This window comes from Hyla sarda, chromosome 4 (assembly GCF_029499605.1).
Source record: "Hyla sarda isolate aHylSar1 chromosome 4, aHylSar1.hap1, whole genome shotgun sequence".
In the NCBI taxonomy this organism is placed as follows: Eukaryota; Metazoa; Chordata; class Amphibia; order Anura; family Hylidae; genus Hyla; species Hyla sarda.
In genome coordinates, this window is record NC_079192.1 from 266,590,716 (window position 1) to 267,696,248 (window position 1,105,533).

At 43.5% G+C, this 1,105,533-nt stretch overlaps 5 protein-coding genes, 2 long non-coding RNA genes and 1 pseudogene across 14 annotated transcripts; 2 read left to right on the forward strand and 6 right to left on the reverse strand.

Annotated features, from left to right (window-relative positions):
• Positions 1 to 24,952: 24,952 nt before the first annotated feature.
• LOC130366992 (uncharacterized) lies at positions 24,953 to 88,173 on the reverse strand. 3 transcript variants are annotated; one of them, XR_008892033.1, is made up of 7 exons: positions 88,049 to 88,167; positions 87,462 to 87,521; positions 81,407 to 81,521; positions 54,700 to 54,745; positions 53,675 to 53,707; positions 30,074 to 30,229; positions 24,953 to 25,805 (listed from the first exon to the last, which is right to left on the reverse strand). It is a non-coding gene; the product is annotated as an uncharacterized LOC130366992 (long non-coding RNA). The 3 variants fall into 3 exon arrangements; XR_008892032.1 differs by lacking the exon at positions 87,462 to 87,521 and having other exon boundaries at positions 88,049 to 88,173; XR_008892034.1 differs by lacking the exons at positions 30,074 to 30,229; positions 54,700 to 54,745; positions 87,462 to 87,521 and having other exon boundaries at positions 88,049 to 88,173.
• A 2,878-nt stretch (positions 88,174 to 91,051) lies between these two features.
• LOC130366993 (uncharacterized) lies at positions 91,052 to 94,828 on the forward strand. Its single transcript, XR_008892035.1, has 4 exons — positions 91,052 to 91,511; positions 92,529 to 92,571; positions 94,053 to 94,121; positions 94,713 to 94,828. It is a non-coding gene; the product is annotated as an uncharacterized LOC130366993 (long non-coding RNA).
• A 202,035-nt stretch (positions 94,829 to 296,863) lies between these two features.
• Positions 296,864 to 676,582, reverse strand: TPH2 (tryptophan hydroxylase 2). Its single transcript, XM_056574111.1, has 11 exons — positions 676,436 to 676,582; positions 637,987 to 638,127; positions 608,807 to 608,990; positions 601,859 to 601,962; positions 577,886 to 577,953; positions 570,401 to 570,597; positions 561,826 to 561,961; positions 520,150 to 520,276; positions 317,918 to 318,013; positions 297,498 to 297,631; positions 296,864 to 297,389 (listed from the first exon to the last, which is right to left on the reverse strand). Exons 1-11 carry the CDS (start codon positions 676,532 to 676,534, stop codon positions 297,215 to 297,217), a joined length of 1,461 nt encoding a protein of 486 aa, XP_056430086.1. The 5' UTR covers positions 676,535 to 676,582; the 3' UTR covers positions 296,864 to 297,214.
• LOC130267961 (U2 spliceosomal RNA) lies at positions 592,757 to 592,867 on the reverse strand (annotated as a pseudogene).
• Positions 676,583 to 682,288: 5,706 nt separating the features above from the next.
• Positions 682,289 to 796,846, reverse strand: TBC1D15 (TBC1 domain family member 15). The gene is made up of 17 exons (XM_056574113.1): positions 796,709 to 796,846; positions 788,767 to 788,865; positions 788,018 to 788,092; positions 785,898 to 786,036; positions 781,848 to 782,058; positions 760,284 to 760,386; positions 746,564 to 746,761; positions 743,478 to 743,606; positions 732,346 to 732,449; positions 727,079 to 727,173; positions 714,488 to 714,604; positions 697,365 to 697,465; positions 696,379 to 696,478; positions 694,601 to 694,698; positions 694,189 to 694,305; positions 685,307 to 685,393; positions 682,289 to 683,479 (listed from the first exon to the last, which is right to left on the reverse strand). Exons 1-17 carry the CDS (start codon positions 796,730 to 796,732, stop codon positions 683,264 to 683,266), a joined length of 2,013 nt encoding a protein of 670 aa, XP_056430088.1. The 5' UTR covers positions 796,733 to 796,846; the 3' UTR covers positions 682,289 to 683,263.
• Positions 796,847 to 807,337: 10,491 nt separating this feature from the next.
• Positions 807,338 to 837,063, reverse strand: RAB21 (RAB21, member RAS oncogene family). The gene is made up of 7 exons (XM_056574114.1): positions 836,758 to 837,063; positions 818,986 to 819,045; positions 817,495 to 817,602; positions 811,985 to 812,048; positions 809,402 to 809,456; positions 809,227 to 809,315; positions 807,338 to 808,699 (listed from the first exon to the last, which is right to left on the reverse strand). The coding sequence occupies exons 1-7, from the start codon at positions 836,908 to 836,910 to the stop codon at positions 808,563 to 808,565; spliced, it is 666 nt and encodes a 221-aa protein (XP_056430089.1). The 5' UTR covers positions 836,911 to 837,063; the 3' UTR covers positions 807,338 to 808,562.
• A 67,406-nt stretch (positions 837,064 to 904,469) lies between these two features.
• Positions 904,470 to 942,077, reverse strand: TMEM19 (transmembrane protein 19). Of its 4 annotated transcripts, none has more exons than XM_056574122.1 (7): positions 941,940 to 942,077; positions 920,169 to 920,316; positions 919,497 to 919,610; positions 915,763 to 915,900; positions 913,753 to 914,007; positions 908,475 to 908,684; positions 904,470 to 905,314 (listed from the first exon to the last, which is right to left on the reverse strand). In XM_056574122.1, the coding sequence occupies exons 2-7, from the start codon at positions 920,296 to 920,298 to the stop codon at positions 905,151 to 905,153; spliced, it is 1,011 nt and encodes a 336-aa protein (XP_056430097.1). In that variant the 5' UTR covers positions 920,299 to 920,316; positions 941,940 to 942,077; the 3' UTR covers positions 904,470 to 905,150. The 4 variants fall into 4 exon arrangements, with proteins under 4 accessions (XP_056430097.1, XP_056430095.1, XP_056430094.1 ...); XM_056574120.1 differs by having other exon boundaries at positions 920,169 to 920,319; positions 941,940 to 942,076; XM_056574119.1 differs by lacking the exon at positions 941,940 to 942,077 and adding an exon at positions 928,984 to 929,197.
• Position 942,078: 1 nt separating this feature from the next.
• Positions 942,079 to 1,043,611, forward strand: ZFC3H1 (zinc finger C3H1-type containing). 3 transcript variants are annotated; one of them, XM_056574115.1, is made up of 35 exons: positions 942,079 to 942,641; positions 945,260 to 945,667; positions 947,338 to 947,390; positions 948,323 to 948,557; positions 954,812 to 955,035; positions 957,356 to 957,476; positions 958,160 to 958,257; positions 962,900 to 963,103; positions 965,134 to 965,292; positions 966,811 to 966,945; positions 968,276 to 968,394; positions 968,490 to 968,633; positions 971,761 to 971,935; positions 973,720 to 973,851; positions 980,632 to 981,186; positions 984,786 to 984,895; positions 989,385 to 989,516; positions 990,235 to 990,356; positions 1,005,751 to 1,005,852; positions 1,006,840 to 1,006,956; positions 1,007,099 to 1,007,282; positions 1,014,532 to 1,014,718; positions 1,019,947 to 1,020,138; positions 1,021,697 to 1,021,934; positions 1,025,561 to 1,025,666; positions 1,025,741 to 1,025,939; positions 1,026,322 to 1,026,416; positions 1,028,299 to 1,028,409; positions 1,036,997 to 1,037,101; positions 1,037,181 to 1,037,346; positions 1,038,304 to 1,038,404; positions 1,040,526 to 1,040,627; positions 1,041,993 to 1,042,032; positions 1,042,441 to 1,042,503; positions 1,042,633 to 1,043,611. In XM_056574115.1, exons 1-35 carry the CDS (start codon positions 942,224 to 942,226, stop codon positions 1,042,759 to 1,042,761), a joined length of 5,781 nt encoding a protein of 1,926 aa, XP_056430090.1. In that variant the 5' UTR covers positions 942,079 to 942,223; the 3' UTR covers positions 1,042,762 to 1,043,611. The 3 variants fall into 3 exon arrangements, with proteins under 3 accessions (XP_056430090.1, XP_056430091.1, XP_056430092.1); XM_056574117.1 differs by lacking the exon at positions 942,079 to 942,641 and adding an exon at positions 942,832 to 942,877 and having other exon boundaries at positions 945,236 to 945,667; XM_056574116.1 differs by lacking the exon at positions 973,720 to 973,851.
• The last annotated feature ends 61,922 nt before the right edge of the window (positions 1,043,612 to 1,105,533 follow it).

The following is a 1,105,533-nucleotide window of genomic DNA, read 5'->3' on the forward strand; positions in this document are numbered from 1 at the left end:
TGAGCAAGAAAAGCCATAGTCACCTGATTACAGTGCCTAATACAGGTTGCGTATTGTCCTCTCATAAGTGTAACCTGTGCATACATCGGTGGTGTTCAATTTTTTTCTTTCTGAAAAACTAATTTTGGCCTAGTTACTGTGAAAGGCCAGCCAAAGCTACACCCTTGTTTCTGTAGCCTTATACAGTTTTAAGCGAAGCGTATTGTCCACCTCTCATAAGTGTAAACAGTACGTACACCTATGGTATTTTGGCCTAGTTAATGTGAAAGGCCAGCTAAAGCTAAACCAGGGGTCTCAAACTCCTACTACTGCTGGTGGTGGGTTTTTCTGCTGGATGATGGGGGTGCTGGTGGTGGATGATGAGGGCATTATATGTGAGAGGCACATGCGGCCCAGCCTCACACAGCTGCTACATCCAGTGGCCCCCAGATAATTTGAGTTTGAGTCCCCTGGTGTAAACAGTACGTACACCATGATGTGTCTGGGTTCTCTGTCTCGCCTTCCTCATAACCCTCTAGTTCCTCTAGCTCCTCCTGCTCCTTCTCTCCTTTCAGATGACTAGAAAAATAACCCATGTCGTGAAACATTAACTGTGCTTCACTGTGCCCCTCCCCCTCCTCCTCCAGTTCAGCCCCCACAGGGCTCATGTGGCTGTGAGAGGTAGGCATCATTTCTCCAGTACCCTGACCGGCCATCGTTTCCAACACGTGTTGTAGTAAATGAAGCAATGGAATGACGTTGTTCATCCTGTAATCTTGGCGACTGACTAATAATGTGGCTTCCTCAAAGGGCCTGAGCAAAAGGCAGGTGTCACGTATGAGCTGCCACTGATTGACATTGAAGTTACACAGGGGAGTCCTCGTATCCACTTGGATCATCAAAAAATCGGGGAGGACGTGTGTAAACATCGCAAATCAGACTATGTTGGGGGATACCGTTATAACGCTGCAGATCAAGGAGGCTGTACTTTGCAGTGTACGAGTGGCTGAAGTGCATGTAAAATTTCCTTCCCATTGTTAGGATATCTTGCAGATGGGGGTAACACTTCAGGAATCGCTTGACAACCAAATTGAACACGTGTGCCATGCAGGGCGCATGTCTTAGGCTTCCTTGTTGCAGCGCAGACAAGATGCTCTTCCCGTTGTTGGTCACAATGGTTCCTATTTCCAGTTTTCGTGGAGTAAGCCATGCTCCAATTTCTCTATGAATGACTTTTAGTAGTTCCTCCCCGGTGTGACTCCGTTCGCCAAGGCAAACCATGATAAAAACAGCGTGACACCACCATGACCTGCACACATGCTATGCTGAAGGGGCACTGAGACTTGTCTGGGCAGTGGAGGCTGAGGACGCGGTGGAGTAGGAGGAGGCAGAGTCGCACACTGTCACACAGGACCAACGGTCTGAGAGCATGGAGGTGGAAGTGGCGTGACTTGTCCAATTTGCTCTTGTGGCTGTGCAGGAACCACATTCACCCAGTGGGCCATAAAGGACATGTATTGTCCCTGACCGTAGTTACAGCTCCACACATCGGAGCTGCCGTGCACTTTGGTACACACCGACAGGCTCAAGGACTGGTCCACCTTCTGTTCCACAAAACTGTGCAGGGCTGGTACCGCCTTCTTCGCAAAGAAATGACAGCTTGGGACTCTCCCCCTCAGCTCGGCACAAGCCATCAGTTCTCTGAAAGGTGCAGAGTCCACCACTTGAAAAGGGAGGAACTGCAGCACCAACAACTTGGACAGGAGCACATTCAGCTTCTGCGCTGTTGGATGAGTGGACGCATACTGTTGTATCTTGGACATGGCTTCGTTGATGGATTGCTGGTGGAATGACTGACTCGAAGTAGGGGGAGCAGGAGCATCTGAAGCGACAGAAGAAGGGTATGACACACAGCGCCCTTCGGCTGAGGTGGTGGAGCCTTGGCTGGCTGAAACAGGTAGCAGAGTGCCACTGGGTGATGCAGCAGGCTGGACCACCACATCAGAGCCATGGTTCTCCCAGGCCACTTTATGGTGATGCTGCATATGTTGACGCAGGGCCGTGGTGCCAACATTGGGACCTTGACCATGCTTCACCTTCTGCCGACACATCCTGCATGTGGCCAGGTTAACACCCCCCGGATGCTTAACCCCTTAAGGACTCAGGGTTTTTCCGTTTTTGCACTTTCGTTTTTTCCTCCTTACCTTTTAAAAATCATAACCCTTTCAATTTTGCACCTAAAAATCCATATTATGGCTTATTTTTTGCGTCACCAATTCTACTTTGCAGTGACATTAGTCATTTTACCCAAAAATGCACAGCGAAACGGAAAAAAAAATCATTGTGCGACAAAATCGAAAAAAAAACGCCATTTTGTAACTTTTGGGGGCTTTCGTTTCTACGCAGTGCATATTTCGGTAAAAATTACACCTTATCATTATTCTGTAGGTCCATATGGTTAAAATGATACCCTACTTATATAGGTTTGATTTTGTCGCACTTCTGGAAAAAATCATAACTACATGCAGGAAAATTTATACGTTTAAAAATTTCATCTTCTGACCCCTATAACTTTTTTATTTTTCCACGTACAGGGCGGTATGAGGACTCATTTTTTGCGCCGTGATCTGAAGTTTTTATCGGTATGATTTTTGTTTTGATCGGACTTTTTGATCACTTTTTATTCATTTTTTAATGACATAAAAAGTGACCAAAATACGCTTTTTTGGACTTTGGAATTTTTTTGCGCGTACGCCATTGACCGTGCGGTTTAATTAATTATATATTTTTATAGTTCGGACATTTACGCACGCGGCGATACCACATATGTTTATTTTTTATTTTTTTTACACTGTTTTATTTTTTTTATGGGAAAAGGGGGGTGATTCAAACTTTTATTAGGGAAGGGGTTAAATGACCTTTATTAACACTTTTTTTTTACATTTTTTTTGCAGTGTTATAGGTCCCATAGGGACCTATAACACTGCACACACTGATCTCTAATGCTGATCACTGGCGTGCATTAACACGCCTGTGATCAGCATTATCGGCGCTTGACTGCTCCTGCCTGGATCTCAGGCACGGAGCAGTCATTCGTCGATCGGACACCGGGGAGGCAGGTAAGAGCCCTCCCGGTGTCCGATCAGCTGTTCGGGACGCCGCGATTTCACCGCGGCGGTCCCGAACAGCCCGACTGAGCAGCCGGGTCACTTTCACTTTCACTTTAGAAGCGGCGGTCAGCTTTGACCGCCGCTTCTAAAGGGTTAATACCGCACATCGCCGCGATCGGCGATGTGTGGTATTAGCCGCGGGTCCCGGCCGTTGATTAGCACCGGGACCGACGCGATATGATGCTTCATATCGCGGGAGCCGGCGCAGGACGTAAATATACGTCCTGCGTCGTTAAGGGGTTAATGAAAAATTGCCACACCACCGAGTAGCTGGTTTTCCCACCAACAGTCCGCACTGATTCACTGCTACTGTCGCCGACTCCAGGAAACCGTGTTCCACTACCTCCCGGGAAGGTAGTCTGCCGCGAAGCAGGTGATCTACTCTGGGCACGTTTGGCTCCAGACTTTCCATTTCTGCCACTATGCTAACTGCCAAATATGCTACCACCTTGCTGGCTCAGCTACTGCCTCACGGGCAACCTGCAAACCTCTTCTCTTGATGATGATGAAGCCCCTTCTGCACCTGTCTCCCAAGCCATCGAGTTGTGTCTGCACGTCACTAATGTCCTCCTCAGGTTCCTCAACAGTGTCTGCTTCCGGAGCCTGAATGCTTGCAACAACACCTCCCACGCCACTCTCCTCATCACTACTTGCCCGCCTAGTGGAGGAAGCGGCGGATGTCTCATCCACTTCTTGGCTGGGCAGTAGATGCTGACTGTCCTCTATGAGATTGTCCTCACTAAATAGTGGAGTGGAACCCACAGCATAAAATACTTCTGTGGGGGAGGGAACAGCATAGGACAGAGGCAATGGGAGGACAGGGACTGCTCCTGGGCCATGCCAACTGAAGGTTGTGTCTGAAGGACCCACAGTATGTTGACTGGGGGTGTCAGATGTCACTTGTGATGAAGTGAATGACCATGTTAACCAATCAATGACGGCAGATGGGTTGCTAGTCAAGACACAACCGCTGACTGACACAGGGAGCTCAGGCCTCTCGCTGCGACTCCTGCCGCCACTCACCCCAAGTCTGCTGCGACCTCTGCCTGATGAATTTAGGCCTCTGCCACTCCTCTGTGCACGTCCTGGTACCTCTCTGCCTGACATACTTAGTGCGTCTATGAGGGAAGTTCAATACGCTCCACTACATTTAACCCCTTCATTACCCAGCAAGTTTTGTCCTTCAAGATCCAGTTCGTTTTTTCAAATCTGACATGTGTCTCTTTAAGTGGTAATAACTTTGAACTGCTTTTACCTGGCAAAGTGATTCAGAGATTGTTTTTTCGAAACATATTGTACTTTATATTAGCGGTAAATTTTTGTTGATACATGAAGCGATTTTTGTGAAAAGCTCTAAAATACTTTGAAAAATTAGAAAAATTTTAATTTCTCTAAGTTTAAAACTCTCTACTTGTAAGAGAAATAGTCATACAAAATAAATTTAGTTATTAATTCACATCCACAACATGTCTACTTTATGTTGGCATCATTTGTTAAACATCCTTTTACTGTTTTACGACAATAGAAGGCTTATATTATTATGAGCATTTTTTCAAATATTCTACAAAAATTTAAAATCAAATTTTTCTGGGGAACAATAACATTTTGAATATATAAATATATTTTGACTCCTGATTGACTCTAATCTTCAACTTCAACTTCCTGAACTACCTTGGTCCTAGAAATTGGTCCTGCTTCATCCAATGTACTATTTACTTGATACCTGTTGTTCTACTCCTGGCTATGCTTCTGTCAAGTCTTCTGGCCTGCTGCTTCCTGGATGCTCTCTTGGGGGTAATCTAGGCTCCGTTTCTTCAATTATGACTTTGCTTCATCAGCGCTATTGTGACCAATCTGTGATTGTTCTGTGGACTGAGATCTCAGGTTCTTCCTGTGGAAAAATCCTCAACTTGTTCAGGGTGAGGACCAGTTAGACTTTGCAGCCCAGTCTAGCCCTTAGACTTTGCAGCCCAGTCTAGCCAGCAACAAATGGTATGCATGGTATGCAGGTTAGAGAATTTCCATCCCCTTTACGTGGCTGTAAAACTAATAGGACTGCATTTTTTCCATAATGTTGAACATACTTTGAAAAACTCTACTGTAAGCAAAAAAAATGTGTGGAAATAGAGAATACAATGTAATTAATAGTTAGTTTTGATCTTTACATTTTCATTTTGCTTTCATGTAAATTGTACATTAAAATAATAAAAAAAAACTGCTTAGACCATTTCATAAAACTAGGTTTAACTGAAATAGACAGTGCCATCCTTGTGATTTCAAGTAGGTAACAATAGATATTGAATGCAGATAACTCTCTTAATATGCAGCATCAAACTATTTGCAGGCAGTTTTAAGTTTAGCATGTTGAAAGGTGGACTGCACGCATAGCATATTGATATTAATATCCCTGCTGGCTAAAGCAAATGCTATTACTTATGTGAGTTGGTTCTAAGCACCAGTTTGTGCCATAAGGTATACTTTCATATCACAATAGTATGCCTTTGTTTACTTGAAAGTATTTGAAGATGGTATTTTTTAAAAGAAATATACTAGAGCAATGTCATCCATTAGAATTACAAGTGATTCCATCTTCATCTGGTTTTATGTGATCCTGAAAGTGGCATATTAAAGTGGAAGAGTCTATTCTTTTGAGAAATATTATTAAAAAAAAAAACGAAATAAAAAAATAATATAAAGCACTGATGTATGCATAACTTTTCTACATGGAAATTACATATAGTCAATCAGATCCAAGCTCATTGAGCTACAAATCAAACATAATAGGTCCCTTAAAAAGACTAGCACCAATCTGAAAAGAATAGTAGTAAGGGTGGTGTTTGGCTACACTCTTTACATATTTTGTAAAATATAGCCATTATTAATGAGTTATGCTGAAGGCATTGTTCTCCAATGTACTGTATTTAGGCTAGTTACATGTGGTTACAAAAAGACAAAAGTCCATTAAAAGGGTATTCCTTTGCTAGACATGTTATCCCCTATCCAAAGAAGAGGGGATAACATGTCTGATCGCAGGGGTCCACCCGATGGGGAACCCCGCAATCTCTGAAGCGGCACCCCAGTAATCTGGTGCACCAAGCAAACTCTGCTTTGTGCTTGATGACTGGTGAACACAGCTGCCATGCCCCCTCCGTTCATGTCTACGGGAGAAGGTGTGATGGCTGTGTACTAGCCGTCACACTCCCTCCCATAGACCGCCTCAGGCTTCTGTGACCGTAATGCCGCCGCCCCTGTGCAGAGATCAGGGGGTCCCTGCGGTCAGACCCCCGCAATCAGACATGGTATTCCCTGGCCTTTGATTAGGGGGATAACATGTCTAAGGGCGGAGTACCACTTTAAGTTAAACATATAACCCCACTGTGTTTCATCCAGAGGAAGACAAAAAACCATTTAAGGTTGATGACAATTTCCCAATAACAGAGGAAAAATCCTGATATAACTACATTTAGGCTGTCATCACGCAGAGCAGTTGTTTTGAGCCTTAGCCAAGAGATTCAAAAGAAATGGGAAATATAACAGAAGGGTTGATACATCTCTTTCCTGCTTGAATCCACTTCTGTATTTAGCTCAAAAACTGCAATTACAGTTAAAAATAAAAATAACTTGTCATGTGTGCTGGCACCCTAAGGGTAGGGTCGCACGTAGCGCATCTGCAGCATATTTGACACTACGGATGTGCTAATGATCATCCCTAGAGTGAGCCTCCTGCTGTGCACATGGGTCCTGTGTTGTCTGCTCATAGCAGCAATCTGCCGCTACAAGCAGACACACAGGGATCTGTGAGTTGCACGCACATGGCAGTTTACTCATAGACATTGCGTCAGCTCTCGGTCTAACTTAGGGAGCAGGGGAGCAGGTGCTATGTTTGTCAGTAAACCGCGCATGTGCGAGCGATGCACAGATCCCTGTGTGTCTGCTTGAATTGGCGGATTGCTGCTACGAGCAGACAATGCAGGACACACTAGCACAGCAAGAGGCTTACTCAAATATGCTGCAGTTGCGCTACGTATGATCCTACCCCAAGGGTTTATTTATAAATGCAGTATACTGCGCATTTTTAATGCACAGTATTTGAAGCTAAATATTTCGATGTAAACTAAATTACTAAATGCTTCTGCAAATTCAAATCCTTTGAATCGAATATGCGCAAAATACTGTATCTGTCAATAGACCCTAAATAGGTTTCCTGAGCATTTTACATTGATAACCTGTTGCCAAAACATTTCATCAATGTCTGATTGGAATACCGACATTCACCGCCCTTGCTGATAACATTTTCGGCAGAGATTCTACTCTGGTCTACACACAGTTACAAATGAACAACCTTTAAAACGTTTGGTTCGGCAGGTCCACCAAATTTTGATAAAAGTTTTGGTGCAGAGACAAATCTAGTGCAATAACACTCAATAAACTCATATATAATACTGTCTAATAGCCCTAAAAGCCCTGCATAACACTATTATGTCACCTAGGAGTATATCCAATACTTTTGACATTTTTTTAAGGCTAAGTTAATGTCAATGTTACGGCGGCATGGCTATGGGTAAACGGAGAGTGAAAAACAGATTGTAAATTACTTCTATTAAACAATCTTAATCGTTCCAGTACTTATTAGCTGCTGAATACTACAGAGGAAATGGTTTCACTTTGGAACACAGTGCTTTTTGCTGACATCATGACCACAGTGCTCTCTGCTGACATCTCTGTCCATTTTAAGAACTGTCAAGAGTAGGAGTAAATCCCCATAGCAAACATGTGCTGCTTTGGACAGTTCCTAAAATGGACAGAGATGTCAGCAGAGAGCACTGTGGTCATGATGTCAGCAGAGAGCTCTGTGTTCCAAAAAGAAAACAATTTCCTCTGTAGTATACAGACCCTAAAAAGTACTGGAAAGATTAAGATTTTTTTAATAGAAGTAATTTACAAATCTGTTTAACTTTCTGGCACCAGTTGATTTAAAAATATATTTTTTACATGGTAGTACCCCTTTAAGTACACCCTACACACACTGTCCCTCACACAGATAAGCTTCTTATAGCTTTCCTCCCTAAAATGGCTGCTGGCTCTGTATGCATAGGCTTTTCTGATGCCTCTGACCCACTCTTATACTGCCTCCTGATTGGCTGGGAGCTGTATGCAAGGCATTGTTGGCTTTCCTGATGTCAGGTGATCCTTTCTCCTTCTTGCAAGGTGTTCTGGGATACCCTGAGGTCATGTGTTTCTCCTTCCTTCTCTTAATCTCACATGGTGCTGATCCCTGATGTTTGGACTAAACTTGGGTTCGATGGATTCAGTTCCCTCAACTCTATACACAAAGATCAGGACTGTTGGCTCTCATTGTGCAGTGGCGGCATAGTGTTACTGCAAAACACTTCTATTGAAATGAATTGATGAAAGTACATATATGCTTTATATTGACAACTGTCTGGTGTATGACTAATGTATAACTGTAAACTGACTGGAGATGTAAAATTAATGATAGATTTCTAGAAGCTGTAAGACCTTCCCTGATGTGATATCAAAATGGTATCTTTGTAGTATTGATGTGTGGTGTCCCGGTACCGTATTGCATCCAGTACCTAGTGTAGAGGTCCCCAAAGTCAGAGTAACTACGTTCAGGTAGGGCTCCTCAGGTGGGATAGCCCCTAGTCGCCTCTCCTTAAGTTTAACTTGTATATTAATAAATGTATATATTAGTCATTCTATCTATATTATATAGGAATGTATAGTACTTAGATTGTTCAGCGTCGCAGGACCTTCAGTCATGTGACCAAGCTAGTAACCTCTATGGTATGTTGCAGGACCTTAGAAGGTCTTTGGGTCACGTTTTACCCAGCATTCTCTGTAATGGTGATTGACATCCGTATGGACCAATTAGCTTTAGTCCAGCCCCTGCCCATATAAGGGAGCTGCGTCCAATTATCGCTCTCTTGGGTTGCTGCTCTCGTGGATGCCGGACTAACAGGACGGTGTGCTACGCAACTTTCAACGACACGCTAGGCCTCAAAACCTACGGCCTCAGCAGAACCAAGAATCGTGAGTCTTATACTAATTCCTGCTAATACTAGCCTGACTACTGGACCACAACTAATTCTCCAAATCCAGTGGAGCAGCGCAATAGTCTAAAGACTCTTAAAGATAAAGTCCCAACCATTGTCAATCTCCAAAAGGAAGCTGTATTGATGAGAGACTGTTATGTTGTTGAAGTATACAGAAAATCTTCAGTAAAGTTAACGCTGTTTACAGAAGCTTTCCGTTTGTGGACAATACATTATTACTATCTACTTAAACTCAGTATCATCTACCTCCCTATCGTTCCTGGGAAGGGCGGCGGTAGGAAAAGGTTTCTTGAGGAGCCCTCAACCTGGCATCATGAATAGCAAGGGTTAACAAATACCCTTTATTACCTGCACAGCTACACTCCCCATACCCTACATTCCCCAAGCTACCACAGATGTATTTTGATGACTAACCTCAGTGTCAGTTGCTCATCATGACATCTAAGACTTTCCCTGTGTATGGTCTACCTGTCTCAGGAATATTTGCTTCCATTATAAATACAATTAAATTATGATATTGAACAATACAGGTTATAGCACTGAAAAGCCTTGAAGGGCTACATAAATTCCATAGCCCAACGGATGAATAGTTCTCGCTAATTAAACCGCTGTCTTATTTAGGAAATGCATGTGAAGGGTGAGACAATAAAATTGTACTACCTGACATCATCCAGAAATTGTCTATGATCTAAGCTCAGTACTAAGAAAAATCATTGTACATGTATACATGTATAAGCCAGAAATTATGTTTCTGCAAATAATCCAAGATGGCATGTCATGGTGCTTGAAATGCATAAAGGCATCACAGGCATCCTAATCTGAACTTTCTTTCTATTAATTAGATGTACCCTTGGGGGCAAAGAAACAGGGGTTGTATGAAAACGGATTCTTTGTAGTATTTTTTCTTTTGTTTCATTAAATATTGCAATAAAATTGGTATAAAACACTTTTCTTTATGTAATTATGTGTTCTATTAAAAACCTATGGACAAATGGCTGTCAGTGCACACACTGTTGAAATTCATATACAACTTTGATAAGTAGCTGATCGCGAGGGGTTGAACCCTGGACCCCCCCGCGCGATCCGAGATGGGACTCTGTGCTATTGGACCCCCGCAATCAGCTACTTATCCCCTTTCCACAGGAGTGTTTTGTTTACGGCTGAAGTACTCTTTTAACGGAACACATTATTGGATAAAAAAAATTACCACACAATGTATCTATTTTACTGAAGTAGGCTATAGCAAAATAGACTGATAGCATTTTTATTAGTGTTTCACTCAGTATAAAAAAAAACTGTGCATATTTTTCCCATATGCTCAAATAAGTGACATGCAGTGATAGGGGATAAGATGTCTGATTGAGGGGGTCCAGCAGCTGGGAACCCCCACAACCTCTAGCCCAGTACCCAGGCATTATGTTTAGAACGCCAGCTATAATAGGCTTCAGGTGGCCATGGTCATTATGCCCCCCTCTGTTAATGTCTATAGGAGGGGGTGAGACTACTGTGGTTGCTTGTAATCTGGCAAGGAGCAGAGTTCTCTCCTTGCAGCCGATTACTGGGGTGTCAGACTGGAGATTGCAGGCGGTTTAAGCGGCCGGACCACCAGTGATCAGACATTTTATCTCTTATACTTTGGATAGGGGATAAGTTGTCTAGGGGCGCAGTACTCCTTTAAGATCAGGAGATCTTTCTGGCTAATCCCTCTGTGGAATATTTCCCTTATTGTCATTATATACACCCTTGAATATCAGGAGAGAAAATTTAGCATGAACATGTGGTGCCACGGGGGTGCAAAGTATTCTTGTCAATTTGTGACGCCAGGGCACTATTAACCTATACACGGTCCAAGGTGGGGACAGCTTCTCCTGGGCCAGACATGGGGGGTAAGAAACACACCAATATCAGGTTACAGATAACTGTCTTTTACTGAGAAGGTGTAGATGGTACAACACACAGTACGGAGCTGAGTAGAAGGGATGCAGTGTAACCCTTGGGAGCCATATTGCCTTGCTGAGGCTTATTATGCTATTCATCCACTTGAATGATTTAGACTTGAGATTTGAGACTTGAATATATCCCATGATGACTAGGGTTCTGACAAGGTATAATTTCTATCACCGCCAAGGCTTGACTCACCACTGTACGAGGGACACTTGCAGAATGGTGGGGCTGAATTGATTCAGAGATTTTCTCCGGCTTCCCACACTGTACTCAGGACAACAGCTAGGCTCTAAACTCAACTGTGGAAACTCCTCCCCGCTACACTATATACAAGAGAATTTGGGGGTTCCCATTGGGCAGACAGGGTCATCTGGTTACTACTAAATTTCTTCCTTAAAGGTACAGTACATAAGTAATATAAAGAATACAGCAATGTAATAAAGTGCATGAACATAATAAACATGATAACAGTGGGCCCAACACAGGACCAGCAGGCATGCCCGAGGAGATCCGCAGCCCACAGAAAAGCCTTTGGTGCTGGGATACCACAGCCATCCTGCATAAGCAGAGTCCCATTCATTTTAATGGGATTCTTCTGCATTGTTCACATGGCAGAATTTCTGGCATGGAAATTCAGATTCCGGCATCCACAGAAAGAATAGTCAAGTCTATTCTTTCTGTGTAGTCCACAAGAAATGCATTGACGTCTATGAGATTCTACCATTCTGCCGTCCGCTGGTTTGTCACATGTGCGGCATATCTGCACCTTCCGCACATTTTCCACCCGTGTGAACATGGCCTTATACTTAGAGAAAAGTCAGTCAGTTACAAAAACAGAGCTCCATTTTATTCAGTTTCAAGTTTCTCAGAAAGGAGAAAGAGGATCTAAAACATCCGGAGACATTGAATCAGAGACAGTATTTATTTTTGTTATGATAAAGGGAATTAAATTTGTCAAGCAGTTACATGGTCTTCAGCAAGCACCTTCGTGACACACTACAAACTGGATATATTGGCTGATGTGGAGGTGTCTTTTGGGTGAAAAATGTTACATACAATAAGGAAAGTTCAAATGTACTCACTGAAATTTTTTTTTAAGTGAGTCCGAAGGCAGCACGATTTTCCCTCCCTCATTAAACATGTTATTGCTGCATAATTACACGGCTAGTTATTGTCTTAGGGCACAGTTTTATAGTGCAAGCGTACTATTAGTTTTATTGGTTAATTGTTTATGTAATTGATTAAGACTGATTCTGTCTTTTTTAATTCTTTCCTAGTGGAGAAGAAGCATAAGTTTAATCCTTCATGTGCTGGTCTTAATGGCACGGGAAAAGAAATAAGCTACCACACGCCAGACTCTTTCGGGGTCCGATCTGCAGCCTAGCTACACAATTCCGGGGTGCTGATCAGTTGCCATGGTAACAATTGGACAAAATGGGACGGGGGGATGGGGGGAATTACTAAGATGGGCATTTCCTATGCCAGTCTTACATAATGTAGAAGCTGTGTCAGCACATCTTAGATTGCCCATGTGGCAGCCATAGAAACCTATACCAGCTCAGAGATGGTATAAATTTCAGCTACAATTTGGTATGTGGAGGCCAAGCCTCTCTTTTGAAGCCCCATTCCTTTGTCTGAAGCCCCACCTACACATAAAGCATGGCACAGAGTGGCAAAAAGTTTACAAATGTTTTGCTTCCTTCAAGCTGGTATGCATAAGTATACTGTGAATTTTTGTTGGCTGTATGGAAAAGAGCAGTTTGCTGCTTTATTCTGATCTCTGCACACTGCATTTACAGTGTACACAAAGCTAAACACTGATAGGGTACGTTCACACCAGAGTATTTCTTTTTAAACTCGTAGCATATTTCCCAATGCGAGTTTGAAAGGAGTGGAGTCTCCGCTAGTTATTAGCAGCTAATTTTCGACATCAGAATCTCTCCTGGAAAAAAATCCCCCAGAGACCGCATTGAAGTCAATAGAGTATCTGGCGGTTTTTATCAGCGGAGTTTCCACTGCCAAAAATCTGCTGCAGATAGCCCACAGAGACCCCGATCCTTTTAACACCTTAAGGACCGGGGGTTTTTCCGTTTTTGCATTTTCGTTTTTTGCTTCTTGCCCTTAAAAAATCATAACTCTTTCAATTTTGACCTAAAAATCCATATTATGGCTTATTTTTTGCGCCACCAATTCTACTTTGTAATGACATCACTCATTGTGCCCAAAAATATACGGTGAAACGGAAAAAAAAAATCATTGTGAGACAAAATTGAAAAAAAAACGCCATTTTGTAAATTTTGGGGGCTTCCGTTTCGACGTAGTACATTTTTCGGTAACAATGACACCTGATATTTATTCTGTAGGTCCATACGGTTAAAATAATACCCTACTTGTATAGGTTTGATTTTGTCGTACTTCTGGAAAAAATCATAACTTCATGCAGGAAAATTTATACGTTTAAAATTGTCATTTCTGACCCCTATAACTTTAAATTTTTCCATGTATGGGGCGGTATGAGGGCTCATTTTTTGCGCCGTGATCTGAAGTTTTTAATGGTACCATTTTTGCATTGATAGGACTTATTGATCGCTTTTTATTCATTTTTTCATTATATAAAAAGGGACCAAAAATGCACTATTCTGGACTTTGGAATTTTTTTGCGCGCACACCATTGACTGTGCGGTTTAATTAATGATATATTTTTATAATTCGGACATTTCCGCACCATATATGTTTATTTTTATTTTTATTTACACTGTGGTTTTTTTTATGGGAAAAGGGGGGTGATTCAAACTTTTAATAGGGGAGGTGTTAAATGATGTTTATTCACTATTTTTTTGTCACTTTTTTTTTGCAGTGTTATACCTCCCATCGGGACCTATAACACTGCACACACTGATCTTTATCATTGATCACTGGTTTCTCATAAGAAACCAGTGATCGATGATTCTGCCGCATGACTGCTTATGCCTGGATCTCAGGCACTGAGCAGTCATTCGGCGATCGGACAGCGAGGAGGCAGGTAGGGGCCCTCCAGCTGTACTGTAAGCTGTTCGGGATGCCACGATTTCGCCGCGGCTATCCCGAACAGCCCACTGAGCTAACCGGCATGCTTTCGTTTTCACTTTAGACGCAGCGTTCAACTTTGAACGCCGCATCTAAAGGGTTAATAGCGCGCGGCACAGTGGTCAATGCCGCACGCTATTAGCCACGTGTCCCGGCCGTTGTTAGAGGCCGGGCCCGACCTGCTATGATGCGGGCCACGCCGTGGCCCCGCGTTATAGATCGGGAGTGGACACATTACGTTCCAGTACGTCATGTGTCCTTAAGGGGTTAAACTTGCAGCAGGAAATACGCTGCGAGTTTTAAAGAAAATCCACCCATGTGAACGTACCCTTAAGATGTATTGACTCCCTTCTCACATCCTGACCTCTCTCAGAGTGATGATTCTTGAATCTGTTCCTTGAGTATACAACTCCCTTATCTGCAGTCATTATCCTGGAGATTGGCCCTGGAAATTCAACCAGACAAGAACAGAGACGTATCTTAGACCACAGTAATAAAGATGGTACCCAGCACTCTTGCCAGTCTTGCAAAAGTAGAAATTTATGAAGCCATAATGTGCCTTTAGTGCCGACATGCCTCCTACCTTGAAATATCTGTTTCAATGTAGGAGGTGTAGTAGTCCCAGTGTAGCCAATACAACTGTGGCTCAGAAATCCACATGTCCAGCAAAAGATTTTACAAAAACAGCTGGCTATGGCTTTCAAATGTACTGCAATATCTAATCCACTTTCAATTTATGTTTTTAAATATTTCTAGCAAGTGGCCCAGCAAGGATTCTGCCAGAAAGAGATTCTACAGGCTCTCTGGGGAATCTACAGTCATATGGACAACTAGCAAATTACTGGTACAGTTCCAACTGCTACTGAAGTGCTTAAAATACAACATATAAAATACAAAACATTTCACAGTTGATACAATTACTTCCTCAGGGATCTAATCGAGAATAAACAATGTTCATTATACCTTTTGGAATAATTCTTTCTTATATTAAGTGGATTGTGTCTCCCAATTTCTTACCTCTTTTTGTACCTTGGCTTTGGAACTGGTGAGGAGAAATAAGGCTTAAGTAGTGGCCCTCTATGAAGGATTATTAGGCCATATCAAGGACTTTTTATCAATATTGGGATATCAATATGCATTAGAGATCTTCTTTCAGGACCAAGATGACCTAATCTCCCTATGTAGTTGAGAGAATTTCGCTTTCAGATCACATTTCAAGAGAAAATGTCATCCTCATTACTAATTGGGGGCACATAGGTGGACATCAGAATTTAGGGGTCAGGATGGGTAGGAATTTTTTCTAAATTTGGGGCCATAAGGAGGCATAATTACTAAAAGGGGCCTAATTTACTATGTGTGGGCACTAAAGAGGACATTTATACATAGTAGGGTCACTAAGGTGATCATCATTTCTCAGTGTTGGTCAATTAGAGCAGTATTGCTTAGTGGCAGCACTAAGATGCATTATTACAAGAGATTACCAGAGAACATTGTATTTCCATCCCCATGTTAGGCATTTCCTTAAAATATCATGCTCAGTGTGGTCAGTGTGAAAAGATCACTAGTTTCTGAATATGATTGTGTTTTCCTCTGATATGTTGCATCCTCCTGTGATGATCCTTAGCTCCTTTCCTGGATATACTGCTACTGTTTTGCACACATTTCACAGCTATACAAATCCTTTTTTCAAGAAAAAAAAAAGTTTAAAAAGTTAATATTTAAAAGGAACCATTCAGGATGATTGTGCTGCATGTGCTGCACTTACATTTTGAAGCCCCCCAACATATGAAAAACATACTTCTCCCTATGTATAGCCATTTATAAACAGGTAGGTGGGGAAATGGCACCTAATGAATATGCTGGAGTCATCCGTGGGAGCACCAGGCATGCCCTGCGGGCCTCAAACTGTTAGTGTTTGTAAACTAATTGACATATTGGCACAAGCAACAGATCAATGTGAACTGTGTGTCTGTTAATATATTATACTGCAAAAAATGGTTCTCCTGGGATAGTGCCCTTTAAGTACAATGTTTTATAATGGAAGTCAGTGTCCCCTACTTATCAATGTATGACACAATAAGTAGTGTGATTTGCCTATGGCAAACAATCATAGCTCGGCTTTCCCATCTTAATGAGTTCTGGTAAAATGAAAGCTGAGCTGTGATTGGTTGTCATGGGTCAAATCTTCCCAATTTTTGTCTTCAATTAATGTGATTTATATGTTTGAATACAATTATGTTAACTGAATAGTCTAAATGTTAAAAGAACTAAGCCTTAACACCTTAAAGACCAAGGGTGTACCAATACGCCCTTGGTCTTTGGTGCTTAAATTGGCACTGTCAGATACAAAAAATTTTGATATGTTGTAAAGCATACAAAACCAATAGGTTTTGCAATTGCTTTCATTAGAAAATTTTCAGTATTTCATATGAAAAAGCCAGTCAAACAACTGCCCCCCATGCCTACTTGGAGACATACTAGTCCTGCTGTGTCCATGCATCATCTCCTATGTTATGGACACACATCCTTGATTGACAGCGGTGAATGCAGGGCTCACTGCTGGAGGAAAAATCCTCCCACTGTCAGCTTGTGTCCTGCTACTGTCAGTGAGGACAAGCTGGGAGTTGTAGTTTTGCTAATGCTAGGGGATATGTGAGCAGACAGCGTATTGAGGGAGGGGGTGGAGACCTGCACAGTGAGGCCACGCCCCCTCCCTTTGAGAGGATTTCAGACTAGTGAGCTAAATTAAAAGTTTAATAAAAAAATAAATAAAGGTGCTAGACACATAAAAACTAGATGTACATGGTCAGGATTAGGTACTGTGTGATATGTTAAAAAAAAGCTTTTTTGTTGGATCTGACGTGTACGCCTTGGTCCCGTTATCAGTGTTTGAAGCGTGCTCACGAGCTGAGCATGCTTCAAACCCGGCGGGTCCAGACTGCTATCAGCAGCCAGAACCCACGGTTAATGCCGGACATTGTCCCGATCGGATGATGCCCAGCTTTAACCCTTTAAGCGCTGGGATCAGAGTTGATTGCAGCGTCTAAAATGAAAGGGAATCGATCCTGCCAGCTCAGCGGAGCTGATGGGTCCATCAAGGTAAAATGGCAATGTCCCGATCAACTCAGTAGATGGCAGGACGGCCCTTACCTGCCTCCTCGCCATCCGATTGGTCCTCTGCAGCTTTAGTCAGCCATGGCAAGCTGGAGCAGCAGAGCACCAATAACACTGATCAAAGCTATGCTATGGCAGGATTTGCCTTGATTTGTCCTTATTTTTCCGGTATATGCGTCTCAAGTTGTTTCACCTTCTTGTGTGTCAAGAGCAATAGTCCTCATTACTGAAAACCATTTATAATGGAGGTAGCTTTATAAGGCAAATTTATAGTCATTGATTTACAATATACATACTGTTTAGCATTCAAGTCAGAAACTACCACTTTAGCCTTAACAGCCACATGACTGTCACATCTTTGCCCAGCAGTGATTTCTTTGTGTCTTTGCAGACAAGACTATCCCAGGAGAACCATTTTATTTTTTTTGTTGAATGCTTTCGATACTGTTAAGCCATGTATATTATATTGTGTTCCAGCCATTGACATTTGCAGCACATTTGATGTTGCAATTGTCCTTTCAATAGCTTTTGTGATGTCTGAAACTTTTCTACTGCTTGAAAAAAATCTTTCACTAGAACTAGTCTCTCAATGATATTTCCTTGTTTGAGGATAGCTCTCAAAAAAGAAGAAACCAGGCTCCCGTTCACCAGGGACAAATCAATATACAACATAAAGTACCTAAAATGAACTGCTAAATCGAGGGAGAAACTTACCCACATGTCATACAGTGTGGCTTGCATGTATCTGAATTGTGTAGAGAAAGAAAAGAATGCTGAATAAACTACTATGTACCTAAAGAGTGTAGAAAAAGAAAAGCATGCTGAATAAACTACTGTGTACCTAAAGAGTGTAGAAAAAGAAAAGCATGCTGAATAAACTAATATAGCTTAATTTGAGTCAAAAATAATATACATTAAAACAAAAGCATTTCTGGACATTATACATATAACACAATGCAGTGATGTATTATGATTGGTTTTACATTATATTTATATAAATTACCATGTGAGACTGTACTTTACTACTTTTCTACCTTCTGTTTTATTGTTATGTAGAAATGTTTAGAGAATGTGTAATCTTCAGTCATACATTTAGCTATTAATGGGAAACTTGTTGTTCTAAACTAAAATATTCCGGTTGCTATATAGCGATACTAGTAGCAGGCAGATATACATTTAAACTACAGCTATTAGTTTAGTTATGTTAGCAATAGTCCTTTTGCAAGTCACAATTAGTGTAGAGCGGCATAGGTCATATTCGAATTCGCGAATATTCGCGAATATATGGACGAATATTCGTCATATTCGCGAATACTCGCATATTCGTAATAGTCTTGTTTTATTTTCGCATATGCGAATATTCGTGCGTGCGAAAATTAACGTATGCGAAAATTTGCATATACAAAAATTAACATAAGCGAAAATTCGCATATGCAAATTTTCGCATATGCGAAATTTTGCACGCCAGTGTCACACAGTAGTATTAGAGCCTTCTTACACCACATAAGCTGGAAGCAGAGAGGGGTGATCACTGTGATGTGTACTGTGAAAAAAAAAAAAAAATACGAATATTCGTAATTACGAATATATAGCGCTATATTCGCGAATATTCGCGAATTCGCGAATATGCGATATTCGCGAATAAAATTCGAATTGCGAATATTCGCGAGCAACACTAGTCACAATATAGTGGCTTAGACATAGGCATGTTGTTCTATGGTGCCTCCATAATGGAAAGATGTTTCTTCCTACTTAAATAAGAAATCCTTCTAGGGGAGAATGCATTTATAACATAGCATACAATAGAAGTTGACAAAGTTTTAATGTCAGATATTGATTGAAGCATGAAAGTCTTATAATACATTTCCTTGATTTGTCAGTGTAAGAGATTATTTGATTCATATAATTCAGAAAAACAAAGAGGTATTGGGTTCAAATGTGGGAAATATTAATATATACAGTATAATTGAAAGCAGTTACATAGACCCAGTACTGCCATTTTGTCAGTGGACATTTTTGCCTCAGGATACATTATGTAAAATCCTGTGGGGGTGGCAACATTTCTACCATGAAAATGATATAGAACATTGGTGCCTGTGCTGCTGACAGCCTTTCGGCTCTTGCCAGCTTTTTTCAGTCTAACACGGTGCTTTCTGCTGCCAACTCTGTGATAGGAACTGTCCAGAGCAGTAGAGGTTTGCTATGGGGATTTACTCATGCTCTGGACAGTTCCTAACACAGACAAAGATGTCAGCAGAGAGCACTGTGTTAGAATGAAAAGACTACATGAGTTCTTTCAGGATATACAGCAGCTGATAAGAGGTTGGCTTAAATTTTTTTAGTAGAGATAAGCAGGCCAAGCCTGGTCTCACAAAGAACTTTTGTGTAAATCTGGCTCGCTGAATTTTCAAACTTTGCCAAGCTTGGCTCATGCTAGCCTGGCAATGGCAGTAATAATATGAGAAGGCAAGAGGAACACAGGGCATTTTGTTTTGATGCCTGAATGAATAGATGAGGTACATGTGATCAGCTAGCAGCAAGATCACATGACCTCAGGTTATCCAATCATTGCTTGAATTTACGTGTAATACAGATCCCAGACCAATCAGGAAACAGCATAGTGGTTGATTTAGGAGGCTGCCATTTTGGAGAGAGAAAGACAAGAGAGACCAGGAAGTACTGATCCCAAAAAGCCTTTACAAACCTAATATAATTTGAATTCAAGCTGAACAAAGTGTTAGGTAGTGGGCTGACCTTAGACAGTGACCTCCTGTAACCTGCATTATTGTGTCCAGTTGCTGCACTACAATTCCCAGTCAACAGTGTCTCTGCAGAACAAGCCCATGAAAGCTATCACATTACAAGATGAGCAAAGCATTGAGCAGTGGGCTGTTGCAACTCCCAAAAAGGGAGAATTGTTGGAATACTTGGAAAGAGTCATTTCCTCCGCTAATACCTCCATGTGCATTTGAACACTGGTGGACATCTGCCAACAACCAGGGATACTGTATGCACCTTTATTTTAGTGTTAAAAAGCATAAAAAATCTACTAGTGCAGTGTGTTTTTTAAACAAGCTGTTAGTTACCATGGGCTTTTCACATGTTGCTGCAACTTTGACAATAGCTATGCCTTAAAACCACTTTAAAACTACTTGAATAAATTCCCAGGTGACCTTAGCAGTGTTATACTGGGCTTTAGAGCTCTTAATCAGTTTTATACATGTGTTTTCAGGCTTGTTTCAATGCAATTCACAGAAAAGCTTAGCCTGTTGACATAAACTTTTGAAAAGTTCCTTTATCTCTAGTCATTAGTAAATACACTTCATATAAGCATCAGGAAATGGATGCGTAGTAGTAAAACACCTAAATGAACTGAATACAGCACATAAAAAATTATCCATATTATAGATATCTAGGAGCAGTACCATGAGCAATAGCAATCCTTTAAAGGGGTACTCCAGCGCTAAGACATCTTATCCCCTATCCAAAGTATAGGGGATAAGATGCCTGATCGTGGGGGTCCCGCTGCTGGGGACCCCCGTGATCTTGCACGCAGCACCCAATTAGAATCAGTCCCTGGAGCGTGTTCGCTCTGGGTCTGATTACTGGCGATCACGGGGATGGAGCATTGTGACTCCATGGCTCTGCCCCGTGTGAATCACGCTCTGCCCCCTCAATGCTTTGGATAGGGGATAAGATGTCTTAGTGCCGGAGTACCCCTTTAACTTAACTGGAAGTTAAGCCTAAAAGGTAATGTTTTCAGCTGAAGGTGTATGAAAATCCTCACAGATCCATTCCCAATTTCCTTTTACAAAGGTAATGTTTTTTACATTTCTGGAGGACAACTTTGTCGCCTTCATTGTGAGAATGCAACTTGTTGCGTTGAATACCCTCTCTTAGAGCACACTGGAGGGTGGTCAAGATGATATGCAATAGCAAACTGGCCAGTTCCTACTACTAGTTGAATGTGCTGCCCCAGATAGTGGCTCTGGGTATTGCCAGAGAAAGAGCACAGTCCAGGTACTGGTTGTTCAGGCAGTGTGTATCCATTTGCTGAAGTGTGTATGTGTTTTGTTCATGTACATACTGTACTGGCTGCTGCTGCTTTTGCTACTTGTCGCGGCAGAGGCAGGTGAGGGGGGGGCAGTGCCTTAGCTGAGAGCTGAGAGAGGCTTCTTGTGAATACATGTGACTGGCAGGCGTCTGCTTGGTGAATGTTATGACAAGAAGGGAAGAGAACATATTCTGTCATCCTTTTTGAAGCAGCAAAAAAAAAAAAAAAAACACTATTTTGCCTTTATTGCAAGGGTCTAAAGTCATCCATTTGCTTGATACTAACGATATGCTTGTCAGCACATAAGAAAGCAAGGATGCATCTCCCTTTGTTTGCCAGCTGGTTCAAGCTCTACCCCACACTGTGACAATTGGTCACTGCCAGCACTACAATCATTAGCATCATCCCGTAGCGGCACCACTATCAATGTCCATCAACAACTTTTCCTCATCCTCCTCAAGTCCGAGATCCTGTTCATCTTCCATTTTCTCCTGCACATGGGGGTGGTGAGCAAGATGTGGATGGTGTTTGTCTTCCTCCATGCTTTGTTGCATAATTTGCTCTAATATAAATATTATAGAGACAATATCATTGATGTCATTGTTGTCCCTATTGATTCACTCCCTGAAGGTCCTGAGTAGCAGGGACATGCACACATAGACTCAAAAGGGGGCTTTAGCCCCTGCCCTTTAAAAGCACCTGCCCTAAGATGTTCTCACTGATTGAAACCTCTGTGGGGTGATGTTGGCCTCAATCAGCTGACAAGACTGCCGGAGGTCCCTTACCTCAGGAATTGTTTTGTGTTAACATATGTAAGGTTTTTCCAAACTTTTTTTTTTTTGTTTTATAATGAGAAGTGCCAGTTTTTTCTACTTGAGACCCTGCCCCAAAATATCTGTGCACAACCCTGCTGAGTAGGCTATGCATGTACTTTTGTGTTACCACTGCCTAAGTGCAAAATTACACATTCTCCCAGCTTTAGTAGTCTGGTAGACAAATACATCATCGACCACTTTACACTCCTCTCAGAAAAGTTCCAACATATGCAAAGGGGAAATTCCAGCAGTAATGCAAAAGTAGACCATTCTGCAAGTCCAGGGGGATGTTCATAGCCATTGAGGAACAGCTAAACTGCACACAATTTTCTGGCCATTTTCAGCACTAAGCCAAAATATATAAAAAAAAAATAAAATAAAAAGAAATAAAAAGAAAAAAAGAACATAATATTCTTTCCACTGTCGCTGACTACTCTATCCAGTTGTAGTTGATGGGGAGACAGCCATTTTAAAATGTGCTGCTTGATGCAGAACAGCTACTGTGTGGCTTCTCTTGCTCAGGCTTGTTGTAACGGCTCTATTACACTTGCTGATGCGTGCTTTAAATGAGTGATGATATTGGCAGTCATTTAGCAAGCCTGTTAAAAAAATCAATTATGCCATATGCCCTTCTCTGCCATCATTCATTGGCTGCACATCCCCTATTAAACTGGGAGATGTGCAGCTGTCACGCCCCCTCCCATAGGCTTGCATTGAGGGGCGGAGCGTGACGTCACACGGGGTGGAGGCATGACATCACACTCCGCCGACCCCGTGGTCGCCGGTAATCAGACCCGGAGCGAACATGCTCCAGGGACTGATTTTAACTGGGGTGCTGTGTGCAAGATCACGGGGGTCCCCAGCGGTTGGACCCCCACGATCAGGCATCTTATCCCTATCCTTTGGATAGGGGATAAGATGTCTAAGTGCCAGAGTACCCCTTTAAGCCTGTCTGCTGAGACTGGTCAGCTGACCTTGATTGAACACCTGGTCTGGATCTATTTTAGCTGGCAGTCTACTCCCAGTCTTTGCTTGCTAAAGAGTTCTGTTTGTCTCCTAGCTAGCTTTATACTGTATCTGTGATATCTGGCATTTTGACCCTTTGGCTCCGCTCTCTGACTCTTCTCTATGATAGTAGTGATTTTGTAATTTGGCCTCTCCTGGCTTTTGACGCGGATCATGGACATTGACTCATTTTGAGAGTGTGTTAGTTTTGTTAGTCTGTCTGTTCTCTACTGTTCCTTGACCTGAGTCTAAATTATTGTATTTTATTATTTTAACATTTTACATCCCTCACTTGTCTTGGAAAGGACTGTCACCGTGGTTATGGACCTGTAGCTTAGGGCAGATACGTAAGTAGGCAGGGACAGGGGAGTGGGCGAGAATAGTGTTCACTCCTTTCCTGCCCATACGTGACAATAACATTTCCTAAAGACACATCTCTTCAAGCAGGAGTATAAAATTCCCTTATTGGTCTCCCCTACTATCCTTCTGCAATCTTCCTATTCTATGTGCACTTAGAACACTGAGAGACTGGTTTGTGACTGGTCCACCCACATTACATAATTTATCTTAAGTATAAAACATGACTGTGCAATTGAATATACAAGCACTTACAACCTTTTAGCTCAACACCATTTTTCATAGTCTGTAAGCTCTTATGAGCAGGGCCTTCACTTACTTGAGCAATCAGTGTGTGTCAGTGTTACGTCTAATTTTGTCCTTATTTGTACCCTCAAAACTGTATAAAGTGCTGTATCATTTGTTGGCGCTTTATAAATATTATCAATATTACAACTTATTCTCTGCCTGCAGAGCTTGCATACTGCAATAGTTTTGTTTCCGGCAACATCAAAAACTGTGCCACCACTAACTTTTTCCTAGGTCTGACACTAATCCACTACACTTCCTATCTGTATTTCTGAAATATCTCCAAGTCCAAATTCAATGATTTCATGATTTCAATGGAGTTTTGCTGCTTTTTGCACATGGCGGAATTTCTGCGACAGCAACATCTGCTGTGGAAATGCTAATTCCCATATCCACAAAATGTTGAACCTGTTTTAATGTTTTTTCATATTCTGCAAGGAAATGCATTGCCGTCTTTGAGTCAGAACATTTCTGAGTGGCCCTAGTGGCGTGTGGACATTCCACCGTGTTAACATAGCCTTATACTCACCTCTCATCCCTTAGGTTTGGCTAGCATTCTTGAAATGAGTGCAAGGCATACTAGAAAAACTCACTGGGCCATGCCCAAGGTCATTTACTTCTTAATCATTAACAACCATCATTGTTATTTAAAAAAAATTAGCATTTTGCTGTGATTTACATCATTAACATAATTGCAGTAAAATGCTAAATTTTTTTGTGATTACTGCAATGTGTGAACACAGCATAAGCATTCTATATTACATTTTAAACATGTCAATGGCAGCACGGTGGCTCACTGTTTAGCACTGTTGCAGCGCTTGGGTCCTAAGTTCAAATCTCACCAAGGACAACATCTCTAAGGACTTTGTATGTTCTTCCTATGTTTGCAGTTTTCCTCGCACACTCCAAAACATGGAACAGGGACCATTCTGAGTGTACAACGCTGTGGAATCTGTGTGTACTATATAAAAAAAGAATTATTATTATTATGGAGTCTGCTTTTAATTGGACATCTTTTCTCCTGACAATAACAATCTAGGTTTCACTTTATTGCATTAATTTATTTATTTGAATGTGTGCATTTCTGGCAAGGACTGAGTATAATAATGGTTATTAATATGATAAAGGTGCATGACTGCTTCCATTTCTCTCACCTTGTTATATGGACTTGATTAACTAAGTTTCTCATTACTAGATTAACAATGTGATTGAGATGGATTACCGATGCTCATTTTAAACAAATAACCCCAAATTATACATGAATTTCTGAGTTGAATATATGAAGTGCCTCTGTCAGAGAGCTGGAAGGAAATGATCTGGCTGCCTTTAGCTCTTGACACCAAGCATTATTCACTTTTATGAGAGGAAAATGAGAAGCTGAATTTCTTGACTTTTCCATTTTCATCTGTGAAGTAGGCGTCTCTTCTCACCTTGATTCAGAAACATTTATGGTAACCTACTGTCAAAGCTGCAAGAGACTTTAATTATGCTTTGCACTGTCAGGACATTGTGCCTGTCTTATATAGCTTCTGAGCAAAGGAGATGGGGGAAGCAAATGATAAGTTCCTTTGTTAGTAGTTGTGGCAGTTATAGTTATCGATGGCAGCTGATCCGCATCACTTTAACATTTTAGTTTCGGTGATGAAGAGGTTTTTTTCAATGTTTATAAAATATTTTCAATGAAGTGAAGGTTGGCTTGAAGCCATGGATTAAAGCTGATCACTTTATTTTGTAACATAAAATCTAGGCTTGTAGTATGGGGGGAATTATGCGCCATATTTGTTGTTGGGCCAAAAACACTGCATCCAGATATTAGCTGGAAGTCAATATGAAAATACATTTTATATAGTCTCGGGACTAGTTTTTCAAATTTGCAGCATGTTGAGGATACAGCATTTATTTTCCGGAAACTTTGCCTTTTTTTCCTCCAATACATCTGTGGGAAGAAAAAAATGGTAAGAAGAACATGCAATGTGAATTTCAAGTGAGCATTTTATTCTGGCACCCCCTCTGTCAATTTTTCAATAGAAATTCTTGAGTCACATGAGTTACATGAATGAATTAATGGCATGATGAAAAAAATGCAAGGGTTAAATCAGCAAAGGAAAATGTCTATACTAAAACTCACTAATTTAGAAAAATGCCACAAAAACTGCATCTTGGGAGTACAAAATGTGGAGCGGCTTTTCTGTAGCATTTTTTTTTAAGTAAAAAGTTGGTGGAGTCGCGGCCGTATTGTGGTAAACTACATCTGATGAAGAAACCTTGGTAATCTCAAAAGTTTGGTATTCATAGCAAAAGGTTACCAACAGCACATGATTATGTCCACTTAAAGGGGTACTCTGGAGTAAAAATAATTTTCAGATACACTGGTACCAGAAAGTTAAACAGATTTGTGAATTACTTCTATTTAACATTCCTAATCCTTCCAGTACTTATCAGCTGCTGTATGTTCCAGAAAATTTTGTGAAGTTCCAATCTGACCACAGCGCTCTATGCTGCCACCTGTGCTTGTATCAGGAACTGTCCAGAACAGGAGATGTTTGCTATGTAGATTTTCTCATGCTCTGGACAGTTCCTGACATGAGCAGAGGTGGCAGTAGAGATCACTGTGGTCAAACTGAAAAAAACTACACAGCTTCCTCTGGAGCATGCAGTAGCTTATAGGTTTCTAGAAGGTTTAACCCTTTCCCGCAAATGGATGTATATGTACGTCCACTGCAGGCTCCCGCTGTATGACGCGTGCTTAGCAGGTGAGCATGCATCATATCCAGTGGGTCCTGATTGCTATCAGCAACAAAGACCCACAGCTAATGCCAGACATCGCTGATCGGGCTGATGTCTGGCATTAACCCTTTAGATGCCACAATCAAAGTTGATTGCGGCATCTAAAAGCGGTTAATTCCGTTCCCGTTCCCAGCTAGCTCAGTGGGCTGATTGCGACTGCCGCAGCAAAACCGTGGCATTCCAATCAGCTGAGTGGATGGGGGTGGGGTAGTCTTACCTTCCTCCCAGCATTCTGATCTGTGCTCCAGTCTTGCATTCAGCTTTGCCAGGCTCAAGCAATGGAGCACCGATAATACTGATCACTAATCTCTTATAAAGAAGCATTAATCAGTGTATGCAATTTAAAGATAGCATGCATTAATCCCTTCCCTAATAAAAGTTTAAATCACCACCCTTTTCCCATTTTTTAAATAAAAAAATGTTCAAAAAAATGAAACCTAAACATTTGTGGTATTGCCGTTTGCGTAAATGTCAGAACTATTAAAATATTATGTTAATTAAACCGCATGGTCAAAGGCACAAGCGTAAAAAATTCCAAAGTAAAGAAATGTGCATTTTTGGTCACTTCATATTCTAGAAAAAAGTTTTATAAAACGCGATCAAAAGGTGCCATGAAAATAAAAATCATGGCGCAAAAAATGAGCCCTCGTACATCCATGTATAAAAAATAAATAAAAAAGTTATAGGGGTCAGAAGTGGACAATTTTAACCCCTTAAGGACGAGTTTTTCCGTTTTTGCACTTTCATTTTTTCCTCCTCACATTTTAAAAATCATAACCACTTAAATTTTGCACCTAAAAATCCATATGATGGCTTATTTTTTGTGCCACCAATTCTACTTTGCAGGGACATCAGTCATTTTACCCCAAAAACTATGGCGAAACGGGAAAAAAATCATTGTGCGATGAAATTGAAGAAAAAATTCCATTTTGTAACTTTTGGGGGCTTCTGTTTCTACGCAGTAAATTTTTCAGTAAAAATGACACTTTCTCTTTATTCTGTAGGTCCATACAGTTAAAATGATACCCTACTTATATAGGTTTGATTTTGTCGTACTTCTGGAAAAAATCATAACTACATGCAGGAAAATGTATACGTTTAAAATTGTCATCTTCTGACCCCAATAACTTTTTTATTTTTCTGCATATGGGGCGGTACGAGGGCTAATCTTTTGCGACTTGATCTGAAGTTTTTATCGGTACCATTTTTGTATTGATTGGATTTTTTGATCGCTTTTATTCATTTTTTCATGATATAAAAAGTGACCAAAAATACGCTATTTTGGACTTTGGAATTTTTTTGCGCGTACGCCATTGACTGTGCAGTTTAATTAATTATATATTTTTATAGTTCGGACATTTATGCACGCGGCGATACCACATATGTTTATTTTTATTATGTTTATATATTATTTATATGGAATTTGGGAAAAGGGGGGGTGCTTTAAACTTTTAAGGAAGGGGTTAATGTGTGTGTGTTAAACTTTTTTTAACCATTTTTTATTACACTTTTAGTCCCCTTAGGGGACTTTTAGGAGGAATCATTAGATTCCTCATGCATATCATTATGGTTGTATAGAACCATAGTGATCCGAGTGCTCTACGCTCGATTGATAAAGCCTGGCCCTGCCAGGCTGTATCATTCAGAGAGCTGGAGCCACCATGGAAGGAGAGGTAAGCCCTCAGGCTACATCAGCAGTGGATCACTCCCCCATGATCGCGCTGTGGGGGGGGCGTTCCACCCCACTGGACCACCAGGAATCAGCTGGGGGCCGGGCGGTATGACGCGGGCTCGAGTCAGGAGCCCGCGTCATACCCGGTTAAGGGCCATTGGACGTATATACACGTCCATGGTCCTTAAGAGGTTAAACATACTAATTTTGGTGCAGGTGGTTATAATAAAATAAAAAACAACCCATAGAAATTAGGTATCCTTGTAACTGTATGGACCTACAGAATAAAAATAAGGTTTCATTTGTACTGAAACGTGCACTGCGTAGAATCGGAAGCCCCCAAAATTTACAAAATGGTGGTTACTTTTTCAATTTTGCCGAACAATTTTTTTTTCTAGTTTCGCCATAGATTTTGATTCAGATAATTTGGAAGATTTTCCGAATTTTCCCCAAAAAATGTTGTTCTGTCTGAATTTATTTGTGGTGAATCTGTATTAAAAACATCTATTTCTGTCCTACAGAGAGCCTCAATAGGGGTGTGGAATGCTTTGCCTTGCTAAAACACACATAGGGCGTGTGCTGGGTTAGTGAAATAATACTGTTATTCAGTATGACATGCAGATTAGAGGCATGGCTATTAGAATCACGCTCGCAGAGCAGCACAATGACACAGCCTGGAGGTGGCATCAGTATGAGGAGACCATATAGTGGCTGAATGACACAGCGTGGGGGTGGCGGCAACATGAGGAGACCATTAAGTGCCTGAATGACACAGCATGGAGGTGGCGGCAGCATGAGGAGACCATATATAGTGGCTGAATGACCAAGCCTGGAGGTAGCAACAGCCTGATGAGACCAAAGGCCTCACAATTGAAAAGATTAAAGATATTTTTTAACATTAAAATTGAAGATTTCAAATAAATGAACCTAAAAAGTATTATTTAATGTGCCAGTAGCATGAGGAGACCACATAGCGGTAAAGTGACACAACCTGGAGTTGGTGGCAGCATGAGGAGACCATATTGTGGCTGAATGACACAGCCTGTAGTTGGCAGCAGCAAGGGCAGACCATATAGTGGCTGAATGACACAGCCTAGAGTTGGCGGCAGAATGAGGAGACCATATAGTGGCTGAATGACACAGCTTAAATTACAAATTTGCATAAATTTCTGGTACCAGTTAATTTGATGAGGAGCATGAGGAGACCACATAGCGGTACAGTGACACAACCTGGAGGTGGTGGCAGCATGAGGAGACCATATAGTGGCTGAATGATACATCCTGTAGTTGGCAGAAGCATGAGGAGACCATATAGTGGCTGAATGACACAGCCTGGAGTTGGCGGCAGCAAGAGCAGACCATATAGTGGCTGAATGACACAGCCTAGAGTTGGCGGCAGAATGAGGAGACCATATAGTGGCTGAATGACACAGCCTAAATTACAAATCTGCATACATTTCTGGCACCGGTTAATTTGATTTTTTTTTCCCTCTGCAGTACCCCTTTATGGGACGTACACATACTGAGATGGGAATCCACCAGTCAAACTGCAGTATGGAACAATATGGCAATCTGAAGAAGGTGACACATCCGATTGGGGGAGGGGAAATCTTAAAGGGTACTTTATTACTCCATATAAAATATAACAGCGGGTATTTAAGTTCTAGGCATCTACATAATAATACCACTTATTACTTCAATCACACAACATAGATTTGTCCAAAACATATGTGCATGCCACCTACCTGCTGCAGCATTGGATCAGGTGTATATTATTTAGAAAGCCCTGCAACAGGCAGCACTGCCTTATCACTTCCCCACAGACACATGCAGGCTATATCTATCTGCATCTATCTCCACTCATCCGCTACCATGGCAGTAGGTCATGTGTGACCACAGCCCTGTAAGAGACGTAAACTTTACTAGGAGCAAATCAAGGGACCCAGTGAATAGCACAACTAAAGGCAGACCAGAAAGTACATTTTTGTTAAATATGCTCTAGTATAGTCCTCATCATAAAATAATACGTTATGTCCCTGTTCTGCTGGCTTCAATGGACATTTGCTGTTTGTCCTCATCTGTTCAGTTAGCCATTTAATAGTATAAATAACAAAGAAAAGGAAAATTTAAAATACGTTGCAAAAAAGCTGGCTTGGATGGAGGTGTAGTATGTAGCATGTGCAAACATTGGTTTGACTTTGTGCAAATCTTGGGAGCGAAATCTAAGCGATGCCCTGGTTTTCACCCTTTATCAGGTTCCATAATGCGGAAGCTGGTCTTAGCTGCAGGGGAGACACCATGTTGCTACCACAAGAATGGTCTCAGTTAAGTGGCAGCTGGTCAAGCATGGGGAATACAGGCAGGTGGGGCGAGCTGTCACTAGATGGGATAATCGCAAGAGTCAGGTAAGGCAATACTGACTTGGTGGTATAGCAGAGCTGATGCTGTAAGAACAGCAGAGCAGGATAGCACAGATGCAGCTAGGTTTAAGGAGCTTGCTAGAAGGCAGAGGCGTGGGTAACAAACCAAGTCATATCCAGGAGAGACAGGCAGGTACTGAAGGATAAAGCTAGGTAGCCTCATGAAACAGGCAATGGTCAGGATCACAGGAACACAGTAGATAAAAATAACAGCAGAACCTTCGTGAGTAGAAAAGCTACAATGTTGCTTAGACACTGAAAGTAGGGTGATGCTCCCTTACATAGGTGATGCCAGTCAGGGATTGGAGGGGGATGCAGAATCAGGGGCACGCACGGACTCTTAAAGAGACAGCTCCTGTGTTACCCCTACTGGGTGCACCAGACAATGTTGCCACCTGAGACAGTGCAGAGGACAAGTCCAGAGCCTGCAGCTAGGAGGAGGAGCCGTCCGTGCAGTTTGGCCGAGGTAATTTTCAGGATGTGCTTAACACTGGCGGCAGTAAACCCCCAGAAATACAGTATAAGCTGTGATGTCTGAATATACTGTGCATGCACGCGGCGCCTCGCAGGCCCCTGTGTGGCTGCTAGGAGTGGCGGATTGCTACTTTGAGCAAGCCAGGGGGCGTGCCTCCAGCTGTTGCCACCCCCACCCTGCCACGCCCCATCCCCTGGCCTGCAGCAATCCAGAACTCCTAGCAGCCACATAGGGGCCTGCAAGTCACAGCTGGAGGCACACTATGGGTTGGGTCACTGGCGGATCTGCAGTGTAAAATAAGCTGCGGATCCGTTACGTGTGACCCTATCCTAAAAGAGTAAACAGTTAGACATACTGTACTACTCCTGGTGTCTCTCATTACATGCATCTGTGTTTTTGATCAAAAAGGTTTAGCTAACATTCACAGAAATTTAACAAAAGCTTAGAGATGTTTTGTTTCTATTGGGGCTAAGTTCAGTGATGCTCCAAGGGCCCAGGGAGGGATTTGCTGCATCACCTTTGTTGTCCTCTATTTTCACAGGTTTAGTCCTATGCTTTAAATATTTTGACTTTCTATCTCAAATTTATTTAACACGTAGGCACACCTTTATGTATATTTACATGAGAAAGGAGTTTTTTCTCACAATAAAACATATTCATCGTAGCCCAAGGCTTGTGTTTATGCAGTTACTCACGGGGAGGACAGTGGTGACTGACATCCATAAACAATAAAGATGACACATTATTTATAGTGGATGATCTGCTAGCAGATTGTGCATTCAATTCTACAATGTAATCCACTGCATGGCAAGTAAAGTACACATACTTACTGTTCAATGCTCAATAAGTAGTGAAACCTACTTCAGGCTAAGTTTCCACTTGGTTTTTTTTCTGGCAGTTTTTGGAATACTGCCACTGCAGCTTTTGAGCCAAAGCCAGAAATGTATTCAAAAGGAATAGGACATAGAAAGGAACGACTTACACTTCTCCTCACTTATGGATCCACTTCTGGCTTTGGCTCAAAAAATGCAGTGGCAATTTTCCAAAAAATGTCAGAAAAAAAAAAAACAAGTGGAAACTTAGCCTCTTTCTGACCTAATAGGTAACAACAGACAGCATCACTGACATGGAGATCTAGCTGTAAGGACAAGCACTTCTCATACCTCCTTTCTCTCTAGTGGTAGCATGAGACGGAGTCTGCAACCCACACAAGTGGCTCAGCTAGTGCAGCTCATCCAGGATGGCACATCAATGCGAGCTGTTGCAAGAAGATTTGCTGGGTCTGTCAGCATAGTGTCCAGAGCATGGAGGCACTACCAGGAGACAGGTCAGTACATCAGGAGACGTGAAGGAAGCCGTAGGAAGGCAAAAACCCGGCAGCAGGACCACTCCCTCGGCCTTTGTGCAAAGAGGAGCAGGAGGAGCACTGCTAGAGCCCTGCAAAATGACCTCCAGCAGGCCACAAATGTGCATGTGTCCACTTAAACGGTCAGAAACAGACTCCATGAGGGTGGTATGAGGGCCCAACATCCACAGGTGGGAGTTGTGCTTACAGCCCAACACCGTGCAGGACATTTGGCATTTGCCAGAGAACACAAAGATTGGCAAATTTGCCACTGGCACCCTGTGCTTTTTCCAGATGAAAGCAGGTTCACATTGAGCACATGTGACACATGACAGAGCCTGGAGACGCCGTGGAGAACGTTCTGCTGCCTGCAACATCCTCCAGCATGACCGGTTTGGTGGTGGGTCAGTAATGGTGTGGGGTGGCATTTCTTCGGGGGCCACACAGCCCTCCATATGCTTGCCAGAGGTGGCCTGACTGCAATTAGGTACCAAGATGAGATCCTCAGATCCCTTGGGAGACCATATGCTGGTGCGGTTGGCCCTGGGTTCCTCCTTACGCAAGACAATGCTAGACCTCATGTGACTGGAGTGTTTCAGCAGTTCCTGTAAGAGGAAGGCATTGATGCTATGGACTGGTGTCTCACTCCTTCCAGCAACGCCATGTCGCAACACAGACTGTCCAGGAGTTGGTGGATGCTTTAGTCCAGGTCTGGGAGGACATCCCTCAGGAGACCATCCACCACCTCATCAGGAACATGCCCAGGCATTGTATGGAGGTCATACGGGCACGTGGAGGCCACACACACTACTGAGCCTCATTTTGACTTGTTTTAAGGACCTTACATCAAAGTTGGTGTTACGCCTAGCGCTCCGGGTCCCCGCTCCTCCCCGGAGCGCTCACGGCGTCTCTCTCCCTGCAGCGCCCCGGTCAGTCCCGCTGACCGGGAGCGCTGCACTGTCATGGCCGTCGGGGATGCGATTCGCACAGCGGGACGCGCCCGCTCGCGAATCGCATCCCAGGTCACTTACCCGTCCCGGTCCCCTGCTGTCATGTGCTGGCGCGCGCGGCTCCGCTCTCTAGGGCGCGCGCGCGCCAGCTCTCTGAGACTTAAAGGGCCAGTGCACCAATGATTGGTGCCTGGCCCAATTAGCTTAATTGGCTTCCACCTGCTCCCTGGCTATATCTGATCTCCTCCCTTGCACTCCCTTGCCGGATCTTGTTGCCTTGTGCCAGTGAAAGCGTTTAGTGTGTCCAAAGCCTGTGTACCTGATCTTCTGCTACCCATCCTGACTACGAACCTTGCCGCCTGCCCCCGACCTTCTGCTACGTCTGACCTTGCCTCTGCCTAGTCCTTCTGTCCCACGCCTTCTCAGCAGTCAGCGAGGTTGAGCCGTTGCTAGTGGATACGACCTGGTTGCTACTGCCGCAGCAAGACCATCCCGCTTTGCGGCGGGCTCTGGTGAAAACCAGTAGCCTCTTAGAACCGGTCCACTAGCACGGTCCACGCCAATCCCTCGCTGACACAGCGGATCCACAACCCGTAAGCCGAATCGTGACAGTAGATCCGGCCATGGATCCCGCTGAGGTGCCGCTGCCAAGTCTCGCTGATCTTCCCACGGTGGTCGCTCAGCAATCGCAGCAGATTGCCCAACAAGGACAGCAGCTGTCGCAGTTGACCGCCATGTTACAGCAACTTCTGCCTCTGCTACAGCAGCAGCCATCTCCTCCGCCAGCTCCTGCACCTCCTCCGCAGCGAGTGGCCGCTCCTAACCTCCGCTTGTCCCTGCCGGACAAATTTGATGGGGACTCTAAACTCTGCCGTGGATTTTTGTCTCAGTGTTCCCTGCATATGGAGATGTTGTCGGACTTGTTTCCTTCAGAACGGTCTAAGGTGGCGTTCGTAGTAAGCCTTCTTTCAGGAAAGGCCTTGTCTTGGGCCACACCGCTCTGGGACCGCAATGATCCTGCCACAGCCACAGTCCAGGCCTTCTTCACTGAACTCCGGAGTGTCTTCGAGGAGCCAGCCCGAGCTTCTTCTGCCGAGACTGCCCTGTTGAACCTGGTCCAGGGTAATTCTTCAGTGGGCGAGTACGCCATCCAATTTCGTACTCTTGCTTCCGAGTTATCATGGAATAACGAGGCTCTCTGCGCGACCTTTAAAAAAGGCCTATCCAGTCGCATCAAGGATGTGCTGGCCGCACGAGAGATTCCTGCCAATCTGCAAGAACTCATCCATCTAGCTACCCGCATTGACATGCGTTTTTCTGAGCGACACCAAGAGCTCCGCCAGGAAAAAGACTTAGATCTCTGGGCACCTCTTCCACAGTATCCGTTGCAATCTACGCCTGGGCCTCCCGCCGAGGAGGCCATGCAAGTGGATAAGTCTCGCCTGACCCAGGAAGAGAGGAATCGCCGTAGGGAAGAAAATCTCTGTCTTTACTGTGCCAGTACCGAGCATTTCTTGGTGGATTGCCCTATCCGTCCTCCACGCCTGGGAAACGCACGCACGCACCCAGCTCACGTGGGTGTGGCGTCTCTTGGTTCCAAGTCTGCTCCTCCACGTCTCACGGTTCCCGTGCGGATTTCTCCTTCAGCCAACTCCTCCCTCTCAGCCGTGGCCTGCTTGGACTCTGGTGCCTCTGGGAATTTTATTTTGGAGTCGTTTGTGAACAAATTCCGCATCCCGGTGACCCGTCTCGTCAAGCCGCTCTACATTTCCGCGGTCAATGGAGCCAGACTGGATTGCACCGTGCGTTACCGCACAGAACCCCTCCTGATGTGTATTGGACCCCACCACGAAAGGATTGAGCTCTTCGTTCTCCCCAACTGTACCTCTGAGGTCCTCCTCGGTCTGCCATGGCTCCGGCTTCATTCTCCCACCCTTGATTGGACCACCGGGGAGATCAAGAACTGGGACTCTGCTTGCCATCGGAAGTGCCTCTCCCTCCCTCCCAGTCCCGTCAGGCAAGCCTCTGTGTCTCCTCATGGCTCCCGTCCTTGTGTCACCCTGCCCCGTGCCAAGCTTCACCCTCTGCCCTCCCTCCCCATTCCAACTCCTGCTGTACTGCCTGCCGTTGAGGAAACCCTCCATTCTTTCCCGGTGTCCTCATCCCAGGGGGGGCAGTTACCGGACAAAAAAAATGGGAGACCTAAGGGGGGGGGGTACTGTTACGCCTAGCGCTCCGGGTCCCCGCTCCTCCCCGGAGCGCTCACGGCGTCTCTCTCCCTGCAGCGCCCCGGTCAGTCCCGCTGACCGGGAGCGCTGCACTGTCATGGCCGTCGGGGATGCGATTCGCACAGCGGGACGCGCCCGCTCGCGAATCGCATCCCAGGTCACTTACCCGTCCCGGTCCCCTGCTGTCATGTGCTGGCGCGCGCGGCTCCGCTCTCTAGGGCGCGCGCGCGCCAGCTCTCTGAGACTTAAAGGGCCAGTGCACCAATGATTGGTGCCTGGCCCAATTAGCTTAATTGGCTTCCACCTGCTCCCTGGCTATATCTGATCTCCTCCCTTGCACTCCCTTGCCGGATCTTGTTGCCTTGTGCCAGTGAAAGCGTTTAGTGTGTCCAAAGCCTGTGTACCTGATCTTCTGCTACCCATCCTGACTACGAACCTTGCCGCCTGCCCCCGACCTTCTGCTACGTCTGACCTTGCCTCTGCCTAGTCCTTCTGTCCCACGCCTTCTCAGCAGTCAGCGAGGTTGAGCCGTTGCTAGTGGATACGACCTGGTTGCTACTGCCGCAGCAAGACCATCCCGCTTTGCGGCGGGCTCTGGTGAAAACCAGTAGCCTCTTAGAACCGGTCCACTAGCACGGTCCACGCCAATCCCTCGCTGACACAGCGGATCCACAACCCGTAAGCCGAATCGTGACAGTTGGATCAGCCTGTAGTGTGGTTTTCCACTTTGATTTTGAGTGTGACTCCATATCCAGACCTCCATGGGTTGATACATTTGATTTCCATTGATAATTTGTGTGTGCTTTTGTTGTCAGCACATTCAACTATGTAAAGACAAAAGTATTTCATACGATTAGTTCATTCATTCAGATCTAGGATGTGTTATCTTAGTGTTCCCTTTATTTATTTTTTGAGCAGTTGTATAATGTAATTATCCTGCACACCATAAACAAAGAAAAAAAATCTAATGCCAGAATGACCATGTTCTTGTCACCTTACATGCCAAAAAACACAGATTAAATATATATCAAAAAGTCATATGTATCCCAAAATGCTACCGATAAAAATTACATTCCTGCTCCAGTTCACTGTGGTGCATGTCTCACATGACTTATTGTAAGCCTCAATTTACCAAGAAAAAAGTATCTGATCATAAAGCAAAGCTCAACAAAGACCAGCAAATAATGAGGAGTACATGTGCCTGATGAAGCTGCGCATGCGCAGCGAAACGCGTTGCATCTAATAAATCCATTGATTTTACTTGGCTGCCTGATGGTTCCTCTCTGTGCCAGACAAACTCCTGATTCCCTGGTCATTCGGTTTTGATTTTACTCTTACCCAGGAGGGCTGCAGTGGACCTTCTTCTATATCTCTTCTGCTCTTTACCTTGTTGTGTGTGGGCGCACAACCAACTTTGGTAAGCGGCTTGGGAATTACCGTCCCCTACCCCCACCTACAAGATCTACTGATTCCGCACATGAGGCGCCTTCCTCCCTCTCTCTAGATGTGTATAAAATGTTACTTTTAATGGGGATGTGCATGCATAATACTGTATTAACTGTAACACATATAAAACTATTTGTACTGCAACTAACGTTTTTCCCCGGAAACAAGACATTGTCTTATATTTATTTTTCCTCAATAAGACACACTTTGGCTTATTTTCAGGGGATGTCTTATTTTTATTCAGTATGGTACAACAATACAACAATCTACATTCAATTCAATGATCTCTCTTGGCCCAGTAGCAGACTGCTTGGTGAAACTTTTCCCCTATCCGCTGGTGTATGTGTGGGGTGAGAGTAAAATGGCAGCCACAGCTTTATTCTTCCCCCTGAGAACCCACAAAGCAGAACTTTCTGTTCCACTGAGGAGACTTTTACTTTCACTTTCTATCTTCCTCTCTTCCTCTATGCCACTGCTGGCAGCACGAACAGAAGGACCGGGGCCTGACAGTGGGAGCTGACCTTGTTGATGGGGCTGGCGGCACCTCTCCAGTCACCTCCAAAATAGCAGCTGTCACAATGGGGCAGATTAGAAGGGCTGTCCGTCTTCTTTACCGTTCCGCATCGGACTGCTTAGCCACACCTACCACTATGTCTTATTTTCAGGGTATATTACGCCAATGCTTAGAAATTCTGCTATGACTTATTTTATGGGTATGTCTTATTTTCGGGGAAACAGGGTATGTACAAACTCTGAATGCCACTGACTCATAACTCTACTGCATGGATCAAACAATTATCTTGAAATTATAAAGATATGGAAATAGGAATGGGTAGGAATCCATTCAACTTCTATGGTCTCCAGACCCTTCAAGGACTTAAAGAGTACCTCTCATGATCTTGTAAAATTTTATAATCCTCCCAGTTCACTGCCCCCATCATGATAAACCACCTCCTGCCTTAAATTTTTAAGCTTTCTACCTAGATATTGCTCTGTATTTTCTGACCAGGGTGACCCCCAGCCGGTGTGACATCATCTGAAGGAATACAGGGGAGAACTTCTGCCCTTACTCTGCTACACACAGTCCAGAGCAGTTCAGTGTGTGAGATGAGCTATGATTGGCTAAGGCTGCACATACCCCCCCCCCTTCAGCATCCCCCCCCCCCTGTGCTCTGTACAAGTAGGGAGACATCTAGTGGCAGCAGTAATTCCCTTCATACCCACCAAACATAAGGCCCGATATGTTTCATATCCACCAAACATGAGTTCCGATATTAACATCCGCCAGCTTAAGTTCTGGTATAACTGCAACACCCTCTCATTCATGACTATTGTGCACTGGGACTCCTCCCTAATAATGCCATACCTTCACTAATGCACCTTCAACTGCTCAATCATTTCTTAATTTTCCACCAAAGCATGGATACCAAGCACATTATACACACATGAACATCAGGGACATACAATTATCACAAGCATATACAGCATCACAAACAAGGACTTTTTCTTATCCCATTGAGTTACATAGAAACTATCAACATGGTTTAGCACTTAGGAGGAAGACACATTCGTAAGCAATAGCCTTACCTGTAGACTTTATGCAATTCCTGGCCATCCATATTGGGGTTCCTTATTGATCACCCCTATAAATGCAATTGAGATCCTGGACGAGACCCCAAATGTTATGGTAATATACCCGGCGTCCTCATATTTGTCTGTGAGCTGTCATACAATCACCAAAGGCATCCATATAAAAAAAAAAAAGGACAACTACATTTTGGTAGGGACGCTCATTCTCTCTCTCTCTGTGCCAAAAATGTTATTCTCATAGTCACATAGCATTAGAACAACGCCCCATACAAAACAAAAGACACACTGTGAGCTCACTGGGTGGGAGATGGCAAAAAATATAGATAGAATACACAAAAGGGAATTGTGATGACATGTTATATACACCCACACACACACACACACACACACATATATATATATATATATATATATATATATATATATATATAAATTACCATATCATTTATATTTTTATAGTTCGGACATTTATGCACATGGCGATACCACATGTATTTCTGTTTATTTTTACGCTTATTTTTTATATAAGGGGGTGATTCAAACTATTATTAGGGAAGGGGTTTATTCACTTCTAAGAACTTTCTTTCTTTTTGTACACTAATTTTTAGCCCCCATAGGGAACTATTAAATGCAATCCTTGGATTGCATACATTGTTTAATAGATATGTAAAAAGAAAAACCAAGGCACTGCATAGAGCCATTACCCTCAGATGGAGTAGGTGATTATTTTGCTAACAAATAATGCTGCTTACCTTCTAGTGTTGAACTCAGAGCTCAACACCTTGTAGCACCGACACAAATCCATATGGGAAAACGGCCATCGGCTGAAGAAAACCATTGGGACCCTCTAAGGAAGATCAAAAAGCAAACTGTGGACACCGTATTAAAATAAAAAACTGGTTTATTGTGGACAACGTGTTTCGGGAGAATGTGCCCCCTTTGTCAAGTCTAATGATAAATAGGTACATACATTCTTTGTAAACACATACAAATTGTCACGATGCCGGCTGGCAGGTAGTGGATCCTCTGTGCCAGAGAGGGATTGGCGTGGACCGTGCTAGTGGATCGGTTCTAAGTCACTACTGGTTTTCACCAGAGCCCGCCGCAAAGCGGGATGGTCTTGCTGCGGCGGTAGTGACCAGGTCGTATCCACTAGCAACGGCTCAACCTCTCTGGCTGCTGAAGATAGGCGCGGTACAAGGGAGTAGACAGAAGCAAGGTCGGACGTAGCAGAAGGTCGGGGCAGGCAGCAAGGATCGTAGTCAGGGGCAACGGCAGGAGGTCTGGAACACAGGCTAGGAACATACAAGGAAACGCTTTCACTGGCGCGATGGCAACAAGATCCGGCAAGGAAGTGCAGGGGAAGTGAGGTGATATAGGGAAGTGCACAGGTGATAACACTAATTGGAACCACTGCGCCAATCAGCGGCGCAGTGGCCCTTTAAATCGCAAAGACCCGGCGCGCGCGCGCCCTAGGGAGCGGGGCCGCGCGCGCCGGGACAGGACTGACGGAGAGCGAGTCAGGTACGGGAGCCGGGGTGCGCATCGCGAGCGGGCGCTACCCGCATCGCGAATCGCATCCCGGCTGGAGGCGGTATCGCAGCGCCCCGGGTCAGTGGATCTGACCGGAGCGCTGCAGTGAGGAGAGTGTAGCGAGCGCTCCGGGGAGGAGCGGGGACCCGGAGCGCTTGGCGTAACAGTACCCCCCCCCCCTTGGGTCTCCCCCTCTTCTTAGAGCCTGAGAACCTGAGGAGCAGACTTTTGTCTAGGATGTTGTCCTCAGGTTCCCAGGATCTCTCTTCTGGACCACAACCCTCCCAATCCACTAAAAAAAAGGTTTTCCCTCTGACCTTTTTAGATGCCAGAATCTCTTTGACGGAGAAGATGTCCGAGGAGCCGGAAACAGGAGTGGGAGGAACAGATTTGGGAGAGAAACGGTTAATGATAAGTGGTTTAAGAAGAGAAACGTGAAAGGCATTAGGAATACGAAGAGAAGGAGGAAGAAGAAGTTTGTAAGAGACAGGATTAATCTGGCACAAAATTTTGAAAGGACCAAGATAGCGTGGTCCCAACTTATAGCTAGGGACACGGAAGCGGACATATTTAGCGGAGAGCCATACCTTGTCTCCAGGGGAAAAAATGGGAGGAGCTCTTCTTTTCTTATCCGCGAACTTCTTCATGCGTGATGAAGCCTGTAAGAGAGAATTTTGGGTCTCTCTCCATATGATGGAAAGATCACGAGAAATTTCATCCACAGCGGGCAGACCAGAGGGCAAGGGGGTAGGGAGGGGGGGAAGAGGGTGACGGCCGTACACCACGAAAAATGGGGATTTGGAGGAAGATTCAGAGACTCTGAAGTTATACGAGAATTCGGCCCATGGTAGAAGATCTGCCCAGTCATCCTGGCGGGAGGAAACAAAATGTCGTAAATAATCACCCAAGACCTGGTTAATTCTTTCTACTTGTCCATTGGATTGAGGATGATATGCAGAAGAAAAATTTAATTTAATCTTGAGTTGTTTACAGAGAGCCCTCCAGAATTTAGACACGAATTGGACGCCTCTATCCGAGACGATCTGCGTGGGCAACCCGTGAAGACGAAAAATGTGTACAAAAAATTGTTTAGCCAACTGAGGCGCTGAAGGAAGACCAGGAAGAGGGATGAAATGTGCCATTTTGGAGAATCGATCAACGACCACCCAAATAACAGTGTTGCCATGGGATGGGGGTAAGTCAGTAATAAAATCCATACCAATCAGAGACCAAGGCTGTTCGGGGACAGGCAGAGGATGAAGAAAACCAGCGGGCTTCTGGCGAGGAGTCTTATCCCGGGCACAGATAGTGCAGGCTCGCACAAAGTCCACAACATCCGTCTCCAGAGTCGGCCACCAATAGTAGCGAGAGATGAGTTGCACAGATTTCTTGATGCCCGCATGACCTGCGAGATGGGAAGAGTGGCCCCATTTGAGGATTCCGAGGCGTTGGCGTGGAGAAACAAAGGTCTTTCCTGGAGGAGTTTGCCTGATGGAGGCTGGAGAAGTGGAAATCAGGCAGTCAGGAGGAATGATGTGTTGCGGAGAGAGTTCAACTTCAGAAGCATCCGAGGAACGAGAGAGAGCATCGGCCCTAATGTTCTTATCGGCAGGCCGAAAGTGAATTTCAAAATTAAATCGGGCAAAGAACAGAGACCACCTGGCCTGGCGAGGATTCAGCCGTTGGGCAGACTGGAGGTAGGAGAGGTTCTTGTGATCGGTGTAAATAATAACTGGAAATCTTGATCCCTCCAGCAGATGCCTCCATTCCTCAAGTGCTAATTTAATGGCTAGAAGCTCTCGATCCCCGATGGAGTAGTTTCTCTCCGCCGGAGAGAAGGTCCTAGAAAAAAAACCACAAGTAACAGCATGCCCGGAAGAATTTTTTTGTAGAAGGACAGCTCCAGCTCCCACAGAGGAGGCATCAACCTCCAATAGGAAGGGTTTAGATGGGTCAGGTCTGGAGAGCACGGGAGCCGAAGAAAAGGCAGACTTGAGCCGTTTAAAGGCGTCTTCCGCTTGAGGAGGCCAAGACTTGGGATCGGCATTTTTTTTGGTTAAAGCCACGATAGGAGCCACAACGGTAGAAAAATGTGGAATAAATTGTCTGTAATAATTGGCGAACCCCAAAAAACTTTGGATAGCACGGAGTCCGGAGGGGCGTGGCCAATCTAAGACGGCAGAGAGTTTGTCTGGATCCATTTGTAGTCCCTGGCCAGAGACCAAGTATCCTAGGAAAGGAAGAGATTGGCATTCAAACAGACATTTCTCTATTTTGGCATAGAGTTGATTGTCACGAAGTCTCTGAAGAACCATACGGACATGCTGGCGGTGTTCTTCTAGATTGGCAGAAAAAATCAGGATATTGTCCAGATATACAACAACACAGGAGTATAAAAGATCACGAAAAATTTCATTAACAAAGTCTTGGAAGACGGCAGGGGCGTTGCACAGGCCAAAGGGCATGACCAGATACTCAAAGTGTCCATCTCTGGTGTTAAATGCCGTTTTCCATTCATCCCCCTCTCTGATGCGGATGAGATTATAAGCACCTCTTAAGTCCAGTTTGGTAAAGATGTGGGCACCTTGGAGGCGATCAAAGAGTTCAGAGATGAGAGGTAGGGGGTAGCGGTTCTTAACCGGGATTTTATTAAGACCGCGGTAGTCAATGCAAGGGCGTAGAGAGCCATCTTTTTTGGACACAAAGAAAAATCCGGCTCCGGCAGGAGAGGAGGATTTACGGATAAAGCCCTTTTTTAAATTTTCCTGGACGTATTCAGACATGGCAAGAGTCTCTGGGGCGGACAGAGGATAAATTCTGCCCCGGGGTGGAGTAGTGCCCGGGAGGAGGTCGATAGGACAATCATAAGGCCTGTGAGGAGGTAGAGTCTCAGCTTGTTTTTTGCAAAAAACATCCGCAAAGTCCATATAGGCCTTAGGGAGACCGGTTACGGGAGGAACCACAGAGTCACGGCAAGGGTTACTGGGAACCGGTTTTAGGCAGTCCTTGGAACAAGAGGGCCCCCAACTCTTGATCTCCCCAGTGGACCAATCCAGGGTTGGGGAGTGAAGTTGAAGCCAGGGAAGTCCAAGGAGAATTTCAGAAGTGCAATTGGGAAGGACCAAAAGTTCAATCCTCTCGTGATGAGGTCCGATGTGCATTAGAAGGGGCTCCGTGCGGAAACGTATGGTACAGTCCAATCTTTCATTGTTTACACAATTGATGTAGAGGGGTCTGGCGAGACTGGTCACCGGGATGTTGAACCTGTTGACGAGAGAGGCCAAAATAAAATTTCCTGCAGATCCGGAGTCCAAGAAGGCCACAGCAGAGAAGGAGAAGGCAGATGCAGACATCCGCACAGGCACAGTAAGACGTGGAGAAGCAGAGTAGACATCAAGGACTGTCTCACCTTTGTGCGGAGTCAGCGTACGTCTTTCCAGGCGGGGAGGACGGATAGGACAATCCTTCAGGAAGTGTTCGGTACTAGCACAGTACAGGCAGAGATTCTCCATGCGGCGTCGTGTCCTCTCTTGAGGTGTCAGGCGAGACCGGTCGACCTGCATAGCCTCCACGGCGGGAGGCACAGGAACAGATTGCAGGGGACCAGAGGAGAGAGGAGCCGGGGAGAAGAAACGCCTCGTGCGAACAGAGTCCATATCCTGGCGGAGCTCCTGACGCCTTTCGGAAAAACGCATGTCAATGCGAGTGGCTAGGTGAATGAGTTCATGTAGATTAGCAGGGATTTCTCGTGCGGCCAGAACATCTTTAATGTTGCTGGATAGGCCTTTTTTAAAGGTCGCGCAGAGGGCCTCATTATTCCAGGATAATTCTGAAGCAAGAGTACGGAATTGTACGGCATACTCGCCAACGGAAGAATTACCCTGGACCAGGTTCAACAGGGCAGTCTCAGCAGAAGAGGCTCGGGCAGGTTCCTCAAAGACACTTCGAATTTCCGAGAAGAAGGAGTGTACAGAGGCAGTGACGGGGTCATTGCGGTCCCAGAGCGGTGTGGCCCAAGACAGGGCTTTTCCAGACAGAAGGCTGACTACGAAAGCCACCTTAGACCTTTCAGTGGGAAACTGGTCCGACATCATCTCCAGGTGCAGGCAACATTGGGAAAGAAAGCCACGGCAAAACTTAGAGTCCCCATCAAATTTATCCGGCAAGGATAGTCGTAGACCAGAAGCGGCCACTCGCTGCGGAGGAGATGCAGGAGCTGGCGGAGGAGATGATTGCTGAAGCTGTGGTAGTAACTGCTGAAGCATAACGGTCAGTTGAGACAGCTGTTGGCCTTGTTGCGCTATCTGTTGCGACTGCTGGGCGACCACCGTGGTGAGGTCAGCGACAACTGGCAGAGGAACTTCAGCGGGATCCATGGCCAGATCTACTGTCACGATGCCGGCTGGCAGGTAGTGGATCCTCTGTGCCAGAGAGGGATTGGCGTGGACCGTGCTAGTGGATCGGTTCTAAGTCACTACTGGTTTTCACCAGAGCCCGCCGCAAAGCGGGATGGTCTTGCTGCGGCGGTAGTGACCAGGTCGTATCCACTAGCAACGGCTCAACCTCTCTGGCTGCTGAAGATAGGCGCGGTACAAGGGAGTAGACAGAAGCAAGGTCGGACGTAGCAGAAGGTCGGGGCAGGCAGCAAGGATCGTAGTCAGGGGCAACGGCAGGAGGTCTGGAACACAGGCTAGGAACATACAAGGAAACGCTTTCACTGGCACGATGGCAACAAGATCCGGCAAGGAAGTGCAGGGGAAGTGAGGTGATATAGGGAAGTGCACAGGTGATAACACTAATTGGAACCACTGCGCCAATCAGCGGCGCAGTGGCCCTTTAAATCGCAAAGACCCGGCGCGCGCGCGCCCTAGGGAGCGGGGCCGCGCGCGCCGGGACAGGACTGACGGAGAGCGAGTCAGGTACGGGAGCCGGGGTGCGCATCGCGAGCGGGCGCTACCCGCATCGCGAATCGCATCCCGGCTGGAGGCGGTATCGCAGCGCCCCGGGTCAGTGGATCTGACCGGAGCGCTGCAGTGAGGAGAGTGTAGCGAGCGCTCCGGGGAGGAGCGGGGACCCGGAGCGCTTGGCGTAACACAAATTAAAAAAGCCTTGGAGTTCAGTACCAAGATGACATCATGAACATCAGAACATCACATCCTGTTTAGTCCACTGGTGTTACGCTGATGGAATATTGTAAATTTCAAATTCCAAATTTGATGAAAAAATTGAAAGTGTAGCATTTTTCTAAATTTGAAGTTCTGCTTGTAAGGAAAACAGACATTCCAAATAAATTACATATTGATTCACATAAACAATATGTCTACTTTATGTTTGCATCATAAAGTTGACATGTTTTTACTTTTGGAAGACATCAGAGGGCTTCAAAGTTCAGCAGCGATTTTAACATGTTCGGCGGCTGCAGTAGAGGGCTCAGAAGGGAAGGAGCAACAATGGGATTTTGGAGAGTGAGCTTTTCTGAAATTTTTTTGAGGGGCATGCCACATTTAGGAAGCCCCTATGGTGCCAGAACAGCAAAAAAAACAAAACACATGGCATACCATTTTTTAAACTACACCCCTCAAGGCACGTAATAAGTTGTCCAGTGAGCCTTAAAAATTACAATGCTGTTTTATAAAAACATTATAGCCCCTCCTGCTAACATTTCGCAGTGTACCCTGGCTTTTTCAGAGAAATTAGTCCTCATTTCTTTGAAAAAGCCAGGGTACACTGGCAAAACGTTAGCAGGAGGGGCTATAATGTTTTTATAAAACGGCATCCTAGTGACACAAGAGTAATGCTGTAATTGGGTGGGAGTTCTTCCTAGTCAGTGGTGGTAGCACTGTCTGTAAGAACTAGATTTTCCCACAGTGACACTGGTCACAAAGCACATTGGAAGTATTAATCTATTTGTAGTCACAGAGTGGAAGACCGGACTTTTTAAAATGTTTTCACTATGGTACCAAAAAGCACAATTTATATTTAAATAGTTGAAATAAAAGTTAAGTTTTAATAATTTAGTTAAGTGGTCTCTAGTTTAGGGCAGTCCTTGGGACTTGTCCCTAAAATTGTAATTTTCATTGTTTGGCCCTGAGACACTTAGGAGTATTTGGTTGGTCAGTGAGCCTTAACACCCCACAGTTGTTTGACGACTTTTCGTTAAAGTCGGATGTGTAAATGAAAAAAAAATGTTTTCACTAAGGTGCATTTTTCCCCCCAAATTTACCCTTTTTACAAAGGGTAATGGGAGAAAATGCCCCCCAAAATTTGTAACCCCATCTCTTCTGAGTATGGAAATACCCCATGTTAGGACGTAAAATGCTCTGCGGGCGAACTACAATGCTCAGAAGAGAAAGAGTCACATTTGGGTTTTGGATCGCATTTAGGAAACCCCTATGGTGCCCGAACAGCAAAAAAAAAAACTGGAAACTACACCCCTCAAGGAACGTAACATGTGGTACAGTAAGCCTTAACACCCCACAGGTGATTGACAAACTTTCGTTAAAGTGGGACGTGAAAATGAAAAATTTGATTTTTAACACTAAAATGCTGATTTTCCCCAAACTTTTCATTTTCACAAGAAGTAATAGGAGAAAACAAAATTTTTAACCCCAATTCTCTCAAGTAAGGAAATACCTCATATGTGGATGTAAAGTGCTCTGTGGGTGCACTAGAGGGCTCAGAAGGGAAGGAGCAACATTGGGCTTTGTAAACACACATAGCCTTGAATTCCAGCCTAATTCTCTCTCAAATTTTGGGGGGCATTTTTTCTATTACCCCTTGTGAAAATGAAAAAATTGGGGTAATACCAGCATTTCAGGGAAAATTTTTTATTTTATTTTCATGTCCAACTTTAACGAAAATTTGTCAAAATTTCACCTGTGGGTTGTTAAAGCTCACTATACCCCTTGTTATGTTCCATGAAGGGTGTAGTTTCAAAATGGGGTCACATGTGGGTGTTTTTTTTTGCATTCATGTCAGAACCGCTGTAATGATCAGGCACCCCTGTGCAAATCACAAATTTAGGCCTTAAATGTACATGGCACTCTCTCACTCCTGAGCCATGTAGTTCGTCCGCATAGCATTTTACGTACACATATGGGGTATTTCCCTACTCAGAAGAAATTGCGTTAGAAATTTTGGAGTCATTTTCTCCATTTACCTCTTGTGAAAATGAAAAGTATGGGGCAACACCAGCATGTTAGTGTAAACATTTTTATTTTTTTACACTAACATGCTTGTGTAGCCCCCAACTTTACCTTTTCATAAGGGGTAAAAGGATAAAAATCCCCCCAAAATTTGTAACGCAGTTTCTCCTGAGTACGGAAATGCCCCATATGTGGCCCTAAACTGTTGCCTTGAAATACGACAGAGCTCTGAATTGAGAGGGCGACATGCGCATTTGAAGCCTAAAAAAGGAATTTGCAGTAGGGGCTGACCCGGTTACAAGGATAAGGCTTGTCTCCACCAAAACCCTACAGCAGTGTTTCCCAAATAGGGTGCCTCCAGCTGTTGCAAGACTCCCAGCCTGCCAGGACAGTCTATGGCTGTCCGCCAATACTGGGAGTTGTGGTTTTGCAACAGATGGAGGCTCCGTCATGGAAACACTGCCGTATGAGACAGTTTTCATTTTTATTTGGGGGGGGGGCGTGTAAGGGGGTGTATATGTAGTGTTTTACTTTTTATTATTTGTTAGTGTAGTGTTTTTAGGGTACATTCACACAGGCGGGGGTTCACAGTAAGTTTTCCGCTGGGAGTTTGAGCTGCGGCGGAAAATTTGCCGCAGCTCAAACTTGTAGAAGGAAACCGACTGTAAACCCACCCATGTGAATGTACCATGTACATTCACATGGGGGGGGGGGGGGGCACCCCAAACCTTCAGCTGTGGCAAAACTTCAACTCCCAGAATGCACTGACAGACCGTACATGCTGGGAGTTGTAGTTTTACAACAGCTGTAGGCACACTGGTGGGGAACCACTGAGCTAGAAAACAGACTCTAGCTCAGTGATCCTGACCCATGTGCCCCCAGCTGTTGCAAAACTACAACTCCCAGCATGTAGTCTGTCAGTGAATTCTGGGAGTTTTAGTTTTGCAACAGCTGGAGGCACATGGAACTGGAATCACTGAGTTAGGACACAGACTCTAGCTCAGTGTTTCCCAACCAGTGTGCCTACAGCTGTTGCAAAACTACAATTCATAGCATTCCCAGACAGTCAGGGATGCTGGCGTGTAGTTCTGCAATATCTGGCCCTTCAGATGTTGCAGAACTACAACTCCCAGCATGCCTGGACTGTCTGGGCATGCTAGGAGTTGTAGTTATGCAACAAGTGGGGAAGAACAGTTTGGGAACCACTAAGTAGTGGTCTCCAAACTGTAGCCCTCCAGATGTTGCAAAACTACAACTCCAAGCATTCCCAGACTGCCAGGCATGCTGGGAGTTGTAGTTCTGCAACATCTGAAGGGCCAGATATTGCAGAGCTACACGCCCTGCATCCCTGACTGTCTGGCCATGCTGGGAATTGTACTTTTGCAACATCTGGAGGGCTACAGTTTGGAGACCACCGTATAGTGGTCTCCAAACTGTGCCACTTCAGATGTTGCAAAACTACAACTCCCAGCATACCCAGACAGTCAGTGCATGCTGAAAGTTGTAGTTTTGCAACATCTGGAGGACCACAGTTTAGAGACCACTACACAGTGGTCTCCAAATTGTGACCCTCCAGATTTTGCAAAACTACAGTTCCCAGCATGCCCACACAGCCTTTGGCTGTGTGGGCATTCTGGGAGTTGTAGTTTTGCAGATTTTAGAAGGCCACAGTCAAGATCACTTACCACGATCTTCACTGCAGCCTTCTCCACGCCGCACTTTCCGGCTGCACTCCTCCTGCTGCAGTCGATGCCGCAGCTGCTCCAGGATGCCGCCTCCGCCACCTCCGTCAGTCCGGTAAGCCGGCCATGCTCCCCACCTCACCGCCCTTCCCCCCCCCCCCCCGCTCTGCCCCGACTTCGATCGGTGGGCAGAGCAGGGAAAATGAACTCTAACCTCCTGCCCCCAACTGCCATTGGTCGTTAGCCTGACCAACCAATGGCAGGGGATAGGAGGAGGTGGCAACACACCAGTGACCAGATTGGCCCGGATCGCAGCAAATCGCTGGTCTGAATTGACCGGCGATTTGCGGCGATTGCCAACATGGGGGGGGGGTCTCAGGACTCCTTAGGCATTGCCACGGGATGCCTGCTGATAGATACTATCAGCAGTCATCCCGGTCCGATCACCACCCGGCAGGTACGCCCTCCGTCTTTAAGTACAGGGATGCGAGGGCGTATCCATATGCCCTCTGTCCCCAAGAGGTTAATGCTATGCCATAGTATAGCATTGATCAGTGTTCTCGGTGCTCTGCTGCTCCAGCTTGTCAGGGCTGGCTGGAGCATCAGATCATCAATCGGACAGCAAGGAGGCAGGTAAGGGCCCTCCTGCCATCCTCTCAGCTGATCGGGACAACATGGTTTTTACCGCGGTGGTCCCTATCAGCTTCACTAAGCTGCCGGGACAGTGGCTGATAGCTGCCGGGAGCACCCTGCTATGACGCGGAGTAAGCTCCTGAGCCCGCATCATAGAAGGGGAGTGGGCACAGGGTGTACAGGTAAGCCCTGCATCCTTAAGGAGTTAAAATATGATAGTAAAAATGTGCTGCATAATTAAAAATGCTGTCCTATGTACATCTTGCTCAATGTATGAAATCCTTAAACAGCCTCTCAAAGATACATATAGCTGTGAGGGACATGTGAAAGTTGCTCATTTGTTGTTGATCCAAGGATTTATTCTGGCCCAGATTTGGCATCAGGAAGGAGTTTTTCTCCCTAAAATAGGGGAAAATTGGCTTTTACTTCATGTTTTTTTTCTTTCTCTGGATTAACACTATAGGGTAATAGGCTGAGCTTGATGGACATATGGACATACAAACTACAGTATGTAAGTAACTATGCATCTGTATAAAATATTTTATATTGTGAAAAATCCTATGAAGTAGGAGCAAAGAGTTTAGCTTGGTATTTCTATCTCATTCCAGGGCCTGAAGATTATCCCACAACTATTTCCCAAATTCCTTACACTTTATTAGTGTTTTGGATGATAAAAACTGGAGATTATTTACCACAATCTTCTTTAAAATTGACAATCTTATCATCTTTAAGTAAAACCTGTATTCTCTACAAGCTCTTACTATCTTTATTTCCATCATACAGGTTCTACTGGCACCCAGCAGTAAGGGGAATTGGATAACAACCTGAAACAGAGAGATAATGCAACATGCTATGAAATGGAAAATAATGTATTGTTCAGCTGTATTTGTCCTCATGATGATAAGCGGCCTGGGAAATTAGTTGCAGACACTTCAACATCAAGAAGTAAATATCATTATGGGAGAATATTGTTGCAATAGTTAATATAGTCCGACATGCATCCATTTTGGAATGACAGTCTATTGTAAGTAAGAGTCAAGAAAGTGCCAAATAATCTTTGGTGGAGATAAAATTAATTGCTATAAATAGACAGCATGAATAATATGTAAATGACTGCCTAAAATTAGTGCTTTACACAACCAGTAACTATTTTATATTATGTAAGATTATTAATAGTAATGGCTTGGAAAAATGAGCAGCCAAGACATAAACGTACAGTACATAAACCGCTCTAATTATGTCTTAATTATGTCGAATTGATGTCTATTTCAGTTAGTTTCCCTTATGCTGCATAAAATCTTTATCATGATCAATGGAGATCATGTATTTTTATGTACAGGGTGGGCCATTTATATTTATACACCTTAATAAAATGGGAATGGTTGGTGATATTAACTTCCTGTTTGTGGCACATTAGTATATGTGAGGGGGGAAACTTTTCAAGATGGGTGGTGACCATGGCGGTCATTTTGAAGTCGGCCATTTATAATCCAACTTTAGTTTTCAATAGGAAGAGGGTTATGTGACACATCAAACTTATTGGGAATTTCACAAGGAAAACAATGATGTGCTTGGTTTTAACATAACTTTATTCTTTCACGAGTTATTTACAAGTTTCTGACCACTTATAAAATGTGTTTAATGTTCTGCCCATTGTGTTGGATTGTCAATGCAACCCTCTTCTCCCACTCTTCACACACTGATAGCAACACCGCAGGAGAAATGCTAGCACAGGCGTCCAGTATCTGTAGTTTCAGGTGCTGCACATCTCGTATCTTCACAGCATAGACAATTGCCTTCAGATGACCCCAAAGATAAAAGTCTAAGGGGGTCAGATTGGGAGACCTTGGGGGACATTCAACTGGCCCACGACGACCAATCCACTTTCCAGGAAACTGTTCATCTAGGAATGCTCGGACCTGACACCCATAATGTGGTGGTGCACCATCTTGCTGGAAAAACTCAGGGAATGTGCCAGCTTCAGTGAATAAAGAGGGAAACACATAATCATGTAGCAATTTTGCATATCCATTGGCCTTGAGGTTTCCATTGATGAAGAATGGCCCCACTATCTTTGTACCCCATATACCACACCATACCATCAATTTTTGTGTTCCAACAGTCTTGGAGGGATCTATCCAATGTGGGTTAGTGTCAGACCAATAGCGGTGGTTTTGTTTGTTAACTTCACCATTCACATAAAAGTTTGCCTCATCACTGAACAAAATCTTCTGCGTAAACTGAGGGTCCTGTTCCAATTTTTGTTTTGCCCATTCTGCAGCTCCTGAAACTGCGGATACTGGAAGCCTGTGCTAGCATTTCTCCTGCGGTGTTGCTATCAGCGTGTGAAGAGTGGGAGAAGAGGGTTGCATTGACAATCCAACACAATGAACACATTTTATAAGTGGAAAGAAACTTGTAAATAACTCATGAAAGAATAAAGTTACGTTAAAACCAAGAACATCATTGTTTTTCTTGTGAAATTCCCAATAAGTTTGATGTGTCACATGACCCTCTTCCTATTGAAAAAACTAAAGTTGGATTCAAAATGTCCGACTTCAAAATGGCCACCATGGTCACCACCCATCTTGAAAAGTTTCCCCCCTCACATATACTAATTTGCCACAAACAGGAAGTTAATATCACCAACCATTCCAATTTTATTAAGGTGTGTCCATATAAATGGCCCACCTTGTACAAAGGGGAACATAATAAGTGGGAAGGCCGGCGTAGTTGGCCTGTGTTTGTGTGAGGGGGCGGGGTTACAACTATAAGAACCCGCAGCGTCAGCATATCTCCACGCCGCGGGTTCTTCGCATTAGGTTCCGATCAGCTGACCGGAAGTGGGGTGTCAGTGGCATCGTCATTTCCGGTGAGTAGGCTGCCCTTGATCCCGGTCCCCGTATCCTCGCCGAGCGGCGCTCTGAGGAGCGGTAAGTAGCAAGCGGACAGGTTTTGATAAATCTCCCCCAATCCAAACAAGAATGTAGAGAATGTATCAGTGCACACTCTAGTGGCTGAAATGCGAAAGCAGATATACACCAAAAACTACAGCCAGATATGCCAAGCACCAAGACAAACAAAAACATTTACGTATGATCATTTTTTAAATTGCATTATTGCCATATTTAGTATGCATATACATTTGAAGTTTTTCATACACTATTTGATCAAATTGTTTGAGACCATTTAGCACATCAAGGTGACCTGATCAGATGGGCCCCTTAACAATTTTTTATGAACTATTCATTAAAAGCTTTGAATGAAATCAAAGCAAAAATTATAGTTAGATTTAACAACCTTGTGCTTAATTTTAACAAAAGTGGAAGTGTGTGGAAATTGCACAATTTTGCAGCTCTGCTCTCATACATTGAATAATAAATCCCCCTCATTGTGTCTTATAGGATAAGATTTGAATAAACAACAGACATTTCATCCAATTGCTCATAAATAAGCACTGTTCATGTTTCTTTCTCCTCTAAAGGTTATTGGGTAACTGACATGGATTAATTTATTCATGCATTGTCTTGTTTCTCTCTCTACCGTATAGTGCAAGCCTTTGTATTCGGTTTTAAGAACAATATAACTTGGTTAGAAGAAAATATACAAGCAGATGTTTTTCTAGTTGAAAGACTCATTAAGGTTTGATTGCTCTACCATAGTTATGCAAAACCGGAAAACATGAAAGTAAAATATATAAGTAGCAAAAATAACATCTTCAACCTGAAAAAAAAAACATTTAATACCATATGCAGTCCACATTTTTACATTGACAAAAGATAATGATATTAATTTGATAGTTGCGTCTGCCCATTGATAAAAAGAACAGACAGCGTGATCATCAGGAATCCCAAGGTATCAGACTATTTTAAAGCATCATTTCCTACCAGTGAACATACCTTACAGAAACAGTTTCAAAGGAGGGCTTGTTTCTGGAAAACATAAAATGAAACAAAACATCAAAGTCAACTAAATCTTCAGACAAGTTTACTTTCTGCATAATAATACAATGCCTGCCTGTATTAAATGATTTTCAAGTGTTTTTGTTGTGGAATTTAAGGTAGTACTGCTACAGGAGTGTGATGAATATAGAAGTAACGGCCATAGAAAAGGTTAAAACAATAAGAGGCTTGTATTTTTTATAAAATATAGCATTTTTTTCATAATAGTAGCAAGAGGAAAAGGTATCCTGGCAATTTTTTCTTTGGCCAATAGCCTCCAACATAAGAAATCATAAAAGCACAGAACTGCATAAATCTCCCTGTTCACCTGTAAAAACAATATATACTATTCTCACTTCTTCTCCACTGCTGTTTCAGTGTATATCCTTGGGTTGATGTTGGCAGAAGAAACTTCAGCCACTCAGTGGCCGCAGCAGAGTCACATTTAAAGGGGTTATGCACCATAAGGTTATTTTAGTACTTACCTGTCAGAGCTGGGTATTTCCTGTTGGATTTTGTTCTCTAAACTACACATCCCACAGTTCCATTCTTGAAAGTTTGAGATCACTTTCCTTCCACCCACACATCAGCCACCCCACCCATTGAAACACAGTGTTTTCAAACCAAGGGGCCTACAGCTGTTGCAAAATTGAAGCAGGACAGGCTCCCTCTGATCACCTGACTAGGGATGTCAGGTCTCGACACACTGCAACCTGGGAAATCCTGAGACATTAATAATTTTGTATGCTGTTAAAAATAAATATTCGGCCAATAGTCACAGAAGAATTGTGAGACGACCGTCACACACAGGTACAGACACTATATTATGAACTACATTAACTTTACAGCCCCTGTAGCATAGACAAATGTAAAAAAAAAATCCCAGAATACCCCTTTAAGCTAGTGATTGGCTTGTGCCACATATACAGGAATACACAAACACACTTCAAACAGTATTGATACACAGTGAATAAGATTTACACCTTCTTCTTGCCCAAAGTTACTAGTTTATATTTCAGCAAAATTCATCTGTAAGGGCAAAAAAAAGTTCAAAGAGATAAGGCAAGATGTTTGATGAACAGACTTTTCTGAATAATAAAGAACATATAGCAGACAGAGATAAGAAGGAAAAAAGATAAGTGTGATGTGTAATCAGCACGTGTGGCATAAAGTACCCCTCACAATAAAAAAATTTCAATGCGTCATGTTGTTTTTAAATTTCATTTTCAGGCTTAGTAGTGGAAACCATCTCAGAGACAGAATCAATTACTAAACCATGGCTTAGCGAAAAAGGCATAGGAATGTATTCTAGCTAATGTCAAAGTTATGGCGATATGCAGTAACACATGGTAACTTGAAAAATGTGAAAAGTTCATCATACCAGCGGGCCGAGGTCTGTTATGTTTGTTTGTTCTAGCCCTACCTCTGCTTTGTTCTTCTTTGCTGACAATCACGCTACCCTCTTGATCTGAAGTCACCTCTTCATCCCCTGATTCCCACTTCTTGTCCTAAACTACATCATCATCAAACTCATCCTCCTCATCCCCTCCATTCCTCTGAGCATGAACTTCTGATATCTGATCATGCACTACTTGATCCCCCTCAGCATATCCACCATTATGCTTTATAGTATCCCCACCATGCCTACCACCACCAGTCTCACTAGTACTATGCTCGGCCGACAGCTTCCACTTCCACCATAGGACATGGTGGGGGTGCTTTTTTCTCTACCCCTTTGTCTGCCAACCATTCTTTAAGACACATTATTTATTGAAAAAGATTTTGAGGTTTTTGTTAGTTTTTTTTTTTTTTTTGGCATTATATCAAGTAGTAGGGTGGCAGTGAAACTGCCAGTCAATTTTCATTGTATAAGCTTTCTAATCATATTTATGTTAAACCCAGGTAGAAATACTATACGTTTGCATGTTTCCCTACATTTTACACATTTCCCTACATTTAGCTTTTTTTACACATGCTCTGAGCTGTAGGATTTTCCTCAGCTCAAATCCACCACATTTTCTGTGGAAACCTTAATAAATATTTTGGGATTTTTTTTCAGCAACCATGCCCTTTTTCCAGATGGTCACTCCCCTTTTCCCAGTTTTCTCAGTAAAATGGAAAGTTGGTCCGATTTTTTTTAAATTCTGGCGCAAATTCTGGCGCACAACCCAACAAAACATGACAGGTTTACAATAGTAAATCAGGGCCTATTTGTTTGATTAAACCAAGAAAATATATGCAATAGACATGTGCAATTCGGTTCGGCACGAATGTCTAAATTAACGAATTTTACCGTTTTCGTGCATTCGGACCGAACCGAATGCACGAAAACATATTTTGAACATTCCCGAATAGCCACGATAATACGAATAGCAAAGTAACGAATACATTCGTTATTTCCCAACCATAATGCTGTAAATAACGAATGCATTCGTTATCTGTAAACGAACGTGAAGAATTCATTCTGATAACAAATATAATAAAAAGGATATAGATAGTTTGATTTTTCGGATGCATTCGGTATTCGGGTACATTCGGTAAATCTTTTTATTCTTTTTTTGGACTTTAGCGATCCTAAAAGATTATGGAGATACCTTTTTTATAAAAATTTCGTGGGGTATCATAAAAAAATCATAATAAAAAAGATACAGTGGTGATGGAAAAAATTGTATCTAATGAAATGTATCATTTTTATTATGAAATGTTTATTCATTTTTAAACAGGGATCAATTTATGTGAGCGGGTAAAGCACTAAAAATGTAGCCGACAATAATGAAAATGTAGTGTGTGCTTGTTTTTCACTTTTTTAAAAACATTTTTTAGGTAGTACTACTACTCCCAGCATGGAACACACTCTTCCATGATGGGAGTAGTAGTTACCTGTACTAATTGACAGATTGCAGGGGTCCCTTGCGATCATCTTGTATAATGTATAGATGCGCCGGCTGCTCTTCTATGGTCCCCTGCACTCACGTATATGTACACATATTCATATTTCCCGCAGAGCTGTGATTGGCCAGATGGTTCCAGCCAATCACAGCTCTCTGTGAGAAATAGGAATATGTGTATATATACGGCCGTGCAGGGGACCATAGGAGAGCGGCCGCCGCATTCATACATTATACTGGAGGATCGCAGCGGGTGTCAGGAGTGATACCTGTAGTGATCTTTCCTTTACTACAAGTACTAATACTCCCAACATGGAGCACACTCTGCTCCATGCTGGGAACTGTAGTACCTGTATTAATAGACAGATCGCAGCGGTTACACTCGCTGCCATATGTCTATTAATGCAGGTACTACAGCTCCCAGCATGGAGCAGAGTGTGCTCCATGTTGGGAGTATTAGTACCTGCAGTAAGGGACAGATCCCAGGGATGTCACTTCTCCTGACACCCGCTGCGATCCTCCTGATGTGAATGTCGGGATCAGCTGTTCTCAGGGCTACAGAGCCAGGAGAACAGCTGACGCTGAGCCGTAGGTATACATCGTATATCTACTGCCCAGCAAGAACTTACAGTGAGCTTGCAATGTGTATACAGTATACACATTGCTGGCTCACTTAACCCCTTGCTGAGCTGTGCGCTATGCGCAAGCCCAGCAAGGGAAGAGTTAACTTACACTGCTGGACAGTGTAGGTTAACCCTTTGGGCGGTACACACTATATACAGCTATCTATAGATAGCTGTATATAGTGTATACAGAAGACGAAGTCCGCTTACTTCCCTCGAGTCCCGGGCGGGGTTCGTGTAGCTCCGCCCCTAGTGATGACGTCATTAGGGGGCGGGGCTACAGAAGGGAACAAGGCTAATTAATCTGAAGCTCTGTTCACATTGTACGTTTTGTATAATGTGAACAGACCCTTCTGGCAGTGTCCACCCAGACAGGGAGACTCCAGCTGTTGCTAAACTACAACTCCCAGCATGCCCAGACAGCCAAAGGCTGTCTGGGCATGCTGGGAGTTATAGTTTTGCACCAATTGGTGGCTCCCTGTTTGGGTAGACATTGCATCATGGGTGCTCTCCCCAGCGGACAGCGCCAAAAATGTCATAACCAATTTTTTGTGTTTTTTTCTTCTCGTTTCAGATCCGTGTATGCAGAGGATTACTGCGGATTCGATGGATTACGGCGGATTATTTATTTTTTCCTTTAATAAAATGGTTAACGAGGGCTGTGGGGGAGTGTTTTTTTAAATAAAATAATTTTTCCAATGTGTTGTGTTTTTTTTTTTTATTGAATTTTCAAGGTTAGTAGTGGACGCTGTCTTATTGACGGAATCCATTACTAGGCCAGGGCTTAGTGCTAGCCCCAAAAACAGCTAGCGCTAACCCCCAATTATTACCCCGGTACCCACCGCCACAGGGGTGCCGGGAAGAGCCGGTACCAACAGGCCCGGAGCGTCAAAATGGCGCTCCTGGACCTAGGCGGTAACAGGCTGGCGTTATTTAGGCTGGGGAGGGCCAGTAACAATGGTCCTCGCCCACCCTGGTAACGTCAGGCTGTTGCTGTTTGGTTGGTATCTGGCTGAGAATGAAAATACGGGGAACCCTATGCGTTTTTTTTATTTATTTTTTTATTTAAATTTAAAAAAAAAAAACGCATAGGGTTCCCCGTATTTTCATTCTCAGCACAATACCAACCAAACAGCAACAGCCTGACGTTACCAGGGTGGGTGAGGACCATTGTTACTGGCCCTCCCCAGCCTAAATAACGCCAGCCTGTTACCGCCTAGGTCCAGGAGCGCCATTTTTGACGCTCCGGGCCTGTTGGTACCGGCTCTTCCCGGCACCCCTGTGGCGGTGGGTACCGGGGTAATAATTGGGGGTTAGCGCTAGCTGTTTTTGGGGCTAGCACTAAGCCCTGGCCTAGTAATGGATTCCGTCAATAAAACAGCTTCCGCTACTAACCCTGAAAATTCAATAAAAATAAAAAAAAAACACAACACATTGGAAAAATTATTTTATTTGAAAAAACACTCCCCCACAGCCCTCGTTAACCATTTTATTAAAGGGAAAAAAAATAATCCGCCGTAATCCATCGAATCCGCAGTAATCCTCTGCATACACGGATCTGAAACGAGAAGAAAAAAAAACACAAAAAATTGGTTATGACATTTTTGGCGCTGTCCGCTGGGGAGAGCACCCATGATGCAATGTCTACCCAAACAGGGAGCCACCAATTGGTGCAAAACTACAACTCCCAGCATGCCCAGACAGCCTTTGGCTGTCTGGGCATGCTGGGAGTTGTAGTTTAGCAACAGCTGGAGTCTCCCTGTCTGGGTAGACACTGCCAGAAGGGTCTGTTCACATTATACAAAACGTACAATGTGAACAGAGCTTCAGATAAACTAGCCTTGTTCCCTTCTGTAGCTCCGCCCCCTAATGACGTCATCACTAGGGGGCGGAGCTACACGAACCCGGCCCGGGACTCGAGGGAAGTAAGCTGGACTTCGTCTTCTGTATACACTGTATACAGCTATCTATAGATAGCTGTATAAAGTGTATACCGCACAAAGGGTTAACCTACACTGTCCAGCAGTGTAAGTTAACTCTTCCCTTGCTGGGCTTGCGCATAGCGCACAGCTCAGCAAGGGGTTAAGTGAGCCAGCAATGTGTATACTGTATACACATTGCAAGCTCACTGTAAGTTCTTGCTGGGCAGTAGATATACGATGTATACCTACGGCTCAGCGTCAGCTGTTCTCCCGGCTCTGTAGCCCTGAGAACAGCTGATCCCGACATTCACATAAGGAGGATCGCAGCGGGTGTCAGGAGGAGTGACATCCCTGGGATCTGTCCCTTACTGCAGGTACTAATACTCCCAACATGGAGCACACTCTGCTCCATGCTGGGAGCTGTAGTACCTGCATTAATAGACATATCGCAGCGAGTGTAACTTCTGACACCCGCTGCGATCTGTCTATTAATGCAGGTACTACAGTTCCCAGCATGGAGCAGAGTGTACTCCATGTTGGGAGTGGTAGTGCTTGTAGTAAAGGGAAGATCACTGCGGGTATCACTCCTGACACCCGCTGTGATCCTCCAGTATAATGTATGAATGCGGCGGCCGCTCTCCTATGGTCCCCTGCACGGCCGTATATATACACATATTCCTATTTCTCACAGAGAGCTGTGATTGGCTGGAACCATCTGGCCAATCACAGCTCTGCGGGAAATATGAATATGTGTACATATACGTGAGTGCAGGGACCATAGAAGAGCAGCCGGCGCATCTATACATTATACAAGAGGATCGCAAGGGACCCCTGCGATCTGTCAATTAGTACAGGTAACTACTACTCCCATCATGGAAGAGTGTGTTCCATGCTGGGAGTAGAAGTACTACCTAAAAAATGTTTTAAAAAAAAGTGAAAAACACGCACACACTACATTTTCATTATTGTCGGCTACATTTTTAGTGCTTTACCCGCTCACATAAATTGATCCCTGTTTAAAAATGAATAAACATTTCATAATAAAAAAGATACATTTCGTTAGATACAATTTTTTTCATCACCACTGTATCTTTTTTATTATGATTTTTTATGATACCCTGCGAAAGTTTAATAAAAAAGGTATCTCCATTATTTATTAGGATCGCTAAAGTCCAAAAAAAACTAAAGATTTACCGAATGTACCCGATTACCGAATGTATCCGAAAAAAAACAACACGAATACCCGAATACCGAATGTATCCGAAAAATCTAAACCGAAAATATTGCCGAACCGAATTTTTTTTCCAAAACGAAAAAACGAAACGAAATGAAACGAAAATTTTTCTAGTGCACAAGTCTAATATGCAACTTGGCCTTAGATGGCTATTCCTTAAAACGTCAAAACAGCTATACCGTATGGCCAACTGTTCAGATTGAGACATATTAATAGTTCTCAGGAAGGCTTCGAAAAGCAAGCTAGCAAATTAATGTTGATATTAGAGAACAGAAGTTATCCCCAAAAAGTGTTAGACAAAGCTTATAGAAAAGCATCACAACAAAATAGAGATAAATTATAAAAAACTAAAAACAAAATCAAAAGGCAAACAACAGAAACCGGAGTGTTTAATTTTTTTTATTTCTTTAGATAGGGTCCTATAACAAATGTGATAAAGAGGGCCATTTATAAGCAAAAATTTTGATTCAAATCAACCCTGGTCTAACTGTTCAGAGTTCAGCAAACAAAAACCCATGATTATGTTTAACCCCTTAAGGACGGAGGGCATACCCGTACGCCCCTGTTTCAGAGTCCTTAAGGAGTCCCGTGGGAATTTCAGGCCCCACCGCTAGCCGGTTGGAGACCGGATCGGGATGCTCACTGAAATCATTCAGCAGGCATACCGGCACACCGCCAAGAGGGGCCCTGAGACCTCCCCATATCAGCAATCTCTGCAAATCACTGTAGTCCGGGCAGAAACGACAGTGACCGATGCCGGAGGTCACTTACCAGCGGCGGCGGCAATCGGTGGTGGGTGGCAATGATGTGCGGCACCCTGGTGTAGCGATCCTACTGAAGCCGGTCACTTGTTGCCTAGCAACATCTGGAGGGCTACAGTTTAGAGACCACTGTACAGTGGTTTCTAAACTGCAGCCCTCCAGATGTTGCATAACTACAACTCCCAGCATGCCCAGACAGCAGTTTGCTGTCTGGGCATGCTGGGATTTATAGCTTTGAAACATCTGGAAGGCCACAGTATGGAGATTACTGTGTGGTGGTTTCTAAACCGTGGCCCTCTAAATCTTGCAAAACTGCAACTCCCAGCATGCACGAACAGAAAACGGCTGTTTCACCATGTTGGGAGTTTTTGGTAACCTCCAGCTGTTGCATAACTCCCAGAATGCCCCCCGGCGATCAGTACATGCTGGGAATTGTAGTTTTGCAACAGCTGGAGGCACACTGGTTGGAAAATACTGAATTAGGTAACAGAACCTAACTGAAGGTTTTCCAACCAGTGTGCCTCCATCTGTTTGAAAACCAGTAATTTTGCAACAGCTGGAGGTTTGCCCCCCCCCCCCCCCCATGTGAATGTACAGGGTGCATTCATACAGGCGGGGATTTACAGTGAGTTTCCTACTTCAAGTTTGAGCTGCGGCAAATTTTCCGCCGCAGCTCAAACTCCTAGCCAGAAACTCACCGTAAACCCTCACCAACACAAAATAAAGGGTAAAACGCTATATTTACACCCCCTTACACTGTCCCCCCCCCCCCAATAAAATGAAAAGCATGTCGTATGGCAGTGTTTCCAAAACGAAACTACAATGTTCAGAAGAGCAATCAATGTAATAAGGGGTACAGTGAGTATTTACGCCCCACAGATGTCTCATTTGCACAGCCCACTGTTCCAAAGATCTGTCAAATGCCAGTGGGGTGTAAATACTCACTGCACCCCTTATTCAATTCTGTGAGGGGTGTAGTTTTCAAAATGGGGTCACATGTGGGGGGTCCACTGTTCTGGCACCAGCGGGGGGGGGGGGGGCTTTGTAAATGCTCATGGCCCCCGACTTCCATTCCAAACAAAATCTCTCTCCAAAAGCCCAATGGCGCTCCTTCTCTTCTGAGCATTGTAGTGTGGCAGCAGAGCACTTGACATCCACACATGGGGTATTTCCATACTCAGAAGAAATGGCTTTACAAATTTTGGGGTGCATTTTCTTCTATTACCCCGTGTAAAAATGTTAAATTTGGGGGAAAAACTGCATTTTTTTTTCATTTGCACATTCAACTTTAACAAAAAGTCGTCAAACACCTGTGGGGTGTTAAGGCTCACTGTACCTCTTGTTACGTTCCAGGAGGGGTGTAGTTCCCAAAATAGTGTGCCAGGTGTTTTTATTTCTGTTCTGGCACCATAGGGGCTTCCTAAATGAGACATGCCCCCCCAAAAACCATTTCATCAAAATTTGCTTTCCAAAAGCCAAATGTGGCTCCTCCTCTTCTGAGCATTGTAGTGCACCAGAAGAGCACTTGATGTCCACACATGGGGCATTTCCATACTCAGAAGAAATTGGGTTACAAATTTTGGGGGGCATTTTCTCCTATTACCCCTTGTAAAAATGTGAAATTTGGGGGGAAAAATGCATTTTAGTGCAAAAAATCTTTTTTTCATTTACACATCCAAATTTAACGAAAAAGTCGACAAACACCTGTGGGGTGCTAAGGCTCACTGTACCCCTTTTTACGTTCCTTGAGGGGTTTAGTTTCCAAAATAGTATGCTATGTGTTTTTTTTTTTGCTGTTCTGGCACCATAGGGCTTTCTATATGCAACATGCCCCCCAAAAACCATTGCAAAAAAGGGCTCAGTCCTTAAGGTGAAAAAGGGCTCAGTCCTTAAAGGGGTACTCTGCTGCCCTGTGTCGGAAGCTCCGCTCCCCAGCGTCCGGAAGTTTATTGTTTCGGACGCTGTGTGCGGGCTTCCGTGTTCAGGGCTGCCCCTCGTGATGTCATGCCCGCCCCCTCAGCGAAAGTCTATGCAAAGGGGGCGCGATGGCCGTCACACCCCCTTCCCATAGACTTTCGTTCAGGGGATGGGCGTGACGTCACAAAGGGGGTGGGCGTGACGTCACAAAGGGGGCAGGCGTGATGTCACGAGGGGCAACCCTGAACACGGAAGCCCGCACACAGCATCCGGAATAATAAACTTCCGGATGCTGGGGAGCGGAGCTTCCGACACAGGGCAGCGGAGTACCCCTTTAAGGGGTTAAATGTGTAAAAAAATTATGAGATGTATTTACTAATAGTAGATTTACTTCCTCATAGGAGGATGGGAATTGGTTAAGAAAAGGTTATCTAAGAGGAAACTTTAATGGTCTATTCACACGTACAGTATTCTGTGCAGATTTGATGCACAGATTTGATGTGCAGGATTTCTGCTGCAGATTTCAATGTAAACTAAATAACTGAACATAGCATCAAATCCTGTGCATCAAATCTGCAATTCAAATCTGTGCAGAATACTCTACTTGTGAATAGACCCTAAATGTGGATCCTGTAAATGATGCCCATACTTGAAATGTGACGGTTATTGTGTAACTAAATCGACAAGTTAAAAGTGTGTGTGGATTTACATATGAGTAAGAAAGCATGGCAGCATCCTTTGCAGTCCCTCCAACTATTCTGTGTAATGCCCTATTCCCACGACAGAATGAGGAATTCCACTTGAGGAATTTCGCCTCAAATGAAAGCTTAAAGGGGTACTCCGGTGGAAAACCTTTTTTTAAATCAACTGGTGCCAGAAAGTTAAACAGATTTGTAAATTACTTCTATTAAAAAATCTTAATCCATCCAGTACTTATTAGCTGCTGAATACTACAGAGGAATTTATTTTCTTTTTGAAACACAGTGCTCTCTGCTGTCCATTTTAGGAACTGTCCAGAGCAGCACATGTTTGCTATGGGAATTTTCTCCTACTCTGGACAGTTCCTAAAATGGACAGAGATGTCAGCAGAGAGCACTATGCTCATGATGTCAGCAAAGAGCTCTGTGTTCCTAAAAGAAAATAATTTCCTCTGTAGTATTCAGCAGCTAATAAGTACTGGAAGGATTAAGATTTTTTGAATAGAAGTAATTTTAAAATCTGTTTAACTTTATGGCACCAGTTGATTTAAAAAAAAAAAAAATAAAAAAAAGTTTTCCACCGGAGTACCCCTTTAATACACTTCAATGGGAGTCCACACTCCCATTCACACTTCTGCAGAATTTCCATTTGGATTCCGCACCAATTCAGCACAAAATCGTCAAAAGCGGAAGCGGAATTGGGACAGATGAGCGGAAAGTCTGCTGTGTGAATAGGACCTAAGAGAAACAACACAGGACTTGAAAATACAGAGTAGAGAACAGCAATTGGGTGGAATGTGCAACTTTCCTCTGTTCTCTTTATCATCGGGAGTCCCAACAGTTAAACCCCCACAGATAAGTTAGTTATCTCTTATCCTGTATACAGAAAATAACTTTTGGAGATGAAAAAAAAATACCCCTTTGATTTGTGAATAAAGAATTGACAGCAGTGTCTCTCTGAGAACATTAACTAAGAAATATTTTTCTTTTTAATGCCTGTAATGAAAATGATTGGGTTTCTAAAATTCTACTATTGTACATCAGCTGCATTGCCTCTCTGCATTTTTTTTATTTTTTTTTTGTCCTTTGGTAACTTGCAGTTAATTTTCCCTTTAAACACTCTATAGAGATAGAAACACAGAGTTCAATAAATGGATACCTCAGATAAAAAGCATTACATTTAGAAAGCCATTAATGCTCCATAAGTGAGATAACAGTGACTTATTCTACATTGTGGATTGTGGCATGTAATGAGATTGTATTTTTATATTTTACTATTTTATCTTATGAAAGGAAACGGGAATATGAGACAATCAAACAACTATAGTGTTATTTGAATATCATTGTAAGATTTATTACCACACATGAAATGCTGGGATTAATGTAGTGGAAAAATTAAATGCTTTTCAGCTGACCCTCAAAAGTCCAATAGAGTGAAAACAATGACATAGAGTACAAAAGAAGAAGGACAAACTCCATTACAAATGTTTTATAAATTGAAATATCATCATTACTGTATGCAATAAAACCTTGTGCATTGTTAGTAGTGACTTTCTGTTTTATATAATACAGTATTTTTTTATTAACTATTAGTTTTGTGTGAAATAATTTCTTTTCTGCCTTTTAAATTTAATAGATCTTACAACATATAAAATACTTTTAATAACAGATACTCAAAACTAAATTTAAACAGCTGATTTGCTGAAATTATTTTAGTACAGATGAAGGCGTAGCAGTTCTTTCTTTCTTATTAGGGCCAATCCACACTAGTAAATTCTACAGCTGTGAACTCTGTGAGTTCCATTGTTGTCAATGGAATTCCGCTACTCTATGCACACTGTTGAATTTCATGGGGTTTAACCTCTTAAGGACCCAGGACGTACGGGGACGTCCCCGCACCCTGGGCTTTAAGGGCCCAGGACGTCCCTGTACGTCCCGGCGTTTTCCAGTCCCTGCCGCGCGCCGGGCAGAGATCAGAATGGCATGTCTGCTGATATCCTTCAGCAGGCATGCCGTGCAAATGCCGAGGGGGGGTCCCGGGACCCCCGCATGTCGGTGATCGCTGGAGATCGCTTGCGAAATCACACAAGCGATCTTCGGCGATTCAGGTCACTTGTGACCCGATGACCTGGAAATAAATGGTGATCGGCGGTGTACAATTCACCGGCAATCACCTGCCGTTGCTGGGGAGCGGTGAAAATACTGTCACCACCCCAGCAACGCTGCTATTGGCTGGCGATCGTCCAGCCAATAGCAGAGTGGCAGAGGAGGGGTTAACGTCCCTTCCCGCTGCTGCACCTGCTCTTTTCGTTCAGTCAGCGGGTGCAGCAGTGAGAAGAAGCCGTGGATCCCCCCTCAGAGCTCCGGAGCCTCCTCGGGAGCCGTAGAATAGGGAGAGCTGATTGCAGGGACAGGTAGGAGTAAATAAGTAAAAAAGTGAAATAAAAGTAAAAAAAAAAGTTTAAAAAAAAGTACCCCCCCTCCCCCCGACCCCCTAATAGGTCCCCAAGGGTCCTATTAAGGTCTGATCCCTGACCCCGGTTCTTATTAGGGGTTCAGGGAGCTGCGTGCGCCACCCCCTTTTTTTTTTGGCCGCAGCTTTTTTTTTTTATAAAAAAAATTCCCCCCTGACCCCCTAATAGGTCCCCCAGGGTCCTATTAGGGTGTGATCCCTTACCCCGGGTCCTATTAGGGGTTCAGGGAGCTGCGTGCGCCACCCCTTTTTTTGGGGGGGGCCGCAGCTTTTTTTTTTCTACTACTGTTATTATACTTTTTACACCAAGCCCCCCACAGTACATACTTCCCCAACACCCTCCACCTCCGCACACAACCCCCTCCCCCCCCGCAACGGTAGAAAAAAGGCGATGGCTCGCTGGGCATTTTCGGCAGCGGAGGCTTACGCTTTTTTAGCCTCCGACTCCGAATCTGCCAGTGTAGACGAGGAAGATCCAACTTTTTTGTGTTCTTCCTCGCCCTCCTCCTCATCTAGTAGTGATGATGAGTCCCCAGGCAAGGCCACGCACCCCTCCCATGAGAGTGACCCAGTGGCCGACACTAGTACGAGTGACAATGCCGCTCGTAATAGGAGTCCGGCCCCCCAGACAAGTACACCGGAGCCCCCTTCTGATGACCCTGTCTGGAGCCCCCCCAGAGGGTTATCAGCCACGAATTCCTGAGTTTGTTGGCGACTCAGGAATCCGGATTGACACGGCTGGCTTCACTGATCTGGACTTTTTCAAGTTTTTTTTCAGTGACAGCCTGGTCAATCACATGGTGAAACAAACAAACTTGTATGCCCAACAGTTCATTGCCCACCACCAAGATTCCTTTTTGGCCAGGTCCAATGAATGGCGCGCCATTGATGCAGCTGACATTTTGGGGCCTCACGCTGCATATGGGCCTGGACAAAAAACCAAGTGTCCGTCATTACTGGAGCGGGGACGTCCTCTATCAGACCCCGCTTTACAGTATGGCGATGACATGGAAGCGGTACGAGGCAATTTGGAAATGCCTGCATTATGCAGATAATGCGGCATGTCCGCCCCAAGGTGATCCCGCCCATGACCGGCTTTACAAAGTGAGGCCGGTCATCGATCACTTTGGGGCCAAATTTTTGGAGGCCTACGTACCACTCCGGGACCTCTCGGTAGATGAGTCTCTCATCAGTTTTAAGGGGAGACTCATCTTCCGCCAGTATATTCCCTTGAAGCGGGCACGGTATGGCGTGAAGCTCTATAAACTCTGCGAGAGTACCTCCGGGTACACTTGCAGGTTTAGAGTATATGAGGGACGCGATTCCCGTATTGAACCCCCAGATTGTTCCCCTACTCTGGGTGTTAGCGGGAAAATCGTTTGGGACCTTATGCACCCATTGCTGGATAAGGGTTTCCACGTATACGTGGATAACTTTTATACCAGCATCCCTCTGTTCAAATCCCTTTCCGCTAGATCCACGTCCGCTTGTGGGACCGTGCGGAAGAACCAGAGAGGCCTCCCTCTCTTTTTGTTAAGACGCCTATCTCCAAGGGTGAGTCCCGTGCCCTGACTCATGATAACCTGTTGTTGGTTAGGTATAAGGATAAGAGGGATGTCCTTATACTCACCACTATTCATGGGAACGGCAGCACCCCTGTCCCTGTGCGAGGTACCGTGGGACCGGTCCTCAAGCCCGATTGTATTCTGGACTACAATCGGTATATGGGGGAGTTGCTCTCTCAGAAATGCAGAGTGTGTTACAGGAAGGGGATGCGGAGGGACACCAGGAATCAATGTGACACTTGCCCAGATAATCCGGGCCTCTGCATAGGCTGTTTCAAGGAGTATCACACTTCCATGGAGCACAAAATGTTCCCTTTTCATTAGAATTTTCCATAATTTGACCAATGTACCAAGTCCAGAGTACATTCCAAAATATAAACCCCATAAATTGCTAAATTGCCCAAAAAAACCTGGAAAAAAAAACCTGATAAGACCACTGGGGGTGTTTTGTCAAAAATAGGTCATAGGTCACTGAGTCACTATCATGGGGGACTTTTTTATGTTGCCTCAAATGCGCAGCGCTCTCTCTCCACCTGAGCGGGTGCGCATTTGAGGCAACAGGTTAGGGACGGCCACACACATCACATTCCCAGAATGATGACTCAGAGCATAGTGTTTGGGGTGGGCATATTTTTTTTTAGTTTTGGATCGTACCCAGAGAGTGGTGGTCAATGATTCGTACTCTGATTGGTCCCCGGTAATTAGTGGTGTACCCCAAGGTTCAGTACTGGGCCCGCTGTTGTTTAATTTATTTATCAATGATATAGAGGATGGTATTAACAGCTCTGTTTCTATCTTTGCAGATGACACCAAGCTTTGTAGCACGGTACAGTCTATAGAGGATGTGCATAAGTTACAAGATGACTTGGATAGACTAAGTGTCTGGGCATCCACTTGGCAAATGAGGTTCAATGTGGATAAATGTAAAGTTATGCATCTGGGTACTAATAACCTGCATGCGTCGTATGTCTTAGGGGGGATTAAACTGGCAGAGTCACTGGTAGAGAAGGATCTGGGTGTACTTGTAGATCACAGACTACAGAATAGCATGCAATGTCAGGCTGCTGCTTCCAAAGCCGGCAGGATATTGTCATGTATAAAAAGAGGCATGGACTCGAGGGACCGGGACATAATACTCCCCCTTTATAAAGCATTGGTACGGCCTCACCTGGAATATGCTGTTCAGTTTTGGTCGCCTGTACATAAAAGGGACACTGTGGAGCAGGAAAGGGTGCAGAGACGCGCGACTAAACTAATATGGGGCATGGAACATCTTAGCTATGAGGAGCGATTAAAGGAGTTACAATTGTTTAGTCTTGAGAAGAGACGTTTAAGGGGGGATATGATAAACGTATATAAGTATATTAATGGCCCATACAAAAAATATGGAGAAAAACTGTTCCAGGTTAAACCCCCCCCCCCCCCCAAAGAAGGGCACTCCCTCTGTCTGGAGAAGAAAAAGTTTAGTCTCAAGGGGCGACACGCCTTCTTTACCATGAGAATTGTGAACTTATGGAACAGTCTACCTCAGGAACTGGTCACAGCAGGAAAAATTAACAGCTTTAAAACAGGATTAGATACATTCCTGGAAAAAAAATAACATTAATGCTTATGAAGAAATATAAAATCCCATCCCTTCCCCAATATCGCGACACACCCCTACCCCTTAATTCCCTGGTTGGACTTGATGGACATATGTCTTTTTTTGACCGTACTAACTATGTAACTATGCTCTGGGAACATTCTGGGAACATATGCTGTTTTATTATTTTATGATTTATAGTTTTCTGGCCCACTGTACCCCATATTACGGGCCTCTGTACCCCACCTGTCTACCCCAGTTACGGCCCGTTGTCCCCCATAGTGTTTCCCTATTTTAGGGCTCAGTGCTCCCCACATTAATGCTCCTTGAGGGGGGGTCCCACATCCTGGCTGCTATAATAAGCTCAAGGCCCCTGACTGACCTCCCACTCCAAGACCTGGTGTGCACCCGCGGAGCGAAAATCATCAAAAATTAAGGTATGTCCTTAATCCAAAGAAATGTATTTACAGATTTTGGGGGGTCTTTTCTGCTATTAACCCTTGTAAAAAAAAAAAAAGTAAAATTTTGGGGAAAACCCACATTTTAGTGAAATTTTTTATTTTACATATGCAAAAGTTGTGAAACCCCTGTGGGGTATTAAGGCTTACTTTACCCCTTGTTACGTTCCTCAAGGGGTCTATTTTCCAAAATGGTATGCCATGTGGTTTTTTTTTTTGCTGTCCTGGCACCATAGGGGCTTCCTAAATGCGACATGTCCCCCCCATTTCAGCACAACAAAGTTTGCAAATGTGACTCCTTCTCTTCTGAGCATTGTGGCGCTCCTGCAGTGCTCTTGACGTCCACTTATGGGGTACCTCCATATTCAGAAGAGATGGGGTTACAAATTTTGGGGGGTATTTTCTGCTATTAACCCTTGCAAAATGTGAAATTTGGGGGGAAACACACATTTTAGTGAATTTTTTACCTATGGAAAAGTCGTGAAACCCCTGTGGGGAGGCTCATTTAATTCCTTGTTACGTTCCTCAATGCGTCTAGTTTCCAAAATGGTATGCCATGTGGGGTTATTTTGCTGTTCTGGCACCATAGGGGCTTCCTAAATGCGACATGCCCCCCTAGCAAAATTTGCTCTCAAAAAGCCAAATATTACTCCTTCTCTTCTGAGCATTGTAGTTCACCCGTAGTGCACTTCAGCTCAACTTATGGGGTACCTCCATACTCAGAAGAGATGGGGTTACAAATTTTGGGGGGTATTTTCTGCTATTAACCCTTGCAAAAATGTGAAATTTGGGGGGAAACACACATTTTAGTGAAATTCTTATTTTTTTTACATATGTTAAAGTCGTGAAACCCCTGTGGGATATTAAGGCTCACTTAATTCCTTGTTTTGTTCCTCAAGGGGTCTAGTTTCCAAAATGGTATGTCGTGTGGTTTTTCTTTTGCTGTTCTGGCACCATAGGGGCTTCCTAAAAGCAACATGCCCCCCAAGCAAAATTTGTTCTCAAAAAGCCAAATATGACTCCTTCTCTTCTGAGCATTGTAGTTAGCCAGTAGTGCACTTCAGCTCAACTTTTGGGGTACCTCCATACTCAGAAGAGATGGGGTTACAAATTTTGGGGGGTATTTTCTGCTATTAACCCTTGCAAAAATGTGAAATTTGGGGGGAAACACACATTTTAGTGAAAAAAAACAAATACATTTTTACATATGCAAAAGTCATGAAACCCCTGTGGGGTATAAAGGCTCACTTAATTCCTTGTTACGTTCCTCAATGGGTCTAGTTTCCAAAATGGTATGCCATGTGTTTTTTTTTTTTTTTGCTGTTCTGGCACCATAAGGGCTTCCTAAATGCCACATGCCCCCCTAGCAAAATTTTCTCTCAAAAAGCCAAATATTACTCCTTCTCTTCTGAGCATTGTAGTTCGCCCGTAGTGCACTTCAGCTCAACTTATGGGGTACCTCCATACTCAGAAGAGATGGGGTTACAAATTTTGGGGGGTATTTTTTGCTATTAACCCTTGCAAAAATTTGAAATTTGGTGGGAAACACACATTTTTATGAAAATTTTTTTTTTTTACATATGCAAAAGTTGTGAAACCCCTGTGGGGTATTAAGGCTCACTTAATTCCTTGTTACGTGCCCCGAGGGGTCTAGTTTTCAAAATGGTATGGCATGTGTTTTTTTTTTTTTTTTGCTGTTCTGGCACCATAGGGGCTTCCTAAAGGCAACATGCCCCCCAAAAACCACTTCAGAAAAATGTACTCTCCAAAATCCCCTTGTCGCTCCTTCGCTTCTGAGCCCTCTACTGCACCCGCCGAACACTTTACATAGGCATATGAGATATGTGCTTACTCGAGAGAAATTGGGCTACAAATTCAAGTATAAATTTTCTCCTTTTACCCTTTGTAAAAATTCAAAAATTGGGTCTACAAGAACATGCGAGTGTAAAAAATGAAGATTGTGAATTTTCTCCTTCACTTTTCTGCTATTCCTGTGAAACACCTAAAGGGTTAAAACGCTGACTGAATGTAATTTTGAATACTTTGGGGGTGCAGTTTTTATAATGGGGTAATTTTTGGGTATTTCTAAGATGAAGACCCTTGAAATCCACTTGAAACGTGAACTGGTCCCTGAAAATAGTGAGTTTGGAAATTTTGTGAAAAATTGGAAAATTGCTGCTGAACTTTGAAGCCCTCTGGTGTCTTCCAAAAGTAAAAACATGTCAATTTTATAATGCAAACATAAAGTAGACATATTGTATATGTGAATAAAAAAAAATTTTTTGGAATATCCATTTTCCATACAAGCAGAAAGCTTCAAAGTTAGAAAAATGCAAAATTTTCTAATGTTTCATCAAATTTTGGGATTTTTCACCAAGAAAGGATGCAAGTTACCAAAAAATGTTACCACTATGTTAAAGTAGAATATGTCACGAAAAAACAATCTCGGAATCAGAATGATGACTAAAAGCATTCCAGAGTTATTAATGTTTAAAGTGACAGTGGTCAGATGTGCAAAAAATGGCCGGGTCCTAAGGTGTAAAATGGCTGGGTCCTTAACCTCTTCAGGACCCATGACGTATGCATACGTTATCACACCCTGGGTCTTAAGGACCCAGGACGTATGCATACGTCATGGCGTTTTCCGGACTCTGCCGCTCGCCGGGCAGAGATCGGAACCAGATGCCTGCTGAAATCCTTCAGCAGGCATCCAGGGCAAACGCCGAGGGGGGCCATGTAGGCCCCCCATGTCGGCGATCGCCGCAAATCGCAAGGGAAATCGCCCTTGCGATCTGCGGCGATACCGGGCTGATCGGGTCTCTGGGACCCGACCACCTGGTAATTTCGCAAGATCCCGGCTGTCACAGACAGCCAGGACCATGCTAAAGAATAGGAGCGAGGTGGCAAGCCTGCCACCTCCTCCTATTCCCTGCGATCCGTCGGTTAGTTAACTGACCAATCGCAGGAGGGGGGGGGCGGTTACTTCCTCCCGTCCTGCCCGGCCCCTGGAAGTCCGGAGAGGACGGGAGGAAGACCGGAGGACGCGGCGGGGGACGGGGGAGTGCTGGGGACCGGCCCCGGTACTTACCTCGTCCCTGAAGACCCGGATCCCGGCGAGGAAGACGGCGGCGGCGACAGGTGAGTATATCTTCAGCCGCGGTCGGGCCCTTTACAGCAATGCACGTCACCGTAAAGCGACATGCATTGCTGTAATAGGACCCTGTAAACTACAACTCCCAGCATGCCCAGACAGCCCTTGGCGTCTGGGCATGCTGGGAGTTGCAGTTTTGCAACATCTGGAGGTCCACAGTTTGGAGACCACAGTGCCCTTCCAGATGTTGCAAAACTACACATCCTCAGCATGCCCTTACTGTCCAGGCATGCTGGGAGTTGTAGTTTTGTAACATCTGGCCCTTCAGATGTTGCAGAACTACAACTCCCAGCATGCCTGGACAGTTTTGGCATACTGGGAGTTCTAGTTTTGCAACATCTGGAAGGGCACAGATTGGGAACCACTGTATTAGTGGTCTGCAAACTGTAGTCCTCCAGATGTTGCAAAACTACAACTCCAAGCATGCTGGGAGTTGTAGTTCGGCAACATCTGGCTCTAAAGATGTTGCCGAACTACTACTCCCAGCATGCCTGAGAATGTTTGGGAGTTTTGGTTTTGCAACAGCTGGAGGCACACTGGTTGGGAAACATTGTTTCCTAACTCAGTGTTTCCCAACCCGTGTGCCTCCAGCTGTTGCAAAACCACAACTCCCAAACATTCTCAGGCATGCTGGGAGTAGTAGTTTTGCAACAGCTGGAGGTCCCCCCCTGTGAATGTACAGGGTACATTCACATGGGCAGGGGGCTTACAGTGAGTATCGGGCTGCAAGTTTGCGATGCAGCAAATTTTGCGCGGCAGCTCAAACTCGCTGTAACCCCCTGCCCGTGTGACTGTACCCTAAAAACACTACACTACACTACCACAAAATAAAATAAAAAGTAAAAAACACTACATATACACATACCCCTACACAGCCCCCCTCCCTCCCCAATAAAAATGAAAAACGCCTGGTACGCCACTCTTTCCAAAATGGAGCCTCCAGCTGTTGCAAAACAACAACTCCCAGTATTGCCAGACAGCCGTTGACTGTCCAGGCATGCTGGGAGTTTTGCAACAGCTGGAGGCACCCTGTTTGGGAATCACTGGCGTAGAATACCCCTATGTCCACCCCTATGCAAATCCCTAATTGAGGCCTCAAATGCGCATGGCGCTCTCACTTCGGAGCCCTGTCGTATTTCAAGGCAACAGTTTAGGGCCACATATGGGGTATCGCCTTACTCAGGAGAAATTGACTAACAAATCTTGGGGGTCTTTTCTCCTTTCACCCCTTATGAAAAGGTGAAGTTGGGGTCTACACCAGCATGTTAGTGTAAAAAAATAAACTTTTTACACTAACATGCTGGTGTTGCCCTATACTTTTCATTTAGACAAGAGGTAAAGGGGAAAAAAGCCCCACAAAATTTGTAACGCAATTTCTCCCGACTACGGAGATACCCCATATGTGTGCGCAAAGTGCTCTGGGGGCGCACAACAAGGCCCAGAAGGGAGAGTGCGCCATGTACATTTGAGGTGATTTGCACAGGGGTGGCTGATTGTTACAGCGGTTTTGACAAACGCAAAAAAAACAAAACCCCATATGTGACCCCATTTCGGAAACTACACCCCTCACGGAATGTAATGAGGGGTGCAGTGAGAATTTACACCCCACAGGTGTCTGACAGATCTTTGGAAGAGTGGGCTGTGCAAATTAAAAATGTTGTACAGCCCACTGTTCCAAAGATATGACAGACACCAGTGGGGGTAAATGCTCATTTTATGCCTTGTTACGTTCCTCAAGGGGTCTAGTTTCCAAAATGGTATGCCATGTGGGGGTTATTTTGCTGTCCTGGCACCATAGGGGCTTCCTAAATGCGACATGCCCCCCGAGCAAAATTTGCTCTCAAAAAGCCAAATATGACTCCTTCTCTTCTGAGCATTGTAGTTCGCCCATAGTGCACTTCAGGTCAACTTATGGGGTACCTCCATACTCAGAAGAGATGTGGTTATAAATTTTGGGGGGTATTGTCTGCTATTAACCCTTGCAAAAATGTGAAATTTTGGGGGGAAACACACCTTTTAGTGATTTTTTTTTTTTTTTTACGTATGCAAAAGTCGTGAAACCCCTGTGGGGTATTAAGGCTCACTTTATTTCTTGTTACGTTCCACAAGGGGTCTAGTTTCCAAAATGGTATGCCATGTGTTTTTTTTTTTGCTGTCCTGGCACCATAGGGGCTTCCTAAATGCGACATGCCCCCGAGCAAAATTTGCTCTCAAAAAGCCAAATATGACTCCTTCTCTTCTGAGCATTGTAGTTCACCCATAGTACACCTCAGGTCAACTTATGGGGTACCTTCATACTCAGAAGAGATGGGGTTACAATGTTTGGGGGGTATTTTCTGCTATTGAACCTTGCAAAAATGTGAAATTTGGGGGGAAACACACATTTTAGTGAAATTTTATTTTTTTACATATGCAAAAGTCGTGAAACCCCTGTGGGGTATTAAGACTCACTTTATTCCTTGTTACGTACCTCAAGGGGTCTGGTTTCCAAAATGCTATGCCATGTGGGGGATTTTTGCTGTTCTGGCACCATAGGGGCTTCCTAAATGCAACATGCCCCCCAAAAACCATTTAAAAAAAACGTACTCTCCAAAATCCCCTTGTCGCTCCTTCGCTTCTGAGCCCTCTACTGCGCCCGCCGAACACTTTACATAGACATATGAGGTATGTGCTTATTTGGGCTACAAATATAAGTATACATTTTCTCCCTTTTCCCCTTGTAAAAATTCAAAAATTGGGTCTACAAGAACATGCGAGTGTAAAAAATGGAGATTGTGAATTTTCTCCTTCACTTTGCTGTTATTCCTGTGAAACACCTAAAGGGTTAAAATGTGGACTGAATGTAATTTTGAATACTTTGGGGGGTGCAGTTTTTATAATGGGGTCATTTGTGGGGTATTTCTAATATGAAGACCCTTCAAATCCACTTCAAACCTGAACTGGTCCATGAAAAATTGTGAGTTTGGTAATTTTGTGAAAAATTTTAAAATTGCTGCGGAACTTTGAAGCCCTCTGGTGTCTTCCAAAAGTAAAAACACGTAAATTTTATGATGCAAACATAAAATAGACATATTGTATATGTGAATAAAAAAAATTATTTGGAATATCCATTTTCCTTACAAGCAGAGCGCTTCAAAGTTAGAAAAATGCAAAATTTTCAAATTTTTCATAAAATTTTGGGATTTTTCACCAAGAAAGGATGCAAGATACCACAAAATTTTACCACTATGTTAAAGTAGAATATGTCACGAAAAAACAATCTCGGAATCAGAATGATAACTAAAAGCATTCCAGAGTTATTAATGTTTAAAGTGACAGTGGTCAGAATTGCAAAAAATGGCCGGGTCCTGAGGTGTAAAATGGCTGGGTCCTTAAGGGGTTAAGGGGTTAATGGGGTTTTTAAAAAATATTTTTTTTCTTCCAATCATCTAATTAGTGAACACTGTTCTTACAATGTAACAGTGGTCCAAATTAATAGGATGTAAAGAGTGACAGATGAGTACTGAGGTGATAGTATGGAATTTAAGGGGAATGAGGGATAGTGCAAAGCACATGGCAATCATGGGTGTTTTGAAAAATCATGCCCCTGGGATTGTTGTGTTATTGGAAACCCATTTAACAAAGGATAATGCATTCCTGGTTAAAAGAAGTTGGTGGGCACATTATTATCATTCATTTTTACCTCCTGTTCAAGGGGCTTCACAGTGTTATTTCACAAAAAGGTAAAATGGGAATTAAAAGATAAATTATTAGATCGGGAGGGGAGATTTGTTTTTTCATATTTTGTATAGTTTGATATGTGTTTTGGCATTTCTGTACATTCCCCCTCGGTACTCATGTGACATTCTAAAAAAATTATTTGAATTTTACCTGCCTAAAGATGCATGCCCGGTGTTGGTTCAGGGTGATTTGAATTGTGTGATGAATGAGGAGTTGGATAGGTTAAGGTTTAAAGAAATTGGTAAAAATTAGGTCAAACACTGTTGGCAAAATTATGTAGAGAGATAGGATTGAGAGATATATGAAGGATGCAGAATCCACACAAAAAAGGGTTTTCATATTGGAATAACACCTGCCAGACCATGTCCCGTATAGATATTGATAGGATTAAAAATAATTTATATCTAATTGTGTGGGTAACTAGTAAGGCCTTCCTGAGAGGGGAAATCATTGACAGAAATTATTTATAAGAAGAAAGAGTTTTAAAAAAAAAAGGAAGAAGGATTGAAAAGAGCAACAAGAGAAGCGGGGAAAAAAACTGTAGAGGATCCCTCTGCAGAGAACAGGAAGAACTGGCAGGAAACACAGGACGAGTTAATGAATATATATTGGGGAAAAACAGAAATAAATATTTATTTATGGGACAACAGAGATTAGTACAGGCAGGAAAGCTAAATAAATATTTGATCGCGATAACCCAAAACCAACAAGTTAAGAAAAAAATAACTGCTATAAAAGATGAAAAGGGACAATGATGTACAGAAAGAGGTAAAATATTTGGAAAATTTGAGGAATACTATGCAGAACTGTATAGGTCAGAATTGAATAAGAGTAAGGGTATGTTCACACTACAGTGTGTGAACGGAATCTCCGCTCGCTGAATTTAGCGAGCGGAGATTCAGACTGACAGCCGCTGAAATTCCGTAGTGTGAACGGGTCTCGCGGAGACCCATTCACACTAATGTTAAGTTCACAGCACGGAATTCCGCCCGCAGAATTCCGCGGGAAATCCATAGTGTGAACATACCCTAAGGAAGAACTAGAAAAAAATGGGATAATATTGATTTCCCCAAAATAGATAATGAACAGAGAGAAAAAATGGAAAGGGAACTGGAATTAAGATCAATGAAGGGTAACAATTTGTCTGGGGAGGGGGGATGGTCAGGTTCTCATTCCAGCTTTGGTAAGAGTTTGTAATACAGGACTGGAAAAGGGCCAACTCACTGGATTTAAATATGAAAGCCGAACAAAGAGAAAGAAGATATGGGGTCGTACAGACCCATATCATTATTAAATACCTATGTTAAGATCATAGCAAAAGCAAAAAGATCATAGCTAAAAGAGGTAATAACGGGCTTAATTGGAGATCAGTGTGGCTTTCTTCCGTGGAGGATGGCTAAACATAATATTCATAGGGTTCTGTCTAATATTCAACTGGGTAATGAGAATGAGGGGGGCTCCCACTCCATCCTATCTTTAGACACAATTAAGGCATTTGACAGGGTGGAGTGGGAGTTCCTATGGGGGGGATAGGTTTGTGGATATGGTTAAACTACTTTATAATAACCAAGTAGCAAGGATTTCTGTGAATGGAGGGTTATCTAAGACCTTTTCCCTTACTAGGGGAACTAGACAGCTCTGCCCCCTCTCCCCCCCTGCTCTTTGCCATGGTCATGGAGCCACTGGCAATAATAATTAGGGGGGAGGATAAAATAAGTGGGTTCGGAGCAGGGGGGAATGAGGACAAACTGTCATTATACGTGGATGATATATTGCTCTTTTTGGAAAATGCAATAGTGTCAATACATATAGTAATGGAACTTATAGGAGAATATGGAGGTACTCGGGCTTAAAGGTTAAAATTCTAAGAAAAGATGAACAGCTAGGTTATTTAGGAATACAGATATCATGGAAAGTGAATGAATATCATAAATGGAATATGAAATGCCTGATTGAAAAAATGGAAATGAAAACCAAAGTATGGGGCGGAATTAAAAATTTCAAGGGCAGATAAGATCACGTTGATTAAAACAATCCTTCTTCCTAAGCTCCTGTACGTGTTTGGAGCAGAACCTATACCTAAAATAATAGCAGTTTTTAATTCACATATATGGGGCAGGAAAAGGACTTGCATAAAGATAGAATATTTGTGCCTTCCCAGAGATAGAGGTGGACTGGCGTTTCCACATATTATTAAGTATTTTTTGGCAGCTCAAGTATACTATATTAGAGAGTGGAAAGAAACATTTTTTGAATATCTGATTAAAAATTCAAATGGAGATTATGACAACATTTATCAGTTATTAAAATCTGGGCAGTTGAACAGGGGAAATGGAAAGGTAATATAATAAGAGTTGGGTTAAATCCTGGGATTTATTTAAAAATGAATTGGGAATAGTAGGTATGTTAGATAAAACACCACTTTGGGAAAACACATATTTCACAGATGTTTTTAGGAAGGTAGAGATGAAAATGCTTCAGGAGTTAGGATTTAATGTGGTAAAAGATGTTTGGAAGAAAGGTAAATTTATAGAATGGGGGGAAATAAAAGGTAAAAGGGAAATTGGGATGGGAACTTGGTTTGAATATATAAGGATGGAAGGCACTGTTAGGAATACAGTGGAGAAGGGACTTGTGATTAATGATACACCCGAATTTATTTAAAAAAAATAATAGAAAGCAGAGTAAATAGAAAAATAATGTCTAGTGTGTATTCAACACTGATTGATGCACTGAAACCAAATTTGAAACATGGTAGCTCTCGAGCATAGAGGGAGGATTTGGGAATTACAGAGGAGAATCAGTGGGAGGATATATATAAAAAGATTAACCAGATCCCGTGGAATAATAACCACAAAATAGTCCAATTTAATATAGTGTTACCCCCCCAAAAAACGAGCTATTTGACACAAATGTAAGTACAAAATATATATAAATCTTTATTGTTGCACAACAGCAAAATGTTTAATAAAACCCGTAAAAAACACAGGGAGAAATACACAACAAAATGGTGGAAGCCTGGGACTATGATGTATACATTGTAAACCAAGTAGGATTTAATACAGAGAAAGAATGGGCATAGTACTGATATGTAAACATACTGCAATATTGTGTACAAAAGTCACAAATTTCAGCAGCAATATTGGTATAGAGTAAATATATGACTATAATAAGTGCAATATATATATATATATATATCAACTGGCTAGCAAAGATGACAAAGCAATAAAGTGCAAAGTGCAAACTATAATGCCAGATATGCTGCTGCCTATATGAGCCCATACAAATAAAGTAGGGTGTAATAGATACCAACCACGTGGAGCTTAGAGAGTCAGGGAGTCCCGGGATGCCACCACCCCAACACCACTGGACGAAGGTCTTAGGACCGAAACACTTGTTGGGGTGGCGGCATCCTGGGACTCCCTGACTCTCTAAGCTCCACGTGGTTGGTATCTATTACACCCTACTTTATTTGTATGGGCTCATATAGGCAGCAGCATATCTGGCTTTATAGTTTGCACTTTGCACTTTATTGCTTTCTCATCTTCGCTAGCCAGTTGATATATATATATATATATATATATATATATATATATATATATTGCACTTATTATAGTCATATATTTATTCTGTACCAATATTGCTGCTGGAATTTGTGACTTTTGTACACAATATTGCTGTATGTTTACATATCAGTACTATGCCCATAGTCCCAGACTGCCGCCATTTTGTTGTGTATTTCTCCCTGTTTTTAACGCGTTTTATTAAACATTTTTCTGTTGTGCAACAATAAAGATTTATATATATATTGTACTTACATTTGTGTCAAATAGCTGCTTTTTTGGGGGGGTAATATTGTGTTGATTTGGAGTCTATAAACATAGGCCTTTGCACATACATTAGTGGGATACTTCATTCATTTATGGTCATATCACCATTCTAGGTAGCCAGAGTTTTTTTTTTTTTTTTTTTTGGGGGGGGGGGGGGGGGCATTATTCATTAAATTACTTGTTATTTAAAGTCAAATAAATACTGAAGCTCTTTTCCCATAGGTGTGCAACACTCTCATGCTCTCTGAGTGTATACAATTTAATATAGTGCATAGTTTATATTATACCCCATCTTTTTTGTGGAAAATAGGGAAGAAAACAAATAATAACTGCACTAAATGCGATAGAGAAGGAGCTGGTATTCTACACATGTTGTGGATGTGCGGTAGAGTATAGGAATTTTGGTTCAATGTATATGATGAAATAGGTGAACAATTGGAGACGACACTTGCCCTCTTTCCCTCAGTTGGAATACTGGGGGATGAACCGGAGACAGAATTAAGCAGAGAGAAAAAAGGAAACAATTAAATAGAATGCAATTCTGTGCTAGATTTATGATTGTTAGAAAATTGATTGATTCACATCCTCCTAGTAAGAGGGAATGGCTAGAAATGGTAAAAAGAGATTATACAAAGTAATCAATATGGTATTGAAGTAGAAGATTGGAGAATTTTTATGTTTATTATTATTATTATTTTATTTATTTATTTAAATGGGAGAGGGGAAGAAAAGAGGGAATAAAGGTGTATTGTGTTGTAATGAATATACTTATTGTGACTGTATAATACTAATGTATGAATATAAAAATATTTAATAAAAAAAATAGCCAAACATGAATAAAACAATTAAAAAAAAAGATAAAATGTACCTAAGATATCAGGGTCTCAACATGGGACATTTTGTAGTATATCTTCTTCCCCACCATCTCTGTTTTCTCTCTGGGTTGCTGTCAGCACTCTGTTTTCTTGCTGGTGCTTTCTGGTCTGAAAGGCAAATGGTCCAAAAAGGGCAATATTTTCTTTTCTGTCCAGAACCAGAATTCTTCACTGAATTTTGCTACTCTGCATTAATTTAGCTCCGATTCCACACGGAATTCAAAAAGTCCAAACATCTCTGAAAAGAACAGTGGGTTAAATCCAGAGTGGATGGGCTTAAAGGGGTACTTCAGTGGAAATTTTTTATTTTTAAATAAACTGGAACCAAAAAGTTAGACATATTTGTAAATTACTTTTATTTAAAATCTTAATCCTTTCAGTACTTATCAACTGATGTATACTGCAGAGGAAGTTGTATAGTTGTTTTCTGTCTGACCACAGTGCTCTCTGCTGACACCTCTGTCCATGTGAGGAACTGTCTAGGGCATGAGCAAATCTCCATAGCAAACCTTTCCTGCTCTGAACAGATCCTGACATGGACAGAGGTGTCAGCAGAGAGCACTGTGGTCAGACAAAAAAGAAATTCAAAAAGAAAATAACTTCCTCTGTAGTATATGGCAGCTGATAAGTACTAGAAGGATTAAGAATTTTAAATAGAAGTTATTTACAAATCTATTAAAAACAAAGAGTTGTGCAGCTCACAATTAACTAGTCGAGGTAAGGAGGTTGTACACCTACACCAGGTGTTAGAAATTTAATGCAATATTTTCAAACAGTAACCAACCCCACAAGACTTGCATCAGTTACCTGATACATAGATGAAAAAAAATAATAATAGTAAATAGCTGGATTGTGCTTCAATTAAAGGATACAATTTTATTAAAATGTATAAAATATCAATTGTTGCAACTTGACCTCATTGCACAGGGCCCTTGTGCTGAGGAACAGAGATATACGTGCTTGAACATACAAATACAATAAGAGCAAACACCGATATTTAGCATTAAAAGAAAAATATAAAGATAAATAAAATTGGTGTCACTTTCGATAATCCGGCAACTAATAGTCCAGAAATGTATTAAAGTCCCGTAAATGATATGGGATCCTGATATATTAAGAGAGATGGGTAGTTTATAGTTACCAGCCTTGTATAAGTCCCACTGTATCGTCACCTGAGGATAAATAGTGAGGTCCGCAAGTCTTGGGTGGTATAAGACGCTGGCATGCGTCACTGCGGCGGTCTGCCTGCCACCGACCAGTTTATGTGGAAGCCGCTCCCGGGATCTCTCGCTGTAGTTGGAATCTAGCTGTGAGCAAGTGCAGACCTCGTAATATCCTGATGGCGTGTGACGTCTCAGGCGCTTGGCATTGCTGCCTGGATGTTGGACTTAGATGATACTTCTGGTTTAACCTGAAGTCAATACTTCAAAATAGGTAGGTAGTAGATATCGGTGATGTAGTTGTACACCTAGACGCGATTCAGGGCTCTTATAAGTAGAACGCGGCCCTTTCCTCAGTAGGCATGTGTCATACATGCCTACTGAGGAAAGGGCTGTGTTCTACTTATAAGAGCCCTGAAATGCATCTAGGTGTACGACTACATTACTGATATCTATACCCACCTATAGCTTCGGCCTATCGCCGGCCTTCCCAGAAACGACAGGCGTATGCAGATAATGACTGAAGGTTCACACTGGAGTTAAACTTGAACTGAAGTAAACTTTACTCTTGAACTTGCGGTACATTCAGAATACAGTAACAGTCTCTGTAATACACTTGTATAGACTTCAATGACTGACAGTTGCTGTGGACCTTTCGTCTTTTGCAGGTTAATAGAATCAAGGTAATTTGTGCGTGGATCCGTCCGGATTTAGGGGTAGATTAGGTCCGGTAGTCCCGCAGAGTGTTTGGGGATTGATACACTCTATAACTATAATTGTTCAGCCGTTGCTGCAAGGCTCAGGCCTAACTCACTGCGATTACTGCTGTACAGGTCTTCTCTCATCAAGAGCACAGGAGCAAGAGTCTCTTATATGGACAGGGGCGGAGCCTAATTTGATAGGTCCAAGGTCAGCTGTCACTCACCGTCACACAGGCTTCTGGGTGATCATCTGACTTCCTTTACACATAATAATACCAAAACGAGGCTAGAAATACCAAAGTGAGGCCTGGAACGCATCCAGAGTGAGGCTTGGAACGCATCACATGACCCGAAGGCCCTGCGACGCCATAGAAACAAGTAATTAACCATTTATTTACATATATTATGCTATTTACATTAAACTATGCATAAATTGCTAATTATATACTAGAATAGAGGCGACTAGGAGTAGACTAGATTAATAGGAATCCCTACGTCCTTGGGACTCGGGCTATGGGGACCCATAAACAAACAAGTACCGTATAGAATGCGGTACTGGGACACCACCCCATCAGGATATTACGAGGTCTGCACTTGTTCACCACTAGATTCCAACTACAGCTAGAGATCCCGGGAGCGGCTTCCACATAAACTGGTCTGTGGCAGTCAGACCGCCGCGGTGACGCATGCCAGGGTCTTATACTACCCGAGACTTACGGACCTCACTATTTATCCTCAGGTGACGATACAGTGGGACTTATAGCAGGCTGGTAAGTATAACCTTCCCATCTCTCTTAATATATCAGGATCCCATATCATTTACGGGACTTTAATACATTTCTGGACTATTAGTTGTCGGATTATCGAAAGTGACACCATTTTATTTATTTTTATGCTAATGCTAAATATCGGTGTTTGCTCTTATTGTATTTGTATGTTCAAGCACGTATATCTCTTTTCCTCGGCACAAGGGCCCTGTGCCATGTGGTCAAGTTGCAACAATTGATATTTTATACATTTTAATAAAATTGTATCCTTTAACCCCTTAAGGACCCGGGCTTTTTCCGTTTTTAAATTTTTAATTTTTTCACATTAACTTTAAAAAATCATAACTCTTAAAAATTTTCACCTAAAATTCTATATGATGGCTTATTTTTTGCGTCACTAATTCTACTTTGTAATGACATTAGTCATTTTACCCAAAAATCTATGGCGAAACGGGAAAAAAAATCAATGTGTGACAAAATTGACGAAAAAACACTATTTTGTAAGTTTTGGGGGCTTCCGTTTTTACGCAGTACATTTTTCGGCAAAAATGATACCTTATCTTTATTCTGTAGGTCCATACGGTTAAAATGATACCCTACTTGTATAGGTTTGATTTTGTATCACTTCAGAAAAAAATCCTGAATACATGCAGGAAAATTTATACGTTTAAAATGGTCATATTTTGACCCCTATAACTTTTTTATTTTTCTGTGTTCAGGGCGTTATGAGGGCTCATTTTTTGCAACGTCATCTGAAGTTTTTAGCAGTACCATTTTTGTTCTGATCAGACTTTTTGATCACTTTTTATTCACTTTTTTGTGGTATAAAAAGTGATCAAAAGTGCGCTATTTTGGACTTTGGAATTTTTTCCCGCTTACGCCATTGAACGAGTGGTTTAAAAAGTGGTATATTTTTATAATTCGGACATTTTCGCACGCGGCAATACCACATATGTTTATTTTTATCATTATTTACATAATGTTTTTTTATTCTTGGAAATGCCGGGTGATTCAAACTTTTATTAGGGGAAGGGATAATTGAAAGGGTTAATGATTTTTTTTACACTTTTTTTATGCCATATTATAGCTCCTATAGGGGGCTATAACATTGCATTAACTGATCTTTTACACTGATTGATCCATTTCCATAGGAATGGATCAATCAGTGTTTTCAGCGATTGAATGCTCAAGCCTGCATCTCAGGCTTGAAGCATTCATTCGGCGATCGGACAGCACAGGAGAAGGTAAGAAGACCTCCTCCTGTGGTACAGCTGTTCGGGATGCCGCGATTATACCGCGGCGATCCCGAACAGCTCCCGGAGCTAACCGGCAACTTTCACTTTCGTTTTTAGCCGCGCGGCTCAGCTTTGAGCGCGCGACTAAAGGGTTAATAGCGTGCGGCACAGCGATCAGTGCCGCGCGCTATTAGAGGTCCCAGCTTCACTATGACGCCGGGCCCGCCGCGATATGATGCGGGGTCACCGTGTGACCCCGCGTTATATCGCAGGACCGGGACCCAGGACGTACCTATACATCCTGGGTCCTTAAGAGGTTAATTGAAGCACGATCCAGCTATTTACTATTATTATTTTTTTCATCTATGTATCAGGTAACTGATACTAGTCTTGAGGGGGTTGGTTACTGTTTGAAAATATTATTTACAAATCTGTTCAACTTTCTGCCACCAGCTAATTAGAATTTTTTTTTCCACCGGAGTACCCCTTTAAATTCAACTCCAAGCACTTGTTTACCCTGAAGATGTTGGCAGAATGCTTTTCATCCTAACCATAGAACTTTTATTATTTTTGCTAGCATTCAGCCAGTAGGTTTTGGTGAAAGTTCATCAGGAATGAGAAAAGAGGATAGCTTTAAAGGGGTACTCCAGTGGAAAACATTTATTTATTTATTTTTCAAATTAACTGGTGCCAGAAAGTTAAACAGATTTGTAAATGGTTTCTATTAAGAAATCTTAATCCTTCCATTACTTATCAGCTGCTGTATGCTCTACAGGAAGTTGATTTGTTCTTTTTTGTCTGACCACAATGCTCTCTGCTGATACCTTGGCCTGTGTCAGGAACTGTCCAGCGTAGGATAGGTTTGCTATGAAGATTTGCTCCCACTCTGGACAGTTCCGGACAAGAACAGAGGTGGCAGCAGAGAGCATTGTTGTCAGACAGAAAAGAACTATACAACTTCCTCTGTAGTATACAGCAGCTATTAAGTGCTGGAAGGATTAAGATTTTAAGTAATTTACAAATCTGTTTAACTTTCTGGAGCCAGTTCATATGAAAAAATCTGTTTTCCACCATGTTAAACTCATGTTGAAATGCATATTAACAATTTTAATCTTCGCCATCTATGGCCCTGGTGAATAGCATATCAAACATTGTGATTTTCAGTGTCTTTGCTCTTGTTTAATTGCTTTATTGTTATGCTGCAGTTTGCTTTAGGTTGTGTTCACACTGTGCCTTTTTTCTTTGCATTTTGATGGAACAAATCGCTTTAAAATTGCTCTATATTTTCTAGGATTTTGCCAAAATTAGGGAAAATCACTGGAAAAAGGCATCAAAAATATGGAAAAAAATGCACCATGTAAACACAGCCTTGGTATGCCCACCCACCTTCTAAATATTCTTAAAGGACATTAAAACACTCTGTTTCTGGTAATATCGAAGCAGAGGTAATGAAAGCAGGGATGCTGAGAATGCAGGATTCTGTCTCCATTTGCACGAAGCCAGCGAGTAACATATAAGAAATGGAGGCTAAGAATGGGTCTGCTCCGGAGCCGTCTGTCAGTTTTGCTTTTGAGCACATTCAGTACATCTGTGGGTGTGATGATTGTGGTTGCACAGGCTGCCCCTATCTAAATGCCTACTGTATGTATTTTTTTTAGAAAATAGACCTACAGGAGATGACTTCAGTACAGTTGTTGTTTATCTATGATCACATGGTGGTCATTCAAGCAGTCAATAGGGTACTAGGTAACCTGAAAAACCACAATCTGCAACAAATGATTTCTTCATGGGAATTTTAAAAAAGTCCTTTTTATGCACGTTCAAACTTTGAAAACTTTATTATCTTCATGCCATATTGAAATATGATTTCTTTAACGTAAAGGCCTAAAACCTGGGTTGCATTACTAAGAGTGTATAATGTCAGCATGTCTATTTCTAATTTCATTCAAAGGCGGGGTGTTTTGGAGATCTTGTATGTATCCAAAGCAACAACTACAACACCCTAGCAGATTTGAATAGAGACAGGCATATTTGTATAAGTTAAAGCATCAACATGTTTTGCTTCTTACCTGTAATTTCAGACCATTCATTTTAGAATCATTCAGAAATGATTTTTTTAAACACTTTTATAAATACAGGTTTACATTCTGATGGCAATATATAATTTATTTTGTGATATATATACCTGATATATCCTGGGGATTTAAAAGCCCTCTTTATGCTGGAAGGTATCTGATGTTCAGCACTGTGGAGTATATTTGTACATTTAAGCTCAGCATTTACTATTCAGCACACAATGATACTTGTCTCCTAGGGTACCTACAGTATTTACTTCTTTGATTTATAGTAAAAGGAACAAATGGGGTAAAATAATTAATCCCACAAATCAGTTCAAAGAGGGTTTTACATGAAGCTAGTAATACCCATAAGATCTCTGCAGTAAATGTTAAAGTTTACCATATTGTGTTTTTCATTCTGATAACCTGCTGCTAAATTATTCCATATGGTAAGCCTTTTGTGAGACGATAGAGTCATAGTCATTTAGCTGAAATTATATATGTAGAAATGTTTTTACAATGGGTTTCTTTTTGCCTGTAACTCTGTAAGATCCAGCAATATATTATAGAATACCTATCATTTAATGTAATATGATTTCAGTAAACCGCTAGTATGCCAGAATAATTGAAATAATTCATGCTGCAACTCTGGGGAAAATACACAGAAACGTAAAAACAATAAAAATAAAGAAATAATCTATCTTGACATATTTACCAAATAACCTTGAGTAATAGTACTGCCTTTATCATGTGGTGACTTCGAAAAAAAATGGTAATAATTTCAAAACATAGGGGGAGATTTATCAAAACCTGTCCAGAGGAAAAGCTGCTGAGTTGCCCATGGCAACCAATCTTTCCTTTTTGAAAAGGCCTCTGAAAAATGAAAGAAGTTATTTGATTGGTTGCTATGGGCAACTCAGCAAGTTTTCCTCTGGACAGATTTTCATAAATCTCCCCCTATGTTTTTATTATGCTAAGGCAATAAGCCTCAAAATTGTTTTTTGAACATGGCGTAACCCTTTACCCTTTTTTTTACTCAGAAACTTACTTTGGTACCTGGGCAAAAGGTACATTATCTGTGCTATTTACCAAGTCTCTGTATTTATGACTGTATTGCCTTGTTATTGAATTTCTTTATATGAATGTGTTAATATTCATACATTAAGTGTATGCTCCAGAAAATTCTCTTGGCCATATGCTGAATGAGTCTTTAGAGTCTCTTTAAGCATGATAGATGCCAAAAGTGTCATTCTGGTATAGCTTGAATTTAGCTTATTGTCGTCTGGACAGTGTGTGGAGTAAATGTGTTTGGCGCGCAATTTCTCCCACTTGTTTTAATGATCGGGGGTTCTGAACACTAAGGATCAAACTTTTTACATGTCTCTAGGATATGTTAAAGTTTTTTTTTTTTTTAACCCCTTAACCCCTTAAGGACTCAGCCCATTTTGGCCTTAAGGACTCAGACAATTTAATTTTTACGTTTTCATTTTTTCCTCCTCGCCTTCTAAAAATCATAACTCTTTTATATTTTCATCCACAGACTAGTATGAGGGCTTGTTTTTTGCGCGACCAGTTTTCCTTTGTAATGACATCACTCATTATATCATAAAATGTATGGCGCAACCAAAAAACACTATTTTTGTGGGGAAATTAAAACGAAAAACGCAATTTTGCTAATTTTGGAAGGTTTCGTTTTCACGCCGTACAATTTATGGTAAAAATTACATGTGTTCTTTATTCTGAGGGTCAATACGATTAAAATGATACCCATTATTATATACTTTTATATTATTGTTGCGCTTAAAAAAAATCACAAACTTTTTAACCAAATTAGTAAGTTTATAATCCCTTTATTTTGATGACCTCTAACTTTTTTATTTTTCCGTATAAGCGGCGGTATGGGGGCTCATTTTTTGCGCCATGATCTGTACTTTTTTTTTGATACCACATTTGCATATAAAAAACTTTTAATACATTTTTTATAATTTTTTTTTAATAAAATGTATTAAAAAAGTAGGAATTTTGGACTTTTTTTTTTTACGTTCACGCCGTTCACCGTACGGGATCATTAACATTTTATTTTAATAGTTCGGACATTTACGCACGCGGCAATACCAAATATGTCTATAAAAATGTTTTTTACACTTTTTGGAGGTAAAATAGGAAAAAACGGACGTTTTACTTTTTTATTGGGGGAGGGGATTTTTCACTTTTTTCTTACTTTTACTTTTACATTTTTTACAAATTTTTTTTTACACTTGAATAGTCCCCATAAGGGACTATTCATAGCAATACCATGATTGCTAATACTGATCTGTTCTATGTATAGGACATAGAAAAATGGATTTACCTGTCTCAAGCCATTTTTCTACTATGGGACATACGGAAAAAGAGTTGAGGTTCATCATCGTCGATCATGTCCCTCCACTCAAACGAGGTGGGGACAGACAGGCGATGCTGAAAAAACTTGAACTTAAATGGATCTTCAAATTGGGGTCTCTCAAACCGGCTGGTTTGAATGTAGAATTTAAAACTCCACACAGAGTAGTCAATCAGTAATCCTGTTCCTTTGATATCTGGATTTATAAGTACTTGGTAACTTTACATTATCAGTGCTAGCATAAAAATGTATATTCTATATTCTATCTTTTTAACTTGTCTTCTCTCTTGTTTTTTAGGTGGACTTTGGGATATACTGAACACTCACCTGATGACTATAATAATTGTTATAGTTTTATTAATAAAACATTGTAGATTGACTATTGATGTGAGTTTCTTGAGTCTCTTATGTGGCGATGTAGTGTGGCGTTGTGGTACAGCCTCCAGTCTAATTAAAAATTCTCTTTATTTTTTTAAAAAAAATTTTTAATTTTTTATTTTTTATTTCATTTTGTATCATATAATTTATATTTTTATTATACTTTTCTTTTTTTGTATAAAATACTTTTTGTTATTATTATCACTTTTTTTTAATTTCAAGTTTTTTATTTTATTTTTTTATTATTTTTTTATTTCTTTATTTTGTTCTGTTCATTTTGGTTATTATTTTTGATATTAGACACCAGGTAGGTCCAAATGTCCCTGACTGTGTGATCTTGTGTGTGGTTTATGGACCAAGAGGGTCCTAGGGTGGTCGGCATAACTGGGTGCTGTGACCACACACCTTCATACGAAGTGTGGAGATGTGGGTCGCGTGCACACTGTGCGTTTCTGGCCTCCGAAAGCCGGATGCTGGCGATACACATGAGTGCAGACCTCCTGAGTGTGTATGATACGATGGCTGCAGGGGACTAGGACCTTATACCGCCACCTGGTAGTCGTATTTGATAGAGATTTACTATTTTCTCAGTTTGTTCCTTTTTGAGATATGAGAGGCTGGTTTCCCACACTCAAGATGGCGCAGGTCGTCTCGTGGTGATGTACGCATGCGTTGGATTTCGCGGCGCGTCGCCATGGACACCTGGACGCCATCCGCTGATTGGCCTAGATCTACTTGCCACACGAGACGCTCTTGGAACGAGGCGCGCAGGCGCTGTTGTTACTTCCTGATGCCGAATACTGTAATAGCGTGGATATACTTTGTCATCCGGTGAGTGTGTGTTCCCCCACCTTTTTAACCCTGTATGTCTGATTACACATGTGTGTCACTTCATTCATTAAACACAATTAGTGTTTATCCTAATGTATTTATTGCACTGTATTGTGTATAAGTCTCACTTTTGTATTTTTTTTGGTTTTGTACTTTATTACTTATGTGCATATATTTTTTGGATTGTTTACACTATGCATTTGCACTTTATTTAATGATTGGTTTTGCACATTAATTGGTACCATTTGTAATTGGTGCCTCTATAAAGATATGGTTAGCACTGGTTGTGTGATGCTTGAGAAAGGTCAGGTTGAGCTGACTGAAACGTCGCTGTTGTAATGACACCTTTTATGGAATAAAAACACATATTTTTTCATGAACTTTGGTGCTGTGGACAAGATTTTTCTTCTGTTTGAACGATGATCCCCTAACCAAGGATCCAGGAGCTGCGTGCACCCCCTTACGATTATTATTTTTTCTTCAATTTGGCTGTGCTGTTCTTCTTCTATTACTGGATTGCGGTTTATGAGCGAGCACCCAGCTTCGATCAAGATGGAAACTACGCATGATCCTTCTACTGCCAGTTCTGGTAGGAACAACTCTAATATGAATAATGGTGTCTTTACATATACCGAGACTGATATATCCAGGATTTTAGGAAATGTTTTTGAGGACGCTACTTTTTTACACACTCCTTCGGGCATAGATGTCCAACGTAACTATGAATTTAATACAAAGAAATTACTGGGTTTACAACTTCATCTGACAATGTTGGTTGAATATTTTAAGGCTAAAAGGATACCCAGAGGGTTAAGGACACACCCTACGGATAATGCCTATGTACATGACATGGACTATAGAAATAAATATGAAGCTATTACTAACAAATATGCCCTAGATCTCATTATGTTACAAATTGAATTTCTACAGCAGGATGTTAATAATACTAAAAAAACTGTGTGTGAATTGGAGAATACTTTAAGGAAGATCCTACTTGAAAATGATTTTGACTCCTTTATTGGCAAACAGAAAGATTTTTTGTCTAGACATAGGAGCGAATTGGAGACCAATAAAAAGCGGAAATGGTACAGGGATGTACAGGACTATAACTCGGGAAGAGTATACAATTGGAACACATCCTATATGAATTTTAGACGCAATAAAAAGGGTAAATCCTTTTCAGGTGGAGAACCTACTGAGGATAAGAATCCCGCCAATGGACAATCCGCACCACAGGATGATCACCTTCCAACTTTTTTAGGCCAGGGCCCTACAGGAGATGCCCAAGGAGGGGCGGGAGGAAACACAAACGACGGTATAAGAACCAGGAATCGCAGGGATGTGAAACCCCAACGGGGGAGACAGAGGAAGAATTAAAAACCGTTGTGAACATTTCCTCCAAGGAACTCTCTGCAGACCAACTTAAAGTGTTAAATAAGGGTTTAAATTTTTGTCCTAGTTCACTTACGGACTGGTTCCAACTTGAATTGGACTTTAGTCAATTTTTACGTCGTATTAAATTGAAAGTTTGGTTTGCCACTAAGAATAGGGAGGTTACGAATATTGATCAATCTGTCACTCATTCTAATGCTACTCTTGTTTCCAGTAATACAGGCAGTTTGAAGTTACAACCATTGGGCCTGAGAAATGTAAGTGATTTTAATCCGCCATTTGAGTCACATGCAATTAATACCTTTGAGCAATGTGTTAAACAAGATTTCCTTACTTTGAGGAATAGGAATGCTCGCCTTAAACATCCTAACATTACACGTGGGGAGTTGGATTCTGTACTGGAGCTTGCCCATGACCGCGATCTCATAATTAAACCTGCTGATAAAGGGGGAGCGATCGTGGTGATGGACAAGACCCAATATATTAGGGAGGCTGAGAGACAGTTAAACGATGGATTGGTATATGAGAGACTTACACATGACCCCAAATTTGATATTGAAAGGAAGATACAAATAATCCTGAACAGTGCTGTGGGGGCTGGCATCATTGATGAGGATACTAAGAAATTTCTTACAGTGCTCTTTCCGGTAACACCGTTATTATATCTATTACCTAAGATTCACAAGAGTCTAGTGGATCCCCCGGGGCGGCCTATCGTCTCGGGCACCAATTCTATTACATCACGTATCTCGGTGTTTCTAGATAGAGTACTGCGTCCCTTTGCTGTAAATACAAGATCATACATCAGGGATACTACTGACTTTTTGGATAAAATTAAGGATATTCAGTTGCCAAATGATGTTATCATTGCCTCCTTTGATGTCGTGAGCCTCTACACCTCCATCCAACACGATGGGGGTGTAGAGGCTGTTACTAGTTGTTTGACAAAGGCAGACTTTTCTCCAGATGATACTGAGTTTCTTATCTCCCTATTGCGGTTGGTCTTGGAGAATAACTATTTTTTATTCAATGATGAATTTTTTTTACAGAAAAGAGGAACCGCAATGGGGAGTAACACTGCGCCAACTTACGCTAATATATATATGGCGCATTTTGAGGAGATGTACGTCTATGTGTCGCACCACTTCAGGCATGTCCTGGGGTGGTGGCGATACATAGACGACATCTTCCTCATCTGGAGTGGGGGAGTGTCTGAATTACTCTCGTTTAAAGAATACCTAAATAATGTGACTCCCAGCATCCAATTTACTCTTACACATTATTTTCGGTCTGTCAGCTTCTTAGATGTACTGGTGAATGTTGTAGGCGGTCATTTAACAACGGATTTGTATATTAAGCCCACGGACTGCAATATGTTGTTGAAATTTGAAAGTAGTCACCCAAGGCCTATGGTTAACTCCTTGCCCTTCAGCCAAATGCTGAGGGCAAGGAGGATAACAGATACAGATGAGAAGTTGGAGGCAGCATTAGAAAGGATGGCCAGTAACTTTATCAAAAGGGGCTATCCTAGGAGGTTGGTAGAAAGACACAAAACCTATGTAAAACAGATGGAGAGGATACCAGAAAGGAGGAATAGAGAGGAGACAAGAGTTCCCTTTGTGACAACATATAGTGAGGACTCTACTGCTATAAGTAGAGTTATTAGGAAGCATTGGCCTATACTACAGAGCTGTTTTGATATTCCTGAACTTAATACTTTTCCTCTCATGTCATATAGAAGACAGACTAATCTAAAGGATAAACTGGTGAAGGCGGATATATCACAGAGACAAGTGGGCACTCAGAGGTATTTAACAACTATGAATAAGGGTAGCTTCCCTTGTAGACGCTGTGTTAACTGTAGCTTGATGTGTAAGGGCAATAATTTTGTACATCCCAAAAATGGACATACTTTTCCTATCAGACATTATCTTACATGCGATAGCGCCTATGTGGTTTATGTGCTTTGGTGCCCATGTGGTCTCCTATATGTTGGGGAGACCACATGGGATTTCAAAACGCGCATGAACCAACATAGGTACACTATACGAAAGAAAAAAATGGATTTACCTGTCTCAAGCCATTTTTCTACTATGGGACATACGGAAAAAGAGTTGAGGTTCATCATCGTCGATCATGTCCCTCCACTCAAACGAGGTGGGGACAGACAGGCGATGCTGAAAAAACTTGAACTTAAATGGATCTTCAAATTGGGGTCTCTCAAACCGGCTGGTTTGAATGTAGAATTTAAAACTCCACACAGAGTAGTCAATCAGTAATCCTGTTCCTTTGATATCTGGATTTATAAGTACTTGGTAACTTTACATTATCAGTGCTAGCATAAAAATGTATATTCTATATTCTATCTTTTTAACTTGTCTTCTCTCTTGTTTTTTAGGTGGACTTTGGGATATACTGAACACTCACCTGATGACTATAATAATTGTTATAGTTTTATTAATAAAACATTGTAGATTGACTATTGATGTGAGTTTCTTGAGTCTCTTATGTGGCGATGTAGTGTGGCGTTGTGGTACAGCCTCCAGTCTAATTAAAAATTCTCTTTATTTTTTTAAAAAATTTTTTTTATTTTTTATTTTTAATTTTTTATTTCATTTTGTATCATATAATTTATATTTTTATTATACTTTTCTTTTTTTGTATAAAATACTTTTTGTTATTATTATCACTTTTTTTTAATTTCAAGTTTTTTATTTTATTTTTTTATTATTTTTTTATTTCTTTATTTTGTTCTGTTCATTTTGGTTATTATTTTTGATATTAGACACCAGGTAGGTCCAAATGTCCCTGACTGTGTGATCTTGTGTGTGGTTTATGGACCAAGAGGGTCCTAGGGTGGTCGGCATAACTGGGTGCTGTGACCACACACCTTCATACGAAGTGTGGAGATGTGGGTCGCGTGCACACTGTGCGTTTCTGGCCTCCGAAAGCCGGATGCTGGCGATACACATGAGTGCAGACCTCCTGAGTGTGTATGATACGATGGCTGCAGGGGACTAGGACCTTATACCGCCACCTGGTAGTCGTATTTGATAGAGATTTACTATTTTCTCAGTTTGTTCCTTTTTGAGATATGAGAGGCTGGTTTCCCACACTCAAGATGGCGCAGGTCGTCTCGTGGTGATGTACGCATGCGTTGGATTTCGCGGCGCGTCGCCATGGACACCTGGACGCCATCCGCTGATTGGCCTAGATCTACTTGCCACACGAGACGCTCTTGGAACGAGGCGCGCAGGCGCTGTTGTTACTTCCTGATGCCGAATACTGTAATAGCGTGGATATACTTTGTCATCCGGTGAGTGTGTGTTCCCCCACCTTTTTAACCCTGTATGTCTGATTACACATGTGTGTCACTTCATTCATTAAACACAATTAGTGTTTATCCTAATGTATTTATTGCACTGTATTGTGTATAAGTCTCACTTTTGTATTTTTTTTGGTTTTGTACTTTATTACTTATGTGCATATATTTTTTGGATTGTTTACACTATGCATTTGCACTTTATTTAATGATTGGTTTTGCACATTAATTGGTACCATTTGTAATTGGTGCCTCTATAAAGATATGGTTAGCACTGGTTGTGTGATGCTTGAGAAAGGTCAGGTTGAGCTGACTGAAACGTCGCTGTTGTAATGACACCTTTTATGGAATAAAAACACATATTTTTTCATGAACTTTGGTGCTGTGGACAAGATTTTTCTTCTGTTTGAACGATGATCCCCTAACCAAGGATCCAGGAGCTGCGTGCACCCCCTTACGATTATTATTTTTTCTTCAATTTGGCTGTGCTGTTCTTCTTCTATTACTGGATTGCGGTTTATGAGCGAGCACCCAGCTTCGATCAAGATGGAAACTACGCATGATCCTTCTACTGCCAGTTCTGGTAGGAACAACTCTAATATGAATAATGGTGTCTTTACATATACCGAGACTGATATATCCAGGATTTTAGGAAATGTTTTTGAGGACGCTACTTTTTTACACACTCCTTCGGGCATAGATGTCCAACGTAACTATGAATTTAATACAAAGAAATTACTGGGTTTACAACTTCATCTGACAATGTTGGTTGAATATTTTAAGGCTAAAAGGATACCCAGAGGGTTAAGGACACACCCTACGGATAATGCCTATGTACATGACATGGACTATAGAAATAAATATGAAGCTATTACTAACAAATATGCCCTAGATCTCATTATGTTACAAATTGAATTTCTACAGCAGGATGTTAATAATACTAAAAAAACTGTGTGTGAATTGGAGAATACTTTAAGGAAGATCCTACTTGAAAATGATTTTGACTCCTTTATTGGCAAACAGAAAGATTTTTTGTCTAGACATAGGAGCGAATTGGAGACCAATAAAAAGCGGAAATGGTACAGGGATGTACAGGACTATAACTCGGGAAGAGTATACAATTGGAACACATCCTATATGAATTTTAGACGCAATAAAAAGGGTAAATCCTTTTCAGGTGGAGAACCTACTGAGGATAAGAATCCCGCCAATGGACAATCCGCACCACAGGATGATCACCTTCCAACTTTTTTAGGCCAGGGCCCTACAGGAGATGCCCAAGGAGGGGCGGGAGGAAACACAAACGACGGTATAAGAACCAGGAATCGCAGGGATGTGAAACCCCAACGGGGGAGACAGAGGAAGAATTAAAAACCGTTGTGAACATTTCCTCCAAGGAACTCTCTGCAGACCAACTTAAAGTGTTAAATAAGGGTTTAAATTTTTGTCCTAGTTCACTTACGGACTGGTTCCAACTTGAATTGGACTTTAGTCAATTTTTACGTCGTATTAAATTGAAAGTTTGGTTTGCCACTAAGAATAGGGAGGTTACGAATATTGATCAATCTGTCACTCATTCTAATGCTACTCTTGTTTCCAGTAATACAGGCAGTTTGAAGTTACAACCATTGGGCCTGAGAAATGTAAGTGATTTTAATCCGCCATTTGAGTCACATGCAATTAATACCTTTGAGCAATGTGTTAAACAAGATTTCCTTACTTTGAGGAATAGGAATGCTCGCCTTAAACATCCTAACATTACACGTGGGGAGTTGGATTCTGTACTGGAGCTTGCCCATGACCGCGATCTCATAATTAAACCTGCTGATAAAGGGGGAGCGATCGTGGTGATGGACAAGACCCAATATATTAGGGAGGCTGAGAGACAGTTAAACGATGGATTGGTATATGAGAGACTTACACATGACCCCAAATTTGATATTGAAAGGAAGATACAAATAATCCTGAACAGTGCTGTGGGGGCTGGCATCATTGATGAGGATACTAAGAAATTTCTTACAGTGCTCTTTCCGGTAACACCGTTATTATATCTATTACCTAAGATTCACAAGAGTCTAGTGGATCCCCCGGGGCGGCCTATCGTCTCGGGCACCAATTCTATTACATCACGTATCTCGGTGTTTCTAGATAGAGTACTGCGTCCCTTTGCTGTAAATACAAGATCATACATCAGGGATACTACTGACTTTTTGGATAAAATTAAGGATATTCAGTTGCCAAATGATGTTATCATTGCCTCCTTTGATGTCGTGAGCCTCTACACCTCCATCCAACACGATGGGGGTGTAGAGGCTGTTACTAGTTGTTTGACAAAGGCAGACTTTTCTCCAGATGATACTGAGTTTCTTATCTCCCTATTGCGGTTGGTCTTGGAGAATAACTATTTTTTATTCAATGATGAATTTTTTTTACAGAAAAGAGGAACCGCAATGGGGAGTAACACTGCGCCAACTTACGCTAATATATATATGGCGCATTTTGAGGAGATGTACGTCTATGTGTCGCACCACTTCAGGCATGTCCTGGGGTGGTGGCGATACATAGACGACATCTTCCTCATCTGGAGTGGGGGAGTGTCTGAATTACTCTCGTTTAAAGAATACCTAAATAATGTGACTCCCAGCATCCAATTTACTCTTACACATTCTTTTCGGTCTGTCAGCTTCTTAGATGTACTGGTGAATGTTGTAGGCGGTCATTTAACAACGGATTTGTATATTAAGCCCACGGACTGCAATATGTTGTTGAAATTTGAAAGTAGTCACCCAAGGCCTATGGTTAACTCCTTGCCCTTCAGCCAAATGCTGAGGGCAAGGAGGATAACAGATACAGATGAGAAGTTGGAGGCAGCATTAGAAAGGATGGCCAGTAACTTTATCAAAAGGGGCTATCCTAGGAGGTTGGTAGAAAGACACAAAACCTATGTAAAACAGATGGAGAGGATACCAGAAAGGAGGAATAGAGAGGAGACAAGAGTTCCCTTTGTGACAACATATAGTGAGGACTCTACTGCTATAAGTAGAGTTATTAGGAAGCATTGGCCTATACTACAGAGCTGTTTTGATATTCCTGAACTTAATACTTTTCCTCTCATGTCATATAGAAGACAGACTAATCTAAAAGATAAACTGGTGAAGGCGGATATATCACAGAGACAAGTGAGCACTCAGAAGTATTTAACAACTATGAATAAGGGTAGCTTCCCTTGTAGACGCTGTGTTAACTGTAGCTTGATGTGTAAGGGCAATAATTTTGTACATCCCAAAAATGGACATACTTTTCCTATCAGACATTATCTTACATGCGATAGCGCCTATGTGGTTTATGTGCTTTGGTGCCCATGTGGTCTCCTATATGTTGGGGAGACCACATGGGATTTCAAAACGCGCATGAACCAACATAGGTACACTATACGAAAGAAAAAAATGGATTTACCTGTCTCAAGCCATTTTTCTACTATGGGACATACGGAAAAAGAGTTGAGGTTCATCATCGTCGATCATGTCCCTCCACTCAAACGACGTGGGGACAGACAGGCGATGCTGAAAAAACTTGAACTTAAATGGATCTTCAAATTGGGGTCTCTCAAACCGGCTGGTTTGAATGTAGAATTTAAAACTCCACACAGAGTAGTCAATCAGTAATCCTGTTCCTTTGATATCTGGATTTATAAGTACTTGGTAACTTTACATTATCAGTGCTAGCATAAAAATGTATATTCTATATTCTATCTTTTTAACTTGTCTTCTCTCTTGTTTTTTAGGTGGACTTTGGGATATACTGAACACTCACCTGATGACTATAATAATTGTTATAGTTTTATTAATAAAACATTGTAGATTGACTATTGATGTGAGTTTCTTGAGTCTCTTATGTGGCGATGTAGTGTGGCGTTGTGGTACAGCCTCCAGTCTAATTAAAAATTCTCTTTATTTTTTTAAAAAATTTTTTTTATTTTTTATTTTTAATTTTTTATTTCATTTTGTATCATATAATTTATATTTTTATTATACTTTTCTTTTTTTGTATAAAATACTTTTTGTTATTATTATCACTTTTTTTTAATTTCAAGTTTTTTATTTTATTTTTTTATTATTTTTTTATTTCTTTATTTTGTTCTGTTCATTTTGGTTATTATTTTTGATATTAGACACCAGGTAGGTCCAAATGTCCCTGACTGTGTGATCTTGTGTGTGGTTTATGGACCAAGAGGGTCCTAGGGTGGTCGGCATAACTGGGTGCTGTGACCACACACCTTCATACGAAGTGTGGAGATGTGGGTCGCGTGCACACTGTGCGTTTCTGGCCTCCGAAAGCCGGATGCTGGCGATACACATGAGTGCAGACCTCCTGAGTGTGTATGATACGATGGCTGCAGGGGACTAGGACCTTATACCGCCACCTGGTAGTCGTATTTGATAGAGATTTACTATTTTCTCAGTTTGTTCCTTTTTGAGATATGAGAGGCTGGTTTCCCACACTCAAGATGGCGCAGGTCGTCTCGTGGTGATGTACGCATGCGTTGGATTTCGCGGCGCGTCGCCATGGACACCTGGACGCCATCCGCTGATTGGCCTAGATCTACTTGCCACACGAGACGCTCTTGGAACGAGGCGCGCAGGCGCTGTTGTTACTTCCTGATGCCGAATACTGTAATAGCGTGGATATACTTTGTCATCCGGTGAGTGTGTGTTCCCCCACCTTTTTAACCCTGTATGTCTGATTACACATGTGTGTCACTTCATTCATTAAACACAATTAGTGTTTATCCTAATGTATTTATTGCACTGTATTGTGTATAAGTCTCACTTTTGTATTTTTTTTGGTTTTGTACTTTATTACTTATGTGCATATATTTTTTGGATTGTTTACACTATGCATTTGCACTTTATTTAATGATTGGTTTTGCACATTAATTGGTACCATTTGTAATTGGTGCCTCTATAAAGATATGGTTAGCACTGGTTGTGTGATGCTTGAGAAAGGTCAGGTTGAGCTGACTGAAACGTCGCTGTTGTAATGACACCTTTTATGGAATAAAAACACATATTTTTTCATGAACTTTGGTGCTGTGGACAAGATTTTTCTTCTGTTTGAACGATGATCCCCTAACCAAGGATCCAGGAGCTGCGTGCACCCCCTTACGATTATTATTTTTTCTTCAATTTGGCTGTGCTGTTCTTCTTCTATTACTGTCAGTAGCCAGTCACACACAGCTAATGACAAGGAATGGTGTTCCCACTGTTGCCCATCATTAACCCTCTAGATTCTTCAATCCAAGTTATTGAAATCCTGCATGGTAAAAAGTGTAAACTTAAAAAAAAATAAAAAAAATAAAAAAACACCAACATTGCTGATTTTTTTGGCCACATCATAAATATTTTTTTTTTCTTATAAAACATGATCAAATATTCCCATCAAAACAAAAAATGAGCCATCATAGAACCCCACTTAAAGCATACTGTAGTAGTAGTAGTAGTTAATAGTTCAATAATAGAAAAACTATATACATTTGATATAATTTTAATTGTATTGACCTACAGAATAAATATTTTTTTATCATAAAATGGCTTTGCCCATCACTGTTGCCTGAGTAATATTCTAGTTTCCACAAGCAAAGGTATCTTGTATGCTGTTCTGTTCCTGTGTTCCTGTGTCAGACCTTAGCATGATATCCTGATCCTGCCTCTGCCTGATCCCTCTTACCTCTCTGATTCTCCATCTCATGACTCCCACTGTCAGTGATGCTTGTGTGTTTCATCACCACCCTGCTGTACCAGCTACGCAATACTCAGCTGTGCAATGCAACCTCCTCCTGTACCTCTTATACAACATAAGCTTCTATATTCTGGAGCGGGATAAATGATAAAACAAAAGGAAATACTTAGATTTTGCTTTCAAATTTGGCCTAAAGTTAAACCAGCAGGCGGCACAGCAGGTCCACACCTGTTGGGTGGGTGATACACTTCACCCAGGACTCCAGTATTAGTACAGAGTGAATACTAGGGTCTTCCCTGAAAGTTTATGCATTGAAGTAGTCATTGCCATTCTTACCACAGTCGAGAGGGTCTGCATCCTTGAATTACTACAATTTGCTCATTAAATGATCATCTTTATGGGAAGAATGAGGAGAAAGCTTATGTTCAGAATTAAACAAAACATAAATGCACTGCTCCAGACAAAAGTTTTCTGGACTTTATTTATGGTCCCTGTGTTCAGGTCCATCCTGTAAATTATTGAACGCCTTTAATTGTGCTATATCTCTAGAATTGGAATTTGTTTAATAGGAAATTGGATTTACTAGTGTTAAATCCCAACGTAATAAGCATCCTTGTGAATTGTGAATGTGCTTGTTAAAAGGGTAATACATTCTTCTATTCCGGTCTACGTACTTTCTGAGGATGAAGATATAATTTAAATTAAAGGCAATTTGCTTCTTCTGAACTTAGCCAGCCTAACAATGACATAACTTCCTGTGATCAGGATTCTTCATCTGCTTTGCCTTTTACGAATGCAGAATTTTACTCAGTTTTAGAAAAAATTAACCCTTGAATCCACATAAGTTTCCCAGCTTGCAGTGTCTGCTATGTAGGCCTAGACATCACCCCTCAAAGTTAACTTCCTTTATCTATGAGATCACAAACCACTGGCTAATGGTATCAGTAAAAAGAAAGAATTATTTGTGTATAACATAAATGAGAAGGGCATTTCATTCTGTGCTATGCCAGGCTACATCAGACTGCCAACCTCATGACAATATTTAGTAAGGTACTCGATATGAACCTTTGATTCTGTTTATTTATTTAAAATGATGATAGTTATTAGAGATGAGCGAATCGAATCTGATAAATCCAAAATCGTTACGAATTTCATTAAAAAAATGTGATTCGTAACTAATCTGAATATTGCCGAGATTCGTTTTTATGAATCGCTTCATGGACTCCATTATCTGCAGGCTGGGGGCTAAAATGGCAGATCCACATGTGAGAACATGGGGCAAGGAATCCTGGGAAGGTGCAACAGACTGATGACCCTGAATCACCCAGACCCTGAAACACATCACACATCAGCACCATTGCTGCAGCCAGGCATTTCAGCATTTTATTGCAGAGAGAGAGCAGTGTGTGTGTGTGGCAATGAAAAAAAAGCTTTACAGCAGCGATTCACCACAAGCCCAAATCACTGCAGAAAAGCAGTGGTAGGGGAGAGAGAGAGAAAAAGAGAGTTCACTTTTGGATGTACTACACAGCGACTCTGTACTGGTGCACTGGGGTGTACTACAACTCTAAAGCTAATAGAGGCCAATTAGGGTGAGCACTAAAAGCCATAGTCACTTGCCTTTAGTGCCTAATACAGGTTTTAAGCATAGTGGAGAGTATCGTCCTCTTCTCATAAGTGTAACCTGTATGTACATAGGTGGTGTACGAATTTTTTCCTGTTAAACTCATTTGGGCCAGTTTCTCTGAAAGGCCAGCCAAAACTACACACCTGCTTTTATAGCCTAATACAGTTGTAAGCCTAGTGGAGCGTATTGTCCTCCTCTCATAAGTGTAACCTGTACTTACATAGGTGGTGTACGATTTTTTTTTTCCTGTTAAACCTGTTAAACTTATTTGGGCCAGTCAGTCTGAAAGGCCAGCCAAACCTACAAACCTAGTTTTGTAGCCTTATACAGTTGTAAGCGTAGTGGAGCGTATTGTCCTCTCATAAGTGTAACTTCTTTCACCCACCTTCATCAGTGGGTACTGGTAATGCCATCCACCACCCCACTCTGTCACCAGGTCACTTTCAGGAATCCTGTTGCTGCAATCTCCAGGCTGTGCCATTCATCCACTATATGGTCTCCTCATGCTTCCGCCACCTCCAGGCTGTGTCATTCTGCTAATATTTGGTCTCCTCAGCTGCTGCCACCTCCAGGCTGTGTCATTCTGCCACTATATGCTGCTGCCGCATGCTTCCGCCACCTCCAGGCTATGTCATTCTGCCACTATATGGTTTCCTCATGCTGCTACCACCTCCAGGCTGTTTCATTCTGCTGCCGTTTGGTCTCCTCATGCTGCCGCCACCTCCTGGCTGTGTCATTCAGCCACTATATGGTCTCCTCATGCTGCCGCCACCTCCAGGCTGAGACAATCAGCCACTATATGGTCTCTTCATGCTGCCGCCACCTCCAGGCTGTGTTATTCTGCCTCCATATGGTCTCCTCATTTAATGTTCATCATCTATTTAAAATCTTCAAATTATATTTAAAAAAATATCTTTAATCATTTCAATTGTGAGGCCCTATGGTCTCATCAGGCTACTGCCACCTCTAGGCTCTGTCATTGTGCCACCATGTGATCTTTTTACATTGATCTTGTAGTAGTAATTATACACTTTTGGACCTGGAATTACTGCAGTTGCTGCCACCTCCAGGCTGTGTCATTCTGCCGTCATTTGGTCTCCACTGGTCCTGTCAGTTTTAATAGCTATTCGACGCAAATAAATTTAGATTGAACCAAATTTTTTCGGACATATCAAATTTTTCATAAATTTCAATCATCTCTTGTCGTCATATATTATTTTTGGAATTACCACAAGAATCCAAAGAAACAGGTTGGAGCGGGAATATTAAACCATAACTGACGCAGTTTCGCAGTACCAGCCAAGTTTACTTACACGTGCATGGCTTGATATTTTAGACAAGCATATGATACTGGAAGGATCTACCCAGTAGCTCTCCCGGGTCAGGCCTGCACCACTGAGAGGGAGGACAAACTGCTGACACACTATTCTGTCATTGTGCCTGTCTGCGGCCTATATAGGCTGCGGCCGCCCCCAGGCTGTGTCGCTGCTGCCATATGCTCTTCTGATACTGCTGCCACATCCAGGCTCTATCATAGTGCCTCCCTATGGTCTCATCATGCTGCTGCCACACCTAGGCTCTGTTATTGTGCCGCCATTTGATCTTCTTGTTATATTGATCTTGTAGTTTGACAGTATTTTTTCAAAGTAAACACTTTGGGCACCTGGGGCACTCAGTCATGAGCATGGGGGGGGGGCGCTGAGATGCAGGGGCTGGGACAGGTGGTCGCGGCAGACCGCCAGCTCGATTTTAGGATACAAGCACGAATAAACTCGGATCAAACCAAATTTTTCTGGAAAATTCAGCAAATAGGCCGAATCGAATTTTTCAAAAATTTGCTCATCTATAATAGTTATCATATATCTTTCTCTGTTTTTGCATCAGTACTCCAGTATTGCAAATAGTACTATGCTTAACATTTGTAAGGAAACAATCTCATCCATATTCCTATTATGTATGTGTATCGCATGATAATAAAATTCTGTGTTGGAACATGTGTGAAACCACATGTAATATGTTTTTCATTGTTTTCAATGGAAAAATGTGCTATAGTTCACTCAATAAATGAAGGCACTGATTTGATGTAGAAAATAAATATGTCATATGTAAATAACTGAATAGGTCTCGCAAGAGACTGAGGACCCTTGACGAGGGTTGCAAGCTTGTATATTTTGGCCTAAATCAACTAATACCTTATAATATGGAGTATATATATATATATATATATATATATATATATATATATATATATTATTATTATTATTATTATTATTATTTTTGTGATGTGGTCTGGCCATGTGATGTTGGGTGAGCCCGGGGTGTCAGTGCATTGTGGGGTGGACAAAAAAGATGCTGGGCAGCCTGTCTGATCAAATAGAATGGACATCGCTAATAGGTTATAAGTAGAGATGAGCAAGATTTTTTTAAATTCGATTCGGCTGATTAACCAAATTTTCTGAAAAAAATTTGGTTCGGTCCAAATTTACTAGCGGCGAATAGCTATTAAAAATGGCTACTTCTGGCTTACAGAGAGGCTCAGTAGGGGTGTAGAACACATTGCCTTCCTTAAACACGCATAGGGAGTGTGCTGTGTCAGTGAAATAATACTGTTATTCAGTATGACATGAAGATTACAGGCGTCGCTATTCGGATCACTGCCGTAGAGCATCTGGATGTGGCCGATTTTTACTGTAATTTTTATTTAATTTAATTTGAATTTATTTACATTTTTTGATTACCCATTCTGGTGAGCATCGAGCTGGCGGTCCGCCCCGAGGCAGGCTACCACCTGTTCCAGCCCCTGACTCTCAGCGCACCCCCATACTCTGAGTGTCCACTTGAAAAGGGAGGGACTGCAGTACCAGCAACTTGGACAGGAGCACATTCAGCATCTGTACAATTGGATAAGTGGGTGCATTAAGCTAGAAGTGTCTGTGTGAAAAAACTTGTACTTGTATCTTAAAATTTAGCTGACGGTCCTCCTCCAGGCGAGTTACCACCTATTTCAGCCCCTGTCCCCTGACTGTTAAAGTGTAAATGTTTCATTCAATTAGTTATGGTTCATCTATATCACTCTGTGGGTTTTTTTTAAATTAAAATTTAAGATTCATTAATTAAAATGTGTGGTTACAAAAGACCAAATCCAACAAGGAGTCACATGTCACATGGCGACACTATGACAGAGCCTAGAGTTGGCAGCAGCATGAGGAGACCCTAATCTGGCAGAATGACAGCCTGGAATTGGCGGCAGCATGAGGAGACTATATAGTGGCTGCATGACACGGCCTGGAGTTGGCAGCATCATGAGGAAGAGACCATAGGGTTTCACAATACCTAAGATAAAAGGATTAATTTTTAAATTTAAATTGAAGATTTATGGTAGCTAGTGCTACCATAAAAATGTTTAGGTAATGTCCCAGCAGCATGAGGAGACCACATAGTGGTGAATGGCACAAGCTAGAGTTGGCGGAAGCATAAGGAGACCATATGACCTGAAATCCCTAAGATTAAAACATGAATTTTCAATTTAAGTTTTATAGTAGCTAGTGCTAGCTTAACCTGTTGGGGATGAAGGGCGTATGCATACGCCCTTGCGTCCTGGTACTTAAGGACAAAGGGCGTATCCATACGCCTGTGGGAATTTCTGTCCCCGCCTTGCGCCGGGCAGGGACCGGACCGGGTTGACTGCTGATGTCTATCAGCAGGCACCCGTGCAAATGCCCAGGGGGGTCATTAGACCCCCCCATGTTGGCGATCGGCGCAAATCACAAGTGAATTCACACTTGCGATTTGCGCCGATTCCGGGTCATTACCGGTCTATGGTGAGCCAGTTACCCAGAATATAAGGGGGGTCGCAGTAGTTTAAGACACCCACGATCCCCCTGAAGCGATAGGAGTGAGGTGGCAGGGGGGCCACCCCTCCTATCCCTGCTATTGGTGGTCTAAACGCGACCACCAATAGCAGATCGGGGGTGGGGGGCTTTACTTTTGTTTTCCCCGTCCTGCCCACCCACAATAGGCTGGGCAGAATGGGGAAAACGAAGAGGACCGGGGCGCCAACGCCCACTTACCCGTCCGGAGGCTGCGGAGCGACGGTGAAGGGCGGGCGGCGGCAGAGATCTGCGGGCGGCGTGCGGCAGAAGAGGACGGCTCCCTGGATGCGACGGAAGCCGGTGAGTTGCCTAGCAACATCTAGAGGGCTACAGTCTGAGACCACTATAGTGGTCTCTAGACTGTAGCCCTCCAGATGTTGCAAAACAACAACTCCCAGCATGCCCAGACAGCTGTTTGCTGTGTGGGCATGCTGGGATTTGTAGTTTTGCAACAGCTGGAGGTCTACAGTTTAGAGACCACTGCACAGTGATCTCTATACTGCCCTTTAGATCTTGCAAAACTACAACTCCTAGCGTGCCCACACAACTGTTAGCTGTCTAAGCATGCTGGGAGTTGTAGTTTTGCAACATCTGGAAGTCCACAGTTTGGAGATCACTGTTCAGTGGTCTCTAAATTGTAGCACTCCAGATGTTGCAAAACTGCAAATCACAACATGCCCAAACAGCAAACAATTGCCTCGGCATGCTGGGAGTTGTAGTTGCGTACCTCCAGCTGTTGCATAACTACATCTCCCAGCATGCCCTTCTGTGATCAGTACATGCTGGGAATTGTAGTTTTGCAACAGCTGGAGGCACACTTGTTGGAAAACCTTCAATTAGGTTCTAAGTGAAGGTTTTCCAACCAGTGTGCCTCCAGCTGTTGCAAAACTACAATTCCCAGCATGCATGGTCTGTCAGTACATGCTGGGAGTTGTAGTTTTGCAACATCTGGAGGCACACTGGTTGGAAAATACTGAGTTAGGTAACATAAACTAACTGAAGGTTTTCCAACCAGTGTTCCTCCAGCTGTTGCAAAACTACAACTCCCAGCATGTACTGACAGACCGTGCATGATGGGCGTTGTAGTTTTGCAACAGCTGGAGGCACACTGGTTGTAAAAAAACTTAGTTAGGTAACAGAACCTAACTGAAGGTTTTCCAACCAGTGTGCCTCCAGCTGTTGCAAAACTACAACTCCCAGCATGTGTGGTCTGTCAGTACATGCTGGGAGTTGTAGTTTTGAAACAGCTGGAGGTTTGCCCCCCCCATGTGAACGTACAGGGTACATTCACATAGGCAGGTTTACAGTAAGTTTCCTGCTTCAAGTATGAGCTGCGGCAAATTTTTCGCCGCAGCGCAAATTCCTAGCGGGAAACTCACCGTAACCCGCCAGTGTGAATGTACTCTAAAAACACTATACTACACTAACACCTAATTAAGAGTAAAACACTACATAAACACCCCCTTACACTCTCCCCCCCCCCCCCCCAATAAAAATGAAAAACGTATTGTACGGCAGTGTTTCCAAAACGGAGCCTCCAGCTGTTGCAAAACAACAACTCCACGCATTTCTGGACAGTCACTGACTGTCCAGGCATGCTGGGAGTTTAGCAACAGCTGGAGGCACCCTGTTTGAGAATCATTGGCGTAGAATACCCCTATGTCAACCCCTATGCAATCCCTTATTTAGTCCTCAAATGCGCATGGCGCTCTCTCACTTTGGAGCCCTGTCGTATTTCAAGGAAACAGTTTAGGGACACATATGGGGTATCTCCGTACTTGGGAGAAATTCCACTACAAAGTTTGGGGGGGCTTTTTCTCCTTTTACCCCTTATGAAAAGGAAAAGTTGGGGTCTACACCAGCCTGTTAGTGTAAAAAAAACATTTTTTACACTAACATGCTGGTGTTGCCCTTTACTTTTTATTTTCACAAGAGGTAAAAGAAAAAAAAGACCCCCAAAATTTGTAACGCAATTTCTCCTGAATACGGAAATACCCCATATGTGGGCGTAAAATGATCTGCGGGCTCACAACAAGGCTCAGGAGTGAGAGCGCACCATGTACATTTGAGGCCTAAATTGGTGATTTGCACAGGGGTGGACGATTTTACAGCGGTTCTGACATAAACCAAAAAAAATAAATACCCACATGTGACCCCATTTTGGAAACTATACCCCTCACGGAATGTAACAAGGGGTACAGTGAGCATTTACGCCCCACAGGTGTCTGACAAATTTTTGGAACAGTGGTCCGTGAAAATGAAAAATGTAATTTTTTTGTTTTCCCAGCCCACTGTTCCAAAGATCTGTCAAACGCCAGTAGGGTGTAAATGCTCACTGTACCCCTTATTACATTCCGTGAGGGGTGTAGTTTCCAAAATGGGTTCACATGTGGGGGGTCCACTGTTCTGACACCACGGGGGGCTTTGTAAATGCACATGGCCCCTGACTACCATTCCAAACAAATTATCTCTCTAAAAGCTCAATGGCGCTCCTTCTCTTCTGAGCATTGTAGTTCGCTCGCAGTGCACTTGATGTCCAAACATGGGGTATTTCCATACTCAGAAGAAATGGGGTTACAAATTTTGGGGGGCATTTTCTCCTATTACCCCTTGTAAAAAAGTAAAATTGGGGAAAAAACAGCATTTTAGTGAAAACATTTTTTTTTTCATTTACACATCCGACTTTAACAAAAAGTTGTCAAACACCTGTGGGGTGTTAAGGCTCACTGTACCCCTTGTTACGTTCCTTGAGGGGTGCAGTTTCCATAATAGTGTGCGATGTGGGGGGGGGGGTTGCTGTCCTGGCACCATAGGGGCTTCCTAAATGGGACATGCCCCCCAAAAACCATTTCAGAAAAACTCACTCTCCAAAATCCCATTGTTGCTCCTTACCTTCTGAGCCCTCTACTGTGCCCGCCGAACACTTGACATACACATATGAGGTATTTTCTTACTCGAGAGAAATTGGGTTACAAATTTTGAGAGGACTTTTTCCTTTTACCCCTTGTAAAAATTCAAAAACTGGGTCTACAAGAACATGCGAGTGTAAAAAATGAAGATTTTGAATTTTCTGCTTCACTTTTCTGCTATTCCTGTGAAACACCTAAAGGGTTAACACACTTACTGAATGTCATTTTGAATACTTTGAGGGGTGCAGTTTTTATAATGGAGTCATTTATGGGGTATTTCTAACCAGAAGACCCTTCAAATCCACTTCAAACCTGAACTGATCCCTGAAAAATTCCGATTTAGAAAATTTTGCTAAAAATTGGAAAATTGCTGCTGAACTTTGAAGCCCTCTGATGTTTTCCAAAAGTAAACACATGTCAACTTTATGATGGAAACATAAAGTAGACATATTGTATATGTGAATCAATATATAATTTATTTGGAATGTCAATTTTCCTTACAAGCAGAGAGCTTCAAAGTCAGAAAAATGCAAAATTTTCAAATTTTTCATCAAATTTTTGAATTTTTCACCAAGAAATGATGCAAGTATTGACAAAAATTTACCACTAACATAAATTAGAATATGTCACAAAAAAACTATCTCGGAATCACATTTATAAGTAAAAGCATCCCAGAGATATTAATGCTTAAATTGACAGTGGTCAGATTTGCAAAAAATGCTCCCGTCCTTAGGGTCATAATGGGCTCCTTCCCCAAGGGGTTAAAAATGTTTAAGTAATGTACAAGCAGCATGAGGAGATAATTTACTGGCTGAATGACACAGCCTGTAGTTGACAGCAGCATGAGAAGACCATATAGCTGCTGAATAACACAGCCTGGAGTTGGTGTCAGCAAGAGCAAACCATATAGTGGCTGAATGACACAGCCTGGAGTTTGCGACAGCATGAGGAGACAATAAGGCTTCAAAATCCCGAAGCTTATAAGATGAATTTTCAATTTTAAATTGAAGTTTTATGGTAGCTAAGGCTACCTTAAAATGTTTTAATTAATATATAAGCAGCATGAGGAGACCATATAGTGCTGAATGACAGAGCATGAAACTGGCAACAGCATGAGGAGTATGATCACACAACGTGGGCTTAGACAATATGCAAACACTGTCCATATTATTCAACCGGGTAGTAACTCATGATTATGAAGCTAGTTTCGATGTATTCAAAAACTTTATTTTCATTACTTCATCTTAAATCTTCAAACAAAGTGGAGCAAAGCTGGTAGACGGACAAGTCTTGAGATATGACCTTCCATCTGCTCAACACATTGGACACAATGGCATTTCGGGGGCATGCCCCCTTAGACATGCGCATGACTAAGGGGGCACGCCCCCGAAACAACGTCGCTTCCAAGGTGTTGAGCAGATGGAAGATCACAGCTCATGACACAGCTGAATGACACAGCCTGAAGTTTGCGGCAGCATGAGGAGACCATATAGTGGCTGAATGACATAGCATTGAGGTGGCAGCAGCATGAGGAGACCATATAGTGGCTGAATGACACAGCCTGGAGGTGGCGGCAGACCAAGGAGACCACATAGTGGATGAATGACACACCGTGGAGTTGGCGGCAGCATAAGAAGACCATAAAGTGGCTGAATGAAACAGCCTGGAGCAGGCGGCAGCAAGAGAAGACCATACAGTGGCAGAATGACACAGCCTGGAGTTTGCAGCAGCATGAGGAAACCATATAGTGGCTGAATAACACAGTGTGGAGTTGGTGGCAGCATGAGGAGACCACATAGTGGCTGAATGACAGAGCTTGAAGTTGTTGGCAGCATGAGAAGACCAAATAGTGGTTGAATGACACAACGTCAAGTTGGCGGCAGCATGAGGAGAACATATAGTGGCTAAACGACACAGCGTGGAGTTGGCTGCAGCATGAGGATAACACATAGTGGCTGAATGACACAGCCTAGAGTTGGCGACAGCATGAGGAAACAATAGGGCTTCACAATCCCAAAGCTTAAAAGAGGAATTTTCAATTTAAAATTGAAGTTTTATGGTAGCTAGTGCTACCTTAAAATTTTTTAAGTAATGTACAAGCAGCATGAGGAGACCATATAGTGGCTGACTGACACAGCCTGTAGTTATATATGAAGGAAAAAAAGCAGAGGTGGCGCCAGGTGCAGTGTAGGTCTTTAGCTGGTGTAGGTAGGTACCCAGGTAGGGGGTAGCTTGTCCCTTGCCGGTGATGGTAACTTGGTATGCAGGCCTGCAGCGTGTGGACGGAGCTCAGAGGTAAGTCCGTATGGAAAATGCTGAAATATAGGAAAAAAGCTGCGATGGCGCTCCCAAGGAAGTAACCCGAAGTCGTGGGTATTGATGAAAATAATTTTTTTTTTACAGCATAAGAAATCAAAGAAAATAATAAAGCAATAAAGCAAGACGCATTTCGGGATTCACAGCTCCCTTTCTCAATTGCAGGTTGTTGCTGTATATCTACATATACGGCAACAACCTGCAATTGAGAATTTCTACAGCCTGTAGTTGGCGGCAGCATGAGAAGACAATTTAGTGGCTGAATGACAAAGCTTAGAGCGGGTGGCAGCATGATGAGAACATATAGTTGCTTATTGGCACAGCCTGGAGGTGGTGGCAGTATAAGGAGACCATATGGTGGCTGAATGACACAGCGTGGAGGTAGCAGCAGCATAAGGAGACCATATAGTGGCTCAGTTACCCAGCCTGGAGCTGGCAGCAGCATGGGGAGACCATATAGTGGCTGAATGACACAGCCTGGAGTTTTTGGCAGCATGAGGAGACCATATCGTGGCTGAATGACACAGCTTGGAGGTGGCGCCAACATGAGGAGAACATATAATGGCTGAATGACACAGCCTGGAGTAGGCGGCAGCATGAGGAGACCATAAAATGGCTGAATGGCACAGCCTGAAATTGGCGGCAGTATGAGGAGATTATATAGTGGCTGAATGACAAAGCCTGGAATTGGCGGCAGCATGAGGAGATTATATAGTGGCTGAATTACACAGCCTGGAATTGGGGACAGCATGAGGAGACAATATAATGGCTGAATGACACAGCCTGGTGCTGGCGGCAGCATGAGGAGACCATATGGTGGCTAAATGGCACAGTCTGGAATTGGTGGCAGCAAGAGAAGACCATATAGTGGCTGAATGACACAGTCTGGAGGTGGTGGCAGTATGAGGAAACCATATAGTGGCTGAATGAAACATTATGGATGTGGTAGCAGCATGAGGAGACCATATAGTAGCTGAATGACACAGCCTGGAGTTTGCGGCAGCATGAGGAGACCATTTAGTGGCTGAATGACACAGCGTGGAGGTGATGGCAGCATGAGGAGAACATATAGTGGCTGAATGACACAGCCTGGAGTTGGCGGGAGCATGAGGAGACCATACAGTGGCTGAATGACACAGTGGTAGCATGAGGAGGTCATATAGTGGCTGAATTACATAGCGTGGAGTTGGCGGCAGCATGAGGAGACCATATAGTGGCTGAATGACACAGCCTAGAGCTAGCGGCAGCATGAGGTGACCATATAGTGGCTAAATGGCACAGCCTAGAGTTGGCATCAGCAAGAGGAGACCATATAGTGGCTGAATGACACAGTGTGGAGGGGGTGGCAGTATGAGGAGACCATATGGTGGCTTAATGACACAGCATGGAGGTGGTGCCAGCATGAGGAGACAATATAGTGGCTGAATGACACAGCCTGGAGCTGGCAGCAGCATGAGGAGACCATATAGTGGCTGAATGGCCCAGTCTGGAGTTGGTGGCAGCAAGAGAAGACCATATAGTGGCTGAATGACACAGCCTGGAATTTGCGGCAGCATGAGGAGACCAGATAGTGGCTGAATGACACAGCATGGAGGTGGTGGCAGCATGAGGAGAACATATAGTGGCTGAATGACACAGCCTGGAGTTAACGGGAGCATGAGGAGACCATACAGTGGCTGAATGACACAGCGGTAGCATGAGGAGAACATATAGTGGCTGAATGACACAGCGTGGAGGTTGCGGCAGCATGAGGAGACCACATAGTGGCTGAAAGATACAGCCTGGAGTTGGCAACAGCATGAGGAGGCCATATAGTGGCTGAATGACACAGCGTGGAGTTGGTGGCAGCATGAGGAGAACATAGAGTGGCTGAATGACACAGCGTGGAGGTGATGGCAGCATAAGGAGACCACATAGTGGCTGAATGACACAGCCTGGAGTTGGCGGCAGCATGAGGAGACCATACAGTGGCTAAATGACACAGTGTGGAGGTTGTGGCAGCATGAGAAGATTACATAGTGGCTAAATGGCACAGTGTGGAGGTGATGGCAGCTTGAGGAGAATATATAGTGGCTGAATGTCACAGCGTGGAGGTGGCGGCAGCATGAGGAGAATGTATAGTGGCTGAACGACAGCATGGAGTTGGCGGCAGCATGAGGAGAACATATAGTGGCTGAATGACACAACCTGGAGTTGGCGGCAGCATGAGGAGACAACATAGTGGCTCAATGACACAGCCTGGAGTTGGCGACAGCATGAGGAGACAATAGGGCTTCACAATCCCGAAGCTTAACCCCTTAAGGACCAATGACGTACCGGTACGTCATTGGTCCTGCTCTTCTGATATAACGCGGGGTTACACAGTAACCCCGCGTCATATCATGGCGGGCCCGGCGTCATAGTGAAGCCGGGACCCGCCTCTAATAGCGCGCAGCGCCGATCGCGGCGCCGCGCGCTATTAACCCTTTAGCCGCGCGCTCAAAGCTGAGCCGCGCGGCTAAAAGTGAAAGTGAAAGTTCCCGGCTAGCTCAGTCGAGCTGTTCGGGATAGCCGCGGCTAATCGCGGCATCCCGAACAGCTGACAGGACAGCGGGAGGGCCCCTTCCTGCCTCCTCGCTGTCCGATCGCCGAATGACTGCTCAGTGCCTGAGATCCAGGCATGAGCAGTCATGCGGCAGAATCGTTGATCACTGGTTTCTTATGAGAAACCAGTGATCAACATAGAAGATCAGTGTGTGCAGTGTTATAGGTCCCTATGGGACCTATAACACTGCAAAAAAAAAGTGAAAAAAAAAAGTGAATAAAGATCATTTAACTCCTCCCCTATTAAAAGTTTGAATCACCCCCCTTTTCCAATAAAAAAAAAAACACAGTGTAAATAAAAATAAAAATAAACATATGTGGTATCACCGCGTGCGGAAATGTCCGAATTATAAAAATATATCATTAATTAAACCGCTCGGTCAATGGCGTGCGCGCAAAAAAATTCCAGAGTCCAAAATAGTGTATTTTTGGTCACTTTTTATATCATTTAAAAATGAATAAAAAGTGATCAATAAGTCCTATCAATGCAAAAATGGTACCGTTAAAAACTTCAGATCACGGCGCAAAAAATGAGCCCCCATACCGCCCCATACACGGAAAAATAAAAAAGTTATAGGGGTCAGAAGATGACAATTTTAAACGTATTAATTTTCCTGCATGTAGTTATGATTTTTTCCAAAAGTCCGACAAAATCAAACCTATATAAGTAGGGTATCATTTTAATCGTATGGACCTAGAGAATACATATCAGGTGTCATTTTTACCGAAAAATGTACTACGTAGAAACGGAAGCCCCCAAAAATTACAAAACAGCGTTTTTTTTTCAATTTTGTCGCACAATGATTTTTTTTCCCGCTTCACCATAGATTTTTGGGCAAAATGACTGATGTCATTACAAAGTAGAATTGGTGGCGCAAAAAATAAGCCATCATATGGATTTTTAGGTGTAAATTTGAAAGAGTTATGATTTTTTAAAGGCAAGGAGCAAAAAATGAAAATGCAAAAACGGAAAAACCTCCGGTCCTTAAGGGGTTAAAAGAGGAATATTCAATTTTAAATTGAAGTTTTATGGTAGCTAGTGCTACCTTAAAGGGGTACTCCACCCCTAGACATCTTATCCCCTATCCAAAGAATAGGGAATAATATCGCCGGGGTCCCGTTGCTGTGGACCCCCGGGATCTCCGCTGCGGCACCCCGCTATCATTACTGCACAGAGCACGCTCTGTGCGTAATGACCGGCAATACAGGGGCCAGAGCATTGTGACGTCACGGCTCCGTCCCTCGTGACATCATGGCCCGCCTCCTTAATGCAAGTCTATGGGAGGGAGCGTGATGGCCACCACACCCCTTCCCATAGACTTGTATTGAGGGGGCGGACCGTGACGCCACGAGGGAGCGGGGCAGTGACGTAACGATGCTCCAGCCCCTGTATTGCCCATCAGCAGTGGGACCCTGGCAATTTGACATCTTATCCCGTATCCTTTGGATACGGGATAAGATGCTAGGGGCATAGTACCCCTTTAAAAAATATTTAAGTAATGTACAAGCAGCATGAGGAGACCATATAGTGGCTGAATGACACAGCCTGTAGTTGGCGGCAGCATGAGAAGACAATATAGTGGCTCAATGACACAGCCTAGAGCGGGTGGCAGCATGATGAGACCATATAGTGGCTGAATAGCACAGCCTGGAGTTGGCAGCAGCAAGAGGAGACCATATAGTGGCTGAATAACACAGCTGGGAGCTGGCAGCAGCATAAAGAAACCATATAGTGGCTGAATGACCAGCCTGGAGCTGGCAGCAGCATGAGGAGACCATATAGTGGCTGAATGACACAGCCTGGAGTTTGCGGAATCATGAGGAGACATTATAGTGGCTGAATGACACAGCTTGGAGTCGGCGGAAGCATGAGGAGACTACATAATTGCTGAATGACACATCCTGGAATTGGTGGCAGCAAGAGAAGACCACAGAATGGCTGAATGACACAGCCTGGAGGTGGTGGTAATGAAATTGATTATAAGGATTCTGATTGCTGATCAATATATTAATACCTATATGCTATTGTTAATGCTGCAGAAAAGATATTGTTACCCTCGATCTATATATCAGCTTATATCAGCTCACTATATGCTTGTAACTAAGATGAAGACCTTGAGATAACGCCAAAGACGCAAGATAAAGAAGAAGTTTGAAGTTGGAGACAAAACATCTGAGAAATATAGACTGTGCAGAATGACTGATACATCTGGAATTTTCTGTTAGAATAGGGAAATTGCAACATAAGTGACCTATGGATAAGAAGAAAATGAATGCTTAAAATGCTAATATATACAGACGCAATACACAAATAACCAATCAAAAAATAACACAAGGATTTTGATGTGATAACTAACCTGTGCCGACACTCAGCAGTATATTAATTCCGACAGTGGCAGTCACTGTCATTTTTAAGGCCTAACCAGCAGCCAACCTTAACATTTGGTGTCAGCAGTGGGATCCGATCCCTGGACCACACTCGAGGAAAGAGCCACGTCTGGTGGACCGACACCCCTGGCCGCCCGGGACGACCCAGAACTGTCCTAAACTAGGAGCCTGATCAGCTTCACGAGAACACGGTAAGTCTGCTGATTTCTTTCTTTGGGCAGTTTTGTGGGAGCCTGGGAGATGGCTTTTGTCGGCCCTCTAGGGCTAGCCCTTAGCGACAGGGAATCTCCCCGCTGTGTGGTCTCAATTTCACGGAGGAGTTTTAGTCACAGTCTACAGTTAAGTCTACAGTTTAGCAAATTGGGAGAAATTGTGAGAGAACCAGTAAAATGTTATTTTTGCCTTGATTTGCCTTGGATACGGTCAAGGGAGTTAAAAGTGCCGTAGATTTTGTGTTTTGTATCTCTGGTATCTTTTGTCTTTTCTTTACTTCTGGTATATTTTGTGATGTATCAGAGGTAAAGCTAACTCTAATATCTTTTGTATTGTAACAGTAAAGAATATTTTGTGTTTTTGTACTGCTGGTATCTTTTGTGCTGTATCAGTGTTATCTGATATCTTTTGTATTGTACCAGTACAGTATCTTTTTGTATCAGAGGATATCATTTGTGTTATCGTACTGCTGATATGTTTTGTGTTGTACCCGAGCTAAAAATTGACTCTGGTATCTTTTGTGGTGTATCAGTCAGTATCTTTTTGTACCAGATAACTTTGAGTAGTATCAGGAGACAAATTTTGGTTGTCACTATATGCACCCTTTTTCTGTGGTGCTGAGTACCAATTTTTGTATGGCCGATTCTCTGAGAGATCTTGTTAATAGGGTAATTACATGGTCCTCACTAATCCCCAAAAATTTTAGACTTTGAAATTGTTAAACTTTGATAGATGTGAACGGTCTGCAATCATTATTTAAAAAGCCAGACTTAGATGAAAAGGTAGAACTGTATTTAATTGTGTCAGTTAAATGAGCCCTAATGTTTTATCTCCGAAGAAAAGGAGGGGTTGAGAGGGATTTGTTTTTTGTAGATAGGAGAGCAGTGTTGCAGAGCTGCGGTTTAGAATGACTAAAGTTGTTGAAAGCATAGAGGAACTGGAGCAAGTAGCTGCTGCACAAATGTCAAATGGGTGACTGAGCTGTGCCAAGGGAAGGATGTATGAGTGTGCAAAGATGGGAAGTGTATAGAAATTTCAAAACTGTATCTGTGTTGTAAACTAAGTTGTTGAGTAGGATTGATTGTCTCACTGTCTCCTAAAGAATGTTCCTAGGTGGCTTTGGATATAGTAGTTTGAGTGGACAAATGTCTGTGTGCATTGTGTTGAGGAAGTTGGTGGGTTTGGTCCGAGAGTTGATGGTGTGTGCAAGTGGTGAGACAGATGAGGTAGGAGCGTATTGTTGTAAGTAGTTTGATAGGATTAGAGATACAAAATAGAGACTTAACATTTTGATGGAAAAGCATGTGATGAGTGAAGGATGGACTATGGATATTAAGGCAGTTGAAAGTTTGGAATATACTGATGGTTGATGGACAAAAGTATTCATATACAGCAGTGTCATATACAGTATTCATATACAGTTATAAGCTAAAAGGCAAAGGGAAATGTAAAGGTGACTGCATGAGGATGAGAAACAGTATGTTACACAAGGAAGGTAGGATTAGAAAAGGTGAGAGTGTTTATGTAAGTGATACTATGGTACAAGAATGTAGAAGAGTCCAAAAAGTTTGGTAGAACTGTAAAAAGTGTTATTACTTTGTTCAGGAAAGTATTGAAGGTGTCAGGGGGGGGGGTCCCCTGGATCAAGGAATGGAGATGAATGAATGGAGTTTTTTCCAATGGTAGGGGTAAAAGTGAAGATGATGATGATGATGATGATGATGAAGAGTGTTTAGTGCTATGGAATGCAGAGGGTGTGGTAGGTCTCTAGGAGAGGTGTGTGTATGTAGTTATATGATGGTGTTCATAGGATGGTTCTTATGATTTAAAGTATGTTGTATATGTGTGATGTGTATTAATGAATCAGGAATGTATGGAATATTACTAGCGAATGATTTCCCTGTGAAGCTGTTTGTGTTGTAATGGATCTTTTTTTAGATTTGTGTAGAACAAAAAATAATCCATGTGGTATTAATTGAACCTATTTGATGATATTTCATTAATTTCCTGATACGTTTTGTTTTCACAGTTGCACAGGATGGATGCCAAAAAATGAAGTGTATCAGGAAATGTGATTAACTGTCTGATTATATTACAGGAGTAACAAGAAAAGAAGTTTGGGCAAAAAAAAAATAAAAAATGAAACCACTTTTAATTGATAAATATTACCTAAGCATTTAAAATCAGCTACTGGTTTATTGGATTATAAACATTGAAGGTGATTTTTTCCAATTTTGGAAAGAGCTCTGTATATTTTATTTATTCCTTTACATTTTTGGTGAGAATGTGTGTTGGGCCCTGTGTGTTGTATGTTGAGTATTTGTACATGTCGGTATTGTTACATGTTTCATGTATATCATATGTCTCCTTGTAAAGTAACACAGGAATCCAGTCAGATACTAGACGTTCAAGAGTTATTGAAGAATGACCAAACCTGAGGGAGAACAAAAAGCCAAACTCAAAGGGGCGGTGACTAGTGACAGAGGAGTGGGAGGAGAAAGGTGAGGCCCATAGGGAGAATGACAGCCTCCTCTCCTGAAACACAAAATCACATTAGACTTGAAGGAAATGTCTATATTTACTGTTTAAAATTGAGTATGTTTATACTACCTGCATACACAATGTGATATGCCTATACATTCTACATTACATTTATTTGAATAACATCAATTTTGAGTGAATAATTTTATAGTGATAATTTAGTGTAATCTAAAGATGCTGAAAAAGAAGACCTTTTTTCTCTCTTTGGTAGCTTTGCTACTCTCAGATTATGATTCAATTGTTTTGAACTTATGAGATTAAGAATTCATGAGCAATGAGAAAATATCAGAGAATCCATGGTTGATGCTGAGTTGTAAATGTACGCTTGTTCCAACTGATGCAAAGATGTAATACATAAGACAGGATATATGGTGACCATGCGCAGAATTAAGTTCTACTTCAATAAACCACTCTATCTGAGCTGGTGGTTCAGAAAGAAGAGCTGAAGGTATTCACTGAGATGTGTATGATATCTGAAGGTATGACACAATAAGTATGGGTACACTTTTATTACCGACCACAAGTATGGGCCTATTGGAGTAAAGGTTTTCTTGAATCCTTGGGCAAATCAATCAAATGTAAAATCTGTAGTTTATAATTCAAGTGTTCAAAGTCCTAGAGCTGCCAGAGAAGGGGGCCATCATAAAGATCAGACCCACATGGAAACAACCTCAGAAGCCAAGGGGACTGGATGGTGGAGGAGGCTGCCGAGGCTGCAGTGCTCCTGTCCTCCCACAGTTCTGGTTCAGAGTATACAGGTGGATGGGGAGTGTGGATTTGTCTGGTTAGGTCTTTGCAGGAACCAGTAATGCATGCTGAGAGAAACCAATAGAAGAAGAGAGGTGGTACAGGGCAAAGACAGCATCTGGAGAGTTGGTAAGAAACTGTGTGTGCCAGCAGTCTTGTACCACATGGTAACATAAAAGGACTCATACGCTAAACAGAAGGGAGCTATCTGTGCAGTAATGTCTGTATATTGGGTGGCCTCAGGATTCAACAATACAAAAAGAGGGTTTGTACAGACTTCATTATTTGCATCTGTTATGACCTAGGTAAAACAATAAAACTACCTGACCAGCACACTAGAATAATCTTTCCTGTTTCAGAGACTATGAGCAGACTTTATCTAACTGCCAATATAAGTATATAACTGCCAATATAAGTATGTCTTTGTCTGACTGTACTGATTCCCTAACCATAGATACAATGAATTAGAGAGTGTGAGGCAGGATAATAGAGGAACATTTTAAAATATATATTCTTTCTAAATAATTCCTGATAAAGTAAAAAATCTCCAATAGCAAGATAATATTCAAATTGATTACTAATTTACTATCCAATGCTAGTGTAATCACATGTTCTTGCAAAGTTTCTAATTTTTGTGCATGATTCAAAGTTGCATATAGTAGATATGCTTTCCCCCAGAAGGGGGAGGTGTTTCTAATTTTGTCTATGTTTTAGAACCAAGTCCAAAGTATGTCCACTCCTTTAAGAACTCTCAAGCAAGTACCTGAGACCAGCCCGATAGTGTATGGGTTCATAGTTCTGTATACACTATGGAAAAACGAGCTGACATTGGACAGGTCAGTGCTGGTAACACATCATGTAATGTACTGAACTGGCTTAATGTAGAGACGGTACAAGGTAAGTTAAGTAAAGTAAATGTAAGCAAATCTCCAGGGCCGGATGGACTACAACCAAGAGTTCTTAGAGAGGTAAGTTCAGTAATATCTGTACCCTTGTTCATGATATTTAGAGATTCTCTGGTGTCTGGTATTGTGCCAAGGGACTGGCGCAAGGCTAATGTGGTGCCAATCTTCAAGAAGGGCTCTAGGTCTTCGCCAGGCAATTATAGACCGGTAAGTCTAACGTGCATTGTGGGTAAATTGTTTGAAGGACTTATAAGGGATTACATACAGGAATACATAGGGGATAATAGTATTATAAGTGATAGCCAGCATGAGTTTACTAAGGATAGAAGTTGTCAAACCAATCTAATTTGCTTTTATGAAAAGGTGAGTAGAAGCCTTGACAGAGCAATGGCTGTGGATATAGTGTTTCTGGATTTTGCTAAAGCGTTTGATACTGTCCCTCCCTCACAGACGTCTGACAGGTAAGTTAAGGTCTTTGGGCTTGGAAACTTTAGTTTGTAACTGGATTGAACACAATTGGTGGTCAATGATTCGTACTCTGATTGGTCCCCGGTAATTAGTGGTGTACCCCAAGGTTCAGTACTGGGCCCGCTGTTGTTTACTTTATTTATCAATGATATAGAGGATGGTATTAACAGCTCTGTTTCTATCTTTGCAGATGACACCAAGCTTTGTAGCACGGTACAGTCTATAGAGGATGTGCATAAGTTACAAGATGACTTGGATAGACTAAGTGTCTGGGCATTCACTTGGCAAATGAGGTTCAATGTGGATAAATGTAAAGTTATGCATCTGGGTACTAATAACCAGCATGCGTCGTATGTCTTAGGGGGGATTAAACTGGCAGAATCACTGGTAGAGAAGGATCTGGCTGTACTTGTAGATCACAGACTACAGAACAGCATGCAATGTCAGGCTGCTGCTTCCAAAGCCGGCAGGATATTGCCATGTATAAAAAGAGGCATGGACTCAAGGGACAGGGACATAATACTCCCCCTTTATAAAGCATTGGTACGGCCTCACCTGGAATATGCTGTTCAGTTTTGGTCGCCTGTTCATAAAAGGGACACTGCGGAGTTGGAAAGGGTGCAGAGACATGCGACTAAACTAATATGGGGCATGGAACATCTTAGCTATGAGGAGCGATTAATTAGTCTTGAGAAGAGAGGTTTAAGGGGGGATATCATAAACGTATATAAGTATATTAATAGCCCATACAAAAAATATGGAGAAAAACTGTTCCAGGTTAAACCCCCCCAAAGGACGAGGGGGCACTCCCTCCGTCTGGAGAACAAAAGGTTTAGTCTAAAGGGGCGACACGCCTTCTTTACCATGAGGACTGTGAATTTATGGAACGGTCTACCTCAGGAACTGGTCACAGCAGGAACAATTAACAGCTTTAAAACAGGGTTAGATACATTCCTGGAACAAAATAACATAAATGCTTATGCAGAATTATAAAACTACATCCCTTCCCCTTATCCCCTTACACCCTTCACTTCAATTCCCTGGTTGGACTTGATGGACGTATGTCTTTTTTCAACCATACTAACTATGTAACTATGTAACAAGCAGCAGAGCTGTATACTTTAACACCTAAGAACCTTAGACACAGAGCAAGGGAGAACTTGCCTGTCATATCTTTGCAACTTCTTGTAAACATTTTCTTTTTCAGCTCACTGTGAAGTCTTATCAGCATCAGAGAGAAGAGTATACCAAATCAAGGTCAAATGTACTTTTTAATAATAATAATTAGAATTGTAACTGAAGTTAAAAGTAGAAGCTTCCTTAAAAATTAAATAGAGCTAAATCATACTATAATGTGTGTCACGATGCCGGCTGGCAGGTGGTGGATCCTCTGTGCCAGAGAGGGATTGGCGTGGACCGTGCTAGTGGACCGGTTCTAAGTCACTACTGGTTTTCACCAGAGCCCGCCGCAAAGCGGGATGGTCTTGCTGCGGCGGTAGTGACCAGGTCGTATCCACTAGCAACGGCTCAACCTCTCTGACTGCTGAAGATAGGCGCGGTACAAGGGAGTAGACAGAAGCAAGGTCGGACGTAGCAGAAGGTCGGGGCAGGCAGCAAGGATCGTAGTCAGGGGCAACGGCAGGAGGTCTGGAACACAGGCTAGGAACACACAAGGAAACGCTTTCACTGGCACAATGGCAACAAGATCCGGCGAGGGAGTGCAGGGGAAGTGAGGTATAAATAGGGAGTGCACAGGTGAACACACTGATTAGAACCACTGCGCCAATCAGCGGCGCAGTGGCCCTTTAAATCGCAGAGACCCGGCGCGCGCGCGCCCTAGGGAGCGGGGCCGCGCGCGCCGGGACAGGACCGACGGAGAGCGAGTCAGGTACGGGAGCCGGGGTGCGCATCGCAAGCGGGCGCCACCCGCATCGCGAATCGCATCCCGGCTGGAGGCGGTATCGCAGCGCACCGGGTCAGTGGATCTGACCGGAGCGCTGCAGTAGCGAGAGTGTAGCGAGCGCTCCGGGGAGGAGCGGGGACCCGGAGCGCTCGGCGTAACAGTACCCGTCCCCCTTGGGTCTCCCCCTCTTCTTAGAGCCTGAGAACCTGAGGAGCAGACTTTTGTTTAGGATATTGTCCTCAGGTTCCCAGGATCTCTCTTCAGGACCACAACCCTCCCAATCGACCAAAAAAAAAGTTTTCCCTCTGATCTTCTTGGAGGCCAGTATCTCTTTTACAGAGAAGATGTCCGAGGAGCCGGAAACAGGAGTGGGAGAAACAAGTTTGGGAGAGAAACGGTTGATGATGAGTGGTTTAAGAAGAGAAACGTGAAAGGCATTAGGAATACGAAGAGAAGGAGGAAGAAGAAGTTTGTAAGAGACAGGATTAATCTGGCACAAAATTTTGAAAGGACCAAGATAGCGTGGTCCCAATTTGTAGCTAGGGACACGGAAGCGGACATATTTAGCGGAGAGCCATACCTTGTCTCCAGGAGAAAAAATGGGGGGAGCTCTTCTTTTCCTATCAGCAAACTTCTTCATGCGTGATGAAGCCTGTAAGAGAGAATTTTGGGTCTCTTTCCATATGGTGGAAAGATCACAAGATATTTCATCCACAGCGGGCAAACCAGAGGGCAAGGGAGTAGGGAGGGGGGGGAGAGGGTGACGGCCGTACACCACGAAAAATGGGGATTTGGAGGAAGATTCAGAGACTCTGAAGTTATACGAGAATTCGGCCCATGGTAGAAGATCTGCCCAGTCATCCTGGCGGGAGGAAACAAAATGCCGTAAATAATCACCCAGGACCTGGTTAATTCTTTCTATTTGCCCATTGGATTGAGGATGATATGCAGAAGAAAAGTTCAATTTAATCTTGAGTTGTTTACAGAGAGCCCTCCAGAATTTTGACACGAATTGGACGCCTCTATCCGAGACGATCTGCGTGGGCAACCCGTGAAGACGAAAAATATGTACAAAAAATTGTTTAGCCAACTGAGGCGCTGAAGGAAGACCAGGAAGAGGGATGAAATGTGCCATCTTGGAGAATCGATCAACGACCACCCAAACAACAGTGTTGCCACGGGATGGGGGTAAGTCTGTAATAAAGTCCATACCAATCAGAGACCAAGGTTGTTCGGGGACAGGCAGAGGATGAAGAAGACCAGCGGGCTTCTGGCGAGGAGTCTTATCCCGGGCACAGACAGTGCAGGCTCGCACAAAATCCACAACATCCGTCTCCAGAGTCGGCCACCAATAGAAACGAGAGATGAGTTGCACGGATTTCTTGATGCCCGCATGACCTGCGAGATGGGAGGAGTGACCCCATTTGAGGATTCCGAGGCGTTGGCGTGGAGAAACGAAGGTCTTCCCTGGAGGAGTTTGCCTGATGGAGGCTGGAGAAGTGGAGATCAGGCAGTCAGGGGGAATGATGTGTTGCGGAGAGAGCTCTACTTCCGAGGCATCCGAGGAACGAGAGAGAGCATCGGCCCCAATGTTCTTATCGGCAGGCCGAAAGTGAATTTCAAAATTAAATCGGGCAAAGAACAGAGACCACCTGGCCTGGCGAGGATTCAGCCGTTGGGCAGACTGGAGATAGGAGAGGTTCTTGTGATCGGTGTAAATAATAACTGGAAATCTTGATCCCTCCAACAGATGCCTCCATTCCTCAAGTGCTAATTTAATGGCTAGAAGCTCTCGATCCCCGATGGAGTAGTTCCTCTCAGCCGGAGAGAAGGTCCTAGAAAAAAAAACACAAGTAACAGCATGCCCGGAAGAATTTTTTTGTAGAAGGACCGCTCCGGCTCCTACTGAGGAGGCATCAACCTCCAATAGGAAGGGTTTAGATGGGTCAGGTCTGGAGAGCACGGGAGCCGAAGAAAAGGCAGACTTGAGCTGTTTAAAGGCGTCTTCCGCTTGAGGAGGCCATGACTTAGGATTGGCATTCTTTTTGGTTAAAGCCACGATAGGAGCCACAATGGTGGAAAAATGTGGAATAAATTGTCTGTAATAATTGGCGAACCCCAAAAAACGTTGGATAGCACGGAGTCCGGAGGGGCGTGGCCAATCTAAGACGGCAGAGAGTTTGTCTGGATCCATTTGTAGTCCCTGGCCAGAGACCACGTATCCTAGGAAAGGAAGAGATTGACATTCAAACAGACATTTCTCCATTTTGGCATAAAGTTGATTGTCACGAAGTCTCTGAAGAACCATGCGGACATGCTGGCGGTGTTCTTCTAGGTTGGCAGAAAAAATCAGAATATCGTCCAGATATACAACAACACAGGAATATAAGAGATCACGAAAAATTTCATTAACAAAGTCTTGGAAGACGGCAGGGGCGTTGCACAGGCCAAAGGGCATGACCAGATACTCAAAGTGTCCATCTCTAGTGTTAAATGCCGTTTTCCATTCATCCCCCTCTCTGATGCGGATGAGATTATAAGCACCTCTTAAGTCCAGTTTGGTAAAGATGTGGGCACCTTGGAGGCGATCAAAGAGTTCAGAGATGAGAGGTAGGGGGTAGCGGTTTTTTACCGTGATTTTATTAAGGCCGCGGTAGTCAATGCAAGGACGTAGGGAGCCATCTTTTTTGGACACAAAGAAAAATCCGGCTCCGGCAGGAGAGGAGGATTTGCGGATAAAGCCCTTTTTTAAATTTTCCTGGATGTACTCAGACATAGCAAGAGTCTCTGGGACAGAGAGAGGATAAATTCTGCCCCGGGGTGGAGTAGTGCCCGGGAGGAGGTCAATCGGACAGTCATAAGGCCTGTGAGGAGGTAAAGTCTCAGCTTGTTTTTTGCAAAAAACATCCGCAAAGTCCATATAGGCCTTAGGGAGACCGGTTACAGGGGGAACCACAGGGTCACGGCAGGGAGTACTGGGAACCGGTTTAAGGCAGTCCTTGGAACAAGAGGGACCCCAACTCTTGATCTCCCCAGTGGACCAATCCAGGGTTGGGGAATGGTGTTGAAGCCAGGGTAGTCCAAGGAGAATTTCGGAAGTGCAATTGGGGAGGACCAAAAACTAAATTTTCTCATGATGAGGTCCGATGCACATTAGGAGGGGCTCCGTGCGGAAACGTATGGTACAGTCCAATCTTTCATTGTTAACACAATTGATGTAGCGGGGTCTGGCGAGACTGGTCACCGGGATGTTGAACCTGTTGATGAGAGAGGCCAAAATAAAATTTCCTGCAGATCCGGAATCCAAGAAGGCCATAGTAGAGAAGGAGAAGGTAGAGGCAGATATCCGCACAGGCACAGTAAGACGTGGAGAAGCAGAGTTGACATCAAGGACTGTCTCACCTTTGTGCGGAGTCAGCGTACGTCTTTCCAGGCGGGGAGGACGGATAGGACAATCCTTCAGGAAGTGTTCGGTACCGGCACAGTACAGGCAGAGATTCTCCATGCGGCGTCGTGTCCTCTCTTGAGGTGTCAGGCGAGACCGGTCGACCTGCATAGCCTCCACGGCGGGAGGCACAGACACGGATTGCAGGGGACCAGAGGAGAGAGGAGCCGGGGAGAAAAAACGCCTCGTGCGAACAAAGTCCATATCCTGGCGGAGCTCCTGACGCCTTTCGGAAAAACGCATGTCAATGCGAGTGGCTAGATGAATGAGTTCATGTAGGTTAGCAGGGATTTCTCGTGCGGCCAGAACATTTTTAATGTTGCTGGATAGGCCTTTTTTAAAGGTCGCGCAGAGGGCCTCATTATTCCAGGATAGTTCTGAAGCAAGAGTACGGAATTGTACGGCGTACTCGCCAACGGAAGAATTACCCTGGACTAGGTTCAACAGGGCAGTCTCAGCAGAAGAGGCTCGGGCAGGTTCCTCAAAGACACTTCGAATTTCCGAGAAGAAGGAGTGTACAGAGGCAGTGACGGGGTCATTGCGGTCCCAGAGCGGTGTAGCCCATGACAGAGCTTTTCCAGACAGAAGGCTGACTACGAAAGCCACCTTAGACCTTTCAGTAGGAAACTGGTCCGACATCATCTCCAAGTGCAGGGAACATTGAGAAAGAAAGCCACGGCAAAATTTAGAGTCCCCATCAAATTTATCCGGCAAGGATAGTCGTAGGCCTGAAGCGGCCACTCGCTGCGGAGGAGGTGCAGGAGCTGGCGGAGGAGATGATTGCTGAAGCTGAGGTAGTAGCTGCTGTAGCATCACGGTCAGTTGAGACAGCTGGTGGCCTTGTTGCGCTATCTGTTGTGACTGCTGGGCGACCACCGTGGTGAGGTCGGCGACAACTGGCAGAGGAACTTCAGCGGGATCCATGGCCGGATCTACTGTCACGATGCCGGCTGGCAGGAGGTGGATCCTCTGTGCCAGAGAGGGATTGGCGTGGACCGTGCTAGTGGACCGGTTCTAAGTCACTACTGGTTTTCACCAGAGCCCGCCGCAAAGCGGGATGGTCTTGCTGCGGCGGTAGTGACCAGGTCGTATCCACTAGCAACGGCTCAACCTCTCTGACTGCTGAAGATAGGCGCGGTACAAGGGAGTAGACAGAAGCAAGGTCGGACGTAGCAGAAGGTTGGGGCAGGCAGCAAGGATCGTAGTCAGGGGCAACGGCAGGAGGTCTGGAACACAGGCTAGGAACACACAAGGAAACGCTTTCACTGGCACAATGGCAACAAGATCCGGCGAGGGAGTGCAGGGGAAGTGAGGTATAAATAGGGAGTGCACAGGTGAACACACTGATTAGAACCACTGCGCCAATCAGCGGCGCAGTGGCCCTTTAAATCGCAGAGACCCGGCGCGCGCGCGCCCTAGGGAGCGGGGCCGCGCGCGCCGGGACAGGACCGACGGAGAGCGAGTCAGGTACGGGAGCCGGGGTGCGCATCGCGAGCGGGCGCCACCCGCATCGCGAATCGCATCCCGGCTGGAGGCGGTATCGCAGCGCACCGGGTCAGTGGATCTGACCGGAGCGCTGCAGTAGCGAGAGTGTAGCGAGCGCTCCGGGGAAGAGCGGGGACCCGGAGCGCTCGGCGTAACAATGTGCTTATTGATTGCCAAAATATGTTCCAGAGATGTTTCTCAAAAATCTATAATCAAGAAGTTTTTCCTACACTGATCATCTAAATAATTTTTGCAATCATTAGCACACATATTCACTAATAGTCTACAACTAATATCCACATTAATACACTGAAAATGAAGTTGCATAACTATATTTGCACATTGGGTATGTGTCGTAAGAGTACACACAATTTGTGGTCTATTTATTTTACATTAAAGGCATGTTCTCCAATATATGATAATTGGAAGCACTTTACTTTTTCTTCATTTCGGTTGAGTCAACTTCCTGCAATTCTGTAATGCATTCTGATTGGATCAGAACGAAGCAGAGATACATGAGTCTTCATTTTGATCCTGGGAGCCATGTTTAAGCAGATGCATTCATTATTTAATTGAATATGAAATGGTGCATTACACAAACATATATTTCATAGTCACACTCTGCATATAATCAGCTGTACACTGTATCACCCATAACACATGTGATTCTAGCATTTAATAGAGTTTTAGAATTGTACATAGTTTATTCTATCGTTCCTCATAAATATTCCACTTTGTCAGGCCTAACATGGCATGTTCTAAAGTTAACATAACAGCAGCCATTTTAATGGGTCTGCTATATTGCATACACTAACCTCTATACATTTCTTCACAACAACAAAATGTTCTCGAACACCATATCAGCTTTGTTTGAGGTATCTCTTAAGGTCCTAGCTACAATGCCCTTCATGGTCAGACATTAGCTATAAACAATATGGTGTTGTTAGCTGTTGCAAAGTCAAATTATCCTCTTATTTTTTCTTATATTTTGTTAAAACAAAATTTAATCACTTGATTGTCATACTATGGATTCGGGCATGATTTATGGTATTATAGCGCCACCTAAAATGAATTTGTCACTGCCTCAAAGGGGGGCTTTCTATGTCCCTATTGGTCAAGAGTTTTTCATACCCAGGGGCATACGTCACAACAGTCATGCTCATAAATATCCCCATGCCAAAGAGAAAGGGGGGGGGCACAATGGGGGAGCAGAAGCCAGCAGAAGTATTCATGTAATAATAGTCTTCGCCTGCATGGAAGCACCATGAGACGTAAAAGGTATCAAGGGACGCCAAGCTTTCCCTTAGAAGTTACCTGAGAGGCCATGAGGAGCCTGTCCGATGCAGCAATATGACTGTAATGTAATTATACAAGGGTCCTATGATTACACAATCATCTTCTCTTTGCTTAAAGTTAGAGACCTCACATATAACTGGTAATGTACTAGTTCTAATTTGATTGTGATCTTTTTACAATGTGGATGAAAATTATACCTATTAGTATGTATGGTGAAAGATCCTTTCTAATCTCCAGTCTCTTCGGGGGCGTGTTCTGTGCATATTGAATGCATACATATAATTGGATGTTGCATAGACCCATGCCCAGCAGCAGCATTGGTAAACCATATATTGCATGAATGACACAGCCTGGAGTTGGCTGAAGCATGAGGAGACCATTGAAATGTATGATTTTTTATTAAAATTTTAGATTTAAATTAATGATTTTGAAATTGAACTTTTAACTCCCAAGTTTTAGTGTCCCGGACCCCGGCGTCAAAGGGCCAAATCTAACAAGCCCCCACAGGGCTCATGTGGCCGTGAGATGTAGGCGCAACGTCTTCATTGCCTTGAACAGCCATTGTTTCCAACACTTTTCGCCAAGGCAAACCATGTAAAGAACAGCGTGACACCGCCGTGCCCTGCGAACATGGTATGCTGAAGGGCCACTGAGACTTGTCCAAGCAGTGGAGGCTGAGGACACGGTGGAGGAAGAGGAAGCGGAGTTGCACCCTGTCACAGAACCAACTTCCTGACAGAGTGGATCAGGAAGCAGCATGAGTACACAAGAGGGGTTCACAACCCCTAAAATTATAGGGTGAATGTTGAAATCTCTATTGAAGATGCATGTTAGGTAGTGCTACCATCCAAAAATTTAAAGGGTACCTCTCATCAAATAAACTTTTGATATATTTTAGATTAATGAATGTTGAATAACTTTCCAATAGCATGTTAATGAAAAATATGCTTCTTTCTATTGTATTTTTCCCGATCAGTCCTGTCAGCAAGCATTTCTGACTCATGCTGGAGTCCTAAAAGTAGTTCCTGAAAGACATAGGAGCAGTCAGGAGCAGGCATCAGCAGTACCCAAGAGGGTTTCATAACCCCTTACATTGAAAGATCAATGTTGAAATTTCTATTAAGCATGTATTTAGCTAGTGCTAAACATCCAAAAATGTAAGGCCCAAGCCAGAAGCATCAGTAAGCCAAGTAGTTCCTGAAACACACAGTCAGGAGCAGGCATCAGCAGTACACCAGAGGGTTTCATAAACCTCGAGGGGGGGAAAGCATAAGGAGCCCATGTAGTGTCTGAATGGTACAGCCTGAAGGTGGCTGAAGCATGAGAAGACCATTTTAAATACAATAATTTTAAACAGAAATCTAAGATTTTGAAATTGAAATTGACGATTTTGAAATGGAACTTTTAACTCCCAAGTTTCAGTGGCCCGGGCCCTGGGGTGTGGGTACAAAGGACCTAATCTAACAAGGAGTCCCATGTCACATGTCAGCACAATGACAGAGCCTGGAGGTGGCATCAGTAGGAGGAGACCATATAGTGTCTGAATGGCACAGCCTGGAGTTGGCTGAAGCATGAGGAGACCCCAGGGCTTCACAAAAATTGTCAGAATACCACCTGACATTCAAAATAATAAAATGATAGATACGTTCTCTGAAAAAAAGGATCCTTCATTAAATGACAATATGAGTATTGTGTGTTCCAGTGACATTAGCTCATCGAAGGAACAGGAAAACATGATACAACTTAATTCTGCAACTGAAGAACCACAACAAGGAATGAACGACTTAACGCCTACTAGAACTGAGGAACTTCAAAATGGTAAATTTACCACCTGGTATAGTCAGTCAATTCCAACAGCCGGTGGTCAATATCCACAGTTCCCTTTTTCTGCTAGTCCTTGGCAATATTCCTTTCATTACTGGTCTGGTATCAACATGGCAATAATGTTGGGAGAGTAACTCAAGGATAGCCACATTTTTCCTACAATACACAGTCAATATATGGAGACCATATGAATGACACAGCCTGGAGGTGGCTGAAGCATGAGGAGACCATATAGTGTCTGAATGGTACAGCCTGGAATTGGTGGCAGATGGGGAGACAATAGGGCCTCACAATCTCTCAGAATAAAAGATGAATTTTGACATTTCCATTGAAGATGTATGGTACCTAGTGCTACCATAAACATATATAGGAAATGTCCTAGGCCCAGCAGCATCACTAAACCATGTAGTTGCTGAATGACACGGACAGGAGCAGTCAGCAGCAGGAGTGCACAAGAGGGTTTCATAACCCCTAAGATTGAAAGATCAATGTTAAAATCTCAATTAAGCATGTATGTAAGCTAGTGCTAACATTCAAAAATGTAAGGCCCAAGCCCAGCAGCATCACTAAGCCAAGTAGTTCCTGAAACACACAGCCTGGTGCAGGCATGAGCATGAGTTTACAAGAGGGTTTCACAACCCCTAACATTATGCTAATGTTGAAATCTGTATAGAAGATGTATGTTAGCTAGTGCTAATATCAAAACATTTTAGGCACAGGCCCAGGAGCATCACTAAACCATATAGTTGCTGAAACACACAGCCTGGATCAGTCAGCAGGATGTGTACAGAAGAGGGCATTACAACCCCTAACATTAAAAGATCAATATTGAAATCTTTATTGAGCATGTATGTGTTACACTCTGAGCTCTGGCCGCAAGCACCGGCCAGGAGCACAGAGTCCCTGTGTCCCTGTCTGCCGGCGGGGCCGGGATTCGCATTGCGGGACGCACCCGCATGCGAATCCCAGCCCGTCACTCACCACGTCCCGCTGCTGTATCCTCTCCTGGGCCTCAGCTCCAGTGCGCACTGCCATCTGCCTGATAGAAAGTGTTCCCATTGCCTGTTTTGCCATTGCCGTGTATCCAGATCTTCCTGCTACGTTTTTGACTACGAACCTTTGCCGCCTGCCTAGACCTTCTGCTACATTTGACTACGCTACAGCCTCATCCTTCGGTACCTCGCCTTGCCCAGTTACCTGTGGGGTCGAGCCGTGTTGGGGGTAGCGATCTGGGTGTCGCCTGCCACAGCAAGCCTATCCTGCCTTGCGGCGGGCTCTGGTGAAAACTAGCGGCACCTTAGACTCCGCTCCCCGATACGGTCCGAGTCATCTGCCACACAGGTGGAGGATCCACTTCCAGCTCCATGACAGCGTACATCCAGGTGCGTGAAAGCAAGATTCGGCCATGGATCAAACTGGGGTTCCTCTGCCAGATAACTCGGATCTTCTATCGTGGCGCTCCAGTCACAGCAGTTGGCCCAGCAGGCACAGCAGCTTAACCAGCTATGATGCTTTCTGCTCAGCAGCAACTGCCACAGCCTCATTCTCCTCCTCCAGCTCCAGAACAGCCTCCCGCTGCTGCAGTCTCCTCCGGGACCAAGCTCCGTTTGTCACTCCCAGAAAATTATGAGGGGGATCCCAAGTCCTGTCATGGTTTTGTGACGCAGTGCTCCATGCACATTGAACTTATGACGGATCAGTTCCCTACGGAACGTGCAAAGGTTGTGTGGTAAGCTTGTGGGGGTATAGGGTATATGGGGTGTAGCTGTACAGTGATGAAAGGGTACTGGTTTAACCCTTAACTGTCATGAAGCCAGGGTGAGGGCTCCTCTGTATATGCTTGTCCTATCGCCACCCGTCCCAAGAGCGATAGGGAGGTATAATAAAATGATTGTCCACAACCAGAGGTTTCAGAAAACTGTTGGAACTTTTACTGTAGGTTTTATGCAGAATCAAACAGGAACAGTCTTTGTACAATCAGAGTCTATGAGGATCCTGACAGTTGGTTGGGACCTTGCGAGTTTTAAGCTCATGAGATTTATATGTGCTGTTCCACGGAATTTAGGGGATTGAGTTTAGGTCCAGCAGTCATGCGGACTTTAGCGGTGAGTGTATTATAACTTACGGTTTGGTTTTATCAGGCTTCGGCCTCGTCTTGTCTTTGAAAGTTGCACGGATCTCTACTCTCTGCTAGTCCGGAACCCAAGAGAGCGAGGATTGGCTGGCAGCTCCCTTATATGGGCAGGGGCCGGCCTTGAGCTCATTGGTCCATACCATCTGTCAATCACTTTACAAGGAATGTTGGTCTAAATATGTGACCACGTGTCACCTAGGAAGGTCCTTTGACATACCTTAATAGAATTAACATTGGTCACATGACTTAAGGTCCTGCAACACGATTTACACAATTAAATATACATACAAACATCACAAAATTAAAGAAGGAAGAGGTGACTAGGGGCTATCCCACCAGGAGGACCCAATCGGAACAGAGTAACTCTGGCTTTGGGGACCACCATACAAGGTACGGTATACTATACAGCACCGGGACACCACAGTGGCTTTCGTCATTAGTCTCCTGTCTGGAAGGGCTTTGGCCTGGGCAACCCCGCTGTGGGATCGCAGTGATGTTGTCACTACTAATCTCCAGGCATTCCTGACGGAATTACGTACTGTCTTCGAGGAACCTGCTCGAGCCTCCTCCACAGAGACGGCTCTGCTGAATCTTTCTCAGGGCAACGCCACTGTTGGCGAGTATGCCATCCGGTTCCGAACCCTGTGTCGGAGTTGTCCTGGAATAATGAAGCTCTCTGCACTAACTTCAAGAGAGGATTATCAAGTCAAATCAAGGATGTCCTCATTGCCCGGGAAATGCCATCTAATCTGAATAAGCTTATACAGTTGGCATCCCGGATTGATATCCATTTCTCAGAGCGACGTGAGGAACTACACCAAGAAAAGGAGTCTGCACGACTTCGGCACTTTCCTCGTCTGGCACCTGTCTTCCAGCAGCCACCGCAACCTTCTACGTTGCCTCCCGCAGTGGAGACTATGCAGGTGGATAAGTCTCGTCTGACCCCACTGGAAAGATCTCACCGACGTATGGAGAATTTATGCCTATACTGCGCCAGTACGGTCAATGGTGAAAGACTGGACTGTACCATGCCACATGGCACAGAACCATTGTCTATGCAGGTCAGAGTATCGCATAGGGAGAACTTGACCTTCTATGTTCTCCCACATTTTACTTCTCCTCTCTTGCTTGGCCTACCATGGTTGCAACGCCATGCCCCGCAGCTGGATTGGAAAACTGGAGAAGTTCTTCGCTGGGGTCCGCATTGCAACAACCACTGTATTCACGTACGAGTCTCAAAATCCTTTCTTCAGGACCATGCTGATGTCTTCAGGGAAAAGGAAGCCGAAGTGTTACCACCGCATCGCCCCTACAATTATCCAATTGACTTGCTACCCGGCACCACACCCCCCCGGAGGCAGAAATTACCCTTTGTTGGTTCCTGAAACTTTGGCCATGTCTAATGACATCAAGGAGAACCTCCAGAAGGGGTTTATCAGAAAGTCTTCCTCCCCTGCAGGAGCCAGCTTCTTCTTCGGGGGAAAAAAAGACAAGTCATTGCGACCATGCATAGACTACTGAGGTGTGAATAAAATTACTGTAAAGAATTGCTACCCACTTCCTTTAATCTCGGAATTATTTGATCATCTGTGAGAAGCCAAGATTTTCTCTAAACTGGACCTTCGTGGGGCTTATAATCTGATTTGTATACGTGAAAGGGACAAATGGAAGACTGCGTTCAATACTCGTGACGGACATTTTGAGTATCTTGTGATGCCATTTGGACTCTGTAATGCTCCAGCAGTCTTTCAGGAATTTGTCAACAATATTTTCTGTGAACTTCTGTACTCCTGTGTCGTTGTCTATCTGGATGACATACTCATTTATTCGCCCAATGTCCAGTCTCATTGCTCCCACCTCCGCCAAGTGTTACAGCATCTCCATGAAAACCATCTTTACACTAAACTAGAGAAGTGTACCTTTGAAAAGACCTGTCTCCATTTTCTGGGCTACATTGTTACCAATCAAGGTCTTCAAATGGATCCCAACAAGTTATCCGAAGTTCTGGACTGCCCACAACCAACTGGTCGGAAAACGATCCAGCGCTTCCTCGGCTTTGCCAATTGCTATTGGCAATTCATTCCTCACTACTCTACTCTGGTAGCCCCCATTGTTGCACTCACCAAGAAGACAGCTAATTCTAAAGTCTGGACTCCTGAGGCCGAAGAAGCATTCAAACAGTTAAAGTCTGTTTTCACATCTGCTCCTGTTCTATCTAGACCTGATCCTAACAGGCCATTCATCCTGGAAGTGGATGCTTCTTCAGTTGGAGCAGTTGCAGTGTTAACGCAAAAGTCTACTAAGGGGAAAACTTTAACCTGCAGATTTTTCTCCAAAACCTTCTCCCCTGCGGAAAAAAACTATACCATCGGGGATCACGAGCTCTTGGCCGTTAAGTTGGCATTGGAGGAATGGTGTCACCTTCTGGAGGGCTCTGTACATCCTGTTACAATTTATTTTGACCACAAAAACTTGCTCTATCTACAGACTGTCCATCGACTCAACCCACGGCAGGCCCGGTGGTCTCCATTTTTCTCCAGATTTGACTTCTATATCCACTTCCGTCCTGTGGAAAATTTACGAGCTGATGCCCTTTCCAGGTCTTCTGATGTGCATGACAATGAATCTCCTCCACAGCATATTATTTCTGCTGAATGTCTCATCTCTGTGGCTCCTGCAAGTCTTCAGCATCTGCCTCCCAGAAAGACTCACGTATCTCCCCGTCTGAAGCTCCGAGTCTTGAAATAGGGACATTCTTCTCTTCTGGCTGGCCATCCCGGTATTCCTAAATCCCTACAGCTCATCTCCAGACAATACTGGTGGCCTACTTTAAAACGGGATGTCGTTGACTTTGTCCAGTCCTGCTCAGTCTGTGCTCAAGACAAGACACCTCCTTCCAAGCCAACGGGACTTCTTCAGCCCTTGCCAGTTCCTTAGCTTCCCTGGACCAATATTTCCATGGCTTTCATTACCGACCTTCCACCTTGCCAAGGCAATACTGTTATCTGGGTGGTAGTAGATCGATTTTCTAAGATGACGCATTTTGTACCATTACCTGGACTTCCTTCAGCACCACAGCTTGCTAAGGTATTTATTCAGCATATCTTTCACTTATACGGACTTCCTTCCCATATAGTCTCTGACCGTGGTGTCCAATTCGTGTCTAAGTTCTGGCGGGCCCTCTGCTCACGCCTACAGGTTAAGCTGGATTTTTCCTCGGCCTACCACCCTCAATCTAATGGACAGGTGAAGAGGGTGAATCAGATTTTAGGAGACTATGTATGCCATTTAATTTCTGTGCGTCAAGACGACTGGGTTGATCTGCTTCCCTGGGCAGAGTTCATCTTCTTCTGGAGTTCCTGCTGTTGATGAACAACTGCAGAATTTTTCATCCATCTGGCAGAAGACACGTCGCTCTCTTCTACATGCTACTTTACGCATGAAATTCCAAGCAGACAAGAAAAGATGTCCTCCTCCTGAATTTTCTCCAGGTGACAAAGTTTGGTTATCTACTAAATATATCTGGTTCAAGATACCAAGTTATAAACTTGGTCCTCGCTAATTGGGTCCCTATAAAGTCAAGAAGAGACTTAATCCTGTGGCCTAATCTCTCCATCTGCCCTCCTCCCTCCGGATCCAGAATTCTTTTCATGTTTCCTTCTTGAAACCAGTCATCTACATCGATTTTTCTCAAAAGGACATCTCACCTTCTCCCATCTCTGGCAACTCTGAAGTTTTTGTTGTTAAGGAGATCTTGGAATCCAAGCACCGGCCAGGAGCGCAGAGTCCCTGTTTCCCCGTCTGTGAGCCGGGCCGGGATTCGCATCGCGGGATGTGCCCACATGCTTGCTGCCATATCCTCTCCTGGGTCTCAGCTCCGGCGCGCGCGTCCCTGTCTCCTAGGGCACGCGTGTCGGAGCTCTGAAATTTAAAGGGCCAATACGCCTGTAATTACTGTTGCACTTGACCCTACATTATAAAGTCCCTGCACCTCCCACACTTCCCTACCGGATCTTAAGTGCCATTTGCCTGAGAGAAAGCGTTCCCATTGCCTGTTTTGCCATTCCCATGTATCCAGACCTTCCTGCTACGTTTTTGACTACGAACCTTTGCCGCCTGCCTAGACCTTTTGCTACACTACAGCCTCATCCTTCGGTACCTCGCCTTGCCCAGTTACCTGTGTGGTCGAGCCGTTTCGGGGGTAGTGACCTGGGTGTTGCCTGCCGCAGCCAGCCCATCCTGCCTTGCGGCGAGCTCTGGTGAAAACCAGCGGCACCTTAGACTCCGCTCCTGATACGGTCTAAGTCATCTGCCACACAGGTGGAGGATCCACTTCCAGCTCCATGACGGCCTACATCCAGGTGCGTGACAGTATGTTTGCTAGTGCTACCATAACATTTTTTTGGTAATATCCAAGATAGTCCCAGCAGCATCAGAAAACAATATATTGGCTGAATGGCACAGCCTGGAGGTGGCATCAGGAGTCCTGAAAGTGACCCTATTGCAAGGAATTTCTGAAACTGGGGTCCAGCACCTTAATTATGTTTTGCAGTATCCATGGCAGCACAATGAGAGCCTGGAGGTGGTAGCATCAGCATGGGGAGACCATAGAGCAGCACAATTATAGAGCCTGGAGGTGGCAGCATCAGCATGAGGAGACCATAGAGCAGCACAATTATAGAGCCAGGAGGTGGCAGCATCAGCATGAGGAGACCATAGAGCAGCACAATTAGAGAGCCTGGAGGTGGCAGCATCAGCATGAGGAGACCATATGGTGGCACAATGACAGTGCCTGGAGGTGGTAGCATTAGCTTGAGGAGACCATATGGCGGCACAATGACAGTGCCTGGAGGTGGTAGCATTAGCTTGAGGAGACCATATGGTGGCACAATGACAGAGCGTGGAGGTGGCAGCATCATCATGAGGATACCATATGTGACTGATCTGCATCATAATGGGAATAGGAGCCTAACATGCCCTTAGAAATAGAAAATGAAATACAGGGCAGATATTCATGAGTATCAGTATTTTTACCACATATTCCGCTGCAGATTTTTCCATTTAAAAAATTCTGCATGCGAACATAGCCTTATAGTAAATATTTAAATACTATTTTTAAACACTATCAAAATAAGTCATTTTTGTGATATTAAATACTATATTTTACAGAATTGCAAATAATATTTTTTGAGAAAACTTTACAACCTGACCAGTTACTGTAATTGTTATTACTAAGCAAATGAGGAGAAATTGTGTGGTACTTTGTAAGCATCATGATGCAGACTGAAAGCAATATTTAGTCAGTGAAAGTGTCAGCTATTGAATATAAATTGTTGCCTGGATATCTGCCTGAGTCATGCCTATATGTTCACAATGATATATTACCTCAATTTAAATCTTTCAATAACCTCCTCACTTTGAATAGTAAAGAAAGCATTTGGGCTTCGCATATGATCTTCCCCTATCTTTCAAACACATATTATTACATAGCTTTATAAAAAATAAGTGCAAAATAAAATCTAACCGACCAGCAGGGAATGTACTAAAACTGAAATAAATAAATAACCCCCAACTAGAGTTGAGTGAAGATACAGTAATTCGATTTGTCACAAACTTCTCGGCTCGGCAGTTGCTGACTTTAGCCTGCATAAATGAGTTCAGCTTTCAGGTGCTCCAGTGGGCTGGAAAAGGTGGATACAGTCCTAGGAGAGAGTCTCCAGCCCACCGGAGCACCTGAAAGCAGAACTGATTAATGCAGGGTAAAGTCAGCAAACGCTAAGCCGAGAAGTTTGTGACGAATCAAATCACTGTAACTTCGCTCATCTCTACCCACAACCATTAGTCACTTTTGGAATCTACCATACTTAACCATGATATTGGTCCAGCAGCAGGATGTTTACAACTACTACTACCACTGGAAGTCCCATGCAAGTCCCATGGGACTTCGGGTACATCTCCTAATTGTGTTACTCTCGGGCTGTGGGGATTGCTCTGGAGTTTTAAACATTCTGCTGCCAGATTAATATGATGGTGAAGTATGACATAACTGTCTGGTAGGTAGGTGCAGAGAACAGTTAGTGCGGGCATATGGAGAGGGAAAGGGGTGGTTAAAGGGGTACTCCACTAGAAAACATTTTCTTTTAAATTAACTGGTGCCAGAAAGTTAAACAGATTTGTAAATTACATCTATTAAAAAATCCCAATCCTTCCAGTACTAATCAGCTGCTGTATAATACACAGGAAGTTCTTTTCTTTTTTAATTTCCTTTCTGTCTGACCACAGTGCTCTCTGCTGACACCTCTGTCCTTGCCAGGAACTGTCCAGCCGGAGCAAATCCCCATAGCAAACCTCTTTTGCTCTGGACAGTTCCTGATGTGGACAGAAGTGTCAGCAGAGAGCACTGTGGTCAGGCAGAAAGTAAATTAAAAAAGAAAAGAAATTCCTGTGTATTATACAACAGCTGATAAGTACTGGAAGGATTGGGATTTTTTAATAGAAGTAATTTCCTAATCTGTTTAACTTTCTGGCACCAGTTAATTTAAAAGAAAAGTTTTCCAGTGGAGTACCCCTTTAACCACTTAAGGACCAAGGACGTACTGGTACGTCCTGAGTCCTTTCCCTTTCTATAATGCGGGGCCTCTAACAACGGCCAGGACCCGTGGCTAATATCGCGCGGCAATGATCGCGGTGACGCGCTCTATTAATCCTTTAGACACGGCGTTAAAAGTTGAATGCTGCGTCTAAAGTGAAAGTAAATCACTGCCGGTTAGCTCAGGGGGCTGTTCGGGATGTCTGCGGTGAAATCGTGGCATTCCCGAACAGCTGTGGGACACGAGGAGGGTCTCCTACCTTGCCTCCTGGTGTCCGATCGCTGAATGACTGCTCAGTGCCTGAGATCCAGGCATGAGCAGTCAAGCGGCAGAATCATTGATTACTGGTTTCCTATGAGAAACCAGTGATCAATGTAAAAGATCAGTGTGTGCAGTGTTATAGCCCACTATGGGAGCTATAACATTGCAAAAAAAAAAGTGAAAAAAAAAAAAAGTGAATAAAGATCATTTAACACCTCCCCTAATAAAAGTTTGAATCACCCCCCTTTTCCCATAAAAAAAAAAAAAAAAAACTGTAAATACAAATAAACATATGTGGTATGGCCGAGTGCGGAAATGTCCGAGTTATAAAAATATATCATTAATTAAATGGCACAGTCAATGGCGTACGCGCAAAAAAATTCCAACGTTCAAAATAGTGTATTTTTCGTCACTTTTTATATCATGGAAAAAATTAATAAAAGCGATCAATAAGTCCTATCAATACAAAAATGGTACCACTAAAAACTTCAGATCACGGCGCAAAAAATGAGCCTTCATACCGCCCCACAAGCGGAAAAATAAAATAAGTTATAGGGTCAGAACATGACAATTTTAAACGTATAAATTTTCCTGTATGTAGTTATGATTTTTTTCAGAAGTACGACAAAATCAAACCTATATAAGTAGGGTATCATTTTAATCATATGGACCTACAGAATAAAAAGAATGTGTAATTTTTACCGAAAAATGCACTGCGTTGAAACAGAAGCCCCTAAAATTTACAAAATGGTGTTTTGTTTTTTTTCAATTTTGTCTCACAATGATTTTTTTTCCATTTTGCTGTAGATTTTGGGGTAAAATGACCGATGTCATTACAAAGTAGAATTGGTGGCACAAAAAATAAGCCATCATATGGATTTTTAGGTGCAAAATTTAAAGAGTTTATTTTTTAAGGTAAGGAGGAAAAAATTAAAGCGCAAAAACGGAAAAACCCCTGGTCCTTAAGGGGTTAATCTTTTTTATTGTTGTGCTTTTAACAAAACACAACAGACAATACATAATATCAACAGACATTACTTTACAACATTAAGTTCCAGGATACAGATCTTTAACAGAATTTCTTATAAAAACATAGCTATATATTGTAACATATAGTTCGAAAACAAAATAAAGATACATCATTTTTTGTGTATGTAATTGCTTCTTCATGTCTAAAGGCCAAGTTAATAGAAACCTTTACTTCTGCCAGTTTTTGGACAGGTGCTGTTTTCTAATAATGCGCCAGTGCTATTTCTGCTATTGCCAATATTTTACAGCAAAGAGCTTCTGTGCTTAAGAGGAATGTGTTGAATGCCCACTAATAAATAAGCCGTTTGAGGGGACAGTAATGGAAATAATCCTTAAAAGGGCCTCCACCTCCCCCCAGAATTGTAAGAGGTGAGGACATGACCAGAGAGAATGTAATAATGTCCCTTGGCCTCCACCGCTCCTCCACGTTGGGAGGAAAATTTAGAGGACATTATTTGTAGTCAGGCTCATGAGGCTCAGATTCCAATCAACAACAAAAAACATTAGTATTGACAGATCCACCATTGGCCCCCATTGCCTGCACAGAGAAGAGCAAGTTCCCACTGAGCACATGTGATAGATGTGAAAAAGTCCAGAGATGCTGTAGTGATGCTGTGCCTTTCAGTAGCCTGCAGTTCTCCCTTTCCTGTAGGGAGGGGAAAGAGGAGGAGTTTGCAAACCTTTATCTCTGACTCCTTTAAATGGTCACTGTAGTTCCAGACAACCTTATTCTATTTGATACCCTAGCAGATCTTTAACTTATTATTAAATCACTTAATTTACCAAACAATACTCCTTACCTCATAAAAAAAATTCAAATATACTATTAGCTCCCAGGTATCTACTTTCGCTTCAAATTGCCCACTGCCTGTTGTTAGAGAAATGCAATCTTTAGCAGCAGAGAGACACAGAGACAGAGCTTAGCTTGTGCTTAGCCTGAATTGTGTGCAAGCTAAGCCTGTCTGCCTCTTCCAAAAGGTCCACACTGTGCTTGAAGCACAGATCAAGGCTTTACATTTATAGCACATGTGTATTTATTTGTTGTTTTAAGATTACTTGTTAAAACTTAAATGGTTTTGTTACATTACCAATCAGATTAATGATAAGATTATTTTAGAGCTGGGCTATTTGCCAGCAGTACACATACCTGGGCTTCCTTTATCTTAGTTTTGGGGCCAGTCTGGGGACAGCACTTACAGCTTTCTGCTATGTCATCATGAGATAGTGCTGCAGAAATTTCACTAGACTGAACACGATGGGACTGTGTTTGGGGTTGAATTAAAATACTGTGCTGTATATGGCATATATGACATGTGGTGTGGGGTTGGAGGGGGTGGGTATTATTATTGATCTGGGTTTGCAAGATGCTATATGAGCAAAAAGTAAAACAGCAACAGCATCACAACAAGGAAGGGCTTACACTCCAATGCAGCCCTGGCCTAAACAATGAACTGCTGCTGCTGATGCCACGCTAAAGGGGGGATTGCAACAAGAAATTAGTTACATCACAAAAATATCCTTGGTCTGAGCAGTTTACTGCTGCTGATGACAAGGAACAGTTGCTGAATATGGGTGGCCAGAGATAAGTGTAAAGGCTTATACCTCCCATTGCTTCTAGGGGATTAAGGGCAACTTTGCTAACTACAGAAAATATTAAAGATACCAATCTATGGGAGGAACATCCCCATCCAGCATTACAGGCAAAGGTGTATATGAGTGGCAATGCATACACTGTATGTGTCCTGGGCCAGTACAGTTTATATGAGAAGTTGTCATGTGGCAATCCTTGTTTACCTGCATTAATCTATCTGTGGGGTACTATGAGTTATCTTGAGACAAATTGTGGTACAATTTTATTTGTGAATTGTATTAGTTGTTTGCATATGCCGTGTAAGGATGAGTGATGCCTTGTTTACGTGACACATTCCCCAACTAAGCTTTCTATGCAGAACTTTCCAGAACAGCTGTGGCAAGAATTTCTAGTCCAACCCCTTTAATTTTATTTAGATTATTAAGAAATATATGTTTTACACAATACTGATCTACAAGACAATTGACCTGGAGCTTTACATAATCAAAAGTACAAAAAACTAAATCCAGACTGACAATAAAACACCAAAAATTCAATCATTTTCAATGTACAAAAAAAAGAAGAAAGTACACAGCACACCAAAAACAATCTCTTACTAAGATTATTGAATGCCATCATTTCAAAATTATTATGCTTGAAAAAGACCACTGCGTAGGTTGAAACATCACAATATTTAATAAAGAAAAAGCCCTGTGGATGATGTCACTTTCTATAGGGAAATCAAAGATTTTCAGTCCTGCAACCATTCACAGTGAAAACTTGGAAACTCATGTTTTATTTTTCCACTGGAAGATAAAAAAATAAATCTGATATATGATACATGAAGCAAAATAAGGTTTATTTACTAAGGCTGAGATTTCTCACACGAGTCTTTAGGAATGTCCTGACCGATATATCTTCTAGACCAGGGGTCTCAAACTCGCGTCCCGCAGAACAAAATTTTGTGGGCCGCACCAGGGATCTGGAATTTGAATCGCCCGATGCCTGGGACATGCAGGTGATTTCTTTAGGCATTTAGCCCTGCCTCGGACAAGCAGGGCTAAATGCCGGAAGACTTCACACACTTCGGCGAACAATGCTACATGGGACCCAGTGCACATATGCCCCGTCACTACGTCACTGACGTCATCGCAAGCGCCAGGCAGGGACGCCGACGTCCTGCGCAGCGCGTGTGATGACTTCACTTTTAGCGGGCATCTCCACCAGAAACTCCCCACAGGCAGATGTAAGTAGCATAGTCCAGGTGGGGAATCTGTGCTACCGCTATCTAATGTGGGGAATCTGTGCCAAGGCTACCTAATGTGGGGAATCTGTGCTAAGGTTACCTAATGTGGGGAATCTGTGCTAAGGCTACCTAATGTGGGGAAACTGTGCTAAGGCTACCTAATGTGGGGAAACTGTGCTGTGCTGCCTAATATGGGAAAACTGTGCTACGGCTACCTAATGTGGGGAATCTGTGCTAAGGCTACCTAATGTGGGGAATCTGTGCTAAGACTACCTAATGTGGGGAAACTGTGCTTCGGCTACCTAATGTGGGGAATCTGTGCTAAGGCTACCTAATGTGGGGAATCTGTGCTAAGGCTACCTAATGTGGCGAATCTGTGCTATGGCTACCTATTGTGAGGAATCTGTGCTAAGACTACCTAATGTGGGGAAACTGTGCAATGGCTACGTAATGTGGGGAAACTGCTACCTTCCTAATGTGGGGAAACTGCTGCCTACCTAATGCTTCCCCCCCCCCCCTCCCCCAGCAGTTACAGACCCATCATCCGTCAGCTCATGCTATTACCACAGGGGGTAAGGGGAATGGGGGGGTGTTGCTGGTGGATGATGGGGGTGCTACTGCCGGTGGGGGGGTGTTGCTGGTGGATGTTGGGGGTGCTACTTCTGAAGGGGGTTTTGCTGGTGGATGATGAGGGGTGCATGATGGGGGCATTATATGTGAGGGGCGCATGATGGGGACATTATATGTGAGGAGTATAGCCTCACCCAGCCGCTACCTCGAGTGGCCCCCAGATAATTTGAGTTTGAGACCCCTGTTCTAGACAATTCATTTAGATGCTACACCCCATGCACTGCACTTTAAATTTTAGCTACAATATATGTATACCATCTCTCTTGTGTATCTTGTATTAAATAAGATGCTTGCTTAGGCCATACCCCCTTATACAACAGGCCATGCCTACTTTTAAAAAACAGGCACAAGTGGTATGAAAGGGCAACCAGAGGTTTGTAACAAAATGTGTAACTTTTTCATGCCTAAAAGCCGATATAGCTGCTTTATAAATTCCATGCAATATTTTACACTAAGTGGCACTGCCTTTATTAAAAACCTAACCTTAGAAACAAGATCAAGGCTGCCAACTGCACATCAGTTTGTCTCCTAGCATCATCCATTTCAACAAATGGAAAAAATATGGACACTTTTATGTTTTACATTATTTACAGTCTTTAGTATTTCTTTATTTTTATAGTCATTAGGCACCAGCATTGCAGAGCTCCATTACAAACGCCGATAGACAGGGCTAGGATAGAGGTTGTGACGTTAGACATCAACAGATCCCAACAGGTTCCATTCACTTTAAATGTGGTCGGTTGGGGTTCAATTAGATGCCTGTTATTTTGCAGATTTTAGCAGACAAAAAAAACTTGACATGCAGGATTTTTTTTCTGCTGAAGTCCCTTAATTATAGCAGAATCAGTTAACAGAGCTTCCTAACAGAGCTATTAATGCTGATGTGAACATAGCTTTATCAAAGAGATATACCGCACTTTTAAAACTTACATTTAAGGCAAGAAGCCTGCCTGCGTGTTATATGCCGATAAATCTTCTGGTCACTGGTTTAAAGCGGCCGCAGCAGCGGCTGCTTGTTAAATATTAGCAGCTAGGCCGCGGCCACTTTAAATCAGTGACCAGCGGCGTCTCCTTCCCGCTCTGCTATAAAGTAAAACTGTCACTTGTTTTATCCACAGGTACTGGTGGATAGTGCGGGAGACGCTGATTAAAATGAGCCCTACCTTGTCCGGATCTGCCCTACCTTTTAATCAGCATCTCCAGCACTATCCACCAGTACCTGTGGATAGTGCGGGAGAAAACAAGTGACCGCTTTACTTTTCATTTTCCCTACCTCCCCCCCTCCCTCATCATTCCCCCTTTTCCTACTTTTTATAGTTTTGCAGTTGGCTGTCCGAGCATGCTGGGAGTTGTAGTTTTGCAACATCTGGAGGTCCGCAGGTTGAAGACCACTGGCCCCGCAGGAACCTGATGGGGGGGATGATGAGACAGTAGGAAATGATGAGTAGGGGGGGAATGATGGGGGGGGGGGTGATGAGACAGCGGGAAATGATGAGGGGGGAATGGTGGGGGATGATGAGACAGGGTGGGGGGATGATGAGGGGGGGATGATGGGGACATGATGAGACAGAGTGGGGGGATGATGAGGGGGAATGATGAGGGACATGATGAGACAGGGGGAAATGATGAGGGGGAATGATGGGGGACATGATGAAACAGGGTGGGGGGTGATGAGGGGTGAATGATGGTGGACATGATGAGACTGGGTGGGGGATGAGGAGACAGGGGGAAATGATGAGGGGGAGAATGATGGGGGGGCATGATAAGACAGGGTGGGGGATGATGAGACAGGGAGAAATGATGGTGGGGAGGCACTAAATGCTTAACGTCTGTATGGCTAGTGGTGGTCTATGACAGGGGGAAATGATGAGACATGGGGGGATGATGAGACATGGGGGGTGGCGATGAGAGGGGTAAATGTGTCACAGGGACTGATAAAAGGGAAGGAATGATGTGGCACTGGAGGGGACAGGACCAAACTGAGGTGCAGAAGAAAACGAAGTTGGGGGGGGGGGGATGATGTGGCATTTAATCCAAGTAATTTATTTTACATTTTATTTTTTTTACTTAAATTTCCCTGTTAAAATGGGGGTGCGTGTTATACGCCAGTGCGTGTTATACGCCGATAAATGCGGTATATGGTTTGAAGTGATCAGCTTACACATAAAAACATTGCATGTATTCCCAGTGTGAAATTATGTATCTATGTCTGTAAATTTAGAATTATTCAATCTACATAAGAGGTTGAAAATCCTTTTAAATAAACATTATTTTAGGAGCTCAGGTACAAATATGTCTGTTATTAATCCATACTGACAATTTCCCAAAAATATTTAAAGGAATACCTCACTACTAGACATGTTATCCCCTGTTCACAGGATAGAGAATAAGTGCCTAATCAAGGGGGGGTCCGGCTGCTGGGATCTCCCCGCGATCTCCTGCCTGGTACCCCGGTAATCCAAGTGCATGGAGCAATTTCCTCTCTGTGCCAGATTACTGATGACTACAGCCCAAAGCTGTGGCCGACATACCATCTCTATATATCGCTATGGGAGATCTAGAGATATGTGAATGCTGTATGTCTGTCTCCCATTGACATGAATGAAGGGGCCGCTCCGAAGAATAGCACAGCTGGCATTCTGAACATAAATGTTCAGAATGCCAGGGTGCTGGGCCAGATATTGCAGAGATAAAATGTCTAGTACCTGAGTACCCCTTAATTCAGAATAAGTGCAAGATACTGTAAAATGCAATGTATGTATTGTACATATTCACCATAAAACATATAAACTGTAAAATGGTCTTTAAAGGGGAACTTTCACTTTAAAAAAATATATGATATAGAACAAAACAGGACATTTCTTCTGTATTGCCTGATGTTACATTACATAAATGTAAATTTTGCATGGAAAAGTCAATTTGGGCATTGTAAAATATGTTCTTCCTAGAATCTTGATTTTGCTGGTATACTGAAAATGTATTAACGTCTCCAGTGTTATAACATTACTGGGCATGCCAACTTTCCAGTCTACTTAGGATCTTACATGGAACATCTGTAGACTTGTCTGTCAAGAGCTGAGTCCTTTAGAAGTACAATTTTATTTAGTAACATCTTGCAATTAAAATATGGTAATCACTTCAGTTGAGTATCAGTCACTGCTGCATAGTAAACCTAGTTATATTTAATATTGTATTGCAAAGATATTTATAGCTAGCAACTAATCCAATGAAGAAAATTCTTATTTTATACATGTATTTCACTTTGGCTATATTTTAATAGGTTGTCCTATCATTAATTATTATTCACCATTTACATGATGTAAAAAACAATAAAATTATGTTTACATACATAGTATTGTGCTACCTGGTGAAAGCGACTGAGCTTTTGTGTCCTCCATCTCCGAACCCATTAGATGAACTTGTATATTGCTGTACACTCATACTGAGTTAGACAATGTCATGACTCTTTACCAATTTTTTTTTTTTAACAATCCCTTCAAAATGTAAATGCCATAAAAAAAATAATTTCGGTCTGAATTTATTCACAGCGAATTGCTATTAAAAATGACGATTTCTGGCCTACAGAGAGCCTAAATGGGGGTGTAGAATATTGATGGGCACGAATATTCACATTTCAAATTTTTATTGCAAATATCGCAAATTCAAAAATTCGCAAATATTGCGAATATATTTACTATATATTCGAAATTACGAATATTCACTTTTTTCCGCATATACGCATATATACATATGCATATATTCGCATATGTGAATATTTGCATATTCCTTCTTTTCACTTGTGGGCCAATTAGAATGATGCAAATACACTTGTCAGAGGTTATCAACAACATCCCTAGCAACCAATGATAAAATTGCCCACCCCCTCACTGTTTTCTTCCTCAAATATGCGAATGTTCACATATGCGAATATTCACATATGCGAATATAACAAATACGCAAAATTTGTGAATATAGGACGAATATTCGTCTATATATTTGTGAAATATCGCAAATTCGAATATGGCCAATGCCGCTCATCACTAGTGTAGAACAATTTGCCTTGTTGTAACACGCATAGGGTGTGTGCTGGGTTAGTGACATAATACTGTTATTCAGAATGACGCTATTAGAATAACTGTTACAGAGCGCCACAATGACAGAACCTGAAGGTGGCATCAGTATGGAGACAGAGAAGACCATATAGTGGCTGAATAACGTGGATTTGGCGGCAGCATAAGGAGACCATGTAGTAGCTGAATGACACAGCGTGGAGATGGCGGCAGCATGAGGAGACCATATAGTGGCTGAATGGCACAGCGTGGAGGAGGCGGCAGCATGAGGAGATCAAATAGTGGCTGAATTACACAGCATGGAGGTGGCGGCAGCTTGAGGAGAACATATAGTGGCTGAATGACACAGCCTGAAGTTGGCAGCAGCATGAGGAGACGACATGGTGGCTGAATGAAACAGCCTGGAGTTGGCAGCAGCATATAGTGGCTGAATGACACAGCCTGGAGTTTGCGGCAGCATGAGGAGAACATTTAGTGGCTGAATGACAAAGCCTGGAGGTGGCAGAGACATGAGGAAACCATATAGTGGCTGAATGACACAGCGTGGAGGTGGCAGCAGCAGGAGGAGATCATATAGTGGCTGTATGACACAGCGTGGACGTGGCAGTAGCATGAGTAGAACATATAATGGCTGAATGACATAGCCTTGAGTTGGCAGCTCCAGCAGATAATGGCTGAATGACACAGCCTGGAGGGTGCGGCAGCATTTAGAGACCACATAGTGGCTGAATGACACAGCCTTGAGTTGGCAGCAGCATACAGTGGCTGAATGACACAGCCTGGAGTTGGCAGCAGCATGAGTAGAACATATAGTGGCTGAATGACACAGCCTGGAGGTGGCAGAGACATGAGGAAACCATATAGTGGCTGAATGACACAGCGTGGAGGTGGCAGCAGAAGGAGAAGACCATATAGTGGCTGAATGACACAGCGTGGAGGTGGCAGCAGCATGAGGAGAACATACAGTGGCTGAATGACACAGCCTTGAGTTGGCAGCAGCAGATAATGGCTGAATGACACAGCCTGCAGTTGGCGGCAGCATGTAGAGACCACATAGTGGCTGAAGGACACAGCCTTAGTTGGCAGCAGCATACAGTGGCAGCCTGGAGTTGGCAGCAGCATGAGGAGAACAAATAGTGGCTGAATGACACAGCCTGGAGGTGGCGGAAGCATGAGGAGACCATATAGGGGGTGAATGACACAGTCTGGAGTTGGCAGCAGCATGAGGAGACCATATAGTGGCATAATGACACAGCCTGGAGTTGGTGGCAGCAGCATGAGGAGAACATATGGTGGCAGAATGAGACAGCTTGGAGCTGGCATCAGCATGAGGAGAGCAGATGGTGGCAGAATGAGACAGCTTGGAGTTGGCATCAGCATGAGGAGAACATATGGTGGCAGAATAAGACAGCCTGGAGGTGGCATCAGCATGAGAAGAACATATGGTGGCAGAAGGAGACAGCCTGGAGGTGGCAGCAGCAGCATCAGGAGTCCTGAAAGTGACCCGGTGACAGAGTGGTGCGGTGGGTGGCAATACCATTACCCCGGTGGTGAAGGTGGGTGAAAAAAGGAGAACTTGGCATGAGATATGTGGCATCAGGCGGGTGGCAGTATCAGAATAGTAGCTAAGGCAGGTAGGCAGAAGAAAACAGTCTCTTTTGTAAAAGTGTTAGTGTGCACAAGTAAGTATTGAGGATATGTATTACGTAAAATGTAACTGTTAATAATATTCTTAGGATAAAATATATGGACCCAAGATCCAAAGGGAAGGGTGTGTAAAAAACAAACGTATGGTCCATTGTATCCGGTGGGGTAAACACTTCCCCTGTAAGACCCTACTCTAGCAGTGTTAATTCTCTTCTTGGCAAGTGTTACTTGCCCCAAAAAGGGTGGCCCCAAACACGATCCTCTCCCTCTTTCCCCCTACAAACACTGCCACTTCCCAGGGTTTTTAGGTGGAAATAGGGATTGGTTCCTGTGTGGGGCTGCCCTTTTTAAGACGAGTAACACTTTTCCCGAAAAAGGGGGAAGGGAACAACGTATTGCCCATTGTAGCAGGTGGGGGTTAAAACTTCCCCTGTAAGGCCTTAATCTTGCCCTATTAATTCCCTTCTTGGCAAATGTTACTCACCCTAAAAAAGGCGACCCCACACAGGAAACCCTCTCTATTTCCACCTAAAAACCCTGGGAAATGGCAGTGTTTGTAGGGGGAAAGAGGGAGAGGATCGTGTTTGGGGCCACCCTTTGTGGGGCGAGTAACACTTGCCAAGAAGGGAATTAACACTGCGAGAGTAGGGTCTTACAGGGGAAGTGTTTACCCCACCGGATACAATGGACCATACGTTGTTCCCTTCCACCTTCTAGAGGTCTTTGCATCACATCAATACTTAGTGGTGTAGGTGGCACATGGTGTTCTTTGCACACCATTCCTTTTGTTTGATTTAAAAAAAAAAGTTGGGGTACAAATATTTTATTTTTAACCTAAGAATATCATTAAAAGTTATGTTTTATGTAATGCATATTCTCACTACTTACTTGTGGTTTGATGCAGAGAAATGTCTGTAAAAGGGGAGCCAGGCTTTTAATATGTTTAGCACTATCCATATTTGTGAAGTGTTGGTGTGGCACCATGGTCAATCTACTCTGATGCATCAGGCATTGGTGGGTGGAAATCCTTGCTGCTCCATGCCTGATTCGTCTTCACAAAGGTCAGTCTCTCCACATTTTTCGTGCACAAACGAGTTCTCCTTGGGGTTACTATGGCCCCCGCGGCACTAAGGGTCCGCTCTGCCCATAAGTCCTGCGGATCTTCAAGATGTGTTGAAATGATCATGTCAAGGTATGCCACCACCTGCTGGTTCAGATCCTGCTCCAGGTCTTCCTGCTGCTGATGAGTTGCTTCACTATGCGGGTGAAGAAAGCTATTCATCAGTGGCTGTGGACTCAGGCTGCTGCTGATGGAGTTGGTCATGCTCCTGCCACCCCTCCCCAGCAGCCATGGCAGTGGAAAGGTGAGCGCAGAGGGCCCCCCGAGTCAGACCTGCGAGAGGATGGACTATAGTGCAGATAGGCATCGGCCAACTGAATACCTAAGTCAGTTTGTCCTCCCTCTCAGTGGGTGTAAAAAGGCCCCCATTTTGTGCCGGTAGCGAGAATCCCATAAGGTGGAGAACCAGAAGTCATTCTGCTGCTGAATGGTGACAATTCAGCGGCCATTACCCAAGCAAGTGAGTATGCTTCATGCCATTTGTACAAGTGACTCACACTGCCTCCATCTCCACTACATACTGCCATGGTGTCTACTCTGTCTCATCTTCCTTATAACCCTTTAGCTCCTATAGCTGCTCCTTCTCTACTGTCAGATGACTAGAAAAACTGCCCACCTCGTGAAACTTAAACTGTGCTCTCCTGTGCCCCTCCCCCTACTCCTAATACAGTTCAACCCCCACAGGGCTTATGTGGTCGTGAGATGTAGGCGCCATGTCTCCAGTGCCCTGACCAGCCATTGTTTCCAACAATTGTAGGAAAGGAAGCAGTGGAATGACATTGTTCATCCCGTAATCCTGATGACTGACTAATAAGGTGGCTTCCTCAAAGGGCCTGAGCAAACGGCAAGTGTCATGTATGAGCTACTGGTTGACATTGAAGTTACACAGGGGTGTCCCCCTATCCGCTAGGATCATCAAAAAATCAGTGATGGCTTTTCTCTGTCCGTATAGTCGGCCCAACATATGGAGGGTGGAATTTCAATGTGTGCAAATCAGACTATGTTGGGGGATACCGTCCTGATGCTGCAGCTCAAGGAAGTTGTGCTTTGCTGTGTACGAGTGGCTAAACTGCACGCAATGTTTCCTTCCCATTGTTAGAATGTCTGGCAGATGGTGGGAACACTTCAGGAACCGCTTGACAACCAAATTGAACATGTGTGCCATGCAGGGCGCATGTCTCAGGCTTCCTTGTCGCAGCACAGACAAGATGTTCTTCCGGTTGTTGGTCACCATGGTTCCCATTTCCAGTTTTCGTGTAGTAAGTCATGATTCGATTTTTTGATGAATGACGTTTAACAGTTCCTCCCCTGTGTGACTCCGTTCGCCAATGCAAACCATGTGAAGAACAGAGTGACACCACTGTGCCCTGAACACATGGTATGCTGGAGGGGCACTGAGACTTGTCTGTGCAATGGAGGCTGAGGACAAGGTGAAGGATGAGGAGACGGAGTCGTACACTGTCACAGAACCAACAGCCTGAAAGCGTGGAGGCAGAAGCAGCGTGACCTGTCCAAGTTCCTGTTGTGGCTGTGCAGGAACCACATTCACCCAGTGGGCCATAAAGGACATGCATTGTCCCTGACCATAGTTACAGCTCCACACGTTTGTGCTGCCGTGCACTTTGCTACATACCGAAAGGCTCAAGGACTGGCCCACCCTCTGTTCCACAAAATTGTGCAGGGCTGGTACTGCCTTCTTCGAAAAAGAAATGACGGCTTGGGACTCTCCATCTCGGCTCGGCAAAAGCAATCAGTTCTCTGAAAGGTGCAGGGTCCACCACTTGAAAAGGGAGGACCTGCAGCACCAGCAACTTGGACAGAAGCACATTCAGCTTCTGCACAGTTGGATGAGTGGGGGGCATACTGTTGTCTTTTGGACATACCTTCGCCGATGGATTGCTGCTGGAATGACTGACTTGAAGTAGGAGGAGCAGGAGCATCTGGAGCGACAGAAGATGGGTATGACACACAACTTCCTTCGGCTGAGGTGGTGGAGCTTTGGCTGGCTGAAACAGAGAGCTGCGTGCCACTAGCTGATGACTAGCTGATGCAGCAGGCTGGACCATCACATCAGAGCCACGGTTCTCCCAGGCCACTTTATGGTGACGCTGGATATGTTGACGCAGGGCCATGGTGCCAACATTGGGACACTGGCCTTGGTTCACCTTCTGTGGACACATCTTGCATGTGGTCAGGTTAGCATCCTCCAGATGCTTGATGAAAAACTGCCACACCGCCAAGTAGCTGATTTTCCCACCAACAGTCCGCACTGATTGACTGCTACTGCCACCAACTCCACCCCTGTTCCACTACCTCCCGGGAAGGTAGGCTACCACAAATCAGGTGGTCTACCCTGGGCACGTTTGGCTCCAGACTTTCCATTTCTGCCACCATGCCGACTGCCAACCATGCTACCACCTTGTTGGCTCAGCTGCTGCCTCACGGGCAACCTGCAACTCTTTTCTCCTGATGATGATGAACCCCCTTCTGCACCCAGCTTCCAAGGGTGATCAGCTTTGTCATCATTGATTTGTGTCTGCACGTCACCGATGTCCTCCTCAGGTTCCCCAACAGTGTCTGCTTCTGGAGCCTAAACGCTTGCAACACCACCTCCCACGCCTCTCTCCTCATTACTACTTGCCCACCTAGTGGAGAAAGCGGTGGATGTCTCCTTCACTTCTTTGCTGGGCGATAGTCGCTCTAGTAGATCGTCCTCACTAAATAGTGGAGCTGAACTCACAGCATAAGATACTTCTGTGAGGGAGGGAACAGCATAGGACAGAGCTAATGGGAGGACAGGGACTGCTCCCGGGCCATTCCAACCTAGAGTTGTGTCTGAGGAATTCACAACTGTTGACTGGGGGTGTCAGATGTCACTTGTGATGAAGTGGATTACTGTGTTGACCAATCGATGACAGCAGATGGGTTGTTGGTCGAGACACAACTGCTAGCTGATATCGGGAGCTCAGGCCTCTCGTTGCGACTCGTGCTGCCACTCGCCCCTAGTCTGCTGCGACCTCTGCCTGATGAATTTAGGATTCTCCCACCCTCTGTGCACATCCTGGCACTTCTCTGCCTGACATACTTAGTGCGTATACGAGGGGAGTACAATACGCTCCACTATGCTTAAAACAGTATTTGTCTACAACACCAGCAGGTGTGTACTTTTGGCTGGCCTTTCACAGAATCTAGTCCCTCAAGACTTTAACAGGAACAAAATGGTACACCACTTAGATGTACATACTGTATGTGGTATGCACTTATGAGGGGAGGACAATGCGCTCCAGAATGCTTAAAACAGTATTTGTCTACAACACCAGCAGGTGTGTACTTTTGGCTGGCCTTTCATAGTATCTAGGCCCTTAAGACTTTTACAGGAACAAAATGGTACACCACTTAGATGTATGTACTGTATGTGGTATGCATTTATGAGGAGAGGACAATGCGCTCCAGTACGCTTAAAACAGTATTTGTCTACAACACCAGCTGGTGTGTACTTTTGCCTGGCCTTTCACACTATCTAGGCCCATAAGACTTTAACAGGAACAAAATGGTACACCACTTAGATGTTTAATACAGGTTACACTTACTAGAGGACAATATGCTTTTAGTGCTCTGCTCACCCTAACTGGTTGGCTACTGTTAGCTTTTCAGTTGTTCTACACACCAGTGCTGCAGCACACAGTCGCTGTGTACTACACCCAAAATTGCACTCTCTCTCTCTCTCTCTCTCAATCTCACTCCCTTCCCTATCAGTGCTTCCCTTTCCGCAATAGAATGCTGTTGTGACTGGGAGGTGAATCGCTGCTGTAAAAATGCTTTTCTGTGCAACACATAGTGCTGTCTTTCCCTCTCTCTCTCTCTCTTTCTCTCTCTCTGCAATAAGTGACTGGCTGTCGATTATATAGGGCTGTGATATCACCGTGGTGGCTGGTTGCTGATAGGCTGCATGCTGCATGTGATTGAGGGTCATCCTGCTGACCCTTGTTCTTGCATTCCCAGGATTCCCTGCCCCATGTCCTCACATGTGAATCCGCCATTTTAGATTCCCTAGAGCCTTGACCATATTAAATGGAGTTTAATGAAGCGATTTGCACAATCGAATCGCGGCTTTATTTGCATTCATTACGAGTCAAATTTTTCCTGAAATTTGTAACAAATTTGGATTTGTCAGATTCCATTCACTCATCCCTAGCTAGGATGCTGTTACGCCGAGCGCTCCGGGTCCCCGTTCCTCCCCGGAGCGCTCGCCTCATCCTCGTTGCTGCAGCGCCCCGGTCAGATCCACTGACCGGGTGCGCTGCGGTACCGCCTCCAGCCGGGATGCGATTCGCGATGCGGGTGGCGCCCGCTCGCGATGCGCACCCCGGTCCCCGTACCTGACTCGCTCTCCGTCGGTCCTGTCCCGGCGCGCGCGGCCCCGCTCCCTAGGGCGCGCGCGCGCCGGGTCTCTGCAATTTAAAGGGCCAGTGCACCAATGTTGGTGCCTGGCCCAATCTTCCCAATTACCAATTAGTGTGATCACCTGTGTACTTCCCTATATTACCTCACTTCCCCTGCACTCCCTTGCCGGATCTTGTTGCCTTAGTGCCTAGTGAAAGCGTTCCCTTGTCTGTTCCTAGCCCGTGTTCCTGACCTCCTGCCGTTGCCCCTGACTACGATCCTTGCTGCCTGCCTCGACCTTCTGCTACGTCCGACCTTGCTTCTGCCTACTCCCTTGTACCTCGCCTATCTTCAGTATCTTCAGCAGTCAGAGAGGTGAGCCGTTGCTAGTGGATACGACCTGGTCACTACCGCCGCAGCAAGACCATCCCGCTTTGCGGCGGGCTCTGGTGAAAACCTGTAGTGGCTTAGAACCGGTCCACTAGCGCGGTCCTCGCCAATCCCTCTCTGGCACAGAGGATCCACCTCCTGCCAGCCGGCATCGTGACAGTAGATCCGGCCATGGATCCCGCTGAAGATCCTACACTGGTCGCCCAGCTAGCCCTAAAGATCGCCCAACGAGATCAACAGCTGGCATACTTGACCTCCGAGGCACTGCGTATTCAGTCACAGATACAGCAGCTGCAGATACAGCAACAGCTACAGCTGCAACTACCATCTCCTCCGCCGGCTCCTGCAACTCCTCCGCAGCAACCGGCCGTTCCTAACCCCTGCTTGTCCCTGCCGGACAAATTTGGCGTAAAGATCGCCCAACGAGATCAACAGCTGGCATACTTGATCTCCGAGACACAGCGTCTTCAGTCACAGTTACAGCAGCTGCTGCCGCAGATACAGCAACTTCAGTCACAGCAGCTGCTGCCGCAGATACAGCAACTTCAGTCACAGCTACAGCTGCAACAACCATCTCCTCCGCCGGCTCCTGCAACTCCTCCGCAGCAACCGGCCGTTCTTAACCCCTGCTTGTCCCTGCCGGACAAGTTTGATGGGGACCGCAATGATTCTGCCACAGCCACAGTCCAGTCCTTCTTCGCTGAGGTCCGTGGTGTCTTCGAGGAGCCTGCCCGAGCTTCTTCTGCCGAGATTGCCCTGCTGAACCTGGAACAGGGTGTTTCTTCCATTGGCGAGTACGCCATTCAGTTCCGTGCTCTTGCTTACGAGTTGTCCTGGAATAGTGAGGTTCTCTGCGCGACCTTTAAAAAAGGCCTATCCAGCAACATTAAAGATGTTCTGGCCGCACGAGAGACTCCTGCTGACCTACATGAACTCATTCATCTTGCCACTCGCATTGACATGCGTTCTTCCGGATGGCGTCTGGAGCTCCGCCTGGATATGGACTTTGTTCGCACGAAGCGTTTTTTCTCCCCGGCTCCTCTCTCCTCTGGTCCTCTGCAATCCGTTCCTGTGCTTCCCGCCGCGGAGGCTATGCAAGTTGACCGGTCTCGCTTGACACCTCAAGAGAGGACACGACGCCGCATGGAGAATCTTTGCCTGTACTATGCCGGTACCGAACACTTCCTGAAGGATTGTCCTATCCGTCCTCCCCGCCTGGAAAGACGTACGCTGACTCCGCACAAAGGTGACACAGTTCTTGATGTCAACTCTGCTTCTTCACGCCTTACTGTGCCTGTGCGGATATCTGCCTCTACCTTCTCCTTCTCTACTATGGTCTCCTTGGATTCCGGATCTGCAGGAAAATTTTTTTTGGCCTCTCTTATCAACAGGTTCTACGTCCCTGTGACCAGTCTCGCCAGACCCCTCTACATCTATTGTATTAACAATAAAAGATTGGACTGTCTCATGCGTTTCCGCACAGAACCCCTCCTAATGTGCATCGGACCTCATCACGGAAAAATTGACTTTTTTTTCCTCAGGTTCTTTGGCCCCAAGAAGAGGGGGAGACCCAAGGGGGGGGGTACTGTTACGCCGAGCGCTCCGGGTCCCCGTTCCTCCCCGGAGCGCTCGCCTCATCCTCGTTGCTGCAGCGCCCCGGTCAGATCCACTGACCGGGTGCGCTGCGGTACCGCCTCCAGCCGGGATGCGATTCGCGATGCGGGTGGCGCCCGCTCGCGATGCGCACCCCGGTCCCCGTACCTGACTCGCTCTCCGTCGGTCCTGTCCCGGCGCGCGCGGCCCCGCTCCCTAGGGCGCGCGCGCGCCGGGTCTCTGCAATTTAAAGGGCCAGTGCACCAATGATGGTGCCTGGCCCAATCTTCCCAATTACCAATTAGTGTGATCACCTGTGTACTTCCCTATATTACCTCACTTCCCCTGCACTCCCTTGCCGGATCTTGTTGCCTTAGTGCCTAGTGAAAGCGTTCCCTTGTCTGTTCCTAGCCCGTGTTCCTGACCTCCTGCCGTTGCCCCTGACTACGATCCTTGCTGCCTGCCTCGACCTTCTGCTACGTCCGACCTTGCTTCTGCCTACTCCCTTGTACCTCGCCTATCTTCAGTATCTTCAGCAGTCAGAGAGGTGAGCCGTTGCTAGTGGATACGACCTGGTCACTACCGCCGCAGCAAGACCATCCCGCTTTGCGGCGGGCTCTGGTGAAAACCTGTAGTGGCTTAGAACCGGTCCACTAGCGCGGTCCTCGCCAATCCCTCTCTGGCACAGAGGATCCACCTCCTGCCAGCCGGCATCGTGACAGATGCACACATGCACAGGAGCTGTGTATGGGCAGGAGCACTGCTGCACTGTCTATCACTGCTCTCAATTCTGTGTATGCCTAAATAGCAATACCAGATGCCGTACCTGATGATACAGAAAGAAAGAAACGGGTACAGTATTTGGTAAAGCTATTCATAGATAGCTTTACTGGATCTCATACCCAAAACTTTCTATTTCTGGCATTTGGTACGACATCTGGACAGTAGCTATGTAAGATTAAGGCATAGCAATGACTATTTGCCATAAAAATAACAAACTGTTACTTACTTCTCCCCCCTGGCAGTCACGCTTCACACTCCTGGCATCATGATTCCCATCACTGAGCAATGATGCCAGGAGTACAGAACATGATCGCCAAGGCCACTGATCGGCTGTGGCAGTTCTGTGACTCCTGTTCCTAAATCAAGACCGAAGTGCCAAACGGAGGCAGAACAGGGAATCAGCAGAGGAACATAAGGGGGACATAAGTAACATTTTGTTATTTTTATTTATTTGGTGCCTTAAATGTTTCCCTTTAATAGGTGGATACCCCCTTTAACTTCTTGAGGACGAAGGGCATACCTGTACACCCTTGCCCCGCTCCCCTTTTATGACACGCGCTCAGGAGCTGATCGCGGGTTATAGCTTGGTGGTCCCGGCAGCTATCTGTCGCTGGGACCCGTGGCTGATGCCGGACATTACAGATAACGATGATGCCCAGCACTAACCCCTTAAATGCCACAATCAAAGTTGATTGCAGTGTCTAAAATGTAAAAAAAAACACTTCACGGATGTTCAACGGTGCTAATTGGGACACTGCGGTGTCCCAATCAGCTAAGAGGATGGCAGGAGTGCCCTTACCTCCTCCTCACCATCTGATTGGTAATCAAAAGTTCCAGTCAGCCATGGCAGGCTGGAGCAGCAGAGCACAGATAAGACTAATCAATGCTATGTTATGGCATAGCATTGAACAGTGTATGCAATCAAAAGATTGCATGTAATAGTCCCATATGGGGACTATATAATTGTGTAAAAAAATAATTTAAAAAAGTTAATAAAAGTGATACAATCCCTTTCCTAAAAAAAAAGGGTTAAATAGGTAAACAAAAATAAACATAAACATATGTGGTATTGACACGTGCAAAAATGTAAAGTTACTTTAACTGCATGGTCAATGACGTATACGTAAAAATATACCAAAGTCCAAAATTGCGTATTTTTGGTCACTTTGTATACCCTAAAAAAATGTATAAAAAATTATCAAAAGATCCCATCAAAACAAAATGGTACCAATAAAAAAAATACAGAACACCGAACAAAAACATGAGTCCTCACACATCCCCATATACAGAAAAATAAAAAAAGTTATAGGGGTCGGAAGGGGACATTTTTAAACATGCAAATGTTTGTACAAAAAGTTATCATATTTTTTTTAAAGAAGTAAAGCAAAATCAAAACTATCCAAGTTGGGTATCATTTAATTTTTTGGGACCTGCAGAATAAATATAAGTTGACATTTTACCTAAAAGTGCACTGCATGGAATTAAAAGCCCCCAAAAGTTACAAAATTGCGTGTTTTTTAAAATTTTGCCCCACAAATAAATTATATTTGGTTTCGCCATAGATTTTGTGGTGAAATGATTGATGTCATTACAGAGCAAAATAGGTGGCACTAAAAGCAAGCCCTCATATAGGTCTGTAGGTGATTTTTAGAAGGTGAGGAGGAAAAAAACGGCCCGGTCCAGATGTTAAAAAAAAAAAAAGTGAAGACTTTACACCAATCCAAAGCTATGGAATATCTGACCACTGCCATTAAAAGAGTTGCCTTTCTTGTACAGTAAGGGAATTTTTCAAGCCTTGCATGGTGTTAAAAATGTTTTAATCTTTTTGCACAAGCCTCATTCTGCTCAAAAATTTTAAAACAATTTGAATTTTTTTTTCTTTTTTAACCCCTTAAGCACTCAGCCCATTTTGGCCTTAAGGACTCAGACAATTTAATTTTTACGTTTTCATTTTTTCCTCCTCGCCTTCTAAAAATCATAACTCTTTTATATTTTCATCCACAGACTAGTATGAGGGCTTGTTTTTTGCGCGACCAGTTGTCCTTTGTAATAACATAACTCATTATATCATAAAATGTATGGTGCAACCAAATAACACTATTTTTGTGGGGAAATTAAAAAGAAAAACGCAATTTTGCTCATTTTGGAACGTTTCGTTTTCACGTCGTACAATTTACGGTAAAAATGATGTGTGTTCTTTATTCTGAGGGCCATTATTTTATATTATTGTTGTGCTTAAAAAAAATCACAAACTTTTTAACCAAATTAGTACGTTTATAATCCCTTTATTTTAATGATCTATAACTTTTTATTTTTCCGTATAAGCGGCGGTGTGAGGGCTCATTTATTTGTGCCATGATCTGTACTTTTTTTGATACCACATTTGCATATAAAAAACTTTTAATACATTTTTTATAATTTTTTTTTATAACATTTATTGAAAAAGTAGCAATTTTGGACTTTTTTTTTTTTTTACGTTCACGCCGTTCACCGTACGGGATCATTAACATTTTATTTTAATAGTTCGGACATTTACGCACGCGGCGATACCAAATATGTCTATAAAATTTATTTTTTACGCTTTTTGGGGGTAAAATAGGAAATACGGATGTTTTACTTTTTTATTGGGGGAGGGGATTTTTCACTTTTTTTTTACTTTTACTTTTACATTTTTAAATTTTTTTTTTTTTACACTTGAATAGTCCCCATAGGGGACTATACATAGCAATACCATGATTGCTAATACTGATCTGTTCTATGTATAGGACATAGAACAGATGAGTGTTATCGGCTATCTTCTGTTCTGGTCTGCTCGATCTCAGACCAGAGCAGAAGACGCCGGGAGCCGGAAGCAGGAAGGTGAGGGGACCTCCGTGCGGTGTTCTGAATGATCAGATCCCCGGGCGATCCGATCTTTCATTTAAATCGCGGACTGCCGCAGATGCCGGGATCTGTGTTGATCCCGGCACCTGAGGGGTTAATGGCGGACACCCACGAGATTGCGGGCGTCGGCCATTGCCGGCGGGTCCCTGGCTGCGATCAGCAGCCGGGATCAGCCGCGCATGACACGGGCATGGCTCCGATTTCCGCGGTTATGCACAGGACGTAAATGTACGTCCTGGTGCGTTAAGTACCACCGCACCAGGACGTACATTTACGTCCTGCGTCCTTAAGGGGTTAAGTCACTTTTGCACTTCCTTCCACAGAGGGCCATGGTTTCTTCCACAGATGGGTTTTAGTAGAAAAGGGGCATGTTTCATGTGTAAGAAGTTTTTAGTTACAATTAGTAAAAAAAAAAAAAAAAGACTCTATTACAGTTTTGTGCAATACCACTCAATAAGTGATATAGAAACCACATATCAAAAAAGTGCATTTAAAAAAGTGCTGATTAAACAAATACCGTGCAAGAATGTCATACATTTTGTGCAATTGAAAACAGCACAAGAGAGAATGTACACGCCTGAATAACTCAGGTGTGATATTTTCTCCCCATTATCTTTTTGTTTCAATTGTTTTTTATGGTCACAGATGATTCAAAGAATTTTGTAGATTCTTATTTTTTTTTTTTTTTTATGTGTGTAATGTAAATAAAAATATTCCAGTTTTGACACTGGCTACTACAGCGGTCACAATAGACGTATGCTTCCCTTTCTGTCTCTTACATGTCAGCTTTGTTGTAAAGAGTAAAGACTATATAGAATCATCTCACTGCCATTAGAAGATAATCAAGCTAATGACTTCTCTATTGTACTTCTACAGAACTAATTAAGGTGACACTTTACACTTTCCACACATAAGTTTCTGTATGCCTCCCTCACAGTCCCTGGTCGCTGAGCCTGTACTTCATGTAATAAATTACCTTTCTCTGTCAATTAAGTCCCTTTTAGCTGCCATAAAGCACTGACACCCTGCTGTACTGTTTATATAGACAATACAGCGGGAAATAAAGACAAAAAATGTGTATCTAAAATATGGTGACATTTCCTTTTATACGGGATCCAAAACATGAATTCTCAAAATTTTGAGGGGGTCGCACCCATGAGACTATATATAATGGTGCATCACAACCAGTCATCAATGTTCATGCCAGAATTGTTGTCCATTTTATCTTTTTTGTGTTCTGAAGCCAATATCGCATTAAAATAATCAGAAAATTGGTGAATTACTTACAAAGATTGATGCAGCCAGAAAAAAAGACTGGGAGGAGTAAATTAAAACTGGGAAAACTTACACTGACTATTTTTTCCCATAACAATCAATCATAGCTCAGCTTTCATTTTACCAGAGCCCTTTGAAGGTGTGTGAAACCGTGTTTTTTTTCTTTTTTAACAGTTTTTATTGGTTCCTCACTAACAGTTTAGGGGTTCTTCCCTTTCTGTAAGCATTCTCAACTATGATCTAGGGATATGCTTACTTGACATTGAACCCTCTCTGGTAACTTATTGTCTAATACAACATATTAAAATGGTTTTTCTAATCCCTCCTAAACTGAAATAAAATTATTAATTTGTTAAAGTATAGTAATAATACGGTAAAGGAGGTCGAGATAGGAGATCGGGAAAGGAGGACGGGAAAGGAGGTCGAGATATGAGGATGGGAAAGGAGGACGGGATAGGAGGACGGGATAGAAGGACGGGATAGGAGAATGGGATAGGAGGTCGGGATATGAGACGGGATAGGAGGTCGGGATATGATGACGGGATAGGAGGTCGGGATATGACAACAATATATGAGGACAGGATATGAAGTCAAAAGCTTCCTCCTTTGTTTATTTTCCTCCCCAACAAGGATTAGGAAGGAAAAACCAGGCAACGCCGGGTACTCAGCGAGTATATATATATAAAACTCAATGCGTGTATGTGTATGTATGTATGTGTGTGTGTATGTTCTAGCATCACGTCCAAACGGCTAAATAAATTAACATGAAACTTGGCATACATGTTACTTATATGTCAGCAACAAACATAGGATAGATTTAACCCTTACTCACCCCCATTTGCCAGGGGCGGGGTTTATGTTTAAAGTCCCATACAAGTTTATGGGAAATATATGTTACTGCATAACTTCCAAACGGCTGGAGATATTTCCATAATACTTGGTCACATGTTACTTATATGTCCACTTAAAATATAGGATAGTTAATTTAACCCTTAACTACCCCCATTTGTGAGGGTCGGGGTTTTTGTTTAACTCCTTGGGGACGGAGCCCATTATAACCCTAAGGACTGGAGCATTTTTTGCAATTCTGACCACTGTCACTTTAAGCATTAATAACTCTGGGATGCTTTTACTTTTCATTCTGATTCCGAGATAGTTTTTTCGTGACATATTCTTCTTTATGTTAGTGGTAAACTTTTGTCGATACTTGCATCATTTCTTGGTGAAAAATTCCAAAAGTTGATGAAAAAATTGAAAATTTTGCATTTTTCTAACTTTGAAGCTCTCTGTTTGTAAGGAAAATAAACATTCTAAATAAATAATATTTTGATTCACATATACAATATGTCTACTTTATGTTTGCATCATAAAGTTGACATGTTTTTACTTTTGGAAAACATCAGAGGGCTTTTCAAAATTTTCAAAATCGGAATTTTTTAGGGGCCAGTTCAGTTTTGAAGTGGATTTGAAGGGCCTTCATATTAGAAATACCCCATAAATTACCCCATTATAAAAACTGCACCCCTCAAAGTATTCTAAATTGCATTCAGTAAGTTTGTTAACCCTTTAGGTGTTTCACAGGAATAGCAGCAAAGTGAAGGAGAGAATTCAAAATCTTAATTTTTTACACTCGTGTGTTCTTGTAGACCCAGTTTTTGAAATTTTACAAGGGGTAAAAGGAGAAAAAGCCCCCCAAAATTTGTAACCCAATTTCTCTTGAGTATGGAAATACCTCATATGTGTATGTCAAGTGTTCGGCGGGTGCAGTAGAGGGCTCAGAAGGGAAGGAGTGACAATGAGATTTTGGAGAGTGAGTTTTGCTGAAATGGTTTTTGGGGGCATGTTGCATTTAGAAAACCCCTATGGTGCCAGAACGGCGAAAAAAAACCACATGGCATACTATTTTGGAAACTACACCCCTCAAGGCACGTAGCAAGGGGTCCGGTGAGCCTTAACACCCCACAGGTGTTTGACGACTTTTCGTTAAATTCGGATGTGTAAATGAAAAAAAAAATTTTCACTTAAGTGCAGGTTTTTTCCCCAAATTTACCATTTCTACAAAGGGTAATGGGAGAAAAATCCCCCCAAAATTTGTAACGCAATTTCTCCCGAGTACGAAGATACCCCATATGTGGCCTTAAACTGTTGCGTTGAAATACGACAGGCCTCTGAAGTGTGAGAGCGCCATGCGCATTTGAGGCCTGAATAAGGAATTCACAGTAGGGGTGGACAAGAGTACAAGGATGGGGCTTGTCTCCACCAAAACCCTACAGCAGTGTCTCCCACAGGGTGCCTCCAGCTGTTGCAAGACTCCCAGCCTGCCAGGACAGTCTATGGCTGTCCGGCAGCACTGGGAGTTGTGGTTTTGCCACAGCTGGAGGCGCCGTTTAGGAAACACTGCCGTATGAGACGTCTTTCATTTTTATTGGGGGGGGGCGACATGTAAGGGCGTGTATGTGTAGTGTTTTACTTTTTATTATTTGTTAGTGAAGTGTAGTGTTTTTAGAGTACATTCACACAGGTAGGGGTTCACAGTAAGTTTCCTTGAAGGAAACCCACTGTAAACCCGCCCGTGTGAATGTACACTGTACATTCACATGGGGGGGGGGGGCACCCCAAACCTTCAGCTGTGGCAAAATTACAACTCCCAGAATGCACTGACAGACCGTACATGCTGGGAGTTGTAGTTTTACAACAGCTGTAGGCACACTGGTGGGGAACCACTGAGTTAGAAAACAGACTCTAGCTCAGTGATTCCAACCCATGTGCCTCCAGCTGTTGCAAGACTACAACTCCCAGCATTTACGGTCTGTCAGTGCACTCTGGGAGTGGTAGTTTTGCAACAGCTGGAGGCACACGGGTTGGAATCACTGAGTCAGGAAACAGACTCTAGCTCAGTGTTTCCCAACCAGTGTGCCTACAGCTGTTGCAAAACTAAAATTCCCAGCATGCCGGTACAGTCAGGGATGCTGGGCGTGTAGTTCTGCAATATCTGGCCCTTCAGATGTTGCAGAACTACAACTCCCAGCATGCCTGGACTGTCTGGGCATTCTAGGAGTTGTAGTTATGCAACAAATGGGGAAGAACAGTGGCCTCCATACTGTAGCCCTCCAGATGTTGCAAAACTACAACTCCAAGCATGCCAAGACTGTCCAGGCATGCTGGGAGTTCTAGTTCTACAACATCTGAAGGGCCAGATATTGCAGAACTACACGCCCAGCATCCCTGACTGTCTGGGCATGCTGGGAGTTGTAGTTTTGCAACACCTGGAGGACCACAGTTTAGAGACCACTACACAGTGGTCTCTGAACTGTGACGCTCCAGATGTTGCAAAACTACAACTCCCAGCATGCCCAGACAGCCTTTGGCTGTCTGGGCATGCTGGGAGTTGTAGTTTTGCAGCTTTTAGAAGGCCACAGTGAAGATCACTTACCGCTATCTTCACTGCAGCCTTCTCAGCCGCACTTTCCGGCCGCCGCTCTTCCTCCTGCCGCCCCTGCTCCGGGATGCCGCCGCCTCCGCCGCCGTCAGTCCGGGTAAGCCGTGCCATGTCCCCCCCTTGCCGCCCATGTTCCCCCCGCTCTGTACCGACTTCGATCGGTACAGCCTGACCGACCAATGGCAGGGGATAGGAGGGTTGGCAACACTGTCACCTCGCTCCTATGCTTTAGGCTGGTCGGAGCTGTCTCTGACAGCTCCGATCAGTCTTATTTTCCGGGAGATCGGATCACCAGTGACCCGATTTGCCCGGATCGCGGCAAATCGCACGTCTGAATTGACCTGCGATTTGCTGCGATCGCCGATATGGGGGGGTCTCAGGACCCCCCTAGGCATTGCCACGGGATGCCTGCTGATAGATATCAGCAGGCATCCCGGTCCGATCACCGCCCGGCAAGCAGCAGTGATCGGAAATGCAGAGGGCGTATGGATACGCCCTCTGTCCTTAAGTGACGGGACGCGAGGGCGTATGCAAATCAATGGGAAATGTATGTTCCCACATAACTTCCGTACGGCTGGAGATTTTTCAATAACTGGTACAGATATTACGGGTCGGGATAGGAGGTCGACATAGGAGGTCGGGATAGGAGGACGGGATAGGAGGTCGGGATAGGAGGTCGGGATAGGAGGACGCATTAGGAGGAAGCAGTAGGAGGTCGGGATAGGAGGTCGGCATAGGAGGTCGGGATAGGAGGTCGGGATAGAAGGTCGAGATAGGGGGACGGTATAGGGGGACGGGATAGGAGGTTGTGATAGGAGGACGGGATAGGAGGTCGAGATAGGAGGACAGGATAGGAGGTCAGGATAGGAGGACGGGAAAGGAGGAGGCATAGGAGGACGGGAAAGGAGGACGGGATAGGAGGATGGGATAGGAGGACGGGATCGGAGGACGGGATAGATGGACGGGATGGGACGACGGGATAGGAGGACGGGAAAGGAGGACGGGAAAGGAGGTCGAGATGGGAGGACGGGAAAGGAGGTCGAGATAGGAGGATGGGATAGGAGGACGGGATAGGAGGTCGGGATGGGAGGTCAGGATATGATGACGGGATAGGAGGTCGGGATATGTCAACAATATATGAGGACAGGATATGAAGTCAAAAGCTTCCTCCTTTGTTTATTTTCCTCCCCAACAAGGATTAGGAAGGAAAAACCGGGCAACGCCGGGTACTCAGCTAGTATATATATAAACTTAAGTGACAGGACGCGAGGGCGTATGCAAATCAATGGGAAATGTATGTTCCCACATAACTTCCGTACGGCTGGAGATATTTCAATAACTGGTACAGATATTACGGATCGGGTAGGAGGTCGAAATAGGATGTCGGGATAGGAGGACGGGATAGGAGGTCGGGATAGGAGGTCGGGATAGGAGGACACGATAGGAGGAAGCGATAGGAGGTCGGGATAGGAGGTCGGCATAGGAGGTCGGGATAGGAGGTCGGAATAGAAGGTCGAGATAGGGGGACGGTGTAGGGGGACGGGATAGGAGGACGGGATAGGAGGTCGGGATAGGAGGTCGGGATTGAAGGTCGGGATAGGAGGTCGAGATAGGAGGACGGGATAGGAGGTCGAGATATGAGGACGGGATAGGAGGTTGTGATAGGAGGACGGGATAGGAGGTCAGGATAGGAGGACGGGAAAGGAGGACGGGAAAGGAGGGCGGGAAAGGAGGAGGCATAGGAGGACGGGAAAGGAGGACGGGATAGTAGGATGGGATAGGAGGACGGGATAGGAGGACGGGATAGATGGACGGGATGGGAGGACGGGATAGGAGGACGGGAAAGGAGGTCGAGATGGGAGGACGGGAAAGGAGGTCGAGATAGGAGGACCGTAAAGGAGGACGGGAAAGGAGGACGGGAAAGGAGGTCGAGATATGAGGATGGGAAAGGAGGACGGGATAGGAGGACGGGATAGGAGGACGGGATAGGAGGTCGGGATAGGAGGTCGGGATATGATGACGGGATAGGAGGTCGGGATATGACAACAATATATGAGGACAGGATATGAAGTCAAAAGCTTCCTCCTTTGTTTATTTTCCTCCCCAACAAGGATTAGGAAGGAAAAAACGGGCAACGCCGGGTACTCAGCTAGTATATATATAAAACTCAATGCGTGTATGTGTGTATGTATGTATGTATGTATGTGTGTATGTTCCAGCATCACGTCCAAACGGCTAAAGATATTAACATGAAACTTGGCATACGTTACTTACATGTCAGCAACAAACATAGGATAGATTTAACCCTTACTCACCCACTTTTGCCAGAGGCGGGGTTTATGTTTAAAGTCCCATACAAGTCTATGGGAAATATATGTTACTACATAACTTCCAAACGGCTGGAGATATTTCCATAATACTTGGTCACATGTTACTTATAAGTCCACTTAAAATATAGGATAGTTAATTTAACCTTTAACTATCCCATTTGTGAGGGTTATGGTTTTTGTTTAAAGTCCCATGCAAAATTTTGTTCCTACATAACTTCCATACGGCTGGAGATATTTCAATACCTGGTACACATATTACAGATATGAGGACGGGATGGGAGGTCGGGATATGAGGTCGAGATAAGAGGTCGAGATAGCAGGTCAAAATAAAAGGTCGAAATAGGAGGTCGAAATAGGAGGTCGGGATAGGAGGTTGAGATAGGAGGTCGGGATAGGAGGTTGAGATACAAGGTCGAGATAGGAGGTCGAGATATGAGGACGGGATATGAGGCCAGGATAGGAGGCCGGGATATGAGGACATGATTGGAGAATGGGATAGGAGGACGGGATAGGAGGGTGGGATAGAAGGTCAGGATAGGAGGATGGGATAGGAGGTCGGGAAAGGAGGATGGGATAGGAGGATGGGAAAGGAGGTCGGGATAGGAGGTAGGGATAGGAGGTCGGGATATGGGATTGGGATATGACAACAATATATGATGATGGGATATGAAGTCAAAAGCTTCCTCCTTTGTTTATTTTCCTCCCTAACAAGGATTAGGAAGGAAAAACCGGGCAACGCCGGGTATTTAGCTAGTTATAGATATAAAATTTGTGCATAGGATTTAAGTTTTGCTCTTAGTGCATTATTACTGTTCCTCTGTGGTATATATTGGCAGTATGCAAAATACCTAGTATGAAAAAACATTATTAATATGATGTCATATGGTCTATTATATTTTAAATAGGAACAATGTATATATTGTACAAAAAACAAACTGCTTAAAGGGGTACACTGCCCATAGCATCGTATCCCCTATCCAAAGGATAGGGGATAAGATGTCAGATCGTGGGGGTCCCGCCGCTGGGGAACCCTGCAGCACCCTGCTTTCATTACTGCTGCACAGAGCAAACTAACTCTGTGCGTAATGACCAGCCATACAGGGGCCGGAGCATTGTGACGTCACGGCTCCGCCCCTCGGGACGCACAGCCTGCCCGCTTAATGCAAGTATATAGGAGGGGGAGTGACGGCCTCCACGCTCCTCCCATAGATTTGTATTGAGGGTACGGGCCGTGATGTCACAATGGGGCAGAGCCGTGAAGTCATAATGCTCCGGCCCCTGTATCGTCGGTCACTACACACAGAGCGAGTTTGCTCTGTGCAGTAATGAAAGCGGGTTGCTGCAGCAGAGATCCTGGGGGTCTCCAGCGGCAAGACCCCCTGGGATCTGACATCTTATCCCCTATCCTTTAGATAGGGGACAAGATGGTAGGGGCGGAGTCCTGTCATTTTTCCCAGTAGACGTTTCTATTATATTTTTAAAAGGCTAATCCATACATGTATATTAGAGATGAGTGAATTCTTTAAAAATTTGATTCGGCCGATACACCGAATATTCCCCCAAAAATTGGTTTAGTCCGAATTTATTTGTGGCGAAACACTATTAAAAATGGCTATTTCTGTCCTACAAAGAGCCTCAATAGGGGTGTTGAACACTTTGCCTTGCCGTAACATGCATAAGGAGTATACTGTTTTAGTGAAATAATACTGTTATTCAGTATGACATACAGATTAGAGGCATCGCTATTAGAATCACTGTCGCAGAGTGGCATAATGACAGAGCCTGGAGGGGGCATCAGTATGAGAAGACCGTATAGTGGCTGAATGACACAGCCTGGAGTTGGCGGCAGCAAGAGGAGACCATATAGTGGCTATATGACACAGCTGGCATCAGTATGAGGACAACATATGGTGGCTGAATGAGACAGCCTGGAGCTGGCATCAGCATGAGGAGAAGATATGGTGACAGAATGAGACAGCCTGGAGGTGGCCTCAGCAGCAGCAGGAGTCCTGAAAGTGACCCGGTGACAGAGTGGGGCGGTGGGTGGCAATACCAGTACCGGGTGACAAAGGTGGTTGAAAAAACGAGAACTTGGCATCAGATGTGTGGCATCATTTTATTTAACAAAAGGAAAGGTTTTCCAAAAAACCCCATGTGTCACCTACTCCACCAAGTATTGATGTGTTGCAAAGACCTATAAAAGGTGAAAGGGAACAAAGTATGGCCCAATGTAACTGGTGGTGGTAAAAACTTGTCCTGTAAGGCCCTACTCTCGCATTATTAAAGGGTACCTCTCATCAAAAAAACTTTTGATATATTATAGATTAATGTATGCAGAATAACTTTACAATTGCATGTTATTAAAAAATATGTTTCTTTCTATTTAATTTTCCACTTTGAAGAAATGACCACTAGGGGTCTCCCTACCAGTCCTGGCAGCAAGCATTTCAGACTCATGCTGGAGTCCTAAACACTACGAGCTGAGAGTCTGCTTTGTTCACAAAGGAGAACAGTCAGAGCTGCCAGCCTGCTTTGTTCACAGCCTGTTTGGCAGTGAACAAAGCAGGCTAGCAGCTCTGAGTGTTTAGGACTCCAGCATGAGTCAGAAATGCCTGCTGACAGGACTGATCGGGAAAAATACAATAGAAATAAGCATATTTTTCATTAACATGCTATTGGAAAGTTATTCAACATTCATTAATCTAAAATATATCAAAAGTTTATTTGATGAGAGGTACCCTTTAATTCCCTTCTTGGCAAGTGTTAGGGCGGCCCCACACAGGAACCTCTCCCTTTTTCCACCTACAAACACTGCCATTTCCCAGGGTTTTTAGGTGGAAATAGGGAGAGGTTCCTGTGTGGGACTGCCGTTTTTAAGATGAGTAACACTTCATTGAAAAGGTGGAAGGGAAAAACGTATTGTCCATTGTAGCAGGAGGTAAAAACTTCCCCTGTAATGCCCTATTCTCGCCCTATTAATTCATTTATTGGCCCCACACAGGAAACTTTCCCAATTTCCACTTAAAAACACTGGTAAATGGCAGTGTTTGTAGGTGGAAATAGGGAGAGCTTATTGCGTAGGGCTGCCTTTTTTAGGGGGTGTAACACTTCCCAAGAAGGGAATTAATAATGTGAGAGAAGGGCCTTATAGGGGAAGTTTTTACCCCCACTGGTTACAATGGACCATAAGTTGTTCCCTTCCACCTTTTAGAGGTCTTTGCATCACCTCAACACTTGGTTGCGTAGGTGGCATATGGTGTTTTTGAACACCTTTCTTTTTCTTAGATATAAAAAAAAAATGTAGGTACATATATTTTATCCTAAGAAAACTTAAGTTTTATCTAATGCATATCCTCAATACTTATTTGTGGTCTGATGCAGAGGAATGTCATTAACTGGGGAGCAGCACCTTAACCCCTTAAGGACCAAGGACGTACCGGTATGTCCTTGGTCCTGCTCCCGTGATATAATGCGGGGTTACACGGTAACCCCGCATCATATCACGGCGGGCCCGGCGTCATAGTGAAGCCGGGACCCGCCGCTAATAGCGCGCAGCGCCGCTTGCGGCGCCGCGTGCTATTAATCCTATAGCCACGCGCTCAGAGATGAGCCACGCGGCTAAAAGTGAAAGTAAAAACTGCCGGTTAGCTCAGTGGGCTGTTCAGGATAGCCGCGGCGAAATCGCGGCATCCCGAACAGCCTACAGGACAGCGGGAGGGTCCCTACCTGCCTCCTCGCTGTCCGATCGCCGAATGACTGCTCAGTGCCTGAGATCCAGGCATGAGCTGTCAAGAAGCAGAATCATCGATCACTGGTTTCCTATGAGAAACCAGTGATCAATGATGAAGATCAGTGTGTGCAGTGTTATAGGTCCCTATGGGAGCTATAACACTGCAAAAAAAAAAGTGGAAAAAAAAAGTGAATAAAGATCATTTAACCCCTCCCCATTAAAAGTTTGAATCACCCCCCTTTTCCCATAAAAAAAAACACAGTGTAAATAAAAATAAACATATATGGTATCACCGCGTGCGTAAATGTCCGAATAATATAAAAATATATCGTTAATTAAACCGCTCGGTCAATGGCGTACACGCAAAAAAATTCCAAAGTCCAAAATAGTGCATTTTTGGTCACTTTTTATATAATTAAAAAATGAATAAAAAGCAATTAAAAACTTCAGATCACGGCGCAAAAATTGAGCCCTCATACCACCCCATACACAGAAAAATAAAAAAGTTATAGGGGTCAGAAGATGACAATTTTAAACGTATTAATTTTCCTGCATGTAGTTATGATTTTTTCCAGAAGTACGACAATATCAAACCTATATAAGTATGGTATCATTTTAATCGTATGGACCTACAGAATAAAGATAATGTGTCATTTTTACCGAAAAATGTACTACGTAGAAACGGAAGCCCCCAAAAGCAAAAGTTACAAAACGGCGTTTTTTTTTTTCAATTTTGTCGCACAATGATTTTTTTTTCTGTTTCATCGTAGATTTTTGGGCAAAATGACTGACGTCATTACAAAGTAGAATTGGTGGCGCCAAAAAATAACCAATCATATGGATTTTTAGGTGCAAAATTGAAAGAGCTATGATTTTTTAAAGGCAAGGAGCAAAAAACGAAAATGCAAAAACGGAAAACCCCCCGGTCCTTAAGGGGTTAAATCTGTTTGGCACTATCCATACTTGTGAAGTGTTGGTGTGGCACCATGGTCAATTTACTCTCATGCATCAGGCATTGGTGGGTGGAAATCCTAGCTGATCCATGCCTGATTCATCTTCACAAAGGTCAGTCTCTTCACATTTTTTGTGGACAGATGAGTTCTCCTTGGGAATACTATGGGCCCCACCAAACTAAACACCCGCTCTGGGCAGGACAGCTTTTCCACGGCAAACTCTGCAAGTTGCCGCCACAAATCAAGTTTGGCTGCCCCGAAGACCTGCAGATCTTCAAAGTGTGTTGGCAGGGTCATGTAAAGGTATGCCACTACCTGTTGTTTCAGGTCCTGCTCCAGATCTACCTGCTGCTGATGAGTTGCTTCACTATGCGGATGAAGAAAGCTACTCATCAGAGACGGTAGACTCAGGCTGCTGCTGATGGAGCCGGTACTGCTCCTGCCACCCCACCCCTCCCAAGCAGCCATGGCAGCGAAAGTTGATGGACGATGGCGCAGATAGGCAATGGCCAACTGACTATGTGGGATGTCTCTGTAGTAGGTCAGTTTGTCCTCCCTCTCACTGGGTGTAAAAAAGGCCACCATTTTGTGCCGGTAGCCAGGGTCCGATAAGGTGGAAAGCCAGAAGTAATCCCGCTGCCGAATGGTGACTATTCGGCGGTCATTACACAAACGAGTGAGCATGAGTCTTGCCATGTGTGACTCGGAGGGACTCCCTGCCTCCATCTCCACTGCATACTGCCACAGTGTGTCTGGGTCTCTGTCTCATCTTTCTCATAACCCTCTAGCTCCTCTGATGACTATAAAAACCACCCAATTCGAGAAACCTAAACTGATCTATTGTCCCCCTCACCCCCCCTCTTCCAGTTCAGCCCCCAAAGGGCTCATGTGGCCGTGAGATATAGGCGCCATGTCTCTAGTGCCCTGACCAGCCATCATTTCCAACATGTGTTGTAGGAAATGAAGCAGCTGAATGATGTTGTTCATCCCGTAATCCTGGCGACTGACTAATAATGTTGCTTCTTCAAAGGGTCTGAGAAAATGGCAGACATCATGTATGAGCTGCCACTGGTTGAAATTAAAGTTACAGAGGGGAGTCCCCCTATCCACTTGGATCATCAAGAAATCGGTGATGGATTTTCTCTGTTCATATAGTCGGTCCAACATATGGAGGGTGGAATTACAATGTGTGGAAACGTCACAAATCAGACTATGTTGGGGGATACAGTTCTGACGCTGCAGCTCACTGCAGCTTTGTGGTTTTCAAGTGGCTGAAGTACTAGTGGCTGAAGTGCATGCAAAGTTTCCTGTTAGGATGTCTTGCAGATGGGGGGAACACTTCAGGAACCACTTGACAACCAGATTGGACACGTGTGCCATGCAGGGCATATGGCTCAGGCTTCCTTTTCGCAGCACAGACAAGATGTTCTTCCCGTTGTCGGTCGCCATGGTTCCCACTTCCAGTTTTCGTGGAGTAAGCCATAATTCGATTTCTTCTTGAATTACTTTTAGCAGTTCCTCCCCTGTGTGACTGCATTCGCCAAGGCAAATCATGTGAAGAACAGCATGACACTGCCGTGCCCTGGACACATGGTATGCTGGAGGGGCACTGAGACTTGTCCGTGGCTGAGGACATGGTGGAGGATGGGGAGGCTGAGTCGCACACTTTCACAGGACCAACGGCCTGAGAGCATGGAGGTGGAAGTGGCGTGACCTGTCCAAGTTGTTGTTGTGGCTGTGCAGGAACCGCATTAACCCAGTTTGCCGTAAAGGACATGTATTGTCCCTGACCATAGTTACAGCACTTTGGTACACACCGACAGGCTCAAGGACAGGCCTATCTTCTGTTTCACAAAATTGTGTAGGGCTGGTACTGCCTTTTTCATAAAGAAATGACGGCTTAAGACTCCCCACCTCGGCTCGGCACAAGCCATCAGTTCTCTGAAAGGGGCCGAGTCCAACAGTTGAAAAGGGAAGGACTGCAGCACCAGCAACTTGGACAGGAGCACAATCAGCTTTTGTGCCATTGGATGAGTGAATGTATACTGTTCTCTTGGACATGGTTTCACAGATGGATTGCTGGCAGAATGAATGACTTGAAGTAGGAGGAGCAGGAGCATCTGGAACGACAGAAGATGGGTATGACACACCGCTCCCTTCGGCTGAAGTGGTGGAGCCTTGGCTGGCTGAAACAAGGAGCGGCGTGCCACTGGGTAATGCAGCAGGCTGGACCACGGCATCAGAGCCACGGTTCTCCCAGGCCGCTTTATTGTGACGCTGCATATGTTGACACAGGGCTGTGGTGCCAACATTGGGACCCTGGCCACGCTTCACCTTCTGCAGACATATCTTGCATGTGGCCAGGTTAACATCCTCCGGATGCTTGATGAAAAACTGCCACACTGCTGAGTGGCTGATTTCCCTCCCAACAGTCCACACTTAATTCCTACTGCCGCCGACTCCAGGAACCCCTGTTCCACTACCTCTTGGGAAGGTAGGCTGCCGCGAAGCAAATGGTCTACCCCGGGCAGTTTTGACTCCAGACTTCCCACTTCTGCCTCCATGCTGACTGCCAATCATGTTACCACCTTGCTGGCGCAGCTACTGCCTCACGGGCAACCTTCAACCCTTTTCTCCTGATGATGATGAAGCCCCTTCTGCATTGGCTCCCAAGTGATGTCGGCTTCATCATCATTGTGTTGTGTATGCATGTTATGTAGATGTCCTCCTCAGGTTCCTTAACAGTATCTGCTTCAGGAGTCTGAACGCTCACCACACCACCTCTCAGGCCACTCTCCTCATCACTACTTGTCTGCCTAGCAGAGGAAGCGGCAGATGACTCCTCCAATTCTTAGCTGGGCAGAAGCTGCTGACTGTCCTCTAGTAGATTGTTCTCACTATATAGTGGGGCTGAACCCAAAGCATACGATACTTCTGTGGGGGAGGGAACAATATAGGACAGAGGCAACGGGAGGACAGAGACTGCTCCCAGGCCATGCCAACTGAGGGTTGTGTCTGAGGAACCCACCGACTGTTGACTGGGGGTGTCAGATGTCACTTGTGATGAAGTGGATGACCGACTTTACCAATCAATGACGGAAGATGGGTTGCTGGTCGAGACATTACCGCTAGCTGATACCGGGAGCTCAAGCTTCTCGCTGCGACTCCTGCTGCCACTTGCCCCTAGTTTGTTGCGACCTCTGCCTGCGTCTTATGAATTTGGGCCTCTGCCACTCCTCTGTGCACAACCTGGCACTTCTCTGCCTGACATAATTAGTGCGTATATGAGGGGAGGACAATACGCTCCAGTACACTTAAAGCAGTATTTGTCTACAACACCAGCAGGTGTGTACTTTTGGCTGGCCTTTCACAGTAACTAGGCCCTTAGGACTATAACAGGAACAAAATGGTACACCACGTAGATGTATGCAGGGCTGCCATCAGACATTTTGGGGCCCCTCACACAGCTCAAGGCCTGGGCCCCCGTGGCCGTCTCCTTGGCATGCCTGCTATCTTCCCCATCATCTATGAAAAAAATTTTTAAACACAGGACAAGAAAAACAAGATCCCGTGAGTTCAATAAGTAAGGAAGGAAAAAGGAAATATCACCATACATATTACCATTATACTGTTACTGACCTAATTCTGTATACTACAGAGCTTAAAGGGGTACTTTGCTACTTTACTTCGTATCCCCTATACACAAGATAGATCGTTTCTGATTGCAAGGGGTCCGACCACAGAAACCCCTCACAATTTCCTGCATATCGCTCTCCTGGCGCATTCATCTCTATGGAAGAGCCAGAGATACATAGCGCTGTAGATAACCCCGCTTCATGTACAAAGGGAGCCAGGGCGCTGTGCCAGGTCCCCTCGGGATCAGACACTTATCCCCTATCCTGTGGATAGGGGATAAGGAGTAAAGTAGCAGAGCACTCCTTTAACAAATTTGTGTTGAATCCAGGAGCCAGGATAAAAAAGATATTTAATTTTTTTTATTTAAACAATCAGTGCAATGTTTCAGTTTTTGAGAAGTGGTTGTTCAAACATGTTTTTTTCACTATTTTCCCAGTTATATTTTGCACAGGGACCTGGGTAACTAGTCCTGAGACCCACCCCAAGGAATAGTTCCCAGGTAGCAGCAGCATTTATAAATTATGATTACTCTGAAACACCTGGGTGACCTGAGTGTAATTCATATTGTCCCGCAATTAAAAGACAATAAACAGTAGTAACAGCAGGCCTCCCTTCTCCAGACCCCCCCCCCCCACCTCACACATAGCAGGACTCTCAACCCCCTCGGCCCCCCTTCTCTCCACATAACAGGCCCCCCCTATCCAGACCCCACCACATACATAGCAGGACTCTCAGCCCCCCCTGCCCCCCCCCCTATCCAGACCCCATCTCATGCTAAGTAGGACTCTCAGCCCCCTGCCCCCTTCTCTCCACATAACAGGTCCCCCTATCCAGTTCCCCCCCCCCCCACACACACACACACACACATAGCAGGACTCTCAGCCCCCCCTGCCCCCTTCTCTCCACATAACAGGCCCCCCCTATCCAGACCCCACCTCACACATAGCAGGACTCTCAGCCCTGTAGTTTTACAAGTAAAATGCCCATTCTGATTGGTCGGTTCTTCCAGCCATTGAAACGTTTTACAGATCTGGACTGTCCGTAGCATTGTATGTTGAGTCTGGTTTCAAGTTACAATGGTTCAGAAAAGACCATTGTATGTTGAAACTATTGCATGTTGAGGCCATTGTTAGTTGAGGGATCACTGTATTTATAAGCCTTAACCCGTTAAGGACCAGGCCAATTTTCACTGTAGGACCAGAGAGTTTTTTGCACCACTTTCATTTTAAGTATTAATAACTCTGGGATGCTTTTACCTTTCATTCTGATTCTGAAATAGTTTTTTCGAGACATATTCTACTTTATGTTAGTTGTAAAATTTTGTCAATACTTGCATCATTTCTTGGTGAAAAATTCCAAAATTGGATGAAAAAATTGAAAATTTAGCATTTTTCTAACTTTGAAGCTCTTTGCTTGTAAGGAAAATAGACATTCCAAATAAATTATATATTGATTCACATACACAATATGTCTACTTTATGTTTGCATCATAAAGTTGATAATGTTTTTACTTTTGGAAAACATCAGAGGGCTTCAAAGTTCAGCAGCAATTTTCAAATTTTTCACAACATTTTCAAAATCGGAATTTTTCATGGACCAGTTCAGTTTTGAAGTGGATTTGAAGGGCCTTCCAATTACAAATACCGCACAAATGACCCCATTAAAAAAACTGCACCCCTCAAAGTATTCAAAATGACATTCAGTAAGTGTTTTAACCCTTTAGGTGTTTCACAGGAATAACAGCAAAATAAGGAGAAAATTCAAAATCTTCAGAAGGGAAGGAGCGACAATGGGATTTTGGAGAGTGAGTTTTTCTGAATTGTTTTTTGGAGGGCATGTCACATTTAGGAAGCCCCTATGGTGCCAGAACAGCAGAAAAAAAAACACATGGCATACCATTTTGGAAACTATACCCCTCAAGGCATGTAACAAGGGGTCCAGTGAGCCTTAACACCCCACAGGTGTTTGATGACTTTTTGTTAGTCGGATGTGTAAATGAAAAAAAAAAGTTCTGTTACATAACTCAGTATTTTACAATAAGTGTGCCTCCAGCTGTTGCAAAACTACAACTCCCAGCATGTACGGATCGCCGAAGTGCATGCTGGGAGATGTAGTTATGCAACAGCTGGAATATGCAACTACAACTCCCAGCATGCCGAGACAGCTGGGCATGCTGGGATTTGCAGTTTTGCAACATCTGGAGGGCTACAGTTTAGAGACCACTGCACAGTGATCTCCAAACTGTGGACCTCCAGATGTTGCAAAACTAAAAATCCCAGCATGCCCAGACAGCAAACTGCTATGTGGGCATGCTGGGAGTTGTAGTTTTGAAAGATCTAGAGGGCCACAGTTCACTGCACTGTGATATCCAAACTGTAGCCCTCCAGCTGTTGCAAAACTACAAATCCCAGCATGACAGCTTGTCTGGGCATGCTGGGAGTTGTAGTTTTGCAACATCTGGAGGGCAACAGTGTAGAGACCACTGTGATCTTAAACTGTAACCCTCTAGATGTTGCTAGGCAACTTATCAGCTTCCGTCAGATCCAGGGAGCCAGCCACACAACATGCTGCCCGCCAATCTTTGACACTGATCGTCCCCCGCAGCCTCACCCGCAGGGTAAGTGGACTTCGTCGCTGGTCCCCTTCGGTTTCCCCGTTCTGCCCTGCCTATTGTGGGTGAGCAGAACGGGGAAAACGAAAGTTAACCCCCCCACCCCCGATCTGCTATTGGACGTCGCATCTAGATGCCCAAAAGCAGGGATAGGAGGGGTGGCACCCCTGCTACCTCACTCCTATCCCTTAAGGGGGATAGTGGATTTGTTGGACAACCACGCTCCCCCTTATTTTCAGGGTCACTGGGTCACCATAGACCCGTATGACCCGGAAAAGCCGCAAATCGTGTGAATTCACTTGAGATTTGCGCCGATTGCCGATATGGGGGGTCTGATGACCTCCCTGGGCATTTGGGCATTTGCACGGGGTGCCTGCTGATCGATATCAGCAGTCACCCTGGTCCGGTCACCGTCCGGTGACGGTGTTATCAATAATTATCAATAATTATCAATAATTATCAGCTACTGAAGTTGAGTTGTTCTTATCTGTCTGGAAACAGTGCTCTGCTTGTCTCAGGAACTGCACAGAGCAGAATAGGTTTGCTATGGGAATTTGCTTCTACTCTGGACAGCTCCCGAAACACGTGTCATCAGAAAGCACTTAGACAGAAAAGAACAACTCAATTTCAGCAGTTCATAAGTACTGAAAGGATTACGATTTTTTAATAGAAGTAATTTACAAATGTGTTTACCTTTCTGGAGCCAGTTGATATATAAAAAAAAGTTTTCCTGGATAACCCCTTTAAAGTGTACCTCCAGATACAAGAAGTGTGGCACTACCACAAGATGTTTGAAACCTAACAGACAACTATGTCAAGCCATAAACATCTTCTACAAAAAAAAAATGCTCTTTAGATTCAGAGTTTAGCAGTCTGAGGATTCAGACACTGACCAATCAGTAGAACAAGCCAGGAGAAGTGGGTACTAAGGGCATTTTCTCCCAACTCTGTGTCACAGGACCAAAACAGTCTCAAAATGTAAGTCTATGGTAAGTCACATAGACACAGAGAATGGAGATGACATCACTAGGACATGTGAATATTTTACTATTTTATACATAATAAGTGAATTAAGGCTGCTTGGCTGTATAAAAGAGTTGTGTGCAAGCGACTAATGATCCTATGACTATCCTAAATTGAGCAGGGATAATTTTTAGCCATTGTTAGACAATATAATTAATATGACTTGATTTTAATATATGGTTTTTACGGAGAGTCTATTGTGGCTTCTTTTTAATTTCCCATACTAGAATATATAATAGATTTAAAGAGGTTTATCATTGAATTTTAGAACATTTCTTATTTTTTTTTTTAAATGTTAAAATGTGCAATAGAATAAAAAAAAAAATATATATATATATATATATATATATATATATATATATATATATAAATGCATATTGTTTGTTTTGCCTGACTATAATCCAATCCTCCAATTCACTACTCTGACCACACTGGAGAGAGGAAGACAAGAAGAAAAAAGCCCTATCAGTCAGCATGTAAAGATTTCCAACATTTCCAGTTTATTCAAGAGACACACCCATATTTTAATGATGCAGGGGTAGTTATTTTTCCCCATTACTAATCCCTCTTAGCACTACTTATATAACATCCTTGCATCCTGTCATGTCCTGACACTGCCTGCTCTTATTTGGCATCTTTTCCTACCCCACTCTCCATTTTAGGACCTCTGAAATCAGTGCTCCACTTAGTATGCAGCTTTTCTGCTTGGGCCTCTGCTACTGTTTCAGATTCTTAAAGTGCCAGTGTGGTAGCAGGTCACTGACCAAAAACATTAAACCTTTGGTATGCAAAATTAGCCATGGAAATGATCTAACTTGCGAGAGGCCTTAGTGAGAACTAATGGTACCAGTAGAGGATAATAGCCTAGGGGGCTATATTTTCATGGAAAAGCTACTGTATATTTAGGTGAGAGCCCTAAAATCACATTCTGTTAAAGGCAAGAAAATGGCAAATAGTGAGAACTAAGACCTGCCTATCTCTGGCTGCTCCATAGACAATGGTTGGAGAGGAGGTGCACATGCACCACTCACTGATGCATTCTAAGGTGAGACTTGAGTCCTCATTCTCAAGATCAGTGGTAAGTCCCAGTGATCAGAACGCCATTGACCTGACACTTATCACCTATGGGAAAGGTTTCAAGTTGGTTGAGTTTGGTCTGCAAATGTCTTTTTTTTTTAAGAACTGTTTGAAAGTGAAGGAGTAAACCTAAGGTAACATAAAGCACTTTATGAAGAAGATAGAGATGAAATGTAATGCTCACTTACTGAGAACAAGTTATCTCACATTCAATTAATCCAGGCATACACAATGAATGATTGTCCCAGCACTAGTATTACAATCATTAAAGTCTAAACTTTTAACAACAATTTTTAAATTAAATGTTATTTCTAGAGATGAGAGAATTTTTGAAAAATTCGATTCGGCTGATTCGCCAAATTTTCCAAAAAAATTTGGTATGCTCCAGATTTATTTGCGGCAAATCTGTATTAAAAATGGCTGGCCTACAGAGAGACTCAATAGGGGTGTAGAACACTTTGTCTTGTTGTAACATGCATAGGGTGTGTGCTGGGAAATAATACTGTCATGGTGAACTCTGTAAAAGAATTTAAAAAGGGGACTGGATGCATTTTTGGAGAATTACAACATTATAGGTTACAGATTCTAGATCTATAGGGACAGAAGGTCGAGCCAGGGATTTATTCTGACTGCCATATTTTTACCTCGAGTATAAGTTTTTTTTGCCTTCCTCTGGATCAACTAAGTAGGGACTCATTGGGGTTATAGGTTAAACTTGATGGAATCTGGTCTTTTTTCAACCTTATGAACTATGTTACTATGCAGATTAGAGGCATTGCTATTAAAATCACTAATCACAGAGCAGCACAATGACAGAGCCTGGAGGTGGCATCAGTATGAGGAAACCATATAGTGGCTGAAAGACAAAGCATGGAAGTGACAGCAGCATGAGGTGACCACATAGAGCCTGAATGACACAGCGTGGATGTGGCGGCAGCATGAGGAGACCATATAGTGGCTGAATGACACAGCGTGGAGGTGGCGTCAGCATGAGGAGACCATATAGTGGCTGAATGACACAGTGTGGAGATGGTGGCAGCAAGAGCAGACCATATATGGATGAATAACACAGCCTGGAGTTGGCGGCAGCATTAGGAGACCATATAGTGGCTGAATGACACAGCCTGGAGTTGGCTTCAGCATTAGGAGACCATAAAGTGCCTGAAAGAAACAACGTGGAGGTAGCAGCAGCAAGAGCAGAAGATAAAGAGGCTGAATGACACAGCCTGGAGTTGGCACCAGGTGGCACCATGGTGGCACCATGGTGGCAGAATGAGACAGCCTAGAGTTGGCGGCAGCATGAGGAGAGTATATAGTGTCTGAATGATACAGCCTGGAGTTGGTGGCAGCATGAGGAGGCTATATAGTGGCTGAATGACACAGCGTGGTGGTGTGGCGGCAATAAGAGCAGACCATATAGTGGCTGAATGACAAAGCCTGGAGTTGGCGGCAGCATGAGGAGACCATATAGTGGCTGAATGACACAGCCTGGAGTTGGCGGCAGCATGAGGAGACAATAGAGTGGCTGAATGACACAACCTGGAGTTGGCACCAGCATGAGGAGACCATATAGTGCCTGAATGACACAGCCTGGAGATGGCAACAGCATGAGGAGACCATATAGTGGCTGAATGACAGCCTGGAGTTGGCACAATGATAAAGCCTCCAACCATTTCAGGGATTTAAATGGCGCAACAGGTGATTAACAGCAGTAGTCCCAAGGACACTCAGGCAGTAGCGAGATGAAGTAGTAAAAGAAATGTATTCGAACAACACGTTTCAACACCAGAGACGGCGTCTTCATCAGGTTCACGTAGAATGAATGAATGAGTGAACCTGATGAAGACGCCGGCTCGCGTTGTTCGAATAAATTTCTTTTACTACTTCATCTCGCTACTGCCTGAGTGTCCTTGGGACTACTGCTGTTAATCACCTGTTGTGCCATTTAAATCCCTGAAGTTGTTGGAGGCTTTATCATTGTATCTTGACACCTAATTCCTGGTGGTGGGATCGGCTGCATGGTGGAACTTCTACTTACATGCTGACATCAGTGTTGTGCCTGACTGGTAGCACAACCTACGGGGTGAGCAATTTTCTCACTAATTTGTTTGAGATTTTCACCTTAATTTATTGCACTACGGAGCGCTCTGTGGTTTCTTGTCTTTGTAGCCTGGAGTTGGTGGCAGCATGAGGAGACCATATAGTGGCTGAATGACACAGCCTGGAGGTGGAGGAAGCATGAGGAGACCATATAGTTGCAGAATGAGACAGCCTGGAGATGGCAGCAGCATGAGGAGAACATATGGTGGCTGAATGACACAGCCTGGAGTTGGTGGCAGCATGAGGAGGCCATATAGTGCCTGAATGACACAGCATGGTGGTGGGGTGGCAATAAGAGCAGACCATATACTGGCTGAATGACAAAGCCTGGAGTTGGCGGCAGCATGACAAGACCATATAGTGGCTGAATGACACAGCCTGGAGTTGGCGACAGCAGGAGGAGACCATATAGTGGCTAAATGACACAGTCTGGAGTTGGCAGCAGCAAAAGGAGACCATAAAGTGGCTGAATGACACAGCCTGGAGTTGGTGGCAGCATAAGGAGACCATAAAGTGGTTGAATGACACAGCCTGGAGTTGGCGGCTGCATGAGGAGACCATATAGTAGCCGAATGACACAGCCTGGAGTTGGCACCAGCATGAGGAGACCATATAGTGCCTGAATGACACAGCCTGGAGATGGCAACAGCATGAGGAGACCATATAGTGGCTGAATGACAGCCTGGAGTTGGCAGCAGCATGAGGAGACCATATAGTGGCTGAATGACACAGCCTGGAGGTGGAGGAAGCATGAGGAGACCATATAGTTGCAGAATGAGACAGCCTGGAGGGGGCAGCGACATGAGGAGAACATATGGTGGCAGAATGAGACAGCCTGGAGTTGGCAGCAGCATGAGGAGACCATATAGTGTCTGAATGATACAGCCTGGAGTTGGTGGCAGCATGAGGAGGCCATGTAGTGGCTGAATGACACAGCGTGGTGGTGTGGCGGCAATAAGAGCAGACCATATAGTGGCTGAATGACAAAGCCTGTAGTTGGCGGCAGCATGAGGAGACCATATAGTGGCTGAATGACACAGCCTGGAGTTGGCGGCAGCATGAGGAGACCATATAGTGGCTGAATGACACAACCTGGAGTTGGCACCAGCATGGGGAGACCATATAGTGCCTGAATGACACAGCCTGGAGATGGCAACAGCATGAGGAGACCATATAGTGGCTGAATGACAATCTGGAGTTGGCAGCAGCATGAGGAGACCATATAGTGGCTGAATGACATAGCCTGGAAGCGGAGGAAGCATGAGGAGACCATATAGTTTCAGAATGAGACAGCCTGGAGATGGCAACAGCATGAGGAGAACATATGGTGGCAGAGTGAGACAGCCTGGGGCTGGCATCAGCATGAGGAGAACATATGGTGGCAGCATTAGACAACCTGGAGATGGCATCAGCAAGAGTCCTGAAAGTGACCTGGTGACTTAGTGGGGCGGTAGGTGGAAATACCAGTACCCGGTGATGAAAGTGGTTGAAAAAAGAAGAACTTCGCATCAGATGTGTGGCATCAGGCGGGTGGCAAGACCAGAATAGTAGCTGAGGCAGGTAGGCAGAAGAAAATGGTCTCTTTTCTAAAAGTGTTAGTGTGCACAAGTAAGTATTGAGGATTTGCATCACGTAAAAATGTAACTTTTAATAATATTCTTTGGATAAAATACATGTACCCAAATATGTTTTTAAATCAAGCAAAAGGAAAGGTGTGCAAAAAAAAACATGTGCCACCTACACAACCAAGTATTGATGTGATGCAAAGACCTCTAAAAGGTGGAAGGGAGCAACGTATGGTTCATTGTAACCGGTGGGGGTAAAAACTTCCCCTGTAAGGCCCTACTCTCGCATTATTAATTCCCTTCTTGGCAAGTGTTACGTGCCCTAAAAAGGTCGGCCCCACACAGGAACCTCTCCCTATTTCCACCTGCAAACACTGCTAATTCCCTGGTTTTTAGGTGGAAATATTGAGAAGTTCCTGTGTGGGGCTGCCTTTTTTAATACGAGTAACACTTTCCTCGAAAAGGTGGAAGGGAACAACATATTGTCCAATGTAGCAGGTGTGGGAAAAGATTCCCCTGTAAGGCCCTACTCTTGCCCTATTAATTCCCTTCTTGGCAAGTGTTACTCACCCTAAAAAGGGCAGCCCTAAATGGGAAACTCTCCTTATTTACACCTAAAAACCCTGTGAAATGGCAGTGTTTGTAGGTTGAAATAGGGAGAGGTTTCTGTGTGGGGTCGCCCTTTTTAGGGAGAGTAACATTTGCTATGTGTTACGCCGAGCGCTCCGGGTTCCCGCTCCTCCCCGGAGCGCTCGCTTCACCTCCTCCGCTGCAGCGCCCCGGTCACGTCCTCTGACCCGGGGCGCTGCGATCCTGCTGCTAGCCGGGATGCGATTCGCGATGCGGGTAGCGCCCGCTCGCGATGCGCACCCCGGCTCCCCTACCTGACTCGCTCCCCGTCTGTTCTGTCCCGGCGCGCGCGGCCCCGCTCCCTAGGGCGCGCGCGCGCCGGGTCTCTGCGATTTAAAGGGCCACTGCGCCGCTGATTGGCGCAGTGGTTCCAATTAGGGTTATCACCTGTGCACTCCCTATATTACCTCACTTCCCTTGCACTCCCTTGCCGGATCTTGTTGCCTTAGTGCCAGTGAAAGCGTTCCTTGTGTGTCCCTTGCCAGTGTTTCCAGACCTTCTGCCGTTGCCCCTGACTACGATCCTTGCTGCCTGCCCCGACCTTCTGCTACGTCCGACCTTGCTTCTGCCTACTCCCTTGTACCGCGCCTATCTTCAGCAGCCAGAGAGGTGAGCCGTTGCTAGTGGATACGACCTGGTCACTACCGCCGCAGCAAGACCATCCCGCTTTGCGGCGGGCTCTGGTGAAAACCAGTAGTGGCTTAGAACCGGTCCACTAGCACGGTCCACGCCAATCCCTCTCTGGCACAGAGGGTCCACTACCTGCCAGCCGGCATCGTGACAGTAGATCCGGCCATGGATCCCGCTGAAGTTCCTCTGCCAGTTGTCGCTGACCTCACCACGGTGGTCGCCCAGCAGTCACAACAGATTGCGCAACAAGGCCAACAGCTGTCTCAACTGACCGTTATGCTACAACAGTTGCTACCACAGCTTCAGCAGTCATCTCCTCCGCCAGCTCCTGCACCTCCTCCGCAGCGAGTGGCCGCTCCTGGGATACGCTTATCCTTGCCGGATAAATTTGATGGGGACTCTAAGTTTTGCCGTGGCTTCCTTTCCCAATGTTCCCTGCATCTGGAGATGATGTCGGACCTGTTTCCCACTGAAAGGTCTAAGGTGGCTTTCGTAGTCAGTCTTCTGTCCGGAAAAGCCCTGTCATGGGCCACACCGCTCTGGGACCGCAATGACCCCGTCACTGCCTCTGTACACTCCTTCTTCTCGGAAATCCGAAGTGTCTTTGAGGAACCTGCCCGAGCCTCTTCTGCTGAGACTGCCCTGTTGAACCTGGTCCAGGGTAATTCTTCCGTTGGCGAGTATGCCGTACAATTCCGTACACTTGCTTCAGAATTGTCCTGGAATAATGAGGCCCTCTGCGCGACCTTCAAAAAAGGCCTATCCAGCAACATTAAAGATGTTCTGGCCGCACGAGAAATTCCTGCTAATCTACATGAACTTATTCACCTAGCCACTCGCATTGACATGCGTTTTTCTGAAAGGCGTCAGGAACTCCGCCAAGATATGGACTCTGTTCGCACGAGGCGTTTCGTCTCCTCGGCCCCTCTCTCCTCTGGTCCCCTGCAATCTGTTCCTGTGCCTCCCGCCGTGGAGGCTATGCAGGTCGACCGGTCTCGCCTGACACCTCAAGAGAGGACACGACGCCGTATGGAGAACCTCTGCCTGTACTGTGCTAGTACCGAACACTTCCTGAGGGATTGTCCTATCCGTCCTCCCCGCCTGGAAAGACGTACGCTGACTCCGCACAAAGGTGAGACAGTCCTTGATGTCTACTCTGCTTCTCCACGTCTTACTGTGCCTGTGCGGATGTCTGCTTCTGCCTTCTCCTTCTCTACAGTGGCCTTCTTGGACTCTGGTTCTGCAGGAAATTTTATTTTGGCCTCTCTCGTCAACAGGTTCAACATCCCAGTGACCAGTCTCGCCAGACCCCTCTACATCAATTGTGTAAATAATGAAAGATTGGACTGTACCATACGTTTCCGCACGGAGCCCCTTCTTATGAGCATCGGATCTCATCATGAGAGGATTGAACTTTTGGTCCTCCCCAATTGCACCTCGGAGATTCTCCTTGGACTTCCCTGGCTTCAACTTCATTCCCCAACCCTGGATTGGTCCACTGGGGAGATCAAGAGTTGGGGGTCCTCTTGTTCCAAGAACTGTCTAAAACCGGTTCCCAGTAACCCTTGCCGTAACTCTGTGGTTCCTCCAGTAACCGGTCTCCCTAAGGCCTATATGGACTTCGCGGATGTTTTCTGCAAAAAACAAGCTGAGACTCTACCTCCTCACAGGCCTTATGATTGCCCTATCGACCTCCTCCCGGGTACTACTCCACCCCGGGGCAGAATTTATCCTCTCTCTGCCCCAGAGACTCTTGCCATGTCCGAATACGTCCAGGAGAATCTAAAAAAGGGCTTTATCCGTAAATCCTCCTCTCCTGCCGGAGCCGGATTTTTCTTTGTCTCCAAAAAAGATGGCTCCCTACGTCCTTGCATTGACTACCGCGGTCTTAATAAAATCACGGTTAAGAACCGCTACCCCTTACCCCTCATCTCTGAACTCTTTGATCGCCTCCAAGGTGCCCACATCTTCACTAAATTGGACTTAAGAGGCGCCTATAACCTCATCCGCATCAGAGAGGGGGACGAGTGGAAAACGGCATTTAACACCAGAGATGGACACTTTGAGTATCTGGTCATGCCCTTTGGACTGTGCAATGCCCCTGCCGTCTTCCAAGACTTTGTCAATGAAATTTTTCGTGATCTATTATACTCCTGTGTTGTGGTATATCTGGACGATATCCTAATTTTTTCTGCCAATCTAGAAGAACACCGCCAGCATGTCCGTATGGTTCTTCAGAGACTTCGTGACAACCAACTCTATGCCAAAATTGAGAAATGTCTGTTTGAATGCCAATCTCTTCCTTTTCTAGGATATTTGGTCTCTGGCCAGGGACTCCAGATGGATCCAGACAAACTCTCTGCCGTCTTAAATTGGCCACGCCCCTCCGGACTCCGTGCTATCCAACGCTTTTTGGGGTTCGCCAATTATTACAGGCAATTTATTCCACATTTTTCTACCATTGTGGCTCCTATCGTGGCTTTAACCAAGAAAAATGCTGATCCCAAGTCCTGGCCTCCTCAAGCAGAAGACTCCTTTAAACAACTCAAGTCTGCCTTTTCTTCGGCTCCCGTGCTCTCCAGACCTGACCCTTCCAAACCCTTCCTATTGGAGGTTGATGCCTCCTCAGTAGGAGCTGGAGCTGTTCTTCTACAAAAAAATCCTTCCGGGCATGCTGTCACTTGTGGTTTTTTCTCTAGGACCTTCTCTCCAGCGGAGAGGAACTACTCCATCGGGGATCGAGAGCTTCTAGCCATTAAATTAGCACTTGAGGAATGGAGGCATCTGCTGGAGGGATCAAGATTTCCTGTTATTATCTACACCGACCACAAGAACCTCTCCTACCTCCAGTCGGCCCAACGGCTGAATCCTCGCCAGGCCCGGTGGTCTCTGTTCTTTGCCCGATTTAATTTTGAGATTCACTTTCGTCCTGCCGATAAGAACATTAGAGCCGATGCTCTCTCTCGCTCCTCGGATGCCTCAGAAGTTGATCTCCCTCCGCAACACATCATTCCACCTAACTGCCTGATCTCCACTTCTCCTGCCTCCATCAGGCAGACTCCTCCAGGAAAGACCTTTGTTTCTCCACGCCAACGCCTCGGAATCCTCAAATGGGGTCACTCCTCCCATCTCGCAGGTCATGCGGGCATCAAGAAATCTGTGCAACTCATCTCCCGCTTCTATTGGTGGCCGACTCTGGAGACGGATGTTGGGGACTTTGTGCGAGCCTGCACTATCTGTGCCCGGGATAAGACTCCTCGCCAGAAGCCCGCTGGTTTTCTTCATCCTCTGCCTGTCCCCGAACAGCCTTGGTCTCTGATTGGTATGGATTTTATTACTGATTTACCCCCTTCCCGTGGCAACACCGTTATTTGGGTGGTCGTTGATCGATTCTCCAAAATGGCACATTTCATTCCTCTTCCTGGTCTTCCTTCTGCGCCTCAGTTGGCTAAACAATTTTTTGTACACATTTTTCGTCTTCACGGGTTGCCTACGCAGATTGTCTCGGATAGAGGGGTCCAATTCGTGTCTAAATTCTGGAGAGCTCTCTGTAAACAACTCAAGATTAAATTAAATTTTTCCTCTGCATATCATCCCCAGTCCAATGGACAAGTAGAAAGAATTAACCAGATCCTGGGTGATTATTTGCGACATTTTGTTTCCTCCCGCCAGGATGACTGGGCAGATCTCCTTCCATGGGCCGAATTCTCGTATAACTTCAGGGTCTCTGAATCTTCCTCCAAATCCCCATTTTTCGTGGTGTACGGCCGTCACCCTCTTCCCCCCCTCCCTACCCCCTTGCCCTCTGGTCTGCCCGCTGTGGATGAAATTTCTCGTGACCTTTCCATTATATGGAGAGAGACCCAAAATTCTCTCTTACAGGCTTCTTCACGCATGAAGAGGTTCGCGGATAAGAAAAGAAGAGCTCCCCCCGTTTTTTCCCCTGGAGACAAGGTATGGCTCTCCGCTAAATATGTCCGCTTCCGTGTCCCTAGCTACAAGTTGGGACCACGCTATCTTGGTCCTTTCAAAATTTTATGTCAAATTAATCCTGTCTCTTATAAACTTCTTCTTCCTCCTTCTCTTCGTATCCCTAATGCCTTTCACGTCTCTCTTCTCAAACCACTCATCCTCAACCGTTTTTCTCCCAAATCTGTTCCTCCCACTCCTGTTTCCGGCTCCTCGGACGTCTTCTCGGTCAAGGAGATTTTGGCTGCCAAAAAGGTCAGAGGGAAAAATTTTTTTTTAGTAGATTGGGAGGGTTGTGGTCCTGAAGAGAGATCCTGGGAACCTGAGGACAACATCCTTGACAAAAGTCTGCTCCTCAGGTTCTCAGGCTCCAAGAAGAGGGGGAGACCCAAGGGGGGGGGTACTGTTACGCCGAGCGCTCCGGGTTCCCGCTCCTCCCCGGAGCGCTCGCTTCACCTCCTCCGCTGCAGCGCCCCGGTCACGTCCTCTGACCCGGGGCGCTGCGATCCTGCTGCTAGCCGGGATGCGATTCGCGATGCGGGTAGCGCCCGCTCGCGATGCGCACCCCGGCTCCCCTACCTGACTCGCTCCCCGTCTGTTCTGTCCCGGCGCGCGCGGCCCCGCTCCCTAGGGCGCGCGCGCGCCGGGTCTCTGCGATTTAAAGGGCCACTGCGCCGCTGATTGGCGCAGTGGTTCCAATTAGGGTTATCACCTGTGCACTCCCTATATTACCTCACTTCCCTTGCACTCCCTTGCCGGATCTTGTTGCCTTAGTGCCAGTGAAAGCGTTCCTTGTGTGTCCCTTGCCAGTGTTTCCAGACCTTCTGCCGTTGCCCCTGACTACGATCCTTGCTGCCTGCCCCGACCTTCTGCTACGTCCGACCTTGCTTCTGCCTACTCCCTTGTACCGCGCCTATCTTCAGCAGCCAGAGAGGTGAGCCGTTGCTAGTGGATACGACCTGGTCACTACCGCCGCAGCAAGACCATCCCGCTTTGCGGCGGGCTCTGGTGAAAACCAGTAGTGGCTTAGAACCGGTCCACTAGCACGGTCCACGCCAATCCCTCTCTGGCACAGAGGGTCCACTACCTGCCAGCCGGCATCGTGACACTATGAAGGGAATTAATAATGTGAGAGTAGGGCCTTATAGAGGAAGTTTTTACCCCCACTGATTACAATGAACCGTACATTGTTCCCTTCCACCTTTTAGAGGTCTTTACATCACATCAATACTTGGTGGCACATGGTGCTTTTTGCACACCTTTCCTTCTGTTTTCTTAAAAAAAAAATTTGGCTACATATATTTTATCCTAAGACAAGTTAAGTTTTAGCTAATGCATATCCTCAATACTTATTTGTGGTCATATGCCGAGGAATATCAGTAACTTGGAAGCAGCACCTTAAATATGTTTTGCACTATCCATATTTGAGAAATGTTGGTGTGGCACCATGGTCAATCTACTCTGATGCATCAGGCATTGATTGGTGGAAATTCTGGCTGATTCATGCCTGATTCATCTTCACAAAGGTCAGTCTCTCCACATTTTTCGTGGACAGATGAGTTCTCCTTGGGGTTATTTTGGCCCCTGCCACGCTTAACACCCGCTCTGATGGCACACTACCGGCCGGGCAAAACAGCTTTTCCAGGGCAAACTCTGCTAGTTGCGGCCACAAATCAAGTTTGGCTTCCCCGAAGTCCAGCGGATCTTCAAGGTGTATTGGCAGGGTCATGTCATGGTATGCCACAACCTGCTGGTTCAGGTTCTGCTCTAGGTCTACTTGCTGATGAGTTGCTTGACTATGCGGGTGAAGAAAGGTACTCATCAGTGACTGAGTTAGTATTGCTCCTGCCAACCTACCTGTCCCCAGCAGCCATGGCAGTGGAAGGTGAGTACAGAGGGCACCCCGAGTCAGACCTGCAAGAGGATGGACGATGGCCAACTGACTAAGTAGGATGTCTCTGTAGTAGGTCAGTTTGACCTCCCTCTCAGTGGGTGTAAAAAAGGCCCCCATTTTGTGCAGGTAGCGAGGGTCCAATAAGGTGCAGCGCCAGAAGGTGCCGAATGGTGACAATTTGATGGTCACTACGTAAGCAAGTGAGCATGCATTGTACCATTTGTGCACGTGACTCGGAGCGACTCCCTGCCTCCATCTCCACTGGATCCTGCCACGATGTGTCTGGGTCCTCTATCTCAACCACATCAGAAACCTCTAGCTGCTCCAGCTCCTCCTCTCCTGTCAGATGACTTGAAAAACTGCCCATCTCATGAAACCTAAACTGTGCTCCCCATTCTCCTTCAGTTCAGCCTCCACAGGGCTCATGTGGTCGTGATGTAGGCGCAACGTCTCCAGTGTCCTGACCAGCCATCGTTTCTAACACGTGTTGTAGTAAATGAAGCAGTGGAATGACATTGTTCATCCCGTAATCCTGGCGACTGACTAATAATGTGGCTTTTTCAAAGGGCCTAAGAAAACGGCAGGTGTCACATATGAGCTGCCACTGGTTGACATTGAAGTTACACAGGGGAGTCCCCCTATCCGCTAGGATCATCAAGAAATTGGGGATGGCTTTTCTCTGTTTGTATAGTCGGTCCAACATATGGAGGGTGGAATTCCAAAGGGAAACGTCCCAAATCAGACTATGTTGGGGGATATCGTTCGGATGCAGCAGCTCAAGAGGGTGTGCTTTACAGTGTACTAGTGGCTAAAGTGCATGCAAAGTTTCCTTTCCATTGTTAGGATGTCTTACAGATGTGGGGAACACTTCAGGAACCGCTTGACAACCAGATTGAACACGTGTGCCATGCAGGGCGCATGTCTCAGAACAAGATGTTCTTCCCGTTGTCGGTCACCCAGGTTCCCATTTCCAGTTTTCATGGAGTAAGCCATGCTCCAATTTCTTTATGAATTACTATTAGCAGTTCCTCCCCTGTGTGACTCCATTCACGAAGGTAAACCATGTGAAGAACAGTGTGACACCGCCATGCCCTGCACACATGATATGCTGGAAGGGCACTAAGACTTGTCCATGCAGTGGAGGCTGAGGACATGGTGGAGGATGAGGAGGCCGAGTCGCATACTGTCACAGGACCAACCGCTTGAAAGCATTGAGGCGGAAGCTGCATGACCTGTCCAAGTTGCTGTTGTGGCTGTGCAGGAACCACAATTACCCAGTGAGCCGTAAAGGACATGTATTGTCCCTAACCGGAGTTACAGCTCCAAACGTCGGCACTGCTGTGTACTTTGGTACACACCAACACGCTCAAGGACTCGCCTACCTTCTGTTCCACAAAATTGTGCGGGGCTGGTACTGCCTTCTTCTCAAAGAAATGACGGCTTGGGACTCTCCACCTCGGCTCGGCACAAGTCATCAGTTCTCTGAAAGGGGCTGAGTCCACCAGTTGAAAAGTGATGCAGCAGGCTGGACCACCACATTGGAGCCACGTGTTTCCCAGGCCGCTTTATGGTGATGCTGCAAAACCACTGCAAAGCCGCTCCCAACATTGGGACCCTGGCCATGCTTCACCTTCTGCCGACACATCTTGCATGTGGCCAGGTTAACATCCTCCGGATGGTTGATGAAAAACTGCCACACCGCAGAGTAGCTGATTTTTCCACCAACAGTCTTCACTGATTGACTGCTACTGCCACCGACTCCAGGAACCCCTGTTCCACTACCTCCCGGGAAGGTAGGCTGCCACGAAGTAGGTGGTCTACCCTGGGCCCGTTTGGCTCCAGACTTTCCACTTCTGCCACCATGTTGACTGCCAACCATTCTACCACCTTGCTGGCTCAGCTGCTTTCTCACGGGCAACCTGCAACCCTCTTCTCCTGTTGATGATGAAGCCCCTTCAGCACCCAGTTCCCAAGTGCGATCGGCTTCATCATCATCGAGTTGTGTCTGCACTTCACTGAAGTCCTCCTCAGGTTCCTCAACAGTGTCTGCTTCAGGAGTCTGAACTCTCGCAACACCACCTCCCATGCCACTCTTCTCATCACTACTTGCCCGCCTAGTAGAAGAAGCGGTGGATGTCTCCTTCATTTCTTGGCTCGACAGTAGCTGCTGACTGTCCTCTAGTAGATTGTCCTCACTAAATAGTAAAGCTGAACCCACAGCATACGATACTTCTGTGGGGGAAGGAACAGCATAGGACAGAGGCAATGGGAGGACAGAGACTGTTCCTGGGCCATGCCAACTGGGGGTTGTGTCTGAGGAACCCACCAACTGTTGACTGTGGGTGTCAGGTGTCACTTGTGATGAAGTGGATGACCCTGTTAACCAGTCAATAATGGCAGATGGGTTGCCAGTCGAGACACGACCGCTAGCTGATACCGGGAGCTCAGGCCTCTCGCTGCGACTCCTGCTGCCACTCGCCCCTAGTCTGCTGCAACCTCTACCTGATGAATGTAGGCCTCTGCCACTCCACTGTGGACATCCTGGCACTTCTCTGCCTGACAAACTCTGCCTTCGTATATGAGGGGAGTACAATACACTACACTTAAAACAGTATTTGTCTACAACACCAGCAGGTGTGTACTTTTGGCTGGCCTTTCACACTATCTAGGTCCTTAAGACTTTAACAGAAACAAAATGTTACACCACTTAGATGTACGCACAAGTTACACTTAATAGAGGACAATCTGCTTATAGTGCTCTGCTCATGGTAAATCCACTAAAATCTACCAATGAGGCCACAAATATATACACAATAAGCTAAAATGTTTGCTTTTATTAAAGATCACAGTAAAAGAAAGACAATGCCTCACAATAAAGTGCTCAAAAGTGCTACATCATATATATCACAAGATGAAAAACAAAAATCCAGGGAGGGGTATAGGATACAGGTGAATAACCTGACCTAGCTAACCCTGCCTAGTCTAACCCCTTGCCCTCACTAGAATACGTGTGGAAAGGGAAAAGGGATATACATTATGTACATTACCAAAAATGTCAAAAAAACTTAGGGAATAAACATTAAAATGACACACGCTGTGTATCATCTCTCGGGAGCTTCCATATTAGGGAAGCGGAATTGTCACCTACTTCATTGGTCTCTTTATTTGTCATCTGTTGCTTGATTTTCTATAGGCGCCTTCTGGAGCTTAATATGCCATTAATCCTTTACCTGGATATCAATTGGTCTCTGGCATCTTGTTTCTTGGGGTGTCTATAGTGTGTTGTAACACGTCCGACTTTTGTGCTATATCAGCTTTATCTTTCTGGTACCTGTGGATTATTTGAACCAGGGCTCCAGTATTACCAGCAATTTAGGATTGTGCGATTTAAGATCTCCTCTTGGGTATTCCAACAATACATTACCCAGTCATCTTGAGTATACACAACTCTATGGGAAGTTTCTATTTGGGCAAGGAACGTATTGTCATATCTATTGAAAGAAAAATCAAGGATTCTCATTCCCATATCTGTGGCCTATGTGGATGAATTCATCTAATTTATCTGTAGCATCTATTTTTTACTCAGCATCATCGTGCAGCTATTACGCGTCATTTATGTATCACGTGTGTCTCACTATCTCTGGTATTTAGATATTTTGTCTATTTTTTGTATTTAGTGTCTTGTTTATTGATTATTAAATATAAAGGTATGTTGACTGCTCCTCCGAGCCCTGATGAACCCCAAATTACAAGTTAGGGTGAAACAAGTAGGTCATAAGGAGTAAGAGTATAGACATATTGTGTCATTTTACTGTTTATTCCCTAAGATTTTTTGACATTTTTGGTTATGTACATCATTTATATCCCTTTTCCCTGTCCACACGTATTCTAGTGAGGGCAAGGGGTTAGACTAGGCAGGGTTGGCTAGGTCAGGTTATTCACCTGTATCCTATACCCCTCCCTGGATTTATGTTTTTCATCTTGTGATATATATGATGTAGCACTTTTGAGCACTTTATTGTGAGGCATTGTCTTTCTTTTACTGTGATCTTTAATAAAAGTAAACATTTTAGCTTATTGTGTATATATTTGTGGCCTCATTGGTAGATTTAAGTGGATTTACCATTTATAATTTATCTCCAAGGGCTTATGTATCAGTGGTTGAAGGACCATATATTTCCTTTTTTTGGCCATGTTTAGTGCTCTGCTCACCCTAACTGGCTGGATACTATTAGCTTTTCAGTTGTTGTGCACACCAATAGTGTTTAGCGGCATAGGCCATATTTGAATTTGCGATATTTCACGAATATATGGATGAATATTCATCATATATTCGCAAAATTTGCATATTCGCAATATTCGCAGCCTTTTTTTTTACTATGCGCCATAAAATTTGCATGCGTGTACGCATTCACCATAAAATTTGCACGCACAATCGCAATATCGCATGATAAAAGAGCTAAAAGAAGGGAGGGATCAATATGCGCAAAAATTTGCATATGTGAATATTTTCTTATGTGAATATTCGCATATGCAAATTTTCAGGCGCCCGTCAGTCTAAAACAGTAACTAGTATTGGAGCCTTGTTTACACCACAAGCTGGAAGCAGGGAGGGATTATCACTGTGATGTGTGCTGTGAAAAAAAAATTTGAATATTTGTAATTGCGAATATTTAGCGATATATTCGCAATATTCATGAATTCACAAATATGCGATATTCGCGGGAATATATTTGCATTGCGAATATTTGCGCCCAACACTAGACACCAATACTGCAGCACACAGTCGCTGTGTACTACACCCAAAATTGCACTCTCTCTCTCTAAATCTAACTCCCTTCCCTATCAGTGCTTCTAGGCTGGATTTGGGCTTGAGGTGAATCGTTGCTATAAAAAAGTTTTTCTGTGCAACACACTGATCTCTGTCCCTCCCTGCTATAGAACGCTCATGTGACTGGGAGGTAAATCTCTGCTATAAAAATGCTTTTATGTGCAACACACACTGCTGTCTGTCCCTCTCTCTCTCTCTGTAATGGAATACTGATGTGCCTGGCCGCAAGATGGCTGCCGATTATATAGGGCTGTATAGGGGTGGCTGGCTGCTGATAGGCTGCATGCTGCATGTGATTTAGGGTCATCCCGCTGACCCTTGTTCCTGCCTTTCCAGGATTCCTTGCCCCGTGTCCTCACATGTGGATCCACCATTTTAGATGCCCTGAAGCCTGGACCGCACTAAATGGTGTTTGATGAAGTGATTTGCGCAATCAAATCGCGGCGATATTCGCATTCATTACTAATCAAATTTTTCCTGAAATTCATAACAAATTCAGATTCGTCAGATTCGATTATCATCCCTAGTTATTACCACACAAAATATTCCACTACCTCTCTTTGTTTTCACGTTCTCGTAAAAGGAATCAATTAAAATAGAGCCAGAATCCTTCTTGAGGGAATCATTGAGCAAAATGTTATGGTTTTATTATGCTCCATTAACTTGGTACCTCTTAATATTCCACTATGCCCCTATTAACTGACTTTTTATTGATACTTTATGTTCTCTTTTTTTCTCTTTTATCAAATAAGTTTTAATTTAAATACTGTCCCCCAGACCACTGTTTCTAAAATTGAAATTAACTGAACCAAAGTTATATTTATAACTAGATTTATCTATGTGTCAGAGACAAAATCTGTCTGGTTTTGCCCATAACAACCAATTACAGTTTAGCTCTAATTTCTTACCAAGCTCTGGTAAAATGAAAGCTGAGCTGTGATTTGTTGTTGTGGACAAAAACTGTCAGATTATCTGAGAAAGGCAGGTGGCATCACCCTTTCTTTTTCTGTATGTTAATGTAGCTTAAATGAAAACTGTCAGCCTGTTCACTCATACTAAACCCAATAAACTGGGTTATAGTGTGGTTGAACAGGAGTCCAACGAGGGGTCACTTACTTAAATATGTCCAGTAGGTCCTCAGATATGTCCAACAATAAATATAGGAAAACAGTCCTACTAGGCTGGGGATGAAGGTAAAAATATAAGAATGTAAAAGAGAATAAGAGGAATAAAAGAGAGTAAGAATGAAGTAATGAGATGGTGTCCAATGATAAAATAATATTTAATATTTAATAGGTACATGCACAGTCTTCAGCAGGGCCCTTGCCTCAGACTGTCAATAAATAAAAATGCTATAAAATAAGCTAAAAGATTAATGCAAAAATATTTATACAGAATTTCTCATATAAGAATGTTCATGCAATACTAGGTGCTACCCCTTGGGACAGGTCAGGGAAAATAGGACATTCGGCAATGTAGGCAATTAAAGTGCTGCAGGTGCTGGAGTTAGTATAGTCTTTCCACAATTAAAAGTCACTTGATATAGTCATTGTTTTATCTGCAAAGACAGCTATGTGTCTGGAATGTAATAATATCAGTTGAAAGTATTTGGTGGCAGATTTTTTGCAGAGCTGGAGGCTCCCTTTTTTGAGCCCACTTTACCCTGTCGGCACAGGGCTAGGTGTAAGCGGTCTCAAAGCTGGGGGTTTACTGCTGTATAATCGGTTGCTCTGTTTAATAGCCTCAGAACCTCGCTACCACCGACGGCGCAGGGACCAATGTGCGGGGTTCTGAACGCAATGATGTTAGACACAATAACAGAGTTCACAATTTGTAATCCTTTGGAACCTCGCTAGTGCCCGGCGGCGCGGAGACAAGTGCGTAGGGTTCCGAATGAGCTGTGATGTGGCACTATGTGCCTCTTACCGGCTTCTCTGCTTTAGCTAGTCAGCGGAGCGGGGGATGGTTACTGATGAATTTTGGAATCCGTGCGTGAAGATTCCTAGGTTCAAAGTCCTCCTTTGTGTCCACAAGTAGGGGTGAGGATAAGAGTGTTCTCGGGCTAGACGCGTTTCAGGGAGCCTTGTCCCCTTTTTCAATAGCAGTGAGAACTGAATGTCTTAGACTAAGACATTCAGTTCTCACTGCTATTGAAAAAGGGGACAAGGCTCCCTGAAACGTGTGGGTTTAGTGTGGGTGAACAGGTTGACAGTTTTCCTTTAAGAAATATACTTATGTACTTCATGTAAGATAGGGAACTCAGGGATCACAGCACCATATTACCCCTCAAAATTATTTTAGAATAACTCTGATTGTAAGTTAAACAAATCACTGGATCATTATATTATATTTTGAGGGGAAAACTTTGTTTTAAAATGTGTAAGTTTTTTAATGGATATTTTGAAGCTATACACAGGAATGGGTTAAAAAGAGGAGACATATACTTGTTCTCCATTTACAATTTATTTTTGGCTTTGATTTTAAAAACTGCGCCAAAAAACCTAAACATTCGGACACACCCAAAATCTTCCATTGAAGTTAGCAATCAAACCGGATATTGAAATTAGATTAATTACCAAATGTGAAGCATCAATACATGTCAGATTTGATTTCCAACATTGCATAATTTTTAGATGCAATCCATATAGATGGCAGTTCTGTAGAGATACAGCAGGTGAATGTTATTTAAAACCACTTTTATTACATTAAAATGGCATTACAAGATTGTGACCTTGGGCTACATCTCTCATTTGTAAAAATCTAATGGAGTTGAAAAAAATAACCTTTTTCTTTTGGATTTTTGTGTATGAAATTAAAAGGTAATTCAAGCAATATACTATTTTATTCACAGCATATTTAATTAAAAAAAGAATACTTTTAAATTCAAATTTTAGAGCATAGCTATAAACTGAACCTTATAACTTTTTCAAGAAACATTAATCTCTTGTACCCCGATTCAGTCCAGGCACCCACCCCACATATACACACTTAAAGGAGTATCGTACTGCATTTTTTATGGGTCCATTGTGCCCGGGCTGCAATAAGTTAAAAAAAAAACTTTAACTCACCTTTCGACGTTTCCCCGATGTGCCAATATCGTGCCCCTGACCTCCGGTCACCGGACGCAGCTATGTCGCTCCTTGGCCGGTGATAGGCAGAGCGCAGTGTCATGTAACAAGCCTGGGCCCCATCTTCTGTCTGTTGCCTTGGCTTGTTACATGACACTGAGCTCACCGGCCAGGGTGGGACATCACTGCTGCTGGCAATAAGCTGAGCGCAGTGTGACTCACTGTCCCCCAGGAAGAGAAAGAAGACAGGGAATGGCGGACGGGGACACCGATATCGGCGCACTGGGGAACGTTAGAAGTTTGTTTTTTTTACTTTTTGCAGCGCAGGCCCAATGGACCCATAAAAAATGCAGTACAGTACTTCTTCAATGACAAAACTATAAGTATACATCACACTAATAAGGACTCAAGTTAAATACAACATAAATTGTGCACTCTTATCCATTAGATAGTACACAAATATTTCCAGAAATACTGTACACATGATAATAATTTTACAGTAAGTAAAAAGCAATAACTAACAGTAGATGTCCTCTCTCACTTTCACATTATTTTTGGCTCCCAGTGACTGACAGCCATGACTTGTGTCGCTATTCAGACATCTTTGACTCCTCACTTTTATAGCTTCCTCTCGGTCTCTGGTCGGGGCCTCTTCTTGTGTAGCTCTGTGTCCTCTCGTAACATCATCACTAGAGGTGGAGCTACACAAGAAGGTGTCTTACCCTGCGACAAGATGGTAAGTATCACTTTCTTCCCTGTATACAGGGTGGGCCATTTATATGGATACACCTTAATAAAATGGGAATGGTTGGTGATATTAACTTCCTGTTTGTGGCACATTAGTATATGTGAGGTGGGAAACTTTTTAAGATGGGTGGTGACCATGGTGGCCATTTGAAAGTTGGCCATTTTGAATCCATGTTTTGTTTTTTCAATAGGAAGAGGGTCATGTGACACATCAGACTTATTGGGAAATTCACAAGAAAAACAATGATGTGCTTGGTTTTAATGTAACTTCATTCTTTCATGAGTTATTTACAAGTTTCTGACCACTTATAAAAAGTGTTCAATGTGCTGCCCATTGTGTTGGATTGTCAATGCAACCCTCATCTCCCACTCTTCACACACTGATAGCAACACCGCAGGAGAAATGCTAGCACAGGCTTCCAGTATCCGTAGTTTCAGGTGCTGCACATCTCGTACCTTCACAGCATAGACAATTGCCTTCAGATGACCACAAAGATAAAAGTCTAAGGGGGTCAGATCGGGAGACCTTGGGGGCCATTCAACTGGCCCACGACAACCAATCCACTTTACAGGAAACTGTTCATCTAGGAATGCTCGGACCTGACACCCATAATGTGGTGGTGCACCATCTTTTTGGAAAAACTCAGGGAATGTGCCAGATTCAGTGCATAAAGAGGGAAATACATCACCATGTAGCAATTTTGCATATCCAGTGGCCTTGAGGTTTCCATTGATGAAGAATGGCCCCACTATCTTTGTACCCCATATACCACACCATACCATAAATGTTTGTGTTCCAACAGTCTTGGAGGGATCTATCCAATGTGGGTTAGTGTCAGACCAATAGCAGGGGTTTTGTTTGCTAACTTCACCATTCACATAAAAGTTTGCCTCATCGCTGAACAAAATCTTCTGCGTAAACTGAGGGTCCTGTTCAAATTTTAGTTTTGCCCATTCTGCAGCACCTGAAACTACAGATACTGGAAGCCTGTGCTAGCATTTCTCCTGCGGTGTTGCTATCAGTGTGTGAAGAGTGGGAGAAGAGGGTTGCATTGACAATCCAACAAAATGGGCAGCACATTGAACACATTTTATAAGTGGTCAGAAATGTGTAAATAACTCATGAAAGAATAACGTTAGGTTAAAACCAAGCACATAATTGTTTTTCTTGTGAATTTCCCAATAAGTTTGATGTGTCACATGACCCTCTTCCTATTGAAAAAACTAAAGTTGGATTCAAAATGGCTTACTTCAAAATGGCCAACACCCATCTTGAAGTTTCCCCCCTAACATATACTAATGTGCCACAAACAGGAAGTTAATATCACCAACTATTCCCATTTTATTAAGGTTTATCCATATAAATGGCCCACCCTGTACATTATACATCCAGATAGATGGCTGTAGAATGTGTGCATCATCCCCCCCCCCCCTCCAAAAGAGTTAACTAGCGCTGCTACAATCCTATTTGCCTCATCATTCTCTCCAACTGTTGTCCCTCCAAATGTTACCTCCTTTTCCTCCCAAGCAGTCACTATATTCTGTCCCTTTTCAAAATAAGTTTTCATCATCAATCTATGCCTCACCCTCATTTGTCTCATTGTCTGTCTCACATAGTATTTTGTACAGTGACACTTTAATAGTTTACTGAAGTAAATAAAAAAATTATTTCATAAAGGCAGTGGAGAGTTGTAAAAGTCCTTTTCTGTTGTGTTGCAAGATATGTCTGGTTGTTCTTTTTTCGTGACATGTGTCACTTTCTATTAGGATATTATTTACACAGAGGGTTCCCACAACAGGACCCAAAATGTTGAGTCTTGTCCCTGGATGCGCCAATACTTAATATAAATATTGTGGTTTCCTTTCTCCTTGTTGCTCTTTTTCTTGTCCAACCTAAATCTGTAAACTTCTTTACAGTCTTTCTTTTATTCCATTCAAATTGCTCAGCCATGCTAGATATCCTTTTACCACGTACAAACTGACTTTCAGCAAACTATGAAAGACCTGGGGGGCATGACAGCTGCTCCAATGAAGTTTAAATTATTTCTTTCTGCCAGTTTACTGTATAGAGTTGTTTCAAAACCATCATTTTTACTCCTGAGCTCATCCTCCAAATAATGTACAGTATTACAGCAGGATCATACTCCAATGAAAATTTATTAATCTCATGGCAAGAATTTAAATGTTCAACAAATTGAAGCAACAATTGCTCATCTGTATCTCTTTCAAAAGATGTCATAAAATATTTGCAAAACTGGGGGCTACAAATGACCCAGGTGACTCAGGTGATCCAGGAGATGCTTGCAACCACTTTGTGCCAACTTCCCAGAAAAATGCCTAGTTTTGTTACCCTTATGAAGTAGTACTGTGCCTAATGTTCCAACATACTGTATGTTTGAATTGTATCTGCATCCTGAGGACATGAATACTGTTAAAAGTGATGCTCATCTGTGAATCCCACACTCGGACCAAATGTCTGAGGCATGTGGCTCAGATGCCCTGTAATAAAGATGCCACTCACGGATATGACACAGGAGCTGAGGGCCCTCCTAGCTTCAGAGCCTGGACACTGATGCGATCTCTATAACTACATCTATATATATAAAACTCAACGTGTATGTACCGTATATACTCGAGTATAAGCCGACCCGAGTATAAGCCGAGACCCCTAATTTCAACCCAAAATACCAGGAAAAGTTATTGACTCGAGTATAAGCCTAGGGTGGGAAATACCTCATCCCCCCCTGTCATCATCCAGACCCGTCATTAACATCCTCATCATCCCCTTGTCATCATCCCACACATCCCCCCTTCATCATCCCCTTGTCATCATCTCACACATCCCCTTATCATCCCACACATCCCCCCTTCATCATCCCCTTGTCATCATCCCACACATCCCCTTATCATCCCACACATCCCCCCTTCATCATCCCCTTGTCATCATCCCACACATCCCCCCTTCATCATCCCCTTGTCATCATCCCACACATCCCCCCTTTATCATCCCCTTGTCATCATCCCACACATCCCCTTATCATCCCACACATCCCCCCTTCATCATCCCCTTGTAATCATCCCACACCCCCCCCCTTCATCATCCCCACCCCCCTTCATCATCCCCACACCCCCCCCCTTCATCATCCTCTTCTCATCATTCGCCCTCAGTGGTCTTCAACCTGCGGACCTCCAGAGGTTTCAAAACTACAACTCCCAGCAAGCCCGGGCAGCCATCGGCTGCCCGGGCTTGCTGGGAGTTGTAGTTTTGAAACCTCCGGAGGTCCGCAGGTTGAAGACCACTGCGGCCTTCAACATGCGGACCTCCAGAGGTTTCAAAACTACAACTCCCAGCAAGCCCGGGCAGCCATCGGCTGTCCGGGCTTGCTGGGAGTTGTAGTTTTGAAACCTCCGGAGGTCCGCAGGTTGAAGACCACTGCGGCCTTCAACATCATCCAGCCCCCTCTCACCCCCTTTAGTTCTGAGTACTCACCTCCGCTCGGCGCTGGTCCGGTCCTGCAGGGCTGTCCGGTAAGGAGGTGGTCCGGTGAGGAGGTGGTCCGGGCTGCTATCTTCACCGGGGGCGCCTCTTCTCCGCGCTTCCGGCCCGGAATAGAGCCGTTGCCTAGACAACGACGCATCTGCGTCGTTGTCAAGGCAACGTGACTATTCTGAGGCCGGGCCCGAAGCGCTTAGAAGAGGCCTCCCCGGTGAAGATAGCAGCCCGGAACACTATCCCACCGGACGACCTCCTCACCGGACAGCCCTGCTGGACCGGACCAGCGCCGAGCGGAGGTGAGTACTCAGAACTAAAGGGGGTGAGAGGGGGCTGGATGATGTTGAAGGCCGCAGTGGTCTTCAACCTGCGGACCTCCGGAGGTTTCAAAACTACAACTCCCAGCAAGCCCGGACAGCCGATGGCTGCCCTGGCTTGCTGGGAGTTGTAGTTTTGAAACCTCTGGAAGTCCGCAGGTTGAAGACCACTGCGGGTGGGGGAGTTCACTCGAGTATAAGCCGAGGGGGGTGTTTTCAGCACGAAAAATCGTGCTGAAAAACTCGACTTATACTCGAGTATATACGGTATGTATGTTCCACAAAAACTTTCAAACGGCTAAAGCTATTAACATGAAACTTGGCACACATGTTACTTATATGTCAACAACAAACATAGGATAGGTGATTTAACCCTTACTCACCCCCATTTGCCAGGGGCAGGGCTTATGTTTAAAGTCCCATGCAAGTGAATGGGAAATATATATTACAGCATAACTTCCAAATGGCTGGAGATATTTCGATAATACTTGGTCACATGTTACTTATATGTCCACTTAAAATAGAGGATAATTAATTTAACCCTTAACTACCCCCATTTGTGAGGGTCAGGTTTTTTTTTTTTAAGTCCCATGCAAATCAATGGGAAATGAATGTTCCCATAGAATTTCTGTTAGGCTGGAGCTATTTCATTACCTGGTACACATATTACGAGTCAGGATATGAGGATGGGAGGTCGGGATAGGAGGACGGGATATGAGGACGAGATATGAGGTCGGGATAGGAGGTCGGGTAGGAGGTCAGGATAGGAGGTCGGGATAGAAGGACAAGATAGGAGGACGGGATAGGAGGTCTGGATAGGAGGTTGGAATAGGAGGTCGAGATAGGAGGACGGGATAGGAGGTCAAGATAGGAGGTCGAGATATGAGGACGGGAAAGGAGGTCGGGATAGGAGGACGGGATAGAAGGTCTGGATAGGAGGTCAAGATAGGAGGATGGAAAAGGAGGTCGAGATAGGAGGTCGAGATATGATGACGGGAAAGGAGGTCAGGATAGGAGGATGGGATAGGAGGTTGAGATAGGAGGTCGAGATAGGAGGACAAGATAGGAGGACGGGATATGAGGATGGGATAGGAGGTCTGGATAGGAAGTTGGGATAGGAGGTCGAGATAGGAGGACGGGATAGGAGGACAAGATATGAGGATGGGATATGAGGACGGGATAGGAGGTCTGGATAAGAAGTTGGGATAGGAGGTCGAGATAGGAGGACGGGATAGAAGGTCAAGATAGGAGGTCGAGATATGAGGACGGGAAAGGAGGTCAGGATAGGAGGACGGGATAGGAGATCTGGATAGGAGGTAAGGATAGGAGGTCGAGATAGGAGGATGGGATAGGAGGTCAAGATAGGAGGTCGAGATATGAGGACGGGAAAGGAGGGCAGGATAGGAGGTCGGGATAGGAGGACGGGATAGGAGGTTGAGATAGGAGGTCGAGATAGGAGCTCGAGATTGGAGGACAGGATAGGAGGTCGGGATAGGAGGTCGAGATAGGAGGACGGGATAGGAGGTCGAGGACGGGATAGCAGGACGGGATAGGAGGACGGGATAGGAGGACGGTATAGGAGGTCGGGATAGGCGGTCGGGATAGGAGGACGGGATAGGTGGACGGTATAGGAGGTCAGGACAGGAGGTCGAGATAGGAAGTCAGGATAGGAGGTCAGGATGTGGGGTTGGGATATGACAACAATATATGAGGACTGCATATGAAGTCAAAAGCTTCCTCCTTTGTTTATTTTCCTCCCCAAAAAGGATTAGGAAGGAAAAACCGGGCAACGCCGGGTACTCAGCTAGTTATTAATAATATTTAACAGCCATTGTTACATTTCAAATTATGCCTAAAAGCTTTCTCTTAAAGTGTACCTGTCAGATCTCACAAAAGAAAATTTATATGTTACTCCGAGGCATAACAATTAGATGTACATGGTCAGAATTAGGTACCAAGTAATATATTAATTTTCTTCTCCTATATTTATTATATACATGCTTCTTTTCATTAGCTCACAGTGTTAGAAATCTTCTCAGGGAAGGGTCCGAGTCCCTCCCTTGTGGTGGTGAAAGGTGATTGGTATGTCTGCTCATGTAGCTTTATCCATGAGTCATCTCTTGTCCATGACTCATGGACAAGCTGATGCTGCTGCAGGACTGATTAGTGTCCCAGTAAGTATGCGGACCCCATTATTAAATATTCAAAACATTTTAAACAACCATATTACAAAAAGTCTTTAATTTTCATCAGTAACAACATAAATAACGTTTTTGGATCTGATTGTGCCCATTTAAAGAATACCGTACTCCTCAATTAGTTATTGTGTTATAATATTATAATAAATAAACATTGCTTGAATTGTGTCAATTACTTTGTAGGAGAAAACAAACCACTAGGTGAAGGATGAGATTTGATTGATTGACATATTGTCCTGTAATATTACCTGTTTACATTAAGAGATGAATTAAAAGCCTTAGAGAATTCTCTGTGTGAAGTAAAGTTAAAAAGGCACATTTTTTGCACATTGCTATCTTCAACTCAAAATATGAATGCACTTGCATCAGCATGATTTAAAAGGGTGTATCAGCGGGAGTTTTCTTAGAAGTAGAAGAAAAAAGAAACTAGAAAAAAGGAGGAAGTCATTTTGAGTTACTGTAGCCAGTTAAAAGACTAAATGCACCATTTTTTCATACCTAGACAATGGGGAGGCAAATAAAAAAAAAAGATAATTTAATAACACTGAAGATTTTACAACTGGATATACAGTCGGTAATACACAGGATTCATGGTAGAGTCCACCTTTTCTTATTTAGACAATCATTTTTCCAGATGTCCCAAACGGTCTGAAGGGGGCTTTATTATAACAAACAACTTAACCCATGAAGAGGGATTGAACTGCAGAGAACTGGGGTAAATATTAATTTTATTGATTCAGACCATTCGGAACATCTGGAAGAAAGATTGTCTTGAGAAGAAAAAGTTAGCACTACCATAACTCCTGTGCCATGTCAATAGTAAAGCATCCTGAGACAATTCATGTGTGAGGTTGCTTTTTATCCAAAGGTCTCACTCCCAATTTAGCAAAATAACAATGTGGAACTAAATAATTTGTTTTTACAAATCAAAAAATCGAAATAGATGCTTATACGCCAGATGTGTTTTGAATGAAGACCACATGGTTAGAAATATCTCAACGGGTTGCATGTCAATGTGCTTCATGGAAAGGAAAAGCTCTAACTTTTTTATTGGTAAAGCAAGTATTGGATGTTTTTTCTTTTGTTTTTGGATATTTTTAATATAGATAGGTAATCTTTAAGGTGATGGGTTATCTTTAAAGGGATACTCCGCTGTTAGACATCTTATCCCCTATCCATAGGATATGAGATAAGATGTCTGATCCCCCCGTGATCCCCCTGCAGCAGCCCGATACCTCAATTTCCCAGAGCTAAGTTTTCTCTGAGGCTGAGGACGGGCGGCGCAGGGGACAGGGCATCGTGACTTCCTGGCCCACCCCACTTGTGACATCATGCTCCGCCCCCTCAATACAAGTCTATGGCAGGGGGCGTGATGCCCCTTTCATAGACTTGCATTGAGGGGGGTGGATGTGATGTCACGAGGGGGTGGGGCCATGACGTCACAATGCCCCGTCCCCTGCACTGCCTGTCATCAGCCTAGGAGAAAATTTAGCTCCGGGCTTCTGAGATATCGGGCTGCTGCAGGGGGGATTGCAGGGGTCCCCAGCAATGGGCACCCCACAATCAGACATCTTATCCCCTATCCTTTGGATAAGGGATAAGATATCTAACAGCGGAGTACCCCTTTAAGGTTAAAAAGCTTTAGATATGTAATGATACCTAACAGGGCATCTATGGTTTTAACCACAACTGATGTAATCTGATGTGTTGAGTCTATGTTCCCTCCCAGGCATGCAGCAGCTGCATATGACCAAATATTGGCCAAAAGATCCAAAAATACAAAAAAATTCAAAAATGCATCACAGCACTCCTGTGTGAATTTAAACCTAAGGCATTACATTCTAATAAACTATTTTTGTTTTATTTTCTTTGCATACGGGGTAATGCAATATTACATGGTATGTGAACTGCTTTGAAAATGTTCTTAAAAAATACAGATATTTCACTCTCGGTGCGATTTGATAACAACATTATTAAACTTAGCAAACATGTGGGGATCATGACTTCCACTTTAATTTCTTATTTTATTTATTTAGAGGAATATGTCCTTAACAGCAGACAACTAGGTATTAGTGGCATCAATGTCTTTCAAAGATTTTTCTTAACTGACTTAATTAATTGTGTTAGTAATAGAGTATATAATATATGACTAATAAAAGTATTATATATTTATCTCACAGAAATCTTACAGATGTATCGCCTAGAGGATGCAGTGCATACATGTAAGCCCTGGACCCGTTCCCAGTCTATGAGGAGCACTCAGGAGCTGAGCATCCTTCATAGCTGGTTGGTCCTGGCTGTTATCAGCATCCGGGACCCAGAGCTAATGCTGGGAATCCCCGATCAGAGTGATGTCTAGCATTAACTCTTAAGCGACACAATCAAAGTTTATCATGGCGTCTAATAGTGCTAAAATTGCAAGGAGATCAGTGGAGCACAATGCGGGATCTTTATTGGCTGAAAGGACGGCGAGAGGTCCCTTACTTAGCTCTGTCCCATCCAATTGGGTTAAGATTAAAGGTTAAAGTCCCCTATAGGGATTTAAAAAAAAAAGAAAAAAGGTTCAGAAATATGAATAATTCTCTCCCCCTGTTCCCATTTTTTAAATAAAAAATGTAAACAAAAATAAACATAAACATATGTGGTATTGCCACGTGTAGAAATGTCCGAACTATTAAAATATAATGTGAATGAGACAACACAGTCAATAGCTTAAATGTTAAAAAAAAATAGCAAAGTCCAGAATTGCTGATTTTTTCAATTTTACCCCACAAATATTTCCTCTGTAGACTTTGTGGTAAAATGAGTGATATCATCACAAAGGACAATTGGTGGCTCAAAAAAAACAAGCTAGATGGAAAATTAAAAGCATTATGGCTTTTAGAAGGTGAGGAATAAATAAAAAAAAGAAGCAAAAGTTAAAAATTGCATCCTTAACCCCTAAAAGGGGTACTCTGCCCCTAGCATTTTATCCCCTATCCAAAGGAGGAAGGAAAGGATAGGAGATAAGATGTCAGATCGCCGCTGGGGAACCCCGGGATTGACGCTGCAGCAGATTGCTGCTGGGGGCCCCCGGGATCACCGTTGCAGAACCCCACTATTATTACTGCACAGAGCAACCTCGCTCTGTGCGCAATGACGGGCAGTACAGGGGTTGGAGCATCATGACGTCACGGCTCCGCCTGCTCATTACGTCATAGCCCGCCCCTCAATACAAGTCTATGGGAGGGGGCATGGTGGCCCTAATGCCCACTCCCATAGACTTGCATTAAGGAGCGGGCCATGATGTCATGAGGGGGCGGGGCCATGATGTCACGATGCTCCAGCTACTGTATCGCCAGTCATTACGCACAGAGCGAGTCTGCTCTGTGCAATAATGATAGCGGGGTTCTGCAGCAGAGACGGGACCCCTGCAATCTGACATATTATCCTCTATCCTTTGGATAGGGGATAAGATGCTAGGGGCGGAGTACCCCTTTAAGGACAGCAGGCATATCCATACACCCCCTTTTTAAACTCCTGAAGGACTGAGAGCGTATGGGTACGCATGTAGGAATTTCGGTCCCCACCGCTAGCCGGTCCGGGACTGAACCAGGATGCCCGCTGAAATCATTCAGCAGGCATCCCGGCACATCGCCAAGGGGGGTCCTGAGACCCAATTCAGACCAGCGATCTGCGGCCATTCTGGGTCATACGGGTCTCCGGTGAACCAGAAAACAAGAGGCGGGACCCCCGTGATCAGACATCTTATCCCCTATCCTAGCCCCATTATCAGCTGATGTAACAGACCTCTGTAATGGAGCTTCACAGTGCTGATGTGAACATAGCCTAATGGATTAAGTTTTAGAGAAATACAGATATCAAAGAAATCAAAAGTAGTAAATTTGTCTAAAATATAGGATATTGAACAGAGTCAGCAGAAGAAGCACAAATTTCAAGCTAGAGAACAAAGGTAAAACTTCAATTTTATTGTGGGTGCAAAATCAGTATATCCAACAGTTAGGCTAAGTTTCCACTTCCACACACCAGAGCTGACATGTTTCAGTCACCGTCTGGGTCATGTGGACCTTAGTCAAGGACTAGAGTCCACGTGACCGAAATGCATCAGATCTGATATGTAAAAGACCTCTAAGGCTAAGTTTCCACTTGTTTTTTTTTCTGGCAGTTTCTGGAAAACTGCCACTGCAGTTTTTGAGCCAAAGACAGAAGTGTATTCAAAAATAATGGGACATATACAGTAAAGGAAGGACTTATACTTCTCCTCCCTTATGGATCTACTTCTGACTTTGGCTCAAAAACTTCAGTGGCAGGTTTCCAGAAACTGCTAGAAAAAAAAAACAAGTGGAAACTTAGCCTTAGAGGTCTTTTACATATCAGATCTGATGCATTTCGGTCACGTGGACTCTAGTCCTTGACTAAGGTCCACATGACCCAAACGGTGACTGAAACATGTCAGCTCTGGTGTGTACAAGACCTCTAACAGTTGCATATACTGATTTTATGAATACAATAAAGTTGAAGTTTTACCGCCATTCTCCAGCTGGAAATTTAGGCTTCTTCTGTTGGTATACCTGTGGCCCTGCTTTAGGCTATCCTTTCTGGAGAAACTGTCAGAATTGAGAGTTGAGAGCTGGCAAAGTGTGCAGATTTGCATTTTGGATTTGTGTATTAAATAGTGTCATATTTAGCCATCCTAGTTTACGCAAAGTTATTCAACCATGAAAAAAAATGGCAAATTGCTCTTGCATGTAATTTATGTGGGAGGTTTCTATGTATATACACTGTATAATATGGCCAGCTTTATCAAACAGTGTGAGAGGAAAAAGTGGAGGGATTTTCCCACAACAACCAATCACAGCTCAACGTTCACTTTACCAGAGCTTGTAAGCTAAGCTGTGATTGGTTGCTGAGAAAAGAATCACTCCATTTTTTCTCTCACACAGTTTGATAAATCTGGGTTGATAGAAGAATTTTGCAGTAGTCACCAACAAAACTACAGTTCTAGTAAATGCAGCAGGTCTTCTTCTTAGGTCAGAGCAGATGGACTCAACAGTATGACAGTAATAACTTTTGACATGTGTTGTTTCAATGATCTCTTTAAGTCTCTCAAAAGTATGGAAGCGTTATAAGCCGTGTGTTACTCCGGACAGTTATTTTTAGCATACATCTGTTGGCATATGCTGTTGTAAGCACATCGCAACATATTTAATATCCATCAAAGTTTAATATGAGAAATACTGTTAAAATACATTTTCCCAAACTCAGATGTTTTGTCTAAACACCTCTGCAATTTGAACATGAATAATGTACTTGGTCTACCTTCTTGTATTTAGGTGTTATGATGGTACTTTTATGATAAACCAATCACAGGATGCCTTGTCATGGTACCCTAGCTGTACTACCCTTAAGCATCTATTCAATTCCCCTGCAATGCCACAACAGGGAGAAAAAAATTACATGGTGTTCATTGGAATGAATGGTTTATAAATGTGATGCCAAGATTCTCTCTCTGCGCCCATCCTCCACTCTAAGAGTAGGATCACATAGAGCATATATTCAGAGTATGTCACACTGCACAAAATATGATGCACAGCAGGAAATATGCTGCATATTCTCGTATGAGCAGACACACAGGGCTACCCTGGCAGCCCTGTGTATGCAGATTAATTTGGAGGTGGGGGCAGAGCGCCAGCATGACTGTGATGCATCGGCCAACATCCAAACCTTACTGCATACACAAGGCTGCTGGGGGGTAGCCCTGTGTGTCCGCTCATAGGAGAAATTAGCACAGCGTGAAATATGCTGTGTTTGCATTATGTGTGGCCCTACCCTAAAGCTGGATTTTTTTATTTAAAACAAGAAATTCAGCATCCAGATTTTAGCTGAAAGTCAAGGAAATAAAAAATAAAAAAACACCAAACCCACTTGGTGTTTCTTCATTCCTCTTTGGCGTCTTTTGGCTTAGTGACAATTATATAAAATTTCTGCATGCTGAGGCCATGCTGTTTTTTAGGGAATCTTCTCAATTTTTCTCCTAAAATGCTAAGAAAAACACAATTTGGGTTTCACATTGATATTTTCTGGTGTTTTTTCCATCCAATTCTTCAATAGAAATTATTGCAATAAATTAATCACTTTACTAAAAATACTAAATGAAAAAAGCTTAAATTAACCTAAAATACATAAAAAAAACACCAAAAATAAGCTATGTGGAGATTAGTCTTATAGCTGAGTGTTTTGAATCTGAAACCTTATTACAGACATGATCCCAAATAAAACGAAGCAAGAAAACGACTGCTCTATACGTCCCTACCGCAAGCACATCCAACATCAGCAGTGGTGATAAAATAAATAGTCTATTTATTGACAGGGATGCAGCAATAAAACAAAAAAATATATAATAATAAAATAAAACAGGGGATAAAAAGCAAGACACGTTTTGCTTTTTTATCCCCTTATATTTTTTATTTTATTTTTTCTAATTGCTGCATCCCTATGAATAAATAGACAATTTATTTTAACACCACTGCTGATATTGGATTTTCTTGTGGTAGCGCCGTATACAGCAGTCATAATCTTGCTTTCTTTTATTTGGGATCACTCTGCTACGGTTCTGATACACAGGATACCGTCCACTTGACTGCTGGCCTGCAACCCAAGATCCCCTGGGAGACACGCATGTACCCAAGTGTCTCAAAAGGTGAGAGACCAATCTTTGGAGGGGGGAATAAAGGGGTTCTTAGCCCCTAGACATCTTATCCCCTATCTAAAGGATAGGGAATAAGATGTCTGATTGTGGGGGTCCCGCCACTGGGAACTCCCGCGATCTCTTCTGCAGCACCCTGTGTCATCTACTGCACGGAGAGTACATCGCTCCGTATGTGATAATGGCCGATACAGGGGCCGGAGTATCGTGATGTCACGGCCCAGCCCCCTAGTGATGTCACACCTCACCCCTCAATGCAAGTCTATGGGAGGGGGCGTTGCAAGGACCTGCAAGGGGATCCTTGCGAAACGCGTTGTCTCTGCACCTGTTTTATATTTTATTTAAACCAATAAACCTGCTTGGTTTTATCCCTGCTGCTTGGTTTTATCACTGACAGACAGCCTCCTGCTAGCGCAGCTGTGTGATCCTTATCAGGGAAAGGTGCCTACCTCTCCATTACTTGATTTCAGACCAGAGCAGAAGACCCCGGGAGCCAGGTGAGGGGACCTCCGGCTGCCATGCTGGATGATCGGATCCCCGTGGCAGTGCTGCGGGCGATCCGATCATCCATTTAAAGTACTGCACTGCCGTAGATGCCGTGATCTGGCATAAATGACATATTGATTCACATGTACAATATGTTAACTTTATGTTGGCATCATAAAGTTGACATGTTTTTACTTTTTGAAGACATCATAGAAATGTAACAAGGGGTAAATTGAGTCATTATACCACACAAGTGATTGACGAACTTTCCTTAAAGTGGGACGTGAAAATGAAAAATTTGATTTTTAACATTAAAATGCTGGTGTTTTCAATTTCACTAGGAGTAATAGGAGAAAATGCCCCCCAAAATTTGTAACCCCATTTCTCTTGAGTAAGGAAATACTTCATATGTGGATGCAAAGTGCTCTGTGGGTGCACTAGAGGGTTCAGAAGGGAAGCAGCGACATTGGGCTTTTGGAGAGTGAATTTTGCTGAAATGGTTTATGGGGGGCATGTCACATTTAGGAAGCCCCCATGATGCCAGAAAAAAAAAACACATGACACACTATTTTGGAAACTACACCCCTCAAGGAACGTAACAAGGGGTACAGTGAGCTTTAAAGGGGTTCTCCCATGGAAAACTTTTTTTTTTAAATCAACTGGTGCCAGAAAGTTAAACAGACTTGTAAATCACTTCTGTTAAAAAATCTTAATCCTTCCAGTACTATTTAGGGGCTGTATACTAAAGAGAAATCCAAAAAAGAATTGCATTTCCTCTGATTTCATGACCACAGTGCTCTCTGCTGACCAATGCTGTCCATTTTAGGAACTGTCCAGAGCAGGAGAAAATCCCCATAGCAAACATATGCTGCTCTGGACAGTTCCTAAAATGGTCAGCAGAGAGCACTGTGGTCATGACATCAGAGGAAATGCATTTCTTTTTTGGATTTCTCTTTAGTATACAGCCCCTAAAAATTAATGGAAGGATTAAAACTTTTTAATAGAAGTTATTTACAAGTCTGTTTAACTTTCTGGCACCAGTTGATTTAAAAAAAAAGTTTTCCATGGGAGTACCCCTTTAACACCCCACATGTGATTGAAGAACTTTCGTTAAAGTGGGAGGTAAAAAAAACATTTTTTTTTCCAATAAAATGCTGGTGTTACCCCAAATTTTTCATTTTCACAAGGAGTAATAGAAAAAGAAAAGCACTTAAAAAATTGTAACCCCATTTCTTCTGAGTGTGGAAATACCTCATATGTGGATATAAAGTTATCTGCGGGCGAACTACAATGCTTAGAAGAAAAGGAGCGCCATTGGCATTTTGGGGAGAGAATTTCGTTGGAATGGAAGTTGGGGGCCATGTGCGTTTCCAAAGCCCCCATGGTGCCAAATCAGGCACACACATGTGACCCAATTTTGGAAACTACACCCTCACAGAATTTAATAAGGGGGGCAGTGAGCATTTACACCCCAATGGCATTTGACAGATCTTTGGAACAGTGGGCTGTGCAAATTCAAAATTTAATTTTTCATTTTTATGGACCACTGTTCCAAATATCTGTCAGATACCTGTGGGGTGTAAATGCTCACTGAGATTTCCTTACTCAGAAGAAATGGCATTACAAATTTTGGGAGACTTCTTTCCTATTACCCTGTGTGAAAATGAAAATTTTGGGGTAACACCAGCATTTCAGGGAAAATGAAACAAATTTTTATTTTCACGTCCAAACTTAATGAAAATTTGTCAAAGACCTGTGGGGTGTTAAGGCTCACTATACCCCTTGTTACCTTCCTTGAGTGGTGTAGTTTTCAAAATGGGGTCATATGTGGGTTTTTTATATATTTTTTTGCGTTCATGTCAGAACTGCTGTAACTATCAGCCACCTCTGTGCAAATCACCATTTTAGGCCTCAAATGTACATGGCGCTCTCACTCCTGAGTCTTGTTATGCGTCTGCAGAGCATTTTACACCCACATACGGAGTTTTTCCGTACTCGGAAGAAATTGTGTTACAAATTTTGGGGGTCTTTTTCTCCTTTTACCTCTTGTGAAAATGAAAAGTATGAGGCAACACCAGCATATTAGTGTAATTTTTTTTTCACACTATCATGCTGGTGTAGCCCCTAACTTTTCCTTTTCATAAGGGGTAAAAGGAGAAAAATACCACCAAAATTTGTAACACAATTTCTCCTGAGTACAGAAATACCCCATATGTGGCCCTTAACTGTTGGCTTGAAATACGACAGTGCTCCGAAGTGTTAGTGTACTGTAGTGTTTTAGGGTAGATTCACACAGGCAGGGGTTCACAGTGAGTTTTCCGCTGAGAGTTTGAACTGCGGCGGCAAATTTGCGACAGCTCAAACTTGTAGAAGGAAACCCACTGTAAACCCCCGCCCGAGTGACCCTGTACATTCACATGGGGGGGGGGGGGGGGGCCCAAACCTTCAGCTGTTGCAAAACTACAACTCCCAGCATACACTGACAGACCGTACATGCTGGTAGTTTTGCAGGCACACTGGTGGGGAACCACTGAGTTAGGAAACAGACTCTAGCTCAGTGATTCCAACCAATGTGCCTCCAGCTGTTGCAAAACTACAACTCCCAGCATGTACGGGGTGTATGGGAGTTATAGTTTTGCAATAGCAAGAGGCACACGAGTTGGAATCACTGAGTTAGGAAATTGACTCTAGCTCAGTGTTTCCCATCCAGTGTGCCTCCAGCTGTTGCAAAACCACAACTCCCAGCATGCACTGACAGCCGAAAGGCATGCTAGGAGTTGTAGTTATGCAACAACTGGGGAAGAACCGTTTGGATGACCGCTAAGTAGTGGTCTCCAAACTGTAAACCTCCAGATGTTGCAAAACTACAACTCCAAGCATGCCCAGACTGTCCAGGCATGCTGGGAGTTGTAGATTTGCAACATCTGGAGGGCCTCAGTGTGAAGACCACTGTGTAGTGGTCTCCCAACTGTGGTCCTCCAGATGTTGCAGCTTTCAGCATGCACTGACTGTCTGGGCATGCTGGGAATTGTAGTTTGCAACATCTGGAGGGCTACAGTTTAGAGACCACCATATAGCGGTCTCCAAACTGTGTCATTTCAACTACAACTCCCAGCATGCCCAGACAGTCAGTGCATGCTGGGAGTTGTAGTTTTGCAACTTTTAGAAGCCCACAGTGAAGATCACTTACCAGTGATCTTCACTGCGGCATCCTCCACCACCACACTTTCCGGCCTGTATCCTCCTGCTGCTGCCGCTGCTCTGTTGCCGCCACTGCTCCAGTATGCTCCATGTCCCCCCACCTCTACCCGGACTTCAATCTTTGGGCAGAGCGGAAGAAATTAACTTTAATCCCCCACCCCCCGCCCCCAACTGCCATTGGTCAGTCAGTCCTGAAGGAGCGCTGAAATTGCGGCGTCCCGAACAGCTTACAGGACACCGGGAGGGCCCTTACCTGCCTCCTCGGTGTCCGATCGACGAATGACTGCTCCGTGCCTGAGATCCAGGCAGGAGCAGTCAAGCGCCGATAACACTGATCACAGGCGTGATAATACAAGCCTGTGATCTGTGTAAAAGATCAGTGTGTGCAGTGTTATAGGTCCCTATGGGACCTATAACACTGCAAAAAAAAGTTAAAAAAAAGTGTTAATAAAGGTCATTTAACCCCTTCCCTAATAAAAGTTTGAATCACCCCCCTTTTCCCATAAAAAATAAAATAAAACAGTGTAAAAAAAGATAAAAATAAACATATGTGGTATCGCCGCGTGTGTAAATGTCCAAACTATAAAAATATATCATTAATTAAACCGCACGGTCAATGGCGTATGCGCAAAAAAATTCTAAAGTCAAAAAAATGACTTCTTATACCATTAAAAAATGAATAAAAAGTGATCAAAAAGTCCGATCAAAACAAAAATCTTACTGATAAAAACTTCAGTTCACGGCGCAAAAAATAAGTTCTCATATCACACTGTACGTGGAAAAATAAAAAAGTTATAGGGGTCAGAAGATGACATTTTTAAACGTATAAATTTTCCTGCATGTAGTTATGATTTTTTCCAGAAGTGCGACAAAATCAAACCTATATAAGTAGGGTATCATTTTAACCGTATGGACCTACAGAATAATTATAAGGGGTAATTTTTACCGAAATATGCACTGCGTAGAAACGGAAGCCCCAAAAGTTACAAAATGGCGTTTTTTCTTCGATTTTGTCGCACAATGATTTTTTTTCCGTTTCATCGTGCATTTTTGGGTAAAATGACTAATGTCACTGCAAAGTAGAATTGGCGACGCAAAAAATAAGCCATAATATGGATTTTTAGGTGGAAAATTGAAAGGGTTATGATTTTTAAAAGGTAAGGAGGAAAAAACGAAAGTGCAAAAGCGGAAAAACCCTGAGCCCTTAAGGAGTTAAAGGGGTATTCCGGTGGAAAACTTTTTTCTTTTTTTTCTTTTCAAATCAACTGGTACCAGAAAGTTAAACACATTTGTAAATTACTTCTATATATAAAAAAAAAATCTCTATCCTTCCAGTACTTATCAGCTGCTGTATGCTTCCAAGGAAGTTGAGTAGTTCTTTTCAGCCTGACCACAGTGCTCTCTGCTGACATCTCTGTCCATGTCAGGAACTGCCCAGAGCAGTATAGGTTTGCTATGGGATTTTCTCCTGCTCTGGACAGCTCCTGACATGGACAGAAGTGTCATTAGAGAGCACTGTGGTCAGACAGAAATAACTCAACTTCCTCTGGAGCATACAGCAGCTAATAAGTACTAGAAGGATTAAGATTTTTTTAATAGAAGTAATTTACAAATCTGTTTAACTTTCTGGCATCAGTTGGTTTGAAAAATATAGTTTTCCACTGGTGTACCCCTTGTAAAGTTGATTCAAACCTATTTTAAGATCCATATGTTTAGTCCAGAAAGAACTGTTCAATGCTTTTAACATGTTATATTGCACAACTGAACTAACACGAGAATTGGAAGCTCCTCTCACTGACCCGCATAAATCTATTGCCTATGTTTTTGTCCGTATATATATGGATGAAAGTAAATCAGTCAGAAATTATGTCGGAATTGGAACCTGGTGATGAGTAAGAATGTGAAGTGAATGGCAGAGGTATACTCACACCACCTAGACAGATGTAATACTTTCAATCTAGCTCTAGCACACAGTTCAGTAACTTCATTTCCTTCAAGCTCTAGCTCAAAGGGATTTGCAAGATCCAACGTTCCCGCTCCCCTGTTTCTTACAGTGGCTGTCAATGTAGCCAATTCACCATTATCTACACCTGATATGCATTAGCACTTCCAAGATTGAAAGTGCAAAACTTACAAGTGTCAGGAATACATTTTATTTTAAAACCACACAGTCAAGCATCATGTCATATCCAAAAAAAAGAATGTTTCTTTTCTTTCTTTTCTTTAAGCTCACAAGAAGTGAATATCTAGGAGGACAGGTATAATAATGTAATGCAAGAAATGTATTACAGCTGATAGATACAGTGTTACTGAAATACATTTAACTTTACTAAAAGTACAGAAAGAAAACTACTATAATAGCCTACCTTACCTATAGTGGACACATCAATGTCACTGTGTCTTCACTTCACATTAATGTGAAACTAAGAGCAGAAGAAAGCTGTCCATATCTTTCCATCAACTTTCTCTGTTCCATTCCTTTAAATCCTGTGTAAAAAATGATATTATTTGCCATGCTCTACCCATAATGTCTACATTCATCATATAGACTTCACTGATATAACAATGGCATAGCATTAGGTGACCATTTCCTCAGCAGACTGCAACCAGAGTCTCCTTCAAGGTTTATATCATAGACTTAAAGGGGTACTCCAGTACCACAGTTTTATGGTTATCTAGTGTGTTTGTAGCGAGTTTAGCACTTTTGTAATTCACATGTTATACATTTGTCCATAGCATATATGTTTTTTACTGACCTCTTTTCTGTGACGGAAGTTCAGTAGTTTTTCTGGTTACTTTTGACTGTCGTCCACACCTGCGGCCATATTTGTTCACTGTTGTGGACAAGACGTCTGTGCTGCAGGCGTTGCTGGTTTTTCTTCTCCTTCTTCTTCCCTTTTCCACACCTCTATAATGAATATTCATTGAATTGTTGGGGAGGATGGATGTCTCCTCCCGCTGTGGGGAATCAGGGGTATCGGCTATTATGATTCCCGCCGCTGGCGCACTGTTAGCTTCTCACTCGCAGTCCCCACATCAGGGAATGAATTGTCAGCCACAGAGCGCTGTCCCAACATTAGGGAACTAATGATGTGTGACCCTCAGGTGCCGCTCTCCTTCTCCCCCTGAATGAATTGTCAGCCGTAGCGCTGTCCCCACATTAGGGAACTAAGCATATGTGACCCACGGGCGCTGCTCTTCTTCCTGCCCTTCCACCCCCCCTCTCACCCCCCAAAGCGATGTCCCCACAAGGGTTAAAGGACATCTGTACTGCAAAAATTTCCATATTCCTGTGCCCGGCTGCAAAAATAAACAAAATAAACTTTGACTCACCTACCAGCGTTCCCCCATTGCTACGGTAACAGCCTCGCTGTCACGGCAACATCACAGTGCCATCAGCCTATCAGCGGCCGCAGCAATATCCCGCCTCCACCGCTGATAGGCCGAGCGCACTGTCATGTAAGGAGCTGGACGGCTCCTTACATGACAATGCGCTCAGCCTATCACCGGCCACAGTGATGTCCCGCCCCCGCCGGTGATAGGCTGAGCGAACTGTCATGTAAGGAGCTAGACAGTGCGCTTAGCCTATCAACGGCCGAGGCGGGACATCGCTGCGGCCGGTGATAAGCTGAGGGCTCTGTGACGTTCCTGTGACTGCAAGGCTGTTACCGTAGCAATGGGGGAACGCTGGAAGGTGAGTCAAAGTATATTGACTTTGTTCCTGTCTGCTCTCCCGCACTCCACGAGAACGCCAACTATGTTTGGATGAAATAAAGAAGTTCTTCATTGTTAAAAGACCCGGTGAGTGTTGCATCTTTTTGCGTTTCTCTGTTTGGATATTTGTCTTACCTACGTTTTATTCCTTGTCAGAGTCACAGTGCTGGGTAACCTCTGTATTGGATGTGTCAAAGTTTATTTTGTTTATTTTTGCAGCCGGGCACAGGAATATGGAAAATTTAGCAGTACAGTTTTCCTTTAACCCTTGCGGGAACACAACTTTGGGGGGGTGAGAGGGGGGTGCTTAGTTCCCTAATGTGCTGACAGCGATGCAGCTGAAAATTCATTGATGGGGGGAGAAGGAGAGCAGCGCCCGCAGATCACATATGCTTAGTTACCTAATGTGGGGACAGCACTGCGGCTGACAATTCATTGGGGGGGGTTGGCAGGGGGGAGAGCAGCGCCCGTGGGTCACATAAGATCAGTTTCCCCACTGACAATTAATTCCTTGATGTGGGGACTGTGGGGTGACAGTAGGTGGGATGAGTATTCTAATGAGCAGGGCTGGAAAAGGGAGTGCTAAAGGGAAAAGAAAAAAAAAGCCGCCCACAAACAGGGCTAGGCGGCAACGCAAAACAAATTGGGCAGGCTACAAGGCATGCTGTGAGCTGTAGTTTCTAAAACAAAGGCAAAACGGAAATAGATGCTACACTACATGGACACAAAGAAAGGAAAAGAAACACAAACAAAGAGCAAGCACGAGACCAGAGATAACAAAAAAAACTCACCTGCAAGGGTAAGTAGAAACTGAAAAAACACATTGGCCACTGGATTACCCCTTTAATGTTACAGAAAACCTATGGGTGTTTGCCAGTGTTTAAAAAATATAGTCAGAGGTCACTTTTCATAAAATATCAGGGTCCGGTAAATTGTCTTTTATGGAAAAAAGATGTTGCCATAACTTCAGAATATCTCTTTTCACCTCTAGTAGTCCACACTGCTTAATTTCTGCCCCAAAATGTTGCCACATATTGAACCTCGGTCTTCTTCCTGGTGCCCGGGCTCAATATGTCACATTTCTGCTGATCCAGTCACTGGCCAAGATCGGATATTGCTGCCGCCAGCAATTCTCTGAGCTTTACTGTGACATCCCGGGTCCCAGAACCAAGAAGAGCATTACACCGGAGGCCAGGGCAGCAATACCAGAGGCAACAGGGGAGTGTGGAACGTAAGCAAAGGTTTATTTTTTTTTTTAATGCAGGCAGTCTGGAAATAATGTGGATTATTTAAAAGACAATTTTCCTCTTTTTCCAAGATTGGCGGGTGTCTCAGAAGTCAGACCCCAATGATCAGCTTGTTATCCCCTATTCTGTTGATATGGAATATCTATTGATGTTAAGAATGCTCCTTTGAAACCGATGAACATTTTTGCATAAATTTTTATTGCTCATTTATTTCCTGAATTTAAAATGAAGCAACTTTCTAAATAGTTTTCATAAACAAATGTCCTACCATTTTGCTGCTACTCAGAGAAAGATATAATAAATTTTTCAGAAGGACTTTCTGCTCACTCAATTTTAGTAATAGGAGAGAGAATGTCACACACCAGCTGGAGCTAGATACCAGTTCAGATTGAGGACAGGAGGGAGTGTAATTTTTGTGCCATAATAAGTATAGAGGTAAATAAAAAAAAATAAAAAATAAACAGCTTGTTTATAATGTTTTAGCTCTTGTAGTCAATAAATGTTCCTTGTTTATTTTGAGAGGATGCAACTTTGACCAGGGCACAAAATACTCACACAGGTATATGGTTACTTAGTAGAGAGAACGGTGATGAAGTGTAGTATAAGTGTAAGGCTGTACATTGCATTTACAACTAGTGAGGGATCATCAAAAGACCGGGTCGGATTTTCTTTTCTTTAGAAGTACACAATACAAGTTTAAGAAAGGGTCACAAAAGGTGCATCTGCAGCATATTTCAAGCTGCAGATGCGCCAGCAGCAATCACAGCGGGACTGCAGAGGAAGCTCTCAGCTGCGGTCTAATAGCTCGATGTGTCTGCTCGTAGTGGCCGATTTCTCGCTGTGGAAACCGGGCACTATGAGCGGCCACACAGAGCTACCCAGCCACAACTGGGTGCTCGCTCTGTAGTCCCTATGTGACTGCTGCCAGCTCATTCACAGCATGAAATACCCTGCGGATGTGCCCCGTGTGACCCTGCCCTTAAAACAGAAAACCCCCTTTAAATAAAAAATGGCAAAAAAATGCAAATTCCTTTAGCTTCTATCAGGTCCATATGGTGCAGATATTGTGGACACAACCGAGTTTTAGTTCTTTAAAAAAAAGAAGGAAAAGTCCATCATGGTGGTTTAGTAAACTTCAGATGATTTGATTACTACGGTATGGGGTTGATTACCAGCGCAGAGAACACTTCACAATTTAGTAAATGAACCCTCCTAAGTCTGATACGTGACGTTTCGTTTGTCTGGACATAAAACAGTGGGGAACTAAGTAGCACACTTACAGTTTCCCTCTTGGTAATCTGACAGGGATTTATCTGTATGCTGTTCAAAGACTGAAGCATTTTTACATTTTCCGTCAGTAACAAACCTACTGTGCTGCGTTTTAGAATCTTTCTATGAAATTATAATAAGCCTGAGTGGATGTTTTTGCTCAAAGTGAGTTTAATTCCAGGATTTCCAAGTAAAATCATGTGTCTCTTAATGAAGCAGAAACCTACGCAGTCAACCAAAGAAATCTTGAAAAAAAAGGCCACACATTTCTGTACAGGAATAGGGACATGAAACACATGAACATGGCATTTGAACAGCAGTTCTATATCCTAGAGACTTGCAAATGCACTTTGCAAATCTGCTTTTCTTGTTCAGTATTTTGTTTTTTTCATGTCATCTCAGACAAGCCGTATACAAGGATTTTTGTGAATATTAAATGTTTTAATAATAATAATTTTTCACTCATGAATGCATTTCCTTTTATCGGAGGAACAACGACCAAACAGGTGCATGTTGCCATGGCAAATATAAAATACTCAAAAAGAAGTTTGCAACAGCACTCTATATTTGATCACAAAAGTCATTGAGACTCTTATTGTAATTTTTGATCAAAACACGTCTCCAATCCACCACATAGGAGTGGTCCCACCTGTCTCTGACCCAACTTGTGACTACATGATTCTTAGAGCAACATTTATTTTTGTGCAAGGGTATAGCTGTAAGGATTGCCAAAATAGTAGTCGTACCTCGGCCCTGGTACCTGGTATATTTTTTTTACCACATAAATATATTTTACTTGTCATTTTTACCAAAAATATTCACATAAATCACACTCAGCAGAAGCAATGGGCCCCCTCCATTACTGATTCTAGTATTTGCTCAACATTGACAGGAGTTGCTGCCTGTCCCTGGCTGTAGAATGTAGAATGATGAAACATTGAAAAACATAGAGTAGCTGATGGATAGAAGACAACTTGGGGGCATGTCTCATTTGATGGCACCTCAATGTGGCAGCCACGGGGTGTTAGTCAGAGTACCTGTTCATGTTGTGATGCCAGGGCACCATTATCCTATACACGGTCCAAGGATGGAGGCAGCATTTTCTGGGCCAGACACGATGAGGGAATAAACACACCGACGTCAGGTTACGGATAACTGTATTTTCTGAACTTGTGCAGATGGTAACACACAGACAGCTGGCCTTGGTATGAGAGTGCAGTGTACCCCTTGCAAGCCCTATTGTCTTGCTGAGACTTGTGGTGCTTTCACCGGACGAAATTGTAGACTATAACTTGAGATTCGGTTGCTAGGGTCCTTCCAAGGCACTGTAGACTATTCTGCAGGGGTATGAATTTCTCCTGTGAGTGAACCTTGTAGGGTGACCAGTAAAAAGATTGGAGCTGAAGTAGGCCACTTATCAGAGCACACGACACACAGCACACCTGAGCTTAGCTGTTGCTCAGGAGCCACTAAACTAGAGACTGACTAGCTAGAGACACAATAACTCCTCCCCTGTACCTCACTATACAGGGGAAACTCTTGGGGTCTCATTGGCAGGCAAGGTCACATGGGGCTCAACGCTCACATTTTAAAGGCACAGTACACTTAATACAACTTGTATACACATAAATAGCAAAAATAATTTATAAAAATATATTGCTGGATATTATAAACATCATCTTAGTGGAACTTGTGTGGGCCCAACACCCTGTGCTGCTGAGCTGTCCAAGACGGTGCTGGGACACCACATCAACACATTTCACCTCAATTGTCATACATACAAAAAATTGCTTAACTGTTATTGACACTTGTTCACAGACTGTTTGCAGTTATGTAGGAAATTGGGGAAGAATATGCAACCAAAATTCTCTGTGAGTGTTGAAGCAAATAGTTTTCTGTCTTTTTACAGAAAGATTAGCTATTCCAGTCTCCTCGACTTTCACTTTTCCAAAATAAAAATAAATGAGGGCTAAAGTGAGTTGAGTAGATTAATAGGCAGTAACCTGAAACATTGGTGTTCTTTATTTATTCAAAGTATGCCGTGAGTTACCAGACTTTACAATCAATAACATGGAATTGTGTTTACCCAGTCACAATTGTAGATGTTTTCATATAACTGGGGTTGGGAATTAAGGGAATAAAGGATGCATACTTTTAGTGGTGCATAAAAGAGAGAAATTAAAAAGTTTTAAATGTAAAAGAGTTTATTAGGACAATAAAAGTTCTTTGTAAAACGTGTGGAGGGTAATATACAAAATATGTAGAAAATTTGCCAAGGAGTATAAATGGCACAGGGCATACAGCTGGTCATGAATCAATCAATATTATGGACATGGTCACTTTAAGCAGCAAAGATCTTAGCCCTAAGGATACCCAAATATACTGTATGTAAATGTAATATTAAGTATTAATTTCACACTAAAATATGTAAGCAATATAAATAAAAAATATGGCAAATACCAGAACAAGCAGCAATACAGGAAGTATGTAGGATAAATTCTATCCACAAGAAACATGCAGAAGTATTTACTGTATACTATGTACATTGAAAAAGAATTAAACACATATCAAAACAGAATAAATAATGAATCTAAGTCTAAAGGCATTAAAATAACGTAAAAAATTGTTGGCCAACCGGACTTAATTGTTCCAGTCTGATCTTAGGTGAATGGTATCAGGACAGCAAATTGTTAAAACCATGTAAAAAAGTAAAGCAGATTGTGTATATGTATATATTGCTAGTGAGGAAGGAATGAGCAAGTCCTGAAATACATTTTCTTTAAAATTCATGGCCTATGCTAGGTATAGATCATCAATATTAGATAAGTGGGGGTCCAACTCTCAGGTGCTGATGCAATGTGAATAGAATCCAATCCAGAGATGATGAAACCAGGTTGATTTATTGATTAGAAAATAAAAAACATTACACATATGAAACAAAGGATAACCTGTTTTGGGGGAGGCACCCTCTCCTTCATTATAAGCCATATAAATAACCTAATATCCCCATTAAAGTGAATAGAGTTTTAGACTTTATGACCCTGTTTATAATAGCCTGTTAATTACAGTCACTTCCTTTCTATTCTTACGACAGCCAGAACTTGTGTGTTTATAAATGATAAATGTATCTGACTTTGTTAATATGGTTGTGAATGACTTATCTTACATTCAGCAGCAGTGTTGGCTCATCACTACCTCCCCCCATAAAAGCAGAGAGAACAAGGAAATCCAGTGCATATATATATATAGGAATAAACTGTCTAATAGATGCAAAGTGGTACAAGAAATCCTGACAGGTGAAATACTTCTAAAAGTGGTTTCCAAGAATTTTTCAAGCCCTATAAAATCACCATTTTTTACCGAAGGAAATTAATTGGTTATGGCTCTCTAGGTGCATTTTAAGTAGTACTTTGAGATGCTGGTTATGACTATGTTCGTGAATGGCAAAATTAGAATGGAGCATCCAAATCTGTAGGGTAATGTTTTATTGCTAATTGCTCATATAATTAATAGTTCCTTCAACAGTGGAATACATTTTTGGCTTACTTATATTGATGAAGGAACTTGAGATTTTATTCTCTGCCAGATTTAATAAAGGAGATTTTCAAGAAGTGGTCTGCGTTTAACTACCAGCAGCTAAATCTAGATATAGTAAAACACCAATGATTTTCACTGAGTGCTGGCTATAGAAATGTCTTTGCATAATAAACCATCGACAATTGCATTTTTGAGTGCTTGCAGCTTGTGCTGTTTTATCTAACACATTTATTTAATCTTTTGGACAAGCCACAGAGGGCACTCTCTATTTATAAGGACAAAGAGTGGACTGTTGAAAAGGTCACCAAACACTAAAAGCATTACACCAAGATGAACTCATAGACAGCAAGCCATTTCACATTTCTTTATAAACAAATACCTAAAGTCTATCTGACAATATATGCAAAGGAGCAAGACTTTTCCATGAATTTTAAAGTGACTCTCGTGAAAACTTCAGGTGTGGTCTCAAAAAATATCTAAATAAACAAATGATATATAAACATATATGTATATATATATATATATATATATATATATATATAAGTCACAGTGGAAATTTCAGCACAGGATGGCTCAGGTGTGGTGCAACGTAACCCCCAGTTTGCTAAACTGGATCCACATAAATTCTTCTTCCACTTGGAAACAGCACCCAACATGAGGTCCAGTTTAAAGTGCAAGCTACAAAGTCATTATTGTATCATGATATACAATGCGACTTTACGGCTGACAAGCCTTTTTCAAGCATAACACACATATACAAAAATCCTTCTTAAATAGATAACATAGTGACATGATTGGTGGAAACACAAGTGCAGTGCATTTAGGGGGACATTTATCAATGTTTGCTTATGTATTCCTTCTTTTAGTTATTTTTTTCTTACAATTTTTTTGCTTATGTGCGACTTATTCACTGGTTTCAGCCTGTTGATTTTTTTTTTTTTTTTTTGCTTTGGTAGTGGCTTTTTCTGCTCTATGTCTGAGCTGGAGTAAATTTAGTTGTTTTTTTCATGCAATGCGACTATTTTGCCACTTTCGCACTTGATAAATCTCTGACCACTGCAAGTCAAAAATCACTTTTTGCTTCGGTAAGCAAGATTTTTATTTTTTGCTTAGGACACGGCACAATCAAAAATTCACAGAAAAAAGAGAGTAGTCGCACTTGCGACTTTTTTGCGACAATTTTAAGCAGAAAAAAACTACTAAATGCTTTGATAAATGTCCCCCATAGTGATTACTGATAAGTCAACCTCCTACATATCATTGGTCGGGAAAGTGACATGTGGATATGACAGCTGTCATGTAGTAATATATACTTATTCATAAAGATCCTTCATCTAAAACATTACGTGTAATAAGAGAATACAGTTAGGGGGGGCTCCATGACACCAATACAATAATCTGATCATTTTACCTTAGTCAAGTTGTTGCGATCTGCTCGGAGCTCACGCTCCTTGGCTATGTTTGTACACATTGTCAATATGACTGCGCGGCTTCTACCTATCAGATCACATACATACGGCTCTCAAAGATGTGAATGCGTATGCGCATCCAGAGTATGCGCTGCACATCCCGTTCACTATCTCGGCACACATTATAGGGGTCCACTGCGCATGCGGATCAATCCCGCAGCGAGTCTATTCAGGTGCCGAGATCAGAAGAGACATATCGCAGATCCTCCAGCCGCTATAGTGTGAACAGTCATCCAGAAAAAATGACAAAAAATACAATTTAAGTATCGGATTTCTTGTTTTATGGTGTTCCTCAACGGAGTCCCCTGTCTTCTATATATCTCCAGGTGTCATTCAATGAAATATAAACGGATGTGCATCTAAAACAGACAAAATAAAACCATCATTAAAATCAATACTTCATAAGAAAGATTGTGTTTTATCTAGTACTCTGAGTATAAAAATTGTAGACCAATACAGCAAATTAAAAAAAAGAGGAAAGGAAAAAACAAAACAAAACAAAAGAAAGAGAGAAAAAAAAAAAACTAAATAATAAATAAAAAATGTAATAATAATAAAAAATGAAAATAATAAAAATAATAATAGAAAAATAATAATAAAAATAAATAATAAATGAAGAATAAATAATAAAAAGTAATAATAAAAATAGATAAAAAAAATAATTAAAAAAGAAATAATAAAGAACAAAAAATACTAAGTAAATGAATAAAATTAAAAATAATAAATAAAGAATAATAAATGGGAATATATATATATATATATATATATATATATATATTATGTAGCATTATTTTGATTTGTTTGGGTACATGTAAATTTGGTGTCTATTGCATACTAATGTATGTTTTTAGAATTTTTACACATTTTGTATCTTTGCAGTATATATATATATATATATATATATATATATATATATATATATATTGTATATTTTGGTAATTACTGGCAGTAGGCAATGGATCCAGCTTATTGTTTTTGCAAATGGGTCCTTTACTGTCTGTCTGTCCCTGTCTAATTATCTATAATCTTTTGGGTACAGCAATAGAAAGTTGAATGAAAACTGGGTAAAGTCAGCCTTTTTCCTAAAGCTTTGGGATAATGCTGGCAAATATTTAGCATATTTTGTATACGGGAGACCTTACTTCAGATATACATTTCAAAACCCAACTGGAGTTGGTTAATCTGTATGACTATTCCATACAAAGAGTTTTATTACAAGTACCATAATGCATTGCATTTTATCATACAGCAAATGTATGCCCTGTACTCACCCTCAAGCCAGAGCAATATTATGCATACCAAAATGCACATGTACAAAACAGACCACAAACTAGTACAACTGGAAATGTCAATTAATTAGCATTATTTGATCAAATTTTCAGTAATCTTTTCTCCCTTTAATATCACATTAGGATGTTGCTCATCACTTACATGGCACCTTAGGTTCCCCATCAATTCTATTAATTCTCCATTATCATGATACAAAATAAATTAGCATTCTGTAATTATGTGTCATATCACTATCGGCCACATGTGTGTTTTCATTACAGTTCTGATTCCTTTTATTAATATGTAAATACACTGCTTCATTTGGAGTGTTGCTACTTTGTCACCCTGCACCTATTTCTGTAACTGTGATATTTACCTTGCTTTAAAAGGTTCTTTTTTCTACAGAACAACAGGAGAAAATGAAATTAATTTTTTTTTTTTAAATAGCATGTTGGAGAGCCTAGGTAAATAAGAGGCTGCACTGTACATATGGGTTGGCTTAATCCTTCCAGTACTTATTAGCAGCTGTATACTACAGAGGAAGTGCTTTTCTTTTTGAATTTCTTTTCTGTCTGTCCACAGTGCTCTCTTCTGAAAAGAAATTCAAAAAGAAAATAACTTTCTCTGTAGCATACAGCAGCTAATAAGTACTGGAAGGATTAATATTTTTAAATAGAGGTCATTTACAAATCTGTTTAACTTTCTGGCACCAGTTGATTTTTAACAAAAAATGTTTTCCACCAGAGTACCCTTTTAATATCTATCTAATTTATTTTTGGATTTATTTTCTGTCACGACCACAGCGCTCTCTGCTGACACCTCTGTTCATTTTAGAAACTGTCCAAAGCAGCTATGGGGATTTTCTCCTGCTCTGGACAGTTCCTGACATGGACAGAGGTGTCAGCAGAGAGCACATCCTCTGAACACAGCAGTTTCAGTGTGTGAAGTTGTCGGGTGTGTCTCCTTTGAGCTCCAGACTTCCACACAGAGAGAAGCAGCGTTTTTCACCTGCCTTCCCAGGGGTGTGGCAGGCCCCTGGGGAGAGCTTTCCTGCATGGAGCCAAGGGAGTCTCGGGCTTCTACCTCTCGTTCCCGGCTGGCGAGAGGGGGGAAGATAGCATCTACAGCCGGTTCCAAGGTCGGGGTGAGGCGTTCCAGCAGGGCCCGCAGAAATGCGGAGCCCGCTCCCCCGTCCAAACCCGAAGGACGCAAGGCTGCAGCCAAGAACAGCGGACCTTCTGCTACCCCTGAACCCCAGCAATGGGGGGTACGGGGTCCAAGGGAGTCTCTGGAGATGTATGGGTCACGGATCCAATCCAAGATGGCGGAGTATGAAGAGTTGGGAAGAAAACTTAGGAGCCTGAGGGAAGACCTGAAGTTTTCACGCTACCAGGCTGACAATGCCTCTGCAGGTAAGAGGCAGAAGTTTAATGCTCAGGTGCGGGCTCTTAAGGCAAAGGTGGCTGAGGTGGAGGAGGCCAGAAGGAACATTGCTGAGGATGCAGGGTTCTTTAAGGAAAAACTTACTAACAATGAAAGATTTAAAAACCCGCATGCATGTGCAGACAGCCATGAGGACAGCAGTGAGGAGGAAGGTGATGGAGAGTCAGGTGAAGCTGTGGAGAGTGAGGGGGATGCTGCCCCTGGTGCATGTGACCCCCAGCCCCCCCAAGATAGCTACCCAGAGCCCTATCAAGTGGCGTTACCTTCCAGTGATGGGGAGATGGAGGATAGCTGTGAAGAGGACGCAGCTAGTGGGGGTTTGCTGAGAGCTATTGTGCAGCAGGAGTCACCTACCCGCTTTGAGGATTTTGCCTTTGGTGAAGATCTTGGCAAGAATGATGTAGTGAAGAAAAGGAAGAAGCAGAAAGTTCAGGAAACGGTATCTTTTGTTTTTCATTCATTCAAGCAGTCTGGGCCAGCTGTGAAGTTGGTTCAGGCTGCTGGGCCCCCCAAACTGCCAGACCCCGTTCCTGTCATGGACCGGGGCCAGCAAGGGGGGTACAGCATGGCGTCTGAAAAGGCTGTAGGCGCAATAGATGTGAAGCCCACCCATCCTGCCGGTAGGGAGGGGCAGGATGGGCTCATGGTGGGAAGTGGCGAGGCAAGCTATGCCGCCGCGTGCTCGGGGGGGCGGTTCCCCGAGTGCTGTGGGCATTACCGGCGCTGCGGGGCACTCCCCTGTGAGGGGGGGGAGTGTCCAGGCACCGTTGGCAGAGAATGGTGGGTCCAGGTGCTCGGGGGGCGGTCCTCCGAGTACTATATGTTCTGTGGGCGCTGCGGGGCACTCCTCTGTGAGGGAGGGGAGTGTCCGGGCGTCAGAGTCTGCTGCAGAGCCCGTGCGGACGGGCACAGCTGGCACGGTGGGGATTCCCTGCGTGTCAGAGAGTGTGGGCGGAGCTGGGGTGCGCCCGGGGGGGCAGCTCCAGACTCCAGAAGGGACATCGCCCATGGAGGAGGAGCCCTTGGCGTCAACCCCAGCAACAGCTAAGACAGCAAAGAACATTATTAAACCAGCTATACTACAAGTCCCAGCCAGCCCAGAATCTGTTAGGCAGGTAATGAGAGGAGGATGTGAGAATGCTGAGTGTAGTAGTGTTGTGGATGAGAGGAGTGCATGTGGGAGTGTAAGTGGAGTGAATGATGGTGGGACTAGTAGTGGTAAGAGTGGAAAGTCGGGTATGAATGGGAATAAAGATGGGAGTAGTGGTGTGAGTGGCTGTACTGACGGTTCTGGGTCTGGGTCTGGTCTGGCTGCCCCCCCGGTAGTGACTGCTTCTAGGAGCTATGCCAATGTCACTGCCGGGGGTTCAGGGGGGTCCCCATCTCTGTCCGGCTCTGGAGGCCACTTGCAACAGCGCCTCCTGGAGGCTTTACGCAGGGGCGACAGGTCGATCCAGGTAGAGGGAAGGGGTGAGGTCGACCTGTCTTTCTGGATAGAGAGGCACGGTTTGGGGGCTTTCCGAGAGCGGAATGGGGAGGTGGTCTGGTCCCTCCCGACAACCGGGCAGGACAGTAACCGTAGGAATGTGGTCCGTCTGATTTGGAGGGGCGAGGATGCGTGCCCACCTCGCTCTAAAGTGGTTGAGCTCCTCCTTCAGATGGAATTCAGGGCAAGTGACATCTTTGCCCTCATTCACCCCTACGGTTCATCCGAGTTTGATGTCAGTTTCGTACGGCCAGAGGGTCTCGAACTCTTCTGGTCAAACTACGAAGTGGCAAAGAACGAGCCCGGCTGGCGGGATTTTGCCGTCAAGGCGATTTCCCGTCAGAACTCTGTCAAGAAAGTTACCGTTTTGACCCGTAACGAGTCACTTTCTTGTTATGACATTATGACCTGGCTTGGTCGGTATGGGGATGTGACGGATATGCCCAAGAAAAACTTGGATGAGCACGGGATCTGGTCCGGGGCCTGGACGTTTTCCGTCAAACTCAAGCGTTCAGGGAGTACAGTTGCCCACATTCCGTCAGCCGCCTTCCTTGGACGCGATAGGATCCAGGTCTTCTACCAGGGGCAACCCAAGGTCTGTCACAGGTGTGGCAGCCCCACCCACTTTAGCGCAGCCTGTACTGTGCAGGTCTGCGCTTTGTGTGGTGGGGTGGGTCATCTGGCTGCATCCTGTAGGCAGATCCGGTGCCACCTGTGTGGTGTCCTCGGGCACCCTTTTAGCCGTTGTCCTAGCGCCTTCGCCCGTGCGGCGGCCGCTCCGGCTGAGGAGAGCTGCGAAGTTGCCTCGGCTGGGGAGGGTACGGGCAGGGATGGGGGCGCAACAGGGCTAGTGAGGAGGAAAAAGGGCCCCGCCAAACTAAGGCGGGAGGAAAATCGTAGAAGGAGTAGGGAGCTGGAGAGTGCCCAGATGACGGGGGTAGCTTCAGCCCCTGCTCCTGAAGCTGGCCCTGTAACCGCTGAAGCCCTAGAAGAGAACGTGCTGGATGAGGAGATCAGGAGACTTCACAGAGAGAAAGGCAATATGGCCGACCCTTCCGATTCCTCCCACTATGAAAGTGTGGATGAGGAAAGTGGGGTGAGGCCCAAAAAGAAAGATAAGGGCAAAAGGAAAGGGAGAAAGAAGAGGTCAGAGCCCTCTGAAGTTCCTTGTACTACGGGCCAGGTCCAAAACGGAAGCCTGACTGCCCCCCCTCTGATTGACCTGTCAAACCGATACCTCGTCCTCGATACCATCTCCTCCCCCTCCTTGGAGGGGGAAGGTGAGGACGGGGTGCCTAGGGAGAAGGAGCCTCTGGGGGGAACTGGGCCCTGTCCTGTTGAGGCACCTTCCTCAGAGGGCAGGGCTAGACCGGAGCCGGACAGAGACGGGGACCATATGGATCAATCGGAGTGTAAAAAAAGATCCAAGAGTGGTCCTGCCCTCTCGTCTTCTTCGGGGGATGAGGGGGCAAAAAAGAAGGGAAAGAGAAAGTAAAGGGTGTGGCCGTCTAATTTAATCACCCTGTATGGCGGCACTCACCCCATTGACGCTGGCATCTATTAACTGTGCCAGTATAAAGTCAGATACGGCTAGATTCGCAGCCTTTGATTTTCTCGGCCGTGTTGAAGCCGACATTTTCCTTTTACAGGAGACCAGGTTGTCAGATCTAGCCTCTCTGGTAAAAGCCAGAAGAGAGTGGAGGCGCGGTCCCTCCCACTGGTCTCTTGCGGCTGAGCCGTATAGTGGGGTGGCGGTCCTTTTTACCGCTCCTGTTGAATGCCGACGGGTTATTGAATTAGAAATGGGGAGGTGCCTGATCTTAGATGTCTTCATGAAGGGACAAGAGCTCCGGCTCATTTACATCTACGCCCCGCAAACTAAGCGGGGCCGTAAAGATCTCTTTATGAGGATTAAGCCCTTTCTTTTTACGAGTCGGCAAGTGATCTTTGGAGGGGACTTCAATAATGTCACGAGGTCCCAAGATAGGAGAGGCTCCAATGGTCCGCTGACTTGCGATAGTGTGGCACTGATTAGCATAGCTAGAGAAGCTCGCCTAGAGGACGCCCACATCCGGAGCCCCTCAGGCCACACGGGTTTCACCTATCATCAAGGTAGTCGCAGGTCTAGGATAGATAGGTTTTATTTAAAGGAGGAAGCTGTCTCTTCCGTAGTGTCCGTGGTTGAGGTGGAGTTCTCCGATCACTGTATGATTTTGTTTTCCCTGAATGTTTCAGAGACCCCCCGGATGGGAAAAGGTTATTGGAAGCTGAATTCGTCCCTCCTGGAGGAAGCTGAGGTAAGACAGTCCTTTGAGGATTTTCTTCAGAGCCAGGTACCTTTACTGGGCCTATGTAGTAGTAAGTCAGAGTGGTGGGAGATATTCAAGAAGCGGGTTGCGGGGTTCTTCCGCCAGCTCTCGAGCCTCAGGTCCCTGAACAGGTACCGCCTGTATCAGGGTCTGAGGAGGAAACTCGAGCTTCTCGTCTCGACTGGAGGTAGCCGAGAGGATATCTCGAGAGTGAAGTCCTTGCTGATGAGGTGTCAGTACGATAGGCACGCATCTTTGGTTTTTGAGAGGGATTTCGGGAAGTACCGCTCGCCCGACCCTTACAGAAACTGTAAGATGTCAGTGAGTAGTAAAGTCATTTCAGGACTGATTGATAGTACAGGATCTCTGAATCGGTCCAGATCAGGGATCTTGGAGGTCGTCAGATCCTTCTACTCGCACCTCTTGGGAAGGAAGGATCTAGATCGAGACAGGATGTCGGTTTTCCTGACTGAAACCATTCCTGAGCAAGGGGTAGACCCCTCTCTTGATGTTTTGGCAGAAGAAATCAGGGAAGAGGAAGTGAGAATGGCGATCGAGGGGCTTGCCCCTAAGAAGTCGCCAGGTCCGGATGGCTTAACATCCGAGTGGTACAGGACCTTTAAGGAGTCTTTAGCTCCCCTCTTGACTGAGGTATTCAATGAGTGTCTCTCCTCGGGCACTCTGCCAAAGTCAATGAGGAGGTCAGCCCTGATTCTTCTGTCAAAGGGTAAAGATCCTAGCCGTATTGAGAATTGGAGACCCATAGCTCTTCTCAATACGGACAGGAAGCTTCTGGCTAAGATATTGTTTAATCGGCTGGTGAAGTTTGCACCCCGGCTCCTTTCGGGGGCTCAGCACTGCTCTTTTCCAGGCCGAAGCACCTTAAGTGCTGTCCTTAGTGTCAGGGAGGCAGTGGAGCGGAGTAGTGCAGGTCTCTGGAAGGGGTACTTGCTGTCCTTGGATCAGGCCAAAGCATTTGATCGGGTGAACCACGAGTACCTATGGTCCGTCCTCCTGAGATATGGCTTACCAACTACTTTTGTTAATTGGCTTAAGATCTTGTATGCAGGGGCAGAGAGTTTCCCGCTGGTGAACGGGTGGTCTGGCCGCTCTTTTGTGGTGGGTTCCGGAGTCCGTCAGGGTTGTCCTCTTAGCCCGCTTTTATACGTGTTCGCAATCGATCCCTTCGTCCGGAGGGTAGATTGTGGGCCGTTGGCGGGGGTCGGGATGAGTCTGGCGGAGCTGGATGTCGCCCAGAGAGTGGTGGCGTACGCTGACGATGTCACTATTTTCGTCTCCTCAAGAGAGGAGGTCGATGTGGTGATGTCGGAGGTGGACCGCTACTCAGAGGCATCCGGGTCTAAGATCAACCGGGATAAGTGTGAGAGTCTCTGGCTGGGAGGGGGAGACCCCACGTTTGATCTCCCGGACACCCTTCCAGGGCCCCAAGAGTCAGCAAAAGTCTTAGGCATCACATTCGGCCAAGATGATTATCCCACCAAAAACTGGGATGGTAAGCTCCAGGATGCCGCTCAGAAGGTGGACCAGTGGAAGGGTTGGTCTATGACCCTCAGGGAAAGGGTACACCTGATCAAATCATACCTGCTCCCCTTGTTTATCTATCTGGGCAGTGTATGTATCTTGCCAGAGGCTTACTACACTAGGATCTACAGCCTGTTTTTCCAACTGTTATGGGGGAACAGGATGAACCTAGTCAAGAGGGAGGTTACGTACCGCACGAGGAGACAAGGGGGTTTATCTATGGTAAACCCTGTGGTGTTCTTTACGAACACCTTCTTGAAAGCTAACATCGCAAACCTCTGGTCAGAGAGGGCTTCTCCGTGGGTACTCTCCTGCAGGGAATGGTTTCGGCCTTTCTTCCAGGAATGGGAGAGAGGAGGGCGAGTGAAGGACCTCCGTACACCCCATGGATATCTTCCGGCTTACGCTACCCCGACTCTGAAGGCGATACGCCGGTGGGGTCTGGGAGTGTGGGAGATCAGGACCCAGTCAAGGCAGTTCCTTGACAAACGGGTTCTGTTGACCCACTTCCAGAAGCCTCTGGCGCTCAGGGACTGCCCAGGTCGGGATCTGAGGGTGGGGTTGTATCTTTTGAACATGAAAAGGATCCCCCAGAAGTTTTGGGACTTGGCCTGGCGCTGCTTTCAGGGGAAGCTATATGTAAGGGACAACCTGAAGTGTAGGAACTCTGATGACCGGGGATGTCCCCGAGAAGAGTGCGGGGACACGCTGGAAAGCATGGACCACTTCCTGCTTCATTGTCCCTTTAATATAGGGGTTTACAACCGGGTGGGCGCTTCCATCAACTGGAGTCAACTTGCCGGCCTTACCTATCCAGAGTGGGCTTATGGGGCATTCAGGTCCCTGGGTGGCCGAGACCGGGGCACTTTATTCTTAGTTAGTTTAGTGGTTAGGTACCACACGTGGAGTGCACGGTGCTTAGTATCGACCCAACAGAAAGTCCTCTCCGAGGTGGAGGTCTGTAGGAACATCACTGGTGACCTCGGGAAGATCAGGTCTTTGGAGTATGGCAGTCTTGGTACCAGTAGGGCTTCTCTCCTATGGAGAGGTTTTTCTTTTGATGTGCCCTAGGTACTAGGCCCTTAAGGTGAAGTACCTTATTTTGGCCAGGGATAGTGTATATATCTTAGGGTGAGTATAGGGTCAGTTTCATGAAGGGATAGTGATAGGGTTAGAGGTTGATAGGGAGAGGAATTTAAATTTAATTTTATCAGGATTGCCATCCTTCTTCCTGGTGGGGGGCTATGCATGTCACCTTAGCATTTTGTTTTGTTTTCTATGGATGGATTGTAAAGGGCTTGCAGGCAACCAAACTTGGGCCTTGTGGTTTTGGTGTATTGTACTGTTAATATTGCTTTGTTGTAGAGTATGTATATATTGTTTTGTATATATTGTTCTGTTTACATTAGGTGGGTAGGGGTGTATTTTAGGTTGGGTGGGGTTTCTTTTTTGGGGGGGGGGGTGGTGGTGGTGTGTACCCAGGACTGGACTGTTGCAGTGGGTACTATTTTGGGGGTCTGGTATGGGTCAGTTGTGGACAAAAACTGTGACCTATGGACTCTGACCCATGTCCAGAGGGGGCGGTGGGATAGTTTAGTATAGGTTGTTTTTCTGTGTTATAAATGTATTTTTATTTTTTTTTTTGTTTTTTTTTGTTTTTTGTTTTTTGGTATGTATATTCTGTATGGTTTTATGTATAGTGGGAATTTTTTTTGTATTTTTATAAATTTTTTTTATTTTTATTTTTTTTATTTATATAATGTCATAATTATTTTGAGAGAAAGGCAGTCGGACCAGTTTTCAGTTATTATAGTATTATATTATTTTTGTTAAGGCAGCTAGCCATATTTTTGTTTTTGGGGGGGGGGGAAGTGTGGTTATGTTTCCTAGTTTGGATATTTTTAGTTTTTGATCCAAGCGAGGAAAGCTTTATTTATGTTCATTAGGTATGTGTGTGTGTGTGTGTTGGACTATAGTAGGTAATGATTTATTTATTCATTTATTTTTGGTTTATCTGGGCTGGCCGGTTAGGAAGGTTTAAGTTGTTATTTTGAGACGGATAGTTTGTTTTTATGTTCAGTTTTGTTAATTTTGTTACAGTGAAATGAACTTGTTTTGTGTTTTGTACTTTTATAATAAAAAAAGAGTGTCAGCAGAGAGCACTGTGGTCGTGACAGAAAAGAAATCCAAAAAGAAAAGAATTTCCTCTGTAGTATACAGCTGGTAATAAGTACTGGAAGGATTGAGATTTTTAAATAGAAGTAATTTACAAATCTGTTTAACTTTCTGGCACCAGTTGAAAAAATTATAATACGTTTTCCACCAGAGTACCCATTTAAAAGGAAACTGTGGCATTTAAAATAAAATAATTTTTGCAGGCAACATTTTTCCGAGAATGAAATGCTAGAAAGATTTATAAGAGCCTATTAAATTCCTGCTCCTTCAGACCTTAGTAGTCTAGTGGGTGGTCCTAATCGGTGAATGGAAGTTAAATTTGTATGTAAACTCATTTAGAAAAGAATTTCCATCATTGATTAGAACCGCCCACTGGACTCTCGAGAACAAAATGAGCAGGGGTTTAATTCAATACATCATTATCAGATTAAGAATACATTTAGCAGATTTACAACTATTATTGTGCCACTGATAAAATAACAGTGAGTTGACATATATCACTTGAAAATGTCAACACTGGTAAACTTAAAGGGAGGGAAAACACAGTAACTGATACAACATACAGTACATATGTTTGTAGGCCAACATGTCCAATAATGTCACTATGCCATGCCATGTTAAAGATTACCCATTTAACTCTTATTATACGTACCATTACCAGAAATAATGCAGTGGACAGTGACCCCCACCTCAGACCCCAATGTGTGTTTTGCCCCTGCTTGCTATTCAGGAATAAAGGACATAACTAGTCATTTTTAAAATATATTGTTTTGATTGGAGCTAATATTTGATGAATGTGGGGCTTGTCTTGTAAGTGTTGATGTTGTTCAGTTTGTATCCGTTGCATTCACTTCAGTTTTTGAACACTTTGGAAAGTGTTTGCCAAAACAGTATATCACACTGCTCAGCACCTTCCATTCTATAACATGCTGACTACAAAACAGACTGCAATTTTAATGTGACATATTCTTTTTTAAGATGCTCCTTGTTAACACACACAAACTGTTCTTACAGTCAAAAGCAACTTCAAATAGGACAAAGAAGCTCCGGCATAGTAGTTTTCAGCACTCTTACTCAAATTTGGTTTTCTAAGAGATCAAACTCTACATAAGGTTTACATAAAAAAAAAAAAAAAATATATATATATATATATATATATATATATATATCCAGATAGCAAGGAGGAGCAGCACACCAGGGATGCAGAGGTGTAGCGGGTGCAAGTGGGCCCAATCGCAGCCCGGGTCACTGGCAGCAGCAGTGATGTATAGTAGAATAAAGTGTCCCGCAGCACTCCAGTAGTGATCAAAATAGGTTTATTACCTCAAGGTAAGATACTTTTTTAGTGATCAAAATAGGTTTATTACCTCAAGGTAAGATACAACGTTTCGACCGTAACCACGGTCTTTTTCAAGCATAAGCAAGTGACACACTCCTCCCATATTTATATGGGGTACAATATCAAAAGGTTATTGTGCTCAATAAAGAAAAAACATGTAAATACAATGGATACTGTGACAATTGCGTGGAAAAGGAACATAATGATACATAAAGAAAATGCATATTTTTAACAAGACAGTGTAATCAGTGCTGTACAGTATATACAATCTGACATATATCGCATCATGTGTAAGTGACAATTAGTGTACAGGTGTGTGGACATTAAAAGTAATCACGGGAACATGCCACGAGGTCAAACACTCACCCATCTGTGGTAATGGCGGCCATTCCCTGACGCCGTGTGTGCACACGGCTCTAGGGAATTCTGCAAGCCAGCCGGAGTACAGCCAATCACAAGGGGGCGTCGCGCGTTGCTAGGCAACGACTGTAGCTCGCGGTCCGCGCACACTCACTGTGCTTCCGGATGCCGCGAGCGCCATGACACTTCAGGGAAAGTAGTGTCCTGTTTGGCGCATGCGTATAGATGCGTATTGTTGTCAATGAAACCATGTGTAGTGCGGGCAAAGTTCCCGTACTTAGGCTGTCAATTCAGATGTAATATGATAGTGTAGATGAATATATATAAGTGACTACGGAAGATGAGAAGTGTGTGTTAATATGGTGAGAACAGGAGTGTATGTAGAGAATGATAGGTGTGTAAGTGAATAACGGGAGATAAATGTGCATGAGTGGATGAATCCTTAGTATATAAGGATGTTGGAAATGAAGAATTAAGTGTTAAGGGAAAAATTAAAAATAAAATAAAAAAAGGATTAAAAAATTGTAAGGAGTGTGATAAGGGGAACTACGGGTATACATGTATAAGTGTGAGGATGGTGACAGGGTGTGACTGTGAAGGCAAGCAGTGTGGAGCACCTGCACAGTATATACATAGGCACATGATAATGTACATGCACGTATGTATACACATGCGTCGGTGTATAGCCGTGTTTATGTAGACTTGTCAGTTAATCTGGCTCACATAAAGATGTATACAGAGGAGTAAAATAAACATAGATGAGAGCAATTTCAGTCTTGGTTGGCTGCACTCGGGTGGTGAGGGTTTAGAACTGGTAGAGTGGTCAGATAGATGATGGTCAGTGGTGTTTGATCGACGTGTCCCCTGATCATCTGCATAAAAACAAAATAAGAATAATTAGCATGTTGAAAGAAGAACACGGTATAGAATTGATCATAGGATTCATATACAGTGAATGATAGATGAGTTAGTATAATGCTCAGTATGTGTGTCACAATTTATATATACATTCAAGTTCAACTGGCAGGTCAAATCATCGGGATAATTTGTAGATACCTGTGGTTACAGTGAAATCTACGTTAAGTCCATGGGGGCGTAATGTGCCCAACTCATGGATCCAACGCAGTTCGCACCTTTTGAGTATGCTAACTCAGTCGCCGCCTTTCTTTGATATGGGAACATGATCTAGCAAAGTAAATCTGAGGTCATTTTCATGATGTCCAGATTCCGTAAAATGTTTAGCTACGGGTAAGTCCAGACGCTTCTTACGAATTGAGTACCTATGTTGGTTGAACCTCGTTCGGAACTCCAATGTAGTTTTGCCTACATATAGCAGCTGGCAAGGGCATGTAAGAACATACACCACAAATTCAGATGTACAGGTCAGGTACCATCTTATCCTGTACTGTCTGTTTGTGGTTGGGTGTTTAAACTGTGGGCTCTTGTCCATGCGGGTGCAGTTAATGCAGTTCCGACATGGGTAGCTGCCTTTATTTTGTACAGTGAGGTATCTTTGTTGGCCCCCTAAACTTGTAGAGACATCTGTTTTCACAAGTTTGTCTTTCAAGTTCGGGGGGCGCCGGTAAGCCATAATGGGGTTGTTTTGGAATTCCTCCACTTGTGGAAAACTGTCTCGGAGGATATGCCAGTGTCGTTTAATAATTCTGGCAATTGTTGTGGATCTGTCACAGTATGTTGACACAAAACTAATGCGTTTGTTGGATTGAGCTACTTTTGTCTGGTGCAATAGTGACTGTCGTCTGAGAGTAAGTGTCTCCTGTTTGCTTCTCTCAACCAATGATTTGGGGTATCTCCTCTGTATTACCTTGAGGTAATAAACCTATTTTGATCACTACTGGAGTGCTGCGGGACACTTTATTCTACTATATATATATATATATATCACTGTGAAAAATAAACAGCAACACAGACTAAAACATATAGGGTTAGATTTATCAAAACCTGTATAGAGGAAGAGGGGTACAGTTGCCCATGGCAAACCAATGAGATTGCTTATTTCATTCTTCACACATCTCCTTAAAAATGAAAGAAGCGATCTGATTGGTTGTCATGGGCAACTGCGCAACTCTTCCTCTGCACAGTTTTTGATAAATCTCCCCCAATGTGGGTATATTGGATTGCCACAATTGAAGCCCTCCTGCATTCTCATCTTAAAAACCTGTAACAGGGTATTTCAAACCTTTTTAAAGATATCATGAATGCATGGTATATTCTAATACAGCCATGGACATGCACGGACATTTTGGAGGGCAAGGGCTCTAGTAAAAAAAAACAGGGCATGTCACTGTGTGTAGTATTCCTATACTGTGACATCACTGTGTGTATTATCCCTGTACTGTGAGATCACTGTGTGTATTATCCTTCTACTGTGACATCAATGTTTGTATTATCCTTGTACTGTGACATCACTGTGTGTAGTATTCCTGTACTGTGACATCACTGTGTATTATCCCTGTACTTTAACATCACTGTGTATTATTCCTGTTCTGTCACATCACTGTGTATTTTCCCTGTACTGTCACATCACTGTGTGTATTATCCCAGCACTGTGACATCACTGTGTATTATCCCAGCACTGTGACATCACTGTGTGTATTATCCCAGCACTGTGACATCACTGTGTATTATCCCTGTACCGTGACATCACTGTGTGTATTATCCCAGCACTGTGACATCACTGTGTATTATCCCTGTACTGTGACATCACTGTGTATTATCCCTGTACTGTGACATCACTGTGTATTATCCCTGTACTGTGACATCACTGTGTATTATCCCTGTACTGTGACATCACTGTGTATTTTCCCTGTACTGTCACATCACTGTGTGTATTATCCCTGTACTGTGACATTATTGTGTATTATCCCTTCACTGTGACTGTTACGCCGAGCGCTCCGGGTCCCCGCTCCTCCCCGGAGCGCTCGCTTCACTCTCCCCGCTGCAGCGCCCCGGTCACATCCTCTGACCCGGGGCGCTGCGATTCCGCTGCCAGCCGGGATGCGATTCGCGATGCGGGTAGCGCCCGCTCGCGATGCGCACCCCGGCTCCCGTACCTGACTCGCTCCCCGTCTGTCCTGTCCCGGCGCGCGCGGCCCCGCTCCCTAGGGCGCGCGCGCGCCGGGTCTCTGCGATTTAAAGGGCCACTGCGCCGCTGATTGGCGCAGTGGTTCCAATTAGTGTGTTCACCTGTGCACTTCCCTATATCACCTCACTTCCCCTGCACTCCCTCGCCGGATCTTGTTGCCATTGTGCCAGTGAAAGCGTTCCTTGTGTGTTCCTAGCCTGTGTTCCAGACCTTCTGCCGTTGCCCCTGACTACGATCCTTGCTGCCTGCCCCGACCTTCTGCTACGTCCGACCTTGCTTCTGCCTACTCCCTTGTACCGCGCCTATCTTCAGCAGCCAGAGAGGTGAGCCGTTGCTAGTGGATACGACCTGGTCACTACCGCCGCAGCAAGACCATCCCGCTTTGCGGCGGGCTCTGGTGAAAACCAGTAGTGGCTTAGAACCGGTCCACTAGCACGGTCCACGCCAATCCCTCTCTGGCACAGAGGATCCACTACCTGCCAGCCGGCATCGTGACAGTAGATCCGGCCATGGATCCCGCTGAAGTTCCTCTGCCAGTTGTCGCTGACCTCACCACGGTGGTCGCCCAGCAGTCACAACAGATAGCGCAACAAGGCCAACAGCTGTCTCAACTGACCGTTATGCTTCAACAGTTACTACCACAGCTTCAGCAGTCATCTCCTCCGCCAGCTCCTGCACCTCCTCCGCAGCGAGTGGCCGCTCCTGGGCTACGCCTATCCTTGCCGGATAAATTTGATGGGGACTCTAAGTTTTGCCGTGGCTTTCTTTCCCAATGTTCCCTGTATCTGGAGATGATGTCGGACCTGTTTCCCACTGAAAGGTCTAAGGTGGCTTTCGTAGTCAGCCTTCTGTCCGGAAAAGCCCTGTCATGGGCCACACCGCTCTGGGACCGCAATGACCCCGTCACTGCCTCTGTACACTCCTTCTTCTCGGAAATCCGAAGTGTCTTTGAGGAACCTGCCCGAGCCTCTTCTGCTGAGACTGCCCTGTTGAACCTGGTCCAGGGTAATTCTTCCGTTGGCGAGTATGCCGTACAATTCCGTACTCTTGCTTCAGAATTGTCCTGGAATAATGAGGCCCTCTGCGCGACCTTCAAAAAAGGCCTATCCAGCAACATTAAAGATGTTCTGGCCGCACGAGAAATTCCTGCTAATCTACATGAACTTATTCACCTAGCCACTCGCATTGACATGCGTTTTTCCGAAAGGCGTCAGGAACTCCGCCAAGATATGGACTCTGTTCGCACGAGGCGTTACTTCTCCTCGGCTCCTCTCTCCTCTGGTCCCCTGCAATCTGTTCCTGTGCCTCCCGCCGTGGAGGCTATGCAGGTCGACCGGTCTCGCCTGACACCTCAAGAGAGGACACGACGCCGTATGGAGAACCTCTGCCTGTACTGTGCTAGTACCGAACACTTCCTGAGGGATTGTCCTATCCGTCCTCCCCGCCTGGAAAGACGTACGCTGACTCCGCACAAAGGTGAGACAGTCCTTGATGTCTACTCTGCTTCTCCACGTCTTACTGTGCCTGTGCGGATGTCTGCCTCTGCCTTCTCCTTCTCTACTGTGGCCTTCTTGGACTCTGGATCTGCAGGAAATTTTATTTTGGCCTCTCTCGTCAACAGGTTCAACATCCCGGTGACCAGTCTCGCCAGACCCCTCTACATCAATTGTGTAAATAATGAAAGATTGGACTGTACCATACGTTTCCGCACGGAGCCCCTTCTTATGAGCATCGGATCTCATCACGAGAGGATTGAACTTTTGGTCCTTCCCAATTGTACCTCGGAAATTCTCCTTGGACTTCCCTGGCTTCAACTTCATTCCCCAACCCTGGATTGGTCCACTGGGGAGATCAAGAGTTGGGGGTCCTCTTGTTCCAAGAACTGTCTAAACCGGTTCCCAGTAACCCTTGCCGTAACTCTGTGGTTCCTCCAGTAACCGGTCTCCCTAAGGCCTATATGGACTTCGCGGATGTTTTCTGCAAAAAACAAGCTGAGACTCTACCTCCTCACAGGCCTTATGATTGTCCTATCGACCTCCTCCCGGGTACTACTCCACCCCGGGGCAGAATTTATCCTCTCTCTGCCCCAGAGACTCTTGCCATGTCTGAATACGTCCAGGAGAATCTAAAAAAGGGCTTTATCCGTAAATCCTCCTCTCCTGCCGGAGCCGGATTTTTCTTTGTGTCCAAAAAAGATGGCTCCCTACGTCCCTGCATCGACTACCGCGGTCTTAATAAAATCACGGTTAAGAACCGCTATCCCTTACCCCTCATCTCTGAACTTTTTGATCGCCTCCAAGGTGCCCACATCTTTACTAAATTGGACTTAAGAGGCGCCTATAACCTCATCCGCATCAGAGAGGGGGATGAGTGGAAAACGGCATTTAACACCAGAGATGGACACTTTGAGTATCTGGTCATGCCCTTTGGCCTGTGCAACGCCCCTGCCGTCTTCCAAGACTTTGTCAATGAAATTTTTCGTGATTTGTTATACTCCTGTGTTGTTGTATATCTGGACGATATCCTAATTTTTTCTGCCAATCTAGAAGAACACCGCCAGCATGTCCGTATGGTTCTTCAGAGACTTCGTGACAATCAACTCTATGCCAAAATTGAGAAATGTCTGTTTGAATGCCAATCTCTTCCTTTTCTAGGATATTTGGTCTCTGGCCAGGGACTACGGATGGATCCAGACAAACTCTCTGCCGTCTTAGATTGGCCACGCCCCTCCGGACTCCGTGCTATCCAACGCTTTTTGGGGTTCGCCAATTATTACAGGCAATTTATTCCACATTTTTCTACCATTGTGGCTCCTATCGTGGCTTTAACCAAAAAAAATGCTGATCCCAAGTCCTGGCCTCCTCAAGCAGAAGACGCCTTTAAACGACTCAAGTCTGCCTTTTCTTCGGCTCCCGTGCTCTCCAGACCTGATCCTTCCAAACCCTTCCTATTGGAGGTTGATGCCTCCTCAGTGGGAGCTGGAGCTGTTCTTCTACAAAAAAATTCTTCCGGGCATGCTGTCACTTGTGGTTTTTTCTCTAGGACCTTCTCTCCAGCGGAGAGGAACTACTCCATCGGGGATCGAGAGCTTCTAGCCATTAAATTAGCACTTGAGGAATGGAGGCATCTGCTGGAGGGATCAAGTTTTCCTGTTATTATCTACACCGACCACAAGAACCTCTCCTACCTCCAGTCTGCCCAACGGCTGAATCCTCGCCAGGCCCGGTGGTCTCTGTTCTTTGCCCGATTTAATTTTGAGATTCACTTTCGTCCTGCCGATAAGAACATTAGGGCCGATGCTCTCTCTCGTTCCTCGGATGCCTCAGAAGTTGAACTCTCTCCGCAACACATCATTCCACCTGACTGCCTGATCTCCACTTCTCCTGCCTCCATCAGGCAGACCCCTCCAGGAAAGACCTTTGTTTCTCCACGCCAACGCCTCGGAATCCTCAAATGGGGTCACTCCTCCCATCTCGCAGGTCATGCGGGCATCAAGAAATCTGTGCAACTCATCTCCCGCTTCTATTGGTGGCCGACTCTGGAGACGGATGTTGTGGACTTTGTGCGAGCCTGCACTATCTGTGCCCGGGATAAGACTCCTCGCCAGAAGCCCGCTGGTTTTCTTCATCCTCTGCCTGTCCCCGAACAGCCTTGGTCTCTGATTGGTATGGATTTTATTACTGATTTACCCCCTTCCCGTGGCAACACTGTTATTTGGGTGGTCGTTGATCGATTCTCCAAAATGGCACATTTCATCCCTCTTCCTGGTCTTCCTTCTGCGCCTCAGTTGGCTAAACAATTTTTTGTACACATTTTTCGTCTTCACGGGTTGCCTACGCAGATTGTATCGGATAGAGGTGTCCAATTCGTGTCTAAATTCTGGAGGGCTCTCTGTAAACAACTCAAGATTAAATTAAATTTTTCTTCTGCATATCATCCCCAGTCCAATGGACAAGTAGAAAGAATTAACCAGATCTTGGGTGATTATTTGCGACATTTTGTTTCCTCCCGCCAGGATGACTGGGCAGATCTCCTTCCATGGGCCGAATTCTCGTATAACTTCAGGGTCTCTGAATCTTCCTCCAAATCCCCATTTTTCGTGGTGTACGGCCGTCACCCTCTTCCCCCCCTCCCTACCCCCTTGCCCTCTGGTCTGCCCGCTGTGGATGAAATTTCTCGTGACCTTTCCATTATATGGAGAGAGACCCAAAATTCTCTCTTACAGGCTTCTTCACGCATGAAGAGGTTCGCGGATAAGAAAAGAAGAGCTCCTCCCGTTTTTTCCCCTGGAGACAAGGTATGGCTCTCCGCTAAATATGTCCGCTTCCGTGTCCCTAGCTACAAGTTGGGACCACGCTATCTTGGTCCTTTCAAAATTTTGTGTCAAATCAATCCTGTCTCTTATAAACTTCTTCTTCCTCCTTCTCTTCGTATCCCTAATGCCTTTCACGTCTCTCTTCTCAAACCACTCATCCTCAACCGTTTTTCTCCCAAATCTGTTCCTCCCACTCCTGTTTCCGGCTCCTCGGACATCTTCTCTGTCAAGGAAATCTTGGCTTCCAAAAAGGTCAGAGGGAAAACTTTTTTTTTAGTGGACTGGGAGGGTTGTGGTCCTGAAGAGAGATCCTGGGAACCTGAGGACAACATCCTAGACAAAAGTCTGCTCCTCAGGTTCTCAGGCTCTAAGAAGAGGGGGAGACCCAAGGGGGGGGGTACTGTTACGCCGAGCGCTCCGGGTCCCCGCTCCTCCCCGGAGCGCTCGCTTCACTCTCCCCGCTGCAGCGCCCCGGTCACATCCTCTGACCCGGGGCGCTGCGATTCCGCTGCCAGCCGGGATGCGATTCGCGATGCGGGTAGCGCCCGCTCGCGATGCGCACCCCGGCTCCCGTACCTGACTCGCTCCCCGTCTGTCCTGTCCCGGCGCGCGCGGCCCCGCTCCCTAGGGCGCGCGCGCGCCGGGTCTCTGCGATTTAAAGGGCCACTGCGCCGCTGATTGGCGCAGTGGTTCCAATTAGTGTGTTCACCTGTGCACTTCCCTATATCACCTCACTTCCCCTGCACTCCCTCGCCGGATCTTGTTGCCATTGTGCCAGTGAAAGCGTTCCTTGTGTGTTCCTAGCCTGTGTTCCAGACCTTCTGCCGTTGCCCCTGACTACGATCCTTGCTGCCTGCCCCGACCTTCTGCTACGTCCGACCTTGCTTCTGCCTACTCCCTTGTACCGCGCCTATCTTCAGCAGCCAGAGAGGTGAGCCGTTGCTAGTGGATACGACCTGGTCACTACCGCCGCAGCAAGACCATCCCGCTTTGCGGCGGGCTCTGGTGAAAACCAGTAGTGGCTTAGAACCGGTCCACTAGCACGGTCCACGCCAATCCCTCTCTGGCACAGAGGATCCACTACCTGCCAGCCGGCATCGTGACAGTGACATCACTGTGTGTATTATCCCTGTACTGTGACATCACTGTATGTATTATTCCTGTACATTGACATACTGTGTGTATTATTTCTGTACTGTGACATCACTGTGTATTATCCCTGTACTGTGACATCACTGTGTGTATTATCCCTGTACTGTGACATCACTGTGTGTATTATCCCTGTACTGTGAATTCACTGTGTGTATTATCCCTGTACTGTGATATAACAGTGTATTCTCCCTGTACTGTGACATCACTGTGTGCATTATCCCTGTACTGTAACATCACTGTGTATTATCCCTGTACTGTGACATCACTGTGTATTACCCCCTGTACTGTGACATCACTGTGAATTATCCCTGTACTGTGACATCACTGTGTATTATCCCTGTACTGTGACATCACTGCGGGTATTATGCCTGTACTGTGACATCACTGTGTATTATGCCTGTACTGTGACATCACTGTGTATTATGCCTGTACTGTGACATCACTGTGTGTATTATCCCTGTACTGTGACATCACTGTGTGTAGTATTCCTGTACTTTGACATCACTGTGTATTATCCCTGTACTTTAACATCACTGTGTATTATTCCTGTACTGTAACATCACTGTGTATTTTCCCTGTACTGTCACATCACTGTGTGTATTATCCCAGCACTGTGACATCACTGTGTATTATCCCAGCACTGTGACATCACTGTGTGTATTATCCCAGCACTGTGACATCACTGTGTATTATCCCTGTACCGTGACATCACTGTGTGTATTATCCCAGCACTGTGACATCACTGTATGTATTATCCCTGTACTGTGACATCACTGTGTATTATCCCTGTACTGTAACATCACTGTGTATTTTCCCTGTACTGTCACATCACTGTGTGTATTATCCCTGTACTGTGACATTATTGTGTATTATCCCTTCACTGTGACATCACTGTGTATATTATCCCTGTACTTTGACATCGCTGTATGTATTATTCTTGTACATTGACATACTGTGTGTATTATTTCTGTACTGTGACATCACTGTGTATTATCCCTGTACTGTGACATCACTGTGTGTATTATCCCTGTACTGTGACATCACTGTATGTATTATTCGTGTACTTTGACATCACAGTTTGTATTATTTCTGTACTGGGGCATCGCTGTGTATTATTCTGGTACTGTGACTTCACTGTGTGTATTATCCCTGTACTGTAACTTCACTGTGTGTATTATCGCTGTACTGTGAATTCACTGTGTGTATTATCCCTGTACTGTGATATAACGGTGTATTCTCCCTGTACTGTGACATCACTGTGTGCATTATCCCTGTACTGTAACATCACTGTGTATTATCCCTGTACTGTGACATCACTGTGTATTATCCCTGTACTGTGACATCACTGTGAATTATCCCTGTACTGTGACATCACTGTGTGTATTGTCCCTGTACTGAGACATCATTGTGTATTATCCCTGTACTTTAACAGTACTGTGTGTATTATCCCTGTACTGAGAAATCATTGTGTATTCTCCCTGTACTGTGACATCACTGTGTGTATTATCCCTGTAGTGTGAAATCACTGTATATTCTCCCTGTACTGTGACATCACTGTGTTGATTATCTCTGTACTGTGACATCACTGTGTATTATACCTGCACAGTGACATCACTATGCATATTATACATGCAAACAAACATGATCATGAAATTTACATGTGGATTTACTGGCCTCACTATCCCACTGAAGTTTATGGGAACAACAGTAAAAAAATGTGCAAACAAATAGGGATTACTGTAGGATGAATGACTGTCATATGTAAAATGCAAAGAATTGTAGATCAATATAGGGAACATAAATTGTAATAATACTGTTATTTCATTACAACAATATACATTTACTATAGTAAACATGCATAAAATGTCAACATTGCATCTCCTTGTGTCATTTTTGTAACAGAACACTTTTGGAAAGATGTGCAGGTTGACACAATTACCGAATACATCCTATATCAGGCAGAAAGCTCTCATGAAATGAAGCAGAACTCTCTTTAAGCTTTGCTGATTTAATTGGAAAGATTGGGTCTCCGACTTCTTTTTCTACATGAGCAATTCCTCTGTTCTGGGTTACTGCATAATATAGCTAGATCTCTCTCATATGAAATAGTAGAAAGTCAACTATCGGCTGTGCGTTCCGAGTCCTCCTCCAATGACAGAACATTAGCCACGTTATTTTTATCCTAGTGGGCTTCAGTCAACCCTATTACTAAAATCTAAGTGCCACGATTCAGTACTACACCAGTGTACAGCCAAACATGAACTTGAATAAGAAACAAGACTGGAAAATAGAAATCTTATCAGCAAAAGTGTTAGTGAATCATGATATGAAACAAATTGTTCACTTTTTGTTCAGTCCATTAGCTACAAAGATGAAAAGAACTTTTCGTTACCAGTGCATAATATTCCAATTTCCTACATCCTGCCAGCACTTCCACAATGTGAAGAGGAGAGAATCTGAATTTTTGTAAATTCAATTTATTCATTCTCACAGCATTTGTATTTTAAGTACAGAGTTCACACTGGCTGCAATAATAATTCTTGTTATTTAATGTCAGCACTTAATGGGAAGTTTGGAATATATGTATTCTACTTGTTAATGAATGCTAGATTTCTCAATCCTGCTGTGTGATGTTGGAGTAAAGCCTACATATTAATTTCAATGCACATTGCTCCATAGTAATAGGTAGAGATGTACAAACAATGAAAAGAAGGAACAAGTAAATCAAAATGCTATTTATTAAATGGAAAAAAAAGGGGAAAATAAACTGTTTTCAAAAGACTTTACTGTGTAAATCTCCATAAGTACTACATATATAAATACACAGTCACATTCATGAATACCAAGAAGGAGATTTATCATTCTTCTCAAACGTATGGCTTTTATATGACAATTTTTTTTTACTTACTTTTGTTTACATGCAACCTATTTATCAAATAGTCGCATGACCTTGATAAATAAATCACACGTAAGCAAAACCCGTGAATCCCGCTTACAAAAGCATTTTTTATAACAGAAAAGTTTTCCCTTATGTTAATAGCCGAAGTCCTTTATCTACCCTTTATTACCAGTAGCGTTACTAGAGAGTGACGGGGGGGGGGGGGGGGTGTACCACATCAGGTGACACCCTGACTGGTCTACCTGGCACTAAATAGCTGCACTCCAACTATCCCGCAACAACCCATCCACCCTCCTCAGAAATTAAAAAAATATTCTAAAAATACTATGCTGCACCATGAATATACGTACTCTGGAGGCTTTTTTGTTTAATTTTGAGCCTGCATTTTGTGATGTTGGTGGGCGGAGTCTTGCGTCGCTGCGCTGAGGCCAGAGTTTACGTCAGGAAGGAAGACAGCGCAGCACCAACAGGCACATAAACAATAGTGAAGCCACAAAAAGAAAAGAAATGGCTCAGTTCGTTACCCACCCCAAAATGTGCATGAAGCTGTGAATGTTTCTTTTTTTAAGGAAGCATTTTAGTGCCACATATGGGTTATTTTCATAGTCTGTAAAAATTCTTACACAATTATTTTGTGCCTTATTCTATTTTAGCACAACATTAATTTTTAAATTTAGTGGGTACGCCACCATGTACGTGTCCTAAAATTTACAAGGTTTGCAGTGTGTATTTTCAACCTTAAAATGAATAGTTATTAGTTATATAACTATTTTTTTCTATAATTAGCATTAACATTAATGTAGTAACTTTGCTTCATGATGCAGAACAAGAACTTGTTAAAGTGGGTGTTAATGTCCTTTACTGTGGATGTATGCACTTTCTGTAAGCCAGGGAGAACCTGGAATACATGTGCGACTTTGTTTCTACATAAATAGCGGCTATTGCATTTGATAAATACATGACCACTGCAAAGTAAAAAAAAAATTAAATACTACGTGAGCAGATTTCAGAAATGTGCTTTGGAATATGCAAAAATCCAAAAGTTGCAGCATGTATAGAAAAGTTGCACGTGCGCAAGTACGTGCAACTTTTTTAAGCAAAAAAAAAATCTACTACAGAGGGGAAAAAAAGTATTTAGTATCAATTGGGCAAGTTCTCCCACTTAAAAGGATGAGTGAGGCCTGTAATTTGCATCATAGGTATACCTCAACTATGAAAGATATAATGAGAAAAAAAATCCATAAAATTGCATTGTCTGATTTTTTAAAGAATTTATTTGCAAATTATGATGGAAAATAAGTATTTGGTCAATAACAAAAGTTCATCTCAATACTTTGTTATATACCATTCATTGGCAATGACAGATTTTAGGGATGAGCGAATCAAATCTGACAAATCCGAATTCAATCCGAATTTTAGGAAAAATTTGTTTTGCAATGAATGCGAATATTGCCGCGATTCGATCACGCGAATGACTTAATTAAACTCCATTTAGTGTGGTCCAGGCTACAGGGCATCTAAAATGGCAGATCCACATGAGAGGACATGGAGCAAGGAATCCTGGGAAGGCGGGAACAAGGGTAGGCGGGATGAGCCTGAATCACATGCATGCTGCCTATCAGCAGCCAGCCACCCCTGTGATTTCACAGCCCTATATAATCGGCAGCCATCTTGCGGCCAGTCACTTCAAACTTTTATTGCAGAGAGAGAAAAAGAGAGGGACAGACAACACTGTCTGTTGCACAGAAAAACATTTTTCCAGCAGCGATTCACCTCCCAGTCACATCAGCGTACTGTTGCACAGAGAGAGGGACAGAGAGCAGCGTGTGTTGCGCAGAAAAGCTTTTTTTACAACAGCGATTCACCTCAAGCCCAAATGCAGCCTAGAAGAACTGATAGGGAAGGGTGTGAGATTGAGAGTGTAATTTTGGGTGTAGTACATAGCGACTGTGTGCTGCAGCACTGGAGTGTACTGCTGGTGTTGTACACAAATACTTTTTTAAGCTTACTGGAGCGCATTGTCCTCCCCTCATAAGTGCTAACACATACATACATCTAAGCAGTGTACTATTTTGTTCCTGTTAAAGTCTTAATGGCCTGGATACTGTGAAAGGCCAGGCAAAAGTACACACGGGCTGGTGTTGTACACAAAAACTGTTTTAAGCGTACTGGAGCGCATTGTCCTCCTCTCATAAGTGCATACCACATACGTACATCTAAGTGGTGTACTATTTTGTAGCTGTTAAAGTCTTAAGGGCCTAGATACTGTGAAAGGCAAGGCAAAAGTACACACCGGCTGGTGTTGTACACAAATAATGTTTTATGCATAGTGGAGCGTATTGTACTCCCCTCATATATGCACTAAGTATGTAAGGCAGAGAAATGCAAGATGTGCACAGAGGAGTGGCAGAGGCCTAAATTCATCAGGCAGAGGTCATAGCAGACTAAGGGCGAGTGGCAGCAAGAGTCGCAGCGAGTGGCTTGAGCTCCCGGTATCAGCTAGCGGTCGTGTCTCGACCAGCAATCTTATGCTGTGGGTTCAGCTCCACTGTTCAGTGAAGACGATCTAATAGAGCACAGTCAGTAGTTACTGCCCAGCCAAGAAGTGGAGGAGACATCTGCCGCTTCCTCCGCTAGATGGGCAAGTAGTGATCAGGAGAGTGACGTGCAAGGTGGTGTTGCCAGAATTCAGGGTCCTGAAGCAGACACTGTTGAGGAACCTGAGGAGGACATCAGTGATGTGCAGACACTTGTTGATGATGATGAAGCTGATTGCAATTGGGAAATGGGTGCATGATGGGCTTCATCATAATCAGGAGAAGAGGGTTGCAGGTTGCCCGTGAGGTAACAGCTGAGCCAGCAGTGTGGTAGCATGGTTGGCAGTCAGCATGGTGGCAGAAGTGGAAATTCTGGACCCAAACATGCCCGGGGGAGACCACCTGCTTTGCGGCAGCCTACCTTCCCAGTAGGTAGTGGAACAGGGTTTCCTGGAGAAAGTGGCAGTAGCAGTCAATTAGTAGCAGTCAATTAGTGTGGTGGGAAAATCAGCTACTCGGCAGTGTGGCAGTTTTTCATCAAGCATCCGGAGGAGGTTAACAAAGCCACATGCAAAATGTGTCGGCAGAAGCGTAGCCAGGGTCCCAATGTTAGCACCATGGTCCTGCGTCAATATATGCTGCGCCACGATAAAGAGGCCTGGGAGAACAATGGCTCGAGTGTGGTGGCCCAGCTGGCTGCATCACCCAGTGGCACGCCGCTTCCTCTTTCAGCCAGCCAAGATTCCACCACTTCAGCCAAAGGGAGCTGTGTGTCATACCCTCCTTCTGTCGCTCCAGAAGCTCCTACTCCTCCTACTTTGAGTCAGTCATTTCGCCAGCAAATACATCAGCGAAGCCATGTCCAAGAGACAACAGTATGCGCCCACTCATCCAACGGCGCAGAAGCTGAATGTGCACCTGTCCAAGTTGCTGATGCTGCAGTTCCTCCCTTTTCAAGCTGTCATTTCGTTGCAAAGAAGGCAGTACCAGCCCTGCACAATTTTGCAGAAGAGAAGGTGGGCCAGTCCTTGAGCCTGTTGGTGTGTACCAAAGTGCCCAGCAGCGCTGACATCTGGAGTTTTAACTATGGTCAGGGACAATACATGTCCTTTACTGCCCACTAGATAAATGTGGTTCCTGCACAGCCACAACACCAACTTGGACAGGTCACGCCGCTTCCGCCTCTATGCTCACAGGCCATTGGTCCTGTGACAGTTTGCAACTCCGCCTCCTGATTCTCTACTGTCTCCTCAGTCTCCACTGCACTGACAAGTGGCCCTTCAGCATATCATGTGTGCAGGGCACGGCGTTGTCGTGTTGTTCTTCACATGGTTTGCATTCATCAAGAAATCGGAGCATGGCTTACTCCACGAAAACTGGAAATGGGAACCATGGTGACTGACAACGGTAAGAACCCCTTGTCTGCGCTGCAACAAGGAAGGCTGAGCCATGCACCCTGCATGGCACACGTGCTGAATCTGGTTGTCAATTGGTTTATGAAGTGTTCCCCCCATTTGCAAGACATCCTCACAATTGGAAGCAAATTTTGCATGCACTTAAGCCACTCGTACACCGCAAAGCACACCCTTGAGCTGCAGCGTCAGAACGGCATCCCCCAACATAGTCTGATTTGCGATATTGCCAAACTTTGGAATTCCACCCTCCATATGTTGGACCGACTATACGAACAGAGAAAAGCCATCACCAATTTCTTGATGATCCAAGCGGATAGGGGGACTCCCCTGTCCAACTTCAATGTCAACCAGTGGCAGCTCATACGTGACACATGCCGTTTGCTCAGGCCCTTTGAGGAAGCCACATTATTAGTCAGTGGCCAGGATTACGGGATGAACAACGTCATCCCACTGCTTCATTTCCTACAACACGTGTTGGAAACGATGGCTGATCAGGGCACTGGAGATGTGGCGCCTAAATCTCACAGTCACATGAGGCCTGTGGGGGCTGAACTGGAGGAGGAAGAGGAGGGGAGGGGCACAGTGGAGCACAGTTTAGGTTTCTCGAAAGGAGAGGAGGAGCAGGAGGAGCCAGAGGAGCTATAGGTTATGAGAAAGGCGAGACAGAGGACCCAGACACACCTTGGCAGTATGCAGGGGAGATGGAGGCAGTGAGTCCCTCTGAGTCACTTGCACAAATGGCACGATGCATGCTCGGCAGCGGGATGACTTCTGTTTCTCTACCTTATTGTACCCTCGCCGCACAAAATGGGGGCCTTTTTTACACCCACTGAGAGTGAGGACTAACTGACCTACTACAGAGACATCATATGTAGTTAGTTGGACGATGCCTATCGGCACCATCGTCCATCCTCTCGCAGGTCTGACTCGGGGGTCCTCTGCGCTTGCCTTCCACTGCCATGGCTGCTGGGGAGGGGTGGGGTGGCAGGAGCAGTACCAGCTCCATCAGCAGCAGCCTGAGTCTACTGTCGCTGATGAGTACCTTTCTTCACCCCCATAGTGAAGCAACTCATCAGCAGCAGGTAGACCTTGAGCACGACCGGAACCAGCAGGTGGTGGCATACCTTGACATGCCAATGCCAACACACCTTGAAGATCCGCTGGAATTCTGGGAAGCCAAACTTGATTTGTGACCACAACTAGCAGAGTTTGCCCTGGAAAAGCTGTTCTGTCCATCCAGTAGTGTGCCATCAGAGAGGGTTATTAGTGCGGCAGGGGCCATAGTCACCCCAAGGAGAACTCGTCTGTCCACGAAAAATGTGGAGAGACTGACCTTTGTGAAGATGAATCAGGCATGGATCGGCCAGGATTTCCATCCACCAATGCCTGATGCATCAGAGTAGATTGAACATTGTGCCACACCAACACTTCACAAACATGGATAGTGCCAAACAGATTTAAGGCGCTGCTCCCCAGTTACAAACATTCCTCTGCATCAGACCTTTTTTCACCCACCTTCATCACCGGGAACTGGTATTGCCACCTACTACACCACTCTCTCACCGGATCACTTTCAGGACTCCTGATGATGCTGCTGCCACCTCCAGGCTGTGCCATTCAGCCACTATATGTCTCCTCATGCTGCCACTACCTCCACGCTGTGCCATTCAGCCACTATATGGTCTCCTCATGCTTCTGCCATCTCCAGGCTGTGTCATTCAGCCACTACATGTTCTCATGCTGCCGCCAACTCCAGGCTGTGCCATTCAGCATCTATATGTTCTCCTCATGCTGCTGCCAACTCCCTGCTGTGCCATTCGGCCACTATATAGTCTCCTTATTCTGCCGACAACTCCAGTCTGTGCCATTCAGCCACTATATGGTCTCCTCATGCTGCTGCCACCTCCACGCTGTGTCATTCAGCCACTATATGTTCTCCTCATGCTGCCACCAACTCCAGGCTGTGCCATTCAGCCACTATATGGTCCCCTTATGCTGCTGGGATATTACCTAAAAAATGTATGGTAGCACCAGCTTCCATAAATTTTCAATTTAAATTTGAAAATCCATCTTTTAATCTTAGGGATTGTGAAGCCCTATTCTCTCCTCATGCTGCCGTCAGCTCCAGGCTGTGTCATTCAGCCACTTTATGATCTACTGATGCTGCTGGAACATTACCTAAACATTTTAATGGTAGCACTAGCTACCATAAATCTTCAATTTAAATTTGAAAATTCATCTTTTAATCTTAGAGATTGTGAAGCCCTATTGTCTCCTCTTGCTGCCGCCAATTCCAGGCTGTGTCATTCTGCCAGAATATGGTCTCTTCATGCTTTTGCCACCTCTAGGCTCTGTCATTGTGCCGCCATGTGACTCCTTGTTAGATTGGGTTTTGTGGTCATACAATATTAGTTCAAAGTAAACGCCAGGACATTAAACTTGGGAATCTAATATAAATCTTAAATTTAAAAAAAATTGATGTAATCTTTTCAAGACTGAGGCCCTATGGTTGTAGACATCATATTACCTGTGGAATTATCACAAGAATTCAATCAAACAGCTTTGAGCAATAACAATGAACCATAACTGATTCACACTTTCACAGGCAGGGGATGCAAAAGGTGTTATCTCGCCTGGTGGAGGACCGCCAGCTCGATGCTCACCAAGATGGGTAATCAAGAAATTAAAATAAATTCAAATAAAATAAAATAAAAATTACATAAAAAATCTGCCAAATCCAGACGCTCTCCGACAATGATTCTAATAGCGATGCCTGTAATCTGCATGTCATACTGAATAACAGTATTATTTCACTAACACAGCACACTCCCTATGTGTGTTAGGACAAGGCAAAGTGTTCTACACCCCTATTAAGCCTCTCTGTAGGCCAGAAATAGCTGTTTTTAATAGTAATTTACCACAAATAAATTCGGACCGAACCACATTTTTTCTGAAAATTTGGCGAATTGACTGAATCGAATTTTTCTGAAATTTGCTCATCTCTAGTAGTATTGACTGAATCGAATTTTTCAGAAATTTGCTCATCTCTAGTAGTAATAACTAGTTAAACAGAAGGAATCAGTCAGTGATTCTGTATATTAGTCACCTATTGTAATAAATCTTAGCAAAATGGCAAATTACCATATAATTCTATGGTAAATGTTAACCCATGTATAGTACCTGCAGGATAGATAGTGGCTACCTATGCATGCCTTGTTGTATTGCTAACTTGGGGGAGTTATCAATATGGCACCATGTGTAGGTAGTCTTAGTAACTAGTTAAACCTAAAGAATCAGTTATTTCTGTTATTGTAATATACTATTCAGCATCAGTAGAACAATAGTCATTGTCTACTAAATGAAGGTAGGAATGCATTAGGAAATTCATAGCTGTAAGTATGGCTGATACCTCAACTGAGGATTTACAGTGGTGTATCCTCCCTAAAGAGTAGAGGTTACATGCCCAGCACCCCCTATTTGTACTAAAGAAAATTTGTGATAAAAAAAATAAATGTCTGACTCCTCAAGGCTTTTTTTTTTTCTGTCTTTTTATTTTATAATTTTCTGTAAGTGCACTTGTAATAACTTATATCTTGTTGCAACTATTAGAGCACAAGACAAAGTATAACTTTTAGATCTTCATGCATTTCGAGTTCAAATAAATATTGTCATATTTGTATTATCTACCGTATATACTCGAGTTTTTCAGCACGATTTTTCGTGCTGAAAACACCCCCCTCGGCTTATACTCGAGTGAACTCCCCCACCCGCAGTGGTCTTCAACCTGCGGACCTCCAGAGGTTTCAAAACTACAACTCCCAGCAAGCCCGGCCAGCCATCGGCTGTCCGGGCTTGCTGGGAGTTGTAGTTTTGAAACCTCCGGAGGTCTGCAGGTTGAAGACCACTGCAGCCTTCGACATCATCCAGCCCCCTCTCACCCCCCTTTAGTTCTGAGTACTCACCTCCGCTCGGCGCTGGTCCGGTGCTGCAGGGCTGTCCGGTGAGGAGGTGGTCCGGTGGGATAGTGGTTCCGGGCTGCTATCTTCACCGGGGAGGCCTCTTCTAAGCGCTTCGGGCCCGGCCTCAGAATAGTCACGTTGCCTTGACAACGACGCAGAGGTGCGTTCATTGCCAACGTACTTCTGCGTCGTTGTCAAGGCAACGCCTCTATTCCGGGCCGGAAGCGCGGAGAAGAGGCGCCCCCGGTGAAGATAGCAGCCCGGACCACCTCCACACCAGACCACCTCCTCACCGGACAGTCCTGCAGGACCGGACCAGCGCCGAGCGGAGGTGAGTACTCAGAACTAAAGGGGGGTGAGAGGGAGCTGGATGATGTCGAAGGCCGCAGTGGTCTTCAACCTGCGGACCTCCGGAGGTTTCAAAACTACAACTCCCAGCAAGCCCGGACAGCCGATGGCTGCCCGGGCTTGCTGGGAGTTGTAGTTTTGAAACCTCTGGAGGTCCGCAGGTTGAAGACCACTGAGGGCGAATGATGACAAGGGGATGATGAAGGGGGGATGTGTGGGATGATAAGGGGATGATGAAGGGGGGATGTGCGGGATGATAAGGGGATGATGAAGGGGGGATGTGTGGGATGATAAGGGGATGATGAAGGGGGGATGTGTGGGATGATAAGGGGATGATGAAGGGGGGATGTGTGGGATGATAAGGGGATGATGAAGGGGGGATGTGTGGGATGATAAGGGGATGATGAAGGGGGGATGTGTGGGATGATAAGGGGATGATGAAGGGGGAATGTGTGGGATGATAAGGGGATGATGAAGGGGGGATGTGTGGGATGATAAGGGGATGATGAAGGGGGGATGTGTGGGATGATGACAAGGGGATGATGATGAGGATGTTAATGACGGGTCTGGATGATGACAGGGGGGGATGATGTATTTCCCACCCTAGGCTTATACTCGAGTCAATAACTTTTCCTGGGATTTTGGGTTGAAATTAGGGGTCTCGGCTTATACTCGGGTTGGCTTATACTCAAGTATATACGGTATATATTGAATATTCCTAAATTATATTGTTCATTATTAATTTATTAATTTATCTAAATCCATGTTGTACTGTGCTATGTAGCCTTGAGAAGTCAGTCATTTCTTTTTATCACAAACTACCTTTAGTTCCAATAGGTGGTGCTGGGCATGTAACCTCTGCTTTTTAGGGAGGATGAGCCAGCCATTTTTTTTAATCCACAGAATAGGGGATAAGTGTCCAATTGTGGGGGGGGGGGGTGTTCTGATCGCTGGGAATCCCCCTGTCTAACATTGCAGTAGTCAGCCATTTATACATTATTATCATTTCTAAGTTGCTTATTTTTCTAACTGCTTTTGTGTCTTCCTCGCAAGTATCTAGGTAGTTTTTTTTAGAATTATTTTCCTGTAAAGTATGCAAATTTGATGCTGTCTACTATCCCTGGACACTAATACCCAAGTAAGAGCGAAATGACAATCTGCCCGGACTGGAAGGAGCTACGAAGAGGTGGTGAGGCCTATGCCATAGCCTTGTTCTAATAGCCTCTGTCTTCATGCTTCCTCCAGAATCTGTTGTATTATGTAAGACAACCGACACCTGGAAGGAGCTGCTGTCAGACCAATAAGTTACTATCTTTGACCTATGTCATATTCTTGTTCTATAAGTCTCTCAGTTTGCTTTCTCCAGAAGGTGTTCCTTATCTGCCCTGGCTAAAATTGTGATTCCTTTTGGACCTACTCGTAAGTAAATTAAATAATGTCTTTTCTTGTCACAATGTGTTATATTTAGGGCGTAATATGTTTAACCTGTAAGGACGCAGCCCATTTTGACCTTAAGGACGTAGCCGTTTTTTGCAAATCTGACCACTGTCTCTAAGCATTAATAACTCTGGGATGCTTTAACTTATGAATTTGATTCTGAGATTGTTTTTTCGTGACATATTCTACTTTCTGTTAGTGGAAAATTTTTGTCGATACTTGCATCATTTCTTGGTGAAAAAATCCAAAAATTCTTGAAAAATTTGAAAATTTTGCATTTTTTGAACTTTGAAGCTCTCTGCTTGTAAGGAAAGTGTACATTCCAAATAAATGATATGTTGATTCACATATACAATATGTCTAGTTTGTGTTTGCATTATAAAGTTGACATGTTTTTACTTTTTGAAGACATTATAGACCTTTTTAGTTAAGCAGCAATTTTCCAATTTTTCATGAAAATTTCAAAATCAGATTTTTTCAGGGACCAGTTCAGTTTCAAAGTGAATTTGAGGGTCTTTATGTTAGAAATCCGCTATAATGGACCCCATTATGAAAACTGCACCCCTTAAATTATTCAAAATTACATTCAGAAAGTTTTTTTAACCCTTTAGGTGTTTCACAGGAATAGCAGCAAAGTGGAGGAGAAAATTCAAAATCTTTTTTTTTTACGTTATCATGTTCTTGTAAACCCGTTTTTCTTCATTTTAAGGGGTAATAGGTTAAAAATGTCCCCCAAAATGTGTAACCCTATTTCTCTTGAGTAAGGAAATACCTAATATCAGGATTAGAGATGAGCGAACTTACAGTAAATTCGATTCGTCACGAACTTCTCGGCTCGGCGGTTGCTGACTTTTCCTGCATAAATTAGTTCAGCTTTCCGGTGTTAAGAGTCTCCTAGGACTGTATCCACCTTTTCCAGCCCATGGGAGCACCTGAAAGCTGAACTAATTTATGCAGGAAAAGTCATCAACTGTAAGTTTGCTCATCTCTAATCAGGATGTAAAGTGCTCTGTGGGTGCACTAGAGGGTTCAGAAGGGAAGGAGCGACAATGGGATTTTGGAGAGCAAATTTTGCTGAAATGGTTTTTGGGGGCATGTCTCATTTAGGAAGCTCCCATGGTGCCAGAACAGCAAAAAAAAAAATAAACATGGCACACTATTTTGGAAACTACCCTCAAGGAACGTAACAAGGGGTACAGTGAGCAGTATCACCCCACAGGTGTTTGACAAATTTTCACTATAGTTGGACGTGAAAATGAAAAATTAAATTTTTTTCACTAAGATGCTGGTGCAACCCCAAATTTTTCATTTTCACAAGAAGTAATAGGTAAAAATGTCCCCCAAAATTTGTAACCCCATTTCTTTCGAGTAAGAAAATACCTCATATGTGGATGTAAAGTGTTCTGTTGGTTTACTAGAGGGCTCAGAAGGGAAGGAGCGACAATGGGATTTTGGAGAGCTAATTTTGCTGAAATAGTTTTTTCGGGGGCATGTCACATTTAGGAAGCCCCCAAGGTGCCATAACAGCAAAAAAAAAAACACATGGCACATTATTTTGGAAACTACACCCCTCAAGGAACGTAACAAGGGGTATAGTGAGCCTTAACACCCCACAGGTGATTTACAAATGTTAGCTAAAGTTGGATGTGAGAATGAAAAATTAAATTGTTTTCAATAAAATGCTGGTGTTATCCCAAATTTTTCATTTTTACAAGGGGTAGTAGGAGAAAGAGCCCCCCCAAAATGTGTGTATGAGTATGGAAATACCCCATATGTGGATGTAAAGTGCTCTGCGGACGAACTACAATGCTCAGAAGAGAAGGAAGGCCATTGGGCTTTTGGAAAGAGAATTGGGTTGGAATAGAAGACGGGGCCATGTGCGTTTACAAAGCCCCCGTGCTACCAGAACAGTGGAACCCCCCCCCCCACATGTGACCCCATTTTGAAAACTATTCCCCTCACAGAATTTAATAAGGGGTGCAGTAAGCATTTACATCCCACTGGCATTTGACAGATCTTTGGAACAGTAAGCTGTGCAAATGAAAAATAAAATTTTTCATTTTCACGGACCACTGTTCCAAAAATCTGTCAGACACCTGTGGGGCGTAAATGCTCACTGTACCCCTAATTACATTACCTGAGGGGTGTCGTTTCCAAAATGGGGTCACATGTGGGGGGGGGGTCCATTGTTCTGGCACCATGGGGGCTTTGTAAACACACATGGCATACAATTCCAGCCAAATTCTCTCTCAAAAAGCCCAATGGCATTCCTTCTCTTCTAAGCATTGTAGTTCGCCCGCAAAGCACTTAACATCCACATATGAGGTATTTTCTTACAAAATTCAGCCACCCCTATGCAAATCACCAATTTAGACCTCAAATGTACATAGTGCACTCTCACTCCTGAGCCTTGTTGTGCGTCCACAGAGCATGTTATGCCCACATATGGGGTATTTCCGTACTCAGGAGAAATTACGCTACAAATGTTGGGATCTTTTTTTCCTTTTACCTCTTATAAAAATGAAAAGTATGGGGCAACACCAGCATATTAGTGTAAAAATGTTAATTTTTTTACACTAACATGCTGGTGTAGATAACAACTTTACCTTTTCATAAGGAGTAAAAGGAGAAAAAGCCCCCCCCAAGATTTGTAGTGCAATTTTTCCCGAGTACAGAAATACCCCATATGTGGCCCTAAACTGTTGCCTTGAAATACGACAGGGCTCCGAAGTGAGAGAGCGCCATGCGCATTTGAGGCCTAAATTACGGATTTGCATAGGGATGGACACAATAGTGTTCCCCAAACAGGGTGCCTCCAGCTGTTGCAAAACTTCCAGCATGCCTGAACAGTCAATGGCTTTACGGCAATACTGGGAGTTATTTTGCAACAGCTGGAGGCTCCGTTTTGGAAACACTGCCGTATGAGACGTTTTTAATTTTTATTGGGGGGTGGGGGGCAGTGTAAGGGGGTGTATATGTACTGTTTTACACTTTATTTTGTGTTAGTGTAGTGTAGTGTTTTTAGGGTACTTTCACACGCAAGGGTTCACATCGAGATTCCGGCTGGGAGTTTGAGCTGCGGCAGAAAATTTGCTGTAAACCTCCGCCCGTGTGAATGTACCCTGCACATTCACATGGCAGGGGGGGGGCTAACCTTCAACCGTGCATGCTGGGAGATGTAATTGTGCAACAGCTGGAAGCACACTGGTTGAGAAACACTAAGTTAGGTAACAGACTACCACATTGTTTCCGTACCAGTGTACCTCCAGCTGTTGCAAAACTACAACTCCAGCATGCATGGTCTGTCATGCTAGGAGTTGTAGTTTTGCAACAGCTGGAGATACACAGGTTGGGAAACACTGAGTTAGGAAACAGACAGTGTTTCCCAACCAGTGTGCCTCCAGTTGTTGCAAAACTACAACTCCCAGTATGCCCGGAGAGCTGAAGGGCATGCTGGGAGTTGTAGTTTTGCAACATGTGGCTCTTCAGATGTTACCGAACTACAACTTCCAGCATGCTGGGAGTTGTAGGTTTGCAACATCTGGAAGTGTACAGTAGATGTTGCAAAACTACAACTCCCAGCATGCCAAGACAGCCTTTGGCTATCTGGGCATGCTGAGAGTTGTAGTTGTGAAACTATGCAGCAGTGAAGATCACTTACCAGATTTTCACTGCTGCATTCTGCTGCCGCTGGTACTTCCCTGCCGCAGGTCCCCTGCTGTCTGCCCCTGTCTGCCGCGGTCCCCGCTGTGTGCCGCCGGTCCCCCGCTGTCTGCCGCTGTCCCCCCCTGGTAACTGCCGTTTCCATCTTTGCCCTGCTCTGCCCGAACTTCCAGAGCGGGCAGAGTGGTGATCTCAACGGTGCTCGTCCTTAAGGGGTTAATGACATAATAAAATGACTTTGTCTCTTGCCTTTGTAGTCGCCGCCTTCCCTGGCCTTCTTTGCCAGTCTCCGCCTTTTCCTGGCCATGTTTGCCAGTTGCCTTCTTCCCTGGCCGTCTTTGCCAGTCGCTGTCTTTGCCAGTTGCCGCCTTCCCTGGCCTTTGTTGCCAGTTGCCACATTACCTGGCCTTTGTTGCCATTCGCCACGTTCCCTGGCCTTTGTTGCCAGTTGCCGCATTACCTGGCCTTTGTTGCCAGTTGCCGCATTTCCTGTCCCTCATTGCCCCCCAAAAAAAACCTTAAAAATGCTTGAGCTGCAGCAACATAATCTAATTAGTGTAATAAAAAAAAAGCCCAAGTGTAGGGTCCGTCCCAATGAGGTCACCTTAACGTGGTGGGATGGTACACACAATTTAGCCAAAAAGTATGCCAAGAACCTCTATAGCAGTATTGAAGTTCCATATCATACATATATTTTAGAGCTAATGGTATACTGCTGTATTTCTTTCTGTTTGGGGGGGGGGGTGGCTGTAGCCACTATTATACTTTGAGCAGCTGCACATAGTCTAATGACCACAGCTGGCATCAGCCCTTGACTGCTGAGAAAAAAGTAGAGGGATATCTGAAGAGGGATATTTATTGTATAGCGTCTGTCCCCATGAGGTGGGATGGTACTATTTGGTGTGCAAAGACCCTCCTCCTTCTTCTTCTTTTTCATTTCTATACCAGTATTGCATTTCTAGGATTTATACATATATGTCTTAGTACCAACAGTACACTGCTGATCTGATTTCTTTTTTTTATTTAATTTTTTTTTTCTGTTTGCAAAAAAAGTCTGTGCAACCACTATTATACCTTAAGCAACTGAAAAATAGTCTAATAACCACAAATCCCATCAGTTCTAGGCAGCTGTCAGAAAAACCAGGTGAGTTACTTTAACATGAGAAAATCCATAGCAACACAAAGCTGTTCGCTTGTCACTTGAAGGCATAATTGTTCACATCACCCACCCCCACATTATGGATCCAAACATTTTTGTGCTGGTTGATCAGTGGTAGACTGCTGTTTTTTTTAAGATGTAGTTGAGGCAAATCTTGTCTTACCTTTGCATTACTTTGGTTACTTTTTAAGAAGCTATTGGTTCTAATGATTGAAAACTTACAGTATATTAAAGTTTACTTCAATAAATTACATTTTTTTTTCCTTTCCTGTAGGTTTGGCAAATTCATTCTACTACATGGTGTAGTAGACTATGGCAAGAACCTTAAACTTTCTACTTTGCCAGTCATTGAATCTACATAAGACGTGACATCTAGTCAAAATAGAATGGTAGGTCAGGTTTTCATCTTCTCATACAGAATGGCTGTACAAAGCTATTCGCCTGTCACTTGAAGGCATAATGGTTCACAATCCCCCCCATTATGTATCCAAACATTTTTGTGCTGGTGAATTGGTGAAAGATTTGTTATGTTTGATTAATTTTGGTAGGAGGAGCTTAGGTTGAAGATAACGGTGTGCTAACTCCCTTTTGGTGCAAACAATTCAGTAGTGCTTTTGCTGAAAATGGCTGTACAAAGCTGTCCATTGTGGATCCAAACCTTTTTTTGCTGGTGGCTCAGTGGAAGATTGATAATTTGTGTTAGCTTTGCTTTGGTGGGGGGAGCTTAGTTTAAAGATAAGCAATGTGTTGACTTACTTCAGTTTAAGAAATCCATTCACTTGTCACTTGAAGGCATAATGGTTCATAATCCCCTCATTATGGATCCAAACCTTTTTGTGCTGGTGGCTCAGTGGAAGACTGCTATTTTTGTTAGTTTAGCCTTGGTATGAGTTTTAAAGTTTTAAGATTTAAGATGTGCAGTGTGTTATCTTAGAACGATCAGGGTTACTATTTTAGCAGGAAGGTGTTACAAAGATTGATATTTCACAGAACATCTCGTAAATAATTTGTTTGTGCTCTTGTAGGTATGAGTTCCTTCTACTTTCCGGTATAGAAGACCATGTAAAGAACATTTAAAAACTTCCTACCTTACCATACTCTGCTCCATTTGTGCTATTAGCATAAGTCTTGACATCTTGCCCAAATCATAGTCTTTAGGTTTTTATACCCTATAGAATTGCAGTACAAAGCTTTTAGCTTGTTATGTGAAGTTACTATCTTAAAGAGTAACTGCTATGAAACCATATTTTCTAAACTAACTCAAATTATATTCCCTAACTACTCCTAACACCCCTCCTGCCCTTAAAAATCTGTATCATTCCTTTTCCCTTGCTCACACTGTGTGAGCTCCAGGCAGGAGAAAGTGGGTGTTCCCCAGCAGGCGCAATGTCACTGAAGCCTACAAGATCTGTGTCTCGCCTTGCCCCGCACGCACTTCCTGAGTTCGTTATCCTGCCAGGCTGGGAGGAGACCAAACTAACTGTTTGACTTGAGGCAGGGAACAGAACAGAGCCACCTAGTGGATGTTTTTCAATTACTTTAAAAACAGGTTGAGAATTTTAACAGCAAGCAAATAGCAAAGTGTCTTATAATCACATAAGGAACAAAATATAAAAGTTTAGTTTGGTGACAGGTACTCTTTAATAATCCTTATTCATGAATCCAAGCCTTTCCGCTGGTAGACTAGTGGTAAATAGAGATGTCGCGAATTGTTCGCCGGCGAACAGTTCCCGGCGAATTTCGCATGTTTGCGTTCGCATCGCCGGGCGAACATATGTGAAGTTCGATCTACCCCCTATTCCTTAACATTGCAGTAAACTTTGACCCTGTGAGTCAGAGTCAGCAGACACATTACAGCCAATCAGCAGCAGTCCCTCCCTTCCAGACCCTCCTACCTCTTGCACGGACGCCATTTTAGCCTCATTCAGCATGCTGCAGGCTTAGGAAGGGGAGGTTTAGAGAAGCTGCTCCTGCTGTATAGGGAAAGCGATAGCTAGGTTGCTGCTATGTGGTGTATTCAGGGTCCAGTTTACTCCTAAAGCTCTAGTGTAACATCTGCTTTAAAGACAGCACCCAAAAAAGCCCTTTTTAGGGCTGAAAGATATCAGTCCTGGTTGGGAGGGAACCGCTGTTTAAAAGGGGTACTCCAGAATCAAACTTAAGTTCCTTCAAGCAACTATCTACTACAGTATTCAAAGGGCTGAAAGATATCAGTCCGTGAGTCTTGCAACAGCTGGAGGCACCCTGGTTGGGAGGGAACCGCTGGTTAAAAGGGGTACTCCAGAATCAAACTTAAGTTCCTTCAAGCAACTAACTACTACAGTATTCAAAGGGCTGAAAGCTATCAGTCCGTGTGTTTTGCAAAAGCTGGAGGCCCCCTGGTTGGGGACCACTGCATAAAAGGGGAACTCCGCTGGCAAGTTTTTTTGCTCATTGTCACACTAGTGCAAATCACATTAGGTGTGACAGTTGTGCAAATAAAAAAAAAACTTTTTGGCTGTTAAATAAAATCAGTCGTCACTGTTAGTTCACGTCACAGTTGCCATTTTTCCTGCCTACAGGGCAAATTGTGTCACCATAGTGCAAATCACATTAGGTGTGACAGTTGTGCAAATTAAAAAAAATACCTTTTTTCGCTGTTAAATAAAATCAGCCGCCACTGCTAGTTCATGTCACAGTTGCCATTTTTCCTGCATGCAGGGCAAATTGTGTCACCCTAGTGCAAATCACATTAGGTGTGACAGTTGTGCAAATAAAAAAAATACCTTTTTTGGCTGTTAAATAAAATCAGCCGTCACTGTTAGTTCACTTCACAGCTGCCATTTTTCCTGCCTGCAGGGCAAATTGTGTCACCGTAGTTCAAATCACATTAGGTGTGACAGTTGTGCAAATTAAAAAAAAATACCTTTTTTGGCTGTTAAATAAAATCAGTCATCACTGTTAGTTCACGTCACAGTTGCCATTTTTCTTGCCTGCAGGGCAAATTGTGTCACCCTAGTGCAAATCACATTAGGTGTGACAGTTGTGCAAATTCAAAAAAAATACCTTTTTTGGCTGTTAAATAAAATCAGTCATCACTGTTAGTTCACGTCACAGTTGCCATTTTTCTTTCCTGCAGGGCAAATTGTGTCACCCTAGTGCAAATCACATTAGGTGTGACACTTTTGCAAATTTAGCAAAAAAAAATGACAGGCAGAGGAAGGCCACCCCGCAGGGGCCGTTGTGGTGCTTGGATTCCCTTTGGCCCTAGAATAGCCAGTGTTCAGAGGCCACGTACCCTGAACCCCCAAAGTTCTGAGGACTTAGTTGACTGGCTATCACAAGACACCCAATCTACTACTAAAGCTTCTGCTCGGAACCTTGACGCACCATCCTTCTCCTCCTCTAGCTTAGCTTCGGGCACCTCTCATGCTACCACTTGCCCGCCTGCCGCCACCACCAACACTAGCACCACAGCAGCTTTATTTGATCCGTCAGTGGAGTTATTTACACATCAGTTTGAAGACATGAGTGATGCACAACCATTATTGCCAGAGGATGTAGTTAACAGGGATATGTCTCAGTCAGGCAGCATTACACACATGGACGTATGGTGTGATGATGATGTTGTACCCGCTGCTGCTTCCTTTCTTGAGGTATCAGATAGCGGTGAAGGTGTTGATGATGACGATGTGTCCGTGGATGCCACTTGGGTGTCCGCTAGAAGAGAAGAAGAGCGGGAAAGTTCAGATGGGGAGACAGAGAGGAGGAGGAGATGAGTTGGAAGCAGGGGAGGTCGTCGCAAGGAGCTAGTGGCACAGTCAGACAGCATGCATCGGCACCCTGGGTCAGCCAGACGGGACTCCAATAAACGCATGCTGTTGCCACCACCAGAATGCCGTCATCGCAGAGCTCAGCAGTGTGGCATTTTTTGTGTGTGTCTACCTCTGACAACAGCGAGGCCATTTGCAACCTGTGCCAGAAGAAACTGAGTCGTGGGAAGTCCAACACCCACTTAGGCACAACTGCTTTGCGAAGGCACATGATGTCACATCACAAACGCCTATGGGATCAACACATCTGTACAAGCAGCACACAAAGTCAAAGCCGCCATCCTCCTCCTGGTCCAGCATCTTCAGCCAGGTCAACCACTGCTGCCCTCCTTGCCCCCTCTCAACCATCTGCCTCTCCTTCTCTCGCCTTGAACAGTTCCTGCTCATCTGCCCACAGTCAGGTGTCTGTCAAGGAAATGTTTGAGCGCAAGAAGACAATGTCTCAAAGTCACCCCCTAGCCCGGCGTCTGACAGCTGGCTTGTCGGAACTGCTAGCCCACCAGCTTTTACCATACAAGCTGGTGGAGTCTGAGGCCTTTAAAAAATTTGTAGCCATTGGGACACCACAGTGGAAGGTACTCGGACGAATTTTTTTTGCACAAAGGGCAATCCCCAACCTTTACTCCATTGTGCAAAAGGAAATTATGGCATGTCTGGCACACAGTGTAGGGGCAAGGATCCATCTGACCACTGATACCTGGTCTGCAAAGCATGGTCAGGGCAGGTATATCACCTACACTGCTCATTGGGTAAACCTGGTGACGGCTGCCAAGCATGGAATGCATGGCTCTGCAGAGGAGTTGGTGGTGACACCGCCACGACTTGCAGGCAGACCTGCTGCCACCTCCTCTACTCCTCCTACTCCATCCTCTTCCATAACATCCTCGGCCGAGTCCTCTTCCACTGCTGCGTCTTGCTCCACATCACTGGCACCCCCCCCCCCCCAGCTCCCCAGGTGCTATTCCACATCCCGAATACGGGATGTCACGCCATCTTGAGGTTGACTTGCCTCAAAGCGGAGAGTCACACCCCACCAGCGCTCCTGTTGGCCTTGAACGCACAGGTGGACCAGTGGCTGTCTCCGCACCAACTGGAGATTGGCAAGGTGGTTTGTGACAACGGAACAAATTTGTTGGCGGCATTGAGGTTGGGCAAGTTGACACATGTGCCGTTCATGGCACATGTGTGTAATCTGATTGTACAATGCTTTGTGCTCAAGTACCCAGGCTTACAGGATGTCCTGAAGCAGTCCAGGAAGGTGTGTGGCTATTTCAGGCGTTCCTACACGGCCATGGCGCACTTGTCAGATATCCAGCGGCGAAACAATATGCCAGTGAGGCGCTTGATTTGCGATAGCCCGACACGATGAAATTCAACACTCCCAATGTTCGACCGCCTGTCCAAACAAGAAAAAAACGTCAACGAATATTTGTATGACCGGGGTGCTAGGACATCATCTGCGGAGCAGGAAATTTTTTTGCCACGTTACTGGAGGCTCATGCGCAATGCCTGTAGGCTCATGCGTCCTTTTGAGGAGGTGACAAACCTGGTCAGTCGCACCGAAGGCACCATCAGCGACATCATACCGTTTGTTTTCTTCCTGGTCCAGCACTCTCCCGAAGAGTGCTGGATCAGACAGTAGATGAGCGTGAAGAGGAAGAGTTGTGGACACCATCACCACCAGAAACAGCCTTATCAGCATCGCTTGCTGGACCTGCGGCAACGCTGGAAGAGGATTGTGAGGAAGAGGAGTCAGAGGAGGAATATGGCTTTGAAGAGGAGGAGGAAGACCAACCACAGCAGGCATCCCAGGGTGCTCCTTGTCACCTATGGCTGGGATGTATGTGGCTGGGAGGAAGGAGATGATACCTTCCCTGACATCACTGAGGACGAGGAACGGGACATGAGTAGCTCGGCATCCGTCCTTGTGCAAATGGGGTCTTTCATGCTGTTGTGCCTGTTGAAGGACCCTCGTATAAAAAGGATGAAGGAGAACGACCTGTACTGGGTGTCCACGCTACTAGAAATGTCATACAGAAATAGTAAAGCACAACCTTCACATTAGGAAATGAAGACCAATTACACTGCTCAAAGAAATAAAGGGAACACTTAAACAACACAATGTAACGCCAAGTCAATCACACTTCTGTGAATTCACATTGTCCACTCAGGAAGCAACACTGACTGACAATCAATTTCACATGCTTATGTGCAAATGGAACAGACAACAGGTGGAAATTATAGGCAATTAGCAAGACACCCCCCAATAAAGGAGTGGTTCTGCAGGTGGTGACCACAGGCCACTTTTCATTTCCTATGCTTCCTGGCTGATATTTTGGTCACTTTTGAATGCTGGCGGTGCTTTCACTCTAGTGGTAGCATGAGACAGAGTCTACAACCCACACAAGTGGCTCAGGTAGTGCAGCTCATCCAGGATGCGACATCAAAGCGAGCTGTGGCAAGAAGGTTTACTGTGTCTGTCAGCGTACTGTCCAGAGCATGGAGGCGCTACTAGGAGACAGGCCAGTACATCAGGAGATGTGGAGGAGGCCATAGGAGGGCAACAACCAAGCAGCAGGACCGCTACCTCTGCTGGATCAGACAGTAGATGAGCGTGAAGAGGAAGAGTTGTGGACACCATCACCACCAGAAACAGCCTTATCAGCATCGCTTGCTGGACCTGCGACAACGCTGGAAGAGGATTGTGAGGAAGAGGAGTCAGAGGAGGAATATGGCTTTGAAGAGGAGGAGGAAGACCAACCACAGCAGGCATCCAGGGTGCTCCTTGTCACCTATCTGGTTCCTGTGGTGTTGTATGTGGCTGGGAGGAAGGAGATGATACCTTCCCTGACATCACTGAGGACGAGGAACGGGACATGAGTAGCTCGGCATCCGTCCTTGTGCAAATGGGGTCTTTCATGCTGTTGTGCCTGTTGAAGGACCCTCGTATAAAAAGGATGAAGGAGAACGACCTGTACTGGGTGTCCACGCTACTAGAAATGTCATACAGAAATAGTAAAGCACAACCTTCACATTAGGAAATGAAGACCAATTACACTGCTCAAATAAATAAAGGGAACACTTAAACAACACAATGTAACGCCAAGTCAATCACACTTCTGTGAATTCACATTGTCCACTCAGGAAGCAACACTGACTGACAATCAATTTCACATGCTTATGTGCAAATGGAACAGACAACAGGTGGAAATTATAGGCAATTAGCAAGACACCCCCCAATAAAGGAGTGGTTCTGCAGGTGGTGACCACAGGCCACTTTTCATTTCCTATGCTTCCTGGCTGATATTTTGGTCACTTTTGAATGCTGGCGGTGCTTTCACTCTAGTGGTAGCATGAGACAGAGTCTACAACCCACACAAGTGGCTCAGGTAGTGCAGCTGATCCAGGATGCGACATCAAAGCGAGCTGTGGCAAGAAGGTTTACTGTGTCTGTCAGCGTACTGTCCAGAGCATGGAGGCGCTACTAGGAGACAGGCCAGTACATCAGGAGATGTGGAGGAGGCCATAGGAGGGCAACAACCAAGCAGCAGGACCGCTACCTCTGCTGGATCAGACAGTAGATGAGCGTGAAGAGGAAGAGTTGTGGACACCATCACCACCAGAAACAGCCTTATCAGCATTGCTTGCTGGACCTGCGACAACGCTGGAAGAGGATTGTGAGGAAGAGGAGTCAGAGGAGGAATATGGCTTTGAAGAGGAGGAGGAAGACCAACCACAGCAGGCATCCCAGGGTGCTCCTTGTCACCTATCTGGTTCCTGTGGTGTTGTATGTGGCTGGGAGGAAGGAGATGATACCTTCCCTGACATCACTGAGGACGAGGAATGGGACATGAGTAGCTCGGCATCCGTCCTTGTGCAAATGGGGTCTTTCATGCTGTTGTGCCTGTTGAAGGACCCTCGTATAAAAAGGATGAAGGAGAACGACCTGTACTGGGTGTCCACGCTACTAGAAATGTCATACAGAAATAGTAAAGCACAACCTTCACATTAGGAAATGAAGACCAATTACACTGCTCAAATAAATAAAGGGAACACTTAAACAACACAATGTAACGCCAAGTCAATCACACTTCTGTGAATTCACATTGTCCACTCAGGAAGCAACACTGACTGACAATCAATTTCACATGCTTATGTGCAAATGGAACAGACAACAGGTGGAAATTATAGGCAATTAGCAAGACACCCCCCAATAAAGGAGTGGTTCTGCAGGTGGTGACCACAGGCCACTTTTCATTTCCTATGCTTCCTGGCTGATATTTTGGTCACTTTTGAATGCTGGCGGTGCTTTCACTCTAGTGGTAGCATGAGACAGAGTCTACAACCCACACAAGTGGCTCAGGTAGTGCAGCTCATCCAGGATGCGACATCAAAGCGAGCTGTGGCAAGAAGGTTTACTGTGTCTGTCAGCGTACTGTCCAGAGCATGGAGGCGCTACTAGGAGACAGGCCAGTACATCAGGAGATGTGGAGGAGGCCATAGGAGGGCAACAACCAAGCAGCAGGACCGCTACCTCTGCTGGATCAGACAGTAGATGAGCGTGAAGAGGAAGAGTTGTGGACACCATCACCACCAGAAACAGCCTTATCAGCATCGCTTGCTGGACCTGCGACAACGCTGGAAGAGGATTGTGAGGAAGAGGAGTCAGAGGAGGAATATGGCTTTGAAGAGGAGGAGGAAGACCAACCACAGCAGGCATCCCCGGGTGCTCCATGTCACCTATCTGGTTCCTGTGGTGTTGTATGTGGCTGGGAGGAAGGAGATGATACCTTCCCTGACATCACTGAGGACGAGGAACGGGACATGAGTAGCTCGTCATCCGTCCTTGTGCAAATGGGGTCTTTCATGCTGTTGTGCCTGTTGAAGGACCCTCGTATAAAAAGGATGAAGGAGAACGACCTGTACTGGGTGTCCACGCTACTAGAAATGTCATACAGAAATAGTAAAGCACAACCTTCACATTAGGAAATGAAGACCAATTACACTGCTCAAAGAAATAAAGGGAACACTTAAACAACACAATGTAACGCCAAGTCAATCACACTTCTGTGAATTCACATTGTCCACTCAGGAAGCAACACTGACTGACAATCAATTTCACATGCTTATGTGCAAATGGAACAGACAACAGGTGGAAATTATAGGCAATTAGCAAGACACCCCCCAATGAAGGAGTGGTTCTGCAGGTGGTGACCACAGGCCACTTTTCATTTCCTATGCTTCCTGGCTGATATTTTGGTCACTTTTGAATGCTGGCGGTGCTTTCACTCTAGTGGTAGCATGAGACAGAGTCTACAACCCACACAAGTGGCTCAGGTAGTGCAGCTCATCCAGGATGCGACATCAAAGCGAGCTGTGGCAAGAAGGTTTACTGTGTCTGTCAGCGTACTGTTCAGAGCATGGAGGCGCTACTAGGAGACAGGCCAGTACATCAGGAGATGTGGAGGAGGCCATAGGAGGGCAACATACCAGCAGCAGGACCGCTACCTCTGCCTTTGTGCAAGGAGGAGCAGGAGGAGCATTGCCAGAGCCCTGCAAAATGACCACAAATTGGGCCACAAATGTGCATGTGTAAACTCAAATGGTCAGAAACAGACTCCATGAGGGGGGTATTATGGTCCGACATCCACAGGTGTGGGTTGTGCTTACAGCCCAACACCGTGCAGGACGTTTGGCATTTGCCAGAGAACACCAAGATTGGCAAATTCGCCACTGGGGCCTTGTGCTCTTCACAGATGAAAGCAGGTTCACACTGAGCACATGTGACAGCCATGACAGAGACTGGAGACGCTGTGGAGAACGTTCTGCTGCATGCAACATCTCCAGCATGACCGGTTTGGCGGTGGGTCAGTAATGGTGGGTGGTGACATTTCTTTGGGGGCCGCACAGCGCGCCATGTGCTTGCCAGAGGTAGCCTGACTGCCATTAGGTACCAAGATGAGATCCTCAGACCCCTTGTAAGACCATATGCTGGTGCAGTTGGTCCTGGCTTGCTCCTAAAGAAAGACAATGCTAGACCTCATATGGCTGGAGTGTGTCAGCAGTTCCTGCAAGAGGAAGGCATTGATGCCATGGACTGGCCTGCACGTTCCCTAGACCTGAATCCGATTGAGCACATCTGGGACATCATGTCTCGCTCAATCCACCACGTTGCACCACAGACTGTCCAGGAGTTGGCGGATTCTTTAATCCAGATCTTGGAGAACATTCCTCAGGAGTCCATCCGACACCTCATCATAGCATGCCCAGTCATTGTCGGGAGGTCATACGGGCACGTGGAGGCCACACGCACTACTGAGACTTTCATTTTGACTTGTTTTAAGCACATTACATCAAAGTTGAATCAGCCTGTAGTGTGGTTTTCAACTTTGATCTTGAGTGTAACTCCATATTCAGACGTACTTTCATGGGTTGATAAATTTGCTTTCCATTGATAATATTTGTGAGGTTTTGTTGTCAACACATTCAACTATGTAAAGATGAAAGTATTTCTTACGATTAGTTCATTTATTCAGATCTAGCATGTGTTATCTTAGTGTTCCCTTTATTTTTTGAGCAGTGTATAATGTTTTGAAGCCGATGACAGTTTTGTTCCGTAATGTCTGGGCAGACATAGCACTTTTTGTAATTCACCAACTCATGGGAACAAAGTGCTGCTTTTTGAACAATCTCTGACAAAGTCCTCTAAAAATGAAGGGTCTCTGTGGAGCCTTTAGAGAATTTCCATCACAGTACTTACATAAAGTGGACAGGAGTCTGCATGAAGCTCTGTATTCGTACAGCAATAGGAAAATAATGGTAGATATTATGCTAAATTTTCCTCTAATTTCCTTAATATTGACTTCCTATGATTGGCATAAAAGCAGCAGCTCTCATATTTTCTTGCATTTACATTAACCCATCTTGCCTACTTTGGCTTCAACAACATTTTCCAGATGATTAACCATTTCTCTGATGGATGCATGGCATAGAGGCACGGTAAAGACATATTCATAAGGCAAGTCATGCGGGGTCATATTAGAAAGAACAAATAGCTTTAGTGTTCACTTTTTAAAAACAAAGTAAGCCAGATCCATCTACAAATACTTTACTTTGTTTTCTCATATAAATGTGTGTGTTTGTTGGTTTGTTTAGATCTGTTTTTATACTGTAACACTCTAGCAGCACTGCTTTTTCACAATACAGCATTAACGCTATTTATTTATTAACTTTTGAACAAGCATTGTAGAGATGAGCGAATTTTTGACAAAATTGGATTTGGCCGATTCGACGAATTTTCCCCCCAAAAATAGTTTTGGTCCGAATTAATTTGTGGCGAATGGCTATTAAAAACAGCTTTTTATGGCCTACAGAGAGCCTCAATAGTGGTGTAGAACACTTTGCCTTGCTGTAAACTGCATAGGGTGTGTGCTGGGTTAGTGAAATAATACTGTTATTCAGTATGACCTGCAGATCAGAGGCATCTCTATTAGAATCACTGTCGCAGAGCGGCACAATGACAGAGCCTGGAGTTGGCGGCAGCATGCGGAGACCATATAGTGGCTGAATGACACAGCGTGGAGGTGGCGGCAGCATGAGGAGAACATATAGCGGCTGAATGACACAGCCTGGAGTTGGCGGCAGCATATGGAGACCATATGGTAGCAGAAGGAGACAGCCTGGAGGTGGCATCAGCACGAGGAGAACATATGGTGGCAGAATGAAACAGCCTGGAGGTGGCATCAGCATGAGGAGAACATATGGTGGCTAGTGATGTCGCGAACATAAAATTATCGGTTCGCGAACGGCAAATGTGGACTCCCGCAAATGTTCGCGAACCGGGCGAACCGCCATTGACTTCAATGGGCAGGCGAATTTTAAAACCCACAGGGACTCTTTCTGCCCACAATAGTGATTTAAAAGTTGTTTCAAGGGGACTAATACCTGGACTGTGGCTTGCTGGAGGGGGATCCATGGCAAAACTCCCATGGAAAATTACATAGTTGATGCAGAGTCTGGTTTTAATCCATAAAGGGCATAAATCACCTATTATTCCTAAATTCTTTGGAATAATGGGCTTTAGCCCCCTTTAGGCAGCACATAGTTAGATTCCCCCTTTAGGCAGCACATAGATTCCCCCATATTAGGCAGCACATAGTTAGAGCCCCCCTTTAGGCAGCACATAGATAGAGCCTCCCTTTACTCAGCACATAGAGCCCCTTTTAGGCAGCACATAGTTAGATCCCCCTTTAGGCATCACATAGTTAGATCCCCCCTTTAAGCAGCACATAGATTCCCCCATGTTAGGCAGCGCATAGTTAGAGCCCCCCTTTAGGCAGCACATAGAGCCCCCCTTAAGGCAGCACATAGATTCCCCCATATTAGGCAGCACATAGTTAGAGCCTCCCTTTAGGCAGCACATAGAGCCCCCTTTAGGCAGCTCATATTTAGATCCCCCCTTTAGGCAGCACATAGATTCCCCCATATTAGGCAGCACATAGTTAGAGCCCCCTTTAGGCAGCACTGGTTTTATTTCACAGACAAAAAAGGAATTTTTTTTTTATTTGAACAACTATCACACCAAATGTGATTTGCACTAGTGTGACAATGAGCAAAAAAGGTTGCCAGCGGAGTTCCCCTTTTAAGCAGAGTTCCCCAACCAGGGTGCCTCCAGCAGTTGCAAGACACATGGACTGAACTTATAGCCCTTTTAATACTGTAGTTAGTTGCTTGAAGGAACTTAAGTATTACACTGGAGTACCCCTTTTAACCAGCGGTCCCCTCCCAACCAGGGTTCGTCCAGCTGTTGCAAGACACACGGACTGAACTTATAGCCCTTTTAATACTGTAGTTAGTTGCTTGAAGGAACTTAAGTTTTACACTGGAGTACCCCTTTTAATCAGCAGTCCCCTCCCAACCAGGGTGCCTCCAGCTGTTGCAAGACACACGGACTGAACTTATAGCCCTTTTAATACTGTGGTTAGTTTCTTGAAGGAACTTAAGTTTTACACTGGAGTACCCCTTTTAACCAGCGGTTCCCTCCCTACCAAGGTGCCTCCAGCTGTTGCAAGACACACAGACTGATATTTGAGCCTATCGCTTTCCCTATTACAGCAGGAGCAGCTTCTCTGTCCCTCCACTTTCTAAGCCTGCAGCATGCCGAATGAAGGTAAAATGGCGTCCGTGCAGGAGGTAGGAGGGTCTGGAAGGGAGGGACTGCTGCTGGTTGGCTGTAATGTGTCTGCTGACTCTGACTCACAGGGTCAAAGTTTACCGCAATGTTAAAGTATAGGGGGCGAATCAAACTGCATGGCAATACCAGTACCTGGTGACAAAGGTGGGTGAGTATCACTTGCCAAAAAGGGAATTAATAATGCAAGAGTAGGGCCTTACAGGGGAAGTTTTAGAGTAGAGCCTTACAGGGGAAGATTTTACCCCCACCGGATACAATGGACCATACGTTGTTCTCTTTCACCTTTTAGAGGACTTTGCATCACATCAATGCTTGGTGGTGTAGGTGGCACATGGTGTTTTTTGCACACCTTTCCTTTTTTTATTTAAAACATTTTTTGGGTACATATATTTTATCCTTAGAATATTATTAAAAGTGAAGTTTTACATAATGCATATCCTCAATAGTTACCTGTGTTCTGATGCGCCTTGTTTCCAGTTCCCTGACCAGCCATTGTTTCCAACACGTGTTGTAGTAGATGAAGCAGTGGAATCTTTCTCCATGCAGTCCTTGTTTTGTGGGAAAGGGTCACGTGTGCCGTATTTTCTGCATATTTGCTGTTGTGTATTTTGCCACCCATTGAAGCCAATGGGTAGCAAAATCAGCTGCAGAAAATACACAGCAGAATACAAAGCAAAACATGGCACGTGTGACCCTACCTTAAGGCTAAATTATTCACAAATGTAGGTTTTGTTGACATTTTTGGTGCTAAATACATGAGTGGATACAAACATAGGAGATGTATATTATAAGTCCTTCCTTTATACCCTTTCAAATTTTTGTGATATATTTCTGTTTGGTTCCTGCATGACAAATTGTATTAAAATGGAGTATTAATCTAGCCTTTGTGTTATCACATCTAGCATACATAAAGCACCGCACATTCTTTAGTGTAACAGATAATTTTTATTGATACAAATGTACACCACACATTCAGCAAAATAATGAGAAAATAGAATAGTAAAAAAACTGTGGTATACGTTCATTCATCCAAAAACATCAGCTGTATTGATTTTTTTTTTTTTTTTTTTAACTTTTGTTTAATGGACTTTGTCCCTACTCCAACTTGGCTCTGCTGGCTACATATTGGAATACTGACCATAAGAGATTTCATTGCATTTATCACAATTAGAGCTTGTTTAGGTCTATTAGATCAAGCAGTTCCCTGCTGATCCCTATATCCTGTTATCATGTTTTTGCCTCGATTCTGTATACTTTTGTCATTGAGCATTCTGTAGAGAAAATCTGACCTTTGGTTGATAGATTGCTCATGCGGCTGACTTAAATTGGCACCATACATGTACTAAAGTGTAGGATTGAGGGTTGTGTGCCTTATGTGTCTTCCCCTTACAAGTTAATATAAATTGATGATGAAGAAGATGGACTCTAAGAAACGAAATGCACCTGTTCGCCCGCCATGCATTTATCCACTCGTACCATCCTTATCCACTTGCAGCTGTGCCCAGAAAAGGACACACTTTCAACTAGGTTAATTGCCTTGGGCAAATTACATTAGCAAACTAACACATTGTACATTGACTTCAGGTGCTATATTCTTGTCAATGATCCCTGCTGTCTATAAAATAGTTTTTTAATATGTTGCGCATGACTTAAAAATATCTATAATGAGTCTCAGGTGCACAGACTAACTACTCACATTCAGGATATTATGACCACTTTTGTCCAGTCAAGGTTTGGCAGCAGCTTTGAATTGTTCACCACAAGATAGAACTGACATCCAGAATACATAATAACTAAAAAGTACTATGCTCACAATGTCACAAAAGAATCAGAATATAATATTATTGTTAAAAGGGTACTACACTCCTATACATCTTATCCCCTATCCAAAGGATAGGGGATATGATGTCTGATTGCGGGGGTCCCGCTGGTGGGGACCCCCGCAATATAGCATGCAGCAACCACCTGTGTCTGCTTCCGGAAGCGCTGGAGGTTCTGGCTCCCGACCACGGGGACGGAAGATCGTGGCGTCACGACTCCGCCCCCATGTGACTTCACACCGCGCCCCCTCAATGCAAGTCTATGGGAGGGGGCCAGCAGAATAATGCATCTGAGGTTACACTGCATACAGTACGTGTTGAGTGTATTCAGGTCATGCGATCACGCAATTTGTCTTTGCCTGTCATTGTTTCACGCACTTAGAATTGATGGCTTTCTATGCTCCTGTAAACACACAGGACTGTGTGTGCTGCAGTAACTGTACAAAGTCAATATTGTGGCCTTAAATTGTGTTACATTTTGTAATAGTATGTGCCAAAAACCCTAATGTTAACTATAACACTTAAAAGGTGGTGCACGGTAAGACTAGACAGTGGAAATATTTTCAAACAGCCAGATACACTGTCACAAATCTGGCTCAACCTTACACTGCCTACTCTAAATTAATACTAGGGGTGGAGTACCCCTTTAAATAAGGATTAAACATAAACATGTTAAACATGAGCCGTTATCCTTGCCCACTGCTTTGAAAGAAAACCTGTGCGATACACATCTGGACCAGCTTTATGGCAGGATTTAAGAGTTATGACATATCACTTGGAAATGGCATCAATATGTCCAGTGAAGGTCATCAGACACATTATCGACTTTCAAGAGGGTGAAGCCAAACTGCACTGTGACCCTTAAAATCTCAAGAGGTTGTGAGAGCGTGCTCAGTTGTGCTGCCCCGTTGTTTCTGAAGGGGTTTTCTGATAATTTTACCTTGACTTCAATAATGAGGGATTCAGCATTAACATTCAAGTATATTCATGCCACATCCTAGTGATGTTATTTTAACTGATCTGACAATATTGAGCATATCTGGATATCTTGGATATCAAAAAAATGTCTTATACTTATCCCTGAATCCAAATATGTCCCTGTTAAATATTTCCTTTATAAGACAGTGCTCTAGAGAGGACTTGGCACAACCATGTTTTTGGCAGTTTTATCCATTTATTCAAAAGGGCACAATGTAAGACAATAATTCACCTCCAGACGTATGACACAACATGCAAAAACAAGCACTTATATAAAATGTTTTAATTTTTTAGTTTTCTTATTTACTTGTTCTTGTTTATTTGATATATATATAATATCCTTTTATGTTTATCTCATATTCCCAGGTCTTGGACGTGTACTTTATGAATGATTATGTTCACCGTTGTACTGTCACCTTTTTTTTCCTTTAGGTTCGACAACTCTAGAAACACATATTTCCCTGAAGTTCTCATTCTTTCTTGACAGCTGTCTTCAAAATATAGTGATACTGCGAGGACCCTACTGTATCTGTGATGATGAAAACAACTGCTCAAGGCTGGCGAGCTGAATAATGTATCTGAGGTTACACTGCATACAGTACGTGTTGAGTGTATTCGGGTCATGCGATCATGCAATTTGTCATTGTCTGTCATTGTTTCATGCACTTAGAATTGATGGCTTTCTATGCTGCTGTGTGTGCTGCGGTAACTGTACAAAGTCAATAATGTAGGCTTAAATTGTGTCAAATTTTGTAATAGTATGTGCCAAAAACCCTAATGTTAACTATAACACTTAAAAGGTGGTGCGTGGTAAAACTAGACAAAGGAAATATTTTCAAACAGCCAGATATACTGATACAAATCTTGCTCAATCTTACACTGCCTACTCTAAATTAATACTAGCAAGTGTTTAAATAATAGCGGACATCTTTGCCGGAAATTATCCCCTTCTGATTCAATGTATGGAATAGCCTTCATTTCTATAAAGAATAGACCTATATGTTTATGAAATCATTTTTAAAGCTGAACCTTAAAAAATGCCAGCGCAATGCATACCTAAAACGGGATGGTGGAGGCATATGTGAATAATAAATTCTAAGGCTGTCATTTTTTGTAGTAACTTATCCAGTGATAGCTTAATGATATACTAATTCATTGTAAGGGTACCTTGAAATTCCAACATGGGGTATTCAAGGATTTTTTTTATTTGACTATGCTACAAGGGCTGTGACATTAGTGTAGTTCATATTATAGTGTAGTACCTGCGTTTGATGGCTGGTCTCGCAATTCTTTGGTGATTTTTGGCCCTAATGTTTATTTTAAACAGCATACAAAACTACTCAGCTCTCAGATTTTCCCAGGTTGCAGTGCAGCTGAGTTATGGCATCACTAGTCAGGTGCGCAAAGGGAGCCTGTCCTGCTTCAAATGGTGGAGCGACCGATGGGTGGGAGAGATCATTTTACAACATCCGTGCTTCTTATATTTATTTTCTCTCAAGAAGACACACTATGGCTTATTTTCAGGGGATGTCTTATTTTTTATTAAGTATGGTAGAACATTACAGAGACGCACAGACTGTTGCTGGTTGGAACTGGGTGAGAGAGACCCACAGTGCTGAGTAAAATGGCAGCCAAAGCTTTATTTTTCCCCCTGAGGAGCCACAAAGCAGAACTTTCTGTTTCTCACTTCACTGAGGAGACGAACAGAAGGACCGGCACCTGACAGGGGGAGCCGACCTTGTTGATAGGGCTGCCGGCAACTCTCCGGTCCCCTCCGAGATAGCAGCTGTCACGATGGGGTAGATGAGAAAAGCTGCCCGTCTTCTTCTTTAAGGCCGATACGCTTTGCAACGCCTACCACTATGTCTTATTTTCGGGGTATGGCTTATATTACGCCAATGCTTAGAAATTGTGCTACGGCTTATTTTATGGGTATGTCTTATTTTCGGGCAAACTGGGTAATTGTATTTTTGCAAATGCTGTAGGCACCCTGGTTAGAAACAATACTGGTCTCTTGAATGGAATGAAGCTCATTTGTGTTTTAATGGGGGAAAGTGGCCACACACTTACAAACAAGGAACTATGGGATTTTTAGTTTGAGAGAACAAACTCCAACAGGAAATAGCCATGTTTCAAAAAGCAGCACAGCATTTTGGTAATTTAAAAACATAGCCATTTAGCCCCAAGACAAGCACAGATACTTCACAAGCATGGCCATTACTGTCTGGCAGGTATGTACTAAAATCACCTTATGGTGGATAACCCCTTTGTAACACCTGCGCTCCGGCCAGACACGCCGGCCATGAACGCCCTCTGCTTATGTCCCCACTGCCAGCGGGGCTGGGATTCTCATCGCGTGACACGCCCGCATGTGAATCCCAGTCCATCACTCATCTTTCGCCTCTCCATGTCCTCGCATCCCCGGCACGCGGGGGTCAGTGCTCAATTAATCAAAGTGTCGACACCTGTCCCCTGTCCTTAAATATCAGCTCCTCCCTTGGTTCCCTGCCAGATCTTTGGTTGTCTAATGCTATAGTAAAAGTCCTGTGTCTCTGTTACTGTGTACCTGTTCTTGCTACCTTACCTGACCCTGCAACTGTGCCACCTGCCCTGACCCTGCACCTGTGCCACCTTCCCTGACCTACTGCCATCTTGCCTCATCCTGCCAGTCTCCTTCTGTGCCACGCCACCTCCCAGCTACCTGTGTGGACGAGTCGTGCCAGGGGTAGAGACCTGGGTGCCGCCTGCCGCAGCAAGACCAACCCACTTTGTGGCGGGCTCTGGTGAAGACCAGCGGCACCTCAGACTCCACTCCCTGGCATGGCTCACGTCATCATCCACACAGGCCCAGAGGATCCACCACCTGCCGTGACCCGTGACACCCTTTAGGGTAGTTTAACACTAGTGCATAAACACCTGGGGTTCACTATATAGACTTTGGCTTTGGGTTCAATGCAAAATAACCTTATATTTAGTGTTTAATGATGTCACATTATAGTCTTTAATGCAATATCTTCCTTTAAATAAAGGTAAAGCAAGGTGAAAACTACTTATTTTGTATCAGATTTAGTAGAAGTTTCCCATAACCTACTTCTTTCTGCCTCTAGTGCTTTCCTCTTCTAGCCTAATAAACAGCAGATTAGCATAGCAGATATTTATCTGTCAGGATATTGGGATGTACATATGACAGTATATCAAAAGCTATTTTAATATTTATGTAATTTGTCCTGATCTTCCTCATCTCTCAATGTGGAACCTCTCTGTAATTAAAAATACTAATTTACATAAATATTTAGAGTGCGTAGTGACATTCCTACATGAATATTTGTCGATTCATTACTTCTCGTACCTTTATTTATTCAACCCTATTCTAGAATATATTAATTTGTACATTCATTTGCATAGGTAATCATCAAGCCGCACTGATTACATCTACATCTTAATGGTATGAGAATGGAGGCATTATATTTGGGGCATGACAGCACATCTGTAGAGGAACTGAAAGGTGGAAATAATTTTCATGCATCTGCAAAAGCTGTGAGCAAGGAAAAGTAAATGCATGCACATAATGTCTAGTTATTGCATATTCCGGAAAAATGTTCATGTATATATGGCAATCAAATGCCTTGGGGTGATTAATGTCAGCCAATGATTTATAGCAAAAATATGGATGTTTACTCCCTATTTTAAAGCTAAACACATAAGAGCTAATGGAACCATTTCTGCTCTGTTCAAAGTATAATTTTGATTCACACAATAAATTTGTTTTTGCAACACTTTTAACAGGGCTGACATTCAGTACTACTGAACTCTGTACCGGAAATTTTTCTAGTGGCCTCCACCAAAAAATGTCATAGGATGGCCATAGTACTTAAATAACAGTGTTGTGTGGTACAAAAGTAATACTAAGGCTAGGTTTCCACTTGTTTTTTGTTTTTTTACAAAAACGCCAATAAAAACGCCCATTCTGCCCCATGGCTTTTTTTTGTGAAAAAACGCTGCGGCCAGATGTTAGCTGCAAGTCAATAGTAAACTGCAAAATGCCAAATCCACTTGGCGTTTCTCAGTTTGGCGTTTTTTTTTATCCTTTTGGCGTTTTTGGGCTCCTTGGCAGTTTTTAAAAAACTACCTCTTGTCGAGACGTTTCTTCGGGAAAATCTTGGCGTTTTTCTCCCATAGAAGTCTATGGGAGTGAAAAAACGCCAAGAAAAACGCCATATGGGTTTTAAATTTGGCATTTTTTCAGGCGTTTTTTATTCTCTTTTGGGCTTTAGCGATCCAAAAAAGTGTTGGAGATACCTTTTTTATTAAAATTTTGTAGGGTACCATTAAAAAAAATAATAAAAAAGATACAGTAGTGATGGAAAAAATGGTATTTAACGAAATTTATCTTTATTATAACATCATTTTTATTAATTTTTAAACAGGGATCAATTTATGTGCGCAGGTAGGGCACTAAAAATGTAGCCGACAATAATAAAAATGTAGTGTGTGTGTATGTTTCACTTTTTTTTACATTTTTTAGGTAGTACTACTACTCCCAGCATGGAACACACTGTTCCATGGTAGGAGTAGTAGTTACCTGTACTAATTGAAAGATCGCTGGGGTCCCTTGCGATCCTCCTGTATAATGTATAGATGTGGCCGGCTGCTCTCCTATGGTCCCCTGCACTGCCATATATATACACATATTCATATTTCCCGCAGAGAGTTGTGATTGGTCAGATGATTCCGGCCAATCACAACTCTGTGGGAAATAGGAATATGTGTATATATACAGCAGTGCAGGGGACCATAGGAGAGCAGCCGGCCACATCTATACATTATACAGAAGGATCGCAACGGGTATCAGGAGGAGTGACACTTGCTGCGATCTGTCTATTAATGCAGGTACTACAGCTCCCGGCATGGAGCAGAGTGTATTCCATGTTGGGAGTATTAGTACCTGCAGTAAGGGACAGATCCCAGTGGATGTCACTCCTCCTGACGCCTGCTGCGATCAAAGTGACTATCGGGATCAGCTGTTCTCAAGGCTACAGAGCCGGGAGATCAGCTGATCCTGAGCAGTAGATATACATCGTATACATACTGCCCAGCAAGAACTTACAGTGGCTCACTTAACCCCTTGCTGAGCTGTGCGCTATGCACCAGCCCAACAAGGAAAGAGTTAACTTACACTGCCGGACAGTGTAAGATAACCCTTTGGGAGGTATACACTATATACAGCTATCTATAGATAGCTGTATATAGTGTATACAGAAGATAGAGAAGTCCCCTTACCTCCGTCCAGTCCCCGTGGGTGTGGGTGGCTCCGCCCCCTAGTGATGACGTCATTAGGGGCAGGGCTACAGACGCAATCCAGGCTGGCAAGAGTATAAAACTCTGTTAACATTGTCCGTTTTGGATAATGGGAACAGACCCTTCTGCCAGTGTCTACCCAGACAGGGAGACTCCAGCTGTTGCTAAACTACAACTCCCAGTATGCCCAGACAGCCAAAGGCTGTCTGGGCATGCTGGGAGTTGTAGTTTTGCACCAATTGGAGGCTCACTGTTTAGGTAGACATTGCATTATGGGCGCTCTTACCTGCAGAGAGCACAAAAAATGTCCTAACCTATTTTTTGTGTTTTTTTCTTTCCTCTCGTTTCAGATCCGTGTATGCAGAGGATTACGACGGATTCGATGGATTACCACGGATGAACAGGATTTTTTTATATTTTAATAAAATGGTAACGGGTGCTGTGGGGGAGTGTTTTTTAAAATAAAATAATTTTTCCAATGTGTTGTGTTTTCTTTTTTTATTGAATATTCAGGCTTAGTTATGGAGGCTGTCTAATAGACAGAATCCATTACTAAGTCAGGGCTTAGCGTTAGCCCCAAAAACAGCTAGCGCTAACCCCCAATTATTACCCTGGTAACCACCGTCACAGGGGTGCCGGGAAGAGCCGGCGCTCCTGGGCCTAGGCGGTAACAGGCTGGCGTTATTTAGGCTGTGGAGGGCCAGTAACAATGGTCCTCGCCCACCCTGCTAACGTCAGGCTGTTGCTGCTTGGTTGGTATCTGGCTGATACTCAAAATAGGGGGAACCCTATGCGCTTTTTTTTTTTATTTATGAAAAAAAATGCATAGGGTTCCCTGTTTATTCAGTATCAGCACAATACTAACAAAGCAGCAACAGCCTGACATTACCAGGGTGGATGAGGACCATTGTTACTGGCCCTCCCCAGCCTAAATAACGGCAGCTTGTTACCGCCTAGGCCAAGGAGCACCATTTTTGACGCTCCGGGTTTGTTGGTACCGGCTCTTCCCGGCACCCCTGTGGCGGTGGGTACCAGGGTAATAATTGGGGGTTAGCGCTAGCTGTTTTTGGGGCTAACACTAAGCCCTGGCTTAGTCATGGAGTCCATCTATTAGACAGCCTCCATAACTAAGCCTGAATATTCAATTAAAAAAAGACACAACACATTGGAAAAATATTTTATTTTAAAAAACACTCCCCCACAGCCCTTGTTAACCATTTTATTAAAATTTAAAAAATAAAGTTCATCCGTCGTAATCCATCGAATCCGTCGTAATCCTCTGCATACACGGATCTGAAACGAGAAGAAAAAAACACAAAAAAAAATAGGTTAGGACATTTTTTGCACTCTCTGCAGGGGAGAGTGCCCATAATGCAATGTCTACCCAAACAATGAGCCTCCAATTGGTGCAAAACTATAACTCCCAGCATGCCCAGACAGCCTTTGGCTGTCTGGACATGCTGGGAGTTGTAGTTTAGCAACAGCTGGAGTCTCCCTGTCTGGGTAGACACGGGCAGAAGGGTCTGTTCCCATTATCCAAAACGGACAATGTGAACAGAGCTTCAGACTAGCCTGAATATGTCTGTAGCTCCGCCCCCTAATGACATCATCACTAGAGGGCGGAGCTACACAGACCGGCAGTGACAGAAACGAGGGAGGTAAGTGGACCTCCTGTTCTGTATACACTATATACAGCTATCTATAGATAGCTGTATATTCTGCATACCGCCCAAAGGGGCTATAGGAGCAGGGAGTCCTGTCAGTCTGGTGACAGGATTCCCGGTGGCTGTATAGTATATACGGGTACACTATGCCCCCCTGTATACTATACTGCCGGGGAGGTGAGTAGTGATGCTGTACATCCCTCCTCATCTCCTTACACTCTGTGGACCGGGTGCTCAGCATCCGACCCACAGAGTGGTACCCTGAAGGCAGTGAGAAAACTGCAACAGGGGACAAATTTGGCTGTTTCCACACACCAGGGAAAACGCCATAAAAACGCCAGAAAAACTGCCAAAACTTAGGAAAAACCTGTGGCAGTTTTTCTGGCATTTTTGCTGGCGTTTTTTTAGGTGTACAAAAAAAACAAGTGGAAACCTAGCCTAACACTAATTTTCTCCTTCACTTTGCTGCTATTCCTGTGAAACACCTAAAGGGTTAACAAACTTTCTGAATATCTTTTTGAATACTTTGAGGGGTGAAGTTTATATAATGGAGTCACTTATGGGGTATTTCTCACAGAAAGGTCTCTCAAATCCACTTCAAACTGAACTGATCGCTGAAAAATTCTGATTTATAAATTTTTGTGAAAAATTGGAAAATTGCTGCTGAGCTTTGAAGCCCTTTAATGTCTTCAAAAAGTAAAAGAATTTCAACTTTATTCAACATAAAGTAGACCTATTGTGTATGTGAATCAATATATAATTCATTTGGCATGTCCATTTTCCTTTCAAGCAGAGAGTATCAAAGTTAAAAAAATATTCTATTTATTTGGGGTGCACTTTAAAACAACACAACCAGGAAGCAAATGTCTGAATCCCATTGCATTGTGGTACATGCAAGGTAGCGGGAAACAGGCATCTTTTATATCTAAAAATAATTATATGAGGAGACACTTATCAGTCTGGTGTTTTTTTTTTAATCATGTACTGAAGGAAGATGTTCTACAACCAGAGTAGAGAATTAACCAATAAGTAGTCTAAAGTAAATATTTATTACTTTCAATCATTCATACAACTCATTTTGGAGTGAGATAAAAACATTTCATGACTAATGTATCATTTACACAGAACATAATTTGAAAATTGGCAGCACTACATAATAATCTTTGGCTTAAGATGGTAAAAGATGCTTTATTTATGATCAATATAGCCTCTATAATATTGTGATTTACATTAAAATATATAACAGGTCAAAAATATAAGTCAATGACTTTATTGAAAGGCACATTAATACCTGAAGGGAGAATCTGCACACTATGACGCACTAATCCTTTATACACATCTTTATAACATTTAACAACATAAGATTAAGCTTGCAAGAAGTGGGTCTTTTGTGGTACACGGTGTAGGTTTGGGGTATGTTCATGTAGCAGATTTGGTGCAGTGATTTCTGCAATGAAAAGTAGGAAAAGATCAGCTCACCCCTTCAGCATGGGTCAGTTAGTTCAGCAGCAGCTGCAGCACACATTTTATGTTGGAAGCACGGAGGAAAACGCTAGAGCCGGGTCTCCAGGTGCAGCTATTCCAAGGAAAAAGCCCGGCTCCCAGTAAAAAAGAAAATCCAAACTTTAATGAGAATTCTTTAAAAACATACAGGTGGAAAATGAAGCAAAAACAACAAAAGGTAAAAGCACAAACTAAACTCCAACACTTTTTGACTTGTCAACAAGTCTTACTCATGGCACATTACTTGGGCACAGCATTCAGATTAAATATACCGGCATTGGACATGTGACATGCCATCTAGAGTATACGCCCCTATAATGATGGTATACCCATGGACGGGGGGAAACAAGGAGGATCCATGGATAGACTGCCATAGTATATAGTAGAAAATCCGTAAGTACAATTGTAAAATATATACATTTTCAATAACAATACAATAGTGGTAGTTCTATCCCTGATACAACATGGGAGGGCACAAGATAATTAGTATGTATAACAGTTATATCTTATATTGCTCAATTCGGGAGAAGGGAACACCATTAGTTTCAATAGATGTAGGACAGGTCATTTCTATGATTGAGACCAGACGGGAATTGGCTTTCCAGGTTAAGTATCCAGAAAGCCTCTCGTTTGAATATTAGCTTGTTCCACTCCCCTCCTCTCCGAAGCAGACGTACTTTCTCTATGCCACATACACTGCACCTAGGCATAGAACCAGAATGTATTTCCATGACATGTTTGGTGTAACCTGATAACGACCTGGTTGCACTTCTATCGGTATTAGGTAAATACATGTGTTCCTGTATTCTAGTCTTCAATTTTCTAGTGGTGCAACCCATGTACTGCAGGTTGCATTCTTCACAAATTATAGTATATATTACATGCGACAATTAACAACTGACAATTAATCAAGGCTTTTATATTGTGTTGTTGTCCTGTTTTACAAGAACTACATGTAGTAGAGTTAGTCAAGTATTTTACAAGTCCCACATCTGGGATGACCGCACTTGTAATTTCCTTTGCTAAATAGCCATGTATCATTTTTTTGAAAATTATGAAATTCACTAAGTGACAATTAGTTTTGGAACGTCCGTGCTCTGCGAGGGGATGATTCTAATACCATTACCTGGAATATGAGCCATAGATTCATCAGTTCTGTACCCCTTGTAAGTGTTTATGAATTATATTATGGATATTGTTAAACTGTCTAGAGTAGGGTGTGGGAAATGTTGGAATGTATTGTTTATTTTGATGTCTATCCACATTGGACTGAAGATAGTAGAAAACCTGTATATGGCATACTAGAAGGAGGTCGTCTTATGTTCACCAGCCAATCCATTTTTCGATCTGATTGGCTGGTGTGGGTGCTATATAGACGATCTTCTCCTAGTGTGGAGGGGCACTCATTCTCAACCCAAGAATTTGTTTCATTTTTGAACAGGAATGATTTTTCCTTATCTTTCACCATGACCCTCAATGATAATACTACTAACTTTCTGGATGTCACTTTGTCGGAATGTGTGGAGAGCAATAGCATAACTGCTAAGATGTAGCGCAAGCCCTGTACAGGGAACACCTTGCTTCATGCTAAAAGCTGTCACCCTGATCACGTAGTACGGGCAAATTTGTCTGTGCCAAAAGCGCATGCTCTGATGACAAATCGTATAAAATTGCATGCAGTGATATTAGGAAGAGGCTACATGACAGGGGTTATGATGATCATCTGATAGAGAGGGCAGAAGGTATTGTAAACTCAAAACCAGAGGGCTACTATCTTCGATCCAATGTAGATAGAAATCAAAATAAACAGTCTGGTCTCAATCATAGAAATGACCTGTCCTACATCTGTTGAAACTAATGGTGTTCCCTTCTCCCATGTTGAGCATTATAAGATATAACTGTTATACATACTAATTATCTTGTGCCCTCCCATGTTTTATCAGAGATATAACTACCACTATTGTCTTGTTCATGAAAATTTTGATATTTTACAATTGTACTTACGGATTTTCTACTATATACTATGGCAGTCTATCCATGGATCCTCCTTGTTTCCCCCCCGCGCAATGGTATGACATCATTATTGGGGCGTATACTCTAGAAGGCATGTCACGTGTCCAATGCCAGTATATTTAAACTGAATGCTGTGCACAAGTAATTGTGGCATGAGTAAGACTTGTTGACAATTCGAAAAGCGTTGGAGTTTTGTTTGTGCTTTTATTTTTTCTTTTTTTTTCTTCATTTTTCCACCTGTATGTTTTTAAATAATTCTCATTAAAGTTTGGATTCTATCTTTTACTGGGAGTCGGATATCCACTTTTTCCTTGGAAGTGATTTCTGCAATGGTAACATTTATCTGAATGGGGCCTGTAGAACTTCTTGTGCTTCTGCAACAAATCTGCCACATGTAAATTCACCCTTACAGATAAATCAGGGCTGAGTATGTCACTTGTTTCAGTATATTATAATATTGCAACTTTACTTGTTATAGTATTTTCAGCAAGGTCACAATTTTTCAGTATTCATCGTCCCCATAGGAACATACAATAGCAATGGGACAATAGTGAAGTGTGAATGACATCCTATAGCATAATGCCGATTGCTGGGGCACACCATACATAGTGGGACACCCTGTGATGTTTCTATTATTAGGGGCCCATACACCAAAATTACTATAACTCCATACTCTTCATCTTGTTTTGGGTTATAGGAGAAAAGACCCGAACCTGTAATATGTTGTTCACACAGGAAGGCATATTTAGGTGACAGATATAATAGGCACAGACTGTATTGCAAAATAAAACCCAAAAATAATGAAATATGTATTGTTTACATAAGACAAAAAAAAACAATTAACAGATCACAAAAAGAGGGGAAGATCTATAATAAACAGGGGGGAACTGACGCAATGCCACTATTGAATGTAAAATTATGATCGGTCTAAAATTGCTCTTACTCTGACTGAAGAATATTAATATTCTTATGTTAGTTTACAATGTTGAGCAAGTATGTGAGGCATGATGCTTGTAGCTATAGAAATTTAGCATTATTATCTCATAATTTTCCTTTGGTCTCTTTTATAGACACTCAAAACACAAGTACAGATTGACAAATGGTGTTATGCAAACAAGATCTAAGATATGCTCCTATAGGAATAACACTAACAAAGTCAAGACTCTAGGATTTTTTAACAAAACAATCTGTTCTATTGCAGAGGGATGAAGAAAACTTTAAAATGCTTAGTGTAAGATTTTCCACAGTCAGGACAGGGCTAATCACTTATATCTGTACAGATATCGAACAACCAGATCAGCACTTCACATTGACGTACTTATTTAGGCAATTAGAGAACTATATTGCGCTTGTATTTCATGTGGTTTCAAGCTGGAGAACAAGTGTTTTTGTTTGGACTCCTTATATTAGCTACAACGCAGAGACATCTTTGCTAATGTGATGGCAAATAGAAATACGGTTAAGCATTTTTATTCAAATTGCTTTTCCAGTTGTTTTCACTCACAGCCTGATTGAGAGAGAAGTACAGCTTTGATTTTTACTGCTAAACTAAATAATGATGTAAAAGAAATGTTACACAGAAGGCAAATGTATTAAGATACTTTTTTCCCCTTTTTTTTTACATTTGATTATTAGGCTCTCCACAGTGCCTTAAACATGGAAATATAGTACTAGGGATAATAACAGGTAATTTTCCCCAAAAGTTTAATGAAAGGTTTCAGTAAATTATATTGGGTAAAAATAAAGAAATACACGAACAAAGGAGTACAACATAAAGGAGTACTCTCAGCTCACCATTAATGGCAAACTCTCAAGAATTTCCATTAATGTCTGATGTAGGTCTCACCAATGGGAAGCCAATAGCTCTAGAATGGGGCCTTTCAATCCTTTCTGACCTGGTTATGTGAACAAACGTAGCCATAATAACAAAAAAAGAAGAGCATTTTATTCTACCTTATTTCTGAAACACTCCTAGATGTGAATTAGAGTTAAGGAAACAGTGTAGCACTGTGATCTATGCTGTTTTTTTAACTGCAAAAGTAGTATTCACATCTATCATTATCATCTTTTATAGAGAAAATATACAATGAAGTTTTTAGTGGCAGCATTTTGGGGTACATACAACTTCTGGTCACTTTATAGTCCATTTTTAGAAGGTAAAGTAATCTAATTCTTCTTAAAGGAGTTCACCATGTGGGAATAACAACATGACAGTTTTATACTTCATTTTATGCTTAGTGAAAGCAATTGTTTATTCTTTTTATATAATAAAGCCTTTTATTGGGGAGAATAAGTTTGCTTTTTCTCTTATTTTATTTCACTTATGATTATTTCTATATATATTTTATAAAAATGAATTGATCTTTATTTTACCATTTTTTTCTTCCACTATGGGACTCACTTCACAATCCTATATTGCAGAGTAATATGCCTTTCAGTGTAATACTGACAGGCTTCCTGATAGGCCCGGCCTCAAAACACACCAAGAGTTGATGGAGTAACAAAGTGAGACCCCAACTTCTGTAAACCACTTAGGTGCTGTGGCTGCTCTTGAATGTGGCCTCTAAGAGGTTTAATGGCTAGGATTGTAGGTTCCTTTCATCCTGACAATATCAGCAGGAGCCTTGCTTTTAGTAGACAACCAATCACTCACAACACCTAACAGGAATAATATGAAGAGCTAATTAATGGCAGCAAAATAAATGGGTTAAGTAGCCCTTCTTCCTACAAAACTGTAGGTAGACAGGTGCCGTAGGTACCAGTGAATTTATATAAATAGTAGCTGTGTGGCATAATTAAAAATAATCACATTAACTTGATATTCCTTTGGAGCCTTTATATCGTTGGCCAGTGAATTAAAGGGGTACTATTTTTTTTTTTTTTTTTATCAACTGGTGCCAGAAAGTTAAACAGATTTGTAAATTACTTCTATTAAAAAATCTTATTAGCTGCTGAATACTACAAAGGAAATTATTTTCTTTTTGGAACACAGAGCTCTCTGCTGATATCACAAGCACAGTGCTCTCTGCTGACATCTCTGTCCATTTTAAGAACTGTCCAGAGTAGGAGAAAATCCCCATAGCAAACATACACTGCTCTGTACAGTTCCTAAAATGGACAGAGATGTCAGCAGAGAGCACTGTGCTTGTGATGTCAGCAGAGAGCACTGTGTTCCAAAAAGAAAAGAATTTCCTCTGTAGTATTCAGCAACTAATAAGTACTGGAAGGATGAAGATTCTTTAATAGAAGTAATTTACAAATCTGTTTAACTTTCTGGCACCAGTTGATTTAAAAAAAAAAAAAGTTTTCCACCGGAGTACCCCTTTAATGTGGGGGTGACTACTTTTTAGACCACCATTAAGGTAAGCACAGGAACAGCTAATAATGGCTTCCTTACAAGGAACTTCCATAAGTCTAAAGAACCCTAGATCTCTGCTTTCTGTAGTTTTTTGTGGTATTTAGTTTAGTTCCAGTCTAACATAAGTGTAAGTCTACTAGAGGTACTTTACATGGTTTAAGAAAATACTTGAGTTCTTTAGGTATATTACAGCTAAAAAATAACAGAGAATATATCCAGGTATTCATGCTGAAGGAGCATGAAAACATCTTTATCTGTCTAACAGATTATTACATTTCTTTTTTCTATTTTTCATATCCCCAAATATTTATTCATTTTAGCTAAAGCATCACAGACAGTGTTCAGGTCGCTCCGCAAGTCTTGCACCACATTTTCAATACTCCTGGTGTCCTTTAAGATGTCAATACTCTGAGTGTAAGGATTGAAGTACACTGAGAAGGGCCGGTTGATTGACTTTGCAAACTCTCTATGGGATTTAAAGAGAAAAATTAATTAGAAACATATCAGCAGTGATGAAATGTTTTCTAAAGTTGCTTTTTATTCTTTTCTTCTTTTTCCTAATAACAGAATGTACCTCATCTTTTCCTTGGCTTCATCAAAGCTTTCTGACACAAAGTACAAATCCTGAAAGGTGGTGATAATACATTCTTGCAAGCAAGTTGTCTTTGGATCAAACGTTTTCACAGTAGCTTTATCAGACAAGGCATGCTGCAAAAAGAGAAAGCAAACATTCCTTTTAAAATAGCGCTTAAGATAATGAAGACAAACAAATCATGGGTTACGCGTTCTAGAATTAATAACTATTTCTAAGCAGATGAGTCTATTTTAGCTTGAAGATGTGATGCTGAATATTTAAGTTGCTCTTATCATTAATTAAAGGGGTACTCCGGTCCTAATATCTTATCCCCTATCCATAAGATGTCTGATCTCGTGGGGTCCCGTTGATGGGCACCCACCTTTGCGCACCCACCTTTGTGAGCTCTCTGCAGAGCTGGAGGCTCCAAATGAGTAGCGTGACGACCATGGGGCCGGAGTATTGTGACATCACAATACCGCCCCATTTGACATTACGCCCTGCCCCCTCAATGCAAGTCTATAGGAGGGGGCGTGACGGTAGTCAGAGGGTGTGTATTAGGCATACAAGCCCTTCAATGTAAAACATTCCCACCCCCTAATTGTATAATCACATTGATTATCTAAAATTTTCTCCCATATTTAAAACTGAGTTCACGCCCATCTAAATTGGCCAATTTTTTAAGGTTGGCTACAGGTCCTCTTTAACGCATTAAAAGGGTAGTCCAGGGAACTAAACTTAAGTCTCTAAGGGTTTCCAAATTTGGAGCTCGGCTCTTTCTTAAATGTCAAACTATAAACCCACTTATTTCCAGAAAAGGTAAGCATGTGAAGAAACACAAAAATATTATAGGCAATCAGTTAATAATAGTAAGATCTATTTTTTTGGTGTTGGCTTCAGGTCCTCTTTGAAACCTATGTTTATTCCAAGTCAGACCAATTCACATATTTTTAAGCACAATTTTGTGTATTTGGTAAGTGTAATGTGTAAATTTTTCCATATCAGTTATTGACAGTTCTACGAAATCATCTCTAAAACATTAGGGAGGCAAAGATTGATCAGTTTAGAGAAGCCCTTAACATTTATATTGGGATACTGTCCCCAAGATCAAGAAAACAGACACTAAATGGAAGATTTTAAAAAATATCAAAAATTCTCAGAGAAAAGTACATACCTTGTTAGTATAAAAGGGTCAGGAACAGGGGAAAGCCAATGTGAATGAATGCAAATGTACAGGGGGCACAAAATGACATAAGTGATAGGACACAGAGGACGGTTATTAATGGTACATACTCTTAGTGGTGACTGTTACTAGTGGGGTACCACAATTCTGGGCCCTATTCTATTTCTTCATGACCTTGTAGAGGGAATGCATAGTAAAGTATTAATCTTTTCAGATGATACTAAGCTCTGTAAAGTATACATGGAATGGGAGGACTACAGTACAGTAGAAAGATTAGGAAAATTAAAGTTATTCAGTTTAGAAAAAAGAAGGCTTAGGGGCGACCTAATAACTATATATAAATATATCAGGGCCAGTGCAGACATCTATCCCATTATCTATTTTTACCCAGAAATGTATCTATTAGAAGGGGACATCTTCAACATCTATAAGAAAGAAGGTTTCTACACCAGCACAGACGGGGGTTCTTTACTGTAAGAGCAGTGAGACTGTGGAACTCTCTCCGGGAGGAGGTGGTCATTGTGATCTCAATAAAGAGATCAAAAGGAGCCTGGATACATTTCTGGACAGTAATAACATTACTTGTTACGGATACTAGATATATAGTGAAATAATCTTGATCCAGGGATTTACAGGAATTTTTCCTCTGGATCAACACTGTAGAGACACAGAAGGGTTGTAGGTTAACCTTAATGGATGTTTGTCTTTTTTCAACCTTATGGACTATGTTACTAAGTTTCTATGTTATTTTAAATGTAGTTCATGTAATGGACAGACAAAAAAAAATGCTGAAAACATACCTATACGATATGTCTTACTTTAAAAATTGTGGCATTATCTGCAGCTTAAAGAAGTACTCCGTTATTCTACTTCTTATCCCTTATCTAGGGGTAGAGCACTTGTGTATCTCTAGCTTTGCCATAGAGATGCATGCAGGAGGCATGTCCACTCCACTCCAGGCATAAGGAGAGCTGGGGCACAGTGCAGGCGATCATAGGGGTTCCAGCAGTCTGACCCCCCACGACCAGACACTAATTCTCTAAGCAGTGGAAAGGGGATAAGAAGTAAAGAAGCAGAGTACTCCTTTAAAGGGGTACTCCGGTGAAAAACTTTTTTTTTTAAATCAACCGGTGCCAGAAAGTTAAACAGATTTGTAAATTACTTCTATTAAAGAATCTTAATTCTTCCTGTACTTATTAGCTGCTGAATACTTCAGAGGAAATTATTTTCTTTTTGAAACACAGAGCTCTCTGCTGACATCACGAGCACAGTGCTCTCTGCTGACATCTCTGTCCATTTTATGAACTGTCCAGAACAGCATATGTTTGCTATGGGGATTTCCTTTTACCCTGGACAGTTCCTAAAAATAGACAGAGATGTCAGCAGAGAGCACTGTGCTCATGATGTCAGCAGACAGCTCTGTGTTTCAAATGGAAAATAATTTCCACTGTATTATTCAGCAGCTAATAAGTACAGGAAGGTTTAAGATTTTTTAATAAAAGTAATTTACAAATCTGTTTAACTTTCTGGCACCAGTTGATTTAAAAAAAAAAAAAAAAAAAACTTTTTCACCAGAGTACCCCTTTAATTCCTAACGTGTTATCTAGGCAAACCCTCCCACAGATACTACTTGTTTTTTACATTTAGTTTTTAAACCCTCCCACAGATATTATTTTTTTTTATGGTTTTTCACATTTTTGGAATTTTACACTCTTTTCTGAGTAAAAATCAGGTCTTTCTTCATGAGATATATGTATATATATATATATATATATATATATATATATATACACTAAGGCAAAGATACACGGGGCATAATTTATATTAGGCAAGACTAGAGGGACCATGTGGTCTTTGCATAATATTATTACACAGTGGTGTCAGATATTTTATGCAGTTAAAGACAATCTAAAGTGTCTTGAAAAAAATGCTGATGTGAAAGAAAAATATAGCATTTGTTAGAAACAAAACATTTATGGTTATTTTGCTCTTTTTTGTTGAGTTTACTTCTTTTAATTGTATAAATACAATGTATAAATACAATGCAAGTTTAGTATCTGTCTGTACAGCATATTAAAACCATTACAGAAAGGACATTGTAAAAAAGTGAAATGGAAGTGCTATTTATGTTCTAGAAAGCAATGTAAAAATAATGTAAACTCCATTTAATTGTAGCAAAAATAGTAGCAATTATCTGTGCTAATGAGCATAGATGGCATTACTTGCTTATGTGGCATGACAGTGTTCTGAGGCTTTTTTTTTTAAATCAGTTCTTTTTTTATTAAGCTTTTCTAGAAACTTACAAGTTAAAGGTCACACAACATAAACAGCAATAAACTGCCAGTCATAACAAAATAAAAGAGGCAATCCAAACTGCTTTATCAGAATAATGCAAGTACATAGTATAAATAGAAAAGTGATATGGTCCCTTATAAGGTACACCAGGGCAGGGGTGTAATTATGGGGGGGAGGTATCAGGGTTGGGATGGGAGTGGCGGTCTGCCCCGGGTGCCACTGACCTAGGATGTGCCAATTTCCTGAAGCCACCTGACCCAGCAGATAATGTGGGTGGTTTGAATGAGCCCACATGGGATAAAAGGTAAGTTTATACTTATTTTGTTTTTATTATATACTTACTACCGAAGGGAATTAATGCCTACTGGGGGGGGGGGGGTCACTGCCTACTGGGGGGGATGCTGCCTACTGGGGGGGGGGGGATTAACGCTTATGGGGGGGGTTACTGTCTACTGGGGGAAGTACTGCCCACTAAGGGTGAATTACTGCCTATTGGAAGATTTCTGCTGATTGGGGGGATTACTGTCTACTGGGGGGGGGAGGGGGGTTTGCTGCTTACTGAGGATATTACCTAACTGCTGTGGGAGATGAACTTAAGGGGGCCTACTTGCCCAATTCTAATGCTTAGAGCACCATGGTGCGGGGACTATAGATGGGAAAATTGTATAGAGGTGGGGTGTGTGTTGGAAAAGAAAAGTGTCAAATATGTCATTCTGGCACAATCTGCAGAAAAAAAGTAATGGCTGAAAGTTGTAAAGGCAGTTTGAAGAAAAAAATGAATGAGAATGACTCCAAGAAGAAGTCACCTGTGAGTCACTGCTGGAAATTACTATTCTGTTTATAGTTTGTGTTATGTGGATGCAGTAAGGGTCCAGAGGGTGCCAAATATTGGAACAACCCCAGATTCCAAAAACTTTATGTATGCCTTTGAACCAGGGCCAGCTCAAGGAAAGTATGTGTGGTCTAGGTTAAAAATAGGTTAAAAACAATTGCACTGGGTTTCTGAAAATTTATAGTAATATTTGGCTATATCCAGCCAACAATCCTAAATGCTCCCATATTTACTAAGGCCTCTCAAACCATTTTACTGTATTCATTCTAGATGTCAACTCATATTTGTTAAGAAGAAGTCAGCTAGATCCATCTCGATGGCAAAGGTTCTGCAAGCTTAACATATCCCTCCTCCATTCCTCCTTAAAGGGGTACTCCGCCCCTAGACATCTTATCCCCTATCCAAAGGATAGGGGATAAGATGTCAGATCGTTGGGGTCCCGCTCCTGGGGACCCCCTGGATCTTCCATGCAGTACCCACCCGTAGCGGCTTCCGGAACCGCTGGAGGTCCTCAGGCTGAGTCCATCTCGACTACCGGGACGGAAGATCATGATGTCATGACTCCGCCCCCGTGTGACGTCACACCTGGCGGGGTGTGATGTCACACGGGGGCGGAGTCGTGATGTCACAATCTTCTGTTCCGGTGGTCGTGATGGACTCAGCCTGAGGACCTCCAGCGGTTCCGGAAGCCGCTACAGGTGGGTGCTGCATGGTAGATCCTGGGGGTTCCCAGCAGCGGGATCCCTGCGATCTGACATCATATCCCCTATCCTTTGGATAGGGGAAAAGATGTCTAGGGGCTGAGTACCCCTTTAATGGGTCTCACAGAAGACCGATTCACACTGATGTTAAGGTTCACTGCGCGTAATTCAGTTTGCGGAATTCCACTGGAATTGCCCAGTGGGAACATACCCTTACAAGTAAGGGAAAATCATGTAAAGGGGCAATAGGGAAAAGCCCAAAACTATAGCACTCCTCATTACCCCTGGACGCAGAAAATATTTTAGAAAGGCAAGGGATTGGATACGTGATTTTCACTCCAATATTTATTTTTAACAGTATACAAAATGACTGTTGTCTCAGATTTTTCCCAGTCAGCTGATGACAGGGAGCCTGTCTGCTTTAATGGGTGGAGGGATCGCTTGGTGGGAGAGAGATCAATCTGCAACTAATGCAACAGCTGTAGGCACCCTGATTGAAAACCACAGGTCTTTTGAATGGATGCAGCTAATTTATGTTTCAATGGGTGGGGTGTCTGATGTATGTGAGGGAGTAAAATGGAATTATGGGATTTGTAGTTAAAAAAAGAAAACTGAAACAGGAAATACCAGTTCACAAAAAGCTAGCCATAGTGTTATGGTAATTTCACAACATAGCCATTTAGCCCCAAGACAAGCGCAGATCCTTCCTAAGCATGTCAATTACTGTCTGCCAAGTACGTACCAAATTCACCTTATGGTGGATAACCCCTTTAAGTCTAAGTTTAAGTCTCCATTAAACACACAATAGCTGGATCTAGGAGATTATGCACATCCACCAGAACATGAATTTATGTCATATTAAACGTATGCATAAGCCGTAGTAGGCCCTGGTAACCATAAATACAGTTGAGACACAACAAAAAGTCCTACCATTAGGGAAATCATAAAAATAGGGTACATTGTGAAAAAAAAAAATAATAATAATTAGAGAAAAACAAATAACACAGTTTCCCTACTATGGGAGAATGGAGAGTAGTTATTTGGCCTGAGCCATGTTGGAAAGTCTTGTGGTGAGAGGAAGCCATTAAATGTTTACGAGTATTTTGCATAGTCCATTCAAAGTATAAAGAAGAACAATAGTCCAACAGGGACAGATATAAGAGATGAAAAGTATTCATCCTCATAACTAGAATAACTGGTATCACGAAAAACAAAAGCAATCACTCACTCACCGTCCATGGAGCGTTGGAAGATGAAGTGTGCTTGCCACGCGAAACAAAGTCCGTCCCACAGAGGCGTCCTGTATATCTTTCCTATGTACCCACTGAGTTCTTTATAATAAAGCAGATTGACCTTGGACGGTGCGACATTGCTTTTGTTTTTTCGTGATTCCAGTTTTTATCTGACACTTACATGCTCTGCACTTCCATTGGATAGTTGTGGACTCTGTATACAGTGTTTTTGTGTCCGGATTATAAGTAATAGTTTCACTGTTCAGAAGTGCCAGGCAGCACTAGAACAACCTTTAACCGCCTGCATATAATTAGTCAAGCTTATGTGGCAAAAAGGGGGCAGTCTGCATATGAATAGTAAAGCTTACGTGACCCTAAGGGGCAACAAGGGGAAATTGGTATCTGGAGTCTATCAAACAGATGCGAAGTGTCAAGTGCCACAAAATGCAGTTTATAGAAATACAACATGGAGTTAATGACTATGAGTGCACAAAGGCTTTTCTTGAGTCTGATAATTTAGCTCTTAAGTTTTGTATTTCCACAGAGAAATCCAGAAATAGGGATGTGAGACTGCCATTGTCGGTAAGGTCAGAATGATCATGGGCATTCTTTAGGATGATACCTCTATGTTTAACCCCTTAATGACACCGGACGTAAATGTACGTCCTGGTGAGCTGGTACTTAACGCACCCAGGACATACATTTACGTCCTATACATAACCGCGAGCATCGGAGCGATGCTCAGGTCATGCATTGCAGGTCTCGGCTGATAGCAGCCAGGGACCCGCCGATAATGGCGGACATCCGAGTTCGCTCTGCGTGTAATGACGGGCAATACAGGGGCCGGAGCATCGTGACGTCACAGCTCCGCCCCTCGTGACATCATGGTCCGCCCCCTCAATACAAGTCTATGGGAGGGGGCATGGCGGTTGTCACTCCCCCTGCCATAGACTTGCATTAAGGGGGTGGACTGTGATGTCACGAGGGGCGGAGCCATGACATCACGCTGCTCCATCCCCTGTATCGCCCGTCATTACGCACAGAGCGAACTCGCTCTGTGCAGTAATGATAGAGGAGTGCCGCAGCGGCGATCCCGGGGGTCCCCAGCAGCGGGACCCCGGTGATCTGAAATCTTATCCCCTATCCTTTGGATAGGGGATAAGAAGTCTAAGATCGGAGTACCCCTTTAAGGCCCAAATGAGCTGAATCCTTAAGGGGTTAAAGTGTGAGATCTTAATGAGACTAGGATGTGGGGTCCCCTCTGGAAGTGGATTTTAGAATGACACCCTGTGCACCTTTTTTTATGGTGAATAATGATGACAAAGTCTCTTTGCCAAGTTTAGTGAGGAGCAACTGAACAAAGAAATCAGTTGCACTGCGTCCTTCCACATGCTCCGACACTCCAACCAACCTTATATTGGTTTGGTCAAATCAATGGAAATCAAATTTATCAACCCACGGAGGTCTGGATATGGAGTCACACTCAAAATCAAAGTGGAAAACCACACTTAAGGCTGATCCAACTTTGATGTAATGTCCCGAACAGCTTACAGGACAGCGGGAGGGCCCCTACCTGCCTCCTCGCTGTCCGATCGCCGAATGACTGCTCAGTGCCTGAGATCCAGGCATGAGCAGTCATGCGGCAGAATCATCGATCACTGGTTTCTTATGAGAAACCAGCGATCAATAATAAAGATCAGTGTGTGCAGTGTTATAGGTCCCTATGGGACCTATAACACTGCAAAAAAAAAGTGAAAACAAAAAGTGAATAAACATCATTTAACCCCTTCCCTATTAAAAGTTTGAATCACCCCCCTTTTCCCATAAAAAAAGAATACTGTGTAAATAAAAATAAACATATATGGTATCGCTGCGTGCGGAAATGTCCGAATTATAAAAATATTTCGTTAATTAAACTGCACGGTTAATGGCGTGCGCGTAAAAAAATTCCAAAGTCCAAATAGTGCATTTTTGGTCACTTTTTATATCATGAAAAAAATTAATAGAAAGTCCTATTAATGCAAAAATGGTACCGTTAAAAACTTCAGATCACGGCGCAAAAAATGAGCCCTCATACCGCCCCATACACGGAAAAATAAAAAGTTATAGGGGTCAGAAGATGACAATTTTAAACGTATAAATTTTCCTGCATGAAGTTATGATTTTTTCCAGAAGTACGACAAAATGAAACCTATACTAGTAGGGTATCATTTTAACCGTATGGACCTACAGAAAATGGCGTTTTTTTTTTTTCAATTTTGTCTCACAATGATTTTTTTTTCCGTTTCACCGTAGATTTTTGGGCACAATGACTTTTGGGCACAATGACATTACAAAGTAGAATTGGTGGCGCAAAAAATAAGCCATAATATGGATTTTTAGGTGCAAAATTGAAAGAGTTATGATTTTTTAAAGGCAAGGAGCAAAAAACGAAAATGCAAAAAAGGAAAAAACCCCGGTCCTTAAGGGGTTAAGGACCAAACGTTTTTCTGTTTTTGCACTTTTGTTTTTTCCTCCTTACCTTTTAAAAATCATAACCCTTTCAATTTTGCACCTAAAAATCCATATGAGGGCTTTTCTTTTGTGCCACCAATTCTACTTTGTAATCACATCAGTCATTTTACCCAAAACTCTACGGCGAAACAGGAAAAAAAATCATTGTGCGTCAAAATTGAAGAAAAAACACAATTTTGTAAATTTTGGGGGCTTCTGTTTCTATGCCGTAGATTTTACGGTAAAAATGACACTTTATCTTTATTCTGTAAGTCCATATGAATAAAATGATACCCTACTTAGATAGGTTTTATTTTGTCATACTTTTGCCAAAAATCATAACTACATGCATGAAAATTTATTAAAATTTAAAATTGTCCTCTTCTGACCCCTATTACTTTTTAATTTTTCCGCGCACGAGGTGGTATGAGGGCTCATTTTTTGCGTCTGAAGTTTTATTAGGTACCATTTTTTTTTTTTATCTGACTTTTTGATCGCTTTTTATTCCTTTTTTTATGGTGTAAAAAGTGACCAAAAATGAGCAATTTTGGACTTTTAGGGGACTTTTAGGAGGAATCATTTGATTCCTCATACAGATCAATGTGGTTCCATAGAACCACATTGATCTGTGTGCACTGCGCCCGATTGATAAAGCCTGGTCCTGCCAGGCTTTATCATTCTAAGCGCAGGAGCCGGCACAGAAGCAGAGGTAAACCCTTCGGCTACCTCCACAGTAGATGCTCTCTAGGTGGCTAGGAAGCACGGTCTGTGAATATGGCTCTAGTGTGAGCAGTTAACAGAATGACTGAATGCCCATGAAATCCAAAGTAGCAAATGGAAGAAAAATAAGGGTCTAATACGAGCGCCGCTGCTGACCGAGTATCCTGTGCTGTGATGATAAAAGACTGAGTCTTTCATCATCACTGCATGGGATACACTGTCAGGCCACCAGCACTTGTATATCGTTGGACCTGAGGAAGAAACCGCTAAGCTCCAAAATGTACTGTCCGTTGTTTCGGAATAAACCTTTATATCCTGTACTACTGTGGTGACTTGAAACTTGAAATCTACTATCTATGCATTTTGCAACTATACACAAAAGAGATCCATCTAGTTTGACATTTATAGGTTTCCAGATAATCAGAAAAGATTGGAGAAGTGGGAGTTTTATGTTAAAGATGTCGAAGGCAGAGAGCAAGAAGATTATGAGTTTAACAAACTAGAATCTGAGGGCTTTAACTCCAGTTTTCAATTATTTGGTTTTCTGTAACAGGGTTGGCTTTGGACCACCATTCGCTGTAGGTGATAAAATTGGCCGGCATGTGTTGGTCTGGACCCAACCCTGTAATTATTACTTAGAATCTATTTTAGAGTCTGTCAAGTTTTTGTTATTTTTAATTCAATTTTATTTGTATTCTTTTTATCTGTATTTCTATTTTTATTGTTTTTCATACTACTTTTTCACTTTTATTTTTACTGTCTCTCATTATTGCTTTCAACTGAGTTTATTTTATTCTTATGTTTATTTTTTTCCTTTATCTATTTTTGTTTCCATTTTAATATTTTTTATTCATTTTATATTCATTTTTACTTTATTTTCATTTATTTTTATTCTTTATTTTTATATATTTTTATTTGCATTTCATTTGTATTTCATTTTCATGCATTATTTTTACATTTACATTTATTTTTCTTTCTTCTTTTTTCATTATTTTCACTATTTATTTATTGATTAGTATTCATCTCTATTATACCTTTTCCACATATGGTGATATACATTTTCTTATATTGCATAAATGCTAAACTAAGTCCATTTCATGTGTTAGTAAAAATCCTCTCTAATCACAAACAGATGATGACTTTTAACCGGTCTGAACACAGCACTAGCAATACACACTGCTACCTGGAAAAAGTCTGCACCTGATTACTGACTTCGTGAATTGCAGGATATCCACCCAATCTGCTTGATCCTCTGACAGTTTGGGAATGCTGCATAGAAGTCTCGATATTCCTGCCAGAATATCGATAGAAGCAACCTCGTGGGAGATTGAAAAACACCCCACGCACGGCACCTATTTAGCAGTCGGCAGCTGGTTGCATCCCAGAGAGCCATTACAGCGCCCGCATTGAACCAACAGCCGCAGGACATCCAAGTGGGTCCATCGCAGTATGAGACCAGCGGCTAAAGGATTGGGGAGACATAAGAACTGTATGGGTGGATATCTCTAGCTATCTTTGATATTGTGACAAAGAATAAGTCAGCCAGAACTTTAGTTGATACCAAACTATTATATGGACCTGGCCTACAGGTGCACGCTACTAGGCTAGATATACAGCAACAGAAGAATGCAGCAGCACACTGCCAGCACAAGGATATAGGTGAAACATGAAAATGCAGTTAAAACATGGAGAGCTATACAGCTATGGTGTAATACATGCAAATGGGAAACTATGAAATAGTGAGGCACTTAGCTCGCAAATTTGTCTCCGCCGGCGGTCAAATAGCTTGGACCGTCCCACCGCGATAAGGTAGCCTCCTTGGGACGGACCCTACACTGTGTATATGCCTCTGTGTGAACAGTTCAGTAAGCATGGCAGGATCTGGAACATCCAAGACACCTTATATACACACCTAATAGAGGTGGGTGGGGTGCAAGGCCAACATGGAGGTAGCCACTCCCCCGTATGTGCAATACAGACAAAGAATAAGTCAGCCAGCACTTTAGTTGATACCAAACTATTATATGGACCTGGCCTACAGGTGCACGCTACTAGGCTAGATATACAGCAACAGAAGAATGCAGCAGCACACTGCCAGCACAAGGATATAGGTGAAACATGAAAATGTATGGAGAGCTATACAGCTATGGTGTAATAGATGCAAATTTGAAACTATGAAATAGTAGCGTGCACCTGTAGGCCAGGTCCATATAATAGTTTGGTATCAACTAAAGTGCTGGCTGACTAATTCTTTGTCTGTATTGCACATACGGGAGAGTGGCTACCTCCATGTTGGCCTTGCACCCCACCAACCTCTATCAGGTGTGTATATAAGGTGTCTTGGATGTTCCAGATCCTGCCATGCTTACTGAACTGTTCACACAGAGGCATATACACAGTGAAGGGTCCGTCCCAAGGAGGCTAACTTATCGCGGTGGGACGGTCCAAGCTATTTGACCGCCGGCGGAGACAAATTTGCGAGCTAAGTGCCTCACTATTTCATAGTTTCACATTTGCATCTATTACACCATAGCTGTATAGCTCTCCATGTTTTAACTGCATTTTCATGTTTCACCTATATCCTTGTGCTGGCAGTGTGCTGCTGCATTCTTCTGTTGCTGTATATCTAGCCTAGTAGCGTGCACCTGTAGGCCAGGTCCATATAATAGTTTGGTATCAACTAAAGTGCTGGCTGACTTATTCTTTGTCTGTATTGCACATACGGGGGAGTGGCTACCTCCATGTTGGCCTTGCACCCCACCCACCTCTATCAGGTGTGTATATAAGGTGTCTTGGATGTTCCAGATCCTGCCATGCTTACTGAACTGTTCACACAGAGGCATATACACAGTGTAGGGTCCGTCCCAAGGAGGCTACCTTATCGCGGTGGGACGGTCCAAGCTATTTGACCGCCGGCGGAGACAAATTTGCGAGCTAAGTGCCTCACTATTTCATAGTTTCCCATTTGCATCTATTACACCATAGCTGTATAGCTCTCCATGTTTTAACTGCATTTTCATGTTTCACCTATATCCTTGTGCTGGCAGTGTGCTGCTGCATTCTTCTGTTGCTGTATATCTTTGAGATTGTATAATACCAACCATTGTAACATCTAATTAGAAGTGCCAGACTACCAACTAATAATTTTAGTAACATCTTACCAGAATTTTTTCAAAAGTGGTCCAAAGTGCGGGGTGCTGCAGCGCTGTCGAATCAGGAACCATAGGTTTTAAAAGGCCATAAAGGTGCTGATGGGGTATATTTGGGGAAAATATACAGGGCTATATGTGTTTCAAGACACAAGTCTCATTTTTCAGTAGCCAAATGTGTATAAGCACATATTTGGCTACTGAAGAATGAGACGTCTTGAAATGCGTATAGCCCTGTATATTTTCCCCAAATATTCACCATCAGCACCTTTAACACCTTTTAAAACCTATGGTTCCTGATTCGGCAGCGATGCAGCACCCCGCACTTTGGGCCACTTTTGAAAAAAATTGCGCACGCGATCCACCACGAGGACGTCAGTTCACACAGCAGTTACCCGCCTGCCTCTCTAAAGACTCATCTGCCCACCTGCACCTTGCCGGGACCGCTGAATCACTTCATCCAAGGCCGGACGCTACACCGTGCCAGCTCCGATCATAACATCTGCCGCGAACATTCAAAAACGCCTGCTACTGTATCGTGAGTAATGTAACAATGCGGACTGCAGGTGTCCCTATTATTCCAGCATCTATACATTATACTTTCACTGTGAACGCTCTGGCAACATTGAGGGACATTTATCAATATTTGCTTATGTATTCTTTTTTTTAGTAATTTTTTCCTTACTCTTTTTTGCTTATGTGTGACTTATTTATCAACTGGTTTCAGCCTGTTGATAACTTTCTTTCACGTAAGCAATTTTTCCTTTTTTACTTTGGTAGTAGCTTTTTCTGCTCCATGTTTGAGCTGGAGTAAATTTAGTAGATTTTTAACCTTGTTGCGAATTTTTTTTTGCGCAGTTGCGACTGTCGCAGTTGATAAATACCCGACTAAAGCAAATCCATTTTGAAAAATTTACTACGAAAGCAAGTTTGAATTTTCTTGCTTTTCTTTTTCTTCATGCAAATTGTCGCACGAAAACACACGTAGTCGCAGTTGCGACAATTTTGCGACAATTATAGTAAAGAAAACCTGACTAAACCCGTTGATAAATGTCCATCATTGTCTCTTATACCTATTGCTGCACGGACATCACTTTACTGCAGTGCTTCTCAAATAGTGAGGCGCGCCCCCCAGGGGGCGCGAGGCTCCGTAAAGGGGGGCCCGACTCACTCGCAAGCGGCGTCCCACACGGCGTCGGTTGCCTAGCAACTCTACGGCTGGATTTTACTTACGGCCCTGGGTTGTCAATGTGGCTGCCTGGAAGAGGCTCTTTGAACTCCGGCGTGGCGCGCTGCTACGTTCAGACGTGAGGTCACGTCACCTCACGTCTAAGCGCATCAGCCCACCATGTCAGAGTTCGTTGTGCCACCGAGCAGTGCGCCCGCCGCCCTGCTCTCTCTCGTACAGGCCCTGCTTGTCCTCAGGTACAGATCCCTGCTTGTCCTCTATGTAAGGAGCCCTGCTTGTTGTCAGTGTACAGAGCCCTGCTTGTTGTCAGTGTACAGAGCCCCGCTTGTTGTCAGTGTACAGAGCCCTGCTTGTTGTCAGTGTACAGAGCCCCGCTTGTTGTCAGTGTACAGAGCCCCGCTTGTTGTCAGTGTACAGAGCCCTGCTTGTTGTCAGTGTACAGAGCCCCGTTTGTTGTCAGTGTACAGAGCCCTGCTTGTTATCAGTGTACAGAGCCCTGCTTGTTGTCAGTGTACAGAGCCCTGCTTGTTGTCAGTGTACAGAGCTCCGCTTGTTGTCAGTGTACAGAGCCCTGCTTGTTGTCAGTGTACAGAGCCCTGCTTGTTGTCAGTGTACAGAGCCCTGCTTGTTGTCAGTGTACAGAGCCCCGTTTGTTGTCAGTGTACAGAGCCCTGCTTGTTGTCAGTGTACAGAGCCCTGCTTGTCCTCAGTGTACAGAGCCCTGCTTGTTGTCAGCGTACAGAGCCCTGCTTGTTGTCAGTGTACAGAGCCTCATATCAATAATAAGGATACAGTGTTATGCAGAGGTGTACTTATAACAATTTTATACACAAATGATACTATTTACAGTCGTGCGGGGGGCGCAAAATTTTTTCTTCTTCCTAGGGGGGGCATGACAGAAAATAATTGAGAAGCACTGCTTTACTGGAACCATAGACTTAATACCTCAACCAATACACTTTCATTCAGCTGCTGATTATATAATTTTTAAATTTTTATTATCTTACCATTTTTTTTATCTTAAATATATATCACATCTCATGCAACGGGCCTGCACAGATGTATATTGTATTATTGTATTCATTCAATAAATGTCATTATTTTTAGTAACCTATGTATTCATCCTAATTCGGATATCTCAGTAAACCTATTTATCTTTTCTCACTACTTACTTTCCTTTTCTTCATCCTCGCTTCCATCTTTCTGCATTCTTACATCTCTCTTCTTTTTTTTTTCTCTATCCTTCCCTTCTTTATATATTACTACTGTATCTTGAGGACTGGTTCATATATATTATTTAGTATATATAATTTTTTTTTCCTCCTACGTACCCTTAGGTCTTTGGGATATAGACCTACCCAGTTAACCTCGGGTCAGTGGCTGAGTGAGCTATACAACTGTTTATTTCTATATCTTACCAGAAGTGCCGGACTATCAATTGCCGAATTAACAGCGCTTTAAACATCTGGCAGAATTGTTTTACCTACATTCATCTTACCACTACGGCCCAGTGGTAGATTCTGTATAACTAGTGCATTTATATTTGTGTTTTTTATTATATGTTTATTTATGTGTTTTAATAAATATACCGTGAAATTGAAGCACAGTCTTTTTCATTAACATTATGCACCATTTTTAATGGTGGTGTCCTTGAGGTTTGGTTATTATTTTATATACTACCAGCTTTTGCCCATGGCTTCGATCACGTTAAATTTGGGGTAACATAGATTTACTTTTACGATCCTATAGTGATGAGGCCGCTCTGGGTAAAGTCTACAGGCATCCAAACAACCCGAAATATTACACCTGCTGTTTCATGGAATTGAATATCGACATCCTTTGAGGATTTTTACAGAGTCTGCACACAGGGAAACCCGGCTTCTCGCGCTGCTTATATACTGCCAACAGTCCTCATATCCCGCACTCCTATACCATCCTCCTATCTCGACTTCCTATCTCGACCTCCTATCCCGACTTCCTATCCTGACCTCCTATCCCGACCTCCTATCCCATACTCATATCCCGTCCTCCTATCCCTCCTATCCGGACCTCCTATCCCGTACTCCTATCTCAACCTCCTATACCTTCCTCCTATCCCGTCCTCCTATCCCTTCCTCCTATCTCGACCTCCTATCTTTACCTCCTATCCCGACCTCCTATCCCAACCTCCTATACCGTCCTCCTATCCTGACCTCCTATCCCATCCTCCTATCTCGACCTCCTATCCCAACCTTCCCGACCTCCTATCCCGACCTCCTATCCCGACCTCCTATCCTGTCCTCCTATCCCGTCCTCATATCCCGTCCTCCTATCTTGACCTCCTAACCCGACCGCCTATCCCCTCCGCCTATCCCATCCTCCTATCCCGTCCTCCTATCCCTTCCTCCTATCTCGACCTCCTATCTCGACCCCCCATCTTTACCTCCTATCCCGACCTCCTATCCCGACCTCCTATCCCATCCTCATATCCCGTCCTCATATCCGTCCTCCTATCTTGACCTCCTAACTCGTCCTCCTATCCCGACCGTCTATCCCGACCGCCTATCCTGTCCTCCTATCCCGTCCTCCTATCCCTTCCTCCTTTCTCGACCTCCTATCTCGACCTCCCATCTTTACCTCCTAATCCAACCTACGATACCGTCCTCCTATCCTGACCTCCTATCCCTTCCTCCTTTCTCAACCTCCTATCTCGACCTCCCATCTTTACCTCCTAATCCGACCTCCTATCCCGACCTCCTATACCGTCCTCCTATCCCGACCTCCTATCCTGTCCTCATATCCCATCCTTCTATCCCTCCTATCCCGACCTCCTATCCCGACCTCCTATCTCGACCTCCGATCTTGACCTCCTATCCCATCCTACTATCCCGTCCTCCTATCCCTTCCTCCTATCCCTTCCTCCTATCTCGACCTCCTATCCCGACCTCCTATCCCTCCTATCCCGACCTCCTATCTCGATCTCCTTTCCCGTCCTACTATCTCGTCCTCTTATCCCATCCTCATATCCCATCCTCCTAGCTCGACCTCCTATCCCGTCCTCCTATCCTGTCCTCATATCCCGTCCTCCTATCCAGACCTTCTATCCCGACCTCCTATCCCGACCTCCTACACCGTCCTCCTATCCCGACCTCCTATCCCGTCCTCATATCCCGCCTCCTATCCCTCCTACCCCAACCTCCTATCCCAACCTCCTATCTCGACCTCCTATCTCAATCTCCTATCCCGTCCTACTATCCCGTCCTCCTATCTCGACCTCCTATCCTGACCTCCCATCCCGTCCTCATATCCCGCCTCCTATCCTTCCTATCCTGACCTCCTATCCCGACCTCCTATCTCGACCTCCTATCTCAACCTCCTATCCCATCCTACTATCCCGTCCTCCTATCTCGACCTCCTATCCTGACCTCCCATCCCGTCCTCATATCTCGACCTCCTATCCCGTCCTCCTATCCCTTCCTCCTATCTCGACCTCCTATCTTGACCTCCCATCTTTACCTCCTATCCCGACCTCCTATCCTGACCTTCTATACCATCCTCCTATCCTGACCTCCTATCCCGACCTCCTATCTCGACCTCCTATCCCGACCTCCTATCCCTCCTATCCCGACCTCCTATCTCGATCTTCTATCCCGTCCTACTATTCCGTCCTCTTATCCCGTCCTCATATCCCTTCCTCCTATCCCATCCTCCGATCCCATCCTCCTATCTCGACCTCCTATCCCGTCCTCATATCCTGTCCTCATATCCCGTCCTCCTATCCCGACCTCCTATCCCGACCTCCTATACCGTCCTCCTATCCCGACCTCCTATCCCGTCCTCATATCCCGCCTCCTATCCCTCCTATCCCGACCTCCTATCTCGACCTCCTATCTCAACCTCCTATCCCGTCCTACTATCCCGTCCTCCTATCTCGACCTCCTATCCTGACCTCCCATCCCGTCCTCATATCCCATCCTCATATCCCATCCTCCTATCCGACCTCCTATTCCATACTCCTATCCCGTCCTCCTATCCCGACCTCCTATCCCGACCTCCTATCTCGACTTCCTATCCCGACCATCCCGTCCTCCTATGTCGACCTCCTATCCCGACCTGCTATCCTGACCTCCTATTCCATCCTTCTATATCGACCTCCTATCTCGACCTCCAATCCTGACCTCCTATCCCGACCTCCTATCCCGACCTTCTATCCCGACCTCCTATCCCGTCCTCCTATCCCAACCTCCTATCTCGACCTCATATCCCATCCTCCTAACTCGACCTCCTATCTCGACCTCCTATCTTGACCTCCTATCCGGACCTCCTATCACAACCTCCTATCCCGATGATCACGTCCTCCTATCTCGACCTCCTATTTCGACCTGCTATCTCGACCTCCTATCCCGACCTCCTATCCCGACCTCATATCCCGACCTCCCATCCCGTCCTCATATCTCAACCTGTAATATGTGTACCAGGTATTGAAATATCTCCAGCAGTACGGAAGTTATGTGGGAACATACATTTCCCATTGATTTGCATGGGACTTTAAACAAAAACTTTGACCCTCACAAATGGGGGTAGTTAAGGGTTAAATTAACTATCCTATATTTTAAGTGGACATATAAGTAACATGTGACCAAGTATTATCAAAATATCTCCAGCTGTTTGGAAGTTATGCAGTAACATATAGTTCCCATAGACTTATATGGGACTTTAAAAAAAAAAAAAAAAACTTTTTCACCCCCTTAAGGGTGAAATTTCTAAAAATCCTTTCTTATTCCTTGTCTACGTCTTAAAAACAACACCTGTGCAAAAATTCAGGTTTCTAGGTCCAAGGGTTTAGGCTGGGTGTTGATGAGTCAGTGAGTCAGGTCTTCTCTTTTTATATATAAGATTGTCCTAAATTAACTGTATGGTATCGGTAAATAACCGCATATACCTCGGACGTTTCTGCTGTGAGCTGCACACGTTTTTTCTTTATTACATATTTATTTCTGATCCCCTATGCGGTTGGTTTCATCTCCATTTGTATTATATATGCAATACAAAAGCAACCCTCACAGCAGGATTCCATATTGAAGGATAAAAGCAGAATGTGCACCTTTACATAAAATGCACATGTATATAAATTATTGACAATGCGAAGACAAAAAAAAGGGGGGGGGGGAGAAAGAATCAGATAAAACCTATTATTGAATTAAAATCTTCCTAACCTTGTATTGTACCCACAGTCTCCAAAGTTAAGTTACACATTGAAGGCACTGGGAATTGTCAGTACAATGATTCTTTAATCCAGTATTATATAGTACCTGTAGCTGAACCTCTGTCACTAAAAGTGATATGTGCCATATTGTTCCTTGGATAATCGGCCATGTTGCCTTGTAAAATGGTGATTATGCTTTATGAGCTATATATCTCTAATATTACTGGCCACTCGAAAGGTACTGTCTACTTTGTAATGATCAAGTACCATGATGTAGAATTTATGATTTTATTTCCTGGGGTAATGCACCAGATATACTATTTTTTCCTCTGTGTTTCAGAATGATTTCAGATTGCACAGGAACAAGGTTTTTCAACCAGTACTTCAGTTCTGACTATGCCCTTAAGACAGTACCTGCAACATAACAAAAGATTTCAATATAATGGTATATTTATTGGATGTCTTTGAAGAAAGTCCAACATTCTTTATCACTCAAGATATCTATATATTGCAAATATTTTTGTATTCAAAAGTGTTTTGACTGCAGATAGGATTTTTGCTTGCTTATTTCATGGTTTGTTTTCTTTCCATTTTAAGGTCTTTCTAAAACTGTTTTCTTCAATAAATCAGATTTTTAGCTTTTTTTCATTCAGTATATCGCCATGTCAATTTAAGGAAAGAGATCATCATAAAAATTTAAATTATAGATGTAATTGCCTACATTTCCATAACTCACATAAATTGTAAAGGGTGGAAAAATGTGCTCAATAAAATTTGCATTGTCGTCAAATGGCATGATACAATGGGAGAAACTTATACACTGGAAAGATGTATTAAAACCGGTAGAAAGAAAAAATATTGCAGCTGTCTATGGTAACCAATCAGGTCATTGCTTCAATTTACAAAGGATGTTTCTACTGTTTCCTTCTGGTAGACAGTAAACAAGTTGATGTTACCAATTAAACAGTACAACTGCCCTTTTGAAGAAGACACATTTCTAGCATTAGGTAGACACATGGTACCAATTATTTATTTATCTGCATATAATTGAATAATTGAATAATGCAATCATTCTCTAATGCCAAATGTATAATGCTAAAATGTTAAGGGCTGGAACTCCTACTCCCTTCCCATCCTATCTCTGTCCCAACTTGATTGACAGTCAGGGCTTGGCTTTCAGCAACGAGCCCTGTTTCCAAATTTCATTTATGCACTGTGCATGCACATTGGATACAGGACTCGGCCTTCAGCTGACTGTCAATCAAGCATAGATATAAGGGGAAGCTGGTTGGCTTTTAACCCTTTTGGTCAGAAACACTTTCAATAAGCACACAGCCCTAAAGTGGTGTAGCCTCACTAAGGCATATTTTGTGGCAACATGTCAAGACATCGGTACATACTGGCACTTGTTTTACCCAAACTATTGTTTTTTTTAACTTACCTTCAATTCTCCAATAGAAGATAGGAGTCCTGCGCCATATGCTCGTAGCTGTCCATCTTGTTTGCAAAGACCAAATTCAATAGTAAAAAAATAGCACTGGAAAAAAAATACAATAACTAGTTAATTTTTTTGTTGAACAATTATTTTTATCATATGCATGCCAAGACAAATGAAGGCAGTGGCCCTGCTGCTTCTTTTATTCTATACACAGGTGTTGTGTATACAGAGATTGAGAAGGGAGAAACAGTAAAAAAAATAATATTTATAAAGCTTTTAAGTTGCAGCCCCTTAAGGTTCACCAAAAATTCATGTTCCACCAGTCCAAGACTTCTGCTTGTACAACCAATCCAAGACTTCAGCGCTCTTTGTATCCATAAAACAATCCTTGATGCTCTAGAATTTTTGAGGGACACAAACATGGCTATTGGACTAAAAACAAAAAAATATACAAATCTGAGTGAAATAGAGAAAAGAGCTTGAGTACTTTGTGGGGCTTCTTTAATGGGTTTGTTTACTTAACACATTTTTAGATAACCTTTTTAGTTCCTCTTGAGTTAATAGAAAGGAGTCCCTAATTTCCATAAATTCTTCATTTGGCTGGAGTGGAAACAGGTGCAATACACAAATCTCACTCTGGAGGACCTGGCATGTCTATGCAGGACAACCCACATAATAGGCACCATGTGATGCTTTTTTTCCCCTGTGGTGGCACAGTAGGAGATTTAAACATCTGCTCCTAGGTGCCCCCAACAAAGTACACCCGTTTTGTGAGGATGTCAGCAATAGTTTAACTTGATAAAAGCAAGATACCTCACCAGATACTTAAGTGGAAAGATTTCAATGAAATAATATTTAAGGGCTGTATTATACCTGCCGGTACAGATCTCATAGATTGGCGTGTTACATAACTTAGTTATTACATTGCTTTAGACTCATTTATAAATTTCAATAGTCCTTAATAAGCCAACCATGGACCCAAAATGTTGTTATATAATACTTTTTTATGCAGTCTACATTGGTAAGAATACACTGTTGGGACCAGGTTGTCTGAAAAAGCTCTAAAAATACAACACCATTCTACAAAAAGTCAGAAGTTGAAGGGGTACTCTGGGGGAAAACAAGTGGAAAGTCTGACTACAGTACTCTCTGCTGACACCTCTGTGCATGTCAGGAACTGTCCGGAGCACGAACTAATGCCCATAGCAAACCTCTCCTGCTCCAAACAGTTCCTGACATGGACAGAGGTGGCAGCAGAGAGCACTGTGGTCGGACTGAAACGAATTACACAACTTCCTGCTACAGCAGCTGATAAGAACTGGAAGGCTTAATATTTTTAAATAGAAGTAATTTATAAATCTGTTTAACTTTCTGGCACCAGTTGATTTGAAAACCTCTTTTTTAAACTGAAGTGCCCCTTAAATGATATGCACATTTAAATTACTGATCAAAAAATCTAATAAAATAGGTAAACACCATATAATAATAAAAAGAGCTTTAGAATGCCATAGGTGGATTTTGCAATTTGCCCCACACGACCCAAGTACGATGCACCATATTCTGCTAAAGTGCTTATTATCTTTCAAAAGCCTTTTAATATTTCCCTGTGTGTAATTTCATTTGTGTAGCTACAGAATTCTAAATAGGATTCATTAATAAAGCGTGGCCTGTTCCCGTTTAATCATCTATGGCAGCGGTTTGATGGAAGCGGTGACTGAAAGCAGAAGTCCCTATTATTGTTAATTAATAGAATGCCAGTGCACATCATTATAGATCGATATGATTGGTACAGATCACAGCTCTGATTTATTACAGCCCGCTTGAAGGATTGGATCATTATTGATATTTCATGCTGGAGACACTGTGAATAAGCCACAAGTTAACTGAAGTGAGGCGTGAACATTAGGGAACTTAAAAACTGTTATTTGGAGGATACAAATATATGTATTCAGGAACAAAATGTTTTTTCTGCCTTGAATGTTGTTATTATACTGGTGTTGTGATTGGCAATATGTGACCTAAATTATTATTTTAGAACAACAAGCGCTCCTCCAGTTCTATGCAGTTTGTCTAAAACATACGCACACAGGTAGCACTTGAAATGTCATGGTGAGGACATACTGGGATAATACCTAGCTATTTAGTATATTATATAGTAGTGGAATTAGCACTTGTGGCCAGAGCTTCTTTACATCTTGTTTTGAAAGTCTGACTTTGCAGACGAATTACGCACAGCTCTTTGCTCATGGGAACAAAAAGGAGAACATTGGCCTGAGAACAGTCAAATCTGCAGAAAAAGACGCTTGCAAGTGATTAGCCTATTTTACAGATTGCTGGATTTATAGCTTCAAATCAATGTCATTATTTTAGTGTAGCAAATAAATTGCTTATATAAATACAGAGAATTTCTAAATATGTGGGAATAAAAAAAATAAAATAAAAAAAAATAAGATCAAGGCAGCCCGACCTGTTTTGCAGTAACTGGTTTTACTGAATAATTACCTACTTTACATATTTCCAGCAAATCACGGTGAAATGTCTGACTCTAGGTGTCAGGCATTAAGTTTTGTTCTTATTCGATGGGAAAGTTTTGTGAATCCCTTATCACACAAGTACAAATTTGCATAAATTTATTTTTTATGTCTCTTTTATAGATGAAGGTGAGTGTTTCCTCTTATAAATTGAAGCATTCCGTTAGCTTGTATTTTTTTTTATTGTATATGTGAAATTGCTGACTTTTTTATTCCTGACTATTTGAGTTTAAAATGCCCAGTATGGTAGTTTTTACCCAAACAGCAGAATGAGGAACTGCGGGCAAATCTGTAAGGGTGCCATAGTATCCCGAACATCAGCACTAATTCTATTCATGGATTCAAAACCAGAAAAAAAATCACGTTTCCATTATAGTTTTTCTCTGTGTCAGTTCTACTCCTGGTCTTAGCTAAAAATACTCCAAAATACTGACTAAAATACTGCATGCGAACCCAACCTTAGCCTTTTTCAGCCTTTTTTCGTAAAAAAAACAGTTACAGACATTAGTTAAGAATTCAGCTGATCTTTTCAAATTGTAACAATGCTGGATGTGCATCCTCTTACCTGTGTGGCAGATGACACGGGCAGTATCGGGGAGCGAAGTCTAAGGTGCCGCTGGTCTTCACCAGAGCCCGCCGCAAGGCAGGATGAGCTTGCTGCAGCAGGCGACACCCAGGTCGCTACCCCCGATACGACTCAATCACACAAGTAGCTGGGCAAGATGAGGTACAGAAGGATAAGGCAGAGGCGTAGTCAGATTTAGCAGAAAGGTCAAGGCAGGCGGCAAAGGTGCATAGTCAAATAATGTAGTGGAAGGGTCAAAATACACGGGCGAGGCAAACAGACAATAGGGAGTGTTTAATCTCAGGCAAGGAGCACTGAAAATCTGGCAAGGAAGAGGGGGAGGAGCTATCTTAAATAACATAGTGGAAGGAACAGGAAACAATTAGCGGTGCACTGGCCCTTTAAATCTCAAGAAGCCGGTGCGCGCGCGCTCCCCTAGGAGGCGGGGGCATGCGTGCAGGGAACCAGAGAGTTGGGCAGAAGCTGGTAAGGAATGGGCCATGATTCGCATGCGGGTGTGTCCCGCAATGCAAATCAAGGTCCCGCCGTGGGAACGGGGCAGTGATCGCTCACGGTCAGAGCGCCGGACCGGAGCACTCACCGTAACATATATTAAACCTGATATTTTACATTCACTTTTTTTGTTTCTTTTTACACACAGACAAAAATAATCATGTTCTATGTACTGACCATTAGAATTACAGCCATAAAAAAACACATTTGCACTAACAATCGTTTTGTCATAGACTTTAAAGTAACAAAAATCTTATTAATGGGCATTTATGGATCAAAAACTGCTGATCTGAACATAGCTTAAGAAACAAAAATAAAAACAGACTGATTTGTTTACTGTAGAAATGGAGAAACCCCTCCTGTTTATCCTGCTTGTCCTCGATGGCCTATCTCTAGAGGTTGAAGGATAGTTGGATTAATCCCATACACATTAGATGACTCATCTGGCCAAAGTTAGCGGAATGCGGTGCTCACGTCATACACGGCAGGTTCCGGCTGCTAGCAGTAGCTGGGGACCCGCCAGTAATGGCCGACATCCACGATTTCCGCCATTAACTCCTAGGATGCCGTGATCAGTACAGATCACGGCACCTGCGGCAGTGCGCATGTTAAAATAGATGATCGGATCGACCGCTGCTCTGCCGTGGGGATCCGATCATCTGTATTGGCGGACGGAGGTCCCCTCACCTGCCTCCGTACGTCTCCAGGCGTCTTCTGCTCTGGTCTGAGATCAAGCAGACAAGAGCAGAAGATAGCTGATAATACTGATCAGTGCTATGCCCTATGCATAGCACTGAACAGTATTAGCAATCAAATGATTGCTATACATAGTCCCCTATGGGGACATAAAAAGTTTTTAAAAAGTTGAAAAATATAAAAATAAAAAGTAAAAAAAAATTGAAAAATCCCCTCCCCCAATAAAAATTTAAATTGTCTGTTTTTTCCATTTTACCCCCAAAAAGCGTAATTTTTTTTTAAATAAACATATTTGCTATCACCTTGTGCGTAAATTTCCAAGCTATCAAAATATAATGTTAATGATCCTGTACGGTGAACAGCGTAAACGTAAAAGAAAAAAAAAGTCCAAAAATGCAGCTTTTTAGTCACATTTAATTTTTAAAAAAATTTATAAAAATAATTTCAAAGTTTTACATATGCAAATGTGGTATTGATAAAAAGTACAGATGACGGCGCAAAAAATTAGCCCTCATACCGCCCTATATACAGAAAAATGAAAAAGGTGGTCAAAATAGGGCGATTTCAGATTACTGATTTTGTACAAAAAGTTTTTTTTTTTTTTTAAGCGGTACAAAAATATAAAAGTATCTAGCCATGGGTATCATTTTAATCGTATTGACCCACAGAATAAAGAACACATGTAATTTTTACCGTAAGGTGTACAGTGTGTTTATTTAGTCACTTTCAGGTTTTTTGTCTCCTGGTATTTTCTTATCACTTTCCATTTTTCTGTTTTTAGGTCCCTGCATACCTAGCTGGTTATTTGCTTTTTCTTCTTTCATTCTTTTTTCATGCGGTGATGTTTTTTTTTTTTTTTATCCATTTCACTCCTCGTTCTTTTGTTTTATTTTACTATGGTTACTCCATTTTACTATGGTTACATCTTCGAAGTTTATGAACAGTGGTGCTGAACAGGGACATTAAAAGTTGGTTGGGTTGCTGAAGGAAAAAACATAAAGAGGACTAATTATAATTATTTATTTCACTGCTCAGCACTGCCTAGCAGCCCTCTGGTGAATGGTGATAGTCATTACGTTGATAAATACCTGGGCGCGATGACAAAACTTTGAGGCCGGAAGAAGCACGCACTCACGTGCGAAACTGCCGGCGTTGTCTCCGAGCGCCATACACCTGTGCCGATTCTGAGAACCAGCACCCCGTGAACCGGACCCTGGGACGCACCTTCCTCCGTTGAGCTGTGAGTGCACGTACGTGCACTTTAGCTTACTACTTGTTGATACTTCTTACGTTTGTATGTGCACCCCGCAGGGGGTATTGAATTGGGTTGCCAAGACTATGCTCCAGACTGTATGCAGGGGAAGCTGCTTTTTGTGTTCTCTCCCCTTTTATGTTTCACTACTAATAGATTTGTAAACTACTTCTATTAAAAAATCTTAATCCTTCCAGTACTTTTTAGGGGCTGTATACTACAAAGGAAATGTTTTTCTTTTTGGATTTCTCTTATGTCACGACCACAGTGCTCTCTGCTGACCTCTGCGGTCCATTTTAGGAGCTATCCAGAGCAGCATATGTTTGCTATGGGGATTTTCTCCTGCTCTGGACAGTTCCTAAAATGGACAGCAGAGGTCAGCAGAGAGCATCATGGTTGTGACATAAGAGAAATCAAAAAAGAAAAACATTTCCTTTGTAGTATACAGCCCCTAAAAAGTACGGGAAGGATTAAAGGGGTTGTGCGCTGCCCTGCAGTTCGGAGCTCCGCTCACAGCGTCCGGAAGTTCATTACTCTGAATGCTGTGTGCGGGCTTCAGTGTTCGCAGCCGCCAGGCGTGATGTCATGCCCGGCCCCTTCATGACGTCTCACCCGCCCTCTCATGACGTCGGTCACGCCCCCTTCCCATAGACTTTCATTGAGGGGGCGGGCGAGACGTCATGAAGGGGCCGAGCCGGACGTCACGCCCGGCGGCTGCGAACACGGAAGCTCGCACACAGCATTCGGAGTAATGAACTTCCGGACGCTGTGAGCGGAGCTCCGAATTGCAGGGCAGCGCACAACCCCTTTAAGATTTTTTAATAGAAGTAATTTACAAATCTGTTTAACTTTCTGGCACCAGTTGATCTAAAAAAAAAAAAAAAAGTTTTCCACGGGAGTACCCCTTTAAAGTATTTTCTAGTACAGTGGTTCTCAACCTGGTGTACAATAACCCCCAGGGGTACTTAGCAGTTCTCCAGGGAGTACTTGAAAACAAATCAGTAATGTCAGCAACAGCCACTGGTTACTGGTCTGGACCACTTTGAAAGAAATGGTAGGCTGACATCACTGCACCGAGGAGCAGAGCAGGAGGACAGCAAGGGGGAAGCGTGGGCACTGGGCTGCTGTGGGCAGTAACTATCATCAGCTTTGTTGCTCCACTGCCCCTGCAGACCGGGGCCCTACTGCTATGAACCATAGCGGGACAGTATGGCAGTCTAGAACTATATATGGGGCAGTTTGGGGGTCTACAGTTATATTTGGAAGCACAGAGGGGCCTAACAACTTTTTGAGGACGCAAAGCGGGTACTATTACTGTGTGTGACAATAAGCATAGGGAGTTTGTAAATAGGTGGGTCTTGTACTGCAGAAAGTAGACTACAATGTTTGTTTGATTGGTTCTGTGGAGAAGTCTTGTATGGGAGAAATCTTAATGGCGGTCTAGGCCAGATAGTGAAGAAAAGTAAAGTAAACAACTCTGGTTAGAGAAGACGTCACCTGTATATCGGGGGACTGGGGAGATAGGGAGAAGAACAGGGTGCCTGTTAAAGAGGAAAGTAAAGCATATGAATTATACTATAATCATTACAAAATGTCTCTTATATGGGGGTACAATTGTTTGGGAATGGGCTGTCAAGGTTGAGAACTACTGTTCTAGTAGACAGCAAAATATTGTAACTGAATAGATTTCATTCACAATTTAGCTATTATCATGAGAATTTAATTACTGTAATGCAATTGGAAATGAATGGGCTTCTATCCATGACAGGCATGTGACGCATCAAATGTAAAAGCATAAAAAACAAGAAAATATGTTATTCAATAGCACTGTAGGCTTAGAATAATGGAACAATGCATATACAGAATCTCACATAAGGGAGTCCACCCCACACATTTTTGTAAATGTTTTATTTATATTTTTGCATGTGACATCACTGAAGAAATGACTCTCTGCTACAATGTAAAGAAGTAAGTGTACATATAAATCACTGTTTAATGTTGTGTACTCTCAAAATAACTCAACACATGCAGTAGTTAAGTTTAATGTCTAAACCTTGCCAACAAAAGTGAGTATAGCGCTAAGTAAAAAATTTCAAATTGGGCCCAAAGTGTTAAGATTTTGTTTGGTCACTATTGTTTTCCAGCACTGCCTTAGGCCTCTTGGTCATTGAGTTCACCAGAGCTTTATAGGTTGCCGCTGGAGTCCTCTTCTACTCCTTTGTGATAACATCACAGAGCTTGTTGTTAGAGACCATTTGAGGATGCACCAAAGGGTTTAGGTCTGGAGACATGTTTGGCCAGTCCATTACCTCTACCCTCAGCTTCTTTAGCAAGGCAGTGGTTGTCTAGGAGATGTGTTTGAGGTCTTTATCATGCTGGGATATTGCCCTGCATCCCAGTCTTCAAAGGTAGGGGATCATGATTGCCTCAGAATGTCAAAGTTAATGTTCGCATTTATGGTTCCCTCAATGAATTGTAGGTCCCCAGTGCAAGCAGCCACATGCAGACCCAGACCATGACATTCCTAACACTATGCTTGTCTTTGAACAACTCACTAGGTTGCCACCAAACACACTTGACACCATCTACACTAAATAAGTTTATCTTGGTCTCATCGGACCAGAGGACATGGTTCAAGTAATCCATAGTCCTTAGTCTGCTTGTCTTCAACAAACTATGTGCAGGCTTGCTTGTGCTTCATCTTTAGAAGAGACTTTCTTCTGGGACAACAGCCATGCAGACCAATTTGATGCAGTGTTCTTACAGGCTAACCCCTAACCCATTCAACCTCTGCAGCAATGCTGGCAGCACTCATACATCTATTTCCCAAAGACAACCTCTAGATGACACTAAGCACATGCACTCAACTTATTTGGTCAACCATGGCGAGGCCTGTTCTGAGTGGAAACTCTCCTGTAAAACTTAAATCTTGGCAATCCTCTTATAGCCTAAACTATCTTTTTGTAGAGCAACAATTCTTTTTTTAGATCCACAGAGAGATATTTGCATAAGATGACATGATCAACTTTTATTGACCAGTGTTAGAGAGTGTGAGAGCAATAACACCAAATTTTAGACACCTGCTCCCCATTCACACCTCAAGAAAATGGCTAATTTGAACATTTCCAATTAGAAGTGTACTCACTTTTGTTGCAAGGGTTTAGATATTAATCCTTTCAGGACTCAGCCCATTTGGGTCTTAAAAAGTACCTGTCACCAAATAATCTTTTGTAAATGACCTCAGGCTATGTTCCCTAACTACTCCTAAGGGTATGTTAACACTATGGATTTAACGCGGAATTCTGCACGCTGAATTGCGCGTCGGAATTCCGCGGTGTGAACTCCTACCATTAGTGTGAATTGGTCTTTCGCAGACCCGTTCACACTGCGGTATTTCAGCGGCGCTTAAATTGATCCGCGCAAAGAAAGAACATGTTCTTTCCTTTCGCCTTAGTCTGTGAGCACTGCATAGTCGTCAATGGTGACAGCACAGTGCCGCAGGGTCCTACTGTTGAAGTATCTGCGAGCGGAGATTCCGTTCAAAATCCGTAGTATGAACATACCCTAACACTCCTCCCACCCTTTAAAAAATGTTCAGAGCTTTAAAAAGCTCTGTATCATACCTTTATTCTTGCTCACATAGTGCACTCTCCCAAGCAGGAGAAAGTTGGCGTTTCCCAGCAGGCATGACATCACTGAAGCCTGCTGGGGGACCACATCCGCCCTCACATGGTTGCAGCGCTGTGATGAATAGAGGACCTCAAGCTCTGTGCATCTTTCAGTGAGGCTATATGCATGTTTTAGTGAGGCTCTATGCAGCTTTCAATGATGCTCTGTGCAGCTTTCAGTGAGGCTCTGTGCAGCTTTAGGTGAGGCTCTGTGCAGATTACAGTGAGGCTCTGTGCAGCTGTCAAGCTCAGTGCAGAGAAGCACTATCACCGCGTGCGGAAATGTCCCAATTATAAAAATATATAATTAATTAAACCGCTCGGTCAATGGCGTGCGCGCAAAAAAATTCCAAAGTCCAAAATAGTGAATTTTTGGTCACTTTTTATATCATTTAAAAATGAATAAAAAGCGATCAATAAGTCCTATCAATGCAAAATGTCAGATCATGGTGCAAAAAATTAGCCCTCATACCGACCCATACACGGAAAAATAAAAAAGTTATAGGGGTCAGAAGATGACAATTTTAAACGTATTAATTTTCCTGCATGTAGTTATGATTTTTTCCAGAAGTCCGAAAAAATCAAACCTATATAAGTAGGGTATCATTTTAATTGTATGGACCTACAGAATAAATATCAGGTGTCATTTTTACCGAAAAATGTACTACGTAGAAACGGAAGCCCCCAAAAGTTACAAAACAGCGTTTTTTTCAATTTTGTCGCACAATGATTTTTTTTCCCGCTTCACCGTAGATTTTTTGCAAAAAACGAAAATGCAAAAACGGAAAAAAAAAACAGTCCTTAAGGGGCTAAGGACTCAGGAAATGTTAATTTTTGTGTTTTTGTTCTTTCCTCCTTTCCGTTTAAAATCCATAACTTTTTTATTTTTCCACCTACAGACCCATATGAGGGCTTGTTTTTGCTCGACCATTTGTACTTTTTAATGACACCTTACATTTTAACATAAAATGTACTGCGAAACCCCAAATTTTTTATTTATAGGTGGAAATTTAAAAGAGAACTGACATTTTACAACTTTTAGGGGGTTTGGTTTTTACACAATGCACTTTATGGTAAAAATTACACATTGGCCCAGATTTATCAAATTGTGTGAGAGAAAAAATGGAGAGATTTTTCCACAGCCACCAATCACCGCTAAGGTTTCACTTTACCAGAGCTCGTTAGTTGAGCTGTGGAAAATCTTTCATTTTTTTCTCACACAAAGTTTGATAAATCTGGGCCATTATCTTCATTCTTTAGGTCAATGGAATTCAAACAATAACCAATTTATATAGTTTTTCTATTATTGTACTACTTTTAAAAAATGGAAACTTTTCTTAACAAAATTGGTATGCATAAAATTGTCCTTTTCTCACCCATGTAACTTTTTTTTATTTTTCCGTATGCAGAAAATGTGTGCCATAATCTGTAGTTTTTTATCAGCACCATTTTTGTTTTGATGGGACTTTTTGATTGCTTTTTACTTTTTAAGACCCCATAGGGAACTTTTTGATATGCAATCATTAGATTGCATTTACTTTATAATGCCTATGGCATAGTATTATATAATATGATCGGCTTTCCAATGATCTAGCCTGACTAAGCCAGGCTACATCAGTGAATCGGTGATCAGCAGCAGGAGGCAGATAAGGGGACCCTCCTCCCCCATTTTTGCTCTTGTGATAACGGCGGTTCCATGAGCTCCACTGAGCTACCAGCAAGTTTCATTTTCACTTTAGATACCATGATCAGCATTGATCACGGCGTCTAAAGGGTTAAATGCAATGGAAACTGACTATTGTTTTCACTTAGGTGAGAAAAAAAACTCCCGCTTTTGCTTACCTGCGAAAAATGTATTAACGCCGTGCAACAAAATAGTAAATTTGTCGCACGTAAGCAGAATGGAAGTGAAAAAAAACAAACTAAAAAATAGCATACCTAAAGAAACTTTCATAATTGCCCCTCTATATCATTTTAAGAAATATGGCTATTGTAGGTGAGATTGCAGAAAGATTAAACGGGCACTCCGCTGAAAACATTTTATCCCCTATCCAAAGCTGTTAGATTGCGAGGGGTCCCCCCCCACTGGGGACCCCTGCGATCTCCGGGCCAGCGGCAGTAGCGTCCAGAACACGGAAGCTTGCAGCATTCAGCGGAGTACCGCTTTAAGTAATCTTATCCAGTCTTCTAGGTACCCAGATGGATCTGTACAATATATTGAGTAAAGGCCTCTTAAATTTGTGTTCTGAAACATTAACCAAGCCATCTCTTGTGCAATGTAACTGCCAAGATGTAATGCCTCATCTAAATGTGCCTAGCTTGCTATATCACTGTATAAAGTTTGAAATATAGTTGAATTTAAAAATAGCTTGAACCGAACTTGGTCTATGACCATAAGTTTAGCTGACAGAGTAGTGAAGTAGTCATATATATCTACAATGTAGGCTGGATGTCACATGCATGCTTGGATAAAATAGTCGAAGACACACTACCAACAGTTTGTGGTAGAAAAACATATATCCAAAGTTCTAAACTGATATATCTGAGCCCAACAAAGGCCAAATGTATACTACTGATATATACCAGCCCAACAAAGGGCAAACATACACTACTTAAGTATCTACAGCGAGAATAGGAATCTATAGCCATATTTGAAGCATGTACTGGGAACATTCCCCATGCCTGCAGCAAACAGATACTTCTGCAGAAAACAGATACCAAAAGAAGATTCCAGCATAAAAAGAAAAAGGACTGAAAACATATGATTTGATTTCATCCTACTAAAAACATGAGCATATTAAACAGTGCAAAACCAAAAAGGAACACCACACGTAAAGCATTTCGAACATGATGTTTTTTATTTGATCAAATAAAGTAAGAGATTTTTAACCTACTGCAACAGATGCTGGAATTTTTCTTATGTTACAATCTTCTTTTGGATATACTCACCTGCTAGACCAGGGTTTCCCAACCAGTGTGCCTCCAGCTGTTGCAAAACAACAACTCCCACTATGAACGGACAGCTTTTGGCAACAGCAGATAGATTGGAACCTCCTCCAAAAAGAGTGCCACTGGATCTTCAACTTGGATAGCCACGCTCCTAGGGGCCTAAATTAACATTAAATTTTACTTGTTTTTTGAACAAGACTAATGTCACTAGAACAGAGAGTCTATCCCAGGGGTGCACCAAGGGTCTGCACGATGGGTGGAAAAGCAGTCCAGGGAGGATCATGGGATCCATTAGGAGCTAGTCGGTACCCGTCAGATATGATAGGGCACAATAGCTGAACGATAGGCTAGGTTCCAGCGTGGGACCGCACTTTTTAGTGCGGCCATCCCACCTAGGTCTAGAGCCTAGCGGATGGCATACTAGGACTCTTAATAGGTTAGACCCATGGCCAGTCTACCCCCTATCCCTCCCTACCTCCCGCATTTGGCAGGTTAGGGAACGGTTCCCCTGAGAGGGGCTGAGTGCACCCCTTCACCGAGGAAGAGCGTTCGCGCTTGAAACATGTCTGACTAGTGTGCTTTTATTGCTTGCTCCTCACTTAATAAAGCTGCCTTCACTGCAGTGCTGGACTCCTTCTTCATTTCCACAAAAATAAATACCCACGTGTGACCCCATTTTGGAAACTACACCCCTCCCGGAACGTAACAAGGGGTATAGTGAGCCTTAACACCCCAAAGGTGTTTGACGACTTTTCATTAAAGTTGGATGGGAAAATGAAAAAAAAAATCACTATAATGCTGGTGTTACCCTAATTTTTTTCATTTTCACAAGGGAAAATAGGAAAAACGCCTCCCAATATTTGTGACCCCATTTCTTCTGAGTAAGAACATACCCCATATGTGAATGTAAATGCGGGTGAACTACAATGCTCAGAAGAGAAGGAGCGCCATTGGGCTTCTGGAGAGAAAAGTTGTCCGGAATTGAAGGCCATGTGTGTTTAAAAAAGCCCCCAGAGTGTTAGAACAATGGACCCCCCCCCACATGTGATCCCATTTTGGAAACTACACCCCTCACGTAATGTAATAAGGGGTGCAGTAAGCATTTACGCCCCACAGGTGTCTGACAGATTTTTGGAACAGTGGTCCGTGAAAATGAAAAATTTTATATTTCATTTGCATAGCCCAATGTTCCAAAGATCTGTCAAATGCCAGTGGGGTGTAAATGCTCACTGCACCCCTTATTAAATTCTGTGAGGGGTGTCATTTCCAAAAGGAGGTCACATATGGGGGTCCACTGTTCTCGCACCATGGGGGCTTTGTAAACACACACGACCCCTGACTTCCATTCCAAACAAATTCTCTCTCCCAAAGCTCAATGGCGCTCCTCCTCTTCTGAGCATTGTAGTGCGCCAGCAGGGCATTTTACATCCAGGTATGGGGTATTTCCATACTCAGAAGAAATTGGGTTAGACATTTTGGGGGCATTGACTCCTATTACCCCTTGTAAAAAGGTAAAATTTGGGGAAAAACCATCATTTTAGTGAAAACCATTTTTTTTCTCATTTACACATCTGACTTTAACAAAAAGTCGTCAACCACCTGTGGGGTGTTAAGGCTCACTTGCTACGTTCCTTGAGGGGTGTAGTTTCCAAAATAGTAGGCCATGTGTTTTTTTTTTTTTGCTGTTCTGGCACTATAGGGGCTTCCTAAATGCGACATGCCCCCCAAAAACCATTTCAGCTAAATTTACTTTCCAAAACCCAAATGTAACTCCTTCTCTTCTGAGCATAGTAGTTCACCCACAGAATATTTTATGTCCTAACATAGGGTATTTCCATACTCAGACGAGGCGGGGTTACAAATTTTGGGGGGCATTTTCTCCCATTACCCTTTGTAAAAATGGTAAATTTTGGGAAAAATACTGCACTTTAGTGAAAAATAAAATTTTTCATTTACACATCCAACTTTAACGATAAGTCGTCAAACACCTGTGGACTTCTTGTTACGTGCCTTGAGGGGTGTAATTTATAAAATAGTATGCCATATGTTTTTTTTTTTTTTGTTTTTTTTGTTTTTTTGCTGTTCTGGCACAATTGGAGCTTCCTAAATGTGACATGCCCCCAAAAAAACATTTCAGCAAAAATCACTTTCCAAAATCCCATTGTCCGGATGGTGGATAAGCAGACCCAAACAAGTTCCAAAGATTTTCAAGCTGTCCTGCAGGCTTAGGGAGCATCAGAGTCAGAGCAAACTATCTGTCAACATTAAAATTAAGTGAAACGCTATGGCAGGAGACCCAGGAGGACCTCACTGCTGATACAGAGACATAAAAAAAGCAAGACTACATTTTGCCAAAATGAACTTGAGTAAGCCAAAATCCTTCTGGAAAAACATCTTGTGGACAGATGAGACCAAGATAGAGCATTTTGGAAAAGCACATCATTCTACTGTTTACCGAAAATTGAATGAAGCCTACAAAGAAAAGAACACAGTACCTACAGTGAAATATGGTGGTGGGTCAATAATGTTTTGGGGTTGTTTTGCTGCCCCTGGCACTGGGTGCCTTGAATGTGTGTAAGGCATCATGAAATCTGAGGATTACCAACCGATTTCTGGGTCGCACTGTACAGCCCAGTGTCAGAAAGCTGGGTTTGCGTCCGAAATCTTGGGTCTTCCATCAGGACAATGATCCCAAACATACGTCAAAAAGCACCCAGAAATGGATGGCAACAAGGCACTGGAGAGTTCTGAAGTGGGCAGCAAATGAGTCCAAATCTAAATCCCATTGAACATCTGTGGACAGATCTTAAAATTGCTGTTGGGAAAAGGCGCCCTTCCAATAAGAGAGACCTGGAGCAGTTTGCAAAGGAAGAGTGGTCCAACATTCCGGCTGAGAAGTGTAAGAAGCTTATTGATGATAATAGGAAGCGACTGATTTCAGCCCATTTTTGGAGTTTGGTGTGACATAATGTCCAATTAGCTTTTTTTCCTCGCTTTTTTGGTTTAGTTCTAATACACACAAAGGGAATAAACATGTGTATAGCAAAACATGTGTTACTGCAATCCTTTTCTGTGAGAAATACTTCATTTTCTTTAAAAATTTCAGGGGTGCCATCATTTACGGCCATGACCTTATATATCAGCCATGCAAACACATTAGCAACATACAATCCTACAACCAGCACACTGACGGGTGCTTTATTGTCTCTGCTTATCTGGTTACCATAGAAGCCGAGACGCTCCCCCCTGGTGGCGAGGGGGGAGTGTCTCTCCAGCCCAGTTGCCCCTGGAGAGCGCCGCGCTAAGCATACAGCACGAGCGCTTAGTGATTACTTCAGACGCCACCCGGCAGTTTGTCTTTGTATAGCGGCCGGACTCGCACTTTCTCACGACTGTACCAGGAGCGAGGAGAAGGACGCCAACATATCCCCAGTGAGTTGAGAGTAGTCGACAATATGGGAGATCAGGCAGCCCATTAACTGTCTGTTCCATGACTCTCTCTTCGCTTTTCTTTTTAACAGGGGACGACGTTACTACTACTTGTGGCACATCCCGCTGATATATTTTGGTCATGTAGTTTTGATTGACTCCACATTCAGGTGATGACCACAGCGCATATTTATTAGTGAATTTTTACCCTTAGGTGGTCATCGTCTTATTTACAGCAGAACTGAGGTCATTTTCCTTTTTTCCTACAGGTCACCAGCTATTTGAAAATTAGCACCCCCACAAAAGATGATGTTAGACTGATGCTGATAAATTTGCCAATTGACCTTGGGAGTACAGTGTGCTACACTAGCACACCTTTCACTTACATGACATATGGGGATCCTATACTATATTTTGTGCATCTCTTTGTTAATTATATGGTGTCGGGGTGGTGGCTGTCATCATAGCACACTTACCCTGATTTTGTGCTCACATTCTCTTAATGGTTTCTCCCCTGAGGAAGTCGCCAATAACCCGGCGACAGAAACGCGTTCGGTGGTTTTAGGGGCATTTGAGTGAGCTATTGATCATACATTTTATATGCTATATACTGATCTTAGTGGAGATATGATTGTTGCCCTCTAACAGACTGCGGACAATATCAGTCGAAGGGACTACATACTATTCCTTACACGGTTTTATATTGGTGCGGATTGTGGTACATTTACTTTTCATCTATTGGCGATTTATTTTATGGTAATTATTATTAAACGTTAAGTTTAAAGCACATCACGTATACTAATTCACTACTTATTGCCTTGATTCCTGTTGGTTTGCAGACAACCTTCATAGTCTGTTTCTTGTATTTGCAAATACTGTGCTAGACGATTGGCAGTATTATTTTCATGCACAGAGTTGGTGTAAAAAGTTTGAAATGTGATATTTAATCTGAAGATGTTACAAAAAAGAAAGGCTGTAAGCTTATCTATTTACTTTTTATAGAAACATGTACTACAAAAGCAGTGTGAATGTAGCTTTATCTGTCTTTTCAATCCTTTCCTGCTAGTCCCTTTCACCACCCTCCTGTCCCCTTACTCTCACCCACACACCACTTAATTTCACAGTGAACAAGAGCAGCTGAATAACAAAGTTTATCTTTTATTACACTTGTTTTTTACTATGCAAATCATAATAAAAGGCTGCAATGAGGACCTATAGAAGAGCTCCTTTAAACTGACACTGTAAAATTTAAAATTAACATTAAACCTAAGAGCATACATTTTGAAAAAAAAATAGGTTTTCATGTACAGTGCTTGTAGGAAACATTTTGTTCACTGTGTTTAAATGAAACCAATTTAAATAAATTACAATACAAATGATGATCCAGTATTAAAGCATAATGCTTATTATATAACTAAATGAACGATTCCCTTCTGCACTAATTTATGGCTGTGTTATGCATAACAAACCCCTTGAAATAAAAACTTGATGATGGAATACATTTATTCTTCCTTGTGGTTTCCTAAGTTTGTTTGCTATATTTAATGAATGTGGGGAATAAAAGCACCCAATACTGCCACCTGCAGTGCATTTGACTTAGAAATTTTAAAGATTTAGGTTTAAAATACACAGTTATAGCAAAGATGATTTCATCAAATGGTATCATTTCATGATGAATGTGTTAAGAGTTTTTTCTGCCAGACTGTAGGTAAATTTAGCTATGTAACGTCAGTAGGTTTTTACAGTTACAGCACAATATTATCAGACTCAAAACTGTTCCGAAGTGCTGCTTACTTTAATGTTGTTATTGTTGTTAATATTATTACTGTTCCAAGTATTATGAGAATTGTTATAGATTATGAGAATCTATAACAAAAGTAGCTCAAACATTATCAATTTTTAATATTATCATAACAAGCATGCAACGTTCTGTTCTATACATATAACTGTGCAGAACATTAGTCAATAATTCCCAATCAATGGCTCAATTGCATCTGAATTGATTCTTCTGTAAATACCTTATTTTTCATACTTTATTAAGCATCTCACTAAGTTGTCAGATACCTGATCATTTTATAGACACGCTAAACTATTAGTAGTAGTAGTTGGGCCAAAAAAGAGAAGTTTAATAACTGTGTTTATTTCAGGTGAGAAAATAAATATTGGTGCATCTCCAGGAACCCCAGTGATAGGATTAAGAAGAACATTTAAGGTGAAATAATATATTTATGACAAGATAACTCTTCCATGTGACATGAAAGAAAGATGCAACCAGTTGGGAACATTGTATACAGCTGAAATCCTCCTGTCTACCTATCCTAAACAAAAACTTTAGTGAAGAATATACTGGGTTATGTAACCCATGAAAAATATTAAATTGTATAAGTCAATTGTTAGCCTTTAGACATACACCCACTGGTCACTTTATTAGGTGTATCTGTTTAATTGATTGTTAACACAAATAGCCAACCACATGGCAACAACTCAATACATTTAGGCATGTAGATGGGGTCAAGACTACTTGCAGAAGTTATAACTGAGCATTAGAATGGGAAAGAAAGGGGATTTAAGTGACTTTGAATGTGACATGGTTGTTGGCGCAAGGTTGGTTGGTCTGAGTATTTACTTGGATTTTTAAGCACAACCATCTGTAAGGTTTACAGAGAATGGTCTGAAGAAGAGGAAATATTCAGTGAGCGACAGTTGTGTGGACAAAAATGCCTTGTTGATGTCAGAGAACAATGAGCAGACTGGTCCAAGATGAACAAAGAGCAACAGTAACTTAACTAACTATTTAATACAACCAAGGTATGCAGAATACCATCCCAGAATGCACAACAGATCAAACCTGAAGCAGATGGGCTACAACAGCAGAAGACTACACCAGTTGCCAATCCTGTCAGCCAAGAACAGGAAACTGAGGCTACAATTCCCACAGGCTCACCAAAATTTTACAATGTAGGACTGGAAGAACATTGCCTTGTTTGATGAATCTTAAATCGAGCTGCAATACTTAGATGGCAGGGTCAGGATTTGGTGTGAACAACATGAAAGCACAGAGCCATCCTGCCTTGTATCAATGGCTCTTTGCACAATATGGTCTCCTTAGTACCAACTGAGCGTCATTGAAACGCGATCGCCTACCTTAGTATTGTTGCTGACTATGCACATCCCTTTATGACCACAGCGTAGCTATCTTCTGATGGTTACTTTCAGCAGGATTTTGCACCATGAACATGACAATGGGGGATATTTATCAAAGGATTTATACAGTTTTTTCCTGTCTAAATTTGTCGCACAGAAAGTCATAGTCTAAATATGTGCGACTTTTCTGCAACTTTTGGTTTAGAGGAGTTTTAGAAGATGATGCATTCTAGTCTATTTTAGACAGAAAAATGCATTGGTGCGGAATTTATCAAAAGCGACTTTTCAGCGACAAGTCGCATCGGCTGAAAGTACACCAAAATGTCAGACCATGCTGAAGCAGGTTTAAATATAGACTAAAGCATAGATCCCAAAGTCTGTGCACAGAATTTATCAAGAGCCGTGCGTCTTTTGATAAATTAGGCGCAGTATAGACCAACCTAACCCTCTGTAGTTTGGTCTCTATTGATGCGGGACATATACAGCTTTGATAAATATCCCCCAATGAGTTCACTGTTCTCCAATGGCCTCCACAGTCACCAGATCTCAGTCCAATAGAGCACCCTTGGGAACAGAAGATTTGCATCATGGATGTACAGCCAACAAATCTGCAGCAACTGTGTAGCACTACCATGTCCATATGGATCAAAATCTGTGAGGAAACTTTGCCGCACGTTGTAGAGATTATGCCATAAAGAAAGGTAGTTCTGAAGACAAAGGGTGAATTCAACCAGGTACAAGCAAGGTGAAGCTAGTAAAATGGGCAATGAATATATTTTTAAGTATATGTCAAGATATCTGGGCATTTGTCATCTCCAATATCTCTGTTTCAACTTTTCATTTAAAATTTGCCCAGATGTCTCTTTAATAGAGCGTTACACCTTTTAGTACTTCCATTCCATCAAACAATTCATGGATTTCACAGCTGTCCCTTTTAACCCTGTACAAATAACTTTGACATCACTTGAGCATTAAATATTTTCCACGTAGAAGTGTCTTCTAGTTTTACTAATTCTTTAATATTGTAACTTAATAAAAGCTCTTGACCAAAAAAGTTGTTGGTCCAAAGCCATATCGCTTTATTGTCCACACTCCAAAACTTGAATATGTGTGTGTGTATGTGTGTGTGTAAAAATACCAGTTTCTTTTTTTATAATTTTTTTTAATAGTTTTCCTTCAAAATCTACTGGATTTGAGCATCTATGTAATAAAAGTTTAGGGTAAGACCTACTGTTGAAGAGAATTAATATAAACCAATCTTAAGCACACTTTCTTTCTGCCTTAAACATAAAGGGTTTGTACAACTGATCTTAACATTTCTCACTGGTTAGGATTGTGCTAAAATAAAAATAAAACTGTACAAAGAAGACAGAAAGGGGAGCACTTACGATATGGAGGCACGTCTATAGTGAAATCTTTTCATTTAATCAAGGTGCACGTCTATGGTGAAATCTTTTCATTTATTCAAGGTGCATAAATCAATCCAAAACGCAGGACGCAAAGGTCCGCAGACAGGTGTTCACCTCCCCTGCCTGTGGACCTTGGCATCCTGCCTTTTGGATTGATATATGCACCTTGAATAAATAAAAAATTTCACCTTAGATGTTCCTCTGTATTGTAAATGCTCCCCTTTCTTTCTTCATTGTACTACATCTACAGACTTTTGGGGGGATTTGAGCACAGTTAGGAGCCGTTTGGTGTATCTGCAATTATAGTCGTGCTGCGCTAGTCCTTGCACCGGCCTGTGCGAGTAGCCTGTTAAGCAAAACAGTGCAAATCTCTGTCTCTACCGCCCAGTTTAAAAGAAGTTTGCTATGGCGATTTGCTTCTAAACTGGGCGGTTCCCGAGACACGTGTCATCAGAGAGCACTTAGACAGAAAAGAACAACGTTAACTTCAGAAGCTCATAAGTACTGAAAGGATTAAGATTTTTTAATAGAAGTAATTTACAAATCTGAATTCGGGTAGAAAAACAGACATGGTGCACATCTATAATCTTGTATAATGATCTGATTGCTTCTCAGCATAATATCAAAAACTAACAGGTTGTTAGTATACATTTTTGATCAAAAAGTACAAGCCCACTCGCCACGTCAAGGCCACCTATCCAGAGTGGGTCCCTAACGTCCCTAGCATAAAATGGCGCAGCACCGGGCGGCGACCACCACCGCCGCGACGCCAATGCCCACAGGGGGGAACGACCCACTGGCAGAGCAGCCCCAATGCCACTCAAACCAGTCCATGGGCCGCACCCCCCCCCCCCCCCGCAGACACGGCGCCATGGCAGCAACGGACACCGCACAGCACCACACCAGTGTGAACAGGGATGTAATAGCTCACTTACCATACTCTCCCAGTCAGACTGGGAGGCGGCTAGGAAAGAAATGGCCCATGTGCAGCTAACTACTGCTTATATAGGGTTGGGCTGAGGGGGTGGGGTTGTACTTTTTGATCAAAAATGTATACTAACAACCTGTTAGTTTTTGATATTGTGCTGAGAAGCAATCAGATAATTATACAAGATTGTAGATGTGCGCCATGTCTGTATTCTACTCGAATTCATATTGTGATTTCTATCCTTCCCTTTTTTTTTCTTTTGTTTGAACATGTGCTGCACTCTTCCCCACCCCCTCAGCCCAAACCTATATAGGTGGTAATTAGCCACACTAGGGCCATTTCACTCCTAGCAGCCTCCCAGTCTGACTGGGAGAGCAAGGTAAGTGAGCCATTGCACCTTGTTCACACTGGTGTGGTGCGGGGCGGCGTCCATTGCTGCCGTGGTGCTGTGTCTGCGGGCGGGTGCGGCCCATAGACTGGTTTGAGAGGCATTGGGGCCGCTCTGCCAGTGGGTCGCTCCCCCCCCCCCGTGGGCACCTGTGTCGCGGCGGTGGTGGTCGCCACCCGGTGCTACGCCATTTTATGCTAGGGACGTTAGGGACCCACTCTGAATAGGTGGCCTTGACGTGGCGAGTGGGCTTGTACTTTTTGATCAAAAATGTATACTAACAACCTGTTAGTTTTTGATATTATGCTGAGAAGCAATCAGATCATTATACAAGATTGTAGATATGCGCCATGTCTGTATTCTACTCAAATTTTAATTTACAAATCTGTTTAACTTTCTGGAGCCAGTTGAGATATATATATATATATATATATATATATATATATATATATATAATAAAAAAAGTTTTTTCCTGGATAACCCCTTTAATTTTATGTCCCATGACATTCTGAAATATATGTGAATCACATCATACCTGATGTCTTTTCAATAGTGTGACTTACATTATATTTTACATTTATTACTTAATGAAAGTGAAGTTTTAGGGGTGGGATTTGTAACAAGTGGGTTCTTTGATCCCAGGGTTTATGTCAGTGGTCTGGTGGTTAGTTGTTGTAAATGCAGATTAGGCCCAACTTTTTGCAATCTGTCTACCTTGCTCTCCTCTGCAGCTGTCAACGCTATGGTACTGCAGCTCAATGGCATCATTGCTCTGCCACTGCTTTACTGTCACACTGCTATTTACTGTCTGAAATAGCAGAAAATGAGACAATTATAGGCCCATGTGCTCTCCCAGAGGTAGTTGCAGCCCTACAGCACCTCAGCACTCCCTTTGATAAGGACAAGGATCGCAGACAACCAGCCATCCCTATACAAAGAAGTTGCCACTACCATTGCAAAGCAGAAAACAGCAGAGCCACCAAACCAAGCCTGAACAGAACCAACATCTTGTACAGTAAACTCAATTTTGAATCTTGAAACTTTCAACACAGCATAATAAAGTATATCACAGTTAAACATTTTACATAACACTTTTTGAGTGAGAAGCCAAGGTACACCCACTTATACCTTTGCCGAGCCTTACATTCACACTGGTTTACTGTAACATCAGCAAATAAATAGAAAAGACATTTGATGAATGTTCTCATCTTGCCTTATTCAGGCAAGACATAGTTTTAGGTAATTATACTCCCAAAGAGATGACAGACTAAACAACGTGTGAATGTAAGGAAAAGTAAAGTTAGTAATTACGGTTTGCACATTCATATTGTAGAACTGCCAAGAAAAAATGTCAAGTTGAGAACAGCTAAACAGGTACAAAGAAAACTAAACATATATAATAAGTAGGCTATAAGAAAATCGTCTGAGTTGTGTAATGAAAAATGGTTGTGTGGTTCCACAGATATGGTAGAACTGATATTGTTATTTTATTGTGAGAAGCTGCATTGTTTACACATTGTGATAACTCTCTATGTAAAGATAATGTAGTAGACTTTGTTGCAGTCCTTTGCAAACATCAGGGTGTCACATAAAAAAAGGAGGGATGAATATTCACAGAATGATTTTTAAAGGGGTACTCCACGCCTAGACATCTTATCCCCTATCCAAAGGATAGGGGATAAGATGTCTGATCGCGGGGGTCCTGCCGCTGGGGACCCCTGCAAAATAGCATGCAGCACCCACCTGTATCTGCTTCTGGCAGCGCTGGAGGTTCTGGCTCCTGATCATGGGATTGGAAGATTGTGACGTCATGACTGCGCCCCTGTGTGACATCACGCCCCGCCCCCTCAATGCAAGTCTATGGGAGGGTCCCCAGCGGCGGGATCCCCGCGATCAGAGATCTTATCCCCTATCCTTTGGATTGGGGATAAGATGTCTAGGGGTGGAGTACCCCTTTAAGGTTTTTTTTTAAGTTTGCTGGGAATTGTTCTATCTGTAAAGAAGCATTCCGGGAATATATATACAGTGGGGCAAAAAAGTATTTAGTCAGCCACCAATTGTGCAAGCTCTCCCACTTAAAAAGATGAGAGAGGCCTGTAATTTTCATCATAGGAATAACTCAACTATGAGAGACATAATGAGAAAAACACAATCCATAAAATCACATTGCCTGATTTTTAAAGAATTTTTTTACAAAGTATGGTCGAAAATAAGTATTTGGTCACCTACAAAAAAAAAACAAGATTTCTGGCTCTCACAGACCTGTAACTTCTTCTTTATGAGTCTCTTCTGTCCTACACTCGTTACCTGTATTAATGGCACCTGTTTGAACTTGTTATCAGTATAAAAGACACCTGTCCACAACCTCAAACAGTCACACTCCAAATTCCACTATGACCAAGACCAAAGAGCTGTCGAAGGACACCAGAAACAAAATTGTAGACGTGCACCAGACTGGGAAGACTGAATCTGCAATAGGCAAGCAGCTTGGTGTGAATAAATTAACTGTGGGAGCAATTATTAGAAAATGGAAGACATACAAGATCACTGATAATCTCCATGCTGGGACCAAAGTAACAAAGGCTACCATCAGTAACACACTACGCCGCCGGACTCAAATCATGCAGGGCCAGACGTGTCCCCTTGCTTAAGCCAGTACATGTCTGGGTCCTTCTGAAGTTTGCCAAAGAGCATTTGGATGCTCCAAAAGAGGATTGGGAGAATGTCAGATGGTCAGATAAAACCAAAGTAGAACTTTTTGGTAAAAACTCAAATCATTGTGTTTGGAGGAGAAAGAATGCTGAGTTGCACCCAGAGAACACCGTACCTACTGTGAAGCATGGGGGTGGAAACATCATGCTTTGGGGCTCTTTTTCTGCTAAGGGACAAGGACAACTGATCTGTGTAAAGGAAAGAATGAATGAGGCCATGTATTGTGAGATTTTGAGTAAAAATCTCCTTCCACCATCAAGGGCATTGAAGATAAAATGTGGCTGGATCTTTCAGCATGACAATGATCCCAAACACACTGCCCGGGCAACAAAGGAGTAGCTTTGTAAGAAGCATTTCATAGACCTGGAGTGGCTCAGCCAGTCTCCAGATCTTAACCCCATAGAAAGTCTTTGGAGGGAGTTGAAAGTCCGTGTTGCCCAGCGACAGCCCCAAAAAATCACTACTCTAGAGGAAGTCTGCATGAAGGAATAGGCCAAAATACCAGCAACAGTGTGTGAAAACCTTGTGAAAACTTACAGAAAACGTTTGACCTCTGTCATTGCCAACAAATGGTATATAACAAAGTATTGAGATTAACTTTTGTATTTTCCATCATAATTTGCAAATAAATTCTTTAATAATCATACAATGTGATTTTGTGGATTAATTTTTCTCATTATGTCTCTTATAGTTGAGGTACACCTATGATGGAAATGACAGGCTTCTCTCATCTTATAAGTGGGAGAACTTGCACAATTGGTGGCTGACTAAATATTTTTTTTGCACCACTGTAATTTTTCAAAGTTCATAGAAAGATTGCACTTCGCACTGCTGCACTGAATGCCTTCTGCTTAAACACACCTCCCCCCTTCACTGGCAGCCGGACAATATACTGGTGGTGCTCACTGGTAACAGGCAAGTGAGAAATAAAAGACCAGGTCACTGACCAGGTATGCTTCAATATTCTTTATTCATAATTCAGTAGAAAAAAAACTCTGCAAATGGAAATACAGGTGGACGAACAATCACAGGGATCCTTCCATTAGGCAACGGGTGTCATTTCGTGCTATACAAGCACTTCAGCTGGCCTCATGTCACTTCATTAGGGATGTACTTAAATAACCCCTGACCCAGGTAGCCATGACAACTACCCGTAAACAATCAGTGTTAATTAAAAACTTCTCTAAAAAAAATCTGCTTGGCATTTTGCCCACATTAGCTGACCTGACATGAAATTTGCCTCTCCCCCAGTGAAGCAGCCTGACAATCAAGATTTAAATGTTTGCAGAGAGATAAAATAAGGTCAGTATGACATTTGGGGAAGAAGTACAAGGTTCTAATTGCTAAGCGATTAGGAACAAGTCAACTTGCGCATGACAAAACCACACACACGCACACACACACGTCACTAATAATAATCAATAATGTGGGTGGTAATTTATGTTGATTCTGAAGTCTATATAAGCTGGGAAATATGCTGTAATCAACATGAGGAAGAATTTCTTCACCCTGAACTTGTCAGTGTGTGTTATTCACTCTGATGCATGCATCAACTTTAATAATAATCCATTTGGATGGGAACAGATATCCACTAGGTCTCTGAAGGAGAGTTGGCGCCCGAACAGGGACTCCGAGTACTGGTACAGGGGAGCAGTCGCAAGTCAAGGCATTGGGTCAGACCAATCGCAGATGGGACACAGACGAGCCTGATCAACTCCAAAAGTATGGTAGGACAATTTATTTATAACCTAGCCAGTACCACTCTGTCTCCCCTGCTTGGTTTGCCTTTATAACTTAGCGACTGGCTCAGGGCCCACAAAAGACAGGTAAACGTTTAAGCTCAGAGCCTTTTTTACTGAACCTGTCATACTGTTGCCCGAGTATATGTACTGAGTGTGAGTGGGTGTTCCTGGGAGGAAAGGCTGGGTTTCAGGGGAATTGAATAGGAGAGGAAACTAATAGCTACTGCTACAGATATTTCTGTTTGTCAAAGTATTAGTGGGTAGGTGCTGGACGCCAGTAGTTCAAACAGCCACTGCAGTAAGGCATGTCTTGAACAAGTATAAAATGAGAATTCCTCTGCCTATAAGACATTTGCGTGACCCTCCCTGTCATAATTGTCTGTGTATGTGAATGGGATCCGAGAAATAAGGAAAGAGTCTGAGGGATTGAATTCAAGAGAAAGCTAATAAGCACTCCTCCAGAAAGTCTGTCTGTGAGTGAGGATATTAGTGAATTTGGCAAGACGACAGTAGTTTAATGGAGACACAGTGTATAGTGTCTCAGGTACGTGCACGCGCACAGGATTTCTCTGATAATAAGATATCACTGTGACCTGTACTAGTGTGTATACTGTATGTTATCTGTATATGTGTTCTGTCATGTCATGTCCTAATTGTTTCTGTGGATTTATGTTAGCAGTTTCAGATATGGGTTGGAGATTGCTTAAAGTTATTAGCCCAGGTTATACGAGTACATTTTTGGGAGGTCACCCAATTAAACCTGAGTGGGAAGATTTTGTGGTTTTCATACTGAATGTGCAATTTTCAATAGATTGGGATCTGGGACTATCTTTTGGAGGAAATAGAAGGTAGAGCAAGAGCGAAGGGGAGTGAGCCAGTTAGGTTCCTCTGCCACCAGGAACAGCAAGAGGACTGTGAGATGGAAGAGCAGTGGGCACCCACTGGGAGGTCCAGAATAAGAATGGGACAGAAAAACGTGAAGCCTGAGAGAGGAATTTTAGCATGTGACTTGGTGGCAGAAAGAGAGGGTGAATAAAATGTAAAACAGTTGGGAAAATTTATGAAAATATGTGATATGCAACCAGTAATGGGGGAAGGTTGCAGCCAGAAGAATGGTGGAAAGTTCTCTAACAGAAGAAAGGATTATTAGTTGCTAACAATCTGCTGAAGACGGCAGAAGCATGGTATAATACAGCTAACTTTGTGCACAAGGAAAATTTGTTAGAACAAGAAATAAAACATAAGGATAAGAAGGTACATGTGTACCATAAATGTCTTAATGCTGACGAAATGCCCCCAACCCCCATCAATGTTTTTAGGCAGCCACCACCCTATAATGGTGAACCAGGGTGGATATGCTTTAATTGTGGTGCCCAGGATGCCCCCTGATGAGATACGTGTTATAGTTGTGCTGCACATAGGCCACACCCAGTTTCTGCCCCAGTAATGACCTGAAAATATCTGCCCCCATTTATCCCAGAACTATCTCAGATTCCCCCCGGCCATCTTGGTATACCCGGAAGTATGGGTACTCCCACTTTCCCCCCTGGCAGCAATCTTGGGACACCAAATACTCCTAATTCCCCTACTTCCGGCCCCACCCCTGGTGGCCATCTTGCTATACCCGGAAGGCCTACTCCCAGCTATCCCATGCTCAATCCTTACGGCTCCTACCATGTTCCTCCTACACCCATCCTCCATCTCTCTGTCATTGGAGAGGAAGAGGAGGAGAAATTCTCAGAGGATAGATACTGGTGGGATAGAACCAGCCCTAATGCAGTCAACCCTAGAAGGCTATGCTTCCACTCCGGAGGTTCCACTCATAGCAGGTGCTCAAGCACCCGTGACCCATCCCAAGCAGCAGTTAGACCTGGTTACACCCGGTCACTTCTGCCTGTCACCCCCAAAAGGTCAATACTCAGCCAATTACCAATACCGACAACCCAATGGCCCACCTGGCACTCAAGAGCCCAGGTAGTTCCCAAACCAAGAGCAAAGACCTACCCAGGATCATCTGGATCTGCTACCATAGGATTTGGGCAAGCCTATGTCTCACGCACCTTCTATGGCAGTATCTTCAACCAAAATGGATGTCCCTCTGGCTAAAGTGACACTACCCATTGAAGGGCACCCTACAACCTTTCTTATAGACACAGGTGCAGCCAGAAGTGTAATTAGGGCCCAAAACCTGCCAACTGAATCTTTCCTCTTAAATGCTTCATGTGTAGGGGTTGAAGGTTGAAGGCATCTTAGACTCCGCTCCCCAATACGGCCCGTGTCATCAGCCACTCAGGTCAGTGGATCCACATCCAGTATCATTACAGCTATGTTGTGATATTATCATAATACTATGGGTAGCTTTTGAGCTTGTGAACTGGTATTTAATGTTTGAGTTTTCTTCTTTTGCATACAAATCCCATCATTCCATTTTCCTCCGTCCCACACATCATTGAAACATAAATGAGCTGAATCCATTCAAAAGACCTGTGGTTTTCAATCAGGGTGCCTACAGCTGTGGCATTACTTGCAGATTGATCTCTTTCCCAACAAGCGATCGCTCCACCCGATGAAGCAGACAGTGTCCCTGTCATCAGCTGACTAGTGAGGTCAGGCCTCGGCCACATCTTGGGAAAAATCTGAGACAACAGTCATTTTGTATGCTGTTAAAAATAAATATTGGGGTGAAAATCACAGAATTGTGAGAACACCTTCACACACAGGTACAGACACTATATTTATGAACTACACTAATTTTACAGCCCCTGTAGCATAGTCAAATAAAACATTCCTGGAATACCCCTTTAAAGGACAACTGCAGCGGAAAACACTTATCCCCTATCCACAGGATAGGAGATAAGTGTTTGATTGCAGTGGGTCCAACCGCTGGGACCCCCCGCGATCTCCTAAACGGGGCCCTGGCATTAATGCTCAGTTTGAGCGCTAATGCGCGTAGCGCCGACCTGAGAGGTAGATGTTGTGGCAGCCCTTGGGGGGGTGTATGGTAGTGGTGGTATGGTAACGGTATATGAGGGGTTAATATTAACCCTGTCATTCGTGACGCCCGGGTGAGGGCTGGTATTATTGAGGTATAGCTTCGGCCTATCGCCGCCCTTCCCAGAAACGACAGGCGTATGCAGATAATGACTGAAGGTCCACACTGGAGTTAAACTTGAACTGAAGTAAACTTTACTCTTGCACTTGCGGTACATTCAGAATACAGGAACAGTCTCTGTAATACACTTGTTTAGACTTCAATGACTGACAGTTGCTGTGGACCTTGCGTCTTTTGCAGGTTAATAGAATCAAGGTAATTGGTGCGTGGATCCGTCCGGATTTAGGGGTAGATTAGGTCTGGTAGTCCCGCAGAGTGTTTGGGGATTGATACACTCTATAACTATAATTGTTCAGCCGTGGCCTCAATGCTCAGGCCTAACTCACTGTGATTACTGCTGTACAGGTCTTCTCTCATCAAGAGCACAGGAGCAAGAGAGCTAAAATGGCTGCCGCGACCCTTATATAGATGGGGGGCGGAGCCTAATTTGATAGGTCCAAGGTCAGCTGTCACTCATCGTCACACAGGCTTCTGGGTGATGATCTGACTTCCTATTGTTATGATTCGGCAGGCTGGAGGTGGATCCTCTGTGTCAGAGAGGGATTGGCGTGGACCATACCGGTGGACCGGTTCTAAGTTGCTACTGGTATTCACCAGAGCCCGCCGCAAAGCGGGATGGTCTTGCTGCGGTGGTAGCAACCAGGTCCTATCCACTGGTAACGGCTCAACCTCTCTGACTGCTGAGACAGGCGCGGTACAAAAGGACAAGGCAAGAGCAAGGTCGGACGTAGCAGAAGGTCAGGGCAGGCAGCAAGGGTCGTAGTCAGGGGCAACAGCAGAAGGTCTGGAAAACAGGCTTTGGACATACACTAAGCGCTTTCTCTGGCACAAGGCAACAAGATCCGGCAAGGAAGGGAAGGGGAAGTGAGGTTATATGAGCAGGGAGCAGGTGGAGGCTAATTAGACTGATTGGGCCAGGCACCAATCATTGGTGCACTGGCCCTTTAAATCTTAGAGAGCTGGCGAGCGCTCCAGAACGTGACAGCCGGGGACCGGGACGGGTAAGTGGCTTGGGATGTAATTCGCAAGCGGGCGCGTCCCGCTATGCGAATCGCATCCCCGTCGTGAATGTCAGTGCAGCGCACCTGTTCAGCGGGTCTGACCGGGGCGCTGCAGAGAGGAGAACGCCGCAAGCGCTCCGAAGAGGAGTAGGGACCCGCAGCGCTCGGCGTAACAGTACCCCCCCACTTAGGTCTCCCCCTCTTTTTGTCTCCTTGTCCCTTCAAATGAGACGAGAACATAGGGGGCGACTCTTGAGTTTCCTCCGGAAAAAAAAAGAAGTCCTGGGTAGCTACATCAGTGGCAGGTAATCCAGAAGAAGTGGGAATGGGGAGGGGGGGCAGAGGGTGAAGCTTGTCACGGGGCAGAGTGTTACCAGGAAGGGGGCTATGAGGAGCAGATGTGAGGCATAGTTTGTGACAAGCAAGACCCCAATTCTTGATCTCCCCGGTGGTCCAGTCAAGGGTGGGAGAATGACGCTGGAGCCATGGCAGACCGAGGAGGACATCAGAGGTGCAGTTGGGCAGAACAAAAAATTCAATTTTCTCGTGATGCAGTCCAATGCTCATAAGCAGGGGTTCTGTGCGGTAACGCACAGTGCAGTCCAATTTTACTCCGTTGACCGAAGAAATGTAGAGCGGCTTGACGAGACGGGTCACCGGGATGCAGAACCTATTAACCAAAGAGGCCAGAATAAAATTTCCAGCAGAACCAGAGTCCAAGAAGGCCACAGCTGAGAAGGAGGAGTTGGCAGAAGGAGCAATTCGCACGGGCACAGTGAGACGTGGAGAAGCAGAATTCACACCAAGGGACGCCAATCCCATTTGAACAGGGTGCGTGCGTTTCCCAGACGCGGAGGACGAATAGGGCAGTCCATCAAGAAATGTTCGGTACTAGCGCAGTACAGACATAAATTTTTATCTCTGCGGCGAGTCCTCTCTTCATGGGTCAGACGAGACCGATCCACTTGCATAGCCTCCTCGGCGGGAGGCACAGGGGTAGATTGCAAAGGATACTGGGAGAGAGGTGCCCAGAGGTCAAGGTCCTTTCCTGGCGGAGCTCCTGGTGTCTTTCAGAAAAACGCTTGTCGATGCGGGTGGCCAAAAGAATAAGTTCTGACAGGTCAGCTGGAATTTCTCGTGCGGCCAGTACATCTTTGATGTTGCTGGATAAGCCTTTCTTGAAGGTCGCGCAGAGGGCCTCATTGTTCCAGGCTAGCTCTGAGGCAAGGGTATGAAACTGGATGGCGTATTCGCCTACAGAAGAATTTCCCTGGACCAGGTTCAGCAAGGCAGTCTCAGCAGAGGAGGCCCGGGCTGGCTCCTCAAAGACACTACGGACTTCAGCGAAGAAGGACTGGAATGTGGCTGTGGCAGGATCACTGCGGTCCCAGAGCGGGGTGGCCCAAGACAAGGCCTTTCCAGACAGAAGACTAACTACGAAAGCCACCTTAGACCGTTCTGTAGGAAATTGGTCCGACAACATCTCCATATGTAGGGAACATTGAGACAGGAAACCACGGCAGAGTCTAGAGTCCCCATCAAATTTGTCCGGCAGGGACAAGAGGAGGCTAGGAGCGGGCACTCGCTGCGGAGGAGGTGCAGGAGCTGGCGGAGGAGATGGTTGCTGCTGTAGCAGTGGCAGAAGTTGCTGTAACATGGCGGTCAACTGCGACAGCTGCTGTCCTTGTTGGGCAATTTGCTGAGATTGCTGGGCGACTACCGTGGGTAGGTCAGCGAGACTTGGCAGCGGCACCTCAGCGGGATCCATGGCAGGATCTACTGTTATGATTCGGCAGGCTGGAGGTGGATCCTCTGTGTCAGAGAGGGATTGTCGTGGACCGTACCGGTGGACCAGTTCTAAGTTGCTACTGGTATTCACCAGAGCCCGCCGCGAAGCGGGATGGTCTTGCTGCGGCGGTAGCAACCAGGTCGTATCCACCGGTAACGGCTCAACCTCTCTGACTGCTGAGACAGGCGCGGTACAAAAGGACAAGGCAAGAGCAAGGTCGGACGTAGCAGAAGGTCAGGGCAGGCAGCAAGGGTCGTAGTCAGGGGCAACAGCAGAAGGTCTGGAACACAGGCTTTGGACGTACACTAAAAGCTTTCTCTGGCACAAGGCAACAAGATCCGGCAAGGAAGGGAAGGGGAAGTGAGGTTATATGAGCAGGGAGCAGGTGGAGGCTAATTAGACTGATTGGGCCAGGCACCAATCATTGGTGCACTGGCCCTTTAAATCTTAGAGAGCTGGCGCGCACGCGCCCTAGAGAGCGGAGCCGCGCGCGCACGAACGTGACAGCCGGGGACCGGGACGGGTAAGTGGCTTGGGATGCGATTCGCGAGCGGGCGTGTCCCGCTATGCGAATCGCATCCCCGTCGTGAATGTCAGTGCAGCACTCATGGTCAGCGGGTCTGACCGGGGCGCTGCAGAGAGGAGAACGCCGCGAGCGCTCCAGGTAGGAGCAGGGACCCGGAGCGCTCAGCGTAACACCTATACACATAATAATACCAAAACGAGGCTAGAAATTTATTTATGTACACAGACACAGGGACATCTTTCTGTGTACGGAACCATATACAAATTTACTATATATTTATCAACACTACAACATATTTCAGATGCATTCACCCGATAAGTGCAACATTTGTCATAAGAGTTCTTATGAAGTTGGTGGTATATACATGAAGCAGGCGTGTAAGGATCAACAGTCCACCTACACTAGGAGTCCAAGACAATATACAAATTGGCGTGTAAGGATCAGCAGACCACCTACACTAGGAGTTCAATTGAAGAGTGAACACGGCCTTAACCACAACTCAGCCGGGTACAGTCCTTGATGAATCTCCTACAGGCTAGGAGTCTATTGACTTAATAGTCAGGCACAAGCTTAGTGGTTACGTTGCTTAACTTTAAACTGGAACAACTTAGCACAGTCCTGCTAGGCACTTTTCTTGAACTTGGTTACTGTAAGACAAAATGGTTAGACAGAGAAATAAAAACAACAATAAGACATTACTTTAGAGTATCTTTAGAAGATGTTCTTCTTCACTCTTGTAGTGCCTCTCTTGGTTCCCCTATATCTGCCAACGTCAGGGGCAGGATTAGACTTAACATAGCTTTGCCACACCACAGTGGTGAGAATGGAGTTGTGGAAGGCAGCTTGAGAAGGGGTTATAGGCTTATTAGCCGGGATCACAGTGGGACAATAGGGCTTGAGCACCATCTCCAAATTAGGAGCAACCCATGACCCTTTCGTTGGTACCTTAGGAACTGGCAAACTCTCATTGCTCCGAGAGGGCCTTGGTACATCTTTGGGTACCCCAGTGTTAGACAAACTCTCACTGCTCCGAGAGGGTCTAGGTACCGACTTGGGGGGCCACAATTTTGGCCTGTTTTCTTCACCCTGTGTAGAACTTGACTCTCGACGATATGAAGAAGATGAAGAACTTGGTTCTTTGCTGTACATAGAGGATGATGCACTTTACTCTTTGCTGTACACAGAAAATGATGAACTTGACTCTTTAGGCTCCTCCTCCTTGGGTACGCTGGTGGAGGCTTTAGGAGCAGACCTTGTCGGCCTCAAGTTGAAAGGATCAGACTCCCAATCTGTGGACGGGAAATATTTGAAAGGAAGCTGTGTTGGGGCTGTTGGTCTGGTGACCGATGCAGCCCATTCTTCACGAAGGCTCTGGACGGGGGTGTACTCCACAATTTCACCCACCTCCAAGGTGTTGAACTTCTTATGGAGATATGGCCTTTGCACTGCTTGCCGGTTTACGAGGGTGGTCTGCCCAGTGTGGCAGTCAAGGAGTGTCCCATAACCTCTGACCTTGTCAAACTTGGCCACAGTTACTCTTCTCCCTTCCAATGGCTCCTCCCCTTCTCGGGGGTGATCCCATTTACGGATGTACAATGCCTCCATTTCCTTGGTATTTTCTTGATACCGCACTCTTTCTTCATAGCGCAAGTGTACGTGCTTTGGAGCATAGAGTTCCTTGTAACGCCCTTTAACTTTTCCATCAATTCGGCCAGCTCGACTTCTTGACAGGCCCTTTCCCTTTCTGCAGTTGGGATTGGTGGGAGTGTCTTCCCAGGTAACAGTTGAAGTACTCTGTGCATGTACTCGATCAGCTCCGGCTCATCTCCGAACACCCATTGCGGCAATTTTGGTGAGCACGGTTGTGCACTTGAGGAATGACCTCAGGGCTGGAGGAGGAAGAATAGGCCGCCTCTGGCGGGGTACTCACAGCAGACTCCTCCGACGGAATCTCGGCCCACGTGGTGAGGGGACAATCTCACCGGTGACGCACCTCCAGGTATCCCTGCACAGTTCACTGGAGGTGTCTCTGGCCAATCGTCATCATCATCAGGCAGTGGAGGAAGATTGCAGGCCCCCTCTTCGTCTAATGACAACCGCTGCAGACGGTCAGCAAGCTCTTGAAAAAGTTGGGCTGCGACTGCCACAACTTTCCGTGTTTCCGGCGCCATTTTGCCAACTTGACCACGTGGAACGCTGCTCTCCGCCATGTCTGTACTCTCCGGCTCTCTCTGCAGACTGGAGAGGTTGCTCTGTGTGGCGTCTTTTATAGTGGGCTTCTCTAAAATGGCACTGAGCAGGAAGGACACTATCGGTGCAGCCCCAACTTCCGGTCCCTCCAGAAACGATTCCTGCATCTCTGAGTTCCCCTTCGGCTGCGACACAGCAACATGGTGGCCACGCCCAGGGGCGGGGCGCAGCGCAGGCTTTCTTTGCGCGCTTTTCTGGTAACAGTTGAGGTCCGCCCTTGCTGACTGGACCAGAGGATCGCAGCATAAATTAGTTGCGCAGTTTACACATTGTAGTTGCAAGCTTCGCCTCCCCCCTTACTTTTCTCTTGGCCCCCATGTATGGTGCACCACAAGCACCGTTCTTGCACACAGCAACACATGAATAAAGTTCACTTCTTAGGGGGGAGTACACTGTCACTAGTAGCAATGGTAGGCACACACCCGAATCCTGTTCGTGACGCCAAAAAGGCTTTGTGGTAGCCCTTGGGGGGGTGTATGGTAGTGGTGGTATGATAACGGTATATGAGGGGTTAATATTAACCCTGTCACTCATGACGCCAGGGTGAGGGCTGGTATTATTGAGGTATAGCTTCGGCCTATCGCCACCCTTCTCAGAAGCGACAGGCGTATGCAGATAATGAGTGAAGGTCCACACTGGAGTTAAACTTGAACTGAAGTAAACTTTACTCTTGAACTTGCGGTACATTCAGAATACAGTAACAGTCTCTGTGATAAACTTGTATAGACTTCAATGACTGACAGTTTCTGTGGACCTTGCGTCTTTTGCAGGTTAATAGAATCAAGGTAATTGGTGCGTGGATCCATCCGGATTTAGGGGTAGATAAGGTCCGGTAGTCCCGCAGAGTGTTTGGGGATTGATACACTCTATAACTATAATTGTTCAGCCATTGCCGCAAGGCTCAGGCCTAACTCACTGCGATTACTGCTGTACAGGTCTTCTCTCATCAAGAGCACAGGAGCAAGAGAGCTAAAATGGCTGCCGCGTCCCTTATATGGACAGGGGGCGGAGCCTAATTTGATAGGTCCAAGGTCAGCTGTCACTCACCGTCACACAGGCTTCTGGGTGATCATCTGACTTCCTATACACATAATAATACCAAAACGAGGCTAGAAATACCAAAGTGAGGCCTGGAACGCATCCAGAGTGAGGCTTGGAACGCATCACATGACCCGAAGGCCCTGCGACGCCATAGAAACAAGTAATTAACCATTTATTTACATATATTATGCTTTTTACATTAACCTATGCATAAATTACTAATTATATAATGGAATAGAGGCGACTAGGGGTAGACTGGATTAATAGGAATCCCCACGTCCTAGGGACTCTGACTATGGGGACCCATAAATAAACATTCCTGATGGTTTTTTTTCAGGGGAGATTTGTCAAACGTGAACACAAATCTAGGATTATTTGTTTTCCTCTTTGATTTTAATAAATGTTCTCCAGGAATAGCATCCACTCTTTTCCTAGCTTCCTGGATTACATTCAAAGGATACCCTCTGTCCAATAAATGGTTTTGCATTTCCTAAGCTTGTATATGGGTTCTGTGTTCCTGTGGCGGTGTGGATAAACATACATTGCTTTTGAGAAAGGAAGCCATGTGGATCCTCAGACTTTAAGCAACGGGTCCTCTTGGATTAATTGAGCGCAATGAATTCAGTGTTCTATTGTAACTTATCTTTGTTCTTTGTTTTTAGAGAAGTTTTTAATTAACACTGATTGTTTATGGGTAGTTGTCATGGCAGGGGGTTATTTAAGTACATCTCTAATGAAGTGACCTGAGGCCAGCTGAAGAGCTTGCATAGCACGAAACAGCACCCGTTGCCTAATAGAAGGATCCCTGTGATTGTTCGTCCACACGTATTCCCATTTGCACAGTTTTTTCTACTGAATTAGGAATAAAGAAGATTGAAGCATACCTAGTGAGTGCCCTGGTCTTCTATTTCTCACTGATATATTGTTTATACATATAATTTTATTTTCTACATTATATAAAACATTTTTGCAAATGACAGGAATATTTTAAGAAACTTAAAGAGAGCTTAAAGAAGCAACAGCCTGGAGCACTGCCCATGTACCAAACCTGCTGCTCAAATAAGCAGGATAAGGGACAAACGGGGCCACTGATAGGCCCGTGGTATCATTTTCATCAGTGTCACCTGTGTTACGCCGAGCGCTCCGGGTCCCCGCTCCTCCCCGGAGCGCTCGCTACACTCTCGCTACTGCAGCGCTCCGGTCAGATCCACTGACCCGGTGCGCTGCGATACCGCCTCCAGCCGGGATGCGATTCGCGATGCGGGTGGCGCCCGCTCGCGATGCGCACCCCGGCTCCCGTACCTGACTCGCTCTCCGTCGGTCCTGTCCCGGCGCGCGCGGCCCCGCTCCCTAGGGCGCGCGCGCGCCGGGTCTCTGCGATTTAAAGGGCCACTGCGCCGCTGATTGGCGCAAGTGGTTCTAATTAGTGTGTTCACCTGTGCACTCCCTATGTATACCTCACTTCCCCTGCACTCCCTCGCCGGATCTTGTTGCCATTGTGCCAGTGAAAGCGTTTCCTGTGTGTTCCTAGCCTGTGTTCCAGACCTCCTGCCGTTGCCCCTGACTACGATCCTTGCTGCCTGCCCCGACCTTCTGCTACGTCCGACCTTGCTTCTGTCTACTCCCTTGTACCGCGCCTATCTTCAGCAGTCAGAGAGGTTGAGCCGTTGCTAGTGGATACGACCTGGTCACTACCGCCGCAGCAAGACCATCCCGCTTTGCGGCGGGCTCTGGTGAAAACCAGTAGTGACTTAGAACCGGTCCACTAGCACGGTCCACGCCAATCCCTCTCTGGCACAGAGGATCCACCTCCTGCCAGCCGGCATCGTGACAGTAGATCCGGCCATGGATCCCGCTGAAGTCCCTCTGCCAGTTGTCGCCGACCTCACCACGGTGGTCGCCCAGCAGTCACAACAGACAGCGCAACAAGGCCACCAGCTGTCTCAACTGACCGTGATGCTACAGCAGCTACTACCACAGCTTCAGCAATCATCTCCTCCGCCAGCTCCTGCACCTCCTCCGCAGCGAGTGGCCGCTTCAGGCCTACGACTATCCTTGCCGGATAAATTTGATGGGGACTCTAAATTTTGCCGTGGCTTTCTTTCTCAATGTTCCCTGCACTTGGAGATGATGTCGGACCAGTTTCCTACTGAAAGGTCTAAGGTGGCTTTCATAGTCAGCCTTCTGTCTGGAAAAGCTCTGTCATGGGCCACACCGCTCTGGGACCGCAATGACCCCGTCACTGCCTCTGTAAACTCCTTCTTCTCGGAAATTCGAAGTGTCTTTGAGGAACCTGCCCGAGCCTCTTCTGCTGAGACTGCCCTGTTGAACCTGGTCCAGGGTAATTCTTCCGTTGGCGAGTACGCCGTACAATTCCGTACTCTTGCTTCTGAACTATCCTGGAATAATGAGGCCCTCTGCGCGACCTTTAAAAAAGGCCTATCCAGCAACATTAAAGATGTTCTGGCCGCACGAGAAATCCCTGCTAACCTACATGAACTCATTCATCTAGCCACTCGCATTGACATGCGTTTTTCCGAAAGGCGTCAGGAGCTCCGCCAGGATATGGACTTTGTTCGCACGAGGCGTTTTTTCTCCCCGGCTCCTCTCTCCTCTGGTCCCCTGCAATCCGTTCCTGTGCCTCCCGCCGTGGAGGCTATGCAGGTCGACCGGTCTCGCCTGACACCTCAAGAGAGGACACGACGCCGCATGGAGAATCTCTGCCTGTACTGTGCCGGTACCGAACACTTCCTGAAGGATTGTCCTATCCGTCCTCCCCGCCTGGAAAGACATACGCTGACTCCGCACAAAGGTGAGACAGTCCTTGATGTCAACTCTGCTTCTCCACGTCTTACTGTGCCTGTGCGGATATCTGCCTCTACCTTCTCCTTCTCTACTATGGCCTTCTTGGATTCCGGATCTGCAGGAAATTTTATTTTGGCCTCCCTCATCAACAGGTTCAACATCCCGGTGACCAGTCTCGCCAGACCCCTCTACATCAATTGTGTTAACAATGAAAGATTGGACTGTACCATACGTTTCCGCACGGAGCCCCTCCTAATGTGCATCGGACCTCATCACGAGAAAATTGAGTTTTTGGTCCTCCCCAATTGCACTTCCGAAATTCTCCTCGGACTACCCTGGCTTCAACACCATTCCCCAACCCTGGATTGGTCCACTGGGGAGATCAAGAGTTGGGGTTCCTCTTGTTTCAAGGACTGCCTTAAACCGGTTCCCAGTTCTCCTTGCCGTGACCCTGTGGTCCCCCCTGTAACCGGTCTCCCTAAGGCCTATGTGGACTTTGCGGATGTTTTTTGCAAAAAACAAGCTGAGACTCTACCTCCTCACAGGCCTTATGACTGTCCTATTGACCTCCTCCCGGGCACTACTCCACCCCGGGGCAGAATTTATCCTCTCTCTGCCCCAGAGACTCTTGCTATGTCTGAGTACATCCAGGAAAATTTAAAAAAGGGCTTTATCCGCAAATTCTCCTCTCCTGCCGGAGCCGGATTTTTCTTTGTGTCCAAAAAAGATGGCTCCCTACGTCCTTGCATTGACTACCGCGGTCTTAATAAAATCACGGTAAAGAACCGCTACCCCCTACCTCTCATCTCTGAACTCTTTGATCGCCTCCAAGGTGCCCACATCTTTACCAAACTGGACTTAAGAGGTGCTTATAATCTCATCCGCATCAGAGAGGGGGATGAATGGAAAACGGCATTTAACACTAGAGATGGACACTTTGAGTATCTGGTCATGCCCTTTGGCCTGTGCAACGCCCCTGCCGTCTTCCAAGACTTTGTTAATGAAATTTTTCGTGATCTCTTATATTCCTGTGTTGTTGTGTATCTGGACAATATCCTGATTTTTTCTGCCAACCTAGAAGAACACCGCCAGCATGTCCGCATGGTTCTTCAGAGACTTCGTGACAATCAACTTTATGCCAAAATGGAGAAATGTCTGTTTGAATGTCAATCTCTTCCTTTCCTAGGATACTTGGTCTCTGGCCAGGGACTACAAATGGATCCAGACAAACTCTCTGCCGTCTTAGATTGGCCACGCCCCTCCGGACTCCGTGCTATCCAACGTTTTTTGGGGTTCGCCAATTATTACAGACAATTTATTCCACATTTTTCTACCATTGTGGCTCCTATCGTGGCTTTAACCAAAAAGAATGCCAATCCTAAGTCATGGCCTCCTCAAGCGGAAGACGCCTTTAAACAGCTCAAGTCTGCCTTTTCTTCGGCTCCCGTGCTCTCCAGACCTGACCCATCTAAACCCTTCCTATTGGAGGTTGATGCCTCCTCAGTAGGAGCTGGAGCGGTCCTTCTACAAAAAAATTCTTCCGGGCATGCTGTTACTTGTGTTTTTTTTTCTAGGACCTTATCTCCGGCGGAGAGGAACTACTCCATCGGGAATCGAGAGCTACTAGCCATTAAATTAGCACTTGAGGAATGGAGGCATCTGCTGGAGGGATCAAGATTTCCAGTTATTATTTACACCGATCACAAGAACCTCTCCTATCTCCAGTCTGCCCAACGGCTGAATCCTCGCCAGGCCAGGTGGTCTCTGTTCTTTGCCCGATTTAATTTTGAAATTCACTTTCGGCCTGCCGATAAGAACATTAGGGCCGATGCTCTCTCTCGTTCCTCGGATGCCTCGGAAGTAGAGCTCTCTCCGCAACACATCATTCCTCCTGACTGCCTGATCTCCACTTCTCCAGCCTCCATCAGGCAAACTCCTCCAGGGAAGACCTTCGTCTCTCCACGCCAACGCCTCGGAATCCTCAAATGGGGTCACTCCTCCCATCTCGCAGGTCATGCGGGCATCAAGAAATCCGTGCAACTCATCTCTCGTTTCTATTGGTGGCCGACTCTGGAGACGGATGTTGTGGATTTTGTGCGAGCCTGCACTGTCTGTGCCCGGGATAAGACTCCTCGCCAGAAGCCCGCTGGTCTTCTTCATCCTCTGCCTGTCCCCGAACAGCCTTGGTCTCTGATTGGTATGGACTTTATTACAGACTTACCCCCATCCCGTGGCAACACTGTTGTTTGGGTGGTCGTTGATCGATTCTCCAAGATGGCACATTTCATCCCTCTTCCTGGTCTTCCTTCAGCGCCTCAGTTGGCAAAACAATTTTTTGTACACATTTTTCGTCTTCACGGGTTGCCCACGCAGATCGTCTCGGACAGAGGCGTCCAATTCGTGTCAAAATTCTGGAGGGCTCTCTGTAAACAACTCAAGATTAAATTAAACTTTTCTTCTGCCTATCATCCTCAATCCAATGGGCAAGTAGAAAGAATTAACCAGGTCCTGGGTGATTATTTACGGCATTTTGTTTCCTCCCGCCAGGATGACTGGGCAGATCTTCTACCATGGGCCGAATTCTCGTATAACTTCAGAGTCTCTGAATCTTCCTCCAAATCCCCATTTTTCGTGGTGTACGGCCGTCACCCTCTTCCCCCCCTCCCTACTCCCTTGCCCTCTGGTTTGCCCGCTGTGGATGAAATATCTCGTGATCTTTCCACCATATGGAAAGAGACCCAAAATTCTCTCTTACAGGCTTCATCACGCATGAAGAAGTTTGCTGATAAGAAAAGAAGAGCTCCCCCCATTTTTTCTCCTGGAGACAAGGTATGGCTCTCCGCTAAATATGTCCGCTTCCGTGTCCCTAGCTACAAATTGGGACCACGCTATCTTGGTCCTTTCAAAATTTTGTGCCAGATTAATCCTGTCTCTTACAAACTTCTTCTTCCTCCTTCTCTTCGTATTCCTAATGCCTTTCACGTTTCCCTTCTTAAACCACTCATCATCAACCGTTTCTCTCCCAAACTTGTTTCTCCCACTCCTGTTTCCGGCTCCTCGGACATCTTCTCCGTAAAGGAGATACTGGCCTCCAAGAAGGTCAGAGGGAAAACTTTTTTTTTGGTCGATTGGGAGGGTTGTGGTCCTGAAGAGAGATCCTGGGAACCTGAGGACAATATCCTAGACAAAAGTTTGCTCCTCAGGTTCTCAGGCTCTAAGAAGAGGGGGAGACCCAAGGGGGGGGGTACTGTTACGCCGAGCGCTCCGGGTCCCCGCTCCTCCCCGGAGCGCTCGCTACACTCTCGCTACTGCAGCGCTCCGGTCAGATCCACTGACCCGGTGCGCTGCGATACCGCCTCCAGCCGGGATGCGATTTGCGATGCGGGTGGCGCCCGCTCGTGATGCGCACCCCGGCTCCCGTACCTGACTCGCTCTCCGTCGGTCCTGTCCCGGCCCGCGCGGCCCCGCTCCCTAGGGCGCGCGCGCGCCGGGTCTCTGCGATTTAAAGGGCCACTGCGCCGCTGATTGGCGCAAGTGGTTCTAATTAGTGTGTTCACCTGTGCACTCCCTATGTATACCTCACTTCCCCTGCACTCCCTCGCCGGATCTTGTTGCCATTGTGCCAGTGAAAGCGTTTCCTGTGTGTTCCTAGCCTGTGTTCCAGACCTCCTGCCGTTGCCCCTGACTATGATCCTTGCTGCCTGCCCCGACCTTCTGCTACGTCCGACCTTGCTTCTGTCTACTCCCTTGTACCGCGCCTATCTTCAGCAGTCAGAGAGGTTGAGCCGTTGCTAGTGGATACGACCTGGTCACTACCGCCGCAGCAAGACCATCCCGCTTTGCGGCGGGCTCTGGTGAAAACCAGTAGTGACTTAGAAGCGGTCCACTAGCACGGTCCACGCCAATCCCTCTCTGGCACAGAGGATCCACCTCCTGCCAGCCGGCATCGTGACAACCTGCACTACAAGCCTGTACTAACAGATTAGTGAAGATTACACTGGCGACACATTCCCTGTAACACCAGCAGGCAGCTGCCACCAAAATTCATGTTGAATTGAAAAAGCAAAAATAAAAGCTTTCCGTTACCACATGTCACCATCACTTTGACATTTAGCCTAATTTAGCCTTAAAACCAGTTCTAAAGAACTTGGATAGCCTCCTAGGTGACCAAGCAGTGTTATTAAAAGCATTAGGGTCCTCAGGCAGTGTTATACACAAGTTTCAGGGTTATTGCTAAATTCCGGGATTGCCTTGAATTTATTAATTGAGAACCAAATGTTCTGACGAAAATTCTGCAAACCTGCCAAACCGAACTTGTAAGAAGTTTGCTCATCTCTATAAGTAGCTTGTATAGTGTGATCTGGCAGGTCATATCCATTATAGGATAAACTGTTAGATCACATGGGAATGTTTTGGTATAGAGATGCTGTAGAAAAGTAGCCTTTGTACCTGTGATGGATTTGTTGACACTACAAGGTGTTTTTTATTTTTTATTTGTACAAATGTTTATGGCAGAAACACATTTTGAATGCTAGTTTTATATCAGAAATGAGGCTACCGTATGTTACAGAGTTGCATGACTTCCCTTCTACGGTTAACCAAATTTCACTTAGGCATCTTGTTTTCAATATCATGACTTCAGGGTCATCCATAACATGAGAGCTATAAATGAAAGTAATATGGATGATAGCATAAAATTCTTCTAGTCATTTCCTATTTTCCCTTTGATCTACTTATTTCCTGAAGTGCACTAAATGCTCGCTTAGGTGACTGCATTTTAAAAGAATCCACAAAATAGAGCGCATGAATAGCAGATATTACATAGAATATAAAAGAGATCGCATAAAATGAGAAAAAAAGACATCATTTTTTCCCAGCACATTATCAAATCATTAAATATGAAGAATACCTACGAAAATGTCCAATTTATCAGTATAGATAAGGACATGTACATAAAGTCTATGATAATTTAGGCACAGATTTCAGGTCTAAATCCAGACAGATGACAGATTCCTTTAGCTTTCCCTTTGCAACACATGTTAATGGGTTATTTTATTCCCCATTTACATGTCCTGAAAAAATGTGTGAAGAATAAGGAATTCCCCACAGATTTCAAAAACCCATCTGATCATGCCACAAATTTTGAGTAAAAAAAACGCTAATGCAACCATTTAAGGGGCATTCCAGTGAGATGAAATTATAGTTAAAGGGGTACTCAGGAGGGGAAAAAAAAGTTTTCACATCAACTGGTGCCAGAAAGTTATGAAAGTTCTACAGATTTGTAAATTACTTCTATTTAAAACTCTTAAGCCTGTCAGTACTTATCAGCTGCTGTATACTACAGAAGAAGTTGTGTCCGGCACAGGAGAAGTTTACTATGGGGATTTGCTCCTGCTCCAGACAGTTCCGGGCACAGACAGAGGTGGCAGCAAAGAGCACTGTGGTCAGACTGGAAAGAACTACACAACTTTCTCTGTAGTATACAACAGCTGATAAGTACTGGTAGGATTAAGGTTTTTGAATAGAAGTAATTTACAAATCAGTTTAATTTTCTGGAACCAGTTAATTTAACCCCTTAAGGACACAGCCCTTTTTCACCTTAAGGACTGAGCCCTTTTTCGCAATTCTGACCACCATCACTTTACGAATTAATAACGCGAAAACGCTTTTATCGAATATTCTGATTCTGAGATAGTTTTTTCGTGACATATTCTACTTTATTTTGGTGGTAAATTTCCAGCATTACTTGTATCCTTTTTCTGTGAAAAATCCCAAAATTTCATGAAAATTTTGAAAATTTTAAAATTTTCTAACTTTGAAGCACTCTACTTGTAAGGAAAATGGATATTCACAATAAATTAAAATTTTCTTCACAAATACAATATTTCTACTTTATGTTGGCATCATAAAATGGACATATTTTTGCTTTTTGAAAAAATTAAAGGGCTTCAAAGTAGAGCAGCAATTTTCAAAATTTTCATGAAAATTGCTAAATCTGAACGGACAGATGTTTCAGAACTACAACTCCCAGCATGCCTGGGCAGTCCAGGCATGCTGAGAGTTGTAGTTTGTCAACATCTGGAGGGCTACCATTTGGGCACCACTGTAACAGTGGTCTCCAAACTGTGACCCTCCAGATGTTGCAAAACCACAACTCCCAGCATGCCGGGAGTTGCAGTTTGGCCTTCCTAGTGGTTGCCACAGTAAAGATCGTTTTACTTCCACTTTCAATTCCACCCCCCCCCCCCCCCCCACCGTCGATTCCCTACCTGAGCAAGTATCCAGCAGGCTCCAGTGAAGATCCCGGGTCCCCAGGCATCTTCTCCTGCAGGTACGGCCTCCATCTTCTTCCCAGATCCCCTCGACATCCAGGGGCGGGCAGAACGGGGGGTTGCCATGGCAACCCCCTGTCCTGCGCTGCCATTGGTCAGAACTCCGTTCTGACTAATGGCAGGGGATAGGAGGAGATCGCAGCTCTGCCACCTCACTCCTATCCCTTAGGCTGATCGGGGCTGTTGCTGACAACTCCGATCAGCCCTATTTTCCAGAGACCCGATCAGCCCGGAATTGGAGAAAATCGCATGTCTGAATTGACATGCGATTTTCTCAGATCGCCGACATGGGGGGGTCTCAGGACCCCCCTGGTCGATGTGCCGGGGTGCCTGCTGAATGATTTGAGCAGGCATCCGGCTACGGTCCCCAACCGGCTAGCGGTGGGGACCGGATTTCCCACGGGCGTATGGATACGCCCTGTGTCCTTAAGGACTCGGAATGCAGGGCGTATCCATACTCGAAGCTTTCTCTGATATTAGTGTACTTGCCCTGCCCCCCAGAAGCTATGCACGTTCTCTGCTCACTCCTTTTCCCTTTCTGGGCCCGACATGGGCCCGTCAGTTTGATGCAACCTTACTTTTAAAGCTAAGTTTCCTCTGCATCTGTGACATAATGGGTCTGAGATTACAGAAAGCCTTGTGTTTTGAAATACAAATATATTACAATATTAATTATATTTCGGCAAAGGACTATGAGGGACATTTATCATTGTTTGCTTATGTATTCTTTTTTTTAGTCGTTTTTTCCTTACTTTTGTTTTGCTTATGTGTGACGTACTTATCAACTGGTTTCAGCCTGTTGATATTTTTCTTTCACGTAAGCAATTTTTACTTTTTTACTTTGGTAATAGCTTTTTCTGCTCCATGTTTGAGCTGGAGTAAATGTAGTCAATTTTTAACGCTATTGCGACTTTTTTTGCGCAATTGCGACTGTCGCAGTTAATAAATACCTGACTACCCGTGGTCCATTTTAAAATTATTACTACATAGTTAATTTTTGGAAAACTTGCTTTTCTCGCTTTCCAGTCAAAATGTCACACGAAAAATCAAGTAGTCGCAGTTGCGACAATTTTGAGACAATTATAGTAAAGAAAACCTGACTAAACCCGTTGATAAATGTCCATATATGTGATTTCCTATCACCAGAATACCCCTTCAGGGTAAGGTCACATGTAACGGATACACAGTTTATTTTACGCTGCAGATCTGCCGATGACAGACCCTAGAGTTAGCCCCTACCTGTACTCGTATGTCTGCTCATAGCATCATTCCACTGATATGAGCATACACACAGGGATCTGGGCAACTGTAGTAAACTGCTCACGCATGTGCAGTTTACTCACAGACATCATGGGATGCTCTCTGCCTAGCTCAAACAGCAGAGGAGCAGCCGCGATGTCTGTAAGTAAACTGCTCCTTTGCACGCAGTTTACTACAGTTGGTCATCGACGGATCCACAACGTAAAATATGCTGCGGATCTGTTACATGTGACCCAACCCTTAGAGTACATTTACAAGTACATAATCTGCTGCAGATTTTCCACTGCATAAATTATGTTGCAGATTTACTGCTGCAGCAACATTTCTGCAGTACAATTTCCACTGCAGATGAATGTACTCGTAAAGTGTAACTCACTTAAAAAAAACTTTTGCCATGTCAGAATTTTTGACCGGCAACGGTCCGAGTGTTCAGACCTCCACCAATCAGGAGAACTAGCCAGGAGAAGACTGTGTGGCGGTACGCTCCTCTCCCTGCTTTGTGTCATAATTAAGACACGCTCCATAGACTTACATAGAGATGTGTCTCAATCACGTGACACAAAGAACACTTCTCCCAGCTCCTTCTCCTGATCAGTGGAGGTCTGAACACTGCCGATCAAAACTGTTGACATGTCATTAGGACATGTCAAAAGTTTTTCAAGTGACTGTGTCCATTTAAATTATAATAGGATTTATCCATATGCATATCCACTGCCCAACTTACAGCTGAAAACTGAGCTTTAGCTGTAGATTTTTGTCAGATTATCTTCAAAATCTACAGTAGATTAGCCACTGGAAATCCTTTCCATGTGAACAGTACCCTAATAATAATAACAACAACAACAACAACAATAATAAACGATAAGTTTTACTCTATCCATTGATGCTTTCCATGTATGATGTAAATGTCAATAGCTCTTGAATATGCAAGACTCAGTCCTCATAATGTAATGTATGTCTATCAATCTGTGGAACCTACTGAATAAGTTTTTGGTTCTGCAAAGCTGATTTTTTTTTAATTACTTATAAAATCAGACAAAACTAATTTACAAAAAGTAAAATAATATATTTTTTTGTTGTAGATGTTATTGGTATATAACTGTTTCTTATTTTATCATGTAATCATAATTTCCTCCTTTACTATATGACACGGTGCTGCTGCCTTGGTGACAGCCTCCTGTCCCTTTTGCTTATAGTTCTGTCTCTGATAAATGATTGGAAGATGTTTTTCTTTTCTATTCTTAATAATTTTGCTGTCAGTTCTGGTTTTTGAAAATAATACTTTGTTATAGCCTTTAGAATGTGGCACTTTAAAATTCAAAGAACAATTGAGAGAGGTCTGGTTGACAGCATCAGGATTTTTTACATTTCCGTTAAATTATATGATATTTGACATGCACTAAAGTAGAAACTCATTATTGTTGCATATTTTGGTATCCATGCAAATTGTAAAATGTAACACATTGTGGAAAATATCTCTGTGCAACTTCTATGTCTTTTTATGCAATGTAAATCTTTGCAAATGTCAAGCATTAAAAGCAAGTATTTTCTTCTGAATATAGTTTTATTCTACTGTATATACTCGAGTATAAGCCGACCTGAATATAAGCCGAGGCCCCTAATTTCACCCCAAAAACCCAGGAAAAGTTATTGACTCGACTTTAAGCCTAGGGTGGGAAATACATCATCCCCCCCCCCCCCCCCCCGTCATCATCCAGACCTCCATCATTAACACCCCCGTCATCATCACTCCTGTCATCAGCGCCGGCCTTAGGGGTGTGCGAGCTGTGCGGCCACACAGGGTGCCATAGCAACAGGGGCGCCGGGCGGGCCGACACAGCTCGCACCAAGTATATATAATTTGTATTGCCCGATGCCTGGGATTTAGCCCTGCTTCATGCAAGCAGCGCTAAATGCCGGTGTAATGAGGAAAACTGTGCCCTGTAGCGGAATGTGACCCTCCGTACAGGGACACAGTTTTCTGCTTTGCAGGCCGCTCCCTCTCATTACATTCACACTACCCTCCCTCAACTGTGTCCCTATGCGGAGGGTCACATTCCACTTCAGGGCACAGTTTTCTTCATTACACCAGAAGGCTTCACTTACCATGCCCTCCTCCGCATCTCTGGTTGGCTGGCGGCCTGAGTCTGAAGAGGGACGTCGCACATGTGACGTACCTCCGCAGACCCGCACAGGACGTCAGTGACGTCACTCGTCAGGGCGCCGCCGGAGAGAAGAGAAGCGCAGCGCAGGTCAGGTAAGGTTGTCTATGTGTATGTGTGGGTGTCTGTGTGTGTGTGTGCATGTGTGGTTATCTGTCTGTGTGTGTGTGTGCATGTGTGGTTGCCTGTGTGTGTGTGAGTCGGTGGGGGGAGGGGGGGGAATGGGGGAACGACAACGCTACCGAATTTGGGGAACCTGCTACTACCTAATGTGGGGAAACTGCTTCTTCCTAATGTGGGGCTATACTGCACCTAATGTGGGAGCTATACTGTACCTAATGTGGGGCTATACTGCACCTAATGTGGGAGCTATACTGCACCTAATGTGGGGCTATACTGCTTCTTCCTAATGTGGGGCTATACTGCACCTAATGTGGGGAGCTATACTGCCAACCTAATGAGGGGGAGCTATACTGCCAACCTAATGTGGGGGAGCTATACTGCACCTAATGTGGGGAGCTATACTGCACCTAATGCTGGGAACTATACTGCACCTAATGTGGAGATACTGCACCTAATGTGGGGAACTATACTGCACCTAATGTGGGGAGCTATACTGCCAACCTAATGTTGGGGAGCTATACTGCACCTAATGTGGGGAGCTATACTGCACCTAATGTTGGGAACTATACTGCACCTAATGTGGGGAACTATACTGCACCTAATGTGGGGGAACATTATACTGCACCTAATGTGGGGGAGCTATACTGCACCTAATGTGGGGGGAACTATACTGCACCTAATGTGGGGGAACTGTACTGCCCCTAATATGGGGAACTATACTGCACCTAACGTGGGGAACTATACTGCACCTAACGTGGGGAGCTATACTGCACCTAATGTGGGGGAACTATACTGCACCTAATGTGGGGGAACTATACTGCACCTAATGTGGGGAACTATACTGCACCTAATGTGGGGAATTATACTGCACCTAATGTGGGGAACTATACTGCACCTAATGTGGAGAACTATACTGCACCTAATGTGGGGGAACATACTGCACCTAATATGGGGGAACTGTACTGCACCTAATGTGGAGAACTATACTGCACTTAATGTGGGGAAACATACTGCACCTAATGTGGGGGAGCTGTACTGCACCTATTGTGGGGGAACTGTACTGCACCTAATATGGGGAACTATACTGCACCTAATGTGGGGAACTATACTGCACCTAATGTGGAGAACTACACTGCACCTAATGTGGGGGAACATACTGCACCTAATGTGGGGGAACTGTACTGCACCTATTGTGGGGGAACTGTACTGCACCTATTGTGGGGGAACTGTACTGCACCTATTGTGGGGGAACTGTACTGCACCTAATGTGGAGGACTATACTGCACCTAATGTGGAGAGCTATACTGCACCTAATATGGGGAACTATACTGCACCTAACGTGGGGAACTATACTGCACCTAACGTGGGGAGCTATACTGCACCTAATGTGGGGGAACTATACTGCACCTAATGTGGGGGAACTATACTGCACCTAATGTGGGGAACTATACTGCACCTAATGTGGGGAATTATACTGCACCTAATGTGGGGAACTATACTGCACCTAATGTGGAGAACTATACTGCACCTAATGTGAGGGAACATACTGCACCTAATATGGGGGAACTGTACTGCACCTAATGTGGAGAACTATACTGCACTTAATGTGGGGAAACATACTGCACCTAATGTGGGGGAGCTGTACTGCACCTATTGTGGGGGAACTGTACTGCACCTAATATGGGGAACTATACTGCACCTAATGTGGGGAACTATACTGCACCTAATGTGGAGAACTACACTGCACCTAATGTGGGGGAACATACTGCACCTAATGTGGGGGAACTGTACTGCACCTATTGTGGGGGAACTGTACTGCACCTATTGTGGGGGAACTGTACTGCACCTAATGTGGAGGACTATGCTGCACCTAATGTGGAGAGCTATACTGCACCTAATATGGGGAAACTATACTGCACCTAATGTGGGGAACTATACTGCACCTAATGTGGGGAACTATACTGCACCTAATGTGGAGAACTATACTGCACCTAATGTGGGGAACTATACTGCACCTAATGTGGAGAACTATACTGCACTTAATGTGGGGAACTACACTGCACCTAATGTGGGGAACTATATGGCACCTAATGTGGGGGTACTATACTGCACCTAATGTGGGGGAACTATACTGCATCTGATTAAGGGGGACATGGGACTGATTAAGGAGGCAGGGGAATGATTAAATATAAAAAAACAATATTTGTTACAAAGATTTTTTTCCTCTTTGTGTATGTTTACAAGGTTAGCTCGCACAGGGCGCCTGAACACCTAAGGCCGGCCCTGCCCGTCATTATCACCCTCATCATCATCCCCCTGTCATCATCCAGACCCCCGTCATCATTACCCTGTCATCATCCAGACCCCCGTCATCATCATCCTGTCATCATCCCCCCCCCCCCCCCTTCATCACCGCCTGTCAAGCCCTTCAATCAGTGGTCTTCAACCTGCGGACCTCCAAATGTTGCAAAACTACAACTCTTACCATCGGCCATCGGCTGTCCGGGCATGCTGGGAGTTGTAGTTTTGAAACATCTGGAGGTCCGCAGGATGAAGACCACTGCCGGGCCTTCGTCTTCATCCAGACCCCACCTTTAATTTTCTACTCACCTCCCCTTGGTGGGAAGGAAGGGTGAGCTGGTCCGGGCCATCTATGCTGCAGGGACCGTCCGGTGGGGAAAGTTAGTCGTTCCGGGCTGTACATGTGCATTGGGAGGCCCTCTTCTCCGCCCTGGGCCCGGCCCCAGACTAGTGACATTGCCTGGACAATGACGCACAGGGACGTTCATGTGCAGGGACGTCCCTGTGTGTCGTCGTCAAGGGAACGTCACTAGTCCGGGGCCGGACCTGGAGCAAAGAAGAGGGCCTCCCGGAGAAGATGGACATCCCGGAACGACTAACCCTCCCCACCGGACGGTCCCTGCAGCATAGATGGCCCGGACCAGCTCACCCTTACTTCCCACCAAGGGGAGGGGAGTAGAAAACTAAAGGGGGGGGGTCTGGATGATGACGAAGGCTGCAGTGGTCTTCAACCTGCGGACCTCCAGATGTTTCAAAACTACAACTCTCAGCATGTCCGGGCATGCTGGGAGTTAAAGTTTTGCAACATCTGGAGGTCCGCAGGTTGAAGACCGCTGAAAGGGATTGACAGATGGAGAGTTCACTCGAGTATAAGTCGAGGGGGGCGTTTTCAGCACGAAAAATTGTGCTGAAAAACTTTGCTTTCACTCGAGCATATACGGTATATTTTTTGCCATTTAGTGTGCTCATAGCTAATATGGGATAGATCTGCTTGTTTCATTAATGCGAAGTACCACTTTGTTATTTAATTATTATCTGGTATATTGAAAGACAGCACAACAGATGCCTAGTTAGTGTCTGTTTATGCAACTTTTTTTTAGTGTTGCTCTCAAATATTCGCAATTCGAATTTTATTCACGAATATTCGCGAATATAGCACTACATATTTGAAATTACGAATATTCGCTTTTTTTTTCACAGTGCAGATCACAGTGATCATCCCTCTCTGCTTCCAGCTTGTGTGGTCTAAAGAAGGCTCTAATACTACTGTGTGAGACCGCCGGGCGAATATTCGCATATGTGAAAATTTGCATATGCGAATATTCACAAATATTGATCCCTCCCTTCTGCTGCTTCAATCAAGTTACACTGGTATACCTGCTATAAAGTTCATAAATTTTCACATATGCGAATTTTCACATATGTGTATTTTCGCATATGCGAAAAAAAATCAAATATTACGAATATGCGAATTTAGCGAATATATGACGAATATTCGTCCAAATATTTGTGAAATATCACAAATTAGAATATGGCCTATGCAGCTCAACACTACTTTTTTTATGCATACCGTATATGCCTGCGTATAAGACGACTGGGCGTATAAGACGAACCCCAACTTTTACAGTTAAAATCTAGAGCTTGGGATATACTTGCCGTATAAGACTACCCCTCCTACCGCGATGTAGGGCACCTTGTAGTTCCCCCCATATTAAGTAGGCAGTATAGTTCCCCCACATTAGGTAGGCAGCTCTACCACATTAGGTCAGCAGTTCGCACACATTAGGTCAGCAGCTCCCACACATTAGGTCAGCAGTTCCCCCACATTAGGTCGGCAGTTCCCCCACACTAGTAGGCAGCTCCCCCACATTAGGTCGGCAGCTCCCCCCCACAATAGTCGGCAGCTCGCCCCACAGTAGTCGGCAGCTCCCCCCACAATAGTCGGCAGCTTCCCCCCACAATAGTCGGCAGCACCCCCCCACAATAGTCGGCAGCTCCCCCCACAATAGTAGGCAGCTCCCCCCCACAATAGTAGGCAGCTCCCCCCACAATAGTACGCAGCTCCCCCCACAATAGTAGGCCACTCCCCCCCACAATAGTAGGCAGCTCCCCCCCCCACAATAGTAGGCAGCTTCCCCCACAATAGTAGGCAGCTCTCCCCCACAATAGTAGGCAGCTCTCCCCCACAATAGTAGGCAGCTCCCCCCCCCCACAATAGTAGGCAGCTCCCCCCCACAATAGTAGGCAGCTCCCCCCACAATAGTAGGCAGCTCCCCCCACAATAGTAGGCAGCTCCCCCTCACAATAGTGGGCAGCTCCCCCCCCCCACAATAGTAGGCAGCTCCCCCCCCCCCACAATAGTAGGCAGCTCTCCCCCACAATACTAGGCAGCTCTCCCCCACAATAGTAGGCAGCTCCCCCCTACAATAGTAGGCAGCTCCCCCCACATTAGTAGGCAGCTCCCCCCACAGACATACAAATTCCAGCCATGTAGAGTGTATGGCTGGAGGCTGTATGTCTGTGAACTGCCCCCCACAGTGTTCCGGTCACCGCTCCTCCAGCCCGGGGTCACAATCTACTGCTATGGCCTATGGACCATAGCAGCAGTCCCGGGACCGTAGGAGCGGTGATCTTAACACCGTAGATGACGCGCCGCCGGTCACTCACCAGGCCCCGGCCGGCGCTCGTCCTTCTGCGGTCCTCCTGCTCCTCTATGGTTGTACGCACGGGACGTCACTGACGTCCCATGCGTACAACCAAAGAGAGGTGGAGAAGCGCAGAAGGACCGGAGGAAGACCGCAGGAGGACCGGTGGACATTTATATGTCCCGAAAAGATTTTTCGGGACACAGGGATGTTCGGCATAGGAATACTTATGATTATCTGCCCGGGCCGGCTCCTGTGTGCGGCTGCAGGCGGGGGCCGACCAGAGCATGTAAAAACTAATTCATGTATACAAAAAAACAGGGTGCCTCCAGCTGTTGTGAAACTACAACTACCAGCATGCCCGGACAGCCTTTGCCGGTCCGGGCATGCTGGGAGTTGTAGTTTCACAACAGCTGGAGGCACCCTGGTTTTTAAGTTATTAGTTTGTACATGCTCTGGCCGGCCCCCGCCTGCAGCCGCACACAGGAGCCGACCCGGGCAGATAATCATAAGTATTCCTATGCCGGACCCCAATACCCGGCGTATAAGACGACTCCCGACTTTTCAGAAGAAAATTTGGGGTTAAAAAGGCGTCTTATACGCCGGGATATACGGTACGTCAAATATTCTCATAAGCCAAAATAGTATATTTTTTACCGATACTTAAGCAGTCCATATCAACATATGCACCTTTATGGAATGTAGTTTCATACATAAGCATCAGGATAACTGCACTAGGTTGTTTCCCACATACATTACAATCATAGTGAGTATAGGGTGTTATACAAACGTGGCACCAGCAATTCAGGATTCAGCCTTTAAGTTTCCAGTTAGCTGCCATTGCATGGTGGTACATATGTTGTGTGTGTGATTTTTCTGTCATACATTTGTTAAAGGGGTACTCCGGGGCAAACAAATGTTTTCGAATCAACCAATGCCAGAAAGTTATACAGATTTGTAAATTACTCCTATTTAAACAGTCTTAATCCATCCAGTACTTATTGGCTGCTGTATGCTTCAAAGAAAGTTGTGTAGTTCTATTTAGTCTGACCACAATGCTCTCAGTGCAGGAACTTTCCAGAGCATTAGTAAGTCCAACCTCTCCTGCCTTGGACAGTTCTTGAAACAGACAAAGGTGGCAGCAGAGAGCATTGTGGTCAGTGTGGAAAGAACTACACAATTTCCTCTGGAGCATACAGCAGCTGATAAGTACTGGAAGGGTTAAGATTTTTAAATACAAGTAATTTACAAATCTGTTTAACTTTCTGGCGCCAGTTGATACGAAAAAAATTTCACCGGAGTACCCCCTTAAATCTACATGCAATGAGAGCTATAAATTTGAAAACATTGAAAATCTTGCACGTAAGGCTTTGTTCACACTTGTGCACTGGCTTTCATTTTGTAAAGGATCTATGGGGGATATAACAAATCCATTGTGAACCATTTAGCAACAGATACAGATACATCCTACTGTATTCATTAAGGTTTCCATTTATTGAAGGTACAAATGTGTAGTAGACTATAATATTCTTTCTGTCTAAGGACACAGAAACCTGACAGAATTGTACTTATATGCCATTGTAATAAAACTGTTTTAATAAAAATAAAGGTATAAAAAACCTTCTTCTATTAGACTGAATAGGTATACTGTTCATGACTGTATGTAGAAAATATCCAATTTCACAGCAAATAACACCAAGGCCCAGAAATAAACTAAACTATCAAAACGAAATTGCTATGGGAAGAATAATATTGTTATACTCTAAATGTGCAGAGTCTAAGAAAGTCTAAGGGGCTGCTTAGATATACTAAAAACACAATAGTATAGGTACGAAGCTTTGCATTAGGAAGTTATGATTTTTTTTCTCTTTTATTCTATTTTATATGGTTTACTTGGAAGAAATAAGCTGTTTGGATTAGGTGATTTCAACTTCTTTGACTGTTTAATCAATTCTTCATATATTATAGAAGAGGTGCCCAATGTTTTGTAACTTGTAAGCCACATTTATCCTAAAGAGCATCTCTACGTGGTATGTATTCAGGGCTGGTGCAATATTTTTCGCCACTCTAGGCAAATGCTGATTTTCCAGCCCCCTTGACTCTGCCAATTGGCTTGCCCTTTGACACGCCCAACTTACTACTGGGGTAACACACCGTAACAAGTCCCCTCCTCATGTAATTAGCTTACTACTGGGGTGACACACTGTAACAAACCTCCTCCTCATGCTACTGGCTGAACAAGTGGTTTGGATGCTTGTTGTCTAACTTTCTTACGGCAGGCAGAGTGGCCCCCCCGATCAAGAGGGCGCTTTAGGTGGCTGCATTTTTGCCTAAAGGTAGAGCGTTGAGTGCACCGATTTTATGATGCCCGTGAATTGGGCAGCATAAAACTGATGACAGGTTCCCATTAAAATTTATACCAGTCAGTACGTCAGTCATTCGGTCAGTCAGTCAAAATGCCCTTTATCTGAGCACAATATATTATCTTTTATTTCCTTGTCTACAATATTTCTTTTTTCTTATGCTATTTCCTAATGTTATTTCTTCATTTTCGTATTGATATATATATATTTTTTTTTTTCTAGTCACATAGTTGTTCTTGATGGATACCCTTGACATTTTTATCATCAAAATAGCATTTGACCTCACTATTGGAAACAATGGTTTTGTAACCATGAAAATATATATAAAGAAGACCTACTAGAGAAAATATAAGAAATAAAAGACAAGGTTATGACTATAGCTTTTAAAATAAAGAATTGAGACATGTGGGAAATATTTAAAAAGGTTGAAGAAAAAAAGGATATAACAGATAGACCTCAACACAATGAAGACTGTGCATGACAGTAAAAAAAAAAGTAAGTTTTGTTACATTTGTCACTAATATATTCCCAAGGTCAGTGCAACAAATTCACTTATTAATAAAAAAAAAATACCAGAATAATAAATATATATGTATATATATATATATATATATATATATATATATGTATAGAAAAAACTATATATATATATATATATATATATATATATATATATATATATATAATGGAGGAAATCAGCACATCCAAAACAAGAAAACTGTTCAATGGTGCACGCAGAGTCCAGACCTTGGTCAGGGGTCCATTTGTAAAATAAAGAAAAATATCCGCAGCACACAATAGTTGTTATAGAACAACGTTTCAACCAGCTCTCCTGGTCTTGAAAAAGACCAGGAGAGCTGGTTGAAACGTTGTTCTATAACACTCATGTTTTCTTGAAAAAATAAATCACCTTTTGGATTTTTTCACCGAGGTAATACATCCACGGACAATTCTTGAGACCCCCATTTGAGAAAGCTGGTGTCTTTTCTTCCTGCTCCCAAACAAAGTGATTTAATCACTACTTCGTGGAATTCTAGGAAGGACCCTCAGTGACCAGTATTCCTATATAGGACAAAGGAATTATACAGCCCAACTTGCGTCAGGTACACTGACAGCTTTTTATACCAAGCCTTTGAGTTTCGTAAGGCGCTGTAGGGCTGCAGGAGCTGATCAGAAATGTCCGCCCCTCCCATATATTTATTATAATCCTGGATATACACAGGCTTGGCAGTCTGCTCTCTGCTTCCAAGTATTGGGACTGGGGTTAACTGGTCACCATGGAGTGTTATCAACACAATGACATTACATTTGTCCTTGTATTTGAGCAACATCAGACTGTCTAAACAAACAGCCCTACTTTGTCCTCGGGGCATTGGTGTAGCAATAACATTTTTAGGTAGGTCTTTTTGATTTCTTCTGATCATGCCACATGCAGCTGTGCTTCTGGCAGCAAGGGATTTGAGAAGAGGACATGTGGTGTCCCGGTACAGGACCTGGTCCTGTCTCTTTGTCTAAAGTCCCCTCAGCCAAAGTCCCTCCATGTCAGTGGGGCTCTCCTGTAGGGCTAACCCCTAGTCGCCTCATATAAATGGTATTTAACATATACCGTATATATATATATATATATATATATATATATATATATATATATTTAATATGTTATATAGGAATACCTCTGTATAGGACCTTAGAGGTCACGTGCCTTTAATTAAATTGGATTATGGTTTAAGGACCTTTGGGTCATGTGATACCCAGAGTTCACAGGGTCAGGACTGACAGGTTCTGCTGACCAAAGCGCTTTGTCCCACCCCCTTAATATATAAGGGGCTGCTGCCACTAGATTCTCTCTATTTGCACTCTCTTAGTTCCGGACTATCAAGCAGCACTAATCTCATCATATCTTCAGCATCAATTCAAGCTAGACCTGAAGCCTAATACCTAGCAGCCACAAAACTGTGAGTTACTCCAAGTTCAAATTACTAAATCCTGTTTGCTCCTATTTTTAGGAGATTTGAGTTTCTAGTAGTCACAGTGGCTAGCATCAAAGCTCATTGATCCCGAAGTCCCAGCAAACTTGTGAGGAACCTGTACTACGGTTCCCTCTCTCAAAAGACTGTTATGTTCCATGCCGTTGCATAAAATAAATAGTAAAGTTGCTTCAAGTAAAATCTGCTGTGGACATTCCGTTATTTCTCCCTGCCGTTTGTGGGACGATTGGCGGTAGGATTACTACATTGAGGAAACTTCACCCTGGCATCACAACATTTAAGGGTTAACACCAATAGACTCTACACTATGATCGCAACACCCCAGTCACCATTGCTCTTCCTCCTGCTCACCACAGACACAATTATAAAAATTATCGACATACACATGGTAACCATGGTCCATTAAGGAATGGATTAAATCCCATACTAACTTCCCATTTGTTCCAAGGACAGGGGGACACTCTGCGGGCAGAATGTTTATATCCTTTCCTTCATAAATCCTAAATTTAAAGGGGTACTCCTCCCCTGGACATCTTATCCTCTATCCAAAGGATGAGGGATAAAATGTCTGATCACGGGGGGTCCTGCCGCTGAGACCCCCTCATGATCTCCCTGCAGCACCCAGCGTTCGTTTAGAATGCCGGCCGTGGCACTGGAGGTTAGTGATGTCATACCACGCCCCCTCAATGCAAGTTTATGGGAGGAGGTGTGGCGGCCATGATGTCACGAGCTTACAGCGCCGCATCGCCAGTCATCTGGCATGGAGCGAAGTTTGCTCCATGCACCGGTTGACTGGGGTGCTGCAGCGGATGTCTAGGGGCGGAGTACCCATTTAAAAGTGTAGCCTGTTTCATTTTCACAAAGTTTGTACAGCTATATTTCATACCTAGCCCTTTTATTGGGAAGGTACTGACGGAAATGTAGCCTGCCCTTGAAATGGACTAGAGATTCGTCCACTGAAATGTTTTTTTGGGAGGTATGAATTTTACTAAATTTTGAATTAAAATGGGTAATTATAGGCTGAATTTTAAATAGCCTATCAAAGGCAGGGTCACTTTGGGGTAGGCATTCATCATTATTATTATAGTGAAGAAATCTTAATAAAATTCCAAATCGAGTCCTAGACATGACAAGGGGGTATGGTACAGGATGTCTGTATCCCAATCAGACCTTATAGTGGGTTTTTTGGAAATGCCCATATTAAGTACAAGTGCCCAAAACATTTCTGTGGCATCAGTAGGGGTCCATTTTTGGGGCTTAGCATAATCTTTGCTGGGATTGCATGCAATGAATTGCTCCACATACATATTTGTTTCCGCCACCATGAGGTTTATCAGGTCATCCGTGGCAAACAATTTAAAAAATAAATTTCCCGGAACCCTGTTGTGTCTATATGGATGCCTGGCGTGGCCATACAATTGGGGACCTGAGGTCCAAAATTATTAATGGGGAACCATGTAGGGACATCTGAACTTGTCTGCACTCAAGATGAGGTTTCGGATGATGAGGATACTAAGCATTCCAAATCCTCTCCGCTGTCAGAACCAGAATCAGCAAACAGCATCGCATAGGCCTCTTCTGCACTTTAGACACACTTAGTCATTTTTGTACATCTTATACCTACTTCAGGGTAATTATATGAAGACTAGGTTACAAATTTACCAGAAATGTTCAAAATGAGCAGTGAGGCACTGATGTACTGAACGCTGGTAGAGTATTTATTTTATGTACTAAACGACAAAAATGACAGGTGTCAAACACAGGCGGACAGCTATGAGGTACAGGGCGGTGATGATGGTACCACTAGGTGTCTCAACTCCCTGCTGACAGCACCCTGGATGAAGATCTGGGAGGGTGGCGAAATGAAAAAAAAAATGACAGATGTCACAAAAAAACAAAACGCTGGTATGTGTAAACTGCAACACCGATTTCACCTAACTAACTTTTTCTTAACTCAAAAAAAAAAAAAAAATTTACTACGGACTGACCCTGCCTATTAGAGCATTCGCCCTGATAAGGGGGACTCCATCCTCTAGACTTTCCCTAGATGCTAACTAAAAATATATGTTTTTTCAAAATAAATTGTGAAACTGACAGGATGACAACTCCTCTGATCCTGCCAAACCCCTGTCACTGCCCCCGACAGTGAAGGGGTTAATGGATAACTGTCACTGAGGGTGATCTGGCAGTGGAGGGGTTACAAGATGACAACAGGATGAAAACTGACAGTCACTGCCACTGCCCCTGACAGTGAAGGGGTGAATGGATATGTCCCTGAGGGTGATCTGACAGTGATGGGGTAATTGAGAGACTGACAGGATGATCAGTGACAGGCTGACAGCTGGCAAGATTATTACTCTCCTGCTTCTTCCTGCCACGCAGTCACTGCGCTGAAGGGGTTAATAGGGGCTTTTTCTATATTTGGGAGCAATCAGCTGTATTTTGCTGGTTTTCCTACATGGGCTGCTTCTCTGATCGCTTCACACAACACACTGAAACGTCAGAGACAGAATGCAGGAGGAGCCAGGGTTCCCAGCCTGAATACTGCTGCCTAATGGTCAGCTGTCACACTGGATCCTAGACTAGAGACCAGCGCAATTGGTCCCCGGTCGGTGAAACACATTGCCAGGCAGTGTGTCACTGCCCCAATTGTGAAACTGTCATGGCGCCCGGCAGCGCTGTGACAGTTTACATCCATCAGGTACATGTACTTGGTGATGTGGCAAGTCAGCCCTAATTACCATGCACATGTACTTGATATTGCACAAACGGGTTAAAGATGTTATTTTCCAATAAATACATACAAAGTAGCTCAACACAGCAAATATATACTCCACCCTCCCACATATATATATATATATATATATATATATATATATTGTAGATTCACACTGAAGGCATCAAAACTATGAATTAACACATGTGGAATTATATACATAACAAAAAAGAGTGAAAATATGTCATATTCTAGGTTCTAGCCACCTTTGCTTTGATTACTGCTTTGCACACTCTTGACATTCTCTTGATGAGCTTCAAGAGGTAGTCACCTGAAATGGTCTTCCAACAGTCTTGAAGGAGTTCCCAGAGATGCTTAGCACTTGTTGGCCCTTTTTGCCTTCACTCTGCGGTCCAGCTTACCCCAAACCATCTCGATTGGGTTCAGGTCTGGTGACTGTGGAGGCCAGGTCATCTGGCGCGGCACCCCATCACTCTCCTTGGTCAAATAGCCCTTACACAGCCTGAAGGTGAGTTTGGGGTCATTGTCCAGTTGAAAAATAAATGATGGTCCAACTAAACGCAAACCGGATGGAATAGCATGCCGCTGCAAGATGCTGTGGTAGCCATGCTGGTTCAGTATGCCTTCAATTTTGAATACCGTATTTTTCGCCCTATAGGACGCACCGGCGTATAAGACGCACCCTATTTTTAGGTGCAAAATCTAAAAAATTAAAGATTTTGAACCCAATAGTGGTCTTCAACCTGCGGACCTCCAGATGTTGCAAAACTACAACTCCCAGCATGCCCGGACAGCCGTTGGCTGTCCGGGCATGCTGGGAGTTGTAGTTTTGCAACATCTGGAGGTCCGCAGATTGAAGACCACTGCATAGGAGGTAATACTAACGTGTCCCCGCCGCTCCGGACCAGTCACCGCTGCCCTGGATGTCGCTCCATCGCTGTCGCCGTGTCCCCGTCGCTCTGCTGCCGGCCGGGTATCCTCGCTCTCCGTCGCCGTCATCACGTCGTTACGCACGCCGACGCAAGTACGCGACGACGTGATGACGAGGAAGGAGAGCGCCGGCCATACAGGGGATCCCTGAACGGAGAAGACACCGAGGAGGCAATTAAGGTCCCTCCCGGTGTCCTGTAAGCACTAACCCGGCTATTCAGTCGGGCTGTTCGGGACCGCCGCAGTGGAATCGCGACGGTCCCGAACAGCCCGACTGAACAGCCAGGTTAGTGTCACTTTCCCTTCAGACGCGGCGGTCAGCTTTGATCGCCGCGTCTGAAGGGTTAATACAGGGCATCACCGCGATCGGTGAGTAGCCACCTTTTGCTTTGATTACTGCTTTGCACACTCTTGGCATTCTCTTGTTGAGATTCAAGAGGTAGTCACCTGAAATGGTTCTCACTTCACAGGTGTGCTGGTGTGGAGGAGGTGTGATGGTGTGTGGGTGCTTTGCTGGTGACACTGTTGGGGATTTACAGTATTTTTCGCCGTATAAGACGCACTTTTTCTTCCCCAAAACTGGGGGGAAAAAGTCGGTGCGTCTTATACGGCGAAAAATACGGTAAATCCCCAACAGTGTCACCAGCAAAGCACCCACACACCATCACACCTCCTCCTCCACACCAGCACACCTGTGAAGTGAGAACCATTTCAGGTGACTACCTCTAGAATCTCAACAAGAGAATGCCAAGAGTGTGCAAAGCAGTAATCAAAGCAAAAGGTGGCTACTTTGAAGAATATAGAATATGACATATTTTCAGTTGTTTCACACTTCTTTGTTATGTATATAATTCCACATGTGTTAATTCATAGTTAATGCCTTCAATGTGAATCTGCAATTTTCATATTCATGAAAATAAAGAAAACTCTGAATGAGAAGGTGTGTCCAAACTTTTGGTCTGTACTATATATATATATATATATATATATATATATATATATATATATTCATGGAGACTTTTTTTGTACAATTAATATAAATTTATGTTGATTTTCAGAGAATTACTTCTTATAATTAGTAACACAATCCCGTTGCAGCATAAGGCATTGAGATTAGTTTGGAATGCAATAATAACTAAATTGTTTCCAAATGTCAGCTATGCAAATATCCCAAATTCCTGAAATAAAGCTGATTCAACAAATCTCAGCCTTAGTTCTCAAGCCAACACACTGGCTTACAGTGCATTCTGAAAGAGTGCTTCAGGATGTTTCATGCTGTATCTTTTTTCTCCAACATTTCCAGCTCTATTTGGCAGGGATAATAAGTGTGATTAATTCATATTTTACATACACAAAGCTATGTGACAATGTTTCAAATATTTGCAATAGATAAATCCTTACATGCATGTGATCTATCAACATATAAAGAAGCAATATAAGCAGTTTCTTCTACAAGTTTTGAATAATCAGATATTGTATTTTATTGTATTGCAAGGTTATGGTGTATTAATTATGCATCTGTTTGGATTCTTAACCTCTCAGTGGCCTCTAAAATGCCATTTTATGGCACTTTGCCGTCACTGATAACAGGGTGGGCTAAGGAACTAAGCCTGCACATATGCAGCAGGTGTCAATTGCAACTTACAACCAGTACTTCCTTGCAACTGCTGCCACCGGACTTTAGTACAATCCTATCAGTTTAACTATCTGAATGCCATGACCAATATCGATTGTAGAATGTAGAGAGTGAGCTGACCCGTGCTGCACATGTCAGGGGTCCAATCGGCACCCCATGACACAAACACAGGGTGCCAACTGGTTACCAATGTAGTCAATGGCCTTCTGAAGGCCTCTGTGCTTGTCATGGCCAATCTGCTTGTACAGTCTGCCTCAGGCAGACTTATTAGAAAACCACCAATTTTACAGTTCACTGCCATAAACTAGTGATTTTGTATGAAAAACCATACAAATTGTAATCACCCCCTTTGCCTATTATTTCAAACAAAAGATTCTTTGTATTTACTCAAAGCGCCTTGGGCGCATGATTGTGCCCCTTGAATATAATACTGAGCCTCACTATACTCACTTTGAATATAATACCGCTACAAACTCTACTCTCTGAATATAATGCTACCACACACTGTATCCTATGAATATAACCCTGCTACACACTGCTCTCTGAATATAACCCTACCAGACCCTGTGCACGCTGACTATAACCCTGGCACACACCATACCCCCTAAAAACAACAGCTCTACGCAGTGTGCACTGTAAGTATGGGACTGCCACTAAATAGCATGGGACTGCCACTGAAACCACAATATACACCAAATTCTTTACAATATATGCCCCTAAAATTCAAAACACATTGTGCCAAAGCAGCTGTTATTTTAACAAGCAGTTCTTACAAGCTACTGGTATTTCAACAGTTTCATACTATTCTTGCCTCTAGTGATGTAAAATTAAAAAAAAGCTGTTGTTTTTTCATTTTTAATCATAACTTTTGTCTAATATAGCGTATGCCTTTCAGACTTAAAGGGGTACTCCGGTGAAAACCTTTTTTCTTTTAAATCAACTGGTGGCAGAAAGTTAAACATATTTGTAAATTACTTCTATTAAAAAATCTTAATCCTTACAGTACTTATTAGCTGCTGAATGCTACAGAGGAAATTCCTTTCTTTTTGGAACACTGATGACATCACGAGCACAGTGCTCTCTGCTGACATCTCTGTCCATTTTAGCAACTGTGCATAGCAGATGTATGCTATGGGCAGCATGGTGGCTCAGTGGTTAGCACTGCTGCCTTGCAGTGCTGGGGACTTGGGTTCAAATCCCACTAAGCACAGCAATAAATAAAGTGTTATTATTATTATAATAATGTCAACAGAGAGAACTGTGCTCGTGATGTCATCAGAGAGCATTCCAAAAAGAAAATAATTTCCTCTGTAGTATTCAGCAGCTAATAAGTACAGGAAGGATTAAGATTTTTTAATAGAAGTAATTTACAAATATGTTTAACTTTCTGCCACCAGTTGATTTAAAAGAAAAAAGGTTTTCACCGGAGTACCCCTTTAATCGCAAATTTTTGGACAGGTCTTCTAATCAAAAAATTTCTAAAAAAATGGTCTTTGTTGCCAGTAGTAACCAACCAGAGCAGAATTTACATTTTTACTTTACATTACATTGTTTATTAAAGACAATAAAGCCTGTGGCAAAATGACAGTTTTACTATTGGGCAGTTTTTGATTAAACCTACCTCCCTCCCATCCACCACCACCCCGCCCCACCAAATCTAAAGGCAACAATTTGTTAGCCAAAAAGAGTTTAGTGGCCAAGCAAACATCATACATAAGAAACTAAAGAGAAATAAGATTAATAAAAACAAGTGAAAATGTGTAAACATCAGGAATGTTGAAGGTTGTGTTCACATGGTGCAGTTTAACCTGCATTTTTTATGCGTGTTCCCACGTTTTTGCTGTCATTTTGATGAAATCATAGCAAAAATTGTGACATTTACTGCGATTGTAATAATTGATGTAAAATAGCGCCATTTTGCCAAAATCACAGCAAAATTGCAAGTGCAACAAATCCAAAACAATGAAAAAGTGCACCTGGTGAACATACTCCGGACTCTGAAAGGAATATGTTAGAAACTCATTTGCAGTGGAAGATGTACGTAAAGCAGTTTGTATGTTTGGTGTTTTGCCATGGTCAGCAGTTTTCTTGTGCTCATAACATGATATCATTCACATGAGTATTTCTAATAAGGAGTGAAACTGATTGAAATGTCTTGATATACGTCCATCATCATAATGACACATTAAGTACCACTGTTGCATGATGGCAAAACAAGCAAGAAAAATTAAATGGAAACAATCAAAATGTTGAACAAGCACATTTAACACTGAGTCTACTGAGCCTCAGAGGATAAAAGTCAATAAGCTTTCCTGAACACTTGAGCATGAAAAGAATAAATTACTCTGCCATGTAATAACATTTAATGAGACATGAACGTCTAGAGTGGCATGCAGTAAAATACACCAAAATAAATGCTACAGTATGTACTTAATAGGAGAACCTACTCTATGTAACACCCTTATCATATGAAAGCATTAACAGATCACTGATGTGTACTGTTAATAAGCCAGAAAAATCAGTGTAAAACTGACAAAATCTAGGGGGTACTAACAGTGTCAGATGTTTTTTTCTTTATTTGATTTTTCAGGCACCCTTTGACTTGATTGGTGGGGGTCTGGGCGTTGAAACCCCCATTGATTGCGAAGGCCCATTCCGCGGACATTCCTCCTGCCACCGCTTGAACATGCACTGTCTCTATAGACAGCACTGCATATCTAAGTTGATTTTGCTGAAAGAATGAACATGTTCAGAATTTAAATTTCCATGGTTGAATTTTTAGACCCAGAAAATTTGCTGTGTGCATGAAGCAGAAGAATTCCATTGCTGCACCAGAAATTCTAAGCAGAATTTTTCCACTGAATTCCTTTGGATTTCACGAGAGAAAGGAAAAAAAAAACGCTTCCAGGTGTAAAACTGCAAGGTATACTTAACCCGCCTCTACACCACTGTACTGACATTGGCGGGCTAAGCTGTCAGAATTGGTACAGCCCAAGTTGTTACAATATAAAAGTAGTATGCAGCTGGAGGACCATAACCGCATCCCATAAGGTGCGGATAGATATGAAAGTAGCAAATGGGAGAAAAATAACAGTCTAATACGAGCGCTGCTGATGAGCTTGTGCAAGAAGTTTCAAGTCACCACAGTAGTACAGAATATAAAGGTTTATTCTGAAACAATTGGCAGTGCATTTTAGAGGTTACCTGTGCCTTCTTCAGGTCCAACAATATACAAGTGCTGGCGGCCTGACAGAGTATCCTGTGCCGTGATGATGAAAGACTCAGTCTTTTATCATCACAGCAGAGGATACTCGGTCAGCAGCGGCGCTCGTATTAGACCCTTATTTTTCTCCCATTTGCTACTTTGGATTTCATGGGCATTCAGTCATTCTGTAAACCGCTCACACTAGAGCCATATTTACAGGTCGTGCTTCCTTGGCAGCTAGAGAGCATCCACAAGGGTCAGCGTTTTATTTCATACTGATCTACTAAGTCAATTTTGTTGTAGATTCACTGTGGATCTCACCCCTATACATAGAATGTGGTGAAATGAATCAAAAACTTGTAGGTTAAATGATCAACTGTTCTGGCCTATGTGAATTCAACCAAAAGGCCACAGCCATAGCTATATCTACAGCATTTATAATTTTTTTATTCAATGAAGTGCTCACCCACCCCCCAACAATACTGCTGCCCTAGACATAGGCCAACTAGTGCCAATTGCCCAGACTCAGAGCACTGCTGCCCATTCATTTAAAGTATTGTGGGGATCTCAGCACCTATTCGCCCACTTATCAAAACAAGTACCCTTTAACTCAGCACAGGAACATTTTTTTACAACTATGTTGTAAAGCTATTACTTTTTATGTTCTTTGCTTTTATAAATATATACAATCACACTGTCCACTCAGGAAGTAACACTGATTGACAATCAATTTGACATGCTGTTGTGCAAATGGAGCAGACTACAGGTGGAAATTATAGGCAATTAGCAAGACACCCCCAATAAAGGAGTGGTTCTGCAGGTGGTGACCACAGACCATTTCTCAGTTCCTATACTTCCTGGCTGATGTTTTGGTCAATTGTGAATGCTGGCGGTGCTTTCACTCTAGTGGTAGCATTAGATGGAGTCTACAACCCACACAAGTGGCTCAGGTAGTGCAACTCATCCGGGATGGCACATCAATGCGAGCTGTGGCAAGAGGGTTTGCTGGGTCTGTCAGCGTAGTGTCCAGAGCATGGAGGCGCTACCAGGAGACAGGCCAGTACATCAGGAGACGTGGAGGAGGCTGTAGGAGGGCAACAACCCAGCAGTAGGACCACTACCTCCGCCTTTGTGCAAGGAGGAGAATGAGGAGCACTGTCAGAGCCCTGCAAAATGACCTCCAGTAGGCCACAAATGTGCATGTGTCCCTCCACAAATGTGCATGCACAGACTCCATGAGGGTGGTATGAGGGCCCGACGTCCACAGGTGGGGGTTGTACTTACAGCCCAACACCATGCTGGACATTTGGCATTTGCAAGAGAACACCAAGATTGGCAAATTCGCCACTGGTGCCCTGTGCTCTTCACAGATGAAAGCAGGTTCCCACTGAGCACATGTGACAGACGTGACAGGGTCTGGAAACACAGTGGACAATGTTCTGCTGCCTGCAACATCCTCCAGCATGACTGGTTTGTTGGTGGGTCAGTAATGTTGTGGGGTGGCATTTCTTCCATGTGCTTGCTAGAGATGAGATCCTCAGACCCCTTGTGAGACCATATGCTGGTGGAGTTGGCCCTGGGTTCCTCCTAATGCAAGACAATCCTAGACCTCATGTGGCTGAAGTGTGTAAGCAGTTCCTGCAAGAGAAAAAGCATTGATGCTATGGACTGGCCCGCCCATTCCCCAGACCTGAATCCGGTTGAGCACATCTGGGACCTCTTGTCTCACTCAATCCACCAACGCCACGTTGCACCACAGACTGTCCAGGAGTTGGTGGATGCTTTAGTCCAGGTCTGGGAGGACATCCCTCAGGAGACCATCTGCCACCTCATCAGGAGCATACCCAGGCATTGTAGGGAGGTCATACGAGCATGTGGAGGCCACACACACTACTGAGCCTCATTTTGACTTGTTTTAAGGACATTACATCAAAGTTGGATCAGCCTGTAGTGTGGTTGTCCACTTAGATTTTGAGTGTGACTCCATATCCAGACCTTCATGGGTTGATAAATTTGATTTCCATTGATAATTTTAATGTGATTTTGTTGTCAGCACATTCAACTATGTAAAGACAAAAGTATTTCATGATTATTTCATTCATTCAGATCTAGGATGTGTTATCTTAGTGCTCCCTTTATTTTTTTGAGCAGTGTATAACTTATATTTTTTCGTGGCATAATGCCTTTAAGACGCTAAAGGGATACTGTATGCTAACACTATGGTTATAAACATATCAAAATATCTAATAACAAAGAAAAATGTAACTGTGCTAAATATGCCAGGAGTATTTTTCTAGAACTATCTCTCCATGAAACTCCCATTAGGAGACTGTTTAAAGAAAAGAGGATGACAAATACACAGTTGCAGCAAAAGAACATCTTAAGAATAAGCTATTGAGAAATGCAAGTGTTTCATATAGCTTATCACCAGATATAGCAGACGCAATAAAAGCTATGAAAAAACAGACTTAGAAATGCACGCATACACAATGTTACCTGCATAGTTTATGCTAGTATTTACTTGTCAAACCCTTAACCCCTTAAGGACCGGGTTTTTTTCCGTTTTTGCATCTTCGTTTTTGCTCCTTGCCTTTAAAAAATCATAACTCTTTCAATTTTGCACCTAAGAATCCATATTATGGCTTATTTTTTGCGCCACCAATTCTAATTTGTAATGACATCAGTCATTGTGCCCAAAAATCTACGGTGAAACGGAAAAAAAAATCATTGTGAGACAAAATTGAAAAAAAAAAACGCAGTTTTGTAACTTTTGGGGGCTTCCGTTTCTACGTAGTACATTTTTCGGTAAAAATGACACCTGATATTTATTCTGTAGGTCCATACGGTTAAAATGATACCCTACTTATATAGGTTTGATTTTGTCGTACTTCTGGAAAAAATCATAACTTCATGCAGGAAAATTAATACGTTTAAAATTGTCATTTCTGACCCCTATAACTTTTTTATTTTTCCGTGTATGGGGCGGTATGAGGGCTAATTTTTTGCGCCGTGTTCTGAAGTTTTTAACTGTACCATTTTTTGCATTGATACGACTTATTGATCGCCTTTTATTCATTTTTTCATGATATAAAAAGTGACCTAAAATGCACTATTCTGGACTTTGGAATTTTTTTGCGTGCACGCCATTAACCGTGTGGTTTAATTAATGATATATTTTTATAATTCGGACGTTTCCGCACGCGGCGATACCATATATGTTTATTTTTATTTTTATTTACTCTGTGTTTTTTGGGGGGAAAAGGGGGGTGATTCAAACTTTTAATAGGGAAGGGGTTAAATGATATATTTATTCACTTTATTTTTCACTTTTTTTTTGCAGTGTTATAGGTCCCATAGGGACCTATGACACTGCACACACTGATCTTTATCATTGATCACTGGTTTCTCACAAGAAACCAGTGATCGATGATTCTGCCGCTTGACTGCTCATGCCTAGATCTCAGGCACTGAGCAGTCATTCGGTGATCGGACAGCGAGGAGGCAGGAAGGGGCCCTCCCGCTGTCCTGTAAGCTGTTCGGGATGCCGAGATTTCGCCGCGGCTATCCCGAACAGCCCACTGAGCTAACCGGCATGGTTTCAGTTTCACTTTAGACGCGGCGTTCAACTTTGAACGGCGCGTCTAAAGGGTTAATAGCGCGCGGCACAGCGATCAATGCCGCGTGCTATTAGCCACGCCGTGGCCCAGCGTTATAGATCGGGAGTGGACACATGACGTTCCAGTACGTCATGTGTCCTTAAGGGGTTAAACTGCCCAGCAGTAACTATATCTGGAAACTCAGCTTATTTGTTACAGTATTTATATGATAGATAAAGGGGTTCCAGAAAGTTAACAGATTTGTAAATTACTTGTATTAAAAAATCTTAATTCTTCCAGTACTTATCAGCTACTGCATGTTCCAGAGGAAGTTGAGTAGTTCTTTCCAGTCTGACCACAGTGCTCTCTGATGACACCTCTGTCCATGTCAGGAACTGTCTGGAACAGAAGTCTGTTATGGGGATTTGCTCCCACTCTGTACAGTTCCTGACACAGACAGAGGCATCAGCAGAAAGCACTGTGGTCAGACAGAAAAGAACAACTCAACTTCCTCTGCTCTGTAGTATACAGCACTTTAAGGATTAAGATTTTTAATAGAAGTAATTTACAAATCTGTTTAACTTTCTGGAGCCAGTTGATTGGAAAAAAAAAAAAAATTATTCCACTTGAATATCCCTTTGAGGCATTTAAAGGTGATACTTGGTGCACACTACCAAATGGGCATCATTTCATTTATGGAACTTTTTTGTGTCTACGAAAGGCACAAAAAAGGCGCAAGCAAGGTTTATTTGCGCCTTTTTTGCACCTTTTGGTTTACACATATCTGCAGATTTTTAGTTGCAATCCACTGATTTTGGAAATACACATGATATGGAAGGGTTTCATGAACTGCGCCTTTTTGTGGAAGGCACAAAAAAGGAGCAAAACCGTTGAAAAGTCTCTAAAACTACACAAGGCCGGGCTTAGCTTAGCTTTTTGGTGTATGTGAAGAGACAGCAATTTCAGAAAATGTGACCTGCACAAAATTTATCAAATGCTCTGTGACCATTTAATAAATTAGTGTTGGGGCGCGAATATTCGCATTTCGAATTTTTATGGCGAATATCGCAAATTCACGAATATTGCGAATATATTTGCTATATATTCAAAATTACGAATATTCACTATTTTCCGCACATGCACATATGCGCATATTCGCATATGTGAATATTCACATATTCCTTCTTTTCACTTGTGGGACAATTAGAATGATGCAAATACACTTGTCAGAGGTTATCAACAACATCCCTAGCAACCAATAGTAAAGTTGGCCACCTCCTCACTGTTTTCTTCCTTGAATATGCGAATATTCACATATGCGAATATTCGCATATGCGAATATAACGAATATGCGAAATTCGCGAATATAGGACAAATATTCCTCTATATATTTGTGAAATATCGCTAATTTGAATATGGGCAATGCTGCTCATCACTATAAGAAATGTGGTGCTCCTACACATTATAAGCACCCAAAAAAAAGGTGTAGAAAAATGCTTCACTTACACCTACAATGATAAATGCCGGCCAATTTTCTAGAGAAACATGTTGCCATTTGCTTTCTCTTAGTAGGTGGCAATGTGTTAATATAACATGATGCTAATGTGTAATACATTGCTGGAGTGTTATCAGCATAAATAGCAGCCACCAGCTGACAAATTCCTTCTTGTTGCATTTGCTTAAGTTTAGTCTCACTGCTGGATCTGAAGACATAACTTGCCAGGTTTTCTAGCTAAGATGACTGTATTTCTGTGTCTGCTCTGTTGCTTCCAAAAAGGAAATGGGAGAAATAGGATTTTAACAGGTGTTCATTGTCACGATGCCGGCTGGCAGGTAGTGGATCCTCTGTGCCAGAGAGGGATTGGCGTGGACCGTGCTAGAGGATCGGTTCTAAGTCACTACTGGTTTTCACCAGAGCCCGCCGCAAAGCGGGATGGTCTTGCTGCGGCGGTAGTGACCAGGTCGTATCCCCTAGCAACGGCTCAACCTCTCTGGCTGCTGAAGATAGGCGCGGTACAAGGGAGTAGACAGAAGCAAGGTCGGACGTAGCAGAAGGTCGGGGCAGGCAGCAAGGATCGTAGTCAGGGGCAACGGCAGGAGGTCTGGAACACAGGCTAGGAACACACAAGGAAACGCTTTCACTGGCACTAAGGCAACAAGATCCGGCGAGGGAGTGAAGGGGAAGTGAGGTGATATAGGGAAGTGCACAGGTGTAAACACTAATTGGAACCACTGCGCCAATCAGCGGCGCAGTGGCCCTTTAAATCGCAAAGACCCGGCGCGCGCGCGCCCTAGGGAGCGGGGCCGCGCGCGCCGGGACAGAACTGACGGAGAGCGAGTCAGGTACGGGAGCCGGGGTGCGCATCGCGAGCGGGCGCTACCCGCATCGCGAATCGCATCCCGGCCAGAGGCGGTATCGCAGCGCCCCGGGTCCGTGGGACCGACCGGAGCGCTGCAGTGAGAGGAGTGTAGCGAGCGCTCCGGGGAGGAGCGGGGACCCGGAGCGCTCGGCGTAACAGTACCCCCCCCCTTGGGTCTCCCCCTCTTCTTGGAGCCTGAGAACCTGAGGACCAGACTTTTGTCCAGGATATTGTCCTCAGGTTCCCAGGACCTCTCTTCTGGACCACAACCCTCCCAATCCACTAAAAAGAAGGTTTTCCCTCTGACCTTTTTAGATGCTAAAATTTCTTTGACGGAGAAGATGTCCGAGGAGCCGGAGACAGGAGTGGGGGGAACAGATTTGGGAGAGAAACGGTTAATGATAAGTGGTTTAAGAAGGGAAACATGAAAGGCATTAGGAATACGAAGAGAAGGAGGAAGAAGAAGTTTGTAAGAGACAGGATTAATCTGGCGCAAAATCTTGAAAGGACCAAGATAGCGTGGTCCCAACTTATAGCTAGGGACACGGAAGCGGACATATTTGGCGGAGAGCCATACCTTGTCTCCAGGGGAAAAAATGGGAGGAGCTCTTCTTTTCTTATCCGCGAATCTCTTCATGCGTGAAGAAGCCTGTAAGAGAGAATTTTGGGTCTCTCTCCATATGATGGAAAGATCACGAGAAATTTCATCCACAGCGGGCAGACCAGAGGGCAAGGGGGTAGGGAGGGGGGGAAGAGGGTGACGGCCGTACACCACGAAAAACGGGGATTTGGAGGAAGATTCAGAGATTCTGAAATTATACGAGAATTCGGCCCAAGGTAGAAGATCTGCCCAGTCATCCTGGCGGGAGGAAACAAAATGTCGTAAATAGTCACCCAAGATCTGGTTAATTCTTTCTACTTGTCCATTGGATTGAGGATGGTATGCAGAAGAAAAATTTAATTTAATTTTGAGTTGTTTACAGAGGGCCCTCCAGAATTTAGACACAAATTGGACGCCTCTATCCGAGACGATCTGCGTAGGCAACCCGTGAAGACGAAAAATGTGTACAAAAAATTGTTTAGCCAACTGAGGCGCTGAAGGAAGACCAGGAAGAGGGATGAAATGTGCCATTTTGGAGAATCGATCAACGACCACCCAAATAACAGTGTTGCCATGGGATGGGGGTAAGTCAGTAATAAAATCCATACCAATCAGAGACCAAGGTTGTTCGGGAACAGGCAGAGGAAGAAGAAAACCAGCGGGCTTCTGGCGAGGAGTCTTATCCCGGGCACAGATAGTGCAGGCTCGCACAAAGTCCACCACATCAGTCTCTAGAGTCGGCCACCAATAGAAGCGAGAGATGAGTTGCACAGATTTCTTGATGCCCGCATGACCTGCGAGATGGGAGGAGTGACCCCATTTGAGGATTCCGAGGCGTTGGCGTGGAGAAACAAAGGTCTTTCCTGGAGGAGTTTGCCTGAAGGAGGCTGGAGAAGTGGAAATCAGGCAGTCAGGAGGAATGATGTGTTGAGGAGAGAGTTCAATTTCAGAAGCATCTGAGGAACGAGAGAGAGCATCGGCCCTAATGTTCTTATCAGCAGGCCGAAAGTGAATTTCAAAATTAAATCGGGCAAAGAACAGAGACCACCTGGCCTGACGAGGATTCAGCCGTTGGGCAGACTCGAGGTATGAGAGGTTCTTGTGATCGGTGTAAATAATAACTGGAAATCTTGATCCCTCCAGCAGATGCCTCCATTCCTCAAGTGCTAATTTAATGGCTAGAAGCTCTCGATCCCCGATGGAGTAGTTCCTCTCAGCCGGAGAGAAGGTCCTAGAAAAAAAACCACAAGTAACAGCATGCCCGGAAGAGTTTTTTTGTAGAAGGACAGCTCCAGCTCCCACTGAGGAGGCATCAACCTCCAATAGGAAGGGTTTAGATGGGTCAGGTCTGGAGAGCACGGGAGCCGAAGAGAAGGCAGACTTGAGTCGTTTAAAGGCGTCTTCCGCTTGAGGAGGCCAAGACTTGGGATCGGCATTTTTTTTGGTTAAAGCCACAATAGGAGCCACAATGGTAGAAAAATGTGGAATAAATTGCCTGTAATAATTGGCGAACCCCAAAAAACGTTGGATGGCACGGAGTCCGGAGGGGCGTGGCCAATCTAAGACGGCAGAAAGTTTATCTGGATCCATTTGTAGTCCCTGGCCAGAGACCAAGTATCCTAGAAAAGGAAGAGATTGGCATTCAAACAGACATTTCTCAATTTTAGCATAGAGTTGATTGTCACGAAGTCTCTGAAGAACCATACGGACATGCTGGCGGTGTTCTTCTAGATTGGCCGAAAAAATTAGGATATCATCAAGATATACAACCACACAGGAGTATAACAGATCACGAAAAATTTCATTAACAAAGTCTTGGAAGACAGCAGGGGCGTTGCACAGGCCAAAGGGCATGACCAGATACTCAAAGTGTCCATCTCTGGTGTTAAATGCTGTTTTCCACTCATCCCCCTCTCTGATGCGGATGAGGTTATAGGCGCCTCTTAAGTCCAATTTAGTAAAGATGTGGGCACCTTGGAGGCGATCAAAGAGTTCAGAGATGAGGGGTAAGGGGTAGCGGTTCTTAACCGTGATTTTATTAAGTCCGCGGTAGTCAATGCAAGGACGTAGAGAGCCATCTTTTTTGGACACAAAGAAAAATCCGGCTCCGGCAGGAGAGGAGGATTTACGGATAAAGCCCTTTTTTAGATTCTCCTGGACGTATTCAGACATGGCAAGAGTCTCTGGGGCAGAGAGAGGATAAATTCTGCCCCGGGGTGGAGTAGTGCCCGGGAGGAGGTCGATAGGACAATCATAAGGCCTGTGAGGAGGTAGAGTCTCCGCTTGTTTTTTGCAGAAAACATCCGCGAAGTCCATATAGGCCTTAGGGAGACCGGTTACTGGAGGAAGCATAGAGTTACGGCAAGGGTTACTGGGAACCGGTTTTAGACAGTCCTTTGAACAAGAGGGCCCCCAACTCTTGATCTCCCCAGTGGACCAATCCAGGGTTGGGGAATGAAGTTGAAGCCAGGGAAGTCCAAGGAGAATTTCCGAGGTGCAATTGGGGAGGACCAAAAGTTCAATCCTCTCGTGATGAGATCCGATGCTCATTAGAAGGGGCTCCGTGCGGAAACGTATGGAACAGTCCAATCTTTCATTGTTTATACAATTGATGTAAAGGGGTCTGGTGAGACTGGTCACTGGGATGTTGAACCTGTTGACGAGAGAGGCCAAAATAAAATTTCCTGCAGATCCAGAGTCTAAGAAGGCCACAGAAGAGAAGGAGGAGGCAGAGGCAGACATCCGCACAGGCACAGTAAGACGTGGAGAAGCAGAGTGGACATCAAGGATTGTCTCACCTTTGTGCGGAGTCAGGGTACGTCTTTCCAGGCGGGGAGGGCGGATAGGACAATCCCTCAGGAAGTGTTCGGTACTAGCACAGTACAGGCAGAGGTTCTCCATGCGGCGTCGTGTCCTCTCTTGAGATGTCAGGCGAGACCGGTCGACCTGCATAGCCTCCACGGCGGGAGGCACAGGAACAGATTGCAGGGAACCAGAGGAGAGAGGAGCCGAGGAGAAGAAACGCCTCGTGCGAACAGAGTCCATATCTTGGCGGAGCTCCTGACGCCTTTCGGAAAAACGCATGTCAATGCGAGTGGCTAGGTGAATAAGTTCATGAAGATTAGCAGGCATTTCTCGTGCGGCCAGAACATCTTTAATGTTGCTGGATAGGCCTTTTTTAAAGGTCGCGCAGAGGGCCTCATTGTTCCAGGATAATTCAGAAGCAAGAGTACGGAATTGTACGGCATACTCGCCAACGGAAGAATTACCCTGGACCAGGTTCAACAGGGCAGTCTCAGCAGAAGAGGCTCGGGCAGGTTCCTCAAAGACACTTCGAATTTCCGAGAAGAAGGAGTGTACAGAGGCAGTGACGGGGTCATTGCGGTCCCAGAGCGGTGTGGCCCAAGCCAGGGCTTTTCCAGACAGCAGGCTGACTACGAAAGCCACCTTAGACCTTTCAGTGGGGAACTGGTCCGACATCATCTCCAAGTGTAATGAACATTGGGAAAGGAAGCCACGGCAAAACTTAGAGTCCCCATCAAATTTATCCGGCAAGGATAGTCGTAGTCCAGAAGCGGCCACTCGCTGCGGAGGAGGTACAGGAGCTGGCGGAGGAGATGGTTGCTGGAGCTGTGGTAGTAACTGTTGTAGCATAACAGTCAGTTGAGACAGCTGTTGGCCTTGTTGCGCAATCTGTTGTGACTGCTGGGCGACCACCGTGGTGAGGTCAGCGACAACTGGCAGAGGAACTTCAGCGGGATCCATGGCCGGATCTACTGTCACGATGCCGGCTGGCAGGTAGTGGATCCTCTGTGCCAGAGAGGGATTGGCGTGGACCGTGCTAGAGGATCGGTTCTAAGTCACTACTGGTTTTCACCAGAGCCCGCCGCAAAGCGGGATGGTCTTGCTGCGGCGGTAGTGACCAGGTCGTATCCCCTAGCAACGGCTCAACCTCTCTGGCTGCTGAAGATAGGCGCGGTACAAGGGAGTAGACAGAAGCAAGGTCGGACGTAGCAGAAGGTCGGGGCAGGCAGCAAGGATCGTAGTCAGGGGCAACGGCAGGAGGTCTGGAACACAGGCTAGGAACACACAAGGAAACGCTTTCACTGGCACTAAGGCAACAAGATCCGGCGAGGGAGTGAAGGGGAAGTGAGGTGATATAGGGAAGTGCACAGGTGTAAACACTAATTGGAACCACTGCGCCAATCAGCGGCGCAGTGGCCCTTTAAATCGCAAAGACCCGGCGCGCGCGCGCCCTAGGGAGCGGGGCCGCGCGCGCCGGGACAGAACTGACGGAGAGCGAGTCAGGTACGGGAGCCGGGGTGCGCATCGCGAGCGGGCGCTACCCGCATCGCGAATCGCATCCCGGCCAGAGGCGGTATCGCAGCGCCCCGGGTCCGTGGGACCGACCGGAGCGCTGCAGTGAGAGGAGTGTAGCGAGCGCTCCGGGGAGGAGCGGGGACCCGGAGCGCTCGGCGTAACATTCATCTAATACAAACTGTACAATTTTCATGACAAACACCTTTCCTGCTGTTTTGTCTAATTTTTATGGCATTATTTAAAGAAAACTTCATTTTTACACATAAACAGGTCAGAATCGGTATGTAAAACTGCAACTTATCTTATACATCTTATAGTAAGTTACCTGATAAACTTATTGTAAGTCTCAGTACACACTGGGAAAAAAAGGTTCTGTGATGGCTTCTGTTTGGATTGAAATGGGAAGGGTAATAGATGTATTGACTTTTATACAACAAAAGAAAAAAAACATTTCCAAATGGAGGTATAAACACCAACATGACAATCAACATTCGAAATGGATTAAGATGTTATTGTAAATGTTCTCTAATATTGTATTCTAATACAGTAAGAAACATTATTCATATGAAGACACAAGGTTAGTAAGAAAGGGAAAGTAACACCTTATAGAGATTCCGAGCAGACTTTACATGAGGAAATCCCATGGGGGTGGAGGAAGCAGGAGGAGATCATATAGTGGCTGAATGACACAGCATGGAGGTGGCGGCAGCATGAGGAGAACATATAGTTGCAAAATGACACAGCCTGGAGTTGGTGGCAGCATGAGGAGACCATATTGTGGCTGAACGAAACAGCGTGGAGGTGGCAGCAGCATGAGGAGACCATATAGTGGCTGAATGACACAGCGTTTAAGGGGCATCAGCATGAGGAGAACATATAATGACTGAATGATGCAGCCTGGAGGTGGTGGAAGCATGAGGAGACCATATAGTGGCTGAATGACACAGCCTGGAGTTGGTGGCAGCATATAGTGGCTGAATGACAGCCTGGAATTTGCGGCAGCATGAGGAGACCATATAGTGGCTGAATGACACAGTGCGGAGGTGATGGAAGCATTAGGAGACCACATAGTGGCTGAAAGACACAGCTTGAAGTTGGAGGCAGCATAAGAAGACCATAGAGTGGCTTAATAACACAGCCTGGAGTTGGCGGCAGCATGAGGAGACCATATCGTGGCTTAATGACACAGCCTAGAGTTGGTGGCAGCATGAGGAGAACACAAAGTAGCTGAATGACACAGCATGGAGGTGACGGAAGCATGAGGAGACCATATAGTGGCTGAATGACACAGCCTGGAGTTGGTGGCAACATGAGAAGAGCATATAGTGGCTGAATGACACAGCCTGGAGTTAGCGGCAGCATGAGGCGACCATATAGTGGCTAAATGATACAGCCTGGAGTTGGCGGTAGCATGAGGAGACCATATAGTGGCTGAATGACACAGCCTGGAGGTGGCAGAAACATGGGGAGACCATATAGTGGCTGAATGACACAGCCTAGAGGTGGCAGCAGCATGAGAACATATGGTGGCAGAACAAGACAGACTGGAGGTGGCAGCAGCAGCATCAGCAGTGCTGAAAGTGTCCCGGTGACAGAGTGGTGTGGTGGGTGGCAATACCAGTACCCGGTGACGAAAGTGGGTGAAAAAAGGAGAACTTGGAATCAGATGTGTGGCATCAGGGGGGTGGCAGGATCAGAATAGTAGTTGAGGCAGGTAGGCAAAAGAAAACGGTCTCTTTTGTAAAAGTGTTAGTGTGGACAAGTAAGTATTGAGGATATGCATTAAGTAAAACTTAACTTTTAATAATATGCTTAGGATAAAATATTATTCTTGTAAAGAAATAATGAAAAGCGGCAACTCACCAGAGTGTGCAGGTTAAAATCTTCAATGCTTTCTTCATTCATGTTAAAATCCGTAACATGACAGCGTGGAGGGCAGAGATTGAACAGGTGAATGAGGATGGCTGTAGCTACTTCGCGCGCTTCACCCTTAAAAACCCGTGTTTGTAGGTGGAAATAGGGAGAGGTTCCTGTGTGGGGCTGCCCTTTTTAGAGCAAGTAACACTTGCCAAGAAGGGAATTAATAATGCGAGAGTAGGGCCTTACAGGGGAAGTTTTTACCCCCACCGGTTACAATGGACCATACAAAGTTTCCTTCCACATTTTAGAGGTCTTTGCATCACATCAATACTTGGTGATGTAGTTGGCACATGGTGTTTTTTGCACACCTTTCCTTTTGTTTGATTTAAAAAAAAATTGGGTCCATATATTTTATCTCAAGCATGTTAATAAAAGTTAAGTTTTATGTAATGCATATCCTCAATACTTGTCATCTGATGTGGAGGAATGTCTGTTACTGGGGAGCAGCGCCTTAAATCTGTTTATCACTATCCATAATTGTGAAGTGTTGGTGTAGCACCATGGTCAATCTTCTCTGATGCATCAGGCATTGGTGAGTGGAAATCCTGGCTGATCCATGCCTGATTCATCTTCACAAAGGTCAGTCCCTCCACATTTTTCATGGAAATACGCGTTCTCCTTGGGGTTACTATGGCCCCCAACCGCACTAAACACCCGCTCTGATGGCACATTACTGGCATGGCAGGTCAGCTTTTCCAGGGCAAACTTGGCTAGTTGCGGCCACAAATCACGTTTGGCTGCCCAGAAGTCCAGCGGATCTTCAAGTTGGGTTGGCATGGCCATGTCATGGTATGCCACCACCTGCTGGTTCAGGTCCTACTCCAGGTCTACCTGCTGCTGATTAGTTGCTTCACTATGCGGGTGAAGAAAGCTACTCATCAGCGACTGAAGACTTATGCTGCTGCTGATTGAGCTGGTACTGCTCCTGCCACCCCCTTCCCAGCAGCCATGGCAGTGGAAGGTGAGCGCAGAGGGCCCCCCCCCCCGAGTCAGACCTGCGATAGGACAGACGATGCCGCAGATAGGCATTGGCCAACTGACTACGTAGGATGTGTCTGTAGTAGGTCAGTTTATCCTCCCTCTAAGTGGGTGTAAAAATGGCCCCCATTTTGTGCCAGTAGCGAGGGTTCAATAAGGTGGAGAGCCAGAAGTCATCCGCTGCCGAATGGTGACAATTCGGCGATCACTACGCAAGCAAGTGAATATGCATCATGCCATTTGTGCAAGTGACTCTGAGGGACTCCCTGCCTCCATCTCCACTGCATACTACTACGGTGTGTGTCTAGGTCCTCTGTCTCGCCTTCCTCATAATCCTCTAGCTCCTCTAGCTGCTCCAGCTCCTCTTCTCCTGTCAGATGATTACAAAAACTGCCCATCTCACGAAACTTAAACTGTGCTCCACTGTGCAAAGTTCCCCCCCTCCTCCTCCTCCAGTTTAGCCCCCATAGGGCTCATGTGTCCGTGAGATGTAGGCACCCTGTCTCGAGTGCCCTGACCAGCCATCATTTCCAACACGTATTGTAGTAGATGAAGCAGTGGAATGATGTCGTTCATCCCCTTATCCTGGCATCTGACTAATAATGTGGCTTCCTCAAAGGGCCTGAGAAAACGGCAGGTGTCACATATGAGCTGCCTCTGATTGATGTTGAAGTTACACAGGGGAGTCCCCCTATCCGTTTGGATCATTGGTGATGGCTTTTCTCTGTTCGTATAGTTGGTCCAACATATGGAGGGTGGAATTTCAACGTGTGAAAACGTTGCAAATCAGACTATGTTGGGGGATGCCGTTCTGACGCTGCAGCTCAAGGAGAGTGTGCTTTGCAGTGTACAAGTGACTGAAGTGCATGCAAAGTTTACTTCCCATTGTTAGGATGTCTTGCAGATGGGGGGGAACACTTCAGGAACCGCTGACAACCAGATTGAACATGTGTGCCATGCAGGGTGCATGGTTAAGTGTTCCTTTTCGTAGGGCAGACAAGAGGTTCTTCCCGTTGTCAGTCACCATGGTTCCCAATTCCAGTTTTCGTGCAGTAAGCCATGATTCGATTTCTTCATAAATTATATTTAGCAGTTCCTCCCTTCTGTGACTCCATTTGCCATGTGAAGAACAGCGTGACACCGCTGTGCCGTGCACACATGGTATGCTGGAGGGGCACTGACACTTGTCCATGCAGTGGAGGCTGAGGACACAGTGGAGGATGAGAAGGCGGAGTCATACACTGTCACAGGACCAACAGCCTGAGAGGGTGCAGGTGGAAGCGACTTGTCCAAGTTGCTGCTGTGGCTGTGCAGGAACCACATTCACCCAGTGGGCCATAAAGGACCAGCTCCAGAGGCCGGCTCTGCAGTGCACTTTGGTACACACCGACAGGCTCAAGGACTGGCCTACCTTCTGTTCCACAAAATTGTGCAGGGCTGGTACTGCCTTCTTCGCAAAGAAATGACGGCTTGGGACTCTCCACGTCGGCTCGGCACAAGCCATCAGTTCTCTGAAATATGCAGAGTTTACCACTTGAAAAGGGAGGGACTGCAGTACCAGCAACTTGGACAGGGGCACATTCAGCTTCTGCACCATTGGAGGAGTGGGCGCCTACTGTTTTCACTTGAACATAGCTTTGCCGATGGATTGCTGGCAGAAAGACTGACTCGAAGAAGGACGAGCAGGAGCATCTGGAACCACAGAAGATTGGCATGACATACAGCTCCCTTCGGCTGAGGTGGTGGAGCCTTGGCTGGCTGAAACAGGGAGCGACGTGCCACTTGGTAATGAAGCAGGCTGGACCACAACATCGGAGCCATGGTTCTCCCAGGCTACTTTATGGTGACGCTACATATGTTGATGCAGGGATCCTGGCCACGCTTCAACTTCTGCCAACATATCTTGGATGTGGCCATGTTAACCTCCTCCGGATGCTTGATGAGAAACTGCCACAACGCGGAGTAACTGATTTTCCCACTAACAGTCTGCACTGATTGACTGCTACTGTCGCCGACTTCAGGAACCCCTGTTCCACTACCTCCCAGGAAGGTAGGCTACAGCGAAGCAGGTGCTCTACCCTGGGCACGTTTGGCTCCAGACTTCCCACTTCTGCCACCATGATGACTGCCAACCATGCTACCAACCTTGCTGGCTCAGCTGCTGCCTCACAGGCAACCTGCAACCCTCTTCTCCTGAAGATGATGAAGCCCCTTCTGCACCCAGCTCCCAAGTACGATAAGTTTCATCATCATCGAATTGTGTCTGCATGTCATTGATGTCCTCCTCAGGTTCCTCAACAGTGTCTGCTTCAGGAGCCTGAACACTCGCAACAAAACCTCCAACACCACTCTTCTCATCACTACTTGCCCGCCTAACAGAGGAAGTGGCTGATGTCTCCTCCACTTCTTGGCTGGGCAGTAGCTGCTGACTGTCTTCTAGATCGTCCTCACTAAATAGTGGAGCTGAACTCAAGGCATAAGATACTTCTGCGGGGAAGGGAACAGCATAGGACAGAGGCAATGGGAGGACAGGGATTGCTCCTGGGCCATGCCAACTGAGGGTTGTGTCTGAGGAACTCACCGTCTGTTGACTGGGGGTGTCAGATGTCACTTGTGATGAAGTGGATGACCCTGTTAACCAATCGATGACGGCAGATGGGTTGCTGGCCGAGACACAACCGCTATCTGATAGGCCTCTCACTGCGACTCCTGCTGGCACTTCTCTGTCTGACATACCTAATGTGTATATGAGGGGAGCACAATATGCTCCACTACGCTTAAAACAGTATTTGTGTACAACACCAGCCGGAGTGTACTTTTGCCTGGCCTTTCACAGTATCTAGGCCCTTAAGACTTTAAACAGGAACAAAATATTACACCACTGAGATGTACGTATGTGGTATGCACTTATGAGGGGAGGACAATGCGCTCCAGTATGCTTAAAACAGTATTTGTGTACAACACCAGCAGTACACACCAGTGCTGCAGCACACAGTCGCTGTGCAATACACCCAAAATTGCACTCTCCCTCAATCTCACTCCCTTCCCCATCAGTGCTTTTGGCAGGATTTGGGCTTGAGGTGAATCGCTGCTGTTCTGTGCAACACACTGTGCAACACACTGCTCTCTGTCTCTCTCTGAAATAGAACGCTGTAGTGACTGTGAGGTGAATCGCTGCTGTAAAAATGCTTTTCTGTGCAACACACACTGCTCTCTGTCCTTCTCTCTGTAAATCAGAACGCTGATGTGACTGGGAGGTGAATCCCTATCTATCTCTCTGCAATAAAAGGCTGAAGTGACTGGCCGCAGTATGGATGCCAATTATATAGGGCTGTGACTAGAGATGAGCGAATCGAAGTTGACGAACCCGAATTCGTTATGAATTTCATGAAAAATTCGATTTGCAACGAATACGAATATCGCCACGATTCTATCGCACGAATCGCTTCATTAAACTCCATTTTACAGCGTTCCAGGCTATTGGGGACCTAAGATGGCGGATTCACATGTGAGTACATGGGGCAGGGGATTATGGGAGGACGGGAATGAAGGTAGGAGGGCTGACCCTGAATCACATGTGAGATGCAGCCTATCAGTGTTCACTGACCACTGTGATGTCACAGCCCCTATATAATCGGCGGCCATCTTGCCTCTCTTCATTTCATCTATCCACTCAGATGGAGAGGACGGGACTGCTTGTGTGTGAATAGCTCATACCACAGCATTACACTGCAACTGCTAATCACATCAGCATTAGGGAAAGGCAGGAGTGCAGAGTGCTGTGCTGTTACACTGAGAAGGATCATTGATTGCTAAACCTCCTATTCACGTTATTGAGCATTGCAGCAGAGAGGGGCAGATAGCTGTCAGCTGCCTCATACAGATCTCCAAGCTGCCTGAACTTTCTGAAGCATCTTATCTCCTCATTGTTCAGCCCAATTGAGTTTATTTTTATTTGCTCCAAAAAACTTCTGCTGCTCAGAATTGTGTGACAGAGTGCAATTTAGGGTTTAATCCCTGGATTTTTTTTTGTGGTGCTGCATTGTTGGGTCCTGCTGCTGTTCAGAAATATGTGATTGTTCAGTGGACTGTAGTGCATTTGCACCATTTTGTACCTGTTAATCTGTCAAGGGGCTGGCTACATACTGTGCAAGTCCAAAAAATACTATTCACCGGCTGTTTTTTTTTTTTTTTTTTTTTTAAACAGTTTTTTCCTCCGTATAGTTACGCATATATAACTGCCCTCATTGTACCCTTTAGTACCTGTTAAGCTGTCAAGGTGCTCCATACCGTCAAAGTCCAAACAATAGTATCCACCGGCTGGTGTATTACAAAAATACGGAGTTCTTTCTGCTAATAGTTAGGCATATTACTGCCCTCATCAGTGCATACCGCATAGGTACATCCAAGTATTGTACCATTTAGTACTTGTTCAGCTGTCAAGGTGCTCCATACCGTCAAAGTCCAAACAATAGTATCCACCGGCTGGTGTATTACAAAAATACAGAGTTTTTTTCTGCTAATAGTTAGGCATATTACTGCCCTCATCAGTGCATACCTCATAGGTACATCCAAGTATTGTACCATTTAGTACCTGTTAAGCTGTCAAGATGCTCCATACCGTCAAAGTCCAAACAATAGTATCCACCGGCTGGTGTATTACAAAAATATAGAGTTTTTTTCTGCTAATAGTTAGGCATATTACTGCCCTCATCAGTGCATACCGCATAGGTACATCCAAGTATTGGACCATTTAGTAGCTGTCAAGGTGCTCCAAACCGTCAAAGTCCAAACAATAGTATCCACCGGCTGGTGTTTTACAAAAATACAGAGTTTTTCTGCTAATAGTTAGGCATATTACTGCCCTCATCAGTGCATACCGCATACGGACATCCAAGTATTGTACCATCTAGTACCTGTTAATCTGTCAAGGGCCTACATACTGTTCAAGGACAGCCGTAAGTAATCACCTGCTGCTGTTCTAGACAAATACTGTTTAAAGAGTAGTGTAGCGTATTGTAATACCCTCATAAACGCACTAAGTATGTCAAGCAGAGAAGTGCCAGGCCATGCACAGAGGAGTGGCAGAGGCCTAAATACTTCAGGCAGAGTTGGCAGCAGACTTGGGGCGAGTGGCAGCAGGAGTCGCAGCGAGAGGCCTGAGCTCCCGTTATCAGCCAGCGGTCGTGTCTCCACCAGCAACCCATCTGCTGTCGTCGATTGGTTAACACGCTCATCCACATCATCACAAGTGACATCTGACACCCCCAGTCAACAGTTGGTGGGTTCCTCAGACACAACCCTCAGTTGGCATGGCCCGGGAGCAGTCCGTGTCCTCCCATTGCCTTTGTCCTATGCTGTTCCCTCTCCTAAAGAAGTATCTTATGCTGTGGGTTAAGCTCCACTATTTACTAAGGACAATCCAATAGAGGACAGTCAGCAGCTACTGGACAGCCAAGAAGGGGAGGAGACATGCAACGCTTGCTCCACTAGGCGGCCAAGTAGTGATGCGGAGAGTGACGTGGGAGGCGGTGTTGCAAGTGTTCAGAGTCCTGAAGCAGACACTGTTGGGGAACTTGAGGAGGACATCAGTGACGTGCACACAACTGTTGATGAAGCCGATCGCAATTGGGAGCCGGGTGCAGAAGGGGCTTCATCATCATCAGGAGAAGAGAGTTGCAGGTTGCCCTTGAGGCAGCAAGGCGGTAGCACGGTTGGCAGTCAGTGTGGTGGAAGTAGTGGAAATTCAGGAGCCAAACGTGCCCAGGGGAGACCACCTGCTTCGCGGCAGCCTACCGTTCCGGGAGGTAGTGGAACAGGGGTTCCTGGAGACGGTGCCAGTAGCCGTCAATTAATGCGGACTGCGGGTGGAAAAATCAGCTACTCGGCGGTGTAGAAGTTTTTCATAATGCATCCGGAGTAGGTTCACGTAGCCACATGCAAGATCTGTCGGCAGAAGGTGAAGCGTGGCCAGGGTCCCAATGTCAGCACCACGGCCCTGCGTAAACACATGCTTCGCCACCATAAAGCGGCCAGGGAGAACCGTGGCTCCGATGTAGTGATCCAGCCTGCTGCATCACCCAGTGGCCATCAGCTCCCTCCTTCATCCAGCCAAGGCTCCACCACCTCAGCCGAAGGGAGCTGTGTGTCAAACTCTCCTTCTGTCGTTCCTGCTTCTCCCGCTTTTAGTCAGCCATTCCGCCAACAATCCATCGGCGAAGCCATGTCCAAGAGACAACAGTATGTGCCCACTCATCCAACGGCGCAGAAGTTGAATGTGCTCCTGTCCAAGTTGCTGGTGTTGCAGTCCCTCCCTTTTCAAGTGGTGGGCTCTGCACCTTTCTGAGAATTGATGGCTTGTGTTGAGCCGAGGTGGAGAGTCCCAAGCCGTCATTTCTTTGCAAAGAAGGCAGTACCAGCCCTGCATAAGTTTGTACAAGAGAAGGTGGGTCAGTCCTTGAGCCTGTCCGTGTGTTCAAAAGTGCACGGCAGCGCCGACGTGTGGAGCTGTAACTACGCACAGGGACAATACTTGTCTTTTATGGCTCACTGGGTAAATGTGGTTCCTGCACAGCCACAACAGCAACTTGGACAGGTCACACCGCTTCCTCCTCCACGCTCTCGCGCCCAGGCAGTTGGTCCTGTTACAGTGTGCAACGCCACCTCCTCATGCTCCACCGTGTCCTCGGCCTCCACTGCACGTCCAAATCTTGGTGGTAATTCATCGTACCATGTGTGTAGGGCACGGCGATGTCAAGCTGTTCTTCACATGATTTGCCTTGGCAAACAGAGTCACACAGGGGAGGAACTGCTAAAGTTCATTCGTAAAGAAATCCGAGTATGGCTTACTCCACGAAATCTGGAAATGGGAACCATGGTGACAGACAACGGGAAGAACATTGTGTCCGCGCTGCGACAAGGAAGTGTGAAACATGCGCCCTGCATGGCACATGTGTTGAATGTGGGTGTGAAGCACTTCCTCAAGTCTTCACCCCATTTGCAAAACATCCTGAAAATGGCAAGGAAAATGTGCATGCACTTCAGCTACTCGTACACCGCCAAGCATACCTTCCTTGAGCTGCAGCGTCAGAATGGTATCCCACAACATAGTCTTATTTGTGACGTTGCCACATGTGGGAATTCCACCCTCCATATGTTGGACAGACTATGCGAACAAAGAAAAGCCATCACTGATTTCTTCATGATCCAAGCAGATAGGAGTACTCCCCTGTGTAACTTCAATGTGAACAAGTGGCAGCTCATACGTGACACCTGCCGTTTGCTGAGGCCCTTTGAGGAAGCCACATTATTTGTGATTCGCCTGGATTATGCCATGAACGACGTAATTCCACTCCTACATTTCCTACAACAAATGATTGAAACCATGGCTGGTCACCGCAATGGAGACGTTGCGCCTACATCTCAAGGCTACATGAGCCCTGTGGGGGCTGAACTGGAGGAGGAGGATTATGAGGGGCAGAGCGGAGCAAAGTTTTGGTTAGATGAGATGGCCGGTGTTTCTAGTCTTCTGACAGGAGAGGATGAGCAGCCAGAGGAGTTGGAGGGTTATGAGGAAGTTGAGACAGAGGACCCAGACACACCGTGGCAGTATGCAGTGGAGATGGAGGCAGGTAGTCCCTCCGAGTCACTGGCGTAAATGGCACGATGCATGCTCAGTTGCTTGCGTAGTGACCCCCGAATTGTCAAAATTCGTCAGCGGGATGACTGCTGGATCTCCACCTTATTAGACCCTCGCTACTCTCCCAAAATGGGGACCTTTTTTACACCCACTGAGAGGGAGGACAAACTTACCTACTACAGAGAGATTCTACGTAGTCAGTTGGCTTATGCCTATCGGCCACATGGTCCATCCACTCGCAGGTCTGACTCGGGGGGGCCTCTGCGCTCACCTTCCACTGCCATGGCTGCTGGGGAGGGGAGGGGTGGGAGGAGCAGTACCAGCTCAATCAGCAGCAGCCTGAGTCTACAGTCACTGATGAGTAGCTTTCTTCACCCGTATAGTGAAGCAACTCATCAGCAGCAGGTAGACATGGAGCAGGACCTGAACCAGCAGGTGGTGGCATACCTTGACATGGCCATGCCAACAACCATTGAATCCGCTGGACTTCTGGGCAGCCATACTTGATTTATGGCCACAACTAGCAGAGTTTGCCCTGGAAAAGCTGTCCTGCCCGGCCAGTAGTGTGCCATCAGAGCGGGTGTTTAGTGCGGCCGGGGCCATAGTCACCCCAAGGCGAACTCGTCTGTCCACTAAAAATGTGGAGAGACTGACGTATGTCAAGATGAATCAGGGATGGATTAGCCAGGATTTCCAGCCACCAATGAAAGATGGGTCTGAGTAGATTGACCATGCTCCTACAACAAAATTTTCTCTATTATGGTTGGTTATGAAACCCTCTGGGGCAGACCTGGGCATTGTACGGCCCGCTTTCCACCTACGACCCTTTGATTGGCTCTGACCGGCCCGCGTTGACTGGGGGACAACTATTCTGCCTAATCTGGGGGACAACTATGCTCCTAATCTGGGGGGACAACTATGCTCCTAATCTGGGGGACTACTATGCTTCTAATCTGGGGGACAACTATGCTCCTAATCTGGGGGACATTTATGCTGCTTAATCTGGGGGTTATCTATGCTGCCTAATCTGGGGGACAATTATGCTCCTAATCTGGGGGACATCTATGCTGCCTAATCTGGGGGACATCTATGCTGCCTAATATGGGGGACATCTATGCTGCCTAATCTGGGGGACAATTATTCTCCTAATCTGGGGGACATCTATGCTGCCTAATCTGGGGGACATCTATGCTCCTAATCTGGGGGACATCTATGCTGCCTAATTTGGGGGACATCTATGCTCCTAATCTGGGGGACAACTATGCTCCTAATATGGGGGAAACTGATGCTTCTGGCCTTGGGCCTGTAATTTTTTGAAGTTTAGCAGTAGCTGAATACATGCTTAAAGGGGTACTCCGCCCCTAGACATCTTATCCCCTATCCAAAGGATAGGGGATAAGATGTCAGATTGCCACGGTCCCGCTGCTGGGGAGCCCTGGGTTCCCCGCTGCGGCACCCCGCTCTCATTACAGCACAGAGCGAGTTCGCTCTGTGCGTAATGACGGGCGATATGGGGGACGGAGCAGTGTGACGTCATGGCTCCGCCCCTCGTGACATCACGGCCCGTCCCCTTAATGCAAGTCTATGGGAGGGGGCGTGACGACCGTCACACCCTCTCCCATAGACTTGTATTGAAAGGGGCGGGTCGTGACGTCACGAGGGGCGAAGCCGTGACGTAACGATGCTCCGGCCCCTGTACTGCCCATCATTACGCACAGAGCAAACTCGCTCTGCACAGTAATGATAGCACGGTGCTGCAGCAGCAATCCCCGGGGTCCCCAGCAGCAGGACCGCGGCGATCTGACATCTTATCCCCTATCCTTTGGATAGGGGATAAGATGTCTAGGGGCGGAGTACCCCTTTAATGCAAATGTAAACATTGATCTTTAAATGTAAGGGGTTATGAAACCCTCTTGGGTACTGCGAATGACTGCTACAGACTCATTCTGTGCCTTTCACAAATATCTTGCCTCCCTGGTGCCTCTGGCCTTAGGCCTTAAATTTTTAGATGTTTAGCAGTAGCTAAATACATGCTTAATGCAAATGTAAACATTGATCTTTAAATGTAAGGGGTTATGAAACCCTCTTGGGTACTGCGAATGACTGCTCCAGACTCATTCTGTGTCTTTCACAAACTACTTGCCTCCCTGGTGCCTCTGGCCTTGGGCCTTAAATTTTTGGATGTTTAACAGTAGCTAAATACATGCTTAATGCAAATTTCAACAATAATCGTTAAATTCTGGGCGCTCTGCCAGGGCCTTCTCCTACCCCACCTGGGCCGATTAGAGGACCTCACTAACCAATCCAATCGGTTGTAGCGACAGGCGGTGTATACAAAGGGCAGGGACTTAATCAACGTGAGCTTATGACCCTCACATACTGGTAATTCCTCGTTTTAAGGGTAAATAATTGCAGTCCCAGATCCCTATCACGAACTGGTTTCAGCATGTAACACGCACCTGTCCTTGAAAGATAGAGCACGCTAATCCATTCAGTGGAGCGCTAGTGCGGCCCAGGACATCTGAGGCCATAACACACCTGTTATTGCTCGATCTCGCAATTGATCGGGCAAGGTACTGCTGAGACCTACTCCTTACTGTTCCTGGTGCAATGTATGGGGTAATTAAACACTCTTGGGTAGTGTTATTGTTAAATTTACTGATGATTTTATCAGTAATAAAATTGAAATTTGCTGAATGCTAACCGTTACACAACGGAACGCTTGTTGCGTGTCATTTTTTAATGAAAATAAAGTTAAAAAAAATCCGGAGAGGGATTAACTCTGCTTAATCATTTTTGGCGAAAAAAATCCTTTGGTGATCTGATCTTTTGGAGACAGATGCGCTTAAACACATATGTAATAATTTTTTAAAAATAATTTCAAACATTGTGTGGTTTATTATTTTTGAGAAGAAAGTCTTTGGGTGGTCCACCGTCCTGCATTATAGAGTCTTCTGAAATGTTGGATATGCGCTTGTTCTTACACAAAGGTATACATTTTTTTTTTTTTAAATGTATACAATTTTGTTGATTTTGGGGCGGATTGTGAAGCCCTGTGTGTACTGGTGCATCAGCCAACTCCAGGCTGTGTCCTTCAGGCAAAATATGGGTTCCTGATGCCGCAGAAGTGGGGCCTGGGTCTGGGAATTTAAAATTTTTGGATAGCGGGTGCTACCTATGAGAAATCTTTGTCAAACATTTCTCATTTTGTGTTGTTTTTTGGGGGGGATTGTGAAGCCCTGGTGTGTAGTGTACTCGTGCATAAGCCAACTCCACGCTGTGCCATTCAGCCACTATATGGTGTCCTCATGCTGCTAACACCTCCACGCTGTGCCATTCAGCCACTATATGGTGTCCTCATGATGCCAACACCTCCACGCTGTGCCATTCAGTTGATGGTTGACAACATTTATTTGCATTCCCTTAACGCTGTTACTAAGACCTGGGGTAATGGTTTGATCTGCTGTGAAATCTGGATGGTCTTGGTAAGGTTTATGGATGGGGACCATTGAGTCATGGCGGAGTTCATAGTGATGGCCGGTGCGCTCCTCTTCAGGCTGATATTTTCCCGGGCGTCCATCAATTTTGGCGGTTTTACTGCAAAACCCACCTGCTGCTTTTTAGAATTCAACATCTCTCGGGCATCTTGCACTTTACCCTTTATTCTGAAACGTGCATCTTTGGCAACCATTTTCTCGTGGGCATCCTTCATGCCTAGCTTCAGACGGGCATCTGTCATGCCAATCTTCTGACGGCATCAAACGTTCTCTGGAAACTTTTTTGCAGGGATGCACGTTTCAGAATAAAGGGTAACGTGCAAGATGCCATTGCAAGACAGTTTGTCCTGGTATGGTATAGTAAGTTTTATCTTCCGAGGATGTCCTACATTTGGGGAAACAGGGTAATAAATTTGAAATTTCCAGAAGGATAACCATTACACAACGGAACGCTTGTTGCGTGTGATTTATTACGTAAAATTTTACTAAAAAAAATACAAAGAGGGATTAATTCTGCTTCTTCATCCTTTTTGGTGAAAATTATTATCTTTGGTGGTCCACCGTCCTTAATTTTGGGGCCTCATCAACTCGTTCATTTGAGATTGTTTTTATCACAAAAAATTTAAAAATCTTTGTCAAAAAATTATCATTATGTTGTTCTTGGGGGGGGAGTTGTGAAGCCTTGGTGTGTACTCTTGAATCAGCCAACTTCAGGCTGTGTCCTTCATGCAATATACCGGTTACTGATGCCGCAGAGGTGGGGACTGGGTCTGTGAATTTAAAAATTTGGGATAGCGGGTGCAACCTATGAGAAATCTTTGTGAAACATTTCTCAAGGTCTTGTTTTTTTGGGGGGGATTGTGAAGCCCTGGTGTGCACTGGTGCATCAGCCAACTCCAGGCTGTGTCCTTGAGCCAATATATTGGTTACTGATGCCGCTGTGGTGGGGCCTGGGTCTGTGAATTTCAATTTTTTTGGATAGCGGTGCTACCTATGAGAAATCTTGGTCATAAATTTCTAATAGTGTTGTTTTTTGGTGGGGATTGTGAATCCCTGGTGTGTACTCTTGCATCAGCCAACTCCAGGCTGTGTCATTCAGGCAATATATGGGTTACTGATGCCGCAGGGGTGGGGCCTGGTTCTGGAAATTTCAAATTTTTGGATAGCGGGTGCTACCAATGAGAAATCTTGGACAAAAATTTCTCATTGTGTTCTTTTTGGAGGGGGGGATTGTGAAGCCCTGGTGTGTACTGGTGCATCAGCCAACTCCAGGCTGTGTCCTTCAGGCAATATATGGGTTACTGACGCCACAGAAGTGGGGCCTGGGTCTGTGAATTTCAAAATTTTGGATAGCGGGTGCTACCTATGAGAAATCTTTGTGAAAAATTTCACAATGTCTTGTTTTTTTGGGGGGGGATTGTGAAGCCCTGGTGTGTACTGGTGTATCAGCCAACTCCAGGCTGTGTCCTTCAGGCAATATATGGGTTACTGATGCCGCAGAGGTGGGGCCTGGGTCTGGGAATTTCAAATTTTTGGATAGCGGGTGCTATATATGAGAAATCTTTGTCAAAAACTTCTCAAATTGTGTTGTTTTGTGGGGGGGGGGGGATTGTGAAGCCCTGGTGTGTAGTGTACTAGTACATCAGCCAACTCCACGCTGTGCCATTCAGCCCCTAAATGGTATACTCTTGCTGCCAACATGTCCACGCTGTGTCATTCAGCCATTATATGGTGTCCTCATGCTGCCAACACCTCCACACTGTGCCATTCAGCCACTATATGGTTTCCTCATGCTGACAACACCTCCACGCTGTGTCATTCTGCCACTATATGGTGTCCTCATGCTGCCAACACCTCCACGATGTGCCATTCACCCACTTTATGGTGTCCTCATGCTGCCAACACCTCCTCACTGTGCCATTCAGCCACTATATGGTGTCCTCATGCTGACAACACCTCCACGCTGTGTCATTCCCCACTATATGGTGTCCTCATGCTGCCAACACCTCCTCACTGTGCCATTCAGCCACTACATGGTGTCCTCATGCTGCCAACACCTTCATTCTGTGTCATTCAGCCACTATATGGTGTCCTCATTCTTCAGCCTCATCCAAGCTGTGTCATTCAGCCACTATATGGTGTCCTCATGCTGCCAACACCTCCATTCTGTGTCATTCAGCCACTATATGGTGTCCTCATGCTTTAGCCTCATCCAAGCTGTGTCATTCAGCCACTATATGGTGTCCTCATGCTGCTTACACCTCCACACTGTGCCATTCAGCCACTATATGGTGTCCTCATGCTGCCAACACCTCCATTCTGTGTCATTGAGCCACTATATGGTGTCCTCATGCTTCAGCCTCATCCAAGCTGTGTCATTCAGCCACTATATGGTGTCCTCATGCTGCCAACACCTCCATTCTGTGTCATTCAGCCACTATATGGTGTCCTCATGCTTTAGCCTCATCCAAGCTGTGTCATTCAGCCACTATATGGTGTACTCATGCTGCCAACACCTCAACGCTGTGCCATTCAGCCACTAAATGGTCTCCTCATGCTGCCAACACCTCCACGCTGTTATTCAGTCACTATATGGTCTCCTGACACTGATGCCACCACCAGGCTCTGTCATTGTGCTGCTGTGCGGCAGTGATTCTAAAAGCGATGTCGGTAATATGCATGTTATTCTGAATACCAGTATTATTTCATTAACCGAGCACACTCCATATGCGTTTTAGAACACAGCAAAGTGTTCTTTACCCCTATAGAGGCTGTATGTAGGCTAGAAATAGCCTTTTTTAATATAGATTCGCCGCTAAAAAAATTCGGATCGAAACAAACTTTTCCGGAAAATTTGGCGAATTGGCCGAATCTAATTTTTGAAAAGTTCGCTCATCTCTAGCTGTGACATCACAGGAGTGGCTGGCTGCTGATATGCTGCATGTGATTCAGGGTCATCCCGCCGACCCTTGTTCCCGCCTTCCCAGGATTCCTTGCCCCATGTCCTCACATGTGGATACACCATTTTAGATGCCCTGGACTCCACCAAATGGAGTTTAACCCCTTTTCACTTTAAGGACTCGGACGTTTTTTGCAATTCTGACCACTGTCACTTTAAACATTAATAACTCTGGAATGCTTTTACTTATTATTCTGATTCCGAGATTGTTTTTTCGTGACATATTCTACTTTAACATAGTGGTAAATTTTTGTGGTAACTTGCATCCTTTCTTGGTGAAAAATCCCCAAATTTGATGAAAATGAAAATTTTGCATTTTTCCAGTTCAGTTCAGTTTTGAAGTGGATTTGAAGGGTCTTCATATTAGAAATACCCCACAAATGACCCCATTATAAAAACTGCACCACCAAAGTATTCAAAATGACATTCAGTAAGTGTTTTAACCCTTTAGGTGTTTCCCAGGAATAGCAGAAAAGTGAAGGAGAAAATTCTAAATCTTCATTTTTTACACTCGCATGTTCTTGTAGACCCAATTTTTGAATTTTTGCAAGGGGTAAAAAGGAGAACATTTTTACTTGTATTTGAAACCCAATTTCTCTCGAGTAAGGACATACCTCATATGTCTATGTTAATTGTTCGGCGGGGGCAGTAGAGGGAAGGGAAGGAGCGACAAATGGTTTTTGGGGGGCATGTCACCTTTAGGAAGCCCCTATGGTGCCAGAACAGCAAAAAAAAAAAAAAAACACATGGCATACCATTTTGGAAACTAGACCCCTCAGGGTTTTCCCAAAAATTTTACATTTTTAAAAAGGGTAATAGCAGAAAATACCCACCAAAATTTGAAGCCCAATTTCTCCTGATTCAGAAAACACCCCATATGTGGGTGAAAGGTGCTCTGCTGGCGCACTACAGGTCGCAGAAGAGAAGGAGTCAGATTTGGCTTTTTGAAAGCAAATTTTGCTCTGGGGGCCTGCCGCATTTAGGAAGCCCCTATGGTGCCAGAACAGCAAAAAAAAACACGGCATACCATTTTGGAAACTAGACCCCTCGGGGAACGTAACAAGGGGTAATGTGAACCTTAATACCCCACAAATGTTTCACGACTTTTGCATTTTTGCATTTTTACATTTTTAAAAAGGGTAATAGCAGAAAATATCCCCCAAAATTTGTAACACAATTTCTCCTGAGTACGGCGATACCCCATATGTGACCCTAAACTGTTGCCTTGAAATACGACAGGGCTCCAAAGCGAAAGAGCGCCATGCGCATTTGAGGCCTAAATTAGGGACTTGCATAGGGGTGGACATAGGGGTATTCTACGCTAGTGATTCCCAAACAGGGTGCCTCCAGCTGTTGTAAAACTCCCAGCATGCCTGGACAGTCAGTGGCTGTCTGGCAATACTGGGAGTAGTTTTGCAACAGCTGGAGGCTCCGTTTTGGAAACAGTGGCGTACCAGACGATTTTCATTTTTATTGGGGAGGGGGGCTGTGTAGGGGTATGTGTATATGTAGTGTTTTTTACTTTTTATTTTGTGTTAGTGTAGTGTAGTGTAGTGTTTTTAGGGTACAGTCACACGGGCGGGGGTTCACAGTAGTTTCTTGCTGGCAGTTTGAGCTGCGGCAGAAAATTTGACGCAGCTCAAACTTGCAGCTGGACGCTTACTGTAAACCTCTGCCCATGTGAGTGTACCCTGTACGTTCACATTGGGGAGGGGGGGAACATCCAGCTGTTGCAAAACTACAACTCCCAGCATGTACGGTCTATCAGTGCATGCTGGGAGTTGTAGTTTTGCAACAGCTGGAGGCATACTACTTTGGCTGGGGATGCTGGGGATTGTAGTTATGCAACAGCTGGAGACTCACTGGTTTGCTACTTAATTCAGTGTATCACAACAAGTGTGCCTCCAGCTGTTGCAAAACTACAACTTCCAGCATGTACGGTGCATGCTGGGAGTTGTAGTTTGCAATGGCTGGAGGCACACCGGTCGTGAAACAGAGTTAAGTAAAAAAAAAACTCTGTGTTTCACAACCAGTGTGCCTTCAGCTGTTGCAAATCTACAACTCTCAGCAGTCACCGACAGCCAACGGGCATGCTGGGAGTTGTAGTTATGCAACCAGCAGATGCACCACTACAACTCTCAGCATGCACTTTAGCTGATTGTGCAAGCTGGGAGTTGTAGTTATACAACAGCTGAAGGTACACTTTTTCATAGAAAAAATGTGCCTCCAGCTGTTGCTAAACTATAAGTCCCAGCATGCCCATAAGGGAATGCTGGGAGTTGTGGTGGTCTGCCTCCTGCTGTTGCATAACTACAGCTCCCAGCATGCCCTTTTTGCATGCTGGGAGCTGTTGCTAAGCAACAGCAGGAGGCTGTCAATCACTTCCAACTGCTGCTCCTGAACACATGTCAGTCCCTCGCCGCCGCCGCTCCTGGGGCCCCGATCCCAACATTGACGCCGGGGATCGGGGTTCCCAGCTGCCGGGGTCCTCTTCCCGCACCTGCTCACGTCCTCCGGAAGAGGGGCGGAGCGGGTTGCGGGAGTGACACCCGCAGCAGGTGCCCTGATTGGTCGGCCGGTAAACCGCCTGACAAATCAGGGCGGTCGTGAGGTGGCACCAGTGCCACCTCACCCCTGCTGGCTATGGCTGATCGGGGCTGTCAGAGACGGCCCCGATCAGCCAGTAATTCCGGGTCACCGGGTCACTGGAGACCCGATTGACCCGGAATCCGCCGCAGATCGCTGGGCTGAAATGTACAGCGATCTGCGGCCATCGCCGACATGGGGGGTCATCATGACCCCCCTGGGCGATATGCCGCAATGCCTGCTGAATGATTTTAGCAGGCATCGGGCACCGGCTCCGCTCCAGCTGGCTGCGGGGGGGCCGGGAAAGCTCATGACATTCTCATACGTCATGAGTCCTTAAGGACTCTAAAATGAAGACGTATGAGAATGTCATGAGTCCTTAAGGGGTTAATGAACCAATTTGCGCAATCGAATCGCAGGAATATTCGCACTCGTTGCGAATTGAATCTTTCCTGAAATTCAGATTCATCAGATTCGATTCGCTCATCCCTAGTTACAGGCATATTTGGTTTTGGCAGAAGGTTTAATTCCTCCACTGTTTGACTGATGCATCCTACATTGCTGTGAACGACATACCTCTGACCTCAGCGTCCACACCCTTCTCAGGTGGGCTATTTAATCATAGTCAGTCTGCGACTCAACTGGCTGTGTTAGACAGTGTTCACACAGGAATGTCCGCACTGAAAAATTTCAGAACGGACATTGCCCCTGAATGCATCTCATAGATGGCAATGCATTCCGCTCATTGTCCACAGAAAGACTAGACATGTTTATTCTTCTTGCGGAAACAGAAATTTTATAATTTCCATGCCAGATGTTTCCGGCTTGGAAATTCTGCTATATGAACAGTCCTATTGAGTCCTATTGAAATTCTGTTGTGTGAACATAGCTTTACTGGTCTTTATCTTCTACTGACCTGATCTGTTGTACCTGACCCTTGCTGATTTGACTGTTTCACCTTCCATCACTTTTTCTAGCAAAGGGAACATCACCTAGTTGAAAATAAATCCAAAAGAAAATAATTTTCTCTGTAGTATACAGCCGCTAATAAGTACTGGAAGGATTAAGAATTTTTTTATAGACATAATTTACAAATCTGTTTAACTTTCTGGCACCAGTTTATTTAGAAAATAAGTTTTCCACCAGAGTACCACATTAAGAAGGATCCCTGCTTGTCTTGGGGCTAAATGGCTATGTTGTGAAATTACTAGAACGCATCTTTTTGTCAACTAGGTATTTCCTGTTGGAGTTTGTTCTCTCAAACTACAAATCCAATAGTTCCTTATTTGTAAGTGTAAGGTCACTTTCCTCCCTCCCACATACCAGCCAACCCACCCAATGAAACACAAATGAGCTGTGTTCCATTGAAAAGACATTGAAAAGTGTTTTGTAACCATGGTGCCTCCAGCTATTGGAAAATTATCTTTTTCCCACCAGCAGTTGCTCCACCCATTAAAGTAAACAGGCTCCTTTGCACATCTGACAAGTGATGTCATGTATCGGCCGCACTACAACCTGGAAAAACCTAAGACCTGAGTAATTTTGTATGCTGTTAAATATAAATATTGGGGAAAATCACAGAAGACCACCATCACACACATAGGTACAGACACTATATTATGAACTACACTAACTTTACAACCACTGTAGCAAAGTCAAATAAAAAAAAAAAATCCTGGAATACCACTTAAATTGGTGAATATTCTAAGTTTGTGAAACATACCTTATAAAATAAAAATTATGTATTATTTATTGATTAAGATATTTTTTTCCTAGATAAAGTAGAAGAATAAATCATGGGATCACTCAATGTTAAGGAAAAATAATTGAATTAAAAAAAAATTCCAACTACTACATTGTTGCTCCTGCTAGTGCTAATAAAAGATTGAAATGTTTGAGGCATGGACTTCACTTATAATAAACAATGGGGGACATATTCAAAAACAAGCTTTTACTTAGACTAGTCAGTCTAAGATTGCGCCAGAATTTTAACAGCGACTCAGGCTGTTAAAACAACTGGCATAGCCTACACTGTGTGCTCAGTCTAGTTAAAGGGGTATTCTGGCTTTAGACATTGTACCCCCTATCCAAAGGATAGGGGATAAGATGTCTGAACGTGGGAGGCCCGCCGCTCAGACCCCCATGATCTCTCTGCAGCACCCGCATTATGTGCGGAGCTGCGTCTGCAGGCTTAGAAACCGGAAGTTTTCGGGGCTGGAGATGTGATGTAACGCCTAGCCCCCCCCCCCCCCCCTCGTGATGTCACGCCCCTCCATTCATGCCTATGGGAGGGGGCGTAACGGCCGCTGAAGGGAGGGGGCATGATGTGACGTCACGAGGGGGGGCGTGACGTTACATCACGTCTTCAGTCCCAAAAACTTTCGGTTTCCGAGCCTGGAGAAGCAGCTCCGCACATAATGCGGGTGCTGCAGGGAGATCGCAGGGGGTCTCAGCGGCGGGCCCCCCGGGATCAGACATCTTATCCCCTATCCTTTGGATAGGGGATAAAATGTCTAAAGCCAGGGGTGCATGCCCGCAGCTCAAGAGGCAGGACGCAAATAATGTGAGTTCTGTACCAGTCTCACTCTAACTAGCTTCTATCAGTGCCTTTTAGGCTCCTACAGCCATGGTTTTTGTCCTACTGCTTCCTCATGATGTCCCAATCCGCCAGGAAGAAGAATAAGGAACTTTCCCTGGGTCTATCACAGTCCATTCTGGACTTTTTCAGAGCCTTCCCTGGGCCAATATGGCGGCCGCCTCACCACAACGCTCCGAGATGGCGTCTGATGAAGATGACAGCGCGGGTCAGGCCCAAATGTCTCCTGAGGACATGTTCTGCAACATTCAGCAACTTTTCCGGCCCGAACTGCAAAAGGCTGTTACAGACTTTACAGCCCAGATCCTCGAGCTAGGCCAGCGGGTTTCTGACAATGAAACCAAGCTAGATGAGCTGGCAGATGCTGCCCAGACTGACCACAAAGATATTGACTTCCACTCCGCCAAGTTAGATACCTTGGAACTAAAGCTGGAGGACCTTTAAAATAGTTTGTGACGGGCAAATATTCGCATCAGAGGCCTCTTGGAAGGAGAAACTAACCTTTGAGCTGTAGTCGACTCTATGTTCCAGGCCCTTATGCCGCAACTTGAGCCTGAGATACTATGCATGGACCGGGTGCACCAGGCCCTGGCTTGTCCTCGTTCTCCAGAGATACCAAGGGACGTTGTGCTTAAGTTCCAATATTCCGAGGTGAGAGACCAGCTGCTCCTTGCTGCATGCAACTTACCTGCTCTTCCGGGCAAGCTGCCCGAGGTGAGACTTTACTCAGATCTCTCTCCCTCCACTCTCGAGAAGCAATGCCAATTCCGCCCTATTACCCTTGCTTTTACCCGAGAAAATGTTAAATACAGATGGGGGTTCCCCTTCTCCCTGGCTTTCCAGGTTAATGGAAGTAGAATTGATGCTTATTTTGCGCAAAAGTTTGTGAGAAAATTCAAAGTCCCATGTCCATTCTTCCAGATCAAAAATATAAAAAATATTTGCAGCAAATACTCTGTATGAATAGAGTCTTGAAAATCTCATGATAATCAAAGGGAGCTTGATTTAAGACAGAATCTGTGTAGAATTCCTAATGGATTCCACCTGAATTCCACTACATTTTTGTAGGGTAAGCTGTAGTTTTTTGATCACTAGTTCTTCCATGAGAAGAGGTAACCAAAACTGCAATTTAGGAATTTTTTATTCATATAGAGTGTACAGTGTTCACTTTGCTGGATAAATAACTTTATATTTATATTTTTATAGTTCAGACATTTCTGAATGTTGCAATACCAGTTTTGTTTACATTTTTGGTAGTTTCCATTTCTTTTTTAATAAAAAAAATGGGAATAGGGAGGAGTTTTGAATTTTTAACATGAGGAGACCGCTAGGACCCCTGCTGATCCTGAGAACAGTAACAACATTTTTCTTGGAATGAATGGTGCGGAACCTTCCAGTGTGTTTTAAATAGGAGGACAGACAGCACAAGGACTTACTCTTGTTTGCCTTTATCTTATCTTAATGGTCTTTAATATAACCGTAATGTGAGAGAATACTAATATAGGAGTATGGTTATGTAACAGACAGCATGCAATTTCTATGTACCAAAAGTAATTTTCCACAAAAAAGAAAGTGAGGATTTCTAACATCTAACAGGCTGTTAGGACAGAACAGATGGTATTACAAAACACGTCACCAACTAGTTTAAAAGTCACAAATCTGACAAAAAAATGTATAGCTTAAAAATATATATTCCAATTAAATACTAACTCAATGAATGCAATAAAATTAATGGATTGAACTGGTAATTAAATGTTTAGCTAAATGCCAGAAAGTGGTACAAATTATGAATGTAATTTTGTACTCTGCAATACTGAAAGGACACTTAAACTGGAATAAAATCACATGAAATTCAACTAACAATAAAACTGTTACTAAAGAAGAAGAATGAAATGGTCTAACCCACATGTGATTGTAGAATTGTTGTTGGATTACTATTTTTGCTGCTGAGAGAAAAAATAAGGAAAATAAAAAAAGTAGCCTAACGCCACCATTTCCAAGTGCCAAATAGTGAACAGGAAGGGTTTATATATGCTCCCACATGGTAACAGCAATTAACATAATTAAGCAGATATCTATCATAGTGAATACATAACAAAAAACACAAAATATGCAGTGTAATATATATATATAGTAGTTATTCATACAGTGTATAGAGGATCACTTCCCCTTAGTATTATAGCAGAAAACATTGGTGATTCAATGTGCAGACAGCACAGCTTGAATAAAACATGAGGAGATGTCACTCACCCTGCAATAAATATGAACACCAGTCTACATACTCACACACCACGGCTGTGTAAGGGTGCATTCATGTTTTTGCAATACAGTTCCCGTATACGTTTTCAATGTAAAAACCGTATGGAACCGTATTGAAAACCATATGCATTGATTCTCCATTGAAAACCGTAAGCCAAAAAATGCATCAGGTTGTGTCCGTTTGGCATGCTGTACGGTTTTGTCAGGTTTTTTCCCGTACCCAAAACCCTAGCCTACCATGGTTTTTGGTTCTGGTGAAAAACCCTATACATTTTTTCTTTTAACATGGGAGTCAATGGGAACCGTACAGAACCGTATGTGCATGTGGTTCCATCCGGCTTTCACCATACGTTTTTTGACTTTGCACAAGTTTTTTCTTGGAATTTCAATCAAACAAGTGAAACTTTATTCATAATGGAGTGAAAAGTTAAAAACTTATAAGTTTTTTGTTAAAAAGCAGATGCAACCGGACATCATTTTTCAAACGGTATACGATTTTTAACCATATGAGGGTTAAAATTTGTACACACGTTTTAATACAGTTTGGTCCAGTTTTGAGGAATCAGTTTTTCATCAAAAACCTGATACGGGAACTTTATTGCAAAAACGTGGTGTGCATGCAGCCTAAGAATTCTTCCGGGAATGCATTCACATGACCACCCAGTATAAGCCTCATAGCAACCAAAGACGCTATAGAGAAGCGCGATGTGTTAGGCAGAGAATGCCCAAGCTGTCAGAACATGCGCAATGGGAAAAATAATAAGAGAGGCTGGAGATGATCAAAACAGGGCACACAGTCATGCAGCATAAAACAGGGGCCATAGAATAGAGCATTGGTGATTTAAGAAAGCAAGGGCCATAGAATTGGTGATTCAAAAAGTAGGATAAGACTAAGAGTGTGAAGTGTGCCAAAAGGCTACTCTATAAGGAATGAGGACAAAAAATGGAGTGTGAACTGAGCCAAAAGGCTCCTATATAAGGAATAAAGACAAAAGGAAAAATACAAGGGAAAAATTACAGTATAATAGTGATCAAGGCAGGGACCTGTATAAGATGGATTGCATAGAAAGAAAATATAGAAAAGAGAGATAGGTATAGATAGTGTAGCAAAAATAAATACAAAAATTACATTTTTTTAACCTGTTAAGGACCCAGGGCATACCTGTATGCCCTGAGTCCGCTTCAGATCTATAATGCGGGGCCATGACCGGGATCCGTGGCTAATAGTGAACGGCATTGATCGCCGCGTCTAAAATGAAAGTGAAATCATGCCGGTTAGCTCAGGGAGCTGTTCGGGATAGCCGCGGTGAAATCGCGGCATCCCGAAAAGCTTACAGGACAGCTGGAGGGTCCCTACCTGCCTCCTCGCTGTCCGATCGCCGAATGACTGCTCAGTGCCTGAGATCCAGGCATGAGCAGTCAAGCGGCAGAATCATCGATCACTGGTTCCTTATGAGAAACCAGTGATCAATGTGAAAGATTAATGTGTGCAGTGTTATAGGTCCCCATGAGACCTATAAAACTGCAAAAAAAAGTGAAAATAAAAAGTGAATAAGATCATTTAACCCCTCCCCTATTAAAAGTTTGAATCACACCCCTTTTCCCATAAAAAAAAACCAGTGTAAATAAAAATAAACATATGTGGTATCGCTGCATGCGAAAATGTCCGAATTATAAAGATATATCATTATTTAAACCGTACGGTCAATGGCGTGCGTGCAAAAAAATTCCAAAGTCCAAAATAGTGCATTTTTGGTCACTTTTTATATCATCAAAAAATGAATAAAATAATCAATAAGTCCTATCAATGCAAAAATGGTACCGCTAAAAACTTAAGATCACGGTGGAAAAAATGAGCCCTCATACCGCCCCATAGGCGGAAAAATAAAACAGTTATAGGGGTCAGAAGATGACAATTTTAAACGTATACATTTTCCTGCATGTAGTTATGATTTTTTCCAGAAGTACGACAACATCAAACCTACATAATTAGGGTATCATTTTAACCGTATGGACCTACAGAATAAAAAGAAGGTGTCACTTTTACCCGAAAAATGTACTGTGCAGAAACGGAAGCCCCCAAAAGTTACAAAATGGCGTTTTGTTTTGTTTTTTCAATTTTGTCTCACATTGATTTTTTTTTCCGTTTCACCATAGATTTTTGGGTAAAATGACGTCATTACAAACTAGAATTGGTGGTGCAAAAAATAAGCAATCATATGGATTTTTAGGTGAAATATTGAAAGAGTTATGATTTTTTAAAGGTAAGGAGGAAAAAACGAAAATGCAAAAATGGAAAAACCCCGGGTCCTTAAGGGGTTAAATAAATGAAAAAGAAAAAAGCTTCATGAAAATAAAAAATAATAGAAATAAATAAATAAATCAAATTACTACCATCCACGTAAGCCTGGATATTCAGGTATGTGTATATGGCCACAGTTCAGTGGTCTAGTAGCGCCAAGGGTCAATGACCCACTAAGGAATAAGGGCAAGGTATCAGATACGACGCCACCTGTGGTCAGTAGGGTTGATCCGAAGGGTATGTGACAACCTCTCAGAATCTGGGGTTTGGTGGTCCCCATGGTAGACACGCCCCGGTTTCCACACTGACCAAACAACTACTGTCCACATAGGGTCCAAAGTGTAACCTGAATGCCCTCAGGCAGATAATTCCCAGCAATGAAAGAAATAATAAATGGAGCTAACTTCCTTAAGTAACAATGTAACGCTAAATCAAAAGTAAAATAATGATTTAAAAAATTTGAAGATGAAAAAAAAATATTACAATTAAAAATAAACCATATAGAGGTAGGAAGCGTGCAGAGGTAAGAAGTAGAAAATGAAAAAATTTGGGACAATAGAGATAAAGGACCTGTCTAGATCACCATATTACTGTTCCCTAGGGTTGATTACACCAAAATACATGACGGCCAATCATATGGATGATAAAAGGACTCATAAATTTATTAAAAACAAATGGAAAATAAACACAATAATTTAGCATGAAAGAATCATTGGTGGAAGAGTGACGGCTCCTGATCCAAATACATATCTATAAAAATAGAAAAAACTATTGAATCATAAAAAAAAAGTAATTTGTCACATAATCAGGCATATACTATCCCAATTTATAGAATACCAGGGTTTCTACCAAAGGAAAACTTCCTATGAGAGATATAAATGCTCAGTCATCAAAAAAGAATGCATGAATAGTCAAGAAAACACAAATTATATATATATATATTGTTACGCCGAGCGCTCCGGGTCCCCGTTCCTCCCCGGAGCGCTCGCCTCATCTTCGTTGTTGCAGCGCCCCGGTCAGATCCACTGACCGGGTGCGCTGCGGTCCCGCCTTCAGCCGGGATGCGATTCGCGATGCGGATAGCGCCCGCTCGCGATGCGCACCCCGGCCCCCGTACCTGACTCGCTCTCCCTCGGTCCTGTCCCGGCGCGCGCGGCCCCGCTCCCTAGGGCGCGCGCGCGCCGGGTCTCTGCAATTTAAAGGGCCAGTGCACCAATGACGGTGCCTGGCCCAATCTTCCCATTAGCTTAATTGGCTCCCACCTGTGCACTTCCCTTTATATCCTCACTTCCCTTGCACTTCCTTGCCGGATCTTGTTGCACTTGTGCCTAGTGAAAGCGTTCCCTTGTCTGTTCCTAGTCCGTGTTCCTGACCTCCTGCCGTTGCCCCTGACTACGATCCTTGCCGCCTGCCCCGACCTTCTGCTACGTCCGACCTTGCTTCTGCCTACTCCCTTGTACCGCGCCTATCTTCAGCATCTTCAGCAGCCAGAGAGGTGAGCCGTTGCTAGTGGATACGACCTGGTCACTACCGCCGCAGCAAGACCATCCCGCTTTGCGGCGGGCTCTGGTGAAAACCTGTAGTGGCTTAGAACCGGTCCACTAGCGCGGTCCTCGCCATCCCTCTCTGGCACAGAGGATCCACTACCTGCCAGCCGGCATCGTGACAGTAGATCCGGCCATGGATCCCGCTGAAGTTCCTCTGCCAGTTGTCGCTGACCTCACCACGGTGGCCGCCCAGCAAGCCCGACAGATCGCCCTTCTAACCCGTCAGCTGTCGGAAATGTCCACCATTTCGCACCAACTTCAGTCGCAACTTCTCCAGCAATCTTCTCCTCCGCCAGCTCCTGCACCTCCTCCGCAGCGAGTGGCCACTCCTAGCCTCCGCCTGTCCTTGCCGGACAAATTTAATGGGGACTCTAAGTATTGCCGTGGCTTTCTTTCGCAATGTTCCCAGCACTTGGAGATGATGTCGGACCAGTTTCCTACTGAAAGGTCTAAGGTGGCTTTCGTGTTCTGCCTTCTGTCTGGAAAAGCCCTGTCATGGGCCGCACCGCTCTGGGACCGCAATGACCCCGTCACTGCCTCTGTACACTCCTTCTTCTCGGAAATTCGAAGTGTCTTTGAGGAACCTGCCCGAGCTTCTTCAGCCGAGACTGCCCTGCTGAACCTGGCCCAGGGTGTTTCTTCCGTTGGCGAGTACGCCATTCAGTTCCGTGCTCTTGCTTACGAGTTGTCCTGGAATAGTGAGATTCTCTGCGCGACCTTTAAAAAAGGCCTATCCAGCAACATTAAAGATGTTCTGGCCGCACGAGAGACTCCTGCTGACCTACATGAACTCATTCATCTAGCCACTCGCATTGACATGCGTTCTTCCGGATGGCGTCTGGAGCTCCGCCTGGATATGGACTTTGTTCGCACGAAGCGTTTTTTCTCTCCGGCTCCTCTCTCCTCTGGTCCTCTGCAATCTGTTCCTGTGCTTCCCGCCGCGGAGGCTATGCAAGTTGACCGGTCTTGCTTGACACCTCAAGAGAGGACACGACGCCGCATGGAGAATCTTTGCCTGTACTATGCCGGTACCGAACACTTCCTGAAGGATTGTCCTATCCGTCCTCCCCGCCTGGAAAGACATACGCTGACTCCGCACAAAGGTGACACAGTTCTTGATGTCAACTCTGCTTCTCCACGCCTTACTGTGCCTGTGCGGATATCTGCCTCTACCTTCTCCTTCTCTACTTTGCTCTTCTTGGATTCCGGATCTGCAGGAAAATTTTTTTTGGCCTCTCTCATCAACAGGTTCTACGTTCCTGTGACCAGTCTCGCCAGACCCCTCTACATCTATTGTTTTTACAATAAAAGATTGGACTGTCTCGTACGTTTCCACACAGAACCCCTCCTAATTTGCATCGGACCTCATCTCGGAAAAATTGAGTTTTTTTTCCTCAGGTTCTTTGGCCCCAAGAAGAGGGGGAGACCCAAGGGGGGGGGTACTGTTACGCCGAGCGCTCCGGGTCCCCGTTCCTCCCCGGAGCGCACGCCTCATCTTCGTTGTTGCAGCGCCCCGGTCAGATCCACTGACCGGGTGCGCTGCGGTCCCGCCTTCAGCCGGGATGCGATTCGCGATGCGGATAGCGCCCGCTCGCGATGCGCACCCCGGCCCCCGTACCTGACTCGCTCTCCCTCGGTCCTGTCCCGGCGCGCGCGGCCCCGCTCCCTAGGGCGCGCGCGCGCCGGGTCTCTGCAATTTAAAGGGCCAGTGCACCAATGACGGTGCCTGGCCCAATCTTCCCATTAGCTTAATTGGCTCCCACCTGTGCACTTCCCTTTATATCCTCACTTCCCTTGCACTTCCTTGCCGGATCTTGTTGCACTTGTGCCTAGTGAAAGCGTTCCCTTGTCTGTTCCTAGTCCGTGTTCCTGACCTCCTGCCGTTGCCCCTGACTACGATCCTTGCCGCCTGCCCCGACCTTCTGCTACGTCCGACCTTGCTTCTGCCTACTCCCTTGTACCGCGCCTATCTTCAGCATCTTCAGCAGCCAGAGAGGTGAGCCGTTGCTAGTGGATACGACCTGGTCACTACCGCCGCAGCAAGACCATCCCGCTTTGCGGCGGGCTCTGGTGAAAACCTGTAGTGGCTTAGAACCGGTCCACTAGCGCGGTCCTCGCCATCCCTCTCTGGCACAGAGGATCCACTACCTGCCAGCCGGCATCGTGACATATATATATATATATATATATATACACACACACACACCGTATTTATCGGCATATAACAGGCATTTTTTAGGCTAAAATTTTTAGCCTAAAGTCTATCTGCGTGTTATACGCCGAACAGCCGCTGCAGTTCAATGATTTAAAGTGGGCGCTTTAAATCAATGAACTGCAGCGGCTTTTGCAGGTGAAGAGACCTGCCGTCGCTGCCGGCTTCTCTGGCCCTGCCTGTCCTGGGGTCTAGAGCCCTGCTGCTGCTTCTCTCAGCCTGCTATCGGCGCCGCTGCCCCTTGTCTCCCCCTGGCTATCGAGCAGCGCATAGCAATGACACAGGGGACGCCACACCAGAGGCCCGAAGCAGCGCGGACCCAACCCCGGCAACAGGTAATTATACAACCGGGGATGGGGGAGGCAACGGGGCAGTGGCGCCGGCAATGGGTGCCGCTGCCCCTTCTCTCCCCCTAGCTATCGGCGCCCCTGCCCTACCGATAGCCAGGTGGAGAGAAGGGGCAGCGGCGGTATATATATAGCAAAAGGATCTTATTGCAGCACACAGACCATAATAAGGTGCAAAACTGTGAATTTATTCCATGATAAGAAGGCAAAAAAAAAACAAGTGTTTCCAGAAAAGCAGCAACGTTTCAACCGGCTCACCCAGCCATTATCAAGCAGTGCACAAATGTGATCAAGTCATACATATATAGGGGTACCAATCAAGTACCAATTGTGAACAATTTAAACATTAAACATACATAAAATTATTAAAGTGCATATACATAATCTTCATACAGTACAGTGTTCCACAGTTGTCATAATAAATTGTTCTAATTCATATTCAAAGTGCAGAAATCATAAAAACTTACTCTGTCGATATAACATGATTAATATCTACACACGTGTAATTAATAACTAGATAAGAAGGGAAGGGGATTTCAAAAAACACTCACCAGATATATATACACATGAAAAACATGGCCACGATAGCGTGGGGTATTCTCTACTGCACTTGTGCGCCATCCATGTAGCGCTGTGTGAGAGGAGAGGTGTTAGCCAATAGGCTGATTTGTGTATCAGTTGCCATAGTTGCAACCCATGCACGTTTTCCATCATGCGCACAGAGCCGCCCCGTCACTCTGCGCTGGCGCGAACATACTACCTTAGTGGACATCTTGGATGAAGGCAATTGATCCGTATGTATAAATTAGATAAACAAAATGAACAAAATAATTTAAAATATAGATCTTTTGTACACTTAGTGCACTTCAGAAACGGACCCAGCATATAACTTGGTCATGAATCTATTGTCACACCTTTATGTGGTTACATCGGGAAAAGGCTGTCCCTCAGAAACAATTTAATGTCTCCGAGGGGCTACACCAACCATATTAATGGCTGGATGTAATCCCTTGCTCACCAATCCCACCACTATTAACCCCTTCCCGCAGAATGTCATATATAAACGCCGGGTTGTGCAGTGCGTTCGCGCATCCCGGCGTTTATAAATGACACTCAGTTAACCCGGCGATGCGCAGCATCGCACGGGTTAACTGGCAGAAGTCCCGCTGTTTCCAGCAGGGGACAACTTCTGCTTCACCCCCAGGACCATCAATTGATGGTCCTGGTCAGCGATCACTGTGATTGGTCCCTGTGGACCAATCACAGTGATCTGGGGTGAAAGTTCAGATCCCCCGCACTGCCCGCCCCTGGAAGTCGGGCAGAACGGGGGACGAAGGCTGCAGGGGCTCGCGGGGACCTGCGGCACACGGGGGGAACACGTGGGGACCGGCGGACTTACCTGGAGCAGCGGCAGGACCGAGGATCAGCGGCAGGACCGGCCACGTGGACGAGCAGCGACGGGACCAGCAGGTAAGTATGTAGTCCTCAGAGGCAGCAGTGAAGATCTTCACTGCTGCTTCTAGGAGTCTGAAAACTACAACTCCCAGCATGCCTAGACAGCCTTTGGCTGTCTGGGCATGTTGGGAGTTGTAGTTTTGCAACATCTGGAGGGCCCCAGTTTGGAGACTATTGTATAATGGTCTCCAATCTGTGCTCTTCCAGCTGTTGCAAAACTACAACTCCCAGCATGCACTGACTGTCCAGGCATGCTGGGAGTTTTAGTTAAGCAACATCTGGCCCTTCAGATGTTGCCGAACTACAACTCCCAGCATGCCCTTCAGCTGTCTGGGCATGCTGGGAGTTGTAGTTTTGCAACAGCTGGAGACACACTGGTTGGGAAACATTGTTTCTAACTCAGTGTTTCCTAACCTGTGTGCCTCCAGCTGTTGCAAAACTATAACTCCCAGCATGCACTAAAAGACCATGCATGCTGGGAGTTGTAGTTTTGCAACATCTGGAGGGCCCCAGTTTGGAGACCGTTGTATAATGGTCTCCAATCTGTGCTCTTCCAGCTGTTGCAAAACTACAACTCCCAGTATGCACTGACTGTCCAGGCATGCTGGGAGTTTTAGTTCAGCAACATCTGGCCCTTCAGATGTTGCCGAACTACAACTCCCAGCATGCCCTTCAGCTGTCTGGGCATGCTGGGAGTTGTAGTTTTGCAACAAATGGAGACACACTGGTTGGGAAACATTGTCTGTTTCTAACTCATTGTTTCCTAACCTGTGTGCCTCCAGCTGTTGCAAAACTATGACTCCCAGCATGCACTAACAGACCATGCATGCTGGGAGTTGTGGTTTTGCAACAGCTGATGCAAGCCCCCCCCCCCCCCCCCCCCGCCCCGCAACCCCCTGGAATGTACAGGGTACATTCACATGGGCGAGGCTTTTACAGTGGGTTTCTCGCATCTTGAGATGCAGCTAATTTTGCGCTGGGAAACTCGCTGTAATCCCCCGCCCATGTGACTGTACCCTAAAAACACTACACTACACTAACACAAAATAAAACAAAAAGTTAAAAACACTACATATACACATACCCTTACACAGCCCCCCTCCCCCAATAAGAACGTCCGGTACACCACTGTTTCCAAAACGGAGCCTCCAGCTGTTGAAAAACAACAACTCCCAGTATTGTCGGACAGCCGTTGACTGTCCAGGCATGCTGGGAGTTTTGCAACAGCTGGAGGCACCCTGTTTGGGAATCACTGGCGTAGAATACCCCTATGCAAATCCCTAATTTAGGCCTCAAATGCACATGGCGCTCTCACTTTGGAGCCCTGTCGTATTTCAGGGCAACAGTTTAGGGCGACATATGTGGTATCGCTGTACTCGGGAGAAATTGCGTTACAAGGTTTGGGGGGCTTTTTCTTCTTTAACCCTTCGTGAAAAGGAAATGTTGGAGTCTACACCAGAATGTTAGTGTAAACATTTTTTATTTTTTACACTAACATGCTGATGTTGCCCTATACTTTACATTTTCACAAGAGGTAAAAGGGAAAAAAGCCCCCCAAAATTTATAACGCAATTTCTCCCGACTACAGAGATACCCCATATGTCAGCGCAAAGTGCTCTGGGGGCGCACAACAAGGCCCAGAAGGGAGAGCGCACCATGTACATTTGAGGTGATTTGCACAGGGGTGGCTGATCGTTACAGCGGTTTTGACAAACGCAAAAAAAACAAAACCCCACATGTGACCCCATTTCGGAAACTACACCCCTCACGGAATGTAATGAGGGGTGCAGTGAGAATTTACCCCCCACAGGTGTCTGACGGATCTTTGGAACAGTGGTCCATGAAAATGAAAACTTGTACAGCCCACTGTTCCAAAGATCTGTCAGACACCAGTGGGGGGCAAATGCTCACTGTACCCCTTGTTACGTTCCTCAAGGGGTCTAGTTTCCAAAATGGTATGCCATGTGTGTTTTTTTTGCTGTTCTGGCACCATAGGGGCTTCCTAAATGCGACATGCTCCCCGAGCAAAATTTGCTCTCAAAAAGCCAAATATGACTCCTTCTCTTCTGAGCATTGTAGTTCGCCCATAGTGCACTTCAGGTCAACTTATGGGGTACCTGCATACTCAGAAGAGATGGGGTTACAAATTTTGGGGGGTATTTTCTGCTATTAACCCTTGCAAAAAGGTGAAATTAGGGGGGAAACACACATTTTAGTGGAATTTTTTTTTTTTTTTTTTACATATGCAAAAGTCGTGAAACACCTGTGGGGTAATAAGGCTCACTTTATTCCTTATTACATTCCTCAAGGGGTCTAGTTTCCAAAATGGTATGCCATGTGGATATTTTTTGCTGTTCTGGCACCATAGGGGCTTCCTAAATGCGACATGCCCCCCGAGCAAAATTTGCTCTCAAAAAGCCAAATATGACTCCTTCTCTTCTGAGCATTGTAGTTCGCCCATAGTGCACTTCAGGTCAACTTATGGGGTACCTCCATACTCAGAAGAGAAGGGGTTACAAATATTGGGGGTATTTCCTGCTATTAACCCTTGCAAAAAGGTGAAATTAGGGGGGAAACACACATTTTAGTGGAAATTTATTTTTTTTTTTTACATATGCAAAAGTCGTGAAACACCTGTGGGGTATTAAGGCTCACTTTATTCCTTGTTACGTACCTCAAGGGGTCTAGTTTCCAAAATGGTATGCCATGTGAGGGTTTTTTGCTGTTCTGGCACCATAAGGGCTTCCTAAATGCAACATGCCCCCCAAAAACCATTTCAGAAAAACGTACTCTCCAAAATCCCCTTATCGCTCTTTCCCTTCTGAGCCCTCTACTGCGCCCGCCGAACACTTTACATAGACATATGAGGTATGTGCTTACTCGAGAGAAATCAGGCTACAAATATAAGTATACATTTTCTCCTTTTACCCCTTGTAAAAATTTAAAAATTGTGAGTGAGTGTAAAAAATGAAGATTGTGAATTTTCTCCTTCACTTTGCTTCTATTCCTGTGAAACACCTAAAGGGTTAAAATGATGACTGAATGTCATTTTGAATACTTTGGGGGGTGCAGTTTTTATAATGGGGTCTTTTGTGGGGTATTTCTAATAAGAAGACCCTTCAAATCCACTTCAAACCTGAATTGGTCCCTGAAAAATAGTGAGTTTGAAAATTTTGTGAAAAATTGGAAAATTGCTGCTGAACTTTGAAGCCCTCTGGTCTCTTCCAAAAGTAAAAACTCGCCACTTTTATGATGCAGACATAAAGTAGACATATTGTATATGTGAATAAAAAAATTTTTTATTTGTAATATACATTTTCCTTACAAGCAGAGAGCTTCAAAGTTAGAAAAATGCAAAATTTTCAAATTTTTCATCAAATTTTAGGATTTTTCACAAGGAAAGGATGCAAGTTACCACAAAAATTTACCACCATGTTAAAGTAGAATATGTCACGAAAAAACAATCTCGGAATCAGAATGATAACTAAAAGCATTCCAGAGTTATTAATGTTTAAAGTGACAGTGGTCAGATGTGCAAAAAACGCTCTGGTCCTTAAGGCCAAAATGGGCTTGGTCCTGAAGGGGTTAACAAAATGGCAAAAAAATTACAAAATGAAAAAAATTGAAATAAATCAATAATAAAAAATTAAACAAGAAAATACATAATGTCCATTCACCTCTCACTTTGCTCCTCATCCTCCTTCCTAAATTCAGGAAAAACTTCTACTATGTTATCAATATGTCACTTGTCCATCACATGTCACAAATATGCCAATCATGTGTCAAACATAGCATTTCCGAAACTTTGTTGATACATTATAAATAAACAGGTACCAAAATACATTGCTGAAGTCTACCAGCTGAGTCAAGCACTGCATTTGCTCCACCAAAGCATGCATTGCTTCCATAATGCAGGATAAAGGCAAATGCAGGTATATGGTGGCCTGCTAAAATGTCACATCTGGGCAGGGAAGGAGTGCACACTATTCTCGCCCACTCCCCTCTCCCTGCCTACTTACGTACCTGCCCTAAGTGACAGGTCTGAAACCACGAAGACAGTCCCTTCCTAGACAAGTGAGGGACTTAATTAGTCAAAATAATAAATTACAATTATTACAGTGTGCGCTCCGGTCCCCGCTCCTGGACCGGAGCGCTCAATGCCCCTCTCCCGGTCCGCTACGTCCCTGTGCGTCCCGGTTCAGACACGCTGACCGGGAGCGCAGAGTGATTCCCGACGGGGATGTGGTTAGCGTGGCGGGAGGTTCCCGCTCACGCGCCGCATCCCGACACTGTCTCCTACCTTCTGTGGCTCCTCGTCTCCCCTCTGTGTCCCGGCACACGAGGTCCCACTCTCTAGGGCGCGCGTGCGCCGGTTTCATGAAATTTAAAGCACCATTAATTGGTGCCTGGCCCAAAGTCCCCTATAAATGGTTCCTGCCCCTTCCTGCCCTTGCCAGATCTTTGTGCCTCGTGCCAAGAGAAAGTGTTCCTTATTATTAAAGTGTTCCCTGCCGGTTGCCAACCCTTGCCCGTGACCTCCGCCTCTGAACCCGTGCTGCCTGCCTAGACCTGTTGCTAGTGACTACCGCTTCTGATCCTGTGCCGCCTGCCCTGACCTTTGCTACGTCTGACTATGCTTCTGCCTGTTCCTACTGTACCGCGCCTATCTCAGCAACCAGAGGGGTTGAGTCACTATCTGGTGGGACGACCTGGGGGCTACCTGCCGCAGCAAGACCATCGCGCTTTGGGGTGGGCTCTGGTGAAGACCAGTAGCTCCTTAGATTCCGTTCCCTGGGTACGGCCCACGCCATCACTCCTCTGGTCCAGTGGATCCACCTCCAGTCATATGTCCGGGCCGTTACAACAATAATACAGACTCAGGTCAAGGAACAGTAGGAAACAGACAGACTAACAAAGCAAAACTAACACACTCACACAATAAGTCAAAGTCTACTATCCGTGTCAAAAGCCAGGAGTTATCAGAGTACAAAATTGCTAATACCAGAGAGAATAGTAAGAGAGCAGAGCCAAAGGGTCAAAATGCCAGATATAACAGATAAAGTAGAAAGCTAGCTAGAGTAAAAACTGAACTCTTTAGCAGTCAGAGACTGGGAGTAGACTGTCAGCTTATATGGAGCCAGAGCAGGTGCTCCAATCAAGGTCAGCTGACCAGTCCTGATAGGCATAATCAAAGCAACAAGACCAAACAAAAGCTCTCAGTGCAAGATAACCCTTCGGTTCCTTACAGATTACTAGTATACTTGATGCCCTATGAAACATTTAACCATACTTCTTATGCTGTACATATTTGGGATCCGCAGGTAACATGTTATCTGTCTTTAAAACATGAACACTACTTGACACTAAATCAGCAGTACAGTACTAATTCCTGTATTAGGAATATGCCACTTTCTTTATTTTACACATTGTGGACTATCCTGACATATTTACTCCTGAAACAATACAGTACATTGCAGGGCAAACTAGTGTAATTCTTGGATGATAATGCAGGATATTTTGCTTGCTAGGCTAATAAAGAAGTAGAAATAAGAAAAAAAAAAAGGTGGCACTCAATGCTAAACGTTTTGGTCCCTTTGCTTTTCTTCGGAAACCATCTGTCCAATCTGCTGCAGCTCCATCTATGCTTATATCTTAAGGGATGGCTTAGAAAGGTAAAGGGACCCAAACGTCCATTATTTGACCCAAAGGAGCACAGTTAAAATGTTGTGCAAAAAAAAAAAAAAAATTCAAGCATCCTAGCATTGAGTGCCACATAATTATTTCCATTACCTGTATGTTCAGATAAACTTATCGAATTATCCATTTGCCAGTGGGCAGTCTTTTGCAGGTATGTAGAATCTGGCATGTTGAAATCCAACATGCCGTATACGTATTGTGCCTGCCACCTGCCACTGGAGGACAGCTGTAAGGCCCCAAAACATACAACATAATTGGCCAATCCTGTCATTATCAGTGTGCTTGGATACCATGTATTTTGTGTGCAAGCTGACTTTTAGTTATTTCCTACTTAGAGGGGAACTCCGGTGGGGGAAAAAAAATTCATATCAACTTGCTCCAGAAAGTTAAACAGATTTGTAAATTAATTATTTAAAAAAAAATCTTAATTCTTTCAGTACTTATCGGCTGCTGTATGCTCCAGAGGCTGTTGTATACAGTAGTTCTTTTTTTGTCTGACCACAGTGCACCTCTGTCTGTTTCAGGAACTGTCCAGAGAAGGAACAAATCCCCATAGCAAACTTCTCCTGCTCTTGACATTTCCTGAATGTCAGTCGAGAGCACTGTGGTCACACAGAAAAGAACAACTGAACTTCCTCTGTAGTATACAGCAGCTGATAAGTATTGGAAGGGTTAAAGGGGTATACCAGGAATTTTTTTTATTTGCCTATGCTACAGGGGCTGTGAAGTTAGTGTAGTTACATAATATAGTGTCTGTACCTGTGTGTGATGATTTTCTCACAATTCTTCTGTGATTTTCACTCCAATATTTATTTTTAACAGGATACAAAATGACTGTTTTCCCAGGTTGCAATGCGGCCGAGACCTGACTCACTAGTCAGCTGATGACAGGGAGCCTGTCTGCTTCAATGGGTGGAGTGATCGCTTGGTGGGAGAGAGATCAATCTTCAACAAATGCAACAGCTGTAGGCACCCTGATTGAAAACCACAGGTCTTTTGAATGGGTGCAGCTCATTTATTTTTCAATGGGTGGGGTGGCTGATGTGTGGGAGGGAGGAAAATTGAATTTTGGGATTGGTGGTAAAAAAAAAGAAAAGTCAAACAGGAAATACCAGTTCACAAAAAGCTAGCCACAGTGTTATGGTAATCTCACAATATAGCCATTTAGCTCCAAGACCAGCGCAGATCCTTCGTAAGCATGTCCATTACTATCGGGCAGGTATGTACTAAAATCACCTTATGTGGATAACCTCTTTAAGATTTTTTAATAGAAGTAATTAACAAATTTGTTTAACTTTCTGGCACAAATTGACTTGAAAAAAATGTATTCCACTGAAGTACCCCTTTAACCCCTTAAGGACCAGGCCATTTTATACCTTAAGGACCGGAGCGTTTTTTGCAATTCTGACCACTGTCACTTTAAACATTAATAACTCTGGGATGCTTTTAGTTATCATTCTGATTCCGAGATTGTTTTTTCGTGACATATTCTACTTTAACTTAGTGGTAAAATTTTATGGTAACTTGCATCCTTTCTTGGTGAAAAATCCCAAAATTTGATGAAAAAAATGAAAATTTTGAATTTTTCTAACTTTGAAGCCCTCTGCTTGTAAGGAAAATGGATATTCAAAATATATTTTTTTGGGTTCACATATACAATATGTCTACTTTATGTTTGCATCATAAAATTTATGAGTTTTTACTTTTGGAAGACACCATAGGGCTTCAAAGTTCAGCAGCAATTTTGAAATTTTTCACAAAATTTTCAAACTCACTATTTTTCAGGGACCAGTTCAGTTTTGAAGTGGATTTGAAGGGTCTTCATATTAGAAATACCCCATAAAAGACCCCATTATAAAAACTAAACCCCCTAAAGTATTCAAAAAAACATTCAGTAAGTGTATTAACCCTTTAGGTGTTTCACAGGAATAGTAGCAAAGTGAAGGAGAAAATTCAAAATCTTCATTTTTTACACTCGCATGTTCTTGTAGACCCAATTTTTGAATTTTTGCAAGGGAAAAAAAGGAGAAAATTTTTACTTTGAAACCCAATTTCTCTCGAGTAAGCACATACCTCATATGTCTATGTAAAGTGTTCGGCGGACGCAGTAGAGGGCTCAGAAGGGAAGGAGCGTCAAATGGTTTTTGGGGGGCATGCCGCATTTAGGAAGCCCCTATGGTGCCAGGACAGCAAAAAAAAACACATGGCATACCATTTTGGAAACTAGACCCCTCAGGGAACGTAACAAGGGGTAAAATGAACCTTAATACCCTACAGGTGATTCACGACTTTTGCATATGTAAAAAAAATATATATTTTTTTTACCTAAAATGCTTGGTTTCCCAAAAATTTTACATTTTTAAAAAGGGTAATAGCAGAAAATATCCCCCAAAATTTGAAGCCAAATTTCTCCCGATACAGAAAACACCTCGCATGGGGGTGAAAAGTGCTCTGCTGGCGCACTACAGGTCTCAGAAGAGAAGGAGTCACATTTGGCTTTTTGAAAGCAAATTTTGCTCTGGGGGCATGCCGCATTTAGGAAGCCCCTATGGTGCCAGAACAGCAAAAAAACACATGGCATACCATTTTGGAAACTAGACCCCTCGGGGAACGTAACAAGGGGTAATGTGAACCTTAATACCCTACAGGTGTTTCACGACTTTTGCATATGTAAAAAAATATATTTTTTTTTACCTAAAATGCTTGGTTTCCCAAAATTTTTACAATTTTAAAAAGGGTAATAGCAGAAAATACCCCCCAAAATTTGAAGCCCAATTTCTCCCGATTCAGAAAACACCCCATATGGGTGTGAAAAGTGCTCTGCTGGCGCACTACAGGTCTCAGAAGAGAAGGAGTCACATTTGGCTTTTTGAAAGCAAATTTTGCTCTGGGGGCATGCCGCATTTAGGAAGCCCCTATGGTGCCAGGACAGCAAAACAAAACCACATGGCATACCATTTTGGAAACTAGACCCCTCGGGGAATGTAACAAGGGGTAATTTGAACCTTAATACCCTACAGGTGTTTCACGACTTTTGCATATGTAAAAAATATATATTTTTTTTTACCTAAAATGCTTGTTTTCCCAAAAATTTTACATTTTTTAAAAGGGTAATAGCAGAAAATACCCCCAAAAATTTGAAGCCCAATTTCTCCCGAGTACGGCGATACCCCATATGTGGCCCTAAACTGTTGCCTTGAAATACGACAGGGCTCCAAAGTGAGAGCGCCATGCGCATTTGAGTCCTAAATTAGGGACTTGCATAGGGGTGGACATAAGGGTATTCTACGCCAGTGATTCCCAAACAGGGTGCCTCCAGCTGTTGTAAAACTCCCAGCATGCCTGGACGGTCAACGGCTATCTGGCAATACTGGGAGTAGTTGTTTTGCAACAGCTGGAGGCTCCGTTTTGGAAACAGTGGCGTACCAGACGTTTTTCATTTTTATTGGGGAGGGGGGTTGTATAGGGGTATGTGTATATGTAGTGTTTTTTACTTTTTATTTTATTTAGTGTTAGTGTAGTGTTTTTAGGGTAAAGTCGCACGGGCGGGGGTTCACAGTAGTTTCTCGCTGGCAGTTTGAGCTACGGCAGAAAATTTGACGCAGCTCAAACTTGCAGCCGGATACTTACTGTAATCCTCCGCCCATGTGAGTGTACCCTGTACGTTCACATTGGGGGGGGGGGGGGGGGGAAACCAGCTGTTGCAAAACTACAACTCCCAGCATGTACGGTCTATCAGTGCATGCTGGGAGTTGTAGTTTTGCAACCGCTGGAGGCTCCGTTTTGGAAACAGTGGCGTACCAGACGTTTTTCATTTTCATTGGGGAAGGGGGCTGTGTAGGGGTATGTGTATATGTAGTGTTTTTTACTTTTTATTTTATTTTGTGTTAGTGTAGTGTAGTGTTTTTAGGGTACAGTCACACGGGCGGGGGGTTCACAGTAGTTTCTCGCTGGCAGTTTGAGCTGCGGCAGAAATTTTGCCGCACCTCAAACTTGCAGCCGGATACTTACTGTAATCCTCCGCCAATGTGAGTGTACCCTGTAAGTTCACATTGGGGGGGGGGGAACATCCAGCTGTTGCAAAACTACAACTCCCAGCATGTACGGTCTATCAGTGCATGCTGGGAGTTGTAGTTTTGCAACAGCTGGAGGCACACTGGTTGTGAAACACCGATTTTGGTAACAAACTCAGTGTTTTGCAACCAGTGTGCCTTCAGCTGTTGCAAAAGCTACAACCCCCAGCATGTACGGACAGCGGAAGGGCATGCTGGGTGTTGTAGTTATGCAACAGCTGGAGGCATACTACTTTGGCTGGGGATGCTGGGGATTGTAGTTATGCAACAGCTGGAGACACACTGGTTTGCTACTTAACTCAGTGTGCCTTCAGCTGTTGCAGTCACCGACAGCCAACGGGCATGCTGGGAGTTGTAGTTATGCAACCACCAGATGCACCACTACAACTCCCAGCATGCACTTTAGCTGATTGTGCAAGCTGGGAGTTGTAGTTACACAACAGCTGAAGGTACACTTTTCCATAGAAAGAATGTGCCTCCAGCTGTTGCAAAACTACAAGTCCCAGCATGCCCATAAGGGCATGCTGGGAGTTGTGGTGGTCTGCCTCCTGCTGTTGCATAACTACAGCTCCCAGCATGTCCTTTTTGCATGCTGGGAGCTGTTGCTAAGCAACAGCAGGAGGCTGTCACTCACCTCCAACGATCCTCGCCGCACAGGTCAGTCCCTCGTCGTCTCTGCCGCCGCCGCTGCTTCTGGGGCCCCGATCCCAACAGGGGCGCCGGGGATCGGGGTCCCCAGCACCCGGGGTGCACGTCCCGCACCCGCTCACGTCCTCCGGAAGAGGGGCGGAGCGGGTTGCGGGAGTGACACCCGCAGCAGGCGCCCTGATTGGTCGGCCGGTAATCCGGCCGACGAATCAGGGCGATCGTGAGGTGGCACCAGTGCCACCTCACCCCTGCTGGCTCTGGCTGTTCAGCCAATAATTCCGGGTCACCGGGTCACTGGAGACCCGATTGACCCGGAATCCGCCGCAGATCGCTGGACTGAATTGTCCAGCGATCTGCGGCCATCGCCGACATGGGGGGTCATAATGACCCCCCTGGGCGATATGCCCCGATGCCTACTGAACGATTTCAGCAGGCATCGGGGACCGGCTCCGCTCCAGAAGGTTGCGGGGGGCCGGTAAAACACATGACGTTCTCATACGTCATGTGTCCTTAAGGACTCGGAAATGGAGACTTATGAGAATGTCATGTGTCCTTAAGGGGTTAAAGTATCTCATAGTTTTAGGTCATCATATGTATACTTCTACCAAAATCAACATTAAAACCACTTCCAGGTGAAGTAAATAACACTACTTATTATGTTACCATTGTACCCAGGGAAGGTGTTTTCTGACTTCTGCACAAGTCAGAAAAAAAATCATTGTGCGACAAAATTGAAGGAAAAATTGACACCTTCTCTTTATTCTGTAGGTCCATACGATTAAAATGATCCCCTACTTATCTAGGCTTGATTTTGTTGTACTTTTGGAAAAAAATCATAACTACATGCAGGAAAATGTATACGTTTAAAATTGTCATCTTCTGTCCCCTAAAACTTTTTTATTTTTCTGCGTACAGGGTGGTATGAGGGCTCATTTTTTGTGCCGTGATCTGAAGTTTTTAGCATATTGATCAGACTTTTTGATCACTTTTTTAAAAAAATTTTCATGATATAAAAAGTGTCTAAAAATATGCTATTGTGGACTTTAGAATTTTTATAATTCGGACATTTCCATATATGTTTATTTTTTCACTTTTTTTTGCAATGTTATAGCTCCCATATGGGGCTATGACACTGCACACACTGATATTTTACATTGATCAATGGTTTCTCATAGGAAACCATTGATCAATGGTTCTGCCGCTTGACTGCTCATGCCTGCCATTCAGCGATCGGACAACGAGGAGGAAGGTAGGGGACCCTCCTGCTATCCTACAGATGTTCGGGATGCCGCAATTTCGCCTAGGCGATCCCGAACAGCCCACTGAGCTAACTGGCATTGATTTACTTTCACTTTAGATGCGGCGTTCAACTTGGAATGCCGTGTCTAAAGGGTTAATAGCATGCGACACCACAATCAGTGCAGCGCGCTATTAGCCACGGGTCCCGGCCATTGTTAGAGGCCGGGCCCGACCCGCTATGACGCTGTGGCCCCGCGTTATAGAACGGGAGTGGGTGAATGGCATACAGGTGCACCCTCCGTCCCCAACAGGTTAAATACAGCTATTTCTGGCCTACAAAGAGCCACAATAGGGGTGTAGAACACTTTGCTGTGTTCTAACACGCATATGGAGTGTTCTGGGGTAGTGAAATAATACTGTTATTCAGAATGAAATACAGATTACTGGCATTACTTTTAGAATCACTGCCGCAGAGCGGCACAATGACAGAGCCTGGAGGTGGCATCAGTATGAGGATACCATATAGTGGCTGTATGACACAGCTTGTAGGTGTTGGCAGCATAAGGAGTCCAAATAGTCGCTGAATGACACAGCGTGGAGGTGTTGGCAGCATGAGCAGACCATATAGTGGCTGAATAACACAGCGTGGAGGTGTTGGCAGCATGAGGAGACCATATAATGGCTGAATGACACAGCGTGGAGGTGTTGGCAGCATGAGGAGGCCATATAGTGGCTGAATGACACAGCTTGGATGAAGCTGAAGCATGAGGAGACCATATAGTGGCTGAATGACACAGCGTGGAGGCGTTAGCAGCATGAGGAGACCATATAGTGGCTGAATTACACAGCGTGGAGGTGTTGGCAGCATGAGGAGACCATATAGTGGCTGAATGACACAGTGTGGAGGTGTTGGCAGCATGAGGAGACCATAAAGTGGCTGAATGACACAGCTTGGATGAGGCTGAAGCATGAGGAGACCATAAAGTGGCTGAATGACACATCATGGAGGTGTTGGCGGCATGAGGAGACCATATAGTGGCTGAATGATACAGTGTGGAGGTGTTGGCAGCATGAGGAGACCATATAGTGACTGAATGACACAGCTTTGATGAGGCTGAAGCATGAGGAGACCATATAGTGGCTGAATGGCATATGCAGGAGTTGGCAGCAGCATGAGTAGACACTAGGCCTTCACATTCTGTAAGATTATAAAATGAATTCTGAAATTTAAACCAAAGATTTTGGGTAACTAGTGCTACCATAACAAAATTTCTATTCCCAGACCTAGGCCCAGCAGCATCAGTAAATGTTGCCTGAATGACACAGCCTGGAGTTGGCTGAAGCAGGAGGAGACCCCAGGGCTTCATAATCCCTAAGAAAAAAAGACGAAGTTTGAATTTTAAACTGAATATTTGGGGTATTTAGTGCTACCATAACAAAAGTTTTTATTCCCAGACCCAGGTCCAGCAGCATCAGTAAACCATATATTGCCTGAATGACACAGCCTGGAGTTGGCTGAAGCATGAGGAGACCCCAGGGCTTAATAATCCCTAAGAAAAAAAGACGAAGTTTGAAATGAAACTGAAGATTTTGGGTAGCTAGTACTACTATGACAAAAGTTTGTATTCCCAGACCCAGGGCCAACAGCGCCATCAGTAAACCATATGTTGGCTGAATGACACGGCCCGGAGTTGACAGAAGCATGAGGAGACCATTGAAATGTATGATATTGAAATTTAAATTTAAGATTTTGAAATTTAAATTAAGGATTTTGAAATTGAACTTTTAAATCCCAAGTTTTAGTGTCCAGGGCCCCAGCATGTGGACAGATGCCGAGCTACTCATGTCCTGTTCCTCATCCTCAGTGATGTCAGGGAAGGTATCATCTTCTTCCCCCCAGCCACGTACAACACCACGGGAACCAGATAGGTGACAAGGAGCACCCTGGGATGCCTGCTGTGGTTGGTCTTCCTCCTCCTCTTCAAAGCCACATTCCTCCTCTGACTCCTCTTCCTCACAATCCTCTTCCAGCGTTGCCGCAGGTCCAGCAAGCGATGCTGATAAGGCTGTTTCTGGTGGTGATGGTGTCCACAACTCTTCCTCTTCACGCTCATCTACTGCTTTATCCAGCACTCTTCGCAGGGCACGCTCCAGGAAGAAAACAAACGGTATGATGTCGCTGATGGTGCTTCGGTGTGACTGACCAGGTTTGTCACCTCCTCAAAAGGACTCATGAGCCTACAGGCATTGCGCATGAGCCTCCAGTAACGTGGCAAAAAAATTCCCAGCTCCGCAGATGATGTCCTAGCACCCCGGTCATACAAATATTCGTTGACGGCTTTTTCTTGTTGGAGCAGGCGGTCGAACATTAGGAGTGTTGAATTCCAACATGTCGGGCTGTTGCAAATCAAGCGCGTCCTGACGCTGGTTATCTGACAAGTGCGCCATGGCCGTGTAGGAACGCCTGAAATGGCCACACACCTTCCTGGACTGCTTCAGGACATCCTGTAAGCCTGGGTACTTGAGCACAAAGCATTGTACAATCAGATTACACACATGTGCCATGCATGGCACATGTGTCAACTTGCCCAACCTCAATGCCGCCAAGAAATTTGTTCCGTTGTCACAAAACACCTTGCCGATCTCCAGTTGGTGCGGAGTCAGCCACTGGTCCACCTGTGCATTCAGGGCCGACAGGAGCGCTGGTGCAGTGTGACTCTCCGCTTTGAGGCAAGTCAACCCCAAGATGGCGTGACACTGCCGTATCCGGGATGTGGAATAGCACCTGGGGAGCTGGGCGGGGGTGCCGGTGATGTGGAGCAAGACGCAGCAGTGGAAGAGGACTCGGCCGAGGATGTTATGGAAGAGGATGGAGTAGGAGAAGTAGAGGAGGTGGCAGCAGGCCTGCCTGCAAGTCGTGGCGGTGTCACCAACTCCTCTGCAGAGCCACGAATTCCATGCTTGGCAGCCATCACCAGGTTTACCCAATGCGCAGTGTAGGTGATATACCTGCCCTGACCATGCTTTGCAGACCAGGTATCAGTGGTCAGATGGACCCTTGCCCCTACACTGTGTTCCAGACATGCCATAATTTCCTTTTGCACAATGGAGTAAAGGTTGCGGATTGCCTTTTGTGCAAAAAACATTTCGGCCGAGTACCTTCCACTGCGGTGTCCCAATGGTAACAAATTTTTTAAAGGCCTCAAACTCCCCCAGCTTGTTTGGTAAAAGCTGGCGGGCTAGCAGTTCCGACAAGCCAGCTGTCAGACGCCGGGCTAGGGGGTGACTTTGAGACATTGTCTTCTTGCGCTCAAACATCTCCTTGACAGACACCTGACCGTGGGCAGATGAGCAGGAACTGCTCAAGGCGAGAGACGGAGAGGCGGATGGTTGAGAGGGGGCAAGGAGGGCAGCAGCGGTTGACCTTGCTGAAGATGCTGGACCAGGAGGATGGCGGCTTTGACTTTGTGTGCTGCTTGTACTGATGTGTTGATCGCATAGGCATTTGTGATGTGACATCATGTGCCTTCGCAAAGCAGTTGTGCCTAGGTGGGTGTTGGACTTCCCACAACTCAGTTTCTTCTGGCACAGGTTGCAAATGGCCTCGCTGTTTTCAGAGGCAGACACACACAAAAAATGCCACACTGCTGAGCTCTGCGATGACGGCATTCTGGTGGTGGCAACAGCATGCATTGATTGGCGTCCCGTCTGGCTAACTCCGGGTGCCGATGCATGCTGTCTGACTGTGCCACTAGCTCCTTGCGAAGACCTCCCCCTGCTTCCAACTCGTCTCCTCCTCCTCTCTGTCTCCCATCTGAACTTTCCCCCTCTTCTTCTCTTCTAGCGGGCACCCACGTGGCATCCATGGACACATCCTCATCATCAACACCTTCACCACTATCTGACACCTCAAGAAAGAAAGCAGCAGCGGGTACAACACCATCATCACACTGTACATCCATGTGTGTAATGCGACCTGACTGAGACATATCCCTGTTAACTACATCCTCTGGCAATAATGGTTGCGCATCACTCTTGTCTTCAAACTGATGTGTAAATAACTCCTCTGACGGATCAAGTAGGTGGCGGCAGGCGGGCAAGTGGTAGCATGAGAGGTGCCCGAAGCTAAGCTAGAGGAGGAGAAGGATGGTGCGTCAAGGTTCCAAGCAGAAGCTGTAGTAGATTGGGTGTCTTGTGATAGCCAGTCAACTAAGTCCTCAGAACTTTGGGGGTTCAGGGTACGTGGCCTCTGAACACTGGCCATTCTAGAGCCAAAGGGAATTCCAGCACCACGACGGCCCCTGCGGGGTGGCCTTCCTCTGCCTGTCATTTTTTTTGGTTAAATTTGCACAAGTGTCACACCAAATGTGATTTGCACTAGGGTGACACAATTTGCCCTGCAGGCAAAAAAAACTGCCAACTGTGACGTGAACTGACAGTGACGACTGGTTTTATTTAACAGCCAAAAAAGTTTTTTTTTTGCACAACTGTTTTTGCACAACTGTTACACCTAATGTGATTTGCGCTAGGGTGACACAATTTGCCCTGCAGGCAAAAAAAAACTGGCAACTGTGACGTGAACTGACAATGAAGACTGGTTTCATTTAACAGCCCAAAAATTATTATATTTTTTTGTATTTGCACAACTGTCACACCTAATGTGATTTGCACTAGGGTGACACAATGTGCCCTGCAGGCAAAAAAACTGGCAACTATGACGTGAACTGACAGTGACGAATGGTTTTATTTAACAGCCAAAAAAGGTATTTTTTTTTTAATTTGCACAACTGTCACACCTAATGTGATTTGCACTAGGGTGACACAATTTGCCCTGCAGGCAAAAAAACTGGCAACTGTGATGTGAACTGACAATGAAGACTGGTTTCATTTAACAGCCCAAAAATTTTTTTTTTTTTTTTTTAAATTTGCACAACTGTCACACCCAATGTGATTTGCACTAGGGTGACACAATTTGCCCTGCAGGCAACAACTGTGCACTAGTGTGACAATGAGCAAAAAAACTTGCCAGCGGAGTTCCCCTTTTAACCCCTTAAGGACTCAGGGTTTTTCCGTTTTTGCACTTTCGTTTTTTCCTCCTTACCTTTTAAAAATCATAACCCTTTCAATTTTCCACCTAAAAATCCATATTATGGCTTATTTTTTGCGTCGCCAATTCTACTTTGCAGTGACATTAGTCATTTTACCCAAAAATGCACGGCGAAACGGAAAAAAAAATAATTGTGCGACAAAATCGAAAAAAAAACGCCATTTTGTAACTTTTGGGGGCTTTCGTTTCTACGCAGTGCATATTTCGGTAAAAATTACACCTTATCATTATTCTGTAGGTCCATATGGTTAAAATGATACCCTACTTATATAGGTTTGATTTTGTCGCACTTCTGGAAAAAATCATAACTACATGCAGGAAAATGTATACGTTTAAAAATGTCATCTTTTGACCCCTATAACTTTTTTATTTTTCCACGTATGGGGCGGTATGAGGACTCATTTTTTGCGCCGTGATCTGAAGTTTTTATCGGTGTGATTTTTGTTTTGATCGGACTTTTTGATCACTTTTTATTCATTTTTTAATGATATAAAAAGTGACCAAAATACGCTTTTTTGGACTTTGGAATTTTTTTGCGCATACGCCATTGACCGTACGGCTTAATTAATGATATATTTTTATAGTTCGGACATTTACGCACGCGGCAATACCACATATGTTTATTTTTTATTTTTTTTACACTGTTTTATTTTTTTTATGGGAAAAGGGGGGTGATTCAAACTTTTATTAGGGAAGGGGTTAAATGACCTTTATTAACACTTTTTTTTAACATTTTTTTTGCAGTGTTATAGGTCCCATAGGGACCTATAACACTGCACACACTGATCTCTAATGCTGATCACTGGCGTGCATTAACACGCCTGTGATCAGCATTATCGGCGCTTGACTGCTCCTGCCTGGATCTCAGGCACGGAGCAGTCATTCGTCGATCGGACACCGGGGAGGCAGGTAAGAGCCCTCCCGGTGTCCGATCAGCTGTTCGGGACGCCGCGATTTCACCGCGGCGGTCCCGAACAGCCCGACTGAGCAGCCGGGTCACTTTCACTTTCACTTTAGAAGCGGCGGTCAGCTTTGACCGCCGCTTCTAAAGGGTTAATACCGCACATCGCCGCGATCGGCGATGTGTGGTATTAGCCGCGGGTCCCGGCCGTTGATTAGCGCCGGGACCGACGCGATATGATGCGGGATCGCGGCGCGATCCCGCTTCATATCGCGGGAGCCGGCGCAGGACGTAAATATACGTCCTGCGTCGTTAAGGGGTTAAGCAGTGGTCCCCAACCAGGGTGCCTCCAGCTGTTGCAAAACACACGGACTGATATATTTCAGCCCTTTGAATACTGTAGTAGTTAGTTGCTTTAAAGAAAAAAAGCTTGCCAGCGGAGTTCCCCTTTTAAGCAGTGGTCCCCAACCAGGGTGCCTCCAGCTATTGCAAAACACACGGACTGATATATTTCAGCCCTTTGAATACTGTAGTAGTTAGTTGCTTGAAGGAACTTAAGTTTTATACTTTTAACCAACGGTTCCCTCCCAACCAGGGTGCCTCCAACTGTTGCAAGACCCACGGACTGATATCTTTCAGCCCTTTGAATACTGTAGTAGTTAGTTGCTTGAAGGAACTTAAGTTTGATTCTGGAGTACCCCTTTTAACCAGCGGTTCCCTCCCAACCAGGGTGCCTTCAGCTGTTGCAAGACACACGGACTGATATCTTTCAGCCCTAAAAAGGGCTTTTTTGGGTGCTGTCCTTAAAGCAGATGTTACACTAGTGCTTTAGGAGTAAACTGGACCCTGAATGCACCACCTAGCAGCAACCTAGCTATCGCTTTCCCTATACAGCAGGAGCAGCTTCTCTGACCCTCCACTTCCTAAGCCTGCAGCATGCTGAATGAGGGTAAAATGGCGTCCGTGCAAGAGGTAGGAGGGTCTGGAAGGGAGGGACTGCTGACTGATTGGCTGTAATGTGTCTGCTGACTCTGACTCACAGGGTCAAAGTTTACTGCAATGTTAAAGTATAGGGGGCGGATCGAACTTCACATATGTTCGCCCGGCGATGCAAATGCGAACATGCCAAATTTGCCGGGAACTGTTAGCCGGTGAACAATTCGCGACATCTCTAGAGACTATATAGTGGCTGAATGGCACAGCATGGAGCTGTTGGCAGCATGAGGAGACCATATAGTGGCTGAATGACAAAGTGTGGAGGTGACGGCAGCATGAGGAGACCATATAGTGGCCGAATGACACAGTTTGGATGAGGCTGAAGCATGAGGAGACTATATAGTGACTGAATGACACAGCTTGGATGAGCCTGAAGCATGAGGAGACCATATAGTGGGTGAATGACACAGCGTGGAGGTGTTGGCAGCATGAGGAGACCATATAGTGGCTGAATGACACAGCATGGAGGAGTTGGCAGCATGAGGAGACCATATAGTGGCTGAATGACACAGCGTGGAGGTGTTGGAAGCATGAGGAGACCATATAGTGGCTGAATGACACAGCGTGGAGGTGTTGGCAGCATGAGGAGACCATATAGTGGCTTAATGACACAGGGTGGAGGTGTTGGCAGCATGAGGAGACCATATAGTGGCTGAATTACACAGCGGGGAGGTGTTGGCAGCATGAGGAGACCATATAGTGGCTTAATGATACAGCTTGGATGAGGCTGAAGCATTAGGAGACCATATAGTGGCTGAGTGCCTTCCCGCCTTCCCATCATCCCCTGCCTCATGTACTGACATGTGGATCTGCCATTTCAGGTGTCCTGGAGCCCGCAACGCTGTAAAATGGAGTTTAATGAAGCGATTTGCGCTATAGCATTAGTTGCGAATTGAATATTTCCTGAATTTTGTAACGAATGTGGGTTCTTCAGCTTCGATTTGCTCATCTCTAGTTGTCAGTATTTAAAATGGCACATATTCCACATCTACATATTCCAAGTTTTGTAAGGACTATTTTTGTATTATTCTGTTTACCTGTTCTTTGTATTTATTATCCATTTTTGTGCATTAAAAATGTTACCCTTGCTTGGACCTAAGTGACTGTGCCTATTTTTGTGATGCACATCTGTTGCTCTGGATGTGCTAAGTCTGTGCTGGCCCAAATACATAACAGCCATGCATAAGAAAATAAGGATCACAGAATGCAAAACTATGCTCTGCAAGTGAAAAGGATAAAGCTTGGATTAACATGCATATTTTTACATAAAGTATAGCCATTATGACTTGCCACTATAGTAACTTTGCACTTTATGACAGTTTTTCCTCTCTGGTATTGGGTCATATAGAAGTCACAAAAGCTTTTATGGCTGAAATGATGTTCTCAATAACTTTTTTGTATACAACAGACTTTTTCCATTATTTTTCCGCACATAAGATCAGAGTTATACTCTGGAATATTACTGCAGGGCTTAGTTAAAATATTAACTTGATGTGTAAGGCTAATTACACATGCAATATAATGAATGAATATTAAATTGCAAAGATAAAATGAGCAGTTCATGTTTGACTGGAAATCTGGCAGAGCTGAAACATGTATAACAATCCCATATGACAGAATGTATGTACTATAATGACCGAGTGCAGTCAAGCTCAAAGTACTCGGAGCAGGCATTTTTCAAAGCCTCTGGAACAGCATAAAATCTGTCCAATCATCAGAACAATGTTATTTAAGCAAAGGGCAGGATATTACAAGAAAAAATCTAAGAATAGTACTTAGTAATTCTCTAGGTTTGATTTTCCACTTCACAGCAGAGGAAATGACCTATTTATTCAAGTCATGTTGTAAGATCATGATCAGGATTAATTACAAAACCATATAACTGCTAGTTGTTTGCAAAGCAATACATTAAAAATATCAAGAGCAATATTCAATAAACATTTCACCTCGCTCTGAGGCCTAATGACTTCTTACACCACATTAAAATCAATATCCCTTCCACATTTAAATCTATAAACTTAATTTCACCTAATATTTTGTTTAATGTTTGAACTTTATTGGGTTGCCAGAAATTAGAAAAATATTCTATATTATGTTTTGTTTTTGTTTTTTCAAAAAACAATCCTCTCTTGTTCTTGGGTTGTGTCTGGCACTGCAGCTTAGCTTCATTGATATGAGTAGAAGAATGTATCCACAGTCAAAAAAAATTGTAGGATAAGGACCTTTTAACACTGTATAACGTAATATTCATAGGAGGTGTACATCATAGCATTCCCTGGCATATATATTTATTGGATATAGAGCCATCCCTCCAACAAAGGCTTCAATCTTGTAAAAAAAAAAAAAATGAATAGATTTCTACTTCATACCTCTTAATGGAATTGTACAGTACTGTCAGTAATCAAAAAACAGTAGCCGTGGAATTTAGTACAGGATCCCACGTTCACCCTTAGTTATTCAGAATAAACCATCAAGTTTAAGAAACTAATAATAGGGGAACAGGTGTTCAGGATGTGCCTAAAACACAATTTTTATTATATCACAATGAAAAGTTATCAAACAATGTGATGTGTCCAGGTGATGATGTGTCTACAGACTCAGTCTTAGTTGCAAATATAAAAGGCTCAATCTGGGTTTTGCAAAAATCAGCCAGCCCAGAAGTGCCACACTCCAGGGGTGCAGGAGACCGCAACAGGTTTACACACCTGGTACATAGACAAATGAACCGCCAATGCGTTTCTACCACCCAATTTATGGTGGCATCATCAGGGAGGTATACAATCATATAGTTTACAGATCGAAAATGCCAACGATATCAGCAAAATTATAAAATAGTGGTAAAGTTTACAAAGTGACTATATAGACCTGCAAGATGAGACTTTCCCTAAATAGCCTGCAAGGAAATAATAATATGTATACAGCTCAGTTTAGAGTATTATTGCACACAGGTCCTGTAGGCAAGAAACAGAACTGTCCCTAAAGGTCACATGACAATCCCACAATATCAGGTCATGAAGATCCCCCTGTAAAAAAAGGAAAATGATCCCATTCAGTACAAAGACCTGTAAGAAAATGATTCATAGAGCTGTACAATTACAGTCCTATGCTACTCACTGTTCAGTGGGTTTCCGGAGCCGAAAGGATAAACCTGCTACATGCAGGGAGTCGGAGTTGTCCAGCTCTCTCGCTGTGTGAAGCGAGACTGTAGCATCTGTCGTCACTACTGCTGACATGAGCGGGGTTTTAAAACACTAAGCTGCTCCTCTCCTGTGACGCCACAAGAGGGTGTGAATTTAGGGATGCCAATTAGCTAAGTGCTGGGGATTCCCCCCTATACGGAATGCAGTGATCATTGTTAGTAAGCAAGGCTCAATGTTATGGTAGGATACAATGCCCATATATCTAATGGTAAGTATAAAGGATCATAAAACAGCCAACCTCAGTGTTGACAAGCATTTGGAGCGAGATGCCAATCATTGTTACGGCTATGATATAACAGTGCAATATTGACAAATTCTTGTCACATGTCATGTTACATATTCAAAGCTGCATAAATAAAGCAGTGTTGAATCACAAAATTGCAATGCAAACACCTGTCAGTAATTACTAACTCCAAAATGACCACCAAAATGAAGGCCAAAATAACGCTTTTTTTGCCTCCATCAGTAATTGGGGGTCTATGGACACCTTCAATGCATACACAGGAAGTATTTCCTGCTCAGACAGTAAACTCGAGCTTTCCAAACATTTGTGACACCCTTTTTGGACAAGCATAGTTTGGTGACCCACCCCTCGCCAATTGCATGTATCATGTTGCCCATTCTGCAACACATAATGTGATACCAGTATCAGAATTACAAATGTGGTTGTTACCCCCTGTGCCATTTCATTCCTCCTTGTGCCACTTAATTCCTCCTTTTATCCCTCCCTTTGTGCCACTTTATTCCTCCCCTGCTTGAACTTCTCTTGTGCCATATCATTTACCCTGATCCTCCCTGTTATTTCACTCCCTCCTTGATCCCTCTCTGCCATTTCTTTCCCGCTAACTACTCACTATGCCACATCATTCCTCCATTGTTCCTCCCCTGTGCCATTTCATCCCCCCCTCTCTTGACCACCCCTTGTGCCATTACATTCCCTCCCCCCTTTATCCTTACTGTGCCATTTCAGTTCCACCCCCTTATCACATCTTCTGTGACATCACCCCCCCCCTATTTCCTCTGATCCCCTGCTGTGCCATTGCATTTCTCAGCTGGCCTGTGTCTCCCTGTGTGCTCCAGCAGGGTTGGCAGGTCTGAGGTGGGACCTCCACCTAGCTGCTCACTAATTTAAAGTGTTGGCAGCCAATGCTGCTGATGTCGAACAGGCAGCCGGCATCGCAGCTATTTTAAATCAGTGACCAGCGGTGAATGCTGCTGTGTAACCGGAAGGTTCTTCAACACACCTGGGGATTGCCGCTAATACGCTAATTGTCATGGCACCCAGTTCTGAAGGTCCTGCAGTAAACAGGCAACACTGATGCAGTGTTAAAATACTATCTTTGCCTTCATCCTTGACTTAGGCCGAAAATAATTAAATAACACTAGACATCATACTGTGGAGATTTATCATACAGAGGCAATAAATAGAGAAGAGAACTGATGTATATAGGTATATAAGACAGTTAAATTATTCTACTTCCAATAACATAAATATTGCCTCCATTGTTACATAGCCAAATTAACACCCTCTGATCAATGTGCAGGTAAGTAATATGTTTTTGCAGGGTTTTAACACTCTACCATAATTTACTGTTAGCAAAAATGGAAGGCAAATTCTGTAAAGTCATAATTAATTATACAGGACCTGTTAGCTTATGTGACATGACATAAGCCCAGACCTCTGAGGAAACTCTATACAGTGAAACATAGGCATATAGAACAACAAGACCTCAATAGGCGCTGCAGATTCCCACAAAGTAAACCAAACCAGAGATGTAGTGATAGTACAAAGCACTGGGAGGTTTATTGTAATAAAAAACAATAAAATACAGATTACGCGTTTCGTGGGAGCCACCCCCTTCTTCAGATCAGAGTATGTACAGCAAGATGCAGACAGGGTTTCAATACATGAAGACTGAGCACCAACCACTTAAGTGGGAGGAGCTAGTCACACATAGATCACATGGTACATTGTGTGAAGATATACAATTAAACACAAAAAACTGAAATAAGCAATTAATGACTTAAATATAACGACAATGAAAATCGCTATACTTTCCGTCATGTTACTAACAGAAGAATATACCAAAACATCAAATAAGTTCATGAATAGAGAATGACAGCATCCGGACTGTTAAATGTAAACATCCGGGCTGTACTTCATACACCGCTCCCGACAGCATCCGGAATGGGAAAAGTAAACATCTGGGCCGTGCTAAGAACGGGCTGCCGTCAGGAGCGGTGTTTCATTAAGCACCGGAACACTGGTGCAGTTGTCTGTAGGTAAACACTGCTGCCACGGACGCGTCGCTATGGAGCGCCCGTCACGTGATAACAGTGAACCAATGAACATGTAGTCACGGACGCGTCGCTAAGAAGCGGCCGTCACGTGACCACAAAGAGCCAATGAACATACAGAGACGTCGGCATAATAATTCTAAGCTGTCAGAAAGTATTGGTAACGCTTTAGCATATATGAGCAGATCGGACTGTAACGTAAATCAATGAGGCCGCAGGTAAGTATACTAAAAGAGACCAGATACACATGCAGTGGGCAATGTTCATGTATTCCGGAAAATATAGATACTGGACAATATACCTCATCTCCAGAGGTAATAGGAAAGAGGGATATCAAGGTGCAAAAATGTGCGCTCATATAAATAAATAAATGAGTAATGGTTAAATAGAAAAATAAAAGTAGGAATAAGTAATATAACATGGGATGTGATAAAACTATGGCTGCACAGTAAACTTGGCTATATGCTAATAATAATAATAATTATAAGGCCATGGGATACAGTAAAACCATTGCTACATAATATAGTATTATGTCAATAGGGTTAAAAATTACAATACAAAATGTAAGGGAAATTTTTTTTTATTTTAAATAATGATACATTTTTAAAAAATTAATTAAAAAAATAAAAATAAAAAATATATAATATTAAAAAAGTTCACACTTCAGATTAAAAACAAAACAAAAAATTCACACTAAAAAAATGCGGGACAGAATGAGATGACAAGTCATAAATTACATTCAATCATCTCATTCAGTCCCCTAGGTGATAGAGTGCCCAAAGGGTGAATCCAGACATTTTCTCTCCTTCTCAACAAGTTATATGTCTGATTCACACTCTTAGTGATGTGTTCAATGGGGGTGGCACAAACAGAATTGAAATCACTATTGTGTTTCTCAGTCAGGTGTCGAGAAACACTATGTAAGAGAAATCTGTGAACTGTATTGTTCCGGTGTTTATTAAGACGTTCTCTAAAGCATCTGATCGTCCTCCCTACGTACTGCAGGCCACATGGGCATTGCAGGAGAAAGATAACATATTGCCATCCACAATTAAGCAGGGATTTAATAGGGAAGGTTTCCCCTGTAGCAGTGGAAGTAAAGGTTTTACATTTGGGCGAGATAACTGCACAACACTTACAACGTGTTATACCACAGCGGAAGCTCCCTGTGGTATCAAGAAAACTGGATGTACGTGTAGTGTGTGGTTTCAATTTGCTTGGAGCTATTAAATTACGTAAGGTGCGAGCCCTATGGAATGTAATCGGAGGTTTAGGTGGAAGGAAACTGCTAAGATGGGGATCTGCGCGTAAAATGGACCAGTGTTTGGTTAGAATCTTCCGAATCTCTTGATGTTCTCTGCTGTAGGAGGTTATAAAATTAGTGGAACGGTCGGTATTACTAGAAGCTGATGGGTCTATTTTTGGGAGCAAAGATTCTGCTTGGTCAAGAGAAAGGGCTCTATTGTAGGAGGATTGCTACAATAGAGCCCTTTCTCTTGACCAAGCAGAATCTTTGCTCCCAAAAATAGGCCCATCAGCTTCTAGTAATACCGACCGTTCCGCTAATTTTATAACCTCCTACAGCAGAGAACCTCAAGAGATTCGGAAGATTCTAACCAAGCACTGGTCCATTTTACGCGCAGATCCCCATCTTAGCAGTTTCCTTCACCCTAAACCTCCGATCACATTCCGGAGGGCTCGCACCTTACGTAATTTAATAGCTCCAAGCAAATTGAAACCACACACTACAAGTACATCCAGTTTTCTTGATACCACAGGGAGCTTCCACTGTGGTATAACACGTTGTAAGTGTTGTGCAGTTATCTCGCACAAATGTAAAACCTTTACTTCCACTGCTACAGGGGAAACCTTCCCTATTAAATCCCTGCTTAATTGTGGATTGCAATATGTTATCTATCTCCTGCAATGCCCATGTGGCCTGCAGTACGTAGGGAGGACGATCAGATGCTTTAGACAACGTCTTAATAAACACCGGAACAATACAGTTCACAGATTTCTCTTACATAGTGTTTCTCGACACCTGACTGAGAAACACAATAGTGATTTCAATTCTGTTTGTGCCAACCCCATTGAACACATCACTAAGAGTGTGAATCAGAGATATAACTTGTTGAGAAGGAGAGAAAATTTCTGAATTCACACTTTGGGCACTCTATCACCTAGGGGACTGAATGAGATGATTGAATGTAATTTATGACTTGTCATTTCATTCTGTCCCGCATTTTTGTAGTGTGAATTTTTTGTTTATTTTATTTATTTATTTAAAAAAAAAATGTTCTTACATTTTGTATTGTAATTTTTAACCCTATTGACATAATACTATATTATGTAGCCATGGTTTTACTGTATCCCATGGCCTTATAATTTTTATTATTATTAGCATATAGCCAAGTTTACTGTGTAGCCATGGTTTTATCACATCCCATGTTATATTATTCCTCCTTTTATTTTTCTATTTAACCATTACTCATTTATTTATTTATATGAGCGCACATTTTTGCACCTTGATATCCCCCTGTCCTATTACCTCTGGAGATCAGGTATATTGTTCAGTATCTATATTTTCCGGAATACATGAACATTGCCCACTGCATGTGTCTCTGGTCTCTTTTAGTATACTTACCTGCGGCCTCATTGATTTACGTTACAGTCCGATCTGCTCAGATATGCTAGAGCTTTTCCAATACTTTCTGACAGCTTAGAATTATTATACCGACGTCTGTGTATGTTCATTGGCTCTTTGTGGTCACGTGACGGGCGCTCCATAGCGACGCGTCCGTGGCAGCAGTGTTTACCTACAGACAACTGCACCAGTGTTCCGGTGCTTAACGAAACACCGCTCCTGATGGCAGCCCGTTCTTAGCACGACCCGGATGTTTACTTTTCCCTTTCCGGATGCTGTCGAGAGCGGTGTATGAAGTACAGCCCGGATGTTTACATTTAACAGTCCGGATGCTGTCATTCTCTATTCATGAACTTATTTGATGTTTTGGTATATTCTTCTGTTAGTAACATGACGGAACGTATAGCGATCTTCTTCATTGTCATTATATTTAAGTCATTAATTGCTTATTTCAGTTTTTTGTGTTTATTTGTATATCTTCACACAATGTACCATGTGATGTATGTGTGACTAGCTCCTCCCACTTAAGTGGTTGGTGCTCAGTCTTCATGTATTTAAACCCTGTCTGCATCTTGCTGTACATACTCTGATCTGAAGAAGGGGGTGGCTCCCCCGAAACGCGTAATCTGTATTTTATTGTTTTTTATTACAATAAACCTCCCAGTGCTTTGTACTATCACTACATCTATGGTTTGGTTTACTTCGTGGGAATCTGCAGCGCCTATTGGGGTCTTGTTGTTCTATATGCCTAAGTTTCATCAGGATTGGTTGCCTTTCCTCCCCTGTGACCTCCGGCTTGGCAGCAGTCCTACCATCTTTGCAACTTCTGGTAACCCCACTGTGGGTTGATACGCAAGTTTTCACTTGCCCTCAGGTGAGCAGCCACTACCTAGGGGTGTGTCTTAGTTGACCCCTGATCTTTTGTGTTCCAGTCTCTCCTTTTTTTTCTCTTTTACAGGCTGTACAGTGAAACATGTCAGGGGACCTTGTTGAGATGGTGTTTCAAAACAATTGTTCTTCAGTCACCAGCTTCTGTTGTTCTAACACCAAGTGTGGCACCAGCGTTTATATACATTGCACAGGCCATAGGTGGTTTCACACTTGTTCCCACATGCATTGTTTTTTTTTTCTGGCAATATAGGTGTTTTTAAAATATACTTCATATATTTCTTAATTTTTTTTTATATATGAATAAAAGTTATGTTTAAGTTGGTAACTATAGGTATATTTTTGTCCCGATATTAACAGACCCACAACCCTAACGGGGAATGTTTTGTGTGAATTTCTGATGAAGAAGGGGTAACAATTTCCTAATAAATTAGTTCAGGTGTTTCATCATCAACATCCTCTGCAAACAATGCATATAATGAAGTACATAGCCATATATTCTTCAAAGACAAACATCTGTGGTATTACAGTTTGTATTGACTTTAAACATAATTTCTTACAAATGGCCTCAATAAACTGTTGGTGCAATTATTGTGAATGAGGCTGCTGAGTGCTTAAGCGAGTGATATATAAAAATCACTTATATTATGTTGTGTCGCTCACTATGGGGTTCTATACTGGAAGTTAAATCAGCACAAGAACTGTGCATCAGGTGCTACAGAAAATGTGTGAAGTCAAGTACCATGGTGTAAAGCATGCCATCATCAGTTCCCTGGAGTGGGGAGTCACATGCTGCTTTGAGATAGATGGATGAATCTGGCTATGGTTGATGCCTGAAGAATGCACAGTGCCTACTATAAAGTTTGGTGATGAAGGCATAATGTTATATGCTGCTTTTAGGGTTTGCAACTAATTCCAGTGGAGGGTAATATTAATACTCACGCATACAAAGCCCTTTTATTTTCAAGTTGAATGCATCCCTGTACAAAGTAAGGTCCATAAATACATGGTATGATGAGTTTGATATGGAGAAAGTAGTCCTTTATTGAGTGGTCTGCACACAGTCAACAACAGTGGCTGCCGATTCCCTGAGCCTGCCAGAGCACACATGGGGCCGGAGGACAGGTAGTAGAGGAGGTGAGGCTTGGTAAATAATGTGGTACAGGAGAGGAGAGGGGGGTTGGGCTGAAATATAATGACATGGCGGGGCATCAGAGGGGAGGAGGAGCGGTATAATGACACAGGGGGCATCAGGGAGGGGAATATAATGACACAGGGGGCATCAGGGGGGTTATACAATGACACAGGGGGCATCAGAGGGGGGGGGGATATAATGACATGGGGCATCAGGGGGGGAATACAATGACACAGGGGGAATCAGAGGGGACAATATAATGGCGCAGGGGGGCATCAGAGAGGGAGAATATAATGACGCAGGGGGCATCAGGGGGGGGGGGGTAACATAATGGCGCAGGGGGCACTACTTGATCCCTACCTGATAAAGGGACATACCTACCTGAAGAGGGACTACCTACTTAAAGAAATACTGTAGTGCAAAATAACTTATCCCCATAAGTGGGACAACCCATCTCTTGTATGAGGCCCCAGCAGATGGCATGAAGGGAATGTTCCCTCCCTTCATGACACGGCTGCTGAAATGCCCCCTCCATGTATCTATGGGATACATGGGGGGGGCGTGTCGGCCGCTGCGTCATGCGGACAAGCCCCCCTTCCTGCCTGGGCCCCTTACAAGAGACCGGGGGAGGGGTTTCCCAGAGGTCAGGATAAGTTATTTTGCACTGCAGTATTCCTTTAATGGGGTGAACTTACTTATCAGGGACCCTATTCACCTAATGGGGTGACATACTGGTCTGCCTATCAAGTTTTTATTAATAAAATACCTTATTTACATACTATTTGGGTTAAAATTATTTTGTACCAGGACAAGTGGATTGTTATGAGGGACAAGTAGATTCTGCTCCGTTTTAGTCCCTTGGACAAGTGTTTTTTTTATTTTTTTTTTATTTCCACACCCCTGGGAATACAAGTTTAAAGCCTGAACAGACATAAGGTCTGATTTCATATGGGTGTATTACATGTGCATTTCTTCATCTATTTTTAGGTCACAAGTCAGACCGGGACATGCGTCCGTAATACAGATTCAAAAATGTAATACTTCTGAAGAAAGCTGGAACTTTGGTACTGGGACACTACAAGAATTCTTAACCTGTTAAGGACAAAGGGTGTACCTGTATGCCCGGCGCCCGCGATATAAAGCGGGGTCACAGGCTGGCCCCATGTCATATCGGGTCGGTTCTGGCACCTAGTATGGCTGGGACCCGTGGCTAATACCAGACATCACTGATCATGGTGATGCCCAGTATTAACCCTTTAGACGCGGCAATCAAAGTTGTCTAAAATGACTAAAATGTAAAAAAAAATACATCCCAGCAGCTCAGTCGGGCTGATTGGGACCACCACAGTCAACTGAGGACACACGAGGAGGGTCCCTATCTTCCTCCTCGTTGTCTGATCGGCAATTGATTGCTCCAGGCCTGAGATCCAGGCTGGAGCTATCGAGTGCTTAAAACACTTATCAATGCAATGCTATGGCATAGCATTGATCAGTGTATGCAATCATGGTATTGCATGTTATAGTCCCCTATGGGGGCTATAACAGTGTAAAAAAAGTGTAAAAATAAATAAATAAATAAAGTAATAAATGTGATTTAAACCCCTTCCCTAATAAAAGATTGAATTACCCCCTTTTTCCCATAAAAAAAAAAACCTATGTAAATAAAAATAAATATACATGGTATCGCGGTGTGCGTAAATGTCCTTACTATAAAAATATATTGTTAATTAAACCACATGCTCAATGGCGCACACGTAAAAAATTCCAAATACCATTAAAACAATGAATAAAAGGTGATCAAAAAGTCCCATCAAAACAAAAATTGTACCTTTAAAAACTTCAGATAATGGCGCAAAAAATGAGCCCTCATACATCCCTGTATGCAGAAAAATAAAAAAGTTACAGGGGTCAGAATAGGACATTTTTAAACATATTAATTTTCTTGCATGTAGTTATGATTTTCTCCAGAAGTAAAACAAAATCAAACCTATATAAGTAGGGTATTATTTTAACGGACCTACATGAATTAAGATAAGGTGTCATTTTTACCGAAAAATGCACTGCGTACAAACGGAAGCCCCCAAAAGTAAAAAAAAAAAAAAAAAAAAGGCGGGGGGGGGGGGGTCAATTTTATCACACAAATATAATTCTTTTTTTGTTTTGGATTTTTTGGTTAAATGACGGATGTAATTGCAAAGTACAGTTGGTGGCGCAAAGAACAAGCCATCATATGGGTCTGTAGGTGCAAAATTTAAAAAGGTATGATTTTTAAAAGGTAAGGAGGAAAAAACGAAAGTACAAAAACAAAAAAACACTCCGACCTTAAACGGGTACTCCCATGGAACACTTTTTTTTTTTTAAATCAACTGGTGCCAGAAAGTTAAACACATTTGTAAATTACTTCTATTAAAAAATCTTAATCCTTCCAGTACTTTTTAGAGACTGTATACTAAAGAGAAATAAAAAAAAGAAATGCATTTCCTCTGATGTCATGACCACAATGCTCTCTGCAGAGGTCAGCAGAGAGCACTGTGGTCATGACTGTGGTCATGACATCAGAGGAAATGCATTTCTTTTTTGGATTTCTCTTTAGTATATAGCCCCTAAAAAGTACTAGAAGAATTAAAAAATTTTAATAGAAGTGATTTACAAACTTTCTGGCACCAGTTGATTAAAATAAAAATAAAAAAGTTTTCCACGGGAGTACCCCTTTAAGGGGTTAAAGACGGTTCCTTGAGATGTGGATACTAACTTCACAAGATCGGGTTCCATGCATCTGTGACACTGCATTCTGCCAGCTCCAGTTACAAAAAGAATAGAAATGTATTAAGATTGGCATTTTACATGCCAGTCTTCAGTAAAGTCTCACTGCCATCTAATGAATCTCCCAGTTCAGCAGATGCCCATTTGCTGCTTGTAGAAATCTACACTAGCTATGAGCTTGCATAAACATCCATTATAGTTTACTGAGGGAAACTGTAGGAAATCTGGGGGTAGTGGAGGCCCTGTGTCCTTTTATACAAAGCCCCATCTACATTTTTTCAAAGTGACTAGGGCTGTGTAAATCAGTAAAAACGTGCAATTTTTTACAGAAAAATTGCGATTTGTATTTTAGGCCAAACACAGGTGTAATACTTTTTGAAAGTCACTGTGTTTTTGAATTTTTTATGTTTTCTATCAACAGAGCATAATACATACAACATATGATTATATTTAATTTAGATGTTTCTTGTCTTTTTATTCTAAATACCGCTTACTTTACTGAGATTTTCTGTTCAGCCATTTTTAGGAAGGCATTTTCTGTCTGTTGAAGAATAACAAAATAGCATAGACACGTAGAATCTATAAATCCAAAGCAGCTAAGATTTAATATGAATCACATTTACAATTATATAGTCCATTTCTATATAAATGGATTTCAAACAGCAAGAATATCTCTCAGTCTGTGCCAATGAGCATTGTCTCTATTGATCTGGAATGATTAGTGATGTAGCTAAGCAAAAAGCTATTTCCCCAGTTTGGTGCAAATAAATAGGGTTATCTATTATGTGTCATAAATTTACAATGCAAAGGAACATCGTCAACAGGGGAAAAAACAAAGTAACATCATCAATGTGTTGGTGCCCTACAGAATATATATTATATTGCACAGATATTCAGAGTTTAAATCATTGTTATTGTAAGGCTTTGTTCATGTTGTGCAAAAAAAACTGAATGCCATAGAGTTGCCTATGTGCACTGCTGATTTCCATAGTGTATATTTAACCCCATTCATGAGACAGTTCAAAACCTCCCAGAAATGCTAAGTTTGGCACACATTTGCATAACACCTGACCACTGCAAAGATCTGAAAATAAAGTCAGGTTGACTGCCTGGCTTAATCCTAATGTAAAACTTTTTTATTATTATTATTATTATTATTATTATATTCAATTTTCTTAAAAAGCAATATATTGATGGAACTTTTAATGGTCCAGTAATATCATGGGGTCTTATCCACACAATCCACTTATTCAAAAGCACAAATTTTTAGAATGCAAGTTTCCAGTCCCCGCGGTCTTTAACTTTAGTTTTGGGGTACACAGGGAACGATAAGCAGTACAGTTGCCGAGGCAACCGTACCACACTCAACAAAGTTCCATACGCAAGTCCTGTTCACCAGAAAGCGGCATGTGCATGGAACTTCCTTGGGCAAGGTATGGATATCTTAGCAACTGTACCATCCATGGTGGACTGCGTCTCTCTACACTAGAGCAGAAGATTGTGCAAGCCTAAAACTTAGGACTTTCACTATCATCATGATCTTGCTAAACCTGTTGTCTGAGCCACCTGGAGTCTATGGCACTTTGCAACTTTGGCACAGCACCCAGGGACTTTCATTTTTATAGGAATGCTGGTGAGCATAAATATTTTCTACAAGGTCTGGTTTGTGGGGCCAAAAGGAAGGTTTCACACACACACAGAGTAAGATAAACAAAAGTGTGTGAAACTAAATTTTGGTGGAGATTTTACCAATATATAAATAGATAAACAAAATAAAGATTTTACCATGCTGTGCAAGGGGACGGGGATTAGCAAAAAAGCAAGTGTGGCCTCAGTTAAAAAAAAAAAAGAAAAGAAAAAGCTTACATACACTAGAAAATTTCCCACTTTTTGGTGCATACTTTTGGCTTAAAGGGAAACTGATAGGCTGCTCAACCACACTTAACCAAAAACACTAGGTTATAGTGCAGGTGAACATGAGTGCAAAGAAGTATATATTGCTGAAATTGGTCCAGTCTTTTAGAAGATATGACCCCTGTTGCTGTAATGCTGAGTCTCTTTAGTGCACAATGGAGAGACGGCGAGACAGCTTGCTGAGCTTCTCTGCTTCCGTTCTCTACGCCGCGCTATGTCCACCCATATTATATTATATTAACTTTTCTTCAATCTTATTCCCTAGTGATGTGAGGGGGAAGAAAAATTATTATGCATTTGTTGGGCAAGCAGACTCCCTCTATCTCCATTGCGCATGTTTTCTAAACAGCTGCACAATTTCTGTAAGTGATACCTCTTTGTACTCCTGTTCACCCGCACTACAACCACTGTATTGGGTTTAGTGCAAGTGAACAGCCTATCATCCTTTAAAATTAAGCTAAATCTAAAACTTAGACTATACAGTTTACCAGATGTGCCAGATTTTTACCAGATGTGCCCGCTCTGAGTATTCCTATAGAACAGAGAGAAAAAACACCAGGAAAAATGCATGCCATAAAATTTATGCCATATTGTACAATAGAAAAAAAAATAAAAAACGCTAAGAAAAATATGGCACTGACAACTAAACTGACACAAACTGAACCAAGGTATTGATGCTGTAAATTCATTTCCACTTGTACTTGATGTGGGGTGTAATAATTAATATATAGATGGTGCTTTCCAATATGATTAAGGGAAGCAGGTTTAATAAAGAGGTTTTAAGCATACTTATACAACAATAATATTTTGCCACATATAAAAATAAAATACCTTAAGGCAGCATTGCTAAAACCACTACATAACAGGATGGTATTCTTCAAATACATGCTCTAGCTAAACTGCATGCGTGGTTAATCTGCAGGTCCAGGCGCAGGACATCAATAATGACTCTGACCTTTTAAGTGCCAGTGCAATCCAAACTTAATAATTTGCTCTACAATTTGAGGGCCAGAAATGAAAATATCACACAATAAAGGTCGAAAAGTTCAAGCTAAGATGTGAACCATATAAAATTGATAACAGGCTGCAAAGTACCCAGCAAACCTCTAAGGGCACTATTTTGTCATAGTGAATTAATCACTAAAACTTCAAACCACTTAGGGAAAAGTGAACAGCTCCGTGATTGAAAATAAGCTATGGCTAAGGGTAAACTAATCCACTAAGCAGAGCAGATTCCAGTACTGGCCCTTACTTAAGGATGCAGTATTTTATCTACCTTCGAAGTTGGTGATGTTAAAGAGCTTCCTCATTCCTGAACACAGAAACATACCTTTCATTACCTGGCTGACAGCCCACTGCCATCTGTCAGCTATTTCAGCTGTTGCATCTTTTTTTTTATCATTGTGCTGCCAGTTAGTCAAGAAATGCAACGTCTGTGTCATCCATTTATCAGTATTCCACCTATAAATCATTTTTCCTAACCACGTATTAGGCTAAAAAGAGATGTCAGGAGGAGACAGAAATGAAAGAAGGAATTTGGCGATTTATTCCAAAAGACAGTCATTAAAGCCTCTCAAAATATTAGCTTACCATTGGCAAGAAAACATTCATTATTTACAATAATTACTGTGAACCTTTAAAGTAAGTACATGCGTCACAGCTTTATGGACGAGAGAGGAGAACCGCACAAAAGCAAAAGACAGGACAGGACTGTAGAAATGTGTCATCCACCATTTTACTCCATCATCCATCATTTTAGACTTACACACCTATAAAGCAGTTTTGCAGTATATGAAAATAAAGTGATAAAAAGGTAAACAAAAAATAGTGTATAAACCCATCAGCCATAACATAAATAACATGAAATGTCACATGACAGCAGCACCCTGGCATATATAAGGCAGAACATGTATAGTCAGTTATTGAGGTTGATGTGTTGGAAGTAGGAAAATGGCCAAAGAAGTTAAGGATCTTCGGGGGAGATTTATCAAAACATGTACAGAGAAAAGGTTGCTGAGTTGCCCATAGCAACCAATCAGATTGCTTCTTTCATTTATGAAAACGCCTCTGCAAATTGAAAGGAAGCAATATGATTGCTTGCTATATGCAACTCAGCAATTTTTCCTCTGGACAGGTTTTGATAAATCTTGTCCTTCGTGAATTTTGTAATGGCCAGACTGTAAGGGTAGGATCTTGTATTCCCACCTCACATAAAAGTGTGTGTATTACTATTACAAAAGTTGTTTTGTTATTGCCATGATGTGTAACGGGTAAAATTATACTGTATCCCCATTAGGGAGGAGCAAATCGAATCTGATGAATCCGAATTCGTTACTAATTTCAGGAAAAATGTGATTAGTAATGAATGCGAATATCGCCGTGATTCGATCACGTGAATCACTTCATTAAACTCCATTTAGTGCAGTCCAGGCTCCAGGGGCATCTAAAATGGTGGATCCACATGTGAGGACAAGGGGCAAGGAATCCTGGGAAGGCGGAAACAAGGGTTGGTGGGATGACCCTGAATCACATGCAGCATCCAGCAGCCAGTCACCCCTGTGATTTCACAGCCCTATATAATCGGCAGCCATCTTGCAGCAAGTCATCTCAGTGTTCTATTACAGAGAGAGAGAGGGACATACAGCAGTGTGTGTTGCACAGAAAAACATTTTTACAGCAGTGAATCACCTCCCAGTTACATCAGCGTTCTATTGCAGAGAGGTACAGAGAGCAGTGTGTTGCACAGAAAAGCTTTTTTACAGCAGCAATTCACCTCAAGCCCAAATCCAGGCTAAAAGAACTGATAGGGAAGGGAGTAAGATTCAGAGAGATTCAGAGAGAAAGTGCAAATTTTGGTGTAGTACACAGTGACTGTGTGCTGCAGCACTGGTGTGTACAACAACTGAAAAGCTAATAGTAGCCAGCCAGTTAGGGTGAGGGGAGCATTAAAAACATATTTTCCTCTATTAAATGCAACCTGTGCGTACATCTAAGTGGAGTACCATTTTGTTCCTGTTAAAGTCTTAAGGGCCTAGATACTGTGAAAGGCCAGGCAAAAGTAAACACCTGCTCGTGTTATAGACAAACACTGTTTTAAGGGTACTGGAGCGCATTGTCCTCCCCTCATAAGCGATAACCACATACGTACATCTAAGTGGTGTACCATTCTGTTCCTGTTAAAGTCTTAAGGGCCTAGATACTGTGAAAGGCCAGCCAAAAATACACACCTGCTGGTGTTGTAGACAAATACTGTTTTAAGCGTACTGGAGTGCATTGTCCTCCCCTTATAAGTGCATACCATATATGTACATCTAAGTGGTGTACCAATTTGTTCATGTTAAAGTCTTAAGGGCCTAGATACTGTGAAAGGCCAGCCAAAAGTACACACCGGCTGGTGTTGTAGACAAATATTGTTTTAAGCGTACTGGAGTGAATTGTCCTCCCCTCATAAGTGCATACCATATACGTACATCTAAGTGGTGTACCAATTTGTTCATGTAAAAGTCTTAAGAGCCTAGATACTGTGAAAGGCCAGCCAAAAGTACACACCTGCTGGTGTTGTAGACAAATACTGTTTTAAGCGTACTGGAGTGCATTGTCCTCCCCTCATAAGTGCATACCATATATGTACATCTAAGTGGTGTACCAATTTGTTCATGTTAAAGTCTTAAGGGCTTAGATACTGTGAAAGACTAGGCAAAATTACACACCTGCTGGTGTTGTAGAAAAATGCTGTTTTAAGCATACTGGAGTGTATTGTACTACCCTCATAAGTGCATACCACATACGTACATCTAAGTGGTGTACTATTTTGTTCCTGTTAACGTCTCAATACTGTCTAGATACTGTGAAAGGCCACTCATCAGCTGGTGTTGTACACAAATAGTGTTTTAAGGGTAGTGAAGCGTATTGTACTCCCCTAACATAAGCACTAAGTATGTCAGGCAGAGAAGTGTCAGGACATGCACAGAGGAGTGGCAGAGGTCTAAATTCCTCAGGCAGAGGTCACAAGACTAGGAGCGAGTGGCAGCAGCAGTCACAGCAAGAGGCTTGAACTCCTGGTATCATCTAGAGGTCGTGTCTCGACCAGCAACCCATCTGTCATCATCGATTGGTTAACACAGTCATCCACTTCATCACAAGTCACATCAGATACCCCCAGTCAACAGTTTGTGGGTTCCTCAGACACAACAATCAGTTGGCATGGTCCAGGAGCAGTCCCTGCCCTCCCATTGCCTCTGTCCTATGCTGTTCCCTCCCCCAAAGAAGTATCTTATGCTGTAGGTTCAGCTCCATTATTTAGTGAGGATGATCTACTAGAGGACAGTCAGCAGCTATCTGCACTAGGTGGGCAAGAAATGAAGAGGAGATTGTCGTGGGAGGTAGTGTTGCGAGCGTTGAAGCTCCTGAAGCAGACTCTGTTGAAGAACCTGAGGAGGACATCAGTGACGTGCAGACACAACTTGATGATGATGAAGCCGATCGCACTTAGGAGCCGGGTGCAGAAGGGGTTTAATCATCATCAGGAGAAGAGGGTTGCAGGTTGCCCATGAGGCAGCAGCTGATCCAGCAGGATGGTAGCATGGTTAGCAGTCAGTATGGTGACAGAGGTGGAAAGTCTGGAGCCAAACATGCCCGGAGTAGACCACCTGCTTCTTGGCAGTCTACCTTCCCGAGAAGTAGTAGAACAGGGGTTCCTGGAGTCTGCGGCAATAGCAGTATATCAGTGCGGACTGTTGGTGGGAAAATCAGCTACTCGGCGGTGTGGCAGTTTTTCATCAAGCATCCGGAGGATGTTAACCTGGCCATGTGCAAGATGTGTCAGCAGAAGTTGAAGCGTTGCCAATGTCCCAATGATGGCACCACGGCCCTGTGTCAACATATGCAGCATCACAATAAAGCAGCCTGGGAGAACCATGTGGACGTGTGGAGCTGTAACTATGGTCAGGGACAATACATGTCCATTACGGCCCACTGCCACAACAGCATCTTGGACAGGTCACAACGCTTCCGCCTCCATACTCTCAAGCTGTTGGTCCTGTGACAGTGTGCAACTCCGCCTCCTCATCCTCCACCGTGTTATTAGCCTCCACCTCACGGACAGTCTCAGTGCCTCTCGGGCATACCATGTGTGCAGGGCACGGTGGTGTCACGCTGTTCTTCACATGGTTTGCCTTGGCGAACGGAGTCACACAGGGGAGGAACTGCTAAAAGTCATTCATGAAGAAATCGAATCATGGCTTACGCCACGAAAACTGGAAATGGGAACCATGGTGACTGACAATGGTAACCGTCCGTGCTGGGACAAGGAAGCCTGAGACATGGCTTACATGTTCATTCTGGTTGTCAAGCGGTTCCTGAAGTGTTCCCCCATCTTCAAGACATCCTCCTATAAATGGGAAGGAAACTTTGCATGCACCACAGCCAAGCACACCCTCCTTGAGCTGCAGCGTCAGAGCGATATCCAACAACATAATCTGATTTGCGACGTTTCCACACGTTGGAATTCCACCCTCCATATGTTGGACTGACAATTTCTTGATGATGACTTTTCTTGAGGATTATGGGATGAACGACGTCATTCCACTGCTTCATTTACTACGACACGTGTAGGAAACAATGGCTAGTCAGGGCACTGTAGAAGTGGCTCCTACATCTCACAGCCACATGAGCCCTGTGGGGGCTGAACTGGAGGAGGAGGAGTAGGAGGAGGGCACAGTGGAGCACAGTTCAGTTTTTGTAAGTAATCTGACAGGAGAGGAGGAGCAGCTAGAGGAGCTAGAGAATTATGAGGAAGGCAAGACAGAGGACCCAGACACATCATGGCAGTATTCAGTGGAGATGGAGGCAGGGAGTCCCTCTGAGTCACTTGCACAAACGGCACGATGCATGCTTACTTGCTTGCATGGTGACCGCCGAATTGTCACCATTTGGTAGTGGGATGACTTATGGCTCTCCACCTTATTGGATCCTCGCTACCGCCACAAAATGAGGGCCTTTTTTACACCCACTGAGAGGGAGGACGAACTGACCTCTCGCAGGTCTGACTCGGGGGCCCTCTGCGCTCACCTTCCACTGCCATAGGGGGGCAGGAGCAGTACCAGCTCCATCAGCAGCAGCCTGAGTCTTCGGTCGCTGATGAGTAGCTTTCTTCACACGTATAGTGAAGCAGCAGGTAGAGCTGGAGCAGGACATGAACCAGCAGGTGGTGGCATACCATGACACACCTTGAAAATTCGCTGGACTTCTGGGCAGCCAAACTTGATTTGTGGCCGCAACTAGCCAAGTTTGCACTGGAAAAGATGTCCTGCCCGGCCAGTAGTGTGCCATCAGAGCGGGTGTTTAGTGCGGCGGGGCCCATAGTAACCCCAAGGAGAACTCGTCCGTCCACGAAAAATGTGGAGAGACTGACCTTTGTGAAGATGAATCAGGCATGGATCAGCCAGGATTTCCACCCACCAATTCCTGATGCATCATAGTAGATTGACCTTGGTGCCACACCAACACTTCACAAATATGGATAGTGCAAAACATATTTAACCCCTTAAGGCCCGACCCATTTTTTACCTCTCTTTTTTTTTTATTTGACATGTATCTCTTTAAGTGGTAATAACTTTAGAACGCTTTTTCTGAGCAGAGCGATTCTGAGATAGTCTTTTTGTGACATATTGTACTTTATATAAGTGGTGCATTTTTGTTGACACATGAAGCATTTTTTGTGAAAAACTTCCAAATATTGTGAAAAACTGGAAAATTTCTGGCGTTTTTTTATTAAATTTTTTTATGGTGTACACTGTGCAGTAAAAGTGATGTTATATTTATTCTGTGGGTCAGTACGATTATGGTGATACCCATTTTATATAGCTTTCTATGTTCTTTTTCCTTTTCTGAGCAAAATTATTTTTCTGGCATTCATATTCCAACAGCCGTAACTTTTCTATTTTTCGTCCGACGCCATTGAGTAAGGGCTTATTTTTTGCAGGATGAGCTCTACTTTTTATTGGTATAATTTTTGTGCTACGTGCTACCTTTTGATCTTTTCTATTCCGCTACTTGTACCAAAATTGGCAAATTTTGCGCTTTTTTTGATGTTTTTTTATGGTGTTCACCGTGCGGGATAATTTACATTATAGTTTTATAGTACACGTCATTACAGATGTGGCAATACCTATTATGTATATGATTTGTGTTTTTGATCTTTTTTGGTGATAATACAGGGCTTTTATTGGGAAAGGGGCATTTTTTTTTTTTTTACACTTCATACTTTTATTGAAGAACTTTTTATTGTATTTTTTACACTTTTTACAGGTTATACTATGCTGCAATACATTTGTACTGCAGCACAGTATAACCTGATGAGCTGCAGACACTACAGCCTGTGCGATCCAGCCTCTGGCTGGATCTCACAGGCTTCCGTAGCAGGCATACAGGAGGTCATGAAATGACCTCCTGCTGCCATAGCAACCGACAGTGACCAATTGTATTGCGCCGCCGCCGTTGGAGAACAGGGGGAGAGCGCTCCCCCTGTCAACACCATAGATAACATGATCAGGATTGATAACAGCATCTATGGGGTTAATACTGCCAGGACCGACATGATCGCGGCTTCGGCAGCTGCGGCGGGACTCCGGCTGTGATTGACAGTCGGGTCCCGCCGCTGATCTCCTGCACTGCCCGCGGCAGTGCCGGAGATCGCTAGGACGTATGCATACGTCCAATTGCGCAAACTTGTTGGATGATTGGACGTATGCATACGCCCTACAGCGGGAAGGGGTTAAGGTGCTGCTCCCCAGTTACAGACATTCCTCAGCATCAGACCACAAGTAAGTATTGAGGATATACAATAGCTAAGACTTTACTTTTCTTAGGATAAAATATATGTACCCCAAATTTTTTTGAAATCAAACAAAAGGAAAGGTGTGCAAAAACACCATGTGCCACCTACACCAAGAATTGATGTGATGCAAAGACCTCTAAAAGGTGGAAGGGAACAACGTATGGTCCATTGTAACCGGTGGGGGTAAAAAATTCCCCTGTTAGGCCCTACTCTCGCATTATTGATTCCCTTCTCTGCCAGTGTTACCCACCCTAATAAGGGCGGCCCCACACAGGAACCTATCCCTATTTCCACCTACAAACACTGTCATTTCACAGGGTTTTTAGGTGGAAATAGGGAGAGTTTCCTGTGTCGGGCCGCCCTTTTTAGGGCAAGTAACACTTGCCAAGGAAAAAATAAACAGGGCGAAAGTAGGGCCTTACAAGGGAATGTTTTGCCCCCACCGACTACAATGGACCATATGTTGTTCCCTTCCAGCTTCTCGAGGAAAGTGTTACTCTTAAAAAGTGTGGCCCCACACAGGAACCTCTCCCTCCATCTAAAAACCTTGGGAAATGGCAGTGTTTGCAGGTGGAAATAGGGAGAGGTTCCTGTGTGGAGCCGCCCTTTTTAGGGCAAGTATCACTTGCCAAGAAGGGAATTAATAATGAGAGAGTAGGGCCTTACAGGGGAAGTTTTTACCTTCACCGGTTACAATGAACCATACGTTGTTCCCATCTACCTTGGTGGTGTGTAGGTGGCACGTGGTGTTTTTTGCACACTTTTACTTTTGTTTGATTGAAAAAAAAAATTTGGGGACATATATTTTATCCTAAGAATATTATTAAAAGTTAAGTTTTACGTAATGCATATCCTCAATACTTTCTTGTGCACACTAACACTTTTACAAAAGAGACCGTTTTCTTCTGCCTACCTACCTCAGCTACTATTGTGATCCTGCCACTCGCCTGATGCCACACATCTGATGCCAAGTTCTCCTTTTTTCACCCACCTTCATCCCCGGGTACTGGTATTGCCACCCCCCGCCCCACCATGTCATCGGGCAACCTTCAGGACTCCTCATGCTGCTGATGCCACCTCCAGGCTGTGTCATACTGCCACCGTATGTTCTCCTCATGCTGATGCCACCTCCAGGCTGTCTCATTCTGCAACTATATGGTCTCCTCAAGCTTCCGCCACCTCCAGGCTGTATAATTCAGCCACTATATTGTCTTCTCATGCTGCTGCCATCTCCAGGCTATCATTCAGCCCCCAAATGGTCTCCTTTTGCTTCTGCAAACTCCAGGCTGTGTCATTCAGCCACTATATGGTCTGCTCTTGCTGCCGCCAACTCCAGGCTGTGTCAATCAGCCACTATGTGGTAACCCCATGCTTTCGCCACCTCCAGGCTGTGTCACTGTACCACCATGTGGTGTCCTCATGCTGCTGGCACATTAAATAAAACTTTTTAAAATCTATTTGAAATCTTCAATTTAAATGTTAATAAATATCTTTAATCTTTTTAATTTTGAGACCCTATGGTCTCGTTAGGCTGTTGCCACCTTCAGGCTGGGCCAGTCAGCCACTATATGGGCTCCTCATGCTGCCGTTACATCCACGCTGTGTCATTCAGCCACTACATGGTCTCCTTATACTGATGCCACCTCCAGACTCTGTCATTGTGCCCCTCTGCGACAATGATTCTAATAGCAACGCCTCTAATCCGCATGTCATACTGAATAACAGTATTATTTCACTAACCCAGCACACACCCTATGCGTGTTACAGCAAGGCAAAGTGTTCTACACCCCTATTGAGGCTCTCTGTAGGCCAGAAATAGATGTTTTTAATACAAATTCACCACGAATAAATTCGGACCAAACCAAATTTTTTCTGAAAATTTGGCAAATTGGTCGAATCTAATTTTTCAAAAATTCACTCATCTCTAATCCAGATGTTTTTTGTACACCGGATTTGGTTTTAGGGCTGGAAAGCTGCTGACATAATGAGGGGAGATTTATCAAAACTTGTGCAAACTTTACCCAGTGGCCCATAGCAACCAATCCGATTTAAATGTTCAGGTCTCCTCCATTAAACCAGCTCTTAGAACCACAAGCAAAAAGACACAGACATGGTAGTACTGGCAGGATTTATTTGTTTTAATGAATGCTTTTATTATGCAGACAAGTAGAAGGCACTGAAGATAAAACAATCCAGGTAAACACAGGCTGTGTCACATTTTAGGTTGGCGATTGATTTATATGTACTGTTCCCTACCCTATTTTTGTTCAAAAGCAACAAAAAAAAAAATACATACTGGCCAAATGCCACTTTGGGCCAAAAACACTGCAAGACAGATGGGAGTCAATATGACATTGTTGGTGTTTTATCAACCTTTAATAGGGTGTTTTGGCTCAGTGGAAGTTTTTCAAAATCACTGCATGCTGTGGCTCTATTTGTTTTTCTTATTTATTTATTTTTTCAAAAAATTGTGTTTTTACCCCATAGACTTCTATAGGTGGAGAAAAAAGCCAGAAAAAAACAGATGTGGATGTATGCAGGTGTTTTTTCTAGTGTCCCCCCCCCCCCCCCCCCCCAATACTTCAACAGAAATCCTTTGCTCACCTAACATAAGAGTCACAGGCGAACAAAATGGCACGTGAAAATGCCTGTATTAGTGCACACTACGTTTGGGGGAAATGACTAAAAAGCTGCATCATGGAGGAGAAAAAAAGAGGGGATTGATTAATTTTTTTTCATTAACAAATTATCTACAAAATATAAGAATCAATTGAACTATACAGCACATCTGCATTAGGACTTTCCATATTTGGATCTGGACCTCAAGGTAGTAGGTAGTCACATGATCAGTAGGAATACTATAATGTCTAAGCAATATAAAAACTTATACCAGAATATGACCATGCTCATTGCAACCAGCAGTTTTGGTTCTGATGAAGTATAGCCCTGCTCAATATGCTGCTTTAAGGAGATGCAAACAGCTTGTGTGTGTATATCATTTAGCGAATACATATGACCTTTACTGAAAGTAAAACTGGTGAAATTTATTTCACATCACTAAATATATTATAGTAATAAAGTCCAAATTAAGTATCATAAAAGTAAAAATTAAAATACCTGACATCCAACCCTTTTTTATAATTCCACAAAAAGTATCTGAAAATATTTTACCCATGTGTTTATTTATCATACGCAGCCCACAGCATTTCCTGCTTTACATTTTGTGCTGCTGACTGATTTAGCTATAAAGTTATATAAATTATTTAGACAAGGCCACATTTTTTATCTATTATTTTTCGCATTTTCCAAGGGCATTGGAGCACTGGCCCTGGTTCACTAATAAATATTAACTGGATCTTGGCCAAGCACATTATCAGTATGGACATAGTGTTACTTTGAAATGCTATTGCTGTCCTTGTATCTACAGCCTTTTACCATACTCATCATTTATATTTAGATTTGAACTGCCAGATGGGACTTTAAAGCCGTGCAGTAGTTCTAAGATCTTTATCAACCCTGAATATGTATTCACATTAATGGAGTGTCAAATCCATAATATTAAGTCATATTTTCTGGTAAACTTTTCATTGGCTGTTCTTCTGTAGAGCAGCCATGTAACTTTCTTAGCAAACCAGCAAAATGAGGGCAATGAAAGTTACACCACACACTGTCTTCATGTATTTGTCTAATAAAAGTAATCTGTTATTTAAAGCAAAGGAAATATAATAAAACATTTCTAAATTTTAAATTACATAATGACAGGTCAGACCCACTATTGTTTTATGCCACTTTTCTAATTGTTTTAACTTTGAAACTGCTCCCACATCTTCTGACAAATTCAAACATTAAGGAATAAGTTGCTGCAGCACATTTTTTTTCTGTGTTTAAGTGCTCAATTAAGTTATTGTTATGCATAATACTAACAAAATATACACCGATACACCGATCTGGCATCTGATTGCTTCTATGGACAACTGCTCCACTGTTCCTCTGCACCTGTCTCGGTGGCAAGTGGGGAATCTTTGTAATAATATGTCTTAATGTTACGGTGTATCACCTAATTGTGCACCTAAACACAGAAACAAAAGAATAATAATAATCTTCTATAAGATCAATCTCTGTCTTTGTCTCTAAAAGCAATCCTGAACCTTTTTTTCAGCATGGCAGGACACATCGCTAAGGTAAAAAGAGACCACTGCCATTAACCCCTTAAAGGGGTATTCCGCCGCAGGCATCTTATCCCCTATCCAAAGGATAGGGGATAAGATGTCAGATCGCCGCGGTCCCGCTGCTGGGGACCCCGGGGATTGGCGCTGCAGCACCCCGCCATCATTACTGCACAGAGGGAGTTCGCTCTGTGCGTAATGACGGGCGATACAGGGGCCGGAGCAGCGTGACGTCATGGCTCCGCCCCTCATGACATCACGGCCCGTCCCCTTAATGCAAGTCTATGGCAGGGGGCGTGATGACCGCCACGCCCCCTCCCATAGACTTGTATTGACAGGGGCGGGCCGTGACGTCACGAGGGGCGGAGCTGTGACGTAACGATGCTCCGACCCCTGTATTGCCCGTCATTACGTGCAGAGCGATCTCGCTCTGCGCAGTAATGATAGCGGGGTGCTGCAGCAGCGATCCCCGGGGTCCCCAGCCGTGGGACCCTGACGATCTGACATCTTATCCCCTATCCTTTGGATAGGGAATAAGATGTCTAGGGGCAGAGTACCCCTTTAAGGACCCGGCCATTTTACACCTTAGGACCCGGCCATTTTTTTAACATCTGACCACTGTCCCTTTAAACATTAATAACTCTGGAATGCTTTTAGTTATCATTCTGATTCCGAGATTGTTTTTTCGTGACATATTCTACTTTAACATAGTGGTAACATTTTGTGGTAACTTGCATCCTTTCATGGTGAAAATCCCAAAATTTTATGAAAAATTTGAAAATTTTGCATTTTTCTAACTTTGAAGCTCTCTGCTTGTAAGGCAAATGGATATTCCAAATAAAAAAAAATAAAAAAATAAAAAATGTATTCACATAAACAATATGTCTACTTTATGTTTTCATCATAAAATTGATGAGTTTTTACTTTTGGAAGACACCAGAAGGCTTCAAAGTTCTTCAGCAACTTTCCAATTTTTCACAAAATTTTCAAACTCACTATTTTTCAGGGACCAGTTCAGGTTTGAAGTGGATTTGAAGGGTCTTCATATTAGAAATACCCCACAAATGACCCCATTATAAAAACTGTACCCCCAAAGTATTTAAAATGACATTCAGTCAGCATTTTAACCCTTTAGGTGTTTCACAGGAATAGCAGCAAAGTGAAGGAGAAAATTCACAATCTTCATTTTTTACACTTGCATGTTCTTGTAGACCCAATTATTTGAATTTTTACAAGGGGTAAAAGGAGAAAATGTATAATTATATTTGTAGCCCAATTTCTCTCGAGTAAGCACATACCTCATATGTCTATGTAAATTGTTCGGCGGGCGCAGTAGAGGGCTCAGAAGCGAAGGAGCGACAAGGGGATTTTGGAGAGTATGTTTTTCTGAAATGGTTTTTGGGGGGCATGTTGCATTTAGGAAGCCTCAATGGTGCCAGAACAGCAAAAAAAAAACACATGGCATACCATTTTGGAAACTAGACCCCTTAAGGAACGTAACAAGGAATTAAGTGAGCCTTAATACCCCACAGGTGTTTCACAACTTTTGCATATGTAAAAAAAAAAAACATTTCCACTAAAATGTGTGTTTCCCCTCAAATTTCACAAGGGTTAATAGCAGAAAAGACCCCCCAAAATTTGTAACTCCATCTCTTCTGAGTATAGTGGTACCCCATAAGTTGACCTGAAGTGCACTACGGGCAAACTACAATGCTCAGAAGAGAAGGAGTAATATTTGGCTTTTTGAGAGCAAATTTTGCTCGGGGGGCATGTCGCATTTAGGAAGCCCCTGCATAATGCAGGCATTTCTGAATCGCCTCGTACCGCTTCCGTGTCATCACCATACTGTAAAGCGGGGTCTGATAGAGGACGTCCCCGCTCCAGTAATGACGGACACTTGGTTTTTTGACCAGGCCCATATGCATCTAGAGGCCCCAAAATGTCCTCATTTCCGCTGCATCAATGGCGTACCATTCATTGGACCTGGCCAAAAACGAATTGGGGTGGTGGGCAATGAACTGCTGGGCATACAAGTTCATTTGCTCCACCGTTAGATTGACCAGGATGTCACTGAAAAAAAACTTTAAAAAGTCCATATCAGTAAAGCCAGCATGGTCAATCCGGATTCCTGAGTTGCCAACATACTCAGGAATCCGTGGCTGATAACCCTCTGGGGGCTCCAGACAGGGTCACCGGAAGGGGGCTCCGGTGCACTTGTCTGGGGGTCCGGACTCCTATTACGAGCGGCATTGCCACCCGTACTAGTGTTGGCCACTGGGTCACTCTAATGGGGGGTGCGTGGCCTTGCCTGGCGGATTCTCCGCCACCATACGGGGGACTCATCATCACTACTGGATGATGAGGAGGGCAAGGAAGAACACAAAAAAGTCGGATTTTCCTCGTCCTCACTGGCAGATTCGGAGTCGAAGGCTAAAAAAGCGTAAGCCTCCGCTGCCGAAAATGCCCGGCGGGCCATCGCCTTTTTTCTATGGTGGCGGGGGTGGGACGGTGGTGGGGGGGAGGGGGTGTGTGCGGGGGGGGCAGGGAAGTATGTAGTGTGTGGTGCTTGGTGAAACTGTAACAGAAAAAAAAAAAAAAGTTGCGGACGAAAAAAAAAAAGTAGTGGCACACGCAGCACCCTGAACCCCTAATAGGGCCAAGGGTCACACGGATCAGGTGACGGCGGACCCTTGGGGACCTATTAGGGGGTTGGGGGAGGGTTACTTTTTTTTTTTTTTTACTTTTACTTTCACTTTTGTTTTTCTGTTTTACCCTACCTTTCCCTGCAACAAGCTGATCCTGATCTAGGGGCTCTTCTTCTTTCTGTGGGGGCTCCGGCACTCCGAGGGGGGTATCCCGATCCTCTTCACACAGCTCTGCCCGTTGACTGAACTCAGCGAGCGCGCAGAGCTGCGTGAGGGGACCGTTAACCCCTCCTCTGCTGCACTGCTATTGGCCGACGATCGCCGGCCAATAGCAGCGTTGCTGGGGCGGTGACAGTATTGTCACCGCTCCCCAGCAACTGGAGGTGATTGGCGGTGTATCGTACATCACTGATCACCTTCCTTTTCCGGGTCATCGGGTCACAAGTGACCCGAATACCCGGAATCGCCGCAGAACACGGACGTGAATTCGTCCGCGAACTGCGGCGATCGCCGACATGCGGGGGTCCCGGGACCCCCCTTGGCATTTGCACGGCATGCCTACTGAACGATATCAGTAGGCATGGCCCGGCGAGCGGCGGGGACCAGAAAACGCCCGAGCGTATGGATACGCCCTGGGTCCTTAAGGCCCAGGGTGTGAGGGCGTATCCATACGCCCTGGGTCCTTAAGAGGTCAAAGGGGTACTCCAGTGCAAAAAAAAATGTTTTTAAATCAATCGGTGCCACAAAGTTAAACAGATTTGTAAATTACTTCTATTTAAAAATCTTAATCCTTTCAGTACTTATAAGCTGCTGTGGGTGTCACATGAAGTTGTATTTCTTTCTGGAGTTCTTTTCAGTTGACCACAGTCCTCTCTGCTGACACCTCTGTCCATATCAGGAATTATCCAGAGCAGGAGAGGTTTGCTATGGGAATTTGCTTATACTCTGGACACTTCATGACATGGACAGAGGTGTCAGCAGAGAGAACTGTGGTCAGACTGGAAAGAATTTCAGATAGAAATACAACTTCCTGTGGAGCATACAGCAGCTGAAAGTACTGTAAGAATTAAGATTTTTAAATAGAAGTAATTTACAAATCTGTTTAACATTCTGGCACCAGTTGATTTAAAAAAAAAATCCCACTGGAGTACCCCTTTAAGGAATACCATTTATACCTCACACTTGCCCATTTTGTCTGCTAACAAAAAACACACCAAGAAGTGACTGTTTACTAACTACCTAATATATCTCACCTTTAACAGGTGCCATGTAACAAGATAATCAATGTAATTAAGTTTACTTTTCACTGGTTTTAGTGTTATAGCTGATTTTTTTAAATGTAATTATAGGTTATTGTATAATTCTATTAAAATTACACTTGATTTTGCTACTGGAGATTTTTCTAATGGTCAAGGTTATAACAGCTTAGCCAAATTATCAAGAATGATCTTGGGGGCACTGTTACCATGCCCTTGTGATCAAGCAGCAGAAGCCTGGCTGTAATATACAGCTGGGACCCTGCCACAACTGCCGCAGTCAGAGAGGAGTCTGGTTCAGGCAACTTTGCCCATTAGATGCTTTGGTCAATGGTGACCACAACACCTAGTGGATTTGACAGAGAGAGTGGACCCCAGTAATGTAATCAATGTAATGTTTTCTATGGCAGAATGAGGCTTAACAAAAGCACCTATTGCCTGAAATAGTTGTGTGCCTATTATGCCATGCAAGAGGCACAGCCTTATATGTTGCCTGTCAGTGAAACATTAACACTAAACCAGGTATACCAAAGCATTATACAAGCAATCTGCAGATTACATTGTGACATCCGCTAGAGAAACAAAAATAATAAACTAAGGAAAGTAAATATTATTAAAGGGAAAAATAAAAAAATAGGAAAAAAAAAAACACAGGAAAAATAAAAAAATAAAAACTTCTTCCAGAAAAAAGAGTTCTTATTTCCTAAAAGTTGTGATTTCCTAAACATAAAGGGAAACATTTTACCAAGCTAAAATAAGTAATGTCCCCAAGGCCACCTTCCCACATTCCAGTTAAGGCATGTGGCCAAAACCATGCCCCTATCCATTCAACAAAGGCAGTGTGATATTGTTGATAATCCCAAAAACATCACACAGCCCTTGGTGAAAGCAAGGAAGTCATAGTTTTTGCTGTATGGTTTCCCCAGCATGTGGGAACACAGCCTTAATGAATAAACATACTTGGGGAACCTAAGTTATGTGCCAACTGGATTTACTTTTAACATAAATCTGAAGTCTACACTAAAAAAGGGAAATTTTAAGAAGGGCCATTTGAATTTTAATGTTAGTTAATAGGTTAAAGTAACTTTAATGTTTTGAATGAAATGTTTATTACGTAGCACTATGTTATCAAACCAATGGCAGTGGACAATAAAAGTGAATATCAATGATATGTTAAGAGAAGAGTGAATAAAAAAAAAAACTCGATTCGGCATATTCGCAGAATTTTCCCCCAAAAATGTGTTTTGGTCCAAATTTATTCGGGGCAAATCACTATTGAAAATGGCTATTTCTGGCCTACAGAGAGCCCCAATAGAGGTGTAGAACACTTTGCCTTGGCAAATGACACAGCCTGGAGGTGGCGGAAGCATTAGGATAGTGGCTGAATGACACTGCTTGGAGTTGGCGGCAGCATGGAAAGACCATATAGTGGCTTAATGACAAAGCCTGGAGTTGGCGGCAGCATGAGTAGAACATATAGTGGATGAATGACACAGCCTGGAGGTGGCGGAAGCATGAGGAGACCATATAGTGGTTGAATAACACAGCCTGGAGGTGGCAGCAGCATGAGTAGAACATATGGTGGCAGAATGAGACAGCCTGGAGCTGGCATCAGCATGACGAGAAGATATGGTGGCAGAATGAGACAGCCTGGAGGTGGCAGCAGCAGCATCAGGAGTCCTGAAAGGGACCTGGTAACAGAGTGGGGCGGTGGGTGGCAATACCAGTACCTGGTGAAGAAGTTGGGTGAAAAAAGGAGAACTTGGAATCAGAAGTGTGGCATCAGGCGGGTGGCAGGATCAGAATAGTAGCTGAGGCAGGTAGGCAGAAGAAAACGGTCTCTTTTGTAAAAGTGTTAGTGTGCACAAGTAAGTATTGAGGATATGCATTATGTAAAACTTAACTTTTAATGATATGCTTAGGACCCAAAATGTTTTTTTAAATCCAACAAAAGGAAAGGTGTGCAAAAAACACCATGTGCCACATAAACCACCAAGTATTGATGTGATGCAAAGGCCTCTAAAAGGTGGAAGGGAACAACGTATGGTCCATTGTAACCTGTGGGGGTAAAGACTTCCCTTGCACAGCCCTACTCTCGCATTATTAATTCCCTTCTTGGCAAGTGCTACTCGCTATAAAAAAAGGTGGCCCCACACAGGAACCTCTCCCTATTTCCACCTACAAACTCTGCCATTTCCCAGGGTATTTTAGGTGGAAATAGGGATTGGTTGGGGCCACCCTTTTTGACTCTTTCCTCAAAAAGTTAAAAGGGAACAATGTATTGTCCATTGTAGCAGGTGGGGGTAAAAAAAAACTTCCCCTGTAAGGCCCTACTCTCGCCCTATTAATTCCCTTCTTGGCAATTGTTACTCATGCTAAAAAGGGCAGCCCCACACAGTAAACTTTATATTTCCACCTAAAAATCCTGGGAAATGGCAATGTTTGTAGGGGGAAATAGGGAGAAGTTCCTGTGTGGGGCTGCCCTTTTTAGGGCAAGTAATGCTTGCTAAGAAGGGGATTAATAATGCAAGAGTAGGACCTTTTTACCCCCACTGGTTACAATGGACCATACGTTGTTCCCTTCCACCTTTTAGAGGTCTTTGCATCACATCGATACTTGGTGGTGTAGGTTGCAAACCTCTCCTTTTGTTTGATGTAAATAAAAATGTGGGTACATATATTTTATCCTGAGAATATCATGAAAAGTTAAGTTTTACGTAATGCATATCCTCATAACTTACTTGTGGTCTGATGCGGAGGAATGTTTGTAACTGGGGAGCAGTTCCTTAAATATGTTTAGCACTATCCATATTTGTGAAGTGTTAGTGTGGCACCATCAATCACGTCAATCTACTCTGATGCATCGGGCATTGGTGGGTGAAAGTCGTGGCTGATCCATGCCTGATTCATCTTCACATAGGTAAGTCTCTCCACATTTTTCATGGACAGACAACTTCTCCTTGGGGTTACTATGGCCCCCACCGCACTAAACATCCGCTCTGATGGCACACTACTGGCCGGGGAAGACAGCTTTTCCAGGGCAAACTCTGCTAGTTGTGGCCATAAATCAAGTTTGGCTGCCCAGAAGTCCAGCGGATCTTCAAGGTGCATTGGCATGGCCATGTCAAGGTATACCACCACCTGCTGGTTCAGGTCCTGCTGATGAGTTGCTTCACTATGCGGGTGAAGAAAGCTACTCATCAGTGACTGCAGACTCAGGCTGCTGATGGAGCTGGTACTGCTCCTGCCACCCCACCCCTCCCCAGCAGCCATGGCAGTGGAAGCATGGCAGGGCCCTCCGAGTCAGACCTGCAAGAGGATGGACGATGGCGCAGATAGGCATCGGCCAACTGACTACGTAGGATGTCTCTATAGTAGGTCAGTTTGTCCTCCCTGTCAGTGGGTGTAAAAAAGGCCCCCATTTTGTGCCGGTAGCGAAGGTTCAATAAGGTGGAGAGCCAGAAGTCATCCTGCTGCCGAATGGTGACAATTCGGTGGTCACTATGCAAGCAAGTGAGCAAGCATTGTGCCATTTGTGCAAGTGACTCTGAGGGACTCCCTGCCTCCATCTCCACTGTATATTGCCACTGTGTGTCTGGACCTTCTGTCTCGCCTTCATCACAACCCTCTTGCTCCTCTAGCTGCTCCTGCTCCTCCTCTCCTGTCAGATGACTAGAAAAACCACCCACCTCACAAAAGCTAAACTGTGCTCCACTGTGCCCCTCCCCCTCCTCCTCCAGTTCAGCCCCCACAGGGCTCATGTGGCTGTGAGATTTAGGCGCCATGTCTCCAGTGCCCTGACCAGCCAATGTTTCCAACTTGTGTTGTAGTAGATGAAGCAGTGGAATGACGTTGTTCATCCCATAATCCTGGTGACTGACTAATAATGTGGCTTCCTCAAAGGGCCTGAGCAAACGGCAGGTGTCACGTATGAGCTGCCACTGGTTGACATTGAAGTTACACAGGGGAGTCCCCCTATACGCTTGGATCATCAAGAAATTGGTGATGGCTTTTCTCTGTTCATATAGTCGGTCCAACATTTGGAGGGGGGAATTCCAATGTGTGGAAACGTCACAAATCAGACTATGTTGGGGGTTGCCAGTCTGACACTGCAGTTCAAGGAGGGTGTGCTTTGCGGCGTACGAGTGGCTGAAGTGCATGCAAAGTTTCCTTCCCATTGTTAGGATGTCTTGCAGATGGGGGGGGGGACACTTCAGGAACCGCTTGACTACCAAATTCAACACGTGTGCCATGCAGGGCGCATGTCTCAGACTTCCTTGTCGCAGTGCAGACAAGATGTTCTTCCTGTTGTCGGTCACCATGGTTCCCATTTCCATGATTTCGATTTCTTCATGAATGACTTTTAGCAGTTTCTCCCCTGTGTGACTCCATTGGTCAAGGCAAACCATGTGAAGAACAGCGTGACACCACCGTGCCCTGCATGCATGGTATGCTGGAGGGGCACTGAGACTTGTCCGTGCATTGGTGGCTGAGGATACAGTTTAGGATGAGGAGGTAGAGTCTCACACTGTCACAGGACCAACAGCCTGAGAGTGGGGAGGCGGAAGCGGCATGACCTGTCCAAGTTGCTGTTGTGACTGTGCAGGAACCACATTCCCTCTGTATTTGGGACCGTATTCGAACCGTAATGGACATGTATTGTTCCTGACCATAGTTACAGCTCCACACGTCAAGGTAGGTAGGCTGCCGCGAAGCAGGTGGTCTACCCTGGGCACGTTTGGCTCTTGAATTTCCACTTCTGCCACCATGCTGACTGCCAACCATGCTACCACCTTGCTGGCTCAGCTGCTGCCTCATGGACAACCTGCAACCCTCTTCTCCTGATGATGATGAAACCCCTTCTGCACCCGGCTCCCAAGTGCGATTGGCTTCATCATCATCAAGTTGTGTCTGCACATCACTGATGTCCTCCTCAGGTTCCTCAACAGTGTCTGCTTCAGGAGCCTGAACGCTCGCAACACCACCTCCCAAGCCACTCTCCTCATCACTACTTGCCTGCCTAGCAGAGGAAGCGGCAGATGTCTCCTCCACTTCTTGGCTGGGCAGTAGCTGCTGACTGTCCTCTAGATCGTCCTCACTAAATAGTGGAGCTGAACCCACAGCATAAGATACTTCTGTGGGGGAGGGAAAAGCAAAGGACAGAGGCAATGGGAGGACAGGGACTTCTCCTGGTCCATTCCAACTGAGGGTTGTGTCTGAGGAACCCCCCGACTGTTGACTGGGGGTGTCAAATATCACTTGGGATGAAGTGGATGACCTTGTTAACCAATTGATGACGGCAGATGGGTTGCTGGTCGAGACACAACCGCTAGCTGATACCGGGAGCTCAGGCCTCTCACTGTGACTCCTGATGCCACTCGCCCCTAGTCTGCTGTGACCTCTGCCTGATGAATTTAGGCATCTGCCACTTCTCTGTGCACGTCCTGGCCCTTCTCTGCCTGACATACTTAGTGCGTATATGAGGGGAGTACAATATGCTCCAGTACGCTTAAAACAGTATTTGTCTACAACACCAGCAGGTGTGTACTTTTGGGCTGGCTTTTCACAGTATCTAGACCCTTAAGACTTTAACAGGAATGAAATAGTACACCACTTAGATGTACGTATGTGGTATGCACTTATGAGAGGAGGACAATGCGCTCCAGTACACTAAAAAAGTGTTTGCGTACAACACCAGCAGGTGTGTACTTTTTCCTGGCCTTTCACAGTATCTAGGCCCTTAACCCCTTAAGGACTCTGGGTTTAAAAAAAATAAATAAATTAGAACGCTTTAAATTTTGCCTAAAATTCCATTATATGGCTTATTTTTTGCACCACCAATTCTACTTTGCAGTGACATTAGTAATTTTACCAAAATATCCACGGCAAAGCAGAAAAAAAAATTGTGCGACAAAATTGAAGAACAAATGACATTTTGTAACTTTTGGGGGCTTCCATTTCTATGCAGTGCATTTTTCGACAACTTATCTTTATTCCATAGGTCCATATGGTTAACATGATATCCTACTTATATAGGTTAAATTTTGTATTACTTCTAAAAAAAAATCATAATTATGTGCAGGAGAATTTATACATTTAAAATTGTCATCTTCTGACCCCTATAACTTTTTAATTTTTCCATGATCGGGCCAGTATTAGGGCTAATTTTTTGCGCTGTGTTCGGAAGTTTTTATCTGTAAAATTTTTGCATTGATTGGACTTCTTCATCGCTTTTCGTTAATTTTTTCATGATATAAAAAGTGACCAAAAATATGCTATTTTGGAATTTGGAAATTTTTTGCGCGTACACCATTGACCATGTGGTTTAATTAATTATATATTAGTTTGGACATATTAGGGAAGGGGTCAAATGATCTTTATTAAAAAAAAAAATCACACTTTTTTTTTTGCAATGTTATAGCCCCCCCCTTAGTGGCTATTACACTGCACACGTTGATATGCTACACAGATCATTGCCGTGCATTGACACGGCAAAGATCAGTGTTATCAGCGGTCGATTGCTCAAGCCTGGATTTCAGGCTTGGAGCAATCAATCGCCGATCGGACGCGACGGAGGCAGGTAAGGGAACCTCCACTCGCATTCTAGCTGATCGGGACCTTTCACTTTCATTTTAGACTAAAAGTTTAAAGGGTTAATAGAACCCGGCACAATGATCTGTGCCACGCCCAGGGTCCCAACTTTCATTAGCCACTGGGACTGACCCGTTATGAAGTGAGGTCACGGCGTGACCCCGCATTATATACCGGGAAGGGGGGCAGGGCATACAAGTACGCCCTGTGTCCTTAAGAGGTTAAGATTCTAGCAGGAACAAAATAGTACACCACTTAAATGAACGTATTTGGTATGCACTTATGAGGGTAGGACAATGCGCTCCAGTATCCTTAAAACAGTATTTGTGTACAACATCAGCGGTACACACCAGTGCTGCAGCACACAGTCGCTGTGTACTACACCCAAAATTGCACTCTCTCAGTGCTTCTAGGCAGGCTTGAAGTGAATCTCTGCTGTTCTGTGCAAAACACTGTGCAACACACTGCTCTCTGTCCCTCTCTGTAATAGAACGCTGTAGTGTTTGGGAGGTGAATCACTGCTGTAAAAATGCTTTTCTCTGCAACACACACTGCTCTCTGTCCCTCTCTGTGTGCAACAGAACGCTAAAGTGACTGGGAGGTGAATCGCTGCTGGATGAAGCTTTTCTGTGCAACACACAGTGCTGTCTGTCCCTCTCTGCAATAAAAGGCTGAAGTGACTGGCCGCAAGATGGCTGCCGATTATATAGGGCTGTGACATCACAGGGTTGGTTGGCTGGCTGCTGATATGCTGCATGTGATTCATGGTCATCCTGCCTACCCTTGTTCCCACCTTCTCAGGATTCCTTGCCCCATGTCCTCACATGTGGAGCTGCCATTTTAGATGCCCTGGAGCCTGGACTGCACTAAATGGAGTTTAATGAAGTGATTTGCGCGATTGAATCATGGCAATTTTCACATTCGTTGCAAATCAAATTTTTCCTGAAATTCGTAACGAATTCAGATTTGTCAGATTCGATTCGCTCATCCCTAGATATGTTGTATAGAAGGAGTATAAAGCTTAAATATGATTTTGACTCCATTAATGAAAACAATACTAATGGCCATGGATCATTCATTATCTTAAGACAAATAACTGTAACACAACATGGAAACACTCCAGTGTGTGTGGACAAGAATAGATGTAACTGAACAAAATACAGTTTTTTTGTTTTTATTCCTAATGTTCAAGGATCTCTGTTTACTATCCAAGTAGATGATGTTTGATGTATATTATTAGAGATGTATTGTATCCAGTAAGCCACTGTCCCATGGAAAAGTCATTGAAAAGAGGCAATCTCTTCAAAAACACCAGTCAGTACCTAATGCTATAGATCAGTCCCAATTCCCAACCTGTGACTGTTGCCAAACCCAAGCTGTTGCAAAACTACAATTTTCCAATGTCCTGACAGCTGTTCAATTACCAAGGTGACTGAATATTTTTCATTTATAGCGCTTGAACTATATTACTTTAAGGAAATAAATGATCAAGTAGCACAGGTCAAACTGTTTAAATTTGTGAACTTAGTATTTATTTTAGGGTTTAAATGGGCACTATCAGATCCAAAAACTTTTATATGTTGTTACTAATGAAAATTAAAGACCTTTTGTAATATGGTTGTTAACAAAAATAATAAAGAAAATGCCCCCTGAAAATCCAACCACCGGGGGTCCCCATATATACTTGGACACAAACCCGTCCTGCAGCAGCATCAGCTTGTCCATGAGTCATGGACAAGAGATGACTCATGGACAAGGCTGCATGAGCAGATGCACCAATCACCTCCCACCACCACAAGGGAGGGATACTTCCCCTTCCTGTGAGAGGATTTCTAACACTGTGAGCTAATGAAAAGAGGCATTTTTATGAAAAATATAGGTGATAGAGGCATAAAAATTTGATGTACATGGTCAGGATCCCACATTAGTGGGATCTGATTGGTATGCTTTAACCCCTTAAGGACTGAGCCCTTTTTCACCTTAAGGACTCGGACATTTTTTGCAAATCTGACCACTGTCACTTTAAACATTAATAACTCTGGAATGCTTTTAGTTATCATTCTGATTCCGAGATTGTTTTTTCGCGACATATTCTACTTTAACTTAGTGGTAAAATTTTTTGGTAACTTGCATCCTTTCTTGGTGAAAAATCCCAAAATTTGATGAAAAATTAGAAAATTTTGCATTTTTCTAACTTTGAAGCTCTCTGCTTGTAAAGAAAATGGATATTCCAAATAATTTTTTTTTATTCACATATTCAACATGTCTACTTTATATTTGCATCATAAAATTGATGAGTTTTTACTTTTGGAAGACACCAGAGGGCTTCAAAGTTCCGCAGCAATTTTCCAATTTTTCACAAAATTTTGAAACTCGCTTTTTTTCAGGGACCAGTTCAGGTTTGAAGTGGATTTGAAGGGTCTTCATATTAGAAATACCCCATAAATGACCCCATTATAAAAACTGCACCCCCGAAAGTATTCAAAATGACATTCAGTAAGCGTTTTAACCCTTTACGGGTTTCACAGAAATAGCAGCAAAGTGAAGGAGAAAATTCACAATCTTCATTTTTTACACTCGCATGTTCTTGTAGACCCAATTTTTGAATTTTTGCAAGGGGTAAAAAGGAGAAAATTTTTACTTGTATTTGAAACCCAATTTCTCTCGAGTAAGCACATACCTCATATGTCTATGTTAATTGTTCAGCGGGCGCAGTAGAGGGCTCAGAAGGGAAGGAGCGACAAATGGTTTTTGGGGGGCATGTCACCTTTAGGAAGCCCCTATGGTGCCAGGACAGCAAAAAACACCACATGGCATACCATTTTGGAAACTAGACCCCTCGGGGAACGTAACAAGGGGTAATATGAACCTTAATACCCCACAGGTGATGCACGACTTTTGCATATGTAAAAAAAAAAAAAAATTTTTACCTAAAATGCTTGGTTTCCCTAAAGTTTTACATTTTTAAAAAGGGTAATAGCAGAAAATACCCCCCAAAATTTGAAGCCCAATTTCTCCCGATTCAGAAAACACCCCATATGGGGGTGAAAAGTGCTCTGCTGGCGCACTACAGGTCTCAGAAGAGAAGGAGTCACATTTGGCTTTTTTGAAGGAAATTTTGCTCTGGGGGCATGCCGCATTTAGGAAGCCCCTATGGTGCCAGGACAGCAAAAAAAAAACCACATGGCTTACCATTTTGGAAACTAGACCCCTCGGGGAACGTAACAAGGGGTAAAGTGAACCTTAATACCCTACAGGTGTTTCACGACTTTTGCATATGTAAACAAAATAAAAAAATTTACCTAAAATGCTTGGTTTCCCAAAAAATTTACATTTATACAAAATTTGAAGCCCAATTTCTCCCGAGTACGGCGATACCCCATATGTGACTCTTAACTGTTGCCTTGAAATACGACAGGGCTCCAAAGTGAGAGCGCCATGCGCATTTGAGGCCTAAATTAGGGATTGCATAGGGGTGGACATAGGGGTATTCTATGCCAGTGATTCCCAAACAGGGTGCCTCCAGCTGTTGTAAAACTCCCAGCATGCCTGGACAGTCAACGGCTGTCCGACAATACTGGGAGTTGTTGTTTTGCAACAGCTGGAGGCTCCGTTTTGGAAACCGTGGCGTACCAGACATTTTTCATTTTTATTGGGGAGGGGAAGGGGGCTGTGTAGGGGTATGTGTGTATGTAGTGCTTTTTACTTTTTATTTTATTTTTTGTGGTAGTGTAGTGTAGTGTTTTTAGGGTACAGTCGCACGGGCGGGGGTTCACAGTAGTTTCTCGCTGGCAGTTTGAGCTGTTGCAGAAAATTTGCTGCAGCTCAAACTTGCAGCCCGATACTTACTGTAAGCCTCCGCCCATGTGAATGTACCCTGTACATTCACATTGGGGGGGACATCCAGCTGTTGCAAAACTACAACTCCCAGCATGCGCTGACAGACTGTACATGCTGAGAGTTTTAGTTTTGCAACAGCTGTAGGCACACTGGTTATGTATCACGGAGTTTGTGACCTTACTCAGTGTTTCAAAACCAGTGTGCCTCCAGCTGTTGCAAAACTACAACTCCCAGCATGTACGGTGCATGGTGTAAGGTGACTGCTGGGAGTTGTAGTTTGCAACAGCTGGAGGCACACCGGTCGTGAAACACTGAGTTAGGTAAAAAAAAAAACTCTAAGTTTCACAACCAGTGTGCCTTCAGCTGTTGCAAAACTACAACTCTCAGCAGTCACCGACAGCCAACGAGCATGCTGGGAGTTGTAGTTATGCAACCAGCAGATGCACCACTACAACTCCCAGCATGCACTTTACCTGTTTGTGCAAGCTGGGAGTTGTAGTTATACAACAGCTGAAGGTACACTTTTCCATAGAAAAAATGTGCCTCCAGCTGTTGCAAAACCGTAAGTCCCAGCATGCCCATAAGGGAATGCTGGGAGTTGTGGTGGTCTGCCTCCTGCTGTTGCATAACTACAGCTCCCAGCATGCCCTTTTTGCATGCTGGGAGCTGTTGCTAAGCAACAGCAGGAGGCTGTAACTCACCTCCTGCTGCTGCTTCATCGCAGGAAAGTCCCTCGCCGCCGCCGTCGCTCCTGGGGCCCCGATCCCAACATGGACGCCGGGGATCGGGGTCCCCAGCACCCGGGGTCGTCTTCCCGCACCCGCTCACGCCCTTCCCGCACCCGCTACATGCAGGAAAATGTATACGTTTAAAAATGTCATCTTCTGACCACTATAACTTTTTTATTTTTCCACGTACAGGGCTGTATGAGAACTCGGTATCGGGTGCGTGTAAGTGCGTGTATACCCCGATAAATCTTTCTGTCCCTGCAGAAGCCGCTGCGGTCCAATGATTTAAACGACCGCTTTAAATCATGTAACTGCAGCAACTTCTTCCGGACCAAAGTGCAGCCGTTGCCCGATTCCCATGTCCCTACCCAGCCCTGGCTTTCATATTTAACTGTCCTGTGGGCATGCTCCTGCTGGCTCCTGCACTGCCACTGTGCACTGCGCACTGACGAGTCACATCGTCCCATCATGCCTCCTCCCAAAGACATGCATGGAGGGGGCATGGCGTGACGTCACGTCCCCAGTCCCAGAAACTCAGAGATTTCCGAAACTGGAGACACAGCCCCGCAAAGAATGCGGGTGCTGCAGGGAGATCGTCGGGGTCCCAGCAGTGGGCCCCCCATGATCAGACATCTTATCCTCTATCCTTTGGATAGGGGATAAGATGTTTTGCCCAGAATACCCCTTTAAGCTTAAAATTTTAGTTTACAAAATGTGTGTTATACGCTGATAAATACGGTAATGCCTTCCTCCTACAATTCTATTATTAAGCTGTTACATAATACAAATCATTTTTTTCTAAAGCAAAAATTCAGTCCTGCCTCTGATGTCATATTTTGACATAGTTTTCTAAGCCTTAAAGGGGTATTCCGCCCATAGACATTTTATCCCCTATCCAAAGGATAGGGGATAAGATGTCAGATCACCGCGGTCCCGCTGCTTGGGACCCCCGGGATCCCCGCTGTGGCACCGCGCTATCATTACAGCACAGAGCGAGTTCGCTCTGTGCGTAATGACGGGCGATACGGGGGACGGAGCAGCGTGACGTCATGGCTCCGCCCCTCGTGACATCACGGCCCGTCCCCTTAATGCAAGTCTATGGGAGGGGGCGTGATGACCGCCACGCCCCCTCCCATAGACTTGTATTGAAAGGGGCGGGCCATGACATCACGAGGGGCGGAGCCATGACGTAACGATGCTCCGGCCCCTGTACCGCCCATCATTACGTGCAGAGCGAACTCGCTCTGTGCTGTAATGATAGCGCGGTGCCGCAGCTGGGATCCCAGGGATCCCCAGCAGCGGCACCGCAGCGATCTGACATCTTATCCCCTATCCTTTGGATAGGGGATAAAATGTCTAGGGGCGGAATACCCCTTTAATGATTGACACTAGCAACCCCCCTCCAATCAGTTGTTCGGTACCCTACATTATGTAGTGAATAGAATCAGAAGCCTTTTTACATAGTAGTAATGCTGGGAAACTGTCGATTAGCTCCCAGTGAAATAAATTGAAGCCATATTGATTCTATTTCATCACTAAAAAAAATTTCAACTGCTGCCTAAATTTCCCATGAATCCTCTGGCTTTGTAGAGAGAGAGGTGGAGTGTCATCTCTGCATTCCATCTAATCAGGCTTGAGCTGGAGTTCACCGCATGAACTGATTGGACTCATCAGTGGATTTGGATCAGTTCCCAGATATCTTTTACATATTTTTAGATATTTAGAGAAATGGAGTAAAACAAAAACATTCAGCTTCATGAACACCAAGGTTCATCGTAATAACATCTAATTTAATTTTTTTTTTTATAATTTACTCAATACCCTATACTAATATGTGGGGAAATTTTTTTTTTTAAAATACAAAATTTTCGTAGCTCACTGAAATGGTCCTTAATGCAGGGAACATTGTCTTCATAGACATCTCCAAAAAAGAAATTGTAGTTTATTATGTGTGGAACATATGTCTCTTGGGATGATGATCCACATAGCTCCCATAAAAGCCGAGTGAACCTTCTCTTCTCTTCTACAATAACTACAGGCGCCTGAGGAAATGACCACAAACCATTAACTTTATCACAGCCCGACTGAGCAAACAGGAAAATTTAGAAACTCTACCAGATAACTATTACCAGAATATTCGCCGGTGCTTAAACTTTTTTACGAGCACATTAAAACAATATTTACATTTACATGTTACTGGATTGAATAGTAAAGCACAGGCAGCATCACTTGATAATAACCATGGCTGTGAAAGATTTGCCTTTTGCTTAAGAAAGTATCAGAGCACCCATGCTTGTAGTAAAGAAATCCTCACTTTTCTGTTTATGAAGTCTTCCGATAAAGCAAATGTGCTTTCAACACCTTTTACAATGCACATCGAGCTTCCCAAGGGAATCATTTCTATTCTGAAGCCATTTATATTTTTTTCCATTCAACTTGTGAGCTTTCAAAACCTTCTAATAATGAATTCGTACTCTTTCAGGCTCATTAATATGCATGTTATCTGTCAGTTCATTTGTCCCACTATTTACTCTGAAGTTGCCTATTCGGCATCTTTATCTTTCTTTTGTCTCACAATGTTTCCTTCTTTTTAACTTCATCATTTAGCCTAAGTTTTACCAAAAGGAGGTAGTTACATTAAAGCTAATCTAATTCTAGGTAGGATGACAGCAGTGAAACAATTGCTTCAAATGATTTTTTATGTGATAAGCCTGCATATGAGTTTTCTATTGGATTTATATATAATTTGCCTTTTTGTTCGGCTGAAAGAAAAAGCATTTCAGCATCAGCTGTGGTTCTTATGCCAAAATGAAAAAAAAATAAGTTATACAATGTGAAGGCAAATGGTAGATAATAAATGATTTAAACACACAGAAAACATTATATATTGAAAGGTGGGGCTGAGAATGATTTGTGATGGAACCTCTTATTCAAGGGTATCATTTTTTTTTTTTCTAAAACTACATATCTGGGACATTGCAACACAAGGAACTGACAACAATTTGCCAGATATGCCAGGTGGTTACATATCCCTGTTCTGTGAATGTATTGACTCTCCACAGTTATGTTGTTAAGCTATATTTTTACAGGCAAAAATGTCAGGAGCTGAGCAGATTGATATATATAGTTTTGTGTGTATATATATATATATATATATATATATATATATATATATATAATTCACGTAGGGCTACAAATTCAAATAGGCGGTGCTACACTTTGATAGAGCTATTTGCGTGAAAGTGTGAACAGAGCAATAGCTGTCAACCACTGAATAGGACCACCCACATGACTATTTAGTTCAGAATGAGCAGAAGTTTATATAAATAAATTATGTCATCCTGAAACTTAAAACTTTCTATTAATCTGCTCAGCTCCTCTTGTTCTATAACATAATGCCCGTCCTAAAATTAAAGTGAACTATGAGCAGATTATGGAGTTGATTTGCTACCCAAAGATTAGCCCAAAAAGCATAGTGGGAACACAGCCAAACTTGCATAGTACATAGCTGTATAGTGTATAGCTAAATTATGAATAACCTTTGAAGAGACCAAATAGAAAAAACACACAAGTAGTTTCAGTTTAGGTTTTTGATGTTGTTTTTTGAGCTAACATCAGAAGCAGGTCCAGCAATAAGAAGTAAAACACCTTGCTTACATTTTCAATTTCTTGAAACATTTTTAATCCTCCCAGTTCACTTCACCATCATGATAAACCACCCCTACCATTATTTTTATTATTTTTTAGTTTTCTACCTTGAGAAGGGGTATTCCCCAGCAGGTGTGACATAATCTGAAGCCATACAGGGGAGAACTACTGCACACAGCCAAAAGCAGCTCAGTGGGAGATGGACTGTGATTGGCTGAGGCCGCACCCCCCCCCCCAGCTCTCTGAATTCTACTATACACTCTATGCACTCTATGTGCTGAGCTGAGAACCCACCTGCATTTCCTGACTTTTGTCTCTGCCAGGCTGCTGCAGGAGACAATCTGCAAGCAGGACTGCAGGCAGGACCAGGAGTACCCCTGTTGGACAAACTTTTAGGTGTTAATTTAACTCTGAAAGTTACAAAAGTTTGTTCAGAAGTTAACATATTAATATTTATGTAGAGAAAGAAAAAGAGATTGGCACTGCCGTGTATACCTTGTAGCTTCTCCAATATGCACAATAGCGACAGCAGCAGAGCTCAGAAATGGGTCCACTGCAAAGGTTCTTCCCGTGCTCAACCCCGCAGGAAAACAGTTCAAAACATACAATGTGAAGAACAGGGGGAGCACTCACGATTAGGAAGTAATTTCAAGTGGTATCTTTAATCTTGAAAGTCGGGGCAGGAGCAGGACGCCAGGGGTCCGCGGACAGGACAGGTCATGGAGCGTCAAGAGTCTGGAAAATAAAATTTCCAATCTGTCTGAGAAAGAGACAAGATTGTTCTGGACTATGAAATCCCTCAAGTCCCAAGAAGCCTGCAATCGGGTCCCTAGAGGACTACGTAATTACAAGGAACCCTCACAATTTATGGAGGATGAGTCGTTCATGCAGGAATGGCACCAATTACAGGTGGATTATTGTCTTAATATGATGAGAGCTGTTATAAGGAAAAATGAAGTGGAATATACCCAGGTCGCGTGTGCTCTTATGAAAGCTAAGACTGAGCTGAGAGTACAAGTTACAGATTCTCAATTCTCAACCTTCACCCAAAAGTTTGAGAGTAAACTAACTTTACTCCAAGCGACCACCAAGGACATAAAAAGGGAAGAGTTCATGAGAGACAAGGCAGATTTTGACATGGACAAAGTCTTTCCTTTTTGGAAGGTCCCTAACAGAAGATGCCCCCAATAGAAAAACAAAAAGAAGGGGCGGAAATCTGACTTCTGGACCACTGACTCAGAGTTGAGTGGGTCAGAGGAGAATGGAAAAAAGACAGCACAAAAAGATAAAACAAAGAACATCTCTAATAGGTCAGAGGGTACCTCTGCTGTCCCATTAGGAGACGGGCGAGAAGTGGTAGGACCAGGTCAAGGCGGAAAAAAACGGAGGCCAGAAGCTGAAAGCGGTTTCTTGGAAAGCATAACATCTAAGCCTGGACCGTCTGGAAATTCATTAATGTATCAAACTTTGTTATGGACAGAGCTACGGAGTCAGTCTTATCAAAGGGACTCAATTTCTGTTTAGTGGAGGAGTTTGATCAAGTAGCCTTTGAAATCGATCTATACCGTGCTATAAGGAAAATACATTTTAAAAAGTTTTTCCCAACAAGGAGGAAAGGCATAAATATAGAGCAGAAGGAGAGGTCCCAGTAAGCATTGGACCCTTAGGGTTCAGTGTTTTAAACCAAGCCCCCCAGGCGGGATCAGACTGCCTTGATGCACTGATAGATCTTCTTCCAGATGGTATAGAGGGAGGGTTAAATAGTAGAGACACTGATGTAAGAGAGGTACCTGAATTTACAGGAGGAGTACGATTCACATTTTGTCCACCTATTTTAGTGGGCAGTAATCTGGATTTGTTTTAGAAGAGAGTGCTAGAAGAGGTTATTGCCCTATGCCACACTAGGGACCCAGACAACATCTCGAGGGAGGAGAAATCCACCCGCAAGAGGTTGCGGAGGGGAATATAGTTCTGATGAATAGTGAGTATTTCTTAAAAGAGGCCAGTAGGCAAGTAGAAAACCCCTTACATTATAAGAAATTAATTGGTAACCCCCTTGTCGGAGCAACAAATAAAGTCAACGCATTTAAGAATTTATTTTGATAAGGGCGTAAGCTCAAAAGGACTCACAGAGAGGGTATTACCAAAAAAATCCAAAAGAAGCAGTATTTTCTCCCTAAAGTCCACGAAACATTTGAGTCCCCACCCGGGAAACCTATTGTCTCCGGGGTGGGGACTACTACGGAACCACTATCCCAATATAACACTGTTTTCTGGTTTCCATAGACAGAGAGAGCCTTTGTACTAGCATCCCGCAAGAGAAGGGCAAGGAAACCATCAGGGAGCTCCTGGGGTGCTCGGGAAGAAGCCTAAACTATGTTAATTTCATTTGTGACTCCTTAAAATTGGTTCTGTCCTGTAACACCTTTCACTTTGGAAGTGACTGGTATACTCAAATAGGGGGAGTGGCTATGGGGACCCCCATAGCCTGTACCCTTGCCAATCTTTACGTAGCCATGTACGAAAAGAGATAAATTTTTACTGAGAAAAATAGGTTTATTGGCTCAATTGCATGTTACCACAGATTTGTGGACGACATTTTCCTTGCATGGACAGGCACGGAGTCCACCATTGTGGACTTCGTGTCCGCCTTGAACAATGAAAATGATATGAATCTTAGATTTACCTGGAAGATTGTAGGTTCTGAACTTGAATTCCTCAATGTGATGGTCAACTTGACCCAAGGAGATTTCGTCACCAAGGGTTACCGTAAACCTACAGCCCGCAACTCCCTTCTGCACTAGAGGAGTTATCATCCTGAGCATGTAAAAAAAAGCAGTCCCTTATGGGCAGCTTCTTAGATTAAGGAGAATCAACAGTCGGGATGAGGATTTCGTGGTGCAAGCAAGGGATTTGCAGGCTCGACTTGTTCAAAGAGGGTACCCCCAATAAATTCTGGAAAAGGCCTTTGTTAAAGCTTACAACTGTGATCATGCGAAATTGTTAAAAAACGAAAATTTTAGCAAAAATTATCAAGAGATGAATAGAAAGGCTTAAAACCGTTTCTCCTTTTCTTTTGCGTATAGCTCAGTGGCACAAAAGATAAAGAAGGCCATCAATGATAATTGGTTCCTAATGCAGTTTGACTCTGAGTTGAAAGAATGGACTTCTAATCACCCCTTGGTGACTTTTAAAAATGTAAAAATTTGAAAGATACTCTGGTCAGAAGCAGCTTTAAAGGGGTACTCCGGTGGAAAACTTTTTTTTTTTTTTTTTTATCAACTGGTGCCAGAAAGTTAAACAGATTTATAAATTAATTCTATTAAAAAATCATGAAATGATTTTCAGTACTAATTAGCTGCTGTATACTACAGAGGAAATTATTTTCTTTTTGGAACACAGAGCTCTCTGCTGACATCATGACCACAGTGCTCTCTGCTGACATCTCTGTCCATTTTAAGAACTGTATTGAGTAGGAGAAAATCCCCATAGAAAACTTATGCTGCTCTGGACAGTTCCTAAAATGGACAGATATGTCAGCAAAGAGCACTGTGGTCATGATGTCAGCAGAGAGCTCTGTGTTCCAAAAAGAAAATAATTTCCTCTGTAGTATTCAGCAGCTAATAAGTACTGGAAGGATTAAGATTTTTGAATAGAAGGAATTTACAAATCTGTTTATCTTTCTGGCACCAGTTGATTTAAAAAAAAAAGTTTTTCCCAGGAGTACCCCTTTAATATCACCCCAGAAAAAAGCTGGCTCACCAAAAGCGCTTTAAAAGGGACGCATAGATGTGGGACTTGTAATTGGTGTAGCTTTTGCTGCACCGACAAACTTGTCACTTTAGGAAGTGTAGAGATACATTGTAGAGATTTTGTATGCTGCCGCACCAAGAACGTTGTCTGGGCCATCCGTTGCAGCTGCCAAAGGTTCTATATTGGGTGTACTACCCGCCCCGTGAATATTAGATTCAGGGAGCATGTAAATTCCTTTAAAACAGGTAAAGGCTCCCCTATATTGATGCAGCATGTGAAGGAGGTGCATAATAATGATCCGAAAGTGCTGCAATTCTTAGGGATCGAATGGGTAGCTGTGACGGCGGGCATAGACACACGGAATAGTCTCTTGAAGAGAGAAGGTATTTGGATACTAAAAACTAACACCCTAGGTAATCTGGGACTAAATGACAGATTGGAAATGAATGCATTTATCAGGCTGAAAGATCAGTTACAGGTTTTGCACTAGAGCCCAGAATATCAATACTACATGCCTGCTGTAACAATGAATCACTGTGACCATGTTGTAGAAGAGCCAGCACTGGACATCATCCTCCCTGCAAGCGACCACTCCTTAGTCAGACAACGTTCTTGTGACTATAACTAGCTATCTCTGTACTTATATTGTCTAATCTGGTTCTGTGACTTTTTGGATTGGATTTTTACTTCCCCTTTGGCTCTCCTGGCTTTGACTCGGCATGTTGACTTGTATTCAGTGTGTGTGTTTGTGTGTGTGTGTTTAGGTTTATTTCTGTTAGTTTTGTGTGCATCCAGCTGTTCCTGGTTTTTGTAGTTTATTGTTTTGACCAGTGACTTACCATCACTTATTTAGGAAGGGACCAGCACCGTGGTTGTGGACCCGCTTCCTAGGGCGGGTACGCAAGTAGGCAGAGACAGAGGGAGTGGGCTCGTTCAGGGCTACACTCTATCCCTGCCTACGTGACATTTTCACAAGCCCAATTACTGCATCTGTTTCTTGTTAGTCATGGACCCTATGACATCTCTGGTTGGTCAGATGCAGGACCTAACTCAGTTGGTCCAGGACTTAGCTGAGAAGGTTCAGCAGCAAGAGTCCTCTTAGTCCTAGTCTAGAATAAACCAGGACTTTATTGAGAGGCATCAGGAGCAGGTGATTCAGAGATTGTTGTCCAGAATCCAGGAGCTTAAATTATCATGCGCTACTGTGGAACGTCAGGTTAATCTTCCTGTGCATTTTTGGGGAACTGGAAAGAATTTAAAACCTCTTGTGCTAGTTGTAAGCTATACTTTCAGTGAAGACACCATTCGTCTGGTACTGAAGCCCAGAGAGTTGGTATTATTATATCCCTTTTGAAAGGGGGTCCCAAAGAGTGGGTATTTTATCTTGATCCTGATGCCCCTGAGTTGTCCTCTGTTGACTCACTGTTTGCAGGATTGGGTCTTTTGGATGCAGAACCTGACCGAGCTGCGTATGCTGAGTCTCAGCTGCGTACATTAAAACAGGGACGTAGACCTGTCGAGGAATATTGCGCAGACTTTAGGAAGTGGTATGTGGCTTCCAAATGGAACACTCCATCCAGCTTTGATTTGCCAATTCAGACTGGGGCTATCTGACATCCTAAAGGATATGTTGGTGACCTACCCCTCTCCTGACACCTTAGACCAAGCTATGATCCTAGCGGTACGTTTGGATAGACGTCTGCGTGAACGCAGATGAGAATGTTGTTCGACCTCTGTCTCTCCATTTTTGCCTGTCTCCTCTTCTGTTTCCAATCATCAACCGGTGTCTGAGGAGGGACCCATGCAACTTGGCTCCACATCTACTCCAGAGTAGCATAAAAGGTTCCGGTATCTCAATGGCCTGTGTTTCTATTGTAGAGAGGATACCCATTTCATCAGGACCTGTGTCAAGTGTCCGCGTCCAGGTGGTCATCATGGTGGCCACTTGGGCACACAGGTATTTTCCGATTCCCAAAAATGTAAGCCTGCCAATTTGTCTCTGGGGGGAATTGATATGCCTGTTGTTTCTTCTAATGTTTCATCTGGGAGTTCTGTAATTATCAAGTGACGTATACGTCTTGATAAATCCAGTGTGATCCTACACTGGCAGAGGTAGTCCTGCATGTGAAACACCTTTCTTAGTATTTCGTCCTATAGGTACACCTTGAAGGTGTATTTTTATGTGGACATATAGATAGACATTTAGGGTGCATTCACACATACCATATCCACTGCTGATTTTCAACCGCTGAAATCAATACAAATGGTTGAACACAGCAGAAAATCCACAGCAGAAACGGTACGTGTCAATGTACCTTTATGGTGTATCTCTTCTTTAACCCTAAGCCTAGACTGTAAATAAATTGTTAAAGCTTTTGCAGCAATTTCAGTATGTGCAGATTAGTTACAAGCTACAATGGTATGAATATTAATATTTACTCGCTGTACAAAAAAACTGACTATAAAAATTGTCCATTATTTTTTATACTGAAAATATTTTTACAATAGGATATCTAATAATTTATAACCTACAAATACCAGGGATTAATTGAAGTATCCAGCTTGGCCATACCTTATGCTCCATGCCACACAATATCCATGCTCAAGTGGGGAGATTTATCAAAATCTGTGCAGAAGGAAAAGTTGACCAGCTGTCCATAACAACCAGATCATTATGGGAACTAATCTAATTAGTTGCTTAGGGCAACTGCACCACTCTCTCTAAAAAGGTTTTGATAAATCTCCCCAAATGTTTCCTTTGCAGCCCATGTTAAGAAGAAAGCTGGACTGTCGTCAGGAAAGTTCACATTAATGGGGCTTTCAACAGTAATAAAAATAAAATATATCTTCAGTGATGATGCTAGTAAGTACAATACATGACTGCCTAGGCCAATTTTTGGGTGTAGCAGTGAAAAGTCCCCCCCCCCCCCTTTTTAGTTAGAATTGCCAGATACCATCAAGTCTTTCGTACTGGAGTGGATGTAATTTAACAAGTATGATATATATTTTTTCTGTCAGAGTTATGTTTTTTGTTTGTTTTTCATTTATCAGACAACCATTAAATTGTCAGAAAAATGACATATAACTAATAAATCTAGCTTTAGAAGTCTGTTTAATGCATTTAAAGAAAAAGGAAAAAAAAAATAATCCAGGGAGGAAATAAGTTCACATTAAATAAAGATGATAAAACTATTGTATCAGTTCAGCGATAAACACTCAATTCACTAGTTATTGCGTTGCAGTTATTGACAAGTATGTTATGGCAAAAACAATAACACCCTTAGGGAAAAGCACCAATACCAAAAGTAAATCATTCTTACAAAACATATTAAAAATCAATATATAAAAATAATAAAATAGTAACTATGTTACAGTTTTAAAAGAGAATTTCAAATTAGGAAAGCTTCCCAGGCAGAGGATGTAGGTTTCGTGTTGCATAGCTTTCCATGAAAATATTGATTTCACACAAATAATGTATTATCTGAGAACTGCAGCAGCAGAAACATGGGAAGAAAAAGCAATCAGTCTGGGAGCAGCCGAAATCTAGGGTTAAATATCTGCAAGCAAGATTATAAATAAGCTTCGCTCGAGACCTAGGGGCATCGGTTGCATTACCAGAGAAATGTCATGGAAACAGCAAAAAATTGCCATTTTTATAAGAGAAGAATAAGCAATCAGGCGCAGGCTAGGAAAAGGTGCTGCAGGTGCTGTACTTATGGAGGTCATACTGTTGGAAGAAATTATGGAAGAATTAATAAATCAATTTGCTTGAAACCATTGTCCTTTCCAAGTGTGTCCTAATCCTTCAAAGATGTGTATAACAATTACATGATACAAAGCAGCACCACTTTACCAGAAGGTGCCCTTACTGTGGATTCAATTATGGCATGATTGTTTCTTAAAATTCTACCCACTCCTGACTTATCAGTAAGCAGAAGAAGAATAACATTCTTAAAGTGAATGCAAACACGGTATCCCAGAAGTGTTTATTTAAAGGTTGAGTAGTTACAATTGAAAATGTTTAAATGTTGCAATATGGACAGTTTAAAATAAACTGTTGCCAACATACACTGTGATCTAGGGGCAAGCCAACTATACCAACAATCACCTACAATTAAAGTATGCTTTTTTCAGACAAACATGTCCAGGCTGCAGGACTTACAAAAACAAAAATGTACATACCTTCCTATACTCCACTGCTGCCTCTATATGCTGCTTCCGGTCCTGGTACAATCCTTTTCCTGATGGATCCGTCACAGTGCCACTCAGTCAATCACTGGCTGAGGTAAGACACTGCTGCAGCCAGTGATTGGCTGAGTGCAACTGTGGTGTCTACGGGTGACATGTGGATGTAATGCACAATTCGTGACACCTGGGCAACATTAACCTTCATGTTCCGAGGTGGAGATAGCTCTCCTGGTCTAAGCAAGATAAAAGTGATGACCATAGTGGAAGTTACAGAAAGCTATCTTTACTGAGGTAGGGATGTTGTGCAGAGTGAGCCCAGAAAGCCTATCACCTTGCTGGGGCTTGTAGTTGCTGAGACTGCAGACTTGAGATTAATGACAGCCCATGCTGAATTAGAGACTTTATATTGACTGACTGATTGACTGAAGATTATTTTTGCCCTGGAGCTTTGTACCTACCACCCGGCTAGAACTTCACCTGAGTGATGGGGTTTTCCTGAAATTTGCATTGGCTGCAACACTTCTTTGTTTAGCTTGCTTTGTTCTGTTATGTGAAAGAGCTTTTTCTGCAGTTACACAGCTTGTATTTGTAGAACAGCAACTGGACATGTGGCAACTATTACTACTGACTGTGTGCAGGGTGTATAGATCAGTTTGTGACACCAGGGGACCATTAACCTACACAGTCTGAGATTGAGATAGCTTCTCCTGGGCCAGGCACGGGGTAATGAATACACAGATGCAAGGTTACGGATAACTATCATTACTTTGCTGGAGGTAGCAGATCTCAAACAATGCAGTCTCTTGTGCAGAGGGATGGACAGAGTGGAACCTGGGGAGCCTGTCACTTTGCTGGGAGTTGTAGTTGCTGTTGAATGCAGCTTTAAGATTATTAGCAGCACACGCTGACTTGAAATACTTAATTTGAGGCCGGACGAAGCACGTCTGTATGCGCGAAATGTCGATATCGCTTCCGAGCACTCCATACTACATAGCGTGATCCCGTTACCCTGGATCGGCTGTGTTAGCGGCTGACTACAGACCGAGCGGTGAGTGCACTACACCTCTTTTTGTTTGTTAAAATACTTGACTGACTGAAGAAAAGATTTTCCCCAAGAACTTTGCTTACCGCTAGGCTTTGACACTTACCTGTGCGCCGGGGTTTTTCCAGAGATTGGCGTGGCTGTGGAGTTTTGTAGTTTTCTTCACCGTAGGCCTCTCCTCACCGTATCTGCACTCCACTCCTGAACTTCTCTAGACTGAACTGTACTGAACTGCAGCTCCTCACTGACTGTACATAAATGAATAAATTAATACATAACATAACACATCTGTTACACACTGCGCTCAGGCCGCAAGCTCTGGCCGTGAGCGCAGTGTCGCTGGGTCCCCGTCTGCTGGCAGGGCTGGGATTCGCATGCATGCGCGCGCCGGAGCTCTGAAATTTAAAGGGCCAGTGGGCCCATAATTAATGTTTGCACTTGACACCATATTATATATCCCTGCACCTCCCACACTTCCCTGCCAGATCTTCTGTGCCCCTAGCCGGAGATTATGCATTCCCTATTGCCTGTTTGTCTCCCCATGTATCCAGACCTTCCGCTGCATTACTAGACTCTGCACTTTTGCTGCCTGCCTTGACCTTCTGCTAACTTTGACTATGCTACTGCCTTATCCATCAGTCCCTCGCCTGGCCCAGCTACCTGTGTGGTCGAGCCCTGTCGGGGGTAGCGACCTGGGTGTCGCCTGCCGCAGCAAGCCCATTCTACCTTGCGGTGGGCTCTGGTGAAGACTAGCAGCACCTTAGACTCCGCTCCCCAATACGGACCGAGACATCAGCCACACAGGTAAGAGGATCCACATCCAGCTCTGTTACAGCAAGATCCGGCCATGGATTCCTCTGGGGTTCCTCTGCCTGATCTGCCGGATCTCGCTTCCATTGTGGTGCTCCAGTCACAGCAGTTGGCCCAGCAGGCACAGCAGTTGAGCTAGTTATCCGCCATGATGCAGCAGTTGGTAACAGCACAGCAACAACCACCACAACCACAGCCTCCTCCTGCTCCGCTGGCACCTCCCGCTCCTGCAGTCGTCTCTGGATCAAGACTCCGTCTGTCACTTTCTGAGAAATATGAGGGGGATCCCAAGTCCTGTCGGAGTTTCGTGACTCAGTGCTCTATGCATATAGCGCTCATGGCGGATCAATTTCCTACGGAACGAGCAAAGGTGGCCTTGATCCTCAGTCTTTTAACTGGAAGGGCTTTGGCCTGGGATCCAGACATTCCTAACGGAATTTCGGGGGTGTCTTCGAAGAACCTGATCGAGCCTCATCTGCTGAGATGGCATTACAGAGTCTTACTCAGGGCTAGTGTTGGGCGCGAACATTCGCATTTCAAATTTTTATCTCAAATATTGCAAATTTGCGAATTCGTGAATATTGCAAATATATTCGCTATATATTCGAAATTGCTAATATTAACTTTTTTCCCGCATATGGGCATATTCGCATGTGTGAATATTCGCATATTTGCATATGTGAATATCTGCATATTCCTTCTTTTCACCTGTGGGACAATAATAATGATGATGCAAATTCACTTGTCAGAGGTTATCAACAACATCCCTAGCAACCAATAGTAAAGTTGCCCAGCCCCTCACTGTTTTCTTCCTTGAATATGCGAATATGTGAATATTCACATATGCGAATATTTGCATATGCGAATATAACGAATATGCGATGTGCCTTCTGAAGCCTTTGTACATCCCCTTGGTTAACGGAGAAAATATGGACTGTACTATCATATTCCGCACAGTACCCTTGTCTATGCAAATTGGAGTTCTACATAAGGAAAAATTGTCCTTCTATGTACTTCCACATTGTACCTCCACTCTTCTACTAGGCCTTTCCTGGTTACAACTACATGCCCCGCATCTTGACTGGAAGACTGGAGAAGTACTTCGCTGGGGAACTTACTGCTATAACAACTGTTTCCATACCCTGCCGTCCAAGTTGGTGTCTCCTTCCACTCCTCTGCCCGGTCTGACGTCTTTTCTTCAGAAGTTTGCTGACGTCTTCAGCGAGAAACAGGCTGAAGTTTTACCTCTACATCGTCCTTACGATTGTCCAATCGACTTATTGCCTGGGACCACACCTCCTCGAGGCAGAATTTACCCTTTGTCTGTTCCAGAAACTCAGGCCATGTCTAATTATATACAAGAAAATCTAAAGAAAGGTTTTATTAGAAAGTCATCCTCTCCTGCTGGAGCCAGATTCTTCTTCATGGAGAAAAAAGACGTATCCTTGTTACCTTGCATCGACTACCGCGGCCTGAATAAAATTACTAAAAAAAACGCTACCCACTTCCATTGATCTCTGAGTTATTTGATCGTCTACATGGTGCTAGGATCTTCTCCAAACTCAAACTTACGAGGGGCTTATAATTTGAATTGCATCCGTGAAGGGGATGAATGGAAGACTGCCTTCAATACTCGTGATGGACATTTCGAGTATCTTGTCATGCCATTCGAGCTTTGTAATGCTCCAGCAATCTTCCAGGAGTTTGTCAATTACATTTTTCGCGACATTCTTTACTCCTGTGTGGTCTACTTGGATGACATACTCATCTATTTGCCCAATGTCCAGTCTCATCGCCTTCATCTCAGTCAAATATTACAGCATCTCCGAGAAAATCATCGCTATGCTAAACTTGAAAAGTGTACCTTTGAAAAAACCAGCCTTCCATTCCTGGGGTATATTATCACCAGTCAAGGTCTTCAAATGGACCCCAACAAGTTGTCCGCAGTGCTGGATTGGCCACGCCCCACTGGTTTGAAAGCTATTCAGCACTTCCTAGGCTTTGCTACTTATCTATTACAGTTTATTCCTCACTACTCCCCCTTGGTTGCTCCCATCATCTCGCTTACCAAAAAGAATGCTAATCCTAGGGTCTGTACTCCAGAGGTTGAAGAAGCTTTCAAACAGTTAAAGTCCCCTTTCACTTCTGCTCCTGTTTTATCTAGACCCGATCCCAGCAAGCCATTTTTCCTAGAAGTAGATGCCTCTTCGGTTGGAGCAGGTGCAGTCTTAATGCAAAAATCTTCTAAAGGAAGAACTGTAACCTGCGGATTCTTCTCGAAGACCTTCTCCCCTGCGGAGAGAAATTATACTATCGGAGATCGGGAGCTTTTGGCCATAAAGTTGGCCTTAGAAGATGACACCTCTTGGAAGGCTCTGTACATCCGCTAACTATTCAAACCACCAGAACTGTCTCTATCTCCAGTCGGCCCATTGTCTCAATCCCCGACAGTCTCTGTTCTTCTCCAGATTTGATTTCTTTATCCACTTTCGCCCCTCAGATCAGATCCTCTGATGTACAAGACCAGGAGTCCCATCCTCAACATATTTTTCCTGATCGTCTCATATCTGCAGCGCCTGCATATCTTCAGCCCTTGCCTCCTGGGAAGACTTTCGTACCTCCTCGTTTAAGACTCCGAGTCCTGAAATGGGTTAATTACTCTCTTCTAGCTGGTCATGCCAGAATACGTAAATCCTTACAGCTCATCTCCCGACAGTACTGGTGGCCCACTTTAAGGGTACGTTCACACTACGGAATTGCCGCGGAATTTCCGGGCGTAATTCCACGGGCGCAATTCTGCAGTGTGAACTTTAACATTAGTGTGAACGGGTTTCCGCGAGACCCGTTCACACTGCCGAATTTCATCGGCAGACATTTCCGCCGCTGAAAGTGTTCCGTGCAAAGAAAGAAAATGTTCATTCATTGTGCGGAATCCGCGAGCGGACCATAGCCGTCAATGGGGACGGCTCAGTGCCCCGCGGCCCTAGTGTCACAGTATCTCTGGCGGCGGCCGCCAGGCGGAATCTCCGCCCGCGGAATTCAGCCGCGAGAATTCCATAGTGTGAACGCACCCTAAAGCAGAATGTTGTTGATTCTTTTTTCGTGCTTGTTCAATCTGCGCCCAGGACAAAACCCCTCTTGCCAAGCGTGTTGGTTTACTATATCCTTTGCCAGTTCCTGAGCTGCCCTGGACTGACATAGGAATGGACTTTATTACTGACCTTCCTTCTTCTGGCAGCAATACGGTCGTCTGGGTTGTTGTGGACCGATTTTCTATATGGCTAATTTTGTACCCTTGCCAGGTTTACCATCTGCACCGCAGCTTGCCAAGCTATTTCTTAGCCATATCTTCCATCTCCATGGATTGCCTACTCATATTGTCTCCAATCGGGAAGTCCAGTTCGTCTCCAAGTTCTGGAGGGCTCTCTGTTCTCGTCTACATGTTAAAATGGACTTCTCGGCTTACCACCCTCAATCCAATGGTCAGGTCGAAAGGGTGAATCAGGTACTGGGGGACTATCTTCGCCATTTTGTCTCTGCTCGCCAAGACGACTGGGCTGATTTACTACCCTGGGCCGAATTCTCTTACAACCATAGAGATTCTGAATCCACTTCACCCTTCTTTGTGGTCTAGGGGCTTCATCCTTGTCCTCCTCTTCCCCTGTCTTCTTCTTCCTCTGGGGTACCTATGGCTGACGAACTGGTGTGGAATTTAGCCTCCATCTGGCAAAAGACTCGTCACTCCCTTCTTCGTGTCCCGACCCTTATGCAGTCGCAAGTGGAAAGGAAAAGACGCCCTTCTTCCGAGTTCTCTCCTGGGGACAAAATGTGGTTATCCTCCAAATACATCCACTTTAAGGTACCCTCTTATAAATTGGGTCCACGCTTTTTGGGTCCCTATGAAGTCAAAAAAGGACTTAATGTTGTTGCTTATTCCCTTCATCTGTCCTCCTCTCTCCAGATTCTAAATTCCTTCCCTGTCTCCCTCTTGAAGCCGGTCATCCACAACTGCTTTTCTCAAAAGAACATCTTGCCTTCCTCCATCTCTGGTACCTCTGAGGTTTTTGCTGCTAAAGAAATCCTAGATTTTAAGCTGGTCAGAGGAAAACACTTCTTACTTGTGAATTGGGAAGGATTCGGTCCAGAGGAGAGGTCTTGGGAACAGCAGGAAAATATCTTGGACCAGGATCTGCTCAAAAAATTTCTGAACCACAAGAGGAGGTGAGGCCAAAGGGGGGGTACTGTTACACACTGCGCTCCGGCCGCAAGCTACGGCCATGAGCGCAATGTCCCTGGGTCCCCCACTGCTGGTGGGCCTTGGATTCGCATTGCGGGACGTGCCTGCATGGGAATCCCAGCACGTCACTCACCATGCTCCGCTGTCCCTCTGTCTCAGCTCCTGCGCGCGTGTCCCCGTCCAAGGGCACGCGGGCCGGAGCTGTGAAATTTAAAGGGCCAGGGCGCCCATAATTAGTGTTTGCACCTGACACCACATTATATATCCCTGCACCTCCCACACTTCCCTGCCAGATCTTCAGTGCCCCTGGCCTGAGATTATGCGTTCCCTATTGCCTGTTTGTCTCCCTGTGTATCCAGACCTTCCGCTACGTTGCTAGACTCTGCACCTTTGCCGCCTGCCTTGACCTTCTGCTATGTTTGACTACACTACTGCCTTATCCTTTGGTACCTCGCCTTGCCCAGCTACCTGTGTGGTCGAGCCCTGTTGGGGGTAGCGACCTGGGTGTCGCCTGCCGCAGCAAGCCCATCCTGCCTTGCGGCGGGCTCTGGTGAAGACCAGCAGCACCTTAGACTCCGCTCCCTAATACGCTTTGAGTCATCAGCCACACAGGTAAGAGGATCCACATCCAGCTCCGTTACAACATCAATATATCCCATTATAACAGCTCAGTGTCATGGAGGGGGGGGGGGCAGGAGTTAGTGAGCCCTAACTGTCCCTTCAACCGCCTTGCCCATCTGCCCTAAATGACATATCGACAACCATCAGGACGAACCCTACACTGCACTAAAGTGCATGGGCAGTAGAGTCACACAAAACGAACCAAACTGTACACATCAGGAAACAAGTCAGGAACAAAATGGGTATACAACAAAGCTACAAACAGATATACCAAGCAGGATATAGCTTACTAACAAGCAGTTCAAGAACCAGGATCAAGATTAATGGAGATATGATAATATGAACAAGACTAGATATGAGGACAAGTTTACAGCAGACAAACCAGAAGATGCAGGGGATGAACAGGTTAACTGAATGTCAGAACACTAAACAAGTCAGAAAATCAAGAGCACTGTTCACACTGGACTCCGAACAAGGAACCCATTAGACACCCCACTCCAATCATGGAGGGACATCAATACTAAAGCCAAATAGGCTCCTAGCTAGCAGGCACACTCCACAGTGTGAACAGGATACTAGCATAGGAGAAAACAAAAATCCTAAATACAAGCAAAGATGGGTACAGATACAAGGCTAACTCACTCCTAGATAGACAGATTAGTACAAGACTCAGAACAGGATTCTATCCTAGGAGATCCAGGATCAAACAAAGTCAAAACAGAACTTACAAACACACAGCGTGAACACGGACTAGGAAAACACAAAGCAGAACGAACAATACAAGAATACTAAAACCCAACAAAGGTACTAAAACAAGGCAAGCTAAAATCTAAATCAAATAACTAGGACATGGAGCCATGGCTCAAGACATTAGTGCACACACACAGACATAGCAAAATAATGAAAACTTGGTCTGAGTAACAGGTGTAATTACCAGCCTAAAGCAGCACATGAAGAGGCTTTATATACACTCCCAGTGCTGAAGGGCTGGAAGGTTAATGCTTCCCAAACCAGGGAGAATAAACACAGAAACATAATGTCTGAACAGGACCCAAAGCAGAAAAATGCAAAATACAGATAAACAGACATTACAATCAGAAGGAGCAGTGTGCCCAACATATAGACAGCAGGGATGCCCAAGGCAATCTTCAGCCCACAGGACAGCCTTTGTTACTGGGACACCACATACTCCCCCTCTTAAGAACAGCCACCCTCGGCACAGAGTCCTGGAGGCGAGTAGAGATGAGCAAATCAAATATGACGAATCCAAATTAGTTACGAATTTCATGACAAATTTGATTTGCAACTAGTGCGAATATCACCGCGACTCGATTCAACAAACTCCATTTTATGTGGTCCGGGCTCCAGGGCATCTAAAATGGTGAATCCACATGTGAGGACATGGGGCAAGGAACTCGGGGAAGGTGGGAACAAGGGTAGGTGCAGGGTATTCCGGCTAGTCACTTCATCCTTTCACTGCAGTGAGATAGGACTGTCAGCACTTTGTGTGTTACACAGGAAAGCTCTTTACAGCAGTATTTCACCTCCTAGTCAAGTCAGCATTCTGGTGGACAGAGAGCAGTGAATTTTTCACTGAAAATTATTTTTACTCCAGCCAATAACCTCCCAGTCACTTGCTACAGCACTGTATTACAGAGAGGGGCAGAGAGCTGTGTGTTGCCTCATACATTTGAACAAGCTGGCTTAGCTTAAGAAACCTTAGCATAGGGGAGGAATAATTTTTCAGCACAACTCTGCAAACCACATACCTACATCTAAGTAGTGTACTATTTTGTACCTGTTAATCTGTCAAGGGCCTAGATACTGTGAAAGGCCAGGCAAAAGTAATAAGTGTTTTATTTTAATACTTTTTTAAGCGTACTGTAGCGCATTTTTCTGCCCTCTTTGTTCCACAACAAATGGTCTGCTGGTTATACTAGTCTGTAAACGGTATAACACATACACAGCAGTCCATTCCTAATAGTCTGAGAGAGAGTGCAATTTTGGGTTTAGTATACAGCAACTGTGTGCTGCAGCAATGTTATATACTGCTGGTGTTGTGCAAAAATATGTTTTTAAAGCGTACTGTAGCGTATTTTCTGCCCTAATAAGTGCATGCCACATACCTACATTTAACCTGTACAGGACCTAGGGCGTATGGATACGCCTTCTGTACCTGGGTCTTAAGGACCCAGGGCGTACCTGTACGCCAATGGGAATTTCGGCCCCCGCCGCGCGCCGGGCGGGGACCGGGCCGGGGTGACTGCTGATATCGATCAGCAGGCACCCCATGCAAATGCCCAGGGGAGTCATCAGACCCCCCCCATGTCGGCGATCGGCGCAAATCGCAAGTGAATTCACACTTGCGATTTGCGCGATTCTGGGTCATACGGGTCTATGGTGACCCGGTGACCCGGAATATAAGGGGGATCGCGGTTGTCTAAGACACCCACGATCCCCCTCTAGCCATAGGAGTGAGGTGGCAGAGGTGCCACCCCTCCTATCTCTGCTATTGGTGGTCTAGACGCGACCACCAATAGCAGATCAGGGGCGGGGGGGTTTACTTTCGTTTTCCCCGTTCTGCCCACCCACAATAGGTGGGGCAGGACGGGGAAACGACAGGGACCGAACGCTGAAGATCCACTTACCCGTCGGTGGAAGCTGCGGGACGGGATCGGCGGCGGTGATCGGCGCGGGCGGCGTGTCATGCAGCAGAAGAAGACGGCTCCCTGGATCCGACGGAAGCCGGTAAGTGGCCTAGCAACATCTAGAGGGCTACAGTCTGAGACTGTAGCCCTCCAGATGTTGCAAAACTACAACTCCCAGCATGCCCAGACAGCTGCTGGGCATGGTGGGAGATGCAGTTTTGCAACAGCTGGAGGTCTACAGTTTAGAGACCACTGCACAGTGATCTCTATACTGTAGCACTCTAGATCTTGCAAAACTACAACTCCTAGGATGCCCACATAGCTGTTTGCTGTCTTTGCATGCTGGAATTTGTAGTTTTGCAACATCTGGAGGTCCACAGTTTGGAGATCACAGTGCAGTGGTCTCTATCTGTAGCCCTCCAGATGTTGCAAAACTGCAAATCCCAGCATGCAGAAACAGCTGTCTCGGTATGCTGGGAGTTGTAGTTGCGATCCCTCCAGCTGTTGCATAACTAGATCTCCCAGCATGCCCTTCGGCGATCAGTACATGCTGGGAGTTGTAGTTTTGCAACAGCTATAGTGGTATGGATATGGATATACTGGTTTGGAAATACTGAGTTAGGTAACAGAACCTAACTGAAGGTTTTCCAACCAGTGTGCCTCCAGCTGTTGCAAAACTACAACTCTCAGCATGCATGGTCTGTCAGTACATGCTGGGAGTTGTAGTTTTGAAACAGCTGAAGGTTTGCCCCCCCATTCACACGGGCGGGTTTACAGTAAGATTCCTGCTTCAAGTATGAGCTGCGGCAAATTTTTCGCCGCAGCGCAAATTTCTAGCGGGAAGCTCACTGTAAACCTGTGCCCGTGTGAATGTACCCTAAAAACACTACTCTACACTACACTAACACATAATAAAGGGTAAAACACTACATAAACACCCCCTTACACTGTCCCCCCAATAAAAATGAAAAATGTATTGTACGGCAGTGTTTCCAAAAAGAAGCCTCCAGCAAAACAACAACTCCCAGCATTTCCGGACAGCCACTGACTGTCCAGGCATGCTGGGAGTTTAGCAACAGCTGGAGACACCCTGTTTGGAAATCACTGGCATAGAATACCCCTATGTCCACCCCTATGCAATCCCTAATTTAGTCCTCAAATGCGTATGGCGCTCTCTCACTTCAGAGCCCTGTCGTATTTCAAGGAAACAGTTTAGGGCCACATATGGGGTATCTCTGTAATCGGGAGAAATTGCATTACAAATTTTGGGGGTCTTTTTCTCCTTTTACCCCTTATGAAAAAGAAAAGTTGGGGGCTACACCCGCCTGACAGTGTAAAAAATGTAAAAATTTTACACTAACATGCTGGTGTTGTCCTTTACTTTTTATTTTCACAAGTGTTAAAAGGAAAAAAAGCCCCCCAAAACTTGTAACGCAATTTCTCCTGAGTACAGAAATACCCCATATGTGGGCGTAAAATGCTCTGCGGGCACAAAACAAGGCTCAAGAGTGAGAGCACACTATGTACATTTGAGGTCTAAATTGGTGATTTGCACAGGGGTGGCTGATTTTACAGCGGTTGTGACATAAACGCAAAAAAATAAATACCCACATGTGACCCCATTTTGGAAACTACACCCCTCACGGAAAGTAACAAGGGGTATAGTGAGCCTTTACACCCCACAGGTGTTTGACGAATTTTCATTCAAGTTGGATGGAAAAATGAAAAAAAAAATTTCACAAAAATGCTGGTGTTACCCCAAATTTTTCATTTTCACAAGGAAACATAGGAAAAAAGCCCCCCAAAATTTGTAACCCCATTTTTTCTCAGTAAGAACATACCCCATATGTGGATGTAAAGTGCTTGGCGGGCAAACTACAATGCTCAGAAGAGAAAGAGCATCATTGGGATTTTGAAGATAAAATTTGTCCGGAATTGAAGGCTACACGTGTTTACAAAGCCCCCATAGAGCCAGAACAATGGACCCCCCCACATATGACCCAATTTTGGAAACTACACCCCTCACATAATGTAATAAGGGGTACAGTGAGCATTTACACCCCACAGGTGTCTGACAGATTTTTGGAACAGTGGTCCGTGAAAATGAAAAATGTAATTTTTCATTTGCAGAGCCCACTGTTCCAAAGATCTGTCAAACGCCAGTGGGGTGTAAATACTCACTGCACCCCTTATTAATTTCTGTGGGTGGTGTAGTTTCCAAAATGGGGTCACGTGGGGGGGTCCACTGTTCTGGCACCACGGGGGGGCTTTGGAAAAGCACATGGCCCCCGACTTCAATTCCAACCAAATTCTGTCTTCAAAAGCTCAATGGTGCTCCTTCTCTTCTGAGCATTGTAGTGCGCCAGCAGATCACTTGATGTCCACACATTGGGTATTTCCATACTCAGAAGAAATGGGGTTACAAATTTTGGAGGTCATTTTCTCCTATTACCCCTTGTAAAAATATAAAATGTGGGGGAAAACCAGCAATTTAGTGAAACATTTTTTTTTCATTTACACATCCGACTTTAGTAAAAAGTCATCAAACACCTGTGAGGTTTTAAGGCTCACTGTACCCCTTGATGTGTTCCTTGAGGGGTGTAGTTTCTAAAATAGTATGCCATGTGGGGTTTTTTGCTGTTCTGGCACCATAGGGGCTTCCTAAATGCGACATGCCCCCCAAAAACCATTTTAAAAAAACTCACTCTCCAAAATCCCATTGTCGCTCCTTCTCTTCTGAGCCCTCTACTGCGCCCGCCGTACACTTGACATACACATGAGGTATTTCCTTACTCGAAAGAAATTGGGCTACACATTTTAGAAAGATTTCTCTCCTTTAACCCCTTGTAAAAATTCAAAAACTGGGTCTACAAGAACATGCCAGTGTAAAAAATGAAGATTTTGAATTTTCTCCTTCAATTTGCTGCTATTCCTGTGAAACACCTAAAGGGTTAACAAACCTTTTGAATGTCATTTTGAATACTTTGGGGGGGTGCAGTTTTTATAATGGGGTCATTTGTGGGGCATTTCAAATATGAAAGCCCTTCAAATCCACTTCAAAACAGAACTGGTCCCTGAAAAACACCAAGTGCCACCAACACCACCAAGTATTTATGTGATGCAAAGACCTCTAAAAGGTATAAGGGAACAACTTATGGTCCATTGTAACAGGTGGGGTAAAAACTTCGTCTGTAAGGCCCTACTCTCGCACTATTAATTCCCTTCTTGGCAAGTGTTACTCATCTTAAAAAGGGCTGCCCCACACAGCAACCTCTCCCGATTTCCAACTAAACACCATGGGAAATGGCAGTGTTTTTAGATGGAAATAGGGAGAAGTTGCTGTGTGAGGCTGCCCTTTTTAGGACGAGTAACACTTGCCAATAATGGAATTAACAGTCTGAGAGTAGGGCCTTACAGGGCAAGTTTTTACCCCCACCTGTTACAATGGAACATTCGTTGTTCCCTTCCACCTTTTAGAGGTCTTTGCAATGCATAAATACTTGGTGGTGTTGGTGGCACATGGTGTTTTTTGCACAACTTTCTTTTTGTTAGATTTCAAAAAAATGTTGGGTCCATATATTATATCCTAAGAATAATGTTAAAAGTTAAGTTTTACGTATTGCATATCCTCAATACTTACTTGTGCACACCAACACTTTAACAAAAAAGACTGTTTTCTTCTGCCTACCTGCCTCAGTTACTATTCTGATCCTGTTGCACATTTGATGCCAAGTTCTCCTTCTTTCACCCACCTTCTTCACAGGGTTCTGGTATTAACACCCACCACCCCACTCTACAAAAGTGTACCAAAGTGCATGGTAGCGCCAATGTGTGGAGCTGTAAATATGGTCAGGGACAATATATGTCCTTTACGGCCCACTGGGTGAATGTGGTTCCTGCACAGCCACAACAGCAACTTCGACAGGTAATGCCGCTTCCACATCCATGCTCTCAGGCCATTGGTCCTGGGATATTGTGCGACTCCAGCTCCTCATCCTCCACTGTGTCCCATAGTCACCCCAAGGAGAACTCGTCTGTCCACGAAAAATGTGGAGAGACTGACTTTTGTGAAGATGAATCAAGCATGGATCAGCCAGGATTTCCACCAACCAATGCCTAATGCATCAGAGTAGATTGACCATGGTGCCACACCAACACTTCACAAATATGGATAGTGTCAAACAGATTTAAGTCGCTGCTCCCCAGTTACAAACATTCCTTCGCATCAGACCTTTTTCACCCACCTTCGTCACCGGGTACTGGTATTGCCACCCACCGCATCCCTCTGTCACCGGATCACTTTTAGGACTCCTGGTGCTGCTGCTGCCACCTCCAGGCTGTCTCATTCTGCCACCATATGGTCATCTCATGCTTCCGCCAAATCCAGGCTGTGCCATTCAGCCACTATATGTTCTACTCATGCTGCCACAAATTCCAGTCTGTGCCATTCAGCCACTATATGGTTTACTGATGCTGCTGGGCCTGGGACATTACCTAAAAAAATGTATGGTAGCACTAGATACCATAAATCTTCTCTTTAAATTTTAAAATTCATCTTTTAATCTTAGGGTTTGTAAAGCCCCTCCTGATGCTGCCGCCAGCTGCAGGCTGTGTCATTCTGCCAGATTATGGTCTCTTCATGCTGCTGCCACCTCTAGGCTCTGTCATTGTGCCGCCATGTGACTCCTTATTATATTGGATTTTGTGGTCATACAGTATTAGTTCAAAGTAAACAACAGGACATTAAACTTGGGAATCCAATGTAAATCTGAAATTTAAAAAAATCGATGTAATCTTTTCAAGACTGAGGTCGTCAACGTCATATTACCTGTGGAATGATCACAAGAATCCAATGAAAGAGCTTGGAGCAATAACAATGAACCATAACTGATTAATTAAAACATTCGCACTTTCACAGTTGGGGGCGCTGAGAGGCAGGGGATGGAACAGGTGTTAACTCGCATGGCGGAGGACTGCCAGCTTGATTTTAAGATACAAGTATGAGCTTTTTCACTGCAGCCACTTCTAGCTTTATGCGCCCACTTATCCAATGACACAGAAGCTGTATGTGCTCTTGTCCAAGTTGCTGATACTGCAGTCCCTCCGTTTTCAAGTGGACACTCAGAGTATGGGGGTGTGCTGAGAGGCAGGGTTTAGAACAGGTGGTGGCTCGCCCTGTGGCAGACCTCCAGCTCGATGCTCACCAGAATGGTTAATCAAAAAATTTTAATAAATTCAAATTAAATTAAATAAAAATGACATAAAAAATCTGCCACTTTTAGACGCTCTGCGGCAGTGATGCTTGTAGTGATGCTTGTAATCTGCGTATCATACTGAATAACAGTAATATTTCAATAATACAGCACACTCCCTATACATGTTAAGACAAGGCAAAGTGTTCTAAACCCCCTCTCTGTAGGCCAGAAATAGCCGTTTTTTTTACCTGTTAAGGACCAAGGGTGTACCTTTACGCCCTGAATCCGCTCCATTTCTATAACGTGGGGCCACGTTTCCCCGTTTTATAGCGGGTCGGGCCTCTAACAACGGCCGGGACCTGTGGCTAATAGCTATTAACCCTTTAGATGCGGCGTTCAAAGTTGATCACCACGTCTAAAGTGAAATTAAACTACCCCCGGCTAGCTCAGTGGGCTGTTCGGGATCGCTGCGGTGAAATCGCGGCATCCCGAAAAGCTGTCGGACACAAGGATGGTCTCCTTACCTGCCACCTGGTGTCCGATTGCCGAATGACTGCTCAGTGCCTGAGATCAAAGCATGAGCAGTCAAGCAGCAGAATCATTGATCAATGGTTTCCTATGAGAAACCATTGATCATTATAAATGATCAGTGTGTGCAGTGTTATAACATTGCAAAAGAAAAATTTACATTTTTTTTAATAAGAATCATTTAACCCCTTCCCTAATAAAAGTTTGAATTCCCATTAAAAAAAAGGGTAAATAAAAATAAACATGTGATATTGCCGTGTGGGTCAGAAGATGACAATTTTAAACGTATAAATTTTCCTGCATGTAGTTAGGATTCTTTCCAGAAGTACGAAAAAATCAAACCTATGTAAGTAGGCTATCATTTAATTTTAATCATATGGACCTACAGAATAAAGATAAGGTGTCATTTTTACCAAAAAATGTACTGCGTAGAAACGGAAGCCCCCAAAAGTTACAAAACAGTGTTTTTTCTTCAATTTTGTCGCACAATGATTTTTTTTCTGTTTTGTCTTAGATTTTGTGTTTAAAATGACTAATGTCACTGCAAAGTAGAATTGGTGGAGCAAAAAATAAGCCATCAAATGAATGGATTTTTAGGTGCAAAATTGAAAGAGTTATGATTTTTTAAAGGTATGAATGAAAAAATGAAAGTGCAAAAACGGAAAAACCCCTGGTCCTTAAAGGGTTAATATCGATTTGCCGCAAATAAATTCAGACCGAACGTAATTTTTTGGGAAAATTCGGCGAATCAGCCGAATCAAATTTTTCAAAAATTCGCTCATCACTATTGACGAGGGTAGAAAACTGGAACATTATTATTTAGTGCAAACAGTTCTTGAGACAAGACTTAGGCACAGTCTTTCACAGGGCAGAACAAAGTAGCGCAGACTTGTAAAAAGTGCAAACAGTTCCTTCCTGAAAGAAACATTATACTGAGACCGAATACAATACTATAGGAGCAGTATTACCACACTGTATCCTGATTGCTGTAGTTTTGAGCAAGTCTCCGACTACAAAGCTGCAGGAGATTTAAACAGATGTTTGAAAACATAGGGGGTTACAGAGAAAGTGACTGCATGGTGAGTGAGCGCGGGCTCAGGGATTGCCTCAGACACACCCCTTTCTGAGCGGTGGATGTCAGAATGAGTGAACAGCAGAACAGAGGAATTTTTAAGCCAAATACAGAAGCTAGAGGCATAAAAAGACATGTAAAGCAACTGCATGGCCTACTGAGTAACATATTTAAGCACTATTTTTTTTCTGTGATATGACAGGTACACTTAAATGTATCCCATCGACCTTTGAAGTTTATTTGAATGTTAAGTGGAATACATTTTTTCACAAAAGTGTCCAGTATGTGTAACAAAGCTTTCAAGGTGAAAATTCTATTACAAACAATCTCCGCTCTTTTGACAGAACTAATCGCACATTTTAATATATGAAGGAGATTTATCATTCTTTTCAAACATATGGCTTTTACATGACAATTTTTTTAACTTCCTTTTGCTTACATGCAACTAATTTATCAAATAGTCGCACAACCTTGATAAATAAATCGCACGTAAGCAAAACCCGGGAATCCCGCTTACAAAAGCATTTTTTAAAGCAGAAAAGTTTTCCCTTATGTTAACAGCCAAAGTTCTTTTTCTACCCTTTATTACTAGTAGTGTTGCAAGAGAGTGACGGGGAGGGGGGGAATACCACACCCTGACTGGCCTGCCTGGCACTAAATAGCTGCACTCCAACTATCCTGCAGCAACCTATCCACCCTCCTCAGAAATAAAAAAAAAATATTAAAAACATACTGCCACACCGTGAATATCCGTAATCTGGAATCTTTTTTGTTTAATTTTGAACCAAGATTTTGTGATGTTTGTTGGCGGAGTCTTGTGTCGCAGCAATGAGGCCGGAGTTTACATCAAGAAGGAAGACAGCGCAGCAAAAACAGGCACATAAACAATAGTGAAGCCAAAAAAAAAAAAACTGCTCGGTACGTTACCCACCCCAAAATGTGCATGAAGCTGTACTAGGGATGTTTATTTTTTTTAAGGAAAAATTTTAGTGTCACATATGGGTTCTTTACGAAGTCTGTAAAAATTCTTACATAATTATTTTCTGCCTTATTCTATTTTAACACAACATTAATTTTAAAATTTAGTGGGTGCGCCAGCATGTAAGTGTCCTAAAATTAACAAGGTGTGCAGTGCGTATTTTCAACCATAAAATTATAGAGTTATTAGTTATATAATACATTTTTTCTATAATTAACATTAATGTAGTAGCTTTGTTTCATGATGCAGAACAAGAATAGATGTTAAAGTGGGTGTTAATGTCCTTTTCTGCGGATGTATACATTTTCTGTAAACCAGGTTCGACCTGGAATACATATGCGACTTTTAAATGGAGATGCAACAGTTTTTTCTTCATAAATAGCGACTATCACATTTGATAAATACATGACCACTGCAAAGTAAAAAAAAAATAAAAAAATTACTATGTGAGCAGATTTCAGAAATGTGCTTTGGAATAAGCAAAAATCAAAAAGTCGCAGCATGTATAGAAAAGTCACACGTGCGCAAGACTTTTTTTATGCCAAAAAAATCTACTATGGAGCTTGATAACTCTCCTTCAAAATGTTTACAACACAAAAACAAAATAAGCAAAATATATTGAAGTTAAAGGGGTACTCCGCCCCTAGACATCTTATCCCCTATCCAAAGGATAGGGGATAAGATGTCAGATCGCCCCGGTCCCACTGCTGGCGACCCACGGGATCTCCGCTGCGGCACCCCGCTGTCATTACTGCACAGAGCGAGGTCGCTCTGCACGTAATGACGGGCAATACAGGGGACGGAGCATCGTTACGTCGAAGTTCCGCCCCTCGTGATATCACCGTCCGCCTCCTCAATACGAGTCTATGGGAGGGGGCGTGGCGGTTGTCACCCCCCTGCCATAGACTTGCATTAAGGGGACGGGCCGTGATGTCACGAGGGGCGGAGCCATGATGTCACGCTGCTCCGTCCCCTGTATCGCCCGTAATTACGCACAGAGCGAACTCGCTCTGTGCAGTAATGACAGCGGGGTGCCGCAGCGGCGATCCTTTGGATAGGGGATAAGATGTCTAGGGGCTGAATACCCCTTTAACTAGTACCTACACTGGATCTGGATGTTCCTGGAAAGTTCTGAATAACCACTGAAGATAATGCATAAATGTTAGTTGGGTGTTTTGATAATATGCTACAATACTTCCACCCATGCACCCCCTCAGAAGATGGCCAACTGTTTTCAGGGCTAAATAGAAGCTTTATTTATTTTTTTAAGGTCTTTTGTTCCTCCGAGCATAGCAAAATTTTCATTTGTTCTATGCATTATAAGTCTTTCTTCCATTATACATTTAGTTTGAGATTTGTTATCATATAGCCCTTGTATACATTTTAGAAAAAGTGCCCTTGAGAACATTCACTAAAGAATCATCATTGTTACACAGAATACCTTGAGATCAAACATAACAGTATTAACAGTATAAACTCCTACGCACCATAGGTAAGCATCATGTAGCTACAGGTTACAGTTTGTCCATTTAACAGAATAAAATACACATTTGCAGCCAAGTAAAAAGATGTATCCGGTTCCTGGACATAATATTCAAAGCTATTCTGGACACCTGTAAGAACATTGTGCCAAAATGGCTTATGTACACACGTATACACAGCTGTTGACTAACACACTGGCTTCTGATATCTTAATGGTATTTTAAGCATCATACTACAAAGACATTGTCAATATAGGTATAGATACGCATGCTATTCTATCAAAACACATATGTAAAAAGAAATATTTAGAAAGACAAAAGTGAATCTTCGGTTTCTATTTACTTCCCTTTTGGAAAGCATTTTTAACCACAAGACAATATGCACATGGACAGAGCTGACAACAAATCTGCTATCATAGAGTCTATTTCCTATTATGGATAAATATGAAATCCCATATAAACAAATCTGTCATGTCCTAGAAAGACCAAACATTCACATTATAAACAGTGAATCAACCATTACAAAATCATACAACACTGTGCGATGGGAATTGGAAAGAGTCAGATTATACAGCAAAACGTTCCAACAGTGCTGTTCCATTGGCCGTGGGCCTGGCAAGTGCAGATTGATAAAAGGTTTTATTACAGGCTTTAGCATAAAAAAAAACCTGTTGCTCGTATACATGCTTATGCTTTTCCAATCTGTTGTTGTGTGAGATTCATTTAGATTTTTCTCAACTTGATTATTCCAAAAGAGTTGCGAAGGGTTCCAAACAGGTTATAGGCTGCATCCTAAATGTGCCCCATTAAATGTGCTCCTATTAGAATATATTCTCTCCATTATAAGAGAGAACAAAATCATAAACTGCAAACACAATGACTGAAAATGCATTTCTCAGTTTTAAACTACTACAAATACAAATAGCCAGTAGACAACTTCATGTCTACAATCAGCTTATCTAATGGTACAGGGATTTTATTGGAATGTTATGTCCTCCAAGCTACCTAAAATTCAACATGCTGTGCCCTTTATACGATTGCCTCAAATTGCTAAATCCATGTGTGACATAGCTCAATGTTTCCATAAGTAAACAGCAATCCTTTGTAATGCTCACTGCAAAATTGGTTGTATTCTCTCTAGAAAGAGTCTTATTTCCATAAGTTATTTCTCGGCAGCAGGAGAATCCTATGGAGGGAGTAAATGTCATGGGTTTGCTTTTTCTCTTAGTAATAGAGGGTCGGGGGACTAGCTCATCAATCTCTCTTAAAGGTGAAAAACGTGTTATTTCACACACACAAAATCTATCACATAATAAGAAAATGCAATCTAAACCTAATGGAAACAGATGGTAATATACATTTTTTACTTAGAGACAGAACACTGTAGCACTCAGCGTCAGACAGACATCTCACATTACCTGCCAGTCATTTTTCAAGATCTGAGTAGATTTCAAAATATGTCTGTTTGTATTTTTAACACTACAATAACCCTCCAGGCTTACCAATATCCTTGATGGGACTCCAAAAATAACAGATCACAACTACTTAATGCAAAATCCAAATACTAAGAATGAATATTTCCCTTCCATTGCAATAAAATAGACAAGCCTTAATAGCAGAGTAACCACGGAGGAATTTAACATTCCATATTATTGTAAGTGTATATTAATTTTAGAACTATTATAACCATCAATGTTCCTGGGAGTAAATAAAATTGTTAAAAGAGATAAAGCTATTATTAATAAATGTCTCATGCAGCAATAAGATATATGTATATATTTACAAGGCTGCTAAAGTAAATGTATGTCAGTGGAAGTGTAACGTTTTTTTTCCCCTAAAGAAGTGGGTTATTTCAGTGGAGACTAACCTAAAATGAAATGTTTCATTGGTCAAGAATGGGTTGTTGAATCAACAAATATGCCACATAAACATATCCTAACAGGTGGATATCTGTCAGTATTAATATAACTGTTGATAAATAGATACACATTCATTACTATAAATGTTGATAGATTACATGTACACAGGGATGTGCCGCCTGGTATTCTAGAATAAAATAATAGAAACATTTTACACATATGTTCAGACAGACCAAGAAATGCACATTTTAAATAATTTTACTAAGAATTATTATGGAATAATAAATATTGTTTCAACTTACGGTTGCTAGTTTTTGGACATCATCATCGGATGCTCCTAGTGAGGCAAGACCAATTTCTTGTGAAAATTGGGCAAATTTTGGATCAGCAAGTAATGGAACATGGCCAAGCAGCTCATGACAGGTGTCCCTGGTAAAAATTAGTAAATATATGTAAATATACAAGCAGCTAGTAAGCAGAACTATGTACATTTATATAAATATATATATATATATATATATATATATATATATATATATATATAATCCCAAACAGAACAGCACAACTACAAATTTAAAAATGTAGAAAAATAAATGAAGAGGTGCTCGCAGAGGTCAGAGTCTAGGTGAAGGACTCCTTCAGTATATAACATCCAATGATTCCACAGCACACAGGAGTTTATCCAAAAAAAGAGAAGGTGATTTATTCCATTCCCAGTGTTACAAAATAGGTGCTACGTTTCAGCAGCCTCACGCCGCCATTTTCAAGCATGCTTGAAAATGGCGGCGTGAGGCTGCTGAAACGTAGCACCTATTTTGTAACACTGGGAATGGAATAAATCACCTTCTCTTTTTTTGGATAAACTCCTGTGTGCTGTGGAATCATTGGATGTTATATATATATATTTTTTTTTATTTTTTTTTTTTTACTTTAACTTATTGTCCCTCTATACGCCATGATAGAAATGTTACATGACTGAATTGAAAATGTTACTAATGCATTATTTACTGGTAGCCAAAACAACAGTTTGAGTTGCTTTACCAAGGGCCAAAGAGAAACTGAAATACACCTGAATATAATTAAAAACTTTCTAGTTTATAGTGTAAACATATATGGACAGTCTTCCGATGCACCCAATTCATTAGGCTGATAAATCTTGCATGTCATAAGACTGCCTAGTGTTGGTCCATGTTGGTGCATTTTTGGTGCACCACACCCCCTTTTTAACCAATATTTATCCCTTTTACCAATACCATGCCAGACCAGGCAGACAAGTTTCCGAAAATGTTGAAACCTTATAACAAATGTCAGAATTTAGGTGAATTCCACCTAACTTTTCATTGGAAGTCTGTGTAGTCATAAAAATAATGATAGCGCAGAAGATATGACATAGAACAGAATTTATAGAAAACAATGGCCCAGATTTATCAAAGAATATCTGCGGTAGAGCTATTTTCCCACATTTATTTGGGTGGTGGGTTTGACTAGCGTGCATTTTATTTATCAAGAAGGTGCAGCAGGATGATGAATTTTGCGCAGCTCTGCTGTGGTGGGAAAAGCTCTACAACATACACTTTTTTCTAGACGCTTGTGAGGGAGGGAAGTAGACACTTTCCCGGGTCCTTAATTTGGCAGGTTAGGTGTTTTTACTTAATTTCACAGAGCTGCCGGGACAGTTTTACCTGCATTTTAGATGCTACAATCAAATTTGATTGTTGTGTCCAAGGGGTTAATGCCAGGCATCACCGTGATCCGGTGATGTCTGGCATTAGAGATGGGACCTGGTGGCAAATAGCCGCCAGGACCACCCAGCTATGTCCCGCACTCAGCTCCTGAACACGTGTCACAGAAGGGGAGTGGGACTCTTTCGTCCACAAGAGGTTAAAGTTTGAATTGCGGAAGGTAGAAGTGATTCTCACATCTACTGGTAGGTGGTGTAGCTTTGGGCCTAAATGAGTACCTGCGCACAAAATAGCGACTTTTGACTAAAGTTGCAAATGATAAAAAACGTGACTACTGCATGGTCAAAAAGAAAAGGTACTACAGGTAGGCAAAAAAAAGTGAAACTGTCTATGTCAAAAAAGGCAGAAAAGTCACTAAATATGCTGCTTGCGCCTGAACTGCGCCAAAACATAGACAAAAAAATGTTCTAAAAGCAATGATAAATCTCCCCCAATATGTTCATATGTCAGCCCCCAAGTATTGAATCTTGCAAAAACAAGCTAAAAACTCTTGGTATGTTTACACACTGCAGTTTACTTATACCACTGACAAATGGTAACAGACTCTCTTACGTGTTACAACCATATGGTTTATGTTTATACCATTTAACCTATACCACATACTATGAAGACTGCATGTATGATGAATCCAGTACTAGAAAACTCTGGGACAAGTCAAAAGATGTTATGCATTTACATCGCGTATAGGGGTATCATCACAAACGCTTATAAATGTCAGATTCATCATAATTCATTGTCACATGTGAACAGCCTTTGGGCACCATAACTATTAGCTAGTATAAACCTTTATTGTTATAATCCACATCCAGGTTAAATCATTCTCCTTCCTTTTCATTTTGCAGTCTGGCTAATAGGTCAGTAACAGTCTACCTGGAAATACCTAAGAGCCTAAACTATGACTAAGGTTTGGGGTCTCTAGAGTCATGTTTTTCAGGCAACATGTTTTTGATTTCTTTATTATTTCACAGCTGATGTTATTATGGTCAGTACATCAGGGATTACCAAGACGCTGAAATCATGAGATGTTGTGGTCAAGTGATGAAGTTGAGAAGCTCTAGAGAATATAACAGAATAATGTATGATCTTCTGTATGTACTCTACCTACCTACATAAATGGACATGTTGTTTTACTACAAAAGTCTACAGTATAACACTTAGCTACTTACAATAAAACACTGTTTTAAGAAAGATTGGAAACCAAAAAGTAGTGCACTGTAACTGTATTTAAATAATATGATGAGATTATAACACACAATTGGCATTATAAGACCTAACCATACCTTATAAACTCGCTTTATAAATGCTGTAAACTTTAGGCACTTTATTTGCCTATTTAACATATTATATATAGAAATGTAGCAAGAAAATATAAATGCAATTCATGCTACCCAAACCACAAGTCCGCAGGGTGGTCCTCGCAGCTTCTTGACTGATAGCTTTCACAGTTGAATATAGGAAGAGATCTATCTATCAATCAAGGCTGGTGGGCTCAATCAAGGCTCAATAGTTAAGGTAGCTTGAAAGGGATGACAGGTTCCCTTTAAAGAAGATTAGAGCTATCTACCAGTATGTTTTTTCATTGATGGTAGGTTGTCATTCTTATGGTGGAGAAGTGATTACATGGCAGGCAATTGTTTGTATATTCAGTCTTAATATCAATCTTGCAGAATTGTAGAAAGAGTGTGCGGTGTTCCTGGAGAGATGCCCCTAAAAACTGACCAGGGCTGGTTGTGCTTCTTCAATAAGTCTAGGACAGTGCATTTCGGTGGAGAAAAAATATTTATTCATACATAAGTTCTTCTTCAAGTCTATGTTGTTAATAGAAGTTGACGAACCATGAAACCATGAAAAATTTGATTCGCAACGAATGCAAATATCGCCGCGAATCTCTTCATTAAACTTCATTTTACAGTGCTCCAGGCTATTGGAGACCTAAAATGGCAGATCCACATCTGGTAATATATAGATAGCACCCACTGTCCTAAATTTTCGTAAAATTTTTTTGTCAAAAATGTTTGTCTTTTTTATTAGGGATTGTGAAGCTTTGGTGCGTACTCATGCATAAGCCAACTCCAGCCTGTGTCATTCAGGCAATATATAGTTTTCTGATGGTGCTGCTGGGCCTGGGTCTGGGAATTTCAAATTTTCTCATAGGTAGCACCCGCATCCAAAAGTCTTCTTCATAAATTTCTACAATTGTTGTGTTTTTTGGGGGGTATTGTGAAGCCCTGGTGTGTACTCATGCATCAGCCAACTCTAGGCTGTGTCATTCAGGCAATATATAGGTAGCACCCGCTGTCCTAATTATTCAAAAAATTTGTTTAACCCCTTAAGGACTCAGGATTTTTCCGTTTTTGCACTTTCGTTTTTTCCTCCTTACCTTTTAAAAATTATAACCCTTTCAATTTTCCACCTAAAAATCCATATTAGGGCTTATTTTTTGCATCACCAATTCTACTTTGCAGTGACATCAGTCATTTTACCCAAAAATTCACAACGAAACGGAACAAAAAAATCATTGTGCGACAAAATCGAAGAAAAAACGCCATTTTGTAACTTTTGGGGGCTTCCGTTTCTACGCAGTGCATATTTCGGTAAAAATGACACCTGATCATTATTCTGTAGGTTCATACGGTTAAAATGATACCCTACTTATATAGGTTTGAGTTTGTCGTACTTCTGGAAAAAATAACTACATGCAGGAAAATGTATACGTTTAAAAATGTCCTCTTCTGACCCCTATAACTTTTTTATTTTTCCACATACAGGGCGGTATGAGGGCTCATTTTTTGTGCCGTGATCTGAAGTTTTTATCGGTATGATTTTTGTTTTGATCTTAATTTTTTGATCACTTTTTATTCATTTTTTAATGGTATAAAAAGTGACCAAAATACGCTTTTTTGGAATTTTTTGCGCGTACGCCATTGACCGTGCAGTTTAATTAATGATATATTTTAATAGTACGGACATTTACGCACGCGGCGATACCACATATGTTTATTTTTAATTTTATTTACACTGTTTTATTTTTTTATGGGAAAAGGGGGGTGATTCAAACTTTTATTAGGGAAAGGGTTAAATGATCTTTATTAACACTTTTTTTTTACTTTTTTTTTTGCAGTGTTATAGGTCCCATAGGGACCTATAACACTGCAAACACTGATCTCTCATCCTGATCACAGGCGTGTATTAACACGCCTGTGATCAGTGTTATCGGCGCTTGACTGGATCTCAGGCACGGAGCAGTCATTCGTCGATCAGACACCGAGGAGGCAGGTAAGGGCCCTCCCGGGGTCCTGCAAGCAGTTCGGGACGCCGCAATTTCACCGCGGCGGTCCCGAACAGCCCGACTGACTAGCCGGGATACTTTCACTTTCGCTTTAGAAGCGGCGGTCAGCTTTGACCGCCGCTTCTAAAGGGTTAATACCACACAACGCCGCGATCGGCGATGTGTGGTATTAGCCGCGGGTCCCGGCCGTTGATGAGCGCCGGGACCGACGCGATGTGATGCGGGGTCGCAGCGCGACCCCGCTTCATATCTCGGGAGCCGGCGCAGGACGTAAATATACGTCCTGCATCGTTAAAGGGTTGAAAAACCCTGGTGTGTACTCAATGCTGCTTCCTGTCACACTCTGTCAGCTCGTTGGTCCTTTGACAGTGTGTTACTCCGCCTCCACATCCTCCACTGTGTCTTAAGCCTCCACTGCACGGACAAGTCTCAGTGGCCCTTCAGCATACCATGTGTGCAGGGCACGGTGGTGTCATGCTGTTCTTCACATGGTTTGCCTTGGCGAAAAATCTTGGAAACAATGGCCGGTCAAGGCAATGGAGACGTTGTGCCTACATCTCACGGCCAAATGAGCCCTGTGGGGGCTTGTTGGATTTGGTCCTTCGTACCCACATGCTGGGGTCCGGGACACTGAAAGTTTGTTTTAAATTTCAAATCAAAAAATGATGGCGCTGCTGGGCCCGGGTCTGGGAATTTTACATTTTCTCACAGGTAGCACCCGCTATCCAAAATCTTTTTCAAAAATTTCTAAAATTGGGTTGTTTTTTGGGGGGGATTGTGAAGCCCTGCTGTGTACTCGTGCATCAGCCAACTCCAGGCTGTGTCATTCAGGCAATATATGGTTTACTGATGTTGCTGTGGGGGCTTGTTGGATTTGGTCCTTCGTACCCACACGCTGGGGTCTGGGACACTGAAAGTTTGTTTTAAATTTCAAATAAAAAAATGATGGCACTGCTGGGCCTGGGTCCGGGAATTTCAAATTTTCTCATAGGTAGCACATGCTATCCAAAATCTTTTTCAAAAAATTCTAAAATTGTGCTGTTTTTTTGGGGGGGGGTTGTGAAGCCCTGCTGTGTACTCGTGCATCAGCAAACTCCAGGCTGTGTCATTCAGGCAATATATGGTTTACTGATGCCGCTATGTAGCCTGGGTCTGGGAATTTCAAATTTTCTCATCAGTAGCACCCGCTATCCAAAATCTTTTCCAAAAATTTCTAAAATTGTGTTGTTTTTTTGGGGGGGATTGTGAAGCCCTGCTGTGTACTCGTGAATCAGCCAACCCCAGGCTGTGTCATTCAGGCAATATATGCTTTACTGATGTTGCTGTGGGGGCTTGTTGGATTTGGTCCTTCGTACCCACACGCTGGGGTCTGGGACACTGAAAGTTTGTTTTAATTTTCAAATAAAAAAATGATGGCACTGCTGGGCCTGGGTCCGGGGATTTCAAATTTTCTCATAGGTAGCACACGCTATACAAAATCTTTTTAAAAAATTTCTGAAATTGTGTTGTTTTTTGGGGGAATTGTGAAGCCCTGCTGTGTACTCGTGCATCAGCCAACTCCAGGCTGTGTCATTCAGGCAATATATGGTTTACTGATGTTGCTGTGGGGGCTTGTTGGATTTGGTCCTTCGTACCCACACGCTGGGGTCTGGGACACTGAAAGTTTGTTTTAAATTTCAAATAAAAAAATGATGGCACTGCTGGGCCTGGGTCCGGGAATTTCAAATTTTCTCATAGGTAGCACATGCTATCCAAAATCTTTTTCAAAAAATTCTAAAATTGTGCTGTTTTTTTGGGGGGGGGTTGTGAAGCCCTGCTGTGTACTCGTGCATCAGCAAACTCCAGGCTGTGTCATTCAGGCAATATATGGTTTACTGATGCCGCTATGTAGCCTGGGTCTGGGAATTTCAAATTTTCTCATCAGTAGCACCCGCTATCCAAAATCTTTTCCAAAAATTTCTAAAATTGTGTTGTTTTTTTGGGGGGGATTGTGAAGCCCTGCTGTGTACTCGTGAATCAGCCAACCCCAGGCTGTGTCATTCAGGCAATATATGCTTTACTAATGTTGCTGTGGGGGCTTGTTGGATTTGGTCCTTCGTATCCACACGCTGGGGTCTGGGACACTGAAAGTTTGTTTTAAATTTCAAATAAAAAAATGATGGCACTGCTGGGCCTGGGTCCGGGAATTTCAAATTTTCTCATAGGTAGCACACGCTATCCAAAATCTTTTTCAAAAAATTCTAAAATTGTGTTGTTTTTTGGGGGGGGGGGATTGTGAAGCCCTGCTGTGTACTCGTGCATCAGCAAACTCTAGGCTGTGTCATTCAGGCAATATATGGTTTACTGATGCCGCTGTAGGGCCTGGTTCTGGGAATTTCTAATTTTCTCATAGGTAGCACCCACTATCCAAAATCTTTTTTTTTAAATTCTAAAATTGTGTTGTTTTTTGGGGGAATTGTGAAGCCCTGCTGTGTACTCGTGAATCAGCCAACCCCAGGCTGTGTCATTCAGGCAATATATGCTTTACTGATGTTGCTGTGGGGGCTTGTTGGATTTGGTCCTTCGTACCCACACGCTGGGGTCTGGGACACTGAAAGTTTGTTTTAAATTTCAAATAAAAAAATGATGGCACTGCTGGGCCTGGGTCCGGGGATTTCAAATTTTCTCATAGGTAGCACACGCTATACAAAATCTTTTTAAAAAATTTCTGAAATTGTGTTGTTTTTTGGGGGAATTGTGAAGCCCTGCTGTGTACTCGTGCATCAGCCAACTCCAGGCTGTGTCATTCAGGCAATATATGGTTTACTGATGCCGCTATGGGTCTGGGAATTTCAAATTTTCTCATCAGTAGCACCCGCTATCCAAAATCTTTTTCCAAAATTTCTAAAATTGTGTTGTTTTTTGGGGGGGGATTGTGAAGCCCTGCTGTGTACTCGTGAATCAGCCAACCCCAGGCTGTGTAGTTCGGGCAATATATGTTTTACTGATGTTGCTGTGGGGGCTTGTTGGATTTGGTCCTTCGTACCCACACGCTGGGGTCTGGGACACTGAAAGTTTGTTTTAAATTTCAAATAAAAAAAATGATGGCACTGCTGGGCCTGGGTCCGGGAATTTCAAATTTTCTCATAGGTAGCACATGCTATCCAAAATCTTTTTCAAAAAATTCTAAAATTGTGTTGTTTTTTTGGGGGGGGGGGGGGGTTGTGAAGCCCTGCTGTGTACTCGTGCATCAGCAAACTCCAGGCTGTGTCATTCAGGTAATATATGGTTTACTGATGCCGCTTTGGGGCCTGGGTCTGGGAATTTTAAATTTTCTCATCTTTTAATCTAAGGGATTGTGAAGGCCTAGTGCCTACTCATGCTGCTGGCAACTCTGGGCTGTGCCATTCATCCACTATATGGTCTCCTCATGCTGCCAACACCTCCACGCTGTGTCATTCAGCCACTATATGGTCTCCTCATGCTGCCAACATGTCCACACTGTGTCATTCAGCCACTGTATGGTGTCCGCATGCTGCCAACACCTCCACGCTGTGCCATTCAGCCACTATATGGTCTCCTTATGCTGCCAACACCTCCACGCTGTGTCATTTAGCCACTATATGGTGTCCTCATGCTTCAGCCTCATCCAAGCTGTGTCATTCAGCCACTATATGGTGTCCTCATGCTGCCAACACCTCCACGCTGTGCCATTCAGCCACTAAATGGTCTCCTCATGCTGCCAACACCTCCAAGCTATGTCATTCAGTCACCATATGGTCTCCTCACACTGATGCCACCACCAGGCTCTGTAATTGTGCTGCTGTGCGGCAGTGATTCTAAGAGCGATGCCGGTAATCTGCATGTTATTCTGAATAACAGTATTATTTCACTACCCCAGCACACTCCATATGCATTTTAGAACACAGCAAAGTGTTCTATACCCCTATAGAGGCTGTATGTAGGCTAGAAATAGCCTTTTTTAATATAGATTCAGCACAAAAAATTCTCATCGAAACTAACTTTTTCGGAAAATTCGGCGAATTGGCCGAATCTAATTTTTGAAAAGTTCGCTCATCTAAAGTTGTTAATATCAATCTTGAATACAGTATAGTGTAGTTGAAGTAGACGGTTCAGTGTCCAAGTGGGCTACAGTACATTTTACCCGGAACACACAAGTTGGAGACAGTCAAAATCACCGTAAGGTTAGTGTGCAAAACTACAGAGGGGCAAAAGTCAGGCCTCCAATATGGACATAAATAATCAAACAGAAAAATCTGCACTCCAAAAATTATGAAAAATCTAGAACAGCAACATTTAATCTGTTGGATTTAACCAGCACACTATATAGAAGTTAAACATATTTATGTTACTCAAACTTATTCACTGTATAGAAGATAAACACTGTCAACAAGCAGGCTTCCTGAAAATGTAAAGGGTTTAAAACTTTAAAGTTTAAAGGTTTTGAATTATAAGAAACACAGGTATCGTGTCAGTGAGAGTCAGGGACAGATGGGGGGGGGGGTTAGGGAGAGCTTAGATCATGATAGGTACTCTTTAATATGTTTCCAGTGCTACATTTACATAGCAGAGGTCATTTAAACCCATATTCTGGGGCCTTTACAATTGCTCTACCTGGCATACAAACAAATGATAAAGCTTCCTGTACAATGCCATTATGACTCTCAATGTTTCATACTTTATATAAATCTATTTATTGATGTTTTAGATATGATGTTGTAGAAGCACTGGAGATAATACTGAAACATAAGGAGTCAATGGAGCTTGTAAGACAGATACTACAAATCCAAACTATGGAGCGTACTACCTATTTGAATTATATAGGTTCTATGCACTGGGTGTCTGCCAAGTGTATGAGCTTTTAAGCTGATCATAGGGGTGCCCACTACAGGGCAGTTGTAATTTAAATGCTAAATTTCCCTGAACCTGCGGCTGTAGCAGAAATAAATCATTCAATACATTGAAATTCAAACCCTCCAGAGCAACTGGTATATCTGACAAAAAGATGGGGTCTCAACAGGTAGATTCACTATTTCCTAATTTTTAAAATCATTTACAAAGGACTGTCTAAAAAAACACAAACCCTGTGCCACCCTCCATTCATTAAGCTGCTTTGCAAACAACCTCTCTTTTAAATAATGCTACAGATCCAACTCAACGATTCTGCATTTGTTTATTAAATCAACTTTACGAAATAAAATATTTTTTTCTGTCCACAGAATGGTTACTTTTTTATTTTTCTCAGTAAAGTTATTGAAAAATACCAGCTGCTTATCAGATCTATGATCAAATGCACCAGATACATTATACCTACGGTACCTTGTACTTGGAACATTAAACCGCAGCTGTCTAGGATTCCAAATGAGGATATTATCGTCTCTTACAAAAAAAATGCCTTTCTTCTGCTTCCACTCAGTAGACATTGGCTCTATTTAGACAGCAGAAATATGCTGTATAGAGGTCTATTCAGTATGTTTTCCATGCCTCTATCATTTATTATTTAAAACCTATTGCTCTGGAGGAATCACACATATAAAATATAGAGGGATGTCAAATCACTTAACCACAATCATATAGGCACTTTGCACTCCCTTCCAACAATAGTTATATTTACAAACGCAATTTCAGCTTAAAAAGCTTTTGTTAATCAAACACACTCGGCAGATATATAGACGCCAGCATAAACAACGCAAATTAAAATATATGCAAAACAAAAACTAAACTGCAATTATTTTGAGATATTCTCTGGCAATTCATTGAATGTTCCTACACAATGTTGATTAACTAATTGTATCCCTGGCTGTAAAATTAGCATTCTGTAATTTGAAGCAAAAAAAATAAAAATAAACAACAGTAGTTATTGTGCTAGTTGGTACGGGAATTTACATAAGGACTTTAATTTGAGTTTCATTAGAACTTGTTATCCATCTTTTTATTGTTAGGATACAAATATATTCCTGAGCAAATCTAATTGCATCCCTTACTGCCTAGGAAGTAAATTACATTCCTGAAACAGCGCTGTAAAGCTTGTCTTGCTTTCAGAAAAGCTAGCATGTATGCAGAGCCACCCAAGGTGCTGATTATGTAGATTATACACACACATACGTAAAAAGTCTAGGTACCTACAAGCTCCCTGCTCAGAAAAAGAATCACACTAATTCCGGGTGTTATGAGAAAATAATAAGATTATTTCATGCAATTATTTGCCTTGAACATAACCCATAGCAATCAATGGATTCTGTCATTTTTTAATCCTCTTTGGAGTTGAAATGGTAAGATTTGCTATGGGGGTTCATTGAATGGGTACATAAAAGTACATTTTAATATGTCTTTGATATATTATCCATGTAACCTACTGTATATACACTATTAGAAATCAATTTTCAACATACAGTATGTTATTAGAGCACTGTACCTCCTGAAGGTAAAAACTTACAAGGTTAGCACCAACGGCAGATTTTTAAGTTTGTTTCATTTCATTTTTCTGTACAACGTATCTAAAATGTGAGGCCAGACAAAATTTTAATGGACATATTGAAAAATCTAAAAAATTATATATTGATGAAGACTTTGATAAAAAACACACTGGCATCATTCACTGTGAACTAAAGAATAATAATAACTACAGTCACAATCAAGTGCATAACTTCTCCAGCTTCAAGAGAACCACAGATGCATTAATAATTATCTCACAGACTCCAAGAAATAAGTAGTTTTTAGCCTTATTTCTCATGGTCAAGCAAATGGTAGAGCTAGGCACTGCAGGTGTTAATAAACTTGTAGCAACGAGTACTCACTATAGTGGATAGGCAGCTTTCTGACATTGTAGGTTCTCTATGTGTGTAGGAAATATAGTATCCAACAATAATCCAAGAAAAAGAAAATTGAAAACATGGTCCCCACCACAATGTCTTGTAGGCTCTCGATATGTTTATTGTGACATCACAGCAAAAACACTGGATCACTTTGGCTGACATGGCAAGGGAAAAGGTGCTGGTTTATGTCAGATAATGTTTCTTCCGGCCTCAAAAAGAAGCATCATCTAAAGAGAAACTAAAGATGAGGACATTTTTTGAAAAATTTGATTCAGGCAATTTGCCGAATTTGCTGAATTTTTTTTCTCGGTCCAAATTTATTTGCGGGGAATCACTATTAAAAATGGCAATTTCTGGCCTACAGGGAGCCTCAATAGGGGTGTAGAACACTTTCCTTTGCTGTAACATGCATAGGGTGTATGCTGGGTTAATTAAATAATACTGTTCTTCAGTTTGGCATGCAGATCAGAGGCATCGTTATTAGAATCACGGCACAATGACAGAGCCTGAAGATGGCATCAATATGAGGAGACCATATAGTGGCTGAATGAAAAAGTGTGGAGATGGCGGAAGCATGACGAGAACATATAGTGGCTGAATGACACAGCCTGGAGTTGGTGGCAGCATGAGGAGACCACATAGTGGCTGAATGACACAGCCTGGAGTTGGCGGCAGCATGAGGAGACCACATAGTGGCTGAATGACACAGCCTAGAGTTTGCAGCAGCATGAGGAGAACATATAGTGGCTGAATGACACAGCATGGAGATGGCGGCAGCATGAGGAGGCCACATAGTGGCTGAATGACATAGCCTGGAGTTGGCGGTAGCATATAGTGGCTGAATGAATGATAAAGCCTGGAGTTTGTAGCAGCATGAGGAGAACATATAGTAGCTGAATGACACAGCCTGGAGGTGGTAGAAGCATGAGGAGAACATATAGTGGCTGAATGACACAGCCTGCAGTTGGCAGCAGCACAAGGAGATCATATAGGTGCAGAATGACACAGTGTGGAGGTGGCGGCAGCATGAGGGGAACATATAGTGGCTGAATGACAACCTGGAGTTGGCGGCAGCATGAGAAGACCATATAGTGGCTGAATGACACAGCGTAGGAGGTGGCAGCAGCATGAGGAGACCATATCGTGGCTGAATGACACAGCATGGAGGTTGCAGCAGCATCAGGAGAACATATAGTGGTTGAATGACACAGCCTTGAGTTGGTGGCAGCATATAGTGGCTGAATGACACAACCTGGAGTTTGCGGAAGCATGAGGAGACCATAAAGTGGCTGAATGACACAGCCTGGAGGTGGTGGCAGCATGAGGAGAACATATAGTGGCTGAATGATACAGCCTGGAATTGACGGAAGCATGAGGAGACCACATAGTGGCTGAATGACACTTCCTGGAGTTGGCGGCAGCATATAGTGGCTGAATGACACAGCCTGGAGGTGGCGGAAACATGAGGAGACCATTTAGTGGCTGAATGACACAGCGTGTACGTGGCGGCAGCATTAGGAGACCATATAGTGGCTGAATGACACAGCCTAGAGGTGGCAGCAGCATGAGGAGAATGTATAGAGGCTGGATGATACAACCTGGAGTTGGCAGCAGCATGAGGAGACATAATAGTGGCTGGAAGACACAGCCTGGAGTTGGCGGTAGCATATAGTGGCTGAATGACACAACCTGGAGTTTGCTGAAGCATGAGGAGACCAAAAAGTGCCTGAATGACACAGCCTGGAGGTGGCGGCAGCATAAAGAGAACATATAGTGGCTGAATGATACAGCCTGGAGTTGGCAGCAGCATATAGTGGCTGAATGACACAGCCTGGAGGTGGCAGAAGCATGAGGAGAACATATGGTGGCAGAATGAAACAGCCTGGAGGTGGTATCAGCACGAGGAGAACGTATGGTGTCAGAACGAGACAGCCTGGAGGTGGCAGCAGTAGCATCAGGAGTCCTGAAAATGACCCGGTGACAGTGGTGCGGTGGGTGGCCCTAGTGACAAAGGTGGGAGAAAAAAGGAGAACTTGGCATCAGATGTGTGGCATCAGGCAGGTGGTGAGATCAGAATAGTAGCTGAAGCAGTTAGGTAGAAGAAAACTGTCTCTTTTGTAAAAGTGTTAGTGTGCACAAATAAGTATTGAGGATATGCATTACGTAAAACTGAACTTTTAATAATATGCTTAGGATAAAAAATATGGACCCAATTGTTACTCACCCTTAAAAGGGCGGCCCCACACAGAGAAACTCTCTCAATTTCCACCGAAAAACCCTGGGAAATGGCAGTACTTGTAGGGGGAAATAGGGAAATGTTCCTGTGTGGGGCCGCCCTTTTTAGGGCAAGTATCACTTGCCAAGAAGGGAATTAATAATGTGAGAGTAGGGCCTTGCAGGGGAAGTTTTTATCCCCACCGGTTATAATGGACCATACGTTGTTCCCTTCCACCTTTTAGAGGTCTTTGCATCACATCAACACTTGGTGGTGTAAGGGGCACATGGTGTTTTTTACACACCTTTCCTTTTGTTTGATTAAAAAAAACAATTTGGGCACATATATTTTATCCTAAGAAAAGATAAGTTTTAGCTAATACATATCCTCAATACTTACTTGTGGTCTGATGCCGAGGAATGTCTGTAACTGGGGAGCAGCACCATAAATATGTTTAGCACTATCCATATTTGTGAAGTGTTGGTGTGGCACCATGGTCAATCTTCTCTGATGCATCAGGCATTGGTGGGTGGAAATCCTCGCTGATCCATGCCTGATTCATCTTCACAAAGGTCAGTCTCTCCACATTTTACATGGACAGACAAGTTCTCCTTTGGGTTACTAGGGCCCTGTCGCACTAAACACCCGCTCTGATGGCACACTACTGGCCGGGCAGGACAGCTTTTCCAGGGCAAACTATTCTAGATGCGGCAACATATCAGATCCTGCTCCATGTCTACCTGCTGCTGATGAGTTGCTTCACTATGCGGGTGAAAAAAGCTAATGCTTGGAGCTGATGGAGCTGGTACTGCACCCCTCCCCAGCAGCCATGGCAGTGGAAGGTGAGCACAGAGGACCCCCGAGTCAGACCTGCAAGAGGATGGACGATGGAGCAGATAGGCATTGGCCAACTGACAACGTGGGATGTCTCTGTAGTAGGTCAGTTTGTCCTCCCTCTCAGTGGGTGTAAAAAAGGTCCCAATTTTGTGCCGGTAGCGGGTGTCCAATAAGGTGGAAAGCCAGAAGTCATCCCGCTGCCGAATGGTGACAATTCGGTGGTCACTAAGCAAGCAAGTGAGCATGCATCGTGCCATTTGTGCAAGTGACTTGGAGGGACTCCCTGCCTCCATCTCCACTGCATACTGCGACAGTGTGTCTGGGTCCTCTGTCTCGCCTTCCTCATAACCCTCTAGCTCCTCTAGCTGCTCATGCTCCTCCTCTTCTGTCAGATGACTAGAAAAAACGCCCATCTCGTGAAACCTAAACTGTGCTCCATTGTGCCCTTCCCCCTCCTCCTTCTCCTCCAGTTCAGCCCCCATAGGGCTCATGTGGCCATGATGTAGGCGCCACATTTTCAGTGCCCTTACTAGCCATAGTTTCCAACATGTGTTGTAGTAGATGAAGCAGTGTAATGACGTTGTTCATCCTGTAATCCTGGGGGATGCCGTTCTGATGCTGCAACTCAAGGACGGTGTACTTTGCGGTGTACGAGTGGCTGAAGTGCATGCAAACTTTCCTTCCCATTGTTAGGATGTCTTTTAGATGGGAGGAACACTACAGGAACCGCTTGACAACCAGATTGAACACGTGTGCCATGCAAGGCGCATGTCTCAGGCTTCCTTGTCGCAGTGCAGACAAGATGTTCTTCCCGTTGTCGGTCACCATGGTTCCCATTTCCAGTTTTCGTGAAGTAAGTCATGATTCGATTTCTTTATGAATGACTTTTAGCAGTTCCTCCCTTGTGTGACTCAGTTCGCCAAATATTGAGACGAGGACAAGAAGATGGTACTGGATATTTCAGGGATGAGGCTCTAGCGAGGTTCTAGCGACAGGGCATCTGGGTTATAATTAGAAACTTTCAGTTCACCCTATGGGTGCACCATTGAATCCAGGGACTCGTTAGCCCTGTCTTCACATCAGACATTCTACAGCATTATGTCTGACAACAAAATGGCCTATTGTTTCCAAGAACAAGAAGTAGAACTGTGAATACAGCTCTAGACTATAATAATGGCTGTAACCTTCAGATCACTGAACCATAGGTAATACTATTTATTTACAAAAGAAATCAACTGTTTTTCTAAATTACTTTGTACATCCACAGTAAAGGGTTTGAAGTCCAGTAATCCCAAATGAAAATGTTTGACAGAAATATCACATAAAAGGGATGGTAAGGAGGAAATAGGTTATTAAATGGCAATATACCAGTTTATTATCATTTTATTATCAGTTTGCTTTTACTGAATAGAAGCATACAAGTGTATATCCAGAGGCTGAACCTGTATAAACCTAGTTCTGTTCTCAACTGTGAAATCCAGTCCTCTGGATACAATTGCAACAGCCATCAGTTATGAACTGTTGGACCCATTCTAGTCTCTCAATTCAGTGGGCAAATATAATATGTAATACTTGCATTACGGTGTCCCTTTTCCTGGAATGAATATATTTAATGGAGAAATCCTACTTCAGCCTTTAGCCATTTGGTTGATCTATAGTTGTGTATTCAGCCACATGGGAGTCATTACATCAGGAAATGCTCTTAAAATGGCCTTGTAAAGAGCATACGAGAGGCCTAATGGAGCTATTTTATTGTAAAGAAAATTATGATATTCAACATAAATCACTATTAACACTAATTTAATCATTCTCTTAAAATGTAATCCTACTGTGAGCTTAATCTTAGGTTGCAAATCCAATAGAATTGCCAAAATTGAGGATACTTCAGGAGATATCCAATTTGTCCATACAACAGCCTGTAAAATACAGTAAGTAATAGTGGCCATACACATTCAGTGTAGGGGATTAGCTCCGCAGAGCCAGTCAAATAACAGTGAGACACAGGACATGAAAGTAAAATTTAAACAGGGCTTCTCCTGTTTTTATTTCTCAGCAAAAAAAAAAAAAAACCTTCACACTTAAAATACAGAATAAATTCCTGCTCCTCTAAGCGCTAACTAAACAATAATCTTTTTTGTCTATACTGGTGGCTTACTACCAGCCACCCAACAAACCAGCCATCAAATGTGTTACTTGCACACATACAAATGTCCCCTTTTTGAGGCTGCAAATTTTAGGCCTCCGCCTGCAGACTGAGCTACACCTTGTTTTCATAACCCATTGATCAGCTGTCTTCAATAATGTCTTCATGTGCTGATTTTGGCCAAACTAAAAACTTTAACTGACGAGGAAGGGAAGGGAATGACAGGTCCGATTACCAACATGCCTTTCATTCCCCGAACATCCAGGCCGTAAATAGAATGTAACAAAGTCTTCAGCAGCTATGATCTGCTAGGGATTTAACTATTCCTCAATTTCTCATATCTCACCCAGCTTTCCCTGGATGAGATATGCACTTCTTAAAGCCTGGTAGCAGTAGCTACATATGACAGGTATCTTGAGGAAATATAGTGACCCCCAACCACCATTTCTAACAACAGTTATACCTACCAACATCATCAGACTTACCTACACATAGATATGTTCTTAATAGGTAGTGGGGGAAAAGCCTTTGAACACCTTAATGCATGAACAGTAATAGACATATACTACCTGGCCACTGATGTGCTGATGCATACTGTAAATTATTGGCAATCCCTTAGTTCAGCGCTTCTTGAAAAAGCCTATCACACGGCTTGACTATCAAGTAGGAAGGGCCACACAAACCATTTGTGAGGTCCTCTGCTTCTATTTTCCATTGGCTGCACATCAGCTATTACACAAGGAAATGTGCAACCAACAAATTTGGCTTTTTAGCAAGGTAAAAAAAAAAAAAAAACAGCTTGTTCTTTGGCTGATCACTGGTCCTTTTTACAGGGCAGTATCAGCCTGTTTGGCAAATACTCGTTTTCTGTAATAGGGTCCTTAAAATAAGACGACTTTGCATACTCAATGGACACATCAAGGCAGACACTTAAATAGGAATACACTAAACTACCATGTAGGCAGCAGTATAGAGGACTAGGCTATCATGGATATTGTCACGTACCGGCGTACGGACAAGTCCACACCTCTCGGAAAAGAGTGAGTGGACTGAAAGAACACAAAACCCAGCAGAATATCTACTCTAATATTCTACCTCTAAGCTGCCACTGTGGTACGTTCACTCTTGGCTCCCCTGAGCACGCTCTGCTCCCTTATGAGCCAGTGAACCAGCTTAAACACACACTGTGTGTAGGTCCCCGTGTCTTCCCTGCACACGTGACCTCGGCTGTGACAGTAAAGGGGTACGCTGCTTCCACACTCACTTTCACTCACACCTATCACAATAGGCCCTAAAAATGAGTTAAAGACACCCCAAAACCAGTCTACACGCCCACACACAAATACGCTGCCACCATCTATCAGTAGGCCGATAGAATGCCTCCAATCATGCAGAGATTCTCACACTATGCACTCTATGACACCAAAACTATGGTAACGGCATGAGCCACACATACACTTATACATCTATATAAAGCTATAGGGCTATAGGTTCGTTAGAGCATACAAGGCTATGCATTAAAGTTATGGCTTTAATGCACATAAAGGGTACAGTACTTATTTACAAAAATAATTAAAGAAACAGACATATCAAATGTGTGAAACAGTTATAAAATAAAAGGGGAATAAAAATCAGAAGAGTTCCATACTTAACGTTGTTGAGTAAAGTCCTAATCCGTCCTTGGGGCCAAGGAAGAAAAATAGCGGCACAAGTCCATTCAGAATGGGCCCCAAACTTGTAACAACTAGGTGGGGTGGGCCCACCACTTTTATGGGTGCAGCAGGGGGTTGGGTTAGAAGGAAGGTCTCCAGCTTCTTCTTAGATCAGCCCACATCATCCCGCCTCCCAACCTCCTCTCAAACACAGATTGATAGTTCATATATCCTAACTCCCATCATATACAACCGATGTGACATAGATGGCAGTACCCTTATTTATATGGTGGCATTATAACGCACATTTTGATAGGATCCATGAAGGAGTTATACATAGTTATAGGATACATACAGCTTAGGGATACATACAGCTTAATCTATGGGTACAATGGGGTCATGTTTGGGTTCTAAGTAAAGCCTAATATTCGGGGATCATGATTCTGGGGGATATATAACTATGGCTACTAAGGGGAGCCCTGAAAACATATTTCTAAAACTGAGACATATTTCACTATAGGTAAGATGTAAACCGTTTGTTCACGTTGGCACCAACTGGCAGGATATGCACGATTAACCCAATCAGCAAACAAGCTGTCTTGAGGCTCCTCACAGCTAGGTGTCAAGAGATATGTAAAGTAACCACCAACAGAATACAAAACAGTACAGGGGGTATACAGAAAAAGGAAAATAATCAGAGGACCAGAGGATATATCCATTTCAAACAGGGTCCCAGACAGCCAGGAGCCAGAGATTATCTACCATATTTTCCTAAAAATGATATCCTCAGCCTATATTCACTACAGATATGGATACTGCTAACATTGGCACCTTTCTATTGCACCTGTCATGACATAAACTGTTGGATCAATAGATTAATTGAACAAGCAAACTACTAGCACAAAAACCATAGCAGACTGGCCCCTCTCAGCGTAACCTTTTTTTAAATGGTCAAAGGAGGCTGTGTATTATCTACAAATTCTACAATGTTTATGGGCTAAACCCCCAAAAAAAGTTACTCAAGGAATAAAAGACTTGTTCAACTGGTGCCAGAAAGTTAAACAGATTTGTAAATTACTTCTATTAAAAAATCTTTACCCTTCCAGTACTTTTTAGCAGCTGTACGCTACAGAGGAAATTGTTTTCTTTTTGAATTTATTTTTGTCTTGTCCACAGTGCTCTCTGCTGACACCTCTGTCCGTGTCAGGAACTGTCCAGAACAGCATAGGTTTTCAATGGTGATTTTCTCCTGCTCTGCACAGCTCCTAAAAGGTGCATCAGGTGTCAGCAGAAAAGAATTTCCTCTGTAGCATACAGCTGCTAAAAATTACTAGAAGGGTAAAGATTTTTTAATAGATGTCATTTAAAAATCTGTTTACCTTTCTTGCACCAGTTGATTAAAAAAAAATGTTTTCCACCGGAGTACCCCTTTAAAGAAGAAACATCATAAAAGTGGATTTGACAACAAGTAAAAAAGCAGTACAGAAGGTCCTAAGAACAGCGTTCAATAAAAAGTGCAGAGAACCATATGAGACTAGTCTAAGGGGCATCCATGACAACATGCAAAGCTACCGTATTTATCGGCGTATAACACGCACTTTTTAGGCTAAAATTTTTAGCCTAAAGTCTGTGTGCAAGTTATACGCCGATAAACACCCCCAGGAAAGGCAGGGGGAGAGAGGCCGTCGCTGCCCGCTTCTCTCCCTCTGCCTTTCCTGGGGTCTAGACCGCTGCTGTCGGCCCTTCTCACCCCCTGGTTATCGGCGCCGCTGCCCGTTCTGTCCCCCTGACTATCGGTGCCGGCGTCGATAGCCAGGGGGAGAGAAGCGGCGCCGACAGCCAGGGGAGAGAAGGGGCAGCGGCACCCATTGCCGGCGCCGCTGCCCCGTTGCCTCCCCCCATCCCCGGTGGCATAATTACCTGAGTCGGGTCCGCGCTGCTCGCGTCCCCGGCGTCGTTGCTATGCGCTGAACGGCGCAGCGCATGACGTCAGTGCGCCGCGCCGTGCATAGCAACGACGCTGGGGACGCACGACGGAGGCCTGCAGCAGCGCGGACCCGACTCAGGTAATTATGCCACCGGGGATGGGGGGAGGCAACGGGGCAGCGGCGCCGGCAATGGGTGCCGCTGCCCCTTCTCTCCCCCTGGCTATCGGCGCCGGCACCGATAGTCAGGGGGACAGAACGGGCAGCGGCGCCGATAACCAGGGGGTGAGAAGGGCCGGCAGCAGCGCTCTAGACCCCAGGAAAGGCAGGGGGAGAGAAGCGGGCAGCGACGGCCTCTCTCCCCCTGCCTTTCCTGGGGGTATATCGGGGTATACACGCGCACACACGCACCCTCATTTTACCATGGATATTTGGGTAAAAAACATTTTTTACCCAAATATCCTTGGTAAAATGAGGGTGCGTGTTATAGGCCGGTGCGTGGTATACCCCGATAAATACGGTATATAAAATCCATCCTCTAATAAAAAAACAAAGGTACATGTCATTATGGGAATTCTCATGTAAGACATTTTGTAAGAAAAACAATCTCCATATTCAAAACAGCAACATCTGGTTCTGTTTCAAGACCTCTACAAAGTTATCCGAAATAAAGAACAAAGCCCAAAACTAAATAAATAATAACAAAATTTAGAGTATCACACAAATAACACGTCACTACATGAAATGACAAAGACAATCTCAATCACGAGGAGCAAAAAAGAAAAGAAATGATAAAATACAGCGGCCAGAAATCCAGGCTGCAAAAACAAAACTAATCAATATTTTCTGCTGAGTGCCGGCTACTTCCCTAAAACCCTAGACCGTATCATTATTCCAGAGCGGAATGGAAGAACAGCTTATTTTTAGCAGACCAAGGAGTTAGACAGGGCTAAAGCCTAAAAGTGGCCAACCACATTAGATTTATGTTGGTTGAACCTGATGATTCCAGAGACCATTTAATGTAGGAGTAGCAGAGTACATCTGCTACATCTGTATAGATATGGTCCTCCCAATTCTCCTCCAATGCCAGATATTGTTTAACAAAATATTCAGGCAGTTGGATTTTAACATGCCTAAGCCTTTTGTTCTGAAAGGAGAAAAGACATTGGCCCTCATTTACTATTCTAAACCCGACCTCTTTTGTCGGGTTTTTTTGTCGCATCTTTGTCTGCGCCATGTCGCAGACATCATGCGCCAGTCTGCGACACGATGCAACATTTTTTCCCGACGACCCGATGTGGATTCTCCCAAACCCGAAAAAGGGGCGTAACCCGACATTTCTGAGCTTTCCCACTTATTTATAAAGGTTTCCAACCCGAATTTGTTGAATTGTTGTGGATTTTTTCCCGACAGCTCAGAGGAATTGGAAACCAAAACCAACAAAACCCACGTGCGACAATCAGGATGCGACATAATAATAAATACCAGGGGAAAAAAGCAATCGGGTAAGAAAGCAACATAGACTTACAACCCGATTTTCTTAGTAAATGAGCGCCATTGTCAGAGTTATCTGGACTAGAAACAAGAGGCAGTTTTACAATGTATAAATAAAAAATAACAGAAAAGGGTGTTAACTGTTTGTTTGGATGGTACCGTGTTAGAAAGAAATGAAAGGACATCCCACGTAGAAAATAAAAATGGAAAGACACCTCTAAATTATTCAGAACAGTTATTGTAAGAGTGTAACGGCTGAGGTTAGGTGGCTCCACTGACCTGTTGAGGAAGATGGTTTGGGCCGCACCAGGGAGCGGAGTCTAAGGTGCCGCAGATTTTCACCACCACAAAGCGGGATGGACTTGCTGTGTGACGTGATCTGAAATTTTTAGCGGTACAATTTTTGTATTGAAGTATAGCAAAGGAATATGTTCGGCAGCGCTACACAGGTGGATCCCCTGCTGTAATTAAACTGCTGGATCCTATACACCTAGACACACGCTGAACCCCTTCGGCATAGAGTTGTAGTGCTCACAATGCAGCAATGAAGGTAAGACATATATATGTCGAGGGCCTGATGAAGCGCATTCCAGCGTGACACGGACCGCTGCCTGGCGTTCCCCCTCCAGACACTCGTCCACCCTCCCTCTCCCTCCACCGCATACCCCGAACTGAAGAAATGAAATGAAGTTATAACGGCAATCAACATTATTGGTACGTGCTCCGCTCTTTTTCTCCTCGGATGTATACAATTTTTGCATTGATTGGACTTTTTGATCGCTTTTTGATAATTTTTTCATGATATAAAATGTGACCAAAAATACGCTATTTTGGACTTTTGAATTTTTTTGCGCGTACGCCATTGACCGTGCTGTTTAATTAACGATATATTTTTATAATTCAGACATTTCTGCACGCGGCGATACTACATATGTTTATTTTTATTTACACTTTTTTTATGGGAAAAGGGGGCTAATTCAAACTTTTATTGGGGGGGGGGTTAAATGATCTTTATTAACTTTTTTTTCACTTTTTTTTGCAATGGTATAGCCCCCATAGGGGGCTTTAACACTGCACACACTGATCTTTTACATTGATCATTGTTATCCCATAGGAATAGCATTGATCAATGATTCTGCCTGGATCTCAGGCACTGAGCAGTCATTCGGCGATCAGACACACAGGAGGAAGGTAGGGACCCTTCTTGTGTCCTCCAGCTGTTCGAGATGCCGCAATTTTGCTGCGGCGGTCCCGAACAGCCCACTGAGCTAGCCGGGGGTAGTTTACTTTCACTTTAGATGCGGCAATCAACTTTGAACGCCACGTTTAAAGGGTTAATAGCGCGCGGCACCACAATCAGTGCCGCGCACTATTAGCCACGGATCCCGGCCGTTGTTAGAGGCTGTGGCCCCGCGTTATAGAAAGGGAACAGACTCAGGGCACACAGGTACGCCCTGAGTCCTTAAGAGGACCTAAGATGCGGGGACACGCGCGCCGGCAGGAACGGGCAGGAGGTGAACAGAGCAGTGCTTGCAAGCGAGCACGCCCCGCAATGGACAGAGGGAAACAGTTGGAGGAGGCAGCGGAAGGTGAGCGGCACTCCGGAGTTCACATGTGGGCACATCCCGCGATGCAAACCGCAGCACTGCCAGAGACATGAAGTAGCGCTCCCGGCCGGAGTGCCCGACTGGAGTGTGGGCCGTGACAGTACCCCCCCCCCCCTTGGGTCTCCCCCTCTTTTTGGGTCTTAAAAAGTTCCAAAGTAAGTCACAGTCCAGGATATTCTCCGGCTCCCAAGATCTCTCCTCTGGACTGAATCCTCTCCAGTCCACCAAAAAATAACGTCTCACTTTTACAGTTTTCGAAGCTAAGATCTCTTTGACCTCAAAGACATCAGAAGACCCAGAAACAGGAGTGGAAACAGTGGAACCGATTGATCACGACAGGCTTGAGAAGGGAGACATGGAAAGAATTCGGAATGTGAAGAGAAGAAGGCAGACGAAGTTTATAGGAGACTGGATTAATTCTTTGTATAACCTCAAACGGACCCAGGAAACGAGGGCCCAACTTGTAGCTGGGAATCTTGAAACAAATAAATTTGGAGGATAACCAGACCTTATCACCAGGAGAGAAGGATGGAGGGTGTTTTCTTTTCTGATCAGCTTGGGATTTCATACAGAGGAGGCTTGAAGCAGGGAGCACTGAGTCTGCGCCAGATGGACGTGAAATACCAAACTAGTTCATCAACAGCTGGGATGCCCAGGGTGACTGGAAAAGGAAGAAGTGGGCGAGGATGAAGATCGTAGACGACAAAAAATAGAGAAGACCTTGTGGCCTCAGAGTCTCTATGATTGTAGGAAAGTTCCGCCCAGGGTAAAAGATCGACCCCTGTCGGGCCGACATGAAGTGACGAAGAAATTCTCCCAGAACTTGATTTACTATCTCGACTTGCCCATTGGATTGAGGGTGATAGAAAGATGAGAAATCCAACTTGATTTTTAGACAAGAGCATAAAGCTCGCCAGAACTTAGGGACAAATTGCACCCTGCGGTCCGAGACGATGTGAGACGGAAGGCCATGTAAGCGGAACATATGCTGAAGGAGGTGTTTGGCCAGTTGCGGAGCAGATGGTAAACCAGGCAATGGAATAAAATGACCCTTCTTTGAAAACAGATAGACCACCACCCAGATGACCATATTGTTATAAGATGGGGCAGATCGGTGACAAAATCCATAGTGATTTGCAACCAAGGAGCGTTCAGAATTGGAAGAGGCTGTGGAAGACGAGCAGGTCTCTGCCGAGGAGTCTTGTCTTGAGCACAGGTAGCACAGAAGATGACAAAGTCTGTGACATCTCATTTGAGGGTGGGCTACCAATAATGCAGAGAGATTAATTGAAAAGACTTCCGCACTCTGGAATGGCCAGCAACCAAAGAAGAATTACCCCAGCTCAGCACTCTGCGTCTCAATAGAGGTGGTACAAAGGATCTTCCAGATGGTGCTTACTGGAGGACTACAGGTTCTACAGGAACTAAACACTCAGGTGAAATAATATGACAATGAGTGGAACCCTGTCCAACCACATCTGAGGACCTGGAGAGTGCATCAGCTCTAATGTTCTTGTCAGCAGGATAGAAATTAATTTTAAAAATTTAACATGGAGAAGAAGAGCGACCATCTTGCCTGGCGAGGAGTCAGACGTTGAGCTGACTGAAGATACAAAAGGTTCTTGTGATCCGTAAAGAGGCTGAATGGATTGGTGGAACCCTTCAAAAGATGACACCATTCTTCAAGTTTTATAGGAGGAGTTCTGGATCACCAATAGAGTAATTCCTCTCCGCTGGTGAAAAGGTCTTGGAGAAAAAAAACACAGGTCATATTCTTGCCCTTGGAGGTTTTCCGAGTCAAAACTGCACCAGCTCCTATGGAAGATGTGCCAACCTCCAAAAGTAAAGGCTTTTCAGGGTCAGGTCTTGAGAGAACAGGCGCTGAAGTGAAGGCAGATTTTAACCGAGTGAAGGCCCCCTCAGCCTCAGGAGACCAGTTCTTAAGGTTGCAGTTCTTTTTGGTGAGGGCTACAATTGGGGCACCCATGGAAGAAAAGTGTGGAATGAATTGATAGTAGTAATTGGCAGACCTCAAAAATTTTGAATAGCCCATAGACCAGAAGGATGTGGCCAGTCCAAAACTGCAAAAAGCTTGGCAGGGTCCATCTGTAGACCTTGGAGGGAGACTGAATCCAAGAAATGGAAGACTTGTTCTCTCTAAGAGGCATTTCTCAAGCTTGGCGGACAGATGAAAATGGAAACGATGAGCCTCCAAGTTGGGAGAGAAAATCAGAATATCATCCAGGTAGACGACTACACAGGTGTACAACAGATCTCGGAAGATGTCATTGACATCGGGGGGGGGGTTGCAGAGACTAAAAGGCATGACTAGGTACGCAAAATGGCCATCTCGGGTGTTAAAGGCTGTCTTCAATTCGGCGCCTTCACGAATTCGAATAAGATTGCATGCTCCCCTCTGATCCAACTTAGAGAAGATTCGAGCTCTCTGTAAATTATCAAAAAGTTCAGAAATCAGGCAAAGGGTAGCGATTTTTTATGATAATCTTTTTTAGACCCCTGTAGTTAATGAAAGGGCGGAGAGAACAATCCTTCTTCCCTACAAAGAAGAATCCATCTCAGGCAGGAGATGAGGACTTTCGGATAAAGCCCTTTTGGAGGTATTGTCATGGCTTGTGTCTCAGGAACTGATAATGGATAGATTCTTCCACGGAGAGGTGTGGTCTCAGGCTGCAAGTCAATAGGACAGTCGTAGGGACGATGTGGTGGAAGAGTCTCAGCCTGCTTTTTGCAGAATACGTCTGTATAATCTTGATATGGAAGAGGCAGGCCTTGCATAGAAGAAGGTGAAGAGACAGACTTAGGCTGGAAAGACCCAAGACAGTGTTTTTGGCAAAAAGGTCCCCAGCGGGTGACCTCACCAGATTTCCAGTCGAGAAGTGGAGTGTGACAGTGTTATAATTACCTGTTCCCGAGGTCCGCGATCCTTCTGGCTTCGGCGCTGTTGTTGTGTGCTATCACTGTGCGCACTGGCGGTGACGTCGCATTGGGAATGTCACTCGTCATTGCACAGCGCACAGCAACAGCACCGGAGCCAGAAGAAGCACGGACCTCGGGAATAGGTAATTATAACACCGGGGATGGGGGAGGCGATGGGGCAGCTGTGGTGGTTGGACTGAGGAGGACTGTGTATAGAAGCGAAGTCGGGACCAGATAATGCTATATATCTGGTCCCCACTTCGCTTCTATACACATATGCCTCTGAAGCGCTATCATTGACAAGCAGAGCATTAGCAGAGCATCGGTCAGCGGCTTCCCGGAGAGATGCTCTGCTAATAGAATGCTTGTCAATGATAGCGCTACCGGGAGCTTATGATTGCGCTGTGCGGGGGGCATATATAACTTGCGCTGCTGGGGGAATCTGATAGCGCTGTGCGGGGGACATATATAATATGCGCTGCTGGGGGCATATGATTGCGCTGTGTGGGGGCATATATAACATGCGCTGCTGGGGGCATATGATAGCGCTGTGCCGAGGACATATATAACATGCGCTGCTGGGGGCATATGATAGCACTGTGCCGGGGGCATACGTGTATATATATATATATATATATATATACATGCACTGTGGTGAGTATATGATAGCGCTGTGGCGGGGGCATATATAACATGCGCTGCTGGGGGCATCTGATAGCGCTGTGCGGTGGACATATATAATATGCGCTGCTGGGGGCATATGATTGCGCTGTGTGGGGGGCATATATAACATGCGCTGCTGGGGGCATATGATAGCACTGTGCGGGGGGCATACGTATATATATATATATATATATATACATGCACTGTGGTGAGTGTATGATAGCGCTGTGGCAGGGGCATATATATGTACACATGCGCTGCTGGGGGCATATGATTGCGCTGTGCGGGGGGGCATATATACAATTTACCATGCGACACAATTTCAAACCCGTGCAACACAAAAAAATTTCCCATGCGACACATTAGTAAATCAGGGAGAAAAATACACGGAGTAAATGAAAAAACACTCAGAGATAAACCTGGCACTCTTGGTAAATCAGGGCTAATGTTTATGGACCAGGGAGGCATCAGTAAAATCTCCAGCGGAACCGGAGTCCAAAAAGGCAGAAGCGGAGAAAGATGCTTGGCAGAAGTATAAACAAGAACCGGCATGGTCAAACGAGGAGAGGTAGTATTCACACCCAGGGACGCCTCTCCCACGTGTCCTAGGTTCAAGCGTTTCTCGGACATTGAGGACTTATAGGACAGTCTTTGAGAAAGTGCTCCAAACTAGCACAATATAGGCACAAATTCTCATAGCGTCGAAAAATTCTCATTGTGATCTTTCCAACTGTGTTAAGCGAGAGCAAACCACCTACATTGCCTCTTCGGCAGGAGGCAAAGGAGACGGTAGTGGTGGACGTTGGAACACAAATGCCAGATGAGAAAATCGCCAAGTTTGAACAGGTTCTCTTTCCAGACGAAGTTCCTCCTGCCTCTCGGCAAAACGCACATCTATTCGAGTGGCCAAATGGATAAACTCACTCAGGATAGACTGAGGATCACGAGCAGTGAGAGCATCCTTGATTCTACTAGACAGTCCTTTTTTAAATGTAGCACACAAGGCCTTGTCGTTCCAAGCCAGTTCAGAGGCAAGAGTGCAGAATTGAACCGCATGGTCATTAACATAGGAATTCCCTTGGCAGAGGTTCAGAAATGCCGTCTCCGACGAGGAGGCCCGTGCGGGTTCTTCAAAGACATTGCAGAATTCTGAGAGAAAAGCCTGCAGGTTTGAAGACATCAGATCATTACGATCCCAGAGCGGAGTAGCCCAGGCCAGGGCTTTACCGGACAATAGACTGACCACAAAGGCCACTTTAGCTCGCTCCGTAGGAAACTGATCTGCCAATAACCTCCAAATGCATAGAGCACTGAGTCACGAAGCCTTTACACAGCTTGGGATCTCCCTCATACTTTGAAGATAAGGATAAACGAAGCTTGGACCCGGAAGAAGCTTCTGGCACTGGAGGAGACACTGGAGCGGGTTGTGGCTGCTGCTGCTTTTGTTGCTGCTGAGGTGCAAGAAGCTGTTGCATCATGGCTGACAACTGGTTCAACTGTTGAGCCTGACGTGCCAACTGTTGTGACTGTTGAGCCATGATGGTGGAAAGGTCCGAGACATCAGGCAGAGGTACCCCAGTGGGATCCATGGCCAGATCTTACTGTAACGGCTGTGGTTAGGTGGATCCACTGACCTGTGGAGGAAGATGTCTTGGGCCATATCAGGGAGAGGAGTCTAAGGTGCTGCTGGTTTTCACCATAGCCCGCCACAAAGCGGGATGGACTTGCTGTGGCAGACGACACCAAGGTCGCTACCCCTGATACGACTCATCCCCACAGGCAGCCAAGGTATAACGTGGCACTGGAAGGATGAGACACAGACATAGTCAGGACAGGCGGGAGGTCAGGACAGGCAGCAATAAAGCAAGGTCAGGTCATGAAGCAGGAGGTCAAAAGGCAGGTGGCACAGGAGCTAGGTATTCATAGCAAGGGATCAGATACACGGCAAGACAAGACACAAATATACGCTTTCTCTTGGCAACTAGGGCAAAAATATCCAGCAGCAAGCTGCAGGATTGGTGCACTGAACCATCAAATTTAGAAGAGTCGGCGCGCGCTCTAGGAGGCTCGGACGCGCGCCCCAGCAGGAATGGGCAGGAGGAGAACAGAGCGGGGCTCGCAAGCGAGCTCGCCCCGCAATGGACAGAGGGTAATGGCCAGAGGAGGCAGCAGAAGGTGAGTGGCACTCCGGGATTCGCATGCGGGCACGTCCCGTGATGCAAACTGCGGCACTGCCAGGGACAGAGGGAGACATGAGGGATCGCTCCTGGCCGGTCTAGGATTTTATTTTGTTCCTGTGTTATGTTTGTTTTCCCCCTGCAACCTGTCTAAATAAAGCTGGCAAGGTGCCAGACTTGCATGAATTACCGTTGTCTGCGGGTTTATTGAGATCGCTTCCTGGTTTTCTCTCTGAAAGGTGTTGTTGCCAGGCAACAAAGCACAAACTTCCCCACAATGCCACAATCTCAAACTGGACATTTTAAGAAATTATTGTAATTGGAAATATGTTTAATTTCATATACATAATGTATCTGTTTAGACTTATTTATCTTCTTCACTATAAAACCACTTTAGGCTAGTCATGAGGAACAGTTGCAGAAAGTAAAGGTATGTGCCACCCAAGGAGTCAATGGAGCCCAGCTGTGAGGAATAAATGAAAAATGTCCAAATGTCTAGCAGTCTGGCGGTCAGCCCTACCTCTATGAGACTTTGTATAAATGAAAAAGGTGCACATTGCTAAAAATGTGATGCCATTTAAAAAAAATATACCTGGTGAGTTGAGCCTTCACCCTATAATGACGTGTTAAACGCATATTGGCCCAAAGTTTGGCGCATTGTGGGCAAAAAAGGCCATGCACAAAATATTTGGCACAATACAAACCCCGAAAAGTCAGACACAGTTTTATTTAATCCCCCCATTCTGTTTCTCCTTGTCTTTAAAGTAGAGGTGGTGTGTGAAACTGGCACATTAAAGGTGATTGGAATATCCTAACTGGACATTATGTCCACTATGCAGCCTGCAAGACAATTCTAGATGGTCACTGCAGGAGCCCTGTTGTTCCAGGGAAGTTTATAGGTCAAACTGGCCCGCTATGGAGTTGCCCTGGGGAAGATAGGTAAAAGGATGCAGTAGATGTGGCCTTTAAAAGAACCTAGGAAGACCAGGAAGGTGTCCAGGAAGAGACATAAGAGGCTTAGCAAAGACAGCATCAGACGCCGTACAGTACAGTTGAGAGCAGAAGCCAAGTAACAAGTAGCTGTAATTGCAAGCAGATGTAGTTATATACATGCATGTGGCAGGCATAAGTTACAAGTTATAGGAAGATCTAACAAACCTCAGCCCCACTATAGAGGAAGTATGGCTCTAACGATGCTTACACTACACGTCCTCAGTTTCCCATTTAAACATAATAGTCAGAATAAGTAACACCAACACATGCTCAATGTATAGTGCCCCCAGTTTTTTCAGCTGCCATAAAATATGCAGTTGGTACAAATACACAACTGGTTAATCTATATTATGTTTACTCAATTGGCAGGTCTGTAGGATGTCAGGGAAGATGCAGAAGATGGATCAGAGGAGGAAGAGGCTGCACTCTTGAAGCATAGAGAGTGGGAGATGAGAAGTGCTGATGAGAGGGAATTTCTACTGTTTACAGATAATCTTCTGTTACTATCGACAAACGAGAAAAGCTCCCAAGACTGACTGCTAATTCTGTAGAAATTTAGTAATACAAGGGTACTATCCATGAATCCAAATAAAACAAACATTGTGGTGTTCCTGATGAGAAACACAAAATCAGCCGGGCATTCTACTTCATACACTTATCCTTACTTTACTCACATGCACAGTACACTTACTCTGGACTAGACATGCAAAGCCTTCTATGCCACAGATGGCAAACGTAATTTCAAACTTCCAGAGACAGTTTGGCTTTAAATCTTCTACTACACCATTACCCCAAACCATCTGTGTGACAGTGAAACCTGTGACCCTCACAAATTCAGATAATGTACTTAAGTGGATGATAGGTGTTATAGTGCAGGCTAGCTGGGAGTGGTATTCCCCTAGGGATGTAGATGGTGATGTCAGGGTGATATAGCTAACCTGAGGGTTCACTGTCAGACCAAAAACAACTTTGTCCAACAGTGTAAAGTGCAGTAATGAGTAATCTGGAAATAAAGAAATTTACTAAACATTTTGAACAAATCCAAGTAAAATACATTGGCCCTCATTTACTTAGAAAATCAGGTTGTAAGTCTATCTTACTTTCTCACCCGACTGCTTTTTTCCCCTGATATTCATTATTATGTCGCATCCTGTTTGTCACACGTGGGTTTTGTTGGTTTTGGTTTCCAACTCCTCTGAGTTGTCGGGAAAAAATCCACAACAATTCAACATATTCGGGTTGGAAACCTTTATAAATACGTGGGAAAGCTCAGAAATGTCGGGTTACACCCCTTTTTTGGGTTTGGGAGAATCCACATCGGGTCTGTCGGGAAAAAATGTTGCATCGTGTTGCAGACTGGCGCACGATGTCTGCGACATGTCGCAGACAAAGATGCGCCAAAAAAAAACGACAAAACAAGTCGGGTTTAGAATAGTAAATGAGGGCCAGTATCTTTAACACAAAGAGGATTGTTACAAGTTTTAAACAGGTGAGTGAAGAGTTGGTCACTGTCCCTTAAAGAGTTGCATTAAAGGGGTACTCCGGAGGAAAGAAATTTTTATCCAGACCAAAACATCAGTCACTACAGCATCACAAAAGCAGAAATAAACTAAGTGCTCACAGTCTCGTCATTACATCAGGGTGGCACCGAAAGAATAATATGCCCAAAGAGTGCAGACTGTACCAACATTGTGGCCTGGAGGTCTTAGAGGATAAATGCATTTTCTGCTGTGGTGCTCCAAGTTCTAGGCATAGTGTTAGGGACACTCACTTTAGGAGGCTCTAGCATTCCCTCTTGAACTTTAACTCCTTAGAGGAGGAAGAAAAACTATTTATTCTGATGTAAAATGAAAAAGAAAACACACTAGCCATACCAGCACAATTTGTTAGTTTATGCCTCAGACTGAGAGGAACATGTGATGATATGCCATAAAATATATATGGTACCTACCTAACAACCTAGGTTTGTCCCTTGCCTTCATTCACTAGAATTGGGAAATGTAAGAAAAAAGATTTCGTAAAAAAAAAAATACTGCTCTTTAGTTTTGGGATACATTTTACATCCCAATAGAAAATCTATCTTATCATGCAGTCACTTGTGCTCTTGCAAGCATTTTTTGGGCTGATACGCAGTTTTTAAAGGCCTCTGCCATTACCATCCCATTCACATGAATTTGATTTTCACAGGAGAAAGACTTTAGTATTCATGCCATCAATCTAAATAAAACTCACTGGAGCAGGAGGATATGCCAAAAATGTAACAGTGACGCCATTATTATACAAGTACTATTTTCCGATATCCTGAATGTGAATTAAGAAGTAAAACAGCATTACTCCAATCTAGGTGGTGTCAGCAAAAATAGTTGCAGAAAGAAGCAGTGCATGTATACAGCAAACATTTGATCGCATTGTGCTGAAGAAGAACCAGGAATGTAACACAGTATCACAGAAATCCTTAAGATCATGGTTAAAACAAGTCATTGCAACAAAGTACACAATGGGGGAGATTTATCAAAACCTGTGCAAAGGAAAAGTTGCCCAGTTGCCCATAGCAACCAATCAGCTTGCTTCTTTCATTTTTGAAAAGGCCTCTGCAAAATGAAAGAAGCGATCTGATTGGTTGCTATGGGCAACTGAGCAACCTTTCCTTTGCACAGGTTTTGATAAATCTCCCCCAATGTCTTTGCAAACAAACATCTAAACAAAATATTACTAATGTTAATGCGGGAGATTTATCAAAACCTGTGTAGATAAGGGTGGTGCAGTTACCCATAGTAACCAATCAGATCGCTTCTTTCATTTTTCACAGGTCTCTTTAAAATGAAAGAAGCGATGTGATTGGTTTTCATGGGCAACTGCACCACTCTTCCTCTACACAGGTTTTGATAAATCTGCCCCAATATACCTAAAAGTGGATCCATGAGTGCAACTGGTTTGGGGCAACCTAAAATCATAATAGTCATCCTCATTGAGACCATCATGTGTTTTATAGATTTCCCCATGGTGCCTGATTGGTTCTACAATTTAACCCAGAACATAAACGGGTAACTCTTGTACAAAGTTCATACAATAAGACTGTCTTTTCAAGACTGCATTTTATTTGCCTTCATCTGAAGCACAGTGGGATATTAGCTCCATATAATCAGTCAAATGATGCCACAATAGCAGTCAGAGACAGGTATACAGTAGTATCATTTAAACAGAGCTCCTGTCTTTATTTTTCAGTTGAAAAAAAAAATAATGAAGACTTCCTTCACACATGTCTGTCATCCGGCAGCGTTTCCCTCTGATGTTGTAGATAAAGCATTGAAGGGAAACTGATGGTAGAACTAACATTCACTGAGGGTCGATTAATAGAATAGTTATGTCTCCCAACAGTAATACCAGAAAACTAGAGACTGAAAAGGGAACCTTAAAACTTAGCTTTTAATATAATTTATAAAAATACAAAAAATGGGTATCAAAAAAAATACTAAAATATATCTACATGGCCGTCACTATCTGTGCCATACTTTATGTATAATGATCAACAGTAAACCATGTGCTGAGATATAATTACTGCTGGGGAATTTAACACCAGTGACACCTCAGTACGTGTTCAGACTAAGTATGCCACCATTGATTACAGGGATCCGTTTCTCTTGCCATATAACCGGATTATCTCCTAAGTAGAAAACTCTCCACTTGACACAAAAACATTAATACTGTTAAATGCACTGGTTTAGTCTTTTTTAGGCATATACAATGCACTTCTTCAGTCCTGTTGCAGACGTATACACTGCATATCCTCATCACATATATAAATGCTTCAAAAGTGCATCTATCACATACTGTATCTTTCGCCGTATAAGACGCACTTTTTCTTCCCCAAAACTGGGGGGGAAAAGTTGGTGCGTCTTATACGGCGAATACACCCCTTTCGCGGCGGTCCCTGCGGCCATCAACGGCCGGGACCCGCGGCTAATACAGGACATCACCGATCGCGGTGATGCCCTGTATTAACCCTTCAGACGCGGCGATCAAAGCTGACCGCCGCATCTGAAAGGAAAGTGACACTAACCCGGCTGTTCAGTCGGGCTGTTTGGGACCGCCGCGATTTCCCCACGGCGGTCCCGAACAGCCCGACTGAATAGCCGGGTAAGTGCTTACAGGAAACCGGGAGGGACTTTACCTGCCTCCTCGGTGTCTTCTCCGTTCAGGGATCCCCTGTATGGCCGGCGCTCTCCTTCCTCATCATCACGTCATCACGTGCGTCGGCGTGCGTGACGACGTGATGGCGGCGACGGAGAGCGAGGATACCCGGCCGTCAGCAGAGAGGTTCCGGAGCGACGGGAACACGGCGACAGCGATGGAGCGACATCCAGGGCAGTGGTGACGGGTCCGGAGCGGCGGGGACACGTGAGTATTACCTCCTATGCAGTGGTCTTCAATTTGCGGACCTCCAGATGTTGCAAAACTACAACTCCCAGCATGCCCGGACAGCCAACGGCTGTCCGGGCATGCTGGGAGTTGTAGTTTTGCAACATCTGGAGGTCCGCAGGTTGAAGACCACTATTGGGTTCAAAATCTTTATTTTTTTAGATTTTGCACCTATAAATTGGGTGCGTCTTATACGCTGGTGCGTCCTATAGGATGAAAAATACGGTATATTGTTCACACTGATATTGCAGATCTGTTGTGATCTCTAAACACATTAAATATTGTCTGCAGATTATTCACTGTTGCAAATATATTACTCCAAATTCACAATAAAGAAGCCCCTATTGTTGCAGTCTTGTTACTGTCCACGCGATTATTGTGATTCCACAAAATATCTGGTGTTATTCACACACTATTACTCCTAGTTCACTTGTTCCATCCACACTAGGATTACGTTACTTTAATCATAGTCAGGAAAACAATATTATTGCAATCTTGTTACAGTTCACATGTTGCGATTCCTCAGAATGTATGATGTGATATGATGTTATATACAGTGCACATTACTAATCCTAGTTCACTTGCTCCATCCACACTAGGGTTACGTTGTGTTAATAGTTCTTATTACTTGTAGAACTCATGCACCTTATGAGATGTTATAATTCAGTATACTTAAAGGGGTACTCACGTGGAAAACTTTTTTTTTTAATCAACTGGTGCCAGAAAGTTAAACAGATTTGTAAATTACCTTTATTAAAAAATCTTAATCCTTCCAGTACTTTATAGGGGCTATACTCTATACTACAGAGGAAATGTTTTTCTTTTTTTATTTCTCTTATGTCACGACCACAGTGCTCTCTTCTGACCTCTGCTGTCCATTTTAGGAACTGTCCAGAGCAGCATATGTTTGCTATGGGGATTTTTGTCCTGCTCTGGACAGTTCCTAAAATGGACAGCAGAGATCAGCAGAGAGCACCGTGGTCGTGACATAAGGTCGTGACATTGAATCCAAAAATAAAAACATTTCTTCTGTAGTATACAGCCCCTAAAAAGTACTGAAAGGATTAAGATTTTTTTTAATAGAAGTAATTTACAAATCTGTTTAACTTTCTGGCACCAGTTGATCTAACAAAATGTTTAAAAAAAAGTTTTCCACGGGAGCATCCCTTTCATAACAATCCGCCATGATCACTAAATATCCATAGTTCACATTATCCAATTTCCATGGTATTTTGTCAGACATTCTGGATGCAGTTCACACGGTCAGCGTGTTACTACAGTGACCATTTCAGCACAGATACATATATTAGTTGGTTAGTATCAGCAGAGATCCATTAAATGATATTCTCATATAGTGCTCTATCATGCCACGTAGTTACAGTGGGGGAGATTTATCAAAATCTGTCCAGAGATAAAGTTGCTGAGTTGCCCATAGCAACCAATCAGATGGCTTCTTTCATTTTTTTTAAAAGGCCTCTGAAAAATAAAAGAAGCAATTTGATTGGTTGCAATGGGCAACTCAGAAACTTTTCCTCTGGACAGGTTTTGATAAATCTCCCCCAGTGTGTATGTCTCATCCAGTAATTCCGTCTAATTATCACAGATGTACAGATGTATTCACATCACACATTCTAGGTAGAATTCACACTGCAGCGTGTCCGCACCTCCGTGCCTGTATGTCACACACATTTATATTGCACTGCATATATGGTGACTAGAATCTCCAGTGTGACCTGCATGATTTTCATTTGGCAACACATAAGTATGCTAATCGCAGGTGCACCCTGTCAACAGTTTCTATCTCAGTCCAAAATATATGTAACTTGCAATTTAACAATCCTCTTCTTAGGACAGTGAGTTCAACAGAGCACTCAACTCCAAGGTCTAGTCTCTACTTAGAAATTCAAGCAACAGGGAGCAGTCCATCATATAGCACCCACATCCTAATAAGCAGTGTAGCGGACAAAGTATCTGTATGCTGAGGTCACACTTAGCTTTAATCCTTGTGCGGTCAGATGCAGCAAATTAAAGTCAGCACTCCCGATGTAGTGGCTCCATCTCAAAGGGGTCCAACGCGTTTCAATAGCATAAATCATCAGGGACCTATTATGAAGCTTGATCTCTGCTTTATTATAGTGCAAACAGCACTGTGTGTGCGGCACTGATGGTGGGTATCTGATTGTAGAACTAATCCCATTTATACATTCTCAAGTAGGATGCCAGGTGGGGGATCGCGCAGCATGGGCTTAGGACAGGGCAACACATTTTGCTTTACGGCCTGCACAATTAATGAACACCGAATCCTAACCAACTATGGACAACAGCACTTTTATCTAAAGTTGTGGTATAAGTTGTGGCATCAGTTGCAGCGAATTTAGGCTGGGTTCACTGACCCGGACACTGGTCATATGTGAACCCAGCCTAAACCTTTAGCTTCAGGCACAAACAAATGCGAAATCCTGCCTGTTCAGAGCTAACTACAGAAAGTCTGCCCTCTCTATAAAGGTGGCATAATACCATCTGGACTGGCCAAGAAAGGGGAATGAAAGACCCCACTACTGAACCTGCCTTTTATCCTATAATAATCCAGGCCCAATTACAGGGCTCACTAAATTCTCACCAGGAATTTTAACTATTTCCTGAATTATGGCATTGCATTGCACACCAATGGCAGACCTTTAGAAAGAGGTACTTATTTTCATCTCTCATATTTCAGGAGTAGATGTGTATTTTTCATTATCTGACAATTTTTTTTTTTTATGACTCTAAAAAGGGATTATTTCATCCAAAAGAAGGAAAACCTTACCTTCTTGTCTATTGTTAAATTTCTCTTATGTCAATAGTTGAATCCACTACCTCTTATTGACAGATACTACTACTTCTACTTTACTCATTTAGTCAGTATACATACTCTTAAGGATGCAGGAAAAACTATTACTAAATTATTATGAATAGACAACATGGAATTGTACTGAATGCTAGAGGCGGCTCTCCCATAAGGTGAGTTAGGCGGCTGCATAAGGCCTCACGCATCGCTACACTGTAGGGTCTGCTGATGTCCTGGATGTATTTAACTATAAGTGGGTCTTATTCACACAACAACAACAAAAAACATTTTTTTTTATCAGAACTTCATTAGGACTCAGACCTATAATAGAGACAAGCACCTTGGGGGACTCCAACCACATGTAAAGAGTTCAAGTAGTGAAGGGGTTACTGCTCTGGGACAGGACACATGTTTAACATATACATCTGAGTTAATGTCTATGCTTCTGTTGAACACTGTATCAGTGCTGCAATCTGTCAATAAAATATTTTGTATTCAAGAAACAGCGCTATTCTTGTCCTCTGTGTATTGCAGCTCCGTTCCGTTGAATGATGGAGCCAAGTTAAACCACATACAACATATATACATTGCTGTAATTTAGGAAAACAACTTTATTTTTATAAAGCTGAATACCCTCTTAGAAGGGAAACTAGCTGCTGTCTACTTTTTCTAATGCTTTTGAGAGAAGAGAACATTCCAGGCTGCTCACCCAACAGCAAAGCACAGGGTGCTAGGTAAGGGACAGAAAGTAGGTGACTTTCTGGGACATCTGTTCACAATTCACAGACTGTGAAGGCAGTGGATTCTACTCTGCATACTTTATTCTAGATATTCCTTTCTTATCAAGCTCAGACAAGAAGCATTTTATTGCAGCAGATACTTTTTAATAACTAGTTAACAGATTTGCAAGATAATCTTCAAACGGTTTTGCAGTGTACAACAGGATCTGCTTAAAGGGGTACTCCAATGGAACACATTTTTTTTTATAAATCAACTGGTGCCAGTACTTATCAGCTGCTGTATATTACAGAGGAAGTTCTTTTATTTATGAATTTCCTTTCTGTCTGACCACAGTGCTCTCTGCTGTCCATGTCAGGAACTCTCCAAAGTAGGTGCAAATCCCCATAGGAAACCTATCCTGCTCTGGACAGTTCCTAAAATGGACAGAGGTGTCAGCAAAGAGCACTGTGGTCAGACAGGAAATTAAAAAAGAAAAGAACTTCCTCTGGAACATACAGCAGCTGATAAGTACTGGAAGGATTAAGATTTTTTAATAGACGTAATTTACAAATCTTAATAATTTTCTGGTACCAATTAATTTAATAAAAATGTTTTCCAGTGGAGTACCCCTGTGATAAAGTTTACTTGGAGTCTGTAGTAAAGTGCATGTGCAGTTTGCTATGGGCTCCGCAGTTAGCATAGGGCTAGTGTAGCAGCGCCATGAGCATAGTTTGCTAGCACATGCCCAGTTTACTACAGACATTTTACTGCGAGTCACCATCTTAGGCTGGGTTCACATCACGTTTTATGCAAAACGCGACTGCATACGGCTTGGGGAGCTAAAACCAAGTGCTCCCGTATCCCTGCCGTATGCGGCCCGTATGTAATGTATTTCAATGAGTCGACCGGAGTGAAGCTCTGACTCTGGTCGGCTCATTTTTGTCCTGTATGCGGTTTTCCCACCAGAGCTAAAACCGTGGTCATATGAGTGAATCATATATCATTGGGATAAGAGAATCTGTCAGTTTCATGCTGCCTGCGGTTTGGGCAGCAAGAAACCAGTCACTATATAAATGGCAGATATATATATACAGTGGGGCAAAAAAGTATTTAGTCAGTCACCAATTGTGCAATTTCTCCCACCTAAAAAAGATGAGAGGCCTGTAATTTTCCTCATAGGTATACCTCAACTATGAGAGACATAATGAAAAAAAAATCCATAAAATCACATTGTCTGATTTTTAAAGAATTTGTTTGCATACTATGGTGGGAAATAGGTATTTGGTCAATAACAAAAGTTAATCTCAATACTTTGTTATGTACCCTTTGTTGGCAGTGACAGAGGTCAAACGTTTTCTGTAAGTCTTCACAAGGTTTTCACACACTGTTGTTGGTATTTTGGCCCATTCCTCCATGCAGATTTCCTCTAGAGCAGTGATGTTTTGGGACTGTCACTGGACTCCCTCCAAAGATTTTCTATGGGGTTGAGATCTGGACTCTGGCTAGACCACTCCAGGACCTAGAAATGCTTCTTACAAAGCCACTCCTTCGTTGCCTGGGCGGTGTGTTTGGGATCATTGTCATGCTGAAAGACCCAGCCACGTTTCATCATCAGTGCCCTTGCTGATGGAAGGAGGTTTTCACTCAAAATCTCATGATACATGGCCCCATTCATTCTTTCCTTTACACAGATCAGTCGTCCTGGTCCCTTAGCAGAAAAACAACCCCAAAGCATGATGTTTCCACCCCCATGCTTCACAGTAGATATGGTGTTCTTTGGATGCAACTCTGCATTCTTTCTCCTCCAACCACGACGAGTTGAGTTTTTACCAAAAAGTTCTACTTTGGTTTCGTCTGACCATATGACATTCTCCCAATCCTCCTCTGGATCATCCAAATGCTCTCTACCAAACTTCAGACGGGCACAGACATGTACTGGCTTAAGCAAGGGGACACGTCAAGCACTGCATGATTTGAGTCCCTGGTGGTGTAGTGGTAGGCTTTGTTACTTTGGTCCCAGCTCTCTGTAGGTCATTCACTAGGTCCCCTGTGGGGTTCTGGGCTTTTTGCTCACCGTTCTTGTGATCATTTTGACACCACGGGGTGAGATTTTGCATGGAGCCCCAGATCGAGGGAGATTATTAGTGGTCTTGCATGTCTTCCATTTTCTAATAATTGCTCCCACAGTTGATTTCTTCACACCAAGCTGCTTGCATTCACACCAAGCTATTGCAGATTCAGTCTTCCCAGCCTGGTGCAGGTCTACAATTGTGTTTCTGGTGTCCTTTGACAGCTCTTTGGCCTTTGCCCTAGTGGAGTTTGGAGTGTGGCTGAGGTTGTGGACAGGTGTCTTTTATACTGATAACAAATTCAAACAGGTACCATTAATACAGGTAATGAGTGGTGGACAGAGGAGACTCTTAAAGAAGAAGTTACAGGTCTGTGAGAGCCAGAAATCTTGCTTGTTTGTAGGTGACCAAATACTTATTTTCCACCATAATTTGCAAAAAAATTCTTTAAAGATCAGACAATGATTTTACCTATGATTTTTCCTATGATGAAAATTACAGGCCTCTTATCTTTTTAAGTGGGAGAACTTGCGCAATTGAGTGCTGACTAAATACTTTTTGCCCAACTGTATGTGTATATATCTATATATATATATATATGTGTATAGTGACTGGTTTCATGCTGCCCAAACCACAGGCAGCATGAAACTGACAGACTCTCTTATCCCAATGATATATGATTGACTCTGAATGGCTGTGCCATTTCAAAGGAATCATATTTGTAACTTTGGCTAAACAGTGCTCCGAATCACCAGAGTGGTCCACCGTTCCTGAATGATAGATCTCTTGTTATATGCAAATGGAGAGAGTGAATTATATATCATTGTGGTAAGGTAGTCTGTCAGTGTTTCATGTTGCCCGTGGTTCTGCCAGGATAAAATTTGCAGCAGGTTCCCTTTAACACTATTAGCATTATAGTCGATGTGGTGTATGGTACGATCACACCTAGTACTTTTATTCTAAGAAAATCCTTTTTTTTGGATTTCATCCAAAATATATATAAATATTACAGCTGGCTGCACGAAACCTAGTTAATCTAAATCATTATCTTTGTGGAAGTCAATGAGATTGCAGACTAGAGTTGGAATGGTACCTATGTTAAATCCCAGAGGTTCACTCTAGACTGGAGTGTGCTCTTATAATTGCTATTAGGTATAATTTAGCAAGAAGAGTCAAGTCTAACTAAAGATGTACGGGCACTGCCTTCAGTACAGAGGAATAACTGCATCCAGAAAGGGAAGGTGAAGTGTGTATTTTCCTATAATCAAGTGAACCCAACCTTTATTGATTTTCTTGGATAGAAAATGACAGATGTTGTTCATTAGTCGTATTGTGCACAGAGGAACTCTGGCATAATTGGATGTGCTATCATTTAAATGCGGCATCCTCTGCTGCATATTAATCTCCACAGCCTGCATTCTTATAGCTACAAATGAGAAGCACAAAATACTTACGGCTCAGGTGTATAGAGCGGATCTGATCCATGTCTGATATACTGGGTACAGTGAAACACTCTATAGGCTAGCCCTGCTAAGAAGTCTCTAGGGGAGAGATATCCAGCCACAGGTCGCACAGTGAATCCAGATCTTTCTATAGAACAGACAAGAATAATTAGTTAGGCATCCATCAAGGGAAATGTTGTGCATGAGATATTCCAGACATATTTAATGATAAAACAGTGAATTTAGTACGCTCAAATTTTCCTATTAGGACTAAAATATGGTTCTCCTGCAACACGTGCATCTGCATATAAAAGTATAATATTCCTAATAAAATTTGTATCCAGTGGTGCTGGAAACGCCTCCGGTCTTTTATGCTTTTCCATTAGCATCAGCCCTTTAGTTTGTTCGCTGCCTAAAGTTGTGAATAATAATATATATATCAAAACCCTTCCCTTGGGCTGGAAATCATAGGAGGCCACATGCATTTTCTACAGACTAGTTAAAATAAACCTAGAATAGAGAAGAAAGGAACAAAAGGGGGTATACTGAGCAGGGATTTTAGAGAGCCATATAGTAAATGTTTGCCTGATATACCGTGAATGAAATCCTAGGAGATGCTGAATACTGTATGCACCATTTTCTGGGACTTAAATCTTTTAGTTAAATTGTCTAATTATTATATTTTTCTTAGAAGATGTGACATTGTTACATTGTTTTTTCACATAACAAGTCTATGTGCTAGAATTTTTTTACAAGAAGAATAATGGACACAAATGGTACAAAATGCATCAGATTCTTTTATCAGTCTTTCCAATGGACTTTTTGTATGTACCTCCTTCTCTGACTATTTTTATGTTCTGTACTATACATTAAACTGACCACTGCTTGTTGATTGTAAGATATCTATGGGATGCATGGACCATTTATTCTTAATGAGGTGATTTTTCCCTTGCAGTACCACTGTTTACCAGAGAGCTGTGTGCCCATCTCATTGATATCAATGCAACAGTGCCACCTGCTGTGAGATCTAGTGCATTACTGGATGCGATCTCTGTACTGAAGGGCTGCTTAGAAATTATATATGAGTTTAAACCATTGGTCACACAAATTGCAAATTTTAGATTATGTCGACCTGGGAAATAATTTTATATTTTCTGATTTTGATGCAGATTTTTTTTGTGGATTTGGCTCCATGAACTTATTAATATAATATGAATATAACATTTTAATATTTATGAAAAAATAACAAAATATATTAATGTGCCAGCAGTCTGCATGTACAACAAAATCCACAAAAAATTTCACTGCAGTTGTATCCCGCTATATTTACCATCTTCTGATTCTGCTTAAAGGGGGAAGTATCATGGGGAACAACTTATCCCCTATCCAAAGTATAGGGGATAAGTTTTAGATTGCAATTGGTCCGACCACTGGGACCCCTGCAATCTCCTGTATGGGGTTCCAGCTCTTCCTGGGAGTGGCGCATCACGACCCCCGCCCGAAGCTGCGGCAAACACGCTCCCTCCATATATCTCTAGGGGCTGACAGCTAGGAAAGTTGGTCAGTTGGTTAGAAAAGTGCAAACACCATGTGGTACGGTTGCGATGTTATAAAACAATTTGTTTGGAAAACTCAAAATATGCTTAAAAAAGCAACAAATAAACTACAAAAAAGTGTCGTAACAAGATATCATATCTGGGCCAGTGTGGGTCATCTGCATTTAATCCACAATGATTCTGCAACATAAGTTGACATGATGGTATATAGAATCTGCCCACTGTTCAAATTCTTCACAATACACTTTAGATTTTACTTTTGCAAATCCACAATGAACAATGCACAGGATACCCACCCCATGTGAGCATACCCGTATTAATTAGGTGATTATTCACGAAGCAGAACAGAAGCATTTGTATAAAAATGCACTAGATAAATTAGAGTGTACAAAGCCAGGCTAAACCATACAGATCATAGGCATCAATCTTTATGACAGATTTAGCTATCAGGCAAAGCTCTCAGCTGTAGCAAGAGAACCAACAGATATTCAACTACACTTTGACAAAACAATTTCCCATAGGCGGACATTTTCATACAGGAGGTTTGGGGGGGAAAGAAATTACAACTTCAGGAAGTTTGAAAAGAAAATCATAATTACAAAAAATTAAACAAATATGGAAAAAGAAAAACTGGAAAAAAAAATAGTTGCACACCCAAATATCATGAATAATTATTCAAGTTTATTAAACACATATAAGCCTAGAAAACACATGGAAAAGCATTTAAAAAGCTGACATGAGAGCATACTACAAGAGAGGGGCAAGGGGCAAAGCAGCACATGCAGAAATAAAACATATTAGCAGCAATGAAGCCTGACCTAAAATAAAATAAAGTAAATAAAGATACTATGCTGCCCAGCTGTCCTAAATTATGGATAACACACAGTAATCATGATCCCTGTCACCCAAATGATGCACAGAACGAATGTATGTCAGTGCCTGGGAAAAAGGATATCTCAACAGTGGGCTAAAATAAACTTAAATGGTGTGTGTAATAAGTAGTGTCATATCACTCATTTCATGAGCAAAGGCCATCAACCAGAGTAGTAGAAGGGGTGCAGCCACAAGGTTCAAGTATGCTGGCAGGCTCTCCACATGGCCACTGAGGGAATTGTTAGAGTTTAACAATCCCATAGTTTTAACAATCCCCTAGTAATGGTGAGCTAGAAATTCCATTAGCTTGTCCATTACATGTAATTTAACAGACAATAAGATGCTGCTTGTAAGGTGGCAGTGGGATCCACATAGGCAGGTCAATACACCCCCCCCCCCTTAACGTAGATAAATATGTTATTAGGAGGGTAGCCAGGTAGGTAGCTAAGTAGGTAGGTAACCAAGTAGTTAGGTAGCCAGGCAGGTAGCTAGCTTTGTAGGTAAGTAGGTATGTAGCCAGCTAGAGAGGTAGGTAAGAAGGTAGGTAGCCAAGTAGCTTGGTAGATAAGCACGTAGGTAGAAAGGTAGTTAGGTAAGAAAGTAGCTAGCCAGATAGGTAAGTAGGTACGTAAATAAGTAGGTAGGTAGGTACATTAGTAGTAAAGTTGGTAATTAGGTAGGTATCCAGATAGGTAACTATGTAGGTAGGCAGCTATGTAGTTAGGTTGGTAGCTAGGTAGATAGCCATGTAATAATATAGGTAAGTAAGTAGGTAGTTGGCTAGCCAAGTAGGTAAGGAGTTAAGTATCTAAGTAGATAAGTACAAAGCTATGTAGGTAGATATCCAGGTGGCTAGGTAAGGCAATATGTAGATAGGTAGGAAGGTAGAAAAAAGAGAAATAGCAGCACACAGGTACTTCGGTGAAAAAATGTGGTCTTTATTCACCCATCATCAGAGGTGACGTTTCGGCTGCCTTTCGCAGCCCTTGTCAAGCCTAACAACGACTTGACAATGGCTACGAGAGGCAGCTGAAACGTCGCCTCTGATGATGGGTGAATAAAGACCACATTTTTTCACGGAAGTACCTGTGTGCTGCTATTTCTCTTTTTTCTACATTTTTGGGACTTCCATATTGGGACCAAGTCCAACATAGCTAGCACCAGAAGATTTTCCTTTTCCAGTGCTGCCCATACTCGTGTGTGTTCTTTTACCTATAGGTAGGAAGGTAGCTAGGTACGTAAATAGGTAGGTAGGTAGCTATGTAGATAGGTAGATAGCCAGGTAGCTAGGTGGGTAAGTATGTAGGTAGGTTGGAAGCCAGGTAGGTAGCTATGTCAATAGGTAGGTAGGAAGGTAGGTAGCCAGGTAGGTAGATAGGTAGTTATGTAGGTAGATAAGTAGCCAGGTAGCTAGGTAACTAGCTATGTAAGTAGGTAGCTAAGTAGGTATGTATACTTGTAGAAGTTGGGCAGCACTGTAGAAAATGTTGGTGGGTGCAAGCTGTAGATAGACCTGGTCACAGTCCCGGTATCCATATACAGAGAAAATAGCAGCATTCTGGGGTTTGCAGTGAAAATAGTATAAGGTTTTATTCACCACACATCAAAGCGACATTTCGGCTGTCTCACACAGCCATTGTCAAGCAGTAAGTGTTACAAAATATCAGATATAAAAAGGGTGAACAATGCAATTCATATCAATTACATAATTATATTAAAGTACATAAAATACAGTGTATCAGTGATTAAGATTACATTCCGGAGGTTCATTAGATATGGATTATAATGCTTACCCTTTTTATATCTGATATTTTGTAACACTTACTGCTTGACAATGGCTGTGTGAGACAGCCGAAACGTCACTTTGATGTGTGGTGAATAAAGCCTTAAACTATTTTCACTGCAAACCCTGGAGTGCTGCTATTTTTTCTGTATAAGTAGGTAGGTAGTTATGTAGGTAGGTAGCCAGGTAGATTGGTAGCCAAGTATCTAGGTATAAAATGCAAAAGAAACCTCCAACCTAACAACGGAATTCAAAGGCGCTGGACACACAATTGTAGGGATCTCAGATTTATTCACCCATGATGCAACACATTTCACAGTAAGACTGCTTCATCAGGCTGCCTGATGAAGCAGTCTTACTGTGAAACGTGTTGAATCATGGATGAATAAACCTGAGATCCCTACAATTGTGTGTCCAGTGCCTTTGAATCCCGTCATTAGGTTGGAGGTTTCTTTTGCATTTATATCGAATTGGACACGGAGCGGCTGCAGACACCTAACACTACTGCTTTTATCCATGGTTACACTTGGCGGAGTGTAACTTTTTGTGGTAAGCACCACTTCTACCTTTTATCCCGTTAGATAACAGTATCACACTATGGAGCGCTGTCTGTTTCTTGTTTAAAGGGGTTATCCAAGAAAAAACTTTTTTTTTATATATATATATATCAACTGTCTCCAGAAAGTTAAACAGATTTGTAAATTACTTCTATCAAAAAATCTTAATCCTTTCAGTACTTATGGGCTTCTGAAGTTAAGGTTGTTCTTTTCTGTCTAAGGGCTCTCTGATGACACGTGTCTCGGGAACCGCCCAGTTTAGAAGAGGTTTGCAATGGGGATTTGCTTCTAAACTGGGCGGTTCCTGAGACACGTGTCATCTAGGTAGGTAGCTAAGTAGGTGGCCGCCCCCCCCCCCCCCCTCCTCAAAATGCCAGGATGAGAAAATATTAAAAAATATGCTTACCTCTCCTCCACATTGCAGCCTGACTGTTTCTTTCTATCTACACAGTGCAGGTGCCGATGAGGGATGCCATCAGCACCTGCACTGATGTGAGGGCAGAGGTCATGGTCTCCTCTCAGTGTAGGCCTCAGGTCCTGCGGCTTTCACTGAGAGGTAGTTCTCAACTGTGTTCATAAATCAGCTTGGAAATCCATTAAGGACAGGAGGGAGAGGGCCTGAAGACTGACGAATCATGCAGCCCCTCTGAGGGATTTCACTGTAAACAGGGTACAGCAGCCTCCACTACATGTGAATCAGTAACATTTTCTTTTTCTTTTTTTTTTCTTTTGCTTCTACTAAATTACAAGCAAGAACATTTAGATGGGTCCATCAAAACCTGTCCAGAGGAAAAGTTGCTGAGTTGCCGATAGCAACCAATCAGATTGCTTCTTTCATTTTTCTGAGGCCTTTTAAAAAATGAAAGAAGCAATCTGATTGGTTGCTATCGGCAACTCAGCAACTTTTCCTCTGGACAGGTTTTGATAAATCTCCCCTATATAGAGGTGCATTTACTAAGGGGTTTAGTCAATTTTTTCTGACTATTTTTGGCACTAAATTGTCGCAATTGCGCCTACCCTGTTTTTCGTGCGACTTTCTCTAGCAAGAGCTAGAAAGTCAAAAAAAAATTTCCCGCTTGATTTATATTAGTTTTCATTTTTGACTTGCAGTGGTCAGGTATTTATTAACTGCGACAGTCGCAGCTGCGCAATAAACTGTCGCAACGGACGTAAACATTTACTAAATTTACTCCAGCTCCAACATGGAGCAGGAAAAGCTACTGCCGCCCGGGCTCCGACATACTTTCTCCCCGCTACCCTCACTTCGCTACAGGGACACTTCAGTGATTTACATCCCCCCCCCCCCTCTCACCTGCCAGCGCCACACAACTCCCATCTGTCTGCTAACTGTTGCAAGACTACAAGTCCCAGCATGCCCTTACAGTGAGGACACGCTGGGAGTTGTAGTCTTGTAGCAGCGGGAGCTGAGCGGCGCGTGCGGGAGAAAAGGGGGGGGATATCAGTGTCCCCATAAGTGAGGGTAGCGGGGAGGCAGTATGAGGAGCCCGGGCGGATGCACTGTAATGTCAGCCCGGGCTCCTGCCCTGACAGCCAAAGGCTTTGGCTGTCAGGGCATGCTGGGTGTTGTAGTTTTGCAACAGCTGGAGGGCCACAGTTTGCAGACCACTTGTTTGTGGTCTGTAAACTGTAGTCCTCCAGCTGTTTCAAAACTAAACAGCTGAAGGGGACCGGCGAAGACGTTCACTTACCCTTCCGAGGCTCCAGCGACGATCGCTGACGGAGATGGTCGGGCGGCACTGTCGCGCGGCAATGTCGGGCGGTGCTGGATCCTACGGAAGCCGGTAAGTTGCCTAAAACAGTGTTTCCCAACCAGGGTGCCTCCAGATGTTGCAAAACTACAACTCCCAGGTTGGGAAACACTGTGCCCGGCCTCCGCACCACCTTACTGTAAGGGCATGCTGGGAGTTGTAGTCCTGCAGCTGGGGGCAGGGGACAAGCTTGTCACTTGCCCACACATCTCCTGCACCACACAACTACAACTCCCAGCATGTCCTTACTGTAAGGGCATGCTGGCAGTTGTAGTTGTGCGGGCGGGAGATGTGTGAGCAGGTGATAATAAATGTACTAACCCATTTCAGATCCGTGTATCCTGTGGACTCCTTCGGATTCGGTGGACTTCTTCGATGACCAGCGTTGTTTGGTTTTAATAAAATGGTTAACGAGGGCTTGTGGAGGAGTGTTTTTTGTAGTAAAATTTTTTTAAAACCTGTTGTGTTTTTTCCTTACTTTACTTGACAGGTTTATTAGTGGAAGCTGTCTTATAGACGGAGTCCATTACTAAGCTGGGCTAAGCGTTAGCCACAAAAACAGCTAGCGCTAACCCCCAATTATTACCCCGGTACCCAACGCCACAGGGGTGCTGGGAAGAGCCGGTACCAACAGGCCCGGAGCGTCAAAAGTGGCGCTCCTGGGCCTAGGCGGTAACAAGCTGGTGTTATTTAGGCTGGGGAGGGCCAGTAACAATGGTCCTCGCCCACCCTGGTAACGTCAGGCTGTTGCTGTTTGGTTGGTATTTGGCTGAGAATAAAAATAGGGGGGACCCTATGCGATTTTTTTAATATAAATAATTAAATATTTAAAAAAAAAACACATAGGGTCCCCCCTATTTTTATTCTCAGCCAAATACCAACCAAACAGTAACAGCCTGACGTTACCAGGGTGGGCGAGGACCATTGTTACTGGCCCTCCCCAGCCTAAATAACGTCAGCCTGTTACCGCCTAGGCCCAGAAGCGCCATTTTTGACACTCCGGGCCTGTTGGTACCGGATCTTCCCGGAACCCCTGTGGCGTTGGGTATCGGGGTAATAATTGGGGGTTAGCAATAGCTGTTTTTGTGGCTAACGCTAAGCCCGGCTTAGTAATGGACTCTGTCTGTAAGACAGCTTCCACTATTAAGCCTGTCCAGTAAAGTAAAAAAAAAAAAAAAACACACAACAGGTTTCAACAGGTTTAAAAAAAAATTTATTACAAAAAAACACTCCCCCACAAGCCCTCGTTAACCATTTTATTAACATCAAGCAAAGAAAAACGCTGGTCATCGAAATAGTCCACCGAATCCGAAGGAGTCCACAGGATACATGGATCTATAGAAGAACAGTGTTAAAAAAATGTAATAAACACACACACACACTAAATGCCGTTTACCACTATTCTGAGCCATGACTACAATTTAGTTATTGAATAATTTTTAAAAACTCAAAAACAAAAGATACAGAAGGAAACCTAGCAGCCAAACCTATTCAGACAGCAGAAAAAAGGAACAGACTATTTTTTCTACTACATGAAGTAAATTTCCTCTTTTGCCTATGTGTGCCAAATTTATTAACCCGTGCAACAATTTAGTAAATTTGTCACACATAGTCAAAAATTAAGTAGAAAAAAACAGGGTAAAAACCAGACTACATAGTAAAAGATTAGTAAATGCCCCTCATAGTCTTTAAAGCATTTTCCTTGAACACTCTTTAGCGCTGCTATAAAATATGTAAGGGTGCATTCACACCACGTTTTGTACATACGGGTGCCGGATGCGGAGGGGGGAGGGGCAAACCGGGCGCTCCCGTAACCTGGCTGTAAACTACGGTTTTAGGCCCGGTCCAAAACCGCATAGGGGTCAAAACTGAGCCGACCGGAGTCACCGTTTGACTCCGGCCGGGTCATTAAAGTAAATGGAGTCACGGGCTGATCCGGCTGAGGTACGGGAGCGCCCGGTTTGCCCCTCCCCCCGCCAGGTCTGGCACCCTTATGTACAAAACGTGGTGTGAATGCACCCTAACAAGCAAGAATGCTTTAAATCTCACCTTTCAAAAAACGGGCAACATCATCCAGCTGTGGTACATTATCTTCTCTGTATCCACAGAATTTTGTTAACAGAGGCAGGTTCTTCAAGTATTCTCTACACGCATGAGTCGGATAAAGCTTTGTAAGTTCTCTGAACACTGTGCCCCATGTCTTTATTTCTTCTGCTGTATACTCCACCCTTGGAATTGGATGTCCACTAAATGTACATAAGGAAGCGTGAATTAATACAAAAGTGCAAACCAGACATTTATTTTAACATAGAAACCCAGCAGCGCTGCTAAAGAGATGGTTAACAGTATAAAACCATTAGATTTGGCACCTATAATTTCTACAGTATTTATTCATTTTTATTACTATTAAAGGAGAAGTGTCATGAAAAAAACATATCCATATAGCTCTATGGGAGAGGCGTTCGGCTATCTTCGGCTCTCCCATAGAGCTATATGGAGGGGGTGAGGGTTGCGAAGTGCCGCTGTGGAGAAGGGCCGGGGCTCCATACAGGGATCGGACACTCACAATCATGACACTTCTCCATTAAATCATGAATGAGTTTTGCATCATGTGTCTTGGTGTTCTGACAGACCCTTACAAAAGCTCATGTATATGCAAAACACTGGTGCTACCTAGGGCAGCCAATCACTTTCTACCTTTCAAATGTAATGCAAAAATGAAAGCTAGGATAAAGCTGGACCTTGCTACTCACCAATACATTCTGTTTTGCTTATTTTCTTAATTTACATCATGAACATTGGTGTCAAGGTTCAATGTGTTACATTGCTGCTAAGGCGGGACAACACTGCAGCTGGCAATTCGCTGAACTGCAGTGTCATGGATCGACCACAAGCACCAGGATAAGAAGAGAGCACCAGAGGAGCAGGAGGTGAGTAGAGGTTTTTTTAAATTATTTTTTTAATTTTTTTTTTGTTTATAGCTGACAGAATGGGCATATTGTTGGGAAAAACTACCCTTGTGTGACCCATTTAATGGTAAATACAAATGTTCATTATAGTATACTTAAAGTGAAAAGATAAATTGCTACACTCTTCAGCGGTGATTCTTTTTGTAAAAACATATAGGGGTCAGAGCACCAAACTCTAAATTGTATTTTCCTTCACATGGCTATAAAGTTAAATGATAAAATTCAGGTTGCCTTCAGCCACTTATAATAGGAGCCTACTAAAGATGGATATATATTTATATATCTCACATTAAATTCAATATTAACCTTCAATATGCTTTAATAAGCTCCACTAATGGCAGCTGCAGGAAGCCAGAATTTTAGCATTTAACTTAAACTGTATAAGGAGAAACACAGGGATTACAGTTCTGAAACAGAGCAAAGCAGATATCCAAACCCTGACAGACAAGACAGAAGTTAAAAATGAAACAGCAAACATAATATACACTCATTGTCTGAATGTACTGAATCTAGGAGATTACAATATTAGAGTAAAGGGATTTGTTTACTGGGGAAAACTGTTCAATGAAAAGGGGGATGTAGGACCCTGTTGGGCAGCCTCTATAGATTCCGTATGGAATCCTGCGGGACATGTGCCCACAGATGGTGCAGTTAGGCCTGTAGATCCTACACACTTTTAGTCTGCCAATGCTGGTATCCCTGCTCGTCTCATGAATGCCCAATTGGAGATAAATCAGGTGACCAAGGCAGGCCTGGAAATAGTTGCAGTCTGGCAGAGACAATTCTTAAAACCCCCTACTGTCTGTGGACAAGCATTATCCTGCTAAAAATGCTAGCTGAAAGCCCTGCCATGAGAGGCCATACATGTGGCCAATGTACTGCACATATCGCTGGACTGTTAGTCTCCCTTGTATCACCACTAAGGGTGACCAACTGTCATAGAACATCCCACCAGTGTTTGGGGTAGTCTGTTGCTCCACAGAAAAGGCAGGCATGAAGATGTGCACACATAGGACCAAAAAGGGGGCTTGAGCTCCTGCCCTTTTTAACCCCTTAAGGACGCAGGACGTAAATGTACGTCCTGGTGCGGTGGTACTTAACGCACCAGGACGTACATTTACGTCCTGTGCATAACCGCGGGCATCGGAGCGATGCCCGTGTCATGAGCGGCTGATCCCGGCTGCTGATCGCGGGCGTCCGCCATTAACCCCTCAGGTGCCGGGATCAATACAGATCCCGGCATCTGCGGCAGTGCGCGATTTGAATGAATGATCGGATCGCCCGCAGCGCTGCTGCGGGGATCCGATCCTTCAGAACGCCGCACGGAGGTCCCCTCTCCTTCCTCCGTCCGGCTCCCGGCGTCTCCTGCTCTGGTCTGTGATCGAGCAGACCAGAGCAGAAGATGACCGAAAACACTGATCTGTTCTATGTCCTATACATAGAACAGAACAGTATTAGCAATCATGGTATTGCTATGAATAGTCCCCTATTGGGACTATTCAAGTGTAAAAAAAAAATAAAAAAAAATGTAAAAGTAAAAAAAAGTGAAAAATCCCCTCCCCCAATAAAAAAGTAAAACGTCCGTTTTTTCCTATTTTACCCCCAAAAAGCGTAAAAAACATTTTTTATAGACATATTTGATATCGCCGAGTGCGTAAATGTCTGAAATATTAAAATAAAATGTTAATGATCCCGTACGGTGAACGGCGTGAACGAAAAAAAAAAGTCCAAAATTCCTACTTTTTTAATACATTTTATTTAAAAAAAAAATTATAAAAAATGGATTAAAAGTTTTTTATATTCAAATGTGGTATCAAAAAAAAGTACAGATCATGGCGCAAAAAATGAGCCCCCATACCGCCGCTTATAGGGAAAAATAAAAAAGTTAGAGGTCATCAAAATAAAGGGATTAGAAACGTACTAATTTGGTTAAAAAGTTTGTGATTTTTTTTAAGCGCAACAATAATAGAAAAGTACGTAATAATGGGTATCATTTTAATCATATTGACCCTCAGAATAAAGAACACATGTCATTTTTACCATAAATTGTACGGCGTGAAAACGAAACCTTCCAAAATTAGCAAAATTGTGTTTTTCGTTTTAATTTCCCCACAAAAATAGTGTTTTTTTGTTGCGCCATACATTTTATGATAAAATGAGTTATGTCATTACAAAGGACAACTGGTCACGCAAAAAACAAGCCCTCATACTAGTCTGTAGATGAAAATATAAAAGAGTTATGATTTTTAGAAGGCGAGGAGGAAAAAATGAAAACGTAAAAATTAAATTGTCTAAGTCCTTAAGGCCAAAATGGGCTGAGTCCTTAAGGGGTTAATGCACCTACCCTATAATGCCCTTACTGATTGGGACCTTTGTGGTGTTATATGGGTCTTATTCTGCTGACATGAATGCCAGTAGGCGCTTACCTCATAAATTATGTTGTGTTAACCCTGCCATTTTTGTTTTTCTTTATTTTACTCGAACCCAACTATCCTTGGATCCTAAATGGAGCCTGGATTCCTTGCTAAAGACAATGAAGGAGATTTATCAAGCTCTGTAGTAGATTCTTTTTGCGTAAAAAAGTCACATGTATTTGCGCACGTGCGACTTTTCTATACATGCTGCGACTTTTTGATTTTTGCTTATTCTAAAGCACATTTCTGAAATTTGCTCACGTAGTAAATATTTTTTTTTTTACTCTGCAGTGGTCATGTATTTATCAAATGCGATAGTCGCTATTTATGAAGAAAAAAAGTCACATCTCCATTTAAAAGTCATATATATATTCCAGGTCCACCCTGGCTTACAGAAAGTGCAAACGTCTGCAGAAAAGGACATTAACACCAACTTTAACAACTGTTCTTGTTCTGCATCATGAAACAAAGCTACTATATTAATGTGAATTAAAGAAAAATTATAATTTTAATAATAATTATATAACTAATAACTCTATTAATTTTAAGGTTGAAAATACACACTGCACACCTTGCTAATTTTAGGACACGTACATGCTGGCGCACCCACTAAATTTTAAAATGAATTTTGTGTTAAAATAGAATAAGGCACAAAATAATTATGTAAGAATTTTTACGACTACGTGAATAACCCATATGTGGCACTAAAATTTTTCCTTAATAAAAAGAAACATCCATAGTAATACACCTTCGAGCACACTTTGGGGCGGGTAACGTACCGAGCATTTTTTTTTTTTTCGTGGCTTCACTATTGTTTATGTGCCTGTTTGTGCTGCGCTGTCTTCCTTCCTGACGTAAACTCCAGCCTCAGCGCAGCGACGCAAGACTCCGCCCACCAATGTAACAAAATGCAGGCTCAAAATTATACAAAAAAACCTCCAGAGTACGAATATTCATGGTGCGGCATAGTATGTTTTAAATATTTTTTTATTTCTGAGGAGGGTGGATGGATTGTTGCGGGATAGTTGGAGTGCAGCTATTTAGTGCCAGGTAGACCAGTCAGGGTGTCAGGGTGTCACCGGATGTGGTACGCCCCCCCCCCCCTCGTCACTCTCTAGAAACGTTACTGGTAATAAGGGTAGATAAAGAACTTCGGCTATTAACATAAGGGAAATGCTTTTGTAAGCGGGTTTCCCAGGTTTTGCTTACGAATAATTTATTTATCAAGGTCGTGCTACTATTTGATAAATAGTAGAAAGAAAAGTCCTGTGTAGACTTCCAAGCAATGCTCAGGTGTGGGTATTCACCAATCCCCCAGTGCAAGTCCTTGTAAGTAAAACCATGAGCTATGCAGCATAAATTCTTTACAAAATATTTAGACACTCACTGTTAGATGCTTGGCAATAGTATTTTCTTTATTCCATTTTCATAAAATTCAGAGCTGTAACATTCAAAGCTTGCAGATGTTAAATTCGGCATACAACCGTCCCAGCAGAGATGATATTCACTAGTCGGGAGCCATCAGGGTCTGACGCGATGTTTTGGGGGAACGCCGCATGAGATTCTAGGATATTTTAAGCAGGATGCACACCTTTACTCAATCAAGGAGTTTCTCTTTATAACATTTATAATTATCTAGTACAATAGTTTTAAACCTAATGTGCATTCTCCTAAATATCGTGGATTAATATATTATTCAAAGATAAGCTTTCAAACTACAGACTTCATTCAAGCCTGATGGGAAAATCGTTTCCAGGTATTTTATCTAATATGCTTCCCTTTGCAAGAGACGCATGCGGTTTAAATGCTCATTCGCTTCAGTGTGAATTTGCTCTAAGATTTGCCACCTTAACTCATTCACATTGTGCTGTTTTTCAAAAAAATGTCTTGCGACAGTAGTCTCACTAAATTTAGACACATGCGTCTCTTGCAAAGGGAAGCATATTGGATAACATACCTGGAAAAGATTTCCCCATCAGGCTTGAATGAAGTCTGTAGTTTGAAAGCTTATCTTTGAATAATTTATTAATCCACGATATTTAGGAGAATGCACATTAGGTTTAAAACTATTGTACTAGATAATTATAAATGTTACTTTAAGAGAAACTCCTTGATTGAGTAAAGGTGTGCATCCTGCTTAAAATATTCTGGAATCTCAGGCGGCGTTCCCCCAAAACGTCGCGTCAGACCCTGATGGCTCCCGACTAGTGAATATCATCTCTGCTGGGACGGTTGTATGCAGAATTTAATATCCGCAAGCTTTGAACGTTACAGCTCTGAATTTTATGAAAATGGAATAAAGATAATACTATTGCCAAGCATCTAACAGTGAGTGTCTAAATATTTTGTAAAGGATTTATGCTGCATAGCTCATGGTTTTACTTACAAGCATTTGATAAATAGGTCGTATGTAAGCAAAAGTGAGTTTAAAAAAAAAATTGTTATATAAAAGCCATACATTTGAAGAGAATGATAAATATCCTTCAACATAGTTTCAGTCTGTAGCAGTCTATGTTTTTTTCATTAACAACACCAATGCAAACAAAGGTGACAGTGGCAGACTTTCAGGGTTAGGACATGTAAGGGATGTTGCAACCTAAAATTGTCTCGCTAAGCGACTGGAAATGGTTTGAGTACAGACAAGGGTGTGTAATGAAGGTGACACCTGTGTCTGGATGGTGGACGAGAAAACTGCGGGAACTGCCCGTGCTTGTTGGTAGATTAAACAATTCTCTACACTGATGGTTTGTCTGGGCCTTCTGGAACCTGTTTAACATGTGTGCCGCTCTGAACATCTCCTAGCATTGTGGTCCGCATCAGTGAATGAAAAAAGGTGCTCCGGTTGGCGCTTCTCCCGTGTATCCAGTGGATTCGATTGGCAAGGCAAGTACTCGGATAATCGAGTGGTAGAAAAACAATAACATTTATTGACATAAAAAGTGCTTGGACTACGCGTTTCGGGGGAGCACCTGGAATGTCCAGAGACCCACTCCGGACAGGAGAGCTCCTGGCTGCACCCCGGCTAACTACCCTGCAAACGGGTGATAGGCATACAAAGGTGTTGCACTCTCAGTGTAACACGTCCAGGTGAGCAGACTGTGATCACCTCGCATTACCCCTCTATTTTCTAAGATTAACGGCACATTGCTGCGCAATCTTTTTCTGTCTTTTTCTTTTCTTTTCTTTTAACTGAACATCTCCTAACCACTGGCCATCTCACTGAACATCTCAGAATGGCCGAGATGGAGAGACAAATCATCCTGCTTTTCTTAGTCCAATGGTGTGTCCCCTCTCAAAGTCTGACAACTAGTGTCTTTGGGGAACATGTATCATTATGTGTATGGCAATTATGTGCAGAAGCGCTAAATTTATCAATCAAGCGCAATGAGTTTCATAAATTGCAGGCAACTATAGTAATCTCCTCAATCCACTCTTTGAAAAATAGAATCAATGATTCAAAGCATCTTGCTACGTCAAATCCAAGATGGCTTATATTTGCGTTCAAAAAAAGCTACTTGCGGAACATTTTTGGGTGTAAAGGAAAAGTATGCAGTTAATAAATCCGTGCGTACCATAGATGTCACTCCAAGGTACCCAAAAAAAATGTGCAAAAAAACAGCTTGCGCAAAATTTTGCGCAAAAGAATACACACAAAACAGGGGTAAAAACTTTTATACATGTCACCCTTTGAGTGCCTCATAGAGGCATATCTAGCAGTCAATGATCATTCATTGACTGCTAGAGCATTGGTAAAGGTTAGGGGGAAACCACTTGTGGCAAGGCCCAGTGTCACCTATAATCATTCATATATCTGCCAGAGACATAAATGCATGCCAAGTTTTAAAGCAATTCGACATTTCTATATTGATGCCTTTTTTTTTATTTTTTATTAAAGAGGTACTTCACCCCTAGATATCTTATCCCCTATCCGGTACGGAGCAAAGTTTGCTCCGTGCACCGGATGCTTTCAATAAATGCAGCAATATTTCAAACATGATTTGTGTTTCCTCAGGTTGCCTTTGTACATTATGTACAATATGTAACAATTTTGCAGTAGTATGGAACAAGCAAACAACTGTTTCACCCCTGACAATATTTCAGTTCCATACAGTAAATACCAATTGTGACGATATAAGAAAACAAGAACTTACTATTTATAGCTCATGGCCACATCCACAAAGTATTTTCTTCTTTGACGATACACATTGTCCTTGAATCCCTTTAAAGAAAAGAATTCAAACTGAGTGTATAAAAACAGACAAAAGAAAGAAAATATACACAGAACTGCAAGTTGTCTGCATGAATCACTGTATTACTATCACAGACTATCAGAACCAATACAAACAGCTGGGTTATCTTATCTAATACTGTAAGTCAATGTGGACCTTCAGACTAGAAATGCTCTGGAACAGTGTAACCAAATAAGATTCCCTCCAGGTCTGTGGTACAATTTTGGTGGATACAACGGTAAACTGTATACATTGACATGCCCAAAATATTTAGTATGGTAAAATAATGGCCTTTTATCATACATGTAGCTGAGATATGTCCAGATCCCAAAGGCCCAGTTATAGAAAAAAACAGTCAACTTAGCGTTTCATTAATACTGTATATAATAAAAAGTAATACAATACAATATATTTTGGTATTATTGCAATCAATGGCAGATATGGGGGTCAGGTTACATATCGTACTACATACTCTCCTAGCATTTATGTTCTTCTTTAATAGTGACCTAATCTTTGTTCTACAACCTTCCCTGCCAAACTCCCAGGGTTCAGTGTTGGGTCTAATAACACATGGTTTTTGTATTTTTGTGTGTAGAACAGCACAAGTATTCATCATTTCAATCTTCAATTTTCCTTTAATAAAATTAGTTGGACTTTGTAATGTATGATTGATGCCTGAGAAGGAAATACTGTATAGACAAGGCATGTGCGTTTAAAGATCTATTATCATGTGAAGCATAATACATCATGTGATGTTTATTGCACAGGGGGAGTCCTACAGGGTAATCTATAATAGCTATGCTTGCAACTGTGTTTTGATATGAAATATTCATGATGGTATCAATCATCACTATTCCAGTACACTTGGTGTGTAATATCAGAATATGGTTATCTATGCTTCTACATAGAAATAAACTTCATGTATCTGTATTCAGCCCAGATAGCAAATAGTTGTGCAGAGACAGGTGTCACCCGAGGACTGAAGAAATACAAAAGGCAAATAAAAGCAAAGTAAAACGCTATTTAAAGAATCTCTGTTTTTATTGTAGTCTTGCAGGATCCATGAAAATGTGTAAACAGGGAAAAGCAAGTAACGCATTTCTATTTCTCTTGGTGTTTTTAGTCGTACTAAACAAAAGTGAAAAACTCCAGACTTAAATAGGCTACCTCCCCCAAAGTTAACCAATTTTAAAGGGGTACTCTGCTGCTCAGCGTGTGGAACTTTTATTAAAAAAAATCTTAATCCTTCCAGTACTTATCAGCTGCTGTATGCTCCACAGGAAGTTATTTTCTTTTTGAATTTCTTTTCTGTCTGACCACAGTGCTCTCTTCTGACCCATCTGTCCGTGTCAAAAACTGTCCAGAACAGGAGAGGTTTGCTATGGGGACTCACTTCTACTCTGGACAGTTCCTGACATGGACAGATGTGTCAGCAGAGAGCACTGTGGTCAGACTGGAAAGAACTACACAACCACCTCTGTAGTATACAGCAGATGATAAGTACAGGAAGGATAAAGATTTTTTTTTAATAGAAGTAATTTACAAATCTGTTTAACCTTTAAGGTCATACAACATTTTCCCTAAATGGTAAAATAACTATTATTATTAATAACTATTCCCAAACTGGCTCATTAGATCATTCATTATTACCATTCATGGTCAGAGAACCTACAGTATTTTTAAACTGGCTAACATCAGATAAGATATAAAGGTTATAAAGGTATATATGTACATCTGAAAAAACAAATGCAAAATAATGTCACACAAGAGAAAAGCTTCCATATGTCACTGGAAAACAATGATATTTCATATAATACATTTGCATAGTAATTAGGAAAATGTATTTTATCACTATGAACATGAAATAAACATAGAACAATATACATGAATATACATGATGTCATGATACGCTCCACAGGCTTTGAGCTGAGCCACCCCCCTATACTTAATAATAAAATATGGCATCTTGCCAGACATTGAGCCTATGCAGCATCCTGGTACCCAAATTAACAATCCAGAATACCTCCCAACTTTTCTCTGGTAGTCACCTCTGATATTAGGTAGATTAAGTGCGATGCCGCAGAGTTGCAGCATTAAGTGATCTCCTGAATGGACCTCAGCACAATGCCTGGACCACTCTGACCACCCTGGATATCCCTGACAAGGCTTATGATAGAGGTAATGAATATCAGGGTTAGACTACTGCAGTGGGCTACACAGGGTGGTCAATGAAAAGGGGCATTGGTACAGCTCAACTAGTAATAAAACTGGTATCATCTAATTCGACTTACGCAGAATCCTCTATTATTTGTTTAACCCCATATAGAACTAGTTTCCTTCATATATGTGATATCATACAGAAATACAATACTGTAATTCAAGCTATCCCACTATATGTCAGACTATTTTAGCTAGCCTGCTTGTGTCATGCACAAAAGATCTTTTAAGTGTGGGCACAAGTGTTATGTGTTGTAGTTACGGTACATGCAAATTGCTAACACTGTCACATCATATGTTACTCAACAATCGTTTTGTTTCTCAATACATTTACTGCAACACAAAATATGTGATTTACTTGATATTTTGTGTAGAGTGTAAAAAACTGTACATGGGTAACACAACTTATCCGCTTAATGTTCAATTAAAAAAAGATTTATCAGGGTTAGACTACTGCAGAGGGGCTCCCCAGGGTGGTCAATTAAAAGGGTCATTGGTACAGTTCAACTAATAATAAAACTGTTATCATCTAATTCGACTTACGCAGAATCCTCTATTATTTTTTTAACCCCATATAGAACTAGTTTCCTTCATATTTGTGATATCATACGGAAATACAATACTGTAATTCAAGCTAACCAGCACGTACGGGATCTATGAGAAATGGATTCAAATGTGTGGCTAGGTAAGTGCCCACTATATGTCTGACTATTTTAGCTAGCCTGCTTGTGTCATGCACAAAAGATCTTTTAAGTGTGGGCACAAGTGTTATGTGTTGTAGTTACATGCAAATGGCTAACACTGTCACATCATATGTTACTCAACAATCTTTTTATTTCTCAACACATTTACTGCAACACAAAATATGTGATTTACTTGATATTTTGTGTAGAGTGTAAAAAACAGTACATGGGTAACACAACTAATCCGCTTACTGTTCAATAAAAAAAAGATTTATCTGATATGACTCATTTTAATACACGTTTTGTGTCTTCCGTTTCAAGGACCAGATCACTAAATGTTACAACTCCACAGCATTGAATGAGTTAATCCACCTACAGAAGTAAGTGATGGCCAGGGAAAACTTCTTAGTCAGGAGGTATTCTGGATTGTTTTGTTTCATTATGAAGTACCTTGCGGTGTCTTAGCTCAATGCCCTGAGAGCGTATCATGACATCATGTACTGTATATTCATAGTTATAGAATTCTTTTCCTAATTACCATGGCAATGTATTATATGGAAATGCATTGTTTTTTATTGACACATGGAATATTTTCTCTTGTGTGACATATTATACAGTGTGACGTATTATACAGATGTTATTTTTTGGGTATGCAGATGCTTATCTGATGCATATGTTTTACATATATATATATATATATATATATATATATATATATATTATACACTGCTCAAAAAAACTAAAGGGAACACTAAGATAACACATCCTAGATCTGAATGAATGAACTAATTGTATGAAATACTTTCGTCTTTACATAGTTGAATGCGCTGACAACAAAATCACACAAAAATGATCAATGGAAATCAAATTTATCAACCCATGGAGGTCTGGATATGGAGTTACATGCAAAATCAAAGTGGAAAACCACACTACAGGCTGATCCAACTTTGATGTAATGTCCTTAAAACAAGTCAAAATGAGGCTCAATAGTGTGTGGCCTACATGTGCCCGTATGACCTCCTTACAATGCCTGGGCATGCTCCTAATGAGGCGGCGGATGGTCTCCTGAAGGAATCCCTACCAGACCTGGACTAAAGCATCCGGCAACTCCTGGACAGTCTGTGGTGCAATGTGGCGTTGGTGGATGGAGCAAGATATGACGTCCCAGATGTGCTTAATTGGATTCAGGTCTGGGGAACGGGTGGGCCAGTCCATAGCATCTATGCCTTCTTCTTGCAGGAACTGCTGACACACTCCAGCCACATGAGGTCTAGCATTGTCTTGCATTAGGAGGAACCCAGGGCCAACTGCACCAGCATATGGTCTCACAAGGGGTCTGAGGATCTCATCTTGGTACCTAATGGCAGTCAGGCAAGCACATGGAGGGCTGTGCGGCACCCCAAAGAAATGCCACCCCATACCACTACTGACCCACCGCCAAACTGGTCATGCTAGAGGAAGTTGCAGGCAGCAGAACGTTCTCCATGGCGTCTCCAGACTCTGTCTCATGTGCTCAGTGTGAACCTGCTTTCATCTGTGAAGAGCACAGGGCGTCAGTGGCGAATTTGCTGTTGGTGTTCTTGGTGTTCTCTGGCAAATGTCAAGGCAAGGAAGCAGTATTTTCCAAATCAAAGTTCAGTGTTTTATTCACACTTGTCACACAGCAAACAGTCTTTAAATGCAGAACAAATGAATACTTAACAAAAGTCCACCTGTATTCCTTAGGTGTTTGTTCACACCTCAGACTATGGCATGCGGCATCAAGCAAGTCTTTTCCAGGCCTCCAGGCAGGCTGCTCACCAGCTTCCAACCTTTAAAGGTTACCTTTAAAGCCAACAAAAGGTGGCCTGGATTGTGGTGCTTGACCCACACCCTGCAATTGGTCATTCCCAGTAAGAGCTGTCCCGTATTGGCCTTTCAGCTACCCTACGGCCATGGTATCAGTCTGCATCGCAGCACAGACACTGAATGAATACTGGCTCTTACATCACCAAAGCCAGGAGCCTTGGTGACACATATCGCCCATCCACCACTATATCTTTCACCTTCTCACATCCCCCCCCCCCCCCTTTGTTCAAGCCTGAGGGGTGAACACTTGTACAACAGTGGACTCGTGATAGGGCATTGTCATTGCCTAGCAAACGACCCGCTCTGTGTTCAACCCTAAACTTGAAGTTCTGTATTGACAAAAACCACCTAGTGACCCTGGCATTTTTGTCCTTGGCTTGAGGAATGATCCGTGATGTGACAACATTTCCTGCCCAACAGATAATAGTGGAGAGACTCGAGTGCCCACTTAATGGCAGGGCACTCTCTCTCCACAATACTATACCTGGTCTCGGCCGGGGTCAGTTTTCGGCTGAGAAAGACAACGGGATGCTCTTCCCCGTTGACTTCCTGGGAGAGTACGGCACCGAGACCTACCTCAGAGGCATCGGTCTGTACCACAAATTTCCTCAAAGGAGAAAACGCTTGCTCTGCCTGTTCGTTCCAATGCACCATGACGGACTTGCGTCCCTTCAGGAGGTTTGTTAAGGGCGCGGCCACCATCGCAAAATGGGGGATAAACCTCATATATTAACCCACCATTCCTAAAAACAACCTCACCTGTCGGGTAGTGAAAGGTTGTGGCCAATTCCAAATGGCCTCTATTTTGTTTACCTTGGGTTTGACACTTCCACGCCCAATGACATAACCCAGGTATTTGGTCTCTTCCAATCCAATGGCACACTTTTTGGGGTTAGCAGTTAACCCGGCCTTCCTAAGGGAGTCTACCACTGCCTGTACTTTTGGAAGGTGACTCTCCCAGTCTGTACTGGGGATGATGATATCGTCCAGATAAGCTGAAGCATACCGATGATGTGGCCGAAGTACAATATCCATTAGCCTTTGAAATGTAGCAAGAGCACCATGTAAACCAAAGGGTAATACCTTGTACTGGAACAAACCTTCTGGTGTGATAAAGGCTGTTTTATCTTTGGCAGCATCCGTCAAGGGCACCTGCCAGTACCCTTTGGTGAGGTCCAAAACAGAAAAATACAGAGCCAGTCCTAACCTTTCAATAAGCTCATCAACTCGGGGCATGCATCAAACTTGGACACCTCATTAAGTTTGCGGAAGTCGTTACAGAACCGCAACATACCATCTGGCTTGGGTATTAAGACTATCGGACTGGCCCACTCACTCTTTGATTCCTCAAAGACATCCAGTTTTAACATCTACTGTACTTCTTCCGAGATGGCTTGTTGCCGCGACTCAGGTACCCGGTATGGTTTCAACCGTATTTTTACCTGGGGTTCAGTGACAATGTCATGGCGGATAACAGAAGTACGTCCAGGAAGGTCTGAGGACACATCGGTGTTCCTACTGATGAACTCCCTGGCCTCCTGAGTCTGTGCAGGGGAAAGGCTGTCAGCAATTTTCACTGTGGCAACTGCTTCCCTCACACCAGACTGAGGGACGGTAAATGCCACCCTAACAAACCTGGCTGGGGGCTGTCATCCACATTAGTCTCTCTATCTTTCCAAGCTTTCAATAAGTTTACATGGTACACTTGCTCTGGCTTTCTTCACCCAGGCTGGTGTACCCTGTACGTCCCCTACCTTTTCGATCACTGCGTAGGGACCCTGCCATCTGGCCAGAAATTTACTGTCGACTGTTTGTACCAGAACCCGATCTCCTGGGTTAAAATTCCAAACCCGAGCCTGGCGATTATAAACTCTGCTCTGAGCTCGCTGAGCTGCCTCTATATGTTACCTCACCAGGGACAATACTGTTTCCATCCGTTCCTGCAACTGAGTGACATTTTCGATTACACGTTTATGCGGCGTGGGCTGTTGTTCCCATGCCTCTTTAGCTATGTCTAACAGACTAGGTGGATGTCTGCTGTATAGCAGTTTGAAAGGCGAGAACCCAGTAGAAGCCTGGGGCACTTCTCACACTGTGAATATGAGATAGGGCAATAAAAGATCCTAATTTTTTCCATCTCTACCCACCTCCCGCTTCAAAAAATTTTTTATGTTTGGTTAAACCGTTCTTCCAGGCCGTCCATTTGCGGGTGATACACGGAAGTCCGTAGCTGTTTTACCTGTAGTAACTTACTGAGCTCTTTCATTACTTTTGACATAAACGGCGTGCCCTGGTCAGTCAACACCTCTTTAGGTAAGCCCACTCTGGAAAACATCTCCATTTGCTCCTTAGCTATGAGTTTGGCTGAGGTATGTCGCAGAGGCCGTGCCTCTGGATACCTAGTCGCATAGTCCAGGACTATCAGGATGTGTTGATGCCCCCTAGCGGATTTTGCCAATGGGCCTACCAGATCCATTGCGATCCGTTCAAAAGGGACCTCGATAATCAGGAGTGGAACCAGGGGACTACGGTAATGTGGCTGGGGGTTAGTTATTTGGCATGTTGGGCAAGATTCACAATACCTCTCGACCTCTTTATACACACTGGGCCAGTAAAAACACTGCAACATTTAGTCTTGCATCTTCTGCTGGCCCAGGTGCCCCCCTAGAACATGTTGATGGGCTAACTCTAACATCAGTCTCCAATATGCTTTTAGTACCACCAATTGTTTGCACCTGATTTAAATGTTATAACATACCCTGATGGACCACAAAGCGGGGTACACAGTCTCGGCTCCCGGTTGTTGTAGTGCACCTTCTACAATTAAAATATTCTCCCAGACTCGAGATAATGTTGGGTCTTGATGCTGTGCTGTACCAAAATTTTCTCTGGAGACATAGAGGTCTGCCAACTCGGGACCTGACGGCAGCTCCTCCACATCTCCTACCATTACATTACATGCAGTAGAGACGTCTCCGTCTCATCCACCGTAGGAGTGGTCACTCCAACTGTGGTTGCTTCCAACTCAGGTTCCCAGGTTTCCGGGGTCACCCCTGAGTAGGGCCAGTCTATTGGGGACACCCCTGCCTCACAGGTCTGGGGAGCTCTTATCTGGGGCCACAAAGACATAAACCCTGGAAAGTCTCTCCCAATAATCAGTTTGTGTGGTAACTTTGTAGCCACGGCCACCTCATGAGTTCGTCGGCTGTCTGGGGTTGACACGGTCACCAGGGCGGTGGGATAGTCTTTTAGGTCACCGTGGATACACAATACCCCAGCCTGTTGTCCCGTGTAGTCTGTGTGCGGCACCTCACTAGGATCACCAGTCCCGAGTCCAACAACGCCTCCACAACACAACCTCCCACCTTCACTTGGCGGAGGTGACCTGAGTCTCCTGCCCTGGGGATACCGGTGGCACACAGTCTCTGGGCATAAAGGGACGGCCGGAGTGCATAGTTTGTGTCCATTGGTTCCTGCCACTGGGGACAATTAGCCCTAACATTTCTCAGTTCGTGACAGTCCCAACATAGCAACGGGGCAGGCTTTTAGCGCATTCCAGGTACCTGGGCAAAGGTGGAGACCTCCTTGGTTTAACCTCCCCTCCCACGGTTTTATGGTGGCCTCGAACCTCTCTACGAGGTCAACCATACCCAGTGCGTTGCTAGGGGATGCCTGGCCAATCCAGCTCTGGATGGTGTAAGGCAGAGCCCTCCAGAACATATCGGCCAGGAGACGTTCCAGCATGGCAGTGGGACTCAGGACCTCCGGCTGTAGCCACTTCTGCAGCCGCTGCAACAGGTCATTTTATTGCGGCCGGGCAGGCTTAGCTGGCTTATATTCCCACTGCCTTACTCTCTGGGCCCGGACCAACACATTTACCCCTAGTCTTGCCAAGATCTCACCCTTGACAATGTCATAATCCACAGCCTGGTCATCGGGTAAGACAAAATATGCCTGCTGGGATCCGGATGTCAGGAACGGAGCGATGACCTCAGCCCACTGGTCCCGGGGTAACCTCTCGCTCATGGCCACTTGTTTGAAGACCGCCAGGTAGGTCTTGACATCATCCGCGGGGGTCATCTTTGGCATCGCCATCCGAACAGCCTTCCGGGCGTCAGGGGTGGTCTGGGTCGTTGCTGCGGCTTGAAGTGCCATGTAGTAGCTGGTTGGTCTCCTGCTGGTGCTTGTTGGCCTCCTGCTGGTGCCTGTTGGTCTCCCGCTGTTGCAAGCTGGCCTCCATGAGCGCGTTCACCACGGCCTCCATTTTGGCAACACCAAATGTGAGGACTTGCTCTTGCAAATAGGTGCGGTTGCAGTATAGAGGCAAGGAAGCAGTATTTTCCAAATCAAAGTTCAGTGTTTTATTCACACTTGTCACACAGTGATTGGTCTTTAAATGCCGAACAAAGGAAAATGTAACAAAAGTCCACCTGTATTCCTTAGGTGTTTGTTCACACCTCAGACCATGCCATGCGGCATCAAGCAAGTCTTTTCCAGGCCTCCAGGCAGGCTGCTCACCAGCTTCCAACCTTGGAGCAAACGTAGAAAAGAACTCCACTCTCAGCTCTCTCTGGCAGTGAGAGCTGCAACTAGCAAATACCCCTCAGCTGGTCAAACAGGTTGCCTTTAAGGCCAAAAAAAGGTGGCCCTGATTGTGGGGAATGACCCCCACCCTGCACTTAGCCATTCCCAGTAAGAGCAGTCCCGGATTGGCCTTCCAGCCATACTACGGCCACAGTGTCAGACTGCATCGCAGCACAGACACTGAACGAATACCGGCTCTTACTTCACCAAAGTCAGGAGCCTTGGTGACACATATCACCCATCCACCACGATACCTTTCACCTTCTCACAATATACACATACTTTCTAACTTTTATATCTTATGTGATGTTAGCCAAGATTAAATATAGATTCTCTGACCTATAGGTGTTAATTAAGAATGATCAAATGAGCTAGTTTGAGTATAGACTGTTATTTTACTATACAGCGTTAATTTTATAAGACTTTAAGATTGGTTAACATTTGGAGAGGTTTCTTATTGAAGTGTGAAGTTTTTCACATTTGTTTAGTGCCCGTAAGGGCGCCAAGAGCACTTGAAAAACGTTACTTGTTTTTCCCTGTTTACCTGATTTTATGTATGCTGCAAGACTACAATAAAAATAAAGATTCTTTAAAGAGCATTCTACTCTGCGCTGGACAATACTTTTATATTATAACATTAAAATCAGTAGTTAATATATGCAACACAGTGTATTTTGGTATAAGGTGTTTTTTGTTTTTTCCAAATCGATTTTTTTCCAAATCTAGAATTGTTTTCTGCAATTTTTCTGAAAGGCTTCTCTACAGGCCCTAAAAAACCTAATGTTACAAAAAAGAAATGTTGTTTTAAAAGCTAAAAAGAGTGATGTCACCTAATCTGCTATGTAAGCGGATGCAGCATTTGTAGTTCCTGCCAAAACATCCTGTAATTTCTCCCTCAGAACGCAGCCATTAATCTTTGGGGAAACTTTCAGACATCCTATATATTTGCTTATTTGGTGCCATGACCAGAAAGAATCCAAGAGACAAGTGAAGCCACCTTTCCATGACAGCAAGGCAAGATGATGCCTTATCCACAGCAAAGAAGAAATGGAAGAGAACTGCTCATCTGGATGCTGCCTAAGAAAACTGCAATCCACAGGAAGGAGTCAGTCTGGTAAAAACAAGAAAAACACTCAGGCTTGGTATAGCACTGCCATTCACAGCAGGTGTGCACTGAACCACATGGGATATCAGAGTGACGTACAGGGGAAAGTCATTTCAACAAATACTGGGATTTTATCTTTGCCACAAACTGACCACACCATTTAGGAGTTGAGCATTAAAGATGTTTTCACTTCAATAAGAGACTGCAGCTACTCATTGTTATCCCTAAACACCCATATGGGCAGGCTCAAGGAGGGCGTCCTTTAATGCACCAAGAATTAAGGCGCACAGTAAGACAAATATATTAAGCAAAGTACAGGGTGGGCCATTTATATTTATACACCTTAATAAAATGGGAATGGTTGGTGATTTTAACTTCCTGTTTGTGGCACATTAGTATATGTGAGGGGGAAACTTTTCAAGATGGGTGGTGACCATGGCGGCCATTTTGAAGTCGGCCATTTTGAATCCAGCCTCATCACTTCTGTGTAAACTGAGGGTCCTGTTCCAATTTTTGTTTTGCCCATTCTGCAAATTCAGTGTGCCGATCTGGGCCATCCTCATTGAGATGCTGCAGTAGCTGGAGTTTGCAAGTGTGCCATTTGTGAGTAGCTAATATCCGCCAAAGGGATGTTCGAATAATGCCACTCTCCAGTGACATGCGGCGTGTGCTGCGCTGTGGGCTCTTGCTGAATCAAGCTAGGACAGCCACTGATGTTTCTTCATTAGTTACAGATTTCATGCGTCCACATTTTGTCAAATCCAACACTGAACCAGTTTCACGATACTTAGCAAGCAGTTTGCTAACTGTAGCATGGGAGATGGGTGGTCTCGTAGGGTGTCTTGCATTGAAATCTGCTGCAATGACCCGGTTACTGCGTTCACCAGACATCAACACAATTTCTATCCGCTCCTCACATGTTAACCTCAACGACATGTCAATGGCTGTAAACAAAGAGAAACTTGTAAATAACTGATGAAAGAACAAAGTTATGTTAAAACCAAGCACATCATTGTTTTTCTTGTGAAATTCCCAATAGGTTTGATGTGTCACATGACCCTCTTCCTATTGAAAAAGCAAAAGTTGGATTCAAAATGGCCGACTTCAAAATGGCCGCCATGGTCACCACCCATCTTGAAAAGTTTCCCCCCTCACATATACTTATGTGCCACAAACAGGAAGTTAATATCACCAACCATTCCCATTTTATTAAGGTGTATCCACATAAATGGCCTCCCCTGTATATAAAAACAAAAGAAAATACAGTGGTCCCTCAAGTTGCAATGTTATTCGGTTCCAAGACAACCACTGTATGTTGAAACCATTGTATGTTGAGACCATAACTCTAAGGAAAGTTGTAAATCACTGTCTATGTAGAGGACAGGAGCTTCTTCAGGGTCCGGTACAGTACACACAAGGTCCTAAAAAGTACAGTGGTCCCTCAACATACGATGGTAATCCGTTTCATATATATATATATTTTCCCAAGCATTCTTTGCGCATGCGCCGACATGTCACTCAGTGCCCGTTCTTTCCGTACATGCCTTATAAACATTTACTAATGCTCATGCGCTTGTGAATTTGGAATGGCGTATGCACCTGCGCGAAAATATGTGATCACATGACCCGACACGTGACCGCCTCAGGTCACGTGAGCGGAAGCAGCGTCTCTGTATATGCTATGCGCGGCGCTATGTATGATAGAAGCACAGGAAGTTGGGCATAGAGTGGGGCGGAAATTTTAGATGGTCGCGGCGCAGCGTGCAATGGCGGATGGCGTGCTCACCTGTCCAGCATACAGGTAATGAGGATAAGAGTATAAATGTGCAATAGAGATACATGGACACAACACCCCTGAGGAAGTCACACAGTGACGGGACGCGTGGGGTTCCTGTACCTGGTCCCCCCCCCCCCCCCCCCCCCCCCCCGTTTGGCGTCATTGCATCTCTGCTCCTCTGTCTGGTTGTGGTTTGCCTGCTTATTTTTATACCATCTAGCTGTTTGCATCTTAGGAATATAGACATTATTTACAGCCTATACTTATATTCTATGTATTGATGTGATTGCAGCATTACTATTGTATATCTAAGTGTTATAGGCAACACAGACAATGTTGTACTAAACATTGCACATTGTATTCCTATTTGATATATAGGGGGACGGGTGTGGTGTAAGGGGGGTCCTGGCCCCTTTCCCATGTTGTGTCATGCTCCTTGTGAGCAATTTTTTATTGATTTTAAATGTCTCTTGTTTGGATATTGATTTCTATACTTTGTCGATCTTTGGGTGTGCACTGGATACAGTCATTGTCCGTTGCTCTATATATTGTTGTTTACTGTCATTAGCACCCCATATATGGTTTTACAGTGGTAGAGCCCCCCCTCCCTTCCAATTCAAGGTAATCCGTTTCAAATAAACCATCGTTTGTTGAAACCATCGTATGTTGAGGGATCCGTGCAATGGAAAGAATAGGAAGTTATACTCACCTGTCCCCACCGCTCCGGACCGTCATCGCTGCCCTGGATGACGCCCTCCGGGGTGTCCCCGACGCTCCGGACGTCTCTGCTTCCCCGGGATCCTTGCTCTCCGTTGCCGCCATCACGTCACTACGCATGCCGCTCCTATTGGAATATGGGACGGCGTGTGCGGCGACGTGATGACGACGATGGAGAGCAATGGCGATGCAGGGGATCCCGAAGAGGACGCTCCGGAGCCCCAAGGACAGGTAAGAGACCATCACCGGAGCACACAGGGCACCGTAAGTGGCTATCCGGCGGCAGCTGAAGCAGTCTGCGCTGCCGGATAGCCGTTTATGCGATGGCACGACATACAAAAGCATCGTATGTTGATGCTGCCTTCAACATGCGATGGCCTCTGAGAGGCCATCGCATGTTGAAATTATCATATGTCGAGGCCATCATAGGTCAGGGGGGTCACTGTAAAATGGAGCCACCCTTACTTGGTGGCAAATGGAGCAGCTAACCATGGCACAGAACATGTAATACCACCCTGTATTGTAGGGAGGGGTTACCAGACAGCCAGTCAGTGCATGCATTTTAGGAATACAGGGGTTTTACCACTGAAATGCCCAATCCGATTGGTTGGTTCTTGCAGCCTTTGACACATTTTGCAGATCTGACCATTGTATGTGTAAAATATTGTATGTTGAGGCCATTGTAAGTTGAGGGATCACTGTACTTGTCAGGAAATAACATGGGCAGAAAGGGAGTGAGCTGGGTGACACAGTGAACCAAAACCAAGTTGCTCAAAGTAAGCAAACAGATTGGTAAACTTAGAAGGATCAATACCATATACTGGCAAAATCAGTCACACAAACCCTATATTTCCTATTCACTTTACTCTAGATTACAATTCTGATGAAATCATTATTGAAAAAAACTACAATATAAAGTTAAAAGGTCAGCAGATCTCTCTGACTAGTTGTGGTCCTTATTTTTTATTTATTTTTATCTTTTTAAGAGCCAAGGAACATGCTCTCAATAACCCCAAGTGCAACAAAAAGTGCAAACGTGTCACACTAAAAAATGTGCACAAAGGAGGTGGTCCATCGCATCTGAAAGGAGAGAGGCCCCCAACAAACTTTATACTTTTCCTCCGGGCCAAAGGGACCTGAAGCTACTAAGGGACCACAAGTGCTCCAAGCACCAACCTGGGCATTAGCCAAGGTATCTGCCTTCAGAGGTAAACTTGTTGACTGCCCAGCTCTCACTCCATGAGCAGTGCCTGGATCCTGCACCCAGCCTGATGCGCTCAAAGAATCCAAAAGCAAGAAGACGATCCAGCACAATTGCAGTTAAAACTCAGCTTTATTTAGAGTTCAGCAGACAACATGGGATACACATGAAGGTGGTAACGTCAGACGCATTTCGAATGCGTATGGTTGGTACCCTGCCCCTGCAGGAGTTACTGAGGTTTTTGCAGGGAGGTGAGGGACCTGATGGCCTCCCCTAGACTACCAGGAGGGACACCCAGAAGGGCTACCGCACCCTTACAATCCTGTGGATACACAACACGCAAAAGTGGCACAGTGACGACAAAAAGAAAAAAAAAAAAGAAGTGGACGAGTGCAGATATACTGCCCGGACATGCGACCAGATCTATAAAAATTTCTCTGACCCTAGCCAGAAGGCTGGAATCAGGTGATGAAGTGCCAAAAGGGGAAGAGGTTAATGCCCGTGCTTCCACTCAGTGAGCCAGTACACCCAGTGAGTTTCAGCACCTCAGGGTCACCATTCCCTGAGGCAAAAACGTACCCTGGCTCTAGACCCTCCTTGCCCAATGACCAAACCTCATCATGTTTCCTCAGGGCAGCCGTTGAGCTGGACACACCCAGTCACGAAATGCCCTGGTACACCTGCCCCCTCCATGCAGCACCCGTCCCACATCAGTGTTTCCTGATAAGAACAGATATTACACTTGATCTTAGCCAAAAGGCCAAGGATTAATACCCCACTAGTATGTGGTCCATACCCAACTAGTGGATTATATGCCAGACTGCTGGAGGCGGATATACAGTATTGTGAAAAGGACTTGTCTGCAGTACACTTCTACATTATTGAGATCACTGCATTCAATCTTCCGGTGGAATCCACCAGAGAAGTCATATTTCTTTGCTGCAGGCTTCCAGGTACTGGCAGACATTTACAATCACCCTGTCTAGTAAACAGCCATGAAGGATGCTCCTGCTGCCTGGCATCACCTTGGGATTCAAATCTCTCGCTGCCCACACACAAAGCAGAGCTGCTGATCCTCAGTGGGTTGCTTCACATCGATGCCAAGAGCTGCCCTCTGCATTAACTACCACCACCATTGTGTGCTGGGCTCCCGAGGCTGGAAGGGGGTGATTGTGGATGCCTGCTCAGTGTGCATGGAAGCCCCCAGCAATCACCCCCACCCACTAGTTAATTCATTGAGATATACATTTCCGGCTGTATGCAGCCACCTGTCAATTGGTGCTGTTGACATACTCCAAGCGGCAATTTGTGGTAATTTCTACTTCATTGCTTCTATTAAAAAATCTTAATCCTTCCAGTACTTATTAGCTGCTGAATACTACAAAGGAAATTCTTTCTTTTTTGAACACAGAGCTCTCTGCTGACATCACGAGCACAGTGCTCTCTGCTGACATCTCTGTCCATTTTAAGAACTGTCCAGAGTAGGAGAAAATCCCCATAGCAAACATATGCCACTCTGGACAGTTCCTAAAATGGACAGAGATGTCAGCAGAGAGCACTGTGTTCCAAAAGAAAAGAATTTCCTCTGTAGTATTCAGCAGCTAATACGTACTGGAAGGATTAAGATTTTTTTTAATAGAAGTAATTAGCAAATCTGTTTAACTTTTTGGCACCAGTTGATTAAAAAAAAAAAGTTTTCCAGTGAAGTACCCCTTTAAAGAGGTTATCCATGATCAAAAAAATAAAAAAAAATGAAATACAGTTGTCTTCTTCCATAAACAGGACCACTCTTGTCCCCACATTGTATGTGTGGTATTGCAGCTCAGTTCTATTGATGCAAATGGAGCCAAGTTGTAATACCACACATAACCTAAAGGCAGTTGTGGCACAGTGTTTGGTAGAGAGCATCTAGTTCTTTTTAATCCTGGTGTATAATCCTCCCTGTGTATTAGTTAAGGATATTTCACTGTTTGTTCTGTCTGAGTGGGATAAAGTACATTTATACCAAAGCAGGCTTAGTTAGAAGGTCCTTTAGATGTACTTGAAAAAAGGGTTGATAATCTCTGTGTTAAATCACACCAAAGCAAACTTTCGTGTGGTGTACTGTGAGAAATTGTTGTAAATGGGTTATAAAACATCAACGGTATTATAATAATGCAAGCTTTATTTCTACGCGGCATGGAAATTTCTCTGTAAGCAGAACTTTAAGTAAAAACTGTTCCAGTGAATCCTTTACATTTTTATGTTTCCTCAGATTAGGATGTCAAGTGATTTAACTGCATTATAAACTATGAAATATCACAGCAAATTTGAGAAAAGTCTGTTTTTGTTATTTAAGAGTATTGCACATATACGGTGCAGTTTTTCAGCGCTGTAAAAAAAAACACATACAGGGGCTTAAAATATGCCATAAAACATGCGCACAATAAGTAGAGATGTTGTAAATGTCAGCGCTCTGCATACATTTCTTGTTATTTGCCGAATACAAATGAGCTTTTCATTATTCAGCAAAAGATGGAAGATATCAATCTTAATTTGAACCCCTTTTATTTTCCAGATGTTACAGGCAGCAAAAAAATATCAGCTGAAAAGGAAATTGCCACTTTGAGGCTGAAATTAAATTCCGATAAGCCAGTCCACTTCAAAGTGCTGACATGTTTGAAGCTGAACACCAGTCGCGCATCTTTCCGTTTTGTATATGCTTGAAGAAAACCATTTTGCTCTTTTAAGTAGTGTTGTAAACTGGCCTAATGGAATTGGACAGTAAATATACAGTTTCCCAGTATCTCCCACACAGAGAGGAAAGGGAATAAATGTTGGCTTAGATGATTGGTGGGATAATCCCAAGGGGTCTAACCAGTCTGAAGTCATTCTTGATTAAACCTCCTCGGCGCCGACAAGGTGGACTGTTTATATGGACTGTCATTAATCCACCTGATCTATAAAGATGGCAGGCAGCTAAATAGTGGAGCTTATCATAGTAATCCCAATACTAATTACGGCTGGCTATAAAGTGATATTTATACCACTCGGATGAAGCTACTCTTTACAATCCAATTGACGGACAATAATTCATCAAAAAGCCAATCTTAATAGCTGGGAAGGAAATTTCTGATCTCTTCTTGTCAGCGGAGGTAGAATTGTGTTCTGCGTTCGTAGAGGTTTAGAAGGTAAAGAGCCCAGCTGTGCCCTGTTTAAGAGCTGAACATTTAAAGCAATTGTGGTGGCCCAGTACAGGAGTTGCACCCCTATACCATTGCTGCCCTCACAGGTGGACTCTATTTCAGTGAACCCTGGGCTTCTCTTTCTTCTATGTTCCATAAACAGTACTAAGGGCCTATGTTATCAAATGTAATGTGTATATATTGTTATGTACCTTTAAATACTGTTGCCATTTATTGTAACCAAGGAAGGTGCCAGTGATCATGTGACTTTCAGGGTGACCTATGGGACCCCTCCAGAGTCTCCCCCATATAAGCCCTGGGAAGAGCTAGCTAGTAAGTCTAGAGTCTTTGCTGAGAATTAGAACAGTCACGTCCTGAGAGAGTGTCTAGTGTCCTGAGGAGTCCTAAAGCCTACCACACAGCCACGCTTCCACTAATCCACTATCCCACAGGTGAATGTCAAAACCTTGTTAACTACATACGGGGTTAAGTCAGTCTAGTCAGGTCAGTCAAGATCAGTCTGTATACAGTCAGCGTGGGCCTGCAGCAAATTGTCCAAATCCACTATAAGTCCCAGAGAGCCCTAGAGTCTCTGAAGTCACTGGTCACCTTCTTGGAACTAACTGAGCTGTCAAGACTATTACACCTGTCTACCTCAGTAAAGCTGCTGTTGTTCCATAGCTTGGCATCGCAGTCATTATTTGCCCGTGCCTAGCCCAGGATCCAGTGGTATACCTTCAGGTGGTGAAGAGATTAAACAACACCCTGGCATCACAGATACAAGGGGTTAATGCCATCTGCCCCTAGGGTAATCACATCTGCCCTCCATCACACCCTCACCACACAATAACTTAGAAACCTTTTCTTTTTTAATAATTTTTTTCCTGCACCAGCATTTTGCGGGTGAATGATCCACTTTTCATATTTATTGTTTGTATTCCAATGTCATGTCCTGACGGATGCCAAACATGTCAGAGGGAAGCTCAATGAACTTGGCATTTCCTTTCCGAATTCATTGTTTGCCGTGTTACAAAGTCATGAGTTATAAGCCATGCTTCGAGAGCAGAGGATGAGGTGTGAATGGGATGCAGTAAAGCCGGTACATATGATATTCATGTAGAAGACGACGTAAACCAGGACTTGGAAGTGCTTCTCTAAAGGCTCACTGCTTTTTGCTTGTTTGTGTAGAAGCAGCTGACAGTCAAATGCCCAACAGCCATAAACAATGTGTGCTTCATGTTCTTATCAATGGCTTTCTCTGCATATCTGATATGGTCTCATTACTGATCCACACAAGGATTACATAGAACGACAAAGTCTAAAAGGCATTTATACAGATACAGAAGGCAAAAACCAAGCTTACTGGTGTACAATATGATAACCACCCTATTATTCTCTGGTTCAGTGATCACCGAGAACAGGGAGATTATTCTTGTTTTTGCATGCTCTTACTAGCCAACTAGGACTTGATGAGAGCAATGGTGCACAACCTGCGGATGCCAACACATGCAGACGGCAATGTCAGAGCAGAGATACACCCATTCTATTGTGCACATTGCTACTTACTACATTTGCTGGGCACTTTCATGTCTGGCCCAGTGAAGGTGTATTGCATCTGTAAGGTGAGCGATAAGGCTGTATTATTCATTATTCTCACCCTACATTTACTGTTCAGTCCACTCCAACACACAGCCCATTGGATTAGGGGAGCATGCATCAGCACTCACTGAGTGTGCATTGCTACATTTGTGTAAGTGCACCCAGCAAAGGTTAAATGAGTGGCTAGCGATGCATACAGTAGTGTATGCGTCATTGCTCACTATACAGGAGCAGTTTGGCATTTTGACAGGAGTCCCTGCTTATGTTCATGAATTCTGTGGTGAAAAAAGATTAGCACATCACCAATATTATTGGTGGCTGCAACATCTGTATATCTTCCATGTCTGAGAGAAGCAGAGTGATGAGAAGTGATGTACTAGTGGTGCACTGGGTGTTGGTACTATTATAGGTGGCTTACTTCTTTAAAAAAAAGTATTTTCATCTGAAATATTTATAGCAGGATTCCAAATGAGGGGGGAGGGGGTTTGGTGGCCATTGTAGTAAGTAAGCTGTGAAACTACAATGTAGAAAGGTGCACATATGCCATTTCTCTGGAATGCAGAGTGGGGGTATCATGGAACAAAGCCCCATTTTCTTAGATCGCCTCACAGATTAAGTGGACCCCTCAAATTCCAGGCAGTTTTGGCATAAACCAGTCATACACAATTAGGGTTTATTCATATGTACAGTATCCTGCACATATTTGATGCACAGAATTATATGTTGCAGAGTTCAGTGTAAACTAAATGACTGAACACAGCATCAAATCTGTAGCTTCAAATGCTGCGCATCAAATATGAGCAGGATACTGTACCTGTAAATACAGGATACTGTACCTGTAAATATATCCTTAAAGAGTACCTCTCATAATCTTTTTACATTTTATAATCCTCCCAGTTCACTGCTCCCATCATGAGAAACCACCCCCTGCCTTTATTTTTATTATTTGTTATTTTTCTACCTTGATATTGCTCTGTATTTTCTGTTCAGTCTCACAATCAGATTCGCCCTGCAGGCATGATATCATCTGAAGCCATACAAGGGAGAACTTCCTCCATCACTCTGCTACACACAGCCCATAGCAGTTCAGTGTGTGAGATGAGCTCTGATTGGATAAGGCTGCACACACCCCCCTCAGCATTTCCTGCTTTTGGACTTCTGCCAGGCCAACAGGAGTCCAAAGTCTGTACAAAAGATGGGGGAAAATGTGCTCTGGACAAGTAGGAGACACCTAGTGGCAGCTTTTTAAAACACAAAACATAGAAAACTTCAATAATTTTTTTAACAAAGTTCGAAAGATTTTTCATTTACCATAAAGAGTGCAATGGCAAAAATTTGTTTTAATGAGAGTGCCCAATCAACGTCTCAGATAAAAATACAATTTGAAGTTTAGATGAAACAATGTGGCCCTCAGACCGGAAAAGGTTGTACAAACCTGTATAAGGGAATTGCAAAGCTAAGCTGAAAAATTAAAGGGGTACTCCCCTGGAAAACATTTTTTTTAAATCAACTGGTGCTAGAAAGTTAAACAGATTTGTAAATTACTTCTATTTAAAAAATCTTAATCCTTCTAGTACTTATCAGCTTCTATTTGTTCCACTGGAAGTTCTTTTCTTTTTGAATTTCCTTTCTGTCTGTCCACAGTGCTCTCTGCTGATATCTCTGTTTATTTTAGGAACTGTCCAGAGTAGGAGCAAATGCCCATAGCAAACCTCTCCTGCACCAGACAGTTCCTAAAATGGACAGAGGTGTCAGCAGATAGCACTGTGGTCAGACTAAAAAGGAAATTCAAAAAGAAAATAACTTTCTGTGGAGCAAATAGAAGCTGATAAATACTAGAAGGATTAAGATTTTTAAATAGAAGTAATTTACAAATATGTTTGTCTTTCTGGCACCAGTTGACTGAAAAAAAAAAAAAGTTTTCCATGGGAGTACCCCTTTAAATTGCCCTTTTCAGGATAAATAATGAATACTGCACTCGGTGATGTTCTGATTTATTTTTTGTGACATTCTTCTTTAAATCCTGGCCAGTTCGGTGTATATTTGCATCTTGTTGAACTTTAAGTTATGTTTCATATTACTATTGTGTAATCAATCATTTCAATAGATAACTACAGTTATTATTGATACTTTACTATTACTCAGTGATAATACCTGGCTACTACTCTATACCAAGAAGGAGAGGGGTTATTGGTGCAGACACATAGGATTTGGCAAGGTACATTGCCCTGCTGATAGTGTCCTACAGGGTAAACAGCTGCTATAAAGAGATGAACTTGGTTGTCACAATGCTTAGATAAGCCTTTCTGTCCAAACGTTTATCCACACGTCTAAGAGGACCCAGGTTGTTGAAAGGCAACATTTCCTACACCATTACTTTTCTACACCATTACACCACCTCCACCAGCCTGAAATGTTGACATCTGACAAGGGGGATTCATTGATTCATAATGCTTGTGCCAAACTCTATGAGCATGGTGCAGCAGAAATCTGGAATTATCTGTTTACGCATCATTTTTCCACTACTTAGCTATCCATTTTTGTGCTTGTTTGGCTAGTAGGGTCTAGCCTATCTATATCTCTTAGGCAACAATGGCACTAAAACTTGCTTGTTATAGCTCATGTTTGCTAAGGAATGACAAGTGGTGTAATCGGACACATAGGTTGGAGCAACAACATTGTAATTTCCGTGTTTTGCCTGCTTTGCTTGTTTAACTATGTGAACTAATATGGACCGTAAACTGTGTCTGTATTGTGGCCACGTACGTCCAGTTCTGAAGTGATCAGACACAGTCACATTATATATAACTATTACTGCCAATGATTCACAACTGACATCATCTCTGATTGTAGACGTTCTCTTTCTTATTCTTCTCCACCAGGCCCAGGCTGATTTATGGTGACTGGACAACTGCTGATTTTGGCTCCAGACGCCTCCCTAACCCTCATAGGAGCACAACCACAATTTCTTGAGTACTGCCATTCTGCTGCTACCATCTATACTGTGCCTGCTGCTGTCCCAGGCTCACCCACTATTGTAGCTACAGCACTGCCCAATTACCCTTAATACTACACTCTAGACAGAACCAAGCCTAAGCATGAGGATAAAAATCATAACTGAAAACTTTTAAATGAGCCCTAGACCAACCTATAAAATAAATTCAGCCCCCCACTACATCACAACCTCTATATAAATTCAGATTCCAGATCAGACCCCCTTCATACATTCTTACTCCCCCCCTTTCCTCTCTCTCCATGTGTTTTTTTTACTCCTCCCCCCCCCTCTATGTTTTTTTCCCCTCCCTACCCTACCTATGTTCTCAGTTAATAACTGACAGTTACCTCCTCAAGCCCCTTCCCTGGACCCTGTGGCGTGGCCGAGCTCCTCTACCTTCTGGCTGTCACTCACTCCGGTACAGGAGATTCAGTTTCCTGTTCCTGGCCGGACTGAAAGGAAGTGAGCACTCAGTGTATACTTCCTGTAAGTCCGTCCGGGAACAGGAAACTGAATCTCCTGTTCCTGTACCACGCGGTACCCGGCCGGACTGACAGCCAGGAGGAAGAGGAGCTCGGCCACGCTACAGGAAAGGGGAGGAAGGTGACCAGGAGTGCTGCAGCCGCCTGAGGCTCTATATAGAGTGCTCAGGCGGCTGCAGCCTTATAGGAAGCACAACAAGCACCAGCTCTGGAAAACATATATTTTTTTTTTTAAATCAACTGGTGCCAGAGAGGTAAACAGATTTGTAAATTACTGCTATTTAAAAATCTTAATCTTCTAGTACTTATCAGCTTCTATTTGCTCCACAGGAAGTTCTTTTCTTTTAGAATTTCCTTTCTGTCTGACCACAGTGCTCTCTGCTGACATCTCTGTCCATGTCAGGAACTGTCCAGAGCAAGAGCAGATCCCCATAGCAAACCTATCCTGCTCTGGACAGTTACTGACATGGACAGAGGTGTCAGCAGAGAGCACTGAGGTCAGACAGAAAAGAAATAAATAAAATAAAAAAGAACTTCCTGTGGAGCATATACAGCAGCTGATAAGTACTTTGTAAATTACTTCTATTAAAGAATCTTAATCCTTCCATTACTTATCAGCTGCTGTATGCTCCACAGGAAGTTCTTTCTTTTTTATTCCTTTAAGTCTGACTACAGGGTTCTCTGCTGACACCTCTGTCCATGTCAGGAACTGTCCGGAGCAGAAGAAGTTTGTTATGGGGATTTGCTCCTACTCTGGAAGTTCCTGACATGGACAGAGGTGTCAGCAGAGAGCACTGTGGTCAGACTAAAAAGAACACTTAACTTCCTCAGGAACATACAGCAGCTGATAATTACTGGAAGGATTAAGATTTTTAAACAATATTAATTTACAGATCTGTTTAACTTTCTGGCACCAGTTGATTTAAAAATAAAAATTTACACCGGAGTACCCCTTTAAAATATACATATTTACCTGTAAAAAAAAATGCTAAACTGTATAGTTCTTGCAGCTCAATTTTTGACACCTTACCAGCTCTAGTGAATACACTCTAAAAGCTAAAACTGACAGCCAGTTCAGTTTACAACAAGGTATCACTTACCCGGATTCACAGTCTGGTCCCGAAGTTACCCGCTGTATTGATCTCCATTGCTAATGCCTTTTCTCAGTCAGTCAGGACACGGATCCTGGTAAGTAATACCTTGTTGTAATCCGGTTTATCTGAAATATAACCCTATGTATTGGGTTAAGTGCGAGTGAACCGGCTGTCAGTTTCCCTATAACCCACAAGGCACATTATATAATCTAATACAAATATGCAGCAGAAACTGTAATAATAAGGGATTTATTTCTTAAAAATTCCACTTAAACATTGCCATTAATAATTTGATTCACTAATGCAGAATGTGCTCCTACAGCAAGTAATAGAAACTTCAAGCTTTAAAAACTATGTTGTAGACTTGTTTGTTCATTATATATATTAATGATATCATCTATCATCATGTACCATATATATCATACTTACAGGGTGGTCGGCATCCAATTCTGAACCATACATGAGCACTCTGTGGGAACATTTATCAAGTTCTGAGATCTTTCTTGGAAACCAAGGGACTCCATCAAGATCTTCTGGAAAGAAAAAACAAATATCAAGCTTAATAATAAAAGAAAAGCTCCAGCAGGGACATTCTTTCTCTCTGTCATTTTTCTCTTCTTTCTCTATAAAACCACTGAAAATAAAAATGACCCAATGCTCCAGAGCCGGGAGCCAGTGGACATATTTTATAGAATGCATGAGAAAAAAGTGCTGTTCAAGATGAGGAACCCCGCCATCTCCGGAAAATCTAGTTGTCTCACCTGCTGGTGGTATCTGTTGTGAAACAAATATAGTCAAAAATTCAGGCAATACACCGTGGTACAGCGGTAATGCATGTGAAGCAGAATTTATTCCATGTCATCAAAATGCATCACTGTGCTACTGATATGCAGTTTGTTTGCATACAGAATAGTAATAGGTCCTTAGACAGAGATGCAATGGTTTCAGATATGAACCATTTGCAGATAGGGTTGCTAATGCCAAGTGTAAAGCAGTATGTGCACCACTAACATGGTTGCAGCACAGCACCATGGCTGGGACTAACATAAGGACGCTTAGGCAGATGCTGTTACGCCGAGCGCTCCGGGTCCCCGCTCCTCCCCGGAGCGCTCGCTACATCCTCGCAATTGCAGCGCCCCGGTCAGACCCGCTGACCGGGCGCGCTGCGATACCTCTCCCAGCCGGGATGCGATTCGCGATGCGGGAGGCGCCCGCTCGCGATGCGCATCCCGGCTCCCGTACCTGACTCGCTCTCTGTCGGTCTTGTCCCGGCGCGCGCGGCCCCGCTCCCTAGGGCGCGCGCGCGCCGGGTCTCTGCAATTTAAAGGGCCACTGCGCCACTGATTGGCGCAGTTAGCTTAATTAGTGTGTTCACCTGTGCACTCCCTATTTATACCTCACTTCCCCTGCACTCCCTCGCCGGATCTTGTTGCCATCGTGCCAGTGAAAGCGTTTCCTTGTGTGTTCCTAGCCTGTGTTCCAGACCTCCTGCCGTTGCCCCTGACTACGATCCTTGCTGCCTGCCCCGACCTTCTGCTACGTCCGACCTTGCTCTTGTCTACTCCCTTGTACCGCGCCTATCTTCAGCAGTCAGAGAGGTTGAGCCGTTGCTGGTGGATACGACCTGGTTGCTACCGCCGCTGCAAGACCATCCCGCTTTGCGGCGGGCTCTGGTGAATACCAGTAGCAACTTAGAACCGGTCCACCAGCACGGTCCACGCCAATCCCTCTCTGGCACAGAGGATCCACCACCTGCCAGCCGAATCGTGACAGATGCATTAGGGTATTAAGGTGGGGGACAGAAAAATCCAAATCCCCAGACACTGGTAGGGGATTTAATAAAAAAAAAAATACAAAAAAAAAACTGTGGTCGAAAAAACTTACTTAGCGCTCTGGAAATTGGGGAGGGGCATCCTTGGCCAGTGAACAGAAAGGCTGTCCTGGCAGTGGGGTGCTTGTCAGGGGACAGAGCAGGAGAGATGGCAGCAGGGCAGGGAACGTGGTGAGATTGAGAAAAAGCAGGAGAGTCTGAGCAGAGGAGATGGGCACAATGAGAGGAGGGATAATGGGGAACGAAACAGCAGACACAGTAAGATGGGGACAGAATAAAGAAGATGGGACAGTAAGAGCAGGAAAGATGGGGACACAACAAGAGACATGGGTGGATGGGCAAAGAGCTCGGTAGATGGGGACAAAACTGGTACATGGTGAGATGATGACAAAACAGGGGTATAGGGACAGAACAAGGGACATAAGCAGATAGGCATAGAGCTGGATAGATAGGGAAAAAACTAAGGTCATGGCTAGATGGACACAGAGCGGGGGTACATGGGGATGGCTGGTCAAAGGACTGTAACATATCAGCAGCACAGTGTTGTATTTAGGAGGTATGAAATAAACGTTACTTCCCATGCATTAACAGTCTACCATGGTATAATGTTTTTCCAATTTCTTGGCTGTATTTAATGTACTGGTGGAAAGGCGATGTACCACCTGAGCCTGTATCACTCTATCTACAATAAAAAGTGTGCTTTCTGAAATAGTAAACCTGTTGTGAAACAATTTGTTAAATTTATTGGGTTGCTGCCTAGCAAACATAGCTCTGGCAAAAGTAATATTGTGGTCAGAAAGCCGAAAACAGTAAAGCAGGATGGTTTATGCCGTTTGCGTAATTCATATTGACTTTAGCAGGAGTTGTACAAATAGTGTAGCGCCATGAGCTGCTACATTGTTTCCATAACTCTGAAGTTGTTTGCATTTTTTCACAGCTTCCAATAAAGTCAATAGAGTTAGGCAGATTGCAGAAAACACTAACAGCTACCAATTTACCCCTAGTCCTTTACACTAAAGTTTATATAAATACATGAATTCAATACCCCCTGAGGAAATTGTGGGGCGAAACCAGGGCTCAAGTCCTGCAGGAATGCGTGGGAACGGAGTTCCTGCACTTTTTCCGCCGCAGGAACACAGTTCCCATTAGTAGTAGTTCTGCAGGATCGGCCCTTGAGTGGAAATCTTGAGTGAGCTCCTGCACTTTTTTTCCCAGGACTTGACCCCTGGGTGAAACCCCATCTAGGGATGAAACCGTTTTTTATATCATGCCCAGATATAGTATCCATTTTGAGGGTTCCAGTTAGCCTACATCATTTACGCTGTCTTTATAGGGTAGTGTGGGATTAGAGGCTATTGCATCCTCCCTTTTTATATGTGTACATATGTTTGCCTATACTTAGGATTTTAAAAGTTGTCAGGGGTTCTGACTAGGTCAGAATGAAGCAAAGACTAGTGTTGCTCGCGAATATTCGCAATTCGAATTTTATTCGCGAATATTGCATATTCGCGAATATAGCGCTATATATTCGTAATTACGAATATTCTTTTTTTTTTTTTCACAGTACACATCACAGTGATCATCCCTCTCTGCTTCCAGCTTATGTGGTGTAAGAAGGCTCTAATACTACTGTGTGAGACTGGCGTGCGAATTTTCGCTTATGCTAATTTTTGTATATACAAATTTTCGCATATGTTAATTTTCGCACACACGAATATTCACATATGCGAAAATAAAACGAGAATATTACGAATATGCGAATATTCGTGGATATGACGAATATTCGTCCATATATTCGCGAATATTCGCAAATTGGAATATGGCCTGTGCCGCTCAACACTAGCAAAGACATGAGTCTATATTGTGACCATTGCAGCCATGTTTAAGCAGATGCATGCAAAGATGAATTTTAAATACTGGAATAATAAATGTTATTTATTTGAATATAAAATGGTGCATCACACAAATATATTCACACATTGCATATAACAAGCTATACACAGTATCAACCATGAAACTCAGAATTGCACATAATGCTGGTATATTATTGTTCCTCATAAATATTCCTTGCACTTTGTCAGTAATCACACCTCAAATATTAAGGCCTAGCATTGCATATTCTCATCATCGCAGCCTCCATTTTTAATGGATCTGTAATATTCCACACATAACTGTAAGCCAATAATACATTTCTCATAAACATTCAATTCTCCACAATAAGAAATCAGGTTCTCAGAACCCCATATCAGATTTGTTTGGGGTATCTCTAAAAGTCCTAGTTACTATGCCCTTCATAATGAAACATTAGCTATAAACATAGGTATTGATGCAAGGTCACATCTCTCCTTATTTGTCTTATATTTTTGGTATAAAAACAGAGGTAACCCCTTAAAGGGGTACTCTGGATGAAAATGTATTTTCTTTTTTTTTTAATCAACTGGTGGCAGAAAATTAAACAGATTTTTATATTACTTCTATTAAAAAATCTTAATCCATCCAGTACCTATTAGCGGCTGTATACTACAGAGGAAATTCTTTTCTTTTTGGATTTATTTTCTGTCTGTCCACAGTGCTCTCTGCTGACACCTCTGTACATGTAGGGAACTGTCCAGAGCAGGAGAAAATCCCCATAGCAAATTTATGCTGCTCAGTTTCTAAAATGGACAGAGGTGTCGGTAGAGAGCACTGTGGACAGACAGAAAAGAAATCCAAAAAGAAAAGATCTTTTCCTCTGTAGTGCAACAGGGAGGAAGACTGGAAGGGCTGGAAGGGTTACAATTTTTTAATAGAAGTAATTTACAAGTCTGTTTAACTTTTTGGCACCAGTTGATTTAAAAAAAAAATTTAAAAAAATCCACCGGAGTACCCCTTTAATCACTGAATATGGTCCTGGGCATCATATGTGGTGTTATAGTGACACCTAGAATGAATTGTTTTGTCACTGTCCTTGGGTCGCTGCCTATGTCCCTATTGGTTTACTGTTTCATACCCAGGGGCATGCGGCATAGACAACCAGTGCTTATAAATATATATCCAGGTCACAGTAAGGGGGCACATGGGAGATCGGAGGCCACCATGAAGTATTATGTAATAATATAATCTAGATATAAATAAAAAATATATCCACAAGGAAACTTTTTTAAGTATTTCTCCAAATGAAGTGTCCCATAGAAGCCATAAAAGATAAATATGGTATTGTACCTATAGATCTGCTGCCAGATATTTCTCCAAATTTAGTACCACAGATTTTATATCTGTACTTAAATATGTCCTACCAGACTTGTGTGGTTAGTTAGAAGGGGCTGGAGGGTTCATACAAGTGGCCTCCAGAGATTAGATATTAGCCCATTCTTTACATCATTTTCTCTCAGAGTAATACCATGATATTATATTGGACAACCATTGTTGTAAACTGATACTATTTTCTGTAATGTGTAGTTTTGCAACTAAGATAAGCTCAAAATGCTTCATTAATGTTCTTCATATGTTCCTGTCTCTTTAAGAATTAATATGTAGCTTATAATGCTTACTAATACTTATATTTTATCATATTTGATTAATGATCCTAATATACATATAATCATTGTGTTTATAAACTCATGTATGTTTATTAATCATAACCAATAAATCTGCATATTTAGAAGACTTGTGTGTTGTTTTATGATATTGCAAAAGTACCTCCAAGCGCTAATCAATGAACTAAACAACGCTGGGTAAATAGACGTGTCCAGAGACATGAATTGCATGATTTATAATTCATCAGGTCACATATTTTGAATTTTGGTGACCATAGGTCATAAGGTCATAATGGAGTCATGATCTACCGCATTACCGCTGTAATAATTGCTACAAAGTGTAATATTGGCACTTGCTTCTTTTGGCCTACATATTATTGGTTTGATTGTGTTAAGGCGCCCGTAATAAGATATTATGCCATTATCTTTTGAGTTTATTTAGATGTAAAACATCTATACTAGAGCCCTTCTGCGTGTCACAAATCTTTTTTGTGCATATCTAGGCTACATTATTGTATAATGCTTAGAAACTTTCACCTTTATCCTCTACATGATGCATTTTTTATTGCTTTTAAAGAGGACCTCTGGATATGCAAAAACAATTGAGCTTTCATATCTTAATAGTTTTGGGTGCTCACACACCTTTTGTACAGTTTATGCACCTTTATGCAAACCTTTGGGTTTACATTTTGAGAATAGAAACATAGAATGTGTCGGTAGATAAAAACCATTTGGCCCATCTAGTCTACCCAATTGTGAGATAGGCGGAACATAAAGGGGTACTCCGCCCCTAGACATCTTATCCCCTATCCAAAGGAGGGGATAAGATGTCTGATTGCGCCGGGACACCCCCCCTGTAATCTCCCTGCATTTATTTAGAATGACGGCTGCAGTGCAGGAGGCTCATGATGGCTCAATGCAAGTCTATGGGAGGTGGCATGGTGACATGAGGTCATGAGCCTACGGCGCCGTATTGCTAGTTGTCAGGCAAGAAGCGAAAGTTAGCTCCGTGCACCAGATGACTCGGGTGCAGCAGCAGAGATCATGGGGGCGGGGGTCCCAGTGGCGAGACCCCACGATCAGACATCTTATCCTTTGGATAAGGGAGAAGATGTCTAGGGGCGGATTACCCCTTTAAAGGGGTAGTGCAGTATTTTACTTGTTATCCTCTATCCAAAAGATAATGGACAAGTGTCTGGTCACAGAGGGGTGGGGGGTTCGATGGCTGCAACCTCCGTGATCTCCTGCACATGTTCCCCTTATGCACATGACGCAGGGGTTGATACTTCCCTCCATGCATCTCTATGTATGGGAGAACCAGAGATGTGCTGTACTTGTGTATTTCTGCCTCTTCCATAGAAATGCATAGAGGGGGGATGTGTAGACCCCTGCTCCATGTGCATGAGGATAGCTGGAGCACTGTGCAGGAAAACACAGTGGTGGGGCATAGTGGTGGGATAATCTCGCCCACTCTCATAATTAAATTCATTCCTATCTCATACAAAATGTAAACTCACATATCTTGAAAATGGAAAAGTGTATCTAAAAACTGAAAAAAGGTGTGTAATGAGGGCATAATAAACTATTTAATGATAGTAAAATCTTAATTTTGGATTGGCCACATGGTCCTCTTCGATGCATTTTTAAGGTTGTAATATATGAATAAAAATGTGATATTGTATAAACTTTTGTGTGAATGACATACCTCATTGTGGGTTAACATTTGTTTAACTGTTGTTTGAATTTGTCATTTGTAATGGTTGTTACATTTGGAATGCTTTGGGATTATACTGTGTAAAACAGCATGTTCAGCTGTTTCTGGCTTCCTCTGACTATCTCTGGGGATCACAAGCAGGCTAGACAGGATTGGGGGCCTTGATCAGTGTGGAACCCGTTAAATATTTCTGAAATATTCTACAGGTGCCATAAATGTCCCTGATTGAAATTCTCCATTCAGATTAGGAAACACTGCCGATGGCAGATTATTCATTTACTAATGACTATGGTGAGTGCAACACTTCAAAAACTTGCCTTCGTCTTCTCTCCATTTCCTTTCTGCAGGATTCAAGGAGATTACATTTGGTTGAAGCTTTAATAGATTAATTAATTCCTGGGCCTTTTTCTTCGTGCATTCAAATTCGGCATAGACCTCAGCCTCTGAGCTTCCATTTTTGGGCTTTCTTGATTCTATGTGAATAATGTTCACATATTTTTCCTGAGGACACCAAAATTAAAAGACACAACATGAGAGAACAAATAATGACCCCCTGTTGTTATATTATAAATAGCATTTCTTTTCAATATGCAAAACAGTGTAGTGATGCTGAACACTGGAGTATAAAACTGCAGGTTTGCTCTATAATGGAGCTTGCGTTGTATTAATTGGTTTACATGTGTCCCTACAAATGTACTGAATATATATTAGTCTGGCTGCATGTTTTACTTAAAGCAACAGAAGCATTTTCTATGATAACACAGAGTTGGGATAAAATTATGTCATTAAGTAACCATTGGTTTTAGTAGTATGAAAGCTGACCCTAAAAGTAATAGACATGGTACAAGAATAACAGTATTATAGATGGTAAATTATGTTATGGGAATAGCAAAATAAGGATACTAATGTTACTTACATAAGTAATAGTATTATATATGCACAGAACCAAATTTCTCTATGACTCAATTAGTTACGATTTGCCCTTTAGTTAAGATTGTGTCACGTCCGGAAGGGATGAGTGCTTGCCCTGACCACTTTCCCTTCATACTTGGATGATCCGCTAAAAAAAGGCAGCCCTGAACTGGGGGACGGTCCCTTTACTGAGCCAAGTTCATGCAGCGCCAAGGTAGTAAGACAGGCCAGGTAAACAGCATGCCAGCAGATAAAGTACTAAATCAGAAGACAAGGAGTTAACCAGATATACATCAAGGTTGGCATCAAAATTTGTCTGGCGTTAAAACCGCCTGATAGGCCAAAGTGACTGCGCCAGGGCTACTGATAATGTCATCGCTGTTTGTTACAGATTGCTTCTAATATTCCAAATGCTTTTACACTGTAGAGATAAAGCTGATAAAGTCATTTTATTACAATTTCAATTAAACCCTGGATTGTATGTATAGAAGTTTGTTTAAAATGTTAAAATATTATCCTCCTCATCATTAGTTATCACCTACATATTGTTCAATAAATAGATGAAGAATGTTCTATAATCTAGGGAGAACATCTGACTTTCACATTTACATTTACACATTATACAAAGCAAGAATATATAGGGTGAACAGGTTTTCCAGAACATCACATTGAGTAACAGAAGTTGCCTAAAATGAGTCATTGTTCTTTAGAGGCAATCCAAAGTGGGTTTTTTTCTGACACAAGATTGTGATGCATCATGGTGTACCAGTTCATCAGGGTGCCATCTACGTACATTGCACATGATTGAAAGAGAGCGCAGCAAATGAGTTCTAATAATAATCATGTTTGACATTGCCATAATGATTTATAGGCAATACTGAGCAGTTGATCAATTACACAGGGTAGAGAATTTGGCAAGGCCAATAAGATTTTATGGAGCTCATCAGAAGGTGTTCTTTTTGGCTTCTGCATAAGCTACTTGTTCTAAAAAGTCTTAATAATCTGATGAAGAGATCTGGCTTCCAGTTTTATCTATTCCAATTTGACCTCGCAAATATGAATACCATTTATTTTATAAGTGACACTGAACTCTTGGCTGGGTGATAACTCGGCACATCATCTTTAAATAATTTAATACAATTATTAATTTTACTCATGGATAGGTAACAATACTGTTAAAGTTAAATAAATGGGAACTTTTCATAAACTTTTGTGTAATAAAAATAAACACAGAATACCTTTGATATTAATAATCAAAAACATAGATAACTCTGTGACCATGTGAAAAGTGGTACACAAAAGCATAAAGAACACAATAAGATTATTTTCATTTGTGTGAAAACAAATACCTGAAAATTCTACCCACAAATACATTACAACATTTTATAATCTTAACATTAAATATAAGATTAGCAGTGAAATCACTGTGCACTGTGGTGTGCAGCCTATAGGGAATGCAGCTAAGAGGACAGAACCTAAGGGCTGCCTGGGTAGAGTAGTGCCGCAGCCAGGTCACAGTCAGACGGGCTTGAGGGAACGTGTAGGTTATCCCACAGAGAAATAGTCCACAGTCTGATTCACTTAAGGGGTTCTCACTGGTTGGCTACTTTCATGGTTCACACACATTCACTACTTAGTACCGACACTATTTTGTTCTATATGTGATAAACAGGAGCCATGAATGTATAGTGCACACTCCATTGATGCTACCTATCCCTAACATCACGTCTACAGTTTTCATTTACCAGCTCTATCGGAGACCAGAGGCTATTGAGACAGATACACTTTAAAAGCCACCATAAAAGGTCAAACTTGTGGTAGATAACAGCTGCCATTATAAAGCTCCCAAGAACCACAGAGAGGGCTATAGAATGTGCCTGGAATCCAGAAGAAAAGAACATTTGTTAATGGTTACTGTTATGAATACTCCAGGCTTACTGGCTTAAAGCGTACCCTTCAGATCCAACAAAAATTTTTTTTTTTAATATATCACTCAGTTCCTAATCCTGACCATGTACATCTAATTGTTATGTGTCTAGCACCTTTATTTTTTTTTTTTATTACACTTTTAATTTAACTCACTAGTCTGAATTCCTCTCAAAGGAAGGGGGCGTGGCCTCACTGTGCAGGTCTCCGCCCCCTCCCTCAGTATGTTGTCTGCTCACATCTCCCCTAGCATTAGCAAAACTACAACTCCCAGCTTGTCCTCACTGACAGTAGCGGGACACAAGCTGACAGTGGGAGGATTTTTCCTCCAGCTGTGAGCCCTGCGCTCACAGCTGTCAATCAAGGAAGTGTGTCCACGACATAGGTGATGATGCATGGACACAGCAGGACTAGTATGTGTCCAAACAGGCAGGGGGGCAGTTGTTTGACTGGCTTTTTTAGTATTAAATACAGAAAATTTTGCAATGAAAGCAATTGCAAAACCTATTGGTTTTGCATGCTTTACAACATATCAAAAGTTTTTGTATCTGACAGTGCCCATTTAAGTGCAGCAAACTGACCAACTGACCAACTCCTCCAAATTTTTGTTTTCCACTACTTTTCTTACTGACTCACTGTGAGCTCAAAATGCAAGATGCAATATACGGTTGCTAAAGCCACATGAAATCCTGGGAGATCAGGAAAGCCTTTTCCAGAGCCTTCTCAGAGGATGGCATCTAATTCCATCCTTAGCTCTAAGTATATAGCTTATGCATAGAACTGCAATACAGTCATAAACCCATTCCACAAGCTCCAGAATCTGTTTTATCTCATCTGGCAGAGAAAACATATGTTTGTTTCTTTCAAAGCTCCTTCATCTCACTTGGAGTCTTACTAAAGGACAGGGCTTAAAGCTATGGACCTTTAATAGAAAAAAACATTATGTTGTTACATATATTTGTGGTCACCTAGAGTTTTGAAAAGAATTGCACTCACTTTCAGGCTACGAACCTCATTCTTTCCAACATTTTATAACTGCTTCATATTGAATTTCCAAGTTGCTCCTAATTTAAGACTCATGTGGGCTTTTCCTTGCAGTAATACAAACTAGATGCTAGTTCTGTGTGTCCAGAAGGCCTATGCCTTCCCTAGATCTTATGCTAGTGCCCTTAGAATATTACCATGTAAAGGCAGATGGTACTAAGGAGTTAATCCCATACACACACTCTTTCTACAACCTGTCAGTTCAACTTTTTAGTGTATGTAATATTTTTACATGTTTTCTATATCCGTAAAAGGATTCACAGGATGTGTTCTAAATGTAGAAAACATCTATATTCATTGAAAAAAGGTCTAGGCACTCATCGCTTCATTATAAATGTAAATAAGATACACAGAGGTAACAGTTAACAAATTGTTGGGTTGTCTTGCATATTTTAAAGGGGTACTCCGGGGTAAAACATTTTTTTGCCAGATAGTTAAACAGATTTGTAAATTAAAAAGGAAAAAAGTGTGTGCAGCTCACAAACCTACAATCCGAGGATATAGATGGTTATATGCCGAAACCCCAAACGTCCGGAAATAAATAATAAAAAGAAAATATATAACCAATCCTTCTAGGATTTTACCCCGAAGGGTACACAATGAATGCAAATATACTATAGAGAAAATTCAATTAATATAGATTTTATTAAACATATATAAAACAATTGATAAAATTGTATTAAATTAATCTAATCCTGGCACAGATATATAAGGTGAACAATCCACTGGGCCCTAGTGGTATTGATTACAAAACTTGAAAAGACTTGATTCTAACAATCATATATAATGGAAAAAATTAGTAAAAGAATGTATATAGAAAAATATATTATAAATAAAAAATATGTACCGGTCTGAAAAAAGGGGGGGGATTGAGTCCTTTTCTGGTGCAGCTGATGAAATATCTTAGTGATGAATAGATGGACCAGTAGTGTATACACTTGTACAGTTGATTTTATCAGTCTATTGACTAGTACAGGCTTACTGGTCTGTGTTAGATACTGCTGTCACAGTGTGTCTCACCCGCTCCTGGCGCTTGTTGTTGTCTCCGTCCACCATACACCGGCTGTGCTGGCACAGGGCTGTCACTCGTGCAAAGTTCGAATTATGCAGGGGTACGTTTGGCACAACGTCCCCAGTGGCCTCCGTGCTGCTCCTGTGGTGGTATTGCAGGGCGGGCACAGCGCTGGCGTCCCTCGTGGTGGATGATGATGGAGAATGATGTTATCTCAGGGCGGGTGGAAAGTGGATGTCTCCCAGTAGATTAGTTAGTATCAGGTTAGTATGAAATCATGGTATGAGTCCAGATCGGACTACAGCTGCAATGGTGGATATTTCCATTGTGTAACAAGTCTCTGTGCCAAGTTCACACCAACGATGTGTAACAAGGTGCGGCAATTTAACCTAGACGCGTTTCAGGGTTCTTTTGCTAAATAGCATGACCCTTTCTTCAGTAGGAAAAATACAGAATATATTGAAGCTTCTCATATGGATCATTTATATATGGTGGTTCACATTTGGAGCTAATTTGTGAACAGAACAGAAATAATATCTGGCCTGGATTACACAACTGAATCTAGTAACTATTAGTCCAAGTTCAGACTAAATGATAGCGTTTTTATTCACATATATATGTGTTATAATGCAGGAGAGGAGTTAAACAGCAACATGAATCTACTATAAACACAAGAATAACCTATAAAATCGCATCCAACTTATTGGATGCAGAAAAGAGCTACATCTTTACAATAAAACAATATACATGTTACTTAAAAACATATTCATATAATATTATCATAAAATAAAGAACAATATATTTGAAAGTGCATAGAATCAAAATGAAAATAAATAAATATGAAAATAAAAGTAAAAATAAATATAAAAATAATACATAAAATAAAAATAAAAATAATGGTAATAATAGTAGTGAATGTGGGTAAAAAAAATAAATAAATAAAATAAAAATAAAAGTAAAAATAAAAAATAAAAGTAAAAAATGTAATAAAAAAAAAATTATTTTTAAACAAAGTAGCAAAATGGACATTCATTGTGTACCCTTCGGGGTAAAATCCTAGAAGGATTGGTTATATATTTTCTTTTTAGATTTGTAAATTACTTCTATAAAAAAAATCTTTAATCCTTCCAGTACTTATCAGCTGCTGTACGTTCCAGAGGAAGTTGGTGTTCTTTTTAGTGTGACCACAGTGCTCTCTGCTAACACCTCTGTCCATGTCAGGAACTTCCAGAGTAGGAGCAAATCCCCAGGACAGTTCCTGACATGGACAGAGGTGTCAGCAGAGAGCACTGTGGTCAGACTTAAAGGAATTCAAAAAGGAAAAAACTTCCTGTGAAGCATACACCAGTTGATAAGTACTGGAAGTATTAAGATTTTTTAAATAAAAGTAATTTACAAATCTGTTAAACTTTCAGGCACCAGTTGATTAAAAAAATGTTTTCCACCGGAGTACCCCTTTAACCTGTAAATGGAATGGATAAACATACCTGCCTACTACATTTTGTGTGCAAAAGCAATGAGGCATTGGGCCTCAATGATCGTATTGATCTTTCTTGTTTCCTGTGAATATGTAGCTAATTTTATGTAGTGAATGTTTTTTTATTATATTGCACTTCCATGAAGTCTTGAGGAAGCCTCTTGACATAAAATGGCTATAGGCCAGTTCCTCATTTCTGGCCCCCATTTGTCTACTTTTCCATCTTGGGGCAACACTGGGAAAACTTGTTTGTCTCAGGGCAACTCTGCCAAATAATTCTCTACTAAAGACAAAAAAAAGTCTAAAAAGCAATACTCGATGCCTTTATATCTCTGTTAGCTTCATAAATTACAGTGATGTTATATACAGTAATCTATTTTCCCTTTTCTTCTCCATCTGGCCCAGACTGCCATGGCAATTTTGTCTAGTCAAAACTCATGTCTGCAGAATCTGCCAGACAAAAATGTTAGGCTTCACACTTCTCTAGCACCCCTCTTCAATTTTAAACACCTATAGGGTCCCAAAAGGTACAGTAAAATAGTAGGTAAGTGGGCTGTGGGAAGGGATAGGTCCCCCCATTATGTACATCCCCCCTCAGCTGGCTTTTGTGGACCTCCAGTTGAGTCAGACTTCTTGAGTACCATCTGCAGTACCAGAACTCCCAGTGACCAAAGCTACTGGCATGTTTCTATGAATGTTTGGGTACACTTAACATGTACCTGTCATTTGCAAAACCTTTTTCTATAATGTAGATAATAACATAATAGAGTATACAAAAAAAGAGGATTGCAGCAGCACACATTGGTCAAAAAAATTGAGGCTCTTAGCGCACTTTTTGATCAAAACGTGTCCCCCATCCACCACGGGGAGGTGGCCTCATTTAGGATGGGACCCTAGCACAAATTTTTAGCCTAACGCTCAACTATCCACTCACCTCTGCTGGGCATATAGCCTCTGACTGGGTGACAGGCTGGATCCATTTAAAACTCCACCTGTGAAAACGGGGGAGGGGTGCACAGCTAAAGAGAGTGCCATTTCCCCCTGAATTGTACATACAAGAAAAAAGAAAGATATATATATATATATATATATATATATATATATATATATATATATATATGTGTGTGTAAAATATACCAGTTAAAAAATGTATATATTTTTTGGTGAAATGCTGTCCTTGCAGCTATTGTCTGGGTGTCTCTGTGCAGAGACAAAATACAGGAAGTGTGGACAGGACAAGCAGGACTCTGTGCAGGCTCCTGGCTTGTCAAACAGCCTGCTGTGTTAGACGGGACATGTCACAGAGCCTCAGTGTGCAGAGCCCTGCTTGTCCTCCCTCACTTCCTGTGTTTGGACTCCTCACAGACACACAGGCAATAGCTGCAGGGACAAGTCAGCATTATTTCACCAAAAATACACACATTTTTTAACCAATGTATATTACAAATATACATATAACATTGTGATCTATATTAAATGAAAAGTTTTTGCAAATGACAGGTACACTTTAATCATAGTCATTGCGTCCTCCTGTTGGCCAATCTGTACCTTGTAAATATCCTTGCAAAACATCTATATACTGCTGACATTTTACACGATTTCCACATATTATTCATATTATACCGCTCTCATTGGCATTCTACGACTGCATTGTAATAGACTGAGTTAAAATTATGCAACGCTTACATTATTAACACTTTTCTACAACTGAGACTTCTGGGAAGAAGTTAAATAAGTGTTTAATATGTTAGTTCCACCCATCAACTCCTCATTGAGACGTAATTGGGCTTCATGATTCTAAGACCCTGAAGAGAAGGGTCATACTGGGGCGATTTGTTTAATTGGACAGGTACAAATGCTGCTCAGATAACATTTCAGGCAATATTCATCTCCACACCAGCTCTACTGGAAAAGTGCAGGGCTATCAATCTTCCAAATGACAAGCCTCAGGCAACAGGACTACTGGAACATTAGAAAATCAGGATATATCCTAAACAGGTTACAACCTCTATTTCTGGACAGTTAAATACAAACATAGACATGGATTATTAAACTATATTTCCCCAAACTATATTTTACTGTCAGATTAATAACAATGTTGTGGGTACGTTGAACTGCACTGCGTATTCCACTAGGAAAGCATCTGTTTGCATCAGTAAATTTGAAGCATGATCTTATAAGCTTCTTCATAGATGTAGATTACTTCTTGCTTAGAAGAGGTCAAGACTTGGCTGGTATAGTTGCTGCTCACTGTACAGTGTTACAAGAATGTCTTAGAATGCCTTATGCAAAGGGCATTGGTCAAATTACAGGTTCCTTTAACCCCTTAAGGACCAAGGACGTACCGGTACGTCCTTGGTCCTGCTCTCCTGATATAACGCGGGGTTACACAGTAACCCCGCGTCATATCACGGCGGGCCCGGCGTCATAGTGAAGCCGGGACCCGCCTCTAATAGCGCGCAGCGCCGCGCGCTATTAACCCTTTAGCCGCGCTCTCAGAGCTAAAAGCGAAACCGAAAAGGGCCGGCTAGCTCAGTCGGGCTGTTCGGGATAGCCGCGGCTAATCGCTGCATCCCGAACAGCTGACAGGACAGCGGGAGGGCCCCTACCTGCCTCCTCGCTGTCCGATCCCCGAATGACTGCTCAGTCCCTGAGATCCAGGCATGAGCAGTCATGCGGCAGAATCATTGATCACTGGTTTCTTATGAGAAACCAGTGATCAATGATGAAGATCAGTGTGTGCAGTGTTATAGGTCCCTATGGAACCTATATCACTGCAAAAAAAAAAGTGAAAAAAAAAAGTGAATAAAGATCATTTAACTCCTCCCCTATTAAAAGTTTGAATCACCCCCCTTTTCCAATAAAAAAAAAAAACACAGTGTAAATAAAAATAAACATATATGGTATCACCGCGTGCGGAAATGTCCGAATTATAAAAATATATAATTAATTAAACCGCTCAATGGCGTGCGCGCAAAAAAAAAAGTCCAAAATAGTGCATTTTTGGTCACTTTTTATATCATTTAAAAATGAATAAAAAGCGATCAATAAGTCCTATCAATGCAAAAATGGTACCGTTAAAAACTTCAGATCACGGCGCAAAAAATGGGCCCTCATACTGCCCCATACACAGAAAAATAAAAAAGTTATAGGGGTCAGAAAATGACAATTTTAAACGTATTAATTTTCCTGCATGTAGTTATGATTTTTTCCAGAAGTCCGACAAAATCAAACCTATATAAGTAGGGTATCATTTTAATCGTATGGACCTACAGAATAAAGATAAGGTGTCATTTTTACCAAAAAATGTACTACGTAGAAACGGAAGCCCCCAAAAGTTACAAAACTGCGTTGTTGTTTTTTCAATTTTGTCGCACAATGATTTTTTTTTCCGTTTCACCATAGATTTTTGGGCAAAATTACTGATGTCATTACAAAGTAGAATTGGTGGCGCAAAAAATAAGCCATCATATGGATTTTTAGGTGCAAAATTGAAAGAGTTATGATTTTTTAAAGGCGAGGAGCAAAAAACGAAAATGGAAAAACCCCCGGTCCTTAAGGGGTTAAAGATAATTGGGACAAAGTCATATAATAGGGAAATTTACACTTTTGAGTCAGAAACTGCAAGATTTTCCAATTTAAAACATCATTTATGAGCAGAAAAGGACACACACAGATGGTCCCTGTTCAAGGGCAATGGGGGTGATTTATTAAAACCTGTGCAGAGGAAAAGTTGCCCAGTTGCCCATTGCAATCAGATCGCTTCTTTTATTTTTCAGAGGCCTTGTTAAAAATGAAAGAAGTGATCTGATTGGTTGCTATGGGCAACTGGGCAACTTTTCCTCTGGACAGGTTTTGATAAATCTCCCCCAATATGTCTGCCTCTCTGGCAGTTGATTTGAAAAAATATATTTTATTTGTTACAAAAAATAATAAATTCATTAACCACTTAAAGGGGTACTCCGCTGCTCAGCGTTTGTAAAAAAATAAAAATGTTCCGAATGCTTAGAGCCGGCGTCGGGAGCTCATGACGTCATAGCCCGGCCCCCTCATGACATCACACCCCGCCCCCTCAATGCAAGTCTATGGGAGGGGGTGTGACAGCCATCACGCCCCCTCCCATAGACTTGCATTGAGGGGTCTGAAGTAATGAAGGGCAGGGCTATGACGTTCCAAGCTCACAGCACCGGCTCTAAGCGTTAGGAACATTTTGTTACAAACGCTGAGCAGCGAAGTACCCCTTTAAGGACAAAGCCCATTTTGACCTTAAGGACACAGCCAATTTTCATTTTTGCATTTTTGTTTTTTCCTCCTCTCCTTTTAAAATCCATAATTCTTTTATTTTTTTGCCTACAGACCCATATGAGGGCTTGTTTTATGCAAGACCAGTTGTACTTTGTTGTACTTCTTTCATTTTATCATAAGATGTACCATGAAACCAAAAAAAAATGTATATTTGCAAGTGAAAATTTATAAGAAAACTGCTATTTTTCGGGGGTTCTGTTTTTACACAGTGCACTTTATGGTAAAAATTATACATTATCTTTATTCTGTAGGCCAAAGTGATTAAAATGATACCAAATTTATATAGTTTTTCTATTATTGTACTACTTAAAAAAAAATGCAGACTTCATATGCATAAAATGATCCATTTCTGTCTCCTATAAATTTTCAGTTTTTCTGTTTACAGGGATGTATGACAGCGGAATTTTTGCACTGTGATCTGAAGTTTTCATCTGTATAATTTTTGCTTTTATGTGACTTCTTGATCACTTTTTATAATTAGTTTTTTTATCATTTGAATGTTTTTTTCTGATATATGATGTGTAGAGATGAGCGAATTTACAGTAATTTGATTTATCACGAACTTCTCGGCTCGGCAGTTGATGACTTTTCCTGCATAAATTAGTTCAGCTTTGAGGTGCTCCGGTGGGCTGGAAAAGGTGGATACAGTCCTAGGAGAGAGTCTCCAGCGCACCGGAGCACCTGAAAGCTGAACTAATTTATGCAGGCTAAAGTCAGCAACTGCTGAGCCGAGAAGTTCGTGACAAATCGAATTACTGTAAATTCGCTCATCTCTAATGATGTGGTTAAAAATCGGTATTTTTGGGGTAAATTTTTTTTCATGTTTACGATGTTTACGGTGCGGGATCATAAACATTATATTTTAATTGTTTGGACATTTACGCACAGCAATACCAAATATGTAAACTATTTTATTTTTCTATTTTCATTTTACATATATATATATATATATATATATATATATATATTTATACTTTTTAAGTCCCCAGAGGGGATTTTATATCCAATCAATAGATTGCATTTACTGCATAATGCTATGCTTACGGCATAGCATTATACAGTGTGATCAGCGATATACTGATACATCCTGGCTAAGCCAGGCTACATAATTGAATCTGCACTTTTTAAGCTCATGGAACCTGATAGTAGCCGATAGTAGCCGATACTGATAGTAGCCGGTACTCACTGTTCTGAAGCGAGCAAAGCTGTTGCACTGGCTTCAAAGCTGCTAAGGAGTCCTTAAGTACCAGGACGCAAGGGCGTACCTGTTGCCCACATTTTGCATGACATTTTGTATACACACATACACTATATGGACAAAAGTATTGAGTCCCAACTTTTAAAGTGGTATTCCAGGATTTTTTTAAGTTTTATTTGACTATACTGTACAGGGGCTGTAAAGTTTGTGTAGTTCATAATACAATGTCTGTACCTGTGTTTGATGGTGGTTTTGCAATTCTTCTGTAATTTATGTCCCAATGTTAATTTTTAACAGAATACAAAATGACCTCTTAGGTTTTCCAAAGTTGAAGTGCGGCCTGAGACATTACATGCCTAGTCAAGTCTTCAGAATGAGTCTGTCTTTGCTTCAATGGGTGGAGAGACCGCTGGGTGGGAGAAAGATCATTCTGCAAGAATTGTAATTTTTCAACAGATGGAGGCACCCTGGTCAGAAAACATTGGTCTATTATATGGAAAAAGGAACACAGGTGTGTTTCAATTGATGGGATGGCTAATGTGTGGAAGGAAGAAATGTAATCTTACACATTTATAAACAAGGAATCATGGGACTTGTAGTTTGAGAGAACAAACTCCAACAGGAAATAGCCAGTTCCCAAAATAAATAGCCTCAGAGTTATAGTAATTTAACAAAATAGCCATTTAGCCCCAAGACAAGCATGGATCTTTCCTAAACATGTACATTACTATCTGGCAGGTTTGTACGTCAGTCAGTCCCATTGCTAGAGGTGTATAAAATCCAGCACCTACCAATGCAGTCTGCCTTTAAAAGCATTTGTGGGGAATGGTGCTTTAGAAAGAGCTTAATGAATTCCAGGTAGTGCTGTAAGAGGATGCCACAGCTGCAACAACTCAGTTACCAAGCACAATGCTAAGCTTCAGAAGGAGTGGTGTAAAGTAGGCTGCCATTGGACTCATGAGTCTGGGTTTGGTAAATGCCAGGAGAACGTTCCATGCCTGACTGCATTGTACCTGAATGCTATCAGGGTTATTTTTCAGGGGTTTGCTTAGGCCCTTTAGCTCCTAAGCAAACTTCAGCAAACCAAAACATTTGAGACAGTTGCATGCTTTCAACTTTGAGGGAATAATTTGGGAAAGGCCTTTCTCTGTTCCAGAATGATTGTGCCCCAATACACATAGCAAGGTTGGATGAGTCTGATGTGGAAGAATTTGACTTTCCTTGCTAGAGCTCCATCCAACATCTTTGAAATTAACTAGAATGAATATGGTGAACCAGGTAATATCATTCAACATAAATGTTTGACCTCACATCATCCTGATGAAGCTAGTCTGTAGAGAAAAAAGTCTGGTCCCCTGGTGGCTGTAAGCCATATTTTGTCCCTTTTAGCCCCAGTTTTCTTTACCAGAAACACAGCTATAGGGTGTACAAAGTTATTAGTTGCATCCATCCTCGGATGCCTTATGGGGCCAATAAAAACAATCTGACACAAAACCAAACACTGGAGATGAGCGAGTAGATTGTGGCGAACCCGGATTCAACCCAAATTGCACAAACCTGAAAACATGTCAGGTGACCAGCATATCACATGAAAACCTCAGGTTATCATGTGATATGCTGGTTTTATGTGTCAATTAGCCGAGAGGCTATTAGGAGACAGCAAGGAGGAGGGCAGTTGTACACAGCCATAAGGGCTCACACGCTGTTCCCTGCAGTCAGTCTGAGTGGAGAGCGGAACAGATAGACACAGAGAGATATATAGGTATAGAAATAGGACATAGAAAGGGAACAAAGAATAACAGATAGTGTGTGTGTGCGTGTGTGTGTGTGTGTGTGTGTGAACAAGAGCCACAATTCTCATCCAGGAGCCAAAAATCTATTCCTGATCTATAACATCCACAGGGCACAAATCCTATAGGGGCTATACAAGGAGTCACAGCAAAGAAGTGCTCATCCCCAGCCTATGTGTCTGTGTTATATAGATTGTGATGACCCATGGTGTATGGCGGGATCATGGGGTGTAGCGGTGGAGGGGCAAGATGGTATTAACCCCCAGGGCCAGGTGTTGTTATCCCCTAATGTTTGTGACGCCAGAGTGGTTTTTGGGTACCGGAACCACACAAACGGTATCTCCGCCATTCCAATGGCTAGGTAATGAAAGGAGAGTCCACAACCAGTTATGGTTTAACAGAGGCTTTACTGAGTTTAGAAGGACCTCGAAGCTTGCTGGGACCAATTAGACTGGTAATAGACTTTAGATAATTATCTTGAGGCTTGACTTTTGACTGGACTTGACCATGGGTAGTGACAGCAGACATAGACTTTTGACTTACTACAATGACTGTAGCTTTGCGGCTGTGCAGGTGCTGGTCACTAGCACTGAGGTATCTGCTGTTCTAAGTAAAGTGATGATGGTACAAGAGCAAAAGAGAGAGAATTATAATGACTGAGCCAAAGCATAGAGGGGGGGCTGAGCCAAAGCACATTGGTCAAGCTGCGGGTCATGGTTACCTGCGGCTCTGGGTAACATGTGGCAACATAGACATTACATGTGACATTTCACAGGTTCTTTAGCCAACTGCTGGAGTCCTCCAAAGGTCCTTCATACTAACTATACATTAGGACACTGACTATCCATAAAATAAAATAGAAAACAGTACGTAACAGCAGGGGAGACACTGCAGGAGAGCCCCAGGTCACTGAGAGACTCAATCTGACAGGGTCTAAGGGTAGTACAGAACCATGTTCTGTACTGGGACATTACACACACCCCTACTTAACACAAGTCGCCCTAGACGCAGGTTCTTTCAGATTTGAGGGTCGAGGTGGCCCTGGGGTCGGATGCATTCCTGTCACGATGCCGGCTGGCAGGTAGTGGACCCTCTGTGCCAGAGAGGGATTGGCGTGGACCGTGCTAGTGGACCGGTTCTAAGCCACTACTGGTTTTCACCAGAGCCCGCCGCAAAGCGGGATGGTCTTGCTGCGGCGGTAGTGACCAGGTCGTATCCACTAGCAACGGCTCACCTCTCTGGCTGCTGAAGATAGGCGCGGTACAAGGGAGTAGGCAGAAGCAAGGTCGGACGTAGCAGAAGGTCGGGGCAGGCAGCAAGGATCGTAGTCAGGGGCAACGGCAGAAGGTCTGGAAACACTGGCAAGGGACACACAAGGAACGCTTTCACTGGCACTAAGGCAACAAGATCCGGCAAGGGAGTGCAAGGGAAGTGAGGTAATATAGGGAAGTGCACAGGTGATAACCCTAATTGGAACCACTGCGCCAATCAGCGGCGCAGTGGCCCTTTAAATCGCAGAGACCCGGCGCGCGCGCGCCCTAGGGAGCGGGGCCGCGCGCGCCGGGACAGAACAGACGGGGAGCGAGTCAGGTAGGGGAGCCGGGGTGCGCATCGCGAGCGGGCGCTACCCGCATCGCGAATCGCATCCCGGCTGGCAGCAGGATCGCAGCGCCCCGGGTCAGAGGACGTGACCGGAGCGCTGCAGCGGAGGGGGAGAAGCGAGCGCTCCGGGGAGGAGCGGGAACCCGGAGCGCTCGGCGTAACAGTACCCCCCCCCTTGGGTCTCCCCCTCTTCTTGGAGCCTGAGAACCTGAGGAGCAGACTTTTGTCAAGGATGTTGTCCTCAGGTTCCCAGGATCTCTCTTCAGGACCACAACCCTCCCAGTCCACCAAAAAAAAATTTTTCCCTCTGACCTTTTTGGCAGCCAAAATCTCCTTGACCGAGAAGACGTCCGAGGAGCCGGAAACAGGAGTGGGAGGAACAGATTTGGGAGAAAAACGGTTGAGGATGAGTGGTTTGAGAAGAGAGACGTGAAAGGCATTAGGGATACGAAGAGAAGGAGGAAGAAGAAGTTTATAAGAGACAGGATTAATTTGACACAAAATTTTGAAAGGACCAAGATAGCGTGGTCCCAACTTGTAGCTAGGGACACGGAAGCGGACATATTTAGCGGAGAGCCATACCTTGTCTCCAGGGGAAAAAACGGGGGGAGCTCTTCTTTTCTTATCTGCGAATCTCTTCATGCGTGAAGAAGCCTGTAAGAGAGAATTTTGGGTCTCTCTCCATATAATGGAAAGGTCACGAGAAATTTCATCCACAGCGGGCAGACCAGAGGGCAAGGGGGTAGGGAGGGGGGGAAGAGGGTGACGGCCGTACACCACGAAAAATGGGGATTTGGAGGAAGATTCAGAGACCCTGAAGTTATACGAGAATTCGGCCCATGGAAGGAGATCTGCCCAGTCATCCTGGCGGGAGGAAACAAAATGTCGCAAATAATCACCCAGGATCTGGTTAATTCTTTCTACTTGTCCATTGGACTGGGGATGATATGCAGAGGAAAAATTTAATTTAATCTTGAGTTGTTTACAGAGAGCTCTCCAGAATTTAGACACGAATTGGACCCCTCTATCCGAAACAATCTGCGTAGGCAACCCGTGAAGACGAAAAATGTGTACAAAAAATTGTTTAGCCAACTGAGGCGCAGAAGGAAGACCAGGAAGAGGGATGAAATGTGCCATTTTGGAGAATCGATCAACGACCACCCAAATAACGGTGTTGCCACGGGAAGGGGGTAAATCAGTAATAAAATCCATACCAATCAGAGACCAAGGCTGTTCGGGGACAGGCAGAGGATGAAGAAAACCAGCGGGCTTCTGGCGAGGAGTCTTATCCCGGGCACAGATAGTGCAGGCTCGCACAAAGTCCCCAACATCCGTCTCCAGAGTCGGCCACCAATAGAAGCGGGAGATGAGTTGCACAGATTTCTTGATGCCCGCATGACCTGCGAGATGGGAGGAGTGACCCCATTTGAGGATTCCGAGGCGTTGGCGTGGAGAAACAAAGGTCTTTCCTGGAGGAGTCTGCCTGATGGAGGCAGGAGAAGTGGAGATCAGGCAGTCAGGTGGAATGATGTGTTGCGGAGGGAGATCAACTTCTGAGGCATCCGAGGAACGAGAGAGAGCATCGGCCCTAATGTTCTTATCGGCAGGACGAAAGTGAATCTCAAAATTAAATCGGGCAAAGAACAGAGACCACCGGGCCTGGCGAGGATTCAGCCGTTGGGCCGACTGGAGGTAGGAGAGGTTCTTGTGGTCGGTGTAGATAATAACAGGAAATCTTGATCCCTCCAGCAGATGCCTCCATTCCTCAAGTGCTAATTTAATGGCTAGAAGCTCTCGATCCCCGATGGAGTAGTTCCTCTCCGCTGGAGAGAAGGTCCTAGAGAAAAAACCACAAGTGACAGCATGCCCGGAAGAATTTTTTTGTAGAAGAACAGCTCCAGCTCCTACTGAGGAGGCATCAACCTCCAATAGGAAGGGTTTGGAAGGGTCAGGTCTGGAGAGCACGGGAGCCGAAGAAAAGGCAGCCTTGAGTCGTTTAAAGGAGTCCTGTGCTTGAGGAGGCCAAGACTTGGGATCAGCATTTTTCTTGGTTAAAGCCACGATAGGAGCCACAATGGTAGAAAAATGTGGAATAAATTGCCTGTAATAATTGGCGAACCCCAAAAAGCGTTGGATAGCACGGAGTCCGGAGGGGCGTGGCCAATTTAAGACGGCAGAGAGTTTGTCGGGATCCATCTGTAGTCCCTGGCCAGAGACCAAATATCCTAGAAAAGGAAGAGATTGGCATTCAAACAGACATTTCTCAATTTTGGCATAGAGTTGGTTGTCACGAAGTCTCTGAAGAACCATACGGACATGCTGGCGGTGTTCTTCTAGATTGGCAGAAAAAATTAGGATATCGTCCAGATATACCACAACACAGGAGTATAACAGATCACGAAAAATTTCATTGACAAAGTCTTGGAAGACGGCAGGGGCATTGCACAGTCCAAAGGGCATGACCAGATACTCAAAGTGTCCATCTCTGGTGTTAAATGCCGTTTTCCACTCGTCCCCCTCTCTGATGCGGATGAGGTTATAGGCGCCTCTTAAGTCCAATTTGGTGAAGATGTGGGCACCTTGGAGGCGATCAAAGAGTTCAGAGATGAGGGGTAAGGGGTAGCGGTTCTTAACCGTGATTTTATTAAGACCGCGGTAGTCAATGCAAGGACGTAGGGAGCCATCTTTTTTGGACACAAAGAAAAATCCGGCTCCGGCAGGAGAGGAGGATTTACGGATAAAGCCCTTTTTTAGATTCTCCTGGACGTATTCGGACATGGCAAGAGTCTCTGGGGCAGAGAGAGGATAAATTCTGCCCCGGGGTGGAGTAGTACCCGGGAGGAGGTCGATAGGGCAATCATAAGGCCTGTGAGGAGGTAGAGTCTCAGCTTGTTTTTTGCAGAAAACATCCGCGAAGTCCATATAGGCCTTAGGGAGACCGGTTACTGGAGGAACCACAGAGTTACGGCAAGGGTTATTGGGAACCGGTTTTAGACAGTTCTTAGAACAAGAGGACCCCCAACTCTTGATCTCCCCAGTGGACCAATCCAGGGTTGGGGAATGAAGTTGAAGCCAGGGAAGTCCAAGGAGAATCTCCGAGGTGCAATTGGGGAGGACCAAAAGTTCAATCCTCTCATGATGAGATCCGATGCTCATAAGAAGGGGCTCCGTGCGGAAACGTATGGCACAGTCCAATCTTTCATTATTTACACAATTGATGTAGAGGGGTCTGGCGAGACTGGTCACTGGGATGTTGAACCTGTTGACGAGAGAGGCCAAAATAAAATTTCCTGCAGATCCAGAGTCCAAGAAGGCCACTGTAGAGAAGGAGAAGGCAGAGGCAGACATCCGCACAGGCACAGTAAGACGTGGAGAAGCAGAGTAGACATCAAGGACTGTCTCACCTTTGTGCGGAGTCAGCGTACGTCTTTCCAGGCGGGGAGGACGGATAGGACAATCCCTCAGGAAGTGTTCGGTACTAGCACAGTACAGGCAGAGGTTCTCCATACGGCGTCGTGTCCTCTCTTGAGGTGTCAGGCGAGACCGGTCGACCTGCATAGCCTCCACGGCGGGAGGCACAGGAACAGATTGCAGGGTACCAGAGGAGAGAGGAGCCGAGGAGACGAAACGCCTCGTGCGAACAGAGTCCATATCTTGACGGAGTTCCTGACGCCTTTCAGAAAAACGCATGTCAATGCGAGTGGCTAGGTGAATAAGTTCATGTAGATTAGCAGGAATTTCTCGTGCGGCCAGAACATCTTTAATGTTGCTGGATAGGCCTTTTTTGAAGGTCGCGCAGAGGGCCTCATTATTCCAGGACAATTCTGAAGCAAGTGTACGGAATTGTACGGCATACTCGCCAACGGAAGAATTACCCTGGACCAGGTTCAACAGGGCAGTCTCAGCAGAAGAGGCTCGGGCAGGTTCCTCAAAGACACTTCGGATTTCCGAGAAGAAGGAGTGTACAGAGGCAGTGACGGGGTCATTGCGGTCCCAGAGCGGTGTGGCCCATGACAGGGCTTTTCCGGACAGAAGACTGACTACGAAAGCCACCTTAGACCTTTCAGTGGGAAACAGGTCCGACATCATCTCCAGATGCAGGGAACATTGGGAAAGGAAGCCACGGCAAAACTTAGAGTCCCCATCAAATTTATCCGGCAAGGATAAGCGTATCCCAGGAGCGGCCACTCGCTGCGGAGGAGGTGCAGGAGCTGGCGGAGGAGATGACTGCTGAAGCTGTGGTAGCAACTGTTGAAGCATAACGGTCAGTTGAGACAGCTGTTGGCCTTGTTGCGCAATCTGTTGTGACTGCTGGGCGACCACCGTGGTGAGGTCAGCGACAACTGGCAGAGGAACTTCAGCGGGATCCATGGCCGGATCTACTGTCACGATGCCGGCTGGCAGGTAGTGGACCCTCTGTGCCAGAGAGGGATTGGCGTGGACCGTGCTAGTGGACCGGTTCTAAGCCACTACTGGTTTTCACCAGAGCCCGCCGCAAAGCGGGATGGTCTTGCTGCGGCGGTAGTGACCAGGTCGTATCCACTAGCAACGGCTCACCTCTCTGGCTGCTGAAGATAGGCGCGGTACAAGGGAGTAGGCAGAAGCAAGGTCGGACGTAGCAGAAGGTCGGGGCAGGCAGCAAGGATCGTAGTCAGGGGCAACGGCAGAAGGTCTGGAAACACTGGCAAGGGACACACAAGGAACGCTTTCACTGGCACTAAGGCAACAAGATCCGGCAAGGGAGTGCAAGGGAAGTGAGGTAATATAGGGAAGTGCACAGGTGATAACCCTAATTGGAACCACTGCGCCAATCAGCGGCGCAGTGGCCCTTTAAATCGCAGAGACCCGGCGCGCGCGCGCCCTAGGGAGCGGGGCCGCGCGCGCCGGGACAGAACAGACGGGGAGCGAGTCAGGTAGGGGAGCCGGGGTGCGCATCGCGAGCGGGCGCTACCCGCATCGCGAATCGCATCCCGGCTGGCAGCAGGATCGCAGCGCCCCGGGTCAGAGGACGTGACCGGAGCGCTGCAGCGGAGGGGGAGAAGCGAGCGCTCCGGGGAGGAGCGGGAACCCGGAGCGCTCGGCGTAACAATTCCTGAGGCTTTTTTGCACACAAACTTCCATTCCAGGCTGGTAAATTTCCTTTGTCAAAAACTGATAACATAAGAGTCTCTGTAATATTGTCCATTTATGCTCTGATCAACCGAGAACAGGCTTAATAATGACTATGACCAATACACATAACTTTACTTTAAGGACCTTTGACTATGCATTTGATGACTTGACTATGCAGTGGATTAAACACAACTTGACATTTGAACTATGCATGTAACATAATACTCATGACTAGACTTAATACTTTATACTAGACATTTGCGGATTGGGTTGCCTGAGGCTTTCTGCCCAATGCCTTGGCTACTGGGGCCCCTTGGCATTTAAAACACTTCTCCCCACAACACTATATTAAGTTTATTCTTGACACTTTTATGCTAGACAACTGATATAGATAACATTTTGACATTTCTGTTACCTCACATTGACTACGTGCATTATTTTAGTATCAGGAACACCTTCTGGCCAGGAAAGTATCTTGTGCACGAATGTAAGAATACATATTACATTAGACATATGACATCAAGTAGAATGTGTAATTTTTGAGTGCTACAGTAGTACTGTATGTGACTTGTGGTGTACATTACTTATGTCTACTTTTCATGTATACTCTAGTGTATTACTGTTTATATCTTGCTGTTATCTGCCCTTGCGTGGACCGTTGGGACCTATACAGCGCCATTTCTTGGGACTCAGGAAAAGCAACCTCTTCAGGAGCTCTTGACTCAGCTGGACTTACGACAGGTTCCCACCTTTCAGCAGCCGAAGTAGGTTGTAACTCTGGACTGGCAGGACTTGGACCTGGGGGTTCGGACATGGGTGAAGCAGGTGGTCTGGAGACTGGAGTATGTTCTTGCGCCAACGGTGACAGAACTTGAGCCGCTGTGGTGACTAGAGTTGGTTGCACAGGCCCACAAGTTGGTATGAAACCGAAGATTGCAGCTCGGCCAGAAGGGAACATGGGAACATGGATGGGTGAATTCCCTCTCCGGGCACATACTCCCTCGCAGGTTTGACTGGTGGTGAGGGAGGTATGGGAAGCATAGGCAAATCCTCCTTGTGACAGAACTTGATTTGACTGTGATGAACGACTTGCGGTTCATACCCTAACTGCTGGATTGCATACACATCTGAATCGGGATAGGGTACTGCGGTCACCATATAAGGCTCCGTTTCCCAGATGGAGTCCAGTTTATGAGTTCTCTGGAACTTCCGCAGTCAAACCTTGTCACCTATCTGGAGAAGTTTGGCAGAGGCATGACGGTTGTAATCTTGCTGTTGCCTTTGTTGAGCCTCCCCCATCTTTCTGTTGACAATCTCTCTTGCTTCCTGGATCCTTTTTTGGTGGTCGGAGACCCACTCCACAGAAGCTTGCGGAGAGATATTGAATGGAGCTTGGAGTCTAAACATGCAATCTTTTGGCAGCTGGCCATGTCGGCCCATCATCAAATAGAACGGGGTGTATCCAGTGGAACAGTGCACTGTGTCTCCAATAGTTCGAGCAACAACCGGGGCCACTCTTCGTGTCTGGACACAGATGCTGCTCGCAGCATGTGAATGAAGACTTGATTGATTCTCTCACAGAGCCCGTTCCCTTTAGGGTGATAAGCAGTTGTCCTGAGTTTCTTGCAGGCATGAAATTGACACAACTCTTGGAAGTGTTGGGCCTCAAAGGCTGTTCCTTAGTCAGTGAGGACAGACTCTGGACATCCGAGGATTTGTACCCAATGGGAGTAGAACATCTTTGCTGTTGTTTTGGCTGTAAGATCTTTGACTGGTACTTGGAGTAATGATCCACCATGGTGAGAGCATAAGAGTACACAGGGCGGGTAGGAGATAACTTGACATGGTCACTCTGGATGGAATGGAGAGGTGCTCTGGCGTCCTTGTGCTCGTTCTTGGGGACGTTGCAGATGGCGCACTCACTGCACCATTTCTCAATGTCGCTCCGCATGCCAATCCAGTAAAACCGTTGCCTGACAGTAGCTTACGTCTTGTGGACTCTAAAGTGTCCCAACTGATCATGGTAGTCAGAGGACCATTGCTGCATCCCTTCAGGGAAACCAGGATCTGATGAAGTCGTTCACCTGAAACCGGATCCAAAGAGTTTCGGTACAACAGTCCCTTGTGTACGAACAGTCGATTCCTTTGTTGCCACAGACGCTTCAACTTGTAGTCGCTCTGGGCCCGGCGTACACGGGTTGGTACCTTTTTCAACAGAAGGTAGTCCAACAGATCCCCCATGACTTATGTTTCATCCAGCAGAGTCTACCAGGTATATAGGTATTCCTGGACCTTCTCGGACCTGGGTCCATCCTTTTCAAGGGTGGTTGCAGTATTCTGACTCAAGAATTTCTGGTAGAATGGGGCATCTCCACGTCTTCCCACTTGTCTTCAATAGTTGGTTCCTCACTGGGAGTCATTCGAGATAGTACGTCGGTGTTGACATTGACTTGCCACTTCTGTACTTGATAGTGAAGTTGTAATTTGCCAACCTTTGAAGCCCAACGCAGTTTAATGGCACCCAGTTTGGCCGTGTTCAGGTGGGCTGACGGATTATTATCCGTATAGACAGTGAATGGTGTGGCAACCAAGTAATCTTTGAACTTCTCAGTCACAGCCCATACAAGGGCAAGGAGTTCCAGCTTGAAGGAACTGTAATTGGCATCGTTCTTCTCTGCTCCTCGCAGATTACGACTGGCTTAGGCTATCACTCGCTCTTGTCTCTCCTGGACTTGGGATAGGACTGTCTCTAAACCCTCAAAGCTGGCATCAGTGTACAGCCGGGATGGTTGAGTGTAGTCTGGATACGCCAGGATGGATGGTTCTATTAACAGGTGCTTCAGGGCTTTGAATGCTGTCTCTTGCTCCTTCGAAGTGGGGAATGAAGCAGCGCTAATAGCCAGCAAATCCCAGAAAGCTCCGGACATCTTTCAATGTGTGTGGGGTAGGCCAGTTCTTGACAATTTCCACCTTCTCGGGATTAGGCTGGACTCCCTCGTCGCTGACCACATGACTTAGGTAGTGTACCTGAGGTTTAAGCAGATGGCACTTGAACGGCTTGATCTTCAATCTATGTTTGATTAAAACTTGGAAGATGTTCGCCAGATGACCAAGGTGCTCCTGGTAGGACTTGGAGTACACAATGACATCGTCGAGGTACAATAGGACACTCTGGAAGTTTAGATGGCCCAAGCATCACTACATCAGCCGCTGGAAAGTAGTAGGGGCATTTCACAGCCCAAACGGCATACTCTTGAACTCAAACAACCCTATGGGTGTCACAAAGGCTGTCTTCTCTTGGTCTTCCACAGTCATAGGCACTTACCAATACCCACTGGTTAAGTCCTAGGTGGAGAAGTAAGGGTGGTGAGTGACTCCAATCCAAGGGCGGTGAGTGACTCTTCGATTCTTGGAAGGGGATAAGCGTCCTTATGTGTGACATCGTTCAGCTTCCTGTAGTCGACACAGAAATTAATGGTCCCATCCTTCTTTTTGACTAAGACAAGGAGTGACATCTGCATCCTTCATGTCGGCCAGCATCTTCTTGACAGTTTGGTACATGCCTGGCGCGACCGGGCGGTGTCTCTCTTTAATAGGTGGGCTGTTGCCCTGTCAGAATCCGATGCTGTATCATGGACATACGTCCAAAGTCTGTAGGATGCTTACTGAAAGTTTCTTGGTACCTTTTGGCGACATTGATGGCTTCCTTAACTTGATCCCTCGAAGTAGTTTCATCTCCCACTTGAAGTTGTGCTCACCAGGGCTCAGGGGGACTTTAAGTAGAACCAGGAGTCATTTGGGCTGTCCGCTGCTGAGCCACCTTGCGTTTTGATAGGATGTCACTTGACTCTAGAAGATACAACTGGGCGACCGGAGTGTATTTCGGTAAGATGGTAGCCTCACTGGACAAATTGACTAGTCGGACTGGAACTCTCCTGTTGGTAACTGTGACCAGACTTCTTGCTGCTCGAACTAGAGGATGATCTTCTAACTGTGTAGGCTCTAGCAGAGCTTGGTAGTCCTGGTTTCTCACTCCAGGATGTGCACGGCACCAGAGGACTGTCTCTGTGTTGGGTTGCAAGGTTACCGACCTGTTATCTTGAATCCGTACTTTGCAAACTTCCCCTTGCCGGTTGGCAAACTTCTGCTCCGCTTGGAGTACCTTTAAGTGGTGCTGCGCAGCCCGCTGGCCTGAGAGGGACAGGTAGGGGAGAGAGGCACGCAAGGAATCTACAATGTCAGTGAAACAGTGTTTCATGATATTCATCCCCAAAATGAATTCTGAAGACCCCTTATGAGACACATCAGTTACAATCACTCCCTGTCCCCTGAGTACATGTTTCCCCAACTGAATGGTGTGCTCCCAACATTCATGTCTGGGTATTGGTTTGCCATTACCTGCCACTACCCTGAAATCAACATTGTCAGGTTCACACAACAAATTAGCATTCCAGAACTTGTAAAAAAAAACATCTTTGGTTATAGTAGACACTTGTGACCCTGTATCTATTAACGCCTCCAACTGGATACCTTCTACAATGACTTTTACATAGGTGCAGGGGGCAACATAAAGAAATAGTCCTGACAGGGCGTTCTGGAGTTGTGACTGCTGGCTGTTTTCCTAGGGACCGGTCTTTGACCCAGGGGGAATTCCGTTTAAACCCCAGCAGTGCATTATCCAGTGTCCAGACTTGTTACAGTGAGTACAGAAGGGTCTATTACTCCCAGGATACCTAGCCGGTGAAGGAGCAGAGTAACTGGGATTACATGGGGAGTAGAGGGGGTTTCTCTAGGCAAGGATTGCTCACGGGAGAGTGGAGCAGGCCGGGTGGAGAGCTCCCCGATACCCTTAGTCAATTGTGCACGGTCTTGTTTACTGCTTTGTAAGTCTGAATCCATAGTCACTGACATGGTTGCTTGGACTGCAGTCGGGACAATTGAACAGGGCAGTATAGGCTTGACCGTCACCCATCACCCCTGAGGGCTCCTGAGCAGGTGTAAGGGGAGGACAAACATCTTTAGGCTCAGTCCCAGACTCAATTACTAGAATAGCCAGTGTTTTAAAAGTGGGGAAGGACAGACTGGGGTTCTGAACTGCTAGCATTCTCAACTGGGCTTTATCCCACTTATTATGAGCCTCATCAATAAACCTGTCCATTAACACCTTGTTGCCCTGCTCGGGCGTGATACCATCTATTTTTTGAACAGTCTCTAGGGCATTCTGTAGGGCTACTGCATAAGCTCTTAGAGTCTCACTTGGGTTTTGTCGCCTCTCATACAACCGGAGACATACCTCTGACAGAGAATGTGACTCAAATACTTGGCACAACCCTTCAAAGATCTTCTCTAAAGTCACCTTCTCAGAGGCAGGCAAGGTGCAGACTTCCTCAAGTGCTGCTCCTTGTAGTTGTCCCATGAGCAGCTGCACCTATTGATTAGGAGGGAGAGAGTAAAAGACAAACAAACTCTGGATCTTTTCCTTGAACTCTCTCAAGGTGAAGGGGTCTCCGTTGTACATAGGGAGGACAGGGCTCCCCATGAATATCGGTGCAGACACTGCAACATCAGGAATGGTAATGTTAAAGTTGACTGTAGGTAGGGATGGCAATTTCCTCCTGGCTGTTGAGGCAGGTGATAACCTCACTGCTGGAGATGGAGGGGCATTGTTGCCTGATAGATCTGGAGAGCCCGGTGCTAACATGTTATCAATCTCTTTGAGGGCACTGTCACTTTAAGAAGATTTGGGTGTGTCATTGCTTTAAGAGGATTTGAGTGCGCCGTCACTTGGGTGCGCTGTCTCTTTAAAATGTCTGGCAATAGACTGTAGCGAGTACCTGCAGACTTTGTTGGGCATAGAGGGGTTAATGTTAGCTGCCACTGGTGCAGAGACTTTTTGCGGCAAATCGTTGGTTTATGTAGAGTCTGCATTGCAGCAGTTACTTGCCAGTATTTTGTAAAGCCGGACGCAGCTGCCAGAACCTTCACTATGGCTGCGCCCAGGGAACTTCCTGTTTGGTCCAGTTGATAAATTCTTCCCCTGTACAACACAGGGTGGATTCTTAGATCCGGCTCACATACTGAAGAAGTGTCACAGCTGGGGACTGGGCGGAGCTGCAACCGCTCTCGCGCTTGAGAAACACAGGACTCTGTTTAACTCCTTCAGGTATGGACTTTACACACTTAGCAATAATGATTAACAGTCTTTCGTTCACCTTCCCCACTACTTTTTCCACGCCACAGCAAAAACAGACTTTAGTAATAAAGTCCCGTACACTGCATGCGATTCTTTCTTAGACACAGTTCAGACTGGGGGGGAAGGACTTGCGGCAACTTGCATATGGCACACACCTGTATACCGTTAATGGGTGGCCTGACTTGACTTGGTGGTTAAGTGGTTAAGGCACACACCCATACATCCTGTTTGTGACGCCAAGATTGTGGTGACCCATGGTGCATGGCGGGACCACGGGGTTAGCTGTGTAGGTGGAGGGGCAAGATGGTGTTCACCCCTAATGTTCGTGACGCTGGGTGGTTTTTGGGTACTGGAACCACACAAACGGTATCGCAGCTATTCCAATGGCTAGGTAGTGAAAGGAGAGTCCACAACCAGTTATGGTTTAACGGAGGCTTTACTAAATTTAGATAGATAGTATTAACTTCACAGCTAGGCCAGATTCCCAGAGAGGTGGCCAGGAACACAGAAGGACCTCGCAGCTTGCTGGGACCAATTAGACTGGCAATAGACTTTAGATAATTATCTTGAGGCTTGAGTCCCCTGGTCACTGAGTGAGTCAACCAGAAAGGGCCTGAGGGTAGTACAGAACCATGTTCTGTACTGGGACATTACAATAACCTATACTCTTACTGGGAATATATCACCAACTGGCAAAAAAATCAATTCAACATATGCCTACAATTGTCACCATAAAAGTATATATTCACAAATTAATCCAAAATTCCTTTATTAATCACAAAGTTATGTACAAATACGACAAAAAATGCAAAATGACAACACAAAATGAATCCAGTATCCCATAAAAAAACATGTACCCCAAAATATAGATAGAAATTCCCCAGGTCAACAATCAGATGTAAATAATCAGTAACGTGCCAAAATTAAACTCATAAACCCCTATAAAGGCAATCAATGGTAACATGGGACATGGTAACACCTCCTTTAACAGAAATTTGCCAAATTTGAGAACAACTTTTTTTGTGAATATTATTGGTTTTATCAGAAAAAATCTTTAAAATCTTTAATCATTGATGCATTGTTTTCTCATTTCTGTCTTTGCGAGATAGCACAAGCCACAAGGAGGAGTTGTGTCACAGTCAGCCTTTGGAGTGTATTGCTGAGGTGGTGGAGGGGGAGGCAGTGGCCAAGTTTAGCACTAGTGGGACTGGTGGTGGTAGGCTTGGTGGGGATAATGTAGGGCATCATGGTGGATGTGCTGAGTGGGAACAAGGAGGCCATGATCACACATCAGAGGTTTTTACTGAGAGGAGAGGTAAGCAGGATAAAGATGAGTTAAGAGAGGAGGATGTCAGCAGGCCTTTTGGTCTAAGCAGCTCAGGAGCAAGTGACAGTGACAATGATGCTGGATCTGAAGGCCTGAGAATACAGCGTTCTGGAACAGGGGCACAGTCGAGTGGTGATGTACCTAGCTATTTACAGTATCCTGTGGTGTGGAAACTGTTACCAGTTGCCGGAAAGCATGCACAGTGCTGTATCTGCAGAGAGAAAGTAAGACACAGGCCTCTACTTCAGCACATGGAGAGGCATCACAAATCCTGGCTAGAAGTATACCTAGTCCACCAATGCCTGTTGTCTGGTGGCTACAGCTAACTGTATCTCACCACTGCCTGCTGTCCGCTGGCTACAGTAAACATTAGTCCCCACTGTGCAAAAATTATGTGGATAGGCCGCTCTATGCAGTTGTCTGTGTGCAGCACAGTGCAAAATATGACAAACCTCAATTTAACTCCTGCTATCCGCTGTCTACTACAAGTCCTTGTTATCTACCATCACCATTGCTGATGCTACTTCCAACCAGGTCTGGGCAGCCTGGCTGGCAATGAAAAAAAAAAAAAAGGTTCTTACCTTACTGCTGTACACGGGCTACTACAACCTACAATAGTAAACCACTACACCATCACCCTTGCTGGTGCAACCTCTGCCTGGCTGGCAAAATTCAAATAAAAAACAATTTTTCTTAACCTCCTGCTGTACGCAGGCTACTATATTTCTCCAGTTAACCACTATGCCATGATGGTTGCTGGTGCAAATTTGTGTCTATTGCCTGCATAATGTTTGTTTGCAGTCTCTTAAAGGGGTACTCCCCTGGAAAACATATATATATATATATATATTATTTTTTTTATTTATTTATTTATTAATTTTTTTAATCAACTGGTGCCAGGAAGTTAAAAAGATTTGTATATTACTTCTATTTTAAAATCTTAATCCTTTCAGTACTTATCAGCTGCTATATGCCCCACAGGAATGTCAAATTCTTTTTGAATTACCTTTCTGTCTGATCACAGTGCTCTCTACTGACACCTCTGTCCATTTTAGGAACTGTCTGGCTATGGGGATTTGCTCCTACTCTGGACAGTTCCTAAAATGGACAGAGGTGTCAGCAGAGAGCACTGTGGTCATACAGAAAGGAAATTCAAAAAGAAAAGAACTTCCTGTGGAGCATATAGCAGCTGATACATACTGAAAGGATTAAGATTTTAAAATAGAAGTAATTTACAAATCTGTTTAACTTTTTGGCACCAGTTGATTTAAAAAATGCTTTCTAGGGGTAGTACCCCTTTAACATAGAGGCATAGGTCTGCAAAAAAGCTCTAGGCATAAACCAATATAATATTTTCCCTTAAGACAACTTGCAAATTGGTTGAGAGTTGCAAAGGTTTCTGTTTTGTAACTATAACTAACATTTCCTATAAAAGAAAACTAAAATAATACTACAAAATAATGACATTTCTGGGCCATGTACTAAAATAGGATAATCCAGCTATCATTTCCCACTAGTAATAAGTGCTTATTGCAAGCAATGAGCGGAAAATAGTTTCTTTTTCTTTCTTTTTTTATCCTGCAATAAAAGAAAACATACCTTAAAGATTTTTAAAGTTTGTAGTAAACCTCCAACTTCATTTTTCAAAGTGAGGACAACTGCTGTTTTCTCTATTTCAGCAGCTGGTTCGGTTTTGCTACATTTGTTCTCATCAATTTTCACAGCATTCAATTTGTCACGCTGAAAAAAAAACAATAAAAATAACAATAATAATAAGCTGATTGAACAATGACAAACACATATTTAATAACAAGTAGACAGAACCATAATCTTTATAATACTTTAGTGCTCGAGTTACCTTGTGGTGACCTGTTAGTTAGAGAATTACGGTATGTTAATCAACTGAATGTAAGGCAAAATTGACATATTTGAGTGGCAACCCAGAGAGAGTATAGATGTTGCCATGGGGGATGGCTGGGATCTATACCACTGGTGAAACTCCCACAAAGGATTTCACAATTCTCCCATTCCCCATAGGCTGGCACAGTGATTGCAAAGCTGCACAGTAGGTGATAGATGCCATAGTATTCTTGGTGCAACATTGATGGTATAGTGTAAAAGAAGAACACACACTGGTAAAATGGGGGAGATTTATAAAAACCTGTCAAGAGGAAAAGTTGACCACTTGCCCACAGCAACCAAGATCACTTCTTTAATTTTTAAAAAAAAAGGCATCTGAAGGATAAAAGAAGCAATCTGATTGGTTGCTATGGGCAACTAGTTAACTGTTCCTCTTCACAGTTTTGATAAATCTTCCACAATGTAAAAAAAAAAAAAAAAAAAAGGCACAGCTTTACTATAAGTAATTAACATTTTCAAAAGTGGCAATACAGTCTCTTGCTTTTATTTCCTTAGGTGAAATGCTAACTGGTTGTACACCGTTACTGCAATTCCCAACTGCAGAGTGCAGGTCTTTGAAGTCTTGTAGCCTGACAGCCACTTTGTCCTAGGCCTGGCCTGATGCTCTGTGAAGTCCTAGGGTGATGCGGATGATGAGGCACTTCTTTAGATAGGGTGGGTAACTATTTTCTTGGCTCAGTCCATCTTTATCTGTTGCTCAGGAGGAACCTGGATATGTAAATCTCCAGGACAGTAAAGGGTTTTTCACAGGAGTTGGTATAGCCCTAAGGAGTTCTGGGTAAAAGGTTCCTCTCCCACTCTACTCTAACTCACCACTTCCTATTCCTCTCTGTAGAGGCAGAGCTTGGAGCAAGCACCTGTCCTCTCTAGAAGGTTCTTTAGCTAGCATGTAGGCATGTAGGCAGGGAATCTACACTCTGTTCCAAATTATTATGCAAATTATATTTTTCTCATTTACCTAAATAATTGATGTAAATAACAGTCAGCATAATTCTTATGTTATCAACTAATAAGAGTACAATTCAAATTTTATTGAACAAACCTCCTAATGATAACAGTATTTTTTTAAACATAAAAAACTTACAATGCACTGTTTCAAATTATTACGCACAGTAAGTTTCAAAACACTTTATAGGTTGTAAATAGAGATGAGCGAACTTACAGTAAATTCGATTCGTCACGAACTTCTCGGCTCGGCGGTTGCTGAATTTTCCTGCATAAATTAGTTCAGCTTTCCGGTGCTCCGGTGGGCTGGAAAAGGTGCATACAGTCCTAGGAAAGAGTCTCCTAGGACTGTATCCACCTTTTCCAGCCCACGGGAGCACCTGAAAGCTGAACTAATTTATGCAGGAAAAGTCATCAACTGCCGAGAAGTTCGTGACGAATCGAATTTACTGTAAGTTCGCTCATCTCTAGTTATAAAGAACTGAAAATTGTCATTTGCTGTGTTTGCAGCATATTTACTGAAATCAAAAGCTATTTCATTCAAACTTTCAACAACATTTTAACTTTTTAAAGATTTTAACAGGTCACGTTACATTTTAACATAAGACCCCTTATTTGATAGCAGCTTCACAAGTTTTGCATCCATTGAACTTGTGAGATTTTGGACAGTTTCTACTTGAATTTGTTTAGCCTCCCAGTCAGAATAGCCTCCCAGACCTACTGTTTGGATGTAAACTGCCTCCCACCCTCATAGATCTTTTGCTTGAGGATGCAAAGGTTCTCAATAGGATTGAGGTCAGGGGAGGATGGAGGCGACACCATGACTTTCTCGTCCTTTTAACCCCACAACAGCGATTGATGCAGAGGTATTCTGTGCAACATGAGATGGTGCATTGTCATGCATGAAGATAATTTTAATACGGAAATCATAGTTCTTCCTTCTGTACAGGGAAGAAAGTGGTCAGTCAGAAACTCCACATACTTTGCAGAGGTCATCTTTACACCTTCGGGGACCCTAAAGGGGCCGGCCAGCTCTCTTCCCATGATTCCAGACCAAAACATGACTCCATCACAGCCTTGCTGACATCACAGCCTTGTTGGAATAGGGTGGCCGTCCACCAAATATCCACTACTCCATCCATCTGGACCATTCAGGGTTGCACAGCACTCATCAGTGAACAGGACTGTTTGAAAATTAGTCTTCGTGTATTTTTCTGCCCAATGCAGCCATTTCTGCTTGTGAGCATTGGTTAGTGGTAGCCATATAGAAGGTTTATGCACAGTTTCAAGACTCTGGAGGACTCTACACCTTGATGTCTGTGGGACTCCAGAGGCACCAGCAGCTTCAAATATCTGTTTGCTGCTATGTAATGATTTTTTGGCAGCTGCTCTCTTGATCCGATGCATGAATCTGCCAGAAATCTTGCTCAATGTGCCTTTATCTGCACGAACCAGTTTGTGCTCTGAATCAGCCACACATCTCTTAATAGTGCGATGATCACGCTTACATTTTCGTGAAATATCTAATGTTTTCATACCTCGTCCAAGGCATTGAACTATTTCACTCTTTTCGGCAGCTGAGAGATAATTTTTCTTCCCCATATTGCTTAAGAATGGTGCTCTGCTTAATAATGTGGAACACCCACCTTTTCCTTAAATTGGGCACACCTAGCAATCTAATTATCACAGGTATCCGAGATTGTTTTCAGTGATCAAAAGAGCCATGAGGCACAATGCCATCAATGAGTTAAACTGAAAAACAAAATATTTCATCTTTGTGATACTTAAATCGAATTTGCATAATAATTTGGAACAGGATGTAATTGCTGGCTATTATCTGGTTACCCTCTGCTTGTGTCGGCATTATTTATGTTCTATTAATCATGGTTGGAGTACACATGTCTACCCGTAGTACGATCAACTCAATGTAATAATTGCTATCAAGGTCATTGCCTGATTGCTACTTTTACTTTGCATAATGTACTATATTAATGTATAGAGAAACTCAACACAAATTTTCCCAAATAGTTCCCAAACACTTGAATTCAGCACTTAGGTGGTGAATTTAAGTTACACATCTTCCTTGGCCCAGCAAGACAAAAAACTCTCAATCCCTTGATCCTCCATATAACCAACATCTCAAGCAGCAGTGGTGGACCACCCTCACATCTTTACATACATCGAACTCTATGGCTGATATGTTCAGTCCGGCTAGATCTCATTCATCATCTATGGATCAAGCCAGGGTGGTAATATTCTCACAATCTTCTATGCGGAACAATCCCTCAACTCCAACAGCTGATATTTTCTGGTGACTAAATATTAACTGCACTCTTTGACCAATTATTACAACAGGAGCTGGATAAATCCTGCACCAAAATTACCTCAAAGATTTAAGTCAAAATTCAAAGACTCAGGCCAACAAACTGACACCATTGACACTAAACTAGATGCCAAAATCACCAAGATGAATCAGAACACTGACAAAATCTCTGCTTTGCATGCCCTATTAGACTCTGCTAATGCCAAGACTGAGGACCTAGAGAATTGGTCCCAACAGGTTAAAGCTGCATGGACAGTTTCTCTATAAAACTCTGATCCAGGGCATGACTGACATGTTACATAAGACTGACTGCATGTATAGAGCATTGACTAGTCCTCACATTCCAAGAGATGTAATTGTGAAACCCACCTTTTATTAATCCACATATAGCAGTAGAAAAAAAGAGGCAAGTGGCAAATATTTTAATTAGGAGACCATGTGATTCATATTTTTGCAGATATAGCCCCATAAAATACCAGTGGGCCCTTCCATTTCACTTATTCTTCATTTAAAGGAGATACTACAATATTGTTTAGGCACCACAGGAAGGAAGGAGTGCTCTCATATAGATTGAGCCCGTCAGGGATTGGAGGAGGACAGCAATAAGGAGTGCACAATGGCTCTATAAGAGGAGGCACGTACACACAAGGAGGCAGCCCCTATGGGACACGCCAGAAACTGTTGCAGGAAGCGACCATGCAGAAGAGAAGAACATCTAGAGCCTACAGCGAGACAAAGGAGCACAGTACGGTCCAGGTAACAAAAAACTCTAAATGCCAGTCTGGCGCAATGTGACATCCGTGGATCACCTATTTGGAGGTCTCTTCCTTAATAGTAACTGCTTGTATATTTACCCCCAGCATGTGTAGGATCCCCCCACCCCTTCTTCCCATCTCTACACACAAACACACTCACAAATACTAGGTTTGCCATGTTGTTCTCTGACCGTTTTGTTTCTTTTTTTATACCTATATATTATCTATTTATTCCACACGTGGTTGTTTTGTTTATTACTACATGTGTTTATGTTTTATTACTATATATGTTTACATAGGCTTTAATTAGTATTTTTGCATGTCTAAAATGTATTTTCCTGTGATGTACACCAAATTTTAATAAAAAAAATATTTGAAATAAAAAATATCAATAAAACATAAGGCATTAACTGCACAACACCCTACAAACAGGCCAGGTAGGTATCCAAGTGGGACACTGCATATTCCAAACACAAATTGGTATGTCATGTTGCTAGGATATATTAATATGCCACAAAATTAGTGTGGAGGTGAATTTTCTTTACTAGCACAGTGATTTCATCATAATCAGTCTTTTTAGACCCTCATCAATATGTGATCCTAGCATTCCATGTAATATTGGGAAAAGGGATTTAAAGGAGTTATTCAGCTTGGAAATACTACGCATTGTCCATTTTATTTCTCATCACTCTGGATTCTGCATAATAAACTTCTGAATTCATACATTAAAAGGGGTACTGATCAACTGATGCCAGAAAGTTAAACAGATTTGGGAATTACTCCTACGTAAAAATTTGAATCCTTAAAGTACTTAGATGCTGTATGCTTCAGAGAAAGTTGTGTAATTCTTTCCAGTCTGACCACAATGCTCACTTCTGACACCTCTGTCCATGTCAGGAACTGTCCGGAGTAGAAACTAATGCCCATAGCAAACCTCTCCTGCTCTGGACAGTTCCAGATATTGACAGAGGTGTCAGCTGAGAGCACTGTGGTCAGACTGAAAAGAACTACACAACTTCCTCTGGAACATGCAGCAGCTGATAAGTACTGGAAGACTTAAAGGGGTACTACCCACTGACCAGTGTTCCGGCTGCATTTAGTTCCGAACGCTGTGCGCATGCTGCGTGGGTTGGCCACGCGCCCTCAATACAAGACTTGCATACCAGACTAGCATTGAGGGGGTGTGGCCTGACATCATGAGGGGGCAATGTCGACCCCCACAGCGTGCGCACAGCATTCAGAACTAAATGTTCCAAATGCAGCCAGAATACTGGCCAGTGGAGTACCCCTTTAATAATTTGAAATAGAAGTAATTTACAGTAAGTAAATAGAAGCAATCTGTATAAATTTTCTTGCACAAGCTGATTTTAAAAAATTTTAACAAAAATTTGTTCCACCGGAGTGCCCCTTTATTCAGTAATATTGGTTAGAAAGAAAGGCTATACTGAATATTCTACAAGCTATAATTAGAATAAATCTAAAGCTGTAATAGCTATGGTCTATGAGCAGCTGAACTACTTGTTGACAGTTTACAAGTAGCATCAGAAAATGAATTTAATGAAGATACATTACAAAATATATTACACAGACATGAGATTTTATATGTGTTAACCACATAGTTAGTGCTGGTCACAAGGTTCAATTTGAACATAGAGTTTTAACTGAAAATACTTCTGGCCCATTCACAGATGTTATCGTTTTGAAGCAGAACCCCAATATAAGCATCAAAAATTATATTTCTCAGTCTATATAATCCACACAGGATAGGGGTTTAAAGTGAATGTCTTTCATTCAACACTGTTACACACTGCACTCCAGCCGCAAGCTCCGGCCGTGAGCGCAGTGTCCTTGGGTCCCCGTCTGCCGGCGGGCTGCGATTCGCATCGCGGGACGCACCCGCATGCGAATCCCAGCCCGTCACTCACTACTATCTGCTGTCCCTCTGTCTCCGCTCCGGCGCGCACGTCCCCCATTTCCTAGGGCGCGCGCACGCCGGAGCTCTGAAATTTAAAGGGCCAGTGCCATTAGTGTTTAAACCTGACACCACATTATATATCCCTGCACCTCCCACACTTCCCTGCCGGATCTTCAGTGCCCCTAGCCTGAGATTAAGCGTTCCCTATTGCCTGTTTGTCTTCCTGTGTATCCAGACCTTTCGCTACCTTACTAGACTCCGCACCTTTGCCGCCTGCCTTGACCTGCTACGTTTGACTACGCTACGGCCTAATCCTCCTGTACTTCGCCTTGCCCAGCTACCTGTGGGGTCAAGCCGTGTCGGGGATAGCGACCTGGGTGTCGTCTGCCGCAGCAAGCCCATCCTGGCTTGTGGCTGGCTCTGGTGAAGACCAGCGGCACCTTAGACTCCGCTCCCCGATACAGTCCGAGTCATCAGCCGTTATAAACACCTTTTTATCATTAGTTTTTTTTTGTTTTGTTTTTTTCATCAAAAAAAAATGTGCTACTGTGCAACTTAAATTCTCAATATTTCTATTTGGCATGTTTTCATAAGCAGATTTCTAAAATGCTAAAATGATGGCAGGCTACAGCCACCACTAGAGGGCAATTAGCGGCTTAGTGTATTTGCATTTATAATTAGTTGAATGTTGTATGCCGTTCTTTGTTATTAATGGCAGTAATGGAAGTTTTGTAGAAACACCAACCACTCTAAAGATATGTTATAAAATCATCCAAAATGAATCAGCACAGAATGCTGGTCCATGACGTAACATCAGGAAGAGATTGTTAGCCCCTTAAAGGGGTATTCCAGGGGGGGGGGGGGGAAATGTATATATCAACTGGCTCCAGAAAGTTAAACAGATTTGTAAATTCCTTCTATTAAAAAAATCCTAATACTTCCAATAATTATCAGCTGCTGAAGTTCTTTTCTGTCTGACAACAGTGCTCTCTGCTGATACATCTGTCTGTCTTGGGAACTGCACAGGGTAGGAGAGATTTGCTATGGGGATTTGCTTCTACTCTGGACAGTTCCCGAGACAGGTGTCATCAGAGAGCACTTAGACAGAAAAGAACAACTCAACTTCAGCAGCTCATATGTACTGAAAGGATTAAGATTTTTTAATAGAAGTAATTTACAAATCTGGAGCCAGTTGATATATATTAAAAAGTTTTTTCCTGGATAGCCCCTTTAACCTCTTAAGGACGCAGGGCGTACCTGTATGCCCTGCATCCGGTCCCGGTATAAAATGTGGGGTCACGTCATACCGGGTCAGTCCCGGTAGCTAATGACAGCCGGGACCATGGGCTAATAGCGTGCGGCACCGATCGTCACTTTTTATATCATGAAAAAATTAATAAAAAGCAATCAAAAAGTCTGATCAATATAAAAATTGTACCAATAAAAACTTCAGATCACGGTGCAAAAAATGAGCCCTCATACCGGCCCACACGCCAAAAAATAAAAAAGTTGTTACGCCGAGCGCTCCGGGTCCCTGCTCCTCCCCGGAGCGCTTGCGGTGTTCTCCTCTCTGCAGCGCCCCGGTCAGACCCGCTGACCGGGAGCGCTGCACTGACATTCACGATGGGGATGCGATTCGCATAGCGGGACGCGCCAGCTTGCGAATCGCATCCCAAGCCACTTACCCGTCCCGGTCCCCGGCTGTCACGTTCTGGCGCGTGCGGCTCCGCTCTCTAGGGCGCGCGCGCCAGCTCTCTAAGATTTAAAGGGCCAGTGCACCAGTGATTGGTGCCTGGCCCAATCAGTCTAATTAGCTCCCACCTGCTCCCTGTCCATATAACCTCACTTCCCCTTCCCTTTCTGGTCGGATCTTGTTGCCTTGTGCCAGAGAAAGCGTTTAGTGTTGTCCAAAGCCTGTGTTCCAGAACTTCTGCTATTGCTATTGACTACGAACCTTGCCGCCTGCCCCCGACCTTCTGCTACGTCTGACCTTGCCTCTGCCTAGTCCTTCTGTCCCACGCCTTCTCAGCAGTCAGCGAGGTTGAGCCGTTGCCGGTGGATACGACCTGGTTGCTACCGCCGCAGCAAGCCCATCCCGCTTTGCGGCGGGCTCTGGTGAAAACCAGTAGCAACCTAGAACCGGTCCACCGACACGGTCCACGCCAATCCCTCGCTGACACAGAGGATCCACATCCAGCTAGCTGAATCATAACAAAAGTTATAGGGGTCAGAAGATGACAATTTAAAACTTATACATTTTCCTGCATGAAGTTATGACTTTTTTTTTTTAAGTAATACAAAATCAAACCTATATAAGTAGGATATCATTTTAACCGTATGGACCTACAGAATAAATATAAGATATACATTTTACCGAAAAATGCACTGCGTAGAATTGCAAGCCCCCAAAAGTAAAAAAAAAAAATAATTTTTCTTCAATTTTGTCGCTGAAAAGTATTGAAAGACTAGAGTTTTGCTTATGTAGAAGTAATCTACAAATCTGTATAACTTTATAGCACCAGATGATTTAAAAACTATTTTTTTCTCAGGAGTGCTCCTTTAATTTTGCCTTCAGATTGCACAAAATTGTTCTGTTATTGCATTGCTGCACTTCAAAAGCTATAATTCCCTAAACCGTAGTAATGTCCCTCTTGGTGTGTTGGGGAAGAGTGGGTAGGTCCCCCACAATAGGTAGTAAGGTTGCTCTGTAGGTAGACAGGTGTCTTCAGGTAGTTTCCCCCATCAAATAGGTGACCAGTAGGTAGGGCCAACCCAGAGAGAGTTCCTCCTGTAGGCCAATCCCACAGATAGCTGTATGAAAACCCCCATATAAGCTCTGTAGGTTGTAGGTAGCCCCCTACTAGCTTGTTAGACAGAACTCCACAAAAAAAAAAAAAAGCACGAATCACAGGATGTCGGGGTGCAGTCTGTATAAGGATCTAGGTGAGGGATCCCAAGCTTCACACAGCATACATAGGACAGCAGAACTCACAGGTAGTGGAAAAATATCTGGTCTTTATTCACAAATCTGAAGGCGACATTTCAGCTGTCTCATCCAACCATTTCAAGGCTTGAAAATGGCTGGGTGAGCGAGCTGAAACGTCACCTGCAAATTTGTGAATAAAGACCAGATTTTTTCACTACCTGGGAGTTCTGCTGTCCTATGTAAGCTAGTCCCCATATTAGCTAGACAGGAACATAGTAGATAGTCCCCCATATTAGGTAGGCAACAGAAGTCCCCCACATAAGGTAGTCATCAGAAGTATCTCACATTAAGTAAGCAGCAGAAGTCCCCCACACTTGAAAGGCAGTAGTTTTCCCCATATTAGCTAGGCAGCAGTTGCCCCACATTAGCTAGGCAACAGTTCCCCCACATTAGCTAGGCAGCAGAAGGTCCCCACATTAGGTAGGCAGCAGAAGCACCCTGCATTAGGAATTCAGAAGAATTCCCCCACATTAGGTAGGCAGCAGAGGCCTCCCATATTAGGTAGGCAGTAGAAGTCCCCCACATTAGGAAGACAGAATTCCCCCACATTAGGTAGGCATCAGATGTCCCCCACATTAGGTAAGCAGCAGATTTACCCCACAATAGGTAGGCAGTGGCTCCCCGACAACAGGTAGGCAGCAGCTCTCCCACATTAGGTAGGCAGCATCTCCCCCACATTAGGTGGTAAGTAGTTCCCCCCACATTAGGTAGGCAGTAGTTCCCTCTACATTAGGTAGGCAGCAGATGTCCCCCACATTGGGTAGGCAGCAGAAGTCTCCCACATTAGGAAGGCAGCAGATGTCCCCCACATTAGGTAGGGAGCAGAAGTCCCCCATATTAGGTAGGCAGCAGCTCCCCCCACAATAGGAAGTAAGCAGATGTCCCACACATTAGGTAGGCAGCAGATTTCCCCCACAATAGGGAGGCAGCAGCTCCCCCACATTAGGTAGGCAGCAGCCTCCCCACATCAGGTAGGAAGAAGTCCTCCACATTAGGGAGGCAGCAGAAGTACCCCGCATAAGGAATGCAGAAGAATTCCCCCACATTAGCTAGGCATCAGAAGTCTCTCACAGTAGGTAGGCAGCAGAAGTCCCCCACATTAGGAAGGCATCAGATGTCCCCTCTTTGCACCTCCTCCTCTTTCCTCTTCCTCTGCGCTCTGACATCACTCTTGCGCCAGAGCACAGAGGAAGGCTTCGGCCTCTTGTGATTGACAGGGTGAGGAGCCAATGGCTCTTCACCCTGTCAAACCTTCCACCGAGCGCCACATTTAACTGTAGACGCCTCATTACCGGGAATGTCCTGTCTGATTCAAGATGGTATGGAATCATGCATGCCCCCTTTCTAAGCGACCATGCCCCTTCTCAGGTTTGTAGATTTATTTTGGCACATTGCACCACAAATTCTGGGACAGACACAATCTGTGGTGCAGTGCACCAAATTGTGTCGCACAAGTAATACAGAACTCAAAAACAGAAATGTTTTCTTAATATACTAACATCATATAATAACAGTATGTAAGCAGTTATCAGCTTTGTAATGAGTGTTCATTAAATATAACTGGAACTCTTTCTCAAGCAGTCAAGTTGAATTTATACATAAAGTAGTAAGAGTGCTAATTCATTCTCAATAACAGTAACTAAACTAACTACAGCCTATATTAAACTATATAACAAGAAGGCTTCTTATTATAGCCTTTGGAGATGAGCGAACTTTTGAAAAATTCTATTCGGCTGATTCACCAAATTTTTCGAAAGAATTGGTTCGATCCGAATTTATTTGCGGCGAATCTATTTTAAAAACAGCTATTTCTGGCCTACAGAGAGCCTCAATAGGGGTGTAGAACACTTCGCTGTGTTCTAACACACATATGGAGTGTGCTGGGGTATTACAATAATACGGTTATTCAGTATGACATGCAGATTACAGGCATCGCTTTTAGAATCACTGCCGCAGAGCGGCACGATGACAGAGCCTGGAGGTGGCATCAGTATAAGGAGACCATATAGTGGCTGAATGACACAGGGTGGAGGTGTTGGCAGCATGAGAAGACAATTTAGTGGCTGAATGACACAGCATGGAGGTGTTGGCAGCATGAGGACACCATATAGTGGCTGAATGACACAGCTTGGATGAGGCTTAAGCATGAGGACACCATATAGTAGCTGAAGGACACAGCATGGAGGTGTGGGCAGCATGAGAACACCATATACTGGCTGAATGACACAGCGTGGAGGTGTTGGCAGCATGAGGACACCATATAGTGGCTGAAGGACACAGCGTGGAGGTGTGGCAGCATGAGGAGACCATATAGTGGCTGAATGACACAGCATTGAAGTGTTGGCAGCATGAGGAGACCATATAGTGGCTGAATGACACAGCGTGGAGGTGTTGGCAGCAGGAGGAGAACATATAGTGGCTGAATAACACAGCATGGAGGTGTTGGCAACATGAGGAGACCATATAGTGGCTGAATGACACAGCGTGGAGGTATTGGTAGCATGAGGAGAACATATAGTGGCTGAATGACACAGTGTGGAAGTGTGGGCAGCATGAGGAGACCATATAGTGGCTGAATGACACAACGTGGAGGTGTTGGCAGCATGAGGAGACCATATAGTGGCTGAATGACACAGCGTGGAAGTGTTGGCAGCATGAGGAGACCATATAGTTGCTGAATGACACAGCGTGGAGGTATTGGCAGCCTGAGGAGACCATAAAGTGGCTGAATGACACAGTGTGGAGGTGTTGGCAGCATGAGGAGACCATATAGTGGCTGAATGACATGGCGTGGAAGTGTTGGCAGCACGAGGAAATCATATAGTGGCTGAATGACACAGCGTGGAGGTGTTGGCAGCATGAGGAGACCATATAGTGGCAGAATGAAACAGCGTGGAGTTGTTGACAGCATGAGGAGACCATATAGTGGCTAAATAACACAGCCTGGAGCTGGCAGCAGCATGAGTAGACACTAGTGCTTCACAATTCCTAAGATTAAAAGATGAATTCTGAAAATTAAACTGAAGATTTTGGGTAGCTAATGCTGCCATAACAAAATTTTTATTCCCAGACCCAGGCCCAGCAGCATCAGTAAACCATATATTGCCTAAATAACACAGCCTGGAGTTGGCTGAAGCATGAGGAGACCATATAGTGTCTGAATGGCACATCCTGGAGTTGGCCGAAGCATGAGAAGACCATTGAAATTGATGATAATTAAATTTAACCCCTTAACCCCTTGGGGATGGAGCCCATTATGACACTAAGGACGGGAGCATTTTTTGCAAATCTGACCACTGCCACTTTAAGCATTAATAACACTGGGATGCTTTTACTTATAAATTTGATTCCGAGATAGTTTTTTCGGGACATATTCTACTTTATGGTAATGGTAAATTTCCGTCAATACTTGCATCATTTCTTGGTGAAAAATTCAAAAATGTTATGAAAAATGTAAAAATGTTGCATTTTTCTAACTTTGAAGCTCTCTGCTTGTAAGGAAAATAGACATTTCAAATTAATTATATATTGATTCACATATACAATATGACTACTTTATATTTGCATCATAAAGTTGACATGTTTTTACTTTTGGAAGACATCAGAGGGCTTCAAAGTTCAGCAGCAATTTTCCAATTTTTCATAAAATCTTCAAAATCTGAATTTTTCAGGGATCAGTTAAATTTTGAAGTGGATTGAAGGGCCTTCATATTAGAAATACCCCATAAATGACCCAATTATAAAAACTGCACCCCTCAAAATATCCAAAATGACATTCAGTAAGAGTGTTAACCCTTTAGGTGTTTCACAGGAATAGCAGCAAAGTGAAGGAGAAAATTCTAAATCTTAATTTTTTACACTCGCATGTTCTTGTAGACTCAGTTTTTGAATTTTTACAAGTGGTAATAGGAGAAAAAGCCCCCCAAAAAATTTGTAACCCAATTTCTCTCGAGTAAGGAAATACCTGATATGTGTATGTCAAATGTTCGGCCGGCGCAGTAGAGGGCTCAGAAGGGAAGGAGCGACAATGGGATTTTGGAAAGTGAATTTTGCTGAAATGGTTTTTGGGGGGCATGTCACATTTAAAATTTAATTTTTCATTTTCACGGACCACTGTTCCAAAAATCTGTCAGACACCTGTGGGGCGTAAATGCTCACTGCACCCCTTAATACATTACGTGAGGGGTGTAGTTTGCAAAATGGGGTCCATTGTTCTGGCACTATGGGGGCTTTGTAAACACACATTGCCTTCAATTCCGGACAAATTTTCTCTTCAAAATCCCAATGGAGCTCCTTCTCTTCTGAGCATTGTAGTGCGCCCGCAAAGCAATTTACATCCACATATGGGGTATTTTCTTACTCAGAAGAAACGGGGTTACAAATTTTGGAGGGCTTTTTTCCTATTTTCCCTTGTGAACATGAAAAATTGAGGGCAACACCAGCATTTTAGTGAAAAAAATTTTTTTTTTCATTTTCCCATCCAATTTTAATGAAAATTTGTCAAACACCTGTGGGGTGTAAAGGCTCACTATACCCCTTGTTACATTCCGTGAGGGGTGTAGTTTCCAAAATGGGGTCACATGTGGGTATTTATTTTTTAGCGTTTATGTCAGAACCGCTGTAAAATCAACCACCCCTGTGCAAATCACCAATTTAGGCCTTGTTGTGCGTCCGCAGAGCATTTTTACGCCCACAAATGGGGTATTTCCATACTCAGGAGAAATTGCGTTACAAATTTATTTATTTTTTTCCTTTTACTGCTTGTGAAAATAAAAAGTATGGGGAAACACCAGCCTGTTAGTGTAAAAAAAATAAAAGATTTTACACTAACAGGCTGGTGTAACCCCCAACTTTTCCTTTTCATAAGGGGTAAAAGGAGAAAAAGCCCCCAAAATTTGTAGTGCAATTTCCCCCGAGTACGGAAATACCCCATATGTGGCCCTAAACTGTTTCCTTGAAATACGACAGGGCTTTAAAATGAGAGAGCGCCATGCGCATTTGAGGACTACCGTATATACTCGAGTATAAGCCGACCCGAGTATAAGCCGAGGCCCCTAATTTCAACCCAAAATCCCAGGAAAAGTTATTGACTCGAGTATAAGCCTAGGGTGGGAAATACATCATCCCCCCCTGTCATCATCCAGACCCCCGTCATTAACATCCTCATCATCATCACCCTGTCATCATCCAGACCCTCATCATCATCACCTGTCATCATCCCCTTGTCATCATCCCACACCCCCCCTTCATCATCCCCTTGTCATCATTCCCACCCCCCCCTTCATCATCCCCTTGTCATCATCCCACACCCCCCTTCATCATCCCACACCCCCCCTTCATCATCCCCTTGTCATCATCCCACACCCCCCCTTCATCATCCCCTTATCATCCCACACCCCCCCCTTCATCATCCTCTTGTCATCATCCGCCCTCAGTGGTCTTCAACCTGCAGACCTCCAGAGGTTTCAAAACTACAACTCCCAGCAAGCCCGGGCAGCCATCGGCTGTCCGGGCTTGCTGGGAGTTGTAGTTTTGAAACCTCTGGAGGTCCGCAGGTTGAAGACCACTGCGGCCTTCGACATCATCCAGCCCCCTCCCACCCCCTTCAGTTCTGTACAGTTCTCACCTCCACTTGGCGCTGGTCCGGTGCTGCAGGACTGTCCGGTGGGGAGGTTGTCCGGTGGGATAGTGGTTCCGGGCTGCCATCTTCACCGGGGGCGCCTCTTCTCCGTGCTTCGGGCCCAGAATAGAGGCATTGCCTTGACGATGATGCAGAAGTACGTTGGTAATGAACGTACCTCTGCGTCGTCGTCAAGGCAGCGTGACTATTCTGGGGCCGGGCCCGAAGCGCTTAGAAGAGGCGCCCCCGGTGAAGATAGCAGCCCGGAACCACTATCCCACCGGACGACCTCCTCACCGGACAGTCCTGCAGCACCGGACCAGCACCGAGCGGAGGCGAGTACTGTACAGAACTAAAGGGGGCTGGATGATGTCGAAGGCCGCAGTGGTCTTCAACCTGCGGACCTCCAGAGGTTTCAAAACTACAACTCCCAGCAAGCCCGGACAGCCGATGGCTGCCCGGGCTTGCTGGGAGTTGTAGTTTTGAAACCTCTGGAGGTCCGCAGGTTGAAGACCACTGCGGGTGGAGAGTTCACTCGAGTATAAGGCAAGGGGGGTGTTTTCAGCACGAAAAAATCGTGCTGAAAAATTCGGCTTATACTCGAGTATATACGGTAAATTAGGGATTGCATAAGGGTGGACATAGGTGTATTTTACGACAGTGATTCCCAAACAGGGTGCCTACAGCTGTTGCTAAACTCCCAGCATGCTTGGACAGTTAGTAGCTGTCCAAAAATGCTGGGAGTTGTTGTTTTGCAACAGCTGGAGGCTCAGTTTTGGAAACACTGCCGTATAATAAGTTTTTCATTTTTATTGGGGGGGGGGGAACAGTCTAAGGGGGTGTATATGTAGTGTTTTACCCTTTATTTTGTGGTAGTGTAGTGTAGTGTTTTTAGGGTACATTCGGACTGGCGTGTTATGGTGAGTTTCCCGCTAGGAGTTTGCGCTGTGGCGAAAAATTTGCCGCAGCCCAAACTTGAAGCAGGAAACTTACTGTAAACCTGCCTGTGTGCCAGAAACCAAACAGCTGTTTGGGCATGCTAGGAGTTGTAGTTTTGCAAGATCTGGAGGGTTACAGTTTAGAGACCACTGTATAATGGTCTCAAAATGTAGCCCTCCAGCTGTTGCAAAACGACATATTCCAGCATGCCCAAACAGCTGTCTGGACATGCTGGGAGTTGTAGTTTTGCAACATCTGGAGGGCTACAGGTTAGAGACCACTGTATAATGGTCTCAGACTGTAGCCCTCCAGATGTTGCTAGGCAACATACCGGCTTCCATAGGATCCAGGGAGCCGTCCTCTTTTGCCGCACGTCATCACCGCCCACGCCGATCTCCGTCGCCCACAGCCTCCGGACGGGTAAGTGGATCTTCGGCGCCGGTCCCCCCGCTTATTGTGGGTGGGCAGGATGGGGAAAACTAAAGTAAACCCCCGTCCCCGATCTGCTATTGGTGGTCGCGTATAGAAGGGGTGTCTTAAACAACCACAATCCCCCTTATATTCCGGGTCACCATAGACTCGTATGACCCGGAATCGGCGCAAATCGCAACTGTGAATTCACTTGCGATTTGCACCGATCGCCGACATGGGGGGGTGTCTAATGACCCCCCTGAGCATTTGCACGGGGTGCCTGCCGATTGATATCAGCAGTCACCCCGGTCTGGTCCCCGCCCGGCAGGGACCGAAATTCCCACGGGAGTATGCATACGCCCTTCGTCCCCAACAGGTTAAGGATCAAGGTATTTCAGTTTTTGCACTTTCATTTTTTCCTCCTTACCTTTTAAAAATCGTAACCCTTTCAATTTTGCACCTAAAACTCCATATGATGGCTTATTTTTTGCGCGGCCAATTCTACTTTATAATGACATCAGTCAGCTTGGTAAGGACACATGGTAAGGACACATGCCTGCATATCTGTTAACTAGCCACCTCATGTCACATGGCTGAGCTCAAGCGGCCACCAGCCGACCGCGACTCTTAAAGCGGCGACCGGCAGTGGCCGCTTTAAGAGCTCAGTCGTGTGACATGAGGTGGCTGGTGAATGGACAAGGAGCGGAGCCATCAGACTCCAGAAGCAGAAGAGGATTTTTTTTTTTATCTTGGCAAATCTTGGCTGATTTTACTAGTTTAAGTGCAACTGTCCCACATAAACTATTTCCAGGGTGACAAAGATGCATACAATTGCGGCATAACTTTTGCTGCTTTTTAGCCGCATTGATCAGGAAAAAATATGCCGCAGTCATCAATAGTCGGTTAGACATGGCAATGCCCCGCTGCCACCATGCCTATTCCCATATATTTCAGTTCTGGGACCGATGTGTGATTACCCACAGGTCCCAGCACATGCCCCCCTGATCATTCTTACGTACGGGTTGTGAGTTTTCAGAGCTCACTTCCATTGGCCCCAGTGTGCCTACGTAATACTAGAGGCAGAGGGTGAGCAAACTCTCTGCCTGTAGGTACCGCAGCGCCTCGCCAAAAGAAGACAGGAGAATGGAAACTGGTCTTTTTTTCTAAAGTTGTGTGTGTGCAGAGGGAGCGATTGCTTGTTCTAAAAACACGTCGCCCGCATGTAAGAATTATCAGGGGCGCATGCGCTGGGACTTGTGCGTAATCACACAGCGGTCCCAGCACTGACATACAGGGGATAGGCGTGGCGGCCACAGGGCATAGCCAGGCCTATCTGACTGTTGCTGACTGCAGATTAAAGCATACTACATAAAGGGGGCTTCTGCTACAACTAAAGGGGGCTGCTGATATTATTACCTAAAGGGGGTACTTCTACTACCTAAATGTGTCTGCTGCTTTTTCTACCCAAAGGGGGCTGCTACTACTACCTAAAGGAGGCTACTACTACCTAAAAGGAGGCTGCTGCTACTTCTAGTACCTAAAGGGGACTATAGCTACTGCTACCTAAAGGGGGCTGCTGCTACTACAACCTAAAGGAGTCTGCTACTACTATATACAGGGGGACCTACCTTCAGGAAGTAACCCCTACTTATAGGGGGCTGCTAATGCCTACAGTGAGTAACTATCTATAAGGGGCAGCTATCTACAGGGTGACCTCCCTACAGGTGGCGCCGACCTACTCGGGGTCCTGGTGTATTGGGAAACTATGTGAAAGGACCGTCTACCTACTGGAGCAATCTAACTACTTAATGAGGTGGACCTACCTACTCTTCCCCAACCCACTTATCTACCCATTCTACTGTGTGGGACACCCAGGGGGTTACTATTACTGTTTGGAGCGCTGTAGGTGCTAGAAAATTTTGTAGCCAAAAATGTTTGTCTCGCAGGTTCTGCGGAGACGAGTTGTGGTTGGAAGAAATCATCATGACGGTCTGGGCCGAAAGAAGAAGAAGTCACCTGTAACTGTATGTAATCACTTATATGGTCTGCAGAGCCTGTGTAGAGCCTATATTACCACTATATAGTAATTTTATGGAGGGAATATTTCTTCCTTGTATAACAGTACTATTGCTGTCAGTATACAGGATTTGGGCAGAAACACTATGATGGTAATATGTATGGTGATAATATTCTTCCTTGCATACTGGTATTATTGGTAATATTGGTCAGTATACAGGATGATGGCCAGTAACAGTATGATGGTAATATGTATGGTGATAATATTCCTTCTTGTATACTGGTATTATTGGTAATATTGGTCAGTATACAGGATTTGGTCAGTAACAGTATGATGGTGAGAATATGGTCACAGCACAGAAGACCAGAGTTCCAGATATTAGGAGGTTCAAGAATTTATTATGCACCACATAGTGTACAAGTGCAGTGTTTCGGCAATGTGCCTTTATCAATATGCTTGATAAAGGCACATTGCCAAAACTATGCACTTGTACACTATGTGGTGCATAATAAATTCCTGAACCTCCTAATATCTGGATCTCTGGTCTTCTGTGCTGTGACCATATTCTACATTTGGAACTATTGAACCAGTATTGGCTAGCTTGTAGGTCACCTGCACGAACCTGAAGCAGTTTGGTGCTGACTCCTATTTGCTAGTATCATGGTGAGACTATTTTACTTTACATACCGATGTTTTTTTGGTAACTATTACAGAGATTTATCAAAATCTGTGTAGAGGAAATGTTGACCAATTGCCCATAGCAACCAATCAGATTGCCAGTTTAATTTTTAAAAAGGCCTATGAAAAATTAAAGAAGCGATCTGATTGGTTGCTATGGACAACTGGTCAACGTTTCCCCTGCGCAGGTTTTGATAAATATCCCACTATATGATTTATACTGTGTTACATGTGTTTATACTGAGTTACATGTGTTTATAATAGAACATTTTCTTACATTAGTTAATGTTTATATGTGTGTATGTATGTATATATATATATAATTATAATTTTTTTCCTGTTATATACCCTTTTATACCCAACAATGATTGACATTTGTCCCCTCCCCTTTGTGGCTCCGTCTTCCCATAGCCACATCTATGACCAAAATGGGCTGCATAGTCTAAAATGCCCGGGCCTCTTTTTGGTCCCAGTCCGGCCCTGGCCCAAGCCTGGATTTCAGGCTTGGAGCAATCGATCACTGATCGGACGTGCAAAAGGCAGGTAAGGGACCCTCCTGTTGTGTTCTAGCTGATCTGGACATCGCGATTTTAGCCCGACTGAGCTGCCGGGAAGCTTTTACTTTCACTTTAGACACGGCGATCAACTTTGATCGCTGCGTCTTAAGAGTTAATGCAGGACATCAGCCCGATCAGCAATGTCCGGCATTAGCAGTGGGTCCTGGTTGCTTATAGCAACCGGTACCCACTGGGTATGATGCGCACTCATCTGCTGAGTGCGCGTCATACCTCGGGAGCCGCACATGGACGTTTATAAAGTCCATATGTGGCAAGGAGTTAAGATTTTGAAATTGCAATTTCACTACTTTGCCTGACATACTTATTGCGTACATGAGGGGAGTACAATACGCTTCACTTCGCCTGAAACAGTATTTGTCTAGAACAGCAGCAGGTGTGTACTATTGGCTGTCCTTTCACAGTATATAGACCCTTGACAGATTAACAGGTACAAAATAGTACACTACTTAGATGTAGGTATGTGGTATGCACTTATGAGGGAAGAAAAATGTGCTACAGTACCCTAAAAAATACTTATTTTTACCTGTGTCCCAGATTCCAAAATTCCTTTATAATCAGAAATTGTCAGAATACCACCTGACATTCAAAATAATAAAATAATATATACGTTCTCTGAAGAAAAGGATCCTTCATTAGATGACAATATGAGTATTGTGTGTTCCAGTGACATTAGCTCATCGGAGGAACAGGTAAACACGATACAACTTAATTCTGCAACTGAAGAACCACACCAAAGAATGAACAACTTAAAGCCTACTAGAACAGGGGAACTTCAAAATGGTAAATCTACCACCTGGGATAATCAGTCAATTCCAACAGCTGATGGTCAGTATCCACTGTTCCCTGTTTCTGCTAGTCCTTGGCAATATTCCTTTTATTACTGGTCTGGTATCAACATGGCAATAATGCTGGGAGAGTAACTCAAGGATACACACGTTTCCTACAATACACAGTCAATATATGGAGACCATATAGTGGCTGAATGACACACCCTGGAGGTGGCTGAAGCATGAGGAGACCATATAGTGTCTTAATGGTACAGCCTGGAGTTAGATGAAGCATGAGAAGAGACCATTTAGTGGATGAATGGCACAGCCAGGCATTGGCTGAAGCATGAGGAGACCATATAGTGGCTGCATGGCACAGCCTGGAGTTGGCGGCAGATGAGGAGACAATAGGGCCTCACAATCTCTAAGAATAAAAGATACATTTTTAAATTTCCATTGAAGATGTATGGTACCTAGTGCTACCATAAACATATATAGGTAATAGGCCCAGCAGAAACACTAAACCATATAGTTGCTGAATGACACAGACTGGAGTTGGCTGAAGCGTCAGTAAACCATATATTGGATGAATGGCACAAGGTGAAGGTGGCTGAAGCATGAGGATACCATATAGTGTCTGAATGGCACAGCCTTGAGTTGGCAGAAGCATGAGGAGAACATTAAATTTAAAAATCTTAAATTTCAAATTTAAGATTTTGAAATTGAGGATTTTTAAATTGAAATTTTAACTCCCAAGTTTTAGTGTCCCTGGCCCCAGCGTGTAGGTACAAAAGACCAAATCTAACTGAGTCACATGTCACATGGCGTGAAAATGAACAAAAAGAGGTGCGCTCCTAGTGAAATATTGCAGGGTAATAAGTAAGATGAATGTAAAATATTGCACCTTACCATATGGTGTTGCACTGAGAGTGCAACACCTTCGAAGACATATAGACTCTATGAGCCAATGAAGGTAGCAGCCTCCGCGTCACTTTTCCCGTGACTCTGCGGTCCGGTAAGAAAATGAGGAAAGGATAAAAGATATGGAACCTCCGGACGGCACCTTCCTTGGAAAATGAAAAAAACTTGCCAGAGCGTTAAAAAGGCAAATTTTTATTTCTTAAAATGGTGCAACTTAAAAGTTTCGAATCCGGACCGGATTCTTCGTCAGGCAGTATGAGTTACAAAAAAAAAGGCGCCAGTTTTTAAATGTTCAGATGATGAAACTGCCACCGGGTCAGAGGGTAAAAGGGGAAGGAAGATAAAAGAACCGTACAGTACACAATAAACAATATGCAGACCATATAGCAAAATTGAATTGAATTGGATGTCTAACATGTGATCTATGAACAGAAAAAACTAATATGCTAATATCCGTACTTCCAAGAAAACTGACATCCTAAAATTTAAGCCGACCAGCACAAAATCCCTGCTCATGAGTTAAGGCCGGTATGACAACATGAACTGGACAAGGTTTTGGGGCTATGCATAAAATCTCCTGTTTGAAGCGCTGGAGACACTCAGAATGGAGCCCTCCGCTAAGCCTAGACATAATGGAAAAAGCCTTCCTAGCAGGCTGATGTGCATTGAATGCGGTTAATTGGATATAGGTGTGGGTAATAGCAGGGATGTCTGGTTGTACCAGCTGGAATCCCACGCTGAGCTAGCGGGATACAAGTGGTTTATGTTATATATATGTATCTCTGCGGGACCTGCAAGGTACAAATAATTGCAACGATTTGCTACAATGTGATGAGAGATTTGTTCGTTACAATGTAGCTGGCATGAGAGTGCCTAGTTTAAGTTTATGATAATATCGGTTTCTGCCGACTGAGGGGAGGTAAGATGAATTAATCCACAGTAGTCCCTGCTTATTTTGCAGCGCTGGGGAAACACCAATCCCAGGTGCGAGAATTCCATTTTGTTTGATCTATCAACTTAAAGGGAGCAGTCTCCTTAAAGAAACAATAACAACGGAGACTGCTCCCTTTAAGTTGATAGATCAAACAAAATGGAATTCTCGCACCTGGGATTGGTGTTTCCCCAGCGCTGCAAAATAAGCAGGGACTACTGTGGATTAATTCATCTTACCTCCCCTCAGTCGGCAGAAACCGATATTATCATAAACTTAAACTAGGCACTCTCATGCCAGCTACATTGTAACGAACAAATCTCTCATCACATTGTAGCAAATCGTTGCAATTATTTGTACCTTGCAGGTCCCGCAGAGATACATATATATAACATAAACCACTTGTATCCCGCTAGCTCAGCGTGGGATTCCAGCTGGTACAACCAGACATCCCTGCTATTACCCACACCTATCTCCAATTAACCGCATTCAATGCGCATCAGCCTGCTAGGAAGGCTTTTTCCATTATGTCTAGGCTTAGCGGAGGGCTCCATTCTGAGTGTCTCCAGCGCTTCAAACAGGAGATTTTATGCATAGCCCCAAAACCTTGTCCAGTTCATGTTGTCATACCGGCCTTAACTCATGAGCAGGGATTTTGTGCTGGTCGGCTTAAATTTTAGGATGTCAGTTTTCTTGGAAGTATGGACATTAGCATATTAGTTTTTTCTGTTCATAGATCACATGTTAGACATCCAATTCAATTTTGCTATATGGTCTGCATATTGTTTATTGTGTACTGTATGGTTCTTTTATCTTCCTTCCCCTTTTACCCTCTGACCCGGTGGCAGTTTCATCGTCTGAACATTTAAAAACTGGCACCTTTTTTCTTGTAACTCATACTGCCTGACGAAGAATCCGGTCCGGATTCGAAATTTTAAGTTGCACCATTTTAAGAAATAAAAATTTGCCTTTTTAACGCTCTGGCAATTTTTTTTCATTTTCCAAGGAAGGCGCCATCCGGAGGTTCCATATCTTTTATCCTTTCCTCACATGTCACATGGCAACACAATGACAGAGCCTAGAGGTGGCATCAGAATGAGGAGACCATATAGTGGCTGAATGACTGCCTGGAGATTGTGGCAGTATAGGGAGACCATATAGTGTCTGAATGGCACAGCCTGGAGGTGGCTGAAGCATGAGGATACCATATAGTGGTTGAATGGCACAGCCTGGAGGTGGCATCAGGAGTCCTGAAAGTGACCCTAATGCAAGGAATTTCTGAAACTGCGGACCAGCACCTTAATTATGTTTTGTAGTATCCATGGCAGCACAATGAGAGAGCCTGGAGTTGGTAGCATCAGCATGAGGAGACCATAGAGCAGCACAATTAGAGAGCCTAGAGTGGCAGCATCAGCATGAGGAGACCATATGGCGGCACAAATGACAGAGCCTGGAGGTGGTAGCATTAGCATGAGGAGACCATAAAGCAGCACAGTGACAGAGCCTGGAGGTGGTAGCATTAGCATGAGAAAACCATAGAGCAGCACAATGACAGAGCCTGGAGGTGGCAGCAGCAGCATGAGGGCCATGCCAACTGACGGATGAGTCTGAGGAACCCACCGACTGTTGACTGGGGTGTCAGATGTCACTTGGGATGAAATGGATGACCGAGTGAACCGATCAATCACGGCTGCTGGGTTGCTGGCTATAACACGACTGCTAGCTGACACCGGGAGCTCAGACCTCTCGCTACGACTCCGGCTGCCACACACCCTTACTCTGCTGCGACCTTTGCCTGATGAATTTAGGCCTCTGCCACTCCTCTGTGCACGTCCTGGCACTACTCTGCCTGACATACTTATTGCGTATATGAGGGGAGTACAATATGCTTCATCACGCTTAAAACAGTATTTGTCTACAACAGCAGCCGGTGATTACTTTTGTCTGTCCTTTCACAGTATCTAGGCCCTTGACAGATTAAAAAGTACAAAATAGTACACTACTTAGATGTAAGTATATGGTATGCACTTAAGAGGGCAGAAAAATGCGGTACAGTACGCTTAAAAAAAAAACGTATTTTAGTAAAACACCAGCTGGTGATTACTTTGGCCTCGACTTTCACAGTTTCTAGGCCCTTGACAGATTAACAGGTACGAAATAGTACACTACTTAGATGTAGGTATGTGGTATGCACTTATGAGGGCAGAAAAATGCGCTACTGTACGCTTAATAAACGTATTGCAGTAAAACACGTGCCGGTGATTGCTTTTGGCTGTCCTTTCACAGCATGTAGGCCTTTGACAGATTAACACACACATAATAGTACACCACTTAGATGTAGGTATGTGGTATGCACTTATGAGGGCAGAAAAATGCGGTACAGTACGTTAAAAAAAAGTATTTTTGCACAACACCAGCAGAACACAACAGTGCTGCAGAACAAAAAAGCTGTGTACTAAACACAAAATGTCACTTTATCAAAGACTATTAGCAATGGACTGCTGGGTATTATACCATCTACAGACTAGTATGACCAGCAGATGATTTGTTGTGGAACAAAGACACAGAATTGCGCTGAAAAATTATTCCTGCCTCCTCTGCTAAGGTTTATGAAGTTGAGGCAACACACAGCTATCTGCCCCTCTCTGTAATACTATGTTGAAGAAAGTAACTTGGAGGTTTTTCAGTGAAAAAAGATGTGAAACGCTACTGGAATGAGCTTTTCTGTGTAACACACACACAGCGATGCCCGTCCTATCTGTATGCAGTGTAATGAATGAGATGACGAGCTGCAAAATGGCTGCTAAATATATAGGGCTGTGACACAATAAGGGTGACTGGCTGCTGATAGGCTACATCCTGCACGTGATTCAGGGTCATACCGCCTACTTCCCTTCCCGCCTTCCAGAGTTCCTTGCCCCATGTACTGACATTTTAGATGCCCTGGAGCCTGGATTGCAGGAAATGGAGTTAATATAAAAAAAAATATATAAAAAATTAACGTTTTATTAATTTTATTCAAAGTACAAAGTTCAAGTAAAGTACAAAAACACCATCAATAAACAGGCATCGTAAGAAACACGGTTGTCGATAGGGTACACACATATGATGCGTACCATCACTATATAAAGTCAGGTATTCAGTAACAGGACAGGATGTTGAATACATTAAAGTGAATAGTTAAAGACATGACAATTCAAACATCAAGTAGTCAACTCAAGGTACATGGTCCGAGCTTCTATGTGATCAGGGTAGACAATCAACAACAATGTGGTTGGTGTAAGCAACATATGGGAAGAAGAGGAGATGAGGACAGAAAGAAGGAGGAAGAAGAGACAGGAAAGGGTTCCAAGGAAATGGAGTTTAATGAAGCGATTCGTGCAAAAGAATCATGGCGATATTCACATTCATTGCGAATCGAACATTTCATGAAATTCGTAACGAATTTGGGTTCGTCAGCTTTGATTCGCTCATCTCTAATAGACTTCTTGCTCTATAGTTTAATATAGGCTATAGTTTGTAAGACCACTTGTAGGAAAAACACATTTTCCTACGAGTGGTCTTACAAACCTTCTAGATTAGATTACATAATACATTGCACTACTTTCAGAGTACTGACAAGCATCCCTTTTAGGCAAGGCCAACTAGGCTCACATATATGGTTGACCTTGTCAGGCCCCTTGCTACCATACCAACCCACTGGCCCAGGCTGTGGCCTCTATAGGGTTAAATACCTGAAATCTGAAATGCATCTAAATCTGATTGTTGGACCACAATGTTGCTGGTACCCACAGCTATTGTGTCCGTGCCATCACTATGACATATATTATGACCATTCAATAGTGACAAATGGTTAAAGCAATTATGGCTACTTTCATGCTGCCGCTATTCTCAGTCACGTTAAGGGTTCCTTAGGCTTTTTTTTTTGCGCTTAACAGACCCTGAATGGGTTAGAGCACAACGGGCACCGCAGGGTTTCAAAGGATCCAATTGATTTTGCATGGGGTCTATCGGGTGTCTATTTTTTGGAGGAGAAAAATACCGTACATGCAGTAATTTTTTTTCTGCTCAACTCCAGTCATTTAATGACAGGACTCCCTTTAGTGGAGCTCAGCGGCAGTATAAAAGGAGCCTTAAAATGACATGGAAAATGGCTTACAAGCAGATGGCAAAATGAACTTTAGTGATCAGTGTCAGGCTACATTCACACTACATTTTTGGGATAAGACTGCAGAATCCGGCAGGGAAATGTAAAAGACAGCCGCTGCAATATCACCGCTGCATTCCATTAATTTAAATGAGCCGGCCGCAGTCAGATAGTGACTCCGGTCGGCTCAGTTTTGTTGCCAGACTGAAAACTGTGGTCTGCCGCCGTTTTCAGTCTGGCAATAAAACTTATATGGTGCAAAAATGATCCAACCGGAGTCGCAATCTGACTGCGGCCGGCTCATTTAAAATTAATGTAATTACTCCGAATGTAAATTATCAGATGATTTACACTTTTTGTACTCTTGTGAAGAGGGACATAGACAAAATGAAAAATTATTTTTTTTATTTGAAACATCCTAATCTCACAAGAGAGCAAGTCTCGGCGATTGATGGGCTTGTCCAGAACCACAACCTTGTTATAAAACCCGCAGACAATGGCGGGGCCGTTGTGGTGATGGACAAGTCCAAATATATCGCCGAGGCACTCAGACAGTTGGCGGATTCTGCCACTTACCGGAGGGTGACTGTGGACCTTAGGTGGGAGACAGAACGCACGATTAAAACTTTGGTCACAGCAGCCATGGAGAAGAACCTTGTAGACAAACCATTAGCTGAATACCTTATGGTTGAACATCCATTAACGCCATTTCTGTATTTGTTGCACAAAGATACACAAATCATTGCAGGACCCTCCCGGATGCCCTACAGTATCCGGGAGGGAATCCGCTACAAGCCATATCTCTATATTTCTTGACAGGGTTCTTCGTCCATACGCATGCAAGGCAAGATCATATAAACAGGACACGTCAGATTTTTTGTCTAAAATACGCAACATTTTCGTTCCAGAGGGTGCTATATTAGCATCCCTAGACATTGTAAGTCTTTATACATCAGGATGGCGGTATCTTTGCAGTTAGGGATGCCATTGTGGGGGATTTTTCCCAGGAACAGACAGACTTCTTGATTACACTTTTGAACGTGGTTCTTAGAAAAAACTATTTCAAATTTAATGAACAATTCTATGTCCAGTGTGAAGGAACAGTCATGGGGACAAATGTGGCGCTGACCTATGCGAATGTGTTAGTCTCCCACCTGGAGGAGAGAGGCGTCTATGTGTCCCACCACTTCAGCCACGTGCTGGAGTGGTGGAGGTACATTGATGACGACTTTCTCCTCTGGGTGGGAGATGAGACATTTGCTGGCGTTCCACGAATACCTCAATGGCATACACCCCAACATCAGGTTTACTTTGACATATTCCAATAAGTCGGTGTTATTTCTTGACACCTCAGTGCAAATTGATTGTCATTGCTTAACCACGAATCTATACGGAAAAACCCACAGATGCCAATTCAGTTTTAAGGTATGAGAGTCACCACCCTAAATCTATGCTACGCTCGTTGCCCGCTAGCCAGATGCTTCGGGCAAGGAGAATAGTAAGCTCCGACGCAAACTTGGAACCAGCTCTGGATGGGATGGTGTCGAACTTTCTAGAGCGTGGATATCCCCAAAATTTTTTGCTATCAAGTAAGGATGTCATATTAAATGAAAATCGTCACCCTGTTAAGACACAAAACAAGAAACAACCATCTAGGGTCACTTTTGTCTCCACCTTCTCGGAGGCCTCCAAGGCCTTGTCCAGTGTCCTCAGAAAACACTGGCACATCCTGAGGGATGGCTTCGAGGGGGTGGATGAATTCAGATACCCTGCGATGATGGCTTATCGGAGATCATGTAACTGATGTATATACCCCGGGCCCTGGCCAGAGCTATATTACATCTAGAAACCCTGGATCATTTCCATGCAGATCCTGTATCAACTGCTCTTTGACGTGCAGGGGTAACACCTTTGTGCATCCCAAAACGGGAGTTGAATACAGGATAAAACATTATTTGACGTCTAACTCATCGTACATCGTGTATGTCCTGTGGTGCCCCCGCAGATTGATTTATGTAGGGAAGACCACATGGGACTTCAAGACCCGCATAAACCACCACCGCTACACCATCCTCAGTTTAAGACAAGATCTTCCTGTGGCTAAACATTTCAGTGACCAAGGACATACGGAAAAAGACCTCCGCTTCATGTTGATTGACCATGTTCCCCTTCTCAAAAGAGGTGGAGATAGGGTCAGCCACCTGAAGAGGAGGGAATTAAAATGGATCTACACCCTCCAGGCCCTAAAACCTGGAGGTTAAATGTGGAGTTCAAAATAAATCATAAAATATGCAACCTTTGATATACCCAGATTGTGAATGTCTCTAGAGTGTGTATCCAGCCCATGTCTTGTGTAGGATTTGGTTATTATATATATTTTTTATTGCACATCTTTCTAATCCTGGTACTTTTGTGTTAAAGGCCGGGGGACGATTGTGGGGTGCGTGAAGCCGGATGAAAATCGGGATGGGATGCAATCGCCATCTGCGGCAACCGAGAGCAGACACCACACCTTGTCAAAATTGGACATCTACTTTGTCAACCTGCAGGTCCTTGCATGATCCACATTTTAGCTATTTTCCAGCAAAGATGTACAAGTGGATGCCCGGACTCCACCAAGAAACGAGGACACTGGCAAGGGTCCCCGTCAAGTGATATGGGCGGGGAACACCATACCAGAAGAAACCCAGGACAGGGATGCCTGGAGTGCGGCAGACATGCTCGCAAGAAGGTGGGTGTACCCACTGCCCACGATGCTCTGGGACTTCCAGTATTTGTTGGTACACAAGTAGTACATTTCCTATACAGCCATAGTACCTGACAGGAAGGTTATGCCAGTCTCCAAGATAGCGCCGACAGTTACAACAACCCGAGAGCGCATGCGCGAAGAAACACTGTGGATTGTTATGTCAACACACTACATCACTTCCGGAGCCTCACCGGAAATTATGTCTGCTCCGGATGCTGTGCATGGCGAAGCGTTTCACGCAATGAAGTCTGGTGACATGCACGCGGCCACCCCCCCCCCCCCCCCCCCCCCGCCCGCCCTTCCCTTGTGACACGGAGGTACGTTTGACTTATACACAGCTGCAAAAGCACTTAATGTAATTTATGGTATAGTCATATTTTAATGTTTTGTCGCAGGTATATTTCATATTTGCATGGTGCAGGTCCCTTACGGGTAAGTGTATGTTTACATTTGGACCTTCACATGTAATCTTAATAATCATGATGACTATATTTTTACTGTGCTTATTGTCACTTTGTAATCATGTGTACCTTGTAAACTATTTATACTCTGCACTATACACCATTTGTTGCTCAACAATGGCTGCGAGAGGCAGCCGAAACGTCACCATTGTTTGGTGAATAAAGCCACACATTTTTTACCAAGTCACCAGTGTGCTGCTGTTTTCTGCTATTGGTATCGTCTGGGACTTCTGGGACCAAGTCCATCTACAGTAAGCACCTACCTGAACTTTTTTTAACGCTGCCCAAACTTTTCTTTAAATAGTGTACAAGAAAGACATAGAACATTTGAAAAGACTTTACAGGTCAGTAGCAATAGTACAGTAAGTACAAACTGGATGAGGCCATATTATTTGTGGGACAAGGTAAAATGTATTATGTTTTTTGTATTAAAGGGGTTATCCAGGAGAAAAAACTTTTTTATATATATATATATATATATCAACTGGTTCCAGAAAGTTAAACAGATTTGTAAATAACTTCTATAAAAAAATCTTAATCCTTTCAATACATATGAGCTGCTGAAGTAGAGTTGTTCTTTTCTGTTTAAGTGCTCTCTGATGACACGCGTCTCGGGAACCGCCCAGTTTAGAAGCAAATCCCCATAGCAAAGCTCTTCTACTCAGTGCAGTTGCCGAGACAAGCAGAGATGTAAGCAGAGAGCCTTTTGCCAGACAGAAAACAACAACTCAACTTCAGCAGCTGATAATTATTTAACCCCTTAAGGACCAGGCCATTTTATACCTTAAGGACCGGAGCGTTTTTTGCAATTCTGACCACTGTCACTTTAAACATTAATAACTCTGGAAGGCTTTTAGTTATCATTCTGATTCCGAGATAGTTTTTTCGTGACATATTCTACTTTAACTTAGTGGTAAAATTTAATGGTAACTTGCATCCTTTCTTGGTGAAAAATCCCAAAATTTGATGAAAAAAATGAAAATTTTGCATTTTTCTAACTTTGAAGCTCTCTGCTTGTAAGGAAAATGGATATTCAAAATATATTTTTTTGGGTTCACATATACAATATGTCTACTTTATGTTTGCATCATAAAATTTATGAGTTTTTACTTTTGGAAGACACCATAGGGCTTCAAAGTTCAGTAGCAATTTTGAAATTTTTCACAAAATTTTCAAACTCACTATTTTTCAGGGACCAGTTCAGTTTTGAAGTGGATTTGAAGGGTCTTCATATTAGAAATACCCCATAAAAGACCCCATTATAAAAACTACACCCCCCAAAGTATTCAAAAAAACATTCAGTAAGTGTATTAACCCTTTAGGTGTTTCACAGGAATAGCAGCAAAGTGAAGGAGAAAATTCAAAATCTTCATTTTTTACACTCGCATGTTCTTGTAGACCCAATTTTTGAATTTTTGCAAGGGATAAAAAGGAGAAAATTTTTACTTGCATTTGAAACCCAATTTCTCTCGAGTAAGCACATACCTCATATGTCTATGTTAATTGTTCGGCGGGCGCAGTAGAGGGCTCAGAAGGGAAGGAGCGACAAATGGTTTTTGGGGGGCATGCCGCATTTAGGAAGCCCCTATGGTGCCAGGACAGCAAAAAAAAACACATGGCATACCATTTTGGAAACTAGACCCCTCAGGGAACGTAACAAGGGGTAAAGTGAACCTTAATACCCCACAGGTGATTCACGACTTTTGCATATGTAAAAAAAATATATATTTTTTTTACCTAAAATGCTTGGTTTCCCAAAAATTTTACATTTTTAAAAAGGGTAATAGCAGAAAATACCCCCCAAAATTTGAAGCCCAATTTCTCCCGATACAGAAAACACCTCGCATGGGGGTGAAAAGTGCTCTGCTGGTGCACTACAGGTCTCAGAAGAGAAGGAGTCACATTTGGCTTTTTGAAAGCAAATTTTGCTCTGGGGGCATGCCGCATTTAGGAAGCCCCTATGGTGCCAGGACAGCAAAAAAAAAAAACACATGGCATACCATTTTGGAAACTAGACCCCTCGGGGAACGTAACAAGGGGTAATTTGAACCTTAATACCCTACAGGTGTTTCACGACTTTTGCATATGTAAAAAAATATATATTTTTTTTACCTAAAATGCTTGTTTTCCCAAAAATTTTACATTTTTTAAAAGGGTAATAGCAGAAAATACCCCCCAAAATTTGAAGCCCAATTTCTCCTGAGTACGGCGATACCCCATATGTGGCCCTAAACTGTTGCCTTGAAATACGACAGGGCTCCAAAGTGAGAGCGCCATGCGCATTTGAGGCCTAAATTAGGGACTTGCATAGGGGTGGACATAGGAGTATTCTACGCCAGTGATTCCCAAACAGGGTGCCTCCAGCTGTTGTAAAACTCCCAGCATGCCTGGACAGTCAACGGCTATCTGGCAATACTGGGAGTAGTTGTTTTGCAACAGCTGGAGGCTCCGTTTTGGAAACAGTGGCGTACCAGACGGTTTTCATTTTTATTGGGGAGGGGGGTTGTATAGGGGTATGTGTATATGTAGTGTTTTTTAGGGTACAGTCACACGGGCGGGGGGTTCACAGTAGTTTCTCGCTGGCAGTTTGAGCTACGGCAGAAAATTTGACGCAGCTCAAACTTGCAGCCGGATACTTACTGTAATCCTCCGCCCATGTGAGTGTACCCTGTACGTTCACATTGGGGGGGGAACATCCAGCTGTTGCAAAACTACAACTCCCAGCATGTACGGTCTATCAGTGCATGCTGGGAGTTGTAGTTTTGCAACCGCTGGAGGCTCCGTTTTGGAAACAGTGGCGTACCAGACATTTTTATTGGGGAGGGGAGGGGGGCTGTGTAGGGGTATGTGTATACGTAGTGTTTTTTACATTTTATTTTATTTTGTGGTAGTGTAGTGTAGTGTTTTTAGGGTACAGTCACACGGGCGGGGGGTTCACAGTAGTTTCTCGCTGGCAGTTTGAGCTGCGGCAGAAATTTTGCCGCACCTCAAACTTGCAGCCGGATACTAACTGTAATCCTCCGCCCATGTGAGTGTACCCTGTACGTTCACATTGGGGGGGGGGGGGGAACATCCAGCTGTTGCAAAACTACAACTCCCAGCATGTACGGTCTATCAGTGCATGCTGGGAGTTGTAGTTTTGCAACAGCTGGAGGCACACTGGTTGTGAAACACCGAGTTTGGTAACAAACTCAGTGTTTTGCAACCAGTGTGCCTTCAGCTGTTGCAAAAGCTACAACCCCCAGCATGTACGGACAGCGGAAGGGCATGCTGGGTGTTGTAGTTATGCAACAGCTGGAGGCATACTACTTTGGCTGGGGATGCTGGGGATTGTAGTTATGCAATAGCTGGAGACACACTGGTTTACTACTTAACTCAGTGTGCCTTCAGCTGTTGCAAAACTACAACTCTCAGCAGTCACCGACAGCCAACGGGCATGCTGGGAGTTGTAGTTATGCAACCACCAGATGCACCGCTACAACTCCCAGCATGCACTTTAGCTGATTGTGCAAGCTGGGAGTTGTAGTTACACAACAGCTGAAGGTACACTTTCCATAGAAAGAATGTGCCTCCAGCTGTTGCAAAACTACAAGTCCCAGCATGCCCATAAGGGCATGCTGGGAGTTGTGGTGGTCTGCCTCCTGCTGTTGCATAACTACAGTTCCCAGCATGCCCTTTTTGCATGCTGGGAGCTGTTGCTAAGCAACAGCAGGAGGCTGTCACTCACCTCCAACGATCCTCGCTGCACCAGGTCAGTCCCGCCGCCGCCGCTGCTGCTGCTCCTGGGGCCCCGATCCCAACAGGGGCGCCGGGGATCGGGGTCCCCAGCACCCGGGGTGCACGTCCCGCACCCGCTCACGTCCTCCGGAAGAGGGGCGGAGCGGGTTGCGGGAGTGACACCCGCAGCAGGCGCCCTGATTGGTCGGCCGGTAATCCGGCCGACGAATCAGGGCGATCGTGAGGTGGCACCAGTGCCACCTCACCCCTGCTGGCTCTGGCTGATCGGGGCCGTCTCTGACGGCCCCGATCAGCCAATAATTCCGGGTCACCGGGTCACTGGAGACCCGATTGACCCGGAATCCGCCGCAGATCGCTGGACTGAATTGTCCAGCGATCTGCGGCCATCGCCGACATGGGGGGTCATAATGACCCCCCTGGGCGATATGCCCCGATGCCTGCTGAACGATTTCAGCAGGCATCGGGGACCGGCTCCGCTCCAGATGGTTGCGGGGGGCCGGTAAAACACATGACGTTCTCATACGTCATGTGTCCTTAAGGACTCGGAAATGGAGACGTATGAGAACGTCATGTGTCCTTAAGGGGTTAAAGGATTAAGATTTTTTAACAGAAGTAATTTACAAATCTGTTTAACTTTCTGGAGCCAGTTGATATAAAAAAAATGTTTTCCTGGAATACCCCTTTAAGGCTTACTTTTTGCAGGGCAAGTTGTACTACAAGTTTTAATGGCACCATTTATTTGTAAAACTGACATATTAAATATATTCTAGTTTCTACAGGTCAGTATAATTCCAACAATACCACAATTTGGTTATTTTGTTTTATTTTACTGGAAAAAAAAGTCTATGCATTGCCATGTTCTGACACCTATAGCATTTTTATTTTTCAACCTACAGAGCGGTTTGAGTGCAATTATTTTGCGCCATGAGATGTAGTTTTTATTGGTACCACTTTTTGGAGTGCTTATCTTTTGATAACTTTCTTTATGGGATGTGACCAAAAACCAGCAATTTTTGCATTTGGCTCCCAAACATGCACCAAACTCTCTTTGCCAAACCCACGATGTAAGGGTACATGATGAGAAGGGGTTAATCCCAAAGAGGGATTTGCAATTTTGGCTTTGATTATTGTATACTGGTATATATCAATATGACATTACATGAGGCTGTGAAATACTAGTATTTTTCATCCTGTTGAAACGTGCTGTTCTTTGTTGGCCGAATTTATCATTAAAACAGGATGTAACAGGACACAAAAATGATGCAGATGGATTCTGTGTCGTTACACAGAAGCCAATGGTATGGATCCAGTGCATCCTGTTTTATAGGTCCTTTTATTTGTAATCTTAAAAACAAAAAAGGTTTCAAACATTAGGTGTGACCCTAGCCTTACACCTTGCAACATATCAGCTATTCCAGCCTCTCTCAAGCATAAGGGGTTTTTGTCACTTTGAATACTTTTGTTGGACTAACTACAACAATTTTTGGAACATGCCTAGTGCACCCGATTTTTCTAGATACTGTTACACCCCCATTAAAAACCTAAAGATCAATTAATAGATCGGTAAAAAAAAAAAATCCAGCAGACATTTAAATTGGACCGTTAAGCATGATGGGAACAGACCTTAAAGGGGTACTCCCACTCTAGACATCTTATACCCTATCCAAAGGATAGGGGATAAGATGTCTGACAATGGGGGTCCCGCCGCTGGGGACCCCCGCAATGTTGCATGCGGCACCCACCTGTTTCTTGCCCGGAAGTGCTGGAGGGTCTCGGCCGCGACCACTGGAACGGAAGTCCGTGATGTCAGGACTCCGTCCCGTGTGACGTCACGCCCCGTCCCCTCAATGCAAGTCTATGGGAGGGGGCGTGAAGGCCGTCACGCCCCTTCCCATAGACTTGCATTGAGGGGACGGGGCGTGACGAATTGGGGGATAGTTATCAAGCTGTCTTAAAGTAAGAATTTCTTACTTGTTGCCCATATCAACCAATCAGAGCTCAGCTTCCAATATAAGAAATATCGATTGGTTGCTATGGGCAAGAAAGAGAATTATACAGCTTGATAAATCTCCCCCCATTCTTTTCTCCTTTTAATGAAAGAGAACAATCCCAGTGACAAGTGACATGTCAAGAATCTGTATCCTATTTAGGAATAATAGGGATTGCACTAATGTCTACAGATTAACAATAAGCATGGATTCTGCTCATATGAATAGTAACAGAAGAGCAGGCTCCACAATTGCTTGTTTGCCAGCTATTCATCCCCTCCAGTATTAACTATGCACCTATAAAGCCATTCCACATTACAACACTCATAAACGTGCTTTATGCCAAATACTCAATGTCATTACTATGCATTGTTCCAATAATTACATGCTATGAAAATGATAATCTCTTCTCAATAATAATGTCCTATAAACAATCACACCCCAGCACAAGCCATTGCCATAGACTGGATATTCTTCATGTTTATTAGTATCAGCAGGAGAAACAATAATCCAAACTACCTTCAAGAAAATGATTGAAAACTGGAAAAAGTTTGCAAAATGTGCTAGGAAGCCCATATATTTCCATAAAACTCCCCCATGTGAAACGCCACAACAGTATAACAAAGGTTACTCCTCACACCGAGCTGTGTGCAGGATCAGAAGGATTATGTAGCAAAGAAAACCTTTCCTTTAAATGTTCATTAGGAATCTACTTCTAATGATTCATTGACTCCAGAGATGATCATTGAACTTTCAACTAAATGTCAGTGCGCAGTTATTAATCCAGCCAGTCCTTAGCGATGCCATAAATCCCTGCGCATATCATCTCTTTCTGCACATTACAAACATTTGCGGGATAAAGATGCTTAAAGGGGTACTCCCGTGGAAAACTTTTTTTTAAATAAACTGGTGCCAAAAAGTTAAACAGATTTGTAAATTCCTCTATTAAAAAAATCTTAATCCTTCCAGTACTTTTTAGGGGCTATATATACTACAGAGGAAATGCTTTACTTTTTAGATTTCTCTAATGTCATGACCACAGTGCTCTCTTCTGACCTCTGCTGTCCATTTTAAGAACTGTCCAGAGCAGCATATGTTTGCTATGGGGATTTTTTTCCTGCTCTGGAAAGTTCCTAAAATGGACAGCAGAGGTCAGCAGAGAGCACTGTGGTCTTGACATCAGAGAAATCTAAAAAGTAAAGCATTTCCTCTGTAGTATATAGCCCCTAAAAAGTACTGGAAGGATTAAGATTGTTTTAATAGAAGTAATTTAAAAATCAGTTTTTTTCTGGCACCAGTTGATTTAAAAAAAAAAAGTTTTCCACGGGAGTACCCCTTTAAACTCTTCGTCAGGTTTTAGGTGTCATACTTGCTGATACATTTCCTTAGTATTAAAGGGGTACTCCACTGGAAAACATTTTTTTTAAATCAACTGGTGGCAGAAAGTGAAACACATTTGTAAATTACTTCTATTTCAAAAATCTTAACCCTTCCAGTACTTATCAGCTGCTGTATGTTCCAGAGGAAGTTCTTTTCTTTTTGAATTTCCTTTCTGCCTGACCACAGTGCTCTCTGCTGACACCTCTGTCCATTTTAAGAACTGTCCAGAGTAGAGGCAAATCCCCATAGCAAACCTCTCCTGCTCTTCACAGTTCCTAAAATGGAAAAAGGTGTCAGCAGAGAACACTGTGGTCAGACTGAAAGGAAATTCAAAAAGAAAAGAACTTCCTGTGGAGCATACAGCACCTGATAAGTACTCAAAGGATTAAGATTTTTTAATATAAGTTATTTACAAATCTGTTTAACTTTCTGGCACCAGTTGAATAAAAAAAATGTTTTCCAGGGGAGTACCCCTTTAAGGAGTTAAAGGGATTGTACCATTGAGCAAAGTTGGTAAAATCAGATCCATACCCTCGTAAATATATGTAAAGTTGTAAAAATGGTTTTATATAAAGTAACTTACACCCCTGTACATCACTTTTTCCTCTGTGAACTCGGCCATACTATTACCATTCATCAGTGCAGACACTTTCCCACAATCCCCCATGCTTACATGCACAGGGGAGACCAATTGCCAATACTTTTAGGAGATTGCAGCTGGACTGAGAAGGACTGAAAAGTCTCCAAACTGTGGACCTCCAGCTGTTGCAAAACTACAACTTTCAGCATGCCCGGACAGCCAACGGCTGTCCGGGCATGCTGGAAGTTGTAGTTTTGCAACACCTGCAGGTCCATCGTTTGGAGACCACCGATGTATGGGATAGTAGAACACAAATGTGGTGTGAACCTGTACTGACTCATATTATAGTTAAAAGTGATTAAATAAAAAAAGATAATGTTTATAGATAACAGAAATGGATGATGTTGGCATCATAAATTTTTTTTTCTGTGAAAATGACCAGAGCCACAGAATTGCCTAATAATGAGAAATAGGGGTGTCCGGGTCCGGAATTGAAGAACAAATACCCACAAAAGTATCACTTTTGTATCATCTGCAATAAATAACCGCTATACCGATTTCTGCCGACATCAGAACGTTGCGGTATTTACATATTTTCAGGCTGACTGGTGTAGACAGATCGATAGATAATGGATAACTCAAGCAAAGGAGGCTGGGAGGACCAACAAAGAAAGCATGAAGGTGATCCTACACGAATCACGTCAATAAAAGTTATCAGTGTCGTGGAATTTTTACATTAACCCCCGAATTTGATATTTTCAGATTAATGGTAAATCACCTGCCCTAAACAAACTATTTGAAGAAAAAGATGATATTTTTTTCTATTGGCAGAAATAAGAGCAGGCTTCATTCAATGAAGGCAATGCTGTGCTGGTGTATTCATTATCAAGATGGATGTGTAGACTCAGCACCTAGCAGACCCAAGTGAACACAGTAATACATCTCTGAAACTACAAGTGGTGGCAACGGGCAAAGTCATTCATCAGAGTTTTACAGTACTTTTGTTCCATTGCAAAATGACTCTTTTGTGCTCCTATTAGAGCTAATGGGATGTTGCTGTTGATAAATACCTCGGTGTGCGGACAGGACATACTCGGGTTTACAAGTGAGAAATTATTAGTCATTTAAGACCGAACAAAAGTTCTTTGTCGTGTTCTTTAGGCAAATCCATTCAGATGTTTGCCATAAAATACAACAAAATGTAATTGCGCAATTAAAATATTCTAAAGTAAAACACAAACACTTTACAATGAGAAAACATTAACACTTAAAAAAAATGATGAATTTGTTTCTACTTACTGTTGAGTTGCTCAAGAAATCAGGGGACATGGCAGAATCCAAAGACATTCCCCTCCTAGCCCAATATTTGGAGGAGAACATCATCATTGCAGGTTGCATTGTGACTTGTAGATAGTCCCAGCGGGCAGCAGAGGGTGCTGTGGTCAGGCTTAGCTAGTGTTGTACAGACTTCTCCAGCTTCTTCTGTAACCCTGCTCTTTATATTTATATGAGAACCTGGTAAATCAGCTGATTGATCAACCCACCGGATTGTTGCTATTGTTGGTCCACCATCCCCAAGCCTTGTTACATGAATACCGCCTTCTCATTATATTCATTAAGAGCCCAGCTATCCTACAGGACAACCCGTCATGTACGCCGGAAAGCCTTTGTAGCTGTAGCTGCACATGTTAGAGGAAGGATTAAGAAGACAGGTTTCTTCAGACAAACTGAAGGACCCTGGCCTGGAAAAGACTAGGTTAATCCACGTTAATCCCTTCGGCAGCAGAGGGCTCGTTTTTAAATTTCAAGGTAGAAGACAAAAGCAAAATGCTGCAGTCTAAAAAGAAAATATATAACATCAAAAAAATGAATGAAACAAAGTGCACAAAGGAAAAGTGCTATGTTCCCTATTATTGTATATTAAAATAAAATGACATCTTCACTGACAAGTTACGTGATGTGTAATGATATAATACACTGTACAGTAAATCAGGGCACTCACATGGTTAATAATAGTTGGATCTGTGATCAGGTAAGAGTCTGAGCTAAACACAAACAGTAAAAATATGGTCTTGTTAACATTTCCCAAAGTTTGCAGAACTATGTATAACAAGATTTGTAAGTGGGAATAGACCATCACACTCAATAAGCCAGAGATTCTTAAAGGGGTATTACAGGGAAAACCTGTATTTTTTTAATATCAACTGGCTCCAGAAAGTTAAACAGATTTGTTAATTACTTCAATAAAAAAATCTTAATCCTTTCAGTAGTTATCAGCTACTTAAGTTAAGTTGTTCTTTTCTGTCTGACAACAGTGCTCTCTGCTGACACCTCTGCTTGTCTCAGGAACTGTCCAGAGTAGGAGTAAATCCCCATAGCAAACCTCTAATGCTTCAGACAGTTCCTGAGACAAGCAGAGGTGTCAGCAGAGAGCACTGTTGTCAGAAAGAAAAGAACAACTCAACTTCAGCAGCTGATAACTACTGGAAGGATTACGATTGTTTAATAGAAGTAATTTACAAATCTGTTTAACTTTCTGGAGCCAGTTGATATTAAAAAAAAAAAAAAAAAAAATTCCTGGAAAACGCCTTTGAGTGACTTTAGGATCTAAAATCTGAAAGTATTTAGACCCTAAAATAAATCAAACCCCAAACCAGATTACAAAAATGATTCATATTGCAAAATGTAATAGCGATGGGTGCCAATTGAAGGCTGGCTAGACCAAAGTCCAAAAATAGGGTGATTCAATAGTCTGTATTCATAAACCTATTACTATAAAAAACATTATCTATCCAAGTTTTATACACTACAAATGTGATCCTATTTTACCCACCAGGACCCAAGTTAGTTGTTCTCGGGAGGGTCCTGGTGGCTGCTTCCATCCCGGCCGGCTTGAGTAACATGTCCCTCAAGAGCGGTGTATAGGATGCGTCATTCAAGCCGGCTGGGAAGGGAGCAGCCACCGGGACCCACCCCGAGGACTAGATATCCGGGTCCCAGTGGCATTTATGAGCTCAAATGCCCAGTCTCACTATATCTCAACGTAATTTATAGTGTGTTGGAATCGCAATGCAATATTTAATAACTTCAACAAAAATGTAATTTTTGATGGAGAAAATTCAGACTTGCATAAAACAGTCTTAATCGAACAGTTATGTCAAATGAAGAAATAATTTGGTGGTAGATATAACATTTTCAATATTGAATAGAAAGTCTGCTATATCTCATTTGTAGGATTTAGCCCGCATTGCATATTGTCGTGCCCCAGCCGGTGATTGGCGGAGCGGGCGTCCCTCCTGAGAGTTCATCTCTAAAACGTGGGAGCCAGGACGCTCAGAGGTAAGAGACAAACTTCTTTTTGGAGATTATGGGGTTCCCAGCTTAGACAACCCTTTTAACAATTGAAAATGAATTTACTGGGCAATAGAGAGTAAAGGGATAGTCAGGTGAGAGGTGGATTAATCAAGCAACAGCGTTGGGGTCTATTCACATGGTAGAATTTCAGCTTGCGGAATTCCGCCTCAAATTAAAGCCCCTAGACATCTATGGGACTTCGCACTCCCATTCACACTTCTGAATTTCCGCAAGCTGAAATTCAGAAGTGTGAATGGGCGTGCAGAATCCTACAGAAGTCTATGGGCTTTAATTTGAAGTGGAATTCCGCAAGCACTAGACGGGAACAAAAGTGGCCACAGAGGAGGATTTTGCAGTAGTCCAAGTGGGAGATGATTTGGACATGTACACGTTTAGGAAAACAGTTGATCTGAGGTTGGAAAGGGCTTGCATGTGTGATTTGAAAGACTTGATTAGAATCAAATGTTATCCCAAGGCAACAGACTTTTTGCAACTGGGGAGAGAGTAGAGTTGTTGACTGCAATTGATAGATCGGGTAGTGTGATCGGGGAAAGTTAGTTCATCATTTTTTATACACCTATCACATCACTTGTTTAAAAAGGAAACAAGATCACTTTTGGTGTCTATAATTTTAGGGATATATGATATTAACACCACATATGCTATCCGTAAAACCAAGAAAAATTTTAAGAACAACTTAAACATGTATCACGTTAATGCTTCCAACATGCATTGGCAGGTCAGATTGTACCCTGAACCAAAATTCTACTCATGTATTCTGTGCAGACCACACTGGATCATCTAGTGACGTCAAGGGTGAGAAATGAGTTTTCATTTTATCTCTGCAGGCAAAATTAATTTGGACATATCAATAATCTGTGTTATATACGATATACTATATACGCTCAAGCAGCCACAAATGTCGCCATGATTTTGGTGATACAATGCTCAGAACAGTCCTGACCTTGCTCCAGTGTACTGAGGGCTACCATCATGTTCTAAACTAATATCCTGAAGTCCCGGAAATGAGATGTGTAAGAGAGCACAGGTCTTTATCTATTCCTGGTGACCAAATATCTCAAGATATTAAAAGATGAATGATAACATTGACACAGAGAGAGGATTCACAGCTCTTTGATTACGATTCTATTTGCCTCACTCCCTGGCTGGATATTAGACACTGCTATATCAGAGCTCAGCAAGACTGAGCATCGCATCAGTCTTGCTAATATTCAGGGAAGATAATAGAATTTCAAGCTCTGATTTTTATTAGCCAACTAGTCAAATAAAAATCATTTTACTTAGGATTTATCAGATTTAGGCTGTGTCCATAACTTCTAATACTGAATGTCCACCCCTTAATACTATGTCTTTCTATCAAAAAAGGTTATACTTATATATTGTGGCTGTAGCTTTGTTTGCCCAAATGTTCTTGATAAACATAGATATAAAATGTAACATTCTGGTTGTCAGCTGCTACCACTGAAGGGAGTTGAGTAGATTACTGCATGCGGTAATACATTAAACTCGATATTAGTACAGTCTACACTAAGCTCACTCTAGTAGAGGCAGCTTGGGAACCTCTGCTTTGGAGTCTTCTACAGGACTATCCATGTACCAATCCTTGAAGCTCCCATGGTCACTTATGGCCAGGGAACAGTGAAGCCCTAACTCACCCACAGCCTCTGTCCCTACCTATTGCCTATCCGCCCTAAGTGACGGATTGACAACCACGATGACAAACCCTCCCTGCTAAGTGCTGGGGCAGCATTGTCAAAATAATGAAATACAAAACAGTCAGAGTCTGGGAACAGCTGAAGGCACAAAAAAGTAACAAAAATAAATCAAGCCAGATCGGAATAGCCGGGGTCAATAACAAGAGTAAGCGGTGTATCAGAACACTAAGCTGGAGCGTAGTCAAACATCTGAGCCAAAGATCAAAACCTGAAGTCAGGTTATCCTGCACTGGAGTACTCCTTTAATAAGCAGAAAATAAAGCATCCTCATTCGCTTTATAAAAATAAATACCCTCAAATCTTTGCTGTAAACACTTTCAAGAAAACTTTATTGCAAAGTACCAAACTGCTTGTAAAAGATACAGTTGAAATAATTACACTTGAGATTATTTACAATTTTCACTTTACAATTAATACATTGATTACGTTATGTATGTCACATAACGAATAATCATGCAGCATGATATACGCATCTGGAGGCTGACCATGAAAAAAGGCAGGATTTACTGGAAAACCTCCTATCAAATTAGATTATCTTTAGTAAATAATTGCATGTGAAATGGATAAGCAATAATGAATTGAGAAATTTCACAAGATTAGCTTAGTATAAAATGCACCGCAGTCATCTGAGAAGTAGCATCAATCAAAAGGTTTATGATTTTGGACATTTTAGAATTTTCAGCTTAGTATTTTTGAAGAAATCAATATCTGTCACAATTTTATAAATAGTATTTACATACAGAAATAATAATATATTGGGTTATGTGAATAATTCATTAGATCTCTTAACAGATATGGTCATAGAGAAGATTATGAAAACATGAATTAAATAGCTTCCTTAAAGTTTGAAATGAGACAGCACATATTTACTAACTTAAAGGGGTAATCCATCCCTGGATATCTTATCCCCTATCCAAAGGATAGGGGATAAGATGTCTGATTGCGGGGGTCCCGCTGCTAGGGACCCCCGGGATCTCGGCTGCAGCACCCCGCTGTCAATACTGCACAGAGCTAACTCACTCCATGCGTAATGAAGGGCGATACAGGGGCCGGAGCATCGTAACGTCACAGATCCGCCCCCTCCCATGCAAGTCTATGGGAGGGGGCGTGATGGCCAGCACGCCCCGTCCCTTAGACTTTTATTGAGGGGGTGGACAGTGATGTCACGAGGGGGCGGAGCCGTGACATCACGATGCTCCGGTCCCTGTATTGCACGTCGTTACACACAGAGCGAGTTTTCTCTGTGCAGTAAAAGACAGCGGGGTGCTGTAGCAGAGATCCCGGTGGTCTCCATTGGATAGGGGATAAGATGTCTAGGGGCAGAGTACCCCTTTAAGCCTACCATGTAACTCATTCTGTGCCCCATTTTTGAGATTGTACCATCGTTCCTGACAGTCCTGTTTCTGTGGCGCCTCTATGGCAGCTGAGAGTTATTAGTGTGCAGTGACAAAGATAGGTTCTGTCTGAAGAATTGAGCTCAAAGGGTGAATGAAGTGTATGGAATATTTACTATTGTAAGTTCTGTCAGTTGCACCCCCTTAAAAACATTTACACTTTGTTATTCTAATTCAGTTGGTGAATGATACAGGAACGCTATGTTGTGTTATGTCGGAATTTCTGTGTAAGGCACCCTCCTCATGTCCTGTACTAGGCAAAACAAGGTAGAACCTCTCCAAAAGACCACCCCAGATCTAGATACATTTTTCTATTTTTTTTTTGCCCACAAAGCTCAACAGAACCTCTAAAGAACATAAAATAATAATAATAATAATAATAAAAAACAAATAGTCCATTCACAAACATAAAGGCTCGCAGTGACAGGTCCTGACCTTTATGAACCCCTTAGAATATCCAAGAAATAAGGAAAACTGCAACAAAAACTTGCATATGTGCAAAAAGAGCTAAAAAATTATTACACCAAATACAGAAATGTTTTAGCAGTAACATGCTGCACTGCATTCAACCATTACTGGTAAAAGGCAGTATGTTACTGGCAACATTTTGCATTTTTCAATTAAACAAAGCTGTTTTTGCAAATAGATTTTTGCATGTTTCCCCCCCCCCCCCCCCTGGATTTTCTCTTCCCTTATACCCTATTTATAATGGCCCTCTTCTTTCTGGGCAACACTCCTCAAAAAGACCACTGATCACAGTAATTTTGCGTAGTCATCCTAAAACAGTTTTACTGTGTATTTTTTGCCCAGAGTATACCTTTAATACACAAAAGCAGTGCTGTTCTGTTTTACACACAGATCATCATTATGGAGTTTACTATGTCTTTTCCTCTGCATTTATCAACATAAGCATATTAAAGGGGTAATCCAGATTAAAAAAAAAAAAAAGTGTCTGATCTCCAAAATGGTACCCGAATCTCCCTGTGCACGGTAGGGGGGTCAACATGTCCTTTCCATGCATTCTCTATGCACAGGAAGATTCTGGCACTGTTCTGGAGATTGTTGAGGGGGCAACGGCTGGGACTCCCCACATTCTCCTTAAACGACACCTAAATCTCCCTGCACACGGAATGGGGTCAACAACCCCCACTCTATGCAGTTTTTGAAAGCCGGAAAACTCCTTTAGTTCAGTTTGGTGAGTGTTCAAAAAAAACAAAATCCCATTTGCGTCAGAAAAGAATAAAGTAAATAGTTGAAGTTCTCTATTCTGCCAGGATACAAAATGAAAGCATAAGTAACTGCGCACAAATGTATTGAATTTGTTATTCCACATAGAATGAATTTTTTAAAATTAATTATTCTATTCATTGCTACTTAACCCTTTAGTTGACATATCAGGCAAGTGTAAAATATTTTTACTTCCCAAAATATTTTTTTTCCTTACTGAAAATTGTGGAATGATAATGACAGGATATTTTGGTTTAGCATCACCTACAAAAATAATTACGTTAGATCTTTTCTTAAAAGCTTTAATGCAAAGACAAAATATCGGAGTTTTCCAAAATCTCCAAGATTAACAACTTAATTAACGTCACAAATTGAATCAAGTGTCTTTGTCTGTAGGCCTCTGGACGACAGCAACTTCACCAGGAAGAGGTCTGTGTGTGCACATTGTTTGGCAGAAGTTTCAGGCTAGAGTTACTTCTTGTCCCGTTCTGAGGAAGGACAGGCACTGAGCTATTTGAAGAGGAAGAGTTTTCGTAATGTTTTCTAATAAAACAATCTTCGGCCGTGTCAAATTCTGGTGGTGACGAACTGTCTTTAAGTCCTAAAACCTCACAAACTGCTGAAGGTAAATCCTAGATGGAACACACAAAATGTCTATATCATATAAAGACCAAGAGATATTTCTATATATATTCAATAAGCTGTTAGTCCTGACACGGAAACTACAGAATGAAAAACCAAAATTCAGCCAGTTGGCCTCAAGGAGTTCATGTGTGGCTACTACATTGTTAGTTTTCAACAATCCACCCTGACCTACTCGGTACTCTTGAGTGTGTGTCAAAAACAAGAATAAATCCGAATAAATCATCTACAAAGAAGTAAATAGGCAGACACACCAATTATGCTTAATCATCTCTTTTTTGTTACTTTATAGCTTATTCATAATTGTTTATCTAAATTTAAACAAAACATACAAAATCACCCAAAGAGCATGTCTGTTCCACCAGCCATCTTCACGCCATCAGTGCCTCTCAGCCTCCGGATACAGAGAATTTACAGGAAGGGAGCAGAATAGGGTCACAATACACCATCAGCTGCAATGTTGGGGTGAATATACTGATTCAAGAGCACAGGTGATTTGCTCTGAAAGCAGTAAATGCAGCTATGGTGAAGCAGTAACCCGCATTTTATTGAAGCGGACATTACATTTATGATTTGACTATTAGGCTTTTTTTGGCAGACCTTGTCGGGAGGGATTTTTTTGCAGAAAAAATAAAAACTTAATGGATAGGTAAGTTGGAATCCTTGAGCAAAAAGGGTTAAATGAATGCTATAAATGTATTTTTGAAGATGTGCATTATAGTATTCCTCTAAACAGTGTCATGTAATTTAGTAAAATAGTCCGATACAGATTTGTATTAGTAACTAATAATCTTCCTTTTTAATTATCAGTGGTGGTTAATTACTTTCCAGCTTATGTCCGATAGAGCTGATTGTGGAAAGGTGGCTGGTGGGACAGATATGCACTTTGGGTAAATTAATATGTTATTTGCTGGAATTTTGTAAAGTTTTAATGATAAGCTATGAAGTAACAAAGGTACTATTAGGCAAAACTGGTGTGCTGCCTATTTACTTCTTTGTAGAGGATACATGGTTAATTCCATTGTTTTTGAAGATGACGCAAATAAGTAAGATACGTTTTCAACATTTAGGTCAGTTCTATACACCATGACGTATGTTTGAAGGCACTACAGGATTCCGACAGACCATTCATATTTTTTAACATAAATGTATTTTATGTTTTGGTTGTATATATTAAAAGGGAAACTGGCAGCAGCATTACCCGCTTGCTAACCCGGATAATAATGAGGGCGATGCATCATTCCGCCCGCCTGCACTGGCTCTGTGATACAGCCCCCTGGTAAATATTACAGCATGTTGCAGATACATGCCGTTTTGCTCATGCACTGCTCCCCACTAGTAGGGGGATTGTATCTCAGGGACAATGCATGTGGGCAGAAAGGTGCACAAGGCAGCTGGAAACGCTCCCAGTGCTCCAATAAGAAAATTTGTATATTATGATTTTTCTATATATCTCAGGAAAGGTAACCTGCGTTAGAATCACCTGCATTATTACCCAGTATAATCAGGTTAGTGATGCTGCTGCCTTGTCTTTTCTTACAGTAGGTATTAACATCCTTGTATGTTAAAGCATGCAATGTTTTGGTGCTCTTAGACATTTGCTATAAGTATATATGAGAACGGTCTGAATACACAAAGAAAACAATTACTTTGCCTTGTTTTACATAACTACCCAAGTATAACATAATAATATTAACCTTTACTGAACAACTAACAGAACTGCCTTGCGGCTCCGCAGAGTTAAGATTTCCTTGTTCCTGAAAAATGAGATTGTAATACTGTAAAAACTGCAAAGGTCATAGAGTACATTGTAATACCTTGCATTTCATCATCTGCAAGGAGATTGCTTCCGCTTTACATAGAACATCATTTACGTCAAGCTTCATGGAAAGTTCATTGATATGCTAAAAAAGAAATAAGAGTTAGTGGTGGTATTCAGAAAAAGCCTTCAATATAGCTTGTGATCAAGTATGTTAAATATCTGACCTAGGGTCAAAAGAATCATCAACAAAATTTTTTATGGTGCAAGGTAATGAACGGTAGCCAAATCTCAAGAACAGCAGGAAGAGGGTATTCTCAATTCAAGGGACAAGATAGGAGCAGAGTTTGACTGCAGAGGAGACAAGTCTTGCATATTGGTATAAGAAAGAGCAGTAGCCTGAGCAGGGCCCAAGGGACAAACTCCTGCTTTGCTCCCTGCTGGATGCCGACCCCATAAGCATTTAGACCTATTTAAAGGATTGCTGCAGCCATCCACATATACATGCAATACCACTCAGCACACCTGCCGACTGACTTGCTGCACATGCGGCCCTGTATCAACAATGTGGCTCCTGCTTCTTCTGTGCTATAAGAATATGGGTGTAGCTGGCCATGTGCCCGAGTCAACCTATGGGGCTGATTAGTAAAACAGTAGAGGTTTCATAATACCCATAGCCACACTGGATCATGTCTGCCATTGTGCATCTCCCTCCTCCTTCTGTAGTGAAAAAAAGCACACTATATCTTCCATGGTATCCTGGGATCATCTTCATGAAGCATAAACAAGGCAGCTCAGTGAATAATACTCTTCTTCTGTAGATCAATGAGGTCACCATTTTCCAGTGTTAATTTAGTGCTGCCTTCAGTCATCCACTCCACTCCACTTTTTAGGAGCCACAATTGAGATGTGTATTGCACTGATAAGATAAGGGACTTTAACACTTATACTTTACTGGATACACGCTAAAAAAATGTACACTGTTCAAAAAATAAAGGGAACACAAACAACACAACGTAACTCCAAGTCAATCACACTTCTGTGAAATCACACTGTCCTATCAGGAAGCAACACTGATTAACAATCAATTTCACATGCTGTTGTGCAAATGGAACAGACAACGGGTGGAAATTATAGGCAATTAGCAAGGAGTGGATGGCAACTCAGTGCAAGAAGGTTTGCTGTGTCTGTCAGCGTAGTGTCCAGAGTATGGAGGCGCTACCAGGAAACAGGCCAGTACATCAGGAGACGTGGAGGAGGCCGTAGGAGGGCAACAACCCAGCAGAAGGACCGCTATCTCTGCCTTTGTGCAAGGAGGAGTAGAAGGAGCACTGCCAGAGCCCTGCAAAATGACCTTCAGTAGGCCACAAATGTGTATGTGTCCACTCAAACTGTCAGAAACAGACTCTATAAGGGTGGTGTGAGGCAAGATGTTTGGCATTTGCCAGAGAACACCAAGATTGGCAAATGCTCTTCACAGATGAAAGCAGGTTCACACTGAGCATATGCGACATATGTGACAGAGTCTGGAGACGCCATGGAGAACGTTCTGCTGCCTGCAACATCCTCCAGCATGACTGGTCTGGCAGTGGGTCAGTAATGGTGTGGGGTGGCATTTCTTTGGGGGGCCCTCCATGTGCTTGCCAGAGGTAGCCTGACTGCCATTAGGTACTGAGATGAGATCCTCAGACCCCTTGTGAGACCATATGCTGGTGTGGTTGGCCCTGGGTTCCTCCTAATGAAAGACAATGCTAAAACTTAAGTGGTTGGATGGAGTGTGTCAGCAGTTCCTGCAAGAGGAAGGCATTGATGCTATGGACCTGCTCGTTTCCCAGACCTGAATTCGATTGAGCACATCTGGGAAATCATGTCTCGCTCCATCCACCAACGTCACATTGCACCACAGACTGTCCAGGAATTGGCAGATGCTTTAGTCCAGGTCTGGGAGGACATCTGCCACCTCACCAGGACATGCGCCACCTCATCAGGAGCATGCCCAGGCATCGTAGGGAGGTCATACAGGCACGTGGAGGCCACACACCTACACTACTGAGCCTCATTTTTACTTGTTTTAAGGACATTACATGAAAGTTGGATCAGCCTGTAGTGTGGTTTTCCACTTTGATTTTGAGTGTGACTCCATATCCAGACCTCCATGGGTTGATAAATTTGATTTTCATTGATCATTTTTGTGTGATTTTATTGTAAGCACATTCAACTATGTAAAGACGAAAGTATTTCATACGATTCATTCATTCATATCTAGGATATGTTATCTTAGTGTTCCCTTTATTTTTTTTTTTTTGCAGTGAATATAGTTCACCTTGTAACCATAGAAATTACAAACCATAAGGTGCTCATTTGTTAAGGTGCCTGTGCACACAATAAATCCATTAAGGTGCTCCGTTTGTCAAAGTGCATGTGCACGCAGTAAATGTAATGTTATTAAGTGCATACAGTTTGGTGCAAAGAAAAAACCCGTATTCCACGACTTGCTCCGTCTCAAGGATGGTATTGTACATAAGTATTTAGGATTCAACGCGTTTCTCACTGCCCCTTCATCAGGATTCGATTTGACAGTGATTTAATTTTCATTTTTTGTCTTTCGATAGTGCTTAGTGTAGCAGGATGTGCATGGCGGCTGTGACGTAGCATTAAGAGGCTTCCTGTGTCCCTGCTTACGCTACCTGTGTGCCATTTGGTTTCCCCAGTAACGGTGTTCTAACCCCCGTATCTGTTTCCCTGACATATTGCTCAGATGAACCTCGGAGCCATTTAAACTCACTGTTTTAACAACTCAGCTCCGAGCAGAAGGTGGGTAAATAAATCTAATATATCAAATTAGTTTTTTTAACCCCTTAAGGATCGGGGGGTTTTCCGTTATTGCATTTTCGTTTTTTGCTCCTTGCCTTTAAAAAATCATAACTCTTTCAATTTTGCACCTAAAAATCCATATGATGGCTTATTTTTTGCGCCACCAATTTTACTTTGTAATGACGTCAGTCATTTTGCCCAAAAATCTACGGTGAAATGGAAAAAAAATCATTGTGCGACAAAATTGAAAAAAAAATGCCGTTTTGTAACTTTTGGGGGCTTCCGTTTCTACGTAGTACATTTTTCGGTAAAAATGACACCTTATCTTTATTCTGTAGGTCCATATGATTAAAATGATACCCTACTTATATAGGTTTGATTTTGTCGTACTTCTGGAAAAAATCATAACTACATGCAGGAAAATTAATACGTTTAAAATTGTCATCTTCTGACCCCTATAACTTTTTTATTTTTCCGTGTATGGGGCGGTATGAGGGCTCATTTTTTGCGACGTGATCTGAAGTTTTTAACGGTACCATTTTTGCATTGATAGGACTTATTGATCGCTTTTTATTCATTTTTAAATGATATAAAAAGTGACCAAAAATGCACTATTTTGGACTTTGGAATTTTTTAGCGTGCACGCCATTGACCGAACGGTTTAATTAAAGGACATCTGCAGTGCTGGGCAAAAAAACTTTTTTTTACCTCATTTAATAGGTCTTTGAAAGACCTTTCCAACGATGTCTCCCCCATCAAAATTGGCCCAGTCTTTCTCCCGTTATCAGCACACGAATTACGGATGAGAAGTGAAAATAAAACTACATCTCCCATCATGCCTTGTGCTTACTTCCTGTAAGCTGCTGCCCTCCCCCTATCCCCCCCCCCCCCCCCCCCCGAGCAAATTATTATATTGTAACGCCCACATCTCCCTTCCCTATGCATACACCCTCCCCTTCTGCTCATCTCCCCCTCCCCATGCTGGCTCCTGTCCAGTGATGAAGCAGCTGCCTCCGTGCTCACTGTAGTGTGGGCACTGGAGAGTGGAGAGTGAAAGTAAAAATGGTAAAAAACACACAATTGTTTGTCTATAAAACTGTCCTGATAGGGGTCCCTCCATCTTTTTCACAACTACAACTTCAAGCATGCCCAGTTATTTTATATGCTGTTCGGGCATGCTGGGAATTCCAGTGGTGCCTCCAGCTGTTGCAAGACTACAAATCCCAGCATGCCCTGTCAGCTTTCTGCTGTATGTGCATGCTTGGAGTTGCAGAGGTGACTCCAGCTGTTGTAAGACTATACATCCAAGCATGCCGTGACAGCTTTCTGCTGTTTGAGTGTATAAAGGAGTTGTAGTTCACCAACACCTCTACTGTATCAGGAGACTCCTGGGAGTTGTAGTTCACCAACACCTCTATTGTATCTCTGTAGTCTCCTGTGAGTTGTAGTTCACCAACACCTCTATTGTACCTCTGTAGTCTCCTGGGAGTTGTAGTTTACCAACACCTATATTGTATCTCTGTAGTCTCCTGGGGGTTGTAGTTCACCAACACCTATATTGTATCTCTGTAGTCTCCTGGGGGTTGTAGTTCATCAACACCTCTATTGTATCTCTGTAGTCTCCTGGGAGTTGTAGTTCACCAACACCTCTATTGTATCTCTGTAGTCTCCTGGGGGTTGTAGTTCACCAACACCTATATTGTATCTCTGTAGTCTCCTGGGAGTTGTAGTTCACCAACACCTATATTGTATCTCTGTAGTCTCCTGGCTGGGAGTTGTAGTTCACCAACACCTCTATTGTATCTCTGTAGTCTCCTGGGGGTTGTAGTTCACCAACACCTGTATTGTATCTCTGTAGTCTCCTGGGAGTTGTAGTTCACCAACACCTGTATTGTATCTCTGTAATCTCCTGGGAGTTGTAGTTCATACACCAGTCTTTCCCAACCAGGGTGCCTCCAGATGTTGCAAAACTACTACTCCCAGCATTCCCTGGTTGGGAAACACTGGCATACACACACACATAACAGGGACTACAACTCCCAGCATGTGTCATTCAGTAGTCCCCCCCCCCCCCCCCCTCACACACAGAATCAGTCTGATATTTATTCCCCGTAGTCTATACACCACCAGCCCGTGCAGTGTAATATGTCTCCCTCACACACGTCCTCCCCTCCCTGCTCTGTGGTTTGCTCTGTGTTTCCCCCATGAAAACTTGAATCCTCCCCGTGATAAGTGAGGTCCTATATAGACAGAGCAGGGGAGGGGGGAGGAGCTGTGGACGTCCTCATTCTCACCCTGCTTCAATCTTACAGATAGGGGCGTTTCTGAGGATGAGCCTATGGCTGCCTCAGAAAGCACCCGCTCATGCATATGCATAAGCAGGGAGGAGCTGACAGAGGCTAGGGGGAGCACAAACACTGCTGGGAGGAAGAGATCTCCGTCCCCAAGATGGCGGCTGCAATGTAATGAATAGGGGACGGACGCAGGACTACTGGGCTATGCTGGCAACTCTAATATCTCAGAAACGGCTGCATATAGGTAAATAGGACTAATTGACTGAATTGTATAACTTTTGTTTGGGGAACATTTGGGCAGGGATTTTTGACCACTACAGTTGTCTTTTAATGATAGATTTTTATAATTCAGACATTTCCGCACGTTGTGATACCACATATGTTTATTTTTATTTAAACTGTTTTTTTTTTATGGGAAAAGGGGGGTGATTCAAACTTTTAATAGGGGAGGGGTTAAATGATATTCATTCAATTTTTTTTTCCACTTTTTTTTTTGCAGTGTTATAGGTCCCATAGGGACCTATAACACTGCACACACTGATCTTCATCATTGATCACTGGTTTCTCATAAGAAACCAGTGATCAACGATTCTGCCGCTTGACTGCTCATGCCTGGATCTCAGGCACTGAGCAGTCATTCGGCGATCGGACAGCGAGGAGGCAGGTAGGGGCCCTCCCGCTGTCCTGTAAGCTGTTCGGGATGCCGCGATTTCGCCGCGGCTATCCCGAACAGCCCACTGAGTTAACCGTCAGCTTTCACTTTCAGTTTTAGCCGCTGTGCGCTATTAGCGGCGGGTCCCGGCTTCACTATGACGCCGGGCCCGCCGTGATATGATGTGGGGTTACCGTGTAACCCCGCGTTATATCAGGGGAGCAGGACCAAGGACGTACCAGTACGTCCTTGGTCCTTAAGGGGTTAAGGTCCTCCTTCATGTTACCAATCTTGGCATCTTCAGGAGTATCAGGGTAGTTGTGCCCTAACCTCCACTTCTGTATTCTTAAAATATCTCAGTTGATTGTGATGGTCAATTTTTGAATCTTTCCCTACTTGGAAGATGACCCTCTAAATAATCCTGGTGTGCTGAGAGACAAGATATCACTTCTTCTTTGGTGCACCCTAATCAGTGAACTTACATACTGCCTTCTAAGGAGTGGCCTGACCCAGCGACTCAACGTGAAACGTTCATAAACCAAGAGCTGGCTTACTGTACTACTGCCAATCTCCCATGTCCACCAAAAGCCTAAGGACATGCGATCTGATCTATCAGACAGCCTGAGTGGCCTTAAAGGACAACTCCGAGATGTACAACTTCTCCTCTACCCTAAGGATAGGGGATAAGTGTTAGATCGCGGGGGTCCGACCGCTGTGGCCCCGAGCAATTTCCCAAATGGAGCTCCGGCTCCCTGCATGAAACGGGCATTTCTGACCACCGGCGGTCGATACGGCCCCTCCATGCAGTTCTATGAGAGTCGGAGCACTGTTTTTGGCAATCTCCGTCTCTAGATAGAACTGCATGGAGGGGGCATGTCGGCCGCTGCTTCATGCTGTGGTCGAAAACGCTAATTTTATGCAGGGAGCAGGGGCTCCATTTGAGAGATCGAGGGGGGCCACAGCGGTTGGATCCCCCACGATCTAACACTTATCTCCTATACTTAGGATAGTGGATAAGTTATACATCCCAGAGTTCTCCTTTAAGGCCACTCAGGATGTCTGATAGAACAGATTGCATTTCCTTCAGCTTTTGGTGGACATGGGAGATTGGAAGTAGTACAGTCAGCCAGCTCTTGGTTTATGAATGTCTTACGTTGAGTCGGGGATACTGTGCTTAGATTGGTTAATTAACAAGGTCCTCTCCAATATGAAAATACCCAGACACAAATATACATTAAAAGGTCCAAAGGAAGAGAACGTAATCAGAAAGTCAGAGATACAAATTGTAAGAAGGGAAAAATGGTTTTGTACATTGGTAGCACAAAAATTATTTGCAAGATCTCTAAAATAAACAGTCTAAGTAAGGCAAAACTGAACAATAAATACTGCAAAATACACCCTTTTCCAAATTATTATGCAAATTCTATTTAAGTGTCACAGAGATTAAATATTTCATTTTTCAGTTTAACTCATGGTTGGTATTGTGTCTCAGAGCTCTTTTGATCCCTGAAAACAATCTCGAAAACCTGTGATAATTAGATTGCTAGGTGAGCCCAATTTAAGGAAAAACTACTAAAGGTGGGTTTTCCACATTAATAGGCAGAGAACCAATTTCAAGCAACACGGTAAAGAAAAAGGAACTCTCTGCTGCCGAAAAGAGTGAAATAGTTCAATGCCTTGGACGAGGTGTGAAAACATTAGATATTTCACGAAAGCTTAAGCGTGATCATCACACTATTAAGAGATTTGTGGCTGATTCAGAGCACAGATGGGTTTATGCAGATAATGGCAAATTGAGGAAGATTTCTGCCAGATCCATGCATCAGATAAAGAGAACAGCTGCTAAAATACCATCACATAGCAGCAAACAGATATTTGAAGCTGCTGGTGCCTCTGGAGTCCCACTGACATCAAGGTGTAGAGTCCTCCAGAGTCTTGCAGCTGTGCATAAACCTTCGAATCGGCCACCACTAACCAATGCTCACAAGCAGAAATGGCTGCATTGGGCAGAAAAATACATGAAGACTAATTTTCAAACAGTCCTGTTCACTGATGAGTGCCGTGCAACCCTGGATGTTTCAGATGGATGGAGTAGTGGATGGTTGGTGGATGGTCACCCTGTTCAAAAAAGGCTGCAACATCAGCCAGGTGGAGTCATATTTTCGACCGGAATCATGGGAAGAGAGCTGGTCGGCCCCTTTAGGGTCCCCGAATGTGTAAAGATGACCTCTGCAAAGTATGTGGAGTTTCTGACTGACCACTTTCTTCCCTGGTACAGAAGGAAGAACTATGCTTTCCATAATAAAATCATCTTCATGCATGACAATGCACCATCTCATGCTGCAAAGAATACCTCTGCATCAATGGCTGCTATGGGGTTAAAAGGAGAGAAAGTCATAGGGTGGCCTCCATACTCCCCTGACCTCAATCCTATTGAGAACCTTTGGAACATCCTCAAGCAAAAGATCTATGAGGGTGGGAGGCAGTTTACATCCAAACAAATCTAGCAAACAAATTCAAGCAGAAACTGTCCAAAAACTCACAAGTTCAATGGATGCAAGAATTGTGAAGCTGCTATCAAATAAGGGGTCTTATGTTAAACTATAACGTGACCTGTTAAAAAGTTTAAAAAGTTAAAATGTTGTTAAAAGTTTGAATGAAATAGCTTTTGATTTCAGTAAATATGCTGCAAACACAACAAATGACAATTTTCAGTTCTTTACAACCTATAAAGTGTTTTGAAACTTACTGTGCGTAATAATTTGGAACAGCGCATTGTAAGTTTAAACAAAAAAAAATACTGTTATCATTCGAAGGTTTGTTCAATAAAATTTTAAATGTACTTTTGATAGTTGATAACATGAGAATAATGCTGACTGTTATTTAAATCAATTATTTAGGTAAATGAGAAAAATATCATTTGCATAATAATTTGGAACAGGATGTAGAGGCAGAATGTTAAGATGAATTGTGAGATATCTCCGGCAGATGACACAGCAAGATCTGTACTAGAGTGCTGTCAGAAGGCTTTGTACATTGGGAGGCAGTGTATGGGAATGCAGATGAGAACAGTGTGAAGTAAAGACATCACTAATATAACGGTATAACTGTTTAACCTAGGCATGATTCATAAATTGTAATATGATTACGGTACATGGCATTATTACAATACTGACATACCTTTAGAATCTCATTGAACCCGAAGCCTCCATCCATTATTTTCTTTTTCTCAGACTCTAGTATAGCACAGCAAATGAGCAGATGGAAATTTTGACATGGCAAGTCTGTCCACATTACCTATAAAATTGTTGAAAACAGTTTAAAACCTTTCATTCACTGATGAGAAACCTGTAGTAATTTCCATTCAAAATCTATGAATACAAATGAGCAAGTCAGAAAGAGAACAAATCGCTGGTCCTTTTCACCTTTCATCTGTTGCATTTTTCACAAAAAGGAAGAAGCTTGTGATTTGTTCCACATCACTAAACCATTTTCATTTTAGGGTTATATTTAAAAAAGAAAAAAAAAATAATAGAAGAAAATAAATTTGTTTTCTGAAGCACAACATACTGTGCAAATCCAAAGACCTTACCTCCCACACTCGAAGAATATCATGAAAACTGAATTCCCTTTTAAATCGTATCAAAAGCCATCGGAAACAGAAATACAGATAACCAGAGTCCTGAGATTCTATAAAAATAAAATGACATTTATCACTAATAGGATAACACACTGACAGATTACAAATAAATTAGCAGCTCCTATAGGTAATCCATGATTTTTAGATGGTGGGAGATTATAGTTCAGTTCAGCCCCATTCCACCCCACCCCTACCTTAACTGAGCACTGCAGTTTAGGTATTATTTTAAATGTACAACAACGTTCAGCTCACGAAAGAATGAACATTGACCTGCCATAGTATTTAAACCACACCCATGAAATAAACAACATTAAGCCCTATATCAGGGGTGGAAAATGTCTGCCTGCCAGTGGTTCGCAACCAGAGTCCTACCTGCAGGAGACAAACTACAGGGGGTACTACCTAGAGGGGACAGGCTACATACATGGGAGGGGGGGGCTACATATAGGTTGCAAGTAGCAACATCATCAATATGAGTTAGCATTGCACACCTCACCAGAGAAGCAGCTCCAGCCATCACATTAGGGGTGAGTTAATGAAATAACTAAATATATAGCGGCTAATTTTATAGTTAATGATTTTGTATATGATGTTAAAGAAATCCACATGGCCCTTGGCAGAAAAAAAGGTTCCCCACTCTTGCCTTGTAACAATGGGCATGGGATATATAGGGCAGCAAGTAACCAACCAGTTATTACATTTTATGTGTAAAAAGTGGGGGAAATAGGCCAGAGTAAAAAGGGCCTATTTTAAAACAGGCGCTGATCTAGTTGATTAGCACATGCAATGAGCAGTAATACCACCCTTGGGACCTTACTTACTTTAATAAGGGCCAAATAACAATAGCTAAACAACTGTCTTGGGGAACATCCAAAATTGGAAGTCGTGCAGGGTGCTACTGATATGAAAAGGTTAAAAGGGGTACTCTGGTGAAAATAAAAATAAAAATGTATCAACTGGTGCCAAAACGTTAAACAGATTTGTAAATTATTTTGATTTAAAAACCTTTATCCTTCCAGTACTTATCAGCTGCTATATGCTCCAGAGGAAGTGCTTTTCTTTCTGGAGTTCTTTTCTGTCTGACCACAGTGCTTTATTCTATTGCTTCATGGCACAATTCTAACGCTCACATTTCTATTGCAGATCTTTTTAGTGATGGACAGCAGGGGCAATTTCACTGGACTATGACCAAGAAGCCCCATGCACAACAAGCTACAATTCACTTTATGTATTAATACCTCTAACAACACCAGCATTACCTTATTGTGTTGTAATAGCTCTTCTGTTGGTTTAGACCAGATAAGTAGGCCTATGACGCTGCTGATAATTCACCAGCTGTCCCTACTCGGACCACTTTTTGTAAGTACTTACCACTGCTTATCAGGAACATCCCACGCAGTTTTTGAGATGCTCTGATCCTACTGTCTAGCCATCACAACTTGGACTTTGTCAAAGTTGCCCATTTTCAAAAGAGTGTAGATGTAGTGTCTACTCTTTATATTACCCAATTCATTTTGATCCACACATGGTTTTGTCTTTAAAACTGCAGAGCAAAACTGCAATACAACTGCACTGTGTAAGAGCACCCTTATGAATAAAAATAAATTCTTAAAATAAGGCAAATGCGATAGAGAGATCCTTTATTTCTCTATACCCCAGATACAACCACCTAATCTACATGACTTGCATTTAAATGTAACCTGAAAAAGGTCATTTTGATGCATACATACCAAGGTAACTACAAAAGCTGCTGTCCAAAAGCCGCAGCAAGGTACTCAACTGGACTAACTGTGTTTTCATTCCCAGCATTTGTTCTTCAAAGTTCTGATGCTGGGCAAGACAAAAGTTAAATAAAAAAAAAAAGTTATATCTAACCAAGCCAACATATACAGATGTTTACGGGCTAGTAGCTGTTTCAGCTATCTGTATATTACTTCTACAAACAATATAACCAGTTGGCAGGTAAACATATCAAAAATATTAGAAAAAGTGTGTGCAATGCACTACAAAGAATCCCGCACTCACTGCTCAGCAAACGACTTCAGACTCCAACAATGGACGGACCTACAGGAACAGCTTGGGGCGCTCAGAGAGCCCCAAGCTTTTCCTGCTGCCGTGTCCGGTCCGTCCATTGTTAGAATCTGAAGTCATCTGCTGAGCGGTGAGTGCGGGATTCTTTGTAATACATTGCACTCACTTTTTCTAATACATTTATGGTGTACATTATTTCCTAGCACCTCCAGACTATGACCCCACAGCCCGAACACTGACTTGTATCCAATAAGGGCAGACCATAAAGGTATACAGCAGTGCCGCCTTATTTCTACATGTATAATGTCAAAGGTATTTCCATGCTGCAAATACATATGATAGAATATTGGGAATTATCACGTGACATTGTGATATTCCTTGCATTCTTATGCAATGTGTGGGACACATATACCATATAAATGTAAACTGACACAAGTAAGAAAGCTGGTTACTGGTGATCCACAGCTATTTGGAGACCAGAGAGTCACTTTTCCCACTGGAATCAACCCACACCTATCTAACATCTATGGCGTATCCACCAGATGTGCATTACGGGACTACTCATTAAATAAATTGTTTTGTTGTTATGAAAATTGCAATGTCACTAAAGAGGTTTGGAGAGCGAGTCCTGTAATGACAGATTGCTTATAGAAATACAAAAGTCTATCAACAGCTATACATTTACCATCTGATCCATGTATGATACAAAGCACCAAAATGCATCAACTTCATTCTCCATCACATATAAAACCGGTGAAAGCAAATCACTCATTCCTTGGACATATCCTGAAGAAAAGGCAGAACAAATGAAGTTAAAAACAACATATGGCAAACAATATAAAGACGGTTAAATATTTATTCAGTGGGAAAAAGGAGGGGGAATAAAGGCATCTGTCAGTCATCTCTACCATTGCGTATTCCCAGGGGAAACAGGGATAGATATGTAAAAATATAATATTTAGAATTGTTTACATGCACATAGAACTCTCGAATATCTGGTGGGGGATCAGATGACAAATGTGTAAACCCACCTTAAAACTATTTGTTATGCATGTCAATATTTTCCATCAAAATGTTGAGAATTTAAGGGATACTCTGGGGCTGTAACATTGATTGTCAGTCATCAGATATCAAACAATTGTAAACCCTTTAGGGTAGGGTCATATGTGCCATATTTTGCTTCGTATTTGCTGCTGCATATTTTCCTACCCTCTAAAGTAAATGGGTAGCAAAATATGCAGCAGCAAATACAGAACATGTGACCCTACCATAAAGTTACAATTGTAAAGTTTCATCAGTAATGAGAAGCTATCCAGGGGTGCAGTAGGCCTAAATGATTTAAATGGCCACTACCTGAGAGTCTCCCTATTATTCCCTCACTCTACCCCTAATCCTAGGCGGAGTTTACGCCCTGATAAGGGCAGCCCCGCACCGGAACCTAGTCTCCTCTGACCCTGTATGATAAGGGAAAATTAGGGAAAGTGACTATCTCACTGGGGTGCCCTAAATAGCTATTTGGACAGGGAGAGGATACCCTGAGCTATACATATAGGTCACCAGTGTGGGACAGATATAGCAGTATAGGGATAATCCCTCCCACAAGGAAGGAATGCCACCAGCAGCTCCACTAACTCTGCTCTCCATTTGGCCATCAAGGATTGGCTCCTATCATCATCTAGCCCCCTGACCATCCCCTGATGAACAGGGGGCGTGAAACATGTTGGGACATCACTGACCAGTCAGCCATTCTTATTGATAAGTATAGGCCTTTTTCTTGTATCTGGTTGCTATCAAGACATTTGGCTATAGCTATCTGAAATTCATTATATAGCTGATAACCCAAGCATGGATCTAATTTGTATTTTATGCTGGTTCTGATGCATGCATTTGTGGAGTATACCACTTGGTGCACTTGACTGCTCTATGTTGGCACAATATCTATTCAGTATTTGTTGCCTGATAGTCACTGAAATATTATTTACACATATGGACATGGCACTTTATCTCTATGCATCTGGACACAGTACACTATCTATTGTACATCTATTGGTTTGACTGATATTGAAACATTATGTGTATGGTTATGACATACTATTTATTGTGTATCTGCCTGTCTGACAGCTGCTGTAATACTATTGCATGCATCTATTGAACAATATATCTGTTGGATATAACAAAAACATTTGAGGTTATCTATGTGCATGAATTAATTTATCCTGCTCTGGTAAATTACGCCCTAGTGGGGTAGAACTGCAGGACATTACATAGAGCTATCAGTATTTATGTAATCCTCTCTTAGCAATTAATTCTATTTCAGCTTAACCAACTAATTATTGTATTTATCTTTTGTCACTGATCCCATAGGCCATACTTAATGTATAGAACCTAGTTTCTCCAACTGACCAATCATAGTACTGTCAAGTTGATCAAAATGATTCTGACTGCCGATCAATATATATATATATTAATACTGATATATTTATATGTCATTTCTAATGCTGAAGGAAAAAAATATCTGTTGAACTATGCACAACTTTCCTGAGCTTGCAATCTACTCGTGACCAAATAACCTTGGAACAACGCTAGAAGACCCAAGATGAAACGTCGAGTCAAAACATTTGAGGAAGATGCAGACTGTATAAGAAGGGCAAAGAGCGAGAGGGCTGCATGAATGAACTTTGGCCAAGAAAGCTAATGCTAATATATACGGACACAATAGTCGAACAACCAATCAAATAACTAACCTCCTTCTTTGCACAATGTAAAAATCAACTGTTTTTCCTGAATTAAAGGAGAACTCCCTAGAAGAGAACTCAACCTGGCCTGGTGTAAATTTTCTTACGTCGACAATCGCCAAAAATGGTAGAGCGGTAGTCATACACAGATTAAGGCCGAACATTAACAAATCCTTAGCAGTATCATCTGGGAAAGCATTCCTTCCTTGTGGGACGGATTATCCCTATACTGCTTTCTGTGCCCCACACTGGTGACCTATATGTATAGCTCAGGGTATCCTCTCCCTATCCAAATAGCTATTTAGGGCACCCCAGTGAGATAGAGTCACTTTCCCTAATCTTAGGGAATACAGGGTCAGAGGAGACTAGGTTCCGGTGCGGGGCTGCCCTTATCAGGGCGTAAACTCCGCCTAGGATTAGGGGTAGAGTGAGGGAATAATAGGGAGACTGTCAAGTAGTGGCCATTTACATAACTTAGGCCTACTGCACCCCTGGATAGGTCCTTCCCAGCCTCCCCCCACCTACACCCAACCTTTAGAGAGGAGGTGAATTATCATTCACACCTTTATATCTATTATGACTGGCAGAGTGATGTGATTGGTATGTGGTATATTTTTTTTTTACACAATTATCACAACCAGGACCAGAATCTGGGTCCTGTAGTCTTGTGGTTTACTATTACTTTTTTTTGTGGATGGTTTTTTGATGACCCTATAGGTTTCCTCTTTTAAATGGCTCAATAAAGGTTAAGTCAGTGTTTTTTCGGTGATTTCTCTATTTGCTTGCTAAGTATATTTCTGGATGGTGAAATTGTTTTATCAGTAATGACAATTAAAAATGGAAGTCTTATGGCATTAACAACTTTCTTTCTGGTTGTCACTTATACCAGTTACAAGTACAGCCATCTCTAGCCCCTTAAGAACATAGCATTTTTCCACTTTCGTTTTTTTCTCCGTAACTTTTAAAAATCACAACCCTTTCAATTTTGCACCTAAAAATCTATATGATGGCTTATTTTTTGCGCCACCAATTCTACTTTGTAATGAAATCAGTCATTTTACTCAGAAATCTACAGCAAAACGGGAAAAAAAATCATTGTGCGAAAAAATGGAAGAAAAAACGCCATTTTGTAAATTTTGGGGGCTTCTGTTTCTACGCAGTACATATTTCGGTAAAAATGACACCTTCTGTTTATTCTGTAGATCCATACGATTAAAAAAGATACCCTAATTATATAGGTTTGATTTTGTCGTACTTCGTAAAAAAAAAATAACTACATGCAGGAAAATGTATACGTTTAAAATGTATACGTTTAAACTTTTTTTATTGTTCCATGTACGGGAGGTATGAGGGCTAATTTTTTGCGCCGTGATCTGAAGTTTTTATCAGTACCATAATTGTTTTGATCAGACTTTTTGATTGCTTTTTATACATTTTTTTAGGTTATAAAAAGTGACCAAAAATACACTATTTTGGACTTTGGAATTTTTTTGCACGTACGCCATTGACCATGCAGTTTAAATATCATTATATTTTTATGGTTCGGACATTTACGCATGCGGCAATACCGCATATGTTTATTTTTATTTACACAGGTGTTTTTTTTATGGGAAACGGGGGGTGATTCAAACTTTTATTATTAGGGAAGGGGTTAAATGATCTTTATTTACTTTTTTTGTTAACTTTTTTTTTTTTGCAGTATTATAGCTCCCATAGTGGGCTATAACACTGCACACACTGATCTTTTACACAGATCACTGCAAAGCCATAGCTTTGCATTGACCAGTGTTATCGGCGGTTGATTGCTCAAGCTGGATTTCAGGCTTACAGCAATCAATCGCTGTTCGGACGTGTAGGAGGCAGGTAAGGCACCCTCCTGCTGCGTCCCAGCTGATCGGGACATCGCGATTTTAGCGCAATGTCCCGATCAGCCCGACTGAGATGCCGGGCTGCTTTTACTTTCACTTTTAGACGATCAACTTTGAATGGCGTTATCCGGCATCAGCCACGGGTCCTGGCTGCTAATAGCAGCCGGGACCGTGCAGGTTTGATGCGAGCTCAGCTCCTGAGCTCGCTTCATAACCCTCCCGTGCCGCAGCGACGGGTATACCAGTCGTTCTGTGGCAAGGGGCTAGGCACGCTTCCATGCCATTTTTTTTTTTTTTTTTTTTTACCTTTAACAAAATTGTGGCCTAAGATCCGAATGACATTAACATCAGTATGACTCGACAGGCAAGGAGTGTCAATGTAGCCTAGTGACAGCTCTTGCTGTGCACCATTATTAATGTAGCTATTTGACATTTACTGATTTTGCCCCCAAACATTTGTACATTGAGGTTTGTACATGCACAACCAAGTTTTTTTTTTTTTATATATATATATATAGATTATTCTTTTATACTGGCAAATATGGTTATGATCACACAATAGAGAAGGCCTTAATTATTAGAAAACAGTATTAAACAAAACAAATAGTTACAATGAAAACATTGTTGTATTACTTTTTTAGGACTTTTAAATAAAATATACTAGTGAATAAAAGTGAATATTTAGTTTTTTGGCTTGCAACCAAGTTTTCTGCCACAACCAAGGCAAAGACAGGAAGGAAAATAGATATATAAAAGACATTACCGTCACAGCTGAACACTTTGTAACAAAGAGGAGGATTTGAATGTCATCCTGATAATATCTCAACAATCAATTTCTCATTACTGCACAAGCGATCTGGATAAATCATCCCAGCATGGTGTTTAACACTTCCACCACTGGAAGGACTAAGAGACACACCAGGGCGCTCTAACTTAATTAGCCAATAAGCCCCCTCCAGCATCGAAAGGATTAACAGATAAAAAATTGGATCAAAGGAAACATGGATAACACTTACACTACTCTCTCTGCTAAAGCTCTATACCAGGCATTAATTAGGTAGTAACAACCCAATCAACAATACCCATTATGCATTGCACTGTATATACATGCTGCAAGGGTAAACTGGGCCACAGAACACTTGGGCTGATCTTAGAGTTCTAACAATCTGTCTTCCTGTAAAGGGGGCATACAGACAAAAACAGGCATAATTACACCACCACTCATGGCTATGGGCTAGGACTAATGTTGCCCACCAACAAAATCCTAGTTAAATATATAGTCACTTAACGTAAAGTTACACATTTGGTTAAAAAGAGGAATAAAAATAAAAATAATAATAAATAATTTTTTATATATATATATATATATATATATATATATATATATATATATATATATACACACACCCACCCACACACACTTAAAACTTGTTTATGAGTTATCAACATAATTTCTCCCTTTCTTAATCTAGGATCAGGCAGGTATAGATTCTGACCATAGACTTAGTGGCTGGTTTTACTCTCACGTGAACTATGCCAGCACATGGTCTATTACCATGCCCTTTTGTAGCCCATCGGATTACAAAGCATGTGCAGTAGAAGAAATAAAAAGATTGTAGGCACTCAAAAAAAAAAAAAAAAATGTTATCTAGTATTTGCTGTACACAATCAGGGAGTGTGGCTAAAATTGTAGCTAAAAAGAAGGCACAATCTCTTTTGGGGAGGGCAATTTGCACACTACAATGTTTTGAACTGATCGAAGACTCATGCATGTGTGCCACTGCTCCATTTATTTACTATGGAGCTGTTGAAGAGGGCAGAGTACAGAACTCATGCATCGCCAATCTGTTGGACAGGGGATAAGTTAATTTAACACAAAATAACCCTTTAATAACTTTTGTGATAACTGCATCCCTTGAGAAAAATAGTCTAGGATATCTATGGGTAGCCCATTCTACTGCTCGACAACACCAAGCTGGACTTCACTGGCAGATTAGCACTAATCCAGAAACAGGAAAAAGTGGTCTATGGCTCTCATAAAAATTTTAATTTATTAGAAGTTATCCATCAAACATTTGAGGTGAATCATATAAAAAAAAAAAGATTAAAAATAAACCATAAAGGTCTTCAAAACACTGACATGTTTCAATCTGTTAACAGAGCTTAGTCATAGCATAATTAGTACTAGACATAACTCTGTGGCACGTCCACAAAAATACAAAAATGTTATCTTGTTAAACTATAAGGAAGCTGGAGACATACGGGAGATAGGTAAGTAAACTCCAAAGATAATATAGAAGTGTCAGGACATTTTTCATTTTTGCAGTTTAGTTTTTTTCCCCCTCACCGTCTAAAAATCATTAGTATAAAAACACAAAAAAATCCTTTGGGAGCGGTCCCAAAAATTCTCACCACCAAAGCACCTCCAACTGTAACAAAATTGTAGGAAAAACTTACACTTGGTGAGTGGTTTTATTACAAACCACTCACACACTTGACACGCCTGTAATCCAATATCCCACGTGGATCCTTATCCGCTGCAATCCATTTCGACCGACTCCAAACCACCCCAAAGTGGAGGAAAAAAAAAGATAAAAATAAAAAAATTTGGAGAGCGGACAGTTTCCACTTAAAGGAAAACTGTCATATGTTTTGTCCCGCACTATCTACGGGTACCTGTGGATAGTGCGGGAGACGCTGAACATTTTGAGTCCTACCTTGCTGCGCTGTTCGCCCGTTATAGCTGGTTTTCGGTATATTCAAATTAGCTGCTAACTGGCACCGCCCGGCTAATGAATATTCATATGTTGTCTTACACTCTCCGTCTCATCTCGGCCGAGTCCTGGACGATACTGCGCATGCGCGGGATTTCCTACTATACCCGGAAGCTGTCTTCAGCGTTTGAAGCAATACTATCCCCCCCCCCCCCCCCTTATCTGCTTTTTTTTTTATCACAAATTTCATTATTATCTTTCAGTCTTGTTATGATTAATTTCTCGCTCTGACATGTTGTTCTCTTCTCTCCACTTTTTCTTATTGAGTTTTTCATTCTCTAGGTCTAATTTCCTCAGGTCACTTAACACCATTTCATTAAAAGTTTCGATGAAGTTTCTCCTACTTGGAGTAGGGTAAAATTTTGCCTTCTTTACTGAACCAGACGGGATTGGTGTACTGAGAAGATCATCCGTAATTTATTGTCCATCCCCACTAAAGTACTCAGGGAATTTTTGACCTTGTTCAACCAAAAATAACGGAACTGTTTCATTTTTCCCCGACTTTTTAATCGGAATAAACCTCTTCAGAGTCAATTTCCTTACAAATTCATTAAGATCTAGATAGGCTTCAAAAAGGCTCATATTCTCTTTAGGACAATATGTTAACCCTTTGCTTAAAATTTCCAGCTCTTCCCAAGTAACATTATATGTGAATAAATTGAAAATACGTCCCTCAATATCTCCACACTTGGAAAGGGCATCTCTTCTAATTGTCTTCTCCTCTTAGCCTTTTGGATATGTTGCCCTCCCCATTTTCTTCTTCTTCTTCTAATTGGAGTCTTTTCTTTGTCTTTATCCTTCCAATCGGGGTGAAAAAGTCCGTTACCTTTGAGCTGTATATCCTTCGAGTCTCCTTCTCCAGATTTATTCCCGGACGTGACCTCAGGCTGAGGGCTATAGCTCTTTGTACATATTCGGTTATTATTCTCGGCGAATTCCCTAATTCTTCCTCCATAGTTGATTTTAACCGGGGCTCTGACAGAGCCCGAGGAAGACCTAAAAAAACGGGAGATGGGGAAAAAAATTCCTCCCCTCCGGTACTTTTAACTGCGCTTTCAACTACCGTATATACTAGAGTATAAGCAGAGTTTTCCAGCACGATTTTTCGTGCTGAAAACGCCCCCCTCGGCTTATACTCAAGTGAACTCTCCGCCTGCCAATCCCTTCATCAGTGGTCTTCAACCTGCGAACCTCCAGATGTTGCAAAACTACAACTCCCAGCAAGCCCGGACAGCCATCGGCTGTCCAGGCATGCTGGGTGTTGTAGTTTTGAAACCTCTGGAGGTCCGCAGGTTGAAGACCACTGTGGCCTTCATCATCATCCAGCCCCCCCCCCCCCCTTTTTTTTTGTACTCACCTCCCCTCGGCGGGAACTTAGGGAGAGCTGGTCCGAGCCATCTATGCTGCAGGGATCGTCCGGTGGGGATGGTTAGTCGTTGCGGGCTGTCCATTTTCATCGGGGGGGGGGGGGGGGAGCTCTTCTCGGCGCTTCAGGCCCGGCCCCAGAGTAGTGACGTTGCCTTGACGACGACGCACAGGGACGTCAGGCATGCTGGGAGTTGTCGTTTTGCAGCATCTGGAGGTCTGCAAGTTGAAGACCACTGATGAAGGGATGATGAAAGGGGGGGGGGGGAGTGGGATGATGACGGGGGTCTGGATGATTATATGGGGGGGGGGGATGATGTATTTCCCACCCTAGGCTTATAGTCAAGTCAATAACTTTTCCTGGGTTTTTGAGGTAAAATTAGGGGCCTCGGCTTATACTCGAGTATATACGGTATATCCTGTATCTCTTCCTCTATATTTTCTTTCTCCATGGTATCTTGTCTATGTGCTAGATGCTGTAATTCTTTAATCATTCTTTTTTCTCGCAGGTAGCCTGAAATATAAAAGGTCCTGGTTTAGTAATATTTGGTACTTCTAACAATATGCTAATAAATATAAAAAGGTTTTTGCCCGTGAGCACGCAGTTAGAAGAACCAAATATAACTACACCAGGACCTTTTATAATTCAGGCTACCTGCGAGAAAAAAGATTAATTAAAGAATTTCAGCATCTAGCACAGACAAGATACTATGGACTATTTTCGGTAGAAATTACGGATGATCTTCTCAATACACCAATCCCGTCTGGTTTAGTAAAGAAGTCAACATTTAACCCTACTCAAAGTAGGGGAAATTTCATTGAAACTTTTTACAAAATGGTGTTAAGTGACCTGAGGAAATTAGACCTAGAGAATGAAAAACTCAATAAGAAAAAGTGGAGAGAAGAGAACAACATGTCAGAGAAAAATTAATCATAAAAAGATTGAAGGGATAATAATGAAATTGTGATAAAAAGAAAGCAGATAGGGTGGGGGGGGGGGGGTAGTGTTGATGGATAAAGTTTAATATATAGGAGAATCCCTACGTATTTTGAATACTTTTGACAGATATTTGAATGCCGGATTGTCAAAAAGATTTTATTATAAAAAGTTTTCGCAAATATTTATATGGGAACTGTAGAAACATGTATCTTATAAAAAAAGATATATAGACTACTTGTTTATTATCTGGGAAGGGAGTAAAACCAGTTTTTATGAGTTTTTTATGGAGCTTAATGCAAATCAGTGGGGTCTCCATTTTACTGAACATATAGATAAGAAAGTGATTGCTTTTATAGATTTAGAAATATATATAAAAGATAAGAGCAGATCAACACAAAAACCTTTTTTAAATCTATAGATGCTAATGAATATCTGCATTTTAATAGCAGCCATTTAAAAAATTGGAAAGTAAATATACCATTTGGACAGCTAAATAGGATAAAAAGAAATTGTTCTGAAAATAAATGCTATGAAGATCAAGCAAAAATAAAAGAAGAGAGATTTTTGGATAAGGGTTATCCTCAGACAGTGGTGAAGGGAGCAAAAAAGAAAGAGAAAAAAGAGGACTGAACAGATAAAAAAAAAATCAAAATCCTACCCATAAGAAAAAGAATAAGACTGTTAATAAAAATGAGGAATTTTGCACAGCATTTACTTCCCGTTTTTCGGGGGATGCAAAAAAAAGTAGAAGGTATTTTTTGGGGGGTATATTGCAGCAGGACCCTTTTTTAAATGAAGCTATAGGGATTGATAATTTTAAACCTAGGATTCATTTATTGGCGAGCGAAAACTGTGGCACAAGAGAGAGCCCCTTCATACCAAAGGTTAAGTAGGATTAAGAGAGAAGACACGCAGCAAAAAGGTTCTTATAGATGTAATCAAAAAAGATGTGGTACGTGTTCACACAGAGAAGATGGCAAGCAAAGTATAGTAAGTGTATCAAAAGGTGAGAGTGTCCCCATCAAATCTCATTTAAACTGTGCAAGTAACTATGTGATTTATGTGGTGGAGTGTCCGTGCGGCACCCAATAAGTGGGCCGCACTTCAAAGACACTCAGAAAACCCATAAACTCACATAGGTTTAATATACAACATAAATATTTAAAACACAGTGTTTCACGGCACTTTGCTATGTGCCATAAAGCGGACCCAGGGTTGGTATGAGTGATTCCATTAGAACAAATAAAGGGTTTACCACTGAATGCAGAAGAGAAAGTTTTTTATATTTTTAAGCTGAACACACTGGTCCCGAATGGTTTTAATGAAGTCATTGAGCGCCATTGAATGTTTTTATATAATAGAGTAAAAGACAGGTTTTTGTATTTTGTTAAGTATTTGAGGAATGTTTCACCTTGGGAATGTGCTTCCGGGTGAAAAGGAGGTGAAAAAGGAGGTATATAAGATGGCCACATTTAAGGATTGGTATATCCCTGAGGAAGGGGAATAATTCCCGCAATGCTTCGGATCTATATGTACGAGTACGTTTTATATAATGGTTTTATGTTAATAAATTGCTTACCATGCAAAAGAAAAAGAAGTGTGTGGAAATCGACTGCTTTGGGAGTTGTACGGAGGACCGATGAGTGGCTGCTATAGCGAGGAAGAAGTCTTAAGTACATTGGTTGAAGGCTAGCAGGAATTGAGGGGGGGTCATGGACGCATAGACCCCTCTAAATTAAGTAAGTGCGGATAAGCTATTGGAAAGTCACTGTATGCACTTTAAGTGAAAACTGTCCGCTCTCCAATTTTTGTATTTTTATCTTCTAAAAAATCATAACACTTTCAATTTTCCACCTACAGACCAATATGAGTGCTTGTTTTTTGCGCCACCCATTTTACTTTGTAATGCCATTAATCATTTCACCACAATATCTACGCAGCAATACCACACATGTTTAGGTTTTATATTTTTTTATTTGAAAAATGGGAAAAGAGAGGTGATTTAAACTTTTAAGGAAGGGGTTAATGCATATCTATTTACTTTTTATTATTATTATTTTTTACACTTTTATTTAGTCCCCACAGGGGACTATAACATGCAATCTTTAGATTGCATACACTGATCAATGCTTCTCCAAAGGAGAGCACTGATCAGTCTTATCGGTGGCTCCATTGCTTCAGCCCTGCAAAGCTGAATGCAAGGCTGAAGCACAGATCGGACGGCCGGAAAGAAGGTCAGACACCTCCCACCGTCCTTTCAGCTGAAATTTGATTGCCGCGTCCAAAGGGTTTATGCCGGACATCAGCCCGATCGGCAATGTCCAGCATTAGCGGTGGGTCCTGGTTGCTATCAGCCCACCTGCTGGGCGCGCGTCAAACAGCAGGAGCCCGCAGTGGATGTACATATACATCCATTTGCGGGAAAGGGTTAAATACTAATGGGCCTGTGTTCTAAACATATACACAATCCTACAGCTAGGACCAACTAAACTTATGAACCATACAGTCATGGCCGTAAATGTTGGCACCCCTGAAATTTTTTTAAGAAAATGAAGTATTTCTCACAGAAAAGGATTGCAGTAACAGATGTTTTGCTATACACATGTTTATTCCCTTTGTGTGTTTTGGAACTAAACCAAAAAAGGGAGGAAAAAAATCAAATTGGACATAATGTCACGCCAAACTCCACTGGACAAAATTATTGGCACCCTTAACTTAATATTTGGTTGCACACCCTTTGAAAAAAATAACTGAAATCAGTCGCTTCCTATAACCATCAATAAGCTTCTTACACCTCTCAGCCGGAATGTTGGACCACTCTTGCTTTGCAAACTGCTCCAGGTCTCTCTTATAGGAAGGGCACCTTTTCCCAACAGCAATTTTAAGATCTCTCCACAGGTGTTCAATGGGATTTAGATTTGGACTAATTGCTGGCCACTTCAGAACACTCTAGCGCATTGTGGCCATCCATTTCTTGGTGGATGTTTTTTTTCAAAGTAAACATTTTTATTGGTTTTTAACAGGTAACATCTGAAAATCAGTATACAGGAAGTACAGGAAACATAGCCAGAACATTCTCTCCATCCAAAGAAGGTGATCCTTCCTAAAACATATAGTAAGTAGGTATGGGAGCCATACTTGAATAACCCATAGCGGCAAAGCAAAAGGAAAAAAATAAATTAAAAAAAAAGTTTATTCTGCCAGTAGTATGTTTACAGACTTTTGGATTTTCTATCAGGAGGCAACTGGAAGAAGAGTCAGGAAAGGTAATATAGCAGGGCTGTGTAATTAGCCCGGATGTGCTGAAAGGGAGAGAAATATACAGAGCAGGACAGGGAACAGTAAGGACAATAGGACAGTGGGAGGACTACGGTAAAGAAAGGAGGACAGGAAAGTGAGCGCAGGCACAAAAAGAAAAAATATCCACCTCCAGATCAGTAATAGCAGCGGAAATGGGAAGGATGACAAGCAATAAGGCCAAATTCTCAACACTAGGGTCTCAAGTGCAAGGAGTCAAACTCTGCCGATTACCTAAATGTAAGCCATGGGCCCCATATAGCTTGGAATTTGTCATGTTGTGTCCTCGAATCAGCAAGTAATTTCTTCATCCTACACACACGGGTTCCAGAAGCAAGGACAAAAAGGAGGGGGTTGGGATGACCGCACTAGCCTCGGGATCATCGCTTGGGCTGCTATTAGGTGGGCTGAAGGTTTGGGTAGGGAGCTGGGTAGGATGGACAGGCGGGTCAGTTCAGGAGTTTTTGAGAGTGTGCTGGAGACTAGGCGAGACATGAGGACGAGCGCGTCAGTCCAGAACCGGTCAAGCTCTGGGCACGCGAGCCAGATATGTGTCATCGTGCCCCTCTCCACATCTCCAGTACACATCCGAGGTCCCCGGGTAAATATGAGACAGCAAGGTCGATACCCTATACCACCTAGTTAACACCTTACAATTAGTCTCATGTGCCTTGCTCAAGACCGATGTCCTGTGACATAGAGAGAGCGCCTTCCGCCACTCGCCATCAGATATTGTATGTCCCAGTTTGTCTTCCCAAGAGGAGTGAAAATGAAGCGGGAAAGAGGCAAAGTTATCTAGTAAAAGTGCAAATAAGGCACTGATCAGCCTGCTGGTCTAGGTGTTTTTTTACATATATGTTTGGGATCATTATCCTGCTGGAAGACCCAAGATCTCAGATGCAAACCAAGATTTTGGACACTGGGCTGTACAGTGCGACCCAAAATCCGTTGGTAATCTTCAGATTTCATGATGCCTTGTACACATTCAAGGCACCCAGTGCCAGAGGCAGCAAAACAACCCCAAAAAATCATTGAACCTCCATCATATTTCACTGTAGCTACTGTGTTCTTTTCATTGTAGGCCTCATTCCGTATTTGGTAAACCGTAGAATGATGTACTTTACCTAAAAGCTCTATCTAGGATTTTAGCTTACTCAAATTGATTTGGCAAAATGTAGTCTTGATTTTATATGTTTCTGTGTCAGCAGTGGGGTCCTCCTGGGTCTCCTGCCATAGCGTTTAATTTAAATGTCGACGGATAGTTCGCGCTGACACTGATGTTCGCTGAGCCTGCAGGACAGCTTGAATATCTTTGAAACTTGTTTGGGGCTGCTTATCCACCATCCAGACTATATTGCGTTGACACCTTTCATCAATTTTTCTCTTCCGTCCATGCCCAGAGAGATTAGCTACGGTGCCATGGGTTGCAACCTTCTTGATAATGTTGCGCACTGTGGACCAAGGCAAATCTAGATCTCTGGAGATGGACTTGTAACCTTGAGGTTGTTGATATTTTTTCACAATTTTGATTCCCAAGTCCTCAGACAGTTCTCTTCTCCTCTTTCTGCTGTCCATGCTTAGTGTGGCACACACAGACACACAATGCAAAGACTAAGTGAACTTCTCTCCTTTTTATCTGCTTTCAGGTGTGATTTGTATATTGCCCACACCTGTTACTTGCCCGGTGAGTTTAAAGGAGCATCACATGCTTGAAACAATCTTATTTTTCCCCAATTTTGGAAGGGTGCTAATAATTTTGTCCAGCCCATTTTTGGAGTTTGGTGTCACATTATGTCCAATTTGCTTTTTTTCCCCCTTCTTTTCTGGTTTAGTTCCAATACACACATAGGGAATAAGCACGGGTATAGCAAAACACGTGTTACTGCGATCCTTTTCTGTGTGAAATACTTCATTTTCTAGAAAATTTCAGGGGTGGCAACATTTACGACCATTACTGTAAGTAACAAAGAAATGTAAAAAAAAAATCTGACACATCTAAAAGAAAATTTATCTTGAACAAAATCTTACTTTTTAGTATTTGCATGCTTTACAGAAGGTGAAATAAATATTAATGTATACCTGTCAGTATAAAAAAAATTGTGCCATGGGGACATGTCAAAACTTTTCATTAGTTGGGGACTTAGGGTTCAGACTCTTACCAATCAGTAGAATGAGCAGAGAGAGAAGCAATAATGCCTATTTAAAATCTGAAGTGAGGCCTATAATATAGTCTCCATGAACGGAAATAAAAGAGAAGTAATTGGGGTAGCTCCATTCAGAAGTCTTCTCTTTGCCAAAGACCACTGATCCAACCCTGCCTATCAAGCTTTCAGTATTGTAAGGCTGCGTTTCCACAAGGCGGTGAAGGCATGTAGGGGCATGGTTTTGGCTGCATGTGTTTACTGCAATGAGTGCTTTCACATGTTCAGGCTTTTAATTGCAATTACTCAATACAAAAGCAAGGAACAGATCTTAAATAGGGGTCACGTATAAAGAAGACTTCCCCTTTAAATCCATTCCTGGCTTTGTATTTAATAGTTGAAATTAAAAGCCTGAAAATGTGAACACACCTTAAAAAGAACCTGCCATTTTAACTGCACAGTTTACCGATATAACCGTTAGGATGCTTATCAAACATACTGACCTTGTTTCCCAACTAACAGCATACACTGGGGAACAGTTGGGTTAGTCCCATTAATATTAAGTTGCCATTTGTAGTATATAAAGGCAATTCTCTATTGTTTATGGCTAGTATAAATTACACACATATGACACTTCTATTGGGATAAAGAATATTTCTAAGCTGCATTCATTCATAACTGATGGCTGATATCAACAACTTTTTTTTTGCTCGATTGACCAAATGACAATTCTGATGTGTCTGGTCATTTTTTTTGCACCTAGTTAGAAAATGCAACTAAAGGACATTAAAAGTACATGATATAAGTGAATAGGATCCTCTTTCTAATCATTTCTATGGTCAAATAGTACAATATCCCGCTACATTATTAAAACAGGCTATCCTTTAACCAATTTTACTCTCATCACTGATCCAATACATACCACCAGTGTGCTGCCACTACAGTCTATCTAACTAGTGTTAACATTATCATGATCATGTTAAATTTTATAATCCTCCCTGTTCATTGCACCCATCATGATAAACCACCCTCTGCCTTTATTTGTATTCTTTTTTAGTTTTCTATCTTGATATTGCTCTATTTTCTGCTCAGTCCGATTCACAGACTGGGAAGAGGGCGTTAGCCAGCAGGCTGTGACATCATCTGAAGCCATACAGGGGAGAACTTCCTCCCTCACTCTGCTACACATAGCCCAGAGCAGTTCAGTGTGAGATTAGCTATGATTGGCTGAGGCTGCACAAACCCCTCAACACTCTATACTACATTTCCTGATTTTGGACTTCTGCCAGGCCAGCAGGAGTCCAAAGTCTGTGCAAGTGATTGGGGGGAAATGTGCTCTGGACAAGTAGGCAGACACATAGTGGCAGCTGTTTTAAACACAAATATACATTGGAAATATTTTTTTTTTTTATTTACCGTAAGGAATGCAATAGCAAAAATTAGTTTTAATGACAGTGCCTATTTAAGAATGAGTGCAGCTTATAAGCACACATAATAAACATTATATGTTAGTCTTTCATTCTTATCCTCAGTTGGTGTGTATATATATTTCAATTTAATAGCGGAAAATTCAGCATAGCAGTCAGTAGTTAGTAAAAGAGCAATACTTGAGAGAAGAAAAAAAAGAAAAGATTTCATCTTGGCTGAATAGAACTTGACAAACCCACACATAAAACTAGCTCAGCCTGGCAGCTACACATTTGAAAAGATAAAAGGAGAAAGTCTGGCATTGGTTATTGAATACTATTTGGTGTCACCACTATCAAAGTAAAGCAAAGTCCTTTATATGGGGCGGTTTTAATTCCAGGAGATTGCTAGCTTTATCACTCCTGATCACTTTTTTTATTTTGTTGATGGCTTTTCTACTTTGCCACTATAGTGAGAAATAAACATTGCATCTCCTGTCCTGAAAGTCATACATTTTCACAAAGAAATAACATTTGCTGTTGGATTGTGATGAATTACAAAGTCTGAACAAAGCCTGACAATTGTCACAGCCTTGCCAACCAGTATGATGAGAAATGAATACGCTTCTTTCATTCCCAAAATAATGTTACAAACCACTCGGGCCCACAAAAATATAGAAAACTAATAGAACATAAAAGGTGTCCTTTGAAGGGGTACTCCGGTGCTTACACATCTTATCCCTATCGAAAGGATAGGGGATAAGATGCATGATTGCGGGAGTCCTGCCGCTGGGGACCCCCGTGATCTTGCACGCGGCACCCCATTTGTAATCAGTCGCCGGAGTGTGTTCGCTCCGGGTCGGATTACCGGCGACCACCGGCGTCTGACGTCACGCTCCGCCCCTCAATGCAAGCCTACGGGAGGAGGCGTGACAGCCATCACGCCCCCTCCCGTAGGCTTGCATTGAGGGGCGGAGCGTGACGTCACACGGGGGGCGGAGGCGTGCTGTCACATGCCGCCGGCCCGGTGGTTGCCGGTAATCAGACCCGGAGCGAACACGATCCAGGGACTGATTACAAACGGGGTGCCGCGTGCAAGATCACGTGGGTCCCCAGCGTCGGGACTCCCGCGATCAGGCATCTTATCCCCTATCCTTTGGATAGGGGAAAAGATGTGTAAGCACTGGAGTACCCCTTTAAATATACAGACTGTAATGAGAAAGTTATATTAACTAATTAAAAGAAAAGACACTTTTTCCTATAGTAGTAAACATCCACTTACCAAGATCAAAATCGTACATACAATATGTCATCAAAATGTCATGGAGTAGAATTAATCCAGGATTATCTTGGCCTTCATAAAATTTGTTTGTTCGGTCTGTGCGGTTCACATCTTTTTCTAACATGATGGATAAAGGAAATGACATTAAATATTTGAGAGCTGAACTTCTCACAGCAAACCCATATCTACCAAATGCAGAGTATTGGCACACTTCTATCCGAGAGCTTGGAGTGACAGCTCCATTTGATGACTACCATAGTAAAATACTGTGCAGGGCACTTTAGATCATTCCGAGGGCACCGCTACTTGAAGTCCAGTAGATAAGTGTATTTTTATAATCCTCAGATAATGCTGATCAAATATTCAGTGATCTAAGCCACTTTAATGTGCCAGAGTTACATCTAAATCATCTTAAATACTGCAGCAATTCCAGAAATGTAAAGGGATAATATGAATATTTAGAAGACTGTGGAAATTGTGAATTTCATTACAATGAAAAGGCAAAAATGTCCTTGATGTAGTTTGGAAATGAATGATGTGAATATAAACAAATATACACTATGGGGGAGATTTATCGAAACCTGTGTAGAGAAAAGGCGACTAGTTGCCCATAGCAACCAATCAGATCACTTTTTTCATTTTGAAAAGGGCCTATGAAAAAAGCGATCTGATTGGTTGCTATGGGCAACTGGTCAACTTTTCCTCTACACAGGTTTTGATAAAACTCCCTCTAAGTGCCTATAAAATAGTCACGCGACCAGAGCCATCTGAAATCAAGATCTTCCAAATAAGGGTATGTTCACACAGAGGAATTTGTGCGGAAAGTTCACACAGACATTCAGCTGCAGCAGAGTTCCATTGATTTCAATGGGATTCTTCTGCACTGTTCACAAGACAACATTTCTGTGTCAGACGTTTCTGCCACAGAAATTCTGATTTCGGCGTCCACAGAAAGAACAGACATGTCTATTCTGTGGACTCCATAAGAAAATGCTTTGCTGTCTATGAGATGGCACATTTCTGAGAGGTCCTAGCATCCACCAGACCGGGCCAATGTCTGGATTGTCCGCACGTGTTTTTCATGCAACATTATGCACAAATTCTGCGGTGTGAACCAGGACTAACAGTACCTATAAGGCTGTGGTTTCTCGCTGCAGCTGAATTGCCCTTTGTTGATGCGTTTCTTGACTGCATCAGATACTATAGGAGTTTGGTTTTTGTATGGCACATATACATTTAGTGACTATTAAAAGTTGCAATTTAGGCACTTTATGCATGGGGTTATCAAAAATATAAGCAACCTTGTAAGATTGGATTATTTATTATCAGAATCGTCTACCTACCTATCCTTTTCTAAATGTAGTGTTATTGACTTCAGAAAATATAGACTATTCAAATAACTGATCCCATGTTACAAGGTTGCCTATAGTTGGACAATCAAAAAAAAAAACTTCTTGCATTAAATGGGAAGGGAGTCGAATGACAGAGCAAGAACATGGGGGCTTTGATAGTATTTTTGGGAGAATTCAAGCAATTAAAAAGGAATATTAACAGGACAGGATAACTGATTGTTAAAACTATTTCAAATTATTTTTAAATATCTGTCTGGTTTTGTTAGATTGACCCTTCAGAGTGGTGAAAGGGGGATTTTTTGTGATCTCACTGCTGTTATTGAGCCCCTGTGAGCCCCTCTGTGGTGCATAGCTATTTTTCAGGGGGTGGGACTTGGGTGGTAGGAGGTCTTGATTTACCTTTGTGGATCATCTAAGCAGGGTCCTTCTCCTTTAATTCCTTGTTGTTAGACTCTATGGGGGAGATTCATAAAGACATCTACTGAGGAAAAGCTTACCAGTTGCCCATAGCAACCAGATTGCTTTTGTTTTTTTTTAAGAGGTCTTTTCAAAAATGAAAGAAACATTCTGATTGGTTGCTATGTGCAACTGGTCGACTTTTCCTCTGCACAAAATTTGATGAATCTCCCCCTATGTTTCTTTGTTAATTTTGTGCAAACATATATCAAAAGAAGTTAGCTTTCACACATCCTAGCGTAAACAGCACTTGTGAAAAGAGAGCTAACAGATTGAAAACTATAAAATGTAATTATTATTTGAGAATAGAGAGTGATATGAAAAATAAAATACTATAAAATCAGCTATCAGCAACACGAAAACCAATTTTTCACTAAAAACATAGCTTATATAGCCCCTTTATTAGCGGGTTGGACCCTTTTTGCCTTTGTTCTTCGTGGCATACTTTCTATAATGTGCTGTAAACATTCCTCAGTTTATGCCACAGTGGGAGATCAGATGGCACATCTCCATACCTGTATAGCAACCTTATGAAGAAGGCCCATTGGGGAGCACTCCAGGAGTGGACATGGTGGCATGACGTTAGCAAACCTCGCTAGGGTTTGTTCGGAACTAGGCAGGAACCCGCCCACAGGGCGTTGTAGTACGGAAAGAGCCACTTTAAATCTATTGGGGCCCCAGATGAATGGGGAAAACAGGGACTGAATAGTATCGAAAAAGGACTTGGGTATGGGGCATGCAGAATGCTCCAAACAATAAAAGGCATTTAGGGAGAATAATCAGTTTAATTAGGTTTATATGGCCCGTCACAGCCAAGGGAAGGGACACCCACATTTTAAATTTGGCACGGACATAAGGGAGTAATGAGAGTACATTAGATTGTAAATCAATGGATGGGTCTTTATTAACATAAATACCAAGATATTTAAAGGATTGGCCAACCTGCAGGCCACATACCACTGAAGGCCACTCCTCTTCAAGCAGAGGCATAAATGCAGATTTCGTCCAGTTAATGCACTGGCCGGAGAAAACCCCAAACCGATCCATCAAACGGAAAACATACGGTAAAATTATCCTGGGCCGAGACATGAATAGGAGGACCATGTCGTCGGCTTACAGGACAATACGTTCATCCCCACCTCCAATATTCATACCCTTACAAACAGAGTCCTGTCGGATGAGGAGCGCCAGGGGCTCCACCACCACCGCGAACCGAAGCGGTGACAGCGGACACCCCTGCCGATTCCCCCTCCCCAGGGAAAAGGGAAGTGTGCAAACACCATTAACCAAGACTTGAGCCATAGGAGATTTGTAAAGAATAGAGATCCACTTCTGGAAAATAGGGCCGAAGCCAAACCTACTCAACACCTCCAGTAAGTATCCCCATTCGATGGAGTCAAAGGCCATGGCCGCACCCAGCGCTTCCAAAACCCAATCACCCCTCAGGACAGTACCTGTCTGGACAGCAACCTGTAACTGCCTGATGTTACCGGAGGTGGACTTGCCAGGTATAAAGCCCGATTGGTCGGGGTGGATAATAGTAAAAAATTACTTGGTTTAACCTGTTGGCCAATTGGTTAGTGAGGATTATATAGTCAAGGTTTAATAGGGATATGGGCCTATAGGATCCACAATCCAATGGGGTCTTTGTCTGGTTATAAGATGACCACTATGGTGGAATCATACAGAGAGGGGGGAAGGGTGCCCATACATATTCAGAAGATCTCAGAATACCTAAGATAACTTCCACCGGGAGCCAATCGGGTCCTGGGGCTTTCCAGTGGCCATGTCTTTAAGAGCCTGCTGCAACTCCAGAAGGGAGATTGGGGCGTCCAAGAATTCACTATGTGTGTCAAATAAAGTGGGAAAATCAAATTTCGTCCAGGTAGGCATGCAACTGAAGGGGATCATAGTTTACCCTAGAGCTATATAAATCAACATAAAATGATGAAAACTGAAGGGCGATATCGGCCATGTGGATGATGTCTAAGGAGACCGGGGGTGGCACATACATAAAAAATAAGATGTAGGGAACATTGTAAATATATGCGTGTATGAAGATATATCTACAATGTGGGTCTTAACGTGTCGCTGTGGGCTCCCACTGGAGAGATCTATGTATCAGAACAGACACTCCCCGGGAGAAGGAGGTGTGGAAGGAATATAGGGACCATTGTACCCAGGGGCGAGAGACAAGGTGTTTCCTATCAGGCGTGAGATGAGTCTCCTTTAGTGATACGATATGCGAGTTAGAGGCACGTAATTGATTAAACACAAGAGCCCTCTTCTTAGGAGTACTCAAGCCCCTTACATTCCATGACATCAGCTTTAGGGTGGCCATTGGGGGACACATAAGACAATACAACATAAGGGTATACATTACAATGTTATAAGAAAGAAGAACAAGCAGCTTGGATATAGCAATGAGGACAGCTGAGCAAAAAGAAAAAACGTGTCCAGCATACAAACAGGAAGGGCCGTGGAAGGATGGGAAGGGGCAGCATGGACATCCAAAGGCATGAGGTGGCACATCTGTCCAGGCGATGGGGGTACGGGCTCAGAAGTCAGGGGGAGAAGGCCTCAAACGGGGCAAGAAACAAAAAATTATAAAAATAGTCCAAAAAAAAAAGAGGGGGGGAATGAAAAGGAAGGGGCACCACTTATGATCAACAGGTCCGTAGCACACTGGAGTCAGAAAACTGGATCATAGCATCCAAGGCATTGTGCAGCCAAGGTAGAGACACTGGATGAGGGGGATACTGCATGGCGACGGATCAGCCAGTTGACTGCCTCCTCCGGCGATGAGAAGAAGAGGGCCCGGTCGCCATCTACAATCCGTAGAGGTGCGGGGTAAGCCATGGAGTACAGGATTCCCTTGGCCCAAGGACGACCCTTCACAGCAGCAAAAGTGGCCCTCCATCTCTGAAGATCCGATGAGAAGTCGGGGAAGCTGGACACCCGAACATTGTCAAAGGTGAGGTCAGGAATCTTCAGCGCAGCACCACATCTCGATCATTACAGTTCAATAGCCGGGCAAGGAATGGTCTCTGTGGCGCCACGAGGACAGGGGGCCGGGCAGGAACCCTGTGGGCCCTTTCTACTGCGAAGGTGGCCGAGAATGGAGCATCCGGAAACAGGTCTCGGAGCCACTTTTCCATGAAGGTGCTAGGATTTTGGCCTTCGGCCCGCTCCAGTAGACCGATCACTCGCAGTTCCACATGTGATCTAAAGGCTGCCAGGGATTCAGGTACCTACCTTGTCTTCAACTGTGGAGATGCCCCTTTCAGCCTCAGAGACCCTGTCCCTCAGTGTCTGCAGGTCGTGACACAGCAATCCTACATCTACTTTCAGTTCCACCAGCTTGCCCGTGAGAGAGGTGTTGGAAGCCTGGATAGCAGACAGGAGCAGTTCACTCACTTCCTTAAGGGTAAGCATCTCCAGGTCCTCAGAGCCCCAGGCTGTGGTTTTCTGCTTGAGCCGGAGAAGAGCGCGCTGCACTAGGGCCGGCGCCATTTTGTCTGTCGGCCCGGGCAAACTCTTTTAGCTTCTCAGCAGCAGATTTATCCGAATGTCGGGCTGGATCCAGTTTAGGGGTCATCTTCCCTGCTTTGACCTTATTTCTGGTGGTCCGGTAAGCCAGGATTTGCAATTAGGATGATAAATTAGCAGGCTCGGAGCGGGAGCACTCACAGCATGCGACCGCTCATACCAAACGCCAGGCCAGGACCCCCAACATTCCTCAGTTTATGACAAGAATGTCAGTCCCATAGTATTTTAGGAATTTTGCTAAGTAAGTGGTTTTAATAAGACCATTCCATTTTTCCAGTGTAGCCCAGCAGAACTATCAGTACAGCTATGAACTTGAAACCAATTGTGGTTGATACAGAAGGGAAAAAAAATTTAGAAGACCACTCACTGACACCTGTGCAGGTTTAAAGCTTGAATCTCTATTTCAATCCATTAAAAGTTGAACAAGTTGGTGAAACAAAGTAGGAGGATTAGAAGTCACAAGTGTGACGACCATTTTGCATCTCATTTGACTTTTTTAAAAACTTTTGAAAAAACGCCAAAGAACCCAACTTGTTCTATGTTTAATGGATTGAAATTAGGATTCGAACTTTTAACCTGCAGAGGTGTTAGGGGGTGCCTGCCTACATGTTTTTCCTCTGTATCAATCATATTTATACAAGTCCACCTGTAGCTCTCTGAACACATTATCCCATTGATATTCTATGGTAATCTGCAGTGACGACCTTTTAGCTACTTCTTGTATATTCTGATAATATCGCTTGCATCTCATGATCAAATGCAAAACAAGTAATGCAACAGCCTTGTATGAGACTTTAGTAAGTACAATTTTCTACAGAGGAGTTTTTATAATCTGAGGTAAATAAGTGCTAATTTTATTTCAAGAATAAAAAAAAAACAGTGTGTTACTTTATGTATTCCTATGTTTTTACCTTAATTGTTTGTACTAAACCTTTCACTTTTATTCTTGGGGAAGGCAATAGTCCGCAGGGAATAGCGATATCCTGTGCAACAATCTTAGTATGAAAAGTCTGTTCTTGCTGCGCCCGCTTGTTCCTCCGGTTAGATACCTTCAAAGTATATTTTTGGCATGTTATAGATAGCAGAATAGATGGTTAGGACTGCAGAGAGACTGCAAAAAATATATAACTTGCAAAAAATATGCTTTGAAGGAATCTAACCGGAGGAAGAATAGGGCGCAGCAGGAACGTCATGACATCACGGCCACGCCTCTCATGATGTCACAATGCACAATGCAAGTCTATGGGAGGGGGCTTGATGACCAGAGACTTTCATTGAGGGGGTGTGGCATGAAGTCACGAGGGGGCGTGGGCGAGACGTCACGACCCCCGCTGGCCCCTCCAAGCATTCAGAACAAAATGTTCCGAATGTTGGGCAGCTGAGTACCTCTTTAAGGCTAACCCCTTAAGAACCAGGTCCATTTGGCCTTAAAGGGTTACTCCGCGCTAACCAGCGTCCAGGACATTCAGTTCCGAACACTGTATGCGGGCTTCCACGTTCACAACCCCCTCCCCCACGTGACGTCACGCCCCCTCAATGCAAGTCTACGGGAGTAGGCATGATGGCCGTCGAGCCCCCTTCCCATAGACTTTAATTGAGGGGGCAGGCCGTGACATCACGAAGGGTAGGGCGTGAATATGGAAGCCCACACACAGTGTTGGGAACTCAATTTTCCGGACTCTGGGGAGCTGAGTAACCCTTTAAAGGGGTACTCCGGAGGAAAACAAAAAATTTTAAGATCAACTGGTGCCAGAAAGTTAAACAGATTTGTAAATTACTTCTATTTAAAAATCTTAATCCTTCCAGTACTTATCAGCTGCTGTATGCTCCAGAGGAAGTTGTATTTCTTACTGGAGTTCTTTTCTGTCTGACCACAGTGCTCTCTGCTGACACCTCTGTCCATGTCAGGAACTGTCCAGAGTACAAGCAAATCCCCATAGCAAACCTCTCCTGGCCTGGGCAGTTCCTGATATGGCAGGGATGTGGAATTCCTATCGCCAGATGCCCGGGACATGCAGTTCCGGGCGCCGGGCAGGTGAATTTTTCCGGCCCTTAGCCCGGCTTCAGGCAAGCAGGGCCGGACCTGACAAGCACGGCGGTGCTCAGAGGGGAGTATGGAGTGGGCTCCGGACTCCTGCCCGCTCCGTACTCTGCAGCCCCCAGATTTCAGTAGCCGGGGGCTGCCTCTAATAGCCAGCATGCGGCGATCACCGCTGCTGGCTATTAACCCTTTAGATCGCCGCTGACAGTGGCGTCTAAAGGGACATGTGAATGCTCCCTGGTGGGCTAGTGGGGTGGATTGCCCCCCCCCCCCCCCCCCCGCAGCGCGACCACGGGGGGTGGGGGTCAATCCACTATAGAGGTAGCCGGAGGGCTTACCTCTGCTTCCCTGGTGTCCCAGCTCTGTCATTGATGGAGCCTGGCTGGACTAGGCTCTATCAATGGATTGCAGACCACACATATCAGTATGAGGAATCTAGTGATTCCTCCTAAAAGTCTAATAAAGTGCTAAAAAAATAAAAAGTTTTAATAAAAGTTTAAAAGACACACATTAACCCCTTCCATGTTAAAAGGTCAAATCACCCCCCTTTTCCTATATAAAAACATGCAAACATAATAAAAATAAACATTTAGTATTGCTGCATGCGCAATTGTACAAACTATTAAAATATAACATTATGTATCCCTTACGGTAAATGACGTAAATGTTAAAAAAATACCAAACCACAGAATTGCAATTTTTATAATATCGCAGGAAAAAAAAGGTAAAAAGCGATTAAAAAGTCAGATCAATACCAAAATGGTACCGATACAAAAAACAGATTATGGCGCAAAAAATTAGCCCTCATACAGCCTGGTATGCAGAAAAATGAATAATAATAAAAAAAAAAAAAAAAAAGCTACAGGGGTCAAAAATGGCAATTAAAAAACTTGAAAAAGTTCAGATTTTTTTTTTTAATTAGTAAAACATGATGAAAACTATACAAATCTGGTATTGCTGTAATCAGGCCGGCCTAAAGTATCAAAACAACATGTAAGCTCAACCACAAGGTAAATGGCGTAGAAAAGAAAACCACCAAATTTTCAAAATTATCTTTTACCATTTCAATTTCACTTCACCGATTATATATTTGTTTGGTTCGGAGGATATGTTATTGAAAAATGTAAAGGTATCATTATAGTTGATAGTTGTGGCTATTATAGGGCGAGGAGGAAAAAATTAGAGTGTAAAAGCGAAAATTGGCCCGGACAAGTGGATCGTCATGAGGGACAAGTAGATTTTGCTCAGTTTTAATCCCGGGGACAAGTAGTTTTTTATAAAATTTCCACACACCTGTATGGACAGAGGTGTCAGCAGAGAGCATTGTGGTCAGACTGAAAAGAACTCCAGAACGAAATACAACTTGGAACATACAGCAACTGATAAGTACTAGAAGGATTAAGATTTTTTAAATGGAAGTAATTCACAAATATTTAACTTTCTGGCACCAGTTGATTTAAAAAAAAAATAGTTTTCCACCGGAGTATTGTTATACATTAACCCCTTAAGGACGCAGGGTTTTTCAGTTTTTGCACTTTCGTTTTTTCCTCCTCACCTTTTAAAAATCATAACCCTTTCAATTTTCCACCTAAAAATCCATATGAGGGCTTATTTTTTGAGCCACCAATTCTACTTTGCAGTGACATTAGTCATTTTACCCAAAAATTCACGGCGAAACGGAAAAAAAAAATCATTGCGCGACAAAATCGAAGAAAAAATGCAATTTTGTAACTTTTGGGGGCTTCCGTTTCTACGTAGTGCATATTTCGGTAAAAATGACACATTATTCTGTAGGTCCATAAGGTTAAAATGATACCCTACTTACATAGGTTCCATTTTGTCATACTTCTGGAAAAAATCATAACTACATGCAGGAAAACGTATACGTTTAAAAATGTCATCTTCTGACCCCTATAACTTTTATTTTTCCACGTACAGGGCGGTATGAGGACTATTTCTTTGCGCCGTGATCTGAAGTTTTTATCAGTACCATTTTTGTTTTGATCGGACTTTTTGATCACTTTTTATTCATTTTTTAACGGTATAAAAAGTGAACAAAAATACGCTTTTTTGGACTTTGGAATTTTTTTACGTGTACGCCATTGATCGTGCGGTTTAATTAACAATATATTTTTTGGACATTTACGCACGTGGCGATAAAACATATGTATTTTTATTTACACTGTTTTTTTTATGGGAAAAGGAGGGTGATTCAAACTTTTATTAGGGAAGGGGTTAAATGACCTTTATTAACACTTTTTTTTTACTTTTTTTTTTGCAGTGTTATAGGTCCCATAGGGACCTATAACACTGCACACACTGATCTCTCATGCTGAACACTGGCGTGTATTAACACTAGAGATGAGCGAACTTACAGTAAATTCGATTCGTCACGAACTTCTCGGCTCGGCAGTTGATGACTTCTGCATAAATGAGTTCAGCTTTCAGGTGCTCCGGTGGGCTGGAAAAGGTGGATACAGTCCTGGGAAAGAGTCTCCTAGGACTGTATCCACCTTTTCCAGCCCACGGGAGCACCTGAAAGCTGAACTCATTTATGCAGGAAAAGTAATCAACTGCCGAGCCGAGAAGTTCGTGACAAATCGAATTTACTGTAAGTTCGCTCATCTCTAATTAACACGCCTGTGATCGGTGTTATCGACGCTTGACTGCTCCTGCCTGGATCTCAGGCACGGAGCAGTCATTCGTCGATCGTACACCGAGGAGGCAGGTAAGGTCCCTCCCGGTGTCCTGTAAGCTGTTCAGGACGCCGCGATTTCACCACGGCGGTCCCGAACAGCCCGACTGAGCAGCCGGGTTACTTTCACTTTAGATGCCGCGGTCAGCTTTGATCGTCGCGTCTGAAGGGTTAATACAGGGCATCACCGCGATCGGTGATGTCCTGTATTAGCTGCGGGTCCCGGCCGTTGATAGCCGCCGGGACCGACCCAACATGACGCGGGGACATCGCGTGACCCCGCGGCATATCGCGGGAGCCGGCGGAGGACGTAAATATACGTCCTTCGTCGTTAAGGGGTTAATAACTCTGGGATGCTTTTACTTATAAATTTGATTTCGAGATAGTTTTTTCGTGACATATTCTACTTTATGTTAGTGGTGAATTTTTGTCGATACTTGCATCATTTGTTTTTGAAAAATTCCAAAATTTTTGGAAAATTTAGAAAATTTAGCATTTTTCTAACTTTGAAGCTCTCTGCTTGTAAGGAAAAGGGATATTCCAAATAAATTACATATTGATTCACATATACAATATGTCTACTTTATGTTTGCATCATAAAATTTACATGTTTTCACTTTTTGAAGACATCAGAGGGCTTCAAAATATAGCAGCAATTTTCCAATTTTTCATGAAAATTTCTAAATCAGAATTTTTCAGGGACTAGTTAAGTTCTGAAGTGAATATGAGGGTCTTTATGTAGGAAATCTACAATGGACCCCATTTTGAAAACTGCAACCCTCAAAGTATTCAAAATGACATTCAGAAAGTTTGTTAACCCTTTAGGTGTTTCACAGGAATAGCAGCAAAATGGAAGAGAAAAAAATCAAAATCTCCATTTTTTACACTAACATGTTATTGTAGCCCCATTTTTTTCATTTTTGCAAGGGGTAAAAGGTCAAAAGGCTCCCCAAAACTTGTAATTAATTTTCTCTCAAGTAAGGAAATACCTCATATGTGGATGTGGGTGCATTAGAGGGCTCAGAAGGGAAGGAGAGACAATGGGATTTTGGAGAGTGAATTTTGCTGAAATGGTTTTTGGGGGGCATTTAGGAAGCCCCTATGGTGCCAGAACAGTAAATAAAAAAAAACACACAGCACACTATTTTGGAAACTACACCCCTCAAGGAATGTAACAAGGGGTAAATTGAGTTTTAACACCCCACAGGTGATTGACGAACTTTCGTTATAGTGGGACGTAAAAATAAAAAAATACATTCCAATAAATGCTGTTACCCCAAATTTTTTCATTTTCACAAGGGGTGACAGGAGAAAAAGCCCCCCAAAATTTGTAACCCCATTTCTCTTGAGTAAGGAAATACTTCATATGTGGATGCACGAGAGGGCTCAGAAGGGAAGGAGCGATATTGGGCTTTTGAGAGCGAATTTTGCTGAAATGGTTTTTGGGGGCATGTCGCATTTAGGAAGCCCCCATGATGCCAGAACAGTAAAAAAAAAAAAAAAACACATGGCACACTATTTAGGGAAGTACTCCCCTCAAGGAATGTAACAAGGGATAAAGTGAGCCTTAACACCCCACAGGTGATTGACAAACTTTCGTTGTTCAGTGTTATCGGCGATCTTCTGCTCTGGTCTGCTCAATCAGACCAGAGCAGAAGACCCCAGGAGACGGACGGAGGCAGGTGAGAGGACCTCCGTCTGCTATTACAGATGATCGGATCCCCGTGGCAGCGATGCGATCATCCATTTTTCTGACCGCACTGTCGCAGATGCCGTGATCTGTATTGAGCACAGCTTCTGAGGGGTTCATGGCGGACATCGGCGCAATTGCTGATGTCCACCATTACCGGTGGAACGCTGGCTGCTAATAGCAGCCGAGGCCTGCAGCGCATGACGTGAGCACCGATTCGGTGCTCACGGTCATGTCCATGACGTAAATGTATGTCATGGTGCGTTAAGTACCACCGCACCATGACTTACATTTACGTCCGTTGTCGTTAAGGGGTTAAAAAACTGGAATACATAAAGTAACACACTGGCTTTTCTTTCTTGACATAAAATTAAGCACTTTTTACCCTCAAATCGTAGCAACTCCCCTGTAGAACATTGTACTTAAGTCTCATACAGCGCTGATTCTTTATATTAATTTACTGTACACGTTAGAGAGGTGAACAGGGTCCCACTCCTTTAGCATATGGCTGCAGTATAGAGCAACAGTATCAAATAACCACTAAATTCCATTTTCTGCACCGGTGTCCTACACCGCATTTACAAAGTTACACAACATGAGATACAATCTGTAAAACAATCAGGGTCTATTCACACGTACAGTATTCTGTGCAGATTTGATGCGCAGTATTTTTCTGCTGCAGATTTCAATGTAAACTGAATGACTTCATCAAATCTGCACAGAATACTGTAAATGTGAATAGACCCTCAAAGTGAATAAACTAATTGTTGTGTGACAATATTTGGGGATGGCACATGTCAAAAAATACCTATTAAACTTCTGTAATCCCTTAGCCGTGAATTGCGCTTTTCTTGCTCTTCACTAACGGATTTCCACTGCAGTTTCATTCGAAAATATTCATCTCTGGGGGAAGAAAAGAATTTGTGCAGACAACAATTAAAATAATTATCGTAGAAATGCTATTGCCAACTATATCTAACAATAACATTTCCAAAATACGTTTGCTCAACTAGAGACTGCCACATTAGACCTGAACACGTTTATTGAAGATAAATTGTATTATCAGTTTACACTGTTCTCTCCTTGAAGATACTGAAAATAAAACAATAGACAATGCCATGAAATGGCACTTTAATTACAATGTGGAATTGAGGCCTAATAAAAATGTCAAGTGAAAAAGATTACTCCCCATCTTTGTTATACAGCACCAATGACGGGAAAAAAGGTTAATGGAATTAAGTGAGAAACTGGAGGTTTTATTCTACTTCAAATGACTTTCTCTTGTTTCCTATCTGATCACCCTGTCCAGTGCTGAATAAAACTATTTAATGCAATGAGCCATAAATGTAGAGAAGGTCTGTCTACCCACAATATGAAGAATATACACATTTAGGATGTGGAAGCAATGCCAGAGTAGCCCTTTTTATGCATTGAATATAACTGATAAGCCAAAACTTTCCTAGGTAGAGAAAGATGACATTAAAGCAAAGGGAGCTGGCGAATGAAGCAGCTAACTTTCAATTTCTTTATCTAACTAACTAAAGAATAAATTAAACATTTTAACAGCATCCTATTGGCAACAATGACAAATAATTGTCTGATGCGATCAGGAAAAACCAGACAGCCTTTTTTTCTTCTGCAGAATCCTGAAGCTTGGAGAATTGAATCACATTCAGTTGCACGGATGAGGGGCTGAAGTGAGGCCAATCATTAAAGGCCTGTGGGGGCACACTGACCTTTAAAACATTTTATTTTATTTTTTTTAAATCAATTGGTGCCAGAAAGTTAAACAGATTTGTAAATTACTTCTATTTAAAAAAAAAAAAATCTTAATTCTTACAGTACTTATCAGCTGCTGTATGCTCCAGAGGAAGTCCTTTTCTTTTTTATTTCCTTTCTGTCTGACCACAATGCTCTCTGCTGACACCTCTGTCCATGTCAGGAACTGTCCAGAGCAGGATAGGTTTGCTATGGGGATTTGCTCCTACTCTGTACAGTTCCTGACATGGACAGAGGTGTCAGCAGAGAGCACTGTGGTCAGATAGAAAGGTAATTCAGAAAGAAAAGAACTTTCTCTGGAACATATAGCAGCTGATAAGTACTGGAAGGGTTAAGATTTTTAAATTGAAGTAATTTACAAATCTGTTCAACTTTCTGGCACCAGTTAAAAAATAAATAAATAAATAAAAAGTTTTCCAGTGGAGTACCCCTTTAAGTGGTTTAGCTCCCCACTACTTTACCTCCGTCTAAAATCGAAATCTGCATTTTGAATAAAATGATGGCTCTAAACATGCCCATACTTCCCCAAATCTTCAGAAATTGCTCCACGCATCCCTATACTATATCAGATATCTCTCCAGTTGGGAGGTGGATGTGTTCTTTTTTACGGCTTTCACAGTACTGTCAAACTGACATGTTATAATCATTCTTTCGGTCAGTATGATTACAGTGATATACAATATATATGTTTTTATTTTACTAGTTTGGTTTTTTTTTTATACGTATAACTTATTTTCTTTGCTCAATGATCTATAGTTTATATTGGTATTTTCTGTAGATCTGACTTTTTTTATTCAATTTTTATCTGGGATTCTGAATATTTTAATAGTTTGTACAATTCCCTAACAGAGATACAAAAAATAGGTTTTTATTTTATTACATTTTATTATTATTTATGGGAAAGGGAAAGGGGGGGGGGGTCAGGGATGATTTGCATTTTTATTATGGAAGGGGTTTATTTATATTTATTGATTTATATAGACCGCTGGGACCCCAACACGTCCCTGCCACACACCGCCCTCCCGTGCAATCCCCCGTACAGGGCCCCCCAACTGAGCTGCTGTGTGTGCCGTTTCACACATACAGCAGTTCAGCTGGTACAAACACGCCCCCTCCATTAATCTCTATGGGAAAGGCGGAGACACAGGAACGCTACATAGAAATGAATGGAGGGGGTGTGCTTGTACCAGCTGACCTACTGGGTACGAAATGCGCTCCAGAAGCGCTGAGCTGGGGCCCTGCACGGGAGATTGCGGGGGTCCAAGCAGTTGGACCATCAGCGATCAGACATTTATTCCCTATGCACAGGGTAGGGGATACATTTATTACCACTGGACTTCTTTCTTCTTTAACGGCGCATGACAGATGAGACCTTAAGAATGCTGCATTTTAAAGATTACATTTTTTGTATTTTTGTTTGTTTTTCTACCCCAATTTTTTATTTTTTTTATGCTGGACACATATGGCTTTAAAATTATTTAAGGTTGGAGCAGCATGCAGATATCAATTCATTCGGTAGTTTTAGTTTTTTCCGTGTTATATTTTAATGCGGTTTAATAGTTCAGTAATATTTTTCCCCCTGACATCTGCTGCGAGGGAAGAGTCAGGAGGGCCCTCCAAGGTTGTCAATTGGTCCCACCAAAACATTTTTTTAATATGTATGGCCAGCTTTACTCCTATATTTTAAGACTGCACCATGACATTTGATTACTGTTATATAATACACTATTATAAAGTGCACTCCCTCTAACATTTCAGGTGGTAAGAGCAAAAACCTAAACTGACCTTTATTGCCTCTCCACCACAGCTGTTATCCTGGAGCTTCTGTCCTGATATGCAACACTTACAGGTTTATGCAGATTGTGACATATTGGGCCTAAGTACCAGGAAGAAGGCTGGGGCTCAGTATGTCACATTGCCACTCAGCCAATCACTGGTTGAGACAGGATACCACTACAGCCAGTGATATGCTGAGCTGCTCCGTGACCAATTGAGCCCCGGAACCAGGAAGAGGATCACATCAGAGGTCAAGAACTGGAGGAATCGGGGAGGGCAAGAGGTAAATAAAGATTTGTTGTTTAATGCAGGCTGTCTGGGGATATTTAAAAAAAATAAAATGCTTTTTGCTGGATAACAACTTTAAAGGGGTGAAGGAATTGGAGTGCTTGGTTCCCCTGGCCTTGAAAAAGTATTGGTAGAACTTAAAACAACATAGGATGGATGTGTGTAGCAAATACTGCATCTGCACTGTGATGTACTAAAACTAAAATAAATGGAATATTTTTAACACATGTGAATGTCACTTCATCTTATCTTTCTTATGAATTAAAGAGGAAAACAAATCAGAACGCCTGGTTCTATTATAACCCCAGCAATTTTATCAGGCCACAGTCACAGCCACTTATCATTGGTGGTAATATGGTACAGGGCTCTAAAAAGCTTGGTAATAATTTCACATACCTAGGACTAACGCATTTCATTTGTGACAGCCATTTGTTTTTAGTAACAAAACTACATTTTATACTTCAATGTGTCTGGAAAAGAATGTTGTGATGTCTGGGACATAAACAGGTGAAGCAAGAGAAAATAGGCTGAAAGATAGCTCATATGTAATTTTCTATTCTTAGCCATCAACACTCCAATAAAGCAATTTTAAGTGCTCCAAAAATACAGTAAAGCTTTGAGAAGTATTACACTTGCCTGGATCAGCTTTACAATGGCCGTCATTTCCAAAGAACTGCTAGTGTTAATCTCAAGCTATTTTCTGTCATGTTATGTAAGAAAAAAAATATTTGGGAAAGAATCTCCATCTTTTCAAGTGAGTAAAGTCTGCTTAATCAGATGTGATGAGCAGAAGAGATGGGCGTAATGGAGAGAGAGCAACACAGTAAGCAAGAAGGCAGCTTACCGCCCTGAAGCAAACAAACTTAGCAGAAAGAGTCTTGCAGAAACAAATGCAGCATGCATGTACATCAAGCAGGGTAACAGAGCGCAAGGTAAACAGAACGGTGACACAGACGCTCTCCCCACCTTACCATAACATTCTGCAATACATTACGCTACACTGCCTCAAAATTACATTACTCAGTGCACATGTTAAAGACAGGTCACAGGCTCGGCCGCAATAAAGTACAGAATTTGCATTCCTATTACAGTAAAATGTCTCTTAAGGGCTCATTAACAAAACCTTAGATATACAAGCATGGAACGAAACGGAGACAGGTTTTCTAAGCGAGTGCACAAATGGAGCCCCATAGGCATGAATTCTGCAGGTGAAGCTGAAAGAAGAGTAGCATAGTCTACTCAGTCTTTTTAGTTATTGGCCATGACCAGTCTCATGCAGTACCAATGGTGGCAAGACAGAACAACTTCTCAGTGAGTTCTGTTGAACTTTAGACTGCAATGTGGTACATCTATACAGTCATATTATGAATGTTTCATGAAAAACAATTTTGGACATGTTGCTTAGAAATGTCAAAAGTTGTTGAATGCACCGGGTCTCCTGAGACCTGCTGTGATAATGAGATATAAGCTGGGGAAGCAAGCGGCATTGAGCTAAACTCCCCGGCCAGCTGGGAGATTCAACCTTCATAGACCAGTCTGTCCAGAGAAAAGGTGGGATCAGGCCATTCGGGGAGTGGAGCCTTCTCCCCAGGTTATATATCACAATTGTAGCGAGTCTTAGGAATGAGACCCAATGCGATTGACACATTTTAACATATTTGGGCAACATGCCAACCGTTGTTTTCATGACAGTAACGCTTTAAATAACTTTGGCCTAGACATCCAAGTATGTTCTTCTGAGACACTTTCATTTCTAATGATACAACAGTAGGTAGTATCTGTGTGTGTTTACTTTGAGAGGAGGTTAGCAGTTTACGAAGGTTCTGTTCACACCTCCATTGTGACAGAAACCATGCCGCAGCAATAGACCCATTAAATGATGAACTACCACTGCTCCCGATGGACTACAATGACAAGCAATGGGGTATTTTTTTTTAGGAATTTTATCTCTGTCAAATCTAACAATGCTACTGTACAGAACATGAGACAGGTAACATGTTGTGTGAAACAGTCCCTAATGCAACCGGAAGGTGTCAGTTCTTGTGCATAGGTTTTAATAATCATAATAGGACTCCTCAGGTGTCTGTCTTGTAAACTGTTTAATCAAATATGCTTTCTGCCTCTCCACAGCCAATATCAGATCAGGAACGAGTGCAAGTATAAAGTGATATTTGGCAGCCTGCATTTGGCAGCCTACAATGAGAAAGATTCCCCAATTTCATGGTTACTCACGCTTTTCTTTTTTGTAGTTGAGCTCGCTCTTCTCTAGTGCTGTCCCAAGGAAAATAACCAAGCAAGTACTTCCAAGCTTCCTTTCTCAAAGCATGGCAGAGTCCCTGCAGAAATCAATTTAATTCGAGTAAGAATTTATTCTCCCAAAAATAAAAATAGCATTGGTAAAGGGTCAGTGCAGCTTTCCTATCACAGTGTACAAATAACAGATATAATGCTACATCAGACTCCAAGAAAATCAGTTATAGCGGTATAATCCATGAAAGCCTGCACTACTAAGGACAACATTTCATAATTTTGTGTTTCCTTTTTTTTTTCTCTCGTCAACTTGGAGTTGATGTCTAGAGCATTTCAGACAGATTACCGCTGGCTTGGATGCAAAGGCTGCAGCGCACATCAGAGTGTGTCCATGTGGTAAAGCGATTACAAGGACTGCTTTGTGATAAAAGGAGGTCAATAAGAACAGAATTCTAACAGTTTACGATTGACATTTTGGATGGAATAAAAGCACATCATGCTGTATTTGTAAAACGGACCAAATGGATTTCTGGGAAAAACACATTTACCGACTCCAGTGATTATGATTACCTTATCGCTATCAAATACAGAACTATTGCGCTTATCAAACTTAAAGAACGGCTGTCAGATACAAAGGCAAATAGCCCCTACAAAAAGCAATGTACTGAGCAGTAGAGACAAATTAAATATAGACAAGAAACAAAATATTAGCGGAAATAAAAATGAGGAGCATTAAATCCAACTTAAAGGAGTACTCCGGCGCGCACTTTTTTCATGTTATCCCATCCAGGCTGCAAAATAAAAGAAAACACACTTTCTCTTACCTGCCAACGAGCCCCCGGAGCTCCGGTACACTCCGGTACAGGTGTTCGGTCCCCGGGCTGTATTCTTCTTACTTGCGGTTAGCCCGGCACGTCACACGGAGCTTCAGCCTATCACTGGCCGAGGCGGGACATCGCTACGGCCAGTGATAGGCTGAAGCTCCGTGTGACGTGCCGGGCTAACCGGAAGTAAGAAGAATACAGCCCGGGGACCGAACACCTGTACCGGAGCTCCGGGGGCTCGTTGGCAGGTAAGATAAAGTGTGTTTTCTTTTATTTTGCAGCCCGGACAGGATAACATGAAAAAAGTGTACACCGGAGTACTCCTTTAAAGAAAAGGAGAAGATCTTGACAAGTCCATGTTGAGCGTCAAAAGCAATATAGTGCGTCAATTCCCACAGCACATACTACTGCATGTAAAAATATCCAGCCATGCAAAATTAACCAAAGACTAAGATGAAAAATATAATAAATCAGTGAAAATCGTAATCCTGGTAGGCCAGTTGGTCCAGGGCCACCAAGGGGTAGGATGCAGCGGTGGGGGCCTTGGTAACACTAGCCTTCTGGGGATTAAAGGGGTATCTCACTTAAGATAAATATATTTTTACACATTTTTTGGCCCTCTAGATCTATATAAGCAATTATTCATTTGCTCATACAGAGCAATGTAATACTATAGTACTACATAGATTCATTAGATTGACACACTATTGATAGACCCTGCTATAGGTAGGCTGTAGAAATAGATTGGTCACTGCAGACACAGAGCTACTGCATTACCAATGACCTGCGCTGCTAGTGTTTAAATGCATCTGTCAGCATAGACAGCAGCAGGTAAACTGTTAACACAGTCAAAAACGGAAGGCGCTCTGTGATGGCTATTAGCAGCAGGGGAGCCGCTGGGTATAGAGAGAACCAGACTTCTAATCCCTCCCTGTACCTCATTAACAACCTCATGAGGTAACTGAATGTCACACAGAGTTAAGGGTTAAACTAACCAGGCTATGAGATGTAATGGAAATCCTTTATGAATGCACAGTTGTGTTGTGTGATCAAACATTTCTAAGCCCTGTTTTGTGGTACAACACATGCGCTGACTCTCTGGCTTATGTCAATATAGCTGGTTCTAGTATATTAGGGAGTGGGCGATTATATGCAGTTTTAGCGCAGACAGTTTACACTATGGCCCTCATTTACTATTGCAAACCCAACATGTTTTGTCGGGTTGTGCGCCAGTTTCGGGCGCATTGCGCCTGAAATTCTGTCTGCGCCTGAAATTGTGCCTGAATTGAAAAAACCCCAACTAACTCTCTATTTTGCTAATAAAAAGGAGGCGTGGTCACAGAAAAGGGGCGTGTTCCCGACATTTTCACAAAATCCCAACATATTTACTTAAGCTTCCACAGAAAATGTGGTGGATTTCAGCTGAGGAAAACCCTGCCGGTCAGAGCAAGTGTGAAAAAAGAAAAGTGTAGGGAAAGTGGAAACTGTAGGGAAACCTTAGTAAATACCGTGGGAAAAAAATTGTAGGGAATTAAAACCCACAAAGAAACTACACTCCACTCTTAGTAAATAAGGGCCCATGTGTGTGCAAGCACAGCGCACACTTCCTAAAGCTGGCTTAATAGTTCATGCTATATTTCCCTACTACCTGTGTGATGATATACACTGCTTGCTCAATATGCACTTTTATACTCTATGAAATTCAAGATGACTGTTGCACTTTGGTTTAATCTATGCATCGCACTTTGCTTTTTCTGCATTACTTTTATAGTTAGGATGTTGACCTGACAGGTTTACTGACCTTGCCTATTATAAAAAAAAACATGACGATCCGAGGCCACTTTAAAGGGATATTACAGTAGCAAAAAATTGTTTCTAAATAAATAAAAGAAAAAAAGAAAAAAAAAAAAAAAACCATACTAATATAGTGTAGTAACAAATTGTACTGGCTTCAGCCTTCGGCCTGATTTACCCTTGACAGGTAGTTGTCCTTTCATGTTCAGTGTGGTATTGTCTCTATTTCCCCAGCTCCACCCTCTATCCCAAGACAATGCCTCATTGCTGTGTAGAGCAATGTAAGGCTGTATTCACATTATGTTTAGGCACTACTGCTGCCGGGTCCAGCTGGGAAATTTCAAAACCGGGAGCGACGCCGAAACCCATTCACTTTAATGAGCCGAACGGAGTCAGATAGTGACTCCGGCCGGCTCATTTTTGCCCCATATCAGGTTTTGTGACCGGACCTAAAACCGTGGCATACTACAGTTTTAGGTCAGATGACAAAACCGGATACAGGTATTCCTTTGCCTTCCAAGAGCCATACATTTTTTATTTTTCCATTGACATACTCATATAAAAGGTTTATTGTTGCAGAACAAGTTATTCTAAAACACATTCTCCTACCATATCACAAGGACAAGTAATATGGGGGTTAAATGAGGAAAAAAATAATTTTTTGATGGAAGGCTTTGAGTCATAATAATAATAAAAAGGACATTTTGGGGGACATTTATCAAACTGTTTATACGGCCTATACTTGTCTCTCAGAAATTCTCAGTCTTTTTAGTTGAGTTGAGTTTTGCTTTAGAGTCCTTCTCTGCAGAAATAGTATAGTGGTCTACAATAGAGCTTATAATGCAGTGGTCAGGAATTTATCTACTAATACTTTTATTCTCAAAAAAGTTGCATCAACGGAAAATACACCAAAATAGCAGACCCAGCGGAAATCCAAATCTAAAAATAGTTATTAGGAAGCCTTTTAGCAATTTTTGGGACGTACAAGGTGACACAGTGCAGTTTACGTTTCAAATGACATTTTAGATTTAATCTAAAAGGTAATCTAATCTAATATATAAAATTCTGAAATAATACAATTTAATCCTAACGATCCATGATTTTTTTAATCATTTTTAATATTCTTGTAGATGCCTGATGCTAATTTTTGGTTTTGATTTTTCTAGTTTTGGTCTAGTTTTGGTTTAGATTTTTTAGTGCTTTAATTTTGCATTTGCGGCTGATTAGAAGAAAACGTATGAATTTACACCATGCACATGGTGCAATTTAGTCTCTCTGGAGATTTCTGAAAACACGTATATAGTGGAAGCGTAGTGCAGTTTCCCATGGCAACCAGATTCCTTCTTTATTTAAATTTTGTTGATCCCTGCGAAAAAAATGAAAAAGCGATCTGATTGGTTGCTCTGGTCACTGCACCACTCTTCCTTTACATATGTTTTCATCAATCTTCCCCTTCTGATTTCCACGACACTATGCTGCTGAATAATGACTGTGCCTAAGGCTATATTCTCACAACGGAATGTCCACACAGTGAATCTCTAAGCGCACATTCTGTACAGTGTGTGCGCTGGCAGAATATTCTGGCGCTTGAATGCGCTGTCTCATAGACCGTAATGCATTCCGCGAGGCTTCCACACAAAGATCGACCGCCTTCATTCTGTGTGGACACGGACAAAGGAATTTCCATTCAGGAAAGATCTGGCATGAAAATTCACAGTGTGCACTGAGCAGCAGAGTCACGTTGAACTAAAGGTGACTCTGCTGCAGCGGAATCTCCGTGCCAATTTCCTGTCCGAAATTTGGAATTGAATTTCCATGATGTGAACCTAGCCTAGGATTCTGGCCTAATAACCACATAGATGATCCTCCTTTTGAACTTAGACTAACAGGGTTGAGGGCATAGAGCAGTGTTACTCAATTTATTTTAGCTAATTGTCTCAGTCTGTGCAACTTTTGTGAGACTTTTCTGGTCTAAAGTGCTGCAGAGAATAGACACTATAGTCCAATAGCAAAGTTTACTAAACGCTGTGCGACGTTTCATAAATTTCATGTACAATAGACCCATGCTCAGAGACTATTCTCATCTAAAGTACTGCGGAGAAAAGGCAATGATGGTAAATCTCCCCCATTGACTTTATTTTGACAGTCAGTACCGATTACAAAAATACCAAATTGTTTTTGTTATGTTTATTACTTAACACATAAAAAAAATTATAAAAATAAATAATTGTTGTGAAATGCATTTTAGCTTTTTCCCCTTCATCTACTGATCTCTGTGAGGGCTCATTTTTGCAGGATTAACTCTACATTTTACTGATACCATTTTGGGTTTTATGACTTTTTATCCCTGTTTTTTTTTTTTTAAGATGCAAGATGACAAAAAAGGGGTACTTTAGAATTTTCAGTATTGTGGGGAGACTAGGTGCTTTGAGTGCACAATTACTTGATCACTTGCACAGTACACTGCAATACTTATCTACTGTCATTTTGCAAATATCCTATTACACCGGGCCTCTTGGTGCCTTTGTGGATGTAAGAGGGCTTGGAACCTTCACTAGGCTCCTGACTGCCATGACAACTCAAAACCCGCCAGCATCGCAGGGGGCTGCCTGGGTGATAGGGCAAAGCAATTAGCAGGCTAGGGTCTGTTCTCCACTCCTAGCCACTGAAGGCGGTGTCAGCTGTAGTTAACATCTGACACCTACCATGTATGGAGGAGGCATGATATCATTTTTTCAAACTCTTATTACACTATTGCAGGTGTAATAAAGAAGGAGTTTAGAAAGGCACAGTGCTGGGACTTGCAGATCTCCTAGGGTGCCCAGCCCACAATTTAAAAGTAATACAAATCAACAAAATATAAAACGTCACTTCATCAAGTAAATAAACAGACTGTGCAAGTCAGGAAGACTGTGTCTATGTAAAAAGGTGTTGTGCATACTCTTATGCCCTTGCCTGCAAATGTACATACGTAACACAACAAACATTAGATTAAGACTTAATAACCATATATCTACAATAAGGACAAGTAAAAGTGATTACCAGTTCCTCGTAATTTTTATTGAACATGGTCATTCTGTTGGCCAATAACATTTCATAATAATCACATTCCACGTCTTATATACACATGGCCTTAGCATTCATATAACACTTGACCTTTTTGCTTAATTTGAATCCTTTTCGTCATTTTTAGTAAGGGGTTGTAAAACTATATTGTGGTTTATAATTTTATTTATTACTTAAACAAATTACAATTTTTTGTCCTTCTTAGCCCCATAAGGACACAGCCCATTATGACCTAAACCCTTAAGGACTCAGCCCATTTTGGCTTTAAAGGAAAACTGTCAGCTTGCACCCCCCACCCCCGCACTAACCAGCGGTACTGGCTGACGCTGATCAGTTTGATGCTTACTGTGCCTAGATCCGCCCGACCGTGCTGCCGACATCTTCTTTTTCCCTACTTGCTAATGAAGTGCTAACTGGCACAGGCGGCATTAACTGGCACTGACGTCACCGCCGCCAGCCGCAGCTCCGCCCAGCTCATCAATATTTCTCCCCTCCCTCTTCCCCCCCACTCTGTAATGAAGAGTGAAATGTAGAGGGAAGGGAGGAATATTGATGAGCTGCAGCCGGCAGCCCTATAGTCAGAGTGCCAGTTACCCCGCCTGTTCCAGTTAGCACTTCATTAGCATATACAGAAAAACAAAAGATATCGTCCGGGCGGATCCGGGCACGGTAAGCATCAAACTGATCAGCATCCCCCACACTATCATCCAGTACCGCTGGTTAGTGCAGGGGGAGCAAGCTGACAGTTTTCCTTTATATTTTTCTTTTATATTTTCATCCACAGACTAGTATGAGGGCTTTTTTTTTTTGCACAACCAGTTGTCCGTTGTAATGCCATCACTCACTTTACCATAAAATGTATGGTGCAAACAAAAAAATGCTATTTGTGTGGGAAAAGTAAAAAGAAAACCACAATTTTGCTAATTTTTGAAGGTTTCGTTTTCACGCCGTACAATTTGCGGTAAAAATTACGTGTTCTTTATTCTTTGGGTCAATACGATTAAAATGATACCCATGATAACATACTTTTCTATTACTGTTGCGCTTAAAAAAAAAAAAAAAAATCTCAAACTTTTTAACCAAATTAGTATGTTTAAAATACCTCTATTTGGAAGACCTATAACCTTTTCAATTTTTGGTATAAGCGGCAGTATGAGGGCTCATTTTTTGCACTGTGATCTGTACTTTTTATTGTTCCCATATTTGCATATATAAAACTTTTAATACATTTTTTATACATTTTTGGGGGAATAAAATGTTATAAAAAAGCATCAATTTTGGCTTATTTTTTTACCTTCACGCCGTTCACCGTTCGGGTTCATTAACATTATATTTTAATAGTTCGGATATTTACGCACGCGGTGATACCAAATATGTTTATTACATTTTTTTTTTCCACTTTTTGGGGGTGAAATGGGGAAAATGGGACAATTTACATTTTTATTGGGGGAGGGTATTTTTCTAATTTTTTAAAAAGTATTTTTAATGTTATTTTTACACTTTAATAGCCCCCCATAGGGGACTTTTTAATAGCAATCATTCGATTGCCAATACTGTTCAGTGCTATGCATAGGGCATAGCACTGATCAGTGTTATCGATCATCTTCTGCTCTGCTCGATCTCAGACCAGAGCAGAAGACACGTGGATGGCAACGAAGACAGGTGAGGAGACCTCCCTCTGCCATCCTGGAAGATCAGATCACCGCGGCAGCGCTGCGGGCGATCCGATCATCCATTTTAGGGACCACAGCGCTGCAGATGCCATGATCTGTATTGATCATGGCATCCGAGGGGTTAATGGCGGACATCCGTGTGATTGCGGATGTTGGCCATTACCTGCGGGTCCCTGGCTGCTTTCAGCAGCCGGGACCTGCCGCGCATGACCCGAGCATCACTCCGATGCTCGCGGTTATGTATAGGACCTAAATGTACATCCTGGTGTGTTAAGTATCACCTCACCAGGACATACATTTACGTCCTGCATCGTTAAGGGGTTAAAGGGGGTATTCCAGGTTCCGGAAAGATTTGTAAATTACTTCTATAAAAAAAAAATATTAATCCTTCCAGTAATTATCAGCTGCTGAAGTTGAATTGTTCTTTTCTTTTTGTCAACAGTGCTCTCTGCTGACATCTCTGCTTGTCTCAGGAACTGTCCGAAGCATTAGAGGTTTGCTATGGGGATTAGCTTCTACTCTGGAAAGTTCCTGAGACAAGCAGAGGTGTCCGCAGAGAGCACAGTTGTCAGACAGAAAAGAATGACTCAACTTCAGCAGCTACTAACTACTGGAAGGATTAAAGGGGTTATCCACCATAAGGTGATTTTAGTACGTACCTGGCAGACAGTAATGGACATGCTTAGGAAGGATCTGCGCTTGTCTTGGGAGATAAATGGCTGTGTCATGAGATTACCATAACACTGTGGCTAGCTTTTTGTGAACTGGTATTTCCTGTTTGACTTTTCTTCTTTTGACTACAAATCCCTTAATTCCATTTTCCTCCCTCCCACACATCAACCACCCCACCCAGTGAAACATAAATGAGCTCCATCCATTCAAAAGACCTGTGGTTTTCAGGGTGCCTATAGCTGTTGCATTAGTTGCCATTTGATCTCTCTCCCACCAAGCGATTGCTCCACCCATTGAAGCAGACAGGCTCCCTGTCATCAGCTGACTAGTGAGTCAGGTCTCAGCCAAATTGCAACCTGGGAAAAATCTGAGACAACAGTAATTTTGTATGCTGTTAAAAATAAATATTGGGGTGAAAATCACATAAGAATTGTGAGAAACCCGTCACACACAGGTACAGACACTATATTATGAACTACACTAACTTTACAGCCCCTGTAGCATAGTCAAATAAAAAAAAAATCCTGGAATACCCATTTAAGATTTTTTAATAGAAGTAATTTACAAATCTGTTTGAAAAAAAAAAAAAGGACCAGAGCATTTTTTACACATCTGACCACTGTCACTTTAAGCATTTATAACTCTGGGATGCTTTTCCTAATCATTCTGATTCAGAGACAGTTTTTTCGTGATATATTCTACTTTATATTAGTGGTAAATTTTCGTCAATACTTGCATCCTTTCTAGGTGAAAAATTCCAAAATTTCATGAAAAATTTGAAAATTTAGCATTTTTTGAACTTTGAAGCTATCTGCTTGTAAGGAAAATAGACATTCCAAATAAATTATATATTGATTCACAAATACAATATGTCTACTTTATGCTTCCATCATAAAGTAGACATGTTTTTACTTTTGGAGGGCTTCAAAGTTCAGCAGCAATTTTCAAATTTTTCACGAAATTTTCAAAATCTGAATTTTTCAGGGATCAGTTCAGTTTTGAAGTGGATTTGAAGGGCCTTCATATTAGAAATCCCCCATAAATGACCCCATAATAGAAACTGCACCAATCAAAGTATTCAAAATGACATTCAGAAAGTTTGTTAACCCTTTAGGGTTTTTACAGGAATAGCAGCAAAGTAAAAGGAGAAAATTCAAAATCTTCATTTTTTACACTCGCATGTTCTTGTAGACCCAGTTTTTGAATTTTTACAAGGGGTAAAAGGAGAAAAAGTCCTCCAAAATTTGTAACCCGATTTCTATCGAGTAAGGAAATACCTCATATGTGGATGTCAAGTGCCCTGTGGGTGCACTAGTGGGCTCAGAAGGGAAGGAGGGACAATGGGATTTTCAGAGTAAGTTTTGCTGAGGTGGTTTTTGGGGGGCATGTTGCATTTAGGAAGCCCCTATGGTGCAGCAAAAAATAAATAAATAAAACCTACATGGCATACTATTTTGGAAACTACAACCCTCAAGGCACGTAACAAGGGGTACAGTGAGCCTTAACACCCCACAGGTGTTTGACGATTTTTCGTTAAAGTCTGAGGTGTAAATGAATTTTTTTCCCCATATTTACCTTTTTTTTTTTTTTTTTTTTTTTTTTTTACAAAGGGTAATGGGAGAAAACGCCCACCAAAATTGTAAGCCCATTTCTTCCGAGTATGGAAATACCCCTACCGCACAGTCATCTCCAAACTGTGGCCCCCCAGATGTTGCAAAATTACAAATCCCAGCATGCCCAGACAGCAAACTGCTGTGTGGGCATGCTGGGAGTTGTAGTTTTGTAAGATCTAGAGGGCCACAGTTTAGAGACCACTGCACAGTGATCTCTAAACGGTAGTCCTCCAAATATTGCAAAACTACAAATCTCAGCATGCCCAAACAGCTGTTAGGGCATGCTGGGAATTGTAGTTTTGCAACATCTGGAGGGCTACATTTTAGAGACCACTTTCGTAGTCAGCAGGGAGACGATTGCCTATGAGTTGATGATTTAAAGTTTTTTTATATTACGTAAACATATGATGTTTATTGTATATTTACTTGGTACTATGCTTGAAATATACCTAATTGTGGGGTGCAATTTTCCATTTTGTCCAATTGGATTCAAGCTGTAATAGGTATACAATTATGGCAGCCCTGGAGACTTTACCATCTCCGATCATGGCAGGTCTTACCGACTGTATAATACAGCCAGAACCAGGCATGTATGTAGTGGGCTTAGCTGCTGAGCCAGCTCCATACTCCCTTACAGGGGTACTCCAATAACAAGCGTTCGGAAAATTTAGTTCCAAACTCTGTGTGCTCGCTGCGGGGGTCGGCCACGCCCCCTCAATGCAAGTCTATGTGAGGGGGCGTGATGATTGCCACACACCCCACCTATAGATTTGCATTGGTTCCCCCCGCAATGCGCACACAGCGTTAGGAACAAAATTTTCTGAAATCTGGCCAGTGGAGTACCCCTTTAACACCTGCTTGACGTAATAGTATGACAAGAGATGGTAAGGGGTTAAGAAAAGATAAGAGGAGGTAGAGAGGTAGTAAATATAGGCAAAGCGCATCCTAGGGCAACCTGTATGATTAGACAGATGAAACTAACGGCAGACAAGAATAGACTGGTCACTCACCTTGCTGGTTTGTGTGAAGCCACAAGCTTAATGAATGTATCAGGATGGATTCTGCAGTTTCAGGGGCTACCAAGGCCTTCTGGTATCAGCAGAACACATTTCAGCTTAGACACAGTAGCAGACAAGAGGAAGAAACATAACTGGACAGCACTTACCATTGAACAGAATAATAGAAGTAGTTGATAAACATTTAATCCATTTATTGGTCTTACATTTAATGCAAATTGAGAAGCAATTCCCTTTTTCAGTCTTCAGAGATGGTATATTATATCTGTTATACAATCTCTGTGGCTTAGAAGAGACCTGCTCCCCGGCATGTGCTACATTTCAGATCAATTAGTGGATTAAACATTCTTCGACTACTTCATTTTCCTCGATAGGAAACACTACCCAGGTATTTTCTTATCCTCTTCATTAAAAGAGATTATAATATAGTGTTTCAAAATGAAAAACAAATTTTACCCCTTTAAATATCATGTGCTTTAAGAGGTCCTCATTACATATCCTTCCTTCTGAATCCATATTGCTATTCCATTCAGCTGTTGAAAGCGGTTCTCTCCTGTGAACTTCTGGTCGTGTACCAACATCAATCTAATGAAAAAGAAAAAAGTACTGTAAAATGACATAAATTAAGAACTAGAAACTGTGAAAAAATAAAAATAAAAAGTTACACTATGCAAATAATTATTTTTGTTTTGACATAAAATCCTCTAAAACCTACTATAGTAATGACTACATTTCAACCTCCTGGAATGTCTATCAGTCACTGCATAATCTACTTACCTCTCCTTCGTTCCAAGCAGCTATGCTGGAATGAGTAAGCCTTCGCTACATCCTTTTGTACCATATTATATACAAATTAGTCAACTGTGACCACCTTAAGGTTTGTGTGTCCAGGGAGTTCCCTGTCACAGAAATCCACACCCTCTCATGGAGGTTAAAAGGGGTATTCCGGCAAAAATATCGCCCGATGCTAAGAAAAGTGACTACGTTGGCAACACTTGCAAGTGTGTACTGTTGGTTGCAGGACACAAGAGTGCAGGCAACCACGTCACGCTTGCAAATGTACCAAACAGTCACTTTTAGACTACATTCAGAACACTAGTACACTAAAATCAATCTGTTTTTACACTAATACTACAAGCGTAGGTTAACATAGTCCAAGTTACATTTCATCTTCTCAAAACACAAAAGATACATCTAAAAGTCTGCTGGACTCCCGACACTTTTACAAAAACATGTACAGAGAACTAATGGTCTGCTGTGATGCATGATGGGAGATTTAACGCTTACTCCAGCGGTTTAATGAAATCTGCACCAATGCACTACACTCAGCAAGCTCAGCTGAATTGTGCGCAGTATCTCAGTCACCACAGTGCTGACTATTTCCAAAAGCCAACACAATTTCTGCATTCAAAAAAAAAGCTAGCGGATATGAAATATCCCTGAAGCAGATGACAAAGTGATGACTGCATATGATAATAATGATGCCTTGTGGTAAGTTTTGATTTCTAGTTCTTTGCCATGTAGAAGTTTATTGCTTTTTTTGGCTTGTTATGATGCACATATCTATGACAGAAGGAAAATGACAAACAATGTAAGATCTAACTATAAAGATGGCAATGGCAGTGTAGCAGTGATATAAAGGTTGCCACTGATAATTCTACATTTATTACCTCTATACAGAAACATGCTTTAACACTTTAATGTACAATGGTTTTATTGACACTATATTTTCCTGGGGGGACAGAAAATTCATTTCTTCTAAAAACGGATACCCGTGACTTGGGTGACAAATTCAGACATTTTGTGCTGAAACAATGTACAATAAAATATATAGATTTCTTTTCATAGACATTGTAGTGTAAATTCGTACTTCGAAAAGATATTTGTAAATGGTAACAAAAACAGTCTAAACTAAAAGGGCACTAGGCTTGCATAGGCTGGTATAAAAATGCAATAAATATCTTAAAATCAATGTATAGTTCCCCTATAGCAGCACATTTACATATGCAAATAAAATCATTCTTACTTGCGTTGCTGTCATTTAAATAAACTTTTGATGTGTCACACAAAAATGTCAAAAGTATAGATTGGTCTGGTTCTCAGTCCTTAGACCTCCTTAGATCATTAGATGTAGCAAAGAGAAGCATGCGGCTTTGTGCTTCACTCTCCGGCTCACCCCAAAATCCAACTGACTGCAGGAGATTTCTCTCTTATAAGTCTATGGAGCCTGTCTCCTGCAATTAATCGGATTAAGCGGCAAACCAGGGAGTGAAGCACATAGTCATGTATTTACATAATCATAGGGGGTCTCAGCACTAAGACCCAGACTTACTAAATTTTTGGCATTCCTGCGTGACATGTCAAAAGCATATCTAAATGAAAGGCTTTAGGTTTGAGCTGTCTACACTCTTTAGCACTATTCTAACAGGAGGTCAGGTAGGACATAACTGGGTTAATACATAAAAGGTGAAAGTTCCTTCATTCTACACAGTTGTCGTAATTTAAAATTTCGGCAAAACCATCACTTCTGAAAATGACATCAATAAATTTGCAGAGCAGAGAAAGGAATAAACAGTTAATGTTCCTATTATACAGACCCTTCGAAATCACATTGCAGGATGCCTATATATTCTGTTTATCGATATTATTAAATGGTAGATTACACAGAAGACAAGGCTCAACAAAAGTGAAAACTAACATCTGATTTACAGCGGCGCAAAGTAATAAGTCAACATGAAGAGTGTTACTGCCTCCTCCAACAGATGAGATATTAAAGACATATACTATCTCATTTGACAACCTGGAACAGTTTCTTGCTATTTAAGACTCTATTTACAATAGGTATTCATGGCTTCAGATCCCAAATTACCTCATCGCCAACACTAAATACAAAGCTGGCAGCAGCGGAGCCTTGAGATGAAGTGTCACGTCATTTACAATGTACACTCTCTATTCATTAATTGAAGAAGTAGCGATAATTGTAGATAAAGAAGTAAAGTTTGTGAATAAATAAACCTACCACAGTACTAAAACACATTGTAAAGAAAAAGTTCCAGGAAAAAAAAAAAAAAAAAAAAAAAAAAAGGAGTTATTCGCCAAGAGGTTTTGCTCTGGCTTCTGCATCTGTGTTATAAATATATTATGTGTGATTTAGCTCCGAGAAAATAAATGACCCTTTAAAAATAAATAAATAAATAATAAATGTAACACATTTGTCTCACATTAAATATCTAAAACTTGTAGCCTGTTAAAAAATAAAAGTAACAGTCGAGACGAGACAACACATGCAAAATGCAGACTGTTTTATTGCCAAAGAAGCTAGAGATAAATGGACTGTCAATACTCAGTAAAGCCCACTGGCATCCGGCTGGGCTAAATAACTCAAAATCAGATATGAAGAATGCTTTCAGACAGCTCATTGTCCTGATAGATCATGCTCAGCTCTTGAAAGGGAATATGTTCATGTCTCGGAGCAGCATTACAATCATCTTCCTGGATTTGCTGGACTATGGCAATACAAAATTAAACACATCAATACTTACGCGGGTTATAACTTCAAAGCCTGACTCCTCTTGCTGATTTATTTTTAAATCAGGGATCGCATCACCGAGGAAGTCAGCTATTTCCTGAGGGGGCCTCCGGTGGGTCGAAGGATCTGTGCCTCGTATGGTGTCAACTAAGAAATTTGTCACTTTGGAAAAGTTAACCATAGTAGCAGTGTATGGGTCCTTCCTGAATTTCTGTAAACAAGAGACAAGTGATATTCAGTATATTAGCCTTGAATTTCTATGGTGTAATACAAATTTTAGCCCATCTATTTTGTTCAGTGCTCGGGAGATCCCCCACACTCACGCATCAAAAAGAAAAGTATACGGCTTACAACTACAATATGTTCTCTAGGTCCAAACTCTATTCTCCAAGCGCATGGATAAACCGCTGGCCCGTGGCAAAAAAATATCCAGTACAATAGACAAAAATCCAGTACTTAAAATAAACATTTTATAACTTTTTATATAGTAATACATAAATTCAAGTGTTTCTTTGCTTTTATAGACTAATGTATAGGGATGTAAGAAAAAAATCGATTCGTGCAATTATCGCGATTTTTCACTTGCCGATACTGAATCGATTCAAAATATTTTTGAATCGATTCTTTTAGTGATGTGGAATTTGTATCTCCTGATGCCCGAAACAGCATGTCCCGGGCATCAGGAGATACAAGTTCCACATTTTGTCAGCCGGATCTGACGCGGCGTCGCTCTGGGTGTATGGAGCGGGCTCCGACTCATGCCTACTCCATACTCTGCGGCCCCCAGCTGATTTCAGTAGCCGGGGGCCGCTAATGCATCACCGCCGCTAATATCCAGCATGCGGTGCTCTGCAGTCTGTATGGAGCGGGCTCCGGACTCGTGCCCGCTCCATACTCTGCAGCCCCCAGCTGTTCCCAGTAACCGGGGGCCGCCGCTAATAGCCAGCATGCGGTGCTCTGCAGTCTGTATGGAGCGGGCTCCCAACTCGTGCCCGCTCCATACTCTGCAGCCCCCAGCTGTTCTCAGTAACCGGGGGCCGCCGCTAATAGCCAGCATGCGGCGACCGCCGCGGCTGGCTATTAACCCTTTAGATTGCCACTGTCAAAGCTGACAGCGGCGTCTAAAGGGATCTGTGAATGCTCCCTGGTGGGCAAGTGGGGTGGATCGCCCCTAGCAGCGCGATCACGGGCGGGCGATCCACTGTGGAGGTAGCGGAGGGCTTACCTCTGCTTCCCTGCTCTCCATGGGTCTGTCATTGATAGAGCCTGGCTGGACCAGGCTCTATCAATGGATCGCAGATCAATGGAGTTCAATAGAACTCTATTCATCTGTCTGAGGAATCTAATGATTCCTAAAAGACTAATAAAGTGTATAAAAAAATAAAATTAAAATAAAGTTTTAATAAAAGTGTAAAAGACATTTTTTTTAGACAGAATCGGGATATATCGCGATGTATCGTCACCTAGACGGTATCGTGATATATCGAATCGACAATTATTGGCGATTTACACCCCTACTAATGTATGATGTTTTAATGAATTGTGAATAAAGCCTACTCCTAAATAAAAAAGCAACATACCTTGAAAACATCTTTCCTATAGGGTAATCTTAATCCCTTTCCAAGCAAAAATGTTATACATGTATGTCATTATGTCAAGAAGGAGGTATAGCATGGGTTCAAAAGCAGAGCCTACTCAAAGTACACTGGATGCCAGCTGTATCATACAGCTGGCACCTGCTGGTAGTGGCCAAGATTGTAGATTACTCCGATCCTATCTGGTTAACCTGTAGGTGTTGATGTCAAAAGCTCCCTCTATCAACTGAATGGTCCCCATGCAATTCAACTGAGGGATTTCAAGTGAATAACACGGCAGCCATGCCCTAGACCGGCCATCTTAGGCTGCTTTCACACTATAAAAACACTTCAGTTATGAACGCCCATTAGGAAATCGGCATTTATACGGCCAGTACAAAATCACTAACGGCAGTTAGAAAATCCCATTATATTCTATGCAATTTTTCTAATAGCCGTTTTAACTCGTTATCGCCCGTTATTAAGAACGGACGTTATTTTGTGACTGGCGAATGAACGGGAAAAATAGTGCATGTACTAATTCTTTCGTTACTATCGCCCGTCACAAAATAACAGCCGTTATTGATAATGGGCGATAACGGATTAAACGGCTATTAGAAAAATCCCATAGACTATAATGGGATTTTCTAACGGCCGTTAGTGATTTTGTACCAGCCATATAACTGCTGATTTCCTAACTGGCGTTCATAAAGGAAGGGTTTTTTATAGTGTGAAAGCAACCTTAGTACTCCTAGTACACTCTGCTGAAGACAAGGTATACTAGGACAGCTGTCAAAACACAACACACAAATACAATAGTAACTGCAGTGTACAGCACAAGTGACCAAGCAATTGCTTGTTTAAATGGGCACTGTCAGATATAAAAACTTTTTATATGTTGTACATCTTGGGAAAACAATAGTTTTTCTACGATACTTCTTTAAAACATTTTCACATTTTATTAAAGAAAACTGCCTTTGCAAATCCCACCACTAGGGGTTCCCATACCTCCTGGGACACTGATGAGTCCCACAGCAACATGAGGGTGTCCGAGGGTCATGGACACAAGATGGCTAATTGACAAGGCTGCAGGATTAACACAGCTGTAACACAGAGTTTCACCAAATGTGTGGCTCCAGCTGTTGCAAAACTACAACGCCAAGCATGCCTGGACAGTCAATGGTTGTTTGGGCGTGCTGGGAGTTGTAGTTTTGCAAAAGCTGTAAAGACAGCTGAAGGCAACACTGCTGTAAAGAGAGTTATCCAAACACTGTATCTCTAACTATTCCAAAACTACTAAGTCCCAGCATTACAGGACTGCCAAAGGATGATACAAATGAATGACATATAAAAACCACTGTACTTTTAGGACTAAACCATTGCACTAATTTAGGAAGATGTCAATTATTTACTCACCATATTGTCTTTGGTGGTAGAGTAGGACACACAACCCAAAAATAAGGTGGGCTGGGGGCCCGTTAATCATCACGCCCATAGGCCTAGGCCCAGGTTAAAAGAAAACCCTCTTAGACATTTCCCACCCCTAAAACTTCGCTTTTAATATCACTATAATAAAAACACTCTGTGACAACAATTAAAAGAAAGCCTGCTGAAACTGGCTCTTATGGACGTATATCTGGGATATCTTCCCCATGTACTGAGCCTACAGTGCTCAAATACTCACAACCAGTTTCTAAAATCAGAAACACTTTCCCCCCCCCCTCTACATTTTTAGTTGCTTCTGCAATGTCATCAGGAGGGCTTTTATTATAGTGATATTAAAAGGGGATGGAAATATCTAAGAGGGTTTCTTTTTTACTTCAGGCTTAGGCACATGGGTTTGGTAGAGTACATTTCCAATAATCATTGTGTGTGTATACCACAATGCAAAACCAGAGAGGAAAGGTTACAGAGCAGGACTGCCAGGCTCCCAAGAGCAGTGAGTAAGCAGAGTGAGGGGGAGGAGTCATCACAGTGCAGCCAAGAGAGGAAACGCCCCTCCCTTTTGTGAGATGAAAAAGACATTGAGCTGCGTTAATATGCAATTTTTTTGTGAAATATCGGTGAAAGACAAAAATGATATGTACATAATCAGGATTAGGTACTGAGTAACATATAACCTTTTTTTGTGTGGGATCTGACAAGTACACTTTAAAGGGACACTGTGAGAATATATATTTTTTTTATAGAATCATGGCTTTCTATAGGAATCCCCATACCATCCAGAACATAATCCTGCCCAGCTGCAGCATCATCTTTCTCCTAGCTGAAGCACAAGCATGGATAAAGTCCAGTAAGTGAGGACAGGACTAGCACTCCATTGTGCTCACTCCTGTCCTGTCTATAAGACTGCAGCATGAAAACAGAGAGGAGGGGGTTACAAAACAGCCTGCATTGATTGGATGAAGAAACCCACAGCACAGTAGACTGAGGAAGGAAGTTAATGTATGGTGAATGAGGACGGGCTCAGTGCTTGCCTTGGACATGCTCCTTCCTGAGCAGTGGATGTCAAAATGAGTGAAGTAGAACAGAAGGATTTGTGAGGTAGACCTAAAGCATCTGCATGACCTAGTGAGTAACATCTATAGTATAGCAGTATTTTTTTCTCCTATATGACAGGTAAGCTTTAAAGGCAGTGATGGCGAACCTATGGCACGACGAGCCCCCTCTGTGGGCATGCGGCCACAGGCCACCGTCACATTCCGGACATCCCTGTGTCCCGAAAGGTCATTTCGAGACACAAGGATGTCCCGGTTACCTCTCTGCGGTCCCGCGTTGGCTTTAAAAACGCAGGGACCGCCGGAAGGTAGAGCACGCAGGGACGTCACGTCACTGACGTCCCGTGCGTGAGCCCGTAAAGCAGAGCAGAGCGAAGCATCGGGGAGGACCGAGGATGACGCGCGCATGGTAAGTGACCAGCGGGACGTCATCTTCGGTGTTCCGACACAGACATACAGCCTCCAGCCATACACTGTATATGGCTGGAGGCTGTATGTCTGTGGGGGAACACTGCCTGCCTAATGTGGGGGAACTATACTGCCAACCCCAATGTGGGGGAACTATACTGCCAACCCCAATGTGGGGGAACTATACTGCCAACCCCAATGTGGGGGAACTATACTGCCAACCCCAATGTGGGGGAACTATACTGCCAACCCCAATGTGGGGGAACTATACTGCCAACCCCAATGTGGGGGAACTATACTGCCAACCCCAATGTGGGGGAACTATACTGCCAACCCCAATGTGGGGGAACTATACTGCCAACCCCAATGTGGGGGGAACTATACTGCACCCAATGGGGGGGGGGGGAACTATACTGCCAACCCTAATGTGCGGGGAACTATACTGCCAACCCTAATGTGCGGGGAACTATACTGCCAACCCTAATGTGCAGGGGAACTATACTGCCAACCTAATGTGGGGGAACTATACTGCCAACCTACTGTAGGGAACTATACTACACCTAATGTGGGGTAACTATACTGCACCTAATGTGGAAAACTATACTGCACCTAATGTGGGGGAACTATACTGCACCTAATGTGGGGGAACTATACTGCCAACCCTAATGTGTATTCTGATTTAATTGCTGTGCTGGCACTTTGAGGGGAAAGAAGTTGGCGTGCATTACGGTTCGGGCACTTGGGCTCAAAAAGGTTCGCGCCATCACTGTTTAAAGGGGTACTCCGGTGGAAAAAAATATTAAGTCAACTGGTGCAAGAAAGTTGAACAGATTTGTAAATTACTATTTAACCCCTTTACTCAACAGACTGTTTTGGCCTCAATGACCAAGGCCTTTTTTTCAAATCTGACATGTGTCTCTTTATGTGGTAATAACTCTGGAATGCTTTTACTTATCAATCCAATTCCGAGATTGTTTTTTCGTGACATATTGTACTTTACATTAGTGGTAAATTTTGATTGATATATTCAGCGTTTTTTGTAAAAAAAATGAAAAATTTGGCGAAAAAAATGAAAAATTAGCATTTTTCTAGACTTTACATTTTATGCTTGTACCATAATTAGTCATATCGCACCAAATTAATGATTAATTTACATCTACAATATGTCTACTTTATGTTCCCATCATTTGATAAACATTATTTGACTTTTTTAGAATCTTAGAAGGTTTATAAGTTTAGCAGCAATTTTCCAGATTTTCAAGAAAATTTCAAAATCTGATTTTTCAGGGACCAGTTCAGTTCTGAAGTGGAATTGAGGGGCCTGAATGTTAGATACCCCCATAAATCACCCCATTTTATAACCTGCACCCCTTAAAGTAGTCAGAATGACATTAAAGAAGTTTATTAACCCTTTCGGTGCTTCACAGAAATGAAAGCAAAGTGAAGGCTGAATTTAAAAATTTCATTTTTTTTGCAGATTTTTCATTTTTATCCATTTTTTTCTGTAACACAATAGGTGTTGACAAAGAAATAAAACTCAAGATTTATTCCCTGAATTCTGACGTTTTTAGAAATATCCCATATGTGGCCGTTTTGCGCCATGTGTCTCTCATGCAGGCCTCAGACATGAAGGAGTGCTATGTGGATTTTGGGGCACCCTTTTAGTTTAGGATATTTTGTTTGCATCATATAAAGTTGCAGAGGCCTTGGGGTGAAAAAATATTTTTGGGAGACAAGTTGACGCTTTTATTGGTACCATTCTGGGACACATGTGACACTTTGAGCGTTTTTTATTTTATTTTTTATGAGGTGATATACATAAAAAAATCTATTCTGCTGTTGTTTTTTATTAAAAGAATTTAGGTCGTTCGTCATGCGGTATAAAAGACATGTTAACTTTACTCTGCAGGTTGATACGGTTACGGCGATACCAAATTTCTATGCTTTTTTTTATATTTTAGTTCATTTATAGCATAAAAACGATTTTAGTAAAAAAAATCACGTTTTTAATTCGCCGTATTCTGTGAGCCATAACTTTTTTATTTTTTCACTGACGCAATTGTGTATGGACTCTTTTTTTGCGGGACATGTTGATGTTTTTGGGGGGACTATTTTTGAGTTTGTGTTGGGGTGTAATATATATATATATAATTTATTTTACTATTTTTTTCCAATTTTTTTCATTTTATTTTTCATATTTTTTATTTTTATTTTTTTCACATTTTTATTTTTTTTTTCACTTTTTTAATTTCTTTTTCACTTTATTTCACATTTAACTTTTTTTTGTTTTACTGTTATACACAGAATTCAATGGAGTACACATCTGTACTCCATTGAATTTTGCCTATGTCTGTCAGTACTGACAGGCATAGGAAAGATCAGTCCCTACCTTAGGTAGAGACTGATCACTCATGTTGCCATGGCAACGGAGGCTACTGTCAGTCCTCCGGTTGCCATGGCAACCATCAGCGCTCTGCTTTCACTTTGCAGAGCGCCGATGGTGACAGTTGGAGCTCCCTCCTTCTGTAATCCTAATAGACGCCGCGGTCACAGTGACCGCAGCGTCTACAGGGTTAACTCAGGATCGGAGCTGCGCTCCGATCCTGAGTGCTGCGGGCGGCCTCCCCCAACGGGGCTCCTCTCACCACCGATCGCTTCACTGAATGAAGCGACGGAGGAGAGGGGGAAGGAGGAGACCGCTGCCAGATCCCTGCTTTCGGTTCGTCTGAACTGACAGACCAATAGCAGCGATCGCCGGCCGGGGACCGCTGCGATTGGTCCCTGGCCGGCTTCAGGGAGGTCCTGCTGTGTAGCACAGCAAGTTTCATAAAACTGTCACAGCGCGCGGCGGCGCTGTGACAGTTTATGTCCATCAGGTACATGTACCTGATGTTGCGCGAAGTCACCGCGATTCATCAGGTACATGTACCTGATTTTGCGTAAACGGGTTAAAAAGCTTAATCCTTCAAGTACTTATCAGCTACTTTATGCTCCACAAGAAGTTATTTTCTTTTTGTATTTCTTTTCTGTCTGACCACAGTGCCCTCTGCTGACACCTCTAAGTCTGGAACTGTCCAGAGCAGGAGCAAATCCCCATAGCAAACTATCCTTCTCTGGACAGTTCCTGACATGGACAGAGGTGTCAACAGAGAGCACTGTGGTCAGTCAGAAAAGAAATTCAAAAAGAAAAGAACTTCCTGTGTCGCATACAGCAGCTCATAAGTACTGGAAAGATTAAAATTTTTAAATAGAAGTAATTTACAAATCTGTTTAACTTTATGGCACTAGTTGATTTTAAAAAATTGTACCCCTTAAAGTCTCCTATTAGGCTAAAAGCGTAAGTTAACAATTGCATCCCTGTATTCAGACTATAATAATTATTTTTTTTGTTTCTTTCCTCTTCTAATCAAACAGGACCGTTCGATTGCTTTAAAACCCCTTCAGGGCTAGCATACGACTACACACATCTGTGTTCGAGAAAGGGTGAATTGGGTGGGCTCAGGAGCTTAGCTAGCTCCATACACGGCAGATGGGCTAAGGAGTTTAGCCTGCTTCACATAGGGCAGGAGGGCACAGGAGCTTAGCTAGCTCCATACAAGGTGGGTGGGCTCAGGAGCTTCATAAAGGACAGGAGGGCTCAGAAGGTTAGCCCGCTCCATACTGCAGCTAACACTGCCCACATAATGGTAGACATCAGCAATCAGGCTATTGCTGGTCCTTTAACCTTCTAAATGCTGCAATCTATATATCAATAGACTAACAGGATGTGCAACCTGTCAGACCTCTGACTGGTATCACCACAATGCCATTGTAGCGTGCAGATCGGCCTTCTGAACCCCACTGTGTCTGCCATGTTAACGCTACTGATTTAGTCTTCAATAGCTCTTCATTGAGCTGTGTGATCAATTTAAAGGGGTACTCCCATGGAAAACTTTTTTTTTCTTTAAATCAACTGGTGCCAGAACGTTAAACAGATTTGTAAATTACTTCTATTAAAAAATCTTAATCTTTCCAGTACTTTTTAGGGGCTATACACTACAGAAGAAATGCTTTTCTTTTAGGATTTCTCTGATGTCATGGCCACAGTGCTCTCTGCTGACATCTCTGTCCATTTTTGGAACTGTCCAGAGCAGGAGAAAATCCCCATAGCAAACATATGCTGCTCTGGACAGTTCCTAAAATGGACAGCAGAGGTCAGCAGAGAGCACTATGGTCGTGACATCAGAGAAATGAAAAAAGAAAAGCATTTCCTCTTTAGTATACTGCCCATAAAATGTATTGGAAGGATAAAGATTTTTTTAATAGAAGTATTTTACAAATCTGTTTAACTTTCTGGCACCAGTTGAGTTAAAACAAAAAAACAAAAAAAAGTTTACCCCTTTAATGATTGCTTATAAAGAGACTTAAAAATTGTGATAGACATAAAAAAAATAATCTTTCCAAATGTTCCCTTCCCCCCCCCCCCCCCCCCCCGAAAAAGAAAAAAAAATTAGCAAAAAAAAATCAACATATTTCATCAGCAACTGCAAAAAGGTCTGAACGATTAAAATATAATAATAATCATTGCGCACTGGCAATTGTGTACAAATGTCAGCATTGCTGATTTTTCATCACATCCCAGAAAGAAAAAATAATAATAAAACTGGGTGAAAAAAAAAGTTATAGTGGGTCAGAAAAGAGGGATTTATAGCATATTTAAAGTTTCAATTTTTTTTAAAGCATTAATATAAAACAAAAACTGTAAAAATAGATAAGATTGTAATCACATTGACCCCCACAGAATAAAGCTAAAAAGGTGCAATACACTTTGCATTAATGCTAAATTTTCATAGCGATTTTGAAAAACCAAAACACAAAGCATGGTAAAAACGCAACATGTAAACAGTCTGAAGATTTAGTTTAAACATCTTCGTTGTGATTATAGGTCAAATCACTTTTGCCTTAAAAATTGGCACGTCACGACCCCCGCCCCCTCCATATATCTCTATGGGAGAGTCAAATAGCTCTCCCATAGAGATATAGAGAGAGAGCGTGGCAGCTCCCGCTTCGGGCAGGGGGGTCTGATGCGTTAATTTGTGGGAGAGCAGGGGCTCCGTACAGATGATCGCAGGGGGGCACAGCGCAGATAGGGGATAAGTCTTTCTGTACTGATTGGCATGGGAACACACCCTAAAGCAAAATGTCTCAAAAAAATAAAGATTAGTGCACTTTGAATAAGAGAAAAAAATACATCAAAACTACACATAATGTGAACTGTCCACAATCCGCATATCTGCTAAAACAGGACAAGTCTTACACATGAACCTCTAGATTCTCTAATAAAAGCCTTTGCTAAACTATATAAGCAATATATATATATATATATATATATATATATATATATATATATATATATATATCTATAGGAATGTTTCTATGTGCTTGGAATCTGCAATGTTTTTAATGCAGTAAATCTGTAATTCAGTCCTTGAGAGGTCCATGGTGAAGCAGAATGTAGAAAGCATCTCATGTGAGCATTCCCTGTATGTGGATGTGTTCTGTAGCCGCTCCTGATGCCACAGATAAAGCTACTACTGAAATACATTACAACGTGTGATCACTTTTATTCGTACAGTCCCAAGGAAACTCTTTATGGCAGTGTGAATAGCCCATGTATAAACTAAAGCATGCTGAGGGGGCCCCAGAGAAGCATTCCTGGTTATTACTGAGCAGTTCTCTGGGAAGATACTGATAGTAAAATATCAGTGTGTAACCTTCACCTGCAAAATCTGTCTGGTAGCTAATGACGAGGCTGGTAAGAATTGTTGTCTCTGTAGTTTTTGTGCGATACTATATTAACCTCTTGGTGACTTAGCCCATTTAGGTCTTTAACTCCTTAAGGTTTCCAGGAAACAGCCAATTTTCAATTTAGCTTTTTTTAATTTCCTCCTCCTCTTTGAAGAGCCATAACTATTTTTTTTACAACCACAGACCCACACAATGGCTGGTTTTTCACTTCAATTGTACTTTGCAATGACACTCTTCAATTTAGCATAAAATGCATGGTGTAGCCAAAAATACATATTTTTAGTTGGGAGAAAATATAAAGTATGGAAAGAAAGAGATAAAAATTATTATTAGGGGAGGGCTTTGTATAGTGTTAAAAAGGCATGTTATTATTTTATTTACACTTTTTAAATAAGCAATCATTCTATTGTTAACACTATATAATGCAAAGCATTACTCTGTGTGAGAGTCTGACTCACACAGAGCAAGTAAGGATACCTCCAGGGGCATGTAAACCAATCAGACCCCCACATATACACTGCTCAAAAAAATAAAGGGAACACTTAAACAACACAATGTAACGCCAAGTCAATCACACTTCTGTGAAATCACACTGTCCACTCAGGAAGCAACACTGATTGACAATCAATTTCACATGCTGGTGTGCAAATGGAACAGACAACAGGTGGAAATTATTGGCAATTAGCCTAGAGGAGTGGAATTAGCATTAAGGAGTGGTTCTGCAGGCGGTGACCACAGACCACTTCTCAGTTCCTGTGCTTCCTGGCTGATGTTTTGGTCACTTTTGAATGCTGGCGGTGCTTTCATGAGACGGAGTCTACAACCCACACAAGTGGCTCAGGTAGTGCAGCTCATCCAGGATGGCACATCAATGTGAGCTGTGGCAAGAAGGTTTGCTGTGTTTATCAGCGTAGTGTCCAGAGCATGGAGGGGCTACCAGGACATTGATGCTATGGACTGGACCGTCCGTTCCCCAGACCTGAATCCGATTGAGCACATCTGGGACATCATATCTCGCTCCATCCACCAATGCCACGTTGCACCAAAGACTGTCCAGGAGTTGGCGGATGCTTTAGTCCAGGTCTGGGAGGACATCCCTCAGGAGACCATGCGCCATCTCATCAGGAGCATGCCCAGGCGTTGTAGGGAGGCCACACACACTACTGAGCCTCATTATGACTTGTTTTAAGGACATTACATCAACGTTGGATCAGCCTGTAGTGTGGTTTTCCACTTAGATTTTGAGTTTGACTCCATATCCAGACCTCCATGGGTTGACCAATTTGATTTCTATTGATAATTTTTGTGTGACTTTGTTGTCAGCACATTCAACAATGTAAAGACGAAAATATTTCATACGATTAGTTCATTCATTCACATCTAGGATGTGTTATCTTAGTAACAGATGAGCGATTACAGTAATTCGATTCGTCACAAACTTCTTGGCTAGGTGGTTGCTGACTTTAGCCTGCATAAATTTGTTCAGCTTTCAGATGCTCCGGTGGGCTGGAGACTCTCCTAGGACTGTATCCACCTTTTCCAGCCCACCGGAGCACCTGAAAGCTGAACTAATTTATGCAGGCTAAAGTCAGCAACTGCCGAGCAGAGAAGTTCGTGACGAATTGAATTACTGTAAGTTCACTCATCTATAATCTTAGTGTTCCCTTTATTTTTTTGAGCAGTGTATGTTGCAGGGGTGCCGATCAGGCAGGGGGACAGTCATAGAGGCTCTTTAAGTGCTGTATTGGTGAGGTTTGTTATTAACTGCAGTCAATCTTGTTCTAGGAAACGAATGGAGCTCATGCGCTTACTTCATACACATTAAAAACACACCAGAGCATACATGTACACCCTGGTGCGTTAAGGACCAGATGGCCAGGGTGTATAGGTAAGCCCTGTGTCGCCTACAGGTTGATGTACAACCAATTATCTTTTTTTCTTTTTTCTTCCAACATCACATTACAAGAGCTATAACCTTTTATTTATCAACATAGCTACATGGGAGTTTGTTTTTTGAAGGACAATTTGTAATTTTAATGGCTCCATATTTGGGTTCATATAATTTATTCACAAACTTATTTTTTGAGAGGCAAATTGCCCAAATTCTGCAATTCTGACAAATATTTATTTTTATGATTTACAAGAAAAATTGAAAAGGAAATGTGCTTTTTTTATTTAGTTTTTTTGGGTGGGTAGATTATCTTCTACTGACTTTTTACTTTTTATTAGTCCCACAAGGGGACTTTGACAACTGATCAGTTACTACTACTGTGGTGCGATGTATTAGGTCTGTCAGCATATTGTTTAAGGACAACCTTCGGCCCTACTGGAGGCATGTTCACATACTTGGTAGATCATAGTAAGGGCTTGGTTTGCCATGAAAACCCATCGGAATCCAGCAAGTATTTTGCAAGGGTGCTGATGGGGTGATAGATACCCCAGAAACCACTTACACGTTGCACCCACAATTTGAGCGCAACATCAAAAGGGGTTAAACTACCAGGATCAGAGGGTTCTCAGCACAGGGTCCCAGTTTTTATGAGACATTTGCCATTTCTTGCAAGATCAGTTGCTTGATGGAGAGAGCAAGGAGAATTTAATGTGATGCTACTAAAAATCTGATCCTGAAAAAAATTTCATACCATTGAAGATACTTGAGCATCAAACGTAGAAGTAAAAGCATTTACTGTAAACAGGTAGGGCTCTATAAACTGTCCCCTCAAGACATAATGTAACTCAATGTTATTTTCCACATTCAAAAGTGAAATCTGAAGGCCTATGGGTTGTTTGCATAAACTATTATGAAAGATAATGTAGCACAACCACAAATGTGAATTCTCCCTTATAATATGCCTGCTGGGATAGAAGCTTATCTAAACATATATTAGGATGGCAAGGAGGAAGGAAATATGAATTGCATTGGTGTATAACAATGTTTTTAGTGTTATGCACATCTTTTCAGGCTAGACTTTAATGCAACATTTTGTCTAGGATAAAGAGTGGATAAGCCATCATTTTATGATCATGGGAGTCCAACTTATGAGAACCCCATCGATTGTGTGAAACATCCATGGGGGTTACAAAGGATAGACCACTCAAAATCATGAAGTGATAGCATATCCTAGCAATACGACATCACTGTATTTGATGGAACTACTCCTCACCTACCATTTAGGTATAGGACAAGGGCTTTCCACAAGCTTACTATTCCCCTCTGCGGAGCTGCAACGTGTCTACTTGTGTATAATCCAATAAAGTATGAACTCAGTGTAAAATATCAATCATAGCCCAAGGTTCTGTCCAATAAAAATATAACTCAATAACTCTTAGACATGGTTTCAATATACAATGTCAATTCTTTGGAGTGCAGATTCTGCAGTTGGGCAGTCTTTATATAAAACACAACACAATATTTTTATTCTTAGTCTCTGGTATTTAAGTACTATTTTCATGTATGTGTACTCACCTGCAGTAAACCATTGGTAGATTCCTCATGAAGGTTTTCAAAGGACTGTGAAAGACTCCTGCTTTGGCAATCCACAAGAAGAATTCTGCTGTCCTGTTCTGACCTGTGACAAATAACAAAAAGATTAAGCCATAGATAATGATGTCCAGAATTAACTGACAAATTATAAACTACTTTATAAAACGTGTGCTTAAAATAACACATATTATTTGGTCTAGGAAACCTATGCTCGTGTATCTCTGGCTCTCCCATAAAGATGCATTAAGGAAGGTTGTCGGCCCCTGCTCCGTGCACATAGAGAGAGCTGGAGCGCCATACGCGAGATCAGACACTTCTCCATTAGCCTTTGGATTTTAACATTACAATACATTTTTACCATTGCCGATTTCTCCTGTAACTGGACCTAACATATCCCCCAGTTACAGGGGAAATACAGCTCCCTGACACTCTCTGCAGGTCTGATCTGGGTCTGCTAAGACCCAACAGCTCCTGCAGATACCTAGCACTGGTTATCACATGATCACCAGGCCAGGAAGAATATGAAGACAGCAGGAATGGTAATACACAATCTCTGCGTTCTCTCTGCTCTAGCACCAGCACAATCTTAGTGCAGCTGCATAGTTCTGTATGGACATTCTGAAATGTCTGTGCAGAGTTAAATACAGACTGCCCGGACGTTTTAAAGTGCATCACAGAACTTAATCCTATAAAACAGCCCACACAGTATAGCAGGGATTAGTGTCCCCATGCTACTAACTATACCTTTTTATGCAATTCTGTTTGTTCTGTGTCCCACAGTGTCTGCTCCTATATCGCATTACTCTGCCCTTTGATTGACGCGCAAAACACACAGGGCCATCAGTGGACGTCTCAATCAAAGGGCAGAGAAACGTGATGTAGGAGCAGATACTGTGGGATACTGCAAAAATCTTATTTTTATACAGAAAAAAGTCACAATATTGCATAAAAAGCTATGGTTAGCATAGGGATACTAATCCCTGTCAGGCTGTGCGAACAGTATTTTAGACTTTAAGTCTATGGGTGCTTAGTGTTTATGTAAGTTCGGTACATAGTGTAAAGCTCGGTTATTTGTTTTTACACTGCGGCACAAAGTGTCTGTCATTTTTTCAGGCCACTTATGCATTATCTACCCATCCCTACAAAGACATCAGCTGGCAGGTGCAAGCAACTAAGTTACTTTAAAATTTTAAAAACTGTGTAACAAAAGCAGTAACTAAAATAAAAAACATAAAAAAATTAAAAAAAAAAGGGATTTAGTATCCCTTTCATATCCCTTGATGTCAGGTAGTCCCATTAGGACATGTACATAAGCCACATTTAATTTTCTGTATCTTTGATCATCAGTTTGTGGTATCGCCAGGAGAATAATGAATGAAGCATCAATGTCATTTGCAATAAAGACTGTCAATCCCTATGGAGAAGAAAATCACTGTAACTACAGAATGCTTAAAGAATGCTGATTAGACCCTGACTAGAACACAAGACAACAAGCGGCAATCTTTACCGTCTGGATCCATAGTCTAGTAGCTCCCAGCGGTGGACTCTAAGTACAGAACATAACCTATAAAGAAGCCTATTTAATAAAACATTTCTTAAGCTGTACTAACAGTATGGTCTCCTGTATATGATTAAATAAAAGCCTGAAAATACTTCAAAACAATATTCTCAATTAAAGAGACAATGGATACGAGGTACTGTATTTGTTACTACACTGAGCTGTAGCACCATGCAAAAAAATAACCATATCTTGTAAGGAATCGCCTTAGGTCATAATTTTAGCCACTTCACTAAACAACCTCTATGTTTTTAAAAGTTTGTAGAATAAGAGCCAGAAGAGCAAAACCGAAAAATCAAAGATGCACAGTACTGTGTAAGATTCCCAGCTAAAGATTTATGGAGTATTCACAGGATTTGCCAGTGTGTCTGATAAATGTCAATCATATTGGACAAGGTGCCTTACCTAGCAAAAGGGCAGTCATGGAAGCCGTTTTTCATTTTATTTTATTTATTTAAAAAGGGAAACTCCGACCTATTAGACACATTTATTATACACTGTCACACTGGACCAAAATGTCACAAGTTACTCTTCTGCGTCATGTAGACTAAATGCATATATATATATATATATATTACATACACACACACACACACAACGTACATATATACTATGAGAGATTTATCAAAACCTGTGCAGAAGAAAAGTGGAGCAGTTGCCCATAGACTTGCATTGAGGAGACGGGCCTTGATGTCATGAGGGGGCAGTGCTATGCCGTTACAGGCTCCCAACCCCGGCTCCAGCGTTCGGAACAGTTTGTTCCAAACGCTGAGCAGCGGAGAACCCCTTTAAGAAGCATTGTTTTATGTATTTTCAGATAATACTGTATAACAAGACGGAAAGAAGTCGCACTCACCTGGACTTTAGTTTCAACATGAAGAGGTTTATTCCAACGGAACAGCTGCAAAGGTGTAAAAAATTACAATTCCATAGCGGGAAGCGAGAGCCGGCAAAGCTCTCAGACACAGGGCAAACCACTGATAGACGCGGGGCACACGACTGATAGGCCTATCAGTGGTGTGCCCCGCGTCTGAGAGCTTTGCCGGCTCTCACTCCCCGCTATGGAATAGAAATTTTTTACACCTTTGCAGCTGTTCCGTTGGAATAAACCTCTTCATGTTGAAACTAAAGTCCAGGTGAGTGCGACTTCTTTCCGTCTTGTTATACAGTATTATCAGAAGTTTTGCTCATTCACGATTGTCTGCACCCGAGGACATAGTTAGCTGAGATCTGAACCTATAGCCATATAGAGCTACCTTACGGGACTTTCAGTATTATATAGAGCAGTGCCTGGTACACCTACGCTACAAGTGTGTTATGTATTTTCAGTACGACAAGTTTAAAAATAAAAAAAAGAAATACATAAATAAATAAATAAGCAGATGCCAAAACTACAAGGTCTAAGTTATCAAGTCTTCATGTGCTTTGTACAATCTACAATGCACATTGCAGCTTTGGGATGATAAAAAAAAAAGAAAGACAGAGAAAAAAAAGAACATTAATAACATTACTGGCCCCCGAAAAAGCAAAGACATGAAAGATAACAAAGGCAGAGGATGTCTCAGCAGACTGCCTGCATAAAACAATATGTTTATTCTGGTGCACAGCTCTATTCAAGCAGCCACATATTACTCTCCTGGACTAAATGCAATCACACTGATATAATCAGCAATTGTTCTGCTAGGGGCCAGGAATGAATTTTCTTATTTCACTTGTACTGGGACTACCTTGAGTGTTATTAAAGTGTGAGATAGGATCTTTAATAAGTTTTATCTCTTCATTTTCCATACAACCGGATGGGGCAGCATTATGAGGTGAGAGGAAATCAAACAGAAGATTTCCATGCAAACAGCAGGCCGTCGCCTCACAACTTTCTACCGCAAACATCTTTCAGCATCTCTCTAAAACAGGAACGCAGGCAAAGACCAGGGACCTCCGAGGATACTTTAGGGAGGAAAAGAAAATCACCTGAACAATTTTTGGAAACTGACCATTAATAAAATAAATAATAGGCTTAGTACAGAGACAGAGGTGAACTATTGAATACACAACACTATTACGTGCAGAATACGTAGGCATTGTTGATAGGCTTAGTGACTGAATATAACTGGGGAAAATAAAAAGAACTTTCATATAGTTTATGGGCCATGAGCTAATAAGGTATGTGAAATCACATCAATCATTATACAGCACACATACAACTTCCAAATAACATATACATTTGTTTGGTGCTTTTATTTTATAGTGTTTTTTTTTGTTTTGTTTTTTGAGTGCATGAGAAAATTGGAGTATCTGGAGAAACCCAGGGTGAACATACAAACTTAGTGCAGTTGTTGCACTTAGATTAAAACCCAGGAGCACAGCACTAGAAGGCAATAATGCTAACCAACCAATATATTACCTGTCTATAGAAAGAAGACATGTAATGCAATAAGAGATTGTAACACAAAATGCAGATGAGGTCATTTAGATTTCAGACCCCCAGGAAACCCTTTCTGCCAAATCGAGCCACCAGAATCCAGTAGTGAGTTTAAATGGGCACTGTCGTATCCAAAAATATTTTATAAGTTGTCACTGAGAAAATTAAAGACCTTTTATAATATGGTTATTTCAAAAATTTGGACTAACCAATAAAGAAAATGGCCCCTGAAAATCCCACAACTAGGTCTCCCCATACCTACTGGGACATTAAAGGGGTTACTCCAGTGGAATATTTTTTTTTAAATCAACTGGTGCCAGAAAGTTAAACAGATTTGTAAATTACTTCTATTAAAAAATCTTAATCCTTCCAGTACTTATCAGCTGCTGTATAATACAGGGGAAGTTCTTTTCTTTTTAAATGTCTTTTCTGTCTTTCCACAGTGCTCTCTGCTGACACCTATGTCCATGGGGACTTGTTCCTGCTCTGGACAGTTCCTGACATGGACAGAGGTGTCAGCAGAGAGCACCGTGGACAGACAAAAAAAATAAATTAAAAAAGAAATGAACTTCCTCTGTATTATACAGCAGCTGATAAGTACTGGAAGGATTAAATGGGCACTCTCTAAAACAAATTTTTGCTATTGCACTCCTTATGGTAAATGAAAAATATTTCTAATATGCTTTGCTTTAAAAAAAAAAAATGAAGTTTTCTATGTTTTATTTGTGCTTAAAAAAGCTCAAGAGCACATTTTCCCCCAACTCATACACAGACTTTGGACCAAAGTCCAAACACAGGAAGTTCAGCCTGGAGTGCTAGGGGGGGGGGGGGGGGAGGGTGTCCAACCAACAGCATATGGCAGTTATGTGTGAGAGGAGCTATGATTGGATGAGGCTGGACACCCCCCTCCTCAGCACTCCAGGCGGCACTTCCTGTGTTTGTACTTTGGTCCAAAGTCTGTGTATGAGTTGGGGGAAAATGTGCTCTTGAGCTTTTTTGAGCACAAATAAAACATAGAAAACTTCATTTTTTTTTTTAACAAAGTATATTACAAATATTTTTCATTTACCATTAGGAGTGCAATAGAAAAAATTTGTTTTAATGAGAGTTACCCTTTAAAAAAAATTTAATTAATTGACAAATTTGTTTAACTTTCTGGCACCAGTTGATTAAAAAAAAAAATATATATGTTTTCCACCGGAGTACCCCTTTAACCTTTCCTGCAGCAGCATCAGCCTGTCCATGAGTCATGGACAAGCGATGACTCATGGACAAGGCTGCATGAACAGATGCACCAATCACCTCCCACCACCACAAGGGACACACCCCCTTCCGCTGAGAGGATTTCTAACACTGAACTAACGAAGAAAGTATTTTTATAATAAATCTAGGGGTTAGATGTATATGGTCAGGATTAGGTAATGAGTTTTAAATTTTTATTTTTTTTCTAGGATCTAACAGGTACAACTCTTTAACTCTAAGGACACAGCCAATGTTTTGGCCAAATACAGTTTCATTTTTGCATTTTTTCCTCCATCGATTCTTAAATCCATAAAACATTTTTATTATGTCATCCACAGAGCCATATGAGGGCTTGTTTTTTGCAAGACCAATTGTACTTTGTAATGACACCTTTTATTTTATGATAAAAATCTACAGCGTAACCAAAAAATATGATTGTACTGTATGATTGTATGATTAATATTATTGCACTACTAAGAAAAAAAAAAAACATTTGTATGTTTTAAATCACTCTATTCTGACCTGACATTTTTCAGTATTAGGGGCTGTATGAGGGCCCATTTTTTGCTGTGTGATCTGTAGTTTTTATCTGTACCACTTTTGAGTATATGTGACTTTTTGATAACTTTTTATTTTTAATTTTTCTGGTATGTGATGTGGCCAAAAAGCAGCAATTTCTGATTTTTTATGTTTACAGTATCATTAACATAATATTTTGATAGTTCGGACATTTATGCATGTGCAGATACCAAAAACGTTTATTCATTATTTTTTACTCAGTAAAATGGGGGAAACGGGGGAGGGGCTTTTTCCATTTTTTTTTTTTTCCATTTTTTCACATTTATTTTACACTTTTTATGTCCCCATAGGGAATAATTTATAGCAATCATTAGATTGCTAATACTGTTCTGTGCTATACATAGGCATAGCACTGATCAGTATTAATCGGCAATCTACTTTTGGAAATCAGACCAGAAAGAGGATGCCAGGAGGACGTACAGAGGCAGGAAAGGAGACCTCTGTCCGTCATCTTGGCTGATCTGATCCCCGCAGCTGTGCCACAGGCAATTAGATCAGCCATTACAACTGCCACATATGCCGTGATCTGAATTGATCACGGCATCTGTGGGGTTAATGGCGGACATCAGCGATCGCTTACTGGCAGAACCCTGGCTAATGATAGCAGCCGTGAACAGCTGTGCATGATGCGAGCACTGCACAGTTGTCCTTAAGGGTTAAGATGGTGCAGAGAGGAAATGATAAAGAGGTATTCTCATTTGGGACATTTATAGCATATCTGCAGGATAAGGCAAAGTGTTGCAGAAATGCAGGTCCCACAGCTATCTCTTGAAAGAAGGCTCCCTAAGACATGTTTTTGACAGCCAGAGATGGGTGGGAAGCCAAAAACAACCGGAGCTGGTTGACTAACACTTTGCATAACTTCCCATTGACATTAAAAGAGAGTTGCGTAAATGTCATAGCTCCGCAAACTATACTGTTTACATACCTCCTGGGATACAAGCTACACCATTTAACCACTTGGGGACGCAGGGCATACAGGTACACATGCATCCCCGATCCTTAAGGACCCAGGGCGTACAGTCCCCGCCATTTGCCAGGCGGGGATTGGACCGGGATACCTACTGAAATCATTCAGCAGGCATCCCTCCCTGAGACTGACGATTTGCAGCGATTCCATTCCCCGCCGCTCATCGGGCAGGGACCGGGATGACTGCTGAAATCATTCAGCAGGCATCCTGGCACAGTGCCGAGGAGGTCCTATACAAACCGGCGATCTGCGGCGATTTCGGGTCATGGGGATCACATGTGATCTGATGAACAGGAAAAGGAGGATGATCAGTGGTGTAATATACACCACCGATCATCATCCGTACTGTCATGGGAGGTGGCAGTGTTGCCGACCCCCCACCCTCCACCCCAGGACAGCTGTGATTGGGCGGTCGTAGTGACCACACCAATCACATTGTATGAGGAGGGGGGAGAAGAGCAGGAGCATGTTGCTCCGTTTCGATCAGCACCATTTTGTGTCTGGTGCTGAGCAGGACAGAGCCCCGTGCTGCATCTCCCCCCTCTCAGTAAAGATAAGTGCCATCTGGCATTGTTCATTTTTGGGCGCAGACCTTTTTTTTTGCTAAACTGTGTGGCCGTCCCTCCTTTATATAAAAGAGTGGCCGGCTACCGTTAGCTAAAGCCCACCTGCCGCTTTTTTTGGTGCAGGTGCATTTTCGGGTTATAGTGGCTTTTTTTTCTTCTTTTTTTGCACCTATAGTCGGTCCGTGCCACCAGTACCAGGCCAGTGCTGTGTGGTCGGACCCCCCACTGACTTCTGTGCCCCCCTGCCGCCACAGAGCACTAATCAGTGCGCACACCACTGATTAGATAAATGCTTTAGTTTTTTTGGTGCCGGGCTTTTTGCGCTAAAAGTCCTTTTAAAAAAAAAGTTTTCTATTTTTCCAGTTTAGTTTTATATTTTTATTTAGGTGGTGGGTTAGGGCGGGTTAGGGTAGGTAGTATCGCACCACACCACACATACACTAATAAAGTTCTCCCCATACATACACACACACCCCCGCCCCCATTAAAGTAAGGAAATGGACTGTAGGGCGTTTTCAGTGGAGGAGGCACATGCCATACTTGATACTGAAAGCGCCAGAGGACGAGGAAGACCCCACTTCCTTATTTCCTCATCCTCCTCATCATCTAGTTCTGATGATGAGCCAAGGCGGCGGAGACGCCGCCATGCAAGGCCACAAACCTCCTCTGCTCCTGACTCTGTGCCCCATGCTAGTATGAGTCCCCCTGGCGCTCATACTAGTCAAGCTCACCAGCCAAGTGTCCCATACCGAAGAACGTGTCTGGACAGACAACGGACCACAAGCCTGTGGTTCCCGAGTTTGTTGGCGACTCAGGAATCAAGATTGACATAGTCAGGTTCCCTGAAATTTACTATTTTAGGGTTTGTTTGTTTTTTACAGTGAGTACTGTCAATTTGATGGTTGAGCAGACAAACCTGTATGCCCAACAGTTCGTCACCGCAAACCCGGTCTCCTTTTTAATTAGGACCGGTGGCTGGTTCCCAGTCAATGCAGTCGAAAGGAGGACCTTTTGGGGCCTTGAGCTGCATATGGGCCTAGTTAAAAAACCAAGGGTCAGGCAGTACTGGAGTGGGGACATCCTCTACCAGACCCCGTTCTACAGTATGGCCATGACCCATCCCCGGTGCGAGGCCATCCCCCCCCCCCCCCCCCCCCCCCCCCCCCAAATGATCACGGGTATGACCGCCTGTATAAAACCAGGCAGGTCATCAATCACTCCGGGGCCAAACGAAACGTCGTAAGTGTCAACACGAGCTCCACAGCTGTTCCCCTTCGTGAGAGGAAGGATCTTCAGCCAGAGGAGGCCCTGACATTAGCTGACATGACCCAGGTGTGAATAGGTGGTTTTCATATTTTTGTAATTTTTCATCAGTATCACCCAAAATAACCTGTTGATACAGGCCCGTGGTGCATATGACACTAATAAAAAACAGTACCTACCGCTCTTTGTCCTGGGCCTCCATTCTTCAGTATAGGCTAATGAAGTAGCTTGGTGCACAGGGAGGAGAGGGGTGGGAAGTAGAGATGAGCGAACTTACAGTAAATTCGATTCGTCACAAACTTCTCGGCTCGGCAGTTGATGACTTTTCCTGCATAAATTAGTTCAGCTTTCCGGTGGGCTGGAAAAGGTGGATACAGTCCTAGGAGACTCTTTCCTAGGAATGTATCCACCTTTTCCAGCCCACCGGAGCACCTGAAGGCTGAACTATTTTACGCAGGAAAAGTCATCAACTGCCGAGCCGAGAAGTTCGTGACGAATCAAATTTACTGTAAGTTCACTCATCTCTAGTGGGAAGGTTCCTAATTCCCAGGTGCACAGTGACAAAATAGTGTTTTTAGTTGTGTGGCATTAAATTTTCAGATTTATTTCACTTTCAATGCTATTTCATTATTATAATTTTTTTTTTTGTGTACTAGTAAAAAAAGGAAGTCAGAAGTGAATTCATAGATTTATAAAAGGGATGAAGGGCAGAGATCATAGAGAGCTGGGTAGTGAGTCTCTTAAGTGTGCGCTTCACCCAACTTTTTTATTTTTTATTTTTTTAAATTTCATTCATGACAATTCATGGCATGAAGGAGGTTTCCCATTAATAACATTCATTGCCTATCCCCCTGGGGTCCACCTCTGGGACTGCCATTGATCACTAAAACCTAACACTCCCCATCTCTGCATACCCAGCACGTCTGCCTTGGTACATTTCCACAACTTCAACAGAAAGTCGTGAAACAGCATAGTGCTTGCTCAACCTCTGTGCATCATTACCCCAGTGGCGCTGGCAAAAAGGGAATGGGGAATGATGAGGGTCCTAGCAATTTAACATTTGTTCCCCATCATGTGGGAAAATCCCATTATAGTCCTAAGCTTTATTTACGGGACCTTCCCGGAAGATTTATAGCAAAAGCGTGCCTATGCATAGAATGAATCCTTGTAAATGAAACACACTTCGCTTGCAAGTGCTCCATCTACTACCAAGAGACCCAGAACATTTGGGAAGAAGATCATTTGAATTCTCTCTGCTTAATAAATCAAGAACTCCACAGAGCAACTACAATCAAGAAAGAATAATGGTATAAGTCATACTGTGGATGTTCTATAAAGACTGCAGTTGTCTATGGCGTCTGTACTTTGTAAGGACACGGGCTGCTTGATACGGTCAGAATTATTTAATTCACAACAACACTTTGATCCCGATTTCCACAGAATCTAAATTATTAGTAAGATCCAAACATGAAAGTAATTTTATCACATCTGAGAATTCAAAGAGCACAACAAACTGCGGAGACAAGGTGCCAAAGACAAATGGAGCAACATGAGCATGAAGAAGCCAGCAGGGGGTGCACACGTCACTCTACCAATATGAATTAAAGATTTTAGCACAGTAGTATATGCGGTATCCTGCACAAAAGGGAGATCATCTTTATTTCACTAATAAAATCTAATTTACAACAGTGCTCTAGCAATATATGACAACCTTAATGATCTTCCCTTATGAAGCCGTACTATTAGGTACAATCACATTTAAATTCATAGCAAAATCCTTATTGAAGACTAAAGTGTACCTGTTAAAAACTTTTGATATAATGTAGATAATACTATTATATGTATATTTAGAATATACATTGATTAAAAAAAATGTGTATATTTTTGGGTGAAAAAATGCTGTACCTGCAGCCACTGCTTTTGTGTCTCTAAGAAGTCCAAAGGCAGGAAGTTAGGGCGTGACAAGCAGGGCTCTCTGCTGGCTCCTGACTTGTCAATCATCCTGCTGTGTGAGTCAGGAGCGTGTCACAGAGCCTCACTGCACAGAGCCCCCGCTTGTCCTCACTGCACAGAGCCCCCGCTTGTCCTCACTGCACAGAGCCCCCGCTTGTCCTCACTGCACAAAGCCCCCGCTTGTCCTCACTGCACAGAGCCCCCGCTTGTCCTCACTGCACAGAGCCCCCGCTTGTCCTCACTGCACAGAGCCCCCGCTTGTCCTCACTGCACAGAGCCCCCGCTTGTCCTCACTGCACAGAGCCCCCGCTTGTCCTCACTGCACAGATTATCTACAGTATATAAAAAGTTTTTGTTAACAACAGGTAGTGCTGTGCGGTATACTGGTTCATACCGAATACTGAAATTTTTTGTGCTGCACGACGAATTCAACCAAGCGCTGCGCTGTCCCCAACTAATCATATGTAACCCGCGAGCGCTGTTCTTCCCCCCCCCCTCCCCCCTTCCCAATTAATTATCAGCCCATCGCTGTGCTGTCCCCATCGGGGTACTACTCATGTCACCCGCAAGCGCTGCCCTCCTGTTTGTTGCGGGCCGCCGGCAGCGGCACTCTAAGAAGCCGGTCGGCCTATCACCGGCCGAGGCGGAACATCGCTGCGGCCGGTGATAGGCTGACGGCTCTCCGACATCCCAGTCCCCTGGAAGAGCGTGAGGCCGATGTAGGCAGGTGCGTTAAAGTTTATTTTGTTTATCTTTTGCAGCCCCGGCATAGGGATAAAGCGTACAGTATAGAGTGTCAGCGCCGGCGGCCCGCAACAAACAGGAGGACGAGGAGTGCAGCGCTTGCGGGTGATGCGAGTAGTACCCCGCTGGGCTGATAGTTTATTGGGGGGGGGGGGGGGGGAGCAGAACAGCGCTTGCTGTTGGTCATATCGCCCAGCTCTAACAACAGGTACACTGAGTACAGCAAGGAATAAGAGTTTGGCAAAGTTATACCAGAATGACATTTTTGTAGAAAATGGCCAAAAGAAGAATATCCTTTAGGTAGCACAGTGTTTCCCAAAAAGGGTGCCTCGGGCTGTTGCAAAACTACAACTTAGAGGGGTACTCCGGTGGAAAAAAAATGTTTCTTAATCAACTGGTGCCAAATTTGTTAATTACTTCTATTAAAAAAAAAATCTTAATCCTTCCAGTACTTATTAGCTGCTGAATACTACAGAGTAAATTATTTTCTTTTTGGAACACAGTGTTCTCTGCTGACATGAGCACAGTGCTCTCTGCTGACATCTCTGTCCATAGCAGCATATGTTTTCTATGGGTATTTTCTCCTACTCTGGGCAGTTCTTAAAACGGACAGAGATGTCAGCAGATGTCACCCTGGTTGAGAAACACTAATGTAGCTAGTTTAACCCTTTAAGGACCAAGCCCATTTTGGCCTTAAGGACTAGACCAATTTTAAATTTAGCATTTTCATTTTTTCCTCCTCGCCTTCTAAAAATTGTAACTTTAATACTTTCATCCACAGACTAGTACGAGGGCTTGCTTTTTGCGCGACCAGTTGTCCTTTGTAATGACATCACTCATTTTATCATACAATGTATGGCACAACAAAAAAAAAATACTGTGTGTGTGAGGAAATAAAAAGAACATCAATTTTGCTAATTTTGGAAGGTTCGATTTCATGCCGTATAAATTATGGTAAAAATGACGTGTTCTTTATTCTGTGGGCCAATGCAATTAGAATGATACCCATGATTACGTACCTTTCTATTATTGTTGCGCAAAAAAAAAAAAAACACAAACTTTTTAACCAAATTAGTACATTTAAAATCCCTCTAATTTGACGACCCATAACTTTTCCCATTTTTCCGTATAAGCGGCGGTATGAAGGCTCATTTTTTGTGCCGTGATCTGTATTTTTTATTGATACCACATTTGTGTATATAAAACTTTTATATATATATATATATATTTTTTTTTTTTATTAAATGTGACAAAAAAGCAGCAATTTTATTTTATTTTATTTTTTTACATTCACGCCGTTCACCATAAAGGATCATTAATATTATATTTTAATAGTTCAGACATTTACGCACGCGGCGATACCAAATATGTTTTTTCATTTTTTTTATTTATGATTTTTTATTATTTATGTTTTTTCATTTTATTTTATTTTTTACACTTTTTGGGGGTAAAATTGGAAAAAGGAACATTTAAAATTTTTATTAGGGGAGGGGATTTTTCACGACTTTATTTTTTTACCCTTTTTATGTCCCCATAGGGGACCATTTATAGCAATCATTTGATTGCTAGTACTGTTCAGTACTATGCATAAAATGTAGACCCGCTACCGCAGATGCCGTGATCTGTATTGATTACGGCATCTGAGGGGTTAACGGCACACATCAGTGCAATCGCGCATGTCGGCCATTACCGGCGGGTCCTGAGCATGCTCGCGGTTATGTAAAGGACGTGTATGTACGTCCTGGTGCGTTAAGGGGTTAAAAGGGGTATTCTAGGAAATTCCAGGCTATTAGCTACCGGCACCTGCCGCACATGACTCGATCATCGCTCCGATGCTCGCGGTCATGTACAGGACGCAAATGTGCGTCCTGGTGCGCGAAGTACTGCCGCACCAGGACGTACATTTATGTCCTTGGTTGTTGAGGGGTTTAAAGCCACAGAAGGACCTGGTAAAATTGTAATGGTTTTTACAAATCCAGGCAAAAAAGGCTGACTACAAGCCCAGGTCGCACGCCATACCGACCGTGTAATGCACATAACAAAGAGGGGTCTTGAGACTACCCTATGAAAATATACAGTCATGGCCATAATTGTTGGCACCCCTGAAATTTTTCAAGAAAATGAAGCATTTTTCACAGAAAAGGATTGCAGTAACAAATGTTTTGCTATACACATGTTCATTCCCTTTGTGTGTATTGGAACTAAACCAAAAAAGGGAGGGAAAAAAAGCTCATTGGATATAATGTCACATCAAACTCCAAAAATGGGCTGGACAAAATGATTGTCACCCTTTCAAAATTGTCAAAAAATAAGATTGTTTCAAGCATGTGATGCTCCTTTAAACTCACCTGGGGCAAGTACACAGGTGTGGGCAATATAAAAATCACACCTCAAAGTAGATAAAAAGGAGAGAAGTTCACTTAGTCTTTGCATTGTGTGTCTGTGTGTGCGCCACTCTAAGCATGGACAACAGAAAGAGGAGAAGAGAACTGTCTGAGGACTCAAAAACTAAAATTGTGAAAAAATCTCAACAATCTCAAGGTTACAAGTCCAGACTCTAGAGATATAGATTTGCCTTTGTCCACAGTGCGCAACATTATCAAGAAGTTTGCAACCCATGGCACTGTAGCTAATCTCCCTGGGAGTGGAGGGAAAAGAAAAATTGATGAAAGGTGTCAACGCAGGATAGTCTGGATGGTGGATAAGCAGCCCCAAACAAGTTCCAAAGATATTCAAGCTGTCCTGCAGGCTCAGGGAGCAGTGTTAGCGTGAACTATCCGTCAACATTTAAATGAAATGAAACGCTATGGCAGGAGACCCAGGAGGACCCCACTGCTGACACAGACATAAAAAGCAAGACTACATTTTGCCAAAATGAACTTGAGTAAGCCAAAATCCTTCTGGAAAAACGTCTTGTGGACAGATGAGACCAAGATAGAGCTTTTTGGTAAAGCACGTCATTCTACTGTTTACCGAAAATGGAATGAAGCCTACAAAGAAAAGAACACAGTACCTATAGTGAAATATGGGGGCGGTTCAATGGTGTTTTGGGGTTGTTTTGCTGTCTCTGGCACTGGGTGCCTTGAATGTGTGCATGGCATCATGAAATCTGAGGATTATCAAAGGATTTTGGGTCACACTCTACAGCCCAGTGTCAGAAAGCTGGGTTTGCGTCCGAGATCTTGGGTCCAGTAGGACAATGACCCCAAACATACGTCAAAAAGCACCCAGAAAATAATGGTAGCAAAGCCCTAGAGAGTTCTGAAGTGGTGGCAATGAGTCCAACACCTGTGGAGAGATCTTAAAATTGCTGTTGGGAAAAGGCGCCCTTCCAATAAAAGAAACCTGGAGCAGTTTGCAAAGGAAGAGTGGTCCAACATTCCGGCTGAGAGGTGTAAGAAGCTTATTGATGGTTATAGGAAGCGACTGATTTCAGTTATTTGCAACCAAATATTAAGTTAAGGGTGCCAATAATTTTGTCCAGCCTATGTTTGGAGTTTGGTGTGACATTATGTTCAATTTGCTTTTTTTCCTCCCTTTTTTGGTTTAGTTCCAATACACACAAAGGGAATAAACATGTGTATAGAAAAACAAGTGTTACTGCAATCATTTTCTGTGAGAAATACTTCATTTTCTTGAAAAATGTCAGGGGTACCAACATTTATATCCATCACTGTAAATTATTTACTCATAATTTAGAATGGGGCAAAGACACATTTTAACCCAGTTTCTCCTTGTTTGTGCTACCAGGGGCTCTACTCTGAGACCACAAGGCATGTGCACTGAAGTGCTGAGCTGGTATGGTTCTCTCTTTATGATTGGATTTTTTATTTTTTGAATAACACAATTAGTATTACATTATATTTAAGGTTCATATACAATGTAATGATAAGATTCTGTAAAAGGAGAGTTATTAATATGAATGATGTATTGCATGGTGGTTAATGTCGTTTATTACACAATGGAGTATAAATCTTATGGTGGTTGTAGATTACACAATATCTACGGCACAATGCACAGTGTACATCACAGTGTTACTGAACTAGTGTGATATAAACAGAAGCTCTTGCCCTGACACGAAGAGCTGACACGTTGACTGTCCACATTAAGTTAATAAACAAACACAATGGCAGTGCTGCTTTTGCCTGGAATATTTTGGGGACCCTGGTTCAACCCCCAGAGTTGGCACCAAGACTTTAGCTGTAGGTCTGACAGCGTTGAGCTTATAATACATGGTAATGATTTTTTACAGCTCAGGCTGTAGAACGTTCAGTTCTAGTGATAGTATTTAATTATAATATCTCAAAATAAAACAACTGTCAGGGCAAACACATAGCCTACATGAGTGAATGCATATCTTGGAATATCTAGTATGTAGGTTGCACAATTAGAAAATAAAAGTAAGAATTTCTGAATATATGTTGCCAACAGTCACCCCCTGACACAGCAGATAGTAGAGAATACTGCCATACATACCAAATAAGTTGATTAGAAAATTAACATTTTTTTCAGAAGTTACTAGTGGCAGAGTAACACATGTAGCGAGGATAAGACGTACAAAGGAAAGATCAGTATCCTTGGCCAGATTGCATTTCATTACTTTAATCTGAAAGACGCACAAGTTATAAGAATATTTACTGCACCAAGGTAAAGGCCCTTCTATACAGGCCGTTTATCATTGCAGATAATCGGCCCGTGTAAAAGAGTCAGAGATCAGCCGATGGTTGATCACATCTTTTGTGCGGCCATATAAATTATCGCTGGTGGCCACACATGGCCCTGTGTAAACAGGGGATGTGCAACTACAAGTGATGAACTTAACATGCCACACGAAAAATCCAGCGATCAGGGCCACCTGCACAATTGAGCCTTGGGAAGGCTCATCAAACAAGTGCCGATCAGCTACTTATATCGGAGTTCGTTGTTACCATGGATTCATTTATTCTATTGGCCACATTATATCATGTGACACATATGTTGTAATTTTATTGGTTGTGAAATGTTCTTAAACTGTCTCACTACTATTACTTACTATAAGCAAAAGCTGCCATGGGTTGAAACGAGCAAGCTAAGTGTGATTCCAACATGGTTTCAATACAATCTGATAAATAAAATAAAAAAAGGTTTTAAATATCCAGGAGCTGGACTTTACAAATATCTTTTGGATGGAAGACTTCGAAAATGTATCCTACTGGAAACTTCCTAGTACTTCTTAAGTATCTGTTGAAGACCTGACTCTAGGGCTGCAGATATCTATTATTTGAATAATCGATTAGTTGTCGATAATTTCATCGATTAATCGAAAAAAACACCAAAATTAGAAGAAAAAAAAGCAATTTTGGCCTTTTTTCCCTTACATTTACACCGGCTGCTGTACGGGACCATTAACATTTTTATTTAGTTCAGACAGTGGGCATCTGACCACCCGCAGCAGCCTCATGACCGCCGGCGCCCGCACAACAAATCGGCCGATTATTCAATAACGGTCTTGCATTAGGAGGAACCCAGGGCCAACCGCACCAGCATATGGTCTCACAAGGGGTCTGAGAATCTCATCTTGGTACCTAATGGCAGTCAGGCTACCTCTGGCAAGCACATGGAGGGCTGTGCGGCCCCCCAAAGAAATGCCACCCCACACCATTAATGACCCACCGCTAAACCGGTCATGCTGGAGGAGGTTGCAGGCAGCAGAACGTTCTCCACGGCATCTCCAGACATTGTCACGTCTGTAACGTGCTCAGTGTGAACCTGCTTTCATCTGTGAAGAGCACAGAAGAGCACAATTTGCCAATCTTGGTGTTTTCTGGCAAATGCCAAATGTCCTGCAAGGTGTTGGGCTGTAAGCACAATCCCCACCTGCGGACGTTGGGCCCCCAAACCACCCTCATGGACTCAGTTTCTGACCGTTTCTGTGGACACATGCACATTTGTGGCCTGCTGGAGGTCATTTTGCAAGGCTCTGGCAGTGCTCCTCCTGCTCCTCCTTGAACAAAGGCGGAGGTAGCGGTCCTGTTGCTGGGTTGTTGCCCTCCAACGGCCTCCTCCACGTGTCCTGATGTACTGGCCTGTCTCCTGGTAGTGCCTCCATGCTCTGGACACTATGCTGACAGACACAGCAAACCTTCTTGCCACAGCTCATATTGATGGGCCATCCTGGATGAGCTGCACTACCTGAGCAACTTTCAAAAGTGACCAAAACATCAGCCAGGAAGCATAGGAACTGAGAAGTGGTCTGTGATCACCACCTGCAGAACCACTCCTTTATTGGGGGTGTCTTGCTAATTGCTTATAATTTCCACCAGTTGTCTGTTCCATTTGCACAACAGCATGCGAAATGGATTGTCAATCAGTGTTGCCTCCTGAGTGGACAGTGTGATTTCACAGAAGTGTTATTGACTTGGAGTTACAGTACATTGTGTTGTTTAAGTGTTCCCTTTATTTTTTTGAGCAGTGTTTTTAAGAATGTGTTAACACTGGTTAGAGTCCAACAGGGATATGGTATAGTGGGAGAGATGGTGCACTCTGCATTGCCACAACTCATGGTTATTAAAGGGGTACTACGGTGCAAAACATTTTTTTTTAATCAACTGGTGCCAGAAAGTTAAACAGATTTGTAAATTAAATGTAATAGGAAAAGCACGTACGTGCACTCACCGCTCAGCGGAGACAGCTCGGTGTGGAAGTCCAGTTGACGGGACGCTGGGTCAAGGCATCGGCGCAGGTATGTGGGCGCTCGAGCTTAGAGCGCCCACATACCTGCGCCGATGCTGTGACCCAGCGTCCCATCAACCGGACACCGAGCTGTCTCCGCTGAGCGGTGAGTGCACGTACGTGCTTTTCCTATTACATGTATTGATACTTGACACGTTTCGTATGTGCAACCCGCAGGAGACGCTATTCTAGGCCACCGATGCTATGCAGTGTTCCGGTTCCAGGTGAATCTAGTCCGTTAACCCTTACGTGTGCTCTCTCCTTTCCTGTTTTTCCAGATTTGTAAATTACTTCAATTTAAAAAAAAAAAATCTTAATCCTTCCAGTACGTATTAACTGCTTTATACTACAAAGAAAATTATTTTCTTTTTGGATTTCTTTTTTTTCTCTGTCCACAGTGCTCTCTGCTGACACCTTTGTCCATTACAGGAGCTGTCCATAGCAGGAACAAATCCTCATAGCAAACCTCTCCTGCTCTGAACAGTTCCTGACATGGACAGAACAGAGGTGTACAGAGAGCACCGTGGACAGAAAAGAAAAAGAAAAGAAAAGACAGCAGCAGCAGGCCCCCCCCCCCCCGTTTAGACAGCAGCGGGTCCCCCTCCCCCATTTAGACGGCAGCAGGTCCCCCCCATTCAGACAGCAGCAAGTCCCCCCATTTAGACAGCAGCGGGTCCCCCTTTAGACACCAGCAGGCCCCCCTGTAGATATTAGTAGCAGCCCCCTCCTTGCAGACAGCTCACCTTCGCCTGTCCTCTTTCGGGTGCTGCCGCTCCACTGCCCCGTTCTCCCATCCGCATCATGGCGTCCTATGGAGGAGCATGTGACATATAAGTCACTCTGCTTCCTCCGTAGCGTTACGCTGGCCGCAGGGGAGGAGATGGAGTGAAGTGTGTGTCACATGCTCCTCCATGGAACACTGATGCGGACGTGAAGATGGGAGAACGGGGCAGTGGAGCGGCAGCAGGTATCAGACATGGTATCGGGGACTTGTTAAACAAGTCTTCGATACCATGCAAATTGATAGTATCGGGACATGCTTACCGATCAGCTTACCGGACGACAGGAGGGTCCTCACATGCCTCTCCGTTGTCCGCCGGTTATACTGATCAGTGCTTTGCAATGGCAAAGCACTGATCAGTGTATGCAATCAGAAGAAGTGTAAAAATAAAAAATAAAATTATAAAATTTCATTAACCCCTTCCCTATTAAAAAGTTTAAATCACCCCCCCCCCCCCCCCCCCATTTCCTTTTTTTTTTTTTTTTTATAAAATAGTGAAATAAAGAATAAAAATAATCATATGTGGTACCGCCGCGTGTGTAAATGTCTGAACTATTAAAATATTAGGTTAGCTAAATCACACGGTCGATGGCGTACACGTAAAAAAAATACCAGAAGTCCAAAATTGTGCATTTTTGGTCACTTCATATGCCATAAAAATATTAATAAAAAGCAATCAAAAAGTCCCATCAAAACAAAAATGGTACCTATAAAAACTACAAAAAATGAGCCCTCATACCACCCCGTACACGCAAAAATAAAAAAGTTATAGGGGTCATAAGATGCCAATTTTAAACATTAAAAAAAAATATAAACTACATGCACCAAAATTTGTAAGTATTAAAATAAAATAAAACCTATATAAATTGGGTACCCTTGTAACCGTATGGACCTATAAAGATAAGGTGTCATTTTTACCAAATATTGCACTGCGTAGAAACGGGAGCCCCCAAAAAGTACAAAATGGCTTTTTTTATTTCACCCCACAAATCATTTTTGGGGGGTTTCGCCGCAGGTTATATTCGAAATTAAGTGATGTCATTGCAAAGTACAATTGGTGACGCAAAAAACAAGCCCTTCTATGGGTTTGTAGGTGCAAAATCGAAAGTGTTATGATTTTTAGAAAGGAAGGAGGAAATACCATGCCCTTTATGTCAGTAGGAAATGTCCGAAGAAATTTGACAAGGTTTGGGTTCCATGGTTGTTATTAGAGGTCTCTGCTGATCCTCCAGTTCCGGGGACCTCTCAGTCGTAGACTGCTTGAGTGGGATTTGAGGAGCTCCTAGGGTGTGTTGGGATGTGTGTGTGCGAATGGTATTGTCTGTGTGTGGTCTTCGTGTATTGTTGTTCTGGTTGGGTCTCCCTTCCCTTGACCACCCATATTTGTTTCAGTTCTTGTATAGTAGTTCCCTTGACATGACTAGGTTTGGAATGGGAGGGGCGGGGTTAATGGACTTGTTATCTGTTTGTTTTTACGTTGATTGAAAAAACAATAAAAATATGTTTTAAAAAAAAAAATTAAAAAGGAAGGAAGGAGGAAAAAGCAAAAATGCAAAAAACGAAAATTTTCTTAAGAGTCCTTAAGGTGAAAATAGTCTGAGTCCCTAAGGGGTTAAGCCTGAAGGATGTTGGTTGGTGAATAGGAATTAAGAAAAAGGGATTTAAAGTTGTAGGAAACTAAAAAAAAAGAAAAAGGCTTTTTTTTTTCTCAGTACAATGCAATAAATGTATAAAAATGCATTCAAACATGTCCATAGCCTTTAAATGGGCACTGTCAGATACAAAAACTTTTGATATGTTGTAAAGCATGCAAACCAATAGGTTTTGCAATTGCTTTCATTAGAACATTTTCTGTATTTCCTACTGAAAGGCCAGTCAAACAACTGCCCCCCTGCCTGCTTGGACACATACTAGTCCTGCTGTGTCCATGCATCACCACCTATGTCATGGACACACTTCCTTGATTGACAGCGGTGAGTGCAGGGCTCACAACTGGAGGAAAAATCCTCCCACTGTCAGCTTGTGTCCCGCTACTGTCAGTGAGGACAAGCTGGGAGTTGTAGTTTTGCTAATGCTAGGGGAGATGTGAGCAGACAGCATACTGAGGGGTGGAGACCTGCACAGTGAGGCCACGCCCCCTCCCTTTGAGAGGATTTCAGACTAGTTAGCTAAATTAAAAGTGTAATAAATAAATAAATAAAAGGTGCTAGACATAAAAATTTGATGTACATGGTCAGGATTAGGAACTGAGTGATCCTTTAAAAAAAAATTACAGGTACGCTTTAAGTACATGGAAACTGATGGCAATATATAAGTTATGAGTTGATAAATAAACAAGCTCTTGCATTATAAAATAATTTTGTAGAGGGTTTCCCTCAAAATTAGCATATATAGAGACACCTAAATTTCCATGTATTTGTTTCTATATAGTTTTGGTAGATGTTTATTTTAGAGACAATGGAGACTTGGAAATAATCGGAGTTCAGTGTCTTAACATTTTTACATTCAAAAGAGAAAGACATCAAAAGATTCCTTGTACTTGTATATGCCTGTGCTAGAACATAATAATGTTATCCCTATGTGTAGACTACATGTTTACTTATTAATGCATCCAGATGTGCCCTTATGCATAAAAAAAGTTAAGACAACCTTTAAAGTACGGAAGAAAAGTTTGTAGTCATATTCACTGCTCTATTAATAGTGTATAGTCTGCAATTCACATGGAAGAGAAAAAGGCCTAAAGCTGATTACGATACTTACTCACAAAGCACCACATATTTCTCAAGGCACTCAAGCAGAAGTTCGCTTCCTCCTTGATGGAAGTGGAGAGCTGGAAGGATAACATCATCCTTCAAGCAGAAAACAAAGTAAGACCAGCCCATGCCTTCTTTGCTCTGTTTAATTGACTTGAGGTCGGTCAAGCTGAAGAGGAATGACCACTTGCTCTGGATATTTATCGGACTTGGAACACCTAAAAAAAATGTAAAAAATGTAGAAAGGGAGAAATATTAAGTTAGGTGGAAACCTTAATGGGTACATACATTCTTAATAAAGGAACAACAAATATAACTGAACCATAAGTTAGTATCTACACTTTAAATTACATTAATATGTTTTATCTTGGCGTACTTAAAAGGGGTACTCCGCTGCTCAGCATTTGGAACAAACTGTTCAGAATGCTGGAGCCGGAAGCTCGTGACTTCACAAGCCGCCCCCTCATGACTTGACACCCCGCCCCCTCATGACTTCACACCCCGTCCCCTCAATGCAAGTATATGGGAGCCGGTGTGACGGCTGTCACGCCCCCTCCCATAGACTTGCATTGACGGGGCGGGGCATGACATCATGAGGGGGCTGGGCTAGGACGTCACGAGCTCCCGACATCGGCTCCAGAGTTCAGAACAGTTTGTTCCAAACGCTGAGCAGCGGAGTACCCCTTTAATATTACAAGCAATGGAACAGAACAAAATGAGAGGCACTTCTTGCCGCAGCCATCTTCTCTTACTGCTTTAAATGCAACGGGAGACCAGAAAGCTGGACTCTGTACTTTCCGTAAGTAGTTTGTTCCAGAAATAGTTTGTTCCAGAAACATAGGGACACCCTCACACCACAGCTCAAGAAAATAGTCCCGAAAAGCCCTTTAAAGGCGCAGAATGCAAACAGGGGTAAATAATGTTAAACACTTTTTTACCTTCATTATGGAGCTTGACCACCAGGGGCACAACTGCTAGTAAAATACACTGCAATAATTCTGTTTACAACTCCTTTAGCCTTTGGAGACTTGTGCCATAAGAGCACACAGCACCTGCAGGAGTCCTCAGAGCAGCTGCACAGAACTATTTCTACTTTTAGGCCACAGATTATCAGTAGGACCGAAGCTGTAATACACAGCTGGGATCCTTCTGCAATTGCCAGGAATGGAGACAACCCTGCAGCAGTTTAGCCCCTTAGATGTCATGGGCATTAATGACCAGGGCAACTAAATGATTTCACAGAGGGAAAGGGCTTCCGCTCTTACCCATCGATGGCTGCCATGGCACCTGGTACCTAACAAAGAACAAGCCCCCATATGGATTCCTTCAAGTTCAACCAATAAATCTACTTTGCTGATACACAGAGGAAGGCAAAAAAAAAAAAACCTATGGAGCAGATCCCAGGTGCCCATAATAGAGGCAGGAATCCTTCCCAATTACAAATCCTGTAATCCTGTTCAAGGAATCAATCCATTATAGAGATGTCCCCTTGTTAAGCTTACAGGCCTAGGTATAAAAAGATCTCTGTATTGTCTATTTATATATTTGTACATTGTAATTAGATCATCTCTGAGACGTGTTTCATTCAAACTAAATAACAACAAGCTTGATAACTTGTCTTGATACAACAGTCCCCCCATTCCCTTATTCATCTTGGTTACCCTCCTCTGCACCCGCTCCAGTTCAGCCATGTCCTTCTAATATATATATATATATATATATATATATATATATATATATATATATATATATATAAAATGCCCAAAATAGTACCCAGTATTCCATCAGTGTTCTGACTAGTTATTTGCATAAAAGGTAAAACAAACCATCAACTATATGAATTAAAAAATCAAAAGAACATCTGACTGCAACACAAATTATATAATTCCATAAAACATGCTTTTCTTGATCAAAAACATGAAAAAAACTGAGCATATGGCATTTAGTATTGCTGCATTCCTACTTCTCCAAAGAAGAAAAGTTTTGCCAACATTCTGCACTCAACATCTCATAATGAGAAAACAAAATTTTAGAATTTTTTGCAAATTTATTAAAAAAGAAAAAAACTTTAATTTTGCATGGACATGAGCATTTGGCCCCTTTGCTATCACGTTTGAATTTTAGCTCTGGGGCCTCCCATTTCTCTTGATCATCATCTGTGATGTTTCTACACCTTGATTAGTCAGTCAAAAACCAAGCCATGAGGTGGGAAAAGACTGCCTGTAGAGCTCAGAGACAGGTTGTGTGGTGGCACAGGTCTAGAGAAGGATACAGAAAAGTTTCTGCTGCACTAAAACTTTCCAAGAGCACAAAGGCCTCCATAATTCCTAAATGGAAGAAGTTTGAAACAACCAAGACACTTCCTAGAGGTGGCCGCCCCACCAAAGCAATTAATCAGGGGAGAAGGGCCTTGGTAAGAGAGGTGACCAAGAACCCAATGGTCACTCTGGCTGAGCTCCAAAGATCCTGTGTGCAGATGGGAGAAACTATCACTGCAGCACGCCACCAATCTAAGCTGTATGGCAAAGTGGCCAGAAAGAATCCTCTCCTTAGTAAAAGACACATTAATGTCCCCTGGGCTTAAAAAAATAAAAAAATAAAAAGTACCTAAAAGGACTGTCAGAAACCAGATTATCTGATCTAATGAAACAAAGATTGAACTTATTTACCACAATTCTAAGAGTCTTGTCTAGAGGAAACCCCTGCTTATCACCTGCCCAATTCGTTCCCCTACAGTGAAGCAGGGGTGTAGTGTGTTTCAGCATCCGGGACAGGGATACTGGTGAGGATTAAGGAAAAGCTGAATGGAGCAAAGTACAGAGAAATTCTTAATGAAAACCTGATCCAGGATGCTCTGGACTAGAGATGAGCGAACTTACAGTAAATTCGATTCATCACGAACTTCTCGGCTCGGCAGTTGATGACTTTTCCTGCATAAATTAGTTCAGCTTTCAGGTGCTCCGGTGGGCTGGAAAAGGTGCATACATTCCTAGGAGACTCTTTCCTAGGAATGTATCCACCTTTTCCAGCCCACCGGAGCACCTGAAGGCTGAACTAATTTATGCAGGATAAGTCATCAACTGCCGAGCCGAGAAGTTCGTGACGAATCAAATTTACTGTAAGTTCGCTCATCTCTACTCTGGACCTTAGACCGGGCTGAAGGTTTTACTCTTTACAAGACAGCGGGGGAGATTTTTTAAAACCTGTCCAGAGGAAATGTTGCTGAGTTGCCCATAGCAACCAATCAAATTGCTTCTTTCATTTTGCAGAAAGAAGTGATCTGGTAGCTATGGGTAGGTTTTGGTAAATCCCCCCAATGACCCTAAACACAGCTAAGACAACACAGAAATAGCTGAGGGACAAGTGCAGAATGATGAAGCAAAACTAAAAAAAAAAAAAAATAAATATTTAGAACAAGGCCGAAACATACCAAAATGTCAAAAAGATGAACGAATCTTAAGACCTTCTGAAAACAATTGGAGAATTAGTGTTTCTTTTCCCTTGCACATTCCCTTTCAAAAAATGTTAAAGCATGTCATGCGGCATCAGTCAGGATCTCGCACTCTTAACGCGGCAGCACGATTTACTTCCTGGCTTGGCGCTCATTGCAGGAGACAGGCTCTATTACAGTGTATGTAGCTCGCTATCTGAAAAGTGACGAATTGAATGCTGGGAAGTGAGATGCACTAAGACCTTGACCGATCAAAACATTTGATTTGGCAAAAGTTATCTTTACGACAGTAAGCTTTATGTGCTATTTGATAAATAGCCTGTAACCCAAAATGGCGCCACTAAAAAAAAAATACTCTACTAAAAAAATACTCTACTAATAGCAAAAAATAAGTCACCAGACAGCAACACCAATAGATAAAAAAATGTATAGCTCTTGGAATGAATCAGTGGGAAAAAAAATGCTAGGTCCTCGAAGCCAAAAACAGCTGTGGCTTTAAGGGGTTAAACATGAGTTATAAAAACAATGAAGAATTAATATATTAGAAAATGGGACAGGTTTGTATGCTTGTAATTAATGGAGCACAATGAGTGTGTAAATACAGACCTCCATTGCTAAACTGTTTCTTCTTGAAAGAAACGGTGTTAATCATATCCCATTCTGCTTCATAACTGTTCTGATGTTCGGCACCACCAATATTTCGCTCTTTTGGGGTTTGATTCCACTGTACAACAGAACTTGAGTCCTTGGATAAAGTTTACGGTAAATACATTAGTAAACTGAATAGAAATAATTAAAATACACTAAATAATCATAAATGCTGCTTAGCTAAGAATGCAAGATATTTACTAAATCACTAAAGGGAACATATCAGGTCCCAGGGGGTTCACACACAGGCCCTGGGACCTGATAGGTCAAAGAACAGCATTTTAACCACAGAGAGCTGAAAACTAACAGTGTTATACAGTCACAACAAGTGGTTACAGTAGGTTCTCTGCATCCCCTTCTGCCCAGACAGTGGTGATTGATAAGGAGAAGCCCTGTCAATCATCCTGGATGGCAGGAGGAGGGCATGGTGACCTGACTGTTACCAATTGACTAGAAAACCAGTCATGGTAGCGACTACATTTGGTTTTCAGTCAGCACTGCGGAGAGATGAGGAGAACAGTGCTGGAATGTTCTTCTGACCTGTCAGGTCACAGGATTAGTGTGTGCGGCTCTAAGGACCTGAAAGGCTAAGCTTAAAGGGGTATTCCTATCTCTTTCCATTCTTCCTCACTACCTCTGACGGCTGCCAGCAGTGAAACAGTAACTGGAGTTATGAAATGAGCGTAGCACACAGGGATACGCAGTTTGAACATTTCCTAATAACAGCTGGGATTGGGATTTATGAAAATTCAGTAACTCACTGACTTCAGAATTTCTCTCTGTAACATACGAACATAGATTGTCTACTACTAAAACAAAAGTAAACTAAACATGCCCATAAAACTTTTTAGGCTTATTCCGGTATATAAAAATAATTTCAAAAAACTGATTTGTAAGTTACAGTACACATTTTGTGAGTCCAAATGCTGGAAAATGCCGCTCAGTGGCACTATGCTCTGATTTTGTGGCATTTTTCTTCCCATGCTGTCGATCGCACAGGTACACCTGTACCCACATGACTGCACTGACAGACATAAATGTCAAAATAAAAGAATTTCCTTCTAAGGCTGCATTTACAGCACTGTTTAGGGGTATGGCAGCCATATCCAGCGGGAGAATAAAAAAAACAGCTGCTGTCGTATCCCCGCTGGACCTGTGCCGTATCCCACTCATTTCAATGAGCTGGACAATTAGCTAGTGACTCCAGTAAGCTTATTTTTGGACAGATTCAGTTTTTGTTGCCAGACTGAAAACCATGGTCTGCTGTGGTTTCAGTCTGGCAACGAGAACTGATACGATACAGAAATTAGTCTGGCTCATTGAAATTCATGGGGTCCGGCGGAGATACGGCAGCAGCCGGTGGTTACATTCTCACACAGGGTCCGGCTGCCATATTCCCAAATTGTGGTGTGAATGCAGCCTTACTTTGACATGCACATTAGTCAAATTGATTTCAATTAAACTCTGTGGAAGGGTATGTTCACATGAGCAGATACACTGACGATTTTTGTCTAAATTTGCGAGGCAGAAAAAAAACTGTGTTTCTGTAGGGATATTTGCAGCAAATCCTGACGATTTTTTGCAGATTTGCCATGGTGGATTTACATAAGGAATTGAAAAAACAAATGTCAAATGTGTTGAAAGAAACAACTGTGCTACAGATCCACAGGTAATTTGCAACAATACATTTATATCAGATTTTGACTAAGTCCATTTGGAAAATATACAACCAAGCCACGTACGATTCACAATTTTATTGCAGATGATTTTTCTCTACCTTGTTGTATTGTAACACACTAGAGATTTTCTGGTGCCAAAATCCATATGGGAAGTCGAAAGCTAACCTGTCCCCCATGAGCATACCCAAAAGCGGTCAGTTTTGTCATTTAGGTCAGTGGTCTTCAACCTGCGGCCCTCCAGATGTTGTAAAACTACAACTCCCAGCATGCCCAGACACCCCTCAGTTCTCCAGGCATGCTGGGAGTTGTAGTTAAGCAACTTCTAGTGAGCCACAGTTTGGAGACCATTAGTATAGGTGAAAATCCTTGTGACTGACCCACTTAGGACAAACAACATACCTTAACAGCACAAAGTATATTGGATGAGTCCAATGTTTCTTCAAGCGGCCTCCAATCTACAATGACTTCCATATCCTTTAAGAAAAACACAAACACACAAAAATATGGTTACATTAATACTTAGAAATAAAGGTGTACTTTGCTTGTTGGTTTTCTGTCATAAATATAGAAATATAGCCCATTAGCAGGTCCTTTATAATATATATTTACTGCCTTAAAACAGCATTAAACGCTAATAGAAAGAGAAAAGAACTCCAATGCTTCCAATAGGATAAAACTTTTGTAATGTTCCCCTCTTCTGGGCAGGCAGCTTTTATCTACATTTTTTCCTAGAATAGATCATACACAGAAATATGCTTGTCTAGTAGTTTTCCCCTGGATAATGTGGTACACACTTAGAAGCATTATTGCTATGCACTCCAGCACACACACTATACATGTATGAGTGCACTTATCTCACTTTAACAAATGCACAATGCCCATGAATTATACCCTATAAGAGCACTTGTGCCTATGCCCTTCTACAAAGTGTAATACAGTGACGCAAGGTGAATGCAGCCATCTTGTATGTTTAGTCGGAAACACTTCGGAAATGATGCCTATTATTCACTTGTAGCAATTCCAGTTATAAGCAGAATCAGGTACATTAAAACCGAAATAACATATTGCAGAACACTATTTACACTGCAGAGTGGAAAGTCCGCGCCACCACAAATTACCTGTTATACTTCATACTGATAAAATAATACCTTTTCTACAACTCGCAGGGTTCCTGGAATTAGGCTGTCTTGATCTTCTAATTTTCCACATGAAGAATGTATGAAGACCCCTTCCTGGTCATAGACCACCTGGAATGCAAAATAACATGGTTTTCAATTTATAGCAATAAATAAATAAATTGTTTACTCTAATAAGAGAAAATGGAGGGAGCAAAGCTGAAATCTGTATTTTTGTCTCTGTTCACACTATTTTTATGGCATTTATTTTCAAAGTTGTCTGATTTAAATGGGCACTGTCAGATACAAAAATGTTTTATATGATGTACATCTTGGCAAAATATTAACCTTTCTAATATACTTCATACGAAAATGTTAATTCCCTTTTATAGAAATCATGGCTTATAAAATCATGGCTTTGTCTAAGCTGGAGCACAGGCATGGACAAAGTACTGTAAGTCAGGGTGGGCTATCACTCGGTCTGATTATCAGACAGGAGAGAGAGCACAGAGGAGTCCTATCAGACAGGAGAGAGAGAGAGAGAGAGAGAGAGAGAGAGAGAGAGCACAGAGGAGCGCTGTCAGACAGGAGAGAGAGCACAGAGGAGTCCTATCAGACAGGAGAGAGCACAGAGGAGCGCTATCAGACAGGAGAGAGAGCACAGAGGAGGGCTATCAGACAGGAGAGAGAGAGAGAGCACAGAGGAGCACTATCAGACAGGAGAGAGAGCACAGAGGAGTCCTATCAGACAGGAGAGAGAGCACAGAGGAGTCCTATCAGACAGGAGAGAGCACAGAGGAGTCCTATCAGACAGGAGAGAGCACAGAGGAGTGCTATCAGACAAGAGATAGCACAGAGGAGTGCTATCAGACAGGAGAGAGCACAGAGGAGTGCTATCAGACAGGAGAGAGCACAGAGGAGTGCTATCAGACAGGAGAGAGAACAGAGGAGTGCTATCAGACAGGAGAGAGAACAGAGGAGTGCTAGCCCACCCTCACTTACTGGACTTTGTCCATGCCTGTGCTTCAGCTTGGACAAAGCCATGGTTTCTATAAAAAGGAAATAACATTTTCTTATGAAGTATATTAGAAAGGTTAATGTTTTGCCAAGATTTACAACATATACAAAGTATTTGTATCGGACAGTGCTTAAGGAAGCTTCCTACAAGCAAGGGGCACATTGCAGTGTGCACTGGAGATGAAGGGGGGGGGGGGTGGCATATCTATTTTGACTTCTGAGACTTATGAATAAGAAAGGAGGGACACAGGGATTTTTTTGTGACTGCTATTTGGGAAAGATTGGGGGGAGACTTTGCTTTCACTACTACTACTGAAAGGGGCATTAAAGTTGCAGTGAACATCAGTAAATGGAGCAGGACAATTGTAACAACTACTGTAGGGGATGGGCGAAGCCTTTATATCACTGTATATAGTAGGGATCGACCAATTATCGCTTTGGCCGATATTATTGGCCAATATTCCCTATTTTGGACATCTTGGACAATTACCTTGCCGATATGCCGATAATGGTATAAGTTAGTGGCTATCGGCCTTAAAGTTCACAGATTATCGGTATCTGCCCTAAAAATTCAATATTGCTCGATCCCTAGTATATAGCTGGTCATACACTTGACATATCTGTTGGCCAACAGCTATTCATCCTAACCCATCTCCACCAAAGGCATGCAAGCTTGTGTGTAAAAAACCTGGCAACAAGTGTTCATTTTCACTGTGGTAACACTGCAGAAACAATGAGGCATCGCACTCTTCCCATTGAAGCCAATGGATGTCTGCATAATGTATGGATAGAATGGGATTGCCAGAAACAGAGGTGTTTACCAATCATTATTGTAGGCAGATGAGGATCATGAATGGATGACTGGCAACTGGTGCTGATGTAGATGCTTCATGCTACATCACCATGGACTGTTGCAAGTCACATGCCTTTTTGGCACAAAGTAGTAACAGTGAGGATGCTGTCACATAGAAAAGGTAAAGAAAAAGAAACTAAGCAATTCTACATTAATGCACTATATGTATCTCTCAGGCTAAGTTCACATCAGCGTTGTGCTCCATCCTGTTTGTTGTTTGTCCTTTTTTTTCTGGCACCAAACAGACGTTGAACGGGTCAAAGCACAACGGACACTGCAGGGTCCCATTGACTTTAAATGGGGTCCATTGAATTTTTATTGTATCACAGGAGACTAGCAGAGAAAAGGTTACTGCTTGCAGTATTTTCTCCTCCGTTCAAGTCTCCCAGTTTTAACAGAGCACAATGCTGATGTGAAATTGGCCTAACATATATAAAAAGGCTAAAATAAGAAATACAGAATATGTTCTTTAACATGTCTAAACTGTCTTGTACTTTTTCATAGCCATCAGAAAACATTGGCAAATTGCCTTTTTTCCGTAGGGTGTTTGTTCTGAGAACTGTCACGGATACGAACGCAAAGACTAAGATCCGCAAACAATAAAAAAAAAAAAATAGGGAAAAGGTCTTCAGCTTCCATTTAAAAAATCCACAAAATGTATTAGAACATGGTTAAAAAATATGTGGAAAAATATCCTGTGGATGTTATGTTTTTCCAGCGATATCTACCTGTATTAGTGGGGAGCTGACTGCTTGTTTTTCTAATTGACTCAAAAATACAGACAAGCTGGGAAAAACAAACTTGTAAGATTTTAGGACCTCTGTGTTCTTTTGTGTTCTACAATATTTTACCTTTTAAAAAGTCAATAGAGATATAGTATCAAAATAATAATGCAGAGCTGGACAGATCCATGATCACTGGATTAAAAAAGTCCATAGTAAGTAATAGTGATTAGTTGGTCAGTCGATTAATTGGTCTACCTGCCACCCATACAGTGAGCCCCCAGAGCGTCACCACTGCTTTCCGGCTACACTCTGGCAGTACGTGGGGTCTCCCTGTGCAAGCATGATATCTCAAAGTACTGAGGGCCTACGGAAAAACAGATTGCTACAGTAACAAGTGGGCTGGCCGTACTAGTGCACCTCGGAGTTAGGTAACACGCCGAACCACCTAATTTGCAGGTTTACATTTAAGGAAATTCCTCTGCAATGAAGGGACACAAAAAAAAATAAATAAATAAAAAAAAAATGAGTGTACTCAGCATCATCTGCACTATTAGCCCATACCAGCAGGTTAGTGAGCGAGAGGTCAGATTCCCTTCAAAGGTTGGTATTACAGCACAAGCATCACTTTAATTGTGTTAAAAAAAAAGAAAGAATAAATGCGGATGGGTAGCTCTGTGTGAGCAGCTGTAAAATGCAATTTTTTAGTGGACAATCGGGGAGATTTATCAAAACCTGTGCAGAGGAAAAGTTGTCCAGTTGCCCATAGCAACCAATCAGATTTCCTCTTTCATTTTTAACAAGGCCTCTGCTAAATGAAAGAAGCGATCTGATTGGTTGCTATGGGCAACTTTTCCTCTCCACAGGTTTTGATAAATCTCCCCCAATGTCTTTTCAATTGTCTCATAGAGTGGGGGCTTGTCCCTCTCCTTCCCCTCCCTCCCTCACTCTGCTGACTCGCTGCTCTCCAGAGCCTGGTAGCCCTGCTATGTAACTCTTTCCTCTCTGGATTTATGTTGTATACACAGACAAACACACACATAATGATTATTGGAGATTGCCTGTACTCTACATCAAAGACAATATGGTGTTATTGGGTGGTGCTGTTCAACTGTTCACTCTCCCAATCACCCCGGGGTTTGGGTTACTTGCCCTACCCTGTGTGCATATTCTGTACCCCCGGGTTTACTGAGTTTTATTCATTACTAGCCGAGTACCCGGCGATGCCCGGTTTTTCCTTCCTCATCCTTGTTGGGGAGGAAAATTAACAAGGGAGGAAGCTTTTGACTTCATATCCCGTCCCCAGATCCCCGACCTCCTCTCTTTACGAGATGGGGTGTGGCTTAATTTAATTTAACTATCATATCTTTTTATTTGACATATAATATGTGTACCAGGTATTAATGAAATATCTCCAGCCATACAGAAGTTATGTGGGAACATACATTTCCCATTGATTTGCATGGGACTTTAAACAAAAACCCTGACCCTCACAAATGGGGGTAGTTAAGGGTTAAATTAACTATCCTATATTTTAAGTGGACACATAAGTAACATGACCAAGTATTATCGAAATATCTCCAGCCGTTTGGAAGTTATGCAGTAACATATTTCCCATAGACTTGTATGGGACTTTAAACAAAAAACCTGACCCTCGCAAATAGGGGTGAGTAAGGGTTAAATCACCTATCCTATGTTTGTTGTGGACATATAAGTAACGTGTGCCAAGTTTCATGTTAATATCTTTAGCCGTTTGTACATGATGCTGGAACACACACACATTGAGTTTTATATATATATAGATTTACTATGTATTTCTGATTTGACTTCTTGAGATATATGTGCTTGTAATGTTTTTTTGTTATTTTTCTTTTGTTCTCTGTATTGTTTGGAAAACTCTAATAAAAATATTTGGCAAACAATAAAAAACAAAACACAATATGGTGAGTGTATACTATGTCAGTCATGTGTGTCATCCATAGTAAGTCCTCTAATGCTCGGACTTGGAGTTTTGGAATAGTTAGAAGTACAGTGCTTGGATAACTTTTCTTTTAGCAGTGTTTCCTTAAGCTGTGTGCCTACAGCTTTTGCAAAACTACAACTCCCAGCATGCCCAGACATCCTTTGACTGTCCAGGCATGCTTGGAGTTGTAGTTTTGCAACAGCTGGAGGCACATGTTTGGTAAAAATCTTTATTAAAGCTGTGTCGCTGCAAGCTGTCTTCCCCATGCAGCCTTGTCAATCAGCACTCTCGTGTCCATGACCCTTGGACACGTTCATGCTGCTGTAAGACTCAGTGTCCTAGGAGGTATGGAGACCCCTAGTGGTGGGATTTTCAGAGGCAGTTTTCTTTTATAAAATGCAAAAATTTTTGTAGATTACAAAAACTATTGTTTTCCAAGATGTACAATATAAAAAGTTTTTAGATCTGACAGTGCTCATTTAATGCTGCGGCGGATTTCTGCTACAGCATGAAATCTGCCACTACAAGCAGACACACATAGCTACCTGGCCGCAGCCAAGAGTGCGCTCTGTAGTCCCCACTGTGACTGCCATGGGGCAACCGCAGCATGAATTAGGCTGCATATGCACCCTGCATGACCCTGCCTAAATGAATGAATAAATTGTGCCCTGAGGGTGTTTCGCTAGTCAACTATGAAAGCTCACATATCTCTCACAGGGACCAGTTTCTCCTAACTTTAAAGGAAAACTGTCATCCTGTTCACCCTTACTAAACCCAATACACCGGGTTATAGTGTGTGTGAACAGCAACCATGAATATTCCAATCTAGTCTCCATCGCGCTATTCAGCGCAGATAGCAGCCAATCTTCAGAGGGACCAGGCGCCGGACTGAAGGTACGTATATTAGCCAGAGACCTTGCATCGGTCTCCTGTTTACCCACACTATAACTGGGTGTATTGGGTTTAGTGTGGGTGAAAAGGATGACCATTTTCCTTTAAAGGGATGACAATGATCACTCAGGGAACACCTTGTTGTCACAAATGATAATAATAGTATTTCTTACAGAAAGTTTGCAGTGGAAGGCAGTCATTTCCCTTCGATCTCCTCCCGGAACAGATGAGCGGGAGCAGAGCTATGAGGGTGGTGGCACTACTCCTTAGTAAATGCACACAGGACAGAAATACTGCAGATTTTCAGCAGTGAAAAACTTGCTGGCACATCAATGGAGAGTTTGACTTATCATTGTCCTCTCTCTCCAACTGTCTTACTGCATCCAGAATGGTGAGCGTGGCAGATCAGTCATCTGACTTTTCAGGATGGTGCCCAGCTGCCCCTGACCTGTAATTAAATGGGTACCACTGTGGTTCTACAGCCACTTAAAAAACGCTTGTGCAATTTAAAAGTCCCAGTTAACCACAATTAAGTGGTTCATTCTGTACATAAACCGTAGTACAGCATCCCAAAGTAAACTTCTTTACTGGAGATCATAACACATCTTCAAATACAAACCATTCTCCCAAGATTATGTCAGATTATGTAGATAGATATTAAGGATCTGATCAGAGGGGATCAGACTGGAAAATGTTATAAAAAATAAAATAAAATAAAAAAGTGGGATAGACTTACATATTAAGAATCATTTCAATGCTGGATGTTGGACTAACCATATTACTATAAAGGAGGAGGAGAGTAAAACTGACTCACTAGTCAGCCAGACTAGGTAAACATTATCTGTGACTGGGAGAACATTATCTGTGATCTGTGGTCGGGGGAGAGGAGCACGTTATCTGTGGTCGGGGGAGAGGAGCACGTTATCTGTGGTCGGGGGAGAGGAGCACGTTATCTGTGGTCGGGGGAGAGGAGCACGTTATCTGTGGTCGGGGGAGAGGAGCACGTTATCTGTGGTCGGGGGAGAGGAGCACGTTATCTGTGGTCGGGGGAGAGGAGCACGTTATCTGTGGTCGGGGGAGAGGAGCACGTTATCTGTGGTCGGGGGAGAGGAGCACGTTATCTGTGGTCGGGGGAGAGGAGCACGTTATCTGTGGTCGGGGGAGAGGAGCACGTTATCTGTGGTCGGGGAGAGGAGCACGTTATCTGTGGTCGGGGGAGAGGAGCACGTTATCTGTAATTGGGGGAGGAGAACATTATGTGTGATTTGGAGAAGAGAACATTATCTGTGATTTGGAGGGAAGAACATTATCTGTGATTTGGAGAAGAGAACATTATCTGTGATTGGGGGAGGAGAACATTATCTGTGATTGGGGGAGGAGAACATTATCTGTGATTTGGAGAAGGAGAACATTATCTGTGATTTGGAGGGAAGAACATTAATAGGAATCAGACATATAAATGTTTACTAAGGTATTTGAATTATATTCCAGGATTTCTAGGTGAGAATGGAGAACGTGTAATGACCTTTATGAAGGTCTAAACGTTATATGGTTTGAAAACTCCATGTAGAGGTTTTTTTCTCCCAAAATTTCTCCCAATTTTCAGGGCTATTCTGGGCCTTCCCATCTCTCAAGACTTATTGTTGTTTGTGTAAATTGAGGCACCAAATGGACCCTGTGATGGAGCTAAAAGGTGGCTGAACTTAGCCCAATACTGACCTGGATGGTTTCTGACAGAAAGAGGAGGCAGTAGAGAGCACTGGCTGGCTGGAAAGACTACATGGCTTCCAATAAAAAATACAGCATCTGCTAAGTACTGGATGTCTAAATTAGGAACAACTTGCAAACCTGTATAACTTTCTGGCACCAGATGAGGACAATTTGTTGACATTAATGCTATAATACTATATATTGCTGCCCCCAGATGGAGACCTAATGGCTCCTGAACATAGCCACGTCAATGCTACCCCAGTATTTCCATGCACAAGGAAGAGTACATTGCCCCAATGTTACTTCATACTATCATGTTGTGTGTGACTGTAGAGCAGGGTTTCCCAACCAGGGTGCCTCCAGCTGTAACAAAACTACAATTCCCAGCATGCCCGGACAGCCAAAGGCAGTCCGGGCATGCTGGGAGTTGTAGTTCTGCAACAGCTGAAGTCACTCTGGAATGAAACACTGTAAAGACTAGCAGCACTATGCAGAAGGCTGTACAGTATAGGGAAGCCATAGGAATGCTGCAGCCTCGTCATTCATACACGGCTCATCCTAGAACCTGCCACATCAGACAACATGGCGCACGCTCTACCGATCAAACCATGTGACTCGCTATAAGGGATCCCAGCAGCTACCTATACCGCGTCGGTAACCGTGCCAGTCACTATAACAGGGTACGAAACATGTACGGCATAGACAGCTGCACCAGCATAACAGACCGCGTCTGCCTGATATTATAAATGCACAACACAACTGCGGCTTGCAGGCGTTTCCGGGATCACCGACACGATTAAACTTCCTTTTTTCCGTTACCTTTCCGGTGACAGGGGCCGCCATCTTGCCTACGAGTGTTTACGATGACGTCGCACTCCTCACGTGTCCAGGTGAAAACACTTCCTCCTTTGGCTGCTGCGCATGCGCGGTGCTGTTTTTCTGAGTCATTGGGCGAGCATGTGATGTGTCACGGGGCGCGGACGCGTGTCAGCTGACGTGATTACCGTTTGAGCGTCACTCGGGCTGTGTGCGTTGTGGAGTGGGGTCCGTCCTGTATCCATAAGGGTGCATTCACACAACGTTTTTGCAATACAGTTCCTGTATACGCTTTCAACGTGAAAACAGTGCAGAACCGTATTGAAAACCGTATGCAATGACTCCATTGAAACCCGTAAGCCAAAAGATGCATCAGGTTGTGTCCGTTTTGCATCCTGTAAGGTTTTGTCAGTTCGTTACCGTACAAAAAAAAAAAGTTTTTTGGTCCGGGTGAAAAACCGTATGTTTTTTTTTAACATGGGAGTCAATGGGAACCGTACAGCACCATATGTGCATATGGTTCCATACGGTTTTCACCATACGGTTTTTGACTTTGCACAGTTTTTTTTTCTTGGAATTTCAATCAAACAAGTGAAACTTTATTCATAATGGAGTGAAAAGTTAAAAACTTATACTTTTTTTTTCTTAAAAAATGGATGCAACCGGACCTCATTTTTTTTTAAACCGTATACAGATTACAATTTAGGACAACAGCAAAAATTTGCTATATATCAGATACTTATAATAGCATGTGCAAAATAGCAGAACACCTATTGTGTACTACACAAAATTATATACCAAAAAATCGAGATTGGAAACAATTACAAATGTAAAATATAATTTTTATTGATATACATTAAAATAATATAAAAAATTGTGTATATAAGGGGAATACAATAAATTCCACTGAGTGGAGAATGAATAGGCGTCACTCCAGTACAGACCTACATTAATCAGTCAGTATATGATAGGAAGGTATATATATATATATATATATATATATATATATATATATATATGTGCGCTATAAACCATAGGGACCATGGATTACTCCCATAAATGTTAGAAAAACAGACTCATATAAGGATACACACATACATACCCAATTATAAACATACAGTAGATATAGAGGTCTGCTGGAGTGACGCCAACCCAACACACGTTTCGGGATGTCCTTCGTCCTTGCGGTTTCGGGATGTCCTTCGACCCCGAGGATGCAGGACATCCTGAAATGTGCGTTGGGTTGGCGTCGCTCCAGCAGACCTCTATATCTACTGTATGTTTATAATTGGGTATGTATGTGTGTATCCTTATATGAGTCTGTTTTTCTAACATTTACGGGAGTAATCCATAGTCCCTATGGTTTATAGAGCACACATATATATATATATATAGATACCTACCTATCATATACTCTCCTATGGACGCGTTTTGAACGCATGCACGTTCTTGATCACCACCAGGTGGTGATCGAGAACGCGCATGCGTTCGGAACGCGTCCATAGGAGAGGTTTGCTGACTAGGTGAAGGTGGATGGTGTGTGCTCTGCATTTTAAAGAAAAGCTCAATAAAGGATCTACATTATAAAGGTATTGCTGGACAACCCTTTCTTCATTTACTCACAAGTACCAAGCCGGGCCGGGCTCGAGTCCTTGCAGACCGTGGAGGAGGTGAGCTGAGAGAATTATATTTTTCATATTCTACTTTTATACACTATTTTTTATATTATTATAATGTATATCAATAAGAATTATATTTTACATTTGTAATAAGTGTCTCCAATCTCGTTTTTTTGGTATATAATACAGATTAAAATTTGTACACACTTTGTGATACAGTTTAGTCCGGTTTTGAGGAATCAGTTTTTCATAAAAAACCTGATACAGGAACTGTATTGCAAAAACGTGGTGTGAATGCAGCCTAAGGCTGGGTTCACACCACGTTTTGTTAAATACGGTTCCCGTATATGGCTGGGAGGAGGGGGCGGGGCTTAATCACGGCGCCCGCACTCAGCCGTATTCGGCAACCGTATTAATGCATGTCTATGAGCCGACCGGAGTGACCACGTTTTTGCCTGCGGTCGGGAAACCGCATATGGCCGAAAACTAAGCCGACCGGGGGCTGCGATTCACTCCGGTCGGCTCATAGACATACATTAAATACGGTTCCCGAATACGGCTGAGTGCGGGTGCCGCGATGAAGCCCCGCCCCCCTCCTCCCAGCCGTATACGGGAACCGTATTTAATAAAACATGGTGTGAACCCAGCCTAACTGATCTAAGTAGCTAAGGCTGCATTCACACCACGTTTTTACAATACAGTTCTCATATACGTTTTCAACTTGAAAACCGTACGGAACCATATTGAAAACTGTATGCATTGACTCTCCATTGAAAACCGTAAGCCAAACGAGGCATCCGTTTGAATGCGTTTTGCTTCTTGTGCGGGTTTTGTAAAATTTTTTCCTGGACCCAAAACCTTAACCTACCATGGTTTTTGGTCTGGGTAAAAAAAGTATTGAAACCATGTACGTTTTTAAAAAAAAATTGGGAGTCAATGGGAACCGTACAGAACCGTATGTGCATACGGTTCCATCCGGTTTTCACCAAACGGTTTTTGACTTTGCGCAGTTTTTTTTCTTGGAATTTCAATCAACCAAGTCAAAATGTATTCATAATGGAGTGAAAATTTAAAAACATATACGTTTTTTTCTTAAAAAACGGATGCATCCTACATAGTTACATAGTTACATAGTTAGTACGGTCGAAAAAAGACATATGTCCATCAAGTTCAACCAGGGAATTAAGGGGTAGGGGTGTGGCGCGATATTGGGGAAGGGATGGGATTTTATATTTCTTCATAAGCATTAATGTTATTTTGTTCCATAAATGTATCTAATCCTGTTTTAAAGCTGTTAATTGTTCCTACTGTGACCAGTTCCTGAGGTAGACCGTTCCATAAATTCACAGTCCTCACGGTAAAGAAGGCGTGTCGCCCCTTGAGACTAAACTTTTTCTTCTCCAGACGGAGGGAGTGTCCCCTCGTCTTTTGGGGGGGTTTAACCTGGAACAGTTTTTCTCCATATTTTTTGTATGGGCCATTAATATACTTATATACGTTTATCATATCCCCCCTTAAACGTCTCTTCTCAAGACTAAACAATTGTAACTCCTTTAATCGCTCCTCATAGCTAAGATGTTCCATGCCCCATATTAGTTTAGTCGCGCGTCTCTGCACCCTTTCCAGCTCCACAGTGTCCCTTTTATGTACAGGCGACCAAAACTGAACAGCATATTCCAGGTGAGGCCGTACCAATGATTTATAAAGGGGGAGTATTATGTCCCTGTCCCTTGAGTCCATGCCTCTTTTGATACATGACAATATCCTGCCGGCTTTGGAAGCAGCAGCCTGACATTGCATGCTATTCTGTAGTCTGTGATCTACAAGTACACCCAGATCCTTCTCTACCAGTGACTCTGCCAGTTTAATCCCCCCTAAGACATACGATGCATGCAGGTTATTAGTACCCAGATGCATAACTTTACATTTATCCACATTGAACCTCATTTGCCAAGTGGATGCCCAGACACTTAGTCTATCCAAGTCATCTTGTAACTTATGCACATCCTCTATAGACTGTACTGTGCTACAAAGCTTGGTGTCATCTGCAAAAATAGAAACAGAGCTGTTAATACCATCCTCTATATCATTGATAAATAAATTAAACAACAGCGGGCCCAGTACTGAACCTTGGGGTACACCACTAATTACCGGGGACCAATCAGAGTACGAATCATTGACCACCACTCTCTGGGTACAATCCATGAGCCAGTGTTCAATCCAGTTACAAACTAAAGTTTCCAAGCCCAAAGACCTTAACTTACCTGTCAGACGTCTATGAGGGACAGTATCAAACGCCCTAGCAAAATCCAGAAACACTATATCCACAGCCATTCCTCTGTCAAGGCTTCTACTCACCTCTTCATAAAAGCAAATTAGATTGGTTTGACAACTTCTATCCTTAGTAAACCCATGCTGGCTATCACTTATAATACAATATAATCCTGACATAATTTTTTTAACCATATACGGTTTTTCTACTGTATACGGGTTCAAATTTGTACACATGTTTTGATACAGTTTAGGTTTTAAAGAATCTGTTTTTCATCAAAAACCTGATAAGGGAACTGTATTGCAAAAACGTGGTGTGAATGCAGCCTAAAGGGAGATGGGATAGGAGTACGTTATAGTCAGCTAGGCTGAGTTCACACTGCCGCACTGCATTTTCTGTCTCCTTTTATTATGTTGACCTTTGCTGTATACAAAAGCGTAGTTGACTACATTAATATTTTATTTTTTTGTTTAAAATAATATAGGTGCATTCTCATTTTCCTCCCATATTTGTTTTTTTTACCAGAGAGAAAACTTTACTCTTAAGTCCGATAGTCTGGTTCAAAAACCGGACACGGTCAGAAAATTAGCCAATTGGAGACACTATCTAGCGACGTTCTGGTCATTGAAATCAATTGGGCAAGGATAGCAGTTCTGAATTTCTCCTGCCATATCCAGTTGCTGGATTTTCTAAAACAATGTACATGAACTCTCTGCACTACAACATACAGCATCATCTGTTTTTAGCATCCGTTAATGTGTATGTTTTTTACCTCAGTATTTTTCATTGGTTGCTGTCTGAGTGTTAATGTTTCCACTGGAAAACATTTTTTTTTATTATTATTTTTTTTTTTATGAAATGGTGGAGAAAGTTAAACAGATTTGTAAATTACTTATATTAAAAAAAATCTTAATCCTTCCAGTACTTATCAGCTGCTGTGATGATCCACATGAAGTTCTTTTCTTTTTGAATTTCCTTTCTGCCTGGCCACAGTGCTCTCTGCTGACACCTCTGCCCATGTCAGGAAATGTCCAGAGTAGGAGCAAATCCCCATAGAAAACATCAAAAAGAAAAGAACTTCCTGTGGATCATCACAGCAGCTGATAAGTACTGGAAGGATTAAGATTTTTGAATAGAAGTAACTTTGAATGAGCTGACCGCAGTCAGATAGTGACTTCGGTTGACTCATTTTTGCCCCATATACAGTTTTCTGCCCGAATTGATAACAGTAGCATACCACCGGTCGGCTCAGTCAAATGAATGAGATGCGGGCCGGGTCCGGGTGGGATATGGGAGCGCCCAGTTTTCACATTTCCCAGCCGGATCCGGTCACCATAACTCCAAAATGTTATGTGAATGCAGCCTAAATGTAACAGCAGTTAGGGATGTGCCACCACCTTATTCAGCCCTATAAGGCTATGTTCACATGGCAGAATTTCTGCTGAAAACAATCAACCGGAAATTCCTTAAAATTTACTGCATATCTTGTTCAATGGGGATTCCACTGCGGAAATTCTGGATTACTTGGAACTTATCAGTTATATACAGTGCTCAAAAAAATAAAGGGAACACTTAAACAACACAATGTAACTCCAAGTCATTCACACTTCTGTGAAATCACACTGTCCATTCAGGAAGCAACACTGATTGACAATCAATTTCACATGCTGTTGTGCAAACAGACAACAGGTGGAAATTATAGGCAATTAGCAAGACACCCCCAATAAAGGAGTGATTATTCAGGTGGTGACAACAAACCACTTCTCAGTTCCTACGCTTTCTGCCTGATGTTTTGGTCACTTTTGAATGCTGGCGGTGCTTTCACTCTAGTGGTAGCGTGAGACGGAGTCTACAACTCACACAAGTGGCTCAGGTAGTGCAGCTCATCAATTCGAGCTGTGGCAAGAAGGTCTGCTGTGTCTGTCAGCGTAGTGTCCAGAGCATGGAGGCGCTACCAGGAGACAGGGCGGTACATTAGGAGACGGGAAAGAGGCCGTAGGAGGGCAACAACCCAGCAGCAGGACCGCTACCTCCGCCTTTTTGCAAGGAGGAGCACTGCCAGAGCCCTGCAAAATGACCTCCAGCATGCCACAAATGTGCATGTGTCCACTCAAACGGTCAGAAACAGACTCCATGAGGGTGGTATGAGGGCCCGACTGCCACATGTGGGGGTTGTGCTTACATCCCAACACCATGCAGGACATTTGGCATTTGTCAGAGAACACCAAGATTGGCAAATTCGCCACTGGCGCCCTGTGCTCTTCACAGATAAAAGCAGGTTCACACTGAGCACATGACAGACTTGACAGAGTCTGGAGATGCCGTGGAGAATGTTCTGCTGCCTGCAACATCCTCCATCATGACCGATTTGGCAGTGAGTCAGTAATGGTGTGGGGTGGCATTTCTTTGGGGCCCGCAAAGCCCTCCATGTACTTGCCAGAGGTATCCTGACTGCCATTAGGTACTGGAATGAGATCCCCAGACCCCTTGTGAGACCATATGCTGGTGTGGTTGGCCCTGGGCTCCTCCTAATGCGAGACAATGCTAGACCTCATGTAGCTGGAGTGTGTCAGCAGTTCCTGTAAGAGGAAGGCATTGATGCTATGGACTGGCCCGCCCATTCCCCAGACCTGAATCCGATTGAGCACATCTGGGACATCACGTCTCGCTCCATCCACCAACGCCACGTTGCACCACAGACTGTCCAGGAGTTGGAGGATGCTTTAGTCCAGGTCTGGGAGGACATCCCTCAGGAGACCATCCACCACCTCATTAGGAGCATGCCCAGGCATTGTAGGGAGGTCATACGGGCACATGGAGGCCACACACACTACTGAACCTCATTTTGACTTGTTTTAAGGACATTACATCAAAGTTGGATCAGCCTGTTGTGTGGTTTTCCAGGGGTTGATAAATTTGATTTCCATTGATAATTTTTGAGTGATTTTGTTGTCAGTGTATCCTACTATGTAAAGACGAAAGTATTTCATATGATTAGTTCATTCATTCAGATCTAGGATGTGTTATCTTAGGTTCCCTTTATATATATATTTTTTTTTAGTTTTGTATGTGTGTTTAAAAATAGTTCCAAATATGCTCAACAGAGAGACACAGTGGTTTTATTTAATACTAGCAGAATACCCGGCGTGAGTGGCAAAGCAACATATACTCGTCCTCATATCCCATCCTTATTTTACCAGATCTCATAAGGAGAGATGAGCGAAGTTACAGCACTTTGATTCTGCACAAATCTCGCAGCTCGGCAGTTGCTGACTGTAGCCCGCATAAATTAGTTCAGCTTTCAGGTGCTCCAATGGGCTGGAAAAGACTGATACAGTCCTTCAAGTTATATACAGTGATCCTTCAAGTTACAATATTAATCGGTTCCAGGACGACGATTGTATTTTATAACCATTGTATGTTGAGACCATAACTCTATGGAAACCTGTTAATTAGTTCTGATGCCCCTAAAATGTTTAACCTAAATAAGAAAACAAATAATTAAGAAATATTAACACAAATATAGTGCAAATAAACTGTTCTTAGATGGAGCAACTGGAAACAGATTAATCAGTTTCTTGAAAGATGGGAGCTGTGGTTTAGAGAAGAGCGAAGTGATACAATTCATCACAAACTTCTCCGCTCGGCAGTTGCCGACTTTAATCTGCATAGATAAGTTCAGCTTTCAGGTGCTCCAGTGGGCTGGAAAAGGTGGATACAGTCCTAGGAGAGAGTCTCCAGCCCACCGGAGCACCTGAAAGCAGAACTCATTTATGCAGGCTAAAGTCAGCAACTGCTGAGCCGAGAAGTTTGTGACAAATGGAATCACTGTAACTTCACCCATCTCTACTCTCTGTTTTATGAAGTTCAGTGTTAAAAAGACGCAGAGCGTGACTGGCAGTCCCGTTGCGGAGGCGACCATGCTGACGCTCAGCGAGTCCTGGGCACAAGCCCTATTAATTACAAGAGATTTGTGATTGGAACTTGCTGAACATTGATACTGTTGCCTCAGAAACAGTACTGTCAATCATGTCCAGCATCTCTCTACACCGAACTCTGCAGAACAGGTGGGAGAGCAATGCTGGCCATGCAGAACTGCTCAATAGCTGAATGTCTGCAGCAGCCAGGGCATACTGGGAGAAGAGTATGGGGTGTACTGTACAGGACAGTGTCTGGGTGGGAGATTTGAAAGCTTGCTGGGACTGCACTTCTACAATTCACAGTAACATTGCAACCTTTAGGGTCTGTGATGTCACTGTGACGTGGTAAAGGTGAGTGATCAGTGGACTGCACTAAACAATCAGCCTTTTCTTCCTGTAGGTCACTGAGGGGGTGGGCGAGGATGGGAAGCTGTGCAGAGAGCTAGGGCCATGGAGCAGAGCCGCATAGAGACACCCAACTACTTACTACTCATTGTGTCTACTGTATGTGCATTAGTGCCGCAGTGATGTGACAAGGACTTCGAGCCACCATGTAGCTGCTAATGGCCTCAGCATATCATAAGTTGATGCTATATTCCACTCTGGATAGAAACTGAGCGTTCATAACAAACAATTGTATGTCGGGGACTACTGTATAAAGATAAAATTATGATGGGGTGGGAGTCGTATAGCAAATTTAACACAAACCTTTGTCTTTTCTCTGAAAGGCATGAGCCTGTTAAAGACTAGACAGACAATGGAGATAATGCATATTTAAGCCACAATTCATGAATTAACATGACCCAGTGTGTCGATCCGAATTACTTAGGATTGCCCACATGTCCCAGAGATTCAACCTTAAGAGGCACTCCAGGGTTTAAGAATGTATCCCCTATCCAAAGAAAGAATACCTGGGACCCCTTGCGATGTCCTGAATGTACAGTGCTTGTGTATCCTCTGCGCTCCCAGAGATGAGGGATATGTTTTTAAACTCAGAAGGAAGGACCCCCTTAATACTCCCTAAATCATAGAGAAAACAAGTGGAAATACAACTCATACTATTAAGTGTGTTGTTCTCAACGTTACACATGTGATAAAAAAAAAAAAGCTACAATTCTTATTTTTTGTAGAGTGTTAAGAACAGCAGAGATTTCACCATTTGCTCTGACAGAATACAGTCCAATTTCTGATCGAAAGTATTGGGGGGGGGGGGGGGGAGATTTATGAAACCTGTGCAGAGGAGAGTTACTAGTTGCCCATAGCAACCTTCATTCATAGATCACTTTCATTTTTTGAAAAGGCCTGATTGGTTGCTATGAGCAACCAACTTTTCCTGTGCACAGGTGTTGATAAATCTCCCCCACTGCCTAAAATTGTCAGAGCCAATTATGAAAGCTGAGCTGTGATTGGCTGCTATGGCAACAGACTGAAATAAACCATTACCATTACTTTAGTAGGCGATAAATGGGGCTGTGGCCATATATTAGCATCCATTACAACCACAAGATGCCCAATTGATAAACAGATCTACAGTCAGGCCAGGACATGTAGCTAACTGGACAAGGCTTTGGGCATTATATACACAAGTTTTTGTACGTGGTCAATAAAAAAAGTGATTTCTAAAAGATTGACAAGAATAAGATTTGTTTTGAAAGTCATGGTAAATTGTACTTCATATAGATAGAGGATCTATTAAAAAGGTTTGGGTAAAATAAGACCAAAACCAGACACGAAGGAAACAAACATTGCAACATGCACGTTTGGCTGCTTCTAGCTTCCGACAGTTCAGTGACGTTTGATCGGTGAGAGTCTAGGTGCCGAGATCCGCACCAATCGCTAAAACTTAGGTGCACGCGCTGTGTCCCTTTATCTCTGCTCTGAACAGCTATAATGAGGTATATAGATTTACAATAAAACATGTGAGGCTACTCCGTACACTAAGTCCTACAGAGACTTCATTGTAGCTGAACTCTGAACTAGAGATGAGCGAACTTACAGTAAATTCGATTTGTCATGAACTTCTCGGCTCGGCAGTTGATTACTTATCCTGCGTAAATTAGTTCAGCCTTCAGGTGCTCCGGTGGGCTGGAAAAGGGGTACATTCCTAGGAAAGAGTCTCCTAGGACTGTATCCACCTTTTCCAGCCCACCGGAGCACCTGAAAGCTGAACTAATTTATGCAGGAAAAGTCATCAACTGCCGAGCCGAGAAGTTCGAATCGAATTTACTGTAAGTTCGCTCATCTCTACTCTGAACTTCACTGTTTCTGTGGCTCCCATAGAAAATTAATGGAACGGCGACCAGCTTCGTTAGAATGGGATTCTGGGGCCCAGCAATCACCCCCTTTAAAAATCTCAAACTTTGCATTTCCCTAATGTCCCTCTGTGCAGCACAACATGCAGGGAGTTCTTCTCCCTAAAAGCTGGAATTCTATTCGGGTTTAAGACCGCCTATATAACCCCCCAAGCTCAACTTTGAGAAGAGTTTGCTGTAAGCAAATTCTTGCTATATCCCCACATGTTGTGCTGCTTTCAGGAACTCAAGAGTAGTGTTGGTTTTAAGATAAACCCCTCTGTAAGTGAAACTGCAGTAACCTCGTCTGACACCAAAAAGGGCAATTCATTTGCGCAAAGGGGGGGGGGGGATGGAGTCCAGATGACAGTCTTAAGTCTATGAAGCTTTTTCCAGAGTCTGTTATGCAAATGGTCAAACACATCTGGGAATTGGACATCACAATATCAAGTCACAAATATATAAAAATTTTTATTCTATTTCTACGTGTGCATTAAGGCGAAAAATGAGGCAATGTTTTTATATCCAGATCTTTAACCATTATCTTTACTGTTTTTTGTGAATTAAAACAAAATGGATGTCAAACATTTTTTAGCCCCTATTTACCACAATTGCCCTTATATTCATCTCATCTACAAAGATAGTGCAGGAAACCCATCATTACAACTGAAAAGACATTTTCCAGGGAACCACTAGATTAATACCATGACATTTAGATCTACTTGTGTGTAAAGCTTCAAACAAACAGGTGAGTGTTATAGTTTAGTGATTTATAAAGGAAGGAAAAGAACGCTCCAGAAGAAGGGAACAGGCCAAAACATCAACTTTTAAAACTGGTTTAGAATAAATTCAAGTTATGGTCATACCAGAAATAACATTGTTAAGCATAAATGATTTATTCTACAACGAATAATAGCAATTACATGGGAGGAGGGCCAATAGGTACCAAACAAAAAGTGCTGGTTGTACACACACCGCACACAACATATTCCTTTATTTGCAGAGTTCACTTAAACAAGACACTCTGGATCCTTTCTGATGTTGGTGTATGTATGTGTAGGCAATGACTGCCATCCGAGCAGGTCCTAAAGACACGGGAGAGGGGTTAGGACAGGACAAAGGTCACTTGCAGAACAGTATTAAGACAACCTGCCAACTGCAATGTCATCCTCACAACATTCCAGTACGTATCTTGCACAGGAGAGAAGAAAAAAAAAAAAGCAGATAAAATATTTAATATGTAATGCACAGCGCACATTGACCAGATCTTTTTACAGAATTAAGTATAACCAGAATGGACAGTTAGAACATGTGCAAACCCTGCAAAATATATGACTGGTATCTGCTGGGGGGAGGGGAGGGAATATACATTTTAGAATACAATTAGTTTTCCACAAAATACAAAGGGCAGCAAAGTGCATACCATCCTAACCATGTACATAAGTTATTAAATAAAGAACAGATTTAAAAAGAATATAAATGAAGCTTTAAGTAGGTCTTTTCTACATGCATATTATTCTTCATTAAAGAAAAACATATGTAAAAAGGCCATTGGTAATTGCTCGGTTATCAGCTGTAGAAAATGCCAATTCCCTGGTCACGCACTCCGCTAGTATATCGCTTGTTCTTGGACTTAGTTACTTTTTTTTTTCATCATTTAAATACTGTTAAATTCTGTTACTCCAATGGTAAAAGAATGTGACTTGGAATATGGCATTCTTCCTGAAAGGACAAGTATCTGCTCAGTTCACACGTTTATCCAGAACAACATCCGCCTGCGCTCTGTGCCTGTGGTTCATCATCGACAATCTGTACGCCTCTCCTTGCAGCTCCTGACTGGCTTGGCCCGTTGCCTTTGGCTCTTTCATCTACTTGTGCCGTTTCTATCATTCCTATGGAAATTAATATTCATGTTAATCTTTACCTGGGGTTCACAACCATGCACCAAAGTACAAGCATTTTCACTTATAAGTGGTTACAGACCCAGTGGTCTCCAAATAAGACATTTTTATGCCTTTAACCAGTCTTTCCCAACCAGTGCGCCTCCAGCTGTTGTAAAACTACAACTCCCAGCATGCCCGGACAGCCGAAGGCACACCGGTTGGGAAAATACTGCCTTCGACCATGTTTAGACTGTGGAATTCCACTGGGGGGGGGGGGGGGGGGGGGGGGAGAGAGGGAATATTCACGTTTATTAACTTTTTCAATTCTTCACTATTTGGCTGCTGATTTCAAAGCTATTTCTCACTGGCTTTGAAGAGGGCTCAGCCCCTTAGAAAGGAGACACACAATCGATCATATGTAATTAAAGAGATTAAGATTCACCATTAGACAAACCCTTTAAGATTATTTTATAACAAATTATTACAGATTATCTTGTTAAATAAAATTTACATTTGGCAAATTATGCGGTACCTACTTTTACACAGATCAAGAAATAACTCTTCAATCCCCTTATTTTGCTTGGCTGAAGTATGATAGTGCTTTGCACCCACAGATTCTGCATACCTGTAAATAAAAATACAAAAACCAATTCATAAAGATTCACTTAAAAGTGAATTTAAAAAAAAGTGATTTAAATGAAATGAACATACGCTTCTGCTTCTTGAATAGAGACATGTCTTTCTTTTTCCAAGTCTACTTTGTTTCCTGTTGGAAGGGAAAAAAAAAAAAAAAACTTTTTGTAAAAACAGCAAGTAATGTTTATTATAGGAATGTGAAGGATTCATGATAATCAAAGACTGTAGTTTTGTAAAGCATTTTTTAATACTTTTTTGCACAAAAATATTAAAGTGTTGATTACTTTTGTTTCTAAAGCCTTTACAGTGTCCTCTGCACAGACCATATGATTCCTCCTGTACACGGCCTTGTATCCGCTTGCTCCTACCTGTGTGAGCTGTCCTGCAAGGTTTTACTCCCTTGTCTATTATCTGAGCTGGTGTGTAACTCTTCCTCTCTTTGTTGCATTCTCCACACTTCAAGGGCATGAAGTGACAGACCTATCTTTCTCTGAGTAGCAGAAAAGTAGTAGGAAATTTATAATGAAGACTATTTAGAAAGTGTCTTGCACTGTTCTTATTTGATGAATGGAAAGTGAAGATTTGCCATAGCCTTTAGTGTACTGTGACACTGAAAGTGATCATCCTCTAACTATGTAAACCCTGTGTTACATACCATATAAAACATAGCAAAAAGAAAGCAAAGAAGCCCCAAAAAGAGTCACTTTGTGTGTATCTAATTTTAGTGCATACCAATAAAATTTGTTTTTACCTTTTCATCAAAGAGGAAGACAATGCATCACAAAAAACGGCACCACCGGATATCCTGCAGGGGAGATGGTGGTAAGGGGGCGCCGTTGGTGGTGCCATTTTTTGTGATGCATTGTCTTCCTCTTTGTGTGTATCTAATTTTAGTGCATACCAATAAAATTTGTTTTTACCTTTTCATCAAAGTGACTCTTTTCGGGGCTTCTTTGCTTTCTTTTTGCTATGTTTAGTTTTGAGCCACAGTTACGGGTCTAATATGTATAGGGAGGGTGTTACAGTGGTACATTATTGATTTTTTGTTATCACACTTACTTTTTTCTCCCTAACCTTTTTGGTCTGTCTTTTTCTTGCATTATACCATATAAAGCAGCAGAATCATATCGCATATGGAAGGGTTAGTGAATTTCTATGGCACACAAGTTACTGGCTTTGAAGAAGCAGCCCCACAAGGGACAGTTTTTTTTATGTTTAAACTTGCGGCAGTGAGCAGTAATGATCAGCAAGAGCAACATGTGCCCAATCCTGCAAACAATCTGTCACAGCTTTTAGAGATCACACCAGCCCCATCCTTGTGCTATTTAAATAAAACTTAAAGCTACAAGCCACAGTAAGTTTTTTTTACAGTACAATGGGAGCCTAAAGGTGATTGATGTGTGTGACACAGCTCGAGAGGTATATGTTGTGGAATCACCCCTAAGGCAGATCACTAAGGGGCACTGAAGGTCGCAGTGCAAGAGAGACCTAACCCACAACTAGAAAAGGGCCGACTGATCATGAAGGCTGTCAGTCTACCCTACAATCCATAGGCAAACATAAAAAGGTGTACTCCAAAAAGGGGGAAAAGGTTTTCAAATAAACTGGTGCCAGAAAGTTAACAGATTTGTAAATTAATAACTAAAAAAAAAAAAAAAAAATTAATCCTTCCAATACTTATCAGTATCAGCTGCTGTATATTACATTGTGTAGTTCTGTCCAGAACAGGAGCAAGTCCCCACAGCAAATCTCTCCTGTTCTGGACAGTTCCTCACATGGACAGGGGTGGCAGAAGAGAGCACTGTGGTCAGACTGGAAAAAAAACTACACAACTTCCTCTGTAGTATACAGCAGCTGATACATTAATTTCTGTATAACTTTACGACCCCAGCTGATTTGAAAACATTCTTTCCTCCAGAGTACCCCTTTAAAACCACCATCAGGATGTTAAAGAGAATCTGACAGGCTCCATTGCACAGATCTTTTTATACATTGTATTTGCATCGGTGCCTCAAGGATAAAAGCATCTCCCATCAACATTACAGTACAGAGTCCCTGATACAGAATTTGTAATACAAGCAGCTACATTTCCAGTGCCGAGCACTCTTCTCTTTGTATAGTTTATTTAGAACTTTGTATTAAAAGTTAAGCTTTTTTTTGTTTGTTTTTAAAGCTGTTTACCACCCCTACTAAAACACAGTATATTGGTTTAGTGCAGGTGAACAGCCTGTCATTCTCTTCAAGATCTTGGGAACCATTCTACCCACAGCTAAGGAATGGCTGATAGTATAACTTAGTAGAAGTAACCCCATACAATGCATCACATGATGGTTGGAAAGGAGTTAAGAGATTGTGGAGAATACTTTAGGAAGGGTCTATTCATTCAAACAGATTAGTGCAGATACTTCTGTCACATTTCTCTAAAACATGCATCCAAACGTACATTTACATGTATAAACCTGATTTTAAGTCAAAATTCGATGCGTGTGAATATCCCCTAATAAAACATTTGACGTGTATGCTACAACTGTAAAGATCAGGCACCATATAGGCCCATAGTATATTTGTGCCATAGCGTGAACATGTTTGACATCACTGAGCGCAACCTTGTGCATGAAAACGTTAAGCCAAGATTTATGCCCAATCTAAAATACCTACCTACTATACATAAACAAATTTCATTTCCCAGCATCTTCCTCAGTTCCTTCACCCAATTTTTTACCTGAAAAATGAAAATCAAACACATGAAAAATAAATAGATTGATACAAAAGTAAAATAATGCATTTTGTCTTATTTAATATTCTTTAAGAGGCTTCCCCTTCTCCACTCTGAGCAAGGGATGAGGACACCTCTCATTAATTCTAAGGAATTTTGTCATGATGTTCAACAGTAGTGTATGTTTAATCCCTTAACAACCATGGACATAAATGTACGTCCTGGTGCGGTGGTACTTCGCACACCAGGACGTTCATTTACGTCCTGTGTATGACAGCGAACATCAGAGTGGTGCTTGCATCATACACAGCAGGTTCTGGCTGCTATCAGCAGCCGTGGACCTGCCTGTAATGGCTGACATCCACGATCGCGCGGTTGTCCATATTAACCCCTCAGATGCCGTGATCCGTACAAATAACGGCATATGCGGCAGTGCGCATGTTAAAAGATGATCGGATCGCCCGCAGCACTGTGGTACAAAAATATAAAAAGTATCTAGCCATGGGTATCATTTTAATCGTATTGACCCACAGAATAAAGAACACATGTCATTTTTACTGTTAAGTGTATAGTGTGAAAACAAAACCCTCCAAAAATGTGCAAAATTGTGGTTTTCATTTATATTTCCTCCCTTAACAAAAATTGGGGGGTTTGCTGTACATTTTATGGTAAAATTAGAAAGTACAATTGGTTTCATTACAAAGTACAATAGGTCACGCAAAAAACAAGCCCTTATATGGGTCTGTAGATTGCAATATAAAAAAATGAGTTAAGGATTTTAGAAGGCGAGGAGGAAAAACGAAAACGCTAAAATTAAATTGGCTGTGTACTTAACCCTTTAAAGGACCCGGGTTTTTTCCATTTTATGCATTTTCATTTTTTCCTCCTTACCTAAAAAATCATACCTCTTTCAATTTTGCAACTAAAAATCCATCTGATGGCTTATTTTTAGTGCCACCAATTCTACTTTGTAATGTAGTCAGTATTTTACCCAAAAATCTACAGCAAAACGGGGGAGAAAAAAAAAACCATTGAGAGACAAAAACTGAAAAAAAAAAACAAAAAAAAATTTTGTAACTTTTGGGGGCTTTAGTTTCTACACAGTACATGTTTAGGTAAAAATGACACCTCTTCTGTAAATCCATACGATTAAAATGATACTCTGCTTATATAGGTTTGATTTTGTCATACTTCTGAGAAAAAAATCATAACTACATGCAGGAAATGTATACGTTTAAAATTGTAAAAATACGCTATTTTAGACTTTGGATTTTTTTGTGCATACGCCATTGACTGTGTGGTTTAATTAACATTTTTATAATTCAGACATTTCCACATGCGGCGATACCACGTGTTTATATTTACACTTTTTTTATGGAAAAAGGGGGGGTGATTCAAACTTATTAGGCAAGGGGTTAAATGACCTTCACTTTTTTTGTAATGTTCTAGCTCCCATAGGGTGCTATTACACTGCACACCCTGATCTTTTACATTTGATCAATGGTTTCTCTCTCATAGGAAACCATTGATCGATGATTCTGCTACTTGACTGCTCATGCCTGGATCTCAGGCACTGAGCAGTCATTCAGCGATCTGACACCAGGAGGCAAGGTAAGGGACCCTCCTGCTGTTTCACAGCTGTTCGGGTTGCTGCGATTTCACCGTGGACATCCGAAACAGCCCCCTGAGCTAACCAGCAATGATTTACTTTCACTTTAGATGTGGCGTTCAACTTTGAACGCCGTGTCTAAAGGGTTAATAGCGCACGGCACTGCGATCAGTGTTGCGCGCTATTAGCCACGGGTTCCGGCTCATGACGTACCGGTATGTCATGGGTCCTTAAGGGGTTAAATTTAAAATGGGCTTGGTCCTTAAGGGGTTAACGTCTTAACGACATAGTCCATTTTGGCCTTAAGTACACAGCCAGTTAAATTTTTGCTTTTTCGTTTTCTCCTCCACACCTTCTAAAATCCATGACTTCATGATTTTTCCCCATCCACACTCATATGAGGGCTTGTTTTTTGCATGACCAATTTTACTTTGAAATGCCGGGGGGGGGGCTGTGGGGGAAGTTCTTTATTCTGTGGGTCAAAGCGATTAAAAAAAAAGATACCCATGGTTACATACTTTATTTTTGTACTCTCCTACTTTCAGGGGTGCCAACATTTACGGCCATGACACACACATTTAAAAAAAAAAAAAAAAAAAAAAAAAATATTTTTTGTGCGTATGCCATATAGCGTGCAGTTTAACAATATATTTTTATAGTTCGGACATAACTATATATAGTTTACGCACCCGGCGATATCACATATGTTTATATATTTTTTATATGGAATTTGGGGAAAAAAAGGGGCGATTTAAACTTTTAATAAGGAAGGGGTTAATGTGTATTTTTTTTTCACACTTTTAGTCCCCTTTGGGGACTTTCAGGAGGAATCATTTGATGCCTAATACAGACCAATGTAGTTCTATAAAACCACATTGATCTGTGTGCTCTGCGCTCGATTGATAAAGCCTGGTCCTGCCAGACTTTATCATTCAGAGTGCCAGAGCCAGCACAGGACATGAGGCAAGCCCTCAGGCTACCTCAGCAGTGGATCAGTTTATGTGATTTTGTGATTACTTATTTCATTTTTCTGGGATGTGACCATAAAGCAACAATTTCAGACTTTTTGTACATTGTACGGGATCAGTAACATTTTGATAGTTTGGACATTTATGCACACACTGATAATTCTGTTTTTGATCAGTATTTATCTGCAATATTCTCGTCTGGTGGAAGGCAGACCAGAGAAGATGACTCCGGGATGACGGTCGGAGAAGGTGAGGGGACCTCTGCCTGCCATCTTAGATGATCGGATCCCCACGGCAGAGCTGCAGGCGATCTGATCATCCATTAGAACACCTGCACTGTTGCAGATGTCGTGATCTGTATTGATCACACCACTCGAGGGGGTTAATGGTGGATATCCTCAATCGCTGATGTCTGCCAGTACCGGCAGGTCTATGACTGCTGATAGCAGCCTGGACCTGCCGTGCATGAGGAGAGCACCGCTCCGGTCATGTACAGGAAATAAATCTATGTCCTGGTGTTAAAACTCCCAGGAAATCTTTTAGCCAGAGACTTGCACTGAGATGACGGAATCAGGAGACTTATGTCAGGAATTACAATAGACTTGTATGGGAGTTGCAGGCATAAAAGTCTCCACATTGCGTAATCTCAGGCTTGCCAGAGAGCTTTAGACATATGCTGCTGAGGGACTTCATGACAGTTATACCTTAATAGAATTTGTCACAATAGGTTTTCTGAACTTAACCATGTTGAGTTGCCAAAAGATTGTCATGTTCTATACAACAAGTTACACATTAGAAATGCAGTGACAAAAAAAAAAAAAATAAAAAAAAAATTACGCGCTAGTGACCTTAAAAGGGTTTGAACCAGATAACCCCACCATCATATAACTTCTTATTTAACGTTTGTAGCTGCAACCTTTGTGCAGCTCACAGCAGCCACGAGACTGCTAGTCATACAGCAGTCAGGTGACTATGACATACACCTCATTTATGCAAGTTTGAATACAAACCATGTACACCAGAGTTGTAGTTTTGCAACAGCTGGAGGCACCCTGGTCGGGAACCATGTGTGCACATAGTGACATACATCTGCAATACATATATGAAAAGAGGCATGAAGGAGGGTGGAACAGAGTTCCTCTCCCCCCCAGGTGTACATTGTTAGATGATTTAACCCCTTAACGACGCAGGACGTAAATGTACGTCCTGGTGAGGTGGTACTTAACGCACCAGGACATACATTTACGTCCTGAGCATAACCGCAAGCATCAGAGCGACGCCCGGATCATGCGCGGCGGGTCCAGGCTGCTGATCGCAGCCAGGGACCGCCTGTAATGGCGGACATACGCGATCCCGCGGATGACCGCCATTAACCCCTCAGATGCCGTGATCAATACAGATCACGTCCGCAATGCTGCAGATACCACTTAAATGGATGATCGGATTGCCCCGCAGCGCTGCCGTGGCGATCCGATCATCCAGCATGGCAGACGGAGGTCCCCTCACCTGCCTCTGCTGCCTTCCCGGTATCTTCTGATCTGCCTTCCCGCAGACCAGAGCAGAAGATGACCGATAATGCTGATCAGTGCTATGTCCTAAACAGAGCACTGAACAGTATTAGTAATCAAATGGTTGCTATAAATAGTCCCCTATTGGGACTATTAAAGTGTAAAAGTAAAAGTAAAAAAAAAAATTGAAACCCCCTCCCCCAATAAAAACAAATTGTCCCATTTTCCCTATTTCACCCCCAAAAAGTGTTTAAAAAAATCTTTTATATACATATTTGGCATCGCCGCGTGCATAAATATCTGAACTATTAAAATAAAATTTTAAAACCGTACTGTGAATGGCGTGAATGTAAAAATAAAAAAGTCCAAAAATAGATGCTTTTTTATAACATTTTATTCCCAAAAAATTAAAAAATGGATTAAAAGTTCTATATAAAGCAAATATGGTATCAATAAAAAGTACAGATCAAGGCGCAAAAAATGAGCCCTCATACCGCCGCTTATACGGAAAAATGAAAAAGTTAAAGGTCTTTAAAATAGGGGGATTTTAAACGTACTAATTTGGTTAAAAAGTTTGCGATTTATTTTTCTTTTTTTTTTTAAAGCGCAACAGTAATAGAAAAATATATTATCATGGGTATCATTTTTATCGTATTGACCCAAAGAATAAAGAACACATGTCATTTTTACCGTAAATTGTATGGCGTGAAAACAAAACCTTTCAAAATTAGCAAAATTGAGGTTTTCTTTTTAATTTCACCACACAAATAGTGAGTGATGGCATTACAACGGACAACTTGTCACGCAAAAAACAAGCCCTCATACTAGTCTGTGGATGAAAATAGAGAGTTATGCTTTTTTGAAGGCGAGGAGGAAAAAAACTTAAACATTTTATTGTCTGTGTCCTTAAGGCCCAAATGGGCTGCGTCCCTAAGGGGTTAAGAAAAGGGGGTGGGGAATGCATTTTGGAAAAAGGGGAAGTGTATACTCCCATGGGTGACCTATACAAATATGGCAGACAGAAGATTCTGACAAAGTAGAGGCCGGTTTACACTTTCACGTGTTCGGTATTTAGCCATTTTCAGTAGGCAGAGGCTACATGAAACCGCACTGATCTGCAGCAAAATCATCAACTGAGGATGAAAAATAAACCGACTCTACAGCGGAAAACCTGCCCTAAAACGGATTTTCTGCTAAGAACAACCCACAGCATTTCTGCAGCATGTGGCTGTGCTCTATCTTTAAGCCGAATCAGTATATGAGTAATGTAATCCTAAGAAGTGTTCTATTCCCTGACCCGGGCAAAAGGACACATTCAGATAGAGAGTTTGCAATGTACTTGTTAACCGTCACGTGTCAGGCGATACCTTTTGGAAGGAGTCCTCATCTGTAATGTCATACACTAAAATAGCTCCATTAGAGTCTCTGTAGTAGATTGGGCCAAGTGCATGGAATCTCTCTTGACCAGCAGTATCCTGTTGAAATAGAAGGAAATACAACACAGATATAAATTGAAGTGCTCCTGTGAGGTCCCCACATCCTTCATGCCAAGACTACAACATCAATTATGCATTTTATTAGGTGTTCTCCTGAATCTGTAATGTAATGCATTACTAAATACTGCAATCGATCATCAAGAGCTATTACATTAGTATTTTCATTTGCTAATAGCTTGAAAAAAAGAATAGATATATAGTCAGCCGTACACAGCGTGCAGAACTGTGAGAGGACACACAACATTAGTTTAATGGGGTACACCGGCACTTAGACATCTTATCCCTTATCCAAAGCATAGGGGATGTCAGATCGAGGGGGTCCCCCCCCCCCCCCCCCCCGTGATCTTCCACGCCGCACCCCGTAAGAATCAGTCCCCGGAGCACATTCGCTCCGGGTTTGTTTACTGGCGATCACGGGGACGGAGCGTATAAACGTCACGGCTCCGCCCCCGTGTGACATCACGCTCTGCCCCCTCAATGCAAGCCTATGGGAGGGGCACGCCCCTCAAATAGACTTGCATTAAGGGGGCGGAGCGTGACGTCACTATGCTCCGTCCTCGTGGTCGAGAGGGACTCAGCCTGAGGACCTCCAGCGGTTCTGGAAGCCGTAAAAGGTGGGTGCTGCATGGTAGATCACGGACATCTTATCCCCTATCTAGAGATGAGCGAACTTACAGTAAATTCGATTCGTCACAAACTTCTCGGCTCGGCAGTTGATGACTTTTCCTGCATAAATTAGTTCAGCTTTCAGGTGCTCCGGTGGGCTGGAAAAGGTGGATACATTCCTAGGAAAGAGTCTCCTAGGACTGTATCCACCTTTTCCAGCCCACCGGAGCACCTGAAAGCTGAACTAATTTATGCAGGAAAAGCCATCAACTGCCGAGCCGAGAAGTTCGTGACGAATCGAATTTACTGTAAGTCTGCTCATCTCTACCCCTATCCTTTGGATAGGGGATAAGATGTCTAGGGGCGGAGTACCCCTTTAACCTCTGCTATGTAGATATTGGTTATTGCTGCAATCTAGAAGGAAAAGGCTGCTTTTTTTGCACATAACTGTTAAAGTTCAGTTGTCATTTCCAAGTATACAACAGGAAACTATGCAATTTATCTATTGACTAGAACAGTGTTTCCCAACCAGGGTTCCTCCAGCTGTTGCAAAACTACAACTCCCAGCATGCCCAGACAGCCGAAGAGGAACCCTGGCTGGGAAAACACTGGTCTAGAACATACAGGAGGCACTGCCTTCCTATCCTCTAGATTTGTAAGTATGTGATCGGTTTCCATAACCCACTGCCCATCTGCTCTATCTATTGGATGATTACTCATTTACTTATTCCAGTACACATACAATGGAGGACGTACCCAAATAGCAAGGTTCACTCTTTTGCCACCAATGTTTAACTTCTTTGTAAGAAAGGACGCCTGAAATAAAGAGGAGACAAGATGTAAAGTTTAAGCATTACAGAAAAACCTATACAAGTACATTTCTTGTGCTTATGCTAAGTATTTAATTTTCTCCATTTTGATTCTTAACCCCTCAAGGACCAAACCAATTTTATTTTTGTGTTTTCGTTTTTCCCTCCTCGCCTTCTAAAATCCATAACTCTTTTATATTTCCATGTACAGACCCATATAAGGGCTTGTTCTTTTTGTAATGAAACCTCTAATTTTACCATAAAATGTACGGCAAACCCCCAAAAATATTTTTTTTTTTAATGAAAACTACAATTTTGCACATCTTGGAAGGTTTTGTTTTCAAACTATACACTTTACGGTAAAAATGAAATGTGTTCTTCATTCTGTGGGTCAATACGATTAAAATGATACCCATAGCTAGATACTTATATTTTTGTACCGCTTTAAATTTTTTTTATTTTTTTACAAAATCAGTGATCTAAAATCGCCCTATTTTAACCACCTATAACTTTAATTTTTTCCATAAATAAGGCGGTATGAGGGCACATTTTTTGCGCCATCCTCTGTACTTTTTATCGATACCACATTTGCATATATAAAACTTTTAGATAATTTTTTTTACAAATTTTTTGCGACCAAGCAGCATTTTTTAAATTTTTATTTTTTTACGTTTACGCCATTCACCGTACGGGATTATTAACATTATGTTTTAATAGTTTGGACATTTACGCACGCGGCGATACCAAATATGTTTATAAAAAATTAAAATAAAAAAAGGTTTACACTTTTTGGGGGTAAAATGGGAAAACGGACAATTCTTTTTATTGCGGGAGGGGATTTTTCACATTTTTTTACTTTTTATTTTTACATTTTTCAACTTCATTTGATTGCTAATACTGTTCAGTGCGATGCATAGGACATAGCACCGATCATAATTATCGGTGATCTTCTGCTCTGGTCTGCTCGATCTCAGACCAGAGCAGGAGACGGAACCTCCATCCGCCATGCTGGATGATCGGATCGCTGTATTGATCATGGCATCTGAGGGGTTAATGGCAGACATCCGCACGATCGAGGATGTCGGCTATTACCAGCAGGTCCCCGGCTGCTGCTAGCAGCTGGAACCTGCCGTGTATGATGTGAGTACCGTTCCGACGCTCGTTGTCATACACCGGACGTAAATGTACGACCTGGTGTGCAAAGTACCACCAAACCAGGATGTACTTTATGTCCGTGGTCGTTAAGTGGTTAAAGTGTACCCCTCAGATCCAACACCACATTTTTTTTAATATATCACTCAGTACCTAATCCTGACCATGTACATCTAATTGTTATGTGTCTAGCACCTTTATTTTTTTATTACACTTTTAATGTAGCTCACTAGTCTGAATTCCTCTGAAAGGGAGGGGGCGTGGCCTCACTGTGCAGGTCTCCGCCCCCTCCCTCAGTATGCTGTCTGCTCACATCTCCCCTAGCATTAGCAAAACTACAACTCCCAGCTTGTCCTCAGTGACAGTAGCGGGACACAAGCTGACAGTGGGAGGATTTTTCCTCTAGTTGTGAGCCCTGCACACCAGCTGTCAATCAAGGAAGTGTGTCCATGACATAGGTGATGACGCATGGACACAGCAGGGCTAGTATGTGTCCAAGAAGAAAATACTGAAAATTTTCCAATGAAAGCAATTGCAAAACTGATTTTGCATGTTTTGCAACACATCAAAAGTATTAGTATCTGACAGTGCCCATTCAACTATATACGCCAAACATGTTGCCACATTGCCTCTGGCTTCTGCTGGTACCTTTGAGGAAACATGACTAGACATCCTGGACCATGGTTATTGGGGTACTCATTTATTTTAGCCTCAGGACCTGAGTGAACGGTCTAATTCTGGACCCGTTTGGATAGTTTTCACATAGCACTATATTTTATTAATATCAAGGCTTTGTAAGCTAGAATTTGTATGCTCCTGTTTTATCCCTTGATGAACACCATATATTACAAAGGAAGGGAGAAATGAGTTGTGATCTTACAGCATGTCACAGGAATCTGTTTTGGGCATCAGTTGAGAAAGTGGAAGTAGTATCAGCTATGCTACTGATCTGTATATATTTGTGGCGATTGTAACAAGTTATAACCCCTTGTTTCTTGCTAAATTGATTACAATTGTTTGTCTTCTTGTTTAGCATCACAATGGACCTTTCTGAATATTTTACATTTATACCTTAAAAAAAAAAAGAAAAAAAAAAAAAAAGGGTATAATTTAAGTAGTGCCTCTCAGTCAGTGATGTGTGTTTCAGTAGGTGCTACTAGTACTATTTGTGAATTTTTCTACTTCAGAATATAGAATATAAAAGGACTACTTTGTTTCTCCTCAAGAAGTCAAGCCTGCAATGTACAGTTTTTTAGATTAAAAGGGGTATTCCAGGAAAACACTTTTTTTTATATATATCAACTGGCTCCAGAAAGTTAAAACAGATTTGTAAATGACAAAAAAAAAAAAAAAAAAAAAAATCTTACTCCTTTCAATACTTAGCTGCTGAAGTAGAGTTCTTTTCTGTCTACCTGCTCTCCAATGACACCTGTCCAGAATATGAGCGAATCCATATAGCAAACCTCATGCTCCAGACAGTTCTCGAGACAGACGTCAGCAGAGAGCACTGTTGTCAGACAGAAAAGAACATCTCAACTTCAGCAGCTGATAACTATTGGAAGGATTAAGATTTTTTAATAGAAGTAAATTTACAAATCTGTTTAACTTTCTGGAACTAGTTGATCAAAAAAATAAATAAATACAAAATATTTAATCTCCCCTATAAATTCTGAGACTGTCAAAACCTGTGGAGAGGTAGATTGGTACAGTTACAACGGTCTCTGAAAAATGAAAGATCCATTGGGTTCTGCAGGCAACACAGGTCAAAATTATGTTTTTTTAGCAAAAGCAACATAAAAAGTACCGTAATTTCATTTTTGAAAAAAGTTGCCACTATTAACAGTAGTACTAGTACCTGTTTGCTTCAGGGAATACACCTCATTTTAAAAAGGGAAACTGACAGCTGGTTCTCCCACACAAAACGCATAGGGTTAGGCCATGTTCACATATCAGAACATCTGCACAGAAAATCTGCAGACACCGGCATAACATGCTGGCGATAGTACCGCTCAGGCACTTGAAGTCTCAGACAGCAATGCATTCTGTGCGGAGTCTGCAGAAAGAATAGACATGTCCATATTCTTTCTGCGGACATTGGGATTTGAATTTCCACACCAGATGTTCCTGCGTGAAAATTCTGCTATGTAAACAGCACAGCAGAATCCCATTGAATGCAAAAGGGGACTCTGTGTGGAATTCCGCACAGAATTCCTCACAAATTCGGGCGTGTGAATAAAGCCCAATAGTGAGGGTGCTTGGAGAAGGATAAAAAAAATAAAAATAAAATTATATAAAAAACACAGGGGGCGCTCCCTGATAAGAGGTATCTGCTGATGTGTGCCCTTCACCACACCACAGTGAGATACCCACCTTGTGAGGCCGTGAACTTAATGGTACAGCGGTAAGCACGGGCTGGGTCAATGGTTTTTAGTTGGCTGCTGCGCTCCTACCGGTATCGGGCCCCAATAATGGTGGCCGATGGTAATGGTAGACACATGAGATGTAAAAAACGGTTTTGCGGAGGTGCTGCACAAAAAGAACATGAAGAGAGGACTCGAGCAGCACAGGACAATAAAATGTTTTATTGGTATAACGGGGACAACGCATTTCGGCATGAACTCATGCCTTCCTCAGGTCCACTTACAGTGCCCAAGTAGATTCTGGTAGTACTGTAGAGCTGGTCAGAGGTCCTGTGTGAGTCTGTGCTGCCGCCTGTCTGAGGTAGAGCTGGTCACTTCGGGACGTTTTTTACGTCTCATCTGTCTACTAATAGTGAGGGGGAATTGGATTTAAATGTATAGTTTGTCTGGATCAGTGCCTCCGTTCTGGAGATACATTTGGTATTAGCCTCCATTGCTAATATGTAAATAACTGGCTTTGGCACAAATTCGGTTAATTTATACCTCATTTTAAATCAGGTTCACCCGTACTATTACCCTGTGTATTGGGTTTAGTGCGGGTGAACCAGCAGGTTTCCTTTAAGGGTACATTCCCACACAGCGTATTTGCTGCTGCGTATTTTATTTTCTCTGTTGAAGTCAATGGGTAGGAAAATACGCAGCACCAAATACGCAGCAAAATACGCCGTGTGGGAACGTACCCTTAAAAGGGAACCTGTCACACTGAACAGTCCAATCTGCCAGCATCATGTTTGTGCAAGAGGAGAGGAGCAGATTGGGCTGTCCTGACAGCTATATATGTGTATACCTGTGCATATAAGGAGAGCTGTCACTCACCGAGTAGGCCTGCCCACATGACTAAATGGGCACTGTCAGCTATAAAAACTTTATGGGGGGAGATTTATCAAAACCTGTCCAGAGAAAAAGTTGCTGAGTTGCCCATAGCAACCAATCAGATCACTTTCATTTTTGAAAAAATGAAAGCAGCAATCTGGTTGCCATCAGCAACTTTTCCTCTAGACCGGTTTTGATAAATCTCCCCCTATATCTTACATCTTGACAAAAAATAAAAATAAATTATTTTTTTATTTTTTAAATATTAGAAAAACTAGCAAATTTTATTAAAGAAAACTGCCTTTGAAAGTCCTACCACTAGGGGTCCCTATACCTCCTGGGACACTGATGACTCCCACAGCAGCATGAGCATGTCCAAGGGTCATGGACACGAGATGGCTGATTGACAAGGCTGCACGAGGAACACAGCTAGCAGCATCACTGCTGTAACAGTTTTAACCTCTTAAGGAGATAGGGCGTATGCATACGCCCTGCATCCGAGTCCTTAAAGGGGTATTCCAGGCAAAAACTTTTTTTTATATATCAACTGGCTCCGGAAAGTTAAACAAATTTGTAAATTACTTATATTAAAAAATCTTAATCCTTCCAATAGTTATTAGCTTCTGAAGTTGAGTTGCTGTTTTCTGTCCAACTGCTTTCTGATGACTCATGTCCCGGGAGCTGTCCAGCTCCTATGGGGATATTCTCCCATCATGCAAGGGATATTCTCCCATCATGCACAGCTCCCGTGACGTCATCATTGAGCAGTTAGACAGAAAACTTCAGAAGCTAATAACTAGTGGAAGGATTAAGATTTTTTTAATAGAAGTAATTTACAAATCTGTTTAACTTTCCGGAGCCAGTTGATATATATCTAAAAAAAAAAAAAGAAGTTTTTGCCTTTTTGACACCCCAACCCCCCACCCCCCCCAGCGATCGCCGGAAAGCGACGGTCAATTCAGACCGACGATTTTCGGAGGATCCGGGTCATACCGGTGTGCGGAGACCCGGAAAATGAGGGGGAATCTTGGACACCCCCGGTCCCCCTGAAGGGATAGGAGTTAGGTGGCAGGGGTGCCACCCCTCCTATCCCTGCTATTACTCGTCAAGACGCGACGACCAATAGCAGATCGGGGGGGGGGGGGGGGGGTGTTTAAAGTTCGGTTCCCCCGTCCTGCCCACCGACAGTACTCCGGGCAGAACGGGGGAACTGTAGCGTGACAGGTGGCGAAGCGGTGGAGGTCCCTTACCTGATCAGCGGCGGCAATGATATGCGGCTCCCTCATGGCTCCCTGATGAAGACTACGGAAGCCGGTGAGTAGTTGCCTAGCAACATCTGGGGGGGGGGGGGGGGGGGGATAAACTTTGGAGACCATATACAGTGCTCTCTAAACTGTAGCCCCCCCCAGATGTTGCAAAACTACAACTCCCAGCATGCCGAGAGCCGTTTGGGCATGCTGGGATTTGCAGTTTTGCAAGATTTAGAGGGCTGCAGTTTGGAGATAACTTTGCAGTGATCTATTAACTGTAGTCCTCCAGATGTTGCAAAACTACAACTCTCAGCATGCCCACACAGCAGTTTGCTGTCTGGGCATGCTGTGATTTGTAGTTTTGCAACATCTGGAGGGGCACAGTTTGGAGATCACGCTGCAGTGGTCTCTGAACTGTGGCCTTGCAGATGTAACAAAAGTGCAAATCCCAGCACCCTGGTTGGAAAATACTGAGTTAGGTAACAGAACATAACTGAAGGTTTTCCAACCAGTGTGCCTCCAGCTGTTGCAAAAGTACAACTCCCAGCATGCACGTTCTGTCAGTACATGCTGGGAGTTGTAGTTTTGCAACAGCTGGAGTTTTGACCCCCCCCCCCCCCCCCAATGTGAACATACAGGGTACATTCACACAGGCAGGTTTACAGAAGTTCCCTGCTTCAAGTTTGGGCTGCGTCAAATTTTCTGCCGCTGCGCAAACTCCTAGCGGTAAACTCACTGTAAGCCTGCGCCAGTGAGAATGTACCCTAAAAACACTACCTCAAAATAAAGGGTAAAAAACACTATATACACCCCCTTACACTGTACCCCCCCCCCCCCCCACACCAACTTTACACGTCCAACTTTAACGAAAAGTCGTCAAACACCTGTGGGGTATTAAGGCTCACTGTACCCCTTGTTACATTCCCCGAGGGGTGTAGTTGCCAAACTAGTATGCCATGTGGGGGATTTTCTTGCTGTTCTGGCACCATAGGGGCCTCCTAAATGTGACATGCCCCCCAAAAACCATTTCAGAAAAACTCACTCTCCAAAATCATACTGTCGCTCCTTCCCTTCTGAGCCCTCTACTGTGCCCGCCGAATACTTGACATACACATATGAGGTATTTCCTTACTCGAGAGAAATTGGGTTACAAATTTTAGGAAGATTTTTCTCCTTTTACCCCTTGTAAAAATTCAAAAACTGGGTCTACAAGAACATGCCAGTGTATAAAATCAAGATTTAGAATTTTCTCCTTCCCTTTGCTGTTATTTCTGTGAAACACCTAAAGGGTTAACACACTTACTGAATGTCATTTTTAATACTTTGAGGGGTGTAGTTGTTATAATGGGGTCATTTGTGTGGTATTTCTAATATGAAGGCCCCTCAAATCCACTTCAAAACTGAACTGGTCCCTGAAAAATTCTGACTTTGAAAATTGTGTGGAAAAATTGGAAAAAAGTGTTGCTATACTTTCAAGCCCTCTGATGTCTTCAGAAAGTAAAAACATGTCAACTTTATGATGCAAACATAAAGTAGACATATTGTACATGTGAATCAATATAAAATTTGGGATGTCCATTTTCCTTATAAGCAGAGAGCTTCAAAGTTAAAAAAAATGCAACATTTTCTCATCAAATTTGGGAATTTTTCACCAAGAAATGATGCAAGTATCGACGAAATTTTACCAATAACATAAAGTAGAATATATCACGAAAAGACAAACAATCTCGGAATCAAATTCATAAGTAAAAGCATCCCAGAGTTATTAATGCTTAAAGTGACAGTGGTCAGATTTGCAAAAAAAAAAAAATAAATAAATAAAAAGGCCTGCGTCCTTAAGGTGAAAATGAGCTGTGTCCTTAAGGGGTTAACATGTGCCTCCAGCTGTAGCAAAACTACAACAACTCCAAGCATGCCTGGACAGTCAAATGATGTCGGGGGATGCTGGCAGTTGCAGTTTTGCAAAAGCTGTAGGCAGAGTGAGAAGTCACCACAGTGTGGGTAAGAGATGGACACGCCCCCTCCCTTTGACAAGATGGAAAAGGCATTAAGCAGTTGTAATTTGCTATTTTTAGTAAAATATGGGTGACAGACAAAAATTACATGTGCATGGCCAGGATGAGTAACAAGTTTTTTTTGTGTGGGATCTGACAGGTACTCTTTAAGCTCAGAATGCGCAGAGATTTACATAAATAAATGACAAGCTATTCTGGAACTTTTCCTAGAGAACTGTGGGGGGAGATTTATCAAAACCTGTGCAGAGGTAGTGTCATCCAGTCACCCATAGCAACCAAGTCACTTTTTCCAGAGTTTGTCAATGGAACAGGTTTCCTCTAACAAAGTCATTCATAAAAGGATTTGTCACAGCCATTGTGGGCAAGTCATATTTTATATATATTATTTGGCGCAGCTTTGGCATATAAGTGGTACACGCTAGTGGTCTGCCCCACCTCTCCCTATGAATAAGTGCACATAAGAGCAAAAATGTTCAGCAGTGATGTGAATAATTCTCTGGAGTCTAATGACATTAAAAGGCATACATGAAGCAAGGCAATAACTGAACACTGTCACACATAACATCTTGTGAATGCCTTATGACTCTCCCTCTTATCATGTACACTTCCAGCTGACCCGCCAACAGTGCCAGAGTCTAACATGCCTATTATAGTGGAGTTATAATACAGCTGCTATACACCAACATTGAGTGCAGCGTTTCCCCAACCAGGGTGCCTCCAGCTGTTGCAAAACTACAACTCCTACATACCTGCCATCGCTCCCCCAGTGCCTGTGGTAACCCGCTCTGGCCTCTGCCACGATCCTCTTCCTGGATGCTGGTGAGTCACACTGCACTCAGCCAATCACCGGCCGCAGCTAAGTCCCGCCTCGGCCAGCGATAGGCCGTATGGCAGCGTGAAGTTTTTGGTCCCAGCACCAGGCCACACTGCCACTCAGATAACATTAAAAGGGTACTCCGGCTCTAGACATCTTACTCGATGCATGGCTTGGCGCAGCATGTGAGCGGACGCGCAGTCTGGAGCTCTGCTGGGCATCCTGCTGTTATCCTGGGCTTCTGGCCTAAAATCTTTTCCTATTTGCCACCTATTACTAAAGTGATCCAGAGCATCCCTGCATCAGGATGGCCGGGCGGAGGCATACCAGGACACAGTGGGCACAGGAGGACGGTGAGGCAGAGATGCTGGAGGAGCCGGCGCCACCTTGTGTGGAAGTGGCAGGAGTTGCGGAGCACCTGCAGCACTTCACGGGTGAAACATATCAGCCGGAGCGGGCCCCGGCAGACGAGTGATGCGAGGAGGAGACAGATGGAGCCGACTGGCTGTCCGGGGCTCCGGTCTCTTCTACTGTGTCGAGTGGGCCTGAGCGCCCCTAAACCGCAGGTCAGTCTCAGGTTAACCCCCTGCATACAGGATCGTCCTCTGCTTAACCTGGGGACTCCTCTACCACTGCTGCCCTCTTTTCAAAAGACCCTACTGAGCCTCACCTTGATATTTCATATGCTGGGACAGGGAAAGCTGTGGCTGCACAGTTTCCTACTACCATTAACCCCTACTCTGCTGGTGTAGTGTCTGCTGCTATGGGTGCCTCGCTGCCTCCAACTTCTACTGCTGAGCCTACCCCGAAAGATGTCTTTTTGGCTGTCTCCAAGGGCAACACATGTTAAAATGTTGCTGGGAGGGTTGCGTGAGGACACTAACCTTATCCACCATGATATGCAAAAGGTTTCTGAGAGGATTGGTGCGGTCGAGGAAAGAGTGGGAGATCTGGAGGATCAAGTTCCTCTGATCAAGAGAGATATGCATCATGGGATAAATAATCTGACTGCACTTGCCGCAAAGTCTGATTACATGGAAAACCACCTGTGGCGGAACAATGTGCACCTGGTGGGCGTCCCTGAAAAGACAGAGGGTAGTGACCCTGGTCAGTACTTTGAAAATTGTTTCCTTAATACATTTGGGAAAAGAGACTGACACCTCTCTTTGCTGTTGAGCAGACCCATAAGGTGCCGACTCGTCCTCTTCCTCCTGGAGCCTCGAGCTGTCCTCATCTGCATTCTACACTTTAAAAAGGACAGATATCATCCTGCGCAAAGCCAGGGACATGGATTCCCTTACTATTAATGGCAGCCGTGATTCTATCTTTCCGGATTTTTCAGCCAAAGTTCAAAAGGCGGGCCAAATATGTGGATATCAAGCGACACCTGCGTGCACTGAATGTGGCGTACTCTATGCTTTACACTGCCCGTCTCAGGGTGGTCGCCTTAGGAACCACCAATATGTTTGGCACCTCTGTGATGGCTGCGAAGTGGCTGGATGTTCATGAGGCGTAAATACGGCGTGCCCGTACCTGAGGTTCCTGCGTGAACTTTGCATTTAACTGTGGTCCTGTTCATCTGATTAGGACTACTTGTGCCTTGGCTCACATTTAGGCATTATGGTCCCGATTGTGCCACTATGCCCATGTTATTCTATTATTGCTCTTTGTTTTTTCCATTTACTGCATATATTCAAAGTCTTTTGTTCTGTAGGTTTCTATATATGCTGCCAGATGTCCCATATATATTGTTTGTATTTGCTTGGACTTAAGCACGGCATGTTTGTGAAAAGGTTTTTTCTGTCTACATGTTACCTGCTCGCTCTACCTGGGCTGTTTGTTTGCCCCATGTTGAGACTGTTTGGTTTTTGTTGTCTGTCTGGAGTGTTTGTTTTGTGTCCTTCCTTCTGGCCTTTATGCAGTGCTCCATTTCCTATATCTCTCTCCCCTCTGGACCACTGGCGGCTACTGTTTCCTTTTATATTTTCATTTATGCTTCCCTGCTTTCCTTATGGCTACCGATTTACATGTAGTGGCTTGGAACGTGAGGGGCCTTAATGATCCCACTAAGAGTCTCGCTGTTTTTCGGGCGCTTAAATCCTACCAACCTGCTGTGATGTGCCTCTCTGAGACACACTTGACAGATGATCCAAAACATGTGCTGAACAAACCGTGGTTTGGCCACACCATTCACACCACTTTTCCTCCCATGCCCGGGGTGTAAGTGTTCTTATCCATAGCAATATTTTGTTTTTCGTGTACTTCTAGTCTCATTGATGCAGAGGGTAGGTTTTATTTGCCTTAACGGTTCCTTTAAATCGTACTGTGTGTACTGGTTGCACTCTATATTACACCCCCCCATACTTGAGCAATGGCGAGGGTGGCATCTTATTTATCTTCCTTGCCTGATGCACTGCTCTTTGTGGTTGGGGATTTCAATGATCTTTTACATCGAACACTTGATAGGTTTGGTACCCGGGGACCTCCCTACTATGGGTTTGGCTAGGTTTGTGGAGGAGGTGGGGTGGGCAGATCTTTGTAGGATACGTAATCCTGCTAAGATGCAATACTCTTGTTACTCTACGGCTTATGGTACGCTGTCATGCATTGATTTTGCACTGGGAAACGAGTTTGTCTTTCCCCCTGGTTACATCAGTGGAGTATTTCCCCCGTAGTCTCTCCAATCACTCCCCTATTTTTGTACATCACACCTTGAATTCTCATCCTAGGTTGTGAGGTTCTCTGTGGCAACTGAACACTTTTTGGCTTCAGGTCCCCTCAGTTGGCCTTACAAGACTGATATAGAAGCCTTTCTTGAGATCAATGCGGGAACTGCCTCGGTGGATACAATATGGGATTCTTTAAATGGCGTATGTGAGGGGTATTTTTATCAGAGATGTTACGACCTGTAAATCTAAGAATAGAGCGATCCAGGCCTCACTACAGCAGCAAGTGATCGTAGCAGAACAAAAAGGTTTGTGTGTGACCCTTCTGATATAGCGAGAGATAATTGGCAGTCCATGCAAGCACTATTAGACTCACATTTATTGCAGACGGCAGACAACAAGCGCTTCTTTCAAAAGCAGCACTACTTTCAGAGTGGTGAGAGCACGGGTCGCCTGCTGGCTCGTACTATTAGGACCCAGCAGGGGCTGATGCCACGAATGTTGTCCAGGAGGATGCGGACATCTTGAATATATAGTTTCCTTCTATGAGGAAACGTACTCTAAGCTGCCACATGATCTGGATGCTATTGATAAATTTGTTTCTGGTATCTCGCTCCCGGGGGCTATCGCATACCCAGAGGGATCTCCTAGATGAACCCATTACTCTTGAAGAATCAGAGGTTGCGTTGGGGGCCTTACCTAATGAGAAGTCCCCCGGGTGTTGACGGGCTTCCCAATGAGCATCTTAAACAATACCAAGACATTCTGCTGCCCCAGTTACTGGGGGGTTCTGCGGGCTGCTGAGGAAGGGGAGGGTCTGCCTGGGTCTATGCTAGAGGCCATTATAGTATTGCTCTTGAAACCCGGTAAGGACCCGATCTCTTCGGGCTCATATAGACGAGGTTCAAACGAGGTTCATGCCGGGGAAGTCAACGGCGGATAACATCAGGAGGCTCTTTTTAAATCTCCAGTTGCAACCCGAGTGTGCTGTTTGCAGGGCTGTGCTTTCACTCGACGCTGCTAAGGCTTTTGACAGCGTAGAGTGGAATTTCCTGTGGAGTGTCATGCATCACATGGGATTTGGGACCCAGTTTTTGATGTGGGTGCAATCGTTATACGCTGCCCTTCGTGCTAGAATTTGGGCTAATGGTTTACTTTCCCATTCCTTTCTCCTGGGTCGTGGTACACGCCAAGGGTGTCCCCTCTCCCAGTTTCTATTTGTTATAGCAATTGAGCCCTTGGCGGTACTTATTAAGGCTTCCATGGCGTTTGGGGGCTTCTGTATGCCCGTTACGCAGATTATATGCTTCTCTTCCTGGGAGATGTGGCACATTCCTTGCCCCCCTTAATGGCTCTTCTAGAAAAGTATGGTAATTACTTCGGCCTGTCCATCAACTGGGATAAGTCCACGATCCTTCCCCTTGATCCCATCCCCTCTACACTGGTTATTGCTAGGGCTGGTCTCCCTGTGGTTGCACAGTTTAAATATCTGGGTGTCCATGTTACTGCCTTTCCCTCTGATTATATTACTCAATCTTGTTCCGTTGCTAGATCGTAGTTATCAAAGTGGCTACTTGGTATAAACTTCCTCTTTCTATGATTGGTAGATCCAACTTCGTTAAAATGGTTTTAATGCCCCAGTTTTTGTATATTTTACATAATACCCCTGCCTGGATTCATATGAAATATTTTCTTAGGATTCAGTCATTATTTAGAGAGCTTATCTGGAATGGAAAGCCAGTTAGGATTCGCCTTGAAATGTTGCAACGTGGTAAGGAGACGGGTGGTTTATCCATTCCATTGGTATGTTGTTCACTGTACGAGTCCCTGTTTTTTGTGTTGGGGTTTCGTGTGCTTCTTGTTGCTGCCCCCTCTCCCCGTACTGATTGATGTTGTACTTTCATCTCATGTGATGCTCCTGCCTTACATTTGATTATGTATACTGACCTGTTTCTGCCTATCGTCTGGGGGGGAGATCATTGTAATACACTATTGTTTGCACTGTATTTTTTTGTTTAACCCCTTAATGACCAAGCCCATTTTCACCTGAAGGACCAGGCCAATTTTATTTTTGCGTTTTTGTTTTTTCCTCCTCGCCTTCTAAAATCCAGAACTCCTTTATATTTCGATCTACAGACCCATATAAGGGCTTGTTTTTTGTGTGACCAATTGTACTTTGTAATGAAACCTCTCATTTCACCATAAAATGTATGGCAACCCCCCCCCCCCCTCCCAAAAAACTTTTGGGGAGCAAATTTAAATTAAAACCACAATTTTGCACATTTTGGAGGGTTTTGTTTTCACACTGTACACTTTACAGTAAAAATGGCATGTTCTTTATTCTGTGGGTCAATACAATTAAAAGGATACCCATGGCTCGATACTTTTATATTTTTGTACCGCTTAAAAAAGAAAAATCTAAAACTTTTTGTACAAAATCAGTAATCTAAAATCGCCCTATTTTGACCACCTATAACTTTAATTTTTCCGTATATAGGGTGGTATGAGGGCTCATTTTTGTGCCGTCATATGTACTTTTTATCGATACCACAATTGCATATATAAAACTTTTAGAAAATTTTTTAGTAATTTTTTTAATAAAAAATGTGACAAAAAAAAGCTGCATTTTTTTACGTTTACGCCATTCACCGTACGGGATAATTAACATTATATTTTGATAGTTTGGACATTTACGCATGTGGCAATGCCAAATATGTTTATATAAAAATTTTTTAAAAAATTACGCTTTTTGGGGTAAAAATGGGAAACTCTGACAATTTTCATTTTTATTGGGGGGAGGGGATTTTTCACTTTTTTTACTTTTTATTTTTACATTTTTCTATTTATTTTACACTTTTTATGTCCCCATAGGGGACTATTCATAGCAATCAGTTGATTGCTAATACTGTGCAGTGCTATGCATAGGACACAGCACTGCTCAGTATTATCGGTGATCTTCTGCTCTGGTCTGCTCGATCTCAGACCAGAGCAGAAGACCCCGGGAGACGGCCGGAGCCAGGTGAGGGGACCTCCGTCCGCCATGCTGGATGATCGGATCGCCGCGGCAGCGCTGCTGGCAATCCGATCATCCATTCAAAGTACCGCACTGCCGCAGATGCCGTGATCTGTATTGATCATGGCATCTGAGGGGTTAATGGCGGACATCCGCGCGATCGCGGATGTCGGCCATTACAGGCGGGTCCCCGGCTGCTACTAGCAGCCGGAACCTGCCGTGTATGACGCGAGCACCTTTCCAATGCTCGCGGTCATACATAGGACGTAAATGTACGTCCTGGTGCGGGAAGTCCCGCCAAACCAGGAGGTTCATTTACGTCCGTGGTCGTTAAGGGGTTAAAGAGTACCTGTCACCAAATTTTTTTTTTATATTATGTTAATCAATGTATTAGAAACAACTTTCTAATAAATATATTATTTTTTTTATTTTCTTCCTTTTTTTTTTTTTTAAACTGAACACTAGGGGTCTCCCTACATGTCCGGCTCAGTGATTTCGGACTCATGCCGGCCTGGCAGTAGGAGTCCGAACTCTCAGCGCAGGCGAGGCACTGAAAAGCACAACGCAGCATATATTTATAAAAATAAAAAAAAATTATAAAATTATCCTACCAGTACTTAGCTGTTGAAGTTGAATTATTTTCTGTCTAACCACAGTGGTCTCCGCTGACACCTGTCTGTCTCAGGCACTTTCTATGGTAGGAGAGGTTTGCTATGGGAATTTGCTCCTGCTCTAGACAGTTCCTGAGACAGAGGTGTCAGCAGAGAGCACTTTTGTCTGACAGAAAAAAACAACTTCAGCAGCTGATAAGTACTGGTAGGATTAAGATTTTTTAATAGAAGTAATGAACAAATCTGTTTCATTTTTTGAAGCCAGTTGATAAGAAAAAAATTTTTTTTTTCACTGGAATACCTCTTCAACTCCTTGGGGACAGAGGGCGTACCTATACGCCCTCAGCCGGCTCCCTTTGTATATGCGGGGCCACGTCATAGCGGGTCGGGCCAGGCCTCTAACAACGGCCGGGACCTGTGGCTAATAGCGCGCAGCATTGATCGCGGTTCTGCGCACTATTAACCCTTTAGATGCTGCATTCAAAGTTGAACGCCGCGTCTAAAGTGAAAGTAAAGCAGTGCCGGTTAGCTCAGGGAGCTGTTTGGGATCGCTGCAGTGAAATTGTGGCATCCCGAGCAGCTTACAGGACAGCAGGAGGGTCCCTACCTGCCTCCTCGCTGTCCGATTGCCGAATGACTGCTCCAGGCATGAGCAGTCAAGCGGCAGAATCATCGATCACTGGTTTCCTATGAGAAACCATTGATCAATGTAAAAGATCAGTGTGTGCAGTGTTATAGCTCCCTATGGGAGCTATAACACTGCAAAAAAAAAAAAAGTGAAAAAAAAAGTGAAGATCATTTAACCCCTTCCTTAATAAAAGTTTGAATCGCCCCCTTTTCCCATAAAAAAAAAAAAAAAAAAAAAAAACAGTGTAAATAAAAACAAACATACCGTATTTATCAGGGTATACCACGCACCCTCATTTTACCAAGGATATTTGGGTAAAAAAAGTTTTTTACCCAAATATCCATGGTAAAATGATGGTGTGTGTATACCCCGATACACCCCCAGCAAAGGCAGGGGGAGAGAGGCCGTCGCTGCCCGCTTCTCTCCCCCTGCCTTTCCTGGGGTCTAGAGCCCTGCTGTCGGCCCTTCTCTCCCGCTGGCTATCTGCGCCGCTGCCCGTTCTCTCCCCCTGACTATCGGTGCCGGCGCCGATAGCCAGGGGGAGAGAAGCGGCTCTGACAGCCAGGGGGAGAGAAGGGGCAGCGGCACCCATTGCCGGCGCCGCTGCCCCGTTGCCTCCCCCCATCCCTGGTTGCATAATTACCTGCTGCCGGGGTCGGGTCCGCGCTGCTTCAGGCCTCCGGCATGCGTCCCCTGCGTCATTGCTATGCACTGCACGGCGCACTGACGTCATGCGCCGCACCGTGCAGCGCATAGCAACGACGCAGGGGACGCACGCCTAAGGCCTGAAGCAGCCTGAAGGGGCGCCGGCACGATAGACAGGAGGAGAGAAGGGCCGGCAGCGCTGGCTGTCTCTGCACCTGCAAAGCCGCTGCAGTTCATTGATTTAAAGCGCCCGCTTTAAATCATTGAACTGCAGCGGCTTATCGACGTATAACACACACACAGACTTTAGGCTAAAAATCTTAGCCTAAAAAGTGCGTGTTATACGCCGATAAATACGGTATGTGGTATCGCCGCATGCGGAAAATGTCTGAATTATAAAATATATCATTAATTAAACCGCACGGTAAATGGCGTACGCGCAATAAAATTCTAAAGTCCAAAATAGCGTATTTTTGGAAATGAATTAAAAGTGATGAAAAAGTGATCAATACATAAATGGTACCGAGAAGAACTTCAGATCACGGCGCAAAAAAACAAAAATGAGCCCTCATACGCATAAAAATAAAAAAAAAAAGTTATGGGAGTCAGAAAATGACAAATTTTCCTGCATGTAGTTATGATTTTTTCCAGAAGTACGACAAAATCAAACCTATATTAGTAGGGTATCATTTTAATCGTATAGACCTACAGAATAAAGATAAGGTGACATTTTTACCGAAAAATTTACTGCGTAGAAATGGAAACCCCCAAAAGTTACTAAATGGCATTTTCTCTTCAATTTTGTCACACAATGAATTTTTTTCCGTTTCGCCGTAGATTTTTGGGTAAAATGACTGATGTCATTACAAAGTAGAATTGGTGGCACAAAAAATAAGCCATCATATGGATTTTTAGCTGCAAAGTTGAAAGGGTTATGATTTTTTTAAAGGTAGGGAGGAAAAAAAAAAAAACGAAAGTGCAAAAACTGGAAAACCCTCTGTCCCCAAGGGGTTAAAGGTCAGTATTCGGAAGCTAAATCCTGGAGTGGATTTTACACCAAGACACTATAATGGAAGGATCTTCCCCCTGGCACTGCAGTATAAGTACTTATTCCACACAAGCTGTTAGATGTGGGCCTCCAGCTGCTGCAAAACTACAACTCCCAGCATGCCCAGACAGCCAAAGGCTGTCTGGGCATGCTGGGAGTTGTAGTTTTGCAACAGGTCAACACACCCTGGTTGGGAAACCCTGCTCTGGGCAAGGCAAAAGCATCTTACAGATTTGCCCTGACCCAAATGAATGGAGTTGTAGTTTGTGAACAGTCAGGGGCCCCAGGTTTGGGGGGGGGGGTCACTGTCTTGCAGGGTTATGGTCACCAGCTATTGGTCCTTATAAGAAGTAGTGATCAGTCATATTCATTGCAAGTTTGTTGCAAATTTTTCCAATTACTTTTCAAGAGAAAAAAAAAAACTGCAGTGTGAACATGCCCAATCACTATACTTTCACAACCTGTGGCTTTACTGCTATTGAACTACAACTCCCATCATGCCCTGACAGCAGGTAATAACACCTGCACCTTTCCACAGGTGAGTCCCTGGATGTCTCTGTCACAGAACAGGTGACCTTTCCGGGACACCCCCACGTGACAGCGCCACCCAGCGGCCATGACACATACACACAGACATGTCGCACCTGCAGGGTGGTGATGTGTTTGTCGTTGAACTTGTTCTCACAATAGCGCAGCACCAGCGATGTCTTCCCTACACAGCCCTCTCCGAGCAGCACCACCTTGAACGAATACGTTTTGCTGGCCGCAGCTCCGCCTCCTCCTCCTCCAGCCGCCATGGACACCACTGAAGCGGGCAAATACCAAGCCCCGGAGAGCGGCCCTGTCTCCCCTCCACTTATGGGTGACAATACGGATCTGACAGGCCAAGGACTCCCAGATCTTCAATCCGCCTCCCTCTAATGGCGACTTCTTCCTCTTACGTCACTCAGTTGGTCACGTGGTGTCAGGGAGCCGCTGGTAGAGGAGGATGACTGGTGGGCGTGTCCAGGGAAAGGGCGTGACTTATCAGGCAGTTTATTGGGAGTCTGTATTAGACGTGCAGTGCGCATGCGCAGTACTTGTTGTACTATTTCTTCAGGCGTTTATATGTTGGCACGAAGGAAACGAAACTTTAGTAAAGAGTCATGTAGTAAAATCATGGCCTGTAGTTTATCCTCTTCCCAATTCGGTAAAATACTAACAGTAATAGACATATGCCATTCCTTCATAAAATGTATGATATGGAGAAAGTGCCCAGTCACAGAGCTGTATAAAACGACGTTTATATTAAAATAAAAAATCTAAACATCATCCTTTTACCCAACCCAAATGTTTTTCAACCAGGGTGTCTCCAGCTGTTGCAAAACTACAACTCCCAGCATGCTCAGACAGTCTTTAGCCGTCCAGGTATGCTGGGAGTTGATGTTTTGAAACAGCTGGAGGCACCCTGGTTGAGAAACACTTCCCTATCCATAAGGAAACCCCCCATCACATACGACAAATGTATTCATTGACTCCAGCCACCTGACAGAGGCCAAAAAAGGGTTGACTAGAGCAGGTTTGGATGAAGGATGCCATAAAGCAGTGGTCTTCAACCTGCGGACCTCCAGATGTTGCAAAACTACAACTCCCAGCATGCCCGGACAGCCGGTGGCTGTCCGGGCATGCTGGGAGTTGTAGTTTTGCAACATCTGGAGGTCCGCAGGTTGGAGACCACTGCCATAAAGCGTCCCCCAAGGTATAACCTCCCACAAAAACATGGCAGAAAAAGAGCCACTCAGGTTCTTATGAAAACCATTACAACTGTGGGTAGATTGGTAAGGTGGGAGGCCAAGCAGCCTTCAAGAACAGTGGTCTCCAAACTGCCGTTGGCTGTCTGGGCATTCTGAGATTTGTAGTTTTGCAACGTCCAAAGTTTGGAGACCACTGCCCTAGAAGAAGGAACTGTGTAGCCTTTAGGCTGCTTTCACACTATAAAAATACCTCGCACTATAAACGCACTATCCCTCCCATTATAAAATAACGGCCGTTATTAATAACAGCCGATAACGGGTTAAAACGGCTATTGGAAAAGTCCCTTAGACTATAATGGGATTTTCTAACGTCCGTTTAACGTCCGATTTCCAGGGTTTTTATAACGGGCGTTTATAACGGAGGGATAGTTATAGCCTTAGTTGCAGGAATTTGGGAGTTGGCTAGGAAAGGCAGCCCTGGCCATTGGTGCCAAGAAGTCTATTGTATTAAATAAGACTATAATATTACAAGCTATGGATTCTAGGTTTTTTTCCCAGGTATGGGGCAATATGGCATCATAAGGGCTTTAGCCAGTAGGGACACAACAGGGATTTAGGTTAAAGCATACCTATTATATCACATAAAAAAATAATACTCATATATATATATATATATATATATATATATATATATATAACTCACTAGGTCATGCAGATGCTTTACATGTCTTTATGTGTCTAGCTTCTGTATTTGGCTCATAAATCCCTCTGTTCTGCTGCTTATTGATTCTGTCATCTACTGCTCAGGAAGGAGTGTGTCCCAGGCAAGCACTGAGCCTGCCCTCACTCCCCATGCATTCACTTCCTTCCTGAGTCTACTGTGCTGTGATTACTCTCTTCATACAATCACTGCAGGCTTCGTTGTAACCCCTTCCTGTCTGTTTTCATCCTGCAGTCTAATAGACAGGACAGGAATGAGCACAAAGGAGTGCTAGTCCCGCCCTTACTTACTAGCTGGGACAAAGATGATGCTACAGCCAGACAGGATAATGTTCTGGATGGTATAGGGACCCCTAGTGGCCATTTTTTTTTATAAGCCATGATCTCTATAAAAGGATTACATTTTATTATGAAGTATATTACAAAGGTTAATGTTTTGCCAAGATGTACAACATATAAAAGGTTTTTGATTCTGACAGTGTCCATATAAACTTATGAACTATGTAACTATAGAAATGGCCCGTTTGCAACACTCTACAAGTTTTATAATGGTGGTTTATGGGTCATGGCAAGTAGACCCCAGGCTGGATGACAAAGTTGACAGATACAGAAGTGCAGGACTCCACCACTTCAACAATCCTGACTAGTCCTGAAGATCGGTCATGGTGAGATTAAAGGGTACCTCTCATCAAATAAACTTTTGATATATTTTAGATTAATGAATGTAGAATAACTGTCCAATAGAATGTTAATGAAAAATATGCTTCTTTCTATTGTATTTTTCCCGATCAGTCCTGCCAGCAAGCATTTCAAACTCATGCTGGAGTCCTAAACACTGAGAGCTGCCAGCCTGCTTTGTTCACAGCCAAACAGGCTGTGAACAAAGCAGGCTGGCAGCTCTGAGTGTTCTCCTTTGTGAACAAAGCAGACTGGCAGCTCGTAGTGTTTAGGACTCCAGCATGAGTCTGAAATGCTTGCTGCCAGGACTGGTAGGGAGACCCCTAGTGGTCATTTCTTCAAAGTGGAAAATTAAATAGAAAGAAGCATATTTTTTAATAACATGCAATTGTAAAGTTATTCTGCATACATTAATCTATAACATATCAAAAGTTTTTTTTGATGAGAGGTACCCTTTAAGGATTACTTAGTGCTCCAGATGAACCAAGCAAGAAGTCCAGCACTTCTGATGGCATAAAATCCAGCAGTTTTATTTAAGATCAGGTTTATAAATGCAGATGACATGGTGGATGAGACCAACAGTTGTTGTGCGTCGGCGAACATTGTGATTTGCCTGTAGCAGCAGGTGAGACATTTATCATGGCCACTCCTGTAGTTGCCAGCACTAGATAACCATGTAGAAGAGATTTTAAGGATGCCTTCCGATTACATAATTGATCATATGATGTATTATTAGTTGTGGCTTCTAGATGTCCGCACCAATGGTGGTGAGTATACAGTATGTAACATAAGTGAGTCCCGTCGCCCCCCCCCCCCCCTTATATTTGTGTAAATATTTTATTCTATCTTTTCATGAGACAACACAAGGAAATTACAATCTGCTACAATGAAAAGTAGTGTGTGCACAGTCTGTACAACCATATTTATTGTTGTGTCCCCTCAAAGTAACTCAACACACCACCAGTAGTGTCTAAACCTTGACAAAAATGGAAGATAATGGTACGAAATATACCCCAAATCAGCTTGCATTCCAAGAAGCAGGCTGCCCAAGATTTCCAATACAATTTTCGACCTGTTAGTAGGTAAAAATGGTGTTAAATTTGGTGCATGTGTGACCACTCCCCTTTGTTTGAAACCACACCCCCACCCACAATCTACACCCACGAGGCACTTCATAAATACTCCCCTTTGTGTATAAAATTTTTATCCCATGTCAAAGCTGTTCTGAGGAAACAGCAGAATTACAGCAAAAGTAGAGGAGGTCACAGCATTTGTGACACACCAGTCTTTTGAACCCTTTGGTAAACTTTAAAAGCAAGAAAACAGTGATCCCTCGACTTACAATGGCCTCAACATACAATAGTTTCAACATACAATGGTTTTTTCTGGACTACTGTAAGTTAAAACCAGACTCAACATACAATATACAGACAGTTCAAATCTGTGAAATGTGTCAATGGCTGAAAGAACTGACCAATCAGAATGGGCAATTTACTGGTAAAAACCCCTGTATTACTGAAGCGTATGCACTGACTGATATCTGGTAGCGCCCCCTACAGTACAGGGAGGTACAACATGTTCTGTACACTTTACCTGTACCAGGGTTACATGCTCCTTTGGACACCAGGTGAGGGCGGCTCCATGTTACTTTTTTAGGACATTGCGTGTACTGTACAGAACCCCCCGAAGAAGCTCCTGTCCTCAACATAGACCAGTGTTTCCCAAGCAGGGTGCTGCCAGCTGTTGCAGAACTACAACTCCCAGCATGCCCGGACAGCCTTTGGCTGTCCGGGCATGCTGGGAGTTGTAGTTTTGCAACAGCTGGAGGCTCCCTGTTTGGGAAACACTGACATAGACAGTGATTTACAGCTCCCAGCAGATATTTCTTACTTTTATATGGAAGGATTTGCTTTATCTGTATTAGTTATCTACTTAGTTTTCTTTAATTTTCACTTTTTCCTATTTTTGGATGACATTTTGGTGCCTTTAGAACCAATTACCAGGTTTCCATCGAGTTCTGGTCTCAACATACAATGGTTTCAACATACAATGGATGTCCCGGAACCAATTAATATTGTAACTTAAGGGACCACTGTAGTAATACTGAACTTTTCTGAAAGACCTGAGGGCTCTAAAGGGGTACTCCGCCCCTAGACATCTTATCCCCTATCCAAAGGATAGGGGATAAGATGTCTGATCGTGAGGGTCCCGCCACTGGGGACCCCCACGATCTCGGCTGCGGCACCACAGACATCCAATGCATGGAGTGAAGATCGGCTTCAGAGGTAGATTCTGATATTTTCCCCTTGATAGATTTAACAAGAGAGGCAACCAAGCCCCTATGGGCCCAAAGGAAGCTAATAGAATTGCTGTCGGCTTGTCACTCTGTAGTTTCTGCAATATTCTGGGCAGGAATGGTAGAGGGTGATCAAACCTGTTGAGAGCAGAAGGTTCAAAGCTGGGCCTTTTTTTTGTGACAAAGACATTCTTTTGAGGAATCCCCCATTTGGCCATGATCCACCCAAATGTTTCTTTGTTGTGGAACCTCTCTCCTGGTTTTAGTTCTTTGCAGCTCAGGAGGTCGGCCATCACATTGGAGGTACCTTATATATGGACTGTAAATAAACTGAAAACGTTCATCTCTGCCAATTTTGTGATCTGAGCAGGCACATTCTTTCTTCACGCACACCAAAGAAATTGACTGTGAGACCTGGCTAGAGGAATGTGGTGCAAATAAGTATCTCTGAGGTCTATGGTGGCAAAATATCCTGTTGATGCACAAAGGGAGTCACTGAATTTATAGAAACCATCTTGATTTTTTTAATGATGAAATGATTCAAAAAGGTCAAGTCCGCTACTACCACCATTTTCTCCTTGACTTTGGAACTGAGAAAATAAGAGAATACGCCACTATACCTCTTTGATTCATGGGTACTGACTCTGTGGCTCCTTTGAGCACAAAGGAGGAGATTTATCAAAACCTGTGCAGAGGAAGAGTTATGTAGTTGCCCAAAACAACCAATCAGATTGATTCTTTCATTTTTGAAGAAGCCTGTGAAAAATGAAAGACGCTATCTGACTGGTTGCCATGGGCAACTGCACCACTTTTCCTTTACATATGTTTTGATAAATCTCCCACAAAGACCCAGATATATCTGAGACAAAGATGTGTCTGATTTTTATCTTAGACAGATAACAACTAACTAAGTTCATTTTGGGAAACGAAAGCTAAGCTGATTGGTTGCCGTCTTTCTCAGACAAAAATTAGACACATTTTTGTCTCATATTTGCCCATATTTTGATAAATATGGGCCAATGTCTTTTACCAAATGCTGGACTTGGTTTAAGAAAAATTTGCATGGAGATGCAAATTTTATCAAGTAATCCCTTTGTGTAGGGGATGTAACTCAGGCGTCTGATTCACATGTGATGGAACAGGAAAAGCCTCGCGCCCACAGGATGACTTCTGGCGTTGCTGCTCCAAGTGTTTGGATTGTGACTGAGGATTCTACTTTCTGGAATTTCCTTTCAATCCATATCTTCCTCTGTGCTGTCTGTCACGTCTGAACTGTGTGTTTCTGGGAATGAAAAGGTTTGAATAATGGCTTTCGTTTCAATTTAGGAAACTGAACACCCTTCTCTTCACTGAGATTTTGTAAAATGTTCCCCGGTTTGGCACCAAAAAGACTATCTGGCTGGAAAGGCAGTGCACAAAAATGATTTATTGATGGCACATCACCACTCTAGTGTTTTATCCAGAGGTCCCTTTTTGTTGAGTTTTTGTCTGAAAGAGCTAAGAGTCTGTAGGTGCATTGCATAAAATTCTGCAGCTTACAAAACACAAATCCAAAATTGTATGAACAATTACTATAGAGCAGCACTGTGTACTATAGTCATTTTTCCTAATCGCACCTAGGGTCAAACCGGCTGCTAAATTCCTGAAAATAGCTCAGTTTTAGCTGCCGAAAAAACCCATTACACCCCTGTTCCACTTGGAAGTCTGGAGGCTCCTCCTATCTCTATAGCAGCTGTACCTACTGCGCGCTCCAGCTCCTTAGGATCAGATAGCATCAGAGAAAGCTAGGTATGGCTTGAGTTGATATTTCACTGGAAAAAAAAATTAGGGTGCATTCACATCACAATTTTGCTATACGGTTGCAGTATACGTTTTCTATCGGAAAACCATATGAAACCATATTAAAAACTTATACATTGACCTACCATACAAAAACTTACACAACTATATGTATCTGGTTGTGTAAGTTTTTGTACTTGTATGGTTTAGTGCGTTTTTTTTACTGTGCACAAAACCGGGGTCAACTCCGGGAGTCCTGCAGTGCTGTGGTATCACTACTACTCCCATCATGAAACAGACTCTTTTCCATGATGGGAGTAGTAGTTCCCCCAGATGCAGTAGTCAGCAGGTGGCTTTGGTCACTAGTGCTTGTACTCACAGTCTGTTTCATGTTGGGGGTAGTAGTACAGGGGCTGAGGGAGTGATTACACCTGGTCTCACTTCTGAGACCCGCTGCGATAATAACTTATAAACCAGGGGAGTGGGCAGCATGCCGTGCCCCTCCGTTCTCTAGTGAATTATATGTAAAACTCTGCACTTGATATTCATATTCAGGATCACTGAATGGCCTGCACTGACTGGCCATTCAAGGCTCTCTGTGGGGTATTTGAAATTATACAGTGGAGGCTCTTAGCACACTTTTTGATCAAAATGTGTTTGTACATTTTGTATTTGCCACAGCAGCGGGCACCTGTGTATTAGTTTGTTGTGCTGGCTATTTTTACTTTTGTTTTTACTTTGTAAATTGGGGGGTGTGGCACCCTCTTTAGCCGTGCACCCCACCCCTCTCAGACTGGAGGTGGTTTAGTCAATGGCTGATCCAACATGTCACACAGTCAGAGGCTATATGCACATCAGAGGTGAGTTATCATGTTAGGGTCCCATTCGATATGAGGCCACCTCCGCGTGGTGGATGGGGGGACACATTTTGATCAAAAAGTGTGCTAAGAGCCTCCATTTTTTGACCTAGAGTGCTGTTGCAACTTTCTTGTTTGTACATTTTGTATTTGCCACAGCAGCGGGCACCTGTGTATTAGGTTGTTGTGCTGGCTATTTTTCCTTTTGTTTTTACTTTGTAAATTGGGGGGTGTGGCACCCTCTTTAGCCGTGCACCCCACCCCTCTCAGACTGGAGGTGGTTTAGTCAATGGCTGATCCAACATGTCACACAGTCAGAGGCTATATGCACAGCAGAGGTGAGTTATCATGTTAGGGTCCCATCTGATATGAGGCCACCTCCGCGTGGTGGATGGGGGGGGGGGGGGACACATTTTGATCAAAAAGTGTGCTAAGAGCCTCCATTTTTTGACCTGGAGTGCTGTTGCAACTTTCTTGTTTGTACATTTTGTATTTGCCACAGCAGCGGGCACCTGTGTATTAGGTTGTTGTGCTGGCTATTTTACCTTTTGTTTTTACTTTGTAAATTGGGGGGTGTGGCACCCTCTTTAGCCGTGCACCCCACCCCTCTCAGACTGGAGGTGGTTTAGTCAATGGCTGATCCAACATGTCACACAGTCAGAGGCTATATGCACAGCAGAGGTGAGTTATCATGTTAGGGTCCCATTCGATATGAGGCCACCTCCGCGTGGTGGATGGGGGGACACATTTTGATCAAAAAGTGTGCTAAGAGCCTCCATTTTTTGACCTAGAGTGCTGTTGCAACTTTCTTGTTTGTACATTTTGTATTTGCCACAGCAGCGGGCACCTGTGTATTAGGTTGTTGTGCTGGCTATTTTTACTTTTGTTTTTACTTTGTAAATTGGGGGGTGTGGCACCCTCTTTAGCCGTGCACCCCACCCCTCTCAGACTGGAGGTGGTTTAGTCAATGGCTGATCCAACATGTCACACAGTCAGAGGCTATATGCACAGCAGAGGTGAGTTATCATGTTAGGGTCCCATTCGATATGAGGCCACCTCCGCGTGGTGGATGGGGGGGGACACATTTTGATCAAAAAGTGTGCTAAGAGCCTCCATTTTTTGACCTAGAGTGCTGTTGCAACTTTCTTGTTTGTACATTTTGTATTTGCCACAGCAGCGGGCACCTGTGTATTAGGTTGTTGTGCTGGCTATTTTTCCTTTTGTTTTTACTTTGAAATTATACAGTGATGTTCAGGAATTGTACAGAGAGACGGCCAACCCGGGAAGGCAGCGCACTGCCACCAGCTTCCCCAACAGGAGCTGTCCAACCTACTACTGCTCCCATCACGAAATAGACACTATTTCATGATGGGAGCAGTTGTAAGAGGGACGTATCCTTTTCCATGATGGGAGTAGTAGTAACCCCAACTGCAGGAGTCTGTCAAATGGCTTTTTCACCGATATAAAACCCTTATACAGTTTTTATAAGGCACAATTTTGCATACGGTCTTGTCAGTTTTTTGTGGCCTGTTTTTGTTTCCTGTTTCCTGTGATGATAATCAGTGACGTAGCTGTAGAGGTTGCAACGGTCACTATCGCGACCGGGTTCCTTAGCCAGGGGAGCCTGCAGGGCTGAGGTAAGCGGTGACAGCGCGGCAGCGTCATCATGCCATGACCCACCTCTGCCTTGCTGCCGCATTAAGTGAGTGGTGGAGTAGGGGCAGAGAACGTACAGCAACGAGTGCCCCTCTCCTTCTGCAGTGTAGCCTGACTGTCCGCTCATCCTCCTGACTGCCTGCTCATCCGCCTGACTGCCCACTCATCCGCCCGCCCGCTAAACTGCCTGCTCGCTCATCCGCTCGACCAATCAGGTATGACGTAAACACTGTGCAATATAAATGTACGGCGCTGCAGCACGCAGCGCCGTTCATTTACGGCATGGCTATGAAGTTAGCAAAGATATATGGAAAATCCAGCTCACCTACTGGTTCCTGTGCTCGTATCCTCACCCAGGCTCCGTGTGTCCAGTAGTAATCAAGAAAGAAGAAATGAACCTGCACTTGGAAAACAGCAGACTTTATTTTCGAATTCTCTTTAAAATAGCATAGAGCTGTAACACTTCACATCATCTGAGGAATCTTGACGCGTTTCGAGCGCATGCTCTCTTTGTCAAAAGATACCTGCTCTACTTCCTGGTGCCTAGATATAGGCGATTCCCAGGTGAGTTCAATATATTAAAATGACAGGCTGCTGAAAAGAGCATACCCTCAACATATCATATAAAACCAAGAGAGATATATTACAACATTCAATTTCTTCGGTTCCATTCGACGGATAATGTGTAGTATAATAGCAAAAATTTACTGTATTGAAATATAAATCAAACTATATTGAGAAGAAAAAATGTGAACTAGAAAGACGGTGCTGTCCACTGCAAAAAAATCCTATTAATCTTGTAGTAAAAAGAGCATGATAAACGCAGGACAAATCGCATCGTCTGAATTGTGTTCACAAAAAGTCGAATGGAGACGAAAAAATCAACTCATATTAAGATCATGTATGAACCAAAACTGAAAATGGCATTTTGAAATAAAGGAAAAACGAAAGGACCTAGATGTTAATAATGGAATAATAATTCTTTGCGCAAGTTGAGACCATTCGTCATCCTTGAATTTAAAGTGAAGTGCCAAAAAGCCTCCCTGTCCATTAGTTTACATTGGATGTCACCACCTCTAGTGTTCCTGTGTTTTTTTTCAATACCATATACTTGTATGAACTTTGATTCTCTATTATGTTCTTGCATAAAATGTATTGAAGCACTGGAACGATTTCTTATAGACAAATTGGTGATGTCATTTACATGTTTTAAAAATCGTGTTTTGAGCTTGCGTGTGGTGCAGCCAATATATTTTAAACAGCATGCTTGGTATTCTATGACATAAATGCAGTGGGTGGTGCTCCGCCCCTCAATGAAAGCCGATGGGAGGGGGGGTGACAGCTATCACGCCCCCTCCCGTAGGCTTGCATTGAGGGGCGGAGCGTGACATCACACGGGTGCGGAGGCGTGACGTCACATGCCGCCGACCTTGTGGTCGTCGGTAATCAGACCTGGAGCGAACATGCTCCGGGGACTGATTAGAGACGGGTTGCCGCGTGCAAGATACCGGGGTCCCCAGCTGCGGGACTCCCGCGATCAGGCATCTTATCCCCTATCCTTTGGATAGGGGATAAGATGTCTAAGCATCGGAGAACCCCTTTAAGATGATTTTTTATTTCATATGTTTTGGTGTTGTCTGCATTGGTAATTTTTTTGCACACTTTAGCAAATTGACAAGTGCGGCACACATTTGTGCCGCAATGATAAAAGCCGGTAGTGCGTAGCCAAGTGGATGTAATGTTTGAATCTAAAAGTATCTAAGAAGAACAGACATAAATTACCCACAAGAAAAGACACTCATTCACAAGATTTTTCAAACACTTCTACTTCAGCTCCAGTCCTGAGCATCACATATACACCACAATTCAAACAAATTAAAAAAATTGTTTAAAACAATTTATATCTTCTAAAGGATGATCCTTGCATATCTGAAATCCTCGGGACAGGATGTCGTGTAGTAGCTAAAAAAACACCTACACTGGGCGACTTATTGGCCCCCAGTGTGATTACATCAGATTCAAACATTACATCTACTTGGCTACGCACTACCGGCTTTTATCATTGCGGCTCAAATGTGTGCCGCACTTGTAAATTTGCTAAAGTGTGCAAAAAATTTACCAATGCAGACAACACCAAAACATATGAAATAAAAAATCATCTTAATTGTAATTGTCCCTCCCGTTGGCTTGCATTGAGGGGCGGAGTGTGACATCACATGGGGGCGGAGGCGTGACATCAGACGCCGCTGGCCTTGTGGTTGTCGGTAATCAGACCCGGAGCGAACACGCTCTGGGGACTGATTACAGACGGGGTGCCGCGTGCAAGATTCCGGGGGTCCCCAGCTGCGGGACTCCCGCGATCAGGCATCTTATCCCCTATCCTTTGGATAGGGGATAAGATGTCTAAGCACCGGAGAACCCCTTTAATTGTAACACCACCCACTGCATTTATGTCATAGAATGCCAAGCATGCTGTTTAAAATATATTGGCTGCACCACACGCAAGCTCCAAACACAATTTTTAGAACATGTAAATGACATCACCAATTTGTCTATAAGAAATCGTTCCAGTGCTTCAATACATTTTATGCAAGAACATAATAGAGAATCAAAGTTCATACAAGTATACAGTATTGAAAAAATACACAGGAACACTAGAGGTGGTGACATCCAATGTAAACTAATGGACAGGGAGGCTTTTTGGCAATTCACATTAAATTCGAGGATGCCGCATGGTCTCAACTTGCGCAAAGAATTGTTATTCCATTATTAACATCTAGGTCCTTTCGTTTTTCCTTTATTTCAAAATGCCATTTTCAGTTTTGGTTTATACATGATCTTAATATGAGTTGATTTTTTCATCTCCATTCGACTTTTTGTGAACACAATTCAGACGATGCGATTTGTCCTGCGTTTATCATGCTCTTTTTACTACAAGATTAGTAGGATTTTTTTGCAGTGGACAGCACCGTCTTTCTAGTTTACATTTTTTCTTCTCAATATAGTTTGATTTATATTTCAATACAGTAAATTTTTGCTATTATACTACACATTATCCGTCGAATGGAACCGAAGAAATTGATTTTGATTGATTGGTTTTATATGATATGTTGAGGGTATGCTCTTTTCAGCAGCCTGTCATTTTAATATATTGAACTCCCTTGGGAATCGCCTATATCTAGGCACCAGGAAGTAGAACAGGTATCTTTTGACAAAGAGAGCATGCGCTCGAAACGCGGCAAGATTCCTCAGATGATGTGAAGTTTTTCAGCTCTATGCTATTTTAAAGAGAATTTCGAAAATAAAGTCTGCTGTTTTCCGATCATTTCTTCTTTCTTGATTACTATGAAGTTAGCGCAGGAGCTCCTGCGCTCACTTCATAGTAGTTGTGCAAAGTGACATCCTCAGACACCTTAAGCCAGTGTTTTCCAAACATGGTGCCTTCAGCTGTTGTGAAACTACAACTGTCAGCATGCCTGAGTTTTGCAACAGTTTTGTAGTTTTGCAACAGCACGAGACACAAAACTACAATTCCCAGCATGCCGCCGCTGCAAGCAGCCACACAGGGACCTGTGAGTTGCCGTGGGCACATGCTGTGTACTCCCAGACATCGCAGAGCGACTAATAGCGGCAGTTTGCTGCTGCAAGCAGGACATGGAGAATATAGCTGGAGGCACACTATAGGGTCAGGTCATCGACGGATCAGCAATCCACTACACTGCTGATACGTTACGTGTGACCCTACCCTAAGGGTACGTTCACACGTGTGTATTTTCTGCTGCAGATCTGCTTCTGCAGATTTTGCTACCTATTGAAGTCAATTGGCAGCAAGATCTGCAGAAGCAAATCTGCAGCAGAAAATACATGTGGAAATGTACCCTAAGGCAGTGGCATACCTACCGTATGGTGAACCTGGCCCCCACGAGGAGCGCACATCTGGTGGGGGCACAGGCCGCCAAACAGTCCCTGGTGTCAGGAGCGCAGGGGGGCCCCGAGAAATTTTTTTGCATCTTGGCCCAGTGATTTCTAGCTACGCCCCTGATGATAATGTAGCCTTAGGCTAAGTTTCCACTTGGTTTTTTTCTGGCGGTTTTTCCCTTATGGATCCACTTCTGACTTTGGCTCAAAAACTGCAGTGGCAGTATTCCAAAAAGTGCCAGAAAAAAAAAACCAAGTGGAAACTTAGTCTTACTGAAGTGCATGCATGTATTGGCTGTCTTGTAGTATTTCTCTACAGTATAGGAAGGTACTAAGGGGGAAATTTATCAATGTTGGTGAAGGTAGAAGTTTTTTGTAGATCATTTCACCAAATTGCACCAAATTTACCATACTTGTGCAAGGCACATGATACATTTTGTGCAAAGTTCTAAGGCCGGCATTTATCATTTGTAGGTGTAAATGAAGCATTTTCTACACCTTTTTTTATGTGCTGGAAATGTGTAGGAGCACAAAATGTATTAAATGGTCACAGAAGTCTGGGCTAGTGTAGTTTTAGAGACTTTTCAGTTCAGTTTTAGAGACTTTTCAGTTCAGTTCAGTTCAGTTGCTTCAGTTTTTTCACAAAAAGGCGCAGTTCATTAAACCCTTCCATATCATGTGTATTGCCAAAACCAGTGGATTGCAACTCAAAATCAGTCGGCCTAATCTCCACACAGTTTTATTTGTACACCTGAGCTGCACCTCAAAGGAAAAGAGGACACAGGGATTTTGTTCTATTGCTTTGAGGCTCGGATTCCATTGACGTTTTTTGTCCACCTGCAAAAACACCAGAAAAACTGTCAAAGCTTTTTCCTGCGTTTTGACAGTTTTTCTTGCGTTTTTGCTGGTGTGTGGAAATAGACATTTTTCTACCCTGTGGCATATTTTCACTGCCTTCAGGGTACTACTCCATGGACCGGATACAGATTGCCCAGCCCACGGAGTGTAAGGAGGTAAGGAGTGATGTATAGCATATACAGGGTGCACAACAGCACTACTTACCTCCACCTGTTGTATAGTATACAGGGGTGCATAGTGTATAGTATACAGGGGTGCATAATGTATACTATACAGGAGCCCAGCAAGGAAAATGTTAACCCACAATGCTTCTGAGCAGCTATGGGTTAAGTCTTTGTGCACTATCCTGTATATACAGCTGTCTATAGATGACTGTATATACAGGATACAGTAGGCACAAGTCAACAATTGGAGGCTCCCTGTTTAGGAACACACTGCAGTATGGGTGGTCATCATCGCAATCCACTGAATCTAACATAGTCCTCCGCATTCCTGGGGGAGGGGAGAGCGGCAAAAATGTACTAACCTTTTTTTCCCTCTCATTTCAGATACGTGAATGCGGAGGACTATGTCAGATTCAGTGGATTGCGATGATGACCAGAGTTTTTTTTAAGGTCAATAAAAGGGTTAATGAGGAATGTGTGGGAGTGGGTTTTTTAACACCTTAAGGACCAAGGGGGTTTCCGTTTTTTCATTTTCGTTTTCTGCTCCTTGCCTTTAAAAAATCATAACTCTTTCAATTTTGCACCTAAAAATCCAAATGAGGGCTTATTTTTTGCGCCACCAATTCTACTTTGTAATGACGTCATTCATTTTGCCCAAAAATCTACGGTGAAACGGAAAAAAAATCATTGTGAGACAAAATTGAAAAACTTTTGTAACTTTTGGGGGCTTCTGTTTCTATGTAGTACATTTTTCGGTAAAAAGGACACCTTATCTTTATTCTGTAGATTCATACGATTAAAATGATACCCTACTTATATAGGTTTGATTTTGTCGTACTTCTGGAAAAAATCATAACTTCATGCAGGAAAATTTATACGTTTAAAATTGTCATTTCTGACCCCTATAACTTTTTTATTTTTCCGCGTATGGGTCGGTATGAGGGCTCATTTTTTGCGCCGTAATCTGAAGTTTTTAACGGTACCATTTTTACATTGATGGGACTTATTGACCGTGCGGTTTAATTAACAATATATTTTTATAATTCGGACATTTCTGCACGTGGCGATACCATATATGTTTATTTTTATTTACACTGTGTTTTTTTTTTTAATGGGAAAAGGGGGGTGATTCAAACTTTTAATAGGGGAGGGGTTAAATGATCTTTATTCACTTTTTTTTTTGCAGTGTTATAGGTCCCATAGGGACCTATAACACTGCACACATTGATCTTTCACATTGATCACTAGTTTCTCATAAGAAACCAGTGATCGATGATTCTGCCGCTTGACTGCTCATGCCTGGATCTCAGGCACTGAGCAGTCATTCGGCGATCAGATAGCATGGAGGCAGGTAGGGACCCTCCTGCTGTCCTGTAAGCTGTTCGGGATGCCGCGATTTCGCCACGGCTATCCCGAACAGCCCACTGAGCTAACCGGCATACTTTCACTTTCACTTTAGATGCAGCGTTCAACTTTGAACACGGCGTCTAAAGGGTTAATAGCATGCGGCACCGCGATCAATGCTGTGCGCTATTAGCCACGGGTCCCGGCCATTGTTAGAGGCCGGGCCCGACCCGCTATGACGCAGGGCCATGCCGTGGCCCCGCGTTACAGATCGGGAGCAGACACATGACGTTCCAGTACGTCATGTGTCCTCAAGGGGTTAAATAAATAAAAAATTTCAATGTGTCGTGTTTTTTATAATAGAATTTTCAGGCTTAGTGGAAGCCGTCTTGTAGACGGAAGCCATTACTAAGCCGAGGCTTAGTATTAGCATCAAAAACAGCTAGCGCTAACCTCTAACTATTTCCCCAGTACTCACCGCCACAGGGGTGCCGGAAAGAGCTGGTGCCAACAGGCCCGGCGGTAACAGGCTGGCTTTATTTAGGCTGGGGAGAGCCAGTAACAATTGTCCTCGCCCACCCTGTTAATGTCAGGCTGTTGCTGCTTGGTTGGTATCTGTCTGATACTCAAAATAGGGGGAACCACACAATTTTTTATTTATTTATTTATATATATATATATATATATATATATATATATATATATATATAAGATGCAGAAAATATAGCAGCACACCCAGTAGTAAAGTGCAAAAAATTGGGATTTATTGACCCATATCAAATGCGACGTTTCGACGGCATCCCGCCATCTTTTTCAAGCATGATACACAGGTTACAACATCCACATTATATCAGGTGTGTAATTAACAAACAATCAAGTATAAAAAGTGTTATAAAAAGTGATCAAACATACAATCATAAGGATAAAGTGTATACAAAATATAAAACACATGAGTGACAAACCAATACAGTCATGACATAAATATATATTAAATACAATCTGTATAAAATAAGTGTATATCGATATCCCTAGACCAAAGTCCACAGGTGCGCCAAATCGGCAGTGAATTAAAAACAATTAAAAACATGAAGTCTACCTTGAGACAGATCCACATACTCCTGAATGCCCATAGACGCCATAACGGCGTTGTTCACTTCCGCATCGGTATCCAGCAGTCATGTTATCATCACCTGATCACACACGTCACATGGGTTTCACTGGCTTCAGCCAGCCGGTTCGGCGCATGCGCACATACTGTTGTATATCGTGCAGAGTATTAATATACAGTAGTAAAGGTTCTAGAGGTGATGATTTCGAGAATTGATAATCTAAATACCATATATAAGACTCTCGCTGATGCCAATGCACACATTGCTGTGAGTTTCTGCGTGTTCCCCAACACTGCGGAAAACGCATGCAAACCGCAACACAATGTGTACAGGGACATAACTACGTAGATTAGTAAGAATTAGTGGAGAAATTATTGCAAAAAACAATTTATTATATTAGTTTAATTAGTGAACAAATATGGGTGGGTTTCCGACACGTCCCACCGAATAACCAGTAGAACGTGTCGAAAATGCATCCACCCGTGGGAAGTGTAAAACAAAAAAGTGAAAAAATAATAAATAAATGTAAAAAAATTAAATAGATGTGAAAAAATAAATGAAAGAAAAAATTATAAGAATTATGGGAATATTTTATAACCCAGTGTTCGTGAGTGTAAAAAATAATAAGATATTGATAATCGTAATATAGAAATATAAAAATAATCGTAATGTAAAAATAAAAATTAGTAATTAATGCGATATCTCGCTAATGTGAAAACACATCATGAACCATAGATAAATGTTGTGTCAGAATGGTGTACAAATAATGTTCCTAACAATATTGTGTAAAGGATTAAGAAAAATAGTGTCATGGTAATGTTATGTTTATCTAAAATTTATTATAGAGTTATTGGATATCCCCTCTAACTATTAGTCAGAGGATATATACATATACAGTATACAGTAGTGAAATCAATCTATCATCACCATTTTGAAACAATCCATGATTGGTAAAACAGTTATAGCTGGGCAGGAGAATTGTTGGATTTGTCTCTTCGGTGTCATATTGCTTGAAATCTGAAGAGAAGAAGAGAGTAGTATCAGTGTCATCAACACACAATTATATGAACATATAGTATACAGTTTTGAAAATAGAATAATCCTGTGTACCATTCTCCAATGAAGGGCATAATTCTAGGCCCTACAGATGGATGGTGTAATGGCAAAATCGACATTCAAACCCTTAGGGCGTAAAGATTCTAATTCGAAAATCCAGAATAGTTCCCTCTTCTTTAGCAGACTGACCCTGTCCCCCCCCACGTTTGGGCAGTGGGACATGGTCGACCAGTATGTATCTCAGGTCGCCCTCTGTATGACCCGCCTCAACAAAGTGTTTCGACACCGGCAAATCCATCCGAGCTTTTCGGATGGAGTACCGGTGTTGGTTGAGGCGGGTACGGAAGTCGAGGGTTGTTTCTCCCACATACAGAAGGCGACAGGGGCAAGTCAAAATGTATACTACAAAACTAGAGGTGCATGTCAAATAATGGTTAATTTTGTACTCACGGTTGGTACGGGGGTGTACAAATGTCGGTCCTTTAAGCATGCGGGGACAGTTAATACAGTTCCGGCACGGAAAGGAACCTCTCTGTTTGACTGTTAGATATTTCTGTTGTTCATTAGGTTTCAGGGACACATCGGTTTTTACCAGTTTGTCTTTCAGACTAGGTGACTTACGATAGGACATTAACGGGGGTACCCTAAAATCGGGGACCGTCGGATGATACTCACTCACTATGGACCAGTGTTTGCGAATAATATTCGCTATTCTGCCTGAATGAGTGTTGTAAGTAGATACAAAAGCCATTCTAGGTAAACTAGCCTTTTTCTGTTTATTGTGTATCAGTTCCCGTCTCTCCATAGTTAGGACTTTCTCTTTGCTCTCATGTAGTAGATTGCGGGGATAACCCCTTTTGGTAAAGTTGGAAATCATTTTGTCTAATGCAGGTTCCAATTTGTCATCCATCCCTACCACACGGCGGATCCTCATCATCTGACTTGATGGGAGGGACCGAACCATGGGGCGGGGATGGTGGCTGTCATATCGTACAATTGAGTTGCAATCTGTCGGTTTGGTGTATAGGTCAGTATTAAGATGATCTCCTTCAATTACGACTAATGTATCTAAAAACTGTACTGCAGTCGGGGATGAAGTTAACGTAAATTTAATGTGTTCATTAGCCTGGTTCAAAAAATTAAGAAAATCATGTAGCTGTATATTGGTACCTGTCCAGATGAGGAAGATGTCGTCAATGTAGCGCCACCACCCCAGCACATGGCTGAAGTGGTGGCACACATAGACGACATCTTCCTCTAGGGCCGCCATGAACACGTTGGCATACGTGGGTGCCACGTTCGTACCCATGGCGGTCCCTGTCAACTGTAAATAAAAAGAATCATTAAACATGAAATAGTTATTTTTGAGTACCATCTCGAGTAATGTCAGAATAAACTTGCTTTTTCCATCTGAAAAATCCGCTGTAATGGCATTCCCCACTGCCGTCAATCCTGCCTCATGGGGAATGGACGTATACAGGGATGTAACGTCCAAAGAGGCAAGGATGGCGCCAGGGGGGATTTTAATTGTCTCAATACGTCTTAAAAAATCAGCAGTGTCACAAATAAATGATTTTGCACCTATTGCATGCGGTCGCAATACCCGATCCAAAAAGATGGAAATAGAACTCATGATAGACCCACGCCCGGAGACAATCGGTCTCCCGGGTGGGTCCACCAGGGATTTATGGATCTTGGGTAAGACATATAGAAATGGGGTAGTAGGAAATTTGACATAAAGAAATTCAAACAACGACTTGTCAATCAAACCATCATATAATGCACTATTCAAGTACTCGAGAATTTTCCTATCTATATTACACTTGGGGTCCGTATTGAGTTTCTGATAGGTGGACACATCGGAGAGTTGCCTGTGTACTTCACCCAAATATTTAGATCGGTCCATGACCACAACCGCACCACCCTTGTCCGCGGACTTGATGATGAGGCTGTGGTCATGGACAAGTTGGTTGAGTGCCAACCGTTGTGCATGGGACAGATTCGGGTGACCAGGGTCACTGGTGTCAATCCGTAATCTGTCCAAATCTTGCTTGACCAAAGTGGTAAATGTTTCAATTGCGCTGGACCCAAACTGGGGATTAAAGCTGCTGGGGACCTTCAAAGCATAGTCCGCGGCTTTAAAACACCCAGTCTGGTCCAATGTAGGTACAGTTTCAACCGGGTTTCCAGATTTCTCCGCAAACCAGGTTTTAAGTTTCAATTTCCTAAAGAATTGCAAACAGTCAAGTTCTAACTGGAACCAATTAGGATTATATGTCGGACAAAAGCTAAGTCCTTTTCCCAGGAGCTGTAACTGCGAGTTCGTAAGATTAATAGATGATATATTTACCACTTCTTTTTCGGATTGACCCTGTTCTGGAGTATCTTCGGGGCACGCTGTCTTGTTTTTATGTACCCACCGGTGGCGCCGGCCTCCTCGTCTGGTGGGACATCGCTTGCGAGTTGGTGTAATCCTAAAAAATCATGGGGTAAAGGGCTAGAGACTGTAGAAGGCTGTGATATATTCATCTGTCCGTTCTGTGCGTTCACTCTTTCATCTTTTGATCTTCTAGGAGATCTCCTGGTAGTGGAGGTCTGTATACCCCAAAGGTATACTTTATTATTGGCATAGTCCGCTGTATCTCTGAACCATTTGTGTTTCTTGACATTTTCTAAATCCGATTTCACCTTTTGTAGGTATGATACATGTTTAGACTGGATTTTCTCAAAGTCGCTGTCGATAAGCAGTGATTTGAGGGTGATCTCTGCGTTCTTGTTTTTTTCTTTAGAAACTGCAACATCTCTCTGTAAGAACTCCATGTTCAATAATATTAGATCAAGGGAGTACCTGTTAGCAATCATCTCGTAGCGTTGACGAAATTCAGGGTTCCCCATGTGTGCGTTATCCCGCGGCTGTATGCGCATGCCCCTCGGGATACGCGATGTCTTGTAGTATTCACCCAACGTGGATAGGTGCAGACTGAGTGAGAGAAGGCGTTTTGATTCGTACTCAAATTGTCTTTGTATATCCATAGATGTTGGTACATGCAAAAATGCCATATCACCCTCCACTGTACCTAGGATCCTGCTGATATCCTCATCAGAGAAAGCTGAGATATGGGTAGCTGTAGAAGCAGTAGTTGAGGAATCCATATTGTATATGTCCAATGGGGGTGCAAGCCTCTTGAGATCGGGTAGATATCGATGTAGAGGGTAGGCAGCACAACCACGTATTCTACCGGAGTCTTGGGGTGCAGGCAAGGATAGCAGTCCCAATCGCAGACGGCTCGAATAATCCAAGATGCAGAAAATATAGCAGCACACCCAGTAGTAAAGTGCAAAAAATTGGGATTTATTGACCCATATCAAATGCGACGTTTCGACGGCATTCCGCCATCTTTTTCAAGCATGATACACAGGTTACAACATCCACATTATATCAGGTGTGTAATTAACAAACAATCAAGTATAAAAAGTGTTATAAAAAGTGATCAAACATACAATCATAAGGATAAAGTGTATACAAAATATAAAACACATGAGTGACAAACCAATACAGTCATGACATAAATATATATTAAATACAATCTGTATAAAATAAGTGTATATCGATATCCCTAGACCAAAGTCCACAGGTGGATGCATTTTCGACACGTTCTACCGGTTATTCGGTGGGACGTGTCGGAAACCCACCCATATTTGTTCACTAATTAAACTAATATAATAAATTGTTTTTTGCAATAATTTCTCCACTAATTCTTACTAATCTACGTAGTTATGTCCCTGTACACATTGTGTTGCGGTTTGCATGCGTTTTCCGCAGTGTTGGGGAACACGCAGAAACTCACAGCAATGTGTGCATTGGCATCAGCGAGAGTCTTATATATGGTATTTAGATTATCAATTCTCGAAATCATCACCTCTAGAACCTTTACTACTGTATATTAATACTCTGCGCGATATACAACAGTATGTGCGCATGCGCCGAACCGGCTGGCTGAAGCCGGTGAAACCCATGTGACGTGTGTGATCAGGTGATGATCACATGACTGCTGGATACCGATGCGGAAGTGAACAACGCCGTTATGGCGTCTATGGGCATTCAGGAGTATGTGGATCTGTCTCAAGGTAGACTTCATGTTTTTAATTGTTTTTAATTCACTGCCGATTTGGCGCACCTGTGGACTTTGGTCTAGGGATATCGATATACACTTATTTTATACAGATTGTATTTAATATATATTTATGTCATGACTGTATTGGTTTGTCACTCATGTGTTTTATATTTTGTATACACTTTATCCTTATGATTGTATGTTTGATCACTTTTTATAACACTTTTTATACTTGATTGTTTGTTAATTACACACCTGATATAATGTGGATGTTGTAACCTGTGTATCATGCTTGAAAAAGATGGCGGGATGCCGTCGAAACGTCGCATTTGATATGGGTCAATAAATCCCAATTTTTTGCACTTTACTACTGGGTGTGCTGCTATATTTTCTGCATCTTGGATTATTCGAGCCGTCTGCGATTGGGACTGCTATCCTTGCCTGCACCCCAAGACTCCGGTAGAATACGTGGTTGTGCTGCCTACCCTCTACATCTATATATATATATATATATATATATATATATATATATATAAAAACGCAAAGGGTCCCCTAATTTTCAGTATCAGATATTTTCAGATAACAACCAAGCAGCAACAGCCTGACATTACCAGGGTAGCCAAGGACCATTGTTACTGGCCTTCCCCAGCTTAAATAACACAAGCCTGTTACCGCCTAGGCCCAGGAGCGCCATATTTGATGCTCCGGGCCTTTTTGTACTGGCTCTTCCTGGCACCCATGTGGCAGTGGGTACCGGGGTAATAATTGGAGGTTAGCGCTAGCTGTTTTGGGGCTAATGCTAAGCCCGGCTTAGTAATGGATTCCATCAACGAGACGACTTCCACTACTAAGCTTGTTAATTCAATTATACAAAACACGACACATTGAAAAAATATATACTTTAAAAAACACTCCACACAGCACTCGTTAACCATTTTATTAAAATTGAAAAAACACTGGTCATTGTCGCAGTCCATCTTATCTGACGTAGTCCTCCACATTCACGTATCTGAAATGAGAAGAGAAGAAAAACATGAAAAATGGGTCAGTAAATTTTTTGCGCTCTCCCCTGGGGAGAGCGCACATAATGCAGCTTGTTACTAAACAGAGAGCCTCCAATTGTTGCTAAACTACAACTCCAATCATGGGGGGCTATAGCAACAGCTGGAGTCTCCCTGTTTGGGAACACACTGTTAGAAAGGCTCTGTTCCCATTATGCAAAACGCATAATGAGAACAGAGTCAGGCCTGGACAGTGTAGCTCCACCCCTAATGATGTCATCACCAGGGGGCGGAGCAGTAAAGGTTTCAGGGGGTCTCAGGAGCGAGACCCCCTTTTGATCTGTCCCTCTGCCCCTGGACTACTACTCCCATCATGGGACATGATGGGAGTAATTGTAGCACCGCATTGCTGAGGGATGGCACTTGCATATCCCCGGCTGCGGGACTCTTTTGGGACTTTTAGGACTACTACTTCCATCATGGAAAGTTCATGATGGGAGTTATACTCCAGGGGCTGAGGGGCAGATCGCATCGGGTCATTCTCGAGAGACCGGAAAAGCTATTCACCAATCAGAGCTCCCGTTGGCAGGGATTATAAAATGTGACAGCTGTATACAGGAGCCAACAAGGAGCGCAGTGGAGCTGCATGTGCCGCCAGCTTGTACAGTTTGTAAATGCGGATCACAGTGGGTCTCTGGAGAATGACCTGCTGTGATCTGCCCTTCAGACCCTGGACTATAACTCCCATCATGGACAGAGCCTATCCATGATGGGAGTAGTAGTAGTCCTAAATGTCCTATAAGAGTCCCGCAGCCAGGGGATTTGCAAGAGCGAGACCCCCTTTCGATCTGTCCCTCTACCCCTGGACTACTACTCTCATTGTGGGACAGAGTCTGTCCCATGATGGGAGTAGTTGTAGTACCGCAGCGCTGAGGGATGGCACTTGCATATCCCCCGGCTGCGGGACTCTTTTGGGATAAGGAATCTGTCCATGATGGGAGTTATAGTTCAGGGGCAGATCGCAGCAGGTCATTCTTCAGAGACCCACTGCGACACGCATTTATTAACTGTACAAAACGGCGGCACATGCGGCTCCACTGCGCTCCCCGCCGGCTCCTGTATACAGCTGTCACAATTCACAATCCCCGCCGCCAGGATTATGAATTGTGACAGCTTTTACAGTATTCCCCGTGGGGAGCCGCACATGCCACCGCCTTGTAAACTTAATAAATGCGGATTGCAGCAGGCTCTCTGGAGAATGACCCGGTGCGATCTGCCCCTCAGCCCCTGGACTATAACGCCCATCATGGGCAGAGTCTGTCCATGAAGGGAGTAGTAGTCCTAACTGTCCTAAAACAGTCCAGCAGCCGGGGGATGTGCAAGTGCCGTCCCTCAGCACCGGTACTACAACTACTACCATCATGGGACAGACTCTATCCAATGATGGGAGTAGTTGTAGTTTAGCAGTGTTGAGGGACAGCTCCTGCATCCCCCAGCTGTCTCGGTAGAACACTTTCCTACTTGTCCTTTTTGATGGTGTATACTTGCGTAAAAAAAAACAACGAATTGACTAAAACTAAAAAAAAATGCGTCTAAGCAAAATAAAAATGCACATGATGAATTCCTGTAGTATACACTGTCAAATGTATTTCACAATACACAATAAAATAGAGTATTTGCTTTTTGCTCTATCAAAAAAGATGCAAAATAACTCACTGCGTAAAATTGTGCGCTACTAGAAAAGAAAAAGCTTCTACCACTAATGATAAATTCCCCCCCTAAATGTCCTGTACTGCTCTTAACCTGTGCAAGGACTCGCTGCTCCTTTGGATACTAGGTGAGAGCGGCTCCATTTTATGTTTCTTGTACACTGTGTGTTCTGTAAGGGACCATGAAGAAGCTTCTAACTTGAAAGTGATTTACAGCCTCCAGCAGCTCTTTCTGACTATTATATGTAAGGACTTGTCTCATCTGTATTAGTTATCTGCTTTCCTATTTTGGGATGATGTATTTTGGACTTCAGAACCAATTGCTAGTTTTTCATAGAGTTATGGGTCTGCTGTCCTCTCATGCTTTAGCTCTAGAACTTCATTATTCAAATTAAAGCTTCATAGCTAATTAATTCTGCTCTGTCCAATAGGGCCAGGGTCCAAACTTAATCCTGTGTGCACTGCCTGAGGACATCCAGAAATGGTTGCTTTGCATGGAGAGACAAAACTGGAAATGTATCTCGGTAAAGAAGGACATGATAAATGCTGTGTAAAAGATCCATATACTTCTTTGCAGCTTTCCGCTTGCCCTAACCAGCATAATGTGTGTAATTGTTGCTCTTTAGCAAATACAGTGTGTAATTTTTGAATACTCGGACACAGAAGCAGGCATATGCCTAACATTTAAAGCGTAAAAACTATATGAACAATGTACCAGTTATCAAATACGACATTGCATAAGGGTTGTCAGACTAAAAAAGTTACTGCCAAATTAGGATAATTCATAATATCCCGGCAACACCCAATGGGAGAAGCAGAAACTCCATTTCTAGAAAATGCTGCTTCATACAAATGAAAGGGAAAAAAACTGACATTCTGTAGAAAAATGAACATTAAATACATACCTATTGCAAGGAATCACTTTTATTGTATATAAAAAGGTTACGCTACACTAATGTACTATAGTTTTACTTAAGATCAACACGTAAAACACCAGTAAATTTCCACTTGTGTGAAGGAGGTCTATAAGTTATGACCTGTGGTTAAAACCCATAGTATGAGAAATGTTAGGTCGGGCTTCATTCACATTAAGTTTTTTTTTTTCTTCCAGAAAAGCTCCCAACACAAATGGAGTCTGACAGATTTATAACAGTTGCATTTGTCACCCATGGACTAATATGTTAATGTGGCCTATGTAAGCTATGGGCAACAGATGGCACTGCTAGGCAGCACTTTTACTGCATGTTACCTGTAGAAGGACGTGGTCCTAGCATAGTCACTGGCTATGTTCACATGGTGTAATGTCTGCAGGAAATTTACGTGTGGACATTCCACATACGTGGAGCACTGGCAGAACATAGACAGCAATGCCTTGCCAAGAGGAATTCACAAATACAATGAACAGGTTCAATGTTTTTGCGGATGCCAGCATCAGGATTTTTGCGGCAGATTAAGCTGCCATTTGAACAGAGTAGCAGAATCCCACTGAATTCAATGGGACTCTGCTGGTGCAAAATGTCTGTGCAGAACATTCATGCAGAATTCCACACAGACATTCTGTTATTGTTTCTGTGCATGACTCAAAAAGTGCAGCAGACCATGCCCTTGAGATCCATACAAAAACAGCATACATAATCACTATTAGGCCAATCCCACAAAAGTGTATTACATGCGAATGTTTGCATTCATATTATAGACTTAGTCCCAGCTTGCTGTCAATTCGTTTCCTCAGACTTGCTGTCAGGCCAGGAACTTTGGGGTGCATTTATCATTGTCTTTAGAGTTATTTTGTGAGTAGATTTGTCTCACATTTGGCACAGCGCTGCACCTCATGCTATTTTTTGTTTACACTTTTTTTTTTTTTTTTTTGTTTAAGTGTGTACAGACCAGCTGTTAAGGTTAGTCTTAGGATGCATTTACACAACGTTTGCAGCTTACGGCTGCCAAGTCCGGCTGGGGAATTTCAAAACGGGTAGCTCCCATATGCCAATAGGACCAGCGCTGAAACCAAATTTACTTTAATTAGCCAGGCGGAGTCGGTTCAATTTTGCACCGTATTCGGTTTTGTGACCAGACCTACAACCCAGTATTATGCTATGCTCAAGAGGAAGTTGTGGAGTTCTTTCCAGTATGACCACCGCCCTCTCTGCTGACACCTCTGTCCGTGTCAGGAACTGTCCAGAGCACAAGCAAATCCCCATAGCAAACCTCTCCTGCTCTGGACAGTTCCTAACACAGACAGAGGTGTCCGCAGAGAGCACTGTGGTTATACTGGAGAAAACTGCGGTACTCAAATTTCTCTGAAGCATACAGCAGCTATAAAGTACTGGAAGGATTAAGATTTTTTTAATAGAAGTAATTTACAAATCTGTTTAACTTTCTGGAGCCAGTTGATCTGAAAATGTTTTCCCACCAGAGTACCCCTTTAATGACCTATCCAATGAATATGCCAAAATGTCCGAGATTGGAATACCTGTTTAAATGTCTCAATTATTTGATAGATGTTGACTTTGTCCACTGACATCTAATGTGAGTTATCTTGTACTGTATATATGATCAGCTTAACCCCTTGCCGCAAATGGACGTTCATTAACGTCCATCTGCAGCTCCCGAGGTATGACGCGCTTAGCAGGTGAGCGCAAACCATACCTGGTGGGTCCCAGTTGCTATAAGCAAGCAGAAAGTCCAGTAGAGGTCGGCACTGCAGATAAGTGTTGGTGCCCGAGGACCAGATAAATGCAATGTAGAGAAGAGAGAGTCCCGGCACTCAAGATTCTTGCTAATCTTTTATGCCACAAGAAGCATAGCATACATCACAGTACGCGTTACGGCTCATCAGCCTTTATCAACTGTGTACAGGTATCAGTTAGGACGCTGCTTACATACAACATCCGACTCACAGATACCACGTCATCACAATCAGTACGATCATTCTAAACACATGAATGAAAAAATAGAACTTTCAAACACAGTAAATACTTATCAATACTTGTGTGATTCTGAGTGGAGATCCTTCCAGAATAGAGATTCACTTCCCTCTCTGTAGAAAAAAATGAAATTAATGTAAGATAAATATCATTAAGCCATGCATGAAATGCATTGTTCATGTCCAATGTAATTGTGACAGCTCATAGTCACGGTTCCAAGGTCCCCAGGCGTTGGATCCAAAATGCTTCATTGCGCACAAGCAACTTTTTAATAACACCTCCTTTCCTGAGTTGTATTACTTCATCTATAACTTGGTATTGTAGCTGTGCTATAGAATGGTTTTTATTCTTAAAATGAGCTGGAATGGGAAGATGATGATTTTGGCATCCAATTCTTGATTTATGGAGATTAATGTGGTCTCCTACATGATGGGTGGTCTCTCCAACGTATAGGAGACCGCAGGGACATTTAATGAGGTACACTACATTACGTGACAAGAGAAGAATTTGGCGACAGGAATTTTTTTTACCAGTATGTGGGTGTGTAATTTGATTACCCTTGATGACATTACTACATTGGGCACAATTCAGATATGGGAATGTGCCCGTGCGTTTTGTACTCAAGAAAGTTTGTCTGCTTCTGTTTTACCCCTATGTCTGCTCTTATTAGAGTGTCTTTAATGTTCCAAGGGCGTTTATTGCAAATTAGTGTGGGGAAGGGGGGGATTGTAAGTTCCTCTATGAGAGGGTGCAATTTTTCCAGTATGTGCCAATAGTTCCTTACAGTACTGTCTATTTTGGACGAAAGGGGATGATAGTAGGGATCGACCGATTATCGGTTTGGCCGATATCGGCCGATAATAACGATTTTGGGCATTATCGGTGTCGGCAAGTACCTTGCCGATAAGCCGATAATGCCCCGCCCCCGCACCTCGATCCCCGGTTTTATTATTACCTGTTCCCGGGGCCCACGCTACTTCTGCGTTACGCTGTGCGCAATGACGAGTGACGTAACGTGACTTCACCATCAGTGCGCACAGTGACAGCTCAGGAGGACGCCACCGGAGCCAGATGTAGAGTGGCCCAGGTAATTATAAAACCGGGGATGGGGGAGGCAATGGGGCCAGGGCGGTGGGGGGTGCGTCGCGGCAGTAGGGGGCGCGGAGCGGTGCGGCGGTGATAGGACTCAGGGCCCCCGGACAGGCAGGGGGAGGGTGGCGGTCTAAGGCACCGCAAAAGCCACTGCAGTGCATTGATTTAAAGCGCCCACTTTAAATCAATGATCTGCAGCGGTGTCGCGGGGGGGGGGGGGGGGATAAATAGCTGATAACTTACACCGGAATATCGGTATAAGTGATCTGCTATCGGCCCTAACCTCCACCGATTATCGGTATCGGCCCTAAAAAAAACGATATCGGTCGATCCCTAGATGATAGGTTCTGATAAATGGAGTAACTTTAGGGTCCTTATTGTGAATCAGTCTCTCATGGGGAGAGGAGGTAGGATATAGTGCTTTTTTGGGGTAACACCTCTCACTGAATTTTTTTTCTAGTTCTTTCAGTCTAATTTCTTTTAGTTTGAGGTATGTCACCATTCTTTCCACTCTTTTTGGGAAATGGGAATTGACTTTTTCACTGACAGGGGGTGGACACTTGTATAATGGAGCAGGCTATTTTTATCTGTGGGATTCCGGTATAGATCTGTACATAGGTCTCCTCTCCCGTTTGTTTGGACCAGTGTGTCCCAAAAAATAAAAAAACACCTCACTTTAGACTGATCTGCTTTTATTGTAAATTTTAGTTTTTAGTTCTGGTCACACATTATTATTAATAAAAAGGCAAAAAAAAATTCATTCAGTGATGGATGTGGCCCCTCCCAAATGCATACAATGGCCCTCATTTACTAAGAAAATCGGGTTGTAAGTCTATCTTCTTACCCGACTGCTTTTTTTCCCCTGGTATTTATTATTATGTCGCATCCTGTTTGTCGCACGTGGGTTTTGGTTTCCAACTCCTCTGAGCTGTCGGGAAAAAATTCACAACAATACAACAAATTCAGGTTGGAAACCTTTATAAATACGTGGGAAAGCTCAGAAATGTCGGGTAATGCCCCTTTTTCGGGTTTGGGAGAATCCACATCGGGTCCGTCGGGAAAAAATGTCGCATCGTGTCGCAGACTGGCGCACGATGTCTGCGACATGGCGCAGACAAAGATGCGACAAAAAAAAAAACCACAAAAGAGGTCGGGTTTAGAATAGTAAATGAGGGCCATTGTCGTTGATAAATCGTCGCTAAATTGTGGCATGGTTTTAAAAAAAAAGGTTCATGTGTATACACAATCTTCCTCAAAGTGCGATATGTATGCATTTGCATACGGAAGGGCCACATTCGCTCCCATTGCCGATCCCCTGCATTGTAAATAGTAAGAAGCCTCAAACTTTCCCTTTAATATTTAGCACATACAGGAAGAAAAAAAAAATTGTGTGTGTGTATCACTATACCCATTTTTTTTTTGTAATCTAAAACCATTCTATAGCACAGCTACAATACTAAGCTATAGAGGAAGTAATACAACCCAGGAGAGGAGGTGATATTAAAAAGTTGCTTGTGCGGAAAGAAGCATTTTGGACCTGGGGACCCTGTAAATATTACATTGACACGAACAATGCATGGCTTAATATTTATCTTACATTTATGTAATTTTTTCTACAGAGAGGGAAGTGAATCTCTATTCTGGAAGGATCTCCACTCAGAATCGCACAAGTATTGACAAGTATTTACTGTGTTTGAAAGTTCTATTTTTTTCATTCAAGTGTTTAGAATGATCGTACTGATTGTGATGACGTGGTATCTGTGAGTCGGATGTTGTATGTAAGCAGCGTCCTAACTGTACACAGTTGATAAAGGCTGATGAGCCGTAACGCGTACTGTGATGTATGCTATGCTTCTTGTTGCATAATAAACACAAAAGATTAAGAAGAATTTTGAGTGGCGGGACCCTCTCTTCTCTAAATTGCTATAAGCAATCAGGAGCCACGGCTAATGCCAGACATCCCCGATCGGGCTGATATCCAGCTGATTGACGCATCTAAAGTGAAAGCTTCCCGGCAGCTCAGTCGGGCTGATCGGGACCATCGCGGTAAAGTTGCGATGTTCCGGTCAGCTAGAACGCATCAGGAAGGTGCCTTACCTGCCTCCTGCACATCCAATCGGCGATTGATTGCTCCAAGCCTGAAATCCAGGCTTGAACAAATCGACCACCGATAACACTGATCAATGCTATGCAATGGGGGCTATAAAATTGCAAAAAATAAAATTAAAAATAAATAAAGTTAATAAAGATCAATTAACCCCTCCCATAATAAAAGTTTGAATCACCCCCTTTTCCAATAAAAAAAAAAAAAAAAGTCAATAAAAATTAAAACACATGTGGTATCGCTGTGTACATAAATGTCTAAACTATAAAAATATATAGTTAAACTGCATGGTCAATGGCGTACACACAAAAAAATTCCAAAGTCCAAAATAGCGTTGTCACTTTTTATATCATGAAAAAATGAATAAAAAGCGAACATAAAGTCTGAGCTATACAAAAATTGTACTGCTAAAAACTTCAGATCACGGTGCAAAAAAATGAGCCCCATACCGCCCCGTACGCGGAAAAATAAAACATAGGGGTAAAAAAATTACAATTTTAAACATACATTTTTGTGCATGTAGTTATGATTTTTCCTGAAAACAAAATCAAACCTAAAAGAGTAGGTTATCATTTTAATCGTATGGACCTACAGAATAAAAAGAAGGTGTCATTTTTACCAAAAAAAAAAAAGAACTTACTGCGTAGAAACAGAAGCCCCAAAATGTCTATTCAATTTTGTGTCACAATGATTTTTTTGTGTTTTCGCCGTACATTTTTGGGTAAAATGATTGATGTCATTACAAAGTAGAATTGGTGGCGCAAAAAATAAGCCATCATATGGATTTTTTGGTGCAAAATTGAAAGGGTTATGATTATGGGTCTCACATTGGAAACAAATTTCACACAGCTACGAGCTGCAGAGAGGTATGCCTCAATGAGGCATTTAGGCACCAAAGTCAAAATGAAGAGGACTTAGAAAAAATGACTATCATCCACAGTGCTGCACAACAGTTGTCATTTCAATACTGGAAGTATGCATTAAATGGGTGAGAATATTAGATTTTATCAATCTATATCTCTATATCTATATATGATTTGAGGAGTTTCAGCAACTTTAACACCTGTATGTAAGCAATGCAAAAAAGGTTAAGATTTTTTTTTTATTGTTATTGAAAGAGTATTTACAGGTTGTACAATTTAAATTTGTTTATTTTTCTTACAAATGGTACAGAGTTTCCACATATTTTGCTTAGCTGCCCTGTACAAAGCATTGCAAAATTTCTATACTTAAATACCATAAACAGCCTCGTATACACACACCACTAATAGCATTCTCTATGACATGAGACAAGCAGCGCCAAGTAGAGATCAGCAGACATCATTGGTGACATCTTCAGGACACTTCATTTTCTTTACCATCTATGTCAGACTTTGGGAACTGCTTCTTTGCGTCACTGCCATGATCACTAGAAAACAATAGAATCCCATTAGTATGTACCTTTTTAAAGGGGTATTCCAGCAAAAGACATCTTATCCCCCTATCCAAAGGATAGGACATAAGATGTCTGATCACAGGGGGCCTGCTGCTGGGACCCCCCGCGATCTTCGTACAGCCTCCGCATTCTATGTGGGGCTGCTGCTCCAGTCTCGGAAACCTCTGCATTTCCAGGACTGAAGACGCCACGCCCCCTCCCATAGACCTGAATGGAGGGGGCGTGGTATCACGTCTCCAGTAAGAAACTGCTCCAAAGTATACTTGTGTTGCGGACATCATATGAGTCTAGCACTGTAATGGTATATTTACATGTTGCAGTCTGCTGCAACTAATACACGTAAAAGGGGTTTCCAAAAACATATGTACATGATGCATAAACAACCCCCATTGTGCCTCCTGGGGTTGTAACTAGAGATGAGCGAACTTACAGTAAATTCGATTAGTCACGAACTTCTCGGCTCGGCAGTTGATGACTTATCCTGCGTAAACTAGTTAAGCCTTAAGGTGCTCCGGTGGGCTGGAAAAGGTGGATACATTCCTAGGAAAGAGTCTCCTAGGACTGTATCCACCTTTTCCAGCCCACCGGAGCACCTGAAAGCTGAACTAATTTATGCAGGAAAAGTCATCAACTGCCGAGCCGAGAAGTTTGTGACGAATCAAATTTACTGTAAGTTCGCTCATCTCTAGTTGTAACTCTTGTTTGACTTTTTATTTTTTTATTTATTTATTTATTTTTTTAAGTAAAGGGTTTCGCCTAATGAAGCCATCTGCCATATAGCTAAGGCCTCTTTGACACTATGAAATAGTTCCGTTTAGGAACTTCCGTCACCAGTTCCGTCACTATATCGGTGAAACCCGGCCGTTACAAAACCCCTGACGGCCGTGACTAAATTGCATTGCAGCCTATGGGGTTTTGTAACTGCCCATTTGCACTCGTATATGCCTGTAATTCATTACGGGCGTTATACAGTGACGGGACATCGTGGCGGAAAAGTTACTGCATGCAATTCACACTTGCGATTTGTGGCTATTCCGGGTCATACGGGTCTATGGTGACCCGGAAAATAAGTGGGATCGTGGTTGTCCAAGACACCCATGATCCCCCTGAAGGGATAGGAGTGAGGTGGCAGGGGTGCCACCCCTCCTATCCCTGCTATTGGTGGTCTAGACGCGACCACCAATAGCAGATCGTGGGCGGGGGGGGGGGCTTTACTTTCGGTTTCCCCGTTCTGCCCACCCACAATAGGTGGGGCAGAACGGGGAACCGACAGAGGACCGGCGCCGACGATCGGTGGAGGAGATCGGAGTCTGGAGATGTCATGCGGCTGGCTCCCTGGATCCGACGGAAGCCGGTAAGTTGCCTAGCAACATCCAACTTTAACAAAAAGTCGTGAAATATCTGTGAGGCGTGAAGGCTCCCTGTACCCCTTGTTACATTCCTTGAGGGGTGTAGTTTCCAAAATAGTATGCCATGTGTTTTTTTTGCTGTTCTGGCACCATAGGGGCTTCCTAAATGCGACATGCCCCCAGAAAAACCATTTCAGCAAAATTTGCTTTCCAAAAGCCAAATGTGACTCCTTCTCTTCTGAGCATTGTAGTTCGCCTGCAGAGCATTTTACATCCATACATGGGGTATTTCCATACTAAGAAGAGATGAGGTTAAAAATTTTGGGGGGCATTTTCTCGCATTACCCTTTATAAAAATTGTAAATTTGGGGGGGGAAAAAAACTGCACTTTAGTAAAAAAAAATTTCTCCTCATTTACACATCCGACTAACGAAAAGTCATCAAAAACCTGTGGGGTATTAAGGCTCACTGGACCCCTTGTTATGTGCCTTGAGGAGTGTAGTTTCCAAAATAGTATGCGATGTGTGGGGTTTTCTGCAGTTCTGGGACCATAGGTGCTTCCTAAATGTGACATACCCCCAAAAAATCCCATTGTCTCTCCCTCCCTTCTGAGCCCTCTACAGCGCCCGCCGAACACTTGACATACACATGAGATATTTCCTTACACAAGAGAAATTGGGTTACAAATTTTGAGAGGATTTTTTTCCTTTTACCTCTTATAAAAATTCAAAAACTGGGTCTACAAGTACATGCGAGTGTAAAAAAAAAAGAAGATTTTGAATTTTCTCCTTCACTTTGCTGCTATTCCTGTGAAACACCTAAAGGGTTAACACACTTACTGAACGTCATTTTGAATACTTTGAGGGGTGCAGTTTTTATAATGGGGTCATTTGTGGGGTATTCCTAATATGAAGGCCCTTCAAATCCACTTCAAACCTGAACTGGTCCATGAAAAATTCAGATTTTGAAAATTTGGTGAAAAATTGGAAAATTGCTGCTGAACTTTGAAGCCCTCTGATGTCTTCCAAAAGTAAAAAAACATGTCAACTTTATGAGAACATAAAGTAGACATATTGTATTTGTGAATCAAAATATCATTTATTTAAAATGTCTATTTTCCTTACAAGCAGAGAGCTTCAAAGTTAGAAAAATGCTAAATGTTAAATTTTTTCATAAAATTTTGGAATTTTTCACTAAGAAATTATGCAAGTATCGACAAACTTTTACCAATAACATAAAGTAGAATATGTCACGAGAAAACTATCTCGGAATCAGAAGGAAAGGTAAAAGCATCCCAGAGTTATTACTGCTTGAAGTGAAAGTGGTCAGATATGCAAAAAACGCTCTGGTCCCACAGTGAAAATTGGCCTGGTCCTTAAGGGGTACTTTTTTTTTTTTTTTAAATCAACTGGTGCCAGAAAGTTAAACAGATTTGTAAATTACTTCTATTTAAAAAAAAAAATCTTAATCCTTCCAGCTGCTTAATACTACAGAAGAAATGCTTTTCTTTTTGGATTTCTGTGATGTCATGACCACAGTGCTCTCTGCTGTCCATTTTTGGAACTGTCCAGGGCAGTAGAAAATACCCATAGCAAATATATGCTGCTCTGGACAGTACCTAAAATGGACAGCAGAGAGCACTGTGCTCGTGACATCATAGAAATCCAAAAAGTAAAGCATTTCCTCTGTAGTATACAGCCAATAAAGTGTATTGGAAGGATTAAGATTTTTTTAACAGAAGCAATTTACAAATCTGTTTAACTTTCTGGCACCAGTTGATTTGGAAAATGGGAGTACCCCTTTAAGTGCTGTGGCAAATCAGATACCGGAGGCTACTAGGGAGAAGAATAGAATTTTATTTTTATTTTAAAAATTTTTTATGCAGTCTGGGCACATAGGTTAAATAAACAATTTTTACTGGGCAACAGCTGTATACCTGTAAAGCATGGGTTCAGGAGCTGAATAAACTTTACTTACCTTAAGGATTGTGGTTTTGTTTTCAAAATCTTCAAGGAACAGGGAGATATTAAATTATCCGTGGGACTTCTAAATGCATTCCTGGAAGAATAGAATAAGTTACAGGAAAGACATTGGCATCTCCCAGGAGCACGTGCAGGTAACTGAAAAGGATTGTCTGGACTAATGGACAGTAACAAGAAAATAAACTACAAGTGTGCAATAAGTATTCCCATGGTATAAAGTGACATATCAATACGGACCATAATCGATAGTGAGAATGAAGGAAATGGTATGCTGATGTAGCATTGTGGTTTTTTCTGACTTTTTTCCCCTTACACACAGAAGGGCTAAAAGCCTGCTCTAAATGAACGCTGGGTGCAGCAGGGAGATCGCGAGGGACCCCCACGATCAGACATCTTATCCCTTATCCTTTGAATAGAGAATAAGATGTCTAGGGGCAGAGTACCCCTTTAAGGGGTTAGAACAGGCAGGCCCAATAAGGAGGGACAGCAGGGGGTAGAGTGTAACAAAGGTCAAGGTAGTTATGTTTGGGTTTTGCCAAGAAAGACCTTTAATGCAGAACTATTTATATGCACGTACCTTTGCTGAACCTGTTTCCTCTTGGTTATGCTGGGCGTTACTGGAATTTGTTGGTTAGCATGAGACTTCGCCTGCAATCCTTTACTGGTATTCATTTTTCACACTGTAACATACACAAAATCCCTAAAATTCACAGTCCAAGGTTCAAGTTCAAGCAACAGAAAAGATACAATGGAATACTCAATTCCTACAAGACATTCCTAGAATCCCCTCTACTGGCAGTTCTATTAGAAAATATTTGTTTTAACAGTAAACCAATAAATGTTTAGACCTTGAACTGGGCCAGATGCAAACGGCTACATTCACTTGCATGGGGCCCATCGGTGATCGGGTAATTGTACAGGCATTTACCAGACAAAAAAATAAATAAAAAATAATATTATAATATAGCATTTGCACATTTTTTTTTCCCCGCTTAACTTGATAGAACTGCTAACAGAGCCCACACCCAGATGGACCCCATTGGAAGAGGAGAGGGAGGAGTACAGAAGCTACCCCCCCCCCCCCCCCCAAAGCGCACGCCCCAAGCTGATAAGGGGCCCCCTAAAGTAAGGAAAGAAGGAAGAAAAATGGGGAGAGGGGTGGGGAATATACTCACCCAGTGCAGCACATACTCACCTAAGATGTCTTCAGCCAGCTATTTGTCACCTGCATCACGTCAGGCTGAGACAGCGAGACAAGCAGAGAGGGTAGGGGGACCCGAACCCAAAGGTGCAACTCCAGGAGTTGGCTGTTGGCGGGAAAGAGGTTAACAGTGCATACTCTATGTCCCGTGCCCCATGCTCCTGAACCCCCACCTAAAAAAATTTAATAATTTAATAAAAAGAAGACCAGGTCTGGAGAACTCCAGACCTGTGTCTGCCTCCTACTGACACCAAGCTAAAACTGATTAGCTCAGGGTCAGTAGGTGGGGTATATCCTGCCAGGAGGGACTGACTTTGTATGCCTAGTGTCAGCAAGATATACCCACGGTCTCTGTGTCCCCCAATGGATCCGACCGTGAAACAAGCTCCTATACAGCTTTGTAAATGGGAAAACTCTTTAACCCCTTAAGGACGAAGCCCATTTTCACATTAAGGACAAGACCAATTTTATTTTTGCGTTTTCGTTTTTTCCTCCTCGCCTTCTAAAATCCATTACTCTTTTATATTTCCATCTACAGACCCAAATAAGGGCTTGTCTTCTGCATGACCAATTGCACTTTGTAATGAAACCTCTCATTTTACCATAAAATGAATGGCGAACCCCAAAAAATATTTTTTTTTTATGGAGGAAATTTAAATGAAAACCACAATTTTGCACATTTTGGAGGGTTTCGTTTTCACACAAAATCAGTAATCCAAGTACAAAATTACTAATTTTGACCACCTATAAAACTTTCATTTTTCCGTATATAGGGCAGTATGAGGGCTCATTTTTTTTTGCGCCGTCATCTGTACTTTTTATTGATACCACATTTGCATATATAAAACTTTAAAATCATTTTTTATTAATTTTTTTGGGGAATAAAATGTGACAAAAAAGCAGCATTTTGGACTTTTTATTTTTTACGTTTACTCTGTTCACCGTACGGGATCATTAACATTATATTTTGATAGGTCGGACATTTAGGCACACGTCGATACTAAATATGTTTATAAAAAGAATTTACGCTTTTTGGTGGTAAAATGGGAAAAACTGACAATTTTCATTTTTATTGGGGGAGGGGATTTTTCTTTTTTTTTTTTTTACTTTTTTCAAATAAAAAATTTCTTACACTTTTTATGTTCCCATAGGGGAGTATCAATAGCAATCATTTGATTGCTAAAACTGTTCAGTGCCATGCATAGGACATAGCACCAAGGGGTTAAAGGCGGACATCTGCGCGATTGTGGATGTCGGCCATTACCGGTGGGTCCCCGGCTGCTGATAGCAGCCGGAACCTGCCGTGTATGACACAAGCACCGCTCCGATGCTCGCGGTCATACACAGGACATAAATTTACGTCCTGGTACACGAAGTCCTGCCAAGCCAGGACGTACATTTACATCCATGGTCGTTAAGGCACAGCAAATACGCCACAGAATATGGCACGTGTGACCCTACCCTGAAGGCGAGTAGGAAAAAAAAAAAATGAAAGCTGGCTGTGTGCTTAACCTAATGAAAGCTGGGACCCTGAGCTAGTAGCATAGGGCACCGATCGTTGTGCCACGCGTTATTAACTCTTTAGACATGGCATTCAAAGTTGATAGCCGAGTCTAAAGTAACAAAAATACGCTCCCAGCAGCTCAGTAGGACTGATCAGGAATAAAAAGCGATCAAAAAGTCTGATCAATACAAAAATGGTACCGCTATAAACTTCAGATCACGACGCTAAAAATTAGTCCTCATACCGCCCCGTACAAAGAAAAATAAAGTTATAGGGGTCAAAAGATGACAATTTTAAACGTATTCATTTTCGTGCATGTAGTTATGATTTTTTTTTCCAGAAGTAAAACAAAATCAAACCTATATAAGTAGGATATCATTTTAATCGTATTTACCTACAGAATAAAGAAAAAGGTGTCATTTTTACCGAAAAATGCATTGCGTAGAAACGGAAGCCCTCAAAAGCCACAAAGCATTTTTTCTTCAATTGTCGCACACATTTTTTTTTTCCGTTTCGCCGTTGATTTTTGGTAAAATGACTAGTGTCACTGCAAAGTAGAATTGGTGGCTCAAAACATAAGCCATAATATGGAATTTTAGGTGCAAAATTGAAATGGTTATGATATCTAAAAAGGCAAGAAGGAAAAAAAAAAAGTGCAAAATATGGAAAAAAAAAACCTGAATCCTTAAGGGGTTAAAGGAGCAGTCCAGTGGTGAAAAACGTATCCCCTTAGGGGGGATAAGATTCAGAACGCGGGGGGGTCCGACAGCCCACGGTAAGGGGTTGTGTTGACCATCGCACGAAGCGGCGGCTGACACGCCCCCTCAATACAACTCTATGGCAGAGCCGGAGCGCTGCCGTCGGCAATCTCCGGCTCTGCCATAGCGATGTATTGAGGGGGCGTGTCAGCCGCCGCTTCATGCGGTGGTCAACTTGTGCTATCTGGCCAGCGAGCCGGGACCCAGGACAGAGAGATCGCAGGGGGCCCCAGCAGTCGGACCCCCACGATATCAAACTTATCCCCTACCCTTAGGATAGGGGATAAGTTTTTCACCACTAGACTACCCCTTTAAAGTGAATTGTGACACCACATGAATACTCCAAAAGGAGTTAGGGATCCTTTAATGTGTGCATGTTGCTTATAAAAAAAAAAAAAAAAAAAAAAAATTGATTATATATATATTTTTATTAATAATAATTAACTTGACATGTCAGTCAAACTTTTGATCTGTCGGGAGCCCTGACCAATTGTGCAGCTGACCCAGACAATTCCTCAGACTTATAATGTAATGTCCTTATTCTAGCAGTCGGTGGAGGACTAAACACTCAGACCCCGTCCGATCAAAACTTTTGACAATGTCTCCACAACAGGGTTTCTCTTGCTGTTGCAAAACTACATCTCTCAGCATGCCCGGACAGCCCTTGGCTGTCCGGGCATGCTGGGAGTTGTAGTTTCGCAACAGCTGGAGGCACCCTGTTTGAACACCACTGCTCTAAAACATGTCTAAAGGTTTTCAGTGACAGTGCCCATTTGATCCTCTACCTAGATCTCCAGCCCAGTCTCACAATAACCATGCCTCCCCATCTGTATAGACATAAGAGAACTGTCACCAGGACAACGGTTGTCACTTCAACTGACAGTAAAGGGGCGCCAGACGCTGCACCACAGGAAAGGAAGACATTGGGGCCACTGTGTACCCGCTATGCCCGGAGATACATGCACGCTCACCTGACACCCGGTCCGCTCTGCGCGCTCACACACCTGACTCCTATTTCTGCAGTTTTTGAAACCAGCGCTCTCTTCTTACAGAGCTTCGCGATGATTGGCTGTCTCCATGGAAACAGTCGGCGGGTCGTGTCACGTGATGTTGTTTTTCCACTATATCAACAAGAGGGTGCGCTTAGTCAGGAAGGCGCGGTGCTATTACTACATAATAGAGTGGAGACGCCTCCGCCCATACACATGTGTGTTCTTTTGAATATATGACATCGGTTGGTGCTGTCATTACTGAGCAGAGCGGTATATACACATATTATTAATATGATTTTATTTTTTGAATGATGTCATATATTGAAATGCAATTTTGTACACTCTATAGCTCAGATGATATGTATATCTCTCGCATATAAAAACTTTTAAATGTCTTTTCTAATATGTAGTTTCTAATATATTCATTTGTTTGTATTTTTATGAATTGCCAAAAGAATCCAGGGAAGGGTTAATCCCTCCCTGTATATAAGACCACCCACTACTCTGTTTTGTCATGCCTGAAGAAGCCTCGCAAGTGTGGTGAAACGCGTTGCATTATTTTGAATAAATTCTTCTCTTACCCACTTGATGTGTCTACTCCTGGTCAGCGCCGCTGAAACCCACTACTCCCGGAAGTTCTCTCTTGATATCGTTCACCTGGCTGGGAAGGCTGCAGACTGGGCCCCGTACTCACTCACGCTGACCATTGTTGTGTGCGCTCACACAACCGCCTTTGGTAAGGGTTAATCCAACATTTGTTCTTTGGACCCCAGACCGGCGGTTTTACGCTTTGGATCGCTCTTTCTTTTCTTTTTAGTCTCATTACTGAGCAGAGGAGTGCCAGTCATCACTCCATAACTACGGTCAATGCCTTCCTCTCATCTTGTAGGTATTACTCAATGAAACGAAAAATTCTGACCTGTCAGAAATGGGTTAATTTTTTCTATAAGCTACTACAAATGTAAGAAAAAGATGTAGATTATAGTTATCTAGTGCTGCTAAGCACCCTGGGAGAGGGGGGTGGGGGCGGGGAGAGATTTATCATAACCTGTCCAGAGGAAAAGTGGCTGAGGTGCCCATAGCAACCAATCAGATCACTTTCATTTTTCACAGGCTTTTTCTTTTTAAGTGAAAGAAGCGATCTGATTGGTTTCTATGGGCAACTTCTCCTCTGGACAGATAAATTCCACCCCCCTCTTAAATACAAAAAAAAAATAAAAAAAAACTCTTTGCATGGCGTTTTTTGTATGGAGGGTCAAAAACGCAGTAGATCGATGTTAGCTGAAAATCTGCAGGAAAGTATGAAATGCCAGAACTACATGGCATCCTAGGATTTCTGCACATGTAGCAGAAATGTTGCGCAAATACCATATGGATTTGCAGATAAAAGCTGCAAAGCAGATAAACTTTAACATTTCATCCACACGTTGAACGAAAATATCCACGAGTAAGCAGATTTTAAATCTGTACCTTGTCAATTTTTTCTGCAGGTCTACACAGTGAATATTTTTCAAAACTAGAAGCCATATTGAAAACTTCAGGGAGAAGCAGAGGATGAAGGAATCAGTTTACCACAAAACAAATTAATTCAGAATTTACTATTTAGAATTTACTACTACTAACACAGCCGCATATCTCCAGCACTGTCCATCATGCTCCTTACTGTACTGTCACTACTACTAACACAGCCGCATATCTCCAGCACTGTCCATCATGCTCCTTACTGTACTGTCACTACTACTAACACAGCCGCATATCTCCAGCATTGTCCATCATGCTCCTTACTGTACTGTCACTACTACTACTAACACAGCCGCATATCTCCAGCACTGTCCATCATGCTCCTTACTGTACTGCCACTACTACTACTAACACAGCCGCATATCTCCAGCACTGTCCATCATGCTCCTTACTGTACTGTCACTACTACTAACACAGCCGCATATCTCCAGCACTGTCCATCATGCTCCTTACTGTACTGTCACTACTACTAACACAGCCGCATATCTCCAGCACTGTCCATCATGCTCCTTACTGTACTGTCACTACTATTACTAACACAGCCGCATATCTCCAGCACTGTCCATCATGCTCCTTACTGTACTGTCACTACTACTAACACAGCCGCATATCTCCAGCACTGTCCATCATGCTCCTTACTGTACTGTCACTACTATTACTAACACAGCCGCATATCTCCAGCACTGTCCATCATGCTCCTTACTGTACTGTCACTACTACTAACACAGCCGCATATCTCCAGCACTGTCCATCATGCTCCTTACTGTAATGCCACTACTACTACTAACACAGACGCATATCTCCAGCACTGTCCATCATGCTCCTTACTGTACTGTCATTACTACTAACACAGCCGCATATCTCCAGCACTGTCCATCATGCTCCTTACTGTACTGTCACTACTACTACTAACACAGCCGCATATCTCCAGCACTGTCCATCATGCTCCTTACTGTACTGTCACTACTACTACTACTAACACAGCCGCATATCTCCAGCATTGTCCATCATGCTCCTTACTGTACTGTCACTACTACTGCTAACACAGCCGCATATCTCCAGCACTGTCCATCATGCTCCTTACTGTACTGTCACTACTACTACTAACACAGCCGCATATCTCCAGCACTGTCCATCATGCTCCTTACTGTAATGCCACTACTACTACTAACACAGCCGCATATCTCCAGCACTGTCCATCATGCTCCTTACTGTACTGTCACTACTACTACTAACACAGCCGCATATCTCCAGCACTGTCCATCATGCTTCTTACTGTACTGTCACTACTACTACTAACACAGCCGCATATCTCCAGCACTGTCCATCATGCTCCTTACTGTACTGTCACTACTATTACTAACACAGCCGCATATCTCCAGCACTGTCCATCATGCTCCTTACTGTACTGTCACTACTACTAACACAGCCGCATATCTCCAGCACTGTCCATCATGCTCCTTACTGTACTGTCACTACTACTAACACAGCCACATATCTCCAGCACTGTCCATCATGCTCCTTACTGTACTGTCACTACTACTAACACAGCCGCATATCTCCAGCACTGTCCATCATGCTCCTTACTGTACTGTCACTACTACTACTAACACAGCCGCATATCTCCAGCACTGTCCATCATGCTCCTTACTGTACTATCACTACTACTGCTAACACAGCCGCATATCTCCAGCACTGTCCATCATGCTCCTTACTGTACTGTCACTACTACTACTAACACAGCCGCATATCTCCAGCACTGTCCATCATGCTCCTTACAGTAATGCCACTACTACTAACACAGCCGCATATCTCCAGCACTGTCCATCATGCTCCTTACTGTACTGTCACTACTACTACTACTAACACAGCCGCATATCTCCAGCACTGTCCATCATGCTCCTTACTGTAATGCCACTACTACTACTAACACAGCCGCATATCTCCAGCACTGTCCATCATGCTCCTTACTGTACTGTCACTACTACTACTAACACAGCCGCATATCTCCAGCACTGTCCATCATGCTTCTTACTGTACTGTCACTACTACTACTAACACAGCCGCATATCTCCAGCACTGTCCATCATGCTCCTTACTGTACTGTCACTACTATTACTAACACAGCCGCATATCTCCAGCACTGTCCATCATGCTCCTTACTGTACTGTCACTACTACTAACACAGCCACATATCTCCAGCACTGTCCATCATGCTCCTTACTGTACTGTCACTACTACTAACACAGCCGCATATCTCCAGCACTGTCCATCATGCTCCTTACTGTACTGTCACTACTACTAACACAGCCGCATATCTCCAGCATTGTCCATCATGCTTCTCCAGCACTGTCCATCATGCTCCTTACTGTACTGTCACTACTACTAACACAGCCGCATATCTCCAGCACTGTCCATCATGCTCCTTACTGTACTGTCACTACTATTACTAACACAGCCGCATATCTCCAGCACTGTCCATCATGCTCCTTACTGTACTGTCACTACTACTAACACAGCCACATATCTCCAGCACTGTCCATCATGCTCCTTACTGTACTGTCACTACTACTAACACAGCCGCATATCTCCAGCACTGTCCATCATGCTCCTTACTGTACTGTCACTACTACTAACACAGCCGCATATCTCCAGCATTGTCCATCATGCTCCTTACTGTACTGTCACTACTACTACTAACACAGCCGCATATCTCCAGCACTGTCCATCATGCTCCTTACTGTACTGCCACTACTACTACTAACACAGCCGCATATCTCCAGCACTGTCCATCATGCTCCTTACTGTACTGTCACTACTACTAACACAGCCGCATATCTCCAGCACTGTCCATCATGCTCCTTACTGTACTGTCACTACTACTAACACAGCCGCATATCTCCAGCACTGTCCATCATGCTCCTTACTGTACTGTCACTACTATTACTAACACAGCCGCATATCTCCAGCACTGTCCATCATGCTCCTTACTGTACTGTCACTACTACTAACACAGCCGCATATCTCCAGCACTGTCCATCATGCTCCTTACTGTACTGTCACTACTATTACTAACACAGCCGCATATCTCCAGCACTGTCCATCATGCTCCTTACTGTACTGTCACTACTACTAACACAGCCGCATATCTCCAGCACTGTCCATCATGCTCCTTACTGTACTGTCACTACTACTAACACAGCCGCATATCTCCAGCACTGTCCATCATGCTCCTTACTGTACTGTCACTACTACTACTAACACAGCCGCATATCTCCAGCACTGTCCATCATGCTCCTTACTGTACTGTCACTACTACTACTAACACAGCCGCATATCTCCAGCACTGTCCATCATGCTCCTTACTGTACTGTCACTACTATTACTAACACAGCCGCATATCTCCAGCACTGTCCATCATGCTCCTTACTGTACTGTCACTACTACTAACACAGCCGCATATCTCCAGCACTGTCCATCATGCTCCTTACTGTACTGTCACTACTACTACTAACACAGCCGCATATCTCCAGCACTGTCCATCATGCTCCTTACTGTACTGTCACTACTATTACTAACACAGCCGCATATCTCCAGCACTGTCCATCATGCTCCTTACTGTACTGTCACTACTACTAACACAGCCGCATATCTCCAGCACTGTCCATCATGCTCCTTACTGTACTGTCACTACTATTACTAACACAGCCGCATATCTCCAGCACTGTCCATCATGCTCCTTACTGTACTGTCACTACTACTAACACAGCCTCATATCTCCAGCACTGTCCATCATGCTCCTTACTGTACTGTCACTACTACTAACACAGCCGCATATCTCCAGCACTGTCCATCATGCTCCTTACTGTACTGTCACTACTACTAACACAGCCGCATATCTCCAGCTTTGTCCATCATGCTCCTTACTGTACTGTCACTACTACTACTAACACAGCCGCATATCTCCAGCACTGTCCATCATGCTCCTTACTGTACTGCCACTACTACTACTAACACAGCCGCATATCTCCAGCACTGTCCATCATGCTCCTTACTGTACTGCGACTACTACTACTAACACAGCCGCATATCTCCAGCACTGTCCATCATGCTCCTTACTGTACTGTCACTACTACTACTAACACAGCCGCATATCTCCAGCACTGTCCATCATGCTCCTTACTGTACTGTCACTACTACTAACACAGCCGCATATCTCCAGCACTGTCCATCATGCTCCTTACTGTACTGTCACTACTACTAACACAGCCGCATATCTCCAGCACGGTCCATCATGCTCCTTACTGTACTGTCACTACTACTACTACTAACACAGCCACATATCTCCAGCACTGTCCATCATGCTCCTTACCTTACTGTCACTACTACTACTAACACAGCCGCATATCTCCAGCACTATCCATCATGCTCCTTACTGTACTGCCACTACTACTACTAACACAGCCGCATATCTCCAGCACTGTCCATCATGCTCCTTACTGTACTGCCACTACTACTACTAACACAGCCACATATCTCCAGCACTGTCCATCATGCTCCTTACTGTACTGTCACTACTACTACTAACACAGCCGCATATCTCCAGCACTGTCCATCATGCTCTTTACTGTACTGTCACTACTACTAACACAGCCGCATATCTCCAGCACTGTCCATCATGTTCCTTACTGTACTGTCACTACTACTAACACAGCCGCATATCTCCAGCACTGTCCATCATGCTCCTTACTGTATTGTCACTACTACTAACACAGCCGCATATCTCCAGCATTGTCCATCATGCTCCTTACTGTACTGTCACTACTACTAACACAGCCGCATATCTCCAGCACTGTCCATCATGCTCCTTACTGTACTGCCACTACTACTACTAACACAGCCGCATATCTCCAGCACTGTCCATCATGCTCCTTACTGTACTGCCACTACTACTACTAACACAGCTGCATATCTCCAGCACTGTCCATCATGCTCCTTACTGTACTGTCACTACTACTACTAACACAGCCGCATATCTCCAGCACTGTCCATCATGCTCCTTACTGTACTGTCACTACTACTAACACAGCCGCATATCTCCAGCACTGTCCATCATGCTCCTTACTGTACTGTCACTACTACTAACACAGCCGCATATCTCCAGCACTGTCCATCATGCTCCTTACTGTACTGTCACTACTACTAACACAGCCGCATATCTCCAGCACTGTCCATCATGCTCCTTACTGTACTGTCACTACTACTACTAACACAGCCACATATCTCCAGCACTGTCCATCATGCTCCTTACCTTACTGTCACTACTACTACTAACACAGCCGCATATCTCCAGCACTGTCCATCATGCTCCTTACTGTACTGCCACTACTACTACTAACACAGCCGCATATCTCCAGCACTGTCCATCATGCTCCTTACTGTACTGTCACTACTACTACTAACACAGCCGCATATCTCCAGCATTGTCCATCATGCTCCTTACTGTACTGTCACTACTACTACTAACACAGCCGCATATCTCCAGCATTGTCCATCATGCTCCTTACTGTACTGCCACTACTACTACTAACACAGCCACATATCTCCAGCCCTGTCCATCATGCTCCTTACTGTACTGTCACTACTACTACTAACACAGCCGCATATCTCCAGCACTGTCCATCATGCTCCTTACTGTACTGTCACTACTACTACTAACACAGCCACATATCTCCAGCACTGTCCATCATGCTCCTTACTGTACCGTCACTACTACTACTAACACAGCCGCATATCTCCAGCACTGTCCATCATGCTCCTTACTGTACTGTCACTACTACTAACACAGCCGCATATCTCCAGCACTGTCCATCATGCTCCTTACTGTACTGTCACTACTACTAACACAGCCGCATATCTCCAGCACTGTCCATCATGCTCCTTACTGTACTGTCACTACTACTAACACAGCCGCATATCTCCAGCACTGTCCATCATGCTCCTTACTGTACTGTCACTACTACTAACACAGCCGCATATCTCCAGCACTGTCCATCATGCTCCTTACTGTACTGTCACTACTACTAACACAGCCGCATATCTCCAGCACTGTCCATCATGCTGCTTACTGTACTGTCACTACTACTAACACAGCTGCATATCTCCAGCACTGTCCATCATGCTCCTTACTGTACTGTCACTACTACTACTAACACAGCCACATATCTTCAGCACTGTCCATCATGCTCCTTACTGTACTGTCACTACTACTACTAACACAGCCGCATATCTCCAGCATTGTCCATCATGCTCCTTACTGTACTGTCACTACTACTACTAACACAGCCGCATATCTCCAGCCCTGTCCATCATGCTCCTTACTGTACTGTCACTACTACTACTAACACAGCCGCATATCTCCAGCACTGTCCATCATGCTCCTTACTGTACTGTCACTACTACTACTAACACAGCCGCATATCTCCAGCACTGTCCATCATGCTCCTTACTGTACTGTCACTACTACTACTACTAACACAGCCGCATATCTCCAGCATTGTCCATCATGCTCCTTACTGTACTGCCACTACTACTACTAACACAGCCGCATATCTCCAGCATTGTCCATCATGCTCCTTACTGTACTGCCACTACTACTACTAACACAGCCGCATATCTCCAGCACTGTCCATCATGCTCCTTACTGTACTGTCACTACTACTACTAACACAGCCGCATATCTCCAGCACTGTCCATCATGCTCCTTACTGTACTGTCAATCTACTACTACTAACACAGCCGCATATCTCCAGCATTGTCCATCATGCTCCTTACTGTACTGCCACTACTACTACTAACACAGCCGCATATCTCCCCCACTGTCCATCATGCTCCTTACTGTACTGTCACTACTACTACTAACACAGCCGCATATCTCCAGCACTGTCCATCATGCTCCTTACTGAACTGTCACTACTAATAACACAGCCGCATATCTCCAGCACTGTCCATCATGCTGTTACGCCGAGCGCTCCGGGTCCCTGCTCCTCCCCGGAGCGCTCGCGACGTTCTCCTCTCTGCAGCGCCCCGGCTAAACCCGCTGACCGGGAGCGCTGCACTGACACTGCCGACGGGGATGCGATTCGCATAGCGGGACGCGCCCGCTCGCGGATCGCATCCCAATCCACTTACCTGTCCCGGTCCCCGGCTGTCACATCCTGGCGCGCGCGGCTCCGCTCCCTAGGGCGCGTGCGCGCCAGCTCTCTAAAATTTAAAGGGCCAGTGCACCACTAATTGGTGCCTGGCCCAATCAGTGTAATTAGCTCCCACCTGCTCCACGCCTTTATAACCTCACTTCCCCTTCCCAGCATTGCCGGATCTTGTTGCCCTTGTGCCTAGTGAAAGCGTTTCCTGTGATTGCCATACCAGTGTTTCCAGACCTTCTGCCGTTACCATTGACTACGAACATTGCCGCCTGCCCTGACCTTCTGCTACGTCTGACCTCGCCTCTCTCTAGTCCTTCTGTCCCACGCCTTCTCAGCAGTCAGCGAGGTTGAGCCGTTACCGGTGGATACGACCTGGTTGCTACCGCCGCAGCAAGACCATCCCGCTTTGCAGCGGGCTCTGGTGAATACCAGTAGCAGCTTAGAACCGGTCCACCGGTACGGTCCACGCCAATCCCTCGCTGACACAGAGGATCCACATCCAGCCTGCCGAATCCTAACACATGCTCCTTACTGTACTGTCACTACTACTACTAACAAAGCCGCATATCTCCAGCACTGTCCATAATGCTCCTTACTGTACTGTCACTACTACTACTAACACAGCCGCATATCTCCAGCACTGTCCATCATGCTTCTTACTGTACTGTCACTACTACTAACACAGCTGCATATCTCCAGCACTGTCCATAATGCTCTTTACTGTACTGTCACTACTACTAATACAGCCACATATCTCCAGCACTGTCCATCATGCTCCTTACTGTACTGTCACTACTACTAATACAGCCACATATCTCCAGCACTGTCCATCATGCTCCTTACTGTTCTGCCACTACTACTAACACAGCCGCATATCTCCAGCACTGTCCATCATGCTCCTTACTGTACTGTCACTACTACTGCTAACACAGACACATATCTCCACCACTGTCCATCATGCTCCTTACTGTACTGTCACTACTACTACTAACACAGCCGCATATCTCCAGCATTGTCCATGATCTTCCATGCTGCTGCCGCTAGCCTTACACAGTCACACATCCAGATTGTCTATCATGTTCCATACTCGGGCTGCACGATATAGGGGAAATGTGCGATTGCGATTTTGTGCCTAAATATTGCGATTTCGATATGCGATGCAATATAATAAATAAATGGTGAAATCCCGCAATTTCATGTCCAATCTCCTCTGTTTTACAACTATCCATCCATTTCATGCCCATTGCACATCTTACCGTTTAATTTTTATCTCCCCCTGTCACATTCTCCCCTCATGGTCACATCTTCTCCCAATCACATTTTCACATGTCACATTCCCCCCATATCACATTCTCTTATTTATATTTTTTTTTTACTTTATCATTATCAGTATTGTTTTACATACATCTTAACAATATCTATAGTCTGCATTATAAGTCATGCAAGGGAAAAAAACTAAAAACAAGAAAAGGAAAAGATAAAAAAAAAAAAAAAAGGAAAAGTAAGGAAAATAAAAATAAATAAATAAATTGACTTCTCTACTTTCTGATCCATTCTCTCACCTATACTCTCTTTCTCTTTCCAGCCTCTTTTCTCTCCTTATAGCTTCTCAATCCGTCCCTCCTCCCCTTCCGATAATAAAGCTGATCATTTGTTACTTAATTGTTCCCATATTTGTGTTTCTTTCTTAACCCCATTTGAGCTACTCAACCTCCGCAATCTCAACATCTCCATTGTGCCTACATATTTAAGGGAATTTATTATTTCTTTTAGCAAAGGGGTCTCCTGGGACTTCCATTTTTTAGCTATTGCCAGACGAGTTATAGATAGTATGTGAAATGTTATTATTTGTTTAAAAAGTGGTAATTTATCTATTCTTAATGATAGCAGGGCTACTTCTGGTCCCCATGGTATTTATTTTAATAGTTTCCCCAATAAATCCCAAATCTCTCGCCAAACCCGACATATGGGTCTACAGTTCCACCATATATGCAATAAAGACCCCTCTTTCATTCCACACCTCCAACACAAATCCGAAGTCCCAAGTCCCATTTTCACCATTTGTTGTGGAGTAAAGTACCAATGGTAGAGTAATTTACGGGTCACTTCAAAGTGTGCTACACAGTGTGAGACTTTGGTTGGGAGAGAAAAGGACGGTGACCATATTTCTAGAGGTATCTTCATACCTAAATCCTTCATCCAGTCTTGTTGAAATTTAGTTGAGCACTGTGGTTTGTCTTGTAAGGTCTTATAAGCTAGTGAGATTCCCCCCTTATTCCTCCCCGGATTGGAGAACACTATCCCAATAGAAAAGGAAGGGGCCTTCTCCTTGAATTTAAATGTGCTAATTAAGTGGCGCAACTGTAAATATTAAAAAAATTCTCTACTAGGGAGCTTATATTTAACACTAATCTTCTCAAAGGGCAGTAATATGTTATCTTGACTGATATCTCCCAATGTCCTAATCCCACTTCTCTCCAAGTCTATAAAACTGGACTCAGGGATTAATTTCTGTACTACCTCCATTGTTATATTTTCATACCTATTCACATCAAGCCGCCTACTTACATTAGTTCTTATCCAAACTTTCATACTTGCTGAAGCTGTTGGACTAGTTTTGGGAATTATTTTGCCCTGTATAGCAATAATCCACAGCACAGTTCTTAGTGATGAAATTCTTGTCATATCACATTCTCCCCCCATATCACATTCCCCACATTCTTCCCCTATACCACATTCCCCCTCCCCATGCCACATTCTCCCCCTTGTCATATTCTCCACCCCCCCAATCTTCCTTCCATGTCACATTCCTCCGTCACATTCCCCCTGTCACAATCTTCACCCTTGTCACATTCCCTGCCCCTTGTCACATTCTCCCCATGTCACATTCCCCCCCCCCAGATCACATCTCACCCCGTCACATTCTCCCCCCCCGTCATATACTCCCCCCATGTTACATTCTCCCCCCGTCACAATCTTCCTTCTATGTCACATTCCCCCGCCACATATCCCCCTATCACAATTTTCCACCCTTGTCACATTCTCCCCCCCCCCTTGTCACATTCTCCCCCCCCCCTGTCATATTCTCCCCCATGTCACATTCCTCCCTCCCTGTCGCATTTTGTACTGCAACAATACACTGGATTTCCTGGGCGGTTTTCAAATCTCCCACCGAATCCGGGAAACCCAGTGTGTTTGCTGCCGAAAAAGACCTTCCCTTACGTCCTAACCAGTGGCACAGATGAGCTAAAGCAGATGGTATCTGCTAAGCGTTCAAGACCAGCTTCGCCTCCAAGGTCGATGGAGGTGTCCGGGGAAGCAGCGCATGATGACTCCCAGTCTTCATCTGAGGAAGAAGACAAGTTTCAGTATTTCTTCTTTCCGGAGAAAACACAGCGGCTGCTAAGGTCTATCAGGTCGGGGGACCATGATGCCGAAGGGGGGGAAGCCTCTTTGTCTGCCTCTAAGGAGCCTAGGGCCTTTAAAGCAGATGATTCCCTTCTGTCTTTAATGAAGATAGAATGGAAGAAGCCAGAGAAAGGTCCCGTGCTTTCCAAGCACTTCAAAAGTATGTTCCCGATGCAGGAAGACCAGGTATCTTCCTGGGGACCTGTGCCTAAGGTGGTTTTGGACCTTGGTACCCCTGGAGGATGGCTTTAGCCTCCAGGATGCCATGGACCTTAAGGCAGATTGCGCTTTCCGGCACACTTATTCCACCGCCTCGGCGTCCACCTCTGTGGCCATAGCCTCTTCTGAGGTGGCTAAGTTCCTGAGAAACAGATTTTCTCAGATTCAGTCTGACCTAGACCAAGGGGTCTCTAGAGATGACATTTTGGCCTCTTGTAAGATGGCTAGTTTAGCCGTTGACTTCCTCTGTGATGCCGCCCCTCAACAGCTTACGTTGGCCTCTAAATCCATGGCCCTTTCTTCTGCGGGGTGTTGCCCCTTATGGCTGAAGCCTTGGAGGTCTGATACCTCCTCTAAGCACACCTTGTGTGCCATGACCTATGAGCCTGGCATTCTTTTTGGGGCTGAGCTCGACCGCATTATGGATGGACTGTCTAATCGGAAAGGGAAATCTCTTCCTCAGCGGTCCTTTTGCGGTCGAGGAAAGAGGTATGGAGCCAAATCTGGCTCCCAAGCCAAACCCCAGAAGGATTGGGGGTCCTAAAAGCAAAAGGGCGGTATACGCCCCAGGGGCTCCAAGGGTGGGAGATCCTCGGTGCCCTGACTACGGGCCTCCTCAAGGCTCTTGGATACTGGCCAGTGCTCCCACTCTGTCCCCACTTCCTTACCCATCCATTCCTGTATGTGGACATCACCACTTCCTAAATTCTTGGAGGACCCATATCCAAGATCCTTGGGTCATTCAAATTATTTCAGAAGGGTACAGAGTGGATTTGGAGGATACTCCTGCAGACAAATTTGTAAGAACCAGACTTCGACCTACCTTCCAACAAACAAAAGATTTTGGAAGCCTATATTCTGGAATATCTCCAGAAGGGTGCCATGGAGGAAGTTCCCTCTCAAGAGCATGGGGCGGGCATCTATTCTCCGGTGTTTCTGGTTCCCAAGGTCACAGGAGATCTGAGGATGAACACAGACTTAAGGTTCTTCCACCAGTCTATCAGACAGAAGCATTTCCGAATGGAAACGATTCAGTCAGTTATCAATCTTCTTATGCCAGGGGATTTCCTGGCAACTTTGGATCTCAAGGATGCTTATCTCCATATCCCCATCCATCCTGGGTCCAGAAGATTCTTAAGGATCGCTTTTCAAATTCAGGGAGTTCTAAGGCACTATCAGTTTGTCGACCTCCCATTTGGGATCTCTTCGGCCCCACATACCTTCACCAAGGTAGTAGTTTCCGTGGTGGCCGCTCTAAGACTTTAGGGACTGTGTATAGTCCCTTACATAGATGACTGGCTTCTCAAAGCCTTCTCCCAAGTGATCCTTTCCCAACATATTCAGACCGCTGTGTCCTTTCTCCATCAACTAGGCTGGATAATGAATTGGAACAAATTCAATATTCAATCAGCCACATCCATGAAGTTCCTAGGCTTCATGATAGATTCCGTAGTAATGACTATTCATCTAACTTCCGAAAGCTAGGGGTAAAGGACACAGCCCAATCTCTCATAGTTCCCAAGCGGGTAACTCTCCGCTATCTAATGAAAATGTAGGGACTAATGTCTGCGGTAGCCTGGGCTTTGTGGCACCTATGTCCGCTTCAGTCAGAAGTATTAGCCAAGTGGGATCACAGTCTGAAGGGACTAAATTCCGTGCACTTTCTGTCTCCTCTAGTCCGGTCCTCTCTACGTTGGTGGGCTCACCTTCAGGACGGAAAATCTCTGATCCAACCTGTTTGGATCTTACTTACCACAGACGCGTCCCTTGTAGGTTGGGGAGCGCATCTTCTGGACAAAACAGACCAAGGGACTTGGTCTCCCCAGGAGAAGTTATTATCCTCAAATCTCCTAGAGATTCGGGCCATCTGATTGGCTCTTTTCTACTTTGCCCCTCATATTCAGGGCAAGGCTGTGAGAGTCCAGTCAGACAGCATGACAGCTGTCCTATATATCAACAAACAGGGAGGCACAAAATCACAAAGTCTCCTGAGAGAGAGAGGTGTGATTCTGGATTGGGCAGAATTGAACCTCACCCACTTATCCGCCATTCATATCCGGGGTACTCACAATGTAATTGCAGATCGCCTGAGCAGAGGCCTTCCACCTGGAGAGTGGTCTCTCCATTCAGACATCTTTCATCAGATCACGTTCAGGTGGGGCATGCCAGAGATCGATCTCATGGCAAGGAGGTTCAACGCCAAGGTGGACAGATTCTGTTCCCTCTACAGAGAGGACAATCCCTTGGTGGTAGATGCTCTGTCAATCCCTTGGAGATTCAGGCTGGCCTTCATCTTCTCAAGACCCCCTAATTAGAAGGTTCCTGAAAGGATCCTCTGGAGTTAAACCTACAATTATTCGACCTATCCCAGCTTGGGATTTATCAGTCGTGCTCAGGGGGTTATCATCTCCTCCCTTTGGGCATCTAGAGGATGTGGATTTAAAATTCTTTACACTTAAGGTTACCTTTCTGTTGGCCATTACTTCTGCAAAAGGAGTCGGAGAACTCCAGGCTTTTTCCGCCTTTGAGCCTTATAATCAGTTCCTCCCCGATAGGGTTCTTCTTAAGTTCTTGCCCACTTTTATTCCTAAAGTGCCAACATTTACTAATATCAACCAGGTTATTTCTCTTCCTGTGTTAGCTCCGCTCCACTCCTCGGAAGATACGGGATGCCTTCGCACCCTCGACCTGTCGAGATTTTTTATTTATTTTTTTATTTTTTTTATTTTGTGTTACATAGTTAGTACGGTCGAAAAAAGACATATGTCCATCAAGTTCAACCAGGGAATTAAGGGGTAGGGGTGTGGCGCGATATTGGGGAAGGGATGAGATTTTATATTTCTTCATAAGCATTAATGTTATTTTGTTCCAGGAATGTATCTAATCCTGTTTTAAAGCTGTTAATTGTTCCTGCTGTGACCAGTTCCTGAGGTAGACCGTTCCATAAATTCACAGTCCTCACGGTAAAGAAGGCGTGTCGCCCCTTGAGACTAAACTTTTTCTTCTCCAGACGGAGGGAGTGCCCCCTCGTCCTTTGGGGGGGTTTAACCTGGAACAGTTTTTCTCCATATTTTTTGTATGGGCCATTAATATACTTATATACGTTTATCATATCCCCCCTTAAACGTCTCTTCTCAAGACTAAACAATTGTAACTCCTTTAATCGCTCCTCATAGCTAAGATGTTCCATGCCCCATATTAGTTTAGTCGCGCGTCTCTGCACCCTTTCCAACTCCGCAGTGTCCCTTTTATGGACAGGTGCCCGAAACTGAACAGCATATTCCAGGTAAGGCCGTACCAATGATTTATAAAGGGGGAGTATTATGTCCCTGTCCCTTGAGTCCATGCCTCTTTTGATACATGACAATATCCTGCCGGCTTTGGAAGCAGCAGCCTGACATTGCATGCTATTCTGTAGTCTGTGATCTACAAGTACACCCAGATCCTTCTCTACCAGTGACTCTGCCAGTTTAATCCCCCCTAAGACATACGATGCATGCAGGTTATTAGTACCCAGATGCATAACTTTACATTTATCCACATTGAACCTCATTTGCCAAGTGGATGCCCAGACACTTAGTCTATCCAAGTCATCTTGTAACTTATGCACATCCTCTATAGACTGTACCGTGCTACAAAGCTTGGTGTCATCTGCAAAGATAGAAACAGAGCTGTTAATACCATCCTCTATATCATTGATAAATAAATTAAACAACAGCGGGCCCAGTACTGAACCTTGGGGTACACCACTAATAACCGGGGACCAATCAGAGTACGAATCATTGACCACCACTCTCTGGGTACGATCCATGAGCCAGTGTTCAATCCAGTTACAAACTAAAATTTCCAAACCCAAAGACCTTAACTTACCTGTCAGACGTCTATGAGGGACAGTATCAAACGCTTTAGCAAAATCCAGAAACACTATATCCACAGCCATTCCTCTGTCAAGGCTTCTACTCACCTCTTCATAAAAGCAAATTAGATTGGTTTGACAACTTCTATCCTTAGTAAACCCATGCTGGCTATCACTTATAATACAATTATCCCCTATGTATTCCTGTATGTAATCCCTTATAAGTCCTTCAAACAATTTACCCACAATGCACGTTAAACTTACCGGTCTATAGTTTCCTGGGGAAGACCTAGAGCCCTTTTTGAAGATTGGCACCACATTCGCCTTGCGCCAGTCCCTTGGCACAATACCAGACACCAGAGAATCTCTAAATATCATGAACAAGGGTACAGATATTACTGAACTTACCTCTCTAAGAACTCTTGGGTGTAGTCCATCCGGTCCTGGGGATTTGCTTACATTAATATCACTTAACTTACCTTGTACCATCTCTACATTAAGCCAGTTCAGTACATTACATGATGTGTTACCAGCACTGACCTGGCCAATGTCAGCTCCTTCTTCCATAGTGTATACAGAACTAAAGAACCCATTCAGTAGCTCCGCCTTCTCTTTATCGCCTGTGACAACCTCCCCATTATCATTATTAAGGGGTCCTACATGCTCTGTCCTTGGTTTTTTTGCATTTATATATCTAAAAAAATATTTAGGATTAGTTTTGCTTTCTTTGGCCACCTGTCTCTCGTTTTGAATTTTTGCTGTTTTTATTACATTTTTACAGATTTTATTAAGCTCCTTGTACTGTTTAAATGTTATAGCTGACCCATCAGATTTGTATTTTTTGAAGGCTATTTTTTTGTTGTTTATTGCTCTTTTAACATCATGTGTCAGCCATGTAGGATTTAGTTTTAATCGTTTATATTTGTTCCCCTTTGGTATATATTTAGCTGTATAGTTAGAGTTGATTTAAAGATGTCCCATTTACCTTCTGTATCAGTATTTGAGAACACCTCCCCCCAGTCTATGTCCTGTAGTGCAGCCCTCAGCCCAGGGAAATTTGCCTTTTTAAAGTTATATGTTTTTGCCTTCCCCGCCTGTCTTTGTTTTCTACATTTTAAGTCAAAAGTAACTATATTGTGGTCGCTATTACCAAGGTTTTCCCGCACAGTTACATTACCAACCAGCTCTGCGTTGTTGGAAATGATCAGATCCAACAAGGCATCACTTCTTGTTGGGTCCTCCACAAACTGGCCCATAAAATTATCCTGCAATAAATTTAGGAATTGTCGCCCCTTTGTAGTTTTAGCCAACCCCGGACCCCAATCTATATCTGGATAGTTAAAATCTCCCATTATTACCACTGTACCTGCCCGGGCGGCCCTCTCTATTTGTTTATGAAGCCGAACTTCTATCACTTCAGTGATATTAGGGGGTCTGTAGATTACACCAAATACTATTTTTTCAGTATTTCCCTCCTTTTGTAATTCTACCCACAATGATTCCACATCCTCAGAATCATCACACACTATGGCATTGTTCACACTGACTTTCATACCACTTCTTACATACAGACAGACTCCACCACCTTTTCTGTTCATTCTATCCTTGCGAAACAATGTAAACCCCTGCAGATTGACAGCCCAGTCATGCGAGGAGTCCAGCCATGTCTCAGTGACCCCAACTATATCAATATGTTCCTCCAGTACCAAGGCCTCAAGCTCCCCCATTTTATTTGCTAGGCTTCTGGCATTTGTGAACATACACTTTACATTTCCATCCTTTATGTTATTGGGGTTAATGGGATTCAAGGGTGTAAGTTTTATTTTCCTATGAAGCTTATTCCTATTAACTATTCTAACCCCTCTCTCCGCTCCACCCCCAGGTAATTTATAATTCCCACCTCTCTATCTACACTATCTTCCCCCTCTTTGCTGTAGGTTCCCTCCCCCCAAGTCCCTAGTTTAAACACTCCTCCAGCCTTCTAGCCATCTTCTCCCCAAGCAAAGCTACACCCTGCCCATTGAGGTGCAGCCCGTCCCTACGGTAGAGCCGGTAACCGACAGCGAAGTCAGCCCAGTTCTCCATGAACCCAAACCCTTCCTTCCTACACCAGCTTCTGAGCCACTTGTTTACCTCCCTGATCTCCCGCTGCCTCTTTGGTGCGGCTCGTGGTACTGGTAGTATTTCAAAAAAGACTACCTTGGAGGTCCTTGCCTTAAGCTTGCGGCCTAAGTCCCTGAAATCGTTTTTAAGGACACTTCACCTACCTATTACTTTGTCATTGGTGCCAATATGTACCATGACTGCTGGGATCTACCTGGATTGATCCAAGGAATTCCGTAAGGATGAAAACCTTATTATGCTTTCTTCTAGTGCCCGTAAGGGACACAGGGCTTCCAAACCAACTATTAGTCGCTGGATTAAGGAAGCCATTAAGGAGTCTCATGTTTCCCAATGTCTGGAGCCCCCTGAATTTGTTAAAGCTCACTCTACAAGAGCAGTAGCTACCTCTTTTGCAGAAAGAAGCACAAGCGCGCTCCCATGGGGGTATCTACTTGCTAAATCCCCATCTGTGCCACTGGTTAGGACGTAAGGGAATCGTTAATTTCTAATGATAATTTGTTTTCCCTTAGTCCTAACAGTGGCACAACAATCCCTCCCTTACTGTCTATTTGTTTCTTTCTTCTACTTGTAATTACACAAGGGGGTGGGAGGGTCTAGACATTTATTTAAAGGGGTATTCCAGACAAAACCTTTATATATATATATATATATATATATATATATATATATATATATATTTTAACTGGTTCCGGAAAGTTAAACAGATTTATAAATTACTTTTATAAAAAAATCTTAATCCTTCCAATAGTTATTAGCTTCTGAAGTTTTCTGTCTAACTGCTCAATGATGATGTCACGTCCCGGGAGCTGTGCATGATGGGAGAATATCCCCATAGGAACTGCACAGCTCCCGGGACGTGAGTCATCAGAGAGCAGTTAGACAGAAAACAACAACTCAACTTCAGAAGCTAACAACTATTGGAAGGATTAAGATTTTTTTAATAGAAGTAATTTACAAATCTGTTTAACTTTCCGGAGCCAGTTGATATATATATATATATATATATATATATATATATATATATATATATAAAAAAAAGTTTTGGCCTGGAATACCCCTTTAAAGTTGTCAATAAAATTTCCAGCGGACCTAACGAGTCCACGGGGGACAGAATACCCCATCTGTGTAACTGTTAGGACTAAGGGAAAACAAATTATCATTAGAAATTAACGATTTCCCCATCAGCTAATCACTGGCTTGACATGTGACACCGGCCAGTGATTGGCTGAAAAGAGAAAGGTCCTACTAGTTGAATGGTGAAGAGAAGAGACACCCGACCGCACGGAGGGAAACGGCATCTGCAGGGACTGGGAGTAGGTGAGCAGAAGTTTATTTTTTATTTTTCTCCCTGCACCCTTTTACTTAGCTCAGTGTTTTTCTACCAGGGTGCCTTCAGCTGTTGTGAAACTGCAACTACCAGCATGCCCGGACAGCCTTTGCCGGTCTGGGCATGCTGGGAGTTGTAGTTTTGCAACAACTGGAGGCACCCTGGTTGGGAAACACTGACTTTTAGTATTTAAATTTGTTTTTACCTGCTCTGGCCGGCCCCCACCTGCAGCAGCACACGGAAGCCGGCCCGAGCAGATAATCGCAACTTTTCCCAGGGGGCCGTATCGCTATATCGCAAAAAGCTAAAATCGCGATTCGATTGCTTTTGCGATATATCGTGCAGCCTTATTCTATACTGTACTGTGGTTATTACTACTACCCTTACACAGCCGTACATCTCCTGTATTGTCCATCATGTTCCATACTGTAATGCTGCTGCAACTATTACTGCTATTACTAGTAGCCCTACACAGCCACACATCTCCTGGATTGTTCATGATCTATGATGTTCCATACTGTACTGCTGCAACTACTATTACTACTACTATTTGCTCTACACAGCCACACATCTCCTGCATAGTCCATCATGTTTCATACTGTTGCTGCAACTACTACAGTACTTACCTTACACAACCACACATCTCCTACATTGTCCTTCTTGTTCCATACTGTGTTTCACACTGCGGATGCGGAGAAAGCAGTCACAGAGGGGATGGCAAAGTGAGGTTCTGGCTGTGGCTGGGTAGCTCTGTGTGTGTCTGCTCATATCGGCGGATTTCTACAGCGAAAGATCCGCCACTACCAGCAGACTCCCACAGCTTCCTGGCCGCAGCCGGGAGTGAGCTGTGCAGTCCCTCTGTGACTGCTGTTGGCACATCCGCAGCATGAAATATGGGCCCCGTGTGACCCTGCCCTTAATAGTGTATTCACATGTACAGTATTCTGTGCCGATTTGATGTGCAGGATTTTATGCTGCAGATTTCAATGTAAACTAAATGACTGACTACAGCTTCAAATTTTGCGCAAAATACTGTGCGTGTGAATAGACCCTAAGGGTGCATTCACACTGCGGAATCTCCGCTAACTGAATTCCGCGAGCGGAGATTCCGCCTGGCAGCCACCGCCGAGGATACTTCGGCGCTAGGGCTGCGGGGCACTTCGCCGTTCCCATTGACGGCTATGCAGTGCTCGCGGAACAATTTCTTTGCGTGGAACAATTTCAGCGACGGAATTGTCCGCCGCTGAAATTCCACAATGTGAACGGGTCTCGTGGAGACCCATTCACACTAATGTTAAGTTCACACCGTGGAATTCCGCTTGTGTGAATTAAATACATACTACATACCAATTTCAAGAAATTACCTCTGGAACCGTGGGCCCCCGGCCAACACTTCACAGGTGAGGTCCCCCACACTGGAAAGAAGGGACAATCCCAGAAAAAATGCAGTGTGTCACAGGAGCGGGATTCGGAAGGGCACCACACTACTCAGTGTGACACTTGCCCCAATCATCCGGACCTCTGCATTAAAAACTGCTTCAGGGAGTATCACACTTCCATAGAGCACTACATTTTTTATCCTTTTCCCTAATTTTAATCCCCGAGAATTATACTCCAATGTGCCGGTCCGTAACAAACATCGGCCTCAAATGCGAGGAGTTCTCCCTCATGAGCTCTGTCGTATTTCCAGGCGACAATTCGGAGTCACATGTTAGTTGTTCCCAGAAAGATGAAGCAGAGTATAGCTTGAAAATTGGAATTTTCAAAAGCTACCCTTCATCCATTCCTGGAAAATAAATGTAGGAGATACGCGTGCATTCAAAATGTCCTCTTTACCCCTATATCCATTCCTCAGGGTGGGTACTTTCTGTAATGGTGCCACATGTGGGTGTCACAAATGCTAACAGATCTCTATGACTTCTGAGCCTTGTTGTGTGCCTGCCCAGCACGTTACCCCATATGTGGATGTGTTTCCATAATCAGGAGAAAAAGCCCTCCAAAATTTGTAACCCAATTTCTCCAATTACCCCTTGTGAAAATGTAAAAAATTGGGTAACCCCAGCATTTTAGTGTAAAAAAAATCAAATTTTACAATTTACGTCCCACTGCTCAAAAATACTGTGAGGTGTAAGTACTCACTGTACCCCTTGTTACCTTCCTTGAGGGTGTACTTTCAAAATTGTGGTCACTTGCCGTTTTTTTTTTTTTTTTTTCAGATTTTATGTCAGAACCTCAACCATTGCAGTGCAAAGCACCACTTTCGGCTTCAAATCTCATCAGTGCTTTCTCACTCCTAAGCCCTGTTTTGCATCCACATAGTGCTTTACCACCATACATGGGGTATACCTTATTCTGGAGAAATTGGGCTACAAATTTTGTGGAGCTTTTTTTCACTTACTATTTGTGAAACTAAAAATTTTTTGGTTAATACCAGCAATTTAATATTAAAAATCTAATTTTCAAAAAACCTGTAACCCTTGTTACGTTCTTGGAGAGGTGTTGTTTCCAAAATTGTGTCACAAGTGGGAGGTTTCTGCTGTTCTAGCATCATGCAAGGTTTGTAAATGCACATGGCCCCGACTTCAATTTCGGCAAAATTCTCTCTCCAAAAGTCCAATGGCGCTCCTTCTCTTCTGAGACCTGTAGTGCACCAGCAGAGAACTTAACATCCACATATAGGGCATTTTCTTAATTGGGAGAAATTGGGCTTCAAATTTTGGGGTCCATTTTCTCCTATTCACCCTTGTGAAAAATTTGGGGAAACACCATAATTTTAGTGTTAAAAATCTAATTTTCAAATAAAATTTCAACGCAAAGTTGTCAAACACCTGTGAGGTGTTAAGGCTCACTATACCCCTTGTTACGTTCTTTGAGAGGTGTAGTTTCCAAAATAGTATGCCATGTTGGGGTTATTTTGCTGTTCTGGCACCATGGGGGCTTCCTAAATGCAACATGGCCCCAAAAACCCATGACAGCAAAAATCCCACAGTTGCTCTTTCTCTCTTCAGCCATGTTGTGAGCCCACAGAGCACTTAAAGTCAACATATGAGGTATTTCCATACTCAAGAGAAATTGGGCTACAAATTTTGGGGGGCTTTTTCAACTAATACCACATTTAAAAATGGGGCTACAAGTGCAGATTTAGATTTTTTTGCTATTCTTGTGAAATACCTAAAGGGTTAACAAACTTTTTTAATGTCATTTTGAATACTTTGAGGGATTTTGAATTTTTCGTGAAAATTTTTGAAAATTGCTGCTATACTTTGTCTTTAACCCCTTAACGACCTAGGACGTATATTTACCCCCGCGTCATAACAGGTCGATTCTGGAATGTATCTGAAGCCGGAACCCGGGGGCTAATAGCGTGTGGCAGCGATCGCTGTGCCGCACGCTATTAACCTTTTAGACGCGGTGTTCAAAGTTGAATGCCACGTCTAAAACGAAAGTGAAAGCTGCCCGGCTGCTCAGCGGGGCTGATCAGGACTACCGCAGTGAAAATGCGGTGTCCCGATCAGCTGGGACACGAGCGGAGGTCCACTTACCTACCTCCGGCATGTCCCTTCAGCGATTGATTGCTCCAAGCCTGAGATGCAGGCTTGAGCAATCGACCGCCGATAACACTGATCAATGCAAAGCTATGGCTTTGCAGTGAACAGTGCTGGCAATCAGTGTGTGCAGTGTTATAGGTTCCTATGGGAGCTATAACACTGCAAAAAAAAAGTTAATAAATGTGATTTAACACTTTCCTTAATAACAGTTCAAATCACCCCCCTTTTCCCATAAAAAAAAAAAAAAAAAACACCATGTAAATAAAAATAAATAAACATATGTGGTATCGCCGCGTAAATGTCCGAACTATAAAAATATATCATTAAACCACACGGTCAATGGCGTCCGCGCAAAAAAAATTCCAAAGTCCAAAATAACGTATTTTGGTCACTTTTTATATCATGAAAAAATGAATAAAAAGCGATCAAAAAGTCTGATCAATACAAAAATGGTACCGCTAAAAACGTCAAATCTCAGCGCAAAAAATTAGCCCTCATAGCGCCCCATACGCAGAAAAATTTAAAAGTTATAGGGGTCAGAAGATGACAATTTTAAACGTATACATTTTCCTGCATGTAGTTATGATTTTTTCCAGAAGTACGACAAAATCAAACCTTTATAAGTAGGGTATTATTTTAATCATATGGACCTACATAATAAAGATAAGGTGTCATTTTTACTGAAAAATGTACTGCGTAGAAACGGAAGCCCCCAAAATTTACAAAACTGCGTTCTTTCTTCAATTTCATCGCACAATGATTTTTTTTTTCCATTGCGCTGTAGATTTTTGGGTAAAATGACTGATGTCACTGCAAAGTAGAATTGGTGGAGCAAAAAATAAGCCATCATATGGATTTTTAGGTGCAAAATTGAAAGGGTTATAATTTTTAAAAGGTGAGGAGGAAAAAACGAAAGGTCAAAAACCGAAAAACCATCAGTCCTTAACCCCTTAAGGACTCAGCGTTTTTCCGTTTTTGCATTTTTTCCTCATCACTAGAGATGAGCGAACTTACAGTAAATTCGATTCGTCACGAACTTCTCGGCTCGGCAGTTGATGACTTTTCCTGCATAAATTAGTTCAGTTTTCAGGTGCTCCCGTGGGCTGGAAAAGGTGGATACAGTCCTAGGAGACTCTTTCCTAGGAATGTATCCACCTTTTCCAGCCCACCGGAGCACCTGAAAGCTGAACTCATTTATGCAGGAAAAGTCATCAACTGCCGAGCCGAGAAGTTCGTGACAAATCGAATTTACTGTAAGTTCACTCATCTCTACTCATCACCTTCTAAAAATCATAACGCTTTCAATTTTGCACATAAAATTCCATATCATGGCTTATTTTTGCGCCACCAATTCTACTTTGCAGTGACATTAGTCATTTTACCAAAAAATCCACGGCGAAATGGAAAAAAAAAATCATTGTGCGACAAAATTGAAGAAAAAATTTAATTTTGTAACTTTTGAGGGCTTCCGTTTCTACGCTGTGCATTATTCGGTAAAAATAACACCTTATCTTTATTCTTTAGGTCCATGCGATTAAAATGATACCCTACTTATATAGGTTTGATTTTGTCGTACTTCAGAAAAAAATCATAACTACATGCAGGAAAATTTATATGTTAAAAATTCTCATCTTCTAACCCCTATAACTTTTTATTTTTCTGCGTACAGGGCTGGTATGAGGACAAATTTTTTGTGCGTGTTCTGAAGTTTTTATCGGTACCATTTTTGTATTGATCGGACTTTTTGATCGCTTTTTATTCATTTTTTCATGATATAAAAAGTGACCAAAAATACACTATTTTGGACTTTGGAATTTTTTGCGCATACGCCATTGACCATGCAATTTAATTAATGATATATCATTATAGTTCGGACATTTCCGCACGTTGCGATACCACATAATGTTTATTTTTATTTACACAGTTTTCAATTCAGTTTTCATTCAAACTTTTAATATGGAAGGGGTTAAATGACCTTTGTTAACTTTTTTTGCAGTGTTGTAGCTCCCATAGGGACCTATAGCACTGCACACACTGATCTCCTATGCTGATCCCTGCAAAGCCATAGCTTTGCGCGGATCAGTCAGATAGGGGCTCTATTGCTCAAGCCTGTAGCTCAGGCTTGGAGCAATCAATCCCCGATCGGACGCCGTGGAGAGAGGTAAGGAGACCTCCGCCTGCGTCCCAGCTGATCGGAACATCTCGATTTTATCGCGATGTCCCGATCAGCCAGACTGAGCTGCCGGGAACTGTTTACTTTCGTTTTCAGATGCGGCGATCAACTTTGATCGCCGCGTCGGAAGTGTTAACAGCGCGGCACAACAGTCGGTGCCGTGCGCTGTTAGCCCAGCGACCCGGTGTGATGTGATGTTTTTCACACCGGGACCGGGCTTAGGGCGTACAGGTACTTTATGATAAAGTAGATGTATTGTATTTGTGAATCAATATAAAATGTATTTGGAATGTCCATTTTCCTTACAAGCAGAGAGTTTCAAAGTTAGAAAAATGCTAAATTTTCATGACATTTTGGGTTTTTTCACCAAGAAAGGATGCAAGGAACGACAAAAATTTACCGCTATGTTAAAGTAGAATATGTCACGGAAAAACAATCTCGGAATCAGAATAAAAGGTAAAAGCATCTCAGAGTTATTAATGCATAAAGTGAAAGTGGTCAGAATTGCAACAAAAAAAAAAAAAAAGGGAAATGATTTGTTGGTGCGCTCCTGGTAGGGGCATCTGTGAAAAAAGTTGTTGAGATGATGGGTCTACTCTTCTTGATCTCAGTAGGCAAAGCAAAGCAAAACATTGGCAGACAAAAGTAAGTGTGGTTAAAAATCAATGCTTGACTCAAGGGACAGAAGAGCACTTCATCAAACATATAAAACAGCACGAGTTAAAACTTTTTTTCTTTAAAGGGTACCTCTCATCAAAAAAAACTTTTGATATATTATAGATTAATGTATGCAGAATAACTTTACAATTGCATGTTATTAAAAAATATGATTCTTTCTATTTAATTTTCCACTTTGAAGAAATGACCACTAGGGGTCTCCCTACCAGTCCTGGCAGCAAGCATTTCAGACTCATGCTGGAGTCCTAAACACTACGAGCTGCCAGTCTGCTTTGTTCACAAAGGAGAACACTCAGAGCTGCCAGCTTTGTTCACAGCCTGTTTGGCTGTGAACAAAGCAGGCTGGCAGCTCTGAGTGTTTAGGACTCCAGCATGAGTCAGAAATGCCTGCTGACAGGACTGATCGGGAAAATACAATAGAAAGAAGCATATTTTTCATTAACATGCTATTGGACAGTTATTCAACATTCATTAATCTAAAATATATCAAAAGTTTATTTGATGAGAGGTACCCTTTAACAGTGACATAAGCTAGGTAAATTTGTGAAAAAGTGCTGCTGGCAATAGCAGGTGTGTCAGAAAGAATTCAACTTGACTATGTAAAATAGTGGAGTTCTTATATAGTATTATCTAACCCCTGTAGATTATTATTTACCACTATGCCTCAAGGAATTTAGGCCATCGGGCTTGAGGAAGAGCAACAAAGTGATCATTTGGATTTTTTTTAAATTTCCTCAACACTTTACAAATTACTAATTTAAAACCAACAGTTACTTGTCATGTTTATTACCATTTCACACCTCTGCCACATTTATCATTAATGTTTTTGCATGATTTTGATGTACCTGCTCAATTTAATCTTTATAAATAGTAACAAGGAGAGAGTGTTTATTCGGGCAAGTTCACACATCTCTTACTTGCTACAGCTATCCTGCATGAAAATCTCCAGGTATATTCACAGCAGAGTAATCAGTAGAGATGAGCGAACTTACAGTAAATTCGATTCGTCACGAACTTCTCGGCTCGGCAGTTGATGACTTATCCTGCGTAAATTAGTTCAGCCTTCAGGTGCTCCGGTGGGCTGGAAAAGGTGGATACAGTCCTAGGAAAGAGTCTCCTAGGACTGTATCCACCTTTTCCAGCCCACCGGAGCACCTGAAAGCTGAACTCATTTATGCAGGATAAGTCATCAACTGCCGAGCCGAGAAGTTCGTGACGAATCGAATTTACTGTAAGTTCGCTCATCTCTAGTAATCAGTCTTTAAGCGAACAATCCACCCTAACACACTGTATAACATGCAGATTTTACACACAGTTATTACACACTATGGGGGAGATTTATCAAAACCTGTCCAGAGGAAAAGTTGCTGAGTTGCCCATAGCAACCAATCAGATCACTACTTTCATTTTTAACAAGGCCTCTGAAAAGTGAAAGAAGCTCTCTGATTGGTTGCTATGGGCAACTCCACAACTTTTCCTCTGGAGAGGTTATGATACATAGACCCCTATCAGATTACCTGAAGTTGACAGATTATTTGATGCAGATTCTCATTGTTCTAAGACATATCCAGATGTAGGGGGAAAAAATTCAAGCAACAAACAAACATTGTTGAGCACACATAAGTGCAGGACCTTAGCAATGCTTTATTATGTGCCTGGTTTACAAGAAAAACTATGCAATCTTATCACAACAACAAAAAATATATATATATGTTGCTTACAAGAATGTGGCAGGCAACAATGACAAGCTGTTTCCCATGATCCCCTGCAAGACCGGAGACTTTAACTGGTAGAACAAAAGGTTTTTCAGCGCTCCCATAGAGAATGAATGCAGTGTGTGCTGGCCTCAGCGCGCACTCCTCTTAGGGGTCCGGGCCAAGCAGGAAATCATTGATAGGGGATAAGTTACTTTTCGCTGCAGAACCACTTTAAGTCAGTCCTGCATTTTTAGGGTAAATAAAAGCCCTTTAAAGCCTCCTAAACCAATCAATCATATGAGGAATGGACAATTTAATGCAGATGAGGACAGCCAGATAGACCCCCTTCTCCCACTTAACACTATGTCTAGGACAGACATCTCACCATTTAAATATGTGTGTGCTTAGCCAATGAAATCAAGCATAGGGCAGGTTATCATTGATCATAACACATTCTTTCACAGTTAGGATTGCTTCCCAAGATGCCAGCAGCTCAACTCCCCCAAAATCCCCCCCAAAAAAACAGTAGTTTTGGTCCGCTCAATACATTAAAATTAGCAGTTGCATAAAAAAACAATACAAATTTACAATTATCCAAACAATCAGAAAATCTGCAACTGTGTAGTTATATCAAATTACCTATTAAAGTATTCATTTTTATTCCAGTCTAAAATGTTAAAATAATTAACCATCCAAACACAGTCCTTGAGTGTTAAGCCATGTTTAGTTTGTGAATATTAACCATTTGTATGTTGTCACAGGTGCATAAATTTAGTGCCTAAAAGAAAAAAAAAGAGTGCAGCTCTCCTATTCAGTGTTCATTAGTGTTATTTGTCCAAATGATATAAAAAGTGATACTATGTATATTCTGCCCCATGCAAACCCAAAGGCACCAAACTGTCCATAACATTTTTCCATTTTTTTTTATGCACTTGTGAAATTATTTATGTTCTAGGCCAAACACTCCAAGCAGCTCCAGGCAGCAAAATCGCTATGAGGATTGATGAAAATAGGTTTACAGCGTTGTTGTCCAGTATGGGCTTCCCAGATATAAGTTTTGCGTTACGTGTTGGATGGTTGACAATCGTCCCAGTGCTTTCATCAAAACCTGCAAGAATTTATATAGGTTAGAAAACAAAATAGATACAAGGTAGGAATCTGCATTTGTTATTTCTGTTCCATCATAGGAGTAAAAATTATAGCAATGGACCAAACTTGTTTTCATTATTGTGTCCATCATTTTACTGTAAAAATAGCAAAGCATTGTGCTCTTTATTTATCTGGCAAACATTACGGAATCTGCGATGGAGGTTAATGCAGATGTGGACAGAGCCTTAGCTTCCAAAAGGAAGAAAACTGAAAGACCTAATTCTGCACACGTTTCTCAGCGAGCACTGATTCTTAGTCTATGTTCATATAGTGGTGGGCGGTATACCGGTTCATACTGAAATTTTTTCCTGCACGATGCAAATTTTTCCTATACCGCAATACCGGTTGGGCCCCTCCAATTAATGAATTATCAGCCGCAGTGTGCTGTCCCCACATTGGGCAAATGATCATGCGTCACCCACGGGCGCTGTTCTGCTTCTACACCCAAAACTCCCCCCCACGGTTTATCAGCCCAGTGCTGTGCTGTCCCCCACATCGGGACTAATCATATGTCACACGCGAGCGCTTCTCCTCCCCCCACCAGATAATTAGTAGCCACTGCGCTGTACTATCCTGAGCCCGGGCTTCAGGAATAAACAAAAAACTTCAACTCACCTTCTTTCTACGTTCCCCCGGAACCGGCCTCACAGTCCTCTTGCTGCTTCCTGGGAATGGGAACGTCACAGAAGCGTCAGCCTATCACCGGCCGCAGCGATGTCCTGCCTCGGCCGCTGTTAGGCTGAGCCCACGGTCATGTATGAAGCCGGCTGGCTTCTTACATCACAATACGCTCAGCCTATCACCGGACAAGGCGTGACATCGCTGCAGCCGGTGATAGGCTGATGCCTCTGTGACGTTCCCATTCCCAGGAAGCAGCAAGAGGACTGTGAGGCCGGTTCTGGAGCAACGGGGGAACGTAGGAAGAAGGCGAGTTAAAGTTTGTTTTTTAATATTTGCAGCCCGGGCTCAGGAATACAGAGTACAGTACAGCGCAGCGGTTGATAATTTACAAAAAATACCGTGATACACATTTTTGGTCATACCGCCCATCTCTATATTCATAAATAGTGCTATGCCCGCCCATTGTTCTCAATGGGAATATGTGCCACTGTTTTAAATATGCTGGAAAAGAAATATGTTGGAGATGCAGGACACAGACTAGTCCCATTGAAATGGGGCTAATCTGAGTACACAATTGTGGTTAAGGCTAAGAACAGACTTGCTCACTCACTTTTTATTCCCAAACTTTTGCAGGTGTGGCATTTATTTAAAAAAGGTGTGTGTACAAGTAAAGGAGTTTTTGGAGGTTTTTTCATCAGTTTTTTTTTTCCTCCCTACATGTCAAAGAAGTCTATGGAAGTAAAAATGCCAAGATTTCTTGAATAAATGCCATACCCTCAGCATGCTGTAATTTTGAAAAATTCTATTTTGGAAAGCCTAAAAAAACAACACTACAAAAAAGGGTTAAAAAAACATTATGGGGGAGATTTATCAAAACCTGTGCAGAGGAAAAGTTGACCAGTTGCCTATAGTAACCAATCAGATCGCTTCTTATATTTTTTAGAGGCTTTGTTTTTTTTTTTTTTTTTAAAGAAATGAAAGAAGCAATCTGATTGGTTGCTATGGGCAACTGGTCAACTTTTCCTCTGTATAGGTTTGGAAAAATCTCCCCCTATGTGGCCATGGGTATTATATCCCCCTACTGACTCCAAGATGACATATGGTTGCGAGGCTGGCATTTCGTGGTAAAAACAAAAAGTATTTTACAGCCTCACACCTGCCGTATTTTGCATCTGAGAGAGCCGAAGATAGCTGAACGGCTCTACCATAGAGACATATGGAGGGAGTGTGTTGGCCGCCGCTTTGTGCAGGGGTCGACATGCCTATTTCCCAGAGAGAGCCAGGGTCCCATACAGGAGATTGCGAGGGGTCCCAGCAGTTGGACCCCCACGATCTAAAACTTATCCCCTATCCTGTGGATAGGGGATACGTTTTTGGACATGATATGATTTATCTCCTTAAAAGCATTACTGTCATTAAAAACTACTTTTCACATGTCGATCAGCTATGTCAACAGCGGTTGATCACACCAGGTCTCACTGCTGATATGTGCTGCAATCGCGAGTTATTAGCCCGGGAAGCTGGCAGCATTGTGCTTTGCTCCCTGGCTGGCCGAGAGATCCGTACAGTTCTCTGCATAGAAGTCTTTGTAAATGTACGGATCTGTAGGCCTGCCGGGGAGCAGAGTGCAATGCTGCCCGCTTCTCTGGCTAATACCTCACCATCGCAGCAGGACTAAGAAGTGAGAGCTGATGTGATCAATAACTTTTGACATGTCAGATCAACATGTCAAAAGTTGTTTTTATTAACAGTAAATGCTTTAAAATGTCAAAATACTCTGCAGAAATCCAAATCTACTCTTAGGATTTCTTTTGGTATTTTGCGGCATATATTATTCCTCTATGAAAAAAGAATAAATAAAAGCTGGCTATCTATAAAAACAAACAGTGAAAGCCAAATAATACATAAACGCAAATCATTATGATTGTCACTCATGGCTGAAAAGTTTATACATAATGATTGTCATTACAATAGCCATTGTATCAAGTTTTCTGCAAATCACCATTGTTATTTATGTCAAATTTACATAGGAAAATATATTTGGATTTAAGACAAATTGTAATAATCAAATGTTATGTTATTTGTAATCACAAATTTTAATTCATAAAATATTTTTCTCCTTCCAGTCAAAACAAAATGTATATTATTGTATGCAGGTAATTTTCCCATCAAAACTAAATGGAAGAACCAAATGCGCCTTAGAGTCAATGGCCCAGATTTATCAATCTACCTGAAACCCAAACTGTCTGGTTTTGCCCAGAACAACCAATCACAGCTCAGCTTTCATATCTTAATGCGTTCTGTGTAAGTAAAACCTCAACTGTAATTGGTTCTTAGGGACAACACCAGACCGTTTTAGTTTCAGGCTTGTCATTCAACAGATGCAGCAATATGTTGTTTTCTATTTATGATGCAAATGTGAACACAGCCTTATTTAGCACATTTATGCTTTGTACTATACATTGTTCAGCCAAATAAAATGGAAATTACAAACTTACCGCTGTACTGCATTATTGCTCCAAGATAAGAGTCTATTATGGAGCCAAGTAAGCCAGCTATTGCTCCATACATAATTATGGGCCACTGTGGAGCAGCAATTTCTAAATCATTCACGAATATAAGCTGAGTGACAAAATATGCTATACCGACACATAAGCCACCAAGAAGACTTGCAAGAAGACCTACAAATGTAACACCTCCATTTGTACCTAGTAAGAAACACAAGCAGTTACTGCTGTATAAAGAACATTCAGAGGACACTTCAAATGATGCCCCACATTGGAGTCAACTTATATTCTAAACTGCACTTCCAAAATATGGATCTGTTAAAATTATGAAATAAAAAAAGAATGTTAGCAAGCTGGTGACAATGCAGGTCACCAATACTGAAATTACTAAAGCTCCATTCACATTACTGCATTTCTAAGCAGAATTCTGCTCAGACATTCCAGTGCAACATTCCAATGTTTTAATGGGATTCAGCTGCATTGTGCACACTGCAGAATTTTTGAAGAGGAAATTTCTGATTCCTTTGATTCCTTCAGAGGAATTCCACGTGGACTGCATTGTTGTCAAGGGAATTCTGGCTGCGCCTGCTGCACATGTGAAAATTCTGTAGTGTAAATGACCCCTTGGATCAAATTTATTACCAGAAATATAAAACGATCCAGGGTGTAGGTCTGAAAATGAATACCTGTAATGTAAACAATGATTGCATATCTTGCAATTCTGTCTAGTTATATCACACTTAGATTGAATGAGACTGGCTACTTCTTCCTTTACCAGCTGCCACCCTTGAAAAAAAGGCTTTTGCATTCTTTGCTGGCAAAAACAAACCTCTAGGCTTTAAAGAGCTAAGCATGACAGGTCCTCAGAGGGTTTATCCGTGCTTATCCTTCCGATAGGCCATCAAAATTGGATCAGTGGGGGTCTGACATCTAGCACCCCTGCCAATCCATGGTTAAAGAGTACCGGTCGTCAACAAAAACAATTAATATAATGTAGATAATAACATTATATTTATATTTGTAATATACATTGGTTAAAAATGTGTATATTTTTAGGTAAAAAAATGCTGTCCCTGCAGCTATTGCCTGTGTGTCTCTATGAGGAGACCAAATACAGGAAGTGAGAGCAGGACAAGCAGGGATCTGTGCAGGCTCCTGGATTGTCAATCATCCTCTTGTGTGAGCCCATAGCAAGTCAGAGCCTCACTGCACAGAGCCCCCACTTGTTCACCCTCACTTCCTGTATTTGGACTCCTCATAGAGAGACACAGACAGTAGCTGCAGGGACAAAATTACACACTTTTTTTTACCAATGTATATTACAAATATACATATAATGGTATTATCTACATTATATAAAAAGTTTTTGTTGACGACAGGTATACTTTAAAGCAGTGTACGTAAATGGGGCAACACTACACTACTACACATTGCCACTATTAAAAGTGCAGTCATGCTGGCCGTGGTTTACTAGGAGTGTTTAAACATTCCAGGATGGTTTTGGCTTGCCTCATCGTCCTTTCTTTACCAGTTCCTGCAACTGCTGCACGTGATCCTGTACGTGTGAACGTATCCTTGGAGTCTATTCACACGTACAGTATTCTGCGCAGATTTGAAGCTATGTTCAGTCATTCAGTTTACATTGAGATCTGCAGAAGCAAATCCTGTGCATCAAATCTGCGCAAAATACTGTACGTGTGAAGAGACCATTAAGGATTAATGTAGACATCATCCGCTTGTTCTTGAGAAAGACTTGCATTGAACTCCATTTGCCCTGGCTAGGGGTTCTGCTGGTTTTATTTCTAGTTAATACCAGTTGCTTTTATAGAAATATCTGTTGGCCATATCATGTGAGAACAATATCAATCTCTTTATGATGTTGTGCCAACTAAATGTGGGGGAGGGAGATTGTTACAACTTTATGTTCTTCATAGTACATACAAGACCCCAGTCTTTCTCCATAAAGTGTGGTTTCGGTCAGATGCTGCACGCCCTAGGTGTTCCTGTGCTTCCGCAGACCTCCTCCATTGTTGTGAATGTGCATCCATCTGGATACATACTGGTCTGCAGTACTTCATACTATCCTCTCTGTATGCGCCCTAGTTCTGCTCAGGGACCATGTTTACTGTATACTCTATAGTACTGATATTGGGACCGATGGACTTCCAATTGTTTTACATGGTCAGGTTGCTTAACACTTCTTCCCTAGCCAGTAGTATGTTCTACCTTACTGACTCTGTTGTGTACAGGGAGCTGGAGTATGTTGTTCTGAGCTGTTGGGCTGGTTGTATACTGGGGTGGATAGCTGAGAGTTGAAGGGGTACTCCGGTGGAAAATACTTTTTTTTTTTTTTTTTAAATCAACTGGTGCCAGAAAGTGAAACAGATTTCTATTAAAAAAATCTTAATCCTCCCTGTACTTACCAGCTGCTGTATATTACAGAGGAAGTTCATTTCTTTTTGAATCTCTTTTCTGTCTGTATTATACAGCAGCTGATAAAGTACAGGAAGGATTAAGATTTTTTTAAATAATTTTTACATTTTTAATTTACAAATCTGTTTAACTTTCTGGCACCAGTTGATAAAAAAAAAAATGTTTTCCACCGGAGTACCCCTTTAAGTTGAAAACTTAGTAAAAAACAATAACTATGCTTTTATACCTGAATTATAATAACTGAAAGTTCATTGTTAGCATATTACCCATTTGTAGATTTAAAAAAATGCAGCCGTGGAAAGTATTAGCAACAAAAAACATTTGAGACAGTAGCACGCATGGCACCTTCAAGCAGCTAAATGGTAGACGCAGTGGGAGTCTGACCCCACCAATCTAATATTTAATGACTTTAAAAGCCCAGATAGCTCATTTAGGGTAGGGTGACATGTGCCGTAGTTTGCTGCTTCATATTTTCCTACCCATTGAAGACGATTGGGGAGATTTATCAAAAACTGTGCAGAGGAAAAGTTGCCTAGTTGCCCATAACAACCAATCAGGTCACTTTCATTTTGCAGAAGCCTTATCAAAAATGAAAGAAGCAATCTGATTGGTTGCAATGGGCAACTGGTCAACTTTTCCTCTGGACAGGTTGTGATAAATCTCCACCAATGAGTGGCAAAATACACAGCAGATTTTGCAACCTATTGAACTTAATGGGTAGAAAAATACACAGCAGCAAATACGCTACATGTGACTCACACATGTACTCACACGTGCATATTTTTGCTGCAGATTTTGCTCCATAATGACTGCAATGAGTAGCAAAATCTTCTACAGCAATTCTGCAGCAGAAAATATGCATGTGTGAAAGCACCATAAGGGCTCATTCACACGGACGGATCTGCAGCATATTTTACGCTGCGGATCCACTAACAATGGACCCTACAGTGCTGCCTGCTCATAGCGGCAATCTGCCCCTATGAGCAGATACGCTGCAGCATACTCACACACATCGCAGCCGCTCCCCCTGCTGAGCTAGGCAGAGAGCAGCCATGATGTGTGCGAGTATACTGCGCATGCGCGTAGCGACTTGCACATCGCAGTGCGTCTGCTCATAGCAACAGATTGCCGTTATGAATAGGCACAGAAAGGTCAGCACTGTAGGGTCCATTGTTGGCGGATCTGCAGTGTAAAATACAATGGGCTGATTAACTGCAGAATTTCCGCAGCGTATTTTGCTACCATTGACTTCAATGGGTCAGTAGGAAAATCTGCAAATCTGTGGATTTTCTGCTGACCCATTGAAGTCAATCGTCAGTGGATTTTCCACAGCACATATGCTGCAGAAATTCCGCAGTTAATCCGCCCGTGTGAACGGACCCTGAGGTCCGCAGCTGCGTATCCGCTGACTGAGGCCCCTAAAGTGTTGCCCTCTTTGTGCCTGCTAATAGCGGCAATCCGCCGCTACCAGCAGACACACTGCGATGTGCGAGTTACCCTGCAGTGTATTCGCACACATTGCGGCCGCTCTCTGTGTAGCTCAGGGAGCCGGGGGAGCGGCTGCGATGTGCGGACACACTGCGACTCGCACTTTACAATGTGTCTGCTGGTAGCAGCGGATTGCCGCTATTAGCAGGCACAAAGAGGGCAGCACTTTAGGGGCCTTTGTCAGTGGATCCGCAGCTGCGGATCCGCTGACAAATACGCCCGTGTGAATGCACCCTAAGGGTACGTTCACATGGGCGGATTTTTTTGCGGGTTTTCCGCTGCATATTTGAAAGTGGGCGGGCTCTTCTTCATTGTCCGCAGCAGATTTTCCGCAGCGGAATTTGCGCTGCAGAAAATCCGCCGCAGTCCCTACTAACTTCAATGAGGTTTGCAGCAGATTTTCCGCAGCGTAAATTCCACTGCGGAAAATCTGCTGCGGACAGCCGAGAAGAGCCCGCCCACTACCAAATACGCAGCGGAAAACAAGCAAAAAAATCCGCCCGTGTGAACGTACCCTAAGGGTGCATTCACAAGCGTGAAGTCAATGAGCAACAAAATCTGCAGCAGCAAATCTACAGAAGATCTGCAGCAAAAATATGCACGTGTGAATGCATCCTAAGGGTGCGGTCCCACGTAGCGCTAACCCAGCGTATTTCACACTGTACAAAATGTGCTGTGCAGCAGGAAATACGCAGCATATTCTGTGATGAGCATACACACAGGGCTACACGGCGGCAACACTGTGTGTTCAATGAGGCTTGGGGGTGGGGCCCGTGTGTCAGTCACGCTGGCACGCAGCCCCGCCCCCAAGCCTCACAGAACACACAGGGCTTATGTCTTGTAGCCCCCTGTGTACCCGGATCGGAGAATACACAGCGTATTTTCCCGCTGTGTAGGATGAAATACGTTGGGTAAGCGCTACGTGGGACCGTACCCAAAATGAGTTTTCCATTCTACAGACAAAGATCCACGTATAACTCAGCACAGTACAAGGATGGGAGGATGAATGTTTCTAAGAACCTCACGTGTTCATTTTTTTGCCAGAGGTACACACTGGGTTTTCTCTTTGTGAGGGACTAGCTTTATTTCAATTTTTATGGTACAAAAGCATACAAAAGGTGACATTTCAGCTTCACAAAGCCTTAAGCAATGTGGAAATAAAGTATTGAAATCATCACAATAAAAAAAATCCAGTGCCTTGGCTCCTGTTCAAAGTTAATTTCTCTCTTCTCTATCTAAAAAAAATGGCAGCTCGAGTTTAAAAGCTCAGCGGCTCAGAGTGGCTACTGTTTTTATGGTTTATTTACTATAAATTAACACATACAAACATGCACAACTTTATTCTTACCCACAGGGACCTTCTCCCACGTAGTTATCAATCGAGGAGAGCTTGTGCTGAGGACTGGAGCAATCTCTGAAGCCCATGTATCTCCAGCTGAGCAAGCAAGCGCCCCAAGAAGAGAAAGACACATCCACGAGGCAGTGTATTCCTTGGAAAAGTCAACTGGCATCTCCCCAGGACCATTTTCCACCATGTAAAGCAGAGCCAATTCTGCTGGTACACCCCCATTGCAAAACACCTGCAACCAGTTCCTCTGTCCACCTAAAAAATAAATAAAAAAATACAACCAATCATGCATAGACTTTTGCTATATAAAACTTGTGTCCATTGGCTCAATCATGCAACATCAGGGCATCAACTATTTTCTAGAAGGTCCCTAATGCTATGTTTACCTAACCTCCATGGAAAACTTACAAGACACTTCCACACATTCACACTTGTTGGCCCAATTCTCCCCACGACTCCCACTTGGTACTGGAGTTTTTTTTTTCTGCCTACACTCAAACGAAAGGTCAGCACCACCTGTGTTGTACTCCTTTTTTCTGCTGAGAAGTATTTATCTAGGGCGTTTTACCAAATATTATCTAACAATTTTATTCCATATGTATGGACCTAAAACTCCTATATAAGCACACTAAACTTTCCTATGGCAATGCTCAGAAACTCTTCTAAGCACACCAGACTGGGTACTGAAGCTCCACAGGTCTCTGCTGATCTCCACTTCCTTGTCCAGTTAAGACACACGGAAATGCTCTGCCCCCTATTGACTGGAGTGTGTCACCACTACAATCCACCAACCAGTGGAGCAGACATTTTCTGTGTGTTGGGACGGGATCAGAAAACAGATCAGTGGGAATCCAGTGAGCTTTACAAAAAAGTGTTTGGGGATTGGGCTGGTAAGTAATGTGCTTTTTGTTTTAAACCCAGTCTGCATGTTAAGGTGTACTCCTATTTAAGGCATTTATGGCTTTTTCTGTGGATATGCCATCATTGTTTCCTAGATGTGGGTCCTTGTTCTAAAATAAGCTTCTCTGGCTACCTCCAGCGTGCTTGCAGCTGCCAAAGGTGGTCCTGAAGCCAAAAACAGCTTAGCCTAAATGGTTATTCTAATGTGCTCAAAATGTTCTATATTGCTGGAGCTGTAAATATTATGAACTACAAGCTAGTAAACCCATGGCAGAAATAGTACCACATGGTAAGTGCCACATAAATTAAAGGGGTATTCCAGGAAAAAACTTTTTTTTTTTATATCAACTGGCTCCAGAAAGTTAAACAGATTTGTAAATTACTTGTATTAAAAAATCTTAATCCATTCATTAATTATCAGCTGCTGAAAGTTGAGTTGTTTTCTGTCTGGCAACAGTGCTCTCTGCTGACATCTCTGCTTGTCTCGGGAACTGCACAGAGTAGAAGAGGTTTGCTATGGGGATTTGCTTCTAAACTGGGCGGTTCCCGAGACACGTGTCATCAGAGAGCACTTAGACAGAAAAGAACAACCTTAACTTCAGCAGCTCATAAGTACTGAAAGGATAAAAAATTTTTTATAGAAGTAATTTACAAATCTGTTTTACTTTATGGAGCCAGTTGATCTATAAAAAAAGATTTTTTTCCTGGAAAACTCCTTTAGTAGTTGAGTAAGCTTCAATAGGACTAGTGGAGTACTGAAATCCTGCATAATTTTGCTTTGAAACGTCAGCTAGGTAGGAAGGTAAAAGGATGTCAATTTTCCCCTAATAGGATAAATTATGAAGGTACATAAATACAGACATATATTCACATTACCAATTTATGCTTAAAAGGGAAACTGACAGCCAGTTTACCCGCACTAAATCCATTACACAGGGTTATAGAGCGGGTGAACCTGATTAAATTGAGATATAACCTACCCAGATCCACGGTTTAGTTCTGTGTAAATTATACCTCATTTTAATCTGGTTTACCTACACTATAATAGCTGCTGTCAATTTTGCTTTCAAAACAGAAAAAAAGCATGCTTTAAATATACCTAAACATTACCTTCTTTGTATTCAGAGTCATATTTTTTCTTAATCTCTGCTCTCCATTTTGTGAGTTTTGATGATGTGAAAAAGAACATAAGAAGAGCTGAGAAAAAGCTGTAATTCGCAACTGTCAGAATAAAACCGACCAGCAGCCCTGTTAAAAAAAAAAAAAATTTGAATAATAGTACATACACACCAAGCCTAAAGGTGCGAAGGTCTAAAACAAACTTCAAAACAGACTGCAAATGTACGATAAAATAGAAAGTAAAGAAAACTCTACTTGAATAGATAAGAGTTATAAGTTATATAGTTTCATACCAACATTCTTGGTCAACTAACAAGAAAATGTGTGGCGTGGCCTGGATGAGGAGCTGAGCGGTTGCACATTGCTGTGCTCCCGCTACCCCAGCTCTAAATTACCCTGAAAATCCTCACCCTGAGGGATCCCACTTACAGTTGGAGAGCCCTGTTCTTCAGCTCTGCGGTGTGCCTGCTGTGCCCCGGCATTACATCTGGCTGCATCCTGACAAAAGGGTGCTGGTGCTGTTTCTGCTACTATAGCTCTGCCCTCTGGGCTACCATACTACTACTCTGCAGGGGTGCTTTGGACTGGTGCTTCACAGCAAGTACATTACAACTGCTGCTGCTGTGCTGCTTAAGATACAGTTGGAGCTTCTGCCTGAGGATATACGCCTATTATACTGATTGCTAGACTGTATACCTGCACTCCTCTCCTCACCCTTCTGTTGTACACCTGCAGTTAGGCTAGTCTGTGCGTGCTCCCTGCTGATAAACTGCTAATGAGCTGCCTGTGTGCTAGGTCTTGTTCAGACAGTGATTGCTGGGCTGTGTGGTGCTCCTGGGGGACCTTAGTGGCTGTGCTGCAGCAGAGATGGGGGACCAAGGAATCGATCTAAAAAAAAAATTCTAAGCAGGCAGCTGAACCAGCCAGACAATCTACAGAAGATTAAGTCTCCTCGGATGTGGGCCAGTCTCAGGCTAGTGGGCAGGCTAGAAGGGACTCCTGGGTTTCTACCCCCTTGGTCTCTAAAATGTCTACCCATGCATCCAAAACTTTCAGTCAGTTCTCCTGAGGATGTGGGTAGAGCATCACCCGAGCCCTACCCCTAACCCCACCCTCCCCCTCCGTTTACCGGCTCGCCCAGCCCTGACAGGAGACAGGATTCACCCCAGCATGCCTCACACCCGGTTGATGCCATTGACCAAAAATTTACGTTAACGGCCTTTACTTCCTGCCGGATGATGATGGTGTCAAAAGTTTATGAACTTCGGCAAGAATTTGTAATCCTTCGTCATGAGACGCAAAAGTTGCGGGAGCGCACGGGGAGGTGGAACGCAGAGCTTGAGGATACTTTGCAGCCTTTGCCAGAGCAGATGTCTGCTATGCAGCGCCAAACAAAAACGGTCCTTGACTGAGCAGATGATCTTGAAAATAGGCTTCAGGGCAATAATATTCGCCGGTTGGGCCTCCCTGAGAAGGCTGAGAGCTTGGACCGGTTGCCTTCCTGGAATCCTGGTTAAAAGAGATTCTGCCACCTTTTCCCCCCTACTTCACTGTAGAAAGGGCTAGGCCCCCTCTGGTAAGAGATGTCATGTATACTACTAGGGGGATCTCTGACCACTTAGCTCTTATACTGTACTTGGGTTTAGGCCCTCGTCACTCCTCTGAAGTCTGGCGGATGCATCCCGGCTGGCTGCTGGAGGAGATTGTGACGACATTCTTATTTGAAGCCCACAATTATTTCTGGGAACACAATAGGTTCCACCCTGACAGGTTAGTTCAATGGGATGCTTATATGGCGCACGTTAAGGGGGCCTTCATGGCTAAGGTTGTGGGACAGAGATCGGCTAGGGAGAGGGCATTACAGGTTGAGACTGATGCTGAATGTCAATGGTTGAAGGCACCATCTTCGAATTTGGGGATAAAAATGGTCCGTTACTGGCATATTTGGCTAGAGAAAGTAGGCCGTGGTGTCTATACCCTGTATTAGGGAGGGGCTAAAGGAATTCTCGATACAGACCCTACAACGTTTAATACTGTGTTTCAGAACTTTTATAGTAGTCTATATAACTCCCAGTTGTCAGCAGTTCTGGAGTGATTGGTCGCTTTGTTGAAGGGTCTGCCTCTTCAGCCCTTGACTACGGCTCAGGCAGCTGCTTTAGATACTCCTTTTTCCGCTGAGAAGGTCTCCCTGGCTATTGCTTCCCTACAGACAGGCAAAACCCCTGGTACAGGGCGAATGAGGAGCTGCTGATCCCTATTTTACAGAATCCGTTTAATGTTGCTTTGGAGAGAGATGCCCTTATAGTGGTTCTCCCCAAGCTGGGAAAGCATCTGACTTTACCTGAATCATACAGACCTATTCCCCTCCATAATGTAGATATTAAACTTCTAGCAAAAATATTGGCTAATCGGTTACGACAGGACGTAGCCGCTGTCATTCATCCTGACCAGCGGGCTTTATGCCAGGGAGAGCTACGGACATTAATGCTCAAAGGCTACATCTTAATATAGGTGCAGTGGAAGAAGATGCCTCTGGGCGGTACGTAGTTAGCCTTGATGTATATAAAGCTTTTGGTTCTGTGGAATGGGTTTATCTGTGGGGTGTCCTGGTGGACCTTAAGTTTGGTCCACAGTTCCGGGCATGGGTACCGCTGCTCTATGATAGCCCCAGGGCCAAAGTGCGTATAAATCTGGAGATCTCTGAGTCCTTTCCACTGGGTAGGGTTACGAGGCAGGGCTGTCCCCTACATCCCTTTTTGTTTGTTCTGACTGTGGAACCCCTGGTGGCGGCCATTTGAACGAGCTCCATCTTTAATATATTGTAATGTTTAACTATAATAGTTATAAATAAATACTTTTAAAAAAACTAACAAGAAAATGTGAGGTGACTTATAAGTTAGTGAACATGTTCATGCATCACATCCACAGAAGTAAAGTCTACAGTGCTAGCTGAATCTAAGTGGATTACAGTATGACTTATACTGCATCCATATGTGCATGTTCCAAATCTGTTGTGTAAAGAACTGGTTAATGCCTATATTTCTCTCTTTCTCCCTACACTATAGCCGACTGTTTCTCATACTCATAGGAATATTTAGACACAATCAGAGATAGCTACATAGTGTTCTGTTAATATACATTTTATCCTCTGTTCATAACAAAACCTATGCCACTGTGCCAGATTAACTCAGATAAATTTTACGGTGCTGCTGACAAAACATCTACCTGGTGCTTTGATAATGTCTTGAACTTACATGGGCACTGTCAGATTCTAAAACTTTTTATATGCCGTTACTGATGAAACTTAAATACCTTTTGTAATATGGCTGTTTAAATGTAGATGTACATGGTCAGGATTAGGAACTGAGTAACATTATATATATATATATATATATATATATATATATATATATTTTCTTTTTGTATGTTCTGACAGGTATGGTTTAAGGCATCTTTACACTTATCTCCCCTATACATGATCCTAATTTAGCCTGATCATAAGTGTAGTTCCCAGTCTGCCAATAAAGTATTGGCGATAACAACTATATCCAATACTATGAATGATAATGTATGGTTAGATGGAATAATGGGACACCTGCCCAAGTTTGCTCACCTGCTCATTCTATGGATTCAGTATTTGCCATTAAAAAGCTGAACATGTGAACACACCCAAATTATGAATTATATAGTTAACACCCCTAAAGCATAAAATATTCAGTACATACCTCCTAGAGCACCACTGTTATCTAAGCTCTTCTTTTTTAAACCACGGGATATAATAACAATAGGAATTATTACCGAAAACAGCCATCGCCAAGGAGATATGGGCCGCAAAGTGCCTGATAAAACAAATAAATATATTAAGGTGTTTTATTACTACTGCTTGCTATCTCTTTTTCACATGTATATAGCTTTATAACATTTGTATTTTGCCATTGCCAATTTGCCAGAGCTGTTTTTGACAGCATTTAGCGGTATGCTTTTCAGCAGGACCCACAAACCATAGATCTGTCCCATTCAGATGAATTGGTGACTATACAGGGCATTCCCTGTACTTTTTCAGAGGAAGCCTCAGCTTAGATTTGGACCTAGTGGCCAAAATGAAAACTGCAAGATTTCAATATTATTATAAAAAAAAGCAATATGGAAAACTAGAAAAAACATCAAATATTCTTACAAAAATACAGTTAAGATAATAACAATAGGTCATTTTCTGATGACAAATTCCCTTTAATGGCCCGAGTGTAACCTAAAGCATGGTTTGCTGCAATATTAACACATATATATTTCATGAAATGACCCCAACATAGCCACACGACTAAGATTAAATACTACTAAGTAGGGCACAGATAGCTGAACCACAGAAAAACTAAGCTAGAAAATCTTATTGAGCTTACCATAATATGTACTTGCAGTAATTGATATTATCCAGAAAGACAAAGATATGCACAGGATCATAGACAGAATGACAATATTCAGCATCATGTTTGCATATTCCTTATAAACATCGTCCCGAATAAACAGCATCACTGCAACTCAACAAATCTGCTAATGACAAAAGGTAAAGAAAGAAGTCGTTAATCCTGAGCGCTGACGTAATGGAGAATACAGCCCACAGAAAAACCTGGGGCAGATTTACTAATCCTAGATCAGTGGTCTTCAACCTGCGGACCTCCAGATGTTTCAAAACTACAACTCCCAGCATGCCCGGACAGCCGATGGCTGTCCGGGCATGCTGGGAGTTGTAGTTTGGAAACATCTGGAGGTCCGCAGGTTGAAGACCACTGTCCTAGAGAATACTTACTAGGCAGGCTAAGGATGCACCGAATTTATCACGGTGGCTCAAGTTGTATAAACTTTGGACTTGCCATATAGACATTTCTTTTTATACCAACTAAAGTATGGCAAATACTATACCAAGATTTTAGATCACGACTGTTCTCTTAAAGCCAATATCATTCACGCAAAGGCACATCCCTAATCGAGTAAGGTGCAAAAAGTGTCTAAATCAAGATATGCCAAAATTTGGTGCATCTTACATGTAGTAAGTGAAAAAGCATTTGTAAAATTCTACCCCATTGAACTTATACATGCTTAAACAGTCCCTTTGAAGGTCCTTCCATTGCTGAAGCATTAACATTTTCTGCAACCCTGAAGTAGTATTAGAAGAAGGAAATTCTCATAACCTCTCGCTAAGAATGTCTCTCAATCTCAGAAGAACTTACAGACACTGGACAGTCTTTAGTATCACCCAAATGAATTGGACTTTACTCACCCAGTAGACGAAGACCAACCCTGCAACACCAGGAGAATCAGCGGGCACGTATACAGAGCAGCTAAAGTGCCAGCGTATTGTATAACCACTTGTGTAGAAAACATCAAGTCACATTATTGCACGCTATCCTCACTGACATTAACAACTATTGGCATGTAATTCAGGGAATGCAGAGCAGAGATCCAAGCAAATGCTGCAAAGTTGAGGACAGATACATAATAAAATATTCAAATTAGCCTCTGTTCAGACGGGGGGGGGGGGGGGGGGGGGGCATGGTCGTTTAGATCAGGACACTATGCAAGCGATGACACTGACTTGAATGGGGCGAGTTGGGGTTCTGTCCTAAACTATTTCTAAAAGTGAGGGGTACCCCAATGGAGGATTGATCCGAACATAGCCTTATGGCCAATCTACATCAAGTTTGTGTCACATGATGGAGGTATATGTACTACAGCGTGACCACAACATTTTATGGACAAAATGTAGTCTACTTGGAAGTGTTGTCTACCATGCTTTTACATTCTACGCACACAAAAGGGAAACAGACTAAATATAGTCATTAGTAGACAACAATATGTCTACTAAATTCCTTTGACATATTAAAGGGGTTATCCAGGAAAATAAACTTTTTTATATATATCAACTGGCTCCAGAAAGTTAAACAGATTTGTAAATTACTTCTATTAAAAAATCTTAATCCTTTCAGTACTTATGAGCTTCTGAAGTTAAGGTTGTTATTTTCTGTCTAAGTGCTCTCTGATGACACCTGTCTCGGGAAACGCCCAGTTTAGAAGAGGTTTGCTATGGGGATTTGCTTCTAAACTGGGCTGTTCCCGAGACACGTGTCCTCAGAGAGCACAGTGAAATTTCCGAGCAGAATTTTTATGCTGGATTCCGCTCAGAAATTCTGCCACGTGAACGGGGCCTTACAATCAGATTGCTTCTGACGCAAATGCATTACTCTTCCTCTCCACAGGCTTTTGTAGTGGTCGACAAGTGGTTCACTTCATTTAAATGGGCACTTTTCATATGTTGTAAAGCATGCAAAACCAATATGTTTTGCAATTGCTTTCATTAAAAACATTTCTGTATTTCATACTGAAAAAGCCAGTCAAAACAACTACCCCCCCCCCGCCTGCTTGGACACATACTAGTCCTGCTGTGTCCATGCATCATCACCTATGTCATGGACACACTTCCTTGATTGACAGCTGTGAGCACAGGGCTCACACCTAGAGGAAAAATCCTCCCACTGTCAGCTTGTGTCCCGGTACTGTCAGTGAGGACAAGCTGGGAGTTGTAGTTTTGCTAATGCTAGGGGAGATGTGAGCAGACAGAATACTGAGGGAGGGGGCGGAGACCTGCACAGTGAGGCCACGCCCCCTCCCTTTGAGAGGAATTCAGACTAGTGAGCTAAATTAAAGGTGTAATAAAAAATAAATAAAGGTGATAGACACATAAAAATGCACATGGTCAGGATTAGGCACTGAGTGATATATTTAAAAAATATGTTTTTTGTTGGATCTGACAGGTACGCTTTAAAGATGACACAGTGTTGCAGGGGCTAGTGTCCCCATGCAAGGCATACCTTTCTTTGTGCATTTGGTGAGCCCAAAGTACCAGAAAGACTTGGCCCAGGGTCCGCAATGTCTTCCTCTGATGTCACGCCTGCTCTGCCTGTTTTCTTCCGGCCCAGCAGCATTCTGCTATTCCCCGGACAGGCGTGTTACTACTCCTTTACCACTGGGTTATTACATATAAATACCGTACCTTTAGTCATTATCAACACTCCTAGAGAAAGCCCTCTTGGTGGCGAAACACGTCGAGCTCTGTAGCGGGGCCGGGGCGAGTCCTGTACACGTGTGACTATACTATGCTGCTATCTGTTGTCGTACTTGTTTGTTACCTGCGACGTTTCATGTCATTTGCTTTCTTGCACTTTTACACATTTGTGTGTTATTGGTCACAGCTAGAGATAAGCGAACTTACAGTAAATTGGATTCGTCACGAACTTCTCGGCTCGGCAGTTGATGACTTATCCTGCATAAATGAGTTCAGCTTTCAGGTGCTCCCGTGGGCTGGAAAAGGTGGATACAGTCCTAGGAGACTCTTTCCTAGGACTGTATCCACCTTTTCCAGCCCACTGGAGCACCTGAAGGCTGAACTAACTTACGCAGGATAAGTCATCAACTGCCGAGCCGAGAAGTTCGTGACGAATCCAATTTACTGTAAGTTCGCTCATCTCTAGTCACAGCCTGTCAGTTATTATTCGTAAGCACTTTTTTTTTTTTTTTTTTTTTTTTTTAAGTACTTGAACTTATTTTGTCACTTAGCAGCTTTATATTTACTTGTGTCACCCTCCCCCCCTATTTTTTTGGCGTATCCATTGTGCTTCACACTAGGAATATATCAGGATCTCTGTTTTCCCCTGCATCCTACTACATTATATTTACCATGTATGTACTTTTTTTAAGCATACATTGATATATATTTATTTTTTATTCCATCTACCATGTACATTTTTATGTCTTTATCAATAAATATATATATATATATTTTAATATACTGATTTGTATTTATTTGGTGTTGGGGTTACATTGTGGTACGCCTTTGGCGTTTGTAGGTATACACATGAAGAAAGTTATGCCTTCCCTGGAGACACTACCCCCTACAACTCTGTATCAGAAGTTTAACATTGGTAAAGGCACTTCCTTTAAATGGATATCCCCATCCTCAGTACTAGAAAAAGTGAAGGGCACTCCATGGTGAAGTATTATCAGTACAGGTAACTGCCTAATGTGATTTAGTGCTTACCACAGTGTTACCCAACCAGGGTGCCTCCAGTTGTTGCAAAACTACAACTCCCAGCATGCCCGGACAGCCAAAGGCTGTCCGGGCATGCTGGGAGTTGTAGTTTTGCAACAGCTGGAGGCACCCTGGCTTAAAAAGAGGTTGTGCTAGCCAAGCACAACACTGGAAAAGCACCCCCCCCCCTGCAGCCTTCCGTCCTCAGACAGCAAATAAATACATTTTCCTCTAGAAAATGACAGGACTTAGTTGACTTGACGAAAAGGTCAGAAAAACAATGGATATATTTCTAGAATGCAAAGCATTTCACAGCTAACAGCCACTTCATCAGGCATATCAGATACAAGACGATCAACACATATATAGCAACGAGTTAACCCATGAAGGACCAGGTAGTAGTGAACGTGTGAACAGGCAAAAACAATATATACCAAAAAGTACCGATATATACAACATGTATAAAGTGCATAAAATCACATATATATCCTAAGTCTAATGACATAAACAAACACACATTAAAGGGTAGCTCCCACCATCCCTGCCTATTTCCCATCTATCCCTAACCTCCTCCCTGCCTAATTTATTTATTTTTATACTATTTTTACTATATAAAAAATGCAGTTTTGTCTGCCTGGCGTGACGACACTGATGCCTGCTGGGGCTGACTTCCGCCCTTAGTTCATCTACACAGGGTGCCTCCAGCTGTTTCACCACTACAACTCCCAGCTTGCCCTGACATCTATGCTGGGAGTTGTAGTGGGGAAAAATTGGAGGCACCCTGTGTAAAAAACAATACATGGCCGCGGCGCAACCCGAACCCCTCCCCTGAACCCCGCTACCCGAACACCCCCCCACCCCCCAGACATACCAGGACAGTGCTGCGACAGGCAGGACAGCAGCGACGGGATGCCGGGAGGCGGGGCCGGCGTGCAAGGCCAGGGAGCAGGGGAGCCAATGCCCGCTTCTTCTGTTCTCAGCGCTCGCTCCCGCCTGTTTGATTGACAGGTGGGAGCGAGCACCGCAGTGAGTGAATTCCGACTCATTGACAGGCTTCAATGAGTCGAAATTCACTAGTGACGTCACTGCCAAATGCATTCGGCCACTAGGAGGGCGACCCCTAGTGGCCGAATTTAAAAGTGATTTTAAACTGTTTTAAAATCACTTTTTTTAATTAAAGTATATTAGAGATATGTTGTAGTACTTAAGTACTACAGCATATCAATTTTTTTTATTTCATGACAGTGCCCATTTAAATACATATTTATTAGGCTTATACAAAACCTAACGAGTATTTATTTCCAGGCTGCTTTCACACTATAATAATACTTCCGTTATAAACGCCTGTCATAAAAATCTTGAAAATCGGCCATTAGAAAATCCCATTATAGTCTATGGGATTTTTCTAATAGCTGTTTTAACCCGTTATCACCCGTTATTAATAACCATTATTTTGAGCATGCACTATTTCTCCTGTTCATTCGCCCATCAGAAAATAACGGCCGTTTTTAATAAAGGGAATAAAGGGCGATAACGGGTTAAAACAGCTATTAGAAAAATGCCATAGACTATAATGGGATTTTCTAATGGCCATTTAATGGCCGATTTTCAAGATTTTTATGACGGGCGTTTATAACGGTAGTATTTGAAGTATTTTTATGGTGTGAAAGCAGCCTAAGTGTCAAGCTTTATTCCTGCATGTCTCAACTATTGAAAATATTTTGACTGGTCAATTTTTCCAGTCAGTGACACGTTTCACAGATCTGGACTGTCTGTACATTGTATGTTGAGTCTGGTTTCAATTTACAGTGGTCCAGAAAAGACCATTGTATGTTGAAACTATTGTATGCTGAGGCCATTGTAAGTTGATGGATCATTGTACAGTGATCCCCCGACTTATGATGGCCCCGACATATGATCATTTCAACATATGATGGCCTATCAGAGCCCATCGTATGTTGAAGGCAGCATCGAAATATGATGCTGCTGTGTGTCGGGGCCATTGTACAAACAGCTATCTGAGAGCGCTGACAACTTCAGCAACTGACAGATAGTTGTTTAATGTGCCCCGTGTGCCCCGTTCTGCCTCCTGTTACTCACATGCTGTCCTGCTATCTCATACAGGCTTCCACTGTGAGCTCCGTGTAAGCCCCGCCCCCCAGTGCAGCCATAGCCAATAGCCTGCAGCATCTTGCTGCAGGCATCCAATGAGCTTCTGGCTGCCCTCCCCTTCCTTTCCTATAGAGCTGTAGTCGGCAGGATCGTAATGGAGGACATTCTGTCCCCCCTGAAGGTATTTAAAGAACTGTACAGTACTGTATGCGATGTCACACATCACATGCAATACATATACACACTATACATCCCATACATCAATGTTTCCCTATCAGTGTGCCTCCAGCTGTTGCAAAACTATAACTCCCAGCATGCCCAGACAGTCAATGGCTGTACATGCATGCTGGGAGTTGTAGTTGTGCAACAGCTGGAGGCACCCTGGTTTGTTAAACACTCCCCATACACAATGGTCATCCCAGAACCAATTTCCCATAGAGATATGTATTCAACATACAATGGTTCCAAGGCCCCAGAACCAATTACCATTTTTACATAGACATATGTACTCGACATATGATGGTTTCAACATATGATGGTTCTCCTGGAACCAATTAATATCATATGTTGAGGGACCACTGTATATTGTTTTTGGCTGTTTACTATAACTTGGTCCTTCATGGCTTAACGCCTTGCTATATGTATTGACAAGGATGCATCTATATGATGAAGTTGCCGTCAGCCGTGAAACACGTTGCATTCTGGGTAATAATTCCATTATTGTTCTGACCTTTGCATGGAAGTCTACTCAGTGCCACTACAGACCTGTCATTTTCTGGATGAAAATTAGCATCGGCATCCTCAGCTCTAGGCAGTGTTCAGAACCCCCCTAGAGAATGAGTGGCACACTCCTTTTTTCTCAAGATCCGTGGCTGTCCCAGTGGTCAGACCACCACCTGCCAATAGGGGAGATGGGAATACTCCTGGAGGGTGTATTCACATGTACAGTATCCTGCACATATTTAAGGAAGAAGCATCATGCAAAAAAAAAAAAAAAAAAAAAAAACCTTATCCCCATTCAAAGGATAGGAAATAAGTTTTAGATCGCGGGGGGTTCAAGCACTAGGGCCCCCACAATCTACTGTTTGGAGCCCCGGTTCTCCTTCACAGCAGCGCATCACGACCCCCGTTCGGCAATCTTCAGCTCTCCCATAGAGCTATATAGAGGGGGCGGGGATCGTGATGCGCCGCTGTGAAGGAGAGCCAGGGCTCCAAAACAGGAGATTGCGGGGGGCCCAGCGCTTGGAGCCCCCCGCGATCTAAAACGTATTCCCTATTCTTTGGATAGGGGTTAAAGGGGTATTCCAGGAAAACTTAGAGATTATATATATATATATATATATATATATATATATATATATATATATTGCAGGCTGCGTGGCGGGGAGCGGGATGTGCGGCCATCACGGTGTGCCTCCAGTTGTTTCCCCACTACAACTCCCAGCATGCCCTGACAGCCAGTAGATATCAGGGCATGCTGGGAGTTGTAGTGGTGAAACAGCTGGAGGCACCCTGTTAGGAGAACTAAGGGCGGAAGTTGGCCCCCAGCAAGCATCAGTGACATGGTGCCTGCTGGGGAAGTCTGCCTGGTAGTGAGCACACTACCAGGCAGACTAAATGCCATTTTTTAAATATAAAAAAAAATAAAGGCAGGGAGGGTGTTAGGGATAGAAGGGCAATAGGCAGGGACAGAGAGAAGAAAAAAAAAACAAAAAAAAAAAACATGATGGTGGGAGCTAACCTTTAAAGGACTCAAGGTTTTTTTTTTCTAAAGATCATAAAGCTTTCAGTTTTCCACCTACAGACCCATATGAGGGCTTGGTTTATGCGCTACCAATTTTAATTTGTAATGACATCAGTCATTTCACCACAAAATCTATGGCAAAACTCCCAAAAAAATTTGTAGGAGAAAAAAAAAAAAAAAACACAACCATTTTGTAATTTTTAGCGGCTTCCGTTTCTACACAGTGCACTTTTCTGTAAAAATGTATTTTGTAGGTCCATACGGTTAAAAGGATACTAAACTTATGCAGGTTTATTTTATGACTGCACCAAAATTACCGTAGTAGGTTTCAAATAGTCATCTTCTGACCCCTATAACTTATTTTTCTGCATACGGGGCTATATGAGGGCTCATTTTTTGCGCAGTGGTCTGTACTTTTATCGGTATCATTTTTGTGTTGATGGGACTTTTTGATCACTTTTTATTAGTTGTAGGGTATACAAAATGACCAAAAATATGCAATTAACGCCATTCCGTTATCCTGTAAGCTGATTGGGACACCGCATTGATCCCAATTACCCCGACTGAGCTGCCTTGAATACTTTTTTTTTTTCCCCAAGTTGATTGCCGCCTAAGGGGTTAATGCCGGGCATCACCGCGATTGGTGATGTCTGGCATTAGACACGGGTCCCGGCCATTGATGGCTGCCGGGGCTGATCCTGGTACTGCTACGCCCTGCGTCCAGAAAGTTTAATGTGCAGATTTAAAGGGTTACTCCGCTACCCAGCGTCCGGAACATTGAGTTCCGAACGCTCAGTGCGGGCTTCCGTGTTCACACCCGCCCCCTTGTGACGTTGTGCCCTGTCATGTGACGTCACGACTCGCCCCCTCAATGCAATTCTATGTGAGGGGGCGTGGCAACCGCCGCACCCCCTTCATATAGACTTTCATAGAGGTGGCGGGCGTGAACGCGGCAGCCCGCACACAGCATTTGGAACATTGAGTTCTGGACGCTGGGGAGTGGAGTAACCCTTTAAAGCTGCAGATTTCAGATGTAAACTAAATGACTGAACACAACTTGAGATCTGCAGCTTCAAATCTGTGCAGGATACTGTATGTGTGACTAGACCCTGAAGATGAATAAGCAAACTCGACTGACATGCATAGCTTTATAATGAAGTGTTACTGACAGACCTCTCAGACCAACTGTACATGGCCACCACTCATACCATGTCCGGTGATGTCTCCCCTCACCTATCATGTGACTAGTGGACCCTTCACCTGCTCGGTCACTCACCAGACGCGGCGTGCCTCTGCCCCACAGTCCTCGCTGAGGAGATTTCCAGGCCCCGGTGCCGGCAGCCATCCCTGCTCTTGGATTTAACCCTGTCAGATACACGGAGCCCGGGACAGTCCTCGCTGCCTCAGCCGCTATCACACCGGTTCAGCGCTCACTTCCGGGCACCTAGTGGCCATAGCTGGCAGTACAGGCACGACACTTCCGCTCCGGGGCATAGAGGGGGCTGACGTGCAGAGACTGTGGGCGCTGTGGTGGCGCTCAGTTGTTACAAATCCCTGGGATCAGAAAGGCGGACAGGGGCTGGAGCTATACAGTACTGCTATAACCTCTGTACTAATAGCAGCCTTCCCCTCAGCATACAAACAATGGACATCTTCTGTGACACAAACTAAATAAATATACCATTTTAGTGTTTATTGGAACTTCTGAAGGGACAGTCACATCACACTTTGTTCACCTTGAGTATATTAAAAAATACTGTTAAAAAGATATTCAGCGTGGCCAGGATTACCACCTTTCTTGCAAAAGAATACTGGCTATAGAAATTTGCATAATTAATTATATATGCGTGAAGGAAGCCCCGTCACGTACAAGGCCACCGTCAGCAAATTAACCCCTCAGCCTCCGCAGTCTGGCAGTGAGGTCCACAGCTGGGGGCAGGTGTGGATTGACAACTTACATACTGCCCACATACAATAAAAAGTATTTTTCCTTATTTTAAAAAAATATATAATTTTAACCCCTTAAGGACTCAGCGTTTTTTCCTTTTTTGCATTTTCATTTTTTCCTCATCACCTTCTAAAAATCATGCTTTCAATTTTGCACATAAAATTCCATATTATGGCTTATTTTTTGCGCCACCAATTCTATTTTGCAGTGACATTAGTTATTTTACCCAAAAATCCACGGCAAAAAATTCATTGTGCTACAAAATTGAAGAAAAAATGTAATTTTGTAACTTTTGGGGGCTTCCGTTTCTATACAGTACATTTTTCGGTAAAAATGACACCTTCTCTTTATTCTGTAGGTCCATACGGTTAAAATGATAGCCTACTTATATAGGTTTGATTTTGTCATACTAGTGAAAAAAATCATAACTACATGCAGGAAAATTTATACGTTAAAAATGCTCATATTCTGACCCCTAGAACTTAGAAAATTAGCTGGTATGAGGGCTAATTTTTTGCGCCGTAATTCGAAGTTGTTATCAGTACCATTTTTGTATTGATCGGACTTTTTGATCGCTTTTTATTCATTTTTTCATGATATAAAAAGTGACCAAAAATATACTATTTTGGACTTTGGAATTTTTTTTAGACCGTGCGGTTTAATTAACAATATATTTTTATAGTTCGGACATTTACGCACGCGGCGATACCACATATGTTTATTTTTATTTACAGTTTTTTTTTATGGGAAAAGGGGGGTGATTCAAACTTTTATTAAGGAAGGGGTTAAAGGGGTACTCCGGTGCTTAGACATCTTATCCCCTATCTAAAGGATAGGGGATAAGATGCCTGATCGCGGGAGTCCCACCGCTGGGGACCCCCGTGATATTGCACGTGGCACCCCGTTTGTAATCAGTCCCCAGAGCGTGTTCGCTCCGGGTCTGATTACTGGCGACCACACGGCCGGCAGCGTGTGACGTCACGTCTCCGCCCCCGTGTGACATCACGCTCCGCCCCTCAATGCAAGCCTATAGGAGGGGGCATGATAGCTGTCACGCCCCCTCCCGTAGGCTTGCATTGAGGGGCAGAGCGTGACGTTACACGGGGTCGGAGACGTGACGTGACGTCACACGCTGCCAGCCGTGTGGTCGCCAGTAATCAGACCCGGAGCGAACACGCTCTGGGGACTGATTACAAACGGGGTGCCACGTGCTAGATCCTGGGGGTCCTCAGCGGTGGGATTCCCGTGATCAGGCATCTTATCTCCTATCCTTTGGTTAGGGGATAAGATGTCTAAGCAACGGAGTACCCCTTTAAATTACCTTTAGTAACTTATTTTTCACTTTTTTTTTGCAGTGTAATAGCTCCCATAGGGACCTATAACACTGCACACACTGATCTTTTACCCTGATCCCTGCAAAGCCATAGCTTTGCATGGATCAGCGTTCTAGGGGCTCGATTGCTCAAGCCTGTAGCTCAGGCTTGGAGCAATCAAACGCCGATCGGACGCAATGGAGCAAGCTAAGGGGGCCTCCGCTTGCGTCCTAGCTGATCGGGACATCACCATTTTATCGCGATAGTCCCTATCAGCCTGACTGAGCTGCCGGGAAGCGTTTACTTTCATTTTAGATGCGGCGATCAACTTTGATCGCTGCATCTGAAGGGTTAATAGCGCGTGGCACAATGATTGGTGCCGCGCGCTATTAGCCCAGGGTCCCGGCTATCATTAGCAGCTGGGACCGACCCGGTATGATGCGGGGTCACGGCGTGACCCCGTTTTAAATACCGGGGCAAGGCGTACAGTCACGCCCTGCGTCCTTAAGAGGTTAAATAAATCTTTTAATACCTTCACATATGAGTTATTACTACATACTGTCCCCACATATAAATTTACTATTTACTGGTCCCCACAAATGAATTTATACTATATACTGACTCCCATATAGGAATTAATACTATATACTAACCCCATATATGAATTTATACTATATACTGACCCCCATATAGGAATTAATACTATATACTAACCCCATATATGAATTTATACTATATACTGACCCCCATATAGGAATTAATACTATATATTAACCCCATATATGAATTTATACTATATACAGAGACCCCCCCGACCTACGATGGCCCCGACATACGATAATTTCAACATGCGATGGCCTCTCAGAGGCCATCGCATGTTGAAGGCAGCATCAACATACAATGCTTTTGTATGTCGGGGCCATCGCATTGTATGTCGGGGCCATCGTATGTCGGGACCATCCGGTGATGGTCTCCTACCTGTCCGTGGGCCTCCGGAGCGTCCTCTTCAAGATCCCCTGTATCGCCGGCGCTCTCCATATTCATCATCACGTCGCAGCGCACGCCGTCCCATCATCCAATAGGAGCAGCATGTGTAGTGATGACGGCGACGTGAGAGCGACGTACCCAGGCAGCAGAGACGTTCCGGAGCGCGGGGACACCCTGGGGACGTGGCGACAGCGATGAAGCGCAACATCCAGGGCAACAGTCACCAGTGGTGACGGGTCCAGAGCGGCGGGGACACGTGAGTACAACTTCCTATACTTTCCATTGCACGGATCCCTCAACATACGATGGTTTCAACAAACGATGGTTCATTTGGAACGGATTACCATAGTATGTTGCGGGACCACTGTACTAACCCCATATATGAATTAATACTATACACTGACCCCATATATGAATTTATACTATATACTGACCCCATATATGAATTTATAGTATATAATTTTCAGCGGCATGATTGATAAATATATATGCTGCTTATTAGTGCACAACCCACTCTTGGTGGTCATTAGTGTGACCTGTGCCCTAGTACCCCAATCTGTATATAGAGATTCACCCTACCTTAACCTCTTAAGGACTGAGCCCTTTTTCACCTTAAAGGGGTTCTCCGGTGCTTAGACATCTTATCCCCTATCCAAAGGATAGGGGATAAGATGCCTGTTCGCGGGAGTCCCACCGCTGGAGACCCCCGTGATCTTGCACGCGGCACCCCGTTTGCAATCAGTCCCCGGAACGTGTTCGCTCCGGGTCTGAATACCGGCGACCACATGGCCGGCGGCGTGTGACGTCACGCCTCCGCCCCCGTGTGACGTCACGCTCCGCCCCTCAATGCAAGCCTACGGGAGGGGGCGTGACAGCTATCACGCCCCCTCCCATAGGCTTGCATTGGGGGATGAGATTTCTAAGCACCGGAGAACCCCTTTAAAAGGGGTACTACCGTGCTGACAATTTATCCCCTATCTAAAGCATAGGGGATAAGTTGCCTGCTTGCGCGGGGTCCCGCCGCTGGGGACCCCCGCGATCTCGCATGCAGCACCCCGCCCTCATCAGGCTCTGGAGCGAACATTGCTCCGGGTTTGATGAGTGCCGATCACGTGGCCGAAGTATCGTGACGTCACGGCTCCGCCCCATGTGGCGTCACGCCCCGCCCCTTAATGTAAGTCTATGGCAGGGGCGAGACGGCTGTCTCACCCCCTGCCATAGACTTGCATTGAGGGGCGGAGAGTGACGTCACACAGGAACGGAGAAGTGACATCACGATCACCGACCCCGTCAACAGACCCGGAGCAGATGTTCCCTCCGGGGCCTGATGAGAGTGGGGTAAGGCGTGCGAGATCGCGGGGGTCCCCAGCGGCGGGACCCCGCGCGATCAGGCAACTTATCCCCTAAGTTGTCAGCACGGTAGTACCCCTTTAAGGACTCAGACCCTTTTTTTTCAATTCTTACCACTGTCACTTTATGCATTAATAACTCTGGGATGCTTTAACCGATTATTCTGATTCAGAGATTGTTTTTTCGTGACATATTCTACTTTAAAACACAGTGGTAAATTTTCATCGTTACTTGCATCCTTTCTTGGTGAAAAATCCCAAAATTTCATGAAAATGTAGAAAAATTTGCTTTTTTCTAACTTTGAAGCTCTCTGCTTGTAAGGAAAATAGACATTCCAAATAAATTATATATTGATTCACTAATACAATATGTCTACTTTATATTTGCATCATAAAGTTGACATGTTTTTACTTTTGGAAGACATCAGAGGGCTTCAAAGTTCAGCAACAATTTTCCACAAAATTTTCAAAAACTGAATTTTTCAGGGACCAGTTCAGTTTTGAAGTGGATTTGAAGGGCCTTCATATTAGAAATACCCCATAAATGACCCCATTATAAAAATTGGACTCCTCAAAGTATTCAAAATGACATTCAGAAAGTGTGTTAACCCTTTAGGTGTTTCACAGGAATAGCAGCAAGGTAAAGGAGAAAATTCAAAATCTTCATTTTTTTACACTCGCATGTTCTTGTAGACACAATTTTTTTAATTTTACAAGGAGTAAAAGGAGAAAAGAAAAACAAAATTTGTAACCCAATTTCTCTTGAGTAAGGAAATACCTCATATGTGGATGTCAAGTGCTCTGTGGGTGCACTACAAGGCTCAGACGGGAAGGAGACAATGGGATTTTGGAGAGTGAGTTTTTCTGAAATGGTTTTTGGGGGCATGTCACATTTAGGAAGCCCCTATGGTGCCAGAACAGCAGAAAAACCCCTATATGGCATACTATTTTGGAAACTACACCCCCCCAAGGAACGTAACAAGGGGTCCGCCGAGCCTTAATACCCCACAGGTGCTTGACGACTTTTCGTTAAAATCTCATGTGTAAATTAATGAATTCATTTTTTTCACTAAAATGCTGGTTTTCCCCCAAATTTTTCATTTTTACAAGGGGTTTTAGGAGAAAATGCCCCCCAGAATTTGTAACCCCATCTCTTGAGTATGGAAATACCCCATGTGTGGACGTCAAATGCTCTGCTGCGCACAACAATGCTGAGAAGTGAAGAAGTCCCATTTGTCTTTTGGAAAGCAAATTTAGCTGAAAATGTTTTTGGGGGGGCATGTCGCATTTAGGAAGCCCCTATGGTGCCAGAACAGCAAAAAAAAAAAAAACACATGGCACACTATTTTGGAAACTACACCCCTCAAGGAACGTACCAAGGGGTACAATGAGCCTTAACACTCCACAGGTGCTTGACAAATTTCTGCCAAAGTTGGACGTGAAAATGAAAAATTTGATTTTTTTTACTAAAATGCTGGTGTTACCCCAAATTTTTTATTTTCACAAGGGGTAATTGGAGGAAAAGCTTCCCAAAATTTGTGTCACGCCGAGCGCTCTGGGTCCCGCTGCCTCCTCAGAGCGCTCACGGCGTGCTTCTGTCTGCAGCGCTCCGGTCGGCATTGCTGACCGCGAGCGCTGCTCCCTAGTCCCCGGAGGGGACGCGATCCGGGGCATGGCTCGTGCCCGCCCTCGGATCGCGCCCCATGTCACTCACCTCTCGCCCCCGTCTGCTTCCTCCCGGCGCGCGGCCCCACTCCCTAGGGCGCGCGCGTGCCGGCTTGCTAAAATTTAAAGGGCCAGTGCACCACTTATTGGTGCCTGGCCCAATCACTCCCTAACATATAAAAACCCACTTCCCCTTCCTCTCCTTGCCGGATCTTGTTGCCTTGTGCCCTGAGAAAGCGTTATAGTGTGTTCCAAGCCTGTGTACCTAGACCTTCTACTGTTGCCCCTGACTACGAACCTCGCTGCCTGCCCTGACCTTCTGCTACGTCTGACCTCGCCTCTGTCTAGTCCTTGTGTATCGCGCCAGTCTCAGCTGCCAGAGAGGTCGAGTCGCTATTGGGGAACACGACCTGGTAGTTACTGCCGCAGCAAGTCCATCCTGCTTTGCGGCGGGCTCTGGTGAACACCAGTAGCTGCTTAGAACCGATTCCCCAGTACGGCCCGCGTCATCGCCTCTCTGGCACAGAGGATCCACCTCCAGCGTCTTCACCAGCCGCTAGTCCAGACCCTGACAATTTGAAATCCCATTTCTTCTGACAATGGAAATACCCCATATGTGGATATAAAGTGCTCTGCGGGCAAACTACAATGCTCAGAAGAGGAGGAGTGCCATTGAGATTTTGGTGAGAGAATTTGGTTGGAATAGAAGTGGGAGGCCATGTGTGTTTACAAAACCCCCTGTGGTGCCAGAACAGTGGACCCCCCACATGTGACCCCATTTTGGAAACTACAACCCTCACAGAATTTAATAAGGGGTGCAGTGAGCATTTACACCTCACTGGTGCTTGACAGATCTTTGGAACAGAGGGCTGTGCAAATGAAAAATAAAATTTTTCATTTTCACGGACCCCTGTTCCAAAAATCTGTCAGACACCTGTGAGGCGTAAATGCTCACTGTACCCCTTATTACATTATGTGAGGGGTGTAGTTTCCAAAATGGGGTCACATGTGGGGGGTCCACTGTTCTGCCACTATGGGGGCTTTGTAAACACACGTGGCCTTCAATTTCAGACACCTTCTCTTGCCAAAATCCCAATGGCGCTCCTTCTCTTCTGAGCATTGTAGTTCGCCCGCAGAGCACTTTACATCCACATATGGGGTATGTTCTTACTCAGAAGAAATGGGGCTACACATTTTGGGGGGCTTTTTTCCTATTCTCCCTTGTGAAAATGAAAAATGTAGGGTAACACCAGATTTTAGTGAAAAAAAAAAGTATTTTTCATTTTCACATCCAACTTTAACGAAAATTTGTCAAACACCTGTGGGGTGTTAAGGCTCACTTTACCCCTTGTTACATTCCGTGAGGGGTGTAGTTTCCAAAATGGGGTCACATGTGGGTATTTATTATTTTGCGTTTATGTCAGAACCGCTGTAAAATCAGCCACCCCTGTGCAAGACACCAATTTAGACCTCAAATGTACATGGCATGCTCTCACTTCTGAGCCATGTTGTGTGCCCGCAGAGCACTTAACGCCCACATATGGGGTAGTTATGTACTCAGGAGAAATTGCATTACAAATTTTGAGGGTCTTTTTTCCCTTTTACCGCTTGTGAAAAGTAAAAGTATGGGGCAACACCAGCACGTTAGTGTAAAATTTTTTTTTTTCTTGCACTAACATGCTGGTGTAGACCCCAAGTTTACCTTTTCATAAGGGGTAAAAGGAGAAAAAGCCCCCAAAATTTGTAACACAATTTCTCCCGAGTACGGAGATACCCCATATGTGGCCCTAAACTGTTTCCTTGAAATACAATAGGGCTCCGAAGCGAGAGAGCACCATGCACATTTGAGGCCTAAATTGGGGATTTGAATGCGCCACAAAAATACCGTATGGCAGTGTTTCCCAAACAGGGTGTCTCCAGCTGTAGCAAAACTCCCAGCATGCCTGGAAAGTCAGTGGCTGTCCGGCAATACTGTGAGTTTTTGTTTTTCAACAGCTGGAGGCTCCGTTTTGGAAACGTACAAGACTTTTTTTTTTCTTATTATGGGGGGACTGTGTAGAGGTATTTAGTGTTTTACCTTTTATTTTGTGTAGTGTAGTGTTTTTAGGGTACATTTACATGGGTGGAGGTTTACAGTGAGTTTCTTGCTGGGAGTTTGAGCTGTGGCAGAAAATTTGCCGCATCTCAAACTTGCAGCAGAACTCGTAAACCCGCCCGTGTGAATGTACCCTGTAACCTCCAGCTGTTGCAAAACTACAACTCCCAGCATGCACTGACAGACCATACATGCTGAGAGTTGTAGTTATGCAACAGCTGGAGGCACATTGGTTGCAAACAACTGAGAGTTTTTTTTACTTAACTCAGTGTTTCGCAACCAGCATGCCTCCAGCTGTTGCAAAACTAGAACTCCCAGCATGTACAGTCTCTCAGTGCATGCTGGGAGTTGTATTTTTGCAACAGCTGGAGGCACACTGGTTGCAAAACACTGAGTTAGGTAACAAACTCTGTTTCACAACCAATGTGTCTCCAGCTGTTGCAAAACTGCAACAATCAGCATGCACTGACAGCCGAAGGGCATGCTGAGAGTTGTAGTTTTGCAACAGCTGGAGGCACACTGCTACAACTCCCAGCATATCCTTTGGTAGTCAGTGCATGTTGGGAGTTTGCACAGACTACCAAAGGGCATGCTGGGAGTTGTAGTTGGAACTCCAGCATGCCCTTTGGCTTTGCATGCTGAGAGTTGTTGCTAAGCAACAGCAGGAGGTGAACAGGCCTCACATCCTGCTGTATCCTGCCGCTGGGACCGCTAATGCTGCCGCCACCGATCCTGCTGCTCCTGTCACTGCCACCGATCCTGAGGGGACCCCCGCCGGACTAGGGCAAGGTAGGAGACCCCCGCTGGTGCCGATCTCCACTCAGATAGCTGTCCTGATCACCGCCCAGCAGGTCCGTGATTGATCGGTCTATCGCGATAAAAAAACTCCTGCTGGGTAAGGGTGAATGGGGCTGTCTCAGACAGCCCCATTCACCCTTTTTTCAGGGTCACCAGAGACCCGATTGACCCAGAATAATCGCAAATCGCAGGTCTGTATTGACCTGCGATTTGCGGCAATCGCCGATATTGGGGGACCTCAGTACCCCCCTGGGCGATATGTCGGGATGCCTGCTGAACGATATCAGCAGGCATCCTGGTCCAGTCCCTGCCTGGCGTGCGGCAGGGGCCGGAAGAACGCAGGGCGTACCCATACGCCCTGAGTTCTTAAGGACTCGGAAACGGGGGCATATTGATACGCCCTGCGTCCTTAAGGGGTTAAATAATACTATAACTGAATACCTCCATACCATGATTGGATAACACCGTCATAACAGAACTGAAAAATACCACCATACCAAGATTAGATAACACCACCAACCATGACTGCAAAATGCTGCCATACCAGAACTGAAAAATACCACCATACCAAGACAGAATAACACCGCTATACCAGAAATGTAAAAAAAAAATTCCTCCAAACCAAGACCAGATAACACTGACATACCATGACTGAACAATACAACTATACCATGACTGGATTACACCCCCATACCAGAACTGAAAAATACCACCAAACTGTCACTGAGTAAAAATCAATATACTGTAAGCCAATATTAAGACCATATTGTGAGTAAATACAGTGGACCGATACCTCACACGTAATCACTAGCATACCATGTACTGCATACTGGACAAATTATTAATCCCACTGCAGCCACTTTGTGTGTTTTTTTCCTGCTCTTGCCTTCAAAAACTGGACATTTTCACATGTAATGTGTGTTATGTGAGTTATTTTTGTAGTTTGGGGTACAAGCCATCATTCTGCATATGAGTCTATTCACACGGCACAATTTCCGGCAGCAGATTCCGACCGCAATGAAAATCCCATACACGTCTATGGGTTTCAGCACTCCCATTGACGGAATTCCGCAAGCGGAAATTCAGAAGTGTCAACGGTAGTTAGGAAACCCATAGAAGTGTATGGGGTTTTCATTGCAGGTGGAATTCCGCCATGTGAGTAGACCCTTAGGGCACGTTCACACGTGCATATTTTTCTGCATGTTTTTCTGCTGATTTTCACACCCATTGAAGTCAAAGGGCAGCAAAATCAGCTGCAGAAAATCAACTAAGTGCAACAAAATATGCCTCCACACAGGCGGATTTGTTTTCAAACTCACAGTGGGAAACGCTCTGTGGGGTGTCTGTGGCAAATATACAGCAGAAAAATTTCCGCTATGGAAAAAAATCAGCCACAGACCGTATTGTAGTCATCAGGGTCCGTGGCTGATGTTCCACAGCGGAAACTCTGCTGCCAAAAATCTGCTGTGGAGAACCTGCCCCCATTCAAACTCACAGCGGGAAACACGGTACGAGTTTGGAAACAAATCTGCTCATATGAACACACCCTAAAGGACAGTTCACACATGCATATTTTCTACTGCAGACTTGCTGTAGCAGATTTAGCTGCCCATTGAATTCAAAAGGTAGCAAATCTGGAGCATAAATAAGGATGTGTGAACTGACCCTAAGGCTAAACTGTATTTCACAGAGTAAAAATGCAAGGACTACAACTCCTAGTGTGGTCTGTCTCTGCCCCCTAAGGCTAAGTTCCGACTTGTTTTTTTTTTCTGGCCCAAAAAAAAGGCAGAAAAAAACGCCACAACATTCTCCTGTGTTTGGCGTTTTTTTCTTGCATTTTTTCAGGCGCTTTTGCCTTTCAGTGGAAATTGCATTTTTGGCCCCTTTGGCTTTTTTTCAAAACTTCATGGGTAAAAAAAAAAAAAAAGGATGAGGTGGGGATTTTATGTGGGCGGAAAGGGAACGAAAAATGTAGCCGACAATAATAAAAATGTAGAAAGGGGCTATTTAACCTCTTAAAGGGTAGCTCCCACCATCCATTTTTTTTTCTTTCGTTCCCTGCCTATTGCCCATCTTTCCCTAACCCCCTCCCTGCCTTAATTTTTTTTTTTTCTATTTTAGAAATGCCTTTTTGTCTGCCTGGTAGTGTGTTCACTTACCAGGCAGACTTCCCCAGCCGGCACCCCGTCACTGATGCCTGCTGGGGCCGGCACTTCCGCCCTTAGTTCACCTATACAGGGTGCCTCCAGCTGTTTTACCACTACAACTACCAGCTTGCCCTGACATCTATCGGCTGTCAGGGCATGCTGGGAGTTGTAGTGGTGAAACAACTGGAGGCATCCACTAACCCCCGCATCCCCCCCCCCCCCCGCTGAAAGCAATGCATGCGGCGCTAACCCCTGCCCACTCCGGTGAAAGCATTACACTTGTTTTTGCATAGCGCTGTGGCCGCGGCGCTAACCCCTGCCCGCCCCGCTGACAGCAATACATTTGTTATGGCTGCGGCACTATGCAAACCCCCCCCACCCCGGGCGCTAAAATCCCCCCCACCCCAAGCAGACATACCCAAGTGCTGTGCTGAATCCTTCCTGAGGCAGCAGCAGCGGCGTATGCCGGGAGGCGGGGCCGGTGTGTGAGGCCAGGGAGCCAATGCGCTCTCAGCGCTCGCTCCCTGCCTGTCTGATTGACAGGCAGGGAGCGAGCGCAGGCTGAATGAAAAGGACCGATGCCCGGCCGCATCAGTCCTTTTTCAGCCATGACGTCATGCCAGGCTGCAGCCGGCCACTAGGAGGGAGAACCCTAGTGGCTGGTTTTCAAACGTAAATTACACCATATTAATAAAATAAAAAAATAATGAAACTATATTAGAGATATGTTGTAGTACATAAGTACTACAACATATTAAAAAAAAAGTTGGTGACAGTACCCATTTAAGGACGCAGGGCGTACCACCGGGTCGGTCCCGGCTGCTAATGATAGCCGAGACCCTGGGCTAATAGCGCCAATCGTTGTGCCGCGTGCTATTAACCCTTGTAAAATTGCGATGTCCCGATCAGCTAGGACGCAAGCGAGGCCCCCTTACCTTGCTCCGTCGCGTCCGATAAGCGTTTGATTGCTCCAAGCCTGAGCTACATGCTTGAGCAATCGAGCCCCTAGGACGCTGATCCATGCAAAGCTATGGCTTTGCAGGGATCAGGGTAAAAGATCAGTGTGTGCAGTGTTATAGGTCCCTATGGGAGCTATAACACTGCAAAAAAAAAAGTGAAAAAAAAAGTTAATAAAGGTAATTTAACCCCTTCCCTAATAAAAGTTTGAATCACCCCCCTTTTCCCATAAAAAAAACTGTGTAAATAAAAACAAACATATGTGGTATCGTCGCATGTGTAAATGGCCGAACTATAAAAATATATCGTTAATTAAACCACACGGTCAATGGCGTACTTTCAAAAAAATGTAAAAGTCCAAAATAGCGTATTTTTTATCACTTTTTATCCGATCAATGCAACAATGGTACCGATAAAAACTTCAGATCACGGCACAAAAAATGAGCCCTCATACCGGCCCATACGCGGAAAAATTATAAAGTTATAGGGGTCAGAAGATGACAATTTTATACATATGAATTTTCATGCATGTTGTTATGATTTTTTTCAGAATTCCAACAAAATCAAACCTATATAAGTAGGATATCATTTTAACCGTATGGACCTACAGAATAAAGATAAGATGTCATTTTTACCGAAAAATGCACTACGTAGAAACGGAAGCCCTCAAAATTTACAAAATGAAATTTTTTCTTCAATTTTGTCGCACAATGAATTTTTTTTCCATTTCACCGTGGATTTTTTGGTAAAATGACTGATGTCACTGCAAAGTAGAATTGGTGGCGCAAAAAATAAGCCATAATATGGAATTTTATGTGTAAAATTGAAAGCGTTATGATAATAAGAAGGTGATGAGGTAAAAATTAAAATGCAAAAACGGAAAAACCCTGCGTCCATAAGGGGTTAAAGAGGATGCAACCGGGCATCATTTTTCAAACCTTATACGTTTATACGGATTAAAATTTGTACACACGTTTTTATAAAGTTTTAGTCAGGTTTTGAGGAATCCGCTTTTTATGAAAAACCTGATACGGGAACTGTATTGCAAAAACGTGATGTGAACCCAGCCTACACTCATCCACATCACATTATCGTCTCTTTCGTTTCTTGCTTCCCCCAAAGTGACGTATAGCCGGGAAATCCGCTGCTCCACGTAGGAATGCGTGAAATGACGTAACGAGAACGGGGGAATTCTCGCGAGAGTTCAGTTAGTCGGGCCTGGATCTCGCAGGGTACCGGCTGAGTCCACTCTGCGCCATGACTGAGGCGGCAGGACGCTCCGCTTCCCCCCGAGAGGAGGGCGAGCTGGAGGACGGGGAGATCAGCGATGACAGCGTCAGACCCGACAGTCCCAAGCCCGTCCGCCACCGGCCCAGCAGCCGTGGACATTCGCACCAGTACCATGGCCGTCCGTCACGGCCGCTGCTACCCACACCGCACGGCTATAGGCCTAAGGAGCAGTACCGGCTGCCGCCCCGCATCCCGCAGCCCTCCTCCGTAGGGGACATCGGCTCCAGGCCTTCCTTCTGGCAGCGCAGCCATGACACGCTGGGCCGGTTCCGTTCCCGGGGCAGAGGAGGGCGCTTCTGGGAACGAGAATGGGTGGACCGAGGTTCGAAACCCGGCGGACCGAGACCCAACAACTGCGGCTGGAGGGACCCTTCCCCCCGAAAACGTATCCTTTATTCTGACAAGAAGTGGCGCTGAGGGGAGGCCTGCCAGGTCACTGAGTGCACATCACACTATGTACACAGGGGGCGCCCTCCAGCATACATTACAGCTGGCCATACATATCCTGTGTATTTGGGGAGATAAGAACGGAGCATGTAGGGAAGTCATCATTCAGCCAGGTGTAGGACAGGTTCCTATGTCCAGTGGAAATGTCCCCTATATCTCAAATAGGATCACTAGGTGACTACAGTATTTGCCTATATAAAGCAAAGGGTCCGCTGCGTCCATTAACATTACGGGCACCTTGTTTTTGGCAAACGTATGAACCGACCATTATTGGCCTTTCCTTAGTGCAGTGTTTCCCAACCAGTGTGCCTGCAGCTGTTTGAAAAATTACCCTACGTGACCTCAACGTTCATGCGCCATTCTTGTGACCACTGCTGCCAGTTACTGGCCATGTGACATACTTGTTCACAACGCAAGGCGGAGATAGTGTCACATGACCACAAAGGAGGGGGATTGTAATATCTTTACATTGAGGAGTCTTATAGGGTTAAAGCCACGTTCATGTGTCATTTCACACCCCTAAACTATTACCGAAGTGAAGTGGCAGCTATGCTGTGTGAACTTAGCTACCTCTGTGGCATTAGGCCACTAGTTAAAGGGGTAGTCCAGTGGTGAAAAACTTATCCCCTATCCTAAGGATAGAGGATAAGTTTGATTGCGGGGGGTCCGAACGCTGGGGCCCCCCCATGATCTCCTGTACGAGTCGGAGATTGCCAAAGGCAGCGCTCCGGCTCTGCCATAGAGTTGTATTGAGGGGGTGTGTCCGCCACCTCTTCATGCAGTGGTCAGCATGCCCCCTTCCCGCGGGCTGTCGGGGGGGCCCCAGCGGTAGGACCCCCTGCAATGTGAAACTTATCCCCTATCCTTAGGATAGGGGAAAAGTTTTTCACCACTGGATTACTCCTTTAAGTATCGATGACCTACACCAACAAATGTCACCTCGGTGGGTCTTTTCATAAAAGCTAGAATATTGAAGTAAACGAGAATCGGCAAAAACCTTTTTATATGTTGATAAAAATATGTCATGTTTCTATATATATATATATATATATATATATATATATATATATATATATATATGTTGACTACGCTTCACTATGGCATTCTGCAAAAAGCATACTGTTCACGATATGTTCTTTTCCAACATGGGAGTCTGTAGGCGATATCATAGGTATAGGTCTGGAAATCCTGCCAATGTACCTCCAGGTAAAGACAGGATAAAAATGAAGAGCATTGTTGGCTCCGTTCACACTCTGCTTGCAGCAGCCTGTGTGATCTTGGTTGAGATTTGCTGCTTAGCTCACACATAGTGGAACTTAGGAGCATTGTGAACTGCGCAGATCCATTGTGGAAACTTAGTGAGGAAGTTCCTTGCTGAATTTCTATAGTGTGAGCACCCATGCTTATAGGTAATCTGCCATCAGTATCTCCCACACTAACCTGTTGTACGGACTTGTAGTGTGGGTGACAATTACCAGTCCCTTCCCCGTGCCGCCACAATCCTCATTCTTTCAAACATGCAAACTACATTCTGGATGCGCGGTGAGGTTGGACTACATACGATGGTAATCCATTCCAAACAGATCATCGTTTGTTGAAACCATCGTATGTTGAGGGATCCGTGCAATGTAAAGTATAGGACAGTGGTCTTCAACTTGCGGACCTCCAGATGTTGCAAAACTACAACACCCAGCATGCCCAGACAGCCGTTGGCTTGCTGGGAGTTGTAGTTTTGCAACATCTGGAGGTCCGCAGGTTGAAGACCACTGGTAAAGGAAGTTGTACTCACCTGTCCCCGCTTCTCCGGACCGTCACCGCTGCCCGGGATGTCTCCGTCCATCGCTGTCGCCGCGTCCCCGAGGTGTCCCCCGATGCTCTGGCAAGGCCTCTGCTTCCCCGGCATCCTCGCTCTCCGTCGCCGCCATCACGTCGCTACGCACGCCGCTCCTGTTGGATGACGGGACGGCGTGCGCGGCGACGTGATGATGACGATGGAGAGCGCCGACAATGCAGGGGATCCCGAAGAGGACGCGGCGGAGCCCCGAGGACAGATAAGTGATTGTTACCGGACCACACGGCGCACCGTAAACGGCTATCCGGTGGCAGCTGAAGCAGTCTGCGCTGCTGGTTAGCCCTTCATGCGATGGCCCTGACATACAAAAGCATCGTATGTTGATGCTGCCTTCAACATGCGGTGGCCTCAGAGAGGCCATTGTATGTTGATATGATCATATGTCGGGGCCATCGTAGGTCGGGGGGGGGGGGGGTCACTGTACTGAAGAACTAGGATTGCAGTAGAATGAAGCGTGGGCCGGTAAGCATCACTGTCATCCGCGCTGACAGCCTGTACTACAGGTTAGTGTGGACGATGCTGATGACAGATTCTCTTTAGAGAATTTGAGATGTTTGATGGCTTCCATTTGCAGGAAGTTTTTCGCTTCTGGTTAGGGGGTAGTCAGGGTCTTTGCCAATCTAGAAGTACCCAGAATATGGCTGCAATAAAATGACGGTTTTTTCAATCATCTATCTTAGTTATGTTTTCTAAGCCAGTCCCAGCTTCAGTTAAAAGCAGATCGCCACCAAGGAAATCTGCTCACTCCGAAGAAGAAAGCTTTGAAGAACTTCTCTTAAAATATAAGCAGATTAAACTAGAACTTGAATCAATAAACAAGGATGAGAAGCTTGTTCTCAAGGAAGATTCAGTAAAAGCAGAAGTATGTGTTGTGGAAAACACAACTGTACCTCCTGCTCCAGAAGAAAAAAGTATTGTGGAAGAAGTGGCCACTGAGGCCGTGGTCAAAGAGAAGCCACCAGTATTGGCATTTCAGGCCTTTGAGCTGAAACCTCTTAGGCAAAAGCTAAAACCAGTCTCTGAACAAAAAAAGCCAAACACCTTGGAGGAATCTAAGCCAAGTGAAAGTGTATCTGAAGAAAAATCTGACCAGAGTACAGAAAGTATAAAGGGTATGTCCACCATTACAACTACTATTCTTACCATCCATCAGGGAAAAATAACATTGCCAATGTTTTTTTATTTGTATTTTTTAACAATATCCAGACCTATGCATGTTTTTGCTAACAGACTACAGAGCTGTCATACATCCTTATACCTTTATCGGTAACATATGTTTTGTACATAGGGAATCATTGCAGGATCAGACTTTACAGGGTTTGTTCATAATCTGTTGAAGGACAACTCCGGGATATGAAACTTATCCCCTATCCTAAGGATAGGGGATAAGATTCAGATTGCGGGGGATCCGACCGCTGGGGACCCCCGCGATCTCCCGTACGGGGCCCTCGGCTCTTTGCCAAAATAGCGCATTTCGACCACCGCATGATGCGGCGGCCGACACGCCCCCTCACCACATTTGTATGGCAGATGCAGTGCTCCGGCTCTCCCATAGAGATGTATTGAGGGGGTGTGTTGGCTGCCGCGTCATGCGGTGGTCGGACACCCCCTCTGGCCACTGACTGCCAGGGTCCTGTACGGGAGATCGCATCTCGAATACTGTTTATTTAGGAGAAGTGGGGCGTTTCTTCTCCAAATTAGAAACAGGGACTGGAGTCTCAGCAGTGAGAGCTTACTGTTTTGGCAGCTGCTTTTAAGCCTGGAGAGTCCACTATGAGGGTGAGGCTATGTGTACTGTATGTGAACAGAGGGGAGAGCAGCTAAGAGAGAAGGGTTCCTTTGTATTATGGAGCCATAGTAGTAGCAGGAGGAAGCTAGAAGCAGCAAGAACAGCAGTAAGATCAGTCATAGCTTTCATTGTGGTGTGGCTGCCGCAAGCTAACTCTGTGAATCTTTACCATTACAATAGGCCCAGAACTACAGAAAGGGAGTCATACAAAGTGGTGTTCTGAAGTGAAATAAATAACTAGCCCCATATTTATCACATGCCCTGTAGCATGTAATACTCCAAGTACACCACCAAAGTTTATGTATAACGTCAGTGCACACACACTGACATTGATAAATGTCCCCCTATGTATCTACAAAGTTACTTTATAGCAGTCTTTTCTTATCATCCCCATGATCCTGCACGCCGCACCCCATTAAAATCAGTCCCCGGAGCGTGTTCGCTCCGGGTCTGATTACTGTCAATCACGGGGTCGGAGCGTTGTGACGTCATGGCTCCGCCCCGTTTGTCGTCACGGCTCCGCCCCTCAATGCAAACCTATGGGAGGGGGCGTGGCAGCTGTCACAACGCTCCGTCCCCGTGATCAACGGTAATCAGACCTGGAGCAAACACGCTCCAGGGACTGATTTTAATGGGGTGCGGCGTGCAGGATCACGGAGGTCCCCAGTGGTGGGACCCCCACGATCAGGCATCTTATCCCCTATCCTTTGGATAGGGGATAAGATGTCTAAGCGCCAGAGTACCCCTTTAAGAGAGCAAGTGTATGTGTGTGTGTTTTTTCCTTTTTATATTTGTTTAGTTTCATTGGAAAGTTATTTTTTCCTTTTAAAAACCTTGAAAAATAATAGAATGCTTTCCATTAATCAGTGATGTCAGCTAATCGATGGGAAATGTAGCATGCTGCACTGTGTCCACAAGGCTCTGGGTTAATGCTGGAGTGCAATTTTATTGCTGTGCATTCTCCAAAAACCTAAATGCTTTAAATTTTTACAGAACCTGATCAGATTGAGACCTTTCCTGAAGATATTACTGCGGATGTGGTTGCGGTAAGTCATTGTTATTTCTGGTATTAAATATGGAACCAGATTTGCAATATTGACCTCTCTTCTGTGTAGAAAATTAGATGCTAGTGCAGTGCCAGGTGTATCACTATAATGACTGAAAAACTTTGCTTACTATTGCATTGTTCTTTAGTCACATGGCAACTAAAAGAATGGACCTGGCCTATTTTCCTAAAACTGCTTTTGTGGCAAGTATTTTTAGAGCTGGAAGGAAAACATGTTTTCTTTTGGTTTAAAGTATACCTGCCAATATAAAAAAAACATATATATTTTGACGTGTCCCAACATTTTTATTTGTTGGAGTCTGATTGTTCAGACCCTAAAAGATCATGTGCTGGGAGAGAAGTGTTTGGCTGCTGTGTGTCTGAGACTAGGACATCCCAATAGACTTACATTAGGAGACCGTCCAGGTCAAGTGACACAGAACTGGAAGAGAACATCACGTGATCGTCGAAGACCCCAACCAATCAGACATATCAAAAGATTATTTCTGTGACAGTGCTCATTTCATTTGTATATGATTCTGTCTCCCAGGCTGCCTAATAAAATAACAAACACTTTAACTCGCCTTTCTAGATACCTTAAAGCTCCAGTATCGGGGCGTCCCGTCCGTGGCCGGCGACACTGCTTTTCCCCAAGCTGCAGAATGTAGTGTCTATAGCTGGGGAAACTGGAAGTGCCGCTCACCAATCCCTGGCCAAGGGAGGACACTGCTGTGACCTGTGATTGGTTGAGCGGAGCTGTAATGGCATGGCTGCCTCCGGGAAGAAGATGGGGAGACTGGGCTCCCTGATCTCAACTCTATGAGGGAGCGGATGAAGGGGAGTTAGTGTTTATTTTATTAGGCAGTCTGGGGACAATACAGAAATAATAATAATTTACCGGACAACCCCTTTAATGAAAATGTTTAATTTCAGAAACCTGCTAAAGAGGAAGAGGAATTGTCAGAACTCCACTTGCGCCTCTTGGCTTTGCAATCTGCAAGTAAGAAATGGCATCAAAAAGAACAATTAGTAATGAAAGAAGGCAAGGAGAAACTATCAAAGGGCAAGATGGAACTACTGAAAGATGGGGGGAAGCCAGAACTCCAAAAGGAAAAGAGCAATACAAACTCTGTTATGCCACGCAAACTTAGTAGTGTAGCTAATGCAGGTAAGCTAGCAGCCTACACAACATTCTGGAGTGGGATTCATCCTATATGCTGTGAATGGTGATTCTGGAAAACAAGTTTCTCGTTCGGCTCCATTGGGGGACACACAGACCGTGGAGTATGTGCTGCTACCACTAGGCAACAAAAAGAAAGTCTGCCCCTCTTGGTAGGATATACCCTGCCTACAGACTCTGAGCTAATCAGTTTTAGCTTAGTGTCTATAGGTGGCAGACACAGGTCTGGCGTTCTCCAGATCTGGTCTTTTACTTTTTTTAGTACAGGGAACGGTTTTTATCTTCCGATCTCCCTTTTATTTCCTTGTTTTTAAGTGGGGATTCAGAAGCACGGCGCTACCTGTTCCCCCATATGCAATGAAGGGGCACAGGCATAGAGTTATGCACTGTCAACCCCTTCTTGCCACCGGCCAGCACCTGGGGTTGTACCTTGGGTCCAGGTCCCTCTACCTTCCCTGCTCGTCTCTCTGTCTCAGCCCGGCATGATGCAGGTACTTAATAGCTGGCTGAAGACTTCAGTAGATAAGTTTCTCTGGGACAGTATGAAACTTACCTACTGAAGTCTTCCAGGGTCTTTGTTTGTCTCCTGGGCCAGCACTGTATTCGGGTGCATTCTCCTGGCACTCTGCAGAGCCACAGTTCGTTCCTCCTATAGCGGGTGGTGTGCTGACAGTCTTGCGCTCTCCCTGTCGGCTGCTCTGCGCGTGCACAGCCAGCAGCTACTTTTACTTCGGCCGCCTGCATGTATAAGGCGCCCGGAGCGTCGAGGGTCATTAATCGGTGCTTTGTAGCTCCGCCAGACTGACTTTTCGGGGGCTCCCGGCCCATCTACCCCCACCGTCCTTTGACAGGGGTCATGTCTGGGTGCCTCCTTCATTTCCACCAATGAGGGTCTGGCTACATTGGGTTCCACCTCCTTATGCTGGAACCTCCCTCCTCTGCCCTTCCAGCTACAGTCTGCTTCTTCTGTCCGTCTGAGGGACACAGAAACCGGGTGAGACTTCTCCTTCTTTCTTGCTGACTTCTTTTACTTGCATTATTGTCAGAACCCAGACCTGACCACCCCCCCCCCCCCCACCCCCTCCAGATCGGCCACTATGGTCCTGGTCACTTATTACTCTTGTGTGGGCTGCAAAACTAAAATGCCTGGTGGTTCCGCTAAATCCACCTGCACCACTGTGCGCCCCTGCCCTCCTGGATCTTACTCACTCCTAGGATGTTCTGCCGGAGCGTGCGAGCTCTGTCCCCCCCCCCCCCCCGGAATGGGTTTCCTCCCTATCCCAGTCAATTTCCGATCTGGCACGGGATTCCTGTTCTGTGGGGACTGCCTTGGAGCGATCTTCCTTGCGCTCGCTATCCAGAGGGGCTCACTCTCCTTCCCCTGACAAAGGCCCTAAGGTGTTATCCTCTGGCTCTTCTCCGGACTTCTGAGCTCGGGACTTGCGCTCTCCTCATTGGTCTCACTCCTCCTCTCCGGCATCCCGGCAAAGCCAGGGCCACTCTCCTGGTTGCTGGGCAAGGTCTCCAACTTTATGTCCTAGGTCCGCCTCGCCTTCATCTAAGGCTACTTCCACCTGCTCCTGTTCTCCTGGGGAGCTGGAAGATGAGGCATCAGGTTCTACATCTGATCCAGAGGACTGAACCAGCTTGTCCAACATGGTGGACAGCTTGGTGTCAGCCATCAGGGACACTTTTCATCTAGAGGACCCAGGAACTTCGAACCCAGCTCCTGAAGTTTCCTTTCACCGCTTCCATCGATCTCCTAAGGTTTTCAGCTCTCGTGCTGAATTTGACTCCTTACTGGAAGGGGCATGGAAGAATCCAGACAAACTCTTTCAAGGTTCAGGCGCAGTTTCCATTTTCCAAGGACTTGATTGAGAAATGGACAACGCCGCCGGCTGTGGATCCTCCGTTTTCCCACCTGTCAAAATCGACTACTCTTTGTTTGGCGGACGCGGCCTCCTTTTAAGAATCCGGCAGACAAGAGGATTGAGAATCTGGCCAAGTTCGCTTTTGAAGCGGCGGGTTTAGCTATGCTTCCCACTTTTGCTTCAGCTTTGGTGTAAAAATCCCTATCTGTTTGGGCTTTCCAACTCCACCAGGGCATTTTATCTGGGCCCCTTCAGAGGAATTGGCGGATCTTGCTCTTCAACTCGCCAATACTGGAGACTACTTGTGCTCTGCTTTCCTTGCAGTCTGCCTGTTGTACGGCTTTTGCCAAAGGAAACCTGGTGGCGATTCATTGCTCCATGTGGCTCAAGGCCTGGGACGCCATTGCCGCTTCTAAAAAACCTCTCACTGAGCTCCCTTTCTCTGGGCCCAGGCTCTTCAGAAAACGCCTAGCTGAGATTGTCTGAGGTTACTGGAGGTAAGTTCCGTAGAACAAGTCTCACCGTATCGATTCCCGCAGGAAGTCAACCTCCTTTCGGTCTTTTGGCTTGGGTCGGGCAGCCAGACCGGCACCCTCACAGGATAGGAAGACTCCTTCCTTCAAGGCTTGCCCCTCCTGGAAGTCTGATAACCGTTCCGGATGTTTTGCGGCCAAGTCAGGCACCTGTAAGCCTCCCTCCGCCTGAAGGGATGCCCCCAGCCGGAAATTGTTTAGGGGGGGGAGGTCATTTGTCCCTGTTCCAGGATGTTTGGATTGCCCATGTGCAGGACTCTTTGGTCTGAGATGTCGTTTCCTATTGCTATCGTATCAAGTTTGCTTCCTTTTCAAGGGACCATTTTTTTTCCACTCCCGCCCCCTCGCTCTCCTTCCTTGGTGGCAGATCTTCAGGTCTCACTTCAGACACTTATCACTCAGGGAGTGATCGTCCAAGTTCTTGCCAAGGAGCGTTTTTTCGGGGTTCTGTTCAAACCTGTTCGTCGTCCCCAAGAAAGGGGGTTCTGTCCGCCCGATCTTGGATCTGAAGCTCCTCAACCGCCACCTACTCCTCATTCATTTCTGTATGGAGTCACTCCGTTCTGTGGTGGTATCCATGGATCAAGGGGAGTTTCTTTCCTCGGTTGATATCAGAGACGCTTACCTTCATATCCCAATTTTTCCGGCATATCATCGCTATCTCCGCTTTGCCGTTCCGGAGGGCCATTTTCAGTTTATGGCCCTTCCTTTTGGCCTGGCCATGGTCCCAAGGGTCTTCACCAAGGTCCTGGCGGCGGTGATCGCCATCCTGCGATCCTAGGGTGTGTCCGTGATCCCCCCTACCTGGATGAATTCCTGATGAAGGGCCCCAACCAGGGACCAGAATCAGGAGAGTTTCCCTCTCACTCTTCAGACCTTGTCCCATTTCGGCTGGGTGGTCAATCAGGACAAGTCCAATGTGATTCCCACCCAGTCTCTGGTCTTTGTGGGACTCCAGTTCGACATGGTGGCCGCCCGGGTTCGGCTACTGCTGGACAAGTGCCGCGCTCTGTCAACAGGAGTTCGTCTTCTCCGTCGTCCTGTTCCAGTTTCCATTCGTTTCTGTATGGAAGTCCTGGGTCGGATGGTGGTGGCCATGGAGGCCGTTCCCTTCGCCCAGTTTCATTGTAGACCTCTTCAATTTACTCTTCTGTTCCAGTGGGACAAGTCTCCGCTATCCCTCGATCGCAGGATTATTCTTCCCCTCAGGACTCGCCAGTCCCTCCTGTGGTGGCTTTGGCCTCCTCTTCGACAGGGGCGATCTTTCCTGCCTCTCCACTGGCAGGTCATCAAGACGGATGCCAGTCTCCTCAGCGGTTGGGGGGTGGGTGAGAGTTTTCAGGGATCGGATGGTCCAGGGCCGTTGGTCCTCCCTAGGAAGCTCTTCTCCCCATCAACATCCTGGAACTTGGGGCAGTTTTACCTTTTTGCCTCCTCCATTGGTAGTGCCTTCTTCAGGCTCGTCCTGTTCGTGTCCAGTTGGACAACTTCATGGCTGTGGCATGTCAATCGCCAGGGCGGCACTCGCAGCCCCGCGGCGATGACCGAGGTCTCCAGGATTCTGCTCTGGGCGGAACTCAGAGTTCCCTCCATCTCGACAATCCACATCCTGGGGGTGGACAATTGGGTGGCGGACTTCCTCAGTCGCTCCTCTGCTGACCCGACGATTGGTCTCTTCATCCAGAGGTGTTTGCAAAGATCTGCAATCTCTGGGGCATGCTGGACGTGCACCTCTTCACGTCTCGCCACAACCAGAAAGTTCCTCGCTTCGTCGCAAAGTCCCGAGATCCTCTAGCCGTAGACGCTTTAGTGTTCCCCTGGTCACACTTCGTCATCCGCTATCTTTTCCCTCATCTTCCTCTCCTTCCCAAGGTCCTGAGGAAACTCAAGGCAGAGGGCGTCCCCTCAATTCTCGTGGCTCCGGACCGGCCCTGGTGCGCCTGGTACGCCGAAGTTGTTGGCCTAGTGGCCGATGTACCACTGCACCTCCCAGTTCGTCTCGACCTGCTCTCTCGGTCCCCTTTGCCACCCCAATTTACTGTCCCTGCATTTGAAGGTGTGGTGGTCGAAACCGCGTTTCTAAGGGCCAGGGGGTTCTCTCCCCAGGTGATCTGCACGATGATCAGGGTGCGCAAGCCTTCCTCTCAGAAGATTTATCACCGTACTTGGCAGTCCTACTTTCGATGGTGTGAGTCTCAATCCTTCTCCCCAGTTGTTTTCTCCCTTCCACGCCTTCTTTCGTTTTTTTGCAGTCTGAGCTGGAACAACGCTTGGCTCTGTTCCCTTAAGGTCCTGGTGTTGGCTCTCTCCATTCTTTTTCAGCACCCCCTGTCGTCCGACCCTCTCATCCACACTTTCCTGCAGGGTTTAGCTCATGCGGCTCTGCTGTACAGATCCCCCTACTCCCCTGTGGGATCTGAATCTGGTTCTCTGTGTTTTGCCGGGTACTTCCTTCAAACCTCTCCAAGACATTTCTCTTCCTCTGCTGTTCTGGAAGGTGGCCTTCCTCATTGCGGTCACTTCCATTCGGAGAGTTTTGGCGCTGGTGGCTCCCTCCTGCTGTTCCCACTACCTGATCTTGCACCAGGACAAAGTTGTTTTCCGTCTGGTCCCCTCATTTTTGCCTAAATGAGGATATTGTCCTCCCGTCCTTCTGCCCAGCTCCGTCCCATCCCAGGGATCGGTTGCTTCATGGTCTTGATGTGGTACGGACCGTTCGGATTTACCTTTTCGGTCACTTCATCCTTTCGCCATTGTGACTGTCTTTGTGCTTACGGAGGGTCGTCGTAAGGGATTTCCTGCTTCGAAGGCGGCCATTTCGCAGTGGATCCGTTCTGCCATCTCGGAAGCTTACCGCTGCAAAGGGAAGACTCTCTACCTTTCCAGGTCTAGTCTCATTCCACTCGTTCTGTTGGGGCCTCCTGTGCTTTCCGCAACAGGGCTTCGGCCTTGCAAGTCTGTAAGGCAGCCACCTTGCACACTTTTACAAAATGTTACCAGGTGCACACCTTTTGCGTCTTCCGACTCTGGTTTGGGTCCCAAGGTGTTGCCGGCAGCTGTGGCCCAGCCTTCTACCTGAGTTGCTTGGGTTCTCTCCTACCCCAGTGACTGCTTGCGTACGTCCCACAATCTGTGTCCCCCAATGGAGCCGAACGAGAAAAGTAGATTTTTTTGCTTACTGTAAAATCTCTTTCTCGGAGCATCCATTGGGGGACACAGCTCCCACCCATTTGTTCTGGTGTCCTTGGTTTGGTTTCCTGTCCGAGGGTTGGTTCGGCTATTTTTTGTCTGTGGTTTCCTTGGATAGTTGCTGTCCTTTCCCTGTCGGTCCTCTCCTACTGCTTTGGGACTAAACTGATTATCTCAGGGTCTGTAGGCGGGGTATATCCTGCCAACAGGGGCTGACTTTCTTTTTGTTACCTAGTGTCAGCATCCTAGTGGCAGCAGCATATACCCCACATGTACCCCAATGGATCTTCCGAGAAAGAGATTTTAAAGGGGTTCTCCGGTGCTTAAACATCTTATCCCCTATCCAAAGGATAGGGGATAAGATGCCTGATCGCGGGAGTCCCGCCTCCCGTGGGCTTGCATTGAGGGGCGGAGCGTGACGTCACACGCCGCCCGCCCTGTAGTCGCCCGTAATCAGACCCGGAGTGGACACGCTCCGGGGACTGATTACAAATGGGGTGCCGCGTGCATGATCCCGGGGGTCCCCAGCGGCGCGACTCCCGCGATCAGGCATCTTATCCCCTATCCTTTGGAATAGGGGATAAGATGTTTAAGCACCGGAGAACCCCTTTAAGGTAAGCATAAAAATCTACTTTTTTTCTCCTTTTAGCTAAACAGGCACGAAGAAGGCAGCAAACAAAAGCATGGAAAAAGTTGCAACAGCAGAAAGCTGAAGAAAAGCGCAAAGAGGAGGAAGAGAAAAAGAAACAAGCTGAGGAGGAAGAGAGAAGAAAACGAGAAGAGGAAATTCGGAAGATTCGAGATCTGTCAAATCATGAAGAGCAATACAATAGATTTATGAAGCTTGTGGGCGATAAGAGTAAACGCAGCAAGGTATGCATATACTACTTTTATTGTAAACTGTTAAGAGACTACCCACCAGTAATGTTACAAGATGTTAGCTGCAAATGTTTAAATTGCAATTTAATATAACCTGTTATAACACTCCAGATTTAAACAGTTTTGGAAGGACTTCATTTCTTGAGACATTAAAGGGGTTATTTAGAAGTAGCAAAATATACCTACTTTCTTCCATAAACAGCGCCACACCTGTCCCCACCTGTAGTATAACCTGTGGTATTGCAACTCTGATTAGTTTACTTCAGTGAATCTGCAAAACCATCCACAAACTGAGGACAAAAGTGGCACCTTTTGCAATAAAGCAGCTAGCTATATTCTACTTCTGGTTAATGCAGTGTTTCCCAACCAGGGTGCCTCCAGCTGTTGCAAAACTACAACTCCCAGCATGCTGGGGAGTTGTAGTTTTGCAACAGCTGGAAGCACCCTGGTTGGGTAACACTGGGTTAATGTATGGCTAGGCAGCACCTCACAAGATCTAACCCTGTCATAGCCTTGTAGCTTCTCCGCAAATGTATATTTGGGAAAGCTTAAAGGGGTACTGTCAGATTTTTGTAGTTTGTCTTTTGCACATATCCAATAGCCTTGCACATAATAATGACAGGCAATAATACATATTTTTTTTAGGCATACACTTAAAACCTACAATAAAAAAGTTACATTTGTAATGGGACTTAAGTGGTTACAATATAGGTAGAGGTAACAGAAGCGATTTGTTTTGTACCTACCACCACAGATCTATCCTGTAGACATGCCATAAATGTCTCAAATAGGAATCTTTTATTGCGGAGTAAGGTTCATTTAAAGGGGTACTCCGCGCCTAGACAACTTATCCCCTATCCAAAGGATAGGGGATAAGATGTCTGATCGCCGCGGTCCCGCTGCTGGGGATCCCCGCTGCGGCACTGCGCTATCATTACAGCACAGAGAGAGTTCGCTCTGCACGTAATGACGGGCAATACAGGGGCCGAAGCATCGTTACGTCATGGCTCCGCCCCTCGTGATGTCACGGCCCACCCATTTCAATACAAGTCTATGGGAGGGGGCGTGGCGGTCGTCACGCCCCCTCCCATAGACTTGCATTAAGGGGACCGGCCGTGATGTCACGAGGGGTGGAGCCATGACGTCACGCTGCTCTGTCCCCCGTATCGCCCGTCATTACGCACAGAGCGAACTCTCTCTGTGCTGTAATGATAGCGGGGTGCCGCAGCGGGGATCCCAGGGCACCCCAGCAGTGGGACCGCGGCGATCTGACATCTTATCCCCTATCTTTTGGATAGGGGATAAGATGTCTAGGCGCGGAGTATCCCTTTAAATGAACCTTACTCCGCAATAAAAGATTCCTATTTGAGACATTTATGGCATGTCTACAGGATAGATCTGTGGTGGTAGGTACAAAACAAATCGCTTCTGTTACCTCTACCTATATTGTAACCACTTAAGTCCCATTACAAATGTAACTTTTTTATTGTAGGTTTTAAGTGTATGCCTAAAAAAATATGTATTATTGCCTGTCATTATTATGTGCATGGCTATTGGATATGTGCAAAAGACAAACTACAAAAATATGACAGTATCTGGGTCCTGCCATTTCCCAGATAAGTGGAACCCCCCTACCTGTTAGCTATTTGGGAAAACCCAGCCCCCTGTGGCCGTATTGCAACTGCTGTGGCTGGTTGGGAATGTAAAACAGCCAAATTGGCTGTTTTATGCAGTTTGGGTAACAGTCATTTACATTAAAGGGGTTATCTAGGAAAAAACATTTTTTATATATATATATATATATATATATATATATCAACTGGCTCTAGAAAGTTAAACAGATTTGTAAATTACTTCTATTAAAAAATCTTAATCCTTTCAGTACTTATGAGCTTTTGAAGTTAAAGTTGTTCTTTTCTGTCTAATTGCTCTCTGATGACACGTGTTTAGAAGCAAATTCCCATAGCAAACCACTCCCCGAGACACGTATCATCAGAGAGCACTTAGACAGAAAAGAACAACCTTAACTTCAGAAGCTCATAAGTACGTAAAGGATTAAGATTTTTTAACAAAAGTAATTTACGAATCTGTTTAACTTTCTGAAGCCAGTAGAGAGATAGATAGATATAGATATATATATCTATCTATCTAATTTTTTCTGGATAACCCCTTTAATTGTACACCTTTTTATTGGTATAGAATAATTTAACTCCTATTGGCAGCACAGCATTGATGCATGCAGAAAGCAAGTCTGTTTTCCTAACATAACTTTTTTTTTTTGTCAACTACTTACTACGTTTCAAACTTTTCCCAGTCTTTTGATGCAGAGCAAAAGCGAGCTGAAAAACAGAGCCTAGAAAATTCTGGTGGTATTTATCAGTATGATAACTATGAGGAAGTTGCAATGGACACAGATAGTGAAACAAATTCTCCAGGTAATAATATTTATTACATTTTTTTAATCATCCTTATGGTTTTAGCATAAAGCCTTACACAACGGTTATGTTTTACCACGATGACTAGGTTTACACTGCTACCATTCATGGTCTGTTTGACACAACTGACATCAGCGGATCCCATTGACTTGAATATACTCCGTCTGGTGTCCGGTATTTAGAGAGAAAACATTGGACAGACAGTATTTTTTTTTTTTAATTTCTCGGCTCATCTCTCTTCCTCCCATCAAAGTGAGCAATGGAGCACAGCGGCAGTGTATACCTAGCCTAACTGACTTGTTGTTTGAAAGATTCTGTTTTTTCACAGGTATAACTGTGGTGTACCTTTTTTTTTAAATAAAACACTGCCCAGATTTAAATAACCATTCAAAAACTGCACTGATTTGTAATAGAAACACATGGTAACTTGCCTTTCCTAGCCAGCCATCTGTGAAGGAGCATCTAATAAGTGTGACCAAACCTACAGGCCAGTTTCATACAAGCATAGTACAGGCACATTTCTGCACCTGTATTAGAGCCGTATGTCTAATGACCTCAGCTGAAACCATCAAAAGGATCTTTAATGTTAGACATGTAAATCTTTATGTAAAATCTGTGTTGTATAGCTCCTTTGCATACATATTACTATACTGTGAGTTCATGCAAATACTTCTTGCATCTAGGGGTTTCTCCATCAAGATCACCTTATTTCCCTGGAAATACAGTAGGATGCGTTCCATCAGTATTATGTGTAACTGAGCAATTCCCTTCAGAAGTTTGGGTAAGTTTCTGTGATTTGAAAAAAGGTTTTCCCATGTATAAAACATAATCTTTCCACAGGATAGGATAGTTAATTGGTGGGGACTGGCCTTTGAAACCTACACCAATTACAAGAACGGGGTTACCTTCTGAACAGAGCAGTGGTCGAACATCTGTGCTGCCACTCATGTTACTCACAATGGGAGTGCCAATGATAACCAAGTGCTGTACTAACATTTCTCGAGCGCTTCATTGGGGGAAACATGAATCATGGGTACATGCTGCTTGCTGCTAGGAGGCTGGCACTAGGCAAAAAACAAAAGAAATTCAGCTTCTCCCGGCAGGATATACCCACCCCCTGGCTCTGAGCAACTCTGTTTTAGCTTAGTGTTAGCAGGAGGCAGACACAGGTCTGGAGTTCTCCAGACCTGGTCTTATATATATTTATTTTTTCCAGTTTGTCTCTAGTTAGAATTTCTCTCCTTTATTGTTTTTTCAAGTGTGGGGCAACAAGAGCATGGTGCTGCCTGATCTCCCATCTGCGAGCTAGGGGCACGGTGCATTGCTGCATGGGCCGTTAACCCCTCCTCGCCACCAACCAGTGCCTGGTGGTGTACCCTGGGTCCGGGTCCCCCGTTTGGTCCGGGTCTGGCTAAAGACAGGAGGACCTTAGCTGGTCGAAGGCTTCCTAGGTGAGTATGCTCTATGTGGGGGAGTATGTTTCCCCAACCCAGAACTCCTATGGTGCGCTCCCGGTCCCCAAGGGAGATTGTGGACTCGGATTGGGATCCTCCCTCTGACTTGGAAGAGACTTCCCGTATGTCAGATATGGTGGACAGTCTGGTGTCAACAGTCGGACTCTTCCACCTGCAGGACCCAGGAACTTCAGGCGTGGTCCCTGAAGTGTTCTTCTGCTGTGCTCATTGGGTTTCCCAAGTTTTCAGCGCACACACTGAATTTGACGAGCTGTTCAAGGCAGCAAGATAAATGCTTCCATGGGACTAAGAAGCTCTGTGCTCTCTTTCCCTTTCTTCAGGACCTGGTTGCAAAGTGGTCGTCTTCTCCTATGGTGGACCCTCCTTTATCATGGCTGTCTAAATCCAGTACCCTGCTGCTGGCAGACACAGCCTCCTTTAAAGATCCCTCGGACAAGCGCATTGAAAATTTGGCGAAATTCGCCTTTGAGGCGACGGCTCGGCTTTGTCGCCAGCTTTTGCCTCTACCTGGGTATCCAAAGCCCTTTCTGTTTGGGCTGTTAAATTGAGCCAGGGTATTTCAGCAGGTTCCTCCCCTGGTGATAAGACTGATTTAGCCCTGCAAATCGCTAATGTCAGGGACTACCTCTGCTCGGCCTCCTTGGAGTCAGCTCGCTGCGCTGCCTTAGCCATGGGCAACCTAGTGGCCCTCCAGCGCACCATGTAGTTTAAGGCTTGGAATGTTGATGTGGCCTCTAAGCGTTCCCTTACTGAGCTTCCTTTCCTGGGGTCTAGTCTCTTTGGCAAACGCCATGACGAGATCATCTCTGAGGCTACTGGGGGCAAGAAAGGAACACTCTTGCCCTAAAATCGTCCGTGCCCCTCGGACTCGAGGCGGAAGACTTCTTCCTTTCTCCTCTTCCGCTTCACGGGACGTCCAGACAAGCCGGCCGCCTCACAGGACAGGAGGATGCCGTCCTTCAAAGCTGGATCTGGGAGAGTTTGTCTCCTCCGTGGACATACAGTACACCTACTTGCACATCCCTATCTTCCCCGCCCACCAGCGGTTTCTCAGGTGTGCTGTTCCAGCGGGTAATTTTTAGTTTGGGCTGGCGACCACCCCCGAGTCTTCACCAAGATGCTAGCAGCAGTGGTGGCTCTCCTCCACTCTCGAGGTGTCTCGGTTCTCCCCTATCTGGATGACCTGCTTATCAAGGCACCCTCCCTGGAACAGAATCGGGTGAGCCTCAACATCGCTCTGCAGACCCTTTACAGTTTAAGCTGGATCATCAACCGAGCGAAGTCCAACCTGTCTCCATCCAAATTTCTGACATTTCTCGGGATCCGCTTCGATGTGGCGGCCTGCCTTACTCTTCTGTAGGACAAGCTCTGGGAGTTGTCGGCGGGTTCGTTTGCTTCGGCGGCCGGGCCTGATTCCCATCCGCTCCTGCATGTCTGTCCTGGGCAAGATGGTAGCTTCCATGGAGGTGGTCCCCTTTGCCCAATTTCGGTACCGTCCTCTCCAGTGGGTCATCCTCTGCACCAAGGGATCTGGCTTCCGCTCAGAGTTTGCCACTCCCTCCTTTGGTGGTTTCGGTCTTCTCTCCTCTGGCAGGGTCGCTCCTTTCTGCCTCTCCACTGGCATGTCCTGACCATGGAAGCGAGTCTCCTCGGCTGGGGAGGTGTCAGCCGGGACAGGACGGTTCAGGGCAGTTGGACTCCTTCGGAGTCCGGTCTCCCCATCGATGTCCTGTATCTTCGTGTTATCTTCCTGTGCCTTCTTTACTGGAGTCGTCTGCTTTGGAGCCTTCCGGTGCGGATGCAGACGGACAATGCCACCGCCGTAGCATACATCAGGGTGGCACCCGCAGCTTGGTGCCCATGAAGGAAGTATCGAAGATCCTTTCCTGGGCGGAACTTCACGTTCCAGCCATATTGGCGGTACACATTCCCGGGATCGACAATTGGGAGGCAGACTTTCTAAGTCGCTCCACCGCCGACCCAGGTGAGTAGTCCTTCATCTGGAGGTCTTTGCTCAAATCGGTCACCGCTAGGGGACTCCGGATGTGGAAGGTCCCTTACTTTGTCTCCCATTCTCGGGATACCCTGGCACTAGCAGTTGATGCCCTTGTGATCCCTTGGACCCCCTTCTCTCTCCCCTACATCTTTCCTCCACTTCCCCTTCTTCCAAAGGTCATCTGGAAGATCAAGGCGGAGGGCGTCTCAGCGATTCTGGTGGGCCCGGATTGGCACCATCGCGTGTGGTACGCGAACGTGGTCAGTCTCGTCGCAGACGTTCCCTTCAGTCTTCCAGATCGTCCCAACCTCCTCTTCCAAGGGCCCCTCTGCCACCCCAATTTACTTCTGCTGCGTTTGACGGCATGGCGGTTAAAACCGTGGGCTCGGGATTCTATACCCGCGTGATCCAGACCATGCTCCGTGCCTGGAAGCCCTCGTCCGCCAGGATTTACCACCGACTCGTTCCCCCTCTCCCACCACTTTTTCCTTACCGGATCTCTTGTCCTTTTTTACAATCAGGACTGGAAACGTACCTGGCCCTCAGTTCAATCCAAGGGCAGGTTTTTTTCATTTTCTGTCCCTCTTGCGTCCAACCCTCGTGTGCACTTTTTTGCAGGGCTTGGCTCACGAGGTTCCCCCGTTACGGTCCGCCACTGCGCCTTGGGACCTCAACCTCGTTTTACATGCCCTGCAGGGCATTCCGTTTAAGCCTCTTGGTCAGGTTTGCCTTAGCTTCCTTTCCTGGAAGGTGGCCTTCCTTGTTGCAGTCACATCCATTCGACGTGTGTCGGAATTGACTGCCCTCTCTTGCCGTTCTCCTTTTCTGGTGCTTCACCAAGACAAGGTGGTTCTCTTTTCAGCCCAAGGTTATGACTTCCTTTGATTTGAACAAGAAGATGGTTTTGCCTTCCTTCTGCCTGTCCCCTTTTCATCGGTTTGAGCAGTTTGGACCTATTTGTCTGTAACTTCCACCCGGCTAACCACACCCGCGCGGTGGGGGCTTCCTGGGCGGTCAGCCATGGGGCTTTGGCCCTACAGGTTTGCAAGGTGTCTACTTGGTCGGCTTTGTGTACTATTGCCAAGTTTTACCGTGTTCATACCTTTGTGTCCTCCGACGCAGGCCTGGGCTGCAGGGTTTTGCAGGCGGCAGTTCAGTCGTCCGCCTGAGTTCTTTTCTTGCCGGGATGTTGGTCTTGCCTCCCCAGGCACTGCTTTGGGATGTCCCATTTTTCCTGTGTCCCCCAATGAAGCGCTCGAGAAAAGTAGATTTTTATACATAAAGTAAAATCTCTTTCTCAGAGCTTCTATTGGGGGACACACCACCTGCCCTTTGGTTTGTTTGTGGCCAGCCAGTTTTGGCCACTGTCGTGTGTGGTTGTTTCTTTTGTGGTTGGTCCCCTTGTTTTGTCTGGGTTTTGTTCAGCCTTTTTTTTTTGTTTTTTTTTTTTTCTGGTTGGTTCTCCTTCTGCTTTGGGACTAAACTGAGTTGCTCAAAGCCAGTGGGCGGGTATATCCTGCCGGGAGGAGCCAGCTTTCTTTTGTTTTTTTACCTAGTGTTAGCCTCCTAGAGGCAAGTAGCATATACCCATGGTTCCTGTCTCTTCCCCCCCCCCCCCCAATAGAAGCTCTGAGAAAGAGATTTTACAGTAAGTATAAAAATCTACTTATTCTGGTCAGTGTAGTAGTAAGAGAATTAAGCAAATGCTTGCCTGCTTAACTGCTTCTCCATTTACATGGGGAGACAAGGGACCTCTTTTCTCGTGATCAGTGGTGGTCCCAGCATTCAGTCCTCTGTCAATCTGATACTTATCACCTCTTCTGTGAAAAAGGTGGTAACTTTTGATCCTAAGAAAATACCTTTTTAAAGGCTGATTCTGAATGCTTTAACAAATTAATATTCTAAAGAGTTCAAGTAAAATGTGTACTTTTTTTATTTATTTTTTTTTGCAGCCTTCCCGTTGTGAGGGTTCAATGTATGACCCAGTCATTTCAAAGAGCTCTCCAGAAGTGCTACTACCACCTCCGCCACTTCCACCTGAGGAACCGGAGCAGCCTCCTAAACCTCCTTTTGCAGATGAAGAGGAGGAAGAGGAAATGCTGCTGCGTGAGGAACTTCTCAAGTCTTTAGCTAACAAAAGGGCTACCAAAGTAGAGGTATTAATGATTTGATCATTATTGTGCCCAAGTGTTAAAGGGACTCTGTCACCTCCGAACCACACTCTGCACCCCATCCCCCCCAAACTGTTGTAATAAGTGAATAGTTTAGAGATGTTGATTCTAAAATATTCCCTGCTGTGTACTCACAAAAAAGTCTAAGTAGTACTCTCCATTATATTCTTGTGCTTTAGCAGTCCTCTCTATGCATCAGCATTCTCAGTAAGCAGGCTTACAGAGGGGAATGCAAATCAGTAGACAGATAACAAATTGGAATCCCATCAGCGTCTTCTAAACTATTTAATAACTGGTGTAAGGGGATTTTTGGAGCAGAGTTGCTTTAACCCCTTAAGGACCAAGGACGTATGAGTACGTCCTTGGTCCCGTTCCCGTGATATAACGCGGGGTCCCACAGTGACCCCGCATCATATCACGGCGGGCCCGGCGTCATAGTGAAGCCGGGACCCGCCGCTAATAGTGCGCGGCACTCATCGCGGTGCCGCGCGCTATTAACCCTTTAGCCGCACGCTCAAAGCAGAGCCACGCGGCTAAAATTGAAAGTAAAAAGTGCCGGTTAGCTCAGTGGGCTTTTCGGGATAGCCGCGGCGAAATCGCGGCATCCCGAACAGCTTACAGGACAGTCGGAGGGTCCCTACCTGCCTCCTCGCTGTCCGATTGCCGAATGACTGCTCAGTGCCTGAGATCCAGGCATGAGCAGTCAAGCGGCAGAATCATCGATCACTGGTTTCCTATGAGAAACCAGTGATCAATGTAAAAGATCAGTGTGTGCAGTGTTATAGGTCCCTATAGGGGTATTCCAGGCCCAAACTTTTTTTTTTATATATCAACTGGCTCCGGAAAGTTAAACAGATTTGTAAATTACTTCTATTAAAAAATCTTAATCCTTCCAATAGTTATTAGCTTCTGAAGTTGAGTTGTTGTTTTCTAACTGCTCTCTGATGACTCACGTCCCGGGAGCTGTGCAGTTCATATGGGGATATTCTCCCATCATGCACAGCTCCCGGGACGTGACATCATCATTGAGCAGTTAGAAAACTTCAGAAGCTAATAACTATTGGAAGGATTAAGATTTTTTAATAGAAGTAATTTACAAATCTGTTAAACTTTCCTATATATATATATATATATATATATATATATATATATATATATATATATATATATATATATATATATAGGTTTTGCCTGGAATACCCCTTTAACCCCTCCCCTTTTAAAAGTTTGATTCACCCCCTTTCCCATAAATAGAAAACAGTGTAAATAAAAATAAACATATATGGAATCGCCGCATGTGGAAATGTCTGAATTATAAAAATATATCGTTAATTAAACCGCATGGTCAATGGCGTATGCGCAAAAAAATTCCAAAGTCCAAAATAGCTCATTTTTGGTCACTTTTTATATCATGAAAAATTTATATAAAGCGATCAATAAGTCCTCTTAATGCAATGGTACCGTTAAAACCCTCAGATCACGGCGCAAAAAATGAGCCCTCATTCTGCCCCATACGCGGAAAAATAAAAAAGTTAAACGTATTAATTTTCCTGCATGTACGACAAAATCAAACCTATATAAGTAGGGTATCATTTTAATTGTATGAACCTACAGAATAAAGATAAGGTGTAATTTTTACCGAAAAAACAAAGAAACGGAAGCCCCCAAGTGTTACAAAACAGCATTTTTTTTTTTTCAATTTTGTCTCTCAATTATTTTTTTTTCCGTTTCACCGTAGATTTTTGGGCAAAATGACTGACGTCATTACAAAGTAGAATTGGTGGCGCAAAAAATAAGCCATCACATGGATTTTTAGGTGCAAAATTGAAAGAGTTATGATTTTTTAAATGCAAGGAGCAAAAAACAAAAGTGCAAAAACGGAAAAAACCCCGGTCCTTAAGGGGTTAAACTAGTGAGTGAGTGTAAAATTGAATGGGTTCAACCGTCCCCTCCAAGTAGCCACCCCACTAACCTGTATATATGCTCCCTTTTAATACAGATATATTTGTTTCTAGGAACAAACTAGTGTCAGCCAACCTTCATCACCACCTCTCATTGATGTCTTGCCTGTACCGAGGATTACTTTGTCATCAGCGAATATTAATTCTACTGCACATCGCAAAACAAGCACTCAGATAGTAAGAGTTCTGAGACCAATCAGGCGTGTAATAAAGGTATGCATTTCTCTTTACACCTAGTTGTATTCATTTACATGAACTGGACACCTGCCTGCAACTGAAATGTGTTAAGCTAAATCTTACCTAAAATGAATGTAAAGGGCTGCCTTAATGAATAATATACTGTATTACTGAATGGTAAGAAGGAAATACATTTTCTTCAGGTGCTCACTTAATCACAGACCAGAATAAGGATTCATTCATCCATTTAACATGGAGTGTACATTAAAAATGTTTTCTTTTTGCACAGTTTCTCTAATTTGAGCACACTAAATTTAGGTGCATGAATAATTGTGTAGCTTTCCGAAAGTGTTATAGAAAAGGTCTTAGCTGTTTAAAGGGGTACTCTGGCAAAAAACATCTTATCCCCAATGCAAAGGATAGGGGATAAGATGCCTGATCATGGGGCTTTCACCGCTGGGGACCCTCGCGTTCTCTGGAGCAGCACCCCGGCGTGAACTTCACTCCGTGTGGGATGATTGGTGACTACAGCCACCAGCTACCTCTGCCTTTGTGCAAAGAGGAGAAGGAGGAGCACTGCCAGAGCCCTGCAAAAGGACCTCGAGCAGGCCACAAATGTGCATGTGTCCACTCAAACGGTCAGAAACAGACTCCATGAGGGTGGTATGAGGGTCCGACATCCACAGGTGGGGATTGTGCTTACAGCCCAACACCGTACAGGATGTTTGGCATATGCCAGAGAACACCAAGATTGGCAAATTCGCCACTGGCGCCCTGTGCTCTTCACAGATGAAAGCAGGTTCACACTGAGCACATGTGACAGATGTGAGAAAGTCTGGAGATGCCGTGGAGAACGTACTGCTGCCTGCACCATCCTCCATCATGACCGGTTTGGCGGTGGGTCAGTAATGGTGTGGGGTGGCATTTCTTTGGGGGGCCCACACAGCCCTCCATGTGCTTGTCAAAGGTCTGACTGCCATTAGGTAACGAGAGGAGATCCTCAGACCCCTTGTCAGACCATATGCTGGTGCGGTTGGCCCTGGGTTCCTCCTAATGCAAGACAATACTAGACCTCATGTGGCTGAGTGTGTCAGCAGTTCCTGCAAGAGGAAGGCATTGATGCTATGGACTGGCCCGCCCATTCCCCAGACCTGAATCCGATTGAGTACATCTGGGATATCATGTCTCGCTCCATCCACCAACGCCACGTTGCACCACAGACTGCCACCTGATCAGGAGCATGCCCAGGCATTGTAGGGAGGTCATACGGGCACGTGGAGGCCACACACACTACTGAGCCTCATTTTGACTTGTTTTAAGGACATTGCATCAAAGTTGGATCAGTCTGTAGAGTGGTTTTCCACTTTGATTTTCCATGGGTTGATAAACTCTTGATAATTTTTGTGTGATTTGGTTGTCAGCATAGTCAACTATGTAAAGACGAAAGTATTTCATATGATTAGTTCATTCATTTAGATCTAGGATGTGTTATCTTAGTGTTCCCTTTATTTTTTAGCGCAGTGTACATATCTTTCTGTACTTTTGTTTCCAAAGCTTCCAAAGCACAAGTCAGTAGTTGTTACCTTAAATGCGTCTGATGACAGCGAATCTGATCCTGAGCCGGCCAGTCCAGTGGGTGTTTTTGGAGGACTTGAGTCTATGATCAAAGAGGCCAGAAGAACTGCTGAAGTGAGAAATAATTATAAATATGTATGTGTTTGTGTGTGTATGATTAATATATATATATATATATATATATATATATATATATGTATGTATATGTGTGTGTGTGTGTATATGTGTGTATATGTGTGTGTGTGTGTGTGTGTGTATGTGTGTGTGTATATATGTGTGTGTGTATATATACACACACACACACACACACACACACACACACACACACACACACACAACCCCCCCCCGATCATCCATAACATTAAAACTCACATATCACCCGCAAGCGCTGCACTCCTCGTCGTCCTGGTTGTTGCGGGCCACCGGCACCAACACTTTCCCTACGCTGTATCCCTATGCTCGGGCTGCAAAAGATAAACAGAATAAACTTAAACGCACCTTCCTACGTTGCCCCGTCATACGGACCTACTTCCTGGGGTCTGGAACATCGGAGAGCCATCAGCCTATCACCGGCCACAGCGATGTTCCGCCTCGGCTGGTGACAGGTTGAGCCCACGGTCATGTAAGAAGCCGGCCGGCTTCTTACATGACAGTGGGCTCAGCCTGTCACTGGCCGAGGCGGAATATCGCTGCAGCCAGTGATAGGCTGATGGCTCTCCGATGTTCCCTTCCCCAGGAAGAGGGTGAGGCCGACGTAGGAAGGTGTGTTTAAAGTGTATTTTGTTTTTCTTTTGCAGCTCGGGCATAGGGATACAGCATACAGTATGTGTCAGCGCCGGTGGCCCGCAACAACCAGGAAGACGAGGAGGGCAGTGCTTGCTGGTGACGTGAGTAGTACCCCGATGGGGACAGCGCAGCGCTCGCGGGTCACATGATTTGGGGGGGGGGGGGGGAGAAATACCGTTATATACCGTGGAATAGCCATAAGTTACAAAAATACAGTTATACACATATTTGGTCATACTGCCCAGCTCTACCATAGGTCATCCTCATAGGGTGATATGGACATATTTATAGTGGATATAAACAATATAGTGCTAGGAGGGTTACTTGATAAAGCAAAAGGAGAACCCTTGGTCCTTCTGTGCCCTAAGCTGCATGCGGCCACACTGTTTCTGCATTGACTTAAGGTGAATACCCGGCCCTCTATAGTTGAAGCAGTCTTCTGTTACTGTATGGTTTCTACATAACGGCAGAAAATGATTTATATTCATGGCTCCTTTTTCCCCTCACACTACTAAATCTTTTGAGACACACCTCTTTATGATATCCCACATTTAAGTTACATTTTTTCATATTAATATGCCTAAATTCTACCAGCATGGGAACAATAAATAGTAATGATTTCTGTTGTTACCATAGCATTTTCCTTTTGTCTTTCTAGGCGTCCAAACCAAAAGCACCTTCTAAATCTGAAAAAGAAAATGATCCTATGAGGACCCCAGAAGCTTTGCCAGATGACAAAAAAATGGAATATCGTCTGTTGAGAGAAGAGATTGCCAGGTAACCGTGATGTGCTCGTCGGGGTCTTTTGCTTTCTCAGTTTTACCTCTTATATTAGTTATTGAAGTTGTATGTTTTTCTTTGTTTTTGTTTAGCCGAGAAAAGCAAAAACTTTTGAAAGCAGACCAATCAAGAGTAAGTTCATCTCCAACAAACTCTGACCTGGAAGGAGATGGCAGCAGAAGATCTGTGAAGGATCTGAAAGTGACTGAGGCTGAATCAAGACACATGAAACAGAAGTAAGTCGCCAGGATTTAGTAGTGGTCAATAGCTTTTGTAATTTTGGGTAAATATTTGAATAAGAAATGTGTTTAGATGTTTAAGAACATGTAACTACCCAATTGATTCTGTAGTATTGTATTCAGTTTATGCATTAATTGACCATAGGTATTACAATGTTTGACAGAGAGCACAAAATGTGACGAATAAACCCCATAAAATTCTTGCCTCTCAAATGACTGTACTGGTGCATCAGGCTCACACCAGTCTTTGCTTACATCTCACAAACAATGATCTAATGTATTAACATGGCAATCATGTATCTTCCTCAAAGATACAGACAAATTTCCTTCTGCTCGTTTTTAGCTTTCAGCAGAAGACCAAAGTCTTTATGGTTTGTTTGGTTAACCTTGCAGATTTCTTCCACAAATATTTGACAGTTTTTCTCAGCTGAATGAGGTTGCATTGATCCCAGCAGCTGTTGTTGAAGCAATGCATCCAGGTACATGGAACTGATTCTTATTTGCAGGAGTTACTGCAGCAGATCTGCTCCCTGTGACCATAACCTAAGGCTATGTGCGCACCAAGGAATGTGGGCTGTTTTTGATACAAAGTGGCCCGGAAAGAGCTGTTTTTTTCCACCTAGGAGTGCACTGGTGAAACATCCCATGGTTGAATTTTATGTCCATAATTGTTGGACAACTTTTGTGTCATTTATGTGCCAAAAAAACTTACATATTTTGAGACCTATTTGCTAGAAACATTTCACTTCCTCCACACAGGCTTATACACCTCTCGAAGGCACTGAGCTATTCAGTTTTAGCTTGGTGCCTGTATGAGGCAGACTCTCCTGCTATTTCTGTAGGTTTCTGCTCTTTGTCAAGTTAAACCTGAGCAGGGAGTGAACAGTGTTAAACCTCTAATCTAAGAAGGCAGATGGGACAAGAGAACCTCTGTGCCAATCAGTGCAAGGTTCACCCTTGTTTAAGCTTACTCCCTCCAGTCACATAACTCCCTCCAGTCACACAGCCTTTCTGGATATTCACTACCGTGGCTCCACAGATTTCTTCCCCTTAAAGGAAAACTGTCAGATATTTTCTCCCGCACTATCCACAGGTACTGGCGGGGCTTCTGCAGGTTAGCTGGCACTGACGTCAGCGCCGCTTATGAATATTCATCCCCCCTCTCTCCAGCTCTTCCTCTCTTCGCCGTTCCTAACTGGAGGGAGGGGGGATGAATATTCATAAGCAGTGCTGATGTCAGTGGCAGTTAGCTGCAGAAGCCCCGCCCGTGCCAGTTACAGCAAGATATACACATAGAATAAAACTATAATTGCGGGCGAACGGCCAGGCGGATCCGGGTAAGGTAGGGCTTGTTCAATCAGCGTCTCCCGCACTATCCACCAGTACTGTGGATAGTGCTGGAGAAAATATCTGACAGTTTTCCTTTAAGTCTGTTCTGCACGACTGCTCTGCCATCACCCACTGTTTGAGGCAACTCTGTCCCATGGGCAGTTTTCTCCAGCCTTGCTTGAGCAACCCACTACTTCCCTGTGCAGTGTACCAGAGGTACCCAAGTGGACGCTCTTCTCTTCAGTCTTTCTGATGAACTGTTCTGTACCCTGGACTTCTCTGTTGGAAGAGCATATTCTCCTATTCAGTCTGCTTGCATTAGCACAGTCACCTAATTCTTCCATTTGGTTGGCTCGCATCTCATTTTCCTTCTTTCACACCGGTTCCTATGTAGGTTCAGAGGTCATTCTGGCGCCATTCCTTGATAGCGTTCTTCTGTTTTCCTTGATAGCGTTCTTCAACAAAAAAGTGTTTGACCCAGATTTTGGTTTCCTTCATCTTCTTCTAGGGTGCCCTGGGAGTTCTTTGGGATGTGTTCTAGTGTACTTAATTTCTCTCAAACTTTGAGGCAAATCTAGACAGAGGGCGTATTATTAGCCGCAGTGGCACTGTCCTGTCCTAATTTGGCATGGTGACCTTCATTCAAGTTCCCAAACATTTGCCTACCAGAGGCAGCCTACTTTCCTAAGAATCTGTTTTTCTCCCAACCGCAGCTGGACTGTGGGGACAAGTCTTGAGCTCTCATGTCATCTGCAGAAGGACAATAGACCAAGGAACAGCTCCTGCTTTCCTTTCCTTGCCATGATTTGTATTTTCTAACATTGTTTCATCACACAATCATCTCCCTTTTATATTTTTGATTAAGTTCCCTCTCCTGCCTCTCTTTAGCAGGTAGCACCTTTAAGGTTCCTCCCCACTACCCAAGGAAAGTCTCAGTTGGCACTTCTTTCTGCCGTGCTTATTACATTTTGGACATCTGTAGTCCTTTCTATTCTAGAAATGGCTCTTTTCAGTAGTTCAGCTATTTAGTGCTTTCTCCTCTTTTTCTCCCACTTCTATCGGTCCATTTCTTTTCATATCCTAGACTGCATCCACTGTCCTATCATTCAAGAGTTAGGATTCCCATTTGTGCTGTGTATCTCATTCTGGAGTCAGGTATTTTCCTTCTTGGCTTACAGTTTGCGGGGTCTCTGCTTCTCAGGAGCTTTTGTTTCATTGTTCTTTTACAGGGGGACAGTTTTGGGACATCCCAGTCTTTTGTGTCCCTTTTAATGACAAGAGCAAACAGTATATTGAGAGTATTCACGGGAAAAACCCTTTTTTTGTTAAATTCATTGGAAGACACAACTCCCACCCAGTTATTTTGTCCATTTCTTGTGGTTTGCGGATTTTATTTTTTTTCAATGTAATTTACTTGTTTTGTTATGTATTTCTAGTCTACCTCTGTCGTCTTCTCCTGTTGCTCCTACTGTCTGTGTAAAAACTGATTAGCTTTGTCTGCAGGAGGGTATAGTCTGAGAAAATGTCTCCTGCGCTCTTAATGTATGATCATGATGGGATATGTTTTTTAGAAAACTCGAGTGCACAGTCCTGCATTTTACATCTATGTAGATGGGGCAAAATGTATGCAAAAGTGAGTCAAGTCCATTGGTCAGCAGGGCATTTGAAGAAATGGAGAAAATAATGTATCTTTTAACACAGTCTACTATGATGGTTTAGGAAACATTGAATCTATTCATGTTAGAGAAATAAGTGTAGATTGATTCTAGTGACTGGTTTTCTTTTTCTTATTTAGAATGTTGCTATTAAAGGATGAATCTCTGTTAAAACATCTCTTACAACAAGAAGAAAAGAAAAAAGAATCCATCAAAACTGCTGAGCTGAAGATCACCAGGCTGACAGAACAGCTGCAAGCAACTGAGAAGTTCCTGAATGCAAATCGGGTCTTTCTGAAGAAATTGCAAGAACAAGTAAGCAAGCTTCTACTGGAAGTGTGTCTGTGGGGTGTGCTTTCCATGTATGACCGTTTCACTATAGAATTATTCACTTTAGTGATGCCATTGTCTCAGCATTTGTTGTAGCTAAAACAAGGAAACTTTAGAAAATGTTGTTATATCTTATAATTTATGTCTTAAACTCATTACATGTGGTTTTATCAGAGTTTGTCTGCTGAAGTAAGAAAAATAATAACTTTATGCAGTCTGTAATGTTTCACACCTCCAAATGTCTAGCTTACTTATAACTGTACTCTTTATATTTAGTTCAGGTGAACTTGCCCAAAGCCATCTATAGGTCTATATATAAATTGGAGATAGTTAGAAGTATTGACCCAGCTAGATCCCAGATTTTGCATACTAAATGTGCGTGCTTGCAAAACCCTAAGGCTGGGTTCATACTTTGTATTTTTGTCAATATTTGTAGCCAAAATTTGTAGCCAAAACCAGAAATGGAACTGACACACAGAACAATTATAATGAAATGATTTCTCCCTTTTCTGTGATTTGAACTAATTTATGGTATGGATAAAAATACTTCCCAAAAGGAGTTTGCTCAGTATGTTGCTAAAGCTATTTTATAGTGTTGTGGTAAATCTTGAAAAGTCGCATTTAAATGGAAACTCCAGGGATAAATCTCCTTTATGCCTGGCCTGCCGCTATAAAAATAATAAACTTTGACTTGCTTTCCGCCATTCCCCTGATGCAGCTGGAATTGATCTCCTGGCCCCAGTCTTCTGACTTTTAATGCTTGACACGTCACACTGTGGTCAGCAAATCGCCATCTGCAGTAATGTCCCGCCTTGTCCTCCGGTGATGTTCTGAGCGGTTGTCTTGCTACAGGCTGGGCCCATGCCTGTTACATGACACTTTTTATTTTTTTATTCTGTCAGCCAGGCATATAGGAGAAATAAAAAATTTTGATGACGTTCCCCTTTAATAGATTCAGCTACTAATATAGGCCCTTTTGAAAAATAATAGTTAGCAAGAGTTGTGTACATCTTTTAAAAAGTTGTAAATTTTTATGTAATCTGGGGTCTGCCCAAAATGATGCGATTCAGAGCAAAATACAGTGTATATCAGTAAAAAATATCTCCCTGTGTGTGCTCTGCCTTACTCTGCTTTTTACGTCTGGACTGACCTGTGAATTTTTGTAGCGCAACTGATTGATTTTAACTATTGAGTGACAGCTGCAGTTCCCGAGTTTATTTGCAGATCATTGTATTACTGTGGACTGCAGCGCTAGTGGCCACAGATAGTGCTTGTGGTTCGCCAATACTTGCAGGCTTCAACTGCATTTGCCACTGTTTGAGGCAAAATCAAGGTCCCACCAGTATATATCAAGATTGCAAGCAATAGCTGTGGCTGCTAGCACTGTATGTAATGGCACCCTGGCTCAGATGTACAGCTTCAAAACCTATTTAAGGCCGCTGTCAGACATGGCTGTATTCTTAGTAAACTGCCACTACAGCTTTTGAGCCAAAGATAGAGGCGTATCCAGAAGGAGGAGAAATGGAAGTCTTACCTTTTATACTTCTCATTCCTTTGGAATCCGATAAGGACTCAAACTGCAGTGGCAGTTTCCCAAAAAATGCTGTGACACCAGCTTAACGGAGAGCTCAGCTTTCTTCAGCATAAATCACCTGACGCATTTGTGTTATTTTAAACACACATTCCATGTAAGGATGGAAGTCCCACTAAACAGCAGCTTTATTAATTATTTATGCTACTACTTGTTCAACTCCACAACTGTTTTTTAGATTTCTAAAGTACAGCACAGAGTTGAAGAAAAAAGGACGCTCTCTCTAAAATTTGGGGAAGAACTTGCTCGAGCAAAAGCACTGGCTAGTCAGGAACTAGGGAAAAGAAAGTTGGAGCCCAGCAATATGGGAGTGAGTACAATATACTGAAAACAAGTTCCTGAGAAGATGACAGTTTAAGAGGGAGACTACATTTGATATGCTATGTTCAGTTCTGGAGAACTCGCCTACAAAAAATGTTGATAAAATGTCTACAAAATGGTTGGAAGCTCTCAGAATGTATTGCATAGATTTTTTACTGATCAGAAAAACATAACATGTTTGATTATCTGGCTCTAATCTGTTTATACTTTCTGATTACAATTTCAGAGGTTTTAAGGGAGGGGGAGGATGATCTCTGTTGTGAATGGTGGTGTGTCTAGTGATTATATAGAGATATAGATGGAGATAGATAAAAATAGAGAGGGATATCAATAGAAAGAGAGCGAGACAGAGACCAGAATGGAAACGACAAGATATCAGTATTATTATATAGATTGTAAAATGGAAAAATTTGAAAAAATATGGTAATTTTCTGATGACACAGTTTCTCTTAGGGTGCGTTCACATGTGCATATTTTCTGCTTCAGATTTGCTTCAGCAGATTTTGCTGCCCATTGAAGTCAACAGGTAGCAAAGTCTGCAGCAGCGAATCACAGCAGATCTGCAGCAAAAATACGCACGTGTGAACGTACCCTTAAGCATAAAAGTAAGAAGGGATGTAATTGAAACCTTAAAAATGTTAAAGGGTTAAATAGGGTTCAGAGGAGAATGGCTTTTAATAGAAAACGAAAGTTAGGGGAAAGATCAGACCGGATGTCAAAAATATGACATTGCTAAGGGTAGTAGATGCTTAGAAGAAACTTCCAGTAAATATAGCTTTATCCCAGGCATGTATAAATTTACTTACTGTGGATTTATCCACTACATCTATATAGCCTAGGATAAAACTAAAAAGGCAAGGGCAGACTAGATGGACCAGGTGGTCTTTTTCTTCTGAAAATCTTCTATCTTTCTGTGCAGATAAGCACACCTGTTTGAGTTATTTTGTTGACTTTTATGTGGAAGAAGAGCTTGTCACCAACACTTTCTCCCCAGTGTGGCACCATAAACAGTCATGGCCGTAAATGTTGGCACCCCTGAAATTTTTCTAGAAAATGAAGTTTTTCTCACAGAAAAGGATTGCAGTGTTTTGCTTTACACCTTTATTCCCTTTGTGTGTATTGGAACTAAACCAAAAAAGGAGGAAAAAAAGCAAATTGGACAAAATGTCACACCAAACTCCAAAAATGGGCTGGACAAAATTATTGGCACCTTTTACTTAATATTTGGTTGCACACCCTTTTGAAAAAATAACTGAAATCAGTCACTTCCTATAACCATCAATAATAATAATAATTCCTCCCCAACTCACCTTTTACTTAATATTTGGTTGCACGCCCTTTTGAAAAAATAACTGAAATCAGTCACTTCCTATAACCATCAATAATAATAATAATTCCTCCCCAACTGATGATCCACCGTTCTCCCACCTCTCTAAGGCGACTACCCTGCCATTGGCTGATGCGGCTGCCTTCAAGGATCCAGCGGACAAGAAGGTGGAGACCTTGACAAAATTTGCCTTTGAAGCAGCAGGTTCCTCACTACTTCCTGCCTTCCCTTCTGCCTGGGTGTCAAAAGCCCTCTCAGTCTGGTCTTCCCAGCTCTGCCAGGTTATTCTTTCAGGATCCCCCCCGGAGGAATTATCTGACCTAGCTCTCCAATGCTGGAGATTTTCTGTGTTCTGCTTCCATGCAGTCGGCCCGCTGTGCTGCCTTTGCCACAGGCAACCTGGTGGCCCTCCGTCACTCCATGTGGCTTAAAGCCTGGGATGCAGATACCGCCTCCAAGAGGTCTCTAACTGAACTGCCCTTTGCTGGTTTTCGGCTTTTTGGCAAGCACCTAGATGAGATTATCTCAGAGGCGACAGGCAGAAAGAGTTCCTTATTGCCTCAGAATAAGGCTTGCTCTAGTTCCCGTCGGAAGTCGTCCTCTTTCCGGTCCTTTCAGACTTTTGGTCCCAATAAAGGGTCCAGGCAGGCACCTTTGTGGGACAAGAAGGCTCCCTCCTTCCAGACCCATCCCTCCTGGACATCGGGTAACCGTTCTGGCCGTTTTGCGGCCAAATCGGGCACCCGCAAACCTACCACAGCCTGAAGGGAAGCCCTCCACCCACGGATTTTTCTTGGGTGGGAGGTCGTCTCTTAATCTTCAGAGATGCCTGGACCACGCACGTTCAGGACTCCTGGGTCAGGGACGTGGTAGCCAACGGGTACAAGATCGAATTTGCCTCCCTTCCAAGGGATCACTTTTTTTCTTTCCCGGGCCCCCCGTTCCCCCTTGCTAAAAAAAAAGCATTTCGGGGCGCACTCCAGTCTCTTCTCATCCAGGGAGTAATTGTCCCGGTTTCTCCCAGGGAAAGTTTGAGGTTTTTACTCCAACCTCTTTGTGGTCCCCAAGAAAGGCGGTTCTGTACGCCCAATCTTGGATATCAAGCGTCTCAATCAGCATCTTCTACACCGCCGTTTCCGAATGGAGTCTCTCCGTTCTGTAGTGGCATCCATGGATCAAGTGGAGTTTCTTTCCTTGGTGGACATCAAGGATGCCTTCCTCCACATTCTAATTTTCCCAGGTCTTCAGCGGTACCTCCGTTTTGCAGTCCCTGAAGGCCATTTTCAGTTTGTAGCTCTCCCCTTCGGTCTGACCACTGCTCCGCGGGTCTTTACCAAGGTCCTCGCGCTTGTGATAGTCCTTTTACGGGCAAAGGGTGTCTCAGTGATCCCTTACTTGGACGACGACCTGATCAAGGCTCCAACCAGGGCTCAGAATCTGGAGAGTCTTGGCCTCACCCTCCAGGCCTTGTCTCATTTCGGTTGGATGGTCAATCAAGACAAGTCCAACTTCTCTCCTTCTCAGTCACTGGAGTTCCTAGGGCTCCACTTCGACACGGCCGGGGACCGCATTCGACTCCCGCCGGACAAGGCGCTAACTCTCGTCAGGAGTCCTTTTGCTTCGGAACACTGCCTCAGTTTCCATTCGCTTTTGCATGGAAGTCCTGGGTCGGATGGTGGCGGCCATGGAGTCCTTTGCCCAGTTTCATTACCGTCCTCTTCAACTGGTGATTCTCTCCTGGTGGGACAGGTCTCCACCGTCTCTCTACCGCAAGATCGTTCTCTCTCAACGGTCTCGTCAGTCCCTTCTTTGGTGGCTTCGCTCCCCCCTGCTGCTTCAGGGGCGCTCCTTCCTGCCACTCCACTGGCAAGTTTTCACGACGGATGCCAGTCTGTCAGCCTGGGAGGTGTTTTCAGGGACCGGACAGTTCAGGGTCTTTGGTCCCCCCCCAAGAAGACCTTCTCCTCATCAACATATTGGAACTGAGGGCAATCTATCTTTGCCTGCTTCATTGGGAGCTCCTTCTTCAGGACCGCCCTGTTCGTGTCCAGTCGGACAACTCCACTACTGTGGCCTACATTAATCGCCAGGGCAGCACTCGCAGCTCAGCGGCGATGGCTGAGGTAACCACAATTCTCCTCTTGGCGGAACTCAGGGTTCCGGCCATCTCAGCGATTTACATTGTGGGACTGCACAACTGGGAAGTGGATTTTCTCAGCCTGTCCTCAGCCGACCCCGGCGAGTGGTCCCTGCATCCAGAGGTGTTTGCACAGATCTGCAACCTCTGGGGCACTCCAGACGTGGACCTCTTTGCGTCCCGCCACAACCAAAAAGTTCCTCTCTTTGTGTCAAAGTCCCAGGACCCCTTGGCTCTAGCCGTGGATGCCATGGTGATCCCTTGGTTTGGCTTTGCCCTACTCGATCTGTTCCCTCTCCTTCCCAGGGTCCGTAGGAAACTAAAAGCAGAGGGCGTTCCTGCCATTCGCGTGGCTCCAGGGAGCCCCGGAGGGCATGGTACGCCGACTTGGTCAGGCTCCTGGACGACGTACCGCTGCGCCTCCCACCTCATCCGGACCTCCTATCTCGGTCCCCTGTGCCACCACAATTTACCATTGCTGCATTTGACGGTGTGGCGGTTGAGACCGCGGTTCTAAGGGCCCACGGTTTCTCTTCCCAAGTAATTCACACCATGCTCAGGGATCGCAAGCCCTCCTCTGCGAAGATTTACCACCGTACCTGGCGGTCTAATTTTCGTTGGTGTGAAGCTGTCTTTTTCTCCGGTCGTGTTTTGCTTTCCCAAACTCCTTTTCCTTTTTGCAGTTGAGGCTGAAGGGTTGGCTCTCAGCTCCCTTAAGGGTCAAGTTTCGTCCCTTTCCATTCTTTTTCAACATCCTCTGGCTTCCAATTCTCATGTCCGGACCTTTCTTCAGGGAGTGGCACATGCTGCCCCTCCTTATCGGTCCCCTTTTCCCCCATGGGACTTAAATTTGGTCTTAGGTGCCCTGCAAGGCGCTCCTTTTGAACCTCTCAGGGACATTCCTCTTCGCCTCCTTTCCTGTAAGGTGGTGTTCCTTTTTGCGATTACCTCTATTAGGAGAGTATCAGAGCTGGCAGCTCTCTCCTGCCGTTCTCCCTTCCTGGTTGTACACCAGGACAAAGTTGTTTTCCGTCCAGGTCCGTTCTTCTTACCTAAGGTGGTTTCGGCCTTTCACCTCAATGAGGACCTCGCCCTGCCGTCCTTTTGTCCAGCCCCTTCTCATCCCAGGGAACGTTTGCTCCACAAACTTGATGTGGTGAGTGCTGTTCGGACCTATCTCTGTCATTTCTTCCTTTCGGCAGTGTGACTCCTTTTTTGTTCTTACGGAAGGTCGTCATAAAGGACAACCTGCTTCTAAGGCCACCATTTCTCGGTGGATCCGATCTGCTATTTCGGAAGCTTACTGCTGCAAAGGGAAGATCCCACCCTTCAGGGTTTTGGCTCATTCCACCCGTTCTGTCGGGGCATCCTGGGCCCTCTGCAACAAGGCTTCGGCCTTGCAGATCTGTAAAGCGGCCACATGGTCGTCTTTGCACACTTTCGCTAGTTTCTACCAGATTCATAACTTTGCATCAGCTGATGCTAGTCTGGGCCGTAAGGTGTGGCAGGCGGCAATGGTCCAGCCGTCCACCTGACTGATTTCCTTGCCCACCCAAGGGACGGCTTGGTACGTCCCATGGTCTGTGTCCCCCAATGGAGCCAATAAAGAGGAGATTTTTATGCTTATCGTGAAATCTCTTGAAGGATCCATTGGGGGGCACAGCTCCCACCCTTTTTCTAGTGTTCCTATTTCAGTTATCTGTCTGAGGGTGTGTTCAGTTATATTTTTCTTCTGGTTTCTCGGACAGTTCGTGGTTTTTCTCTTGACCTGTCAGTCTTCTCCTATTGCTCTGGGACTAAAACTGATTGATTAGCTCAGATGCCTGTGTACCCTGCTGGGAGGAGCAGACTTTTCTGTTGCCATAGTGTCACGCCTCCTAGAGACAGCAGCATATACCCATGGTCTGTGTCCCCCAATGGATCCTTCGAGAAAGAGATTTTACGGTAAGCATAAAAATCTCCTTATTTTTCCACAATTTTTAAAGGGTTCCAATAATTTTGTCCAGCCCATTTTGGTGTGACATTATGTCCTCCTTTTTACTCCTTTTTTGGTTTAGTTCCAATACACACAAAGGGAATAAACATGTGTATAGCAAAACATGTGTTACTGCAATCCTTTTCTGTGAGAAATACTTCATTTTTTAGAAAAATTTCAGGGGTGCCAACATTTATGGCCAGGACTGTAGCATATACATTTGCATTGTAGAAGGTTATATGCTCTGCTGTTTTTTAACCAACTGATGCCAGAAAGTTAAACAGATTTGTAAATTACTTCCATTAAAAAATCTTAATCCTTCCAGTACTTATTAGCTGTTGAATACTACAGAGGAAATTCTTTCCTTTTTGGAACACAGTGCTCTCTGCTGACATCACAAGCACAGTGCTCTTTGCTGACATCTCTGTCCATTTTAGGAACTGTCCAGAGCAGCATATGTTTGCTATGGGGATTTTCTCCTATTCTGGACAGTTCTTAAAATGGACGGAGATGTCAGCAGAGAGCACTGTGCTCGTGATTCAGAAGAGCTCTGTGTTCAAAAAAGAAAAAAATTTCCTCTGTAGTATTCAGCAGCTAATACGTACTGGAAGAATTAAGATTTCTTAATAGAAGTAATTTACAAATCTATTTAACTTTCTGCCACCAGTTGATTTAAAAAAAAAAAAACAATTTCCACATGAGTACCCCTTTAACTTTTGCTCGTGGTTCTGTGTGAAAGAGTTAGCAAATCTGGTGGAAAATATTTGGGGAGAGCTTTACTGTAGAGATGAGCGAACTTAAAGTAAATTCGATTCGTCACGAACTTCTCGGCAGTTGATGACTTTTCCTACATAAATTAGTTCAGCTTTCAGGTGCTCTGGTGGGCTGGAAAAGGTGGATACAGTCCTAGGAGACTCTTTCCTAGGAATGTATCCACCTTTTCCAGCCCACCGGAGCACCGGAAAGCTGAACTAATTTACGCAGGATAAGTCATCAACTGCTGAGCCGAGAAGTTCGTGACAAATCAAATTTACTGTAAGTTTGCTCATCTCTACTGTACCTAGCTGAACTGTGCAATATGAATAAAACCATGCCACCCTTCTTGCCTTCAGCCAATCAGAAACATAAAGGGGATACTTGACATTCGCAGGGAGAGGGATATGGTGTTGTGAGGCAGTCACTGAGGAGTCAGGAGCAGTTTGTAACATCCTCTCACTCCAAAAGCTTTATACTGGGATGGGTATTTTCATGTTGATTTACAATTATGCAAAAGTGAATTTTTAATATAATTAATTGAAAGTTTTTTTGTTTTTTTTCCCTTTCTTGTCAGGCAAATAAAATGTTTAAATCAGATACAGGCCTGGTTGGGAGCCCAAAGAGACAGTCTGCAGAGGCTATTGCTCGGGAGAAAAAACGACTGCAAGAACTGGAGCAGGAATATGCCCTTAAAATCCAAAAACTTAAAGAAATGCAAGCTCGAAAAATGAAAGAGCACGTTGTATGCCACCCCCCTGTAGTAGAGGAGCAGACAGCATTTACATTACCACAGCCATCATTACATGACCTTTCTCAGGATAAAATAACATTAGACTCCGAGGAGAATGAGCTGGATGATGAGGATTTGTCTTTCTCTGTTAAAGAACGACGGAAATCATTCCGTGACTCAAACTCTTTTACTAAACCAAACCTTAAGCATGCTGAGCTTACTCCCTACAAAGAAACTTCTAGCACACCTGCCAAGATAGCAACAGAAGGACAAGAACTTTTTTTGGGTTTGAATATTGAAGAAGTTAGAAGACTACATTCCAGCTCTAGTAACTTAAACCAGCTCCTGTCAATGGTCTCGACTCTGCTGGTGTCTTCAACTAAACTCTCCTCTGGGAAGGTTATTATATTATATTAATGCTTTTATCAAAGTGAAATGAGATGATCCCATTCAATGTCTGCATACACTTAGTTCATTATACTGTATATTGCCTTCTTTAGCATCAGTGACAGTGTGCAGTCTTTTTTAAAAGTTGTCTGAGGCCACGAATTCTTGCAGGTGGTAAAGCGCCCTTTAATCATTGGTCTTCCATGTTTGAGGTGTCCCCAAAGTGACTCGATTATATTAAGGTCAGGAAACTTTGATGCAAATTCCAGAACCTTCAGTTTAGAGAACATTTTTATGCAGAAGGATGCAAATTGTCTGCCGGTATCTTCTGATACCATTCTGCTTTCATCTTGCCACCAATTTTCGCAAGATTTCCAGTTCATTTAGGGCTCGCACACCCCAAAATATTCGTGAGCCACCACCATGCTTCACAGTGGGAATCTATGTATTGAACCAAAAAGAGACTGGTGGGTGGTGCCTTGGTAATTACCTCAGCAACTCGGGTTTCCTATAATGGGATCAAAGAAGAAAGGGGCAGTATGGCCTGTATGCAGTGTCGCTCACCTGGAGCAAGTAAAATGCTTGCATATCAACCCACTATTGGGGTTATCAAAGTTGTGGAAACGGCTTCCGGCCCAAGGTTCCAGGAAAAGGAATTCCAATCCTAATGTGCGAATAGATATGAGGAAGAAAACACTGATGGTGAGGGGCTGATAGTTTCCAGATGGAAGATAAACTAGCCCAACCGAAAAGTATTTTTACAAATAAAATAAAGTTGATTTGTTGACAAACAGAAAAAACATAAAGGAGTAATAGGATTACGCATTTCAGGAGTTAGCTTTCCCTTTTTTCAGATCAGTATACATGCAGTGTACACCCAGTTTGTTTGTGTTTTCTGTTTGCCAATGAATACACCTGATCTTATTTGCCAAAATACTTTTGGATTGGATTAACTCTCCATCCGGAAATTGGCAGCTTCTCATCATCAGATCACAATTTCATCTTCCTCATTTCTGTTCTCTGTGGGGATGGTATTCTTTTTGCAATAGACCTTGTTAATCCCTCGCCAAACATAGCTCTTATGGTTGTCACCATAAGTCTGTTCTGGTTTTGTCACTCTATTTGCATTGTGCCAGAAGCTGTGAGGCATCTCAGTGTTGTCGAGCATATTGTAACAGAGTTTTTTTTTGTGGTAGTGGCACATTTAAAGGGGTACTCCGCCCCTAGACATCTTATCCCCTATCCAAAGGATAGGGGATAAGATGTCAGATCGCTGCGGTCCCGCTGCTGGGAACCCCCGGGATCTCCGCTGCACCACACTCTCATTACTGCACAGAGCGAGTTCGCTCTGCACGTAATGACGGGTAATACAGGGGCCGGAGCATCGTTACGTCACGGCCCACCCCTTTGAATACAAGTCTATGGGAGGGGGCGTGGCAGTCGTCACGCTTCTCCCATAGACTTGCATTAAGGGGACGGGCCTTGATGTCACGAGGGGCGGAGCCATGACGTCACGCTGCCACGTCCCCCGTATCGCCCGTCATTACGCACAGAGCGAACTCGGGATCCCGGGGGTCCCCAGCAGCGGGACCGTGGCGATCTGATATCTTATCCCCTATCCTTTGGATAGGGGATAAGATGTCTAGGGGTGGAGTACCCCTTTAAGGCTTCTTTCTGGCATCTTGACCATTAAGTTTAGGTATTGTGGTATTATGTTCCTTGAAACAAACACTGCATCTTTTTCCAGAGCAGTCCCTTTTTCCTAAGGTTACCTCTGGGGTTTTCTTTTTATTCCTAGCAATTATTTTTCTCAGTCGGTTCCATTGGAGGACACAGAGACCATGGTATATCTTGCTGACACTAGGAGGCTGACACTAGGCATACAAAAGAAGGTTCGATTTGTTTTTGTCCCGAGGGGTGTTTTATCCGGTTCCTTTTTTTTATCTGATGCCCTCGGACACCTGCTGGTTTCTTTCTCAGTTGCTTTCCGCGGGGTGTATCCTTCCAGGAGGGGCTGACTTTCTTTTTGTATGCCTAGTGGCAGCAAGATATACCCACGGTCTCTGTCCCCCAATGGATCCTCCAAGAAAGAGATTTTATGGTAAGCATAAAAAATAAATTTTTTCAGTTCTGGCTTAAATCTTTTTTTGTTCTACCTGAAAAAAGTTAGTGAGGAATAATGAATATGCATATAAGTGACTTTTTTTTTGTAATACAGCAATAGAAAAACTATATATCTTGGGTATTGTTTGAATCACATTGACCTACAGTAAAGAGTATAATTTATAACATAGTGTACTGTTTCAAAACCAAACATTCCAAAAGTTGCTAAATTGCAGTATAATTGATCGGGCAAAAAACAAGCACCCATAAGGGTCTGTGGATGTAAAGAAAAAAAAAATGGTACTTAAAAGGTGAGTAGGAAAAACCAAAAAAGCAATAATGAATATTAGCGTGGTCTTTAAACACTGTCCAGCGTGGAACTAAATGTTCCGAACGCAGTTTTCACACTGCAACCTGGTCATACCCCCTTGTGATGTCACAGCCACGCCCCCTTAATGCAAGTGTATGGGAGGGGGTGTGACAGCCGTCAAGCCCCCACCCATAGGCTTGCATTCAGGGTGTGTGGCTGTGACATCACGTGTGGGCGTAGCCGACCCCTGCAGCGTAAAAACAGCGCTTGGAACATTTCGTTCCATGCTGGCCAGTGGAGTACTCCTTTAAGGGGGGTACTCAGCTGCTAGATATCTTATCCATTATCCAAAGGATAGGGGATAAGATGTCTGACCGCTGCTGGGCCCTCCCCCCCCCTTCCGCAACACCCGGCGTTCTAAACAAACGCTGAGTCCCTGCGGCAGTGGTTGTGACCTCACGGCCTTGCCCCCTCCATTCTTGTCTACAGAGGGGCGTGTCAGTCAACACACCCCCTCCCATAGACGTGAATGGAGGAGGTAAGATGTTACAATCGCAGGCTCCGAGCGTTCTGAACAAAATGTTCAGGATGCCGGAGCACTGGAGTACCCCTTTAAGGTCAAATGAACTGAGTCCTTAAGGGGTTAAAAAGCCACCAGTGTGAAAAATTTACCTTTTAATTGCCATTTTAATGTGTGTGTCACTTTGTGTGCCTGTATCAAGGCAAAACATTCAAGGGTATAAAGACTTTTGATTTCTTGTATCTTTTTGATTTAAAAAAGTAGCCAAACAATTATGTGGTAATTAATGGCTTTATATGATCATTATCCATGTATTATATAAATTACTACTGTCCTTTTTAATTTTGGGCTAATGGTTTTAAAGGTAACCAATCATCAGTTTAATGCTAACTGAACTGAGTCATCGGGGTGGTCCTTGATGGCCTCTTTCTCACCCCATTGGCCTTGCTTCATAGATCTCTCTATTTGGGTATAGTGAGAGATTGATCAGTCAAGGTTGGCAGAAAGATCCTGCTTGGGATCACTTTAATGACTACTGGTTCAGGCAGGATGAAAAGTAATTTTCTGCAATTGTTAACTTTCCCTTATTCTTCCTATAGGAGACACCGTATCATAACATCAATAACATTATATTATATGCTTCTCAGTTTTTACTTTTTTCTTCTTCTTCTTCTTCAGGAAATGCCTATGGATGTAGAGTTATTTAACATCCAAACAAAACAGACTGATGCAAGACCATTGCCTTTTGGTCCTTACCATAGTCCACTTTTGACTTTCAAATCTTATAGGTAAGAAAAACAAATGTGTACTTCTATAGGAATATGTTAGTGTTTAAAAAAAGGAGTTATTAAAGTAAAAAAAAATCTAAATAATAAAACTGTAGAAAAATGTACTCTCCTCTTTAGTTGGATGGTGATCCAGTGTTTTATTGCATTTGGGCCTTTTCCTTAACAAGAATACTTAGGCAACGTAACCAATATTGCTGCAGGGAAATTTCCTCAGCAACAAGGATAAGGGTACGTTCACACTGAGAAATTGGAGAGGAATTCTCTTTTAAAGGGGTACACCGATGGAAAACTTAAAAAAAAAATCAACTGATGCCAGAAAGTTAAACAGATTTGTAAATGACTTCTATAAAAAAAATTCCTAATCCTTCCAGTACTTGTTAGTGGCTGTATACTACAGAGGAAATTCTTTCCTTTTGGGATTTTTGTCATGACCACAGTGCTCTCTGCTGACACCTCTGTCCATGTCAGGAACTGTCCAGAGCAGGAGAAAATCCCCATAGCAAACATATGCTCCTCTGGACAGAGGTGTCAGCAGAGATCACTGTGATTGTGACAGAAAATAAATCCCAAAAGAAAATAATTTCCTCTGTAGTATACAGCCGCTAAGTAGTACTGGAAGGATTAAAGGGGTATTCCAGGCAAAAACTTATATATATAATATATATATATATATATATATATATATATATATATATATATATATATATATATATATATATATATAAATAAAAATCAACTGTCTCTGGAAAGTTAAACAGATTTGTAAATTACTTCTATTAAAAAATCTTAATCCTTCCAATAGTTATTAGCTTCTGAATTTTTCTGTCTAACTGCTCAATGATGATGTCACGTCCCGGGAGCTGTGCATGATGGGAGAATATCCCCATAGGAACTGCACAGCTCCCGGGACGTGACATCATCATTGAGCAGTTAAACAGAAAACAACAACTCAACTTCAGAAGCTAATAACTATTGGAAGGATTAAGATTTTTTAATAGAAGTAATTTACAAATCTGTTTAACTTTCCGGAGCCAGTTGATATATAAATAAGTTTTGGCTTGGAATACCCCTTTAAGAATTTTTTTTATAGAAGTAATTTACAAATCTGTTTAACTTTCTGGCATCAGTTTATTAAAAAAAAAAAAAAAAATTCCACCGGAGTATCCCGTTAAAAATTCTGCAGAGGAATTTGTTTCTTTTTCCACGTGGAATATAGGAGGAACTTTTAATTTTTTTATTTATTTATTTTTTTGTCGGGCTTCAACCACCATTTAGAATTTCCCCTTTTTTTTTCTGTGCGAAAACTGTCGGGCAGAATTTTTTTTTCCTGTTGACTTCTGTTGGATTCTACCCGCAGAATGAACATGTTCTGCAAGCGGAAAGGAATTCCGTGTCGGAATTCCACAAGCGGAATTTCCACAATGTAATCAGGAAAGCGTAAAACACATTGCAGTCAATGGGAAGAGGATATGTTGCTTAATTTGGAGCGGAGAATTCAAGAGGAATTACTCAAGTAAATTCCTCTTGAATTACTCAGTGTGAACGCACCCTAATGTGGAGTCATCCAGCTGACATTGCTGCATTTCCAAACGTAATGCTGCGTGCATGTTCAGTGTTTCCTTATTTTTATTTGGTTAGTTCTGACTGAAATGCAAGATGCAACTGTAACCGTATCTGTATAAACAAAATTCTCTCCATTAAAGAGAATAATAAAAAAGGTACAAGTATTACCCAAATCTAGCTATAACAACCACATTTGCATAGCTTTTTTGTGCTTTTATATGATGATTGTGCCCCTACAGTATACATATGTTTTCTATAGTATTGCTTAGTCTTGTTAGAAGCAAAGACTGTTTATACCATACTTGCACACAAGGTGGCCTCCTTTCACTATACTTAAAGTGCTGCATTTATTGTCCAGTTTGGGATTTTAGCTTTGTTTTGTTTCAAATTTCTTATTTTTATACAACAAATGGAGTTTCTAAAGCTAGTGTTAAAATTGTTTTGTTTTTACTTTGCAAACATATAAAAGTAAGGCATTTGTTAATAAGGTCAGTTACTAATGTACAGGAACAAAGATATTGCTCATGCTCCCTCCTCCTTTCCCTAAGACTATACAGATTTAGGTGTTGGTGTTACTGTCATTTAAAGGAAATCTGTCACCAGCGGTACTGACAGGTAGTGCAGGTGAAACTGGTGACAACTGTACTTACCTTGTCCTGTTTCGTGGCGGGGATCTCCTGTAATCTCATCCATTAGCTTCGCTCCAGGCATCTGGCTTTGGGCACGGACAGAGCTTAGTGACATCACCGCTGCTGTTCTCTTACAGCAAGACCCCAGCAGAGAACAATAGTGGCTTGGGGCAAGGGCGGAGCTTATTGACGTCACCGCTGCTGCTCCCTGCTGGGTCCCGCTGTGAGTGAACAGCAGCTGTGAAATCACTAAGCTCCGCCTGTTTCCCAAGCCGGGTTCCCAGAGCTCAGCTAATGGATGAGATTACAGAAGATCACCGCCATGGAACGGGACAAGGTGAGTACCGTTGTCACTAGTGTCACCTGCACTACCTGTCGCTACTGACAGTTTAGTGCAGGTGACACTGGTGACTGATTTCCTTTAAAAAAAAACTGACATGTCATGGACAAGTGCCAAAAGTTTTGATCATTTGGGGTGTGGTTGCTGGGACCCCTCTGTTAACTGCTAGAGTGAGCGAGAAATGCTCAGCAAAGTGGTTTTGCACCTACAGACCTATATGAGGACTTTTGTATCACTAACTGTTCTTTGTAATGACTTTACCTATTTTATAACCAAATCTGCAGCGAAACCGGAAAAACTTTATTGGGGTTAAATGGGGGGGGGAAAAAAGCGCCATTTTGAAACAGAAACAGGCTTCTGTTTCTACAAAGTGCTTTTTTTCTGGTAAAAATTACACCTTATCTTTATTCTGTAGGTCCATTTAATTACAAGGATACGCAATTTATGTAGTTATTTAATTTTTCTAATTTAAAAATAAAAAATCTTAATTACTTGTCATCTTCTGACCCCCATAACTTTTTTTTTCTTTCTCCATAAGGGGCTATATACACGTGATCTGTAGTTTTTATTGGTACCATTTATGTTTTGATGGGACTTTTTGATCGCATTTTATGACATTTTTTATGGTATATGTGGCCAAAAATGCACAATTTTGGACTTTGGAATTTTTTTACATGTACGCCATCGACAAACCTTATATTTTAATAGTTCGGACATTTACGCATGTGACTATACCACATGTTTGCTTATTTTTTATTACATTATTTTATTTAAAAAATGTAAAGGGGTGTGATTCAAACTTTTATTAGGGGCGGGGCTCATACACTAACTTTTTTTTTTTTTTTTTTACACATTTTACTACTTTTTCTTTTTTCCCCTATAGGGGGCTATACCATGCAAACTTTTGATTGCATACACTGATTAATGCTGAGCTTTGGCTCAGCATTGAGCAGTGTTATCGATGCTCTGCTGCTCTAGCCTTCAAAGCGAGGAGGCAGGTAAGGGCCATCCCGATGTCCTCTCCGCTGAGCTGCAGGGATTGTTTGTTTCATTTTAGATGCCGCAATCAACTTTGATCGTGACGTCTAAGGCTTGTTTCACACTACAAATTTACTCCGTTTTAAAGATCCGTACAAAGTTCCGTCTGAATTAGCTGAAAATGGCAGTTACAAAATCCTATACGGCCGTTAGAAAATCCCATTAAAGTCTATGGGACTTTTCTAATAGCTGTTTTAACCCGTTATAGCCCGTTATTAATAACTGCCGTTATTTTGTGACTGAAGATAGTAACGGGAGAAATAGTACATGCACTATTTCTCCTGTTACTCCGCCCCTTTGGATAGGGGATAAGATGTCAGATCGCCGGGGTTCCGCTGTTGGGGACCCCCGGGATCGCCGCTGCGACACCACGCTATCATTACTGCACAGAGCGAGTTCGCTCTGAGCGTAATGACGGGCAATACAGGGGCCGGAGCATCGTTATGTCACGGCTCCGCCCCCTCAATACAAGTCTATGGGAGGGGGCGTGTCCCTTCCTGGATCCTCCCACTGCCCTATCTTCAGCAGCAGATCAGCGCACAAAAAGAAGGCAGCAGCTTCTGCCCAACTACCTCTCTGTGCTAGAAGAGCTTAGAAGAACTTGGTGGAACAGCTTCTTGGATTAAACTGTAGGGGTTTATAAATACATTCGCATATTAATACAGAGCAGTTGGGGAGTCTGAGTCGGAAGTACAAAAACTGTGGAGTCGGAACATTTATCTACCGACTCCACAGCCCTGGAATTACTGCTAGGTGACAAATTAAGCAGCAACCTGACTTGATGCCACAAGATTCACTTTCTCTTATATGTAATACATGATATATTGATGCATTTATATCTGATTGGTACTACATACTATAAAATTGTATATTGCCATCAATAGACAAATGTTAATTTGTATTGTTACCTGTTTTTCAGGTTTAGTCCGTATTTCCGTACAAAAGAAAAACTGCTGCTGAGCTCTGTTTCCTACAGCAACATGATCGAACCCAAAACTTTCTTCTGTCGGTTTGATCTTACAGGCACGTGTAATGATGATGACTGCCAGTGGTAAGTACTGAACTTGTGTCAACTGTCACTGTGTTCACCCTTGGCTTTCTAAGGGCAGTATGAGGGCTGGTAACTTTAGGGCAATCGCTATTTAATGGGTACCCATCATTTTCAAATGAACTTTGACATGTGAAAAGTTTTGATTAATGGGGGTTCGCGTGCTGAGGCGCTCATTGATTTTAGGTGAAGGGGCAGAATTGGCAACTGAATGCTGGTTTGTTTTTGATTGGTTCAGAGAGCTCAACATAGAAAACAGAGCATATATTTTCTATAGGAACGTACACTCACAATGGAGGATGTGTGCACGTTACTGTTACCAGGTGATAAAAGTTTTCTGTAGATAACCCTTTTATTGCGGAAAAAGCAATGCCATAAATAGAGGTACTCCAGAGACCTGAACTTATGAAACACTTATCCCCTATCCCCAATCCTCGGCGTGCTGCGGCCCCCACCTTCCTGGACAAAAACAAGTGACTGCCTGCTCAGACAATTACTGGCTACAGCGATGTCTCAGCTAGTCACTGGCTGAGTGTGCCATCACTTGCTCTCGTACATAAAGGTGAGGGCTGGAGCCTGCCAAAGACAGACAAGTAACTGGGGTCCCAGCTGTCAGACCCCCCACAATTAGACTTTTATCCCCTATCCTGCTAATAGGGGATAAGTGTTTGATAAGTTCAGTTCCCTCCCGTACCCTTTAACACATTTTTTGTCTTTCTAGGCAGCATATGCGTGACTGTACACTAAGCAGGAAGCAATTATTTCAAGATATATTATCTTACAATTTGGACCTTATTGGATGTTCTGAAAACAGCACGGAAGAAGAAATTATAGCCGCAGCAGGTAAATACTCGATTTTTGCTTTTCTTAACCCCTTAAGAACACCGCACTTTTTGGCCTTAACCCCATAAGGACACAGGGAGTACGGGTATTTCCGTACTCGGGGGAGAAATTGCCTAACACATTTTGGGGGGCTTTTTCTCCTTTTACCCCTTATGAAAAGGTAAAGTTGGGGTCTACACCAGCATGTTGTTGGAAAAAAGTTCTATTTTTTACATGCTGGTGTTGCCCCATACTTTTCATTTTCACAAGAGGTAAAAGGAAAAAAGACCCCCAATTTCTCCTGAGTACGGAAATACCCCATATGTGGATGTAAAATGCTCTGCGGGCACACAAGGCTCAAGAGTTAAGAGCGCCATGTACATTTGAGGTGATTTGCAGAGGGGTGGCTGATCGTTACAGCGGTTCTGAAGAACGCAAAAGAAAAAAAAACACGTGACTAGATCTTGAAAACTACACCCCTGACGGAACGTAACACAGGGTATAGTGTGCCTTAACACCCCACAGGTGTTTGAAGAATTTTTGTTAAAGTTGGAAGAAAAAAATTTGTATTTTTTCACTAAAATGCTGGTGTTTTCCCAAATTTTTTATTTTCACAAGGGGTAATAGAAACAAAAGCCCCCATAATTTGTTACACCATTTTCTCTAATTGCCTCTTGTAAAAATGATAAATTTGGGGAGGAAAATTGCATTGTGTGAAAAATTTAATTTACACATCCAAATTTACCGAGTCATCAAACATCTGTGGGGTGTTAAGGCTCACTGTACCTCTTGTAAGGGGTGTAGTTTCCAAAATAGTCCAAAATAATCCAAAATAGTATACCTATGGGTGTTTTCTTTTGCTTTTATGACACCATAGGGGCTTCCTAAATGTGACATGACCCCCAAAAACCATTTCAGCAAAATTCACTCTACAAAATCCCATTGTCGCTCCTTCCCTTCTGAGCCCTCTACTGCGCCCGCAGAAGACTTGACACAAACATATGAGGTATTTCCTTACTCGTGAGAAATTGGGTTACACATTTTGGGAAGATTTCTCTCTTTTTATCCCTTGTAAAAAATTCAAAAAACTAGGTCTACAAGAACATGTTAGTGTAAAAAAGTGGAGATTTTGAATTTTCTCTATCAATTTGCTTTTATTCCTGTGAAACACCTAAAGGGTTAACACACTTTCTGAATGTCATTTTGCATACTTTGAGGGGTGCAGTTTTTATAATGGGGTCATTTATGGGGTATTTCTAATATGAATGCCCCTCAAATCCACTTCAAAACTGATCTAGTCCCATAAAAATTCAGATTTTCAAAATGTTGTGAAAAATTGGAAAATTGCTGCTGAACTTTGAAGCCTTCTGTCTTCCAAAAATAAAAATGTCAACTTTATGATGCAAACATAAAGTAGACATATTGTATTTGTGAATCAATATATAATTTATTTGGTATGTCTATTTTCCTTACAAGCAGAGAGCTTCAAAGTTAGAAAAATGCTAAATTTTCAAATTTTTCATACAATTTTGGAAATTTTCACCAAGAAATGATGCAAGTATGGACGAAAATTTACCACTAACATAAAGTTGAATATGTCACGAAGAAACAATCTCTGAATCAAATTAATAAGTAAAAGCATCCCAGAGTTATTAATGCTTAAAGTAACAGTGATCCGATGTGCAAAAAATTCTCTGGTCCTTTAAAACCCCTTAACCAGTTAAAGACCCAGGGCGTACAGGTATGCTGTTACACCCTGGTACCTAAGGACCCCACGCCCGTGGGAATTTTGGTCCCCGCCTCTAGCGGGTTTGGGACCGGACCAGAGTGACTGCTGACATCAATCAGCAGGCACCCTGTGCAAATGCCCAGACGAAACCCCCCCCAATGTCTGCAATCGCGGGTGAATTCACACCGGCGATTTGGGGCAATTCCAGGTCATACAGATCCCCTGTGACCCGGAAAATAAGGGGGATCGGGATTGTCCAAGACACTCATGATCCCCTGAAGGGATAGGAGTGAGGTGGCAGGGGTGCCACACCTCCTATCCCTGCTATTGGTTGTCTAGAAGCGACAACCAATAGCATATGGGGGGGGGGGTGTGTTAACTTTCAATTTCCCCGTTCTGCCCACCCACACCCGCCGAAGGTCCACTTACCCATCGGCGGAGATCGGCGGTAGCAGAGGACGGCAATGCAGCTCCCTGGATCCTACGGAAGCCGGTGAGTTGCCTAGCAACATCTGGAGGACTACAATTTGAAACCACTATACAGTGGTTTCTAAACTGTAGCCCTCCAGATATTGCAAAACTACAACATTACCCTTCGGCCTTCAGTACACGCTGGGAGTTTTAGTTTTGCAACAGCTGGAGGCACACTGGTTGGAAAATACTGAGTTAGGTAATAAAACCTAACTGAAGGTTTCTCGGTCGCTCTTCATTGGGGGACACCTAACTGATGGGTATATGCTCCTATCACTAGGAGGCGCTGACACAAGGAAAAGAAAAGTCGGCTCCTCCCTGGCAGGATATACCCACCCTCCTGCAGTGAGGTAACCAGTTTTTTCTAGTGTCATCTAGGAGGTGGACACGGTCTGGTTCTCTCCAGACCTGGTATTTTTATTATTTTCTAGTTAGGGCTGTTTACTTAGATTCTTTACTCCCTTTTATTTCACTTTTCAGGTGGGGCGACAGGAGCATGGCGCTGCCTGTTTCCCCATATGCGGCTAAGGGGCACGGGTCATAGAGTATGCACCGTCAACCACGTCCCGCCAACGGCCAGCGCTGGAGGTTGCACCCTGGGTCCGGGTCCCCCACTGCCCCTGCTCGCACCACCATCTGTAGCCCTGTATGATGTAGCGTGGCCATAAGCTGGTTGAAGACACCTGAGATGATTAGGTGAGTATGAGAAACTGGCGTCTTCAGTTAAGTAGGTATTCCCCCCCCCCCCCCCCCCTCCCTCTACTAAGGGACTCTGTCCTTTATTGAAGTCCTTCTGTGTGGGGACTGTATTATGTGCTGGGTCCTTATGTGTGGGGATTGTATTATGTGATTGTGGTCCTTATGTATGGGGGCTGTGTCCTGTGATTGGGATACACTGAGGGCAGCCGCCGGCCCTTGCAGCGGCTCCCTCCGGCGGGTGTTGCAGGGATTATGGCGTCCCCTGCTCATTTCCGCGGGTGTCTGTGGGGCTTGCAAGTGCGTTAGGTGCGGGGGTCATGGCTCCGCCCTTCTTCTCCCAGTGCCTGCACGCTCTAATATGGCTGCAAGTGGAGCCATGTAAGCAGCAGAGTTTAGCTCCGCCCTTTTCTGCGTGGGTCAGTGGTGCTCTGTAACAGAGCAGCCCTCGGCCTTCTAGCTTCGCCCCTCACCTATTGGGGAGCGGTGCCGCCGCCGGCTCCCTGAACTGCGACCCGGAGGGAGCTTCTCCTCTCCGGGCTGCCATGTCTGTTTTCCGGCGGAGCTTAGCTCTGCCCCTTACATTCGGGATCGGCCTCGCTCGTTCCTTGAGCGGCGCCGTTGGCTCCCTGAACCGCGGCCAGGATGGAGCTTCTCCTCTCCGGGCCGCCATGTTGGTTTTCCGGCGGAGCTTAGCTCCGCCCCTTACTTTCGGGAGCAGCACCGCTCGTTCCCTGAGCGGCGCCGTTGGCTCCCTGATCTGCGGCCCGGAGGGAGCTTCTCCTCTCGGGGCCGCCATGTCAGTTTTACGGCAGAGCTTAGCTCCGCCCCTTTCTTTCGGGAGCGGCACCGCTCGTTCCCTGAGCGGCACCGTTGGCTCCCTGTTCTGCGACCCAGAGGGAGCTTCTCCTCTCCGGGCCGCCATGTCTTCCATCCGGCAGAGCTTAGCTCCGCCCCTCACCCATTCTGGAACGGCGCCGCTGTCTCTCTCAGCGTCGCCGTCGGCTCCCTGAACTGCAGCCTTGGGGGAGCTACTCTCCCCCAGGCCATCTTTTTCCCTAGCCTCGGAGCTAGGCGGCGGCTTAGCAGGCGCTTCTAAGCGTGCTGCTCTGTGCCGCTTCTGCCTGTGTCTGTGAGGCTTAGGGGAACTCATGAAAATTCCCCAGCAGACACACTGTGGCAATATAAGGGAGCAGCATTTTAACTATTTACTGTACGGCAGGCAGGTTTAAAAAAAATTAAAAAAAAACTTTCCTCACCTGCAATTGTAGTATTTGCACTCTAAATTATTGCAGCCTTGGCCTGTCGGCCATACCAGCTATACACGCTATGTATGAGCGGCTTACATATCCCTCGGGCATCCGGCATTGTGCCGTGGCAGGTTTTTGCCCGGGACGTACGGTCCCTTGGTGTCTATAGAGTCAGTGCCATACCTTGTCTATCCCCACGACATTCTTGACAGATCCTCATCTGTCATTTCTGCCAACCACCCTGAAGGGGTGTTCTTGGTTTTATGTTGTGTGATCCCTTGTCCAGACTACGCGTCTAGTGCTCCGGAACCTCTCCAGTGCTAGGTTCTGGGGCAATATCCCGGTGTGGACAGGGTTTAATCATCGTATCTCTGTGCTACATGGGGACCTCGCCTGTCTTCATCTTGCAGCTGCCACCTTAGCAGCTAACGCTCCGGTACCTCTGCTGCTGCTAGGTGCAGAAGGCAGAACCCTTCTCTACTAGGGTCACATACCAGTCAGTCAGACAGTGGTCTGCATGGTTTCCTCTGCCTTTTGTCAAACGACTCACGGCTGTTGTTTTGGGGCTGCAGTTCTGATACCCCACTACTGGGTGCGGTTTATGGAGAACTGACCCGATGGGTCTTAAGGTCCCATAGCAGTAAGCCAGACAGTGGTCTGCATGATTCCTCTGCCGTTTATCACATGTTTTACAGCTGAGGTGTTCGGATAACCCACTGCTGGGTGTGGTATATGGAGAACTGTCCTGATGTGTCTTCAGGACCCGTACCAGTAAGCCAGACAGTGGTCTGCATGGTTTCCTCTGCCGTTTATTACACGTCTCACGGCTGATGTATCTGTGACTATAGTTCCGATACCCCACTGCTGGGTGCGATATGTGGAGAACTGACCTGCTGTGCCTTAAGGACCCTTGTCTCCTACGGACCCATACCAGTAAGCCGGACAGTAGTCTGCATGGTTTCCTGCATCGCCTGTCACATACTTCACGGCCGATGTCTTACTACTGAGCGAGGTGCCGATGTCTAGAATAGTCGTCTTCTGTGGATCCATGCCAGTAGGCCAGACGGTGGTCTGCCTTGTTGCCTACTCCACCTGTCATGCATCAAACAGCTGATGTGTCTGCGGCGGGGGTTCCAGTGCCTCAATACTGGGCAGGGTACCGATGGACTGAATAGTTGTCTTCTGTGCTTCCATGCCAGTAAGCCAGACAGTGGTCTTCATGGTTGCTTCCGCCGCATGTCATACGTCAAATGGCTGATGTATCTGCGCCTGGGGTTCCGGTTCCTCACTACTGAGCGCAGTGTCGATGGTATGCATAGTTGTCTTCTGTCCATCCATGCCAGTGAGCTGGGCAGTGGCCTGCATGTTTCTCTACACCGCCTGTCTTCCATCAAACAGCTGGTGTATCTGCTTCTGCAGTTTCGGTTCCTCACTGCTGTGTGCGGCGTCTGTCGGAGAGTTCCTTTGTCTCCTATGGACCCATACCAGTAGGCCACACAGTTCTGTTCTCCTTTCTTGGATTGCGCTGTTGGTCTGCTGGGGGTGTAGCTCCCTGCTGGTCCCTTGGATGTCTGCGGTTTCTTTAGTGTCTACAATCCTGGTGCGCCACTGTTGTCGTGGGGTCCCCACGTCTGTGTTCCTACATGTGCTAGGACCGCTTTGTAGGAGTAGAGCCAACCTTCTTCTGGTGTTTCGCCCCGCGGTTTCGAGGCGGGTGAGCACTTCTGCTCCGACATGGGGCCTGTCGGTCCAGCCCCTCACTGTACTTCCGGGTGTTCCCTCCAGGGATACCTGTTCAGGGTGACTCAGGTGCCTATTCGTCACTTTCTGATGTGGTGGAATGGCTCTCAACACGTCTTGTTTTTGTTTCCCACCTTCGGTGTACGGGATTCCAGCCCCTCTGGGACGAAGGTGGCCCCTCCAGTCAGCGAGGGTTGCTGCTGGAGCCTGGGGGCTTCGGCCACCCTGTACTTGCATTCCCGGTTCCTTCTGCGCCTAGCATGCTTGCCGATCCCCTTTTGTCGTTGGTCTGACTATTTTTGTTTTTCTTTTGCTGAAGTACATTCAACAGTGATTTTACTGCCTAGGCTTGTGCGTTTTTTGTCCGCTATCTCAGCCTAGTGCTCTCCCTGGTAGGGTTGTCCTTCTTAACCTTTTGTCTGTGTCAGTCGTACTGCTTTGACACCGCAGTATTCTCCCTCCGTTCCCGTTCTGACAGGATGTTCCTCAGGATCCTCTGGTCTACTCGGACCATTCTGGTCTCTCTATTGGTCCGTGCCTTTCCGGTGGCTTTCCGATTCCTTGAGCCTTGGTATGGTTCAGGTCTTGGACATTTGTTGTGGCCCGGCCCCGACTCCTCCGCGATCCATTCGTCGGGGTGGTACCTTTTTCCGGTGGTTTCTGGTCTCTCTATATGACCCCGGGTGCCTTTGGTCTCTACAGAGGACGGACTTTTCCTTTTGGGTCCTGGTCCATTTCCTTGGACGAGAGCTCTTCTGGGAGCCCATTTTTCTGGGCGTAGTGTGTCTTTGACCTGGGGCTCGTCCGCAGGCCTTGCGGACATGTGAGTTCAGTCTTGGGACTGGCTCCTTTTCGCTGGTGGTTGTTTTCCCACCCTAGGGGACTGCTTTGGTACGTCCCATCAGTTAGGTGTCCCCCAATGATGAGCGACCGAGAAAAGGAGATTTTTTTGGACTCGCCGTAAAATCTCTTTCTCGTAGCCTTCATTGGGGGACACCGCACCCACCCATTTATTTTCTTCTCTGCTTCTTGGCTCCTCTGGGATTCCTTCTAGGGTCCTTCGGACGTCTTTCCTCGTTGACTTCTCCTACTGCTTTGTGACAAAACTGGTTACCTCACTGCAGGAGGGCGGGTATATCCTGCCAGGGAGGAGCCGACTTTTCTTTTCCTAGTGTCAGCGCCTCCTAGTGGCAGGAGCATATACCCATCAGTTAGGTGTCCCCCAATGAAGGCTACGAGAAGGAGATTTTACGGTGTGTACAAAAAAATCTCCTTTTTCCAACCAGTGTGCCTCCACCCTTTGCAAAAGTACAACTGCCAGCATGCACGGTGTGTCAGTACATGCTGGGAGTTGTAGTTTTGAAACAGCTGGAGGTTTGCCCCCCCCCCCCCCCCCCCCCATGTGAATGTGCAGGGTACATTCATACGGGCGGGTTTACAGTAATACAGTAAATTTCCTGCTTGAAGTTTGAGCTGCGGCATATTTTTTCCCGCAGCGCAAACTCCTAGCGGGAAACTCGCTGTAAACCCCGGCAGTGCGAATTTACCCTAGAAACACTACACTAACACATAATAAAGGGTAAAACACTACATGTACACCTCCTTACTGCGCCCCCCCCCCCCCCCCCCAAATAAAAATGAAAAACGTATTGTACGGCAGTGTTTCCAAAACGGAGCCTCCAGCTGTTGCAAAACAACTACTCCCAGCATTTCCAGCCACTGACTGTCCAGGCTTGCTGGGAGTTTAGCAACAGCTGGAGGCATCCTGTTAGGGGTATTCTACGCCATTGATTCCCAATGTCCACCCCTATGCAATCCCTAATTAAGTCCTCAAATGCGCATGGCGCTCTCTCACTTCGGAGCCCTGTCGTATTTCAAATTCTCTTTCCAAAAGCGCAATGGCGCTCCTTCTCTTCTGAGCATTGTAGTGCGCCAGCAGAGCACTTTAGTCCACACATGGGGTATTTTCATAATTTGTAACCATAAAAAAATGGGGTTACAAATTTTGGGGGTCATTTTCTCCTATTACCCCTTGTAAAAATGTAAAATTTAGGGAAAAACCAGCATTTAAGTGAAATTTTTATTTTTTTTCATTTACACATCCAACTTTAACAAAAAGTTGCAAACTGTGAGGCGTTAAGGCTCACTGTACCCCTTGTTGCGTTCCTTGAGGGGTGTAGTTCCCAAAATAGTATGCCATGTGTGTTTATTTATTTATTTTTTTTGCTGTTCTGGCACCATAGGGGCTTCCTAAATGCGACATGCCCCCCCAAAAACCATTTCAGCAAAATTTGTTTTCCAAAAGCCAAAATGTGACTCCAATCTCTAATGAGCATCGTAGTGCACCAGAAGTGCACTTGACGTCCACACATGGTGTATTTCCATACTCAGAAGAGATGAGGTTACAAATTTTGGGGGGCATTTTCTCCTATTACTCCTTGTAAAAATGTAACCCCTTAATGACCACGGACGTAAATGTACGTCCTGGTTTGGCGGTACTTTGCACACCAGGACGTACATTTACGTCCTGTGTATGACCACGAGCATCGGAGCGGTGCTCGTGTCATACACAGCAGGTTCCGGCTGCTATCAGCAGCCAATGACCCGCCGGTAATGGCTGAAATCCGCAATCGCGCAGATGTCCGCTATTAACCCCTCAGATGCCGTGATCAGTACAGATCACGGCATCTGCGGCAATGCACATGTTAAAATACATGATCGGATCACCCGCAGCGCTGCCGCGGCGATCCAATCCTCTGTAATGGCGGATGGAGTTCCCTTCACCTGTCTCCGTCCGTCTCCCGGCATCTCCTGCTCTGGTCTGAGATAGAGCAGACCAAAGCAGGAGATAGCCGGTAATACTGATTAGTGCTATGTCCTATGCATCAGCACTGAACAGTATTAGCAATTAAATGATTGCTATATATAGTCCCCTATGGGGACATAAAAAGTGTAAAAAAAAAAAAAAAAAAAAAGTTGAAAAATGTAAAAAGTAAAAAAAAGTAAGAAATCCCCTCCCCCAATAAAAATGAAAATTGTCCTTTTTTCCCATTTTACCACCAGCGTAAAGCGTACATTTTTTTTTATAAACGTATTTGGTATTGCCGCGTTCGTAAATGTTCAAACTATCAAAATATAATGTTAATAATCCAGTACGGTGAACGGCGTAAACGTAAAAAAAAGTCAAAAAATGCTGCTTTTTTTGTCAAATTTTATTGCCAAAAAATGAATAAAAAATTATATAAGTTTCATATGTGCAAATGTGATATCAATAAAAAGTACAGATGACAGTGCAAAAAATGAGTCCTCATACCGCCCGATATACGGAAAAATGAAAGTTATAGGTGGTCTAAATAGGGCGAATTTAGATTACTGATTTTGTACAAAAAGTTTTAGATTTTTTTCATTTAAATTTCCTCCCTAAAAAAATATTTTGGGTTCGCCGTACATTTTATGGTAAAATCAGAGGTTTCATTACAAAGTACAATTGGTCAAGCAAAAAAACAAGCCCTTATATGGGTCTGTAGATGGAAATATAGGTGTTATGGATTTTAGAAGGCGAGGAGGAAAAAACAAAAACGCAAAAATAAAATTGGCTTGATCCTTAAGGGGTTACAATTTGGGGGGAAAACCAGCATTTTAGTGGAAAATAAAAAATCATTAACACATCCAACTTTAACGAAAAGTCATCAAATAACTGTGGGGTGTTAAGGCTCACTGTACTCCTTGTTATGTTCCTTGAGGGGTGTAGTTTGCAAAATGGTATGCCATGTGTTTTTTTTTTTTGTTTTGTTTTTTTTGCTGTTCTGGCACCATAGGGGCTTCTTAAATGTGACATGCCCCCCAAAAACCATTTCAGAAAAACTCTCTCCAAAATCCCACTGTTGCTCCTTTCCTTCTGAGCCCACTAGTGCACCCGCCGAACACTTGATATGAACATATGAAATATTTCCTTACTCAAGAGAAATTGGGTTACACATATTAGGAAGATTTCTCTCCTTCTACTCCTTGTAAAAATTCAATAACTGGGTCTACAAGAACATGCCAGTGTAAAAAATGAAGATTTAGAATTTTCTCCTTCAATTTGCTGCTATTCCTGTGAAACACCTAAAGGGTTAACAAACCTTTTGAATGTCATTTTGAATACTTTGAGGGGTGCAGTTTTTATAATGGGGTAATTTATGGGGTATTTCTAATATTAAGGCCCTTCAAATCCACTTCAAAACTTAACTGGTTCCTGAAAAATTTTGATTTAGAAAATTTTGTGAAAAATTTGAAAATTGTTGCTGAACTTTGAAGCCCTCTGATGTCTTCCAAAAGTAAAAACATGTCAACTTCATGATGTATATGTGAATCAATATATAATTTATTTGGAATATTAATTTCTTTTAAGCAGAGAGCTTCAAAGTAAAAAAAATGCAAAATTTAAAATGTTTTCATAAAATTTTGGAATTTTTCACCAAAAAATGATGCAAGTATCGAATTTTTTTTTTACCACTAACATAAAGTAGAATATGTCACGAAAAAACAATCTCTGAATCAGAATGAAAGGTAAAAGCATCCCAGAGTTATTAATGCTTAAAATGACAGTGGTCAGATGTGCAAAAAATGGCCGGGTCCTACAGTGAAAATTTGGCTGGGACCTTAAGGGGTTAAGGACCAAGTGTTTTTCTGTTTTTTTGCACTTTAGTTTTTTCCTCCTTACCTTTTAAAAATCATAACCTTTTCAATTTTGCACCTAAAAAAACCCCATATGATGGGTTAATTTTTTTGTCCCCAATTAACAAAATTGAAGAAAAAATGCCATTTTGTAAATTTTGGGGGCTTCCGTTTCTACGCAGTGCAGTGACCAAAAATATGCTATTTTGTACTCAGGAATTTTTTTTTACATGTACGCCATTGACCGTGCGGTTTAATTAACGATATATATTTTTATAGTTTGGACATTTGCTCTCGTGCCAATACCACATGTTTATTTTTATTGTGTTTATAAATTTTTTTATATGGAATTTGGGAAAAGGGGGGTGATTTAAAGTTTTAATAAAGGGCTTAATGTGTGTTTCTTAAACTTTTTTTTTTTTTTTTACACTTTTAGTTCACTTAGGGAACTTTTAGGAGGAATCATTTGATTCCTCATATAAATCAATGTGGTTCCATAAAACCACTTTGATCTGTGTGCTCTGCACTCGATTGATAAAGCCTGATCCTGCCAGGCTTTATCATTCTCAGAGCAGGAGCCGCTGTGGAAGCGAGAGGTAAGCCCTCAGGCTACCTCAGCAGCACGATCGCAGGGGGGCGATCCACCCCACTGGACCACCAGGGATGGGATAAAGGACGCCGCTTTCGGCTTTGACAGCGGAAATCTAAAGGGTTAATAGCCGGCCGTGGCGATCGCCACATGTCTGCTATTAACGTTGGCCCCCAGCTACAGGAATCAGCTGGGGGCTGGCCGGTATGAAGCGCCCTCGAGTCGGGTGCCCGTGCCGTACCCCGTTATCGGCACATGGACGCCACATGTCTGCTATTAACGTTGGCCCCCAGCTACAGGAATCAGCTGGGGGCTGGCCGGTATGAAGCGCCCTTGAGTCGGGTGCCCGTGCCGTACCCCGTTATCGGCACATGGACGAGTATAGATTTCCATGGTTGTTAACTGGTTGCTGTCTCAGGACGAACTGGCTCGTCCTGAGACAGCAACAGTTGTATGGTGCAGGCTCCCGACTCGAGGCCGCTTCATGCCAGCCCCCAGCGGCATCTAAAGAGAAATTGAAACCATCCCTGGTGGTCCAGTGGGGTGGATCGCAGAGCACACAGATCAATGTAGTTCAATGAAACCACATTGATCTGTATGAGGAATCTAATAATTCCTCCTAAAAGTCCCCTGAGGAGGCTAAAAGTAACATGTGGTATCGCCACGTGCGTAGATGTCCAAACTATAAAAATATATCGTTAACCAAACTGCACGGTCAATGGCGTATGTGCAAAAAAAATTCAAAATTCCAAAATAGCTTATTTTTGGTCACATCGAAAAGTCTGATAAATACAAACATGGTACCGCTAAAAACTTCAGATCACGGTGCAAAAAATTAGCCCATATACTGCCCCGTATGCAGAAAAATAAAGTTATAGGGGTCAGAAGATGACAATTTTGAACTTATAAATTTTCCTGCATGTAGTTATGATTGTTTCCTGAGGTAAGACAAAACCCAACCTATGTAAGTAGGGTATCATTCTAATCGTATGGACCTACATAATTTTTACCTAAAAATGCATTGCGTAGAAATGGAAGCCCCCAAAAGTTACAAATAGCCTTTTTTTTCTTCAATTTCGTCGCTGTAGATTTTTGGGTAAAATGACTGATGTCATTACAAAGTAGAATTGGTGGTGCAAAAAATAAGCCATCATATGAATTTTAAGGTGCAAAATTGAAAGGGTTATGATTTTTAAAAGGGGAGGAGGAGAAACAAAAGTGGAAAAACGCTCAGTCCTTAAGTGGTTAAAGGGGTGCTTCAAAAACTTGGAACTGGAAAATATTTTCTCATATCAACTGGCACCAGAAAATAAAATAATTTTGTAAATTACTTCTATTAAAAGAACCCAATCCTTTCAGTACTTATCAGCTGCTATATACTACAGAGCAAATTCTTTTCTTTTTGAATTTCCTTTCTGTCTGACATGTTCTCTGATGACACCTCTCTCTCCATTTTAGGAATTGTCCAGAGTAGGAGTAAATCCCCATAGCAAACCTAACTTGCTCTGGACACTTCCTGACATGGACAGAGGTGTCAGCATAGAGCATGTTGTCAGACAAAAAGGAAATTCAAAAAGAAAATAACTTCCTCTGTAGTATACATCATCTAAAAAGTACTGGAAGGATTGGGATTTTTTTTTAATAGAAGTAATTGACAAATCTGTTTAACTTACTGGCACCAGTTGATTTAAAAGAAAAGAGAAAAATGTGTATACTGATTTAAAAGAAAATAGTTTTTCAGTGGAGTACCTCTCTTAAGGTCATAATGGGCTTGGTCCTAATGGGATTAAAGGGGTACTCTGCCGCACAGTGCTTGGAACTAAATGTTTGAAACGCTTAGTCGGGAGCTCGTGATGCCATAGCCCTGCTCCCTCATGTTGTCAAGCCCCGACCCCCTCAATACATGTCTATGGGAGTGATGGCTGTCACACCCTCTGCCATAGACATGCATTGAGGGGTCGGGGCTTGACAACATGAGGGAGCAGGGCTATGACTTCATGAGCTTCCGACTCTAAGCGTTTCGAACATTTTGTTCTAAATGCTGAGCGGCAGAGTACCCCTTTAATGAGACAGCCACCTTCATTTTTAAGAATAAAGAAAACACAATGGCACTCACCACTGTGGAAAGCTGTGTAGTTTATTCAAGCATCGGCAGGTTACAGCATCGGGGAGAGGGATGCCAAGAGAGCTATAGCTATTTCATGCGCTGGGCGCACTTCTTCAGGCCACTCCTCCACTGTTGTCAGTGCCGGTATAAATACACCTGCACATGACGTCAGTGGGCGTATGTAGGTAACCATGCACCGGTCTAATAACATCCTTATGTAAAATGCGTGCACAATAATAAAAAACATACAAAAATACAATGTATCCAGACTAATATAGTACATCCATTACATAAAAATGCTTAAATCCACCTTATCATTCATCCCGGCCGGGTCCTGCGCAGAATCCAGCCGGCCTCTTTCTGCAGAAGACACTTTCTCCTATCTCCCCCGGCAACGGAATGGATCCTCTCAAGACCAAAGAACTTTAGCACAGAGGTTTTCCCTCCATGCTCTTTATTAACATGCTCTATTAGCCTTGGGCATCCTTTTAATGTTTTGATAGATCTCATGTGTTCACGGAATGGAGTGTGCATAGGCCGTATAGTGCTTCCTATATAGAAGCGGCCACATACACACTCGACTGCGTAAACTACATGATCAGTGCGGCAGGTGATCAGTTCTTTGACTACCACCTCTTGTCCTCCAATTTTATAGTTCTTGCCTTTTTTTTTTTAGAAATGGACACCAGTTACAGCTACCACAACAATAATCACCCACTGGGGCCGTACTCCCCAGCCAGTCACTACCTTTGTTTTTATCCAATGTAAATCTACTTTTTGTGAGTTGCCTAGATTTTGTACTTTTCTAAAGGCTATAACTGGTTTCTCTTGTTACTTCTGCCAATAAAGGATCTCTCTGAAGGACAGACCAATTATCATTTATAGCTTTCCTGATAGTGTCCGACATCGGACTGAAATCAAACACAAAAGAAAATCGATCCGAACCGATATTCTCTTCCACAGAGCCCCCCCGTATCATACTGGGGATTTCTTCTAATTCTTTTCTTATTAGCACTTCCTTTTAGCAAAAGTTCGGTGTTTTTCTTTGCTGCTTTTTCAAATGCTGTATTAATAACTTCTTTTGGATAACCTCTTAATGCCAGGCGAGTGGCTAAATCTTTGGCTTGACTTACAAAGGTATCATCCGAGCTAGTCGGATAAAAACAAAGGTAGTGACTGGCTGGGGAGTAACTGGTGTCCATTTCTAAAAAAAAAAAAAGGCAAGAACTATTAAATTGGAGGACAAGAGGTGGTAGTCAAAGAACTAATCACCTGCCGCACTGATCATGTAGTTTACGCAGTCGAGTGTGTATGTGGCCGCTTCTATATAGGAAGCACTATACGGCCTATGCACACTCCATTCCGTGAACACATGAGATCTATCAAAACATTAAAAGGATGCCCAAGGCTAATAGAGCATGTTAATAAAGAGCATGGAGGGAAAACCTCTGTGCTAAAGTTCTTTGGTGTTGATAGGATACATTCCATTGCCGGGGGAGATAGGAGAAAGTGTCTTCTGCAGAAGGAGGCCGGCTGGATTCTGCGCGTGCGTGCGCAGGGCCCGGCCGGGATGAATGATAAGGTGGATTTAAGCATTTTTATATAATGGATGTACTATATTAGTCTGGATACATTGTATTTTTGTATGTTTTTAACCTTTTTTTATTATTGTGCACGCATTTCACATAAGGATGTTATTAGACCGGTGCATGGTTACCTACATACGCCCACTGACGTCATGTGCAGGTGTATTTATACCGGCACTGACGACAGTGGAGGAGTGGCCTGAAGAAGTGCGCCCAAATTACACAGCTTTCCACAGTAGTGTCATCGTGTTTTCTTTATTCTTATTGATTTGGACTGTTTTGTCTCTGATTGAGCGCCCCACTGAAGGATATTGAGCGTCTTCACTAAGTCTGAGCATTAGGAGACAGAGCAGCTGTGCAGGACGCTATTCCTATTGTACTGCACCTTCATTTTTGCATGTGTTTTTTTTAACCCTTTATTTTTGAGGACAAGAATCAATAGTCCAGGGCTCTAGATTTTCGTGAACATGAGACGGAAAAGGTCTATTCTGCCTGCCTGTAATGCTTACAACAATTAACGTTTGGCAGAGAGGATGCGTGTGTATTACAATCCATCATGCCTAATCCTTGGATTTCATTTTTTCTTAGAAAAATATGTTGACAAACTCTTTGGTGTTAATCGGGATCACATGTCCATGGCTCTGATGGCTGTTCTTCTTGTTAGTCATGTCAATGAAAGCCGACATCACAGTGAGTAAGCTTCTATCTCTTGCCTTGATTTGGGGGCTGCCATCTTGCCTGAGCTATTTTTAACAGCATTTAGAGATATGCTTTACTGCAAGCCCCATGGACATCGGCAACATTATACAGGAGCTGTCTCATTTATTTGAATTGTAAACATTACTGGGCATATTCTGTGACCTTTTCAAATGTCAATGTTTTCCCTGTCTACTGATGTCCCCTTTCCCTGTAAGGCTGTACAGGTCACTTTCCAGCAGCTGCCTCTATCACACACACAATGGGAAGTCTAACTTTAGTATTAGGATTAGTGGTGAGAATGAAAATTAAAACATTTCAACGCACCTCACTCCACCCCTGTTGTTGCCCAGAAACTGATAGTGTAACAAAAAGCCTGTTATCATTCCCATATGCTTGAGACTGGATTTATTGCTTTTCAAGGCGACCTATACCTTGAGTGAGTTGTTTTTTTATTATGCTGTAGTGTATTGTTATGGGGTTGCTCCCCGTATGCCTTAAGATTACGAGATGTACCGATGCTGGTCTTGTTACCTCCAGTTTGTTGAAAACTTTAATAAAACTTTAGTTTCAAAAAATAAAATTAAAACATTGCAGGATTATTTTATACTCTAGATAGTTAATTAAAAAACAAATCACCCAAAATTCTATAAAAAAAAAGTTAACATAAAAACTCAATTTAAGACGCATTCTTTTAAAAGTAGTTTTTGTTGTTGTTGTTGTTTTTTTTTGTTTGTTTTTTTTACAGGCCAACCACTGGCTTTTATAAGGGATGGTGTATTTCCTCAAAGGAAAAAAAATAGATCAAAGCTAAATATTTTTTAGTGTGTGTTAAAAATGAAGTCCCAAAAAGATAGCAGGGTTTCTGCCTGTCTAACATGTAGTAAAAATGCCACATGCTTGGCTTTTATACACTTTTACTGTTTTACATTTGATGCCACTTGACTCCATCCATGAAATTGTCTCTTTCGTATCTCACAGCGCCACCCCACACTACCTATAAAGAGAAGCGGAAATGGAAGCCTATGTATTGGAAAAAGCCATTGTTAGATGGTAGCAGCAGCGATGAAGATGACTCTTCCAAAGTAATAAGCTGTGGTAAGGCTATCTCTGGGATAAATATGCGTCACAAAGGTTACTGTACTACAGCAATACAGATAAATATAACTGCTTGTCAAGGCTGCTCAGTGTTCCCGTTTGAGTCTGATTCACTTTTTCTGTCTTTTAATGCACTTTACAGCACGTCTCCCAGAGACCAAGACAAAGGTTCCCATTCATGATGCTGTTGTGACTTCAGATGATGTTAGGTATTTCACAAACGAAACCGATGACATTTCCAACTTGGAAGCTAGTGTTCTTGAAAACCCTCAAGACATACAACTATGGATCAAGCTTACATATAGGTGCCTAAACCATAATGAAGGGTAGGTAGCTTTTCTAGTCTAAATATCTTTTGGTAATTTAATAGTAAGCTTGTCTATAATGGACGTTATGTTAACTAGTTCTAGACTGGGCCATTTTACCCTACTCATACCTATTTTTATTTTTTTAGATAAAGTATGAATGATTTTAATTATTTTTTGTTTATAACTGGGGTTGACATAGTCGCCTCAGTTACAAAGGGAATATAACCTCCTAATGTACACTGCAACATGTGTCATAGCCACTTTTTAAAAATATATACACTGATCAGGTAGACAGGGAATGGTTTCTGGCTCCTCTATGGGCAGCCTGTCTGTATCCTAGAGCCTGCTTCAGTCTACTTTAGCTGCAGGATCTCCTTATGGCTGCTGAATCTGCAATGTTTAGAAATGCCCTTGTGGACTAATCTGAAGACTATCCATATATTTTGGGTTATTTTGCAGTCCACAGTTTGTTTGTTTCAAACTTGCAAGGGAGGAGGATGCAAATTTATACCGCCGTTACACCCCATCTAAAAGAAAGCAAAATCTATCAACCTAGCACCTGTTACCCACTAGCCATATGGATGCCCAGTGTTCCTGCTTGCTCCCCTCTTTTTAGCGTACTGTCATAAGTTGACAGTGGCTAAAGGAGTGACCCTGCTAGTGGCCAACTGGAGTTGAAGAGGATGAATATGAGGTGAAAAAATTGGAATGAGTCTAGTGTAGCCCCACTAGTGTAGCCCCACTCTCTCTCCTTTATCTCACCTCCAGAGCCATGTTTTCTTACAAATGATCCAGTCATGTTCCATAAGCTCCTTTCTGTCCCTTGAGAGGAAGGCGGTTTGATCTCCTCCCTCAGCACTTGGGCTGGTCTTTTAAGTATTTTAAAGGGTAATTGACAGACTGTTCACCTGCTATGACTGTGCAGAGCAGTTACAAGCAGGCAGGCTATCACATCACTAGGATATGAATACATTACCATATTCATGACGGGCGGGCATTGTGGGGTATATCGAGAAAGCAGTAGAGCACGTCGATCCTGCTCCTCACAACCATTGTGCTCAGCAACGCAATAGGAATAAACCAGCAAATTGGTTTAAAGGGGGGGGGGGGGGGGGGCGCAGCCTGTCAATTTCCCTTTAACTCCTTAAGGACCGGGTCATTTTTGCTCTTTTGTTTTTTCCTCCTCACATTCTAAAATTATGCACCTACAGACCCATACGAGGGCTTGTTTTTTGCGCCACCAATTTTACTTGGTGATTACATCAATCATTTCACCACAAAATCTACGGTGAAACCATAAAAAAAAAATATCTTTTTGTAACACTTGGGGGCTTCTGATTCTGCGCAGTGCACTTTTCGGTAAAAATTACACCTTATCTTTATTCTGGAGGTCCATAAGGTTACAAGGATACCAATTTATATTTTCTTTACTAAAACAAATAACTACATGCACCAAAACTTGCATGTTTACAATTGTCATTTTCTGACCCCTATAACTTTTTATTTTTCCATATACAGGTATGTATGAGGGCTAATTTTTTGCACTGTGATCTGAAGTTTTTATTGGTTCCATGTTTATTTTGATGGGACTTTTTGATTCGCTTTTTATAAAAAAAAAAAAATTAGGGTATACAAAGTGACCAAAAGTATGCAATTTTGTACTTTGGTATTTTTTTTTTGTTTACGTAAACTCCATTGACCTAGTGGTTTAACGTTATATTTATATAGTTTGGACATTTGTGCATGCAGCGATACCACACTGTTTATTTATTTTTATTATATTTACTTATTTTTTATATTGAATTTGGGAAAAGGGGGGTTATTAAAACTTTTAATATGGAAAGGGTTAATGGGTGTATTTTTTTTTTCCTTCAACTTTTTTTTTTTTTTTTTTACACTTTATTAGTCCCCTTAGGAGACTTTTAGGAGGAATCGTTAGATTCATCATACAGATCAATGGAATTCCATAGAACTCCATTTATGTGTGTGCTCTGCCCTCGATTGATAAAGCCTGGTTCAGCCAGGCTCGATCAATCTCAGAGCCGCAGCAGATGGGGAAGCAGAGGTAAGCGATCACGCTGTGGGGGGGGGGGGGGGGGGGGGTTAGAACAACCCCACTGGACCACCAGGGACTGAATAAAGCTCCCTTTAGAAGTCGCTGTCAGCTTTGACAGCGGCGATCTAAAGGGTTAATAGCCGGCCACAGTGATTGCTGCATGTCGGCTATTAACGGCAGCCCCCAGCTACAAGAATCAGCTCGGGGCCAGCCGTTATGGCGTGGGTTCGAGTCTGGAGTCCGCGCCATACACCGGTTTCCGTCTCAGTACAAGCGGGATCGTTCTTAGACGACAACCGGTTAATCACGCTTTTCTGTGTGGAGTGCTTTTAGGCCCTTCACCTTTAGTTCTTTTCCTTTTGGCTTCTCCATGGGCTAACTGTTAAACCCTTCCTGTAGTTGAGTCTAAGGCTAGGTTCACACTACAGAATTTCCGCCTGCAATTCTGCTTTGAAATTCTGCTTACTAAAATGTATAGTGTAATGAATGGTTTTCTGTTCACAAATTCACACTTTGGAATTTGTGAATGGAAAATCTGCTTGGAAATTTCCGCCTGAAGAATGGCGTTGCTCATTCTTCAGGCGGAAATTCTCGCGGAACACATTGCAGTCTATTGGAGACTGCAGTATCTGCACGGTCCTAGCACCAACTGATTTCAGTCAGCGCTGGCCACACTCGGAATCTCCAGGCGGAAATTTTCTGCCCGGAGATTCCGCAGTGTGAACCTAGCCTAATTCATGTTGTGTAGTTTTCTCATCTGAGACCAGGTGGCCCAGTCATGGTACAAATCTAGGTCCCAGCTCTATTGTGGCCTACTAGGTCATGGTTTTCTAGTATAGCATTATACAAACCACCTCGGGAACACTTCCCAACCAACACTTCTTATAGTGAAATGCTGCTGTATTGCCATGTCTGATGCTTATAGGGAACCAGACAGCACAGTTGGGCTAGGTTCATACTAGGTTCTGAGCGAAAATCAGTTTTGCTATTCTGCTTGAAATTCTGATGCAGCAGAATCCCATTGCGGTCAATGGTATTCCACTGCACAGTGCACACTATGAAATTCTACCAGATGGACATTCTGTAGTCTTACTCAACTATATAAAAGCAGGGGCAGTGCCTACTAGGATTTTTAATAAAGTTTCTGACCTTTTTCTTTAGTCAGAGAATGCTTTCTAAGTGATCAAAGTACAGTGCACAGGGTATGCAAATAACTCCTTTGTAGATATCGGGGGAGGAGACTAAGTTGTAACTAGTTATGGCTCTCTGCATGTAATCTCGCCCTGCTGGTGTGAATGACAGTCAGAGGCGTCTACATCACATGCTGTCAGGACATCATGCTTACTGGTTTCCTTTCAAACACAGTCAAAAAAAGATGGCTCCCTGGCCTTCTCCTACCTGATTGATCCGCCTGAGGTTTTTGTTAGCATTGTGTCATTTGATCTAGAAAAACATATTCCAGTAATGAAAATAATTTACTCTTATCTGTTAGAAGTGTTTCATGAAGCCAGGATGTTACACTGTTAACAATTGTAGTGTTATCTGAAATTTGTGGAATTCATACAAAAGAAAATAACTAGTTAAAGGGGTACTCCAGTACCACAGTTTTATGGTTATCTAGCGTGTTTGTAGCGAGTTTAGCACTTTTGTAAATCACATGTTATACTTCTGTCCACAGCCTGTCTGTTTTTTACTGACCTCCTTTCTGTGACGGAACTTCAGTAGTTTTTCTGGTCGCTTTTGACCACACTCGTGGCCATGTTTGTTCACTTTTGTGGACAACACGTCTGTGCTGCAGGCGTTGCTGTTTTTTTTTCTCCTGAAATGGTTTTGCCCCTTTTACCCTCCCCCCCCGGAATTAAGAGTTCAGTTCTCTCCTTCCTTTTTCCTGACAGCAGGAGGATAGATGTCTCCTCCCGCTGTCAGCCAGCTCTGCGCCCGCGGCTCACAGTGTACTGAATACCCTTTTATTAGCACTGTGGCTGACAGGTAACCCCTTCACTGCCATGGGGACTGTGCGCCCGCAGGGGGAATCAAGGGAATCTACTATCATGATTCCCCCCGCGGGCGCAATGTCAGCTTCTCACCCCGTAGTCCCCACATCAGGGAATGAATGAATTGTCAGCCGCAGCACGATGTCCCCACATTGGGGAACTAATCATATGTGACCTGCGGGCACTGCTCTGACAATGGAACATAGGCCTGCGGCTCACAAATCAGTCATTCCCCAAGGTAGGGAGAATGTGCAGCGCTGCCGCTCATGGTTAACCCTTTCCCCAATGCGCTTTTGTGGGGAGAAGCAGAGCAGCACACCCGCGGGTCACATGTGATTAGTTCCCCCATGTGGGGACATCGCGCTGCGGCTGACAATTCATTCCCTGATGGGGGTACTGCGGGGTGAGAAGCTGAGTGTGCCAGCTGGAAGAATCATGATAGTGCTGCGCCTGACATGTTACTAATTCCCATGCCATGGGGACCTTGCGCCCGGGTGGGGAAACATGATAGCTGATTCCTCCCGCAGGCGCACAGTCCCCATGGCTGGGAAGGGGTTACATGTCAGCCGCAGTGCTGATACAGGGTATTCAGTACACTGTGAGGCGCAGGGCTGGCAGCGGGAGGAGACATCCATCCTCCCGCTGTCATCTTTTGTAAACACAGAGACGGCAAGGACAAATCTGATAGTTCACAGCCAAGCATGGTAAAAGATGCTAACTGGCCAACATCCTGGTCACAGACCCAAATGATTGGGCTGACAATGTGCTTACCTCACGACCAATGATAAGCACACATCTAGACCTGATAGAAAAAAAAGAGGCAAAGTATACTAATGAGCAGGGGAGGGAAAGGGCGTGGTAAAGGTCTATCCGTTCCGCCATCACGGAATCGTATCGGCGTAAAGAGAAGGTCCCACCTTTTCGAGTCACTGCGCATTCCACGTGTCCCGTTGGGGCTTCTTGAGCGCTACCCCATAGGGCTTCGGCCTTACAAATCTGCAAGGTGGCTACCGGGTCGTCCTTGCATACTTTCACCAAGTTCTACCAAGTGCACACTTTTGCGTTCACGGACGCCGGTTTGGGTCGCAATGTGTTGCAGGCGTCAGTGGCTCAGTATTCTGCCTGATTCTGTTTTGGGTATTTTTCCCACCCCGGGGACTGCTTTGGTACGTTCCACGGTCTCTGTGTTCCCCAATGGAGATGACCAAGTAAAGTAGATTCTTGTTTTTTAATGCTTACCCTAAAATCTTTCTTGGGGGATCCATTGGGGGACACAGCACCCACCCATTTGTTTGTGGTTATGGTTCGGTTTTCGGTCCGAGGGGTTGTTTTTCGGTTCCTTTTTTGTCTGGTTCCCTCGAACACCTGCTGGTTTTTCTTTTTTGTTCGGTCCTCTCCTACTGCTTTAGGACTAAACTAGCTCAGGGTCAGTAGGTGGGGTATATTCTGCCAGGAGGGGCTGACTTTCTTTTTGAATGCCTAGTGTCAGCCTCCTAGTGGCAGCTGTCTCTGTGTCCCCCAATGGATCCTCCAAGAAAGAGATTTTATGGTAAGCATAAAAAAATCGACTTTTTCAAGACTATAATTTTTCTTTTTAAGGGAAGGTTAGAATTTTATTAATTAAAAAAATGGAAATGGAAGGAGGATTACAATTTTGTTTTTTAAACTTTTTTTCTCACTGTGATCCCTGGTACAGTACACTATAGTACATATGTATATCAGTGTACTGCCATTTTACTGTTCTGCTGTTTCACACGGTCTATAGCAGATACAAGGAGGCATTCAGAAGTCCCTTGGCCACCATGGTAACTGATCAAGACCCCAAGATTACTATTGACCGCCGCATCTATGGGGTTACAGCAGGTGGCACTTGCTGGGCATGGAGCTTGACTGGGTCCTAAGCCTGTTGTATGCTTTAATGCCTTTAATGCAATATATTTACATAATATGGAGGTTAATGATCAAACAGGTTCATTGTTTTAGCAAGATGCAAAGATGTGATGCAACCCAGTGTTACATGTGTACAAAACAAGTTGTCAGTAGACTATTTTATCCTGTTCCTGAAAGCAGATGGTTAATCTTAATACAGTTATTGCATCCTTAGAAAGAAGCGCCCCCTGCTGTAGTCCAGCAGCACAGCTCTATTTAAGCTAATATGGTCAGCTGCAGTTTCCTATTTTGGAATGCCACATTAACGCACAACTGTCATGAGATTTTACCCGCTTAACCGAATACCAGTATGTGAAAGGTTTTACAATTGTAATGCTGCCATACTTTATAGCAGATTTGATCATCCTTAAAAATTTCTTTCATGTGGAGTAATCAACAGGTGGATAGGCGTGGCCAGGGGTTTCCAATGCCCCAAGGCTGCCACACCTGCCATCTTTACATTAGCGCACGGACCGCTCTGTGATTGACACACAGGTCCTCAGCACCTTATCTGATCTATGTGCCCACCGCAACGTGTGCTGTGGACCTGTGTGTCAATTATACTGCGGTCCTAGTGCTGAAGTAATGGAGATAAACATGGCGGTCCCTGGGCATTGTGAACCCCTGGCCACACCTATCTCATGATCAAAACTGCTGTAAAGCAACCAAAGGTACTGCTGCATTATAATTCTAGTAAACACCTTTTGTAAACTGGAATTTGATTTAAGTGTACCTGTCATCAACAAAAACATTTATATAATGTAGATAATTATTGGTTAAATAATGTGTATATTTATGGGTGAAAAAATTCCGTCCCTGCAGCTTTTACCTGTGAGGAGACCAAATACAGGAAGTGAGGGCAGGACAAGCAGGACTCTGTGCAGGCTCCTGGCTTGTCAATCATCCTCATGTATGAGCCTGTAGCATGTTACAGAGCCTCACTGCACAGAGCCCTGCTTGTCCACACTGCACAGAGCCCTGCTTGTCCACCCTCACTTCCTGTATTTGGACTTCACATAGAGACCCACAGGCAATAGCTGCAGGGACAAAAATATACATATTTTTTAACCATTGTATAATACAAATATACATATAATGGCATAATCTACGTTTATATGAAAAGTTTTAGTTGACAGGTACAGTACACTTTAAGGGGGTAACATCTCATGACAGTTCCTTTTAAGCAAGGATGAGTGTTGTAAACATATTTTCCAATTAGGGCAGTTTTCGAAAACTCCATGAATGGTCTGAGTCATTATGTGAACTTTTATTTTGACCTAATTTGCAGGACCTCATCTGAGTGTTTGGATTCAGCACTGAATGTATTATCTCGTGCGCTGGAGCATAACAGAGACAATCCAGAGATTTGGAGCCACTACCTCAAATTATTCTCCCAAAGAGGATGTCGAGAAGAAATCCAAGAAATGTGTGAAACTGCTGTACAGTATGCCCCTTCCTATCAGACTTGGTGGACAGTGAGTATTCATGTAATATTAGTGTGTGCATAGGTATATACACCCATCAGCCTTAAAGGAGAAATACAGCAGAAAACTTAACATCCCCTGTGCCCAGGCTGGAAAAAAAAAAAAACTTTACTCCCCTCCCTACATTCCCACGTTGCTTCGGTATTGGCATCCAGATCCGCCGGCGGCACAGCCCGTCTCCCTGCTTCTTAGGCTCGGAACGTCACACTGCAGTCAGCATATCGTCGGCCGCAGTGATGTTCCGCCTTGGCTGGTGATAGGCATGTAAGGAGCTCGGGCCCCGCCTTCTCCCTGCTGCCCGGGCTCTTTACATGACATGAGTGTGCTGAGCCTATTACCGGCCGAGGCAGGACATTGCTGAGGCTGGTGAAACGCTGACTGCAGTGTTCCAAGCCTAAGAAGTAGGGGATGCCGAGCAGCGCTGTAGAAACGGGATGCCGATATTGGCGCAACAGGGGAATGTAGGAAAGAGAGTTAGTTATTTTATTTTTTTTTCAGCCCCGGCACAGGGGGTGTTAAAGGTTTTCCCCCGCATTTCTTCTTTAAAATTAAAACCACTTACGGGTAACCTTAACAAGGCTGGTTTTGACACCTGTCAATGGGAGGGATATATTATTCAATAAGGAGAAGTTTGTGAAGTTGTTTGGATGCTGGGAAAACTATCAAAGGTAGGGATGTGAGGGACAAGGGCAAAATTGTGATAGACAACTGGGTCAAAGCGACTCCAAAACAGCTAGTCTTATGCGGCATTCCTGATATGCAGTAGTTAGGACTTGGCAATAAAGGTGAAATTAAGTGGTGAATCAGTGATGGGGTCATTGGTTTTTAAGGCTCATTGGTGCATTTGTGTCATGAAGGTTATCCTATTCTATCTGATCCTATAGGATCTACTGTAGCACAAATTACTGCTAATAGTTACTGCTGGCTATGGTAGATGGCTGTCAAAGCGCACAGTGTATTGCAAATAGTTGCATATGAGGTTGTATAGCCACAGACTGGTCTGAGTGCCCGTGCTGACCTGTTAATTTCCTTAAAGGGTAACACTCATCAAAACAAATTTTTGCTATTGCACTCATTATGGTAAATAAAACATATTTCTAATATACTTTGTTTAAAAAAATTTTTTTTTGTTTGTGCTTAAAAAAGGTGTGTCCAGCCTCATCCTATCATAGCTCATCTAACTGCCATATGCTGTTGGTTGGACCCCCCCCCCCCCCTCAGCACTCTAGGCTGCACTTCCTGTGTTTGGACTTCGGTCCAAAGTCTGTGTATAAGATGGGGAAAATGTGCTCTTGAGCTTTTTTTAAGCACATACAAAACATAGAAAACTTCATTAAACTTAATATATCAGAGTATATTAGAAATATTTTTTTACCATAAGGAGTGCAATAGCAAAATTTTGTTTTAATGAGTGCACATTTAAGTGTCTACAAGCAGCCTGTACAAGTAGATCACTGATAGTATTGTTCAGTGCTATGCCAATGCATAGCACTGAAAAGTACTAGCAATTGAATGATTGCTAATAGTCCTATTTGGGAAAAAAAACATGAAAAATAGATTATCTATTATACAAAATTATTAGAAAAATTATTAAAGAATATTTTATAAATAAGTTCCTCCCATGATAAAAATTGTAATCTGTAGCAAGATACTCATTGGAATTCGTTTTTTTATGGTCCCCTCGTTCACTTGGTGGTTACTTCTCTAAGACCTTTAAAGGACTACTTTGACTAGTTATAACACTATTCTCATAGGTTACTGATCCAGGATGTTTTGACTTTAAAGAAAAACTGTCATCCTGTCCACCCACACTAAACTAAATACACTGGGTTTGAGTGAACAGGATTCTAATGAGGGGTCACTTATTTATTTTGGTCCATTGGCTGCCTAGATATTTGGATACAATGTGTAGTACAAATAATGGGTCTACACTACCCAAATAATAACCCCACAGACTAGAAACTAGAGAAAAACTAGTGAATTATAGGGGTGTTGCTAAAATGAAACCTTTATTAAATTTCTTTAAAAATCACCAGTATGAAAATAGTGATACCTAGGAAAAGGCGTGTAGGGAATCATAGTATTAGGTACAATTCTATCCCTTATGGATACACGGGAATAATCAAATGTGGACGTAACCTATAGTAGTATTAGGTATATATATATATATATATATATATATATATATATATATATATATATATATATATATGACTCCTCCCTCATAATACTTCTTACATCACAATTAGTATTAAACACAACCAAAGGTATTAGCTTATGGTATGTCAATTGTTTCCAACTCGTTTCTATCCGTGTGCCAGTAGAGAAGCACAAGGATGTCCTCAGGGGAACCTGTTAATGCAGTAGTAGATGTATATAGCAAATAGTATATTATATAGAATGTGATGCAGATGGGCTTAAATTGCCCCAACATGGTTTTCATTTTATCCAGGGAAGTAATCAGCCCCTGTAAAGAAAAATAACCATAAGAAATAATTGACCTACCCCACTCCAGCTGACATGATAGGGGTGCTGATATTAGCATACTCACGGGTTTAACATGTTGAGACCCCTATATTAACCCTATCTCCTATGCGTTATCATGATAGGGGTCTCCACATGTTAAACCCGTGAGTATGCTAATATCAGCACCCCTATCATGTCAGGATAGAAACTCGTTGGGAACAATTGACATACCATAAGCTAATACCTTTGGTTGTGTTTAATACTAATTGTGATGTAAGAAGTATTATGAGGGAGGAGTCATATATATCCATAAGGGTTAGGTCCACATTTGATTATTCCCATGTATCCATAAGGGATAGAACTGGACCTAATACTATGATTCCCTACACACCTTTTCCTAGGTATCACTATTTTCATACTGGTGGTTTTTAAAGGAAATTAGTAAATGTTACATTTTAGCAACACCCCTATAATTGCTTAGATATTTGCCTGTAAAATTCCGGTATTTCATCCATGACTAGCGCATTGAAGGCATTTCATCCCTGACTAGCGCATTGACTGGCCGCCTCTGCCTCCCAGAGTGAACGTCCTAAGCCCGCCTCCACTATTAGCATATTCATTATCTTTAACTCCACGTCCTATTGATGTGGAGTCACAGGTCATATGAGCGCAGCGTTCTGTCTGCAGAGCGCATGTGCCAGAAGTTTTCAACGAGCTCTCACATCCTGATGATGTGAGAGATCTGCGTAAGGAGAGCGCTCTGCTGGGTGACCTGTGAATATGCTAATAATCAGGGTGGCTTAGGACATTCACTCCAGGAGACAGGCGGCCAGCCGGCGGGGGCAATGCCTTCATTGCGCTAGTCATGGATGAAATACTAGAACTTTACAGGCAAATATCTCGGCAGCCAGTGGAGCAACATAAGTGATCCCTCGTTAGAATTCTGTTCACCCACACTGTATGTTCAAGGTTTACATTTAAGTTCAAGGTTTACATCTGTTTGTTTTCCTTCATTTAATACTTTGTATTACTTGATATGGAAAATCCTGGTTAAGTACATGGGTTCTGTTTTCTGTAAAATAAGCGGAGTGGCTTCTAAAAAGCTGTTAATTGTGATGCTGTATTCTTGGATCCTCTTGAGATAATTGTATATATTGCCGAACAATAAAGTTTATTAAAAAAAATATATATATAAATCACCCTTTTCCCATTTTATATGAATGTAAACAATTCGGTAATGATACATGCAGAATTGTCCAGTTGAATGACGTAAATGTAAAAAAAAAAATACCAAATTCATGGTTTGCTGATTTTTGGTCACTTCATATACCATAAAAAAAATATACAACAAAAAATAAGCCACATACATTACAGTATACAAAAAACTGTAGGGGTCACAATTTCGCAGTGTTAAGTATACCTATCTTCTTACAAAAATATTTTTTTTGTAAAATAAAACAAAACCCATATAAATGTGGTATCGTAATCGTATGGACCTACAGAATATAAATAAAAATGAAGTGGACTGCATAGAAAGAACCCTTCCCCTTATTGTGAGATTTCCGCTGAACATTTTGTTACAAAATAAGTGATGTTATTACAAAGCACAATTGGGTCCTGTCCTCCTCTGCAAATCCTCTTCCTTTTTCTAGGGCCTGACACACAACAATCTGCCTCTTCCTTGTGCATGGACCCAATATGTCATATTGCCGCTTAGCTGCAAAAAGGGAGACAAGGTTTTATTGTTTTGGGTTTTATTTTGCGACAGACTGGGAATATTAAGATATACCGTATTTATCGGCGTATAACACGCACTTTTTAGGCTAAAATTTTTAGCCTAAAGTCTGTGTGCGTGTTATACGCCGATACCCCCCCCCCCCCCCCCAGGAAAGGCAGGGGGAGAGAGGCCGTCGCTGCCCGCTTCTCTCCCCCTGCCTTTCCTGGGGTCTAGAGCGCTGCTGTCGGCCCTTTTCACCCCCTGGTTATCGGCGCCGCTGCCCGTTCTGTCCCCCTGACTATCGGTGCCGGCGCCGATAGCCAGGGGGAGAGAAGCGGCGCCGACAGCCAGGGGGAGAGAAGGGGCAGCGGCACCCATTGCCGGCGCCGCTGCCCCGTTGCCCCGTTGCCTCCCCCTATCCCCGGTGGCATAATTACCTGAGTCGGGTCCGCGCTGCTCCGCTGCTCCAGGCCTCCGTCGTTGCTATGCGCTGAACGGCGCGGCGCATGACGTCAGAGCGCCGCGCCGTGCACAGCAACGACGCTGGGGACGCACGACGGAGGCCTGGAGCAGCGCGGACCCGACTCAGGTAATTATGCCACCGGGGATGGGGGGAGGCAACGGGGCAGCCGCGCCGGCAATGGGTGCCGCTGCCCCTTCTCTCCCCCTGGCTGTCGGCGATAACCAGGGGGTGAAAAGGGCCGACAGCAGCGCTCTAGACCCCAGGAAAGGCAGGGGGAGAGAAGCGGGCAGCGACGGCCTCTCTCCCCCTGCCTTTCCTGGGGATGTATCGGGGTATACACGCGCACACACGCACCCTCATTTTATCATGGATATTTGGGTAAAAAACTTTTTTTTACCCAAATATCCTTGGTAAAATGAGGGTGCGTGTTATAGGCCGGTGCGTGGTATACCCCGATAAATAGGGTATTTCTTCTTTTAAACCCTGTTATATGCAGTTTCTTTAGGACTGTTTTTAGGTTTTAGCCTCCCTCTAAAATACTTGTGACTAATGCATATAATTTTCTCTCTACAGTTCCTTACTTTGGAGACTTCCTTTGAAGGGAAGGACCAAGTGTGTAGTCGATTATTGCAGTACCTGGTGCAACAGGTAGAGGCAGGAAAGAAATGTGACCTACTTTCACTGCAGTGTCTCGAAGTCTTATTGTACCGTGTACATGTGAACCTGCTCTCTGGAAGACTGCAGAATGCTCTTGCTATTTTACAAGTGAGCTGGATTTCTTTTGAACAAGTAACATGTTTCATTTCTTAGCACACGTCTAATGACCAGTGCAAACTGGATAATGGGGGTATAGACATATATATATATATATATATATATATATATATATATATATATATATATATATATATATAATAAATACAGGACATAATATGGGAGCAAAAGTGCCTGTATATTGCTAGTCTGAAATTTGGTTTTATAGAGGGTTTTCTCAGACGTTTCTCAACTTTATCACCTATCCTCAGGATCAGTTAAGTCATATTAGGAATAGAGCAGACATATGCACTTCTCTGTTATATCTTGCAATCAAAACCCTAATTGCTAATCCATAGGATAAGGCTTAAATGGGCACTGTCAGATACAAAAAAGTTTGATATGTTGTAAAGCATGCAAAACCAATAGGTTGTACAATTGCTTTCATTAGAAATTTTTTAGTATTTCATACTGAAAAAGCCAGTCAAACAACTGCCCCCCCCCCCCCCCCCCCCCCCCCGCCTGCTTGGACACATACTAGTCCTGCTGTGTCCATGCATCATCACCTATGTCATGGACACACTTCCTTGATTGACAGCTGTGAGCGCAGGGCTCACACCTAGAGGAAAAATCCTCCCACTGTCAGCTTGTGTCCCGGTACTGTCAGTGAGGACAAGCTGGGAGTTGTAGTTTTGCTAATGCTAGGGGAGATGTGAGCAGACAGCATACTGAGGGAGGGGGCGGAGACCTGCAGTGAGGCCACGCCCCCACCCTTTGAGAGGAATTCAGACTAGTGAGCTAAATTAAAAGTGTAATAAAAAAAAATATAAGTGGGAGACGCACAAAAAATTTACATGGTCAGGATTAGGTACTGAGTGATATATTAAAAAATGTTTTTTGTTGGATCTGACGGGTACTCTTTAAGTATCTGATTAGTGTAAGTTCAACCACTGTTACCTTCACTTATCATGGAAATAGGGGTCCTGTGTCCCCACTTACATGGAGTACTGGGCAAGCATAGGCACTGCCACTCTCTTCAGTCTCTAAGTCAGTGTTTCTCAACCAGGGTGCCTACAGCTGTTGCAAAACTACAACTCCCAGCATGGGAAACACTGCTCTAAGTGATATACTAAGATAGGCCAGTTGCTGTACGCCATTTTCCAGTTCCATAGGCTTTAAACAAGTACAAGTGTCATTGTGCATGTTCTAACGGTCCATTCAAAGCCTCTTGTTTTATTGAGTCTAACTGGATAGATAAGTGTCAATATTGGGACAACCCCTATAATCTGTTAGTAGTACAAGTTCTTTTGATAGAAAGGAGCTGTAGCTGCTGCATAGGCATTTCGGGGACATTAGGTTGTACTGCACAGATCCTATAGGCTTATGCACATTCAGCTTGAGTAGGTGTCCCCGTGCCATGCTGTACTCTTTGCATGGTTTTCTAGAGACTGACAAATTTACATCAGTAGGCTCTCCTGGGATCAGATATATAATGTATGCACAGAACATTTTAGTAGTGGAATATTTGTGCCCTTTAACTACAACTTTTTTGTTTTAATGTGATTTACAGAATGCTTTAAAGTCCCCTTGTGAGAAGAGTTTAGCAGATCACCTCACGCCTAAGGATCGCTGCTTAGCATGGCTTTCTTACATTCACCTGATGGAGTTCAGTAGCCTGCCTGCTAATTTCTATGATCCAACAGTTACAAACCCTTCAAGGATAGTTAACAAGGAGCCGTTTCTAATACCTTGGCTGAATCCCCAAAGTGTAACGACTGATCCTGTCATGCTGCTTGCCCTATTTGAAGGTGTGTCTCATAGTTGCTGTTTTGCTTGCATACTTTAATGTTTGTTTTTCTCTGTTTTTAATTTTGTTTTGCTGCCACTGTTTGGGGTACTGTTGCTAGTGTATGATTCCCGCTTTACCTCCTGTCATCTGTCTGTTTACATGACAGGGTGGTGATGTTAATATGGTGTCATTCTGCTCTTTTGCAACCATATGACCTGCCAGTGGGTGATTGGAGGGCTGCTGCAGTTATTAAACACAATATGACATATTTGTTGAGATCATACAAGTACTCATATCTAGTAGTGACATTTTAATATACTTCTATAAACATTTAACCCAATGAACGTCCACCACTCACATTCTTTAACCCCTTAAGGACTCAGGGTTTTTCCGTTTTTGCACTTTCTTTTTTCCTCCTTATCTTTTAAAAATCATAACCCTTTCAATTTTCCATCTAAAAATCCATATTATGGCTTATTTTTTGCGTCGCCAATTCTACTTTACAGTGACATTAGTCATTTTACCCAAAAATGCACGGTGAAATGGAAAAAAAAATCATTGTGCGACAAAATCGAAAAAAAAACGCCATTTTGTAACTTTTGGGGGCTTCCGTTTCTACGCAGTGCATATTTCGGTAAAAATTACACCTTATCATTATTCTGTAGGTCCATACAGTTAAAATGATACCCTACTTATATAGGTTTGATTTTGTCGCACTTCTGGAAAAAATCATAACTACATGCAGGAAAATTTATACGTTTAAAAATGTCATCTTCTGACCCCTATAACTTTTTTATTTTTCCACGTACGGGGCGGTATGAGGGCTCATTTTTTGCGCCGTAATCTGAAGTTTTTATTGGTGTGATTTTTGTTTTGATCGGACTTTTTGATCACTTTTTATTCATTTTTTAATGGTATAAAAAGTTACCAAAATACGCTTTTTTGGACTTTGGAATTTTTTTGCGCGTACGCCATTGACCGTACGGCTTAATTAATGATATATTTTTAGAGTTCGGACATTTACGCACGCGGCGATACCACATATGTTTATTTTTATTTTTTTTTACACTGTTTTATTTTTTTTATGGGAAAAGGGGGGTGATTCAAACTTTTATTAGGGAAGGGGTTAAATGACCTTTATTAACACTTTTTTTTTACTTTTTTTTTTGCAGTGTTATAGGTCCCATAGGGACCTATAACACTGCACACACTGATCTCTTATCCTGATCACAGGCGTGTATTAACACGCCTGTGATCAGTGTTATCGGCGCTTGACTGCTCCTGCCTGGATCTCAGGCACGGAGCAGTCATTCGTCGATCGGACACCGAGGAGGCAGGTAAGGGCCCTCCCGGTGTCCGATCAGCTGTTCGGGACGCCGCGATTTCACTGCGGCGGTCCCGAACAGCCCGACTGAGCAGCCGGGATACTTTCAGTTTCACTTTAGAAGCGGCGGTCAGCTTTGACCGCCGCTTCTAAAGGGTTAATACCGCGGGTGGTATTAGCCGCGGGTCCCGGCCGTTGATTAGCGCTGGGACCCACGCGATATGATGCGGGATCGCGGCGCGATCCCGCTTCATATCGCGGGAGCCGGCGCAGGACGTAAATATACGTCCTGCGTCGTTAAGGGGTTAAATCCCTGAGAGTTATATTGGTTATACCATGTCTGCACCCTTTTCTTGTTTTTCCAGTGTTGCAGTTTACTCTTAGGCCCCTTTCACACTATAAAGTTGTTCCGTTTAAAGATCTGTTATAAACTTCCGTTACAAAAGCCTTAACGGATGTTAAATGTCCGTTACAAAATCCCATTCAAGTCTATGGGATTTTTTGATTATCCGTTATGACCCGTTATAGCCCGTCATGAATATCAGACATTATTTGTGGCAGAAGAAAAAATGGCACATACACTAATTTTTCTTCTGTCACAAGAAACGGGTTAATTAACAGCCCTTATTTTTAACATTGAAGTCTATGGCTGACGGATGAGCCTTTATGTCATCCATTTGCACCCGGTTTATAATATCAGTTATTACTTCTGAGCATGCTCAGAAGAGGTGACATCAGCAGACTCCTGCAGTGCTGAGGGAGGACTACTACTCCCATCATGGAACAGACATGTTATATTTACAAATGTGCCAGCGGGGGTCATATCTTTATTAATGCGCTGCAGGGGGCATATTATAAATGTGCTGGGGGGCTAGGCTATATAGGCTGCATGTCTGCCCCCTCTGCAGCGCTATATATCTTGCCCCCTCTGCAGCGCTATATATCTTGCCCCCCCCACGGCACTTTTAATATACATATGGCCCCCGCTGCCACAATGTTCATTTTAAAAACCCTGTGGAGCGCCCTGAATGGCTCCTCGATACCGGCCATTCACGGCTCCCGGCAGGGGATTTAAACATGAAAGTAAAAACACACGATACATTGCAGGGTTGCGAACCATGCCGCCCGCTCCCCTGCTTCTAATCGCATGGGGTCTCAGAAGTGAGACCCGGTGCGATCAATCCCTTAGCCCCTGTACTACAACCCCCATCATGGAACAGAGCCTGTTCCATGATGGGGATTGTAGTACAAACACTGATGTAGCCTCCCCAGCCATCAGCAGACTCCCGCAGCCAGGAAATTACTACTCCCATCATGGAAACAAGTCTGTTCCATGATGGGTGTAGTAGTAGTCCCAGCTTTGGGAGTCTGTAGGCAGAGGTGTTAAAACGGCCGTACATGAGGGATGTTATTACGGGCCTTAAAAGATTAATATGCCGTTATGTTGATGGACATTATTCAGCCGTTAGCACCCGTTATTTCATCCGTTATTATACATCCCTTCTTACACAGAAAACTGATGTGTAATAATTGAATACTCAGTGTGAAAAGAGCCTTGTATATACAGCTGTAAAATTCCTAATTTTGGTCCCTGGCTTGTCATGAATGCAGTACAGTATCATAATGTTGCACTAACCCCAGTTTGGAGGGTTACTCTCATTTAAAAATAACTTTTTACCTGTTGCCCAGACATATAAAGTTAACACATCGATCGGGTCTCACTCCTGAGACCACTGCGATCAGGAGTTTTAACCTGGGGAAGTTTGCGGTTGTGCACCCCTCTCTCTAGCGGTCAGTCAAATACGACCTTTTCTTGTATAAGTCAATGCAGGGAAAAGATCTGATTAGCCGGCAGCGGAGTGGAGCCATATGCTACTCACTTTCCCAAGGTATAACTCCTGAACGCAGCTGATCTCTGGAGTGAGTGTTGACAACTTTTCACATGTCTGGGCAGCATATGAAAAGTCTGAGAGTGACCATTTAATATTAGTTTGCAGTTACTGGTCTTAGCTTGATCCCTGGCCCATTAAGATGTCATAGGGTTAATGCACTGATAAGATTCAAGATAACCATTGCTGTATCTGTATATTAGTTTAAAGCTGCATGGTATTGTTAGTAGATAAAGATTGTATATACCAGTATTGCTTAGCAGAATGGAGAAAGGAGATGGACTGTCTTAAGTTATAAGTAGTTTATATGTTCTAGTAGAACTGTCGCTAAAACAATGCTAAATTCCTAACACTGCATCCATCTGTAACATCAGCTGCAATCCTAAATGGTAAACTATGTGGCCATGCTTATGCTGTGTCCTATTTCAATAGCTGCTGTGTATTCTTGCTCTGATGAAAACTTGAATGAGGAGGAAAGAATAGAAGTTTGTCTACCACTTTATCAGAATATGATCTCGCTTCATCTTATGCTTGAAAGGTAACAATGTAAAGATATGTTAACACTGGTAGTAAGTCTGCTATATAGACTGACTTGTTTTGCTTTTCTTTAAGGCACTTTGCTGCAGTGAATCTTTGTAAGGAGCTGCTGGAAAATTCTAGTAGAAACTGTGATCTACTAGAATGTTTATGCTCAGTGTACATGAAGCAAGGACAGCCAGAAAATGCTGTGGATGTCTGGATCTCTGCATTCAGAAATAATCCATGGAATGCACAAATCTTCTATAAAGCCTGCAAGTTCCTAGTACAGCTGGTAGGTAGTGTTCCCTTTATGTGCATGGAAATTAACCAAAGCAGGTAAAAACCTGCCAAGGATATATTGGTACTAGTTCTAGCTAAGAATTGACCTGTATTGCTCTACTCCTTCACATACTCCCAAGTACAATAGTGGTAAAGACACATTTTGTGTGTACTATTACATTGTAACTTCCTAGCTAGGCCCAATCTCCCATTGTAGTGATCAGTGAGGGTCTTGGTGATCAGACACTCCTGATCTATCCCACGGATTGAGTGGTGTTGGTGCGAAACACCTTTTAACACACTAAAAACAAATATTTAAAGTAATTGAATTTACAAAATAAATTTGAAAATCATGTGGTGACCAAAGTTGATCTATAAAAATTTTACATTTTCAGAACCGTTTAGATTGTGTGTCGTCTCTATTGGAAGTATTTTTAACATCATTCTTTGAAAACACTAATGAAAAATATGCTCCAGCAGATCTTTTAAGGTAAAACACTTTTACTTTTTATTTATTTTTATTTTTTTATATTCCTAAAGTACAGAAATTATGTCCAAAGATCCCAAATAATTTTTTTTAACACAGGACATGTGTGATTTTCCATAGTGCAACTTTGAGTAAGAAATCTTGCTCTTTAAATTAATAAGTCTGCAAATGTATTTGATAAGTTTGTGTCCAGCTTTACCTAGATCCTTTAGCGTGACAATATCCCCAAGTGAGAAGGAAAACCTACACAGTATAACATTACTCTTTCATCTGCAGGTCTATTTGATTGTAGCATCTGCATTTTCTTTTGAGTTGGATATTCTTTATATTTTTTACATAAAATATAACCCCCCTTCCTCCCCAAGTAGATAACAAAGGGTAAAAAAATATTTAAAAAATAAAATAAACCTCCTACATCGGAACTTGTACAAGACTGGTAAGTCCACCAATTCTATAGATACTTACGTACATACTTGAGTATAAGCCGACTTTTTCAGCATGATTTTTCATGCAGAAAACGCCCCCCTCGGCTTATACTCGAGTGAACTCTCCGCCTGTCAATCCCTTGTCGGTGGTCTTCAACCTGCGGACCTCTAGATGTTGCAAAACTACAACTCCCAGCATGCCCGGACAGCCATCGGCTGTCCGGGCATGCTGGGTGTTATAGTTTTGAAACCTCTGGAGGTCTGCAGGTTGAAGACCACTGCGGCCTTCGTCATCATCCAGCCATTTATGCTGCAGGGACCGTCCCGCGGGGATGGTTAGTCGTCGCGGGCTGTCCATCTTCAACCGGGAGGCCCTCTTCTCTTCTCCGGGATGGCCCCGGCCTAGTGATGTTGCCTTGACGACGACGCACAGGGACATTGCGCATGAACGTGCGTAGTCAAGGCAAAGCCACAAAGCGTGGAGAAGAGGGCCCCCGGTGAAAATGGACAGCCCGCAATGACTAACCATCCCCACCAGACGGTCCCTGCAGTATAGATGGCCTGGACCAGCTCACCCTAACATCCCGCCGAGGGGAGGTGAGAACAAAACAAAAGGGGGAAGGGAGGGTGACTACCAAGGATTATGACTAAGGCCGCAGTGGTGTTCAACCTGCGGACCTCCAGAGGTGTCAAAACTACAACTCCCAGCATGCCGATGGCTGTGTGGGCATGCTGGGAGTTGTAGTTTTGCAACATCTGGAGGTCCGCAGGTTGAAGACCACTGATGAAGGGATTGACAGGCTGAGATGATGAAGGGGGGGATGATGACGAAGGCCGCAGTGGTCTTCGACCTGCAGAGGTTTCAAAACTACAACACCCAGCATGCCGATGGCTGTCCGGGCATGCTGGCAGTTGTAGTTTTGCAACATCTGGAGGTCCGCAGGTTGAAGACCACTGATGAAGGGATTGACAGGTAATGATGATGAAGGGGGGGGGGGGGTGTCTGGATGATGACAGGGGGGGGGGATTATGTATTTCCCACCCTAGGCTTATAGTCGAGTCAATAACTTTTCCTGTTTTTTGGGGGGTGAAATTAGGGGCCTCGGCTTATATTCGGGTCGGCTTATACTCTAGTATATACGGTATTACAAGTAGTGACTCTGTTACAATGAATTGCGCACCATGGTTGAAATATCCCAAAGCACATAAAATGTCAAGTAGTCTGATTGCATTGAATCTACACCTACATATATTTTTAGGAAAGGCTTTAACAATTCACCTTTTTTGTAGTATTGGATTTCTCTTTATAGGGGTTAGCCAAAAAAAAAAAACTTTTGCCACATTTCCACATGAAAGCTGCAGCCTCCGTCCTGTGAATGAGTGGTCATTTGTTTTTTGTTGGTGATCCCCTTTACCAACAGGAGCATTCTGATAAAAAATATGTTGCTTTTTGTTTTTAGATACCTCTTGAATTTCTCAGTGCCACTAGATTTCATAGCACCAGCATTAAAAAATGATGGACCTCTTAACATTTCAAATATGCAAAGACCATACCTCTGGCTTGTCTTCTGGTAAGTAGAACTGCAGCTATAATATACATTCAGTTTGCTGACAATATTATTCTAGATGTTTTTACTATTGTTCATGATGATCATCCTTCTTTATATAGAAAGACATCAGGTCTGATTTCAATTTATTTTTTTGTTGCTTTAAACGGGTTAGCCAGGAATCGAAAAAAAAGAGCTTGCTTCTTTCAAAAACCACTCCCTGCCTGTCTCCAGGTTGTGTGTGGTATTACTACTTCACTTCAGTAGAATTGAGCTGCAGAACCACACCCAACCTGGAGACAGACAGGGAGCGGTTTTTGAAAGAAACAAGCTCAGTTTTTCAATTCTTGTATAACCCCTTAAGGACCACGGGGGGGGGGGGGGGGGTACGCCCTGATGTCCTGGTACTTCAGGATCAAGGGAGTATCTGTACGCCCATGGGAATTCCGGTCCTCGCTGGGCATTGACCGGATCGGGATACCTGCTGAAATCATTCATAAGGCACCCCGTGCTCCCCAACCCTGACCCCCCCACACACACACACACACACACACTTCTGCAATCGCTGATCAATTCAGATCGTCAATTTGCAGTGATTCCGGGTCAATTAAGTCACCAGTGACCTGGAAAAAAAAGGGTGATTGGTGCAGTCAGTCACCCCTGCCCAGCCGGAGTGAGGAGGCACTGGTGCCACCGCAACCGCACGATTGGCTTGATCAGTCGGCTGGAGCGGCCAGCCATTCACCCATCCTGCTGAGCTGCATCAGCAGGTGATCGGCGGTGGGGGGTGCGGAGAGGCTCACTTGGGGTCCAGTGTGGCGGTTGTCCTGAGCGGCGGTCCTGGCGGTCTGTGGCGATTGGATCCAACAGCAGGAGGTACGCGGTGTTTGCCTCCTGCTTTTGGTTTTCAACAACTCCCAGCATGCACAGCAAAAGGGCATGCTGGGAGTTGTAGTTTTGCAACAGCTGGAGGCACAACTGCAACTCCCAGCATGCCCTTTGACTGTCTGGGCATGCTGGGTGTTGTAGTTATGAATAAGTGTGCCTCCAGCTGTTGCATAACTACAATTCCCACTATGCACGGACATGCTGGAAGTTGTAGTAGTATGCCTCCTGCTGTTGCATAACTACAAGTCCCAGCATGCCCTTTGGCTGTCACTGCATGCTGAGAGTAGTTTTTGCAACAGCTGAAGGCACACTGATTGCGAAACAGTTGGTTACCTAACTAAGTGTTTCGTAACCAGTGTGCCTCCAGCTGTTGCAAACTATAACTCCCAGCATGCACTGATAGACCGTACATGCTGGGTGTTGTAGTTTTGCAACAGCTTGATGCACACTGCGAATCACTGAGTTTAGTAACAAACTCTGTGTTTTGCAACCATTGTGTCTCCAGCTGTTACATAACTACATAACATAACTGGATGCACACTGCGAATCACTGAGTTTAGTAACAAACTCTGTGTTTTGCAACCATTGTGCCTCCAGCTGTTACATAACTACAACCCCCAGCATGCACACAGCTAAAGGGCATGCTGGGAGTTGTAGTTCTGCAACAGCTGGAAGTTTGACACCCCCCCCCCCCCCCCCCCCTGTGTGCGTGTACCCTAAAAAAACACTACACAAAATAAAAATAAAACGACATATCCACATACTCTTACACAGTTACCCCACCCAATAAAAATGAAAAACGTCTGGTATGGCACTATTTCCAAAACGGAGCCTCCAGCTATTGCAAAACAACAACTCCCAGCATAGCCGGACAGCCATTGTCTGTCCAGGCATGCTGGGAGTTTTGCAACAGCTAGAGGCACCCTGTTTGGGAGGAAACACTGTTGTGGGGTAATTTTGGTATCAGAGGCAAGTGTAATTCTTGCATCCGGGTCCGTCCCTATGCAGGCCTCAAATGCGCATGGCACTTTCTCACTTCGGAGCCCTGCAGTATTTCAAGGCAACAGTTTAGGGCCACATATGGGGTATTACCTTATTTGGGAGAAATTGACTAATAAATTTTGGGGGGCTTTTTCTCCTTTTACCCCTTATGAAAAGGTAAAGTTGGGGTCTACTCCAGCATGTTAGTGGAGGGCAAAAAAAAATTTTTTACACTAACATGCTGGTGTGGCCCCATACTTTTCATTTTCACACGAGGTAAAATGAAAAAATGACCCCCAAAATTTGTAAACCAATTTCTCCTGAGTACGGAAATACCCCATATGTGCACGTAAAATGCTCTGTGACGCACAACAAGGCTCAAGAGTGAGAGCACCATGTACATTTGAGGTGATTTGCACAGGGGTAGCTGATCGTTACAGCAGTTCTGACATAAACGCAAAACAAAAACCACTCACATGTGACCCCATTTTGGAAACTACACCCCTCCCAAAAAGTAGCAAAGGGCATAGTAGGGCTGGGTTGGACTGGTTCATACCGAATTTTTTGGGCTGCACGATATGAATTTCCCCCCATACCGCAATACCGGTTGGGCCCCTCCCCCTCGGGAATGTATTATCAGCACAGCGCTGTTCCCACATCTGGGAACTAATCCTATGTTACCCGCCAGCACTGTTCTGCTCTCACCAATTAAGGATCAGCCCAGCGGGGTACTACTCACAGATGTGAAGCAATGCCCTCCTCCTCTTTGTTGGGGGCCGCCGGGCGCTGGAACTCTATACTCTACGCCAGTGGTCTCCAACCTGCGTTGCTGTCCGGGTATGCTGGGAGTTGTAGTTGTGCAACAGCTGGAGGTACGCAGGTTTGAGACCACTGCTGTACGCTGTATACCTATGCCCGGGCTGCAAAAGATACAGAAAATAAACTTTTAACTCAGCCGGCTTCTTACAGGACAGTGGGCTCAGCCTATTACTCACCGGGGCGGGACATCGCTCGGGCCGGTGATAGGCTGACAGCTGTCCACCCGGGCATAGGGATACAGCGTACAGCAGTGGTCTCAAACCTGCGGACCTCCAGCTGTTGCAAAACTACAACTCGCAGCATGCCCGGACAGCCGTTGGCTGTCCAGGCATGCTGGGAGTTGTAGTTTTGCAACAACTGGAGGTCCGCAGGTTGGAGACCACTGGCGTACACTATAGAGTTCCGGCGGCCCCCAACAAAGAGGAGGAGGGCAGTGCTTGACATATGTGAGTAGTACCCCGCTGGGCTGATTATTAATTGGGGGGAGCAGAATTGTGCTGGCGGGTCACATGATTTTGGGGGGGGAAGCCGAACGCCACGCGCGGGTCACATGATTGGGGGGGCGACAGAACAGCGCTGGCGGGTCACATGATTTGGGGGGGGGGGTGAGAAAATACCGTTATATACCGTGGAGCCGCCGTAAGTTTAAAAAAAAAAAAAATACCGTGATACACATATTTGGTCATACCACCCAGCCCTAGGGTATAGTGAGCCTTAACACCCCAGAGGTGTTTGAAATATTTTCATTAAAGTTGGACGTGAAAATGAAAAATTTGTATTTTTGTCGCCTCATTGGGGGACACACAGACCATGGGTATTATGCGGCTGCCACTAGGCAAAAAAAAATAATTTGCCTCCTCCCAGCAGTTTATACCCGCCCACAGGCACTGAGTTAATCAGTTTTTAGCTGACTGAAGACATCTGGGTGAGTATAAGAAGATGGAGTCCATGGAAGAGTATGAACTTCATCCTCTCCCCCCCACATTCTCCCTTGTGCTCCTTCCAGGGGTCCCCCTTCTCTATAGTTGACGGAGCTGCGGTGGAGTCCCAGCTCTTAAGCCGCCATTGCACTTGGCTCCCGGTCCCTCATGGCCTCCGGCATCACATGGAGAGCACAGTCTGGTTACCCCCTTGCGATCTGCAGGTAAAGGATGTATAATAATAAAAATTTTAAAAAAAGCCTCTCACGGGCTGCTAAAAGACTGCATTGCTTCAGCAGTGTTCTCTCTCTCTTGGAGAGTATTAGGCTCCCCTCTAGTGGTCAAAAGTAATTATTGTAGCTGCATATTTTTTTCTATGGCCCTTCCTCTTACCTTCCTTGTCTTATCAGTATAATATCTGATATGTCACCACATATGGAATTTTTTATTTTGATTCTGTCGCCCTTAACCAGTGACTGATAAACCTGTTTCTGCACCTCACATATTGGAAGGCTTTTGATCCGTTTATTGCAGTAGCAGCCCTTGTGCATTGTACGTAATTCGCGAACCTTGAATCCGCACTGGATGCTTCTAGCCCCGCTTCCAGAGTGACCTTTTTACGGGTTTTCCCTGCTTTCTTTTTGCACCCCATTGGTCATCTTCTCTGGGGTAAGTGATTGGATTGCTGGAGGTTCAGACTTTGGGTCAGTAACCTGTGTTCCTCGTCCGGGGCTGCACGGTGGCTCAGTGGTTAACGCTGTTGCCTTACAACACTGGGGTCTGGGGCTTAGATCAAACCAAGGAAAACATCTGCATGGACATTCTCTTCGTGTTTGAACAGTGAGTGCCATTAAGCCTTTTCCCTTCTCCACAACCACCTTTACTGCATCCACCACGTCCGTGAATGCAGTCCCAGTGTCCCACTTCCTGGGTGAAGTGACTGACAGGTCGCCCCTGTGTGGGCACTTTCTGCGAACTCCTTGTGGGTGGCCGTGGTCCTTTCCACCGCCCATGGAGGATGTGCCGTCTGCCACAGCTGCTATTCTGGTACTCCACTGTGTGAGAGTAAACTGCTGTACAATGGACCCTCTACACCATCCATAGAAGTTAGAGCCATCTACTACAGCTGCAGTCTCGGTACTCCCACTGTGAATGAGAGTTGACCGCTGTATAATGGACCCTCTACACCATCCATAGAGGTTGGTTTGTCTGCCGCAGCTGCTATTCCGCTACTCAACTCTGAGTGCGAGTTGACCGATGTACAATGGCCCTCTACACCATCCTTAGTGATTGACATCTGCTGCATCCACAGTTGCAGTTTCGGTACCCTGCTATATGTCAGCATTGACTGTTGTTCTTCCGCCCTCTGCCATGCCCTTGGAGGACATGGTATCTGCTGCATCGACGGTTGCAGTCCTGGTGCACCACGGCATGCGGGTGTTGTCGGGAGGGTGTCCCTCCATGCACCCTGGTTTCCCCAAACGTCCATGGAGCGTGCTTTCCACCACATTTGTGGATGAATTGCAGGGCCCTGCTTCCGGTGGGAGACAGCCAACTGTTGTGTCCCTGCAGGTGCAATGGACTTTCTATGGCAGCAGCATGGGTAATGTCCCAGTCGGATCAGTTTTTAGTGCAAGGGATCCAATGGGTGACCTTACGTATTCCTAGGGTGCTTTCTGATATGGCATCCACCCTGCTCTGGCCAGTACAGCCGTTTCCTTTCCCTCCTTTTGGGTGGAGTTGTTTGCAGTGTCCCTGCCATTGCTGAGGTACATTCATGTCAAGGGGTTCCAACTCTGGCCCGTCCGGGGTTTACATTCCCCACCCCAGAGGAGGCTCTTTAGTGGGCTAGGTAGGTCTTCCTCTCCAACTACTCTATTCGTCTCCTCTTTCCTTCTATGGATGGGTCGTATTAGTGGTCTGGCTACGCACTGCTCTTACCTCCTATGGGATGCCTAGCGTTGCTCAGACCGTCTTGGCACCTCCATGGAGTTGGGGTGGAGTTTCTTAGGTTTCCGCTATTTCTCGGGCGGTCCTTGCATTCCTCCTTTTCCTTGGTGGAGTGCTGTCAGTCTTCTATAATCCTCCGGTGACTGGCTCGCCATCTCGTTTAACCCTTCCGCTACCAGCTTGGTTGTAGCTTATTGAGTGTCTACCATCGAGATTCAGCCTTTGCGCTCCCCCCTTCTTTTGAGGGGTTGTATGACCTTTGTGGGTTCCTGCTCTTGCCTTTGCAGCCGTTGCCTTCCGACCTTCCTGTTTTGGAGTTTTTCTTCATTTCTCTCCTGCCCCCGCTCCCCTCCTTTTTTGGCGGGGTTCTGCTGGATATGGCTTAGTTGCAGCTGTCGCAGTCCTAGCTTTCTCAGGGGCACTTGTTGGTCCTGCCAGGGCAGTTCATGTTTTCTCCCCTCTTCCTCTGGATGCGGTTCTGTTGGTTCTTGCCAGGTCCATACCCTGGCTTCTCCAGCCCCTGGCACTGCTCCCTTTCCCTGTGTGGGTACATCTTGCTTGGAAGCAATCCTGGTGGTCCTTGTGCTTCCTTCTGGATATGAGGGCTCTGTTCTCTGCACTTACTCTCCAGCAATTTGTCCTGTGCTTGCCCTCCAGTCTGGTTGGGCATCCTCCCGCGCCCTGGTCATGTCTTCTCATCCTCGTTGCTTCGGTGTGGTCTCGCTGGGTCCCCTCAGTCTTCCCCTCGGTGACAGACATTCTGAGATGTTACTCTCTTGTTCATCCAATCCATTTCCACATTGGATTCCCATGCTTGGTCGGCCGTGTCTATATCCTAGTCTTTTTTTTTTTTTTTTTGTCTACGAGTGTGGGTGGCAGTGCCTTTTTGTTTTTTTTCCCTCTCCTGGGTTGGCTCACTCTTGCCTGGCAGCCCCGGAGTCGTTTTGGTCCCTCTACCTCGTTATTTTGCCCTTCCAGGCTATCCTTGCATTGGGCTCTTCCAGGAGGCCTTTCCATGCCTTGTGCTCTGGAGGGGTTGTTCCTGGGGCTTCCACCATTCCGGGGATTTGTCTCTGGCCTTGGCAGGGTTCCAGTCCCACTCTTCTCCTCTGTTTATCCGCAGCCGCGGTCTTTGCTTACCGCTCCAGGTACTGCCACGGTCTTTGCTTGCCGCTCGAGGTACTGCCCCGGTCTGGGTGCTCATCAGCTGGAGTGTTCACTCTGGCTTGAGGTTCTCTGCCTCTGGTGGTTGGGACTTCAGGGTTCCTCCTTTTCTTCCTGGACATGGAATCCTCTTTCTCTGGGCAACGGCTCCAGTGTTCCGGATGGCTGTGCTCCCTTACTCCGGTCTATTTGCGTTCCTTCTTCTCCCTCCAGAGTGGATCGTAGGATCTCGAAGTAGGGGGCCTTCCGGTCGGCCTGGTTTCCTGCGTCTCCTTGTGCATGGTCCACCTTGTCGCATGTTATTTTCTACTTTCGTCGCTGTGTGGCACACTCATGGGTTCTTTTCCACCGGGTTGGGTTAACACCAGCATTTTACTGAAAAAAATAAAAATTTTCACGTCTGACTTTAGCGGAAATTTTTCAAACACCTGTGGGATGTTAAGGGTCACTGTACCCCTTTTGTTCCTTGAGGGGTGTTGTTTCCAAAATAGTGTGCCATGTGGGGCTTTTTTTTGCTTTTCTGGCACCATAGGGGCTTCCTAAATGCGACATGCCCTCCAAAAACATTTTCAGCAAACCCAAATGTGACTCCTTCTCTTCTGAACATCGTAGTGCACCTGCAGAGCACTTGACGTCCACACATGGGGTATTTCCATACTCAGAAGAAATGGGGTTACAGCAATTTTCTCCTATTACCTCTTGTAAATATTGTAAATTTGGGGGCGAAAATGCATTTTAGTGAAAAAAAAAATTTTTAAACACCTGTGGGCTGTTAAGGCTCAACCTTGTTACATGCCATGAGGGGTGTAGTTTCCAAAATATTATGCCATGTGGGATTTTGTTTGCTATTATGCCACCATAGGGTCTTCCTAAATGCAACATGCCCCCCAAAAACCATTTCAGCAAAATTCACTCTCCAAAATCCCATTGTTGCTCCTTCGCTTCTGAGCCCTCTAGTGCACCCACAGAGCACTTTATCTTCACTTATGAGGTATTTCCTTACTCGAGAAGAATTCAGAAAGCTTCAAAGTTAGAAAAATTAAAATTTTTCATCAATTTTGGGAATTTTTCACCAAGAAATGATGCACATATAGATGAAAATTTACCACAATGTTAAAATGTCACGAAAAACAATCTCTGAAGCAAATTCATAAGTGAAAGCATCCCAGAGTTATTAATGTTTAGAGAGACAGTGGTTGGATGTGCAAAAAATGCTCTGGTTCTTAAAGGGGTACTCCACTGGAAAACATTTTTTTTTTTTTTTTTTTTTTTTTTTTTTTAAATATCAACTGGTGCCAGAAAGTTAAACAGATTTGTATATTACTTCTGTTAAAAAAAATCTTAATCCTTCCAGTACTTATCAGCTGCTGTTATGATCCACAGGAAGTTCTTTTCTTTTTGAATTTCCTTTCACCCTGACCACAGTGCTCTCTGCTAACACCTCTGTCCATTTTAGGAACTGTCCAGAGCAGGATAGGTTTTCTGTGGGGGATTTGCTCCTACTCTGGACAGTTCCCAAAATGGACAGAGGTGTCAGCAGAGAGCACTGTGGTCAGGCTGAATGGAAATTCAAAAAGAAAAAAACTTCCTGTGGAGCATAACAGCAGCTGATAAGTACTGGAAGGACTAAGATTGTTTAATAGAAGTAATTTACAAATCTTTTTAACTTTCTGGCACCAGTTGATTAAAAAAAAATGTTTTCCAGTGAAGTACCCCTTTAAGGTGAAAATTGGCTTGGTCCTTAAGGGGTTAACCCAAAGTATTTTACAATTTATGTTGTGTTGCCTCTGTGATGTGATGACATTTAAAATGAGACTGGCATTCATTGGATTTTCAGTCTTGAGCAAGTTATCTTAAGTTACATGCTATCTCTATAACCTGACTTTCAGCTTGTGGCAATCTCTTTACGCCACCATAGAGGAGGCAGTTGATTCATATGAAGCAGCGTTGGGGGCTGTGATGCAGCAGGACATACTGCAGAAGCTTTGGATGGAGTAAGTGTCCACAGTGTTTGGATGTGCCAGTGCTCTCCTTGACAAATGTCTTAATAATTACTGGCCCTTTTCTTTTCAGTTATCTTGTCTTTACTAACAGCAAAGTAATGGGATGCAGGAGTAAAGTTCAAGATAGTAAACATTTTGCAGATTTAATTAACAGATGCCTAATGACTGTCCCCACGCGGCAGCCCACTCCTTTTAGCACAGCTGACTACTGGACCAACTATGAGTTCCACAATTCGGTAAGGTGTCAATGATTTAAGAATAAATGCAGTATGATTATCAGAGATGTTTTAAGCATACATTAATGTAAGAATTGTGTGCATATATGTAGAGGCATAACAAGCATGTACCGTGTTTCCCCGAAAATAGTACCTACCCCGAAAATAGGCCCTAGCCGGATTATCGGGGTGGGCTGCAATATAAGCCTTACCCCGATAATAAGACCTAGACCAGTGGTCTCCAACCTGTAGACCTCCAGATGTTGCAAATGTTTGCAACATCTGGAGGTCCGCAGGTTGAATACCACGGACCTAGACAATGCCCGGGCTGCAAATATTAAAAAGCAATCTTTAACTTACCTTCGTCCTCCGTTCCCCCGTTGCTAAGGAACCGGCTCCGCTGTTCTCGCTCACCGGCCGGCTTCTTACATGAGTCGGCTCAGCCTATCATCGGCCGAGGCGGGACATCGCTGCGGCCAGTGATAGGCTGAAGGCTCTGAGACGTCACTACACCAGGAAGCAGCAAGAACAGCGGAGGGACCATGAGGCCGGTGCCTTAGCAAAGGGGGAACGGAAGACGAAGGTAAGTTAAAGATTGCTTTTTAATATTTGCAGCCCGGGCACAGGAATAGATACAGCGCAGCGGCTTATAATTATTTGGCAGGGGGGGAAAGAAGCTGCGCTCGCGGGTGACAAATGATCAGTACCCCGATGTGGGGATTGTGGGGTGCAGCGCTGGGCTGATAAACCGGCGGGGGTGGGGCAGCTCGCGCATATCACATGATGATAATGGTGGGGGGGGGGAAATACCGTGGAACCGCCATGTTGTTCAATGTGCATACCATAGATAAATAAGCCCTACCCTGAAAATTAGCCCTGGTGTGTTTTTTGGGGCTAAAATTTATATAAGACCCGGTCCTATTTTCGGAGAAACACGGTATTAAGATTCCATTCCAATCATATAATTCCTGTTTCCAGGTCATATACTATTACTTAAGCTGTGTACCACAAAGTCAGCATTCTAAGATACTGGAACGCTTCTCTTCCATGATGCCTATGAATCTTGGTCTTGCACTCAGGTAAGAAGACTCTGCTGTCACACTGAGAATATATAAGGCAACATACTGTATGTGATTTAAAGCATATCTGTCATTTAAAGAAAACATGTCAAAATGTTTGACCGGTGAGACCATTGACCAGGAGACAGAACAGGGAAAAGTGCACTGTCAATTCCCAGCTTGCAGCAATCTTTGTGCTGCTTCTTTCATCTGATGTGTAGTGTGGTGCTCCTCCAGAAGGAAGGGGATGGCTATCTATCGCCATCTACTAGACGTAGCTTCCTTGTACAATAGAAGAAGTTTGTTGACCGCACACAGACCAGTAGAAGATCCTTTTCGAAGTGTTATAAAAGCCGCCTGTGCCGCATGCGTAAATAAACACTTGAAAAAGGATTTGCTATAGGTCTGCGATCTATCACCAAACTACCAGGATTACTTCCAATAGATAGTTACATGTTAGTGTAAATTTAGCTCTTCTGAATAAATGCTACCGCCATAAATAATTTCAAACAGGTACAGAGCTATCCGCCCATTTTCACTGCAATAGATAGTGATTGAAACATCCTTCACCCTGTAATTTATGGAGCATAGAGAGAAGGCACCAGCTGTTGTCATGAATTCCATGTAACATGTAGGATTGCTGGCAAAAAAACAAAGCTTTAGGAATGACAAAAAAATTATTGGCGATAAATCCGGTCCTCTCATTTTGTATCCCATCACACAATGTCTGTTATAAATGAAAGCTCCTGCTCAGCTTTATGTGCATCACTTTTCCTTCTGGAAAAGTGTCACTTTGCATCTACCCCCCCCCCCCCCCCCTCCCCTGAGAGCTCTGTCCGTCCTATAAGGCTATGTTCACACTGCATAAAAACGCTGCCATATCACACACCCAGAAACAAAACACACTATTATTTTTATGCAGTGTGAACAGAGCCTAAGACCCTATATACATACTTGGTAGTTTCTTCAAAGAGACACATTATCCCCCTCCCTTCTTGTAGGGACACATCCCATTAACAAGGGAATACAAAACTAAACAAAAAGTAGGGGGTCGCAAAGCCCAGAATTCACAAAGGAAAACTCTTAAAATGTGTAAACCCATTAACTATTCAGCTCTCTTCACTCTTTCTACTAGTAATAGGACAAATGACAGTCAGCATTAAATGGGTACTACACTGAATTTTTTTTCCCCATTCTGCCTGGCTACAAAACAAAAAAATAAACCTTAAAGAGTTACTCCCATGGAAAACATTTTTTTTTTTAATCAACTTGTGCCAGAAAGTTAAACAGATTTGTAAATTACTTCTATTAAAAAATCTTAATCCTTCCATTACTTATTAGCTGCTGAATAGTACAGAGGAAATGGTTTTCTTTTTGGAACACAGAGCTGTCTGCTGACATCATTAAGAACTGTCCAGCATTGGAGAAATCCCCATAGCAAACATATGCTGCTCTGGACAGTTCCTAAAATGGACAGAGATGTGAGTAGAGAGCACTGTGGTCATGATGTCAGCAGAGAGCTCTGTGTTCCAAAAAGAAAACCATTTCCTCCATAGTGTTCAGCAGCTAATAAGTACTGGAAGGATTTAAGATTTTTTAATAGAAGTAATTTACAAATCTGTTTAACTTTCTGGCACCAGTTGATGTGCCAAAAAAAAAAAAGTTTTCCAGTGGAGTACCCCTTAAAATCCCCTTTTGATGTTCCCCTGGTGTGCCGATATCGCTCTGGTCTTCTGGGGCCCAACACTTCACTGAGCTTATTCCTGGCAGCACTGATGTCCTGCCTCAGCTTCTTAGTGCTCGGACCCATTACATGGCACTGCCGCTCAGTGTACTGCCATCCGAGGTGGGACAATGCTGTAACCAGCAAAAAGCTCAGCGCTGTCTGACTTGTCGGCCCCAGAATGTGGAAGAAGATTGGTGCCCTGAAGACAGGAAAGCAATATCGGCACACTGGAGGAGCGACAGAAGGGGAGTTTGTTTTACTATTTTAATTTTTGCAACCAGGCAGAATGGAAAAAGAGAAATTCAGTGGAGGACCCTGTTATAGCACCCGTATCTTAAACAGGATTTGGTGAGAGAACAGTATTTGCACATTTCCAGTAACACTGTTGCAATGGTTATTACAATGTTTATTTGCAGGGTACTTAAACAAGAAATGGATGACAACAATTTACAAATTGTGAAAATGCAGTCCAAGATGTTTACATATAACTTCCCAATGTGCCTGACCATCTGGAAAATGTAATGTACTAAGTGTTTTTGTTGTCTTGTAATATGCAGGTAAAGCTGATTTACAGAACAAATTATCCTTTTATATATATATATTTTTTTTTTTTTTTTTTTGCTGCAGTAAAAAGTTGAGATTGTTTTGTAATCATTAGGTCTAGTTCACACTTTTTTTTTTTTTTTTTGTTTTACTAATATAAAGTACAGAACAAAATTACCTAAAGGGAAAAAAGTTTAATAGAAGGGCTTTTCCCTTCTTAAAGGTCTTACTTCTAGTTTTATCTTAACCCCTTAAGGACCAAGCATTTTTCTGTTTTTACACTTTAGTTTTTTCCTCCTTACCTTTTAAAAATCATAACCCTTTCAATTTTGCACCTAAAAATCCATATGATGGCTTATTTTTTGCGCCACCAAATCTACTTTGTAATGACATCAGTCATTTTGCACAAAAATTTACGGCGAAACTGAAAAAAAATCATTGTGCGACAAAATTGAAGAAAAAACACCATTTTGTAAATTTTGGGGGCTTCCGTTTCTACGCAGTACATTTATTCTTTATTCTGTAGGTCCATACGATTAAAAGGGTACCCTACTTATATAGGTTTGATTTTGTCGTACTTCTGGAAAAAATCATAACTACATGCACGAAAATGTATGCATTTAAAATTGTCCTCTTCTGTCCCCTAGAACTTTATTTTTCCGCGTACAGGGTTGTTTGAGGGCTAATTTTTTGCGCCGTGATCTGAAGTTTTAATCGGTACTATTTTTATTTTGATCAGACTTCTTGATCGCTTTTTATTCCTTTTTTTTATGGTATGAAAAGTGACCAAAAATACGCTATTTTGGACTTTGGAATTTTTTTGCTCCAGAAAACTAAACAAAAAATTATAAAATTCAATTATTCTATTGTAAATGAATCCTTCCAGTACTTATCAGCTGCTGTATGCTCCATAGGAAGTTGAGTAGTTAGTTTCTGTCTGACCACAGTGCTCTCTGCTGACACCTCTGTTTTTCTCGGGTACTGTCCAGAGTAGGAGTAAATCCCCATAGCAATCCTCTCCTGCTCTGGACAGTTCCTGACATGGACAGAGGTGTCAGGAGAGAGCACTGTGGTCAGGCTGAAAATAACTATTTAACTTTCTCTGGAGCATACAGCAGCTGATAAGTACTAGAAGGATTAAGATTTTTTAATAGAAGTAATTTACAAATCTGTTCAACTTTCTGGTACCAGTTGATTTGAAAAAAAAAAAATAATTGTTTTCCAACGGAGTACCCCTTTAATTCTCTTTGTGAAGGCTACTTGACTGTTAATCTTAGTATTGCTGATCATATCTGTGTAAGGTAGAAATATAATATCTTATTTTGTATTGTGCCTTTTAGAGCCATTGCAGTGGAAACTTTCCTAAAGGGACATAAGGAGGTGAGAACTGATTTTAACCTGAATTTTCTAAGTTGGGCTCACTGGATAGCTAGTATTAATGGGTAGCTAATTCTTTGTTCTTCAAACAGAGCCAGTCTGACAAAAATGATCACAGAGCACACTTGAGTGCATCTGCTCCTTCATTGATCAGTAGGGTCTCTGCACCCAGAACCCCTCTGATCTAAACCACTCGTCCCTGGTTTTCGGCTCTGTTTTATCCAGTAATAGTCCTCATACACCCATCATAACTTAATGGGAGCATCACCTATACATCGCAAAGTCTTTAAAAACTAGATGCCATGATGAAGATTCAAATATAACCTCTTACTATATTTTGAAAGGGTTGAAAATATTGAACTTGATTGTATTTTTTTGTCTAATCCTACTCAAGTGCATCTTGTTTTACAGGTCCAGCACTTATATCAAAGGGCCCTGCAGAAGTTGCCTCTGTGTGCTGAGCTCTGGAAAGATGTAATGTTTTCTTCTGTTTCTCTAATAGGGTTTAATATAACTTTTATTTTTATTTTTTTGCTTGCTATACCTCTGGGTGGGTATACAAGACACTGATCTTACCACATGTGCTTCCCCCATCTTTTGCAGCAACTCTTGTTTGAAGCATCAGGAGGAGGTAAAACTGATAACCTGAAAAAACTAGTTTCCAAGTGCCAAGAGGTTGGAGTCAGCCTAGATGAGCTCTTAAATTTAAACACAGAAAGCAAGAATCACTGAACACTGGTTGCAGTCAGGCCAAAGTCTAATTCTAAATTGCCAAAATGGTCAAGAATAGATTGATTCAGATTAGGCTGTGAAAATCAGACCTATTCTGAGTCAACCATGCTTTCTGTAACTACATAGTGTACATTTACTGCCACCTTAAACTGGAGACATGAATTCCAAACTCAGGCCAGGCTACATGGCCCCACAAGATACTCTTTACATCATGTACGTAAGTATAGTTCATCTAAAACTGCTGTTTTATTGTTTCTGTCTATTTTGTGTTTGTTCTTTCCCTCTCCTTCTTCCTTTTATTTTACGATCCCCATTTGTTGTGATGTTTCTAACTTGCTTGACTCTCTGACTGATGCCTGTGAGACCCTATGTCTGAGATAACTATGGGGGCTGCTATTTACAATCCAAAAGCAATCAGTCTCTAATTCTAAATCTTTAGCCAATTTGGTCATTGTTTTAATAGAACGGTGGGGAGGTTCCAGGGAATTTAAGTTAATCCAAAAAGCAGCAGGTCTTCAGGCAGGTAGAGGCCATCAGTCTGCTAAGTGCACATGAGGGGCTTTCTTTTTTCTTTCTTTTTTTTTTTTTTTATTAATTTTTTTTCCATATTTCTGCATTTTGGACTTTAAAGCCGAGACTGTTAAACTTGAAGACAAACAATACTAAATGCAAAATGCCAGTGCATCAGAGCCGAAGAGTGGTCAATTATGTGCAATTTTTTTTTTGTGAAGTTTAATTTATAATAAAGTTTAACAGTTTAAAGTAAAGTATATAATGGAAAAAATGTTTTGTATTATGGTACTACCTTGTGTAGTATTCAAATGTTTATGCAAACTAATTTTAAGAAATAAAATTTTTAAATAAAAGTGGTGTCTTTATTTGAATCGAATGTATCATGAAATCATGAACTTTTGTTTAACTCATGTTTTTGTTAAACATAATTTTTAACAACATAATCCACAGATCTTGCAATGTCTGTGATAAGGAGGCGGCTAGTGGAAAGTGATCAGTACAGCATTACAACAAAAGATGACTTATATAGATGAGACACCTGCAGCTCGGCCTCCTCCTCCCTTTAGCAGGGCCTCTGCACAAGTCGCAGAACATGCTTACATTTGTGTCCCATACGCAGAATGAGACTTGCTGTAAATCATATCACTAAATGCTGTGAAAACAGCTCAATCAAGATGGCTGTTAACGTACTGTGCAAACATTTTTTAAAAAGTGTCAGAAAATATAATCAGTATATATTTTAGTATCTGGCTATTATCGTAAAAAAAAAAATGCCCCCTTTATATGCACTTTAATGTAACCTCTAGCTATAAAAAAAAGCAGCAAAAACAGCAGATAAAACTTCATGAAAAATTGTGTTTTTCTAAGAATGCGGAGTGTGAAACCAACCTTCATATTATTGTTGGAGGTGTCACCAACAGAACATTGTTGTTATCGTTATTAGTCCAGCTTTTGAAAAAAAAAAAAAGGAAAAGGTTCTATTAATTTTAAGTAGAAACTAGTGCTAATTTCAGCAAATATTAAATAAAACACCCCTCTGGACCTTTCTTTATCATCTTGGCCTCCCACCTCCGAGATCTATGCACCAGAAGACCTATGCTCCCCCCCCAGAATAGCTCATGAAATGTATGAGGGGCCCATTGCACTTGAGGCTTACAATTCCATTGAGCAGAATCGGCAGTCAAATATGTTTCTTAAAATCCAACCATACCAGGGTTATATTGAGTAACTTGAGAAAACCTTTGCTCATTTAAGGGAGTATTGAAGCCCCTAACCTTCAATGTATGTATGTATGTAGTACATATACACTACTATAGACGGGGGGGGGGGGGGGTGCAGAACATTTGCACCTTAGTCTTTGTAGTACTACAGAGTCTGTACTACAGACATGGGTCGGGTGCAATGCTCTGCAGTCTGCACATACCCCCATGTGTGTGAATGCTACATAAGTGTAAAGTAAAAAAAAAAATCATGAAATGTAAATAAACTGCTCCCCCAATAAAAATTAGCTCCCCTGTTCCTATTGCTATACAAAAAAGGAAAAAATATATAGTTTTTTACATATCTGATACTGCCGCATGGTTAACTGTCTAAACTATTAAAATTAAAACATTAGTAAATCGTTAACATTTTTATTTTAATTGTTCAGACAGTTACACATGCGGCAATATGTACTCAGGTTTCTGTACAGGATCATTAATAATGATCATGTACAGTATCCGGCATCCCAAATTGCCGCTGTTCGGGCAAACTCCATGCTAGAAATTTTTAATATGGCAGTTGTACATAATGTTTCAAGTAGGATCAGCTGAATCCTTTTTTTTTTTTTTCTTTTCTTTTTTTTTGGCATTTTTAAGTTTTTTTCCGACTAATCTATTACTGCAGCCCTACTTCATTTTAACCACCTCAATTTTTCCAGACTTTTTCATACATAAAAGGCAGCTAGAAGTTGGTAAGAAACTCCTCTTGCTGCCATCTCATCAGAATAAGTCACATGCTGCTGTCCGGTAGCCTTGGCATCTTTTCTGCAACACATGACGTGGTTTATGGAGAATCAGCCCAAGCAAAAGTTATTGACAGCAGAGGCTCTGTCACGGTTCATGACTGCAGTTTAGATCAGACACCGTATGGAGTATAACAAATCACTGGAAAATATAGCAAGTTATGGCTGAACATAGCAAAGCATGGCAAGGACTACAGGCTGCACATGTTATTAAGCAAATTACAGCAGATTAAGGCAGCCCAAAGGGCAGATTGTCAAAATGCAGCAGATGAAGACATGGAACTACAGTTCTACAGCAGAATATGCAGCAATCCTGGTGTGGTATAAAGCCAGGTAATAGTAGAGGATATCCCCTTATAACAAACTGGGGATCACCCTATGTATGGTGAAGCTGTCCCTTGGTGTAGTTGTGGAGGCTCAGAAGGGATGCAGGCAGTGTCCCCCAGAGGTTTAACGTAATCTGGTGTGGGTGCTGTAAGCAGCTCCAGCACCCACATGAAGGCTACAGGCTTAGGTGCTATACAACGCGTTGATCATCTCCAAATACCTTCGCAGTCCATTAAAGGTTGGATGGCCCTAGTACTGAGCTTTTGAATAACATGAAGCCGAATTTTTGATTTTCTTCAAAGGTTAGCTCCCGAAATCCCTAAATAAAAATGTGTGCAGTATTTTGGCTTGTTTATTAGTGGTAGTAGTGTTTTTAGTCTGCAAGAGAATGAAATTAATGGTTGGCACTACTGCACTTCATACAGCCTTCATGTATATTGTAGCCAAAACTCACAGTTCACCACTGCTCACTCCTTCCCGATGCTCATCCTGAAGACCAAAAATACGATCCAAATGCAAAGAAGGATACGTAGGTTACCAGCAATGATTTCTTTGTCACACACCTGTGCTTAATCATTGACTTCTAACTTCCTTTTCCTCCCCTATTCTATTTATGCACAACAACCAACTTTATTGACAGCTCTATTTACTAACAATCCTATACGAATTCTTATAGAAAACAATACACACATTAAAAAACAGACTATTCACTTAGCACATTACATTATTGTTCATATAATATTAATCCTGGAAATATTTACAAATATAATACCTACAATTATCTATCCGGAGCGAATACACTTAAATCACGATGTGTGTTTAACCCCAGAGCTCCCAAAGCATCTGTACGCAATATCATTTCAGTTTCTTTTTGTAATAGCAACTTCTGCCCATCCCCATTTGGCCCCGAAATGCATCTGGTTTTATATATTTTGGACATTGATGATTGCACCCTATTCACACTGAGAAAGATCGTCACCATACTGCATGTCATAAAAATAACTTATTTAAAGATAATCCTCTACATCTAGAAAAGAAAAGATCCGCTAAAATCTGCACTATTGAGATCTCATAGTCAGTTACTACTGGTGCCGGCATGCCTAGAAAGACCTGAACTATTCCTGCAGAGCATTGATCCAGTCCTATTACAACTGGCTGAGCAATCCTCACGGAAGATACATCCAGCTCATGGAGAATACATTCAGCCCTCCTGGTCAGCTGACCTGCTTGGGTCACATGCTAGAAGAGAACCCGCTAGAGTGAACGGCCTCACTAACATGCGTTTCCATCGCCGCCTCTAGCTGGAGGACGGGGACAACGCTACACCAGTAACTGGAGTCCATCCAAGGCGTGAGCCGGGAGTGGTGAGTGGCACTCAGTGCTGACTAGTGATGTCGCGAACATAACATTTTCGGAATGCGAACTTCAGCAAAAGTTCGCGAATCGGGGCGAACTGCCATTGACTTCAATGGGCAGGTGAATTTTAAAACCCACAGGGACCCTTTCTGGCCACAATAGAGATTTAAAAGTTGTTTCAAGGGGACTAACACCTGGACTGTGGCGTGCCGGAGTGGGATCCATGGCAAAACTCCCATGGAAAATTACATTATTGATGCAGAGTCTGGTTTTAATCCATAATGGGCATAAATCACCTATTATTCCTAAATGGTTTGGAATAACATGCTTTAGCCCCCTTTAGGCATCACACAGTTAGATTACCCCCTTTAGACAGCACATAGATTCCCCCATATTAGGTAGCACATGGTTAGAGCCTCCCTTTAGGCAGCACATAGATTCCCCCATGTTAGGCAGCACATAGTTAGAGCTCCCCTTGAGGCAGCACATAGTGGGATTTCAACCCAAGGCCCCAGCGCCAACCTCTGAGCCACCATGCTACCCTTAGCATACATCTAATATCCACGGTTGCTAAAATGGACAGAGATGTCAGCAGAGAGTACAAGAAAAATTAGGAATGTACACATGCCTGAAAAATTTGGTATTGTTGCAGCCGCTTCTGTAGCAGCGGCCAGAAAAATTGCAGCACCATAACAAGTGCAGCAGCAGAGGCCAGAAAAATTAGGCATGCACACATGGATGAAAAATGTGGTATTGTCGCAGCCGCATCTGTAGCAGCAGCCAGAAAAAGTGCAGCAGCAGATGCCAGAAAAATTAGGCACAGTACAGGTCGTTCTCCTTCATCCTTTTTATACGAGGGTCCCTCAACAGGCACGACAGCATGAAAGACCCCATTTGCACAAGGACGGATGCCGAGCTACTCATGTCCCGTTCCTCGTCCTCAGTGATGTCAGGGAAGGTATAATCTTCTTCCCCCCCAGCCACATACAACACCACGGGAACCAGATAGGTGACAAGGAGCACCCTGGGATGCCTGCTGTGGTTGGCCTTCCTCCTCCTCTTCAAAGCTACATTCCTCCTCTGACTCCTCTTCCTCACAATCCTCTTCCAGCGTTGCCGCAGGTCCAGCAAGCGTTGCTGATAAGGCTGTTTCTGGCGGTGATGGTGTCCACAACTCTTCCTCTTCACGCTCATCTACTGCCTGATCCAGCGCTCTTCGCAGGGCACGCTCCAGGAAGAAAACACAGTATGATGTCGCTGATGGTGCCTTCGGTGCGACTGACCAGGTTTGTCAACTCCTCAAAAGGATGCATGAGGCTACAGGCATTGCGCATGAGCCTCCAGTAATGTGGCAAAAAAATTCCCAGCTCCACAGATGATGTCCGAGCACCCCAGTCATACAAATATTCGTTGACTGCTTTTTCTTGTTGGAGCAGGCGGTCGAACATTAGGAGTGTTGAATTCCAACGTGTCGGGCTGTCGCAAATCAAGCCGGTGGGGGGGGGGGGTGGGTGCCGGTGATGTGGAGGGAGCAAGACGCAGCAGTGGAAGAGGACGCGGCCGAGGATGTTATGGAAGAGGATGGAGTAGGAGGAGTAGAGGAGGTGGCAGCAGGCCTGCCTGCAAGTCGTGGCGGTCTCACCAACTCCTCTGCAGAACCACGCATTCCATGCTTGGCAGCCGTCATCAGGTTTACCCAATGCGCAGTGTAGGTGATATACCTGCCCCGACCATGCTTTGCAGACCAGGTATCAGTGGTCAGATGGACCCTTGCCCCTACACTGTGTGCCAGACATGCCATAATTTCCTTTTGCACAATGGAGTAAAGGTTGGGGATTGCCTTTTGTGCAAAAAAATTTCGGACGGGTACCATCCACTGCGGTGTCCCAATGGCTACAAATTTTTTAAAGGCCTCAGACTCCACCAGTTTGTATGGGCTAGCAGTTCCGACAAGCCAGCTGTCAGACGCCGGGCTAGGGGGTGACTTTGAGACATTGTCTTCTTGCGCTCAAACATCTCCTTGACAGACACCTGAATGTGGGCAGATGAGCAGGAACTGCTCAAGGCGAGAGACGGAGAGGCGGATGGTTGAGAGGGGGCAAGGAGGGCAGCAGTGGTCGACCTGGTTGAAGATGCTGGACCAGGAGGAGGATGGCGGCTTTGACTTTGTGTGCTGCTTGTACTGACGTGTTGATCCCATAGGCGTTTGTGATGTGACATCATGTGCCTTCGCAAAGCAGTTGTGCCTAGGTGGGTGTTGGACTTCCCACGACTCAGTTTCTTCTGGCACAGGTTGCAAATGGCCTCGCTGTTGTCAGAGGCAGACACACAAAAACAATGCCACACTGCTGAGTTCTGCGATGACGGCATTCTGGTGGTGGCAACAGCATGCGTTGATTGGCGTCCTGTCTGGCTGACCCCGGGTGCCGATGCATGCTGTCTGACTGTGCCAGGAATCTCTTGTGCGGCCAGCACATCCTTGATGTTACTGGATAGGCCTATTTTAAAGGTCGTGCAGAGGGCCTCGTTATTCCAAGATAATTCGGAGGCGAGAGTACGAAATTGGATGGCGTACTCTCCTACTGAAGCATTACCCTGGACCAGGTTCAGCAGGGCAGTCTCGGCAGAAGAAGCTCGGGCTGGTTCCTCGAAGACACTACGGACTTCAGCGAAGAAGGACTGGACTGTGGCTGTGGCAGGATCATTGCGGTCCCAGAGCGGTGTGGCCCAAGACAAGGCCTTTCCAGACAGAAGACTCACTACGAACGCCACCTTAGACCGTTCTGTAGGAAATTGGTCCGACAACATCTCCATATGTAGGGAACATTGAGACAGGAAGCCACGGCAGAGTCTAGAGTCCCCATCAAATTTGTCCGGCAGGGACAAGCAGAGGCTAGGAGCGGCCACTCGCTGCGGAGGAGGTGCAGGAGCTGGCGGAGGAGATGGTTGCTGCTGTAGCAGTGGCAGAAGTTGCTGTAACGTGGCGGTCAACTGCGACAGCTGCTGTCCTTGTTGGGCAATTTGCTGCGATTGCTGGGCGACCACCGTGGATAGGTCAGCGAGACTTGGCAGCGGCACCTCAGCGGGATCCATGGCCGGATCTACTGTTAGGATTCGGCTAGCTGGATGTGGATCCTCTGTGTCAGCGAGGGATTGGCGTGGACCGTGTCGGTGGACCGGTTCTAGGTTGCTACTGGTTTTCACCAGAGCCCGCCGCAAAGCGGGATGGTCTTGCTGCGGCGGTAGCAACCAGGTCGTATCCACCGGCAACGGCTCAACCTCGCTGACTGCTGAGAAGGCGTGGGACAGAAGGACTAGGCAGAGGCAAGGTCAGACGTAGCAGAAGGTCTGGGCAGGCGGCAAGGTTCGTAGTCAATAGCAATAGCAGAAGATCTGGAACACAGGCTTTGGACAACACTAAACGCTTTCTCTGGCACAAGGCAACAAGATCCGGCAAGGCAGTGAAGGGGAAGTGAGGTTATATGGACAGGGAGCAGGTGGAAGCTAATTAGACTGATTGGGCCAGGCATCAATCACTGGTGCACTGGCCCTTTAAAATCTTAGAGAGCTGGCGCGCGCGTGCCCTAGAGAGCGGAGCCGCGCTCGCCAGAACATGACAGCCGGGGACCGGGACGGGTAAGTGGCTTGGGATGTGATTCGCGAGCGGGCGCGTCCCGCTATGCGAATCGCATCCCCATCGTGAATGTCAGTGCAGCGCTCCCGGTCAGCGGGTCTGACCGGGGCGCTGCAGAGAGGAGAACGCCGCAAGCGCTCCGGGGAGGAGCAGGGACTCGGAGTGCTCGGCGTAACATTTATTTTTATTTGCACAACTATCACACCTAATGTGATTTACACTAGGGTGACACAATTTGCCCTGCAGGCAAAAAAACTGGCAACTGTGACGTGAACTAACAGTGACGACTGATTTTATTTAACAGCTAAAAAAGTTTTTTATTTTTTATTTGCACAACTGTCACACATAATGTGATTTGCACTAGGGTGACACAATTTGCCCTGCAGGCAAAAAAAATGGCAACTGTAATGTGAACTGACAGTGACAACTGATTTTATTTAACAGCCAAAAAAGGTATATTTTTTTTTAATTTGCATAACTGTCACACCTAATGTGATACGCACTAGTGTGACAATTAGCAAAAAAGCTTGCCAGCGGAGTTCCCCTTTTAAGCAGTGGTCCCCAACCAGGGTGCCTCCAGCTGTTGCAAATCACACGGACTGATATATTTCAGCCCTTTGAATACTGTAGTAGTTTGTTGCTTTAAAGAAAAAAAGCTTGCCAGCGGAGTTCCCTTTTATGCAGTGGTCCCCGACCAGGGTGCCTCCAGCTGCTGCAAAACACACGGACTGATATATTTCAGCCCTTTGAATACTGTAGTAGTTTGTTGCTTTAAAGAAAAAAAGCTTGCCAGCGGAGTTCCCCTTTTATGCAGTGGTCCCCAACCAGGGTGCCTCCAGCTGTTGCAAAACACACGGACTGATATATTTCAGCCCTTTGAATACTGTAGTAGTTAGTTGCTTGAAGGAACTTAAGTTTGATTTTGGAGTACCCCTTTTAACCAGCGGTTCCCTCCCAACCAGGACTGATATCTTTCAGCCCTAAAAAGGGCTTTTTTGGGTGCTGTCCTTTAAGCAGATGTTACACTAGAGCTTTAGGAGTAAACTCGACCCTGAATACACCACCTAGCAGCAACCTAGCTATTGCTTTCCCTATACAGCAGGAGCAGCTTCTCTAACCCTCCACTTCCTAAGCCTGCAGCATGCCGAATGAGGCTAAAATGGCGTCTGTGCAAGAGGTAGGAGGGTCTGGAAGGGAGGGACTGCTGCTGATTGGCTGTAATGTGTCTGCTGACTCACAGGGTCAAAGTTTACTGCAATGTTAAAGTATAGGGGGCGGATCGAACTTCAGGATTAAAGAGACTATGCTAAATTGGATTTCTCTCTTATTGCTCTGATACTTGCTCATCTTAAAGGCATACAATCGATATCTGTTGCCCAAAGAGTATTAGAAGGAATATTGCCTATTATCTTTTTTTTCCCAGGATCTGGCAACTATATATGTGGATATTGCAGATTTCTTCTCACAGGGTTTGCATATTAGCAAAACAGATGACTATTGTACATTTTTCTTTACAGGGTTTACATAACAGCAAACAGAGGACCATCAAATATTTTCTTCACAGGACTTGTGGACATTTGATATAAGAAATGATTACATTCCTCTTTTCTTGTAGTAAGTACTATTCTGCATACCATTATTTCACATACGTGTATATACCATACTCTGTATTTAACTCTGACCATATGGTCAATGTGAGTTGGACCAGTATCTAGTATTTAGCACGCAGCCTATTGGTTTTATTGTAATTTTACAGGTAGTTACGTACCTGTGTGCGAATTAGGGGTACTACTAATTTTCAGGTAACACAGCCGTAGGGCCCTACAGTCTGTGAATCAACATTGGAATTTTGTATTATTGATAGTTCATTTTCAATAATATTACTTTGTATCCATACATTGGTTTAATGTAAGGATTCCAAACATACACCATACATCAGTACTTGTGACAGATGGTAAACTGAGGGCTGAGAAAACTTGATTTTTAGTAATTTGGAGTAGTATCTTACTTTGGGTTGTTCCCGATAATACAAGCTTGCTATACCTGAGCACAATGCATCTGAAGAACATCTGGAATTTGCAAACAGTAACCTGAAGTCCAAAAAAAAAAAAAAAATAGCTGAGTAGGTAATTTAGCCTTGGGGCGTAAAATCAAGAATTTTGATAGGGCTAAAGTAAGCCATTATCTTCTGGCAGGATAGACCACAATTTCTCATGAAACGTTATCCATTTCATCTGCTCTTATTGTTTTTTCTTTCCTCTAGAACATTGAAAAGCTTTTTGGAATATTGCTAACCTCATATAACAACCAAACCTCCACTTAAAATATGACTAATTTTGCTGGCAAATGTTAGGTGGGAGAAACACCACAATGTCAAAAAGGAGGAACTCTTCTAGTAATGGATTTTGTCCTACAGAAAATAAACTGGCTTTTATGATCATGTTACTTTTAATTAGTTTTATATGCAATATCAGCAGATCTTTTTGCACCTGTAGTTAAGTTCCAAGTAAAAAAAAAAAAATCTCCATTTTCAACTGTGTAAGAAGCGCACTGGTTGTAATTCCATGTGATAGCAGCTCACGGTATGATGTGTTTGTTGCCATTTATACAAAGGCAAATAGGTTCCATCTGTGGTTGTGATTTGATGACATGGACAGCTGTCAGTTTAAAACTAAAGCTCGACTAAAAACAAATTCTATAAAGACCAAATATCTTCCAGATGTAATGATTTTTTTCATGTACAAATGAAAATAAATCTTTGTAATAACTTATTTTCAGATAACTATGCTACTACATAGTCATACACGTTCAGTGCCGCTAAATGCTCTCACATGGAGCTAGGATATGCTGCGTTTCAGCTGCAAAATAAACCTATATAATTGGCTTTATTTGTGTGGTCTCAATGACTCTAACCCTTCATTACTTTAATGATAGAAATAATCACAAGGCTTTGTCCTCGTTCACTTGTTTCATAGGCGGCTCACATACCGCCAATTATTTATCCTTTTAAAGAAAAGCAAACTTCATCTTAGTGCCTACTAACAGACTGTGCTTCTGTGAAGGGCCACCATTACGGCAGTAAAGCCTAGGCTGCCATCACTTTTAAAGTCAAAAAGACGGGGGCCATCTGCTTAGTGTATAGCACTGTGCTTTCTATGCCTTGGGGCTCTCCAGTCAATATAGTTTCATTTAACTGACAGGAAAGGCCACATAACATTGAGGGGCCCATTCTTTCCAAGTAAGTGAAGTACTGTCCCCTGAGAACTAGAGCAAGAGTGCTTGTCTCCCACCTTTTCCTGACTGCTGAAGGTTGGGTACATGTCACATCAGATGTCTGCACATGTGGGGAAGGCAGAGGTAATATTCACAGCCAGCCAGCTTAAAGGGGTAGTCCGGGGTAATACATTATACTCCTTAGGATAGGGCATGAGCGACTGATCGCGGGGGGGGGGGGACTGGGAACCCCTCGAACTGCCCCTGTGAGGAGCGCATGCTACAGATGGACTACCCCTCTGAGGCCACATTCAGGCATTTGTAATGAGGCATTTAGTGCCCTTAACAATACCCAGACCTCCTGCAGTTCTAACTGAACCAAAATTAGATCTTCTTAAAAGATCCATAAAAGACTATGCCACTACTGTCTAACATACCCGGACAGTTATCAAAATATTAGGTTTGCAGCATTGTACTGTATCATGGAAGGGGGTGATTGACTGGCGCAGCCCCAGTAATGAACTGCTTCCCCAGTGACTAGCTGATCCTCTAGCATTTACTGATTTAGTCTGGTTTCAATAACCCTAATGATCAGCTGTTTTCTATTAGGGAATGTGTAATTTCACATTAATCTAGCCAATCAAATGGCTCCTCCAGATTAAGAGCTGCTATTTCATAGGGGTCCTGGGCAGTGGGCAACCTTCTATGTCCTAACAAGGCCATGAGACTACCACTTTGAGGTACAAATCTATACATTAAACTCTCCTACTAATGGTTGACATAATTATAATTTCCACAAAACATTGGTCATATAGCTTTACAGATACACACCCCTCTACATTGAAATTGTAACACCAAGAAAGAATGATGGAAATTACACGATCAATAGAAATGTTGATGATATTCTTATAATACAAAAAGGAAACAAAATATTCAGACCATTCTAATTTATTCAGCATCGAGTATGAGTGTCACACTCAGAAATACATGTGTTTACATGCCTTGGCATGCCATCAATGAGGTTATTAATGGTTTAGGAATGTTCTGCACTTGGGCACACATCATCGAGATCTGCAGTTGGCAAATCCCTTTACACTTTCTGCTCAATGATGTCACAGAAGTGCTCGATTAAAGATACATCTGAAGACGCTGCAGGCCATGGTATGGCTACAGAGCCATGTTTAGGCTATAGACTGCTCACAGTAGTATGAGCGACATGCGCATTGTCATGTTTAACAACAGCTCCTGGGACTCTTCAGAGAAAGGGCCTTACAGTTAATTCCAAGACCAAATTAATGTAATCCGGAGCTGTTAGTGTACCGGAAAAGCAGATTAAAGGAGTCCAGCTACTGTACATTATGCCCCCCCCCCCACCATTATAAGTAGGACTGGTGTGATGTTCCCTAGTGCAGGCCACTTCATGAAGTTGCTCACAGTCTCCAAACCAATCTGTGACCAATCAGTGCATCAGAGACAAAAGCGGGACTCATTGCTGAAGAAGACAGACCTCAAGTCCAGCCTTCATAGCTGTCTCGACACTCCTAAGACCCGCTGCGATTGCTAGTTATCAGCTGGGGAGGTTTGCAGCATCCTTCTCTCCCTTCAGACTGCCAGTCACATACGACCTTTCTCTTAATAAGTCTATGCAGACTTTTACAGAAAAAGGTGGCATATGCCAGCTGACCGGGGAGTTAAGCACACTGCCACTAGCTTTCCTGGCCCATAACTAATGATCACAACAGGTCTCAGGAGTGAGACCCAGTGCAAGCAAAACTTTTGACTTGTGGGCAACATGTCAAAAGTGTTTTCTAATGACAGTAACTCTTTAAGTCTCTCTTTCCCCTCCATTCTGATGCTTAATTTGAACTTCAGCAAATTGTCTTGACCACATCTACATGCCTAAATGCATTAAGTTGCTGCCATATGATTAGCTGAGAAGCTATTTGCGTTAACAAGCAATTGAACAAGTATACCTAATAAAATAGCCAGAGAGTGTTTATATAGGGGTGTCTTTCTTTAGTTTGCCTCGGGTAGCAGAGAGGCTAGATTCACTGTTGCACACACTTGGTAGACATTGGAGCTAGGTGCTTAAAAATGTGATATTGCTAAATATTGCAGATCTTAGGCTGCATTCACATCTCGTTTTTGCAACACGGTTCCCTAATAAAGAAAAGGCCTCAAACAAATGTGGTGGTGCTTTATTTCTGAGGCCTGTCAGCCAGTCCACTAGGGCCACACATGGGATATTATTAAAAACTGCAGATTTAGGAGTAATAAACATTCAGTTGAACTTTCCTGTTAATGTCTGAAAAACACCAGAAAATATTAAATCAAAGTTATTGTTTTCTTGATCATCTCTGAGATGTTTCTACACCTTGATTGGGGTCACCTGTGGTAAATTCAGATGATTGGACAATATTAGGAAAGACACAGCCCTCTCTATATAAGTCCTCACAGCAGACTGCATATTAGAGCAAAAGCCAAGTCATGAGTGGAAAGAGCTGCCTGTGGAGCTCAGACAGGATTGTCTGTAGCCACAGTTCTGAAAAAGATTATAAAAAAATTGAAAATAACCAAGGGCACAGTGACTTCCACAATTCTTAAATGGAAGCAGTGTGGGCTGAAGGTTCACACACACAGCCAACACAGGAAAGGCTTAGGAACAACTCTATAAATGTCCTGAGTGGCCGAGCCAGAGACCTGACTAAACTTAAGATCAACAGAGAGGCCAGAAAATGGCTCCACTGACGGTCACCATCTAACCTCACAGAGCTTAAGAATATCTGCAAATTAGAATTGCAGAAAATTCTCAAATCAAGTTGTGCAAACCTTGTGACATCATATCCAAGAGGACTGGAGGCTGTAAAAGCTGCCAAAGGGGCTACAACTAAGTACTGTGTAAAGGGTCTGAATACTGAGTAAAGGGCCTCAAGGATGGGGGAAAACTTGATTATCATTATTGTTTTATTGTAGCACAAGGCTGCAGAATAACAATGTAAAAAAGTGAAATCATCTTAAAACGTTCTAAATGCATCGGACATAAACATTATTTTGTGTATTTCATGTAGGGATGTTAACCTGTTAAGGACACAGGGCGTACAGGTACACCCTGATGCCCCAGTAATTAAGGACCAAGGACGTACATGTACGTCCTGGTCCCGTTAATGGGGTTCAAACCGCTCTCATCAGCAGAGAACGGATTAAACCCTGTGGGTCCTGGTTGCTATGGGCAGCCGGGACCAACGGCTAATGCCAGGCACCATCGATCGGGCCGATGCCAGGAATGAACCATTCAGACGCAGTGATCAAAGTTGATTGCGGTGTCTAAAAAGAAAGTGAAAGTGTCCCGGCAGCTCAGCGGAGCTGATCGGGACTATCTCGACATAATCGTGATGTCCCGATCAGCTTACCGGACGATGATGATGGGATGATGGGTCCTCACCTGCCTCTCCGTCGTCCATTAGACGATCTGCTGCTTTTAGCCTGTGCAGCAGGCTAGAGCAGGAGATCGCCGGTTACACTGATCAGTGCTTTGCTATGGCAGAGCATTGATCAGTATATGCGATCAGAAGATTGCATGTTTTAGCCCCCTGTGGGGGCTAAAAAAAAAAGTTTATAAAAATTAATTAACCCCTTCCCTTATAAAAGTTTAAAACACCCCCTTTTCCCATTTTTTAAATAAAATAATGTATTAAAGAATAAAAATAATCATATGTGGTACCGTCGCGTGCGTAAATGTCTGAACTATTAAAATATAAGGTTAGATAAACCGCACGGTAGATGGAGTGCACATAAAAAGATACATAAAACTCCAAAATTGTGCATTTTTGGTCACTTCGTATACCATAAAAATATTAATAAAAAGCAGTAAAAAAAAAGTCCCATCAAAAAACAAATGGTACCAATAAAAACTACAGATGACGGCGCAAAAAATGAGCCCTCATATAGCCCCATATGCGTAAAAATAAAAAAGTTAAAAGGGGTCAGAAATCACAGTTTTAACCCCTTAATAGGTTTTGCAATTGCTTTCATTAGAAAATTTTCAGTATTTCATACTGAAAAAGTCAGTCAAACAACTGCCCCTGCCTGCTTGGACACATACTAGTCCTGCTGTGTCCTTGCATCATGGACACACTTCCTTGATTGACAGCGGTGAATGCAGGGCTCACAGCTGGAGGAAAAATCTTCCCACTGTCAGCTTGTGTCCCACTACTGTCAGTGAGGACAAGCTGGGAGTTGTAGTATTTCTAATGCTAGGGGACATGTGAGCAGACAGCATACTGAAGGAGGGGGCGGAGACATGCACAGTGTGGCCATGCCCCCTCGCTTTGAGAGGAATTCAGACTAGTGAGCTAAATTAAAAGTGTAATAAAAAAATAAATAAAGGTGCTAGACACATACAAATGAGATTTACATGGTCAGGATTAGGTACTGAGCAATATATTTAAAAAAAAAAACCTTTTGTTGGATCTGACGATTACGCTTTAACCCCTTAAGGACCCAGCCATTTTACACCTTAGGACCCGGCCATTTTTTGCACATCTGACCACTGTCACTTTAAACATTAATAACTCTGGAATGCTTTTACTTATCATTCTGATTCCGAGATTGTTTTTTCGTGACATATTCTACTTTAACATAGTGGTAACATTTTGTGGTATCTTGCATCCTTTCTTGGTTAAAAATCCCAAAATTTGATGAAAAATTTGAAAATTTTGCATTTTTCTAACTTTGAAGCTCTCTGCTTGTAAGGAAAATGGATATTCCAAATAATTTTTATTTTTATTCACATTTCCAATATGTCTACTTTATGTTTGCATCATAAAATTGACGTGTTTTTACTTTTGGAAGACACCAGAGGGCTTCAAAGTTCAGCAGCAATTTTCCAATTTTTCACAAAATTTCCAAACTCACAATTTTTCAGGGACCAGTTCAGGTTTGAAGTGGATATGAAGGGTCTTCATATTAGAAATACCCCACAAATGACCCCATTATAAAAACTGCACCCCCAAAGTATTCAAAATGACATTCAGTCAGCGTTTTAACCCTTTAGGTGTTTCACAGGAATAACAGCAAAGTGAAGGAGAAAATTCACAATCTCCATTTTTTACACTCGCATGTTCTTGTAGACCCAATTTTAGAATTTTTACAAGGGGTAAAAGGAGAAAATGTATACTTATATTTGTGGCCCAATTTCTCTCGAGTAAGGACATACCTCATATGTCTATGTAAATTGTTCGGCGGGCTCAGAAGCGAAGGAGCGACAAGGGGATTTTGGAGAGTACGTTTTTTTGAAATGGTTTTTGGGGGGCATGTTGCATTTAGGAAGCCCCTATGGTGCCAGAACAGCAAAAATCCCCCACATGGCATACCATTTTGGAAACTAGACCCCTTGAGGTACGTAACAAGGAATAAAGTGAGCCTTAATACCCCACAGAGGTTTCACGACTTTTGCATATGTAAAAAAATAAAAATAAAATTTCACTAAAATGTGTGTTTCCCCCCAAATTTCACATTTTTGCAAGGGTTAATAGCAGAAAATACCCCCAAACATTGTAACCCCATCTCTTCTGAGTATGGCGGTACCCCATAAGTTGACCTGAAGTGTACTATGGGTGAACTACAATGCTCAGAAGAGAAGGAGTCATATTTGGCTTTTTGAGAGCAAATTTTGCTCGGGGGCATGTCGCATTTAGGAAGCCCCTATGGTGCCAGGACAGCAAAAAAAAAAAACCACATGGCATACCATTTTGGAAACTAGACCCTTTGTGGAACGTAACAAGAAATAAAGTGAGCCTTAATACCCCACAGGGGTTTCACGACTTTTGCATACGTAAAAAAAAAATTTAATAATTAGCTAAAAGGTGTGTTTCCCCCCCCAAATTTCACATTTTTGCAAGAGTTAATAGCAGAAAATAACCCCCAAAATTTGTAACCACATCTCTTCTGAGTATGGAGGTACCCCATAAGTTGACCTGAAGTGCACTACGGGCGAACTACAATGCTCAGAAGAGAAGGAGTCATATTTGGCTTTTTGAGAGCAAATTTTGCTCGGGGGCATGTCGCATTTAGGAAGCCCATATGGTGCCAGGACAGCAAAATAACCCCCACATGGCATACCATTTTGGAAACTAGACCCCTTGAGGAACGTAACAAGGCGTAAAGTGAGCATTTACCCCCCACTGGTGTCTGTCATATCTTTGGAACAGAGGGCTGTACAACATTTTTAACTTGTGTGCCCCCAGAGCACTTTGCGCCCACATATGGGGTATCTCCGTAGTCGGGAGAAATTGCGTTACAAATTTTGGGGGGCTTTTTTCCCCTTTACCTCTTGTCAAAATGAAAAGTATAGGGCAACACCAGCATGTTAGTGTAAAAAGTTTATTTTTTTACACTAACATGCTGGTGTAGACCCCAACTTCACCTTTTCATAAGGGGTGAAAGGAGAAAAAGCCCCCCAAGATTTGTTAGGCAATTTCTCCCGAGTACGGCGATACCCCATATGTGACCCTAAACTGTTGCCTTGAAATACGACAGGGCTCCGAATTGAGAGCGCCATATGCATTTGAGGCCTGAATTAGGGATTTGCATAGGGGTGGACATAGGGGTATTCTATGCCAGTGATTCCCAAACAGGGTGCCTCCAGCTGTTGCAAAACTCCCAGAATGCCTGGACAGTCAACGGCTGTCCAGCAATACTGGGAGTTGTTGTTTTGCAACAGCTGGAGGCTCCATTTTGGAAAGAGTGGCGTACCAGACGTTTTTCATTTTTATTGGGGAGGGGAGGGGGGGCTGTGTAGGGGTATGTGTATATTTAGTGTTTTTTACTTTTATTTTATTTTGTGTTAGTGTAGGGTAGTGTTTTTAGGGTACAGTCACACGGGCCGGGGATTACTGCGAGTTTCCCGCTGCGAGTTTGAGCTGCTGCGCAAAATTTGCTGCATTGCAAACTTGCAGCCTGATACTCACTGTAAGCCCCCTGCCCATGTGAATGTACCCTGTACATTCACAAGGGGGGGGACCTCCAGCTGTTGCAAAACTACAACTCCCAGCATGCACAGTCTCAGTGCATGCTGGTAGTTATAGTTTTGCAACAGCTGGAGGCACACGGGTTGGGAAAAACTGAGTTAGGAAACAGACAATGTTTCCCAACCAGTGTGCCTCCAGCTGTTGCAAAACCACAACTCCCAAACATTCTCAGGCATGCTGGGAGTAGTAGTTCGGCAACATTTTTAGAGCCAGATGTTGCCGAACTACAACTCCCAGCATGCTTGGAGTTGTAGTTTTGCAACATCTGGAGGACTACAGTTTGCAGACCACTAATACAGTGGTTCCCAATCTGTGCCCTTCCAGATGTTGCAAAACTACAACTCCCAGTATGCCAAAACTGTCCAGGCATGCTGGGAGTTGTAGTTCTGCAACATCTGAAGGGCCAGATGTTACAGAACTACAACTCCCAGCATGCCTGGACAGTAAGGGCATGCTGAGGATGTCTAGTTTTGCAACATCTGGAAGGGCACAGTGGTCTCCAAACTGTGGACCTCCAGAAGTTGCAAAACTGCAACTCCCAGCATGCCCAGACGCCAAGGGCTGTCTGGGCATGCTGGGAGTTGTAGTTTACAGGGTCCCATTACAGCAATGCATGTCGCTTTACGGCGACGTGCATTGTTGTAAAGGGCCCGACCGCGGCTGAAGATCTACTCACCTGTCGCCGCCGCCTTCACGCCGGGATCCGGGTCTTCAGGGACGAGGTAAGTACCGGGGCCGGTCCCCAGCACTCCCCCGTCCCCCGCCGCGTCCTCCGGTCTTCCTCCCGTCCTCTCTGGACTTCAAGGGGCCGGGCAGAACGGGAGGAAGTAACCGCCCCCCCCCCCTTGCGATTGGTTGGTTAACTAACCGACAGATTGCAGGGAATAGGAGGAGGTGGCCGGCTTGCCACCTCGCTCCTATTCTTTAGCATGGTCCTGGCTGTCTGTGACAGCCGGGATCATGCGAAATTACCGGGCGGTCGGGTCCCAGAGACCCGATCAGCCCGGTATCGCCGCATGTCGGCGATTTGCGGCGATCGCCGACATGGGGGACCTACATGGCCCGCCCTCGGCGTTTGCCCTGGATGCCTGCTGAAGGATTTCAGCAGGCATCCGGCTCCGATCTCTGCCCGGCGCGCGGCAGGGACCGGAAAACGCCAGGACGGTACGGGTCCTTAAAGCCCAGGGTGCGGGGACGTCCCCGTACGTCCTGGGTCCTTAAGAGGTTAAGGACTCATAATTTTATTTTTACTTTTTCATTTCTTCCTCCTCGCCTTCAAAAAATCATAACTCTTTTATATTTTCATCCATAGACTAGTATGAGGGCTTGTTTTTTGCACAACCAGTTGTCCGTTGTAATCACTCATTGTACATAAAATGTATGGCGCAACCAAAAAATACTACTTGTGTGGGGAAATTAAAAAGAAAACTGCAATTTAGCAAATTTTGGAAGGGTTCGTTTTCACGCCGTACAATTTACGGTACAAATGACATGTGTTCTTTATTCTTTGGGTCAATACGATTAAAATGATACCCATGATAACATGATTTTCTATTACTGTTGCGCTTAAAAAAAATCGCAAACTTTTTAACCAAATTAGTACGTTTAAAATCCCCCTATTTTGAAGACCTATAACTTTTTCATTTTTCCGTATAAGCGGCGGTATGAGGGCTAATTTTTTGCGCTGTGATCTGTAATTTTTATTGATACCATATCTGCTTATATAAAACTTTAAATACATTTTTTAAAATAAATTATTTGTTGCAATAAAATGCTATAAAAAAAAGCAGCTATTTTAGACTTTTTTTCTTTTTACATTCACGCCGTTCACCGTACGGTATCATTAATATTTTATTTTAATAGTTCGGATATTTACGCACCCGGCAAATATGTATATATATATTTTTTTTCACTTTTTGGGAGTGAAATAGGGAAAGCTGGACTATTTATGAAAAAATATATATTTTTTTTTTTACTGTTTTTTATTTTTATTTTGACACTTTCACAGTCCCCATAGGGGACTATAGCATATTTATAGCATTCATTCGATTGCTAATACTGTTCAGTGCTGTGCATAGGGCATTGCACTGATCAGTGTTATCGGTCATCTTCTGCTCTACTCGATCGCAGACCAGAGCAGAAGACCCGTGAAAGGCAGTGGAGGCAGGTGAGGGGACCCCCGTCTGCCGTTCTGGATGATCGGATCGTCGCGGCAGCGCTGCGGGCGATCCGATTATCCATTTTTGTGACTGCGATGCTGCAGATGCCGTGATCTGTATTGATCACGGCATCTGAGGGGTTAATGGCGGACATCCACGCGATCGTGGATGTCCGCCATTACTGGCGGGTCCCTGGCTGCTATCATCAGCCGGGACCTGCCGCGCATGACCCAAGCATCGCTCGGATTGCTTGCGGTTATGTATAGGACGAAAATGTACGTCCTGGTGCGTTAAGTACCAGCTCCCCAGGACGTATATTTATAACCGGCGTTGTTAAGGGGTTAAACATATTAATTTTGGGGTGCAAATGTAAATGTATGTCCTGGTGAGCTGGTACTTAACGCACCAGGACATACATTTACGTCCGATGCATAACCACGAGCATCGGAGCGATGCTCGCGTCATGCGTGGCAGGTCCCAGCTGCTGATAGCAGCCAGGGACCCGCCCTTTATGGCAGACATCCGCGATCGCGCGGATGTCCACTATTAACCCCTCAGATGCTGTGATCTGAAGCATCTCTGTACTTTGAATGGATGATCGGATCGGCGGCAGCGCTGCCGTGGTGATCCGATCATCCAGCATGGCGGCCGTAGGTCCCCTCACCTTGCTCCGGCCGTCTCCCGGGGTCTTCTGCTCTACGATCGAGCAGATCAGAGCAGAAGATTACCGACAATACTGCTCAGTGCTTTGTCCTATGCATAGCACTGAACAGTATTAGCAATCGAATGATTGCTATAAATAGTCCCCTATGGGGACTATTAAAGTGTAAAAATAAAAGCAAAAAATTTTTTGAAAAAACCCTCCCCCAATAAAAACGTAAATTGTCCCATTTTCCCTATTTCACCCCCAAAAAGTGTAAAAAAAAAAATTTTTTATACATATTTGGTATCACCACGTGTGTAAATATCCCAATTAAATGTTAATGATACCGTACAGTCCTTAAGGGGATAAAGTAGTAAAATAAAATAAAACCTACATAAATTGGGTATCATTGTGACCGTATGGACCTACAGATTAAAGATCAGGTGTAATTTTTACTGGAAATTGCACCGTACAGTCCTTAAGGGGATAAAGTAGTAAAATAAAATAAAACCTACATAAATTGGGTATCATTGTGACCGTATGGACCTACAGATTAAAGATCAGGTGTAATTTTTACTGGAAATTGCACTGTGTAGAAACAGAAACCCCCAAAAGTTGCAAATTGGTGTTTTTTTTTTTCAATTTCACCCCACAAATATATATATATTTTTTGTTTTGCGGTAGATTTTGTTATTAAATGATTGATGTCATTACAAAGTACACTTGATGGCGCAAAAAACAAGCCCTTATATGGGTCTGTAGGTGCAAAATTGAAAGCGTTATGATTTTTAGAAGGAGTCGTGGAAAAAATGAAATTGCAAAAACGAAAAATGGCCCAGTCCTTAAGGTGAAAATTAGCTTAGTCCTTAAGGGGTTAAAAAGTCAATATTTGTATCCAAGCCCAGGGGCAATCTTCTTCTATGCATTTATTCATTGACGATATCCACTTTAGGAGACTCTACTTAGAGCTTTCTGTTATTGTTTAAACAGTTCCATAAAGACAACTGTGCCTAAGGCTAAAGCCAATGACAGAACAAGGCTTCAGATTACTATATTTATCATAAGACATGAAAAAAATACCTACTACTTATATTTTACCTTAAGTGCATTTTCCTTGATGGCTGTGACAAGCTTTGTGTGTATTTACATATGACCAATGGAATGTCATGCACTTTCTGTTCATAGAAAATAGAAACATCTATCACTAATGCTGTTGTCTCATTTTTGGGGGCACACACATGAAAATATTACACAGTTGCAAGAAAAAAGGAACATATCGCCTAGATTTTTGACTTAAATATGTAATGTTCTTTTTGTAGTCCGTTTCTTTTTTCTGATTGTAATTGTTTTCATTTTATTTTTTTGCTCATTATTATGTGCTGTTACCAACTTAATATAAGAAGCAGTGGGCACAACACCATAGACAGAATGTAGCATAATACATCGGACGTAGCCTGTATCCAGCCGTGGTCTCTAAGCAAGGAGATACGGTGAAAAGCAGGAGGATGAGAACCAACTGGCAGAGCCTTGGGAAAAATGGATTGCATTGCCGCGCCGAACCGGTTAGGCAGTAAGATTTACCGAGACGGACAGGGTAAAACAATAAAAGAAGATTTTTTTATAGCAAGTACTGACAACGTATTTCAAGGGGGGGGGGGGGCGCTCCCTACTTCATCAGGTCCAATTACATACAGGAAGTATACAGGTAATATAAATAGATACAGAAATTGGAGTACTGACGGGAAGGAACGACCTTGTGGTCATGATGACGTCAGCACACCAAGAGTGAATACTGGCAGTGCTCAGTGGCAACATTTCTGACAAATAAAGTTATTAAAATATAGTTATAGTTCAGCAGGACAACAATCCAAAACACACCATCAAGTCCACCTCTGAATGGTTTGAAAACAAAATATTGAAGTGGCCTAGTCAAAGTCCGGACAAGAATGCAATTGAGATGCTGTGGCATGACCTTAAAGGAGAACTTCGACAAGAATTAACTTCTACCCTATCCACAGTATAGGGGATAAGTAGCTGATCATATGGGGTCCGACCGCTGGGACTCCTTGCAATATCTGGGATTGGACCCGGTGCTCCGTGAGGTCCATTAATTTCTATTGAAGTGCCAAAAAGACCCGAGTATAGCACTTGGGCATCATCGGCTGGAGTCCCATCCCGGAGATCGTGGGGGGTCTCAGCGGTCGGACCCCCCGCAATCAGCTACTTATCTCCTATTCTGTGAATAGGGAAATAGTTAAGTTTAGCTGGAGTTCTCCTTTAAAAAAGGAGGTTCATACTAAAAAAATCTCTAATGTGGGCGTCTTTAACGCGGGGCAAAAGGGGCAGCTGCCCCGGGCCCTCTCATTCCTGGGGGCCCAAAAGCAGCTAGCCCCTTTTGCCCCACGCGGGGCCCTGGTCATGACAGGCGGGCTGGGAAACAGGCGGCCCAGGCGTCAACATTTTAGACTGATGGAGGGAGGGGGCCCACCACCGCCGCCACCCGCTACCTTTTTCGGGAGGGAGGGGGCCTTTTTCTAATTTATTGCCGCTGCCGGCGCCACCCGCTACCTTTTTTTTAACTCATATCCGCCGCCTCCGCCGTCAATCTTCCACAGGCAGCCACTATCCCAGGACCGCTATGGCTTCCTGGGAAATAGTCACGCCTGCTGACGTGACGTGGGCATCATAGAGATGAGCGGAGCAGAGAGGAGTCCTCCGCTTCTCTCTATCAGTGATTTACAGCCCCCACACGACCTCCAGGCTGCAGCGTCACTCACCACCAGATGGACCGGTATATCATCTGGATTACATGTGAGTTGAGGGGTAGGGGGTTGTTTGGCAGGGGGGTGGGGTGAGGATTGGAGGGGGGTGGTGCAGGGTTGCGAATGTGTGTGTGTGTGTGTGTGTGTGCGGGGGGGGGGGGGGGGGGGAGAAATTATGCATGTGAGTGAAGGATAATAATGATTATTATAATCCACCCCTCACGTGTATGTATCATCTCCCCCTCACATATATAGTCTGATAACCCCCTCACATATAATCTTATTAGGAGATTATATGTGAGGGGACTATAAATGTGAGGAGGGGATTATCAGACTATACATGTAAGGGGGAGATAATACATATATGTGAGGGGAGGATTATAATAATCCCCTCCTCACATAGTTACATAGTTACATAGTTAGTACGGTCGAAAAAAGACATATGTCCATCAAGTTCAACCAGGGAATTAAGGGGTAGGGGTGTGGCGCGATATTGGGGAAGGGATGGGATTTTATATTTCTTCATAAGCATTAATGTTATTTTGTTCCAGGAATGTATCTAATCCTGTTTTAAAGCTGTTAATTTTTCCTGCTGTGACCAGTTCCTGAGGTAGACTGTTCCATAAGTTCACAGTTCTCATGGTAAAGAAGGCGTGTCGCCCCTTGAGACTAAACTTTCTCTTCTCCAGACGGAGGGAGTGCCCCCTCGTCCTTTGGGGCGGTTTAACCTGGAACAGTTTTTCTCCATATTTTTTGTATGGGCCATTAATATACTTATATACGTTTATCATATCCCCCCTTAAACGTCTCTTCTCAAGACTAAACAATTGTAACTCCTTTAATCGCTCCTCATAGCTAAGATGTTCCATGCCCCATATTAGTTTAGTCGCGCGTCTCTGCACCCTTTCCAGCTACACAGTGTCCCTTTTATGGACAGGTGCCCAAAATTGAACAGCATATTCCAGGTGAGGCCGTACCAATGCTTTATAAAGGGGGAGTATTATGTCCCTGTCCCTCGAGTCCATGCCTCTTTTTATACATGACAATATCCTGCCGGCATTGGAAGCAGCAGCCTGACATTGCATGCTATTCTGTAGTCTGTGATCTACAAGTACACCCAGATCCTTCTCTACCAGTGACTCTGCCAGTTTAATCCCCCCTAAGACATACAATGCATGCATGTTATTAGTACCCAGATGCATAACTTTACATTTATCCACATTGAACCTCATTTGCCAAGTGGATGCCCAGACACTTAGTCTATCCAAGTCATCTTGTAACCTATGCACATCCTCTATAGACTGTACCGTGCTACAAAGCTTGGTGTCATCTGCAAAGATAGAAACAGAGCTGTTAATACCATCCTCTATATCATTGATAAATAAATTAAACAACAGCGGGCCCAGTACTGAACCTTGGGGTACACCACTAATTACCGGGGACCAATCAGAGTACAAATCATTGACCACCACGCTCTGGGTACGATCCATGAGCCAGTGTTCAATCCAGTTACAAACTAAAATTTCCAAACCCAAAGACCTTAACTTACCTGTCAGACGTCTGTGAGGGACAGTATCAAATGTTTAAGCAAAATCCAGAAACACTATATCCACAGCCATTCCTCTGTCAAGGCTTCTACTCACCTCTTCATAAAAGCAAATTGGTTTGACAACTTCTATCCTTAGTAAACCCATGCTGGCTATCACTTATAATACAATTATCCCCTATGTATTCCTGTATGTAATCCCTTATAAGTCCTTCAAACTATTTACCCACAATGCACGTTAAACTTACCGGTCTATAGTTTCCTGGGGAAGACCTAGAGCCCTTTTTGAAGATTGGCACCACATTCGCCTTGCGCCAGTCCCTTGGCACAATACCAGACACCAGAGAATCTCTAAATATCATGAACAGGGGTACAGATATTACTGAACTTACCTCTCTAAGAACTCTTGGGTGTAGTCCAACCGGTCCTGGAGATTTGCTTACATTTAAATTACTTACCTTACCTCGTACCATCTCTACATTAAACATTAAACCAGTTCAGTACATTACATGATGTGTTACCAGCACTGACCTGGCCAATGTCAGCTCCTTCTTCCATAGTGTATACAGAACTAAAGAACCCATTCAGTAGCTCCGCCTTCTCTTGATCGCCCGTGACAACCTCCCCATTATCATTATTAAGGGGTCCTACATGCTCTGTCCTTGGTTTTTTTGCATTTATATATCTAAAAAAATATTTAGGATTAGTTTTGCTTTCTTTGGCCACCTGTCTCTCGTTTTGAATTTTTGCTGTTTTTATTACATTTTTACAGATTTTATTAAGCTCCTTGTACTGTTTAAATGTTATCGCTGACCCATCAGATTTGTATTTTTTGAAGGCTATTTTTTTGTTGTTTATTGCTCTTTTAACATCATTTGTCAGCCATGTAGGATTTAGTTTTAATCGTTTATATTTGTTCCCCTTTGGTATATATTTAGCTGTATAGTTATTTAGAGTTGATTTAAAGATGTCCCATTTACCTTCTGTATCAGTATTTCAGAACACCTCCCCCCCAGTCTATGTCCTGTAGTGCAGCCCTCAGCCCAGGGAAGTTTGCCTTTTTAAAGTTATATGTGTTTGCCTTCCCCGCCTGTCTTTGTTTTCTACATTTTAAGTCAAAAGTAACTATATTGTGGTCGCTATTACCAAGGTTTTCCCGCACAGTTACATTACCAACCAGCTCTGCGTTGTTGGAAATGATCAGATCCAACAAGGCATCACTTCTTGTTGGGTCCTCCACAAACTGGCCCATAAAATTATCCTGCAATAAATTTAGGAATTGTCGCCCCTTTGTAGTTTTAGCCAACCCCGGACCCCAATCTATATCTGGATAAAAATCTCCCATTATTACCACTGTACCTGCCCGGGCGGCCAGGGCCGGATTAAGAGCATCATGGGCCTGGTGCTGAGAATCTGAGAATTTTTCTGGGCCTTTTTATGAAAATATTTACATAATATGTAAAATGAAAACGCAAAGCAATTTTATTACTGGCCGCACAAAGATATCAGTGACTACAGCACTGATGGGACACAGTCAGGAGAATACACAGTGATTTAAGTGACTGACAGGCAGGGCTGGACTGGGACCAAAAATAGGCCCGGGCATTTTTAAATAAGATGCCCATTTTTATGGTGGGGGTCAGACTGCTGGGACCCTTACCAATCCCCTCGGTTCAAGTGGCTCTCCAGCTGTTGCTAAGCTGCTACTGCCATCATGTCTGAAGAGACTCAGGAATTAAGGAAGTTGCCGTTTTGAAACAGCTGCAGAGCCACAGAATGGGGTAAATTGTCACCCATCATCACTACGGAACTTACAAGTGACTCCAGAGCTGATGGGACAGTCAGGAGAACACACAATTATATCAGTGACCTGAGTGATGTCTTCTCTGTTGTCTTTCCTTTCCTTCTTTATCTGGTCCAGACGCCAGGACTTCTTCCAGCTCCATCTTCTCTGCAGAGTCTGATGCCCGGACATCATAGGCTCCTCACATTGTCAGCAGATCCTCATCCTCTATATAATTACAATATTCATAATAACACATTATAATTCTGCCAAATACTGTACCACCTGAATATAATACTGCCACGCACTGTACCCTCTAAATATATTATTGCAACACACTGTACCCCCTTAATATATTACTGCCTACCACTGTACCCTCTAAATATATTATTGCCACACACTGTACCCCCTGAATATAATACTGCCACGCACTGTACCCTCTAAATATATTATTGCCACATACTGTACCCCCTTAATATAATACTGCCATACACTGTACCTCCTGAATAGAATACTGCCACACACTGTACCCTCTAAATATATTAATGCCACACACTGTACCCCTGAATATAATACTGCCACACACTGTACCCTCTAAATATATTATTGCCACACACTGTACCCCCTTAATATAATACTGCCATACACTGTACCTCCTGAATAGAATACTGACACACTGTACCCCTGAATATAATACTGCCACACACTGTACGTCTGAACATAATACTGCCACACATTGTACCCTCTGAATATAATGCTGCCACACACTGTACCCCCTGCATATAATACTGCCACACACTGTACCCTCTGAATATAATACTGCCACACACTGTACCCTCTGAATAAAATACTGCCACACACTATACCCCCCAAATATAATACTGCCATACACTGCATACCCTTCATCCCATCTTCTGTCTTATCCACACCCCCACCCCATGCTTGGTTAGCTTATCACCCCAATGCCCCCTCCCCTCCGCCACATCCTCGCTATTCTCATGACTCCATACACCCCACCCATCCTTGGCTCTTCACTCCCGCACTCCATATTATTCCCCCTCCCCATCCTCAGTCTCATCATTGCAAACCCCACCCCCCATCCTCAGTCTCATCATTGCAACCCCCCCACACCTCATCGTCAGACTCCTCATCATCATAATTGAACCCCCCCATCCTCAGTCTCCTCATCATTCCACCCTCATCATCATCATCATCATCATCATTATTGCACCCCCCCCCACACCCCATCCTCAGTCTCCTCATCATTCCACCCTCCTCCTCTTCCTCATCATTGCACCCCCCCACACCCCATTCTCAGTCTCCTCATCATTCCACCCTCCTCGTCCTCATCATTGCACCCCCCCACACACCCCATCCTCAGTCTTCTCATCATTGCACGCCCCCCAGCTTCCCCTCCTCCTCCTCATTATAATTCCATCCTCCCCCCAACATTCCATCCTCAGTCTCATCATTCCACCCTCTTCCTCATGATCATCATTGCACCCCCCCCCACACACACACACGCACCTCATCCTCAGTCTCCTCATCATTCCACCCTCCTCCTCATCATTGCACCCCACAGCATCCCCTCCTCCTCATCATCATCACATTCCCCCCACCCCATCCTCAGTCTCCTCATCATTGCAACCCCCCCCCCCAGCCCCATCCTCAGTCTCCTCATCAGGGGCGTAGCTAAAGTCTTGTGGGCCCCGATGCAAGGTGTCAACCGCCCCCCCCCATATCTTTTCCCACCACCAACCCACCAACAGCCGGCCAACTGTGGGATTCACCCCCAGTACAATAAAACCACAAACTCACCATGTACACATATATGTCACCATAAACATACACAAAGAGGAAAAAATCTTTGTAACAAATATTTTTTTAAATATTTAATCAGTCCCCTACCCCCTTAATCAGTCCCATGTCCCCCTTCACCAGTCCCCTGTCCCCCTTAATCAGATGCAGTATAGCTCCCCACATTAGGTGCAGTATAGCTCTCCACACTAGGTGCAGTATAGCTCTCCACACTAGGTGCAGTATAGCTCTCCACACTAGGTGCAGTATAGCTCTCCACACTAGGTGCACTATAGCTCTCCACACTAGGTGCACTATAGCTCTCCACACTAGGTGCACTATAGCTCTCCACACTAGGTGCACTATAGCTCTCCACACTAGGTGCACTATAGCTCTCCACACTAGGTGCACTATAGCTCTCCACACTAGGTGCACTATAGCTCTCCACACTAGGTGCACTATAGCTCTCCACACTAGGTGCACTATAGCTCTCCACATTAGGTGCACTATAGCTCTCCACATTAGGTGAAGTACAGTTCCCCCACATTAGGTGCAGTACAGTTCCCCCACATTAGGTGCAGTACAGTTCCCCCACATTAGGTGCAGTATAGATCCCCCACATTAGGTGCAGTATAGTTCCCCCACATTAGGTGCAGTATAGTTCCCCCACATTAGGTACAGTATAGTTCCCCCACATTAGGTACAGTATAGTTCCCCCACATTAGGTGCAGTATAGTTCCCCCACATTAGGTGCAGTATAGTTCCCCCACATTAGGTGCAGTATAGTTCCCCCACATTAGGTGCAGTATAGTTCCCCCCACATTAGGTGCAGTATAGTTCCCCCCACATTAGGTGCAGTATAGTTCCCCACATTAGATAGGCAGACAGCCATAGCCCCCCACATTAGCACAGGCCCCCCCAACATTAGCATAGGTCCCCCCACACAGATTGACACACACACACAGACAGACGCACACATATACGTACACATAGACCGGTGTTTCCCAACCAGGGTGCCTCCAGCAGTTGCAAAACTAAAACTCCCAGCATGCCCAGAGAGCCTTTGGCTGTCTGGGCATGCTGGGAGTTGTAGTTTTGCAACAGCTGGAGGCACCTGGGTTGGCAAACACTGCCCTAGGGCCTAACCCAGTGTTTCCCAACCAGGGAGCCTCCAGCTGTTGCAATTCTACAACTGCCAGCATGCCCGGAGAGCCTTTGGCTGTCTGGGCATGCTGGGAGTTGTAGTTTTGCAACAGCTAGAGGCTCCCTGGTTGGGAAACACTGGGTTAGGCCCTAGGGCAGTGTTTGCCAACCCAGGTGCCTCCAGCTGTTGCAAAACTACAACTCCCAGCATGCCCAGACAGCCAAAGGCTCTCCGGGCATGCTGGCAGTTGTAGTATTGCAACAGCTGGAGGCTCCCATACATACACATACATACATATACACTTACCCTCCCGGCCGTGCCTTGCTCCTTCTCCCTGGTGGCGGCGGCTGTGAGTGACGTCACCGTCGGCGTCCCGCGCGGGTCGCAGACGAAATGAAGATTTGCGACCGGGACCTTGCAGCAGAGGAACAAGGTAATGTCAGACAGCGGAGCGGGCATGACCTGGGAGGGGAGGGTAGAGGGGGGGGCATTGTTATCGGCGGGATTGACTCTCGCCGGGGGGAGTTGCTATTGGCAACTTAGCTTACCTTACCATGCGCGCGCGTCCTCTTCCTCGCTGCTCCGCTCTGCTGTTGCTATGGGCGCACGCACGGAACATCAGTGACGTCCCTGCGTGCCCTATCTCCCAGCGGCCTCTGCGTTTTTAAAGTTAATGCGGGGGGCCGCCGCAGAGAGGTAACGAGACATCTTTGTGTCCCGAAAAGATCTTTCGGGACACAGGGATGTCCAGAATGTGACGGCGGACCCGTGCACATTACTGATTAATTAACTTGATGGCGGTGCCGGCCATCATATGATTGTGGCAAGGGGGCCCGCGCCGTTTGCAGGTAATAGTGCGTAGTGTAGTGGCAGGGAGGGGGGACGCTCCTCGGCGGCCTTTTTGGCGGCTGGCTGGGCCTATTTTACTGTAGGGGCCTGGAGCTGCAGCTCCATCAGCCCCTACGTTAATCCGGCCCTGCGGGCGGCCCTCTCTATTTGTTTATGAAGCCGAACTTCTATCTCTTCAGTGATGTTAGGGGGTCTGTTGATTACACCAAGTATTATTTTTTCAGTATTTCCCTCCTTTTGTAATTCTACCCACAGTGATTCCACCTCCTCAGAATCATCACACACTATGGCATCTTTCACACTGACTTTCATACCACTTCTTACATACAGACAGACTCCACCACCTTTTCTGTTCATTCTATCCTTGCGAAACAATGTAAACCCCTGCAGATTGACAGCCCAGTCATGCGTGGAGTCCAGCCATGTCTCAGTGACCCCAACTATATCAATATGTTCCTCCAGTATCAAGGCCTCAAGCTCCCCAATTTTATTTGCTAGGCTTCTGGCATTTGTGAACATACACTTTACATTTCCATCCTTTATGTTATTGGGGTTAATGGGATTCAAGGGTGTAAGTTTTATTTTCCTATGAAGCCTTTTCCTATTAACTATTCTAACCCCTCCCTCCGCTCCACCCCCAGGTACATTTATAATTCCCACCTCTCTATCTACACTATCTTCCCCCTCTATGCTGTAGGTTCCCTGCCCCCAAGTCCCTAGTTTAAACACTCCTGCACCCTTCTAGCCATCTACTCCCCAAGCAAAGCTGCACCCTCCCCATTGAGGTGCAGCCCATCCCTACGGTAGAGCCGGTAACCGACAGCGAAGTCAGCCCAGTTCTCCATGAACCCAAACCCTTCCTTCCTACACCAGCTTCTGAGCCACTTGTTTACCTCCCTGATCTCTGGTGTGGCTCGTGGTACTGGTAGTATTTCAGAAAATACTACCTTGGAGGTCCTTGCCTTAAGCTTGCGGCCTAAGTCCCTGAAATCATTTTTAAGGACACTCCACCTACCTCTTACTTTGTCATTGGTGCCAATATGTACCATGACTGCTGGGTCCTCTCCAGCCCCGCCCAGCAACCTGTCAACCCGATCCGCGATGTGCCGAACTCGTGCGCCAGGCAGACAACACACTGTTCGGCGATCCCGGTCTTTGTGACAGATCGCCCTGTCTGTCCCCCTAATAATTGAGTCCCCCACCACTAGTACCTGTCTGGCCTGCCCTGTACTCCTCCCTCCCTCCTTACTGGAGCAGACACCCCCCTGGCGGTCAGAGGCAGAGTCCTGCTGCAGTTCCGCTAGCTCTGTAATGGCATCCCCCTCATCTGCCAAGCGGGCAAACTTGTTGGGGTGTGCAAGTTCAGGACTAGCCTCCCTGACACTTTTTCCCCTACCCCTCTTTCTAACTGTAACCCAAGTAACTGCCTGACTGTCCTGCAACTCCGTCCCACTCCGTCTCCACGTTGTTAATGCTTCTCATTGTTGCCAGTCGCCCCTCTAGATGCAGGATCTGGGCTTCCAAACGGACAACTAGCACACATCTCGCACAACAATATGCACCCTCAAACTGTTGTTCAAGGATTGCATACATTGAACAGGATGTACATTGGACTGCATTTTCCAACATGGAGGTCACATATAATCTGATTATGATATTATATATGTGAGGGGATTATCAATGTGAGAAGAGGGTTATCAGATTATACATGTGAGGGAGATATGATAAATATATGTGAGGGGAGGATTATAATAATCCTCTAACATGTATAATCCCCTCCTCACATGTATAATCCCCTCCTCACATGTATAATCCCCTCCTCACATGTATAATCCACTCCTCACATGTATAATCCCCTCCTCACATGTATAATCCACTCCTCACATGTATAATCCACTCCTCACATGTATAATCCACTCCTCACATGTATAATCCCCTCCTCACATGTATAATCCCCTCCTCACATGTATAATCCCCTCCTCACATGTATAATCCCCTCCTCACACGTATAATCCCCTCCTCACATGTATAATCCCCTCCTCACACGTATAATCCCCTCCTCACATGTATAATCCCCTCCTCACATGTATAATCCCCTCCTCACATGTATAATCCCCTCCTCACATGTATAAACTGATTTTGCGATTATAAATGTGAGGAGGAGATTATTAGATTATACATGTGATGGGGAGATGTTACATATATGTGAGTGGAGGATTATAATAATCCCCTGCTCACATGTATAAGGCTTGGTTCACACTGATGAATCTCCAGAAGCGATCCCTTTGGGCAGCGCTAGGACCGTGCAGATCTTTTTGCAGATCCACTCAGAAATGCATTGCTGTCTGGAGATTTTTCAGTGTGAACCTAGTAATTATAATAGTTTATATCCTGTATTATATTCTATAGCTGTACTCACTATTCTGTTGGTGAGGTCACTGTGTACATACATTACATTACTTATCCTGTACTGATCCTGAGTTATATCCTGTAAATCTTTTATTAGAAAAATATAAATCATAACAAAACATAAACCAGCACAACTTTGCCATAACGGAAAACAACAACATGAAATAACATAAACCCAAACTTTACATGTAAATAAAAGAACAAAAATCCTGCCTAACCGGCCAGCCCAGCTTTCCTACTAGAACTAGAAATATTATAACTACACCTTTCATAGCCAAACAACACACTCATAAGAAACATAAAAATAGCACTATTTCGCTTTAACTCAAAACACCCAAACTCGGGAAAAATCATACATAGAAAACACAACAAGCACTCACACTGCACACCATGTTTTTTTTTTTTAAATAATAATATTAATAATAATAATAATAACACTATACCACACTCACACATGCACATATATATATCCATATATTAACTACATTTAACCAAGAAACCAAAAATAAATAAATAAATTAAATTCAACTCAAAATACCCAAACTCGGGAAAATATCTCAGAAAACACAATACACACATGCTTACACACATCTTTACTACATACTACATATATAAACCAAAGAAAATAAATCCACAACGGGATACTAAAGAAACATTACTACAAAAACAAAACTGGTTCGACTGCCATGTCTATCTCTACTATAAATACTATATACTTAAAAAAAATAAAAAAAATAAATAAAAATAAAAAATAAAAACATTTTTTTATATAATAATATTACATACATTATACATACTATATACATAACTAACTATATACACTACTATGTACAATACTATACACAAACTATATACACCTATAAATAAATAGAAAACACACCTACAAATATAAAAGAACATTCTACACTAAACTGACCCTTCACCCACACCACCCGCCCTCCTGTACATGGGTCAGAGTTTTTTCCATACAGTTCATAGTCCTCAATGTCCAGTCCACAACTGACCCATGCCAGGTCCACCAAAAGAAAAGACCACCACCACCCACAAATATACCCTCCCAACCTAGAACTCCTCCCAACCAACTTAACCATAACCAGCTTTAACATACATAAGCAAACAATACAACCCACTTTAGGCCCAAGTTCGGTGCCTGTAAGCCCTTCATAACCATAGCATCTGAAAACAAAACAAAAAGCTATGGTGCACATGCATTAGCCCACCACCAGGAAGAAGGATGGCAATCCTGATACATACAAAATGTATATTCTTTCCCTAACTGCACCCTACCTCTCACCCTACCATTATCCCTAAAGATAAACTGACCCTACTATCACCCTAACCCTGTCCCTGCATCACTGTCCCTAACAAAAACAAGGGTACTCTACCCAAAAGGTCTAGTACCTAGGGCACATCAAAAGAAAACCCTCTCCATAGGAGAGAAGCCCTACTGGTACCAAGACTGCCATACTCCAAAGACCTGATCTTCCCGAGGTCACCGGTGATGTTCCTACAGACCTCCACCTCGGAGAGGACTTTGCGCTGATTAGACACTAAACACCGTGCATTCCACGTGTAGTACCTAACCGCTAAGCTGACTAAAAACAAAGTGCCCCGATCTCGGCCACCCAGGTTCCTGAATGCCCCATAAGCCCACTCTGGATAGGTAAGGCCGGCAAGTTGACTCCAGCCGATGGAAGCGCCCACCCGGTTGTAGACCCTTATATTAAAGGGACAATGAAGCAGGAAATGGTCCATGCTTTCCAGCATGTCCCCGCACTCTTCTCGGGGACATCCCCGGTCATCAGATCTCCTGCACTTCAAATTGTCCCTCACATATAGCTTCCCCTGAAAGCAGCGCCAGGCCAAGTCCCAAAACTTCTGGGGGATCCTTTTCATATTTAAGAGATACAACCCCACCCTCAGATCCCGACCTGGGCAGTCCCTGAGCACCAGAGGCTTCTGGAAGTGGGTCAACAGAACCCGTTTGTCAAGGAACTGCCTTGACTGGGTCCTGATCTCCCACACTCCCAGACCCCACCGACGTATCGCCTTCAGAGTCGGGGTAGCGTAAGCCGGAAGATGCCCATGGGGCGTACGGAGGTCCTTCACTTGCCCTCCTGTCTCCCATTCCTGGAAGAAAGGCCGAAACCATTCCCTGCAGGAGAGTACCCACGGAGGAGCCCTCTCTGACCAGAGGTTTGCGATGTTGGCTTTCAAGAAGGTGTTTGTTAAGAACACCACAGGGTTTACCATAGATAAACCCCCTAGTCTCCTCGTGCGGTACGTAACCTCTCTCTTGACTAGGTTCATCCTGTTCCCCCATAACAGTTGGAAAAACAGGCTGTAGATTCTAGTGTAGTAAGCCTCTGGCAAGATACATACACTGCCCAGATAGATAAACAAGGGGAGCAGGTACGATTTGATCAGGTGTACCCTTTCCCTGAGGGTCATAGACCAACCCTTCCACTGATCCACCCTATGAGTGGCATCCTGTAGCTTACCGTCCCAGTTTTTGGCGGGATAATCATCCTGGCCGAATGTGATGCCCAGAATTTTTGCTGAGTCTTGGGGCCCTGGGAGGGTGTCCGGGAGATCAAAAGTGGGATCTCCCCCTCCCAGCCAGAGACTTTCACACTTATCCCGGTTGATCTTAGACCCGGATGCCTCCAAGTAGCGTTCCACCTCCGACATCACCACATCGACCTCCTCTCTCTCTCGGACACGAAAATGGTGACATCATCAGCGTACGCCACCACTCTCTGGGCGACATCCAGCTCCGCCAGACTCATCCCGACTCCCGCCAACGGCCCACAATCTACCCTCCGGACGAAGGGATCGATTGCGAACACGTATAAAAGCGGGCTCAAAGGACAACCCTGACGGACTCCGGACCCCACCTCAAAAGAGCGGCCAGACCAACCGTTCACCAGCGGGAAACTCTCTGCCCCTGCATATAAGGTCTTAAGCCAATTAATAAAAGCACACGGTAAGCCATATCTCAGGAGGACGGACCAGAGGTACTCGTGGTTCACCCGATCAAATGCTTTGGCCTGATCCAGGGACAGCAAGTACCCCTTCCAGAGACCTGCACTACTCCGCTCCACTGCCTCCCGGACACCGAGAACAGCACTTAAGGTGCTTCGGCCTGGAACAGAGCAGTGCTGGGCCCCCGAAAGGAGCCGGGGTGCAAACTTCACCAGCCGATTAAACAGTATCTTGGCCAGAAGCTTCCTGTCCGTATTGAGAAGAGCTATGGGCCTCCAATTCTCAATACGGCTGGGATTTTTACCCTTTGAGAGAAGAATCAGGGCTGACCTCCTCATTGACTTCGGCAGAGTGCCCGAGGAGAGACGCTCATTGAATACCTCAGTCAAGAGGGGAGCTAAAGACTCCATAAAGGTCTTGTACCACTCGGATGTTAAGCCATCCGGACCTGGTGACTTCTTGGGGGCAAGCCCCTCAATCGCCAGTCTCACTTCCTCTTCCCTGATTTTTTCTGCCAAAACATCAAGAGAGGGGTCTACCCCTGGCTCAGGAATGGTTTCAGCCAGGAAAGCCGACATCCCGTCTCGATCTAGATCCTTCCTTCCCAAGAGGTGCGAGTAGAAGGATCTGACGACCTCCAAGATCCCTGATCTGGACCGATTCAGAGATCCCGTACTATCAATCAGTCCTGAAATGACTTTACTACTCACTGACATCTTACAGTTTCTGTAAGGGTCGGGCGAGCGGTACTTCCCGAAATCCCTCTCAAAAACCAAAGATGCGTGCCTATCGTACTGACACCTCATCAGCAAGGACTTCACTCTGGAGATATCCTCCCGGCTACCTCCAGTCGAGACGAGAAGCTCGAGTTTCCTCCTCAGTCCCAGATACAGGCGATACCTATTCAGGGACTTGAGGCTCGAGAGCTAGCGGAAGAACCCCGCAACCCGCTTCTTGAACATCTCCCACCACTCTGACTTACTACTACATAGGCCTAGTAAAGGTACCTGACTCTGAAGAAAATCCTCAAAGGACTGTCTTACCTCCGCTTCCTCCAGGAGGGCCGAATTCAGCTTCCAATAACCTTTACCCATCTGAGGGGTCTCTGAAACATTCAGGGAAAACAAAATCATACAGTGATCGGAGAACTCCACCTCAACCACGGACACTGCAGAAGAGACAGCTTCCTCCTTCAAATAAAACCTGTCTATTCTAGACCTGCAGCTACCTCGATGATAGGTGAAACCCGCGTGGCATGAGGGGCTCCGGATGTGGGTGTTCTCTAGGCGAGCTTCCCTAACTATACTATTGAGAGCTATGCTATCATAAGCCAACCGATCATTGGAGCCTCTCCTATCTTGGGATCTCGTGACAGTATTGAAATCCCCTCCAAAGATCACCTGTCGGCTTGTAAAAAGAAAGGGCTTAATCCTCATAAAGAGATCTTTTCGTCCCCACTTGGTTTGTGGGGCGTAGTGTTAATGAGCCGGAGCTCTTGCCCCTTCATGAGGACATCTAAGATCAGGCACCTCCCCATTTCTAACTCAATAACCCGTCTGCATTCAACAGGAGCGGTAAAAAGGACCGCCACCCCACTCTACGGCTCAGCCGCAAGAGACCAGTGGGAGGGGCCACGCCTCCACTCTCTCCTGGCTTTTACCAGAGAGGCTAAATCTGACAACCTGGTCTCCTGCAGATACAAAATATCGGCTTCAACACGGCCGAGAAAATCAAAGGCTGCGAATCTAGCCGTATCAGACTTTATGCTGGCACAGTTAATAGATGCCAGCGTCAATGGGGTGAGTGCCGCCATCATGGGTGATTGAGTTAGATAGCCCTAACCCCCTCATTTCTGTTTTTTCTTTACCCCCTCATCCCCGGAAGAGGATGCTTCTTTCTCTTTAAACCTTTTTTTGGACTCAGACTGGTCCATTTTTAAATCGCCATCTCCGCCTGGGTCTGGTTTGGCTCCATCCCCTGAGGAAATTGCCCCATGTGGACAGGGCCCAGTTCCCCCTGGAGGCTCCCCCACTTCAGGCACCCCATCCTTGATCCCCCCCTCCATGGAGGGGGAGGAGATGTCTTCAAGGACAGAGTACCGGTTAGACAGATCAATCAGAGGGGGGGCAGGTAAGCTTCCGCTTGGGACCTGGTCCGTAGCACGGGGACTAGAGGGCTCCGACCTCTTCTTTCTCCCTTTACTGCCCTTCTTTTTTGGCCTCTCTTCACCCTCCTCATCCACACTTTCACAGTGGGAGGAATCGGAAAGATCGGCCTTGCTGCCCTCTTCTTTACAGATTCTCCCCATTTCCTCATCCAGCACATTCTCCTCCAGGGCCTCAGCAGTTTCAGGACTAACCTCTGGAGCAGGGCCAGAAGCTACCCCTGCCACATGGGAACTCTCCAGTTCCCTGCTCCTTCTGCGATTAGCCTCCCGCCTCAGCTTGGCGGGACTTTTCCTCTTCACTGACCCTGTTGCACCTTCACCCGCACTCGTGCCCTCCCCAGCTGAAGCAACATTACTGCCGTCTCCAGCCAAGGTGACCGTCGCACGGGCAAAGGCGCTAGGACAATGGCTGAAAGGGTGTCCTAAGACACCACACAGATGACACCTGATCTGCCTACAGGATGCGGCAAGATGACCTACCCCACCGCACAGTGCACAGACCTGCACGGTACAGGCTGCGCTAAAGTGAGTGGGGCTGCCGCACCTGTGACAGACCTTGGGCTGCCCCTGGTAGAAAATTTGGATTCTGTCTCTCCCAAGAAAAGCAGCTGATGGGATGTGGGCAACAGTGCTCCCCGAACGCTTCAGTTTGACGGAAAACGTCCAGGCCCCAGACCAGATCCCATGTTCGTCATAGTTCTTTTTTGGCATGTCCGTCACATCACCATATCGGCTGAGCCAGGTCATGATATCATAGCAAGATAGTGACTCGTTACGTGTCAAAACGGTCACTTTCTTGGTCAAATTCTGACGGGATATCGCCTTTACGGCAAAATCCCGCCAGCCGGGCTCGTTTTTCACCACCTCATAGTTCGACCAGAAGAGTTCAAGACCCTCCGGCCGAACAAAGCTGATGTCAAACTCAGAAGTAGCGTAGGGGTGGATCAGGGCAAAGATGTCACTTGCCCTGAATTCCATTTGGAGAAGGAGCTCAACCACATTACCCCGTGGCGGACACGCATCTTCGCCCCTCCACACTAAACGGACCACATTCCTACGGCCACTTTCCTGCCCGGATGTCGGGAGGGACCAGACCACCTCCCCATTATGTTCTCGGAATGCGCCTAAGCCATGTCTTTCTATCCAAAAAGACAGGTCAACCTCACCCCTCCCCTCTACATGGATTGACCTGTCTCCCCTACGTAGAGCCTCCAGTAGGCGCTGTTGCAAGTGACCACCAGAGCCAGACGGAGATGGGGATCCCCCTGATCCCCCGGCAGTGATGCTGGCATAGCTTCTGGGAGAAGCAGCCACTACCGGGGGGGCAGTCGAACCAGAACCTGATCCAGACCCCAAACCAGCACCCTTATTCTTAACAGAGGTGTCTGCCACCAATCCTCTCTCTGGCATTCCACTACCACCCCTCTCTTGCGCTCCACTACCACCCCTTTCTTGCGCTCCACTACCACCCCTTTCTTGCGCTCCACTTGCACCCCTCTCTTGCGCTCCACTACCACCCCTCTCTTGCACTCCACTTGCACCCCTCTCTTGCACCCCACAAGTTCCCCCCTCATCCACACTGCTACCACAACTCCTCCCATGCACACTATAACTCACATTCTGCACATTACCATTTTTAGTCACATTTTTTCCCTCACTTTCACTCTTGCCTACACTGTCCCTTGATGTATTAGAGGCCGGGCTGGCTTGGTCTATAGCTCCGTGTACAAGGGTTGCTGGCTTAAGGATCAGCGCTGCACAGCTCCTCCGTTCAGTCTTCTGGGGCACGGACACAGGCTCCGCCCCCTCGCACAGCGCCATAGATTTTGGCGGGAGCTGTCCCACCGGATGCACTCCCGCCCCGTTTACTGCAGCTGACGGGCGCAGAACCTCCCCCTTCACAGGGGAGAGTCCCGACGCGCCAGAACTGGTACCAACTGTGTAACCTAGGGGACCGCCCCCTGAACCAACAAGGTCCGGCACCCGGACACTCCCCCCCCCTCACAGGGGAGTGCCCCGCAGTGCCAGGACCTATACTGCCAGCTTCAATCGGGGGACCGCCCCCCAAATTGGTAAATCTGCCGCTATTTTCTGGTGCCTGGACACCCTCCCCCCTCACAGGAGGGTGCCCTTTTTTTTCTATAGCACTCGCGGCCATTTTGGGTGCACTACTGTATCCCCCATGCTGGCCCCGCTCCACTACAGAAACGGGGTCTGGCAGATTGGGGGACCCAGCACCCTGAACCGACTTTTCAGCCGACCCAGGCTGCTGGAAGGGAGCAAAGACAAACTTCACTGCCTGTGTCTTCTTCCTCTTCTTGCCCTTCGCTTTTTTCTTCTCCTCTGGGCCCAAATCATCCCCGAAAGAAAAATTTTCTAGACGAGTGGGGGACTCCTGCATAACAATTGCCCGCAGGAGACCCCCATCTGCCAAGCCGCTGCAATCACTACAGTCACTGCCATCCTCATCGTCCTCACTGGAGGGAGGTAAGGCCACCTGAGCCGGGTTTATGTAGTCCGCACTCAGGGTAAGTGGGGGGTCTGGGGTAACAGTGGTGGTGGTAAAAACAGAACCCGTGTCCATATCCCCCTCACTCACACCCCCCTCCTCACCTTCCTCCATCTCCTCCTCCTCCTCCTCACTCTCATCTTGGTGACTTTCTTTTTCTGCACCTCTGGAGACCCCCTTTTTGGGGAACCTCTCTTCATTTAGAATCTTCTCACTGAAGAAGCCGGCTCCAGCCACAATGTCCACTCTCAGCTGCACAATCTCCTCTGCCTCTTTCTTTAGTGCTCTCACCTTTGCAGTGAATGCTGCTCTCTTGCCCTTGGCTGCTGTATCCGCCTGGTAAGTTGCAAACTTTATGTCTTCTCTAAGACCACAAAGCTGTTTCCCAAGTTGCTCATATTGGGCCATCTTTGCCTGGATTCTTGAACCAAAAGTCGCCAGGGATTCCCTTGGCCCCTTGACCCCCCATTGCTGGGGTTCTGAGGAGCCTGAGGTAGAAGCCTTCACACCACTCCTCTGCCTGGATGTGCTTTTTTTCCTTGAGGAGCTTTTGCTGGAAGCTTTGCAGCTCCCAGCAGGGGACGGGGGAGGGGGCCCCACATGGCTATGGGCCCTGGTGGATCGTCTCACCCCATCCTGGCTGCTGGCTGTCACATTTTCCTTTGCACCCCCCGCCAGCCGGGTACGGGGAGTGCAAGATGAAGCCTCCTGGGGCTCCATAGCAGGAAAAACCTCTACCCAGGTGTCTGCCACACACCTGGGGAGGGGCGGATGGAAATCACTGCTTCACTGGAAGAGTCTGGAAGTAACAGGAGCTCAGACACACCCAACCTCTCTCCAGAGCTGTACTCACTATTCTGCTGGTGAGGTCACTGTGTACATATATTACTTATCCTGTACTGATCCTGAGTTATATCCTGTATTATACTCCAAAGCTGTATTCACTATTCTGCTGGTGAGGTCACTGTGTACATACATTACATCACTTATCCTGTACTGATCCTGAGTTATATCCTGTAGATCTTTTATTAAAAAATATAAAACATTACAAAAAGAACGAACATCACCATAACAATAATACAAACAACATACACCTATATAATATATACAAAAATGAGTCCATATTAGTCCAAAAATGTCCAACCAAGTATCTTCTGGTCCAGCCTCATTCTCACCAAACACACCGCTATAATAACAACAACTACTAAACACTCTACAATAATAATAATAATACTTACAGTAATAATAATAACAACAATAATAACAAAAAACTGGTCCGGTTGCATTTCCCCACCCAAAATAATAAATATAATAAATATGTGTCAAACCACCAACAAACACCACAAACAGAAAAACAGAATATACAATTTATTTATTTATTTATTTTTTTTGGCCCTGAGCTGGTCCCGCATCCCATGCCCCCAGTACATGATACCAGACGTCCATGAACCAGTCCAGGATTTTTTTATTTTTTTTTTATTTTTTATAAAAGGTCCCACACAGAAACCCCCCTCCCCCCATCTACCCACCACCCAACCTAACACTAAACCCCAACACAACACAACCCCTAGAAAAAAAAACAATATATATACATATATACACATATACATAAATGTACAAACAAAACAAATATATACAAAATAATACAAACTATACAAAACAAACAACAATAAGGCTTTTCAATCACACAATCCCCTAAAGCTCAAGTTCAGTGCCTGCAAGCCCTATATCACCATATATCTACAGCACAAAACAAAAAGACTAATGTGCCAGCATCAGCCCACCACCAGGGGGAGACAACAGGCTAAGGCACTTTAAAGGCAGAGCCCCTCCACAGACAAGAGGCCCTGCCAGCACCCAGCCTCTCGTACTCCAGAGAACGCACCTTCACCAGGTCACCGAGAATGTTCCTAATCACCTCACCCACAGGGAGGATTTTACGCTGCGTCGACACTAAACACCGTGCGTTCCACGTGTAATACCTGACCACTGAGCTGACTAGGAATAAAGTGCACTGGTCCCAGCCTCCAAGGTTTCTGAATGCCCCATAGGCCCATTCCGCATAGGAGAGACTGGCCAGCCGAGGCCAACCAATGGAAGCGCCCACCCTGTTGTAAACCTCTGTGTTAAAGGGACAATGAAGCAGAAAATGCTCCATGCTTTCCAGCATGCCTCCACACTCCACACATCCCCGGTCATCAGAGCTCCTGCACTTCAGATTGTCTCTCACACACAGTTTCCCGTGGAAGCAGCGCCAAGTCAAGTCCCAAAACTTCAAGGGGATCCTGATAGAATTCAAAAGCTCTAAACCCACCTCCAGATCCCGACTTGGGCAGTCCTTGAGCGCCAATGGCCTCTGGAAATGAGAAGACAGGACCCTCTTGTCAAGGAATTTCCTCGACAGAGTCCTAATCTCCCACATCCCCAGACCCCACTGACGAATAACCTTCAGAGCCGGGGTAGCGTAAGCCGGGAGATGCCCGTGTAGTGTGCGAAGATCCTTCACTTGCCCTCCTGTCTCCCATTCCTGGAAGAAAGGCCGAAACCATCCCCTACAGGAGGATACCCACGGAGGAGCCCTCTCTGACCAGAGGTTTGCTATATTGGTCTTAAGAAAGGTATTCACTAGGAACACCACAGGGTTGACCATACACAACCCTCCTAGTCTCCTCGTACGGTAAGTAACCTCCCTCTTCACTAGGTTCAGTCTATTCCCCCATAACATTTGGAAGAACACACTGTAGACCCGGGTCCAAAGAGGTTCTGGCAACATGCATACACTGCCCAGATATATCAGCAAAGGGAGCAGGAAAGTTTTCATCAGGTTAACCCTTTCCCGGAGGGTCAAAGACCAATAGTGTTGAGCGGCATAGGCCATATTCGAATTCGCGAATATTCGCGAATATATGTACAAATATTCGTCATATATTCGCGAATATTCGCAATATTTTCGTTTTATTTTCGCATACGCGGAAAATTCGCATATGCGAAAATTAACATATGCAAATTTTCGCGTATGCGAAAATGCGCACGCCAGTCTCACACAGTAGTATTAGAGCCTTCTTTACACCACACAAGCTGGAAGCAGAGAGGGAGGATCACTGTGATGTGTACTGTGAAAAAAAGAAGAAAAAAAACTAAACGAATATCCGTAATTACCAATATATAGCGCTATATTCGCGAATATTTGCGAATTCGCGAATATGCGATATTCGCGAATAAAATTCGCATTGCGAATATTCGCGAGCAACACTAAAGACCAACCCTTCCACTGATCCAACCTCTGAGCTGCGATCTTAAGCCTGCTGTCCCAGTTTTGTTTGGGGTAATCCCCTTGACCAAATTCGATGCCGAGGACTTTTGCGGATTCCTGGGGCTCTGGAAGGGCGTCCGGGAGATTAAAATCAGGATCTCCCCCTCCCAGCCAGAGACTCTCACACTTATCCTGATTGATCTTGGACCCGGATACCTCCGAGTAGCGGTCCACCTCTGACATCAACCATCTGCCCTCCTCTTGTGAGGAGACAAACACGGTGATATCATCAGCGTACGCTACCACCCTCAGAGCCGAATCCGGCACCGCCAGGTCCATTCTCACCCCCGCCAACGGTCCACAACCAATCCTTCTAAGGAAAGGATCGATTGCAAACACATACAGCAAAGGGCTCAAAGGACAACCCTGACGGACACCAGACCCAACCTCAAAAGAGCGGCCAATCCAACCATTCACAAGCGGGAAACTCTCTGCCCCTACATACAAGGTCTTAAGCCAATCAACAAAACCCCCTGGCAGGCCATATCTCAGAAGGACAGACCAGAGGTACTCATGGTTAACCCGATCAAACGCTTTTGCCTGATCCAAGGACAGCAAGTACCCCTTCCAGTGGCCAGCCCTACCCTGCTCCACAGCCTCTCGGACACTGAGCACAGCACTGAATGTACTGCGGCCCGGAACAGAGCAATGCTGAGCCCCCGAAATGAGCCGGGGTGCAAACTCCACCAACCGGTTAAACAGCACTTTTGCCAGAATCTTTCTGTCCGCATTGAGAAGTGCTATGGGACGCCAATTCTCAATGTGGGACGGGTCTTTACCCTTTGACAGGATGATCAGCGCTGACCTCCTCATTGACTTTGGCAGAGTGCCCGAGGATAGACACTCATTAAAAACCGCAGTCAAGAGGGGAACCAAAGTGTCCTTAAAGGTCTTATAGAACTCAGATGTTAAGCTGCTGGCCGTCACATTTTCCTTTGCACCCCCCGCCAGCCGGGTACGGGGAGTGCAAGATGAAGCCTCCTGGGGCTCCATAGCAGGAAAAACCTCTACCCAGGTGTCTGCCACACACCTGGGGAGGGGCGGATGGAAATCACTGCTTCACTGGAAGAGTCTGGAAGTAACAGGAGCTCAGACACACCCAACCTCTCTCCAGAGCTGTACTCACTATTCTGCTGGTGAGGTCACTGTGTACATATATTACTTATCCTGTACTGATCCTGAGTTATATCCTGTAGATCTTTTATTAAAATTTCAAACATAACAATAAAAAAATTACAAAACATAAACATATCATATCCGACAGAACATATCAATATAACGATCATAAAACCAACACCATAGCATAAAATACAACACCGGTCCACCCCACACTCATTCCTGCACACAAACAAATATATACAATATTTACAAAAGACATATTCCTATAATACCCATAATACCCATACCATACTAATAAACTATATACACTAATATACACTAATACTAAATGTGATTTTCCTGGCCCAGTTGCAATACCAAAAACCCAATACCAGTGATATACCAAAAGAATAACAACAACAACAATAATAATATATACAAAATAATAAAAACCAACACAAACAAAATAACACCACTTATTTTTATTTTTCTATTTTTTTTTTTTTTTTTTTTTTTTTTGGCCCTGAGCTGGTCCCGCATCCCATGCCCCCAGTACATGTTACCAGACGTCCATGAACCAGTCCAGGATTTTCTGTATTTATAAAAGTCCCATACAAACCCCCTCCCCCCTTTTTAACCCACCACCCAACCTAAACTAAACCCAATCCCCAGGTGGCATCACACAATATATACAATATATACATTACATAAAATATACACAGACTAACAATATATAAGTATACAAATAGACTACAACAATAAATACAATAACAAATACATATAACACTATAAGCCAAACAACAAACCCCTAAAGCTCAAGTTCAGCGCCTGCAAGCCCTATATTACCATAAACCAACTGCTCAAAACAAAAAGACTAATGTGCCAGCATCAGCCCACCACCAGGGGGAGACAACAGGCTAAGGCACTTTAAAGGCAGAGCCCCTCCATAGACGAGAGGCCCTGCCAGCACCCAGCCTCTCGTACTCCAGAGAACGCACCTTCACCAGGTCACCGAGAATGTTCCTAACCACCACATCCACAGGGAGGATTTTACGCTGCGTCGACACTAAACACCGTGCGTTCCACGTGTAGTACCTAACCACTGAGCTGACTAGGAATAAAGTGCACCGGTCCCAGCCTCCAAGGTTTCTGAATGCCCCATAGGCCCATTCCGCATAGGAGAGACTGGCCAGCCGAGGCCAACCAATGGAAGCGCCCACCCTGGTGTAAACCTCTGTGTTAAAGGGACAATGAAGCAGAAAATGCTCCATGCTTTCCAGCATGCCTCCACACTCTTCGCGGGGACATCCCCGGTCATCAGAGCTCCTGCACTTCAGATTGTCCCTCACACACAGTTTCCCATGGAAGCAGCGCCAAGTCAAGTCCCAAAACTTCAAGGGGATCCTGATAGAATTCAAAAGCTCTAAACCCACCTCCAGATCCCGACTTGGGCAGTCCTTGAGCGCCAATGGCCTCTGGAAATGAGAAGACAGGACCCTCTTGTCAAGGAATTTCCTCGACAGAGTCCTAATCTCCCCCATCCCCAGACCCCACCGACGAATAACCTTCAGAACCGGGGTAGCGTAAGCCGGGAGATGCCCGTGTGGTGTGCGAAGATCCTTCACTTGCCCTCCTGTCTCCCATTCCTGGAAGAAAGGCCAAAACCATCCCCTACAGGAGGATACCCACGGAGGAGCCCTCTCTGACCAGAGGTTTGCTATATTGGTCTTAAGAAAGGTATTCACTAGGAATACCACAGGGTTGACCATACACAACCCCCCTAGTCTCCTTGTACGGTAAGTAACCTCCCTCTTCACTAGGTTCAGTCTGTTCCCCCATAACATTTGGAAGAACACACTGTAGACCCGGGTCCAAAGAGGTTCTGGCAACATGCATACACTGCCCAGGTATATCAGTAAAGGGAGCAGGAATGTTTTGATCAGGTTAACCCTTTCCCGGAGGGTCAAAGACCAACCCTTCCACTGATCCACCTTCTGAGCGGCGATCTTAAGCCTGCTGTCCCAGTTTTGTTTGGGGTAATCCCCTTGGCCAAATTCGATGCCGAGAACTTTTGCAGATTCCTGGGGCTCTGGAAGGGCGTCCGGGAGATCAAAATTAGGATCTCCCCCTCCCAGCCAGAGACTCTCGCACTTATCCCGGTTGATCTTGGACCCGGATGCCTCCGAGTAGCGGTCCACCTCTGACATCACCCATTGGCCTTCCTCTTGTGAGGAGACAAACACGGTGACATCATCAGCATACGCTACCGCCCTCAGAGCCAAATCCGGCACCGCCAGGTCCATTCTCACCCCCGCCAACGGTCCACAATCAATCCTCCTAAGGAAAGGATCAATTGCAAACACGTACAGCAACGGGCTCAAAGGACAACCCTGACGGACACCAGACCCAACCTCAAAAGAGCAGCCAATCCAACCATTCACAAGCGGGAAACTCTCTGCCCCTGCGTACAAGGTCTTAAGCCAATCAACAAACCCCCCCGGCAGGCCATATCTCAGAAGAACAGACCAGAGGTACTCATGGTTAACCCGATCAAACGCTTTTGCCTGATCCAAGGACAGCAAGTACCCCTTCCAGTGGCCAGCCCTACCCTGCTCCACAGCCTCTCGGACACTGAGCACAGCACTAAATGTACTGCGGCCCGGAACAGAGCAATGCTGAGCCCCCGAAAGGAGCCGAGGTGCAAACTCCACCAGCCGGTTAAACAGCACTTTTGCCAGAATCTTTCGGTCCACATTGAGAAGCGCTATGGGACGCCAATTCTCAATGTGGAACGGGTCTTTACCCTTTGACAGGATGATCAGCGCTGACCTCCTCATTGACTTTGGCAGAGTGCCCGAGGATAGACACTCATTAAATACCTCGGTCAACAGGGGAACCAAAGTGTCCTTAAAGGTCTTATAGAACTCAGATGTTAAGCCATCTGGACCGGGTGACTTCTTGAGGGCAAGCCCATCAATAGCCATCCTGACTTCCTCTTCCCGGATCATCTCTGTCAAAACGTCAAGAGAGGGGTCTACTCCTAGTTCAGGGATGGTTTCAGCCAAGAAAGCTGACACCTTATCCCGATCTAGATCCTTCCTTCCCAAGAGGTGCGAGTAAAAGGATCTGATGACCTCCAAGATCCCTGATCTGGACCTTTTCAAGGATCCCGTACTATCAATCAGTCCTGAGACTACCTTACTATTCACTGACATCTTGCAGTTTCTGTAAGGGTCGGGCGAGCGGTACTTCCCGTAATCCCTCTCAAAAACCAAAGATGCGTGCCTATCGTACTGACACCTCATCAGCAAGGATTTCACTCTGGAGATATCATCACGACTACCTCCAGTCGAGACAAGGTGCTCAAGTTTCTTCCTCAGGCCCTGGTACAAACGGTACCTGTTTAGGCTTCTGAGGCCTGAGAGCTGGCGGAAGAATCTCGCAACCCTTTTTTTGAAGATCTCCCACCACTCTGACTTACTGCTACAAAGGCCCAGCAATGGTACCTGGCTCTGAAGAAAATCCTCAAAGGACTGTCTTATCTCCGCTTCTTCCAAGAGAGACGAATTCAGCTTCCAATAGCCTCTGCCCATCCGGGGGGTCTCTGTAACATTCAGAGAAAACAAAATTAAACAGTGATCGGAGAACTCCACCTCAACAACAGACACTGCTGAAGAGACGGCCTCCTCCTTTAAATAAAACCTATCTATCCTAGACCTACAACTACCCCTATGATAGGTGAATCCCGCGTGGCCTGGGGTGTGCCGGATGTGGACATCCACCAGGCGAGCCTCACTCGCTATGCTATTTAGGGCGACGCTATCATAAGTCAGCTTGTCTCTGGCACCTCCCCTGTCTTGGGGCCTCGTGACAGCATTAAAGTCCCCTCCAAAGACCACCTGCCGACTTGTAAAAAGATAGGGCTTGATCCTCATAAAGAGACACTTCCGGTCCCACTTAGACTGTGGGCCGTAGATGTTAATAAGGCGAAGTTCTTGTCCCTTCATGAGGACATCTAAGATCAGGCACCTCCCCATTTCTAACTCGATAACCCGTCGGCATTCTACCGCTGCGGTAAAAAGGACCGCCACTCCGCTATACGGCTCGGCCCCAAGAGACCAGTAGGAGGGCCCATTCCTCCACTCTCTTTTAGCCTTGTAGATAGATGACATATCTGTTAGCCTGGTCTCTTGCAAAAATAAAATATCAGCATTAATATGGGCAAAAAAATCATAGGCCGCAAATCGAGCCGTATCTGACTTTATGCTGGCAACATTAATGGATGCCAGAGTCAACGGAGAGGGTGCCGCCATCAAGGGTGATTGAGTTAGACAGCTTTCTTTTTCCCACCATCCTTCCCATCCACCCCACCACCCTCCTCATCAGATGATGGTTTACCCCTTTTAAGTGAGATGGATGTGTCCATTTTCCCTTTATTTACATTTTCCTCGTCCCCTGACTCTGAGCCAGTCCCCCCCCCTGAAGACATAGGTTCCCCAGGGAGAGAGGACTCAGGGTCCCCTGTGGGCCCCACCGCAACATCCGGAACCTCACCCCCAGCCTCCTCCTCCGAAGAGGAAATGTCGCGGAGGGCTCGGAACCGGTTGGAGAGACCAATCAGAGGGGGGTCAGTTGTACCTTCCTTTGGCATCTGGCGGGTGGGAGAAGATTTTAAATCTCCCTTTTTCTTATTCCTCCGAGTACCCCGCTTTGTTTCTGCCCATCTCCCTCTGTCCTCATCTGCGCTCCCACCATGGGAGGACAGCGAGGAGACAGTATCCTCCTCTTTGTGGATCCTTCCAGTCTCCTCATCCAGTTCACTATCCCCCAGGGCCTCAGCAGTAACACTGGTCGCAGGGACAGGATCAGAAGCCACCTCAGCTGGCTGATGCTCCTGTGACTCCCGAATCTCCCTATCCCTTTGACGCTTCTTGAGACGCCTCAGTTGGGCAGGCGTCTTCTGCTTACTTTTCTTCCCTGGCCCCTGCACCCCTTCATCCCCGCCAGCCATCCCCCCAGCAGAGTTCACCTCATGGCTTACCCCCACTGGGGCAACAACCGCGTTGACAAAGGAACGAGGGCAGCGACTGAATGGGTGACCTAAGTCACCACACAGGTGACACCTAATCTCTGCACAAGATGCAGCGAGATGGCCTATTTCCCCACACAGAGTGCACTTCTGCACAGTGCAATTGGCACTAAAATGTGTGGGGTCACCACATCTGTGACAGAGCTTCGGCTGACCCTGGTAGAAGATCTGGATACGATCCCTTCCGAGGAAGGTCGCAGATGGTATATGGGTAACGGTGTTTCCTGAAAGCTTAAGCTTGACCATAAACGTCCAGGCCCCTGACCAGATGCCATATTCATCCCTGTTCTTTTTTGGGACCTCCACCACCTCTCCATACCGACCTAGCCACGTCATGATGTCAATACAAGAAAGTGATTCGTTACGGGTTAAAACGGTCACTTTCTTGACATTGTTTTGGCGAGACACCGCCTGAATGGCAAAGTCTCGCCAGCCGGGCTCATTCTTTACCAGCTCATAATTCGACCAGAAGAGCTCAAGCCCCTCTGGCCGAACAAAGCTGATATCGAACTCTGGGGTACCATAAGGATGTATTAAGGCGTAGATGTCAGCTGCCTTAAAGCCCAACTTCAGCAGAAGCTCAACAACTTTAGATCTTGGAGGACATGTATCACTGCCTCTCCACCTCAGCCGGACCACATTCCTTCGGAGACCACCTGGCCCGGCTGTTGGGAGGGACCACACAGTATCCCCCCCTCTTTCCTCTCGGAAGGCTGAAAGACCATGTCTTTCTATCCAAAAGGATAGATCAACCTCCCTACCCTCTACATTGATTGATCTCTCCCCTCTCCTTAAGGCCCCCAGGAGACGCTGCTGCAAATTGCCCCCCCCAGAGCCAGAAGACGAGGAAGGTGCCCCCCTCCCCCCAGCGGTGACATTTGCGTAGCTGCGTACCGGTGCTGCCACCGCTGGGGGTGCAACTGGACCAGGCCCTACATCCCCACCACTAATCTGTGCCCCTTCACCACCCTCCTCCACATAATCCATACTCACACCATTATTGCCTGTTTTAGCTGATGTGCCCCCCATACCTCCACCCGTGCTACAGCCCATACTACAATTCACTCCAACATTAACCTCCTCATTCATACTGGCTGGACCGGTGCGTTCTGGTGCAGATAGTGTACCATCAGCATCACTGGGTACCAGAGCTGGAGCCACCACCACAGGACAGGTCACCGGTCCTTTATACAAGGACCGGGAAGCCTGCCTAGCCTGTTTATTAGTGGCCCCAGCCCTGTTTTTACTGGTACCCTCCGCCTCATCAGTACTGGAGTTTTCTGCTCCTGGGCGCCGCTGTTCTGGATAAGCGGCGCCAATACAAAATAAAGGTTTTAGTCCAGTCTTTCTGGGAGGCGAAGACATCTTGGCCCCAGCAGCTCTTTCACGATGACACCGCTGCTCCAAAGGAACAGCAGTGCCAACGCTCAGAGCCACCGGAGCTCCCGCAGCTGACTCTGGCACAAAGCCGCCCCCCCCTCCCGTTAGGGAGCAGCCCAATGTGCCAGAGCCATCCATGCCCATCGCTGGGCAAATATCACTGTCCGACCTCACAGCCGATACATTGTCTGCTCCACCACTGTTACTACAAACAGCGATGGAGCTCACCGCCACACTAGACTCCATACTCTCCCCACTCTCCTGCACTGAGTCCACAGTAGAACTCAGGCTGGGCTGAGAAATGGGGTTCACACAGTGAGCTGACCCTGCGGCCAGTCCGGGGGGCTCAGGGAGGGGGGTATATACAAATGTTACCTGCTCCTGGAGCTTGGTCTTCTTTAGCTTCTTTTTCCTTCCCCCAGGTGCCTCCTCTGGTAACTCATCCCCAAACGTGAAGTCCTGGAGGCGACCTGGGGACTCCAGGAGCTGGATCTGGGCCATCAGCGCCCCTCCCTGGTGACTGGTGCTGCTCTCATCCCCCGAACCGCCAGAGCCACGGCCAGATGACATCGCCACTTGCCCTGCAGGGAGCCCACTGTATGGGGTGAGATGTTGCAGACCCCCGGGTGGATTTGGCTCAACATTATCGGCCTCCGCAGCGTCTCCTTCCTCCTCCACCCGTGGCTGAAGCCCCCTCAGCCGTCTCTGCTTCTCTCTCTCCATTGTATGAAAGCGGTCTTCATTTAAAAGTTTTTCCCTAAATGGCCCGCTGTTCTCTAAAATAAAAGTTCTCTTCTTCTCCAGTATCCTTATTTCATTTTTCAGCTGTTTAATCCGGGCTGACAGCTCAGCTTTCTGTCGTTTCGCCGCAGTTTCCATCAGGGCTTTTGCTTCCCGTACCTCCTCCTGGAGCCTATACAAGCTGCCCCTTGCTTCCTCATATCCACGGATGTGTTCTGCCACACGAGAGTTATGGGGGACTCCAGACTCCCGGGCCCTAGGCATCCCCCAATCCTCCTCCACACATCCGTGGGCATTTAGCTTTGCTCCAGGAGGAGTATCACAGTCCACATTGTCAGGCCTTGTTGTCACAGTACCTGTGCTTCCGGAACTTCTTGCACTTGTAGTCCCACAACTTGCAGGGCCAGCCTTGCGGCTGCTCTTTGTCTCTACGGGTTCAGGGGTGGCTGGAGATGCATCGCTGCACCTCCTGGCAGAGCGCCTCAACCCGGAGACCTCTGATGCACTTCCTGACGCTGGTCCCTCCACACCTGGTCGCTGGCTCCCCCTGCCCCCCGCGGACCTGATTCGGGGGGCAGGTGTTGGGGTTCTCCTCTCCTCGCTCATGCCTGAACACACGCTCTCCCTCTGGGGAAGGAAGAACGCTGTCCGGCACAGATGACACGGCAGAGCTCAGAGCGCACACACACCAAACAATCCAGCAAACGACTTCCTCCACACTCAGCAGACTCACAGGAAGATGCTCCCTCTAGTGGCCAGACTCCAGAGCTGTACTCACTATTCTGCTGGTGAGGTCACTGTGTACATACATTACATCACTTATCCTGTACTGATCCTGAGTTATATCCTGTATTATACTCCAAAGCTGTATTCACTATTCTGCTGGTGAGGTCACTGTGTACATACATTACATCACTTATCCTGTACTGATCCTGAGTTATATCCTGTATTATACTCCAGAGCTGCCATTCATATAACAGAACCTGAGGAGCATCACAACAGTCGAATCTAAAAGTTTCCTTAGGAGACTAGGTAAGTGACCTGCTGCTTCAACCATAAGTAATGTAACGTGAGCCTTCATTTATTGCAATAGTTAGATTTTGCACAATGGGTGCCACCCGTTGTACAAGATGTCACTATTGCGGTGAATGTAGGGTCACATAGGTTTACATTACTTATGTACTGATTTATATCCTGTATTATACTCCAGAGCTGTACTCACTATTCACAAGACTGTCCGGGAATGCTGGGAGTTGTAGTTTTGGACCACCTGGAGAGACACTGTTTTGAAAACGCCTCCTTAGTCACTATTTTCCAACCTGGGCTCCTCCGGCTGTTGCAAAATTACAACTCCTAGCATTCCCCGGATAGTCTTTAGCTGTCCAGGCATGCTGGGAGTTTTAGTTCTGCAACAGCTGGAGGCACTCAGGTTTGGTAGGTAGGTCCTTAGTCCATTGTTTTCCAACCAGGGTGCCTCCAGCTGTTGCAAAACTACAACTCCCAGCATGCCCAAACAGCCAAAGCCTGTTTGGAAAACACTGGACTAAGGGCCTACCTACCAAATGTTACGTGGCTACCCACCTACCAACCAAACTTATACCTAGCACCAAACCTTTTACCTGCCTTCCTACCAACTGAACTTGCTAAATATCTTGCAAATTTATTACTTGCCTACCTACTTAGAAAATGTTCTACCTACCTAAACTGCTAAATATCTTGCAAATGTACTACTTGCCTACCCACTTAGAGAATGTTCTACCTACCTAACTAGCAAATGCACTACTTGCAAACGTACTGGCTGCTTACCTGGCAAACATTTTACCTGGTGGGGGGGGGGGGGGGGCAGGCATATTCTTTGCACAGGGGATCTCTGCTGTCTGTGTCCGCCCCTGACCCAATGTTGGCACCACGGCCCTGCATCAACATTTGCTGCACCATCATAAAGTGGCCTGGGAGAACCGTGGCTCCGATGTGGTGGTCCTGCCTGCTGCATCACCCAGTGGCACACTGCTCCATGTTTCAGCCAAACAAGGCTCCACCACATCAGCCGAACGGAACTGTGTGTCATACCCTCCTTCTGTCGCTCCAGATGCTCCTGCTCCTCCTACTTTGAGCCAATCATTCCGTCAGCAATCCATCGGCGAAGCCATGTCCAAGAGTCAACAGTATGCGCCCACTCATCCAATGGCACAGAAGCTGAATGTGCTCCTGTCCAAGTTGCTGGTGCTGCAGTCCCTCCTTTTTCAAGTGGTGGAGTCTGCACCTTTCAGAGAACTGATGGCTTGTGCCGAGCCGAGGGGGGAGAGTGCCAAGCCGTCATTTCTATGAAAAAAAGGCAGTACCAGCCTTGCACAATTTTGTGGTAGAGAAGGTGGGCCAGTCCTTGAGCGTGTTGGTGTGTACCAAAGTGCACGGCAGCACGACGTCTAGAGCTGTAACTATGGTCAGGGAAAATACATGTCCTTTACGGCCCACTGGGTGAATATGGTTCCTGCACAGCCACAACAGCAACTTGGACAGGTCACACTGCTTCCTCCTCCATGCTCTCAGACCGTTGGTCCTGTGACTCTGCCTCCTCATCCTCCACCGTGTCCTCGGCCTCCACTGCACGGATAAGTCTCAGTGCCCCTTCAGCATTCCATGTGTGCAGGGCACGGCGGTGTCATGCTGTTCTTTACATGGTTTGCCTTGGGGAACTGAGTCACACAGGGAAGGAACTGCTGAAAAGGAATTCATAAAGAAATTGGAGCATGGCTTATTCCACGAAAACTGGAAATGGGAACCACGGTGACCGACAACAGGAAGAACATCTTGTCTGCGCTGCAACAAGGAAGGTTGAGCCATGCGCCCTGCATGGCACACGTGTTCAATCTGGTTGTCAACCGGTTCCTAAAGCATTCCCCCCATTTGCAAGGCATCCTAACAATGGGAAGGAAACTTTGCATGCACTTCAGCCACTCGTACACCGCAAAGCACACCCTCCTTGAGCTGCAGCCTCAGAACTGTATCCCCTAACGTAGTCTGATTGGCGACACTGCCACACGGAATTACACCCTCCATATGTTGAACGAACTATACAAACAGAGAAAAGCCGTCACCGATTTCTTGATGATCCAAGCGGATAGGGGGACTACCCTGTGTAACATCAATGTTAACCAGTGGCAGCTCATATGTGACACTTTTGCTCAGGCCCATTGAGGCAGCCACATTATTAGTCAGTTGCCAGGATTATGGGATGAACAACGTAATTCCACTGCTTCATTTCCTACAACACATGTCGGAAACAATGGCTGGTCAGGGCACTGGAGACGTGGCACCTACATCTCATGGCCACATGAACCCTATGGGGGCTGAATTGGAGGAGGGAGAGGGGCACAGTGGAGCACAGTTTAGGTTTTGCAAAATGGGCAGCTTTTCTAGTCATCTAGAGCAGGAGCAGCCATAGGAGCTAGAGGGTTATGAGGAAGGGAGACAGAGGACCCAAACACACAATATGCAGTGGAGATGGAGGCAGGGAGTCCCTCCGAGTCACTTGCACAAATGGCACAATGCATGCCCACCTGCTTGCGTAGTTACCACCGAATTGTCACCATTTGGCAGCGGGATGACTTCTGGCTCTCCACCTTATTGGACCCTCACTTCCGGCACAAAACAAAATGGGGGCCTTTTTTTACACCCACTGAGAGGGAGGACAAACTGACCTACTACAGAGACATCCTACGTAGTCAGTTGGCCGATGCCTATCGGTGCCATCGTCTATCCTCTCGGGGATGGACTCGGGGGTCCTCTGCACTCACCTCCCACTGCCATGGCTGCTGGGGAGGGGTGGGGTGGCAGGAGCAGTACCAGCTCCATCAGCAGCAGCCTGAGTCTACAGTCGCTGATTAGTAGCTTTCTTCACCCACATAGTGAAGCAACTCATCAGCAGCAGGTAGCCCTGGAGCAGGATCTGAACCAGCAGGTGGTGGCATACCTTGACATGCCCATGCCAACACACCTTGAAGATCCACTGGACTTCAGGGCAGCCAAACTTGATTTGTTTGCCCTGGAAAAGGTGTCCAGCCCAGCCAGTAGTGTGCCATCAGAGCGGGTGTTTAGTGCGGCGGGGGCATAGTCACCCCAAGGAGAACTCGTCTGTTCATGAAAAATATGGAGATTGACCTTTGTGGCATGGATCAGCCAGGATTTCCACCCACCAATGCCACGCCTGATGCATCAGAGTAGATTAACCATGGTGCCACACCAACACTTCCCAAATATAGATAGATTTCAGGCGCTGCTCCCCAGTTACAAACATTCCTCAGCATCAGACCTTTTTTCAACCACCTTCGTCACCGGGTACTGGTATTGCCACCCACCGCACCACTATGTCACCGGGTCACTTTCAGGACTCCTACTACCACCTCCAGGCTCTCATTCTGCCACCATATGTTCTCCTCTTGCTGCCGCCACCTCCAGGCTATGTCATTCAGCCACCATATGTTCTCATGCTGCCACCAACTCCATGTTGTGTCATTCAGCCACTATGTGGTCTCCTCATACTGCCGCCAACTGCACGCTGTGTCATTCAGCCACTATATCTTCTCCTCATGCTGCTGCCACCTCCACGCTGTGTCATTCAGCCACTATATGTTCTCCTCATATCGTGGCGCCCGCACTCAGCCTTATAGGGGAACCGTATTTAATGCATGTCTATGTCACTGGAGTGAACCGCAGTCTCTGGTCATCTGCGTTTTCGTCCGTATGCGGTTTCCCGACCGCAGGCAAAAATGTGGTCGACCGCGTTTTTGCCTACGGTCGGGAAATGGCACACGGTCAAAAACGCAGCCGACGGGAGGCTGCGGTTCACTTCGGTCGGCTCATAGACATGCATTAAATACGGTTCCCCTATACTGTAAGTACAAAACATGGTGTGAAACCACCCTAATTCAGCCACTGTATGGTCTCCTCATGCTGCCGCCAACTTGAGGCTGTATCATTCAGCCACTATGTGGTCTCCCTTTGCTGCCGCCAACTCCAGGCTGTGCCATTCAGCCACTATATGGTCGGTCTACTCATGCTTCCACCATCTCTAGGCTGTGTTATTCAGCCACTATGTGGTCTCCTCATGCTGCCGTCAACTCCAGGCTTTCATTCTGCCAGATTATGGTCTCCTCATGCTGCTGCCACCTCGAGGCTCTGTCATTGTGCCGCTATGTGACTCCTTGTTGAATTTGGTCTTTTGTAACCACACATTTTATTACTAATCTTTAATTTCAATTAAAATTTCAAAAAATCGATAGAGTGATAACAATGAACCATAACTGATTAAATGAAATATTCACACTTTCACAGTCAGGGGAGGGGGGGGCGCTGAGAGGCAGGGGCTGGAACAGATGGAGGAGGACCGCCAGCTCGATTTTAAGATAAAAGCACATGCTTTTTCCCTGCAGCCACTTATAGCTTTATGTGACCACTTATCCTATGGCAGAAGCTGAATGTGCTCCTGTCCAAGTTGCTAGTACACAGTCTCTCCCTTTTCCAGTATGGGGGTGCGCTGAGAGACAGGGGCTGGAACAGGTGACGGCGGACTACCAGCTGAATGCTCACCAGAATGGGTAATCAAAAAATTAAAATAAATTAAAATAAAATAAAAACTACTTAAAAAATCTGCCACATCCAGACGCTCTACGGCATTGATTCTAATAGCGATGCCTATAATCTGCATGTCATACCATATAACAGTATTATTTCACTAACACAGCACACTCTCTATGCATGTTAGGACAAGGCAATGTGTTCTACACCCATATTGAGGCTCTCTGTAGGCCAGAAATGGCCGTTTTTAAAAGCGATTCACCGCGAATAAATCCGGACTGAACAAAATTTTTTCGGAAAATTCGGCGAATCAGATGAATCAAATTTTTCAAAAATTCACTCATCTCTATTTACTATATTAACCCCTTAATGACGAGCACTGTAAATGTATGGCGCTGCATAGTGTCACTTCTTGCATAGCGCCATACTCCGGACGGGGTGATCGGAATGGAATGACTGTTGATATCGATCAGCAGCCATCCCGGCATATCGCCTAGGGGAATCCTGAGACCCCTCCTTGTCGGTGATCGCAGTGATTTGCCGGTCAATTCTGACCGGCAAATCACAGCTTTTCCGGGCTGATTGGGTCTCTGGTGACCCGATAGCCCGGAAAATAGGAATGATCGGAGCTCCCAGAGACAGTCCCGATCATCCTAAAGGATAGGAGCGAGGTGGAAGGGGTGCCACCTCCTCCTATCCTGTGCAATTGGTCAATCAGGAGTGACCGGCGATTCGCAGGGCAGGGTCGAGGGGGTCAAAGTTGAGATCCCCCGCTTTGCCCGCCCCTGGAAGTCTGGGCAGCAGAGTAAAAATGGCGGCGGTGGGTTTCCTGCAGCAGACAGCAAGGGACCGGTGGCAACAGAATTCAGGCAGCAGTGGCAGAGACAGCAGTGAAGATCTGGTAAGTGATCTTCACTGCTGCCTTGTAGTTTCACAACTACAACTCCCAGCATGCCCATGTCTTGGCATTCTGGGAGTTGTAGTTTTTCAACATCTGGAGGGCTACAGTTTGGAGACCACTATAAAGTGGTCTCCAAACTGCACTTCCAGGTGTTGCAAAATGACAACTCTCAGCATGCCAAGACTGTCCAGGCATGCTGAGCGTTGTAGTTCGGCAACATCTAAAGGGCCAGATGTTGCAAAACTACAACTCCCAGCATGCCCTTTGGCTCTCCGTGCATGCTGGGAGTTGTAGTTTTGCAACAACTGGAGGCACACTGGTTGGGAAACACTGTCCGTTTCCTAACTCGGTGTTTCCCAACCCGTGTGCCTCCAGCTGTTGCAAAACTACAACTATGCATTATGGGAGTTGTAGTTTTGCAACAGCTGGAGGTACACTGGTGCAGAAACACTGTGGTAGTCTGTTACCTAGCTTAGTGTTTCCCAACCAGTGTGCCTCCAGCTGTTGCATAACTACAACTCCCAACATGCACGGTCTGTCAGTGCATGCTGGGAGTTGTAGTTTTGCAACAGTTGAAGGTTAGCCCCGCCGATGTGAATGTACAGGGTACATTCACACAGGCGGGGGTTTACAGCAAGTTTCCCGCTTTAAGTTTGAGATGCAGCAAATTTTCCGCCGCAGCTCAAACTGCCATCAGGAAACTCGCTGTGAACCCCCACCCGTGTGAATATACTCTAAAAACACTAGACTACATTACACTACATAAAAATAAAAGGGTAAAACTCTACATATACACCCCCTTACACTGCCCCCCTCCAATAAAAACCTCTCATACAGCAGTGTTTCCAAAATGGAGCCTCCAGCTGTTGTAGAACAGCTCCCAGTGTTGTCAGACAGCCATTGACTTTCCAGGCATGCTGGCAGTTCTGCAACAGCTGGAGGCACCCTGTTTGGGGAACACTGCTGTGTCCATCCTTATGCGAATCCCTAATTTAGGCCTCAAATGCGCATGGCGCTCTCTCACTTCGGAGCCCTGTCGCATTTCAAGACAACAGTTTAGGGCCACATATGTGGTATTTCTGTACTCAGGAGAAATTGCCTAACAATTTTGGGGGGCTTTTTCTCCTTTTACCCCGTATGAAAAGGTAAAGTTGAAGTCCACACCAGCATGTTAGTGTAAAAATTAAAGTTTTTACACTAGCATGCTGGTGTTGCCCCATACTTTTCCAGAGGTAAAAAGGAAAAAAAGACCCCAAAATTTGTAACGCAATTTCTCTGGAGTACGGAAATACCCCATATGTGGGCATAAAATACTCTGCCGACACACAACAAGGCTCAGGAGTGAGAGCGCACCATGTACATTTGAGGTCTAAATTGGTGATTTGCACAGGGTTGGCTGATTATACAGTGGTTCTGACATAAACGCATAAAGAAAATCACCCACATGTGACCCCATTTTGGAAACCACCCCCCTTATGGAATTTAACAAGGGGTTCAGTGAGCCTTAACACCCCACAGGTGTTTGACAAATTTTCGTTAAATTTGGACGTGAAAATGAAAAATCAGATTTTTTTTTTTTTTTTACAAAAATGCTGGTGTTACCCCAAATTTTTTTTATCTTCACAAGGGGTAATATGAGAAAAATTTGTAACACCATTTTTTCTGAGGATATAAATACCCCATATATGGATGTAAAGTGCTCTGCGGGTGAACTACAATGCTCAGAAGGAGCGCCATTGGGCTTTTGGAGAGAGAATTTGGCTAGAATTGAAGGCCATGTGTGTTTACAAAGCCCCCATGCTGCCAGAACAGTGGACCCCCCCAAATGTGACCCCATTTTAGAAACTAAACCCCTCACGGAATGTAAAAAGAGCATTTTTGAAATAAAATTTTTCGTTTGCACAGCCAACTGTTCCAAAAAATCTGTCAAACGCCAGTGGGGTGTAAATGCTCACTGCACCCCTTATTAAATTCTGTGACGGATGTAGTTTCCAAAATGGGGTCACATGGGGGGGGTCCACTGTCCTGGTAGCACGGGGGCTTTGTAAACGCACATGGCCCCCAACTTCTATTCCAACCAAATTCTCTCTCCAAAAGCCCAATAGCGCTCCTTCTCTTCTGAGCATTGTAGTTCGCCTGCAGTGCACTTTACATCCACATATGGGGTATTTCCATACTCAGAAGAAATTGTGTTATACATTTTTCTCCTATTACCCCTTGTAAAAATGAAAAATTAGGGGTAACACCAGCATTTTAGTGAAAAAAATACATTTTTCATTCTCACGTCCAACTTTAGCGAAAATTCGTCAATCATCTCTGGGGTGTTAAGGCTCACTATACTCCTTATTACATTCCTTGAGGGGCATATTTTTCCAAATAGTATGCTTTTTTATTTTTATTTTTTGCTGTTATGGCACCATGGGGGCTTCCTAAATGAGACATGCCCCCCAAAAACCATTTCAGCAAAATTCGTTCTCCAAAATCCCATTGTCGCTCCGTCCCTTCTGAGCCCTCTACTGCACCCGCAGAACACTTTACATCCAAATATGAGGTATTTCCTTACTCGAGAGAAATAGGGTTACAAATTTGGGGGGACATTTTTACCTATTACCCCTTGTAAAAATGAAAAAAAAAATGTTAGTGTTAGTGTAAGAAATAAAGATTTGGAATTTTCTCCTCCACTTTGCTGCTGTTCCTGTGAAACACCTAAAGGGTTAAATTTTCTGAATGTTATTTTGAATACTTTGAGGTGCGCAGTTTTCATAATGGGGTCCATTATAGGGTATTTCTAACATAAAGACCCTCAAATTCACTTCTAAACTGAACTGGTCCTTGAAAAATTCAGATTTAGAAATTTTCATGAAAAATTGGAAAATTGCTGCTAAACTAAAAAGCCCTCTAATGTCTTTAAAAAATAAAAACATGTCAACTTTATGATGCAAACACAAACTACACATATTGTATATGTGAATCAACATATAATTTATTTGGAATGTCCACTTTCCTTACAAGCAGAAAGCTTCAAAGTTCAACAAATGCAAAATTTTTCATTTTTTTCACCAAGAAATTATGCATGCATCGACAAAAATTTACCACTAGCATAAAGGAGAATATGTCACGAAAAAACTTTCTCAGAATCAAATTCATAAGTTAAAGCATCCCAGAGTTATTTATGCTTAAAGTGAAAATGGTCAGATTTGCAAATGCAAAAAAATGGCTGCATCCTAAAGGACAAAATGGGCTGCGTCCTTAAGGGGTTAAAAGAACATGAGAATTTTTTTTTTTTTAACGTCAGAATATGTAGTGTCAGGGCATTTATTCACATAAACAAGGAAAACACAGAGGAAATTAAACTGTAACTTTAATTATATTGTGTCAATCATTCTTTTAACTTACCACACGTAAGTTCACTTTTAAAGGGGTTATCCAGGAAAAACTTTTTTATATATATCAACTGGCTCCAGAAAGTTAAACAGATTTGTAAATTAGCTTGAGGTAGAAGCAGAAAGAAACAAGTCCGGCACCGCTATGCTGGTATAGGTAACGTAAGGTAGCATGACATGGTATCCGCTCAACAGGAAAATATGGAGACCAATAGGGGTGTGCTATGCCGGGGTGCTGGTCAGAAAGGCAAAAGTCGCTTGTAACATCAGATCAATGTAGAAAAAACCGCACTCACCCATACATCGTGCACTGGTATCTTAATTCCGTGGAACATCAACAAAGAACACAAGACAGGCAGTCGGCAGGTACGCCAGGAAACACGAGGTGTAGTTACAGCGGTTTCACGGGAACTCAGCCCGCTTGGTCTGACGAAGCGGGCTGAGTTCCCGTGAAACAGCTGTAA

Coding starts and splice junctions, on each gene's coding strand:
- TPH2 (XM_056574111.1), bottom strand. CDS start 676,534: ATGCAACCTGCAATGATGATGTTCTCCTCCAAATATTGGGCTAGGAGG. Junction 638,128..676,435: donor ATTTCTTGAGCAACTCAACA/GTAAGTAGAAAC, acceptor TTTTTTTTTCAG/CGTGACAAATTGAATGCTGT. Junction 601,963..608,806: donor GAAATGGAGAGAAGACGAAG/GCAAGTTTTTGA, acceptor TTTTCTTTCCAG/AAGATCTTGATGGAGTCCCT.
- TBC1D15 (XM_056574113.1), bottom strand. CDS start 796,732: ATGGCGGCCCCTGTCACCGGAAAG. Junction 746,762..760,283: donor CTACCAATGGTTTACTGCAG/GTGAGTACACAT, acceptor TCTTGTTTACAG/AAATTCAGGAAGGACCCATA. Junction 743,607..746,563: donor GCTTTGAAGTTATAACCCGC/GTAAGTATTGAT, acceptor CTTTTTCATTAG/ATTGATGTTGGTACACGACC.
- RAB21 (XM_056574114.1), bottom strand. CDS start 836,910: ATGGCGGCTGGAGGAGGAGGAGGCGGAGCTGCGGCCAGCAAAACGTAT. Junction 812,049..817,494: donor ATGAGGACTCCTTCCAAAAG/GTATCGCCTGAC, acceptor TTCATTTTTCAG/GTAAAAAATTGGGTGAAGGA. Junction 809,457..811,984: donor AATTTGTTTATGTATAGTAG/GTAGGTATTTTA, acceptor CCCTTCCAACAG/GAAACAAAGTAGACTTGGAA.
- TMEM19 (XM_056574122.1), bottom strand. CDS start 920,298: ATGCTGTTTATTCGGGACGATGTTTATAAGGAATATGCAAACATGATG. Junction 915,901..919,496: donor TAACAGTGGTGCTCTAGGAG/GTATGTACTGAA, acceptor TTTTTTTAACAG/GGCTGCTGGTCGGTTTTATT. Junction 908,685..913,752: donor GTGGGAGAAGGTCCCTGTGG/GTAAGAATAAAG, acceptor GTTTCTTACTAG/GTACAAATGGAGGTGTTACA.
- ZFC3H1 (XM_056574115.1), top strand. CDS start 942,224: ATGACTGAGGCGGCAGGACGCTCCGCTTCCCCCCGAGAGGAGGGCGAG. Junction 942,642..945,259: donor GGACCCTTCCCCCCGAAAAC/GTATCCTTTATT, acceptor AGCCAGTCCCAG/CTTCAGTTAAAAGCAGATCG. Junction 1,005,853..1,006,839: donor CAATGAAAGCCGACATCACA/GTGAGTAAGCTT, acceptor CGTATCTCACAG/CGCCACCCCACACTACCTAT.